The sequence below is a fragment of the Bos mutus genome, chromosome 22 (assembly GCF_027580195.1).
Source record: "Bos mutus isolate GX-2022 chromosome 22, NWIPB_WYAK_1.1, whole genome shotgun sequence".
NCBI classification, from domain to species: Eukaryota; Metazoa; Chordata; class Mammalia; order Artiodactyla; family Bovidae; genus Bos; species Bos mutus.
In genome coordinates this window covers 39,180,339-40,333,771 of record NC_091638.1, presented here as the reverse complement: position 1 = coordinate 40,333,771, position 1,153,433 = coordinate 39,180,339, and the positions used below count along the sequence as shown (strand labels likewise).

Genomic DNA, 1,153,433 nt, shown 5'->3' with positions numbered 1-1,153,433 from the left:
TTTAAGGACAGAAACTAAGATTGATTTGAGGTTGGTACAAGTCTTACACTCCACATCTTTTCACCTCAATCCTGAAAGCAGAGCTAGAAATTTAGAGTTTTAGAATTAATATAAGAAAGAAGTGAGGAGAAATAATGAGGGAAAAACTAAGCTCCAACATGCCAGGGATTCTCTTCATTTTCCATTCCCAACATCATAACACATTTCCCTAACAACAAACTACTCATTACATATGAAAATTATGACTGCAGTGTTTTTGCAAAGCAGACAATGAGGTGTAATCAAACACATTTGGCCCCCAAAACAATTTTTCCCTTCAGCCAAAATCCTTTTTTTACTTCCTTGATAAGAGAAGAAAACAAATTCATATACGTGAAGCAAATGAAAGGTCTCCATGTGTGTTTTAATTACTTAGTTTCTCCAATTCAACCTAGTTTTTAAAGAGAAGCCAAGTAGAGCCTGTCAAGAGCACGTATGATTTGCCTAGTTCAGTGGATGTTGAAAGCTAACTCTTTTCTTGTTTATACTCAATGCCTGACAACTTAAGAAAACCTAAACATAAGATTTTCCTCTCCACAATCCTTCACAGTGGCACAAGATTTTAATATTTTTCTTGTTCTCGCCAGTTTTACCTCACTCTGACATGGAGCCAAGTGCTTGGGAAAATCAGTGCTTTTGCTGCCAAGGGGGATTGGAAGGGCTGTCTGGAACAGAGATGCATGGGAAATGTAGTTTGTTTTATATTTACCTCTAAGATTTCCATAAAAAACATGTTATCTTAAATAATCCTAGAGGGCTTGGAATGTAAAACATATTTGCTCTGTCAGAAGTGCAGCATCTTCGATTGCTTCTTGATCTTAGCACAATTTCCTGGGAGAACCTACATTCATTCGTGTAGCACCTCACTGAGCTCTTTCTATTCAACCTGGGACATAATCTTCCTTGCTCCTCCACTTGTTTTCCACTGCTGCTGCCTCCATGATTATGACACAACCAGCCAGCATTTCTTTCAACTCAGGATATTAGCTTCATCCTATTTGCATCTAAAATCTGAAGACGCATTCCCGGGAGAATCCATGCAGAAAGCACTGGTGAAAGTCAATAATAAATAAGACTAGCTGTGATGGCCCAGTAAATTCAGCAGTCCTCTGGTAACCTTTCTGAAAATGAATGCAGGTTGTAAAGGGGTGGTATTTTTCCCAAATAAATTTCAAAGTATTTTAGTCAAACACTCAGTAAGATATTAAAAGATGAGCAAGATTTGGTTTTTCTTCTTCAGCAAATATCATATCCTATTAAGCTACATTAACTTGGTATAAAATAAATCTTATTTTAATACAAGTTAGATATCAAAAACAAATCCTTTTTTTAAGGAACTAGGAAATATGTTAACTAAAGTGCTAACCACACTGTGTGAAACACTCAAGTAGATGGGTGTCGTATTGTCAAAACGCGTAAGAGTTCAACACACTTACCTAAACACAAATGTTGCCTCTGAAGAAAATATTAAGCAATTATACACCTTGCAATCTAAGCCATTCTAGTGTAGTTTGAGTCATTTGTGGAGAAAACCAGTTGGAAAATTAGTCTTAAAAGCAAGTGATAAATTAGTGTTATAAAAGTAAAATCTGAAACTGAAGAAATTGGCTAGATTTTTTTAGAAGATTGAACAAACGTGATCATATTGGAAAAACTTGTATTGGTTGCTTAGTTTTTGTCCTGTCAAAATTAGAATTTCCTTTAAACACCCTTGAAGTCTCTTGTGAATATTTTTAAAAATATATTCAGTGTGGATCAATCATATGGCTTCAGGAATGCCATATTCTGGTTAATTTAACCAGAAAATCTTTTTGCTCAAACCCTTACTGTTGAAATTCTTACTAAAATTCCTTTTTCAGGAAAGTGTACTAAGTTTCACCTTCCCTTGAGAATCTGTCATATTGGATGACTGAGCACCACACACAGCTCAGAAAGTGAAGCCAAGATGTGGTTGCACAGGTACAGATATCAGGGTCTATTTGGGGTGGGGGGGTGATGGTATAAGCCACTCATGCCCCATACTCTCCCTCACCTTATTGAGATTTAAAAAGCCTGCCTGACCTATTTGCAGTCAGATTTTTTAAAAGCGGGAGTGGAGGGAGTACTGTATTAGTCAGGGTTCTCTAGAGAAACAGAACCAATAGAGAATGAACAGATGTAGTCTAAGAAATTGGCTCCCATGGTTTTGAAGGCTGGCAAGTCCAAAATCTACATGGTACTTAAGCAGGCTGGAGGCCCAGGAAAGAGCTGAAGTTGCAGCTTGAGTCTGGAGGCAGATTTCTGTCAAGGGAAGTCAGTCGATTTTAGGTAGGGCCCTCCCACAGTGCAGAGTAATCTGCTTTACTCAATGTCTACTGGTGTAATTGTTAATCTCATCTAAAAATACCTTCAGGGCAATCTCTAGATTAGGGTTGGACCAAATACAGTTGACCCTTGAACAACAGAGGTTTGGACTGCATTGGTCCAGTTACCTGCAGAAATTTTTTCAGTAAATATGCAGAGTTCTACACAATCAAAGATTTGTTGAATCTGTGAATATTATGCAGATTAGCCAAGGGTTTTGTTTTTGTTTTCTTTTAATTAGCTGGTTTAACTATCTCTTTTTAAGCCGCAAAGCATTATGTGCATGGTGAGTGTTCTAATGTTCCATAGTTTTGCTCTGGGAATTTTGTGTGACACCTGGAAAGTGGTAGAAAGATATCCTGGTGCATAGTAATATTTAGTAATAATTGAGTACTAAGATGATGCTGTGAAAGTGCTGCACTCCATATGCCAGCAAATTTGGAAAACTTAGCAGTGGCCACAGGACTGGAAAAGGTCAGCTTTCATTCCAATCCCTAAAAAAGGCAATGTCAAAGAATGCTCAAACTACCACACAATTGCACTCATCTCACATGCTAGTAAAGTAATGCTCAAAATTCTCCAAGCCAGGCTTCAACTGTATGTGAACCATGAAATTCCAGTTCAAGCTGGATTTACAAAAGGCAGAGAAACCAGAGATCGAATTGCCAACATCCGTTGGATCGTTGGATCATAGAAAAAGCAGGAGTTCCAGAGAAATATCTACTTCTGCTTTATTGACTACACCAAAGCCTTTGACTGTGTGGATCACAATAAACTGTGGAAAATTCTTAAAGAGATGGCAATACCAGACCACTTGACCTGCCTCTTGAGAAATCTGTATGCAGATCAAGAAGCAACAGTTAGAACTGGACACGGAACAACAGACTGGTTCCAAATAAGAAAAGGAGTACATCAAGGCTGTATACTGTCACTCTGCTTATTTAACTTATATGCAGAGTACATCATGAAAAATGCTGGGCTGGATGAAGCACAAGCTGGAATCAAGATTGCCAGGAGAAATATCAATAACCTCAGATATGCAGATGACACCACCCTTATGGCAGAAAGCAAAGAAGAACTAAAGAGCCTCTTGATGAAAGTGAGAGTTTTGAAAAAGTTGGCTTAAAGCTCAACATTTATAAAACTAGGATCATGGCATCTGGTCCCATCACTTCATGGCAAATAGATTGGGAAACAATGGAAACAATGACAGACTTTATTTTGGGGGGCTCCAAAATCACTGCAGATAGTGACACTACTTTGCTGACAAAGATCCATCTACTCAAAGCTATGGTTTTTCCAGTAGTCATGTATGGATGTGAGAGTTGGACTATAAAGAAAGCTGAGTGCCGAAGAATTGATGCTTTTGAACTGTGGTGTTGGAGAAGACTTGAGAGTCCCTTGGACTGCAAGGAGATCCAACCAATCAGTCCTAAAGGGAATCAGTCCTGAATATTCATTGGAAGGACTGATGCTGAAGCTGAAACTCCAATACTTTGGCCACCTGATGCAAAGAACCAACTCCTTGGAAAAGCCCCTGATGCTGGGAAAGATTGAAGGCGGGAGGAGAAGAGGATGACAGAGGATGAGATGGTTGGATGGCATCACTGTCTCGATGGACATGAGTTTGAGCAAGCTTCGGGAGTTGATAATAAGCAGGGAAGCCTGGCGTGCTGCAGTCCATGGTGTCGCAAAGAGTCAGACACGATTGACTGAACTCAAGTGAATTCAGTACACTAGGCACCTTCTGTGCATTACCTCATTTTATCTAACAACTCTCTGAAGTAGATAGTACTATATTTTCGTTTCACAGATGAGAAAATTAAGAACTAGGGAGGGAAAGATACCAGCCCATGCTCACCCAACAAGGAAGGGGCAGAACAGTGAGTCATAGTCAGGTCCACAGAATAGCAAAGCCCATGTTCTTATATACTGTACTCAATTGCATCTCTGTTTTCCTTCATTAATTCTCAAGTAGGTATCGAATGTGAACTATAAATAAACTGTGTGCTATTTGGACTACAAATAAATAGGAAATGACAAGCTGAGAAGTATTGCTGCTCTGTTCCCTTCCCGTCTCTCTTCTGCTTTCCCACTTAAGAAACCCAGCCAGGCCATCTACTGCATGCCGATTGTGTTGTCACTCCCTCGTATATTTCCTTGAATGGTTGCTGGAAAGTAAAATGAAATCATCATTCGGGCGCAGAAAGGCAATTTAAGTATAAACAGCCCAAATAGGCAATATTGATCACGGGAGCTAAATGTAACACGTATAACATGAAACACTGTACATGGGAGGGTCAAAAAGATGAAAAGCAATCACCCAAAGTCTAACTTGCACACAAATGCAAACCATTCTACTCCTTAAGTGTTCATGGAAGAGTGCATCAAGGAAATAATGCATTTATGCTCTCAAGAAGCTTAAACTTTTGTTGGAGAAACAAAACGCTCCTGGATGATACTGTTAAGGGAAAAAAAAATCAGTCATAGTTCAGTGCCAATAATAAGTGTTTCAGAGGTCCTTGGGTAAGAAAGAAACTGTGGTTAATAATTGGCCTCAGTCTTCTAGTTTCTCCAAGAAAACCCTAAGTAAAGCTGGACTCCCACCAAGAGGTGATGGAAATCAGTTTGCTTTCAAAAGTGGAATATCTCTGCCAGAAACTTCAGGTCAAAAAAGCACTGAGAACATCCTGTTGTGACTCTCCAAATGGTTGTCTTCTCAAGATTTGCCTCCACAAGTGGCACCCAAGGAAATAAAAGCAACCATGAGTGTCATCAACGTCAAATAATAATATGGCCAGGTTGGTGGTGGCGCTGGCTCTGGTCTCCAGCACCTGTGGGATTTGGACATAGACCAGGGCATCCTGCCACAGCTTCTAGATGGCCCATGAAGGCAGGGTCTGTGTCTGGCGTGCTCCTCTGCCCCCAGTGCCCGAGGCATTGCCTGGCATGCAGGGGGCTCTCAATAAATCAACCAAATGAATGAAGCTACCCAATCCAATGGAAAACTAAAACTAGTTTGGGGACAGTATTCACTTCTGTAGATTCTTCCTATGTCTTTATGATTCTCATTTCAAGCAAAGAGCCAGACTTTGGGCTTCCTTGTCTCAGGGGAGATCTGACGGCAGCAGCAATTCCTGTCTTGTGTGGAAACCCAAAGTCACTGAAATGATTATTGTGGGTTTTCTGGAGTTGGTGGAGGGGAGAGGGAAGCATTTCTCAGAGAAGATGGGGAAGAGGACAAATGTTGGAGATCCTTTGTTTAGTTGGGGTTTAAGCCTAACCATGACAGCATTCTGGGAGCACTAAGATCTCAGAGAGTCCTACTCTGGGGTGCTTAAGCAGGCTGGAAGCCAGGTGCCCAGGTTCTACCTCTGCCCCAGCTCTGGTGCCTTAGCCTGAGAAGGCCCTGCAGCATAATAGAATGATACCCCATGCTCTCTTTAAGACCATGGGAGACCTTTGCACAGCATCCTTGGTACAGGGTGGTGGGAGGAAACATGGGGGAAAAAGTGTTCTGGTAATGACTGAGTCTGAAATTGGACCAACTATGGCAGGATGAGAAAGCTTAAGCAAAGATTTAAGAAAATCATGAAATGTAATCATTCTTCCATATGTGAGATTGTAGGTGGCAAGTCATGACTGCCATAGTCACTTGGTATACAAGTTGCAAGCATGTGTAAAGTCCCCAACTGCTGATGCACTTATCACTTGGTGAAGCCTGACGAGTTGATAAATATCACTTAGCGGGAAGCGCAGCCATGCAGAACTGTGCTGGGGCGTGGGGATGCCAACGTCAACTCTGCTGTGGGACAAGACTGACAGAGGGGCCTGGCTTCAGTCACACAGGGCTCCAGTTTGGAGCCTCAGGGCAGGATACTCCACAGGAGGCCAAGTCCAGCAGTTTCTTCAGCCCCTTCTTGCCTGACTACTCAAGTTGTACATCAACTCCCAAGGATTTAGACGTTCATTTTGGCACTGGAATTTATGCTTCAGCATTGCAGCCATTCCACTGCCTAATGATTGGCACCTAATTAACTCTAATAATGAGGCTTCCCAGGCCTCTTGGTGGTAAAGAATCCACCTGCCAATGCAGGAGACACAGATTTGATTCTTGGGTTGGGAAGATCCCCTGGAGAAGGAAATTGAACCCACTCCAATATTCTTGCCTGGAAAATTCCATGGACAGAGGAGCCTGGCAGGCTACAGTCCATGGAGTTTCAAAGAGTTGGACACGGTAGTGGCCTTGTTCTCCGCTTTTCAGTGTTGCTGTTTGACGACGTTGCCCTGCTCACTTCAGCCTCCGGCCCGCCATCTCCTTGAGACCTACCACCATGCCTTCAATTAAGTTGCAGAGCTCTGATGGAGAGATATTCGAAGTTGATGTTGAAATTGCAAAACAATCTGTGACCATCAAGACTATGTTGGAAGATTTGGGAATGGATGATGAAGGAGATGATGATCCAGTCCCCTTGCCAAATGTTAATGCAGCAATATTGAAAAAGGTCATTCAGTGGTGCACTCACCACAAGGATCATCCTCCTCCTCCTGAGGATGATGAGAACAAAGAAAAACGAACAGATGATATACCTGTTTGGGATCAAGAATTCCTGAAAGTTGACCAAGGGACACTCTTTGAACTTATATTGGCAGCAAACTATTTAGACATCAAAGGTTTGCTTGAACCTGCAAGACTGTTGCTAATATGATCAAGGGCAAAACTCCTGAGGAGGAAAGACATTCAATATCAAAAAATGATTTTACTGAAGAAGAGGAAGCCCAGGTGCAGCAAAGAGAACCAGTGGTGTGAGGAGAAGTGAAATTTCGTGTCTAATGCTGTAACACTGTAAGGATTATTCCAAATACTAGTTGCACTGCTTTGTTTATAATTGTTAATATTAGAAAAAGAGTCAACAAATGCAGCAGCAAGTCAATTGTATCAGCAGAATGTTGTCCTCATTGCATGTGTAGTTTCAGTACAGTTCCCAAACTTAAGGCCCAGTTTCTTCTAGTGTGATTGAAAGTTTCTTTTCTTTGCTCTGAATAAAATTGAACTGTGGGTTCCCTATAGAAAGTGGCATTTTGGGCTTTCCCTTTTTGTAAAGCAATTTCTGCCTAGTTTATTGTCCAGTTAATTTTAGTTCAGTGACTTTTAAAGTTGGCGTTGTAAATAAAGCAACTTGCAAAAAACCTTCTGAAAAAAAAAAAAAAAAAAACAAAGAGTTGGACACGACTTAGCAACTAAACAACAACAACAACAATTAGTGCTAGTAATAGCAACACAACTAACAACAACAATGATGAAAGTAACAAAAACAATAATACTGATAATATTGCTGAATTCATACTCTTGCCAGGGAATGTACTCATCTCTTTACATGATCAGTCAAGTGAAAAACAAACAACAAAAAAAACCCTCTTATGTTACCATTTTACAAAGGAGAGGATTAGTTTTATCTTCACCTTGAAGACCAGGAAATGGAGACTTAGAACTGCTTTAAACTCACCCAAGGTCCCAAATAAGCAGATAGTAAAGGCAGGGTTATGATCCAGGCAGTCTGATCCCAGAGCTCCTGGTTTTAGTTACTACAGAAGATGCCTTTGCTTTAAAATGCAGTAATTAACAAATAAATAAATGCTAATGTTCAGAGATGACCCCAGGTTCAGTGTAACGTACTTTGCAAACTACAAAGATTGACACAGGCCAAATACGCCATGTTCCCTGATTCCCCAGTTTCCCATGAAATGCTGGCGAGAAGGCAACCACTATCCACCTTATCTCCCTGCCTCCAGGTAAACTCCCTTTGGTCTAAAGGAATACTGTTCTCTATCCAGACACACACTGCAACAACCAAGGGGGCGTTCTTCCTCCTATGACCCAGACCTCTCTGCTTTAGACGAGTGTGGGCTTGGGGTAGCTCCCCTGGGAAGACATGTCACATCTGCAGGAAGGAGGTAGTTTAAAGTGCAAAATATAACATTTTATATTAAAATATAAAAACTGCAATATTATTTCTTTATAAAAATAAAATATTTTTTGAAAAGTACCAATCACATACTGTTTTATAACATATCCTATGTGAAAGACCCTATGGAAAAGACTCTAAAGCTGGGAAAGATTGAAGGCAAGAGGAGAAAGTGGTGGCAGAGAATAAGATGGTTAGATAATATGACTGACTTAATGGACATGAATTTGAGCAGACTCTGGGAGATAGTGGAGGACAGAGGAGCCTGGTGTGCTGCAGTCCATGGGGTCACAAAGTTAACGACTAGACAACAAAAACAAGAGCTAACACCTCTATGAGAGGAGCCCTTATCTTAGTTTGGGTTTCCAAACTAAGAATTGGTGTGAAAGTAAAGGAAATGGCAACCAATCCAGTATTCTTTCCTGGGAAATCCCATGGACAGAGGAGCCTGCCAGGACATGTCACAAACGTCACAAACTGAGTCAACTCAGTTGGATGCAACTGAGCAACTAAACAACAAGGGAAGAGGAGCTCTTATTTTCATTTGGGTTCCCAAACTGAGAATTTCTGTGAAAGTGTTGAAAGTGTTCCATGATTAGTAGGTGTGGAGAGAGAAATGAGAAAGCAGAGTAGGGAAGGGAAGAAGAGGGAAGAAGATTGCCGTATAAGCAAAGTCTCCACTCAAGGAGGTGGTTCATCCCTCAGAGGAGCTCTGGAGATCATGTATGTCAGTGATTCTCAAAGTGTGGTCCCCAGACCATCAGCATTGCCCAGAAATTTGTTAGAGGTGCAAATTCTCAGGTCTGCACCCCAGGCCTGCTAAATGAGAAACCCTGAGGTAGGACCAGCATGTTGGACTTTACCAAGCCCTCCTGGGATTTTGATGTAGGACACCTCAGAGTTGTCCTGATCAGGCAAGGAGCCAAGAGTGTTTAGACCCCATAGTGTCCATAATTAGTTCTGTGCTGGGTGGCCAGAGTGGAGGGAATGTTTAGTGGGAGAGAAAACCCACAAGCAGGGGGTGGCAAGAGATTTCAGAGAGACTCGGGGTGGGGGAGGTCCCTTCTTTTCAAATTGGTCAGTGAGGCAGTGTGACTTGCCCAAGGCCACACAGTTGATCAGTGCCAAAGTCAAGATTCACGTCTACATCTGACATGAGAACCAGTCTTTTAATCAAAACACCACACTGCTTTCAGAGGGCATGAATGAAAAAATTGATGGGCAGATACCACTGCATCAGCTCAGGGGCCCCTCCTCTTCTCTCCCCCGCCCCCACCCCCACCCCTAGCTCTTTTCCTCAAGTAAACACTCTCTACGAATGAATCCATCACTTAGGTTTAAACTGTCAAAGAAGTAAGTAAGTAAGTGTATCTACCTGCCTCAAAGAAGTAAGTAAGTAAGTGTATCTACCTGCCTATCAGCGATAAAGCTACATTCCTTATTTAGAGTCTGCCATGGTCTCTCCCCTAACAAATCGGTGAAGGCAGAAGGACTTTTTTCTTAGTTTGGGAGTGTGAACAAGACATTCTAAATACAATACCAGAAATAGAAAGGCTTGCCTTCTAGTCCTACCTGTAGTGGGACCTATTTATATACTGATGAGAGGAAACGTGTAAAATAAAGATTATATAAATTGGTTTTGCAAATAATCCAATCAACTGCTTGGAAAGAATCATGATCTATGGAAGATGTTCTAAATAATAACTTTTGTAGTGCTAATGTAGCAACAACCGAGGAAACTGGGAGAAGAGTTACTTCATAAATGTGGATTATTGATTAACAAACCACCATGTGACATGTAGTGCAATTTTTCTCAATTTGGGTTTCATAGGCATCCCAAGAGTTCATAGACTTTACATTGCAGTTCACGTGTTACACAAGTATTTTATATTTTCACCTAAATTATGATCTAAATTGCTGTGACGTTTCCTAAATGAAAGACAGTTTAATAAAATTAGATTCCAGTTTATTCATGGTGTTTCTGTAGGCAGCATCCCAAGATGTCCACTTCTATTTTCTAAACAGAGTCCATACAACACCCAAGCATGGGAACCACTGTGTAGTGGCTTAAACAATTGCTTCTCAAACTGCAGTCCCTGGATCATCAGCATTGGCATATCTAGGGGATGATTAGATATGTAGAACTCAAGGCTCCCTCCTGCATCCATGAATCAGAATCTGTACTGGGTTCCAACCCAGACAGTGCAGGGGTTAGATCCCAGCTCCAGCACTTAAAAAAATTTTATTTAACCTTTTTCGGCCTGAGGCTGTAACTGAAGATAATAATGTAAAATCCTATTTCATAGGTTTGCTATGGGGACTAAATGAAAGAATGAACACGAAAGTGTCACTCATACAGTATAACCCAATGCTCTCAATAAATACTAGCTATTGTATTTTCATCAAAACAGTAAGAAAGAATAGAAAAACACTTTATCAGAAAAGTGACTTTCTATTTCAGCCAATAAAAGACGCATCTCCAACAATGCTTATGGCTGACATTGCCTTCAGTGTTCAAAGAAGAAATGCTCAGATTTCCTACTAATTTGTTAATGGATGATAGGCTCAATATTGATTTGCTTAATGGCAACGTGAAACCTAATAGCTTATCAAATTCTTTGTGTAGTGAAAGTAGATTTCCAGAAACAACATTTAAGCTCTGCTTCATAGAATGCTCTTGTTTGATGGAGAAATGAGGAGAGTAAATTGGAAGCTCTCTTACTGGCAAGCTCACATTCACATGAGAACTCAGTCCATACAATTCGTATTTATATCTTTGCCTCAAAATCCCTACAATATTGACTCATTTTAAAACATGACGTCAAGTCAGATTCAGTGTGACTGAAATTAAGCCACACAGACAGCCTCATCATGTCGTTATGGCAACTTCTCACATAACTTGTCCTTGTAGTCATTGAACAATTGCTAATTTCCTTGCTTTGTGAGGAAGCCTGTCTTGCTTTCTCAGAAGGCTCATCCTGGTAACAAAGGAAATTGTGTATGATGGTGATAGAAATGGTCACAATAGTAACTTTTGTAAGAATAGTATTTCACTATTAGTCACACTTTGCATTTAAATTTGTTTTCTTCAGCATGCCATTTGTGTTGGCATTGGCTTCCAAAAGCTCAGCTGACTTCAGCAGTAAAGGGCTTGGTTGGAACTTTGCTTCCTTTTCTAAAACTCAGGGTGATTTAAAAAAACATGAAAAAAAAATTAAAAAAACGTGAAAATATCTCTAACTAAAAAAAGATTTTAGACCAGTCTGTGATTAGAAGCTGCGCATCTTCAAAGCTGACATAGAAGCTTTCTCTTCTTTGTATCCTTCAGTCTAACCACCATGTTTGCTGGATAAACAGTGGAGAATCAGTGAAAATCTAGGTGCATGGGCTTTCCAAGTGGTGCAGTGGCAAAGAATCTGCCTGCCAATGCAGGAAATTCTAGGTGTATTTTGACATTATTTCCATCTTTTTCAGAGTGCATAAGAATTATTTTAATATTTTACTTTTGCAGGGTTCCAGGGGAATAATTCACTAAACAAATTGGAAATGCTGACTGTAAAGGTGAAGATGTTTAAAACAAACATCTTTACTCATCAAACACTAAAAAGTCTAAGGGTTTGTTCTGGATTAAAAGGAAACCAAAGAGACAAGATAACTAAATATAATGTGGGATCTTCAGTTAAATCCTGGATTGGAAAAAAAAAGGTGGGGGTCGGGGTTATGACCCAGAAAAGATATGACTGAGACAACTGGACAAATCTGCATATGTGCAAAATACTAGATGGTCTTAAATTAAGGTTAAATGTCCCAAATATATAGTCATGGCACATTGTCCATTATGGAGGCAAATTTCCTTGTTCTCAGAATATGACTGTTAAAGGATTTGTTACAATGTCTGCAGCCAATTCTCAAATAGTTGAGAAAAATTATGTATATATACATATATACCTTACACTTACACTGCACACATTTACACAAAGATGTATTACAGAAAAACAAAGAAAGGAAATGTGGCAAGGTGTTAACAACTGATGAATCTAGGTGAATAGTATAAAGTTGCTTCTTGTACTACACTTACAGATTTTCTCTTAGAAACAAAAGGTAAGGGTGGGAAGTCCTTGATGGTGAAAAGCTTCAAATCTGTAGGGAAAGAAATGACAGGAAAAAAAAAAAAAAAAGACCTAACAGTAGAATATGATGATCTGAAAGTATAAGAAATCATACAAAAGATTTGTGGAGACCAAAAGCATCCACATAAGATGGGTCTCCATAGAGACTACATTAGATCCTAAATATATAAATAGATTTTAATCCACAGATAAAAACACCTTAAAAATAACAGAACTAAAGTGACATAATCTAAGACTTCTTATGGAAGCACCAGAAATAGTCATATAGTCATTAAAGTCAAGAGAGAGGAATAGATATCTTGGACTTGTTTTCTTAGATAAGGAGTGCATAGACAGAGGACTGGCAAAGCCTTCAACCACTCATGTCAAGTGACTGATATCAATTGCATAACCTCTTGCAAAAATGCCTAGTCCCACGCAATCACTAAACTTATGAGCTCATAAGCTTTCTAAACAGAAGAAAAAATCCAATACACCAATATCATTTCTCAAATTCATCTTAATAATGGATGTAAATCTGACAAATGCTTCTATTCATGTCTGTTCTTGTAAATTGTTTTCAGATTTTAAAAAAAATGATCAGTCTGTTTCTTTTTTCAGTTACATTTTCCAAAAATCATTAATATGCAATATAATAGACTGGTAAAAGGTATGGGCTCTGAAGCCAGGCTACCAGACGTTGAAATTTACTAGCTATCAGATCTTTTAACCTGAATCTTCACATCCTCATCTGTAAAATGGGAAAGAGAAATACTTGGAATCTCACAGACTTCCTGTGCTAATTTAAAGTGATGCTTTGGGGACTTCTCTGGTGGCCCACTGGTTAAGAATCCACCTGCTAATACAGGAGACATGGGTTCAACCTGGTCCAGGAAGGTTCTGCATGCCGTGGTGCCACAACTACTGAGCCTGCACTCTAGAGCCTGCAAGCCACAACTACCAAAGCCCACGTGGTGAGGACTATAGGCTTTAGGAAGTGTGCTAGCATCAGCTAGCATCTATAACATTTCAATATATCTACACTCACATATTTTCTAAAGCAAAAGACAGGAATATTTAAGGGTTACATAGGGACCCTGGTGGTCCAGTGGTAAAGAATCTGCCTTCCAGTGCAGGGAATTTGAGTTTGATTCCTGGTCAGGGAAGTAAAATCCCACATTCCTTGGGGCAACTAAGCCTGCGCACCACAGCTAGGGAAGCTTACAAGATGCAACAAAGAACCTGCACATTGCAATGAAGACCTAACAGGAAAAAAAATAATAATAATAATGCTACACATAGCAGAATACCTTGCCTGTAGTAAAAAAGACTAATAAGAATACTAATAGCCAAGGCTATGGTTTTTCCTGTGGTCATGTATGGATGCGAGAGCTGGACTGTGAAGAAAGCTGAGCGCCAAAGAATTGATGCTTTTGAACTGTGGTGTTGGAGAAGACTCTTGAGAGTCCCTTGGACTGCAAGGAGATCCAACCAGTCCACTCTAAAGGAGATCAGCCCTGGGTGTTCACTTGAAGGACTGATGTTGAAGCTGAAACTCCAATAGTTTGGCCACCTGATGCGATGGGCTGACTCATTGGAAAAGACTCTGATGCTGGGGGGGATTGGGGGAAGGAGGAAAAGGGGACAACAGAGGATGAGATGGCTGGATGGTATCACCGACTTGATGGACGTGAGTCTGAGTGAACTCCGGGAGTTGGTGATGGACAGGGAGGGCTGGCGTGCTGCAATTCATGGGGTCGCAAAGAGTTGGACACGACTGAGCGACTAAACTGAACTGAACTGAATTCATAATTATCTACCTGGCTGCCATATAGAGTGGGAGAAACTACATAGGCTTTGGAGTTTTAGAAACCTGAGTTTAAATCTCTAATTGCTTCTCTTTAGCTATGTGTTCTCTAGCAACTACTTAAGATCTTTCTGGTTCCATCTCCTTATCTGGAAAATAGGAATAATATCACCTTCCCTATACTGAGATAACAAACTGTATATACAGTGCCTGTCCCACTGCAGGCAGTCAGGAAATAGAAACCATGATCATTCTCATTATACCAGCCTACTGAGCAGAAAAGCTTATCCAGTAACAAGCATACCAGATTTTAATAATAATAATATATCGGATAGTCTCAGATATAGTCCATAGTGACTGCAAGTGTTTATTAAAGATTTTAGTAACTGACTTTGTAAACACTGTAATTGTTTTGTTTTGCTTGGGCCAATTTTTTGAGTGCACTCATCACAAGGGTATAGCTTGATCAACTTTTACAGAATATATACATACACATCCGTATACCCAACACCCAGGATCTTCATCCTATAGAACACATTCAGGATCTTCAGGACCTTTCCAGTCATTACTCGTCCCCAGGCGTGACCACTACTCTGACTTCTGTCTCCACAGTTCAGTTTAGCCTATTCTTGAAACACATAAATGTAATGGTACAATGTGTGTACTTTTTTTGGTAGTAAACAGTATGTACCCTTTTGAAAACACATTCAAATTCCCAGCATGTTTCTAATGAGGTATATTCCTGGGCTCTTCCCCTTTGTATTATTATTTTTTTACTTGTAATTGGAAAGCCTTTGTCTTGGTTTCATATTCACTTGCTGTTTGCTTTCAGATCAATTTTCTGGACATGCTTTGAAATTAATGGAATGCATCCAACCATCTTTCAGGAACTAAATGATAACTACTTGTGTCATTCTATTGAAAGGAACAACATGGGTGTGGGCATTCAAGTACATCCTCTAGAAAAAGAACACACAAGTGGCTGGTGGGTGCTATTATATAACCAACAGGCATATTCTGTTATACAAGGTTTAAAGAATAAATGTTTCCTTTAGGGGAAAGAAAAGCAAAAATCCAGTTGTGTAGAGTTTGGGGAAAAGAATACACAATATGAAGAAGATATAACTCCAGGAGACGGCTGAAAGGAGATGACTTACAGATGCAAAAGAAGCAAGAAATTATGGCAAAGCCTTCTAAATATAAAATAGGATGTTATGCCCAAGAAAAACATACAAGGCTACTTTTGCGAAACCAGGGTTGAGAACATATTATGAAAGATGCAAAGAATAGTGAATATGGAACCACTCTCTCTTGTCTCTGCCGTTAACACAAAGAATGAAGGAAGTAGGAGCTCGGCAAGATAAATATTAATGAGTCTCTGGGAGTATCAAGAAACGGAATTAATAAGAGGCAGGTAAAAGAATACTTATACAATTTAAATATTTATAAATCAGCAGAGCTGGATGAGATTCATTTGAACACATTCAACAAACTGGCTAAGGCAGGACATACCTCCAGGACTAGTGTTTGTCGTGGAGACTTATGTACCGGGGAAATTTAAGCAGGCTGATTTAGTGTTGAAGATAAAGCAGCCAACAGCAGATCCGGGAAAAGGCGGGCTAGTTAACGTATCCAAACTACCAGTCAAAACCTTAAATGAAACCATAAATCAGTCCATGAGCACCTTGAGGAAAATAACATAGTAAGTAATAGCCAGAGAGGTTCATAAAAAATAAAGCCTGTCAAAGCAACTTAATCCAGTTTTGGATATGCTAAGAAATTTGAGGAAGGTAATGGATGTTACGTTTAGGGAGGCCCTGCAGGTACCACCAGACCATTCATTTTGGACCCATCTTGTTGATGCCATTGCTGTTGTTCTCACACTTCTCAGCAGTGAAAGGCAGTTTTACTTGCACATTTAATATGTGGGGATAGGACCGTCATTTATTCCCTGTGACACCCCAGCATGGAATTTAGTTATTGGGTAAATGCAGTCTGCACCTAGAAGTACAAAGTAAATGCTACCTAAATGAGAATGAGAGGTAGAGATAATACTGGGACAAACTGGACTGACATCTTTTGGAAGAATTGTGTGTGGGTGGGGGGGTGGCTGCGGTGTGTGGTGTGTGTCTGCAATTATCAGCATAACTGATAATTGAGGCAAAACCAAATGTTTTTCTCTGAATTCTCATATCATTATAAAAAATATAAAAGAATGTGGAGAAAAGGCTCTGTTAAAAAATGTGCAGATCTGATCATCTCAGCAGGTCCTGCTGAAACCAAACATTGACTTCCCATTTCTCTTAGACCAAAATGCTTAGCCTGCCCAAAAGGTCTGCCTAGCTGGCCTGTACTTACCTCTCAGCCTTCCTCATTCCCCACTACTCCCCATCCTCCTCCTCCTCCTTCTGGGCTAGCCAGTTTCCCTGGCCGTCTTTCAGTTCTTCCAAGGCAACATGTTATTCTTGCCTCTGGGCCTTTGCACAGGCTATCCCTTCTTTCATTTACTTATTAATTCTTCAGCTTTCTACCCAAATCTCACTTGGTGGAGTGGGAAACCTTTTTAACCTCTCAGACCATATGGTTCCCATTGTATTTTGCTCTGATAAAATTATATATCCTTCCCAGAAGTGGTGTTTTTGGAATGTTAATCTAATACTCATTTTAAATAATTAATATAGTCCTTCCCCACTAGACTATAAGCCCCGCAAGAGGAGGGACTGACAAGGAGTTTTTTTCAAGATTGTATCCCCAAGACCTAGTACAGTATCAAGCACAGTATCTGTGATCTGATAAAAGAAAAAAAAAACTAGAAATATATACACAGAGGAGTTCCCTTCATAAAGAGTTAACTGGAAAGAACATCTCTCCATCCTGAATATTATAATATTTTCCAGTCTTCTTTTCAAGTAGAATAATGGGGAAAAGTCTTTAATGAGGGTCTTGTTGACAGAGGTGTAAAAACACGAAGCAGCAAAAACTCAAATTGTTGAATTCTACATTTGCACATTACATTTACCTCTGATGTGTTCCAAAATTTCATTTCATGGTGATAATGAATCTGTGGGAAATTAGCATTCTATCGCTCTTCACATAAGAGTGTTAGTGAAGGTTTTCCAAGCCCCGTATCGTGCAGGAAACAAAATGCTTTTCGGGTAACTAACTTTGTAACACATCCTTACTGCTTCAACAGTGTTCATCTTTACACCTTGGAGGGATGGAAACCTAGAACTAGAGAGAACCATCAAGTTGGAGACAACACTTTGTTCTAAAATCAATCACCGATGGGGAATGTTCTCTTTTTTAAAATAACGCTTGGATTTGAGATTTTTAAAAAATATGAATTTGTAAGTTCATAAGTAACCAAATGGCTTTATGTGAGGTTTCGATATAGTCAAGGTCACACAGAAATTAGTGATACAGAGGAGACTAGAATTCAGCCTTCTAGATTCAGTCTATTGTTCTTTCACTAGTTCCTTCCTTCATTCAGCAGATGAGACCTGAAGGGCTCCCATGAGTCTGGTGCTGTGCTAAGCACTGTGGAAACAGAGATGAAGGACCTTTCCTTGTAGAATTCAGTACTCTATGGGAGAAAGCAGGCAAGAAGGAATGATTTCAGTACAGCTGTGATCAATGCTGCTTGTAACTACATCGGCTGGAGCCCCAGGCTGAATGCTCTCAGTGCTTCTCTGACTTCAGCTGTGACTGTGGTGGACAGCTCCAAGCCTGCTGGTGGCTTCCTGATCAGGAGCTCGCTTAGCAGGGAGGGCTGTGACCGCCCTGAGGGGCAGCCCTCAAACAGAGGATGCTGCAAGTTGGTGGATATATGTCCCATCCTTCGGAAGGAAAAATCTGAGGGGCATTCTACGCAGTGCTTCAGAGTCCCCTGGAGACTGAGCCTCAGAGTCCACAGCAATAACCAGCTCAATAATGTGCCTTTTCTGGCTTTTTGTCCATCTGTGGCTCACTCTCTCCACTCCTCCACTCCTGCTTCCCAAGATCACCTTCCAAACAAGCTCCCTGCACCCAAGCCTTTGTTTCAGGCTCTGCTTTTAGAGGAGTGGATACCACCACATAGTAACAGTGAATGATCATGTGAACAAATTAGTGAATGCAGAGGAGACACCAGGGCCAAGGTTGCAAACTGCAGCATCTTTTGTTGGCTGTCCACAAGGTCACTGTCTACAGTGCATTGGTTTGTGTGTGTGTGTGTGTGTGTGTGTGTAAACCTCCTTGAAGATCATGTTGTTAAGTGTTGGGTGTGCATCCAGGTCAGAGGTGAATTGCTCTCCTAAAGAAATAGATACATATGTGTGGGAGGAAGAAGATTCAGGAGCAGAGAAGGCTGGGCTGGTGCACCAGTGGCCTAGATAGGAAATGGATGGAGATGGAAACAGTGAGCAGAGGAGAGGGTGTAAAAGATCTGGGTACTGAGGATTGCTTTTGGTAGGAGTGTTGTGGTGTGGTATAAAATCCCCTGACCTTTCCCCAGGCATAGACACTGGATGTCTGTGGACACTGACACTGGATTAGACTAGATACTGTGTGCCTCCCAAGCTGCTGGGACCATGCACACAGGACATGGTTGCAGAGTCACTTCTGTGACTCCACTCTGAGCTTGTGGGAATTACTGTTGCTTACAAGAATCCATACCAAACAAAGGGCACTGAATGAGAAATCAGAGGACAAAGGTGGAATAAAATGTCTGGTGAGGGCTAGCATTCCTTAGGCTTTTCTGTGAAAACTAGGATTTAGCCTCAGGGAAGTACTCCCAATCAACTGAAACTGGATCTGGTCATTCCCCTACGATGCTTTCTGTCATATTGAGATGCTATCTGCGTCGGAGACCCAGCACGCAGCATGGTACCTGGCACACAGCGGTACTCAATGTATATGTTTATGAAACACAACTAGAAGAAAAGGAGGAAGGGAAAGAATCAGTAGTTAAACAATTAATACATCATCAATCAAAAGATTTAACACTGGTGGAAACTCAGGATCGATGCACAGAACCCAGGAAATCAAATCTTCTGAGGACAAAAGCAATAACATAATTAAGGATCTCCTTGAACCCTGCAGTTGGAGATGGCTGTGGGGACTGAGGAGTCGGTGGAGGAAACACTGTTCCCGTGAAGAAGGTAGAAAAGGTGATTTTTTTTTTTTCATTCAGAAAACATCAGTGGATAAGATGATGCTCTCTTATTGGTAATGAGACATGGGCTTCTTTCCAGAGAGTGACAGAGATCCTTCCAGCAAATCTTGTCTTTGATGTGAGCTCTGCCGAGAAAATACCTTCCGCTGAGCAAGGATGGGAGAGAAATTTGAAGAAGGTGTTTTATGTTCTCCTTGTGTCTTTGATGTACACAAAGGATTTAGTCCTGGAAGATGAAGACTTTATCCATTTTCTTCTTGCTAAGGAGAGCTTTGTTCCACGTTTCCCTGTTGGGTATGATCCTGGTGAGCAGGTGACAGATAATTTTAGGATTTTCTCATTATCTAAGGAACCGTTACACAAGTCCCCACAGGCAACAGGTTGCACAGAAAAGCAAAAGTCATTGTAACACAAAAATATTTACTAATAAATATTAGTAATATTTAATAAATTAGTAATTTATTACAAATATTACTACTCTGGCTAAAATATGCCCTGTCAATTACAAATATCCATGTTACACTATAAATTCAAAGCAAATCAACTATGAAGACAATCTCAAACTCTTTTAAGGGATACAGTTTCATAAAGTCAATCAAGTGATCTGGGAGAAGCACTCCAAGTACAGGCAAAGCTTTTGGTAAACGACAAATCAGCCTACTTAAACTAGTTACCATCTGGCGGGGCGGGAGGGCGGGGGGAGAAAAATAAAGGGGATAACACAATAGCACTTCAAAAAGAAAATAATTGAATAGCAGAAAACGATATCCTTGGGGAAACTGACAAACACAAATACGTACCCCAGATGATCTCCATGATGAACTTTTTGCAAAACTTAAACATGAAGTGAAAGATTGAACTGTTATAAAATTTGTGTTGAAAATTATGCCCTCTAAACTCCTGTTTTATCCACCTTAAACATTAGTTTATACTTGTGATTATAAACTTTAAAATTACTTAACGTATTAAAGTGGGTTTTTAGAAAATATTTATTTATTGGGCTCTGCCAGGTCTTAGTTGCAGCATGTGGGATCTAGTTCCCTGGTCTGGAAACTAGATTCCAGAAACCCCTTCCTCCTGTAATCTGACTTCCTTAATCAAGTCCACCATTGTTTCTCACTTGGATTATTACTAATACAATCACCTCCTATCGCTCCTGCCTCCCGGCTTGCCCTTCTCCAGTTCTTCCTCCTAGTTGTACCCAGATGGCAGGTTCTAAAATACAAACATGAGGATGTCACTCCTCTGCTTGCAGTCCTTTTAGGCAGCCCATCTACCCACTGTGTGCATGTGTCTCAGCATATCTTGCAACGCCTTCATCCATCTCTTTCCAACATCCTCAGCCCTTGTTCCTGTGCTGCTCTGCTCTTCGTTTCAGCTTCTCATCATCTCTAATGTACTATCGTGCCACAGATCTGGCCATTGCACAAGCCTAATGCCTACTCAGCTTTTGGTTCTCACCTTAGAGATCAATTCCTCCAGGAAGCCTTCCCAGATCACTTGGGTCTGCTGTGTCTCCCTTGTGGTCAGTCCCACAGCATCCTGCACTAACTGTACCGAAGCTCTTATGAAACAATATTATTATCAGTAATAGATGAGGGCGCTGGAACTGATACTTCAAGAATCTACAGCTCAGCATCTGGCCCAGAGTACATACCTTAGTCCTTGTGTGTGTGTGTCTTAGTTGCTCAGATACAACTGAGCAACTATTTGTGACCCCATGCACTGTAGCTCACCAGGCTCCCATGTCCATGGAATTCTCCAGGCAAGAATACTGGAATGGGTTGCCATTCTCTTCTCCTGGGGATCTTTCCGACCCAGGAATCAGACTTGGGTCTTCCACATTGCAGGCAGATTCTTTACCATCTGAGCCACCAGAGAAGCCCACTTTAGTCCTTAGTATATGCTTAATTAAAGGAATGAATGAATAAGTGTAACACCAAGCAAAGCAAAACAAAATTAACAGTGTCATGAAAGCAGTAAAGCCTTGCAATTAAACTGAGACATTTCCAAGTCTGGTAGGTAAGGAATATGAAAGTTAAGACATCAAAACTCTTCCCAGAGGTCATTTCTGGGGAGTGTGACTGGGACAATGCAAAAAGGGAATTTCGCTTTTTTACTTTATATACCTAACAGTTGATATTGCTATAAGAACGCATTACCAGTGTAACAATTTTTTTTTTTAATAAATGCCCATAACCAAGTATTTACTGTTAGTTATTAAATAGCCTCTGATCTTCTTGTCGGACATGACTTAGAGACTAAACAACAACAACAAAATCTTCTTGTTTTTTTAATTTTAATTTTATTAAAGTTGATTTACAATGTTGTGTTAATTTCAGGTGTACAGCCAAGTGATTCAGTTATACATATACATGTATTCGTTCTTTTTCGGATTTTTTTTTTTCTCGTATGGGTTATCACAGAATATTGAGTAGAATTCCCTGTGCTTTACAGTAGGTCCTTGTTGGTTATTTTATATATAGTAGTGTGTGTTCATTTGTAAGTCTGCTTCTGTTTTTTAAATAAACATTCATATGTGTCATTTTTTAAAATTAGATTCCACATATAAGTGATATATATGGAAGGAAAAGGGCATTTTCCTTTCTCTAACTTACTCCACTTAGTATGATCATCTCTAGGTTCACCTGTGTTGCTGCAAATGACTTTCATGTTTATGGTTGAGTAATATTCCACTGTGTATATATGACACATCTTCTTTATCAATTCCTTATCAATTCCTCCATCGATGGACATTTAGGCTTCCATGTCTTGGCTATTGTAAAAACAGTGCTGCAATGAACATTGGGGCGCACGTATCTTTTCAGATTATGGTTTTCTCTAGATATATGCCCAGGAGTGGGATTGCTGGATCGTACAGTAGTTTGTAGTTTTTTAGAGAACCTCTATACTGTTCTCCACAGTGGCTGTACTGATTTACATTCCCACCACCAGTGTAGGAGGGCTCCCTTTTCTCCATACCCTCTCCAGCATTTATGTTTGTAGACTTTTTGATGATAGCCTCCTCTTCTTAATTTGAATAGTTCCATTTGTTAAGCTTTTCTAAAAAAAAAAAAAAAAAAAACAGAAAAACTTTGAAATGAAAGCTATCCTAAAAAAATGAAATGTTCTGAACAATTTTAGCTTACCTGTATAAGATGTTTATATAAAATCATCACAATTTCTGCTTGTCATGGAAAATTTTAGGATGTTCTGAATAATTGTGTGTAATGAGAATTTAATCTTGTTTCTTCAAGAGAGTGCAATTGACTTAGGGGGAAGAATATACATCTAGAGGGAAGGAACCTTTTTCACTGTATTATTATTCTGTACTATTATTCATTATTATTATCATTCTCTATTATTCAAAAACTTTCTAAGAAGCTCCTATTACCTTTATAATAAAATAAAAACTAATTAAAAATTTAAAAGTGAAAGCATTTTATGAAGCTTTTAAAAAATACATTAATATTCTTGGCAACTTTGCAAGGTAGATATAATCATCATTTTAAAGATGAAGAAACTGAGACTACAAGAAATTCTGTGACTTGTTTAAGGTCAAAGTGGTAATAAGGGGCAAACTGAGGACTCAACCCCAAATCTAATTTTAATGCCAAGATATAATTCTTTAAAAATGTAATATACTGTGTTTTCTTGTTTTATTAAACATGTAAATAGTAGTTTGCTAGAGGATAAGTGTATTACTTTAGGGATGGAGAGAGATTTATTTTCTTAGTTTAAGGCAGTAGTAACGCTTAGGGATTCAAAATAAATGCTTTCCTTGACCAAGGTACCAAAGAGGAATCACATTAGCTGCCAAATTGAAAACAAATTTCCTCCTAACATTCTTATTAGTATCTTAAACCTTATCATATTTCCTAAATATTCTTTCTTATCTTTACCAACAACAAAGCCTTAGACATAAAGCCTTAAATAGAGGAAGCAATCAATATTGACTTTAAATTTGTTAAAGTATAAATGTGCGTGTTTTATGTACATGTATGTGGATGTTTTCATACAAATATTTGTATAGTGTAGAAAATATATATACCAGATGTTAACTGTTGTTATACTTGGCTAATGAAATTATAAATACTTTAATTTCTCTGGAATTTCCTGTACCTGTTAATTTGTCTAAAAATGGACAATTTACTAATTTGTAATAAGAAGAAAAAAGAGTGGGGATTGTTATGCAAGATAATGAGATTTATAAAGTCATAGTAACCATGTATACTGGCTCAGGAATAGACAAACTGACCAAAGAAACACAATACAAAGTGTAGAAATACACATAGAAATTTGATATATGAGAGGTAATATGCTAGCCATGTGGGATCAGGGGAGGAGGCAAAATCATTCAATACATTGAACTGAAAAAAAAAAACAGTTATCCATAATAGAAAAATATGATTTTGGATCCCTAACTCAAATCATACTCAAAAGTCAATTACAGATAGAGTAAGGACTGAAACTCCAGAGGGAAACAGAAAAGATTGAGAGAAATTCTTAATTAGATATAAAGAGTGCTAATCATTAAAGAAAAGACTGATAAGCTCAATTCCATTAAAACTAAGAACTTATGCTAAGAATACCCTAAAGAAAGTGAAAAGACAAGTCAAAAGCAGGGAGAAAATATCTGAAAGGATACCAACACCATATTAGTCAGGGTCCTCCAACAAAAAGGAGATGTGTGTACATATGAGGAGATTTATGACAGGAATTGGCTCACATGATTATGGCAGCTCAGAAGTCTCACAATCTGCCTTCTGCAAGCTGGAGACTCAGAAAGGCTGGTGATGTAATTCAGTCTGTTCCTGAGGGCCTGAGTACCAGGAACCTAGATGTCTTAGAGCAGGAAATGATGGATGACCCAACACAAACAGAGAGCAAATTTTCTCTTTACATTTTCATTCTATCTAGTCCCTCAAAGGATTATGTGATGTTCACCCACCCAAAGAGGGTGATCTTATACTCAGTGTATGCATTCACACGCCAATCTCTTACAAAAACATCCTCACAGACACACCCAGAAATATATTATCAGCTATCTGTGAATCCTTTGGCCCAGTCAAGTTGACACATAAAATTAACTATCATCACCACCAACAGATTAGAGTAAAATACATATATATATATATCAAATACTTCCCTACAAACCAATAGGAGAAAGCAAACAAATCAGTAGAAAAGCAAGAGACATGAACAGACATCTCACAGAAAAGGAGATATTTATGGCCAATTGATACAAAAAGAGGCCATCAACCTTATTAGCAATCAGAAAATACAGATCAAGATCAAAATGCCATTTTATACCTAACAGCTTAAGAAAGGGGCTTCCCTGGTGGCTCCAATGGTAGAGAACCTGCTTACAATGCAGGAGACCCAGTTTCAATCCCTGGATGGGGAAGATCTCCTGGAGAAGGAAATTGCTTTAAAAAAAAACCAAAAAAAAAAACAAGAATACCAAGAGTAAGGGAGGATGCAAGTCAACAGGAAAGCTTACACATTCTGGTGGGAGTATACGTTATTACAGTCACTTTGGAGAATAATTTCATATTATTTGGTAAAGCTGAACATTCATTTATCTCCAATCCAGCATTTCTACTGCTGAGTGTGAATTCCTGAGAGAAAATCCTCTTTATGTGCCCATGAAGATGTGTTTGAGAAGGTCCACAAGAGAACTATTCATAACAGCAAAAAAAAAAAAAAAAAGGAAAGGAAATGACTAAATTGAGCACTGAGAAGAGAACAGATAAAAGTAAGTTTCTAACATAGCCATCTGGCACATGGTAAACAATCAATAAATGGTAGCCCTTACCATTAGCCCTGAGTATCAGTTTCATCATGTTAAATACAGCAATAATAATACCTATTTTACAGTAACATATAAAGAATTAAATGAGAAACAGATGTAAGTCCTTGGCACACAGATAGCATTTGACAAATGTTACTGCCTCCTTATGGATCTGGGTGAAGTTCGGGAGCTATGAGCTTGGTAATGGAAGAATGTGTATATGTGATGTTGCCCAGCAAGGCCTACCCTTAGCAGGCTTCCAAGGCTGGCTGTTTTTGTCTTGAAGAAACAGAGTATGCCTACTCCATGTCTGGAAAGCACCTTCTGACATGGTATTTTATACTATTGTTTCCATTGTACTGAGCTTTGAGAGGTAAGATGACTTGCCTCAGGTCATCCAGCTCAGAAGCAGATGTGGATTTGAACTCACACGATCTAATCCTCAATACCAGCACCCTCTGTGTACTAAGTCACTTCAACCGTGTCTGACTCTGTGTGACCCTATGGTCTGTAGCCCGCCAGCTGTCCATGGGATTCTCCAGGCAAGAATAATGGAGGGAATTGCCATTTCCTTCTCCAGGGGATCTTCCCAACCCAGGGATTGAACCAAAGTCTCTTACTTCTTCTCCTGCATTGGCAGGCAGGTTCTTTACCCCTAGTGCCACCTGGGGAGCCCACCAACACCCTCTACTGCTTTCCAAATGCTACCAGATCTCAACATCACCTCTAACAGAAAGGCAACATAATCTCAACTGGCAGGGATTCCAGAACCCTTCTTCCAGTTCCAGTTCCTGTCCCCACCTGAGGGGGAGTGTGTGTGTGTGTGTCTGTCTGTCTGTCTGTCCATGTTGGGAAAAGGAGAAGACCCAGTCTTGACAACCAATGAGTGATCCTGGAGCAAATGTCAGCTTGGAAGAGCAGAGGCCACAAATGGTTAATGGCATTATTCCCCAAAGGGCACCAGAAAGTCAAGTAAACTATTCTTGACCTTTCAGAAGCTATTATGAGGAAAACATAAAGAAACAATTCTGCGGGCTTAATGAAGGAACGCTGTGAAAAGTGTAATGGGCTATTTGTGAACATCTCAAAAGCATCATATAATTTGGCACAATTGGCAGTCTATTCTCCAGCAAGGCCAAGCAGTGTGTTGCTACTTTAGGCCCAAAGTGCCTTGGCAAAGCCAGGACCCCACCTCCATCCCTTCTCTAAAGCCCAGGGTGTCTATGATTTAATTTCCAAGGCTTAAACAGCAGCTGCTGAAACGAAATGTGGCACTGGCTCATTCGTTTTCCCCAAGTGCTAAAATATGTTTTTTTGCTTCAAAATATGAGCCCTATTCAGGTTTTGGGTTTTTTTTTTCCCACTACACACACAGAGTTCTTCTTTTTAAAGTTATATTTTCAAGCAATTAGTTTATTCTATTGACTCAGCTCTTCATGGCTTTGGTGGGGGCTGGTGGAAGAATGAGGTGGTAGAGTACTTCATTATTTTTAAAAATGGTTATTGGCCATGCTTGGCTCTCATATTTCATTCCCAATTTCATAAGGACATTTAGTATGCAGAGTCTCTGAGTAAGACCATCAGCTGCCACGTTAGCACAATGGCTCTTTGGAGTCGTAACAGTATACTACAGAAATGATCCGTGGATTATATAAGCCTATAAGGTCCAATACACTTACAGTTTTTAACCCTTCTCCATATTCCTCATTAGGCTTCCCCCTCCCTTTTTTCTGCTCTTAAATACAAATGCAAAATTAACACGCAAAGCCAGGAAGAGATACACCCAAAGTATGTTTAACTAGAGCTAAGAGAAGGCTAAGAAAATGATTCTACAAAAGCAATAATTTTCAGTTAACCCTGACCATCAGCCTATGTTATGTCCTGGCAGAGTTTCTGTTCACATTTCATATTGCCTCCCAAATAGAGGAATAGGTGACTTTGGATGCCAGGGTTTCTAGCTTTCTGTAGTCTGTTCCACAGTCTGGGGAACTGTTGTATGACTTCAATAGTGTTTCTAAGTTGACTATGAAAGATTTGAATCTATTTCAGATTCCCAGCTGTTCTAAAACTGAGTGATAAAGGTAGGAAGCAAAACTGGTTACTGTGTGTTCCAATAACATGCGCATTTGTAATCAACTTACTTAAAAGGTTAAAAATGGTTATTGGCTGTGTTCAGTTCCCAGATAGAAAACTTGGTCTTAAGATGCCAGAGATCAGTGGGCAGAGGGCAAACTGAAATATTCTCAGTGGCTCGAGCTGGACCAGGACTAGAGTCCAGGTTTGCTGAAGCCATAAACAAAGGCAGCAAAGTGAGTTTAATAACAGAAACATGTCCTGGACAACTGTCACTGCTCATACTTGATTTAGATAATTCTTTACCAGCGGTACAGCCTTGCCCTTCACTTCTGACACCAGAGAATAGATTGTTTTCTTAGAAATGGAATATTCAAGTGAAAGGTATTTTTAGACATCTGTAGAAGTGCATCCACTAGGAACAGAGGGTTGACCATCAGCATTTATCATCTCTCCCTGTCAAAATCCAATAAATGATAGTGAAAGAATGAACCCATAACCAAGACAAGCACAGAAAGGAGGCCATCAATGAATAAGGCACCTGGACAAATTTCTGATGGATGGGTTGAGGGTAGGAGGCTGTTGATGGACAAAGAAAGAGCAAGGGAGTCGCTACAGAGTTTGCCCAGAGGAGACTCCACAGAAGGGAGACATGACTTAGGGGAGCCCTAAAGAAACCAGTCAGGATGGGCTGAGTCAGCAGAGGCTGGGAATGAGAAAGAGTTTGACTGAAAGTATTTTTGGAAGGACTATTCCCATCGGCTCCCTCTCTCACTTTTTCCCTTCCCAATCCTGCTGCAAACAGACCAGCACTAGGTTGATGGAGCAATTGTAGCTCCCACACTGCCTTGCAAGTCCTCCTGTCCCCAAGCAAGTAAAGCTCAGTGTTGCCCTCCTGCTGCCCTTTCCAACTGCAGTATTTTGCCCCCAGGCTGAAAAACTAGAGATTCTTATCTAAAGAAGCTGAATAACTGCCTAGAGAGGAAGAGATGCTTGGGCAGACGCAGGTCCTACAGTACAAAATTACCCTTTGGCATTTGGGAACCTTGCTTAGAATCCACGCCCACACTGCTGAATTCATTCTCTCCCTGAAGTGAAATCAGCCCAGCAGGAATCCTTGCCCTTATCCTCAGAGCTTCCAGGAAGCCTGCCCATTCAAAGGCTAACAGTACAGAGACCTACCCAGGCCACAGTCAGTAGTCATCCCTGAGGTTGTCATCAGTGTCATCACCACCATCAAACACTTATTGAACACTGACATCACTCTAAGATCAAAGTGTTAGTCACTCAGTCGTGTCCGACTCTTCGCAACCCTATGGACTATAGGAGCCCACCAGGTTCCTGTGCATAGGATTCTCCAGGCAAGATTACTGCAGTGGGTTGCCATGCCCTCCTTCAGAGGAATTTCCTGACCCAGGGATCAAATCCAGGTCTCCTGCATTGCAGGCGGATTCTTTACCGCTGAGCCACTGGAGAAGCCCAATAGAACTGTGGCAGTGTTTTTTTTTAAGAACGTGTGCTCCCTTAAAAAAATTAAACACAGAATTATCAAATGATCCAGCAATTGCACTTCTCAGCATATACCCAAAGGAACTGAAAGGAGGGGTGCCGGGAGCCGGCATATTGCATATTGAGTGCATATTGCATATTGAGTGCAGCACTTTCCACAGCATCATCTTTCAGGATCTGGAATAGCTTAACTGGAATTCTATCACTGCCGGCAGCCAGTGTGAGGAGCTCCACCCATGACAAAGGTCATGAGGAAGGAGGCTCGGCATACGCAAAGGCGGGATCCAGCCTCAGGAGTCTCCTTGGAAATTCTCGAGTATCTACCCCCAAAACCAGAGTCTGCCTACTTTCTGCTTTGTGCTTTCACCTACACCTCTGACTTTACTGGGGGCTGTCCCCCACTACCTCTGTCTGAAAAAGAGTTAGCTTACAGCTCCAGTTAATAATTCCTGGGTGTGACAGTGTTTTAACCTACAAACTCCTTTGGAAGTCCTCTAGCCTGCCTGAATAGGTTTTTCCAGCCACATGTGGTTGTTCAGAGCCTCCCAACTGTGAGAGGCATGAGATGTTCTAAACTGTCTAAACACAGATTCCTTTGAGCAGTTAAAAGATTGATTAGAAATTGTATTGGTGAAGGGATTTTCACTTGTTGGGCCAATGTTTGCTGCTAAGTCTCCATATCCCTTACCTGCTGTGTCCCTGGCAGTGTATTGATTAATATAATTGGTGTAAATAGTAGCTTTAATGTTTGTAACCTGGGACCCTTTGAGTTAATTCTTTTTCTTGTTATAGCCCACCACACCTTTGCTCTGTAGGAATGCAACTTTATCTAATGCTTTTTTTGGAGGGTGGCTCCTGACCAATCACCTTTAGAGAAAAATAAGTTTTCTGAAGAAAGGGTCTTAAAATGTTAACAGGCCTCCGGGCCAGAAGATGATGCAAATCACCTCAGCTTTTGCATATGATAAGTTTGCAGGAAGAAAGCCTGGCTTGCTGCATGACTCTACCCCTTCCCCCATTATCCTCTATGCATAACTTAAGGTATAAAAACTGCTTTGGAAAATAAAGTGCGGGCCTTGTTCACCGAAACTTGGTCTCCCCATGCCGTTCTTTCTCTCACCTGGCTAAATTATTCAACCTCTTTTCTCCACTGAATTTCCTCACTGAGCTATCCTTATTCTATTACTCTTGATAAGTATTTAAATAAATAGGTCGCCTATGCCGTCTCTCCTTCGAATACCCTGGATCAGCTGGGGCTGGACCCCGGCAGAGGGGCTCGGGCAGATACTGGCACAGCCATGTTCACAGCAGCATTACTCACAATGGCTAAAGAACAGAAACAATCCAAGTACTCACTGCCTGAAGAATGGAAAAATAGAATATGGTATACACATACAGTGGAATATTACTCAGCCTGAAAAAGGAAGGACATTCTGGCATATGCTACACCAGGATGAACCTTAAAAACATTACACCAATAGCCAGTCACAAAAGGACAAATATTGTATGACTCTACTTACGTAAGGTACTAAAGTAGTCAAATTCATATAAACAAAAAGTAGAATGGTGTTTGCCAGAGGCTGAGGGGTTGGGGGAATAAGGAGTCACTGTTTAATGGGTACAGAGTTTCATCTGGAGAAGATGAAGTTCTGGAGATGGATGGTGGTAATGCTTGCACAGCACTGTGAGTGTATTTAACACTGCTGCTGCTGCTGCTAAGTTGCTTCAGTTGTGTCCAACTCTGTGAGACCCCGTAGACGGGGGCCCACCAGGCTCCCCCGTCCCTGGGATTCTCCAGGCAAGAACACTGGAGTGGGTTGCCATTTCCTTCTCCAATGCATGAAAGTGAAAAGTGAAAGGAGTCGCTCAGTCGTGTCCGACCCTCAGCGACCCCATGGACTGCAGCCTACCAGGCTCCTCCGTCCATGGGATTTTCCAGGCAAGAGTACTGGAGTGGGGTGCCATTGCCTTCTCCGTATTTAACACTACTGAATCATATACCTAAAAATGGTAAGAATGGTAAATTTTATATGTAATGTACCAGTAAGAAACCTAACAACAAACCCAACCAAAATAATACAATTATTGAAATGTAAGCTCGTCTGTTAAATATATGAGGTATTAAAGATGAAATAATATATATTCCTTTAAAATCATGTGATGAGGGGAGAGGTTGAGGAATGTAAGGGAAATAGAGGGTGAGGGGTGCGAAGCTGACACAAGACTCTCCAAATACAAAATCACTGTTAACTGTGATGGTATATATGGGTGCATGATATGTGGATACTACTTTGTGTATGCTTGAAGTTTCCATGAAAGGAAAAAAACAGTTCATCTCATTTGACACACTGTACGGTTTGCAGGATTGGAAGTTTCCTGACCACAGGCTGAATTCATGCCTTTGGTAGTTAAAGCACAGAGTTCTAACCACTGGACAACCAGGGAATTCCCTTGAAAAATCTCATCCCAGTAGATAACAGGACAGTAGCTGTCATCGTATTTATTAAACTTTCAAAAAGAGACAGGGCCATGGAAGGAAGCTTTCCTCTCAGCCCATTCCACGATGCTCTTGAGAACATACCCAACTGCTCACCAGTAAGGATTTCACCCTCAGAGTCCCTTAGAGAACTCTCAGAACCTTTACTATCAGCAGCTGCCCACCCAAGGTGATTTCTAGGGTTGGGAGAAATAAAAAGTATTTCCTTCTAGTGAACTACCATGTACAGAAAACTGTTTCATCCTGTAATACAAAAAGGAAATGGCAGAGAAGGTCCATACCAAGAATCTTACCTAAAAGGTACATCTGCTTCATGTCATGGGACTCATCAACTCAACAACCACAACAACAACAAAAAAAAACATATTTTAAACTATAAAATTAAGGAATCCAGGTCGCTGTGAATGTATTTTTCCTGAGCTTTCTCTCACACACACATGCACGCCATTTGCCTTGACCAAGCAATCACAATGAGTTGGGAACTGGTCACATAAGCAAAGAGTGAACACTCTACTCATTGCTTCATTTATTCATGTTTTAACAAGTATTTGCTGAGTACCATTGGTAACTAAGGCATAATATCAATATTGGGTGCTAGGTGATGTGCAGACCCACTCAGACCCTCAGAGCTGATGTGAAGATCAACTGAACTAAAGACGTTTGAGACTGAACAGATCCAGAAAGAAGCCTTTATTTACTTAGCTGTGCCCAGCCTTAGTTGTGGCATGCGGGATCTTTAGTTGTGGGATGCACTCTTGGTTGCAGCATGTAGGATCCAGTTCCCTGACCAGGGATAAGACCCAGATCTTGAGCGTGGTGTCTTAGCTACTAGACAGACCACCAGGCAAGTCCCCAGAAAGCAACCTGTTTTGGAGCTTCACTTACCTGATTAAAGGCAGACACTCCTGGAAATGAGGCTGTCATAAACACCCTTTGGGGCAGCTTCACTCTGAAGAAGGGAACTTAGAGCAGAATTGCCACAAATCTTCTCTTGGGGTGGCTTTTACTAACTAGAAAGAAGTGGGAGGTGAGTACTTGCACCTGCATTAACAAACATAATCACAAATTTTCTATCTCCCGTTTTGTTCTCCTAAAAGCCCATCCATCTTTCCTGAAGAAAACTCATTTGTTCTTCCCATTAAATCTTTTGTCTCCCCTCCCTTTCCCATTATTCAGTAAATATATAAGCCCCTATCTTTGGCTGTTTGTTGAGTCACATTTTTTCTGTTAATTCCCACATCTATAAATGAATAAAAATCTGTCTTTTCTAGTGCTAATCTCTGTCAGTTTAATTCACAGGCCCTCAACCACTGAATTTAAGAGGGTAGAGTAAAAGTTTTTCCTCCCTGACGGTGACAAAGACAGAAAAATTCTGGCTCTCATGGAAACTGCGTTCCATCAGGGAATATACACAGAAGGAGCAAATGCACAAATATTTATTTACATTTTGTCATTATTGCCTGATCAAATAATGGGTCAGTTAAGAGTTGGATACAGAATGAAGCCAGAAAGAAAAAAACACCAGTACAGTATACTAACGCATATATACGGAATTTAAGAAGGTGGTAACGATAACCCTGTATGTGAGACAGCAAAAGAGACACAGATGTATAGAACAGTCTTTTGGACTCTGTGGGGGAGGACGAGGGTGGGATGATTTGGGAGAATGGCATTGAAACATGTATATTATCATATATGAAACGAATCACCAGTCCAGTTTCGATGCATGATACAGGATGCTCGGGGCTGGTGCACTGGGATGATACAGAGGGATGGGATGGGGAGGGAGGTGGGAGGGGGGTTCAGGATGGGGAACACATGTACACCCATGGGGGATTCATGTCAATGTAAGGCAAAACCAATACAATATTGTAAAAATAAAATAAAAAATGAAATCAGAAAAAAAAAAAGAGTTAGATTCCCCTGGTTAGCCTCAGTACAAGAAAACAATATGTTAATACTGGAGTCTCTTCTGATCAGTTGGATATATGTACATCATCACACTAGGTGGTCTAGAAAAGCCTCTCCAAGGAATGATACTTAGGCTGAGTCCAAAAACATGAAGAAAAAACAGTATTAGGAGACGTGGGGAGGAGCATTCCAAACAAAGGGAGGAAGGGAAACATCACACAAGACATGGCAGTGTTTGTGTGTGTAGAGGACTTCAGAATTTGTGAGGGTTACCACCGAAATCATGATTCTCTGTGATGGGTGAGGGATAGAGGATGGGAGAAACTCACACTTACAGACAAGTAAAGAGAGATTTAAAGTTAAATTGAGAGTAAAATTGACAGAGGATATCCAAGATTAGGAGATCAAGTTAAGCATTAAACAGTAAATTCAACAACAAAGACCTGATGGTAGCCACAGACGTCAATTAGAAAGTAGGGGACTTCGCTGATGGTCCAGTGATTAAGACTCCACGCTTCCAATGCAGGGGTTGTAAATTCGATCCCCTTACACCCACTAAGGGGGGACTATGATCCCACATGATCCCACATGACTTGCAGCATAAACAAATAATAGAAGTAGAAGCTATCTCACCCCATAGAAACTAGGGAGGGTTGAGACGCTAGGGGGCAGGGAAGAGTCCTTATAATTACTTCATCCCAAGGCCTTATAATTTCATCCTATAGTTGTCTTGAATCCTAAGGAGGGGCCAGATGAAGCTGAATCCACAGGCAGAAATATAAAGATCAGGTGCATTTATCAAGCCATGCAATACGGTTCACAAATATTTCACCCACTGTTGTGTTTTGGTGTCACTTTATAGGAAGAATATAGAAAGGCAGATTCACACATTAACTTCAAGACTCAAGAGAAATAATACTAAAAAGTAAAGTTTCATTAAATAAAGTCCTGATTTCCCCTGGAGACAGGCCCTAGACCCCTAGACTGTAGGCAGGGCTGCTTTATGCCATATATTTACATGCAGCACTGGAGGAAAGAGTCCGCAAGAACACAACTCCATTGTTCCTAGAATTTGGTTCATAGTTCTTCAGTGAAGACCTGGGCTTACTTTTTCTAAAGGAGAATGAATTTTATGTCATCTTCCAGGAAATGCAATATTTTAAGTTAACCTTATCACAGGAGGAATTCCTGGAAAAATATAATAAAATCCAACAGTTGGTGAATTCAAGCTGGAGGTCACCCTAATTAACACAGTAAAGAGTAAATGGAATGCAAACAATCCTATTTCACACTAAACAATTCAACATGGGGAATCATTTGAACATAATGACTCAAGGGTAGATTACATTCCCCCATGCATAGGTACAGCCCCCACTGACTACCAGCGGAGACACTGATGCAGATCCAGAAACAGTTTGAGACCTAGAGGCTGGTGAAATAAATTGTGTGAATCGATTTAAAATGCGGCCAGCTGTTTTTGCTCCAAAAATGAAAAGACAAGGGTGGGATGGGGGTGGGACTCCACAGAGCCCACGTGGCAGAAGACTGAGGTATACCCAGTTTTAAAGTCAGCCGTAAATTGGTGAACTTGACCTCTTTTCCTATCTTGCTATCTTTTTATTCTGTTTAAGGAAGAATGCATACAAATAAACTATTTCGTTTTTAAGCCTCTTCATTTTAAAGCACTCTGAGGAAAACAGAGATGGACTGACCTGAATGCTGATCTCAAGAAGTTCAAAACTTGGCTAATAAGAGAAATGATCTGTATGTGTACAAGATTAAACAGGGAGACATTCAGAAAATAGTCACAGATGTGTGAATAAAGTTGCCTACGGGGATTTCACGGAAGCCATTATTATAGTGAAAAACTACTCAGCAGAGAGTAGTTAAGAGTCATACTTTTTAAATCATTCCCTATTACCTTTACTTTAGGCTGCACTGCTTGGCATGCGGGATCTTAGTTCCCCAGCCAGGGATTGAACCCTTGCCTCCTGTAGTGGAAGCACAGAATCTTATTAATAACTGGACTGGCAAGGAAGTCCCAGGATTGATACTTTTTTAAAAAAAAGTACCTATTATTAACGATGGAATAGTTTGCAGCGATTATATTAGTGTAGGAAAAAATATTTAAGGACTGGAAAACTGTTGATGAAATATTAAGTTTAAAAATAGCTAACCAAAAAAAATAAATAAAATAAAAATATAAAAGTAGCTAACCAAATATTATGTACACTGTGCTCCATTTTTTAAAGAAAAAAATATTTTTGTTGATGCAGTCCAAACACAGGTTCGAAAAGAATTTCCAGACACATAGCATTTCAGAAGGGAGTGAGTTTATTAAGAACAAAGAGTAGAGATAAGGTGGGCACTGCGAGCACAGTGGGCCAACCTCCTCACAGACCAGGGAGAGTCGACTGTTTTCGTGAGTCAATAGCCAATTTTTATAGCCTCAAGACAAAGAAAATTCCTCCCGGAAGCGTGGCATTAGGTGATTGGTTAGGGGTCTACAGCATGTTCACTGGAGTGGGCACCTTTGCCTAATTTGGAGTCAGGAAGCTTATTAGGGATGATCAGGGGCTTTTGGCAACAGTTACAAAGGGACTCAGTTAGCTTCAGAGGTGACTGGTTCTGGGCTCCACTTCTGTGGTCTTGGTACAAGGCTTCACACCTTGGCCTGGTGATAACTAAAAGAGAAAAAAAATCAGAGTTATAGGGACAGAAATACAACACAGAGAAATTTACAAGAGGGAGAAAACGTCAGTGTGTTTCAACAAGGGTCTTCCCTAGTGGAGTTGCTTGAGCCAATACAACGAGACCCGGGTTCAGTTCAGAAGAAAAGGTAAGTTCCAGTCTTAGATCAAAGAATGAAGAGGGGTGAGCTCTGGCTCTAGAGCACACGCAGTCCAGAAAGGCCTGGGTAGGGCTGCTTTATAGAGTTCTTGTTCCCAGGGACAGGCAAACTTCTTGTGGCTCGGGCGTAGAGGAGGACACAGGCAGGCACTACTGTGCTGCTTGTGGGTCCCAGTCACAGTGCCGGCCGCAGCGTCTCTGCACACAGCCCACTGCTGCCATCTTGAATTGAGCGTCCCGCGGCTTCTGCACACAGCCCTCAGCTGAGGGGTCGGCACAGCCATTAAGCGCCAGGAGCTCTGGTCTTAAGTGCTGGCCAAGGCCTCTGCATGTGGCCCCCTATGAGCTAGTGAAACTAGACTAAGCACAAAGGAAAAGAAAGAGAAAAAAATGTCAGATTTTATTACCCAGATTCTACTTTTATTCTCTGGAAATTGTTAATGGGCTTTGCCAGTGACAAATCCCATCTGGCTTTCGTTCTGCTCCTCATTCTTGAGGGGCTCTCAAGGGGAGTGGTCTCCTGTAGCTGCTTCCTGCAGTCAAATTTTTCCTAAAGACTCTGGTATCTAGATCTATAGCGTGTCTGCAGAGCACTCGGATGCTATGTTCATTGCCAGGCCCTTTATCTCCTGGTCACATCTCTCTTGTTTTCCAGAAGAGAAGCTTCAGATTAGAGAGAGGTTCCCAGAAGCAGTTAGTCAAGAGTGTCCGTTGTTGCCCAAGGTTCTCTCTCTGGAGTTTGGTGCTTGGTGGTGGGGGTTCGGGGGGCAAGGGCGGGGGTTGTCTCTTCACTCAAGTGCTATGTCTCCATGGAGTGAACCCCAGCAGCTTCAGGACAGAATGGGTGATGGGATTACAAGTGGAGCCCATTCCATTCAGGAGTGAACGGGCCTTGCCGGCTGATGGTTTGTCAGGCTTTTAGGTCTCAGGCTGGGAGCCATGTGGGGCCAGGCTGGTGGGTGCCAGAGCACCTGAGGACCGTATTCCATGAGAGCTTTCATGGTTTCTTCTACCTGGAGGATACGCCTGAGTTGTTCCATTGCAACGGCTGTTCCTTCTCTTGGGCTTGGGTAATGGGCCTGCCACACAGGAGTTCAGAATGTCATCCACCTACTGATCTCTTAGGTCTTTTGCTTAAGCTTCCCCAAAGATGGTGCAGGAATTTTTGAGCACTTCAGACAGGACTCTCCAGCAGTACTGTTGTTTTCCTGTGTGTCTGACTCCTGCCATTCAAAAGCCAGAATGTCTTGTCACTCTGGACTAATGGAATACAGAAGACGATGTCTTTTTTTTTTTTTTGTTTTTTTTTTACTTATTTTAGGCTGTGCTGGGTCTTCATGGCTGCAAGAGGGCTTTCTCAAATTGTGGGCTTCTCATTGCGATGGCTTCTCTTGTGTGGCACAGGCTGTAGGCATTTGGGCTTCAGTAGCTGTGGTACGTAGGCTCTGGAGCACAGGTTCTGTAGTTGTGGCACATGGGCTTAGTTGATCCACAGCATGTGAGATTTTACCGGACGAGCGATTGAATCCGTGTCCCCTGAATTGGCAGGTAGATTCTTAATCACTGGACCACCAAGGAAGCCCACAAAGGCATTTTAAAATGTAACACAGACTACCAGGCCCCTGTGGACAGCAGAGCAGCCTGGAGGGTGTAGATGGGATGTGTGCCCTCGGTGGCTTTCAGTACCATCCAGTATTCCCCACTGGGTTTCCTTACAGGGAGAATAACGGTATTACAGGCTGATTACCATGGTCTGATAAGGCCCTAATAGGGGCAGTGCCCAGCAAAGCCTCTTGATGGAGAAGATACTGTTTTTTATTGATTCATGTATGTACTTCTCCAGTTACACAGATCAGAAGTGGTAAGTGGGATATGTACCTAGATAAGCCCTCCTTCTCCACTGGGAACCTGCCTCAAAAGGAGGTAGGTCCTTTGTACTTTCCCTGGTGGGTTGTTGGACCCTGGTTAGTAATCAGTCCCGCTTTGTGTAGTTGATTAATTGGGCTATGGCAGAGGAGACTTGTATGGAGGGAATCCCTGGGGCCTAGGGCCCAGGTTGGGACACAGGAAGGAAGAGGGTAGGGAGGGAAGAGTAGAAGAAGGATTAATGAAGATATCAAGGTTCTCAGGGGGAGGGTCAAGCACTGGTATTATTGCAGTGGAGGAGAGCCCACATCCCTTTGGAATTTGTGTGTGTGTGTGTGTGTGTGTGTGCTGCACAGCATGTGGGATTTTAGTTCTCTAGGCAAGGATTGAACTCACAGCCCTTCCTTGCGTTGGAAGTGTGGAGTCCTAATCACTGGGTTACCAGGGATGTCTGAGAAGGCCACTGTTCTAAGGCCTTAAAAAAAGACAAACATAGGGAATTTCATCCCATTTTTTGTCTTTGGCATGGCAGGTCCAACTGAAAACCGGTGTTTATTAGAGACCCATTGATGGACCAACTTTCCCCATCTCCAAGCCCCATACTGGGGCCAAGCAGTTAAAACATAGGAAGATAAAATGTTTTGGGGTTGATGTAATACTGGAAAAACTCCAGTTCTGCAGGATACACCCCAAGGGGCTATCCTTTTGTATTGTAGACATTTGGTTTCCCATACCTTAGATCTTCTATTTTTGAATGTTTCCAACTACTGATTGAGGGCGGGGGAAGCAAATGTCTTAAGATTTGGCCCAAATAAGAATTCAGGTTTGGGAAATTTGGAACCAGCACCAAACTGTTAATGGATTCCTTGAAAGACCAATATAGGAAGCATCCAAATGTCATGAACTCTGATGTAACTGGGGTCTTTCTTGAATGTATAATGGCATGTGCTTGAGATAGGCAGAATGTCCCACAGGAGGTGAGACAGGACTGCCTCTTGGCCAGAGCAGCTTAGCCATCACCTTGGTCTGTTAGTGGGTGGCACACATGTCAGAAGTGGTGGTCTTCTCTTTCCTCCTTTTAGCCAAAAAGGAGGAGTTCATGGACTTCCCTGCGGTGAGAGCTAAAAGTACAAGGAGTTCCCATGCAACACTAACCAGATCACTGGGGCAGCTGGTATTCTGTGTTGATAATGGGAGATGTACCTGGGGAACTTTAGTTGATAAAGAAAGGATCATCCCAGACAGGGAGAAGAGGTCAGACGGTGGGTGTTTCTTGTTCTTGCCAGCAGCTCACAGTGTTCCTGGATGATGGGGTTCCTGGTCTTGCAACCAGCTCACAGGGCTCCCCAGCTCACTTCAGAGAAACCAACCTGACCAGAAGAGGTCAAGTCATAGGCAAACCTACCTTGGGAACATTCTGCATTCAAGCGTCCCTGGTGCCTTTTCTTCCAACTCAAAGTCAGTGTCCTTGTTTTGTTTTGTCAGGGGGTCCTAATTAGCTGGGATTTTCCCAGTCTTATCTCCTAGCTCACAGGTCTGGCCACTTTCCTTTACCAAACTGAAAGTGACCATGGAGAATGCTATTGTTGGCTCCTGGAGGTCTGCAAGGTGGGCAACAGCCCTGACATGGCAACTAGTGTCTTGAACAGAGGACAGCACTACTGGTGAGGCAGAAGCAAGACTGCCATGGCTCCCTCACATCCACACGTCCCATCATCCCTAGGTATCTTCTATCACTGGAAGGCCAGCCAGAGGCAGCAGGGAGACATGCCTGAGTTTCAATCTCTGATCCCCAACGATGCCACAGTATGATCTGCACTCAAGGGAATGCAGTCCAGATGACTCTGGGGGCTATGCTGTATGAGAACCACACCCGGGTATCAGGTTGCTGGGCAGAGTTGTTCTGAATTTGGCTAAAGACTGTTGCTGTTCTAACCTGTCAGAGTGTACTCAAAGACCAGAGGCAGTCATTCCCAGGCGAACCTTCAAAGCCTATACCATCCACGGACTGGAGCCCTGAGCTCCAATGAGTCCAGAGCTATGTGGATTGGTACAGATGAAAAAGCCATCTGGGTTGCCAAAAGTTGATCCTTTTGAGTCAGGTCCCAGGGTCCTCCTGCCTGGTGTCATTGGAGCCAATAAAACGAGTCCAAGTTCCATTCAGAAGCAAAGCAAAGTTTTATTCTTTGATGATCAAATGGAGAAGTGCAAGCTTGAGCTCAAGAGTACATGTTTTTTTCCAAACGGCGTTGGCAGGGCTGCTTTATAGGGTTCTTGGAGGACGGAGTTCTTGTGCTGCTGCTCATGGCTCCAGATCCAAATGCCAGGTGCGGCACGTCTGCGCCTGGTCGGCCACTGCCATCTTAAAGTGTTGTGCACAGCGTTTCTGCACCTAGCATACCGAGTTTAAGTGTCAGGCGCAGCCATTTTGCATTAGGAACTCTGGTCTGAAGTGCTGGGTGCAGGCACCCTGTGAGTTAAGTGAAACTAGATTAAGCACAAAGGAAAAGAAAGAAAAAAAGGTTAGACTTAATTTGATTTCCCAGATTCTATTTTAATTTCCTGGAAATCGTTAAAGACCTTTGCCAGTGACAAGCTGAAATGGAACTGGGAATCTGGTGGAATTGAAGGATGTCACGTTGGAGCTGGTCAATGAAGGAGAGACAGAACTGAAGGCAAAATGTCCAAAGTTGATTTCTCTCACCAAATTTCCAACCACTCCTGTTTTGTAGCCTTACTATAGCCGTAAGTAGGCAGGGACCCCACGCCACAACCGTTAGAGGGCACCATCTACGTTGAGTCCATGTATATACTCCTAGAGTTGTACAATCTATATAGCCCAGTGGAAAAATTGGCTCCTTTTAGAAGTTACGGTCCTTGCTCTTACACACAGGCAAAAAGCAAAAGAAATCCAGCCAGCCAGCCAGGGAAATTCCAGTCACTTTACTGGTTTAGATCTGTAGAGACTAGGATTCCATTAAGATGCCTCTTGGGCATCAGGCAGAGACAGGCTTACTGGGTAGAATTCTGGACTACTCTCCCCCAGCCCCACTTCCATAGCCAGCTACATAGGCTGCAGGGTTCTGGGCAAAATGAAATGTGAAATCCCTTCCCTTTCCAAAAAGCAGGGGGAAAATGCAAGTTATTTGAAAAGACTCAGAATATACCACTGTAGCATAAATATAACTTTGAGCTGAAAACATCTGAGAATCAACAGATTCAGGAAGAGGTTTTGTTTGTGCTCTCATTTTCTGTCTAAAACAGAGGCTTCCAAAAGAACTCAACTGCCAAAAACCCCCCTCCAAGGGACATGTCCTATATCGGGGCAAACAGTGACTCCTGTCGACTTTAAGGAAAAATGCACATCGTCAGAGCTGTGAGTTTAACTTTTCTGCACGGGCCTTACTGACAGCTATCACCTGGGAAACAGTCCCCCAGTCGCTCTGCTCCAAAGAGGCAGGGGAGCAACCAGCTTACCTATGATTCTGGGCTAGTGAAAACATGCAGTCAAGCATTTTTCTCTATAAAAGATTATGGCCAGTTACAAAAAACAGACTTCTCAAGTTAGTAATTTTAGTGCTTTTGTACATACGGCAAGATGCACAAATCTGGGTTCATTAAAATACTTCCTGAGATACACATCTAACTTTGTAAGGGGCTGGTCTTCCAAAACACAGAGCACCTCATCCTGTTTTTCATCCTAAATTCCTCTCAAGGGGCATTGTTGGTCAGCAACAGCAGTATATGATAATGTAATCCTGTAGAACTGGGTACGAGCAACCAGAACTCTTTGTTCTTCTTTGGTCTTCTCACCTCCTGTCACCAGGTGAGAAAGATGGCACTGGGGTAAAAAACTGTATAAGTAGGCTTTACAAAAACAAAGCTTACCTTCTATTAATTTCCCCCCCTCCACATATTTCTCCGTGCCTACCATTTACTGTCCCTTGAAATCCTAACCCTTTTCCTTGTAAAGATGGTATATACATCCCAAATTCTAGCCACTTCTTCATCATAGTTTTCTGTGCACTGTTGTATATGTATGTGAATAAAGATCTGTCTTTCCTCTTGCTAGGTTAACCTGTCTTTTGTCAGTTTAATTTGCAGGCCTCCAAGCACTGAAGCTAACAGGGAAGAGGAAAAGTTTTCCTCCCTCCCAACAATATTAAAATATAAAACTCTTTCTTCCTTCTTTGGCTTCTCTTTTGCTTTGTCATAGTGTCTTTAGCTGCTTTTTAGTGCTACTTTATATAAAGAAATTTAAAATTTAAATTATTAACATGAATTGTACCATTTACCTTTATATTGTACAGTGTAGTTTTAAGTGCAAATATAAGCGCATTTGTGCAAGAATCAGTGAAATTACACAATTAATATTTTGTAGCTCATTCATGCATATGTATTTTATTCTTATATGAACAATGGAAGAGCCGCACAAAACTAACTCAACTGCTTTATATTTTACTTCTTGATGCTCACATATCCTACTAATACCAATACTCTCTACCATGACTTACGGATGACTAAGGACGGACTGCTAAGAAAAACAACTATGGATTGCTCATCTTTCCCTTTCTTTTTCTGTAATTTTCAGTATAAGTGGTTGGCTGATACAGAGAAGTAACAAGAATAAGAAAGGATATGTTAGGGCTCCTTGGTCACTTAGGTCTCTTAGAATGCCACAGCCTTCTTTCTCTGTCAGAAGTTAATTCTGTTTGAATGAAAAATGTGGCCTTAGCCTCTACTTAGTCATAGATGTAAACCACTCACCTTGTAATGGCTTTGAGTCTCACTGAACTCCCACACGTCTCTGGTCCATCAGAATTCTGTGTTCACGTGGCATCGTCTGACATTATATGCAAATGCATCGCAAGAAACTGAGGACTGTATACTGCACCTATCTCCTCTGCTCGTGTGTGCACCCCGCTGTCCCCGTGGACTTCACCTACAAAACATAAATTCAAATGTAAAATTATTAAGAATTTTCAGGATGAGTTCAGGGCCCAAGACATCTTTTGATGTCTTTTGATCAGGGGCCCCTTTGAACAGGGGCATGCACAACTACATGTGGCTAGTAGTTACCGTGTTAGATAGTTCAGGTCTCCAATACGTAAGGAATTCTCTCAATTCAATAACTCCTATTAGGCTCAATACCTGCATTGCGAAGATCCCCTGGAGGAGGAAATGGCCACCCACTCCAATGTTCCTGAAGGGATAATCCCATGGACAGAGGCGCCTGACAGGCTACAGTTCATGGGGTTGCAAAGAGTTGGACACGAATGAATGACTGAGCATGCACACAATGTCAATTCCCATAGGAAAATGGGTAAAGGATATGAATAGGCAATTTACATAAGAGAAAGTACTGCTGCTGCTGCTGCTGCATCACTTCAGTCGTGTCTGACTCTGTGAGACCCCATAGATGGCAGCCCACCAGGCTTCCCATCCCTGGGATTCTCCAGGCAAGAACACTGGAGTGGGTTGCCATTTCCTTCTCCAATGCATGAAAGTGAAAAGTGAAAGGGAAGTCGCTCAGTCATGTCCGACTCTAGCGACCCCATGGACTGCAGCCTACCAGGCTCCTCCGTCCATGGGATTTTCCAGGCAAGAGTACTGGAGTGGGGTACCATTGCCTTCTCCAGAGAAAGTACTACTAAGATACAAAAAGATGTTCAAAATTATTACTAAATTCAGAAAAATCAAATTAAATCCATGAGCCCAGAAAAATCACAAAGTTGGACAACGCTAAGGGTTGGTGGGGATATAGGTATAAGGTGTTGTCATTAGCTGGGGGTAGGGGAGGATGGACAAGTGCATACATTATGAACAGTGACTTAGTCAAATTAAATACATGAGAGCAATTAATTCTGCTGATAGCTATTTAGCCTAAAAAAACAGACATTTCTTTTTGTGTTGATTGTCTTCTCCATTTGACTATAAGCTCCATTGAGAGCAGGGACTTTATTTAGGTTATCCAGCTCAAGTGGTAAAGAATCTGCCTGCAATACAGGAGACATAGGAGACTAGGATTCAATCCCTGGGTCAGGAAGATCCCCTGGAGGAGGAAATGGCAACCCACTCCAGTATTCTTGCCTGGGAAATCCCATGGATAGCAGAGCCTGGCAGGCTACAGACCATGGTGTCACAAAGAGTTGGACATGACTGTGTGATTGAGTGTGCACACACACTGTCAAGTCCAATGTAGAGATCAGGGCTGGCACACAGTAGATGCTCAATAAGTACTTGCAAAATGAATGAATGAATGCTGTAGTCATTACAGAAACCCAATGAAGCATGTACTTTACAAATGAAGAAAATGAAGCTCAGAGCTACCGTCATGATTCCAACATCATATGTCCAGTTGGAGGCAGAGTTGGCATTAGCACAAGGTCCAAAAGGCTGACTCCCAGGCATCATCTATTCATTATTTCAACATTTCTTACTGCGTATCTCAGGGAAAATCAGCCTACAAGTAACTGGAGAGAGCAACTGCACAATCACAATTTCAGGGTTTAAATTTGAGCCTATCTCAATATAGAAAAAGTCTACTAGGTAAGGATTCCCTCCAATGCCTTCCTGAGTTCTTGAGTGGTGCCTTTTCCAAGAGTTGCTCCTTTTTTAAAAAGAAGAAAAATGGATACAAGGAAAGGGAAAGATAGGAAGCTATATAATAGACTTAAGGTTTTAATTTTACTGCACATGTTCAACCGTTCAGAAACAAAACAGGCAGTCTCAGACAGAACCAATTCACAGCTTTATGTTACAGCTTTAATGTTAAAAAGGGTTAACATTTACCCACCAGCTTGTTTGCTTTTTGCCTTTCACTTTCTCTCTGTAGTGTTTTGATGAGTTATCTTTTGAAAATAGTTTGAGTACTTGCTTCAGTTTTCTCAGCTCTTTTTGGCCACCCTTCCCTTGGCAGGTCGCACCTTATTTGGGTCTAAGTACTCACTCTACACCTTCTCTCCACCCGCTATTTCATGAATCAAGTGTTAACTAAGTTTGCAGCAAAACAAATCCATCTGAAATTGGCATTTATACGATGTGTTCCTAAAACTGTCATTTATTATTCTGGCTATGTGTGCGCGTGTGTAAAAAACTCAGAATAATTTAAAGCAGGAAGCGCTGAAATGGCTGGGTGTGCGTTTAGAAGCTGGAATGCATGCTAGTAGGGAGAGCATACACTGAGAGCTCTAAAGGTTGAATGACTTTCGTTGGTATCAGGCATGCTAAATATTTGACCATTTTAACTAAACGCTGTTAGTCTGAATGTGTTCTATCTTCTCTATTTACTAAAGGATTATTTTCCAATTGCAAAAAGGATTACAGTTATACCAAGTCAAAATACATAACCTCTTTTCTTCATTAGTTAATTTATTTATACCCAGCCCTGCTTATGGCAAGAGGATTTGAGGTAGCTCAAACATGGTGCGATGGACTGGATTATCTGGGGAAGCATTCTTTTCCTATGCTGATTCCTACTTCCAAATGGATAGTAGTAGTAAAATTAATAACAAAATAATGATTCAGAGTCACTAATATCCTCTGAGAGCCTACCATGTGCCAGGCTCTTTGCCAAGTACTTTCCATATATTTTCTCATGCAGTCCTCACAATGAACCAGGAGTAGACACTACTTTTGACTCCATTCCATTGATAATAAAATGAGGTTTGGAGAAATAGAATGAACAACAGCATTTATTATAATGCAAGTGATGAAGATGGGAATGAATTCAAGCCTGTTCCAGGAGGTTTCCTCCCTACCAGCCCTATTCAGTACAGTCCTGGTGGAAGATGTCCTGGCTGGAGGAGAAGTTCATAATCATTCATTTGAATCCAGGGAACCCTTACTGACAGGCTAGAGGAGAAGGACAACTAAAGCTGGAGGCAGAGAGACTAACTGTGTGGTTACCTCAACTTGCTCATATCAAGTGGGGGGATGTAACAAGTTCCCACCCACAGTTTTCCCCACGGCATCTCTCTGAGATTTCGAATAGTGAGCACATCTATTATACTGACCAGTCTATCCCCTGGAACATTTGTGTTCGATGGGTATTTGTTAAATGAATGAATATACCACTGGGTTCACCAACTCATAAAAGAAACCTTCTTAGGAGGTGAATGTCTAGAGACACTACCTTCAGGAATTAAAGAATGGAGCAGGAAGACAAGTGAATTTCCCTCTAGTAGACAACTTAAGAATAAATGTTTCATATTCAGTTTCTGTGGGTCAGAAGCATCCAACTAATGCATGTATTCCAGACCCACAGAGATTGTGAAATATGAAACATTGTTTCAAACAGATAGGTTTCGCACACAGTAGATGCTCAATAAGTACTTGCAAAATGAATGAATGAATGCTGTAGTCATTACAGAAACCCAATGAAGCATGTACTTTACAAATGAAGAAAATGAAGCTCAGAGCTACCGTCATGATTCCAACATCATATGTCCAGTTGGAGGCAGAGTTGGCATTAGCACAAGGTCCAAAAGGCTGACTCCCAGGCATCATCTATTCATTATTTCAACATTTCTTACTGCGTATCTCAGGGAAAATCAGCCTACAAGTAACTGGAGAGAGCAACTGCACAATCACAATTTCAGGGTTTAAATTTGAGCCTATCTCAATATAGAAAAAGTCTACTAGGTAAGGATTCCCTCCAATGCCTTCCTGAGTTCTTGAGTGGTGCCTTTTCCAAGAGTTGCTCCTTTTTTAAAAAGAAGAAAAATGGATACAAGGAAAGGGAAAGATAGGAAGCTATATAATAGACTTAAGGTTTTAATTTTACTGCACATGTTCAACCGTTCAGAAACAAAACAGGCAGTCTCAGACAGAACCAATTCACAGCTTTATGTTACAGCTTTAATGTTAAAAAGGGTTAACATTTACCCACCAGCTTGTTTGCTTTTTGCCTTTCACTTTCTCTCTGTAGTGTTTTGATGAGTTATCTTTTGAAAATAGTTTGAGTACTTGCTTCAGTTTTCTCAGCTCTTTTTGGCCACCCTTCCCTTGGCAGGTCGCACCTTATTTGGGTCTAAGTACTCACTCTACACCTTCTCTCCACCCGCTATTTCATGAATCAAGTGTTAACTAAGTTTGCAGCAAAACAAATCCATCTGGAAATTGGCATTTATACGATGTGTTCCTAAAACTGTCATTTATTATTCCTGGCGTGTGCGCGTGTGTAAAAAAACTCAGAATAATTTAAAGCAGGAAGCGCTGAAATGGCTGGGTGTGCGTTTAGAAGCTGGAATGCATGCTAGTAGGGGAGAGCATACACTGAGAGCTCTAAAGGTTGAATGACTTTCGTTGGTATCAGGCATGCTAAATATTTGACCATTTTAACTAAACGCTGTTAGTCTGAATGTGTTCTATCTTCTCTATTTACTAAAGGATTATTTTCCAATTGCAAAAAGGATTACAGTTATACCAAGTCAAAATACATAACCTCTTTTCTTCATTAGTTAATTTATTTATACCCAGCCCTGCTTATGGCAAGAGGATTTGAGGTAGCTCAAACATGGTGCGATGGACTGGATTATCTGGGGAAGCATTCTTTTCCTATGCTGATTCCTACTTCCAAATGGATAGTAGTAGTAAAATTAATAACAAAATAATGATTCAGAGTCACTAATATCCTCTGAGAGCCTACCATGTGCCAGGCTCTTTGCCAAGTACTTTCCATATTTTTTCTCATGCAGTCCTCACAATGAACCAGGAGTAGACACTACTTTTGACTCCATTCCATTGATAATAAAATGAGGTTTGGAGAAATAGAATGAACAACAGCATTTATTATAATGCAAGTGATGAAGATGGGAATGAATTCAAGCCTGTTCCAGGAGGTTTCCTCCCTACCAGCCCTATTCAGTACAGTCCTGGTGGAAGATGTCCTGGCTGGAGGAGAAGTTCATAATCATTCATTTGAATCCAGGGAACCCTTACTGACAGGCTAGAGGAGAAGGACAACTAAAGCTGGAGGCAGAGAGACTAACTGTGTGGTTACCTCAACTTGCTCATATCAAGTGGGGGGATGTAACAAGTTCCCACCCACAGTTTTCCCCACGGCATCTCTCTGAGATTTCGAATAGTGAGCACATCTATTATACTGACCAGTCTATCCCCTGGAACATTTGTGTTCGATGGGTATTTGTTAAATGAATGAATATACCACTGGGTTCACCAACTCATAAAAGAAACCTTCTTAGGAGGTGAATGTCTAGAGACACTACCTTCAGGAATTAAAGAATGGAGCAGGAAGACAAGTGAATTTCCCTCTAGTAGACAACTTCTAAGAATAAATGTTTCATATTTCAGTTTCTGTGGGTCAGAAGCATCCAACTAATGCATGTATTCCAGACCCACAGAGATTGTGAAATATGAAACATTGTTTCAAACAGATAGGTTTCAGTATAATTTGTCATGCAGCAAAAAATAACTAACACTTTTCCTGATAACTTCGACAGTAAAGAATCTGCCTACAGTGTAGGAGACAAGGCCCAGGTTCAATCCCTGAGTCAGGAAGATCTGCTGGAGAAGGGAATGGCAATCCACTCCAGTATTCTTGCCTACAGAATCCCACGGATAGAGGAGCCTGGTGGGCTTCCCCAAGCATGGGCTTCCCTGGTGGCTCAGATGATAAAGAGCCTGCCTGCAGTGTGGGAGATCAGGGTTTGGTCCCTGGGTTGGGAAGATGCCTGGGAGAAGGAAATGGCAACCCACTCCAGTATCCTTGCCTGGAAAATTCCATGGATGGAGGAGCCTGGTGTACAGTCATGGAGTCGTAAAGAGTTGGACACGACTGAGCAACTTCACTTTCACTTTCCAATGTAACAAGGACTATAAAAAGGAATTGAAGCTATGAAAATGGTATAAGACCATTTATAACTGACCTGTTTGTTATTTCCTGGTTGATTTACCCAGAGTAATTATCTATAAACATCCTTACAACAGAAAGTGACAATGTACTTATTTTCAGAGGCAACAAAAGGGAGAGGAGGCCTCAGGACCCTCAGTCCCATTCCACAGCCAGTCCTAGGAAGAAAGGACCCTCAAGAAAATGAGCATGTCATCATAGCTTTGGAAAGGGAAGACAGCCAGGCATAGGGAGTATGTCCAAGAGTAACAATTAACTCTATGGAAAAATTCATCCTGGTTTCCAAACACTCTTTAACACTGAAGTTGGGTGATGTATCAACTGGATTAGGTTCAGCTATGTAAAACAGAAAGCTCTCAAGTAGCACAGGAAAATGAGCTTGCTTCTCAGTTACCTAGGATTCTCACATGGGACGAGGTCATCTGAGGACTGGTCTAGCAGCTCAGTGATGTCATGCAGGTCCAGTCTCCTCACATTCATCCGTGAGGAGATGCCTAGACAGCAGCCCCACTCTCCCAGTCCAACATGGCTGTTTGGTTTTTGCGTGTACATCTTACAACAGGAAGGAGGAAAGGGCAAGGAAGAGTATACTCATCCATTTCAACAGACCTCCTAGAGTCCCTCATCACTTTTCTGTTTACTTCTTATTGGCCAGAACTTACTCATGTGGACACGGATAGCTGTAAAGGAGGCAGTGAAATGTGTCCAGATAAACATCAAGATTCTGTTACTAAAAGCAAGGGGAGGCAAGCAGTAACCTTTGCTACAGGTAACAGGACTGTCAGAGCAGCAGATGGCTTGTTACTCTAAGATTTCTAGGGTTTGACCCATCTCACATTTTCAGCTCTATCTCTCACCTTTAATTCTATTAAACAAGACTAGACACCACTCTCTTTGCCCTTCCCTCTTCATACCTCTGCCTCTGCTGGTGCTGCTGCCGGAGTCCCAGCCCCGACCATCCATATTCATCCAGCTCCACTGTCACTTCTCCTGTGATTCCTTTCTCAATCCTCTCCCTCTTCTGAAAACTCACAGCACTGATTTGTACTTTCACCCACTTACTAGAGGAAACAAGTATTACCGTGTGCTTTTCAACTACTAGATACAAATATGAATTAGGTAAGGACCCAGCCATTGAAAGAATGTTTAACAGTCAGTTGATAAATGTTTGCTAAATAACAAATGACTAATCTGCTTTGAAGCCTCATACTAAGAACTGATGTATGGTTTTCATAGTCATATGCATTATGAGGGATGAAATGTGGCCCATGTACATCTAATTGAATAGGATTTCTTTAATACCTCCTATGTGTTTGGTACTGTGTTTTACACATGACTCATCCATCCTACACTCACATGTTTAACAATAATGTGGCTGACATTGTGCAAGGTGCTCGGCGTAAGAAGAAATGCCTGATCCTTTTCCCTTAGAAACTCAGGGAATAGACAAATAAACAGATTGTTACAACCTGTTGCAATAAAGAACTAGGGTGGAGACACCTATGGAGTGATAACAATATGAAACCTAGCCTACAAGGGGCAGAAAGCCCCAATAAGAAAGTGGCATTTAAATCTGAAAGATAACTAGAAAGTGGCCTAACTCAGAAGAAAAGTGTTGAGATTGAACCCTCACTGCAGGGTTGAGGGAGCATCTCCTCCAAAGGCCCGGTGGTGAACAGCAGAACATGGAGCATTTATGGTACAGTAGCATGGCCCCAAATCAGGATTCCAGGTTGGGAACAACAGGAGATGAAGCTGGAGGTGTGCTGGGTAGACAGCTGTATAAAATCAGTAATGAACTGTATTTGATGTGAATAACAGTCACCCAAAGTGTGTCTTAAACAAAAAACTATATTTTTCTATTTGTTTACTTTCTCTAGCTTTATTGAGGTATAACTGACAAATAATTCATATTTAAGGTATACAATGTGATGTTTTGACATACATATATTATATGAAATGTTTACTAAAATCAAGTTAAATAACATATTCAACACTTTATACACAGTCACCCTGGTTTTTGTTTTTTCTTTTTGGTGAGAGCAATTAAGATATACACTGCTGGTAAATTTCAAACATACAATAAATATATTATTATCGACTATAATCACTCTGTTGTACATAAGATCCCCAGAACTTACTATCCTGCATATCTGAAGTTTCATATCCTTTGGCCAACTTTAAAAGTTTCGATTTTTTTTCCCCCTAGTACAATGACTCCCAGGTTAGGCAGTTTAGGACTGACAGAGAAGCATAATGGTGCCACAAGGGACTCAGGGCCCTTCTGTCACTCAGCACAGCATCCTTAGGACATAATTGACCCTTGTGGTCACAAGATGGCCATTCCACCTTCAGCATCTCCTCAACCACCAGAAACTAGGTGAGAAGCATGAAGCAATACTACCTCAGAGCTCCCACAAGGAACCAAGCTTGCTGACACCTTGACTTTGGACTTCTAAATTCCTGAAATGTGAGAGAATAAAGTTCTGTTGGCTGGACCACTGAGTCTGCGGTAATCTGTTACAGCAGCTAATTGCTATTGCTGCTATTGCTAAGTCACTTCAGTCGTGTTCGACTCTGTGTGATCCCATAGATGGCAGCCCACCAGGCTTCCCCATCCCTGGGATTCTCCAGGCAAGAACACTGGAGTGGGTTGCCATTTCCTTCTCCAATGCATGAAGGTGAAAAGTGAAAGTGAAGTTACTCAGTCGTGTTCGACCCTCAGCGACCCCATGGACTGCAGCCTTCCAGGCTCCTCCATCCATGGGATTTTCCAGGCAAGAGTACTGGAGTGGGGTGACAGCAACTAATACAAGACTTAAAGAGATGTTAAGGAGACTAAATCAACAAGACTGAGTGGGCATGAAAAAAGATTCCCTGCTTTCTGGTTTGGCCAGCTGGGCAAATGGTGGTGCTTTTGCTGAGGTGAGAAACACAAGAGGAAGGACAGGATCGGAAGCACAAAAAAAGGTTCAGCCAGAGACAAGTTGCCCTGGAGATGCCTAAGGGACATGGGGGCGACAGGTCTGGGATGGAGATTAGATGCAGCAGCACCTGAAGCCATTAGAGCGGACCTTGCCTGCAAGCTGCCTAATACTTGTCCAGAGGGAAGAGACTTTCACATGTGAGGTGATTCAGGAACACCCGAGACAGTGTGCACTAAAATGTCCAAATGTGGAGCATAACTATTTCAGGAGGCCTGAATTAGGGAAAATTAATGTAAGGTGGAAAAAATGGCCCATGATTCTATACTAATGAGCAAGGTTGTTTCATTTTTATTATTAATTGGCACAAACACACATTAGCCTCTGACCAAACAGGCTGTACCGACTCAAGAGGTTGGTTTTCATCACACGTGTGGATACTCGTAGAATGTTAGAACCCGAGAGGATACATCCCGTTCAACCTCCTCCCCTCACAGATGGAAACGCAGAGACTCTGAAGGAGAAGCACTTGCCAAAGTCAGTAAAGAGGACCAAATGAGATCCCAGCACAGGCCTGACCTCCACCCTGAAACTCACTTTAGAAAACAAATCGTGAAAAACTTTATCTGAAGGAAAATGATGCATGGTTTGATGTATAAAAGTCAAATGAGGAGGAAAATGAGCAGATGAAAATATTGTCAGGCTCCAGAGCCAAAAAGACCTGGTTTCAAACCCAAATGTAATCAGGGCCTATCTGTAAGAATGCTTTTGGGTTTTTTTTTTAAATTACAGAGATAAGATGATTATTGGCTGGCACAATTGAGTAAGTCCAGTGGCAGGGAAGACTTTGAGTGTGGTTTAAGCAGGGCTCCAACTTTGTTTCTGCGGCTAAGTTTTTCTCTGCCCTTTGCAGTTTCACTCTCAGACTAGTTTCCCACTGCAGCTGTACCTGACTGCATCTCACCACCCAGAGCACACAGCAACTGTGCAGTGGTACACTGAGGACAGAGAGCAGGGGCGGTCCACACATTAGCTGTAGACGATTTTAAAACAGCAGTAAAACCAATGAAATTGGATCTATTATTATCATTACAGTACAGAGGCATTTTGAGACAAGGTCAGTGATGAAATGTTCCTCCCACCTAAGCCACCTGCAACCACACCCAGTGCATGGCACCCCAGTGTATCTGTGCCCCAGAATTTCCAACACAAGTCAAGAAAGCCATACTCACTTGTCTAGATTAAACCACCCGCCTACTCCTAAACCCAAGCATGGCCAATGAAAGTATGGGATGTGCTAACTGGCCTAGTATAAGTTATAGGCTGATTCCCGAGATGGAATCAGCTTTCTCAAACTCCTAAAAGTTCCCAGTTGAAACCTGGAATGGGTGAGATGGGGAAAGATGAACAAAGGCTGGTGAAGAAGCCATCAGATGTTCACTATACCTTGTGACCTTAAGAAAGGTCACGAGTCTCAAATATGTGCTACATACTATCTTAAGAGCTGCATGTGTAGGTATCAATACATTCTAACCCAGGAGATAGCTACTCTGATTATCTCCATGTATCAATCAGAAGCCTAACAGAAAGCAAACAATACACTTAAGTTAAAGCACTTTGACAAGGGCTTATTTGCAAAGAGACTATTTACAAAGGTGTAGGCTGTGTGTGATCACGATGGTGTGATCACTCACCTAGAGCCAGACATTCTGAAATGTGAAGTCAAGTGGGCCTAAGGAAGCATCACTACGAACAAAGCTAGTGGAGGTGATGGAATTCCAGTTGAGCTATTTCAAATTCTGAAAGATGATGCTGTGAAAGTGCTGCACTCAATATGCCAGCACATTTAGAAGACTCAGCAGTGGCCACAGGACTGGAAAAGGTCAGTTTTCATTCCAATCCCAAAGAAAGGCAATGCCAAAGAATGCTCAAACTACTGCACAATTGCACTCATCTCACATGCTAGCAGAGTAATTCTCAAAATTCTCCAAGCCAGGCTTCAACAGTGCGTGAACCATGAACATCCAGATGTTCAAGCTGGATTTAGAGAAGGGAGAGGAATCAGAGGTCAAATAGCCACATCCGCTGGATCATAGAAAAAGCAAGAGAGTTCCAGAAAAACATCTATTTCTGCTTTATTGACTATGCCAAAGCCTTTGACCGTGTGGATCACAACAAACTGTGGAAAATTCTGAAAGAGATGGGAATACCAGATCACCTGACCTGCCTCCTGAGAAATATGTATGCATGTCAAGAAGCAACAGTTAGAACTGGACATGGAACAATAGACTGGTTCCAAATCGGGAAAGGAGTGCATCAAGGCTGTATATTGTCACCCTGCTTATTTAAATTATATGCAGAGTACATCATGAGAAATGCTGGACTGGATGAAGCACAAGCTGGAATCAAGATTGCTGGGAGAAATATCAACAACCTCAGATATGCAGATGACACGACCCTTATGGCAGAAAGCAAAGAACTAAAGAGCCTCTTGATGAAAGTGAAAGAGGACAGTGAAAAAGTTGGCTTAAAACTCAACATTCAGAAAACTAAGATCATGGCATCCGGTCCCATCACTTCATGGCAAATAGATGGGGAAACAATGGAAACAGTGACAGAGTTTATTTTGGGGGGCTCCAAAAATCACTGCAGATGGTGACTGCAGCCATGAAATTAAAAAGCTGCTTGCTCCTTGGAAGAAAAATTATGACCAACCTAGACAGCATATTAAAAAGCAGACATTACTTTGCTGACGAAGGTCTGCCTAGTCAAAGCTGTGGTTTTTCCAGTAGTCATGTATGGATGTGAGAGCTGAACTATAAAGAAAGCTGAGCGCTGAAGAATTGATGCTTTTGAACTGAGGTGTTGGAGAAGACTCTTGAGAGTCCCTTGGACAGCAAGGAGATCCAACCAGTCCATCCTAAAGGAAATTAGTCCTGAATATTCATTGGAAGGACTGATATTGAAGCTGAAACTCCAATACTTTGGCCACCTGATGTGAAGAACTGACTCCTTGAAAAAGACCCTGATACTGGGAAAGATTGAAGGCAGGAGGAGAAGGGGACGACAGAGGATGGGATGGTTGGATGGCATCACCAACTCAATGGACATGAGTTTGAGTAAACTCCGGGAGTTGGTGATGGACAGGGAAGCCCAGCCTGCTGCAGTCCATGGGGTCGCAAAGAGTTGGACACAGCTGAGCGACTGAACTGAACTGAATTGAGGCTGTGTGTTAGACAAGAAAATGTCAACCCACTCCAGTATTCTTGCCTGGGAAATCCCTAGGACAGAGGAGCCTGGCGGGGTACAATGCATGGAGTCACAAGAGTCAGACATGATTTAGCAACTAAACAACAAAAACAGCAAGTTGAGTGTAGAAAACTATGAAGGAGCAAGCAGGGACCTAAGAATAGGAGCAAGGACCTAAGAATAGGAGCAACTCAGTTGTTACCACCCTTAGGCCTACAGGGACAAAGGGAGGGAGGAGTTACCGGAAGCTGAAAAAGAGAGTAAGATATAAAGAGATGGTCTCAGAAACTTGACAGTAGCCGTGGCATTTGGCTAAGAACACAGTTAACCCAAGGCAGGTTCACAGCAAGAGAACCTAGGAAATGAATAATCTCACCTCATTCCTCTTCCTCCCAGCTATGGTGGGGGCTCTGTGCTGCTCAATCCAAACAGGAAGCACAGGGTGCCACAGCCTGCTGATGACAGCAGACAGTTTCCTGGAGTGGAAATCAGAGTAGAAAGGGTGGAGAGTAGATTTGGAGGGACAGAGAAAAAAACATCTAACCCACTCCATTTTACAGATGAGGAAATTGAGACTGGAAAGTTTAAGTTACTTTTTGTGGTCCAGAGCATATACTTTTTTTTTCTTTTTTCTAGCTTTACTGAGGAATACCTAACAAAGAAGAGCATATTCTTTTAATCACTATACTATGTAATCTCTCTGAGCAAGTAAAAATCCAGGCAGAGTGCCATATACATAAAACATGCTTCACAGATGTTATTTTTCCACTTCATTTTAGCCTCCACTGGCAAAGAGAAACCACTGATAAAATCAGTGTCCAGATCTTCCGTACGCAGGGTGCTCCCCCCAGCAAACGAACTAAAGCTCCCTTCCAGGGAGTCAGCCCACATCTCGCAGTCCACACAGTCCCAAAGCACCAGGGAGACCACAATATAAATGTAAAAGACATGCTGCTTTTCCTCTCTGCATTTCTAAACTAACTTGAGTCACTGGCTGTACCACAAAAATAAATCAAAATGTGAGAGTCTGTGAATAGTTGCCATTCGAGGTGCAACTGATTTGTTACACAAGGCACACAGTAACCAGAGGCACACAGACCAAGCGAACAGGGTGTCTGACAATGTGTGCAGACTCCGGCAGCAGCGCCTGCACAGGCCCTCTCTAAGAAAATCAAAGCGCTTGACTGGAGTCTTCTTAATCCAATTCATGCTCTTGCTTCACTCTTGTCAGGAAGGTGGGTGGCAGACGTTATTTATCATTCCAGTGTCACCAGTGGGCTCAGAGAGTGACATGATTTACCTATCGTCAAAGGAGTTTTCAAAACAGCCTAACTCCATTTGACACATTCTTTTCAGCAAGCGAGATATGCTGTCGGTCCATACCTTGAATGTGTCAATATTATTTGCAAGTGACACCCACATCCCCATCCCATGTGATAGAGTTAGGTTAGTCACTTGAAAGAGTTGATAGGGAGGTTATTCAGAAAAGAGGAATGCTGGAAAATTTGTACTTTGGGGGCTATGCATCACATGGATGAGAGACTGATAATTCTAATGCTGATACGTGCAGGAGATGGCTGCAGGCAGGGTACCTCAAGTAAGTGTGCGTATGACCTCACTTAAGGCTCAAAAGCACCGCAAGAAGGGGTACTACTGTCTGTATCATTTTACAGAACAGGAACATGAGTCCAGAGAGATTAAGTAACTTGCCTGGAGACAGGGTTGGATTCTTGGAGATGCACCTTTAGAAGGGACCAGCACTTGGTTCAGGGCTCTACCGCAGACATCATGAAATTCCTTATAACTTCTAAACAAGGGGACCTGCGTTTTTATTTTGACCTGCACTTTATTTACCAGGCTGTGCAAATACTGTAGCAGGCTCTGCTTGGAGGCATCTATCCTATAAATACCTACAAGTTGTCCCAGGAAGAGGGGAATGACAAGATGCTCAGGTCCCTGGTCTCACAAAGCTGCCATTCCACAGAGGGAGAAAGATGACAAAGGAACAGCAAGATAATGACAGACGGTGATGACTGCTATAAAGAAAGTAAATAGGGGGGTGAGATAAAGTAAATGTGGATGGGTAGGTGCTACTTTATATAGGGTGATCACCTTTGAACAGGTAACACTTAATGAGACCTGAGACTAAGAAGGAGCTAGCCTGTCAGGACCCAGAGACAGGCTCCGAACAAGGGAGTGCAAACAAGGGTAAAGGACCAAAGGAGGAAGGAGTGGGACCTGTGTGGAGGGTCCAGGAAGAGTCCTCAGGGACTTCACTTGTGTGATGGGAGCTGAAGTGCGGACAGTGAGAGGACAGGCGCAAGTTGAAATTAAGGATTAGGCAGAAATCATATACAGGGGGCTTTTTAGGACAAGGTTAGGAACTAGGATTTGAAGCTCCTGCACTGTGAGGTTAGTAAAGCGTATATTAATCAAGGGCATGAGACAAGGTGATGCAATTTTAAGATCACGCAGGCTGTTGCGTGGAGAACAGATTGGAGGAGGGCAGGAAACACAGGAGTAAATCACAACTATAACCCACCACCACACATCATGGCTTCCAACAGAACCAGTTAGACAGCACGGGAGGATTTCAGGAAGAGCTCCAGAGAATCTACGTGAAACTGAGTCACATTTCATGTGCATCTGTGTGTACTTGCACACACACATGCACACTTATAAGGCATCTGGAGAGTCCATGTATAATTGATTCACATTTCATAAGTATAAAGATAAATTTTAGGACAAGATTAGGAACTAGGATTTGAAGCTCCTGCACTTGAGGTTAGCAAGATTAGGAACTAAGATTTGAAGCTCAGTCGTGTCCGACTCTTTGCGACCCCATGGACTGTAGCCTACCAGGCTTCTCCGTCCATGGGATTCTCCAGGCAAGAATACTGGAGTGCAGGATGGGGAACACATGTATACCTGTGGCGGATTCATACTGATGTATGGCAAAACCAATACAATATTGTAAAGTAATTAACTTCCAATTAAAATAAATAAATTTATATTTAAAAAAAAAAAAAGAATACTGGAGTGGATTACAATTTCCTTCTCCAGGGATCTTCCCGACCCAGGATCAAACCCAAGTCTCCTGCATTGAGGCAGACGCTTTAACCTCTGAGCCACCACGGAAGCCCAAATTTTAAATAAAATATTTAAAAAAATATATACACAAATATATCATATTCCAAATTTATATTTATTAATTTGTGAAGCTGGATTAACTCAAATTTGTATATATATAAACCTGAGATTTAAAATTCCTTTGCTATCTCTGCTTATTAGAAGAGTCTCCTAAGATGACACGATGAGATAATTAACACCATTACTATTTAAAAACATTATTAAGTGCTTCCTAATACTGTACAACCAGAACAAAATAAATAGGATGCTGCTGGGACCAACAGAAAATTGCATCTCTTATCCAAAGTTCGCAATTTCACATTTGGTGATCCCGAGCTTACCACTGGCTATTTTTAAAGAAAGGAAGATGCTATGTATTGTTTTGTATTCTTAAAGAATGATTTCTCTATTTAATGTTGACATAGCAAATGATAATGAATACTGACACATAAGGCAGCTCCATTCCTTAAGTTGCACATATATTCACTCATATAACCTGAAAATAGCGAAAAAATTCTATTATTAGCCCCCTTTTCACAGATGAAGAAACTGAACTATAGAGAACTTAACTCTTCATATTAATAACTGAATAGCAACGCTACATGCGTGTGCTCCGTCACGCAACTGTGTCCAACTCTTTTTGACCCCATGGACTGTAGCCTGACAGGCTCCTCTGTCCATGGTATGTTCAAGCAAGAATACTGGAAAGGGCTGCCTTTTCCTCCTCCAGGGGATCTTCCTGACCCAGGGATTAAACCTACATCTCCTGTGGCTACTACACTGGCAGGTGGATTCTTTACCACTGAGCCACCTGCGAAGCCCCAAATAACAAGGCTGCACTGCTTGTAAGCAGTCGTTTCAGAAGAAACACCCAGGTAGTCCGGGTGTAGAGTTCATGCTGTCAAGTATATGATGGAAGATATGGGTGGTAAACTACAGCCCACAAGCCAAATCTGGCCATCTGTTTTTGCAAATGAAGTCTTATTGGAACAGCCACACTCACTGGTTTACAGGTTGTTCAAGCCTGTTGTAGCAAACCTGATTTCACTACACCAGCAGAGTTGGGCTGTCATAGCAAAGATCATATGGTCCAAAAACCCTAAAATATTTACTACCTGGTCCTTTACAGGAAAAGTTTACTGAACCCTGCCCCAAACTATACTGCATGTACTACTTGTCAGGCACTGTTCTAGCACCAGGGATGACACGCACATGGAGCAAATGAGACTCCTGTTCTCATGGTGCTTATAATTATATAATGGATTTTGTAAGATTGTATGGGGGTGTGTGTGTGTGTACATGCGTGCACACGCTTGTTTGTATATGGACACATGCAGGGGAGCAACAGTCTGCTGCTATAAATTTTGACCATCCAAGTACAGATGATCCCTTACATTTTATGCCTGTTTAAAAAAAAAAATCTAATAGTAGCAGAGCCTTGGGTGTCTTAGAATTGCTTTGAAAGAGAAAACAATTGATATCGTTCTAGGGCCTTCTGTCACAGGCAAGTTACAAAGAGCATGGCTCTGACACAGCAGAGTAATTCTCATGTATAAAATACACCTGCCTATTAGAACTGTACAGCTGCCTTGTTCTTGACAAGTATGCCAATAAAAGGCTAATTAATAAAAACAAAGATTGCTAAAATTGATAAATGTTTATAATAACCAAATCTGAGCTTGCAACTGAAAAGGAAACCTGGCTAGTACTGCAGGAATTAAAATATTTCTCAATCAAAACTCTACCTGCAATATTTATTTTTTCCTTACACCCTTAGTAGATGCTATTAAGATTTTGTGATTGTCAACATTACCATGGCAACCTGTTTGAGAAGGGATGCAAAAAGATGCACTTAAGGCTTCTCTATAGCTGATACTCACCAATAGTGCTCGTCTTTGATTAAAAGGGTGAAGTACAAATTCTTGATGTAACCAGCATCCTATGCCAAAGAACTTGCTTTTTTTTTTTTTGGCAGATTATCAAATAATTAAGAAATTCATTGAATTCCTAATACGAGCTGAATCCTGGTAAAATTTCACACTTGTAATCAAAACGTGGTGAAAAATCCATCGATAGAGAATAGTTTGCTGATCATATTATCATAATTGTTGATTGATAGATGACATTAACGGTCTAAACACAGATTTTCTTCTCTCTTTAAAAATGCATTCCTAATTCTAACATGTGGCCTTACCTCATGAATTTTGAAGCCACTCATCTAGAATTTGTGATTCAAATTCAATCAGAATGTATTGAGTTCCTACCAGGTGCCTTCACAAGCATCTTTTATTGAATTCTCTCAGCTACACAACCATTCTTGGAAGTAGACATTATCATTCCTATTTTGTAGATGAGTAAATAGAAGCTCAGAGAGGCTAAGTAACTTGCCGAAGGTCACCCAGTGAGAGAAGGACACAGCCAAGAGTCAAATACTACTCTGTTTATGATACTTTCAGGCCCAAGCTAATGTCTATCATTCCTTAGCAATGTTTTCTTAATAGAATGTTGATTATATATAGGACAGAGGAAAGGGCAATATTAAAATAAGTGAGGCAATTATTTTCAAGAAGCTCAAGCTCTTTAACATCTAACACCACTATTCAAATCCTTACATATTTGATGAATATAAATAGTTCTCTTACTTATTAAACCTTGAAACAAACTGTGCTGAATATTCTCCAGTCATCCCTTCAGACACACCCTCCTTCAGTTTCTACCCTATTCCATGCTATGGGAGGCCTTTCTTGCCCTCTAGCTTTCTTGTGGGTTCAGTCAATGCACAGCACCACAGAAGATCAAAGGACAGAAAGCAAGTCAGGGTATTTATTCCCCTACCTTCCTACAAGTTGGCAGTGGCTTCATTCCTTTGATAAATGTTAAGCACCTCCCAGGCCACTTTATCCTAGAGCTGCAGTTCTCACCAGATTTCAGCAGAAACTGTCTACTTCTGTGCCTCCAGGCCTAGAGGGTGACAGTACTTTCTTACCACTGCTATCCTGGGGTGCTTCACCACATCATCCCTTGTGAGTTTCCTTTAACCCAGCCTTTTATCAATAGTCCCGTCACTGAGTGCTATTCAATCGAGGCTCTTCAGGTGAGACCTTCGATTACTCATTTAAGATCTTTTCTCTTTTCTAAAATAACCATTCATGCCATAAATTTTCCTCTCAGCACGGCTTTTGCTGTGTCTACAAATTTGATATGAATTCTTTTATTCAGTTCAATGTTTTATTTCCCCTGAGGCATTCTTTTTCAACCACAGATTATTTAAAAGTGTGGTGGTTTAGTTTAAAATTGTTGGGAGATTTTTCTGTTCTTTCTGATACTAGTTTTCTGTTCCATTTCTGGTCAAATACATTCCACATGGTTTCAGTGCTTTTAAATTTATTGAGGTTTGTTTCATGGCCCACATATAGTTTATATTAGTATATGTACCATGCTCAAAAACAATGTGTATTTTGCTTCGTTGGGTAGAGTGTTCTATCTATGTCAGTTAGATTACTGGTCAGTGGTGATGATGAGTTCTTCATCCTTGCTGATTTTCTGTCAAGTTGCTCTATCAGTTTTCAATTGTAATCATGGATTTGTCCATTTCGTGCCTTAGCACTATCGTTTTTGTTTTGCTTATTGTGCAGCTCTGTTGCTTTGGCACCTCAGTTATCACCTGGTGACGATGGGGCTCAGTCCCTTAGTCCATCTTCGTAGGTGGGAATAAGGGTAGGACAGTGTTTTTTTTCTGTACAGCAGCTGTTTTCTAAAAGTTTTTTGTCTTGCTAGGCTGCCCTTTTCCAGTCTTTTGGGTAAAGAAAGCAGGCTTTTGTTGGAGCTCATTTTGCCTGGACCCACTGGTCATTTCAAGTTGCCAGTTTCTTTGGCAGCCTGTCTGGGATGTGGGAGACAGAACACACAAACACACAAAACCCAGGGGACTCGCTGCCTTGTTATTATTCGGGTCCTGAGGTCTCTAGTCAGTCTGCCTTTCACAGTATTCTTATATATTCTTTATATTTGTAACATAATGCATTATAATAATGATTATACATATATGTAATTTATCATATATATAGTTAGTATTTATATAAATGTTAAATTACATTATTTCTAGGGTTTTCAGTTATACTAAGCAGAAGGAATAGGACAAAACATGTCTATTCCATCTTCCCTGAAGCAGAAGTCTTCAGGTCAGGTAGCTTGAAACAGAAAATTTAATACATGAAACTAGTTAGAAAAGGTTGGATGAGCTGAAAAACTAAACAGTGAATAAGGAGACCACCCAAAGATCTGCAACAGCAGAAAGTGGCTTCTACCCTAGGACTAGCGGTACACAGAGTACGGGTTGTAATCAGAGCCTAAAAGTTGGAGCTGCCCAATGGGAGACTGGACCATAGAGGGGAAGGACTGTCCAACAGAGAGTCTGAAGGAGCTGAAGACCAGTTATGGACTAGCCCCAACCCGAAGAAGAGACAGACAGTGAAAAACTACATTGGCTTCTCCCCTGACATCTCTTCCTCAGTCCCCTTCCAGTGCCTCCCAACAGCCAAAACAGCTGGAAGCCCCATGTCAGAGGAAATGTCATTTACAGGAGTTAGACATCTTGGACACTGAGTAGAGAAGGGTGAGGCAGGAAGCAAATATGGAGGCAAACAGATGCCTGGCACAAAGATGCATAGTTATTTCAGAGCTGCCTTGGATCTGAAGTCAACAATCCTTAAGAGAAGCATGTGCTAATGGCAAGAACATAGTAAATATCTCAGAAGCTACAAGAATGTATTATTGGGTGGCCTGTGTGTGTCTGGAGGAGGAGGAAAACCAGCCTAACATACCCTAAAACGTCCAGATTATTTCCTTAAAATCCATCCACTATACTCTGGCTATAATGTCGTAGCTTGAAAGATAACCACAAATATTTATTCTTGTGACTATGCTATCTTTAGACTCTGGTGTTCTGATAACTGGGGAAAAATAAGCCCAAAGGTATGGCTGTGCCCACCTCAGTAATTATTCTTTATTGGGCTAGAAGTCTCGTGGTGTGTTTTGTTTTTTCCATTCATTAGTGAAACTACCTGTGTGGTAGTTCCGTGCACCGAGATGGTCTGAGTAGAAGCTGGCTATGTTCCCCTTTCAGATGGGTACATGAACTTAAAAAGAGCACTAGAAAATGTTCTGTTTGAACAGGGAAAAGTTTAACAAATAGATGTTCCATGCCTATGAGTAGATCAATCCACAGAGAAGACCAACAGATTTTAGATGTACAACTACCACTGCATCATGGCGTCAACTTGGAGACAATCCATGTGAAATGTCTTGGAAAGGTTCCGGTAGAAAGTTTAATTCAGCACAACCTATAAAGTTAACAATGAAGAATGGTGAGTCGAAGAACTTAAGCCAAATGTTGTAAAGAATGCAGTCAAAGAACCCATTTTAATGAACAACTACTCTATCCATCTAAATTCTTATCCTTTCACTATTATTTTGAGAATATATTTCTAAACCTGGGAGACTACGTCAACATTCCTATACAATTATTTTACAGCTCAGACTTGTTATACTCCTCTCAACAGTGTGCGCGTGTGTGGAAGGGTTACGTAAAAGAATTTATGTACAGGACAAATAAGCTATCTCTGTTCTCACAAATGAGTAATTGCCTTGACTGTTTTTTCCCAATTAGTATAGCAACCTAGAGCTGACTGTACTAGTGTTAGAAGACCAGTACATAAATTATCCTTCAACTGTCATTCAAAACAAATATCAAGACAGAACTAAATATCAGGCAGGGGGGAAAAAAGCATGGTATGCATGGTTTAATAATAACATACAAGGATAGCCAGCACAGTACTTGAATAAGATGGAGGTGACAAAAGTCAATTAAAATCTTGAGACAGTTTTTGAGATTTGGAATATTAATTAGCAAAAGCAACAACAGAATACCGGCATAAACAGGCACATATTTTGAAATCTTGTTTGTAGTTCAAGAAGCCATTTTTTAAAGAGCACTTGAGAGACTGAAAAGATGCATCTAGAAAAGAAAGCAATTAAAATAATTCAGAACTGGAAGACTTTAGGTTAGCCTGGCACATGTAATACAAAAGGATATGGTCGTCAGCAGGGCATGACAGGAAAACTACTAGGACAGCTATTTCTGTGGGACCCTGTAGTGTTTATTTTTTTCTGGCAAAAGCCACTTTAAAAACACACATGTGAGAAAGTCCGTTACAAGCCTATAGTGTTGTAAACCATCATGAATTGCCTCTTTCAAGCATAAGTGAAAGAAAGGCCATTTCTGCTCTGGTTAAGCAAATCATATTTGTCCACAATAGGATTAGAGATGCCACAGACTGGGTAGTTTGGCTCTATTTCTGTGACAGGATGTCTACCCTGCAAAAATAAAAATAACTAACATCTTTCAAGAGCCTTCTGTATACCAGGAATTACAGTAAGCTTCTAAGTGTGTCAGTCCTTCCAAAATGTAAACTACAGGAAGGCAGGGAAACTTGCTTGTTTTAAACATTATTTCACTCTTACACCCAGCACACAGTAGGAACTCAATATATATTTTATCAATGAATGGCATTTTTTTCAGTAGTTAAATTTTTGTTTATCACTTCTGCAATCAGGAAAAAATAAATTGTGGTTTACTACCTCTTAATAGCAGCCATGAAATCAAAAGACATTTACTCCTTGGAAGGAAAGTTATGACCAACCTAGATAACACATTCAAAAGCAGAGACATTACCTTGCCAACAAAGGTCCATCTAGTCAAGGCTATGGTTTTTCCAGTGGTCATGTATGGATGTGAGAGTTGGACTGTGAAGAAAGCTGAGCACCGAAGAATTGATGCTTTTGAACTGTGGTGTTGGAGAAGACTCTTGAGAGTCCCTTGGACTGCAAGGAGATCCAACCAGTCCTTTCTAAAGGAAATCAGTCTTGGGTGTTCATTGGAAGGACTGATGCTGAGGTTGAAACTCCAATACTTTGGCCACCTCATGCAAAGAGCTGACTTATTGGAAAAGACCCTGACACTGGGAGGGATTGGGGGCAGGAGGAGAAGGGGCGATAGAGGATGAGATGGCTGGATGGCATCACCAACTCGATGCACATGAGTTTGGGTGAACTCCGAGAGCTGGTGATGGACAAGGAGGCCTGGCGTGCTGCGATTCATGGGATCGCAAAGAGTCAGACACGACTGAGCGACTGAACTGAACTGATCTCTTGATAGTCATGCCTTTGTGTAAGTCCCCCTCCTTGAGTGTGGGCTGGATCGACTGGCTGACTTTTAACAGGAATACAATGAAAGTAATGAAATGTCACTTCTGGATTAGCTTAGAAAATGACTCTGATTTCTGTCTTGTTCTCTACTGCTCTTTGGCTTGCTTATTCTGATGGAAGCCTGCTGCCTTGCTGTGAGTCACCCTACCAAAGGGTCCATGTGACAAGGAACTGAGGGAGGCCCCGGCCAACAGCCAGTGAGGAAATGAGGCCATTACATTAGTCCAGGGGCTCATGAGGAACTGGATTCTGTCACCAATGACATGGGAGAACTTGGAAGTAGACTCTCCAGCCTAAGTTGAGTCTAGAGATGACTGCAATGCTGGCCATGAAATCTTGTGAGACCCTGAGCCACAGTTACCCACCCAATCCATCCCTGAATACCTGACACACAGAAACTATGAGATAAAAGCACTTGTTTTGAGCTGATAAGAATGCATAATTTATTACATAGCCATAGACAGCTAAATCTATAGAACATAAATCTACAGAAAAACATCTTCTGTCACATTTTTCATCCCCCCCCAAGGCATTGTCATTATCTACTTTCTGCTCTTCATGGAATTACTTCTGTCTCTTAAAAATTGACCTGGCAATGTGGTAACAGCTGCTCCTTCCATGACCATGGAGGCTGTATTACAACTGAATGTTTTCTTATTTTAATATGGTCCCTAGCATATTTACAAAGGGAGTTTTAAACAGTTCCTGGAAAATTATAATTAAATCAAAGTTTAAAAGCTACTTTAAAATCCATTAAGTTTATTCATTAAAACACTGTACATATCACAATGATACTAAGTGTTAACATTGATCTTCAGCCTCCTTCCTATTGAAGTTAAAATGGGTTCTCCCTATCTAGTTCCATCTATGGCATAATGACATCCATCTGTTTTCTTTCTAATAGCCAGACAACAGCTGCACAAAAGAGTCCTAAGGATTTACACCAATTCACCATTCCATTCTAAATATAGTTGACACCCTCTTGTCTGGCCCCCAAATTCCAATAATATGTACACATTACAGCTTACTTATGCATTGCCAATGTATAACCCCTTAAATTCTATAAGATACATCTAATACTAAAATGAAACCATAGTAATATAACCTTTGAAACTGGAAGGGTCTTTGGGTTGTCATTATGAATAGAAATGAAATGAATAGAAATAGTTGCCATTATGAATAGAAATAAAATATAAATTATTTTATTTCATTAATGTGGGTCTCTTATAATGTAGCTTTATCACAGGCCTTTTGCTTATCTGCCCAGACTATAGATATTCTGTTTTATCCCCAGGGACTACCTGATATACAGTAGAAACTCAGAAATATATGCCTAATGATTTAATACAAGAACTCCACCATCATATCTTCATTATTTTCAGCATTGTCCTAGCTCTCAAGAATTGACAAGAAAGGGGAGGAAATAGACAAACAACAATGATGTACTGAATAAAGCAGTAATAAGAACTGCTTTGGGAAGTATTCAAAATTATATTAGGAATTTATTAAAATCACACAAATCCCTGGACCCCAGCCTCCAAGTGAATTTCTAATTTTATATGTGAGGGAGTTGCAAGCAAATTTTTCTTTTCTTTTTTTTTTTTCCTAATGTTTACTTATTTGTTTGGTTTCATTGTGGGATCTTCGATCTTTGTTGTGGCATGTGGGCTCAAGTTCTCCGACCAGGGATCAAACCTGGGCCCCCTGCATTGGGAGGGTGGAGTCTTAGCCACTGGACCACCAGGGAAGTGCTAGCAACTTTTTCTATAAAACAGCCATAGAGGAAGTATTTGAGGCTTTGCCAGCCGTATACTTCTGTTGCAGCTAATCAACACTGCTACTCTAGTGTGAAGATATCTGTAGACAACAGGTAAGTGAACAAACATGCCCAGGTTCCAATAAAACATTATATGTAGACACTGAAATCTGAATTTCAGAAATTTTTCACATCATATTGTTCTTCAATTTTTTTAACCATTAAAAACTATAATAACCATTCTTTGCTCCTGGACTATACAAAAACAGACAGCTGGCCATATTGGCCTGTAGGCCATAGTGGCAAACCCTTGGCACAGATGAAGGAGCACAAACTCTGGAATCTTTGTGACCTAAGTTAGTATTCCAGCTCTGCGCCTTTCTAGCAGGGGACTTGGGCAAGCTACTTTCCCATATGCACTTGTCTCTTCACCTGAGAGATGAGAGACTTCAGTAATATCTACTTCATCCATAGGATGACAAGAAACTTGAAGACCAAAAAAAAAAAAAAGAAAAGAAAAGAGGCTAACAGGCCTGTCTGCTAAAACAACAACTGTGCTACTTGAATTATCATAGTAAACATGTTTTCTTTTAACATGCCAATCAGAGAACTAATTTGGACATGGAATTTAATTAAATGCAGTTGGCTGCATCACTAATAAACTCTTCTCTCTTCATCATATTCTATTACACAGTAGTCACTTCTTTTTGGCATTTGTTATTGTAATGTGATGAGACCTCACCATAGCGTGTCATGGAGTGCACCAGGCAGCATCTTTTATTTTTATATGACTAGGTTTTAATGGGATTTTACAATTTAGCTCTAGGATGTCTAGCTTGCCAAATCATTCAGCAAATGCTAAGGAAATTGTCTTAACTAGCATACTGCAAGTAAATGGTTCAATTTAATACATCATAAAAATAATAAAAAGAGGAAAATAAAATGGATAGGAAAAAAATCATTTTGGAGGAAAGCCTAGTTTCCTACTGAATTAAGATGTTAAGAAACAAAGTTTATCTTTTATTTCTTCCATTTATAGAGGGAGAAGCATTATAGCTACTGTGATCACGATTCCCTGCAAACCCCTCCCCTCCCAAAAGACATGTTCTTAGTATAATCACATTTACTTTACACCAGGCCTGACAAGTAGTCAGTCATCCAGCATCTTTTCACAATCTTTCCCTGATAAAGACGAGTCTTAAAGGAATGCTTTAACTCAAGAAAATGAGTATCTAAATAACAGAACGTTATGCATTAGGACTACAAGCAAGTATGCAGTGGTGAGGGTAGTGAGACAGTACGGTTACAGGCAGAAAATAAGCCCACCTCTGTTATTTGCAGGACCCAGGGAAGGAGCATAAATGGAGAATACATGGCATGTTGAAATATTTAGAAATTATAAATCAAGCAGCATCTCACCCAAAGTACTAGGCCCAATATCTGGGACTTGCCCTCCAGCCTGGATGTTAAAAGCCTGCTGGACTGTGTAATAGCACAGATATGCTGGGCAAGACAGGATGGAACCTAGACCTTGGTTCCCACCTTGGACTTCTGAGTGGTAATTGGATTTAAACACCATTAGAACTCATGATCAAGTTCAGCAAGGTCGCAGGATACAAGATCAATGTGTAAAAATCAATGATATTTTGAGACATTAGCAATGAAAAATACAAAGCCAAAATTAAGAAAGCAATTATATTCATAGTAGCATGAAAGATAAAATACTTAGACATAAAATTAATAAATATCAAGTGTATACTCTTTAGGAAACATTTTTCAAAGAAATTAAAGAAGACCTAAATAAATGGAAAAGACATTCTATATTCAAGAATTAGTAAATACTGTTAAGATAATAATACTGTCTAACTTGAACAGATTCAATGCTATCCATATCAAAATCTCAGATGGCTTTTATTGCAAAAATTGACAACTTGGTCCTACATTTCACATGGAAATGAAAGGAACTCAGAATAGCTAAACCACCTTTGAAAAAAGAAGAGCAAACTTGGAAGACTCAATTCTCAATTTCCAAACTAACTATATAGCTGTAGTAATCAAGATACTGGTAACAGATGGAGATATATAAATCAATAAAATAGACTTAAAAATCCACAAGTGTAACCTCAATTGATTTATGTCAGTTGATTTTTCACAAGACTACCAAGACAATTCAATGGGGGATATACTTGTCTTCTCAACAAATGGTTTGGGGATAGTCACAAGGTAAAGAGGTTTAATCCCCACAGTCTAGAAAATCTGACTCAAAACGGATCACAGAACTAAATGTAAGAGGTATACTATGAAACTTTTAGAAGAAAATATAGAGGTAAATCTTTATGACTGTGTTAGGCAAAGCCCTCTGAGATATTACATCAAAAGCACAAACAACAGAAGAAAAAAACAGATAAATTAGACTTCATCAAAAATTAAGACCATTTGCACTTCAAAGGACACCATCAAGAAAATGAAAAAACATGGACTGAGAAAAAAATACTTGTAAATCATATATCTGATAAAGGACTTGTGTTCAGAATATATAAAGAGCACTTACAAATCAATAATTGAAAAGTAACCCAATTTAGAAATGGGCAAATATTTTGAAGAGACATTTCTCCCAAGAAAGTATACAAATGGCCAATAAGCATTTGGAAAAATTCCCAATATCATATTCATTCATTTCAGTTCAGTTCAGTTCAGTCGCTCAGTCGTGTCCGACTCTTTGTGACCCCATGAATCGCAGCACACCAGGCCTCCCTGTCCATCACCAACTCCCGGAGTTCACTCAGACTCATGTCCATCGAGTCAGTGATGCCATCCAGCTATCTCATCCTCTGTCATCCCCTTCTCCTCCTGCCCCCAATCACTCCCAGCATCAGTCTTCTCCAATGAGTCAACTCTTTGCATGAGGTGGCCAAAGTACTGGAGTTTCAGCTTTAGCATCATTCCTTCCAAAGAAATCCCAGGGCTGATCTCCTTCAGAATGGACTGGTTGGATCTCCTTGCAGTCCAAGGGGCTCTCAGGAGTCTTCTCCAACACCACAGTTCAAAAGCATCAATTCTTCGGTGCTCAGCTTTCTTCACAGTCCAACTCTCACATCCATACATGACCACTAGAAAAACCATAGCCTTGACTATTATTATTTATTAGGGAAATACAAATCAAAGCCACAAAGAGCTACCATTTCATACCCACTAGAATGGCTATAAACAAAGGACAGAAGAAAGATAATGTTGGAACCCTCAGACATTTCTGGTGTGAATATAAAATAATGCAACCACCATGGAAAATATTTGGCACTTCCTCAACAAGTTAAACATGGAGTTATCATGTGATGCAGAAATTCTACTCCAAGGAAGCCAAGAGAAGTAAAAATACATGGACACACAAAAATTTGTACATGAACGTTCACAGGAACATTATTCTTAATAGTCGAAAGGTGGAAACAATCCATGTGTCCATTAACTGAAGAATGGACAATGGAATATATGCCAATAAAAAGGAGTGACATAGCTGTATGTGCTGTGACATGATGAGCCTTGAAAACATTACGTTAAGTGAATGCCGTCAGAAGACACCATATATTGTATGATTCCTGAAATAGGCAAAGCTCTAAGGACAGATATTACATTAGAGACTGTCTATTGCTGAGGTGGTTGGGAGGAAATGGGGAGTGGCTGCTAATAGAAACAGGTTTTGTTTTGGTGTGATGAAAATTTTCTAAAATTGGTTGTTGTGATGGTTACACAACTGTGAATACACTAAAAACCACTGAATTGTACATTTTAAATGGATGAGTTGTATGATATGTGAATGTATCTCAAAAAGTTGTCTTAAAAAAGCCCAAAATTATACCACCCAGTTATCTGAGGAACATGGTCCATCTAAATACCTGCTTATTTATGTATTCATTCGATCATCATTTGTTTATGGTTGCCCACTATGTACAAAGTATGAGACTGGGACTTTGTGGGCAGGAAACTCTGGTCTTGCTCACCCCTGTCCCTAGTGTCTAGAACTGTGCCTAGCACAGAGACTGTGACTTTCTCCCAGCCCTCACCTCCCACACTTGCAAGATTTCAGTCTTGCATCCTCAAAGGTCATTCTCTTCCTTAGTTGCCATACATTCAACTGTTTACTCAACTTTCTTACGAGAGAAAAGAAAAAACAATCTTGGTGCCTGGATATTTGTCATTATGTGGGATCCATTTAAAATTTGGTTCTTCTCTTGCTTGTGTCTAACAGTGGATAACCATCAGAAACTTTGGGGATGTCCACTACAGCACATGCGCAAGGCAGTCAAAGAGTTACTGGACACTCAATAAACTTCTCTCTGTTTCTCAGAGAATGTGAAGGACTGGTAATGTCCTCCTCTCATTGGAAGGCTGAGCATCACCAAGTAGATTAGTTCACTTGAACCCCACACTACTCACCCAGGCCCATGAGTCAAGATCTCAATGTTCTTTACCTTAAATCCAAAGAAAATCTAACTGATCTAGGGTAGAAACCGGAAACCTTTTTTCTTAAAAGGACAGACATCACACATTTTAATCTTTTTTTCACCAAGGACATGCTTTTATTTATTGATGTATGCATCCCCTCCAAAAGCCTTTATCCAACCTTCCTATGTGATAAGTACTTTTAAGAAGTGGAAATTAAGATGAATTAGATCTCTTCCTTGCTCCCAAGAGGTTTGTGGGTTTTTTTTTAATTTTATTTTATTTAACTTTACAATATTGTATTGGTTTTGCCATATATAAAAATGAATCTGCCACAGGTATATATGTGTTCCCCATCCTGAACCCTCCTCCCTCCTCCCTCCCCATACCATCCCTCTGGGTCGTCCCAGTGCACCAGCCCCAAGCATCCAGTATCGTGCATCGAACCTGGACTGGCGACTCGTTTCATATATGATATTATACATATTTCAATGCCATTCTCCCAAATCATCCCACCCTCTCCCTCTCCCACAGAGTCCAAAAGACTGTTCTATACATCAGTGTCTCTTTTGCTGTCTCGTATACAGGGTTATTGTTACCATCTTTCTAAATTCCATATATATGTGTTAGTATACTGTATTGGTGTTTTTCTTTCTGGCTTACTTCACTCTGTATAATAGGCTCCAGTTTCATCCACCTCATTAGAACTGATTCAAATGTGTTCTTTTTAATGGCTGAGTAATACTCCATTGTGTATATGTACCACTGCTTTCTTATCCATTCATCTGCTGATGGACATCTAGGTTGCTTCCATGTCCTGGCTATTATAAACAGTGCTGCGATGAATATTGGGGTACACGTGTCTCTTTCAATTCTGGTTTCCTCAGTGTGTATGCCCAGCAGTGGGATTGCTGGATCATAAGGCAGTTCTATTTCCAGTTTTTTAAGGAATCTCCACACTGTTCTCCATAGTGGCTGTACTAGTTTGCATTCCCACCAACAGTGTAAGAGGGTTCCCTTTTCTCCACACCCTCTCCAGCATTTATTGCTTGTAGACTTTTGGATCGCAGCCATTCTGACTGGCGTGAGATGGTACCTCATAGTGGTTAGGGTTAGGGTTATGGACACCTTATCTTTGACAAAGGAGGCAAGAATATACAATGAATTAAAGACAATCTCTTTAACAAGTGGTGCTGGGAAAACTCGTCAATCACTTATAAAAGAATGAAACTAGAGCACTTTCTAACACCATACTCAAAAATAAACTCAAAATGGATTAAAGATCTAAACTTAAGACCAGAAACTATAAAACTCCTAGAGGAGAACACAGGCAAAACACTCTCCGACATACATCACAGCAGGATCCTCTATGACCCACCTCCCAGAATATTGGAAATAAAAGCACAAATAAACAAATGGGACCTAATTAAACTTAAAAGCTTCTGCACAACAAAGGAAACTATAAGCAAGGTGAAAAGACAGCCTTCAGAACGGGAGAAAATAATAGCAAATGAAGCAACAGACAAACAACTAATCTCAAAAATATACAAGCAACTCCTACAGCTCAATTCCAGAAAAATAAATGACCCAATCAAAAAATGGGCCAAAGAACTAAACAGACATTTCTCCAAAGACGACATACAGATGGCTAACAAACACATGAAAAGATACTCAACATCACTCATTATCAGAGAAATGCAAATCAAAACCACTATGAATAACCTATTTCAATCTTCATGAATCACACCAAGAAGTTACTCAACACTGTCCTTAGCACTCAGACCAAACCTGATTTCTGCTTCTGTGCTAGACAATATTAGAACCAAACTATAAATAACTTAAGTCATTTGCTTCAAATACCTGCTCCTGAAAAATAAGACTTAAGTAACTTACTAAGTCAAACATCGTGCTCATCAACATTTGCTTTAAAACTTCATCTTGTGCCCACCAACCCAAAATAAGTATCCCACAAAACTCAGCCCAATTCCAATCAGTTTCCACCTTGCAAGTCTTACCTTAAAATCATCCAGAGCTCTATAAAATAGTCTTCTCTGACCTTACCTTTCTAAGAAACTGGTAAGATTCTATGACAGTGTTCTCCCTACTACAGTAATTCTAATAAGTTATTTTGCTTAATCAACAGATATTTCTGGTGGTCTGCTGAATCTTCAGTCAACAATCCAAAATGGATAAATTAAACAGTTGTAGGAAATGAATGTTGTTATATTTAGATATGGCTTCCCTGATAGCTCAATTGGTAAAGACTCTGCCTGCAATGAAAGAGACACCAGCTCCATTCCCAGGTCAGGAAGATCCACTGCAAAAGGGATAGGCCACCCACTCCAGTGTTCTGGCTTGGAGAACACTTGTGGCTCAGGGGTAAAGAATCTGCTTGCAATGCGGGAGACCTAGGTTCAATCCCTGGGCTGGGAGGATCCCCTGGAGAAGGGAAAGGCTACCCACTCCAGTATTCTGGCTTGGAGAATTCCATGGACTATATAGGACATAGGGTCCCAAAGAATCAGATACAACTGAGAGACTTTCACTTCACTTTCATATTTAGATATATTGAAGTAACCACCTAAAAACAGAAATGGCTAAAAGAGTAGTGAGGAAGAATAGAGGAGGGGACAATTGCATTTCATGTTCAGTCTTTGATATTTGAATTTGTTTCAAAATGTGTGCATATTACTCTGATTGTTGTTGTTCAGTCACTTAGTCGTGTCCAACTCTTTACAACCCCATGGACTGCAGCACACCGGGCTTCCCTATCCTTCACCATCTCTGGAGCTTGCTCAAACTCATGTCTCTTGAGTAGATGATGTCTTCTGAACATCTCATCCTCTGTCATCCCCTTCTCCTCCTGCCTTCAATCTTTCCCAGCAACAGGGCCTTTTCCGGTGAGTTGGCTCTTCACATCAGATAGCCAAAGTTTTGGAGCGTCAGCTTCAGTATCAGTCCTTTCAATGAATATTCAGGACTGATTTCCTTTAGGATTGACTGGTTTGATCTCTCTGCAGTCCAAGGGACTCTCAAGAGTCTTCTCCAACACTACAGTTCGAAAACATCAATTCCTCAGTGCTCAGCCTTCTTTACGGTCCAACTCTCACATCCATACATGACTACTAGAAAAACCACAGCTTTGATTATATGGACCTCAGGAGGCAAAGTGATATCTCTTTTTTATAATATGCTGTCTAGGTTGGTCACAGCTTTTCTTCCAAGGAGCAAGTGTCTTTTAATTTCATGGCTGCTGTCACTGTCCACAGTGATTTTGGAGCACAAGAAAATAAAGTCTGTCACTGTTTCCATTGTTTCCCCATTCTATTCTGGACCAGATGCCATGATCTTCACTCTTTGAATGTTAAGTTTTAAGCCAGCTTTTTCACTCTCCTCTTTCACCTTCAACAAGAGGCTCTTTAGTTCCTCTTCACTTGCTGTCATAAGGGTGGTGTCATCTGCATATCTGAGGTTATTGGTATTTCTCCCAGCAATCTTGATTACACCTTGAGCTTCATACAGCCTAGCATTTTGCATGATGTACTCTGCATATAAGTTAAATAAGCAGGGTGACAATATACAGCCTTGACACACTCCTTTTCCGATTTGGAACCAGCCCGTTGTTTCCATGTCCAGCTCTAACCGTTGCTTCAGTTACTGTTGCTCCATACAGGTTTCACAGGAGGCAGGTAACGTGGTCTAGTATTCCCATCTCTTGAAGAATTTTCCAGTTTGTTGTGATCCAGAGTCAAAGGCTTTAGCGTAGTCAGTGAAGCAGAAGTAGATGTTTTTCTGGAATTCTCTTGCTTTTTCTATGATCCAATGGATCTTGGCAATTTGATCTCTCATTCCTCTGCCTTTTCTTAATCCAGCTTATACACCTGTAATTTCTCGGTTCACATACTGCTGAAGCCTAGCTTGAAGGATTCTGAGCATTACCTTGCTAGCGTTAGCATGTGAATGAGTGCAATTGTGTGGCAGTTTGAACATTCTTTGGCATCGCCCTTCTTTGAGACTGGAATGAAAACTGACCTTTTCTAGTCCTGTGGCCACTGCTGAGTTTTCCAAATTTGCTGGCATGTTGAGTGAAATATTTTCACAGCATCATCTTTTAGCATCTGAAATACCTCAGCTGGAATTCCATCACCTTCACTAGCTTTATTTGTAGTGATGCTTCCTTAAGGCTCACTTGACTTCACACCCCAGGATGTCTGGCTCTAGGTGAGTGATCACACCATCATGGTTATCTGCATCATTAATACTATACTTTACTGAATAGTTTCTCTGTGCATTCTTCTCACCTTTTCTTAATATCATCTGCTTCTGTTAGGTCCATACCGTTTCTGTCCTTTATTGTGTCCATCTTTCCATGAAAATTCCCTTGGTATCTCTAATTTTCTTTAAAAGATCTGTAGTCTTTCCCATTCTCTTGTTTTCCTCTATTCTTTGCATTGTTCACTTAGGAAGGCTTTCTTATCTCTCCTTGCTATTCTTTGAAACTCTGAATTCAGATGGGTATACCTTTCCCTTTCTCCTTTGCCTTTCACTTCTTTTCTCAGCTATTTGTAAAGCCTCCTCACACAACCATTTTGCCTCTTTGCATTTTTTTTCTTGGGGATGGTTTTGATCACTGCCTCCTATAAAATGTTACAAACCTCAACCCATAGTTCTTCAGGCACTCTGTGTTTCAGATCTAATCCTTTCAATCTATTTGTCACTTCCACTGTATAATCCTAAGGGATTTGATTTAGATCATATAAGAATGGTCTAGTGGTTTTCCCTACTTTCTTCAATTGAAGTCTGAATTTGGCAATAAGGAGTTCATGATCTGAGCCACAGTCAACTCCTGGTCTTGTTTTTCCTGACTATAGAGCTTCTCCATCTCCAGCTGCAAAGAATATAATCAATGTGATTTCAGTATTGACCATCTAGTGATGTCCATGTGTAGAGTTGTCTCTCATGTTGTTGAAAGAAGGTGTTTCCTATGACCTGTGTGTTCTCTTGGAAAAATTCTTTTAGTCTTTGTCCTGCTTCATTTTGTACTCCAAGACCAAACTTGCCTGTTACTCCAGGTATCTCTTGACTTCCTACTTTTGCATTTCAGTCCCCTATGAGAGGACATCACTTTGTCAACAAAGGTTCATCTAGTCAAGGCTGTGGTTTTTCCAGTAGTCATGTATGGAAGTGAGAGTTGGACTGTGAAGAAAGCTGAGTGCTGAAGAACTGATGGTTTTGAACTGTGGTGTTGGAGAAAACTCTTGACAGTCCCTTGGACTGCAAGGAGATCCAACCAGTCCATCCTAAAGGAGATCAGCCCTGGGTGTTCATTGGAAGGACTGATGTTGAAGCTGAAACTCCAATACTCTGGCCACCTGATGTGAAGAGCTGACTCATTTGAAAAGACCTTGATGCTGGGAAGGATTGAGGGTGAGAGGAGAAGGGGATGACAGAGGATGAGATGGTTGGATGGCTGACTCAATGGACATGGGTTTAGGTGGACTCCAGGAGTTGGTGATGGACAGGGAAGCCTGGCGTGCTGAGGTTCACAGGGTCGCAAAGAGTTGGACATGACTGAACAGCTGAACTGAACTGATGATGAAAAGAACATCTTTTTTTGGTGTTAGTTCTAGAAGGTCTTGTAGGTCTTCAAAGAACCGTTCAATTTCCACACTTCAGCATTAGGGGTTCGGGCATAGACTTGGATTACTTTGATATTGAATGGTTTGCCTCGGAAATGAACCGAGATCATTCTGTCATTTTTGATGTTGCATTCAAGTACTGCATTTGGGACTCTTGTTGACTATGAGGGCTACTCCATTTCTTCTAAGGGATTCTTGCCCACAGTAGTAGATATAATGGTCATCTGAATTAAATTCACCCATTCCAATCTATCTTAGTTAGCTGATTCCTAAAATGTCAATGTTCACTCTTGCCATCTCCTGTTTGACCACTTCCAATATACCTTGATTCATGGAGCTAACATTCCAGGTTCCTATGCAATTTTGTTCTTTACAGCATTGGACTTTACTTTCACCACCAGACACATCCACAACTGGGTGTTGTTTCCACTTTGGCTCAGCCTCTTCATTCCTTCTGGAGCTATATCTTTGCTCTTCTCCAACAGCAAATTGGGCACCTACCGACCTGGAGAGTTCATCTTTCAGTGTCATATCTCTTTACCCTCTCATACTGTTCATGGGGTTCTCAAGGCAAGAATGCTGAAGTGGTTTGCCATTCCCTTCTCCAGTGGACCACATTTTGTCAGAACTCTCCACTATGACCCATCTGTCTTGGCTGGCCCTACAGGGCATGGCTCACAGTTTCACTGAGTTAGACAAGACTGTGATCCATGTGATCAGTTTGGTTAGTTTTCTGTGATTGAGGTTTTTATTCTGCCTGCCCTCTGATGGATGAGCATCAGAAGCTTGTAGAAACTTCCTGATGGGAAGGACTGGTTGTGGGGAAAACCAGGTCTTGCTCTGGTGGGCAAGGCCATGCTCAGTAAATCTTTAATCGAATTTTCTGCTGATTGGTGGGGCTGTGTTCCCTCCCTGTAGTTTGGCCCTAGCATAAACTACGGTAGGGGTAATTATATATAAAAATATATAAAACCATTTTAAAATATTAGTAAACAGTAAATCAGTGGCTAAGAGGCAATTTCCCTAACTTTTGTATAATATCAGGAGAGTTGGCATTCTTTGTTCTGAATTTAGCCCTGAAAACATAATACTGAGATAACAAATAAACATTACAAGTTATGTCCATCCCTGTTACACAAACATAAAAGTCACAGTATGATAGGCATGTTTTACAGGCAGAGATGAGGCCAAGAAAATCGAAAAAGATCATTGAAAGAGTCCATATTACCCTTCATCTCTTGTAGTGGGACTTCCTAGGTATTATGTCTTATGGATTGACCTAAACAAGTTTGGGACTGGGTCCCCCTTTGCCTGTCTGCTCCCAACAAGAAAATATCACAAAGGAAAAAGTCCTTTTTCTTGTAGGACAGACCATTTTCCTGAGCCCCAATTATTTTTTTAATCTTAAACCTGAAAGAGGAAATTACCTTTTTAGATTGGAAACTGCAATAGCTGTTTCTGCCTAGCTCTACTTTGAGTCTACATATGAAGTACATACTCTGCTATGAGATGGTATTGGAAATGCTGATGGGAGAACTGAGAGGGAGTTATGGAAGTCATTTAAGGGATCTCAGCAGACCAAATGCAAATACATTACCGTTCAAAGAATAATTATGTGTGTGAAAAACTTCTAAAGTCCCTGGTACAAAAAGTTCCAATCTAGTACTTCACCATAGTGGGCACATCATAAATATTTGATGATTAAATGAATGAACAAAATGTTTTCAAAATTTAAGTCAAAATATAATAAAATCACACTTAAGCATTAGAGTTTTCTAATCCTTTTAAAATTTATTTTTACTGGAGGAATCAACCTGCCTGGCTTCAGGCTCTACTACAAAGCCACAGTCATCAAGACAGTATGGTACTGGCACAAAGACAGAAATATAGATCAATGAAACAAAATAAAAAGCCCAGAGATAAATCCACGCACCTATGGACACCTTATCTTTGACAAAGGAGGCAGGAATATACAATGGATTAAAGACAATCTCTTTAACAAGTGGTGCTGGGAAAACTGGTCAACCACTTGTAAAAGAATGAAACTAGAGCACTTTCTAACACCATACTCAAAATGGATTAAAGATCTAAATGTAAGACCAGAAACTATAAAACTCCTAGAGGAGAATAGGCAAAACACTCTCCGACATACATCACAGCAGGATCCTCTATGACCCACCTCCCAGAATATTGGAAATAAAAGCACAAATAAATGGGACCTAATTAAACTTAAAAGCTTCTGCACAACAAAGGAAACTATAAGCAAGGTGAAAAGACAGCCTTCAGAATGGGAGAAAATAATAGCAAATGAAGCAACAGACAAACAACTAATCTCAAAAATATACAAGCAACTCCTACAGCTCAATTCCAGAAAAATAAGTGACCCAATCAAAAAATGGGCCAAAGAACTAAATAGACATTTCTCCAAAGAAGACATACTGATGGCTAACAAACACATGAAACGATGCTCAGCATCACTCATTATCAGAGAAATGCAAATCAAAACCACTATGAGGTACCATTTCACGCCAGTCAGAATGGCTGCGATCCAAAAGTCTACAAGCAATAAATGCTGGAGAGGGTGTGGAGAAAAGGGAACCCTCTTACAGTTGGTGGGAATGCAAACTAGTACAGCCACTATGGAGAACAGTGTGGAGATTCCTTAAAAAACTGGAAATAGAACTGCCTTATGATCCAGCAATCCCACTGCTGGGCATACACACTGAGGAAACCAGAATTGAAAGAGACACGTGTACCCCAATGTTCATTGCAGCACTGTTTATAACAGTCAGGACATGGAAGCAACCTAGATGTCCATCAGCAGATGAATGGATAAGAAAGCTGTGGTACATATACACAATGGAATATTACTCAGCCATTAAAAAGAACACATTTGAATCAGTTCTAATGAGGTGGATGAAACTGGAGCCTATTATACAGAGTAAAGTAAGCCAGAAAGAAAAACACCAATACAGTATACTAATGCATATATATGGAATTTAGAAAGATGGTAACAATAACCCTGTATGCTGCTGCTAAATCACTTCAGTCATGTCTGACTCTGTGGGACCCCATAGATGGCAGCCCACCAGGCTTCCCGTCCCTAGGATTCTCCAGGCAAGAACACTGGAGTGGGTTGCCATTTCCTTCTCCAATGCATGAAAGTGAAGCGTGAGAGTGAAGTTGCTCAGTCGTGTCCGACTCTTCACGACCCCATGGACAGCAGCCTATCAGGCTCCTCCACCCCTGGGATTTTCCAGGCAAGAGTACTGGAGTGGGGTGCCATTGCCTTCTCCGATAACCCTGTATACGAGACAGCAAAAGAGACACTGATGTATAGAACAGTCTTTTGGACTCTGTGGGAGAGGGAGAGGGTGGGATGATTTGGGAGAATGACATTGAAATATGTAGATCATATATGAAACGAGTCGCCAGTCCAGGTTCGATGCATGATACTGGATGCTTGGGGCTGGTGCATTGGGACGACCCAGAGGGATGGTATGGGGAGGGAGGAGGGAGGGGTTCAGGATGGGGAACACATGTATACCTGTGGCAGATTCATTTTTATATATGGCAAAACCCATACAATATTGTAAAGTTAAATAAAATAAAATTAAAAAAAAATAAAAATAAAATTTATTTTTAAAGCTGGGAAAATATTCATTTCTGAGAAGTATCATAACACTATCTTAGAGAGATACAAACTCCGTATACAATTTTATTTAAATACACACATACACACACATATCTCACTCCATAAGAAGGAAAAATCTCTAATGCAGCAATCCAAAATATTAACTGTAATTTCCTTTAGGATTAGACAGTATTTGTTTTTATATTTTTACTTTTCCATCTTTTAATTTTTTTATACTAAGCATACATTCTTTGAATAAGAAGGGTAAACTATTTTAAAAAGAAAAATATTTCTATCGTAACTCTTCACTTAGCAATGGAACTAAGACCTTTAGAAACATACTGGATTGACAACTTTGCCTATCAACAATGTGCTCAACACCACAACTTTTTTTTTTCCTCAAATTTTTTCTCTGTGTGGTGAGGAAGTTCCTAATTCACAGAAAAGGAACTTGCAACTCTACCTCCGAGAAGAAACCAGAGAAGAAAAAAGCTCCATAGCACAGAATCCAGAAAACAATGAGGAACTTGTTTAAGGCAACATACACCTGACACAAGGGAGCTCTTCACACTCACACAGGGTTGGAAACATTGTCAAATGATCTTGTTATTTTTATTTCATCTGTTCCCTAACTCATGAAACTCGTAACAGTATATTTAATATTCAGTTTCTATAAAAAGAAACTTTCTTTAAAACATAAATGGTAGGTACCATGGAATAAACAGACGCTAACAATTACAAGAACAGCTAATGTTTCTGCAGGCCTGCTATGTTCCAGGCACCGTGCCATCTACTGTGCACACCATGCATGCATTATTTCATTTAATCCTCGGTGCCATGAAATAGGTACTACTATCTACCACATCTGGAGATAAGGAAACACACAATAAGGAACTCACCCCAGATCACAATGCTGCATGGAAGAGGAGTCTTCAAACCCGGGTCTAATTGCATCTCATATTCCTAATGATTAAGAGTCTTAGTTATTTACTATTATTTTTCTCTTCTTGTACCACAAAAAATTCTTCAGAACATGATATTAGACATTTCTTTCCAAAAACTGAGAAGAAACACAAGGTTTAAGCATTTAGCAACCTCTGTTTATCCATTTATCCATGTTTTCTTCATTTTTTTCCCCAAGAAAGTGATGCTTTGAGGGAAGGAAACATGCTAAAATTATTTTTTTTTAATCTGAAAAAGTAAGCTGTAAAATGATACGTGGTCATTTCCACATCATTTTTTGTCTTGTATTTTATAATGAAAAAAATACATGCCTTGGTATTTCCACCATTCTCAAGGCATCCGATATAGAAAACTGTGTAGGCAGAAAAATACTCCTTCTGATGAATTTACTGTTTCAACTTAACATTTAGAATGTAGTGGAAAGAATCAATAGGCATATACTCTTCTTGGGAGCCATAAACATTTATTTAAACAAACTCAATGTTCCTTTTGTGTATATTCAACACATAAACAGCTTGAAATTGACTAGAAAAGGAACTATATTCTTAAAAATCTCAGATGAAATACTAGTGAATGGGAGAAGAACTGTATGACAAGAGCAGCATATATACACTGCAGGAGCATGAGTCTTTTCTATTACCTGATATTTGTACAAATGTGGTAGGTCAGTTTTGGATAAAATGTTAGAGCAAAGAGCAGTAGTTCACAACCTCAGGGCCCTGAAGAAAAACTGAAACTCATCACCTCACATTTCAGGGAGTCTGCCTGCGCTGGCATCTGACAATCTATACTTGACAGGTGTCCCCCGGAATGGGGATGCAGGTGGCACGTGATTCACACTTCCAGAAATACTGCTATGAATAAGAGCAAATAAGAGCATGGGCTCCAGAGGCAACTGTATCAGTATGAACCATGGCTCCCCAGTCAGGCACAGAGTGTCCTTAGTTAGGCAGCTTAACCTCTCTAAACCTCAGTTTCTTCATCTGTGAAATGTGAGAACAGCAAGAATATCTTCCATAGTTGTGAGAATTTTTTAAAAGATTGTACAATATGTATCTGTCTTGAGATACACACACACACACAAAGAGAGACAGTGAAGGGAAGAAATTTCCCATACTGCACAACAAAAAGTAAATGTTCAAGAACTGTATCTTGCTGATATTAAATTACTGTTTTAAAAGACAAAGCCCCAAAGCTCTAAAACCTCTGTTGTCATGCTCTCTACATTTCTCAATCTCTTCTCAGGGATCTGAGTCACCTTCATATTTTCTCTTAGTTAAATCTTCCTTGAGTATCAATCCTAACTTGCTTTGATTGTGAGGTGCTGGCATTTTGTAAAATCACTATTAGGCATTCAAACAGTTCTTTCCATATTTCAAAATATTAGAACATCAGGACAATCTATGGCCCAATTTGGCCTTAGTTGGTACAATAATTGCAACTGGTCTCCCTGGATCCAATTATGCTATGAATAAAATAAATCCCAGAGCACAGAAAATTGATTAACTAGTTATCAAAGTAGTGTGCAGATATTTTCTACCAAGATTATTCTATATATTGTTTGATTTGTAAAGGATACACATATGCACACAAGAATAGACACTCAACTGTTTCTTTCCATTATCTTTGAATAATACAACAGATGCACTTTCCATTTCTAAATCTTTTAGAATTTTTGCCTAAAACATTTTGTTATAGTTTTTATTATTCAGCAGAGAGGGTAAAAATATGTTTTAATTTTTACTGAAATTCAGGTTTCTGGGGGAATTTGTTTTTGACCTTTTTATTGACAATATTCATGCAATTAAATGCACCAATCTTAAGGGCACTGCTCAACGGATTCTAACCAAGTTAACACATTCCTGTAACCACTAGTGAGGCTGAGATTTAGAAAACCATCACTTCAGAAAGCTCCCTCTTACTCTTCTAAATCACTACCTTCCCCACAGTTCAGTTCAGTTGCTCAGTGGTGTCCAACTCTTTGCGACCCCATGGACTGCAGCATGCCAGGCTTCCCTGTCCATCACCAACTCTCAGAGCTTGCTCAAACTCATGTCTGTCGTGTACCTTCCCCACAGGTAACCACTATTCTGACCTCCATCACCAATGATCAATTTCATTTGCTTTGGAACTTCAAATAAATGGAACCAGAGAGTGTACATTTCCTCTACAACATTAAGTCTGTGAAATTCATTCATATTTTTATTTCTAACAGTAGTTAATATTTTTATCATCAATATCTAGTGTTTCATTGTATATCCGTGTCACAAGTTATCTATGGACATTTCTGTTTGGGGCTACTATGAGTAAATGACTGAACATTCCTGTCCATGTTTATTTAGCACACATGTGTACTTAAACTGCTGGGTGGTAAGTTGGCTTATGTGCAGTCCTAGCTTACACTGTCAAAAAAAAGTTTACAATGATGATCTTAACAATTTATACTCCCACTGACAGAATATGAGAGTTCCATTCACTCAGCCAATTTTGCTATTGTCTGTCCCTTCCATTTTAGTTATGTTGGAGGATGTGTAGTGGTACTGCATTGAGGTTTTAATTTGCATTTTTCTCATAAGTGATTACATTGACCATCTTTTCTTGTCTGTATTGGATATTTCAATATTAGCTTTTTTTAAGTTCCAAGTTTTTGCTTATGTTTGTACTAAGTTGTCTACCTCTTTTTATTTTTAGTAAGTTTTGGGACCGTAAGGACAGCTTCAGATTTACAGAAAAGCTGATATGAGAAAGATGGAGAGTGACAGGATATGCAAACACTAACTAAAAGAAAGGTGTTTACCTGTAGCAGTGGTAGACAAAGTTTGATCCAAGAACTACTACTAGAGATAAAAAGGATCATTTCATAATGATTAAGAGACAATTCAAAAGGAGGATATAACAATGTCAAATTTGTTACAGCTAATGTCATAGACTCAACTACACAAAAATGAAAACAGATATAAATAAAAGGAAAAATAGACAAATCTGTAATCATCAGAGATTTTAATACATTTTTCTCAAAGAATTTAGTAGAGATATAAAATATTTGAGCAATACAATTAACAAATTTCCCTGTGTGTGTATGTGTGTGTTGTATACCATGCACCAAATAAATGCAAAATATACACATTCTTTTTCAGGTGTACATGGGACATTTATTAAACCATCCACTGAGTCATAAAGCAAGTATTAACAAAGGTCAGATTATTCCTTCTAAGACCCATAATCTCTATCCAATCATAAGGAAACTATCAAACTGAAATTCAGGGACCTTCTACAAAATACCAACAGATACTTCTCAAAACTGTGAAAGTTATAAAAACAAACAGAGGACTGAAAAACTGTATGGACCAGGGGAGACTAATGAGACACAATGACTAATCACAGTATGTTAGCCTGGTTTGGATGATGGAAGAGAAAAACAGTAGTATAGTTCTTACATTTAAGGCATGTCTCTTGTAAGCAGTATATGGTGTTATTTTTTAAATCCAATCTGACAATCTTTGCTTTTAAAAATGTCTTGCGGTTGGCCAAAACGTTCATTTGGGTTCTTCTGTAAGGTGGTACAGAAAACCCAAATGAACATTTTGGCCAACTCAATATTTGCGTTTATTTTTTTAATATTTTATTTTTAATTTTACAATATTGTATTGGTTTTGCCATGTATCAACATGAATCCACCACAGGTATACACGTGTTCCCCATCCTGAACCTACCGCCTTACTATTTGTTTTCCATTTGTCCCATCTCTTTTGTGTTCCTTTCTTTCTGCTTTCTTGCATACATTCTGATTACGCGAGTAATTTTTATCATTCCATTTTATTTTTTTAATCAGATTGTTATACATTTTTTAAAATTTAGTATTTACCCTAGATATTGCAACATATATCCAGGACTTATTAATCTACCTTAAATTAATAACTACCACTTCCTAGATAATGCAAGAATCTTACAACACTTCAATGACCAATACTCTTCTCCTACCTTTTGTGCTATTGTTGTCATGCATTTTAATTCTGCACATAGTTTAAACCCACTGGACCTTATTGTTTTATAAAGTCAACATTTATTTAGACTTTTAAATATGTATTTACTTATTTAGATGTATTTATCTTTGCTGTTGCTCTTCATTCCTTCTTGCATTTCCATCTAAGATCATTAACTTTCCGCTGAAAAACATCTTGTAGTGATTATTTTAGTGTGGGTTTTCTAGTAACAATTTCTCTCCATTTTTATTTGAATGAAAATGTCTTTATTTTACCTGCATTTTGAAGGATATTTTCACTGGGCGTAGAATTTTTCTTTGGCAGTTATTTTCTTTCAGTTGTGTATACATACATCATTCTTTATCCACTAGCTTTCATCATTTCTTCTGAAAGGTCAATTGTCACTTTACTTTTGCTCTTTTAAAGGGAATTTATCTTAGATTTTCTCTTTACATTTTGCCATGATACTTTGTATTTATTTTGTTTGAGGTTTCTAGGGCTTGGTGAATTTGCAGTTTGTTATCTTTCTTTAGTTTTGAAAGATTTTGGCCAGTTTATCTTTAAATATTTCTTCAGCTCCATTGCCCCTCTCTTTTATTTTCCATTCGTTTTTATTCTCTGCACTTCTAATTTAGTATTTTCTATTTATTTATTTTCAGCTCACTAATTCTCTATTCTGCTGTGTCTAATCTGCAGTTAAACACATCTTTTGACTTTTAATTATTTCTGCTTTAGAACTTCCATTTGGTAATACTTCCACAGATGCTAATTTTATGGTGACAGTCTCTATTCTTTATCTACTTTCTTTAACTTAATAATCTTATTTCAAATTTTTATTTTTATATTAACCACAATATCTGTATTACATATAGGCCTATTTTTCTTGTTATTTCTTTATTGTTTTTCTTGGCTGTGCCCTTGGCAATGAAAGCACAGAGTCCTAACCATTAGACCACCAGGGAATTCCATAAACACCTATTTCTACTGTCAATTTTTTTCTCTTAGTTTTTGTCATTTGGTCTTATTTCCTGGCATAGCTGGTAATTTTGGATTGAATGCTGACATTAAGCATGAGTGATTTCAGAGACTGTGGATGATGTTATGTTTCTCCAGAGAATATTTTATTCTCTTCTGCCTGACAGGCAGGAAACCTTAATCCAATCAGAAACTGAAATAATTGGAGGTGGTGTTTAAGACTTTGTGAGGCCTCATCTATCACTAATTTACCTCTGTCATCAGCTGTAATACTTCAGAGGGCTGTTTTAAAAGCCTGAGGACTTTACTGGGATATATTCTCCTTGGCAGTTTCTAAATTATAATGTTGGTCTCTCCTTAGAATCAAAAGCTAAGATGGCCAAAAGTTGTGATTATTTTTTTAGTCCCTTAGCAACTACTTTTTGGTGTTTCTTAGCCTCTCACTCCACTCATGCCCAGCTTAAGAATTAGCTAATTCCTTGAAGGGAAATTGCATAGAGAATTCTGGATCACTTCTCTGAAGTTCCCATTTCTTCAGATTTTGGCTCCTTAAGTCTTGACTATTTAATTAGCCCTGAAGTTAAGTTTGAGGTTCCCCATTCTAGTAATATTGCTGTCTCTGCTTTCCCTATTTCAGTTTCCAAGTCCTGCAAGGCAAATAAACAAAGGTTCTAAAGGTAAAAACCTCAGTAAATGCAGAACTCACTTTATGCTTTTTCCTTCTCTATGAGATGATCACCCTTCCAGTTTTAGGCACCTTTATTGTCTGATGGCTTCAAACAGCTGTTATTTTGAATTTTAGTGAGATTTTATCACTGTTCTCAGTGGGAAGGTCAAACTAATGCTAGAGGATTTGGTTTCCGTTTACCTTACAACTAGCTCAGCCACTAACAAAACTGAAGCCAACTGTTGAATAGGGTGATATCATATCCCAGTTTGTATGGGATGGTTCTGCTTCATGGCTTTTATTCTGGAACAAAGATTACTAGTGCCCCCTTTCATGTTCAAAAGTGTCCAGTATGTGCAGTAAATTATATGATCACTTTACCTTCAAAGGTGATTTATATCCTTTTTCCTGCCTCCATTAAAATAACTATTAATTACTTATAAAGAATGCCATATGACTAAACAATTAAAAAATGGGTACTTCATATGTATTGTTTGTATGTATCTTAGAATTAGCATTTCTTCAATTTACTTGTATGTCTGACACATCATTCTGAAGCCAAACAAGCAAAAAAAAATAATTTTTATTTTTAAAGATCAAGGAGATTTCCATAGACCAAATAATCAATCCCAATGTCTAAAACCATAACACCATGCATGTAAACACAAACATACATATAAATACAATGTGTTCATTTGCAAAAATCAACTTTTTCTGTATGTATAATTTTCATGGTCTTTCAGGACTAGAAGAAACCTCAAGATGACTGAACTCTGCCATACATTCCTTTTATAGAAAAAGACCCTGAGGTCCCAAAAGTTAGTATAGGATGACCTAAATGATTTATCCAGCATCACAGGTACATTCTGAACTGTCTTGTCTCCTAGTTCAAAGTAGTTCTCTCTATATACACTACTTAACCCAGTGTTTGTGTATCAGCAGAATCTTCCTGCTCCCATAACAACCAATACCTCCCGTTCCTATATACTAGTATACAAGGATAAAAGGACTTGGGAATCCTTCCATGTTGGGATATAAAGGGCAAGATTAGGACCTTTCATACTAGGATATAAAGGGCAAAAGCTCTTCCTGTGAATTTCATAAAGTAACCATTTACATTTTATTCACTTAATGTTTGCCAGATTATCTACTGAGTAGTCCCCAAGGATTTGGAGTTGCAGATGGTTCATTAGGATTCTTCGTTTATTTCAAATAGAAGAATTCACAGTGTACATGATTTATTAGGTAGCTGCAGCAGACACATCTGGTGCCCTGAGTCACATCCACTTAGACTTATGCCTGATTTTAGCCAGGTTGGAGTAGATAATTCAATGCAAGCTTAGATCTGTTTCCCTGATAGCATCTCACCTACAGCCAAGACTGAGTATCCTTACTTTCTGTCCTATGACCCTCTGGGATGTTGGTGGGAGTTTTTGTACATGCGTGGAAACAGCAGGGGCAATCTTGACCAATGAACAGGAGTTAGTGAAGACTTAGTCAATAAACACTCCTGCCTGCAAACTATTGTAGACAATTCTGAGGCTCATTCTTCTTAGGATCGTCATGTGCTTCCTAGGATGTTTCCGTGGAATTAAGCCCTGTTGCCCAAATATCACCCTTATGTTTCTCGGTTTTTCTTCTCTCCAATCTCATTCTTCCTGCTCCCTCATTCTTGTCCCCCTTCCTCAACATCACCTCTCAAAAACATTCACACACACATCTTTGTGTCAAAGCATGCTTTTGGAGGAACCCAAATTACATAATGTTCAAATTCTATAAATTCTTCCACTTATAAAATGTCCCAATTTCAAACCCCTCTCAACTTCAGACTCACATGTGAAGACTAGTCCTTAGCTCCTATGCTATGCCATGTCCTCCTAGACAGTAAAGGATAACCATAATGAATGTGTTCTATTACAGTGCCATCTAGTGGCAAGGATGAATCAAAACTCATGGCATCTAAGTGACCATCCTGTAAATTAAACTTAAACTGGTAATTTCACATTATATAAGAAACATAAATGTATTAAAGAGCAGGCAATCTTACAGTTCCATTGAAGGTCAAAAAGATAAATGTTTGTGATAGGGTATTAAAAGGTTGGGATAATTTTATGATATGTATGTAACACAAGCTAACACACTGAGAAAGATAATAAAATCTCATGCATGAAAAGGCAAAAGCTAATCGCCAACAAGGTCAGGTAGAGGTTTACCTCTGTGTTTTTATTTAGCTGAGCACAAAGCCATATTAAACATACAAAGTTGGTTCATACAGCATAGAAATCTGCCCCAACAAGTAGTGCTTAAGAGATCTCAGGACAGAAATGAGAAGTAACGCTAAATAATAATTACAACAATAACAACAACAGCTACCATTTAAGGAGCACTTACTACGTTCCACGCCCTATGCTAAACATTTAATCCATGTGGGCTCATTTAATTTTTACAACAGCCCTATAAGGTAGGTACTACTGATACCTTCATTTTTTAGATAAAGAAAAGTAGGCTCAGCAAAATTGGTGAAGTTCTCAAGGTCACACACCCAATAAAGAGCAGAAGGAGATTCAAACCTAGTTCTGCCTGGCTACAAGATTTGTTCTTTTATCCAGTTCACATTTCACGCTGCATCAGAAATGATGACCAATTTTATGCCAAGTTTATTGTGAGTGATTGTTATCAATAACAAGCCCCATTTTACAGATAGAGTGATGAAAACAGTCATGGTTAAATATGTTGCCTTAGGCCACCTGGAAATCAGTGACTTGCCTGAATTAAGATTCTTTGGTCATTAGACTCTAGTCAAAACATATATTCTTTCTCTTGACTGACTTCTGTCAGCAATTAATTTATATCCCTAAGCAAAAGATCTGATTGCCTTATCTTAGATTGTCTAACTCAAAATGCTATTATTAGATGATACTCTACAGAACTATGGGAAAAAAATCTGTCCTGGAGAATTTAATTGTGTGCCATCTTCTGACAGTGAGTTTCATAGTTCAACCAAGTTTTGGGTAAATTAGAACTCAATGGTTAGGATTTATGGTCCCAGTAATTCATCCTAACACAAGAATCAGGGATAAGATGGACTTATCATCAAAGGGCATATGGACCTTGATCATGACTGAAAATAGAATCTTCTTAGTTATATAGTCATGTCTCACTGAAGAAAGAAGAAATATGCTTTTGGATTCTACTGAACGATCATTAGTACAACCTTGGGTAAGATATTTAACCTTTTGGGGCCTTAGTTTTTCATCTTTGAAGAAGAAAAATGGAACTAGCTTCACAGAGTGATGGCGATGGTAAGCATTCAACCAAGAATAACATATGACACGTGGTAAAACTTAAATTGTTTTTCTTTTCATCCTTTCTTCATTTCATAAATACGTTTAAGTTGCTTATGAAAATAGTCTCAAAAAAAATGTTTTCTCTCTTCTTCCTTCCTCTGGTTCAAAGAAGAAAAGTTCTTCCAGCAATCCGAATAGTGTAAGGACCTAATAAATAAATACTTCTGAAATACCTGGACTTGCCAGTGGAGGAAAATTTAGCAATATCTAACAAAGGCGATGGCACCCCACTCCAGTACTCTTACCTGGAAAATCCCATGGGCGGAGGAGCCTGGTAGGCTGCAGTCCATGGGGTCACGAAGAGTCAGACATGACTGAGCGACTTCATTTTCACTTTTCACTTTCATGCTTTGGAGAAGGAAATGGCAACCCACTCCAGTGTTCTTGCCTGGAGAATCCCGGGGACGGGGGAGCCTGATGGGCTGCCATCTATGGGGTTGCACAGAGTCGAACACAACTGAAGCGACTTAGCAGCAGCAGCAGCAGCAGCAGCAGCAGCAACAACTTATAAACGCAAATACTATTTGATCTAGCAATTTTACCTGTAGGAATCTATCCTACACATAAATGGTTTATGTGCAAGGCTATTCACTGAAGCATTAATTTAAACAGCAAAATATTTGTTAAAATCTGAATGTCTATCAACAGAAGATTGCTTACACAAATTATGATACATGGTACATCAATACAAGGGTACAATATGCAACTGGAAAAAAATTACAGGATATATTTTTAAGTAAGAAAGCAAGGTATAGAACATTATGCATAATATACTACTACTGTATAAAAAGAGAAAATAAATACAAATTACTATTTGTTGGCATGTGCACAAATTCTAAAAAGACATCCCAAAAATTGTGGCTTCTAGTAAGCAAGGTGCGAGAAAACTGGATCTATGTGTGGAAAGAAAGATTTCACTGTATTTTACCTTTTTAAATCAGTGGCAAAAATTTAATAAATTAACTACATTTAAAACACGTATTGTTGGGCTTGTACCCACTTCCAAAAGCTAGTAAGATCTTAAAGTCTGCCTCCTTATCTCATATAGTTTATAATAGACAGATGGATAAACTGAGCCATAAACTACCAGATTTCCCCATAGTTTTTTAAAAACATGAATTTAGCAAGATTATACAGCATAAGGTCAATATATAAAAATTAATTGTATTTCTCTATATTAGTGACAATTAAAATTTAAAATACCATTTGTAATAGCATAACAAACATAAACACTTATGAGTTTAAGGGGAAAAAAAGTACAACCTATACACTGAAAACAATACAACATTGCTGAGAGAAATTAAAGAAGGCATAAATAAATGAAGAGGCATACCATTTTCATGGATTAGAAGATTCAGTATTACTAAAATGTCAGTTCTCTTTAAATGAATCTAGATTCAACAATCCTGATCAAAATCTTGTCAGGATTCCTCTTGTAGAAACAGACAAAGTAATTCTAATATATATTTGGAATTTCAGAGTTTAGAATACATCTGTAAAAAGACTAAATTGAAAGACTCTCATCTGATTTCAAGACTTACTATAAACCTACTATAATTAAGACAAAAATAGCAAGATAATTCAATGGGGAGAAAAAAGAGTTGTTTCAATCAACTCTGCTGGATCAAAATATACTGTATAGGAAAAAATGAAACTCAACATCTGCCTCACACTATATACAGAATTTACTTGAAATGAAAGATAGACCTAAACATAAAACTAAATGATGATACTTCTGGAAAAAAAATGTAGAATACCTTCACAAATAGCTCACCTTTTGAGGTAGGCAAATATTTCTTAGATAAGACAATGGAAAAGCATTAATCATAAAGAAAAAAATTGGTGAACTAGGCTGTAACAAAATTTAAAACACAGCTCTTCAAAAGATCGTGGAGAGAAACTGAAAAGGCCAACCTCAGATTGAGTGAAAATATTTAATAAAGATCTCGAATGAAGAATAAAGTTATCAATGAACTGCATACTTTACTAAAATGATAAATTGTATGTTATGAATACTTGAACAATAAAAAAGGCAAAATAAGAATATATACAGCACTCTTAAATCACCATAATAAAAAGATGCTCAACTTTATTAGTGACCAAGAAGACGTACATTAAAATCACAAAAAAATGCTATTCTACTCCTCACAGGATGGTTAAAATTAAAAAGATTGACAATACCAAGAGTTGGCAAGGATGCAGAACAACTGGTACTTTCAAACCTTGTTGCTGGGAATGCAAAATTGTACAATTTCATTATAAAAGAGTTTAGATGTTTCCTTAAATTTTAAATATGTATCTAAACCAAGTTTTCTCAGCCTCAACACTACTGAGATTTTGGGTCAGATGGTTCTTTGCTATGGGAGCTGTTCTGTGCATTCCAAAATGTTTTGAAGTATACCTGGCCTCTACTTGTCTGATGCTACTAGCACCTCCACATTCATGACAAAAATGTCCCCAACACAGTCAAATGTCCTCCAGAGTGCAAAATTGTCCCCAGCTGAAAACCACTTAGCTATTCTATGGCCAAGCCACTGAACAACTAGTTACTTACTGAAAAGAAAACATATTTCCAAAAAGAGACTTGGGCATAAAAATCCATATCATGTTTTTTCTTAATAACTAAAAAAATACAGAAATAATCCAAATGTCCCTTAACAGGTAAATGGATAAGCAAATTGTAATACATTCATTCATACAGTGGACTAATTCATGAATAATGTTGCTATGAACATTGGTATACAGGTATCTGTTTGAGACTATATTCTTAACTCTTTGGGGTGTATACCTGGAAGTGGAATTGCTAGATTACACACTAATTCTTTAACTTTTTGAGAAGTCTGCAATAACTTTCGAGAGTATAAAGGGATTTGAGATTTTTTAAAAAGTTGAGAACTGCTGTCCTAGAACATTCCAGCTTTGCCTGAATAATTTCTGCTTGTATATTCAACATAAAGATAGGTATCATCTGCTGTGTTATGAGGCCCTCCTATGTGTAGCTTATGGCTCTTGGTATGCTATATTTTAATCACCTGTTAGCTCCACTCTCCTCTCTCTAAACTATATACTCTTTAAGGCTGAGATTCAGGTCTTTTCTATTTGTGTGTATACCCAATGTCTGGAACGTAATAATGCACACGAAGTATTTGTGACATATTTTTTAAGGAAATTAAAGATGATTATTTGAAATGTTCTATAGAAGAGGATTGATAAAGATTTCACTCATATGTCATCTCTAATTGCCTAGTAATGGCTGCCTGCAGGTCTGTGTTGAAAAGGATCCTGGGGTCATCTACAGGCTTAGCAGGAAGGAATGCAGAGACTAATTAGCAATGTTACTGAGATGTGGAAAAATTCATACTTACACTAGATGCTAAATCCCCTCTCAGTTCTAACATTCCATGCAGGAAAAGCAATTATTTTTGCCTTCAAATCTCATCCTTATTAATTTAGTCTAAAAATCTGATACCTCTTTTATTAGTAAATTAAATGTGACAATGTTGCAAAATCCACTAGATAAGAAACACAAATATTCCTTCTTCAGTCTGCATCCCTACCCCTGGATTCTGTCAAGATCAAAAGCCCCTTATAGAATTCTTCATAGATTTTTACAAATACATCAACACAATTTTATGATAATATGAGGTTGTTAGATTTGAAATGACTCATACTGCTTTCATCTGGGGACTCATTCCTTACCCAAGTAGCATTCGGAGAAAAATATATACAGCCTACATTTTCATTTTATTTCTAGTTTCATGTCTTTGGTTTTATTTATAAAAAGCTACACACTGCTAAAAAATGAAAATCATTCCCCTGTATTATTACATTATTTCTTCAATCTCTTTTTGCAGATGGACAGCTATTTGAGTTAAAGAAATTACTGGCTAAGACAAAAAAAATAATTATGACTTAGAAAGACTAAGAAGATACATTTGAATGGGGAGTCTGAAATCGTTGTGGCCTCCATTTCAGGAAAAAAAAGGGGGGGAGAAATCTATAAATTACGTGTGGGTATATTATTATTCACATAGGTGACATGTTGATATATTATGGTATTAATTTAATGACACTGACCCAAAGATGTTACTCCCAGAAAGATGCTTTCATTTGTGCTGTTTAGATTTGTGCAAAGATGACTGGGCCTCAGAGAATGAGCAATGTACTTATCTAAAACTCACCTTGTATGGTGTAGAAACACTAAATGAGGAATTGAGAATTTCATGACAATCTAAATGATGCTACCTTCATAAAGGAACAGAAAATTTTCTCATTTCTTGAGGATAGAGAAAGAGCAGCAAGAATGCTTCTTCCATATGCATATGTGTGTAGAAGAGCTAATAAACTATGAGTGTGATAGAAAACAATTTTGCAGCCAAGGCACAAAAAAACACTACCTTGAGTTTTACAGCACTTTTTGCTTTTTAAAAACATGTTCACATCCATTATTTCATTTTATCCTCCCAAGAAACCTGTGAGGTAGGTAAGTCTAGTTTCATTATCTCCTAGATTTATCTAACACTCTTGCCACTACTACTTTATGATAGGGTTCATGCATTCAGAGAGTATTCCTTGCATTACAGGCATATTAAGTGACTCAGAAGAATCAGAGAAATGAATTAACAAGTATGCATTATAAGGGACACGGATGCTCTTTCCTAACTTGGGAGTTGACTTTCCCTTATAAATATTCTACCAGCAAAAAATAGCAATAAATACATTTGTTCTGGTGTATTGCAATGGGGATTTCCAGACAAACCACAGTTGACTTGCCAGCCCAGCACAGGGTGATAACTATATAAAAAGTGACCCCCCATGACTATGTGCAACAAAAGCACTGGCTTTATTTCTTATCCCCTTTCTCTTTTTTCTTACTTAACCTTCTTTCTGGCCTTTAAAAGATCAAAATCTAAGAGAAGGAGCATTTTAGGTAAGACAATGCAGTGAATAAAAACTGCCATTGTGTAGACAGAGCCCATGATTCTATTTAATGTAAAACTACTATACGTATTATTTAGTCCATGCCTTATTAGAAATACAACTGAACAGCACTTATAGGCAGAGTAAAGAAATTTACTTATAAAAACACTACCTCAAAGTTTGTTCTTCTATCGAAGTGAAGAAAAGCATTTCTTTAGGAGCTGGGATGGAAAGTGGTTTTGGTCAGCTGTGCTTATTAATATAGCCCGTTCACTGAAAGCATTTCATCTATGTGTGTAAAGTAGAGGGGGCCACTGCATCCAGAGGTCTCTGCTCTAGACCCCTAGACTCTGACCCCCACAACTCCCTCTCAGCAAGTTCATATCTGAGATGAACATGGCTAAGAGGCTGTCCTCTATACTGGGTCTTAGAACCAAACTCAGTTTTTCTGCTGATGGCTTGTATTTTTTGAAGGTAATGAGAATGTTATGCAATCATATTACATAGTAAGACACAAAGTTAAATTTTACAATATTCCAGGAAGCCTTCATGAACTGTTGTTTTTACCTATAGTTGAAAATATCTAGCTAAGAGGTTTTCCTGCTCCTCCATTATCTCCATCAGCTTAGGATGGTTAGACAATGCTGTTTGGACACAGTGCAGCTAGAACTTTGTTCTTGTTGGCAGCAATTCACCCCTAAACAATGAGAGGGGAATGCTATCTTCTCTCCCTTCCTCACCCCAGCTATGCTTCAGAATCTAGTGATTAAGGCCTGGGATTTGTGTTCCAGCACCTCTCCTTTCTGACTTTAGAAAATAATTTATGTGGGCATGTGTTTCCTGATTTGTAAATGAGGACTCTGAAGGGCCCTGCCTCACAGCGGGTTGTGAGCATAAAATGAGGTCATCCTTAGGGCAGAGTGCCCAGAATGGTGTAAGTGCTCAATGTTAGAAGGGTACATTTATATAGTTAAAAACATGGTTTTTCTCAATCCTGACAGCAGGCAACCTTAGGAGAGGTGAAATTTGTTGTTGTTCAGTCGCCTAGTCGTGTCCAACTCTTTACGACCCCATGAACTGTAGCATGCCAAGCCGCTCTGTCCCTCATCATCTCCCACAGTTTGCCCAAGTTCGTGTTCATTGCATTGGTGATGCCATCCAGCCATCTCATCCTCTGCCACCCTCTTCTCCTTCTGCCCTCAATATTTCCCAGTATCAGGGACTTATTTTCTGATACCTTTTCAGACAGGGCCCAAGGTGGGTATGTATTTATAGTGTTGACTTCTGAAACCATGCTAAAATAAAACACTGCTTTTTTATACCTTATGTAATCAATTCTTTCCTATCTCAATCTTCCGTTGTACCTCACGTTCCCCTATATATCATTCTACACAACTGTCCTGTTCATTATTTTGTCCTACCTCAGAGAATAGGCATGTGAAGAATGGAGATCTTTTACTTAATGTTAGTTTCTGCTGCTCTAGCTCCGCAGAAGTTCTTACACTGATTGCCTAAGATTTCCATGGTGCCCATAACCAAAATATTTTTAGTCCTGATTTTCCTGGATCTGTTTCTCCATTGTACTGACTGACTACTTAGGGTTTCTTGAAACCTTCAAGAAGCTACTTTTAGCTAATACTCCTCCTACCTCCCTCCCTATTTTTTCTTCTCCTTCTCTTCCCAACCACCAAATATTAGTATTCCCACTGGGTAGCAGCTTAAAAGGAAGAAGTAGTTCTGTTTGTGCTGATGTAGATAAATTTCTAAAGTATATCATGAACTTTTAAAAAGAGATATTTTCACTTATCATTAGCTTTCTATGTTTATTTTTATATAACCCAACCATGTATATTAGTTTTGTGGGGCTGTTATGACAAAGTACCATAAATTGGGGGGATTATCAATATACGAATTTATTTTCTCATAGTTCTGGAGGCTGGAAGTCTGAGAGCAAGGTGTCAGCAGGGTTGGTTCCCTTTGGGAGGCTCTGGGGGAGAATCTCTCGCTTGCCATTTTCCTAGCTTCCAGCCTGCTGTCAATTCTTAGCATTCTTTGGCTTATAGATTCAACACCCCAATTTCTGCCTCTGTTGTCATATGGCATTCACCTCTGTGTGTGTCTGTGTCCAAATTTTTTCTTATCTTACAAAGACACCTGTGACTGCATTAGGATCTACCCCTCTCTGATCCCATATGACTACATCTTAACTTGATTACACCTGCAGAGAACCTATTTCCGATTAAAGTCACATTCACAGGTCCTGGGGGTTAGGACTTCAATGTATCTTTCTGAAGAAAACAGTTCAACCCACAATGCTATGCTTAACTTGTTTTTTTTCTTTTCTCTCATTACATTTTTTTTAATATAAATTTATTTATTTTTATTGGAGGTTAATTACTTTACAATATTGTATTGGTTTTGCCACACATCAACATGAATCCACCACAGGTATACACGTGTTCCCCATCCCAAACCTGCTTCCCTCCTCCCTCCCCGTACCATCCCTCTGGGTCATCCCAGTGCACCAGCCCTAAGCAACCAGTATCATGCACTGAACTTGAACTGGCGATTCGTTTCATGTACGATATTATACATGTTTCAATGCCATTCTCCCAAATCATCCCACCCTCTCCCTCTCCCACAGAGTCCAAAAGACTGTTCTATACATCTGTGTCTTTTTTGCTGTCTCACATACAGGGTTATCGTTACCATCTTTCTAAATTCCATATATATGCGTTAGTATACTGTATTGGTGTTTTTCTTTCTGGCTTACTTCACTCTGTATAATAGGCTCCAGTTTCATCCACCTCATTAGAACTGATTCAAATGTATTCTTTTTAATGGCTAAGTGATACTCCATTGTGTATATGTACCACAGCTTTCTTATCCATTCATCTGCGATGGACATCTAGGTTGCTTCCATGTCCTGGCTATTATAAACAGTGCTGTGATGAACCAAGGAAACCAGAATTGAAAGAGACACATGTACCCCAATGTTCATCACAGCACTGTTTATGCTTAACTTTTAACTGGTTTAAAATGTTAACAGAGGTAATCCGAACAGTGGGTTTCTACAACTCATTTCCTTTTCTTCTGTGTCTTTTGTATTTTTCTTAATCTAACAAATATTACATATATACACACAAATATTGATACCTACATATGCATGCATATATATTGACATAAAATAATTAGCACCTTATAACTTTCTATCCTTGGGTCACCTGGGTCTCCATTCTTGGATCAACTTCCTTTCTTTCTATTCACTCAGCAGTTTCATCCATTCTCATGAATTTAGTTCTGGCCTAAAAGATGCTTACTCCTTGGAAGGAAAATTATAACCAACCTAGACAGCATATTAAAAAGCAAAGGCATTACTTTGTCAACAAAGGTCCATCTAGTCAAGGCTATGGTTTTTCCAGTGGTCATGTATGGATGTGAGAGTTGGACTATAAAGAAAGCTGAGCACCAAAGAACTGACGCTTTTGAACTGTGGTGTTGGAGAAGACTCTTGAGAGTCCCTTGGACAGCAAGGAGATCCAACCAGTCCATCTCAAAGGAGATCAGTCCTGGGTGTTCATTGGAAGGACTGATGCTGAAGCTGAAACTCCAATACTTTGACCAACTGATGCGAAGAGGTGATTCATTGGAAAAGACCCTGATTCTGGAAAAGATTGAGGGCAGGAGGAGAAGGAGACAACAGAGGATTAGATGGTTGGATGGTATCACCGACTCAATGGACACGGGTTTGCGCGGACTCCGGGAGCTGGTGATGGACAGGGAAGCCTGGCGTGCTACAGTTCATGGGTTCTCAAAGAGTCGGACACAACTGAGCAACTGAACTGGACTGATGCACTCAGTTCAGTTCAGCTCAGTTCAGTCACTCAATCGTGTCCGACTCTTTGCGACCCCATGAATCGCAGCACGCCAGGCCTCCCTGTCCATCACCAACACCTGGAGTTCACTCAGACTCACGTCCATCAAGTCAGTGATGCCATCCAGCCATCTCATCCTCTGTCATCCCCTTCTCCTCCTGCCCCCAATCCCTCCCAGCATCAGAGTCTTTTCCAATGAGTCAACTCTTCGCATGAGGTGGCCAAAGTACTGGAGTTTCAGCTTCAGCATCATTCCTTCCAAAGAAATCCCAGGGCTGATCTCCTTCAGAATGGACTGGTTGGATCTCCTTGCAGTCCAAGGGACTCTCAAAAGTCTTCTCCAACACCACAGTTCAAAAGCATCAATTCTTCAGGGCTCAGCCTTCTTCACAGTCCAACTCTCACATCCATACATGACCACAGGAAAAACTATAGCCTTGACTAGACGGACCTTTGTTGGCAAAGTAATGTCTTGGTTTTTGAACATGCTATCTAGGTTGGACATAACTTTCCTTCCAAGGAGTAAGCGTCTTTTAATTTCATGGCTGCAGTCACCATCTGCAGTGATTTTGGAGCCCAGAAAAATAAAATCTGACACTGTTTCCCCATCCATTTCCCATGAAGTGGTGGGACCGGATGCCATGATCTTCATTTTCTGAATGTTGAGCTTTAAGCCAACTTTTTCACTCTCCACTTTCACTTTCATCAAGAGGCTTTTGAGTTCCTTTTCACTTTCTGCCATAAGGGTGGTGTCATCTGCATATCTGAGGTTATTGATATTTCTCCCAGCAATCTTGATTCCAGCTTGTGTTTCTTCCAGTCCAGTGTTTCTCATGATGTACTCTGCATATAAGTTAAATAAGCAGGGTGACAACATACAGCCTTGACGAACTCCTTTTCCTATTTGGAACCAGTCTGTTGTTCCATGTCCAGTTCTAACTGCTGCTTCCTGACCCGCATACAGATTTCTTAAGAGGCAGGTCAGGTGGTCTGGTATTCCCATCTCTTTCAGAATTTCCCACAGTTTATTGTGATCCACACAGTCAAAGGCTTTGGTATAGTCAATAAAGCAGAAATAGATGTTTTTCTGGAACTCTCTTGCTTTTTCCATGATCCAGTGGATGTTGGCAATTTGATCTCTGGTTCCTCTGCCTTTTCTAAAACCAGCTTGAACATCAGGAAGTTCACAGTTCACATATTGCTGAAGCCTGGCTTGGAGAATTTTGAGCATTACTTTACTAGCATGTGAGATGAGTGCAATTGTGCAGTAGTTTGAGCATTCTTTGGCATTGCCTTTCTTTGGGATTTGAATGAAAACTGACCTTTTCCAGTCCTGTGGCCACTGTTGAGCTTTCCAAATTTGGTGGCATATTTAGTGCAGCACTTTCGCAGCATCGTCTGTCAGGATTTGAAAGAGCTCAACTGGAATTCCATCACCTCCATACTAGCTTTGTTCGTAGTGATGCTTTCTAAGGCCCACTTGACTTCACATTCCAGGATGTATGGCTCTAGGTCAGTGATCACACCATCGTGATTATCTGGGTCATGAAGATCTTTTTTGTACAGTTCTTCTGTGTATTCTTGCCACCTGTTCTTGGTATCTTCTGCTTCTGTTAGGTCCATACCATTTCTGTCCTTTTCGAGCCCATCTTTGCATGAAATGTTCCCTTGCTATCTCTAATTTAAAGACTTCCGAAATCAATGTCTCTAGCCCTTTTAAATTCAGTTCCATCGTTCAGTCATGTCCAACTCTTTGCGACCCCATGAATCACAGCACACCAGGCCTCCCTGTCCATCACCAACTCCTGGAGTTCACTCAGACTCATGTCCATCAAGTCAGTGATGCCATCCAGCCATCTCATCCTCCGTCATCCCCTTCTAAGAGTTTCAAATATGTATCATTTAATATGTCCACAACAAAATTATCACTGGCTTTTCCTTTCCTGTCCTCATTCTGCCTGAAGCAGACACCAGTGAGTCCTTCCTGAGGCCTCCTTCTCCCTCAGCTCTCACATCCAATAGAGCACCACTCTGCTGGTTCTTTCTCACTGACATCTCTCAATCCAAGTGATCCTCTCCATCCAACTGCCATTGCCTAAGTCTAGGCACTCATGATCTCTTACCTGGACTATGAAATAGCTTACTAATTGCTTCCCCTGAATCCAATTTTAACCCTTTAAATCCATCACTTTCAGGGTAGGCAGTTAGTTGTACATGTGTGTGTCAGTTGCTCAGTCTGTCTGACTGTTTACAACTCCTTGGACTGTAGCCCGTCAGGCTCCTCTGTCCATGGGATTCTCCAGGCAAGAATACTGGAGTGGGTAGCCATGCCCTTCTCCAGGGAATCTTCCAGACCCAGGGACTGAACCTGGGTTTTCTGCACACAGGCAGATTCTGTACCATTTGAGCTACCTGGGAAGCGCCAGAGTTAGATATATGAGATGCAAATTAGACTATATTGCTTTGCTGCTTAAAACCTGTGTCCTGAGTCTGCGCACAAGACTCTCCATCACTGTCCTACCTACCCCTTCAGCCTTGTCTCTTGCCTCTCCTTGCTGTGAACACTCACTGCTAACATCAGATAGCTTGCGAATTCTGCTTCACACTTTTCTGCTGTGCTAGTCCCTCTGCCAATGAAGTCCATTCTTTCTCTTTAGGATGCATTCCAGGTGTATCATGTCTTCTCAGAAGCCTGTTTGAAACCCAGGTAAAGGAGTGTTCTTAGTATATATGACCAGAGCACTCTGTGACCACAGCACCCTGTGACCCTTTAACCTTTCCCATATGTATTAAATGCCAAATTTTATGACTGTCTCTCTGACTGTAAGCAGAAGAGTAAATGCCAATTATTTTCACCAAGTGTCTACAGTGCCTAGTCCAGTGCTGGAATGAAGGAGAGGCTAAAGAAATGCTGATTTAGTGAACAAAGGAAGGCATTTTACTATTCGGGAATTTCCATAAACTTAATTAACAAAGGAATAAATTACCATTTAGTTTTATGTTAATAACATCTCAAAACACTTATTTTATACACAACAGTGTCTCTTGACCTTGGTACTAGTGACATTTGGTCTGGATAATACTTTAAGAACTGTCCTAAGCATCACAGAATGTTTAGCAGAATCACTGGCCTCTACACACTAGATACCCATAGTTTCCCAATTCCTAGTTGTAACTATCAAAAACTATTCCCTAATATACCCTGGTGGGAAAGGAGGAACAGAATTATCCCAGCTAAGAGGAACTAGTATAGATTGATATTTAGTATAGATCTTAAGTTTTATAACATCTGTGAAGGTAGGATTTCCCATAACATTTTATTTGATCCCAAGGGATATCAATTATTCTTTGTAAGAGGAAATCTGCCATTGTTTATTATATGTTTTTAAAGGCATTTAAATCAACTGTATGTAAAACTTTAAAGCACTTTTCCAATATAATTACCATGTAAAAAGATGAGATCATATCATTTATTGTTCTATAAAAATATAGGTTTGCTTTAAAAAAAAAACATATATATGTGCTAATTCTCATTTGGAAAAGAAAGATGCTATCCTCTGGCTGTGAGAGAAGGAAGGACAGAGAGAAAAAAGGTATAAGGGAGAAGGTGGGGGAGAGGCTTGTTTTAATTCAAAATTCAGGTTGTTGTTTTTTTAATGTTAACTCCCAATTTCCTTTGCTCTCTGCATGATTCTAACCCACTGTTATTGACCAGTGTGGTCAACATTAAATAAAGAACAGTGAACTCGATTACACAGCCTAGTCAGGCAAAGGTCAATCCAATATTCCAATTGACAGAGTTTCCAATATTCAGAGTATTCTACTATTCATAAACACCCTAAACATGAAAACTATACGAAAATAGTTTAGAAATTCTTTGAGGCAAGGGGAGCACCTCCTATGGCCAGGAACTATAGATTTTTTTTTTTTAATGAGCCACAGATATGAGCTCTCTTCTCTGAAAGTTTATGGTCTAGTAGGTGGATATAAAAGTTAATGAAACAGTCACAATGATGGGGGTATAATTAGAAACTGAAAAAGTGCTATGAAGGAAAATAATTGAGGAACATGACCTGAACTTAGGGAAGTGACACAAGATCTAAAGAAGGAATCGAAGGAATTAACTAAAAGCGACAGAAGACAACCAGCTGCAGGTGGAAGGGAGAGCATGAGTAGATGCCCTGGGCAGCAGGGAGCACGTCAGAATGCAGAGAGAACAGAGGAGCCTGAGGGAGCTGGCGAGCTGGGCCAGGGCAGCCAGGTAGGGCATACTGGGCCATGCCGAGGGTAGGTAAGATGCAAAGGCCATCAACTGATGCAGATGAAACAAATCATTCTGCTGTGGTGTAGAGAATGTATTGGTGAAGCAGAGCGGAGAGGATGCACGGAGACTAGCACCAGCATCTTACCAAATCACTATCTCTTGAAAGCTCAGGCAAAAGAGTTCCAGTTTTACCGCATGGATGAGCCTTGAAAACATGATGCTGGACTTTGTTGGTGGTACAGTGGATAGGAATCCGCCTGCCAATGCAGGGCACACGGGTTCAGTTCCTGGTCTGGGAGGATTCCACACGCCGCAGAGCAACTAAGCCCATGCACCAAGAGTCTGTGCTCTGCGGCAGGAAAAGCCAGCGCAAAGAGAAGCTGAGGCACTGCAGCAAAGAGAAGCCCCTGCTGGCCACGAGAGAAAGCCTGCACACAGCAACAAAGACCCAGTGCCAGAAAAAATAAACACAATGCTAAGTGAAAAAGCCAGTCACAAAAGGCCGCAAGTTGAATAACTCCATCTACACGAAGTGTCTGGAATAGGTAAATCCATAGAGACGGAAAGATCAGTGGTTGTCAGGGGCTGGGGTGGGAAGGGACTAGAGAAGAATGCTAGTGGGTACTGAGCTTCTTTATGGGAAGATAAAAAATGTTTTAGAAATAGATAGTAACAATGGCTGCACAACTTTGCTAATATAGTGCAAACCAATGAACTGAACATTTCATAAGGGTGAATTTTATGGCATGTGAATTATATCTCAAGCTGTTACCAAAAAAAAAAAGCCCTTCTTATTATGTCATGGGAGAAAACAACTTCTATCTAAATCTCTAAGCAAAAATAAGGTAAAGAACTGACTTTTAAAAGTCTTTAATTTTAAAGTCATGTTTTTAAAAATGCTTCTTGCATTCTAAAATTCAATGAGCCAAAATTTAACAATTATATTGAAAAAGGCATTTAAACAAGAACAGCTGATCAACGATTTAGAGAGAGAGCCCTGTAATTCCCGAATAATAGTTTTTGTTTTTGTTTTTTTAATCTAAAAGACCAGCCACTGGGAATTAGATCAATTGGAATTTTACTATTTTGTCAATTCAGTTAAATAGTGGATTTTAACTTTCAGCACGATTTAAATTTTCTACCCAGACAGCCACTTAGCAGATATGTGCTATCAATCCTGATTTCCAACTTCAGTTTTCTGTATGAATTTAATGGGGGAAATAATTGTGCAAGAATGTGTTTTAAAACACAAATCTCAACTACCCTGTTATTACATTTACAGCTGATTACCATGTGAATTGCTTTTATGCTATGCTAGAATATCACTAATACTGTTCTTTCAAGGAGTACAGTATGAAGTAAAGGATGTATGCAACAGCTTCTAACAACGATGACCCTGGCTAACACTTAGTTTTAAATTCACATTTACATTAAAATTATTACTAGGAAAAAGTAACGTGTGGGGCATTTGCTACATCAGGACTCTTTTTGGTATACGTAAAAATCCAACTCAAAACAACACAGTGCAAATACAATTCACTGACTTTCTTAACTGCCAAGTTCAGTGGTGATGCTTCCATCAGCACTGGCACAGCTGGATTCAGGGCTCCCACGCTGGTTTTCTGACAGACTGGTTTCATTTTCAGACCCAAAGTCTGTCCCTCCTGATGGCAGGATGGGAGCAGCAGCTCCTCCCGACGCTTTCCCACATTCTTAAGAAAAGACTCACTGTGGCTGCCAGGTTCTAACTGAACCCTGTGCTTGGTCTTGGACCAACCACCACACACAGCAGGATGGAGCATGTTGACTGATTCAGGCCTGGGACACACACAGCCCTGCAGGACAGAATCCCATTCCAACCATACAGACTGACAATAGGGGAAGAATGAATCCTCTGGGATGGGGTGGCGGGGTGGGCGGACAGCAAGTATTGCTGCTAGAAAAAAGGACAATGGAGACTGGAAAGGAAAATAACAAATGTCCCCTTAAAAGATGGGGACATTTCCAGTTAAAGATGGGCCAACCTGACAATGAGTTGGGAAGTACAGTGGACCCTTCTGAGGGTATCTTCTCATTGGTTTCCCTCTCTGAGAATTTTTCCATTTGCCTCATGGTTTGAACCAGATTCCTTCTATTTGCCCCTCCAGAGCCACTCCGCATCCTTCAAGCCCTGCTTTCTATTCCAGAAGCCTGAACTGAAAGGATGACAGAAAGAGTTTCTGGACCCTCTCCCTGACTTTTGGTTGGGGTTGGTAAGCGGGGAACACCCGCAAAAGATCTAAGGGAAGAAGGAAGGGGTCCTTTCAGTCTTGTTCTATTTTCAACCAACCATCATAGCTCCTCCCCACCCCTATCTTCATGGAGATATAACTGAAACGCGACACTGTGTAAGTTTTAGACAGACATGATGATATGACACACACATCTATATTTCAAAATAATTACAATAAGGATAGTTAACATATCCCTCACCTCACATAATTACCTTTGTTGTTCTGGTAGTGGTAGTGAGAACATTTAAGATCTACTTTCAAGTATACAATATGGTATTATTAACCACTGCCACCAGGCTGTACATTTCATCGCCTTTTATGACTGCCCTCTGTACTCAAACTTTTCTTCCTAGCTCTGGTAACCACTCCCCAGGTTGTCCTTTTAGGCCTAGACATGATCAGGACTTCTAGAATACAACATTATTCTTTACGAGTTTTCCTAAACCGTGCCCAAAGCTTTGAAAATTGTCCCATAATTAAACCCTCTTTGAATTATCACATTTGAGTGCACCATCTGTTTCCTGCTGGGACCCTGACAGATAAGTAATAAACATTGCAGCCATATTCCTTAATGCATGACCTCAATTTACATATTATTCTGAATTCTCACATTTGTTCAGTGAAATAGGCATTCTTAATCCTATTGGATCTATAATGGAACAGAGGCTCAGAGGGGTTAAGTACCTTGACCAAGATCCCAAAGCTACCAAGGGACCCAACAGACACTAGTCTAATTTCTCATTCTCTATGTCCAAGATACATCATCTCTGGCCTGGATCATGACTTCCACTCTTGCCTTCTTATAGTCTTTCTCCTCACAGTAGCCAAACACCACCCATTAGATCTGCCAAGGTTGTTACCATATGTCAATGAAATAACAAGCAATAGCAGTAAAGTGCCTTACAGATTTAATAAATTAGCTCACTCAATATATATGTATGTGTGTGGGGGTATATATGTGTGTGTGTGTGTGTGTGTGTGTGAATGAGAGATCGATCCTCCGACCACTTTCAGAATCAGACTCCTTGAAGATGGAGGATGTGGAGGAGACTTTGGAGGAACTGATTCTAGGGATCCAATCCTTCTTCACTCAGCTCACCCAGCATCTTCTCTTGGAAGTCTTTCTGATACCCCAGGAAGGGTGAGGTACCCACTCTATGCTCCCATAGTATTTATCCTACCCCAGCATTTATCCCATGGAAAAGGAGCTCGTCAAGGCTGTATATTGTCACCCTGCTTATTTAACTTATATGCAGAGTACATCATGGAAGAAACACAAGCTGGAATCAAGATTGCCGGGAGAAATATCAATAACCTCAGATATGCAGATGACACCACCCTCATGGCAGAAAGTGAAGAACTAAAGAGCCTCTTGATGAAAGTGAAAGAGGAGAGTGAAAAAGTTGGCTTAAAGCTCAACATTCAGAAAACGAAGATCATGGCATCTGGTCCCATCACTTCATGGGAAATAGATGGGGAAACAGTGGAAACAGTGGCAGACTTTATTTTTCTGGGCTCCAAAATCACTACAGATGGTGATTGCAGCCATGAAATTAAAAGACGCTTACTCCTTGGAAGGAAAGTTATGACCAACCCAGATAGCATATTCAAAAGCAGAGACATTACTTTGCCAACAAAGGTTCGTCTAGTCAAGGCTATGGTTTTTCCTGTGGTCATGTATGGATGTGAGAGTTGGACTGTGAAGAAGGCTGAGCGCTGAAGAATTGATGCTTTTGAACTGTGGTGTTGGAGAAGACTCCTGAGAGTCCCTTGGACTGCAAGGAGATCCAACCAGTCCATTCTGAAGGAGATCAGCCCTGGGATTTCTTTGGAAGGAATGATGCTAAAGCTGAAACTCCAGTACTTTGGCCACCTCATGCGAAGAGTTGACTCATTGGAAAAGACTGTGATGCTGGGAGGGATTGGGGGCAGGAGGAGAAGGGGACCAGAGGATGAGATGGCTGGATGGCATCACTGACTCGATGGACATGAGTCTGAGTGAACTCCGGGAGTTGGTGATGGACAGGGAGGCCTGGCGTGCTGCGATTCATGCGGTCGCAAAGAGTCGGACACGACTGAGCAACTGATGTGATCTCATCTAATTATTATTTGCTTTCCTTCTCTTATCCCACATTCTGCTCCATTATAATTGCCCATATGTTTCTCTCCTTCTAGAGTACAAATTTCTAGAAGGCAAGAGTCATATCTACTATTTCTGTATCCCTAATGTCTGATATATACCTTTAGCTAGGTGCTAAATAGGTATCTGTTAACTGAGTGACAATATACTTCTGAACAAAACCCATGAGAAGGAGTTCCCCAAGATGGGCTGTCAGGGACCATACTGAAGGGATTCCCTCAAGAGGAAGAAGAGAAACTGTGACTGCTGAGATGACATCTGAACTCTAAAATTACATGATTCTGGATAATAGAGCTCCACAAATTACAGGAAACATGTTTCTTTCAAGAGGTAACAGTTAATAATTTTAAAACCACCTCATGTCATTTTTGCTAACATTGATCAAATAACAAAAGATAACTGTAAATAATAAAACCTAGTTTTTCACTGTTGAAGAAAAAGACTATAATGAAAAATCTGATGGAATTTTAATTAGATCTCTAATGTAGTTAACAATATAACACCAATGTTAATTTCCTGGTTCTGATCACTACATTATAGTTATACAAGATATTAACATTAAGAGAAGCTGGGTGAGAGATAATGAAAACTTTTTTCAAATTTTCTAAAAAAATTTTTTAAATTTATTTTTGCCTGCACTAGGCCTTTGTTGCTGCACGTAGGCTTTCTCTAGTTCTGGAAAGCAGGGGCCACTCTCTAGTTGGGGTGCTCAAGCTTCTCACTGTGGCGGCTTCTCTTGCTGCACAAGCTCTAAGGCATGGATTTCAGCAGTTGGAGCTCAGCGGCCCTAGAGTACGGGCTCCGTAGTTGCGGCACGCGGGCTTCACTGCCCTGGGGCAGGTGGAATCTTCCCAGACCAGGGACTGAACTATGTCCCTTGCATTGGCAGGCAGATTTTTAACCACCACTAGACCATCAGGCAAGTCCGAAACTGTTTTTGAACTTTTCATAAAACTTTTCTCTAAGTGTAAAATAAGTTCAAAATTCAACTGTCTATGGTACATTCTTTTAAAGTCATACTCTAAGAATCTAACATAGGTGATAAAATTTCACCAAGAAGTACAAGGGGGTATAACACCTTAATAGCTTCCTGTGTTACTCAGAATGACAGAATTTTACAGTTTAAAATAAATCTTGGCAGTCCCAGTCCATTATTCTACTCTTGAGGGAACCCCCTCAGTACTCTCTCTGACAGCCTAAAGCCTTTGCTAAGATGTCTCCACAGACAGCAGTGTACCTCTATCCTAAAAATGAATTACTGGAAGAACAGCTTGAATTGTTAGAAAGATCATCCTCTTTTACCCACCAAGGTGAAATTAGCCTCATGTTGATTCTCTTGACCCCACATGGTGATGACCAGTTTCATGAAAACAGTGAGCATCATCTCACCTGTGGTTTTTCTTCTTCAAGTAAAACACCCTCAATCCCTCTCCAGATGATATAATGATGCTTTAACAGGGGTCACTGATGCTTTGATGCAGTCATTTCTAAACTTTTTTCTCAGCCACAGAAATCCTCATTAAAGAAATTCTCAGGTAGAAGTGAAAGTTGCTCAGTCATGTCCAACTCCTTGCAACCCCATGGACTGTAGCCTGCCAGGCTCCTTTGCCCATGGAATTCTCTAAGCAAGCCCCTCATGTAGAAGTCAGTATGTAAAACAGATAAAACTTCTCTGCTGGAGGTAGTAGGTGAGAAGACCAAGGGTTATCTGATCCCCTCACCCCTTCCCTTCCCTAGTGGTCCTTGAAGCACAACTGTTAGGACATTTAAAACTTCCAGAATACATAAACACTTCCTCAAACCAAAGGCATGAAAGAGCATGGGCACCTCAGAAATCAAGGCAGGTGTGTAGGGAAGATGTTTTGAGTACATGCTTTCTATTGTCTCCAAATTATACCACGTGGACAATCCCTGACTTAACTGTTGGGCCATAAGTCGTAATGATCATGACAGTAAGAACTAAGACTTTATATGTATTAACTGAAGAATCCTATGATACAGCTCTTAGGCATATCCCATGTTATAAATGAGAAAACAAAGGCATGACATAGGTAAACCAACTTATTCAGGAGAAGTGGTAGAACTGGATTTATAACCCATATCTCTCTGACTCTGAACTATGCACTTAACTGCTATATTCTCCTGCTTCACGGGAACAGAAATCTAAAAGGATTATGGGACTCTAGCCTACTCATCTAGCATCCTCACCTATACAGTAGTCACTTTACAACCTGGAATCATCTTGGAGTGGATTCACTAGGAAATCCATTGTAAACACTCTACTCCTGACATCAAGCCTCTACAATATAATCCATCTCCCTTGCTTCGGACATATTTCAGTTCTCAATTTAACAATATCACCTTGGAATCTGAGATCCTAAGGATTAAGCATTTTGGAATGGTCGGTCCATACGTAAGGAAGGGTCATCTATAGATACTCTTAGGTTAATGCCCAGCAGAGAAATGGTTTGCAAGGAACCCAAGCACCCTGTGTAGTTCTGACCTATGGCTGTTTTATGCTTTTACACAGAGCAGATACTTGGTGAGCCTCAGTATGCAGCCTTTCCTCCCCAAGTAAGGGCTGGGATGGTGTTCATTTGTTGTAAATGCCTTCCTGTGATTCCTTTCGGTGGAAACCCCCTACCTTAACACTTCAGTATTTGGCGTTTGCATCATCAGACCTCACTTTCCAAGTTCCACCCCAGAGCACACAGTTGGCTGAGCCCAGATAATTAGCATACTAACAGTTCCATGTGATCCTAGCTAGACCAATAAGACTGAATATCAAGACGTGTTGGAACCATTGAAAAAGACACGTCTTTTCCCTAGGACCTCTGAGTTAGGAGATTGCAAATCCAGCAGCCATCTTGTTACTGGGAGACTACCAGCTCAATGTTGAAACCAAAGAGAAGAAAGCAAAGTCAAGATATGAAACAGGACACCACATCCAGCTGTGCTTAGGGATGGATTCATTATACGTAGGTGAACTAATAAATTCCCTTTGTAGCATAACCCATTCCAGTTGGAAGTATGACCTTTGAATTCTCTATAAGCCTCTCCTGCTCATCCTTTATAAAATTATAACCTTCACCATACCGTGGTGCTCCCTAAACCCCTTCCTACACTTATCTTTTTTTCCTAAGTACTTATGTAATACACTACAAGCTTTACTTATTTGCCTCATTTATTTTCTGTCTCCCCAACTAAACTCCATAAAGGCAGAGCTTAGGCCTACTTGTTCATAGCTTACTTTGAATGGAATGACCCCAGAATATAGCAGGTACTCAATAAATATCAATGTTTGTGAAATGAATGAGTGAGAGAACTTGGAAATCAGATAGTTCTAAATGGTTTATATGGAAATTCTCTTTGAGCATTATAAAGTCAGGATGGAAGCTTCCGCTGTGACTGAACATGAGGCAATTTCTCTTCTAATTTCAAATATATGTTGAATAAGCATGTATTGAGCACCTATCTAGCTCATCACTGTGCTGAACACAAAGCTAAATACAGTCCCTGCCCTCCAGTAGCTTTCAGAGTGACGCTACTGTCTGGCACAACAGCCAGTTGGAGAAGCACCAGCTTTCAAGTATGAACATCCTTCCAGAGGAAGGCAAGGTAGTCTCTGGCCCTCTCCTTCTCCCTGTCCCATGTTCATAGGGTGATCTACAAACTCAAAGTGAAGACTTACATGTATCCCAGTCTGGGAGCTGTGAGACAAGCACAAAAGGCAAAGATACAGCTTAATTAAGGAGAGAAGAGGAGAAATAATAGAATCTCATCAAGAACAGGGAACTGACTGTTGCTCCTCATGAGGACTGAACTGGACCCCTCTGGGATCTAAGACACCTTAGCCGTCTGGTTATCTTGTGGTTTCCTCAGCGTCCCCTAGAGTCCTGCTGTTGGCATAACTCAGCCTTTCTTGATCAGTGTCTGTTTCTCCTGGTTTGCTTGGTCTCACATTCACGCCCTCTTTCCCCTCTTTTTCCCCCATTTTCTTTCCTCATTTCCTTCCTTTCTTCCCTTCCTCCTCCCTCTCTCTTTTTCTTCCTTCCCTCCTTCACTTATTGAGTTATAACTGACATATTTAAAATTCAGTTTGCTGAATTTTTACATATACACACATCTGTGAATTTATCATCACAATTAAAAGAGTGAACATATCTGTCATTCCCCAAATTTCCTAAATCTTTTCTTAATCCTCTTTGCCTCTACTTCCTCTCGCCACCCCCATGCAATTCTCACATGCAGTTTAGGTTGTAGTTTCTAAACTTTCTTATAAAAAGAATTATGCAGTATGTACTCATTTGTCTGGTTTCTTTTACTCAGCATACTTATTTTGAGATTCATCCATGACATTGCCCTATAGCAATATTCCATTTCTTTTTCCCTGTGGCCTGACAGTATTCCACTACAGGGACATACCACAGTTTGTTCATCCACTTACCTACTGATTGCTATTTGTATTGTTTTTAGTTATTTGACTAGCAATGAATAAGATTTCTATGAATATTTGTGTACAATCTCTGTATAAACACACATTTTCGTTGTGATTCAGTAAATACCTGGGATTGGAACAGCTGGGTCTCATAGGAAGAGCATATTTAAACTGTTAAGAAACTGCTGCTGAACTCTTTTCCAAAATGGTTGTACCATTTTACATTCCCACACAATGTATGGGAGTTCTAGTTGTTCCACACCCCCACTAACACTTGTTACGTCAATCTTTTTTTAACTTTAGCCATTCTAATCAGTGCGATGCTACTTACTTGTGGTTTTAATTTGCATTCTCTAGTGAATACTAATGTTGAGTATCTTTTCATGTGCTTAATTGCCATCTGTACATCTTCATTGCTGAAGTACACATTCAAATCTTTTGCCCACTTTATTAGGTTATTTGTTTTCTTGTTGTGCTTTGAGAATTCTTTAGGTATTCTAGATATAAATTCTTTCCCATGTATGTGATTTGTTAATATTCTCTCCCACTCTGTGGTTTACTTTCTCATTCCTTTAAAATAGAAGAAAATCATAATTTGATGAAGTCTAATTTATTAATTTTATTATGGTTCATGCTTTTGATGTTATATCTAAAACATACACTGAACTCAAGGTCACAAGGTCCTCCTGCTTTCTCATAGAAATTTTACAGTTTTTGGTTTTACATTTAAGTCTGTGGATCATTTTCAGTCCATTTTTGTATAGAGTATGAGGTATGGACTGAGGTTTATTTTGTGGCACATGGATATACAATTGCTCTGCAACACTTTGTTGGAAAAACTGTTCTTTCTCTATTGAACTGCCTTTTGAGGGGCCTTTGTCAGAAAGTCTATTAATCAGATATTCTTGGGTCAATTTCTGGAGTCTGTATTCTACTTCATTAATCTACTTATCTACCTTGGCTTCAATACCATACTGTCTTGATTATTATAGCTTTACAGTAAATCTTACAATCAGGTGTGTTAGTTTAATTCTATTTTGTTTTAATTTCTTTTGGCTCTTAAAACAATCTGCTGGAATTTCAAATGGGATTACAAAGACTATAGTTTAATTTGGGAGAATCAGCACTTCAATAATGAATCTTCCAATTCATGTAATGGGTTCTCTCTTCATTTTGTGTATCACCTGTGGTTCCTCTCAGCAATGTTCTATAGTTTTCAGTAGACAGATCTGGAACATCTTTTGTCAAATTTACCCCCTAAGTATTTCATTTTTCCAATGCTGCGTAAATAGCATTGTTTTTGTAATTTTAATTTCCAGTTGTTTGTTGCTAGAAGAGTTTCTTTTTGCTTCATTTCTATTTAAAGCAGATCTTATAAAACCAAGCCGTTTCTTAAGCCACTGGCCCAAGTTGTTGTCTGAGATGTGGAATGAACCCAGTCTAGTCAGCTACAGCTAAGAGTGCAGAGTCATATGGTACAGATCAGGTACATATCTTTGCTCACCTCAGGGATGGCTCAGGGTCACTGACCCTCAGCGGGATTGGCCCTTGATGAACCCATTCTATACCCTATGTTAAATGATCACGAACAAATCAGTAAAATGATGAGAACTAAATGTCAATTCTGTCCTTTTGATCCTTTTAAATTTTGCACAGGAAACTTGTATGGCTGTTTGGGAGGGCCAGCAAAAAAAAGAATCTTGCATTGGAAGTCAAGTATTTATTTCTATTGGCATCTCTAAATACAACCATATGGTCCTAGAGGCCAGAATGTTACAAATTCCACCTACTACAGGAAGATCTAAATTCCTAGGAGACCATATGTCTAATGATGTATCCCAGCCCCTTAATTTACACTCTCTTTTACCACAAACTCTGCTTTAACTGGTCTGCTAAGCTTAGAAGGCAGCAAAGTCCAAGGGATGCCCAGGGTAAACAGCAGGACTTAGAACTTTGTGACCATATGACTGCCCACTAAAAAAGGATATCTTGAGCCAAATACAGTTTTAAAGGAAGGCATTTTTAAGCCCAGTTTTCTTAGTGAATTATGTTTTTCAGCACATGCTTATGCCTTTTTTTTTTTAATTCTCATGCATTCATTCATTTTTTCATTCAGCAGTTGTCCATGTAAAGCTAATGTGGATCTCCATGCTACGGAGATGGTAGGGGTGGGAGGTAACACCAAGATTCATAATGAGGATTCCTGTTCCTAGGTAGGGAAACACACAGACCAGTACAACATGAATAAAGATACAAAGTGGAATATCTGGCACTGTGATTTGTAAAATATAAGGCAGTATTCCAATGTCTGTTATTTCATAGCTCAGAAGCAAAGACAGCACTGTAGAGAGTTGAGAAAGGCCTTCTAGGGAATGGAAGGAGACATGATCTGGTTTAACAGATGCAGAGAAATCCCTTACCTAGGTGAGAGGAAAATGTCTACCCATTTCTCCAAAGACCTCAGTGTATTGTGCTGGAGGAACGCTGAGAAGAGGATGTGGTAGAGGGATGTGGTCAATCACATTTTCCAAAGACGGCCACACTCCTCATCATGAGACAGAATCTAATTCTCTCCTTGAATGTGACTGGGCTTTTGTGACAGTTCAACCAGTAGCAAATGGCAGACACAATACCACTTGGAAGAGTCAGTCATAAAATTTCATGTCTGCCCTTTTCACCAGAACACTCTTCCTAGAGCCCTGAGCTACAGTGGGAGAACTCCCACAGCCCTGAAGGTGTCATGCTACGAGGAGGCCCTGTCTACTTGATCCACAGACTGCATGCAGAAACCCTGAGAAAGAAATGTCTAGCTGGCCCTCAGATACTCCAGTCCCAGCCACCTCTGACTGCAACTGCATGAAACACTCTAAGCCAAACTGCCTAGCTGGGCCTTTCCCAAAGCACTGACCCAGAGAAACCATGACAAATAAAGAAACAGCTACTGTTGTTTTAAGCCACTAACTTTCAGGGTGATTGGTTACACTCAGTAATAGATGATCAGAACAAGGAAGTAAGAAATGACGTGGCTGCTTTTATTTTTTTCTCCTTTCATGTCAGATTTGGGCTGACTGGGACTTGATGACAAGTCTGATTCCATAGTGCAAAAGAGGTAGGTAGAATACACCCAGGACTAGAAGTAGTATCTACATAATTGGTCAACAAGATGGTAGAGAAACAGGCTCTACAAAGCTTTGGGATAAGACAGAACCACCACTGAAGCAGGATGCTAAACTGAGAACCATAGGAGGGTCTCACACAGGACGCAAAGGCAGAGAATCCACTACCCAAACCCATGACAAGATTACACAAAGATAAGCAAGTGAGGCTTGAAGAAGTGTGACCTGACACTGAGTTATGAAGATCTAGTTACAGTGTTTCTCCCAGCAAGGGATACAGAATGATCTCAGAGCCTGGAGGGAGATGACACCTTTGATACCACCTGTGTGGATTAGATGGGAGTCAGATCAGGGGAGGTGCCAATCAGCTTATTTTGTTTCCAGTCAGCCCAGATTAACTGCCTATCCCACTTTACCCTACTTCTCTACTTGGAGAAGGAAATGGCAACTCACCCACTCCAGTATTCTTGCCTGGAGGATCTCCATGGACAAAGGTGTCTAGAGGGTTACAGTCCATGGGGTCACAAAGAGTTGGACATGACTGAGTGACTAAGTATCACTCTACCCATCCTCCAGCAAAAGGAAAAAAAGAGGCCAGAAGACCAAGTAAGAAAGTAAGTCTAAGAAAAAAAAGAAGGTAATATGCAAAAGAGGAAGATATTATGGATGGCATTCTGGTATAGTACAAATCCACCAAAAAATCAAATTAGGGAACCTACACTAATTTAGCAACATGCATCAAAACATATCAGGCAACATGCCTGAAAACATTTTTAAAAGACAGAATAGAATGCAAACATTTAAGTAACTGAAGAATGATCAATTTGATCAAATGTTTACAACAGCTACGTTCACACCTAAAAGGGGAACATCCAACAATCTAATTGTCCAACAGATTAGCTAAATTGCAGAATAGTATGCAGCCTGTTTTGAAAATTATGTTATACAACATGAAAAAAACACTACCAAAATATTGTTTAGTGTAAAATTTTTCCTGAATAGCACGTTCTGGGCCTGTTCCTTTAAAGATGCCCGTAAAAATTCCTCATACCACTTGGTACTCAAGAAATGTTGGTTCCCTAAACGAATTCTATAATTTTCAGTGCGGACCTATTACATGCCAGACATGGTTTTATGTTCCCCCCACATGTAAATCTCTTTCACCTCCACATAATCCTAGGAAGTAGATACTATTACCATCCCTGTTTTGAATGGGTGAAAATAGTGGCAGAAGATTAAGAAATGTGCCCAGTAAATGGTAACACTGGGGCAGCTAGGGATGCACAGTCTGGGTCCAAAATACAGTATTGTCTCTTAAGCTAGACAATGCCTAAAATAAGTGACCTTTGAAAAACTAAAATTTAGTTTTGTCCTCGTCAAGACTTTACCCTCAATCATCAAGGAAAAAAAGTAATAATGATATTCACTAGGTCTCATGATTAATGGCAACAAATCTTTCAGAACTAAGGGCAGAGGGAATGGTAACCAAGACTCCGGCATTAAGAAGGAGAAGGTGGAGGGATCCAAGTATATTCATTATTTACATTTTTTTCATTTTCTTCACTGGCCTCAGGAAATAGAGAAAGCAGAAGGAGGGAGGATAAAAAGGAAAGCAAATCTGTTACTAAGTACTTTGGAATCATTATACGGGAAAGATGTCAGTAAAAACATTTTAAATGCATTATCTTGGGGTCTTCTAGTTGCACATTCATTTTATCTCCCTACTTATCTGTATGCATTTGTTTCAGCACCGATTACACTGGCGTAGTTTGTCATAAATTAATTTAGGTCTGTTCAGGAAATTTAAAAAATCTTACCACCAAGAATTAAGATGAAATGAGAATAAAGAAACAGCTGATCACTGTCCCCTCAAGAGACTATCTCATGCTGTTTCTCAGTTGTTTCTTGACTCAGGTTAAGACCCCCAACTGGAAAACAGGATTAGTGCTACATGCACATTTGCTGCTTGAAATGGGGATGGCGCCAGCAAGTCGCTATTTCCCTCTCACACCTCCCCATTTCTCTGTCAGCATTGGGAATTGGGACTGACTTGAAGTGTGTGTGGTGGAGAGTGGGAAGTGTTAACCAAAATTCCCCTCCCTCAACTTCTGCATGGCACTCGCGCATGTATTACGCCACCCTAACGCTCTCCATACTGTCCAAGGGGAGAGCATATGGAGCCTCACAGTATATTTTATTTCATTTCTCCCTTCATTCTCACACTTAGAAAGAAACGGGTAAGGTTAGATAAAATTGCTACTTAATAAGGTGTTACTGAGTGTGTAATTGCTCCCAGAGTGTTTTTAGAGTGATAGTCCGCCGGTAGGAGCCAAGCTTGCTATAAAGAAGCCAAGCTCGCTAAACTGCCCAACGACTGCAATTCCACTCATTTGAGATTGAGGAACACACCAAAGATTAAGCAGTATCTTTTACTAAAATACTTTTCCTCCCACCTCGTTTCAAACAGGTCAGCAAATTCAGAAGTTCAAGGTTTCCGTCCTTAAGTTGCGAGGGAACAGGTTCTGGATTTAGTGCTAGAGTGACTTCAGAACCTTCTTTCCGGCAGCAGAAATTTACTAGCAAGCACATGTGATCTTCAACGGGGCTGCAGGCAGAATCAAGGCACTGTATAATTTCTTCAGAGCTTAAGAAATCTTAAAGATCATGATTGCATTCACGTGCCCTATTTCACAAAGTAGGTCACCCAGCTGGAAGCAGATGTTAGTTCTGCTGTTAACTTATTCCTCTTCCTATCTTCTCCCCAACAGAGGCATGGCAGACCCGGAACAATGTCGTGGTGGGCTGAGGGATGGGCACAGTCTGACTTGGCAGGTAGGCTTCTGCTTAAATTGACACAGTTCTCACTCGGTATTAATGTTTCTCTTGATGAAAACTGTGCCAATTTCAGAACCTCAGAAATGGTTTTAGCCCTTCCCCACCCTCCTCCACACATACCTTGTAGCTTTCAAGCCTTTCCTTCAAAGCTCTGTCTGGAGGGTGCCAGGTGGGGACTGTCCAGGGCTCCCCATTCTCCTGCTGGACGCTCTTGGAGGTAGCATAGAGCTACCTTAGAATCCCTGAGTTTTCGTTTCCTCTTTAAAGTGTCTAACTTGCGGAGCTCACATAAAGGTGTTCATTGGAGAAGCACCGCCTGGAAAACAGCGGCTGTTCCCTCACTTCCGGTCATGGGACTTTCACTTCCGCAGGAGATACGTAGCTAATCACGTCGCGTTCAGCTGCTTTCCCAGCGTCCTTTTCAAAGTGCTTTGGTCAGGAGTGAAGCAAAGGCAAGGAAACACGCTGGTGTACCTGCATGTCTAGGTTACTGAGTCTATGAGAAGCCTCAGCTTTTGTGGACTCCTGTCAATTTCTGGAGAGTGAGATAGATTGAGGAAATAGGACTACACCCCTGCCCCCCACCATCTTTCCAATCACCCTAAAATCTTGGAGGAGCTATTTTTTTCTGTTTTGGGAGTTTTCTCCAGAGCCTCCACTCTGTGGATTTTATTACTTTCATTTAACCTCCTTTGTTCTGTTGCTTTAGGTGAATTATTTTTGCTTATTTTTACCGTGTCACTCGAGGCTTTCAGTTCAGTTCAGTTCAGTGGCTCAGCCGTGTCTGACTCTTTGAGACCTCATGAACCACAGCACGCCAGGCCTCCCTGTCGTTCACCAACTCCCAGAGTTCACCCAAACTTATCTCCATCAAGTCGGTGATGCATCCAGCCATCTCATCCTCTGTCCCCTTCTCCTCCTGCCCCCAATCCCTCCCAGCACCAGAGTCTTTTCCACTGAGTCAACTCTTTGCATGAGGTGGCCAAAGTATTGGAGTTTCAGCTTTAGCATCAGTCCTTCCAATGAACACCCAGGACTGGTCTCCTTTAGGATGGACTGATTGGATCTCTTTGCAGTCCAAGGGGCTCCCAAGAGTCTTCTCCAACTCCACAGTTCAAAAGCATCAATTCTTCGGCTCTCAGCTTTCTTCAAAGTCCAACTCTCACACCCAGACATAACCACTGGAAAAACCATAGCCTTGACTAGATGGACCTTTGTTGGCAAAGTAATGTCTCTGCTTTTCAATATGCTACCTAGGTTGGTCATAACTTTCCTTCCAAGGAGTAAGCGTCTTTTAATTTCATGACTGCAGTCACCATCTGCAGTGATTTTGGAGCCCCAAAAAATAAAGTCTGACACTGTTTCCTCTGTTTCCCCATCTATTTCCCATGAAGTGATGGGACCAGATGCCATGATCTTCGTTTTCTGAATGTTGAGCTTTAAGCCAACTTTTTCACTCTGCTCTTTCACTTTCATCAAGAGGCTTTTGAGTTCCTCTTCAGTTTCTGCCATAAGGGTGGTGTCATCTGCATATCTGATGTTATTGATATTTCTCCCGGCAATCTTGATTCCAGCTTGTGCTTCTTCCAGCTCAGCATTTCTCATGATGTACTCTGCATATAAGTTAAATAAGCAGGGTGACAAGATACAGCCTTGACATATTCCTTTTCCTAACAGAAGCAGAAGATATTAAGAAGAGCTGGCAAGAATACACAGAAGAACGGTACAAAAAAGATCTTCACTACCAAGATAATCACAATGTTGTGATCACTCATCTAGAGCCAGACATCCTGGAATGTGAAGTCAAGTGGGCCTTAGAAAGCATCACTACAAACAAAGCTAGTGGAGATGATGGAATTCCAGTTGAGCTATTTCAAATCCTGAAAGATGATGCTGTGAAAGTGCTGCACTCAATATGCCAGCACATTTGGAAAACTCAGCAGTGGCCACAGGACTGGAAAAAGTCAGTTTTCATTCCAGTCCCAAAGAAAGGCAATGCCAAAGAATGCTCAAACTACCGCACAATTGCACTCGTCTCACACGCTAGTAAAGTAATGCTCAAAATTCTCCAAGCCAGGCTTCAGCAATACGTGAACCATGAACTTCCAGATGTTCAAGCTGGTTTTAGAAAAGGCAGAGGAACCAGAGATCAAATTGCCAACATCCGCTGGATCATGGAAAAAGCAAAAGAGTTCCATAAAAACATCTATTTCTGCTTTATTGACTATGCCAAAGCCTTTGACTCTAGGCTATACTACCTGGGAAAGTTCACCAAGGGCAGGACCCTCTTGTTCATTTCATCTTTGCAAATGCCATGGACAGTATCTGGAATAGGTAAGCACTCTACAGCTATTTGTAAAAATGAGTGATTATGAAGTATTCAAAGGATATGAATATTTATTTTTTTAGTCTTCACAAAATGAAGTATGAAATTTGAGAGGAGGAAGGGGAGGAGGTGGTCTAGTGATTTGCTTTGTACATTTCAATGTTTATGTTTACTAATATGCATAATTAAACACTGTGTGTCCATGGAAAGAAAAAAAGTGATAAGTCATGGTCAATTGGAAAGGCCTGATTACAAGTCTGTAAGAGTGAGAAAGTGTGGTGTTGGAGAAGACTCTTGAGAGCCTCTTGGACTGCAAAAAGATCCAACCAGTCCATCCTAAAGGAGATCAGTCCTGGGTGTTCAATGGAGGAACTGATGCTGAAGCTGAAACTCCAGTACTTTGGCCACCTCATGTGAAGAGTTGACTCATTGGAAAAGACCCTGATGCTGGGAGGGATTTGGGGGCAGGAGGAGAAGGGGACGACAGAGGATGAGATGGCTGGATGGCATCACCAACTCAATGGACATGAGTTTGGGTAAACTCCGGGAGTTGGTGATGGGCAGGGAGGCCTGGCGTGCTGCAGTCCATGGGTCACAAAGAGTTGGACATGACTGAGAGACTGAACTGAACTGAGCTGAAATGTGAGAGTATTCACAGAGGGATCATGAGTTAGCAATTTAGCTGTTGCCTTCTAGTTCTTCTTTTATAAGCAGCAGAAAATTTTGAGTAAATAGCTCAAGTGAAAATGGGAGGTGGAGGTTCACTGTAATGCTGCAGAAGTCTTATAGAGTCCAAGAAGAAACAAAGCTAAGTTATATGCAGATCAGAACATGGAGAACAGAAAAACCAAGATTTCTCTATAGGCGTTTTCTCATTTCTTCATCTCAGAGTCAGCGCCTTCACCTTTCTCTCACTTAGCTTCCTCTGTCTAGTCATCTTAGACAATATCCAGCAGTGATATCCTCAAATTCCAGATTATTTGGCTACTCTAGTGCCCATCTTCTATGACAACCTCTCTGAGAGGGTATCTGAGCAGCCCAAATCATCTGACATTTTTAGTGATGCCATAGAAGTCATAGATAGGTGGCCAGCCAATGGAGTGGCCATCTTTGAGTCAGATGTTCACCTCTAGTCCAACCTGCAGGCAAGGAGGGCAAGGAAGGAGGAATATGTATTACCTAGAAAGCTTTATGAATAGATTAGACTATGAAACATATCTAGTTTTATATTTCTAGTAGTCTATTAATTCCTCAGTTTTAGAGGTGGTGTTCTATTCTTCTTTGTATTCTTGGCTGGTACATAGTAAATATTCAGCAACTATCTGATGAGTGACTGAATGATACATGGATGAGACTGACTGTCCATTAAGTTCTTTGAGATACCATGTCACACACAAGAATATTGATAATCAAAAAAAACACAAAGAAAAAAAAACCATAACAAGGGTTGACAAGGATATAAAGAAGCAAACCTTCATACGTTACTGGTTAGAAGATAAAATGATGCAACTTCTTGACAAAACAATTTAGAACTTTCTTAAAATATTAAATATAATTTAACATATGACACAGCATAGTCATTTCCAGAAAATATCAATAACCTCAGATATGCAGATGACACCACCCTTATGGCAGAAACTGAAGAGGAACTAAAAAGCCTCTTGATGAAAGTGAAAGTGGAGAATGAAAAAGTTGGCTTAAACTCAACATTCATAAGACGAAGATTATGGTATCTGGTCCCATCACTTCATGGGAAATAGATGGGGAAACAGTGGAAACAGTGTCAGACTTTATTTTTCTGGGCTCCAAAATCACTGCAGATGGTGACTGCAGCCATGAAATTAAAAGACGCTTACTCCTTGGAAGGAAAGTTATGACCAACCAAGATAGCATATTCAAAAGCAGAGACATTACTTTGCCAACAAAGGTTTGTCTAGTCAAGGCTATGGTTTTTTCCAGTGGTCATGTATGGATGTGAGAGTTGGACTGTGAAGAATGCTGAGCACCGAAGAATTGATGCTTTTGAACTGTGGTGTTGGAGAAGACTCCTGAGAGTCCCTTGGACTGCAAGGAGATCCAACCAGTCCATTCTAAAGGAGATCAGCCCTGGGATTTCTTTGGAAGGAATGATGCTAAAGCTGAAACTCCAGTACTTTGGCCACCTCATGCGAAGAGTTGACTCATTGGAAAAGACTCTGATGCTGGGAGGGATTGGGGGCAGGAGGAGAAGGGGACACCAGAGGATGAGATGGCTGGATGGCATCACTGACTCGATGGACGTGAGTCTGAGTGAACTCCGGAGTTGGTGATGGACAGGGAGGCCTGGCGTGCTGCGATTCATGGGGTCGCAAAGAGTTGGATATGACTGAGTGACTGAACTGAACTGAACTAAACCAAGAAAATTGAAAAAATACATCCACATAATGGCTTACACACAAATATTCATAATAGCCAAGAAATAAAAAAAAACAGTGAGTGAATAAATGAAATATGACATACTCCTACGGTGGAATACTGTAAAAATGAAGTGCATATTATTAAGTGTTACAATGGAGGTGAGCCAAAAAAATATCCTGCTGAGTAAAAAAAAGACAATTATATAAAACCACGTATTATATGACTCAATTTACGTGAAATATTCAGAAAAGGCAAATCTGTAGACACAAAATAGATTAACAGTTGCCAAAAGGTGGGGACGGAAATAAGGAGTGACCGCAAATACGCATTTTTTGGAGAGTGATAAAAGTGTTCAAAAATTAGATCCTTGTGATCATCACACAGCTGTAAATTTTCTGAAAATGATTGAATCATACACTTAAAATGAGGAAATGTTAGGGTTTGTAAATTATACCTCAATAAGCTTTTTTTTTGGGGGGGGCGGTGTTAGTTCTAAAAGGTCTTGTAGGTCTTCATAGAACCGTTCAACTTCAGCTTCTTCAGCGTTACTGGTTGGGGCATAGACTTGGATTACTGTGATATTAAATGGTTTGCCTTGGAAACGAACAGAGGTCATTCTGTCATTTTTGAGATTGCATCCAAGTACTGCATTTCGGACTCCTTTGTTGACCATGATGGCTACTCAATTTCTTCTAAGGGATTCCTGCCCACAGTAGTAGATATAATGGTCATCTGAGTTAAATTCACCCATTCCAGTCCATTTTAGTTCGCTGATTCCTAGAATATTGACGTTCACTCTTGCTATCTCCTGTTTGACCACTTCCAATTTGCCTTGATTCATGGACCTGACATTTCAGGTTCCTATGCAATATTGCTCTTTACAGCTTCAGACCTTGCTTCTATCACCAGTTACATCCACAACTGGGTATTGTTTTTGCTTTGGCTCCATCCCTTCATTCTTTCTGGAGTTATTTCTCCACTGATTTCCAGTAGCATATTGGGCACCTACTGACCTGGGGAGTTCCTCTTTCAATATCCTATCATTTTGCCTTTCCATGCTGTTCATGGGGTTCTCAAGGCAAGAATACTGAAGTGGTTTGCCATGCCCTTCTCCAGTGGACCACATTCTGTCATACCTCTCCACCATGACCCGCTCATTTTGGGTGGTCCCACACGGCCTGGCTTAATTTCAATGAGTTAGACAAGGCTGTGGTCCATGTGATTAGACTGACTAGTTTTCTGTGATTATGGTTTGTGTAATTCCTCTCACAACAGCTACTGTCTTCCTTGGGTTTCTCTTACCTTGGACCTGGGGTATCTCTTCAGGACTGCTCCAGCAAAGCGCAGCCACTGCTCCTTACCTTGGAGGAGGGGTATCTCCTCACAGCTGCCCCTCCTGACTATAGGGGAATGGAATGCAAAAGTAGGAAGTCAAGAAACACCTGGGGTAACAGGCAAATTTGGCCTTGGAGTACAGAATGAAGCAGGGCAAAGGCTAATAGAGTTTTGCCAAGAGAACTCACTGGTCATAGCAAACACCCTCTTCCAACAACACAAGAGAAGACTCTACACGTGGACATCACCAGATGGTCAACACTGAAATCAGATTGATTATATTCTTTGCAGCCAAAGATGGAGAAGCTCTGTACAGTCAGCAAAAACAAGACTGGGAGCTGACTCTGGCTCAGATCATGAACTCCTTATTGCCAAATTCAGACTTCAATTGAAGAAAGTAGGGAAAACCACTAGACCATTCAGGTATGACCTAAATCAAATCCCTTATGATTATATAGTGGAAGTGAGAAATAGATTTAAGGGACTAGATCTGATAGATAGAGTGCCTGATGAACTATGGAGGTTCGTGACATTGTACAGGAGACGGGGATCAAGATCATCCCCATGGAAAAGAAATGCAAAAAAGAAAAATGGCTGTTTGGGGAGGCCTTACAATTAGCTGTGAAAAGAAGAGAAGCAAAAAGCAAAGGAGAAAAGGAAAGATAAAAACATCTGAATGCAGAGTTCCAAAGAATAGCAAGGAGTGATAAGAAAGCCTTCCTCAGCGATCAATGCAAAGAAATAGAGGAAAACAACAGAATGGGAAAGACTAGAGATCTCTTCAATAAAATTAGAGATACCAAGGAAACATTTCATTCAAAGATAGGCTCGATAAAGGACAGAAATGGTATGGACCTAGACAGAAGCAGAAGATATTAAGAAGAGGTGGCAAGAATACACAGAAGAACTGTACAAAAAAGATCTTCATGACCCAGATAATCACGATGGTGTGATCACTCACCTAGAGCTAGACATCCTGGAATGTGAAGTCAAGTGGGCCTTAGAAAGCATCACTACAAACAAAGCTAGCGGAGGTGATGGAATTCCGGTTGAGCTATTTCAAATCCTGAAAGATGATGCTGTGAAAGTGCTTCACTCAATATGCCAGCACATTTGGAAAACTCAGCAGTGGCCACAGGACTGGAAAAGGTCAGTTTTCATTCCAACCCCAAAGAAAGGCAATGCCAAAGAATGTTCAAACTACTGTACAATTGCACTCATCTCACACGCTAGTAAAGTAATGCTCAAAATTCTCCAAGCCAGACTTCAGCAATACATGAACCATGAACTTCCAGATGTTCAAGCTGGTTTTCGAAAAGGCAGAGGAACCAGAGATCAAATTGCCAACATCTGCTGGATCATGGAAAAAGCAAGAGAGTTCCAGAAAAATATCTATTTCTGCTTTATTGACTATGCCAAAGCCTTTGACTATGTGGATCACAATAAACTGGAAAATTCTGAAAGAGATGGGAATACCAGACCACCTGACCTGCCTCTTGAGAAACCTATATGCAAGTCAGGAAGCAACAGTTAGACCTGGACATGGAACAACAGACTGGTTCCAAATAGGAAAAGGAGTTCGTCAAGGCTGTATATTGTCACCCTGTTTATTTAATTTATATGCAGAGTACATCATGAGAAACACTGGGCTGGAAGAAGCACAAGCTGGAATCAAGATTGCTGGGAGAAATATCAATAACCTCAGATATGCAGATGACACCACCCTTATGGCAGAAACTGAAGAGGAACTAAAGAGCCTCTTGATGAAGGTGAAAGAGGAGAGTGAAAAAGTTGGCTTAAAGCTCAACATTCAGAAAACGAAGATCATGGCATCTGGTCCCATCACTTCATGGGAAATAGATGGGGAAACAGTGGAAACAGTGTCAGACTTTATTTTTGGGGGCTCCACAATCACTGCAGATGGTGACTGCAGCCGTGAAATTAAAAGACGCTTACTCCTTGGAAGGAAAGTTATGACCAACCTAGATAGCATATTCAAAAGCAGAGACATTACTTTGCCAACAAAGGTTCATCTAGTCAAGGCTATGGTTTTTCCAGTGGTCATGTATGGATGTGAGAATTGGACTTTGAAGAAAGCTGAGCACCGAAGAATTGATGCTTTTGAACTGTGGTGTTGGAGAAGACTCTTGAGAATCCATGGGACTGCAAGGAGATCCAACCAGTCCATTCTAAAGGCGATCAGCCCTGGGTGTTTTTGGAAGGACTGATGCTAAAGCTGAAACTCCAATACTTTGGCCACCTCATGCAAAGAGTTGACTCATTGGAAAAGACTGTGATGCTGGGAGGGATTAGGGGCAGGAGGAGAAGGGGACAACAGAGGATGAGATGGCCGGATGGCATCACCGACTTGATGGACGTGAGTTTGGGTGAATTCCAGGAGTTGGTGGTGATGGACAGTGAGGCCTGGTGTGCTGCGATTCATGGGGTCGCAAAGAGTTAGACACGACTGAACGACTGAATTGAACTGAAGCTTTTTTTTAAATCCATGGAACAAAAATAGGCCATATAGGTTCTGTAAGATAAAGCCCTTTGGCTGATTCTTAATTTTATTTTTTTCTGTTTTCTGAATTGTCTTACACCCAGTCCTTTGCTGGTTTCACATCTTCTTATGTCTAGCTTGTACAGAAATAATCCTAGCAGAATCAGAGTGGACAGACTGCTTTGAATGGACAAACCATTCATTTTGGGGCTGTAAAGAATAATGAAATTGTGTTGAGATAACATCACCAACTAAAGATAAGATAATATTTTTGATTGGAATATAATTGCTTTACAATGTTGTGTTGGTTTCTGGTGTTACAACAAAGTGAATCAGCAATGTGCATACATATATGCACTCCCTCTTGAACCTTCTTCCACCCGACCCCCACTGACTGTGGTAGCTTCTTCTTCATCTTCATGGCCCAGATGACCAGTGAAATCTTTCCCCACAATATAAATAATTTATTCATCTTGGGAGGTATTTTACACACACTGTTATTATACGGACCATTTCCTTGCTCCAGAAAGCAGAACCAGCTGGTCATTTCAAGCATCCATAGAAACTATAATGTAATTGCCTAATACAGAATGCCACGTTACTGTATATAGAATGTACATTACATTCTTCATCAATATATGTCATGATGCTTCTATAATATCTTTAACATAAATAATCTTTCCATGTAGAAGGGGTTAAGCCTGAAGATGACATAAAGATATGAAAGTGAAAGTGCTCAGTTGTGTCCAACTCTTTGCAACCCCGTGGAATATACAATCCATGTAATTCTCCAGGCCAGAACACTGAAGTAGGTAGCCATTTCCTTCTCCAGGGGATCTTCCCAAACCAGGGACTTAACCGAGGCCTCCCCCATTGCAGGTGGATTATTTACCAGCTGAGCCACCAGGGACATAAAGATGTAGAAATAATCAAAATATTAATCAGTCACCATTCATTTCCTGAGTGGTAAAGGAGGATGATGTTGAGTAAATACTGATTTTAAAGACAGCAATATCACATCTAGATATTTTATAGATACTTTTATAATTCAATTTTTATAATTACTCTTATGCATTCAATTGACCATAACTCCAATCTTGCAACTCAAACAATACTTGAATACATGATTTGAAAGTAAGGAATTACTTAACTGTTCTGTTCTTTCTACCCTTTGCCATGGAGTATTGTGCTCTAAATTTTTTTAAAAGTTTTTCCCAAATTCATGGATGAATCATAAATTATGCTAGGTATGATATAAAGAATATTGACCTTTTTTTTTGGTCACAACACACAGCTTGCTGAATCTTAGTTCCCTGATCAGAAATTGAACTTGGACCATGGCAGTGAAAACACCAATTCCTAACCACTGAACCATCAGAAAATTCCCTAAAACTGACTTTAAAAATAAAACATGTTGTGAATGCCCTGAACAAGTTGATTAGTTGGGTTTTTAAAAATTTAATGTATATGTAAATCTGCATATATAAATATACATTCAATGTGTATGTTTGTATGTTCTTTATTCAACTGCTCCAGATGATATGATATGGGTCCCTCTAAGATTTTTTTCTGTGATGATCAAATTGAGCCAATAAATGTTTGATTAATTCCTATGGTGAGCCCCATAAAGGCCAGTCACAGATAGAAAGGATAGTTAAGGAGGGAACTGCTAGTTAAGGAGATTTTTTAAGGCTTAGAGTAGAGCCTGAAGTCAAATAGAACAGAAAAGGATTAGCATCAAAAGAGAGTGAAAACCCAAAAGTACTGGTCTCAGTCTCTAGAAATGCACAACAAAAATTCCCCCAAAAAAACAAAAGAAAAAAAACAAGAGTTGAGAATTCTTAAATGCAAAGACAAATAATAAAATGTTTCTTAATTAACCAGAGCACCTTGAATATATTGATTATAACTTAGGAAAATAATGAACTTATACGTCATAAATCAAACAGAACATATTCCTTAAGGCAAGATGGATGGAAAACAATGGAATGAACTTATTAAAAAGCTCATTACAAAAACAAAATATTTCAATGGTAAACTGATTATACTTCCTCTTTATCATATGATCTTCCCAAATGAAATAGATCTTGAAACACATTTTTCAAAAGCTGAGATACTGATCTTCCTACATTAATGGAAAATGAAAAAAGAAAATATATCAATCAAGCCAAAACATTACATGACTTAATGTCTTAGGGACATAATGGAATTAGAAATAAGTCTGAAATTGAGGTGTCTGTCTTTAAGGGTTAGTATGTAAGATATTTATCTTTATCTTATTGTGTTTAACAGATACCTGAGTTTAAAATTAAAGAGTTGGAAATAATCACATTTTTGGAAAATGGAAACTGCTTTTAAATAGTATGGGAATGGAGGAATAAGTATTTGAGAGTTTGTATACTATAAAATGGCACTAATTTGGATTAATGAGTATAAACCTGGTCTAAATTAGTAAAATGTGAACAGGAAAATATTTGAAAAGAAAATAAATGCTTTTCTAGTACACGCCCTTGAAATGAAAAAAAAATGGCTAACGAAGTACTGGGCCTGATATTAGGGCTAGTTTAATTGGTATATGAGACAAGTTTGTAAATGTGCATTAATTGCTTCTTTTCACCTGTATTAATCAACAAGTTTTTCCTAAGGCCCTTATTCCATGCCCACAAAATGCTGGGCAAGACATCAGCAAAATGTAAGAGAACTTCGTAAATCTGGCTTTCTTAGGGATGATTTATTGAGTAGCCCACCCAATCAGAGGGTCAAGTATTTATAAAATAGTCACAGACCCTCCCCCCAATATTAAAAAGAAGCTATTTGGTAAGCATTGATAATCATTGGCATTTGTTGCACGTGTACTACCATTCAGTGGGACTTATAAGAACTGTTAAGGAGCAAACAGTCCTTGAAATATTTTCAGTCACTGGATGTCTTGGTGTCTTCTTCAACTACTGCTTGTATGCCTTTAGGAACAACCCTGCTCCATTCTGATTTACTGCTTACACTCTCCATTGTAATGGAAAACTGCATAGTTTCCCATTTTATTTTCATCTGAATCATTTTCATTACTTTAATCAAATCATGATTTCATTATTTACTGATAAGTTTATTTTTATTTTATTTATTTTCAAAGTAATAATTGTAATGATAACAACAGATATTCCTATATGATGCCAGGCTCTGTGTTAACCTTCTCTGATGAACATCTGATTTTTGTCTACAGGCATCCATTTCCTTTTCTTTTGAAAATAACATCTAGATTTCACTTTGCTTGATTTAGGTGAGTGGACTTGTGGTACAGGTTGGCCTTCTCAAGATATTCCATTTCCCCGAATATGGTCATTAGTCAGGGCTGAACCAGATTGATCCAAGAGAATTGCTCCCTGTTTTGATGGGACTTTCTGGAGGGAGATGATCTCCTTCTACTATGATGACTAGGTATAAGAATAATAATGAAAACTTGGAAAGTTCTCTTGAAAGTGAAGCCAACACAGAAGAAAGCAAAAGCTAGATATGGAAAAAGAGGCTGAATCATGACAACATTAAGTCCCCTGGATTCAGCTATTCCTGAAATCCACTCCTAGACTTTTCAGTTATATGAGCCATTATAACCTCCTTTGGGCTTATGCCATTTTGGGTTCTGTTTCTGACCCTTGCAATTATAAATACCTGCTTAATGAGTGAGTGAGTGCGTGAAGTCGCTCAGGCATGTCCGACTCTTTGCGACCCTGTGGACTGTAGCCTACCATTCTCCTCTGTCCATGGGATTTTCTAGGCAATAGTCCTGGAGTGGATTGCCATTTCCTTCTCCAGGGGATCTTCCCAACCTGCTTAATAGACATTCTCTATTTCATTTGTTCTCTCATTGTCAGGAGAAGATGTTGTATCAATAATTCTCTATATTTTAGGTATCAGAAATCTGAGCCTCACAGAGATTAGGAATGTTGCCCAGTGACCTAGCCATTCAGTGATATAGTTGCTGCTGCTGCTAAGTCGCTTCAGTCGTGTCCGACTCTGTGCGACCCCATAGATGGCAGCCCACCAGGCTCCCCTGTCCCTGGGATTCTCCAGGCAAGAACACTGGAGTGGGTTGCCATTTCCTTCAATGCATGAAAGTGAAAAGTGAAAGTGAATTCACTCAGTCATGTCCAACTTTTCGCTATCTCAGGGACTGTAGCCTACCAGGCTCCTCCACCCATGGGATTTTCCAGGCAAGAGTACTGGAGTGGGTTGCCATTGCCTTCTCCAGATATAGTCGTTGCTGCTGCTGCTGCTGCTGCTAAGTCGCTTCAGTCATGTCCGACTCTGTACAACCCCATAGACGGTAGACAGACTCAAATCCATGAGTCATTAGTTAGTTTTAGTTTTAGTTCAGTCTCTCAGTCATATCCAACTCTTTTCGACCCCATGAATCGCAGCACACCAGGCCTCCCTGTCCATCACCAACTCCCAGAGTTCACTCAGATTCATGTCCATCGAGCCAGTGATGCCATCCAGCCATCTCATCCTCTGTCATCCCCTTCTCCTCCTGCCCCCAATCCCTCCCAGCATCAGAGTCTTTTCCAGTGAGTCAACTCTTCTCATGAGGTGGCCAAAGTACTGGAGTTTCAGCTTTAGCATCATTCCTTCCAAAGAAATCCCAGGGCTGATCTCCTTCAGAATGGACTGGTTGGATCTCCTTGCAGTCCAAGGGATTCTCAAGTCTTCTCCAACACCACAGTTCAAAAGCATCAATTCTTCGGCGCTCAGCCTTCTTCACAGTCCAACTCTCACATCCATCAAATCCATGTCTATCTAACACCAGTGCCCATGCTCTTAACCCCTGCAGCCATCTGCCTTCATGCTTCATTTCTCTGTCTCTCCAGCATTTAACACAAGTTCTGACATATACTCAATGTTCTGTCAGTGTTTTATGAACTAGTTGGCATTAGAGGAGAGAGGAACAGACTTTCCTGCCTAATGGACAAAGGCATATAATAAAATAGCATGAAAGAAGGTAAATTGGAGAGTGGAAGATTTAAAGGACTGGGGAATGTAAAAAGACAGATTAGACTACAGCAAAAAGTTTTGGAGAATTCCTGGAAACTGGCCCAGTTAAATCCTTAAAAAACAATTGATTCTCAAAAGTGGGTTAAACGTTTACCCAAACTAGCTTATTTATCTGATTCATTTACTTTATAACCCCATACTTCATAGATAGTACAAAAAAACCCAGAATGTTTAAATTTGCCCAAATTCCTAACGAGTAAAATCAACATATTCTTCTCCATATTTAAGATAAGCTTTCCACTTTGTTACTGTATTGACATAGCTTTTTTTTTTAAACTCACACTAGTTAATGATCCTGAAAGAACCTACTTTTTGCTCATGTTCCAAAGGCTGTGATGCTTATCTGAGAGCAGATCTCACAGAGTTGAAAGGGAACTCATCCCTCAGATATGCTCTGTGGAATTGGGTAGCAAGATAAGAAACAACCTCTTAAATGGACATGTAGACAGGTCTGTCCTAATTAAATAATACCCCATGTAGCCTCTGGCTTAATCATATCACCAAACGCACCACAAATATCACTTGCCCCAACATAAAGACAGATATATGAGGACCAGCATTGTGACATGAGGGAAGAATGTGCAGTGTGAGAATGGCTGCTAAATTACATCCATGTCATGGATCTCTGCCAAGGATGGCTGACAAGCCTCAGCTGTCTGGTTCACTCATCCTTTGCAGGTCTGAGTCCATTAGGCAGATGATGGGGGAGTGAGACTAAAGCAAACTGAAGATATTAAGGGTCCCTACATCCATGAAAATGGATGATTGCATGGAGATTCCATCCCAAATGATAGCCTGGAAGGCAAAGAACTCATTGAAAAACTCCATAAATTGTCCTTATTATTTAGCACATGTGAAATATATGAAATCATACTAGTAGTTTCAACTCACTGAAGCTTGCTGTAGTCAAGCACTTTGCTAAGCATCCTGCATTCCTTATCCCACCTTCACGACTGCCCAAGGGTTTGTTGCTGCTGTTAATCATGCAGATTCCAGAGCTAGGGAGGGTGAGGCTCAGTGAAGTCAGTAACTTATCCAAGGTCACAGAATTCATAAGTGATGGGGTTGAGGTTCAGTCTTATGGCTGGCTGTCTCTAAAATGAGGATACTTATTCATCGAACTATACAGCTCCTATGAGAGACTGCACAGAACATTAAAGATATCCTCTAGAACGTAATTTGGTTTAATTGCATTCCTTTTACTTTTTTTTGTTGTTGTGGGTAAAATATACATAACCGATGCCTTATGTGTCTAGAACATGAATCATCAAACTTAACATTTGAAGGCCAAATCCATCCCTCTACCTGTTTTTGTATGGCCTATGAGATAAGTATGGCATTTGCATTTTTATATGGTTGTAGAAAAATCAAGGGAAGAATATTTCATGACACATGAAAATTATATGAAATTTTTATATAGTGTCCATAAATAAAATTTTGCTAGGAAGCAGCCACACTCACTCATTTACATCTCATCTGTGGCTTCTTTCATGCTTCACCTGCAGAACTAAATAGTTGTGACAGAGACCACCACACACGCAAAGCAGAAAATATTACTGTCTAGTATTTACAGAAAAGTTCACTGATTCCTGCTGTAAAGTAAGATCACCGCCAGCCTTGAACTGTTATGTGAGCCCCTCAAATTTAAGCTAATGGGAGTTCGATCTCTATTGCTTTGAACAAAGTGTTTCCCCAAAAATATCCTCTTGATGTGAAGGATGAGAAACGTGAAAGTTAGAAGGACAAAGTGACTGGCGTGGTCATGGAGTTGGTGACAGAACTGAACCTGTATCCTCTTAGCCCACTGCCGTAGGGCTGGCTTCATGGGTGTACACCTGTACAGTTGCCCAGGTCCTCACTCCTCTCACTGAGACAGTTCTGCACTTGGATTAATGTGCTGTTATCCTTTTAATTAATTAATTAATTTGGCTGGGTCAGGTCTCAGTTGTTGCATGTGTGATCTTAGTTGCAAAGCATGGGCTTAATTGCCATGCAGCATGTGGGATCTTATTTCCCCCACTGGGAATCAAACCCATGTTCCCTGCACTGGAAGGCGGATTCTTAACCACTAGACTGTAAGATGTCCTGTGCTGTTGTCTTAATCTTGAGGTTCTTAATACATTTCAAATGAGGAGTCTTGTATTTCATTTTATACTGGGCCCACAGATCATGTCATAATGCCACCCACACAGCCTTCCAAACCCTACAAAACTTACTGTTTCCTAATCCTATTCTACATCCACAGTACAATTTTTAATCACCTGAGCACATTCAAATTAGAGGAAGTCACAGTGTAATGCCTCTATGTTTTAATGCCAACATAACTTATATATAGTTGAAAAAGCACATTTTCCTACCTTTATAAACCAAATTATATTTCTCCAGGATTCAAGCAAAATAGCTATACTTTGATTTTTCATGTGATTTAGTCATTCTCATCACCATCATTGTTTTGTATTTATTTTTGTATTTCATTTATACTCTGAGAGTGGTATGGCCCAAGAAATGGATTCAGTGATTCTACAAGTTCATAAATTGTAAATACGATTTCAAAAATCGTGCCTGTTACAGAAGCATCTGTCTGCAGTGATACTTAAAACATTTATAAAGTGCTTAGATATCTCTGTAGCAGAGCAATGTGTGGGTCAAGAAATTTATAGCACAGGGCAAATTACAAGGTTTATTTGCCTGCTGCTGCTAAGTCACTTCAGTCATGTCCAACTCTGTGTGACCCCATAGACGGCAGCCCACCAGGCTCCCCCGTCCCTAGGATTCTCCAGGCAAGAACACTGGAGTGGGTTGCCATTTCCTTCTCCAACGCATGAAAGTGAAAAGTGAATGGGAAGTCGCTCAGGTCGTGTCCGACCCTCAGCGACCCTATGGACTGCAGCCTACCAGGCTCCTCCATCCATGGGATTTTCCAGGCAGGAGAACTGGAGTGGGGTGCCATTGCCTTCTCCATCAAACCTAAATCTCTTGTCCAAAACAATTGGGGCCACACACACACACAAAAAGTGAACCTAAGAAATATAAGAGAAAGAACAAGTTAAATTACACAGTACAATATTGTCCTCCATTTTTTCAAACATTGGCCTATTCAGGCTATGTTAGGTTTTTATGTTTCTCTTTCACTCTCTCTCTCTCTCTCCTTTCTTTCTTTCCTAATCACTTTTGCAACTTTTACCATTATTGTAAATTACCAAAGTAATGTAGGATATTTTTTAAGTAAAGGTAAGGAAAAATAAGAACATAAAACCACCCATGGTCTTACTACCCAAAATAGCCATGGCTAACATCAACTTTTCCATTGCCAATGTTTAGAAGATGTCCTTTCTAATCAACTTTCTATACACACATAAAACTTTAGAAAATGAAATCTCACTGTATATACTATTAGGAATGGGCTTGTGAGCATTTCCCAATGTCTTCATTCTTCTTCTTCACTGCCGTTTTAATGACTACACTGTATATCACTGTGATGGTTAATTTTATGTGTTAGCCTGTCTGGGCTAAGGGGATGCCCAGAGAGCTGGCAAAACATTATTTCTGGGCCGGTCTGAGAGAATGCTTCTGGAAGAGATTAGCATTTGAGTCAATAGGCTGAGTAAAGAAGATCTGTGCTCTCCAGTGTGGGTGGGCAACCATACAATCTGTCAAGGGCCCAAACAGAACAAAAAGATGGAGGAAGGGCAGATTTTCTCTTTCTCTCCTTAAGCTGACTCATCCATCTTCCCCTGCCCTCAGACATCAGAGCTCCTGTATCTGGGGCTTTCAGCCTTGGATTGGGAGTTACACCGTCCGCTCCCCTGGTTCTCAAACGTTCTCTTTCAGACTAAATTATACCACCAGCCTTCCTGATTATGCAGCTTGAGATGAAACATCATGGGGCTTCTCAGGCTCCATAATCCTGTGAGGCAAATCCGACAATAAACTGCCTCTTACATATCCATATATACCCTATCGGTTCTGTTTCCCTGGAAAATCCTAATACATTCCCAATTGATGGACACTAGGGTTGTTTCCAACTTTCAGCCATTCGAAACAGTACTGCAGTGTTTAGTATAGTACTAATAGCCATATCGATAACTACACCCGTGTTTCTTTTTTTCATTTCATGCGCTGTGCTGTGCTGTCACTTCTGTCGTCTCTGATCCTTTGTGACCCTATGCGCTGTAGCTCGCCGGGCTTCTCCGTCCATGGGATTCTCCAGGAAAGAATACTGCGGTGTGTTGCCAGGCCCTCCTCCAGATCCTCCCAACCTAGAGAGCGAATCTGCATCTCTTATGTCTCCTGTATTGGCAGGCGGATTCTTTACCACTAGCGCTACCTGGGAAGCCCCTTTGTTTCATACTAAAGGCTGAAAGAAATGATCCTTAATCTATATAATCAAACAAGTTTTATTTTGGCAACACTATTGACAAAGTATTTTGGATGAAAGTATATATTAATATAATACTAAACAGTTGCATAACATAGTGCCTACCTATAGTATTTGCTCAACAAATGGTTAAGAATGTTAAGAATGCCAAGGTGGAATTTCCTGATGATCCAGTGGTTTAGGACTCTACCCTTCCACTGCTTGGGCCAAGGGTTTGTTCCCTGGTCTGGGAACTGAGATCCTGTATGCAGTATGGTGTGTCAAAAAAAAAAAAAAGAGCTCCAAAAATGAGTAACGTTTCTGACATCAAACTCAAAGAGCCACTTTCCTCAGCTGTCATATAAACTTTGACATAGCATTTTTTTAAAGCAATTTAAATGGTTGCGTTAAACCATTCTTCAGGAAACAGGTTCCATTAATTTAGTAGTTATATGAAAAAAAGATTTCCTTTGCCCCACCTATATTTCAGTATCCCCCTCCTCCTGGTATTTCAAGATTAAGATGAATCTATTCTTAACTCAAAGTACATATAAAACTTACAAACTTATGGGGACATATTATATGCAAAACAGAATTCACTGTTGCTTTTTTTTTTAATGGATTGTGATACTTTTAGAAAGAAAAATCCAGTCACATCAATAGAAATTAATAAATGAGACTTAGGATTTTCACTTTTAATGTTAAATATATCTAAAATATTTTATTATAACTGACAGATAATTTTAATTTTTTAATTGGATTACGTACTGTTAGTAAGAGGGCTAAATGTCTTCCCTATGTGATTCAATACCCTACAAAGGACTTGTGTCTTTTAGACTTTCCAGTAACCAAGCTTTCAACCTGGCAGATCTTCATTTAGATGTCAGCAAAGATTTTCTATAATCACAGGTTTTTGATGAATGTCTAAAATAATCATCACTTTAGGCACGTTAAGGACCAGTTTGGAGAGTACTACAGCTTAGTGCTCAGCCTGTGTGTGTGCAGGTTAAGTTGCTTCAGTTGTGTTCAACTCTTGGCAACCCTATATAGCTCACCAGGCTCCTCTGTCCATGGGATTCTTGAGGCAAGAATACTAGAGTGGGTTGCCATGCCCTCCTCCAGGGGATCTTCCTGACCCACGTCCCAACGTCTCCTGCATTGGCAGGCAGGTTTTTACCACTAGAGCCACCTGGGAAGCCCAGTAGCACTCAGCTTAGGGCCTGGTATGTAGGTAACAGTTAAATTTTTATTAATGAATAGATGAGTGAGTCTATGTCACCAGGTAATGCCCTTGACCACGAACATCCAGGAAAGCTCTTATTCCTTCTCTTTATTTATCATCACCATTGGTTCTCTCATCTGTAAAATGGGAATAGTAATAGTGCTTTGCATAATTGTTGTGGGCATCCAGTAATGTAGTACGTGTGGAAGCACCTGCAGCAAGCCAGGTACTTGATAAGCCCTCAACAAATATTAGCTGTGTTACATTAACAGTAGGACAGTCATCATCATTATCATTAACAGCATCATCATCATCATCGTTCTGGAATGCAAATGCCATCTGTCCTGCTCTCTTTTCAAGCAGGCTTGAGTCTTATTTTCTCTCTGAGAAGGTTATTCGACTACAGTGGAGTTTCCAGTACCTTCCCCACCTAAGGGCATGATGTGGAAGGAGTCAGAATGTGAGAGCTGAAGGAGAAAGGGAGCCCATTATCTTGGGAAAAGCAACAAGTTCCAGAAAACCTTGGCCTAGTGTTTGGGGAAAATGAACTTAGTAATTACCACTGTTATGAAACTTTCTGTTTTATAGAGCTACAGGCTAGAAGTGTACAATAAAACAACTCTGAAATATCAAAACATCACTTTGGGTGGACTGCCAAAGGATTATAGACATGACTTTTATATTGAGAGGGATTGTCTGGCATTGAATCGGAAGAACTATATGGTTTGAGCAGCAGGATATCAGTAGCTAGTTTAGGCTTAAACTTTAAAAAAATCGAAAGTGGCAAGTCAGTACAGCGTAAGCAAAACCTAAGAGATTTGTTATGTACAGTGTAAAGTAAGAGAGAGTTCTATAAACATCCAACTCTGGAGGAAAATGCTGGAGATTTTTATTTAAGCTGTTTCTTTCAGCACATTGAAACTTTTCAAGGACTTAATTGATTTTTAGGGAGACATTTAACATTACAATCTGTAGGGAAATGTTCATCAAGTTAATTTAGGAGGGAATTTATCATAAAAGCTCATTTTTCTAATTATTGAGGGGAGAGTAAAAAAGATTGCAGGCTGGAAAGAGACATGGCACAGCCCAGTTTAAAAAAAAAAAAAATCTCTGCAGTTTCCTAACACAAAAGGAGAAAGGAAGTGCAGAATTGTCCTTCATTGAAAGCCACACCTGTGAAAATTAATGAGAACATGGCATTGTTATGTCTGTGAACTACTGATATTTGATAACACCTAGTTCAAAATGGAAATAAAAGCATGCACAAGTTTTAGCCCATATTTGGGCAGCTTCCAGAATTTAACTTGCTGCTCCCTCTCCTCAAGACAATCTACTGATCCACTTGCCATTCAAGTTCTAAATTCATATTTGCAGCAACCATGGCCATTTCTTATCCACAAGAATGAAACATATACCAAATATACAGTAGGGCGGCGAAATGGAGTTATGTCTTGGGATTCTTAGAAGCCAAGTGTTTTGTTTAGTCAGGTAAATTATGACATAGAGGAGGTTATCAGTACTAAAACGGAACACAAACAATCCATTATTTCTCCCTGGAAATTTTCAAAATGGGTTTTGGCAATGAGTTACTCTATTCTAACAAAGAGGAGAGTCCTGAGCCTTGTAAAGGATATTGTTATACCTGTAGACAGCCATCTTCAAGAAACAGACTTTTATAATATTAGCACATGTGAAATGTTATGATTGGAGTCTAGTCCACCTAGGGTGTTAAAAATAGAAGGCTTTTTATGTTACAATCTTGTATACTAAAATGTCCTACGACCAAACCTGTTTGACTGGAGATTCATCCATTGACTTCCCAGCCTTTCCAGAATGTCTGAATGACTGCTTGATTGCAGCTAATTAGCTCAGCTTCAGCCAGTACATATACACGTTTCCAGCCCAGACTCTTCTACCAGTGTTGGCGAGAAAATAAGAATTGTCTTTTTAAACTCTGACTAATCTTGCTGTCACCAATCTTACCTCCTTGGATCAATCCTACACAGTGCCTTCAGAGATACCTTTCTAAAATATAAATCTGATATTGTCAGGACTCTGTTTTAAAAATCTTTAGCGGCAAACCACTTTCTTACTGGATTAAGTCCAACATCCTTATAATAACGATTTGTAAAAAACCTATATTCTGGGCATTTTATAAACATTTCATTTAATAGCATAACAATTACAGTATTTTTCTAAACTACTAAGCAATGATTTTTTAAATTTCTCTTAAATGATGTGCCCTGTGGCTTTTCATCTAATGAGTAAATGGCTTCGGTTTTTCACGAGTGGAGCAGACACAGAGTAGAGCAGTGGTTTTCAACCAGGGATAATTCATCCCCCAGAGAACATGTAATGTTCAGACATTTTTGATCGCCTCAACTGGGAAGGGGTGGCTCGTCTCTAGTGAGTGGAGACTAAGGATGCTGCTCGACATGCTACAATGCATAGGACAGCCCCCCACCCCGACCCCAGCAAAGTATTACCCAGTGCAAAATGTGGTTAGTGTTGAGGCTGAGAAACCCTGGGCTAAAACAATAAAATATATTGCCAAGCTATGACCGTGAAATTTGTGTTTGGAGTTTCAGGCTACAAGGCTGGACCTTAGAGGCTTATGGGTGGGTCCCTCTGGGAATTTTCCTTTGCTTCATTCAGGGTTACAATGAACACTAAGGAAGGAGCTGGGACTATATTGCACCAATATATATGGCACACCTGGCGGGTGAGAATCTCCAGATAAATCAGGCAGGAAAAGAGGACAGTGTGCCTGCATGTTCAGTCCCTCAGATGCATCTGACTTTTTGTGACCCCATAGATTGTAGCCCACCAGGTTCCTCTGTCCATGGAATTTTTCTGTCCAGGCAAGAATACTGGAGTGGGTTGCCGTTTCCTTCTCCAGGGAGAGAGGTCAGAAGAGTTAGAAAAAAATTAGAATGGCAAGGGAGCATCTCGAATCGGGGGGGACTCCTCACTTAGCACAGTTAGCAGCATTCATTGCTGTAGGCTCTTATGAAGAACTTGGGGGAACTGAGAAGCCATCCCTCTGAGAGCATGCAGTGACAAATTCTGCTCTAGCTAATGGTCTGTTTCTACATTCTTTGCCATTTAAGATTCTTACATCATCCAACTTCATCTGTTGGTGTTTCCATTAATCACCATCTCTTTAGGACATGACGCACCAGTGAAACAATGATTTTTGGAAGCTAGGCTGAGTTGACAAAGAAAAGGCAGTTCTAAAATCTCCTTTTAATGTATCAAAGATTAAGCTTTAACATTGGACTACACATTTTTAACACAAGCTATAGGAACCTGGAAATTATGATATGACATAAGGAAATTTCCCGGCAGCCCAGACAGTCAATAAGGGTATTTTCGTAATAGGGGAATCGGAAACTAATGTGGAGAAAAAGGAAAGGAGGCCGGTGGTCAGGCACAAGGGTGACTTCCCTTCAGGATCAATAGCTTGGATGGTTTGAGTGAAAGGCAATAAAAATGCCAGATAGCATTAGGTGGGAGCGGAAAGTTTCAGGGATTTGCAACTCACTTCCCTCTTGTCATTCTGGAAGGAGGTCATTTTCAGCATTCTTCTGACAAATGTACATTAGTGGAAGAGAAGAAGCAAAGCATGGCAAGGTGGTGGCAGAGATGGCATGGGAGGAGTCCAGATGTGTCACGTGCACGCGGTGAGGAATACAAAAGGATAACTAGATTACCCTTCCAGGTTGAGACTCAGCAGTTCAACAAGAGTTGACTTTATAGAAGAGGCTAGGAGCAGACAGCCAGACCAGGCACTCAGATGCAGGATGTTGCTGAGGTTCAGGGGATCTGCATCAAGAAAGCCCACATCAGCATAGGAAGGGAGGAAAACACACCAAAGAAAACTAACCAAGAAAATAAGACGCAAGTTTTACCATCTCTCAACTTCAATGACAGTTACCAAGTAGCACCAAGAAAATCTTCACAAACCCAACAAAGTCCTGGAAGGACCAGCCTTGTGGATTTGCAATCCAGAAGTCAGTCCATGACAATGCATGTAATACATATACACAGGCACCAGCTTAGGAGAAAGAGGAAGAAAGGTAACGTTTTGAAAGAACCAGAACTGAAAATCTATCCAAATGTCTAAGTAAAGTTAAGCAAGTGGGCACTCAAGAATTTTAAATAAATTATGGGAAATAAAGTATATCTAAATTATAATAGTTAAAATGTTGATACTCAACATTTTAGTATAAAGCTCTACAGATAGAATTATGAGGAAACTGGAGCACAAAAAATAACCTAACTTGCCCAAGTTCACAGAACCAGTATGTGGAGGAGCTCTAACTCCAAAGACAAAGGATATTTCCACTGTGCCCTCCTTTAACATAGCATCTCAGCAGACCCTTGGCAGTCTGGCCTTATTTACCTCTACAATCTTCATAGCCCCTTTGTTTCAGTCACGGGATTATTTCCAAAACATGACATGCATTTTTCCTGCTTCATGCTTTTAAACAAGTTTTCCCTGCTGCTTTAATGGACTTCCAAGCTACCTTTTCTTTCTTCCCCCTGTTGATTTTCTCTTCCATACAACTTGACACCTTTTGGTAGGCTTGAACCCTCTTTGTTGGCTAAACGTGAAAAGTATTGAGCAACCTAGACAGCATATTAAACAGCAGAGACATCACATTGCCAACAAAGGTCCATCTAGTCAAAGCTATGGTTTTTTCAGTAGTCATGTGTGGATGTGAGAGTTGAACCATAAAGAAAGATGAGCACGCAAGAACTGATGCTTTTGAACTGTGATGTTGGAGAAGACTCTTGAGAGTCCCTTGGACACCAAGGAGATCAAACCAGTCAATAAATCATAAAGGAAATCAGTCCTGAATATTCACTGGCAGCTCCAAAACTTTGGCCACCTGATGCGAAGAACTGACTCACTGGAAAAGATCCTGATGCTGGGAAATATTGAAGGCAGGAGGAGAAGGGGACAACAGAGGATGAGATGGTTGGATGGCATCACTGACTCAATGGACACAAGTGTGAGCAAGCTCCAGGAGTTGGTGATGGACAGGGAAGCCTGGCGTGCTGCAGTCCACGGGCTCGCAAAGTGTTAGACACGACTGAGTGACTGAACTGAACTGACTGAGAAACAAGCTGACAAAACTTAGTTACCCAAGTCAGTTCCCAGAGAGGACTGCTGTCTAACCCAGTTCTGTTTCCTCTGGGCAGAGGCTGCCATGTCAGCAGACAAGACCACCCACCTTGTTTTCAGTAGCTTCTGCCATATCAGCAGAGTCTGCAGATCTGGTGAGTTCTCAAGCTCACAGAGGTGGATCAGTCATCCTGCTTAAAGCCCCACCATTCCCTTGACATTCATCCTTCTTCTGGATCACATGCCTCCTCAATTTCTCCCCAGCTTTCCTTCACCATGAAACTAGCCAGCCCACCAACAATTCCTGTTTATCTGTTTGCACATGGCCTTTCTCCTTCAGTGTCATTAATATGACATGAAAACCCCTCCAATCAGGCAATCAGAAGTGTGTCAGTCAAATCCTCTGCTTCACTTGGTTTATCTCCATCTGGCTCATCTCACTCTCATGGTCACAAGAATCTAAACACCCCACAACCTCTTCTCCTACTGACCTTCATGAGGTCTTCCTACAGCTACTCTGATCAACTCTTGTTCTCCTAAAGCCAATTATGTTAGTAGAACACTTTCCAATAGAACTTGCTATGGTGATGAAAAATTCTGAACTGTCCAGTATGGGACCCACTAGCCATATGTAGCCACTGAGCCTTTGAAATGTGGCTACTGTTATCAGAAAACTGATTTTTTTTTTTACATTTTAATTAACTAGAAATGTAAATAGCCATCTGCAGCTGGTGGCTACAAGACTGGACAAACACAAGACTGGAATATTCCTCTTTGACCAATGTAACATAAAAAATATTTCCCAGCATATATTCAAAGCACTCATGATATATTTTTATAGGCACTAACCAAATATATCTTACGTACTTAATACTTAACCTAAAATATTTTCTTTCCTCCAATACAGTAGATTTTCCTTTTCTTCAATGATAGCTATCAGCTATTCAGTTCAGTTCAGTTACTCAGTCGTGTCCAACTCTTTGTGACCCATGGACTGCAGCACGCCAGGCCTCCCTGTCCATCACCAACTCCCGGAGTTTACCCAAACTCATGTCCATCGAGTCGGTGATGCCATCCAACCACCTCATCCTCTGTTGTCCCCTTCTCCTCCCACCTTCAATCTTTCCCAGCATCAGAGTCTTTTCAAATGAGTCAGCTCTTCACATCAGGTGGCCAAAGTATTGGAGTTTCAGCTTCAACATCAGTCCTTCAAATGAACACTCAGGACTGATCTCTTTTAGGATGGACTGGTTGGATCTCCTTGCAGTCCAAGGGACTCTCAAAAGTCTTCTCCAACACCACAGTTCAAAAGCATCAATTCTTTGGCACTCAGCTTTCTTTGTAATCCAACTCTCACATCCATACGTAACTACTGGAAAAACCATAGCCTTGACTAGATGGACCTTTGTTGGCAAAGTAATGTCTCTGCTTTTTAATATGCTGTCTAGGTTGGTCATAATTTTCCTTCCAAGGAGTAAGTGTCTTTTAATTTTATGGCTATTATAAGTAAGCAAAAATTATCCCCTAAGCAAAGCTTCCCTGTCACCACTATGGAAGCAGTCATGACTCTAAGGCTCACACATCATTTTATGTGTATGTATCTATCACAGAACCCACCCCAGTGTATTAGATCAGTGTTTACATTTTGATTCTCCCCATCTCTAACAGAATGTAAGCAATGATCTAATATGCTGTCCCACCCCTCCTGTTATAGGGCTTCCCTGGTGGTTCAGTGGTAAAGAATCCGATTGCTAATGCAGGAGACAATGGATTCAATCCCTGGGTCGGGAAGATCCCCTAGAGAAGGAAATACCAACCCTCTCCAGTATTCATTCTTGCCTGGGAAATGGACAGAGGAGCCTCAAAAGAGGAGCCTGGCAGGCTACAGTCCATGGGGTCGCAAAAGAGTCAGACAAGGCTTAGCAACCAAACAACTCCTGTTAGAATGTGTTCTCTCAGAAAGAGGGGAGAGGCTCTTTTATTCCTCTTGGATTCACCAATACCTAGAGCAAGAGTGGACATAAGAAACATAAAACTGTCTGATGAGTAAATGAATGAAAAATAACTAAAGGCAAGATGGGTAGAAAGGTTACAAATATTTTTTTTGAATGAACACAGGAAGGATAAAATCCAGCTGGGGCAGAGATAATTAAAGTATCATCTGTTTTATGTCTTTTTTTCTTCCACATTTCTTTTTATGGGTGTCACTGTGATCTATTTGAGAGATGATATAGAATTCTAATTGCCAATGAGAGCTCTGTGGAGGCCAGCATTAAACAGTATTTGAGTTGTCACTTAGCAAATGTTGGTAATAGATGGGAGATAACATGCCTGGTGGAACAGTTCTCACCACAGTTGTCATCTGCTACACACACCAACCCAAGACATTTCTCTGCAGACTTCTGAGTCACAGTTAATATACTGGAGTGTTGCCATCACTCCAGCCCCCTCTAATCCTTTTTTCAACACCGCTTTGGTGGTCTTTTTAAATGCAAGTGGTATTGTGTCATGTCCGTGATTAAAATCCACTGCTGCCCAAACTCCTTCACATGAGTTGCAAAACCCTGTGTGATCTGATACCCAACTCAGCTCTCTACCACTCTAGCCTTTTTTAGCTGTCTTTGCCGAGTTCTTCTGGCCTCAGAGCATATGATATTTCAGTTCACGCTCCCTAGAATTCTCTTCACTCTCTTTTTTGCCTAGTTATTGTCAGCTCAGACATCACATTTCTTGATGCCTGGACAAGGCTTATCATAAATCACACTTACCTCTCCATATTAAAAACACTCATCACTGATGGTTTTACATTTATTTGTGAGTATTTGATACAAGTCAGTCTCTGCCCCCAAATGCTTAGATCCACGGAGACATGAGTACGTTTACTTTGCGACCATGTGACTGTCTCTCTCCTAACACTGCCTAGCACAAAGTGGACACTCAGTAAATGTCTGTTTGATAAATTAATGAATGATTGATACAAAAAAAATCTCCCTTAAGAGCATAAACCCAACAACTAAAGATCATTAAAGATCACGACTCAAGTGCCTAAAGATCACAAAGGTTAGGTTCCTGATAAAGAAAAAAAAAATACCAATCGTGGCCTGACTTTTTTCTAGTAAAAGACAGTAATGACTCTCAGGCAAAGGATAAGGTTCCAAAATCACTTAACAGATTCTATCTTATTCTAGGAAGTGACTCACCTGTGTGTGCATGCTAAGTCACTTCATTAGTGTCTGACTTTTTGTGACCCCATGAACTGTAGCCCACCAAGCTCCTCTGTCCATGGAATTTTCCAGGTAAGAATACTGGAGTAGGTTGCCATTTCCTATTCCAGGGGAGCTTCCCCACCCAGGGATTGAACCCACTTCTCTTGTGTCTCCTTCACTGGCAGACAGGTTCTTTACCACTAGTGACACCTGGGAAGCCCTCGCCTAGAGGTCACTAAAGCAACACACCACGTCACCATCTACGGTGACCAGACAGACGCTTCCAGGGATAACTAGAAGCACTGATGTTAAAATATCCACAAATTTCCATTGTGGAATTTACTTCAGGCGTCAAGGATATGGACCTTTTAACTTAAATGTTTCCTGATCGTTAAAACAAAACAAGAGAAATGGCAAATCCCACTGTTCACATCTTGCATCTGGATTTGGATATACTATGAATTTTGTAAACATACAGTAAAACACATTGCTTACATACTGACAGTCACTCGTTCACTCATTCATCAACTATTCAATGACTCATTAATATTTCTCAGCCGTGGTGGACACATAGGGACACTATGTCTGGTCTCATGGTGCCTACACTCCAGTGGATGATAACAGCTAACATTTATTGAGCGAATGCTCTCATTCCAAGCACTGTGCTAAGAGCTTTACATGCATTACCTCATCTTAATGTTTCTGCAAATCATGTAAGTTAATATAATAGGCATTTTGTTTGTTTGTTTGTTTGAAGACTGCCTAGAATCCACAGTTCTTAACAGCCACTGTTTCTCTTGAGAAATTATCCTTCCCAGAGACATTCTGTAGTTGGGACCATTAGACAAAGGCACCACCCTCCCCAGCCAAGTGTCAAAATGTAACCCAGTCTTCTAAACCAAGCAATGCTCCCTCCCTGAAATCTGAATATTGGGCAGGGAGAGAATGAGATCAAAACGGGCTGCATTCAAACCAGACTTCTCTGATCAAGACATAATCTGGGCTTCCTTCTTCTTAATGTCCTATGCATGCTGCCTTCAAATCCATGATGTCATCATAATTAACTATTTTTGCATAAGTTAGAGCAAGTTTCTGTTGCATATAACTCAAGAACATTAGTTATCACTGAAAAGATGACAAGATGGGTTGAGAAATATATCCAAGGTCATACAGCTGGAAAATGGTGGGGTTAGGACAGAAATAGAACTAGAACTCATGCAGTCTGATTCTAGAACTCATCCTTACTGGAAATGAAGATGCTGTCCATAGGTGCCATGGCTCGTAAGGTAAGTTCCAACAGTTTCTATGCTGTCCTGTCTTGATCTATGTTTTATGAATGTACCACTATCAGCTCATAGTGAAGTCCCTGCCTCACATCCTTGTTTGAGTGTTTGAAGGGAATTCTAGAGCAGAACATGGAGGTTTCCTCTATGCAATAGACTGGTGGACACTTGTGAACAGAACTAGCCAGAGTCTCCAAGACACCAACTCCTGTCACTTCAAACTGGACCCAGAGGCAGATGAGCTGGCTGCTGGCTGTCGGTAGCTTCCTCTGCATAGCACCCAAAGTGACCTTGAAACAGAATCAGCTACAGGTCTAAATGGAGCCTCCCTCTCCTTTCCCCTGTCCCCTAGCCAGAGGTTCATCAAGTTCTAGGGAGTAGAGAAACTCATCCAAAAACATGCACCTAAAATCTTTGAGCCAGAAATCTCTTTCTCTGAGTATTAAAGTGTTTGCTGCAGCTTCCAAAATGAGTGAGTCAAGCCTGTGGGAAGAAAAAAGCCTTGGAGAACCAGCAAGGAGGCACAGGGGGAGGAATACCACCAAGCCAGGGTTATAATCCTGCCCCATGACCTTAAGGACCTTGTCAACTCATGAGAGGAGGAAACACATATAAATACATTGTTGGAGTCCAGTGAAGAATCCAAGAGAATTTCTTTGGCTGTGTTGGTTGTGATTTCTCATGCATACAATAACAAGTTTCTGGCTTCCCTGGCACATATGCTTGAGCAATGTGTTGCTGTGTCTCTGACAGTTGGTGACATTTCCTTTGCAGTCAGTCAGCAAGATTCGTACAGAGGCTGTGTGTCCAACGAAGAAATCAACATCCTGAGTCCCATATTGGCTGTTAGTCATCATTTGTACCTCCATCCAAAACACATTCATTGAACACCTACTGTGTGCTCAGCCTAGGGAAAACAAAGATGGATCTGAAGCAGTTCCTGCTCCCTCAAGGAGATGACACATGTACTTAAATAACTATATTACACAGAGATATTATTAACTACAAAAACTGCAATTAACATTTAATTGTGCCAAGAACTACTCTAAAATATTTTGCATGCAATATTTCTTTTAGCCTTCACAGTAGTTATGCTATTATACCATTTTATAGATGAGAAGTATGGAGAAAATGTGTAATTTCCCCAAGATCACACTAGTATAAAAAGAACGGGGGCAAAGTACTTCTGGATTCCAGGGCAAAGATGTTAGTCACATAGAAGAGTAACAGGAAGATTTTGTAGTGAAGACAGTGTGTGAACTGGTCCTGAAACTCTATCATCTATTAAGCTGGTGTTAAGGAAACATGATCATATTTCTATTGTGATTCCTACCCTCAAGAACCATTGTTAACCTACATTCTTCATCCAAGAATTTCTTTTGAATCTGCTGGTACTGACAACAGACTTAACATGAAGGCTTTAGACTTATATTGATCTCTTTTTCAAAGCTTGAAAAAGTTCATTCTATTGTTCTGCTGTGTTTGAGATCTGAGAATTCAATAAATTGATTAAAAAATTAACATAGAGTTAAAGGATCAATTGAAAAACTGATGCCTTGATGGATTTATCTATTGGCCAAAAGGCCATTCAACAATGAGAATCTTCCCACCAGGTGAGACTCTGAACATAAACCAATCCATCACTTCCAATATAAAAATGAAAGAATGAAAACACATCGAAGTGAAAGAGACTTGTCCAAGGGTACACTCAGACTTTGTGTAAGAGCCAGGACTGGCACCCTTGCCTTCTGATTTTTAATCCAACATTCTTTTTTATTAAAAACAGTAGCTTAATTTACTGAAGTATAATTGAAAGACACAAAATCATATGTTTTAAAGTGTACAATTTGATCCATTTTGACATGTGTACAACCTCTGAAACCATCACTAGAACAGACATAAATATTTTCATTGTCTTCAAAATTTTCCTTATGCCTCTTTATCCCTCCCTATACCTCCATTCCCAGGCAACCACTGAGCTGCTCTCTATCACTGCAAGTTTTCTTTTTGGGGAATTTTATATAAATGGAACCATACACTATGTACTTTTTTTGGGCAGGCTTCTTTTACACACATGGTTACTGTGAAATCCTTCCACGCTGTGTGTGTGTCCATAGCTCATTCCTTTTCAGTGCTGCACACTATTCCATTATGTGACTATGATGCAATTGTTCAGCCATTCATCTGTTAATGTACACTTGGGTTGTTTTTGATTATGAGCTGTTGTAAATAAATCCATCGTAAACGTTCCTGTACTTAGGTTCCTGCAAGTGTTTGTACGGACATATGCATTCATTTCTCTTGGACAAATACCCAGGAGAATGGTGGTTGAATCGTATGATAGCTGCATGTTCACCTTTTTCAGAAACTACCAAACTGCTTTCCAAAGTTGTACCATTTTATGTCCCCACCAACACTGCATGTGAGTTCTACTTGCTCCCTATCCTCTCCAACATGTAGTACCAATTTTCTCTTCAGCATTATTTTTATTAGCTGATAATGATTCCCATCACAACTGACTAGTAAAGTCTTTAATGCTGCACAAGTAGAGGAATACCTTTCAGTGTCTGATTTCTGACATGATTTTCTTATCCCCTCGCTCTTTTCTTTTCTCTCCTCATTGGTTTTAGTAGGATAGCCTTTGCTCAAGTTGAGAAAAAAGAGTAGCTTTTTTTAGAGGAAAGGTCAATGTGAAAAAGAGAAAGCTCTAACTTTCTTAGAGGTGCTCCCCTTTGGTGAATATGAAAGTTTGCTCACACAGCACACAGGAAGAGCTTTCCATTACCACCAGACTGGAGCTAGGAAAAACTCACTGACCTGAGGCTAGGAGCCTAAAGGGTCCAATGAAGGGGGAAAAAAGGCAGGGAGACCAATGAGAAAGCTCTCCATATCCCATTCTGGTAGGATCTTTACAGACCAAAAGGTAACCACCTCTTTCCTTCTGGATGTTTTCTCTTGGTTATCCCTGTAAGAAATCCATAAATACCTAGCATTAGTTATTGAATCATAATAACTACTACTAAATTAGCAGAGACTTCATGTCAGGAACTGTACTAAGAATTTCACATTCAGTATCTCATTTTCTTAGAACAACTATGTGAGGTTGGTACTCCAAATCTTATTTGACATACGAGGAAAAGTGAAACAGAGATGTTAAGTGACTTGTCCATGATCATCAACCTAGTAACTGAATAGAATTTGAACCTAGTTCTGACTGATTTCAGAACCCAAGTGCCTAACCACTCAACCACCTTTTTCAATGACTGAATATGCATGTTGTGAACACAAGTGAATAGTAAATGAGTATGACCCCCCACTTCCAAGTCTAACCCTCAATGAGTTTATTCTGTAGTGTCATGGATTGATTGCAGGCATTGCATGCCAAATATTCAAGGAATTTCTGCAATCCTTAAATGTTTGCCAAGAATAGGTCCTTCATGCTTTCTAAAAAATTTTGGAGGGAAGGGAAAATCCATATTTAGAACTTCAGTTACTAGCTGCATCGATCTTTTCTGCCTACTCATTCAAGCTCATATTTCAGAGATGCTGTAGTTTTTTCCTCTCTGAGTACCCCTGCCCACAATGTTCAGTGATTCTCCATTTTTGATATACGTATCTCACCTGGGGAGCTTGTTAAAAACAAAAATGTCAGGGCTTCACATTCTGAGATTCTCATTCCATAAGACAGGTTTTGAACCCAGCATCAGTATTTTCCACAAGCATCCTACCTAAATAGAGAGGCAATTGCTACTTTGTAGCTGCCATTATCCATTTCCTAACCTAAAATCAACCCAATTTTATTTGAGAGAATTACTTCTATGCTGGGCTTGATCCCAGTGGGAGGGTAAATCCAGGCACTCATTCTCATAGAAGCCAAACCCCTTTTCCCATCGGTTGGTTTTGCTAAGGAATTTTCAGGTAAACTAAGGTTAGCCAATCGTGCGGACTCTCGCAAGACTTTGAATGTTCAGGGAAGAAAAAAAATGGAAATGTTGCAGCTCAACAAAGATGTCCTGCTCCATCCAAGAGTTTCCTTGGACCTAACTTGTCCTCCATCCTACTTGCCCAAATATCTTTTCAACAAATATTTCCTGTTCAAGTTACCGAGTCACTTTCTGATGCTTGCAACTAAAGTGATACTCTGTTAGTATCAGAACTTTCAGTTTCTGATGCTTGCAACTAATGTGATACTCTGTTAGTATCACAACTTTCACGATGCAGGTTGTGAAAGAATTCATAGGAATATTAGCAAGAGGAGAAAAGAGAGTTTTTATTCACTTTCCAAGAGAAGAAAGGGACAAGACTCATAGAGTGGCATTTGCACTGAAAGGGGGGTTTGAGTGTTGTATTGAGCTTCAAAGGGCAAAATGCAGGAAAAGGGGGTGGGTTCATCTCTATTTTGGTCCACAGTAGTACTCAGCTTTGCCGTGTCTTTATGTCATGTCATTTTTTGGAGAATAGACTTGCAGTCTTTCATAATTTTCTAGTCCATGAATGTCTGAAAGAGGCTTCATACTGACTCCTGTGCTGTTCTATTTTGAACTGTTAGATGTGTTGACATGTGGGTGTTAGTCACTCAGTCTTGTCCAACTCTTTGCAACCCCATGGACTGCAGCCCTCCAGGCCCCTCTGTCCATGAGATTTTCCAGGCAAGCATACTGGAGTAGATTGCTGTTTCTTTCTCCAGAGGACTTTTCTGATGCAGGGATTGAACCCAGGTCTCCTGCATTGAATGCAGATTCTTTCCCATTTGAGCCACCAGGGAAGCCCAGGGGTCTGCATATTCCATGATAACTCTGAAAAGGGATCCAAAGGCCAGCCTTTGAGAAACAGGCCCTTTAATTTTTAGTACTTCTCTACTTGGTCATTTTGGAAAAGGGCCTGTAATCAGTTCTAGCTATCTGTAGCCATCATTCCCACATGAGTAAACTTGTCAAATCTTTTCAAAAACAAAAGGATACCCAGTGTTCACAATATTTTAATCTTTTTCTTTTGTTGTCTCTGTATATAGTGAGGATCCTTTTTTTCCCTTTTGTCCTGTTCACTATTAAATAAGAACTCCAACATGCTGTTCTTAGGCTGACAAACTCACAATTACTCTTACTAGCTTTTCTCTGTGCACATCAGGAGCTGCTATTATCCTAAGAGTAGAGAAACCAAGTGGACATCTGACAAGCCACTAATTAGCTGGCTGGTGGTGTGTTGATGTAGGCCATGACCTCTAGGAACTGACTGCAATGTGAAGATCCATACGAAAGCATGGAAAACCAAAAGAGTCATGTTGTTAGCAGCTCTTCATGAAATGATGACATTCCAATGATAACAATAGATGCTAATTGTTCCCTCAAAGGAAGTTTCTATGGTAATGAGCACATGGTCACAGATTTTTGGCTAAAGAGTTAGTCGTTGCAGAACAAATTGTAGCCGAAAAGAATAAGGACTGTGACCCTCATTTCCCCCAGCTAAGGCTTTTGTGTTATGTACTGTTGTTAACAAACTAGTTTCGGATGCCGCAGTTATCTTGCTCTTCAGAAGAATGCGCTTCTGGTGGGTTGTGGACCTCTGGGGTTTGAACGAGGGGCAGGCAGGATGTAATATTTCTTTATTTGGTAGTGCCAGGCCTTAGTTGCAGCACTGGAGATCTTCAATCTTCACTGTGGCATATGGGATCTTTAGTTGTGGCTTGAAAACCCCATAGTTCTGGTGTGTGGGGTCTAGTTTTCCGTTCAGGGATCAAACCCCAGCCCCCTGCATTGGGAGCTCAGAATCTTAGCCACTGGACCACCAAGAAAGTCCCCTCTGGGGTTTTTGACTGGCCAACATCTTTATTTTTCCCCTTCTCTGAGAGTGACATCCAAGTATGCTTCTGGGAGACCACCATTTGCCCATCATAGTCTGTATACGTTCAGTGAGGGCAACACCACCTCATTATTTCCAAGAATGGGAATAGAACCTAGGCCTGGCTAGTCAGGGCATTCAATTTCCCTGGCCAGAGTGACTGATCCAAGATAGACAGTATGGCACAAGACAGACCAGTGACCCTCCTGGGCTAGAGCCTTTGGGAACATGGTGCTTTCAGCTGAGTTCATTAAGCTAGTTAGACCCAGGCCATTTTTGCCATCAGGAAGGGAGAGGCAATATCAGAATCAAATCAACTCAGAGAAAAGCAGAACCAGGAGACTGAGAAAGACGTTGTATGAATCATTGAATTCATCCATGACTGAGGTAGCTCTACCACCTGGAGTTTTCAACTACACCAGCCACCAAATTCCTTTTTAATTTTGCTCAAGTTATTTTTGAATTGGGTTTCTGTCGCTTGCAACTACAAAAATCTTGAGTAATTCACATGAGAAGCAATATATTGACCCCCCCGCCTCCCCGCAACTTTCTGAACTACTCTTTCTGGTCTAGGAGGAGAAGTGGTATAGGCATAAGGGAAGGACAGGAAGCTCTTATAATTGAATTCTCCTGCTACAAACACTTTCCCACACATTTCCTAAGCTCTTCAGCAAAATCTTGTTTCCTTGCCTTCCTTCTGCACAATGTTTTCAAATTCAGAACATATGCTGAAACATTCCAAATGAACTTGACTTCTGCTGTTTCTCTCTCTTAATGAAAGCATTTCATTTTGTGTGAATGACTGGCCTCCTCATCACCTGATGCCTTTCTTCCGCTTGTGTTTTCCTGTAAGAAGCAGCAACAGCTTCCTATGAGGCCAAGGTCATTCAACCCATCATGGCCACCCAATACTTCAGGCAAAGTCTCCATCAGAGTGAGTCACAGAGAGAAGACTCAGAGAACACAGGTCAGGGTCACCTCCTTGTATCCATCCTAATGTCCACACGCCACTTCTTAAGGCGTTCACACCCCAGTGAGGGACACTAGGTCTTTGATATTTAATGGCTTTTCTGATGTGATGAGATGAACTAGTGAGTAGTCCAACATGCCTCACTAGTATGAAGTTATAAAGTCAGTTTGCAGCCTATCACCATTCTTGACCCCTCACAAGTAATTTATTGCCAGACCCTGTGATTTCTGTTGAGAAACTTAAAAGTGAAGCTCAGAATGCTTAAATGAAAACACAAGGGGACTTTCCTGGTGGTCCAGTGGCTAAGACTCCTCGGTCCCAATGTAGGGGGACCTGGGTTCAATCCCTGGTCAGGGAACTAGATCCCACCTGCCGCAAAACAAAGATCAAAGATTGCACACCTTCAACTAAGACCCAGATCAGTCAAATAAACAGATACATATTAAAAATAAAAAAGAAAATAAAAAGAAAACACAGGGGATTTCCATACCTCTGGCCCATAGTTTACTTGGCCCAAAGAGCCTCTGCTTCACATACATAACAAAAATAAAACCTAAAACCTGATGGAGAATAGATTGGGGAAGAAAGAAGAAGAAAAGATTGGGGAAATGTGAAAGAAAAACATAGTAAAATCTGGCAAAAACTGGACTGGGAATACAAAGAAAAAGACAGATTAGAAATTGTGCTGGAGTTTGCTGCTTAGAAAGCTAGACATAAAGTAGAAAATAGCCATAAATTAGAGCTCACAAATTTAAAAGTATTGCTTTCATTTCTTTTACAAAAAGAATGCTGTTTAATTGTAGAAATAGAAATTCCCTATAATCACAATGCCCAAAGACAAACACAATTAAAACTTTAATGCATTTCTTTTTTTTTTAATTTGGGTATAATTACTTTTACGATGTTGTATTAGTTTCTGCTGTACAACTGTGTGAATCATCCGTATGTATACATATATCCCCTCCCTCCTGCACCCCCCTCCTTCGCCTCCCTCCATCCTCCCCCTCCAGGTCATCACGGAGCACCCAGATGAGCTCCCTGTGTATAGAGCAGCTTCCCACTAGCTGACTGTTTTATACATTGGGTAATACATTTCTTTTATAACCAGACATACACACCGATTTAGAAAGCTATGATTATGTTAGCATTATTTATTACAACCTGTTTGTTTAAGCATAATATTTTATGATACTTATTCCACATCGTTAAAAATTCTAAATGCTACTTTTAAATTTTATTTTTTCAGTTAATTATTCAACATTTCAGATATTTGAAGAGGTATAAGGAACAATACCTTGAGCACCTTATACCCACTCCCCAGCTTAAGGAGTTAATTATTACAAACTCAGTTGAAGCTCTCTGTATAAACCTCTGGAGTAACATTCCTATCTTCTCTCCACTAAGTATGAAGTTTTTCTGGGTACATAATGCTCCCTCATAGAAATGTATCATAATCTATACATAATCAATGTATCATAATTAACCATTACTTTTCTTTAAAATTTTTTAACTTTTATTTTGTATTTGGGTATAGCCGATAAACACTGCTGTGATAGATTGAGATGAACAGTGAAGGGACTCAGCCATGTGTACATATAGAGCCATCCTCCCCCAAACTCCCTTCCTATCCAGGCAGCTACATAACCTTGAGCAGAGTGTAATGTGCTGTACAGTAGGTCCTTGTTGATTATCCATTTTAAATATAACAATGTGTAATGTCCATTCCATGGATGAGCCTAGAGATTGTCATATTGAGTGAAGTAAGTCATACAGAAAAGGAGAAATCTTGTATGACATCCCTTATATGCAGACTCCAGAAAGAAATGATACAAATGAACTTACAAAACAAAAACAAACTCACAGTCTAAGAGAATGAATTTATGGTGGCCATTACTAGGGAAAGAATGAGGGGTAAGAGACAGGGAGTTTGGAATTAACCAGTTTTTTATTGCTATTTTTCACAATTATGTATGTTAGTGCAATGAACATCATTAAATATATATTTTTTACATGCACATGTGTCATTATTTCAGGGTTCTCAGGTGGCACTAGTGGTAAACAACCCGTCTGCCCATGTAGGAGACATAAGAGATGCGAGTTCAATCCCTGGGTTGGGAGGATCCCCTGGAAGAGGGCCTAGTGACCCACTCCAATATTCTTGCCTGGAGAATCCCATGGACAGAGGAGCCTGGTGGGCTACAGTCCATGGGGTCACAGACTCGAACACGACTGAAGCGACTTAGCACGCACACACGTGTGATTATTTCCTTGAGACAAATTCCTAGAAGTAAAATTGCTTTTGCCCAATAGTAAGAACATTTTGCTCCATACTGTTACTACCGCTGCTAAGTCACTTCAGTCATGTCCAACTCTGTGCGACCCCATAGACGGCAGCCCACCAGGCTCCCCCGTCCCTGGGATTCTCCAGGCAAGAACACTGGAGTGGGTTGCCATTTCCTTCTCCAATGCATGAGAGTGAAAAGTGAAAGTGAAGTCACTCAGTCATGTCTGACTCAACGATCCCATGAACTGCAGCCTACCAGGCTCCTCCGTCCATGGGATTTTCCAGGCAAGAGTACTGGAGTGGGTTGCCATTGCCTTCTCCGCCATATTGTTAAGTTGCCACCAAAAAAAGTTCAGACTAAGTACACCTCATCTCACCTGAGCATTGTGTGAAAGAGCTTATGAGACAGCTGCACATGGAAAATTGGGTAAGCATCATAAATTTTGTTTCTATACCGTCTTTTTACCTGGCCTACAAAGTGTCTGTTTCTGGGCACAGGTTCTATACCCAGCACTGGAGATACAGAAGTCAATAAAGGTCTATCAGTTTAGCAGGGAACAGCTCTGGAGTGTGAGGCAGAAGATGTGGATTCTGGAGAGGCAGCCTAGCAAAGTGATTAGAGCACTACTTTGGCAGCCAGGCTTCCCACTTGGGCAAGTTATTCAGCTTCTCTGTGCCTCAGTTTACTTATCTATGAAATACAGGGACAACAAATCAAACTTGTCCAGTATAACCCATAAATCTAAGTCTAAAGTGAAAGCGAGAGTCGCTTTGTTGTGTCTGACTCTTTACGACCCCAGGGACTATACAGTCCATGGAATTCTCCAGGCCAGAATACTGGAGTGAGTAGCCTTTCCCTTCTCCAGGGGATCTTCCCAACCCAGGGATCGAACCCAGGTCTCCCACATTGCAGGTGGCTTCTTTACCAACTGAGCCACAAGGGAAGTCCAAGAATACTGGAGTGGGTAGCCGATCCCTTCTCCAGCCGATCTTCCCAATCCAGGAATCAAACCGGAGTCTCCTGCATTGCAGGTGGATTCCTTACCAACTGAGCTATGAGAGAAGCCCCAATCTAAGTCTAGAAAGACACAATGCACAGTACCACTTGATTGAAATGCAGTGTTACTAATTCACATACAGGGGCTTCCCAGATGGTGCAGTGGTAAAGAATCTGCCTGTCAATGTAGGAGACATGGGTTCTTCCCTGGGTCAGGAAGAACCCCTGGATTAGGAAATAGCAACCCACTCCAGTATTCTTGCCTGGAAAAATCTATGGACAGAGGAGCCTGGTGGGCTACAGTCCATGGAGTCCCAAAGAATTGGACACAACAGAGTGACTGAGTACACACACATACACAACTCGCCTACGTGCACAGCATCTTAGGAAAAAGTAAGGGATTGAAAGGAAGGGCAGAGTAGAAGTCAGAAAATAAAAACAAGGAAGGGAAGATGGGCAGGAAGGAGAGCAACAAGATTTCTGCTTGTGGCACAAAAATTCACTTACTCTCCTAAGTAAGGGGGCCCAGGAAATGCCCCGTGACAGTTCTCCTGGGTCCCTGCCTGCGTGTCACCCCCAAAGCACATTAGCTAAATGCTTCATGACTGTGATCCACTCTGCCTGCCTGAGGCTTCCTCTGAGCCATGCAGAGGCAAGTTACTACAAGGGCTTTGGCTCCCATGAAGAGGAGTGTAGATTCTGCTGACAAGAAGAAAGGAAAATATGCACTCTTGTTGCACATCCAGTGTAATCTCCCACACACCATCACATAGAAAGAAAGCACATTGAAGACAATATGCTGCATATGATCCCATGTATATACATATGAAACTATTATTCATTCATTCACACAGTAATTCATTTAAAAGTCTTTACTGAGGCCTTGTTATGTGCCAGGCAGAATATGCTCATTGTTGTAGGGGAGTTTCCATTCCATTGGCTGAAACTGACATCAATATATTATATACTTGAGACCACTTGATTTTTTTTTTAAGTAACAATTAGGTATTACTGGGCTAATACACAGAGAAGGCAATGGCACCCCACTCCAGTACTCTTGCCTGGAAAATCCCATGGATGGAGGAGCCTGGTGGGCTGCAGTCCATGGGGTCTCTAGAGTCGGACACAACTGAGCGACTTCACTTTCACTTTTCACTTTCATGCATTGGAGAAGGAAATGGCAACCCACTCCAGTGTTATTGCCTGGAGAATCCCAGGGACGGGGGAGCCTGGTGGGCTGCCGTCTATGGGGTCGCACAGAGTTGGACACGACTGAAGCGACTTAGCAGCAGCAGCAGCAGGGCTAATACAAACAATTTTTTTTTTTTGCTTTTGGAATGTGAATGGTCTGCAGCAGCTATTAAGACAGAGATAGAAGAAACAAATGAAAACACAAAACAAAGCAAGAAATAAACCAGATCATGGGGGTGAGAGAGAGGTTCAAGAGGGAGGGGACCTTTGTATACCTATGGCTGATTCGTGTTGACATATGGCAGAAACCAACACAATACTGTAAAACAATTATTCTCCAACTGAAAATAAATAAAAATAACTAAATTTAAATAAATAAATAAACCAAGTCAAAGAATACTAGGAAAAAACCCACAATTGAAAGGAAAGCAGGCAGTTTAGGAAGAACAGGGGATTAAAATGAATCTGTTGTTCGAAAGAATCTTGTTTAGTGATCTATTCTAGACCAGCAGTCAGTAAACTTTTTCTTTAAAGGGCTTGATAGTAAATATTTTAAGCTTTTCAGGCTACCCAGTCCCTGCTGAACTATTAATACTGTGCTCAACTCTGTCAGGGAAGGGTTGAAGCCAGTCAGCAACAATACATTGATGGATTGGCTTGGCTATGTTCCAAAAAATCTTTATGAATGAACATAGTGATTTGAATTTCATATGATTTTCACGTGTCCTGAGATATATTACTTCTTTGAATTTTTTAACCATTTAAAACTACAAAAAATCTTTTTTAATTCCTGAGGAAGATTTGGTCTATGGGCCATAGATTGTCATCTGCTGATTTAAACATTAGCCGCCCGTTCCATGGGTACTTCAAAATATTTTGACCAGATCCCCAGCTGATGACATCTAGATCATTTCCATTTTTCCCTATTACGTGTAGTGCTGTGATGAGCATCCTTATAACGTACCTTTTGCATCCTTGAGTGTGTAAATAACTATCTTCTGTCTCTGAATCCATGCCTATGTCCCCAGCAGGAGCCCATTTGAAAAAATCATATGGGAGGGGTTCTTAAGACAGTCCTGCTGAGCTCCAAATGCTAAGGATCATAATGGCTCTTTTATTCACTAACCTAATAATTCCATTTTTAAAGGGCTGTCAAACTGCCCAACATGAGTTATTTCCTGTGAAACCTGCTGCTTGTTTTCAGAAATCCATTGTCCTCAGTGTTTGCAGAATTGTCAAGATGGCCTTCACAGTTTTCTTCAGGAGGCTGTCAGAAACTTCATGTCCACTCTCCAGTCCTCCCTGCCTCACCGAGAGACCGTTCCCCCCAGCGTCTCTCACCAGGCTCCTCACCCTGCCTTCGTTTTAAACATTCGATCAGTTTGACATGCAATTACCCTCCCACTTGCACTGTGACTCAAATACTTGGATAGGTGTTTGGTACATTTGTAGATTTTTCCCCTCAACGATCCTCAACTTCTACTTATGTATACACTGCAATCTCTATCATGTCTACACAGTTTTCAATTTTTTTCCCTTTGTTTAAATCACTTTGTGGTTTTTTTTCCATAAAGCTATATTTTAAAATTATTTTTGCAAAAGGGATACCAGCTTGTTGTAAGAAAAACAAATGCAAGCTCATTAAACTTCATAAAAGTGTTAGTCACTCAGTCGTGTCCAACTCTTTGTGACCCCATGGCCTGTAGCTCACCAGGTCCATGGAATTCTCTAGGCAAGACTACTGGAGTGGGTTGCTATTCCCTCCTCCAGGGGATCTTCCGGACACAGGGATTGTACCTGGGTCTCCTGCATTGCAGGCAGATTCTTTACCGTCAGAGCCACCAAGGAAGCGCTCACCTTCATAAAACAGAATGTGAAATTTTCCCCTTCTCTGTCCCACCAATAACTCCCAACCCCAGAGGCAGCCATTATTCTCAGACAAACTGGGGCTTTAGCTGCATAACTCCTTATCTTTGTGAACTCAGACAAGTCACTTACCTTCTCTGAATCTCAAGGTCTTCATTTGTAAAATAGGAGTGATAATTCCTATTACCACAGATGTGAATCATACTTGTGAAGTTTAACCCATAGTACAGTGCCTGACTGTAGGGAATGCTCAGGAAACAGGAGCTATGTTAATATTCTTGATAGTTACAGCCTTACATTATCATTCCTCTGCATATGTGGTCATAATTTTTCAACATTGTATCTGATTTTTAATGCAGATGGTATCATTCTGTGTGTGTGTTTAAAAAATTGTCAGTTAATTTATCTGGGGCATCTATCTTTATTTTGGCTCATCAGGTCTTAGCTGGGGCTCGCGGGATCATTCTTTGCAATGCCTGAACTCTCTAGTTGTGGCCCGCAGCCTCAGTATTTTCGGTGCTTGGGCTTAGTTGCTCTGCAGCACGTGGGATCTTAGTTTCCCAACCAGGGATCACCCCAGCGTCCCCTGTACTGCAAGTTAGATTCTTAACCACTGGGACCACAGAGAAGTTCCCTGGGACACCTATCTTAATCTTTTTAATACATTAGAGAATACCAATGCATTGATATTCCATTACTTGCTTAATCATTCCATTATTGACAGTTATTTAGGCTTTCAAATTAGGTTCTCAGTGCTGAAAGGAACATTCTTGAACACAAAGATTTGAGTTTCTATGGGAGTGTTTTCTCAGTGGAGTCTCAAAAACGGAATTGTTGTGTCCATTTTTAATTTTAATAGTTATGACCCAAGGCAGTCATCTGTTTTGCTCCCAGAATATTTCCAGCTTTCTGCCTTCCAAGGCCTCGTGGGGGCTGCACCTCCTGGTCCCTTAGCCAGCAGAAAGCCTAGGGGACTTGATCAGTAAACTGTGAGGACAAGGGACACGTGTCATCACCGTGTTATTGCCAGTTTGAAGCCTTGCAGGCGTCCTTTATCTTCTGCCGCAGTGACCAGCAATGTTCCAGATAGTGGCTGCTTCACCAGCCTGAGTCCTGTAGTGAGGACCGTGTGGAACAGAGCCTCGGCTGACTCACCAAGAACACACAGAATCACTGAGAGGTAAACATGTGTTGTTTCAAACCGCCGTCATTTCGACTGTTGCTTACTGTGTCATATTTTGATTGACACACTGCCAAATTTCTCTCTGGAAAAGTTGGTTTTTTTTCTCCAATTTACACTTGTACATAAAGTAAGTAAAATAGTCTCATTACTGTGTACCCCTTTGTGCAATTTTTCTTAATTTTACCAGTTTTTCTTTTTGATTAGTCTTATTAGATATGAACAAAAAAGGGGGGTTTAATGCCTTAGGCACTTACCAAAGCTTTATTAATTTCACCCCCTCCTTATTTGTTAGAAAATCCCATTTTTTCAAAAATACCCTAAAACTACCCTAACTTTTCCCTCCACATTGCCTAATTTCCTTTCTGTCAGCCTCATCTTCCATTTGCTAGCCTTAACAAGTACATATCCCATCCATATCTCTCCCCACTACCTTGATTTTCACATGATATTTTTCCCCCATAGAGAACTGAGGAGTCACTCTATTTTATATGTGACTGTCTTGAATGGTCCTTTTGAAAAATTCACTCTAACTCCATACCTCTTACCTTTATTCTTCATCAGTTCAGTTCAGTTCAGTTGCTCAGTCGTGTCCGACTCTTTGCGACCCCATGAATCGCAGCACGCCAGGCCTCCCTGTCCATCACCAACTCCCGGAGTTCACCCAAACTCCTGTCCATCAAGTTGGTGATGCCATCCAGCCATCTCATCCTCTGTCATTCCCTTCTCCTCCTGCCCTCAATCCCTCCCATCATCAGAGTCTTTTCCAATGAGTCAACTATTCTTCATAAGGTGGAACAAATGTTAAGTGTGTATCCAGACCCTGGCCACTCTTTAAGAACCAGCTCAAATGCCACCTACTCCTTTAAGCCTCTCCTCTATCAACTGCAGCTCAAGGCGAGGACTCCCTCTTCTAAATACCTGTGATTTTTCTATATCTCTTTCAGGTCACTCACTTTGTTGAACTGCAATTAGAAAAGTCTGCTCTGTGAACCCCACTCCAGCACTCTTGCCTGGAGAATCCCATGGACGGAGGAGCCTGGTGGGCAGCAGTCTATGAGGTCACTAAGAGTCGGACAAGACTCAGCGACTTCACTTTCACTTTTCACTTTCACTTTTCACTTTCATGCATTGGAGAAGGAAATGGCAACCCACTCCAGTGTTCTTGCCTGGAGAATCCCAGGGACAGGGGAGCCTGGTGGGCTGCCATCTATGGGGTCGCACAGAGTCGGACACAACTGAAGCGACTTGGCAGCAGCAGCAGCAGCAGCAGCTCTGTGAACTGACCCTTCCTGTGTCCCTTTTGAAGCACATTATTCACTTACATGTAACATGTTTTGCTATCACTGCATCACAAAGTTGCATCATTGAGTAGCAGCTCTCACTGGGAGAGAGGGAAAGCAAGTAATCAGAACACAAGTGTGAAGGCAAGGTCTTCCAGAGAGGTATTTGGGAAAAGCCTAAAAGCTTTAAAATATGAATGCTCTCTCAAACTCTCAGGACATTCTTGTTCTACTGATAAAATCCAGGAAGAGAAGAAACAGAGGGTGTATTTTATAACCATTGGTGTCCAAACAAAAAGTCTCCCCTGGGATGTGTCTATCTCTGGCTTGGAAGTATATAGTAACAGTGTGAACTTACTCAGGCCAATTTGTTTAAGTACAAACTGCTACTGCTGCTGCTAAGTCACTTCAGTCGTGTCCAACTCTGTGCGACCCCAGAGACGGCAGCCCACCAGGCTCCCCTGTCCCTGGGATTCTCCAGGCAAGAACACTGACTACTAGGTTTATTTAATAGAATATAAGTTCCAAGAAGGGACATAATAGTTGTTCAGTAAGTAATTTTTTAATTGGAGTATAATGGCTTTACAATAGTGTGTTCGTTTCTGCTGTACAGCAAAGTGAATCAGCTATGTGTATATACATATTTCCTCTTTCTTGTACCTCCCTACCCTGCTATCACGCTCCTCTAGGTCTTTGCAGAGCTTTGAGCTGAGCTCCCTTTGCTATAGAGCAGGTTCCCACTACATACCTGTCTTACACATGGTAGGGTATATATGACAATCCTACTCTCCCAATTTACCCTCTCCTTCCCGCACTGTGTCCATTCTCCACCTCTCTATCTCTATTCCTGCCCCGCAAACAGGCTCATCTGTACCATCTTTCTAGATTCCTTACATATGCATTAATATACAATATCTGTTTTTCTCTTTCTGACTTCTCTCTGTATGACAGACTCTAGGTCATTCCACATCACTACAAGTGACCCAATTTCCTTCCTTTTTATGGCAGAGTAATATTCCACTGTATATGTACCACATCTTCTTTATCTGTTTATCTGTCAGTGGACATTTAGGTTGCTTCAGTATGTCTTTTAATAGTTAGAGGTAGGTAAGTATAAACTGCCTCCCCCAGACCTTGCTGCAATAAAAGTATATCCAGTACCATGTTCAATCCCACAGACATTTATTAGATAAGTATTTATCAGCAAAGAGGGACAAAACAGTCACATAATCTCTATGCTTGATAACATCCCTGCTCTCTGTTCTTTAATGTGTTTCAATCATTCTTTGCATGACAAATTCTCTTGAGATAAACACAACGTTCTTGAGGAAAGATTCTTAGAATCATCAGGCAAGCAGAATCATCTCACTTAGTGGATGGAGATAGGACCATATTAGAGTCAAACCACAGGCACCATTTTGAAAGTTGGAGGATAAAAGACTCACTAGAGTTTTATGTCTTCTTCATTTAAGATTGAAAAATGTCTCTAAAACATTTTAGCCAAACTACAGATCTTGAGCACCAGTCATTTTACTAGTGAAGACCCACTTCTAACATTGTTATACTAATTAATGAGACCTTTGGTATTGGTCAAGGATAAATATAGTTAAAGCACTTGTGGTTAAATTCATCTGGAGTGCGGTCTTATGAAGAAATGCAAACTGGCCATCTCTGGAACACATTCCCAATCAGAGACTGACTGCCCCTGGCGTGTAGCTTAAACTAATCAACCACATGCTTAGATCATACTATTTCAGCTGGCATAATGTAAAATCAGTTACAGGCACCAAAACACAAGAGGTCACTCATGTCAGATTCTCAAGCCCAGAAATTAGAGTGTTTAAACTCAGCTTCTGAAACCAGGAGGAGATGAACAACAGGCTCAGTAGGCACCTCTCTGTTTGTCTCTGGTCATATTAGCTTTTGTGACTGAGAAATAAGAAGGAGAATTTGATGCACCAGGAAGACAGTTCTCCTGATAAATTGACTGTATATAATGGAAACAGCTAAGAGTGAGCCTCAGCTCTCCAGATTTCTCAGACTTTATTCCATATGTTTCTTCCCACCCCCACCACCCCATCTCATCACAAACTCTGGAAGATTTCTAACACACAGCTCTAAAACTGGGGATACAGGGCACTAGATGCTTTATTCCTTCTTCGTTTTCTGTAAGAAGGATATAAAGGAGAAAAGACCTTCTTTTGGCCTTTCACCAAACTGCTCCTTCTCACATGTGTGCATCTCCCCTCCCCAGTACAGATGTGAAGTTGATATAGAAGTAGAGGTGGAGGAAGTGGCTCTGGACAGCCCTACTCTCATCCTCCTCTCCCCTCATCACTCCTGACAATGAAGGATATACTCTTTGTGTCCATGGTATTTTGTACAACATCTTACTGTACCCCTAAAATTCCTCCACCAAGTCAAAGCTCAACATTTTAAGGTGCAAATGATTGCACATGGCCTTTTATTATTCCTTCAGTACCTACATAATGCCTTTGAAGTGTTTTTAAAATGTGTTTTAGGTCAGTGTTAATGGATAAAAAAATGTTGAGTGGTAAGGCTCTGAGCATGCGTCTAGATTTTTTACAATACTTCTTATGGAAATAATTTCCCATTATAAATCTTTGCACTGTACATTGCATTCTTCCCAAGATATAGCCTTGACATGTGATACAAACTCCCTGTCTTCTCAGGCAAGTCTTCTCTCCCCATCAGAGCATAGCAAGAGCCGGGTCCACACCTCTTTTCAGCTTTGTGTGTCCTGCTTCTAGATCAGTGTAGTGTAACACAGTAGGCCTTCAATATGAATTTCTGGGCTTCCCTGGTGGCTCAGTGGTAAAGAACCCGCCTGCCAATGCAAGAGACTCAGATTCGAACCCTGGTCCGGGAAGACCCCACGCGCTGCAGGGCAACTAAGCCCGTGCACCGCAGCCTCGTGCTCTAGAGCCCAGGAGCTGCGACTAAAGAAGCCTGTGTGCCTAAGCCCATGCTCTGCAACAAGAGAAGCCACTGCCACGAGAAGCCCCAGTCCCCGCTCTCCACAAGCAGAGAAAAGCCCACGCAGCAGTGGAGACCCAGTACAGCCCAAATAAATTAATAAAATTGATAAAATGACAAAAAATATGAATTTCTTGAGTAGGTGGATGGATACTTCTGTGATCATGAGCAGTTGGGGCTGTTTGTGTTTAGTTGGACTGTGATTCTGCGTACACACTTACCTTTGTTCTGAAATTATTTTCATGGTTCAACATGTTTAACTGTACCCTAAGTGCACATAGAAGTTTAGAGGTGTGGTTTATTTTATTTTTCTCCAATACTAATTCTACATTTTTATAGAAGTATGATAGGCATTATGCCAACCCTACATTATTTTTGCATAAAATTAATTCAGTGTAGTTGCCATTTTTTAAAAAGACTCCAAACTGTGAGGAGAATTGGTAGCTAAGTAATTTTATAACTAGAAGAAACCCTGGAGATTATTTAGTAATACTGGTTTACATCTATTGTGTACTGACTATAGTAGAAGGCTTTGTGCTAAATACCTTACAAGCAGGGTCTGATTTAATCATTTTCCTTTTTGCCTCAGACTCCAAAACAGCACTATTACTGATAATATCCTTATTGAAAATGTTCATGATAAATTTTTGCATTACTTTTGGTTTTTAAAATATGGTATTAAACCATTATTTATCTTGACTGCTGAGTGTTTGGCATCCCCTTACATTTTGCAGTCTATTCTTGGCAACAACCTTAGAAGGTGAGGACTATTATTTCTCCCTTTAGAAATGAGAACCCTGGAAATCAGACTAGTTACACTTGCCCAAGGCTTACAGGTGCCAGTAATGGTGGAACCAAGATTGGAATCCACATTATCTAGACATATCAGCTCTCAGCCACATAATTTCACAGATGGGAAAACTGAGAAGCAGAGAGGCATAAGAATGCTTGGAGTCACTTGACAGCTCTGCCGTAGAACCAAACTAGAGCCCAGACTTCCTCACCTGTCACTGAAATATAGCATCATGAGTCATTCGTTGTGGATGCATTGTACTTATTCTCTAGGCTACACCAGGCTGTAGAATTAATTCTCTCAGTAACTGTTTACTAAGCATCTCCTAGTTGCTGTACACTATTTACATGGTATAATGACGGCTGACTTCCTCGGCAAAGAAGCTAGGAAAAGGAAGTCTTGGAAGGCATTCATTTATTCATTCACTGTACTGTGTGATACACAGTGGAGTAAAATTTAAAAGGTTCATTGGCAAAGGACACAGATATACAACTGAAAATTTGGCATAAAATATGATGGCATCACCAACTCAACGGACATGACTTTGGGCAAAGTCCGGGAGATAGTGAAGGACAGGGAAGCCTCAAGTACTGCAATCCTGGGGTCACAGATTCGGACATAACTTAGCAACTCAACAACAACAAAATGATAAGCACAACCATGGAAGGGTTCAAAAGTTCAGATTCTGTCCAGAATCTGAAGTTGAATAGTTTTATTAAGTACCTTCAGAATTTAAAACACTGTGCTAAAAAGATTAAGAGAATGTAAGATTCTCTGCCTTTGAGGAATTTATAGTTGACCTGGAGAAAAAGATCATATGTACACATGTCCTGTATGTATGCTATGTTATGCTAAGTCACTTCAGTCGTGTCCGACTCTGTGTGACCCCATAGACGGCAGCCCACCAGGCTCCCCCGTCCCTGGGATTCTCCAGGCAAGAACACTGGAGTGGGTTGCCATTTCCTTCTCCAATGCATGAAAGTGAAAAGTGAAAGTCAAGTTGCTCAGTCGTGTCCAACTCTTAGCGATCCCATGGACTGCAGCCCACCAGGCTGCACACAATACATTCTTAATGAATGAAGGAAAGAATGAATGACTGCCCAAGTGTCAACTACCTAATTAGAGATCAGGTACATGTGTGCCTACATGTGCCAGCCGTTTTTTTAGCTACTGGGGATACAAGCATGAATCAAATGGGCAGAGCCTCTGTTCTCAAGAAGTTTTATAAACAGAGAAACTAGCTTTGTATAACAATAAATACCCAGGGACTACCCTGATGGTCCAGTGGTTTAGAATCCACCTTCCAATGCATGTGACGTGGGTTCAATCCCTGGTCTGGGGACTATGATCCCACGTGCCACGGGGCCCCTAAGCCCAAGCTTCACAACTAGAGAGCCCTTGCACTGCAAGCACTGGACGTGCACGCTCTAGAGCCTGTGTGCCATAACCAGGGAGAAGCCTCCGCACCACACTGAAAGATCTTGCATGCCACAACTAAGACCCACTGCAGCCATATGGGGGAAAAAAAAGCAATAAATACCTAAAACAAGACAAAGAGACAGTGTGGTCAAGGAAGTCTTCTCCAGGCATTGATGATTGAGCTGAGGCCCAAATAATAGGAAAGATCCATTCAGTGATGATGTGGAATAAGAGCAGAGGAAGCAGCAGATACACAGACTAAGTAAGAATGACCATGGCTGTGCTAGTAGGAGGATGTGAGTCGCTTGGTCAGGTGCAAATCTTTGCGACACCATGGACTGTAGCCCACCAGGCTCCTCTGTCCATGGGATTCTCCAGGCAAGAATACTGGAATGGGTTACCATTCCTTTCTCCAGCGAATCTTCCCAACCCTGGGATTGAACCCAGGTCTCCTGCATTGCAGGCGGATTCTTTACCATCAGAGCCACCAAGGAAGCCCTTGGTAAGAGCAAGGAGGAAGGCTGAAGATAAGGTAAAAAGATAGACAAGGACCAGACCACATGAGGCCTCACAGGCCACAGTGAGGACTTAAGATTTTAGTCAAATTTATCCATCTTATAACTATTCAACATCTACCCTCCAAACCAGAAAATAAGATCCCTGAGGACAGGGCTTTGTTCTTGTTGTTCTCCATGACATTCTCAACACTCAGAGTAAGAAATGGATAGAACTGGTACTCAATGCTTATTTGGGGAATAAGGAAGAATAAGCAGAAGTAATTAGAAATTGTGTCATTCTGATTGAAATTGTAAACAATTGAAACGTTTCTTTTGACTTATTTATTTTTAGCATTTTTTTCTTCCCCTCAAATGCCAACTTGAATCATCATCTGCATCTCCATGTGCAAAAATGATACAAGATAGATGGTAGTAGGGTAAGTGTTCTCACTGAAAAGTCTAAGCCTCAGCATTTGACTTAAGTAAGAAGGTGTATGGTCTGCTCTGACATGGGAGAAGGCAATGGCACCCCACTCCAGTACTCTTGCCTGGAAAACCACATGGACGGAGGAGCCTGGAAAGCTGCAGTCCATGGGGTCTGAGACACAACTGAGCGACTTCACTTTCACTTTTCACTTTCATGCATTGGAGAAGGAAATGGCAACCCACTCCAGTGTTCTTGCCTGGAGAATCCCAGGGATGGGGGAGCCTGGTGGGTTGCGTTCTATGGGGTCGCACAGAGTCGGACACGACTGACGTGACTTAGCAGCAGCAGCAGCAGCTCCAACATGAGGTTTTAAGAATCTAGTAAATATTCAACCCTACGTATAAAGGCTGGGCTGTTTGAGCCTAATGCAATATGCATGATACTCAATACTCACCTTAGAATTCCCCACCAGGCTGGATGAAAACTGTGTGGGAATCTTCTTCCTCTTACCTGTCCTGCTTCCTCCTCCTTTTTTCACAGTTTTGATCCCTAGCAAACATCTGTACACAAAGCTCTATCTTAGCATCTGCTTCTGGAGAACCCAACTGGTGACATACTCCAGATGCTTGGGCCATTTCCTAGCACATGGATCATAAACATTCAAAAACATTATTATTATTATTATTGTTATTATCATTGTTATTGGCCCTAATGAAGGCAAGAATAAAACTGCTTGCTTGTACTCAATATGATTTTCTACAACTGTATGTACTGAGATTAAATTTTTTCAGTGGCATTGCCAGGAATTTTGAACCTAATTCATCTTCGCTCTCTCTCTTTCTCAGAGTGCATGTGGATTCATTTATTTATTCTAAACCGTGACTGACTACTATGGGCCACCCTCTGAGCTATGCCAGAAATGAGAATAATACAACCAGCCTTGCAAAGCATTTTAATTGGCCTCAACTAGACTCTAAGGTGAGTGTGGGACTTACTGCCCTCAGTAAGTGATCTTGTAAATGTTGTTTATCCCTGAAACATGGACCCCAATGAAGAATGGAAAGGAAGCAGGGGCTCCACAGAATGTGATAACAGTAAATCATTCTACCTCTGTTGACACAAAGAGAAAAGTTATAGTCAGCCAAGATAGATGCATCTTTTACTACCTCCCTTGGTTTTCTCTCAAGTTTATTCATAGAGGAAGCACATAATTCCCCAAGCAGATGGAAATTCTGGTTTCAACTACGGCCAAACTGATGAAGAATAACATGGAAATAGGCAAGAATATAGAAACACAGTGGGAAGAAAAAAAAAACTTCAAAGACAACCAATTATTTCATTCGATCATTTCATAAGCATGCTAGATGCAAAGGCCAGCTATGATGCTGGGTGTTAGAGACACAGAAATGAGTAAGACAGCTCTTAGCCTTAAGAAACTCAAGGCTCTTAAGTAGATACCGAGACCTATGCAAACTTACACTATAGAGAGTAGAGCATTTCTAATGGGTGTTTGTGTAAGAGTATCACATATGCGTGAATATAAGGTAACTTTTAATTTTCTCAAATGTTTATCCACCAAAATGAAGAGAGTTGACATGTATTTGAGTCCTTATCAAGTCTCTCAATATAGGACATGTGCTCAAATATTTTAATTTGAAGGACAAATTATTAAAACAGAACTAACTTCAACAATGTTGGTTTGGGTTGATTATGGAGGTCACCTGATAATATTTTTTTTTTAACAAATTAAAAGAGAAATTTAAGACAGATTTAGAAAGTATTCCTAAGTGTATAACTTCACAAATCCAAGAGTTATATTATTTATAAACAAGTCTTTGAGAGACCATTTTAGAAAGCAATTCAGGACTTTGATTTCAGCAGGGCAGACACTAAATAAACAACACTGCTGAATGAAACGAGTAAAAAGCTGGATTAAAAATATAAAAACCATCTGTTTAAGTGCTTTGCTGGACTGGAATGGAAAGACAGATTCTCCAGAGGCCAAGAACAGAAAAGCAGGGTGCCTGGGAGACATTCTTCCGAGACTATAGACACTGATTTTTTGGCAATGAAAGCAGTTCAGAGTGAGTTCCTGAGGGGCTGGGGCTGGGGGTGTAGAGGCTGCTAATTTGGTGTACCAGGTGAAGGTGTATAAAGTAGAGACCCAAACAGGCTGTACTTTCGCTGCAAGGAGCAAGGAGAAATAAACCTGTGCACTGAAAGGAATCAGAAGAAAACAGCTCTGGGTGAACAGGGAAAAAAGTTCCCCTGAGAGTCTGTAACTACAAGCCAGCCTTCACCGGATTTGCAGTCTGAATTCTACCTGTGTGATCCAACAACACATCCAGAATAAAATTTAACACAAAATAGGACACAATAATTTAACAGCTGTGTCTTTTCATCCTTAAAACTACAATAATTTTTTAAAAAACATTCATTTTTTATTACACAGGTATACTTAATCATATTTTTTAAAAACAGAAAATACAAAAAGAAAAAAAAAAACATATGAACAGTTTTCAAGAAAAGCTATGCATTCATCTGAATGAATAAGAAATCATAGAGAGTTTTAAGGACGGCAGCCAAAGGCAGCTATGACAGAAAAATGTTGAAAAGTAGATTAATATAAAAAATGACTGAACTATTTTCCTAACTCTCTTTTTTACCTTTTTTTTGCCCTCTCATGTGAGAAAAATGAGATAAAACTTTTGGGGATATTTTGGAGCAAAGTGAAATGATGCTTCTTGTTAATCTGCTAAATTAATAAGAGTTCATACTTTTCTTTAATTATATCAATATTCAGGCTCACCAGAAATAATAATAGACTTATCTGGGCATTGGGGAAGCATTTAACACCAAGAATCTCTCAAAAGCTTGTATAAGACAAATGAAGAAGAGGAAAAGAAGTTAGATCCCTACATGTATTCAGGTCACCAGGGATAATTAGTATAAAGGGAATAATTACCTTGACATATCTGTGTTTTCCTCTGATAATTACACACTTTCAGATGTTCAAATTTGCTTTATTTGTTCAAAGAGAACCAGTGAAGGCCATAAAGCACATCGTTTAAATAATCAGGCTCTGAATTTCATCCAAATGGATTTTTTTTTTTTTGCCTCTATTACATGTTTTGCCCACCCTTCAACATTTTTTTACAGACATTCCTAATATATATAATTTCAAGTAATTCAGGCATCACCATAAATTTGTCTATTGATGGACAATCAAATGAGGCTAATGTTCACCATTGCCTAAATAATTAGTAGCTCTATTCTGAAGACATAGCTTGGAAGTCTGGATGGAACTGTTTTAAATCCAAAATCAAGAGTCTCAGCATGATTCCATTCAAACTATAAAAACAGGTCTGCGTAGTATTTCATTAAACATAAAGATAGTTCTTTAATGAATTAATATTAACCTTACCTTTCTGATGGATGTCTTCAATAGGAAAAGCTAGAGCCCACCCTCTTAACTGGGTTCTTTGTGTGTGTGCTCATTCGTGTAGAACTGTTTGCAACCCCATGAGCTGTAGACCACCAGGCTCCTCTGTTCATGAGATTCTCCAGGCAAGAATACTGGAGTGGGTTGGCATTTCCTCCTCCAGGGGATCTTGCCGACCCAGGGATTGAACCCACGGCTCCTGCATCTCCTGCATTAGCAGGTGGATTCCTTACTACGAGCACCACCTGGGAAGCCCATTATCTCTAAGGCAGTTTAAAATAGGTTGGTGGATGACTGCTTTCTAACTAAAGCCAGACATCTGACCACACTCACCAAAACTTGCCAAAAGGTGTTTTGCACTGCAGTCTAGGGAAGACCATGAAATGAATATGCCTTGAAATAGAGGCAGTTTGGAGAGAACATATTTTGGTTGCCTTATCCACATACCTTCTAGCCTTCTCTCTTTAAAAACAAAAACAAACCCACAAACTTCTCAGTCATGAGGTTTGGCTGGAATTGAACTCTCCTAAGAATCTAAAGACAGGCTGTTCAACCTGTGCTTCCTTCTCCCAGCTGGAGTGACTGGTTTTTTGGAGGAATTCTGAGAAAGAAGTGTCCTCTCTTTTCTGGAGAATCTACTAAAATAATTCTTTCTCCTCTCTGCTAAAACAGAAAAAGTGTAGGCGGTATCCCTGCTTCCAGCCTTTTGTGGACATATTTAAATGAAAAGACTTCCCTGGAGGGTCAGTGGTTAAGACTCTGTGCTTCAATGTAAAGAGTCATGGGTTCAATCCCTGGTCTGGGAACTAAGACCCCACATGCCGTGTGTCATGGCCAAGGAAATATGAAAGAAAAAGGAGGGGGGGGGGAGAAAGTGAAGATGGGAAGGACAATATGGAGAAACAAAAAGAAACTAGGCCCCTAGTGATATGAGTGAACTACTAGATCAATCCATACCTGAAGTTTGCACCACTACTTAATTTTTCAGTTAAATAAGCCGGTAAATTCCCTTTATTGTTTAAGCTAATGCAAATTGGGCTTTCTGTTATTTGCAACCAAATAATTGCAAGTAACAGATACTTGTAATCTAGTTAGTTATTAACAGAGGCTGAAACCAGATTAGAAGAACCTTAAAAACCCAGAGTTGAATAAAATTATCCAGATTCAAAGCTTAGACAGTGTAGGGCATTTTACTTGACAAGCAAATGTAGCCTGAGTTTTAGAAAAGTTTATTTTATTACAATGAAAAGATTTTAACACTAGCATGTAGAAAAGTCTATTATTGCTTATAAAATGGCACATTTTGTTAAAACATTTTAGTTCACTGTGAAAAAAAGAGCTGAGGCCAATACCTCAGTCCATTCACTATGCACGGGCTGTGAAGAAGAAAAAGAACAATTGTATAATTTCCTCTATCATCTCCATGGCAATTTGCAGTCTCCTTCATGAAATGTTTAATCCAAGAACACTATTTTGTTTTGTTTTTAAGAAGAAAGATAAGAATTCACAGAGATATTCTTTGAACAACCAAGATAAAACAAAGACTGTTTTGTTTTTTTGCTTTTTTTGTCTGCTTCATTTTTCCCTTTTCCTATTGAATACCACCAAAAAGTAGCACATTTAAAGGTTTCTTTGACATATCATATACCAGATTGTCTGGCCAATGTCCACCACCTGACCCCTTTTCTCTATCCACATGGTTACCCTACTGGATTCCTGGCAACTGTGGTTAGCCCTGCCCACTCTTGTTCAGTCACTCTGTCATCCAGCTCTTTGCAACTCCTTGGACTGCAGCACACCAGGCTTCCCTGTCCTTCCCCATCTCCTGGAGTTTGCTCAAACTCATATCCAGTGAATTGGTGACGCCATCCAACCATCTTCATCCTCTGTCATCCCCTTCTTCTCCTGCCTTCAATCTCTCCCAGCATCAGGGTCTTTCCAGCGAGTCAGCTCTTCGCATCAGGTGGCAAAAGTATTGGAGCTTCAGCTTCAGCATCAGTCCTTTCAATGAATAGTCAGGGTTGATTTCCTTTAGGATTGACTGGTTTGATCTCCTTGCAGTCCAAGGGACTCTCAAGAGTCTTCTCCAACACTACAGTTCAAAAGCATCAATTCTTCAGTGCTCAGCCTTCTTTATGGTCCAGCTCTCACATCTGTATGTGGCTACTGGAGAAACCGTAGCTTTCACTACACAAACCTCTGGGTTTAGTTTATTAGGCCTGAAATGCATGTCCATTCCAACAAGTCAAGGGCTCACCTTTAGAAATTTGACTTTGGAGCTAAGAGAATGTCAAGTTAATTTCTTCCCTGTGACTAATGCAGAAATCTATAAAATCAGTAGGACTGAGTGGTCATTCTTAACTATACAAACTGGAAAGTTAAGAAATCAAGTCTGCAGTCACACACTGTAATGAGAAGAATTCAAAGAACAAACAGTTGCTGAGCTCTTAGTAAGTAGCAGGCTCTTTGATAAGCCCTTCATGTGCATCACTGCTTACTGCTAAGAATCACCTTTGAGGAAGCTGCTATTATGTCCATTTTGCAGGTGAGCTCACTGAGTAAAGTAAACTGTTTAAGATCAGAGTTGTGTCAGAGCAAAGATTCAAACTCAGTCTGTCTTCAGAGCATTTGCTTTAAACCACCACATCCCTTCTCTCGTTCCATTTTGTGCCTGTTTCAGATGTGTCTCTCTCTTTGCATGCTATAAAAGTCACTCAGTATTTCTGTCATAAACTCTCCCATTTTCTTTAGTTTAACATGGCTTCTGTGTTATGCAGCCAAAAATGTCCTAAGGAGCACATTAGTGATAATCAGACAGCAAACATTTATAGTTCCTAAGAAGTTGATAAACAGTGAGTAAACAGATAAATAAACAAATTAATATCTTATTACCAGAAATCCCCTTTGCTACAGGCTACTGGACATTGTAATTTGTAACAACTTCAGACTCAGATTCTCTGATCAGTGCTTCTGATTTGTGCCCTGTACAGAACAGATGTCCATCCCTGGGCATTTTGGGAGTAGGTGGATAATTTCCTGGAAATTAATCAAGTTCTTCATGTTCTTAAGAGGTGGCAGAGATGATACCCTTCTCTGCAGTCTTGGTGTTTTGAAGGACAGATGCAGGACTCAGTCAGTAGTTAGAATCCAGGAGGAAAAGACAGTTAGGTTAAATTTTTGAAAAATAAAACCATATTACTTATGGCAAGGTTAACTCAAAGCTGAGAATTGAGCTTTGGAGGCAAGCAATTCTGATTCGGAACTCCCACCATCTCCACCCCTAGGAGCTTTCTGACATTAGACAACTTTCCTAATGTTTCTCCAACTTTTATGCATTTTTAAAGTATTGCTTTGGGAATTTAAAAGTACCCCAAAAAAGAACAAAGAAAGAAAGAATAATGAGCAATACTTACCTGGGAACTAATTGCCACTACATCTTGGCTTGGGGCTTCCCAGATGGTGCTCATGGCAAAGAACCTGCCTTCTAATACAGGAGATGCAGGAGATGGGGGTTTGATCCCTGAGTCGAAAAGATCCCCTGGAGTAGGAAACGGCAACCAAGTCCAGTATTCTGACCTGGAAAATTCCATGGCCACAGGAGCCTGCTGGGCTAGTCCATAGCGTAGCAGAGAGTCGGACATACTCAGCATGTACACAAACACATACACACATCTTGGCTTATTTGCCCCCATTTCCATGTTTGCTTTCTAGGTTAATTGGTTGACTCAAGAAAAATTATAAAATAATGTTCACAAAGAATGATATGTGTTCAATATAAAGAATCCAAACAATGCAGGAAAAAAGAAGAAACTTTATTTTAATTACACTAAATTTCACCATCTAGAAATCATTATTGTTTACATCAGGTGAACAAAATTACGGAAATTTTTCTATGTCTGTACACTGAAAGGTTGGCTATATAGATAAATAAATCATTTGAGAAATACTTTATTAAAATCATATAGTTTCAACAGTTTTTAAACAAAATATTTGATTTTATTTGACTTCAATAGAAAAAATAAACTAAGGGGATATTAGAGAAATTATTCTTATAATTTTTAACTTCTAATTTCCTTAGCTTAAAAGCCTCAAATTCCAGCTGATGGTTATGTAAATATCTCTACACTCCCTCACATTTACATTTCCTAAATTTCAGAAGAAATAAGACCTTCAGATTGTCCCATGGTATTTTTTTTTAATTATGGCAACTGTACCTACCATTAAACTTACCATTTAAACCACTTTAAAGTATACAATTCAGTGGCATTTAATATATCCACAATACTGTACAACCACCACGTATTTCTAGTTATAAAATATTTTTATCACCTCAAAAAGAAAATCCTACAACCATTAAACATCCACTCCCCACCCACCTCCCTCTAGGAGGAAGGATAGATCAGATCAGATCAGATCAGATCAGTCGCTCAGTCGTGTCCGACTCTTTGCGACCCCATGAATCGCAGCACGCCAGGCCTCCTTGTCCATCACCAACTTCCAGAGTTCACTCAGACTCATGTCCATCGAGTCAGTGATGACATCCAGCCATCTCATCCTCTGGCGTCCCTTTCCTCTTGCCCCTAATCCCTCCCAGCATCAGAGTCTTTTCCAATGAGTCAACTCTGCATGAGGTGGCCAAACTACTGGAGTTTCAGCTTTAGCATCATTCCTTCCAAAGAAATCCCAGGGCTGATCTCCTTCAGAATGGACTGGTTGGATCTCCTTGCAGTCCAAGGGACTCTCAAGAGTCTTCTCCAACACCACAGTTCAAAAGCATCAATTCTTTGGCGCTCAGCTTTCTTCACAGTCCAGCTCTCGCATCCATACATGACCACAGGAAAAACCATAGCCTTGACTAGACGAACCTTTGTTGGCAAAGTAATGTCTCTGCTTTTGAATATGCTATCTAGGTTGGTCATAACTTTCCTTCCAAGGAGTAAGCGTCTTTTAATTTCATGGCTGCAGTCACCATCTGCAGTGATTTTGGAGCCCCAAAAAATAAAGTCTGACACTGTTTCCACTGTTTCCCCATCTATTTCCCATGAAGTGATGGGACCAGATGCCATGATCTTCGTTTTCTGAATGTTGAGCTTTAAGCCAACTTTTTCACTCTCCTCTTTCACTTTCATCAAGAGGCTTTTTAGTTCCTCTTCAGTTTCTGCCATAAGGGTGGTGTCATCTGCATATCTGAGGTTATTGATATTTCTCCCGGCAACCTTGATTCCATCTTGTGTTTCTTCCAGTCCAGTGTTTCTCATGATGTACTCTGCATATAAGTTAAATAAACAGGGTGACAAGATACAGCCTTGATGTACTCCTTTTCCTATTTGGAACCAGTCTGGTGTTTCATGTCCAGTTCTAACTGTTGCTTCCTGACCTGCATACAAATTTCTCAAGAGGCAGGTCAGGTGGTCTGGTATTCCCATCTCTTTCAGAATTTTCCACAGTTTATTGTGATCCACACAGTCAAAGGCTTTGGCATAGTCAATAAAGCAGAAATGGATGTTTTTCTGCAACTCTCTTGCTTTTTCCATGATCCAGCAGATGTTGGAAATTTGATCTCTCGTTCCTCTGCCTTTTCTAAAACCAGCTTGAACATCAGGAAGTTCACGGTTCACATATTGCTGAAGCCTGGCTTGGAGAATTTTGAGCATTACTTTACTAGCGTGTGAGATGAGTGCAATTGTGCGGTAGTTTGAGCATTCTTTGGCATTGCCTTTCTTTGGGATTGGAATGAAAACTGACCTTTTCCAGTCCTGTGGCCACTGCTGAGTTTTCCAAATGTGCTGGCATATTGAGTGCAGCACTTTCACAGCATCATCTTTCAGGATTTGGAATAGCTCAACTGGCATTCTATCACCTCCACTAGCTTTGTTCGTAGTGATGCTTTCTAAGGCCCACTTGACTTCACATTCCAGGATGTCTGGCTCTAGGTCAGTGATCACACCATTGTGATTATCTAGGTCGTGAAGATCTTTTTTGTACAGTTCTTCTGTATATTCTTGCCATCTCTTCTTAATATCTTCTGCTTCTGTTAGGTCCATACCATTTCTGTCCTTTATCGAGCCCATCTTTGCATGAAATGTTCCCTTGGTATCTCTGATTTTCTTGAAGAGATCTCTAGTCTTTCCCATTCTGTTGTTTTCCTCTATTTCTTTGCATTGATCACTAAAGAAGGCTTTCTTATCTCTTCTTGCTATTCTCTGGAACTCTGCATTCAGATGTTTATATTTTTCCTTTTCTCCTTTACTTTTCGCTTCTCTTCTTTTCACAGCTATTTGTAAGGCCTCCCCAGACAGCCATTTTGCTTTTTTGCATTTCTTTTCCATGGGGATGGTCTTGATCCTGTCTCCTGTACAATGTCACGAACCTCATTCCATAGCTCATCAGGCACTCTATCTATGAGATCTAGGCCCTTAAATCTATTTCTCACTTCCACTGTATAATCATAAGGGATTTGATTTAGGTCATACCTGAATAGTCTAGTGGTTTTCCCTACTTTCTTCAATTTAAGTCTGAATTTGGCAATAAGGAGTTCATGGTCTGAGCCATAGTCAGCTCCTGGTCTTGTTTTTGCTGACTGTATAGAGCTTCTCCATCTTTGGCTGCGAAGAATATAATCAATCTGATTTCGGTGTTGACCATCTGGTGATGTCCATGTGTAGAGTCTTCTCTTGTGTTGTTGGAAGAGGGTGTTTGTTATGACCAGTGCATTTTCTTGGCAAAACTCTATTAGTCTTTGCCCTCCTTCATTCCATATTCCAAGGTCAAATTTGCCTGTTACTCCAGGTGTTTCTTGACTTCCTACTTTTGCATTCCAGTCCCCTATAATGAAAAAGACATCTTTTTTGGGTGTTAGTTCTAAAAGGTCTTGTAGGTCTTCATAGAACCGTTCAACTTCAGCTTCTTCAGCGTTACTGGTTGGGGCATAGACTTGGATTACTGTGATATTGAATGGTTTGCCTTGGAAACGAACAGAGATCATTCTGTCATTTTTGAGATTGCATCCAAGTACTGCATTTCAGACTCTTTTGTTGACCATGATGGCCACTCCATTTCTTCTGAGGGATTCCTGCCTGCAGTAGTAGATATAATGGTCATCTGAGTTAAATTCACCCATTCCAGTCCATTCAGTTCGCTGATTCCTAGAATGTCGACATTCACTCTTGCCATCTCTTATTTGACCACTTCCAATTTGCCTTGATTCATGGACCTGACATTTCAGGTTCCTATACAATATTGCTCTTTACAGCATCAGACTTGCTTCTATCACCAGTCACATCCACAGCTGGGTATTGTTTTTGCTTTGGCTCCATCCCTTCATTCTTTCTGGAGTTATTTTTCCACTGATCTCCAGTAGCATATTGGGCACCTACTGACCTGGGGAGTTCCTCTTTCAGTATCCTATCATTTTGCCTTTTCATACTGTTCATGGGGTTCTCAAGGCAAGAATACTGAAGTGGTTTGCCATTCCCTTCTCCAGTGGACCACATTCTGTCAGATCTCTCCACCATGACCCGCCCATCTTGGGTTTCCCCACAGGCATGGCTTAGTTTCATTGAGTTAGACAAGGCTGTGGTCCTAGCATGATTAGATTGACTAGTTTTCTGTGAGTATGGTTTCAGTGTGTCTGCCCTCTGATGCCCTCTTGCAATACCTACTGTCTTACTTGGGTTTCTCTTACCTTGGGCGTTGGGTATCTCTTCACAGCTGCTCCAGCAAAGTGCAGCCAATGCTCCTTGGACGTCCAATACCTTGGACGAGGGGTATCTCCTCACTGCGATAGGCTTTCCCCAAAATATCTCCTCAAAATAGTCATGGACAAAGGAAAGTACAGAAGCCCCTTTCCTCAATGTTACTGGTTAATAGGTAATTTAATAATTCAATCTGAAAAATACTAACTCATTTACTAATCGGTCATTGTGAGCCAGGCACTGCCTCTGCATCTCACACAGTTCTCCTTGAATCCTCACCATAACCCTACAGTTCAATAGGCACTATTATCATCCCTTTCAGGTTAGAAAACTGAGGCTCAGAATGGGCTTGCTGCTTCTCAGCAGGTGGCATAAGTAGCATTTAAATACATCCTCAGCCTGATGCCAAACCCATGCTCTTAACTCATACACTATCAGCCCATAGCTGAACTTCCAAAAAAGCAAGTTTTCAAGCACAATACAAAAGTGAGTTCAGGAGAAGACGCCTCCGAGAAACTAATTTGAGTATATCGACAAGGAAAAAGTGAAATGAAATGTCGTTAACCCTGATACACCCAACCCATGAGCTTCACCAGAAGTTAGATGGTGCAGGTCAAATTGCATTATCTCCAAATACATAATACATGACATAACAGTTTTCAATCTCATCTCTTTCCAACATGTTTCAACATAAATAAAAACAGATGTACTCATGCTATCTTTTAATCATTTAAGCCACATTCATAGACCGCTACTGTGCTGGGCAGGTGGCACTTTTAAATCTGTTGAAAGATGATTTATCCCACATATTTAACTACTGGATATGCTGTAAGTCTCAGGAAGACCAGTTGTAAGGAGGAACACTGAATGTGCTGTAATCACAGCTTTCTTTTGAGGGGCTTGGTAATTAGATACTAGGAATGAAATTAAAGAGGAATTTGAGTAAGTATTTAAAACTTCTCACTATCTCCATCAATATTATTGTAATTTGATTAATCCTTATCCCTTTTCTAATGTGAAAATTAAATGTCAGCTAAGCCTAAGAATTTCACATTTTAAAAAATCAAGTCAATATGGAACAATTCAAGCATGTTACCAGAATGAGACTACACATACAAGTTCTTATACCCTTGTTGTGGAAGGCAGAATAACAGCTCCCAAAGATGTCCACATGCTAGTCTGTGAAACCTGCAAATATACTATTTGCATGGCAGAAAGGACTTTGCAGATGCGATTAAGGGTCTTGAAATGGAAAGATTCTCCTGAATTATTCAGGTGGGCCCATAGTAATCACAGGTGTCTTCATTAAGAAGGAGACAGGCAAAGAGAAAAGTACATAAGATGAGAAAAAGAGAGTTCGAAGTGATAAAGTGTCATAATTCAAGGAAGCACACAGCCTCTAGAAACTGGAAAAGACGAGGAAAGGGATTCTGCCCTGCCAACACCCTGGTTTTAGTACACTGAGACTGATTGTGGATCTCCAGAGCTGTAAGAAAATATCTATACTGTTTTAACTCACTTAATTTGTAGTAGTTTGTTACAGCACCACTAAAAAACTTGCAGACATACCTTTCTGAATCATATGATGGTTAGCTTTTTTTCTGACTGCAGTATAGTTGCTTTACCATGTTGTGTTCATTTCTATTGTACAGTAAAGTAAATCAGCTATACAAATACATGTGTCCCCTCTTTTTTGGATTTCCTTCCCATCTAGGTCACTACAGAGCACTGATTAGAGTTTCCTGTGCTATACAGTAGGTTCTCATTCAGTTCAGTTCAGTTCAGTTGCTCAGTCGTGTCTGACTCTTTGCGACCCCATGAATTGCAGCACGCCAGGCCTCCCTGTCCATTACCAACTCCCAGAGTTCCCCCAGACTCAGGTCCATCGAGCTGGTGATGCCATCCAGCCATCTCATCCTCTGTCGTCCCCTTCTCCTCCTGCACACAATCCCTCTCAGCATCAGGGTCTTTTCCGATGAGTCAACTCTTCGCATCAGGTGGCCAAAGTACTGGAGTTTCAGCTTTAGCATCAGTCCTTCCAAAGAAATCCCAGGGCTGATCTCCTTCAGAATGGACTGGTTGGATCTCCTTGCAGTCCAAAGGACTCTCAGGAGTCTTCTCCAACACCACAGTTCAAAAGCATCAATTCTTCGGTGCTCAGCTTTCTTCACAGTCCAACTCTCACATTCATACATGACCACTGGAAAAACCATAGCCTTGACTAAATGGACCTTTGTTGGCTAAGTAATGTCTCTGCTTTTGAATATGCTATCTAGGTTGGTCATAGCTTTTCTTCCAAGGAGTAAGCGTTTTTTAATTTCACGGCTGCAGTCACCATATGCAGTGATCTTGGAGCCCAAAAAGATAAAATCTGCCACTGTTTCCACTGTTTCCCCATCTATTTCCGATGAAGTGATGGGACCAGATGCCATGGTCCATCCTTGTCTCTGCAAATGGCACAGTTTCATTCTTTTTTATATATTCCACTGTATGTATGTAGGGGTGGTTAGATGTTAAATTACCTCTGAATGTAAGATCATCATTTAAAAAAAGAAAAAAAAATGTGTCTTTTCACACTAGTCTTTTTTTTCTCCCCTATGGGGATTTTAAGTGTTAATTAACTCTTAATATGGAGACATTTTTCAGTATCATGTTCCACTTACTTTTACTTTTATAACTTTTTATTGTTATTTTTTATTATTATTATTATAATTTTTTTACTTTACAATATTGTATTGGTTTTGCCATACATCAACATGCATCTGCCATGGGTGTTCCCCATCCTGAGCCCCTCTCCCGCCTCCTTCCCCATACCATCCCTCTGGGTCATCCCAGTGTACCAGCCCCAAGCTTCCTGTATACTGCATGGAACCTGGACTGGTGATTCATTTCGCATATGATATTATACATGTTTCAATGCCATTCTCCCAAATCATCCCCCACCCCTCCCACAGAGTCCAAAAGACTGTTCCATACATCTGTGTCTCTTTTACTGTCTCACATACAGGGTTGTCGTTACCATCTTTCTAAATTCCATATATGCATTAGTATACTGTATTGGTGTTTTTCTTTCTGGCTTACTTCACTCTGTATAATAGGCTCCAGTTTCATCCACCTCATTAGAACTGATTCAAATGTATTTTTTTAATGGCTGAGTAATACTCCATTGTGTATATGTACCACAGTTTTCTTATCCATTCATCTGCTGATGGGCAGCTAGGTTGCTTCCATGTCCTAGCTATTATAAACAGTGCTTCAGTGAACATTGGGGTACACGTGTCTCTTTCAATTCTGGTTTCCTCGGTGTGTATGCCCAGCAGTGGGATTGCTGGGTTATATGGCAGTTCTATTTCCAGTTTTTTAAGGAATCTCTACAGTTCTCCATAGTGGCTGTACTAGTTTGCATTCCCACCAACAGTGTAAGAGGGTTCCCTTTTCTCCACATCCTCTCCAGCATTTATTGCTTGTAGACTTTTGGATCACAGCCATTCTGACTGGCATGAAATGGTACCTCATTGTGGTTTTGATTTGCATTTCTCTGATAATGAGTGATGTTGAGCATCTTTTCATGTGTTTGTTAGCCACCTATATGTCTTCTTTGGAGAAATGTCTGTTTAGTTCTTTGGCCCATTTTTTGATTGGGTTGTTTATTTTTCTGGAATTGAGCTGTAGGAGTTGCTTGTATATTTTTGAGATTAGTTATAATGAGAAAATAGAAAGAGAAATTAAGGAAGCAATTCCATTCACCATTGCAACGAAAAGAATAAAACACTTAGGAATATATTGACCCAAAGAAACTAAAGACCTATATATAGAAAACTATAAAACACTGGTGAAAGAAATCAAAGAGGATACTAATAGATGGAGAAATATACCATGTTCATGGATCAGAAGAATCAATATAGTGAAAATGAGTATACTACCCAAAGCAATCTATAGATTCAATGCAATCCCTATCAAGCTACCAACGGTATTTTTCACAGAGCTAGAACAAATAATTTCACAATTTGTATGGAAATACAAAAAAACCTCGAATAGCCAAAGCAATCTTGAGAAAGAAGAATGGAACTGGAGGAATCAACCTGCCTGACTTCAGGCTCTACTACAAAGCCACAGTCATCAAGACAGTATGGTACTGGCACAAAGACAGAAATATAGACCAATGGAACAAAATAGAAAGCCCAGAGATAAACCCATGCACCTATGGACACCTTATCTTTGACAAAGGAGGCAAGAATATACAATGAAGAAAAGACAATCTCTTTAACTAGTGGTACTGGGACAACTGCTCAACCACTTGTAAAAGAATGAAACTAGAACACTTTTTAACACCATACACAAAAATAAACTGAAAATGGATTAAAGATCTAAACATAAGACCAGAAACTATAAAACTTTTAGAGGAGAACATAGGCAGAACACTCTCTGACATACATCACAGCAGGATCCTCTATGACCCACCTCCCAGAATATTGGAAATAAAAGCACAAATAAACAAATGGGATCTAATTAAAATTAAAAGCTTCTACACAACAAAAGAAACTATAAGCAAGGTGAAAAGACAGCCTTCAGAATGGGAGAAAATAATAGCAAATGAAGCAACAGATAAACAACTAATCTCAGAAATATACATACTAGTCTTTTTATAATCTTGAGAAAATGAAATGTTCCTTTTGTGAAGGCAAAGGGCACGAGGTGAAGTCTTACCTTTCAAAGGGGGATACCATGAATTTAAAAGACTTCTATGAGTGTAACTCATACAAAATCTACACAAACCCCTACTATGTGGTCCAGTTTCAACACAGACTCATATTCAAAGAGACACAGATAAAAATCACAATTCAGAGCAACTAAAATCATGATGCAAACTTTCAAGATTATAAAGGAGAAAATTTATTAATAACTTCTCAAAAATCTGTAGCAGTGGCTCCAAAAATTCTCCTTTTTCTCTTCTACCCCCTAAAATTGTCCTCATCACCACTCCATCATGCGGTGACGCTCCCTATCCCCTCCAGGTCTCAGTCCTTAAACACGTATATCTATGTTTCTCAAGTAGGGACCAGGGGTGCCACTAAACACCCTACAGTGCATAGGACAGCCTCCAAAGCAAACAGCTATTTGGCATAAGACATCAAGATGTCAAGGATGTAGATGAGTCTCTCTATCTCTTGATTTTCTTTTCATTTTGGAACACCTGGACCCTGCACTACAGAGGTAGCTCCCTAACCAATGCAGCAGCCTTCCTCTTTTAGAAACAGGGGAAGGAAATCACCCACAATCTCTTATAATTTAATGTATTTTCTTTATCCCTATCCTGTAAGAATAAATTCAATAACATGTATAAAGTTCCCAGCATGGTTGCTCAAACCATGGATGGTAATGGGTGCTCAAAAATTATTAGTTCCCAATCCTTTTCCAGAAGGGAATGAAGAATCCAATTTATTCTTAATATGATGTCCCCGACATAATAGCATCTCCCTACTGTATCCTCCAACCCCAAAGTCACCTCAGATTTTTGAATATTTAAATTATAGACACTGTTCATCTGCTAAAAAGGACTAATACATTCCCCAGGAGAATTATGTTTTAGAAACAAGAACATCAGAAAAACAGCAGAGAAGAGGATTACTGAAATCCGGTGTTCGGCTGCTGAATACCAAAGGCTTCAGTTAATATGTTTCAATATTTAAAATAAACAAAAATTTTATCAAGTTGCAGTCACAATGCATAAGAAGGGAAATGATTTATACGTGTTTTCAAAAATGTCTCATTTTTATTGTGATGACCATGAAGCTCTTAAAATTTGTCTGAATATATGGAATTTCAATTTGTATAGATTTTTTTACATTGAAATCATATATACATATCATAAACTTTACCATTGTAACTATTTTCCAGTGTACAGTGTAGTGGCATTGTGTGCAATCACATCATTGGGTAAATATCAACACCATCTATCCTCAGAACTTTTTTCATTCTATAAAACTAAAACAATACATCCCCACTTCCCCTCCCCCAGTCATGGCAGTTACCATCCCATTTTCTGTCTCTATGAATTTCATTATTCTAGGTACTTCCTACAGAGAAGGCGATGGCACCCACTCCAGTACTCTTGCCTGGAAAATCCCATGGACAGACCAGCCTGGTGGGCTGCAGTCCATGGGATCACTAAGAGTTGGACACGACTGAGTGACTTCACTTTCACTTTTCACTTTCATGCATTGGAGAAGGAAATGGCAACCCACTCCAGTGTTCTTGCCTGGAGAATCCCAGGGACGGGGGAGCCTGGTGGGCTGCTGTCTATGGGGTCGCACAGAGTCGGGCACGACTGAAGCGACTTAGCAGCAGTAGCAGCAGGTACCTACTATAAATTGAATCATACAGTATTTGTCCTTTTATGACTAGTTTAATTTCACTTAATGTCTAGCACGTGACAGGATTGTATGTATATACTACATTTTGTTTATCTATTCATTCATCAGTGGACACTTGGGTTGCTTCCACCTTTGTCTATTATGAATTATACTGCTAGGAATATGGCATATTTTTTAAATGCATGTCACAATAATTGTGTTTATATTTGTACATGTTTAAGGAAAGTTATGACCAACCTAGACAGCATATTAAAAAGCAGAGACATTACTTTGTCAACAAAGGTCCATCTAGTCAAGGCTATGGTTTTTCCAGTAGTCATGTATGTGAGAGTTGGACTATAAAGAAAGCTGAGCACCAAAGCATTGGTGCTTTTGAACTGTGGTGTTGGAGAAGACTCTTGAGAGTCCCTTGGACTGCAAGGAGATCCAACCAGTCCATCCTAAAGGAAATCAGTACTGAATATTCATTGGAAGGATTGATGCTGAAGCTGAAACTCCAATACTTTTGCTTCCTGATGCAAAGAGCTGACTCATTTGAAAAGACCTTGATACTTGGAAAGAATGAAGGTAGGAGGAGAAGGGGACGACAGAGGATGAGATGGTCGGATGGCATCACTGACTCAATGGACATGAGTTTGGGTAAACTCTGGGAGTTGGTGATGGACAAGGAGGCCTGGAGTACTGCAGTTCATGGGGTTGCAAAGAGTTGGACACGACTGAGCGACTGAACTGAAACTGAAACTGAAAACATGAAATTCAAGTTCTACTTTTACTGGCTGATCAAATATTGCAACAAGTTAAGTTTTCTGAAACAAAATTAAATAAAACAGCATCAACTAGAGATAACATAATTACAGTAAAGTCAAGAATATCTGTACAGTATTTTAAGGGTTAAAAGGATGGTGCTCTTTAGTGAGTGTGAGTAACTCTGGGTGAGTAACTTGATTCTCCAATAATAGTTTTTATTTTTTATTGAGTAGTTACTAAACAGCAGATTTTTTCCAGAGTTTGTTGTGGTCCACAAAATCAAAGGCTTTGGTATAGTCAATAAAGTAAAAGTTGATATTTTTCTAGAACTCCCTTGCTTTTTCGATGATCCAACAGATGTTGGCAATTTGAACTCTGGTTCCTCTGCCTTTTCTAAATCCAGCTTGAACATCTGGAAGTTCATGGTTCATGTACTGTTGAAACCTGACTTGGAGAATTTTGAACATTACTTTACTAGCATGTGAAATGAGTACAATTGTATGGTAGTTTTGAGCATTCTTTGGCATTGCCTTTCTTTAGGACTGGAATGAAAACTGACGTTTTCCAGTCCTGTGGCCATTGCTGAGTTTTCCAAATTTGCTGGCATATTGAGTGCAGCACTTTCACAGCATCAACTTTTAGGATTTGAAATAACTCAACTGGAATTCCATCACATCCACTGCCTTTGTTTGCAGTGATGCTTCCTAAGGCCCACTTGACTTTGCATTCCAGAATGTCTGGCTCTAGGTTGGTGATCACACTGAGGTGATTATCTGGGTTGTGAAGATCTTTTCTGTATAGTTCTGTGTATTCTTTCCACCTCTTCTTAATATCTTCTGTTTCTGTTATGTCCATACCATTTCTGTCCTCTATTGTGCCCATCTTTGCATGACATGTTCCCTTGGTATCTCTAATTTTCTTGAAGAGATCTCTAGACTTTCCCATTCTATTGTTTTCCTTTATTTCTTTGCACTGGTTGCTGAGGAAAGCTTTCTTATCTCTCCTTGCTATTCTTTGGAACTCGGCATTCAAATGGGTATATCTTTCCTTTTCTCCTTTGCCTTTCATTTATCTTCTATTTACAGCTATTTGTAAGGCCTCCTCAGACAACCATTTTGCCTTTTTGCACTTCTTTTTCTTAGGGATGATCTTGATCCCTGCCTCCTGTACAATGTCATGAACCTCCATACATAGTTGGCTTAAAACTCAACATTCAGAAAACTAAGATCATGACATCTGGTCCCATCACTTCATGGCAAATAGATGGGGAAACAATGGAAACAGTGAGAGACATTATTTTCTTGGGCACAAAATCACTGCAGATGGTGACTTCAGCCCTGAAATTAAAAGATGCTTGCTCCTTAGAAGAAAAGTCCTGGGTGTTCTTTGGAAGGAATGATGCTAAAGCTGAAACTCCAGTACTTTGGCCACCTCATGTGAAGAGTTGACTCATTGGAAAAGACTCTGATGCTGGGAGGGATTGGGGGCAGGAGGAGAAGGGGACGCCAGAGGATGAGATGGCTGGATGGCATCACTGACTCGATGGACACGAGTCTGCGTGAACTCCAGGAGTTGGTGATGGACAGGGAGGCCTGGTGTGCTTTGATTCATGGGGTCGCAAAGAGTTGGACACCACTTAGCGACTGAACTGAACTGAATACCTTTGGATCTAACCTAACAAGGTTGCTGCTGCTACTGCTGCTAAGTCGCTTCAGTCATGTCCGACTCTGTGCGACCCCGTAGACGGCAGCCCACCAGGCTCCTGCGTCCATGGGATTCTCCAGGCAAGAGTACTGGAGTGGGTTGCCATTGCCTTCTCCAAACCTAACAAGGTTAGGTTTCATCAAACAATATCATGCCCTAATTCCCTCAACCCTATTCAACAGAAAGGAAATATGATCAGTGTATGTGTGCAGTGTTAGTCACTAAGTCATGTCCAACTCTTTGCAACCCCATGGACTGTAGCCTGCCAGGCTCCTCTGTGCATGTAATTCTCTAGGCAAGAATACTGGAGTGAGTAGCCATTCCCTTCTCCAGAAGATCTTCCTGACCCAGGGATCGGACCCAGGGATCAAACCCAGGTCTCCCACATTGAAGCAGATTCCTTACTGTCTGAATCAACTGTTTGGATACATGTGCAAGGTAAAACCTTTTCATAAGGATTGGATTCTGCTGAGTTAGTAAACTACTTTATAAAAAATAATTTCCACTCCCTCCAGTAAGAAATCCGTAGACACTTCCCTGGTGGTCCAGTGTCTAAGACTCCATGCTCCCAAAGCAGGGGTACTAGGTTGGATCTCTGGTCAGGTAACTAGATCCAACTTGCCACGACTAAGACCTGGCACAGCCAAATAAATTATTTAACTTTTTTTTTTTTTAAAGAAATCCCTAGATGGCCTCTGTACAGAGATGACTCTTGGTCAAGTGTATCAATTGCTTCCTATCTCTTTACCATTATGAATGAAAGAGCTGGCATGTTGAAGTTTTGCTCACCAGAAGAGCATGCACAAAGCCTGTGACAGACGGATTTAACACCCTCTGACTCCCTGAATTCTAGGCCTTTTCATGTGCCATTTCATCCACCAGGCATATCCTTCCTTGCTGTGGAACTACTATCCATCTTTCAAGGCCCAGTTCCAACACTACGTTCCTTCATGAAATCCTCTAAAGCCTAGCAATTTGTAGGGTTCTTTCTCTGTTCAGCTCCAATAGTGTTAATTCATGCATCTCTATTGATCTTTATCATATACTTCCTTGCTTGATTTGCATATGTCTGTCTAGGAAACTTGCCTTTTTCATCTCCAGAGTCCTCATAGTGCTTAACTCGGCATGTTACAGATGCTCAACAAACACTGACTGGTGGATCCTATCTATAGACCATCTGCAGCTAGGTGCTACCTGTGAAACTGAATCTGGTAATTTAATGCATTTATCCCATTCATATACCCCACAATCACCCTCCGAGTCACTGTTAGATTGATTTATTTTGAACAGATTATTTATTTTGGATTACTTTCACACTGTTTAAATCTCCTTGGTCAGAAAAATGTGAAAATGAGAAACGCGGAAAATCAGGAGCATCTTTGTTTCCCTGGATGGGAAAATCTTCTCACACTTGATTCAGTGCTATTCTTTATGACTTAAAGAATGGAAAAACAGACATCAACTGGATGACTTCAATAGTATGCTGTGAAGTTCCCTGAAGATAAATAATAATAAAACAGATGATTTCAAGTCATTATGAATAATCTCAATGGACACTGAACTGGGCCAGATGTCATTGCAAATAAACAAGTTTGGATAGGAAGACTAGTTGGAGATACTCAAACATGGACCAATACCAATTTGCAACTTCTGTGAAGAGAAAGTAGATGGCCTTTTGGATTTATCAAAGCTATTTATAAAAGTCCATGAGGCTATGAATTAACCATAAAGAATTAGAGAATTGGCAAGATATAAAAATCCATTGGCTGATGCTACCTAGAACTGAGGAGCTCACCATAAGTGTTGAAAGATGTCTCTCCACTTTACCTTGAAGGACTGAGTAATACATAATACTAAAGGAAGAAAGTCACACACAATCAAAGACGGGAATCATCAGCTTCAGTATAAACAAAGATGTCAATTGGCAAGCAATATTTGCGATGAATAATTAAATCTAGAATTGGCTGAAGGCAGATTCCAAGTAATTCCTTAATGTAAAATCAAATTCACTGAATAACCTCCAGGGAACTTCCCCATGTGTTAGATGGAAATCAGAGTCCCAGGGTTCTGGACATGGCTCTTGGAAAGACAACAAGCTGGCTACATTTCTGATGTTATCGCCATAGAGTCCTGCCCACAATCTCAGTGGGTTAGATGCCCAATATTTCTGTTTTTCTCAAGTTAAAATCGTATAAGTATGAAACGATCTTTGTACTTTAACCAGTTCAGCATATTCTATTAAAGACATTTGTACTTGAACAGCTCATACAACTCAGCCTCAACAAAAAACAGATAACTGGGTTTCCCTGGTGGTCTAGTGGTTAAGAACCCACCTGCCAATGCAGAGGGCACGCGTTTGATCCCTAGTCCAGGATTATTCCACATGCTGCGGGGCAACTAAGCCCGTGCAGCTACTGAGCCTGTGAGCCCCAGCTACTAAGCCTGCTTGCTGCAGCTACTGAAGCCTGTGCTCTCTACAGCCTGTGCTTCACACCAAGAGAAGCCGCTGCAGTGAGAAACCTGCCCACCACCACTAGAGAGTAGCCCCCACTTGCAGCCATTAGAGAAAGCCTGAACACAGCACCGAAGACCCAGCACAGTCAAAAATAAATACATAAAGACAATTAAAAGTGGGCAGAGACTGAAAGAGATTTCTCCAATGCATCTACATTTAATTTAAAAATCTATTTGTCAATTCCTATTAAAAAGAAGACAAATTTAAACTGGGATCATGTTGAATTTATAGATGGATTGGTATGAACTGACATCCTAACAATATTAAATGTTACAACCCATGAACATAGTATTTGTATATCCATTTATTTAGGTCTTTAAAATATCAGCAATATTTTCATTGTAAAAGTCTTGGATAGCATTAGTAGATTTTCAAGAAGTTTGTGTTTGGGAGCACTACTGTACATGGAATTTAAATTTTATTTTTTATTTGTAACCCTGGTGGCTCAGATGGTAAAGAATCTGCCTGCAATGCAGCAGACCCAGGTTTGATCCTTGAGTTGGGAAGATTCCCTGAAGAAGGGATTGGCTACCCACTCAAGCATTCTTGCCTGGAGAATCCCCATGGACAGAGAAGCCTGGTACAGTCTACTGGGTCGCAAAGAGTTGGATACAACTGGGTGACTAACACTTTCACTTTTTCACTTCAGCGTATAAATGCCCCATTTGGTCATGATATCTGATCCTTTTTATATTGTTGCATTCAATTTGCTGATTTTTTTATAAGAATTTTTGCATCAACGCTTCTGAGGGATATTGATCTGTAACTTTTTTTAAGTAGTGTCTTTCTCGGGTTTGGGTATTGAGGTTATGCTGACCTCATAAAATGAGTAAGGACGTATTCTCTCCTCTCTTTCCTGAGAGAGATTGTGTAATAGTGGTTTTATATCTTCCCTAAGTGTTTGATACCATTCACCAGTGAAATCGTCTGGGCTTAGGGAGTGTTTTATTTGTGGGAAGAACTTTGATAATGTATTTCATTTCTCTAAGAGAAATAAAACTATTGAGATTTTCTGTTTTGTCTTGTATTAGTTTAGGTAAATTGCATTTTTCATAAAATTGTCAGTTTCATCCAGCCTGTTGAATCTGTTGGCATAAAGTTATTTATAATATTATATTATCCTTTTATTGCCTGTGGGATCTGTAACAAAAATATCTATTTAAATCCTGATGTTGGTGATTTGTGTTTTGTTTTTCCATTGATCATTCTAGCTACGGCATCATCAATTCTGTTGATCAATTTAAAGACTCAACTTCTTGATTGGTTAATTTTCCTTATTCTTTATTTGTTTTTATTTTACTGATCCCTTATCTTTTATTTTCCCCCTTTTGTAGTGTGTGTGTTTGCATGTGTGTGTGTTAGTCAGTCATGTCCAACTCTTTGTGACCCCATTGTCTGTCCATGGAATTCTCCAGGCAAGAATAATGGAGTGGGTTGCCATTCCCTTCTCCAGGGGATCTTCCTGACCCAGGGATTGAACCCAGGTCTTCTGCATTGCAAGAAGATTCTTTACTGACTGAGATACCAAGGAAGATCCCCCTTTTTTCTTTAGTCTGGCTACTTGTAAATATATAATTTTTGGTCACTGATGAAAAGTGAAAGTCATATCCGACTCTGCAACCCCATGAACTACACAGTCCATAGAACTCTCCACACCAGAATACTGGAGTGGTAGCTTTTCCCTTCTCCAGGGGATCTTCCCAACCCAGGAATCAAACCATGGTCTCCTAAATTGCAGGCAGATTCTTTACCAACTGAGCTATGATGGAAGCCCTTTGGTCACTGATATAAACATTTAAAGTTTTATCTTTTCACCTAAATGCTGTTTTGGCTTCATCCTAAAAATACCTGTTCAGTTCAGTTCAGTCACTCAGTCATGTCCAAATCTTTGTGACCCCATGGACTGCAACATGCCAGTCTTCCCTGTCCATCACCAACTCCTGGAGCTTACTCAAATTCATGTCCATTGAGTCAGTGATGCCATCCAACCATCTCATCCTCTGTCGTCCCCTTCTCCCACCTTCAATCTTTCCCAGCATCAGGGTCTTTTCAAATGAGTCAGTTCTTTGCATAGGAGGCCGAAGTATTGGAATTTCAGCTTCATCATCAGTCCTTCAATGAATATTCAGGACTGATTTCCTTTAGGATGGACTGGTTGGATCTCCTTGCAATCCAAGGGACTTTCAAAAGTCTTCTCCAACACCAAGTTCAAAAACATCAATTCTCCCGCACTCAGCTTTCTTTATAGTCCAACTCTCACATGCATACATGACTACTGGAAAAACCAAAGCTTTGACTATACAGACCTTGATCGGCAAAGTAATGTCTCTGCTTTTTAATATGCTGTCTAGGTTGGTCATAACTTTTCTTTCAAGGAGCAAGCATCTGTTAATTTCAGGGCTGAAGTCACCATCTGCAGTGATTTTGTGCCCAAGAAAATAATGTCTCTCACTGTTTCCATTGTTTCCCCATCTATTTGCCATAAAGTGATGGGATTGGATGCCATGATCTTAGTTTTATGAATGTTGAGTTTTAAGCCAACTTTTTCATTCTCCTCTTTCACTTTCATCAACAGGCTTTTTAGTTCTTTGCTTTCTGCCATAAGTGTGGTGTCATCTGCATATCTGAGGTTATTGATATTTCTCCCAGCAATCTTGATTCCAGCTTGTGCTTCATCCAGACAGTAACAAATACCTATTACATGTTCTTTATCATAGTTCAAAATATTTTCTACCTTTCTCTGTAATTTCTTCCTTGACTCATGAATTATTTAGAAGTATGCTGTTTAATTTTTGAATATTCAATATTTTCCTATGCTATTGTTATTAATTTTAAATTAATTCCTCTGCAGTCAGAAAACATCTTTGCATGATTTATTTTCCTATACATTTATTGAGACTTGTTTTATGACCTAGCTTATGGTCTATTTTTAAGAATGTATAGACATTGAAAAGAATGCATATTCTGCATTTCCTTGTATAGTATCCTATTATTAATCAGACCAAGATGGTTGGTAGTGTTGTTATTCTACAACTTTACTAAATATTTTGGTCCAGTTTTTGTTTCAATTGTTGTGATGGAGTCTTAAAAATTAGACCTATAGCTGTAAAATTATCTTTCTCCCTTTAATTCTGTCCTTGTTCCCTCATGTATTTTGAAGCATAGAAATAAACAGCAGGATATAGTTAGGAAACCTTCATTCAAAGCTGGGTAAGGCTGGGCATGGAGCAATGTTAGAGCTATTAATTTCCATCTTTATTAAATAATGATTGCATGTGTAGCAATAACAACATTATCATGCTGTTCCCAGCTCAGCCTGTAAAACTTTATTATAATAAAAATAGTGTTATCAGGAGAATCTGCAGGTACTTCTAGAACAAAATAACATTAGATGGAGTTTAAATGAGATTCTTTATAGAAGATTATCTTAAAATGTATAAACACAAGTAGGAGTTATCATCATCATCATCATCATTATAAAATCATAGTCCTCTTCTATCCAATTCCATCCTAAAAAAGGTTATGTTCTATCAAGACTTTAGTATTCTTAAAGTTTATTAGAGCCATTTTTAAAACTCTTTAAAGAGTCATTATAGTGTTAGTCAAGAGGAGTTCTTTTCTATTAAAAAAAGGGGGAGTGGAAGATAAAAATATTCTGAAAATTGCAAAAGGTACATTATATGAATATAATATTTGATAATAAATTAAATAAATTTATACATAAGCATATGGAAAGCTGAGTATGATATATTGGTACATTTTTAAAAAACAGTTGTAGAATAATACATAATGTTGTTTTTAAAAAATTCATGTCTGTAAATGCATATTTATATTTCTATAGGCCTAGATCAAGAATTAGGCTTTCCTGGTAGGTCAGCTGGTAAAGAATCCACCTGCAATGTGGGAGACCTGGGTTCTATCCCTGGGTTGGGAAGATCCCCTGGAGAAGGGAAAGTCTTCCCACTCCAGCATTCTGGCCTGGAGAGTTCCATGGACTGTATAGTCCATGGGGTCGCAAAAAGGTGGACATGACTGACCGACTTGCACAGATCAAAAATTAAGTTATTCACTGTGGGCAGTGCTGTTAACTGTGGGCAGTTCCTTTTAACTTTGTGTAGTTTATATTATTTGTATTCTTTCTTACAGTGAACATGCATTGTTAAACAATATTTTTTATTTAAAGATTTAAACACATCTTTATCCTGTGTCTCTCACTGACCACTCCATCCAACTAAGTCCTGATTCAATGTTGCTCTGACTAGGGAGCCCTGTGTGTCTTCCCCCACTATGCTTCTGTAGAACTTGTGACCCCCTGAGCCAATTTAATTTAATTAATCTAATAAATGACAGCACAGGAGAAGGTTCCTTTAACAATTTAATTTAAATGGACCCAGGTTCTTTCCATCTTTCTGCTCTGCCATTTCCAGTGTATCAGTGACAGTGTTCATTCAAAGGTATAAGAAAGCTGCTACAGTAGCAAAAGGCAACAGTGTCAAAAAGCAGGAAGAAAGATTTCTTTCAATCATTTCTTTCTTCATTCCAGAAAATATAATTTAATTTAAACAATATTTTTTATTTGCACAAATAACAATTGATCAAAAAGGTGGAAAATATGCAAACATAAGTTAAATTTTCTAATATTAGGACAGAGCAGAATCTTGAATAAAAACAAAGAGGGATTCTTCAGTGAATTTACCTCTAAATTCCAAGGCTAGATAAGATTACTGGAGTATTTTTTTCATAAATACATGAAAATAATCTGTTCTGAAATTAATGATAATTATACATTGTAACTTGTTTGTTTTATTGAATTTTTAATCAAACTTAAAAAAAAAATTAGCAAATACAGAGCTATCTCCTGAGCACTGCAGCAGAAAAGCAACCTTCTGTGCTGTCATTTATTAGATGAATTAAATTAAATTGGCTCAGGAGATCACAAATTCTACAGAAGCATAAAGGAGGAAGACACACAGCGCTCCCTAGTCAGAGCAACATTGAATCAGGACTTAGTTGGATGGAGTGGTCAGTGAGAGACACAGGATTTGCTTGCAGACTGTAGCATCTTTAAGCAAATTCATTTTATCCCAATAAGCTATGCCAGCCCGCTCAAGTGTGGTCTATTAAAATGTAAAGTGATTAGGTAACAAAAAGTGCAATTACCACTATGTCAAAAAGCAGACAGTTTTAGTTGCCAACCTAACAGCCATTTTCCTACCCTTCTTTCTTGCCGGCAGAGCCTTCCTGTATTCCAAGGGAAGCTGAAACTCCAGATGTTTAATATCGGAGCCTCCTTGAAGTTAAGGTATATTGTGACTCAGGCCTGTCCAGTAGGACTGAAAGAGCCATATTTTCTGGGATGAGGAAAGAAATGATTGAAATAAATCTTTCTTCCTGCTTTTTGACACTGTTGCTTTTTGCTACTGTAGCAGCTTTCTTATCCCTTTGAACGAACACTGTCACTGATACACTGGAAATGGCACAGTGGAAAGATGGAAAGAACCTAGGTCCATAAATCAGCTAGAGAACTCCACCTAGAAATCACGTACTTCCGTGCTTCTATTTTGCTTTGGGAGATAGAGTAGTCTGTGGTCGGATCAGGTGTGGAGAAGAAATTGGGGGCAAATAGGAAAAGTCAGGTGTTATCCACCTCTTTGACACAGCTTAGAAAATGGCTACATTGTTGCAGCAGAGGTATCAGATATGTGAATGGGGAAAGCTCCTGAGTCACCCATTGTAGTCTAGGAAGGTACTGGAGACAAGGCAGCTAGAAATGGCAAATGAAATCCCTACGGGGCAGCCTGCTTCCCATCCCAAGACAGAGTTGCATTTACAAGGGGGAATTGCATCTGTCAGGCCAATCAGGAATGAGATAAAACCTACTTACCTGGTTGTTTAAAGCAGATGCCAAATCCATCCAATCTACTTCTGTTCAAGTCATTCTTTGTTCAGAATTTCTCACTGTTGTCTTCAAGACCTCCATGGTTTCACTAAGAATCCTCACAGCCTTCTTCTATGGTCCCAAAGAGGTACCTCTGTACCTCACTGTTACTCCAGCTGATGGCTCTAACTCCTGGGCAATAATATAATAATGAAATAGCTAGGGTTCGTGGAGCACTCATTCCATGCCAGGTGATATTTTAAGTGCTTTAATATGTGTGTCTGTGTGTGTATGTTCAGTCTCTCAGTCATGTCTGATTCTTTTTGCGACCCTATGGACCATAGCCCACCAGACTTCTCCGTCCCTGGATTTTCCAGATGGGATTACTGAAGCAGGTTGCCATTTCCTTCTCCAGGGGATCTTCCCAATGCAGGAATTGAACCTGCATCTCTTGCGTCTCCTGCATTGGCAGGCAGATTATTTACCAGCTCAAAATAATTCAATAAAGAGGATTCTATACATGTGAAGAAATAAAGGTGCTGAGTAACCTGCCCAGCTCATATTTAGAGGGTAGCAGAGCTGAGCTACAATCCCTGGCAGTTTGGCTCCAAGGCCTGCATATCCAGCCCCCATACAAAGCTGCCTCGTAGAAATAAGCCTGCTTTAGAAGGAAGAGGCGGAAATGAGGAATTAGTCCAAAGAACAGATGTGTGGAAGTGACAGTGTAGGAAGTTAGACAGGCTGCAAGTGTAAGAAGTAACACTGGAAAAAATGACTAACAACGCGAGAGACTTTCCCCGTGTCACCAAATCATTCTAAGCGCAATCCTTCGTATTTCCACTTTTTTCTGAAAAAGCAGAGAATGCACCATCGTAGTCAAAATATCTCCCTCACCAGCTTGCCAAGGTCACCAGCCTCTTCTCCCGAAACTCCTACTTTTATGCTGTCCATTCCTTCATTACTTTTTGTTTAATAATGTATTTATCATCTGATAGACTTCAGGTGTAGGTTTCTGTTTTACTTACTGTTTTGGAGACACTAGACTGTGTTACCCTTTTGTGGCATATGACAAGGACTTGGTTTTAGTTTTCTTAAACACAAAGGAGTCACAACAGTGAGAAGATGTATAAGAAATGTCCCTTTTTCCTAGTGTTTGTCTCACCTAAGCTCACAGTCAACATAAGACTAGTCCCCAAATATTATCTCTCTTCAGCAACACCCATTCATATCCACTTTTCTCAGTGAGAATCCTGAAGCACCAAAGAGACTACTAGATCAGAAGTGGTTTCAGTAGAACTTCTCTTAAGACAGTGATTGTCAACACCAAGTACTGGTAGGATCACCTGGGGAGCTTAAAAAAGAAGAACAAACAGAGTGGTTGCCAGTCCCAGGTCAATCACATCAGAATCTTTGGAGGAGGAATCAAATAAAAAGAGAGTCCAGAGATAAATAAGGATAGAATTGAACAAGCCTATACATCTCTAGTCAATTGATTTTTGACAAAGGTGCTAAGACCATTCAATGAAGAAAGAATAGTCTCTTCAAAAATTGATCCTGGTAAAACTGATTACCCACAAGCAAAATAATTAAGTTGGACTTTTGACTCATACCATATACAAAAATGAACTCAAAATGAATCAAATACCTAAAGAGCTAAAACTATAAAACCTAGAAGAAAACATAGGAGTAAATCTTCATGACTTTGGATTTGACAATGCTTTCTTAGATATGACACCAAAAACACAAGCAACAAAAATGACCAAAAATAAACTGAACTTTATCAAAAGAGTGAGAAGACAACCCAAAAAATGGGAGAAAATATTTGAAGATCATATATGTGACAGGAGTTTATTTAATGTCCAGAATATATAAAGAATACATATAAACTCGACAACAGAAGGACAAACAACCCAATTTAAAAATAGCAAAGGACTTGAAAAGATGTCTCCAAAGAAGACATACAAATGGCCAACAAGCACATAAAAAAAAGCTCAATGTCATTAGTCATTAGAGTAATACAAATTAACACCACAATGAGATCACATCCCCTAGGTTCGTCACAACCCTTAGAAAAGGAAAATAAATGTTGACAGGAATATGAGGAAATTGGAATACCTATACATTGTCATTGGGAATGTAAAATGCTGTAGCCACTATGAAAACCAGTTTGGTGCTTCCTCAGAAACTTAAACATAAAATTGCTACATGATCTAGCATTTCTAGTCCAAGATATATACCCAAAGGAATTAAACACAGATATTCAAACTAATACTTATACGAGAATGATCACAGTACCACTGTTCACGGTAGCCAAAAGGTGGAAAGAACCAAATGTCCACCAACAGATGAATGGATAAACAAAATGTGAGCTAAATGTTCAGTGGAATATTACCCAGTTACAAAAAGGCATGAAGTATTGATACATGCTACAACATAGATAATCTCAAAAACATACTAAGTGAGAGGAGCTAGACACAAAAGAAATATCCAGAGTAAGCAACTCCATAGAGACAGAGAGCAGATCAGTGGTTGACAGGAGCTGGGAATGTGGTGGAATGGGGATTAACTGTTTAACAGGTACAGAGTTTCCTTTGGGGGTGATGAAAATGTTCTAGAATTAGATAGAGGAGACTGTTGCACAAGATTCTGAACATACTAAATTTGACTAAATTGCACACTTTAAAATAGTTAATGGTTAATTTTCTGTTGTATGAATTTTACCTCAATTTTTTTTTGCAGAATTGATTAATGTCCAACAAAATCATAAAGTATAACCTTTATGGTCTTCTATTCTACCAAATAGAATTTAATTTCATCTGGCTCCTTGGAAGGAAAGTTATGACCAACCTAGATAGCATATTCAAAAGCAGAGACATTACTTTGGCAACAAAGGTCTGTCTAGTCAAGGCTATGGTTTTTCCAGTGGTCATGTATGGATGTGAGAGTTGGACTTCGGCCGAGCGCCAAAGAATGGATGCTTTTGAACTGTGGTGTTGGAGAAGACTCTTGAGAGTCCCTTGGACTGCAAGGAGATCCAACTGGTCCATTCTGAAGGAGATCAGCCCTGGGATTTCTTTGGAAGGAATGATGCTAAAGCTGAAACTCCAGTACTTTGGCCACCTCATGTGGAGAGTTGACTCATTGGAAAAGACTGTGATGCTGGGAGGGATTGGGGGCAGGAGGAGAAGGGGGCGACAGAGGATGAGGTGACTGGATGGCATCACTGACTCGATGGACATGAGTCTGAGTGAACTCCGGGAGTTGGTGATGGACAGGGAGGCCTGGCATGCTTTGATCCATGGGGTTGCAAAGAGTTGGACACGACTGAGCGACTGAACTGAACTGAACTGAAATCCCATCAGATAAAAATATACAAAATCTCTGCCTCCTATGAGTGATGAAATGTCCCTGACAGTGTAAAGTCAATCTAACACTGAACTAAATAACATTCAGGAACATCTTTCCTATTTCTAAACTGTAGATATTTTTTTGCTGACTTACATATAGAGTCCACATTATCAGTTCAGACTTCACCTTAAAGAGAGTTACTTTCACCTTTGGAGAGGGGTGCCTTTTTCTTTTTTTTTTTTTTACTCAACTGGCCTCCTTCAGGGCCTCCCCAATCAATTAGAAATGATGAACATACTGAAACTGGGAAGGCAAAGTATTAGTATCCAGATATTTTTCCTCCCTAATTGCACTCATCTCACACGCCAGTAAAGTAATGCTCAAAATTCTCCAAGCCAGGCTTCAGCAGTACATGAACCGTGAACTTCCAGATGTTCAAGCTGGTTTTAGAAAAGGCAGAGGAACCAGAGATCAAATTGCCAACATCCGCTGGATCATGGAAAAAGCAAGAGAGTTCCAGAAAAACATCTATTTCTGCTTTATTGACTATGCCAAAGCCTTTGACTTTGTGGATCATAATAAACTGGAAAATTCTGAAAGAGATGGGAATACCAAACCACCTGACCTGCCTCTTGAGACCTATATGCAGGTCAGGAAGCAACAGTTAGACCTGGACATGGAACAACAGACTGGTTCCAAATAGGAAAAGGAGTACGTTAAGGCTGTATATTGTCACCCTGCTTATTTAACTTATATGCAGAGTACATCATGAGAAAGGCTAGGCTAGAAGAAGCATAAGCTGGAATCAAGATTGCCGGGAGAAATATCAATAACCTCAGATATGCAGATGACACCACCCTTATGGCAGAAAGTGAAGAGGAACTAAAAGGCCTCTTGATGAAAGTGAAAGAGGAGAGTTGAAAAAGTTGGCTTAAAGCTCAACATTCAGAAAACGAAGATCATGGCATCTGGTCCCATCACTTCATGGCAAATAGATGGGGAAACAGGGGAAACAGTGTCAGACTATTTTTTGGGGCTCCAAAATCACTGCAGATGGTGATTGCAGCCATGAAATTAAAAGATGTTTACTCCTTGGAAGGAAAGTTATGGCCAACCTAGATAGCATATTAAAAAGCAGAGACATTACTTTGCCAACAAAGGTCCATCTTGTCAAGTCTATGGTTTTTCCAGTAGTCATGTATGGATGTGAGACTTGGACTTGGAAGAAAGCTGAGAGCCAAAGAATGGATGCTTTTGAACTGTGGTGTTGGAGAAGACTCTTGAGAGTCCCTTGGACTGCAAGGAGATCCAACCAGTCCATTCTGAAGGAGATCAGTCCTGGGTGTTCTTTGGAAGGAATGATGCTAAAGCTGAAACTCCAGTACTTTGGCCACCTCATGTGAAGAGTTGACTCATTGGAGAAGACTCTGATGCTGGGAGGGATTGGGGGCAGGAGGAGAAGGGGACACCAGAGGATGAGATGGCTGGATGGCATCACTGACTCGATGGACGTGAGTTTGAGTGAACTCTGGGAGTTGGTAATGGACAGGGAGGCCTGGCGTGCTGTGGCTCATGGGGTTGCAAAGAGTCCAACACGACTGGGCGACTGAACTGAACTGAACTGAACCGAAGGATTTCATCATCATCTTTGGCTGCAAAGAATATTATCAATCTGATTTCAGTATTGACCATGTGGTGATGTCCATGTGTAGAGTCTTCTCTTGTGTTATTGGAAGAGGGTGTTTGCTATGACCAGTGCATTCTCTTGGCGAAACTCTGTTAGCCTTTGACCTGCTTTGTTTTGTACTCCAAGGCCAAATTTGCCTGTTACTCCAGGTATCTCTTGACTTTCTACTTTTGCATTCCAGTCTCCTATAATGAAAAGGACATCTTTTTGGGGTGTTAGTTCTGGAAGGTCTTGCAGGTCTTCCTAGACCTGTTCAAATTCAGCTTCTTCAGCTTTACTGATGGAGGCACAGACTTGATTACTGTAATACTGAATGGTTTGCCTTGGAAACAAACAGAGATCATTCTATCATTTTTGAGACTGCATCCTAGTACTGCATTTCAGACTCTTTTCTTGACTATGAGGGCTACTCCATTTCTTCTAAGGGATTTTTGCCCACAGTAGTAGATATAAGGGTCATCTGAGTTAAATTCACCCATTCCAGTCCATCTTAGTTCGCCGATTCCTAGAATGTAAATGTTCACTCTTGTCATCTCCTATTTGACCACTTCCAATTTGCCTTGATTCATGGACCTAACATTCCAGGTTCCTATGCAATATTGCTCTTTACAGCATCGAACCTTTCTTCTATCACCAGTCCCTTCCACAACTGGGTTTTGTTTTTGCTTTTGCTCCATGTACACGTAAACACCAAACTTTGCAGACTTTTTCTAAATTTCAGATGCTTTATACTTCCAGAAAGGCATCCAGATAAAGAATTCCTCTTCTGGCTGCCCCAAGCCATCAGATCAGATCAGATCAGTAGCTCAGTTGTCTCCGACTCTTTGCGACCCCATGAATCGCAGCACGCCAGGCCTCCCTGTCCATCACCAACTCCCGGAGTTCACTGAGACTCACGTCCATCGTGTCAGTGATGCCATCCAGCCATCTCATCCTCTGGCATCCCCTTCTCCTCCTGCCCCCAATCCCTCCCAGCATCACAGTCTTTTCCAATGAGTCAACTCTTCGCATGAGGTGGCCAAAGTACTGGAGTTTCAGCTTTAGCATCATTCCTTCCAAAGAAATCCCAGGGCTGATCTCCTTCAGAATGGACTGGTTGGATCTCCTTGCAGTCCAAGGGACTCTTAAGAGTCTTCTCCAACACCACAGTTCAAAAGCATCCATTCTTCGGCGCTCAGCCTTCTTCACAGTCCAACTCTTACATCCATACATGACCACTGGAAAAACCATAGCCTTGACTAGACGAACCTTTGTTGGCAAAGTAATGTCTCTGCTTTTCAATATGCTATCTAGGTTGGTCATAACTTTCCTTCCAAGGAGTAAGCGTCTTTTAATTTTATGGCTGCAGTCACCATCTGCAGTGATTTTGGAGCCCCCCAAAATAAAGTCTGACACTGTTTCCACTGTTTCCCCATCTATTTGCCACGAAGTGGTGGGACCAGATGCCATGATCTTCGTTTTCTGAATGTTGAGCTTTAAGCCAACTTTTTCACTCTCCTCTTTCACTTTCATCAAGAGGCTTTTGAGTTCCTCTTCACTTTCTGCCATAAGGGTGGTGTCATTTGTATATATGAGGTTATTGATATTTCTCCCTGCAATCTTGATTCCAGCTTGTGTTTCTTCCAGTCCAGGGTTTCTCATGATATACTCTGCATGTAAGTTAAATAAACAGGGTGACAATATACAACCTTGATGTACTCCTTTTCCTATTTGGAACCAGTCTGTTGTACCATGTCCAGTTCTAACTGTTGCTTCCTGACCTGCATACAAATTTCTCATCAGGAGTGGCCAAATAACCATTTTAAAATGTTCTGTGTGATCTGCCAAACTCATATGTGGACAAAACCTTCAATATGTATCTTTCATCTTTTTGCAAAGATCTACAGAATATATAATATTGCTCTCTTTATTTGTAGGTTCCTGAAATAAGAAAATAAAATTGTGAATGGGCAGGAGGAAGCATGAAAGAGGAAAACTTCATAGACTTGCTTTTTGGAGCTGTTTCATTATTTTAACTAATAGCCAACTACTGTTAAAAGACATTTATTTTGAAAAACTTATTTATTTTGCTCCACAACATTTATTCACTCAGTGTCACTCTTATGTACATAGATTACTGGTTAATGAAGTCTGGAACAGCTTTATTCAGCACGCATTTCAGTTTTAAGCTGAAAACTCAATGAGCTCTCTAGATCAACTTCTAACTGAAATTAATCTTCACTTTTTTCTTAGGTTGAGTACATTTATAGCCCTCCCTTCCCCTCCCACTTACCAACTCATTATTTTCATCTGCTAATTTACTTTTTAATTACTTATTTCTACTATACTATACAGTTAGATTGAATGGTTCTTGACTTAGTAAACGTTGGACTATTTCAGGAAAAAAAAATGTCAGAATGGTATATTTTCTTTTTGAGTCTAAAATTAAAAATAAGATTTACTTTGCATGCACCATTAAAGGTGATAAATCTTCCAGCTTCAGTTAAGAACATAGCAGCATCAAATGTCGTAGAAATTCTTTCTTTATGCCACTTATTTCATTTTGAAATTTAAAGTAGAAGTTAAGATCTTTTTAAAAAGGTCATGGAGTTGATGAACATAGCTTCTGGAAAGATAAGGAAAGCTACAAAACCAGGGCTAGTAATCAGCTGCCAGGCGCCAGTACCCAGTGTGGGGTTTCACATAAGGTATCCCTTCTCTTCGGGCTTCCCAGGTGGCTGAGTGGTAACAAATCCGCCTGCCAACACAGGAGACAAAGGTTTGATCCCTGGGTCAGGAAGATCCCCTGGAAAAGGAAATGGCAACTCACTCCAGTATTCTTGCCTGGGAAATTCCATGGACAGAGGAACCTGGCGGGCTACAGTCCGTGGGTTTGCAAAGAGTTGGACATGACTGAAACAACTGAGCAGGCACACATCCCTTCTCTTTGGGCAGGTGTCCATTCTAATTGATCAGGTGTCTCCAGTTTAAACGCTGAAAATCCAACATCCTGGAAACCCTTTTAGGTCTGGGGAAACTGTGACAACTGTCACCCTAATGAACCATTTCAGCAAAACCCAACATTATTAATTTTAAAGCATCTCAAGTCAACATTTTGTATAAACAATTGACCCTCTTACACCCCAGAGATTTCTTTTTTAAGACCAAAGACATTTAAGACAAGAATGGAAATCACATGAGTATCATGTCAGAGAAGCCTGGTAGCAGAAAGACTAATTTGCATTGGCATTATAATGGAGAAAATATACATATTACTTGTGAAATTAAAAATAAAGATTGTTTTAAGAGACAGATTAGGAAATATGCCTAAAAGTTGTTAATCTGTGAGGAGTATAGAATAGAATTTCTTCTGAAGCTGAGATGTGTTATTGTTTTAAAATTTGAATTGTATTGATTGGAGTAGGTGTAAATTTACGTAGTACAAAAGTTCAAAGGAACAAACAGAAAATGAGCAGTGAAGCATCTTTCCTCCCACCCTTGTTTCCCAGCCATTCCACTGCCTAAACAATTGTTATTAATTTCTAATAATTGTCCAGAGATACTTTGTGCAAATATAAACAAAGAAATATAATTTTTAGAGGGTAAAATAATTACTGAAGATGAGATCAGAGCAGAGATGCTGAGTTTGGAGTTGAAGGATAGAAGTTAGCCAAACCAAAACAGGCAAGGAAGAGCAAAAGAAGAGCATGCATGAAGGGACAGAGTATGAAGTATCTTGGAGCACTTGGGGAACTGCAAGCCGTCAGGTCAGCGCAAAGGTACGAAAACAGGGGCAGCACTGAGAAGTTAATCTGGAGAGCCTGCAAAGCTAACACAATTTTTTCATGGTGAAAGTATAATTTTCATTTTAAATGAATAAGAACCAAAGAAAAGCAGCTTAAGTCTTCAAGGCGGTGGGGGTGAGGGTCTTGATAGGCAGTTCTCCAAGTCCATTTTGTACAAACCTCTGGATAATATTTTAGATAGTTTGGAGGGGAAGGATATCTACATTCAAGACCAAACTGAGTTTCTTCCGAGGCTAATGTCCAGCTCTGTTAAGCGAACCACCAGCAAAGCTTTGGGAATGGTAGACATCAGAGGGAATCATTTCAGCAAGGGCCCCTACTTACATGCAGAGTGCCTTGATAAACACTCTATATCCTTAAGAGTGTTGGAAAGTGCTGCTTTATGCAGCTCCCATGAGCCCTCCTCCCACAATCTTAGCTCAACAGATGTCTTAGCTGTGATCTTCTAGAAGGTGTTCTCTGTGACTGAAATCTCCATTTGAGAAGCTTAGGGGACACTGTCCTCACTTGCGCATCCCCTCTGCGTGTCAACAGACTTCTGGCAACTGTAAACATGTTCCCAGTTACTGAGCCAACAAATAGGGACTCCTGTTCTAGAGAGAATGGCTGGCACCATTGCATAGTAATTTCTAAGAAAAAAGAAAGAGTTGCCACAATGCAACGCAGAAATTCCTTAACCTGGCTCTTGAAAATTAAAAGCACACAACACACAAACCCATAATTCAGAAAATTAAAAATACACAACACGCAAAATCCCATAATTCAGGGCACCAACTTTGACGTATTAGGTCAGAATGGAGGATGAGTAGTAGTAAGTGTATATTTTTAAAAAAGCACCCCAGAGATTATAATGATCAGTCAGTTTGGGAGACTCCATCTATTAATTCAAAATGGGACAGTCCTCAAACATTCTTTTGTTATCCTGGACTCATTCCAAATGAGCCTGATTGCACTAGGGTGTTGAAGGGTATTTAATCGCTTAGGTTGTGAGACTAACTTCTTGGCAATTTGGTAATCTCCACAGCAGAGGAAATGGCCGGTGGAGAAAAACCCATTGGTGATGGGTCATTGAGCTGTATTGGTGTACCTTAATACAGTAGATGTGTTCCAGAAAAAAGAGTGTATGAATCAAATTTTTATAAGTGGAATTTTTTTCAAGTGTACTACTATAAGACCTAAAGATTTAAGGGGATCATGTGGGGCATTTTTCAAGTCAGTATTTTATTTTAAATGTAATACATGCTCATGGTTTAAAAAAAAAAAAAACCCACTTATAGGCGAGAGGAAAATAATATGAAAAATAATATCACCCTTTTCTCTTCTTACTCTTTCCAAATAGTCAATTTTAATACTTTCTTGTTTTCTAGCCACTTTTGCTGCATATTTCAGTATGATTTTATAGAATATTTGCCTTTTTAAAATTCACTTATATGTGATAAACTCCACTCCATGTTAGGACATAGAGAACCCCCTCATTCTTTCAACTGCTGAATGGATATACCATGTACAATTATGTTAGTATTGCTCTACCTAGGGAAATTTGGGTAATTTTCCTTCTTTCTCCTCTTTCTCTTTCTCTCTCTCTCTCTCTCTCTCTCTCACACACACACACACACACACACACACACACAGAGCAATGCTCCAATAAATATCCTTGCCCATATATGGAAGTATGTCTCTAGGATAATTACCAAGTGAAATTGCTGAGTGAAAGAGCATGTACATTTTACATTTGGTAAATGTTTTCAAAATACATTCTTCAAAAGAATACACCCACTTCCCCTGCCATCAGCAGTGTATGGGTCCCTATGCTCCCACTTCCTCCTCTCCATTTTATCAAATAGTTTCATCTAGGTCATTTCGTTGGTGAAAAATAGTATCTCATTCTTACTTTACTAGTGTTTATTTTAGTATGAGGGAAGATGAGTGTTTCTTCCTATTTTTACCGGCCACTTAGATCTCCCCCCTACCCCGGCCCCAGTCTATTGAGAATTCTTTTGCAAAGACTCATTTTTCAAAGTGATCCTTCAAGTACCACGATTTATTTCTTTTTAAGTTTCAGTCATCACAAATCAGCCTGAGTAAGTCATTTCCAATGGATAACTGCACACAGGTCACTCTTATTTTGAAAAAGCCATTATTTGATCCTATTCACATCCCATTTCTCTCCTTTGCTTTGCTACCAAGAGGCTGGTTCTTCTTTCCTCTCCATCAGTACCTTCCTCAGTCCCCAAGATCTGGTGTCTCTCCCACCACTCTATTGAACGCGCTCTCCGGAAGGTCACCAAGGGCTTCCTTATTGCTAAACCCACAAACTGCTCTATAATCGTCCTCCTTCATTTGTAGTGGTACGTGGGCACTCCTCTGCTCCTTCACCTCGCTGGACCTCAAATTCCTCAAGAAGTACTGATAATACCCTTTCTGCCTTGGGTTTATTCAGAGGTTTTAATGAAAACATATGAATGTGCTTCATAAGCTATACAAAAACTACATAAATAAAAATTGCCATTATTGTTTGCCTGAGCCCCTGTGTTTTCCTTCACAGGCTTAGATGTTAAGAGAAGTCGGTCTACTGAGGCACTCCCCTAGATCCCTCTCCTGTTCTCCTCCTCCCTCTGAGAAACGGACTTTTATTAAGCACCTACTGTGTGCCAGGCAGCATCCAGGGTGCTGTGGAAACAGTACTAACCACTTCTGGGAAATGTTCGGTTAAGTATTGACAATGTGCCAGTGCGGTTCTTAGAAGCCCATGGGGATAACAATGCTTAGTCCTTATATGAAGACTCAGAGTCAAGTATTATTTTACCTTTTTTTTTAATTTTTAAAGATTTTTATTTTTTATTTATTTTTGGCTGTGCAGGATCTTTCTTGCTGCGAGGCCTTTCTCTCGTCGTGGGGAGTATTGGCTACTCTAGTTGCAGAGCATGGGCTTCTCATTGTAGCTCGGGCTCTAGGGAGTATGAGCTCAATAGTCGCAGCTGTGTGGACTCTAAAGTTCATGCTTCAGCAGCTGTGGTGCACGGAGTTAACCGCACATTGCTATGTGGGACCTTCCCAGATCAGGGATCAAACACAAGTCCCCTGCACTGGCAGGCAGATTTACTGCACCACCAAGGAAGGCTCCTTACCTCTGTTTTAAAGTTAGGAGTCTGAGACCCAGAGAGGTTAAGCAACTTATCTGAAGCTACACAGCTAGTAAGTAGGGAAGTAAGAATTTAAACGCAAATATCTGTGGCTGCTCCATATAACGGCCATTACCCTGCATCCTTTCTTATGTGGTTATAGGTGACTGAGATCATGTAGGTGTTTAATGAGATGACGTAGATGGGAATGAGATGTTGTTGTCCTTGAGTCATTAAATCGTGTCCAACTCTGTGACCCCATGGACTGCAGCACACCAGGCTCCCCCGTCTTTCACTATCTCCTGGAGTTTGCTCAAACTCATGTCCATTGAGTTGGTGATGCTATCAAACCAGCTCATCTTCTGCTGCCGTCTTCTCCTTTTGCCTTCAATCTTTCCCAGCATAAGGGTCTTTTCAAATAAGTCAGTTCTTCCCATCAGGTGGCCAAAATATTAGAACTTCAGCTTCAGCATCAGTCCTTCCAATGAATATTCAATGTTGATTTCTTTTAGTATTGTTTGATCTCCTTGCAGTTCAAGGGACTCTCAAGAGTCTTCTTCAATACCACAATTTGAAAATATCAGTTTTTTGACACTCAGCCTTCTTGATGGTCCAGCTCTTACATCTGTACCTGACGACTGGAAAAACCATAACTTAATTATACGGACCTTTGTTGACAATGTGATGTCTCTGCTTTTTAATATGCTGTTTAGGTTGGTCACGACTGAGCTCCTTCACTTTCACTTTCCACTTTCCTGCATTGGAGAAGGAAATGGAAACCCACTCCAGTGTTCTTGCCTGGAGAATCCCAGGGACGGGGGAGCCTGGTGGGCTGCCGTCTATGGGGTCGCACAGAGTCGGACATGACTGAAGTGACTTAGCAGCAGCAGCAGCAGGTTGGTCATAGCTTTCCTTCCAAGGAGCAAGCGTCTTTTAATTTCGTGGCTGCAGTCACCATCAGCAGTGGTTTTGGAGCCCAAGAAAATAAAATGCTGTCACTACTTCCACTTTTTCCCCATCTATTAATATTTGGCATGAAATGATGGGACCGTATGCCATTATCTTAGTTTGTTGAATGTTGAGTTTTAAGCCCACTTTTTCACTCTTCTCTTTCACCCTCATCAAGAGGCTCTTTGGTTCCTCTTCACTTTCTGCCATTAGAGTGGTATCATCTGCCTATCTGAAGTTGTTGATATTTCTCCTGGTAATCTTGATTCCAGCTTGTGATTCATCCAGCCTGTCATTACACATGATGCACTCTGCATACAAGTTAAATATCAGGGTGACAATATATAGCCTTGTCGTATTCTTTTCCCAATTTTGAAACAGTCCATTGTTCCATGTCTGGTTCTAACTGTTTCTTCTTGACCTGCATACAGATTTCTCAGGAGGCAGGTAAGGTGGTCTGATATTCCCATCTCTTGAAGAATTTTCCACAGTTTGTTGTGATCCACACAGTCAAAGGCTTTGTTGTTATTCAGTTGCTCAGTCTTGTCCGACTCTTTGCGGCCCCATGGACTGCAGCACACCAGGCTTCTCTGTCTGCTTTAGCATAGTCAGTGAAGCAGATGTTTTTTTGGTATTCTCTTGCTTTCCCTATAGTCCAACGAATGTTGGCAGTTTGATCTCTGGTTCCTCTGCCTTTTCTAAACCCAGCTTGTACGTCTGGAAGTTCTCGATTCACGTACTGCTGAAGCCTAGCTTGAAGGATTTTGAGCATAACCTTACTAGTGTACAAAATAAGCACAATTGTATGGTAGTTTGAACATTCTTTGGCACGGGCCTTCTTAGGGATTGAAATGAAAACTGACCTTTTCCAGTAGGTGCTAATGAAGGTAGACTCTTACTAGCAAGAATGTCAACATGGTTAATTCAAGGAAGAGCAGATTCCAGACAAGATTGGCAGAGGTGGTGTACAGGCCTGGGGTGGTTGGAGGGGAACTTTGACATTCCAGATGAGCATAACAGCGGCACTGCATGGTGATCAGCTGGGGCCACAGCCATTATCTGTTTCCTTCTCTGCCACAGGAGTCCATGATGATTCTGTCTCGTCCACTCACTGGAGGGAACAACAAAGGGATCAGATGTCACACCACAGTCCCAAGTCCCAAGAAAGGCTTTTGAACTAGGTACCTGCAGGCAGAGAGAGTAGCCTGCTTTTTCGGGGGAGAAACTTCAGCACATTTTGTGTGGATAGTATTCTCTTGAAGCAGGCACTCAGAACTAGGGACTCTGGGTCATTCTGCAGATTCATCTGCTAGGTCAAAGAGAGACAAAATTCACTGGCCAGCCTCCACTCCAAACAATGAAAAAACTACCTAGACATTGCTATACGGTTCTACCAAGGATACACGAGCCCTGTGGCACAATAATCTGAATGCGATTATGACACTGATGGCTGTAGCCATTTCTCATTCAACCCTAAAAAGCATGAATTGTACAACATGCTACTTTTTAATGCGCTACCGAGAAAAAGGGCTTCCCAGGAGCCTTAGTGGTAAAGAATCCACCTACCATTGCAGGAGACACAGGAGTTGTGAGTTCTGTCCTTGGGTCAGGAAGATCCCCTGGAAAAGGAAATGGCAACCTAGTCCAGTATTCTTACCTGGAGAATCCCATGGACAGAGGAGTTTGGTGGGCTGCAGTCCTTGGGGTCCCAAAGAGTTGGCTACAACTAAGCATGCATGCCACAACTCAACAACCAAGAAAAAGCACTACTACTTAACTTGTTGTGTGCCACCGACTGTAAGACACAGCCACATTTCTGAAAAGGTTAAAAGTGGGGAAAAAACAATGTACATCTAAGAATTGACAAAATTGGTGATAGTAAGAACAGCTAAAATGTTAGCGGGCATTCTGGCTGGGGAGTCTGGCAGGTGCTTTGGATAACTTACATTATTGAATCTTCAGAAGCTTGTGAGGGAAGCCTTACATTCCCCCTTTCACAGGTGAGGCACCCTGTGAGGCTTGGAAACACCCACTTCAAACAGACATGGCGGAACCCAGATCTGTCCACACCCAAGTGCTCTTTCTGTCACCACCCTCTGTCAGTTTGGAAAAGGTCAGTGCATCCTTTGCAATGCCCAGCAGGCAACGTAGCATCTCTGAGACCAAGTTGGAGAATGAATGGTGGTGGGAACAGTGCCCAGAGCTGCCACCTGCCAAATGAGCCTGGGACGTGTGGCAGACGACACATGTGGCTTCCGGAATGGTTTCCCCAAGGTCATCTAACACGAGAAAAGTTCAAGATGAGTTCTGGAATGTAGTTTACTAACAGGTCATGATCAATCTCCAGCAGTGAGCTTGGGAGGGTGACAAGCAGTGACATAGTGAGGGTGACAGCGAGCACGGTGGGTAGAAGGGACTCAGCCCCTCCTAACTTCATTTAATGTAGCTGAATTCTGGAAGCATCCACAGACAAGTCTGGCTGGTCAGATAAAAAAAGAAGGAAGCACGCTCCTTCTGAACATGTTTTCTGAGACACTTCAAATGAGTACCCTAAAAATAGTTGGCTATAATCGTGTTTGTCTCTATTATTAAATCTCCTACAAACTGATACTTTTGAATCGTGGTGCTGGAGAAGACTCTTGAGAGTCCCTTGGACTGCAGAGGGATCAAACCAGTCAATCTTAAAAAATCAACCCTGAATATTCATTGGAAGGACTGATACTGAAGCTGAAGCTCCAATAGTTTGGCCACCTGATGCGAAGAACTGACTCATCGAAAAAGACCCTGATGCTGGGAGAGATTGTGGGCAGGAGGAGAAGGGGGCAACAGAGGATGAGATGGTTGGATAGCATCACTGACTCAATGGACATGAGTTTGAGCAAACTCTGGGAGATAGCGGAGGACAGGGAAGCCTGGTGTGCTGAAGTCCATGGGGTTGCAGTCAGTCATGACTTACCGACTAAACAACAACAACAACACTGAGCTCAACCTCTTCACATCCTTGCAAGGAGCACCTCATCCTCACTGCTATAGCTGAGGAAATGGACAAGAGCAAAGTCATCCAAATAGGGGTCAATGGGAACTAAAAATCAGTCCCCCGGCTGCCCAGTCCCATTCAAGCCTGTTGGTCTCTAGAGAAGAAAAAAAAAAAAGGCTGGATATTTTTACAAGGGAAATCAGTTCGTGATTAATAAGGGGCAGGAAGGCCTTCAGGCAACTCTCCCAACAGACCTAATCTTAGGGGTCCCCTGGGCAATCTCATTTAAATTGCTGGTGCTTGCACCCTCTCCTCCCCTGTGCACTAAACCAAATTATCTAAGAATAGATCTAATATTTGGATTTTTTTTCAGAAAGTGCCCTTGGTGATTCTTCTGAGCTGGATTGTTTGGAAAACCTTCCCCTGAGGGCAGTTCTTGTTTCAATAGTCGGAGGGTCATTGGAGTAGGGTTACCCTGGGTGGGCAAATTAATGGACTGCATACTAGTCCTCTAGACAAATGGAAAATGGAAAGTTGTTGATTCTTTTTTTCTTTTTTCAGTTTGATTCATTGTTGTGTTTTCGGCAGTGCTGGGTCTTTGTTGCTGTAGGTGGCTTTCTCTATTGCAGTGAGCGAGGTCTACTCTCTAGCTGCAGTGCATGGGCTTCTCAGTGCTGGGGCTTCCCTGGTTGGGGAGCACAGGTTCTAGGCACACGGATTCAGTAGTTGCAGCTCACGGGCTCTGGAGCGTGGGCTCAGTCGTTGTGGCACACAGGCTTAGTTGCCCCACACCGTGTGGGATCTTCCTGGACCAGGGATTGAACCTGTGTCCCCTGCATTGGCAGGTGGATTCTCTACCACTAGACCACCAGGGGAAAATCCAGGTTGTTGGTTTTTTACCATTATTTTCTCTTTAAAAAAAGTCTTCCAGCCAATTACCTGGACATGGGTGAGGATGAGTTGTACCCTTAGTGGCTACAGCACAAAAAGAATATTCAAGACTGTGAATCAGGGACTGTTTTACTGGCTACTGTTACTCTTCATGAAAACAGTTGGTAGTTGGTATGTTCTGTTATTCTTCCAATTTTACAGATGAGAATTCCAAAGCCCAAAGAGCCTCCTGGTGAGGAGTCAAGTATGAACGAAGCAAATGGTAGCTGAAGAGATAGGAAGGAGTCTAAGCTTGAAACTGTCATTCAAGTAAATCCAGTTTCCATTTGAAATCTTATCTCAGGCTTTTTAAAAGTTACTGGGCTTTGAGTTAAGAGGCATAAACCCTACTCTAAAGTAAATTAGCTTCCAACATGTTCTGCCATTTTAATTCACTTGAAAAAAAGTGACCAAAGCCCCAACATGACCAAATATTCTAAATTTTCTCCAGGTGTCACCTGATGAATTTTTTTTTAATTGGCCCACTGCCCTATCCTTATTAATAAGGATGGAGAAGATACTCATTGCACTTCATCTATACCCATTTGTGGTTCTAATTGCAAACTTACAAGAAAAAACTTCAACTGCTACACAAAGAACTTTAACTTCTATCCAGATAAGACTACTCCATCCTTCTGAGTGTTGTTAAAATAATTCTTTAGTTCTGTTGATTGAAATTCAGTGTGCAGAAGAATCCTTGTGCAGTTTGTCTAAAATGCACATTCCTGGATCCAAGATCCTGCAATTTTAATTCAATAGGTTAGGTTTCCAGTGAAGCCCAGAAATGTAATAATCAACTGCCCAGTTGAATCTCACAGTGAAGTGAAAAGTGAAAGTGTCACTCAGTGGCAACTCTTTGCAGTCCCATAACTATAGCTCAACAGGCTCCTCTGTCCATGGAATTCTCCAGGCAAGAAAACTGGGAGTGGGTTGCCATTCCCTTCTCCAGGGGATCTGCCTGACCCAGAGATCAAACCTGGGTCTCCATTGCGGGCAGATTCTTTACCATCTGAGCCACCAGGGAAGCCCATAATGAGGACCCATTTGTGACAGTCTGTGTTGGTAAAACTTGTTTGTAACTGCTTTCTACACTTACTGTTTTCTTTTACTCCAAGGAAGCCTCTTTTTACATTCAACTCACAACATGTCAGAGGTGGCATGAGTTTGAAGAACAGGTGAATTACCAGCAGAGTGATTTATGAAGTGAAATAACTCCCTCATTTAGGCAAATCAGCTCCCCCTTGTGGAATGTGTTCTAGAGCTGGTTCAGGCCTCACAAAGGAACCATAGGTCCTGGTTCTGAGTTGATTCACACAACTCAACCACTAATATTCTTATGGTTGTCGGACCTGGAATTCTGGGAAAGCCATTTGGTTTCCAATGTCCTGCTGGAACAGAACACTGAACTTCTTGCATCTGATTTGATGCTTAGAGTTCCTGTTTCATTGATGCCATGAATAGAAATTAACTGAATTAGCCAGTTTCCAGTTTTCATTTGCACAAATTCACTTTGAATTTAATTCTGCAAGGTCTGCTTTCCTCAGAGCCCTCTCTTTTTAGAGGTAAAATCCCTAGATAAACAAACCACCAACAAAAAGGTTTTCCCGTTGGCTAATTCCAAAGATAGATAAGCTAAAAGAATTTCATATAATAGGGTCCATCATCATTTCTCAAACCAGTATTTTTTTTGTAAAATCTCTTAATTCTATGATAATCTCTTGTAATGTGTGTTTGCTGTATTATTTAAGATTGTTCAATTCTGCAATGGAAAGTAAGAGAAGCAAATAGGGAGAAGAGATGAAACTAAACATGGAAGCAAGTATCTTAGGAGCTACATTAGACATAGATAACTGCAGTAGAGGAATATACATGCTAAACAGAGAGAGGAAGCGAGAGGAAAAATTGAGAGGCACCAGACATTCCTGCCATACACATAAGGACAAGATTTTTTTAAGGGTATTGTGTAGGAAATTACACGGATGCAGTTGCCTTCAGGTACATGAATCATACACTATTCAATCTGTGAGGTCTTAATTGCTTCCTATGAATGACACTCATCCTGGTTCCAGGGTTTCTGCCCCAAAATAGGTTTTCTGCTCATCTGACTTTCTGGAGTACAGATGTTGACCAGAGGTACTTGCAGGCATCTCAGAGCAAGTGTGTGTCTTGTCCCTGGTACCTTTCATTTTAGGGTATTTTACTCAAACCTCACTTCCGGTGCTCATAAACGCACCATTGCCAGGAAGACTGCTGTGGCAGAGACAGAGGGAGAAGGAGAGCGAGAGTAGGAGAGAAGGAACATGCAAACATGGTTTCAGCCTTTCAGCTCTTGGGTACCCTATATTATTATGTTAGTCTGTCCCATCTTGTCCCCTTTGCTGTGCAATGTGTTTTTTTTAATGTATTTATTTTTACTTGTTTATTTATTTGGCTGCACTGGGTCTTACTTGAGGCACACAGGATCTTAGATCTTCACTGCAGCAGGTGGGATCTTTCAGCCGTAGCATGCCAACTCATTAGTTGGGTGTGGTATGCAAACTCTCGGTTGGGGCATGTGGGATCTAGTTCCCTGACAAGGGATCAAACCCAGGCCCCCTGCATTGGGAGCTTGGAATCTTAGCCACTGGACTGACTACTGGGGGAGACCAAGCAATGTTTTCAATAAGCCACATGATGTGAACATCTTACTTGGTATATGAGGCTTTTAGTTAAGTACTCTCTGAGTTAGCTTGCCTGGCAGTTTCTTTGGAGATTATCATTGCATCCAGGTAATTTTCTACAAACATCTGTTATTTTTATATTGTCTGTAACTTGTTTCCAAACATGTCAGTAGAGACGTTAAGAGACATAAAGACAAAGGGGACTTCCCTGTCAGTCCATTGGTTAAGACTTCACCTTCCAATGCAGGAGGTGTGGGTTCAATCCCTGGTCGAGGAACTAAGATCCCACATGACTCAGGGCCAAAAAACCAAAATGTAAAGCAGACACAATACTGTAACAAGTTCAAAAAAGACTTGCTGCTGCTGCTGCTAAGTTGCTTCAGTCGTGCCTGGCTCTGTGCGACCCCATAGACGGCAGCCCACCAGGCTCCCCCGTCCCTGGAATTCTCCAGGCAAGAACACTGGAGTGGGTTGCCATTTCCTTCTCCAATGCATGAAAGTGAAAAGTGAAAGTGAAGTCGCTCAGTCGTGTCCGACGCTTAGCAACCCCATGGACTGCAGCCCACCAGGCTCCTCAGTCCATGGGATTTTCCAGGCAAGAGTACTGGAGTGGCAGCCATTGCCTTCTCTGAATAAAGACTTAAAAAAGACAAAAAGGTATATGTATTATCTATGTGCACTGCCCAAGGTGTGGTGAATTACCATACAAAGTACAGTAAGCCAGAATCCACACTCAGTTGGCAATGAAGGATCTTAATCAGGAAGCAACACACTGGAAAAACCCCTTCACCCAGAGCTTCAAATATCCCTAACTGAATCCACACCAGAAGTTTCATTAATTAACATAGGAGATGTTAAAAATAAGTTCTTGTGTGTGAAATGATGTGAAGTTGGCAGGAAATTTTGTACAGGCAATTCATTCTGGCGTGGATGAGGTATAATTATCTGGTGAGCCCAGAAGCCTACCACCCCCTGAGTGACACCTGAAGTTTATAACTCAGTTCAGTTTTGTGTCACCCAGACTGACTTTCTGGAGGCTTCTTTCATCCAATTCAGCTGGAAGGTTAGTCAATCCTGCCATTGCAACAAAGTCACATTTATCTCGGAATAAATCTTTCATGTGAAATGCTATTAATACCAATGAGCCTAAAATGACAAAGGACGGGGACTTTACTGAGTTCAGAAGGCTCAATGTGTGATTATTTTGTTTCTACTTGTCTCCACCACAGAATTAGATCTGAGGTTTGCCATCGTTTTTTTTTTTTTTTTTTTTTTTTGTTCAGTCATATTGTCAGGAAGAACTAGAGCTCTCACCTACTCTAATTATTGGAGGTTACCAATATCCATCAAAAGAACACGTGAATTGTGAACAACCAAATTGACTTAGGTTAATTTGAGGCATGTATTAGGGTGGCAGAGGATGAGATGGTTAGGTAGCATCACCAACTCAACGGACACAAATTTGAGCAAACTCTGAGAGAGAGTGGAGGACAGAGGAGCCTGGCTTGCCGCAGTCCGTAGGCTCACAGAGAGTCGGACATGTCTTGAACAATTGAACTCCAACAAATTAGTTATCTAGTGCTATGTAATAAATTACCTCAAAACTTAGTGGCTTAAGAAAATAACCATTTTCTATCTTTCTGTTTCCATGGGTCAGGAATTCAAGAGTGGCTTAGCTAGGCAGTCTTGGCTCTCAGAGTCTCTTACTGAGGTTGTTGTCAAGATGTCAATCAAAACTGCAGTCACCTGGCTGAGCCTGGCAGGCCTGCTTCCAAGGTGGCTCACTCACATGCCTGGAAGGATGGGACTAGGTGATGACAGGAGATCTCTCTCCATAGGAATCCTTGAGTGTCCTCAGGATATTGAGGATGACTCTCCCAGAGTGAATGAGCCAAAAGACAGCAAGGTGACAAGGACGATAACTTATACAATACAGACGTAGGAATCACACATATGGCCACTACCACATTCTATTCATTAGAAGTAAGTGATTAATTGTACAGCACAGGGAACTCTACTCAGTGCTCTGTAGCACCTAAATGGGAAGGAAATCCAATAAAGAGGGGATGTATGTATACAGATAGCTGCAGTGGAAAGCAACTATTTTCCAATTTAAAAAAGAGGTAAGTCTGTCCCACACTCAAGGGGAGGAGAATTAGTTTCTTCCTTTTATAGGGAGAAGTGCGAATTAAATTGTAGACGTATTTGAAAACCTCCACAAGGCACTTACTTGATCTTCATCTTTGCAAGTCTGATAGTGTTTGTTCTATCTATGTTCATACAATAAATATTTATCAGGCAATTACTGTGTGCCAGGTTTTGCCTTAGAAATTTGGAATACATCTCTAAACAAAACAGATGAGGTAGGAGGTGGAACAGGGTGGAGGAGACCACAAACCCATGTTTAAGGAAAGGGAGGTGACACGTATAAGAATATGTAATAGTGGTTGTTCAGTCAGTCAGTCATGTCTGACTTTTGTGACCCCAATGGAATGCAGAATGCTAGGCTTCCGTGACCTTCACCATCTCCCAGAGCTTGCTCAGACTCATGTCCCTCAAGTCGGTGATGCCATCCAACCATCTAGTCCTCTGTTGTCCTCTTCTCCTCCAGCCTTCAATCTTTCCCAGCATCAGGGTCTTTACAAATGAGTCAGCTCTTCTCATCAGGTGGTTAAATTATTGGAGTTTCAGCTTCAGCATCCATCTTTCCAATGAATATTCAGGATTGATTTCTTTTAGGATTGACTGGCTTGATCTCCTTGCAGTCCAAGGGACTCTCAAGAGTCTTTTCCAACACTACAGTTCAAAAGCATCAATTCTTTGGCACTCAGCTTCCTTATAGTCCAACTCACACATCCATTCCTGACTACTGGAAAAACCATAGCTTTGACTATATAGACCTTGGCCAGCAAAGTAATGTCTCTGCTTTAGTATGCTGTCTAGGTTGGTCATAGCTTTTCTTCCAAGGAGCAAATGTCTTTTAATTTCATGGCTGCAGTCACCATCTGCAGTGATTTTGTGCCCAAGAGAATAATGTCTCTTACTATTTCCATTGTTTCCCCATCTATTTGCCATGAAGTGATAGACCGGATGCCATGATCTTAGTTTTTTAAATGTTGAGTTTTAAGCCAGCTTTTTCACTCTCCTCTTTAACCTGCATCAAGAGGCTCTTCAGTTCCTCTTGATTTTCTGCCATAAAGGTGGTGTCATCTGCGTATCTGAGGTTATTGATGTTTCTCCCAGCAATCTTGATTCCAGCTTGTGCTTCATCCAGCCCAGCAATTCACATGACGTACTTTGCATCTAAGTTAAATAAGTAATCAGGATGACAATATATACCCTTGATATACTCCTTTCCCAGTTTTGAATCAGGTGATTGTTCCATGTCTAGTTCTAATGATTGCTTCTTTACCTGCATACAGATTTCTCAGGAGGCAGGTAAGGTGGTCTGGTATTCCCATGTCTTTAAGAATTTTCCACAGTTTATTGTGATCCACACAGTCAAAGGCTTTAGTGTAGTCAGTGAAGCAAAAGTAGATGTTTTTCTGGTATTCTCTTTAATCTGATTCTGCTTTCTCTATGATCCTGTGGATGTTGGCAGTTTGATCTCTGGTTCTTCTACCTTTTCTAAATCCAGTTTGAACATCTGGAAGTTCTCAGTTTACATACTGTTGAAGCCTAGCTTGAAGGATTTTGAGTATTACTTTGCTAGCATGTGACAGCACTCTTGCCTGGAAAATCCCATGGACGGAGGAGCCTGGTAGGCTGCAGTCCATGGGGTCGCTAGGAGTCGGACATGACTGAGCGACTTCACTTTCACTTTTCACTCTCATGCATTGGAGAAGGAAATGGCAACCCACTCCAGTGTTCTTGCCTGGAGAATCCCATGGACAGGGAGCCTGGTGGGCTGCCGTCTATAGGGTCGCACAGAGTAGGACACGACTGAAGTGACTCAGCAGCAGCAGCAGCATGTGAAATGAGTGCAATTGTGTGGTAGTTTTAACATTCTTTGGCATTGCCTTTCTTTGGGATTGGGATAAAAACTGACCTTTTCTAGTCCTGTGACCACTGCTGAGTTTTCTAAGTTTGCTGGCATATTGAGTGCAGCACTTTCACAGCATCATCTTTAAGGACTTGAAATAGCTCAGCTGGAATTTCATTACCTCCACTAGCTTTTTCATAGTGATGCTTCCTAATGCCCACTTGACTTCACACTCCAAGATGTCTGGTTTTAGGTGAGTGATCACACCATCGAGGTTATCTGAGTCATGAAAATCATTTTTGTATAGTTCTTCTGTGTATTCTTGCCACCTCTTCTTAATATCTTCTGCTTCTGTTAGGTCCATACCGTTTCTGTCCTTTATTGTGCTCATCTTTGCATGAAATGTTCCCTTGGTATCTCTAATTTTCTTGAAGAGATCTCTAGGCTTTCCCTTTCCTCTATTTCTTTGCATTGTTCACTTAGGAAGGGTTTCTTATCTCTCCTTGCTATTCTTTGGAACTTTGCATTCAGATGGGTATATCTTTCCTTTTCTCCTTTGCCTTTCACTTCTCTTCTTTTCTCAGCTATTTGTAAGGCCTCCTCAGACAACCATTTTGCCTTCTTGCATTTCTTTTTCTCGGGGATGGTTTTCATCACCGTCTCCTGTACAGTGTTATAAACCTCCATCCATAGTTCTTCAGGCACTCTATCAGATCTAATCCTTTGAATCTGTTTGTCACTTCCACTGTATATTGTAAGGGATTTTATTTAGGTCATACCTGAATGGCCTAGTGGTTTTTCCCTTTCTTAAATATAAGTCTGAATTTTGCAATAAGGAGTTCATGATCTGAGCCACAGTCAGCTCCCGGTCTTATATTTTGACCGTTTAGAGCGTCTCCATTTTCTGCTGCAAAGAATATAATCAGTCTAATTTCAGTGTTGACCATCTGGTGATGCCCATGTGTAGAGTCATCTTTTGTATTGTTGGAAGAGAGTACTCACTATGACTAGTGCGTTCTCTTGACAAAACTCTGTTAGCTTTTGCCATGCTTCATTTTGTACTCCATGGCCAAACTTGCCTGTAACTCCAGGTATCTCTTGACTTTCTATTTCTGCATTCTAGTCCCCTATGATGAAAAGAGCATGCTTTTTTGGTGTTAGTTCTAGAAGGTCTTGTAGGTCTTCGTAGAACCATTCAACTTCAGCTTCTCCAGCATTAGTGGTTGGGGCATAGACTTGGATTACTGTGAGATTGAATGGTTTGCCTTGGAAACAAACCAAAATCATCCTGTTGTTTTTGACATTGCACCCAAGTACTGCATTTTGGACTCTTTTGTTGACTATGAGGGCTACTCCATATCTTCTAAGGGATTCCTGCCCACAGTAGTAGATATAATGGTCATCTGAATTAAATTTGCCCATTCCCATCCATTTCAGTTCACTGATTCCTAAAATATCAATGTTCACTCTTGCCATCTCCTGTTTGACCACTTCCAATTTACCTTGATTCATGAACCTAACATTCTAGGTTCCTATTGAATATTGTTTTTTACAGCATTGGACTTTACTTTCTATTGTTTTCCCTTTGACTCAGCTTCTTCATTCCTTCCATAGCTATTTCTCCACTCTTCTCCAGTAGCATATTAGGCACCTACTGACCTGAGGAGTTCATTTTTCAGTGTCATATCCTTTTCATACTATTCATGGGGTTTCAAGGCAAGAATAGTAGCTTGCCATTCCCTTCTCCAGTGAATAACATTTTTTCAACTCTCCACCATGACCTATCTGTCTTGGGTGCCCCTACATGTAATGTAATAATAGAGATGGGTGAAATGGAGAATATGTAACCTATTAACAGAAGGCATTCTCTACCAAGTCATATGGGGCAATATGAGCTCAGTCTACCCAGATCTTCTGATTTTTCAAGAGACAGTGAAAAATAAAGACCGGTGTATGAAATTTCCAGAATTTTAATGTTAGTAAGTCGTTCCAACATTATCAAAACACTCTGAGGGAAAGAGTCAAGGGACCTAATTCAACCACAGTTTGCCATTATACAATGTCTAAATGTTTACTAGAAAACAAAATTTCTGGATGACATGAGCAAAAGTAGGGATATGATACTGTTGCTGTTGAATCACTAAGTCATGTACAACTGCTTTGCAACTCCACGAACTGCAGCCCACCAGGCTTCTCTGTCCATGGGATTTCCCAGGCAAGAATAGTGGAGTGTGTTGTCATTTCTCCTCCAGGGGATCTTCCTAAACCTGGCATACAGTAATTGCTTGATATATTTTTATTGTATGAACACGTATAGAACAAGTACCATTAGACTTGCAAACATGAAGATCAAGTAAGAAAGGACATGATAAGCAAGGTCTAAATGATAAAGTAACACTTTAGCTAAGGTGGGGAAAGATGAGATGTTCATATATAAATCTCAGAGGTATTCACAGAAAGCTCCGCTGTCATCTTAGTGTTACTAATGAGCTTGTACACTAATAGATGCCTATATTTTTTAATGTTATAATGTTTTTAAGGCTTGCCACAAAAATCTTTGAGAAATAGAGTAGAAAAAAATGGTATCTGGAAGAAATTGAAATCTTCTGCATTTCAATAACATGAATTTACAATCAAGTACACAATATTCTGGATAATTTTTGCCCTTTCCTTTTACGGAAATAAAGCAATTATGGTATTTTTTAGAAATAGATGGAAATAGGGACTTCCCTAGTGGTCTAGTGGGTAATTGCTTCCAGTGCTGGGGTTGAGGGTTCAGTCCCTTGTTTGGGAACTATGATCCCTCGTTTGGGAACTATGATCCCATGTGACTTGCAGCATGACCAAAAGTCAACAACAACAATAATAAAATATACCCCATGTATGTCAGCTAGAAGCAAGGACCATATTATACATTTCTCTGGTACTAGTTCTGAGCATACTATGTAGTATTTCAGTGAATAATGGATGAACAAGTGAGAACTACCCTTTAAAAATAGATGGAATTAGAAGCAGATACAGATATAGAGATACAGATATGTCCTAAACTCAGATTCTTGATTTTGGTGATTTAAATATGAGAGCTATTGGAAATTCTCTGGTGGTCTAGTAGTTAGGACTTAGCTGGGGGGTGGTTCAATCCCTAAGATCCCAGAAGCCACAAGACATGGCTGAAAAAAATAAAAATAAATAAAAATAAGAGCCATTAATACTCTTGCATGATCAGTGTCCTTGTCATTCTCTTCATCTCCAAAATTATTTATTCTGTTCTAAAATGCAGCTTACAATTAAGAAATAGAAATAATGATGTAGAATGTCTTGCTTCAACAACGTGAACTATGGAGCCAGTAAGATTTAATATACCAGGATTTCAAATTTAAATAAGAAACCATTATGACGGACAGTCTGTAAATGAAGCAGAGTGGGTGTGGATATTTGGTTTAGAAGGTGAATGACATCTGCAGATATAATCACAGGATTAAAATCACGAGGGTATCAGTTAGAATTTGAGTTTTTAGCTGCAGTTTCTTGGTTCAATTTTAACCTTTAGGCAGATTGTTATATCTCTGTAAGGTTTTTATTTTTTAATTTGTAAAATGGAGATAATAAGGTGCACAATTCATCCCACTGGAGAGATAATGAGGTCAAGCAAGTAAAGTTCTGCACATACTATCAATGCTCAAAAAGTGTTAGCTATGGCTATTGCTGGGCCATTTGTCTTCCATATGGCCGCCTCCTGGGAAGGAAATCAACCTGCCTTGAATAGCTCTTCCTTACCCTCAAAATCCACAGGATTCATTGTAGGCCTCAATTTGGGCCAACAGCTGCTTTCTTCAAAGGCAGTTTAACATCACCAGGTGGGTGTTTGTTAAGTCCCTGAAAAATTGCCTTAATGGTCCTTGTATAGGTTCAAATCCTTGGAATTCTGTCTGTGACCTCTTCTCTCAGAAAGGGTAAATCACTTAAATTCTCAGCTTGTTTGCCTGGAGAAAAGAATAAAAAGTCACTTCCCCAACTGTGATATTAATTAGTAGAAGTAAAGTGTTTTGGAAATGCAGAATATGGTTAATTTTTAAAGGGTAAAACATAAATGTTAAGTGCAAAGGAATTTTATCATACTGTGGAGGGAATGTAACTGTTTTAACACTTTTTTTTTTTTCTTTCCAGCAAAACATGGATGGTAGTGATAATGCTTTGCTTTTGGGAGTCAGGATTCATTTTGAGCAGAGCCAAAAAGAGCTTTGGAAGATGAGGCAAGTTTTTTTTTTTAATTTATTAATTTCTTTGGCTGGGTTGGGTCTTAGTTACTGCACGCATATGGGATCTTCATTGCATCATCTGAGATATTTCCCTGTGGCACATGGACTTTCTAGCTGTGGCCCTCAGGCTTAGTAGCTGTGGTGAATGGGCTTAGTTGCTCCAAGGCATGTGGGATCTTAGTTCCCTGACCAGGGATTGAACTTTTATCCCCTGCATTGCAAGGTGGATTCTTAACCACTGGACCACCAGAGAAGTCTCATGAGGCAAGTTTTTAAAAATTGGAGGGGAAAAAAAAAAGCACTAGGAATTTTACATGATTGCTTTCTCCCTGAGATCCCTTTTGTAAAAGTGATTTTTTTTTTCCAGTTTCCAAAGATTCCCAGTACTGAATACCTCTAGCTTTTAATATGGGCATAATAGCACTTAAATTTCTTCTTTGTCACAAACAGGCTCTCTGTTGAGTATTAAATTGCTCATTTTACTTGTGGAAGTGAGGGTCCCTGAGTCACCAAGTCAATGTAATAGATTTTACGATCTGGTTTAGATTGGTGAGGTGTTCCAGAATAATGACTCACTTAAAGAACTATTTAGCCTTTCAAAATGGAGGCATTATCCATTTGACCAATAAAGTGCACAAAGAAATCCCGAATGAGGGACTCATTGCCATGGCCCTCGTAAAATAACTGTTGCTTATGAGCAAGGAAACTGATCTGTTTGTATTTTTTAAGCGTGCTGATTTTATTATACCAGCCTTTAAAAATCCCCTGTGGAATAAAAGAGCAATACTGTCCCCATTGACTGGAGGAAATCGGGGCTGTTGGGCTTGGTGACTTTTCCTGAGTTTGTGATGGAAGCTAATGAAAGAGCCAAAATTAGAATCACTAAGTTCTTGCACACTCTCCGCTGTGGCTGGCTCTCCTGAACCCCCACCACTCCTGGCAAAAGCACTTCACTTTACTGTTTCCTGTTGGGTTTTGGAGGAGGTCAGCCCCTCCCTGTTCTTTCTCCTTTTGTCTGACCTTCCTAAGACAGAACATTCATCAAAATCCCCTCTCCAAATGATCTGGTTGGCACTAACCACTTTCAGATTTACCATAAAGCACAGGCTGGTGGCACCCCAGTACTTGGTGGGTTTGTTTCAGAGGGACAGTGTGCCTCCAAAAAGGGACAGACCATGATGAGAAGGGGTAGGGAAAGGGTTCTATGAGAGAAGAATGAAACTAGTTGAGGAAAGGAAAATAAAATCTAAAGAAAGCCTGGAAGAGGAAGTATTAAGGAAAAAGAAACATAGTAACTGATGTTCTCTAGGGACTGGGGACAGAGCTGGAAATCAAAAGATTTAAATTGCAGGAAAGAGGTTAAAAGAGTAGGAAATGCTCGTTTCCTGGCTCAGTGAAGAAAGCTGGATAACTTGATGACAATAATGCCCTCGTCAGGACTTAGAGAAATTGAATGCAGTGCTGCCTGGGGCTAGGGGGCGGACTAAGTGGGTCTGTTGGGTTTGGTTTAAGCCACAGGGTTGCAGGCAGTGCAAAAAGTTGAAAGATGAAAGTTGAGAGGCAAGCAGAGGCACAAGGATCTTGGTCAAATGCAGATTCTGGTTTAGCACCCCTGAATGGGGCTTAAGCTTACATTTCTTTTTCTTTTGATTTGTTGTTATTTATTTATTCGGCTGTGCCGGGTCTTATCTGTGGCACGGCAGGGTCTTCAATCTTCGTTGTAGTTTGTGGGATCCTTAGTGGCAGCATGTGAACTCTTAGTTTTGGTATGTGGGATCCAGTTCCCAAACCAGAGATCGAAGCCAGACTCCCTTTATTGGGAGTGTAAAGTCTTAACCACTGGACCACCAGGGAAGTCCCCAAGCCCACATTTCTAACAAGCTTCCAGAAGATGCTGTTGCTACTGGGTCAGTGGATCACATTTTGAATAGCAAAGCCCCAGGCTACACTGTTATATGGAAATATAATGTGAACCACATATGTAATTTATGGTATTCTAGTAGCTATCTTACAAAAATAAAACAAAAATTAATTAATATATTTTATTTAACCTAATTTATAAAAAATATATTTTAACATGAACTCAATATAAAATTATAAGTTTTTTTCCCTCTACTAAATCTTTGGAACCTGATACATATTTCACACTGACAGAACATCTCAATTTGGACCAGCCACATATGGCTGATGGCTTCTGTTTGGAGCAGTGCAGGTCCAGCCAACCTTAGCAAAAACTTAGCCAGTCCAAAAGCTGAGAAAAACTGTGCTTTCACCACCGGAACCCACTTAAGTAGGATCCAAGAATTCCCAGAGCCTTAATGAATTCCCTGCTATGGAACAGAAGTCCTCAAAATATGATTATTCAACAGGATCTCCTGAGGACAAGGTTAAAATACAGATACTTTGGCTTCACCCCACATTATTTTTTTTTAATCTTTTTATTATAAAAATGTTAACAGGGGACTCCCTGGCAGCCCAGTGGTTATCCTGCACTTCCATTGCAGGGAATATGGGTTGGATCCTTGGAAAACTAAACTCTCCCATGCCACAGGGTATGGCCAAAATGTTTTCCCTTAAATATGAGCATCTGTACCCTGAAATAGAGAAACTGGAGTATCAGATGTCTTCTGCCTTTGTAATGCCATTGATGTGTCTGTTAGAGAAACTGGGTTGCCACTCCTCCTTGACTTGGAGGGTTGCTTCCCTATGGCGTTATTTCGCTTATCCTTCTATTTCCTGCATTTCCTGCAAGCTGGCTTTCAATTGCTGAAGAATTCAGGAGATGTAGGTCCCAGAGATTCTAACTGGGGCAGAGGTTCTCACTCCTGGCTCCTCAGGGGAAACAACACAGAGCTTAAAAAATGTCACGTGCCAGGGCCCCTCACCTAGAGCTTCTAATGTAAGGTATGGGGTGCGGTCTGCACAGAAGGCTCTTAAAAAGCTTCTGATGGTTTTAGTAGAGCAAGGGTGGAGAACCACTAGATGAGACTAAGTGGCTTGAAAAAGAGTCAAGGGCTCTGTAAAGATCTGGAAACAGGCCTTCTCTCCCTTTTCACTCACCTAAACAGCCTTGCAAGGTTAGCCTCAGAGAATGCTCAATGCTAAGAATTAGAGTCACCTGGGGAAGTGAAACTACTCTGTCCAGATTCCATGACCAGAGAATCTGATATAATTGTTCTAGGATGGGCTCTGGTATCTTTCAGGTATCCCCTACTTTAATGGTGATTTAATGTATAGCAAGCATTTAATTTAAATATCTCCCAGGATTTAATGGTTTGAGATCTGAGACAGTGCTCCAATTATAATGAACATATCAATCAACTGAGGATTGTGTTAAAGTACAGATTCTGATTTTGCAAGTCTGGATGGATGTCCAGGTTCTTCATTACTATTGAACCCCCAGGTTGTGTTGATGCTGCTGGGACTGGTTTGAGGAGCAAGGGTGTAGATGGAAAATGTCTACTATAGAACCAGAAAGAACTGGCTCTGAACTCTGCTTTTGCAGCTTACTGTCTTGTGTGGCTTTTAGTACTTCACCCCTATGAGCCTTTTTCCTCATCTATGAAATAGGGTTCTATAATGATACCTACCTTTACCCATCCCATGCCAGGTGTTCAGGAAACAGGACCCTCTTATACTGGCTGATATCAGTAGCACAGGAACCTAGTTGGATGTTGAGACTTTTTCCAAGCTCTTATCCACTGATGCTAGATCAGAAATCTGGGGAACTTTGTTTGCTTTTCGGTTGATCCTTTGTTTGAAATCCACACTAGATTTAACCAAGGACTCTTACCTTTAGACCTTTGCACATAACGTTCATTCATTGTGCCTGGAATACCCTTTCCCTGGTGGCTCAGATGGTAAAGAATCCCCCTGCAATGTAGGAGACACAGGTTCAATCCATGGGTGGGGAAGATCCCCTGGAGGAGGAAATGGCAACCCTCTGCAGTGTTCTTACGGAGTGCTTAGTAGGTGCCAGACAATGTACAAAGTGCTTATACGTGATCTAATTTAGTACTCAGGCATGTCCACCTCTTAGCAACCACATGGCTTGTACCCTGCCAGGCTCCTCTGTCCATGGGATTCTCCAGGCAAGAGTACTGGAGTGGGTTGCCAATCCCTTCTCCAAGGGATCTTCCTGACCCAGAGATTGAACCTAGGTCTCCTGAATTGCACACAGAAATTCTTTACCATCTGAGCCACCAAGGAAGTTCCATGGACAGAGGAGCCTGGCAGGCTACAGTCCATGAAGTCGCAAAAGAATCTGATACAACAGAGCAACTGAGCAAAGGGCATGTATGAGGCCAGCATCCGTATTTCTCTTCTTGTTGCCAGGGTTTCTGCTTGGCAAAACAGAATTTCAGGTTATCCATGGCCTGTCTCTTCACTTCTCGTCCTCCTTACCTCGGATTGGTTTCCCTCCCACTCTGCTTTCCCCAGCATTCTGGATGAATTGTCTTTATGTCACTATAAATCACAGCCGGCACCACGTATTTCTATGACTATGCGGAAATAAAAACCCTTTTCTCACCATCTGCCTGACTTGCCTCCATGTCTGAATCTCAGTGGGTTCTTCATGCCACGACTTTCAGGGCTCAGAACACATGCCAAAAGGAAGGCATCTATCCTGAGTTTGAGGGAGAAAGCCTCCTGTTAATATCTTATGAACTACGAGTTCAGATCGTCTATTTTTAGCCCCACGGAACAATTTATACTATACTAAGTCACTTCAGTCGTGTCCGACTCTGTGTGACCCCACAGATGGCAGCCCACCAGGCTCCCCCGTCCCTGGGATTCTCCAGGCAAGAACACTGGAGTGGGTTGCCATTTCCTTCTCCAATGCATGAAAGTGAAAAGTGAAAGTGAAGTCGCTCAGTCGTGTCCGACTCTTAGCGACCCCATGGATTGCAGCCTACCAGGCTCCTCCATCCATGGGATTTTCCAGGCAAGAGTCCTGGAGTGGGGTGCCATTGCCTTCTCCGATGGAACAATTTGGAACCCTATAAATCACATGACCATGTAAACTAAAGTAAAACCACCTCTTTCTCACACTTACAAAAAAGTTTATATATTTTTTTCTGTTTTCTAAAGTTGACAGACCAAAAAAAAAAAGTTTGCTATGGCTTTCTGACTTTACAAATGTGTCTTCCAGAGGCTTTCAACATTGTTCCGAGCGTTAACAGTTCACAGTGGAAACTGATTAACAGCATTAATAGTTTTCCAGTTCAACAGCCCTCTCCTGTCTGAATGACTTTTAATATTTGTTTCTTTCCATGCGCTCCCCACTCAGGTGCCTGACTTCCTCTCAGTTTCAAGTTTTTGTTGTGTCTTTTGAGGAATCAAATAAATTAAAAGACTTTTTATTTGTTTCCCAGTAGAGATGTCCTAGGCTAAGTAAAGTGACTGAAAATGCATTTTCTTTTCAAATTAGAGGGGGAGAAAAAAATACTCTATCAGTATTTTCAAAGCAAACTATTTATTCACTGATTCAATAAGCAATTATTGGATGTTTGCTGTGTTAAGAATGTTGTGCTGACTGCTAGGGAGGGCACCTACAGAGATGAAAATAACGAAAATAAAGTCTGTCTCGAAGGACCTGAAAATGTAGGAAGGGAAAGAAATCTACACATATGAGCACCTATAATATGAGCACAAAGTGAAAGATGTTTCTCAAAGCCTTCCGAAGTCCTCTGAGATTTCCCTTGTACACTGTTAACCGTTGTGTTTTTTGTTTTGTTTTTATGGGAGCCCTCCTACACTGGGGGTGGGAATGTGAGCTGGTGCAGCCACTATGGAAGACAGTATGGAAGTTCCTCAGAAAACTAAAAGTAGAACTACCGTATGATCCAGCAATCCCACTCCTGGGCATATACTTGGACAAAACTATAATTCAAAAAGATACATGCCTCTCTATATTAATAGGAGCACTGATCACAATGGCCAACGCTTGGAAACAAGCTAAATGTCCACCGGCAGGTGAATGGGAAACCATTGTGACTTAAGCACTTGCCTAACCTATGTCTCCTTGGCAGGGTTATAAGGACTCTGAGGTCACAAGTCTTATTTCACTACCTCTCTGGTTTAAGCAGATTCTAAGGTGCTGGGTGAAAGAATGGGGTGGGGGAGGAGAGAGCATGCGCTAATGGCAGAGCGGGGACCTTAAGGGTAAGAAGTTGTTCCTGGGCTCCAGACATTCAAAGCTTCTCTGAAGAGGGAGGTAAAATTTAAGTCAGATTTTCAAGTCTGGGAAGAATAAAATTGACTAAAAACGAGGGAAAAGACACTCAGGCTTAAGAAATGATATGAGGAGAAGAATGGAGGCAGGAAAGTCAGGGCTCAATCTGAGGAATAATTCCTAAGTTTGCTGCTCCTTTTAAACCCAAGATAGAGACATTAAGAAATGTTAAGAGGGTGATTAAGAAGCAGAAACCCTCAGTAGCGGAAATGCCAGTGACTGAGCTGGTAAAAAGCCTGGTGGCGATCCCTTGTTCATTCATTAAGCCAACATGTTTAATTGTACATATCGAGCCCTAATTATATGCATGTTGTAGTCCATGTTCTGAGGGCTCAGCGGTGATCGATTCAGGTTTGTGAGTTTCCTGCCTGCACGGGACTCATGCTCCACTGGAGTAGATAAACCAACAAAACCAGACACATATATCATGCGCTAATTTACTGTGAAAGAGAGAGTGTGCAGTGACAGAAAGTGACCAGGGAATGACACTTTAGCAATGATTCACCTGGACCCCACAGCTGTTGTAAATTATGATTTTGGGTGGATGAAGTAATTCTTTTAATAACTCCAAAAAAAACCAAAGTCATTGTTTTTGGTTGCTTTTCCCAGCTCTCTGCTATTCCAATAACAGAGCAAAAAATTATCTCTTCTGAGAGCTTGAAGAAAAAAATGTCCAAACAGTCGGCCCGTTCATTCTGTGGATCAACAAAATTCCTGCAGTGAAGAGGAATCCAGAAAATGGAATCTTGTTTAACCTTGTTTAATCCAATTCTTCAGTCTTCTGTCATGTATCTTATATGGCTCTTTTGCCCACCCAAATTGCAAATGTGGGAAGAAAGACACCTTCATTACTGAGAACTCAGACATGATGGATGATGATGTAATGATTGATTTGCCATTGCTGGAAAACTGAGCTGTACATGTTAAAACCTCATTGGAGAGAAGCAAGATTAAACAAGAATGTGGCTATTAATGTGGTTCGGAGAAACATGAAATAATGTGCCTTTGGAGGCTTTTAATGCATACACAAATGTATAGTTTTATAAACATACTCATAAATAGTTATCAGTCAATCACTCATGTATGCTACAAATACTGCTGAGCACCTACTAAGTTGAAAAAAAAATGTGTATGATGTTGGAATATAGAAAGAAAAACAAGACAGTGAGAACTTGGTTTCAAAGAATGCATGGCTTATAACTGAGGTATGGCATAGACCCAGCAGTCCCCAACCTTTTTGGTACCAGGGTTCGGCTTCATGGAAGACAATTTTTCCGTGGACCAGTGGGCAGTGTGGGTGTGGGTGTGCCTGTGTGTGTAGGCACACATTTTGGGGAAGTGGTTTCTGGATGGCTCAAGTGTATTGCATTTATTGTACACTTCATTTTTATTATTATTACATCAGTTCCACCTCAGATCATCAGGCATTACATCTTGGAGGCTGGGGACCCCTGACATAGACAACAGTGTATAATATAATCCAAAATTAAAGAAATGCTGGATGGAAGACAGGTATCTATAATTTCTGCCTGTCTAGCATATATTCTCTTTATTTTAGTAATAGCAAGTTGATTTTTCTTCAGGGAGCAACAGTCCCCACATCCTCCGTCCATGTGGACTGGATCAGTTTGACTCTCACTTACCCTCAGTTCAGTTCAGTTCAGTCACTCAGTCGTGTCCGACTCTTTGCGACCCCATGAATCGCAGCACGCCAGGCCTCCCTGTCCATCACCAACTCCCGGAGTTCATGCAGACTCACATCCATCGAGTCAGTGATGCCATCCAGCCATCTCATCCTCTGTCGTCCCCTTCTCCTCTTGCCCCCAATCCCTCCCAGCATCAGAGTCTTTTCCAATGAGTCAACTCTTCGCATGAGGTGGCCAAAGTATTGGAGTTTCAGCTTTAGCATCATTCCTTCCAAAGAACACCCACGACTGATCTTCTTTAGAATGGACTGGTTGGATCTCCTTGCAGTCCAGGGGACTCTCAAGAGTCTTCTCCAACACCACAGTTCAAAAGCATCAATTCTTTGGCGCTCAGCCTTCTTCACAGTCCAACTCTCACATCCATACATGACCACAGGAAAAACCAAGCCTTGAGTAGACGGACCTTTGTTGGCCAAGTAATGTCTCTGCTTTTCAATATGCTATCTAGGTTGGTCATAACTTTCCTTCCAAGGAGTAAGCGTCTTTTAATTTCATGGCTGCAGTCACTATCTGCAGTGATTTTGGAGCCCCCCAAAAATAAAGTCTGACACTGTTTCCACTGTTTCCCCATCTATTTCCCATGAACTGGTGGGACCGGATGCCATGATCTTCGTTTTCTGAATGTTGAGCTTTAAGCCAACTTTTTCACTCTCCACTTTCACTTTCATCAAGAGGCTTTTGAGTTCCTCTTCACTTTCTGCCATAAGGGCGGTGTCATCTGCATATCTGAGATTATTGATATTTCTCCCGGCAATCTTGATTCCATCCTGTGTTTTTTCCAGTCCAGCGTTTCTCATGATGTACTCTGCATATAAGTTAAATAAGCAGGGTGACAATATACAGCCTTGACATACTCCTTTTCCTATTTGGAACCAGTCTGTTGTTCCATGTCCAGTTGCCCCTTATTATTGCTGTCTCTCTTTCTGATAGCAGTAGGCACGTGACCTGGCTTAGCCAGTCAGCATATTCCATCTTTTGGCTGAAGGGTGGCTTGGTCCAAAATTCCAGGAAGACAATGGACTCAAGTTGGTCAAATGCTAGTCACTTCCATCAAAGGGAAGGCCAAGCTTAGAATAAATCCAGCCTAGAATAAGAGAGACAAAAGTTGGAGAGTTCAGTTCAGTTCAGTCACTCAGGCATGTCCGACTAATTTGCGACCCCATGAACCGCAGCACGCCAGGCCTCCCTGTCCATCACCAACTCCCGAAGTCCACCCAAACCCATGTCTGTTGAGTCAGTGAGCGACTTTCACTTTCTTTTCTTTGCTTGCATGGGAAATGAACACAAATGTATGGTAGTTTGAACATTCTTTGGCATTGCCCTTCTTTGGGACTGGAATGAAAACTACTCTTTTCAGTCCTCTGGCCACTGCTGAGTTTTCCAAATTTGCTGACATGTTGAGTGCAGCCTTTTAGGATTTTAAATAGCTCACCTGGAATTCCATCATCTCCACTAGCTTTTTCATAGTAATGCTTCCCAAGGCTCACTTGACTTCATATTCCAGGATGTCAGACTCTAGGTGAGTGACCACACCATCGTGGTTATCATGGTCATTACCACCTTTTTTGTATAATTCTTCTGTGTATTCTAACATCTCCTCTTAATATCTTCTGCTTCTGTTAGGTCCTTACCATTTCTGTTCTTTATTTGGCCCATCTCTGCATGAAATTTTCCCTTGATATCTCTAATTTTCTTGAAGAGTCCTCTAGTCTTTCCCATTCTGTTGTTTTCATCTACTTCTTTGCATCGTTCATTTAAGGCCTTCTTATCTCTCCTTGCTGTTCTCTGAAACTCTTCATTCAGTTGGGTATATCTTTCCCTTTCTCCCTTGTTTTCCCTTCTCTTCTTTTCTCACATATTTGTAAAGCCTCCTCGGACAACACTTTGCCTTCCTGCATTTCTTTTTCTTGCAGATGGTTTTGGTCACCACCTCCTATACAAGGTTACGAACCTCTGTCCATTGTTCTTCAGGCACTTTTCTGCCAGATCTAATCCTTTGAACCTGTTCATCACCTCCACTGTATAATCATAAGGAATTTGATTTAGATCATACCTGAATGGCCTAGTGGTTTTCCCAAGTTTCTTCAAGTCTGAACTTTGCAATTAGGAGCTAATGATCTGAGTAATAGTCATCTTCAGGTCCTGTTTTTGCTAACTGTATAGAGCTTCTCCATCTTCGGCTGCAAAGAATATAATCAATCTGATTTCGGTATTGATCATTTGGAATAGCAACCCACTCCAGTACCTTTGCCCGGAAAATCCCATGGACGGAGGAGCCTGGTAGGCTACAGTCCATGGGGTCGGAAAGAGTTGGACACGACTGAGAGATTTCACTTTTTCACTATGTGTAGAGTCATCTCTTGTATTATTGGAAGAGCGATTTGCTATGACCAGTGTGTTCTCTTGACAAAACTCTGTTAACTTTTGCCCTGCTTCATTTTGTACTCCAAGGCCAAATTTGTCTGTGGCTCCAGGTATCACTTGACTTTGTACTTTTGCATTCCAGTCCCTACCAGCAACAGATGAGAGTTTCATGTGCCAGGCATCCTACCCACTACTAGGTATTGTCAATCTTTTTTTAAGTCATTTTAATAGGTGTACAGTGATACCTTCAGTTCAGTTCAGTCATTCAGTCGTGTCCAACTCTTTGTGACCCCATGGATCAAAGCACGCCAGGCCTCCCTGTCCATCACCAACTCCCGGAGTTCACTCAGACTCACGTCCATCGAGTCGGTGATGCCATCTAGCCATCTCATCCTCTGTCTCCCCTTCTCCTCCTGCCCCCCATCCCTCCCAGCATCACAGTCTTCTCCAATGAGTCAATTCTTCGCATGTGGTGGCCAAAGTATTGGAGTTTCAGCTTTAGCATCATTCCTTCCAAAGAACACCCACGACTGATCTCCTTTAGAATGGACTGGTTGGATCTCCTTGCAGTCCAAGGGACTCTCAGGAGTCTTCTCCAACACCACAGTTCAAAAGCATCAATTCTTCAGCACTCAGCCTTCTTCACAGTCCAACTCTCACATCCATACATGACCACTGGAAAAACCATAGCCTTGACTAGACGGACCTTTGTTGGCAAAGTAATGTCTCTGCTTTTCAGTATGCTATCTAGGTTGGTCATAACTTTCCTTCCAAGGAGTAAGTGTCTTTTAATTTCATGGCTGCAGTCACCATCTGCAGTGATTTTGGAGCCCAGAAAAATAAAGTCTGACACTGTTTCCTCTGCTTCCCCATCTATTTCCCATGAAGTGATGGGACTAGATGCCATGATCTTAGTTTTCCAAATGTTGAGCTTTAAGCCAACTTTTTCACTCTCCTCTTTCACTTTTATCAAGAGGCTCTTTAGTTATTATAACTTAATTTTCATTTTCATAATGGATTATAATGTTGAACAACTTTTCACATGTTTACTTGTCATCTATATATCCTCTTTGGTGAAATGTCTGTTCATTTGTTTTGCACATTTCTGCTTGTTTCCTTGTTGAGTTTTGAGAATTCTTTAAAAATTCTAGATACAAGTGTTTTGTTGGATATGTAATTTGTAAATATTTTCTCAGAATCTTTAGCTTGACTTTTCATTCTCTTAACAGTATCTTTCTTATCTTGATGACAAGTTTTTTATTTTGATAAAGTCTTGGTAACCATTTTTTCCTTTTTATGGACTTTTGGTGTTTTGGTGTCTTATTGAAGAACTCTTTGTCTAACTCAAGATGGAAAAGATTCTGACCTCTGAATTTTTTATTATGTTTTACCTATAGATTTATACCCCATTTATTATTTTATTTTTTAATTCAAGTTTAGTTGATTTACAGTGTTGTGTTAATCACTTCTGTAATCAGCAAAGTGATTCAGTTACACATGGATACACCTTCTTTTCTTTTTTAATACGCTTTTCCATTACAGTTTTTCATAGAATATTAAATATAGTTCTCTGTGCTAGGCATAGGACCTTGTTGTTTATCTATCCTATATTAAAAGCATACATCTACTAACCCCAGTCTTCCACTCCAGCCCTCCCCTGATTTCCGCCCCCACGACAACCACCATTCTGTATTTATAAACCATTTTGAGTTAATTTTTGGTTAAGGTGTGGGGTTTAGACTGAGGACTTTTTTTTTTTTTTTGCATATGGTTGTCCAATAGTTTCATTCCATTTGTTGAAAAAATTGTCTTTACTACTGACATTATATTAAATAGTCTTTGCATTTCTGTGAAAATCAATTTGCCATGCTGATGTAAGTCTATTTCTGGGATCCCTGTTCTATATATTTTACTCTTCTATGTGTATATACCTCCACTGATATCATATTGCCTTGATTAGTGTAGTTTTATAGTGCATCTTACAATCAAGCAATGTGTGAACTTCCAACTTTATTCTTCCTTTTCATAGTTAGTTGCTTATTCTATTTCATTTTTTCCCCATACATTTAGAGCCACCTTGTCTGTATTTACAAAAAGTCCTGCTTGGATTTTGATTGGAGATGCATTAAATTAGTAGTTTGGGATTAAAATATACACACTACTATATATAAAACAGCTAACCAACAAGGACCTATTGTATAGCACAGGGAGCTATACTCAGTGTCTTGAAGTAACCCATAATGGAAGAGAATGTAAAAAAAAGAATACATGTATTTTTTACATATATGTATGACTGAATCACTTTGCTGTACACTTGAAACTATCACAGTATTATAAATCAACTATAATTCAATAAAATGTTTTTAAAAATAAAAAATATTAAAGAAATGCATTAAATTTATAGATTTGTTGAAAATTTACATCTTAACTGTAATGACTGTTCCAATCGATGAACGTGATATGTCTCTCATTTATTCAGCTCTACTTTGGTGTCTTCCATTGTCGATTAGTTTTCAGCATACTATCTTGCACATTTCATTAGATTTATACCGAGATATTTCATTTTCTTAGATGTATTGTAAATAAGTTTCTGAATATCAGTTTTCAGTTATTCACTGCTTATGTGAAAACATAAAAGTTAATTTTGTAGGTTGACCTTGTCCTTTATAAATTGATTTATTAGCACCAGAAACTTTTTTTGTAGATCCCTTGGGCTTCCCAGGTGGTGCTGGTGGTAAAGAACCCACTTGCCAATGCAGGAGACATAAAAGACTCAGGTTCAATCCCTGGGTTGGGAAGATGCCCTGGAGGAGGGTGTGGAAACCCACCCCAATACTCTTGCCTGGAGAATCCTGTGGATAGAAGAGCCTGGCAGGCTCAGTCCTTAGGTTCTCAAAAAGCCAGATACGACTGAAGCAAATTAGCATGCACAGGGGACCCCTATATAGACAAACATGTCATCATCAAAATAGGGGAAGTTTTATGTCTTGCTTTCTAATACGTATGCCTTTTTTGCACTGTCTAAGGTGTCTCGGATAATGGTGAATAAGAGTGATGAGAGTGGATATCCTTGCCTTGTTGTGTGCCTTGAGGGCAAAGAATTTAGTCTCTTACAATTTACTCATACAAAATATGACTTTAGTTGTTGATTTTTTGGTAGATGCTCTTTATCAGATTAAAGAGTTTTCCTTTTTTCCTAGTTTTCTAAGAGTTTTTTTTTTTTTTTAATCATGAACGGCTGTTGAATTTTGTCAAATCCTATTTCTGCTTTAATTAATATCACCATGTAGTCTTCTTTAGTCTGTTAATAAGATGAAATATAATGACTGATTTTTCAAATATTGAATCAGTCTTGTATTCCTGGGATAAATTATACTTAAAAATGGTGTATTATTCTTATTATACATTGCTGGACTCAATTTTTGAGTAAAGTCCCATTTTTTTGTTTAAGCCAATTTGAGTTGGGTTTCTGTAACTTGAGTCCTGACTAGTATTTATAGGTTCAAACAAGTACTATGACAATTCCTAAGAAAGTACAATAATTTCTGAATGTTGTGAATAGGAAAGCTTACACAAAAGAATAAAGTTCTCTCCTATTTCACAAGCAGTGAAGATAGAAATTATACAGTAAAATTAAATCACTGTGTAAGTTTCTATAGTTGTTTTAGTAAATATTCCTAGATTTACATCACAATAGTAAATTGTTACTAAAGTTTAGAAATAGCTTTATTTTTGAGATTGTACATGTAGTATACACAAGTTATAAGAAATTTAAACAACAAAATGTAAAAAATAGTATATATAAATTACCTGCAATATTATTCATTATATTATCACATAACCATACTAATAAAATTTTATATGTACTGTCTATAATGGTATTTGTCAAACATTGCTGCAAATTAGAATCACCTAGGAAGTTTTGAAAATATTGACATCTGTGATCTACCTGTACGAATCAGGGTTGTGACCTCTGACTCAAGATTTTTGAAAACTCTTTCAGTGACTCTAATATGCAGCCAAGTTTGGCAAACACTGCTTTAAAACTTAGATCTTATGTGTAGCCAGTAACATATGCATGTGCTTGTTACTGTCTAAAAATTGAATCAGATATTCTTTAATGTTTGCAACTTATTTTTTAAAAATTAAGCATTATTTTCAGATAAGTGTATACTGATACATAGTTATAACAAATAACAGAATTCCTCAAAGTATAAAACATAGTTTTACAGTATGACCCAACAATTCCATTCATTAATATATACCCAAGGGAATGAAAATATATGTCCACACAAAAATCTGTGTACAAATACTCATGATAGCATTATTCATAATAGCTGAAAAGTAGAAATGACCCAAATAGTCATCAACCGATGAATGGATAATCAACTGATGAATGGATAAAATATGGTAGATCAAGAGAATGAAATAATATTCGGCCATAAAGAGAAATGAAGTAGTGATATATGCTACAAGGCAGATGACCCTTAAAAACTTTATGCTAAGTGAGAGAGGCCACACACAAAAGTCACCTAGTGTGTGGTTCCATTTCTGTGAAATGACCACAGCAGACAAATCCACAAGACAGAAAGCCCGTTGGGGCTTGCAAGAAGCTAGAAGATAAGGTGATGGGGGATAGGGAATAAGTGCTTAATAGGTACAGGGTTTCTTCTGAGGTTGATGAAAATCTTCTGGAATTAAATAGGAGTGATGGTCGAACAAGCTCATGAGTACACTAAAAGCCACTGAAGGTGACTTGCTCATTTTTGAATTTAAAAATTTATGATATGTGAATTATATCTCAATAAAGCTGTTGTTAAAAAGTAAAACAGAAAAATAATAATGTGAGGTCTCAGATACCCTTTACCCAGTTCCTCCCAATGGTAACATCTACTGAAACTATAATAATATAATATTAGAACCAGGATACTGATGGTGATACAGTCAAGATACAGAAAAATTCCATTTGCTATCTATATATTCTCTTGGGTGAAATGTCTCTTCATTGCTTTTGTTCATTTTCTAATTGGTTTATTTGTTTTTACTCTGGAGTTTTGAAACGTCTTTAAATATTTTAGATACTAGAGCTCTGTTGGATATATGGTGTGTAAATATTTTCTCTCACTCTGTACCTTATCTTCTCAATCTCATCTTATGAGTTTTCAGAGAGTAAAAGTTTTAAATTTTTGATGAGGTCAAATTTAATCAATGTCTTTTTTTTTTTTTTTTGGATTTGGCTGTTGGTGTTGTTTCTAACAACTCTTTCCTTAGCCCTGAACTCTGAAGGTTTTCTCATTTTTCCTCTAAAATTTTATACTTTTATATTTCACAGTTAAATCTATGATCCATTTTAATTACTTTTTATGCAAATTGTAAAGTTTAAGCATAGGTTTATTCTTTTTATAGATATATATAATTTTTTAATGGAGGTATAGTTGATTTACAATGTTGTGAATCAACTGCAGTATAGCAAAGAGATTCAGTTATACAATAACTACATTCTTTTTCAATATAATTTTCCATTATGTTTATCACAGGATGTTGAATACAGTTCCCTGAACTGTACAGTAGGATGTTGCTGTTTACCCATTCTATATAGTTAGGTTTTATCTACTAACCCCAAACTCCCACTCCACCCCTCCCTACCTCCTCCTTGGTAAACACAAGTCCATTCTCTGTGTCTGTAAGTCTGTTTCTTTGTTACTAGGTAAGTTCATTTGCATCCTACTTTAGTTATATATATATAATTAAATTAAATTTATTGACTTTAAATTTTTAATATAATATATATATATATATATATGATTAAACTGTGGATACACAACTGCTCCAGCCTTTTGTTGAAAAGACTGTCCTTCTTCCATTGAATCACTTCTGCACATTTGTTAAATATATCCTGGTCCAATCCAGTAGAACTTTCTGCAAGGCTGGAAATGTTCTACATCTGTACTCTACAATACAGTACATTCTATACGTGTCTGCTAAGTCAATTTGAGTGAAAGAATGGTTCAAGTCTAATATTTCATTGTTGATTTTCTGTGCGGATGATCTGTGCATTGGTGACAGGGGCAAATTGAAGTTTCCTACTATTATTGTACTGTGTGTTTCTCCTTTGAAATCTGTTAATATTTGCTCAACATATTTAGGTATGCTGATATTGGATGTGTATATATTTATGATGGTTATCTCTCTTAATAAGTTGACCCCTTTGTAACTATATAATGCTCCTCTTTGTCTCTAATTACCATTTTTTGGCTTAAAGTCTATGTTGTCTCAGTATAGGTACCTCTGCTTTCTTTTGATTTCCACTTGCATAAAATATCTTTTTCCATTCACTTACTTTGAGCCTATGTGTTTCCTTAAAGCTGCAGTGAGTCTTTTGTAGGCAGTACATAGACAGGTCTGCTTTTTTTTTTGTTTTTAATACATTAATCCAGTCTTTAGATTGGAGAATTCAGTTCATTTACATTTACAGCAATTACTGATAAGTAAGGGTTTCCCTCATAGCTCAGCTGGTAAAGAATCTGCCTGAAATGCAGGAAACCCAGGTTCAATTCCTGGGTCAAGATTCCCTGGAGAAGGAAATGGCAACCCACTCCAGTATTCTTGCCTAGAGAACCCCATGGACAGAGGAGCCTGGCAGGCTACAGTCCATGGGGGCCCAAGAGTCGGACACGACTTAGTGACTAAACCACCATCACGAAGGAGTTACTGCTTCCTGGGATGATCAGCAGGTAAAGAATTGGCCTGCAACACAGGAGACACAGGAGATGTAGGATTGATCCCTGGGTTGGGAGGATCCTCTGGAGTAGGGCATGGCAACCCACTCCAGTATTCTTGCCTGGGAAATCCCTTGGACAGAGAAGCCTGGTGGGCTATGTTCATGGGGTCACAACGAGAAACGACTGAAGCAACTGAGCACAGCACCCAAGGACTTACTGGTGCCATATTATTGTTTTCTGGCTGTTTCGTAGTTTTTCCTTTCTACCTCTGTTGCCGCCTTTCTTGTGATTTGATGATTTGGGGGTATTAGTATCCTAAGCGTATCAGCCCTGGGATTTCTTTGGAAGGAATGATGCTAAAGCTGAAACTCCAGTACTTTGGCCACCTCATGCCAAGAGTTGTCTCATTGGAAAAGACCCTGATGCTGGGAGGGATTGGGGGCAAGAGGAGAAGGGGACGCCAGAGGATGAGATGGCTGGATGGCATCACCGACTCGATGGACGTGAGTCTCAGTGAACTCCAGGAGATGGTGATGGACAGGGAGGCCTGGCGTGCTGCGATTCATGGGGTCGCAAAGAGTCGGACACGACTGAGCGACTGATCTGATCTGATCTGATCTGAATCCTAGTATTAGGATTCTCTTCTCTTTACTGTTTGTGAATGTATTGTAGATTTTTGCTTTGTATAGTTACTGTGAAGCTTCCATGAAACATCCCATAGCTGTAATAGTCTATTACACACTGGTAAGTACTTAATTTCAAACACATACAAAGACTCTACCCTTTTATTCCCTTGCCCTTTATTGTTTTTATTTTTTTGGTTTGGGGGTTTAGTTTGTTTATTTCATTTTTTTATGTCAAAATTTATTTCTTTCTGTACTGTGTATACATTAACAAATTATTGTAGCTATGATTATATTTAATACTCTTTTCCTTTAACCTTTATACTAAAATTAATTGGTTAACACTTCAGCAGATTAAAATATGATAGTATTCTGAGTTTGACTGTATACTTACCTTTATCAGTATGTTGTATATTTTCATATAACTAATTATCATCTTTCCATTTCAGCTTAAAGAATTTCCTGCAGCATTTCTCTTAAGGCAGATCTAGTGGTGGTGAATTCTCTTAGCTTTAGTTTGTCTAAGAAAATCTTTCTGTCTTCTTTATCTCTGAAGGACAGCTTTGCCCAGGGAAGTACTCTTGGTTGGCAGTTTTTTTGTTTTTTTCTTTCAAAACTTTGAATATATCAACTCACTCTCTTTCGATGTATAAGATTTATGTTGAGAAATCTGCTGGTAACCTTATGGGGGATCACTTTAAATTACAAGATTTTTTTCTCTTACTGCTTTAAAGATTCTCTTTTTTTTTGATATTTTATTATAATTTGTCTTGGACAAGTTCTCTTCAAATTGATTTTGTTTGGTTTGTTTGGTGACTTTTGAAGTTTGTGAGGTTAGATATCCAAATCTCTGCCCAGATTTGGAAAACTCTCAGCCATTATTTCTTTAGCTAAGTTTTCTTTCCCCCTTTCCATCTGGAACTTCAATAATTTGCAGTTTGCTTCTTTTGCTAGTATCTCATATATCATATAGGCGTTCTTCATTCTTTTTCATTTTTTCCCCTTTGCTTCCCAATGATTGGATAATGTCAAAGTTCCTGTCTTCTGCCTCAGATTCTTTATTCTGACTTGATCTATTCTGATATTGACACACTCTGTCACAGTTTGAAGTTTTATTCATTGTATTATTCAGCCCTGGAATTTCTGTTTAATTCTTTTTTTTCTTTTATGATTCCTATCTCTTTCTTAAATTTCTCACTTTGTTATTGTTTTTCTGACTTCAGTGAATTATCTTTCTGTATTTTCTTATAGCTCATTGAGTTTCTTTAAAATATCTATTTGAATTCTTTATCCAGTACATTTCTGATCTCCATGTCTATGGCTTTGGTTATAAAAAGATTATTGTGATTCTTTGAAGATTTCATGTTTCCTTGATCTTTCCAAGTTCCTTAATGTTTTTGTTGCTGTCTTTGCATTTCTAGTGGAAATGGCAACCCACTCCAGTACTCTTGCCTGTAAATCCCATGGATGGAGGAGCCTGGTAGGCTACAGTCCATGGGGTCGCAAAGAGTCGGACATGACTGAGCGACTTCACTTTTGCATTTCTAGTAGGAGACACCTTCTCCAGTCTTTATTAATTACCCATTCCAGTGCGTCTACACTCATATATATATATATATATATATATAAATTTTTTTTTTTCCTCCAATGGTATGCTGTAACTTCTCCTCTGGAAACATGAACTCCCATATAGGCTCTGTCATTCATGGGAGATTTTCCAAGTGTTTTCCAGGAGTTCCCAAATGTCACTGAGAGGGGCTGGAGCATGTTCACAGGCTACTTCAGTCACAGTCAGGACTGAGGTCGGACTATGGTTTACCCAGTACATGGCACCTTCCAGGTGCCTTGGTGTATAGTGCTGTATCCCACAACCCTTTTGTGGATGAATGCCAAATTTTTGTTGTTCGGGGGACAAAAATGAGGGATATCTATGTTGCCATTACAAATGTTTCTGTTTTGAAAAAATAAGTTCCTCATAGATAAGTGCAAATGTGTTAGACATGTAAAGAAGAAAATAAAAATCAGTGGTAATTTTACCAACCTAAGATAAACATTTAAAAGGTTGCAGTGTATTTTCTCCCAATCATTTTATATATATAAAGTGTCTTCGTAAACATCATTTAAATGGCTATGCAGTAATCTTTGGTAGGTGTTTCAACATACTGTTATATACAACTTGGATTATAAATATTTTTGCAAAGAATATCTTTGTAAATATTTTTGAGGCATTTATGGTTATCTCTGATTGTGTGTATGTGTGTTTGAGTGTGTGCACTTTGTCATTCAGTCATGTCCTTGCAACCCCATGAACTGTAGCCTGCCAGGTTCCTCTGTACATGGTATTCTTCAGGCAAGAATACTGGAACCAGTTGCCATTTCTGACTCTAGGGGATCTTCCCGACCCAAGGGTCTAACCAGAATCTCTTGTGTCTCTTGCATTGGCCAGCGTGTTCTTTACCACTGAGCCACCTGGGAAACCCTGTCTCTGATTATCTCAGAGTGTACTAAGTTTAATTTGGGGTCAAATAATACAAATGTTTTTGAGGTTTTTGATACACACTGACCATTTGTCTTTCAGAACATCTACAATTTGTCTTCTACTGATATACAAGAGTACCTTTTTCACTGCATGTTACCAAAATTTAGTATTATTAAGCAATACCTTATTTAAGAGCTCCCCTGGTGACTCAGCAGTAAAGAATCTACCTTCAATGCAGGAGATGCAGATTTGATCCCTGGGTCAGAAAGATCTGCTGGAGGAGGGCATGGCAACCCACTCCGGTATTCTTGCCTGGAGAATCCCATGAAGAGAAGAGCCTGGCAGGCTACAGTCCATGGGGTTGCAAAGAGTCATATACGACTAGATAGACTGAACACGCACACGCACACCTTTTTTAAACAAATGTTTGCTTATTTATTTGGCTGCACCAGGCCTTAGTTGCAGCACGTGGGATCTTGTTGCAGTATGAGGGATCTAGTTCCCGATCGGAATTGAACCCAGGTCCCTTGCCTTGGGAACCAGGAGTCTTACATTACTGGACCCCTAGGCAAGTCCCAGGAATACTTTATATGTAAATTTTCTTCCTTGTTTGCTTTTTTAAGAGGTTGGGTTGCCAAGACATTTTATAGGTCTGAAAAATCAGCCATTTCAGGAAAAAAATAGGGATTCTGCTTCACTAATAGAAAAATATCAAACAGAAAAAACTAAACCCACGGCTTTCACATTATTTCATATTTTTTTCTGAAATTGTGGAAAAGATTTTTACAGCTGTATGAAAAATATTTTAGTGTTTAACACATTCAATGTCAAAGCATTATTGTGAATTAGTTAGTTCGTTAAGTCGCTCAGTTGTGTCCAACTCTTTGTGACCCCGTGGACTGTAGCCCACCAGGCTCCTCCATCCATGGGATTCTCCAGGGAAGAATACTGGAGTGGGTTGCTATTTTCTTCTCCAGGGGATCTTCCCGACCCAGGGATCAAACCCAGGTCTCCTGCATTGCAGGCAGATGCTTTAACCTCTGAGCCACCAGGGAAGTCTTATTGTGAATAACAGCATAATATTCCACTAAACAGGGAAATAATTATTTAATTGACGCCCCTCCACAGTTGAACATTAATTTTTTTCTACTCTTTACCTGGAAATACTGTGATGAGGCTTCTTGTTCATGAATTGTTATCACCATCTCTGATTACTCTGGAACTATGATGTTTTTGAGTCATGTTATTATGATTTTTGGCTCTGACTCCTTTAGCATTTAGGTCTGGTAAGTAGGTTTCAGGACTTATGTCTGAGCCTAAGTTACTCCAGTGACCGAACTGCTTTAATCCCCAGCTCCTTGTTAGCCTCACATCAAAGTACCTAACCTCTCCACCCTTTACTTTTCATCTATAATTATTCCCATTGTTCCCTTAAAATAGGGATAATAATCTTTCCAATCTGAAAAGACTGTTGTCAAGAAGTTTCTTTTCTTTGTTCTTCTAATGTGATGGAAATCAAAAGGGAGTCCTGCCTCCATCACCAGGCTGGTCAAGTCCAGTACTTTGGTCCAGGCAGTTATAGGACTCAAGAGAGGGATATCAAAATATATCCAGGGGAATCAATATGGACACTGGGGAAGATCCTTTTTTGAGAACAGGAGTCACAGGAGCCAGTCAAGGAAATCAAAGTAAGGGAAAGCAGAACCATGAGACCTTAAGCCGGTGCATGGAGGCGTCACTACATGAGTGCATGGAGCCCATACACTCAGTCTAACCCAGAGTCTTGACTTTGCAAGCAGTGTCAAATCGATAACTTCCTTTCTTGGCTCCAACTGACTTGTTTTAGGCTTCCTACTCATTAAAAAAAAGAGCCTCATCAGTCATGTTTGCTGTTAGTATTGAATCTGACTTCTGAAATAGTATATTAAACTAGCCCCACTACTTGTTTATTCTGTTTAGGCAGCTGGATATAGAGTTTTATGTAATAATGGATATCATTATTATTAGAGGACTTTGAGGTTTTTCTTTGTCAGTTTTTTCAGAATAAGCAGTTATGCTGTCTAAATTTCTTTTCTCCTAAAATAAAACATCGCCTCAAAATGCAAAGTCAGAATGACTAGAATAGGTTTTCTGTACAGTTTTGCAAACATTCATTTGTGAGGTGGAAAATACGGTCACAACTGTGATTTGTCTACACACGAAAACCATTTAAGGGCTCTGTTTAGAGTTGCTGTAACAAAGCACCACAAATTGGGTTGCTTAAAACAACACAAATGTATTGTCTCAAAGTTCAGGAGGCTTGGAGTCCAAAATCAAAGTGTCGGCAGGGCCATGCTCCCTCTGAAACATGGAGGGGAAATCTTTTTTACCTCTTCCTAGTTTCTGGTATTTGCCATCAATCCTTGGTGTTCCTCAGCTTGTAGATGCATCCCTCCAGTCACACGGCCAACTTCTTCCCATGTGTTTGCACATCATTTTCCCTCTGTGCCTATCTGTTGTTGGTCAGTCATGTGCGACTCTTTGTGACCCCATGGACTGTAGCCCACCAGGCTCCTCTGTCCATGGGATTTACCAGGCAAGAATACTGCAGTGGGTAGTCATTCCCTTCTCCAGGGGATCTTCCCGACTCAGGGATCAAACCCCCACCTCCTATGTCTCCTGCATTGACAGCCAGATTCTTGACCACTGTGCCACCTGGGAAGCCTACTCCCCTCAAGGACTAGGGCCTATTTCCACCTTCCCCTGCATCTGGGCTTTTAGACTTGCTTTAACCAACAAAATGCTCCGGAAGGGACTTCCCTGGTGGTCCAGCGGCTAAGACTCCGTGCTCCCAATGCGGGGCGCCTAGGTTCAATCCCTAGTCAGGGAATTAGATTCCATACACCGCAAGTAAGACCCAGCACAGCCAAATAAGTAAATATTTTTTAAAAATGCTGTGGAAGTGATGTAATGCCACTGCTAAGTCTAGATCTCAAGATGCCTTGCAGCTTCCACCTTCTGTCCTACTGGCCCGAGAGTTCTGTGTGAATAAGTCTGAGAGAGGTTACTGGAGAAGTCATTGGCTGAGATCTGAGAGGCCTCAGCCAACAGCCAACGCCAGTTGGCAGGCATGTGACTGAGGTTATCTTGTCCTGTGCAGACCTAGTTGAGCCTCTGGATGCTGGTGCCATAGCTGCATGTGTGACCTCAGACAAAACTAGCAGGGCTGCCTAGCTGAGCTCAGCCCAAATTACTGGCCTACAGAATCAGAAACAAACAGAATGGCTATTGTTTCAAGTGACTAAATTTTGGACTGATTTTTTTTACACAAGAAAGACATGATTGCTACTGTAGGTTGGGTGTCAGAAGCTCGAGTCTTCTGTTGTTTATTATCTTAATCACCTCAGGTAAATTACTTAATTCTAAGAGGTCATGCTTCTTTATTTATTAAAAAAATATAAAATGTGGATATTTCACTGATCTTTTCCCATAGGTCTCAGGTTTCAAGTTTTTAGTTCCAATTGAATAAAAACCCAAATTAAAGTGGTAAAAAGAAACAAAGGAATTTAGCAGCTTAAGAAACTGAAAAGTCCAGCATCTGACCTGGGTTTCAGTAAGATTAACCCAAAGACACAAGTGATGACATCAGAGGTTTGTTGGCTCCTAGTATTCCCACACCCCACCCCACTTTCCTCTGTGTGTCAGCTTCACCCAAGCAGGTTCTTCTCAAGCCTCCTTGCTTCTCGAGGCTGAAGTTCATCCAGGTTGGATAAACCCAGGAGGAAATTTGACTTTCATTGGACCAGGTAGAAACACGTAGCCATATCTAAGTCAGTCAAGCCAGAAGGTTGAGATGGTCCAAACAGTCAAGCTGGGACAGGTGAGGTGAGCCAGTGAGGCGGAGAGGCAGAGGGTAGAGATGGGGGGAAGAAGGGGTTAGGCTTCCCAAGACCATCTGGGAGATTAGCACAAAGGAAGCTGGAATGCATTTCTTAGAAGAAAAGAAATGGGAGCTGAGCAGGTAAAAAAATAACATGTTCACTCCTTATTTCTAAAGCTTGTTAAGAAGATAACAGTAATAGTTTATGTTTATTAATTGCTTATTAGGAACCTGGCACTGCTCAAATTACTTTGTTCTGTTTAACTCCTTCTAATCTTCTCGATTTAAGTGTGGGTGTAGTTATTATTCCCTGTTGACACATGAGGAAACTGAGGCACTCAATGATGAAAAGTTAAGTGGTTAAGTTGCCCATATTCAAGCAGATGTAAGTATCAGAACCCAAAGAGACTGGCTTGGGAGCTGTTGCCTTTCACTATCAGTCTGTACTCAAAACAGGGGCTTTCCAAGTGCTCCGGTGGTAAAGAATCCAGCTGCCAATGTAGAAGACATAAGAGATGAGCATTCGATCCCTGGGTCAGGAGGATACCTTGGAGGAGGAAATGGGAACCCACTCCAGTATGCTTGCCTGGAAAATCCCATGGACAGAGGAGCTTGAAAGGTTATAGTCTGTGGGGTCGCAAAGAGTTGGACATAACTTAGTGACTGAAGATGCAATACTCAAAGAGATCAACAGCACTATGATAGGAAGAATTCTAAGGTGATCCTCAAGATTCTTACCCCTGGTATATAATCCTCTTCTTATATGGGTGAGACCTGTGAATGTGAAAGGATAGTCAGCCCTTAATTAGGTTACATCATATGCCAAAGTGTTGGAATTGTCATCCCCAAAATTCCTTCACAGCAAACTGGAGGGAGATTCTCTTGTTGGTTTTATTTTTATTTATTTTTTAAATTAATTTTTACTGGACTATGGTTGCTTTGCAATGTTGTATTAGTTTTACCATACAGCAAAATGCATCAGCTATACATATACATATATCCCCTGTTTTCTGGATTTCCTTTCCATTTGAGTTACCACGAGCATACAGTAGGATTCCCTGAGCTATACAGTAGGTTCTCATCAGTTATCTATTTGATACATCGTATCAATAGTGTGGCTTCCCTGGTTATCAGTGGTAAAGAATCTGCCTGCCAATACAGAAGACTCAGGTTCATTCCCTGGGTTGGAAAGATCCCCTGGAGAAGGAAATGACAACCCTCTCCCGTATTCTTAGCTGGGAAATCCCACAGACAGAGAAGTCCGGCCAGCAAGAGTTCATGAGGTTTCAAGAGTTGGACTTAGCGACTAAACAACAACAAAATCAATAATGTATACATATCACATCTGGTCTCCCAATTCATTGCCTCCCCCCAAACCCTTGGTGTCCATACATTTGTTCTCTACATCTGTGTCTCTATTTCTGCTTTATAATAAGATCGTCTATACCATTTTTCTAAATTGCACATATATGTGTTAATATACAATATTTGTTTTCCTCTTTCTGACTTACTTCACTTTGTATAACAGCTTCTAGGTCCATTCATGTCTCTACAGATGACCCAGTTTCATTCCTTTTGATGTCTCAGTAACATTCCATTGTATATATGTACCATAACGTCTTTATCTATTCCTCTCTTGGTGGACATTTAGGTTGCTTCCATGTCCTGGCTGTTGTAAATAGTGCTACAGTGAACATTGGGTTCATGTGTCTTTTGGAATTATGGTTTTCTCTGGGTATATGCCCTGTGGTGGATTGCTGGGTCATATGGTAGTTCTTTAATACTTTGGCCACCGGATGGGAAGAGATGACTCATTGGAAAAGACCCTCATGCTGGGAAAGATTGAAGCCAAAAGGAGAAAGGGGCAGCAGAGGATGAGATGGCTAGATGGCATCACCTACTCAATGGACATGAATCTGAGCAAACTGGGAAACAGTGAAGGACAGAGGAGCCTGATGTGCTGTAGTCCAGGGGGTCGCAAAGAGTTTGACACGCCTGAACAACAACAGCAACAAATACTAATTCTATTTTTAATTTTTTTAAGGAACCTCCATACGGTTCTCAGTAGTGGCTGTATCAATTTACATTTTCACCAACAGTGCAAGAGGGTTCCTTTTTCTCCACACCCTTTCCAGCATTTATTGTTTGTAGATTTTTTAAGTAGTTCTGACAGGTGTGAGATGATACCTCATTGTAGTTTTGATTTCCATTTCTAATGCAAATTGATGAGTTGAGCATCTTTTGATGTATTTTGTTGATCATCTTTTCACGTGTTTGTTGGTCATCTGACATCTTTGAAGAAATGTCTATTTAGGTCTTTGACTCATTTTTTGATTGGGTTGTTTGCTTTTTTGATATTGAGCTGCATGAGCTGTTTGTACGTTTTGGAGATTAATCCTTTATCAGTTGCTTCATTTGCAAATATTTTCTCCCATTATGAGGGTTGTCTTCTCATTTTGTTTATGGTTTCCTTTACTGTACAAAAGCTTTAAAGTTTAATTAGGCCCCATTTGATTATTTTTGTTTTTAATTTCTCTAGGAGGTGGGTCAAAAAATATTTTGCTGCGATTTATGTCAAAGGGTATCCTGCCTATGTTTTCCTGTAGGAGGTTTATATATAGTGTTTTACATTCAGGTATTTGATCCATTTTGAGTTTATTTTTGTGTTTGGTGTTAGGGAGTGTTCTAATTTCATTCTTTTACATGCAGCTGTCTAGTTTTCCCAGCACCACTTATTAAAGACGCTGTCTTTTCTTTATTGTCCTGTTGGTTTTAAATAGGTAAGATGTTACATTGTTAGGGGGCCATGTGGCTGGGACTGGAATGCAGCTTCTAGCTGAGACATACTTCTAAACAACTCAAGTCATAAAATGAAAGCAAGAAACTGAAATCTGTCAATAATGTGAATGAGTTTCGAAGAGGATCCTGAGCTCCAGAAGAGAACCCCTAACATCTTGATTTCAGCCTAGGGAGACCTGGAACAGAGGCACCCAGTTACGCTGTGGCCCAGCTTCCGATCTACAGAGCTGTGAGATAATAAACGGATACTAGATTGTTTTAAGCCACCAAATTTGGGAATACTTCATTACCCAAACCAGCACCTTCTCTCTGCAGCCTCATTTTCACATGGGGTAGATAAGCACTCCCAGGGCTGTTCACACCTTTGTTGGCGCTCACAGGCTCCTTCACACCAATCGTCCTGGAGCACTGTGTGATGCAGCCCCTATCATCACCTGGGGGAGGGGGTTGTAATCAGCAGGGGAGAGTACTGTCAGGTCCACTGCCTGTCATTTTGTGCCGCTAACACTTGATAGAGTATCTGGTGTGTATGAACTGTTCTGTAGTCGGTTGTAGAATGAATGAAAAGGCTTCTCATGTGGTATGCCTGTAACATTCTATTTTATTATGGAAACTGATGGGGCCTGGGTTGTGGGCTGGTGCTTCCAAGAGCACTTTCTGGTATACTTCAGCCTAGGGCCACCACAGTCATCAGCCCTCACCTAATTAAATGTTAATTTGATTGTGGGCCTTCTATATTGTAAGGGTAGTGGTAATTCACTCTCCAAACCCATGGGAGGTTTTCCCTACTCCGAAGTCATTTCTCCTCATCCCACATTTCAGTGTCTTCTCAAACTATCATTTCTTTGCCTTTTCACATCTATGGAGGCAGACAGACCTGAATATCTTAGCTTTGCTTCTCACTAGCTGGGGATCCCAAGAAGTCAATGGTGACCCACTCCAGTACTCTTGCCTGGAAAAGCCCATGGACGGAGGGGCCTGTTTTTTAGGCCGAAGTCCCTGGGGTGGCTAACAGTCAGACACGACTGAGCGACTTCACTTTCACTTTTCACTGTCATGCACTGGAGAAGGAAATGGCAACTCACTCCAGTGTTCTTGCCTGGAGAATCCCAGGGACGGGGGAGCCTGGTGGGCTGCCCTCTATGGGGTCGCACAGAATCGGACACTTAGCCGCAGCAGCAGCAGCAGCTGGGGATCTGTTATTTTACTCCCCTGTCAAGGTTCCTTGTCTACAATGGGGAGAATAATTCTTACTGCGGTAAGAACTGTTGTAGGGTTGTGAGGGAGTGAATCCTTACTTTGGAAGGTCCACACAGGTCATAGGCCTCCTCTTGTTGTTCATGGCTGTGTCCCCAGTGGCCCCTTCCCTTCCTCAATAATTGCTCGATGAATTTATAGAATGAACAATTTAAAAAATTTAGCACAGTACTTGGTAGATGGTAAGCATTCCACAACGGGCAGTTTTTATTATGTTATTTTGCAGAGGAAAGTCACTTGGGTATGTCTATTCAGGTGTTCTGTCCTGATTCAAATTCCAGAGATTTCCCCATTTTATCATTCAGTTTTTAACGAGCTAGTCAGGCACGCAGGGGTCCTATGCACCTCTCTGAAAGCTCCTACTGACCAATGGACATCCCTTAAATACAACACTCCCAAGAAAACTGACCCCCTCCGAGCATTTATGGGGGAGTCGGATTCGAACAAAACCAGGAAGGACCAAATGCCAAAGCAAACAAACGACTCATTCTCCATCCTGGGGGAGAGTGTTCACCCCCGTTTTGCTAAAGATAGAGCGCGGGCCCTCCCCGGGAACTTCCTGGCTTTTATTAGTTCTTAATCCCAAATGCAACTTTTCAAACGTTTTTCTTCTGGAAGTGTGGGTGTGAAAGTGTTTCCCTAATAACATCTTGCGGGAGGCTCTCGAACATCTGTACATTTGAAAACCTAGCATCCGGTTGGGCTGTTTGGGTGGGTGGGGGACCTGCGGGGTGGGATGAAGCAGCAGGGGCAAGTTAAAAACAAGTCTAGATGGCGTTTAAACAGAGGCAGAAAAATTAGGCAAAAATTACAAATGGCTAATTACTTTGGCTCAGTTACACGTTTAATCAAAAGCCCGCCTCCCCCACTTTTAGCACCGGCGTTAAGAGGGGAAAATAGGGCGCTTAGACGTCTAAGCGATAAAGATCTTTCTCTCCACGAACTAAGGGACAAAACTCATTACAGATAAGCCCTGTCCTCCCATTTCCCTCGGACGCCTCTCCACGATTGCTAAAGAGGTTGCCGCTCCCCGCGTAGCTGCCGGGAAATCGGTCCAGCCCCGGGGCGCAGCTTTCACCCAGCCAGGGGTAAGAGGCGCACTTCCTGCGTCCTCCCCGCCACCAGGCTGGAGTGCGGGAACCTTCCCTCCTCCCGTGGAGCGGCGAGTTGGGAAATCTCGGCCACTGATCAGCCGTGCCGTGGGGAAAGGGGGCGTGGGACTCGAAAGGGCTGAATCTTGCAAGCCTAGGATCGGTATTCCTCCCCTCCCCCACCCCTCCCCAGCCGGGAACAAGGCCAATGGAAGCCCGAAAAGGAAAAAAAAAAAATTAAATCGCAAAGCGGAGCCGGAGTGCAAAGGCCGCTCGGCTTTGTTTCCTGGCGGGGGAATTCGTCGGTCTGGGGGCGCGAGCAGGGCGCGCCCCGCCGTGGCGCTGCCAGGGCGAAGAAACCCACCATGAAACCCTGCCGCCCTATAAACGCAGCCGGCCGCCCCTTCCTCTCCTCAAACCCGAGCCGGGGTGCCCCCGAGTCTCGCCATCCGCGAGCAACGCAGACGGGGGGCGGGGGGGAGACCGAGCCAAGCCCGCTCAAAGAGTGGCGTCTTTAAGAGCTCGAAAGACGGGAAACAGGCAAAGACTAGCCGGCCCGCGAAAGCAGTCGCCCTCCTCCCTCTTTCCGAGACCCGACCAGAGCGGGTCCCCAGTCCCGAAACTGCCCCGGCCGGCTCAGCAGCGCGCGGGAAGAACCTAGTTGTGGGACGCCCGAGGCGGGAGCCCCGCGCTGCAGCTTTAAGAGCTCGAGGCGCGCGCACCCGCGACCGGCAGCCCGGCTGCGCGTCCCCGCGGTCGCCGCGCGCCCACTGCTCGCGCGCCGCCACCGCCGCCGCGCGTCCCCTGCTCGCTCGCTCGCCGGCTTTAAAGTCTCTGCCAGGATCCATGCTCACATGTTACTTCCTGTATGGAGGCATGGCTAGTTTCCAGCCCCGCGCTCCCCGATCCTCCCCAGCTCGCGCCAGAGCCACAACTTTCAGGAGCATGGACTGAAGGCGCCCTCGTCCCTGCGCCCCTCTGAGATCCTTTGTGTTTTCCTCGGTTTCCTCCGGCTGTTCTATTTTGGGGGCTCTTCGCTCTCCCCCCGCCTCTACCCTCCCCTTCCCCGCTTGCAAACATGCCTCCTTCCTTCCCGGGGCCCTGGAAGGAGCTGCCTGCCTGAAGCCCGGAGACGCCGCGCCGCGCTCAGCCCCGCCGCCGCCCGCCGGCTCTCGGGCTCCGCTGCCGACTCAAGTTGGGGATCTTCGGCTACTCGCCGCCGCCGCCGCCGGCGGTCTCTGCCTGCCCGGGGCTCCGGGCATCGCCGCCGCCCGCCGACTCCTCGCCCTACCCGCTCGACTCGCTCCTTTTTGAACATAAAGCAGCCCTTCTCCGCCGAGGATCGTCCCCAGCGTGGCTCCGCGTTCTCGGCCACTTTTTGAGATTTTCCGGGGGGCGCTCGGCGGCTTCCCAGATTCCAGAGGGGGACTCGGGCCGCCGAGCGCGGGGGCCCCGTAAAGCAGGCGAGCAGGCGAAGAGCCGGGGCTTAGCGGAGGCTCACACCGAGGCAAGAACTTATTCAACAAGTTTACCCCCCCTGCCTTCCTCTTTTCGATGTGCGTTTTCGGACATGCGGAGGTTACTGGAACCGTGTTGGTGGATTTTGTTCCTGAAAATCACCAGTTCCGTGCTCCATTATGTCGTGTGCTTCCCCGGTGAGTGCTGACCGCCGAGGGGACGCGGCCCTGGCCAGCGCGAGGGGGAAGCGGAGTTGCCGCCGGGGCATGGAGCTCAGGCGCCCGTCCCGGGGACCCCGGAGAGGGTTAAGTGGGGGTCGAGCACCCGGGGAGGAGAGAAGGATCCGCTCCGCTGACTCTGGCGGCGTAATTTAGGGAGGCTTTTGGTTGGGGAGGGTGGAAGCAAAGAGCTGGCCGGGGAGAGGAACGGGAGGCGCAGGGGTCTATTTCTCGCTCTGCTTTGGGGGCCTGGGGGAGCCGGAGTCGGGAGAAGACTCGTTCCGCTGCTCCGCCGCTGTGCAGGAGAGCTAGAGCTCTGAGGCTGTTGGGGACAGTGGGGCCATGGGGAGGATGCCTCTGTGGGTTTGTGTGGGATGCCTCTGTGCCTTTGTGGGGGCCCTGGGTGCGTTCCCCGCTCAGGCGAGGATTGAAGGAGCTCAGAAGGGGGGATTGGATTTGTTGCTCCGCGACTCTTTCGAGGGGCTGATGTTCGTGGAGTGGAAGCTCGAGGCTGGCCGTGGAGGATTGGGGATGTCGGGAGCAACCTCCGTTTGGGTCTCGGGGGTCAGGGACGACCTCAGCTTGGGGCTGGGGCGCGGGCTGCGCTTCGGTGCCGGCGCGAGAGAACCTTCCTGGCTCGGGGACCTGGGCGCGGTGGGAGAGCAGGGAGCAGGAGGTTTAGGGAGATCCATGACTCCCCCATCCCGGGCCCGCGGCCCCCTTTGCTTGGCTGGGCTGCTCGGGTAGGGGAGTGGAGGGGGTGGGGGGGCGGGTCGGCGGCTGTGTTGCTGTTCACTCCCGGGCGGATTTTTTTCTGTCTCGAGCCCTGCCTACCTGCGTCTTTGCCTTTTTGCAGGCTGTTAGCAGCTGGCGGACCCACACCCGCACCCTTCTGGTCAGGTTAAGACAGTAACACTGTTGACCACTGACGAAGATAATAAATCACCACACGCAGGGTGTGCGGCTCGGCGATCCTCCACTTCCAGCCCTCCATCGGCCGACCCTCCTTCTTCTTTCTGCTAGGGGAGGGCAGAGGCCAGCTACCTCCTTCTTCCCTCTTGCAGCCCCCTTTATGCCGGGCTGCAGCCCCGAGCTCTGAATCTGTCCGACCCCCTCCCCTGGTGGAGGCCACGTCCCCTCTCCTAGTCGGGGAAAGGGTGGGAAGAAGGGTACCATTCATTTTAAATCTTTTGCTCTCCTAAGGACAGGGAATCCCCCGTTTTTCTGCCTTTTCATCCACCAGCTCCTGGATATTCGGAAGTGGGGGTTATCCAGAAAAAAGGAACGTGCTCTCCCTGGTCACAGCCGCCTGTCCCCTGGTGGCCCGAGCGCAGATTTTGGTGCAACGGGTCCCCCAGCTGCGTCGTGCGCCCTGGAGCAGGGTGCTGGCGCTCTTGCTTGCTCTTAGGGATTGGCAGCGAGGGTCCCCTTTGCAGGCAAGTGGGTGCCTCGAGGGACAGAGAGGCAAAGCATGGTCTTTTCTTCGGCACCCCGCTTTTCCCTCTGCGCATCCTCCTGTCCCTGGAACCGCACAGAACTCCTGCCACAGTCCTGAATCCCAGCTCGGATGCAGAGCCAGGACATGTATCCACACTCGACCCGAGGCCTGGGTTTGTCCACCAGGCTCCTGCCTCCACCGGGGGCTGGAGGCAGTTTTGACATTTACTCCTAAACACTCCCTCTACCACTCCTCATTATTTGTGTTAACCACCTGCCCCTTCTAGACTCTTCTTTGCCGTGGACTTGCCGGCAGAGTGAGCTCAGGCACACACACATTGGGGTTTAGCTTTGTAAGGGTCACGCTTAAATGGGGGCAGTGGGAAGCAGCCAGAGAGCAGTCTAGCAGCCTTGCGAAATACAAGGAATTTCTGATTCCACTTCTGGCGTTCACTTTACACTCGGGCGTACAGTCAGTGGGCCAGCCGGGATTTTTCTTTTTCTTGATGTCTGAGGAAGCCTAAAATCCAAAATGGGACCGCCAGTGATGCCGCCTGTTTCGAGCTGGGACAGTTTTCATCTTCCACATTTCCTATGCCTACCCTCTCTGCGAGGTAAACAAAGAGCCCATTCCGTAGTCCGGGAGCCAAAGGGTCTAAAAGGGAAAGGGCAGCGGTGCCCGGGGAAGGAGGGTTGTGGTTTGGAAGAGTGCCGCCGGAGAGGGTGCAGCGGCAGGCTTTGCAACCAAAGTTAAAATGTCAGAGCCGGAGACGTCGGCTTTGGGTTTTCCGAAAGTGCCGCGACGCCGCTGGACCTCAGGGGGCGCCCCCGAGCCACTTGTCAGGCTCCCGCCACCTCCGCCCGTCGGACTCGGCTGCCTCGGTGCGGTTGGGGCCGCGGTGGGAATGGGGCTGGGGCGCTCGGCTGGCAGCTGCAAATGCGCCTGGGAGCGGAGACGCTGTCTCAGCTCCATCCTGGTGCTCCTGGGGGGCTCTAAACCGCCCAGCAGCGGTGGGGACCTGAGTTCGCTTTGGGACGCCCCCCTCAAACCTGGAAAGTATTTGTCTGGTTGGTACCAGGGATAAAGATGCTTCTGGTTTGAGTTAGGGTCCTCCTTGTGACATCTTAACCAAAATCCCTTGTTATTTTGTGTTCCCTCTCAGAATCGCGCCAACTTCTCTGATAACATTTTGTTCTCAGCTCCTGTTCAGGATACAGGGTAGCTGTAATTTGAAAAGGTTTTGGAAGCATCGTCCTGGCGTGAATTTTTCTCCAGAAGATGGGAAACAGTGGCTTTTAGTCTCTCAACGGTGTGGCAGCTGTGGGATCCACATCACCATTAGTGTTTCAAGTGATGTTTTCCACTTTGCAGAGCATAAGCGTTATCTACATGATGTAGTGCATAGTATCTTGTTTTCTGACATCTTAAAAAAAATACTCATATAGAAAATTTTACGAAAATGGAGAAACTTAAGGGGCCCTTGAGAATCCTGTCCAGCTCTAACAATTACAACTCAATTTTTGCTCTTCCATTACCCACCTCCCCAATACCCCATTATTTCAAATCTTATCCATAGTTCATTTAGGCATTTGGTATATATCTCTAATCATTGGGAATTTGTTCATCTTACAGCATATATATTGTTACTTGAAAGGGTTAACATTTTGTGTATTTTATATTCTTCAGCTTTCAAAAGAAACTTACAAAAAATTTCCTTTAAGGTGATTTCTCTTTCCACCCTCTGAGAGAAATTCTTCTCTATGATTCTGGTATGTTTTGTAGGATAATTACATCTAGGAGGCTGATATTGGAAATGTTTTAGATGGATAAGCTCTGCTGTGTACCTTGGATGTGTCAAAATCGGAGGACCTGTGATTGATGTCTCTAGAGTCTCCCTCTGAGCTGGCTCTTGGTATATTTGCATCTACATGCTTTGGTCCTGGTGGCCATCCTTCATGGCCGTATTAGAAACTTGCATATGTAATATAAGTCAGCAGTCTTACTCTTGAGGGATGGAGTGAGAAGTCACACACCTCTAACTCCTTTTCCAAAGTGTCTTGTTTGAAAATGAAGGGTCTTTGTCCAGTCTTGAAACTGGATCCCTTTGATGCCGTGATGGAATAAACTCTTTTGTTTCCTTCTAAACAGTGTTCATGTCACAGAGTTGATGAAGTTAGAATATTAGTACAAATAGACATGACAGAAAGAAGTAGGGAAGTTGCTCTTGGTGGAGGCAGAAGGGTTATTGGGAAGGCTGGCTGAAATGAGAAAAAGGACTAACCAATTGTGAAGCTCTGGGCAACTCCCCTTAATTGTGGACCCATTTTCACAGAGTAAAAGATAATGTTGTTTACATGAGGCAGTACAGGGAATGCTGATGATTTAACACAGCAAAGTAAAACAAAAACCCTTTCTGATTTCATCTATTTCTATTCTGAAAAACTCCCAAGTTTATGTGGTATAATCAGTTACATATCAGTGCACTAATTGAAATGAAGCTTCTCGCCTCTCATGAAAGAGCATTTAAGATGCCCCAGAGCAATTGCTATTAGGGATCTCCTCCTACTTCCTTACCCTTCCTCCTCATTTTCCTAGAAACTTCTTGACCAAAAGGACAATCTGGACACATCAGCCAGACCTAGGGTGAAGAAAGAAATTAAGTGTTGCTGGTGCTTTGTTGCTTTTCCTATTTTCTTTTATGGTAAAATTAAAAAAGAAAACCTGAATACATAAGCAGTGTCATTTCTAAGCAGGATAAAGTGGTAATAGGGGTGTGCTTTCTGAGTTGCAAAACTGAAAAAAATTGTGATTAACACTTTAATCCTAGGGTATATCTTTCATAGAGTCACATTTCAAAAATCAGTGTATGGTAGAAATTCACAGCATCTGAAGTTATCTCAGAAGTGCTTGATCTCCCTCCCCTCCCCCCCCCCCCCCCAATAAGCTCTTGCTATGCTTTGGTTATAGATTGAACATTATTAGGTGATGGGTGGTAATGACTTGAAACTTCGTTTTTGATTGTGTAGAGAATAAAAGGCCTATGTATCCACCAATATAAAGAAAGCCAAGAAAATGTGCCCTGCCTCCACTTTCAGTTTGCCCTCTGAGAATGATTTAGGCAAAGCTGGTAACTACTCAGGGAGGGCCTCGGGAAAGTGAGACTGTTCTTCTGAGAAGAGCCTGCCCCCAACAGGCAGTGAGAGCTGCTTGTGGAATTCTGCGGCTGTTGCAGAACCAGAAGGAGGCATTGGAACCAGAATGAGGTTGCCTGGGCACACATTAGGCCCTCAGTAAGTAATCCCAGAGGATTAAATGATCTGATACCTTTGTTTGCCTGAGAAATGGGAGTGATTCTCTTGCTTGTGTAAGATCCAGGCCCAGAACTATGGCAGTGTTCTGTGCCCTCAGAAGATCAGATGCACATGTGAAAGAAAGTTATCTGTTACAGACTGTGCTTTGACTCTTGTATTTTTTAGTTTCCATTGAGGTGAGCACACATCCTTGTACTCCACCATCTTGAACCACTCTTAATTTATGTGCAGTTGTAACCTAAAAATCACTTGAAAAATGATGTATATTTTAAATACCCTGTTTATTTCTCCCTGCTTTTTTCCCTACAATTCCTTTTTGTTTAAAATTTTCAAGACCAAGGATTTGTTTATGTCTTAAAAAAAAAAAAGAAAAAAGGTCTGAAGGTAATGTAGGTGGATTTCATTTTCTAAAGTCTGTGATGACCGAAATATGTAACAGGTAAATTTGTGGTTTTTCTCCTTTGATGAGAAGGGCAGTGAGGTTTATCAATGATGGATGTGCAAGATTGCTTGAGGTAGCTAGAGGGCTCCGTGTGCAAGTTTCCTCCTGTAAGGACACCTCTAATCTGAAAGGCCATTTCCTTGGTATCATTCATAGCAAAATGTTTGGTGTTTTAACAGAAAAAAAAAAAAAATCTATGTTAGTTGGCTTGTCGGGCCTATGCAGGCTCAAAATTTCTTAGGACTTGATACGACTACTTTAAAAAACATTGTGAAAAGTGTTTTGAGGGCTGGTTAGGGGAGTGCCAGTCAGTTCACCAGGTTCTAGATGTGCCTGATTTCTCTTTTCGAAGCCCTCTTAACGGAATTGGGTAGTGTTCCTGTTGTACTGCCCACTCCAATATTCTTGGGCTTCGCTTGTGGCTCAGCTGGTAAAGAATCCGCCTGCAATGTGGGAGACCTGGGTTCTATCCCTGGGTTGGGAAGATCCCCTGGCGAAGGGAAAGGCTACCCACTCCAGTATTCTGGCCTGGAGAATTCCATACACAGACTATGCAGTCCAAGGGATTGCAAAGAGTTAGACCCAACTGAGCGACTTTCACTTTACCTTTCATTTGCCTGCTGTACTTGGGGTGGACAATGGGAGACAACTTCCACACTGAAGGAGAATCACTGTGCTGTTCTATCTGCTCATGGAAAGGAGAAATCCCAGTTCATTTGCTTAGTTATGTCTGACTCTTTGCGAACCCATGGACTGCAGCACGCCAGGCTTCCCTGTCCATCACCCAACTCCCGAATCTTGCTCAAACTCATGTCCATCGAGTCGGTGATGCCATCCAACCATCTCATTCTCTGTCATCCCCTTCTCCTCCTGCCTTCAATTTTTCCCAGCATCAGGATCTTTTCCAATGAGTTGGCTTGTCATATCAGGTGCTTAGAGTATTGGAGCTTCAACTTCAGCATCAGTCTGTCCAATGACTATTCAGGACTGATTTCCTTTAGGATGGACTGGTTGGATCTCCTTGCAGTCCAAGGGACTCTCAAGAGTCTTCTCCAACACCACAGGTCAAAAGCATCAATTGTTTGATGCTCAGCTTTCTTTATGGTTCGATTCTCACCTTTCTTTATGGTTCGATTCTCACATCCATACATGACTCCTGGAAAAACCATAGCTTTGACTAGATGGACCCTTGTCGGCAAAGTAATGTCTCTGCTTTTTAATATGCTGTCTAGGTTGGTCATAACTTTTCTTCCAAGGAGCAAGCGTCTTTTAATTTCATGGCTGGAGTCACTATCTGCAGTGATTTTGGAGCCCCCCAAAATAAAGTCTGTCACTGTTTCCATGGTTTCCCCATCTATTGGCCATGAAGTGATGGGACCAGATGCCATGATCTTAGCTTTTTGAATGTTGTTAATACTGTTTCTTTTGTTTCTAAACCAGGTAGCTATGGAAAATTGTTTAAAATACATCAGAATATCATCTCAAGCCAGTTGGTCTCTGCTATTACTGGCTGTACTGCTTTACATGAGTCACTTAACCTCTCTGTACCTTGCTTTTTTCTTCTCTGCAAAATGGCATCGTGTGAGGACCCTGAATTCCAAGGTGTTCATGAGGCTTGGAATGAGCATGCTTGCCAAAGGACTTAGCTCTGTGCATGAACAGTAAGTGCTCAATAAAGTAACCATGTTTATTTTTTGTGTATCGAAGCCAGTTGAGTAGGAGTATAGATAAAGGAGAAAACTGAACCAAAAAAACACAACTGTATGTAAAAACAAAAACATTTTCAAAAAATTTATATAAACTTGCATGATAGGTTTTGTGCCTGGATTTGCTCTTGAGGGCAAGCTAGGCTGGCACAGGGACATTTCATGTATAATTAGTAAAATGGTTACGTTTTGAGGTTTAAAGAAATGAGACAGCCTCTGTGAAGTCTGAGATACCTCCTTACTCCCACCTCAAAGGTGGTCTGTTCTTTCCCTGCTTAAAGATGAGAAATGGTATCTGCAGGCTAAAAATGTACCATGTGAATCTTCCAGGTCCTTGTGGGGTGTTATGCATTGTAGAAAGTGTTGCTTGGTCTTGCACCCTGGAATGCCCATCCCCCCTTTTAAGGCCTCTGTGCTGTGTGGTATTTAAGGAGAATGGATCTACCTGTGACTGTCATTTCTGGATTTTAGTTGTGTGCCACTGCTGGAAAGCAAGCAGTATTTGGGTGTTGCTTTTACTTTGTACTTGAGTGACACTTGAACACATTCATGCCCTTGTCTCCATATCTTCATGGATTCAGACCTGCAGCGTATACAAGAGAGAAGCACGCACCGTGTGTGCAAAACTCCTGCCCTCCAATCAGGTTTTTTCAGACAAATCCACAGGATGGTTTTCTGACCAAACAACAGAATACAATTTAAAGTACTCAACTTAGCTATTTCGGGGTTGCAGCAAAGTGACACAGTTGGCTGCTGAAATTTAGCAACTAAGAAAGAAGCAATGAAAGCATAGTTCATGGAATATGTAACACTTCCATGTAAGAAAATAGAACAACTGGTCTTATTTTTGGGTCTGTGATACTGTTTTCTTAACGAGGAGGAGGAAACAGGTTGCCAACTGATACTGCAGTGGGTATACTTTTGAGGAATCCATATGAGTTATTAGATGAATCCGAGAGGTATTTGATTTCTGACACCATTGCAGCCACATGAATTTCACAGCGTACTTAAATCAGATAAACTCATCAGTGTAGAATAATTTGGATAGGAGACATAGCTGTTAGCCATTTACCAAAAATAAAAGCATAATCCAGATTAATGAGGAAATGTCATTGACTTTCCAAGAGTCAAGTTAGTCACGAGTCATCAAAAGGATTTATTTTCAAAGCCATAGTTATTTATAACAAATGAGTTCTGTTCTTTTTCTTTTTTTAAATATCACTTTTCCTGAAGTGTTTTGATTCAGTGTGGAGGTTAAGAGCTGGCCATGGCCTTGGCTATGTCGCTGGTTAGCTAGCATGTCACTATGCCACTGGGCAAATTCCTCAACATCCTGTTGAAGTGGGGTTGGGTGGTAGTGGGGATCTGTGAGTCCCAGTTATACACACCTCTTATTCAGGAGCTACGCTAGGACCTCAGAGGTCCAGGTTGAAATTCTATGTTAATTCTATGTTATGTTGCTATGTTGAGAAAATGGCCTCATTTTTTTAATCTCTAAAGTGGGGACATTGGTTATAACAGCCCACACTCACCAAGCACTTGCCATAATCTTGCTGGGGTATGTGAGTTTTTTATATTCCTTTAATCTCCTCTGGAAGAAACCATGAATGTCCTCACTTAAGGATGAGGAAACTGAAACCAAAAGGAGGTTGTCTCTTGTTCAGGGTCACCTTTGTTCTTAGTGAGAGTAGCTAAAATATGTCTCTCTAATTGTCTCTCAGAATTATTTTGAATCAGAATGGTTTCTGTTTATTTGGAAGATGCTTTTCCTAATTCCACAGGAAGGCAGATTAAAAGACCCAGCCTTTCGTATTTCATGCTACTGCTTTTCCCATAGAAGCCAAGTACCATAAAGGCTGGGTGAAATAAAGGTGTCTTCCTGTATTTGCTACAATTAAATAAGGAAGTAATGCAATTAGTATAGGATTTTATTTGGTTACATTGAAGAGATGACCTTTCTGCAAATTACTTTAGCTTCTGAATAAGCTGATAATAACTGTGGATAGAGTGAGTTTGTTGGTGTTTTTTCTGACTCCTCTTCAAAAGAATCTAAATTGATCTAGTTTATAATTCGAGAACTTTTGTTTGGGGCGTTAAAGATGGTTATGTCATAATAATGGGGTATTATTATCATCCTATCATTTAAATGTGGGCTGCAGGCTCGAGTTATGGCTTCAGGAAAATGTCTAAGGGAAGTTGTACTTGGCTGGAGAAAGTTTGGGTTCTGGATTTTACCTCTGGAGTTTAGAACTCGCCATGGAAGCCCGCCAAGCCAGCTGTGGAATCTGGGCAAGACCCTAGGTGTTTGGGAGGTTGTCTTTCTCACTCTTAAAGAACCATTCTTCTGGAATTTTAGGGATTGTTGATTCCATACTGGATGGTTTCAGAGGTTGTGACTTCTGAGCTACGCTCGAGTCCAATGCCCGGTCCATATTATGATGTGATTTGTCAGGGGTCCTTCTGGTTAGTTTTATTCTGACAGTTGGCTTTTTAAGGCACTAAGAATCCTTTCATTATTTCTCAGACCCTGCTGCAGAATATCCTGAGGGAATTAGCAAATGGGATAGTGAGTGGATCTTGGTTAATGAAATTCCTGTAAGCTGTTTTTTTTTTTTTTTTTAAACAGGAAACCTCATTTCTCCTGGAGTCCTTGTTTAAAAAAAAGATTGGAAGTTTGCTCATGCCGATGAAGTTATGCCTGGCTTTTAAAACTTACTGAATGTGATTGAGGATTGGGAGAGTGGTGGCAGGGTTCTTTATCTAAAATGAACCACCCAACCTAGTTCCAGAGCGTGCTCTGGAAAAGAGAAACGGAGAAGGGACAGTCATTCGGGTTATCTGGAGCTCTGCAGGGGGCATCTGGTATTTTTGGCTGTATTGTGTTGAAAAAAAGGTTGAGTTAAATATTGGAGCATTTCTCATTCATGTCATCAACAAGTCTGTCCTGAATACCTGCAGCACACCAGGCACTGGGGAGATAGCGGTGACCAAAACAGGGGGAGAGTCCTGCCTTCATGGGGGCTTCTTGTAAAAATCTAGGTAACTCCTGGAAAATCGGCAGGTACAGCAGCCAAGGGCACGTGTCTTCCTTCTAGACAATAGTAAGCTGGAATTAAATAGTGGCTGCCCCTTGAGAGAGGGGCACTCATCTGGCCCGCAGTGGTTATTTACAACACTCAGCTGATCCCTGGAGGTGTTTGCCACCAGCATGCCTGATTTCTAGATTTCTACCCGAGGGACACTCTTTTTTAAAAAAAATCTTTTTGCTGTTGCTTGTTTGGGGTTTTATATTGCCCAGATTGGCTGTATGTAAATACGTATGTGTGCGCATGTGCTAGCGCGACGGAGCCCATCATTGGCTGAAGCCGTGGCGTCATTCCTGTCTGCCTGAAGTTCAGCCGTCCCGGGTCTGTCCTTTTTTGGCTTTGCAAGTAGGCTGCTGCTTGGATGCTTCATTGTAATGTGGCAGATTTCCTGCTGATCTAAATCGCAGTTGGCTTGTTCAATTTTGAGGTTACATTTCTTTCTTTTTTTTTTTTTTTTTTTTTTACAAAAGTTTCACTTTGAAGAACTAGGGCCCTTGGTCACTTTGTTGTTACCAAACTACCCAAGACGGGGATGATAGGGGAAGGCCAGGGACCACACAGTGGAATGTGAGTAAAGTAATATTGGAGATATCCCCTTCCCAAGGAGCTTCATTTTTTCACATAAAATCCCTGACCCAGTAATTTTTTCCCATGTGACACCTATGTATGGATTTCTGATACATGACAGAAGTATCAGGAATCTTAATTTTTCCAACAGCAACATAGGAAAACCTGGACTTTGGATGGAGTAGTGTGTGTGGCTTTTGATGTGAGCAGTTGGAAGGTTGAGGAGGTGATTTCTTCACCCTAATTCCAGCTCCTTTTGTCATTATAATATGCCATCGATGTGAATTGTTCTCTTATGATTTAGAGCCTGATTAGAGTCTGCTGTTTGCCCCCTGAGGGCAGGACTCACATCCTTCCTCTACCTACTGAATCCTCAGTGTCTAGGTGGTGGTAGTCATATTTGACTACTGATAAAAAAAGTGAAAGTATTAGTCACTCAGTCATGTTCAACTCTTTGTGATCCCATGGACTGTATGGTCGTCTGACCATGGAATTTTCAAGGCAAGAATCCAGGAGTGGGTAGCACTCCAGGGCATCTTCCCAACCCAGGGACTGAACCTGGGTCTCGCATGTTGTGGGTGGATTCTTTACCATTTGAGCCATCAAGGAAACTGAGCAAAATTACAAAAATTAGAAAAATTGCAAAATTACAGGACATTGTTTAAGACAGTGATACCCTTGTATGTGCTTTCTAGAAATGTCACATTGTATCCTCTTAAGAGACACATTACTCAAAGTCAGCATCTTTATTAAGAATTCGAAATGTATATAATAATGTTGTCATGGTGTTTGAAGTCCATCTTTGAAAACAGAAGCTAAATGTGTGCTTTCTGTTACTCATCACCAAGGTATTTATTGCTGAAAATGACATATTCTAATTAAAGGTCACATGTCTTATGTGGCAGCAGGACTAGGTTTTGATGGTCACAGATCTTCTGTTTTCTTCTCTTATGGAATAATTGAGGCTAAATTCTGTGAATCTGGTGTTTGTTTGCATCAGAAATGCCCTTGGCTGTAGGGTTGACCCAGAAGTATTAGGCAGCCTCATTTCTGCATGGGCTGTCCTGGTGACAGTGACAGTAGATATGTGGAATATAGCAGAGCTTCTGAGAGCTGAGTGTAGGTCTGTTGCTTGGTAATGGCTTTGGGCAGATGGATCTAGGAGAAGGACCAGAAGTGACCACTTGGGCCTGCTTGACAGGTACTGGTTGACTACCCTGTCAGCTTAATTAATCAGATACTGACTGTGCATCACGTCATTCCAAATATGCTTAGGCAGAAGTTAAGTTTTCTAGAACACATTGCTAGTCGATGCCTGCCTTCTTTCATTCCTCTCCCAACTAGTTGTTTTCTCTTCTAAAACTAGTCATTTTCTCAGCTTACATGTGTGCAAGGGCCATATGTGGAGGGTGCGGAAAATCACTTGACAGTTTTAGGCATCAGCCCCTCATTTTCTCAATTGGTCAATTTGCGCAGAAGCTGCTGAAATTGTTTTATGTGATGGAGGGTGGCTGACTCTGGCATGAGAGTTCTTCCTGAACACTTTTTAGGATGTGCTCTTTAAAAGAAAAACACCTTAGTTACTGCAGTGAATTAACCGACTTGAGGGAGCTGCTGGTTCCTGAGGTTTCTGCCTTCACTCGAGATGCTGAGTGGAGGGAAAATTGATTTTTGGAGAATCTGGGGGAACTGTAAGCACTCTGACCAGATAAACAAAGCAGTTTGTGGAAATAACTCTCAGATGCCTGGGGGACCTTTAATAGGATTTTGAGAAAATGAGACTTGAGATGGGTGGATTCAGATGAAAGAAGCCAGTGGCAAATGCATGTTCTTAGAATTGCACAGATCTGTCAGTCAGGTTAACTGGCTCAAGTTAGTGAATCTTAGTTTTGGCCTGTACTAACTTGGCCCTGAACGTACTTGATTGGTTTTCTCATCTGTAGAATGGGGATAATGAGACTTTCCGTCTCCCAGAGTCCTTGTGAAGATGGAATGAAATTCTGTATGCAAAGCACCAGGAAAGCATTAATCACATAGGACAGTGTAAGTGGTACCTTCCTTTAGTAGCTGTTGGTTAAGATTTGTGAAAGAAGCACTTGCCTAACTATACTGTCAGTTAACCCCACGCAACCCTGAGCAAAGCTAGGAGGGCTGGAGCTCGGGGAGAATAGAGATCCCCAGTTAATGAAGTAGTGCAACAGAATTGAACTTGGCTTTCTGGATGATATCATGTTCCTTCTCTGCTAGCAGAGTAGGCAGTGGATGAATGAAGGTACACGTGGCCACTCAGGAGCATTGTCTGTTGACAGTCTCTGTTAGCTAGCATCTCTGTTAGCGTGAGGCTGTTCTCATCCGTGGGTAGGATGTACATGCCTTGTGTATCTCTGTTAGTATGAGGCTATTCACATCCCTGTGTGCGTACAGATGGAAACATTCAGGGACAGTCTGTACTGTGCCACGTGTGTTTTTCTCTTTCCTGCCCTTGTGTTATTTTATAGTTTTTTCTACACAGGGATTGCAAATTGACATGTGAGGCCCTTCATCTTTACTGTAGCCATGGCAGATATTGCTCATTGATCACAGAACTCTTTCCTGCCTTTGCAACGATTGAACTGGGAGAGGACTTTAGTGCCGTCCCTGTGCTGTACCGAGACATGTTAGCCAACCTGTGAAAGTAGTATAAGGAGAGGCAGATCTAGGGAGCATTTACATCCTTGCAAATATGTTTGCTGATATATAAGCAATTTTAAAGCTATATAGCTATTTTGCGGAGAAGGCAGTGGCACCCCACTCCAGTACTCTTGCCTGGAAAATCCCATGGGTGGAGGAGCCTGGAAGGCTGCAGTCCATGGGGTCGCTGAGGGTCGGACACGACTGAGCGACTTCCCTTTCACTTTTCACCGTCATGCGTTAGAGAAGGAAATGGCAACCGACTCCAGTGTTCTTGCCTGGAGAATCCCAGGGACGGGGGAGCCTGGTGGGCTGCCGTCTATGGGGTCGCACAGAGTCGGACACAACTGAAGTGACTTGGCAGCAATAGCAGTATAGCTATTTTGAAATTGGCCCAAAAGAGCAGGTATTGATAGCAAGTATCTTGTGCAAAGGTTTCCTGATCCATGAAATTGATTAGGGCTTGTATTTGACTCACATTCATTTATTCAGGGGGAAGGAAGTCCAGTCTCTTGGCAGTGGTTACATCATATTCTAATGGGCAAGCCTTACTAATGGAGATTTGGGGATCTAAAATTAGTTGCTTATTTTTCCTTTCATCAAAGCCCAGAGGTTTTGCATCATATTATGGCTTTTGTAGGACTGTTTATATTCCAAAGCAACACCTTTCTGAATTCTTAGCTATTTAAGTAAGTGTTAAGTATGGCGTGGTGACAGCAGTTTTTAAAACTGTGACTGAATAAATGGATCCTTTACCTCTGTTGTTTATACCTGGTAAAGTGTCCTTTGTTAACTGTGAATACATTCATTGTTTCCTTTAGGGTAGCATGTTTCTCAAAATTTGAGTGGTCCTCTGATCAGTATTGTTTCTGATAAGGAAATTGGAGAGTTAGGATAAAAGGCAAAAGGAATTCTTTTGTGAAGCTGACATCAGATAAATTTGTGGTGCTCTTAATGCACCAGGTATTAATACTTGGGTGACACCAGGTGAGCCCATATTTGTTTCCTGGGTGTGGATTTCCTCTCCAGAGATCCTTCCAATGCTGTTGTTTAGTTGCACAGTCGTGTCCAAGTCTTTTGCCACCCCCTTGGACTGTAGCCCTCCAGGCTCATCTGTCCATGGGATTATCATTTCCTTCTCCAGGAGATTTTTCAGACGCAGGGATCAAACCCGCATCTCCTGCATTGGCAGATGGATTCTTTACCACTAAACCACTTGGAAAGCCTTCTACTGTTGTACAGTTCAGTTAAGTCTTATCTGACTCTTTGTGAGTCCATGCACAGCAGCACGCCAGGCCTCCCTGTCCATCACCAACTCCCGGAGCTCACTCAAACTCATGTCCATCGAGTAGGTGATGCCATCCAACCATCTCAACTTCTGTCGTCCCCTTTTCCTCCTGCCTTCAGTCTTTCCCAGCATCAGGGTCTTTTCCAGTGAGTCAGTTCTGTGCATCAGGTAGCCAAAGTATTGGAGCTTCAGCTTCAGCATTAGTCCTTCAAATGAACATTCAGGACTGATTTCCTTTAGGATGGACTGGTTGGATCTCCTTGCAGTCCAAGGGACTCTCAAGAGTCTTCTCCAACACCCTAGTTCAGAAGCATCAGTTCTTTGGCGCTCAGCTTTCTTTATAGTCCAACTCTCACATCCATATGAGACTACTGGAAAAACCATAGCCTTGACTAGATGGACCTTTGTTGGCAGAGTAAAGTCTCTGCTTTTTAATATGCTGTCTAGGTTGGTCATAGCTTTTCTTCCAAGGAGCAAGCATCTTTTAATTTCATGGCTTCAGTCAGCATCTGCAGTGATTTGGGAGCCCAGGAAAATAAAGTCATTGTATCCATTGTTTCCTCATCTATTTGCCATGAAGTGATGGGACCGGATGCCATGATCTTAGTTTTCTGAATGTTAAGTTTTAAGCCAACTTTTTCACTCTCCTCTTTCGCTTTCATGAAGAGGCTCTTTAGTTCTTCTTCACTTTCTGCCATAAGGGTGGTGTCTTCTGCGTATCTGAGGTTATTGATATACCTCCCGGCAATCTTGATTCCAGCTTGCACTTCATCCAGCCCGGCATTTCTCATGATGTATTCTGCATATAAGTTAAATAAGCAGGGTGACAATATACAGCCTTGACGTACTCCTTTTCCTATTTGGAACCAGTCTGTTGTTCCATGTCCGGTTCTAACTATTGATTCTTGACCTGCATACAAATTTCTCAGGAGGCAGGTCAGGTGGTCTGGTATGTCCATCGCTTGAAGAATTTTCCAGTTTGTTGTGATCCACACAATCAAAAGCTTTGGTGTAGTCAATAAAGCAAAAGTAGATGTTTTTCTGAAACTCTCTTGCTTTTTCGGTGATCCAGTGGATGTTGGCAATTTGATCTCTGGTTTCTCTGCCTTTTCTAAATCCAACTTGAACATCTGGAAGTTCATGGTTCACATACTGTTGAAGCCTGACTTGGAGGATTTTGAGCATTACTTTGCTAGCATGTGAGATGAGTGCAATTGTGCGTTGTACTGTTGATCCTTAGCTAATTTAACAGTATGTACTGTTGAGCCTTCGCTAATTTACTGTGAAATGTTTGTGAAGCTGTGCCGTCCGGTATGGGGACCTCCCCTGGCCACATGTGGCCATTGAGCACTTGAAATGTGACTTGTCCGAATTGAGATGTGCTTTAAGTACAAAATACACCTTGCATTTCAAAGATACATGAAACAAGTAGGTGTGTGCTTAGTTGCTCAGTCTTTGTAGGTCAGGAGGATCCCCTGGAGAAGGGAACAACAACCCACTCCGATATTCTTGCCTGGAGAGTCCCCGTGGATGGAGGAGTCTGGCAAGCTGTAGTTTATGTGACCCCATGGACTGTAGCCTGGTAGGCTTGTCTGTCCACGGGATTCTCCAGGCAAGATACTGGAGTGGGTTGTGTTTCCCTTCTCCAGGGGATCTTCCCAACCTAGGAATTGAACCTGGGTCTCCAGCATTGCAGATGGATTTTTTACCATCTGAACCACCAGGGAATCCCTGAAACAAGTATGGATAATACTAAAATTTTACATTGTCTGTTGAATGTTTTAGATATATTTTAGATATATAGGGTTAAATGTACAACATTAAGATGAATATCACTGCCTTTTTATTGTTTCACATGACTATCATAAAATTTAAAATAATACATGTGGCTCCCATTCGTGGCTTGCACTGTGTCTTCGTCGGATGGTGCTGGTCTAGGAAGACCAGCTCCTTCAGACTTTTCCTGACCTTTCTCAAGAGCATTTCATAGCCATAGTCCCTGTGTGACAGCAGCCACATCTTCCGTTCCTGCCCCTTGAAGCCATAGGACCAAGAGAGACCTTTGCATTGATAGAGCATTTCCTTCTGAGAAGCACTGTCACTAGGCAGCCCTGGAGTCTGGGTGGTATCAGGATAGAGGGCTGGGGCTTTGTGTGCCTGACTGTGAAAGGGGGTAATAGTCCCTGCTCCGTGAGGTTGTTGAAGGAGTAATTGAGGTAAGTCACGGAATGCATTTTACACAGGCCTGGCAAACACGAGGCACTTGAAAATAATAGCCATTATCGTTTTAGCTCCTGAGTGGGCATTTAGCAGAGCTCCAGACTTCTGTGTCTCCCCTTTCTGGTTTCTAGCTGGTGATGCCTTGAGGGACCTGTGGAGGGTTACAAACAGGCCTGAGTCCTTTTAAGATGCCAGCCTCTGCTGTGGAGGAAATCTAGTACTGTATAGAGTTGAGCGTTCTGATTGCATGCTTGCTCAGCAGTTCAAAAAGCAGAGGGGACCTTAGACATCTCTGGAGATTGCAGGGGTCCGCAGAGGTCTGCAGAAACTCCCTGACAAGACTGCTAATGGGTCACAGTGCCCATTCTCTCTTGCTGGTCGGAGAAGCCATAGTATCCTTCCTAACACAGGCTCCCAGGCTCTTGCATTTACTCTCCTGGGTGTTTGGATTTACTGTGGCCCAAGTTCCCATTTTTAGCCAATCTTGTACCAGATCCAAACACTGAACTCTGCATATTACCAGGGAGTGATCCAAGCTTTAACACAGCTGTGGAATTGTTGAGGTGGATTGGGTGGTGTCTTTGCATTAGTACAGTGTAGAAACTTCCTAAATGTCTCTAGAGGATGTTTGATTCCTTCTTCCAACAGACTGTTAAAATGAGAGGCTCATATATGGATATGAGAGATGGACCATAAAGAAGGCTGAGCACCAAAAAATTGATGCTTTCGAGCTGTGGTGCTGGAGATGACTCCTGAGAGTCCCTTGGACTGCAAGGACATCAAACAAGTCAATCCTAAAGGAAAACAACCCTTAATATTCATTGGAAGGACTGATGGCCAAAGCTGAAGTTCCAGTATTTTGGCCACCTGATGCCAAGAGCTGACTCATTGGAAAAGACCCTGATGCTGGGAAAGACTGAGGGCAGGAAGAAAAGGGGATGACAAAGGATGTGATGGTTGGATGGCATAATTGACTCAATGGACATGAATTTTTTCAAACTTTGGGAGATAGTGAAGGACAGAAGCCTGGTGTGCTGCAGTCCATGGGGTCATAAAGAGTAGGACACGACTGAGCTACTGAAGAACAACAGATTTGCCAACCTACAGCTTAATTTGGATGTGGAAAATAGGGTGAATGGAAACTAACATACTTGTATCAGAAAGCTCAGGTCTGCCTACAAGGGTTTCTAGCCAGGGTCCTGCATGTCCCTGCACATCTACAGGCCAAGGATTTGGGCAGGAGATTCTGCTGCTGGGGAGCAGAGTAAGTAGGGAGCTGACTGGGAAAATCCATCTCCGTTTAATTGTTCTTTCGGGTTGTGGATGGGGCCACTTCCTTCCCAGGGGATGATGGGCACGGTGGACACGTACCCTTTGGTGCAGCTGATAAGAACCTGGGCTTCAGTTATAAGTTTGTTTACGAGGGATATCCAAGGATGTTGAAGCCTTAAAGCTAGGGTGTTGAAGGGGTGTCAATGGCTCCTCAGTCCCCACCCCTGCCCCCGGCTCTGAGCTTGCCTTGGAAACCCAGGGGAGAGATGATGAGAGCAGCTGTATGTACCCACATGGGAAGCGGAAGACAAGGAGCTCCCTATGGACCTTTTCAGTCTCTTCAGCAGAGCCAGATTTCAGGGTGACTCTTAAAGGCAAGTAGCCCTCCAGGCCTTTTTGTCCACAGGGAGCTTTAGTGTTTCCCTTGCTGAATTAAGGCAGGTCCGTCCCTTTTCAGGGATGGTGTGATCGCCGGTGTGTGCTGCTGCTGACAGCTGCCCACTTCCTTGTCCTTTCTCTGGGTCTGGGAGTTTTATTCCTGGGTAGTATTTCCTGCTTCAAGCCCTGATTTCTTTTCTCTCTTTCTTTATTTTTTGGCTGTGCTGGGTCTTTGTTGCTGTGCAGGCTTTTCTCTAGTTGGGGAGAGTGGGGGCCACTTTCTGTTGCAGTGCTTGGGCTTCTCCTTGCAGTGGCTTCTCTTGTTGCAGAGCATGGCTCTAGGGCACGTAGGCTTCATTAGTTGTGGCTCCCCGGCTCTAGAGCACAGGCTTAATAGTTGTGGTGCACGGGCCTACTTGGCTCTACAGCATGTGTGATCTTCCTGGATCAGGGGTTGAACCCATGTCTCTTGCATTGGCAGGTGGATTCTTTACCACTGATCCCCCAGGGAAGCCCCAAGCCCTGATTTCTAGCATGAACACCCTTGTGTCCAGCCAGTTTTCCAGGGAAGAGGGAGGGTATCTTGAAATTGTGCTATTACTCCTGCAGATGTGTTTACAGTGTTGTTGTTGAGTCGCTAAGTAATGTCCGACTCTTTGCAACCCCGTGGGCTGGAGCACACCAGCCTTCCCTGTCCTTCGCCATCTCCCGGAGCTTGCTCAGACTCATGTCCATTGAGTCAGTGATGCTGAGTATGGTACGGCCATTTATTGAGCAGCTGCTACCAGCATGGTGAGCATCATGCTAGGGGCTGGACTCATCTAAATTGAAATTCATCCTTGTGCTTCCCAGATGAACACATGGAAGTTTTGCTGTATTAAGAATCTTACTCAGCATCAGATACCTTTGAAAGTGGTGGAACCAGACTTCTGCCTCCAAAGCCAGTGATGTTTTTCCTAACAACCTGTTATTGATACTCAGATGGTAAAGAATCTGCCTGCAGTGTAGGAGATCCAGGTTCGATCTGTGGGTCAGGAAGATCCCTTGAGAAGGGAAGAGCAACCCACTCCAGTATTCTTGCCTGGAGAATTCCATAGACAGAGCAGCCTGGTGGGCTACAGACCATGGAGTTGCAAAGAGTCGGATATGATTGAGGGACTAACACTTTCATTTTCACTGTTATTGATACTTATTCATACATAGATGAGTACCTCCACACGTACGAACTGCACTTACTGGATTGAACTCTGTGTAGTTTGAGACTGATATCTGAGTTCTGAAAAGGGGAAAGGCCAGGTGAGTGAGGACTGAAGGTCAAGTTGGACAGATGTCTTCATTCTGTCGTTCTTGGCCACTGTACGGGATCCACTCTGTGTATATTCTGATGGAAGGTGGATGAAATGCTAGATTGGATTTTAAAGTCAATAAATGATAATGTGTGTTAATAGAAGTAAGGAAAAAAAGCCTTACTGGGTAAGTGTATTTTATTCCTATGGCTAAGAATAAAAAAGTAAAAGGATTTAAAGACTATTATTTTCTTTTGGCCGCAGAAACCTTTCAGGAGTTCTTGGTAAGGTACCTTGGGTAACAGGATATAATTATACTTTTCATCTGCGGAGGGCGTGTTTGCAAGTTAGTGTGTGATTTGTACTTAGTTTCTGGAGGTTTCTGAGTAGTTGGAAAAGTATTGTCTTTGATGGAGGTAAATTATTTGTGCTTCCTTCATTGTTGTCTTACCCCAGAGCCTGGCAAACACATGTTCTCGTCTTCTGATTGCTCCTGGGCTTCAGACTTCTGCTCAAATGTTTTTGTCCATGATGTTTGGGGCACCATCTGTAGTCAAGGGAACCATCATTTAGTTGGGGATGAAGTCTTAACTTTTGCTTCTTGGTGGTGGGTCCTTTGAAAGTCTGAATAGGTGGACTCTGTGAATAATGAACTCAGCTCACTGAGTTCTCTGCCAGTTCTGTCCTAAAGGAGCTATTGTAAATCTAGACTCATCAATTCCCTGAGAGAAAGTTGCCAAGGTTTGTTTTTTTCCTGCTTTCTTTCTTGCCACACCTGTTAATTAGTTCCAGACACTAGCTAATCAGCAGGCAGGCGTGAAAGCTCAGGGGTGAGAAGGAAGGTCAGATCAGCTTTGTCTCCTTACCACCAAAGCCCTTGTTTTAATAGAAAGGTTTTTCAGTCTCCTTTTTCCTCTGCTCCTGCCTCGGTGTTTGAGTCATTTCTGAGTGCAGGGCTACAGACAGCTGTGGGGCTTTTTCCACTGTGATGTAAGATTTGTGCTTAGCAGTTTGGGAGCATGTGGCCACAAGAATGTGAGCGGGAGAGAGCAGTGGCAAAGAATGCAAAGGGTAAATGAGAGCACCCAGAATTGTGTCTTATATCTTGGCGGTTGCTGTGTGCCTATCTTTTTAACTGGGAATGCTGAATATATAAAATATTCAGGTATATTACAATATATGTATGTATGTGTGCGTGCTCAGTCATGTCCCGACTCTTTCCGATCCCATGGACCGCAGCCCGCCAAGCTTCACTGTCTGTGGAATTCTCTAGGCAAAAATCCTGGAGCAGGTTGCCATTTCCTCCTCCAAGGGATCTTCCTGACCCAGGGATGAAACTTGCATTTCCTGCATCTCCTGCATTGTAGGCAGATACTTTCACATTGAGCCACCAGGGAAGCCCATATTATAGTATATCAGTGTTAAAAATCAGAAGGGTATCAGTAGATTTGGGCAGAGTGATAAATTTTTTTTCAGTACATTATCTCTCATTGCATTAGAATGACTCTGAGATGGATACTCCTTGTCTTGGAGGGCAGAGAGACAATAAGAGATGGGTCCATCTGGCCACGAAGGCAAAATGCAGCTAGGGAGTAGCATAATTTGAACCTAGCAAACCTTTTCCTATGTTTGACAAGAATGAGATCAGTGTCGAATTAAACCATGGACTCCTGTGTCACTGAGATGCTGGGAAATGGAGGATGACCAGGCTCACTCTTAGGTGAAATCAGTGACTTCTGGACTTTACTGTTTTGAGTCCATAGATAAAAAAACGAAGGCCTGAGCCGTTCAGTGGGGCAGTATATTCTTTAACTTCTAAAGGGGCATCCTCTTGCAGGGTATTGCAAGGAAAGTTACAGGTTCAAGTCAAATGTAAGTTAAGGTTCAAGTCAAATGTAAATGGAAACTTCACATGTATAGATTTGCTTGGTGTTACGGGGGTTCTAAAAATGTGTGCAAATTGGGAAAATAAAGCGAAAGCCGCTAAATCCATATAATAGAGCTCTGGAATACTGATTCAGTTGCTTAGTGTTCAGGAGCAATAGAGTAATGAGAACGGTACCTTCCTGGGAGTAGGGACTTGAAAGCCTGGATACTATTTTATATATATACCCAGGGAACTGGTGAGCAGAGGCGGTAATGAGCTGGTGAAGGTGGTTGACGAGTGGGCAAAGTAATGCAGTTCTGGCACTCGGACTGGGTCTACCTTGTATCTTAGCTGCTTCCTTATGGCATAAAACCATTAGTGACTGTCATCTTCAGTGTGGACACTGTTGCGATTTGAGAGGCTCTCACTGTTGGATGCATTGACTGGACTTTGAATGCCAGGCTTAGGCATTTGGGCTTGAATTTGGTGGCGCTAGTGGTAAAGCATCCACATGCTAATGCAGGAGACCCAAGAGATGTGGGTTTGTTCCTTGAGTTGGGAAGATCTCCTGGATTAGGAAATGGCCACCTGCTCCAGTATTCTTGCTGGGAAGATTCCATGGACAGAGGAGCCTGGTGGGCTATAGTCCTTGGGGCCACGAAGAGTTGGACACAACTGAGTGACTGAACACACACCCATTGTTGTCTAGAGACCGTAAGTTAGCACGTGGAACAGCTGAATGACCTTCTCACGGTGGTCCTGTGTACTGAGACGGCAATGTCATCTTGCTTTGTCATGGACTGTCTTTGTGTCCTGTAGCCCCTATTTCTTCATCTACAAGGTAGAATAATAATTGCTGTCTCACAGAGTTGATGTGAAAATTAAATGAGAATATAAGGCTCTGATCCTAGCAAGCACATAACTGTCATTAATTGTTATTTACCTATTTGTTTTTGTAGCGAAACAAGTATTTATTAGGAAGAAAGAGTACATGTGGGTAGACACACGGGCTGGCTCAGAGAGAGAGAGTCACCATATTATGATTGTGCCCTTGTTTTTGCCTGCCCAGCATCCCTTTACCATTTCTTTCCTTCCTCTTTGGGTATTGATTGCTCCTCCATGGTCTTGAGGGGACCTTCTGCACACCAGGGAAATCCTGGATTTGCCTGGTGGCTCAGACGGTAAAGTGTCTGCCTACAATGTGGGAGACCCGGCTTCGATCCCTGGGTCGGGAAGATCCTCTGGAGAAAGAAAGGGCAACCCACTCCAGTACTCTTGGCTGGAAAATCCCATGGACGGAGGAGCCTGGTAGGCTACAGTCCATGGTGTCGCAGAGTCGGATACGACTGAGCAACTTCACTTCTGCACTTCAAGGGGCTCTTTTGAGGTCCAAAAGCCAGGCTAGGCCAGTCATACCTTCTCTCCCTGGAACTGGACACTTGAGGCAAGTGTCATGAAGATCTCTCTCTCAGTTCCTCCTGCCTGAATCCCCTGAGCTACTCTGTTCTTGCCTTTCAGAAGCTGAAATATTTGATGGTTGATTGGATTCTTTGAGATGTCCACTTCAGTTCAGTTTAGTTGCTTAGACGTGTCCTACTCTTTGCAACCCCATGGACTGCAGCACACCAGGCTTCCCTGTCCGTCACCAACTCCCAGAGCTTACTCAAATTCTTGTCCATTGAGTCGGTGATGCCATCCAACCATCTCATCCTCTGTCGTCCCCTTCTCCTCCTGCCTTCAATCCCTCCCAGCATCAGGGTCTTTTCAAATGAGTCAGTTCTTCAAATCAGGTGGCAAAGTATTGGAGTTTCAGCCTTAGCGTCAGTCCTTCCAATGAATATTCAGGACTGATTTCCTTTAGGACTGACTGATTTGATCTCCTTGCAGTCCAAGGGACTATGAAGAGTCTTTTCCAACATCACAGTTCAAAAGCATCAATTCTTTGGCGCTCAGCTTTCTTATAGTCCAACTCTCACATCCATACAGGACCACTGGAAAAACCATAGCCTTGACTAAATGGACCTTTGTTGGCAAAGTAATGTCTCTGCTTTCTAATATGCTGTCTAGGTTGGTCATAGCTTTTCTTCCACGGAGCAAGCATCTTTTCATTTCATGGCTTCAGTCACCATCTGCAGTGATTTGGGGGCCCAGGAAAATAAAGTCTGTCACTGTATTCATTGTTTCCCATCTATTTGCCATGAAGTCATGGGACTGGATGCCATGATCTTAGTTTTCTGAATATTAAGTTTTAAGCCAACTTTTTTACTCTCCTCTCTCACTTTCATCAAGAGGCTCTTTAGTTCTTCTTCGCTTTCTGCCATAAGGGTGGTGTCATCTATATATCTGAGGTTATTGATATTTCTCCCAGCAATCTTGAATCCAGTTTGTGCTTCATCCAGCCCAGCATTTTTCATAATGTACTCTGCATATAAGTTAAATAGGCAGGGTGACAATATACAGCCTTGACATACTCCTTTCCCGATTTGGAACCAGTCTGTTGTTCCATGTCCAGTTCTAACTGTTGCTTCTTGACCTGCTTACAGATTTCTCAGGAGGCAGGTCAGGTGGTCTGGTATTCCCATGTCTTGAAAAATTTTCCACAGTTGTGATCCGCACAATCAAAGGCTTTGGCATAGTCAATAAAGCAGAAGTAGATGTTTTTCTGAAACTCTCTTGCTTTTTGATGATCCAGTGGATATTGGCCAGTTGATCTCTGGTTTCTCTGCCTTTTCTGAATCCAGCTTGAACATCTGGAAGTTCACGGTTCACATATTGCTGAAGCCTGGCTTGGAGAATTTTGAGCATTATTTTACTAGCGTGTGAGATTGTGCGGTAGTTTGAGCATTCTTTGGCATTGCCTTTCTTTGGGATTGGAATGAAAACTGCCCTTTTCTAGTCCTGTGGCCACTGCTGAGTTTTCCAAATTCGCTGGCATACTGAGTGCAGCACTTTCATAGCATCATCTTTTAGGATTTGAAATAGCTCAACTGGAATGCCATCACCTCCACTAGCTTTGTTCATAGTGATGCTTCCTAAGGCCCACTAGACATTCCAGGATGTCTGGCTCTAGGTGAGTGATCACACCATCGTGGTTATCTGGGTCATGAAGATCTTTTTTGTACAGTTCTTCTGTGTATTCTTGCCATCTCTTCTTAATATCTTCTGCTTCTGTTAGGTCCATACCATTTCTGTCCTTTATCGAGCCCATCTTTGCATAAAATGTTCCCTGGTATCTCTAATTTTCTTGAAGAGAGCTCTAGTCTTGCCCATTCTATTGTTTTCCTCTATTTCTTTGCATTGATCACTGAGGAAGGCTTTCTTATCTCTCCTTGCTATTCTTTGGAACTCTGCATTCAGACAGGTGTATCTTTCCTTTTCTCCTTTGCCTTTTCCATCTTTTCTTTTTTCAGCTACTTGTAAGGAGATGTCCAAGAATCTTTCAGTACATTGTGTTTCTGCTTATGTTAACCAAAGATTGATTTGGGTCATTTTCAATCAAAGGACACCAGGATCAGCTAGAAAGTACATCAAAGGGAAGGTAACAAGCTGCATTGAGAAGGACAGGAACCATCTCCCTTGCCTGCCAAAAATAGTCCTTTCATAATGGCTTCATTTCTCCCTTTGATTTTTCGAGTTCATTCATTTTGAGCTTTTTATCTCCAGGAATAGGAGGACTTTTATTTTGGTGCAGAGGACAGCCTCTCTTAAGGAGACATGCTGATAACACTTAGCCTTAACTGCGTCTCTTGATTTTATTTGTAAATGAGAATCCTAAGGATCTGTAAGGAAATGAGTAAAACTTAATTGAACAACATTTAGAGCTGGAATTTAAAAAAATAATAAAAAGAGTCCATAATGGTAAGAGGCCCTGGAGGATGAGATGAATGGGAAACGGTGCATCTGGGTGTCTGTTCTGCCCGTACCTAATCCTGTCTATCACGTTTTAACTACAGATGAGACCGGAGGTCGGCTGAGTATCTGATGGCCTCTAGAGTTTGTCTCTTTTATCATATCTTGTCCTCACTCAGTTTCCTTTGCTGGCGTTATTGGACAGCAAGTGTTCCGGCCTAAATTAAAATCAATAGGAAGCAATTTCATTTGTTTTTAACTATGGAGACAAGCGCTTCCAGCAGAGTACTGTACTTCCAAGTAAAGTTCAGTTGTGTTTTGGTTTGGTTTTTTTTGCTTCTTTCTGGCTGGAGCCCAAAAGGCATTCCTTTTTCAGCGTGGGCTTTGCTAGCGTTGCCCTGCTTTGATTTAAGGCCTTGTTACCATCATCGTCTCTTTAAAACTGGGATTGTTGGCATCTGAATTACTTTTGTGTTTTATAGAGTCTTGGCAATCAAAGCGCTGTTGGGTTTGTCCAGCTATTGCGTGGGAGCTTGTTAGAAATGTCAGTCTTCACCCGCACCCTAGGCTAATGGAACTGGAATTTGTCTTTCAGCGAGACCTGCAGGTGACTTGGGAGCACCTTGGAGTTGAAAGACTGCTTTCTGTTTGAATGAGAATGTTATTTTCATCTACTGGGTTTTCATTTCTTTTCTTTAATACAAATGTAATAAATGTTCACTGTAGAAAATAGCGGAATTCATAAAGTCATGTAGAGAAAAAAGAAAATCATCTGTAACTTCCACACATTTATTTAGTTGTTGGTCTACAGCCTTTTGGTGGGTTGTTGGTATCATTTTGTGAAAGATATTAAAACATCATAAATTCAGCATAAAGCTTAATTCTTAGGAAATGAAAGATGAAGGTCCAGGTTCTCCTTTGGTCAAGGACAGGAGATTGTTAGTGAGAAAGCTTCTATCCTCCCTAACCTGTATCATTTGTTAGGGACCTGCTGTGTGCCGAGTACTGCTACCTGCCTGTGGGACCCATATGTGGGTAGTCAGAGGGTAAGATGACAATTAAGACACTGACTGACTGGGCTTTTGAACCATATCATGCATTTTCTGGACAGTTGAGACCAAGGGAATTATTAATAAGGCTTGCTTTTTGCTTCACTTTCCTCCTTTTTATTTATTTTTTTTGTCTTGTTTTGCTGCTGTGGATTTTGAATTATTTGCCAGTTTAATTGCTTTCGTTAGGTGATAGATTCCTCTGATTGAGCAGACCTTTCCATCTGAAAATATCTAGGATTTGAAACTTAAGGTCAGGAAGGACAACTTCTCCAACAGGGGAGGGGGAAAACGGTGGTTGTCTTGGCAGCGGAAGCTTGCTAATTACGCGGCCAGTTGTAGTATCTATTTATGACGGAGGCACTGGAGACCCAATTAGCAGGTCATTCTCATGTGAGGGTTTTGGAATTGAACTCTGGTGTGTGAAGATGGTATGGCAACCAGCAAGCAACTTCTCAGTGCAGGGGAATTGGGGATGGTTTCAGATCCCGTCGCCTGGGATTGCCACAGGTCACTGATAGGAAAGAGAAGCTCAGCTGTTCCTTCTGTCCCTCTGAACCCACAGATTCTAAAATTGTGTTGTCTGCAGGGCTGCCAGTGCGAAAAAGTTACTACTCTTGAGAGAGGCCACCTTCCTGGAAAGGAACTGGCCATGTGATGAGAGGAGGCCAGTCGAGTCATGAGAATCAACAGACTGGAATTAAAGGAACGGGATCTGCTGGGGGACAGTCCTTTGGGACTGGGTTCCCATTTGTCTTGGGTACGGGGCGGGTAGTAAGGGAAGGAGACTCCCTTCTCTGGAAGGAATCTACCTGGATTCTTTGACTAGTGTTACTATGCAAATGGCAGGATATCAAGAGACAAGACTGGGTAACCTTTTTCTCTCCTTGTTTATTCCTTTATCATTTATGGGGCCAGGTATCCCCCAGGTAGGTCTGCTTGCTTCCACCCCTCCACCAACAGGAGGGGTGTAGAAGGAATGTGACTGACCTGGTGGGTGCCCTGGGCAGAACGGTTGTCTGTGATGGCCTCACTGTTAGGGCTTGAGGGTATTTTGACTTGTTTTTAGTCTTGTGAAGGGCTTCCCTGATAGCTTTGTTGGTAAAGAATCCGCCTGCAATGCAGGAGATCCTGATTCAATTCCTGGGTTGGGAAGATGGGCTGGTAAAGGGTAGGCTACCCACTCCAGTATTCTTGGGCTTCCCTGGTGGTTCAGCTGGTAAAGAATCCACCTGCAATGTGGGAGACCTGGGTTGGGACCATCTGCTGGAGAAGGGAAAAGTTACCCACTCCAGTCTTATGGCCTGGAGAATTCCATGGACTGTATAGTCCATGGGGTTGCAAAGAGTCGGACATGACTGAGCAACTTTCACTTCACTTCAGTCTTGTGAAGACATGAGACACCGTCTTGATTTTAGGTGATTTATAGTTGTTAGCTGATTTATAGGAGTTGGTGATGGACAGGGACGCCTGGCATACCACAGTCCATGGGGTTGCAAAGATTCAGACACGACTGAGTGACTGAACTGAACTGATAGCCGTTTTTTGTAGTTGTTTAGTCACTAAGTTATGTCCAACTCTGTGACCCCATGGACTGCAGCATGCCACGCTTCCCTGTCCTTCACTGTCTCCCGGAGTTTGCTCAAATTCATGTCCATTGAGTTGGTGATGCTATCTAACCATCTCATTCTTTGCCATCTTTTTCTCCTTTTGCCTTCAGTCTTTCCCAGCATCAGAGTCTTTTCCAATGAGTCAGCTTTTTGCATCAAATGGCCAAAGTATTTTTTACAGTATTTAATAAATTAAAAATATTTACAGTATTAATGGCAAATGTCACCTTCCATAGGCAAATTTTTGCCTTCCATTTTGTGAAATAGAAACAACAGAAAGCAAGTAACCATGCTCTTTATATAAGGTCTTTAGACAGAGAACTTGTTGGAATCATTTATTCTTAGTCCTTAGATTTTTAAATTTTGAAATGATTTCTAATTTCCCAAGAAGGTACAAAAATAGTACAAGGAATTTCTGTATCCCCTCTGCCCAGAATATCCAAATATTAAGTTTAACACATTTACTTTCTCTTTATTTTCTTTTGGATAATTTGAGAGGAAATGGCAGATACATATTTATTTATATATATGTGTATATACACATACATGTATATACATACATATGTGTCTATGAATGCTTAGTTCTGTTTTTTTTCCTTCAAGTAGCCCAGTGCTGGAGGCTCCTGCAACAACTAGCAGTTAACAGTTCTTGTTTAGTTGCAAAGTTGTGTCCGACTCTTTTTTAACCTCACTGACCGTAGCTAGTCAGGCTCCTCTGTCCACAGAATTCTCCAGGCAAGAATATTGGAGTGGGTTGCCATTTCCTTCTCTGGGGGATCTTGCTGACCAAGGGATCCAACCCGAGTCTCCTGCATCATCAGGCCAGTTCTTTACTGCTGAGCTGCCAGGGAAGTTATAGCTCTACAGACAGGAAAAACTTGTTACATATAGGAGTCTCTCTAGTTCCTAGGATTTCTTCTAATACAGGAGTCAGCAAACTAGACTGGGCCCAAATCAGACCTGCTCTTTGTTTTTGCCCAAGCCAGTGCATTAAGAATGTTGTTCTACGTTTTTGAACTGTTGAAAAAATTAAAAAAATAATTTGAGACATGAAAATACGGCATTCACATTAAAGGTCGGTAAATCATGTTTTATTGCAGCATAACCACACTTGTGTGCTTACAAGCAGGAGCGTACTGTCTGACCTGCGGGCTTAAACTATTTCATGTGTATAATATATAAACTATGACCCATTAAAGCAAAAGTTGGCCAGCTCCTCCCATAACACCATGTTATTAATGAAACTACCACTTGCTGAATGATATATTTCAGGTCTTGAACTTAGAGCTATGCAGGTATTAATTTAACCCTCACCACAACCCCATGAGGGAGAGGTCACCTAAGATACCTCCTTCCAGGATATTATGTCCATCTGAAAATGAGAACCTTGGAGCTTTGAAGAGAGCAAAATTTCCCCCAGTTACATAGTGAGGTGAAGGGGCTGGGGTTTTGAAAGCAGCTGCTCTGCACCTTAGCTCCTGGTGGCTCAGGCTCACTCTGGGCTTGGAGGATTCTGGTGATTACTGGGATGGGTTGGGTGTGGATGCAGGTAGCCTGGGCCACTAGACTGGTCTGTGTGGTCGGGATAGTCTTCCCCATTGCTGTGTCTTTGGCATGCTGGGCATGGGGCAACTGCTCGGTGTGAAAGGATGGATGGATGGATGGAGAGATGATGCCCAAACCCAGTCTGGAAAACGGAAGTGGAATACCGGGCTATGGTCAGGGTCAGTCATTAGATTTGCCAAGAACAGCCACTTCAAGGTGGGCTAGATGAGCGTCTCATAGCCTTAGGACATCTGAGGCAGGAAGTTGAGGAGGTAGTGCGAGATGAGGCTGGAAGGACCCAGGGTGTCAGACCTAAGGTTTCCTGCATATTCGAGTGAGTGGTGACCGAGGACAGCACAGTCCTTTGCTAATGCCTGGGTGTAGTCTCTGTTTCAAGGACTGGTACCTTCTCAGGATGCTGACATCTTATGTTCCTGATAGAAATAATGGGCCAGGAACACGGAGCATCTACTGTTGGCTGTTGACACCCCTGTCCTTTATTTTTTTCTTAAAAAAAAAAAAAAATTCCATGTAATATGTTAACATGTTCTTTCTTAGAACATTTCAGCCAAATCTTTAATCTGTTGACTACTTCTTATCTTGCCTTCCCAGCTATTTTAATAGATTTACATATAGTTATAAAAATATATGGGCTTCCCAGGTGGCGTGAGTGGTAAAGAGGCCGCCTACCAATGCAGGAGACATGAGAGACTTGGGTTAGATCCCTGGGTTGGGAAGATCCTCTGCGGGAGGGCATGGCAACCACTCCAGTATTCTTGCCTGGAGAATCCTATGGACAGAGGAGCCTGGCGGGCTGCAGTCCATAGGGTCACACAGAGTTGGACACGACTGAAATGACTTAGCATGCAGTCACACATGCAAGAATCTGCCTGTGAACCAGGAGAACCAAGTTCAGTCCCTGGGTTGGGAAGATCCCCTGGAGAAGGGAATGGCAACCCACTCCAGTTCTCTTACCTGGAGCATTCCATGGACAAAGGAGCCTGGCAGGCCTACAGTCCATGGGGTCACAAAGAGTCACACACGACTGAGCAACTAACCCTTTCACACACACTTACAAATATATAGATTATTTTTACATAAATAATATATTGTATATATCATGCTGCTGCTTTTTGGAGGGATTCAGCAATAAGTTAAAAAAAAATTTCATGGATGATACCTGATAATTTTAACACAGTCCTGTTACTTGTAGTGTGGGATTCCATTGTTAAGAATGGGCTGCAGAGGTAGTGAGGTACTTTCTTGCTGGTGGTCCCTGAAGTCACCTGACACAGAACAGTCTTTATGGATATCTCTTTGTGCACATGTGTCAGTACTGGCTTATGGTCAACACAGAGAATTGGAAGTGCTGGGTCATAGGTTCGTAGAAATGCGAGTCTTGATAAGTTTGTCCCTCCCCCTGGTCTTGGACACCCTGGGGTATGATTCTGTTTCTTTTTCTTTTTGGAGGTTGAGAGGGCAGGAAGATAGCTTGCTGTGGTATTTGCAGAGCAAGTGTGCAGGAGTCCAGGGCTGTCCCCTGTACCACGTCATTGGCCTCATGATGGGTTTTCCTCCCTCAGTTTGTTGTGTTACAGAGGTGTGTCACATTTGCCTGGGCATCCTTGCCTTCATGCTGACCTGTCTTAGTAAGAGGGGCCCAGAGGTGTCCACCTCCAGGTCAGTGGTGTGAAAACTAGTTGAAGAGGCAGTAGAAAGAGGGGGAGGGCAATGAGGGGTGTGGAGGAACTAGAAAGAAGGTGCAGGTGACAGGTTTTGAACTTGGCAGTGAACGCATGATCTGTTCCTCTCTAGAAATGCTGTGCTTACTAAAGCACTATTATACAGTTGTTGGGTGGGAGTGGTATATAGGCTTTGGAACTGGGTATCAGATTTTGTTTTCCTTGAGAATTGTTCCTCAAGGGTGAGACTCCAGAAGATAATGGATGTGAAGGGCCACGCACAGTTGCCTAACATTTACTAAGTGCTAACTGTTAATTCTATGTTCAGTCCCAGTTACTGAGCTTGGTGCTGAGGTTAGAAAGGGTGACTATGACGTGTAACTAAGTGAGCATATGCGAAGTTTTGAAAAAGTAGTGAAAGTGTTAGTCCCTCAGTCCTGTCTGACTGTTTGCGACCCCGTGGACTATAGCCTGCCAGACTCCTCTGTCCATGGGATTCTCCAGGCAAGAATACTGGAGTGGGTAGCCAGTCCCTTCTCTAGGGAATCTTCCTGACCCGGATTGAACCCGGGTCTCCTTCACTGCAGGTGGATTCTTTACTATCTGAGCCACCACTCAAAAGAGGCAGAGAAACTGCTTGGAGTCCTCTGTTTGAGGCACTGGAGAGAAAAACAAAACAAAACATGACTGAATCTTCTCTCTCTCTGCAGCTTAAACTGTGGTAAAGCCAGTGTGTTCTGAGGCATACCAGTTTTTTTTTATGTGAAACTTATACCTAACCAAAATGATTTTAAATTATTTTCTTAGTCATTGTAAGAAACACCCCTCTTGGGGGAAAGGAGATGGATCTGTCCCGTCTTGTGAACTTGATACACAGTTTGTCTTTGAAAATCACCTTCTCTTTGTCGGTACACCCCAATAAAGCTGCAGGGGGTGGTGGAGGAAAAGAAACCACCCTCTTACACCTCCCTAAAGTCTGACTGGTTCACTGTAGCCCCACAGTAGATGCTGGGCAGGCAAAACCAATATAGGCTAGTTATTCTAGACAGTTCCAAATCCTAAGAGCCAAAGTGTCGTCGTTTGACCACATCACCCAGGAACTTGTTAGAAATGTGGATTCTTAACCGTCTCAGCCTCCACTCTGGATCTGTTCTTAGTAAAACTGCCCAAGTGATTCCTTAGCACATGGAAAGTTTTGAGAAGACAGGGCCCTTGGCCCCCATCTATATGTTCCTTTTCTGTAGTGTTTCCCCACATAACCATAGGCACCTCTGTCCCCCATCAGGACAGACACCTTTGAAATCCTAAAACTCTGTGTGTCAGGAAAGGCCCAGCTGGGCTGAATTGCTTTTGGGAAGCCCTGTACTTTCTTTCCTTCACTTTCCCAGGTGGCCCAGTGGTAAAGAACTCATCTACCAATACAGGAGACGTAGGTTCAACCCTGGGTCGAGAATGTTCCCTAGAGGAGGAAATGGCAGCCCACACCAGTAATCTTGCCTGGGGAATTTCATGGACAGGGAAGCCTGACAGTCTGTGGCTACAGTCCGTGGGGTCACAAATGAGTTAGACACAACTTAGCGACCAAACAACAGCAATACTTTCCTTCAGCCCAGGAATCAGCATGTCCTTTGTCGACTATATAAAAATAATGAAATTACAAAAAAAGGACAAAAGGTGGTCCTGACTGTTAAAAAAGAGCTGTAGTGGCATACGTTGCAATGACTGCTTCAGACTTATAGGTCTACTCCTTAAAGGTAAGCTGTGTATATATACAGTTGCCCTTTTCTTGGCTAAACAAAATGAAATGGGATTTTGAGAATTGGGGATAGATGAATGAGGTCTTTATAATAATCACTTGCATTTACTCCTCAGTTCTTGTTCTTGCTCTCTTCATTTCCTTTCAGATGGAAGCATTTTTAATGAGATAAATTGGAAAAAGGGGGTCAGGGAAATGAAAAGACAGAAAAATTCTGCTGAGCTTGGTAGCTATTCTCAGTTCTTACAGTGCTTGAAAAGTAATATTTTGTTGCTACTAAATCTAATTAATAGCTAGCTGGTACTCATCAAGACCTCATTTCTTTCGACCTGGAAGGCAGTTGGAAAGATACACAGATCTGTGTTTTATCACAGCAAACGAAGTCTCTCTTTTTCCTTTAATGACTTAGAATTTTGTCGGCAATGTCGGCAGCAGATAGACAGCTGGGTTTAAAAAATAGAATGCATCTCAGGGTGTTCACTGTGTCATGTAATAAAATGGGTATTGATAGAATTACTTAAAAAAGTAAAACAGTTTTGAAATTGGACTCTAAACTGTGTACCAGGCAGCCCTGATTCTCGACTGAGTCTCCAACCTTTTCCTGAATATTTGGATCAACAAGTCTTTGGGAGCCTATTCTCTGCCCAGCGCCGACTAATCAGAATGCTGTGGACCAAAATGGATTTAAACACAAAGAGAGGGTGAAAATGCTCATCCGGGAGGCGGAGGGGGCGGGCGGGGGATTACAGTGCCCAGCCCTGCATCTCTGCCGGTGTGGGGTGCAGCTGCGGGCTGTTAGTGGCGAGAGCATCTCCTCCATTCTGAGCAGACCAAGTATGAATTGACTGGGTTAGTTGATGTGCTGCTGGCTCACGTAAAGCAGCTCAGGCCTTAATTGTAGCGATCAGACATGGGGAGTCCAGGCAGAAGGGGAGAGGCAGCGATTGCAAATGCTGCTTGTTTCAAGGGCCAGAGCTACTTCCGAGGGCTGCCTGAGCACCCCCTCTTCATTCACCACCTCCCTCATCCAAATCAATTATTTCTGTTGAAGCACACCCAGGACTGGATGATGTTTCGTGTTTCAGGTAGAGTGTTACTCAGTTTTGCAAATATTTGTTAAGTATCTACTTTGTGCCAGGTCCTTGGTGTAGCAGTTTAAGCCTCAGATCCACCATTTGGTTTGTCATGAGAGCACAGCCAACATCCATCAGCGCTTTGCATGTCCGTAATTTATTCTATGGTAATAATCTGGCAGCCCTTTTTCAAGCCCGACTCTTATCAATAAAGCATGACAGAGAAATCTGCACAGTGTGTTTGGGGAAATGGCTTACAGGAAGAAACACGATGTAACAACAAAATTGGCCTGATCCAAGCATAGCTAAGGTCTGACATGGACAGGGGATGGTTACAGTTAATTAATTTTTTTTTTGTTGTTGTTGTTAAATCATTTTTAATCTGTTGTGGGAAAATGGAAGTTTTCCTTAATCCAGATGAAAAGTGAGAAAGTCTGTCTGTTTGCAGATGTTTGTCATTTAGTTCAAACACACAGATGATAGTCTGCATATTTTGGTTTCCATCTGGACATGCTCCGTGTGCCTGAGTACAGAGCACAGTGATAATTTCCCACCTCCCTGGACAGAACTGAGCAAGGCGTGGGGTATTTCCTTTGTAGCCTGAATGTAGCTTTGCCATCTGTGTTACGGTGGACGTTGGGATCAGCACAGTCATTAACATGTGAAGAATTTTATTCATTGTTTTCTTACTTTTTGCCTATAGGGAGAACAGTCTGATTATATAGTGTTACTGCTCAAATAAATTAACTGAGTAAAACCATGGAAACTATCATGTCTTTCCTTACAATTGGGAGTGTGGCCTTAGTCTGGGTGTTCTCCATGCTGTGTCAACAATGTTGCAAGTCCAGGAAGGGGAACAGAACCTTTGGTAAATATGTATTTCTTATTGCTACTTGAGGGAACCTGTGTAAGAATTTCATTTATAACTTGGTAGTTTGGCCCTAGGCCTTGACCCTTCTACTAAATGAAGTAATATCCTATTCATAAGCTATTCAATAGAAGGCAGAGTACCATTTATATACACATACTCATTGGAAAAGACTCTGATGCTGGGAGGGGTTGGGGGCAGGAGGAGAAGGGGATGACAGAGGACGAGATGGCTGGATGGCATCACCGACTTGACGGACGTGAGTTTGAGTGAACTCCGGGAGTTGGTGATGGACAGGGAGGCCTGGCGTGCTGCGATTCATGGGGTCGCAAAGAGTCGGACACGACTGAGCGACTGAACGGAACTGAACCAGCTGTGTAGCTCTTGGTGGAACTGTGTTTAAAGATTTCCATAAAAATTAGATTTGAGTTTTAGTCTTGTATCAGTTTTACAGGTTTGGGTATCTGGTTTATATAATGAATAACAAGTCTAGTTAATATTCGCCTCAAGGTAAAGGTTAGAAAATTTATTTAGTACCATTATATTCTTTAGCACAATCTGAAAATTAAAATATTTTTAAAAAGAAAGCATCTTTTCTTTCAATTTATACACCTTCAAGGCAAAACCTATTTAGGCAGGTGGACAATTCGTTTTGAAAACAAATTTGAACATTCTTCATCCGAATTGAGTGTCAGCAGGTATGGCAAAAGGTATGATTTTTAGAACAATTTTCAGTAACTCTCGCCAAGAAATATCTCAAAACAAAGTTTTCTTCAAAAGTTGCTTAGTGTGAAATGCTTGGGTTAAGGCAAAAATTCATCTCTGGTCTCCTCTTTCTTGAATTCCCCTAAAATTAATTTCAGCTTTGTTTTATCTCTGTATGTGAAGACACTGGATACCACATTTAACTTAAAAATAAGTGGAATCTTGAAGTTCACATTACTTGTGTGATTGTGAAACAATATACACATCCATTTCTACAAGTTACGGGATTACTTTTGAAAAAAGCAAAAGACCAAACTTACCAGTGGGTTTCAAACTTTTTTTTTAAAGCATAGAATGCTTCCTTCAAATCTCATTGTTCTTGTTGAAGCACAGAATATGAAACACATAAAATGCCTTATTTATTTGGCAAATAATCGGGAGGCTGCTCATGAGACCCTTGCCATCTTAGAGTTTACAATAGGTACTGTTTTTTTTTTTAAGAATTTTTATTTCTTTCTTTTTGACTGCATGGGCTTTCCTTTCTCTAGTTGTGGTGAGCGGGGGCTGCTCTTTTGTTGTGATACGCAGGCTTAGTTCCTCCATGGCATATGAAATCTTCCCAGACCAGGGATCGAACCTGTGTCCCCTGCATTGGCGGTGGATTCTCATCTACCACCAGGCAAGTCCCAGTATTTGTTTTTGATACAGGCCAGCCCTTCCCTTTTTTTTTTTTTTTTTTTGATGAGGATACTGAGGTCTGAGGTGTCCGAGGCTCATTCAGATTAGTGAGTGAGTGGTAGAGGTGGGTTTGAACCTCACAACTCTTGGTTGCTATTCCTGATTATTTCCTCTTTGACAGATAGAAAGGATGATGAACAAAAATGATAATTGGACACACACAATTTCAGAGTCTCAGCTGTTTTTCAGAATTGAATAGTTTTCTCAAGGGTTTTATGCCATTTAACTCAACTTTTAGTAACTAAGTGATTGATGTAAATGGTATAGAACATTTAATGTCAGTTTTCACTTTTTCCCTGGTCTTTTAGTGGTAGGTTATTGCCAAGTGCCCACCTTGTCTAAAGCAGCCAAGTTCATTTGTTAAAAGGTTTGATTTAATCTTTTTACCATGTCAAATCTGGTATTAGGTCATTGTCTTGAATTTAGAAAACTTGTTTTAACAGCCTATGTGTTGTTTGCTTATAGCATGTTTATTTAAATCTATTAAAATGGACACATCTGCAAGGGCATGGAAGATCCTGTATGTCTTTGATAAATTTGTGAGCCATTTAGTTGTTTTATTTTAGCCTTATAGTGATATTTATGTCAAAATGCATAGACAGAGTGCATTGTGTTAGTAATTAGAGTCATTTTCCTAATATGAAACTTATCCCCTTAAAGCCTTTGGAACCATTATCTTGGAATATAAAACATAAAACATTATTCTAGCATGGGAAATCCACTTAACGGGCACAGTTATTGCCATCGTTTGTTTTTCTTTACCAACTAAGATAGGCCTTTGGAACCAAGGGACATTGGCTATGGGAAGGACCACTGGCAGGCAGTGAATAGAAATTTTGCACATGCTTGTTTTGAAACTAGGCTACTTCTGTTCAAGGTTGACTGGTCTCAGTGGTAACAAGCTTAAAATGAAATAATGCCTTTTTACCAACACCATCTTGATTCTTCTTGTATGGACTGCTTGAGCCAATGTAACACATAATGTAGAGCAAAACAAGGAATCGATAAAGCCATTAAGCGGCTCACTGTCTGGCCAGGAATGTTGATGAATGGGTTTTCATTTCCCCTTGGGTGTTTTTATTCACCACGGGAAGAAAAGGAGCGGGCCAACAAAGCAGAGAAATTGAGAAGAACGGCTTTCCTTGCTTGAGGCGGGCAGTGCAGCTCGCATCTCTGTCTTGTTCCCTCGGAGACTCCTTTCTCTTACCTGTGAGCCAGGACATGGGGTTGCTCATCGTGTGCTGCCCCCTTCCTGACTTTAAGGTTTATCAGTGGATGATAGACTGGAGTTGTCAGACACGGTAACTCATGAATCAGTTAAATTGGTAACTCCGCTCAGAGTCATAAGACCAGTGCCCAAGAGCTTGGGTGCGATGGCCTGTTGTGGGACCACAGGAGAAAATGACAATTTGGTTGTCGTATTCGTTTGCTTGGTTGTCGTATTCATTTGCTTGGGCTGTAGTAAAAGGGTACCGCAGTATGGATGGCTTACACGGTAGAAATGTATTGTCTCGTTGAATGAGCTCGAAGTTCAAGATCAAAGGGTGGACGGCATTGGTTCATTTTGAAGGCTGTGAGAAGAATCTGTTCTCTGCCTCTCTGCTAGCTTCTGGTGGTTTGCTGGCAGTCTGGCATTCCTTGGCTTGTAGAAGCATCGCCCTGATCTCTACCTTCGTGTTCTCATAGTGGTCTCCCTGTGTGCACATTTCCCCTTTTTTATAAGGGTGTTAGTTGTATTGGACTAGGGTCCACCTAATGACTTCATCTTTAAAAAAAATTACTTTCTTTATTTTTGGTTGTACTGGGACTTTGTGTCATGGACTTGGTTGCTCCATGGCATGTGGGGTCTTCCCGGACCAGGGATTGACCTGGTGTCCCCTGCATTGCAAGGTGAGTTTCTTAATAACTGGATCACCAGGGTAGCGCAACGACTTCATCTTTAATTACTTCTGTGATGACTCTGTTTCTAGCTGAGCCCAAATTCTGAGGTACTGGGGAATTCGGTCCTGGGGTTGGAATGTATGAATTTGGGGAACGCAGTTCAAGTGGTAACATGGCTGGTTTTATGTCCTTAAAATTTCAAGTCAGAGTGGTTTCAGTCAAGCCATCTACAGATTGAAAATGAGCAAGCATACACTGTATTTCACGTTTTTTTTCTAGGAAAGAAAGAAAACCACAGGTTTCACATAACCTGTGTTCCGTACTATAGCAAACAAATATATTCATGCGTATGAAGCTAGTACAGACTTCATAATGGGATAGAATTCAGTAAACCCTGTAGATGAGCAGGAACACTCTAGAATCTTCTCATCTTTTTTTTTTTCTGGGTATCAAAAAGCATAATAGTTCCAATCTGTAGTTGCTTGCATGAAGACTTTGATTTACTTTATTCATGCTCAGTAGAGGGGACAAATGTTGGTGTTATGCAATATGTGTACAATATTATAACATGAAAACATGCCCTGCACTTTTTGGGTGATTTCAAGGGAATTGACAAGGATAATTCTGACTCTTGTTGAAACCTTGTACACTGACTTTTGAATGTAACCTCATTACCCTAGCTGGTAATCCATGCTAATTAAGTGAAAGTTTGATCATGATGGGTGTTTTTTTGATTGAGGGGGCAAAAAATAGTCTTAAGGTCGAGTGTTTTCAAGTCTGCCATTAGCAGTGCAACTCATTTTGCAAATAGGACAGGCAGCTCACTTACCTGCATAATCCTGTTTGTATCCCGCAGTAGCCCCGTGAGAGCAGATACTGTAATGATTAAGATGAGGCTCAAGCTGTCCAGGAGTTTCCCTGGTGGCTCAGTGGTATAGAATCTGCCTGCAATGCAGGAGACTCAGGTTCGATCCCTGGGTCAGGAAGATTCCCTTGGAAAAGGAAATGGCAACCCACTGCAGTATTCTCCATGGAGAATCCCATGGACAGAGGAGCTTGGCAGGCTACTGTCTGTGGGGTCAAAGAAAGTTGGATACGACTGAGCGCCTAAGCATGCCTGCAAGCTGTCCAAGATCAAGGGCCTTGGCAACAATGGTGGGATTCCAGCCAGGGGTGCAGGATGCACCAGGCTCACTGAACCTGTGTCCCTCTGTGACTGTGTTAATGGGATGTTCTTAGGCCTCTGTTTCAGACCCCCGTCGCCTTTCGCCAGCCTGTGTGTGCCAGAGGGGCTGAAGCTGTCGCCATCTTGCTCACTCATCAGAGTGCGCAGCTCGTAGCTGCCGTAGTGATGGATCACAGTGTTCAGAGCAGGGGAAGACCGGCTTCCTCATGGTGGCTTCGGTCAGGCATGCAGCTGTGTGGTAGAATCCTGGAGCTGGGCTGGGGCTCGCAGCGGCTGCCTCACGTACACGGGCTTCTGATTTTCTCTGTGGGTCACACTAAATAGTCCATTGTTCATCAAGGAGAGGGGAAATTGATTTCAAATTACTCCTGTATTGGTTAAAACCCAAACTGCCACGAATGCTTTATAGGATCAGGGAGAAGATAGGCCCTGGGTTTTAGCTGTACTAAAACCTGCTTAATTAACCGAACATTGTGTATTACCATCTGACAGCAAGTGTGCCCACTCTTCTGCAGAAGGGCTTGAGTTAGAAGACCGAACTCCCGAGGGCCAGGAGTGGCTGAGACCTGTGCGGGCAGAGGATTTATGCTCTGTGTGCTTCCCTTCTGCTGTGCGCCTCCTTGGCCTGGTGTCAGGAAGCTGCTTCTGCAACCTGGGGAGAACTGGTGGTGAAGGTCTCGGGAACTTTGTGAGCCTCGTTATTAAACACAGTCTTATAAACCACAATATTCTGTAAAATTTACAACCAAATTGTATCTACAAAGTAAAAAATACTCAATTCATTATTTCAGTTTAAAATTTTATTTATTTTTATTTTTTATTTTTGGCTACATTGGGTTGCTGTAGGGGTTTTTGCTCTAGTTGTGGAGGGCACGGGCTCCTCTCTCCTTGTGGTGCGTGGGCTTCTCCTTGCCGTGTCTTTTGCTGTGAAGCGCAGGCTCTAGGACACTAGGGCTTCAGTCGTTGAGGCTGCTGGGCTCTAGAGCACAGGCTCAGTAGTTGTGGGGCACGGGCTTAGTTTTCCTGTGGCACGCGGGATCTGCCTGGATCAGGAATCGAACCTCTGCCTCCTGCATTGGCAGGCGAATTCTTCACCACTGAACTGCGAACGAAGCCCCCTAAGCGAATGCATTTTATTGTTGTCTGTGCTCTTGAGCTTCTGCCTGGTGTATCTGTACGGTAGAGATGCTATCTGATGATGTGCTGCTGTAGATCTCTTTCCTGTTCACATTTAGAGCTGTCCCGTGAGCAGGGTGAAATGAGCTGGGTGGGAATATTCACACGATGGTCATCAGCACATGCTACAGGGGAACACTCTATTGAAGTTTCAGCTGGAAAGGAAAGAAATCGACACAAAGCAGCCCAAGTGGATGGAAGAACTATTGATGCCGTACTGTAAGGGTATACCAGGTTCAGGCCTGGCTGGGTTCAGGTCCTCCACCCGTTTATCTGGTCTCTCTGTTCCTTTCTGGACAGTTCTTGTGATGTTGATAAATGGCCACCTTCAATCCCCCAACATCCACAGACTTTGTTGACATAGTGCTGCGTATTTCTTTCTTTTTTCCTCAACAACAACAAAACTTTGTCCATGCTGCATGTCACATGAGATCCCAGTTCCGCAGCCACTGCCCCCTGCGTTGGAAGCATGGAGTCTTAACCACTGGACCACCAGGGAGATGATCTCTCTCTCTCTCTGTTTTTTAAATTAATTAATTTTTTTATTGAAGGATAATTGCTTTATAGAATTTTGTTTTCTGTCAAACTCAACATGAATCAGCCATAGGTAGACATACATCCCCTCCCTTTTGAACCTCCCTCCCATCTCCCTCCCCATCCCACCCCTCTAGGTTGATACAGAGCCCCTGTCTGAGTTTCCTGAGCCATACAGCGAATTCCCTTGGGCTATCTATTTTACATATGGTAATGTAAGTTTCCATGTTACTACTCCCATGCATCTCACCCTCTCCTCCCTTCTCCCCATGTCCATCAGTCTATTCTCTATGTCTGTTTCTCCACTGCTGCCCTGTAAGGAAATTCTTCAGTACCATTTTTCTAGATTCTGTATATGTTAGAATACGATATTTATCTTTCTTTTTCTGACTTACTTCACTCTGTATAATAGGTTCTAGGTTCATCTACCTCATTAGAACTGACTCAAAGGCGTTCCTTTTTATGGCTGAGTAATAATCCATTGTGTATATATACTATAACTTCTTTATCCATTCGTCTGTCGATGACCATCCAGGTTGCTTCCATGTTCTAGCTATTGTAAATAGTGCTGCAGTGAACAATGGATACACATGTCTTTTTGAATCTTCTCCTCCATATTTTTACAGAGGAGAAATCTTCCTGAGCCTAGATATCATGTCTTACTCTTAATTATTGAGACTTGGGTCACATTGGGCTGGACTAATAACTGGACAGGCTCAGATAATGTCCTCACCACTGTGGCTGAGGTAAAAGGTAACTCCCCCACCTTAGCCTGTTGGAATGGGTTTCTCTTAGAAAAGACTGGTTTTTACCAAAGGAAGAGAGAAGGAGCATTGAAAGTTCTTCTTTGGACCCTGGGGTGACAGACATATCCTGAGTGAATGACCCTGATAAAATTTCAGGGGTCTGGACGTGGAATTCCTTATCCCTCCTTCCTTCGCACCATTGCCAGTGAAACAGAAATGGTTTGGACAGCTGCCTGTGAAATACAAGCTTTGAGTAACAGGCAGTCCCTGGTAGGTTTTTATTTTTGTGTAAATCCTCCATCTACTTGACATGGGCCTCCTTTAAAGACTTACAAACACTGTCCTGAGAAAATGCCACATGAATTCAGAAGTCGGATCAAGCTATGTTCTTTGGGATTCGTTAAAGCTGAAATGCCTGGGGCCAAATCCTGGCCAGATGGATCAAACGTTGCACCAAATCTGAGGCTGCACAGAGTGGAGCGCACTGACATGCTCATTGTATAGGACTTTTCTTTGCCATGAAAGGGCAGCTCCACAAACTCTTTAAATCTTACATGACTTTGTTTACAGGGGGTCTGAGAATGTAGCTGGACATTTTTGATTAGGAACCTCTCTCTCATGCTTTTCCTTAGAATTAACTTCCCCATGAGTCAGCCTGTCAGTTCAGTCGCTCAGTTGTGTCCAACTCTTTGCAGCCCCATGGACTGCAGCACACCAGGCTTCCCTGTCCATTACCAACTCCCGGAGCTTGCTCAAACTCATGTCCATCGAGTCGGTGATGCCATCCAACCATCTCATCCTCTGTCGTCCCCTTCTTCTCCTACCTTCAGTCTTTGACAGCATTAGGGTCTTTTCCAGTGAGTCAGTTCTTTGCATCAGATGGCCAAAGTATTGGAGTGTTAGTTTCAGTATCAGTCCTTCCAATGAACATTTAGGACTGATTTCCTTTAAGATGGACTGGTTGGATCTCCTTGCAGTCCAAGGGACTCTCAAGAGTCTTCTCTAACACCACAGTTCAAAGCATCAATTCTTCGGAGCTCAGCTTTCTTTATGGTCCAGCTCTCAGTCAGTCAGTCAGTTCAGTCGCTTAGTCATGTCTGACTCTTTGCGACCCCATGAACCACAGGATGTCCAGCTCTCATATCCATATATATCAGCCTAGAGGCGGACATTACTCCCCTTGATGAAGTCACATTTGAGGAGGGCCAACCTGGAAAGGAAGGGAAGAAGCTGGATTCTTGTTGATGTCTTTGAGTTGCTGAATCTACCTGAGGCCTGCCCTTCCAGTGGACTTTATTTTATGTGACATAATAAATTCTTGATTGTTAAATCAGTGCTGGTCAGGCTGAGCAGTTGACCAGGGAGAGGGCCTTAGTCCATTTCTAGACCCAGTGAACTGATGGTGGTAAAGGTAGGGCTCTAAGCACCCCCACCATCTTCCATGATGCTGGGCTGCGCTGTCACTGATGTAGGGTTAGGTGCTAAAAGAATGTCTTATACCTTTACTGCGATCCCTTGTTATTGGTTGCCTGGCTCTGTCTAGTGTTATCGAAATAATACTGCATCCTTTTGTTGAGAAGGATGAACTCTATGGGGAAGGGGGGCTTTGTCAATTACATCCACCAAAGGGGAAGGAGGTTCAGAATGAGAAGTGGGGAGCAACACTGTATGTTTGCCATGTGGTCAGATTCAGCCTGAACACGTTACTGAGGTCTTTGGCCTCTGTAGAGGGTTTGATATAGATTAATATAATGAAACTATGACCTTTTCCATTTATGAAAATTATTGTTGAGGTTTATAAGCCTTCGTTATGGAAAGAGCCTCACCCTTTACGAACCCATGGACTATAGTCCTCCGGGCTCCTCTGTCCATGGAATTCTTCAGGCAAGAATACTGGAGTGGGTTGCCATTTCCTTCTCCAGGGGATCTTCCTGACCCAGGGATCAAACCCGGGTCTCCTGAATTGCAGGCAGATTGTTTATTGTCTGAGCCACGGCTGCCTCTATACCCAAGGAATGATTGAGTTGTGTTTAACGTAATCCAGAAAGTTTCAGGCTCTTGGAATAGTGCAAACAGAAAGAGGTCCCTATCTGACCTTTACTGTGAAGGTAAATTGGCTGGAAGCATCCCTACCATCTCTTAAACAGCTCAGATGTTTCTTGTTCCTTTTTCAAATAAGAAATACATTGTATTATATTTATTTATTTTTAAAAATACTTATTTATTTATTTGGCTGAATCAGGTCTTTGTTGCAGCATGCAAAACCCGGGCTCCCTGCATTGGGGATTCGGAGTCTTAGCCACTGGATTACCAGGAAAGACCTTAACACTGCGTTTTAGAGAAAATGTTTTCTTATTTTTATCAGTTTATGTAGGTTATTCTTCACAGTCTATTTCTAATTAGTTAAAAACTAAAGATAGTCCTTCTACTTGTAATAATATAGGTAAGCCTGGTTATGCGCAGTGGATTTTCACATTTAAATGTTTTGTTTTGACCTGATGTGGAAACGCAGTGAGGTGTCAACTCCCATCTGTACTCCCTGGTTTTGAATCCCGGTTCTGCCACCTGCTGGCTGTGGGAGCTTCGCAAATTGCTTAATTTCTTTTTGCCTCAGTTTCCTGATCCGTAAAATAAAAGCAATTATAGTGCTGACCTTGTGGGGGTATGCAGATTAACAGTTTAATACACGAGCCCATTTAAAGTGCTTGGACCGGTGCCTGGGATGCTGTCGGTGCTCCATGTATTTGGTACTAGCCGTCATCACGATAATGATAATAAAATCTGCAAGACTGCTGCTACTGGCTGTATCATCAGGTTTCGTTAAGAGATTTTGAAAGACCTGAATCACTGGGTAGATGTAGTGTCGCTCTTTCTTAGATTACGAGTGATTTATCACTGGATATAAAACATTGCCCTGGGAAACAAGCATGGGAGAAGGAGTCCCCATAGGGCAGGGATGCTGGTCCACAGCCAGCAGTCCTCATAGCAGATGGATAAAGAGATTATGTAGTGTGTTTGCCTAGATGGATTTGGCTGTACTCAGGGTGATGGTAAGTACAGGAACTGATTGTTACTTAAGAGCTCAACACTGAAGCATGTAGCATTTAATAAAACAAACATTTGTCTGTTAAATGGCTGTTCCTTTCAAAGGTAGGTCATTCTCTCATTTTATTGACTTAAATGTTACTTATTCTCTTACCTTCTCATTCTTTTTCTCTGGATGGCAAAAGCAGTATGAGTTTTTGAACAAAAATCCTAGTCACCTTGTAATAGTTGAAACGTATGGGGTTGAGAGCTGACAAAACCTGGGTTCCAGGTCTGAAGACGCGTATTCTGCCATGATCTTGTGAGGACATTAGACAACCTCTCCTGGTCTCAGTCTCTTCATCTATAAAATGGGGATAACCTGTCCTCAGAACCTTGATGAGCTCCTCAACTGGAATCCTGTATGTAAAGAGACGAGCACAGTGCCTTCCTAGTCCATTTTTTTTTGAGCAAATAATTTTTAATTTTTTTCCCCCAGTACACTGAAGAATCATTCAATGCTGCCGGCATTTGATGCAATCCTGGACTACAAGTCTGCCCATTCCTTTTCAACTGGTCCTGTGATGGCAGAACCTGTCATCTCACCTTTATTGTTTACTATGACCGCTGTGTTATCTTCAGAGTAAAGGACCACACCATCTTTTCTCTAGTGTGACCTCTGCTGTCACATTACCACTGCTGGATATACCTTCTTTCTGAGCTCTGGTTAGCCTTTCTGGAACGTGACCATCACCATGTCACCCACACCAGCAGCAGGAAGTCTATTCAGTGTCCCTTGATCCCCTTCACAGAGATGATATACAGATTTTGGCTCCTGTGTTGTCAGCACAATTGATCATGGCCCCAGCCTGAAGACAGAAAAGTGTTAGTTGCTCAGCTGTGTCTGACTCTTTGTGACACCATGGATGATAGCCCTCCAGGCTCCTCTGTCCGTGAGATTTTCCAGGTAAGAATTCTGGAGTGGGTAGCCATTTCCTTCTCCAGGAGATCTTCCTGACCCAGAGATCTAACCCGGGTCTCCTACATTGCTGAAAATTCTTTACCTGCAATGACAAACACTGGTCCACTATCTCCTTTCTCACAGTCTTCGGGCTAAGAATTGTTCTTATATTTTTTTAATGGTTAGGAAAAAGTCAAAAGAATAATATCTTGTAACACAGGAAAGGTTTACGAAAATTTCAGTGTCTGGAAATAACATCTCGTTGGAACCCTGTCATGCCTGATCACTGACGTATCTTCCCTGGTTACTTCCAAGCTGCAAAGGAATGAGTAGGTACAGTTGTGATGCGCAGCCTAGAAAGTAAAAAATCTCTACGTGGCTCGAGTTTGCAGATGCCTGCCATCTGAGCCACCAGGAAAGCCCCAAGGAAATCTGGCATTTTGCACCAGAGGACTCACCACGTACTTGCTTTGACATCTTGAATGCCAGAAAGTCTCCTTATCATTTTAAAATTTTATCTTTTTTGCCACTTTATTTCACACCACTGTCTTGCTACCAAATCAGCAAACTTAGAAGCTTTTCTGGGAGTTTTATGTGCATTATGCCATTTTTTGCTGAGTTTTCTGAGAAGGGAGCCTAGATAGCAGGGAGAGAGCAGTTTTTCTTTCATACTTTTCTAGTTTGAAGCTGTTCTCCTCAAATCTGTGGGTGAATTACAGCAAGCATCCATAAACTCTGTCAAGAGCCACTGTAGAGATTTTTGACTTTCTAGGTAGCTCAACGCAACTGTAGCTACTCATTCCTTTGTAGCTTGGAAGTAACCAGGGAAGATATCTCAGTGATCAGGTATGACAGGGTTCCAATGAGATGTTATTTACAGACACTGAAGTTTGAATTCCGTAAACTTTTCCTGTGTTACAAGATATTATTCTTTTGACTTTTTCTTAACCATTAAAAAAATATAAAAACCATCCTTAGCTTGAAGACTATGAGACAAGAGACAGTGGATCAGTGTTTGTTGACTCTAGCATTAAAGTTTGGATAAATCATTTTATAATGTATGCAGTGATGAGGGCTCTAGAGCTTGTCTGGCCAGCATCTTGGAATCAAAAGCATCTTTCAGAAATATTCCTGGCGATTCTTTAGTTTGATCACTATTTTCTCTGATGGCCTCGGTCCAGAGTGAGGTGCCCGCCTGCCTCTGGTTCAGGGTTCAGTACAGTTCAGTTGCTCAGTCGTGTCCGACTCTTTGCGACCCCATGAATTGCAGCACACCAGGCCTCCCTGTCTATCACCAACTCCCGGAGTTCACTCAAACTCACGTCCATCGCGTCAGTGATGCCATCCAGCCATCTCATCCTCTGTCGTCCTCTTCTCCTCCTGCCCCCAATCCCTCCCAGCATGAGTCTTTTCCAAAGAGTCAACTCTTCTCATCAGGTGGCCAAAGTACTGGAGTTTCAGCTTTAGCATCATTCATTCCAAAGAACACTCAGGACCGATCTCCATTAGAATGGACTGGTTGGATCTCCTTGCAGTCCAAGGGACTCTCAAGAGTCTTCTCCAACACCACAGTTCAAAAGCATAAATTCTTTGGCGCTCAGCTTTCTTCTTCACAGTCCAACTCTCACATCCATACATGACCACAGGAAAAACCATAGCCATGACTAGATGGACCTTTGTTGGCAAAGTAATGTCTCTGGTTTTGAATATGCTATCTAGGTTGGTCATAACCTTCCTTCCAAGGAGTAAGCGTTTTTTAATTTCATGGCTGCAGTCACCATCTGCAGTGATCTTGGAGCCCAAAAAAATAAAGTCTGATGCTGTTTCCACTGTTTCCCCATCTATTTGCCATGAAGTGATGGGACCAAATGCCATGATCTTCAATTTCTGAATGTTGAGCTTTAAGCCAACTTTTTCACTCTCTTCTTTCACTTTCATCAAGAGGCCTTTTAGTTCCTCTTCACTTTCTGCCATAAGGGTGGTGTCATCTGCATATCTGAGGTTATTGATATTTCTCGTGGCAATCTTGATTCCAGCCTGGGCTGCTTCCAGCCCAGTGTTTCTCATGATGTATTCTGCATATAAGTTAAATAAGCACGGGGACAATATACAGCCTTGATGTACTCCTCTTCCTATTTGGAACCAATCTGTTGTTCCATGTCCAGTTCTAACTGTTGCTTCCTGACCTGCACATAGGTTTCTCAAGAGGCAGGTCAGGTGATCTGGTATTCCCATCTCTTTCAGAATTTTCCACAGTTTATTGTGATCCATAGTCAATAAAGCAGAAACAGATGTTTTTCTGTAACTCTCTTGCTTTTTTGATGATCCAGTGGATGTTGGCAATTTGATCTCTGGTTCTTCTGCCTTTTCTAAAACCAGCTTGAACATCTGGAATTTCACGGTTCAACAGAATGGGAAAGACTAGAGATCTCTTCAAGAAAATTAGAGATACCAAGGGAACATTTCATGCAAAGATGGGCTCGATAAAGGACAGAAATGGCATGGACCTAACAGAAACAGAAGATATTAAGAAGAGGTGGCAAGAATACACAGAAGAACTGTAGAAAAGAGAGCACGACCAAGATAATCATGATGGTGTGATCACTCACCTAGAGCCAGACATCCTGGAATGTGAAGTCAAGTGGGCCTTAGAAAGCATCACTATGAACAAAGCTAGTGGAGGTGATGGAATTCCAGTTGAGCTCTTGCAAATCCTGGAAGATGATGCTGTGAAAGTGCTGCACTCAATATGCCAGCAAATTTGGAAAACTCAGCAGTGGCCACAGGACTGGAAAAGGTCAGTTTTCATTCCAATCCCAAAGAAAGGCAATGCCAAAGAATGCTCAAACTACCGCACAATGCACTCATCTGGTTCAGGGTACATGTGGCCTGTTTCTGGTTAGGAAAGTTAGTGCTGTGAGTTGGGGTAGCTGCTGGGGATGAATCGCCTGATTGCCTCCCTGAAAAGTTGTTAACTTCTCCACTGCTTTTGAAAGGAACTTCAGCTTTATGCATTCTCCAACCTGTTTTGTGCCTTGTTTTTTTTTTCTCCCTCCTTTCTTCTCCACTTTAAAGGTGCGATAGTGTATTCTCATTGCAACACTTTAGAGTTTGTGGAATGGGCAGTGAGCAGTTATATCCCATAACAGCAGGATAATCAGTGGAAAGAGATAGATTGCCAGGCTGTAAATCATGTGAGAGAATTGATGATATCAGCTTTGGGGGGAATGGGATCTTACTACTTGTTCTGAATTCTCTGGTTCCTGGAATTAATTTTTTTCTTTTTCTTTTGTATTTGTAATTGTTTGATGGAACAGCCTTTGCTGTGAACCAGAGGATGACAAAGAACAGGTCAGCCGACCTGCACATGCTCTCCTTTCCTCTCTATCTGCGCTTACCCTGGTATAATTTCAGATCTAGAATGTGAAATGCTATTACTGTAGCCATGGTCAGCACTGCAGAGTGGAATAGACTTAGGCTGTCAGAGTTGAAAGAACATTTATTCCTCCATATTCAAAAGTGAAGAAAATCACACCCTTCATACTAGGACACTCAAAAAATCTAGCAGCGTTCTAGCAAATGCAGTTAACCAGCAATAGAAAGCAAAGGACTTTTTTTTTTCTTTCCCCATTTTTAAGAGAAGTAGACTGTGCCTTTTACTTTCTGACTTAATGCAGAGAGATAAAAAAATGCTAAAGGTATATATTTTTTAAGGCCTAAACCAGAGACATTTTGGAGTCTTTTCATCTAGCAAATCCAACCTCCCTCTTTAAAGCAGAGCATCAGGATTGCTTCAATATTTAGGTATTAATATTCCCTTGTGGCTCAGTCAGCTCTTTGAAAATGAATTTCTCGGCAGTGCTGTCACAATTAAGGAAGACATGCTGAGGTGAAAGGGAATTTGTGTGTTTCTTAGATTGGAAGGATATGTTGAGTCAAATGAACATTCTTTCAAGGTTAAATTATCTATTTAAAACCCTCCCAATTACAGTGCCAGGTATAATCTTTGATGAGATTCAGGCAGAACAGATGACTTAATCTGTGGGAGAGAGTCTCTTTGTAAAGAAGAAAGCTGTGAAATCATAATGAAGTGGACATTGTTTATGATCAGGGGAAAATAGTTACATAGATTGAGCATGGTGTAGTCTCAGTAAACCATGAGCCGTTATTGGGTCACTGAAGGCCTCATAATACAAAAGGATGGGTGGGTTCTTTGTCCTGTTTTTTCTTTTAAGAATCAGGAGATGATCATCATCAGAAAATCACCAACAGTATACTGTGACCTGTATGCACTCTGACCCAAGGAACCAGGATGGTATATACAGTTTTGTTTAGAAGGTGGACTCATAACCTGGCTTTCTAGAACAATTATCCAAGTCCTACTGGCTTTACCTCAAAAATAAATCTGGCCAGAGCTCTCTATCTCGCTGTGATACTGACTTGGTCTCGGCCACCATCCTGCCTAGGAGACAGCCTTCTAAGTGGTTGCCCTACTTCAGAAGCATCTTCTGTGACACATGATAAGCCCAGATTCTCACCTGTGTTCCTGCTTTCCCTTACATCATCTTGTACTCATCCCCATTCACTCCCTCCCTCCCATCTTCCAGTTTTGTGGCTAGGATGGTCCTAAAGTTCTGGCTCCATCCTGTCTGCATCCTGACAGTTGTTGCCTGGGGTTGCCTTCATGGTGTAATACTTAAGTATAGACCCTGGAGCCACACTGGTAGGTTCAGATCCTGGTTGTATTACTAACTGGATGAGTTACTGAAACCTTTGTCTCAGCTTCCTCATCTTTAAGCTGGGTGTAACGCTAATTCTACTTGAAATACTTAATAAAAATTCTCCATAAGGTTGTTGTGAGGAATACATGAGTTAAAATATGGAAAGCACTTGGACCATTGCTTTGCACTCAGTAAGACTGCATAAGAGTTAGATGATGATACCATTTTGTTGTACAGTCCGTGTCCAAATTGTCTTCTCTACCCCTAGGGTTTTTGTGTGTTTGGTCCTTCTCATGTATTTCTCAGCACAAGTGTCCTTTCTGAGTGACCTTCCCTATTCACTTTCTGAAAGTGCTCATGCCTTCCATAGCCACCTTCCACTCTACCCATTACTGTTAAAAAAACATTTTTTTTTCAACCATAGAAGAAAAGACAACCTATAGGATAGGAGAAAATATTTGCAAACAATGCAACTGACAAGGGGTTAATTTGCAAAATATACAAACAGCTTTAACTCAATATGAAAAGCAAACAGGGACTTGCCTGTGGTGCAGTGAGTAAGAATCCGCCTGCCAATGCAGGGGACATGGGTTCGCTCCTTGGTTCTGAATGATTCCATGGGCCACAGAGCAACTAAGCCAATGTGTCATGATTTCTGAGTCCACACTCTGGAGCTCCCGAGCCACAACTACTGAAGCCCACATGCTCTAGAGTCTTCTCTGCAACAGGACAAACCACTGCAATGAGAAGCTTGCATACCACAATAAAGAGTAGCCCTCCAGTCCTTGCTCCACGTAACCAGAGGACGCAGGAGCAGCAATGAAGACCCAGCATAGCCAAAAATAAATAGATAAACAATTAAATAAACAAAAAACAGAATTCTAGTTAAAAAATGGACAGAAGACCTGAATAGACATTTCTCCAAAGAAGGATTACAGGTCGTCAAGAGGCAGATGAGAAGATGCTCAACATCACTCATTACTAGAGAAATGCTTAGCAATGGTCAGAATGTCTACAAACATTTGTCTGTAAGATTTACTGTCTACAGACAATGAATGCTGGAGAGAGTGTGGACAAAAGGGAACTCTCCTACACTGTTGGTGGGAAAGTAAATTGGTGCAAGCACTATGGAAAACAATGTAAAGGGTCTTTTAAAAACTAAAAAGAGAGCTACCATGTGATCGAGCAATCCCATTCCTGGACATGTATCTGTAAACGACAAAAACTCTCATCCGAAAAGACGCATACACCCCAGTGTTCATAGCCACACGGATGACTAAGACTTGGAAGCAACCTAAATGTCCATCAACAGAAGAATGGATACAGAAGATGTGGTACATCTAAACAGTGGGATATTACTCAGCCATTAAAAGAATCAAATTTTGCCATTTGTAGCAGCTTGGATGCACCTAGAGAATATCACACTGAGTGAAATAAGTCAGACAAAGACACATACTGTATGATAGCACTTAAATGTGGAATCGTAAAATAATACAAATGAATTTACTTACAGAATGAATAGCCTCATAGACATAGAAAACAAACTTAAGGTTACCAAAGGGAAAAGGGGGTCATGGGGGACGTATGGGATTAACAGATACACACTGTGTATAAAGTAGATAAACAATGAGGATTTACTGTATAGCACTGGGAACTATATTCAATATGTTATAATAACTTCAGTTGGAAAATAATCTGAAAAAGTATATAAATAAGTTGGCTGTACACTTGAAACTAACACAATATTGTAAATTAATTATACTGTAATTTAAAAAAACAACAGGGCTTCCCTGGTGGTTCAGTGGTGAAGAGACATGGGTTCAATCTGTGATCCAGGAAGATCCCACATGCTGTGCAGCAACTAAGCCTGTGAGTTACAGCTACTGAGCCTGTGCTCCACAGAGCCCAGAAGCTGCAGCTACTGAAGCCTGAGTGCCGAGAGCCTTAGCTCTGGAACAAGAGAAGCCACCGCAGTGAGAAGCCCGCACACCATAGCTAGAGAGTAGCCCCTGTTCTCCACAGCTAGAGAGTAGCCCCACTCGCTACAACTAGAGCAAAGGCCTCCCAGCAATGAAGCCCCAGCATAGCCAAAAATAAATACAACTTTTTTTAAAAAAAGAAATTGCAACAAATAAAACTTAGCCCCCTGCAAACCAGTTTGAATTTATTGCCAACCTCGTGCTCTGTCATCTCTGAACACTTGTATGTATTTCCTAGATACAAGGATGCTCTCCTGTAGTGCCTTACTATGTCCATTACAACTGAGAAATTAACTTTGATACAACATTGTTATTTAAATATCGGGCCTCATTCAAATGTGCCCAGATTCTCCCAATTAATAAAGGAGCCATTTGAGATCATGTGCCAGCATCCTTTATTTCTGGAAGATTGCTCAGGCTTTCTTGGACTTTTGTGATCAGTATTTTGACATGAACAAACCAATGGTTTTGTAGACTGTCCATCAATTTGGGTTTATCTGAGGACTCTTCACCAGTAAATTTGGTTTATGTATCAGGGCAGAAATATCACTGAAATAATGCTGTGTTCCTTTCATTGAATCTTAATCAGGTGGCATGTGATTTCCTTATGTCCCTTTGCTGGTGATGTTGATAAAGACAACATCTTCCAGGCTTCTCTGTTGTATACTCCCCCCCGCCTTTAAAGTCTTTATTAAATTTATTACAGTATTGCTTCTGTTTTACATTTTGGTTCTTTTACTTCGAGGCATGTGGGATCTGAGTTTCCTGACCAGAGAGTGAACCCATACCTCCTGCATTGGAAGGGAAAGCCCCAACCACTAGACCACCAGGGAAGTCTCTTTCCCCCACTTGAAGGCCATTCTGTTTAAACTTTCATACTGTTTGTTTATACATCAGTTGGAAATCATGAATTTCTGTTTCACTCAATGGGTTATAATCTGTTGCTATCCTTACTCTGATGCTCACAGTCCCCCCCACATTTAGGTAGCGGGTGTTCCTTCCAGCCAGTTCCTGTGTCCTTTTGACGTGTGTTGCTATCATTATGTCAGTGCTTCCTTACTTTCTGGAACAAGAAGTTCTAGGTTTATTTTGTTTGGCCAAGGTGTTGAGGCGCCGTGGAGCTCTGATTCCTTTTAGAGGAGAATGAAATTGAGAAACCAAAAACTGGGCATTATATGGAAGTTCATTGCTCCTGAGATGTTACAGTTCCCATACCCTCTTAGAAGACACAAATAGGGATTGTGTATGTCCATGTGTGTGGGGCTTCCCACTTGGCACTGATGGCAAAGAACCTGCCTGCCAGTGCATCAGGCATAAGAGATATGGGTTTGATCCTTGGGTCAGGAAGATCCCCTGGAGAAGGGCATGGCAACCCATTCCAGTATTCTTGCCTGGAGAATCCCATGGACAGAGGAGCCTTGTGGGCTACAGTCTGTAGGGTCACAAAGAGTCAGACACGACTGAAGCAATTTATCGTGCATGTACCGCAAATTCACTACCTCCAATTCCATTTTGACACCACTTGGCTCAATTTAGTTTTCTCTTTTCTGTAACTCCCCTTCTGTGGCAGTGAGAAACTCTTGAATATAGTTAGTTATTCAATAACTTGCTGCCTATGTTGGGGCACTCTTCCATACAGACATCCTTTTTAACTCTCAGATACCAATAGCCCATCCAATCCTTCACCCTACCCCTTTTGCTCACTCCGCTCTATCCCACAGACCCAGAAGCCACCTTCACTATACTTGGGTGCCCCTTGTGAACAGATTGTGCTTTTATGGAAAGAAAATGGTAGCTCTGTCTCCTGGCAGAGAGCAACCCTATGCTGAGGTACTCAGCTTGGCACATGGAGGATGTGGGCTGCATTTCACTACTCTAGATTGACCTTCGTCTTGTACATCGAGTATCCAAGTTGATGTGGCTCTTGATGAGTCTCCTCCTGGGCTACGCTGGATTGATCCATGGTGGGCTCCTAACCCACTGCTGCTGTTCTCAGAGATTCGCTGCTGTGTTGAACCAAGGAGATTTGAATATTGGAGGATGTTGGCGATTTGAGAAAGGATTTTACTGGTAGATGACTTCTTGCCTTTGGCCCTGGAAGACAAGAAATTGGTTGGACAGACAAGAAAGAAAGTGGATGCAAAGAGAGAACATGGAGATGGAGGACTTTTGGAGGCTTCCTAGAGGAACTGAGTGCCTGATCTAGTTTGTGTCTGAGGCTAGCTGCATCCCTGTTTTGCTATTGAGCGACAGCCCCATGTTCTTACACTAAATTGACCCTTGAAGTTAAATTATCTCAATGCAAGTCTTATGTCCAAGCCCCAAGTCAAGGGACAGAGAAGCTCTCTGTGGAACTGCACAGACTGGCAAAGAACCTGGATGCAGGGGTGAACCATCCAGCCCACCATGAAGAGGTCAAATTGTTCGCCAAAGGCTAACCCATTAATAAGCGGCAGAGCTAGGAATCAAATGAGGTCTGTCCAATTAGGGTGTCGGCATTTAATCACTTTAGTATTGCTTCTGGGTATAATAGTCAGGGACTTGATTTGCATGTGGGTTTATCAGTGTGTGCAGGCAGTTTAAAAGGGGATTCCTCTCCTTGCTCTCTCCTGCTCTCTTGTTTGCAGGAAGTTTGCTTTCAAGAAGATAGCGTTAGTCAGATACAGAACTTCTTCCAAGAACCAGATGGCCTTCGTTTCTTTCTTCCTGATTAGCTATATAAAGCTAATTGTCCAACTGAGAGAGGCTTAATTTTACAGGCTTCCATGGGAGGCGTGCTTATCCTTTACAGCTTTTTACCCCCCTCTTGCCTTCCTTGCCAGAGGCTCTGCTCCAGCAGGGAAACCTGAACCCAGTGTTAACAAATTTTGGAAGTTGGATTTTTAGAAAGAATCATCACATACTGGATAGGTGTGAGAGCACTTCTCTTTAATTCTGTGGGTTAAAAGCTGGCACGTGTGCTGCTGAGGTTGTCCATTCTGTGTCTTCTTTGGTTTGTCTCATTTTAAGTGGCTTCGACCGACGGCTGGAGTTTGTGAGGTGGTTTTCAGCTAGTGTCTGCATTAACGTTCTGTAGAGAGAGGGTTGATTGTACTGCAGACCATATTAAGGAGTTGTAATATAAAAATTACATCAAATTATAAACATGCAGGGGCACATTATTATAACTAATTGCTAAGCTTACAAAGAGGCCAAGTGGTACTTGGTAACTCTTATTATTTAGCGCGGTGGAAAAACTGTTTTCCATCAGTGGAAATACTATACTGAAACATCATGCCTTTTATGCAGAGTAAAGATAGTAGTGGCTGGAATGCAGGATCAGCCATGTGCTGTATGAAAGATGGCAGGCTTAGAAAAACTATTTGTATTTCTGGCAAATTGTCTTAACATAATCCTTATGCCTTTCTAATTTAAAATATGAAAGTTAAAGTTAATACTGAAGTTACATCCATTAAGAAACTGGTAAAACAGTTAAGTCCCCTAAGCCTAGAATCTAGTGTGGGGCGTGTGTGTGTGTGTGTGTCTTGCTCACATAGGTATTGTGAATTCACATTGCATTCCCTTGTAAGGATTTGCCATTTTTAATTAAGACTAAAACATGATGGGGTATTCTAAATGAGGCTTGATTATAATTGTAGATGGCAATTGAGCTTTTGGAAGCTGGTTTCTTTAACAGTTAAATAAAAATTGTCTTTTTTAGTATTGGTTTGTAGAAGTTCAGCAGTGGTTGTTTGGGGAGAAAAAAAGCAACACTTTTACAAAACTCTTCCTTTCCATTAAGCTGAATCTCACAGTATATCCATCTTCTGTTAAGTGGGTTTGACTCTGAAAAAATTTTTCTGAGGGCTTTTCTTGACAATTGATGAAATAAAAATTTTTGGCCCATAAAACTCTACTTTCTGGGGATTTTCTGTTGTTGAATATGAAAAACTGTGACATATTTTCCAAGTGTTCTTCTCTGGATAGTTATTGATCCAGTGCAATAATAAAGTGGCAGATTTTTTTTTTTTTGAAGATAAAGAGTATCTTTCACTATTCATTGACCTTTACTGATAAAAATTAGCCTAACCTTCTATTTGGTAGATAAACTTGATATTGTTCAGTGTCCCAGAAAGGTTTATAGTTGTGATAGACATTGCTTGAGTATGTAGTGGATTTTCATTTCTTGTTCCCAGTGTAACCAGGCGTTCACAATTTTGTGCCTCCTACCTCCACCTTTTTCAAGGGGACATTTGGTAATGCCTGGAAACCTTTTCAGGTGTCAGAACTGGGAGGTAGTGATATTGTCCTTTGCTTGGTTGAGGCTAAGGAGCTGCTAAAGGTCCTGCAGTGTACAAGCCAGCCTCCCACAGGGAAGAATTATCTGGTATAAAATGTCAGTAGTGAGGCTGTAGAGAAGCCCAGCACTTGGTCTTGCCTTTGTTCCCCACTGTCAAAATGGGTATGGATTTTCCACGGACCAGCTTTCCCGGTGGCTCAGATGGTAAAGAAGCTGGCTTCAGTCATTGCCCGTGACCTGGGTTCAGTCCCTGGGTTGGCAGGATCCCCTGGAGAAGGGAATGGCAACCCACTCCAGTATTCTTGTCTGGAGAATCCCATGGCCAGAGGAGCCCGGGGGCTACCGTCCATGGGGTCGCAGAGATTTGGATACGACTAAGACTCTAACACATGCTCTGTCTTAACCTCCCATTGCGGTACCAGTGGGTAGTGCATTAAAATAAACATGAATTGTTAAGAAATAGTATTTTCTGGACGAATTCAGCAAGGAAGTTGATGGGAGTGATGAACCAGGTATGTGTGGCTTGGAGACAGCCAGAGTTTGTGTAACCAGCCTTGGGGGCAGTGGGTTGCTTTGTCTGCTCTTGGAAGTCTCCCTTTATTCAAGTACACGTCACCCTTAAATATTGACTTATACGTGGTAGATTCATCAAAAGTTGATGATGAAAACATATTAATAGACGACTTTACACAACTGTGTTCCTCCTTCACAATGAATTCTGCCTAATGAAGATTGGCTGTGTACAGCCACCACTGCTTAATTTTGTTGCATTTTGTGTACACAGCTCAGAAAATTAAGAGACCCGAGAACTAGTCTTGAGCAGAATAATAACAGGACTTTCTTGAGTGGCAGCAGTTTTGATGTGTGTGTGTGTGTGTTTCCTACCCCTGAGATACGTGACTGGAGGAATAAGAGAGGAAGATGTCATGGGACTTATAAACAGCTGATAACAACAGGCTTCATTTACATTTTGTAGCTTGCCTAGCCCCCCCTGCTCCTTCAAGCACATGTGTAGGGAATTGAAATTGCAGTTTGCCTATTATGTGTTGGCAGTAATCTTTCCAAAAAAATTTTATGTTTCAAAATTAGGCAGCCAACAGCAGTAGCCAGTGATATATGGAGCTATTGATGTGAATTGAATTTGCAGAGGGAAAATGGGATTTGGTTGCAGTATGAACTCGTAATGAGGTGGCCCCACAGATTTGTAATGGTCAGCCATTGTTTGTGCCCAGAATCAGCTAGGAATCAAATACCTTTCAAAGGAAGACTGAAATAAGACTTGAGTTCTCTCTCTTTTTTTTAACTAGCTAATGGAGTGGTTCCAAAGTGATGTCACTTAGTTTGGCTCTTGAGGGCACAGGAAGTTAAGAAATTACCCTTTTAATAAGCATGTGGACCAGTGGTCTTCACTGATCTCATTCATTGTCTGGTAAGAAAAAAATTGGAGCCTTGCCCTCATTATATGTATATTTATTTTTCTCATTTATGTATATGTGTTGTTACACTAAAACATTATACAAATTATAAAATGTGAAAGACTATAACACATGAAGTAAAAACATTTATGGGGAAAAGGTTGAATTTTTCTTCTCCCCAAGGAATCATCTTACGTACCCCTGGGTGACTGGCGCTGGAAACGACAAGCACTGGTCTCGCCTTAGGTGGATTGTCAGGTGCTGGAGAAGATTGGGCTGCCTGCCTTCCATATTGCAGGCGTCTCATTAAAATAAGTGACTTAATCTTGAAACTTTACTGTGATTGTGTGGTGTGAACTGCAGATGGAATTGGATTAATATTAAAGATTCAGAAGTGGTTCTCCTCCCCAGTTGCAAAGTGTGGAACAGAAATAGAGTAAGTCAGCTAAAGCTGACCTCATGTTTCATCTGAATTCTATGCCTTGGAAGTTTACCTCATGATTTATCTCCGTTATTTTCCTTTTTTTTCCCCTTTTGGTCCCTACCTCCCTAACTTCTTTCCTTTCTTTTTTTTGGTGCCAGGGGAAACTGGGACACAGTAATTCCAAATATATTTCTTCTCCGAGAATCAATTAGATTTTGTAGGTTCAGAGTAGAGGGTTTGGGACTTCACTGATGATCCAGTGGTTAAGACTGTACACTTCCACTGCACAGGACATGGGTTCAACCCCTGGTCAGGGAACTAAGATCCTGCATGCTGTGGGTGTGGATGAAAAAAAAAAAAAAAAAAAATAGGAGGTTTTGAGTTAAAGTAATTACAGCCAATGAATAAGTGGATGTAAGAATTAATAGATTTACCCCTTAATGAAAACTGTGTTGCTTAGATGATTTTGGTGGGCAAGCTGGTAAATTCCTCTGATTTTCTGTTTCTTTATCTGTGAAGTGGGGATCATGGCTAACCCCTGCAGTTTTCTGTAGTGTTAAGTGAGGTGTATGTGAAATAGCCAGCACGGGGCCTGGCATTAAGTAAATGCCCATTTATTTATGGTGTAATTGTCCTCAGCAGTTCCTGTTCTTTTTGGAATTCTTGGAAATATTTCTCGAATGTCTTCGCTCACTCTGACTGACACTGATTTCCCCGACCTCTGTCTGAGCTGTTAGATTCCACAATGACTACTGCTGCAGTGTAGCCGGGCACAGTTATCACATCATTTACGTAGTGTCCTTCTCCTTTCCTTCTCCCCAGGTGAATTCAGTTTCTGGAGGGTGGAAACCAAGTCTTCACTTCACCTCTTCTTGCCTCCCTCCCCAGCACTGGGCTGAGTGAGTGATCTAGGAACTAGGAACTGTTAATTGTGAGGTGAAAAGGCATGTGTAGAGTCAGAAGACCTAGCTTTTGTTTTTATCAGAAGACCTACTTTGGAATTAGAGAAGGTGAATGAGTTGCGGGGAGCTGAAAGAAGGATTTCAGAAAGGAGATTTTGCTAATTGCAATTAGTGCTGAGCAGAAGTTGGTACACTTCTGTAGTTTCCTGTTGTCAATCACTTTGGATGATAATTTTTTTTTTGCTATTATTTTTAAGTGACAGATTGCAGTACATATTTTAGGACCTGCCACCCATTTTGATATGAAAGATTATGTTGTTACAATTTTAGACAGTGCAGGTAAAGACCTCAGATCAGATCAGATCAGTCGCTCAGTCGTGTCCAACCCTTTGCGACCCTATGCATAAATAACAGGGACTTGAGAATCTTGTAAATTGCTTTCCTCTTGCCAGGGAAAGTGTTTTTCTCTGATTTATTATGCAAATTATGGCAAACCCTAGAACTGAGCAAAGTAAAAACTTTTCATGTCTTTAGACTCTTGTTTTCTGGTTTTGCTCGTTCTGTGATAGTCTTACCTTCATAGGCAAGAAGTATAAACCGTGTGGACTACAGAACAAAGATAAAGGACAGTATATTTTGGTTACTTCCGGTTGGCAACCAGCCTCTTAATGAATCAGATTAAGTGCCTCAGTCACTTCCTCTTTTACCAGTTGTCTTTAGGAAGGCACATTTGTATCCTACGTGCAATAAAACCAAATTAGTATTTTGCTACTTTTACGAAAAATGGTAATATTGTTTCCCTGTTAAAGAATTTCAGGCATCACCCCCCTGAAGCCGAAGGAGAGGCTAATTTTCCAGAGTGTATCTTAATATCAGGGAAATATCTCATATACATATCAAACTGATAAAAGGAGGTTTTCCTGATTGCTAGTAATGGGATGGATTCTGAAGGACTTAGTCAAAATTTGGCTTTGGAAGGGCACTTACAGGTTTATTCTCAGGATGAAGGGAAAATGCGATCACTGACTTGGAAATGGCTGGAACCAGGACAGGGAGCTGATGACCAATGGGTCTTGGAGAGAATCGGCCCGTCCTGTGTCTTGTTTTTAGGGAAGACGCTCTGCTCAAGATTAAGATCCATTTCTAGGAGAGATTCTGGTTTGCTTGGGTGGGCAGGACAGCCAAGGATATCCATGTAATATCCTGCATGGATATTGTAGAGGCAAATTGGGGGATCATGGCAAATAGAAGGGGAGAAAGTAGAAACAATGATGGATTTTATTTTCTTGGGCTCCAAAATCACTGCGGATGGTGCCTGCAGCTATGAAATTATTAGGAAAATTAATAGAAGATAGTTGCTGTTTGGAAGGAAAGCTATGACAAACCTAGACAAGTATATTAAAAAGCAGAGACACTACTTTGCTGGCAAAGGTCCATATAGTCCAGGCTATAGTTTATCCAGTGATTATGTATGGGTGTGAGAGTTGGATCATAAACAAGGCTGAGTGTTGAAGAATTGATGCTTTTGAATTGTGGTGCTGGAGAAGACTCTTGAAAAGTCCCTTGGACTGTAAGGAGATCCAACCAGTCCATCCTAAAGGAAATCAGTCCTGAATATTCATCGGAAGGACTGATGCTGAAGCTGAAACTCCAGTATTTTGGTCATCTGATGCAAAGAGCTGACTCACTGGGAAAGACCCTGATGTTGGGAAAGCTTGAGGGCAGGAGGAGAAGGGGGCAACAGAGGATGAGAAAGTTAGATAGCATCAGTGACTCAATGGACTCAATCTGAGCAAACTCCAGGAGATAGTGAAGGACAGGGGAGCCTGGTGTACTGAATTCCATGAGGTTGCAAAGAGTCAGACACGTTGAACGACTGAACAACAACCTGGGCAAGTGAGTGGAAAGGACCATGAGGTTAACTACAGCCTGAGATGTCTTTCTCTTAAGGTTCTCCTCACCGTGGCTCCAGTCATAGAGTGGATTGTCAAATGCTGGAACAGGAAGGGCTCCAAGCCCCTCAGGGGAATGAGTGGGTGACTTGTTCAGGGGGCGCTGCAGCTGTGAGTGATGCTCATTTTAGTTTTTGTTACCTTTGCATCTAGCGTCTGGCTAAAGAATGTAGTTCCTGAGTAATGTTATCTAACACTGGGGAAGAAAACCTCTTTGAGTTAGCACAGATTGACAAGGAAAGTGGATGGGATGCCTATAAATGCAAGCCTTCTATATGATTGGAAAGATGCAGTTAAAGAAGATGTGAAGAAAACTTCCAGTTGCTGTTTGTAGAAGCCAAGAAGCCAAGTAAAGGAGGACTACCTGTGAAAAGCTTCACCTGTTTGAGGATTATAAATATTACTTGACTGAACAAACATTCAAGGGATTAGTAGCCAGCAGGGTAGGTGTATTCCTAGATTTTACTGCCAAACACTGAATGAAGCCTCTAGTATCGGGTAGGCCAAAAAGTTAACTTGGGTTTTTCCGTAATGCGCAAGCAAACTTTTTTGCCAACCCGGTGTTTATGCAGAAAACACTGATGTTTGAGGGTACATCTGAAGGACTCTTGGCCCTATGGCTTTCTTGGATACTCAGGAGTTCTCACTTTACCCAGAAACTCAAAAGGAGAGGCCGCTGAGCTCAGGAGCCACTTCTGGGATTCTCAACTGACTCTTAACTCTTTTTCAGTTAGGACTACCCTTTCATAAGCTTTTGGGTTTTTGGAGAGTTGCAGTATAGCACGGTGGTTCCAGGTATGGTACCACTTAATGCTTGTGAACTTGGGCAAATTTCTAACCTCCTAGGGCCTCTGATAGATTTGCTTAATCAAGATTCATTCTCTCCTTCCTTCTGATGGAATCTTTGTACCATTGGGGATTGCAGTAAACCTAATAAGAACCCTTCATTTCTTATCTTTCCCTGCCAATAAAGATGGTTGATGAGTTACAAGTGGAAGTTATTGTTTGGGGTTTCCAGGAAAGTTGTTCTGAAGGGATTCATTCATTTGGCAAGTGTGTGCTTTTTGATATTTCGTAGTTTGCATTCCTAATGTGAAATACAGATGTGATAGCTTGGAGCTGCAGCATCCATTTTAAGACCATGAGGGAAAGGCCAAGGGAATTGCAGAGACTGAGATATCTTTCCCTGCAGGCCCCTACCTCCAGACTTGTTACATGAAATAACCCTTATGTCTTTTAAGTCTCTAGTGGGTCTCTGATAGTAGCATCAGAATATAGTTCCTACCTACTACACTGTTTGTGAGAATGTAAATTGGTGTAGATGCTATTTAAAACTGTATGGAGGTTCCTCCAAAACTAAAAAATAAGAGTAGCTGTATGATCCTGCAATCCTTTCTGGGCATATATCCAGCGAAAGCTGTATTTTGAAAAGGTACATGCACCCCAGTGTTCATTGCAGCACTGTTTACATAGCCGAGACATGTAAACAACCCAAATGTCCACTGACATAACAACGTGGTACATGTATACAAAGGAATACTATTCAGCCATAAAAAGAATGAAATGATGCCATTTGCAGCAATATCTATGCACCTAGAGATTACCATACTAAGTTAGAAAGAGAAAGACAGATCGCATATGATATCACTTATATGTAGCATCTAAAATATGACACAAATGAGCTTATCTATGAAATAGAAACAGAGTCACAGTTCTTTCTCCTTGACTAGGAGATGGCTGTCTTCTCTCTGTATGCATGTCTGTGTACAGATACCCCTTTTTTTAATATAGACACCAGTCATAATGGATTCAGTTCAGTTCAGTCGCTCAGTCGTGTCTGACTCTTTGCGACCCCTTGAATCGCAGCACATCAGGCCTCCCTGTCCATCACCAACTCCCGGAGTTCACTCAGACTCACGTCCATCGAGTCGGTGATGCCATTCAGCCGTCTCATCCTCTGTCATCCCCTTCTCCTCCTGCCCCCAATCCCTCCCAGCATCAGGGTCTTTTCAAATGAGTCAACTCTTCACATGAGGTGGCCAAAATACTGGAGTTTCAGCTTCAGCATCATTCCTTCCAAAGAAATCCCAGGACTGATCTCCTTCAGAACAGACTGGTTGGATCTCCTTGCAGTCCAAGGGACTCTCAAGAGTCTTCTCCAACACCACAGTTCAAAAGCATCAATTCTTCAGCACTACACATATACTGTTATAAGCTGAATCATGTCCACCCTGCAAAGGATATACTGGATATATCCTCAGTACCTAACAAAATGACCTTATTGGGAGACAGCATCTTTGTAGAGGTGATCAAATTACAATGAGTTCTTTAGACTGCCCTAATCCATTATGATCCATTATTTTTTCCTGTGGTCATAATGGATTTGGGCAGTCTAAAGAACTCATTGTAATTTGATCACCTCTGCAAAGATGCTGTCTCCCAATAAGGTCATTTTGTGGTACTGAGGATATATCCAGTATATCCTTTGCAGGGTGGACATGATTCAGCTTATAACAGTATATGTGTAGCATGTTATCAGTGAGGTTTCAGTTTCTCACCCTTTTTCTGATAACAAAAACTCTTCAGCAAAAAAAAAATCAGATGTTATTTATGAGAAATTACCCCCCAAGTTTCATTTTTTTGCTAATGACTTTTAACTTACTTATTTCTAGATCCTGGAATCAAGAAGGGCTTCCGAATTCATTGTCGGTTTTGGGCAGTTGTTTGTTTGTTCCTACAACTTTCTTGGATTTGGCTGTTCTCTTGGGTAGGTTTCAAGCTCATTACTGAGAAATACAGTTGTCTCCTGTGCATCAGTCCAGAGATTTTGGAATTCCTTAGAATATTTAATTTTTAAAAATGTATTCTTTATTTATGTGGCTACACCGTGTCTTTGCTGCTGTGTGCAGGCTTTCTCTAGTTGAAGCCAGTAGGGGCTACTTTTTAGTTGCTCTGTGTGGGCTTCTCATTTTGGTGGCTTCTTTTGCTGCTGAGCTTGGGCTTCAGGGTGCTTGGGCTTCAGTAGCTGTGGTGCATGGCTTAGTTGCCCCGTAGCATGTGGGATCCTCCCTGACTGGGAATTGAACCCACGTCCCCCTGCACTGGATTCTCAACCACTGGACCACCAGGCAAGTCCTAGAATAGAGTATTGATGTGGCTACAGTCATACACGTGGGCTGTTGGGTGCTGTCGGTGAATTCATGTGACTGAGATGTCCCAGAGTGTCACCTACTGTGTTTCAAAGTCTCGATGCCCCAGGCTATAGCATCTATAACAATACCCGTGAACAACTCAGATTACGGTGAGTTCAGTAACAGAGGACCTGTTTAAATCCTATTCTGAGCATAATTACTTAAAAATGCTGACGTTTCCACCATTGGAGAATTTCCTCAACTCTCTTTAATCTGGAAGTAAGTTAAGCTAGTGTTCTTACAGCTGCTTTCTTTTCCTTTGCAAATATTTTAAGCATTTACCTCTGGAGTGAAGCAGAGTACTTTATGCGTTACATAAATAATTCTTCTGTCCCAACAGGGTTTTTCTTTGAAGCTCACTTTTAGGTGACTTTATGTGTTTGGAGAGGATTGTCTTCAAATAAAAGGGATAACTGAAGCACAGTTGAATAGGAATCTAGAGTGGGATTCAAATATAAGGCAAAATTGATGACATCCATGATTGTTTTACAGATGAGTTACTTTTATGGTGGCCTAGTTCTTCATAAGGGCTTCCCAGGTGGCTCAATGGTAAAGAATCCACCTGACCATGCAGGAGATGCAGGTTTGATCCCTGGGTCTGGAAGATCCCCTGGAGAAGGAAATGGCAACACACTTTAGTATTATTGCCTGGGAAATCCCATCAACAAAGGAGCCTGGTGGACTACAGTCCATGGGGCTGCAAAGAGTTGAACACATCTTAGCAACTAAACAGCGACAGCAAAGTTCTCAAGAAAGCCTTTTTTAAAAACGAAAAGTGACAGCAGCCAAAAAGGATTGCTCTTATCCTCTTCCTTACCATTTGCCGTAGACGCTGCTTATTGCTTGAAAATCTATTTTTGCCTGCTGATTTGCCATTAAAAAGGGATTTTGTAACCTGAATTCCATTTTTTTTATTTAACATAAAGTGTTACATTTTCTGTATTGGCAGATTGTGGAATAGGTAGGTGACTTAAATATGGTCTTTTCTTCATTGGGTGTTACTGTTCAAAATCTACGTGTGCAAGGAACTGGGAAGGGTTTACATGTGAGCAGGAAGAAGATGACACTGGGCTTAGTTCTCGGCATCCCCCCAGTTACTAAGATTCTCAGACTAGGGAGCTCAGCCCAGGGAGGAAGACTGCCCCTTTTTAACTGATGTGCTGTGTTTTGCTGGGTGCCAATGTTCCAGTAATGTCAGGAGTAAAGACTTGGTGGAGGGGAGGAAGTCAGATTGACGAGACATTAAATTGTCAGTTTAATTTATATGATCCACCTCACCACTTACGATGTATTTTTGGAAAAAAAAAGAGTAAATGGAATCAGATCAAGCTTCTCCATCAGATGCTGAGGATAGAGCATGATGTAAAAGGACAGACCTGGCATGCCATCAGCAAAACTCAGAATGAGGGAAATTTTATACTTTAAACCACCCACCTTTGTTCAACAAATACTGGGTTGGCCAAAAAGTTCGTACTGGTTCTCCTGTAAGGTGTTACAAAAAACCTGAACAACCCTTTTATCTAATTCAATATATTGAACAGTTTAGAGAGACAGAGAACCTTTAGATTAAAAGAGCTTAAAGGGACGTAGCAACCAAATGCAATCTGTGAACTTTGGAAGTTAGATCCTGACATGATCAAATCAATGTTAAACTTTTTCTTTTTCTGTTTTTTGAGATGGGGAAGTTTGAATTAGATATTATCTGACTTATGGCATTATTATTACTTTTTTAGGGATAGACAAGATAGTAGTGTTGAAATTATATCTTTAAAAGTCCTTATCATTTAGTGATAGATACTGAATTAGTTATGGGGGAAATTATGATGCCTGAAATTTGCTTCAAGTGTATCCAGTTGGAGCAGGGAGTGGGTCGAGGCAAAAAGAAATAGGATTTTCAATATATGATAATTGTTGAATAGGAGATAGGTATGTGGGGACTGTAATATTCTTGAATGTTTGAAATTTTTGTAGCAAAAGTTGAATCGTATGAATGACCTACCTGTCTTCTATTCTTCATGATGGCTGTTGACTTGATAAGACCTACTTCTTTTTAAGTTTTCTTGGGATAATGAATATTTTAATATATAACCTTTTACCTCAAAGTAATCCAGCTATAAATATGGTCACTAACTGCAGCAGCCCAGCCTCCAAACATTGACAGGTTTTGCTTAATGACCCATTTTCCTTCATTTGAACTCAGCCCTGTGGAATAACAGGAATGTTTTATTCATCAGACTTCACTTTTTATAAATTTTCAGATGCCTTGGTAGGAATTAGCAGGTGTTTAATTATCAGTGGGGGGATTCTTTATTTGCTGAATGCAGTAGAAGGTCATTAAAAGAAGTTTGAAGTATGGAAGAATCAAACGGGAGAACTTGGTGGGGGTAGGGGCTGAATAAATGTTCTCTTGCGTCCTGGGTTTATTAAGGTCAAATGAGGTGCGGCTTAATGTTTTGCAGCTTCATTGTAAACTGAGCCAAAAGGAAAGTTTTTCTGCCCTTTGGTCCAGCATTCCTGTGTGAAGAGAACAGCTACAATGGAACACTGCCAAGTTTTTTTTCCCCTCTTGTCATACCTTAGACCTTACGTTAAGATGGTTGAGATAAGCCGGGATTTCTGTACAGATTTACTCCCTCTCTCAGTGTTGAGGCATTATTTCCATTTTCCCATTTTCTTTCATGCTAAGTGGTTTTTTGTTGTTGCTGCTCTTTTGTGTGTGTGTGAAGTACCCGCTGTGTAATCAGCTCTGGGCTAGGCACTGAAGAACAAAACAAACTGAAATTAGAGTTTTTTGCTCTTTTGTCTAAGTTGGTTGTAAACTGTCTTTTGCGCCTTCTCATCTCTCCCCATGGCCATCCCCCCATTCTCTTGTCGTGTTACTTTTCTCTTTTTCTGGCAACATTGCCCTTTGAGTTTGTAATGACTAAGTTTGTAATCCCTTATCTCAGTTTGTAATCCCTAAGGTGATGGTCAATTATTTGGATCTGGGATAAAGGCGTGTTTAAGTTGAAGCAGTTTAGAGCTGGGTGAGAGTTGCGTGGGGAGCTAACATGTATGCGCTCTGACCCTGTAGCAGGTACTGTCCACAGAAATACCTCCGTTGTGCCATCCCCAAATCCTGCAAGGTTAAGAATCACTCTCATTTTACAAGGAAGGAGAGAAAGCTCAGGCAGCCTGAGTGACTTGATCAGTCCTCATGACTGTTGAGTATCTCTGTTGGTCAGTGTGGCCTTGTCTGTGCAAAATGGTGCTTTTAACCAATTCACCGTGTACGTTTCTCAGGGCGAAGGTTTCAGTGAAACCTCAGCCATCCGTTTTCTCTACGATGTTGCTTCGTATTGATTCTGTATGGGAAGTTGAATGGCAGGGAGAGGGGTCAGGCTTCTGTGCTTTCACTTTGGACACCTGCATGAATTTCAGGTTGGCCTAAATTTGATGTTTAACTGAAATACCTTCTGGACAGAACAGGGGCACAGGAAAGACAGACAGACACTGGTGACTTGGTTACTGTAAAATAGACTGGCTAGCTCCTTGTTTGCAGCACTGCTTTGTCTCAACCAGAGAGTTGAAAGGGTCTCCATGATGAGATCTTTGTGAACATAGACGCTTACGAGCCTTAGGCATCGCAGAAAAGCAGTATCTTCTTTTCAAAGAATTAAAAAAAATTATGTGCTTTTAAATTTCTTGGCTGCACCATATAGCATGTGGGGCCTTAATTCACCAGCCAGGGATTGAATCCATGTCTCCTGCATTTGAAGCACTGAATCTTAACCACTGGATCACCAGGAAAGTCCAACAGTATCTTCTTAAGGCTTGCAACTGGTGATAAATTTTGTGGTCTCTGGTAAGAAGGAGATAAAAAAGAGTAAAGTTTTCCTGGAGATTGTTTTGAAGGCCTGGGGTGTTGTGAAGTGTAGTAAACAAATTCTAGTTGATCTAAAAGCCCTCCTTGTTAACCAGTGCTGTGAGTGTGCCATCTTCAACTTTGGGCTCCTTTTGCCTTCAAGCTTCTGTCAGGCTGGTGAGGAGCATCGTACCAGGAGTGAAGCCTGGTGTTGGAGCAGAACGTTTGAAAACAGTTAGATGGAGAACAGCAATTTCAAGTAATGGACAGTAAATCATCAAATTGGAGAAGTTACTCTAGCTGGGATGCTGTGCCCGAAGATGCCAAGCACAGGCTGATGACGGAGACGGACACTTAAGTAGTGCTTCTTGGCCACGGGGCAGCGGGAATTGGTCAGCTGGATGTGTGCTTTAAATGGATGGTGTTATTAAGGAAATAAAATGATGGAGAGAGGACTGGAGGCTTGCTTTCTGGACCTTACTCCAAATCTTTTCGATGGAGTTGTTGGCTGGAGCAGATTTTGAGAAAGTACTCATTTAGATAAAGAGATTGTCATGCTCTTTATTCTGAAAGAGTTTACTTGAGCTAAGTCACTTAATATGAACAGATTCCACTGTACTGGCAGTCCACATTCCTATATGAATTAAAAAGCCACAGAGAAATAAAACTAATCTCTCCTCAGTGTTTTAGGTATTAATCTACAAGATGTCTCTTTAGGACTATAGTATTCCATGCTTTCCTATTACAATGACTTTTTTCCCAAGTCAGAGATTCTTTGTCTTGTCATCCACCCCCAGTCACAAAAAGAAGTTGCTGTCTTTTTTTTTTTTTTTTTGGAGAGTTCTTTGGGGGGTCTTTTAAAAGACTGATTCAGCGGAAGAAATTTTCCAACTCAGTTGACATTTTTTTCAATGTGTTTGTAGTTTGGCATGGTTGAAAATATGTATCCTGTCAAGTTTCTTCAACAACAAGGGTAGAAAGAAATATTAGTGTACTTTTGCCAAAGTGCTCTAGTAATTGTCCACTACTAAAGAAATGTACCTTTAATGGGAAAAGAAGACATCCTGCCATTTGTGATGACATGGACGGACCTTGAGTGCATTTTCCTAAGTGAGATAAGTCAAGCAGAAAGACAAGGACTGTGTGATATCTACTTGTATGTGGAAACTAAAAAAGCCCAAGTTAAAAAAAAAAGAAGATCTGTCTAGAGGGAATTCCCTGGTGGTCTAGTGGTCAGGGTTCTGTGCTTTCACTGCTGTGACCCAGGTTCAATTCCTGGTGAGGTAATTGGTATCCTGAAAGCCACATGGTCAAAAAAAAGGTATCAGTAAAAACTCAAATTCTTTATCTCAGTCAGTAATCCCCTAAAGCAATTGTCCTGTGATATGGAGAAGGAAATGGCAAGCCACTCCAGTGTTCTTGCTGGGGAAATCCCAGGGACCGAGGAGCCTGGCGTGGGCTACAGTGTGAAAAAGAGTCAGACACAACTTAGCGACTGAGCATGCATACATACAAGTACCTGTATGTCAACTTACATGTAAGACACCTAAATCATAGAAATCAGGCAACTTGCGTGTGGACACAGAAGTATTAATTATATTAGGTGTTAAGAACCATGGACACATAAACTATTTATGTCAGTTCTTTCTCTGACTGAAATCTCCAACCGCTGTGTTATCCTCCTGTTTGATAGATTCTGGCTTCCTTGTATTGTCTGTTTTCTAGACATTCCCCAGTGTTTCCTTTAGACTGGCTAAGTACTTAACTGTGAAATAAGTTATGAACATTAGATCAGGGATTTTATCGAAGATTTAAAACATCAGGTACCACCAACTCTTTGCCTCTTTATAGTCTAAATTCAAATCTAATGATTCTAGTTTTCTCTATCTAGAATGCTTGTTTCACTTGTTTCTTTTGGAAAATTGGTAAGTTTTAATTGAAGCATAGCCTCCTCTGTGGATCCTTTTATGATACCCTAAGATAAACAGGTTCTTATCCCCCATTGCACATGACTTCACGGAAACATAATTGTTCTAAGAATTATTTTCCTGAAGTTTGTAAGTTTTATGGAATGTGACAGGCCCTTTTTAATTGGCATAGCACAGTGGTTCTCAAACTTCAATATGCATCAGAATTACCCGGGACTCTTTAAACACAGATTGCTCACTCCCCCCGTTCTCCCCACTCCTCCCCTGCACCCCCGAGATTCTAACTCTGTAGGTCTAGGGTGGGATGGTGTTTCTCATACCACTGTTGCTGTTTCTAGGCTGGTCTGGAATTTGAGAACTGCTCACCTACCAGCAGATACATAAAACCATGTGAGATGAACACCTGGCTGTAGATGGATATTTATTCCTCATGTTGCTAATAAGTTTTCAGTATGAAAAGGATGAGCTATTAATAGTATTGATCAGGCATGAAACTGATTCCTGCCCAGCGAGAAGGGACCTCAGGAGAGACTGGACGTTCACTGAGTTTCATCTTCATCTCCAGTCTTCCTGCCCCGTTATTTCCAACTGAATAGAAAGTGGAGACGAGTGCATGCTCAACTGTGTCCAACTCCTTGCAACCCTATGGACTGTAGTCCATCAGACTCCTGTCCATGGGATTTCCCAGGCAAAAACACTGGAATGGGTTGCCATTTTCTTCTCCAGGGGATCTTCCTGACCCAGAGGTCGAACCTGTGTCTCTTGCGTCTTCTGCATTGGCAGGCAGATTCTTTACCACTAGCTCCACCTGGAAAGCCCAAGAAAGTAGAAAGATAGACTCCTAACTTAGAAAAGAGGAGCTTCAGCTTTCTGTGTCTTCTGCTTTGTGACTGTAGGTACTTTGATGCGTCTGTCTGTTTGCATAATTTTGGTGGGGTGGATATCACTCAATAGGAATTGGATTTTAAACATTTTTTGGAAACCATTAGATTTAAAATAATTGTGCCTACATGAAATCAAGTTAATTATTTGGTGTTTTTCAATAAAATAACTTACATTTTGTATTATTAAGAAAATAAGTATAAAAACCAAACTCATAAAAACAGAAGAACATTCTGGTTACCAGGAGATGAAGGTGGGGGGATAAGACAGATGTTTAAGGATACAAGCTTACAACAAGTAATAAATAAGCCCTGGAGATCTAATGTACTCTAGTGGCTATAGACTGGAGAAGGCAATGGCACCCCACTCCAGGACTCTTGCCTGGAAAATCCCATGGACGGAGGAGCCTGGTAGGCTGCAGTCCATGGGGTAGCTGAGGGTCGGACACAACTGAGCAACTTCACTTTCACTTTTCACTTTCATGCACTGGAGAAGGAAATGGCAACCCACTCCAGTGTTCTTGCCTGGAGAATCCCAGGGACGGGGGAGCCTGGTGGGCTGCCGTCTATGGGGTCGCACAGAGTCGGACACGACTGAAGTGACTTAGCAGCAGCAGCAACAGCAGCAGTGACTATAGACAGTATTTTGCTGTAATCAACAAACTTGCCAAGATACTAGGACTTAATTATTCCTAAGATACTAAAACTTCATTATTCCAACTACTAAAGAAGAGATAATTATATAATGTGATAGAGGTGTTAATTAGCACTGCAATGATAGTCATATTACAACATATGTGTAACAAATTTATGTTTGTTCCACACCTTAAATTCACACAATGTTATATATTAAGTATGTTACAATTAAAAAAGATTATATCTTTAAGATTAATTGAAATCCAAATCTTGAAACTGTGGGGTAGGACCTATTATTGTCATTGAGGAATCAGAGCTAATGGTTCTAGTTTTACTAACTTGAAATTGAACAGTTATTAAAAAAGGGTAAATGAATAAATCGCTAGCAACTTTTGATTCTCAGATTTGTTAAATGAGTATATTATTTTCTAAAAATTATGTTTGCTATCTACAGACAGATGTTGCCAAAGTTTTCAAAGTTCCCCCTTTTAAAAATTTTTGTTTGGTTGGCTGTGCTGGGTTTTAGTTTCAATATGTGAGATCTAGTTCCCTGAGCAGAGATACAACCCAGGCCTCCTGCATTGGGAGCTCAGGGTCGTAACCGCTGGACCACCAAGGAGACCCTTTGTTTTTATAAACAGATTACTATCAGAGTCTTTTTTGTACTTACATGTGACTCTTATTCAATAAAGAAGAGGAATATTGTAGACACATGGAAAGCATACCCTTGGTTTTTCAGTGGTGTAGTTAGTGGTGGTATAGCTTTGAACAAGACATGAATCTGTCCTTTAAACAATTCATAGTCTGGTGACAAAGAAGGACAGGTAAATAATCAATTGCAATAAAATGATACAGATGCTCTGCTTGTAGTCTAGAGTAGAGGCAGTAGAAATCAGTCATAGGGAATTATCAATTCTGCCAAAGTGAGATTTGAGTCAACAGTCTAACATCTAGAAGAGGTGATAAGATACATAGATAATGCTTACAATATTGGAAAAAAAGTGATGTGTTAAAAGAGGTAGACAATTGAAGTGCTCTGTGTTTCTTGAGAAAGAAATTACTTTTGTTTTAGATTAAGGATGCCTCAGTATGATTAATGATAATTTTGCTGTACATTCAGCAGCAAATTTCAGTTGGCATCGAACTTTCAAAGTATTGCATTGGACAAAAAGTTCATTCAGATTTTTCTGTACCATTGTATGGAAAAACCCCAAATGAACCGTTTGGCCAATCCAATATACCATCTGCTAGTTCCACAGAAAATCTGGGAGGCAGTTGAGATATATTAGATATTGGCCCAGAGAGGTAGGGTGACATACCGAGGGGTCACACAGCAGGTGATTACACGAGCCTGTGTTTGAGTTTAGCATTTCTGACCTTTATTCCACAAAGAACCAGAGTTATCTCATCATGACTTCCATTGTTCTCCTCTCCCCTCCTTGCCCAGAGCTTCAGCGGATGAAGCTTTCACTCTGGATCTTGGCCTGTAAGGCTCCAAATGAGTGGCTCCTATTTTCTACTAGGACTAGCCTTGGGCAAGTTCCCGAGGCCTCCCCCCACCGAAACCCCTCCCTACACAAACCCCCCTCCGCCCCGCCCCCGGCCCCAACCCTGTGTTCTGGCTGTTTCAGGAACATACCAGGCTTGTTTCCACCACTACATTCTTTTTATTTGTTTATTTTTGGCTGTGCTGGGTCTTTCTTGCTGGTAGGGCTTTTTTCTACTTGTGACAAGCCAGGGGCATCTTTCTAATTGCATTGGGTGGGCTTCTCATTGTGGTGGCTTCTCATTGTGGAGCACGGACTCCAGGGTGAGGGGCCTTCAGTTTTTGTGTCTCGTGGGCTCAGTAGTTTTGACTCCAGGGCTCTAAGCAGTTGTGGTGCACGGGCTTAGTTGCTCTGTAGAGTGTGGAATCTTCCGGGACCAGGGATGGAACCGACATCTCCTGCGTTGTAAGGCAGATTCTTTACCACTGAGCCACTAGGGAAGCCCCACCCCAGCATTCTTACACATGATTTTCTGGTTGCTTTGAAAACCAACTCCAACTGCCTTCTTGGTTTGGTTTGTTGTTAAATAACCTCAGGGAGACTTCCTTGACCTCTGCATTTTAAAGTTCCCCCCAGCTTCTCATCAGCCTCCATCTCTGTTTTCTGTGCTACTTTTGTGGCACTTAGTTAGCACTATCAAAAGTTTCAGTTTTCTGTTCATCTGTTGAATGTCTTGTATTCCCAACTGGAATGTGAATTTCATAAAGTGGGGTGGCGGAAATTTTTTTGTTTGTTCACTGATGTTTCCCTTGTGGCTGGGATATAGGAAATACTTGGTAAGTGTTTACTGAATAAACAAGAGTCTTTCATTGCTTAAGGTATGATTGGAATAGTTTTCCAAGAGCCAGAAACGAATAGCACTGAAGCGACTTTATAATTTTCTGTTTATAGATTGGAAATCTGGAGTTTAATCAGGATAAGTTTGATGTGAAACACAGACTTTTAATTTTTGAATTGTTCATTACTAATGTATAGAACTGTGATTGATTTTTGCATATGCATCTTGTATCCTGCAACCTTGTGGAACAGTTAGCTCTGATAGGTTTTTTTTTTTGGTGGATTCCTTAGAATTTTCTGTACGCAGGATCATGACACCTGCAAATAGATAGTTTTGCTTCTTCCTTTCAGGTCCGGAAGCCTTTTTGTTTCTTTCTCTTGCCTAATTGCCCTGCCTAGCACTTCCATTGTAGAAGTGAAGCAAAGTGGCCCCCGGAATAGAAGCGGTGTGGGAGCAGACACTCTTATTACCTTGTTAGCGTTGGTGGAAAAGCATACCGTTTTTTGAATATAATGTTCTCTGTGGGTTTTCCATAGACTTCCTGTATCAGTTTGAGGAAGTTCCCTTTTATTCCTCTTTTTGCCAAGTGCTTTTATTATGGAAGGGTGTTGGATTTTGTCCTATGATTTTTCTGCAGAAAATGAAACTTTTAGACTAGAACTCTTCTTTTTAAAGTTCGGCTTGTAAGATGCTTTTGTGACCCCCACTCAGCAGAGGTTCAGGAGTTTCCGCCTTTCCCTCCCGTGAGCGCCCCCGTCTGGAACATCATTTGTCACGGGCTGCACTGTTCGCGAGTGATGCCTTTTTTGCCCTCTGGGAGCAATGCTAGTGATGAGATGTTTCCCTATATGTCTTGGAAACAAACTGCTGGACTGTGATGCCATGTCCGATGTGCACGCGCTGCCACGTTTGTTTTGCGGGTGTGATACTGTCAAAGCGCTGTTGAGAGAACGGATTCTGAGCTGTTGATATAGTTCAGACCTTGGCAGTTCTCTAATCTCCGTGAAGCTTTAGTGTTTGATTGCATTCGTTTGCCCTGCAAATAGTCAACGGTGTAAGTGATCTCAGAGAGAGAATATATCTAAAGCCTGTATTTATAATAGACAAGGTTCGACGGAGAGTGGAGACCTTGTAAAACACACAGATGGACTTCCTGAACGAGTAATAAAGACTTAACTTCTACTTGATAGAGCCTGTCAAACAGCCATATTACAGGCGTGATTGGGTTGCATGAGACTTCAATCCTTGATGGTAAAATAACATCCAGGAAAGTGAGTTGGTGAAAAAACAAGCTGTCAAGCCTGAGAAAGAAGGAAAAAGGAGGATATCCATATAACTCTCATGTTAATTTAGTAAGATCAATAGTTTGAGCCACATTAGTATTTTTGTTGGGAACATTCTACTGTCCAATATACTTTTTCTTCATTACAGTATTAAAAAAGCACTAATATTTTTTAGAACTTTTGGATATTTATTGGAAAAATATGTATATGTTGGGATCTCTGTTTAGGAGAGGGTCCTATCCCTTTTAATTAGTGAATGCTATTGGGTGGTATTTTAATTTTAGTTAGAAATTGTTATATAGTTGATGTGGTGGTACTAAAATATTGAGAGGTTATGGTGATGGCCCATAAGGTTAAAATTAAGTGAGATGCTCTGGGAAAAGCCTCATCATCATGTTGTTGGTTTTTACCAACTATCCAGTCTTGATTTATGTTTTTATTTACTCCATCTTTTTCCCCCATGGAAGATATATTTTCAGCTTGGATCCAATCTTTTTTAAATGAACTTAATAAAATTTTATATTTAATTGGAGGAAATCCATTTTATAAAACAAAAAACCGAGTTTTGAGCTGATTGCTCAGTAAGGTCATACTGTTAAATGGTGGAGTATGGGTGTGATTCCAGGCAGCTCCCTCATGGCCCAGTGATAAAGAATCCACTTGCCACTGCAGGAGGTGCAAGAGACTTGGGTTTGACTCCTGGGTCAAGAAGATTCCTGGAGAAGGAAATGGCAACCCACTGCAGTGTTCTTGCCTGAAAAAATCCCACGGACGGAGGAGCCTGGAGGGCTACATACAGTCCAGGGGGTATCAAAGAGCTGGACGTGACTGAGCGCATGCACACACATACACACACACACACAGAGCTTACCTCCACATTTAGTACTTAAAACAATTGTTTTTGTTGAAATACAGTTGATTTACAATGTTGTGTTAGTTACAGATGTACAGAAAAATTATTCAGTTATACATATATAAATATACTTTTAACATTCTCTTTTATTATAGCTTGTTGCAAGATAATGAATATGGTTCCCTGTGTCATACAGTAGGTTCTTGTTAGTTACCTATTTTATATATAATAGTGTGTGTATTTTAATCTCAAACTCCTAATTTATCTTCTTCTCCTTCCCCTTTGGTAACCATAAGTTTGTTTTCTGTATGCGTGATTCTTATTTCTCTTTTGTAAATAAGTTCATTTGTATCATTTTATCAGTTTTTTCAATTCCACATAAAAGCAAAATCATACTATTTGTCTTTCTCTGCCTAACTTATTCTACTGAATATGATAATCTCGAGGTCCATCCTTATTGCTGCAAATGGTATTACTTCATTCTTTTTTATAGCTGTATATGATATCCCTCTGTGTGTGTGTGTGTGTGCCACATCTTCTTTATCCTTTCATCCGCACACAAAACTAAGCTGAAAATGGATTAAACATTCAAATATAAAACTGGAATATAAGTATTCCAAATATAAATATAAATTTATATATAAATTATAAATATAAAAATATATAAAAATATATATAAAAATATAAATTCCAAATATAAATATAAATATTCCAAATATAAATATAAATTCAAATATAAAACGCTGTAAAACTCCTACATGTTTTGTACTTAAACATTCTTAATTCAGTGTCTAATTCTGCAATCACTTAGGTGTCATCCATGACAAATATTAGAATTTCAGTATTGTAGAGACAGTTTTTTCCGGCTTTCAGCCCACAATTGAAATAAATACCTTTGGTTGTAGTCTGGCTGAAATGTCCAGTAGCCTCTGCTTAAATTCTTTCAGTGCTGAAGAACTCACTACAGCATGTCGGTGATCTTTTTTACTGCTGTGTAAGTTCTTTCTTACTCTGAGACAATCTGAGGGTCAAGTTAGCTTTCTTAACAATTATAATAGATTGCTGTCTCTATTTAAATTTATAGGCAACTGAATACTCCAGATTTTTTGCAGAGGGGTGTAGTTCAGCTATATTGACATAGAATTTATATGCCATGTAATCACCCATCTAAACTATTTTTCTTATATTTACACAGTTGTGTCACCTCTGTTCCGTTTCTATTTTAGTTGCTCAGTCATGTCCGACTCTTTTGTGACCCCGTGGACTGTAGTCTGCCAGGCTCCTCTGTCCGTGGAATTTTCCAGGCAAATGTACAGCAAAATGATTCAGTTATACATATATAAATATATATGTATTTTAACATTCTCTTATAGTTTGTTACAAGGTAATGAATATCGTTCCCCGTGTCATATAGTAGGTCCTTGTTACTTACCTATTTTATATATGAAGTGAAGTGAAGTGGAGTCGCTCAGTCGTGTCCGACTCTTTGCGACTCCGTGGACTGTAGCCTACCAGGCTCCTCCATCCATGGGATTCTCCAGGCAAGAATACTGGAGTGGGTATAGTACTGTATAAAATACTACTGTAGCCGTTCCATTCTCCAGGGGATCTTCCTGACCCAGGGATCGAACCTGGGTCCCCCACATTGCTGGTAGATTCTTAACCATCTGCCCTACCAGGGAAGCTACCGTTACAAGGTTCAATTTAAGAACATTTTCATCACCCTCAAAAGAAACGCTTTACGTTTTCTTAATCATCCCATCCTCATTTTCCCTTAATCCCTCCTAGCTCTAGGCAGCTACTATTGTATTTTTATAAATTTGCCTATTCCAGATACTTCCTAACAATGAAATCATAAATATGTGGCCTTTTGTCCCTGACTTTTTTCACATAGTAGAATGCTTTTCAGGGTTCATCTGTCTTGTTGCATGTATCAGAACTGTATTCCATTTTATGGACAAATAATAGTCCACTCATGAATATACCCTGTTATGTTTATCCATTCATCACTTGATGGGCATTTGAGTAGTTTTCACTATTTGGCTGTTAAGAATCATGCCAGTGTTAACATTTGTTCCAAATGCTTTTTTGACTGAACGGTCTGGTGTCTTTATGTTTCTGGATGGCATTACTTATTGATCAATCTGAATACAGTATTTTATTTGGTTAAAATCTCCTATTGTTGGTTTTTAGTCAGGTTCCACGTTGCTGGGTTCTTTGACATTTTGGTTCTTTTATTGATTGTGTGATGTGTTCATTTCACCCTTGTATACTGGCTGTTCTTTAAATTTCCAGCCTCTAGCTTCATCCAAATCATAGATCAAAATACTGTTCAGTGTGGGGTGGCTTCTCAGTCACTTGACTTGTTACTGTGGAGGAGGTAACATCTTCTCCAGCCACTGGTCTGTGTGCAAATAGGGAAACAAAGAAACTTATCTAGAAGAGTATTTATTTGTTTTTTGGCGGCGTTGCACAACACGTGGGATCTTACTTTCCCGATGTGTATCGAACCTGGACCCCCTGCTTTGGAAGCATGGAGTCCTGACCACTGGGCCACCATGGAAGTTATGGAACTGGTATTCTTTTATGCTAATATGAAGTATTTAAGGCTGTAAAAATGGCCTTTTATTTTTCCCAGCACCAAGTTGTTCTGATATCACAGGGTTATCTGTGCCAATTTCTTACATTGAGTTGTTTCCTATTCCAGCTCAGATGAGAATCTGAACCCTGACTTTTGCACCATTTATTATCAAAATGACCTTGGGCAGGTTCCCTGAAGTTTACTTTGGTTTATTTTCTCATCTGGAAAGTGAGGCCAGTAGGAGCACTTATTTTACAAGGTTACTGAACGAACTGCATGAAAGGATCCTTACCAGCTGTTCAGTGTGTGCGGGGCACGTTGGTAAGGGCTGTATTTCAGGGAAGAAGATGGAGGGTAGAGAACTTTCTGTGGCTGTCCCAGTGCCAGAGCTGGAGCCACACAGATTAGGCGGGTCCTGTGGCTTGGGAGCCTCTTTCTCTTAGGGCTTCGGTTTCTGAAGGAAATGAAGCTGTTGGTGATTGTGGAGCACACACCTGTGGACCTTCTGATTTCCTGGGAGTTGCTCAGATTCCAAGGCTTCCCAGGTGACTCAGTGGAAAAGAATCAGCCTGCCAATGCAGGAGACACGGGTTTGGTCCGTGGGTTGGAGAGATTCCCCTGGAGGAGGGCATGGCATCCCTCTCCAGTATCTTGCCTAGAGAATCCCCATGGACAGAGGCGCCTGGCGGGCTGCAGTGCATGGGGTCACAAAGAGTTGGACATGCGTGCACGCAATCCCAGTTTCCAGTGCTGTCCAGCATTTGTGTGTGTGCTTATCATTGCTGCCCTTGTGCTGCAAAGATGTCAGTCACATCTGAAACTCAGCTGGTCACTGTACAGAAAAGTCCTGCACCAGAACACAGTCCAGGTTTGACTGAGGATCTTATCTGCTTGGGATGATGATAAACCAGGATAGCCACCTTATTCAAATCTGAAGTTGTTATTTATTCACACTGGAATAATCTTGTTAAGAAAACTGTGTATAATCTCTGCATTATAATTGGATTTCAGTTATCACTTGGAGCTCTGACTCAGTCTTGTGGAATTTTAAGGATGTAATTTAAAGAAGACATTCCTGGTTGCCTTTTAAAACTCGGTTTCTTGTCCTGAGATTTGTCAAACCTTTAGCCGTAGTTTTGTGGTCCTAAATTACCATTTGCAGATATTCATATAGCCTGGTCCTTTGAGGGCTTAGAAAAACCAAAAAGCCTGAGGGAAGAGAGGCATCTTTATACTGATTCTCTTTAGATACTGTCATGAAAATGATTCTGAGTTGTTGTTTTTTGGTATCCAAGATTAAAAATATTTAAATTAATATCTGTATGTTGATGATTTCTTTCTGTTTAGTGAAATGTCAGAACTGTACAGTGAGTAGTATTTCTCAGATTTACATACAGACCCCTTATCAAAGGGGGAAATACTTTGCAAGGACTCTATGAATTTATCCAGGCCCCACAAACAGAAGATACTTGTTTTACAGCATTGAAATGTCTTTTGACTGTCATTTATCAGAGTTCTTGCTTGGTTTGGTGTTCATAAATGGGGATGCCTTTTTTCTGATTATCATAGAAATAAAAATCCTTGAAGTTGTTTTGAAAATACCCCAGTGGTCTTTCGACCCCATTTTGAGAAACCCTGCCCCAGAGTGAGGGATCTGATTGTTTCTGGGAGGTTGCATGCTGTGCATCCATGAAACTCTGGTTATAAGATGTATTCTTTTCTGTGATTTTGTAAACCAGAGGTCTTCAAGTTTGCACGTAACTAAAACATAATTAAATGCATATATGTGTGTGTATAATATAAATAGGTATTTATCAATCTCAAATATCCGTCTTATCCACAGCCAACATCCATGTTTTCTTTGAGTTCAGTTCAATCGCTAAGTTGTGTCTGACTATTTTTGACCCCATGGACTGTAGCACAACAGGCTTCCCTGTCCATCACCAACTCCTGGAGCTTGCTCAAGCTCATGTCCATCGAGTCGGTGATGCCATACAACCATCTCATCCTCTGTCGTCCCCTTCTCCTCCTGCCTTCAGTCTTTCCCAGCATCAGGGTCTTTTCTTTACATACCTGATGATCCTGTTGTACTGTCCGTGCATTCTTTCCTGGCCCTTTGAGCTGCCCTGTTGCTTTGTTGCTTTCTGACACAGCTCTTTCCTTCGTACTTGCCTGGTTGAACTTGTGACTCTGAGGCTAATTGAGAGGAAAGAAATGGTGACTCAGCTCTGTGACCTTGTGTATGTACCTGTGAATGAGGTAACTGTTTTAGTTTCTTAGGGCACACAGCAAAACCTCAAACTACAGAAATCTATTCTCTTGCAGATCTGGAAATGTGAAGTCAAAAGTCAAAGTGGTGGCAAGGTCCTGCTCTCTCTGAAGGGTCTCAAGGACAGTCTGTTGTTTGCCCTTTTCAGCTGCTGGTGGTCTTCGCATCCCTTGACTTGTGGCTCCATCTCTGTCTCTGTGGTCCCTCTGCAGCCTCCTCTCCTGCCTTGGCTTCACTCTTCACAGCTCCCTTGGCTTCACTCTTACAAGATTACTTGTCAGGGCATTTAGGGCCCACCTGGATAATCTAGGATAAATGCCTCTTCTCAAAATCCTTAATCACATCATTTGCTAAGTAAAGTGATATTTACTCTTTGACCTTGTAAGGTGACATTCCCAGGTTCTGGGCGTTACTATGTGGATTTATCTTCTTGGTGGTGGGATAGTACTATTCAGTCCACTTCTGTAAACCTGAAGCATTAGATTGTTTCTAGCTGACAAAAGCCACCACTTTTGTATATAATGAGTAAAGTGAAAGTGAAGTTGCTCAGTCGTATCCGACTCTCTGCAACCCCATGGACTGTAGCCTACCGGGCTCCTCTGTCCACGGGATTTTCCAGGCAAGAGTACTGGAGTGGGTTGCCATTTCCTTCTCCAGTGGATCTTCCCGACCCAGGGATCGAATCCGGGTCTCCCACATTGCAGGCAGACTCTTTACCCTCTAAGCCACCAGGGAAGCCCTATATAATGAGTAACCTGAAAGGATATTTTATACAACACAGGCAATACAGCCAGTATTTTATAGTAACTATAAATAGAGTATAAACTTTAAAAATTGTGAATCACTATGCTGTATACCTGTGGGCTTACATAATTTTGTACATAAACTATATTGCAATTAAAAAAATAAAAACAGCAAAAAATAAAAAAAAAAGAAGGATCAGTGTACATTACTGGATGCTCAGTGGAAGAATATCACTCACTCGTGAGAGCTGCTACTTTTCTTTCCAGGGATCGGGGTGATGTGTTGGTCTCCTGTTGCATCATTTTCTGTTTTTCATTCAGTAAAAACTGGGCATGTACCAGGCTCGGGGGTAGGCATGGGGGATGCCCTTCAGAGCATTCAAGATGCTATGCCTGTCTTTAATTGGGTCTGTATTCCTCTGGAGACGCTCAGTGTGTTGCCTCCTACCACTTGCCAGCCTTCTAGACATTTCTCTCACCCTGTCTTCCCTCTCAGAGTGTCCTGCCCATGGTCCACGATTTGACAGCCTCGTTCCTCGGTTGAGCGCTTCATGTGAACATAAAAATTCATAGCAGCCTTAAAGGAGGAAATGAAGCTGAAGCGGTTGGTGGGTAAGGGACAGCCATCACTGTCTTGTCTCTCCCCAGAATGAAAGCTACCCTCTGGAGAAATCAAGAGTTGGACGCGGGGTATATAACCTGGGTGTTTCCAACACTAAAAATAGGCCTTCTCTGTAGTGTGTGAGAGAGATGTGTTCATCATCTTCATCTTCATTGTCATCTTCATCATGTTCATTATTCTCTTCCTCCTGCTGAACACAACTTGTTGAGCATGTGTTGGGGTCAGACTCTGTTCTTTTCGTATAGTATCATATTTAATCCTCATATGACCCTGCAAAGGGGCTACTGTTATCCCATTTACCTGAGGAGGCAGACAAGGCTTAGAGGAAAGAGGTCACCTGTTGATGCTGCTTGTGACGTGTGTGTCTGCGTTGTTTGCTTCACAGCCTGAGTTTTATCATTAAACAGTCCTCCTCCTCTGTTCATTTTGGATTTCAGGTTTTTAGGAAATGAATCTTAACCCAGAAATAGGGCTTCCGTCTTTGGAGTTCCTTTCCTCCTCCTTCCGTGCTTTAAGTGGGAAGGTGTTTGCAGATCAGAGAAGCTGATGGATTGCATGGTGCCCTTCACTGTTTGTGGCGGGGGGCTCTGAAGAAGATAGTGTGGAGATTGACAGGAGACTGGGGGAAAGCTCTGCCAACTTCAGCTGGAGAAGGTCCAGGCAGGTTTTCTGATTTCATGAAAATGAAGACTTATTTGCAGAGAGGAATCTGAAGCTTAGTTCTTTGGCCATCTCCTTGGAGTATCCTGTTAGCTCTGAAATACCCCTGCTTCTAGTGAAATGGATAAAATTCCTATCTCCCTTCTTCATTTCCCCACCTTTTCTCAAATATGTAGAGAACACCCACCATAAAGCTTTATTCTTGCAACTGAGATATGACGATGAACAGAGGCAGATGGAAACTTTTGCCCCTTTGAGTGCTTATGTGAATGTGTGTGTATGCTCAGTCCTGTCCAACTCTTTGTGACCCCGTGGACTGTAGCCCACCAGGCTTCTCTGTCGATGGGGTTTTCCAGGCAAGAATACTGGAGTGGGTTGCCTTGTCCTACTCCAGGGGATCTTCCTGACCCAGGGATCAAACCTGTGTCTCTTGTGTCTCCCTCATTGGCAGGCTGATTCTTTACCACTGTGCCACATGTGAGCTGCCTTTATATGCATGGGACAAATGAAAACCTCAGGAGGGCAGGAAGCCACAGCTCATGGCTATCCTGTGTAAGTCAGATGCATTGTGAGTGGTTGGTTAGCTAATGATTACGTGTATTAATCTGATGAAGAGAGATCTTGCGAATGTTTATTCCTCTTTGCTTTCTTCCGTGCCACCCTTTTTCTTAATTTTTGAAGGAAAAGCACTGAGTTTGTTTTGACTCTCATTTAGGTAAATGTTTGCAGTTCATTTAAGGCTTACCATCGTTTCTGTTTTGACCTGCTCCAGCAGATAGGCTTGTGGTTCTTGTTTAAAAAGATGGTCCTTTAGTATTTATATAGAAACTTAATCCGGTTTAGGAGTGTCGGCAGATGCCCCCTGAAATCTGACAGTGATTAAGAAAAAAATCCAATTTCTTTGTTTGGTGTGGGAGGAGTGGAGCCCAAATCTAGAGGCATACTCCTGGGCTATTAGAATTTCGTTGCTTATTCCTCTTAGAAAAATTAAAAGCAGGAAGTAAATTCTGCCTGCTGCAAAGAGCTGAGATTTAGGATGGATGGGTCTAATGTTGTTTTGCATTTATATTTAATGGCTCGGGCCCCTTCCTGTGGGCTGGTGTACATTTAGCTAATGAATGCTTTCTGAGGAGACCTGGTGGACATTAAGGAGGTCATGGCCAGCCTCCCCGTGGAAGCCCCAGAGAGGGATCCTGTGGGCTGGCCGCGGAAGCCAAGGTAGGCCTTACCTGTGGTGGTGGTGTCATGCTCCCCACCGCCTGTATTGTTAGTTTATAGAAATCAGAGGCGCAAGGCAGAAGCCCATGTGCTGACCCTGAGTTATTGAATCTGCTCCTCTGGCCATTTTTCACAGCCTTGCAGCTGCCCTGCAGCCGCAGAACCTGACCTTATGGTGGGGTGCGCGTTGCTCTTGCCTCGGGCCCGCCAGCCTCTCGATTTGTAAAGCCATCGTTAAATTGCGTTGCGACTGTGGATTCCATTTTTCTCATGGACAGTCTGTCACTTCTCTCTGCTCTGCTGCCCTCCTGCGAGGACTTTTCTCTGCTGGCCTCTGGGGATTTTCAGTGTGGTTCGTGATGCTTGTTTCCGATTTTGGGTGTAGCCCAGGGTCCTCTGAGGGTTCTGGCAGAGCCATGGAGGAGTGGGCTGTTTCCCAGAGCTGGATTTAGCTGGGCCCATGTCGGGGAGAGGTGGCCCCCCTCCATCCCTAGCACAGGTCTGCGCTGTGCTGCTGGGCACCGCAGAGAGTGAGTTCCATGTGGATTCCACGTGTGTGCCCTAGGCTGCCCTTTGTGCTGTGTGTAACCCTGCAGGACCCCTGAGGCCGTCCTGGGACAGGCCCTTCCCTCATCCCCTCTGCTTTAGCTCCTCTCTGAAGTTCTTAGACCATAGTATCAGGCACACATTTCCTGAGTTGTTTTACAGATGCTAAAACCCCCGCCAAGTGCAAGAGATAAACTATTTGATGACCTTGAGCCCCCAGACCTAATGGAGACAAAGGATTACTAACCCCCGTGACACCATCAACCAATCAGAGAATTGTGCACCGGCTGATCACAACCCTGGGCCCCTCTTCCCTCACTTTGCCTTTAAATATGCTTTCCTGAAACTATGGGAGAGTTTAGGCTTTTTGAGTATTAGCTGTCAGATTCCTTGTCCTGGTGAAAGTGAAAGTTGCTCAGTCATGTCCCACTCTTTGTGACCCCCATGGACTATGCATCCAAGGAATTCTCCAGGTCAGAATACTGGAGTGGGTAGCCTTTCCATTCTCCAGGAGATCTTCCCAACCGAGGGATCGAACCCAGGTCTCCCACATTGCAGGCAGATTCTTTACCAGCTGAGCCGCAAAGAAAGCCCAAGAATACTGGAGTGGGTAGCCTATCCCTTCTCCAGGGGATCTCCTGGTACATTAGAATAAATGTTACACTTTCCTTCTCCACTCCCCAGGGTCAGTAGGCTGGCTTTACTGTGCTCAGGCGAGCAGACCCAAGTGACTTAAATTCAGGTGTGTCCATCCTGACCTTTTGGGGAACCCTTTGAACTCCAGATTTGACTTGACAGTAATAAGGCTTTTGGTTGGAGCTTCTGATCGTTCTCTGTGTAGTGAAAGCTTAGATGTGCATGTATGTATGTATTTTGAAACTTAAGAGTAGCTCCTAATATTGTGTAACCGAGTTGTGTTACAAACAGAGGGGATGTTTTTCCTCTATGAAATTGTTGTACCTAAAAATGATAAATGATTCAGTAACAAAAATTGAGGATGGCCTTTTTGCATTCCACTTAGGAACTGACGGATCTAGGCATGGGGCATCAGCGTGTAATATCACGGAGGGAACAGAATATGAGCCTTTAAAGGTGGAACACATTAACCTCTTAAGAAGTACTCTTGCAATGCCCTGCTCCTCCTGCCAGAAACAAAACATCTTGACCTGTTCAAGTGTCCAACTACCAATTTCCAGGAATTAGGACTGAAAAGCATGGTAAATGACACTGCAGGAATACAATAGGCAAAGTCCAGGCTAGCCAAGGATCTGGGTTTTTTAAATGAAAAAATTGCAGGGGCAGATGAAGAGGAAAACCTGTAAAGATTTGAAAAGACACATTGATGACTCTGGATAGACCTTCCTTGAATCCTAATTCAAATGAATTAACTAGTAAAAACTAGGCATTAGAAATGGGACAGTATTAGGGAACTATCTTTAAATTATTAGGGGGTGATAATAGTTCTGGTGTGTATGTTTTTAAAAAGCCCTGTCTTTTAAATATTTTTGGATAAAATTATATAATGCAGATTTTTTTAGAGAATCTTTGTTGTGTGTGCTCACTCCTGCCCAACTCTTTGTGGCCCCATGAACTGTAGCCCACCAGGCTCCTCTATCCATGGAATTTTCCAGGAAAGAATACTGGATTGCCAATTCCTCCTCCAGGGGATCTTCCTGACCCAGGGATCAAACCCACAACTCCTGTGTCTCCTGCTTTGGTATCAGGTTCTTTACTGCTAGTGCCACCTGGGAAGCCCATAATTCAGGTAGGTTGCAAGTAATACTCAGGAGGGAATATAGGTAGGCATTGTGGAGCATGATTGGCTATGGGCTCATGGTCTGTGAGGCTGGGCCTTGAGTATATGGGGCTTCTATTTATCTCAGTTTTGGAAATTTTCCATAATTGGTAATAAAAAGACAGATATGATAAGATCTCTCCAAAAAAGCTTTCCCTTATATGAAAGCCATATGTGTTCATTTTAATAAATGCAGATAAAATAATCTATCTTTGAGTTAGTTTCTTTGAATATTTTCATTTATTTGTATCTGCGTACGTGTCTAGGTTTTTCTTTTTTGGGTGAAAGTGAATACTATTATCCTCCGTTATAACCTGCTCTTTTAAGTGAATTGTTTATTTTCCATATTGTCCTAGGCCATTAAATACTGTTTAAAAACTTTGAAAATTGACTGTCAAGAAGTCTTTAATGCTTGTATGATGATTTTATGGAACAATTTTTTTATTGTTAAATAAATGATGCTTATGATTTTTGTATTATAATGAGTGCTGTAATTAAAATTCTTCTAACTAAAACTGAGCACATATCTTCCTTTCCTTAAACAAATTCCTTGGAAGTGCTAAGGCAATATCCATCCATCCCCAGTGTTTCTGATAGCTTCTGCTTACATGCTTTGCATGTGAAGTGTTCTTAATTTTCTTCTGTATAAATTTCTTTTTTCTTCCAGAATAGTAAGCTTCTTGAATTCAGGCCCCATATTTTCAGTATCCTTGTATCTTATAAACTTGTCTAGGTGTCTGTGAATATTCAGACAACTACTTTTCCCCTGGATTTTCAAAAGAAACAGTATTCTTATTGGAGCCTGGCAAGGAAGCTGCCATTTCTGTTAGTTACAAGTGGCCATGTAGCACCTATAAAATGTGCTGAGTATTCAATATTTTTATCCAGCTAAAAGCAATGAGTCCCAGCCTATGCTCTCATATGTGTTCATCTGAAGGTAAAATTCCCTCTGTAAGAATGGAACTGGGCTGGAAGAAGCACAAGCTGGAATCAAGATTGCCGGGAGAAATATCAATAACCTCAGATATGCAGATGACACCACCCTTATGGCAGAAAGTGAAGAGGAACTAAAAAGCCTCTTGATGAAAGTGAAAGGGGAGAGTGAAAAAGTTGGCTTAAAGCTCAACATTCAGAAAATGAAGATCATGGCATCTGGTCCCATCACTTCATGGCAAATAGATGGGGAAACAGTGGAAACAGCGTCAGACTTTATTTTTTGGGGCTCCAAAATCACTGCAGATGGTGATTGCAGCCATGAAATTAAAAGACGCTTACTCCTTGGAAGGAAAGTTATGACCAACCTAGATAGCATATTCAAAAGCAGAGACATTACTTTGCCAACAAAGGTCCATCTAGTCAAGGCTATGGTTTTTCCAGTAGTCATGTATGGAGGTGAGCATTGGACTGTGAAGAAAGCTGAGTGCCAAAGAATTGATGCTTTTGAACTGTGGTGTTGGAGAAGACTCTTGAGAGTCCCTTGGACTGCAGGGAGATCCAACCAGTCCATTCTAAAGGAGATCAGTCCTGGATATTCTTTGGAAGGACTGATGCTAAAGCTGAAACTCCAATACTTCGGCCACCTTATGCGAAGAGTTGACTCATTGGAAAAGACTGTGATGCTGGGAGGGATTGGGGGCAGGAGGAGAAGGGGACGACAGAGGATGAGATGTCTGGATGGCATCACTGACTTGATGGACCTGAGGTTGGTTGAACTCCGGGAGTTGGTGATGGACAGGGAGGCCTGTGTGCTGCTATTCATGGGGTCGCAAAGAGTCGGACACAACTGAGTGACTGAACTGAACCGAACGGAACTGAAGAATGGAACACTGAAAATGAAACGGCAAGATGATTCTCTGGTGCTCATATTTCATGCAGGTTTGGAAAAAGGCTCACTTTTGGAGAAGGCAGTGGCACCCCACTCCAGTACTCTTGCCTGGAAAATCCCACAGACAGAGGAGCCTGGTAGGCTGCAGTCCATGGGGTTGCTAAGAGTCAGACATGACTGAGGGACTTCACTTTGACTTTTCACTTTCATGCATTGGAGGAGGAAATGGCAACTGACTCCAGTGTTCTGGCCTGGAGAATCCCATGGACAGAGGAGCCTGGGGGCTGCCGTCTATGGGGTCGCACAGAGTCGGACACGACTGAAGCGACTTAGCAGCAGCATTGTTTCAAATTGCTTTACGTTGGGTGGCTTGGTTGCAGCCAGCTGCTAGGGTTGTTTAGAGACTTGGTATAAACTTTTAGTTTGTGATGAGAGTTCTGCCCCTTGCATATCTCTGTTCTGTTTTCTCCTTTTCTCACGCTGGTCTGAATGTGGGCCTTGGTCATCCTGGGAAGGATGGATATGACATTGGTTTGTGTTTCCAAATCCCCCCAAGAGCCTGTCCATTTCTCATCTCTGCAGAAGGGAACTTTAGTAACTGTAGAGTGAGATGTTTGGTTTGGAGGTGGGAGGGTGTTGAGAGAGGTGTTTTTGTGCCTGTAAACAACAAACATTATAGGAGGCTCATTTTATTTTTTAATTTTTATTTAACAAATATTATTTAATTTTTAACAATTAAATTAATTATTTAATATTTAACAAATATTAAAAAAATTATTTTGACTCTTCTGATCTTACTTGTGGCAGTGGGATAGTGATCTTTGTTGCGGCTTGCAGGATCTTTTAGTTAAGACATTTGATCTCTTAGGTGCGGCATGTGTGATCTAGATCCCTGACCAGGGATTGAACCCAGGCCCTCTGCATTGGGATCATGGGGTCTTAGCCACTGGACCACCAAAGAAGTCCCATTTTTAAAAAAGAAAAAGACTTTTATGGTGTATATGTTGGGCTTTTTTTTTTCCTTTTCTATTCTCAGCTCTTTTGTCTAAAATTTAAAGATAGTGAATATGTTTGAGGCCCCTTTTGACCTTTTAGTACCTTAATTTCATTGTTAACTTTGCATTTGGTGCAGAAATACACAATACATTTCATCATCTGAGTACTCAAAAAATTGTCATAACTTACCTAAATACGTTTTTCTGTCATTTGAAACCTTTTTAGCTACAATTTGTTTTCATTCAGCTAACAACCGTAATTATTATAATAAAAGCAGTCTATGCACGTTTACTTTCCATGGTTACCCATGTTTCTAAACATTTTGTGGGATAGTGATTTAAATGTGTTTTTTAAAATAAAATAAATTTTGTTGTAAAGCTTAAAAAAAAAAAAAAAAAAAAAAGAAAGGCAGTACCATCCAGAGTTGAAGTCACTCATCTAAAGTCACAGTATTGATTGTGAAAGCATGACCCCCAACCAAGCCTTCTGTGAAGGGAGCCCAGCAAGCAGGGGGTCCTCAGGACCTCTCCTTAGCCTTATAAACCCCGTGTTGTGGATTCTATCAAAAGCCTCAGAGGACAGTGGTCAACTCTAGCTTAGTGGTTAAAAGCAAAGGCCGTCGTGTATGTAGAACCGAGTTAGGAAACTGGCGTGCCACATGTGGTTTCGTGATTTTGACAAGACACATGAACCTGTGCCTCAGTTTCCCCATATGTACAATGGTGGATAAGAATTGGGCCCACCTCACAGGGTGCTTGTGAGGCGTAAATGAAATAATAAATGGAATACTGCGTGTGTTTAAAGTGATTAGAGGGGTGCCTGGTGTGTAAGAATGGCTTATAAATAATCATTATCAATACGGTGGCTTTTTGAGAAGCAGTTAAGGCATCTAATCTAGCACTGGGCACTGTAGTGAGCATACTCAGGTTACACGGTAAGTCTGATTGTATTTTATGATACTTTAGTTCACCTCTTCCAGATCAGCTGGGACACCCTGAAGAAAAGAAGAGATTAGGTTCCCAATCCCCCCAGCCCAGCCACCACCCTTGCCATTCAGGCTCTGTGAAATCAAATCCATTATGTATACAGCACCTACCCTAACAGATAATCACAATCACATGTAAATTATGTTGCGCACCTTCAGAGATTCAGCAGATGTGTGAATATTTCGTTATTAATAACTAATTGGGTGCTAATTATGTGCCCTGGAGTTCTTGGAGCTGATAAAGAGGTGTCACCTACTGTGTCAGGCTCTGTTCAGCTCTGGAAAATCATTTTTGGCAGATGTGCTGAAGTTACCTTTGGGCTTTAAGTTTTGAATGTTGTCTCCCACAACTCTTGGTTTTATCTTTTTTTGGGAGTTGTGGTGTCTTCCTTTGAAATTGACGTGGCTTCCCATGAGCAGAAATTCCATGCCCCGTTTCTGAAGAGGAGGGTTGCTGATATGTGACCATAGTTTTTCATCTCTTAAGGAAAGAGAGGGACCCCATGAACTATGAGTCATCTCGGGGAAGAACGAAAAGCTACTGAAGGAAATTCAAGGACAATTCTAAAACCCAGTGGGTGTTGATGTATTTTGGGGAGATGACTATTTTTGAAGGGCCTTGATCTTAGATCTTGTAAGATCTGGCTTCAGCACTGAGGATCTCCATCTCATATATGCCCCACACCAACCTCATCCTGTCAGCAGTAAGACCTCCATCCCAGTTGGTAGTAGTTTGACTTTCATTAACTGGAAGTTAATGAAATCTTTCAGTTAGGAATCCTAGATGTGGAATATGATCCATGCTATCTTAGATTTATGGAACCATATAAAATGAAAGGATGCTGTGAATGAGATAATCTTTGAAAATACCACCTTCTCCCCGCTTTGTCTGTCTTTACTTGCAAGCTTTACATTGCTGGGCCTTTTTGCCTCCTGCTTTGTACAGACAAGATAGTCATTTGTCTTAAAGTCAGTCCAACGAGAGAAGAAGGTGTTGCTTTATGGTTGACAGAACCTGTTTGCTGCTAGGAAGTTGTTAGAACATTAAGTCTGCCTGGTTTGCTCTGTCTTTTAAAATTAGCTTCATAAGCACACACAATTGAAGAGACTCCTGAGCTTGGATATTGCCTTTCCTGTCTACCCAACTAAGAGCATTTAAAACAATCGAAGCATTTCTAGACTAAGGATAAAAAACGTAAAAGATATAAGGAAAAACTGAAAATGAAAGTACACAAATAGAAGCCCAGGCTTAGCAAATATTGACAACAATTAACACCTTATTGGTCAGATTGGCAGTAAACCCAGTGTTTGGGTTGAACCGCAGAAAATAATAACTACCTAGCTGGGTTGTGGTTGGTGGTTTTATCCACCCTCCACATCCCTGTTGTCTGTTGTATTTTTGGCTGCTTGCTCTCTGAGATCACTTTCTTGATTGGGCTTTCCCCATTCTATGAGTCCTGGTGCAGGCATAGTCTGTGTGATGCTCAAGTTTCCAGCCTCCCTTGCAGCTAGGGTGGGGACATGTAAGCTGGACTCAGCCAATGACATACAGCTGTCCTGGACTTTGGATCTGTTGCTAGTTTTGCAAAGACGAAGTCACCAGTTTTGTCAGTGACTACAACGGTGGTGGCAGTGGAGGGGCCTAATTGACTTCACTGGTTTGGTTCCTGAGCTTGGTTATCTCTCTCTCACTTTTAAAAAATTTTCTTGACACAGCATGTGGGGTCTTAGTTCTCCTACAGGGATCGAACCTGCACCCCTTGCATCAGAAGTGTGGCATTGTAACCACTGGATTGCCAGGGAAGTCCCCTGAGCTTGGTTATTGAGCCCAGGGGTTGGCTTGTGTTTGTTTGTTTGTTTTTCTATAAAAGGCCTCCTTGTAAATATTTCAGGCTCTGAAATATTTGGGATATTTGGGATATACAGTCTTTGTTAGAGCTAATCAATTCTGCTGTTACAGTATGAAAGGGGCTATAGACCATGTGTGGATTTGGCTGTAGTTTGCCAATCCCGAATCATGCCTGCCCAGTGATCCTGGAAGATGAGCTACCTAATGCTTTCCATCAATTCTTTTTCTTAGATTGGAGTAGATTTATTTTGCTTGCCCCTAGGATATGCATTTTTACTTCCAGATTCCTTAGTTCTAATTTACTGTGTGTAGGGGCTGTAAAATCTTACCTGCTTTACACAGACACAAATAGGACTGTCCTGTCTCCAAAGAGATGGCAGCTCTTTGAGAGTAAAATATGGCTCACTCCTGATTCTCTGCAGTACATAATTTAAATCTTAATTGAAAGTATTCTCTTTGCTCAAAGCTCTGGAGTTACACATCCAGAAGTACTTCCATTCAAGCTTTTTCCCCTGCAAGGGTCCTGGATACACAGAACCCAGTCTCCCTCAATGGTCCATTCTTTATAACTGTAGTATATCAAAACCAAGAAATTGACATTGTCCCATCCACAAACTTTATTCGGACTTCACCAATTCACACGTACCCAGTCGTGTCTGTGGGTGCGTGTGTATGTGTGTGTGTGTGTATAGTTCTCTGCTTTTTTTTTTTTTTTAATGGCTGCACTGAGTCTTTTTTGCGGCTCACAGGCTTTCCCTAGTTGTGGTGAGTCAGGGCTACTCTTCATTGCTGTGGGTGGGGTTTTCATCGTGGTCGCTTCCCTTGGTGTGGACCATGGGCAGCAGCGGCTTGGGCTTAAGTAGCTGTACTACTCAGGCTAAGCAGTTGTGGGGCAGGGGCTTTGTTGCTCCATGGCATGTGGCATCTTCCTGGACCAGGGATTGAACCTGTATCCCCTCTGTTGGCAAGCTAATTCTTAACTGTTGGCCCACCAGGGAAGCCCAGTTCTTTGCATTTTTATCGTATGCATAGATTCATGTAATCACCACTACAAGTAAGGTATAAGACTGTTCACCATCACAAAGACTCCTTCTGTTGCCCTTTACAACCACATGGAGCCCACCCTTGACCCCTGGCTCTCAGTTACCTCTTGTCACTTCAAGCATATTGGACGAATACAGTCGTATAGTATGTCACCTGTTGGGGTTGGCTGTTCACTCGGCAGTAATTCATCTGACCGCCAGGTTGCTGCTCCTTTTTCTCCCCCACCAGTGATATTCCGTGGTACAGATGGATGTAACTCAGTTTGTTCAGTCATTCATCTGTTGAAGGACATCTGGGTTTTTCTAGAATTGGACTATTGCAAATAAAGCTCCTACAGGCATAAGTTTACAGTTTCTTTGAGTTCAACCTAGTTGTTTGTTTGAGATAAATGCCTGAGAGTGCAATTGCTAGGTCAGGTGTTCAGTTTTATACGAAATGCACGTTCAGTTTTATACGAAACTGCCAAACTCTTAGAGGTGCATGATAACTTCAATTGGCAGTTTTCCAAATGTTCTTTCGTTTTCCTCTCTTTCAAGCCATGATCTCAATTAATTTTCCCAAACAGTGATTGCAGTTCTCCTACATCACAGATATCATACTAAGCACTGTTAACTATACTATCTTATTTAATCCTCATAAAAACTCTCCAAAGGAGGGTTGATACCATTACTTCTCTAGAGAGGGAAACTGACATTACTTCTCTAGAGAGGGAAACTGAATCAGTGTGTAATTAACTTGTTCAAGTTCATCCAGGTCATCAAGAGGCAGATCCAGCAGCTCATATTCTGTCTTGGAGTCAGTGTTGTTAACCGCCTTGCTAGACTGCCTTCCTACAGTGCGCTGAATGCATTGAGATATTCCCTTACAAAGTGTCCTCATTCTCTTCATGGCCTTTTTGGTGCTAAGTCACTTCAGTTGTTTCCGACTCTTCGTGGCCATATAGAGTGTAGCCCGCCAGGCTCCTCTGTCCATGGGATTCTCCAGGCACGAATACTGGAGTGGGTTGCCGTGCCCTCCTCCAGGGGATCTTCCTGTTCCAGGGACTGAACCTCTGTCTCTTGCACTGTCTCCTGCGTTGCCGGCGGATTCCGAGGTAAGCCTCGCATGGCTTACCACTGAGCCACTGAGGAAGCCCCATGGCCTTTTTGGGGGTCCATTATAGCCTGCCCACCTACTGACACTCCCTCTCACCTATCCACAAATCCTCTGCCACTTTGGATTGTATTTGCCCATTTGCTTTTGACATAAATGAAGCCCAAGGCATTCCACTAGTTCGCAAGTGGAGGCTTAATGTTTGGCCTAACAGATCCTGCTACATGATCATTTGAGAAGGTCTTCACAGTGGAAGCAGTGAAGAACTACTGTTGGATGGGGTAGTGAGCTACACTGAGAATGAAGACTTGACGAGATTAAAAGAATCCCAGTACACTCCTGCAGCTTGTAGGTTTGTTACCCATGTGATCGTGTTTCGTGCCCAAGCCCGCGTATCTAGCTATCAGTACCTAAGCTCAGAAGAATCCCTGGCTTACCCAAGGAACCCATCTTTTCCTTGAATGCCTTTGTGTGTTTCAGACACAGTTCTAGGTCTCCAAGGATCCAGCTAGAAGACACTTAGCCTGCCCCTCTCAGGGTGCACACATTCATCCCAAGAAGGAGCCATGGAAACTGAACAGTAAAAGAATATCCAGGCAAAGAAGGAAATGCTCTCAATTGCTTATGGGATAGGAGACATTTTCTTCTGGAATGCACATGTTAAAATACCTAAATTCCTTTATCCCGAGAAAAAAGGCATTTCATTTTGTGCCAACAGCTAAACACAGTTTTTTGGTTTTTTTTTTTTGATTGGGATGATCCCAGGTTAATGGACCAAGGGTATGCCTGCGTCTCCTCTGTGTTCTGCTGCTCAGCACAAACTACTCATCACCCGTTTGGCTGCCATCTGGAATACACTGCTTCTAAAGAGAGGGGGTAGAACATGTTCTCTTAGGTTCTATTACACAGTATTGGAAGAAGAATGGCGTGTTGTTTGACTGTTTCTCCAGAGACTATCTTCATGTGCTCCTTGTGTTTTTCAAACTCCAACTAGGAAGTAGTTGTGGTGGCCGTGGCGAATGAGGGCTTGGATAGCGCCTCTCCACGTTAATTCTGATCTTTGCTGAAGCGATAGACTGTCCTTTCCTTGAAGTTCCACAGCAAGCTAAGAAATGTGTGCAGGTTTAATATAGTGTATATAGTGATGCTAAGGACTAGTCAGATGTGAGTTTACTACCAAAGTTAAAAAAAAAAAATCTAGTGGCAACTTTGGGTTCCATTGGAACAAAAACTAGAGTTTCATTGTGCTAAAATGTAGCACCAGGTTCTTTGGTTGTATCTTGACTCCTCTCAAGTAGTTTGTCCTGTTTTATAGATAAACTGACTTAACATTTTAATTTTTCTGCTCAGGATCATATGGCTGGTGACAGGGCTTGTATGAATAACTGGTGGAGCCCTGGCTTGGAGTTTGGACCTTGCTTTGTGATGTCCTTAAGCCTGTTACTTCAGCCAGCAGTTGACGTTCTGGCTCATCAAAAGCAGATTATAAATAAAGATCACCCTTTACAAAAAATAGCCAAATCCTAATAAACATGACACTGGGTTTTACTCCTAAACTTAGTGAGTGGCATCTCTGGTTTCTCATGATGTCTCCTTGTTTTTAATTCTTTCTTTTCTTCCCAAAAGAAAAAATTAAAGCTTTTAAGCACCAAGGGTTGTAGTTGTGTTTTTCCCAGTAGAAATGCAGTGATGCAGAGTGAAAGTATGAGAGGCAGAGCTGTACGCTGCCGTTGAGAAATGATCTTCTGAGGCATCTGAGTCATAAAACCGAATCAAGACAGTTAAGAGTGGAGGCTGCATATACCATAATCCTAAAAACGTTGAATGCCAGCAAAGGATTACGGTATTGGCCACTGCCACGTCCCCGGGAACATCAGCTGGAATGTGTAACACAAGATTTTTGTCGAATGAGACTAATGTTTGAAAAGTGTGGTGGAGAGTTCTGTGCAAAACTGCTGAGAAGCAGCCAAAAAAAAAAAAGGAGCTCATGAATGATTGAGGCCTGGCCAGGAGAAGGGGAATTTGGCACCTATTTTAACAGGATGGGCTAGGTCTCCAACTGTTAGGTGCATCTGCGGTTTTCATGAGGAACACTGTGGGACCTCAGGGTGACGACTGTGCCAGCAAGAAGTTTTGTGTTTGAGCCCATGTGTTTCTAACCAGCAGTGTTCTTTTCTGCGGAATAAATGTTTCCGAGCACTGGTGTGAACATATAATCAAATTAACTAAACATCTCATCATCGAATGTGCAGTCAAGTTTTATTTTAAAATTTATTAACGCCATCATTTTCTGCGGCTTTGTGTTGACTCTTGACTTGCAAATGCGCTTCTTTGTCAGATGTGTCCCTTTGCAAGGGACTTTCACCAGTGTTTGGCTTTATAGCTTGCTGTTTTAATTTACTCTGTGCTATAAATTTAATTTTAACTACCAATAAAAGTTTTAGGAATCCTATTTACATCTGAACAATGATTCAGCAACTAGAGCATATATTGTTTGCCATGGAATTGTCTAGTAAAAAATTTATATGATTCAGCTCACTCTAATGACTTAGATGAGTTATACATTTATCTGTGTGTCTGTTTATATTTCTTTCCTAATTGCCTTATACTTTTAGGACCCTATTCATCAACCTCAGTTATACAGGTGTATGTGGACAATCTCTTCCTCTCTTTTTAGTTTTAAAGGAAAGACACAATTTCTATTTGCTTCCAGATGTGTGTGTTGGCTATAAGATAAAAATCCCAAAATACTTAACAGACCATCTGGTGTCTTGGTGTTGAGTTTGTTGATTAAGTCCTTGATTACTGATTTCTAGTCTTAACAGAGGTAATCTTAACCCCCTTTGGATTTCTACTTTAAAAAAGTTGTTTGTGTTTTGTCCTATTGTTAATCTTTTTTTAGAACTTTCATGAACAGTTTTGATGGTAGATAGTACAAGCCTTGTTTATACATTGATGCATTTCCTAGTTGATTGGTGATCGGATGTCTGAAAAGGCCCAATGAGGCTGGAGGATTAAGCTCATGGGACATAACTTTCTCGAGGAGATGGCACCTGGTCTGTATGGGAATCGATTTTCCCTGGATTCATTGGCATTGAGCTTGAAGCTAAGCAGTTTCCATTCACCCACCTGTTGGAAGTTTGGGGGTATGTATGTTGAACTTCGTGAGTCACTGCTTAATGTCGTGGCTCTTGTGTATCTTGGACAGTGTTAAAAGCTTCATAAACATTATCCCCTGGAAGTCATATAAGAATTAAATGAATAGTGCTCTGATCCTCATTTTGCAGATACAGGGTGTGTTAGTTGTTGTCAGAGCCGATCTTCAAGTCTCCGTGTGCCTGGCTTTGCAGTTGGAATTTTCTCCCCAGTGCCACTCCGTGTTCTCTTGGATGGGGCACATGCCGAGCCCCAGCTCTGTGCTGTGGGCAGTGGTTAAGGGGCCATAAAAGAACAAATGTGTCCCATCTCTGTCCTCTGTAAAACTTGCTCTGCTGGTAATGAAGCATTTTAAGGACAGTTAATAGTAATTTTTCTTTTCCTCTTTCTTTTTAGGATAGGCCTTTGGACTCCCCATAGAAAGATTTTCATCCTCAAAGTCTCAGATGGAGTTCCTTAACCTCGGCACCATTGTTGTTGCTGTTGTTATTGTTTAGTCACTAAGTCATGTCTGACTCTTTGCAACCCCAAGGACTATAGTCCGCCAGGCTTTCCTGTCCTTCACCATCTCCCGGAGTTTGCTCAAACTCATGTCCATTGAGTAAGTGATGCCATCCAACCATGTCAACCTCTGCAATTCTCTTCTCTTCCTGCCTTCAATCTTTCCCAGCATTGGGGTTTTTTCTGAAGAGTCGGCTCTCCGCATCAGCACCATTGGGGTCCAGTAATTCTGTGCTGTGTGGAGCTGTCCTGCGCCTTGTGGGATTTTCAGCAGCATCTCTGGCCTCTACTCAGTTGATGCCTCTAACACTTCCCCTGCCCCTCAGATGGACAACCAAAAGGATCTCCAGGCACTGCCAGATGTATTATGTCTAAGAAAGACACAGTCTCCAGACAGGCATAGAAGGGATATATTGTCCATGGTGTTTTGCTGTCTACTCTTTCACTTTATGTTGTGAACACTTCTCATTTCTTTTAAGTCTGCTTCTCCAGCAGGGTTTATAATGGATAGTACACCTTCTCAGCTATTGCTTGTCATTTTTAACAGCTGCAATAGTAATCCTCAGTTAACGGAACAATGTCTATCTTTCTGCTGGACATTTAATTTTTTTTTTAGGGTTTTTTTTTTCCTTGTTCCTAATAATGCTTTGATTTATTCCCCAAGTGTTCATTTATAATGTTCTAGGTACCAAGCATTCCTATTTTAGGTACCCAAGAGAGAACAAGTGAACAAAACCACCTCTGCCCTGAAGGTTCTTACAGTCCTGCTAGTATCTGTAGCTCGCCATTGTGTGTATCTTCCTTTGTTTGTTGGGGTCACTGTGCCCTGTGCTTTCTCCTATACCTGTCTGTCGTCTCCCACTCCGATTTCCTTTGCTCTTCTGGACAGCAGCTTTGTAGTGTAAGGGCTCAGCCTCAGTGAAAGGGAAGCTGTAGAATCTGCTTGCTTGTGAGATTAGAGTTAGCCTTGGCTCAGACCGCCCCCGGTTTTCTAGTGAAATCCACATGAGTCAGAATCTACGGGAAACAGCATGTGTATGCTTGGTTGACTGGGGGAGCTGTCAGGAAACATGTAAGGCTAATTAAGGAATTTAGTCTGTTATTAATACACAGAGAGTGACTGAATGGTGTCTTTCTTGACCTGCTTTTCTTGGCTGGCCTCATGGGAAGTCCCGTGCAGCACGGGAGAGGCATGAAGAGGGTGTGAGGTTGCCTGCCTTTCCTGAGTCTTTGGCCTTGGCAAATAACTTAGTCTCTTTGGGCCTCCGTTTACTCTTGTGCCTCTTAGAGTTGTTGCTCGATGTGGATCGGATGTGGGAGTCGTGTTTGAAATGGGGTCTGGGAAGTGGTGATCACTCCAGAAAATGGAGACTGGTGTTGTTCCCATTCCACCTTTGGGCAGCATTTTGCATCACCCTGTGAGTACCTGCTGTGGACATGCTGTAGAGCAGATATTTGCCATTCTTTCTTCCTTTTTTGTTTTTAATGGACCATTTTTTAAGTCTTTATTGAATTTTTTACAGTGGTTTTTTTTTTTTTTTTTTTTTTTTGCCTCAGGGCATGTGAGACCTTACCTTACCAAACAGAGATTGAACCCACACCCTCTGCATTGGAAGGTGAAGTCTTAACCACTGGATTACCAGGAAAGTCCCTTGACATGCATTCTCATAGCAGATCAACATAGACGGAATTCTGTCCGTTTTTGCTTCATATATTTTGAGGCTCAGTTGTTAGTGAATATACATTTGTAATTCTGGTCTGTTGAGCATTCTGTCCACGTGACCTAGGGCTTTTAACTTCCAGCCTCTGACAAACAGAGGCTTCCTCTCTGCTTTCTTATCAGCTTGTCTAGATGTGAGGCAGAAGGGACCCTGGTTGCCTAGTAATCCTGCAGGTGGGATGGTTAAGTCTCTGAGGCCTGGTTGGTCCTGAGTTTCACATGGCGTGTTGTTGTTGTTCAGTCACTCAGCTGTGTCTGACTCTTTGCGACGCCATGGACTGCAGCATGCCAGGCTTCCCTCTCTTTCACCATGTCCCAGAGCTTGCTTAAACTCATGTCTATTGAGTCAGTGATGCCATCCAACCATCTCATCCTCTGTTGTCCCCTTCTCCTCCTGACTTGACTCTTTCCCAGCATCAGGGTCTTTTCTAATCAATCAGTCTTCAAATCAGTTGGCCAAAGTATTGGCACTTCAGCATCAGTCCTTCCAATGAATATTCAGGACTGATTTCCTTTAGGATTGACTGATATGATCTCCTTTCGGTCCAAGGGACTTTTAAGAGTCTTCTCCAGCCCCACAGTTCAAAAGCATCAATTCAAAAGCATCGACGCATGGCATAGCACTGCCTTAAAGACTGTTCTCTTTCCCTTCACTATTTCTCCTTATTTCATCTCTGATGCTCCTCTTACCAGCATTTCACCACATTTATAAGTTACATTTTTTCACATATTTGTTGACCTGCTCATGTATCTTCCTTTATCCTGTAGATTAATACAAGATTGACACTATCCATTTTGTTCATTTCTATACTCCGTGTTCCTATAACAGTGCCTGACGCCAAGTAGTAGCTTGAAGATATGACTGAGTGAATGCTATTACTGAAACATCTCAGTCAAGGAGGAATATCCGTTCAACTCAGTTGTTTCTCTGGATGGTGTGTTCAAGTTGATACATGGTAATGCCTGGGCACACAGTTTGGTTGTTTCCCTCTTACTGGTGGATGCCATTCATTTCATCAAAGGGTTTCCATCAGCATCCCACTCCTGATGCAGAAGGTGAGGTGACAAAGTGGTCCAAGTCTTAGGGATTAGGAAATGTAGAATTGAATTGCTTGTATAACCTCCAGTTTATATATGAATAATTTAAGAGCTGATTGTTCCACAAAATTGTAAACTAGCAAGAATGCATTTTAAGGAACAAATCCTGTGGGGAATGGGTTTCCAGAGCAAAGAGGAGATACTAGTACCAATTACTTGACATTAATGCTGGCCATTCCCCTTCCTTGACATTATTTTAAAAAATTAACTTCTAGGAGTTTCTTTTCCAGGTTCAACCTCCTAATAGTTCACCCTGATTTTGTTTGATGAATCTATTAGAATTCAAATTCTATGTGATTTTGAAACACTAATTTTATGTTTTAGATGGATTGCCTGGATTGTGTTCAATATTCTTGTGTATTGAAGATATTTTCTTGTTTCTTTCCTTTCTAGCCTCACAGACTTTAATTTTTTTCATTATTTTTTTGCTTTTTGAAACACTGTTTTTACTTACTCTCCAACCTACTTTATACCAGTCACCCAGGGTAGAACAGTGAACCAAACAGATCCTGCCCTCGTGGTGCTTATATTCTATTTAATAGTACAAGCTCACAGCTAGATTATTGTTTGTATCTTGGATTTGTTTTCGGAGAATTCATTATGCCCTCTTCTTCCTTGGATATGCTCTCTCCTTTTCCTCCAGCTTTTTTAGTTTAAAATGAAATCAGTTGATTAAAAATGAAATGAATACAGGAGGCTTTCAAGCAGTTATTCACAATGGCGCATTTGGGTTTTCTCTTCTTAGAGCTGTGGTTCACATGGCTGCTCAGAGCGTTATGCGGGTCTCCTTGTCCTTAGGCCAGTAGACAGCAGTCAGCAGCAGAGGTGCCTGTGCTTTGCTTTCTGGAAAGTGGGCCGCGGAGCAGCTGGGTTTTACTTGGCTTGGCCTTTCTGCTGTTGCGCATGTGAGTGTTCACTTCCACAGTGGTTGCTGTGCTGTCCTGGGCACATACACTGAGTACCCACCCTGTGGATGTCTCTATGAAGAAGATATTCGGCAGATACAAAAACTCCAGGCTCTGTAATGGGATGGAAAGAGGACCTAACTTACAGCGGCTGTGAAAGCTGCCAGGATAGGAATGTTCTAGCCTGGACCAAGTAGGTTACCAATGCCTGCGTCTTCAGAGCTGGTCTTGCAGTTGGACCTTGTGAGTCCACATGTCTCCCACAGGAAGGTGTCCCAGGGGAGTGACTACATGAAGTCTCAGGAACAAGTACAGGGTTGTAGGAAGCATTGTGCTATCCTGATCAGGAGCTTGTACTGGCCCTACAGTCGGGTAGCTGTGGATTCAACTTCCAGTTCTGCCATTAACTATTTTCTGTGACCTTGGCAAAGCTGGAGGACACTTGGAGCTCATGTTCTATTTCTCCATCCCTCAATAGGGGTCTTAATGTCTAACTTAGCCACCCTGGTTTCTGTTGCCCCCTAACCCACCCCCATCAGTCACACTTGTGATTTCAAGTTTTATTTATCATTTATAGCCAAGATAGGTGTTTTTTGTTGTTGTTGTTGTTAATTTCTCCAGCTTGGATACAGATTCTCTGAGAGTCAGGGAATTTATTCACTTTTTTTTGGACTGCTCTATCCCAGCACCCAGCACGTAATAGATAAAATATTTGTAGAGGAAAGGAATGTTTGCTAGAGGCTTGTGGTCATTATGCTGTGCTCCTTGGCCCATGTTTTTTTGCTGCTTCCAACAAAGAATCATCTTTAAGTAAGAACTCAGCCTATGTCTGTGTTTTAGACATGGACTCTGCCCTCTGTGTCCTTGGTATTTAACTTCTGAGTCTGTCTTCAGACCAAGAATGTAACACTCATTCTCTTGGCCTGCTCTGGAGGATGTCTTTGGGAGTAGTCGCTGACACTTCTCTGCATGAGTTCTGCTGTCTTTTCTCCTGCCACCGCCTCATTTCTTGTTTCTGTTTTTCTGACATTGCCCCACGGCCTGGCAGGGGCACCCTGGGACTCCTGCAGCTTCAGAGACCTGCTGATCCCTTACTTTTAAGGGTCCTGAGCTGTGACCTGATGAACATCAAAGACAGAATGCTGGTGGGGTTGTTTTTTTTTTTTTTTTTTTTAACTCCACAGCTGTCAGTTTGATTAGATGTTCTCAGGGCTTCATATAGGCATCAAAAATGTGTGTTTTCTTTCATCAGCAAAGGCAATGATTGTGCAGGTCCAAACAGTGCCTCTCAGTTGAGTACTTTCTAGTTCAATTTTCGACAGCTCTTGACCGACTGCATTCTGTTCTGTTGGAGAGGAAGATGGTTTGATGGTGCTGAGTACGTTTCTTAAAGTGAAAAAGACTTCGCAGATAGTTTCTCCAGGCAGTGAAGCGTAGAAGAGAGGAGAGTTAGAAAATAAGGACCTGTGTCCTGATTTTGAGCAGTTGCACTCTCTAACTCCCCACCCTTCCTAAAAAAAAAAAACCCTCAAGCAGACAAACATTAAAAAAAACACAAAACTTTTAAGTGTCAAATTCTTCCTCTGGCTGAAGAGTGGATAAGATTCTATATAGTTTGGCTAATAGATTTCATTCTGCGTGTCCCTGGTGGTTAACAGGTACAGACAGCTGGAACATTGTGCTGAGAAGGATTCTGAAGTCATATCTGAACCTGGTGGGAAAGTGTCATGATTGACTTATTTCTGGTGACTTTTTACCTGAATCAAATGATGCTAGTTTTTCATACCTGGGTGTCATGTAAAATTTCTTTAAAAAATTAAAAAGGACAAAAACCAAGTTCATTTAAATGGAAGAACTGAGTTGACTTTCTAAATAAGGATAGACGTGAATTATAAGGGAGCATGTCGATATGGTGGAAGCCATGAACATAGTCTGAGAGAGAATGAAATTGTGGAAACATTAAGTAGATGAATGTTAACTTTCCTGACAGGATTGTTTTGGGGTTTTAGGACAGGTAGAGGTTTGTGATTTCTGAAAGCACGTTTGCGTTCTCAGTTGTGTCTGACTCTTTGTGACCCCTGGACTCTTATCCCGCCAAACTCCTCTGTCCATGTGATTTCCCAGGCAAGAATACTGGAGGGAGTTGCCATTTCCTACTCCAGGGCGTCTTCCCACCCAGGGATTGAAGGCACATTTCCTGCATTGTCAGGCAGAGTCTTTACCACTGAGCCACCTGAGAAGGCCTTTTCTAGAGTGCAGAGGCATTGTGTTGCGTTCAGTTCCTTTTTTGACTGAGGTTAGATCTGAACTCAAAGCCTACTTAATCACTCTCTAAGAGGCTCTCGCTTGGAAAATCCCATGGACAGAGGAGCCTGGTAGGCTAAAAATGTGAGGTTAAAAATATGCCTTTGCAGAATCAAAAACATTTATCTATGACGATACACATTTAGGAAACTATTAGTTAGAGAATAGATATTTCTTGCCTGGTAGGCTGCAGTCCATGGGTTTGCTACGAGTCAGACACGACTGAGCGACTTCACTTTCACTTTTCACTTTCATGCATTGGAGAAGGAAATGGCAACCCCCTCCAGTGTTCTTGCCTGGAGAATCCCAGGGACGGGGGAGCCTGGTGGGCTGCCGTCTGTGGGGTCGCACAGAGTCGGACACAACTGAAGCAAGAGGCCTTACATACAGAGGCCTTGCCCTGTGCCTCAGTTTCTGTTTCATGAATATGGACAAAATAGGCATGCCTACCTAGTGTTCAGTTACAACCCAGTTCAGTTAGCTCGCTAGGCTCCTCTGTCCATGGAATTCTCCAGGCAAGAATACTGGAGTGGGTTGCCATTCTCTTCTCCAGGGGCTCTTCCCAACCCAGGGATTGAACCCAGGTCTCCCACATTCCAGGCAGATTCTTTACTGTCTGAGCCATCAGGAAAGCCCACATTCGACCACATGTTGACAATAATGAGGATTATTGGACACAAGAAACTTAAAAGGATTCATTAAGCAGGTTTGAACATTCCCCCCCCCCCCCACTTTTAAAAAAGCTGGCCTTACTGATTGCTGATACTCTTCTGAAGTCTAACATTTTATTTATGTATTTATTTTTTGAAAGTTGGCCTTTTTTGTTTAAAGGAATTATTTCTGGATGGAGGAGTTGCAGATCTTGACTTTGGTGAATATGTTATTTCTCTCCTAGTTTCTATATGCTCTTTCTTGTACTTGTATATGTCTTATTTATCTGGCTGCCTGAGGCAGTTCAGAATATGTAAGTATTTATGCAGCTGAATATTTCTGAGAATTATGGCATCTTTGGTGAATAACTCTAGGCTGAGACATTTTATTATGCTATAAATATCAAACACTAAAAATTAAAAAGTAAGTTTATTTCATTTTTTTTGGTAAATCCTACCCCCTTTATTTTGCAGAAAATAAGAGACTTTGTTTGCAAATCACTTAGCTTTTATTGTCCTTTCTATAGAGTGAATAAAAGGTAGATATCCATTTGTGCATAGATATCAATATTCTTATGTAAAGAATTCAGTCTCAGACACTTAAAAACCCAGCACCTATGAAATAGTTCTGAAACATGACTGTGGAAAAGAGAATAATGGTTTAGGAACAATGGTCTGTCATAAAAAACAATCTCTTACAGTTTCTTTTCAAAACACCAATAATTTAAATTTTAATAGGTATAGGCCTAAAGCCTCATTAAGAATGAACTTCTTTCCTTGTAATCATACACACCTTGGTGCAGCTAACTTTTAATGAGATCTACTTAGCAGACCAACCGAAAAAACCAATTCTAAACTTCTAGGTCTCAATTTCTGGTTAATAGGCTTGAGTTTTCCTGAAGCTCTAATTTATTCTCATCAGGGTTATAAGTTTACAGTCATCTTAAAATATGTCCACAAATTCTTGATATTCCTTGTTTCAGGAGCTGAAGTTAATTCTCTTCTTATTGAGTATGGACTGGACTTAATGACAGTTCTAAGGAAAAGAATATAGATGATAGTACCTTTATAGATTCAGTCTCTAAAGAGACTTGGTTTCCTCAGTCACTCACTCTGGGGGAAGCCACCTGCTCGAGCAGCCCTTAGAGAGGCATGTGTGGTGAGAAGCAGGGCTTCTGTGGATAGCCATGTGAGTGTGGACGTGCATCCTCCATTCAAAGTCAGCTGCTTAAACTACAGCCTGGCTGACACCCCGACTGCAACCTCATGAGAACTCCTGTGCCAGAGCCACCCCCATCCCTGCCTCAACTAAACTGCCCTGAAATCCATGACCCACAGAAACGTGATAGTGTGTGTCACTAGAAGCCATTCTGTCCTGGGATAATTTGTCACACAGCACTAGATAACTAATACAAGTTAATGGTTGGGCCACACAGATAAGAACAATCAGTCATCACTGAATCCATAAGCAGATTCCTTTCCTTGGCATACTCTTTAAATGGAAGCCAGCAATGGTGGGGACCCTGGGAAAGTCCTTTCTAGAGCTAGAGCCGAGATCGTTTTGGGGTCAGATTGGGTACTTTGCACACACAACGATCTCTTCCAATTGCCGTTTTCGATGATCCCCTAAGAGACGATGGTCACTTGACACATCTGGCTGTCAGTCTGCAGGTAAACAAGGGAAGGAAGAGCAGGTGCTCTGGATGCAGAATAAAAACATTGGCTTCTGGTTTATCTTGAAGTCTCCAGTTGCTTCTGAAGTGATGCATTTATGGAGTTTTCGATGTCATTGGAAATAACAAGAATATTGACATTCCACTCAGACTTGAATTGCACTTGCCACCAAGAGCTCAGTGTGTCTGTGCCATTAACTTCTGAACGTCTGGTGTCATGGAACATGGAATGGACATCATCATGTGATTTTGAGCTGGTTATAGAATCTCTTTGAGCCTCCATCTTCTGCTCTGTGTAATGGGGATAACTCATTCCTATCTCACAAGGTTACTGCAAGGTCTGGAGATGATGTGTTTAAAGCAGGTCCTGGAATGAATGGCCGACAGGAGGTGGGCATATGTTTCTCAAAGTCCTCAGAATTAATTCTGGTTGTGTTGGTCTGAGAATGAATGTGAAACTGGTCATGTTGCACTTTCTGCTTTGGCAGAATGAGTCTGGGTATTTTAGTTCCTTAAATTGTCAGTGATGAGCTCAGAAAGTGAATGGATGGATTTGATTTCATATATGTATCATATTAAGTGGATTATCACCAGGCTTCCACTCTCCAAGTTCCTTTCCGTCGAGCTGATGTCACACACCCTTCTCATTTCCAAGAACGTTAACATGGCAGCTCTGAGTCATAGTTATCCACAGGAAGCGACATTCCTGGGCCTCATTTATGGGACGACTGGGAGCAGAGCTGTCAATACTGATGGACCACCTCCTGTTCGTAGAATCTTCAGTCCAAGAGGCTGCCCAGATAATTTTTCTTTCACTAATATTGTTTTAATCAAGTGATCTCGTAGAAATCTTGGATATTCAGTAAAAACAGTTCTACTTTTTTGCTGTAAATAATACTTACGAATGATAGTTTCCATTTCGAGGTTAAAAAAAGGAAACATGGAAAATAGTAGGAATTGTCTGTCTAAAGGGTTATAAGAAGTTTAACCAGCTGGACATACACTATTTTTGTGTTAGTTATGTTTGTTTGGGTACTTCTGGCGAATAACTTTCTGATAATTCTTAGCACTAATATTAGTATCGCCCCTGTTTGAATAGGGATTGTCATAGGGGGATTTATATTTAATGTCAGATTTTTTTTCTTAGTATCTGTATATTTTATTGAACTATAGTTGACTTACAATGTTTTGGGTGCACAGCAAGGCAGTTCATTATGTATACACATTATACTACTTTTGAAATTATTTTCCATTGTAGGTCATTGCAAGATATTGACTATAGTTCCCCGTGCTGTACAGTAAACCTTTGTTGCTTGTTGCATGTCTATTTTTTTTTAATTAGAAATCTAGCATCCTATTCATATTAAATAAATCCAACAAGTGCAATCAAAATGTCAAATGTTTTAGTTAGAACAAAACTGGTAAGTTTCTAAAATATATATATTATACATACTATTCCCCGGTGGTTCAGTTGGTAGAGAATCCACCTGCACTGTAGGAGACCCAGCTTCTATCCCTGGATGGGGAGAATCCCCTGGGGAAGGGTATGGCAACCCACTCCGTTATTCTTGCCTGGAGAAGCCCATGGACAGAGGAGCCTGGTGGGCTATAGTCCATAGGGTTGCAAAGAGTCAGACACGACTGAGCGACTAAGCATACAAATGCATGTATATTATTTATACATATGTGTACAAAAACTTTTCTACTATTCTTGGTAAAGGCTTGGGAATGTCAGATTTTGTTCTGTGTGTGTTTTTTTTTTTTTTTGTATTGCTGGGCAGTGAGGTTAGGGGTGGAAAGGAAATCTTGTGTTGTAGGTGGGGGTCATCTTGATTTGCGAGCTCTTTCCTTTATACTGTTTAGAACTGGAGAACCTAGAAGAGGTAAGAAATGTGGATCCAAGAAATACATTGTCTGACCTTCTGCAATACTTGCCTTTCTCTGTGTTTTCACTGTCCTCTTCCTGGAAATGTGATTTTCAATCTACTGCAGAAAGCCAGAGAAATAGGTTTGTTTTTCTCAGTGGTTCTTTTATAAAGATGTGTGTACCTTTTATGGAAGCTCAGTTGCTAGTTTGGTCTGAATTCTGACTTTAAAAGTATAAAGCAAAGACACTGAGTTAAAACACACAAAGACATATTTAAAGGTTTTATTTTTCTAAAAATCAAACGTACAGTTCTTTTACTGGGAATTTTATGTGTGAATTCGAGAAGTCCCCAGAATCACATCAAATAACATTATATTGGAAAGGATAGAAATCTGGTTCTTGACGTCTCACTTTTCTTCCGTGTTAGTGGCTAATTACACAGGGAATCAGAGGCAGGTGGCTGTGTATCTTACTTGGTAAATAAAGAACGAGGTTAACCTCTCCATAATGCTGGTGACTATTGAGTTTGGGCAGAAAATCCTATAAAAGAGAAGGAGCTGCAGAGTTTAATAAACTCCCAGGAGCTTGATAAAACCTGTGTTCCTCTTATGCTGGCTGGTCAAGATCAGGGCACCGCTGCTGAGCTGTAGAAGGCTCCTTCCTTGTTTGAAGGTGATGAGTTTTCTCCCCTCCTGCTATCTGTCTGAATTACTTCTGGACCTGATGGAGATGGGGACTCTCTTTTGATAGCAGTTCAGAGACTCTGGATATCTTATTTCTCTGAAGTTAGACCTACCAGTCTTCATATGCCAAATAATTTCCACTTCTGCAAAGAGTGTGTAGTAAACCTGCCGAGGTTGTTTTCAGTTCTCTGCTGTTAGTTGCTTTGGGTCCCTGATTTCTGGAGCAGGCAGACCACCCTCACCCCTCTCTGTGCTATCTTTTCTGATGTCTGCCAGTGGACCGAAGGGAAACCAACTTTGTAGAGTTGTTATATAGGTGAAGTGAAGTGATAAACACATTGTCCTTGATAAGTGATTTCTACCATTATTGGTTTTCTCAAAGACAAAGCAGAGTTTCTCAACCTTAGCCCGACTGCCATCTTGGGCTGGATAATTCTTTGCTGTTGCGGAGCACCTATATGTACCATAGGATGCTGAGCAGCCTCGCTGATCTCTTTCCACTAGATTCTGGTTGGAACCTCCTTCCCCCTACTTGTGATACCAAAGATGTTTCCAGACAGATTTGGTTATGATCACCTATGACAAGGTACTTTGGAAAGTCTGATGTCAGATTTTTCCCTTTGATCCAAAATGGTGTAGAAGTTGGAATGAATTGGGTGACTTTCATTTACTATTACCTCCTGTATTTAGTAAAGAAATTCTGTAATGGTAATATGTACTCATTCATTCGATTGATGATTTAAAAGGTGATTTTATTAATACTTAAGCCAAGCCGTTTGCTACTTCCTCTTGCTTGAGTTAAACTAGCATTAATTGCTTTGGGGTAGACTTTGAAAATAATAGGAGTAATGTTCTCCTGTGACTGCAAATAGTACTAGAACAACTCAAATCCAAAGAGAATCATAAAAATCTTAAGAATAAGTTCAAAAGGTAACCTCATTTCCAACAAACTGAAAAGAAGTTAGTTCTGTTTGCCATTTTAACCTCCATAAATCTCTTTAAAAAATTTGTTTCTCAGGTGTTGACATAGGGATGAAGAGAAAATTTCCAACTTCTCCTAGAAAGTCTGGCATCTTTAACATAGGCATAGTAGAAATAAAAATATATGTATTTGGTACTGATTCTGGGATAAAGATATTAGTCACATTAAAAATAATGCTTATAGTGAACTTTATGGTACCTCATGCGAAGAGTTGACTCATTGGAAAAGACTCTGATGCTGGGAGGGATTGGGGGCAGAAGGAGAAGGGGACGACAGAGGATGAGATGGCTGGATTGCATCACCGACTCGATGGACGTGAGTTTGAGTGAACTCCGGGAGTTGGTGATGGACAGGGAGGCCTGGTGTGCTGCGATTCATGGGGTCTCAAAGAGTCGGACATGACTGAGTGACTGAACTGAACTGAACTGAATATGTACCAGCTTCTGTTTCTGTATTAATTCTCTTGCTTCTCAGAATAGTCCTATGAGGTAGGTTCTGTCTTGGTGGCATCTCTCTCTGCATTTTATAGACAAGGAAACCAAAGCCAAAAAAAAAGTAACTTACCCACATTTACTTCACTATTAAGTGGCAGCTTATATCTTTAACCTCATTTCTATGAATTCTAGGACTTGATTCCCAAGACCTGGGGTTGGCAGATCACAGCCAGTAGGCAAACATCTGCCCCCCTGCTTATTTTTGTTAATAACATTTTATTAACACAGCCATACTGTTTGTTGACTTGCTGTCTGTGGCTGTTGCCTTGCTACAGTGGCGAAGTTGAGTGGGTACGACAGAGGCCTTGTGGCCACCATCTGGGTTCTTTACAGAAAAAGTGTGCCCATTCCTGCACAAGATCAAGACTGTTCTCATCCACTGATGTGGTCCATAAGGGTAGGAAAATGAAAGAAATCATACTTCTATTAACTTTTAAATAGTTAGCTAACATTCATCTTATACATTGAAGGTCCAAGGATTTGGTGTCATTCTTAGCGTTATGGTGGATGTCAAAGTGTTACAGGCTGCATCTCTTCTTCAGGGCATTCCCAGCAATTCTTTCTGGGAGAGGGGAAAGGAATACATAGAATAAATATGTGAAAAATGGGAGAGAGCTTGGCAAGACATATAGAGAGACACTTGTCAGTGAGTGTGTAATTAAGGCACGGCAGAAATGGGAATGGGTGTGGACAGAATTGCTTTACAAAATGGGCTTCAACTCCTTGCAAAATTTGAAAATCGCCCTCTTCAGGTTTCCATTCTTCTTCAGGCTTTTCTGCAAGAGCTTCAGAATAGAAACTGATCGCCTCTGGATTTTTTTTTTTTTTTTTTTGGAAAGTACATGGCGGCCTGAAGGGTGGATCTTTATAACACCATGGCTCAAGGTTGGGGGAGGGAGAGACAAGAAATGAGTTTCTTTTGTCAAATCAGAAATTATGCAAATTTTACAAAAAGTATTAGAGGAAATGTGTAAAGCTTTAATTGGTTTTATGGTTTTATCGCTTTCTTTAAAAGGTTACTTTGTGAGCATTACCCTCCGCTGAACGCTGTAGACACTTCCTGAAGTTTAATGAGATCTTTTAGTAAAAGCACAACAAATGTGACTCTTCAGTATTTTCAAGAGATGATATTATTTTGGGCTAAAAGTATGTTACGGGAGGCTTCATTTACCAGGAGGATTCACTCCACCACACAAGCACTTCTTTATCTGAAATTACTATGAGCTGCAGCAATAAGGCTTTCTGCTCACACCTAATTCGCGGAATACTTATTTAGTATATATTAAATCAACGGTGGCCTAATTTTTTTGGCTCTTTTATTACGCTGACTTTTACTTAATGTAGAAATGCTTTATAATTATAATTCTGTCCCTTGGTAAAACTAACACTGTGCATTGCATTCTTATTATTGACAACTCCTCAGTCCTTGTGAGTGAAGGATTCTAGCCACTCTCTTGAATTGGTTATTTGCAGTTTTTATTCATGGTTGAGGGGGGACTAATCAAAACTGATCTTGCATAGATCAAAATAGAAATAAAAGTGCAGAACAGTTTGTTTCAGCAGAGATTTTTTCCTTTGCCTCCCTTCCTCTGGGATTGATGGGTAGTGTTTGTAGTTTAGAGCTTGAGATGTTATGGGTCGCTCACTGAGACCCAGAGTTGAGTCAGAAGGACCAATTCCAAACAGTGGCATGCTTGGGTGCTTGTCTCGTTACTGAGAGGCTGGAAGGAACACTGAGCATCCTCATAGTAACGACAGCACAGTGACACCTGCTTCCTGCCCATGGCTGTCAGGGGTTGACTTATCCTAAAATCAAGTTCTTCTTAAAATTCTTTCAGGCCAGCAAGGTGTCATCTAAGGATGCCAAAGACTTAACTCATTCTCAGTGGTCTCAAAATGTCACCATGGCTCTCAGATATACCAAAGTTATTCTTAAGAACACCTTGCTTGGGAGGAGTGCGTTTTGTAATATTTGTTTAAATTATGTTACAAAGCTTTGCGGACTTGTAATCTGCGTTCAAAACAGCATTATCTGCCCCCATATTGATCAGCATCGCATCTTTTACTTGCTTATCTCTGCTTGCCATATGGTCAAACTCCAAAGCTAGACCTTGAGGAGACTCACTAACTCATTAACCTCGCTGACATGAAATATAAACCTTCCTGAAGGGGACTGGCTGTGGGAGACAGTATTTAAAATCTCTTTCAGGCCTACTGCGTGTTCCTGAGTCCCAGTCAGAGGCATTAGCCTTAGTGCAGATTCTCATACAACAGGCACAGATTTGTAATGGGTGAGTTTATGCTGCCATTTAAAAATGGTTGCTTTGTTTTTCTGAGACATAATTAAGTAGAACAGCAGAGAAGACCCTCTCCTTGACGTTTTTTGTTCTCATTGTGGTTGTTGAAATCTCAGCCTTCTCTGGACTCGCCCTTACCTGGGGGAGATATGAAGGAAAAACACTGGAAAACTGGAGGAATTGGGCCAGGTAAGGCAAGGTTCAGTTGACTCCAGCTGAGAACATGATGGTCTCCAGGCTGAAATGGGATCCTCGAGAGACTTAGATGTTCATGGGAAGCCATTTTTTCTCAGTGATTTGATTGTTGTTTGAGGTCTTAGAATTTTCCTTGACATGGGGTGAAAGCTTTGCAGAGAACACTATTTCTTAGAGCACCTTCATGGTTTGAAGAATGAAAGTTATCAGTTGTCTCTGTGTGTAAGTAAGTCGCTCAGTTGTGTCCAACTCCGTATGTAAAGCAAAAGTTGTCCCTGCTTCTAAAGCCAGTTCTTCCTACTTTCTCAAAGGAACTAAAATTACTATGGAGTCGTGGCTTGGTCAAGGTTCTTTCTAAAACTCTGAATTTTTTGGTAAATAATCAAGAACCTGAATGATTCCATAGGATAAAATACTAGATTTGAGACTTTTCAAAGGTGGGATCCCATTGTGATATTTCAGCCTGCTAAATGAGGGCAATACATGATAGATGTTACTATGTGGGCATGCTCAGTTATGTCAGACTCTTTGCAACCCCGTGGACTGTAGCCCTCCATGCTCCTCTGTGCATGGGATTTTCCAGGAAAGAATACTGGAGTGGGTTGCCCTTTCCTGCTGTAAGGGATCTTTCAAACCCAGGGACTGAACCATTGTCTCCTGTGTCTTCTACCTTGGCAGGTGCATTCACTGAGCCATCTGGGAAATCCTAGTTGCTATAATTCAGCATTGAGTGTAAACTTGGCTTTAGGTATCAGACTGAGTAGAAAATACAACCTTATGTGATCATCTTCTTAAATATGGAACTCTGAAATAGCGCTTGATCGGATGGGAAATGTTGACTTGAGTAGAACGATCTGGTTGCTGATTCCTATTACCCCCTCTTTCAGTGTTGCATTTTACTATTACCTTGTGTCATTGTTTCATTGCTGAGTTGCTAAGTTATGTGCAACTCTTTTCAACTCCATGGACTGTAGCACACCAGGCTCTTCATAGATGGAATTTCCCAGGCAAAAATATTGAAGTGGATTGCCGTTTCCTTCTCTAGAGGATCTTCCTGACCCTGGGATTGAACCTGAGTCTCTTGCATTGGCAGGTAGATTCTTTACTGCTGACCTACCACGAAGTGTAAATGCATACTCTATTTATCTTTTTTTAAATTAATTTTTATTAGACTATCGTTGTTTTATGACGTTGGAATAGTTTCTGATGTACAGCAGAGTGAATCAGTTATACATATACATGTACCCCCTGTTTTTTAGATTCTTTTTCCATATAGGTTCATATAGTATTAAGCACAGTTCCCTGTACTCTACAGTAGGCTCTTATTAGTTACCAATTTTATATACACTAGTGTGTATATATCAGTTCCAATCCCCCATCCTTTCCCCTCTGTAACTCTAAATTGGTTTTCTGCATCTGTGACTCTCTTTCTGTTGTGTAAATAACATGCACTATTTTTATGGAGTAGAGGTAGAAAGAGAAGAGTCCTCATTCTTCCAGAAAGTTACACTGATGTGGTGCTGGTGTCTGTCTATTTAGCGCCTCTTTGTTGCACACCTGTTTGTTGAATTGGTTGCAAATGAATTTAAAATAATTTTATTTTGACCTTTAATTTCCTTTTTGCAGTGTCTCTGTCACCTTATATGAAGTAGTTGGAGAAGTCCTGGAATGTCTTTCAAACTCTGAACGGGAATGACAGTTTAGAAGTTGCCAGCCAGTGTCGCTAGGTGGTAATTCTTCTCTGTGTGCGTGTCATGGTTACAGTCTGCTTTTTCCCCCCCTCTAAAAGAACAATTATATTCAAGAAATTTTCTGGCGCGTTTAAAAACAGCTGGGTGAAAGTCATTTTAAATCCCCAAATCCAACACATTAGTTCTTTTATGCATTTAATTAAGCAGAAGTTAAAATAAATTAGAACAGAAGACATTCAGTGCTGATTGTTGAATCAACAAAGCAGGAAACAGCCTAGCATTACCCTACCACAGATGTCTGTCACTCAGCACTGCCGCCCTATAAATTTGCATCAACTCTTAACATTTTTTGAATAATGATTTCTTTTCTAGTAAAAACTGGCACGTGATGTATAGCAAGCAAGGTTATTTATACAAACTTCATTTCTGCATTTGCGTTCTTGCCTGCGTACATACTATCTTTTTCCGCTTATAATACCTTTACATTGCTGGATCCTTTTTGGGTAGGGGAGGGGGAGACTAACCTAGAATGGTAAGATTTAGCTAAGACTTAGCAAATACATAAATAAGATATATCAGTACATTTGGATTTTTATTAGTGGAGACGACTGCTGAGATTGTTTCCTTTTTAGTATTAAAATATTCTTAAGGACAAGATGCGTTTGAGTTTGACTTTATAATGTAAGTACTGTATGATTGGTTCATTATAGGAGTAGTTGATTAAAAACACACCATCTGGAAACTTGGCCCTATATTCTCCTCACCCATAGCTATCAGTGTTAACATTTGGGTGACATTTACTTTTTTTCCTAATATGTATGTACTTTTGACTTTTTAAAATACAAGATTATGCTTTATAGGCAGCCTTATATTACCTTTTCCCTCCATTTAATAGAATTTCACAGTTGATATGGTATCTGGTATTGCCTTTCAAATAATTGAGGGACACCGTGACTGAGTGACTTCACTTTCACTTTTCACTTTCATGCATTGGAGAAGGAAATGGCAACCCACTCCAGTGTTCTTGCCTGGAGAATCCCAGGGACGGGGGAGCCTGGTGGGCTGCCGTCTCTGGGGTCGCACAGAGTCGGACATGGCTGAAGCGACTTAGCAACAGCAGCAGCAGCAGCAGCAGCAGCATGAGGGTATGTCTAGTGTTTCTGCTGAAACAAGATTTAGGCTTGATTTTTCAAAAACTTTCTTCAGCTGGGTAATGGGTACATAAAGATTTATTATACTCTTATTTTGCACAAATTTTGAGTTTTCTTTAATAAAATACTTTGTGTGTGTGTGTCAGTGATAAACATCTTCCCAGGTCTGTAGATGAACAGCGCTGTCATTCAGTCATTTGAACCACATGTGATGCTGTTAACAGCATGGACCCTAATTTGTAGCATAGTTATAATGTAACCATCATTGACTTGTTAGATCACAGTTTTAGGGTCATTCTTGGAAATGGATGCAAACTTGTTTGGTCATTCTCTTAAGAATTTATTGGTTAAAAAATTTTTTTTTTCATTAATCACCAAGGAATCTTAAGTTCTGAGAACTATAAAAATAAGCACCAGAAATCTTTATTTAGAAAAGTTAATAAAGTTTATGTTCATTGAAAGGACTGATGCTGAGGCTGAAACTCCAATACTTTGGCCACCTCGTGCGAAGAGTTGACTCATTGGGAAAAACTGTGATGCTGGGAGGGATTGGGGGCAGGAGGAGAAGGGGACGACACAGGATGAGATGGCTGGATGGCATCACCGACTCGATGCACATGAGTTTGGTTGAACTCTGGGAATTGGTGATGGACAGGGAGGCCTGGCGTGCTGCAGTTCATGGGGTTGCAAAGAGTTGGACACGACTGAGCGACTGAACTGAACTGAACTAAACCTGTGTGTACATGGGTCAACCGTTTTTTATCTGTTTCCCCAGTTAGTGATTGAGAATTCTGAGTGAGGAATATCATGTATTCCATGAACCTCAAAGTTAATTTGGGTAAGAATATATTGTAGCAACTTTCCTGGTGGCTCAAACTGTGAAGAATCTGCCCCTAATGCAGGAGACCCTGGTTTAATCCCTGGGTCGGGAAGATCCCCTAGAGAACATGGCAACCCACTCCGGTATTCTTGCCTAGGAAATCCCATGGACAGAGGAGCCTGGCAGGCTACTGTCCATGGGGTTGCAAAGAGTCAGACATGACTGAACAACTAAATATGGCTGGTGGGCTGGTGGGTGAGGAGTCACCTTGCAATGCAGAGGATGTGGGTTTGATTCCTGGTCAGGAAGCTAAGACCCCACCATACCCCAGGGCAACTGAGATCACGAGGCACAACTGTAGCATGTAGCATGCCACAGCGAAGATTCCACTTGCCACAGCTAAGACCTGACTCAGCAAAAAATAAATAAATATTATAAAAAGAATATCAATTACTACTTCATACATGAGCTTAAATATGGGACAGATTCTGTGCTATATATGGTACTTGCTTCATCCAACTGAATCTTCACAATGGTCTCAGAGGCAATTTCTAGTCTTCCCATTTTTCAGATGAGAAAATGAAGCTTAGAGTGGTAAAGCAACCTGCTCAGTGAAGGCAACCCTGCTAAATACAGATGTTTGAACACTATGCGTGTATGCATGCTAAGTCAGTTCAGTCGTGTCCGACTCTGTGGGACGCTATCGACTGTAGATTGCCAGTCTCCTCTATCCATGGGAGTCTCCAGGCAAGAATACTGGAGTGGGTTGCCATGCCCTCCTCCTGGGGATCTTTCCGATCCAGGGATCGAACCTGCATCTCTTACGTCTGCTGCAAGGGCAGGCAGAATCTTTATCACTAGCGCCACCTGGGAAGCATGTAGTCAACCGTTTAATAGTCTGAATCAAAATCTCAGTGGATCTGTGGTGAAGGTTTGGTTGATGTGTATTTACTTACTAATTATAATGTATGCAAATGGAGTGCCCTGGATGTTAGCCCTGGGATTACCTGTCTAAAAGTTTCTTTGGTATTCATGCCTCAGTTGCTAAACCTTAACCTCATTCCATTGTTATTCTCTCTTGGTTTGGAATAAATCTGACTTCTAAGGTGCAGGGTCCCAGAGTGGTAAAGCGGCTTGCTTGTGTGTTAGCAGTTTCCGAAAACTGGCAGCCCCCCTTTGATGTGGAAGACGTAGAACAGACATCAGTTATAAACAGTGTTTATGATTCCTGGGCCATGCGATGGGAGGGGAAGGGAAGTGACTGGCAGAGTTTTGAAAGGTAGCTTCTGTTTAGCGATTTCTCCGAATTAAAATTCATGAAGGCTGTTTGGGAAATTCAATACCCAGAGGTACAGACACCTCGTTTGGAAACATTGCTAGCAGTGCATAGGGCCTGAGCAGAGCCTCATGTAGAGCAAATGGGCTGCTTAGTCATCATTAGACATAGGGTGCAGGCCAACCGGTCCACTGGGGCTGTGGCTGGGAGTAGCTGAGTCCTCTTGGGCAGCTTCCAGTCATCGTTCTGCCAAAGCCATGGGTGCCATTGACCGTCCCAGAGCTGAACCAACACGATACATGTAAAATGCCTTTTTGAAAACCAGTAGCTGCGAAAACCATTGAAAATACCTGACAGGGTAGCCTGGTGAATTTTTAAAAATGGATGAAGGGGTAAATAAATGTTCATGTTTGATCCAGGGAAGAAGTCATCAATGTGTGTTTTAAAACGACTGCTCAGTAGTCTAGCTCTTTACAAATAAAGTTGTCTGAGTGAGAGTCAAGAATAGGGAGGAGCCAGGTGGGATTAGAATTGTCAGGTACAACCTAATGGGATTTCCCTGCATCCTCCTCTTTATTTTGAAAGAAATTATGTCCGTTGTAGCTTTTCCCTTTCTCTTTGGGTCTCTGAGCTTTCTAGCTCAAAGTATCATTCAATAAGAGGGACACCGCCTAAATAAAAAGTTGACTCAGAACCCGAAGTGCATCTCCCATCTGGGCTTCCAAGTTCCTCACTTTGTCATCCCATGTTTTCAGAAAAAAATTTCCTGAGCTATTTCGCAATCCTGTTATAACCACGTGCCACTTTGATAACTATTGAAAGTAACCCTTTGTTCTTCCACTTTCAGTTGGTAGGTTGACTGAAGCTTTATTATTTTTATGTATTTAAAAATTTTTATTTTCTTTATTAGACTGCACCTGTCTCAGTTGCAGCAGGCAGGAGCTTCTAGTTTTGGCACGCGAACTCTTAGTTGCGGCATGTGGGATCCAGTTCTCGGACTGGGGATTGAAACCGGGCCCCCTGAATTGGAGGCGTGGAGTCTTAAACCACTGGACCGTCAGGGAAGTCCCTGAAGCTTTATTTTTGTTTTCCAAAAGAAAATGCCTGTCCTAGAACCTAGTATACTCTTTGATACTGTATTTTCCACCCCTAAGTTACAGATGCCTCTGAATGTCCACTCTTCAATACAAATCTCTGTATTAGATTTTTTTTTTTTTCCTTTTTCTTACTCATGTACTTTTCTGGAATAGTGGCTTTCTTTTCTCCCCCTTTAATGAAGATAATCATCGCTAAGTTAAATTTAAATGACTAGGAGAAAGAGAGATATTCACGAAGACCCGATACTCACCAGGCTGAGGTGGTTGTAGAGTCTGATAGAAACACTGCAAGACTGTGCCATAGTCAAATTGGATACTTTGGAAAGCTTGCTGCCTTAGGGATGGACGTGTATGAAAAGTCCCAAATGGGTACATTAATTGATTTTGATTACATGACTCCAAAGCTCGAGCATTTCAAACTGTTTTCAAGCTAATGGCTGCCGCATTTGGTAAGGGATCCAACTGTGCGTTGAGTTCATTATAAAAGGAGCTCTTGATAACTCATCAGGACGACAGGATGCATGCTAGCTTTTTTGAGGAGTTGTTTAGTTTCAGTGGAGCTTGTATTGTTTTTCCTTAAAAGATTCTATACATTTTGCACCCCTGCCACCAGCCAGATGAGAGTGACTGTGGTTGGCACTCGAAGAACCTTTAACAGTGTGGTCGCAAAGTTTCCTTGTTAAGATTCCAGCTAACCTCTGTAATCAGAGGTTCACTGGGTTTAATCGAATTTGATGGAAAGTTTAGGAAGATCCCCAGCAGAAGTAAAAGTCCTTGACACTTTGCCCCCTTCATCTTGTCCTACTTTTCCTCAACTGCCCCACTACTGGAACATTTTCTCAATTTCGATTGTCCCCTTAAGCAATGTACTAATTAGACATTACAATTTCCCAGCCTCTCAATCCCAAAGCAAAACTGATGAACACAGCAAGCCAAAGCATTTGGGCTAGAAAAGAACAAAGACGTGCCTGCTGCAGAGATTTGAAGCTGGAGTCAATAGTGGGAACCTGAGTAGGGTGACCATATGTCCCGTTAATGCCAGCTTGTCCTTGTGTAATTGTTAACAGTCCCTCCTCTTCACACTCAAAGGCATCCTGTTTTAGCTAATTATTTGGGCATCATAGGAGAGGGTGAGGGTGAGTGAAGTAGGCTGCTGGGTGGTGGCAGGATGTGGTGTATGGATGGGTCCGCATCTTGGGGGGGTGTGTGTGGTGGTGGCTGGCACTCTATTGACCAGCAGTGCCCTGGCTGGTTGTGTACCCAGTGTTGCCCAGTTGAGTCTCAAGAGAAGTCAGAAATCTGGATTTTTAGGCAGAGCTTTTAAAGATTTTAAACTGTTGGCAATTATTTAGCTTTATAATTAATTTTAATTAATTAAAAGTATTCAGCTTTATAATAAACTGTGCAGCAGGCGAAATATGTGGGTGACCCATTGGCTGCTTTTGAAGAAAGTCCTCTATTTCCTTCAAAAACCGAAAGGAAAACAAAGCAAAACTCAGGAAACCACAGACACAGGTGATAAAGAGGGAAAAAAGAAGACATGGATGGATACCAGCCTCTAATATGGGATTCATTGGTGAGCAGACTTTTCCTTTGCCTATTTCTGATCATTAGCTTCTGGTACAAACGTGCTGGGTGGCAATGAGTAGAGATGCAGGATCAGTAGAATAATGCTGGTGCCCGCCTGGCTTTTGGTGTCTATGTATAACCTGCTGGGTGATGGAAATTTGTACACGGCACATGGCAGGTGCCTCATGGAATGTCTTTAATGGGAAATAAGAGTGGAATAGAAATCATTATTTTTTACATGTGGCCATGGCTTGTAGGTTGTGAGTTTTTGTTTCTTTCCACAACGTGTTTTGGGTGAACAGCTTTGCTTTTGTGTCCGGTTGAGTTAATCTTATATCTTTATGTTCTTCAAAAAAAAAAAAAAAAAAAAAATAGTAATGTCCCGGCTTCCCTGGAGCCATTTCTGTCTTTGTGAAATAGGCGATTTAAGGTCTATCCCGTCCTAAAAGCTTTTAGCCTGTGAAAAGCTTCTTTTCTTGCTTTTAAAACCTTTACTCTATGTTTAGAATAAATGGCATTCCTGGGTCTGTTAAATAGGCAGTTAATAATGCCATGGAAGCTGCCCATTGTACAGCCAACCATAAAACTTGCTCCGAGGGCAGGACATGTATTGGAATATTCTGTAATAATCGGATGCTGAAACATTACAATCAGCCGTGACCCTACAATCTGCATTCTTAATTGCAGTCTTCATTTACAGTGCAGTATTGATCTGCTTTTAGTAGTTTGTCCTGAAGGTTGACTGGATTTCGGTAATCTATTCGTGTCAGAGTGCCTGCTAGGACCAGCTTTAATTCAGCTCCTTAGAGGCATCCTTGTCATAGGGATAAGTCTACATTTGTTTCACCTTGATGTATTTCCTAATATATGGTTCGTTCTCTGGGGATAGTTTTTCATTCCTCTTTCATAAAATGTGGATTATAAGCACTCACGCCCCATGTAGTTTTTTTATTAGTTTGTGGCTGTGCTGCGTTTTCATTGCTGCGTGGGCTTTTCTCTACTTGTGGCGAGTGAGCCTCTCTCTCATTGCGGTGCACGGGCTTCTCATTGCGGTGGCTTGTGTTTCGGAGCACAGGCTCTAGTGCGGTGGGCTTCAGCAGCTGCGGCACAGAAGCTCAGCTTGAGGGCCCTAGAGTCTCAGACGTCAGTAGTTGTGGCCTGTGGGCTCTATAGAGTGCAAGCCCAGTGGTTTGCACTGAACCTGGTGCACAGGTTTAGTCACTGCAGTGTGTGGAATCTTCCCATACCAGGGATTGAACCCCTGTCTCCTGCACTGGCAGGTGGATCCTTATCCCCTGTACCACCATGGAAGTCTGAGGTTTTTTTTGTTTTTTTTTTTTTAATGAGGCATAAACGAGCTACTTCATATCAAATGTTTGATATGAGAACATAGTAGGCATCAAATAAATGGTAGCCGTTTTGATTTCTCTTACCCCAGATTTAAATTTCTTTCTTTTTTAAATCTTGAGTTTTGAGTTAATAATTTTGTTGACCAGCGAGGAGAGTTAAAAAATGATGTTGGTTTCATTTTCTTGATTATTGAAATATGAGCTAGTAATGAAAATAATGTGAAGTCAAGTGGGCCTTAGGAAGCATCAACACGAACAAAGCTAGTGGAGATGATGGAATTCCAGTTGAGCTATTTCCAGTCATAAAAGATGGTGCTGTTAAAGTGCTGAACTCAATATGCCAGCAAATTTTGAAAACTCAGCAGTGGCCACAGGACTGGAAAAGGTCAGTTTTCATTCCAATCCCAAAGAAGGGCAATGCCAAAGAATATTCAAACTACACAATTGCACTCTTCTCACACTCTAGCAAAGTAATGCTCAAAATTCTCCAAGCCAGGCTTCAACAGTTCGTGAACTGTGAACTTCCAGATGTTCCCGCTGGATTTAGAAAAGTCAGAGGAACCAGAGATCAAATTGCCAACATCTGCTGGATACGCCAAAGCCTTTGACTGTGTGGATCACAACAAACTTTGGAAAGTTCTTTAAGAGATGGGAATACCAGACCACTTGACCTGCCTCCTGAGAAATCTGTATGCAGGTCAAGAAGCAACAGTTAAAACTGGATATGAAACAACAGACTGGTTCTAAATTGGGAAAGGAGTACGTCAAGGCTGCATATTTGTTATCCTGTTTATTTAACTTATGTGCAGAGTACATTATGCGAAATGCCAGGCTGGATGAAGCAAAAGCTGGAATCAAGATTGCCAGGAGAAATAATAACCTTAGATATGCAGATGACACCACCCTTACGGCAGAAAGCAAAGCAGAACTAAGCCTCTTGATTAAAGTGAAAGAGGAGAATGAAAAAGTTGGCTTAAAACTCAACATTCAGAAAACTAAGATCTTGGCATCCGGTCTCATCACTTCATGGCAAATAGATGGGGAAACAGTGGAAACCGTCAGAGACTTTATTTTGGGGGGCTTTTGGGCTCCAAAATCACTGCAGATATTGACTGTGGCCATGAAATTAAAAGACGCTTGCTCCTTGGAAGAAAAGCTATGACCAAACTAGACGGCATATTAAAAAGCAGAGACATTACTTTGCCAACAAAGGTCCATCTAGTCAGAGCTATGGTTTTTCCAGTAGTCATGTATGGATGTGAGAGTTGGACTGTAAAGAAAGCTGAGCACCAAAGAATTGATGCTTTTGAACTGTGGTGTTGGAGAAAGCTCTTGAGAGTCCCTTGGACTGCAAGGAGATCCAACCAGTCCATCGTAAAGGAAATCAGTCCAGAATATTCATTGGAAGGACTGATGCTGAAGGTGAAGCTCCAGTCCTTTGGCCACCTGATGAGAAGAACCGACTCATTGGAAAATACCCTGATGGTGGGAAAGTTTGAAGGTGGGAGGAGAAGGGGACGACAGAGGATGAGATGGTTGGATGACATCACCGACTTGATGGATGTGAGTTTGAGCAAGCTCTGGGAGTTGGTGATGCACCCTGGCGTGCTGCAATCCATGGGTTCACAATGAGTTGGACACGACTGAGAGACTGAACTGAATGAAAACAAATGACATGAAATTTGAAGGATGATTGAAATACAAATATAGACTGAATTAAATTATGGTAATATTTAAATTTCCTGAATTTGATAGGTGTACTATAGTTATGTAAGAGAATGTGCCTATTCTTAAGAAATGCACTGATGTGTTTGGGATTGAAGGGATATGATGCCTGCAGATTGCTTTCAAATGGTTGAGGTAAAAAATGTGTATGTAGAGAATATGAAGCAGGTGCCGCTAAATGTTGACAATGATGGGTGTGGGTGAAGAATGGATAGGAGTTGTTTGTCCTATTCAACATAAACTTTTTTTTTTTTTTTTAGAAACAGTGAGATGGTGAAAAAAACATATAGCTGGAACTTATTCACTAGGTAGACCTACTGGTTCAATTAAGTTCTCTTAGAGCCTCCCATCAAAAAGTGGTTTCTATAGTAAATCCTTGTTTATATGTGATAGTGTATGTCTGTTAATCTCTTACTCCCAATATGTGCCCCCTTTCCCCCTTTCTCAATTGTGTCTGATTCTTTGTGACCCCGTGGACTGTAGTCCGCCAGGCTCCTCTGTCCATGGGATTTCCCAGGCAAGCACAGTGGAGTGGGTTGCCGTGCCCTTCTCCAGCGGATCATCCCGATCCAAGTATTGAACCCGGGTCTCCTACATTGCAGGTGGATTCTTTACTTTCTGAGCTACAAAGGAAGCCCTTGCTTAGTATAATAATCTCTAGATCCATCCATGTTGCAGCAGATGGCATTGTTTCTTTCTTTTCTATGGCTGAGTAGTATCCCATTGTGTTTTTATACACACACTCCCCCACATCTTTTTCCACAGCACAGGCAGCTATAGTCAATATTTTATAATAACCTTAATGGAAAAGATTCTGTAAAAGAATATATATGTATATATAACTGAATCAAATGTTGCTGTTCACCAGAAAGTAACATGATATTGTAAATCAATTATACTTCAACTACAAAAAAAAAAAAAAGTGAGTCCCTCCCTGTTAGAGAGTTTTCTGAGCTGCTCTCCTTTCCTACCCTTCAATTCTTCACTCCCGGGTACAGTTATTTGAAAAGTGGAACTTCTTAGCCCAGTGGTTAATGTTCCCGCTGTTTCATTTCCAACTCCAAATCATAGTCTTTTGTTCCTGACATTATAATCATCACCACAAGTGGCTAATTGTGATGTCACAAACAGGGGATTATGACTCAAATGAGGAAAAAACAGCAGGGGTGGATTAATTTCTAAGCAACGAAGAAGATTCTGTTTGGTGCAAATGCCCCAGGGTAATAAAATTGAAAACCAGAAAAAGGCGAGAGGAAGACAAAGCTGAACATATGTGATCTATTCGCCAAATTGCCTTTGAGTGGAAAGCTTTCTTCCCCTCTTCCCCTCCTTACTTAATTTTCCATGTGGTGTGAATAGCTCCTCTATGGCAGATAAATGGACTTGTTTTTAGGTCTAACGAAGCTCAAGGTGTCTTGCTGACTAATTACAGGGATGTCACACCTGGGCTGAAAAAGTGAGTCATTACGGAGCCATCGAGGTGTGTTTATTTTCCGTAAAGTGGAGTTGCTCTTTGCAGTCTGCATCAGAAAAGTCGGGCTATAAAGATGAGCACAATGGCTGCAGACAGCTGGGCTGAGCATTGACAGCCGGCCCAATCTGGAAGCCCGGGCGCTTATGGCCACAGCAAAATGAGAATGACACCCGTCGCTCAGGCTCAGGACAGTTTTCTGAATGGGTGACATGTAAATGAAGCGGTGATAACAGCTGTTGCTATGGATTGGCCTAGAATTAGTAGTCAATTCTCCATGGAACTGTAATTTTCAATTCCAAGTCAAGGATGTATTTTTTTCCCCTTTTAGGAAATGTGTGGTTCCCATGCTCTTTGGTTAACCAACATCCAAATTCTGCTGCAAATGACAGTTAACAGCTCCTTTATCCCTGGGGTTGTTTGGCTGTCTCAGGAGTACTTTTGAAATTTGTGGCCTTTTTAAAAACCGTGGTTTGAGTAGCCAAACTAAACTGGAAATCCCTTTGAATCCCCCCAATCAGAGGACATCACGTTCCCTTCTCCTGTCTGTTATGGTCCGTTGTGCTTTTGAAACCCTCTCTCCAGTTAGGACTTAACCCTCTTCTGAATTTTGGAAGCCGTCTTGAAAAACACCGAGGAAAGAGTTGAGGCTGTGGTTTGGCATCAAGTGAGCAAATAAACCCACATTTAAAAAACATGGTAAATTTAGTTATAAGAAAGACTTCCTATTTGAGTCTAGGCATTTAATAACAACCTTGCTGCACAAAGTAGAAATTATGTGATTATTATCTTGGGGCTGTGATTAGAATATGTTGTTATATTGGTGACGTTTACAAACGTTGTAACTTCATCCGTGGTTTAGATGAGACTGCTCCGTGGTACCGCAGACACAGCGTGACTTGGTCTTGTCGTCCACACTGTTGTGACATTCTCCGGGGACATAACAGCCATGAGAAACCAGGCCTCCACTTGCCACTGTTTTCTCCTGACTTCTGGAGTGACTGGAGATGTTTTCTGGATTTTCCAGAGCAGCTCAAACAGAAGGGTTGCTTTCTGGCTTATGAGGCCATGGCCATCTCTCCTGTTTCTCAGGTGGGTGTGCGGTCGGGGTGTTGGGGCAGTGGTGGTTTTACCTGCTGGTTCCCTATTAGCATGCAGTGGTCAGTGTGCAGGGCTGTGGCTGTGTGTCCTTTGGGAAGTGGCCAGCTGGTCTTTCAAGTGAACGTACGTTTAGTTTTTCCTTGGAGGATTTTGTTTGGAGCATTTAAGGCTCTTCAAAAATACAGTCATTTGAGTGTGGGTTTTCTGTGAGCCAGTAGTTACCCCACTCCAGTGAGTTTAGGGAAAACACAGGAAACGTGTCCAAGTCCAGAGGGGCTCTCTCTGCACGTGACAGGAGCTTCCAGACCTGGTTCCTATTGTGGGAAGTCTCACACCAAGTACTGCAGGGAAAGGAAGAGTCACAAAAATGGTGGCCTCCCATCCGGGAGTGGTCACAGCTCCGAGCGGGAGCCCAAAGTAGACCATGGGAGACCTCTCAGAACAGGTTCAAAATCAAGAGTCAGCAAATGTGGATTAATGTAGATTGCCTGTGAGACTCCAGGGATTTGAGGATTTCAGTTTTTTTGAGAAGGATTCCTGGAGTAACTGGGTTTGGGTGAGTGAAGGTGAAGTGGCTCATTTGTGTCCGACTCTTTGCGACCCCATGGACTGTAGCCTACCAGGCTCCTCCATCCATGGGATTTTCCAGGCACGAGCACTCGAGTGGGGTGCCATTTCCTTCTCCAGAGGATCTTCCTGACCCAGGGATTAAACCTGGGTCTCCCGCATCGTAGGCAGACCCTTTACCATCTGAGCTATCAGGGAAGTCCTAGGGTTAGGGTACCAAGTTTTTAAAGACTTTGTAGAATACAGTGAAGATGGTCATGATCTATGTCACCAGAGGCGTGAGTTCCTTCTCTGCAGTTGACTGAACCTGAGACACATTATTTAACTTAAATCTAGTCTTCTGGAGGTGATACTCTCCACCCCACCCTCCCATTTTGTCTCTGTTTCCCTGTTTCTACTCCCTCTCTTGTTCTCTCTCTTGAACGCAAGAGTACCTACCTGCCCCGTAAGGTGATTTTGATGATTACTTGGGCCAGTGCCTGTGATGAGTTGGGCAGAGTGCCTGCACTTATTAATTGAGAATTTGGCATTATCGGTGGATGCAGAAAGTGGGCAAGATTGGGAAGCTGGCATGTATAAACAGGAGTGCTCATGAAGAAGGCTGAGACTGAGAGCCCTATTGTGGAGGGCAGGTTAGCTTGGTTAGAAAGGAAGATCTGATGAGGAAGGTGAGGAGGGTTTGGTGTAGATGGAGAGGGTACCCTTGATGAACCCAACAGGGTACCCTATTCATCAGTTCAGGGGTGTAGATGCTCAGCTCCTGGTGCAAGGAGTTCACAGTGGGAGAGGGGGAGTTAGTTTGCGACAGATAAAGGGACAGGAGGCAAGATTGAATAGGGAGAGCCTCCAAACTCACTGCAGGCCTGACACAGTGCCAGCCCACCCCATGGGAAACTCTGGAGAAAAGCTGGCTCACTGTTTATTATATGAGTACAGCTTTGGGCAGAAATGACCAAGCCCCAGTACCTCCACCCTCTGTAGCCCCTTGTCTTGGCCCCAAAGTTGCTTGGATCTTGAAGGCATCTTGTAGCCGAGTAGCAAGTTTTTCCTTGACAGGGTTTCCAAGCGGCAGGCACCCCCTCCCAATCCTCCCCGCTAACTGTAGCTACTCTACCATCTATACTGGAGTCTCTGTTCTGTCTTAGTTCCATCTTGTTTATCTCCTTCACAGCCTTTTATCATCAACTGTAATAAAAATTGTGTACACGTCATCTTTCCTATCGGAGCGTGGCCCCGTGCCTGTCTAACTGGTTGCTGGCACACCTTACGGGCACAGAGTGAGCATTTCTGGGCAGCTGGGCATCGAATGGGTCAGGTGTCTGATTGCCACACTCTCTTCTTTGGGCTTGGAAGGATTCCTTACCTGTTGTTGAAGGCAGCCGTTGGGAACTCTGGCTCAGCTTCATGGAATGGTGCTTTGTGGTTGTCTCGTTTAATCCTCCCTGCATTCCAGCAAGGGGAGGGGCCAGCTTGTAGTTGTTTAGTAGAAGGATACATGCCTGTGTGACCACTTTATGGAGGAGGAAACTGAGTTTAGAGAACTTTGATATTCGGACTCTCCAGGGTCACTCAGCTTAGGAGTGGCAGAGATGGGACTTCAGCTCTTTGTGCCCACGAGTACTGTGATCTGCATTGCTCTGCTGTCTTGAAGCAGATGGAATTGGGAGTTAGTGGAAGGAAGTGAAGGAAGTTTTGGTCCACACCAGTTCCCTGAACCTCTCATTGTTCTCTGTGCATGCATAGCTTTTTCGGATTGACCTCTGCTGTGAATAGCTGGTGAGACTGTGGGGACTTGGGTAACCTGAGATGTCACTAGCAGGGATTTGAGGTTGGTATGGTTTCTATGAAAGCATTCGGCTATATTCATCACCATTATACATACACATGACCTTTTATCCAGCAACTCTGCCCCCAGGTGCTTTTCCTGCTTGTGATCTTCCACGAGTGCAAAATGACTAATTTCAGGGTGATTCACTGTAGCAGTCTTTGGACTTGAAGAGGTTTAGAAACAACCTGATAGCCCATTACTAGGGGCTGTTTTAGTAAATTGTTGTTTACTCTGTCAGTCATGTCTGACTTTTGCGATCCTGTGGACTAGGCCGTGAGGCTCCTCTGTCTGTGGGTTTTCCCAGGCAAGAATACTGGAGTGGGTTGCCATTTCCTTCTCCAGGAGATGTTCCTGATCCAGAGACTGAACGCATGTCTCCTATACTGGCAGACGGATTCTTTACTGCTGAGCCACTGGGGAAGCTCGTTTTATTAAATTGTGGTAAGCTAAATAATGGCATATTGTCGCTGTTACAGTCAGTTAAGTAGCTGTATATGAATGGATACATATATTTATCCAAATACCCCTATCTTTATTTCCCTGCATATCTTGTTAATTGGTGTGGGGGAGGGGGAAGCAAGGTCCATAACAGTACTTGGATTAGGTTACTTTTCCCTAGCTTCTTGGTAGTAGGTGTTGCCATCAGGGATGTATTGGAAGGAGGTGAGGGAAGAAGAGAAAGTATCCACTGTCGATTTTGACTTTGACTTTTTAAATATATGTGTGTATGATCCATTCAAAAAACTTCAATTAAGAAATCTGCCCCAACTAACCAACCCAAAATGAATTAGGTATTGACCATTAGGACTAAAAAGAAATCATAAAAAGTTGATCAGTTAGACATTGACATAAAAGGAAAGCTCCCTTTATTTCCTGTTGAAGGAAAAGCATCATGGAGATTTTCACCAAATTTGGAGGAAATACTGGGAATAATTCCACTTGAAAATCTTTTTATCTGGCTTGTCTGGAATGTGCTCTGGGAGACCTTCAGTGGCACCTCAAACTGGAATGTAGCCATTTCCCAGGGTGCTAACAGATCCAGATTTGCAGTGGAGGGTCATGTGCTGTCTGTGCTAGTTCTGTTCAAGATAACAATGGTTAATTCTGGGCTGGGTGGGGCTGTCTACCATCCAGATGTGTCTCTCAAGACCATAAATGGACTTTTGGGTGGACATTAGGGAACCAGGCCTGACCTGAGTAGAGGTGGCTTTGGGACCCTTCTTTTTTTTTTTTTTTTTAATTTTTAAATTTCTTATTGAAGTGTAGTTGATTTATACGTATATATGGGGGGAGCTCATTGGAGGGACTGATGTTGAAGCTGAAACTGCAATCCTTTGGCCACCTGATGCGGAGAGCTGATTCATTTGAAAAGACCCTGATGCTTGGAAAGATTGAGGGCAGGGGGAGAAGGGGACGACAGAGGATGAGATGGCTGGATGGCATCACCAACACAATGGACATGGGTTTGGGTGGACTCCGGAGTTGTTGATGGACAGGGAAGCCTGGCGTGCTGTGGTCATGGGGTTGCAAAGAGTCGGACACAGCTGAGTGACTGAACTGAACTGAACTGAACTGATGGGGCTTCCCTGGGAGCTCAGCTGGTAAAGAATCCTCCTGCAATGCAGGAGACCTCACTTCAATTCCTAGGTTGGGAAGATCCCCTGGAGCAGGGCATCACAACCCACTCCAGTATTCTTACCTCGAGAATCTCTATGGACAGAGGAGCCTGGCGGGCTACAGTCCATGGGGTTGAAAAGAGTTGGACACAATTAAGCGACTAAGTGCAGCACAACAAACAATATATATATATATATATATATATATATATATATATGGACTGCAGCATGCCAGGCTTCCCTACAGGCATGCTGCAGTCCATGGGGTCACAAAGAATCAGACATGACTTAGCAGCTGAACAACAACAAAACATATATATATATATATATATACACACACATACACACACACACATTCTTTTTATATTCTTTTCGATTATGGTTTATCATAGAATCTTGAATATATCCTATGTGCTATACAGTAGGAGCTTGCTGTGTTCCATTCTATATGTAAAAGCTTACATCTGTTAATCCCAATCTCCCATGTTATCCCTCTTCCAGCCCCCTCCCCATTGGCATCCACCAGTCTATACTCTGTGTGGGACCCTTTTGGAAGTTATTGGTTGATGTTACTTTCTTCTCCCAAACAAAGTGACTGCGATGAAAAGAAAATGAAATAGTGAACTTTCCTATTTATACAAAAGTATGAAAAAGAATGAGAAGTTAGGAAAGCGTGAACTATTTCTTAAGTAGGACTTCACAGCTTCATTGGTCATAGAAATCTTTTTATTAACACATTAGACAAATTCTTTAGAGGCCAATTTGCATTCACTTAGAGAAACATTTGCGGGGGTGGTGTATACTATGCAGCCATACCTGCTGCTTTTTGGGAAATCAATTTGTTTAATAGCTCTCAAACTATGACAGCTTTATGGTAGGATTATGACTTTTTTTGTTTCCGTGTCTGCTCAAGGGCTAACAGAATAAGACAGTTTAATCACATGCCATTATGTTGATAGGGGTGTGGGAAGCTCAGATGAGCCTCCAGAAGTGGAATTGGGTACCCGGCTTTTACAATCTGGTTTTTAGCAGGAGTGGTTGAAGTACAGCTCCTCGATAATTACATGGTTTGGGGATGTACCCACTGAGGCCCTTTTTCTAAGGGGATCTGACCTTACTGAGCTGTGGCTGACATCAGCTTCTCTACCCAGGGCCCATGGAGGTGGTTGTCAGGGATCGTGTGTTGCTGATGCCAGAAGCTTAGCTTCTGTGTATCTGTGGGCGTGCTTAGTCACTCAGTCGTGTCCGACTCTTTTGTGACCCCATGGACTCCAAGCCAGGCTTCAGCAATACGTGAACCATGAATTTCAGATGTTCAAGCTGGTTTTAGAAAAGGCAGAGGAACCAGAGATTAAATTGCCAACATCCACTGGATCATCAAAAAAGCAAGAGAATTCCAGAAAAACATCTATTTCTGCTTTATTGACTATGCCAAAGCCTTTGACTGTGTGGATCACAATAAACTGTGGAAAATTCTGAAAGAGATGGGAATACCAGACCACCTGACCTGCCTCTTGAGAAATCTGTATGCAGGTCAGAAAGCAACTGGACTGTAACAGGAACTGGACATGGAACAACAGACTGGTTCCAAATAGGAAAAGGAGTACGTCAAGGCTGTATATTGTCACCCTGCTTATTTAACTTATAGGCAGGGTACATCATGAGAAACGTTGGGCTGGATGAAGCACAAGCTGGAATCAACATTGCTGGGAGAAATATCAATAACCTCTCATATGCAAATGACACCACATTTATGGCAGAAAGTGAAGAACTAAAGAGCCTCTTGTTGAAAGTGAAAGAGGAGAGTGAAAAAGTTGGCTTAAAGCTCAACATTCAGAAAACGAAGATCATGGCATCCAGTCTCATGACTTCATGGGAAATAGATGGGGAAACAGTGGCTAACTTTATATTTTGGGCTCCAAAATCATGGCAGATGGTGAGTACAGCCATAAAATTGAAAGACGCTTACTTCTTGGAAGCAAAATTATGACCAAGCTAGAGTGCATATTCAAAAGCAGAGGCATTACTTTGCCAACAAAGATCCATCTCATCAAGGCTATGGTTTTTCCAGTAGTCATGTATGGATGTGAGAGTTTGACTATAAAGAAAGCTGAGTGCCTAAGAATTGATGCTTTTGAACTGTGGTGTTGGAGAAGACTCTTGAGAGTCCCTTGGACTGCAAGGATATCCAACCAGTCCATCCTAAAGGAAATCAGTCTTAAGTGTTCTTTGGAAGGACTGACGCTGAAGGTGAAGCTCCAATCCTTTGGCCACCTGATGCAAAGAGCTGACTCATTGGAAAAGACCCTGATGCTGGGAAAGATTGAGGGCAGGAGAAGAAGGGGATGACAGAAGAGGAGATGGTTGGATGGCATCACCAACTCCATAGAGATGAGTTTGGGTAAACTCTGGGAGTTGGTGATGGACAGGGGGGCCTGGCGTGCTGCAGTCCCTGGGGTTGTGAAGAGTCAGATACGACTGAGTGACTGAACTGAACTGAACTGGACTGTAGCCCGCCAGGCTTCTCTGTGGATGGGATTTTCCAGGCAAGGATACTGGAGTGGGTAGCCATTCCCTTCTCCAGGGGATCTTCCCGACCAAGGGAGCAAACCTGTGTCTCCCACGTTGCAGGTGGATTCTTTACCGTCTAGCTACCACGGATGCCTGCAGCTTCTCCGTCCAGTGGTGCCAAATCAAATCTCAGAGACAGAGTTTCAGGTGAAGTAGAAGTGGGTAGCTTTATTACTTTACCAGGCAAAGGAGGCCACAGTGGGTTAATGTCCTCAAAACTGTTGTGTCCTAACTTGCAGAAGATAGTGAGAAGTTTTATAGTAACTGTACAAAGAGGGCGTGACCAGCTCATGGCCGTTCTTCTGATGGGTTGGTGATGAGGTAAGCAGGAGTCAACATCATCAACCTCAGGTCCTACTGGTTTGGGTTCTGCATTCTTGTGGACAGCATACCATCATTAATCATTACCTTTTCCCTTTGAGAAGGGGTTTCAGTATCTGCAGAACAGCTCAAAGATATTGTTGTGAGTATCTGTTCATGGGGCAACAGGACCTTGTTCCAAGGCTGGTCTTGACTGTTTCTCCCTGGTCTTGCATCCCCTTCCTTCCCTAGTTAACAACTGCTTGACTCTGCCCACTGGAACCCAGGGAAGGTCATGGAGGCTGAAAGAAGGCTGTTTGCTGTAATCAGAGAAATGGGAGACACAGAAAGTCTTTGTTCCCAGGAGCCCCACAGGGCCCTGCGTGGTATCATTGCCAGCTGGGGATGCTGTCAGCAGAGAGAACCCTCCCCACGTCCCCAGAGTAATCCATATTTTCTGCCAGATTTGTATTATTTACTGGGGATTAGGCAAAGACCAGGATTTAGACCAATCTTGCCCTGGAAAATAGTTACCTAACCTCAGGTCACAAAAGGGCTGTGTCCTGACCAACCTAGGGAGCAGGTCCCCAAGTTGCAACCTAGACTCTGTATCCAGGAGTTTGTCATCCCAGCTGGGGATGTTTGAGGAATGAGAGCAGGGAAAGCATGAGCTCATCTGAGGCCCCGATTCCTTGGCCGCCTCCATCTTTGCAGTGACTCAGAGGCTGCCAGCCAGGAAAGTGGTCTTGACCTTGTCAGTGATTAGCCATGCAGTGGGGGAAGGCCCTTTGTGTTTCCCTGTGGCCTGGGGCTCTTTGATGGATTTGTTGTTCAGTCGCGCAGTCGTGTCTGACTCTGAGACGCTGTGGATTGCAGCATGCCAAACTTCCCTGTCTTTCACCATCTCCCAGAGCTTGCTCAAACTCATGTCCATTGAGTCAGTCATGCCATCCAACCATCTCATCCTCTGTCGTCCTGTTCTCCTCCTGCCTCAGTCTTTCCCAGCATCAGGGTCTTTTCCAATGGATCGGCTCTTTGCCTCAGGTGGCCAAAGTATTGGAGCTTCAGCCTCAGCCTCATTGGTGCCATCTGATCTGGCTACTCACTGAAAGGGATGTGGGCAGCTCCAGATCCAGTCCTCCATTCCTAGTGTTTTCCTTACCAAATGACACAACTCTTATGTTTGCAGAATTCAATTGTGAGTGGCCTTGTCAGCTGCTACTTTAAATTCTGTGTCCTTTTCCTTTTTCTGGGTCATTGCCTAGTAAATGGCGACATTGCCATACCCTAGCTTTCTTTTTCTAGGTTGTTTTGTGTGAGGCTTGTCCATAGCAGAAATCTTAGGATGGGTTGACCTTGACTTTTGCCCGCAGAATTCATGAACTGTCCTACCTTGATTCTCAGTGCATCAGGGAAAATATCCTAACGTGTTTGGTGTAACCTTTCACTTTACTGAGAGGACAGAGGTTGAGGGGGTTTGGCAGTGGACCCTGCCATGGGTTAGGGAGCCCGTGTTGGTACATTACACCTTCCTCAGCCCTGGGATTCTGAGTCCTGTTTGAGGACTTTTATTATCATAATCATCCACCACACTGGGCTTTATGTTCTAGGAATGAAAATTGTATTTACCATTAGGCTTGGGAAAATATTTTGCAATTCACATTTGCAGCTCCTGTAACAAAGATCCCCAATGCCAGCCAGAAGTGATTTGATGATTGGCATTACCTATTTGGGGGGATGATTAATGTAACTCTATCATCATCATCTATCTATCAATGATAATATAACTATCATCATCTGTAATAAAGAGTTGGAACTCTGGATACTTTCACACACGTGTGTGTACCCACACACGCACACCATGACAGTTTGTTTACTGAATCTTAGAAAAACTCTAGAAGGATTTTCAGTAAGACTGCATGCATATTTATGATAGTTTGTGGCATACATGAAGTTCACTGTGGAGGGGGCATTGGGAAAGCACCCCCAAATAAATAGATAATCAGTTTTCCTCTAGGGCAGCTGGAAGGGAGTGAGACTCAGTGTGAGGCTGATGGTGACTGCCCGGCTGGGAAGCCTGGATCTCTGTGATGTGATGCTGACACCATAGCGTCCTTGGAAATTTAGGCACCAGAGCTGAAGTGTCAAGGGCAAATGTGAACGACAGGCATTGATTTGCATTGTATCTACTTCTCTCAGGGGGCATTTCTGTGTCGCATCAGAAATTCTAGTCTTTCTATTTATTGACAGTGAATAATTTTCTCAAGCAATGAAGGCGAACAAGCTGGTAACAATAATCACAGTGATGACAGAAAAGTCTTTCTCCTTGTAGAGTGTACTTACTCCATCATTGAATTATTTGATCAGAGAGCTTGAGGGTTCAACCAGCTTTTAATTATTTTTACTGGAAGGGTTTTAGTAAAATCAGTTTGTGTTTTGAAAAAAATTCTCCAGCTATGAAGTGGGGTTAGAATTAGTGTTCCTCTTAGATGCTTGGGATTGAAAGCACATCAGCAGAAGGCTCATCAGTCAGGGAAGGGGCGCGCCTTCTGCGTGCGTGTTTCCTGCCTCCCTCGGGGCACTGTCCAAACCCTCCCTGGGCTAGGTGGTAAGGGAGAACTTTGCCAGGCTTTGTTCTGGCATTCGTCCCAATCAGGCAGTAGACTACGCTTGTCGTGACGACTTGACCAACCTCTTACTGTTTGCAGCAGATGGCTTTGAATGCATGTGTGGTTTGGGTGGTTGCTGTTACTTTTTGTCAGTGCAGAGGTTCCTTGGTTCTTCCAGGCCACTAAAGCCAAGAAGGGAGAGAGAGTGAGATGGCAGAAAGCCACGAAGGGGCAGAGTCACATTCCTTTCCTAGTGTTGATTTCAGGGAAGTCCATCAACCTATTCTCTCCAGGACAAGAGGCAATTGCTTCATTGTCCCTGTGCTTGATGGGAACACGTGGTACGCACACCAGCTGTTTCAGGACCTTGTCGTTCTTGTTTTCCATCTCCTGGACATCTGATACATGCAAAGTGGAGGAAATGTGCAAAACAGTGGAAGGTGGGTTGAGCAAACACAAACAAAACCAGGCAGAGCCTGGGACCCTAAAACCACTCTGTGTTTTCACTCTTCTGGTCCATGAAATGTTGAATTGATGCTTCCTTCTCCTAATCACCACTCATCAAGGCCAGCACTGTGCTGTTTATAGGTTACACATCTTAAGAGAAAACGATACACTCAGTTTCTGGTAGTTGACTCCAGTTCTCTTTGAAATGTCCTTCAAAGTATTTGACTGGAAACAAAGCTCTTTGAGTTAGAACAACCCTCTGTTGGCTTTTTAGCTTGTGTCAGGTTTCTGCTAGGAAATACGTTTTTTAAAGGAAATTAATAGACGATACTCAATGCTTGGCAGTTTTAGATTTCAGCACCGTCTTCGTCGAAAGCCACACTAGTATTTTGTGTTTTTTTTTTTTAACTTAAGATGAAACTGCTTAGAGAATGATTGATTTTTGTAGAGAATTGCTGTGTTTTTACATTGACAAAATCACTCTTATCTGTCAATATAGGAATGATTAAATAAAATATGACAACAAAAATGTGGAATATTAGGCACTTTCAAATGACATTAGTCTGTGTATACTGACTTGGAAAAATTACTGTATTGTTGGATGATAAAAGCAACTTGTACAATATAGAGTATAATCCTATTTGTGTTTTGAAAAGGCTTGTGAAGACCAGCCTATATATGTATATGTATTTCTGTGTGTGTATTTGTGTATGTATTGTAATCATACACAAATTTATGTGTATATATTTGTGTGTGTATTTGTAAACACTCAGCTATAAACTAAACTGTGTCCTTTCAGAAACATGAAACAACATTGAATAGAAGGGGGCAAAGGGTGGCCAACATGCTTCATTTGGACCTGTGTATTGTCCTAATGTTGCGCAGTGCAGATATATTTATTCACCATTGTTGTTCAGTCGATAAGTTGTGTCTGACTCTTTGCAACCCTGTGGACTGTAGCCTGCCAGACTCCTCTGACCTCCACTATCTCCTGGAGTATGCTCAGATTCATGTCCATTCAGTCGGTGATGCCATCCAACCATCTCATCCTCTGCCACCTTCTTCTCCTTTTGCCTTCAATTTTTCTTCCCAGCATAAGAATCTTTTCCAGTGTGTTCCTTCTTTGCATCAGGTGGCCAAAGTATTGAGCTTCAGCTTCAGCATCAGTCCTTCTAATGAATATTCAGGGTTGATTTCCTTTAGGATTGACTAGTTTGATCTCCTTGCAGTCCAAGGGATTCTCAAGAATCTTTTCCAACACCACAGTTCAAAGGCTTCCCTGAAGGCTCAGTGGTAAAGAATCCTCCTGTCAAGCAGGAGAAGTAGATTCCATCCCAGGATCGGGAAGATCCCCTGGAGAAGGAAATGGCAGCCCACTCCAGTATTCTTGTCTGTGAAATCCCATGGACAGAGGAGCCCTGTAGGCCACAATCCATAGGGTTGCAAAGAGTCGAATGCAGCTGAACAACAATACATGTATATACTCAGTTCAGTTCAGTTGCTCAGTCGTGTCTGACTCTTTGCAACCTCAGGGACTGCAGCACGTCTGGCTTCTCTGTCCATCACGAACTCCCAGAGTTTACTGAAACTCATGTCCATCGCGTTGGTGATGCCATCCAACCATCTTATCCTCTGTCATCCCCTTCTCCTCCTGCCTTCAATCTTTCCCAGCATCAGGGTCTTTTCCAATCAATGAGTCAGCTCTTTGCATCGGGTGGCCAAAGGACTGGAGTTTCAGCTTCAGCATCAGTCCTTCCAATGATATTCAGGACTGATTTCCTTTAGGATGGACTGGTTGGATCTCCTTGCAGTCCAAAGGATTCTCAAGAGTCTTCTCCAACATCACAGTTCAAAAGCATCAGTTCTTCAGCTCTCAACTGTCTTTTATAGTCCAACTGTCACATCCATACATGACTACTGGAAAAACCATAGCTTTAACTAGACAGACATTTGCTGCTGCTAAGTCACTTCAGTCATGTCCGACTCTGTGCGACCCCATAGACAGCAGCCACCTGGCTCCCCCATCCCTGGGATTCTCCAGGCAAGAACACTGGAGTGGGTTGCCATTTCCTTCTCCAATGCATGAAAGTGAAAAGTGAAAGTGAAATCACTCAGTCGTGTCTGACTCTATCGACCCCATGGACTGCAGCCTAGCAGGCTCCTCCGTCCATGGGATTTTCTAGGCCAAAGTACTGGAGTGGGGTGCCATTGCCTTCTCCAAGACAGATCTTTGTTGGCATATAAATTCTGGAAAGTATCCCAACAAGACTAATGCTGTCAGTAGTTTGTCTTTGGTTACCATTTGGGTTCCCACCAAGAACAGATAGAACACCAAGTATTTTCGGGTAATTTTAATACGTTGAAGGGCAGATGGGGCTTTGCTAAGAGCTGGTAGGTATATTGGAATACTATTAATAAAGAGGAATGATCTTTGAAGCCCGACTCATAATGAATTTACTTGGGGGAACAGAAGTGGAATATTACTTCATGTGCAGATTGAAATACTTTTTAGGTTATGAAGACTGCATAAGATAAGAAAGATAAAAGAATGAGCATTCCATTTGATATTTATAGTTATTTTTCCTTTTGTACATTCCAGTGCCAAACTGTGAATAATATATGATAAACAACAAATTTTTTTCTGCTCACATACAGTGTCCTGTCTTTTAAGGATTCAGCTGCCCTTCAGTATATATGGTGCTACTTAATGGTTTGATACAGAGTTTTGTGTTGTACATAAGTCGCAAAATAACATTTTTAAAATTTGAAAAGATAGAGAACTGGCAGTTTGTAAGACACAAGGAGTTGAAATTTAGGTGGTGCTAAAGATCATGCCTTACAGATTTGGACAAATCATTGGTCAAGTCTCCCTTGTACAACTTGCAATACATTCTTGTAATAAGGTTTCAGCTGGAGGTTTTCAACTATGAGGTGTGATTAAAGAAAATCACTTGACTGTATACAGTTGATGTGAGTATTACATGAAGTAATGTACAACATAAGTACAGTTTATGGCAGTGTTGTTGATAGCTATTAGCCTGCTATTACACTGGAAATGATCAGAAGTGAAAAATTCTTGGCAAATGTTAGCTACTTCTGTGTAAGCACATGTAAAACTTAAGAGTATGGTGTACATTTTATTCAGTATCTTCACAGTCCTTTCGTTAATCATTGTTTTTATAGCAATAGGATATGATGTGAGACTAAGAATTTTTATTAATTGGTTGCTATTCCTTGGAATCAAAATGAAGAAAAGATTAACAGTGAAAGAATATTAAAAATGCAGTTTGCTCATTTGTTACATTAGGTGATTCAGTTTTATGGAGAGGTAGGCTTTGCATTAATGTCCAGCTATTTAGCATGATTGTATAAATGATTAATATATGAGAAATTCTGAATTTAGTACCTGTCCAAAACTTGTTAGAATAGATGATTTTTATGTTTCCATTAGGTTTTGTGATGGGAAATAGTATATTTTATGTTAGAGAATATTCAAATACTCCTGCTTATTACCCATGAGATGTCCCAAAAGTTGGCAGTGTATTCCTTATCTGCTAATATATTCTGAACTCTTATGGTGAAATGCCTAGGTAATGTGTTAGAATTGAATATACATTCATTATCTGTATTGTCTGTTAGCCAGGATCCAGTAGATTAAGCAGGCATTTTCTTTCCATGAAGTGGCTGGATTAGAGTGCTAATGAACCCCAAAAGAAGGTTGATCCTTGTCCTGGAAAGGTGGGCTAAAATATCCCAAGAAAAGAGACAGATGTGTAATCTTCTGCAGAACAAAGATATTAAAAACTGTCTGTGTTGGAGTTGCTGAGGGAGAAGGGGAAGACAACAGTGAAATCTGACTCTGCTTGGGCTCCTGTATGGAGAGGAGGTAAAGGAGGCAAGCTGTTCAAAAGTAAGTGAAGTTCGAATTGTGTAGGAAATGACTCAGTTGTGCTGGAAAATTCTTTCTGCTATAAGACTAATAAACTGTGAAGACCTAAGTAAAATATGGTGGTTATATCTGATAACACTGTTGTGTAATAGAAATTTGCTAAGAGAGTGGAACTTACATGTTTTCTCTCCCTTACAAACACACACACACACACACACACAAATACATATGTGAGTTCATGGATGTGTTAATCAACTAGAAGGGGGAGTCCTTTCACAATGTATATTTGTATAAAATCACCATGATGTACACATTCAATATAATTTTACTTGTCAGTAATAGCTCAGTAAAGCTGAAATAAAAGAATTGCTAGGTAAATATAATTTTTCATGACCCTTACTCCAGCCTTTCCTGATTTGGTAGCCTGTGTTTTCCAGTCTCTTCCTCTCCAAACTAGATATTTGAAAGGAAGGAGAGTGATTTTTCTTCCTTCCTACTAAAGTTGAATTCTACCATACTGTTTAACCATATATTATACCTTTTAATTCAGTCCAGTCACATAAATACCACTTTCAATAGTTAATATAAACATTTCTTAGAATGTGTTAAAAGCTGGAGAGGAGAAAAAATGAAACAGTAAGAAGATATTTATAGTGTAAGTCAACATCAATCCATTTTATACACACACACACACACACACACATACACACTTCTGCCTACATCTTTCTGATGACTAATTATACTCGTACATTCCAACTCCACTTTTTCTGATTTCACTTTTTTTACCTCTTCTGATCCAGAATCGACCAGAGTTTTTTTTTTTTTTTTTTTTTTTTACTACCTTAGTGTTTAATATTTAGGAAAAAAACTAAAGCTGGTAAGGGATGATACAGGAATGGATTTTCTAAAATTCCCTTACATATTGAAGCTCTAGTGAGATAACATATTATTGAATGACAAAGAACAACATGTTTGATAAAACATCAAATTAGTTAGAGTGTGGATTAAAGATACAGTTTACCCTTGAACAATGCAGGAGTTAGGGGTACTGACCTCCTCGCCTCCATTGAACATGAGCATATAACTTTACAGTTGGCCCTGTGTTTACACAGTTCTCTGCATCCACAGCTCTTGATTTGTGAACCAACTGTAGCTCCTGTAGCCCTGTAGTATTTACTATTGAACAAAATTTACACATAAGTGGACCCATGCAGTTCCACCCCATGGTTGTTCAGGGGTGTGTACCTACTACGCACCTACACCTGGCCTAGAACAGTGTCAGTGGAAACAGGTATTTGGTTCTGTAATCTTTGAAAGACAGTCTGTAAGCTTCCACAGAAAGGGAAGAATATGCACATGTGTTTGTATTTCCCACTTTTGGGAATGGTAGGCAATACATGTTCCTACTTACGGGAATTTATCCGGTGATAAATAAACTAGCATATCTATACCAAGATTTATATTCATTGATAGTAAATGCAGCCATTTTGGGGAAAGCACAAACCTTGAAACAGCCTGAATATACATATTTGGGATTTTTGCTTGTGACATACTTGTATATGGTGTGTTATGTGTAGCCATCTTGAAGCAAAGAGGTGACTATGTACGTACTGGTTCACAATGATTTCTGATCTAGGTATGGAGTGAAGAAAGATCATGTGTAGGATTGTATGATAGTCTAACTTTTTTTTCTCAGTGAGGGTGTAGGAGAGAGGAACATTCTGGTTCTCTTATGTCTCTATCTTCATCTCTTTGTCTCCGCCTTCCACACACACAGGGTCTTTGGAAAGATGCGAAATAAATACTGAAGAATGGGGAGGGACTCCTGCTTTTCATTGTCTACTCGTTTGAACTATTTGGATTTCTGTTACTGTGTACTTTGGTTTTGCATAGTTTAAAGATAAAAATTCTGGGGGGAGAACTAGAAGACGGAGGAGTAGGTGGACGTGGAGTACATCTCCCTCCATGGGTACATCAGGAATACACCTGCAGACACAGAAGTGCAGGCAGAACACCAGCTGAGAGTGGACAGGAGTACCTGACCAGTGGGAAAGAATATATAGAACCACACGTAACTCAGTGGGAGCAAGGAACTAGAGGGAAAACCAGGAGTTGTTAGTAGGGCTGGACCTGCCCTTGGCGGGTGGGGGAACTGAAGCAGGGGTCCCATCCCCACATCAGGGCAGTTGTCTGAGTCAGAGGAGAAACATTTAAGGCTGAGAGTGAAATAGCTGATCTGTGGCAGCCTAAATGGAATGAGAATCAGTCCTTGCCGCAGCCATGCATACCCCAGACAGGGACCCCTGGAAGGCGCAGCTGCTGGGAGCTGGAGTTTAGGGATTGTGGAGCAATCCCAGGGCAAGGGTTGCTGTTGACTGCAGAGAGACAGATCCACGGGATGTGAGGGAGGAGATTGTCATGGGAAATGCCTGTGGAGGAAAGCCAGGAAGCCATGGAAGCAAGGTGATACTGCTGAGTCATGCGTAGGGGGTGGGGCCATCACCATAGCCCCTCTCTCTCCCCACATGCCAGCATTGGCAGCTGAACAATAGAGAGGCTGATCCATCAAATGCCTGATATACTGATCTACAGAGCAGAACCCCACCCAGGGTGCTCCTTTAAGTGACTGATGTGCTGATCTACAGAGGACGACCCCACCCGGGGTCCCCCTTTGAGGGCCTGAAGGCAATGGCACCCCACTCCAGTACTTTTGCCTGGAAAATCCCATGAGCGGAGGAGCCTGGTAGGCTGCAGTCCATGGGGTCGCGAAGAGTCGGATACAACTGAGCAACTTGACTTTCACTTTTCACTTTCATGCATTGGAGAAGGAAATGGCAACCACTCCAGTGTTCTTGCCTGGAGAATCCCAGGGACGGGGGAGCCTGGTTGGCTGCTGTCTATGGGGTCGCACAGAGTCGGACACGACTGAAGCGACTTAGCAGCAGCAGCAGCAGCAGCAGCAGCAGGGTGCCCCTTTAAGGGCCTGATGTGCCCATCTACAGAGCAGAACCCCACCCAGGGTGCTCCTTTAAGTGACTGATGCGCTCATCTACGGAGTAGGACCCCAGCCAGGGGGCTCTTGTATGTGCCTGACACTCCAAACAAGAGAAGGACCCCAGGCAAGGGTGCCCTCTAAGTACCTGAATGGGTAGAGCTACAGAGAAAGACTGGCCAAAGAGGCCTTCTGATCGCCAGCTACAAGAGGCTCGAAAAAAGACTCTGATAGGGCCATAACTCCTGCGGCGGAGGCAGTGCGTGTTCCTGTACACTTAATGCTGCCAGGGTTCCCGCAAGCCAAGCAGCTGTGCCACCTTCATGCTCCGCTCTCCCTGGGGCAGAGCTGCCACAGACAAAAAACGTCTTGTGTCTATCATGCAGGGTCGCTTTGGTTGTATCTGACTCCTTGCAACCCTGTAGACTGTGGCCTGCCAGGCTTCTCTGTCAGGGAGAGGGGTTCTCCAGGCAAGAATACCGGAGCGAGCATATTGGCCAGTACTGGTTGCCATACCCTTCTAGAGCACTATATTTTGTGCAGCCCTAGCCGCCAACTCCCCTGAGTGCCTGGTGTTGCCAGAACCCCTGTGACCCAAGCAGCTGCACCACCTCCACACCTGGCCTCACAGGAGCAAACCCTAGTCCTCCAGGGCAGCCTCAGGAGCAAACCCCAGTGGAGGACTCATATGCAGAGGTGGAAATAAAACCACAGTTGAAACCCAGGGGCAGTGTGACTAAGGAAGAAGATCCAAAACATTCCCACCATCTGTACAAGCTACAAATTAAATCCACATGATCAACTAGGCAGACTCTGTCTATGGAATAAATAAGAGGTCATTGAGAGCTCCCACAAAAGAAAACTCACTAGTTCTGATAGCTGTGGACACTGGAGGCAAGAACACACAGGAGTAGGACCAGATTAGAATCTGAGCTGCCCCCACATCAGGTCCAGAGATCAGCACAGTGTTGGAGGGAATCTTAGGGAGGTGAGACGGATTGTGACCCCAGCGAGGGAACGGACTCTGACAGCAGTGACTCAAGACAAACATTTTTTCTTCTTTATGTTTTGACTTGTTCTGTAGATTCCTTTGTATTTTTTTTCTTTTTTCCCCCTTTTCCCCCCTCTGTTGTAGTTGATTTTATTGGCACTATGAAATCTAATTAAGCTTTTGAGCTTTTTTTTCCCCCTCAGTCACATTTTTTATTGTTGTTATAAACCTCTGCCTCTAGGTTGGGCTTTTGCAGTTCTGGGAAGTGTTCCTTCTTCTTTTTTTTTTTAATTTTAGTTTTTAATTTTTTAAACCTATTATTATTTTTTCTATATATATTCCTTTGTTTGCATTTCCTTCTGTTCTTTTCCCTTTGCAGTTACTCTTTAATGTATATAAATCTTCTTCATTTACCTCTATTTAAATTTGCATAGCTCTTCTTTCTTTTCCTCTCAACATATTTGTTAGTTTTATTTTCTTTGCTTTATTTGTTTTCCAGTTTGTGCTTTAGTCAGTTTTGTTCTGGTAGATATAATTTTTGGTTTCCTTTGTTTGCCAGGTCAATCTATTGTACTTTATTTTTGTTGGACTGTTTTGATTTTACTTATGGATGTATATGGCACCCCACTCCAGCACTCTTGCCTGGAAACTCCCATGGATGGAGGAGCCTGGTGGGCTGCAGTCCATGGGGTCCCTAAAGAGTCGGACACGACTGAGTGACTTCACTTTCACTTTTCATTTTCATGCATTGGAACCCACTCCAGTGTTCTTGCCTGGAGAATCCCAGGGACGGCAGAGCCTGGTGGGCTGCCCGTCTATGGGGTCACACAGAGTCGGACACGACTGAAGCGACTGAGCAGCATGGATGTATATGTATACATGTATATTCAGTCACACTTTTTATTGTTGTTATAAACCTCTGCCTGTATGTTGGGCTTTCACAGTTCTTTGGAGTTTTCCTGTTTTTTTGTTTTTATTTTCTTTTTTCTTTCTTCTGTTTTTTTCTTTTTTTAAAATTTTAATTCTTTATACCTATTATATTTTTCTACATTTTTTTTTTTTTTTTTCTTTCTTCTTTTTTTTTTTTCTTTTTAAAATTTTAATTCTTTATACCTATTATATTTTTCTATATTTATTCCTTTCTTTGCCTTCACTTCTGTTCTTTTCCCCTTGCAGTTAATCTTTAATGCACATAAATCTTCATCTACCTCTATCTAACTTTGCATATGTATTCTTTCTTTCTTTTCTTTCTTTCCTTTCCTCTCAGCATATTTGTTAATTTTGTTTTCATTGCTTTATTCCCCACTTGGCACTTTGCTTTAGTTTTGTTTTCCACTTTGTGCTTTAGTTACTATTGTTCTTAACTGGTAAATATAATTTTCAATTTCGTTTGCTCACCGGGTCAATCTACTGTACTTTATTTTTGTTGGACTGTGTTGACTTTGCTCATGGGTATATATGTATATGTGTACATTCCATTATTTTAATTATTATTTGCATGATTTTTTAACTACCATTTTTCTGGGGTTCATGGTTGGTTTTCGTTTTTGGATATTTGTTTTAATCTCACTTAATGCCATAATAAACCACTTGTGGAATCTTCGTTCCTGACCAGAGATCAAGCCCTGAGCCTTTGGAGTGGGAGCATTGACTCCAAGACCCTTGACTACCAGAGAACTAAGCCTAGGGAGTATCAAATAGTGAGAACTCACACAAAGGAAACCACTTGAAAACAAGACGTGGCATCACCCAACCAGCAGTAGCACCCTGTGCAGGATGCCTCATCTGAACAGCAAAGAAAACAAAAATACAAACCTAATCATCAGTAGACAGGATTATCACCTCCCTCAGTCTTGCCCATCAGAGGAAAAACAAACAAACAAAAACTCAGCACAAATCTCACCCTGTAGGATACTTACACAAACCATGGGACCAACCTTAGGAGGGCAGAAACCAAAAAGTTTGAATTCAACCTTGAATCTTGCTAAAAGGAGACCTCAGACACAAGAAGTTGAAAAAAAAATAATGAAAAATAATGAAATACTACACAAATGTAGGAACAAAGTAGAAACACAGAAGTCCAAATAAATGATGAGGAAACAGGCAAACTACCTGAAAAAGAATTCAGAATAATCGTAATAAAGATGATCAAAAACCTTGAAAACAAAATGGAGAAAATGCAAGAATCAATTAATAAAGACCTAGAAGAATTAACGAATAAACATACAGAGACAAACAACATAAGTACTGAAATTAAAAATACTCTAGAAGGAATCAGTAGCAGAATATCTGAAGGAGAAGAACGAATCAGGGAGCTGGAAGATAAACTGGTGGAAATAACTTCTGATGAGCACAATAAAGTTAAAAGAATGAAGAGACCTGAGAATAGTCTTAGAGACCTCTGGGATAATATCAAACACACCAACATTCGAATCATAGGGGTTCCAGAAGAAGAAGAGAAAAGGAAAGGGTATGAGAAAATTTTTGAAGAGATTATAGTTGAAAATTTCTTCAACATGGAAAGGGAAATAGTCAATCAAGTCCAAGAGTCACAAAGAGTCCCATACGGGATAAACCCAAGGAGATACCAAGACATGTACTAATCAAACTAACAAAGACTAAAACACAAAATCTGTTAAAAGCAGAAAGGGAGAAGCAGCAAGTAACACACACGGAAACCCTATATGCTTAACAGCTGATCTGCCAGCAGAAACTCTGCAGGCCAGAAAGGAATGGCAGGATATATTTAAATTACTGAAAAGGAAAAAATCTACATCAAGATCACTGTACCTGGCAAGGATCTCATTCAGAATTGATGGAAAAATAAAAAGCTTTACAGACAAGCAAAAGTTAAGAGAATTCAGTACCATCAAATCAGCTTTACAACAAATGTTAAAGGGACTTATATAGTCAAGAAATACTAAAGAAGAAAAAAGATCTACAAAATCAACCCCAAAGAATTAAGAAAACGGCAATAGGAACATATATATCAATAATTATTTTAAATGTAAATGGATTAAATGCTCCAACCAAAAGACACAGACTGGCTGAATGGATACAAAAATAAGATCCATATATATGCTGTCTACAAGAAACCCATTTCAGACCTACAGACACATATAGACTGAGAATGAGAGGATGGAAAAATATATTTCATGCAAATGGGAAGCAAAAGACAGCTGGAGTAGCAATCCTCATATCAGACAAAATAGACCTTAAAGTAAAGAAGATTATAAGAAATAAGGAAGGACACTACATAATGATCAAGGCCTCAATCCAAGAGGAAGATATAACAATTGTAAATATCTATGCACCCAACATAGGAGCACCTCAATACATAAGACAAACACTAACAGACATAAAAGGAGAAATTGATAGTAACACAATCATAGTAGGAGACTTTAACACCCCACTCACACCAATGGACAGATCATCAAAACAGAAAATTAGTAAGGAAAGACAAGTCTTAAATGATTAGATGAGATGGATCTCATTGATATATTCAGGACAGTCCATCCAAATGCAGAAGAGTACACCTTCTTCTCAAGTGCACATGGAACATTCTCCAGGATAGACCACATCTTGGGTCACAAATCAAGCCTCAGTAAATTTAAGAAAATTGAAATTGTATCTCTTCTCTGACCACAATGCTATGAGACTAGATATCAACTACAGGAAAAAAAACTAAGCAACACAGACACATGGAGATTAAACAACACGTTTCTAAATAACCAACAGGTTACTGAAGAAATCAAAAGGGAAATCAAAAAATTTCTAGAAACAAATGACAATGAAAACACGACAGCTCAAAACCTATGGGATGCAGGAAAAGCAGTTCTAAGAGGGAAGTTTATAGCAATACAATCCTACCTTAAGAAACAAGAAAAACATCGAATCGACAACTGAACTTGACACCTAAAACAACTGGAAAAAGAAGAACGGAAAAACCCCAAAGTTAGTAGAAGGAAAGAAATGATAAAGATCTGAGCAGAAATAAATGAAAAAAGAAATGAAAGAAACAGTAGTAAAGATTAAAAAAAATAAAAGCTGGATCTTTGAGAAGATAAAATTGACAAGCCTTTAGCCAGACTCATCAAGAAAAGAAAAGAGAATCAAATCAACAAAATTAGAGATGAAAAAGGACGGGTTACAACAGATGATGCAGAAATACAAAGGATTATAAGACACTATATGGCAATAAAATGTATAACCTGGAAGAAATGAACAGATTCTTAGAAAAGTTCAGTCTTCCAAGACTGAACCACGAAGATATAGGAATTATGAACAACCCAATTACAAGCACTGAAATTGAAGCTGTGATCAAAAATCTTCAAAAAAACAAAAGCCCAGAACCAGATGGCTTCACAGGAAAATTCTATCAAACATTTAGAGAAGAGCTAATGCCTAGCCGTCTAAAACTCTTTCAAAATATTGCAGAGGAAGGAACACTTCCAAACTCATCTACGAGGCCACCATCACTCAGATACCAAAACCAGACAAAGACAACACACAAAAAAGAAAACTACAGGCCAATATCACTGATGAACATAAATGCCAAAATCCTCAACACAATTTTAGCAAAGAGAATTTGGAAACACATCAGAAAGCTCATACACCATGATCAAGTTGGGTTTATTCCAGGAATGCAAGGATTCTTCAATATATGCAAATCAGTCAGTGTGATACACCTTATTAACAAATTGCAAAATAAGAACCATATGATCATCTCCATAGACCTTTGACAAAATTCCTAGATGTCCATCAACCAATGAATGGATAAAGAAGTAGTAGTACATATACACAATGGAATAAAAATGAACGAATTTGAGTCAGTGATGAAATGGATGAACTCAGAACCATTATACAGAGTGAAGTGAGTCAGAAAGAGAAAGATAAATATCATATTCTAATGCATATATGTGGAATATAGAAAAATGGTACCAAAGATTTTATTTATAGGGTAGCAGTGGAGAAATAGACATAAAGAATAGACTTATCGACATGGGGAGAGGGGAGGAGGCGGTGAGATGTGTGGAAAGAGTAACTTGGAAACTTATATTATCATATGTAAAATAGATAGCCAATGGGAATTTGCTGTATGGCTCAGGAAACTCAAACGGGGGCTGTATCAGTCTCGAGGGGTGGGATGGGGCAGGAGATGGGAGGGAGGTTCAAAAGAGAATGGATATATATATATATACCTATGGCTGATTCATGTTGAGGTTTGACAGAAAACAAAATTCTGTAAAGCAAATATCCTTCAATACAAAAATTTTAAAAAAATGGCCTTTAAAAAAAAAATTCCTGCAATTGGCTTGAGGCTTCCTGATGTCTTAAAAGTGTTATACTTTGTGGGTTCAGTTATATCCCATGCTCTGCTGCTTAATTTAGTTTCTAGGTCTCAATTTTCTTCCCTTGAGAAGGAGTTCCTCTGACTAAAGGATTTCTTTGTTCCTTTGTCATCTCTGAAATCCTGTGCCTTGTGGGGCCCCATTTGCCCTCTGCATTTGAAACATTGCTTTCATATTTCAGATTAATAATACAGTATTATAGTAAATACACACTAAATTTAAGTACGCATTAATATATTCCTGGTTCAAAAACGGTAGAGAGAATGAGTGAATGAATATTATTTTGGCAAGAGAGTTGGATATAGGGATTTAAGGAAACATTTTGTGAACGTTCTGTTGCCCCATCAATGTGGGGTTGAGTTGGTTGGAATATAAACACCGATTTTTTTTGATGTAAAACATTTATCCATTTTGAGCGTGCTGGGCTTTGGTTGCTGTGTGCGGACTTTCTCTAGTTGGGGCTACTCTCTAGCTTTGGTGCTCGGGCTTACTGCGGTGGCTTCTCCTAGAGCACGGGCTCCAGGACACACGAGCTTCAATAGCTGTGGCTCATGGGCTCAGTAGTTGCAGCTCTCAGACTCTAGAACGCAGGCTAAGCAGTTGTGGTGCACAAGCTTAGTCGCTCTGCCGCCTGTGGGATCTTCCAGGACCAGGGATCGAACTGGTGCCCTCTGCATTGCTAGGTGGATTCTAACCACTGAACCACCAGGGAAGCTCAAACACAGAGCTTTTAAACTAACACTTTGAGGGTCTTTTGAGGACAAGCCCCATCACATGCTTCTACTCGTGTCGTAGAGCTTATAACTCCCTAGTGCTTCTCTGGTTACGGTAAGCATTTTTTTTTTTTTTTTGTTACTGTAGAGGGCTACACATTGACGTCTTAAGTGCGTAGCCATTTAAAAAATTCAGACCACGTGCTCTTTTCTTTTTTTAGCAGTAGAAGGAAATTTTGTTAACCTTGTTAACTGTGTGCTAAGTTGCTTAAGTTGTGTCTGACTCTTTGCCACCCTATGACCTGTAGGGCACCAGACTCCTGTCCATAGCATTTCCCAGGCAAGAATACTAGAGTTGGTTTCAATGCCCTCCTCCCAGTGATCTGCCAAATCCAAGGATCAAACCCGCATCTGTCTCCTACATTGGCAGGTGGGTTCTGTACGCTAGCGTCACCTGGGAAGCTGAACCTTGTGAGTAGTACTTGGCAAATGTGTAGAAACAACATCTTATTCAAGGCCAATATTAAAACTTTCCCTCAGAGATCAAGAATGGTAAAGGATTCCTATTATCATCACCACTATGACTTCCTCCTTCTCCTAACTTTGTTGTGGTGTAATTGGTATACAAAAAAAAAAAAAAAATCCCATGGTCATTTCTAATGTGATACTGTCCTTCGTTTTATAAGGCTTTCTCACTGATGGGTTGTGTCGACCAAGAGACATAGATGGTTGAAAACAAGAGAAGAGTTTTATTTCAGGGCTTAGAAATTGCAGAGATACAGATTTGGGTAACATAAAAAAAGAGTATTCTGGCGAAGAGAGTCACAAAGACTCTTTTGTCATAAAGTCGAAGAGTTATGAAGGTATTGCCACAATGTTGTTAGAGTTGTCTGGCCATGATTATGATGGACTTTGACGCAAGAAAGAGAATATTTGTCCTTCAGGCATAGGCTGTCAGGAGTTATTTTAGGGTAAAGGTTCCAGTAATTATCTGGAGTTCTAGAACATTGAGCAAATGTTCTGGATGCCTGTGTTACACAGACGTGTTCAAAGTTTGCGTTTCCATTTAGGCTGCTGTTACTGCTACTGCTAAGTCACTTCAGTTGTGTCCGACTCTGTGCGACCCCAGAGATGGCAGCCCACCAGGCTCTGCCGTCCCTGGGATTCTCCAAGCAAGAACACTGGAGTGGGTTGCCATTTCCTTCTCCAATGCATGAAAGTGAAAGTGAAGTCGCTCAGTCGTGTCCGACTCGTAGCAACCCCATGTACTCCAGCGTAGCGGGCTCCGCCCATGGGATTTTCCAGGCAAGAGTGCTGGAGTGGGGTGCCATCGCCTTCTCCGTCCATTTAGACTGAGATGTGCGTAAATCATGCTTCCTCAGTGACCTGCTGGTTCTGTGTTAGGGAACTCTCTCAGCAGTACTGATTCTCATTTTGATTTTCCTTTCACAAATGCATGGAGCCCCTACCTTGTGTGTGTAGACTAGGTAGGAAGCATGACTGGCATCCTGTGCTCTCTTCAATGGAAAAATACCTTTTCCTGGCTTTTGCTAGTGTAGAGCAAAAAAAAAAAGGGTTATCTTTTTTTTTCCCCCGGAGAGTGTTTTGAAAAGCCAGCCTGTTTAGTGTTTTCCTGCTTTACTTGTTCATGGTTGATCTTGGAGTCACACCTGGTTTTGAATACTGCCTGCTCCAGAGATACAGTCCTGTGATCCGAAAGTGCCTTCAACTCTGAGCTTTCCGTGTTTCATCTCTCTAGTGGGAATGTGGCAATCTGCCTTCATGCATTTGCTGGCAGGGTTGATGGGACCCATGGAAGGTGGGCGTGACACAGTGTCTGGCACATGGGATATGGGCAGTTACGATTGATCAGCCATTGCCACCGTCATTGTTACGGTGTGTGTGTGGGTTGGAAAAGCATTTCCAGACATGAGACAGAATGAGAGAGGAATACAGTTTATTAGAGTGGGAGATGCTGTTAGAACAGCAAGCCAGCTCAAGGGAAAGCCAACCCCTTTGGTGAACTAGTCGCTAATTTTTATAGCCTCAAGACAAGGAAGGGTGGCATTAGGTGACTGGTTAGAATGCTCCAGGGTGGGTAATAGCATGGGTATTTTACCTACTGTGGGGTCAGGGAACAGGATGGTATAGATCCAGAGGCTCACAGCAACAGTTGTTACGGGGCTCGGTCCGTTCCAGAGATTTTTGTCCCGTGATCGTGGTTCAGGGCTCCACACCTGTGACCTTGCGGTGGTGCTGCAGAGTCATCATCATCATCTTTTTCTGGAAAGGGCCAGGTAGTGAGTGTTTTAGGCTTTGTGTCCCTTACTATCTCAGCACAACTGCTGAACAGCCATGGATGATACCTCAGTGAATGGGTGTGACTGTGTCCTAGTGTATTAAAAAGCAGAGACATCACTTTGCCAACAAAGGTCCATCTGGTCAGAGCTATGGTTTTTCCAGTAGTCATGTATGGATGTGAGCTGGACTATAAAGAAAGCTGAGCACCAAAGAATTGATGCTTTTGAACTGTGGTATTGGAGGACTCTTGAGGGTCCCTTGGACTGTAGGGAGGTCAAAACAGTCAGTCCTAAAGGAAATCAGTCCTGAATATTCATTGGAAGGACTGATGCTAAAGCTGAAGCTCCAATCCTTTGGCCAACTGATACAAAGAACTGACTTATTGGCAAAGACCCTGACGCTGGGAAAGATTGAAGGTAGGAGGAGAAGGGGACGACAGGATGAGATGGTTGGATGGCATCACCGACTCGATGGACATGAGTTTGAGCAAGCTCCCGGAGTTGGTGGTGGACAGGGAGGCCTGGCGTACTGCAGTGCATGGGGTCACAAAGAGTCAGACGTGACTGAGCGACTGAACGAACTGATGTCCTAGTAAAATTTTATTCATTAAGAACATTTACGAAACATTTATAAAAACAGACTGGATTTGGCTCATATATACTGTGTAAACAGACGAAGCTGTTTGTCAGTAACACCTCACATACAAAAGCAGGCAGATTAAATTTGGCCCGTGGGATGTGGTCTGCTGATCCTTTGTAGTAGTAGTTCTTGAACCTTTTATACTCAGGAGTCCTTTACAGACTTAAAAATTAAGGAGGACCCCTAAGAGCTTTTGTTGATGTGGGCTGTTTCTGTTGATATTTACTCTATTAACATTTTAGATTGAGCTATTTAAAAGTTATTAAGTCATGAAAATAACACCAATAAAACCATTGCATGTTGACATAATTTTCATGACAAGCAACTATTTTCCAAAGCAAGAAATCTTACGGGGAAGAGTTTCACTGCTTTACATTTTTACAAATCTCTTTAATGTCTGACTCAATAGAAGACAGCTGGATTTCCGTAACTGCTTTTGCACTCAATCTGTTGTGATGTTCCAAGCCATATAGTTTCTGAGAAACTCACAGTCTATCTCCTGAGAGCATCTTGGGAACCTCAGGGGGCCATTTTGAGACCCTTTGTTTCTTAAAGGATACTTTGAGAATCATTGTTCTATTGACATTGTTAAGAGGAATTAAATTAGGTATTACCTTATAAGCGCCAGCTGCTTTTACCTGTTATTTCCAAGTTCCTTTGTCATCTTATCCTGAGCTGGAAGTGAAGGCTGCAGTGTTTCCCCCTTTCTCCTGTCACAGAAAGCATATTTAAGTCATGTGGTAAGAGTTTATGAAAGCGGGCTTGCTTTATTTTCTGAAATGATTGTCACCTTAGCTTAAATTGTCTGCTGCTGCATCACAATAGAATTTTACTACTGTAGAGAAACAAAAGCCTGCAGATAGTCTGAATTCATTGGAGTAAAGAGGAACAAAAGAGAGGAGCTTCAGAACAGGAAAAATGCCTCTGATGACAAAGAAGCCTCCAGGAATGATTTGCATAAAAGTGAAACACTTGAAAAGCTCCAAGAAATTAAGGTTAAATACAAAAGGAGATTCAACCCTAGAATGGCTGCTTTTGAAATTACTTTTCAGGATTTTCAAGAGCAAATGTTTTGTACTTCAGTGTTGAGGGCCCTTGAACTCTAGGGCAGAGACACCTGGAACTGTGGATTCTTTGGGGAAGAGAGTATGTTTTTGTGGTCTTGGAATTCTTATTTAGTTAACTTGGAAAACCTTGAGAGTGTTCATATCTGTTTTGTCCGTATTCTTCTGTGCAGCCACTACCACTCAAGGGTTTCCATTTGCTCATAAGACTTGACTTTGAACTAATTAATAAGTTGCATTGCTAAAACCATTCTGTGAGATGTTAATACAATCCCTTAAATGTGAGATTTTCCTTGTAAAGGTAGAATTACTTTGTCCAGAGTATTTTTTTTTTTTTTTTTGGTTCTTAGATGTTTGGGAATAAAACTGCAAATAAGCTGAGAATGTTCAACAGTGAAGTTGCTTGTAGCACTGACTAGACCGAAAAGATGATTAAAGTAATTCAGCACAGGGCTAAAAGCCTGTACCTAAATTGCCTTTTCTTTTTATTTAGCTTAACTTTAAGGGAAATTTATAACTAAATTGGGCTCAATGAATTCCCTGGTTGCCTAATTTTATTACACATTATAACATATTTCTGTTTAATTTACCTCTTATAGGCATTGATACTTGGGTGAGAATATGACTATGTATTCGGGAGATAGTGAACTTGACTGGCTTTGGAGGTTGAACTCTAGGGCGTCTGTTTAAAAAGGGGGGGGCAATGAAACAATCCTCTGTTGTTCCAGAGTGTTCTCATTTGGGGTTTTCTCTGCTCAGTGTGGAAGGATAAAATACCCTCATTTCCTCAGACACGCTTAGCTGTGTCACTTTCATTTTGCGTAGCCTCCCTTTCCCCATTTGTTACATCTGTTCCTTGTATTTCCCTTTGCCTCTGTGAGTGCTGCATGGTGTGCTTCTCTACTCCACAGGAAATACATGTAAAACATGCTAACAACTCTGGTAGAAACAGGTGCACGTCCCCATTGTTAAGGCTACAGCTGTAAGCTTTGCCTCCAGCCGGGTCAAAAGGCCTTGCCATATAGGGAACCCCGCAGGCAGCCACCCAGTGCCAACAGCGCAGGAGGGTAAGGCTCCTGGGCTTCTGGAAATGTGTGCAGTGGAAGATTTAGGTTGCTCTCCGCCCGTCCTGCCCCTGCCCGTCTCGTTTGCCCTTCAGTCTGTTTAGTGCTGGTTGCATGTTTCTCCCTGTGTGTGCTTGGCGCCCTCCACCATCAGACCATATGGGCTTTTTCCTCTGGTGATTAATGAGTCTGCATGCTGGGCAATCTGATCTCTGGGGACTTGTTTCCTCTTGGTCTTGTCAGAACATGCAGAATAGCAGCAGGAGACTTCTCACATTTGCACCCACTGCTAACAAGGTATCTGGCAATTCCTCAGCAGCAGCACCTTGATCATAGGGCAGAAGCTGCAGTTGGAAGAGTCTGGTCTCATTTCAAAATCTCTGGTAGGTCTGAGTTGGAAGCGGCCCTGGTGACATTTTCTTATTTATGGTGTGTCTCTAGTTACATATAATTATCACAATAGTATATCTGTTCTGTTTTTGCTGGGTTTTGCTGTGAACCAAAAGATAGGGGTTTAAAAAACCATAGCCCACATTCAGTGGCTAGTTCTTACTGCTGCAGTATATTAATGACCTGAAATAAGTGCAGAAATATCTTTAAGAATTGTTATCTATCATCATAATGATGATAGAACTCATAGCAGCCTATGTGTGCTGGGGCATCATGGTAAGATTTCACTCGTCCTGACCCTGGTCACAGTTTTACCACCACTTGATAAGAAAGGAAACTCTCAAATGTTATCTCCATTTTTGAGACTGGGAATTTGAGGCCCCAGAAGTTAAGATCTCGCTTTCAGTATCTAAGGTAGTAAGTAATAGCTAGATTTTTTTCCTTTGTCCTTTTCTTTAAACAATTAAAAGTTAGTTTTGCAATTCAATTAAAACATAGGTTGACATGCAAATCAATATATATTTATAGGCAAATTAATACATTTATATGCAAACATAAATTTATATGCAAATTGATTTATAACATGAATTAATACTAATCTTAATATTACTATTTAGACAATATATTATAAATATGCACTGTGCTTAGTTGCTCAGTTGTGTCCCACTCTTTGCAACCCTGCCAGGCTCCTCTGTCCATGAGGATTCTCCAGGAAGAATACTGGAGTGGGTTGCCATGCCCTCCAGTGGATCTTCCCAGCCCTGGGATCAAATACAGGTCTTCCGCATTGCAAATGGATTCTTTATCATCTGAGCCAAGTATATAACATATAAAATAAGTAAAACTATAAAAGTATTTCATGTATGCGTGCAGCACATTTGAAGTGTGTGGCTGGAGATATTCATATAGGTGCGTTAGTGTTTTCACCTGAGTGATCGCCTTCCAGATGAGACCATTTTCAGCTCCCCAGCCGCAGCGGTCACTCCTTTTCACCCCCAACAAAATAACTGCTGTTACTCACCAGAGAGAAGATTTGACTGTTGTAGAACTGCAGACAAATGGAATCACACAGTACGTCCTCTTTGGTGTCTGACTTCTTTTGCTCGATATAGTTAGTGCCTGTGAGTCAGTCATGTTGTGTGGGATACTTTGTTCTTTTGTTGTTGTCATTGCTCAGTCATGTCTGACTCTTTGTGACCCCATGGACCGAAGCACGCCAGGCTTCCCTGTCCACCTTCTCCTGAAGTTTGCTCAAACTCATGTCCATTGAGTTGGTGATGCAGTCCAGCCGTCTCATCTTCTGTCAACTCATCTCCTCCTGCCCTCAGTCTTGCTCTTGAGTTTTCATTTAATATGTGCATACATCACAGTTGACCTTTCCTGCTGGTAGATCTTTGGGTTCTTCTCAGGTTTTAGGAATCCACTGCAAAGAACATTCTTGTAAACGCCCATCGGTGCACATTCATAGGCAATTCCCTTGGGTTCCTACCTTTGGGAATCATATGGTGGGTGCAGAGCTTGGATTTGAACCTTGGTCCTTTATCCTCAGAGCCATGGCAATGTACCACTGCCCTTTGCTGCTGCCCCATAGATTAAAAATCTCCTGAGGTGACGGAGTTCTGGTTGTTCTGGTGAAAGCTTGGCGAACTGGTCCTTGGAGATGTGAGAAGACAGAAATCTGTTTCCTCCTCTCCCGTCTGCTGTTGCCACAATCTCACAACTTTGCACCAGACATAGGAATTTCTCCCCGCCAAGCAATTTATCCTGTTCTCTGCAGACACTAAATGGCTGTCCTATGATTTAATTCAGTCTGCTTGGAGATGGTATCAGATGCCACAGGATCAATGCTTAGTCCCACAAGCCAGGTCCTCCTTGCTCCACCACACACACACACAGACACACACAGACATACACACAGACACACACATATCAGATGACAGGTGGGCCCCCAGGTTACCCAGAACTTCTGTCCAACTTGGCTAAAAGATGGAGCTACTCACAACACCTTCCTCTGATTGAATCATTTCCTATTTGATGCTTTCGAATTGTGGTCTTGAATAAGACTCTTGAGAGTCCCTTGGCCAGCAAGGAGATCAAACCAGTCAATCCTGAAGGAAATCAACCCTGAATATTCACTGAAAGGACTGATGTTGAAACTCCAATACTTTGGCCACCTGATGGGAAGAACCAACTCATTGGAAAAGACCCTGATGCTGGGAAAGGTTGAAGACTAGAGGAAAAACGGGTGAGATGGTTTGGAGGGCATCACCGACTCAATGGACATGATGAGTTGGAGCAAACTCCAGGAGATGGTGAAGGACAGGGAAGCCTGGCGTGCTGCAGTCCGTGGGGTCTAAAAGAGTTGGCGTGACTTAGTGACTGAACAACAAGAATGGCTCACAGAACTTGGGGAAAGATTTACTTACTAGATTTCTAGTTTATTACAAAGGATGTATTAAAGCTTATAAATGAAGAGTCAGGTCAAGAGATATGTAGGGTGTGGAAAGGTCCCAAGAATATGAGCTTCTGTCCCCATCGAGTTTGGAGGCTTGTCACCTTCCTGGTACTTGGTTCCATCCTGGTTCACCAACCTGAAAGCTGTCTACCTCCTTCTCTGGGGATTTTATTGAGGCTTACTAAAAGTCGCCTCATTAACATAAGCTCAGGTGTGGTTGAAAGGGGCTGGTTATGAATAGCAAAACACTCCTTTCATCTTTATAGCTTTTATCACTTAGGAAATTCCAAGGGTTTTAGAGCTTAGTGTCAGGAACTGGGACAAAGACCAAACCTCTATTTGTTATTATAGGTCGTAACATCACAGATGTTTCTTAGCAACTTGTGTTTGCCCCACTTTTACCAGACCATTAAACTGTTTATCATTTTCAGTTTGTTTTCAACCTGATGCTTTTTTGTAAAATAAATAAGGAACACGAGAGGACGGCATCTTATCAGTATTGCTTGTTTAAAAGGTTTTGAAGTTTCAGTTATAATAATGTCCAGTTCCACAAGATTAGAACTATGTAACTGTGTTTAACTAGACTGATGCTTTTTCTATTATGACTTTATTTTATTTAATAGTAAGCCTTGGTACTAAATGTTGAGGGATTCATATTCAGAAAGGAGAAATGATGTTTCTAAGATATTCCCTGATGCTGGGAAAGATTGAGGGCCAGAGGAAAAGGGGTCGACAGAGGAAGAAATGGTTGGGTGCATCACTGACTCAATGGTCAGGAGTTTGAGCAAACTCCGGGAGATGGTGAAGAACAGGGAAGCCTGATGCGCTGCAGTCCATGGGGTCACAAGGAGTTGGACATGACTGAGCGACGGAACAACAGCAACATTTCACAGACTGGGGGACTTGACATCATCTATCGTATGCTCCCTTTTTGCCAGTTGATTGTGTGGCCTTGTGAAAGCCATTTCTACTTCCTTTTTAAAATAAGATGTATGGAATTCTTCTCCTTAAAGTATTTTTATGTATTTATTGTTGGCAGTGCTGGGTCGTTGTTCCTGCGCCAGCTTTTCTCTAGTTATGGAGGTGACAGTGAATATCTTGGTTGCAACACGTGGGCCTCTCTTTGCAGTAGCTTCTCTTACTGTGGAGCACGGGCTTAGTCGCTCCGAGGCACGTGGAATCTCTCCGATCAGGGTTCGAACCCGTGTCTCCTGCTTTGGCAGGTTAATTCTTTACCACTGAGCCACCAGGGAAGCCCCAGATGTATAGAATTCTTCACCTTGCCTTGGTGGTTCAGATCCCTTTGGTACTCTGAAGGGCGACTCGCTCTTTTGAAAACCAAATTCGAATTTCTGTTAAATTTCACATGAGCTTGTTCATGCATATTTGCTCAGGATTTCTTGATTATAAAGGATATTTCCAATTCTAATATTAGATGGAAGTTCACCTCTCTGCATTTGAAGGAGAAATCTTTTTTTGTATCAGATTTTTTGTTTGGGGGATGCCAGTGTATACTGTCATTACCAAAATGAAGATGATATTCCGTAGTCACCCAGTAACCAACGTGAACTGGATGCAATCGTTGGTCCAATGTTAAGAACATCTCTGAGGACTACTACTCCGAGGCAGCCTTGTGCTGGGGTTGTGGAAAAGTAAATAAGCCATACTTCAACCCTGTCTCTCTGAGGATTCCTGTTGCAGTAAAAGGACCTGACTTGGTGAATGACTGCTGGGAGATCAGGCAGTGCCATGGTCAAGACCACAGGTTCTGGAGGTAGACACAGGTAGACCAGACTGGCATCTGTGATCTTCACGGGCCAGTCATTTAACCCTCTCTGTGCCTCAGTTTGTTAATCTGTTAAAGAGTATAATAACTCTACCCACCCATAGGGATGGTTGAGGCTTTACACGAGTCCATGCCGGGGACCCACCGTTAGTAGCGTGACACTCTGGACCATATCGTTGTTTTGGAACCACTGTCCTGCATGTTTTAGGATGATTAGCAGCATTCTTGGCCTTTCCTCACTAGGTTCCTTCATGTGTAGCAATCAGAAATGTCTTTAGGTGTTGTCAGCTTTCCTGTGGGGTGAGTGCCTCTCCTCAATCCTTTGTAGTCTTCCCTTACAGGCCTCTTCCCAGATGGCTTAGCAGAAAGGAATCCACCTGTAATACGGGAGATGCAGGTTCGATCCCTGGGTCAGGAAGATCCCCTGGAGAAGGAAATGGCAACCCACTCCAATATTCTTGCCTGGGAGATCCTATGGACAGAGGAGACTGGAAGGCTACAGACCTTGGGGTCACAAAGGGTTGGATGTGACTTAGTGATTAAACAACAACAGCACAGAGTCTTCTGTTAAATTCAGTTTTCTAAATACTTTGGAGAAATTACTAGTGACACTTCCTTTAAAGGAAAAACTCCTTTGAATAAGTCATCATTCCTTCCCTGATGCCCTCTTGATGGGAAGCAAAAACAAAATGCTAACAAAGCCCAGTTAACAAAAGTCTGTCCTGCTGACTGAATTATTGATGTGCCCTCTGAGATGAACCGCATTCACTCAGGTGGGATTAGTACCTACCTGCCTCTTGGAGAACAGTAGGTATTGCCTGGCGCCTGCCCCTGGCTGCTGTGTGTAATGTGATGGTTTCTGCGACCTGCCCATTTGCAGCTCAGCCTCCTCGGCATCCTGAAGACAGGGTTTGTTCTTGTCCTGGCTCAAAACAGACCTCCTAAGTCACGATAGAGCCAGGCTACTTTGCTGAGAGCACTAACCTGTTGGGGGCCGTGGACTGTGACAGGCAGCCAGTGAGCTTAGCTGACACACACAGCGAGGACTTGGGGTGGCTGAGACACAAGCAGTGTTAACCACCAGACACCCCAGAGGTATCAAAGTGTCTGGGGCACCTGGGGCTTGGAGTTGGTGAGGATGCCCGTGAGTGGGTGTGAAGAATAGGTGGAAATAACACTGCTGAGAAAGTGCTTGGAAACTCAGGAGTGAAATAGCAGGTTCTGATGGGTTTTGGTTGTTGAGGGGGAGGGAGTCAGATGTTGGAAGATGCATGAGTAGATTCAGATTCTTTCTTTAATAGCCCTTTCTTTGTTCAAGGATATTATTTGGTTTCTGGGTTTGGATTTTGTGGACCAGTTTAAGGTAAAATTGGAGGACTGATGTGAAGTAACTAGTTTTTAAGATTGTTCAATAAGAATGTTTAAAGGAAAAAAAAGTTACCATGTATTGTCATCAGCATGGCACAAAGGAAAAAAATGTTTGGTCACCAAACAAGTATGAGGAACATGACCATAGAATAAAGAGGAGTTGTTTATGTTGAACAAACACAGGATTATGGAACGCTGCCAGTGGTCCTGATTTTTTCTTCCTCCACCTCGGCCAGGTAAAGATGTCATCATAGACTGCTCCATTTCTTTTACTCCCTAAAGGGGGGACCCGTTTATTAACGAACCGTAGTGTTTTTTATTTGCCAGTCTTGGTGACGACTGGTGGTTGAGCAGAGGCTGTGTGGTGCCCGATGTGTTTCAGCCAGCCTGGGTCAGGGCATTCATCTCTCATTTCCCCTGCCCTTGTCTCTCTGCCCTTGTCTTTTGCTCTTTCTGGAGCTGCCTGGCAAATTGAAGCAAAACACAAGCATCCCTCTGCATCCCAAGATGTCGCAAGTCTCCCTCTGCCTTTTATTTCTCATTGTTCGTATGTACCCTCTGGGACAGGTGTGTTGCCAAGGAGTGAGTTCCCTGATATCCTCCCCACCCAGGTCGGGAGAGGGATGGCTGATTTGAAAGCCTAATGCAGTCAGGAATCAGTGCTTTTAGCCTGTTCACATTCTGAAATGCTTTGGGCACTGAGGCTTAATGGAGAACTTTTACAGTTGAGGGCACCTATGATTAAAAAAAAATCCATTGGAAAAAATACCTGGGAGAATGCCCAGGATGCAGCTGTGTGCTGACCCCTTGAACAAACGTCCAGTAGGAACTACCTCTGTGATCCTAACCAAGGCCCTGACCTGTTTTTTTTTAATCATAATTAATAATATGTAGTGATGTGGAATCTCTAAAGCTAGAAGCAATGGAAGACCCTAATTTCTTGCTTTGGAAAATGAGCATAGAAACAACCTAAACTCAGTTTCTTTCCTTGATTTTTTTTTTTTTTTAAGTTATTTGCACGGCATGTGGGCTCTTAGTTTTCAAACCAGGGATTGAACCCTGGCTCCCTGCATTGTGGGGGATAGAGTCTTAACCACCGGACCCCAGGGAAGCCCCTCTTCTTTTATTTTTATCTTTCTGTTTTTACCAGAGTATTAAAATTTTGACTTTTTTTTCTTTAGTTAAAAAAGCAATCTCTGAATATTTCCCAGTTTAAAGAATACTAACAATAGACAAATACACTTGCCCAGCCCCTCCTAATTCAGACACTTCTGAAAAATAAATATGAGTTTGTGCATACACTGTGCTTTTACATTCGGAAAATACCTAATTTTCATATTACATAAATCATATATGTGTATTGTTAGACAATCTGTGTGTTTCCTCCACTTACTATATCTTGGAAATTGCAGAGGTCATTCTGTAAATAGTGTCCACATCTTTCTTAACTGCCGCATTTTATTCTACAGTATAGATACTCCATGATTTATAGAGCTGTTCAGAGTGGTATGCTACAAATAATGGAGCAGTAGAAGATTGACTTAGTACATGCTTCTTTGTGCACCTGTGTATTTTTATCTGTGATTAAACATACAGAAGATGAGCTGTTATTAGAGAATATTTTTAATTTTTTAATGTATATTATACATTATATTATTATATATTATACATCCAAAATGCTCTGTCTCCTCATGTTATTTCCATCAGTGATGACTGAGAAGACCATGCTCCTTTCTCCATATTCTAGCCAAATGGTGATCAAAGTTTGTTATAAAATATTGAGTCACTGGGGTGTGGTGACTTGAATATTATTGATCTGTAAGAATGAGGTGAGTGTTGTGGTTAGGTCATCACTTGAGCAGCGACCCCCCTGCCCCTTGCCCCCCACTTGAGGAGTGGCTGTGGATCTCCAGCAACACTTTCACACCCCAACAAGTAGATTGTTAATTCACCAAAACCTTGCTTTGTTGAATCTTTCCTAATGAGCTGGCTCTTAATTAAATGGAGCAGTATGTTAAGTTTAAATCACAACGGAAACCAGTCTGAGTTTCTTAAAATGTTTTGGAAGCATACTATTTAATGTGGTTACTTCTAAATTGCGTTTGAGGGCCTTGCCCTAAGAATAAAAATCATACTTTGTGATAATTTTAGAAAGTGTCACAAAGTCTGGCTAGTTTGGATTCTAAGTCTGTCAGAGGAAATAAACACCCGTGGTGAGACCATAGAAAAACAAAGTAGAAGGTAGGTTATTTCCTCAATAAGCCAGTGGATGGCTGGGCTGTTCTTGTTTCCATTTAGGGTTTTACTCTTGCCTGCAGCCTGATGGAGTCAGAGCTATCGTGTTCCCCACTTTGCAGTGAGTCCACCGAGGCAGACAAGAAGCAGCCTGCATGCTGGGGATACAGCCAGCATGTAAGGGGTAAGGGGTAAGCCAGACAAATGCATGTGATGAAAGTCTGCCTAATTCCAATTCCTGACCAGGGATCAACAAATGTGACCCACCACCTGCTTTTGTACAGCCCACCAACTAGGAATGGGCTTTATTTTTTAAATGGTTGCATTTTAAGGGATTAAATAAATGCCTACATTGTCTTGATTTTGCCTCTTGCCCCATAGAGCCTAAGATGTTTAATATTTAGCCCTTTACATGAAAATTTTGCAATTTCTTCTCTTGACTATTAGTCCTTAACTACCTAAGACTGAAAAGAAATACCTTCACTCAAGTGGGGAAGTTGGCTAGGCTAGTGGTTCTCAAATATTAGCATGGGTCAGAAGCACGTGGTGGGTATGGGGTAAGTTCTAACAGATGTCTGGGCCTATCCCTGAGGTCTGCAGTGGGACCACAGAAGTGGGATTCTAATCCTTTCCCAGGGGGTTGTTCTCTGCTGGGCCTGGACCACACTAGGAGCACTAAGCAAGGGGGATGGAGTGGAATTAGGGATATCGGCCGTGGAACTGTGAGATGGTCTCAGCCCGGTTATTGGCAGTTGCAGCCCCTCCAAATTAGGGCCCTAGGCTTGTAGACTGACTAAATGTGCATTCAGCAAAGAAGGCTTCTGTGTTGATGAGGAAGAAATTTAACCTGTGTTGGCAACAGCTGTGTGAAAGTGGAGATTCAGAACTTCAACTTTTTCATTCATTTAATCATAAATATTGTTGAAGATATATTTAAACATCTTTGTTATCTAAGGGATCATTGGTATCAATTAACTGATAATTTGCTATTTGCTAAGCTCTGTACAGAACTTTTATAATAATCCTATGAAGTTAGATGGTCGTGTCATCACTTTAAAAGAAAGGAAGGACGTCCCTGGTGATCTACTGGTTAGGACTCTCTGTTTTCACTACTGAAGACATTGGTTCGATCATTGGTCAGGGAACTATGATGTCGCAAACCATGGGGTGCGGCCAAATATAAGATGTAAGAAGGAACTTCTGTCATAGTTGTGTGGCAAGTGGCCACAAATAATTTAGACTCTTGTTTACGATACAGCTCCCTCCCCTGCATTCACCCTCCACCATGGCTACCACATGAGAATCCTGTCTATCTCTTTCAGCTTAGAAAAATGTTGTTCTGGGGGGCGAAAAGGGCCCATTTGGCAAAATGTTGTTAGTATTATCCTTTTCTTAGAAAAAGCTTCTGTGACTACCGTAACTGTCATAATTATTTTTAAAACTTTGAATTATGGAAAACTCTTTACTAAGAGAAAATACACCGTACACTCACAGTTTGCAGATGTGAATATGCTGTCACTGTTTGTATGGTCAGGCCACTCATGATGGCTGTTCTCTTGCTCTGTCCATCCGTGGCCCACCCGGCGTCTGCTTCACCTCTGTCTTACACACCTGATTGACCTTCCTGGGTACCTGCCACAGACCCAGCTGGTGATTGTTCTCATCAAAGGGGTGGTGAGCTGCCGCTTCCTTCCTGGTTTCCCTGGTAACTAATGAGCCCACCTGAAGTCAGTGTCAGTGCCCTTCTATCTGGTAATCCAGCCTCCGCCTCCACCCTCTGGGAGAGAAGACTGCCTCCATGTTCCTGCCGCTGTCTTGCACGAGGTGAGGAGTCGCTTAGACATGTAAGCTCCCACATTCATTTAACTCCTTAGGTTGCTGTTGCTGACTCTGGGCTCTCTTCTTTGATCTTGAAGCTGGGCTCGCTAGGGCAGGACTTGTAGGCCTGCAGGGTGCAGCCCAACACAGTTGTTTAAAAGATTTTTCTTTTTTAAGGAGTTAACACTAGAGAATTGTTACATCCCTAAACATCTTTTCTCTTTCCTTTCCTACCCAAAATGATGCCTGGTTTTGTGTATGCGTATTTACGGATAACTAGCCCCTCAGTCATGTCTGCCTCTTTTGCAACCCCGTGGACTGTGGCCCAAGCCAGAATACTGGAGCCTTTCTGTTCTCCAGGGGAACTTCCCAACTCAGGGGTTGAACCCATGTCTTCTTCATTGCAGGCAGATTATGTACTGTCTGAGCCACTAGGGAAGCCCATGCATACTTACATATGTAGCAAAACTAAAAGAAATGCAAGGGAAGTCATATGCTTCAGCATACAACTTTAGAGTTGGTTGTGTGTTGACGATTTATTGAGTAAATACTCTGAGAAATTAGATGAGTCATGTTTTCTGATGTTCTGGGGATTTGAGGTCAGTGTATTTACAATCTTATACCAACTTCAGGAATTCCTGTCTGGCACCACAGATCCCCAGTTTGATGATAATATTTTATTGTTTTGATTTTCTGGTGTCTTGCAAATTCCTAGAATGCATGTCTTTGGTTTTCGGATCTTTAAGTTCTTATCAGAATTTTGATAGATCCTTTGAAGCAACAAATATTTTTGACTCTCTGTGGGTACCGGGCATTTTGCCAGGCTGGGGAGGATACTGGAGAGAGTGAGAGAAATGACTAACCCTCCCCCATCGAGCCTATATTCAGGTGTTTACAATTCTCTTCTGTGTTCCTCCAATTTATTGTAGTATGAGTTTTCTAGAAATTAGTAATGAGAGTGTATGAGTCGCTCTTTCCCACCCCATGGACTGTAGCCCCTTCAGACTCCTCTGTCCGTAGAATTCCTGTAGCCCAGGAATACTGGAGTGCGTAGCCGTGCAGCAGTACTTAGAATCATTTCTGTGTGTGGCAGGCAGTGTCCCAGTTTTTGGTTCGTAGAAGGTGGTCACCTTATCTATTATGTGGTAATGAGGCATCTACGCTCTTATTAAATGCCTTGCAAAAGTTATGTGCCCATTTCCCTTTGTTATTAGACATTGTGCTAATTGCATGGGTGATTTAAATGTTAAAAAGGCATTAAAGCATTTGTTGTAATAATTAACAAAGGATTGGTAGGTTACAAATGAATGATAATGCCATATTTTTAAAATACAGCATTATATATCTCTGGAAAGTGGGATATGTTATGAAACATTAATATTCAAATGAGAGATTTGAACTGAATGCTCTCTAAAATCCTTTCCAGTAAGTTCTTTCTGGTGTTTGAAAGTAAGAGCTCCACATGAATGGTGTCACACTTCTGAAAACCTCAAGGAGAGGCCACAGCCTACCTTTTGAACCTTGGATAGTGGTCTAGAGATTGCTGATTCTCTTCTTCCTCAGAAATAGAAACTCTGTTTTTCTCAGTGAACACAAAGCTACATGGAATAAAGACCAGACTTCTGCTATGGTAGTTACATGTGATTTTAATTTTACTTTATTTGAACATAAGTGGAAATAACATGCAGTTTCCAGAAAGTTTCCTTAAAGGGAAGGAGGCAAATCCTTAATATCTTCTTCTTTGCTGTTGGCTGGCATGTGGACATGCTGGCTGGATATTGAGCAGTTTCTTAGGACCTTGAGGTTGGTATTTCAGGCAGAGTCAGGAGATAGAAGCAGTACAGGTGATGCTGTATACACAGTTCCGCAGTATTCTTGCAGAAGGGCCTCTGGCTGAGAAGTTGAAGGGACTGAAGTTCAACCCAGGCTATGCTTCTCAAGGAGCATACATGGGGAAAGGTTGGGCCTTCTCCTTTACACAAAAAGATCATGTGCTTAAAAATCGATGTACCTACAGGACTACTTTAACCTGGAGGTACCTTTTTTCTAATTTATTCAGAGGTACCACAGGAGCCTTCTTTCTGTGGAGCACCGCCTCATCTCCAGACCGCCCTGCATGCCATTAATGGTAGACGGGTAACCCTGTAGCTTGTTTAGCCTTGCTTGGAACGTTGCACGGGCAGAGGAGCCCGTTACAGTCCATAGGTTTGCAAAGAATCGGATACGACTGAGCAGCAGCAGCTTGTTCAGCCACTGTTCTTTTGACATTTTCATTACTGGTGAAAGTGAAAGTTGCTCAGTCGTGTCTGACTCTTTGCAACCCCATGGTCTATACAGTCCTTGGAATTCTCCAGGCCAGAATACTGGAGTGGGGAGCTGTTCCCTTCTCCAGCGGATCTTCCCAACCCAGAAATTGAACCGGAGTCTCCTGCACTGCAGGCAGATTCCTTACCAGCTGAGCTACCAAGGAAGCCCATTAGTGGTAGTTGGACCTCAGTCTGGTCAATAGATCACTGTCTTTTCCATTGCAAGGATTTCTTTGATTTTTTGGGGGTCTCTGTTTTGCTGATTTGTGAACAAAAGACACCACCTCTGGGCAATGTATGTTGATTGAAGTGTTTTTTTTTTTTTTTAATGGGGATATAATTGCTTTACAATGTTGTGTTGGTTTCTGCTGTGCAACCATGTGCATCAGCTAAATGTATACATGCCTCCTCTTCCTCTTGAACCTCCCTCCCACACCTCTGGGTCATCACAGAGCACCAAGCTTAACTCCCTCCATCCACAATTGTACAAATGACCCAATTCCACTCCTTTTTATGGCTGAGTACTATTCCATTGTATTTACATACCACATCTTTATCTATTCATTTGTCAGTGGGCATTTAAGTTGCTGATTGAAGTGCTTTGCAAGGTTATCAGGAGTGCACAGGATAGAGAGGCAGCTGAAATAATCAACACTGGCTGTGGGCTGGGCGCAAAGAAGTTAGGGGAGGTTAGGAACTGAGTGCTGAAGGTTGGCGCCCTCGGGGCTGGGAGTCTGGTCAGAGGCGCAGCTCCTGTTGTCTGGGACAGTGATGTACAGCCTGGCCTTTTCTCCTTCAGGAGCTCGTTCTTGATTCACAGCTGCCATGAGAGCAGGGTGTCCACGTGTCAAGGTGTGCATCCCGTGTCCTGGCTCTTTCCCTCTAGCTCCTGTACTGGGCACATGCTCATCTGGGTCAACTGTATACCTACAGTGAAGGGCATGCACTTTCCCCAAAAAGAATTGAAGTTGCTGCTGAGCTGGGGGATGGATGAGTATCAAAAAGAAATAAAAGGCTAAAAGAAGAGAAAGAAGTAAAAGAAGATAATGACAGTAGTGACCACACCACTATGTGATCTGTAAAGCAATGGAATGTATACCAATTTCTCACCAAAAATCTACTTTTTGGTATTTAATTTCCCACCCTCAGGAAGTGAGTGCTCCGTCTGTTTCTGTTGGCTCGCAGCTGTGTCGGCTGATCCTGTGTGATTGCCTGCTGTGCACAGGGTGCTGTGTCAGATACGAGGGGGATGTGATGATGTAATAGACGGAGAGGGTCCTCCCTGTGGTGATGTAGCCCCGGGCTCCCTCATATGCATCTATGTAATGGCATCACATGGGTGGAGGGAAGCTGTTACATGTAGGATGGACAGACAGCAGGGTCCTTGCATATTCAGTTTCCTGTGATAAACCATCATGGAAAAGAATATTTAAAAAGAATGCATGTATGTATGATGGAGTTACTTTGCTGTACATAAGAGATTAACACAACATTGTGACTCTCCCATACTACAATAAAATTAAAAAGCAGAATCACATGGAATGGAGGAAGTGGCTTTGCCGTCTTTGCTCCACGGCCGCCTGCCACTCCCCTTCCCTTTAGAACTCTTTGGGGAGTGCTTTGTTTGCTCTTTTCCCAGAAAAGGGGCTTCGGTCTCAACTCTTACGAATCTAATGTCATCTTGAGCCCTGCGGAGGTATGTTTCTGGCCTCTGAAGTGCTATTTCGTGGTAATTTTATGGTTTTTCTTTATGAATAATTTACCCGGAGAGTCCTAATATCTTTGGAAGCCAGTGAATTTTGGTGTTTATCAAGGAAATGTCTCAACCTGAAGAGAGAAATCAATTTCTTATTACAAAGCAAAGCAAAACATATGAGATCATCTACCCTATGGGAAAGCAGTATATTTTGTAAGCTTTATTTATTATTAAGTCAGGACCTCAAATTATTGTCCCTTCTTATAAAGACATTGTATATCCATTAATCTCATTTCTGTCCTCACTGTTTACTCTTTATTTAGGATTATGAAGCATTTTACATTCACAACATTTTAGGGCTGAAAGACCAGCTTGTGCTTAGACCATTTTGTAAAAATATTTGCCTAAACTTTTTATAAAAGTTCCCAAGAATGTTGACTCCATAACCTATTTTGGTGACTTCTTTGTCTCAAGCTCTTCTAGCCTTTGTTGCAAGAGATAAATGATACTCCTGTCCAATTTTTATAAATGTTTCTTGGAATCATGTGTTGTAAGAAGTTTTTCGGGCTTCCCTGGTGGCTCAGAGGTTAAAGTGTTTGCCTCCAGTGCGGGAGACCCGGGTTCGATCCCTGGGTTGGGAAGATCCCCTGAAGAAGGAAATGGTAAACCACTCCAATACTCTTGGCTGGAGAATCCCATGGACGGAGAAGCCTGGTAGGCTACAGTCCACCGGGTCGCAGAGAGTCGGACACAACTGAGTGACTTCACCTTCACCTTCTTCAAGAAGTTTTTATGCCTCTTAAACAGTCCAGTGTAGCTGTTTTTCTCTTCCTCCTCTTATTCATCTCTGAATGCCCAAAGGAAAGTCAAGCAGTAGTAGTAATAATAGTCATGGTTACAACTTACCAAGTGCCTCCTAAGCAATGCATAACCCCGACCATGGCCCAGTGAGATTTAGTCTGTTGTTATTTCCATTTTATAGATGAGAAACTAGGACCCCAGTTCCTTGGACCAAAGGCAAGAAGACCCAGAACTTGAGAGATCTCTGCCTCAAAACTAGTTCTGCTGCTGCTGCTAAGTCGCTTCAGTCATGTCCAACTCTGTGCGACCCCATAGACGGCAGCCCACCAGGCTCCCCTGTCCCTGGGATTCTCCAGGCAAGAACACTGGAGTGGGTTGCCATTTCCTTCTCCAATGCATGAAAGTGAAAAGTGAAAGGGAAGTCTCTCAGTCGTGTCTGACTCTTCGCGACCCCATGGACTGCAGCCTACCAGGCTCCTCCATCCATGGGATTTTCCAGGCAAGAGTACTGGAGTGGGGTGTGGTAGATCAAAATCACTCCTGTTTCTCGTGAACAGTAAATTGTTATGTACTTTACTTTTACGCTTGAAGGAGAAACATGGCTGTTATTGTAAGAAGTGGTTTGTAATTTTTTAATAGGTATTAGAATATATTAAGCTCTTGTTTGAATCAAAACACAATTCCTAAAAAAGTAAGACTCAGAGAACTGTAGCAGATTTAGAAACTTCTTCATTTTCTTACTGTTTGTGTGTTACATTCAGGGAAGAATTTGTTAATGACGTTACTTATTTTATTAAAAGATTATTTTCATATTCTTAACTGTGCCTCAGTTAAGCCCTCTGCAATGGCGGGGGTAGAAATGAATGGCAAAATGTCATGTATGTTCTTACTGTGTGCTGGGGAAGGCAGGATTCCACATGTCATATCCACTTTAATGCATTTTCAGTTTTAGTGAGTTAAAATGGTGTGATGTCTTGATACTATCCTTTAGCTTTAAAACCCTGGGCTTTTTAATATTTTTTATGAAGATTGAAAAGGAAAGCAGGGAAGATGGAAATTTTGCCAGTATCTCTGTTGCTCTGAAAGAAATCAGAGAAATTTGATGTGTCCTGAATAGCAGCTTGGGGATGAGATTTGTGCTTAGTAACTTTTCTTTGGCAACTAGAAACCTTCGGAAGACAGAGGGTGATGATGTGGCTCAGAGATTTCTAGGACAGCTTGATGAGCTTGCCTAGGTGAGCTGGATATTCTTTTTTCTTTTCTTTCTCTTAAAAGGCTGCATGGCCCAGCATGTAGGATCTTAGTTCCCCCACTGGGGATTGATCGTGCACCCCCTGCAGTGAAAGTGACCAGTCATAACCACCGGACCCCCAGGGAAGTCCTGAGAGCTGGAGCTTGCAGCAAGGTTTTGATGTCCTTTTGGCCCGGTGCTCTGTCCTCTCATCCTGGTCCATTTGTAATAGAAACATGGAATTCAATACTATTGACTGGGAGCAGTTGTTGAATTGTGATGTGTGCAGTTAATTTGAAGCCTGGGCCTTAAGTTGAATGGAGATAAATAATCAACATTGAATGCTTACCTGTTACAGCTTTATTGGTTTTATAAATTGTCCCTAGCGATCCCTCTTAAGTGGTATAGATACCAGCCATCAACCTGGCTTTACTGAAAATTCTAGAAATCCCTAAGCCTCATTTTAGGCAAAGATCTCTGTTTTAACTCTTGTAAAAGCTTTCACAAACAGCATGGATTCCATATATGTACTGTTACATTGCTTTGCCTGCTGTTCAACCATAAAATCTACCATGGAGAGAGACAAAGGGCAATTGAGTATGACTCGTACACACTTTGGGAAAATAATGTCTTTGTTCACTGGTGTTGTATATGATACTAGTGTTGTATAGGAAAGTGTAATCCACGCAAGACTCTTGAATAAAAGGAAAAGAGTCCCAGAGTTCTCAAGCATTCATCAAGGGGCCTTGACCTTGGAGTTGTGGGGGTGACTGAGGTATGGAGGCCTTTTCCTACGAAAGCTGCTGGGGAGTGGTGTCCTCAAGAGCTCATGTCCTTTATGCTTTGTGGTTGCTATAGGCTTAGGTCTCCATGATCAGCTGTGGTGCACCCTGAGGTCAGGGCTTTGGTGGCAGGCTTGGTGTAGTGGTCAAGAAAGGGAACCAGAAAGAGGTGGAATAAATCTCTACAGTGGTCTGTCTTTCTCCATTTTGTTCCCTTACCCTTTTTATCTTCTTCTCATGCCATTTTCTCTTCAGAGTGGTTGTGTGTTCATCAAGTCTTGTTTCTGAACTGAGTCTGTATGTGAGGCTTGGGGAAGGTAGAGCTAACAATTGAGTTTCTCTGATCATCACTTTTTTAGGAAAAAAACTTAATTTATTTATGATCATGCCGGATCTTAGTTGAGGCACACAGGATCTTTAGTTGTGTGATACACAACTAAAGATCCTGTGTATCTAGTTCCCTAACCAGAGATCGAACCAGACCTCCTGCACTGGGAGCATGGAGTCTTAGCCAGTGGACCACCAGGGAAGACCCTCTCTGATCATCACTTTAATGGATCTTTACTGAATGACAGAAAAGTGTTATGGGGGCAGGGAGAGCAGCAAGTTCTTTGCTTTTTTTGCTTCTCTTCTCTATTGTATTCCTTCAAAAACTCCAAGATGTCTGTTGCTTCCTCATTATTGCAGTGCGTCTCCAGTGGGGGTGATTTTGTTACTCATTTGGTGATGTCTGGAGACATTCTGGATTGTTATATCTCGGGGGGAGGGGCTTGCTAAATCTAATGCTTCAAGGCTATCAATGCTGCTTAACATCCCACAACGCCCAGGACAGTCCCCAGTGAAATATTAGCCTACCTCAAATGTCATAAGTGCCCAAATCGAGAAACCCTGCTCTACTGAAGTGTCTCTCTGGCCAGCGTATGGGCCTGAGAGACCATGTGTCTTGCCTGGCACGTTTCACTTGCTGGTTTATGTGTCTGAAGTATGTCAAAATACATCAAGCTGCCTTCCTCACCCAGTTTATCATGTTTGTTTTAATTTGGATTGCCAATCTTTTTCCTACACAAAGCCAAACTAATCATTGCCCCCAAAGAATCACAATTTCTAAATTAGTGGAATCAGAGGTCTTACTCCTTGAGAGTCATGCGAATTATGAATCATCTAGACAAAGATGCTTCAACAATCCACAGTGAACTTCTCCAGCATATTATAGGTTAGTGAGTAAGAGGAGAGATTTTGCATTTCCAATGGTAGTCCAGCTGGAAGCTGTCCTCACTCGGGTTCATCACTTACGTGCCAAGCCGTGACTTTGTTACGTTTCTGGTCTCCCTTGCACCACACCGTTTGTTCCATTGGCCTTCCCTTGGCTCTTAACTTCCTCCAGGAAGCCTTCTTTTCTTCCTCAAGTTTAGAGTCATGGCTCCTCCCATGCACCTACCCTTTTGGTAACATGACTCTTGACTCTTTGGATCATGATGGCCTGTTGTTGACTTTGAGGGCCAGCCTCTGCTATCTAATTCCCTCCTGTCAGACACATAGTAGGGCCTCTGTAAATACTTGTGAAATGACTAAACGGAGGAAAACTGCAAGCTAGCAGTTTGCTTGCTTACAAAAAGAAGTGTAGTAGAAAAAAAATAAGAACTCCGAACCAGAAAACATGTGCTTTGGTGTTGGTTCTCTGATTCTCACTTATCAGACGAGTGGATAAATAAGTGGGTTGAATGAAATGATTCTAAATGGGGAGGCTTTGTGTTTCTCGTGAGCACTCTCTTATGTACAGTGCTGTCACAATGAAAGTTGATCTGCATTATTAAAAAGCAAAAGGGTGTCTGTGTATCTGGAATCACAGCAAGCAGAGTATTGTTTAAACATCAACTCAGATCTTGTCACGCCTCTGAACGACACCCCTCTTCCAAGTGACAGCTCTTACCATGAGCATCAGGCGTCTATGCCGTCCGGTCCCCAGCCCCTCTGTGACTGCCCCTGTCCGACCTTACTGCTCCACCTCACTCTGCTCCAGCCACACTGGCCTCACTCACTGATCTTCACATGCCCCAAGCACCCTCCTACCTCAGTGTTTTGTCATTGCTTTTCCTTTTGCCTGGAATGATCTTTGCCACTGAGACCTGCGTGGCTTCTTCTGGACTACCTGTGGGTCTTCGTTTGGGTGTCCCATGTTGGGATTGAAGGCAAAAGGAGAAGGCGGCAGAGGATGACATGGTTGGATAGCGTCACTGATTCAAGGGACATGAACTTGGGTGAACTCTGGGAGATGGTAAAGGACAGGGAGGCCTGGTGTGCTGCAGTCCATGGCATCAGTCTCAGAGTCAGACACGACACAGCCACTAAACAACAGCAACCTATGTTTGGAAGGCCTTCTCTGGCCACTCCATCTCAAATTACAGCCACTCCCCAGTTGTCTTATTTCCTCTCTCTGATGTGCTTTTATCCTCCTGAGCTTCTTTTGGCATTCTATCTATTTAACTTATTTCTACCTCTTCCTCTGTCCCCTCCACCTCCAACCTCCTTAGAGTACAAGTGCCATGATTCCATTCATTTTTATTGAATGGCAGCAGGCAAATGTAAAAGTTTACGTATTACAGTGAACTCAACACATGATCACAATCTGAATATACCCATATAACTAGCCGCCAGTGACTCGGTGTTAAAGAACCTGCCTGCCAATACGGGAGACATGGGTTTGATTCCTTGGTTGAGAAGCTGCCCTGGAGAAGGAAATGGCAGCCCACTCCAGTATTCTTGTCTGGGAAATCCCATGGATAGAGGAGCCTGGCGGGCTACAGTCTACAGGGTTCTGAAAGAATTGGACACGACTTAGCCACTAAGCAAGAGCAGCAGCACAGAAAGCCCCATTCCTTCCTCTTTCTAGTCACTTCTCTCCATTTTAAGGGCTACTACCATCCTGAATCCCTGCTAGGGGCTTTTTACTGCTGTATCCATAGCACATGGTGGGCACAAAGTCAACACTAGTTGAGTTTATTAAAAACACTGGGAGAGAAACCTGTACTTCTAGATTTCTAATGCTGGTCTCTAATTGTAGATTAATCTCAGTCATTGGAAAATGCAATTAGAGGCTTTTGAAGTATCTATTTGCCAGACACTGGCTACTATAACTTAGCCTATTAGATGTGTCACTTGTTTCTGCTGTGTTGGCCTTGATTATTTAAGTATTTTACCTGGAATCTCTGTAAGTTCACTCTTCCTGCTCGTAGTTTTAATTTACTGTCTATTCTGTTTGCTAGGCACTTAATCAGACATTTCTCTGGTGATTGTCTTACAGGATTATTTAACTTCTTCTGGCCTTTCAACTACATTGTAAATTCAGCCAAGCGTAATAAATTTGTACCAAAACTTGCCCTCTGGTCTTGATTCTTTCCTAGCTGAAATTATTGCACATTTCTGTTCCTGGTTACTGGCCACTATCCGGGACTCTGGGAGTGTGGGTTTCTCTTCCAGTTGGATGCCTGCGTTAGGATTGCAGCTACTGTAGGTAGTGTCAGATTTGATTATACTGGTAACCATTTGAGATGTGATAGTGAGTTTAAGGATGCAGTGGCTTCTGAGAATTTTGGTTAGCGCTTCCTCTAAATGTATATGTGCCTGCAGACTCAAGAATCAGAACGACATTAATGAGTGAAGTTATTGGGCCTTTATCCTGGCAAATAGCAGAGAAATGTCCAGAGTTCCTCATACAAAGCAACATATCAGCTGGCTGTGGGGCTTGACTGTCCATAGGATGGAATATCACGCAGTCATTGAAGATCAGAAAGAAAAGCAATATATTTTAGGACCAATTTTGTGTTCTCTTTTTCTAAAACCATGTCCTGTGTACTTGATTCTCTTAATACTCACAGCACACACACTCCCGCCCCCAGCCCATAGGGCTGTCCTGTAAGCAAGACCCAAGTATCACTTAGAATGCTCTCAGCTAAAAGTCAGGAGAGACTCAACCCTGAGCAGTGAAATGTGTTACCATTCATACTAGATATCCAGAGGTGGTAGATTTCCAGGTAAATCAGTGGCCAGCCACTGTTCATTGTGAATGCTAATGGTTTTCATCTTTCTGCTCTGCCATCTGTTTTTTCCCCAGAGATGTTCTTTTCGAGGTGGCAAAATGGAGCTATACAAAGTCTGCCATCCAAACCCGCAGATAGTGATAGAACTGTTAGGACCATGTTACCCAGAGTTGAGATTTAAGGCAGCCTCTTTGAAGCTCACAGCTGAGTGGTGGAGGATGGATTCAGGCCAGTGAACATGGATTCTGACCTGGAGGAGGAAGAGGGGTGAGGAGGGTGGGGGACACATGGCCTTCATCCCACTTGCTGGGGTGAGAATTGGACATTTGGAGCATTTTTTTTTTGAGTGAACTCAAAAAGTGAAGAGTGAACAACTTCAGAGTGAACCTGTTAGTGTGATCGTGTGATTGGGGAATTAATAATAGTAAATTCTTTAATATCTATTTTGGTTAAAATTTAAAACTTAGATGTCTTAAAAAAGGATTTAGTTTGCTATCTGGCACACAGATACTTAGTATATTAAGTGTGTAAAGGTGCTAGCCTGCAGATAGTAGCATTGTTTTAATTTAAATGATTTGGGGGATAGAAATGGGAATTTAAAGATTTGGGCAGAGGGTTCATGGTTGGGCAAATTTGGATAAGAGTTGGTTTTGTAACATGTCCCTGTATTAAAACTATTCAGTATTCAATCTAGGCCAGATATTTAGACCTTTGCTTGTTTTCCTTCCTTCTTTGTTTTCAAGAAGTGTCTCTGTGGTAGAAATTTATATAATGCATCCTTTCATTGTTACATTGTTCAAAGGCCTGTTAATGTGTCACCCTCATATTTTATTTCCAGTATTCTGTCAGATGATCAACAGAAAATTCAAAGTAACGGTGGCTTCTCTACTTTTTTCCTATTACAGCATCATTGATTTTCACGGTTGGATTATCTGTGAGAATGTGTTTCCATGAAGTTGCTAAATATCTGTTCTCTTCCTCGTCCTAACTCCTTGATATTACTGTTGTAAATAGGATACGTTTACATTTTGGGAAGAACAAGAAAAATGAAAACTCTCATGGTCTCATTGGTCCCCAACATACATTTTGCCTGATATGATTTCCTTACTTCCATGTGGAGTTATCAAAATGGGTTGGTTAAAAAGCAAAAAGTGTGGCCATCGTTAGATAATCTGTCAAAAGTGTTCACACGCTAAACACAAAAGCATTCAGTTTTGAAATAACTGTAGATTTATAGAACAGTGTAAAAACAGTACAGGGAGGTTATGTGTATTCCTCACCAGGTTTCGTCCATTGGTTCAATCGTACATGATTATAGTTACAGTATCAAAAAGAGGAATTTGACATTGGTACAAGGTGTGTATATAGTTCTCTGTATTTTATCAGTGCAGACTGCTGTAAGTACTACTGGAATAAGAATCAGAATGATTTCATCATCACAAAGATCTTCATTCTATCCCTTTATAGTCACACAGTTGTCCTCCCCCACCATCCCCAGTCCACTAATCTGTTTTATGTCTGGAAGGCAGCTATGCTCACCACTATACACCAACGTCTGTGTTTGCACTTCGGCATGGTTTTGTCATTTTGAGAATGTTACACATCTGGAATCGTATAGAAAGGACCTTTTGAAGTTGGCTATTGTCACTCAGCATAATGTCCCTGATCACCATCCAGGTTGTTGTGTGCATTGATTTTTGAGCAGTATTCCTTCATGTGGATATACCCAAATTTGTATAGGCATTCACCTTTTACAGAAGATTTTTTTTTTTTTTGCCTAATTCCTGGTGGCTTCTGCACAAAGTTAATTATTAATAGTTATGTACAGATGTTTGTGGACATTAGTTTTCACTTTTCTGGCCTAAACACACAAGTACAAATGGTAAATATATGTATTTATATTTTAACAAAACTGAGAAACTGTTTTCCAACAATACCTGGACCATCCCATATCCCCACCTGCTGTGCGTGAGAGATCGGTGGTCCCTGCATCCCCACCAGCTCTCAGAGTTGTCACTGGTTTTCATTTTAGCTTTTCCAGTAGGTATGGAGTGATAGCTCATCATGGCTGTAATTTGCATTTCCCTTATGGCTAATGGCATTGACTATCCTTTCATGCGCTCATTTGCTATCCTCTGGTGAAATATCTCTGTGTCCCTTGCTCACTTTCTAATTGGATTTTTTTTTTTTTCTTTCTATTGAGTCTTGAGCATCTGTATACATATTCCAGATACTAGTCCCTTCCTTGTTGTATGTGGTTTGCAAATATTTTTTCTCTGTCTGTTACCTGTCCCCTCATCCTTTCCACAAGCCCCTTAGTAGAGCAGATGCTCTTAATTAATATTGAGGAAGTTTAACTTACTCATTTCTTTGAATCCTACTTTTGGTATCATATCCAAGAACTCTTCACTAAGCCCCAGGTCCAGAAGGTCATCTCTTATTCTACCCCCTAAAAAGTTTTATATTTTTATATCTAATGTTAAAATTTATGATCTGCTTTGAGTTAATATTTGTACAAAGTATGAGGTTTAGGTCCATGTGATGCTTCATTTTGTTCCACTTTCTCCTCCCTTTTCTTCCTTCCCTTCCTCCTCCTCCTCCCTTCTCTTCCTCCTCCTCAATTCTTCCACCTCCTATTTTCCTTTATCATATGCACATCTAGTTTATTTAATGTTATATTTTGAAAAAGACTGTGCCTCCTATATTGAATTACTTTTGCTCCTTTGTCAAAAATCATTGACTGCACGGTGCCGGTCTCTCTATGGGTTCTGTTCTCTTTTCTGTTCCATTGATCTATGCGTCTCTCTGTCTACTAATACCACAGTATTGATTACTATGGCTGTATAACCAGTCTTAAACTTGAGTGGACAGATTTCTCACACTGTTCTCCCCTCTGATGATTATATTCTCTTTTGAAGACTTGATTCTCTGTCCTCCACCTTTTGTTGTTGTTGCCTGGATTGATCACTGATCAGCGCACATGACTTCAGTGTGTTGGTCCCCCCCCAACCTCCTGGGAAGTCCTGACTTTAACGTGGCATATTTTATCCTGAGGGTTACTTCCAGTGGATTAGTGATGTCTGCTTACAGTCTGGGATATTTTGTTCTCTTTCTGGAATCCAGTTGTGCCGTGAAATGCGAGCACTGCCTGCCTTGTGTTTAGGATGGGCACATGGAAGAGGCAATGCTGGGTGTTTGCCTTCTTGGTATCAAATAAGGTACTGTTGAATCTTAGCTGGAGAAGAGCCAGAAGTTTATGACTGTGGCTGAGGTGGGTGGTGGAGGGCAGGCCTTGCCCACACATTTAATCTAACCTAAATATTTCCAGTGAATCATCATCCTCTATGACCTTGTCACATAAATCTGAGAGGAGCTGTAGTTCTTATCTTCAAACCGCAGCCAAGTTTCATTACTGTGGCTTATGTGTAGTGGCTTTGTCTTCTGGGCATCTGGTTATCCTTCTGTCTGCTGTTTAAAATCCCTTTCAGGTGAAAGGATCTCTTGATTTATGACTTGATTTTTTTATCCCCACCCCCACCATGGGTAGAGATGTACATGGATTAATGGTTAAAAACCATTCATTGTTAGACTGTAGCAAGAAAAGTTGGATGAATAATTTTAAGGGAATGTGCTACCTGATCTCACTTGTATTAAGGGTTTTTGTATTGAAACTATACAACCGTTAAGTAGAAAGTACCATCATATTGCTAAACATGATTGTAAGTGGACAGTTTTCTACTTGGGATGAATAAGATGTTGGTAAGACCATTTTATAATCTATTAAAGGCTAGTGGTTGAATTCTGTTGTCTTTAAATTAGGATTGTTCATATTTTTTTGCATGGCTAGAAATCTTCTCTATTAGACTGTCTTATTTTCCCTGAGATTCTGATGTATTAAGGTGTTCCACATACTAAGATTGAGGTGTAGAATTTAATTTTAATTTTCTGTGGCATGTTTCTATTTACAGTAGTTTGGAAACAGAAGAGAGGAAAGAGGCGCTTGGAGTCCTAGCTACTCAGAAAAGTGGTTTAAGGCATTGCAGTATCAAATTACGATGTTAATTTAAAAAGTTAAAACCATGACTCTTACTCAAGCAGAATTAACGCATATAAAATTCAAATAATTAATGAGATAGTAATATGGCCAAGCTGGTTGGAAGGGCATTTGGAAGCAGTTTTTGTAGCTCACAGTGAAAATGTGATTGCTAGCTTTGATTCAATAGTAGTCAGTCTCCTACAGAGTTATAAAACCATAACCTGTTTCTCTTTCTTGAAACTGGTTCCCCATCTACAGGTTAATCTGTAACTTCACTGAGCCTGGTCTTTAATTGTAGTGAATAGCAAGTCAAACAATGATACCTTCCTGTAGAAATTAAATAATTTTGAGATGACTTTGTTAAATACAACTCCAGTGACATTGAAAGGACATGCTGCATTCTCTTTACCTTATTTCCACGTTTGGGATAATGTTTTCTCATCAGCTCTTTGTGAGGTATTGTCACACCATGGAGATGGACAATGCCTGAGTTTTATTTACTTTACACTAGTGTGGATGGCTAGTCCAAAGGTGAAGCCATTTACAAGATTGTAATTGAACTATTTGTGATATTTTCATTACTTTCCCCCTTTTCTGTTGACTTATGGTACTTTCAGTCTTATCCCTATCCTCACTTCCTCCTTTCGCTCTGTTAGAAAGCATTCATGTCTTTCATATTGACTTAGCTTATTCTTACTCTTAGAAGAATGGGTGACTGGAGAAGATTGAAGTAGAGAACCCTGACCAGTTCACTTACTGTGCGGTCCTGGACTTGGGCATGACTTTGCCATGTCCTTTTCACCTGTGTTACCTTGAGCACATCAGTTAACCTCTGAACCTCCGTTTTGGTCATCTAAAATGGGTTGAACAGTGGTGCTTGCTTTTAGGGATATTGTGAGAATTGAAAGGTGAAAGGATAAAAATGGTGCTTAGCACATTAGTATGTGTTTGATTAAGATGATTGCTAAGTTAGCTGTATACAGACATATATATATATTTTGGGGGTATCTTGTTGTTTTATACACTAGATGTTCCCTAAAGGGTTTGCAAACTCACTCGCTCACACAGTAACTTACTGAAAATAAGACACAGGAGCAGGAACAATTGGCCTCCCAACTGAGGGAAGATTAGTGATTGTTGGGGATGCTGGTGGAGAGTCCTGAAACTGTATCTTGGGCCAACTATTGTCATATGGTTCTGTATGACTCGATGTTAACATTTTTAAAGAGAGAAGTAGAGCTTGGATTGTCACATGTCCTTTTCCTTTTGTAAATATTGGAACTGATCGGAACACATGAAACATTGAACATTGTGTTCTGTATGTAGTAGGCTGTCGGTTTGCCGAGTTTGCCTTTAGTTACTTTAGATTATTCCAGGAGAAAGGTAAAGTTGTTCACAGTAGACCATGTCAGAATTTAAAGTGATCACAGCATTTTCCTCGGAGAAGGCGATGGCACCCCACTCCAGTACTCTTGCCTGGAAAATCCCATGGATGGAGGAGCCTAGTAGGCTGCAGTCCATGGGGTCACGAAGAGTCAGACACGACTGAGTGACTTCCCTTTCAATTTTCACTTTCCACTTTCATGCATCGGAGAAGGAAATGACAACCCACTCCAGTGTTCTTGCCTGGAGAGTCCCAGGGACGGGGGAGCCTGGTGGGCTGCCGTCTATGGGGTCGCACGGAGTCGGACACAACTGAAGTGACTTAGCAGCAGCAGCAGCATTTTTTTTTTTTTATGAGACAGTTGCGTTTGGGTGGAGTCACATGGCCCATTAGTGGTGGTACTTGTAATTTTAATGAAAATAGGCTATATTTGTCCATATTCTTCCACTTTGGGGGTTATAAGGTTTAACACATACTCATTTTTGAAAGATTCGCCACACATTAAAAAAAAAGGCATTGATTATTGAAACAGGGGTGGGAAATAAACCAACATTGTAACATAACCAACATTGGTTATGGCTATGTTTATTTTCTTGTTTATGGTTTTTAATGTACTCTCTTGTCTGTTTAATGTACTCTGCTCATTAATGTACTTTGCCTAATGTGCTTCTACGACAAATATTTATTGCTTTTATAATCAGCAAAAGCAATAAATGCTATTAAAAAAAGAATATATCATGGGAATGCCTTGACGTGTGATAATATGATTATTGATCAGTTTCATAGCCCCAAGATTGTTGTTGCTAGAAAAGTAATGGCTCATTATTTCATTTGCTCCCAGAAAATGATGGTGCATCTTATTGTACAATTTAGGTATGCTTAGATAGGTCTTCCTAGGCCTGTGGTGATTTTGTTGATGGAATGGGTTTGTGGTTACCGTGGGGCATGGAAGTTGCTGGACCTGCTCCTGGGCAGCTGGCCTGCAGGGGAGACCGTCTGTTTTGGCAGAGCCAAGGGCTGTCCTACTGGGCTGCAGCCCACCAACTGTTGCAGCCACATGCCTCAGCTGTTGTGCTTTTTTACACACTGTTATTAGCCGTGCAGACCTTTATGGTTCAAACCAGGCCACATCTGTTGTCAGTCCCATGACCTTCAAAACCCAAAGCGGAAAGAAATGCAGAACACACTTTTTATCTGAAGGCTTTCTGCAGACATGTCAGTTAACAGGGCTTAGTTAAAAATATTTTTCTAAACTTATTTTGTAAAAGATTTTCATTTTCTTTGCCCTCCTTTAGCAGTGGCTAAATTAATGATGATTTGAGCAAATTGGTGCTCCTTAGAGTGTTGTCTGTTGATCTCCTACATTTGATCCCACAGGGAGTTGGTTAAAAAATGTATTCTGGAGCCTCACTGTAGACCAAGAGAATTGTGATCTTAGGGGTATATTCCTTCACCAAAACTTTAAACCAGAGATTTGGACTTTTGGCTTCTCTGGTGGCTCAGATGGTAAAGAATCTGCCTGTAATGCAGGAGACCCAGATTTGATCCCTTGGTTGCAAAGATCTCCTGTAGAAGGGAATGGCTACCCACTCCAGTATTCTTGCCTGGAGAATTCCATGGATAAGAGGAGGCTGGTGGGCTACAATCCATAGGGTCACAAAGAGTAAGATACAACTGAGTGACTGACAGTTTTCACTTTGGGCTTTTAGGATTGTGTGACCCCAGGCACCTCCTATTGTATCGCGGTAGGCATGAAGTTAGAAAGCCAGCACTGAGATATAGGCAACTGGGCACCTTCAGGAATACTGAGACTTCTTAGAAAGTTTGCTTTTGGAGGTAAGATTTTGGGAATGATCCTAAAGGCATGTGTTGTGGTGTGCTTAGATGCTCAGTCATGTCCGACTCTTGGTGACCCCATGGACTGTAACCCGCCAGACTCCTCTGTCCATTCTCCAGGCAGGAATACTGGAGCGGGTTGCCATGCCCTCCAGGGGATCTTCCCAACCCAGGCATTGAACCCAGGTCTCCCTCATTGCGGGCGAATTCTTTACCAACTGGGCTACCAGGCAAGTGCTGACGGTCCTTGCAGAAAGAGCAACTGCATTCCCAGGGTGAACATAGTGATTCGTTAGTTATGTTTTCCAGAAATAGTCATGTCTGAATTGAAATTGTTCTCTTCTCTGCATATGCTCTGTGTCCTCTCAACTTAGTTCTTCTGAAAAACAGAATGGTCCAAATGCCAAATTCTATAATGTGTTTTTTTTTTCCTGTATTCTTCAGTGCCAAGGCATCAGACCTCCAGGCATATTCATGAGCCCTACATTTGCAAAGCTAGAGCAGTGCAGAAACCAGGGGACCAGATCCCTCTATAAAAATACATCCTCCACAACGCCCCATTGGGTTAGCTTCTTACCCAATAGAAGAGGGGGAAAAGAAGCAGTTGAGTTCCTCTAATTTGTGGGACTGGGGTCGGTAGAGAGAAGGAAAAGGGAGGGTTTCACTGAATGAGTCCAGGTCACCTTTTGTCTTCGGGGCAGGAGTGTTAGGAGGAAGTAAGCAACATATTTCCAGCAGTTTAGGTAGAGATTCATTTTATACAGTATATTCAAAATATCATTGTGAAATGTATCCCAAACAAAATACTAATGAGATGATAATTTTTTTCTTACTAAGCATTTGAAATCCTTTTGTGTGTTTTATAGCACAGCAGAGTTCAGGGTTTCCCCCAGGTGACTCCTGTATTTGACAGTATAGTTGGAAGGGGTTCTTCTCATCCCCAGTTCTCAGTTCAGATGTGAACATATGCCTTTGTGGAACATCCTATTTTTTTGTTGTAGTGAGAATGAGTTGTTTTCTCAGCAGTTAGCTGGTGTTAGGATAATGCCTTCCTGTGTAGGCTGTAGTGTTAGAATTCTCTTTGCAAGCTCTTGTAATAATTTTCAGGAATTATCACTTTTATCATAGTATTTTTAGTTGCAACTAGAGAGTTCTATAGGAGATTCTTTCAGTGTGAAATCTCTTAAAGGACAATAGAAAATACACTGTTTCTTCTCGGGGACATAGGTTGGGGCAACCTCAGTATCTTGAGGGGTCCTTGGAAAAGAATGTGTAATATGAGAATGGACCTGGTTCAGAGGTCACTGTAGCTTCCAAACATGTTATGTGTTAATGTTTAGGTCTCTAATTTTTTTAAAAAAAGAACTAAATATGCACCATCTATTTCCCTGTTACAGACCCGCAGACTTTATAGGGAGGTCTCAGTGGAGCTTCATTTTTCCTCTTCTGTCTCTTTAAAGTGTCTAGGTTTGAATTCCTTTCTCTGTCCTGTGCAGTGTAATGTGACTTTGACAAGGTTCTTAACAATTTTGTGCCTTGGGAACTAGAAAGCTGGGAGGATTTACCCCTCAGAGTTCTGGTGAAGATTAAATGAGATCATCCAGCTGAAGAATGCGGTGCCTCCCAGTACATAGTTAAGTGCTAAAGAAATATTAGCTATCTCAGCATCTTTATTAATTATTTTTGTTAATTTTAGAGACTTAAAGAAATACAGGAGGAATTATAGGAATGATTTTTTTTTTGATGTTTACATAGAGGTTAAAAAAATACTTCTTTCTGAAACATATTAACGACCTTTTTTTTTTTTTTTTCTTTCTTTCTTCCACAGTATCTTTAGCTCCACTCCCCCATTCCACTACTGTTTTGTCCTGGATTTGGCATCGTTCTGCTCTGGGTAAAATTATTTTAATATGAACTCTCTGGTTATAACATCTTCTCTCATACTGAGTGAAGGGAAAAGTCCTTAATGCATTTCACAAACTCCTTTCTCGGAAACATTGGTTCCTGAATAAAATCTGAGAGATCATATATGATTTCTACATTGCCTAAAATATGCAGCCTTTTTGGTTCTATTGTGGGAAATATGAGAAAAATGGTTTGCCAACTGTAGGGTGGTGCAAAAGAAAAACCTGAAGTTTTCTGCCAGCTTCTAGCCCCACCCATTTTTCTCACATTTTCACTTAATACTCACTCACTGATTATGCAGAAGTGATATTTAAGAGTGAATGTGTTTAATAAACCTCTGCAAGCAATATTTAAAGGAGTGTTTATTTTTCAAAATTCACTCAGGATTTCTGTAATCTTCAGGCCTGTAGTTCTGGTACACGGATTGTACCAATTTGTTTCAAAGTGTTTTATTGCATATCTTTCTCATCTGCTGTCTAAAAATCAAAGGAACAGTTTGTTCCATTCAATTTGCCTGATAGGGGAGCCTCCAAAGATACAAAGTTGCCTTTCGGCATCATTATATTAAAAAAAAAATAAAGGAAACTGTCTTTTTATTCCCCCTCCTAACCCCACTTTGACTATATTGCAGAGTCATAAAAGGATTTACATTGAGAGTTGAAATTGTCTCCTTGAAATTGATTTTATCCAGCTTCTTATGTACAAATAGGAGAGGAGAACAGAACTGAACTTTCAATTTTGAACTTAACTCTTCTAAAGTCATAAAACTGCTTTTCCATTTGACTCTTCAAGTGGATCTTGCAGTATAATTGGTCAGAGGCAGACGTTTGAAAAGGCGCAACCAAAAATGAAAACAAGAATAAAATTGCTTATTTAGGAGCTGCCAGTTGTTCATCAGAAACAGACTTTGGGTTAAATACTTCTTTTTCCTAAAAAAGCAAACTGAGTCTATTTCATACAATTAGTTGAAGCCGTTGCTTTTAGAGCTAGTTAAAGCTGATTTACAGATAAATGCTTTAGCCATCTTGATGTGATCTGATGAAAATTTCCATGTGGTTAGAGTTTTTAATTAAATCATTTTATTTAAGATTGTAATAGCCCTTTAAAATTATTTTCCTTGAGACTTGCTTTGTGTTATTTGAAGTTAATAACTCCTCTTGAAGCAAAGCAGAATGCACAATATTTCTTCTGATGATTTCTTTCTGCAGTTGAGAACAAAGCAAACCACATTATTGCTGGAAAGGAAGTGAAGCTAATGCATAATACAAATGGAGATAACAGAAATCGCTTGAAGCCCTGGGATATTCCGAGTATCAACATTAAAGTGGTTGCCTGGGCAATACTACCTTATTGCTTGGGTAATTTTTTTCTCTTAAATTCCAGGGGCAGATCTACCTTAATTGAATCAAGCCTATGAAAGGTTTGATTCTCAGTATTTCAGGAAGTAGAAATGGTCCTATATATGGACTTAGAATAAAGAAGAGAGAAGTAATTTGGCAATTTATTGTCCTACCAGTCACAATGTATATTTGTCCCTGAAAACTTTTTTGTAACTATAGACATTCCTGGACAGTTACTAAGGACAAAATTTCTGTTCTTGTGCAAAGATGAACTCCTATAGTTTAATTTATTAATTATTCTTCACTCAGGTTCCTTACTGTTCTATTGCTCACACTTGTAGAAGAGACAGGGCTTTTTTTGTCATTGTTGTGACAGTGGAATGTGGCTTTTGATTTTATTAAGGCAGATAACAATTTATTCATTAAATTGAGGTAAAATTGGTATATAATGTGAGTTTTAGCTGTAGAACATTATCATCCTGTGTTTATATATACTTCGAAGTGATCCCCACCATTACTTGCCATCCATCACCATAAAGTTCACCCCCACACCCCTATCCCCTGTCCCTGTGCTTCCTGCTGCTGCTAAGTCGCTTCAGTCGTGTCTGACTCTGTGCGACCCCAGAGACGGCAGCCCACCAGGCTCCCCCGTCCCTGGGATTCTCTAGGCAAGAACACTGGAGTGGGCTGCCATTGCCTTCTCCCACTGTGTGCCCTACCCTTCTGCTTTTGTATCTGTGATTTTTGTTGTTTTATATTGTTAATTCATTTGTTTTGCTTTTTAGATTTTATATGAGTGAAATCATAGTGTTTATCTTTTTCTACCTTATTTCACTTAGGATAATACCCTCAAAGTCCATCCCATTTTGTTGCACATGGCAAGATTTTCTTCTTTTTTATGGCTATGTTGTATTCCATCAGCTTCCCAGGTGGTGATAGTGGTACAGAACCTGTCTGGAAATTGAGGAGATGCAAGAGATGCAGGTTGGATCTTTGGATTGGGAAGATCCCTCTGGTGTAGGAAATGGCAGCCTGCTCCAATATTCTTGCCTGGGAAATCCCATGGATAGAGGTGCCTGGTGGGCTACAGTCTATGGGACCACAAAAAGTTAGACACAACTGAGCAGCTTAGCACACAGTCTTCCACTGTGTATCTGCTACATCTTCTTATCCATTTATCTATCAATGAATACTTAGCTTGTTTCCATACTTTGGCTGTTGTAGATAACACTGCAGTGGACATAGCGGTACATGCTGCTGCTGCTGCTGCTGCTAAGTCGCTTCAGTCGTGTCCGACTCTGTACGACCCCAGAGATGGCAGCCAACCAGGCCCCCCGTCCCTGGGATTCTCCAGGCAAGAACACTGGAGTGGGTTGCCATTTCCTTCTCCAGTGCATGAAAGTGAAAAGTGAAAGTGAAGTCGGTCAGTCGTGTCCGACTTTTAGTGACCCCATGGACTGCAGCCTACCAGGCTCCTCCATCCATGGGATTTTCCAGGCAAGAGTACTAGAGTGGGGTGCCATTGCCTTCTACGATAGCGGTACATATATCCTTTCAAATTAGTGTTTTCTTCTTTGGGTAAATACCCGGAAGTAGAAGAACTGGATCATATGGTAGTTCTATTTTTAATTTTTAGAGCAATCTCTGTACTAGTTTCTATAGTGGCTGCAGTTTACAATTCCACACACAAGATTTAAGAGTTCCCTTTTCTCTACATCCTTGCTACCACTTGTAATTTGCTGTCTTTTTGACAACAGCCATCCTGACAGGTGTGGGATGATACGTCACTGTTGCTTTGATTTGCATTTCCCTGCCAGTTAGTGATGTTGAATATCTTTCCACCTTTTATCTGCCTCTTGACTACCTGTATGTCTTCTTTGGAAAAAAGTCTATTTGGCCTCTGCCTGTTTTTTACATTGGGTTCTTTTGTTGTTGTTGAGTTACATGAGTTCTTTATTTCTGATATTTATTGAATAAATCATTCACAAATATCTCCTCTCATTCAGCTGGTTGCCTCTTTGTTTCATTGATGCGTCCCTCACTGTGCATAAGCTGTTTAATTTGATGTAGTCCCATCTGTTTATTTTTGCTTTTGTTTCTCTTGACTTTGGAGTCATATCCCATCCCTTAAGAAAATAAAAATCTGTAAGACCAATGTGAAGGAGATTACCACCTCTGTTCGCTTGTAGGAATTGTATGGTTTCAGGTCTAACGTCTGCAATCCAATGTGAGTTAATTGTTGTGTATGGTGTAATGTGGTGGCCTGTTTTAATTCTTTTGCATATGGTTGTCCAGTTTTCCCAGCACCATTTTTTTTTGAAGAGACTGTTCTTTCCCCATTGTGTACTCTTGGCTCTTTTGTTGTGAGTTAATTGTCCATATCCCTGTGGGTTTTTCCTGGGCTCTCTAGGGTTCCATTGATCTGTGTGTCTGCCTTTATGCCAATATAGAGGGTTTTTTTTTTTTTTTTAAGAGAATCATTTGGGGAGGCAGAGAGAAGCCAGTTGGGCTTAAAGCCATACGCTTGTCCATGTTTAAATGATGATAAAACTGCTTAAAAAAAAATTCACCCACCTTCAATATCCATAGTAGGCAGTGTATACCTCCATAAGCATTATATAGGCAGGTAATTTTTTTCTTATAAGATACTGAGAATATAGTTATGCACTATTTAGCTCTAAAACAAAATATAGTGATAATAAGTATTCTGACCTTCTTTCTTTTCCTCCATTGTGTTTGTAAATAGATGTTTCTGATTTGTCTCTAATTAATTATCTTTTGCCAATTGGACATGTAAAAGCAAGTAATTGCTTGATTAAACTAGTGCAAATCCGAATTCAGGTGAAAAGGGGCAAAGGGGAAAATTGTAGAAAGTAATAGTAAAATAAAACTGAAAATAAACCAAGTAGGCTTTTGGTCAGACTCTTGAGAGTCCCTTGGACTGCAAGGAGATCCAACCAGTCCATTCTGAAGGAGATCAGCCCTGGGATTTCTTTGGAAGGACTGATGCTAAAGCTGAAACTCCAGTACTTTGGCTACCTCATGTGAAGAGTTGACTCATTGGAAAAGACTCTGCTGCTGGGAGGGATTGGGGACAGGAGGAGAAGGGGAGACAGAGAATGAGATGGCTGGATGGCATCACTGACTCGATGGACCTGAGTCTGGGTGAACTCCGGGAGTTGGTGATAGACAGAGAGGCCTGGTGTGCTGCAATTCATGGGGTCACAAAGAGTCGGACACAACTGAGCAACTGAACTGATCTGATCTGATCTGATGTGAATATTAGGCTACTATTTGTTTTAAATTTTCCCTCCATGAACAGCCCTTTCCCACCACCGCCCCCACCCTCGACACAGGTGCAAATGTACATTTTATGAATGATTTGTCTTGACTTACCCTGGGGGCCTAGGTGATGAGCCACTGTTTTCTGCTCTTGCCAGTATCCTGGCCAGGGCAGAGTCACCTTTTCAAAGCATACATTGAGGAAAATGTTATACAGTTAGATTATGGTAATGGTTGCACAGCTCTGTAAATATACTAAGGCCTATTATGTATCAAGAAAGCTGTTTTAAAGGAAAACACGTACGAGACATTGATTGCTCACTTGGAGTCCTTCATTGCTTTCCCAGACTGACCTAGAGCTCATGCTGCAGGGTCTTACACGTGTTCCTCCTCCTCCTCTCCACACCGGCTCACGGAGCTTCAGCCAGGCTGGCCTCCTTACGCCACTGTCTTTCCTGCCTCAGTATTCTCATCCATGCCTGCCCCCCCGCCCCCCCATCTTGACCTCTGTCCTCCCATATGGTACATCAGTGCCTTCAACTAAAGTGATATCTCCTTTATTGACTGATCTTTTTACTTTCCTTCCTTACTAGTATTTTTCCCTATTGTGTCATGCTTGTTTCACTTACTTTTTGTATTTGTTTTACCATGTACACAAATGATAATTTATGCATGGATTGATTGAACCTGCTAGTGGAAAGAAAGCTTCAAGATGGTGGGGGTAATGTTCAGTTCAGTTCAATCGCTCAGTCGTGTCCGACTCTCCGACCCCATGGACTGCAGCATGCCAGGCTTCCCTATATGGTGTGTGTCGTTGAGTTCCTTGGTGTTGTCGTATTCTGCCTTGGAAAGACCAGGGATACCTGCCTTACCATGTTTGCTAGAAATCTTCCTTTTGGCAAGAAAGGGTTAGGAACTACTGAGACAGGGTGGAGGTCGAGTGGGTATTTTGTTGCCTAGCAGTGCAGAGAACTCTTGAGACATAGACAGCTGGAGGCCACGGGGTGGCTGGCCAGCCTGGATTTATATAGTGCCTGTTACGTGGCCCCAGAGGCACCGGCTTCTGGGTTCACTAGCTAGGCAGGTCTGACCACACTGTGACTGGCTGGTGTCTAGGGGAAAGCTGTGTGGTGTCTGGAATGCCCTCTGTATGTGACCCCGGAGCCCAGGGACTGAAGTGCCTTCAGTGTGTTTTCTCCCATCTACTGTGGTCAGGAATTATCTTGGTGGGTATTTTTGTCACTGTGGAGCTTACTCTCTCCAAATTCTGGAAATGTGCATTATGGCACATTTTGCCAGGCTTGATAAGATGCACCATAGTTTTACAGTGGGCACCCAACAATACTTAAGTCAAGTTTTTTTCTTTGCTGGTTTCTTTTTGTTCTATGAAGAATGCCCATCTCACTGAATATTTTTCATTCAATATTTCATAGGGACTATATGTATATATATGCCTCAGCTATATAAAAGGCCCAAGTTCTAAAGTTTATTCTTTGTTTCTATGGGATAAAAAGTTGTCAGGCAGTCCCAGCTATAAATTTGAAACAAAAGAAAATATGAATGAAGGAAATTTATTAATTAGAGTCTCAGTTTGTTTCCCTAACTGAAATTTAACTTTGTATTTCTTTCTGCTTTAATGTAAGAGACTTTCTTTTTACAGATAAATTACCAATGTTTGTATAATTGTAATTGGATATTTTCCACATCGTGTTAGGAAAATCACTCTACTTTTTTCTGGTTGAACTATCAGAACATGATTTTATCTCAGACAATTGGCAATAGTGGTGGGAGTAGTGGCTTTGACAAATCCTTTCTTTTGAAACTGTTAGGGTTTTAGTTTTCAGAGGCCCATGGAGAAACTTTATAACTTGTGATGCTTATTTAGTTTTGAGCAGGTGGAGTAACTATTAATTCACAGATGTTGTTATGAATCCTAAAACTCAGTTTTGTGAAGAATTGCTGTAGCATAGGGTCAGTTATGCAGGCTTGAGAGGAATATCTGGTTCAAGGCTATCTGTTCATAACAAAAGTTACATGCCTTTTTTGAATAATTGTACCTAAGCCACAGGATTATTGGAAGAAGTATGGGAGTCACTATGTTGATGGTACTTTTAATAGTGCCTTTTTCATGGACAAAGACTGAGTTAGTAACTAACTTATTACTGAGTTAGGCCATGGGTGGAAAACCCAGATGCCTATAGAAACTAGATAAGAAATATACATCATCAGTGGGACTGGATGGGGTCATGATTCTTCTCTGAAGACCTACTCACTGCTTATATAGCGTATTTTTTTCTGTTTGAGAACAAAGTTCAGATTTCTCATTAATAAACACAGATATTAGAGTTCTTTCTCAGATTTTCTCATGTTGACAAGTAGTTAAACACAAATACATGTATACACATACAGTGGGTGAAACAAAACATCTGAGTCCATGGCTACATTTACCACAGTGGCCACCAGTTGAGATGGCTAAGCTGAATCTGCCAGTTCTGTTGATCACTAAGGATTCAAAGAGGTGGCACAGTTGTAAAATGAGAAGTACCGATTTCTGGCAGTTGACATTATTGCAATATTATCTATGTATGATCTTCCCAGGAATCTTGTGGAATCTAGAGACTTGATTCTTTGAGAACCAAGCAGTAGTAAAATGGGTTGGTTATTTCTGTATGATGTTTGAAGTCAGGAGGCCAGTTCTTTTTTAGGAGGGTGCCTCTGAGCAAGAGTGAACCGAGATGTTTTTCAGATTTTCATCACACGTGTAATGAGCCCCCATTTAAATCAGTTATTTAAGTGTACCTTTTCTCGGATCTACTGTGAAGTGTGTTTTTTTATTTCTGAAATTTTTATAACTGTGACATAATTGAGAGCAGATGAATCACTCTAGTTTTTGGGCTTTCTTTTAGCTTTGTCAGATTTAAAAAGAAAAAAAATTCTTCCTTTTTTTAATCAGTGTTATTTTAACGTAAAATATGGAGGAGAAGGTCATTATTTTGCCTCTACCTGTCTGAAGGCATTTTTTACAAACCTGTAAATATGTTTTCTATTTCCCGGACCTAAGATACTATATTGCTGTGTGATTTCTTCTTTCTTTGAACTGCCTTTGAGTTTTAGTAGTCTGTTTTACTTAAAAAATTCATGGCTGTTTATTAGGTATCTTTATCACTTTAGATGATGAAAAATACTTTTTTTTGTTGTAGTTGGGACAGTAGGTACATTTGAATGTGATAAAATAGGTAATCTACTGTAATAGAATCTATTGTATTTGAGGTTAGCTCAGTATCACAAACAACTGGAGGGAACATTTGTAATGCAATAGTTACAAAGGAATGCACTTTTTGATTCTACTTTTTGGGAAGCTCAATAAGTACTTTTCCTGCAATTAATTGAAATACAGGCACAAAAGGAGATGAGAGCCTGATGGAATATTTAATTACTTTAACTATAATTTGATACTTTTGCCCATTGTAGTCACGAAAAAGATAAAGGTTTATTCATTTTAGACTATTGTCTGGGACTTAATGTTCTTAAATGCACTCTAAAATTTAGAGAAAATTATATTTGATAGAGATTTCATCATCCTTGAGGGATCTTTAATTTGTTTGTTGTATGAGCAGTTATAATAGATATAAACAGGCTGCTTAACTGCTTGTCTGCCATTCTGGAAATAGACATTCTGCATTTGAAAATGTGAGTGCTTATTTTATATTGTAGTGGGCTTCTTTTTGGCAGTAACTCTGGAAGAGAACTAGGACTCTTAATATGAGAGCCATCTATCCATCGTCCTAAGTAATTCTCATCCTGGCCCTGGGGAACCAGAATGTCTTTGACGTTTTCATTTTTGGATGGAAGCTGACCAATTCTCCCAGGCTTCTAAGTCCCTTTGGCATCACCTAGAACTGGACATATAGTTAAGTGGAAATACCCTCAAGTGTCACTACACATTTTGTTTTGTATACAAGATATGTTACTGTTGTAGATGGAGTTCGGGGCTGTTCTCTTCATAAACAGACTCTGGTTTCACCTTTACATAACTTCCGTCACACCCCCATTCCCCTGTATGATGACGTTGCTGTGCTAAAGTGGACATTGTTATTTATTTTGGTAAGATGAAACAGTAATGTGGAGGAACAGTGTGGTCGTTTTGAAAGACTTGGTGGCCACTGTTTTCCTTTCTTTGTAGGCACCTCTGACTTTCTTTCATTTTCACATATATAAATGCACGTGTAAATGGAATCCTTTTGTCAAAAACAGACATTAGTTGTACTCTGTAATTTCTGTGTACACATTTGTAATTTTGAAAGAGAACATCATTTATCAATCCGTAACTATTTATTTTTATGTAGCTTCAGTGATCTTTCTCTCACAGGGAAACCAATGGAAAGACTATGTCAGGAATGTTATTTAATGTGGTGTTAAATGAGCCGGTCTCTTTGTGTGAGAAATATTCAGCCAGAAAGTTAACATGGCTTGAAACTTTTTGTCCCCTCTCAAGTCAACATTTCTGTAAAACACTGAGAGTAAAGGATGACACCAAATCCTTCTGAAGATATTGTTAAGGCAGATGGGATACACAGCTGCCTTTATATTCCCAGAATAAAAACATTTATTGTTACAAACTCTGTCTGGTGGCTCTGGGAAATTAAATCATGCACATAGGAAATCATTTTGTTGATATCTTCTGTGGTAGGTAAGCTCTTAGGATATTTTTGTAGAAAAGGATTGGGCCCTTGGGTCTGGAAACATTTTTATCTTTTTTGCTTTAGGCTGGAAATGAGGTAGGCTCCGTAGAAGTTGTGAGAGGTGATAGAGTTTATGAAGACTCCCTGATGAAAAGACCTGTCACTCAGTCAGCTTTCTGCATAACAACCAACTTAAAGATTCCCCCTACTGAGGGAGACCTGGGAATCATTGGCTAGTTAACGCTATTGGTTTTGAAATCTCTACTTTTATCCTGTCAGCACTGAGAGACACATTCTCCTGGATGATGGGAGTAGCTGGATTTTCCTTTTGTAAAATCGTATTGTCATATTATTATTATACTATCCAGACTCTTGAAAGCTCTCCGAGTTTAATACTCCTCATGTCCAGGTTTGTTGTGTGTGTGTGTGTGTTGGTTCGAGTGTCATCAGACACAACCGCTTTGAAGAGGAGTGCGTAACAGTATATAGTGTTGGGCATTCTTTCTTTCTTCTCCACCTGTTATATCACTGTGAACCCTATTGCTTGAAGTATTATAAACCACTGCAAGCTCTCCTGAGCTTCTTGCCCTCATATGACTTCACCTCCATAAACCATAGTGGGCTTGGTGCTGCAGAACTCGGAAGAATATGGAATATATGTTTGCATAATACCAACTCCTCCCTCTTGATAGTCACCTGATAACTATAGGCAGATTTACACTTCCTGTCTGTTCTGAGAAGTGAAACTGGATATTTTCATAAGCATGCACCATTTTTAATTGTGTAATTAAGTTGCTGACATAAGCAAGTAAGCAATTTCACATTAAGGTAAGGATCCGTAAAGGCATGCATTTACATAATTTAATTTTCTGCACAGAAGATATTGAAAATCAATAGCATGATTCATAACCTCACCATATCACTGCCATGCTGCCGTTGGTTGGCTGTTGGAGTTCAGAAGAGTGCAGAGAGTATTAAAATTGATTGAATTTGGTATGCTGAGTCTGTGTCTTTACTTGGGAACCACAGATTGTTTCTTTTTGTAAATCTTTGCTCCTTGCCAATGAGATGTTAGGTTGCTTAATATACTCTGTATACAGTTTTTGATTGCTGTTCAAATAATTTTTAAAAGTTGCTTTTAGGGAGCGCTTTGTCATATGATCAAAATACATTTGAAGAAGGGACTTGAAATTGTGTTTTCAATTATGCGGTACAAGTAATACATGATTATGTTCTCATGAGGGGGAAAAATCACACACTACTGACATAGATGGAATAAAATGAAAAACTAAATATAGTTACCTTTAATGAATAGTTGATGTGTTAAGAGAAATCTGGTGCTGGGGTGGTAAAGATCTTTGCCACCTGGTTCATTTCTGAGATGCTTCCTAAAAATTGCCTGTTAGATCCTCCAGCTAGTTCCTTCTAGCTTCATGTTTTAGATGTTTGCTCTTTCTGATAGGTGAGCAGTGATTAAAAAGCGAGACAGTAGGGAAGAAGACAGTGTTTTTGCTTATGGCTCATGAAAGCATACGTACACACACACACACACACACACACTCTAGACGCTAACATAGGCACCATCGGTTTTTCTGGTGTTTGTGTATTCATTCAATCACTCAGTCACTCATTACTGAGCGCATCCCATATATCAAGCTCTGTCGTGTGAGGTAGGTTTAGAGCTCCTTGTCTCAGGGACCTTGGCGCTCTTCATAGGTTATACAGCATGTCCTTGCAAAGCAGGTCTTCCTGCCCATTCTCACCTTGCTGGGTTCAATCTGTGTCATTCCTGAGTCCTTTGGGGTATGTGATGACCAAGTTAACCCACCTTCCGTGGGATGGCCCTGCCCTCTGTCACTTCTAGTCTGTTGGTCTTTATACAGCAAAGCCACGCCCCTTCCTTTTGGCCCAAGTGAAACCCCCTTTAGACAGGCAGTCCCCCTGCCCAGAGCAGAGGCCTTGCACTCCCTTGTGATGTGTTTGGATGGCTGGGAAAATCCCTGCACTTCGGGGTATGGGTTCTGTTACTTCCCACAGTCAGGGGAGCATCTTCTGATGCGTACCTCCCTGTGTCTTGAGTTGGACATGTCTTTGTAGATGTGCTTTATCACTGATAGTTTAGTGGGCTTGGAGAGCTGCCGGATGTGAGACCCTAAAACCTGTGGCTTGTATGCAGTCAGTTAAAGAGTGTCGGGATTACCGTCTCCTTCTAAGTACTTGGCTGAAGTACTTACCTGATGAAACTTTGGACTCTGTAGCGCCACACTGCAAGCAGGATGGGTAATGTAACTGCTGCTGGGCTTTGTTCTCCTTTGCTGCTCCCTAATATTCTCAAAGGTTCTGAGAAATATCGGGGCTTCCCAGGTGGCACTGGTGGTAAAGAACCTGCCTGCCAGTGCAGGAAATACAGGAGATATGGGTTGATCCCTGAATCAGGAAGATCCCCTGGAGGAGGAAATGGCAACCTACTCCAGTATTCTTAGGTTTCCCTAATATCTCAGTTGCTAAATAATCCACCTGCAATGCAGGAGACCCCGGTTCGATTCCTGGGTCATGAAGATCCACTGGAGAAGGGAAAGGCTACCCACTCTGGTATTCTTGGGCTTCTCTTGTGGCTCGGCTGGTAAAGAATGTGCCTGCAATGTGTGAGACCTGGGTTCAATCCCTGGGTTGGGAAGACCCCCTGGAGAAGGGAAAGGCTACCCACTCCAGTATTCTGGCCTGGAGAATTCCATGGACTGTACAGTCCATGGGGTCACAAAGAGTCAGACACGACTGAGCAACTTCTACTTTTCACTTTCCAGTGTTCTTGCCTGGAGAATCCTATCATGGACAGAGGAGCGTGGTGGGCTACAGTCCATAGGATCACATAGAGTCAGACATAACTGAATCGACTTAGCATGCACACATGCTTCATGTATGACTGACTGAGAAATAAAAGACTTTCTAGCAAAGAAAAAAACCTGGGGATACTAGGTATGGAGACTATGATTCTAGTGGGTCTGGTATAAAGTGTATAAATTAATATCCTTGAGGATACCTCATTTATACCTCATTCCTTCTTTACTTTTATACCTGGTTCATTTGTTGGTGAGCAGAATCTGGCTGGATCTCTGGTTCGGTTCATATTTGTCTTAAGTGCTCAGGTTGACACCACACTGGTGTGATTCTTGCAGTAGGCTATTCATTTATTTGGCCAGGTCTTTACTAAAATTAAGACAGGCTTATTTAACCTGGCAAGTTACAGGCTGTGAGTGTGAGTGGACAGTGTCACAATGAACAGGGCCTAAGGTCCAGCTCTGCAGGGAGGTTTGTGGTTCTTATCGCTGGTTGAAAAATAGAATAGCCTGGAAAACTTTTAGCAACAACAACAAAAAATACTGCTATTTTGATTCCACACCTTAGACTAAAGATGAATCTCTGGAGGCAGGGTCCAACGCATAGGGTCTTTATTTTTTGTTCTGTTTTTAAAGCAGCTTGGGTTGAGAGAACTCTAGTCCAACAATAGCATTTTCTGCATGGAAAAATTGATTATTGGGTGTTGTATCCTCTTTGAAGGTCACCAAGGTCACGTTAGTGACATTGGGGGAAAAGTAAGCATTGGTGAGTAATTGGTCATGTAACTATAAGCCTTCCAGGGGTTGATTTCAAATTGGCTTTGTCCTGATCTTCAATTTTTTCAACCGAATTGATCCATAGATTTTGTATTTTCTGGCTTGGTTCCATTTTGAGCACCTTTGCTGATCCTGTGCTCGAACCTCAACCACCCCCATGAGGCTTCAACTTTTGTCATAATACCTTCAGCAAGAGAGAGAAGACTCTCTCGGACTGGCTGGTGTCCCCATTCCCAAACATATATATCACTAAGCTAAACCTACCAACCTCACAGGATTGGTATAAAGGATGACACCAGGTACTATGAGGAAAGCACCTTTTTCAGCTCTGGGCATGTGGTGCTTTTTAAATACCTGATAACATAGTGGAAATTTGTTGCAGTGTCTCTGTTTTGGTAATCTTCATACCCTACTCCACCGGCTAGGTCACAAGTCATGGATGAGACAGCCAGTCCTGTTGCCCTGGCAGCTCCAAGGGTGGGCTTTGTTTCATTTACTCTACTGAATCACTGCCAACCATGCCCCTGGCCCCAGTGGTATGTATGGGAATGGGGGCACGGGTTTTACTCATTGTCCTCGTACAAAGAGGAAGGATCATTTGGGAGTAATTATTTAGAGGGAATTAACTCTAAGAAGTGTAGTAAACAGATACATAAAATGTCTCCTATATGCACAGAAATAAGCCGAACAATTTAGGAAACTTTTTAATGGGTATTTGGCTATGTGGGTGAACCTCAGTTTCCCTATCTGTAAAACAGAGCTAAAAATACCAACCTCATAGGGTCATTATGAAGATAACACAAGTTACTATGAACAGACCATGAAGTCAACCAAGTAGTTTGCTTTAGTGGAGGAAAAAAATAGATGAAGAAATGGGAAATTTTGTTTTTTATCCCTGGAAACTTAGAATGATCAACTTCCTGAGATTCTGAATGGCTTACCTGCAAGAGTACAGGATGGATTGGATCATATATACCTAAACCGCCATCAATCTTATAAAATGGTTAGTAACTTAGGTTTTGACTCTGTCATTCAGGACCAAACAGCGGGCATACATGACGCCTGGTTTACTTTGCTGATGTGTGTCTGGATTTTATAAGATTCTCATTTCCCTCCAAAGGGCTTGTATTTGTGGAGTAGCTCTTTTTCAAGCTTTGTTTCTTTTAAAGCCAGTCTTGGCAACTGACATGCAAGTATAAAGTGTAATACTTACATATTTCCTGATTTTCCTTCATGACCATCACATTGTGAACAAAATTAATGCCATCATGGTGAGATGATTCCTATTATCACTACTCTGGCTAATTTGTAATAGAGACTGTATTGTGCTTTCTTGGTGCCTTCAGAGTCTTAAACTGAATATATAGCTCCTCTAACCATTTTCCTTGCCTTTCAGAGGCACACTTGATTTTGTTTGGGTGCATTTAAATATTAACACAGACAGCTGGGATGTATTGTTTGAAGTGTAGCTCCAATTCATTTTGGATTCTGGGCACCTGTGATACTTGTCTTCTGACACATCAGGGCAGTCAGGTGTGGGCTCACCACAGAAGAAATTTGCATCCATGAAGTGGCTGGGAGGGGAGGGCTTTGAACACTATAGCAGGCAGATGGAAGCTCTTGATAATGGGGTAGAAAACTGGATTCATTTTGAGTTTTCAAAGAAATGCATCATTAAACAGTGCTTCTTTTCTGAGCATTGCTGGCCTTGGAGGGTTTCAGGTTTCATATCTTCAGATATAATAGGTGACTCTGGGATACAGAGTTTGTGAAGGACTGGTTCTTAATCATGGGGTGGCTCCCAGGCCTGAGACTGTGCTGTGTTTGGATGGTAGAGGCCGGAGCTCTGTGCCATGCATGCTTATGTTGGATTCCTTGATCTGCTGCATACTCAGTGTCCCTGAGCGTTCATTCCTCCATCTGTAAAAGAGATGGAATGACTCCTTGCTCAGTGAATATTAAATAAGGCTGGACGCACTTTGCACCTAGGGTATAGGCTTATACACACAGTTGGAACCAAAGCTGCGAGTTCCAGGTCTGCTAGTTGTTAAAGTTACTCAACTACTCTAAGCTGTCGTTTGCTTATCAATAGAATGGGCCTGTTACTGAAACAGTGCATCTGTTGCCTGGTGGTGTGTTGCAAATTATACAAGATAATGCATGTAAAGGGTTTAGTGCACCTCGGGTTCATGGTACGGAGAAAAGATTCACTGTAGTTTGGTCAGACGGTAAAGAATCTGCCTGCCAGCGCAGGAGAGCAGGATTCGAACCCTGGGTCAAGAAGATCTTGGAGAAGGGAATGGCAACCTGCTCCAGTATTCTTACCTGGAAATGCCCCTGAACAGAGGAGCCTGGCAGGCTACAATCTATGGGGTCGCGAAGAGTTGGACATGCCTGAGCGACCTAACACATACACAAGCTATTGTTAGTATTAATGATAATCCTTGTAATCTCCTGAGGTTCTCCTGTAGTTGTTGTTCTATAAAGTCAGGAAGTTCTATTCAGCTACCCCAGGGTCTGTGCTTCTAGGCAGTCACAGGGCTGTGTGCATTTGACACCGCTCCTGGGTGCAGCAGGGGGACGGTTTTGACTCACTGCACCTCTCCTGTCTTGCAGCGTTGACGGAGGGCTACGTGGGGACCCTGCACGAGAACAGACAGGGCAGCTCGGTGCAGGCGCAGATCCGCAGGCGCAAGGCTTCGGGCGACCCATACTGGGCCTACTCGGGTAAGTTGACTTGTTCCCATCGCGATCATATGGGCCAGTTCACGTCCCATTACACTTACTCAAAGGCACACTTTTAATCGGTTTCACGCCTGATTTCTGTTTGTTCAAACCTTTTGTAGTTCCCTGAAAGTTGAAATATTCAAGCCTGTTTTTCCTCAAGGTGATAAGTACCTTAATTTATCTCTCCCACCTGTTTCCTCAACCTGCCTTTTCCCCTCAATTTGCATTTATTTCTGAACTTTACTTGTTAATGAGTTATTGTACCAAACTTGTAATTTTCCGAAAGACGTGGCCTTTTCTTGTCTCTTCCCAGAGGCTGTGATTTCAGAGAGCAGAAAATATAAGCTTTGTCTCAAGCTGCTAAATATCTGCTAAATATTGCAAAGCATCACGTATCAAAATGACCTATTATGCTTTAATCTAAGAAACGCAACTTTATTTTCTAATCAGATCTTGCTAGTTTTATATATTTCAGCCCACTGCAATATTGCTGTAGCTCTTTTCAATTTTTATTTTCACTTTTCGCCTTGGAGTCAGTGAAGAGAGAGTATACATTATTACAACTCTGAGTACTACTTTGGAAATAATTTTCTTACATTTTAAGGGGCAAAAAAAAAAAAATCTACAAGAATATACAGGCCTTTCTGGTTTATGCGTCTAACAACTATCAAAAAAAAGACAGGTGATCTAAATCTCTCTAAAAGAGATTTTGATGCTCAAAAATATATGGGAAATGTATTTTTAGCTAATTAAGGAGGAATTTTTGAGCAAGATAGACCACTTTGGAAATCACTATAGCACTGAATAATTCAAATTTTTTTATGAAAGTGCTTGGAGGCACAGAGTATTAGTCTCAATAATAAATGTATGCATTTTCTATGTTGTGGCTCATAGAACTGAAAGGTATTATTGTCATGATTATACCCTGGTCTTAAACCCTGAATTTCCACCTGCAAATCCTGTTAAGTATATGTCAGTATAAAATTTATAGGCCTGATCTTTAATTACACCTTATCTATTGGCTTTTTGCATCCTTTTGTCTATTGATAAATCTCCTGCCCCTCTAGGGAGAATAGACTATCTATTTTGTTTTGCAAGAACAGATAGTGATTCTGAAGTCTTCCATCACACCCCATTCCTTGAGATTAGAATTATCTAATTAGAAATTTTTTTGTCACCATTTCTGATAAATGAAGGAAATTGGGAGATGAAGGCTGAAATTATATATGTATATCGGTTCCTACCAAGAAACCCAAAGAAAATTTATCATTTTGTTTTCTGTGGCTCTGATAGAAGTTAAGAGGAGGCATAAAGTGGCCTGCTGTTTACATTTCATCAATTTTGAAAATAATGCTGTTGGGAAATTGGAAATTATATGACATCAGCATGTACGGTTGCAGATGGCAGTGACTTTTCCCATTATTTAGTTAAGAGTGGGCATAATTAGTAGTGTGGTCTTTGGGGTGGAGCAGTGGTTGATCGTCTTAACTCTGGACTTGACGAGTCTCCATTTTGTATTTCTGGAATGCATTGTGTCTGGATTTGAAAACTGCTTATATCGGTGGACTTCCCTGGTGGCTGAGATGGTAAATTGTCTGTCTACAATGCGAGAGACCTGGGTTTGATCCCTGGGTTGGGAAGATACCCTGGAGAAGGAAATGGCAACCCACTCCAGTACTCTTGACTTGAAAATCCCATGGACGGAGGAACTCAGTGCAGGCTACTGTCCGTGGGGTCGCAAAGAGTCGGGCATGACTGAGTGACTTCAGTTTCTTTGTATCGGTGGAAAAGCTCATAGGTTATCTTCAGTGGGTTGGCATGCTCTTCATAAAGAATCTGGTAGTCTTGGGCCTTGTAGGGCATGGGGTCTCTGTTGCAGCTCTTCAGCTCTGTTGTTGTAGTGCAGAGGCAGCCATAGGTAGATGGACAAACTAGCTGTGTCCTCACAGAAATGTATTTATGACAACGAAATTTGAATTTATTATAATTTTCATGTGTCAGGAAATCTTATATTTTAGTCTTTTTTCCCCCAACCTTTTAAAAGTAGAGAAACCATTCTTTGCAGGCTGTACTAAAATTGGTGGCTGGTTGGATAGGGTCCACAAGCTGTAGTTTGTCAACCCTTGTTTTAGTTGTACTTTTTTCTGGAGCCAGGATAAGGCAGTTATTTGAAGAATCCCTTAGAAGGGTATAGACTGGCTTAGAAGAACCACTGAAGTAACTTGCTAGGCATAATGGGGAAAACAAAAGTAAAAGGAGAAGAAAAGCATAAGAGAGTCACCAGCTGAGGTGTATAGTCATCTTCTGGAACATTCCATGGTATCAATGGTTATTTTCAATAAAGTGGTGAAATACTGGTTTTCACATCAAGAAGTCTTAGGATGTTCTTTGGCACTTGAACTGCACTTCCCTGTAGAGGGAAATGGTTTTGAATTGAGCAATAGTGAAGTAGTCCACTTCATGAGAGAGGGGTTTAATGGTCCAGGTGTTAACCTCATGACTCTAATTCACAAATTTGTATTAGTTCTTCCTAAGATAAGGCACTGATATACTTTGGGGGTGGGGGTTGGTGTTGTGTGTGACAGAGTGATTTTTCAAGTCGTGTGTAGACTGTGATTCAATTTAATATCTACCATTAATATCTCTTAATATCTTTATGATGTTGGGAAGGCATTTAACTGCTTGGAGCCTCAGTCTTCCCATCTTTGAAAAAGGAATTATTAATAGAACTTCCCTCATAAAGCTATTAATGGGAATGAAATGAGATGTGTGTGAAAAATTTAACAAATTCTGGGCATAAAGTGCCTAATGTTACTTTTTGCTGTTTTTCACACTATTAGTACTTTTGTTACTGGTGATACTGTTGTTATTGGAATTCTCTTCTGGGTGCTATGATTGTTACTGGGAGATCCCTAGGTAATCCTTGGAGCTCAGCAAGCTAAATTCTATCAGCCATAATTCATAAGAATTGCCCATTTGAGATTTGGGAATGAGGGTTCAGCGAACAAACTATCCTCAAGTTCAGGGCTTGGCAGACTACAAACGTCCACCTGTATTTGTGTGTAAAGTTTTATTGGGACACAACCATATCCATTTTGTGGGCTATTGTTGATGGCTGCTTTCATGTTAAGACTGCAGAGATGAATAGTTACCACACAGAACTTTGACCAAGAAGCCTAGACTATTATCAGTTAGCCCTTTACAGAAAAGGTTTGCCAGCTTCTGATCACATTGGTACAGCCGGGGGTTTTGAGCAGATGTTCAGTTCAGTTCAGTTCAGTTGCTCAGTCGTGTCCAACTCTTTGCGACCCCATGAATCGCAGCACGCCAGGCCTCCTTGTCCATCACCAACTCCCAGAGTTTACTCAAACTCATGTCCATCGAGTTGGTGATGCCATCCAGCCATCTCATCCTCTGTCGTCCCCTTTCCCTCCTGCCCCCATGAGCAGATGTTAGTCTGACTCAGAAACAAAACTGTGCGGAGATTTGGAACATGTCTCTCTTTTTCTTCTGGCCTTGCATTTCCCTTGAGCTGAAATGTCCCCAGCAAATGTTCTAGTTAGCATTCACAGTGATTCCTGTGTTCCTGCTTTTGAAAAATTCTGGGAAGAATACAGATGAGGAAGTGATATGTTTTAGGAGGTGGAACAGGGAGAGGAATCGGTGTTGGTGGTCCTGGGGCCCCTGGGTTCTGGTGTCCTTCATTGTTAGGTTGCCTTTGGGTACAGGGTGGGGTTTGGTGAATGATGCTGATCTGATTATTCTGGTAGCAGCCCACCGGTCACTTGAGGAGAGTTATATAAGTAGTTGAGCTGTGGAGAACTTGTTTTAAGGATATTGTCATGATCATACTTCATTAATAGTGTGACTTACTACGTTAGGACTAGGCAAGTGATTTCAATGTCACTGCATCATCTTGGATAATATTTATATTTGAAAATGATCAACAGCCTTGCTTCATAGGCTTATTGTGTGATGCCACTATGCACACCAGCAGCTTAGGAGGACTGTTTATTGAGGAGCCTGGAGACTGGTGTTTTAGTCCCGTTGTGCCCATCTGAGGATAGACTGTCTCTCTGGTTCTTAGTTATTTCTACTCTAAAAAGGAGTGGTCATAATGTGTGAGTTTAGTGTGAAAACATCATGCATTGGAGAAATGAAACAGAACATAAATGTAAGATTATTATCATTAACTGTTAATAATAATGAAACTTCAAGATTGCTTTATATCTTTGGATATATTTTCCTTATACCAAGAACAGGAAAAAGGGGGGGGGGGACACCTTTTGGTGTATTTCATACAGAATTACATTGAGAAAAACAGTAACAATAATTTAGGTGTCTACTGGAAATATTAAAACACCTGCAATGCAGGAGACCTGGGTTCGATCCCTGAGTTGGGAAGATCCCTTGGAGAAGGGAATAGCTACCCACTCCAGTATTCTGGCCTGGAGAAATCCATGTATATGGGATCACAGAGTCCGACACGACTGAGCAACTTTCACTTTTTTTACTTCTCTTCTATTGGTTTTCTTGACTAAAACACAGCTATTTTTTCTGTGTTATTTGAGGTGATGACAGCTCATGAATTTTGGAGTTCGCCCAGAACTTCTGTAAGTATTACACAAAAAGTAACACATGCTAGGTAGGTCATTGTTGCCGGAAAGGGAAATGAGAAACAAATTTGGAGCAAGTTCAAGTAGAAATTTGAGGCATTTTTATAAAGCTTTCTGTTTCCTCTCCGCCCCCTCAAAGACTTAGGGAAAAACAGGTGGTGGGTTTCTCCTCCCACGCCGTTTTAATTTATCCTCTTCGGTGGTTTTCTTCATTTTTAATAATCTGTATCTCATGTTCTTTTTGTGTAGATAGATTCTGTGAATCAATTCGGGTGGGGGGGCATTTCTAACTTTTAGAGGACTCCAAAATTGAGATATGCCATGAGCAAAATTCCTTGAAAGAAGTGTCTGGTGTGGCACCAGGTGAAGGTCAAGCAGGATTGCTCTCAGAGGCATTCCTTCCTGGCCAGGAAATTGTGGGATGAGATTTCCAGGGGCCTTGCTGGTTGTCCTGGGGTTTGATGACTTGCTCAGCTCTAAAATGGAGATAAAAGGACATACCTTATATGGCATTGAGAGCTAGCAGTAATACATGTACTCACCGGGTATGGCTGTTAATCACATGGCCACCCCACTGCACTGTGCATATGAACATCTTGTTTTATAACATGCGTGTGTGTGTGTGTGTGTGTGTGAGAGAGAGAGAGAGAGAGAAGGGAAAAGGGAAGGGGAAGAGGCAGAGAGAGAGTTTTCCCGAGCTAAATGTAGAGTTTTTAAGGACAAAGATTATAGCTTATTATTCTTGTTTTTCCTGCTGTGTGCCAGAATATCTCCTCTTGTATGTATTTGGAACATATTTTTCAAGTAGGTGAATGCATGGATGGATAAATGAATTCATACCAGAGTCTGGAACTCACGAAGGGGATCTTGCCATGAAATCCAGATACGTTAGTGGGTGATTTACAAAAGGTTTCGCCGTTGGATCCTTTTAAGTAACGAGCTCCCCTGGTGAACGTAAGACATAATTAAATTCCTAAAGTAACATTTCCATGCCTGTTTCTAATAACATCTGTACAGGGTAAAGCAAAATACACAAATGCCTGCCCAGGTCTGCTTTTGTCATTAGAAGAGTGGAAAGCACTGTGGAACCTTCCAGTTTAATGTTAATATTGTCATGTGATGTGCCCCACTCCCGATACCTCCTACAGAGTCTCCTAAGGGAATCATTTCCCTGGAGACATTCCCTTTGCCGCAGAGACCTTCTGATCTGATGGGACCACACTGTTGAGATCGAGTCTCGTTAAGTCCCGGCTCAAGGCTATGTCTACCTGACTGCGCTCTCTTTGCTCATCAGTTTGCTCTTTATTTTTGACAATGAGTTTCTATCTTCTTTACAATTCTCTAGTAATCTATTTACAGTTTCAAAGTAGAAGTTATTGTGTGCCAGCTGTTGTGGTGTAGTGGGAGGGGCCAGAGAAATTCCTCAGAATGGCTCCTGCCAGCTTCCCTTAGAGATGGACAGGTGTTTGCCAGGACTGCAGAAGCCTGGAGGCATAAACAGCCTATAGCCTTGACTGGGGAGCTGGAAGTACCTCACTGGGTCTGGGGCGTGTGGTCAAGTGGAAGGAGTTAAGGGAATAACACAGAGTATCGGAAGTAGACCAGGAGGGGTCCAGCAGAATTCTACTAGTGACCTAGAACTCTGAGGGACACATTTAAGGCTTTTATGGTGAAAATGGTCTAAGTTGGTTTTATGTTTGAGTGAGACCTCAGGTTGTAGGATTAAGGATTGGTCAGCACGGGAAGAGAGCAGAAACTGTGAGAAATGTTGAGGTTGTATTGTCAGGAATTTGAGATATGAAAGAGCCAGTGGGAATTGATTACATTTTGTATATGAAAGAGAAAGCAAATGAATTATCTGGGATGTTCCCCAGAATGATTGAAGAGGGCACTGCATTTAATTTAAATGAGTAAGTGAGGAATGGTGGGTTGGTTGTAAAGATAAATTTGGACTTGAACCTATTAAGACATGGTATAGTATTTTGTTCATATTTTACACCCTTTAAACTTTATGTTTCTTGAGCAGAACCTTTGTCTGTAATTAATCTTTATACCTCCCTGTTTCTACCTTAATGTTTTGAAATAGAAATAGTTTATGGGACAAAGTACAAGCTATTTTTTCCTGTAGGTACTCGTTGTTGTTATTTTTCTTTTTGCACTTGATCTATGATTACAAGGATAGATAGAGTGAGAAAAAAACACGTGTGGTCACACAGTAATCAGGACTTTATGTATAAAAGAGAAAAATGTGGTGCCATATGCCTTAGGTACCTTGAACATTTTTCCGTGCAGACTTTGGCTTTTTTCTCTTCTATCGTTTGAACAAAATTATTCTAGTAACTTAGAGATGTGTTCTTTATCTTCTTCTTTTTAACTTTGTTCTAATCTGTGCCACTTGAGTTCAAACATTTCTTGGCATCTTCTCTCTGGAGGTGGTTTCACAAGCGTTTGTAAAGCTAACAGATGCTACGGTATGTTGTAAGAGGACATCAATAAACTCCTTAGGGTCCTTGTGACCCTTGGCAAAAGCGTATTAGTAGATGAAGTTTTATTCAATGCTGGGTTGGTATCAAGTGCTGTGTAACAGTGATAAAAGTTTCAATTGTTGCTATGATGAGATATTTAAAACGTGGGTAAATGGAAGGCTGAAAGTTTGGGTTTTAATTCGGCCTTGAAGGTAGCAGGTTGATGGAGCCTTTTTTTTTTTTTTTAAGGACTCTGGCATAATCTATGAAAATATTGAATGTTGGTAGTCTTTGATGTAGCGCCTGTGCTTCTAGGAATTTGTCTTTCAGAAACACTTGTATGTATCCACAGCGTGCCATTGTGAGTGTAACAGCCTAAAGAACCATCAGTGGTGACCTGGGTAATTTTAGTACATCCTTATCATGAAATGCTTAGTAAACATGTACCAATATGAACGAGGTTGAACTACAAGATGCATAAAATAATTTGGGTAATAGGTCTCGTCAGTAAATAGAACGAAAAGTTGGGAGACTGTACACAAAGGTTAATTGTGATTATCAGTGAGAAATGGTGGATACTGCCTTTTTACATTTATATGTATACAATATTATAATATCTTATAGAAATATATCTGGAATGTTTTATTTTATTATGCCAATACATTCATAATATTTCCTAAGATAATTCTTTTATAATAGATGGCTGAGTTTCATCAAATTTAGGCAGTTTTCTTTGTAACTATTAATATTTCGAGGGGAGAGGAAGAAGAAGAAAAAACTGCAAAGAAAGCCAGAAGGAAAGGAAAAGCCTTTTTTGTCTCTTTAATTGGCTATATCTACATTTTTCAAGTGAAATATTTTCACTGGCATTTCAAATTTTATAAGATGCTGATATGAGCCATGCAGAAATTAATGCACTGATATTGATGCAGTTTGAACATCAAGATTTATTGTACAGAGCAGTAAATATTGACGCAGGCAGAGGTAAGGTCAATATTTGCTTTGATATAACATAAATCTTAATATTTAGTAATCTTTACATTTAGTGGGTCTACAGAAGGCATACAGAGAATTATCTATAAGTATGTATTTTTCATACCTGTGATGGATCAAAGTCAGACATCTTTTTTCCTGGTCATAAATTTGAAAGGATGATACTCTCTCCTTTAAAACTGGTATCTTTGGGGCAGGGGCCGGATGAGTATGGGTTAGTAGAGGAACATGATTAAAGATTCAAAGGAATAGCATACCTAGCCTTACACATGCCTGATAATTGGAAAGCCAGTGATTTGCAATGTGCTGTGTGATTTACTTAAAGGCTACTCGTTTTCCTTTGTAACCTAACAAAATGTACTCATTTATTATATACAGTTTGGTTCGTAAAACCCACTTTCTGACTGTATAAAAGAGAGAAACGTTTCTGTCATTCCCTTTGGATATTGTTAAGTTCTGTTATGTGAAAATTTTTGGCAAATAAAATATTATTCATATATATCTTGCTGAGTAACATTTTATTGGGTTTCCCTTGCAATCATTAAGATGAACTACACCCTTATTCCTTATCTTTTCTCTTCTCTTGCTGAGGTGAGCCTTACAAAAGTAGGGGAAAGCTTACTGAATTTCATTAGCTTTTGAACTTTTATCAATAGTATTGCCATTACGTGGCTGAAATGTCTACTGTGTGCCTAAAGAGGGCTCTTCTATTTGTTTACATATAGACAGGAACTTAGTTTAAGCTCAAGTTTAATCTTGTATTTGAGCAAAAGTGTTAAGTGATTTATGGTTGTGTTGTGGTGAGTCCACCTTGAATATTGCTCCTGTCTGATACCCATGCAAAATGCTGTCTTTGGTCTTCAATAGTTTGTTAAGTGATCCTGAAATTAATCTCACTTCCATCTCTCAGCTGCTAATTTCCCATGACCCTATTTGAGATCAGTAGCATTAAACGTAGTACATCTTCTTGGTTTTCTTCCTTGCTATTAAAAGTTAACCTTTCCTCCATTTCAATTATATTAAACTCTGTATTTTATCATGTAATTAAGACTTTGTTTAGGTGAAAAAAAAAAAACAAATCAGTAGGTGTATCATGTGGAACCTTGCCTTCTTGAAAAATGCTTTCTGGTAACTTTAGGAATCCTTGCTTTTCATTAATAATACTACAGTGTATAATAAATAATGTTTTCCCTGAGTGTAGTATTAAATGTGATTTTTATGTCATGTGAAAAATGACTCTACTGTGGTATAAGTACTTGACTTTAGCATAATAAAGTCATTTCTTCTTAAGTTCTTTATCAAGGAGAAACTCACAATTTAGTGCTAATAGGTCTATAATAATTGTCTGTCACTTGCCAATATCACTTTTTAAAAGAAACAGGTCTTGCCCAGGGCTTTCACCTGGAAGAGTATTTTAGAATTTGATCCTGTGACTTTCATTATATCCTGGTATCCCTAATTTATGAAAGGCTGTGCTTGTTTTCTGTTTTGGTGTGTTAAGATTCCTATTAATTACGTATTTAAGATTTTATAAAAAGTTAGCCAGTTTAAGAATAAAAGTTAAAAGTCAGCAATTGTACAGCTGGGTGTTCCAATATCACAAAATAAGTCTTCACTAGGAGATGTTATCACCATTTTGGAAGGATTGAAAAGCCTCTTATATGCCATACAATCAACCTGCATCTCTGCTGAGAAAAAAATCATGAAGGGTATCAGTTCAGTTCAGTTCAGTCGCTCAGTCGTGTCTGACTCTCTGTGACCCCATGAATTGCAGCACGCCAGGCCTCCCTGTCCATCACCGACTCCTGGAGTTCACTCAACCTCATATCCATCGAGTTGGTGATGCCATCCAGCCATCTCATCCTCTGTCATCCCCTTCTCTTCCTGTCCCCAATCCCTCCCAGCATCAGAGTCTTTTCCAATGAGTCAACTCTTCTCATCAGGTGGCCAAAGTACTGGAGTTTCAGCTTTAGCATCATTCCTTCCGAAGAACACCCAGGACTGATCTACTTTAGAATGGACTGGTTGGATCTCCTTGCAGTCCAAGGGATTCTCAAGAGTCTTCTCCAACACCACAGTTCAAAAGCATCAATTCTTTGGCGCTCAGCTTTCTTCACAGTCCAACTCTCACATCCATACATGACCACAGGAAAAACTATAGCCTTGACTAGACGGACCTTTGTTGGCAAAGTAATATCTCTGGTTTTGAATATGCTATCTATGTTGGTCATAACTTTCCTTCCAAGGAGTAAGCGTCTTTTAATTTCATGGCTGCAATCACCATCTGCAGTGATTTTGGAGCCCCCAAAAATAAAGTCTGACACTATTTCCACTGTTTCCCCATGAAGGTTATAGATATTCTTAAATTGGCTTAAAAATTGAGGAGATTATTTAGTGTCGTTATTTTAAGAAGTATAACTCTTTATATGTCCTGGCACTGGTACAGCCATGTAGATGATTAAAAATCCTAAAAACACACTGGCCCAATCCCCCTGAATTTCCCCTTCATCTCTGCCTCGACCACTGCTGTTCTGGGACCTTAGGATTGAATACCTGCCCTCTACCATCCATTGTTAGTGTTCATTGCCTCTGATTTGTTAAACGTTTTACATTATCATCCCTGCATCCATGATGGAGTGAATTTCAGACAGTGAATGTGTGGACTGTGGGCTGTTTTAAGTTATGTGTTATCCTCTGGAACCCACTTAATGAATTTTGGTTACCTTGAGATATTCATTGAGTTTGGGAAGCCACTGGATCCAAATTTCCTGTTTGTGTTAATCCACTTTCTCCAAGTCTGATGGCCATTCCCTGGGAGGAAAACGAGCTGCTTCTTGAAACTGCATGAAAATCTGCTGCTCCCAAAGGTATCATTTAGTTGCTCCGTCCCCATTATTGTTGGCCTCTTTCCCTCCTGGAACCAGTGTGTCTCTGTTCCCCGTCCCCCCTAGTTCCATGTGTTAGGACAGCACTCTTCCTTTGAGCAGGGTGCCATTAGTACATTTGGTATTGATTGGTTGTTGAGAAGCTTTAGCAGGAAAATGAAATATGAGCCTGTAGTAACTAGACTCTATGATGAGTGTCTGCAAAGATGAGAGAGAAGCCATTTGTGGTGTGTTTCTGCTTCTGGGGCTCTCTGTGATAATGGGAGGTATTTTTCCCTCACTGTTGTGAAGTGCACAGTCCACACTCTCCTCTCGGGAAGTGATTTTGACACTTATTGAATGTCCTGTGGCTTTTATATTCTTACACCACCTTCTAATGAGGTATCTTTAGAACATCCTTTTTGTGTAAAGTTTGCCCTTTCTCTCACCATTCACTGGGGTGTGAAAAGGACGTTTCAACACTTATGGCCAGTTGGACCATGGACCTGCTGTGCCAGCAGGAACAAGTCAAGATTAGCTTCTTTTGTCCTGAGGATTCCTGGCTGGCAGTATTACCAGGATTTTTCTCCCCAGTTCATACTGCAGTCATTTCCAGGGGCATGTTTGTGTATAAGGATTTGCTTTTGTATCGGTTACCACGGTTTAGCATCTGGAAAAGACCTGTGGAGTCTCCTGTCTTAATAGTAAGAGCAATGTATCTCTAAACTTATGTGTCTAGAGGGCAGAGCACACTCTGCCACCTGTAAGGTATACTCCATGTTGTTTATGTTACACCAACCAACCTTAACTGGTAGACTTGGTACTTTGAATCCCTTTCCTCATGGCTGTAATGTGACTTCTGCAGTTCCGGAGGTCAAACGCAGAGGTATAAAGTCCAGAGAAAGAGAAAGTATCCCTTTCCGATGTCTCTGTTGAAGAGCAAGCAAAATCTGCCTCAGAGCACCCCTCCTTTGGACTATCAACCCTTCCACCTCATTGGTCAGAACTGAATCACGTGTTCAAGATTCATCCAGTCACTGGCAAGAGAAAAGGAGTTAGCTTGATTGGCTCAGACTAGTCAAAGTGTACATAGAAGAGGCAGGGGGCATGCATGGCAGTTGGCTGAGTAAGCCCTTGGTGCCTTGTCCTTTCAGGTCTTAAAAGCTAAGCGATCTCACGGAACTTAAAGGGAAGGAGTTACAGGGAAGACATTTCTTTCCTTTTGAGCTGAGTTCTTGATTTCAGAAGTCTGAAGTGGTTGTAAATAAAGTAATAAGTTTCCATGGATTAGGGAGTCTTTATAACATTCAGTTAATGTCTAGTTAATCCTGTTAGCACTGGTTATACATGGCCGCTGCTGCTGCTGCTGAGTCGCTTCAGTCGTGTCCGACTCTGTGCGGATTCTCCAGGCAAGAACACTGGAGTGGGTTGCCATCTCCTTTTCCATGGCTATTTCCATTTAAAATCAAATGAAAAATCACACTAGTTGAAATTCAAATTCTTGGTAGCCACAAATGGCTAATGGCTACCTTTTTACACTGCTCAAGATACAGAACTTTTCCATCTTTGCACAAAAGACTTCTGGACAGTGCTATTCAGAGGAGTTATACGTTACAGGCAACAGCAGTTAACATTTACTGAGTCTGTCTCAGGCACTGGGGGGAATTGCTTTGTCTCTGTTGACTGCTGTTCACACCAGCCCTCTGAGATAACGCCCTTTTTACAGAAAGGAAAGTCTCTGTGGGCAAGTGGCTTCCCAAGGAGCAAGTTAGAGGCCTCTCCTGAGTAGTGACCCCTGTCTGCCTGTCCCACCCTCCTAGTCACTGGTGCTCAGTTTGAAAGTGGGGCAATCTGATACTTGCATCCATTCCCCTAAGTGGAAAGCATTAGGTGCAGATGCTCATTTAAGATCTCCCTGAAAAACTTGCATATGCCTCAAGTGTTCAGGATTCTCAAATTCAGGAATGGCCCCATAGACCTCCTTTCACTTTGTCAGTCTTGGGGAGTTATAGCTCTTAAGCATGAATTTTGCCAAGGATCTGTATCTTTGCCTAAAGTAAGAACTGACAGTGATTGACTTGTGTATGTGTGTGTGTGCTCTCCGGAGTTCAATGTATTGAATTTTTCACTGAAAGGGTGTTGCTCAAAAACTGGCCACAAGGCATGCTTAAGTCCAGGTTCTAGGGTCACAACAGAGAATAAAATACACAGAATTCCATTTTTACCTGGTGGAGACTGACAGTGTTACATGCACAAAATAATATGTAATCTCATCAAGTAATACTATAAAAAATACTCTTAACTCCAGCAAAGGGAAGCGAGGCCTACATGGGGCATTCCTGAATCTGAGAAGCTTGTGTATGTCTGAAAAGCATGCATATGTCTTGGATCATATGCACATTTTTTCAGGAAGATCTTAAATCGACATCTGTACTTAATGCTTTCCACTTATGAGAATGGATGCCAGTATCAGGTTGTCCCTTAAAGTCTGTCCCCCACGATGCTGTAAGAAAGAGTTGCCCCTTTCTAGCTAGCTATGGATCCATTTTGTGAATAGAGCATGTGGCAGGCTGTGTTGTGCAGATTTCCTAAGGTATCACAGGACCAGGTGAGTGGCATGTTGTTCAGCCCTCTCTGAAGACTGGAGAGGAGAAATAGAAAGCTTGACAAGTTGACCATTCTGGAAGTCTTTGCATGAAATCATAAAGGAAGGCATCACAACTCTGGTTGTGGTGAAAAGCCCACATCTCATATTGTGTGGAGGCAATGAATGATAGCCAGGCTGCAGTAAAGAGGTGATGAGATTGCTTTCATTATTACTGTTGTATTTTTGAGGTCCCTGGTGACTGTTCCATGTGTCAATCCTTTGACCTAAGAGGCTGTTATGAAATAACACCTACTTCAGTATTGCTAACCATGAAGGACCCTCCAGAATAGCTGATCAAGCTGCTGTAGCATCATGAGAAAATTTAGTTACCTGGTGTGAACCGTGGTAAGTCACTTCAGAATTGAGCAGGGCATAGCACACTTTCTTGGGTGATCACTTTTAACAGAGGGAGTGGAAAGGAAAATAGAGCTGTGAATGATGACAGACAGCTAATCGTAAACCAGCTTTTTGTCAAATATCAGCAGCTAAGTATTTTACTTATGTACCTGTTTTAATAATGACCACAGGTTCCTCCTAGAATGGATTCCTTACCTTCTGTGTATGGCTTAAACAAAAAGTATACTGTGTGTCGGGGAGGGAGGTATAAGAGTGTGTAATGTGTCTGTACATGTCACGGTGCCCTTAACTTTCTACAGAGCACGTGGTTATTATCTACTTGCTGTGTTCCAAGCCCTCTTGTTCATGTTTAGATATAAAGACAGATTCATGTGGTCACTGCCTCCAGGCGGTCAAAGTCTCTTTTCTTCTCTGTTTTGAAAATGAAATCCATTATCAGTGATAGTCAGTGACTTAGAAGGTTGAATATACCAACATTGAATATATTTATCCTGATACTTCCATATTTCTATAGAAGTATTACTCTCTACTGAGAGCTTGAAAAGGTGTAAGGTCATTCATATACCAGAGTGACCCAGAAATACTCTTTCTTTAAATTGGAATGATAACATCTTATGTAAGTATTTACATCTCCATTTAAATTGTGTTCAGACTTGCACTATTGCAGCTCCCTCCATCTCCAATTCAGGATTCAAATCCAGATGCCTATTTATGGTGAAGGTCATGTGAGAAGCACATTTCTCGCCAAAGAAAAGTTGGAATTATCATTGTGTCTTTTTCCTACTCTGGATTCTCTCTCATATCCAAGACTCAAAGGACTTTGTCATTACTGTTGACAGGAGACTTTGTTTTTGGAATATTTTTTTACTTTAAGTTTTGTTCTCCTAGATTTTTGAATCTAACAGCTCTGATTGATGCCAACTTTTCCAGGTCTCCATCTATATATAAAAAGGGTAGATTTGGGATTCCCCATCCCTCTGATGGAAATGCAGACTAAATTATAAAAAGACAGTATGCTCCTATTACAGATGTATTATTTAACATCACTATTATATTAAAATGTTTTTCCCAATTAAAAATGCTTAGTACGAAACAGCTGTTTATTATTAAAATTTTACTTAAAATAAGATAACCACACTCCATTTTTTAAAGTAAGTAGTTTTTTGTAGTAAGAAAGGAACACCATGTTCTTTTACACTATCTTTTTTTGGCTTATTCAAATACATCATGATTTCACTGTAGTAAATTATTTTTCCTAATTTCATCATGCAGACTACGACAAAATGCATAGATTCTCAATTAAGTAATTTGTCTAAAGGTAGCTGCAACTGAGTGCTGCCCTTTGCAGAATATGTTTTACTGGATCTTAAGAGCATTTAGGACCCCTTTTTTCATAGGAATTGCTTGACATTTACATATTTTAAGTGATTTTCATGAATCAAGTGCAGCTTAATATAAAAGGTAGAAAATATACACTTTCAGGGTTCAAAGACACTTCAGTGGGTTGTAGAATGCTTAAAATACAAGTTCAGAGGAATATTTGGTATTTGATTTTGAGCTCTCATTACAGAACAAAATAGATTTATGCAGTGAGAGGACAGGAAATATAATAATGAAAAATACATTGATTGATTTCAGATTTCTGTCTGTAAAATCTTGGTCATAAATACAGTTATTAGAATCCATGTTTATGGTCTTGAATTTGATAGAGAGAGTTATTCATCTGGAAAGCCAGCAGTCCCACCATTTATCATAATGGATTGTGAATTTATATTTCTGGAACTTAGAAGTGTGATGTATGTCTCTTTTTGGTCGGGACATTTACTGCAGGAATTAATTTTAGACATTGGGAGACTTTTATGACCATTTCAACTGTTAGTTACTTAAAGATTTAAATAATTTTACTGATTTCGTGGTGTAGCCTTTTCAAGAAGAGTTTCTGTGAACAAAAAGAGTGTTATCAGTATGGAATCGTTTGAGTATGTCTGTGTTTCCCTCTGAACTGAGTTTCATTGTAAGCAGCCTTTGGCAGAGGGCCAAGTAAAGGTGATTGTTCAGAGAGTTGTCCCCAGTCTGTGCCACCTGTGTTCAGTAGGTGGCTAAAAGACTTTGTAGGGCAGGAAAGTCCTGGTGGCAAGGAAGGTCGGGAATTGCTGAGGTGAACATAGTAACTGTGCAGGTATTTTTACTGCAGGATTTGTCATGCTGCTGCTGCTAATTCGCTTCAGTGGTGTCCGACTCTGTGCGACCCCATAGTTCTTTAGTAAGAGTGGATTATTAGAGGATTTGTCATAACCTCTAATAATCCACTCTTACTAAAGAACTGGACACGTCTCCTTCATTGTGCACTCATACAGTCCATTAGGAAGGGAGGGGAAGACAGAAGAGGCAGAGGGGTCTGGGGTGGGGAGTGTGTGGGTTGGAGATTGGCTCTCATGAGCCAGATTATATTGGGAGAAAAAAGGAATAGCAGGTTCTCAGATTGGGACGGTAGAACACATTTCCATACAGTGCCACAAGGAATGAGGCAATGCAGATTTGCTCTTGATTGAGAATCACTGCTTAGTCACTCAGTTGTGTCCGACTCTTTTCTACCCCATCTACTGTAGCCCGCCAGGCTCCTCTGTCCATGGGGATTCACCAGGCAAGAATACTGGAGTGGGTTGCCATGCCCCTCTCCAAGGAATCTTTCCAACCCAAAGATCAAACCCAGGTCTCCATATTGCTGGTGGATTCTTTACTTCCCAAGCCACCAGGGAAGCCCAAAACATAATAATAATAATAGGTCATAACAGGATAGCATATGATGGAATTTTTAGATGGTAAAACTGACTATGGTGTTTGACCTGACAAGCTTTTTAAGATAATTGTGAAAAGTTCCTTACTGCAAGTGGGTGACTAAGTATTTCTTACCTTTTTTCTTGGGAGGGGGTAACAGATGTGGCGTGGATTTCATTTCCCTTTGATTTCTGCCATGTCAGCCTTGGAAAGCATGGATGAAATTGATTGTAACTCACACTGGAGATGAAGAACAATGATTAGTTGTCGAATTAATCCCTGGGTTGGAAAGATCCCTTGGAGGACAGAGTGGCAACCCATTCTGTCCAGTTTTCTTGCTTGATAATCTCGTGGACAGAGGAGCCTGGCTGAGCTGCAGTTCATGGGGTTGCAAAGACATGACTGATGATGCACACACACTTACATGTTTGTCCCTGATCTGTACAGTTTGTTGCCTGAATTAAATCACAAAAGTAGACAAGCCCATACTATTCCGTACCTGACTATGTTGTCCTGCCGCATATACAACCATGCATACATATACTTGTTGGTGGGTCTGATTGTGGGCCTAATTTTTTGGATAATTTTCTTAATTTTGCCTACACGTTTTCCCCCTGCATATAATCTCATTCCATTCAGAACATCTCTAATTTCGGTGGAAATGGCTTCATAAAGAATTTAAAATGAGCTGTGATTTGAGATCTTCTTAAAAAAAAAAAAAAAAAGGAAATTAGATTTATCCAGGTTAGAATTTTATCTAGAATTATAGCTTAATAACTCTTAATGTTTTCTAATTCATATTTGAATGCAATTAAAAGTCGGCTTTTTAATTTTGGGAGTGTAAAGGGAGCTTTTTTAACTTCTTTTTGCTTACCAGGGCATCTTTTTTCTTGGCATGGACAGGAGCGCCCTCTGTCACACCTTTTTTTTTTTTTTTAACCTTTTGCCCTTGGGTCCTGGGCCTTTAAACTCTGTTGGCAGAGTGTTCTCCCTTCCCCATTTACTTTCCCCGGGACCGTGAGGTTATCGCTCTTTCTGACTCTTGTTTCCCTCCTAAGACAGCTGCATCTCAGTATTGGCCGTGGTCTGCTTGACTTCTACTTGTGCCTCATATTTGGGGAGGTTGATGCAAGGTGGGGAGAGTCGAGTTCAGTGAAAAGAAAGTGAATTCTTTTCTCTCATTTACACTCTACAATGCCTTTTTTAAAAAGCAGAACAAAGCGAAAATAAGATACATTATGGTGAAACTTTGACACTTGACCATAATTAAGCTTTTAGTTCCCATAATGTTGAGTGGAGGCTGGAAAATCTGCCTAACCTCTTATTCTGCATTCAGCTTAAGTTTACTCTGGCACCTCAGAAGGAAGAAAAAAAGGGTTGCAGAAACTGGAGGATTTTATCTTATCCCTAAAAAAAAAGCTTTGTATGCTTTGAATGGCATATTAATTTCATATTCTGGTAGTTCTTTGAGTTTTGTTTAAACCATGCAAGCTGATCATATGTGACTTCTGTGTGTTAATGCATATTTAAAGATCCTTAAGGTGCTAGGGGTTAGTACTTGAATCTTCAGTTTCCCTCATAATGTATTTTGTTTTGCAGTTTAGTTACCATGGAGATGAGATATAAATCTAATACCAAAAATAATTATTGTACCAACACAACTCAAATTTGCCACCTTGCCTTAGTGTGTTCTTTGCCACTTCAGTGAACTGTTTTTGGAACAATGTTAAAATGATACCATATTCCTGTTTTCTCTCTTTCTTCATTTTCTTTCCTAAAGGATTGGGGTAGCTTGAACAGATAGAAAAGCTGTGATAACTATTTTAACTTTCGTTCACACACACACATGGTTTTCTTTTTTAAACATTTGATTTTTGGTAACATTCTGTTAATCTAGAATAGATAATTTATCTGGATCAATACATAAAAATTCATGTTTTAAAAAAAGAACCTGATGGACTTCCCTAGGGGTCCAGTGGTTAAGAATTCACTTGCCAAAGCAGGAGACATGGGTTCATTCCCTGGTCTGAGAAGATCCCACATGCCACGAGGCAACTAAGCCTGTACGCCACAATTACCAAGCTCTGCAACAAGAAAAGCCACCGCAGTTAGAAACCAACGCCCTGCAACTGGAGAAGTGACCCCTGCTGGCTACAAATAGAGAAAGCCTGTGCACAGCAATGAAGATCCAGCACAGTCAAAAATAAATAAATAAATTTATTTAAAAAAAATCATGTCATTCCATCATACAGATGTAGTCAGACCGTAAGTTATCTTCACATTCCTCATTGATCAGCATTTGCCTTGTATCCCGCTCTCTGACACCAGTATTAATCCTGACGTGCTGGTGCTTCTAGTTTTGTAAAAGAGGGTGTCAAAAATAGGGCTGCTGGATCAAGGAATATGGTTTTATTTTTTTCCTGTGCCCTTTGGTACTTGGCTTTTAAGATTTGATTCTTTATCACAAAGAATGGAAGAAATGAGTGGAACAGCTCCATAATACAGAGGCTGAAAATACGCGAATCGATCAACCATGAAAAATGCTTTTATTGGCAAACATCAGATGTTGGTTTGCCGAACAGGTGGTTGCTTGTCTTATCAAGTATATGTCTTGAGGGCTGGTGTAGGGTACTGTGGCAGGTATGTTTCTTTGGGGGAACTGAATCTATGCTATAAATTCTTTGAAAGGGTTTCCAGACAAATGTAGTCATGTGGAAACTATTCAGAAAAAAGTGACAGAATCTTTACAATAACAATTACTTCTGAATTTAGGAGGTGGAATTTTAGCAGATATGATTTTTGAGAAATTGAAGTGATCCAATAGTTTGCTTGTTTTATTGTATGCTGTTCATAGCTTTGAAACTACTTTTCACTTGAGCTGAAGTAAAAGAGGGAGAAAGAGGAAAGATTAACCTATTAATCTTTTGATTAGTTGACCTACCTATTGATCAATGATAGCAAAGTAATAAAGAACTCCAGTTTGATAGAAAGAAATGGTGACGATTCCAGGGTTGCTGTTGATTTGGAAGTTTGATACATGTAGCCAAAATGAGAACCTTTGGATTGAAGGTGTTTATTGGAAAAATATTAATTTATTGAATATTACTTTTGTATATAGGTGTTCCAGGTGAATGATATCTCTTAATTTCTTCCATAAGTCCTGAGGGGAGGGCATGGTTACTATGGTGACTTTTAGGTTTGAAAATCAAGGAATCAGAGTTAAGTAAGTTGGCTTTTGCGAATGGCTTTATTCTCAGATCCTAGAAAAGGGCTTATTAGCACATAGTAAAAAGTTGGTCTATGCATTAAGAAAACTTCAAAGCTTCTACTTGTCTATCCATGTCAGGCTTCGAGAGTGTCGTAAGAGATTCCAGTCCTTCCCTAAAGTGGACCACACAGAACACAGCAAAACATGATGCTGAAGGTTTTTTTCCCTCAAAACCTAGTTAATTTTCCAATGCAGAATCTGAATGACTTTGACCAAGAGGTCTCCACAGGGTGAGACATTCATGCTAGTCTGGACAGTACGCTGGGACAGGACCAGACAGCATCATTATTCATTTATATGCTTCAACTAATCCTTTTTGCAGAAGACAGTGAGGTATATATGAATACCTCACCTGGAGTCTGTTGCTGGCACTTGGAAATTTGGCTTTTTATGTAAGTAATGTGAGAGTCCATGCTGGAGCTCTTGTGTGAGTCTCACCAGAGCAGCACCAGACCGCACCTGGGGCTCACCAGTTTCCTATTCATTACACTGGGTATGTCTTGACCACTCTCTTGGGAGGTTTCAGTGTTAAAATCGTTGTTTCATAATCAGCGTCAATATAATCGACACCAGGAATGTTGCATGGGTTTGTGCAGGCAGCCAGCAGGGAGTGAAGTGTGCCTGCCTGCTCGAGTCTGCTCCCTACTCCCTGTCCACAGGTGACTATTGAGCAACTCCTCAGGTTATTGTGAAATCACAGTCCTATAAAGGTTGTTAAAACAAGATCGAAATCAATGCCTCAGTGACCCAGGGTTTGCACTGTATCTGATCTTGTCTTCTAGTGAAGACTTTATTCTTTCATAATTTAATTGTCCACCTTGTTGCAAGTTGGGCTCCTTTTTGTGCCGTCTGTAGTTCTCAGTTCCCAGCAAGTGTCCTTTCTCCTCACCCCCGATTAATCATTTTGATCAGCTTGTCATTATGTCTGATGCTTTTATTCCTTAAAGAAAATTCTTTCAACTTATTCACTTGCAAGACTGTAGGAAAGCTTGTGAAACAACATAGATATGGCTGTCTCATTTCCTGAACGTGGATGTGTCTTCTTAAAAGGAAAGACTTCCCAGTGGTAAGGAATCCACCTGCCAATGTAGAAGACGTTGGTTCGATTCCTGGATCGGGAAGATCCCCTGGACAACGAAATGGCAGCCCACGTCAATATTCTTGCCTGGGAAATCCCATTGACAGAGACATCTTGCAGGCTATAGTCAATGGAGTTTGAAGAGAGATGACTGAGTGACTCAACAACAACTTTTAAAAAATACTACAATAGTGTGGCTAGAGAAATGTTTGGGAAATCTTCTTTTGATAACTTAGCTGATATAAAAAGATAAGCTCAGTCTTATCAAAGGCTCACCAGCCTTAAAAATAGCTTCACATATCTAGCTCATTTCTATGTAAAATAAACACTATAAGATCTTGGCTGAGTTGAAGGTTCTGATTGCAGTGTATTAGTTTGGTCTGGATCCCTACTGCATCTCCAGTAGGGAGTGATGTGGAGGCCAAGAGATACTGAAAGTAATATTAGACAGTACTGTATTAGTATTAGAAAATCAGAAAGAGTATTTTCTAATACTTTTAAACTACTAGAAAATAGTATTAGATGGTACTTCTGTCCGGTCTAAACGTACCTTTACCAGTTTTTTTCCCTTTCGGTGAATGAGAGTCATGAAATTGATTTACTTCCTTAAATGGTTAGATGATTTCTGTTAACCCCAAGTTCCCATTATGATTGGAAATTTGAATTTCGTTTTCTTGAAAAGGTTGTTCCTGACACAGGTCCTTCCCCTGTTGCCAGAGGAGTAGGAGTTCTAGGTATCACTTGATGGTTATGGGAAGGACTAGTTGTGTCTGTTACTTTCTCTTGATCAGACTAGTTCCTCAGACTTGAAACTCAGCAGCTACCATTGAGAGGGAGTCAGGAAGCTACCTTCTGCCCTGGAACCTTACGAAGGGCTGCTCCACATTTTTTCTATGCAAGAAACCCTGTCCCTTTAGCTGGATGCTCCAGGTTTTGATGTTCTGTGGTTGTGATGATCTGTAGCCTTACATTTTGCCACTCTTTCTCTATACTTCACACTTCAGCACCAAGAGCATTTGCCATTCCTGAACATTCTCTGATTTTCCTCTGTAGCTGAATCTTAATTTACACAGACTTTGGAATCTGGAATGGCTTCTTTTATTGTCTCTTAAAATCTTCCCTGTCTTATGTATTTCAAAACCCACTTCTTTGCCTAAGTGTTGCCAGATTTTAAAATTTTGATCCAATTTGACCTAATGACTACATGCTTCTATAACTTTCCTTATTTATTATTTTTGCACTGAATTTTTAGCTAGTTATTGACTGGACTGCTTTGCTTTGCATACTTGTTTGTGACATTCTTGAGAGGCAAGCTTCAAGTTTCCTTCCTCTTTGAAAATTTGCTGGGCCTGGCTTGGTACCACACAGAGAGAAGTTCCTAAATAAATATTTCAAGGGCTTTATTGAATTAGGTGTCTCTGTGGAACACAGAAATAACATTTCTTCTAATCAATAAATAATAAAATATTTACTTGGCAGCTTTATTTTGTAAAGATCCATATCAGTGCTGTATAGTGGAATTCTTTTTGATGATGGAAATATTCTGTCCTGTGCTAACTAACACAGTAGCCAGTAACCAGACGTGGCCTTTGAGCACCAGAAATTTGGCTAGTGTAACCCAGAAACAGAATTTTAAACTTAATTTAATTTTAATTAACTTTAAATTTAAATAGCGGCTATTGGCTGGTGGTTACTGTCTTGTACAGCACAGGCAGAGAAATATTTTAACTTGGGTCATTTCCTCTTTCATTTCAGCCATCTTTATTAAACACCTATTAGGTAATGATACTTTTTCTAGACCATGAAGATACCAGATATGTTTATTAATTCCAGGACTCAGGAAGCCCTTGGAATACTGCAGAGAAGCTGACAAGATCCCTGTCGTCATTGATAGAGGACATAGAGTGTGAAGCCTCAAGATAGAATTGGGAACATATAGAAGAGGGTGCTGTAAATCTATGGATCATTTGTAGCTAAAATCATGAAACTGTGGGCAGTACTGGAGAGGTCAGGGTGGGCATCACAGAGGAGGGTCACTTGAAGTGAGCCTGTCTACTGGGACACAGCAAGAGTGCATTGGCAATCTGTTTCTAGATGCTTGAAACATGGTAGATGTTCCTCAAGCGACCGATTAACTGTATCCGAAGAAGACTCCCATCAAAGTCCTATTACTTCGTCCATTTCTTTGACTCTAAGTTGTAGCACTTAAACTTCCAAGGCTTCAGGTACCAGGTGTACTTAGCTTATATAGTTGAGCCTTGGACAGCCAAAGGTTTATCTGAGTATAGTTTATAGCTGGTCCTCTGTGTCAGCGGTTCCTGTGCATGCGAGGATTCAGCCAGCCATGGACCCTGTAGTTCTATAGTATTTCCTAGTGAAAAATGCTCACCTATAAGTAGACCTGGAAGGGTTCAAACCACCTGTTCTATAAGGGTCAACTGTAATTGAATCTTCACTGTCTAACACAATGCCTGCCATGTGGAAGGGGCACAGGAAACTCATTCCTTCACTGATTCACTCATTCATCTATATGGCAGACACGTGATGGTCTGCTCCAGTCCAGGTGCTGTGGCTGCACTGGAGAACATGACCCTGTAGGTCCCAGGTTCTATGAGACCCACTTTAGTGGGTCATTTGGGCAAGAAATTCCTGAATATCAATAGATAAAACTGCTCTACTGTAGCCGTGAAGGAAATTAATGGGCTTGTGATAGACAGAAGCTATAGGTGATCTATTTTACGTAGACAGTAAATGAAAATCTCCTAATCATGTGATGCTTAGGGAGAAAGAATTCCAGGCTGAAAGAGCCAGTCCAACAAAGATCAGGTAGTGGAAGAAAGTGCATGAGTTGCTCTAGCATCTTGCTGAAGACTGTGATACTCTGAGTAAAGTAAGGGAGATTGGCATCCTCTGAGTTGAGGCCCCAGAGAGAGGGAAGGAGACAGGCAGGAGCCAGATTCTACAAAATCTTCTAGGATGTATTACACAGAATGAAATCCTAAGGAATCTGAGAAATCATTAAGGGTGGGCAGTATTTATATTTATTTCAAGAAGATTTACTTACATACACACACACACTCAAAAGGATACAAGTGTGCAGAGTCTTAGTTGATCTTAAAATTTCCTGTACACTTGTGGTCACTTGTGTTGGTATTTTGAGGTAGCCCCCTCTTGGCCTTAGATGAAGATCCATTAAGAAACTGCAGAGTTCTACATTCTCATGGGAGTGCTTGAAGCTAAGCAGACTGGGGGGACATCTGATGAATCCTTGGAGAAGCAAAAATGGAGGACATAATACTGCACAAGTAGGTTTTGACTCCTGGTCTAATTTTAAGTGTTAGGAGAGGCAGTAATCGGCCAAAAGAGTGTGATTGTCCCTAATTGCCTCCCTAATTACACATGCCAGTGTTGGGAGCCGAAGATCTGGTACTTGGCCCTGTATGGCCCAGGTGATTTGTCCCTAGAGAGAGGAGACTAAACTGTCTCCCAGGGATGAGCCTTTTTTCAGTCCTCCAGGCAGTGGGGATGCTGACAGGGGGAGTTGAGTGATGTACATTATGTAGAAGGACTTCGCAGGAAGGGACACATGAGCCAGCTCAGAGTAGCCATCCGATCAAACCTTCTAGGTTTTAGGAAGACTGATTTCTGAACGTGTCTTATTTAAGCCTTTGCCGTAATCAGTAGAGTATGCCAAGAAGTTGAAGAAGCATAGATGCTGTTGCATTCTATTCATACTTCCTCTTCTCTTTTCCAGACCCCCGTTTTTTGTTTTGTTTGCGTTCCTTTTTTGCATGCGGGCGTGCATGTCACTGCTGGCCCCTGCAGGTCTTTGCTTGAGGGTTCTCCAGGGCCATAGGAACCTGCACATGACAGTTGGGGAGGGCCGGGGAAATCCATGCCCTGGAGCCAATAGCTCAGCCATGGATTGATCAGATTTGAATAATACTCCCTGTCTCCCCGTTGTTTCCCGGGTCACCTCTCAAATGAAGTACTGCTACTTGAGTCTTGTCTTCAGGGTCTGTTTCTGGGGAATCCTAGGCTAAGAGGATATTAAGAAGAGTTGACACAACAACTTCACGGCCACAAAACTTCATTACCAGATAAGGAAGTCACATATGAAACCAAGGTTGCATTTCTCTGAAAAAGACAAAGTCAGGATTATTGTATAAAGTATAATCAGGTCATGAGAATTTGCTCGAAATTAGTCATTTAATCAGTAGCTCTAGGTGATGCTTTTGAACTGTGGTGTTGGAGAAGACCCTTGAGAGTCCCTTGGACTGCAAGGAGATCCAGCCAGTCCAACCTAAAGGAGATCAGTCCTGGGTATTCATTGGAAGGACTGATGATGAAGCTGAAACTCCAATACTTTGGCCACCTGATGCGAAGAGTTGACTCATTGGAAAAGACCCTGACACTGGAAAAGATTTAGGGCAGGAGGAGAAGGGGACAACAGAGGATGAGATGGTTGGATGGCATCACCGACTCGATGGACATGGGTTTGGGTGAACTCCAGGAGTTGGTGATGGATAGGAAGGCCTGGCGTATTTCGGTTCATGGGGTTGCAAAGAATCGGACACGACTGAGTGACTGAACTGAACTGAACTGAAGTTTTGGAGCTTCTTCTTGGTCCAGCCACTGAGATGGTCATCACCAGTTGTATAAAGTCCACTTTTTGTTGCACATCACTAATCTGATCAATAAATGGTTCGTTGGTGTTGCCTAGAATGAAAAGACACTTCAAAATGATTAGTTTTTTTGATTTGCGATCGGTTCATGTGACACCAGAGGAGGCAGTGGCAACCCACTGCAATACTCTTGCCTGGAAAATCCCATGGATGGAGGAGCCTGGAAGGCTGCAGTCCATGGGGTCGCCAAGAGTCACGCCAAGACACGACTGAGCGACTTCACTTTCACTTTCCACTTTCATGCATTGGAGAAGGAAATGGGAACCCACTCCAGTGTTCTTGCCTGGAGAATCCCAGGGGTGAGGGAGCCTGATGGGCTGCCGTCTATGGGGTCGCACAGAGTCGGACACGACTGAAGCAACTTAGCAGCAGCAGCAGCAGCAGCAGCAGGTGATGACAATCAGACTTTGCTTTGTCATTTTGCAGGAAGGACCTTTTTGTAAAGTGAAGCTGGAAGATAGAATATTGAGTGGGGGACAGGCAGGCATTTAGGCTCTTTGTGAAAACTTTGGGAGTGTTCCATGGAAGCTGTCGTGTGTGTCCTGTGTGAGACAAGTAAGAGGCAAACTAGATTCTACTTCATTTGGTCTACAAATTGTGTGTCTGTCTTTAAACTTGTTTCTACTTTTTATTTAAAATTAAAAAAAATTTTTTTCCCATTGTGTTGCGTATGGAATCTTAGTTCCCCAACTGGGGCTTGTCTGTGGCCCCTGCGGCGGAAGAACAGAGTCCTAACCACTGGACTGCCACGGTATTCCTGGTTTTCCAACTTTTAAAGGGGAGTTTCATTTAAAAGGCCACTATTAATGTCTTCCTTCAGCGAAAATCACAGTGCACACATTCTAAATGGAACTGTAAAAGCGAGACACTCTGGCCACATGGAGCCCTCATTCCTGCACAGCTAGCGCTCCTTTCTAGTCTCACCTTGCTGCCCCGTCATTTGTTTCACTGGGCATTTTCCATTATCCGTCTGGTCTACGGAGATAGTTGAATTTTCATCTGTGATCTAAGAATCTGTTTTCAGTTCGTTCACTATTTGAAAAACTTCTTAAGGCACTCCTGCCGATTAGCTTTCAATATGAAGATAAAAGATCTGTGAAATTCAAACGCATCTCTGTCCATCCTCTTTGTTTTAGAGAGCGATATACTTAATGGTGTGATACTATGAGTTAATGGGGTTCTGTTAACGAAAACATTGGTTAGCTAAGAGCTCTCCCAGAATGTGCCTCCAGAAGGAATGGGGAGGGATTTTTGTTATTGTATAGCTCTTAGAGTGTCTAACTTGGGTCTCTAGTTAGTTAATTTCAGCTGACTTCAGAGTGTCTGCCAAAAAGTTGAGGGAACGTGTAGATATTAAAAGGATTTGGATAGAAAAGGTTCTGTGATGAACTCTGTAGGGAGAAGGATGATGTTGCTGTTACATACTGGGAAATTCATCACTGATTTCCTTCTGCCTACACTTAAAAAGTTCATAAACCTTTAGGAATGGAAGAGCCAGTGAAATGGAACTTGCATAGTGGTTCCTATAAAATTGGTTTACTTGTGTGTGCATTTCAGTTAAACCATTGAAGGATGACTGGGTTTATGAGCATTCAAAGTCTTGTTTTTCTTTAGGAATAAATGATAGGAAAAAAACCCCTGTAACTTCAGTTTGAGGACTGTCCTTTGAAAGATCATTGTTTCAAGTCCATTGTATTTTCTGGAGACTGATGAAGACTGTTCTCTGTGGGGCAACAGATTTGGGACACACGGCATTTCTTCTCCTGTTTTGGTCCCTTCACTGAAGAAAATTTTGTCTGTCATGATGGTAAGCTTTTTACCAGCATGATAGCAAGATTTAGTTTTAAATATACGCAGAGAGTTGATTTTCAACTGAATTGTGAGGAGTGTTGATTACTTCAATTAACTGAATGTTTTAATAACTATTCTTCCCATTTTTCTTAATAAATGTGATTTAAATCTGTCAGGGCTTCTGCTTATCAGTAGTTGACCAGTCGTGCCTCTGAGTGAGTACAATTCCCGTTGTGAGCAAAGATGCTTACATCTTTGTAGGTAATTTGTAGAAGTGCTGTGTTAAAAGAGAAACATCCACTCCAGCATGACGTTTTAGGATTTGTACAGCAAGGAGCAAGGTCCTTCGTGCGTCCATCTTTCTTTCGCTGTCATTGAAACATTTTTATAAATATTGTTACTTACTTGGCTGTGCCAGGTCTTGTCTACGGTACATGGGAGCTTTAGTTGTGGCACGTGGGGTCTAGTTCCCTGACCAAGGATCAAACCTAGGCCCCCTGCATTGGGAGCACAGAGTCTTAGTCACTGGGCCTCCGGGGAAGTCCCTAAAACTTGTTTTGCATTTGCTACGTCAGGCATTGTTTGTTTTCCAAACTATCACTAGGCTAATTTGACAAAACTGTCAGTGCTAATTCAATAATAGATGATTATAGTGCTTTATGCATCAGCTGAATCATGTGTTAAATCAGTCAATAAATTGAGTGTGAACCATCAGCTAGGCTGGTGAACCCTGCCTTCCCACTCAGGTGGGATGGAAGATAGACATGAGACAAATAATGTCACCGCACATTGATTTAGAGGAAGAGTTTGGTGTGTAGTTAAACAAGAGTGTAGGGTGAGCCAGAAACTGGGAAGTGGTAAGGAATAGAGAAAGCAATGGTGGTAATTGAGGCAGGGTGGTCTAGAGGGACAAGGATCAAAGAGAATATTTAAGAAGATGTAACCTAGTTGACCTGGGTCGTCACAGAGCTCTTGCTTGCCAGTGTGATATTTCAGCTCAAGGTTATATCCAGGATGTGCCGTTTCTTCCTAGGGTAACCATTACATGAGCGTGGTTGTTTGTATCACTTTGTAATTCACTTTTAAAAGTATATATATATATTATCCACTCTGTGCTAACCACTGTCCTGGATCCTCAAGGACTTAATGGGTGTTCACTGTAGTTCGGGTGGGAGACACAGAGGACAATTCACATGCTTTGGAACTCAGCTAGAAATTGTCCTAAGGTATTACATGGTGGACAAAGAAAATTTGTGGGTAAGAAGGTGATTCTTGTCCTGAATCACAGGGAATAACTAGAGGTCACCTGGCTGAGAAACACTGGATGAACTGTTTTGGCCTTTGACAATGAGATTGTTTTCAGTGGGATAGGACCTGTTAGCAGCATATTTGATGCAGCGGACAAAGTGTGAGAATGATGTGGAGATCAGAGCTGGCCAGGTTCACGCTGGGGAGACGCAGACACGCCCCAAGCCCTGGAATGAATTTGAGGGCAGGCAGTGGAGGTCCACGAGCTTGGATTTCCAACCAGAAGCCTTCTTGTTGGGAGCCTTTGTGCCATGTCTTGAAATTTGAAATGGAGAACTAAGAACTGAATCTGTGCAGGAGATTGACTGGGTTAGTTTGCGGGTGCTAGCAGGGTGTCCTATTGGAAAAGTCCAGCAGGCCATTGGCTATTTGAGCCTGAGGTTTGGGGTGGGATGAAGATTTGGGATTAGTTGAGATCATTGAAGGGTAATTTATAGAGCAACATTCCCTTTGAGAAATACTGATTTTTAAGGAGCCGTTAATGGGAGAGAGACCTCAGAAGAGAAGGCTAGAGATGGTGAAACATGCACAGTGAGACTGGAGTGTTGGATGAAGCACAAACTGTTTCAGAAATTTTAAGGAGGAGCCTTAATTGGTGCCACTAGAGCCTGACTCATAGGACTCTGCCTCCTTTACTGAGCACTTGACCTGCAGGGCAAAGCTACATGATAGTTGGTGTGTAGGGGGGTTGTTTATTGGTCAAGAAGTTGCTGCTGCTGCTGCTAAGTCGCTTCAGTCATGTCCGACTCTGTGCGACCCCAGAGACGGCAGCCTTCCAGGCTTCGCCATCCCTGGGATTCTCCAGGCAAGAACACTGGAGTGGTTGCCATTTCCTTCTCCAATGCATGAAAGTGAAAGTGAAGTTGCTCAGTTGTATCTGACTCCTAGCGACCCCATGGACTGCAGCCCACCAGGCTCCTCCGTCCATGGGATTTTCCAGGCAAGAAATAGCTATTCTCTAATAGTTTTCTAAATGTGTATCATCATAGATAAATGTTTTTGATTCTGCAAAGGCATATTTTTAACCTCAGAAATATGTCTGTGTGTATGTGTGTGTGTGTGTAAAAGGTATCATAGGTTATTCCTGGAAAGGGTACCGTAAATAGAGAAACTGAGGCAGACTTACAAGCTGCCATCTGTGTTTTACCGTTAGCTTTTATGAGGCACAAAACTAGGTGTAAGTTTTTTGATCTTCATAGTTAATCATTTTTAAGTTTCTTGTGCATGGTACTGGGATAGAAGCTTGATAGTATCATCTGGTGATCATGATCTATTTCTTCTGCCTACCCACCCCGCCCCCACCTTTTTTACATGTAGAAGCAAATACCATTAACAACCAAAACGACCCATTTGCTCTCATTATGAGATACAGTTCTTTTCAAGAATTTTAGTATGCATATCCTTGACCTTTTTTTGGAATTAAAAATTATCTCGAAAATTTACCGATCCATCTGTAATTTCTGTGGTGTGCTCAAGAACAGCTTAATAGTCTGAAAACGGATGAATTTAAAATTAGAGAGTTGAAGGTCGTAACCCAGCAGTGATAACTCAGCTAATGAAATATTCATTTCCAACTAGGAAGTGGCACCGTACATCAATATGTTGTCACTGTCTGTCATTGTTACGTAGAGTGCGGGTATATTTATGCATTTATAAATAGCAGAGGGGGAAAAAAAAGAGGCTAATTACATGCAAAACTGTGATGGAAATTTTCAGGGCTGTGCTTCTAACAGGCAACTGCAAACCATTTTTCCAGGCCACGTTTATGAATTAAGTATAGGTTCTGCACATTAACCTCTGCTGTATTTGGTTTGCAGAATGATGTAATTAGACAGAGGACAATTCCAGAGATACACATGCTTTTTTAGGTCATATCCACACCAGGGGTTTGTTTATACAAATGTAAAATGAAGTGCAGAATTTACCACTTACCTCAGAAATTTAAACGAGAAACCCTTTGGGTTGAATAATCTAGAAAATTGTAGAAGATATATATTTATATAATTAGCTTTACCAATTAGGAATGAATTTACTTTAGCAAAAATCAGTGTAATTATCCAGATAATTCAAGCTAATTAAAGTATTTCCCAAATCCTTTGATCTTTATTAGCTGCACATTTCTGGTAAAAGCAGATTTGGGGGGTTAAATGAGCTTTATAATTTGTGCCAGCCTTGCTCTATTTTGTTGTAGACCTGGCTTCGGTTGATAGTGCCCTCTTGAACAACAGAGGGGACAAGATACAGTGGGAAATAGAAAACATTACCCATCACTTCAGAAGCCTGCTCACCCTCATATTGATAAACCTTAGACGACAGCAGCATGTTTATATCAACATATACACAGACAGCAATAAAGAATTCATTAGAAGTCATATAAACAGGAGTGAACACATATGTAGTGTTGGGATAATATCCTGGTGAACAGAGTGTTTTACACACACACACACACGAGCGGTCACTGGAAATGAACTCAACCTCATCTCACCCCTTCCTTTTCTTTGATTTCTGTACTTCCCTTGGTCTGGCGGGAGCCTCCCCTTTCCCCCGTTGTAGCTACCCATTGCCCTTTTCCTGTAGCCCCCTCTCTAAACTGACAATGACAGCCAGTAGTTAGATTTATAAATAAATGCCACCTTAAATGGATGTCCTATATAGATTCCCAAATCATATGTGCTTCTAGCCTTTTCTTCCCCGCTGCTGTGGAATTTCAGAAAACATACTTTTCCCCGGTTATCTGAGGGAGGTGGAGTAGGTGGTGTCAGATGTTCTCATCGTCTTGGTTGCTCAGAAATTAAGAGAGGAAAATTTGCCTTGGGCAGTTGTTACTTTATTTTAGCTTCTGGAAATTGCATTTTGTTCTTTTTCTTCTGCCTCGTTCCCACCTTCGAACATGAGAAGAGAACACAGCCTGTAGCTGGAGCTCATCTTGTGCCCAGGAAGGCATAATACAACCACACTTAGTTTTGTATAGTGTTTGGCTGTGGGTTGACTTGATAGCTGAGCCTTACAAAGTGTTTTGTTATCAGTCAGTCACTAGTTACGGTCCTTTCCCTTTGGAGAGCTTTAAGAAAAACTGTAAAATGACCACTTGGGTTCGTCATAATTGTTGTAGGAATTCAAGGGTGGTTGGAGAGTCAAGGTAGGGGAGATCTGGAAAAGAGGAAAGAAACGCACCCCATAGAGGGAGTGTTAGGAACAGGCAGGAGTATGACTTTTGGAGGAAAGGGCTGCTTTTACTTGCATGGTCCTTCTCTTTTTGTATTTGTATCTAATGATTTTTATTTAAACATAAGGAATGGCATCTGCCTATCAAGTTTGGGAATTATAATATATTTTACAGTAATTATTCTCTGTCTTATTATGTCAATTTAGAATATGCTAAATCTGAGGAAAATTAGCATGTTGTCTGAAATGTCCCACTGGGAATAGAAGTTGCACACACTGTACCTGTGCTTAAGTGACAGGGAAGAAAGATGTGCGGAGTTCTTCCTGAGTTACCACCGTGGTGATGTTCCATGTCTCACATGCCGGCTTTTCTACGCAAAGTACAGTTTCAGCTTTTAACATATTTCCCTAAGGGGTAAATAGTAGGTAATCTGATGTGTTCCCTACCCCTGTCTTGCCTCTCCCTCCTTTTCTCTCCCCATAGTAACCACTAGGTTATTCTCTATTTATATTCCTTATATTTCCTCTTGATGATTAAAGTTAAGGAAACTGACTTTGGAAAGAATCTAGCAACGAGAAAAACTCTGTGCAAGGAATATTGAATTCATGCTGTTACTCCCTTTTCTGCCTTTTTTCTGAGTGGACCTGATTTGGTCTGATCAAAACATTTTCTCAGTTTGAGAAAACTTCTCTGTGTTTAGTTTCAGGGGATCGGTTACTTCAGAGGCATTTGAAATGGTGGAGATTCCTAGTGGTATCATTACTGTTTCCATCTGCAGTGATCTGTGGAGTCAAAGGTCCCTGTGAACATGAAACTGTGAGGCCTGTAACCAAGTCACTGCTGCTGCTGCTGCTCAGTCGCTTCAGTCGTGTCCGACTCTGTGCGACCCCAGAGACGGCAGCCCACGAGGCTCCCCTATCCCTGGGATTCTCCAGGCAAGAACACTGGAGTGGGTTGCCATTTCCTTCTCCCGTGCATGAAAGGGAAAAGTGGAAGTGAAGTCGATCAGTCGTGTCCGACTCCTAGCGACCCCATGGACTGCAGTCTACCAGGCTCCTCTGTCCATGGGATTTTCCAGGCAAGAGTACTGGAGTGGGATGCCATTGCCTTCTCCGAACCAAGTCACTGGGATCTGCTTTATTAGATGCTTCTGGGGGGGCACATAAATGCTTCCTCACTGACCCCATGTACTGTAAATGTCTGCCTTTGCGTGTTCTGGACCATAATGATCATTCCTTATTAGAAGCCTTTCATTTTGATGTGATGGATCCAGCGATATCACAGTGGTTCCTATGGAGTTGTTAAAGTCAATTTGTTCTTCGAAACTTCTTAAAAAGGCTGATTTATTGACTTGATGGGCTGTAAAGCTACTTCCATCTATGACAAGAATTACTGTTTTAGGCAGGCATTCATGCCCACGATGGCTGTACCTTGTTACCCAGTGGAGGCCTGTTAAAGTCTTGACTGTAGGCTGTTTATTCCCCCAAGGACACTGTCTCCACTGTTGTACTTGTTTCTTGAAGATGGTGCCTGATGTGCAGAAGAGTACCAACAAGTGTGTCTGTCTGAGAAAAATAAAGATCTGTGGTGGTTTAGTCGCTCAGTCGTGTCTGACTGTTGCGGCCCCAGGAACTGTAGCCTGCCAGGCTCCTCTGTCCAGAGGATTCTCCAGGCAAGAATATTGGAGTGGGTTGCCATTTCCTTCTCCAGAGTATCTTCCTGATCCATGAATGGAAGCCAGGTCTCCTGCATTGCAGGCAGATTCTTTACCAGCTGAGCTACAAGGGAAGCCCTAAAGATCTGTAGCAATAATCAAAGCAACTCAAGACACTAGCTCCCAGTTTCAGAGACTCCTGCTGCTTACTTCTTGTGTCTTAAGAATTGGCTTGTTGGCCAACTTCTTCCCTTTCCCAGTTTATTAGCTATTTATTCCCATGGTTCCAACTCTTATTTTTCAGCATCAGAGGGTGCAATCTTAGTATCAAGGCTGGCATTCACATTTCATGCCACTTACATTCATAATCAATATTTTTAACTGCAGAAATCAGAGTATGTAGTATTTCACAGGTCACTGCTTGTACTTGAGACAAAGTATTACAGTTTGTGATTTGTTAATACATGAACTGTATATTGTCACCCTGCTTATTTAACTTATATGCAGAGTACATCATGAGAAACACTGGGCTGGAAGAAGCACGAACTGGAATCAAGATTGCCGGGAGAAATATCAATAACCTCAGATATGCAGATGACACCACCCTTATGGCAGAAAGTGAAGAGGAACTCAAAAGCCTCTTGTTGAAAGTGAAAGAGGAGAGTGAAAAAGTTGGCTTAAAGCTCAACATTCAGAAAACGAAGATCATGGCATCTGGTCCCATCACTTCATGGGAAATAGATGGGGAAACAGTGTCAGACTTTATTTTTCTGGGCTCCAAAATCACTGCAGATGGTAATTGCAGCCATGAAATTAAAAGACGCTTACTCCTTGGAAGGAAACCAACTTAGATAGCATATTCAAAAGCAGAGACATTACTTTGCCAACAAAGGTCCATCTAGTCAAGGCTGTGGTTTTTCCAGTGGTCATGTATGGATGTGAGAGTTGGACTGTGAAGAAAGCCGAGCACCGAATAATTGATGGTTTTGAACTGTGGTGTTGGATCTTGAGAGTCCCTTGGACTGCAAGAACATCCAGCCAGTCCATTCTAAAGGAGATCAGTCCTGGGATTTTTTGGAAGGACTGATGCTGAGGCTGAAACTCCAATACTTTGGCCACCTGATGCGAAGAGTTGACTCATTAGAAAAGAACTTGATGCTGGGAGGGATTGGGGGCAGGAGGAGAAGGGGAGGACAGAGGATGAGATGGCTGGATGGCATCACTGACTCGATGGACATGAGTTTGGATAAAGTCTTGGAGTTGGTGATGGACAGGGAGGCCTGGTGTGCTGCAATTCATGGGGTCACAAAGAGTCAGACATGACTGAGTGACTGAACTGAACTGAACTATTTTAAGAAATGTATTACCTAATAAGATCTCATGTGAAATGAAAGTTGCTCAGTTGTGTCTGACTCTTTGCAACTGCATAGACTGTATAGTCCATGGAATTCTCCAGGCCAGAATACTGGAGTGGGTGACCTTTCCCTTTTCCAGAGGATCTTTCCAACCCAGACATCGAATTCAGGTCTCCTGCATTGCTGGCAGATTCTTTACCAACTGAGTCACAAGGGAAGGGATCAAGACTCCAGGTCATTTCAACGAGCTTGGTACTTCCCAGATCTCATAGGAGGTCTGACAACTATGTTAATGTAGAGGTTGTCATGAATGCACATGACATGTTGAGATTCCTGCAGCAGCTGTCATGTGAATGGTTTCTGATGGTATATTCTCAAGTCTGTACCGCTAAAAGTACTGTGGTTTTGCTTAGGTTCGTAAATTGAAAGAAATGCTTAATTCAATAACCAGTGTAATGTTGTTGAGAATAAAAACAATTGTTTTTTTCCTTCCGAGTTCTTACTACAGGTTGTTCTAGACCAAGGTCACAAACTTTTCCTGTAACGCCAATATGACAAATACCTTGGACTTTGTTGGGTAGATAGCCCCTGCTACAGCTACTCAGCTCTGCCTCATGAAAGCAGCCAGAGACAGCGGCTCAACCAGTGATCATGCCTGTGTTCCAATAAGACTTGATTTAGACAGACAGAGATCTGACCTTTGCCCATGGCCATTGTTTGCTGCTCCTTTTCTGGAGGAAATTTCTTCTTGCCAAGACTCACTTATCACCGTTGGTGACAGATTCTCACTTTGGGCCTTAATCACGGATAATGCTGTTTGTTATGCATGTGACTTTCTTATCGTTCGTGTTTGGGTGCTGTGTCCATCTTACGTTTCCTTTGCACTACATTCAATTTAATGAACATACGCCTCAAGCCCTGCCATCTCTGGTTTCTTAAAATACAAAAAACATGATTAAGAGATACTCTCTGCCCTTACAGAACCTTATACTAGTTGGGGAGATCAACACATAAATGGGTAACTTTAGTGTTGTTATTGCTACAGTAGCTATGCATAAAATGTTACTGGGTCCATGAAGAGGACAAAAATTAATACCACATTTCTTCTTCAGGTGACTTCTCAGTCCCTTGCACTCAGTCCTTTTTATAGGAAAGAGTTTTATCTTTTCATGGCCCGATGTATCGGAAAATCAATCTATATCTAAATAAATGTTTTATTTAAAAAGAGAGTTTAGAAATCATAGGTGTCTAGATTATGGTCATGGAGGATTATTCACAGATAGTGATAACAGATTACGTTGGATATGCTTTGTTTCAGAAGAGTAGGTGTTAATTTTCGGTTTCTCTTTCAAATGAGGAGAGGTAAAGATGACATGTTAAACATAGTCCTCTAATCTGGGGGAGTGAATTTTGTGCGAAGAGTGCATTTCCACAGCTGGTCTATGCTACCTTGGTTCAGATCCTGTTCATCAGGTTATTCAGAGCTTTGCTTTGAGCAGCTCTTTCCTGTTACTATCAGGGTCTCTGTGGCCATTGGGTATTCATCTGCTGGGTTTACTCCAATGGATGGTGTTCACCTGAGTGTGAAGACTTCACAGGCTACACCTGAGCTCTGTGGGGTAGACATGCGATCAATTGGTGGGCTCTGTCCTGGGCGGCGGGGGTGGAGGCTGACTGCCCTCGCCCTAGCTCACATCTAAACTGCAGGAAGCCTGAGGACTGAGTGTTTTTCCATTGATCGAATAAGTCTTTATCCACTGAGGTTTGGGGATGTACTGCTGCGTGGTGGGCTAGTAGGACTTGTATGGTCAGGCCACTCACGATGGCTGTTGTCTTGCCCTCTGTCCATCCTCTGCCTGACCAGTGCTTGCTTCACCTGTACTTAGGCATGTGACTGACCTTCCTAGGTACTTGCCCCAGGCCCCAGCTGTGGACTGTTCTTATCAAAAGGGTTGTGCTATGTGCTCCTCCACTGGTTTCCACGGTAACTAATGAGCCCACCTGAAGTCAATATCAGTTCCTTTATTACTGGTAATCCACCCTCCCCCTCCACACTCCTCAGGGAGCGAAGATGACTTAGGCCGCCATGTCTTGCCCTCTGTGTACTGCTCGAGTTGGGGTGTCACTCCAGGACCTTGCTTCAGACCTGTAAGCTCTCACATCCGTTTAACTATTGATGTCTCTGTTGTTGACTCCAAGCTCTTTCTTTGGCCTTTAAACGGCACAAGCACAAGCTTGTAGACCGCGGGGTGCAAGTTGCTGGTTTCTTCCCTGCATTGTTGCAAGCCCAGGGTCCATGTGAGAGCTATCTTGTCTTCACAGCTATCCTAAGACCCTGTTTATCATGAACTTGCAGTTGAATGAAAGGTGCTTTTGTCCAGTCAGATCAGATCAGTCGCTCAGTTGTGTCGACTCTTTGCGACCCCATGAATCGCAGCACACCAGGCCTCCCTGTCCATCACAAACTCCCGGAGTCCACCCAAACTCACGTCCATTGAGTCGGTGATGCCATCCAGCCATCTCATCCTCTGTTGTCCCCTTCTCCTCCTGCCCCCAATCCCTCCCAGCATCAGGGTCTTTTCCAATGAGTCAACTCTTCGCATCAGGTGGCCAAAGTATTGGAGTTTCAGCTTTAGCATCATTTCTTCCAAAGAAATCCCAGGGCTGATCTCCTTCAGAATGGACTGGTTGGATCTCCTTGCAGTCCAAGGGACTCTCAAGAGTCTTCTCCAACACCACAGTTCAAAACCATCAATTATTCGGTGCTCGGCTTTCTTCACAGTCCAACTCTCACATCCATACATGACCACAGGAAAAACCATAGCCTTGACCAGACGAACCTTTGTTGGCAAAGTAATGCCTCTGCTTTTGAATATGCTATCTAGGTTGGTCATAACTTTCCTTCCAAGGAGTAAGCGTCTTTTAATTTCACGGCTGCAGTCATCATCTGCAGTGATTTTGGAGCCCAGAAAAATAAAGTCTGACACTGTTTCCACTGTTTCCCCATCTATTTCCCATGAAGTGGTGGGACCAGATGCCATGATCTTCGTTTTCTGAATGTTGCGCTTTAAGCCAACTTTTCCACTCTCCACTTTCACTTTCATCAAGAGGCTCTTTAGTTCCTCTTCACTTTCTGCCATGAGGGTGGTGTCATCTGCATATCTGAGGTGATTGATATTTCTCCCGGCAATCTTGATTCCAGCTTGTGCTTCTTCCAGTGGTTTGGTTTAAAATCATACTTGATGGCAAAACTCGGGCCAGAAGCTGTTTTTCTGAAAACATCAACATTGAGTTTGTTTCAGCTTCAAGAGTTAGAATAAAAACTATGGTGGAGAACAGAATTGCTGCTGCTATGTTACTGACCTTCATGGTTAGACTCTGAATCAAATATTTCTTCTAAAGTGATGAATATATAGTTTCTACACATGTGCGTGCATGCTAAGTCACCTCAGCCATGTACAACTCTTGGTGACCCTGTGGACTGTATCCTGCCGGGCTCCTCTGTCCATGGGGTTCTCCAGGCAAGAATACTGGAGTGGGTTGTCATGCCCTCCTCAGAGGGGTCTTCCCAGTCCAGGGGTTGAATCCATGTCTGTTGTGTCTCCTGCATTGGCAGGCCAGTTCTTTACCAGTAGCACCACCTCGGAGGCCCTATATGTTTACATGTACAAGTGACTAAATGCGTCTCGGGTACTGGACCCTTATAGCTACTTACTTTGCCATTGATTTCACAGTTTCCTTCACTGAGAGAACTTCTCGGTCTCTGAATGCCTTCCATCTCTAAAGTACTTCGGCTTCTCTGATTTTTTTTTTTTTGTGTGTAGTTTTTTTCCTGGAATTCAGTTATTCATGTTGTGATTTATTTATTTTATGTGGGAAAGTATGTCCAAATAAGTCTTTGATCTCTTCTATAAATAGGTATAATAATTGATTTTGTTAAGTCTCTGTATATCAATAAGACGAAGATCAGATAAAATCTGATCTTTTGATCTGTGGTATATTACCGAAGGAATTCTTGGTTGAGATGAATTATAAATCACCACCTCTTTTTTCCTCTTACTGTGTTATCAAGTCATCGGTCTTCAGTTTAAAATAACAGTCCAGTCAAGTCCAATCAGTTGTTGTAAATTAACCTTGAAACAGGGGAAAGGAGTGTGATGTGAAGGGATTTTTGTTATTTGATTTTACTTATGTGCATGTATTTATGCAATTAATCCTAAGCTCTTAGATCTCTAGCTTTGGGGGTGGCTCTGAGGAGCCGGAAGCCAACATTTTTTAGTGGGTGGGATGAACAAAGTCAGGATTTACGTGGGATGCTTAGAATGTCTTGTTTCTTAGATTTGTAATTGAGGTTTGCTCCCACAGAGATTGAAGATGATTTCCTATTATAAAGATGAGTTCTTTGAGACATGTTCCAACCTTTGATTCAACATCATAAAGTAACTGGAGTAACTAGAACAATCCTGTTGCATAGATAATCTGCTTGAGGCAGAGATTGGGCAGGTACTGGTAACAGTTTCAGGTTCTCAGGACAGCTTAATTCATAATTAATGTATCTATATTCAATGATCATTCTACAAATTGCAGGTCTTGTGTGCTAGCTGTGATGTTAAGGCGTTTTCTTGTATTCAGGGGTATTTATTACTGAATTTATTTTAATCTTATCCCTTTTTTTTTGGATTTAGTTAATGATTTGCAGAGCTTTAAGAGAAGAAGAAAGCAGGAAAGTACTTATTTAAATGCATCTTCATGAATAATAAGCGGGATCCTGAGTTCTAGAGGCTGGAGCATCTCAGTCATTAGAGCTCATCTTCTGCTTGGGTTGCTGTGGCCTCAGAGCACAGAGCTTTGGGGGGCCAGAATGATAGGATCTGTAGCCTTACAGTTGCTGCAGTGTCACCAGAAGGGGCCCTGGTAAGGACAGGGGTGCTGAGCCCTAACCCCGTCCTCAGCTCTTGAGACTTTGTGGCTTCGCTCAGCCTTGAGCCTCCCCTTACTGACCTCCTTTGGGCACATGCCATGTTTCTCTCAGATCTTGGCCCTTGCCACCAATGAATTCAGGAATTTGCATTCAGATCTCAGATGTGTTTGAAACATTCTCTTTAACTCTTTTTTCCATGAAACACCCCAGCCCACAGCTTACCATTCATTCATTAAATCGCATATTGGAAGAAAGGCGTTGAGTTGAGAGTGGCACAAGAAAGTGGTGGAGGAAAGGTCTCTGGGTTGAGTGGGCATCACTGTTGGCGGTATCTCACGCTCTGTCTCTCTTGGTCCAGTCTCTCCGTTCCCTAGGTCCCCTCTCCATCCCACCCTCTGTGCAGTTCTAGTCTGACTGTCCCTCACAGGGTTCAGAACAAGTGTGGGCCACTTAACTAGCCCAGTGGTAGTTGAGACATGTTGTTCCAGCCTTTGCCACCAGTAGCTAAAATGATTCTATTGCATAGCTAATCTGCTTGAGACAGAGATTAGGCAGGTATTTGTGACAGTTTTGGATTCTTGGGACTACTTTATTCATATTAAATGTATTTTGTTCTGGTTGTATGTCCCAGGCGAGACTGATAAGTGTCTCACTTTAGTTGGCTGCATGGCCTCCTTACAAACAGAGAGTTTATCTTCTTTTGCATGTGTTTATTATCCAGAGGAGAGTATGTTTCAGTTTTGGCTTTCTGAGGTCAGCTTCTTGGCCTGAAAATACAAAGAAAATCTGCAGCCTCTTGAACCAGCTGTACCTGAAGGCTCGTATCTTCAGGTTCCAATTTAAGTCAGTTAATTCCCTTTATCTCCTCTTTATCCACTTATATTCATGTCCCTTTCAATCAAAAGCTACCCAAGTATTATACTAGGGAGAGGGGCACACAGAGTCACCGATTAAAAAAAAAAAAAAAAAAAAAAACACCAACAAGCTAGTGTTCCCAGCACAGGACTTTAACCTGCAAATTGACAGGGGTTCCGGTACAACTCTCTGGATGTGGTCTACTTGTCTTTGCTGTGGCAGCCACCATCACCACCACCCCACCCTTCTTTGCCAGTTTTCCTTTTAGCTGAAAGGATCAAAATTAATTCCAAGTTTGGCTAGGTTGTAAAAAAGAAACTGTGAATCCTGTGCTCTGTTTCTCCCTGCTGTACAGAAATAAATACCTTTTTGATTATTCAGTTGTAGCAAAACGGATGTTTTCCCATGGCATGTTGAAGTTGTTCCCACCAGATAATGTTTGTGGAGTGAACTGGTGGTCACGGAAGGGGTGACATCCTCCGCAGTGGGTAGTGACCCAGTTTCTGTGTATCTGCTTAGTCCTGGAGGCTCACTTTTGTGTTCCCTTTGCTCAAGGGCCTCATGGCTCTGTGAGCACAGAAGACGATTTTAGTTAAATGCTTTTACCTAAATCCTATCATTTTTATTTTTTCTACGACTTTCTACTGTTTTTTATACTCACCCCATTTTAATATTTTAAAGAATCAGTAAAATTTATGTGATTAATTATTATGAACATGTCTTTGGGGTATCTTTTTTTAAAGGACATGTGAGATTTATTGTTAATTTAAAAATTTTCCTTGTCTTTATTTTTCTGTTGCCATCTGTTGGTTTAAATTTTCTCAGACTGTTTACAGTTCCAATTTTCCCTCCATACATTCTCTGGAATTTGGCTCTTCTTTCCTGACACAATAGGTCAGGTTTTCAAAAATCTGGCCCCTGTGTAAGTTGACTTTATCCATAGTCAACACACTGCCTATGCGTTCTGAAGTCTTCCATCTCTTAGGTCTTTGAGCAGATGTTAACTGTTTAAATATTTTGTTGTTTGGGTGTAAAAAAATTGAAATGTAAGATGTCAGTGATAGCATGCTTTGCTTATACCCGAGCAGATTGCTGCCTTCAAATTAAACACGCGCACGTATTTAAAACATGGAGAGTTCCCCTTATGCATTTTAACCATAATCTACAGGTTGTATACTCTGAAAAATAAGTTAAATCCATCAGGTTATAATGGAGATTTTGTTGCACCCAGAGGATATCTAAAAAGTGGTTTATTTATTCTCTGAATTGGTTTACAACAATGGGCCTTTCCTGGTGATGAATTCAGACTTCCCCATGGGAGTGAGAAAGGAATTTGGGAGTGGTTTATGCTCTGGTTTATGTATTCGTGATGGTGTTTGGTCATCACATGAGTGGCTAAAATAAATGAGTAGTAAGTTATTGACGTATAATCAGCTGGGGATGCGATATTGCCCTTGGTAGTGGTAATGGCTTGAGCAGGATCAATGACGAGCTTCATGGTCTGCCTGACACTGTGTGCAGGGTCCCATTGAATCCTCCAGACAGCTCGCATGTGTTGTCCCTATGATGGCCCCGTTTTAGAGATGAGAGAACTGAGGGTGAGAATGGTTAGCTAGTTTTCCGAGGTCATACAGCTGAAAAATGGGGGAACTGGGGCTCTAGCCTGGGAGGTCTGAGTCCAGTCTCTGCATTGCACTTCCGTGTGGTGTAGACTTGAAGAGCACAGGCTGTGAAGCTGAGGAGGACTTGGAGCCTCTCAGTCTTAAGTCAAGTAGATGTAAACAGTAGCTGCCTTCAAAGTGAGGTTAAATGACAAAGTAGAGATGCCTGACTGGTAAGTGCTCAGTAAATACTAACTATTATCATTGTAATTAAGGCTATTGATTAGTATTGTCTATAGAGGTAGATCTATATCGTGCCTCCTCCTGCCCTAACCCCACCCCACCATGATGTAGAGGCCTCAGGGTAGTAAAAAGTTCATTATAGCTTTGAGCGTAATCATATCTTCAGGTAGATAATGCATCACTACCTCTGTCGTACATGATATATTAAAATATTGAACAGCAGTAGATTTCTCCTTAACTTTATTCAGATTTCGTCCTTGGCCTGTTCGCCACCAGACAAAATGAGGAGAAATTTGTAGCTTGGTCCCTCAAGTTGAAAGTGGGCATTAATATTAGCAAATTCCCTTTAATAATCATCACATTAAATTTGATGACCAGAGGGGACATCCTTATAGCTTATAACTGAAAATAATGTCTCTGGGAGACGCGGGAGCGTTTCCCAAATGTTCACCACTGAACAAGATTAAAGAGACCAGAGACTGGGGCGCCCAATGGCTGGTGTTATTAATCCAGTGGTCCACACGCAGGTAACTGTCTTTGGGTTTCTTGAGCATCTGTGGCCCTTTAATCTTAACTGCAGAAATAGAAAACAAGATTGTAGAAACCTGTCTTGGAGCAAAGATTATTGATACTTTTTCCTCTTACATGACTCAGAACAAAAGAGGGCTGTGATAAATAATGACTCTGATTTTTGGGGTTATTGAAGAGGAATCATTAAATCCAGCAGTTTGGAGAGCTGATAGCTGCCCATTCGAGAGCCTGAATGGGTAGAACCTGGTTCCTTGGGGCAGATGAAGCCATGTAATTGCTCAGAGAGGGTGAAGGCCTGTGTGGCCTCTGGATAAGAATTGAATGTTTGACAAGAGGGCTGAATCTTTTCTCTTTCCAGTGCAAGCAAAAGTGTTAATTGGTCTAATTGGATTCTTTGAGATCCCATGGACTCCTTTGTCGCCCGCTAGGCTCCTCTGTCCATAGGGATTCTCCAGGCAAGACGGCTGGAGTGGGTTGCCATGCCCTCCTCCAGGGGATCTTCCCAACCCAGGGATCAAACCTGCCTCTCCTGTGCTGCAGGCGGATCCTTTACCGCCTGAGCCACCAGCGCAGCCCAGGTTAAATGTGAATTCTTAAGTGTGGCCCCTCCAGAGCACTCTTACCTCCGTACGTCACTTTGTGTCATTGCTATCACCTTGTTTATTGTTTCTGTCTCTTACTAGACCCCAGGGTAAGGACTGTGTCTCTCCACTGTCTACTCCGAATCACTACAGGGCCTGCTGACACTTTGTTCTCAAAAGCGATTTGAATGCTAGCATCAGTGACTGGTTTACTTCGTGATACCACTGTTTTCTCCCAGTTGAAGGGTTAGTTTTTGGCCCCACCTTCATTAAATGTGCAAGGTATCAGGGTGAAGGGCACAGGAAAAGGCAGAAAGCACATCTGTGTTCTCTCAGGTTATTAGAGACCGGGGATCACACACGTGTTTTTGCTACTGTCTGTGACTAAGATGTCCATCATCAACTCTTGGAGCCTGATTTCCATTTTATCCCTGAATGGCAGAGATGATGTTTACCATGTTGCAGTCTTTCCCTGAGGACTAAATGATGTCATGGATTTCGTTGATGCTGAAGATTTTCCCCCTTCTTCTTCACCTTTTAATATCTCTGAAATCACGATGTAATTTCCATCTAGTAGTGTTTGAAAACTATTGTCTTTTTTTTTTTTTTTTTTTAGCATTTGAACATCAGTGGAATTGGTATGGTGTCCTCAACTTCATGAAATAAGGTAATTACTGGAGGTGTATCGCTGTTAGATCTATAAATGTTTGTTTCCTTATCTTTGTCCTCAGTAACAAAGGAGAAGAGAACATTGGTACAAACATCACTGTGAGAAAGAAACGCACCTTCCTGTGGAAGGAGAAGTGCAGGCCTGGGAACTGGAAGGCTGGTTCCTTTGCCGAATCAGCATTAGCTGTAGATGGTAGTCATTACCCATCCCTCTGCCGGGTTTTGTCAGTCAAGGATCTGGCTTCGTAAAGCGCTTCCCTCTGTAGTGCCGCTGATTGCCACTGGCTCATTGGAGCTGTTTGTTCGGAGTTGTGAAGCCAAGCCCCAGGACTGTAGGCAGATGTCAAAATTGTTCAGTGCTGACTGCCATGAGCCTGATGTGCAGAAGAGCACTTATGAGCAGCCAGCATTTCCACTCCTGGGTTTCCTGGTCTTCAGCTCTAATTTGTAATGTCACAAAGACAGAGAGAAGATGAATGGGGCCCTGGGGCTTGAAGAAGGAGAAAATGAAGGAAGATGGAAGGAAGAAAGGAAGGAGAGAAGAGAAAGAAAAGAAAAACAGGGCGTATGGAATTTTTCCAGCATAAAGTACAAGAAGTCAGGAATTTGAGACTATCTGCTGAGTCTAAGCATGTAGTAGTTTGGTTGGGACACTTGGTTACTTACTTTTTTCTTTCTTAAAATATTTCTCTGCATTTTAACATTGAGATAATTGCATGAACTATTTCTTATAGGAATAAACTTTTATGGTCTTCTTTTTCTAAAATCTTACCCTGCCCAGTCTAGTTTGGGGCTCCTAAAGGGTTTACTGGCTGTGATGTGGGAAAGAAACGTCTCAGATGATTGTGAGAAGTAATGAACACAACTGGAAATGTACATTCTAACTCAACATTCTAGACCCCCTTCTCTCCTCTAAATTCCCATCAAAATATGTGACAGTAAATGACAACTAGTTAATTTTTTTTGGTAGTTAACAAAGGTTCATTGGGCATTGAATATAGTGTCAGGCATAAAATCACTGTGCCAACAAAGGTGCATGTAAGTCAAAGCTATAGTTTTTCCAGTAGTCGTGTATGCATGTGAGAGTTGGACCAGAAAGAAGGCTGAGTGCTAAAGAATTGAAGCTTTTGAACTGTGGTGTTGGAGAAGACTCTTGAGAGTCCCTTGGACTGCAAGGAGATCAAACCAGTGCATCCTAAAGGAAATCAATCCAGAATATCCATTGGAAGGGCTGAAGCTGAAGCTCCGATACTTTGGCCACCAGATGCAAAGAGCTGACTCATTGGAAAAGATCCTGATGATGAGAAAGATTTAGGGCATGAGGAGAAGGGGCGACAGAGGATGAGATGGTTGGATGGTATCACCGACTCAATGGACGTGAGTTTGAGCAAACTCCAGGAGACAGTGAAGGACAGGGAGGCCTGGCGTGCTGTCAGCATGGGATCACAAAGAGTCTGATATGACTGAGCAACTAAACAACAGCAACCACCAGATGAAATTATCAGTGCAGTGCTGGTTGAAATAATTTGCAAATTACTGCCCTTCCTCTGAGGCTTGTGTACAAAACCTGGCCGAAGTGGAAATTAAAAATTTTCAGTCCACTTCCTTTTTAAAAAGTCTGTTCTTGGCCACCCTCCTAAGACTCTCAAAGTGTTGTTGCTTTAAACTTTTTTAATCTTTGAGTTTTAGCTTTGTATTGGAAAGGTCCCTTAAGGAAGGTTGTGTGTTTTCATTTTTAATTGTGTTCAGTTGATAGTTGGCTCAAAAGTAGCCAGTGTGCTAACTCAAGAGTGGGGTCAAAGGACTGACTAGTGACTTAAATTACCAGCTTTTATGAATGAGTGACTAGAGAATAATGCTGTCAGTAGAACAGCGTGGAAGCAGGATGGGTCTTAGAGTGCCTGTTGATAAGGCAGTGCTGTGTAGGCAGGCCAGCCTCTGCTCCTGAACAGTTCCCCAGTCCTAGGACTGGAATTTTGGAGGATTTCTTGACTTGTATATACTTTTCTTCCAAGTTTTAGGGACACTGTTATCAGTCGCTAAGTCATGTCCAACTCTGTGCAGCCCCATGGATTGTAGACTATTAGGCTCCTCTTTCCATGGCCTTTTCCAGGCAAGAATACTGGAGTGGGTTGCCATTTCCTTCTCCGGGGGATCTTCCTGACCCAGGGATTGAACCCATGTCTCCTACACTGGGAGGCTGATTCTTTACCACTGAGCCACCAGGGAAGCCCATTAGAGACATAAACAATTATAAATATAAACATGTTATTTTAGAATACTTTTAGGTTTAATGGAAACATTGAGAAAATCTCACAGAGTTCTCATATACTCCATATCCAGTTTTTGCTGATAATATTGACCTCTTTATTTTATCATCACTATTGAGCCAAAGGTGATCCATTGTTATTAAACTCTCTACTTGCTCAGATTTCCTCACTTTTTACCTAGTGTCCTTCCTGTTCTCGGGTCCCATCCAGGATATTGCATTAGCTTTGGTTGTCGTGTCTCCTGAGCTGCTGCTGGGCTGTGACAGTTTCTCACACTTTGCTTGTTTCTGATGATCTTGACAGTTTTGAAGAGTACTTGTCAAGTGCTTCATAGACTGTCCTTCAGTTTGGCTTTGGTGTTTTCCGCCTGATTGGATTGGGGTTGCAGATTTGTGGGTGGTGGGTCACAGACGTAAAGTACCATTTTCATTACTTCATATCAAAAGTGCATGCTGTTAACACTGTGACTGTTGATGTTGGTGCTGGTCACTGGCAGTGTTTGTTAGGTTTCTTCACGGTAACTGTATCCTCCACCCCACTACACACACGCGCACTATATTCTTTGGAGAGAATTCAGTCATGACTTTAAGGAGCTGGGTGTTTTGCTCTACCTTCTTGAGAGCTCCTTCTCCCCCTCCTGAAAAAATGTGTATTGATTAATAAGGAGTTAATTTGATTCTTAATTTGAGAGGTAAAATATTTCTTAATTTGGGAGATGGTATCCTATTATAGTTAAGAGTGAAGATGATGAAATGAAGCCAGACCAGCGGGATGTGAATTTCATCTCAGCTATTTCCTGCCTGTGTACTAGGGGTCCTAACAGAAGTATAGTGCCCACGAAATGAAATACTCTATGGTGCAGTGCTTAGCCTTGGACCTGGCAAATTCTTAATATGTATAGCTTACTAAAATACCATTGTGATTATATAAACAAACTAGTTTTTACATATCTGGTCTTAAATTGATTTCAGTGTGTTTTTTCATAAAGGCAATTTTGTAGAAGGTGGTAGGATTTCTAGGTGAGTTGAAGACAGGTGACAGGCTGCTGCAGTCCCATTTTCAAAATTGAGAACAATCAAATAAGAAACCGTGGTTTAAAAATATCCTGAGCCCTGGTAGAAAATAGAGTTTTCATGAGAAGGGGAGTAGGTGTAGAGACTACATAGACCCTCGGAGATGCGCCTCACTGCCTTTGCTACGTTAGACGTTGGATTTTCTTGATGAACAAGCCTCCAGAGCCTGAGAGTTCTGTGTGTGGTTGTCCCAGTTCTCTTTCCTGTGTCTCAGGATGGGTGTTTCAAGCTGGAGGAAGAAAGTAACATTTCCCCGTGGTGTTAGGATGCAGAGAGGACTGACCTGTGCTGTGGACATACTGTAACAGTTCCTTTATGGAAGGAGAAGGATCAGAAGGAAACCACAATGTGTTCAAAGTTCTATTTGAGGGGTTTGTAGGTGGGAGCCCCCAACCCTGCCCTGCAGGTGACAGTGTCCATCTGGGAAGTGACTTTCTGGTGAGGGACAGACTGTGTGACCAGCTGTTCCTATAAACAGATGCACTGGCAGCCCAGGGAGGTACTTCTGAGGTGGGAAATGGTTCCTGACTGCTTAACATAGCTTCAGGAGCATGTATATTTTCATGATACTTCCCAGCGGTCTGTGCCTGGAGGGCATAAAAATGCGTGTGCGTGTGCTCAATCTCTGTCTTGTTCGGTTCTTTGCGACCCCATGGACTGTAGTTTGCTATAGTCTGGATTTTCCAGGCAAGAATAATTTAGTGGGTTGTCATTTCTTCCTCCCGGGAATCTTCCTCTCCTGAGGATGGAGCCTGCATATTTGTGTCTCCTGCATTGGCAGGTGGGTTCTTTAGCTCTCAGCCACCTGGGAAGCCCGTAACCACCCATAGACCTTGCAGATACAGATCACTGGGAAGGAACGGGAGGAAGAGGAAGGTGTTGGTTTTAGGAATACCCCATTGACAAGTTAAAGCAGAAACTCAACCCAAGTCAGTTTCAACAGTAAAGGAAAAAGATAAACTTTGTTGTCCTTGATTTTCATTGGTTCCAGCTGCTCAGGACCATGGCGAGAGAAGCTGTCTATTTCTGTCTCTGGGCTCTGCCACCCACAGTGTCTGTCTTATCCTGAGGCAGGCTTCCCATTGTAATGGCAGTGTTGCTGCCCACAGCAGCTGGTTATCTTAGGCTAACTGAAGTGCATTTGCAACCTGGAAGGCTGGGTGTAACCTTGAAAATTAATTTTTAAACTATGAAAATGATCAGTAACACACAGAAGTCAAGAGAGTAGTGTCCCAGCCCTCATACTCATTATGCAGCTTGGGTGAAAATGGTTTTAATCCTGAGGCCGTGATTTGGATAGGGAAGGTGTGGCCAACCTGGACAAACTCCGTCACCCAGACAGGTTGAAATCGGTATCAGGAAGATGACCAGAGGGTGTGGAAGCCCACCACTGTGTTCCTCCCACAGACACTGGGTAAGGCCAGCCCCAAGATGTGTCAGGCAGGGTTTGTTTAATAGCAATACATGGTGCTGCAGAGGAGATGGCCCCTGCTTTCTCTTCCTGTTCATGTCTGCATCTGGAGAAAGTTGACCATATTTTCACTGTAGGCCTAGGTTTCTTTATCAGTAGGAATCAGTGTATAGTTTCTGATGGAAGTCTATTAATCCAAATTTAATTATTAATTAAGCCTCCTTTTCTGCCTCAGAAATGATATGGTTTGGGTGACTAATGATATGAGTCAACTGATGGAGCCCTTGATAGAAACTCGCAGTTTCTGATTCCTGACCATGTGGCTCTTTGGCGTGCCAGTTCCTAGGACATCACTTTCACAGAGGGATGCATGCACATGGTCCTGGTATGAGGGAGGCCAGGTAGACTTGGTGAGTGATGGGGGACCATGGGATCGGAAACAGCCAGGCCGAGTCTAAAGATACTCACGTTTAGGTTTGCTCAAGATGCATGCTGGATATAAAAACATGTATGTGACTAAATTCATATCACATGCCCTTGATGTATTCATCTTCCTCTTTATAGGGAAATGTTGACGATCTGGTCCCTGAGAGGGAGGCAAACTGGGGCTCACAGGCCAGATTCATCTGCCTGGTTTGCAAATAAAATGTCACTGGGACACAGCTGTACACACTTGTTTATATGGTGTCCATGCTGCTTTGGCACCGTACACAGAGACAGAGTCTAAAATATTTACTCTTGGGCCCTGACAGAAAGTTTGCCAACTCCCATTGTAGAACAGTGCTTCCATTAGGAATCTCATGGGAACCATAAATTGAGTTACACTTGTAATTTAAATTTTCTAGTGATTTCATTCAGTACAGAGTCGTGTCCAACTCTTTGTGACCCCATGGACCGCAGCACACCAGGCTTCCTTGTCTATCACTGAATCCTGGAGTTTACCCAAACTCATGTCCATTGAGTCAGTGATGCCATCCAACCATCTCATCCTCTGTCATCCCCTTCTCCTCCTGCTCTCTATCTTTCCCAGCATCAGGGCCTTTTCAAATGAGTTAGCTCTTTGCATGAGGTGGCCAAAGTATTGGAGTTTCAGCTTCAACATCAGTCCTTCCAATGAACACTCAGGACTGATCTCCTTTAGGATTGGTTGAATCTCCTTGCAGTCCAAGTGACTTCATTAGAAAAGTAAAAAGGAAAAAAAAGTGAAATTAAGTAGGATAGTATATTTTATTCAACCCAGTATTTCCAAAGTACTATCATTTCAACATATGATTGATCAAAAGATTATCAGTGAGATGTTTTACATTCTTTTTCTTGCTAAGTCTTGGAAGTCCAGTGTGTATCTAGCACTGTAATGACACCTCAATTTGGACTAAGCCGCATTTCAAGTGCCTAATTGGCCAAAGGTGGCTTGTGGCCACCGTATTGAATAATATGGTCCTAGAATGTATGTTGGAAGCCTATCTCTGAGGCTGCTGCAACTCAACAGTACCTTTTCAATTTACGTTCGTGTTTTGTTGAACAGTTGATGAGGTGTTTTTCCTGAAAAGATTTTTCTTATTGCTTCTTGAATATTGCTTTTGTACAAGAACGGTGTGGCGATGTGAACATCCATTGGGTCAGCTAGGCTCTCTTCACTGGTGATATGATGTTTGGGAGTGGCTTCTTGGTGCCGGTAAGTCATTTCTTCCTCAAGATAATTCAAAATATCTCTTTGTCCTAGATCTTCTTGATCTGTTAGAATAATCACCAAGCATTTGGGAAGTTAACAGTAGCAACACTAGGGTCTTTTTTTACTTCCTCTAGGATGTAACTGTCAGGTATGAAAAATCTGCCATGGCTGGATCCATTTACTGTATTAATCACTACCTTTCCCTTGGAGTTGATTTATGGTTCAGTGGGAAGTTCTAGAAAATGCATTGTGCAACCAAGACCACATTCATTCATGGAGAATTTAGAATACAGGTTTGAAGAATAAGAACAGTGTCCAGGGCCCTTAGGAAAAAGTGTTCGGTCACTTAATTTCCCATGAACTTTCTGTAAGAACCTTGAACCTTGTCCTGTGTGTTAGTTTTCTAGCATCTTGCACACGAGAGAAGGGGAGTAGTGTTAATTATTCCTGGCCAGCTCACTATAAAAGGTATCTTTGGATTACTCCCACGTTGCCATTGCCATTAAAAATTTTTTTTTAATTTGTTTACTTGGCTGCACTGAATCTTAGTTGTGGCATGATATTCGTTGAGGCAAGTGGGATCTTTAGTTGTGCCGTGTGAACTCTTAGTTACAACACGTGGAATCTAGTTCCCTGACCAGGGATTGAACCTGGTCCCACTGCATTGAGAGAACTGAATCTTAGCCACTGGACCTCCAGGGAAGTCCCGCCATTGTCGTTTGAGGTTTGATACAGAAAGATTTACTTCCCAGACTACATTTCTTATTAGGAGGATTCTAGCTTTGTGGTACAGTCTTGGGTTAATGATTAGAACTAGATTAAGCATTCTCTTCACTGGGCTCTGACTTCTATCACCTGAATAACTCCGTATGTTGGGGAAAGAGGGTAATCTCATGTCCTAGTCAGATGTGGTTTGCTTTAATATCTCCCAACAGGTATTACAACCGTCTTTATCCCAATGGTACCATGTGGTAGACTGTTTTCAGCAACCTCTTCTGCCAAGGGGTTAAAATAAACCTGGTCATCAGTGCCTTTTTGTTGAAGGGTAGTTTAAAAGTGCTGATGGTCAGCTTTACTTTCTTGTATGCTCATTCTTTATTTTTACTGCAGGAGTTACTTTTTTTTTTTTTTCCCCTGTCAAAAAAATCTTTATTGATACATCAAAAAGATGAAAAGATATTGTAAATGTACTTTGACTTTTTCGTTTCTTTGTGGTTTCCCTCTCCCCAGCTTTTAAAAATGGGTCTCATAGCATCAGGCATTTACCAGAGCAGCAGTTTTGAAGCCTAGAATCTCCCTCTTTCCTGCTGTATGAAGGCTACATACCTCTTGGCATTTGCCTTTTGGGGGGTTTCAGTTTTTTGTTAGCACACATTGTGAAGAGTTTGGCAGATCATTTGGGTAAAGATAGGTCTGTTGCTGTTTTTGGCACCCCGTGTACTTGGTGATGGCGGCGGAGGCACTGGATATCCACAGAGGCTGGATAGACCTGCAAATGCTCCTCAGCAATGCTAGGAGTGGCCTAAGTAATGTTAAAAGGGACTATCTCGTTAGCTCTAAAGCCTTGGTTGTCAACTGGGGCCATTTTCTCTCCAGGATGACGATTGACAATGTCTAGAGACATTTCTGGTTGTTCCGACAGGGCTGGGGCTACCAGCATCTAAGGGATTGAGGCCCGAGATCCTATACAGCCACATGGTACAGAACAGCCTCCCGCAGCAAGGAAGCATCTGGCTTGAATTGTCCCTAGTGAGGAGGTTGAGAAGCCTGGCTATAAGGATGCTTTCTAGGGTTGAGCTGTGGCCTGTGTGTTTGTTTCTCCTCTGTTTTTCTGTTTCTTAAATATGCTAAAAAGTGAAAAGCCACCAACTATATCCATAATAAATTTCATCGTAAAGAAAATCCCAAGTCTACTTTTCCTGCAAAAAGGAGAGGGAAACACACACACACACATGTGGCCCCATGGTACGAGTTACCCACAGAGGATGTTAAATCTTGCCCTCTGAGGACTGTTTTCTGGGTTGGGGTAATTAACAGAGCCCAGAAAGTCATGAAGTCTCTTCTAAAGGGTGTCACAGATTTGGTCCCCAGATGAGCCACCCCACTAGGAAGTGTAATGGTACAAGCTGCAATTACACCTCATGATGTATGTATTTTCTGCTTTCTAGAAGCAGTGTTCTCTAGTCATTCGTACTAGAGGAAAACTCAGGCTTTTTTCATTTTAATGTGTACTTGCTTGTGAATGGTAGGTGTTGGATAGCGAAAAGAGGGGGAAATGAATTTACAAATGTTACACTTTGCAAAGTGTGACATGACCTTTTGTTTTTATTAAGTCGTCAATCTTATTTTCTCTTTGCCATTTCAGAAGAGACCACAGACCATTTTGCAGATTTTGATGCATAGTGAGAAGATTTGGTGGGATGATTGCTAAAGTTCTAGAATAGACTTTTGGACCTACTTTTTTTTTTTTGACTGGATAAGTATCAAATGTGCGAAGTATGGTGTTATGTGCCTGGGTGTCTACTAGGGTTTGCATTCAATCTTTAGCCTGTGTTCATGGGACAGGGACAACTTCAGTGATACTTCAGCATTACCATTTTGTTCTTTCAGGAGGGAGGGAGGCAGGGAGAGAGAGAAAATCCAATTATAGCAAGAACACTTGATTGAATAATCTTGGAGTGGACTTTGTGGGCAATAGTGGTGTTGGGTAGAAACAAAGTTGGGTTTCTAAAGTTAGTGAATGTGTCCATCTGTCAGAACAAGTGCATGTGGGCAATCTCCTTCCAGAATAAATCAAAGCCTATTTGCAGCGGATGGGTTTAAGACTTTGTTTCGCCATCCTCCTCTTCCAAGTTCTAAATACATATGCCCTGTCTGTTCTGGGACTCCTTTAAGATGCAACGAGTGGAAAATTGAATTTAATGATTAAGTCCCTTTGATTTCTGAGTCGTGGAAATTCTTGTGATTTTTGTGCTTTTGGATTTACAGTGCATCTTAATGAGTATCTCTCTTTTTTTCTCCTTAAATGATCTTAAAAATATGATTGAATAGTTAGTGGGTTGTGCTGGTTATGTTCATGGCCTAATGAAGGGAGAGGAGGTGAGAAAATAGTTTTCCATGAGCCCTGGCTGAATCAGAGAGTGGTAATTATTCTTTAAATACTAAAATAGAGTTTTACTTATTAGAAGCATAAAACCAGCATCCACCATCTATCTGATTTTTGCTGTTGATGTAATTTTAGGAAATTGAATGAACCGAGATGGAAATTAGGTTTCATCCTCAGCGGCTTGTGTTCTCCGAGTTCTATTAGGTTTAACAGGAGTTTTGCAGGTGGAGACACAGCGGGACCACAGCTTTTATCACTTCATAAAGAGAGAATACAGGATCATCCCCTTTATCTTGCTTTTAAAAATTCTTCTTTTTCTGCACCCAAGTTATTTATCGCCTGCTTGGAGTGGACAATTCAGGATATTGTGTTTTGAAAAAGGAAAAGAGAAGCCATTCAAATTCCTGTTAAAATGAATGGCATGAGCTGTATATCACTTTCTAATTTCCGAGACTCCTTATAAATCACAGAGAGCGAGAGGGCATTCTACCATTGGTCAGTGGGAAAATGGGAAATTTAATAGTTTGTCAAAGATTAATAAGAAAGGATTACTGCTTGGAGAGACCCTGACGTAGTGAGCAAGTTCGTTTTGAAGTTCATCAGGCTCATAAGCAGATGGAGAGTTTAATTAGAGTTACTTGCCGTACTCACGTTTGCTTCTCCTCAGGCCCTGGGACAGACGTGTGTTAACTGTGCCAGGGTCATTTTCAGAACTTAGGTTTGACCTCTAGAGGTGTGGGTTTTTCTTTTTATCCTCTTTCCATGCTTCTTGTCATGATTTAGGAGCTGGTGAGTATCTCTTAATCTTGGTCACTTCTCTGTCACAGGTGTTAATCAATATACGTGCCAGAGGTTTTAACTTTATTAACGTATCTTTTAATTTATTTTTATTATTTTGTTTTATTTTAAATTAGTTTTTATTGGAGTATAGTCGCTTTATAGTGCTGTTATAGTGTTAGTTTCTGCTATATTGATAACAGACCAGATGTGCGTGTAAGTATATGTGTGTGTGTACACGTATGTTTATATGTGTATATTTGAATGTTATTGGGATGAGATTTACTCTTTCAAACTCTGAACCGCATATTGAGACTGTTCATACCATTCTTACAAGCAAAGCTCTTTCTTTCTGTCTTTCCCTATAAGTGGCTTAGAGAATGACTGTGAGAATGCAGTTTTGATCTTGTGTGGAGCCAGGAGCACTCTGACATATGGTTCAGCAAAGGTGCACAGGCTTAGGTGGTCAGCACTTGCTTCTGTTAGCACCTGTTTATCAGATTATTGAAAGGCAAGCCTGCTTTTCTCAGAATGTGCTTCCTGAGTTTATGTAATCCAGGCAGCTGAATACAATCAACTCTCAGCACGTGTTACCCGAACTCAGAGTAGATTCTTCAGTGTCAGGGCTTTTGTGTAGATGTAACCAAATATGCAGGAGACATGATAACCCTTGTCGGGAGCTTTTCAAAACTGTAGTTGCTGGAGACAAAAGCCAAAAACAATAAGAGAATCCACTGATCTTTTTTTTTTTTTTTTTTCCTGCACAGCTATTTTCAAGCAAGTAAGGTACAAAAGTGTTAGTGGTTAAGGTGTAGAGTAACTAGAATTTCAGGAGTTCTCAAGTCTTACACCCCTGGGGACCTTTGTAAGTGACACCCGTCCCCTGTTCCACAACTATGAAATCTGTTTGTTTGTTTTTTTTTCCTCCCAAGCATCCCAGAAAATTTGTATGCAGGTGGTCCCTTGGTTTGATTTGGGAATCCCTAATACAGGTTATCAACCTCATCATAACGTTCTCTGGCAGGAATTGATTTATTTGAATGTAAGTCATTTAAATTCCATAATGCAATATTGGATCTTAGAGCAGATTTAATTATGTAACACAGACTGCTGTTTTTCACGAAACACACAAGTGAGGCCGACAATCATTGGAACATACAGAACATTGAACATGGGTTTATTGGCCTAGATAACATTGAATTATCCGCCCTTTCTTGCCCTCCCACACAGAAATTGGCTAAGGTATCCCAGTGAAGGTTATCTTCAAATCCAAGTCTGTTATTCATATATGGCCATGAAAAAGGCTTTTAAACTTGATTCCTCTCCTAATAGAGCCTTTTGATCCAAGTGATTTGAGTTAGATCTTTTGTTATCTTAGTTAATGAAAACCAGACTGTTAATATAATATTAACTTAAAAAAAGTTATTTCTTCTGGAACGTCTTGGGTTTGAATTTTTTTATTCCATTAGATGTATAACCTTAGGCAGGTAACTCTACCTTGCCACATCTTGTTGCCTACCCTATAGAGATGAGGGTAATAGAATTTGTAAAGATATCATAGGAATAAATAAAAGAATGTGTAAAGCATTATCTTCTGCATAAGAAAGACTCAATTAATGTCATATCTTCTTACTATCCTGGGGGGCGGGGAGATTACAGAATGAATGTATAGCTGATCAGACTGTAGTCAGGAGCTTGCAGCCTCAAATTTCATGTAAGGTATAATTAAATTACCATAGTACAAGTAAGAAGGACTGAAGGCTATAAAGGGAAAAGAGAAAACTGATTGCATTTTTTGTCAAATTCAGTTCAGTTCAGTTGCTCAGTCGTGTCCGACTCTGCGACTCCATGAACCACAGCATGCCAGGCCTCACTGTCCATCACCAACTCCCGGAGTTTATCCAAACTCATGTCCGTCGGGTAGGTGATGCCATCCAACCATCTCATCCTCTGTCGTCCCCTTCTCCTCCTGCCCTCAGTCTTTGCCAGCATCAGGGGCTTTTCAAATGAGTCAGGTCTTTGGATCAGGTCGCCAAAGTATTGGAATTTCAACTTCAACATCAGTCCTTCTAATGAACACCCAGGACTGGTCTCCTTTAGGATGGACTGGTCAGATCTCCTTGCATCCAAGGGACTCTCAAGAGTCTTCTCCAACACCACAGTTCAAAAGCATCAATTCTTCTGTGCTCAGCCCTCTTTATAGTCCAACTCTCACATCCATACATGACCACTGGAAAAACCATAGCCTTGAAAAGCATCAATTCTTCAGCGCTCAGCTTTCTTCACAGTCCAATTCTCACATCCATACATGACTACTGGAAAAACCATAGCCTTCACTAGATGGACATTTGTTGACAAAGTAATGTCTCTGCTTTTTAATATGCTGTCTAGGTTGGTCATCAAGGTCTCTTTTTATCAAAGGAAAATGCAGTTGCTTGTGGTTTTGCAACATCTTGTGAGAGGAAGTGACTTTTACCTTTGTGATGTGGCTTTTTGAGCTAAGCCCAAAGGTCTAAGCTCCTTTGGTCTAAAGGAGTAGGATCTGGTTGTGGAAATGATAGGATGTGTTAGTGTCTACATAGAAGGTACCCAGGAAACAACGGTTGAAAAGTATGGGCTTTATGGAGAGAAGCTTGCATTGAGTTCTCGTCCTTTGATTTGTGTTATGGGTGTGATAACACTGTCCACCTTGGGTTGTATGGCGTAAGCGAGTGAATACTGTATGTAGTGTGTTTGGCAGACCGTTTGGTGCATCGTAAGCTCCCAGTACCAGTGGTTAGTCATATAATTATTCCCAACTGATGTGAAGGGAAATAGAAAGACATCAGCTGGCAAGATAGATGTGCCCCGGATAATGAAGGCATTTTAATACTGACCTCAGGAGTTCAGGTTTTGTTCACTTGACAGTTGGGGACTAGGGAAGCATTTTGATCAAATGCAGAGACCTTGATGCTCTGTCCTCTCATGATTTCAATACAATGCCTGGGAGAATATCAGAAAAAGAACAGTTTCTTTCCACAGTTATCTTCCTGTCAGGAAGTCAGACCTTCTCCAGAAGCCCCATTGAACATTCCACCTTGGGTCCCTTCTGCTTGGGATTGAATCTCCTGCCCATCTCATAGCTACAAAAGAGGTTCCTGGAATGTGGTGACGCAGCCAGTGGTATCTGCCCCTAATGGCATGTTGGAGCCCAAAAGTGTGCTCAGTAGGAGATGCAAGAGAAAAGAAGAAAATACCTCTGATAAAGAGCATATGGGCAGTGGTAGAGGGTTGTGTAGGTGGCTGGTCGATTCAGTTCCAGACCCAGAGTGTGTTCAGGGGGAAAGTAGGCTATCCAGGAAGAAGTGGTCCACAGGTGGGGAAATTTTGGATTTGAGTGCACAGCCTCAAGTATTGATCTGGAAATCATTCACTTGAAAGGTTACAAAGAAATACCAAGATTCCCAAAGAAGGAGAGATGAGAGAGGGATGGATGAAAAACAAATAATAAGCCAAAGGGAGTGATTTCTTTTTAGGGGGCTTCTCAAAGGCAGTGACACTGCTAAAGGGAATCTTCACTTAATATGTGTAAAGAAAAAAAAAAAATTCCATTAGTCCCAATCTCCTTTGAGACACATACCCTCAGTAAGAACAGTGATGTGCTAATTTTACAATCTGTGCTAGAAGACAAGTTTCTGGGTCTGGGGGCCCATTCCTAGACTCAACTCTTTGGATAGATTTCTCCTGTCATCACCTTCTAGATAGGAATTCTGTTGTTGCCACTGTGGCCTCTTTACAGACCATACTGGCAAGTGACAGAGCCACTGAAGCTAATTGGAATGAGTGGGCATTTTTTATGATGTATTATAGGGAATTCAAGGACAAAGAAATCTAGTCACCAAGAAGGACTATAAATAGAGCAGTTGAAGTTGCTTTTGTGGACTATATTACTTTAGGGTTCTATCACCGAGTGAACACCAGAGAGAGAGAGAGAATGAGGATCTGATTGGCACCTGTCAGCCAATGAATGGATTATTCCTGCGTCCCCACGGCCTCTTAGCCTATTCCCATGTACCTGTGGTGGAAAATGAGAGGCTGTCAGCGGGAGGGCAAGCTCAGGTGAATTGTGCAGATCTGATTACCGTGTGTGGGCGGAACTGATGGTTGTGCAGACTGGATGCTCCCTTCCTGTAACTGCCCTTGCAGCCGCTTGGCTGAGTGACTCTGCTCTGCCTCCAGGTAGGTGGACACTTTTCTGTCCCCTAGACTTTGGACTGGACTTCGTCCTGTGGGATATACTGGGAGCATGTGGGTAGAGGGCTTCCATGTCCTTGCATGATGTTTCTTGGTCTCTGTGCCCTGCCGCCTGCCTTAGGTGGACCATGACCCCGGTTGCTGCTGGTCCCACAATGAGAGATAGGGGGTATCCTGGCCCCGACCTTTAGCTTATGCATCATGATGTCATCCAGTGTACCTGAACCGCAGTGAGCAAGAAAGCAGCCTTCCTGATGTCCACTGCCATGCTTCTTTTCCGCTTGGGGGAGTCACACAATATTATTGGAACAGAAATGTGACCTGTTCAACAGCCAAGTTGACTAATAAAGTGTCTGTTCTTTGCTCAGAAAACTGAGGAGCGGGCGTGGTCAGCCATGTGGGAAAATGAATCCATCTCTTTCAAGGTCACGTAACCTGCTCTCTGTTTGACCGAAGCTGAATTCCAGTGAAGCCCCAGCATCAATCACGCTTGTTTTCAGTACTGCAAGATGATCTGCTTTTCCACAAAACACAACTTTAGCTTTCATATTCTGATTAACAAAGGCTGGTATGCATTATTAGACTTAATTTAAAGGTATAATCAGCTGTGTCAGTCAGATAAGGAAAAAAATAGTACCGTGGACCTTTTCCAAATTCCCGCAGGCTTCAGATATAAAAACTCCCTCCAGAGTGCTGACAACACACCTTGCCTGTTATTACAGCTTGGATTTTGTTTTGTTCCTCTTCCAGAACCAGAATATCATTAGGTTACAAATCAGATCTAATGGGTTAGATTATTGTTCATCTTGAGCGGTGTGCTTTCTCTCCATTAGTTGTGGCATAACAGAAGTAATTTAATTTATTATTAGGCCATGTTCAAAAGAAGCTTTTATTTCACAGTGTGCTCGAGGACATAGTGCCGAGAACCATGAGTCTTTCCTCAGTGTCTCGAGAGTAGAAGTGCTAGCATAGGACAGATTTTGAAATGCTTGTGGTTTTGCAGAATGAAGAGATGTTTGTACCCTGATAGAGCACATCCTTGCTGCAAAGAACAGATTTCCTGGCAGCTTCTTTTTGGTGGTTTTAGTTTTTTTGTTTGTTTGTTTTGTTTTTAGTGTCATAGCAGTGACATTAGATTTATTGTCCTCCAGGTAATTGAGCAAGGGCTCCTGCCATTCACTCATTCATTCCCTGTCAGTCCATCTGTTAGCCATTCGACAAATAACAAATATTTATTCTCCACCTTCATTCCAGGGCACGGTCAATTTTCCTTTTGTACATAATCATCTGTCATACAAGGTTGAAGATTATTCAAACTGGATATGGACATTTTACAGTACAATGAAAACTCACCAGTATTAACTCAGATTTGTTATTAGATTTTCTAAGCTTGCATATATTGCCTCGAAGAGCTGCTTTCTGCAGTAGGGGTTGTGGAGTATTCTACAAATATGTGTCTTTGCTCACCAACTTAAAGTCAGATTCAACATTAAATTTCTTAAGTTTTCAGGGAGCTCCTCAATTAGCTGCTTTCCACAGTACAGGGAAGCCTGGAGAACTGCAGTCCATGGGGTTGCAAAGAGTTGGACACGAGTGAGTGACTGAACAACAGCAACCACAGTAGAGATTCTTAAGAAGCATCGTGCACGCTGTCACTTCAGTCGTGTCTGAATCTTTGCGACCCCATGGCTTCTCTGTTCATGGGATTCTCCAGGCAAGAATACTGGAGTGGCTTGTCATTTCATCCTCCAGGGGTTCTTCCTAAACCAGGGATCGAACCCACATCTCTTACTTCTCCTTCTTGGCAGGTAGATTCTTTGCCTCTAGTGCCACCTGGCAAGTCCCTAAGGGGCAGCCTCATCACCTAAATGGCTCTGGGTCTTCAAAGAAGTTCTGTGCCCTCGGGGCTCCTCTGATAATCCACCTTCTGTAGTCCTTCCCAAATTGGTCAGAGCCTGGAGTTAAATTGGGTGATACAGGTAAAAGTGTGGAAGTGTTTGAGGTCATTGAAGCTGATAAAAATGCTGTGAGCAACTGTTTTGTTGGTTTGATGAATATTTAATGTGCACCCACTGGTTCAGATGCTGGATTCATTTAAATGTGCATACCTGTCTTATGGTCTTAAATGCCCCATGCCTTATGGAGAAATTTAAATTTTAAATCCAAAGATCAGTATTGTTACACTCACTGAATAATTGCTTAGATTACCTTAAGCAACTTTTCATCCATTATTGTTTAGCAAACACCAGGGTCTTGAGACACTAGGGCAGGTTAGTATGGTTTGGGACATAATAAACTTTCTAGAATGAGGTATTGCGTGGGGCTCAGCTTAATGGCAGAGGATGGGGAACAAGGTTTTAGAAAGAGTGAGGAATAAAAGAACTAAAATGTGTGTGTGTCTGTGTGTATATGTTTACTTCTACTGATTTATTTTTCAGCCATCTTAGTTTTGAAGAGTTCTGGATGCCTTTAAAATAACAGTAGTAGTTGTATTTGAAGTGTTAATAGTCATTTATTGAACTAATACTGTGATCCTGGCCCAGTGCTATACACTTTACGTGAACTATTTTGTTGATTTATCCCAACAGTCTTATGATGAAGGGGCAGTTAATATTCTCATATGACAAACGAAGTGTTTCTTTATGTCCCAAACATTTACATAATGTTTTAGTATGTGCCAAGCTTTCTCCTAAGTGCCTTTCAGCTATTACATTAATCCTTTCAGAAATCTTATGAGATATTATTTTTAAAGACAATGAACTTGAAGTGGAGGAAAGTTAAGGCACCTGTCCAAAGTCACAGTTAACAAATGATGGAGGAGGATTTGAACTTGGGCCTTCTGGCTGTAGAGTGGGCTCCTCAACTGTGTCCATCGTTAACTAACCCAGCATGGACATCGCCCTGGGATGTGTTCTTGGACCATCTTGCATAGGAGCTTGTATTCGGACATTGTTTAGTTGCTAAGTTGCGTTCGACTCTTTGCGACCCCATGGACTCTAGCCCACCAGGCGTCTCCATCCATGGGCTTTTCCAAGCAAGAATTCTGGTGTGGGTTGCCATTTACTTCTCCACTGGATATTCCTGTCCCAGGGATTGAACCAGTGTCTCTTGCATTGTGGGTAGATTCTGTAGCCTGGAAAGACATTTGTAGTCTGTAGCCATTGCATTATTCCAACTCTTGTATAATAGAACAGATTCAAGGACGGACATTGCTTGTTTTTTAACAGAAAGCAAATCTGAAATTCACCAAGAGAACTATGTCTAGTGGTAACTTTACTTCATTGAGATTTGATCTGCTGTGGTTCAGCCTTGCTTTAGTTGCCCCATATGTTTTTTTCACTTGGTTTTTGTTTATCCTTTAAGATCTGCTTTTAAAGTCTACTTAGACCTTAGGGAACTGTGAGTTATGTGGAAGGCTGCTTAAAATTCTGTTAAGTTCGGTTTAGCTACCTAGGGTGTGTAGTCTTTTATGTATAAGCAAAAGGGGAAAGATGTACATATGTAAAAACTTACATACCCTTGTGGAGTATCTCTCTTCTTTTCTACTTCTGTCTTTCTTTCTCTTTTTTTTTATACCATCGTTTATTTATCTAGGCTGATTGGAAGGAACTCTGGAAGATAAATTTCATTGCATGACTGCTTTGTGCCAAGTCTGTTGCCAAGTGCTTTGTGTGCCTGATCTCATTACCCCAGGCTGCAACTCTGTGAGGGAGCTACAGTTTTCATCCCAGTTTTCTCTAGATGCTCAGACTTAGGCCAGTAGGGGAGATAGGATTCAAACTTACATTTGCCCAGCTCCAAATCTAGTATATATTCCCCTCTTGCAAGGCTATTTCAGACTTGAGTTCTGTGAGCTGCCTCCTAGTTTGGTTGTTAATGGCTTTTGGTTTCTCAAATTTAGTGTTATTATTAAAAGAAATCCCATTGCTTCTTTTTACTGGTTGTAATTTCATTTCTACTGCAGGGTGGAGATAGGCATTACATTGCAGTGCAGATTACCATTTCCCAGTGCCATCTCTGATATAAGCTAACAGCAGAATATGAGCTTATATTTTGTTAAGGTTTAGAAATTCAGATGATGGGGCCTCATTGTTTCACTGAGCAAAAAGGGGTTTATCACTTCCATATTGCCAGAGCTTGTTGAGAACCATGTTGCTCTTTTGATCTTGGTCATTACCAGACAAGATGAAGGATACGGTGGCTTTTATTAGGTTTGGAGAGGCCAATTCATCCATCCAACAAATACTTATAAAGCTTCTGTTACGCGCTGGGCAGTGTTACAGGCACTGTGGATACAGACGTGAACAAAGCAGATCACTTTTTAAATTTGTTTCGAAACATGACTAGTGCTTAGAAATTCTAGAATGTACATCTAATTATTATTTAATTCCAGTTTATTTCATAAGGATAAAGACTCTGCTCACAATGTTGGAGAGCCGGGTTTGATCCCAGGGTCGGGAAGATCTCTGGAAAAGGGAATGGCAACCTACTCCAGTATTCTTGCCTGGAGATTTTCACAGATAGAGGACCCTGGCAGGCTATAGTCCATGGGATCACAGAGAGTCAGACAGGACTGAGTAACTAACACTTTCACTTTCACACTTGCTTCATAAACTCAGTGGTTACTGACCATCCTTAACCCCTGAAAATATTAATGCAAATGAAGATCATTCGGTAGCAGAACCAATGCCTTTAGTTTGCTAGTGTTCCTTGCCTGCAGTCAAATAACTTTTTAAAGTTTGTTACGAAATCTATAAAGGTGACTTCAAGATTGTCTATTGAAAGTTTTACATTTATCTGGTGAGGAAATTGAGACCCAAGGATGTGGAGTTCAGATAGCAAGGTAGCTTTACTTTAGTTCAGAGGAGAAATTTTGACTTGCTGCTGCTTTGTGTCTTGGTATTCCTGAAAAGGATTCACAGAACCAGAAAAATGGCTGACTGTTAAGCTGTAGCCCATGAAAGGTACAGTATTAGCTCTACTGGTTTTTAAGGTTTAGGAGGCCAAGTATTCCTTGGATATGTCCCCAGAAAAATACTGCTGTGTGCCAGATCTCATTACCCCAGGCAGCAACCCTATCAGGGAGCAACAGTTATCATCCCAGTTTTATAAAGATGCTAAGACTTAGGCCGATAATGGAGATAGAATTGAAACTCATATTTGCCTAGCTCCAAATCCACTACGTTTTCCCTCTTGCAAGGCTGCTTTAGACTCAGATTCTGTGTGCTCCTTGCTAGTTTGGTTGTATGTTCAATTTGTTTATATATTATTTGAAAATGGATTGAAGAGGGATATAGATGGCTGGTTTTGTAGTGACTTTGGTGAGAGATGATGAAAGTTTGGTTGAGAATGGTAATGAGATAAAGGGTAAGAAGGTTTGAAGGCTGATGTCTCAATGTGCTGATTAGAACAGTTTCACTTGAAAATGTGTATGGAAATGGATTTTGGGGGGGTGTAATTTGTTCACAACATTAAATTTAATGCTCTAAAGTTTATTGGTAGGTACATAAGGGTTTCATTAGTTGATTCTCTTGTGTGTTTGTGTACTTCATGATAAATTTACAAAGGGCTAATGATCATCTTAGAAAAACTTATTGCTAAATTTTTAGGTTTAATCTCTTAAATAATTTTATGTTGAAAAGCAAGAAAATCATAGAAAACATGAGGATGTGGGGGTCTTTGATTTAGGGGTAATTAGAATATTTTGATGTACTTTTAGTATTTATAAGAAATACTAAAAGTTTAATTGGTTGGCTTTGGGCTCATTATAAATTGAGTTTCCAGTGAGTTCTGGGAAGTGATACCAGTGGTAATAGTTTTTAAACCTCCAACTTCTCCATGAAAAAAATGCAGCAACTAGGAGAGGTAACATAGAAACCCACAAGCAATATTTGCTATAAAACTAGGATTTAAGGTATCTTCATTAGTCTCAGAGTATGTGTGGATGAGACAAAACAGTGAGAGCTGTAAGACCTGTGTAGGAATTGGCCCTGGAAGGGAGTGAATGATCCAAAATCCCCCAAGTCAGCTGCAGATCCCAAAGAAAAGTGTGATGAGCCCATAGGAATTATGTAGAAGAGCTGAGAGTTGTAACAGGCTCTCTAGTTCTAGGGCAAGTGCAAGGAGACTGGGAAACAGTAAGGTCTGCTAAACAGTAAGGTCTGGTAATCTCTCAGCTCTGTTATTTTATAAACTAACATCCTGAATGTCCCTTTTAAGGTAAGACTCAGCATCAAGGGAGAAGTGCTGGGAGTAGAGACCAGATTGAATAAAATTGGGCAATGAGGGTCAAAGAGAAAGAGGGTTTCAGTAAATGTGTGGACGTTGAAAAGACAAATCTGTAAAAGCAGAAGGTCACAGCTTTTGACTCTCTCTGTTCATTTGAACAAGAACACAGCTACAAACCCTCCCCATATTGGGGGATATTTATTTTATAGGAAAAAAATGGGAATAGGATAATAACTCCATACAAAGTTATAATTAAAAAAGAAAATAAGGAACAATACTCACAAGAGCTGTATACTTGATATTTTAAAATGGGACAAAGTATTTACATGATGGAAGTGTGAAAGGTCATTAGAGAAACAAATGGTTGAAAAGAAAGATGGGAGAGTTCATGAAAAAAGTACAGATAAAACTGATTTTTAGAAATTAAAAGTAAACTAGAAAAGTAGGCAGGAGCAGGTAAACACAACAGTTTATACTTTGAGAAAAGTAGAGGAAGACGAGATGAAGTGTTTAAACAGTTAAATGAAAATAGAGTAATGAAAAGAATTTAAGGAAATATTGTATAGAAACTATCTAAAGAAGAACCAAGTATGTATAACAGGAGACCTGTAAGATGAGATTGAAATTAAACAGAAAAAAACTAATATAAAAAACCATTAGAAAACTTTGTTGAAGAAAGAGTCCTTGAAGCTGCATATTGAAAGGGCCACTTTGTTCCTCATGAAATCATCTCAAATCATCACTGAGACATAGTATAGTAAAAGTATGGTCTTTAATGCAAGGAAAACATACCTTTGAGCATGCAAGCAAAAAGACTTCATCACTATAAGGAAGAAAATTAGGTTCTCATGAGACTTTTTGACAGCAGTGCTTTATGCCAGATAAGCAATAGAAGATCATAAATAAGATAATCATGGAAAGAAATGTGAGCCATGGAATTTATAACTAACCAAGCAGATCTTCAAGTATAAACCAGCAGACATATTATTGTGAATGTGATAGAAATGAGGGAATATTATTCCCATGAGCTCTTCCTGGAGAGTTTAGTAAAGTCTTAGCTTCTTTGTGCTCCTTGGTTCAGACAACCTTAAAGCCTGAAGAAATGCTGATGAAATAAGTACACCCAGGTAACTAAATGGACTTCCTAGGTGGTGCAGTGGTAAAGAATCTGTCTGCCAGTGCAGGAGATACAAGAGGTATAAGTTTGATCCCTGGATTGGGAAGATCCCCTGGAGGAGGGCATGGCAGTTCACTCCAGTATTCTTGCCTAGAGAATTCCATGGACAGAGGAGCCTGGTGGGCCATAGTCCGTGGGGTCTCAAAAAGTCGGACATGATTGAGAGACTAAACACGCCCACACAGGTAACTAAATGGTCAGTAAAGAATCTTTCTTTTTTAGAAGTACTTCAGATAATAAATCACACTACTGTCTTTAAGCTGGTTTTAGAAAAGGCAGAGGAACCAGAGATCAAATTGCCAACATCTGCTGGATCATGGAAAAAGCAAGAGAGTTACAGAAAAACTTCTATTTCTGCTTTATTGAGTATGCCAAAGCCTTTGACTGTGTGGATCACAATAAACTGTGGAAAATTCTGAAAGAGATGGTAATACCAGACCACCTGACCTGCCTCTTGAGAAACCTACATGCAGGTCAGGAGGCAACAGTTAGAACTGGACATAGAACAACAGACTGGTTCCAAATAGAAGAAGGAGTACGTCAAGGCTGTATACTGTCACCCTGCTTATTTAACTTCTATGCAGAGTACATCATGAGAAACGTTGGGCTGGAAGAAACACAAGCTGGAATCAAGATTGCCGGGAGAAATATCAATAACCTCAGATATGCAGATAACACCACCCTTATGGCAGAAAGTGAAGAGGAACTAAAAAGCCTCTTGAAAGTCAAAGAGGAGAGTGAAAAAGTTGGCTTAAAGCTCAACATTCAGAAAACGAAGATCATGGCATCTGATCCCATCACTTCATGGGAAATAGATGGGAAACAGCGTCAGACTTTATTTTTTGGGGCTCCAGAATCACTGCAGATGGTGATTGCAGCCATGAAATTAAAAGACGCTTACTTCTTGGAAGGAAAGTTATGACCAACCTAGAGCATATTGAAAAGCAGAGACATTACTTTGCCAACTAAGGCCTGTCTAGTCAAGGCTGTGGTTTTCCCAGTGGTCATGTATGGATGTGAGAGTTGGACTGTGAAGAAGGCCGAGAGCCGAAGAATTGATGCTTTTGAACTGTGGTGTTGGAGAAGACTCTTGAGAGTCCCTTGGACTGCAAGGAGATCCAACCAGTCCATTCTGAAGGAGATCAGCCCTGGGATTTCTTTGGAGGGAATGATGCTGAAGCTGAAACTCCATTACTTGGCCACCTCGTGTGAAGAGTTGACTCGTTGGAAAAGACCCTGATGCTGGGAGCGTTGAGGGCAGGAGGAAAAGGTGATGACAGAGGATGATGGCTGGATGGCATCACTGACTTGATGGACGTGAGTCTGAGTGAACTCCGGGAGTTGGTGATGGACAGGGAGGCCTGGCGTGCTGCAATTCATCGGGTCGCAAAGAGTCGGACATGACTGAGTGACTGAACTGAACTGTCTTTAAGGTCACTAGAATTATAGTTTCCAGTGGATTCAGAGAGAATCGTGCCAGTAGTGATATAGTTTTCCCACCCCCAATAAATTTGCAGATGTCGGCAATGATCATTGAGGGCCTCTATCATGATAAATATGGGAACACCTAAACATGATGTACTTCGATAGAGAAATACAACTCTTATCAATGGAGTAGTCTTGCTAAAAACGAAACTAATGTGATCAAGCTTCTAGGTCTGTCATTTACAGAAAATAAATAGCGGTAACAAGTTAAATGACACCATGGGGATGTAATCAGTAAAACTGGCAAAATTCAGACTTAAAACACAGTGGGTAAAGGAGATAAAAGGGGAACTTATGGGTTAAAAGAGATTCAGGATGGCCTTAGTTTATATATGGACCTTTTTTGGATCCTGGATCAATCCAACAGAGAAAAAGGTCTATTGTAATTGGAAAAATGTGAATATTGGATTTTGTTTTGAATTGGTCATTCATATTTTTAAATATTTTATTATCTTTTGGCTTTTGTTAGTAGTAGTGAAAAAGAATAAATTTTGGGGAAAAAGTCTGGGCAACCAGTTAGAGATTATAGGGTTTTGGTAGATGTATTAGAGTGAACAGAATCAGTAGAATGCGTATAAATCAAAGTTAAACCACATAAATGAAAGTAGAAAGATTTTTTAATATAGGACTGGCTCACATGATTATGGAAGCTGAAATGTCCCATGAGACCCAGCAGAGCCTCTGGTATAAGATCCATCTGAGTCTGAAGCCTTCAGAAGAGCAAAATCCCAGCTCAGCAGTCAGGAAAAGCTTGATTTCTTGTTCCTCGGCCTTTTTGTTCTATTCAGGTCCTCAACAGCTTGGATGATGCTCACCCACATTGAGGAGGGCCATCTGCTTTACTCAGTCTATGGATTTAAATGCTAATCTCATCTAGAAGTACCCTTATGAACACACCCAGAAAAAGTTTTTCACCAAATATCTGGATAATCAAGTTGACATAAAACTAAAGCATTTTTATTTCTCATCCCTGTCTCTCCTTTTGTCCTCCTGGCTGTAGGAGATCACACAGTAATTCATTGGTGTTGAATCACTGCGGTCCTCAGAAAAGAAAAAGCAGGTTTTGCTATTCCGTGCATTGAGGCTCCTGGTGCCTGGGGATCACTCCAGTAACAGCTCCAGTGTTCATCTTCAGGGGTCCATTTTTTGCACTTCCTCTGTTAAGGTAGTGGGAAGTTGAATATGAGTGAAATTTCCTGTTTTGTGCACCTTTTGGTGAACTTGATTACTTGTTACCTCTTGCACCTTTATAAGATATGTTTTGTTTTGACTCACTGTGGACATATATGGGCTTACTCCTTTTTGTATACCAAGGATTTCATATATTACTTTCCTTAGTTTTTTTAAGTTTATTTTTTATGTTTATTTCCTTATTGAAGTATAGTTGATTTACATTGTTATATTAGTTTCAGGTGCGTAACAGTGACTCCGTATTTTAGTTATACTACATTTTAAAGTTTTTATGAAAAATCGGCTCTATTCCCTGTGTTGTACAATATAGCCTTGTAGCTTGTTCATGTGTAATAGTTTGTACTTCTTAATCCCCTACTCTGTTTCGTTCCTCTCCACTTCCCTCTCGCCTCTGTCTGTTCTCTGAATTTGTGAGTCTGCTTTTTTTTTGGTTATATTCGTTCACTGGATTTATTTTTTAGATTCTATATATAAGTGATAACATGCAGTATTTGTCTTCTGTGTCTTTCTTAGTCAGAATTTTTAAATGCCATTTTTAATAGACTTTACATTTTGTAGTATTCATCTCAATGTTGATTTACTGTAGCTATTGAGGGCTACGTCTTCACCTTAAGAATCTTAAGTTGTTCAGAAACAGTAACACTAATAACAAAGTCATACTTGTTTCATTTTCATTTGTTCTCCCTAAGTTCTAAATTGCGTGCTCTTCTAAGATTGACAGAAAACCTGGTAAGTTTTACATTTTTGACATTATTTAAAAACCTGGAAGGTCATATTTCTTTCATTTGGAACACCAGAAAACTGGAGGTTAAGTGGTAAGTGACTTGTTATAAAATAAAATCTAAAGGGAGAGAGTTAGATTGAATCTAGGGAGACTCTAAAGAGGCATGCAAAGAGGGAGAGACAGAAATGTTAAAAAGTGTAAACATTAAGGAGTAGTGAGTTGTGAGCAAGTTGGTGAATGAGGGGCTTCCCAGATGGTGCCCATGGTAAATGGGTTCGATCTGTGGGTGGGGAAAGTCGGCTGGAGGAGGGCATGGCAACGCACTCCAGTATTCTTGCATGGAGCATCCCGTGGACAGAGGAGCCTGGAGGGCTACAGTCCATAGGATTGCCAAGGGTCGGACACAACGGAAGCAACTTAACACGCACCGTCATGTGAATAAGGAAAACTGTAAGTGATGACAGTACTGATGATCATAACGATAGATAACACTGTCCCAGGAAGGATGCTCAGACCTCCTGGATTTCATGGTACCTCTATCAGATCCACCACCATTATTTTCTCCATTTTACAGATGAGTAAATGGAGGCACTAGGATTCATGTAAGTTGCACTAGGTAGGCTTTGCCAAGAGGTATGGGGCCGTGACTCAGTAATGTTACTTCCTCTTACGCATCCTAGTGACTTGTCCAAATCCTTCTCCCAGGGATTAAGTGCCCCAGACAGGTTAAGCAACTTCCCTAAGCACTTAAGTTTCCATCAATGGCAGAGCCAAGAAAAGCTTCCTTGTTTTCTGACAGGGAAGCGTTATTTTGACTCTTCTCAATGAGTTTGCTTGTGGATTAGCTCCTTCAAGGCCACATTCTTGTCTTCTCAGTACAGTTTCTTTGACTTCCTTGCCAGTTTGTTACTGTTCACGTCTTCACTTGCCATCCGAGTTCCCAAGTATGAAGTAAGTAACAGTTGGGTTTCACACAATAATTGCAAAAGATAAAAGGCAATTGGAAAGTAATCTGGCCTGTTGGGAACGCCGGCTTGACGTTGAAAAAATTTCTTTCTTGTCCCTGACTCAAGGCTTAACTTTCCTGTTAATGAGGAGTAACGTGTTGATGGTGTCCCTGAACTTTATTTGTGATAACTTCACCAATGGGAGCGCTCACAGCCAGCACTGGTGATGAATGTTCACAGCGACCTTCTGTAGAAAAGGAAAGAAGGAAATCTTTTCTGTTCTCACAGGGATCTTTCCTGTTTGGAAAAACCAGAGGCACCAAAAAAATAAATGAGGCACTTGAAGGAAAGGAGCTTCATTCTTGAGAAAGTTGTGTTTGTGAAACTCCTAGTAGCCTAGAGATTTTCTTTCCAATTTAAGCACTGAGCAATTTTCCAATGTGAAGTTATTTTTCATATGGCCGATAATTGGGTATTTTTGGTGCTGTTCATTGGTGCCGCAATCTTCACTCTTCTAGCTGTACACAGCAGGAGAATTTCCTCTATAACTGTGTCCTCAGACCTTCCCCCCAAAAAGGAGACAAGGAAAAAGGGAGTATTGGTTTTAGACAGATCCTTTCCATGGCTGAGGGTGTGTCTCTTCGGGGAAAGAGAACAAGGCTGCAGAGGGCAAGCTTCTGTACAATATTCTGTGTGCTGCGTTTCCTGGTCAGGACTTCTCAAGGCATTTTATTATCCTGGGTAGAGTATTTTGTGCCTTGTACTTCGTCCCATTTTGTGCACTCTGCTCCTGAAAGTTTGGCTACGTTAGGAGATGGATGGCGTTAGCGTTAATGACGAGTTGTACAAGGGTTATTAATTAATGGAATCTTATTACTCAATGCAAAGGCAAGTAGAGCTTAATGGGCTATGCATTTCTGGTGTGAGAAGTATGTGCAATTAAAATGGAGTAAATTTGAGCTTAAGAAAAGTGATGGAAAACTTAAAAGTTGTGGTTATTTATAATATTTTTAAATTGTAGACAGCAAAACAAATACAGATACAACATAACAAATTAGAACCCTCCCCCCCACCCAGAGAAAAACCTCTGCTTATCATGAAGATAAGCTTTACATGGATTCACAATGGAAGTAGAAATTGATGAAGCAGGACATGTAGAAATATCTTTAGTTCTTAGATTTGTCTCTGCAGCCAATTTACTGATGATATGTATCCGTGGGTTTAAAAAATCTTTTTAATTTAATCTTACATTTTAAATTTAAGCTTAAGTGTGGTATAATTGACAAAACTGTAAGATACCAAGAATATGCTATGGCAATTTGATATATCTTTAATATATCAGCTTTTTAATGAGTCTAAAACATTGACACTTGTGAGATTCGGGTCAGAGGACCATGAATCGTTTCTCAGACCAGACCAAGTATTCCTGTTGAGTAATTGGAAAATATTCCTGGACTTTTTTTGTAGAGAATACTCATTTCTTAAATGAACATTTTCATTCTGTCTGGGAATGGGAAGCGAGGTTGAACTTTCGTATTTTAGCTTCCTTGTCCGGCAAGATTGTTCTTCATAGGACAGCAAGCAGCTTTCACCCGCAAACATTGTAGATCCTTCTACCACGTAGAGCCTTACCGCCAGGCTGCTCAGGTAGGACAGTTAAGTCAAAGCAAACCAAAATTTACATTGAAGATGGCTCCCCGTGCAGTAGGGAAAACCTAGCTGCAAGTTCGTTCCACTGTGAGAGTTTTCAGTGTCAGTGGGATGCTTAAGTAAAATTGTAATTTCTCCACAATCAGTTGTGTAGGAGATAAGCTAAAACTCTGTAACATGTTCATGCTCGTAAGCTATACAGTGTCCAGCTGGCTTCTGTAAGTTTCATGACGTACTTAAGACAGAGCCAGAACAGTAGAGGAGATATGCTCTTGGACGTTTGATTGATTTCATGAAGTGTGGCCCAGAGCCTTGTCCTGAGGTATGGACAGTGGCAGAATGGGAGACAGATGTAAACCTTCCAGAGTAGTGATACGGGGACATTGTCTTCCAGCCCTGGCTCCCAAAGTGTCTGCTCTGAGGATGGTGTGTGAGAACAGTCAGAACCCTGAAGATGGACCAGGAAGCTCACTTCCATTGTTTCTATGGTCTGGAGAGATTCTGGGGTGTTTCCCCTTCTAAGTATCTCAGCACTTTTAGAAATCATCAGATAAGAGAAACCCAATGAGGTAACTATTTTCTCAGATTTTCTTTTATAGCCCAGAAAGTTAAATGCTTCAAGTAGAAGGCTAGTCCAATGGAATACAGAATAAATGGGACAACTTCAGAAAAATGCAGTTAGATCCTTATGGTCATCTAAGAGGTGGGTTTTCTTCTGGTCATGATCCATAGAAATAGTAAAGACTCGAACATACAGGGAATTATGGACATTTAAGTATTTCATATATAATTATTTGGTTTTACAATATGTATTAAGAGTTAAAAATGTTTCTTATGTAGGAGAAAATATCATGTGGTAGCTAAATCTCACAAAATTTGAGTAAGCCCAAGATTTGATCTTATTTCTTCTATTCCTGATTCTATGATCTTGTTAATAAAATGAAGATAAAACTAAGAATTTTGTAAGATTCATAGAAATACTCTGTGTAAATTGCTTAGTGTGCATGGCACATAGTGCTTAAAATTTCTTGGCCACCATTGTCATTAACAAGTGTCTGTATTGTTTTCAGAGGATAAATAGGTTTCTGAAATTTTTAGAAAAATCTTAATTATTGATGAATGTAGTTTTTGGATGGTGGGGCGTGGAGAAGCGTCTTCATTTATTTCTCTTGTGAAGATTCAGTTTGTATATGCTAAAAACATTCGTCCCTTTTCTGTCAAAGGGACCTGTCTCCCCAGTGATGAGTTGCATATGGTGAATATCAATGTATTGATATTCGAGATTTGAATACATTCAAATCTTGGAGGCACCAGGATATTAACCTGCAGTGATGCTAAGTGGATCTGACATGACTGTGACACGGAGGTCACTGATGATTAATGTAGGTCACAAGGGCTCGTGGGGAAATGCATTTGTCCTTTCACCTGACCCTCCCACCCCTGCAGACGTTTTTGACAGTAGGTTTGGGATCACCCAGTGTATATCTGCACATCTTGCAGAACTTAAGAATCTGATGTCTTTACTATTTTTCCCCTTTCCACTATGGCCAAATGTTTCATGTTTATGTTAATGTCAGCCTGAACTTAAGTAAGATTTTTTTTATGGTGGTAAAAGTACCTGTTACCTGTCACTTGTTTGTTTTCCTACCCTGTATAACCTTTTCTGTAAGCAAAGATTAATGACTCCACATACCATCTATTTAGGTACCCTGGGTCTGAAGTCCCAAGATACATGCTCAAATATGAAAGTTTCTGAACATGGAAATGTTAAGAAATCGGTCAGTTCAGTTCAGTCGCTCAGCCGTGTCCGACTCTTTGCTACCCGATGGACTACAGCATGCCAGGCCTCCCTGTCCATCACCAACTCCTGGAGTTTACTCAAACTCATGTCCATTCAGTCTGTGATGTCATCATATGATTGGAAAACCTAACTTGCCCTGAAATTATTTGGTGACTGAAGTAGTAATTACTGTGCTTCAAGAAGTATTTTGAGCTACACCCCTGGGCAGATGGTAGCACTACATGGCCCTGGTCTCTTGTGAGGTGGGTTTGGTCCTGGAACTTGGCACAGCAAATAGAATTTCAGTAGATAGGAGTCCTGCTGCCTTAAGTGGAAACTTTATTAAGAGTGAGTGAGGGAAGTGCAAAGACCTGAATGAGGATGGTGTTGAGCCTGGTCTTCCTAGCTGGCATATGTACAGCAGGAGCGAGAAAGCATTTTGTTGTTTGAAATTTCTGTTTTTGGAGAACTGCTAATTTCTTCAATATAAACTCATTTACCCTGAGAGAAATGGGGTCAAAAATAAGGGTTCTATTTTTAGTCTTTTTTTTTTTTTGCTATTTTTAATTGTAATATAACTGCTTCATAATTATTATTTAGTTTCTGCTATGCAATATCATGAATCAGCCATATATATACACATTACTCCCCCCCCCCCCATTATTTTTAGTCTTCAATACGAGTTTTGATTCCTAGTTCCCACTGGAACCTTTCTGTACTTTGTTGCTTCACGGCTCCCTCTTCTCCCTCCACATCACATAGCAGGAGAGAGGAAGGCAGATGGAATCTGGGTGCTAGTCTTATGGGTCCAGGAGGAGATATCTTCTTGGTCCCATCTAAGCACTGCAATTTTGCCCATGGCTTCTTGACATACATTAAAGGACATACTGTCCTTAAATTCATGGAAATTTTCTCGGCTGTAGGAATAGTTTCTTGACATATATGTATATGTATGTGTGTATGTATATATATGCATGTGTATACATGTATGTGTGTATATATGTGTGTATGTGTATATATGTATGTGTGTGTATATATTGATACACATGTGTATAAAATATCTTCATATCTGTCTAGAAGGCTCTACCTTACCTGTCTCTTTCTCAGTATTAGATTACGCAGCTATCAAAATAATACAAATATTAATATCAAGTAGATAAAATGCAAAGATTTTGTCTTCTGAAACAATACCTTGTCACTGGTAGTTCTGTCGTTGTAGAGCTAGTTTAGGGACCCAAGGAGATACTGTCTACTTAGTAGAATTATTTCAGAAACAGAGTACATGCTGTGCTCATTTTACAGTACCTTAAAAACATCTTTACTAAGAGATAATAAGTAGTGTATCATCTCAGGTACTACTTGAAGAGAGATGTTTAGTCTTACTTTATTTGAAAGTATTAAGTGTTGTTCTTAACAGTGAACTGTGTTTTTCCTTCAGTTGTTTCCTTAAATCAACTCGGGATCCTTGGACCAAGTCAATTATGCTCAATTGGCTTATGTTCCACATGCAATAATTAGTTTTGCTTTGCTGTGAATACTGAATCAGTGCTACATTTTTGCCAAGAGGATGTGAACTTACTCTTCTATGTGCCTTTTCTCTGTGTATCGAGACAGGTTACAGGGACTTCATACTGCAGGCATTTTTATGAAATAAAATGTCATTCATATTTTAAAGGTTTAAAAGCCTAGGATTTCAAACAGTTCAGTCGCTTTTCCATATGCAGTCATCAAACCTGGATGACACGGTAGGAAACATATTTAATGTATCTACCTGTCCATCCTTGCTGATAGCCACTTGTGTTGTGTAAGTGTAGGTACCAGGCATAGTCAGTTGCATCTGGGAATACATAGATGAAGAAGATGTAAGTCCTCTTTGTTCCATGGGGAGAATTCAGACTAGAGTGAAATGCGGTAGACAGGGTTTGCACAGTGCCTGACGGATACTTCGCACCAAATAGTGACCAAGTGAATTTCAACTCACAGCAGCCAGTTGCCACGGCCCTGACATGTGTTTTATTTAGCCTCTCAAGGAGCCACGGTGTGAACCCAGAGGAGGGAGCGACCGCACACACACCGTTGGGGTGGGATGTGTTAGAAAGGCTTCAAGTAGGACAATACTGGAGTTGAGCCAGTGGGAATTGGCTTGGTGAAGGCTTATGGGAGAGAGAGTGACAAGTCTTGCCTGCAGTGACAGCAGCTTGTATGAAGGGCCCCGTGGCAAGGATTATGTGAAAAAAAGATAAACTGTGGTTATCACTTCCCTGAGGAATATCTTTATTTGGGCCAACATCTTTTGTATTTCTTTTGTTTCACTGGGTCGTGTGTGTAATGTAGTTACCTGTGTGACTGACCCTTAACTCAGAACAGGTCAAGGCTCAGAATGGACCATTTCTCCAATACTGTCAGGATTATGTTTTGTTAGTATCTGCTTGCATTGATACAGATACACAACCTTAGCACGTGCTTGTGTGTGTGTGTGTGTGTGTGTGCGCACGCACATTTGATTGAGGAAAAACAGACTTGGTATGCTATACCAGTAAAGAAGACATTTGGTATTTGTTCAGACCCATTTGCCCCAACAAAGGAGAAGATCTGTGGTATCCTACATAAGACTTGAAGCACTAAATAATATCAAGAGAGCCTTTCTGAGCCCTCCACGAAAAGTACATTAATGTCAAGGAAGTGTCGAGGAATTCCCAGAGAGCATTGTAGTTCAATAATGACCACTATTTATCACAGATGTACACTGTTTGTTCACATTGGGTAATGAATGACCTTTCTGTCTCCATGGTCCGGGCCAAACAGGCCTGCGTTGCCTCTGGTGCAGACTGGGGGCCATTCTTCACACTTCACTTAGCCTTCTGCTTCCTTGAGCCATACCACCAGGGAAAATATTCCTCAGGCTTGAAGGATCATTCCAAAAGAAAGTCTTTGTGGGTAATCACTTCAAAGGCCAGTACTGCCTGACTCTCCCTACTGCCTCGATCTCTGTCTTATAAACAGAGACACAGATTTGACTAGAGTTTGAATAAAGTCACTGGATAGTGTTGTCAAGAAGCGAGTCTTCACTCACCCCAAAAGTCTATGTCCACCATGGATGACCCTTGCAGAGTTTGTTGTTGTTTTATTTTGTATGGCACAGTTGCCTGTAAATATTTTTTTTCCGTCCGTTGAAAATTTTTATCCACCTTCAAAGGATAGGGCTGGCATCCAGAAATTTGCTTAGTAAATTTAATTAGCTGGTTTGTCATGACCCTGAACTTGGAGAAAAAGGCACTTGTGCTTGTGACTTATTTGACTCTGTTGGTTATGCATTCAACTAATGACCATTCCTTTCATTGTAGTTTGATAAGTTCATGATGGTAGGGTTCAGAGAAGACAAAAATCTTTGCATGGGATGATCATACAGTGCAGTGTGAAGATAGTATCTTTCTTATACAACAGTAGTTGTCCCCCAAAGTTAGATTTGCCTCCAAGCCCGGTCAAATTTACTCATTTAAAAATGTATTTAAAAGCTGCTTCTGAGAATGCTGTGATGTCACCTGGCATAACCCTGGAACACTGCCAATTCTGAGAACCTATGTAGCAAATCAGAAGTGTCGTATTTTTGGAAGCCTCACTGTGTGAATTTTGAGATAGCTAGGCTTTGGAATATGGCACCCCACTCCAGTACTCTTGCCTGGAAAATCCCATGGATGGAGGAGCCTGGTAGGCTGCAGTCCATGGGGTCGCTAAGAGTTGTATACGACTGAGCGACTTCACTTTCACTTTTCACTTTCATGCATTGGAGAAGGAAATGGCAACCCACTCCAGTGTTCTCGCCTGGAGAATCCCAGGGATGGGGGAGCCTGGTGGGCTGCCGTCTATGGGGTCGCACAGAGTTGGACACGACTGAAGCAACGCAGCAGCAGCAGCAGCAGCAGGCTTTGGAATTGTATGCTGTGAGCTGTCTTTACTCTCTTGTAGTGAAGGATACTATCATCTTTTAGGTTAATAAGGTTTAATTTAGTTGTGTGGCTATATTTCAAGTGTGAAACAGAAAAGAAAACATACATATTAAATATATGTGTCTGTACATTTTTTAAAAATGGAAAGTGGAGAGTCTTCTCTAGTATTGCTGATCCTTGACAGATTTGTTGACAGTTTTGCTCTCTTTTTTTGACTGCATCGTTTAAAACCGGTATGGCTCTCTTCATCAGAAGCTAAGAGATAAGCTACATCATGGTTTGTCGAGCCAAAGTGAAATTTGTGCTTTGATTTTGCTTGGTGGCTTCCTTTCTGTTTTAAGATTCAGTGAGAGCATTTAACGCAAATACTTCTAGTTCAGCCTTTGAAGCCTTACCTTTCTCAGTCTGGTATTCTCAAGTTCTTGAAGCCTGTCAGGAGAGGGGTGGACATTTAGCTGTAAAGTGTATTTTTTAAATGATATGTATACTTAAAGCTGATGTAATACCATTTGTATATCTATCATTTTAATGGAGATATCAAATTCATAATACTTCTAGCTGATGTTATAGACTTTTCCACTGAAATATATTAATAATATGTGTAAAACATTTGCTTTACAAACTTTATGAGACAATAAAATACCCATTTATGATGAGAAAGGATAAGATGATTAAGACATCTAGCAGTTAAATAAACAGTTTTAAGTCATAAAACTTGCATAAAATAATAGAGAATGTTTGCTATTAATATTAGAAGCCTATCACAAACAGAATGGGCCTTTTTTTCCACTTTTTGTTTCGGGTGACACCTGCTTTTTACTCCATATCGCTTCACTTGCTTCATGCTCAACCCAGGTGAGAGTGAAGTCAGACCATTCATTCTTCTTTCATGAGTCTCATTCATCTGTTATTCTTTTGTGTTGTTAATCCAGTTGCTACATTTATAAATGTTTCCCACTTGGAATGTCAGGAATGGGTCAGTTGGGACAATGCCAGTGACCATTTAAACACAGACAAAGCACTACCAAATTTAGGGTGTTTTTTTGACCTATCTTTTATGGGAGATGACAGTTTTGAAACTTTTTCCTCATTGAAAAAAGGATAGATTTTTAATACGAATTGTTGATTCTAACACTGTGTATGTGTACATATAGTTATACACATACAGACATCCATCAACACTGATATGATGGATATTTATGGTGGTAGGATTTTTCTAATTGCTTAGGGTATGAAACTAAAAAAAAAAAGTGTATTGAAGGAGAAAAGAGGATAAACTCACTTTTAATTGTTTATAACTGTTCCAGGTAGAGTTAAAAAAAAAACAAAACAATGTAATATTTTAAAAGATATTTCCAGATGAAGAATTTAGTTTATACATTGATTTCTTATAAAATATCTGAGAAAAAGTCAATCAAGAAATTATATCTGCCAAAATAAATGTAATCATGGTGTTCAACCTAACAAGAATTAGGAGGTTCTTTGCATGCACAATTCTATGCAAATGAATTCACATTTCCATCTCGCTGTACCGGGCATATTCTCTCCACAGCTGTGCTTTTAGTTTTGACATGGTGATAGAAGCTCCACTTTGAAAATTATTCGATTTGGAAATAGGGTTTGGAATTTGAATTTCCTGCCTAAAATAATGTCTATTTAAAAAAAAAATTTATGTGCCAGGCATTGCTGAAAACCCCACGCCTGTCCTAACTCATATAAATTTGCTAGCAACCCAGAGGCAGGTACTGTTACAATCTCCTTTTTGGTGAGAGAGTCTTCAGGCTTAGAAAGGGTAAACATTTGGTCTGGTGCTCATACAGCTGGGAAGAGACGGGTCTAAGTTCGAACCTAGGCTTTTCTGGCTTTAGAGGTCACCATGTAATTTGCTGCCTTCAGGATTCAGGCCCTTATCTCGCATCATCTCTCCTGTTTCCCCCAGTGCCCTTATAGGTTAGGTGTTACCTTCATTTTACATCTAGGAAACTGGGACGGAGAGTAATTCCACTGGGTTTAGAGAGTTGGTTCTCTATTTTCCTGTTTCTTCTTATGGGATGGATGCAGTAGAGTTGGAAGAGGTGTAGGTGAAGTGCCTTGATTGAAAGTTTTTAAGTGAATTCTGCACAAGAGACTATATATTCTATACGGCATATACCTTAATACCCATAGTTTTGCAGGGCAATTTGCTTCATCTATCAAAAGTAGGCACATCCTTTTGGTGTAGCACCCCGAGTTAAAAAATTGCAGAAGAAATCGCAAGAACATTTACTAGCTTTTTACTGATTTAATCTAGTTTTTTCAGAAATGTAGGTTTTATTCTCAGATAGTGTTGGTGATGGTTCTACACTAATGCAGAGATCCTGCAGGGGTCTGCAACCCGTGTATGCATCCTCCGGTGTGACTTTTATCCCCATCCCTTCTCTTGCATCCCTCTGTACCTCTTGCCTTTAGCGTGGCCGTGTTTTCCGTGCAACCTCATCTATAAAAAGATTGCTCTACCTAAATGTTAGGTATTATTATCCACAAAGTTATGGGTTTTCCTAATTTCTTACCTCCATTACTGATTCAGTGAGTAACTGCTTATAACTACTTATGATTAATGAAGTGAAGGTCAGTTTTAGGACTTCAGAAAGTAAACATTATAGATAGCTTATTATATCCTTTTTTTTAGTTTCTTTGTCAAAAAACGACATTTGCCTTGAAAGGAAATTATTTGTTATAGCATCTTCTTTTGACATGCTGCCTCTCTGAAGTCATTTCTTAACAAAAAAAATCTCCTGCAGTTAAAATTGTTTGGATGAGTTTTGATAAAAAATAAAAATTGGTCCTAGTGTCACCTGGAATATTTTTATTGTCAAGTTTGTTCCTGAAGATTTCTTTTTTGGTCTTAAGATTGTTTCTCTTTTAAAAATATTCTCCCTGGTAGGCGGGCAATTTCAAGAACTTTCTTTACTGTTGAGCTTAATTTATTTAGAAATCTGATTGTGATGCATGATGCTGAGTTTGGTTGCTCATCCTGACAGTTTGAACAGTGGATATATCAGGAATCCAAGGCTTACGGCTTGGGTGGTTTTATTTCAGCCAGATTGTAATTCCAAGCCTCAATTTCTAGGCTTACATATTCATATTTTGGGCTTTCTTTCCTACTAGCATACCTTTCACCTGTGTTTTCCATCATTAATTCAACTAAATACCACAGCCCACCATCATAAATATCAGGTCTACTAAACGATTATTTGCCTTTGCATTCAGAATTCTCTTGAGAAGTTTGGCAGTTTCCTTATCTCTATCGCATTGGGTGAGAAGCTGTCTGGCATTTGGTAGCCCTGTTGCTGTGATTCCACCTCAAAGTTTTCTTGGAAGAACAGGAGTGAGATTATTGCATCAGCTTCTGCTCAGCCCTCCCTGGATCTGATGTTCTATGGTGGAGTCAGTTTTCTCAGTGAGGCAAGTCATGTCATTGCCACGATCCAACTCCTTGAAGATCAGGCCTCGGTGGAGCTCCAACTCTACCTCAGTGGTTCTCACAGTGACTTACCATCAGGATAACTTTGAGCGTGTGTGAAAAGTACAGATACTGTGGCCCCACAGCAAGCTCTTTGGATGTTTTCAAGCATTGTTCTTAGACCTGTGACTGGGGTCCTTCCTGCCCGGTCTTTTCTCCTCTTTTCAAACCTTATTCTCTGTCCATGACTCTGAATCTTGTCTATCTCATCCACTAGCCACTGACCTTTCTGGTCTAGGCAGCCCTGACTTACCACCTTGTTTTTGCCATGTAGCACACTTGGAAATAAACGGCTGGAGTGAATGCAGTTTGAGCTTGTAATATTCTGAGTTGTAGGGCTGGTGACCAAGAGCGGTAGACTTAACTCCAGAACAAGGCACTAGGCTTCCATCTCTCCTGCCTGCCAGCCAACTTCGTTTAAGGTTCGTGATCCTGAGTATGCGTGTGTGTGCTCAGTCACTCAGTCGTGTCCGGCTCTTTGTGACCTCCATGGAATGTAGCCTGCCATGCTCCTCTGTCCATGGGATTTTCCAGGCAGGAATACTGGAGTGGGTTGCCATGCCCTCCTCCAGGGGATCTTCCTTATCCAGGGATTAAACCTGCATCTTTTGCATCTGTTGGGTTGGCAGGCAGATTCTTTACCACTGTGCCACCTGGGAAGCCTGTTACTAAGTATTCAGTTCAGTCGCTCAGTCGTGTCTGACTCTTTGCAACCCCATGAATCATAGCACGCCAGGCCTCCCTATCCATCACCAACTCCCGGAGTTCACCCAGACTCACGTCCATCAAGTCAGTGATGCCATCCAGCCATCTCATCCTCTGTCGTCCCCTTCTCCTTCTGCCCTCAATCCCTCCCAGCATCAGAGTCTTTTCCAATGAGTCAACTCTTTGCATGAGGTGGCCAAAGTATTGGAGTTTCAGCTTCAGCATCAGTCCTTCCAGTGAACACCCAGGACTGATCTCCTTTAGGATTGACTGGTTGGATCTCCTTGCAGTCCAAGGGACTCTCAAGAGTCTTCTCCAACACCACAGTTCCAAGTATAGCAGCTATTATTTATGACACTTATATTGTCTTCTAGACACCTTTTTAGTTTCCAATGATGAGTTCTTCAGTTTGGGGGAATCCACAAAAATAGGTGAGGAAACTGAACTCAGGTGCATTGAATGGCCATACCAAAATACCACAGATGAGGTGGCTTAAACAACCTATTTTGTTTTCTCACAGTTTGGGAGACTGGAGGTCCGCATTCAAGGTGTGGGTAGGTTTGGTTTCTCCTGAGGCCTTTCTCCTTGGCTCGCTGGCTGCTGTCTGCTCACTCTGTCCCCATACTTCTTTCATCTGTGTGCCTGCTTCTTCTTATAGAGACACCAGTCCTGTTGGCTTGGGGCTCCATTCTGATGACTGCATCCTTAATTACTTCTGTAAAGGCTCTGTCTCCAAACACTATGATACGCTGGCTTAGGGCTTCAACTTATGAATGGTGGCGGGGCGGCCTAATTCAGTCCATAACACCAGGGGAGGTTAACTGACTGGCCTGAAATTCAGATACTGTGAATGAGAGGGAACTGGACCAAGAAGTCAGAAATTTACCAGAAACCTTCTGGGAAGTGTACCAGAAGCATTGTCTTCAACTTAGTGCAAAGCAGTTACTGTGGGAAGGTTGTACTGTTGGGTGGCCTACCTCCGATCCATTGAAGAGTTGTTCTTTGTACTAAATGATTAATTCAGAGATGAATGAAGATGATGACCTTGAAGAAAGTGGAGACAGTAAACAACATAAAGAAACCTCGAAAAGAGTGACCTTTGTACTGCCCAATGATGAGGACACTGAAGATACAAATGTCTTAAATGTACAGAAAGACTCTGATGAGGTCAAATTCTTTTTTTTGAAAAAAGACAAGAAAAGGTAATAATTAGGAAATTTAAGGGATTTTTAAATTATGTTTAACAGTGACTGTCGAACTCAGACTACTAACTAATCTGCCCTGGTTTTGTGTGTGTGTATGGCAGGGGGCTTGTTTTTTTTTGATGGTACACCTAATTATCCTTTGAAAAAAATCTTGTTGCTCTCTGTGGCAGTGCATAGAGATAACCATGTAGGAAGCAGCCAATTTACAAAATTCAGTGCTGCATTTCCCAACCTGTGGCTTTCAGTATGGAGCCCATGTGTAAACTTATTTCTCTGTCCTTGCTGTCTTTATACCTGAGACAGGTTTTTTCCTAACTGGCTGTCCTATGAGCCTCTCCTGGTAACCGCTTCAATTGCTTGTATCTGTGAGGTGCTGTTGGAGAAGGCAATGGCAACCCACTCCAGTACTCTTGCCTGGAAAATCCCATGGATGGAGGAGCCTGGTAGAGGCTGCAGTCCATGGGGTCGCACAGAGTCGGACACGACTGATGCGACTTAGCAGCAGCAGCAGCAGAGGTTAGATCTGAGTGTAACTTAGATCTCATACACCTGTGCACCAAAACTGCACAGGTGTATATGTGTGTCTGTATTTGGTCTGAAAGATCCCATTTTGATTTAATTACAAAATAACATTGTCAGATTTAACCTAGTAAGTTTTAGCATGCCATTGAGTTTTCCTTGTTCTTGAATCAGTTAAACTGCTTCTGCAAGCTTGCCTAAAATGAATGGAGTGCCTCAAGTGTGGTATTCTGGCCTGCGTGGTGATTAAAACCAGGCTTTTCCTTTAAAACTCTACATAGGAGTTTATAACTGCAAATCCCTTAAGTAAAGGTGATCCTTTAAGTAAGTAATATACTTAAATATGCTGATATAGACTAAACCTTTTGAGGCAAACCAAGTTAGAAAAACTTTTTAAAAATAGCTTACCAAGTTTTATTTCAATGGCATCATAATATTTTATATCATGTGACTGGTCCAAAAATTGAGAAATTGAGTATTCTTACCATTCTCCCTAAGGTTTTTCTTTTTCATTTGCTTTCTTCTGCTAAAACTGTCATTTGGAATTAGTTTTTGTCTTGTGTTTCTGTAAATAAAATTGATATCGTGTTATTAGTGTCTTTGTTTCCAGAAATCTGAGAGATTGCATTTAAAAGGGAGCCATATAAAATCTTAAGCTTTTCATGCTTAATGCTTAATGGGCCGGTCTTTTAAAAGTGAACAATAGTGTGAAGTTAGCACATATTAATTAAAATGTCTGGAAGACTAGTGCTTTATGAATTCAATAAAGACGGAGAGAAGGATGGAGGTTTCTGATTTGTGTGTTACTACCAGAGAATTTTTAATGTAAGCAGATCTAAAACCAAGAAGGTCTGTCTCTTGTATAAGATAATAACTTTCATTTACAGGCTTTAGAAAGCTGAATTGTGATACAAAACATCATTGTAAGGAGAAATAGGATTTTTTTATTTCACAGGAAACTGTCATCTTTGTTAGTGGCAGGAGAAGCTTACCTGATGTGTTGACTATATTACATAGCTCTTGAGTTGATTATAGCTGAAAAATATTTGCTGTTCAATAGATCTCAGTTTGGCCTCTCTAAAATGAAAGTCAGCCTCTTATTTCAGATGCTTAGGGCATGAGGATGTTGTTCAGTTTCTTTAAAAACGTCCAGCTGCTCATGGAAGCTTCAGATCAGCATGGAAGATAAATGCGAAAACACACTTAAGTAAAACAGTAACTATTCTCCAGCTGCCAGATAGAGTGGAATTTCTAGGGTGGACCAGCTCCAAGAACTTTGGCCCAAAATGTAAACTGAGCTTGATAGAGTTGCGGCTTGAACTGAAAAGATAGGGATTTGCTTAATACAACTTTATAGAAGCAACATTACTTTTCTCGTTTGAAACAACACCTTGAAAATATTTTTGATGACGTTTAAGGTTAGAGGTAATGAGTGCTCAATATAGAGAAGTGGAAAAGAAAGAAATATAGAAAAATAAAAAATGCCAATGAATTTTATTAAGGCAAAAGAATTGCCTTTGCCAATTTGTGGATTTTTTTTGCAGCAGCTTTTTCCTACCAGGTACTCTTTCCACTCATCCTCCGACTCTTAACATTTTCTTCATTATAAAATCACCCTTCTCACACATTTGGTTTGTTTTGTAGTCCTAATGTGTCTTAGAGTTGTGTGTGTTTTATGTGGTGCTATTTCTTTTTTCTCCCCAGAAAAGCTGCTATTAAAACGACTGAATTTCAGAATTCATGGAGTCTTGGAATTTAGGGAACAGAGCACACATATATTTATAGCCACACTTAAAATTTATAAGCGCGTATATATTTCAATGTGTCCCTGCGTTTCCCCCTGGATATTGTGTATGTGCATTCCCTACTAGTAGTTAGGTCTTACCAGCACTTTTAACAGCTCAGCATTATTACTTTGTATGATTGTGCATACGTGATAAGATTCTGCTTTAGTCACTTAGGTTGCTTTTATAAAAGGTTAGACTTTTACATGTAATTAATTTCCTAAGGACTTTCTTCGTGAATTCTCTGTCTAAATATCCATGACCTGTTGTATTGGCATTCTTCCAGGTACTGAATCTTTAAAGTTTAAAATACTAGAGGTTGTAAACTCGTGTTACCTAAAAGGTGAACATTGAATTATGATTTGGGCAAGTTTATCATATTTTAAGGCAACAAAAAGCTAGGTTTTCATCTCTTAAACGAAGTGATTTAATAAGCATGTAATGAGGACGATTGCTTTTTATTATAAGTAATGTCAGAATGTGAATTGTGTAACTATTTTTTGCTTTGGTCATGCTGATTTGAGTGTGGGATAAAGAATCTTTTATTGAGTAAAGAATTATTAATTGCATAATGCTGTCCCAGACACTTTGTAGGTGTGAGTGAATGAGAGAGAGTTATTTATTTATTTTTTTTGAAGTTGCCATTAGAGGAGGGAGGAATGGTATTGAGATAGAGAATATGTTAGTAAACAGATATAGAAGATACAGATAATTTTCAGATAGACGTTTCTGTTTTCTTTCTTTTTATTTTTTAGGATACCTTTTATCTGTCCATTGAGCATTTCGCTGAGTAGAACAAATAGGAAAATATTTTAAAAAATCCACTCATGCATTGAGACTGTTTAGAAGGAAAAACAAAAAATCTTGAAGAGATATTTTATGTGTATGTAAGATAATGCGATTATATTAAGGAGACAAAAGGAGAAGAGGATGGCAGAGGATGAGATGGTTAGGTAGCATCACCAACTCAATGGATATGAACTTGAGCAAACTCTGAGAGAGAGTGGAGGACGAGGAGACCTGGCATGCTGCAGTCCATGGGATTGTAAAGAGTTGGACACGACCTAGCAACTGAACAATGACAACACAAGCTTTTCTTCGTTTTTCCAAGTCAGCTGCTGGGTGAATGGACATGAGTTAAAATGAAAACTTGCAGTGCATGCTCTGGGAGGAGAAATTAAGAGATAGTTGCTTCCTCCTCTACAGTAATTTTAGTTTAATGGAGTTTCTTTTTTTCAAAAGAAAAGAGAAAAATAAAATCTGTCCTGTAGATATAAAGCCATTACTGAGACTAATGAGGCGTTGAACTACAGGGTAGACTCTATTTTAAACGTTTTTATTGATTCCTTTTGACTGTCAAGTTAAAGGAGATGTGATTAAAGTTAGCCCTCTTTACCACCACCCTCTTGCCTTCAAAATGTGTTTTCATGACTGGCAGTTTGCTAAGTGAAATTAAGAGTAAGAGACTGCCATGGAATGGTGAAGTTTCTTGGGTACCAGTAACCCCATAACCAAAGGACCAGAAGTAGATGTGTGACATGGGGAAGGGAACTCACTGTGGGTGGAACGCTCACTTTTCCTGCTGCTTCAGTGTGAGATTGACTTAGGAGCCATGGTCTACTTGAAAAGCTACTCTGAGGTCCTGGAGACAGCAGCAGCCAGAGCCCAGGGGAAATTCTAGAGGCATAGTTGGGGTGGGTCAAGTATTTTTTGTAGAATCAGGGAAGGCAAGTGTGGCCTGCCAACAGAGTTAAAGCCAAAGACTGTTTAGCTGGGCGGAGGGGGAGGGGTGTCAGAGTCTGACTTTTTGTAGAAATTGGCAGCCTATTCTAAAATTCATTGGAAACACACGGAATCAGAATAGCCAAAACAAATTTGAAAAGGAAGAAGAGTTAGAGGACTCAAACTACTTGATTTCAAAACTCTGTGTAAAGATTCAGTGATTAAAGCAGTGAGGCCCACAAAAACCTTATTGAGACTGTTATGCAGTTGGTAAAAACTGGAAGCAACTCAGCTGTGCATCCATCAGCTGGCGAGCACAAACTTTGTGGTGTATTCATACGGAGAAATTCAGCTCAGCGGTAGAAAGGGCCGTGCTATGAACACACGCAACAGTGTGAATGAATCTCAGAAACATTGCGTTGTGTGAAAGAAGCCAGACGTAAAAGCCAGTCTACTTCAGGGTTCCCCTGTTATAGAATTCTAGAGCAAACTATACTGGAAATCATTTGGGTAGTGTGCAGGTGTTAGGGAGAAAATTGACCACAAAGGCATTAGAACATATTGGGTTATGGAAATGTATAACTTGATTGTGGTGCTGCTTATACAATTGCCTTTTTTTATTAAATAATCAAATTGTACACTTAAAGGGGTGAATCTTATTTTATGTAAATTATTCCTTAAGTTGATATCAAGTGAAAACGAGAGATAGGTAGACAGACTTCTAAACTTTCCTCTTTGAATTTATCCCTGAAAGGAGGGTTTGGAAAAATGTTTCTTTGAATAGCTGTAAATTATGAATTTTCTAAGCTATCCATGGTATGAACATAAACTGCAATGTTATTGTACTTTTCCTGCGTTTTGTGGCCTTTCAGTGCCTGGAATTGATAACTTTGGGAACTTTTTTTTTTTTTTAAAGATACATTCAACGTTTAGGTGGTTTTCTGCTTGAGAACCTGGGGTATCAGGTGTTAGCGTCAACTGCTAATGTATTTCACTGTAGCTCTGTTAGAGAAGATTTTAGAGTAGTAAAGGCAAAATCTTTTCTAGTCAATGAAATCCTGCTGATAAAAGAAATACTTTTGGTTTGGTAATAAAAAAGAGAGGAAAATTGCCTTGGGGATAGATCTCATGGATTTGGGGAGGGCTGAACAATTTGGGAACTGCCAAAGGTATTAAAATATCTTACATACAAGCACAATCAGCAGTTCAGCTTCTTCACCAAAACATTTCAGTTACTTTTCCATACTCTAAGTTGTCTCAAAATACTCCCCGAAGGTAAATACTATCTCATATTCATTTATAGTTCTCTCAGTTCCCATTTGTACATGGGGCTGTTCTAGGCCCTGCATGTATGTTTTGTCTATCTATTAGCTATTGCTTTGTCAGTACTAAATATAGGCTATACTTTTTATAATGGGATTGCTTCATATTTATTTTCCTTCTTTCAAATTGCTTAATGGTGCATGAGCTGTACATTTAACCTAACCATTTCCAAACATTGGTGATAATGAAGGAATTGGAGGCTTATCGAAGTTTAAATGGACACATGCTGCAAAACTGGGTTTTCTTTGCAGAATAATTCAATAAGAAACTGGTATAAAAGAGACTTTTCCTCTAAAATGGAGAAGTGTTCTAAATCATGCTGGAGGGACAGAGTCATATGAAAGATTTCTTTAAATTTCATTTCATGAAATATAACTTAGATTTCCACTTGGATTGCAAAAGCTTGAGTATCTCTTAATACATCTAACAGGTTCTTCTATCATTAGTTCCACAGACTAAAATTTGTTTTTAATGCATGCAAAGTTAGTCTTTCAAGTCTTGGTTCTCATGAACACACCCAGGCTCCTCCTGTCTTGTAGCTCAGCTTCCCCCTCTAGCTTGGAGCATTGTAGAGGCCAGTTCAAGAAGCTGTGCACATCACATTTGCTTTCCATAATGCACATAGGTCAGTACTAATGAAGGAGTTCGGAAAATGCACTCGATTTGGATCCGCAGGAAGAAAAGGAAACCAGGTTCATTGTAGCAGTGGATGTCTCTGCAGCATTTAAGTCAGTGCCCAGCACACACTGACATAAATAGGGTTGCTTTAATGAGGACCCTGAGAATATTGCCTCTCTGGCCCTGGAATAAAAGTAACACAGAACGAAGGTAGATTTGGACTGTTTTCCCTTGAGTACGTTTCTGGTACTGACAACAGTCAAGCGTGAAGATTGAGCCAAGGAATGCTGCTCACCAGTCTGGTGCTAGGAAAGATTGAGGAAAGGAGGAGAAGGGGGTGATGGAGGATGAGATAGTTGGATGGCATCAGTGGCTCAGGGGACATGAATTGGAGCAAATACTGGGAGATGATGAAGGTCAGGGAAGCCTGGCATGCTGTAGTCCATGGGGGTCACAAAGAGTCGGATAGGACTTAGCGACTGAACGACAACAACAGGCTGGTGAGCGAAGGTACAAGTGTATCTGTGTGTGTATTTGCATGTATGTGTTGCAGAGAATCTACTTCCTTGAAGCATGTGGCAATCTCTCTAGAAACAGTAAGAAATTTTACTGCTGGCAAGTGATGAATGCACACAGACTTGATGAATGTTTGGAGGGGCAAGTTGCTAACCTTAACCTTGACTTACTTGAATTAAATGTGGCGTAGGGTGTGATAGCATACTTAAAGACAGGCTTATTTATCTCTTGTCCTCTTCAATAGTGCATTGTTTTCTGTAACACATTTGTCCAGAAAATTTAGAAACCACAATCCCACAAACAAAACATTAAACCTTTCATTTTTGGTTCACCCAGGGAATTCCATTCACAAGTGTTATGGGATTGGATGGTGACTCAGGTTGTCTTATTGTATGTTTCTACCATTTATACTGAGGATTGTTACGTAGTATTTTGCCTAAAGTTCTTAACTCTTAGAGCTCTGGTACAAAAATCTATATCTCCTATTTGTTTTACATCCTATTGTTGGTTAAATGATGTGTTAGGTTTGCCAGGTCCAGTGTAGGACATACTTATTGTTGTTTAGTCACTAAGTCATATCTGAGTTTTGCGACGCTGTGGACTGTAGCCCTCCAGACTCTTCTTTCATGGGATTTCCCAGGCAAGGATACTGGAGTGGGTTGCCACTTCCTTCCTGGCCCAGGGATTGAACCTGTGTCTCTAGTGTTGGCAGGTGGATTCTTTACCACTGAGTCACCTGTAAACCCTAGGACATACTTTGTAGAAGAATAAAAAAATCATTTGTCATTTATTAAAAGTTCAAATTTAACTGGTCATGTGTATTTTATTTGCTAAACCTGGCAAACTAGTTTCATCATATGATTTAAAAACAGATTTTAAATGCTTTGATAGTTTGGGGATAACTGAATTAAATATTGCAATACTGAAATGGTAAGACTGTATAAATGTGGATAAGCCTGTATCTCATTTGTTTCTTTGTTCCTAATCGTACTATAATGCCTATCACATAGTAGGTGCTCAACATCCATTTCTTTTTTTTATAAATTATTTATTTTAATTGGAGGATGATTACAGTATTGTGATGGTTTTTGTGATACATCAACATGACTGATGAAAGGAAAAAGTCCTTCATTCGTGTTTTGTCATTCTGTTTCTTTTAGGTTTTTAACACCTTCCCTCATAGCCCGTTTTAATCACCTTGTGGGTGGAGGCTGTTTCCTATTATTTTTGTTTGAGTGATTTGAAAGGCAGCTGTGTACATAATGCACAGGGACTCCATGAAAGAAGAGTTGCCAGTCAAGGGCTTTAGTGGATGCATAACCACTGAGAGGGGATTTTTGGGGGAGAGCAGCTTGTGATTACCATGTGGAAATTTAACACGAAGAATGTTAGACTATAGATGTGAACAGAAAACCTAACAGTGAGGACGATTAAACTGCGGGGTGGCCTCACAAGGCAAACTGGAGACTGTTGCTTTAGTCGGTTGGAGGCAGCGCCTCCAACTGGGAAGCTGTCTATTGATCTTATTATCTGGGGACTTGAAATAGGGTTTCAATTTTCCCCTTGAAAAGCCATGGTGTTGTTTGTTTTTTTTTTAAATCACATGCTTCATCCTTAAACTCTCACTCAAAAACCATTACTGCAGCTAAACCTTTCTTGCTAGAAATATCTTCAAGGAACACACTTGGCATAAGGATGTGTATTACAGAAGGTTAGAAAAGAAAGTGTTTTGGTTCTCTGTGTTAAATGGCAGGGGCTCTTGGCAAGGCGAATGCCTTTGGAACCTATGAAAAACTTCGTATAATATAGTCTTTTCCATTCTTTTTACTGGTAAATTAGTGTGTGTATTAATAGGTTGTATGAAATCATACGGCAGCATGGTTCAGGGAGAGGGTTTGGGAAACCTAGCAGATGTGAGTTGAGAACTATTCTTTCATTTTGTAACCTGAAGCAAACCGCTTAACCTTTGAAAGCTTCAGTTTGCTCATCTATTAAAGTAGAGACAATGATAGAAGTTAATGAAATTGAAAGATGTCTGTATAATGCAGTACTCACTTCAGTGTTGAACATCGGAGAAATGCTGTAAAATTTTCAATTGCTTGTTTTATTTATGCACATACTGTTCAAGAGATAATTATTGTTACATTGTTTAAGACCCAAAGCTCCAAAAGCAAATGATTAATTCTTATAATAGCAATTAATATCTGAGTGATGCATTATCTTCCCATAAGAAACAGCTAGGAATACAGTCATCAATGTAGCTGTTGTGTGTTCCAGGACAGTTTCAGAAGTTAAAGTGTAATGGAAGCAGCTGCTGTATCAGCTCAAGACGCGGGCTTGTGTGAAGTAAGAAAATGCCACATGTTAAATCAAGTCCTGACTTACAGGCTCTGTGTCTTTGGACAAAGTACACGTATTTACCCTCTGTAAAGTTGAAAGTGAAAGTTGCTCAGTTGGGTCTGACTCTTTGCAACCCCATGGACTAGACAGTCCATGGAATTCTCCAGGCCAGAATACTGGAGTAGGTAGGCTTTGCCTTCTCCAGGGGATCTTTCGAACCCAGGGATCGAATTCAGGTCTCCTGCATGGCAGGCGGATTCTTGACCAGATGAACCACAAGGGAAGCCCGGCTCTAAAGCTGGGCTTGGGTAACTGGTGGTGACGCCAGGTGACTCCTGCGCATTGAGCTTCACACGGTGGCTGGGATACAATAAGCCATGCGTGAGGTGAGTACAGTGAGAGAGAGGAAATGTTCTGGGCCTGTCCTGTCCAACACAGTAGACCTAGTCACAAGTGACCTTTTAAATAGTAACGAATTAGAAGGAATTAGAAGGATAAGTAAGATCCTCAGAAAACCATAATTTGAAAAGACACATGTATCCCAATGTTCATTGCAGCACTATTTACAGTAGCCAGTACATGGAAGCAACCTAAATGTCTATCAGCAGAGGAATGGATAAAGATGTTGTGCCTATATACAATGAAATATTACTCAGCTATAAAAAAAGAAGAAAGCAGTGCCAGTTATAGCAACGTGGATGGACCTAGAGATTATCATACTGAGTGAAGTAAATCAGACATGGAAAGACAGATATCATATGATATCCCTTATATGTGGAATCTAACATAAAGAGTACACATTTACAAAACAGAAATAGAGTTATAGATGTAGAAAGCAAACTTTCAGTTACCAGGAGGTAAGCAAGGGGGAGGGATAAATTGGGAGATTGGCACTGACATATTATGCACTGCTATATATAAAATAGGTAGCTATTATTGATAGTAAGAACCTACTGTATACACAGGAAACTGTACTCAGTACTCTGAAATGACCTATATGGCGAAAGAATAAAAAAAATGAGTGTGTGTGTGTGTGTATGTGTATACCTGATTCACTTTGCTGTACAGTAGAAACTTAACTTTGTAACAACATTGTAAATCAACTATACTCCAACAAAATTTAAAAAATATAAAAGAGATCCTTAGACTTTTGGTTTGAATTGCATTCTGTCCAGATTTATGTGTTGGGGTCCTACTTAGCACCTCAAATGTACTTATTTGGCAATAGTCATTGCAGGTGTAATTAGTTAAAATGAGATTATAATGGAATAGGATGAGCCCTTAATGCAGTGTGACTAGCTTCCTTATAAAAAAAGGGGGATTTGGATGCAAATGTATACACAGGGAGAATGCATGTGAACTTGAAGGCAGAAATTAGGGTGCTGCTTCTACAAGCCGAGCAACACTGAAGATGGGCTACACACCACTGGGAACTGGGAGAGGTGCCTGGACAGGTTCTCCTCACAGACCTCATGAGGAATCAACCCTGTTTGCTCCTTGATTTCAGACTTCTAGCTTCCAGAATCATGAGGCAGTGAGTTTTAGTTTTTCAAGCCAACTGCTTTTTGTTGTTGTTGTATCATCATTGCTTTGCAATGTTGCCGATTGTTTCTGCTGGACAGCAGAGTGAATCAGCTGTATGTATGCATGCATGCCTTCTCTCCCGAGCTCCCCTCCCACCCCTCCAGGTCATCACGGGGGTGGAGGTGAGCTCCCTGTGCTGTATGGCCGCCTCCCGCTCGGTATCTGTTTCACACGTGGTAGTGGATATATGTCACTGCTCCTTCTCAGTTTTTCCCGTGCCCCACTTCCTCCTCTGTGTTCACATGTCCACAGCCTTCTGCCTCTGCATCTCTGTTCCAGCTCTGCAAACAGATTCATCTGTATCATTTTTCTAGAGTCTATATATATGCTTAATGTGCAATAAGACCACCCACTTTGTGATACTTTGCTACACTCGTCTCACTTGCCACTTCCAAGCACTGAGTAGGCACATGTGGCTTCTGTACTGGATGGTGGAGACACCGAGCATTGCTGTCCTTTCTGAAAGCGCTCTTGGATAGTACTCTTCAGGGGATTCCATGCTGTTCGTATTTTAAGCAAAAAAACAGTATGAAAGGTTGAATGAGTTATATGAAGTATGTTCCTTGTCCTAAAATTCAGGGCAAAGCACATAAGTGATGTAAAAGTTAAAAAAAAAACAACAAAAAAACTCATCTTAAATATGTGCTGGTCAGACAGCCAAGTATTCATGGGGACTTCCTGTTCTGGGGGAGATGGAGAAACCGGCCAAGGCAGCCTTGTCTTCTGTGCAGGATGAATTTCTGATTCTGCTTCCCTGGTTAAACTCTTACATAATTGCATTCTATATATAGAGCTTTCCTTTGTATCCAGCTCTACTTTCCCCCCCTTGTTTTCTTCTGCAACTGTATAAGTGTTTGCAAGATGCTTTGAATCTCTCTGTCTCCCCCCACCAACCAATGAACTGTAAATAGGGCTTTTCGTCTCCCTGTCCTCCCCGCCCTCCAATCCTCCCATGAGCTGTAAATAGACAGGACAGATGAGGGTTTGCTGCTCCAGTTTTATAAGTGCTTCACCATGTGGAAGGGTCACAGAGTCCTTCCTAGTTCCCAGCAATGGCTGAGGATATACTGTGAAATTCTCATGGCGCCTTTACTTTGGCTGGAGAGTAAGTGCCTGAGAACGTGTCTGGGGATGGGGCTGGCATGGAAAAGCCTCCTTGGAGCAGACGTGAAAACTTCCCTATGGGCGCTGCCCTTCATCCTGGAGGGGATTTGAATTGGCTGGCAGTGGTTGTGACCTCTGGTGGGGCAGAGTCACCATCCTTTCTGCAGTCTGTGCCCTCTTTTCAGGAGGTTATACCTTGGATGCTGTGGGAGAGCTCTGCAGGTCCTTGATCCAGGGAAAACAGTTTGTGTACCTGATCTTCCACCTCCTCCTTTCGACCCTGAAATGCGTCCGTTGGGGAACTTGGCCTTCAGTGAGTCAGAATTAGTGGAAGATGCTGAGAAATGTTTGCATTTTTTACCCTTTCAAGTTAAGGATGTTCTTTTGAAAGTAGGGTGATACTTCAGTGTATTTTTAATATCCCTTTTATAACAACTAATGTCTTGAAAAATTATTTTGTCTTTTCATATTAGATTTGTTATTTCAGATCACTTTTCTCATAACTTTTGTTAAGTTGAAGTCATTGCTATAATGAATATGGAACGTAAAGTAATACCCTTTCCTAAATAGCTAAGTATTCTTTTTCTTGAGTTGTTTTATACTCAATCTAATATTCTATTTATGGGAAAAAAATATGTGTGTGTGTGTTATATAAAACCATCATCATGCCATACTGTGTGCCAAGCATTCTGCTCAGCTCAAGGCATTCATTTTAACCTTTAGCAATAAATCTTCTAAAGAGGCAGCTATAATAATTATCTTAAAACCAAGATGAGGAAACTGACATTTAAGGAAGCCTCATGCAATGGCACCCCACTCCAGTACTCTTGCTTGGAAAATCCCATGGACGGAGGAGCCTGTTAGGCTGCAATCCATGGGGTTGCTAAGAGTCGGACACGACTGAGCGACTTCACTTTCACTTTTCACTTTCATGCATTGGAGAAGGAAATGGCAGCCCACTCCAGTGTTCTTGCCTGGAGAATCCCAGGGACGGGGGAGCCTGGTGGGCTGCCGTCTCTGGGGTCGCACAGAGTCGGACACGACTGAAGTGACTTAGCATAGCATAGCATAACAGACAATAGGGCTTCCCCAGTGGCTCAGTGGTAAAGAACCCTCCTGCAGTGCAGGAGATGTGGGTTCGATCCCTGGATCTGAAAGATTCCCCTGGAGGAGGGCATGGTAGCCCACTCCAGTGTTCTTGCCTGGAGAACCCATGGACAGAAGAACCTGGTGAGCTACAGTTCATAGGGTTGCAAAGAGTCGGACATGACTGAAGCGACAGCACGCATATACACAACAGATCCACTGGCTGGCGATCAGCAGAAAGCTTATCTGACATCACAGCACAACCGCCCCCCGCCCCTCCCCCAACCCGAGAGCTTGTGAACAAGCAAATCCATTAAGTATTGTTCAGTTAAAAATTATGTTTGTTCTTGGAGTCTTTGGAGTACACGGGGGCCTTTTGCAGTCGGGACAAGCCCATTTCCTTTCTCAGTGGGAAACACTCCAAGTATTCCTCTTGAAACAAAAAACGCCAAGGATTATTTTTGCAGACTTCTGTAGAGTGGTTTTTGGACAACACCCTGGAACAGGAAACCACAGTTTCTCCTAAATTTGTACAGGATGGAAATAGATAACATTCTTTAGAAAGCCACTGCCACAATTAGTGCTTTCAAATCAGCATAATGGTGGATGGTTCAGTTTATACATTGCTTACCTGAATAAAGTATTGGAACCTGCTGCATAAGAAATTCATGAATATTTTTCCAGAGCTTTATTTTATAAACTGGAAATGCAGCAAAAAGATAGGGGTAGTTGAGGGAAAGGAGTGTGGTATGATTTAAACTATTTGAAAGCTTTCCCTGGAAAATGGATTTGAAATAGAACAGGATGCTGTAGCATAACTGATGAGAACACAATTTGCTGTGACTTTCCTAATGCCCAGAAGCTGCTTATTGTTACTGAAAAGAATGAATGAACTGGATGAAATAGGAGGCCATGATGTGTGAGGGACATTTATACATTAAGCAAAAAAAAAGATGGTCTTTAGACACTGAATTTTTTTTTTTTTTTTTTAATGAAGATACAGTAGCCAAAACTCTGCATAAAACATATGGTTGGTATACTCATAGGCTTCCCTGGTGGCTCAGCAGTATAGAATCCACCTACAATGCAGGAGACATGGTTCGATCCCTGGTTTGGGAAGATCCCCTGAAGGAGGACCTGGCAATCCGCTCCAGTATTCTTGCCTAGGAAATCCCATGGACAGAGGAGCCTGGTGGCCTATATAATCCACGGGGGTCACAAAGAGTCAGACATGGCTTAGTGGCTCAACAGCACCAACAAGATATACCCATGACAACTCCGGAAGTATTGGGGTTACTTAACTATCTAACCCCAAGTCTTCATGCCTAGAGTCATCTTTCCATAGCGGTTGAAACTCCTTTTACATTTTGAGTCTGTTTCTGCAAAGTTCTGATAGCTGAATTGAGCTTTCTCACATTGCTACACTTTTATGATTAGTTTTTAATTATTGTAAGCAACACATGGTTATATACTACTGACAAAAATGGAAATGATTTGCACATACCTCCTTCCTTGATCCATTCCCTAATTCCAGGCCTCCCTTTTTGTCCTTCCTCTGAAAAGCTATCGGTTTTGTAAATAAGGCTGTTTTGCTTTTAATGTGTTATTTGAATGTCTTCATATCTCTTTGGGAAATATTTAATCTTTTTTTGTTTTAGCTGTGGAAGGTGTAATCTGTATGATTCTGTGTATGTTTGTGTAAATATTACGCTTTTAAAATCTTTCCCCCCGTTTGTGCTTGCATATGTTGTCCACATTGGTTCGTATTTGTTTGCTTCATGTTTTAAACTGCTCCATAGACATTTTCCTTACTGTGGCTGTTTCCTGGTGGTTTATTTGCTTATCCATTGCTTGATGTTTACATTGTTTCTATTTTATTGACATTAAGAAAGAAAATTGACTGAACATCTGTCTATCCTGCCCCCTTGTACACATGTGCTATTGTTTTGGGGAGGCACATTTAAAATTTTAGTAAACACTGCAAAAATGAGACCACCACCTTTCAGCAATTTGGGGGACTGTTTGCAAAGTGAAACGTGCCTTTGTATGAAATAGGATGCATTTAAAAGTGGATCTCGGTTTTGCTTCCTGTAAGATGCCTGATAAAGGAAGCTCCCGTGGGTGCCTGCTGCTAGGTTTCTTAAGAGCGGACAGCATCTGTGAGCTCAGGTCCATTGTAAGGTGGGCTTTTCACAGCGCAGACGGTTCCTGTCGCTCTTTCTGCTGCTCCCTGAGCTCAGTGCCCTGGCTGCTGCACATCTGCTCCATGCTGCCACCACTGTGTCCACAAATAACAGAAAATTCACTTGGGCTGCATTGGTCAGTATTGCAAGCAACAGAAGTCTACTCTGGCTAAACTTAAAGATGGGCTTTATTGCAGAAAGATAGGGGACCTGGTGAAAATTCTGGCAAAGGTGACAAAGTCCCTCAAAAAGTAATAACTTCTGGGATGAATCTGCTCTAGACTTACCTGCAATGTCTGTGTCTAAAAGACATTGGTTACATGATGGGCCTAGTATAGGAGAAGGTGTGTATCCTGCTTGCATGGTCCATCAAGAGAAGACCTAGCTGGGAGGACAAAACTTAAGCAGAAGGAAATCCAGCTACTTTGAGCAAAAGGCAGAGAACACAGATGCTAGGTGGCCAGAAAACACACTATCTGCTGCCATTGAATACCTTGACAAAAACATTTTATAGCTTATGTTATCAATACCTAACCATTTCAAAATTCAGTTTTCATATGTAATACTTGTTTACTTGCATAGCTGGGGAACTGCTTGTTTGAAATAAACATTTTCAAAGAATTAGACTAAGATGAAGTGCATGTAACACATTTGAATTTTTAAATGACTGAGAACTGGCATTAAGTGGCTTGCAATTGTTAGACTCTTTTTGATGGATCTGTGATTCTTTATTTAAAATGATAGAAAACAAATGTTCTGATTGGGATTCTGGTAGAGCTAGTGTGCTCAGTTTGTTCTTTTCTTTTGTCCTTTGGCATAATTTTGAAAGTAAAAAAATTAGAAAGTATGGTTAAGAAATAATAATTTTAAATTGGAACCACTTGATTGTCTCCTGTTTTATGATTGTGATTATGTAGATAGGATGACCCCCAGAAATTGTGAGGTAATAAATGTTAGTGCTTTGAAGTTACCAAGTTTTCAGGTAGCTTGTTATATAACACTTGGTAGTGAATGTGGTGCTGATGCAATTGAGGCTGTACTCGTGGTTGACGGGAACATTTCTGATGATTTTGGGACTCGATTTTAGAGAGTGTAACAAAACCATCTGTGTTAACAGCCTTCTTTCTAAGATGTTTAAAAGAAAATACTAAATATTCTGTTTTCTCTCTCTGCCGCCACCATTTCCTAAAAATAACCTTTGAAAAGGAGCATTTTCCATGTTGTCCGCTGTGCTTTCCCAAGAGTTCTGACTTTCTCTTATTCTGGTCAGTTCCAAAGCACTGTCCTGAGGATTATTTTGACCTTTCTTGAGGGTCAGTCATGGTGGATTATCTTCCAAGCGTGCTGTACAGAGAGTATAAGATGAGGCCAGAACCTTGGATAACAGTTTAAAAACTAAATTGCTCTGTGTGTGTGTGTGTGTGTTTCTTAGTTGCCCTACTCCGAGGACTGTACTAGTGTACTATATATTACATATGTGTGTGTGTTTATATATGTATACACACATGCATGCATGGCATTAACAATGTGTAGGCTTATCAAGAGCTATTCTTAGTGGATAGACATTGGCAACACATAAACCGATCTTTTCCTGTATATAAGCATTCCCAGTGGGCAGTACTTACCTGAGGTTTAAACCAGGTGCCAGGTCAGAGTATTACTCTGTGGAGAACCACATATCCTAACAATCTATGATGAGGGATGTGTAGAGAAGGGGAATAATGTCAGAGTAGTGGAGAGGGACTTGCTATATTTCTGGTTTCCAAAAAAAGCCGTAGGTATATCGGCTTTAGTGGTTAGTTGCTTGTTCATGTCCGACTCTTTGCGACCCCATGGACTGTAGCCCACCAGGCTATTCTGTCCATAGAATTCTCCAGGCAAGGAAGACTGGAGAAGGGCTTCCATTCCCTTCTCCAGGCTATCTTCCCAACCCAAATGATCAAACCCAGGTCTCCTGCATTCTAAGCAGATTATTTAGCATCTGAGCCACCAGGGAAGCCCATATCTACCTTATGTATATATTACACTTTTAAGATTATAAGATACTCCATTTGTTTTAGTCTTTTTCCCTCCTTGCTGACCGAATCAAATATTTGCATTAATTTTTCTAGTGAAGCTGGAGAGCTGCTGGTTTATAGAGGTATGGATTTCTGTTTTTAAAGATGGCTATAATTTAGCTTTTTGTATTTTCATTGCATTGGAAGGAGAGCACAGTTACTGCACGGTTCTCATGTTTGGTAACAAGGCTTTCCTTGTCTGTGTTGTGCCCAGACCCATGTTTAGGGCCCTAAAAAAACTGCTAAACTCTCTGGTCCGTACAGGCATGAGCACCTTGGGAATGACAGTAGTAAGATGAAAAGCTTTCACCAGTGGACAGCTGAACTGTTCTTATTGTTCCTCTCTGCTGGGTTTTTGTCCCCCACCCCTCCCCCACCCCCCGGGCTTTTCTGAGATTCACGGATTTTATGATCATCTCGTTACAACTTACACATCAGTCTTTTGAAGTTAACTTCTTCCTTGTTTTCATGGTATAGATGGAGATGCTCTCATCTTTCTGAAAACAACAGGATTCTTGCCCAGGCCTGGTGGTGTTCAGAGTGTATCCTGGAATGCTCTGACTCTTTGGAGTCTTAGAGAATTCGACTTCCTTTATTTTGCTTTTCTATTTACAACTTCAAAACTCAGTTTGAAATAGCTTTAAGAAGTTCATGTTAAAGTAGACCTGAGAGTTCTGTAATGTTTTACTCAAGGAACTACAGTAATTATGACAGGCGAGACCTTTTAAAAGTAAAGAACATACATAATTATAATAATTTCTTTTATTTCTCATGTTCCTGGTTTGAATAGTGCTTCAAGCCTTACAGAGGGATCTTGCTGAGGTTAAAAGCCTCAGGTTGTTTCAACAGTGTCTGGCAGGGGGTTCCTAGAGAACCTGGGGTGAAATTGACAAGTATTAAACCAAAGACGCTTACTGGGCTTCCCTGGTGGCTCAGAGGTTAAAGCATCTGCCTGCAATGTGGGAGACCTGCATTCAATCCCTGGGTGGGGAAGGTCCCCCTGGAGAAGGAAGTGGCAACCCACTCCAGTATTCTTGCCTGGAGAATCCTGTGGACGGAGGAGCCTGGTGGGCTACAGTCCACGGGGTTGCAAAGAGTCGGACACGACTGAGCCACTTCACTTCACTTCAAACCAAAGAAGCTTAGGGGGAGATACGTGCTGGATCTTCGGGTGTTGTAGAGCCTGGAGTTGGGCTTACTGTGAGTTATAGGTAGGCAAATATCTAAATATCCCTGTGGGCTCACCTGGGTTTCCACCTCTTTCTGCTCCTAGAAGAACTTACAAATTTCCTTTCCTCCTGTAACTGTTTCCTTGGTTGCTTCAATATCTGCTGGTGGAGGTTCTAGTGACCACAGTCTCTCTACTTCCACAGAACTTGAAGATCAAGAAGTTTTAAATTGTGGAAATTCCATTCCTTGACAGTCTAACGGAGAGGACTAAACACTTTCGCTGAGGGTGTAGGTTCAATCCCTGGTCAGGGAACTAAGATCCTGCAAGCTACATTGTGTACTGCCCCCACCCCAACCCCAAAATACCTAGAAGAGTTTTTAAATTGAAAAATACATACAAAATTTACCATTTAAACAATTTAAAACTGTGCAGTTCAGGGCTTAGTTCATTCATGGTGTGGTACAGCCAGCACCATTATCTAGTTCCAGAACTTTTTCATCACCACAAATGGAAACTCCATACCCATTAAGCATTCATTCTTCATTTCCTACTCCCCCCAGCTCCTGCCAGCCACTGACTTACTTGTCAAGAATTGTTGAAGGTAATTGAAAATTAAAAACACTTATCTTTTTAAGCTACAGCATAAGAACTAGCCCAAAGAACAAATCTGAAGTGAATCCCACAGTGTAACCCACAATTTCAGTTTTCTTTTTACCATCCTTCTTGTGCCACCCCAGTCTCAGTGCTAAAAATTTTGGAATGTGTCTTTCACACTGTTTTTTTTTTTTTTTTTTTTTAAATAGCCTGCACACACATGTATTCACATATCTTTGATTCATTTCCTTATTGCTTATGAATATGGGATTGTAGTATATACATCTCTCTGCAACTAGCTTTTTAGATAGATAGATATGGATAGACACACACACACACACAGACACACACACACACACACACACACACACACACATATATATATATATATATATATATATATAGGGCTTCCTGGTGGTTCAGACGGTAAAGAATCAGCCAGCAATGTGGGAGACCTGGCTTCGATCCCTGGGTTTGGAAGGTCCCCTGGAAGAAGGCATGGCAACCCACTCCAGTTTTCTTGCCTGGAGCATGCCCATGGATAGAGGAGCCTGGCAGGCCGCAGTCCATGGGGTTGCAAAGAATCAGACACAACTGAGTGACTAAGCACAGCAGCATATATATATTATGAACATCTCTCCAGTTTGCTGCAAGCAGCTTTAACTCATTCACTTTGCAGCTCTGTAATATTTCATAGTTTGGATCGTCCATAAATTACTCAACCATGCTGCTCTTCATGGCCTTTTGAAGATTCAGTAATTAATTCAAAGAAAGTCTTGTGAGAAGGGCTGGGCAATTGCAATTAGCCCTTTTTGTATATAAGGACACTAAACCTCAGAGAGAGATTAAATTATTTATCTTAAGTCACAGACATATTACTGCTCTATGACGTGATTACTCAAAGTAAGGTCTTAAGAATCTAATTCCAGTGAGTTTTCTCCATTACTGCATGCTGTTCCTTTATTTTTTGAAGATCATGCCCCTTTTCCATTGGACATTTATTTTCTGGTGAATTCCCATCCTACTCTCCTATTCTTCTGTGTGTCTAATCTTTCTTCTTTCCTCTATCTGCATAGCCTTCGTCATTTAGTATTTAGCAGTTCTGCAGTTGAAGTGCAAAGTACCTTATTACTCCAGAAATGCTATATTGTAACATCTTATTTAGAAATAAAATTAAAAGACTCTTTAAATGTTCCTTAAGGAATGTTATAGAATTGAAGGAAATAGACCCAGAGAGCTTATGTGACTTTCAGTTCATGCAGCTCTTCAGTGACCAAGGCAAGACTTGAACTCAGTCCTCCTGAAATCATATCTCATCATGGATATCAGATAAGCATCTCCCACGCCAGTTCCATGGACTGGAGCACCACATAAGAAAAGCTGAGACTTTGATCAGTTAATGATGCCTGCCATGAAACAGGGGAGCCTGGTAGGCTGCCGTCTATGGGGTCGCACAGAGTCGGACAGGACTGAAGCGACTTGGCAGCAGCAGCAGCAGCCATGAATGGGAGAGGAGGCGACCAGCTGTGGTAGACATGCCATACACTGTGCCCCAGCATGCCACACTGACAAGGGTGATTCTTAAGTATGGCTTGAGAATTGAGAACACTTATTACATGTCAAGGGTTGCAGGAGTCAGCTTGGGAGACCAATCACCAAGTCAAGTTGAGGTCTTATTCCTTACATGGATTTTGGACCAGTTGGCCAACATGCGCTTTAGTGTGTGTGTTTTCTTTTTTTAAATGAGTATTTGAATTATAAATTGCACACGGGTGTTGTTATCGTATCTTTATACTAGTCTTGACAAGAGTAAGGTAATTCCTAGTATATTAACCACTATTAATTACTATATTGCTGTTGAATGTTGAATTTGTGAAATTGGCTTTTTTATTTTCTGTTCTGCCATCATATATGGCTTTCTTTTGACTTTGGAAGAAAGGATGTACTGGTTTTAATTAAACCCGGGTGTCTAAGCATCAGTGCTATGGGTATTGGGCCTGGGTAATTCTCCCCTGTGAGGGGGTTGTCCTGTGCAGTGAAGGATACTTTACCAGCATCCTCAGCTTTTACCTACTAGAAGCCGGTATCCCTGCACCTCAGTCTTAACAACTGTGAGTATCTCCAGACACTGACAGATTCCTCCTGGAAAAAGATCCCCCTGTATGATAGCCACGGAGTTAAACTGATTCATGCTTGAAATGGGTTGTAATACATTTTTTAAAAGGTTAGTTTCTCTGTAGCCCATTTGTATTTCGGGTGTTGGAAGTGACAGGAAAGAAGGAAGGAAAATAAAGACTCATTATCTTGAAAAAGACAGTAGGACGCTTTGCTTCCCTGTGGAAAGAAACAGGAAATCTTCAAATACAGAAGCTCGTTTTGTAACAATAGGTGGCACACTACCACCAAAAGCTACTGCAGAGCGTTCGTGGGGAAGGTAGTTGAATGAGTAAACATATTTCAGTCCATTTTTATTAGTATCACCAACTCCTTTTATTTCTTTCCAAAGGATATGCAACTTTAGCAGTGCTTCTGCAGCTGAATTTATTCTTGGACATGAATACAGATTGGCCACTGAGTGGGGAAAAAAACAACCTGTAATAATATAGTCTTTATAATAAAAAGATTGTATCATCATGGTAGTAAACCAAATTAGCTTTGATATGTCAGGCGTTTTCTCAATGTGGTATAGAAAAAGACATTTTTTGGTCTTCCCTATGAGATTAGGTATTTTGTCCAATTTTTGAAACAGATAAATGAAGTTTTACTCACTTGTAGCACTTTTAGTTAAGAAGCTCACTAATATAATACATGGCTTCTGTTGAAAGCATGTCATGAGATGCCAGTTGGGGTTAACTTGAGTTGTGGCAGCCTAATGCCTCTTTTATACTAGTAAAATAGCCTTAACTTTTAATTATGATGCTGTTGTGCGTAATTGGATCCGACTGTAAATTCAATTTTAAAGATAATAACCATGGTACATACATTTTGCATGATAGACTAGCTCATTACACACTTCCTTTTAATAAACTGTCCACTAATAAATTTAAGAATAAAGACTATTCCTGGTTTAGCAAACATGACTTTTATTGTTTTGTATATGCAGGCCATGATGAGAAAATAAGAAAGTAGAGACAAAAAATTTCCTGAAGTAATACTGAAATTTTTATGGTTGTGTCTTATGACTTGCTTAAGGACTGGTTTTTAAAAAACTTGAAGTGGAAGAGGTTAATCTAATGGAGACTCAGAAAGAGCAATAGCTTTCTTTTGCATAATAATTAAGTATATTTTAACATGAACCTCATAGCTCCTGGGATCTTAGTTCTCTGGGCCCTAAGCAGTGAAAGTGTTGAACCCTAACCACTGGATGGGCAGGGAATTCACAGTATTAACGTTTTGAATATTTAAAGATGCTTGGGAATTGTTGATCATCAGAATTGATCGTTTATTATGCACCCACTATGTGCCAGGCATTAAGCCCTTCGGGGCATTGTCTCACTGTAATCCATATAATAATTTTGTAGGAATGTGGAAGTTGAGACACAGGGAAGATTATTAAATAGCTCCTGTTGCAGTGTTATCTGAATCACAGACCTGAGATTCAAACCAGGTCTGATTTAAAATTACCTTTATCTTAAATCATGGAATATCACAATAAGGAAAAATCAGAGTCATCATGAAATAAAAATTATACTTCTTCCCATAGCTCTGTCCTGTATACATCTGATGAAAGCAGAGCTTCTTGCTTGAAGCCCTGGTAAGGAGTCCATAGTTTTGGTTGCTAGGAGTTTGCTTGTCAACCAATGAAGTGGTCGCTGGTCAAGACTCTTGTTTTGTTTGTTTTTTTAAATAAGGGGAATAAGTTAAGAATGGGAAGCTGGTGAATGGCAGGCACATGGAAATAGGTGTAAGAACTAATGACCTGAACCCAACAACGGCTTACCTTATGTCCTTAGTTTTGATCAATAGAGCACATCATTTGTTAACTAGCATATAATTTTTTTAAAATGTGAACCATTTTTAAAGTCTTTATTGAATTTTTTTGAATATTATTTTGTTTCTACATTTTGGTTTTTTTTGGCTGCAAGATATTTGGGATCCTAGCATCCCAGTCAGGGATCAAACCAGCAGCCCTTGCATTGGAAGGCAAAGTCTCAATCACTGGGTCACCAGGAAAGTCCCACATTTCCTTTTAAAATTTAATAAACTCTGGAAAGACACTGAGGTTTTCTAATTTGTACATCTGTCCATAAAATCATGCATGATTGCTTTGTCATGTTACTAAAGACGGTGAGATAATAGAGGAGGAAACATTCTATGCTTGTTTCTGAATGAAAAGTTGTGCCTCAAGGTAAGGATGCGAAATTGAAATCGTTTATGTGAGTGATGTCAACTCATAATGAGTTGATAGGAGTGTTAGACTGAGAAGGAAATCCTTTTCTTAAATTTTAACATGTCCCCCAGTCATCATATTTTATTTTGCTGACAGTTCCTCTTGTCCTTTTCTGCTGCCATAGACTCTTAGATGATTCCTTCTTTGCCTTTAGCAAAGCGGGGGGAAGGCTTTTTTTCCCCTTCTAGGATATAGAGGTACAGCTGATGTTTTTAGATAAAAAATTTTGAGGTAACTGATACTTCATGTATAGTTGTCTTTCTAGTTTCTTGCATTGGTGACATTTTGCAGAATTAATGTGTAATTGTACACCCAGGACATGGACATTGATAACGATCCACCTGTGACATTTAATGATAAGATTTTCTTGTATTCATTTGCGTGTGTGTGCGTGCATGTGTGTGCACAACGTGCATTAATGTGCGTGCATATTAAAGTCCTACATGATTTTATCACCTTTGTATGTTTATGTATCCACCACCTCAGTCAACAGTTCCAAGCCCACAAGGATCCCTGGTGTTGCCCTTTAATACCCACACCTGCCTTCTTCCTAGTTTCCAATCCCTATCCATCTTTAATACAGCTCCATTTCTAAAGTTTTGAACATTTTCAAAATGTTATATGAATAGATTCATACAATAAATCACCTTTTGTTTGGTATTGGCTTTTTCTACTTCAGCTTGACTTTGTAGTGAATCACCCCAATTGCCATGTATCAATAAGTGGTTTCTTCCTATTGCCAACTGAAAAAAATATCGACTGCTATTTTATTTTTTTAATATAAATTTATTTATTTTAATTGGAGGCTAGTTACTTTACAATATTGTATTGGTTTTGCCGTACATCAACATGAATCCGCCACGGGTGTACGCACGTTCCCCATCCTGAACCCCCCTCCCACCTCCCTCCCTGTACCATCCCTCTGGGTCATCCCAGGACACCAGCCCTGAGCATTCTGTATCATGCATCGAACGTGGACTGGCGATTCGTTTCACGTCCTTTAGAAAACCAGCTTTTATTATGATAGTTTCGGTGACACAAGGTGTCAAAGACAGATTGTCTGCTATAATTGTCATTTCCACTGAGCAGCTTTTATTTAGCCCCCCAAATTGGCACAGACATCGCTCTTCAAAGCTTTTGTCAAACTGGGGGCCCACAAACAAAACCCTGAGAAGATGTTGATCAAAGATACCAGTGTAGGAGACAGTCCTTGAGGGCAGAATATGCTGTCTGCCTTTGACTTTCTCGCCATGGTGCTTTTCCTGGAGTCTTGTCCTTTGTCTTCAAACCTCTGGAGAAATGCTCCACATAAAAGAAAACGATGCAGGGCCAACAAAGAGGCTTGCCTTTGTTGTTGTTTATGCGGAAAGTATTGTTTCCTGCTATTGGCAAAGTAATTTTCATCTCTAGGTGAGCCCAGGTCAGTTGCAGTGATTTTTCACAAGCCTTAAAAGAAGGCATAGACTGGTGTTAATTAGAGGTGGAAGAGGAGAGGAGAATATGTGGCCAGAAACTCCATCACCTTGGCGTTCCTCCTGGAGACTGGGGCACTCCTCGGCAGCCCTGGCAGTCAGTGCATGCCAATGCTGGTGGGTTTTATCACACTATTTAGGTTTCTGCCATGTATCCTCATGATTGGAATGCACTAATGGTTTTGACATCCATTGTCTGCATGTACAGTCATGTTTGACTCTTGTGACCCCATGGACTGTAGCCTGCCAGGTTCCTCTGTCCATGGAATTTTCCAGGCAAGAATACTAGAGTGGGTTGCAGTTTCCTCCTGCAGGGGATCTTCCCTATCCAGGGATCGAACCCACATCTCTCACATCTCCTGCCTTGACAGGTTGGATTCTTTACCACTGAGCCACCTGGGAGACCCAGATCCATTATGTGTTGTCAGATTAGATTGAAAGAATCTTCTAGGGGAAGAGTTAAGACGTAAGCAGAGGCTGACGGGGTTTTTATACTTTGTATTATCATAAAATAAATGTCATGAAAACTTTTTTACATTGTCACCTAGAAGAATGGTCTTTCTTGAACTTTGGCTAAGGAATCCTAATTAGTATTAAAAGATCATTGGTAATAATGTGAGTGTTTCCCAGACTCTTATTTGTTTGTTGGTTTATTCATTCATTCATTGACTTTTGGCCACTGCGCTGCTTGCAGAATTGTAGTTCTCCGACCAGGAATTGAAACTGGGTCCATGGCAGCGGAAGCGCCAAGTCCTCCCCACTGTACCGCCAAGGAATTCCCTCACAGAGTTTTGAAAGAGTGGCAGGATACAGTTGCATTTTGCTCATTAAAACCTGTTGCAAAGCATTTCCCTCCTGTTGGCTTAGTTTTTATCTGCCATCAGGCCAATTTGTATTTTAGGAAATACTCCAGGTATCTTATCGGAGAGTTTTAATTCCCCCTGATTATGTGATCCATATGTGATCCTGCTAAGTCACTTCAGTGGTGTCCGACTCCGTGCGACCCCATAGACGGCAGCCCACCAGGCTCTCCCATTCCTGGGATTCTCCAGGCAAGAACACTGGAGTGGGTTGCCATTTCCTTCTCCAATGCATAAAAGTGAAAAGTGAAAGGGAAGTCGCTCAGTCGTGTCCGACTCTTCGCGACCCCATGGACTGCAGCCCACCAGGCTCCTCCGTCCATGGGATTTTCCAGGCAAGAGTACTGGAGTGGGGTGCCATTGCCTTCTCCATGTGATCCTATATGGCATTTAATCTGTTGAAATCTTATTTGCCTCAAGTGTAAAATAAAGGATTAGGTTTCACTGGGTGACCCTTGAACTCCTCTTCAGTTCTAGCAGTGAAAGTAAATCTGTGGGTATAAAGTAGAAGACCTACTGGCCTTCTCTGCATTGAAGGTGATGAGACGATATGGTTGCCTGAAGTTCTCTGTGGAAACCCAGGAAGTGCCCCCGAGCAATGGAGCCAGTCCCATTGGGTTGCTGGTGCTCAGGTTCAGACTCGGGGTGGACATGTCTGATGAAGAGTTGAGAGTGACCTGCTGCTGTGGCTCCACCTTTCTTCACCCCTCTCCTGCCTCACCTGTGCATCTGCCGTGGTGATGTCACGGAGAGCTTTGAGGTGGTGGGCATGTAGGTGTCCACTATAAAACTACTTCCAGTTTTGTATGTTTGAACATTCTCAAAATAATAGGAAGGGGGAAAAAAACATAGTGGGAATTCTATTGCTGTAACTTTGGGACCAAAGCAGAATGTGTATTTAGGCACAGGTCCTAATAGCATAGACTTAATTCCTGGCTGTGGCAGGCTCATCAGGGCTCACCTCTGGAGTGACAGGTGTCTCTAGGGCAGGGATGTGTAGTGGGTGAAGGATGTCTCCACTTTCCTTGTGTCTTCTCTGCCAATCTGCTGTGTAAGGCAGCACATCCCAGCTTCCCATTGTGGGGCTCCAGAACCCCTGTGTTACCTTGAGCAACACGACTGTGGGGTTCCAAGATAGGCCTCTGCTCCTGCTTGCTCTTTTCAAGCCTTCGGGTGAGTTCCCCCTGCCCTGGGATGGAAGGGGTCATCATAAAATTCTGAGCACATCATTTAAACATTTAAAAGAAAGGTCAGATTTGTATATATAGTGAACCTTCAATTCAACTGTTTTCCACTTTCACTAGAAGAGAGTTCAGCAATAAGAATATTACCTGGAATGAACCTCAGAGGTGCCTTACATATTTAGCAGAACTCATTCATCTATACCAACTCTGAAGAGGTTGCCCAAGGTTATGTGCACGCTGGTTAAGAAAAACAGCGGTAAGATCGAGGTATCTCCGGGTCCCGACCCTAGGTCGTGCTCTCCCCTGAGTTAATGGAACTTTAGACAAATCAGTTAATTTCTTTGCATCCCTCATTCTTCTCTGTTGTAAAGTGGGGAGAATAAAATCACTTACCATGTGGGATTTTTATGAGAACAAAACCAAACAGCCCTGCTTGTGGCACCTGTCATTGATAAGGATCAGTGAATGTTAGCTAGGGTGGTGGAATTCTTCCTGCCACATAATTACAGCCTATTATTTCATCTTACTCCTTCATTTATTCACCTAGGACTTCAATTCAGTAGCCCAGAAGACAAAAGTGTTCCAGTGTCTCATAGCACTGTTGGGACTTTGCCTTGTGATATTGATCTCTAAAGATGTCCATCTTTGTCTGTTGATCAGTCAGTGGATCATGCTCCCCCTGACACCTGACTGCCAGGAGTGGAGACCCTCAGTCTTTTAATGCCGCTTAATTGTAAGCAAATCAGTTACACTGAGCATCTCGGGGATTCAGGAGGAATTAAGGCAAATCCCAGGGGGATTAGGGAACCAGAGTCATTTGCTTGTCACTTGATTTTGCTCTAAAAAACTATCAAGTTTAACTTTGTGTAGTGAACTGAGTTTGTTTCAGCTCTTGATTTTTCACCTTGTAGCTGTAATTTTCTGGCTGCCATTGCCCTCTTAAAATCTGGTTCAGCAGTCACCCGGAGTGTTCAATAACCCAAACGTTTTAAGGTTTTCTCTTCAACATCTGTGCTCTGCAAATTGAGAGGAAACGACAGATTCGAAGTACACTCTGAAGGAGACTGCAGGATCCAGCTCCTTGTAACACGCAGTGTTGGTTTCCTATTCTTCCTAGACTACTCCCTGATGTTCCTCTCCATGCTATTTCAGTGGTTCTGCAGAAGGCGTCTTGCGAGGTTTCAGTGTCTTGGAAGGGTCGTTTGTGTCAGCTTGCCAGTGTCAAATTGTCATTCCCTCACCCCCCGCCCCCGCCACCCCAGCTCTGTCTGCTCCAATCTACGGGTTCATAGCTGTGTCTAGGTATCCAGAGACCATGGATCATTTTTGCTGATCACTGGGGATGATGATGCTTTTTGTCCAGAAGCAAGCTGGGGAACTGCACCATGTATATGACCAGTGAATCTGTGGGGTCAAAACCAGTGCAGCTTAGAATGCTGTCATTCAGTGTCCGTTCTGAACCCTGTTATGTCAACCACCACCACGACAGTGATGGTAAGAAGAAAGCAGCTACCAGTTAGACAGCTACATTGTTCTCATCTTCTCTAAAAGTCACTTGAGGAGAGTACTCTTATTTTTCTCCTTTTCTAGCTGAAAAAACTGAGTGCTAGAGGTCTCAGTCCGAAGCACATACCTAGTGAGTGGTGAAGCCAAGGTGCAAACTCGACCACCTCTGCCTGGCGTCAAGTGGGTACTGACTGTGCGCCATCCCATTACTCTCTGCAGTGGAGTAAGTGGGGCAAGGCTTCTTCCTGCTCCAGATGGCCTCTTACCTGATCATCCTGTGTTGGCCTAGGGCACCCCCCTCCCCCGTGCTGGCCGGGCAGGTGGCAACATGCTGCTTCTACTGCTGCTGCTACTCCATGAGCGAGGCAGAGCATGTTTGCCTTCTCATTGACTAAGTTCCCCTACTTTGCTATGTCTGCACCATGTGCCACTGGGGCCAGATCTCTGAGCTGAGCCCATTACCCCAAGGATCAAGTATATCTTCTCTGATGGCCATGTAGCCAGGACAGCCACAGAAGGCCTGGGGTGTTGTACTGGGATTAAAGTCGGTGGAGTTAAGTCAGTGCTGATCCAGGCTTCCTTTGCCAGACAGAGGGACTCTGGTTTGTCCATAGGTATGTGGTCCTAGTGTGATTAGATTGACTAGTTTTCTGTGAGTATGGTTGCAGTGTGTCTACCCTCTGATGCTCTCTTGCGATACCTACCATCTTACTTGGGTTTCTCTTACCTTGAACGCGGGGTATCCCTTCACTGCTGCTCAGCATAGCGCAGCCGCTGCTCCTTACCTTGGATGAGGGGTATCTCCTCACCTCCGCCCCTTCTGACCTTGAACATGGAATAGCTCCTCTAGGCCCTCCTGCCCCTGCTCAGCCACCGCTCCTTGGAGGTGGGGTTGCTCCTCCCGGCCGCGGCCCCTGGCCTTGGGCGTGAGGTAGGTCCTCTCGGCTGCCGCCCCTGACCTCGGGTGTGGGGTAGGTCCTCCCGGCCACTGCCCCTGGCCTCGGACATGGGGTAGCTCCTCTTGGCCGTTCCTGCGCCGTCGCAGCCTGGCACTCTTGGCTGCTGCCCCTGACCTTGGACATGGGGTAAGTCCTCGTGGCCGCCTCCCCTCGGGCATGGGGTCCTCCCGGCTTCTGCCCCTGACCTGGGACGTGGGGTAGCTCCTCTCGGCCGCGCTAAGTGCGCCAGTTGCAGCCACCTGCGCTAAATGCGCCGGTCGCAGCTGCCCGCACTAAATGCAGTATAATATATAATATAATATAGGTATAATCTTCAGTCCTTTATGGCTAGTATAATATGGTGACCTCTGATGGGGCTGCTTTATAAATGAACCAGGGGGATCATCTATCCCTGTTTCCATGTGCAATGGGTAATTCATGCAGCGCCATTCCCATTACATCCAGGAACAGGCTGAATTTGCTTTGTCCACTCTTGAGAAACACTGCCTCCTGTTGCTGTCACCGGCTATTAGTTTATTATTTGACTCTTCCTATTAAACATCTGTACTTCCCTTTCCCCACTCCTGATACATGTGAAGATGCATTCTTCATTTTGCCCCTGGTCATACACACTGTGATTTGCACTTGACTCTGATTGCTTTCCTTAACTCTCATGTCATAGAGGGGCAGAAGGTGGTGTTGGTTTAGGAATTGGAAGGCTTTTGACCCATCCTGTCCAGGCCGGTGAGATTGAGACAGGGGCTGAGGACTAGAAGGAAGAAGGGCAAGCACATCCCCGTCTTAGAACACCTGGCTGGAAGTTAGCACAGAGAAGTGAGCGGTGCTCCTTCCTGTAAAAATTACACTTCACAGGGTTTTCCCCTTTTCGGAACTGGATGCTCTTTTATCTTAATGTAGATGCGTGTTTATGGGAAGAGAGACCACAGCAGCACTGGGGCCTAGGTCATAGGAGGCTTGGATCTGGGTCATAGGAGGCTTGTTGGCTGGGTGGAACATCAGCCTCCCAGCCAGGCATCGTGCTTTGTCAGATTGCCCAGGATTGGGACAGCAACCCTACCAGATGGCCTCCTGGCCCTAGAAGTTCCTTCTGGAACCCATCAGGGTGTTCTTGTCACTGTGATTCTGCGGCAGCAGGCTTGATGGCGCCCCCTCAGGGGGCCTGGCATGGCTTCTCCCCGCTGCTGCCCGCAGCCCGCCTCCATGGCCAAGGAGTGGCTGCACTTGGAGACATACCAGCGGCCCCCATTGAGCTGACTTGGTTGCCTGAAGTAAGAATGGTTAAATGGGTAACTGATGGAAGGAAAGCCAGGGGAGGCATGTACCTGCTGGGTAGCTGGTTCACTGTGAGGAGATGTGTGTATGGAGCAGGCGCGGAAGTGGGTGACCTTTGCAGAACAGGAGCCTGTCCCCTTCTCTTCTGTCCCTCCCTTTTGTTTTATAATAATAATAACTTTCATTCTTCACTGCTTTTTATGAACCATACACTACAGCTCTTTTCATCCATTACTCGTTTGATCTTTTCATGATGCTGATCTTCCTAGTAAAACTAGCGAGTCGGGTCATTTTGGGGAGTGACAGAAGTGGGCCTCAGGTGGGTCTAACTCCCTGACAATTCAAGCCATTACCCTGCAGCTCTTCCCCATCTCGCTGTGATCCCTCTCCCCTCCCTTCCTCAGGGATCTCCCTAGAGCCTTCATCCTAGATCAGGCTGCTGATGGAGCTCATAGAGATATGGGAAACAGCCCTTCTCTTAGTGCATGTGTGTGAGTGCTCAGTTGTGTGTGACTGTTTGTGATCCCATGGACTATAGACCACCAGCTTCCTGTGTCCGTGGAATTTTCTAGGCAAGAATATCGGAGCAGATTGCCTTTTCCTACTCTAGGGGATCTTCTCAATCCAGGGATCTAACCCTCCTCTCTTCCATCTCCTGCATTGGCAGATGGATTCTTTACCACTGTGCCACTTGGGAAGCCCTTCTTTTAAAAAAACTCTGTTAACTTGTCATAGGACAAACACATGCTTCTGACCCTTTGAAGATGAGAGACAGCCCCAGGCTGTGTGGGGTCATAGATGAGCTCCTGCCTGAGCCTGGGGCCTAGAGGTGGGTTATAAGGTTTGAGGCCAGTGGTCTTTCTTCCACTGAGAGTCTGAGCCCTTGCGGCCTTGCTGGACTGAGCACCTTTTCCCCGGCAGCCTTGAGCATGAGATACGGGAGTGGTTGCCTTCTGTGAATGTCCTGTGGATGTGGTTTAACAAGTAGGGTTGGCTAGTACACCCCTGCTTTTAAGATCTCCTGTTCTACTTAAGCTTCCTCCTTCTGCCCTACCCCGAAATTGTCCCTTCCCCAAGGAGAAGAGAGGGTACATGTCTTGAGACCCAGGTTTGTGCCAGGCTCTGGATTGGACATGCAAATTGTTATACAAACTTATACAAACTCTGTGCAGTGAGTCCTGTTCTGTCTTACCTGATGATGAAAGAACCCCAGGATCAGGGATTGTCAGGTATCTTTTATGTAACTTCTTTGCCCACAGTCCTCCTGGGATTCCTTTCCTTTCTCAGAATTGATTCCACATGCCCTAAGGTTTAGAAGAAAAGGCCTTCTGTGGGCTTACCCCTGGTGGGCTTGCTGATTTTGCTTCTTTCCAGTCACTGCCCCCCAGCCCCCTGCCCCCTGGCTTCCCTGCTATCTTCTTGGCTGGCTGGGCTCCCCCACCCAGGGCCTTGGATTTCAGTGCCCTCTCTTGCCTTCCTCTCCCTCTCCTTTCTCCTCTGCCCACCTTCTGGGCTCTCTCACCTCTCCCTGTTACGTTTTTGCTGTGTGGGTTTGATTCTGAACGTTTTTTTGGGCAAAGTGAACACATTTGGCATGTAGAATTTCCCTGAGGCTAATTTGTAACAAAATTATTAGTAAAGCTATGGGGCTTTTTTGGTTGTTTGAGTAAGCACAAGTAGGCAAACGATTCAGGGTTAAGGTCAAATGCTGTTTCTTACAGTTTTCAAAGTTTCTAGGGCCAGGCTTTCTAGATCTCATGTTATTTTGAATTCCTTTGGGCACTGGTCTTTGTACCTGAAATAGCCTCATATTTAATTCAGCAGGCACATTTATAACAAGGTCTTATTTGATGACTTGCTTAGAATTTTTTTAGATTTTAGCAGGATTGTAGAATCGCTGGCTTTAAGGTTGCTTACCTCTAGGAACATTTTTGGTAAATTAAGCCTATTCTCTCTGTGGCTTCCCTGTTTTGCTTACCCTGAGGAGGGTGGAGTTTGGTCCAGTCCCACCACTTCATGGGAAATAGATGGGGAAACAGTGGAAACAGTGTCAGACTTTATTTCTCTGGGCTCCAAAATCACTACAGATGGCGACTGCAGCCATGAAATTAAAAGACGCTTACTCCTTGGAAGGAAAGTTATGACCAACCTAGATAGCATATTCAAGAGCAGAGACATTACTTTGTCAACAAAGGTTCGTCTAGTCAAGGCTATGGTTTTTCCTGTGGTCATGTATGGATGTGAGAGTTGGACTATAAAGAAAGCTGAGCACCAAAGAATTGATGTTTTGAACTGTGGTGCTGGAGAAGACTCTTGAGAGTCCCTTGGACAGCAAGGAGATCCAACCAGTCCATTCTGAAGGATATCAGCCCTGGGATTTCTTTGGAAGGAATGATGCTAAAGCTGAAACTCCAGTACTTTGGCCACCTCATGCAAAGAGTTGACTCATTGGAAAAGACTCTGATGCTGGGAGGATTGGGGGCAGGAGGAGAAGGGGACGACAGAGGATGAGATGGCTGGATGGCATCACTGACTCGATGGACATGACTCTGGGTAAACTCCGGGAGTTGGTGATGGACAGGGCGGCCTGGCGTGCTGTGATTCATGGGGTCACAAAGAGTCGGACACGACTGAGCGACTGATCTGATCTGATATGATCTGATGGCTTTTTCTTCTGCGGGTTTTATTTTGGTTCTGATGTACCTGTTATTGAGCTCCAGTAATTCCTGGGCTCCAAACTCACTGCAGATGGTGACTGCAGCCATGAAATTAAAAGATGCTTGCTCCTTGGAAGAAAAGCTGTGACCAACCTAGAAAGCATATACAAAAGCAGAGACATTACTTTGCCAACAAAGTCCATCTAGTCAAAGCTATGGTTTTTCAAGTAGTCATGTATGCAGGTGAGAGTTGAATCATAAAGAAAGCTGAGCACGGAAAAACTGATGTTTTTGAACTGTGGTGTTAAGAGAAGACTCTTGAGAGTCCCTTGGACTGCAAGGAGATCCAACCAGTCCATCCTAAAGGAAATCAACCCTGAATATTCATTGGAAGGACTGATGCTGAAGCTGAAGCGCCAATCCTTTGGCTACCTGATGCAAAGAACTGATCATTGGAAAGGACCCTGATGCTGGGAAAGATTGACGGCAGGAAGAGAAGGGGATGACAGAGGACAAGATGGTTGGATGGCATCACCGACTCAATGGACTTGAGTTTGAGCAAACTCCGGGAGATGGTGAAGGACCGGGAAGCCTGGTGTGCTGCAATCCATTGGCTCACAAAGAGTCAGACGCAACTGAGTGACTAAACAACAACAAGAACATGCGTGGTATAAAGTGAACTCACTTCCATTGTTCAGCAATGATACGTGTGCTGAGATGCAGGTCACAACCACACGGGTGGATGCAAAGACAGTTCCTGGCCCCTCATGAGGATTCCCTTTGCCTCTTCCTTACCTATAAACACCCCTCTCCCTGAGGGAAGCACTCTTCTCATTTTTGTGGCCATTGATGAGTTTTGCCTGCCTTGATCTTCTGCAAATGGAATCATACCACATGTACTCTATGTTTCTGGGTCTTCTTTCTTCGTGTCTGTGAGATTTGTCTATGTTGTTACTTACACTTATGTAGTCTGTTGTCTCTTTTCCTTTGTCCTATTTTATTGCATCTTTCTACCACAGTTTACCTATCTGTGCTTCTTGTTGATGGGCACCCGGACTGTTTCCAGTTTATGACTACAATTAATAGATCCGTTGTGAACTTAAGTTTGCTTTGGTGAGTGTCTGTGTATTTATTTCTCTTGATATGTAAATTAGTATCAGTCTTCTCTGATAGGTCAGTTGGTAAAGAATCTGCCTGCAGTGCAGGAGGAGATCCTGGTTCAATTCCTGGGTTGAGAAGATCCGCTAGAGAAGGGATAGGCTACCCACTCCAGTATTCTTGGGCTTCCCTTGGGGCTCAGCTGGTAAAGAATCAGCGGAAATAGCTTTATACAGGTGTGTGCATATTACAGCTTTTACAGTTTAAAACACTTAAATATGTACTTCTAAAATTTAAATACAAGTAACTTTAAATGAGGGAGTAGACTAGATGTTGTATATTGTCTTATTTAATTTAAAAAAATTTATAATTTAAGATCATCCAAGCAATTGTATATGTGAAATACAAAATTCTCAGCATTGTCCTTTATACCATTTTAGGAAAAAAGTGTCTATATATGCTATTGTATAAATACCATTGTTTTCTTGACTTTTGCTGGAAATACCTGTTAATAGTTTTAATACACAATATACTTCACTGACTGAGTTTTCCATTGTTAAGTGGGAAAAATGATTCTTACTTCTCAGTTCTGTGACAGTGCTGCGCAAACTGTAAAGTTCTTTTGAAATGTTAGGTAAAATAGAACTGTAAACATTAACAATAACCCGGTTGTGTGTGCCTTACATTGTGAAATCAATTAAGTCACTTACAATAAGATCCTTTAATGAATGACTATGAAATTCATTTTAAAACATTGCTGTTTAGAAATCAGCAGTGAAATAGAGTTACAGATGAAGTTCAAAGCAGAGATTTTAGGAAAAGAAGGGAATAGTTTGTTCAGATTGTCAGTCTCTCTGTACTTCAGTTTCCTGGCTTCTAGAATGGAGGGTCATTAAGTAGAGCATCTTGAAGGTCCCTTCAGATAGCCCTGAAGGGCAGTTTCTTCCTGCTTTCTTTTGTTGTTAAAAAGCATAAAATTGCTGACTCTCCACTGGGTACTTGATTCTAATAGGGAAAATATCATCCTCTGGGCCCAGTTGGATGATGGGATGGATCATTTGACAGAATCTGTAGTGACTTCCATGAAATGAAGAAAGTTTGACGTGCTTAAAAAATATTTACTCTGTCTCTCTTGCCAGGACTGAGCTGTCATGTTCGGATCTGTTGGGTTCCAGCTAAGTTACCTTAAAAGTGACAGGTTTGCACGGGGGAAAAGGGGAGAGACCTGTTTCTCTCTGATTTTACGTGTTAGAATTCATCTTGTGTCCCGCTAACCGATCGATTCTAGGGTAGGAGTCGTGGTCATCAGGGCAGTCAGTTCTGGGAATCACCGAGGCCTTTTAGAATCGCAGCTCCCAAGCAACACCGCCGGCTTGCGGTCCATTTTGAAGGAGATAAATGACTCTCTCTTTCTTTCCTTTCTGTGTCTCAGCACAGCTGTTTAACTTTAAAGGCCACAGGCATTCAGATTTCAGGGATCTGTATTTTATACCTGAGTGTTTTCGCCCAGCATTTCTAATGCCCAGCTCAAAGCTCTCGACAGCTGAAAATACCGCCTCACTCTGTGTAACCAGTAAGCAGACAGCGAATTCTTGGATCACAGAGCTTTCTCCATATATTTCATTTACTGTTGGAACCTCAGCAAGATAAACACTGGTCAAAAGGTCTGGCTATGGAGTAGATGGGGCCAAAGAACTATTTCCTGTGGAAGTGACGTGCACTTGTAGTAAGTACAGCCTCTGTAGTGCGGTGGGTGTTGAAATGCGGTGTTGTTGATTTGGGAGTTAGGATGAATTGCTTTTGTAGTGTTTGGCTCCGTGACTTGCTGGCCTTATGATCTTGGACAAATTACTTATTCATTGTGAGCCCTGATGTCTCCATCTAAAAAATGACATCACACTTAGTTTTGAGGCTGGTTTGGTGATTGTACCAGTGCTTGGCTGGTCTGGCCCTTCCTTAGTACTCACTTAGCATATGGCACAATCATCCATGAGGTGTACCACAGTATATGTGTGGTGGTGGTAATTCAGTTCTTAGATCTTGTCTGACTCTTTGGGACCTCTTGGACAGTAGCCTGCCAAGCTCCTTGGTCCATGGGATTTCTGAGGCAAGAATAATGGACTGGGTAGCATTCCCTTCTCCAGGGAAGGCCCCGTATATATGTGAAGGGTCACAACAGTTTTTTCTCAGTGACTGGGCCAGGGTGTATGTGAGCCTTGTGCACATCGAGACTGTGTGTTCCAGAGGAATCCAAATGTCATGGTGGAAACAGAATATCCAGCTTGGTAAAACAGCTATGTTTGGAAAGAAAGAGCTTTTCCTTGAAATTATGTTTCTTGTTTGCAGTTGCATCTTTAGAAAATCTGAGGAATGTGTTTTGAATCAGAACCATCCATCTCTGGGATGACGAAGAGTTAAAGAGTGAAGTAATTGTGTTGCCAAATGTGACTTGGGTTTTCTTCCCCTTTCAGAAGAGGCATTGGCTGGGAGTAAATGGATTCCACCATTTGGGGAAGTTCTTCACTCAAGTTGAAGACTTCTTTGCTTTTTGAGCAAATAATTCCATTTGTAGCTGAGAAAAACTCTTGATACAAGTAGCCTGGGTGACATGTCAAATACTCATCACAGCACAATTTGTGATGCAGAAAACTGGCTACAACCTCAATGACTTTCACCATGCAACTGGAAAATTCATGTGTTACATTCATACCTTGGGGGACCAGGCAGCTGCTGAAATGAGTAAATAAGACGCATAGGTCAACATGAATAAACTTTTAGCGTTACCTGTAATATTTCATTTCTTTAATGTTAAAACAGATCTAAAGCAAATACTGTGGAGGAGGAAGTGGCAACCCAGTCCAGTATTCTTGCCTGGGAAGTCCCATGAACAGAGGAGCCTGGCAAGTTATAGTCCATGGGGGTCCACAGAGTTGGACATGACTTAACAACTAAACAACAAAACATCAAAAGTAAATATACTGAAACATTGAGTCCTGTTAAATAAATAGTGGTAGCAATATGGCCCTCAGTTATATATTTTTTCTGAACATTAGAAACATTTTTCAATTTTAGGTAGCTGGTAGAAAAAGAAAAGTACTGTAGAATGGCTTATGGGTTGCATTTGGCATTTATTTTATGTTATAAAATATTATTTCCTCTAGGAAAGTAAATTGGTAATGTGTGGTATAGTGATGAATGTGGGTGTATGTTTATGGGAGCGCCGAAGGAAGGTAGGTTTTTCCACTTCATTTCTCTTACTTATCAGGAAAGACGTTTTTACCGATTAGCTCTCTAACGTGACTGAGAATGAGTGACATTTCCGAAGGCAGTGTAGATGAGCAGCTAAGTGATCAGGCCGCTGAGTCAGCTTTTCTGGGTTCTCGTCCCACCCCTCCTGACTGCGCGGTAAGAGGAGAGCGCCCCAGGCATCGTCTGCTCTGCTGCCTCTCTGTCAAACAGTGTCCAGGAGAGCAGTAGGTCATGAATGGGATTCTTTCTGTTGATTCAAATCCTAGACAGCGTTTGACACCGTAGAAATGTCAGCTGTTTCTGTTACTATGGTTTTTGGTGGGAAAAGGCACTCTGAAGCCAGTTGTAGACCCTTGCAATGAAAGCTGTGGATCAGACCGTCCCCGCCACAGGAATGCAGAACACAGCGAGTCTACGCATTTTTCTCCGTCATCTGCTCATCTTGGCAGCTCAGGCGCTCCCCGGACAGTGTCATCAAGGGCCGTCCCCCATTTTCTCTCTGTTTCAGGCCTTGAGATGTGGGCTTGGCCTGGCAGCCTATGCTGTTTTCTCTCCACCAACTTTGGGAAGCTTATCTCCTCAAGTTTGACTGGGTCTCATCACAAGTTTTTCTTCCCAGGATTTTATCTGCCTTATACAGATTGGTTTTCAGTGTTCCTGATGGGTTCTGTATTTACTATCTCCAGGCTAATTTCACATTTATAGGGACTTCCGGGATGGGGGTGCTTTTTGGGTCAGAGAGGTAAATTGTCTTCCTTTTCACTTAAATATCCACAATACTTTTTCTCCCTTTCCCTTTTTTCCCTACCCTTTTCTTTGACTATCCCAAGACTTTAAGAGGTATAGGAATCAATGGGAATAAAAAAAATCGTTGCCTTTAGAAATTCTCCTTCCTCTTTTCCTTCTGCCACATGGCTTTATCTAAAGAAGGGAGATTCACTGTGGATAAAGATCTCACAAAATCCTTGCTCTGGCTTTTGATCCCTCTTCAGATTTTCTTCCTCTCTTTTCAGTGTGTAGAAATCCTATGCCAAAGCACAAGACCTGCTTAGAATATGGAGTGTTTGTAGAGGCTGCAGCCATCTTTCTCGGCATCCTGTTTCAGCAACTGACACTTGAAGAAGTGGTTCCTATTGATACCACGCAGGGAAGCCTTTCAGAAGGCCTCTGGGATTGCCTGGGGATGGTGTCAGGAGTACATGAGTGCCATCTGTGAGGCAAAAGGCTTTGAGAGAGAGAGGATCCTCGTTTAAAAGAATCATAATGTTTTTAATGATAACTACACCATCTACTTGGTTAATCAGTAAATGTCTATCTCTGTAAATGAGGGGAACTGGGAAGTGTTCCAAAGGAAGGTTACCTAGTGTCTCGAAAGAAGTGTTTGCTCTGTATTTGTGTTTTGGTGTTTGGATAGCTAGTGATCCAGACATCTATCAGATGGAGGGTTCCCTGCTTGGAGGTGTGCCTCAGTGATACGCACACGTTTCATAGACTGGCTTCAAGCCTTTGCTAAGGGGCTTTCTATTCTTAAGAGTGCCATCATTCCTTCCTAGGGATGTAACTGGAGAACAAATCTTGCAGAGATGGTTGACTTTTTTTCCACTCCCTCCATGTGCCTAAAATCAGGGTGAAGTAGGGCCAGATGCCCCCTTGATACAAAGAACCAACCCAATGTGAGGGACATGAGTGGTGATGGGGAAACTTTACAACTGAAATTCACTTCCTACTTTTTTGAAGTCTTAGCCATGATTCACTAAAAGCAATTTCTCTCTCTCTCAAAAAAGAAAAAAGAGCATTACAAGTAATGCTAATAAATGTGAGCATTCAATACCCAATATCAATGAAAGATTCTCTTACAATTAGAAACAGTAATCAGGAAGGCTATAGTATTAATTCTATGGTATTCTTGCCAAAAATGCATAATGTCACTCCAGTCCTGGGATGCTGTCAGATAACGCAGACTGAGGGACGTGCTGTGGATCAGGATTCTTCCGCTGAGATGGTGAGAGATCAGGGAAGACGGAGAAACCGTTAGAGACGGGAGGAGACTCAGGAGGAATTGCTGAATGCAATATGGGATTCTAGAACTAGAAAAGATATGAATGAAAACCTGGAACATTTCATGTAAGGTCTGTCTTTCAGTTCATTGTGTCTTGCCAATGTTAATTTTCTGGTTTTGATCATTGGAATGTGGTTATATAAGATGACATTTGGGGAAGCTGAGTGAGGGAAATGATACTATTTTTGCAACTTTTCTATAGTTCTAAAATCTGTTCAGTGTAAATTGGTTGCTTTCAAAAGCAGTAATTATTGTCTAGAGTGAAACAAGTTAAATAGTTTGTTGTTTGCTCATCCAAATATAGTTTAAATACCATTTCATATAAATAGTTCAAAAATGTGTTTAGTTTTATGAATTATAAAACCATGGAAGTATCAGTTCCAAATATTAAATGGCATTAAAAAAATTTTTTTTACAGTGGGGTACATTAGGAAACTTTTTGTGTTTAGTACTTGGAATGTAAAAAAAATTATAGAAGTAGCAGGCTTACTGTGAAAAATTAAATAATGAAAAGTAGAAACAAGTGTTCTTAATTCCTTTTTCCACTCTGCCTTACTTACAGCTCACACCTCCCTTTGTTAAAAGTGAGGTACAAATTCAGGATTTCAAGTTCACCAGTGTCCATCTAGGTAGTATGTATGAGACAGAATGTGATCACATTGTCAAAGCCTTTCTATAACTCACCTTCCTCTTCTCCCACCTAACAGTAATTCATGGCTTTCTTCAATACCCATATTTCTACCTTACGTCATTTATTTTCTGTCAAGTATTACTTCTTTTGCATCTTTTATAATGATGTGTTTTGTTCAGTTGGTAAGTCATGTCCAACTCTTTGAGACCCCGTGGACTGTAGCATGCCAGGCTTCCCTATCCTTCACTATCTCCTGGAGTTCCTTCAAACTCATGTTCACTGGGTCAGATTATAATGTGTCTGAATACTTATTTATTGAAATTTCAGCTGTCTTCCAGTTATATTCATCAAGTGTTAACATCTCTTCCTTTCTGTGTATTGTAATTTTTTTTTAATTAAGAAAAGTAGCTTTTAATTCAGGCCTGCATTTTTGTATCAGAAAGGAAGTCTGGGTCTTTGCCTTGTGCAATCTTTGTATTCCTTTTTTAAACTTCTTTTGTATCTGAAATTTATCTAAAGTGTAAATTCCTAAACATCAAATGCCTGGGTCCAAATGTAAGAACGTTTTCCATTCAGTCTACCAAGAAGAAAAGGCATATTTTAATTATGTGATTCTTAGCTTTTACGTAATTTTAGTTCAGTGTGGACCCAGAAGCACAGAAGCATGACTTTGTATCTTTAGTGCTATTCCCTAAGTATTGAGGTTGAGAATGTTCTGCACCATTGGAGAGGTATTTGACAATGCTAACCTGGCCCTCAGAAGTTAATTTTGTGTTTTTGAACTTTGGTACAAATGCTTAGGTCCCCAGTAGGGGGTTAATATGTAAACTGCAGAGAAACCACACAGGTGCCTAATTTTTGTTGTTTTGTAGTTTATCATTAAGCCAGACATGGGGAGGAAACAGCTGACCAAACAGCTTGCAGAAATTTATCATCTTCGAGTGTTTGATAAAAATACACTAAATAATGTTCAGTAGCTGTGTGTAGGCCTTGGTAGTAAAAGCATTAATTGTTCAATTGCATGTCAGAAACACACTCGGGATGTTAATGTGTTTACATATGGAAACTTCTGATGCAATGGGACGGAAACAATGAAAATAATGGCAGTTAGGAGAGAGTGTAAAATGAATGCTAGTTGGTGAAAGAAAATACCTCTTCGTTTCCAAAATATTTAAACCTTAAGCAAGCTGTGTGTTTGTGGAATTTATTGGATTAGCAGTGACACCTTTCAACACGAGGGCCTTATTTTGAATATAGAACTCTGGCATAATTACTGAAAGTACAGTAAATGTCCCGCTCATTCTTTCGGTTTAATCTTAACATAATTAGCTCCTTGCACAATAGAGTATTTAATTTGAAATGCTGCCAAGGCTTATTAAGTGAGAGAAGTACTTCCTGAGATATCTGTTGTTAAATTTGGGTCTTTCTATAGGAGATAATTTGTACCCGAAGTGTCAGGGTATCAGAATTGTTGCCCATATTCTGGCATTTGTCACTAAAACTCACTGAAACACTTAACATTTTCAGTTTTATTGATAGGGCCTTTTATGAATATTGGCGAATTTGCGGCATCTCATGGAAAGAAATTAATTTTGGGAGACCTGACAAGCCTGAGTGATAGATTCCTTTGCCCTGGAGAGCCTTCTTCATTCCGTGACTTGGGTAGTGATGATGAGCCAGTAGAATTTCATTCTTTTTTTCTGCTTTCGGTTCTCTTTAATGGTTCATTGTAGAGTCAGTCATATTATAGGAAATACAATATGCGAACACCAGTTTTCTTTGATTTGCTTGTCTTTTTGTTGTTACTTGACATTTTCCCTGGACTTGTAAAGCACAACAGAATTATCCTACATTTTGAAGTTGGAGTGCAGGAAATTTAGTTGCCTTGTCAGTTTGTAAATGTATCAAGTGACATGCTTTCACCAGTAAAGCCTGTTATTGTATAAGATCACCAACCTGTGTATCAGAATTCCTTGGTCTTTTCAACTACTGCCATATAGTATTAGAAAAAAGTCTAATTAGGGTTATAAAAACTGCAAAGTAGCCAGTGTAGGTTCACCACGAATAAAGCCTGTGGAATTTACCTCATTTCCTATTTTGATAGGAAAGAAAGCAAACATCTGAAAATTCCTTATGAAAATCATTGGAAAATGTGATATTTACATGGTGATCAAACCATTTGAACCTTGATTAATAAGGGGATTAAAACCTTAAAGGACAGCTTTCTTTGTAGGCTTCTAGGCTGTCTTATCTCTGTGTCTTCAGAATTAGTTCCAACTCAAACACTGGAATAATTTAAAGTCTGATGTGTGTGTGAACAGGGGATGTCTGTCATTTTACTTAGGTCTTTAATTGCTTTTTATGATTTCATTGTAGTTTTCAATGCAGTAGTCTTATACTTCAGTAAAATTTATTCTGAGAAATTTGATTCTTTTTCCTGTTCTCAATTTCATTTTTGGATTGTTCATTTCCAGGGTATAGTTTCATATATTTATCTGGTATGCTTCACTCATTCATTGGCTCTAATCATTTCTGGTGTTTTTCTTTGAAATCATCTATATGTAAGATTGTATCTTCTGTGACTGGAGGTAGTTTTACTTCTTCCTAGATGATCTAGATGACTTTTATTTCTTCTCTTGTATAATGAATTTTATTTCTTCTCTTGTAAAGATGTTTGCTTTCTTTGCCTTGGCTAGAACTTCCGGTACAGCATTGAATAACAGTGGTAGGATTGGCCATCATTGGCTTCCTTAGGTATTTTAAGGTGCATTTTTTTTTTTTTTTTGCTTCCCAGATTGTTTATATAATCTTATATGGTATTTTTATAATTCTTCATGTTAGAATGAAACAAACTCAAAATAATCTATAGTTGAGGATGTAGAAGACTGAACTGGAGGTTGTTTTCACTGTAGCATTCCACCTTTTTCGGACTTGACCTGTTCTGTGTTCATGTAAAAGTTGACCTGGTGATGATTCTGGTGATAGTCTATTTTGAAATGACTAAATGAAATATAATTTTCATTATATTGTACTGTAAAAAAGAGCATCACACTCTCTGGCTTTATTAATAGAATGGTCACATCAGGCATACTAATCAGGATTTAAATATTCATTTAGTCAGCACATGTTTATTGCATACTTACCAAATCCCAGGCATGATTGATATTCCGGAGAAATAGCAGTTCGTAAGAAACTTAGAGTCTATTTGCTGGAGGCAGACTGATTAACAAATTGATAGATATAAAATGTGTTTTGTCTGTTTGTCTCCTCCTCACCCACCACCTTTTCTAGAATTTTTATTTTCAGGTGCATTCCGGAAAGGCCATATGGCATGGTGAGAAGGTATAAGATAATGTATTGTGAGGAAGAGCCAACAGCATCAGAAAATGATTGCCTGCTGTTTAGCCAAGAATCTTGGGATGTGGGTGAGGAGAGAATGAAGTTATATAATAGTGGTTACAAGTATTTGTCCTCTGGATGCAGGAACATACTGATTAGCTTTCAGACTGGTGGTCAGTGGGTGGATGTTAGAGTGAGAGAGTTTAGTCTCTTTAAATAAGGAGATATCCACTGGATCAGTGTCTCTTTGGCTGCAGCCAGTTAGATGGGTAGCCACTGACTGCTTTAGATAGAGCATGCTTTTTCTCCCCCTACAGTTCCTTCCATTCCTTATTGTCTCCTTTTGGCATGTCCCCCTCATTGGTTACCTTCTTGGCATCCTTGTCATGTTGTTTTACAGGGAGATTTTTCTAGCTGTTCAAATGGTCCATGGGCAGAATAGGGAGGAATTTAGTGGCAGTAAGAGTAAGAGCCTCTTTTCAAAAGAATATTTTAGTTACCATTTTTCTTGGAAATATAGAGTCAACTAGATTGATTATTTTAGGTATGGAGTACTTCACTCAAATACTTACATACAACACCCTTACTCCCCAGTATACATAAGTGAAGAGAGAATTTTAATCCAGATCTGTATCCTCTTGGCTTTCATTTGCTTAGATAGCTCCCAGTGGGCCTCTTAAGGACCATGGACACAGAAAGTTACTGGTTCTGATAATCCCTGGAGATCTGCATTCCTCTACAGTAGTCTTCCTCAACCTCAGCATTATTGACTGTTGCTGGTGTTGTTCAGTCGCTCAGTCATGTTGGACTCATTGTGACCCCATGGACTGCAGCACACCAGGTTTCCCTGTCCTTCATCATCTCCTGGAGCTTGCTCAAACTCATGTCCATTGAGTCGGTGATGCCTTCCAATCATCTCATCCTCTATTGTCTCCTCCTCCTCCTGCCTTCAATCTTTCCCAGCATCAGGGGCTTTTCTAATGAGTCAGCTCTTTGCATCAGGTGGCCAAAGTATTGGAGCTTCAACTTCAGCATCGGTCCTTCCAATGAATATTCAGGGTTGATTTCCTTTAGGATTGACTGGTTGGATCTCGTTGCAGTCCAAGGGACTCTCAAGGGTCTTCTCCAACATCACAATTCAAAAGCATCAATTCTTCATATTGACGTTTGGGTCCATGTAATTCACTGATTTGGCTTCTCAGGTGGCTCAGTGGTAAAGCATCTGCCTGCCAATGCAGGAGATGTGGGTTTGATCCCTGGGTCAAGAAGATCCCCTGGAGAAGGGCATGACAACCCACTCCAGTATTTTTGCCTGAAAAATTCTATGGACAGAGGAGCCTGGCAGGCTACAGTCCATAATGGACACAACAGAATGACTAAGCACACACAGACACAATTCAGTGATTGGGGTGGAGGCTGTCCTCTGTACTGTAGGATATTTAGCATCACTGGTGGCCGTCAACCCACTAGGTGCCAGTATTTCTTGCCTCCTCAAGTCATGATAATCCAAATGCTTACAGACATTGCAAGTGTTCCCAGGGGCCAGAGGTGGGTCAGTTCAGATCAGTTCAGTCGCTCAGTCGTGTCCGACTCTTTGTGACCCCATGAATCGCAGTACGCCAGGCCTCCCTGTCCATCACCAACTCCCGGAGGTCACCAAGACTCACGTCCGTCGAGTCAGTGATGCCAGAGGTGGGTGGGATGTCAAAATTGGCCCTGGTAGAGAACCACTGGGTCTATATTAGTTTAGTTACGTCTTTTCAGTCTTTAATACCCAGCTGAGGATATTTACTAGTTTTTAGTGATGAAGCATCAACTTTTGTGAAAGACTGATGGTGGGTTTGATTCCTCTGTGATTTATTTTTAAAATGGATTTTAGTAGTACCTTTCTCACAGGACTCATGAGAGTAAATACAGACAGAGCACATGGTGTAGAACTTGGAAACAGAGAACAAACACTATAATAGATGGTTTTGTTAGTGTGTTTATTTCTCATTTGTGTGTGTAAGTGATTTCTAAACATTCTTGTAACTCCTTTGAAAGAAATGTTAATTTCAGGGTTTTAATCCTTGTTTGTGTTACCCACTCCTATGAAATATATTCTTAAAACTTCTTACCCCCACCCCAGTCAATGTGCAGATAACAACAGATAACAACATATAAAAGAATACTGCTTCCCCCCTGCTGGGAGTAAGGACTTTGTGTGATGGGAAATTCCACATTTGATTGACCCCCAGATACACGGCACTGGTACCGATAATGCCCCTCCTTCTCAATGAAGTACATGCCAAATCTTTCCTTTCCTGAGAACATAAGCTGGGAGCAATTTTCCGAATGGAAAATTTGTTTGGCATTTTGAAACATAATTAAAAAGCATCTGGGTAACTCATAAATTGTGGGTCAGTCAACTGCATGTATTGTTTCTACAGTGCCAGTGACTGACTGGCTGGAAAGCTCTTTCCCCTGAACTTAATGGCTTGCTTAGATGGATTTGCTTTCTGCAAGGCTAGGTTTGTTAAAATCGCTTTATACCCTTTGGGAGGCCGAAATGTCCTGGAAACTGTCCTGTCCTGATATGACGTACTTTGAAACCACACTAATGCATTTACTGTGGTGTTACTCCTAATTGAGTTAGGTAGATGAGTCACGGATCTTGTATATAGATGTAGGTTTGACTTGATCCAATCTTGGTGACACAGCATGAAGTATAAGGGCTTTCAAGCTGTGTGCTACTTGTCTCTTTATTTTTTTTTCAGAAGAGTTTAGAAGCCCCACACATTTCCCATGGATGGCAAAGTTCATAAATTGTGGATTCGTGTGCTTCCCTGGTGGTTCAGTGATAAAGGAACCCACCTGCAATTCAGGAGACATGGCAAGAGATGCGGTTTTGATTCCCCTGGGGAATGAAATGGCAGCCTGCTGTGGTATTCTTGTCTGGGAAGTCCGATGGACAGCCCTTGGGGTTGCAAAAAAGTCATACATGACTTAGCAACTAAACAATAGTAACAAGCATCGTGTGTCTACATACCTTCCAGCTCTCACTGGTTGACATCTTGGTTTCCAGAGCGTTTCCTCTCTGGATTCACGGTGCTCTGGGTTTCCCTCTGTTGGAATCCCTGTTAGTGGTGTAATGGTCCGTTCACAGGGTGTCTTTCCCATTGTTGTTGGGAATAGTTGTGTTTGCCTGTTTCTGTGTCACACGTGTACGCACAGGAGGTGTTTGCTGATTACAGGAATGACCCAGGCTCCTCTGGCTTTCCCTCCTAAATCTGTTCCAGTGGTTGGCCTCTGGCTTCCATCGCATCTGCTGCCATCTCAGGCCTCTGCCTTTGTGGCTGGGCAGCTTCAGGAGATGTTTGATGGTCACCGTAAGGCCAGGCTTCCTCTGAGCAGATGGAACTCACTTTATAACTTTCAGCTTTCTGAACTTGTCACGAAGGCTGTTCGTATACACGGGAGGTCACCAGGTCATCCTTGGAAGTTTATTGGGACAGATGTTTTGAGGCTGGACCAACAGTTGTATCCTTTTTGAGGATTAAAAAAAAAATTTTTTTTTAATTTACTTGTATAAAGTTAATAGAACCTTTTGGGTAAAAAAAAAAAAAAAAGAAAAATAATAGGAAACTTACATGCTGAATTATATTTCCTGTTTCCTGTCTTCATACCAAGTCACCCCTCAGCTTCTCTTTGTTCTCATTAATGTGTCAGACTGTTGGCCATTTGTCTACCGACAGGGCTTCTTGTGTTCCCAGTTCTTCTTCTTTTAGTATTTCAGTAGTCACCTTGTTTCCAAAAAAAGGAATTAAGGTGGTTTACAGGGTAAGGGTCAATAAACATTTCATAGGGACAAAAACCAATATCTTTGAGGGTTGGTACATAAAATACAGCCAGAGATTATGTTAATATAAAAATACATGTTATAAAGTTTGAGATACCTGTTATAGGTACATATATATACATAGATACCTGTTACAGGTTACAGGACTTAGCCTGTTGTATTCTTAGTAATCTTCCTGCCTTCAGTTTTTGGTGATTTGCTTTTGGTGATTCATGTGGGAGAAGACAATAACAGTGCCTGACATCTTCTGGACACTTGCAGCTCTGTCTCTCCTCTTGTCTTCCCTAAATTGTTTGGGGAGTTGCATGTGTTTTTTTCTCCTGCCTTCCTCCCCTCATTCCCCTTTTCAAACTGACCTATATGATTGATATATTGCTATATATGTTACTGGAATCAAATGCTGTAAAAGACAGAATATTGATTTAGTAACAGAGTTAAAATTGGTGTTTTTCACTTGCTACGAAAGCATATGATGTGTCAGCTGCATGTAATCAGCTTTAAGGTTATAAAATGCTGGATCTGCCCTAAAATTGAGTCTAGGGGGCAGACTGCAAAAGGTAAGAAGTGAATTAATTAAACCAGGGGTCCCCAACTTCTGGAGTCTAATACCTGATGGTCTGAGGTGGAGCTGATGTAATAATAATAGAAATAAAGTGCACGGTTGAATCATCCCCACACCATGCTCCCTCACCTCTTTGTGGAAAAGTTGTCTTCCTTGAAATTGGTCCCTAATGCCCAAAAGTCTGGGGTTCTTTGCATTAAATGGTTAGAGATTGTGGTGAGACCTCTGGAGTAAGACAGTTCTGAGACAATTGGTCTGTCTTGAATAGAGTTGTAGAAGGCCTTTTCACGATGCATATAAGCTGAACCATGAGGTGGGCGTGTTGTCTCTGGCAGAGAGAGAGAGAGAGCAGTTTACACAAAGGCCTCGATCTGGCCTGGCAGTAGCTTGATATAAGTTTAAAGAACTGAGGAATGTCTGTGTAATTGGAGTAGTAATTTAAATGTTTTTGGAAAATTCGACATTGTCTCTAAAGGAATGCACTTTTTGTGTCTGGAGGCCCTCATCTCTTTTTGGTTTGAAAAAGCAGGTGTTTGTTTATACAAGGCTACACGGTGCTTCAAGATTTCCACATGCCACTTCTACTAAACTCTAAGGCAGTGATCTTCAAATTTGATTCCTGACAGATTTTAAATGCCCCTAGCAAAAGAAAACCCAAGGGAAAAACATGCTTAAAGTTTGGGAAAGAGGGAAGCTCAAGTTTAATCGGAGGACCTGCTCTTCTGCCCAGAGCCGCTTATAAGATCTGTCTTGCATTTGTAGCTGGTAAATAATCTTGACAAGGGATGCTTGCTTTCATTGCGGCTGGAGCAAAATGTCATTTATTTCCATCTGCCAATTCGAAAACCATGCTCTTTTATGAAAATGCAAGCAGATGAGGTGTACAGGTGGGGTTTTTGCTATCTTTTCAACCGATTTGTAAATTTCATAGATCACATAACACCATAAACTGTGACAGTTTTGCTTAAAACCAGCAAAAACTTACCCGAAGTTTTGCCTGTAAAATCTCTATTCTACTGTACTATTTCCAAAAACACTTGTGTGGGTTTCTTTTCAATATGGTAGAATATTTGGAACATACTCCAACTGTTCAAGAAGGAAAAATGATTACCTGTTCTCCTGCCGCCAAGGGCTAACCATCATTGGTGTGTTTTTTCCTAGTTTCTTTTTCTGTACATGCATATTTACATTAATTTATGTAAGAACTCATGCGTGTGCAGTCTTATTATCCTTTCTTGTTATCCTTTCACCCAGCTTTGAGATAAAGATCAGGTATCAGATCAAAACTGTTTAATCAAAAGCAATGCTGATAGGATGTCACCATTTGTATCTACAGTCATAGTTAGTGGAGCATCTTTATACTTCATATTAAGTGCAGATCTTAGGACCATGAGGAGATGAGGCATGCAAGGAAGAGCTAGACGACACTACAGGAGCATGTCGCATGTCTCACACCACTTAGAGAAAGAGAACTAAAATGAATTAGCTATCCTCAAAGTTAGAAACCCTGTAAAATACTTGACTCTACTTCTTTGTCGGTATACAGGTTACTTCTCCTTTTGCAGGAGAGTCGTCGATGAGGGGATGTGATGGAGAAATTGCTACTCTTTTATAGGGAAGGAGTGTAAAACTATTTAAGTTCAGTTCAGTTAGTCACTCAGTCGTGTCCGTCTGTTTGCGACACCATGGACTGCAGCACACCAGGCTTCCCTGTCCATCACCGACTCCCAGAGTTTGCTCAAACTCATGTCCATTGTGTTCGTGATGCCATCCAACCATCTCATCCTTTGTTGTCCCCTTCTCCTCCTGCCTTCAATCTATTTAAAGATATACATAAAGGTCCGTCTAGTCAAGGCTGTGGTTTTTCCAGTAGCCATTTATGGATGTGAGAGTTTGGACCATAAAGAAAACTGAGCGCCAAAGAATTGATGCTTTAGAACAGTGGTGTTGGAGAAGACTCTTGAAAGTCCCTTGGACTGCAAGGAGATCCAAGCAGTCCATCCTAAAGGAAATCAGTCCTGGGTGTTCATTGGAAGGACTGATGTTGAAGCTGAATACTTTGACCAATACTTTGACCACCTGGTGTGAAGAGCTGACTCATTGGCAAAAGATCCTGATGCTGGGAAAGATTGAAGGTGGGAGGAGAAGGGAATGACAGAGGATGAGATGGTTGGATGGCATCATCGACTCAGTGGACATGAGTTTGGGTAAACTCTGGGAGTTGGTGATGGACAGGGAGGCCTGGCGTGCTGCAGATCATGGGGTCACAGAGTTGGACACGACTGAGTGACAACTGAACTGATAAAAGTAAGCATTTCTTGACTTTCCTAGTGGTTCAGACTCTTAGGTGTTCAGTGCAGGGGGCACAGGGTTCAGTCCCTGGTTGGGGAAGTTTCACATGCTGTGCAGTGTGGCCAAAAAAAAAAAGAGTAAGCATTTCCTCTGGGAATTTTCCAGTTTTAATGTCATATTTAATGATTGTCTAATAGTTCATTTACTTACCTGCATTTTGATAATACCTTTTTTATGTTATTTTTGTTTTATTTAAATTTTTTTTTTTTTTAAATCCAACGGAAACCATTGCAAAAAAAAAACAAAAAACAAAAACAAAGCCATTACCTGGAGTAAGTAGAAGAGTGATCAGAAACACATCTGATGTGGGTTGTTCTACATCTTAGGTGCCTGCTAGAGCCCACCTGTGGGTGTTTGGATCCACAAGAATGAAAGAGGGAAAGGTAGACAACTTGAATCACATATACAGAAAGCTTGTAGATTATTTTACAATAAGACATGTGGCTGGGGGAATATTTCCTGGTTAGTCATGAGCTTTATTAACTACCCTTTCTATTTTCTGTTTCTTTTCAGATTTGTGATTTGTGTTTTATAATCTTCTTCCAAATAGAAGGGTTTTATTTTCTGCTTAATTGAGTGTAAGCAATTGATTACATGTTTGCTTCATAGACTCTGAGTGTTGTGGTATTTTTCTGCCATTAGAGAACTGATCAGGAAAAGGACTGGACTTCTCTTTTTTTTTTTTTAAGTGAAGTTTTGATTAGGAATGAAGTCCAGCCATGCTCAGTGTTCATGGATGATCAAGCAAAGCAATGAAGCATCTTTCGTGCTCTGCTAATAATAATAAGGAAAAAAAAACCACCTCTCCAACTCCACTTTTCTGATTGCCTTCCACTTAAACATTATCTGGAAATACTATTTTTAAAGTATAAATAACCATAGCATCTTATTTCTCGGTGCCACCTTTAATACCCATTTCAGCCTGCTAAGACAAATTCAGCCCTTTCTGAGGGGAGGTAAAGAAAGTGAAAACAGATCTGCAGGATGAACCTCTGCTGTGATTTCTAAACTGCTGGCAGTCTTTTCTTTGCCCTAACCAAGAGTCATTAAACCAATTTTAACAAGACCTCTAGACACAGCGAAAGACAAACGCTCAGAATAGAGAGTCCAGCAGAACTTTAGAAGATTTTCTCACTGAGAGATTTCCCAGTGCAGGGTTTACAAACGTGTCCCAGTCTTGAAGTGTATTCAGATTTCTTAAGGCCTAAAGACAAACTAAAAACACACATTCACTAGAAGGGACATTTATTTACCAGTTAATGAAATTATGAGGACTGTGTATGCGAGCTGCTGTTTAACCTTTTGTTGGATTTAGGGGTGGCTTTGAGCAATAATAGCATTACATGGTTGAACTCCTGCTGTTTTGCAAATTGTAAGCCAATTGTTACCAAGCTTTAATTATGGATGATTGCTTTTAGTAAGCCAAAGAGAGAGAAAAGGGGAAAAAGAGTGAAGAGTTAAATCATCCATGTTTATTTAGGCCAGAAAAAGAGGCCCTCAGAGTATCTTTGCATATATTTTTCACTCTTAAACAAAAATTAATATACTACTTATCTAAATATTGCTGAGGTCACATTCCTGGAAATGCAAAGATGTAAAAGGAATATTACTCAATCTAATTTTTCATAGGAACAATGTTATAGATTGAATTAAAGAGTTCTGAAGATTATCAAAATGGATTGATGTGAAATCAAATCAGGGATGTGTGTTAATAATACAGAAGCAAACAGAGATACTGAAGGTATGTGTTTTGTAACTGGGTAATTATTCGCATCTTTTTCTGTGCCCTTGAGAGTTTTGGGTTTGGGAGAACTTTTTCTGTTTTTGTTTTTAAATCATTTCAGTCTTCAAAGAAGTTGCAACAATTGTGGAAAACTGTTTTTGTATCTCTGATCCAGATTAACCAGTTTTTTTTCAAAAATCATTTTTTTCCTCTGTATGACACTGTGTGTGTGCATGTATTTATATAGCTAACAATATGCCCAATTAGTTACAAATAATTTATTATTTATATCCTAGGAATAAGAATGTTTTCTTACACACCAATAGTAAATTATCTAAATCAGGAAAATTTGGTGTTGCTACGACACTATTAGGTTCCCTAGTGGCTCTGTGGTAAAGAATCTGCCTGCCAATGCAACCCACATTTGATCCCTGGATCAGAAAGATCCCCTGAAGGAGGAAATGACAACCCACTCTAATATCTTGCCTGGGAAATCCCACGGATAGAGGAACCTGGAGGGCTACAGCCCATGGGGTCACAAAAGAGTGGGACGCGACTTAGCAACTAAACAACCACTGTGACACTGTTACATAAAGTCACTGTCCGTGTTCAGATTGTATTTTGTCCCTGTTATGTCCTTTATGACTGTTGGCTCTCCAATACAGAATCATACATTGCCCTTTTTTGTCATGTCCCTTTAGTCTGGAGCAGATGAGGTTGACATCTTGAAGAGTATAGACTAGCTATTTTTCAGAGTATCACTCAAATTAGATTTTCCCCAGTGTTTCCTTTCATTATATTTAGGTCATGCACTTAAGGCAGGAATTATCACAGGCTTTGCTGTGTTTTTTCAATGCGTCTCATCACAGCACATGGTAATGTGGATTTTCAAAATTTAAGATGAAATCTTGTGTCCACCAGATCTCTGAACTTTAAAACTACTCCTTTCCCGAGTTATTTGTCAAATGATACTTTGCAGCTGTATTAATATGCTATTTTTCATCAAATGTTTCCCGCTAGTTTTAATATCCATTGATAATTGCTGATACTACTATGAAAATGGCCAAATGGTGGTGGTTTCTAACTCTGATTCCTTTGTATTTATTTCTCTATGTTAGTTGGCATTCTACTAAAAGGAAGTACTTTCTTCCCCAGTTATTCCCCACTCACTGATGTTTATCATTAGGACTCATACATTATTTCTTTATTGAGTGGGATATAATCTATTACTGTGATTATTTTGGTGTTGAAATTGATTGTTCCAGATTTGACCAGTGCGATCGCTTTAAGCTGATTGCTGTGTCATTTGTCCATGTCCATATTGTGTCTGATTTGATTAGGAAAGTTAAATTTCACACAGTAGAGGCGTATTTCTATACGATGTGAAGACTTAACCTTTATCACGTTGTTCTGTTCTACCAGTATTTTACTTGCGAGTTCAAAAGGCTGTTATTATTTCTGGTGTGTATGTTGGAGTGGTTAGCTGATTTAGACATTAGCGTCTACTTAGAGTTAATTAATGTTGTCTTAAAGTGGAATTTTCCAGTAAGTGGATGATTCTTATGAGGATGGCAACATGCTCTGGCCCAGAAGTCAGTCATGCCCTGCTCAAGTATTTCCATAATGAACTGCAGATGTGACTGTGTGTGTATTTCCTTCTTGTTATTTTAATATTTAGCTTATTTCCCTCGTCACTTCTGCAGCAGACCCAGATTCATAATCTAGATTTAATTAAAAAACAGAGACTTCTAATACAGAGGCGTACCTGCAGACACGTTACAGAACTGCTGTCTGAGAAACCGAGCGGGAAGGATTCTCTGTGAAACACATGGCATCCTTTCAGCAAGCGAGCTGCTGAGGTGCCGGCAAAGCCTGAGATTTTGCACATAACTATTCTCATACTTTCTGAAGAAAGATATTTTCAGTTCCTCCCGCTTCAGCTTTTCTGCAGGGTGTATGGGGCCAGCTGTTGCATTCTTTTTAGTAGCAGAGTATGATTTATTTTGCCGTCTGAAGGTCAGATTTGAAACTCAATTACTATCCTTGAGGTATTTATTGGATGGGAAATAATCCATAGCTTGATATTTAAGGTTAACCAGATCGCCCAATTTAACTATAGAAACAACATAGCAAAGGATGTAGTCATTTCTGTTCTTTGATTATTCTTGTCTGCCTTTTCATGAAATACCTACCTGTCTTAGCGTGTTGGATGAGCCAAGCATTCAGCATTTTTCCACCCCAGGTGATGGGTGATGGGGGTATTTGTGGGGGTTTGTGGCCTTTTCATTGTAAGGTTTTGTCAATTTTTAAGCCCTAATTCAGTAGCTCTACAGAATGTCTTTGAGCTAAGACATCTGGAAGCTTTAGCAACAGTGAAATTACAGGCATTCCTTGAAATAGTTGTGTTACTCTGCTTCCTCCCTTTTTGTTCCAAATGTGCAGAGGGTTGAAATCCAGTCATCACGAACTCTTGCATTTGAGAAAGGGTATTTGGTATAAAAATGGGCTTTTTACAGCTGACTTGGACTCAAACCCTGTTTTAGCCATTGAGTTTCTGACAGAAGACATAGCTAACATCAGCATGAGGAAACACGAGGGTGTTTTTGCAAAATGTGTTTGCACTATCAGTACGTCAGTGTAAAATGATACCTCTTTGTTTTATAATTAGTTGTGTCCTTTTGCAGACTTTGACCAGTTTAATATCACGACATTCGTTATTGAAAATTCAATATTTTTATGGATAGAAGCTGTTGACTTCCAGTTTCTGTTTTATCTGTTGTAAAAAATACAAAGGCTGATCTCCCTGTGGCTTTTCTCATCCTTCATTCCACTGCGCATTTGATCTCAGCTGGCTCAGGTCTACCCCCTAAGCAATCTTTTCCTTCTGTTCTGAATGACAGGAGTCTACATGGGGTTTTTTATGTGCAAACAGTTTACTTTTTGTCTTACAGTAGGAAAGGCGGGTCTGCAGGCTAAAGTCTTAGTCATTTTTTGGTAAGTCAACTTGGCAATGCCCTAATGATGGAGAACAGATACATGATTTAGAGAGTGAAGATCTAGGTCAAGAAATGTTCGTATGTAGATGTCTATATTCTGGAAAGAGCATGGGGTGACTGAGAGCAGTGGAGAGAACCAGAAGTTGGTTTTAAAGTGGAAAAGGCATATTCATCTAGAATCTTAGGAAGATGGTTCTAGTACAGGCCAATATGATTTGTAAGCCTACAATTTATACATCTGGTACTTACTGAAACTTTTTTACCTTACTATGCAAAACATTCACTTTTTCAGTTTAATGAAGATTGTTGATATAAGATGTTCACCCACATAAGTGTCAATCCTTCTGCAAGCTAGCACTTTTTAAAGAACAGTTGTGTGACTTCTCTAAAATCATTTTTATTTATTTATTTTTTTGCCATAAATGACTTGAGCTGAGTTTTCAAATAATTTCATAGTAGTCGCTATGAAAATAATAATAGCTTTGTTTTACTGGGTGTGAATAATGTGCTCGGTGCTGTGCTATTTTTAAGAAATAAATTTACTGGATCTGTTCAATAGCTTTGTGAAGTAGTATTGTTATCTCCATTTTACAGGTGAGAAAATAAACCTCAGAGAGCTCAAGGAACATTTTGCAATCCGTCTAATTAGTTAAAGTAGAAGAAATTAGATGTCTGGCTCACCCTGTGTGGTTGTAACACTGACGGAGTTGAACCCTGTTGTTCGTTATCAATATCTACATGCATAAAACATTAAGCTCTGTTCAGTTTTTAATAAGATGGTCTTAAGGATTTAGGCTGGCAAGTAACTAGGAGAAGATATAATACAGAATAAGAATCAGACCTGATGTGTTCAAGGCATCCATTGTCAGTTTCTAAGGTAGCGAGGCAGCAGATGTAGTTGCATTTAGACTGTTACTTTGATGGGTGGCACATTGCTATCGCCACCTGCTGATGAAGTGCAGATGCGTCCTGCTGGGAGCTGTATGCAGCAGCGGGTGTGGGGAGGGAAGTTCTAATTGGAGTGCTCAAGAGTGTGGAAAATTTAAGAACTTACTGAGCTTTTGGAGAAGGCAGTGGCACCCCACTCCAGTACTCTTGCCTGGAAAATCCCAGGGACGGAGGAGCCTGGAAAGCTGCAGTCCATGGGGTTGCTGAGGGTCGGACACAACTGAGTGGCTTCACTTTCACTTTTCACTTTCATGCATTGGAGAAGGAAATGGCTACCCACTCCAGTGTTCTTGCCTGGAGAATCCCAGGGACGGGGGGAGCCTGGTGGGCTGCCGTCTATGGAGTTGCACAGAGTCGGACACGACTGAAGTGACCTAGCAGCAGCAGCAGCACTGAGCTTTTAGGAGGTAGCATGTTTTGGGAAAGGGTATGTGTCTACAAGCTGCTGAAAGACATTCTAGTAGACGCTTGGAAGAATCAAGAGCTACAAAAGGCCAAGGTTGTAAAAATTCAAATTCCTTTGCTAATAAGCATAATAATAGCATCATTGATTACCAGCTAGTATTCAACTGCATACGTAATAACAAATTTGATCCTCATAAGAATCCCACAAGGTAGGTATTTTGGTTACCTCTTTTCAGCAGTCTGAGTAAATAAGGTCCAGAATGGTCAAATTACACCAACTGTACCTGGAGGAACCATAACCTGGCTTCGGTGCTTGAGTTCTTAACCAAGTTTCTGGGTTCAGCTGCCTTGGTGGTTTGATGTTTTTGCTAAGATCCACTTGAAGACTGGGTGGTATTTCCTATAACAGGAAGGTTTTCCTTCATCCAATTAGTTACCCTGTTGCATTTTTGAGTCTTAAGATAGAAACATTTCCTTTTAAACCTTGAAGGAGCTGTGCCTGTGTGTTCACCATTTTATTCTTAGTATCCAGTGCTGCCAGCCCCTCAGTGGCGTGTGATAAATATTTGTTTGCCAGACTTTAAATTCTGAGCTGAGGCATCTAGTTTGCATCCTTAGGGTCCAAAATAGCATTTTATTTATATAGACAACTCTTTAGGAATGTAACTGCAAAACTTTTAGTCTCAAGTGTTCTGAACTGCTTTGATCATAGAAAAGGTGTTTGTCTGATAATTAAGGTTATCCCTTGTATAAGAATATTAGTGAAGTGAGTCACATGGCTGATAAAGATGCTTAATGGGGTTTTTCACAGAGAAAGCAAATGACACTTATGTATATGTAATGAGTGGCAGCTCTTACTGAGTGCTGGAAGAGAGGAAACTAAGCTAAAAAAGTGATCTGATTTATCTTGAAAAAGAGGAGGAATCAGAAGTGGTTGACTTTGTTGGTAGCTAAGAAAAAGATAGTGGGGTAAGAAAGGGAGAGAACTCATTAGCAGTAACAAATATGGTTTCTTTGACACCCCATATCTTATTTATTTTCCTAAGAGCTCTTAGAAAGAAGAACATCTATATTCCTTTCCATGTAATAACTGAGACTTAGCAAACATATTTCGGAGAAGGCAATGGCACCCCACTCCAGTACTCTTGCCTGGAAATCCATGGACGGAGGAGCCTGGTGGGCTGCAGTCCATGGGGTTGCTAAGAGTCAGACACGACTGAGTGACTTCACTTTCCCTTTTCATTTTCATGCCTTGGAGAAGGAAATGGCTACCCACTCCAGTGTTCTTGCCTGGAGAATCCCAGGGACGGGGGATCCTAGTGGGCTGCTGTCTATGGGGTTGCACAGAGTCGGACACGACTGAAGCAACTTACCAGCAGCAGCACCAAACATATTTATCCAGTGTCACTCAGATATTACAGGGCAAAGCTGGAATTTCAACTTGGGCTTTGTGGCTTGAAAATCGATGTTGTTAACATAATGGTCAAAAAGAGCATCATCTTCTTGGAGTTGAATCAGAAGATGGAGGACTAAGAGCCACCTTTGTCCTGGAGGTCATCTCCACTTGATAGCTCTAAGTTATTGGCTATAAATAGCTCTAAATATTTGTCCCCATATTTTACATTGTATGTGAGTATTCCTCTGGTTAGACCCAGTTCAAGTATCCCTCTATGTCAAGGAGTTTAACCTCAGCACCAATAACATTTGGCCCCCATTATTCTTGGTTTGTGGGGGCTGCTCTTACGCTGCAGAGTGTGCAGCTCATCCGTGGCTGCCACTCCCCAGAGGCCAGTAGCACAACCAGCCCCGCCCTGCTCCCCAGTGTGACAACAGAAATGTCTTCAGACCACTATCTGAAGGAGAGACCAATAAATTGTAGGCAAGTACTTAAACAGGGTCCTGTGACTTCCATGTGTATAAAGTCACTGGATAGCTTCTTCACTGTGGTTCTTTGTGAGCACTACTCTGATTTAGTTGGTCCGGGCAGGAACTAAGCAAACTGCAGTGATTTATGTGGGTTAGTTCTTGATCCTGTGTTTGGAAGAAGTGCCCCCAAAGAGTTGCCTCATGTCCTTTTCTACAAGCCATTTGTGCTTCCAGAATGTAGTACCTTTGTGGGTATCTAAATGCTTTTCTCCCTATCCTTTTAATCTTCCTTAGATCTGCCGGCCTGTCTTGCCTCTGATTAAGTTTACAGTTCAGCTAATGATTTGCTCCGAATTCCCCAGCTTGTAAAATTGCATGCCGTGCATATAAATGTGTAGGATTTTGACCTTACAAACTGAGTAGCAGTTACTGGCATATCTTAAGATAGAGGAAGCCACCTTTTTACTTTGAAAATACCACCAGAAGGACGTTTTATGTTAGGAAGTCAACTTTGGTGTTCCTAAACATCTGTTTGTGGGGCTTTCTTGGTAGCAGTTTAGGGCGAAATTTTCGTATGAATAGAGGTTGAGACCATTGAAAAAAATGAGACCTGGGATTCACTGATGAGCTGTGACTCATCGCCTGTGGCTGCAGATAAGCAAGAGTTGCTTCTCTGGGTGACTTCTGCTAGTATCCAGTATTCAGTATTCTGCTAGCAAAATCTCAGTGGGAAGGGTGTTGTATTGGAAGTGATCCTTCGCCTTTAAAGGGAGTCCTTGGCTTTTCAAAACACACTTTGGGCTTGGCTTTGATGAATTTTAAAGTGATACTCTTCATGTTTCTCAGTCTATCTTTTTAAAAAATTTAACCCTGTATCTTTTTTTTTTTTTTTTAATTTAAATTTCTTTTGGGATTGAAGATTCACATGCAATGGTACAGAATAATACAGGGAGACGTCTTCCATGTTTCAGTTGCTTCTCTGAAAGGTAACATTTTACAAAACTGTAGTGTATCACAGAATGTTGACATTATATCGTGTGTGTGTGTGTTCTGTACAGTTTTAGCATCTGTCTAGGTTTATGCATCCACCACCATAGTCAAGATGCTGAAGAGTTTCAACACCATTAAGATCTCTCGTGTTTACTTTTTATCACACCCAGCTCCCTCTTACCTCCTGCCCCAGTTGCTGGAAACCGCTGATCTGTCCTCCATTTTTAAAAAATTTATCACTTCAAAAGTTATATAATTGGAATCAGACAGTGTGTAAGCTAGGGATCAGCATTTTTCACTCAGTAGTTTGGTGGGATATACAAGTTGTGTGCATCGGTAGTTTATCTCTTTTTACTGCTGAGTCGTGTTCTTAGATTGGAGAAGGCAATGGCACCCCACTCCAGTACTCTTGCCTCCTCCTGGGCGGAGGAGCCTGGTGGGCTGCAGTCCATGGGGGTCGCTAGGAGTCAGACACGACTGAGCGACTTCACTTTCACTTTTCATTTTCATGTACTGAAGAAGGAGATGGCAGCCCACTCCAGTGTTCTTGCCTGGAGAATCCCAGAGACGGCGGAGCTTGGTGGACTGCCGTCTATGGGGTCGAACAGAGTCGGACACGACTGAAGCGACCTAGCAGCAGCAGCAGCAGCAGTGTAATCTTAGATATGGGTGTTACAGTTTAACCTGTTACTTGGTAGAGCACATCTGGGCTTGTTACAGTCTCTGTTATAAATAAAGCTGCTGTGCATATTCTTGTACATGTTTTCGTGTGAGCCTACGTTTTCATTTTTCTGGGATAATGTTCCACGCCTGCAATTGCTGGCTTGTGTGGTCATCACACGTGTAGTTTCATAAGGAACTGGTGAATGGTTTTCTAGAGGGGCTGCACCATTTTACATTCTTTACAGCACTGTAGGAGTGATCCAGTTGTTCCTGCATCCTTGCAAGTTTTGCATTGTCCCTGTGTTTTATCTTATCATTCTAATAGGTGTGTAGTGATCAGTGCGGTTTGCATTTGCATTTCCCTGATGGCAGATGATGTGGGTCATCGTTTCCTGTGCTTGACTTCCATTCTGGATAGAGTCTTCAGTGCAGTATCTTTTCATGTCGTCTTCCCAATTTCTTTTCTAATTGTTTTTTTTTTTTTTTGAATTTTGAGAGTTCTTTATGTATTCTAAATATTAGTCCATTGTTGGATTTGTGATTTGTAAATATTTTTCCCAGTCTGTGTCTTGGCTTTTTATACCCTTTGTATGGGTTTTCCTTAGTGAAAGTTTTTATTAACCTTAATTAGCTCTAGTATATCACCCTTTTCTTTTATGGATCATACTTTTGATTTCAAGTCCAGTAACTCTTTGGTTAGTCCTCGATCTCAAAGATTTTCTTGTGTTTTCTTAAAAGTTGTAGCATTTTACCTTTAGGCCCGTGATTGTTTTGAATGAAATTTTGTATACGATGAGGGGTTTAGGTCAGTGTGCCCTTTTTTTTTTTTTTTTTTTTTTTTTTTTTTGCCAATAGGTGTCTAGCTTCAGCAGATGGTACATCTGAAAACACCATACTTCCTTAATTCTAAGTCTTTGTTAAGAGAAGTCGAATATCTTTCTGTGGGCCGACTTCTGGGTCCTCTCTTCTGTCCCACTGATGTACGTATCTGTCTTTCCCCCGCGCCCCACAGTCTTCATCACTGTGACTATATAGTAAGTCTTCATATCAGGCAGAGTGATTCTTCCTTTTTTTATTCTTCTTTGTCAACACTGGTTTAGCTCTTCTAGGGCTTGTGCCTTTCCGTATAAATGTTACAATAAGCTTGTTTATGTCTACACAAACTTTGCTGGGATTTTTATAGAGATTTCATTAGCCCATAGATCAGTGTGTGGAGAATTGGCAGTTTTACTGCGTTGTGTCCTGCAGCCTGTGAACACAGTATCTCTCCATTTGGTTAGGTTCTCTTTGATTTCTTTCAGTGCCATTGGAATTGTCAGCATACAGACCCTGTACATGTTTTGTCCAGAGTGTACCTAAGTATTTTATTTACTTCGGGATAATTGTAAATGGTATTATGTGCATTTCTGTTTGCTCAGTGTTGGTATATAGAACTGTGCTGTATTTTTCTGTGCTACTTTCTTTTTTTTTTTTCCTGAATTCACTTTATTTCTAGGATGTCTTCTTTTGTACAATCTTTGGGCTTTTCTATATGGGCACTCATCTCATCTTCAGATGGAGGTAGTTTTCTTTCTTCATGTTCTTTCTGTCTTCCCTTCTTTTTTGTGCCTTATTTTAGCAGCTAGAACTTGGTACCATGATATTTTAGCAGCTAGAACTTGCATTACCTTGCATTGCCTTGGTCTCAGTCTTAGACTAAATATGTTCAGTTCTTCATCCTTAAATATAATGTTAGCTGAACTTCCTTGTTTTTTGGTAGATGTTCTGTATTACATTGGGGTAATTCCCCTCTATTTCTCAGTTCCTGAGTTTTTATCATAAATGCATATTCAATTTTGTCATGCCTTTTCTATGGCAGTGAATATGATCACACGATTTTTTTTTGTTAGTTTAAGTTGATTCCGTGGCCTATATATATATATATTTTTTTTTTTTTCCGATGTTCAGTTTGACACTTATTTTCATGACATCAGGCTTCAGAAAGGAAAGGCACGAAGCCTACATCTCCGTCAGCGTTGCACGAGATACACTGCTTCATTGTTTGCCTTTGTACCTCTTCTAATTCTGTCTTCATCTTGTTCTGACTTTATCTTTGTTTCTCTTGTCATATTGATTCAAGTTACGCTTCAGATAGTCCAGGCCAGAAAAGTTGAAGGAGGAGGGTACTGTTAGCTTGAGACATCTGAATCATCTGAGTCCGTATTTAAAGCTAGCCTTTTTGATTTGACCCTGAAAATGGGTGTGACAGGTTTCACAGCATTGTTTCTTCCAGCCATTGCACTTCTTCACTATATGATTTTTCCATGGTTTAACAAACAACAACAACAAGAAAGAAAAATAAAAAGTGGTTGTGCTGTTTCTTGGGTTCAGTTTGAACCTGAAATCTGGGAATTAATATTGGTATGTCCTGGGGCAACTTGTTTACCCCTTACTATTTTTTAAAATCTGGGAAATGGGGGCGTCTCTCACACGGTAGGTTTAACGAAGTACTGGAAGTCACTTGTGCTGCCCGGTGCTGAGGAGCCTTGTCTGCTCACTTGAGATGGTGCTGAGTTCTGGTCACAGTGTGTTTGCTGTACGTGGAATCAGTGAATAATTCTAGCAGGGAGGAAGAATGAATAGGAGAGGTGGTCACAGAATGAATGCTGAAATGTAATTGCTCCTTTTATCAGGTCAGAGGCTCCTAAGGGACATTTTTTCAGGATAAAAGCCAAAATACTTGAAACAGTTGTTTTGAGAGGGAACATGTTGAAGGCATGTGACTTGAAAGTGATTTCTAATGCCTTTGCTTCTTGAGAGGGAGCTGCCAGCTTCTGCTTTGGCAAGGTCTCAAAGTGGAGGTGTGGTGCTAGTGGTAAAGAACCTGCCTGCCAGTGCAGGAGACGGAAGAGACGCAGGTTCAATCCCTGGGTTGGGAAGAGCCCCTGGAGGAGCGCCTGGAAGCCCACTCCAGTATTCTTACCTGGAAAATCCTATGGACAGAGAAGCCTGCTGGGCTACAGCCCACAGGGTGGCAAAGAGTCGGACACAACTGAAATGACTTAGCACGCACGCACAACTTGATTCTAATGGTGCTGATGGTTCTCAGCTGCTTTGCAGGATGAAGGGGTGAGCCTTCTCAAAGAAGCACCAACAGTGGTTCCCAAACTAGGTTGCCCTGCAGACTCATCTGGGGAACACCTGTTCCATGAACAGATTTTCAGAATCTGCTTGCTGGAGATTCTTTAGGAAGTAGGTTTGGAGGAGGGCCCAGGATGCTTCATATACTACTTGAGAAAAAGATCCCCAAAAATTATGAAAGAAAATTAAAAGGAGGAGAATGAGAACCACTGGGATGACATCGTCAGTAGACATTTAGCAGCTGTCATAGCTTCGTAAGTTCCATTACCAATTTTGTGTGCAATCCTAGGAAAACCGCTTAACCTTTTTGAACCTTTCTTTTTCTAAATTAATTATTTGGCTTCACTGGTTCTTAGTTTCAGCACGTGAGATAAAATTCCCTGCCCAGGGATCGAACCCACGGCCCCTCCATTGGGAGCATGGAGTCTTAGCCACTGGACCACCAGGGGAGTTCCCTTATGTAACTAGCTTTTTGAAAGAGGGACATGAGGGATTAAAAACTTCGATTTACTTTACGTGGTTGTTGTAAAGAATTACTTAAAAAAACAAACACACAAACTGGAAAGCACTTTGCAAATAGAAACTGTTCTATACATGCATTTTGAAAGAAATGTAATTTTCTAACACAGTTTTAAACACAGTCTTGTCAAGTGCATCAGCTCAAATTACCAGTTTCCAATGACATGGTATCATGGTGGCCAGAATCCAAAGTTTAGAGACATCAAGGAAACAGCACGAGGTGCTGGTGTCTTCCTTTATGTGTTTTGTCATTAAAAAATAATGCTGATGCCAACCTCTAAAATTCACATTTTCCCTTTTGGTTTGTTTTGTATTTTTAATAGGCCACTCCCACCAATTTGAGACTTTAATTGGAAAAATAAATGACTTGTGCGAGTGCTGCTGTGATGTTCACCCTCCCTTCCCCAGTCTCTCAATTAAAGGCTTGCTCCCCCGTCACAGACACATCTGTGATCTGCTAGACGTCCATAAATGGGTGCAGTGTCTCTGCAGTGTTGGCAGAGACACTCTTGGTCCTGTCCCCTGATGCAAGGTGTGTTCTCCTGTCCTTCATTCGTCCTAGTAGGAGAGCCTGAAAGTGCTCCCCTGCAAATACGCCCCCGCAGTTTCCCCACACCACCCCTTTCTCTGATAGTAAGGTAGTGGAAGCCCATCAGTGCAGAGGAGCAGAAGTTACACCTGGGATTCACAGATTGTAAACTCATCAGCGCTAAAGAATTGATGCTTTTGAACTGTGGTGTTGGAGAAGACTCTTGAGAGTCCCTTGGACTGCAAGGAGATCCAACCAGTCCATTCTAAAGGAGATCAGTCCTGGGTGTTCTTTGGAAGGAATGATGCTAAAGCTGAAACTCCAGTACTTTGGCCACCTCATGCGAAGAGTTGACTCATTGGAAAAGACTGTGATGCTGGGAGGGATTGGGGGCAGGAGGAGAAGGGGACGCCAGAGGATGAGATGGCTGGATGGCATCACCGACTCGATGGACATGAGTCTGAGTGAACTCCGGGAGTTGGTGATGGACAGGGAGGCCTGGCGTGCTGCGATTCACGGGGTCGCAAAGAGTCGGACACGACTGAGCGACTGAACTGAAACTCATTTTCCACCCCCAGAATTGCTGGCAGAATTGTTGAGGTTACACCCGATGTCAGATGGGTTAGACAGGAGTATCCATAGGAATTCAGAGCACATTGTTTCAGACATTTGTCTCTATATTTATGTCCTGTAGTTTTAAAAAGAAATGTAGATGGCAGTATAGAATAGTTGCTCTGAGATTGGACTGGCAAGTCCCAAGAGATTTCACCTCACCAAGCGTCCTTTACATCCTCTTTAATCTGGGAAGGCTACCAGTAATTATCTCACAGAAGTGTTATGAAGATCAATGGAAAGAATAGAAATTTCTTCTTTGGAGGCTTGGCACATATTAAGTGTTCCACATTGAAGGCCTACCTGCCGATAAATGCAGTGGCCCCTTATAGAAGTACAAAGTATGAGCATGTGGATCTCAGAGGTCGGATTGGTCTGCATTGAAATATTGTTAAACCCGGGAACCAACAAATGTTTCTATGTGTATTTTTTACATTTTTACAATACTTACTCTTGAATTATATTTTGAACATGGGGGATGTGTGTTTGCGGTTGTCAGTATAGATGGAAACCACACAGAGTGATGCTGTTGTATGGATTTTTTTCACATTGTGTTTATAGGCCAGTGAGCATGAAGGTTGGATGGGTAAGTGAAGAGTGGCCTCTTATTTTTGACTTTTCTTGTCAAAAGTGTTATCACATGGCTGTCCAATCAATGGATGTCCCTATCGATAGCTGATGTTAGGAAAGTGTTATCAGTTGCTCCCTCTGGCTGTGATATATATTCAGATCAGGTAGAATTAGAAGAAAACCTTAGAAAGCAGTGCATGAGCTCCCTTGCAGAAGGTAAATCTGCAGGGTAGGTATACAGTCTATGTGCTCCCCAGTTTCTACTGGAGACCCCTCAACCTGCAGAGAAGTGGTCTCCTGTTGTACTGTCCATTGAGACTGCAATAAGTGTGAATAGCAGCCCAGAATCTCAGTCCAGGAAGCTTCGAGACTTTTCACACTGCCTTGCGAATAAACCAGTTTGCCACCTGTTCTCCCACGGTGACCACCTGCTACTACGGTCTGAACCATCCTGTTTTAGACACATTCAGGGTCCACTTTGCTAGAATACCTTCTTTTTCTTTTATGTTTTAACATGGATATCATTGCCAGATATTTGCTTCATTAAAAGAGCAAAAAGAATCTACTTAATTAAAAATTACATTTAAAAATAATATTTTATCATAGTTAACGATCACCCAGTTTTAATGCCTTTCCTTCTCATTGGAGATTTTTCTCTTGTGATGAAACATGGCAATAAAGAGCAAATTGAAGGGCTAGTTAGGTAGTTGGGATGGTCATGTACACACTACTATATTTAAAATGGACAACTAATAAGGAGCTACTGTAGAGCACAGGGAGCTGTGCTCAATGTTATGTGGCAGCCTGGATGGGAAGGGAGATGGGGGGAGAATTGGGTACATGTATATGTAGAGCTGAGTCCCTTCACTGCTCACCTGAAACCATCACAACATTGTTAATCAGCTATATCCCAATGCAAAATAAAAAGTTAAAAATGTAGAGCAAAGTAGATAACAAGGTACTGTATTCTTCTATCAGCTTGGCTTGGAAAGAGTGAACAGGTTCACACTGGTAGGTTGGTTATCACCCAGTATGAGTTGTCCTCGTCTCTCCCACCATGAGGCACACCATGTGCAGACCTGGGAGCTTGCTCTCGAGGTCTGGGGAGAGCCTCCCCGTGTCTTCTCGTGGGCTGATGAGAACTGAGAAAGACGGCACGGCAGTCAGGGTAGCTGTGGAGAATCTTTGTGCCTGCTTGGAGGGAAGCATGTGGTCAGAGAATAGACAAAGAAGAGCTTTTCATAGTGTGGCTGTTGACTCATTGACTGGGTGAGTTTTGCACTATGCTTATTTCCATTGATCTAACACCTGTGGCCCTCAATGGCTGTAAGTGAATATTGAAACACTCTGGTCAATAACATTTGGAAAACAGAAAATGTATTAAGATATCTCTGGTCAGTAATGTGTTAATAATGCATCGCTGAGAAGCATAGTGCAGAGGAGCACATGCCTGGACATGTCTAGACCCAAGGGAGCAAACTTAAATTCATGGCGCCTTAGTTTCTATCACCTGTACCTTTGGATTTACTAATCCTTTCACTGTTGCATCAAATTGGTCATTAATTGTTCTTATATTTATCCACTTAGGTTTATCCACTTTGTAAAACTTAACCACTCTTTCATGTACCACTAAGAAAGAAATCTCACTACTAATTTACCTATGACATAATTGCAGTGGATGGGTTTCCCTGGTAGCTCAGATGGTGAAGAATCCACCTTCAGCGTAGGAGACCGAAGTTCGATCCCTGGGTTGGGAAGATCCCCTGGAGTAGGAAATGGCAACCCACACCCGTATTCTTGCCTGAAAAATTCCATGTACAGAGGAGCCTGGCAGGCCACAGTCCATGGATCGCAAAGAGTTGGACACGACTGAGCAACTAAGGATACTGTCAATTCTAGAATCTGTCCTGATTTCAGGGAGATAAGGGTGTGAGTTCTAGAATGTGTAAGGAATCCTATCACAAATTTGAAAGGACCATAATAGTTAAGACATTGCTCGTATGTTACCAGTATTAACACATAGCGAGCGCTCAGTCATCATTAACTTACTGCTCTGTCCCAGTGGGGTTTTCTTCCTAATCGGTGAATCTTTTTTGAGTGTATAATACGTGTCTGGTGTGTTCTTTGTATTTAGCACATATCGGTGAACAAAGTAGACATAAATCTTACTAATGGTGCAGCTTGCAGTCTACCTTGTGGGCACAGAAGGACCCTCCACCTCCTTAGTAAGCAGCATGGTTGACCCTGAGTTAAGCTTCCCTTTTCCACCAGAAAGAGCTGTCTTTCTTGGCCATAACCTTATGGTTGAATGTGTGTGTCAGTAGCATATATACATACAACATCTGCCAAGCTCTTTACAGTCTTGTTACCTTCCAGCATCTTCTGTGTACCTCGCCATCTGGACACCGTATCTCTCACAAACCAGACCATGCCCCAGCTCTCTCCTTTTCCCCTTGCTCTTTGTCCCTCCATCTTGCCCTTGGCCATGGACATGCAAGTTCCCTAGCAGTCCCAGAAGCTACCTCTTCCCCTAAGCCTTTGCCGATCCGTCCATCTGAATGCAGTTTATCTTCCTAGACTTTCCCCCTGTACTTCTGTGCCCTTGTCTCTGTAATGGTACCCTCTGCATGTAATACAATAGCCACATAAATACAGCTTGCTTAAGGAAGCCCAGTGAAAAACAGTTACACACCAGAGGTACGTGTTTTTGTTAACGCACATCAGCAAGTCACACCGAATCACACCAATGAATATTCTCTGGTTTCACCAAATGAAGTCCATGACCTTCCGGTTGGGTCATATGGCAGTCTTGCACTGACTCGATTATTTTTCTATTTTATTAACAGGAAGCATATCATTAAAATCTGAAGGCTCTCTGCCACCCCTTTCCTTTTTATATGTATGTGTTCTGTCTTCTCACATTTCTGGACTAACATAAACTTGTCATCTGGAAAGATGGATGTCATTCAGGTACTGGCAGCAAGAGTAGCTTCTGTAAATAGTCTATTTCACATCTGGGTGTTCAGTTTCTCCTGCTGGTGCTGAGAGAATCTGATGAGCTTTGGATATTCGCCGCCCCCGCCCCCCCATCCTCCATACCCAGGACAGATCCAGCCTGGGCTGCTCTCTGCCTCCGCAGCAGCAGAACCTCATTCTCTTCTTCCTCGTCTTCAGCATCCAAGTGCAGCTGTGGGACTCTTCCTCAGCCTCAGACCTGCCAGTCCCCACCACTTGAAACTAGGCCCTGCTGTGATTTTAAGTCCCCATCCAGAAGGAGCTGAGTAGTTTTTTTTTTTTTTTTTCCTACCCCCCCGCCCCTACCACCACCCTGCAGGATTCAAGAGACTGTGAAAGTCTCATGAAAAGGAAAAATTTTGTGCCAAGAGAAAGAAGTGCAAACACCCTCTGTTTTCTGCCTCTAAAAGCAGGGCCTGTGGTTTCCGCTGTGTGTTTTTTTTTTTTTTAATGTCGTTTGACTAACCATCTCCCTACAGGCCCAAGCAAATGTGGGCAGTGCTGATGCAGCCTCCCAGGATCCTTTGAGACTTAACTGTGATACAGTATTTTGCCGTTTGCAGCATGACTATAGATTGCCTCTTTTATAGGATTTAAAACCTTCCTGTTAGATGCCCACAGGCCTCCGGCTCATATCTACCTAGTTTTGTGGTGAGCTTTCTAACTCTTACATAATCCCCAAGCATATAGCTGGGGTTTTCACGGCATTTAAATTGTTACTCAGAATTTAATGTAGTCTTTTAAAAAAGCCAACCCCTAGGTGGTTTACAAAGGTGTAAATCCAGTCTGTAAAAGCCAGGAAAGGCATATATATGAGTATAGTTGGCATTTAAATGTATATATATAGGCATTTCACATATGTGTGTATTTGCAGTTGACAAAAATCAACCTCATAATTTTACACTTGGTTTTCATCCCAGGCAAGTAGATTGTTAAATATTACCAAAGTATAAAGTGATCTTTGATTTTAATCAGAAAGACTTTCTTTTTGATGCTCAAGAGCAAAGTTGTAAATGGGTGGAAAATAGTGCATTTGGTTCCTGCTGTCTACCTTTCCCTGCACTTTGATGAAGGAAGGGCTTTTATCAGTACTAGGAAGACCTCAAAGAAGCTTCCTTTTTTTTCTTCTTCCTTAAAGGAAAAGACTCCTCCCTGCTCAAAAGGCAGCTGTACTATACATAAATGAAAATCAGATGTAATCATTTGAAGAGGATTTGGGTAATCTGACTGCAATGACCCGTATAGTATATGTTACAGTCATGTATATGTTACTCGATGAGAGCTAAGCTAGGCATGTCTACTTCATTAGGGTCAACTGAGGTTAGAGAAGTTTAGGGGCTTGCCTATGATCATAAGGCCAGTACCCTGTGAACCCAGGACTCCAAGATTAATTTCGGCTCCTTTCAATAGTCTTGCCATGTACTTTCCAGGAGACACATCAGAATCTTCTGTCCAAGCACATGTCTGGTGACTGATTAGTTCTTTTAGGATCGCTTCCCCTTCTGTCTTCTGATTCTGTTTGTTCAGTCCTCAGGATTCTTTGTCTGCTTTCCAAAGTTAATTTCCCAGATTGAACTTTCATCTTCTCAGGATGTAGGTGGTTCTTTAAGTAACATTTGCTTACCATAGTTTACTAGTTCATCCATTTCTTTGTCATACACTTAACGTTAATCCCCAGAACTCAAGTGTCTTAAGTGAATCTTGGAGAATCTTTTCCAAGCTTTGGCATTTATCTGAATGAAAGATTGATACATTCTCAAATGAAACCTACAGGATTCAGATATTTGCCCAATTGTAGTTGATTTTCAGTATTGCTCTTGTGGGATAAACAGAGGTACTATTAGGGAACTTTCAGTGGTGTCAGTAGAAGTTAAAGGAAGAACCTATGACTCTTTACTCTTTTCAGTGTCCATTTGACTTTCCAAATCCTTGTCTAGAAGAAGTGAAACATTTAATATTTGAATACTCACTTCAGATATTCTTTGGGTTTTCAGGAAGCAAATCCTCTGTGTTTTGGAGGAAATATGCTCTTCAGAAAGAACCATGTGAATATTAATTTTCTCATTAATGTGTTTAATTTTAGGGAGCCGTAAATGTACTTAGCTTTATTTCTTAAGTTTTCATTTAGCTTCAAGGTTGCATGTGTTATCATTAGAGTTGGAAAGGCTTTTTCTTTATCATGGAGAAAGTAAAGTTTTAGAGAAACTAAATCATATTTGAAGAAAACATTTTAGTTCCTGAAATTTTTATATCATGAGATTGTATTCATAGTAGTCAACCTATTTGAGTTAGGTTTTTAAAGGTCTGACTACTGTTACTTCTGGCTTAAACATTTTAAGAAAAGTGTTGAGCTTTCTTTTTGGAAAGAGCTCTGTTTTTCTCCCTTAATAGGAAACAGAGTTGACTGATCCACTAAGTGATGTGATTGCACGTTTGAGTTGGACAATCTAAAACACACAAAGTTTGAAATTATACGGCATTTTCTTGAGCACTTGTTTTGGGGGTATAGCCTTTTCTATTTCAGTGTGCTCCTGCCTTTTCAGTTTTCTTCTCTTCTTTCATATTAATGGTCTTCCATAATAAATACTCATTATAGAATATGCCTGGTTTGTATTGTTGCAAAGAAAAGCTTAAGAGTGAGTCTCAAAGATTCATTTTAAACCCAGCAATTGGAAAGACTTAATCCTAGATTAATCCTACAAGTATTTCCTCTTTCTCTGTGCTCAAGGAAGTGAAAGTGAAAGTTGCTCAGTCGTGTCTGACTCTTTGCGACCCATGGACTGTATAGTTCATGGGGTTCTCCAGGCTAGAATACTGGAGTGGGTAGCCTATCCCTTCTCCAGTGGATCTTCCCGACCCAGGAATTGAACCGGGGTCTCCTGCATTGCAGGAAGATTCTTTATCAGTGGATCTGTCTTCCTAGCAGAGCCCGATTTACCCTCCTAATTCTTCTCAGCATTGCTCTGCACACTGGCTCCATGCTGAGATGAAATCTGCATGTCATCTTTGAATGCGTGTATCATCATTACAGGTCATTTTATTAGGCAAAACTCTCCTGAAGGGAAGTACAAAAAATTACTTTATTCTACGAATTTATGTTTCCAGTTTGGATGGCTACTCTAACACCGGGTAGAACCATAAGCCAAGTGCAGATCAAAGCTCCTGTAACTAGGACACAGATGATCACTCTCCACCCTGGAAAATCCTGAGCTGCTCTGGTTTTATCTGAAATCAGACTTGTCTCTGGAACTTCTTTCTCAATTGTAGTAAAAGCTAAAGAACTTGTTTCCTTTCCAACTGTTCAGCAGGGACAGGTTCGAATCCATATTTAAAATCAGTAGCCTAGAAATGGAAATCTAGTTATGATACCTATGTTCGGGAGGGTCACAGGGTGCATTTGACCCCAATTCTGGGTATAAACTTTGGAGGGCGTGGTTAGAATAGTGAGTAATTTAGGATCAGCTGTTCAATCCTGTATAATTTAGTGACTCAGCACAGTAATAAACCCTGGAACCTTCTGCTTCTGTGTTTCTTCTCTGCAGGAATTAAGGGCAGATAGGAAGAAAGCAAACATGAATTAATTTGATTTTTATGTGCTTAAGCAGACATAATGAGAATCTGTTGGTGTGGCAGAAGTTACCACCAATCTACATAAAAATGAATAATACTGACATTAAAAGACAGAGCATTAATTATGTTGCCGTGGTTGCAGACTTAAATCATTTCAGGGGCTCGTGCTTACACACAAGGGCCCCAAGTCCCTGAATGCTGGACATTGTGTGAAAGTTGACAAGGCAGGGGCCCTGAAACATTGCCCTGCAATGTGACACCCCATGAAACGTGACATGGGGTGTTCCTTTCCTTGACTCTCCTTGGCACTTAATACCATCTTTTCTCAGAAACTCTAAAAAGGCTTTTGTGTTTTCGAAGAGTAATATTGAAATGGGTTTTCCCACCCCTTTTGAATAACCAGGTACTTTTAATAGCAAGGCTATTCTTGGCATCAGTCCTTGGCCGATTTTGTGATAATTTTTTGAGCATGTTGGAGCTCACATACTCTGTGAAAAATCAGAGATCAGTTAATCAGATATTTCAAATTTCCTGTTATGAAGTCAAGGAAATAATACAAGTTACATAAATATTTTCTGGGACCATAAGAGAACTGTTCTCTCAGGCTAAATGTACCCTTTCTAGCAAGCTAATATGAATCTCTGTCAGCTCAGGTTTTTACATTTTTAGTACTGTGCAGTTTAGATGTGAAAAGTAGTACAGTCATTAAAAAAATCTTGAATTGGTAAGATTTATTAGAAAAATTCAGTTGGTACCATGATATTTATCACTGGAAAAGATTAAAGTTAATTTCAAAATAATTTAGAAATTTAACTTGTAAAATTTGGGCCTAAGATTCAGAAGGCATCAAATACTTTATGGTGTGTTACCATCCTCAGTTTGTGAAAAGGTCCTGCATGTTATATTATTTTTTTCCCTTCATTCTGATTGCATTTTTTTCTTTTCCGAAGAACCTTACTAGTAATGGTTTTAATTCACCTGCATGTTTTGTGTTTAGAACTCAATTTTGTTATTGTGCAGTTTCAATCAATGCCAGCTTTGAAAATTTCTCTCCACTGTTTTATTTACATCTTATGTGTTCATTGTTTTTGATTGCTGTGCAGTGTTCCATGCATCCATCCAGCCCATTCTGCTTACCCATTCCCACAGGAAAAGGCCCCTTGGTTGTCTATAACTTGTGTTTTTCATTCACAGTGCTACCATGAGGATCTTTATACCTGTTGCCTTATGGACCTTTTATGTATAAAGATGTGTATGTATAGAGGTATATGGCAACACAGCTGATAAAAGACGGGGAAGCCTGGTGTGCTGCAGTCCATGGGGTCGCAAAGAGTCAGACATGACTAAGCGACCGAACTGAACTTTGTGTGTGTGTGTGTGTGTGTGTGTGTGTGTGTGTGTACACTTCCCTGATGGCTCAGCAGGTAAAGAATCTGCCTCCAAGGCAGGAGACATGGGTTTGATCCCTGGATAGGACAGATCCCCTGGAGGAGGAAAATAGCTGTATGTGTATGTGTGCATGTTTGTGCATTTGTGTGTTCATCCATCCATAATGGGCTTCTTGAGTTTTACTACTGACTTTGGTTATTACCGAATCTCACCACAATCTGCTTGGTCCCTAGCTAAAATGACCATGCTGCTGCTGCTTACTCACTTCAGCTGTGTCTGACTTTGTGTGACCCTATGGACTGCAGCACACCAGGCTTCTCTGTCCATGGGATTCTTTAGGCATGAGGACTGGAATGGGTTGCCATGCCCTCCTCCAGGGGATGGTCCTGACCCAGGGATTGAACCCGGGTCTCATTCACTGCAATGGGATTCCTTACTGTCTGAGCCACCAGGGAAGCCCCTAGAATGATCATATCACCCTATTATGCTTTCATCCTTTGTATCTGGAATTCAGTGAGTGTCCCAGTAATTTGCCTGATTTTCTAATGGTTACCAACCCAGTGGGTATAAAATGGTAACTCATTCTTTTACTTCTGCCTTTTGTTGCTCTTGAGGTTGAACATCATTTTATATCTTTAACCATTGCATTTTCCCCTCTTGGAAATTGCTTGCTTAAATCTATGTCTATTTTAAATTTTGTGTTTTCCCTTTTCTTGGAGTAGTTACTGTATTTTCTTAACTGTGTTGAAGAAGCTGAGCATGAAGTCATTCCTGCAGCACTTGGGGCTGACTTTGTGACTGCAAGATACCCCTGAGATTAATCCAAGCCTTTCTTTTTGCCTTGAACAACCTCAGGTCTTGCTCCTCCTGTGCAGCCGCTCCTTCCATAAGCCACTGCCTTCCTGCAATGCAGCCCAGCAGAAGTGAGCAAACCCTGTCAGGTCCCTGCTTTGCTGAAAAGCTCCAGCGGCTCCCCTTGGCTGTTAGGGGAAAGGTCTGCATCTTGGCTGGGTCTCAGTGTCCCCCCTTGTTTAATCATTGAGTCTGGTCATCTCCTATGCCTTGTTTGCAGCCCCAAGAGGCTGCTTCCTTACCCTTCCAGGGACTTCTCCGGCCCCACCTGCTGTGCCCTGTGCTCTCACTGTTGAGCTGCTCCGCCTTGATAAGGACTCCTCCCGATTTCTCACTGCATCTCCAGGAAAGCCCTCCTGTATCCTCATAGGAGGTGAGGTCTCTCCAAGTTCCCCCATAGCAGCCTCTGCTTCCTTCTTTGAAACTCCTTCTATACCTAAGATATCTAATCCTTTTTCTGCTTAAAGACAAAAGGGTGAGGACAGAGGCATTTGGGAATTTCATGAGATCAGTACCTGTGTCTTTGTTCTTTCCTGTTGTTCCTAAGCATCTAACTTAGCACTTGAGACACGGAAGTGCAATTAATCTTTGTTGATACGGGAATAAAAATGGATGCACATTAAATGCAAATTTCCTGACTCTGGCTTCGTGACTCATTTTCACTAGACATTTGGATAGATTTATCCATTTGAGCCTTCTTTCAAGGCTACTTTTTCCATTTACGATATAAAATACCTTTAATTGCATTTTCCTTGTTGATCGAATATGTTTACTTAAATACATTTCTCTCTGTTATTAATACTAGCTATAGGTTTAATTTTCAATAGGTTTGTGTGTGCAGAGTATTAGCTTAAGTATCGTCACATATGGTGCTGTTGTGTCGCAGTTTGTATAATTGTTCCCCTATTTTGAAGCATTAGGTTGTCTTCAATTTCATTACTCTATAATGAAATATAATATTTCTTGGTATAAATTAATGTCTTTTTTCCCCGAGTTATTTCTTTGGAATTACTGCTTTTGAACAGCTCTTATTAAAGGCTGCTAGATCATTAAGAAAGATTGAAGTTGGTTTCATTGCCAGGCACTGTGTACCTGTTTAGAGCTCCACCAAAATTGAGTTTTATAATTTCATTGTATTTTAATAGCTCTGAAGTGTGACTCTAAAGCTGTTTCAATTTACATTTCTTTCTCTCCTGGTAAATCTGTGCATTTTCCACCAGGATGATTTACACCCTCTCTTTCCTCTATTCAAATTGTTGGTATGCATCCTTTGATGTCCTCCCAAAGTAATCAAATCTCTTCTTTCTGTGAGTGGCGTAAGGTACAGGTTGTCAGGACCCCATCCTGATTACTGTGTTTTAGAGTGTTTTTGGAACCTCGCAGGTATATTTCTAAGAATATTCTCTGATACTTTTCAAAAATATGTAACAATGTACAGTCAGCTTTGGAATATGCTCCTCCTTTATGAATAATTCCCATTTAAATATAGTCATGGCCCCTTAGCACTGCTCAAACTAAACCCAAACAGTAGGCTTCTGTTCATTTGGGTGAGAAATTTTCCCCTGAAAAGATAGAAATTCATATATCAGAGAGTGTGTTTTCTTGGTTCCCTTTTAAATGTAAAAATTATTTATGGATTTGTATTCCATAGTATCTCAGCATCATTTAGAATTAGGCTTTGCTTACTGAACTCAAACTGCAAAGCTTCACTTAAGCATGACTCAATTACCCTTTAATGTATCAAAAAAAAAAAAAAAAAGGCAAAGGAAAAAATCCATCGGAATTTGTCATTATGATTGATTCTGGTGCACAGAAGACTGGCAGTCTTTTCCAGAACTTTCATGGTTGTTTTTTTGATCTTTGCCTTTTTGTTTGATATACTTGAATAATCTGCATAGTTTTGATATTTAATTCCCCTTATTCTTGTCAATTGGGAGCTAGGTTTGGGAGGTTGGCATTTCTTTATTCTCCATGCAGTCAGGGGTTTCTTCTAAAGCATTTAAATTATGCAGAGCCTAGAGTTATTCCAAGAGTGGTTTGCTAAGGGTATTTTGGGTTACCGGGAGGAAACGGACTACGTGGATTTGAAACAAGTCAGAGCTTGATGGTTAGGTTTGAAGTTATTTTTTTTTCCCACCATTTAAAAATATTTCCTTTTCTTCTAGTTTCTTTTCTCTTTACTGATTTCTCTCAGGCTGAAAATAACATGGACTTTTACATGTGAAGGAAGAGCTGCCGTTGACAGCGGGGCAGGATGTTCATTGTACAGGAGCAACGCCCAGGGGCAGATGAGGGCTGCATTTCAGAGCAAGGAGCACCTTCCCTACCTCATACAAATATACTGTGTGAAGGTATAGCCACCCTACAGATATGTGATGTCAGCAGTTGCTAAGAGTTTTCTGGGCATTTCTATCAGGGCTTCTTTTCCTTTGTCTTTCTGCAGTCTTGCTTTCATGATCCTGCAAGAAGGGATACCCAGTGGTCTGGACTTTTTTGTTTGTTTTTCTGTTTATAGCATATTCCTCAATAAGTTAACACCTTGACTCGATTCTTATTGTCCTGTTCATCTAAGTTCAAATCAGTGGTCCTCCGTTATGTTCCTAACCTCTGAGGGAAGGCTCTCAGCTTTCAGTTCTTCCCAGTGCTTTCTTGTCACCACTGGGAATGTCTGGTGTTTTTCAAAGCCATGTAAAATGAGAGCTCTGGTCTTAAAAGAAAAGTTCAGCTCTCAGAGATTAGCCCAAGTCTGCTAGAGAGTTTCCTTTTGTGTCTATGCTATAACAGAAAGAAAACTTCCTCTTTTTCGAGGCTAATTGGGTATATTTCACCGTGGGGGAGCACAAAGGCTCCAGTTTATTCCCTCTCTGAATAGAGACGGGGGTGGTGGAGCTGCCTTGCTTCTCTTCGGAGGCATTTTAGTCCCCATCTTCAGTGGATCAGGTCTCAGGCAGATGGTTCTGTCACAGACATTAGGATCAGAAATCGGATGAAGGTCAAGATAAAGATACCACTGATACCTGGCTTTTAAAGTCCTCTGACCCACTTTTCTTGTGTTGGAAGGAGTTGCTTGACATATCATTTCTTTGTGATTTTGCGTTGGAATCAGATATAAGGTTCATTGATGTTCTTGAAGATGAGTCTTTCACTCTAAGACCCAGTTCAAATCAGTGCCTGCAGGGATTTGAGATTTCTGCTCCTTGCTCATTTTATAGACCCGTGTTGGGGACGCTCAGCTCTGTTCGGCAGTTTGTTGCCATCTGGTTGTCATCATTGTCGAGGTCTCTTTTCCTGCTGTAAAGACAGCCGTGTAGGAGGGAGGTATCTGCCCATCCCCTTGTTTTCCTGTTTAAGCATCTGATAGTATTGTTCCTAAGTCAGAACCAGCTTTATCATCATGAATAAAGATGTTGTTCTGAAATGACATGAGTGTCTTTCTTCTTTGGAGTGAACTACCTGCCTGATTTTATTAGCTCAATCTTCTTCCTAGCTTAATACCAAGTAAAAGATGGATCCTCAAGAAAAGATGTGTTACCTTAGTATTTAAATGAGTTATACAAAGATAGGGCTTCCCTAGTGACTCATACGGTAAAGAATCTGCCCGAAATGTGGGAGGCTTGGGTTCGATCTCTGGGTCGGGAAGATCTTCTGGAGGAAGGGAATGGCTTCCCGCTCCAATATTGTTGCCTGGAGAATTCCATAAACAGAGGAGCCTGGAGAGCTGCAGTCCATGGGATTGCAAAGATTTGGACATGACTGAGCGACTGACGGAAGAAGGCAATGGACCCCACTCTAGTACTCTTGCCTAGAAAATCCCATGGATGGAGGAGCCTGGTAGGCTGCAGTCCATGGGGTCGGTAAGAGTCGGACACGACTGAGCGACTTCACTTTCACTTTTCACTTTCTTGCACTGGAGAAGGAAATGGCAACCCACTCCAGTGTTCTTGCCTGGAGAATCCCAGGGACGGCGGGGCCTGGTGGGCTGCCGTCTATGGGGTCGCACAGAGTCGGACACGACTGAAGCGACTTAGCAGCAGCAGCAGCAGCAGCAGAGCAACTGACACTAGAGAGATAAGGAAGTGTGTACCTTATTGCTACCTCTGCCCTGAAGAGGAGGAGGGAAAGGGTGGGGAAGAAGATGCAGGCTTTATAAGGGATTCATTTTGGTTTCATTAAACATGACTAGATTAACTCTTTTAAAATGAAAATCTGTTTCCTACAAAATAATTTTTATGTGGACAGAATTTTAAAATGCATTTTAAGATAAAGAGCTCTATAGATTAACCCTGCCTTCCCTGTCCTTGCAGCGTGTTCTGAAGGAAGGCAGTCTTTCTCAACCACTTGGTTGTTCCGTGTTTACAGATTATTTCAGAATATCTCTCATTTTTCTCTCATTGGCTGGAGCATGGCGGTGGTGGGGGAGTTGAACTGAAATCCTGATTAATGTATTTGTGTTTCTTTACCGTTATCAGCAAGAGACGGCTTCGACTTGCAGGAAGGCGTTGTTCTGTAAATAGAGCTGCAGAAGATATCTTATTTGTCATCATCTTATTATTCCTTGGACTATTTCTAGAGATTAGCACAGCAAAGTTTGTGAATCCTTCTTCAGAAGCTATAGTTTTGGACTTTGCTGAGTGAGGCTTAATAGGAACTCCCCAACCCCAGCCCCGCCAGTTCAGGGAGTGTTATTTTTCAGATAGTCTGGAAATTGAACTTAATTTTTCAACGAGAGCACTACATCTTAGGAGATGTTATTAGAGTTTCAGATCAGATCAGTCGCTCAGTCATGTCCAACTCTTTGTGACCCCATGAATCGCAGCACGCCAGGCCTCCCAGTCCATCACCAACTCCCGGAGTTCACTGAGACTCACGTCCATCGAGTCAGTGATGCCATCCAGCCATCTCATCCTCTGGCGTCCCCTTCTCCTCTTGCCCCCAATCCCTCCCAGCATCAGAGTCTTTTCCAGTGAGTCAACTCTTCACATCAGGTGGCCAAAGTACTGGAGTTTCAGCTTTAGCATCATTCCTTCCAAAGAAATCCCAGGGTTGATCTCCTTCAGAATGGACTGGTTGGATCTCCTTGCAGTCCAAGGGACTCTCAAGAGTCTTCTCCAACACCACAGTTCAAAAGCATCAATTCTTCGGTGCTCAGCCTTCTTCACAGTCCAACTCTCACATCCATACATGACCACAGGAAAAACCATAGCCTTGACTAGACGAACCTTTGTTGGCAAAGTAATGTCTCTGCTTTTGAATATTCTATCTAGGTTGGTCATAACTTTCCTTCCAAGGAGTAAGCATCTCTTAATTTCATGGTTGCAGTCACCATCTGCAGTGATTTTGGAGCCCCCCAAAATAAAGTCTGACACTGTTTCCACTATTTCCCCATCTATTTCCCATGAAGTGGTGGGACCGATGCCATGATCTTCGTTTTCTGAATGTTGAGCTTTAAGCCAACTTTTTCACTCTCCTCTTTCACTTTCATCAAGAGGCTTTTGAGTTCCTCTTCACTTTCTGCCATAAGGGTGGTGTCATCTGCATATCTGAGGTTATTGATATTAGAGTTTACCAAGCTTCATTCATATTATCATTTGATTTAAAGTCAAATACCTGAAACTGAATGTAGCACAGTGGCAAAGAATCTGCCTGCCAGTGCCAGAGATAAAAGAGATGGGGTTCGATTGCTTGGTCAGGAAGACCCTCTGGAGTGGGAAATGAAAACCCACTCCAGTATTCTTGCCTGGAAAATTCCATGGACAGGAGCCTGGTAGGCTACAGTCCATGGGATTGCAAACAGTCAGACATGACTAGGCGAGTGCACACAGACACACACACAAATCTGAATAATATAGGAAATCCCACGTAGTGACTCTGAATTTAAGGTAGCTTAGGTTGCTTTCACAGCTCCTAAGAGAACAGCACAAATAATCACAGCCCATTCTTGAATGAACGTGTCTAGGTTTGTGTGACTTAGCACATATAAGGGGAAAATTGTCAAGTAAACTATTCAACTGTTGATCCTTATGAATAGAATATATACAGAAAGTGCTGTTAAGTCAGATAGGAATATTATGGCACTTCAATCCCTCAGCCCAAGTTGAATCAGTTGCATTTGACATGGAAGAAATTTTAATTAACCCTTTAGTCAGGAAACTGAAGGAACATTCTTTTCTTGAGCCATTAAAAGCTGGCTCTGTATTTTGTTGTTGTTGTTGGCATTTGTAAATTGAGTTTTTACCATGACCTAGACTTCCTTTGGGCTCTGTATAGAGAGCCATAGTATTTCATGAAAATATAGCTTGATTCAGAACTAGGGCAGTGTTGGAAATCATTTTAGTTAGAAGATTATTATAGTTATAAATTGATTTTGAAAATCCTAATTTTAGTGCTAAGTGGCACCCTAGAGACCATCTATTTTGACCTCCCTCTCCAGTGTTTTTCATAAATAAATTCTACAGGAGAAGCTATGACAGAACTGTGTTGAGAAGAAAATCTCCTGTTCAAATCAGGCACTTTCTTTTGTGTCCTGTAACATGAAATAGTGATCATTTAGGTTCCAGATGGAGTTCTGTAGATGTTGTCTAGTTATTTCTCTTTAAGTCTGTTTTTGGAGAAAACTCCCATGTAATTGCTATTATATGTTTCTGTAGATAATATATACCTTATACATCTGTATATTATATATTTGTGTATATATACTGTACATTTTAATGACTAGCTTATGTTAGGCTCCATACATGTTAGAATCCCTATATATATTTAAATCTTCATCCTAGTCTGTAGCAGTATAGACACTTTTATCATGCCCATTTTTTTAAATGAAGAAACTGAAGTATAGAAGTATTAAGTAACTTGCCTTGGCATGTGATGGATCCATTTCCATTCCAAATCTCAAGCTTTTAAACATTAATTTTAAACCTCTAGCCAATACCCTGATGAGTTTAAACTTTCTTAAATTTAAAAATTTAAGTCTAAAAATGTTTTTAAATTCTGAAAATGTGATGTGAAAATAACAGAACCCAGAGTGATGGTGAAGGATGCCCTTTCCTGTGGAAAATCTTTCCTTGTGTTCTGAGCCGGTCGTTCTCCTTTTAAGCCTTTGACCTGCCTTTGCCCCAGTGAGACTATGGAATCAGCCGTCCGGGCTGGTGGCAGATGTGTTTGGGGTCAAGGTGGCAGCCGATGCTTTCTTGGTCCCCTGCAGCTGTGCAGACAGTCTGAATCTGCGGTGGAGGTCTGCCAAGTTAGATGCGCGAGGCGCCTCCTTATGCCTCAGGAACTTACACTTTCCACAAACCTCCTGCCCTGCAGCGGCTCACATCAGTGCATTGCTATGTCAGGCTGAATAATTCGCAGCATTTAGCACTTAAATTGGCTCATTGCAGACAATCCAATTAGAATAAAGTCTATTATCGTTCGGGTACCTTGGAATGAAATGGAGTGTTTAAGGGATGAACATGCCACGTTGCCTGGCAGTCTCTCTGTGCCCAACTCATCTTCTTCGTCTTGCAGGTTCTCTGCGTCTTGCTAGAATGACACCCTGGCTTGGTGTGAGCCATGCATGAAGTCTGGTAACACACTTTCCTCGTACAAACTTTCTCTGGATGTGTTAATATTGGGAGGATCCCGAGAGCTCCACAAACACCTCTTCAAATAGCGGTTATGTGTGTCTTGCTCACAAGGGCTGTTTAATTAAGGTTGCTTTTCAGATTGAAGTCCAGAACCCAAACAGATATTGATCCAGGAGGTGATCACACCCTGAGAAAAGACATAATGCAGCTTTCGTGATCAGTAAAATTGAGGCAGGAAAAATTTGACTAATAAGCAGTTTATAGCAGCAGTTCCAACCTTTTTGGCATCAGGGACCAGTTTTGTGGAAGACAATTTTTCCATGGATGGGGCTGGGGGTGGTTTTGGGAGTATTCAAGCACATTACACTGAATTGTGCATGTTATTTCTATTAGTATTATTTCAGCTCCACCTCAGATCATCAGGCATTGTATCCATGTGGTTGGGGACCCCTGGTTTAACTCCTGTATTTCCCCTCCTATAGCTTGGCCAATGATGAATGAGAAGCAGGGAAGGAATGAGTATAGAGGCAGTGTGCTGGAGACATGATTCAAGAAAGAAGCTTGACAGAAAGTCTTTGCATTGGGTGCAGAGAGAATGGCTGTTTCTAGGCATGGTGGTTGGTTTGTGGGCAGAAATTTTGATGTCAACAGCAAAGGGCGGTACATTGTTGGGAGACTCACTTGGAAAGAAAAGTTGTTCCTAAATGATGATGTGAGGACACAGATGTATTTCTACTCATCAGGTTACAAATGAGGAAGAAGTCAATTTTTGACTGGAGATAAATATTTTTATTAATGTATTTATTTTTAATTACCCTCGGATGCATCATGGTCCTCCTAAAAAACCTGGATTTGTCATTCAGCTCTATCATTTTTTAGTTGTGTGATGTACCAGCTAGAGAGATAGCAATGAATCTTTCCCAGCTTCATCTAATGAGGAGTGTAACATCCCTCTGTACAAAGAATAGAGAAGATAGGAAATAGTATGTAAATGCCATATGCCTTTAGTAAAATCAACAAATGTCTGTCTGTCTCAGCTGTGAACTCAGAAATCACACGGACAAGGAAGATGTCTGGAATAGAGTTCTCTGCCCCTTTAAGGTTTTGAAAAGGCTGTACTTGAATTAGTCACCATGAATGGATGGGAGGGCAGGAGCGGGAAATGCCCTGCCATCCCCTGAATATGGCAGTGATTTAAACCATCTCTCTCTACCTCTCCTTTCTTTTTGTCTAACATATACTTTATATCGCTGGCCAACTGATTCTCATTGATTTCTTTTATAGTGTGAGTCAAAAAGCTACCTCATTTCCTGGGGAAAGCCCAGTTCTCTAAATATCCTTTTATCCTTCTGTAAATGCTGTTAATGACTGCTTGAGGAGAACTCTACGGCTGTGAGAATGAGACTGGGAAATTTTGCAGTCTGCTCCCACACTATAATAGGTGAGTTGGTTTTTCACTTGGTCCCCAGTGGTGGAAATGCTCCTGAAAGATCAGGGCATTGGTGCTTGTAATTCTTGTGATCGCCTGCTTTTGAAATTAGAGACCTGAACCAGAAGGGCGCTGTCCTTGGTAACCAAGGCTTTGGAGCTGCAAAGGGAATGTTTTTAAAGGAAGTCTGGTTGACAGATAATCACTTCTCTTGCTGCATTCCAGGTGCTGTGTGGAAGGGGTTGGAAAGAAATGCAGATGTGACTGGTTGCCTGTGGTCACTTGGGAGAGTGCTGTAGGCCTTCCCAAAGGAAGGGATGTAATAGAAATAGCAGGAAACCTAGAGAATGGTTAAATGGTTAGTTTTAGTGTATGCCGCAGCAACTAGAAAGCCAATAAAGAACCAGATCATACCCAAATTTCACTTATTCATGGACCTACTTACCCACCACTCGACTGTCGTGTTAATTAAACAAGGAGGCCATGAGACTGAGGTGGCGCTGATGCCCTAGTGGCCTGTGTAGCGAACCCAAAGCCAAACCTGCACATGCCTCAGGGTTATGAAATTGACACCTAACACCAACCAATCACAAACAACTTGCTGGGCTTCAACCAATCAGTAATCTCCTTATTTTATTTCTACTTTTTCTCTATGAAAGTCTCTCCTCAGCTCCTGCCAGTAAATATCGTCCTATATGAGTTGACTCTTGATTAAATAAACTCTTAAAATTTTTTTAATGCTTCAGTTTATCTTTGAACACTACCCACTCACCTAGTATAAGAAGCACCCTTTAAAAAAAAAAAACAAACTTTTTGCCATGCAGCACGTGGGATCTCAGTTCCCTTACCAGGGATCTAACCCGCACCTCCTGCATTGGCAGAGCTGGATCTTAACTATTGGGCCACCAGGGGAATCCAGGAAAGCAACATTTTTGAATAAAAAGTTGTTACCTTTGGGACTTCCCTGGTGGTCCAGTGGCTGAAACCCGGCACTCCCAATGCAGAGGGCTCAGGTTCGATCCCTGGCCAGGGAACTAGATCCCACGGGCTGCAGCTGGAGTGAGTGAGTGAGTAGTGAGTGAGTAAGTTTGTGTGTTATTGTCCTGGGACCCAAGGAGAACCCGTCTTTGGAACAGACTCACTAGCCTGCACTTACTCTTCCCTGTCTGGAGCATGTTTCCCTCTTCACCCTGTACTCTGACCTTCACCACAGGGCACAGAACTTACTCTTTCACTCAATTCTTGTCTCTGTTCAAACTTCACCTTCCCAGGAAAGCCTGCCCATAAGCCCCTGTAGGATAGTACTCCTGTCTGCTCTGTGTCATTTTCTGTACTTCCTTTAATTGTCTTCAGAGAAATTATCCCACCAGCCATTATTACCATGTTCCACTCTTAGAACTTAACCCTTTGAACCACATTTTCTTAGTGCCTAGAGTTTAGTGGGAACTGATTACATTTATTTGTTACTTAATGCTGGCGCATCAGCTCAGTCCATTTCATAAACTTGAGCCCTTTAAAACACTTACTTTCCCCTAAACATCACAAAACTAAGCTTGTGTCTTGAAGGTGCTTAGGTTGTGACTCTGAGCTGTGTAATGAGAAATAAAGGCTTTAGAGTAGTGCTAGCAGTGGGCTCAAAGATACATGATATTTGCTGTTCCTGGGTATGTCTTTACTTCCTGAGTGAAGCTGCCAGCCTTCTCCCAAAAGGAAAAGCCTCATATCGAAACTGTCTATTTCTTATTCACGTTTCTTTGAGGAAGAATATTGAGACATAGCCTGCCATAGATTAATGATCCATTGTATATTACTGAGACGGGTGGGACAAATTGGGAGAGTAACGTTGACGTATATATACTACCATGTATAAAATAGATAGCTGGTGAGTAGCTGCTGTATAGCACAGGGAGTTCACCTCCATGCTCTGTGATGACCTTCAGTTCAGTTCAGTCGCTCAGTTGTGTCCGACTCTTTGCGACCCCATGAATCGCAGCACACCAGGCCTCCCTATCCATCACCAACTCCTGGAGTTCACTCAGACTCATGTCCATCGAGTCAGTGATGCCATCCAGCCATCTCATCCTCTGTCGTCCCCTTCTCCTCCTGCCCCCAATCACTCCCATCATCAGAGTCTTTTCCAACGACTCTACTCTTCGCATGAGGTGGCCAAAGTACTGGAGTTTCAGCTTTAGCATCATTCCTTCCAAAGAAATCCCAGGGCTGATTCCAGAGGGGTGGGATTGGGAGGTGGGAGGGAGGCTCGGGAGGAAGTGGATATATGTATCCTTACAGCTGATTCATGTTGTCCAGTAGAAACTAATAAGACTTTAAAACATCTATACTCCAATTAAAAAAAAAACTATATATTACTTGTAATAACTTTTCAGGCACAGGTATATAATACAGGGTGGGGGAGACTCCTTTTTGATAATGTCAACAGTGTGTAAGGAAAGATAGAAGTAAAATTTTTAAAAGATAAAGGTTGCTAGGTAATGTATTCAATGATTTCTATGTGTTCTTTACTTTAAAAATATGAGCAATGATATATCGCTACCATCTATTGAGTATTCACCTCAACAAATGTGTAAGAGAAGTGTTAGTATTATGTCTATTTTATGGATTAGAAAACTGAGGCCAAATTATTTACCCCCATCCCTAAGCAGGAACTCTAGCCAACTTCCAGCTCTATACTGCATGATTTTTGTTTTGCTTTGTTTTTTTCCTTCTTTATCATTGTGGTATTAGGCTACAAAAATACAGTAAGAGGAATGTATCAACTGCTAATTCTGTCAAGAAAACTTGTTATCTTTGAAAATAACTAGTAACCATCCATTTCCATCATAGCATTTTGCAACAAGATACTTATATCATAATGTTCAGAGTCCTCTGTAAGATATCCTCTGGTAGCTCTTTTGCTGTAGGAAGTTGGGCCTTTTATCGTCCTGGGATCTCCTACTTCTTTTTCCGTTTCTTCCTTTATTCAAAATTTATGTTTCCTCTTGGACTCACAGAAGGCTGCCTGCTATTGTGTGTTCTCTCTTCTGTGGACTCCACTTGGCTGGAGAGCGGGCCGTCCATCCTGCTGTTGGCCGCGGGACTGGCGATCATGCAAATTCTGACCTGGACTTCCAGGCCCCAGGCTGTATTGCTTCTGGATACAGTGAGACCGGATTTGGCAGCCCCATTCTGTCCTGCCTGTAACTGATCGGAGAGGAAGGAAGTGGTATTTGCGGAGGATGAAAAGCAGGTTATTGCTATTAATAGGAGGTTATATTAAGAACTGTCATTTTTAGCATAGTCTAAACACTGAATATTGAAGAGCCAGAGAAAGGAGCACAAACTTGCAGATATCTTGATTAAAACATTGGAGCTTAATTACAAATTTCACAACTCCCTGCGCAGCCCCTATGGGCCTGGTACTGTGCTCAGAACTGGCAGATAGTAGTAAACAAGATAGCTAAGGAGTTTATTGTCCAGCAGGGGAGGAAACTATTGAAACAGTCATGCTGGTGAAATGCAGGATGGGATGAAGCATATGGGGAGTTGATTTAACGATCTAGGCCAGGGGTCAGCAAAATTCTTCCGAAGAGGGCCTGGTTATAAACACCTGAGGCTTGGAGAGCCATATGGCCTCTGCTGCAACTTCTCATCTTTGTCACTGAGGCATAAACCTAACCATAAACAGTAGACGGATGGGCATGGTTCTGCTCTAATAAAACTTTATTTACAAAAACAGATGGCAGTCTGGATTTGGCCTGTGGCTCATAGCTTTGTGACCTTTTATTTGTAGTCTTCTATACATGCCCTTTCACCTCTGTCCTTGGCTTTCAGATGGTTCCCTCGGCCCCCTGTAGCCCAGACTCACATGGCAGAGGCTTTCGCAGGAGTGAAGCTGGGAGGGAAGTCCAGCTGACTTCCCCATAAAAATCATTGGCTCAAGCTGGACTCTGTGCCTACCCTACACCCGTTTCTATCAGAGAGGACTCCAGTTCCTGGGACTGGGTTGGCTCCAGCCTGACTCAGCCCTCAGGTTCATTAGGTTGCCGCTCTTCGATAAGACAGAGAAGGCTGCCAGTAGGGAGCCCACAGTGTTTCCAGAGTTACCGAGCTCCCGGCTGTGCACAGCTTGATCTTTGGACCAAGGGCATCGGCATCTCCTGGAAGCTTGTTGGAAGTGCAAGACTTGGCACCTCACCCAGAATCAGAACAGAAACTGCTTTAAAACAAGAGCCTCAGGTGGTTTGCAGACACTTTCACGTTGGAGAGGTACAGATGTACAGGGTCAAAAAAGGCCAGATGGTTAAACCAAGAGTGGGCGATGGAGTGGAATGAGTGGTTGTGGTTGGTGAATCTCACCTTGGCTCCTGATTAAGCACCTGAATGTGCTCTTGTAATTCCAGTTTATAATGTTATTCTGCATTTAAACTCTTAGTACTTTTTATGGTGTTCAGTGTTCAAAGTGGACCACAGTTATTTAGAAGGCCTATCTCATTCCTTCTCCCCAGGAAGTCCTAGCAGTGTTCATGGTGGTATGGGATTGAAAATAAAAACAAAGTAGAGAGAATAAAGCAAGATTTGTAGACATTGTCATTGCGTCTGTTTTGAGCCACATTATAGTGCATACAGGTGACATGCCGTGTCTAGCTTTTATCTTGAAAATACTTTGCCATCTTTCATGACAGGTCACTGCATGAATTCATATGACCATCAAGTGTCTGGATTCTATTTTTGACGACAGGAAGCTCCACAGTTAAGCAGCCGAATTGCATTTCAGGATTCTGTTTCTATTTTTTGTTCTGTTCGTTTGATCTTTTCCATCGGTAGGCATGTTAGTGTCCCAGGCATGAAGAAAAAAAAAATTGATTTTTTTTCTAGCTTTCTTCTATTCAAAATGCTGAGAGTTTCCCCAGGAAATTAAAGCCTGCCTAACTGGAAATATGGTTGGCCTCCTGGTACATCTGTCGGATCCGGACAGCAGGTCTGTGCCTGTTGTCATCTTTGTAAGACTCGCCCCACATTCTAAGGCAGAACTCAACTGACCCTTGGAATTCCATTAGCCTGTGTGCTTTGGGAGCTCAGTGTGGGGAGAGGCCTATTGAAGACTGGCTTTGCCAAGCGGGCAAGTCTCCCACTTGGGTGTTTGGAGAAGGGTTATATCCTGTACCGTTGAAACAGGATGAACTTGGCCATGAGTGTCGGCCAGAAGCCCTCTATCCCATTTATGCTGCAGTGCTGGCTGGGTTCTGAGAAGTACATGAATTCATTTGGGAACTGGCTGTGGTTTGCTGCTAACCATCTGAGTCTGCAAACTGATGCCTTTTGAGCATGACCGGGACAAAATAACCCTGGAGCTGTGTTTCGTGTGGTTTGTCTGTTAGGTTTAAAAGCTCACTATAGGATTTCCTTGCTTTATAAAGTTGAGGCCTCCTTTCAAGTTGTGTCATTTCTGTGGTTTATAAATTGGATTATCTTCCTCTTGTACCAGCGGTTGTTTACATTTAATAGAAACAGGAGATAAGATTCGTCTATAAAGATCTCATCATTATTTGGTGAAGTTGGGTGTTTTCACTTTTCAAAGTGCAGTTGCTGTACTTGTACTCAAAGAGAAGGGGTCTGGGAGGTCGTGGGAGAGGGCTCTTTCAGAAGCCCTCTGTACCTTGGGTGTTCTTTCTCCGTCAGCCACCCATCTGATTGTGATGGAGAGTTTGCCATGTAGTTGTGGAGGAAGATAAATTAGCCAGGTGATAGATTACTAGCCATCCTTCTTCTGCTGTAAGGAGTATGAGGCGAGAGGTTCAGTGACACAGTTCATTTCTCAGTGGAGGACAATGCAGAGGTGCATAGCTCACTCTAATGTCCACACCCTGTTGCCTCTTGACTCTCTTTCCCCCTTCTTTCCCCTGAGAGCATACCCCAGAAACCTTGGAGGCATGCTGACATAGCATGCCTGGTCTCCCCTTCTCTGAGGCAGCTCCACCATGAGAGCTCAGGAAGACGAGAGGTGGCAACGGGCATGTAGATGTGACCCACACGGGATGTGACCATTTTCCATCTCAAGTGAACACAGACTGAAACCCAGTCATATTTTCCAAATTAAACTTGTCGTTTTGCCTCCTTGTCCCTTTTTTTTTTAATCCCTGACTTTCTATTGGGCAGATTAAATTACATGAATTTATTGAAAGAAAAATCGTAGCAGGTGTGAAGACTGCAAGAGGAGGGAATTTATCTTTCAGGAAGGGGACCAATGTTTCCTAGACCCAGTTACTGAAGTTTATGAGCTTTTACACGATAGGATGTTGTTTGGTGGTCTCCATACACCGTAAGCCTTTTTTTTTTTTTTTTTTTTAATCACCTCTGTGATAGTAAGAGTAGGAGAAGACCAAGACACTGGTGGTTTCTTTTTTTTTTTTTTTTCATTTTAGTTTTTCCTTCTGTTTAAAAAGTTTTAGATGTGTTTTACAAATTACAAAGATGTTGGAGATAGGGAGGCTGAAAATGCCTTATCTCTTTTCAGGCTTGATATGTTTTTATAAAGGTATCAACTGAATTGTGACAGTCTTCAGATGTAATCAAGTGACATTTAAGTATAAAACAGTGTGATTGCAGTAGTACAGTCTTCTCAGTTTAAGGTGATTTTCTTGTTTCTTTCTTGCCCCGCTGAAGACATTTGGCAATGGCGACATTTGTGGTTATCAGAATAGGGAGGGATGTTGCTGCTGGCGCTTAGTGGGTAGAGGCTGGGGATGCTCTACCCGGCCAGGACAGGACCCCCTCCCCACCCCCGCCACACACACACACCAGCGAGTGCTGTTGAGAAACCTTGCGGTGTCATAACCAGAACCAAGTGCTCTGTCTCTGAGCTTTCGTTCTTTCACATGGCATTTATGACATTATCAAAAGCATGTCCGGGATGCCACACATCACAGGGAAAAAGCATTGTTTTCTAACGTAATAAGCATGAGACTTCTGAACCTCATTGTTTCGTAGAACTTGTTCTCTCTTTAGGGAAAGCAGACTGAGATTTTTCTTTTTCTTATACTGAGAGTTTTCCAAATACATTCCTGGTGTATTGTAAAGCCCTATGTTTAAGTTTTTTAAAATAACATTGGTTTACAAGAGGGACTTTGCAAGATTTCTTTGGCCATATTCTATTTATTAATTCAGTGATTTTCCAACAAACCCACATTCTGTTAATTCAGTGATTTTCCAACGAACCCATATTTAGTTGTAGCATTCCTTTCCCAGACTGGAAGTCAACATTTCATTGTAAAAAGAACACACTATTCTGGTTCCATATGCTTTTCATCGTGAATGTCCTCTGAGAAAAGCCCATTAATTGAGCCAAATTGTCCTCTGGATGTGGGTTTTTCAGTGTGGATCCCTGCCCAAAAGGTGATGAATTAAATTGCTCTGCCCATTACAGTTGTGACCTGCGATGAACAAAAGTGCATTTGAAAAATGAGGCACAGGTTGTTGTTCAGGCACTACATGAGCCCCATGTCTGCAGACTCTGTGCAGGTATCACGGCTACTCTGGCCCTTCGGCTGCAGTGTCTGAGGAGAAAGATGGGTGGGTTCTTTGCAAAGTGACATCCTTTTGACCTTGAACAGCATTGACGTCTTCATACATACAATTTGAACTGCCTGATTTTTATTTTCTTTCGGTATGTATCCTATGGGAACAGATTCATGTATCCCAGTTTCTACTCAATAAAAGGGCATTGAGTTATCAGTAATAGAATATCTTTTTTTTTTTTTTAAACTTTACAGTATTGTATTGGTTTTGCCAAATATCGAAATGAATCCGCCACAGGTATACATGTGTTCCCCATCCTGAGCCCTCCTCACTCCTCCCTCCCCATACCATCCCTCTGGGTCATCCCAGTGCACCAGCCCCAAGCATCCAGTATCGTGCATCAAACCTGGACTGGCAACTCATTCCATATATGATATTATATGTATTTCAATGCCATTCTTCCAAATCAACCACCCCTCCCTCTCCCACAGAGTCCAAAAGACTGTTCTATACATCAGTGTCTCTTTTGCTGTCTCGTATACAGGGTTATTGTTACCATCTTTCTAAATTCCATATATATGCATTAGTACACTGTATTGGTGTTTTTCTTTCTGGCTTACTTCACTCTGTATAATAGGCTCCAGTTTCATCCACCTCATTAGAACTGATTCAAATGTATTCTTTTTAATGGCTGAGTAATACTTCATTGTGTATATGTACCACAGCTTTCTTATCCATTCATCTGCTGATGGACACCTAGGTTGCTTCCATGTCCTGGCTATTATAAACAATGCTGCGATGAACATTGGGGTACACGTGTCTCTTTCAATTCTGGTTTCCTCAGTGTGTATGCCCAGCAGTGGGATTGCTGGATCATAAGGCAGTTCTATTTCCAGTTTTTTAAGGAATCTCCACACTGTTCTCCATAGTGGCTGTACTAGTTTGCATTCCCACCAACAGTGTAAGAGGGTTCCCTTTTCTCCACACCCTCTCCAGCATTTATTGCTTGTAGACTTTTGGATCGCAGCCATTCTGACTGGCGTGAAATGGTACCTCATAGTGGTTTTGATTTGCATTTCTCTGATAATGAGTGATGTTGAGCATCTTTTCATGTGTTTGTTAGCCATCTGTATGCCTTCTTTGGAGAAATGTCTATTTAGTTCTTTGGCCCATTTTTTGATTGGGTCACTTATTTTTCTGGAGTTGAGCTGTAGGAGTTGCTTGTATATTTTTGAGATTAGTTGTTTGTCTGTTGCTTCATTTGCTATTATTTTCTCCCATTCTGAAGGCTGTCTTTTCACCTTGCTTATAATTTCCTTTGTTGTGCAGAAGCTTTTAAGGTTAATTAGGTCCCATTTGTTTATTTTTGCTTTTATTTCCAATATTCTGGGAGGTGGGTCACAGAGGATCCTGCTGTGATGTATGTCAGAGAGTGTTTTGCCTATGTTCTCCTCTAGGAGTTTCATAGTTTCTGGTCTTACGTTCAGATCTTTAATACATCTTGAGTTTATTTTTGTGTATGGTATTAGAGAGTGCTCTAGTTTCATTCTTTTATAAGTGGTTGACCAGTTTTCCCAGCACCACTTGTTAAAGAGATTGTCTTTAATCCATTGTATATTCTTGCCTCCTTTGTCAAAGATAAGGTGTCCATATGTGCGTGGATTTATCTCTGGGCTTTCTGTTTTGTTCCATTGATCTATATTTCTGTCTTTGTGCCAGTACCATACTGTCTTGATGACTGTGGCTTTGTAGTAGAGCCTGAAGTCAGGTAGGTTGATTCCTCCAGTTCCATTCTTCTTTCTCAAGACAGCTTTGGCTATTCGAGGTTTCTTGTATTTCCATACAGATTGTGAAATTATTTGTTCTAGCTCTGTGAAGAATACCGTTAGTAGCTTGATAGGGATTGCATTGAATCTATAAATTGCTTTGGGTAGTATACTCATTTTCACTATATTGATTCTTCCAATCCATGAACATGGTATATTTCTCCATCTGTTAGTGTCCTCTTTGATTTCTTTCACCAGTGTTTTATAGTTGTCTATATATAGGTCTTTAGTTTCTTTAGGTAGATATATTCCTAAGTATTTTATTGTTTTCGTTGCAATGGTGAATGGAATTGTTTCCTTAATTTCTCTTTCTATTTTCTCATTATTAGTGTATAGGAATGCAAGGGATTTCTGTGTGTTGATTTTATATCCTGCAACTTTACTATATTCATTGATTAGTTCTAGTAATTTTCTGGTGGAGTCTTTTCGGTTTTCTATGTAGAGGATCATGTCATCTGCAAACAGTGAGAGTTTTACTTCTTCTTTTCCAATTTGGATTCCTTTTATTTCTTTTTCTGCTCTGATTGCTGTGGCCAAAACTATGTTGAATAGTAATGGTGAAAGTGGGCACCCTTGTCTTGTCCCTGACTTTAGAGGAAATGCTTTCAATTTTTCACCATTGAGGATAATGTTTGCTGTGGGTTTGTCATATATAGCTTTTATTATGTTGAGGTATGTTCCTTCTATTCCTGCTTTCTGGAGAGTTTTTATCATAAATGGATGTTGAATTTTGTCAAAGGCTTTCTCTGCATCTATTGAGATAATCTTATGGTTTTTATTTTTCAATTTGTTAATGTGGTGTATTACATTGATTGATTTTATGGATATTGAAGAATCCTTGCATCCCTGGGATAAAGCCCACTTGGTCATGGTGTATGATCTTTTTAATGTGTTGTTGAATTCTGATTGCTAAAATTTTGTTAAGGATTTTTGCATCTATGTTCATCAGTGATATTGGCCTGTAGTTTTCTTTTTTTGTGGGATCTTTGTCAGGTTTTGGTATTAGGGTGATGGTGGCCTCATAGAATGAGTTTGGAAGTTTACCTTCCTCTGCAATTTTCTGGAAGAGTTTGAGTAGGATAAGTGTTAGCTCTTCTCTAAATTTTTGGTAGAATTCAGCTGTGAAGCCGTCTAGACCTGGGCTTTTGTTTGCTGGAAGATTTCTGATTACAGTTTCAATGTCCATGCTTGTGATGGGTCTGTTAAGATTTTCTATTTCTTCCTGGTCGAGTTTTGGAAAGTTGTACTTTTCTAAGAATTTGTCCATTTCTTCCACGTTGTCCATTTTATTGGCATATAATTGTTGATAGTAGTCTCTTATGATCCTTTGTATTTCGGTGTTGTATGTTGTGATCTCTCCATTTTCATTTCTAATTTTATTGATTTGATTTTTCTCCCTTTGTTTCTTGATGAGTCTGGCTAATGGTTTGTCAATTTTATTTATCCTTTCACAGAACCAGCTTTTGGCTTTGTTGATTTTTGCTATGGTCTCTTTTGTTTCTTTTGCATTTATTTCTACCCTAATTTTTAAGATTTCTTAGAATATCAACTTTTAATTAAAGTTTTGCCCTTTCTTGCTCTGGGTGCATAGATATTGACACATTTGATGATAGAATAACAGACAGTGTGGTATTTTTTTTTAACGCCTACAAATTGCTTTTAATTCCCCACGATCTGGCTGACAATTGCCAGTGTGGGTATTTATAGAGAAAGATAAAGACGGAGCTACCTACACTGTATCTATAAATACAGCTGAACATACAAAAAGTGATGGTGACAGCCATCTTGGCTGTATCAGATGTGCGTGTTTTTAAAGATTTCAGTGTAGAAGATCTGTATTTATATAAATTAGTTTTCATGTTTTATATGAGTTTTTACTTTTAAGGGTGACTTTGGAAGAAAATTTGACCTGTGATGCCAGAAAATTAGCTCCAACAAATTTCATCTGGAACAATGTTGGTGATTTTTGGATGATCAGAGTTGTGGCTCTTTCTCTGTGTGTGTGTGTGTGTGTGTGTGTGTGTGTGTGTCTGTCTGTCTATCTGTCTCTCTCTATCTCCCTCTCTCTTCTCAGGAGTGTCGTGAAGAATTAATAGCCCAAGGATGATCCCCTCAGTTCACTTTGGGGTGTAGGACTGGATGTTACCAGTTACCTTTTACTTTTGACTGGCTCCTAACAACTATTTTCCTTGTCAGATGGCTAGAGACAAATTCTAAGAAAGACTGGAGGAAGAATGTTGAAGGGTTTTTGAAAATCAAAACACCTCAAAACTCTGAGTGGACCGTGGCCTGTGTGATTCTTTTTATGTGGGGCTGGACATCATCTCTGGATGTTGCAAAATTTAAGTTATAGGGGTCGTAGTGCTGTTGAACCACTGCAAATGGGACCTATAAGAGAAGGCGTGCCATCTTCATGCATTGCTGGGAAAGGTTCTGAGGCATCTGGGTACCCAGTGAATCTTGCCATCTGGCTCCCGCCATACCCCCTCCCTGCCGACTTAGCCTCCCATTACCTGGTCTCTGCTCTCCATCTCTCGAAGTTGCTGCTCCCAGCTCTTGCCAGTTGAATATCTTCTCACCCTCAGTATCTTCTCTTAAAGGCTTGTTCCTTGTTGTAGCTGTCTCTAAATTATTTTTTTTACAGTTTTGTATCAGGAATGTAAATTCTGTGAAGGAAGTTAATGTGCTTGCCCGGTCCCATCCTCTGTCCCTCCCACCTCATGGAGTGAGCACTCCTTAAAAATCTAGTGAATAGATAGATACATTTTTCCCCAAAATTATTTACGTCATAATGATGTTAGTGTTTAAAGGAGTAGACATCCAGGACTTCCCCAGTGATCCAGTGGTTGGTGCTGTGTGCTTTCATTGCTGAGGTCCTGAGTTCAATCCTGGCTGCGGAAGTAAGAGCCTGTAAGCCACCTAGTGCAGCCAAAACAAACAAACAAAAAAAAAGGAGCATCCATTTTTCTGGAGTTTTACTTGACAGTATTTGATAAATAGACTATTGTTAAGCACAATTTCGGCTTCCCGGGTGGCTCAGTGGTAAAGAATCAGCCTGCCAAGCAGGAGACCTAGGTTCGATTCCTTGATCGGGAAGATCCCTTGGAGAAGGGAATGGCTTCCCACTCCAATATGCTTGCCTGGAGAAGTCCATGGATGGGGGAGCCTGGTGGGCTACGAGTCCATGGGGTCCCAAAGAGTTGGTCACAACCTAGCGACTAAATTACAAAAGCACAAATTGCTGTTTGCTCCCGTTTACTGCTGGGAGGGGATGGCATGTCCCCAGACACTAGGCTTCTTCCCTACTTAGTTCTGCCCACTGTGTCCTCCACGCTGTTCCTCTGGGGTAAAGTTCAGCTCGGTAGATCTTTTGGAAAGCCTGCCGCGTGCCTGGCTCCAGCTGGGTTGTTGCTCCAAGTACAGGTCCTGCCTCTTCTTAGAGCTGCCTTCCCAGGCTGCGTCCTCATTTCCCTTGGCCCAGGAAGGACAGTATTTAGGTTTATGTTCCCCCTTGATTGCATTTTTTGGGAGCACCAAAGCAGCAATGGAGTCAGTGCTGTGTACTTTGTAGTAAAATCCCCCCTCACCCCGACCCAAAACCAAAACCAAAGAGCATGCCAGGAGATTACAGAGTGATGACTGTGATGGGACTTCCCTGGTGTTCTGGGGCTTAGGAATCAGAGCTTCTACTGTAGGGGGCGCAGGATCCACCCTGGTCAGGAAACAGAACTAGCATGCTGCGTGAAGCATCCAGAGAAAAATAAGAGTGATGACCATGTAAATTCTGCTCAGTGTTTCACTCCCTGTAGGTTGTTGGGTGAAACCATAACAACCTCATGGTGTTCTGTTCTTATCGCCAAAGGGAAACCTTTCAGCCTAACATTTTAAAAGTCTTGAATCATAGCTCATCTATGTTGCTGTCCTTTCTTATCAATTAGCAACATTCATTTTATCTTAAATATGGCAATTGTTCTTCATTTGTGTTTTTGATTTTTCACTTTTTGTTTTTGCTATTTGGAACACATTTTTTTGTGGAAAGCATTTCCTCTGCCAAAACCTGCTTCCTCCTTTTAAATGAATGAGATCAGAATTACTCTCCAGGTCAATTAAAGAGCTATTGCTATGTGGCTATAAGATGGGGTCTACAGATGTGGGGCTGGCTTGCTCCTTTTTAAATTTTCTTTTAAATCTGATAGTTTGCTAAAGCTTTGTTGGCCCAGGAACTGCATCTCTGGATTGGATATTGCATAAATTCTTGTTACACAGCACTGCATGGAATTATCCCAATGTGGGCATTGGTGTTGAACACAGCCGACCATAAAATTCCATTTCGTTTCTGTTGCATAAACATAGGATCACAAATAGTGTGATTATTTCTGGCAGCCTCAGGCATCTTAGCTAGGAGGAAGATGTAGGAAAATATGAATACTTAAATGTATTATGAGCTTCTCAGCATGAGCTGACCAAGTGCCTTTGGCACTAGCCTTCAAAAGGGTCAAGTAGAAAAACATCTAATCCCCATCATTTGCTGAGTTCTGACCGTGCAAGGCACTGTTTTCATGGTTCATTTGCCTTATCACAGCTGCTCCTCACCATAGTACCGTGTTTGAGTCTTATTTTATAACTGAGGGGATGGCGGCCCAGAGAGGTCAAGAGACTTGCAGAAATTGTATGGAAAGAGAAAGAGGTAGGATTTTAATCCATGTTATTTGACTCCAGAATTTACAGAGTCACGAATGCAATGCAGCAGTCTTGGTCACAAGGTCAGAACTAGTTGACTTGTCTCACCGTTTCTTTGATCTTTATTGGCTTTCTCTTGGAGATTACCAGGGGTATCGTGCTCTGTTCTTTTCCTCGTCTCAGTATCTTCTGAGAGGCAGGAGGTCTCTCAGACTGAGGGGGAAATCTCATCTTGACCAGATCAGAGTTGGAAGCAACCCCCTCACTTGCTGTCTTTCTTTATGTTTGTAGAAGCTAATGTACAGGATGGTTATGCCATCTGTCTGGAGAGCGGACTGCCAATTAGGAAACCCGTATGGCTAAGGATTTGTGGTCAGACAAGCAGAAGTGTTGGAGCAGAGCCTCTGCTGCAATTCTATGATTGCAGTTCCAGAAGCAAATAAATACCTGCAGGAAGGCCACTCAGGGATGATAAATACCTCACACAGGGGAGTTAGAAGACAGGAGATTGATGGAGCCCTAGCCTGTATGGTAGGATGAGTGCTCTTTTTAAGCTAATAAAGTAACAAAGATAAAAATTTTAAAACACCCTAGCAGATCTGAATGTTGCTAAGATCCAAGTTCATGCTTTCTGCAGAAATAACGTTGGCCTGTGAAATCAGAGACCTTGTCTTTTTTTAACCTTTTTTGCTCACAGTAACTGTACACGATACTGTGTAGATGCTCATTAACTACACTGTGAATTGATTGTAAGCTTTAGTTTCCTAATCTGTCAAATGCCCATCCAGACTAATAGTTTACAGTGCAGGATTGTCGAGGGGATAAACTGTATGTGTACACTTTGCTTATAATGTCCTGTGAATGTAAATGATAGCTCAAATATTGGCTTTTAATAATAGTTGCCACTCATTGATTATTGCTTCCCAGCACATCACTCCTTGCTTTACTTGCTAGCAGTAAACTTTTGGAAGAAGTCATCTGAGTCCATCCAGGTATGATTCCCTTTGACAGTGGTCACTGTCAACCATCTCCTGCTGCTCTTGTAGTCCTATTGTTTCTCTCCATTTTGGAGGGTGTTTTTCAGACTCTGTATCTCACCCATAGTAGTAAGATAATCTAAGAGATTTCCCTCTTGTCTCCTCAGCGATGCCCGTGTTTTCTTTCTTTGGCATTTATATCAAACATGTAATCAGTAGATCAGCTAGTTTGAAAATAGTCTCCACTGTAGAAAATCACCCCATTAGATATCTGTGCCATCAAGCCCAGGGAAAAGCAAATTTCCTCTCTGCAAGTTAACCACATGTGGGTCAGCCTGGGGTCCCATCTCTCACTCCTGCACCTGTGTTTTTGTGCTTGAATATTTTATGGACTCAAACATGCAGTTATAATTACCTCGCTTGTGAGAACATTTAGCTTATTTTACTGGGTGTTTTGAGTCTCAGTGATGGGGGAAATGTATGCAAGTTACATATCCTCGTTAGAGCTTAAAAAAAAAAAGGTATCAATCTTAAACACAGCTTTCATCACATTAAGTTCTATATATGTATATATATGTGTGCATGTATATGTATTTATATAAATTAGAATCTCTGACATTACATATTCTGCTGAATATTCTGAATGTCCCTTGAGAGGGATGCTTAAGTAATTTACAGACTGAATTATGTTCTTGCATTTGCTCTGAAACTTGAATTTTCTAATACTGGTCTGTCATTCACAAAATCACAGTCTTTTCTAGGCATCTGTATTTGGATTTTTGTTCATCTGTTATAACAGTAGCCCTAGTAGCAGTGATTTAAACAGCCTAGTGGATTTCATTCTCATGGAATAGTCTCTGTGTGTGCTAAGTCACTTCAGTCATGTCCGGCTCTTTGCAACTCTATGGCCTGTAGCCCACCAGGCTCCTCTGTCCTCGGGATTCTCCAGGCAAGAATACTGGAGTGAGTTGCCATGCCCTCCTCCAGGATGGAATAGTCTACACCCAAGCAATTGAATGTTGATACAGTGAAAATGTCAGAGACCCAGGCTGCATGTATAGTAAGTCTCATGATCTCAGGTGGTTGCCCCAGCTCCTGCCCTGCCATTGTATCTGTCCTCCAGCCAGCTGGAAAGTGTGTAGGGGAAGAAGGTCTGAATTGTACATGCTGCTTTCACTCTTGTCCTGGTGATCATACTTGCAAATACATTCCTAGCTGCATGGGATGCTGGGAAAAGTAGTCATGAGCTTGGGTGGCCATCTGCCCAGGTAAAACTTAAGAGCTCTATTACTCATTTCTTTCAATTAAGTTGACTTCTCTAAACTTCTCACTCAGCCTACTGCGTGACATGATTGCTGGCACATCATCCATGCATGTATTGCTTGAATGAATGAATAACATGGAGCCCAGAGCCCATCTCATTTTTGGAACTTCCTGTGTGGATTTCCACACAAATTTCTTCCATCTCCTTTTTGTCGCTCTTTCTGTTCCAGGGTTTTATAGAATGACTCCATCCCCCATCCCACGTATGTGTCTTTACTTGGTTTAAAGACAACTGCCAAGTGCAACTCGCCCCTCCTCCAGGCCCAGCACCCACATTTCTTTTAGCTGTTACACATTTTTGTAAGCATTTCCTGAGGTCCTTCCGCCATCCTTGTCTCTCACCTCCGAGTACATTCCAGTTTTGCTCATTTCTCATTTAAAAGTGTGATCTACAGAACGGAGCACAGCTTCTCAGCTTTGCAAGTAACAGATGGACAGAAAGTGGTCTGTTTCATGTGCTTTTGATGGACACCCTGTCTTCTCCAAATTCTTGACTGCCGCTTCTTTCCATGTGGCTCAGAGTGGCAAAGATATGTATGTGCATTCATACCCACCCACACGCGCGACCCTGCCAGAAATACGCATTACATAACCTCCATAGCACGTGGACGCAGTGAACTTGCTGGACCCTTCTCTAGAAGCGGGAAGAAGTGCCACTGAAGCAGTGCAGAGTCTGGGCATAAAAGCTGCTCGGTCAGGGCTGCTTTCCACATCACTCTTAGTGTAATAGCGCCAGCGTAGGGTTTTTGCTGCTGATTTTCTTTCCTTTTTCCTGCCCTCATTCTTAGATGCTCTCACCTTTTCCTTTTCTTAGTGTTTTGATTTCTACGTATTTGCAGAATGTCTCGATTGTAAAGAATTGCTCTTTATGTATATCTTAAGATTATATTACTATTTGCCACTCCCACCTAACCCTGAGTAAGACCTGAACTTTGGTCTAGGCATTTCATTTAGAATATTTAGTAACCTCCCAGTGGAAGGGGTAGCATTTCCATTCTCTTAAAGAAAACTGAGCCTAAACAAGGCAAATACCAGCCCGTTTTTTTTTTTTCTTCAGAGATGAGATTCAGTACCAGGAGGTCTGATTCTAGACCTCATGCTTTTGATGATCATTAAGCTTCACTGTATTCACTTGCAGCTTTGGAGCTTTGCTTTTACCAGGGCACCCCATGGCTGTCATACTAGTTCAGTGCATATTAAAGAAGTGATACATGAAAGCCAGACAACAGTCACAGCAACCCTTGCTCTTCCCTGGTGAGCGCACCTGAGCATGTACACACATGCATATACCCGCCAGTCAAAACAGAACCGAGCCTGGCTCACTGGAGATACGAGGGAAGACCAAACTGGAGAGCTACGTGTTGAAAAGGCCTGATTTCCATGGCAGCTACATTGCTACAATCACATCTGTCTGCTCTTCCTTAACATGTCTTTCTGAAATAAGAGTAATCACATTTGACCCTTTTTAACACTGTGAGCGAACTAAAATGGACTGAAATGGGTGAATTTAACTCAGATGACCATTATATCTACTACTGCGGGCAGAAATCCCTTAGAAGAAATGGAGTAGCCATCATGGTCAACAAAAGAGTCTGAAATGCAGTACTTGGATGCAATCTCAAAAATGACAGAATGATCTCTGTTCGTTTCCAAGGCAAACCATTCAATATCACAGTGATCCAAGTCTATGCCCCAACCAGTAACTCTGAAGAAGCTGAAGTTGAACGGTTCTATGAAGACCTATAAGACCTTTTAGAACTAACACCCAAAAAAGATGTCCCTTTCATTATAGGGGACTGGAATGCAAAAGGAAGAAGTCAAGAAAAACCTGGGGTACCAGGCAAATTTGGCCTTGAAATACGGAATGAAGCAGGGCAAAGGCTAATAGAGTTTTGCCAAGAGAACACACTGGTCATAGCAAACACCCTCTTCCAACAACACAAGAGAAGACTCTACACATGGACATCACCAGATGGTCAACACCAAAATCAGATTGATTATATTCTTTGCAGCCAAAGATGGAAAGCTCTATACAGTCAGCAAAAACAAGACCAGCAGCTGACTGTGGCTCAGATCATGAACTCCTTATTACCAAATTTAGACTTAAATTGAAGAAAGTAGGGAAAACCAGTAGACCATTCAAGTATGACCTAAATCAAATCCCTTATGATTATACAGTGGAAGTGAGAAATAGATCTAAGGGCCTAGATCTGATAGATAGAGTGCCTGATGAACTATGGAATGAGGTTCGTGACATTGTACAGGAGACAGGGATCAAGACCATCCCCATGGAAAAGAAATGCAAAAAAGCAAAATGGCTGTCTGGGGAGGCCTTACAAAGAGCTGCAAAAGAAGAGAAGTGAAAATCAAAGGAGAAAAGGAAAGATATAAACATATGAATACAGAGTTCCAAAGAATAGCAAGGAGAGATAAGAAAGCCTTCCTCAGCAATCAGTGCAAAGAAATAGAGGAAAACAATAGAATGGGAAAGACTAGAGATCTCTTCAAGAAAATTAGAGATACCAAGGGAACATTTCATGCAAGGATGGGCTCAATAAAGCACAGAAATGGTATGGACCTAACAGAAGCAGAAGATATTAAGAAGTGGCAAGAATACACAGAAGAACTGTACAAAAAAGATCTTCATGACCAAGATAATCACGATGGTGTGATCACTCACCTAGAGCCAGACATCCTGGAATGTGAAGTCAAGTGGGCCTTAGAAAGCATCACTACGAACAAAGCTAGTGGAGGTGATGGAATTCCAGTTGAGCTATTCCAAATCGTGAAAGATGATGCTGTGAAAGTGCTGCACTCAATATGCCAGCAAATTTGGAAAACTCAGCAGTGGCCACAGGACTGGAAAAGGGCAGTTTTCATTCCAATCCCAAAGAAAGGCAATGCCAAAGAATGCTCAAACTACCGCACAATTGCATTCATCTCACACGCTAGTAAAGTAATGCTCAAAATTCTCCAAGCCAGGCTTCAGCAATATGTGAACCGTGAACTTCCAAATGTTGAAGCTGGGTTTAGAAAAGGCAGAGGAACCAGAGATCAAATTGCCAACATCTGCTGGATCATCGAAAAAGCAAGAGAGTTCCAGAAAAACATCTATTTCTGCTTTATTGACTATGCCAAAGCCTTTAACTGTGTGGATCACAATAAACTGTGGAAAATTCTGAAAGAGATGGGAATACCAGACCACCTGATCTGCCTCTTGAGAAACCTATATGCAGGTCAGGAAGCAACAGTTAGAACTGGACATGGAACGGCAGACTGGTTCCAAATCGGGAAAGGAGTACATCAAGGCTGTATATTGTCACCCTGCTTATTTAACTTCTATGCAGAGTGCATCATGAGAAACGCTGGACTGGAAGAAACACAAGCTGGAATCAAGATTGCCGGGAGAAATACCAATCACCTCAGATATGCAGATGACACCACCCTTGTGGCAGAAAGTGAAGAGGAATTAAAAAGCCTCTTGATGAAAGTGAAAGAGGAGAGTGAAAAAGTTAGCTTAAAGCTCAGCATTCAGAAAACGAAGATCATGGCATCTGGTCCCATCACTTCATGGGGAATAGTAGGGGAAATAGTGGAAACAGTTAGAAACTTTAATTTTGGGGCTGCAAAATCACTGCAAATGGTGACTGCAGCCATGAAATTAAAAGACGCTTACTCCTTGGAAGGAAAGTTATGACCAACCTAGATAGCATATTGAAAAGCAGAGACATTACTTTGCCAACAAAGGTCTGTCTAGTCAAGACTGTGGTTTTTCCTGTGGTCATGTGTGGATGTGAGAGTTGGATTGTGAAAAAAGCTGAGTGGCGAAGAATTGTTGCTTTTGAACTGTGGTGTTGGAGAAGACTCTTGAGAGTCCTTTGAACTGCAAGGAGATCCAACTAATCCATTCTGAATGAGATCAGCCCTGGGATTTCTTCGGAAGGAATGATGCTAAAGCTGAAACTCCAGTACTTTGGCCACCTCAAGCAAAGAGTTGACTCATTGGAAAAGACCCTGATGCTGGGAGGGATTGGGGGCAGTAGGAAAAGGGGACGACAGAGGATGAGATGGCTGGATGGCATCACCGACTCTATGCACATGAGTTTGGGTGAACTTCGGGAGTTGTTGATGGACAGGGAGGCCTGGCGTGCTGCGGTTCATGAGGTCGTGAAGAGTTGGACACGACTGAGCGACTGAACTGAACTGAAGACTGTGATGGCTGTAAGTTATCTCTCAGAGCTCTAAATTTTGGAAGTGGAAGTCGTGTAGTTTATAGCCAACATGTGAAGAGAATTACCAAAAGCGATAATGGGGAGGGAATGCCTTCTGTGGTTTTTTGAACCGTCTTCTCTAAAGGCAGTGCGTTGTTGCCTCCTGTCACTTCGATGAGAAACCCAATCAAAAAAAAGTGCTCAGTATTTCAGCTGCAAATGTGTTTACTTGATAAATGCAGAACTTGGAGGACTTCTAGTCTATGAAGTTCAGCTCAGTCATGTCCTACTCTTTACAACCCCATGGACTGCTGCATGCCAGGCCTCCCTGTCCATCACCATCCCCTGAAGCCTAGTCAAACTCATGTCCATTGCATCAGTGATGCCATCCAACTATCTCATCCTCTGTTGTACCCTTCTTCTCCTGCCTTCAAGCTTTCCCAGCATCAGAGTCTTTTCCAATGAATCCATTCTTCACATCAGGTGGCCAAAGTATTTATTTCCAATAAATATTAGTCTTTGCAATGAATATACAGGACTAATTTCCTTTAGGGTGGACTGTTTGGATCTCCTTTCAGTCCAAAGGACTTTCAAAATTCTTCTCTAACACCACATTTCAAAAGCGTCAGTTCTTCGTCACTCAGCTTTCTTTACAGTCCAGTCATCCATGCATGACTACTGGATATAGCTTTGACTAGATGGGCTTTTGTTGGCAAACTAATGTCTCTGCTTTTTAATATGCTGTCTAGGTTGGTCATAGCTTTTCTTCCAAGGAGCAATCATCTTTTAATTTTATGACTGCAGTCACCATCTGCAGTGATTTTGGAGCCCCCCAAAGTAAAGACTGTCACTGTTTCCATTGTTTCCCCATATATTTGTCTGTGAAAGTGACTGTCTTTTTGAGAGTCAGCAAGTGGAGGGATTGAATATGGCTGCAGATTTGGCTTCCCTGCCAGTTGGCTTTAAGGAGGAATTGCCATCCATTTCACTTTGACTCTGGTTTTACCATTGTTGCAAACCGTCTTTCTGAATACCGAGGGTCCTCCAACAGGACACGCTGCTTTCTCCCATGTCAGACATTTTGAACTGTAGTCCTTATCAACTAAACCCAGAGTCTGACCCAAACCACCCTAGATACTGGTTGTCAGATCCAGAGTCTTTGAAACGATTTGAAGTATCCTCTCCTCACTGAGAATTTAAAACTGATTGTAGTTTTGTTCTTTAAAACAAATGCTTAGAAAAGTAAACCCAACTTACCTTTGATGAATGCAGCTGAAAAAAACCCCCTTTATGAGTCCCTGTTCACATCTTTGTAACTTGGAAACTTGGAGAAATTTTCACAGCTTTTTGCTTATTTTAGAGGCAAGAAACATGCAGTCAGAGTGATCACATTTTTAGATTCCTAACAGGTGACAGCAAAGAGAGAGCTGCTGGTGCCACATTCAAGTCCCAACGCCGGGATATTTATTAACATCTTTTGAGTAAAGTCTTAAAATTATCTATTAGTCACAATTTTTCACCCTTTCTGACAGATTACTGGTGCTGCCAAGAAGCTTTTAAGCTGTAAATGAAAAGAAAAGACAATCCTGCATTTGATCTTGATTTTTTCCTTCCTCTTCTTTGAATTATCTTTGAAAAGTCTTTTGCTGTGGGTGCTTTTATTGAAATTTAAGACTATAGTACTATCTTTTACTTCTGTGTGGACTTAAGATTCCCCACTGTTCTAAGGCTGCATTTGAAGTTCTCTATCTTACCTTGATAAAGGTTTTAAAAGTATTCTTCATTTTAATCTAAATTTCTTCTCTCTGTAGTTAGCCAAGTCTGAGTGGTTCATGCTAACAAAGATTTTTAAAATATGTTTGTTTGTTTTCTTGGATGTATTTTGCCTCTTTCTAGGTCTCCTTTTTTTTTCTAACTTCCAAAATTTTCTCCATATTTGTTTAGATAACCATGCGGTCTGGGTATATAAACTTGTGTGTGTATCCATAAAGCTTGAAAATGGGTTTTAAGAAAGTGTTTACATAGTCTTACACTGTGAATTAGAGACTTTCTGATCTGGAAAAGAACTTAGGGTATGTCTCATCTATTTCCCTGGAGTTTTATGTAAATTGAAATTTATTATGAATCAAGTTCTATTTTAGGTATTCTTAAAGAATCTATAAATGCCAGTAGAGAAGGGAAATTGATTTAGCATTCGGGATGTGATGAATATCATTGTGTTTGAAATGTGTAAGTGCTCTCCTTATATTGTTTATATTCTCCTAATAACCTTTCAGAAGTGCTGGCTAATGAAAGCTGTTGCCAGTTCTTCATTTAGGGTGCAGTCAGAGTTTAGAATGGAAAATGATAGTTTTTATTATTATGGTCTGTTTTTCTAGAAGAAACAAACAGGTTGATCTTCTGGGATGAGTAGAGATGTTAGCATGGCTTCACGTTTTCATCAATGTCTGGCTGTTGCTGGTGTCCAGATTTATGTTTTGGGCACAAAAACCTTCATATGTGGCTTTGTATCCCCATTGTGTTTCCGTGAATGGAGAGTCAATTCAGACATCAACAGTAGTTACTTGAAGTGGCCCGCTCCAGTTCACTGTAAATGCGTCATTTCAGTTATCACATGTAGAAATTACCGAGACTAGTTGCAAACCAGAAATTGGTCCTGCTGCACTGTCCATGCTCACCATGTGGGCAGTGGTTTGAATACTGTGCAGACTAGACCAAACTGGGTGTCACACTGGCAGTGTGTTTTGGATGGGTCCTTTTTGCACAAATAAGGAAGTTTTAAAAATAAAACCTTGTTTTCTGGTGCAGACACCTTGTAGTTACACTGGGATTGCAGTGCTCCATGTAATAAGGCGACATCAGATGACTCCAAACAAACCTTAGATAAGCTCCTTCCCTCCAATAAGTCTTACAAGAGGATGCTTACATAGCACAATTGAGTAAATATGTGCAGAGCTCATAAAAAGTCAAACGTGATTGAACCTAAAGAAAAAGCCAATGCTTAATGAAATTGCAATGAGAAGATATACTGCTTAATCTAGCCTCAGAGCAAAATGCCAGGCAAAATACACAGAAATTGCCTAAGACTTTATATGATTTCTTTGAGTTCTTGGCATGTAAAAGAAGTAAGGCATTTCATTTTAGAGAAAGTAATCCATACTCTGTTTCTCAAATCACGGTCTTCCAGTTTTTATTAATAGTAAACTTGTAATATTTTTTATTAATAAAATGTTTTGTATTAATAGTTTTTATTAATAAAATGTTTTGAGAGGTTTGTTTAACTTTCTTCTTGTGCTTTAAGATGAGGGTCCAAGTCTGACTTTTATTAAGAAATAATAATTGTCTGTTTTGGAATGTTAAATAGCAACCTCTAGCTTGCTGTTTGGTAAAGAGTTGGAGTTTCTGCTCCATGTGCTTCCCCCTGACCACCATGCATATGGTTGGTGTCCACATGATAGATGTGGAAATAGAACAAAGGGAAATGCTGGAGACATATTGAATTGAATGAAATCTGGACTGGGTCCACATCTTGTCTTCATCACCAACTTGTTTTTAATGTGGTTGTGTTGCTTAATTCCTTTCTACTCCCTGTAGCTTTAAAAGAACGCAAGTCATTTTATAGGAAAATACTGCTTACGTAGGTGGCACAGTGGTAAAAAAAATCCATCTGCCAGTATAGAAGATGCAAGAGATGCAGGTTTGATCACTGGGTCGGGAAGATCCCTGGAGAAGGACATGGCAACCCACTCCAGTATTCTTGCCTGGAGAATCCCATGGACAGAGGAGCCTGGCGGGCTACAGTCTATGGGGTCACCAAGAGTTGGACATGACTAAGCCCACACAGTGCACTGAGGAAAGAAGTCATTTAGGTGGTAGTTTGTTAGGGCACCAATCGAAAGGTCACACGTGAATGAATGAAGTTTGAGTGACATTGGATTTCAGAACTTCTAGTTGCAAAACTTTGAGACTACTTTGAAAGCAGTTCTGAGATTTCGTTCTCATCAGTTGGTGGCTTCTGCCCTAATTGTCACTGTACCTGATTTGGCATTTGCTCATATACATCTTGTGAGTCTTTACAGTTTTATTATATTGATAGAATTATACATTTTTCTCCAGAAGACCAAATTTTATTATTATTATTGTTTTTTTTACTGCATTCTCTGGATTCAGCAGATGCTAATTGCTGTATACGGTGGTGAAACACATGTCCAGTGGAAGCAATTTTGCACTCGATGTTGGACAGATTGGCATCCTAGTCCCAACAGAAGCCATTGGTGCTACTTGAGCAAATTAAGTGACAGCTGTGTACATTCATCATGTTTGACACTGGGAGAGAAAAGTCTTCAAAACTGTTGAGTGGGTCAAAGATGACAACCCACAATGACTCTGTAGGAACCGTTTTCGGTAATTCCCTAACACGTCATTCATATAAAGGGCTTAGCCTCATTTCTGAAAAATACAACTTTCTAATTTTAAAAATAGAAGAAAAAGAGGCTAGTGATTTAGGGGTGCCATAAAATGACACTTTGTACTGAAACGATCGCTTAAATTTAGCCAACAATCATTCACCAGTCCCGCCTCCCCCCTCCCCTCCCCCGGCCGCGCGCCTTTTTTTTTCTTTTTTAGAATAGTTTCTAAATTGTCCATCTTGGACATATATGGCTCTTAGTGTGAATCATACTTTAGTTAATACTTTGTTTTCAAATGAATGTTTGATGTGTTATCCCACAGGTAAAAACAGATTTTACTTTATTTTCTGAAATAATCATAGTACTTTGCATCATGAGAAAAATTAGAGCCAAGCTGGCACTCTTCTCTTTGCCTGGACATGAGCCATCATGTTAGATGTGATAACATAATAGGTTAGGTCCCCATCTTTACCTGCTCAGCTCTGAGTAAGAGGCCCCCAAGTTAATGGTTATTTGTCACCACACATTTGGTGGTGTTTTCCAGGTAGCAGGACTAAGAAGTGAAATGCCTGTGTTTTTCATATCCTGTTTAGTATTTGCCATGACCCTCTTCACTTCATGGTCATTTTGGTCATTTTGATTTTGCAGATGTTATTGGCAGATAAAAATCAGGTTCAACTAATACTTATTGTCTACTTTATTCTACGTATCTCATTCAACCACTCAGTCTTTGAAATACATAATGATTATTATCATTATTTCACTTTACGAGATTAAGAATTAAGGCTCAGAGAAGATTGTGAATGAGCCTGAATTTACACAGCTCTAAACTAGAAGAGTCAGACAGGTAATTTTTTGTCTCTGCCGCACCAGAAAAACTCTTCCCCACATCTTGAACCAAAGAAATGGTCATGGAAAACAGTTATCCTCCAATTAAAAATCAGTTTTTTTTTAATCGTCAGTTTTTATTTAAATGTTAAAAATAACCCCAGAAAGCATTGCTTCTTTATTTGTTTTTTAAAAAAACAATCCTTGGTATGGAAATGTGACTTTCTCCATAAAACTTAGGACAAGCTTTCTTCCCAAAGCTAAATGAGGATGGTTAATAAATGGTGAAATCTCTTTGGAATAGACATTTCAGATTTTAAAGCTGTTGTTTGCTAGTTGGGAGAAGGGCAGTCTTCATCACTGGAATGAGGAAACTGGTACACACAGATTTTTGTCATGTGGCTGAGAGTGGATCTGCTCGCCAGATGCAGAATGTTGTCTTTGACTTGCAACTAGCTATACCAATGGGTCATATGTGTATAGGTCATTGTGTTTTCGTTTCAAGTTTTCACCCCCGCCGCCCCACTGGTGTTAACATTCCAGATGTGCAGAAGAATCCCCATATAAAAAAGTCGATACCTTAAAAAATAATTATTTGTAGTATGAAGAGAATTGAATTTGGGAATGGGGTTTGGGAGGTTTTGGGCCTAATAACCATATCCTACCTGGGATTTGGGTATATCATTTTATTGTACTAAGCCTGTTTTCTGAATATGATAATAAAAATGTATAATATTGGGTTGGACAAGAAGTTCTTTTGGGTTTTTCCTAACCATCTTACAAGACCTGAATGACCATTCTGGCCAACCCAAGGTTATAGTCCTTCCCTTGTAGGGTTACAAGGCAATACTAAGGAACACAAAGCAATACATAATTGTATTTATTTATGGCCATACTGGGTCTTTGCTGTGCGGGCTTTTTTTCTAGGGCTTTTTTTCTAGTTGCAGTACATGAGCTTCTCATTGTGGTGGCTTCTCTTGCTGCAGAGTGTGGGCTCTAGGGCGTGCAGACTTGAGTAACTGCAGCACATGGGCTCGGTGGTTGTGGCTCCCGGGCTCTAGAGCACAGACAGGCTCAGTAGCTGTAGCACTTGACTCCATTTGCTCTGCAGCATGTGCGATCCTCCCAGATCAGGGATGCAAACCATGTCTCCTTCATTGGCGGATTCTTTACCACTGAGCCACCAGGGAAGCCCCAGTAAATTCTTAATAAAACATTTTCATCATGTCATTGATTTGCCACCGCCATCATCATGCCCTAAAATATTTCATTGTCTTGATGGGATACTTGGGAATTTTTCATACCAGTCACTTTGTGGGTCCTCTTAAATAAAGCCTGAATGAAATGAGAAGACATACACTCTCAGAGGATTAGGTGGCTGCTATTTAGCTCATTGGGTGGAAATGATCACCAGTCACCAAAAGTGGAAAACAGAGAAAACCAAGAAGTAAGAGTTTTGGGGGCAGTCTCAAAGGTGCGATTATGCATTATATTTCCCCTTTGTTCACATTTCATACACTGATCAATGGCTGTATGTCTGGAATACAGCAGCAGACAAAATACCGTGTTTCATTGGTAATAGCAGAGTTTCACCTGAGCATTGCTGACGTTTTGTGGCTTCTGTCCTGTGCTTCGTAGGATGTTTCACAACACCCTGGGCCTCTACCCACTTGCCGGTAGTATCACCTCCCAGTTGTAACAGTCACATCTCTCCAGACATTGTCCAGATGTCCCCTAGAGAATAGAAACACCCCTGCTGGACAGCTGCTGAGTTTCATGGTTCACACTTTTCATGTACTAGTCATCCCGTCATGGGGATGCATCTTAAATAAGTGACGACCGACCCCCTGTAAGTCGCATTGGCAGAGGTGATTCCTCGTGGTGCGTGAATGGAATCGTGTGGTGGATGAACCCCGTGCTTCAGCAGCAGCATCTTTTCCTCCCACCCCGTTCTCAGAGCTCATGGTCGCCTGGCTGCAGTAGAAGTCTGGAGACTAGATTAGGTGAATTGAAGTTCCTCTCAGTTTGAATAACTCTGTGATTTTTCACAGACTGACTCTCCCTTTTCCAGAGGGTCAGACACACAATGATCAATTGTCTGTCCAGCTCTTTGAATTCATCATGGAAAATGCCTTAGATAGTTGTCAGGCTCTATATTGCCCAAGTATAATCCTGAAAAATTGTTTTTCAGTGTATTCCTGTGAAATGTCATAGACTGGATCTGGTTTAAATTCAGTCACAAGTTGGCTCTGGTTTAAATATTTTTTACTTGAATGATGTTGCATTTATGTGTGTGATTTTTAGCTACTGAATGAAAGCTTTTGGGGACCCAGATAAGATGGTCAACTGTGATCCCCCTCCACACCCACTTCTCCCTCCACCCCCTGCTGAAATCCCCATGATGTTAAAGCTGTTCTGTAAAGTGCTCCCTGAGTTTTGTCCTACAGACAGAAGTGCGTAGACTGAGAAAAAAAATAATTACGTTTAAACACACCCAAAAGGGGTGTGTTTTCCTTTCTTCTTTAATCCACCTTCCTCATCTGCGAAACATCCTGGCAGTGGAGAGCAAAGGGCAGAGCTGACTTTGTGACCATTAAACAGACTGTCAGTACACGTTTCAAGGCGTATAGTCTTGGCTGACAAATTGTAAGCAAAGTACCAGAAACGTTCTAGTTAGGTAGGAACTCCTGTATTCACAAACGTCTGATGACTTACCTGTTCCCTTGGTAAGGGATCAGGGAAGGCCCTTGGAAGGAAAACTTTAAATTGAGGCACGTCTGGGAAATTGTGGAAACTGACCTGGACCACAAAAAGGTTCATCTACATGTTTCTCTGGGAAACTATGATGATATACAATAAGCATACATTTGCTTACTTTCTTTTTTTAACATTTATTTTTGTGTGTTTATTTATTTGGCTGTGCTGGGTCTTAGTTGCGCCATGCAGACTCTTTATCTTAATTGTAGCACTCAGGACACTCAGTCTTCCTTGGGGCATGTGAACTCTTACTTGCCGCGTGTGGGATCTAGGTCCCTGACCAGGGATCAAACCTGGGCCGCCTGCATTGGGAGCACAGAGTCTTAGCCACTGGACCACCAGGGAAATTCCATTTATTTTCTCTATTCAAGTAGTGTTGCTAAATTAATAAAGTTTGCAAGAGTTATTGTTTGTGGAGCACCTAATGTTTACCCAGACGCTGTCCTGAGAACTCTGAATGTAGAATTAACACTTACAGCACCCATAAGGCTAGTCACATCAGTAGGTCGACATGATCCCCAATTTTGTCTCAGAGATGAGGGAAATGAAACACAGAAACGTGATGTGGCTTTCCCAAGCTCTACACTTAGTAAACATCACCACTGAAATGGTCTTTCGCCTGTCTTGCCAGGTTTTTTGATGGAGTCATTCAAACTATTTGTCCTCTTGTCTCTCCCCTTGTACCCACCCATAAAGTGTTACTTAGAACATTGGCCTTGTGATTCGGTTCCTGAATATTCAGACAGCACCAAATTAAGAGTTCATTTTACTGGAAGGTTTGTGAGACACAGCGGAAGGTTAGTATTTTGTGTCTGCTATGTCCAATCCCAAAATCCACCCTCAGTATCAGCAAATGAAATCATATGAGATAACAAGTTTGAGATTGTCTGTCTGTCAGATGTATCAACAAGGCTGTGCTCTGAGTCAGTTCACAACTGGCTGGAGCTGGGAAACAAAATACAGTTTTTCATGTGATAAGTAAAAATGTGAATTCCGGCTCTGCCTCAGAGGTTTGGAGTGGGGAGTAGAAAAGGATTTCACATAGGGAGCGAGAAAGATTTAATTTAGAAATGATTTCATACAGATCTTGGTTATAATTAAAAAGAATGAAGGGAGAGTGGCAGGCCCTCAAAGCCCACACTTTTGGGGGATCTGTTTTACAGGGAGTCTACTTCTATCTCCAGATATCTCCCTGTTGCGGGGATATCTGTGCATTTTCATCCAGATGGGATATTTATCTGCAGCTAAGACAAGTACAGGTATATTCCATTGCTATGCATTTAGCTCTGCCTCGATTTTATAATTGAGAGGCCAAAAATACCTTGCTCAGTAATTAGTATCGCTTACTGCATCCGCGTGCTGTTTTGGCATTGCTGTCTTCTGCTGCAGAGACGGGAAGACATCTGTTTACTTTCAACTCTGGAAGACCTTTTCAAGCACACGAAATATGTAGGACACGAGCTTTCTGAGGTTGAGTGCCTTTCGGTACCTCATCTCTTCTAGAACATTTCTACCAAATTATTGAAAATGAGTGAAAACATTTGAACAAATTTAGACATGGTATGATAAGAAATGACAGCTTCTAATAAAGGAAAGTGTGTTCATCTAAAAATCTCTTTTTGGGGGAGGTGTGCTCTGGTTAAGTCAGGCAGGGTTTCAGAGGTTTCCAGCAGAGATATAGTCCTTTAAAGAAAAGGCCCAGGTTTCTTTTTTTAAAAAATCACCAAAGAGGGCTGACTGGGAGGATAGCGCTTTTATTAGCGGTGATAATTAGTCCAGCTTAATTATGTCAGCAATTGGGGTTTTGATCCCCTGCTAATTTGTGGGCCTGTAGAAGGAGATAAACTTTTGCAGACTAAAGGTCAGTTTTGCAGCTGGCCTGTGTAATGAGCATCTCTTCAAAGCATGTAGAATGATTGTTTAAAAACCCACAACAATTTCCAAAACTGCCTTATAGCAGAGTGGACAGTTCTTGATTTGTTTGTGAGGAATTACAGATTCAATGTACAGGATACCGTGGATGGATTGATTTGAGCGGGAGGGTTCTGACCAACAATGCCTGGGCAGTGGAGGATGAGAGATTGAGATCAAGTGCAAAGAGGTTCTTAGTGAAAGAATTTGGGTGATATTTAGAGAATCTGCAGATTTGGGATGGACCAAATGAAGGTGAGAGGAGGTACATGTATCCTTTTGGACTTGTTCAGGAGTGTGTAACAGAAAATCCAGGACATACTTCACTGGAGCAAAAATGGCATGTATTGACTACAGTAACTGGAACGTTCGGAACTGGATCTGAGTGAGTTGAGATTCATTCAGCTTGAATGGATCTTTATGCCTCTCCTGGCGTGGCTTTCCTCGTGGTGGCCCCTGGCCTCCATAGACTTAAATCATCCTAATGGCTTGCAATAGCAGTGTCACGAGAACTTGTCTCTCTGGTGTTTCATGCAAAGGTCTTATCCCTGGACTCCTGCGTCTAGAGGGATGAATGTGTCTAGTTTCTAGCATTGGATATCTGTCTGCCTACTTTTTCAGAGGACATCAGGCTTTGGTTGCCTTTTTTGAGAAACACGAGTATGGATTAAGGAGAGTTGCCCAAAAGGAAATCTGAGTGCGTCATCAGAAGGGGAGGAATTGATGCAGGCTGCGTATGAACACCAGCCATTTGTAGGGAATCAAAAAGAAACTGCAGTCTGATCATTCATTCATTCTCTCATCCCTTCAACACATACTTATTGGGCACCTATCATGGCCAGGCATCATTCTAGGGGCCCAGAGTCTAGTGATGCACATAACTCCCCCAAATCCTTTTCTTTGTAGAGCTTATTACATTTTCATGCTGTTGTTGGAAGAGGCAGGAATGGAGTATGTTCTCCAGATATGGAGTGGTGGTTGCTATAGATACAGTAAAGGGCAGAGGGATTGACTGCTTCTCAAGTGGCCAAAATAATCAAGGAAACAGGAAATGGGGTGTATTAGAGACAAGGAAAGAAAGGATGGAGAAGGGGTTGAACACTGCCGAGGAGGAGGTTGACATCGGATACCTCAAGTATTTTATACAGCACAGAGGGATTTAGCTTAAGTGTGTAAAGAGCCCCTTTGTTAATTGGGAGTGAGAGTTAATGTATTTACCTTTGAGGAGGCAGTCATGATACTGTGTTATTTTAGATACTTTGCCCGCCCTAGAAGAAGCACAGAGTTGATGATCTAATAGCTTGTTACCACAGTTAATGTCTATGATTATCTTTGTCACAGTGGGAATATAGCTGTCAGGAAAAGAGAAAGGCATTTCTTCTTCACTTTCAGTATGGGAGCTCAACTTGCTAACACTCCAAAGAAGATGCAAAGGTAGTTCCTGAAATATAAAAGCAAAATCATGCCCTGGGGCGTTAACATGTGGTGGTTTTTAATGGGAATGCCCAAAGGGTCTCACCAATGACCTGATTTCCCCCCCTAAATGGTCTTTTTTTGTTTAAGAGTCTGACACAGGGACTTAGTAGCAGCAGCAGAATGAGTGTGATAGGGGGCTTTTTATAACTGAGAAAAGAATCAGATTTAAATGAGCAGGTGGAAGAATAAAAAGAAGACAGTTTTTCTTGTTGATGGTAACAGAATGAGACTTATGTAGCTGTTTATTTTTTGAGGAAGGTACAAATATGAAGGGTCTGATACAGGCTGATAAGGATAGGAGCATCAGAAATCAAGTCTGTGGAGGAGGATTAAGTATGGGTATCTTTGAGGGGGAGAAACCATAGTTCAGGTGAGGCTTTGAGTACCTTGAACCTTGTGCCTCTTGCTTCCCAAGAGCCTGGAGTATCTTACTTTACGCTCAGCTCACCCTGCCTGGAAATCAGTATTTTCCTAATGGTACATGTGAGCTTCCCTGGTGCCTCAGCTGGTAAAGAATCTGCCTGCAATGTGCTGCAAAGACTCTGCGTGGCTTTGATCCCTGGGTTGGGAAGATCCCCTGGAGAAGGGAACAGCTACCCACTCCAGGATTCTGGCCTGGAGAATTCCAAGGACTGTATATTCCATGGGGTTGCAAAGAGTCGAAAATGAGGAATTTGCAATGGAGAGAGAGTATGGAGCTAAGTTTCCACTGGTGACAAATGGCAGGTCAGACAGAGAAGGTCAGGACATTTCTTCTTCCTAAGCCTTGGGGTTTTAGCCACTGCCCTGAATTTCTGAGATCATCTGGTAAAGTTTGCAAGGGTGATCAGGTCCCGGCCTCTTAGGATTCCCTGAATGACTTTGCATGGTCTGAAAGATAAAGTCTCAAATTGCTTCACCTGGATGACAGAGTTCTGGCTGAACCTGCTCCATTATGTGGTCCCCACCTTTGTGCGAAATCGTTCTCTCCTTCCTGACCTCCGTTTTGCTCCCACCTCCTTCTATTTCTAAATTACTGCCGTCTTGTTTCCTGCATGCCCTGCACTTTCGCTTTCAGCTCTGTTATTAGAAGGATGCCTCCAGTTGTATTTTTCCGTATTCTTCACTGTGGGAGTTTTAGGGGTATTCCAGTCTTGCAGAAGTTGTATCTTGTTATTTTTTTCCACATTGTAGATATTTGATGAAGTGAATATGGAAAGAAAAGATACAAATGGTAGATTTGAGAGGGTTTGTAATCATTGGTATCTCTTTTTAGACTAAAGCCCCAAGAAGAATTTTAGGAGCAGAAATCTTGCTTTAAATGGTTTTTTATTAATATTTTTTTTTTAAAAACGTCAACTCCAGGTTATTTTTGTATGTTTGTATCGGGAACCGATTACATTTGCTTTCTTGTGCTCCTAGTAATTGGATGAAAAAATCTTCATTCGCCTGGGAAATCTTGATGCGTACCTGAACTGGCTGATTCAATCCTTGCAGTTATTTCACCGTATTTATGCTTGCAGTAAAATTGTGAGATTGGATATTTTCAGGTCCTTAGGTTTAAATCGTTAATATTAGAAATCGAACCTGGAAAGAGAGCTCAGGTGATACATGACATGCTGTGTTCATAAACATTTTCATGTTGATAAATACCATGTCCTGAGATAAACCATGGGGGCTTTGCAATAATTCTTTGTCTTGTGGTATAGACAAGGAGTTCTGGAATAGGTGAACCCAGGAGTTTCCAATCTGTATCATTTTTCCCTTCCAATGCACTAGTTTTGTGAAACTTGCAGGTACTTAGATCCAGATAAAAACTAATTTTCTTCAGTATTAGAAGAGGTCATTGATTGTCCCAGTAATCGTTGCTAGGTGTTCATGCACACCCATGCAGAATTTAGGAATGTTTCTGTCTTTTTCAGCTATTTCTCAACTTTTCTATTAGAAAAGAATTTTCTTTCCTCCCAGTTGAACTCTTTCTCCTAGGTACTAGAATCAGAAGTGCCAAATCACTTCTAATCCAGTCTGTCCACTGTTTTCTATGAGCTCTTTTCTGTCACTATTGAGGAAGGGCAATGTTGTTTTCTAGTGACCAGGGAAGCCCTTCAAGCTGAAGCTTCTCGTGGTCTTGGTTTTGTAATAATCCTAGCTCTTCAAGATTGGCTTCATATTCCCATTTCTTTAGCCTCTGTCGACCATGTCTTTGTGCTGTTTTGGAAATCGATTCTTTCACAGGCTGTTGTAGACTTCACATCAAGGCTGTATTTTTCTTCAGGTAGCCTTTTCAGAAACACTCTTCATCTTTGTGTGGTGGTAGGAATTCTTCACCTGCGTAGATCTGGACCATTGGCAGCAGGATGTATTCTAGTCTCCCCTCTTTGATCTTCCAGAGAGGACCCCAAATATTCCTGTGTATATGAAGTGTCTGGCTGTAAGGCAGTCTTCACACAGTGTTCACAGGTGAAGGTGCAAGGATTTCCTCTTGGCAACAGTAGAGTAACTACTGGTTTTGTAGGAAATGCCGAAAGCCATTACTCTGTTGCTGGTGGGGTTGTTGATCTGTTCTATGACTGGCATTAACATATAGCTCAAGCCCAAATCAAAAATGCTGGAGTTAAAATGCTGCCATTCCTTGGACCTCTGAAGTGGACACAGGTCATGCTCAGCAGCATTAGGGAGAATGGTAACCCCAGGACCCGAGGAGACCACTACTGACCTTGTGGGCCCCCCTTGGCACTTGACCTATCAGCTATGATTTTAAAGTTTTTGTGGCAGTTTTGCTTGGAGCAATACAGGAGGACTCTTTACAGTTTTATGGCCTGGGAATGTACAGAAATCTGGAGCAGCTGTTAAAAGTGGAACTATGACCATGCAATTCCTGTGTTGACAGCCTTTCAAGTGATTTTTCCTTCAGTCCAAGGATCCATTCCAGCAGTGGCTGTTCTCTGTGACGTCACCCTGCCTGCCTCCCTTGCCCTGCATCGGGTACACAGTTTCCCCTGGGAGCCCTTCATCGCCATCTAAGTCTGCTGGAAGGTCTTTTCCCTCCTTCCAGCCTTGCCTCTTCAGTGTCACCTGGTTAGAGTCTAACTCAGCATCAAGGCTCGGCTTAAATTACTTCTCTCACTCCCCATCAAGTCAGAGCATTTTGCTTGTTCTCCCAACACCCTACATTGTTGTTCCGCTACTGATGGTCAAGGTTTGCTTGAGAGGGGCAAAAACAGAATGAAAAGAGATACTGGTGTAGGGATTCAGGCCAAAGGGATGGAAAGGCTTGTTCTTGTTGACTTTGGTCTTTGGTAATTAAAAACCTGGGCTTCACTTGAAAAGGAACATACATATGATTCCAGGTATATAACATTATGGAAAAGACACAACTGTACAAACAGTAAAAGATAGACTAGTGGTTACCAGGGGTTAGTGGTTGGGGTAGGGATGAATAGTTGGACCACAGAGAATCTTTTAAAATTTGTTTACCTGGCTGTGCTGGGTCTTAGTTGTGGTCTGCGGAATCTTCGATATTTAGTGGTGGCATGTGGACTCTTAGCTGCAACATGTGGGATCCAGTTCCATCAGCAAGGATAAAACCTGGCTTCCCTTTATTGGGAGCATGGGGTATTAGCCTGGTTGGACCTCCAAGGAAGTCCCAGGGCAGAGAGGATTTTTAGGGCAGTGAAAACATTCTGTATACTGCTGTAATGATGGATACGTGTTATTATACATTTGTCCAGTGTCAAATTTGTGCATGTTTATTTACAGATGATGCTAGTGTGGACAGAGTAGTCTGAACAGGCAAGGGTGTTGAATCAATCATAGGGTCCCTGACTCTCAGGACTGGGAAAAGCTGTGAAAACCATCTGCTCCCATCACCTCGATGTACCGTGTAAGGTGAAATGATAGATAAAAGCAGGGTTGGCTCGTAGAGCTTTTCTATTTAATGAAGTAAGCAATAGGGACCTGCGAGAGATTCATGCGAGAGACATTTCTTAACAACCCTGAAAAATGGCATTGTTTGGCAGGCAAGATTAGAGAGGGGAGCACAGACTCAAGAGAGGCAAGGGGGAGAATTTTAAGATGGAAGATTTTTCAGAGGCTGACACTCATAAGATACTTCCCTTTATCCCTTATGAAATCCCAAACTATACCCATTATTCTTTCTTGAGCTCAGATATAGCAGAGGTCCACTGGAAATATTTTGTGGTGAAATGATGGGAATTCTGCTGCATAAAGTAGAAGGATCAGGGGATGTACAGGGGAGGACATCTCAATGAGGTGTGGGGCCGAGGGCTGAACAAATCAGATGAGGAAGGAGATGCTGAAGAGAAATCAATTCCAGTAAAAAGGAATGCACGTGTCAGACTTTGATTGAACAACACCAACATATCCCAGGAAACTGCCATAATAATGGTCTGATCGAATCAACTTGTGATACACTGTTATAATCATAGAGTATCACTTCAATTTAATGACCATGTGTAATGACATCTCCCAGCAGTTAATCTAACATTAACCCCCATCCTAGGTCTTAGACATAAGCTGTAGTTTAGGCTGAAAACATGAGGGATAAGAATTACTGTTCTGGACCTATGTATATATGTCATATCATTGAACTTCATTGTTATTATTTTTTTCTAGCTCCATCTTTTTCAAATCTTTATCACTGAGAGCCAGTCTTTATTATTTGTGACTCAGTAGGCTGTTAGATGTTTTTTAACTAGAAAGTGTTAATGACCATTTTTTTTTATGAGAAGTAAATGTTGTATAAATTGAATTTTAATGTTCTCATTGTCCCAGAGGAAGATGAAAACCATTAGCTAATGATGATGGTAATGTTCACATTGTTTTTAATTTTAAAATAATATTTATAACCTGTAATACTATGCTGTCTCATTTTGGATTTAGAAAAAATTTATGAACATCTACGTATATGTATGTGAATTAGGCACCAGGAAGAAGATGGCTTAAAAGAATAACTATAGTTTAAATCTATTTATATGTATGTTTGGAACTTGAACAATATAGGTATCTGGCTAGAAGCCTGCCTGCTCAATTATGACTAAACGTCAGATTCCCCTACAGTTACCCATTATTAAAAATATCCTTGTTTTAAATTTACTTTGGCAGGGGAATGTACCTGTTAGTTATCATACTGTGTTACTCTGGGGAATTCAAGATAGGTATTATGTTTCAGTTCCACTGAAATAATAGCATTTGCAGGCACACACACATCTGTGTGTATATACAAATGTGCTTGAGAAAGTTCTCCTTTAACAATAGCTGATGTTAGTATTGTCTAAAGATGAATATGCTTTGCTTCATGTCACTGTGGAATATCCCAAAATTCTTGTTTTTTTCTTCACTCCTAAAATAGGTAACACAATATAATATGTTATGCTCATTAAAGAACAGAATTTCAGTTTCTGAGAAAGAGTTGCCAGGTTCATTATTTCTTTGGAAAGGAATAAATGCCCTCTCTTAGTTTAACCTGCAGAATAAAAGAGTATATGAATTTAATGAAATGTATTTATTAAAAATTGAATTTTCTGCCTTACAGTTATCTTGTATGTCTTTAGTTCTATCAGACAAGTGATGACCATCCGCCCAACAGTGCCATGAGGAATTATGTTTAATTTTTGTTCAATTAATTATTTACATTGCTTCTATCCTGCTGGCACCCAGCTTTCATACAAGTACACATCAACATACGCGCTCACCATGTGCTCAGACATTTGTTCCAAAGGGAAAGGAAGAAACGGAACAAGACACAAGGTTTGATACTGAGAGTGCAGCTCTATGCAGAATGAACTCAGAACCTTCCTGCTGCAACTTTTGGTTCGACTTACCATCTGTGTCTTTCAGTGTCACTATTTATTGAAGAAATATTTAATGAGGATCCAGTAGATCATAGTCTAGTTAATTTCAAGTGATCTAAAAAGGCTGGTCATTTACCAGTTTCTATTCTAAAAATGAGTTGAATATTCAACTCAGTGGATGCATCAGGCCCTAAATCGAGATGAAAGGTAGGAAAAATGAAATAACCTAAGGATGATGTAGTGCAGCAAAAAGGACTGTTACTGGTCTGTTAAAATGAAAGAATATTCTAAGAAAGACTTCCACATCCATATATTGAGGTTTTTGTCACCACTGGAAGAGGAAGAAGGCCTGCCTTTATCTTCAGAGGCATCTCAGGACATAGGGACAGTTCTCACCGGACTAATTATGTGACACCCAGGAGGGGGTTTTAGTTATTGGCTACTTAGCTGTCTTTCTTTGTCCTGGAATAGTGATCGGGTGAGTTCTAAGTCGCTTCGGTTGTGTCCGACTCTGTGACTCCATGGACCGTAGCCCACCAGGCTTTGTACATGGGATTTTCTAGGCAAGAACACTAAAGTGGGTTGCCATGTCATTCTCCAGGGGATCTTCCCAGCCCAGGAATTGAACTGTGGTCGCTTGGACTTCCTACATTGGCAGGTGGATTCTTTACCACCAGTACCACGTGGGAAGGCCCCCTAGACTAGCACCTCAGTGCATCTGCCACTCCTTCTAAACATCGATTAATGAAATTGCTTTGTGTCATTGCCATTTCGATGATTCGCTTCCTTTATTCTCTTAACTTGTTTAAGGCAAATAGGAAGTTGGGTTGAAAACCTGTTAGTATTCCACATTAATATTAACTTCAAGTCTGTCCCTCATATCACTGAATTACTACAAATAAAAACTGGTAGCGTGATGTATGTTGTTTGTCTATAAATATCACCTGAAACAGAGAGCAAATAAAGCCGTGTATGTTTAACTGAGAAGAGTTGAAAATTAATGTGAAATTAAAATATTGTCACACAGATTAGTAGAGGCATCCTCACAGTCAGTCAGTCTCTGATGCCTCTCCCTTTACTGCGAACACTGAATAATAATTATTTTATGAAGGCAGTGCATTGTAAATATTTATAAACAGAAATGTAAAACAGTGAGACCACAGTGAATAAATTATTTTGAAATATTTTAAAATCCAGTTTTTATATGCTTTTTTAGTAAAAATTATTCATGGTGATCAATATTTCTTTCTCACTTGCCATCTGCTCTGCTTCTTTGGCTGTGCAGTTCTAGGTGAATGATGCACTGTGCTGTATAATGCACTCCACCAATTTATTGACTTGGATGCTGCATTTTTACGGAGAGCATGCAAACATGTAATTGCTGAACATAAGTCTTCTGGGGTAGGTAATTGCCAATTCTTCCCCATCCCTGGGAACAATTAGGTAATCATTGCATTTGCCATGAAATGCCTGTCTCCTCTCTCAGTGCAGGTGGCAGTCAGTAGCTTCTCTATTAGGAAAGTGGAAGAAATTCACTCCTCATTTTCCTAGAATGCACAGGCATGGTCCAAAAGAATTGCATGTATCCTGTGTGTTGCAGGCAGTTTTGGTATTTTTCCTGTTGCATCTGTTTGTGAAGAGGCCCCATTTTCATGCAGTTCCATTTTCATTGATTTTCAGCAGCCAGTTTTGCACTATTGAAAATCACCCCCACCTGAAAGCCTCAGATCGGGTCTTTGGGCTAGAACAATGGCATTTAGGTGGTTTGGCCGCCTCTTTCTTAATCTGAAAGCAGATGTCTGTAGCCAGTTAATGGTGTGTGACTCTAGTTCTTTCCTTTCTTTATCTGTCTTAGAGGATTTGCCTTAATGAGGTTTATGTGTTTTGCTGGTTTGTTGGATACACTTTCCCTTCCCCCAAGCAAACCATTGTAGGCTTTACTATTATTTTTTTTTTATTTCTGCCTGCCATTGGGGTGGCTACTAATTTTTAAGGAATTTTCTTGAATCTGGTAAGATAATAGCAACACAGTGATGTTGCCTGTGTTTTCAGACAGATGAGGGTCAACAATTTTTTATGCTTCCTCTCCTGTGAAGCCATCATTGATTCTCTTAGTTTATATAACTAGCCCTCTTTTGGGTGCTTCCATAGTTATGGATTTTTTTCTTCCCCCCGTTACCTTCTTCCATGAGCCTGCCCTGCAAAAGTTGCCTTCATGACCATCTCCCTACTGCATGTCAAAGTTTTCTGAGACAGGAACTGACTCTCATTCATCTTTGCTTTGCTCTGCAGAACACAGAATACATGCTTGATAATTGTGTGTTAAATTAGAGATTGTCAGATTTTCTAGACTCAATGCCCCCAGAATCCTCATTGTACCAGTCAAGGATCACTGGGTGGGATGAATGAAAACCCACATCCACTGTCTTTGGGCAAAGGCGGGGATTTATTTGGAGGATTCAGGGGCTTCCCTCACACACAGGATTGGACAGTAGATTTGGCCAGGACTCAGGATGGAATCCTATGGATACAGGAGCCAGGAGGGCTACAATCAATGGGGTCACAAGAGTCGGACACGACTTAGCGACTAAACCACCACCACCACCACAGGTTGGAACAGAGACCATTTATGGGAAAGCCCAGCCAACTCCATTCTCTGTCTGTCTGTGGGTATCTTTTGAACTGGTGGTGTTGCTGTGTCGTGATCTCAGCCTGTATGGAGTCTGTCTCTACAGTTCTTTTTTCCTTCCTGGACCAGTGGAGCCCAGAATAATCTTGCTCTTCTTTCAACTTTTAGAGAAATACACAGTTCATAACTTTTAGACAAATACACAGAGGCGTTACTTTGCCAACAAAGGTCCATGTAGTCAAAGCTATGGTTTTTCCAGTAATCATGTGTGGATGTGAGAGCTGGACTATAAAGAAAGCTGAGACCGAAGAATTGATGCTTTTGAACTGTGGTGTTGGAGAAGACTCCTGAGAGTCCCTTCGACTGCAAGGAAATCCAACAAGCCCATCCTAGAGGAAATCAGTCCTGAATACTCATTGGAAGGATTGGTGCTGAAGCTGAAGCTCCAATACTTTGGCCACCTGATGTGAAGAACTGACTCATTTGAAAAGACCCTGATGCTGGGAAAGATTGAAGGCAGGAGGAGAAGGGGACGACAGAGGATGAGATGATGGGATGGCATCACCGACTCAAGGGACATGAGTTTGAGTAAACTCCAGGAGTTGGTGATGGACAGGGAGGCCTGGCTTGCTGCAGTCCATGGGGTTGCAAAGAGTCAGATATGACTGAGCAACTGAACTGACAGTTCATTGATTTCACATCTGTTTTCTGCCAGTCCCTACCCTGCTCCCCAGCTCTCCATGCTGCTCTTAGGTTTGTCTTCTGCGTCGCAGCTTCTGTTCACACTCTTCCACTTGTCCAGAATACTGCTCCCTCATCTTTTATATAGAAGATTTGTTTGTTTATCCATTCATGGCTGCACTGGGTCCTCGCCACTGCACACAGGCTTTCTCTCTAGTTGTGGTATGTGGGCTTCTCATTGCGGCGGCTTGTCGTATTGCGGAGCATGGGCCCTGGAGCATGTGGGCTTCAGTATTTGCAACATATGGACTCAGTAGTTGTGACTTCTGGGCTCTAGGGCACAGGCTCAGTCGTTGTGGTGCACGGGCTCTGTTAATCCCATGGCATGTAGGATCTTCTCGGGTCAGGGATCAAACGTGTGTTCCTCGCGTTGGCAGGCAGACCCTTCATCACTGAGCCACCAGGGAAGCCCCACTTCCTTGTCCTTACTTGTCCATTCAGGCTCAGCTTAAATATCACCTCCTGAAGAGGCCCTGTATTATGTAAAGTGCCCCCGCCCGCCAAGAGTTTTACTTCACATTCAGTAATTTCAGATTCTTTCTCGTAAGGTGCATTTACATATGGGTGTACTTGGTTACTTGGCCTATGCCTTTCTCCCCTGCTGGAAAGCAAGCTCTTGAAGGCCTAGGCCATCTCTGCCTTGTTTCCTTGGGTCCCAGTGTTTGATGTGCACTGGGAGCCCCATAGATGTGGCTTTAACTTGTGCTTGTCTAGCTGTCATCCATCTCTCAGAGGTGTGACACAGCCTCTTCTAGAACAACCGAAACCAAACTGTGCATCAGGCCATTGGTATCAGGGTGATAAATTCCCTGTTTGTGTAGTCAGCTGCCCTGCCACGAATACAGCACTCTGTAATGTGCATAATAGAATCATTTAGCTTTTGGGGTTGTTTTTCTGCATCATTTGATAAAGTCATAAACTTAAGTTATGAAGTCAACTCTAGAGACTAAGTCTAAGTAAAACAGATCAATGGGATCTGTCTCAGGAGCCAGAAATTTAATACACTCCACCTGACAGCCAACTAGAGTCATTGTTTTTGCTTCCCAAATGCAGGGCTAATCGTCCAGATATGACAAGGGTGGTTTGTATTTCTGCTGAGCAAGGTAAGCAGTTTCGTCTGCCTTGCTTCTGGGTCAGAGGATGAGATGGTTTGGACCTACTGCTCTTGCTGGTGAGAAATAACCTTGGTAGTAGGACTTGGGGGGTTTATGAGTCCCTGTGTTTCTGATTCAGGTTGCCAAGTATCCCAGCTTCTGAACTCTTACAATTAAGGGCAGCTAGTGGTGTGGTTTGCCCACTACAGACTGGGTTCAAATCCCAGCCCCTCCACTGATCAGCTTCATTATCTGCAGCAAATAATTTAATTTATCAGCTTCCTTTCTTCATTTATAAGACAGGGATAACAATAACACTGTCTGTGCAGGGATCTAGTTACAGATTCAGATAATTGGTACCGTCAACACGAAGTTAGCAGTTGAGTATTGTGTAAGCTTTGACATCACCACCAGCATCATTTCTCAGAGAGATCCTTAAAAGGAGGCACAGATAATACCTGGAAGGAGGCCGGGAGGTACAGGGTGATACTGAAATGGGTGTAAACATTATCTTGGGCAAGCTAAATATTTATAAATAGGAGTTCATTTATTACTCACTGCTTTGAATTTATCTTCACCTGTTGTTTCTGAATGATGCCTTTAGGGGTTGATTGTGAGGACAGACCTGTACGCCATTGTCCCTCAGCTGCAGGGATCCCTTATGGCTGAGATACATGTGGTCATCTTAAAATCCAGCAATTCCCTTGACTGTGTAGAGCAAAAGGAAACCATTTTATGTCACTTTATTACCCACATCAGAATGGGTTCTTCTTCCTTGGGGCAAGTGTGACTGATGCTTTGTTTTATCCCCTAAATGTTAATAATCACTTTTAGGCACATCTTTTCTCAAGGGTTAGACACTCTTGGTTGAAGTTTTGTTCTGCACACTATTTTAAAGATAAACATTTAATGGGAAAAGTCAGTCTTGCTTGAAAGGTATTAAAGTTTTTCTGGGTCTCCCTCATTTAGTTTCAACAATGGGCTGGAGCTGAATGGAAGCTGGTCTGTTGAGATTGGTTGTTCTCAAAGTGTGGTCCCTGGACCAGCATCACCTGGGAACTCATTTAGGAAAAACCAAAAAAAAGCACATTTCCAGATTCTTGCCCAAGGCTTCTAAGTTTGAAATTCTGAGATTCTTTTCTGTTCTGGTAATGTCCATTGAGCTAGAGTTAGAGCAGCATTATTTGGGGCATAGCTTGTGACCTGATATTTTCCACAGTCCTCAGTCTTCTCTGTTATACACCCAGATTTACTCCCTGCATTAAATGATCTCCCTTGTACCTAGAGGTATTTTTGTCTGGGGACTGGTTTGGCTTGTAGAGTTTGGTTGCCTTGTGTGCTGATTTATGTTCAACTTCAAACAGGTCTGACACCTTAAGCTTTTCAGTCCCCTGAGCTTCTCTAAGCCTGAGTACGAATTTCATGGTGAGAGGGATTTATTTCTAAGAGTCTGTTTAACGTTGTAGAAGACTGTTGACAGCTGTGTTCACTCTCAAGACAAGATCTGGATTAAATAGACTGCCTAAAGACAGTATATTAACTTTATTCTTTCAGGTAGAAGAGAATCAGTTCTTCCCAATTACCCTGGAGAGCTGGGGTTTGGATAAGGTACAGTTGGTTGGGAAACTTCAACATTGCTCCTTAAACTGCAAGGCTTAAATGAATGCTTTTAACCTCTCTGAGCACAGCTTTGCTCATCTGTGAAATGAGTATAATACAACCAATATCAAATGGTGAGAATTCAGTAGCATGCATACAGGAAATATCTTTACTTCAGGGTTCTTTTTTTATGTTCACCATCAAGCTTTTTATAGTCAAAATTGGTGAACTTACTTCTCGATTAATCAATAAGCCATATATTTCATAAATCCTACATGATTCATTTTTGTTGATGTGTTTTAAATGGTTTCTTGGTACTGGGCACTGTTCTAGAAGCTAGGATAACACAGAGAACTAACTATTGAGACAAGATCCGTGCATTTGTGAGAGCTTCCAACTTGGAGATGGAGGGAAAAGACAATAAACAAGCATAAAAATAAATGAATGTTGTGATTTTACTTATGCTCTCAAATAGCATTGTTTACACTGCTTTAGCAACAGTAGCTCATTCAAAGTATCCAGGAAAGGATAACTTGCCAGGAATCAACCATGTGGCATCTGCTTCAGAAGGAGCAGACCACAACAGTTACTGTGTGATCTTTTCAGGAATGTAAAACTAAGTTCATGAGACGGAGCAGACCGTTTCATTCTGTCATCATAAAGTGGTTTGGAGACTTTCCCAACAGTGTCACCAAGTGGACTTCATAAACATAAACTGACTTAGAGAGGGTGAGATTCATCAGTGGTGATCACTGAGGTGTAAAGTGGTGAATGAGGTGGGAAACACCCAGGGGAAGAGTCTTGTTTTGTACATTTGGAGAATGTCTCGAGTGGTCCTCCCCATAGGGTCCACTCCTGGGCAACATTGTCACGTGTATTTATTGTGGGGTTATGAGTTAATGGTCACTGCATCTGCTTAGTTGGAGATCAAAACCCCATGTCCAACGCTGCTGAATTCCAGACATCTGAGCTGCCCTTCACTGTAGGAGAAAGTGGAGCATTTCTCCAGGCGCCTCTGCAGCCAGTACTTCTCTATTCATGTGTGTCTCCTCTGTGCCTCAGCCTCTCTTCTCCACTCTTTATTGTGGTTTCTTTGTCTGTCTTTTTGTGTCATGGCTTTACACACGTGGCTCAGCCTGAGCTTGAGGCTTTCTTTGTTCTCTCTGCTCTTTTACAAAAACTTTTTGATGATTTGCTGGGTAGTTCCAACCCTCACTATTGTCATTTGTTCACCTATCCTTTCATTGCCCTAGAATTTTAGAGGAAAATGCAGTCTAGAGTGGTGTCTCACAGAATTATTTGGCCTTTAAAAGAAAAAAAAATTCAAAATGAGGTAATTGGTAGTTAGTAAGGAATCTAGACCATGCACAATATTAATTTGACACTCTTCAAAGGGACTTGTATTGATGAGTACAGAATGTATGAGTTGTTTGGATCTGGGTTCCTTCTCAAGTATCTGCAGAGAGAGAGTTTTAACGCTTGCACAGTCATTTTGGGGTCTGCTGTGTGTTCCGTATTGGATACTAATAATGTTCAGGGAAAAGACCCTGATGCTGGGAAAGACTGAAGGCAAGAGGAGAAGGGGATGACAGAGGACAAGATGGTTGGATGGCACCACGGACTCCATGGACATGAGTTTGAGCAGGCTCCGGGAGATGGTGAACGGCAGGGAAGCCTGGCGTGCTGCAGTCCATGGGGTCACAAAGAGTAGGACTCGATTGAGCGACTGAAGCATAACAACAGATGCTCAGGGTACTAATAGTTAATACTTCACATGTCATATGCTCAGTGTTTGCAAGGCATCATTTTAAGAATTTTGCTTCATTATAGCACTGTGAGTTAGGTATTGTTACCATTCCCATTTTACAAATAAGAGAACTAAAGTTCAGAGACGTTAAGTCACTTGCTCATGGGTCACTTACCTATCAAGTGGCCAAGTTGAGATTTGGTCCTCTAGCTCTAGAATTCATGATCTTTACCCTTAGGTTATGCATGGCTTCTTTTCTTATTGAAGTGTTAATGTTAGTTGCTCAGTCCTGTCTGACTCTTTGTGACCCCATGGACTGTAGCCCTCCAGGCTCCTCTGTCCATGGAATTCTCCAGGCAAGAATACTGAAGTGGGTGGCCATTTCTGTCTCCAGGGGATCTTCCTGACCCAGGTATTGAACCCGGGGCTCCTGCGTTGCAGGCAGATTCTTTACTCTGAGCCAACAGGAAGGTTCTTTTCTTATTGAACTTGTCATCTAGTTGAACCTATATCCCATATAGTTTTATTTCCAGGACTCAAAGCATACCTTTCTTCCATAACAAAAGCAAGCTGTTGTTCCAGCTCTGCATCGCCATAGGTTCCAAATTAACAGAGTTCAAAGGAATGAGATTTAACCATAGTTACCATGCGGCCCCAGCTGACATATGACTTCCGTGTCAGCAAGATCTTCCATATTGAGTGACATTTACATGTGATATTTGGTTATCGGGTTTAAGTCAGGAAGCAGCTCGCATGCTTAACTACCTGCTGCTGAATTTTCCAGTGCCATGGGATGTGTCAGAGCCAGTGGAGCATTGCGAGTTAATTACCTGTATGCACAGCGGGCGGTGCTGCAGATGGGCAGCCCCCAGTGATAGAAAGATGAGAGACATTACTTGAGATACCCGACACTGGGCTGTTAATGAGTCATCTTGATGAGATGGTGCATGTCAGGAGGGCTAGGTATGCCTTGTTTTGATGCAGTGTTGAGCCTGTGAACCAGTGTTTTAAGTAGGTGTGCTGATGTGAGGTTGGCTTCTGGTGGCACTGGTAGACTTGTATGATGGGTATTTATAATGCCACTTACAATGCCACATCAATTTCATATGAAGAAATGTGTTCCGAGCCATAGAGCTTCCGATTTAGTTCACCATCATCTATTTTGTTTCTGACTTTATTCAGTCAAGAAGGATTTACTAGGTGCCTGTTATATGCCAGATGCTTTTACTACCCTCTTGGGAATAATGAGGAGCAAAATGGGCAAGTGGCTCTAGAATTTTTATATAAGGTTCGGCCACTACAGCCTGGGCAGAAGTTGGAGCTGTTGGAGTTTGTCTTGCAGTACTATTGGTAGGGCAAGCACTCTGCTTTTATTTAGCTTGTGTGTTTGGTTTTTAAACAAACAAAACATTTGTTGTTCGTGTGTTTCGCTGTGCTGGGTCTTAGTTGCACATAGGCATGAGGAATCTTTAGTTGTGGCATACAGATTCTCTCAGTTGTGCCATGGGGGATCTAGTTCCCTGACCAGGGATCACAGTTGGGTTCCCTATACTGGGAGCACAGTTGGGTTCCCTATACTGGACCAGCAGGGAAGTCCCAACTTGTATGTTTATTTAGGTGATCTTAGGGAGGTCCACAGGCAGAGGTCTCTTGTAGCTATTTGTGAAGGCCGCCATGACACTTACAGTTGGGTTGGTGGGAGGCTGGAATTGTTATGAACAATACAGGCTTAAATTCTTTTAGGAGAATGAATGAAATTTAAGATTAGTAGTCCCAACGGAAAGCAATGTGCTTTTTCTGCAGTTTATGACCAAATAAACTGACCTAGAAATGGGGACCAAGGACGAATTCCTTGAATAAAGTCTCTTCAGCTGTAATTTTTACATGTGACCCAGAGGCTAGGCCTGAGCTGGCCTCTAGGGTGCTAGACACCAGCTCTACCACAGTGTCCTTGGCTAACCCATATCCACATTGCCGGTGGGGAAATGGGCCTGTCATGGGGACTTCTGATTGCCTGTGATTTGATTTCTCACATTGAACTGTTAAAGCCTTTTTAATAGACTAGGCAGAATGGAGTGTTAAAAATCTCTGTGAGAAAAATTTTATTACTACTCATTTTATCAGTAAGACCTTCAATTCATCTCAGCTTCTTCAGCTCCCTAATCTTTGCTCTACTTGTCAGAAGTGGTAAGAAATATTAACCCACCATAGGAATGGTCTCAAGCCTCGTTTCAAATGTTAGTAATGCATCAACACCCTAAGCTGCATTTTAGATGTCTAAAGTCATTCCCTCATTGGGAAGAGAAGGTAGATCGTTTAAACACAAAAACGGACTAATGATAATTGATAATCATGACCTTCTGATCAGACACGTGTGCCATTCTCCTGAATTTAGTGCACGTGAGTGCTGCCAAACACTGACTAAACTTAAATTTTGCTACTAGAGACAAATGCCTTCCATGTTAATTAAGGGAGCCGTGTTTATCTCTGACTAATGTTATAGAAAAATGTTCTTCAGAGTGGAGTTCATGGATCAAAGTCAGTGGATGTTTTTAAAGATGCTTATGTAAAAGGGTGCATGTATTTTGTGAATACATAGGTATTTACATGTATATAAATGGCTTTTAGATTTTCTCTAGTGAGCGTGTCAAAGAAGTATTTCAAATAGCAATAAAAATGCTATATGACTAACATGCAATATAAGATCTTGGTCTTCTTGGGGAATGTTTATGTTAATGTTTCGAGTGTGCCTTATTGGAAGTTGAATTTGAATGAGGAGAAATTGTGCCACGAAGATACCTTTTTCTTTCATGAAATACCTGTTTCTAGCATAAAGCTAAGTGGTTGATGCCATTTTGATCCTGTGAAAGTACTACATTTAGCTAATAAAATGGCATGGACCCTTAAATGTAAAGTGTGTTATTTTAGCAAAGCTTTGTGGTTGTTCGTAGAGTCATGGTGGATAGTTAATTTCACATTGTTTTCCTGCTTTTCAGTGTCACTTCTCTTGGTGAATGGCCTTCCCAGCTATGTTTCAGAGCTGTGTTTTATTCCATCAAATGATTACAGCCTCTCATTATTGGGCCAGGAAGTTTATTCTTCCTTTTAGCAATACAAATCAGGAGATGAAGTCTATTTGTGCATATAACCCTCTTCTTTTATTAAATTGGGTTTTCCTAGGTTCTTATTCCCACATAAAGACCCACTAGATTTAAATGTGAAAGTTGTGAAGGCATTAAATACATATTGTAAGAATTCTGTCCAAAATATCTGTGGTGCCTCTGGAATTGTCTGAGGGTACTTCTACTTCTAGCCTTGTATTCTTGATTAGTGGTAGCTTTCCTTTGTGAGAAGATCTGTTTGATAAAGGTTCTGAACATGATAAAACCAAGGTGCTGCCATTTCTGAGTTGCCTTTGGGCTGTTCACTGAAGCCCTCTTCCCTGTTGAATGGCAAATGAGGAAGGCCATAGTGAAGGATTATGATGTAGTAGTATTTCCTAGGATCAGTGGTGCTGTTTCAGGGGATTATACAAAGTAAATGTGTGGTAACAATTAATCCACCTTAAAGAACATGTGATAAGAGGGCAGCAGGGGATGAGATGGCTAGATAGCATCATGCACTCAATGGACATGAATTTGATGAAACTGCAGGAGATAATGGAGGACAGAAGAGCCTGGCATGCTAGCATGCAGTCCATCAAGGTGCAAAGCGTTGGACACAACTTAGCGACTGAATAAGAACAACAAAAGAATGTGTGCAGAGTAATCAGTTTCATAACATACCCTCATTTAAACCCTTAATTTCTTCTGAGACATGGTGTCTGCTCCACACATTTTATTGAAAAGTAGATGTCATGTATGATTGAGTACAAATGAGTCATAGATTCACTGGAATTTGTATTCCTACCCAATGTGACTTGTTCATGAATCAGTTTCCACATCTGTATAATGGAAATGCGACTATATTTGACACAGGATGGGATGAGGAGTAAAGTGAAATGTTGCAGGCCGATTGTCTGGTTGAGTGAATGGTTCCTGCTAACAGCAGCCACATGGTATTAATATATCTATCGTGGCAGTAGTTGTAGGCGCAAGAATGTGTTTTCTATTGAGACAGAAAGCTTTATCCCTCCACAGAGTTCCAGTATACCTGGATGCAGAGCTCAGTAAAAATGAGCCCTGAAAAAAAAAACCCAAAAAACCCTTGAATGTGATATTTGCATCAATGAATCCATAATGGGGACAGTAAATGATTATCAGTGTGTTATGAGCAAGATAATTATTCTTCTTGGGCAATTTTAATTATTTCCACAAAACAACAGTTTGGCACACAGGAGTCCAGTACTGAATTGTGTGATTCAAGTTACCTTTCTCAGCAAAAGCATCAAGGAAGATGGGAAAGGCTTCTTTCAGAGGGGCAGGACTTGGGCAGATTGGTTAGTGGAGGGTGTTCAGAAAATACAGTGAGGAGGTGAGATGAGTCTGCACTTCACAAACTACAGCGCGTAGAATGATCATCCCACAAATAGGCTGCAGACTCAGTGTCCTTCGTTTCCTCTGGCTTGCGTGTGCTTCAGGGACCCTGGTGAGCACATCTGGCCATTCAGGACTGAGACGTGTGGCACTGTCTACCTGCACGGCCAGCCTGGGGAGCTAAGCACCTGGCCCAGCATGCCTCGTGACTCTGATGGGGGACGAGAAATACCTGGATGATGTTTTTCCCCTTGAAACGCTGCAGTGGGGATATGGAACTCTCCCATGTGCCTTCTCTGTTATATGTGTAACATCGATTTATTTACATGAGTGTGCAAATTAATATGAAATCAGAGAGGTTGTTTTTGAGATATTCCAAAGTAAGCATGGGATAATTGGGAAGCTGTTCTATCTCAAGCCACAGATAGATTCCTGTTGTTTCGTTTTAGCATGGATAATCATTCATTTGTCTTTAACCATAAATTTCTTGAGCAGGTTAATGAAGCGCTGAAATGCCACTTTTTTTGGAATTGTCTGAGGTATATCTCCCAGTTGCTCATGTTTATAATGTCAATTCAGGTTACCTTGATATTGGAATAGGATATCTGGGTGACTTTTGGGATGGTGTTGAGAAACTACATCTCCCGTTAGGAAAAGGAAAGAATGATTTTAATTCCTTTGTAACCTCCTGCCTTCTGTCTGTGTTTTAGAGTTAGGAAAAGACCATTCTCAAGGAATTTTCCTTTCTCTCTTGTCTTAAAAAATAAAGAAATGCAGCAGACAGAGAGGAACATCTCTGTTTAAATAGGCCTGAAGAAAACACAGTTGCCTTATATTCAAATTTGGTTTTAATATTTGCTATTTTTTGGAAGCCAATTTAATAGCTTCATCTGCTGTGAATAGTTAATACTTGAAAGATACCCAGTGTGTTTTGCTTGGAAATTTTAGTTATTAATGTGTAACAAATTATCCATAAATATGCAAGGGAAAAACACCTTTGGGGTTAGAAAGAGTTGTTTGACATAACTAATAATGGTAGATCAGTTCACGCTCAGTCATATCCGACTCTTTAGGACCCCATGGACTGCAGCACGCGAGGCTGCCCTGCCCATCACCAATTCCTGGAGCATACTCAAACTAATGTCCGTTACGTCAGTGATGTCATCCAAACATCTCATCTTCTGTCGCCCCCTTCTCCTGCCTTCAATCTTTCCCAGCATCAGGGTCTTTTCCAAGGAGTCAGTTCTTCCCATCAGGTGGCCAAAGTATTGGAGTTTCAGCTTCAGCATCAGTCCTTCCAATGAATATTCAGGACTAATTTCCTTTAGGATGGACTGGTCAGATCTCCTTGCAGTCCAAGGGACTCTCAAGAGTCTTCTCCAACACCACAGTTCAAAAGCATCAATTCTTTGGTGCTCAGCTTTCTTTATGGTCCAACTCTCACATCCATACATGACTACTGGAAAAACCATAGCTTTGACTAGATGGTCCTTTGTTGGCAAAGTAATGTCTCTGCTTTATAATATGCTGTCTAGATTGGTCATAGCTTTTCTTCTTTTAATTTCATGGCTGCAATCACCATCTGTAGTGATTGTGGAGGCCCCCAAAATAAAGTCTCTCACTGTTTCCACTGTTTCACCATCTATTTGCCATTAAGTGATGGGACCGGATGCCATGATCTTCGTTTTCTGAATGTTGAGCTTTAAGCCAACTTTTTCACTCTCTTGTTTCACTTTCATCAAGAAGCTGTTTAGTTCTTCTTCCTTTCTGCCATAAGGGTGGTGTCATCTGCATATCTGAGGTGATTGATATTTCTCCCGGCAATCTTGATTGCAGCTTGTGTTTCTTCCAGTCCAGCGTTTCTCATGATGTACTCTGCATAGAAGTTAAATAAGCAGGGTGACAATATACAGCCTTGATGTACTCCTTTCCCTATTTGAAACCAATCTGGTTTTCCGTGTCCAGTTCTAACTGTTGCTTCTTGACCTGCTTACAGATTTTTCAGGAGGCAGGTCAGGTTGTCTGATATTCCCATCTCTTGAAGAATTTTCCATAGTTCGTTGTGATCCGCACACTCAAAGGCTTTGGCATAGTCAATAAAGCAGAAGTAGATGTTTTTCTGGAACTCTCTTGCCTTTTCAGTGATCCAATGGATGTTTGCAATTTGGTCTCTGGTTCCTCTGCTTTTTCTAAAACCAGCTTGAACACCTGGAAGTTCACGGTTCACGTACTGTTGAAGCCTGGCCTGGAGAATTTTGTGCATGACTCTGCTAGTATGTGAGATGAGTGCAATTGTGTGGTAGTTTGAACATTCTTTGGCATTGCCTTTCTTTGAGATTGGAATGAAAACTGCCCTTTTCCAGTCCTGTGACCACTGCTGGGTTTTCCAAATTTGCTGGCATATTGAGTGCAACGCTTTCACAGCATCATCTTTTAGGATTTGAAATAGCTCAACTGGAATTCCATCACTTCCATTAGCTTTGTTTGTAGTGATGCTTCTTAAGGCCCACCTGATTTTGGATTCCAGAGTGATCACACCATCTTGGTTATCTGGGTCATGAAGGTCTTTCTTTGTACAGTTCTTCTGTGTTTTCTTGCCACCTCTTCTTAATATCTTCTGCTTCTGTTAGGTCCATACCATTTCTGTCCTTTATTGAGCCCATCTTTGCATGAAATGTTCCATTGGTATCTCTAATTTTCTTGAAGAGATCTCTAGTCTTTCCCATTGTATTGTTTTCCTCTTTTCCTCTTTCCTCCTTTTCCTCAAAGGAGAAAAGGTCATATCTTTCCTTTTCTCCTTTGCCTTTTGCTTCTCTTCTTTTCTGAGCTATTTGTAAGGCCTCTTCAGACAACCATTTTGCCTTTTTGCATTTCCTTTTCTTGAGGATGGTTTTAATCTCTACCTTCTGTACAGTGTTCCAAACCTCCATTCGTAGTTCTTCAGGCACTCTATCAGGTCTAATCCCTTGAATCTGTTTGTTACTTCCGCTGTATAATTGTAAGGGGTTTGATTTAGGTCATACCTGAATGGTCTAGTGGTTTTCCCTACTTGCTTCAATTTAAGTCTGAATTTGGCAATGAGGTGTTCATGATCTGAGCCACAGTCAGCTTCTGGTCTTGTTTTTGCTGACTGTATAGAGTTTCTCCATCTGTGGCTGCAAAGAATACAATCAATCTGATTTCGGTATTGGCTGTTTGGTGATGTCCATGTGTTGAGTCTTCTCTTGTGTTGTTGGAAGAGAGTGTTTGCTATGACCAGTGCATTCTCTTGGCAAAACTCTGTTTAGCCTTTTACTTGCTTCGTTTTGTACTCCAAGGCTAAATTTGCCTGTTACTCCAGGTATCTCTTGAGTTCGTACTTTTGCATTCCAATCCCTTATAATGAAAAGGACATCTTTTTGGGGTGTTAGTTCTAGAAGGTCTTGTAGGTCCCTATAGAACTGGGCATAGACTCGGATTACTGTGATATTGAATGGTTTGCCTTGGAAACAAACAGATCATTCTGTCATTTTTGAGATTGCATCCAAGTACTGGATTTCAGACTCTTTTGTTTACTATGATGGCTGCTCCATTTCTTCTGAAGGATTCTTGCCCACAGTAGTAGATATAATGGTCATCTACCATTAACTCTAAATGAGTTAACTTTACCCATTTTAGTCCATTTTACTTCACTGATTCCTAAAATGTTGGTGTTCACTCTTGCCATCTCCTGTTTTGACCACCCAATTTGCCTTGATTCATGGACCTAACATTCCAGCTTCCTATGCAGTGTTGCTCTTTACAGCATCGGACTTCACTTCCATCACCAGTCCCATACACAACTGGGTGTTGCTTTCGCTTTGGCTCCGTCTCTTCACTCTTTCTGGAGTTATTTCTCCACTGATCTCCAGTAGCATATCGGGCACCTACCAACGTGCGGAGTTCATCTTTCAGTGTCCTGTCTTTTTGCGTTTTCATATTGTTCATGGGGTTCTCAAGGCAAGAATACTGAAGTGGTTTGCCATTCTCTTCTCCAGTGGACCACATTTTGTCAGAACTCTCCACCAAGACCAGTCCATCTCAGGTGGCCCTATGTGGCATGACTCATAGTTCCATTGAGTTAGACAAGGCTGTGGTCCATGTGATCACTTTGGTTAGTTTTCTGTGATTGTCATTTTCATTCTGTCTGCCCTCTGATGGATAAGGATAAGAGGCCTATAGAATCTTCCTCGTGGGAGAGACTAACTGAGGGGGAACTGGGCCATGCTCAGTAAATCTGTAATCCAGTTTTCTGTTGATGGGCGGGGCTGTGTTCCCTCCCTGTTGTTTGACCTGAGGCCCATCTATGGTGGAGTTAATGAAGATACTGGAGACCTCCTTCAAAAGGTCCCATGCATGCACTGCTCAGGACCCTGCAGCAGGCCACCATCAACCCACGCCTTCCCTGGAGACTCCTGGACACTCACGGGCAGGTCTGAGTCAGTCTCTTGTGGGTCACTGCTCCTTTCTCCTGGATCTTGGTGCGCACAGGTTCTTTTGCTGCCCTCCAAGAGTCTGTTTCAGTTGTGGAATTGAACCGGGGTCTCCTGCATTGCAGGTAGATTCTTTAGCAGCTGAGCTACCAGGGAAGCCCAAGGTGGATTAATAGTGGTTTCTTAATTGTAATTTTTTAAGGTGGATGTTCAGTATTTATTTTAAACTCTCTCTGAAAATTCTAGTTTCTGTATCTGGATCTTAAAGTCATGTGTATTTCTTGGCTTTGAACTTGGTAGGGCTGAAATGGCAGGTTTGGAAGAAAAACAAAGGAAAGGAATTTGATCCAAGTTAGTTCAAATATAAGAACTTCTATCTGTCACTTAGACTATATAAGAACTTTATCTCCCACTTAGGCTAAATTTCTTGAAGTATTCAAGAACTGTAAGGTAAAAAGTCCCATATTAATTAACTTTTTATTTTCTGTCCCTTCATTAGTTCAGTAAAGTGTCAAGGTGGCTTGAATGTTAGTGAATAATAGTTTCCAGGAGCACTTGATTTCCAAAAGTGTAGGTTGCTAACTGTGGACTCCTGATCATGGAAAGTCATAGCTGGGCCTATCTGAGCAAAGGATAGTTGAGGAACCGGGTCCCATTTAGTATATATCCAACCATTCAGTGAAGAAGATGTTTTCCCCATTTGATAGAGATAATGTTAGGAATTCAGTGTTTTTACGGTAATTTCCTATATGTGTTACCCATGTTTCTGGTTAAAGAACAGGATTCAAATTCTGCTCATCTTACTTCCATCAATTTTGGTGATCTGGGTACTGTATATGAACGAAAAAGAAATCTGCATTTTGAAACAAAAGGAAATTGTAGATTGATGAGTACCAGTAGTTCATGAACAAGTTACTTCATATTCAGTGTTCCTAGAAGTTTGATTGTGTTATATAATACAAGGGAGATGTCATGTAGATAGATACCCAATTAAAACTTCTACTCCAAATCATTTGCTATAATGGAAGTGATGTGAAACTGATCTGTGGTGTTGGTTGCACAATGTTGTAAATTTACTAAAATAATCGTTGAACTGTATACTTGAAATGGTTGCATTTAAGCATATATGTTATGTACCTCAATAAAGTTGTTTAAAAGCTCTATTGTAAACTAAGACTGCATTGTTGTTTATATTTGTCAGGCTATTTCTTTACCTGTGTACATATAGCAAGGCACCTAATGCGTTTCCCTGTCCTCGTAGAGTTTGTATTTCACAGGGAATGGTGAATAGACAACAGACAGTAAATAAATGAAATAAGTGTGTTACAATATGAGAAAATGAGTGCTATGGAGGAAAAGATAAAAAAAAAAAAAGGCACACAGGCATGAAGGACACAATTTGAGTGGCAGGACATTGAAAAAAATGACGCGAGTTACGATCTCGAGAAGGTGAGGGGTTACTTGTTACCTTAGATAGGACAGCAGTGAGATGCTTGACATGTTCAAGGGACAGCCAGGTGGCTTGTGTGGCTTTCATAGAGTCAATGCAGAGAGAAGTGGAAGCCGTGATCAGGAAGGTAACAGGGGGCAGGGAGCAGATGTGTGTGGTCTCGCAGACTGTTTTCCAGGTCTGGGGCTTTTCCTTCTGAATGTCAAAAGATGCTCTTGAAGGATTTTAAGCAACTGAGTGATATGATTGGACTTACGTTTTAGTAAGATCACTGGCTGCTGGGTTGATACTAGAGCAGCGAGACAAGGTGGAAGATAGCTACAGCAGTCCCTAGGAGAGGTGACAGTGACTTGGATCAGAGTGGTAGCAGGTGGAAACGAGCAGAAGTAGTCAGCTTCTGGATCTCTGTGAGGGTAGAGGCTAGCATTTGCCGCTGGCTCTGTTGAGTACTATCAAGAAGGAATGAGGAAAGACATCAAGGGTTTTGCCATGAGCATTGAAGGATGCTTGTAAAATAGCACAGACCACATTGTGCCAAGTTTAGGATAGAGGAAAGCTCTGGAAACTTTTAGGTTTATGCTTGTAATACATGAGATGGGTTCAAGACATGGGTTTTGTGATCAGTTGTCCCCAAGCGGCTGCAGCTTCTACTGAGCATCTCATGAGGGGTTGGAACAGTAGGCATCCCAGCTTTCAGGGAACTGTTAGGCTGAGGTTAACAGAGGTTCCTTTATCCACCCCTACTCTCAGATTTACACATGTTCATTGGGGTTCAGGACCTTGCACATTATCGAGAACTTCAGGCCAAGAGCAGTGCAGGTATTACGTTTTACTTGTTATTAGCTTTGATCGTGTATGAACAGCCAGTGGAGTAGTTTATTTTATTTCACTTCCTATCCTGGAATTATTTCTCTTTGGGATCTCACCCAAGAGTGGAAACAGCCCTAAAAACACATATTGCAAAGCAAATTCAGAATGGAATATTAAGTATAGTACTTTAAGTGATCCTTAGAACCACAGTAGTTTAGGGGTTTGGTTTTGTGATCCAGTAGCAATGACACCCCACTCCAGTACTCTTGCCTCGAAAATCCCATTGATGGAGGAGCCTGGTAGGCTGCAGTCCATGGGGTTGCTAAAAGTTGGACACTACTGAGCGACTTCACTTTCACTTTTCACTTTCATGCATTGGAGAAGGAAATGGCAACCCACTCCAGTGTTCTTGCCTGGAGAATCCCAGGGACAGGGGAGCCTGGTGGGCTGCCGTCTGTGGGGTCACACAGAGTTGGACATGACTGATGTGACTTAGCAGCAGCAGCAGCAGCGTCTGCCTGCAGTGTGGGAGACCTGGGTTCGATCCCTGGGTCGGGAAGATCCCCTGGAGAAGGAAACAGCAACCCACTCCAGTATTCTTGCCTGGAGAATCCCATGGAAAGAGGAGCTTGTTGGGCTACAGTCCATGGGTCGCAAAGAGTCGGACACGACTGAGCAACTTCACTTTCACTAAACATGGTTAAGAGATTGCTGCTTAAAGAACTAGTCTTTTCTTTTGAAAAGTTTTTTTCCTTATTTTTCTGATTTAGGTGTTTTTGGAGGGATTTGGAGAGAAAATTTAGTGCTAATAAATGAAAACAACCTCTTTTACCTAGATATTCTAAAGGTCTACATTCCTTCCTTAGAAGGTGGCCCCACGTTGACTATAAAGCTTGCAAAAAGAATGAAAGCTGATTACAGCACATTCCTCCTCTTTGTCCAGCATCTTCTGAAAATGATAATTTTATATTAAGTCTTTGCCTGCATTAGCAAATTTATCTGCAAGAAACGGACTTCTAAAATGCTAATTAAAGAGCTTGTTTTTCACAACCAAGAGCCTATTGTTTTGGAAATCACTAAAACATTCTCTCTGGGATATAGCGTCCCCAAATAAAAAATTCCCACTAAATCCACTATGATGGTGGCAAGAACTCCACTTAAGCTTGTTTTGTTCATGGTCAGAGTTCTAAAAGTGCTAAAGGAAAAAATGTATGTTCTGTCTCCTGCTTAATCCCAAGCTGTGGATCCTAAGTTCAGTTTCTTATTAATAGTATTTCTTAGGCATCTTGCTAAATACAATTCTTCATTCAGTTGTCTGAAAAAATAGTTTCTCCTCTCTTTTTCGTTAAGCATTTTATATGTATAGAAAGTCCCGATGTAACTGTGAAATTGTGCTCTGTCTTCTTAATAATGTACCTCAAGTGTAGTCAGAAGGAAATTTTTTTCTCATGGTATTACTGGTACTAAATCACCTATTGAAGAATTACAAGACCGACACTGCACAGCCACACCTTAAGCCAAAGTTGTTCATTTCATACACATGTTTAAGGCAGTTATTTGCTTTGATACCTTTAAAAGTATCCTTTAAAGTGAATTGATAATGTTTTAAAAAACTTTTATTACCTAAAATTGAGTAGCCCCTCTTTAATATGCAAAGGTATATGATTTTTTTTTTTAGATACTCATGTAATTTGCCCATAAGTTATTCTTTCAGTCATAATCTCGCAGTGTTCATGGCATTAGACTTCTCAGGTTTAGTAGGGTAATTCTGGGATGTTAGACCTTTCTGTGACCATGGTTGCTTACTTACTTCATTTCCCTAATCAGCCTGCTTAGCTTTGGGCCCCACCTACAGACACATGGTTTTACTGAAAAATGTTAGTATTTTGATAATAGAATTTTCTTTGCTGACTATGAAGAACCAAGGTCAAAGCTACAGGCTAGCAGGCTGTTCAAAATTTGTGGAACAGATTTTTGGACCTGGACACATAATCTGAGTTGAAATTGACCTCCAGATTTGGTAACATCAGAACTATCTAGAAGTATCCACCTATTCAAGTATTATTGTAGCAGAATATTTAAAGAGTTGTCTGTGGGGCCATCTAAGTTTGACTTCTGGCTCCCATGACTTGCTAAATGGATTGACCTAAATACCAGATAAATAAACCTTTCTAGGTGTAGTATCTTCATCCATAAAATGAAGATAGTATTGTCAGGAGCAAATAAGATAATCCATGGATTCTGATCACTTGTCAGTGGCCTATAAATGTTAGTATATAAAGAATGCATGTGAAGTGGGGGTTAAAAGCTGCTTACTAGCGGGATCATTTTGAGCAGATTAGAATACCCTCTGGTCTTCCTCATAATATTCAGTTGGCCAAAAAGTTTGTTTGGACTATTGTATAACACCCTACAGAAAACCTGAATGAAGCTTTGGCCAACGCAGTATATAATAGGATAATAAGGATAATAGTGAAGTTTATTGCTTACATTTGATTTCAGGAGATGATTCTTGAAAAGCACACTGTCTTTAGTGACAGTATCAGTTCTTAATACTGTTCCTGGCTATTTTCTGTGCTCTCAAAACAGTTTCCTTGATCCCGCGCTGGAACGTGCTGATATGAGAGCTCAGAAATACCAGTTTTATTTTTTAAACTTTTTATTTTGTATTGGAGTATAGCTGGTTGAGAATATTGTGATAGTTTCAGGTGGACAGCAAAGGGACTCAGCCATCTCTCTCCCCCATAGCCCCCTCCCATACAGGCCGCCACGTAACACTGAGCAGAGTTCCACGTGCTGTACAGAAGCTCCTTCTTGGTTATCCGTTTTAAGTATAGCAGTGTGTACCCATAGGAATAGGGTTATATTTATTTCTTAAAATTTTTTATTGCAAGATAGTTGCTTTACAATATTGTGCTGGTTTCTGCCATACATCAGCATGAATCAGCCACAGGTATTCATGTGAAGTATATGTATTATTTTTAACAAAGTTTTTATTTTTAACGAAGTTTTCTGGTCATCAAGTCCATCTCTGGGCTTTGGGTCATCATTTTGTAATCAGTGTTTCTATCATTCTTGGCCATCAGTGGGCTACCACTCCCTGCCACTGAAATCCTGAAATGAAAGTGTGTTTCACCTGAAGAAAAATTCCTTGCTGTTTTTCCTGTACGCTTTTGTTTTTCACGGTGACCACTTTCTTTGCTGTCAATATAAATAGATCCCATCTGTCCCTCCTACAATTGCATGTGTTTCTTCCTCACCACCGATCAGTTCAGTCCCTAAAAGTATAATAGTGATTCCTAAAGTTGATGAGATTTTCATCAGGAATCTTATTTTGATCACAGATTTCTGGCAGAATGAGAAACAGAGTTGGCCATTTTGTCGTCTCACTGGTTTGCTCTTTTTGTATATTCCCGCTCTGTGCCCCATTTCTGTCATGCAACCCTTAGTTATCCACTGCCTGCTCTTCCTTGGACAGGTAACAAGGGTGAGGAAATTAAAGTGTGTCCTGCCCTCAAAGCACTGTGCGCTGATATTTGCAGGAAAGGTCTTAGTTAGCACCCCTACCTCTTTAAAGCTCTGCCATGTGTCGAAAACACTGCTCAATTTTCAAGCACAACCAACACGGGCATCTGTATTTAAGAGAGAAGGCTTGACATCCTATCTCTTGATATTCTTAGAGTTAAGATAGAGAAATGAGGATTCACGGAAGATTGAAAAACTCTTCCCAGGGAATTCTGGATAATGCACCACTGTAATGATGGAGAGTTCTATCTTGGGCCCTGGCCTTTTGAGCATTTTTATCATCGACTTGACAAAGGAGATGGATTTATTAAATTTGCGACTGGCATGTTACCGGGAGGCCTACGTCTGAAATTAGATGACAAAATCAGGATCTCCCCAGCTCCTGTGAGGTAGGAATGATGGGTGAAAATTCAATAGGATGGAGGAGAGAAGCAACAGGCAGTGCAGCCAAAATGAAGAGTTATAGTTGTGCAGACTTGGGTTCAAATCATAGCCTCAAGTACTTGCACTCCAAGTAAGTGAATCTCAGTTTTCCTTTTGTAATAATGGGTATATTAGTGGTATTATTAGTATTATGATGGAATAATAGAAGATAAACTGGAATAATGGAGGATAAAATGGATTGATAGTAGAATGATGAAAACAGTTATTCCAAAATGATGACTGAAAGACCAATGCTGGACTTGATGACTAGAAAACTTCATTAAAAATGAAACCCAAACTCCTGCACTGCTATATTTACAGTGGATAATCCTAATATGCCATAGGGTTTTCCTGTGGGTTAATGACATAAAATTACAGTGAGGAACATACGACTTCTCAGTAGTATTGGCTTTTTAAATAGTTGTCTCGGTTTAAAGTTAAAATAGAAGTTCTACTTTCACATGGGTCTGACTCAACAATCACATGAAAAAGACCTGTGGAGCACTCAGAGCCTTGCTCTAGGACAACCCAGAGGGATGGGATGGGGAGGGAGGTGGGAGAGGGGTTTAGGATGGGGGGACACATGTGGACCCGTGGCTGATCCATGTCAATGTGTGGCAGAAACCACCACAATATTATAAAGTAATTATCCTCCAATTAAATGAATTCATAAAAAAAGAAAAAGACTTGAGGATCAGTTTTGCCTACAGAATTCATCAATCTTTTTCTTCTCAACCTTATTTTCTGTTACTGCCCACTGCCTAATTAGTTATTTTACAAGATAGTTTTTGTAAAACATACTGTCTTTTGTAGTAGTTAGTACTATGTCAGCTCATAGTACTCTTTGTGACTTTTTTAATTGTTCTCAGAACAGCTTCCTTGATCCCACCCTTGAAGGTGCTGCTATGGGAGCTCAGGAAAATGGATTTTATTTTTAATGAGGTTTCAGATATTTCCCCCCTAATCATCCCTTAGTATGTGAAGTTTTAACATTGTAGATAACATCCCCTTAATCACCCCCATCTGATTACACACATACGTACATACCTGTGCTTTAAAGATGAAAATTTAGTAATTTATTTTTACTAAAATTTAGTAATTTATTTTAAAAATTTAGTAATTTATTTTCCCACAAAAAACAAACTTTTACCCTACTGGGGTCCCTGTTAGAATGATACCATCATGTATTAAGACCTCAGGACTTCCAGAGTCCCTCAAGAATATACTTAGGTCAAAATCTCAGAAGTGTGTCCAAAATTAAAAAAAATAAAATAAATTTGTTGTTGTTGTTAAATAAAGCACTACATGTATCCTCAAAAGAAATATCTTTCTAGATCATATTAGCATCTTCTATTCATGTGTACGTACTTTATTTGATGTTCAGTGCTTGGGTGTTCATTTCAGCCTTCCACACACATTCATGTACTTGCATCTTTTGATTCCCATCCTGGAGCTAACCACCATTTACAGTTTAGCAAGCCTCTTTGTAATCTTTGTTTTTTGTCACTGGTTTTAATTTTATTTAATTTTTTTCTGTACATGACCTGATATACTTCTGTAGTATTTGCTCTGTAGTATTACCACTCAATGGTATCAGGTACTCCTCCATGCATGTTAAGTTTCTATGTGTACTTAAGTTTAACTTTTAAATAGGTTAGTATATTACAAAGGGCATAAAGGAATAAGTAGTGAAAAACATCCTGTCCTTATTTTCTCTTCATTTATTAGTATTATGCTTTCTGAAATATGCTTCCAGGGGTATTTTGTATACCTATATTAAGAAAATATGTGTATACATATATAGTTATATATATGATCATTTATTTTCTCATTGTTTAAAACATAAGCCCGCCTGGACCCTCTGTCCATGAAATTCTCCAGTAAGAATACTGGAGTGGATTGCCACGCCCTCCTCCAGGCATCTTCCTGACCCAGGGGTGGAAGCTGTGTCTCTTAGGTCTGCTGAATTGTCACGCAGGTTCTTTACCACTAGCGCCACCTGGAAAGCCCCTAACTAACCTTAACCGTAACTTGTGTTACCTGAAGAATTAACACCAGGCTCAAAGGAGTGCACATTTTTCCTGTCAGTGTACATGTGTGTACTAAGTTGCTTCAGTCATTTCTGACTCTGCTGCGACCTTATGAACTACAGCCTGCCAGAATCCTCTGTCCATGGGATTCTCCAGGCAAGAATACTGGAGTGGGTTGCCGTTTCCTTCTCTGGGGGATCTTCCCAACCCAGGGATTGAACTCACGTATCTCGCATCTCCTGCGTTGGCAGGGGTGTTCTTTACCACTGACACCACCTGGGAATCCATTTCCTTGAAATACTTGTTATCCAATTTTCTTTTATGAAGATTGTTTCAGTCTCTCTGTGGCATAAATAAATGTACTTATTCGAACATATCGGTGTATATTCAAACATCTTGGTGTTTACAGATTGAGTGAGTAAAAGAATGCATCTATGCAATTTTAATTTGTGTTTCTTATTATTAGTGTGGCAGAGCAGCTTTTCCTGTGTTAGGAGCCATTTGTGTTTTCCTTTTTTATTTCTACCGTTGATTCATATCTGTTGCCCATTTTTATGTCTGGTTTTGGGTTTATCAGTTTCTAGAATCTCTTGATGGAGAAGGCAATGGCAACCTACTCCAGTACTCTTGCCTGGGAAGTCCCGTGGACGGAGGAGCCTGGTGGGCTGCAGTCCATGGGGTCTCGAAGAGTTGGACACGACTGAGCGACTTCACTTTCACTTTTCACTCTCATGCATTGGAGAAGGAAATGGCAACCACTCCAGTGTTCTTGCCTGGAGAATCCCAGGGAGGGGAGCCTGGTGGGCCGCCGTCTATGGGGTCGCACAGAGTCGGACATGGCTGACATGACTTAGCAGCAGAATCCCTTGGTATAATATATAAAGACATTTTCCTTTTTTGTGGTTTGAATTGCAATGGTTTTGCAGATCATTTGTTTTTAGTTGTTTCTTATGGTGCATTCTGCTATCAGAAAATTAAATATTTCTTCAATATATTTGATTTTATTAGTCTTCCTGATGCTTAGGATTTTACATATGTAGAAATACTTTTCCTTCTTCAAACTTCCTCACAACTGCTGCTTTTACTTTTACTTATTTTAAATATTTAAAACTTGCAACCATTGGGAATTTATCTGAGAATAGGCTTTGTCTACTTTTGAACTGTTAAATATGTAGAAGTTTGCTTAGCAAGCCCCTACTCTTGGATATTTACATCATTGCCAGTTTTTTCATTTTATAAACAAAAGGCTAGATGGTAAATATTTTAGAGGGTTTTTTTTTTTTTTTTGGTCTCTCTTAAGACTTTAACTCTGGAGTTACAGTCTGGAAAAAACCATGGATAATACATATGTGAATGGCTGTGGCTGTGTTCCAATAAACCTTTGTTTACAAAAACATGCCATAGTTTGTGAACTCTTGTTTTATAGTATGGGTTATTCCCATATATCTGAATTGACTCTATGGTCTGTCACTATGTGAGGGCAAGTTTCCTGGCTTCTGAGATTCAGTTTCTTAACCTGAGAAACAGAAACATGTATACTTGAGACAAGTTTTTTAAAGGCTCAAAGAAGATAAGATATAACATGTTCCATCATGATGCCTGGCACATAGCGACTGTTCTCCAAATGGATTCTCCTTAATGATGTCATTTGATGGCTGTATACTATTAAATAGGACTTCCCTGGTGGCTCAGAGGTTAAAGCGTCTGCCTACAATGCAGGAGACCTGGGTTCCATCCCTGGGTTGGGAAGATCCCCTGGAGAAGGAAATGGCAACCCGCTCCAGTATTCTTGCCTGGAAAATCCCATGGACGGAAGAGCCTGGTAGGCTACAGTCCCTGGGGTCGCAAAGAGTCAGACATGACTGAGTGACTTTTTCTTTCTTTCTTTCTTTCTTTACTATTAAATCACTCAGTCATTTTTAGTTGGGCTGGGACTAGAGTGTCAAAAAAAAAAAAACTCAGTAATAAAGAGAAATTACATTTTAATGCAATATTTGCGATTGCTGGTTTTGCCTTTTGCCTCAGCCTCCAGTAGGACTTTGTACAGGACTTTGTTAATGATAATATGTTTATTTTTTTTTTTAATATTTTGCTCATCATAGGGTTTTTTTTGTTTTGTTTTTGCATTCACTTCAAACTTTAAAATACTTCATTGGAATATTATCTGTTTTGATAACTAAGTTTTGGTGAGGGCTTCACCTTAATGCTGGCCCTTTTGATACTTACTGAGTGCCTTCTGTGTACTGCATGAACCAAGTAGTCAAGTATTTAACATCATGGAGGTTATTTTCTCACGAACCGTATACTGGAAAGAGAAATGCACGAGGTCAAGGAAATACAGCTTGGATGAGGAGACTATTTTAAATAGCTAAGTTAGCAGAGTGTCCTGTGATTTGATGAACTGAAAGGAGTTCGTGTCGTTTCTTCACTGTCAGTTGTGCGGATTTCTCCAGGTTTTCCGTATAGATCCCCTTCTTTGGATGTTACCCACACGATAAATTGATTGAAATAGAGGAGAGTGTAAGTTGAAGTGAACTATTCACAACATGTCACGGAGGCACAGAATCCATCATGTTGTTTTGGCTTCACCTCATAAACGTGGCACTTTACGTCTAGACATTTCCCCAGATGGCACTCAATAGTTAATACATTTTGGAGCATACATTCCTCCTTTTATAGTTGTTGCAGGAAGGGTGTGAATCATCCTGTCTGTACCCTCTGAAGTGCTTCCCAGACCCACACACCCCCTCCACCCCAGCTCAGCTGTTGAGTGAACACCTCATAAAATGATTTTTAATTCCTTGTTCTTTTCCTCTCAGCCCTTATATCACGGGGTTGGTCTGTACACTCTTAGCCCTTGCAAGCACCAAACTCCTAAACTGTGTCTGGAAATGTTTCCCAGTTCCTTCTCATGATGGGGATTTCTCATAAGCTGAAGTAGCTTCTGTTCTACAACAGTGTGAGACTAGGTGCTTGCTGTAGAGAGAAATGGTGTGAAAAAGGCCTTCCACTCAAAGACAGGAAGTCCCAGCACTGTCTGAGCCAGACTGAACTAGACCCTAATTGTCTTGTTTGCCCCACCCTGAGATGAAATTGTGGCCTTTGGGAATCACGCGTGGTCACCTTGGCAGGTCTTTCCTAGGTAGTGACTTGTGTTGCGTCTTGTCTCTGAGGCCGCAGACTTCAGAGAGAGGCATCTGGTCCCATTAAGTCAGGGATTCCTGTCTCGTGACCTCTGTTACGCACTGTGAATTCATAGCCAGGGACTTCAGGACCTCTTCTTTTGTCTAAATGAGATCTTAAAAGCCTTACCCAAGTTTATCCTCTCCTCTAGGGAGAGAGGAAAGGAAGGAAGGGGAATCAGGTGATGTTATCCTTATACATTCCATCCAGCATGCGTTCCTGATTTTTATCTTTATAATTTGACATTTTCTTCCTAGTGATGAATGTGGAAAGCGCTGAGTGATTTAACTGTTGGTATTTTTAAACTAACATTCTGATTATCTCCTATATTTCTTCAGTCACAAATAGCAGAAAGCCTAATCAAGAAGTTTTGACTACAAAGACACTTAAAATTGAGAAGTCTAGAGATCAAATTTGAATCTCAGTGTTTGTTCGGTCAGGTCCTATCCCTTCTCCTCACCGCCTGCCTTTTTCCTTGTCAGCTTTGGCCTCCACCCCATTCAGTCTTGATTCCAAGTCAGTCCATTCCTCGCCTCTTCTCTGTTCCCATTCAGGGAGGAGGAAGGTTGTTCCCTCAGACTCAGAACTAAAATCTGGAGCCTGGATTTAAATGTTGTTGTTCGGTCACTGAGTCGTGTCTGACTTTTTGGGACCCGATGGACTGCAGCATGCCAGGTTTCCCTGCCCTTCATTATCTCCTGGAATTTGCTTAGAGTCATGTCCATCGAGTCAGCAATGCTGTCTAATCATCTCATCCTCTGCTGTCCCCTGCTCCTTTTTCTTTCAGTCTCTCCCAGCACCAGGGTCTTTTCCAATGAGTCAGTTCTTTTTGCATCAGGTGGCCACAGTATTGGAGCTTCAGCTTCACCATTAGTCTTTCCAATGAATATACAGAGTTTATTTCCTTTAAGATTGACATGTTTGGTCTTCTTACAGTCCAAGGGAGCGAGTCGCAAGAGTCTTCTCCACCACCACATTTAAAAATCATCAATTATTCATGCTCACCCTTCTTTATGATTCACCTCTCACATCTGTATATGACTAGGAAAAGCCATAGATTTGAATATACAGACCTTTGTCGGCAAAGGTTAGATTGAATCCTATCAATTCAGTTCAGTTCAGTCGTGTCCAGATCTTTGCAACTCCATGGACTGTAGCATGCCAGGCTTCCCTGACCATCACCAACTCCCAGAGCTTGCTCAAACTCATGTCCTTTGAGTCAGTGATACCATCCAACCATCTCATCTTCTGTCGTCCCCTTCTCCTTCTGCCTTCAATCTTTCCCAGCATCAGGGACTTTTCCAGTGAGTCAGCTCTTTGCATCAGGTGGCCAAAGTATTGGCATTTTAGCTTCAGAATCAGTCCCCATGAATATTCAGGACTGATTTTCTTCAGGATTGATTGGTATGATCTCCTTGCAGTCCAAAGGACTCTCAAGAGTCTTCTCTAAACCTCGTACCTAAAACATTTCCTCTGAGCAGGAAAATCCCCTCTACTCAGTGGTTTAGTCCTGGATTAACACTCCTTCCTGAGTCAGTCTCTTGTCAAGGACAATGGAATTAAACCAAGGGCCAGATAAGCGATCAGGTGCTAGTTTTGGAGCCCTGGAGCAGGGTCACACCATCCAGAATTTAGTTTTGGTTGTGGTTTCCAGGTGAAAGTACAGATAATCACGCTTACAGAGCTCTATTAGTATGTGCCATGTACTGGTGGATGCGCTCTGTAATTATTTGTGTAGTCCTCACCAGATCCTTGTGGTTACTTTCAGGACTGTATACAGTGAGAGTGAATGTTAGCTAAAATGTCAACAAAATTTAATATGCCTGTTTGATTCTTTCAGGTGTTACAGGAAGTATTCTTGTAATATTTAGAACTCTGTGGAGTTTTAGAGATGATCTGGAGATCAGTAACATGAATGCTTTTTAGTCCTTTTTCCATTTTTCATGTATACAGTGTTTAACTTACAACACGTAGTTAGCTACCAGGGGTGGAAAATGCAGAAGAATCCTAAGTTAAGACCCATAAACTTTTTTAATTAAAAAATAGAGCAGTTTAAATACGTGGTTTAGATTTGGGAGAAAAAACATTAATTATACTGTTAGGTTTAAAAATGAACATATATTATTTTTGGATTGTTGCTGTTGGTTAAAAGTAGACACCAAGATGCCTGGATCAAGGTAATGCTTTTAATGTAAATTCCTTGAGGGAGACATTAATAAGCATATTTGACTAGTAACAACATATAACATGTATATTAGCTTTGTTTTTAATTAGATTTAGACAGAATTCATTATTTTTAATGGCTTTTCATTAGTGAATAGAAACCATTATTTGGATGTGTTATTAGTAAAATAAATTCAAGGTGTATGCTTATTTTCTGCAAAGAATCTCTTAGGTATTTAAAGAAACCATTGTTTGGAATACAAATCATAGACATTTGAAATTCTTTGCTTTTAGACAAAAGTATGATTTATATGCTCTAAAAATAGCACTTTTATCTCTTTTTCTCAGCTCAGGTGTTAGTAGTGAGCTACATTGAAGTGAGATGGTTTACTTACACTACAGAAAAGTCGTACTGCTAACCAGGTATATTTGCTCCTCTTCATTTTTCAAGTAATATTGTTGGAGATGTGGAGGGGGTTGAGATGTGTCTCTCAGATTTTTATTTTTCTTTGAACACATTAGCTTAGTTTGGGTTCAGAATTTATGCATGTCAACCAAGTTCTTAAATATGCCTTAAAGAAGCAGTGCCCATTAAGCAGGACCTCAGACGTGAACCCAGATTTACAGTATTTGCCATTATTTTCACATGGGGAATTGTCTACCTTAAACAGGCCAGTTGGAATTAATCTCCAGTTGTGTGATTTATTTACCCTCCTGTAGAAATATGTCTTCTTGGTGCTAGTCTACTGCGTTGTAAGCATCTCAAAATGAGAAAATACAGTGACTTGTTAATGGTACACCATGGAGGTAGAGGTGGGTTCTTTTCATGTGCAAATAAGCCGTAAATTAATCTAATAATGTTTTTCCTTAGCTATAGTTTGTCCAACTTTTGGAGGTTTTTATGTAACCTTAAATAATGAAATATCCTTCTTTAGGCCACCTCTCTTTTCCTTTGGCATTGCTCTGTGCAAATTTCTTTCTTACAAAGAGGGTATGACAATAAGCACAGCGTTATCTGTAAATTAGTATCCATCTCCTTCATCCGCTAGGCCATAGAGCTACCCCCAAATATGTAACAGTAAAGTCAGTAAAATCTAGATATTAAAATGTAGCCCACTTAACAACACTTAGGTTTTATTTGCTTTCTGTGAGTTTCATAAATATGTCTTCCTCTTTCTTCCAACCTTTATTCAGAGCTCATGGGTTTTCTGACTAATTTCCATGTTTGGTTCCATTATTCAGTCTCAAATACCACATTGCAGTTTTGGTCTCGGCTCCTAAATCTTCTTTGGTCTGTGACAGTTTTTTATTGTCTTTCCTTACTTGTCATTACCTCAAGGTTTTTAAAGGACTGTTGGCCAAGTGTTTTGTAGAATGTTCCGTTCCTCAGTTTGGGTTTGTCTGATGTTTTCCTCATCATGGGGGTTATGGATTTTTAAAAAAGAATCCAAGAGTGGTTCTGTACCCTTCTTACCACATCCTAACAGGATATGCATGATAATCCGTGATACCGAAGATGGGGTTGACCTCCACCACTTGGCTGAGATGCTGTTTACCAGGCTTCTCCATTGAGAAGTTGCCTTTCCCCCCCTTTTCTGCCTTATTCTTGGGAAGCTAGTCCCTAAATGCAGCAGGTGCTAGGATTAAACTTCACTTCCTGAAGGGGTCAGCTGTCCTTCTGACTCTTGTCCTCTGCCCATGTGGGAAGCACTTGGACCTACTGAATTTCTCTCCACTTCTGATGTAAATTTCTCTCCTTCAGGTGTCTCTCCTCTCTCCCTGTGTAGCGCTTAATGCCTGCCTCCACCTACCTTAGTCCTTGCTTGGGTGCACAGTTACTTCCTTCATTATATATGGTCGGGTTCTTGAGGGATTGCTATGTGTTTTATAACACGGTAACAGTGGCGATAATCACACCAGCCACCACGTACTGAGTTTCTATTGTTTTTTTTTCTTATACTGAGTATCTTCTGTGGATTATCTCATCTGATCCTCGTAACCAGCGTTTGAAGTCAAATCACTGATGTTCCCTGTTCGTTGTACAGATGAGCTGACAGAGGCATCCGTCGCAACTCCACCCCCGCAACCACCATTTCTTAGCACTGAGCCTGGTACTGAGCATTTGTTGAGTCAGTGTTGAAGTGACTTTGGTGATGAAGTAATGAGCAAGACTAAGTTTCCTCCTTGATTGACCTTTGATTAGAGAGCTCCGCTAAAGCGTAGAAAAAACGAGCATCTTGAGAATAATCGTTTCCCAAAAGGTTTAGAAAGCAAAGTTTTATCCTTTCTTTTCTTTTATTTTTTTTTTAATTTTATTTTTAAACTTTACATAATTGTATTAGTTTTGCCAAATACCAAAATGAATCCTCCACAGGTATACATGTGTTCCCCATCCTATCCTTTCTTTTAAAAAACCGTAATTGCCGTTGGTGGACTTGTTAAGTTTGCACATAGATTCTATCCTGCATATCATGTCTTTGCTGATACAGTGTTACTGTATCACTGTTCAGATTAATGTAATGTCTTAATGAAGAAATGAGTGTTTACTTTGAAAGCTGACGAGTCCAGGAAATGAAGACTTAAGAAGAAATCAACAGATAAAAGTGTAAAATTAAAACCAAAGTAATGACAGAGAACATGTCATGAGAAGACAGACCTATGGAAGATTGCTTAATGTCATCTTCCAATTTATGTGTTTGTGGTAAAAATATGTATACTAGGAGCTCATTGTCTATACAGTTCTATGCTAGACAGTAGAATCAAGTCACACAACGTAGAGAAGGAACCTGTTCTCATAGAGTAATGAGCTGGTGGGGAAGCCAGACACTAAAGAGTAAATAATTACATTCATGATCAGATGTCCTTAGGAAAACAAGAACCCATTGCCAAGAGAATACAGAACCCTGTGCATTTCTCATGAAAGCCTCCTTGACAAGGGGATATTTACACTGAGGTCAAACCTTCAGCCAGGAGTTTCAGATGTATTCATTGAATTTATTAAAAGGAAAATACTGGGAATTCCCTGGCAGTCCAGTGACTTAAGACTCCGCACGTCTACTGCATGGGGCATAGGTTCAAGCTCTGGTCAGGGAATTAAGATCTCCCTTGTGTCCAGCCCCCCCAAAAAAGAAAATATTTTTCATTCTAGATTGAGGGAAAGTCACTGTTAAATTCCCTTGGTACTAATATGTTGGCAGTATGTCTCAATCAGATCTAATTCATACTACACTCTTAACAGGTGAACAGGGAGTTGCTGTTGGCAGCCAAGCTACCCTGCGGTTTCTACCCGTGAGCCCCATGCCTCCCCTTTTTGAGAAGATAGCCTTGCATATTAGATTGTCATGTTGGAGTTGGTGAACTGCTCTAAATAGGTCCAGCTGTTAAAATGCAGATATTCTAAGAAAGAGTCAATAAGAGGAAACAAAAATGCACCTGACTTTTTCTTCTTATTTTAGGTGGGTAATCCCAGACCTGAGAGAGGAAGGCTTCTTGCTAATTGTTTTCCCTCCTTCAAAACTAGGTTTCAGTTAACCACAGTGGTTTTGTTTTGTTTTGAGTCATGTTTTTAGCTTAAAGGCATTTACTCATAGTTTTGAAAAACAAAGCATTCAATGCTATGAGACTTGTGCATCTGGAAATGATTAATGATATAATTCTCAGTCCTTTATAAAGTGTCTGAACACCGAAGAGATTTATACAGTGTGGAACGGCAGTGGTGCTTCAGCGTGAGAATAGGTAATCGATACCTGCAAGCTTGGAAAAAGTGTTCTATTTCCTCCACTAATGACATAAGGGGTTTTTGCAAAGCAAGGGTGTCTGGAGCATGAAGCACTCCAAAGAAGAATTAATTTAAAATCTGAAGTGGAAGATCAGTTTCAATTAAAATTGCACTTGAGCAGATATTGGGTAGAAGTGTGAAAGCAAGCATGGTAGTTGGCTTAAATCTTCAGATTGTTACCAGTGAATAAATGAATCTCCCTGATATGAACCCTAATTATATTTTTATAGAGTGCTAACTTATATTTCACCCATGTCTGGCAGGTTATGAGAAATAATGTGAATGGCAAGTATCTATCAGATGTTACAGAGTATTTTTTTATTATTAGAGGTAGGATAACTACCAGGTGTCTAGGTGTTTTTACAAATGATGACTTGTGTTCTTAGTTCTTTGGAGTTACGTGTGTTAGAATTGATTTTTTACCATGCATTTCTTTTCATTGAGTGTAATTTTATTGTAGTGAGTTTCTGAAAGACATTATATACATACACACACACACACAATATTCTAACACTTCGCTTTCCATGTTTCCAACATACAGGCCCAATTGTAGCTTAGCCAGAATTAACATGGTGTTCAGCTATCAAATACATCAATGACACTTTATTCAATTTTTTAAGGAATCTCTTTGGTATGTGGAAGAAAACGTAGAGCAAATAGGATAATTGGAGCCATTCCTGTCCACTTTCCTCTCCTTTTTTTCTTCAAGTATATTGATGCAAGGTGAAACATACGCATGCACACTCCGTTCCTTCGTGACTCATCTCACACAGTCTTAGGGAATTCAACCAAGAGGTGACATGACATGAGCAAACAGCCCTTGACAATTCCTAATGTAGCTGGAATCCTACAGTAAAGGAAGTGGTGATGCTAACTTTTTGCAGAAAGTCTTCTGGCACTTAACAAGTAATTTTGAAACGTGACCTGAGGTCGCTGAATCTTTGCCCATCAGTGAACGTGTTCTTTCTGATAGTCTGTTATCTTAGTCTTTGGGATGTGGATTAGGGAAGAGGACCCAGGCATAGAGTGAGGCTGAGCTCTTTGCCAGACAGCAAGCATCTGAATCATTTTGGGGGCAGCTTTGTCAGCTACTCTTGCAGCCATGAAGCTTCCTGTGACTGGAAAGGTTTTTGTGGTCACCTCTTTGTTCATGGTACCCCTGTTTGTATCTGCTGTGAGCTGTATCAGACTTAGGGGAACAGGGGAATCCATGGTCAGTGAGTGTGTGGTGGGTGCTGGGCACAGGTGTCGACTCTTCCTTGGTAGCAGGGGGACCTAAGATATCCTCCTGTCTTCCATCATGCAAGGCTAAGTATGGAATGAGGCAGAAAGGAATGGGTTCATGGATGAGTTGATCACCTAAAGTCACTTTGGCCATTTATCCTCTTTTATTTGATATGTGAAGAAATTTAAAGCTGAAAAAAACCTGCTAGGAATACAAGTATGTGTATATATTTATTTATACACATACTGAACTGTATTGATTGAGAAGCCTAAGTTTTATCTGCTAATTATTATACAGTTACTATATACTGCCATATATAAAATAGATAATTAAGAAGGACCTATGGTATAGCACCCACTCCAGTACTCTTGCCTGGAAAATCCCATGGGCGGAGGGGCCTGGTGGCTGCAGTCCATGGGGTCGCTAGGAGTCAGACACAACTGAGTGACTTCACTTTATTTTTCACTTTCATGCATTGGAGAAGGAAATGGCAACCCACTCCAGTGTTCTTGCCTGGAGAATCCCAGGGACAGGGGAGCCTGGTGGGCTGCCGTCTATGGGGTCGCACAGAGTCAGACACGACTGAAGCAACTTAGCAGCAGCAGCATGGTATAGCACTGGGAGCTACTCAATATTCTGTAATGACCTCTGTGCAAAAAGAATCTGAAAAAGAATATATATATGTATATATATAATTGAATCAATTTGCAGTACACCTAAAACGAACACATTATAAATCAACTGTACTCCAATATAAAATAGAATATTGAAAAAATTATACCGTTTAGACCTATTCTATAGCTGGTTTTCAAACAAAAAATTTATCTTAATCTCTCTAGTAAATGATGTTTTTTCTAGTTGACTACTTCTGCTTTGTCATGTCACGAAGGTTGTAAAATTTTCTCTCCCTATGCCTGCTTGACACTCATTAGGGTTATGCATGATAGCTGCATTCTCTTTGTCTATGTCCGTGGCATATGCCCCTCCAAAATCTTTATATGAATGCTGAGTCCAGTCTTAAGGTAGCTTTGTGTCCCCATCTCCTATGACAGAGAGGGGCTGAGAAAGGGAAGTGGGTGCCTTAATACATATGTGTTCAAACTGGCTACACTGAAAAATCTCACGATTAGCCAAAGGAAAACCATATCCTATTGACTACATTGTTTGTAGTGACTCTCATCCCGTGTTGTGTTGCTTCTAATTTTTTTTCCAGTTCAGAAATTCCTAGAAACATAGCAAAAAGTTGTGTTTCATATAATGTTCACAATAGCAGAACATGTTAAATTGATGAAGGTGTTTTCTTGTGAGTAAATGCTTTGTTTATTTTAGGAAAATTATTTTTAAAACAATTTTTTTTAATGTGAATAACTCTGACAACCCTTCTGCTCAATTTTCTTAATTGAGTAACAGAAAAAAAGAAAAGGCAAATATTTGATTACAAATCAAGAAGAAAAACTGTCTCAAGTAACATTTTTTTCTTACCTTTTCTTGCCCTACCCAGCAAGTGGCTTGGGCTGATAGCTTTCCAGTGGACAAACGTCGTTAGGGTGGGGATACGTAGGACAATGTATCTTGGCAGATGACATGCTTGACTTTTGTGTGCTTATTCGTTCCATCTGTGCCCTTTGAGCCACAGGAGTTGAAATCTTGTTTTCTCTTAACAGGTGCCTACGGTCCTGAGTACTGGGTCACGTCCAGTGTCAGCTGTGGGGGCCGTCAGCAGTCACCTATCGACATTTCAGACCAGCACGCACGCGTCAGTGAGGAGTACCAGGACCTGCAACTCGATGGCTTCGACAACGAGTCTTCTAACAAAACCTGGATGAAAAACACAGGGAAAACAGGTACAGCGTCTTCTTTACCTGTCTGTAGGCCAGCGTGAAATGTTTTTGGTGTCTCTGGTCTGTACCTTAACCATGACTTGCTCCTTTAGTTCTGCACGTTCCTATGGAGAACGTATAGCTGAGTGACAGCTCTGGAATTGACCCTCAGTTTAAGAACCGCTGCTTGCTGTGTGATTTTGGGCAAACTGCCTAACCACTTTGTGCTTAAAGATTTTTTTTTTTCAATGTGATAGGGTAAAAATATAAAGATAAAAACGCATATGGATAATGAAATTGTATCAATCTCATAGAATTGTTAAAGATTTGAGTGGGTCAGTCCATGTAAAGTATATAGAATGAACTTTGAGACCTCTGTTCTAGTATGGTGACCACTAGCCATATGTTAGCTACATTTAAATTTAAATTAATTAAAGCTCAGTAAGATTAAAATTTATTCCATGTATAGTTTTGTTTTTGTTTCCTGCCTTCTTAGGGTGTCTGTCTGCAATGTTGGAAAGCAGAGGAGACACACGTTCAGATCTTTGTATTTTGAGGGTAGAGGTAGGGGATCGCCTTTATTTTTTTCAGCTTTAAGATATAGGGCTTCCCAGGTGGCGCTAGGGGTAAAGAATCCCTCTTCCAGTGCAGGAAATGCAAGAGACATGTATTAGATCACTGGGTCAGGAAGGTCCCTGGAGTCAGAAATAGCAACCCACTGCAGTATTCTTGCCTGGAAAATTCCTTGGACAGGGAAGCCTGGCAGGATATAATCCATGGGGCTGCAAAGAGTCAGACACGACTGAGCGCCTGAGCACACATTAAGATATAATTGGCATATAACATTTTGCCATTTCATTTTATTGGTAATTTTTTTGCAGTGCAGAGCTTTTTATTTTGGTGAGTCTCATTTGTTTGGTCGCTTTTGCTTTTGTTATTTTTGTCGCTTGCATCATATCCAAATTATCGTTGACATGACCAGTGTCAAGGAGCTTTCTCCCTATGTTTTCTTGTAGGAGTTTTATAGTCTCAAGTCTTATATTTACATCTTTAATCAATTTCGTTACTTTTCATGAGAGATGTAAGGTAGTGGTCCAGCTTCATTCTTGTATGTGAATGTCTCATTTTTCCAACACCATTTATTGACGAGGCTATCCTTTTCAAACCGTTGAGTATTCTTGGCTCTTTTGTTAATTATGAGCAAATATTCCTATGCGTGGGTTTATTTCTTAGAATCTAGATTTTATTTCATTGGTTGATGTGTTTTTTTTTATGCCCGTTCCATACCGTTTTGATTATCATAGCTTTGGAGTATCATTTGAAATCAAGAAGTATAATGCCTCCAGCTTTGTTCTTCTTTCTAAGGATTCCTTTTCTTAGGGTCTTAGGTGGTTTCATAGGAATTCTAGGATGGTTTTAACTTTTTCTGTGAAAAACGCTATTGGAATTTTGATAGGAATTTCAAAGAACCTATAGATCTCTTTGGGCAGTATTGTACTAGCCACGTTTCGTATGTTTGGTAGCCACGTATAGCTAGTGGCTACCATAACAGCCTGCATGGTCAGAGAACATTCTATCATTACAGAAATTTCTACTAGACATCACTGTGCCAAATGCACAGATGGAAATGCCTTTCTTATCTCCCTTGAGAATTTGACTTGTTAATATTTGTTTTGTATTATAATACAGATGAACACTGTCTTATCCCTTTGTGTATCAGACCAGCAGTTTGATCCTCCGGCTTCCTTTTACCTACCTCACCTTTCACTTAGGGTCCATGAATATGAAATACCACATTTTCAGAATTGCTAATGCAAAATGCTTCCCTCTTAATCACTACCATGCAAATAACAGTTACAGATTGCTGATGGAAGTAGCAGAGATTGCCTTGCTCTGCCCCACTGTTTGATTTGAAAATAAATGTGTGGGTGTTATATTACATTTGTGCCTAGTGTTAACTGGGATTCTGTGGTGCTAAAGGTATTTTTTCTTATTTTATTTTTCTACTCTTATAACCCAACCCATTAAAACTGACTCTCTCTCTCTCTCTTTGGAATGATCCCTTTGTAACCAAGGATGTCAGTACAGAGCACTCTTAGCAGTCCCTCCAGGAGCCTTGGCTGCCTGAAGCCCTCATGCGAAGCTAAAATGACTTCATTATCTGTCTTTTGGTCCCATTCATGTTGTGGGTCACTGAGTTGCCTTTAAAAAAAAAAACATCTAAGTGGCTGCACGTACAACTTTAGGGCTCTATTTTCTTTCTCTGAACCAGCATTTGTCAGAGATTTTTTTTGTGGCTGATTGCTTTGAGTTGGTCTGACTTGATCTTAGAATTGTTTTCCACTCAACACGGTGGTTCCTGGCTTCGAGATCTTTTTCATAATGTCCCCATAAACAGGTCTTCGAGCATTATAGCAGGCTGTCTTCTCCTGTACCTCGATTCATCCATTTGAGCATCTGCTCGGAACAAACTTGTATACCAGTGATATTATTTGTACACACCTTTTCACCTGCACCTTTCTACTCCCTGAGTTTAGATGGTGTGTTTATAGTTACAATCCAGATTTTATCTAACAGTAGCTCTGCTTTGTGTTTCAAATGTGAGTGTCCTTTGGAGATCCGTGATGGGAATATTACTCTACAGACAGTCTGAATGTGGTGGACGAGAGCTTTGCTCTGCTGGGGTAATCAGATCTGGGGGTTGAGTGCCACCTTGGTGCCACATTCCGGAAGCCTGCCAAAGGCAATTTGCTGGGCTCTCTGATACGGTTTTCTACTTGACTTGCAACGCTTGACAGCCTTCTGCAAAGATAACATGTTTCAGTGACAGCTTTCAGCTTGGTATCTCCAATGACAGGTTTTAGACAAGTGTAGGGTTCACTCAATGCAAGTTGATTCATGACCTTGGTCTTCCAGAAGCTGATTATCAATCTCTGTCACTCTCCTGGCCTCCAGAGTGATCCACAAGTTGTTGCCTGTCTGTGGGCGCATGCGCCTGACTTTAGAGCACAGCCATCTAAATATGAACGCATCTGTCTCTGAAATTCAGAAGCACGGCTTTCTGAGAAGCAGAAATAAATCTTTGTTACTTCTTAAACTGTGCTTATGACTTCAAAATTTATGACATCATACTAGACAGGCTAATAGCCCATGAATAATCAATCTATGATCTTTTTTTTTTAAGTACCAACCATTTACAAAAAATTAATTTATTTATTTTAATTGGAGGCTAATTATTTTACAATACTGTGGTGATTTTTGCAATACGTTGACATGAAATAGCCACGGGTGTACATGTGTCCCCCATCCTGAGCCCCCCTCCCACCTCCCTCCCCATCCCATCCCTCTGGGTTGTCTCAGTTCACCAGCTTTGAGTGCCCTATTTCATACATCGAACTTGAACTGATCATCTGTTTCACATATGGTAATATACATGTTTCAGTGCTCTTCTCTCAAATCATCCCACCCTTGTCTTCTCCCACGGAGTCCAAAAGTCTGTTCTTTTTATCTGTGTCTCATTTGCTCTCTTGTGTAAAAGGTTATCGTTAGCATCTTTCTAAATTCCATATATTTGCGTTAATATACTGTATTGGTGTTTTTCTTTCTGACTTACTTCACTTTGTATAATAGGCTTCAGTTTCATCCACCTCATTAGAACTGATTCAATTGTGTTCTTTTTAATAGCTGAGTAATATTCCATTGTGTATATGTATCACAACTTTCTTATCCATTTGTCTGCCGATGGACATCTAGGTTGTTTCCATGTCCTAGCTATTGTAAACAGTGCTGCGATGAACATTGAGGTATGCAGTGTTAAATGTAAACATCGAATTGTATCTTCTGTTCTCTTAAAAGAGTTTCAATGTATGTTTCTCTAGAAACTTGGGTGCCTGAAAACCTGTCTTCTTGTTCTTTTTTTTTAAATATGCATGAACCTAGGAACAGCTTTATTCTCCTGTTCTTAAAATGCCAGATGAGTTCATAAATATTCCAGCATTTTTAGAGAAATGAGGATCCATTTGCTTTGTCTGTTATGTCTGGATCATATAAACTGAGCTGAACACAGTACAAATACAGGGCAGGATGCTGTGTATCTGAATTAACTGTCAGAGTTGATAATACCAACAGTGAATCGTATTGATAGGCAAGCTGGATAATATTAGTTTAAAAAAGTACATATCATTGTACTTTAGTTTTATAAGATTTGACTATTTGGAGAAACTGAATAGAGGGGACACAAGACCTCTATATTATTTCTGAGAACTACATGTGGATCTACAGTTATCAGGAAGATTAAAAGTTTAATTAAAAAAAATTATATCATGAGCCACATTGTTGTTGTCATCATCATTCATTTTGGATCTAAATTTCTTGACTAGATGCCAAAAAACCTTATTTTTCTTGAGTCATTAATTTTTGAGCCCCAAAAGTCTTTTCTTGAAACTTGCACTTCTACAAAATAAATTCAGGAAGAGATACTTATTTTTTCTGTTGGAAATTTACAGGTCACTTATCTGTAAAATAGACTGTCTTGTGGATATTAAAATATGAATACAGAAAGTTAATATTTAAAGCGGCCTGTTACATACAGACAGTAACTTTGCCGTAAAACAGTTTGAATGTTCATATCTGTCTTAACCTGTGGAGAGGACCATATATCCAATCCAGCATAATCAATAGAGCAATGTGGTTGTCCCTAGTCCACTTCTCGAAAGTTGTCTAAAATATCTTTAGAAGACAGATATCATCTCTCTGTTTCTTTCCGAACAGCCGTAACTCTCTATTGTGCCAGTTCTCATTTGATTTCATCTAAAGTTATTTCCCTTTCTTTCATTTTTGTAGAATGAAAAGATAATGCATTCAACAAGAACGTTTCAAGAGAATCTTGCTGTTCCTAGCGTTAGCTTCGAACTAAATGATTGGAATTTAAGATGTAGATAGTGGTCCTGGTATATGTTAATAAGCCATGGTCTCCTGCGAGTTTTAACTATTTGGAGGGTGTTTATTTTTCCACCTCTTTTTCTTTTACCTTACACTAAGGACAAAGAGTAAATACATTTGCCAAAATGCGCGTTACTACTGTTTTCACACTTCATATTGGTTTGCTCTATTTTTTCTTTGCCTACATACTTTCTTATTTGTCTACATATACCTGACATAGATGGATTTAAAAAGTAGTTGTTAAATTAATAAAAGTAGATCCACAATTGGGAAAGTCTGCATAAATTGTGGAGGAACCATGTCCTAACATGTTGCTGAGCCCATATAATTCAGACAAAGATTAGGAGACTGTTGCATCTACTTTACTTCACCTAGTCCTTGGAGCTTTTATGATAAAGCAGTTCCATAAGAACCCACAGGTAAACTAAGTCTCAATGAACAGTCTCACCACAGGCTGGTAGAAAGAGAAAAATACAATCTTAAAAACAACCTCACTCATTTCCACATGCTAGTTCCGTGGCTGAGCACGTCACCCCAGCTCAGTGCGAGAGGAGCATTTGACGCTGCTTCTCTTTTTGCTCACATGGTAAGCCCCACTGCACCCCCAGCCAAGCGAGTGTCTGACCAGAACGGACACTCTACATTCATTGCAGTTGCTGCTTGACCAACTGCTGCCTCCATGGTGCCCTGAAGGATCAGTGTTTTGAGCAAGGTTGATGGAGAAACTGACGCGAGCCTTACTTAGAGCCATCATTGGCTCCTTACAGGGTTTCCAGTGGTGATTTTCATGATGCTTCATTTCTGTCCAAATTCATGGACTTCTGTGCTCAGCCCTCACTCAGGAGGGAGTTCCATAGTTTGAGCATGACTGTCCACGTGTCACACGCATAGAAAAGCCTTTAACACCTCTGAGATTGGTAAGGAATATTCTAGGAATTCTCTGTGTGCTTGTCTTCTTGACCCTCACTGTCTGTGCTTCCTCTTCTTTCACTTTGTAATCTATTTCTGTCTGTTCATGAGTGTATCTCCACATGCTTTCGTTTTTTGTGGTTTTGCTCTCTCCCATCTTTTCTCTCACATCTCCCTGAATTTCCTGTCTCCTGTAACAAAACTGGCTGTTGCCTGTTGGTCTGTCTTTACCCCCAGCTCCTAACTTTGTCCCCTTTCTCTCCCTTCTTCCTGTTATCCTTATAGCTAGTCGCAGATGAGAACCGCGGTTTGAAAAGGGGTTTTGCTTACCCTGTGTATGGAGTAGAGTGTCGAGCATTGATGGCGAAAATCTAAGTATGTCCTCATTTCAATAAAACCTTTATTCCTGGCATATTGATGTAGGACCGGTTTTTGGAACAAGTGAAAATACACAGTGATCTCCCAAGTCCGTGTTCTTAGGGTTTCCAGTTTGGCTTGAGAAGAAACCGTTACTTATTTTTATTCTATCACCCACCACCCTATCGCAGTTATCTCAATGATCCTTGACAGGTACTGAAGAGGGACTGGCATTGGATCTTTTCCCCTGGATCACATTTTCTTCTTTAAGCTATGAGTTTTTATGCCATTAATGAATTGGTTATTTTGCTCACAAAGAAGCTGCCAAGCTTTCTGATTAGAAACAGAGCATCTGCCAAGTAGACAGATGTTTGAAAGCATCTGGGTGTTCAGCAGCATTGACGTTGGGCCTGCCCAACCCTGTCTTTGTAATACCCTGTAGCACCTCTGGTTAGCTCAAGGTTGCCCAAAAAAGAAAATTTAAGTGTAATTAAAAAAAAAAGTCCGTTCTTCTTTGGGGCATGCTAAATGTGCTTTGGCTCTTCATTTTTAAAATTTTCCTATTTGAAATATCCAGATCCCTTATTATTTAGCCGTTAAAAAGAGTGAAATAATGCCATTTGTAGCAACGTGGATGGACCTAGAGATTGTCATACTGAGTGAAGTAAGAGAGAGAAGGGGAAATATCATACGACATCCTTTATATGTGGAATTTAGAAAGAAATTATACAGAGGAACTTACAAAACAGAAACAGACTCACAGACTTGGAAAACAAACTTAGGTTGCAGGGGAGAGGGATAGTTAGGGAGTTGGGGATGAACGTGTACACATTGCTGTATTTTAAATGGATAACCAGCAAGGACCTAGTGTATAACACAGAGAAATCTGCTGAGTGTTATATGGCAGCCTGGATGGGAGGGGAATTTGGGGGAGAACAGATAACGTGTGTACGTGTGGCTGAGTGCCTTTGCTGTTCATCTGAAATTATCACAACATTGTTAATCGGCTATACTCCAATACAACATAAAAAGTTTTTAAAAAATCAAATATCCAGATTCCTGGATTCTTGTCAGCCTGTTAGCGTTCAGTCTTGCCTGAACCCTGAAGTTCCAGTTGGAGCTATTTCCCTAGGTCTCTCTTTGTAAGACACACTGTAAGCTCTGTTTCCTGCCTGCCAAGCTCCACATCCTTTCTGTTATTCCCGCAGCCCGAGCGCTCGCTCAGGTAGTAGCAGCTCTCTTCTGGGTAAACTGAAGCTTAATTTACCAATCACAGAATGGGCAAACCAGCGCTTTGTTATATAACTAGACTCACGTAGACTTTGAACTTGGAGGGTACTTTTTAAAGTCCACTTTTCTGTTTTAGGGCACAGAACCTACTGGGTTGTCATCCAACATATTTTATGATTAAAGGGTCAAGTATTCTGCCTTGTCCATCTTGCTTAGTTTCAGTTCAGTTCAGTAGCTCAGTCATGTCCAACTCTGCGACCCCATGGACTGCAGCACGCCAGGCCTCCCTGTCCATCGCCAACTCCCAGAGTTTACTAAAATTCATGTCCATTGAGTCAGTGATGCCATCCAACCATCTCATCCTCTGTCGTCCCCTTCTCCTCCCGCCTTCAATCTTTCCCAGCATCAGGGTCTTTTCCAATGAGTCAGTTCTTCACATCAGGTGCTGGGGCCTGTTTTCCCCACCAACTATACACTCTGTGAGGGCGGGAGATAAAACCTTATTTAAAATCTTTCCTTTTCTTCCCTGTAGGTACAGGTAAATATTAGATAAAGTAAATGCTGGTGCCTATAGGGAAGTCAGTAGAAGGTTAGCACTTGAGCTTCTGTGTGTTGACTTCCAGACCAGGAGCCCCAAAGCATTCCCTGATGCACACTGGAGTTGTGGGTGGTTGGGGGTCTCAGCATTAATGATCTAATAATGGTAGCCTTTCCCCATCTTGTATTGAAAGCTGGTTGACAAGTGGTGGAGGCAAGATACTGAGGCGCTTATTTTCCTTCTCTCATCGATTTTTAAAAAACTTTTGGCATCTGTTGCTATTTAGTCAGATTTTAGTGGGCTTACTTACTTTAGGCCAGCATTATTTAGACACATTGAGTATAATTTATTAACCATTAATGGATGTCCTGCAAAGAATGCAGTGAGTGCCTGGTCCTCAGTCACCCCGTCAAATTTGGAAAGTAATTCCTTATCCATGGTGTGACTCCTTATGTCTCCCCTGCCCCTATGCAGAGCATTTTTGCATTATGGGGAGCCCTGGACATAGGGGGAATCTATGAAAGCTGTGGATCCTCTTCCTGGAAAAACTGTTATAAACAGTAATTATACAATGCCATCTATTTTTTAACTATAATCTTGAGGTATACAGTATTATTATCTGACATCTGTGTACACTACAAGCTGATCAGCACCCCAAGTCTCATTACCATCAGTCACCGTACAGTTGATTCCCTCCACACATTTCACGCACCCCTGGTAACTGCTCCTCTGATCTCTGTATCTGTGAGTTTATTTTCATTTTAGTTTGCTCATTTTGTGTGTGTGTGTGTGTGTATTTCCAGACATAACTGAAATAATGCACATCTGTCTTTCTCCTTCTGGCCTATTTCACTTAGAGCAATATCTTCAAGGTCCATTCATGTTGTTGCAAATGGCAAACTTTCTTTTTCGTGGCTGAGTAGTATTCCATTGTGTATACATACACCACGTCATCTTTATCTGTTCGTCTCTCTGTGAGGCCTTAGGTTGTTTCTCTATCATGGCTGTTTTAAACATAGAGGTTCACTTACCTTTTCAAATTAGTTTTCATGTGCTTTGGATAAATGCCCAAGTGGAATAGGTAGGTCAAATGACAGTTCTGTTCTTACTTATTCTTACTGTTTTCTATAGTGAAAAAATCCCCGTCAATGGTGCCCAAAGTTTCTCTTTTGTCCACACCATTGCCAATACTTACTTCTTGTCTTTCTGGCGATAGCCATTGTAACAGGTGCGAGGTGATTCACACTGTGATTTTGTTTTGCATCTTCCTATTAATTAGTCATGTTGAACATCTTTGCATGTACCTGTTGGCCATCTGTATGTCTTTTCTGGAAAAATGTCTACTTAGATCCTGTACCTAATTTTCAATTGGATTGTTAGTCTTATTGTCATTGAATTCTGTGAGTTCTCTGTATTCACCCCTTAGTGGGTATACACATTGCAAGCACCTTCTCCCCTTTAATAGGTTGCCTTTTCTTTTCTTTTAAATTGTGTTTCCTTTTTTGAAAGATGTATATTTACTTGTTTTATGGCTGCACCGAGTCTTCACTGCTGTGAGAGCACTGTTCTGTAGTTGCAGCTGGTGGGAGCTACTCTCGTTGCAGTGTGTGGGCTTGTCTTGTCGTAGAGACAGGCTCTAGGTGCAAGGGCTTCAGTAGCGGTGACTCCTGGGCTCTGGGGCACAGTTTCAATAGTTGCGGCATATAGGGTTAGTTGCTCTGCGGCATGTGGGATCTTCCCAGAATGCGGATTGAACCTGTGCCCCCTGCATTGGCAGGCGGATTCCTAACCAATGAGCCAACCAGGGAATCCCCTGCTGTTTCATTTTGATGGTGGTTTCTTTCTCTGTGCAGAAGCTTTTCACTTTGATATATTCCCATTTGTTTATTTTTGCTTTTGTTTTTCTTGTTTTTATAGTCAGATCCAGAAAAGAATGAGTAAGACCCATGTCAAAGAGTTTACCACCTATGTTTTCTTCTAGGAAGTTTGTGGTTTTGGTCTTTTAGTCAGATCTTTAATTCATTTTGAGTTAATTTTTGCATATGATATGAAATGGTAGTGTTCACTCTTTGTATGTGACTGCCCAGTTTTCCCAACACCATTTGTTGAAAAGTCTATCCTCTCTCCATCATATGTTCTTTGCTCCTTGTAAATTAATTGCCCATATATGTATGGATTTATTTCTGGGTGCTTACAATGCCATCTTCATGCAGTAATGTGGTGAATGAATAACTCTTCTGGGCATTCACCCTATGTCAACTATTGTGATCCCACAACAAACTTGTGAAGTTGCTGTTGTATTATTCCACTTTTAAGAATAGGAATGGAAGCACCCAGAATTGCAGTAACTTTGTCAAAACTGGATAGTGGCAGATCTAGGACTGAAATCCAGACCCAAGTGGCTCCAGAGTCCAACTCCATTTATGACCCCATGCTCAGAATTTTACTTCCTGTTTCAGGAGGGCATAGACCCCCAAATCTGTGAGTAGCTGTTGCTATGGACTTTGGAATCCAGGTTAAAGATTCTGAATTTGAAACCTATATCTTCTTCTACTTCCTCCATCATTCTGCTTTGACTTCATCAAAATCCATGTTAGCAGTTGAACAGCCAGAGGGCCTTATTCTATAAAGTCCACTCCTAGGTAACTTACCTGCCTCCTCATCCTCTTCCTAGCCCATCTTTCTCCAGTCTTTAGCTGTTGCTTGCTACCTTCTTTGTTGCTTGCTACCTTCTTAAATGTCGCCTTACCCAGATTCACTTTTTTGTGCCATTGTTTTAAAACTTAAATTAAAATGTATTTGTTTATTATTATCATAGTTTCATTTACCTATCATGCTATACTACTGTTTTTCAGTTGACTCCCTTCATTTTAATTAAAATGAATTGATTTTAAAACAAAACATTTTATCAACACCTTAATGCAAAAACCCGTACTATTTGACATGTGATAGACGTATGTAAAAAATTATGCCTATAAGCTGTGAAAGTAAATCAAAGGTACCAGTGTTATTACGTTCTAGCTTAAATACTTCTGGTAAAAGGGGGAAATGAATGAGTATCATTTGAAGTGTGGAGTGCATATTAGACATCAAATTAAGATTATGTTTTCCATTGATAAGCCCAAAAGGATAAAAATAATGGAAATATGTTTTTTACTCGATGTTATAGTAAATTCAAAGCAGCTACTCAACACTTAACATCTCAAGTATTTGGGCCACATCTACCTTTGCTGTTTGTTGTTTCTGCTCAAGGACACAGTTTTGTTTTGTGGGAAAAACAATACTGCTTTAGAGTGGAACTCTGAAAGTGAAAGTACAGGTGTGGTCACCCCTCTGCGCTGTGCTTCTTTTGACAATAACCCACATTGACCGTGCACTTGCTGAATTGCTGGCACTGTTCAGCGCTTTCTGTGTGTGATTTCCTTCAAACATCAAAACAGCCTCACCAGGTAGGCACTGTTAATGCCATTTGAGTAATGATGGAAACCGAGACACAGAGAAGTCAGATAACTTGCCCAAGGTCACCCAGCATTTAAGTGGCAGAACAAGATCCTCACCCAGGTCTGTCCGTCTTCTGAGCTCGAGGCTCTTACCACATTCTGTGCTCTGCAGCAACTACCTCTGGTACATTTTGTTGTGAAGCAGAGCTGTGTTATCTGTGGTCGGCAGAAACTTGTTGCATGGTAGCTGGGCAAGTTCTCTCTTCCCAGTGTTCCGTGTAAACAAAAATGTAAGCCGTAAGCTGCTTTCAGAAGGTTGGGGCAGTACGTGCTTGTAGCATGCTGTGTTCTCTAGTGAGAGATACTGTAAAATGAAAAATGAGATTAGTGTTTCAGGTTGTACGGTTGCCTAATTATGCTTTTAATTATTCATGTAAAACAAGTAAAATGACCCCTGACAGAGACATAAATGATTTAGGTAAAATCAAATATTTATAAGATGCTGCTGAGTCCCTGGATGTATTGTAACAGATGCACTCCAAATGCTTTGCCTCCGTCCTTTGGATGCAAAATGGTAAGTATAGAATCTGTAACCGGCTGAGAGTCATCAACAGTGTTTAGGACACTACTGAGCGAATTCATAGGTATTTTGGCTTTGGCACGCAGGTTCAAAATAATAGTTAGTCTTCTAAAAATATTATATCCTAGAGATCACCCACTCCAGCGTTCTTGCCTGGAGAATCCCAGGGACAGGGGAGCCTGGTGGGCTGCCATCTATGGGGTTGCATAGAGTTGGATATGACTGAAGTGACTTAGCAGCAGCAGCAACAGAGATCACCAAATGACAACCCCCTCCTGCTTGTTCTTACTTTTTTTTAGTGGTTGGGAAAATTTAAAAAAAGAAAGGAGAAAAAGATTCCATAACCTGTGAAAATTATATCCAAATTGTAGTATGGATAAGTTTTTATTGGAACAAAGCCTCACCTGAGCATTTACTTACTGTGTTTCACTGCTTCTGCGTTATGAACACTGTTAAGTAGTTGAAAAGGAGCCATAGGACCCACCAGTCCTTCAGTATGTCTTGTCTTAACCTTTTACAGAAGAAGTTCGCCAACCCTTCTTCTAAACCATGCTAGCAGAAATAAAGGTGGAACAAAGCTGTAGCATATTCAATCAGCTTAAGAAACACTTTTATTTCATCTTATCCTTTAATCTCCATTCTACTAATTGAATATTTTTCAGAAGTTGGAGGAAAACTGCCTTTTGAATGCAGTAAAAAGGGATTTACACAAACAGGTTTCCTTCACTTCCTTTTAGTGCTCCCTTAATATAGAGAAGTGCTGAAACTAATTATACTTGTTTTAGAAATGGGTCATTAGTTTAGTCTCTATCTTTTATGGAGACCTAATTTTCATGCAGAATTTCTCTCTAAGACTCGAACTGGGATCTCTTTAGGAAGAGCAGATGATGAGGATATGAAAGGTTTTCCCTGGTTTTCCCTGCCTTAAAAAAGCTTAGCTTTTGATCACAAACCATTTAATATATTGATTGGAACTTAATGTGTATTTAGCAGCCAATAAGTATTTGAATGAATGAATTCAGTTCAAACAACAAGGAGGGGGAAATATATGACTTACAAAATAAAATCTTTTTATCCACTTGGGTATTACATTCCTTTTGGAAAAATAATTTTTCTGCTAGTATAAGTCCATGTTTTTGGTTCTTGATTTTTCTTTTCCAGGTTTTAAGGAAGAGAGATGTGGTTTTGAAATTTAGGATTTGAATTGATTGACCTTTTTTCAGATGGGCTAAGCAAAAGTTTAGTAAAGTAAATCTACTAAAACGCAGTTATTTGAGTGACTTACTGAGAATTTTGACTGCACTTCCCTGTACACCGTATCAAATATGAACACATTCCCCATCCCTGGCTGTCTTCCCTTTATTGTTGCCTCAATATTGGTTTCTTGTAGTCACTAAGTCATGTCCAACTCTTTATAACGCAATAGACTGTAGGCTGCCAGGCTTCTCTGTCCATGGGACTTCCCAGGCAAGGATGCTGGAGTGGGTTGCCATTTCCTCATCCAGGGGATCTTCCTGACCCAGGGATTGAACCTGGATCTCCTGCGTCGGCAGACAGATTTTTTACCACTGAAAAGCCCGCCTTAGTATTTATAGACCCTGCAAGTATTATTACTTGATACGTTGCCTAAGTTTTCTGATTGAAGAAACATGTCTTTTGCATCCAGCCTGTGTGTATTTCCATCTCATTCCAGAGTGAATCTTGGGGTGGCACCAGGCGAAAGAAGTGAAAGTGTGAGTCACTCAGCTGTGTCTGACTCTGCGATCCCATGGTCTGTAGCCTGCCAGGCTCCTCTGTCCGTGGGATTCTCCTGGCAGGAATACTGCAGTGGTTTGCCATTTCCTTCTCTAGGGGATCTTTCCAACCCAGGGATCGAACCCAGGTCTCCTGCACTGCAGGCAGATTGCTTACCAGCTGAGCCACTAGGGAAGCCCTAGGAATCAGTGTTTTAAGAAAGAGAAATAATTTTGCTCATCAAGCAGATTTAGGAGACCTGAATCAAAGCAGCGTATTCTGTTATTGTCTGTGATGTGTGCTTGTGTTTTCTTTTCCAACTATGAAATGGATAAATTCTGAGACCATTCCCTGGGAATTTTCAGAAGTTAGAGTCAACTGACTCTTGAGAGCATTCTTCACCTAGAATGTGCTAATGTGTGCAAACTGATGTTTGGGGTTTGCGTTTTAACAGGTACATGAGGAAATAATTCACGTCGTATAACCATGAGCTTTTTTAATGTAGCAAAAGATATCTTTTCAGTTTGGTTTGGAAACTCATTGTTCACCCCCGCACCCTATTTTTCACAGTTGCCATCCTGCTGAAAGACGACTATTTTGTCAGCGGCGCTGGCCTGCCTGGCAGATTCAAAGCTGAGAAGGTGGAGTTTCACTGGGGCCACAGCAATGGCTCTGCCGGCTCTGAACACAGTGTCAACGGCAGACGGTTTCCCGTGGAGGTGAGTGCAACCTGAGGCTTCAGGGACAGCTGGGTCCTGGGCCTTGGCGGTAACGGAGTGCTTTGTCTTTATCCCCCAGACATTTTGCGTGTAAAACTTGTACCATTCTTTCCTTTGTGTCTGAAAATCCTACATATATAGCATGACAGAGGATAGCTGTTCTCCAGTTTCTCATCTTTGTTTAATGGGCACAGCATATAGAAGTCACAAACATTGTGATTTGAGTCGACTTAAACCCTTGGTGGATGATTTCAAACCCTTGGTTTTATTTGACCCGATTTCTTCTCTCTGTCCGTTTCTGAAACCCTGCTTTCTAAAAGTGAAATTCTGTCTTCGTTTTGACCTTTTACAAAAGTGAAGGGGTAGTTGATTTGTGAATGGGAGTCTCAGAACCATCTCTCAACAGGGAAGATGCTTGAAAGGTTTGTGTGCTGCTGAAGAAGATGCTGTGGCCACTGGTCATATGATTCACTGTTACCTTTTTGGGATCAATGGTGTCATTTTGCCTCTATGTCTGTTTTCTCAGAGATCCATGCAGACAAAAGGGTGGGTGCGGTAGGTCAAGACATGTACTTGAGAGAGAGGGAAGGCTCAGTTCTCCAAGCTCTTGTTTTAATCTTGGTGGGGACAACACATCTGCTCCATTGCTAGCCTCATTTTTTTATATCTTTAATCACAGTCAGGATGTAAATATTCTTTCCTTGGGACAAGCGTATTTGTTGATTATTTGGATGCCCACATGGTAAGCTTTACAGATTTGTGAAGGAAGTAGGTAGGCTTGTACCCAAGCCTGTGACTGAACTCAAAACATGAAATGACAACTCTCTTAGGGTTTTATGACTTCAGTAAGTCATGACCTACTTGGGTCATCTGATGAATACTTTCAGTCCTTCTCCATAGAGAAAAAATATAAATGTGTACACACACATATTTGCTCGTAATCTGTAGGGTTTTGTCACTCACCCTCACTCCTCAAACCCATGAATGGGCCTTTTAGGTAACTTTGAAGCTTAGGTGAAAAATCTCTACAAGAGGTGGAAATGAATAGTATTTCTTTGCTTATACATGTTTATATTCACATACTGATTTGTCTCTCATCCATGATTGCTGGAGAAACCAGAGATCACCATTCTGAGAAAGTGCTGCATATTTTTGTTGTTGTTGTTGAGCTGATGAATTCACGGTATTAAAAATTCTTTCTGCATTAGCATTCCTCTATCATGGGACTTCCTGTCCTAGTCACATTAATGTTATGCCTTATGAGTAGGGTTTCTACTTAATGGGCTCTTTTTCTCCTTTTATGTTGAATGAATCATTTCTTAGAAATCTTAGCTTGATTTGTACTTGGAGAACTTGATTCCTAGAAGCCAAGTTGCATCAGGTTTTGAGGTTCGGGGTTCCTCTTTTGTTCCTGTCGGCCAGTTCGCGTTGGCAGTGCAGCTGAAGGGAAAGTTTCTGTCCAGCCAGGTTTGCGCTAAAGCTTCTTTATCTTTGAATCAGGCTGCCATTTGTCTAGTTAATGTTGATCTGGACAAAAGACATGTACTTGAAAGTTTGGGAAACTTAATTTGGCAGCTGGCTTGGAAAAGACAAACTCTGAAAGAAAAAACTGGAAACTGCCTGCCTCATGCTGAAATCACATTTCCTAGTGCCTGTCTCCTCCTCCTGTTTGATTCTGGAAAGATGAATAGAATAGATACATATTCTTTTGAAAATTTATTGCTTTAAATGAATTTTTTTTAACTCAAAAAGGTCCATGAAATTTAGAAACTAATTAGAAATGGCAGCTACAATGCCCAGACTTACTTTTGGACCAAGCTCTTTGAATTTATTTCTTCTCAGTAATGTCAGATGGTAAGCTGCCTATATTAATTGGGTGCTTCATTGAAACCCATCTGGTTCCTAACTTGTTTTTCTTTTTAATGTGATAAATATGTTAAATTACTTAGTGGTTGTAGTTGGAGGAACTTGAATTTCAGAGATCAAAGGTAACGGGATCAAATTTAGTTGTAAAATATGCACAGAAATGTTGCTCATTTTTGCACAAGAATTAAATTGCTTGGAGCTCTTGATTAACACCAGCTCTTCCTGAGATTTTTACACTGTTTGAACATCTCAGACTTGGTTTATATCTTCCCACATAACTACACTGCTTTTCAAGATGTTAAAATGAAAGGGAGAAAATCATAATGTACCACATGGTAATTTATCAGCATTGGGGATATTATTGGTCTTTTATAGAGAGCCAGAGAAGGAAGAGACATTGTGGACGATTGGGCTGGGATTGGTCAAATACAGCATTGATTCTCCACTGGAGATATCATCCTCCCCTTCAGAGGACATTAGGCATCTTCTGGGGACACTTGGGGTTGTCGCCGTTGTGGGCAGTGGTGTGCTACCAGCATCTAGTGGGCAGAGGCCAGGGATGATGCTACGCATCCCAATTCATAGGACAGCCCACTGTCACTATTGGGAGACTCTCGGGAAGAGAAAGCTGTGTGTGTAGTGGAATCCAGCCTTCCTTTACTTGTGTGGCATCATTTTAAGTAGATTTGACTAAAGAAGCCTCATGGCAGAGTTGTTCCGTCCTCCTGCGGTTTTTAGAGAAGAAATTGCCTCTCTTGCCTCATGGGTCAGAGTCTTGCCAGTCCTGGTTCCTTTAGATTCCATTTGGGATAAAGTCATGACCTTGAGTGTTTCCTATTTCTTCAGTTGCCTTGGCCCCAGCGCTGCAGATTGGATTTTAAGTTTATGCCCCATGAGATTCTGGATCTGCTCCCTGAGGGTAAACTGCTACAAACCCAACCTTGGATGTTTTGCTGCTTCCCAGGAATTCTTTGAGGTCATCTGCAACAACTTTGTACACATTCAGAAATTAAACCTCTCCGTGTTTTCCTGGCTGAAATCCTGGACTCAGCCTTGTTGTTCCTGCAGTTAAAAACATCCAGCCTAACAGAAGAAATAAATGTCCTTGTTAAAACAAAACAAAAGCCTTTCAATAGTGGCATTCTTTACAGCTCTGTTAAAATTAGAAAAGAAAGTCGAAATCAGATGACAAGGCTAGGAGACTAGACCCACTTTGGGTCCTCAGATGCACTTACCTCCTAGTATTCAGTTTTATCTCTTGCCTAGAAGCAGATTTGTCTGGAGTGCCTTCTGTCATGTGGATGCTGGGTTACAATGATGAGGCAGAGAGCCTTTTCATCGAGATAATTATACTCGAGTCACGACACAGATATTGACCAAACACTCACATATACGGGTTTGTAATATTGGTTGTGAAACCGTCTCTGAAGGAGAAGGGCATTTTGTCGTGAGATGGAAGACATCGGTGGAGACAGGTATTTATTAAGAGGGAAGAGATTAATTGGAGCCTGCCCAAAGAACAGAGGTGTGCAAAGGCCCTGAAACAGGTGATACTTACTTACAGGTACCTTTAAGCAATTAAGAGAGATCAGTTGGGGTTTTGATAGGATAATACCCTCCCCCAATGTTCACTCACTAATTTCTGAAACCTGTGAACTTATTTGTTACTTTGTCCAGCAAACGGGACTTTGCAGATGTGATTAAGCATCCTTAAAGTCAGAAGGTTTAAAATATTCCTATGATTAGAATAGGGGTTCTGTTTGAGTTTTTCCATGGTACTCCACTTTGTTTTATCTGTTCAATCAGTTATCTGTGATGGCTGTGTCCTGAATATCCTCACTACTCCATACTCATTCCCTGTTTTAAATAAAGGTTCATGTAGCACTAATAGGAATTGAATCATGCCGTGTTTTCGCTAATAACTGAAGTTAGAGTTAATGCAAACGGAAACCTCCAGATGAAACCCTCTGAGAGCTCCATTAAGGTGGAGGTTCACTGCATGCTTATTTTCTGAGGTAATTAAAATCTTGTTTATTACAATAAGAGATCATGGGAGTTGTTGATTCAGACTTATCGGTGCTTTATGAGTTGAAGTCTTCAATAAGCTTAAATGATCCAAATTGATTGTGTGTGCCCTTTCCAGTGAAACTCACAGCTGGTTCACTTCAGTTCAGTTTAGAGCATCTTAGCAAGTGAGTAGAAGCAAAGACATTTTTCCTAATACATACCGTGCACACACTACCATATGGTGCAGGTCCGCAGGGCCTTAGCTGAAACCCTTGAGGCCAGATGTTTTAGAATTCAGTATCTTTTTTAGAAAGGCATGATGGTGCATATGTCATATATATTTACAGAAGACACATAGTGGGGTCTAGGACTATACCCCTTGAATACATTTATATTTCTGCAGCATGCAGATGAATATTCACACAAGTAGGAAATATCAATATTCTAAGTAGCTTCATGTCTCTCCACCTCTGATTTTACTACTGAATTAGTTTTGCACCAAAGTTATAAATATCAATAATAACAACTTTGATCTCAGAAGCTTTTGAGGTTTCGTAGTCACTGATAAAGGATTTATCAGACATTTTAAAAATTGGTCCACAGTGTGGCCCTGGTTTATGTTCCAAAGAGTGTAGGTTATTTCCACCCATGACACAAGCACGCACTAAATTCTTTGTCTCCCTGATGGGCTGTGTACGTCTGGGTACCCTTCTCGTCCTGCTGCCTGCTCTGCTCAGCCGTGATACCATACAACATTCTTAGTCAAAGTTAGGTTTTGTCCAGGGGGCAAGAAGGTGCTAGTGTTAGCCTGACCTCAGTGTGTGATTCAGTCCCATTTTAACGTTCTGTTTGAGGCTGCATTCTCCGTATCCACATCTGTGGATATGTTACCTGGACCTACTCTGTATTCGTTCTTGTCTGCTCAACACCTACCTTTGTGCTTAGAGTCAGCCTGATGATTTTCCTTTCATTTTGTGAAATGAATCTTGTTTTTCCAGTGCTTCTGTCCTGTTCTGGTTGGATAGTTGACTTGCCTTAAACCCCTAGGTTATGTCCAGTAGCTCACATCTGCCTTCCTTCTCCCAGGTAAGATGCTAAAAACAACCTAAAGTGATTACAAGAAAAACAGTGACATAATGTACAAGTAAAAATGAATCCTAGTTAAGATTTTGGAGACATTGGGACCCAGATTCTCGAGTTCTAACACTACACTTCAGCCGGGGCACTTAGCATCCCAGAAGCTCAGCCGTGCCATCTGTAAGATGGGTGTGGTAAGAGTGCACTCATGCTCTTGTGACACACACAGAGGCATCACACTCTGTCACCGTCTCTCCACTCATACAAGCATGGCAGTTACTGCATAACTCAGATGTGGACCAGTCCGGCTGGGGTTTGAACTGCCACGTGGAGTCCTAGCTACAAGCGTGAGAAGAGATTAAGTGGGCTGAAGGCAATTTGCCCATTACTCTTGTATGAATTTCTTTTTTTTTTCAGCTGGAAATAAAGGTTGACATATGAAATGCCTTCTTGAAGACTTACTGTATGCAATGGCATTCCAAAGATTATTAGAAGTCCTCCATTGAGGAAATGTGTTTGAAAAGTGAAAGTGAAGTCGCTCAGTCGTGTCCAACTCTTTCCGACCCCATGGACTGTAGCCTACCAGGCTCCCCTGTCCATGGAGTTTTCTAGGCAAGAGTACTGGTGTCGACTGCCATTTCCTTCTCCAGGGGATCTTCCTGACCCAGGGATCGAACACAGGTCTCCCACATTGCAGGCAGACACTTTACTGCCTGAGCCCCCAGGGAAGTGGAAGTGTGTTTACCTTTGTTTAAATTGGTATTTTTCTGAACTTACATAACTGCTGTCTCCCTCCTTTGTCAGTGTAAGTTAGGCATATCACTCTTGCGGAAATGAGGTTCATAACTTTCTCCTCTCCTCCCTCAGTCCATATTCCTTGTAAGAAGTTGAGTCCTCTTCAAATAAATGTTTTCAGAGGACAGACAGGATGATTTGGATTTCTGTCATGTTGAAAACTATAAAACCAGCAAGGCTTGTTCACAGAACAGTTGTTTAGTGTCTTTATAAACTCGATGCTATCTTGCTTTGTCATTACAGGAAACTGTCATTAAAGGGAGATTGAGAAATTTTCTACTAAAAATAATTTTTGCAGTACCACCCTTTTTCTTTGGCCTTGGCTTGTTCTTAACGTAAATTCCTGCAGTTGTTACAGGTTCTTGGAAAAGGTGCTTTGTATGCAGAGCTTCCTCAGTCGGTGGAACTCAGGACAGGACCTGGTTTCCTTGTCTTGCCCCATCCTGGAACATAGAAAGTGTTACAGAAATTGTTACCTGGTTGTCTAGTGTTGGCTCTTCGGCGATGTGTCCTGTTTTTCTTTAGTGGCTTCCATCACATGGCAAGGGAATTGGTTGGACTTCAAGTAATGACTTTATTGAAATAAGGATTCCATGAAATATTTAATTTCCATCTGGCTGATTTTTTTTTTTTTTTTTTTGGTAATACATATGTCCCATGTTAATTAGGTTTCTTTCCCTGATGGCTCTGCAGTAAAGAATCTGCCAGCCAATGCAGGAGATACAGGTTCGATCCCTTATTGGGAAGATCTCCTGGAGAAAGAAATGGCGGTATTCTTGTCTGGGAAATCCACGGACAGAAGAGCCTGGCAGGCTAGTCCGTGGTGTCGCAGAAGAGTCAGACATGACCGAGTGTGCACACATGCACACCTGTGTTAAAAAGAACATTTGAGGAGGCCCTAGGACTTCATGCTTATCTCCAAGGACAGGGGAGCCTGGCGGCTGCAGTCCATGGGGTTGCAAAGAGTCGGACACGACTGAGCGACTAAGCACACACAGTACCTAAAGTATGCTCCGTGGAGAAGCTCCGGCGTGGCTGTACAGAGCCGGAGAGTGGGTTTTGTGAGACGGAAGCAGTCTCGGTCCCCTATGTGAAGATGTCCGTGGTGTCCAACAGTCCTCACCACACACTGTCATCCTGCGATCTGAACTTGACTCAGGACTGCTTGATGCTGTGTCCCTGTCATGTGGGGTCTGGCAACTGGTTGCATTGCACTGAAAAGCTCAGACAAGCAGAGGATACTCTCTGAAAAGCAGCTTGGTTAAATTGGAAACATTCTCAATATAGAAATGTGAAGACTTCGTGATGGGGGTGGGGGAGGGTGGCTTGGACAACCAAAGAAAAAGACTTAGGGAGGCCATGATGGTGTCAGAGGTGGGGCTGCTGTTACCGACTCAGGTCCTTGGACTCGTGATTCAGTAGAAAGTGATAAGGCCACGGGTGGAATTCAAGCATCGCTTCACTGGAAAGAGTGCTGAGGGAACCCGAAGAGGTTGGGCGGGTTCCTTAAAAGGGGTGAGGGTGAGGGCAGATTGGTGGGTCAGGCTGGAGGGTTGGCTTTGGTGGCCTGCCTCGCCCTGGCTGCTGCTGCACACGGGGATCACACCTTGCTTTTGCTCTTGCATATCAGCAATGGCAGTTTGGTTTTGGCCCTTTGGTATCTTACTGTTAATAATTGTTACAACTGGGCCTGCTGCATTCATGCAGTTATTTTTATTTATTTTTTTAATTTATATTTTTGAATTTTTTTATTTCTGGCTGCACTGGATCTTCATTGCTGCATGTGGGCTATCCCTGACTGTGGTGAGCAGGGGCTCCTGCAGTGGTGCATGGGCTTCTCATTGCTGTGACTTCGCTTACTGCAGAGCTCGGGCTCTAGACCTTGTGGGCTCAGTGGTCGCTGCACACAGGGTTCCTTGCTTTCTAGCATGTGGGGTTGTCCCAGACCAGGGATCAAATCCCTGTCTCCTGCATTGACAGGTGGATTCTTAACCACTGGAAGTCCCTGGTTATTTTTAGACTCTTATAGTTTCTTTGTATTTTGTTGCTTGAGGAGACATTTGTCCAGGTGTAAGCACTGCAGCTCAGGGTCCCAGGTTCCGACCTGTCTCACTGGTAGTTATGATTGTGTAACAGCGATACTACAGACACCATTTAATAAGTGTTACTTGTGCCTAGAATGTTTCAGATGTTTAATTTTCTCATGTGCCTTATGAAGGCGGTGCTCTCATGATAACCATGTAACATGGCACAGCTGACCTTCTGGGACGCTAAATGGCTTAGCTGAGGTTTACTGTTAGTACTCCAGAATCTTGGTTCCAATAATGACCATTCATTTTATTTGATAAGTTATTTCACTGTTTTTCTTATCATCACTGTAGGTTGTTTTTAGTGTCAGCAGTAGAAATAGTTTTGTTGACATCATAACCACTGTTTATTGTATAACAGGAGAAAAAAAATCAGAGAACTTAAAATGTCCAAAGATGATTGAACCAGCAGTAAAACATACAGTAAAAAAAAAAAAAAAAAAAAAGAGGAGAAGTGAACAGAAAATGCCATCAGCTCCTTGCCTGGAGATATCTGTAGCAAGCACTACATGTTTTATCCGGCTTGACCACTTTAGTCTATTCTCTATTGTGTAGAGAGCGACACTGATAGTATAATATCAGCCATACGTTGTAATTTAAAATTTGGGGTAGCCACTTTAAAAGAGTTAAGAAGAAGTGTTTTAATTTGATTTTAATAATTCATTTTATTTCCTTTAATTTATATAATAATTATCACTGTTACAATTTTAATTATCTATTATTTTCACCAAGTTATTTAAAAATTTGGGGCTTCCTGGGCAACACTAGTGGTAAAGAATCCACCTGCCAATGCAGGAGATGCAGGTTCAATCCCTGGGTCTGGAAGATCCCTTGAAAAAGGGATAGGGCTACCCACTCCAGTATTCTTGCCCGGAGAATTCCGTTGACCAGGGAGCCTGGTGGGCTACAGTCCATGGGGCTGCAATGAGTAAAATTTTACTATTTCAACGTGTTGTTTTGCAGTTGCTCAGTAGTGTCCGATTCTTTGTGACCCCATGGACTGTAGCACAGCAGGCTTCTCCTTCACCATCTCCTGGAGCTTGCTCAAACTCATGTCCATTGAGTTGGTGATACCATCCAACCATCTCATCCTCTGTTGTCTCCTTTTCCTCCTACCTTCAGTCTTTCCCAGCATCAGGGTCTTTTCCAATAAATCAGCTCTTTTCATCAGGTGGCCAAAGTATTGGAGCTTTAGCATCAGTTCTTCAAATGAATATTCAGGGTTGATCTCCTTTAGGATTGACTGGTTTGATCTCTTCGCCTGCCAAGGGGCTCTCAAGAGTCTTCTCCAACACCACGGTTAGAAAGAATCAATTCTTTGGCGCTCAGCCTTCTTTATGGTCCAACTCTCACAGCAGAACATGACTACTGGAAAAACCATAGCTTTGACTATACAGACCTTTGTCGGCCAAATGATATCTCTGCTCTTTCATATGCAGTCTAGGTTTGTCATAGCTTTTTCTTCCAAGGAGCAAGCATCTTTTAATTTCATGGCTGTAGTCACCATCTGCAGTGATTTTGGAGCCCGAGAAAATAAAGTCTGTCACTGTTTCCATTGCTTCCCCATCTCTTTGCCATAAAGTGATGGGACCGGATGTTATGATCTTTGTTTTTGACTGTTGAGTTTTAAGCCAGCTTTTTCACTCTCCTCTTTCACTGTCATCAAGAGGCTCTTTAGTTCTTCTTTGCTTTCTACCATAAAGGTGTTGTCATCTGCATATCTGAGGTTATTGATATTTCTCCCAGCAGTCTTGATTCCAGCTTGTGCTTCATCCAGCCTGGCATTTCCTGTGATATACTCTGCATAGAAGTTAAATAAGCAGAGTGACAATATACAGTCTTGATGTACTCCTTTCCCAATTTGGAACTAGTTTGTTCCATGTCTGGCTTTAACTGGTGCTTTTTGACCTGCATACAGATTTCTCAGGAGGCAGGTACGGTTGGACTGGTATTCCCATCTCTTGAAGAATTTTCCACAGTTTGTTGTGATCCACACAGTCAAAGGCTTTGGTGTAGTCAATGGAGCAGAAGTAGATGCTTCTCTGGAATTCTCTGGCTTTTTTTATGAGCCAGTGATTGTTGGCAATGGGATATCTGGTTCCTCTGCCTTTTCTAAATCCAGTTTATACATCTGGAAGTTCTTGGTTCACGTACTGTTGCAGCCTGGCTTGGAGGATTTCAACATGTAATGAGGATTAAAAGCTGAGATATTTCACATTCTTTTTTTTTTTTTAATCGATGTGTATTTTACATTTAAGAGATCCTCTCAAGTCAGACTGGTTGCATTTCAGAGGCTCAAGATCCACGTACAGCTTGTGGCTACTGTACCTACAATGTGCAAGACTTGAGAGCACCAGACCTCAATAGCAAAATCTAGATAATAAACTGGGGTTTCCCTGGTAGCTCAGCTGGTAAAGAATCCATCCTCCTACAATGCCAGAGATACCAGTTTGATCCCTGGGTTGGGAAGATCCCCTGGAGAAGGGATAGGCTACCCACTCCAGTATTGCTGGGCTTTCCTGGGGGCTCAAATGGTAAAGAATCTGCTTACAATGCGGAAGACCTGGTTTGATCCCTGGGTTAGGAAGATACTCTGGAGAAGGAAACAGCTTCCCACTCCACTATTGTTGCCTGGAGAATCCCACGGACAGAGGAGCCTGGTGGGCTATAATCCATGGGGTCGGAGGGTCAGACAGGAATGAAGCAACTTAAAACAGCACACACAGTTAATAAACTAGACAAAAGAGTAGCAGGGATTCTTTAAGAGGAATCTTTGTGCTGAATTTCTGGTAATTTTTGCACTTCTGCTCTCCCAACAATAAAACAGACTCTGTAGTTCACTTTTGTGTTGGGATCTGAGTTGGTTGTTGAGAAGCCTTCCCCTGGATGTGATATAGGGTTTCTTTTGTTCCTTTATAGACTTTCGGGTCATTTCCCATTGTTTAATTTTACGACCTTCATTCCTGGGGCTGTGAGCACTATTCTTCTCGGAATCCATTTCCAGGCTGAGGAAGTCCAATAAAGCTTGCTGGGGAGACCTTTGTGCCCTGGGGGCAGGGATGGACCTCAGGCAGCCAGATCGGATCGGGATTTATGGACATTGGACTCAGAAACACACACCAGCACAGACACCACCATCACTTTTTTTTTTTTGATCCTGTCAAAATTTGAGCAGGAAGGTTTCAAGTCATCTTAAATCTAAAGCCTTTATCTAGTTCTTTAGTGTCAGCATCTCTCACAACGGACAGTCAGAAACATTTATAAGGAATAGAAAGAAGTCAGGATTGAAAGAAAGTCTGTTTCCCCCCTCCCCGTCAAATCCCGGGCATAGAATTTCATTGCATCCCCGTTTAATGAGATGGGAGCAGATCCCTACAGCTTCCTGCTCCAGTTGCATGGCCTGGCACCCTGTTTGTGCAGCAGAGATACCAGTCTGGGTACATTTCCTGTGATGTACTGAGGCCTAGCTGTGCAAAGTCACCAAAACCCCGTTTTAGTTAAAAATGCAAAATTTTATCTCCTGAATGTTTGAGGATGTCTTAGAAGACTGGGCTGTAAAACTCAGGTTAATACATGAAAGATACTTGGGTTAATAGTAAAATATCTTCTAAATCCCAGCCCTTTCTATTCAGATTGAGCTTCGGTTTTTTAATTTCCCTATTAAAACCTTTACTGCTTAGGTTAATAAAGTTCAACATTCATGGAATCTTCTTAATTTATGCCTTGGAGTTGGCCATTCTCTGATCAAGAAAAGCTCAGGGTGAGGGGGAAAAAAACTCATCCTGTGATTTTCTGACATTGCTCATGCTGCCTCTGACTTTAATTTTGCCTGTCTCTATCTCCTTGTCTCTTTCTTTTTTCTTTTCTTGTTTTATGTCACCTTAAATATGTTTATTTTTCTGGCCAATATGGGCTGAAATATCATAACTATACATAGGCAGTGCCCTTGGGAAAATACGTCTTTGGTCTATTTTCTAGATTGTTGTTGTTTCTTCGCTAAGTCGTGTCTGACTCTCCGAGACCCCATGGACTGCAGTGCGCCAGGCTTCCCTGTCTTTCACCATCTCCCAGAGTTTTCTCAAACTCATGTGCATTGAGTTGGTGATGCCATCCAACCACCTCATCCTCTGTCACCCTTTTCCTTCTTGTTAGTGGGTCTAAATGTATAAAGAGTGATCTGTGGTCAGATAGATGTAGGAAATCCTGCTTGATATGTTTTCCTCTTATATTAATAGCTTGAGAGTAAGCTAATTTGGTAATACTTGAAGAATATTTCAATAGAGTAGCCTGCTTAATTTTCATCTGACTTGGAATTTCCAAAGCTTAGGTGACCATGGAATTCCTCTTATTTATGCCTTCTGATAAACTAATGAGGAGGAGAATAAATACTCGGGGACATGCAGCGTCTCATAGTTTCAAGGACAGCTCCTTCTGATGTCTAGCTGCTATCTATACACATGTTTAAATAACTTCCTTTATGTTTCTGAATTATCACCAATGTTTGCTTGTTAAGTTAGCATACAGAGCCTTCTCTACATGGACCAGAAAATGCCCTGGCCTCAGGGAACCTTTATTTTAATAGGTGCTATGGCCCTGAGACAGAAGCCCGCCTCTCCTGCTTGAGCAAGCAAGGGGCAGAGTGATAGGAACAAAGTCAGCAAAATAGTCAAGGTCCTGATGATACGAGCTCTCGTGGACTGTGTGAAGCTCCGTGGCTTTGTCTCCAGGTGAGTAACCAGAGGAGCGACATTATCTGGCTTATATTTGAGAAGGATCTTTGTGGGTGCACTTGAGTGTAGGGAACAGAAGTCAGAAGATGACTGTAGTATTCTGAGAGTATCCTAGGATGTGTGTGCTGTAGATGGCACCAGTGGGAAGAGACTGAATTCCTATTATTTGACGGAAGAGTGTGTTAATCAAGGGAGGTATCATATTGATGTTATCTCAGGAGAAAAAGTTTGTATGTCTTGATTGGGGAAAAAAAAAGACAATTTGAGGAGAGAAAAACTGTTGATGAGTCACTAGTCTTAGGATTTTCTTGTATTTCATTTAGCTTTTAAATATACTTTTATATCTTTCTTGAATGTTTTATAGTATTCAAATGGTATTTGCATAATAGGTGTTATACACAAGTTTTGAGTATATACTATTCAGTTCAGTTCAGTCTCTCAGTCGTGTCCAGCTCTTTGTGATCCCATGGACTGCAGCACGCCAGGCCTCCCTATCCATCGCCAACTGCCGGAGTTTACCCAAACTCAGGTCCATTGAGTCGGTGATGCCATCCAACCATCTCATCCTCTGTCGTCCCCTTCTCCTCCTGCCTTCAATCTTTACCAGCATCAGCGTCTTTTCAAATGAGTCAGCTCTTCACATCAGGTGGCCAAAGTATTGGAGTTTCAGCTTTAGCATCAGTCCTTCCAATGAATATTCAGGACTGATCTCGTTAAGAATTGACTGATTTGATCTCCTTGCAGTCCAGGGGACTCTTAAGTGTCTCCTCCAACACCACAGTTCAAAAGCATCAATTCTTTGGCACTCAGTTTTCTTAATAGTCCAACTCTCACATCCATATATGACTACTGGAAAAACCATAACTTTGACTAGATGGACCTTTGTTGGCAAAGTAATATCCCTGCTTTTTAATATGCTGTCTAGGTTGATTATAACTTTTTTCCCTTTAATTTCATGGCTGCAGTCACCATCTGCAGGGATTTTGGAGCCCCCAAAATAAAGTTTCTCACTGTTTCCACTGTTATCCAATCTATTTGCCATGAAGTGATGGGACCAGATGCCATGATCTTCATTTTCTGAATGTTGAGCTTTAAGCCAACTTTTTCACTCTCCTCTTTCACCTTCATCAAGAGGCTTTTGAGTTCCTCTTCACTTTCTGCCATAAGGGTGGTGTCATCTGCATATCTGAGGTTATTGATATTTCTCCCGGAAATCTTGATTCCAGCTTGTGCTTCTTCCAGCCCAGCGTTTCTCATGATGTACTCTGCATATAAGTTAAATAAGGGTGACAATATACAGGCTTGACGAACTCCTTTCCCTATTTGGAACCAGTCTGGTTTTCCATATCCAGTTCTAACTGTTGCTTCCTGACATGCATACACATTTCTCAAGAGGCAGGTCAGGTGGTCTGGTATGGTCATTTCTTTCAGAATTTTCCACAGTTTGTTGTGGTCCACACAGTCAAAGGCTTTGACATAGTCAGTAAAGCAGTAGTAGATGTTTTTCTGGAACTCTCTTGCTTTTTTGATGATCCAGCAGATGTTGGCAATTTGATCTCTGGCTCTGCCTTTTCTAAATCCAGCTTGAACATCTGGAAGTTTATGGTTCACGTATTGCTGAAGCCTGGCTTGGAAAATTTTGAGCATTACTTTACTAGCATTTGAGATGAGTGCCATTTTGCGGTGGTCTGAGCATTCTTTGGCATAGCCTTTCTTTGGTATTGGAATGAAAACTGCCCTTTTCCAGTCCTGTGGCCACTGCTGAGTTTTCCAAATTTTTTGGCGTATTGAGTGTAGCACTTTCGCAACATCATCTTTTAGGATTTGAAATAGCTCCACTGGAATTCCATCACCTCCACTAGCTTAGTTCGTAGTGATGCTTGTAAGTATATTCCTAAGTATATACTATTAGGTATACACTAAGGAAGAACGTAGCATGGAGAAATGATTAAAGATGACAATGATGAAACAAACCCCGTCCTGGAAGGTTCCTTTGAATTAGTAGATGTGGCATGCTGCAGCAGAACTGGAACATTCTAAGAGTATGTTCAATATTCCCCATTCCCCTTATTATGTACAAATCTGCTCCTTCTATGTGGCAGCAGATCCTTAATCCATCAGTTTATTGTCTTTGCCACTATTTCCACCCAGGTTTCAGCTATCCCCATCTCTGACCATTGCTGTAATTTCTTCTAAGGTCTGTCTTGCCCATCCACCCCTCTCCATAACAATCCACTCCTTAATCAATATCGACAGTTTTAAATCCTTGAATTGCATTATATTTTTTCTTTAAAATCTTCCAGTGGTTTCTGATCCCATGTCGAACAAATCCCCAAATCCTGCCTCACCTTACAGACTCCCACTTCATCTGGCTCCTGCCCTCCTGACTCCTCTGCTTTCACTGGTTGCTTCTCAGTGGAGAATATTCACTCCCTGGTTGTCCCTTTCCCTTGCTCATTCCTTCCCTAATCCTACCCATTACAACTACCATTGCATGCTTACTCCCCTCCCAACTCAGCCACTTTCTTTCCTATTTACCCCGTTTCATTTTCTTCATAATGCCTATCACTTTTTGAAATTGGTTATTGATTTGTTTACTTGTTTATTCACTTACCACCTCCCCTACCCCTGTATGCGGCATGTAAGCTTCTGGAGGAGAGAGGAGTCTGTCTGTCTTGGTCACTGCTTCATCTTTGTGCCCATGGATACGATGCCATAAATGGTTGAGCAGAGTACATATTAAGAAACCAACGTCCTCATTTTGAATCTTCATCTTGTCCTCTCAGTGACTTCAGGGTGAGGAACTCTAATCCCTGAGAATAAAAAGTTATAATTCATTCCTATAAAGGACCTATAAAGAAACAAATCCTACCCTCTCCTCTCAGACTTCCTCTTGTATTAAGGATGTGAAAGACCCAAATGAATTAGTTACTCCCCAATAAACACGTTCATTCCGTTGCCTCATGCTGCTAGGCTGAGGGCTAGTCATATAGCTTGGAAAAATGATCTTTTTAAGGTCTGTTCTGCCAGAGTGGAGCTCTTATATTAACAACCATTACATCTACATATCAAGACAGATTGTTCCAATTAGTCAGTGAGGTCCAGGTTTTTGAGAGCTGTTAATATGTACATGAGCAATTACTGTAGCAGAGTTTAAAAGGCATGCCTTTGGGAATTGTAGATTGAGATTATCAGTTTCATTCATGAACTAAAGCCCTGAGAATTAAGTGTAGCATTTCTCCACCAATTTATTCGCTTGAAGGTTCTCCTATATCCACACACAAGGATGATGAGGTTGCCAGTTCCCCTCCTCTGCCTCACTCTCGCCCGCATCCCAGACCAGTGCCTTCCTCTGTGTTTGTCTAGAACTAGACACTGTGTTGAGCATTAGGAGATTTCATAGTGAACAAGATAAATAAGCCCCTTGACTTCAGGGCACCTGAGAGATCAGCAGAGAGAATCTCAACTGGTATTTACATCAAAATCAAGGCAGCATTTTTTAATTTTCCTAAACCAAGTTCAAGTGGTTTCCACTCATTCCTAATTAATGGTAAGTGAAGGAAAAAAAAATAAACAAAAATGCTTCATTAATTGTCGGTATTTTGACATTGCAGTAAAATGCTGTGTATTCCTCCTGTGGGCACCATGCCTCTCCCCTGGGCTCACATGCTCACATACTCTGTCTCCTTTGTAGAGTTTACTAGAATCCTGTGATGGAAGCCAGCACTGGATTTGGAGTTTAAAGAAAAAGAAAATGATTTGTAGATCCTGGGGGTGATGCTGCCTCTTTTAAGAAGCCCAGTCTCTTTGAATGATTGTGGATCGCCAGGTTTATCTTAAGGTTTGGTGGCTCAAATTCTTCTGAGTTTAAGTATTGCTGCCTCTTCAAATGCTAATATAAGGGAAGAGCAATATATATATGAGAGTTTTATGTCTTGAACACATGAATGAAACTGAACAGATCCTGCTTCAGAGGTAGCTCAAAAAGAATAAGATGCAAAAGAGGGCCTTCCCTGGTGGTCCAGTCGTTAAGACTCCTCGCTTCCAATGCAGGGGACGTGGGTTTGATTACTGGTCAGGGGACTAAGATCCCACATGCTGCACTGTGCTACCAAAATAAAAGATGCAAAGGAGGTCAACTCTGAGTGAACAAAGGTGGACAAGACTGGATACACTGGTTCTCGTGGGAGAAGGAAAGTCTGGATACATGAATGGGGGTGTGGATTGGAGAGAAAGTGAAAGTTGCTCAGTCATGTCCGACTCTTTGCGATCCGATGGACTTCTCCAGGCCAGAATACTGGAGTGGGTAGCCTTTCCCTTTTCCAGGGGATCTTCCCAACCCAGGGATCGAACCCAGGTCTCCGGCATTGCAGGCAGATTCTTTACCAGGTGAGCCACCAGGGAAGCCCAAGAATACTGGAGTGGGTAGCCTATCCCTTCTCCAGGGTTATCTGCCTGACCCAGGAATTGAACTAGGGTCTCCTGCATTGCAGGCGGATTCTTTACCAACTGAGCTACCAGGGAAGGATTGGAGAGAGGAGGCCTTCAATCCAGTAGTGATTAGACCTGGCTGTCAGTGAGCCAGCCACACCTGGAGAGCAGATGATCTGACTGAACAGTGGGGTATGCATAGTGTAAGAGTGAGTCTCGATATTTGTGGACGGAGTCTCACCGAGTCTCATTGGGAGCCCAGAATGGAACCAAGACCAGTAGAAGCTGACCCTACTAAAGAAACTGGTTACAGCTCAGGCACAGCACGCAAGTCAGGAGCATGTACCTACCATGGCTGCTTCTGTATCAAATAATTCAGGGGGGATTTTTCAACATCTAATTTTCTCAGTCCCTCCAGGGAACTTCTGAGTCAGATGTTGAGAAGTAAAAGCTACACTCCAAGTTCTGCCATCGAAAACGGCACCTGGGATGATAAAGATGGTTAACTTTGCAAAAAGCACTTCCTATGTATACTTAGAGTGTTCTTCACAAATTATGTCATTCAGTCATCACTTATTAAAAATATCCTTCCATGAAAACAGCAGTTAATAACAAATATCTCTATTTTTCTGTAAGAAAAGTGAGGTTAGAGAGATCCTGAGACACATCTCAGTAGAGCCTGAAGTTGTCTTGGTAGAAATCATCTACGAAGGCTAATAGTCTGAGTTTAAATGCCGTTTTCTACTGATCACAGAATGATCCCTGTTACCATTTTGATCTGTTTCCTTCCAATATTTGGCAGGAGGGTGAGAAAAGATATAACTCTGGTCAGTATGAAAGTGAATACAATCATCACCTGCTTTATTACTTCACATACTATGTACATTTTCCAAGTTTTAAAATATTTTTCACTTCTTCAAAAATTTTAATTTTCTTGTCATTGCTACTGTCTACCAATTTTTCATAATTAATACATTTTACTTTAAGATCTGGGGGAAAAAAATAAGCAGAACAATGAATCTAATTTAATGTCATTTCTGAGACCTTTTTTTCCTAAGCAGAAACAAGTACAAAGGCGGCATATTGAAAACATAAGAAATATTTTTTTCTTAATATGCAAATAGTTTTGTAGTTTTTTGATTTTCAAATAATATATGTTCATTATAAAGTAACTCAAGCAATAGACTAGTTAAGAAAGGACGTGTTTTTCTGGCAAACATGTAGCACTCTTTAGAAATGCCAACATGATGTGCATAGTTTTATAGGCTCGTTTCCCTTTTTAGATGAAAGAAGTCGCCCATTGACAGTAAGTAGCTCTCTACATCATGCTATTTAAACGTTGCATAGCTTGGGTTCTGAGGAAGAATATTGGAGTTCAGATCTCATCACTGCCATTAATTTGTAGCTTTGTGACTTTTGGGAATCTACTTAATCCACTCCTCTATCTGTAAACCGACATTTAGTATTACTATCTATCTGATGAGAATTTTTGGAGGAAGTAAAAGTACTATATTTATAAAATACTTGGTTTAGTGTCACACAGTAGGATGATAGAAAAATGTTTGCCTCTCCATGGTGTGAATGTGACATTATTTAGTTTAGCAGTGCTTTGTTGATGGAACTTTTGGCTCTTTCTGGTTTTCCCTGTTAGAACCATCACAACTATTTAAAAGCATGTATTTGAGATTAACTCAGGTTCTCTAGGGACCAGCAGTGTGACATGAATGTGAAAGACTGGAATTGTCCTAAATGCTATTTGGCTTGTTGACACTTGAGAATATAAAGCAACATGAGTCAGAGCTTTTGGCTTTTTCAAAAGAAGCTGAAAATCTGGTTGAAAAGGCCCAAATCTCTGCATTTATGTGGATACTACGCTCTTTATGTAAAATGTACTCTCTCGGTCTTCACAACTTACTGGTGGGCTAGAATCGATCAGTTGAATTTCACATGCAGGGTGTTTAATCTCAAAGATCAAGTTCCTGTGTCATAGCTCACTCTGCCTTTACCTTCATGAAATAAGAATATTCAGGATGCTGTAGGAAAAGTTGATTTGTTATTATATCATGTGGCTTTATATATAGTTTCTAAAACTGTCTATAATAATAATAATTGGTTTCTCTCACCGGAATGCAGTATATGAGTTCCTAAAATGGGGCTAATAAACTTCCTGAAATTCCATGTGAAATTTTGTACATTTATGTGTCTCTCTTTAATGGACTGCTTCCTTCAGACTCTAGTATTGTCTTCTGATTCTCTTTCTGACCCTCATCCCTGTAAGAGTGAAGAATTTGGAAAGAAAGCAAGATTTTTTATAGGACATTTGTGTTTTGCTTTCTTATGTTTGGAATGTAGAAAACTTGCATAGTTTCATTCATAACCTCATTAGCAGTCTCATGAATTTTCTAAAGTTTTGAATACTCACAGTGAAGGCAGACATGAGTGGCTCTTCTGCCACCATCCAATGGGCAAGGACCATCATTTTCTCATTAATTTCTATACTCTGAGCATCAAGCACAGAACACTGGACATCATTGGTGACCTATGTAAATGTTTTGTAAAGTTAAAGAATGGATCCATTGCTCTTTATCTTAGTTAATACATACAAGGAGTCTTCCCGCTCAGGTTCACAGAACGAGCTCACAAAACCTGTCTTTTAGTCAAAGCTGGTTCTTGGTGCACCAGCATCAGCGCGGATCGGGGCTGTGTTTTGACGTAGTGAGTGGCAGGCACAATGCTTGTCACCTTCTGTTGGCTCAACGAGGATGGAAAGTTGAGCAGGTCATAGTCAACCGGCTTTGTTCAATGTAAGCAGATTATAGAGTGAACGATGGAGGAGAAGAGGACGAGCAAAGAGCTGCAATTTGAATAGGAGGTTTTGACATGTCTAATATTCTTATGAATGGGGATGGAACCTTGGTTTTTGGTGCTAAGTAGAAAGATTGGCTATAGAACTGATAGAGTCTTGGATGGATTAGTAAGTTGATTTGCTAAGAACTAGAATGATACACCTTTTTGGTCTGAAATTCACCTAGCAACAGCTTAAGATAACAAACCTACTGTCACTAGTACTTCAGAGGCATTTTGTACATAAGCTATAAGTGGCTTTTCTGTAGAACTATTATTTCTACAGAAATAAAAGCTAGTATTTTCCTTAATAGAAATGGGTAATTGATTTCTTGGTGACATATTGCTTATCTGAAGCGTTTTATTTTTCCTGGCTGTTCTTTTTTGAAAATGTGTTCTTTAACCTTCTCATTGCATATTTATTTAAATTATATGATAAAATCAAATTAAAAGGAACTCATTACTGAGGAAGATACTTCACTAATTAATTAAATTTAAACCCCAAAGGCTGCAGTTTAATTTTACTGATACATATGTTTTGGTTAAATTACCTGTTCTAAATAGTTTAATAAAATAGGAAAAAGCAATAGTACCTATTATCTGTTCAGTGAATTAAACCTTTTTGTTATATTTACCTGAATGTAAATATATAACCCTGAATCAACCTCAGTAATATTAATAAGCAGATAGTGAGGTTTTTATCTTTATGGTCCTACTGAAAATATCAGGAAATCAGAATTTTCCTTGGCTAGAGATGGGATTGACCAAAAATAGATTTATGATGACATTTATGTCAACTGTCCGTAAGCACTAGTAATACAAATATATATTTCCTCAGTGTGTAGCTTTTTAGAAATTTCACCCAAAGACCTCCCTCTTTCTTTTCCAGTTCTCTTTACATCTTCCTGATGGATTTCAATAACCATTTTTATTTTAAAGTTATTAGTATGTGGTCCATGTGGTTCAGAATATTTTTATTGCTATACATTTATCCAAGTATTTTTTAAAAATAGGTATTACTTTTCTCTCTTCATCTTGTTTCTTCATCATCCTTGTTTACTTCTGTATATAAATATATTTTAAAAAAATCATTTCCAGCCTAGGTTACCTAATATAACTTAATTTTCAGAATTATAGAAGTATCCAAAATCTGCCCTTTTTTCTTTTTGTTTCTTTCTTTTTTCTTTTGCTAATATGGAAACCCAGAGAGGCAGAGTGTTTTGAGATCCCAGGAGCAACTTTGGCAGTGCCAAGACTTGAATATGAAAAGATTAAAACACAGGGTCCTAGTTTATGGTAAATTTAAAGAGGGTGCTAGTTTCCATAGAGTTTTAGAATATAGTAAATACTGAAAAAATAATTGTTTTATAAAATACTAAATTGTGTTATGAATCATATTCCTAATGGGAAATATTTAAATCTTCATTGAAAAGCAGATTTATCTGAGGTCATGTCATAATTGCCTTCACAGATATGAAGGGCTTCAAGGAAGTCTAGCTTTGGTCATTACTGGAAAGATGAATGAAATAAGGTTACTTAGAGAGTGTCTGTGTAGTATTACCAACACTTTCTAGACACTCACTGTTATCTTTTTCCAAGTCTTTTTGGTCTTAATTTAGTATACTTGGTTTAGCTCAACCTGGTGGTGGTAATGAATTGAGCTTTTTTTAGTATCAAGTCACTGCTACTGATTTCCCATCTCTTCACTTTTCCATAATGTGATTAATTTTGGTAATAGTTATAATAAAAGTTCACTTTATTATCTTTTGGGTGTTTAGTACTAGAAAAATGCCAGCTAACATCTAAAAAGCATTTGACTCTGTTACTGTCATTACCTGTTTTGATTTCCCATTCCATCAAACTTAGGAAAACAATGCTAAAGTCTGAATGAAGCACTAGATTTAAAAAAAGAGAAAAAGACACCTCAATGTACTTTTAAGCAGAAATGGAATGAAAAGTAGACTCAAATTAGAGTTGATCAGAGTTTCATCAGCTGCTTGTTTACTTCGCTGTAGAATCTTTTGACCATTTCATTGCTTGTTACCCTTTATATCAAGTGAGTATTTGAAGAAAGTGAAAAGTTTTGGGTTCAAGTCTTTTCTTTCTAACCCCTAACATGTTCTCTGATAGGTAAAGGTTGATCAGTTAATGAATGGATTTAAACTTCATCGATCTGATAAATGCTTTCGATTTGAATTCATGTTATTGGGTTTAGCATCATAAACAGGGCTTTATTTTGTGTAATTCATTGTGAGATTTTCTTATTTCCCTGTGTCAGATAAGGGGAAGTTATTTTCCATATTTTCAGTAATAATCTGTTTTTAAAAACAGGTAGCTACCTTTGTCATTTAGACCTCACTAGAGCAATATCCTGCTGTGCATTGTTGTTGTTCAGTTGCTAAGTCCTGTCCAAGTCATTGCGACCCATGGACTGCAGCATGCCAGGCTTCCCTATCCTTCAGTATCTCCCAGAGTTTGCTCAAACTCATGTCCATTGTGTTGGTGATGCTATCTAACTATGAGATCCTCTGTCGCCCCCTTCTTCTCCTTCCCACAGTCTTGCAGCATCACTGTCTTTTCTAGGAAGTCAGCTGTTCGCATCAGGTGGCCAAAGTATTGGAGCTTCAGCTTCAGCATCAGTCCTTCCAATGAATATTCAACTCAAGGTTGATTTTCTTTAGAATTGACTGGTCTAATCTTATAGTCCAAAGGACTCTCAAGACTCTTCTCTGGCACTACAACTCAAAACCATCTATTCTTCAGTGCTCAGCCTTGTTTGTGGTCCAGCTCTCACATCTGTACATGATGCCGGAAAAACCATAGCTTTGACTGTACAGACGTTTGTCAGCAAAGTGATATCTCTGCTTTTTAATATGGTGAGTTAGTCATAACTTTTTCCCCCCAAGGAGCAAGTGTCTTAATTTCATGGCTGCAGTCACCATGTGCAGGGATTTTGGAGCTGAAGAAAAGAAAATCTGTCACTGTTTCCATTGTTTCCCCTTCTATTTGCCATGAAGTTATGGGACTGGATGCCATGATCTTAGTTTTTTGAATGTTGAGTTTCAAGTCAGCTCTTAGACTTTTCTTTTCATACTCATCAAGAGGCTCTTTAGTTTCTCTTCTTTTTCTGCCGTTAGAGTGTTATCATCTGCATATCTGAGGCTGATATTTCTCCTGTCAGTCTTGATTCCAGCTTGTGAGTCATTAGCCCAGCATTTTTACATGATGTATTCTTGCATGTAAGTTAAAATAGCAAGGTGCCAGTACACAGCCTTGCCATACTCCTTTCCCAATTTTGAACCAGTCTTTTGTTCCATGTCTGATTCTGTTACTTCTTGACCTACATTCAGGTTTCTCAAGAGACAGGTAAGCTGGTCTGATATTCCCATCTCTTTAAGAATTTTCCACAGTTTGTTGTGATCCACATACTCAAAGACTTTAGCGTAGTCAATGAAGCAGGATCACACAGTTTGTTGTGATCCACATATTCAGTGACTTTAGCATAGTCAAGTAAATGTTTTTCTGGAATTCCCTTGTTTTCTCTGTGATCCAGCAGATGTTGGCAATGTGGTCTCTGATTCCTCTGCCTTTTCTAAACTCAGCTCTGGAAGTTCTGGGTTCACTTAGTGCTGAAGCCTAGCTTGAAGAATTTTGTATAACTTTGCTAGCATGTGAAATGAACACAATTGTACAGTAGTTTGAACATTCTTTGGCATTCCCCTTCTTTGGCATTGGAATGAAAACTGACCTTTTCCAGTCCTGTGGCCTTTGCTGAGTTTTCCAAATTTGCTGACATTAAGTATAGCACTTTCACAGCATCATCTTTTAGTATTTTAAGTGGCCTTGCTGAAATTCCATCACCTCCACTATTTTTTAATAGTCATACTTCCTCTAAGGCCCACCTGGCTTCACACTCCAGGATGTCTGGGTCTAGGTGAGTGAGCATTCCATCATGATTATCCGAGTCATTAAGATCTTTTTTTTATAGTTCTTCTGTGTAGTCTTGCCACCTCTTCTTATTCCCTTCTACTCTGCTAGGTCCTTACCATATGAGAGTTATCATTGTGAAGTATAAAAGCCATGCATGTGACCCCAGTTAGAAGGGAGATGTTTATGTAATAGGTTGGGAGGTAGACCAGAAGGCTTTCATATGTGGGCAGTGAAGTCAGGTAAACACTATAAAAGGGAGCAGGATGAAGCGTTAGAAATTTTTAATATGTGGTGTCTTAGCTGTCACTCTCTACCTCTGCTTAAGAGAAGAACTTATTATAAAAAAAATTACAGGTCTGAATGTGTATATATAGCAACAAACATATTGTTGATGCAGATGTGCTATTATTATGGGGAACCTTGCTTTATGTTTCGCTTTGGCGTTTGAAAATTCAGCTTTGCAACCTTGGCAGAAAGACTGGGACTCGGGAATGTTTGGTGTTTGTGTTTTTCTACCTATAAATATTTTTTAGGAATTCTCAATTCAGGTACAGTGGAAAATCATTTTTTATTTCTTCTTATGACTGTTTTTCCTTTGTTTTAGTAACCAAATTTTCGTCTGTATTTTTGAGTTGATATGACCTGATTTTAAGACTTCAAAAGGGATCCAAGGTTTTGTTCTGTTGACAAACATGAAATGTAACTGTTCTTAAGCAATTTTTTGCCTTTGAATTCTTTCCAATTGCCGTCAGTTATTCTACTGAGTTTTCTTTTGAGTATCTACCTATCCTTAAAGATCATCCAGTTTCAAAACAGCTCTGTTTTGAACTAATGTAAAAAGGATAAATGTTTTAACATAAATACACAATAAAAACTAATCTGATTTGAAAAAATTGTTGGATAGGCCATGTGTAGACTTCAATGATAACCTGACTAAATCTGATCAGAGTTGTAAGAGAAAACCTTAAGCAGTGTCCTCATCAATATTGGTGTTTAAAAGGCAAAATTGTTTTTATATTCTTTTTTATATTTTACTGATACATTTTTAATCACAAGTTTTCCAAAAAGTTAATAAAAATTGCAGTGCTTTATTGCCATGATGCTTATATGATTTCTTTTTCAATAAAGCATATGTTATTAAAGAGAAAAATGATTTTGTAACCCATGCATTAAGAGATGCAGTGCCATCTGTCTTAAGGCTTGGTAATCAATGATGTAAGTGAGGCTAGTTTATTTTTCATAGATTTACTGGTGTCACTGCATAAATAGCCATAATGGAATTGATCTCTTAGGGCGAAGCAGCTTTTATCACATACAAGGGTTTGATGATAACTGTATTAAACATTGGCCTTTGATTATTAGGCTTCCCTGGTGGCTCAGATGGTAAAGAATCTGTCTGCAGTGTGGGACACCTGGGCTCAATCCCTGGGTTTGGAAGATCCCCAGGAGAAGATAATGGCTACGCATTCCAGTGCTCTTGCCTGGGAAATCCCATGGACACAGGAGCCTGGTGGGCTACAGTCCATGGGTTCGCAAAGAATCAGACATGACTTGGCGACTAACACTTTGATTATTCTTAGTCTTTCTTGATACAGAGGTTCCAGAACTTCATGGTTATAGATTAATAATGCACATTTTTTACATTAACTACTAGTCTTTAATACTACTTCCTAGACACGTCCTTATGTTGCATGTCTCTCGACTTTTCTTTAACTCAGTGAAGTGCTGTGGTTACCCTACCGTGGCCATCTCCATTGTGTTCATTTCAGAGGCACAAAGAATGGGGTGGTGAGCAAGTGTATAATATTTGAACTCAGACGTATGTGCCTGGCTTTCAGGAGTGCCTTCACTCCTACTCGTATGACCTGAGCAAGTGACTTGATTTCTGCAAGCCTCCAATTTCTCATTTTAAAAATAGATATGGGAATTTCCCTGGTGGTCCAGTGGTTAGGTCTCAGCACTTTCACTCACGGGACTGAGTTCAATTATAAGCTGGGGAACTCTGATCTTGCACGCCATGCTGTGCTGTCAATTAAAAAATATATATATGTGAAATCCTACTTATAAGATTGTGGTACAAAACAAAGCAAATATGTGTTGATCATACTTGGCAGAGTGCCTAACGTACGGGCAAAGTGAAAAGTGAAAGTCACTCAGTTGTGTCCAACTCTTTTCGACCCCATGAACTATATAGTCCATGGAATACTCCAAGCTAGGATACTGGAGTGGGTAGTCATTCCCTTCTCCAGGGATCTAACCCAGGTCTCCCACATTGCAGGCAGATTCTTTACCAGCTGAGCTACCAGGGAAGCCCCAGAACCTAGGGACAAATAAATGGTAAAAATAATTAATATTGTTATTACTACTACTGCTATTATTATTATCTGCTCTTATTATTTCTACTACTGAGTCAAAACAAGACTTATTCACAGTAATCATTTAGAGGCCATATATGTGTTTTATTCTCCTGAGAAAAAGGAAAAAAAAAAACGTAATTCTATTTTATTCCATTTTCCTGCAGTGTAGTGTTTTTTTACCATAAGTGGCTATTTAATAGGGTAAATTGGAGATGACTCTGATTGTGTTCATCCAAAATTGTTTCTCTGCAAGAGAGTAAAAAAAAAAACAAAATCACCAGTGAATAAAGCAGAAAAGGCCTCCCTTCTGCACAAATCTAGGTCTGGAGAACATTGTGAGGGCAAGGGAATCTGTGTTCCGTCCAGTGCTCCCAGAGCAGTCCTGCCTGAACTGGCCTCCACAGTCTACACTTTATTCTGGCCGTGGAAGGTGACTGACTGGCAGCTTCACTCCTGTTTGCTGGCCCCAATGTGCCTCCTGCCACCCCTACCCCCTCTGCTGGAAAATGCAGTTCCTACCCAGTGAGCTTGTATCTGAGGGCATTGTCTCCTCAGACCCCAGTCAGCAGTCAGACTGAACATTGAAGATGTTCATGATCCTGGCTGAAAGCAAGTGTCTGCTTGAAAATACTCTGTCCCTTACCTGAAAAAGCCTCTATCCCATGCTAAACCTAATTTCTCCAAATATTTTCGAGTGCTGACTCCTGTTTTTAAAGCCAGGCAGCTGACAAAAATTTGCCTGTAGGCTACCTTCATCAGACTGTAACCTAGTCTGAGGCCCAGCCAAAGAAAGAAACTTCTTTCACAAGGAGAGATTTTCAAATCTGTCAAAACATGTGCCCCAGGTCCCATGTGAATTTATTTTTTTTAAAGGGATTTGCTAAATGATAACCCAGGAAATGTGTGCATGCGTTTATAGGACAAGGCCAGTGGTTAGAAGAGAGGCACGTTTTTGTGTTTCAGTAAGTAATTTTCCTTGTTATAATAAAAAATTACATCCCTTGTTGGAAGTCTGGTCGGTACCCAAATGCTCCAGGCAAGTGTTTTCAACTCGTGATTATTTATTCCCCGGATCTGTTTAGATGTGCTATGTGTGAATCAGCCCAGCCTGCATTTAAGGTTTGAAAAATGTTCTTTAGGATTCCTTGGTATCAAAGCATCCATTAATTACTGAAAGGATAAGCGGGTGGTTTACGGGAAGTCGGAATCTGCATGGCTTTTTGTTCTGACGGGGAGAAATGGAGTCTTCCAGAGAGAGGAAAACCACTTTTAAAATTATCCTTTTAATATCCTGTTGAAAGAGACGTATTTTTTAGTTATAAAGAATTTTTTCAAAATGATCTTTCTGTAGTGACATCCACGTTATACTGGAAAATATTCCTGTGTTTCTGGCAATGATACACTAATTACTGCCTTTACATTTTTATATGGCATAATTTGTCATATTCTAGGAGGGAAGTGACTCTGACTCCAAACAGGTGAAATGCATGACCAAACACGTTATACAATATGTGGTTTCATCAAATCCTGTTTTTAATTCAGTGAGAAGAAAATTGTTTAGTTCATCAGAGGAACAGGAGTGCCAAGGTAGTATGATTGCATTTCCAAATATGCACATACCTTACTATTCATTGTCAAATTTTGTCATGATAATCTAATATACTGCTTGGGAGCTTCAAAGAAAGGAAGACCTGTCACAATTTGAAAGGAAAACATTGTCATAGATGGTAGTTCTGTTAGTACTCATGGGTTGCACAGAACAGAAACCTACTAAAGTCAACTTAAATGTAAAAGGATAGTTTATTATAAATACATAGGAGTGTCTCATGGAATTCAAGGGCACAGAATGTGACTAGAAAGCAGCTGGAATTTCTGCTTTGTGTCTCCATGGTTTCTTTTGTATCTGCTGCTATGAGCAGGTTCTCTCAGTCTCTGTGATGCATTCTGGTTCTTGATACTTCCTGAGTTTGTGGATGATGGGTTGATACTCACCCATAATCCTTTGGACCTAACACCAGAGACCCAGAAATGACAACGTGTTTGGTCCGGTTGGGTCAGGAGGTCCATACCTTTTCTAAATCTCAAGGGTAGTGGTCTTGCAGTAACTGTGCCTCATCTGAACTTGGTCTAGCAAGCGTGACTGACCTGGGTCTGCGTTAGAGTCAACCAGGAGACACTGCTTATTATTTCATTCTCACAAATCCATCTCCCGTCTTCAGAAGCTTCAAACTAGCCTCCTTAGAACAGAAGAGAAAGATATCTATTATTTAAAGACGAACTCATTATCGAAAGGTTACCAGGGATGTCCTAGCTGCAATTCACATTCCTAGCACGCCCTTAAGAACTGCTAAAACATTAGGTATTATTTATGGACAAGTCAGAATAGCAGCATGTCCTCTGAAGGGATGCCTAGGTTATTTATTTATTAATTTATCTGTCTCCGTCTGCAAACTTACCATCTGGATGTTGTCCACATTGAAGAAACACATAAATTAAAATCTAAGGCAAATTGACTACAACCTGGGTGACCTTGAAACCCCTCTCATGCCAGCCAGCCATTTCCTGTTCTGATTGCACTGAAAGGAAGGAGAAAAGAGGAGAACTACATATACACAGATTTGTCTGCTCCTGTTTATTTGGTGGGATCAGATCTTCCTTCTTAAGACCTTGCCTTCACTTTAAACTTTGTATTATAGATGATGATAAAATGTGAAGTGTGAATATCATGCTAAGGTAACACTCTGGCAACAACACAGTGCCTCTTCTCTTGCCTGGCCCCCTTGTCCCCCTCACAAGGCATAGTCCAGTCTGATTTTCCATCCTGCATTTCTGGCTCTGCTTGAATGACTGCAGAAATTGCTGTTATGATTATCCTTAAGGTCTGTGACAGGGCACAAGTTGATGAGTAAATACATTGTTTACAAAGCTTCTACCGTTTGTGTGTTCTGAGCTGCTCTCTTTTAAATTGCATGAGGTTTTCAGGGAGATCATGTGTATCCAAACACAGGTTTAACTTTTTGCAGCCATGTGTGCTACATAGAGAAACGGTTCTTAAATGATGGAAGGGGACGTGCTCCCAGTCTAGTGGTTAAGACTTTGACTTCCAAAGCAGGGGATGAGGGTTCAGTCCCTGCTGGGGAAGCTAAGAATGCACATACCTCATGGCCAAAAAATCGAAACATAGGACAAAAGCAATATGGCAACAATTTCATTTGTAAGCATGGCCCACATTAAAAAATAAGAATAAGATAAAGTGATGAAAGAATTTTCCCTCTGTTTTTAAACTTACGTCACTTTCTTCATTTCTTTTATTAAAGTCCATTTAGACATATTACCCCCCCCCCAAAAAAAAGCTTAGTTTATTAAAAAATGTTTTTGTTGTTACTGGTATTTGTATGAGAACTTAATTTCACCCTCGGTGACAAAATTCTCATTGATTAATTAACTATAAGAACAGTTTAATTGAAATATTTCTTTAGGGAAATGTTAGGGGTGGGTAAGAGGACAAAATATACATAAAACTAATTAACATTTTTCAGTAGATGGTACATTTCTATAAATCAGAACTTTCAGCCTAGGGATTTATTGTGGAATTGTGGTTAAATGGGGATTAGTCAGCTTGAGCATGTTTCATAATGATGAGTAGAAGGAATTGGGTTTTTACTAGAAATGCCGTCATTGATCAATCAGTTGACTTTCAAATTAGTCTTGAGGAGGCATAGGTCTTTGAGTGGTGGTGGGGAGTCAAACATCATAAAATCCAGTTTGGGATACAAGACACCTCCCTGAACAGTTAATGCATAGCAAACGGGGTGAAATAAAGAATTTTGTCTGCATTGCAGACAAACCCAAGGAGATTATGTGAGTGTCTATAGGGGGAGTAATTGTGAAAAAATCTGAACAGGATGAGGAACTGTCATTGACTTCTTTTCAGATGAAGGCAACTTGACCTCTGGAATGGGGCAGTAGTTTAGACTGAATCCCACTGCCTTGGTGATAGTCAGCAAAGGGGCATGGAGCACTGACTAAACAGCAGTCTGTGCTGGGTGAGCAAGGCAGAACTAGCTGTCGTTTAGTTGCTCAGTCATGTCCAAAATTTTTGTGACCCCATGGACTGTAGTCTGCCATGCTCCTCTGTCCATGGGATTTCCCAGGCAAGAATACTGGAGTGGGTTCCTATTTCCTTCTCCAGGAGATCTTCCAGCCTAGTGACTGAACCTGTGTCTCCTGCATTGGCAGCCAGTTAGTTCTTTACCAGTGAACCACCAGGGAAGCCCCGGCAGAAGTGGAGTGCATGAAAGCTGCTCATTCCACGTCCAACTCTTTGTGATCCCATGGACTATACACTTCTTGGAATTCTCCAGGCCAGAATACTGGAGTGGGTAGCCTCTCCCTTCTCCAGGGGAGCTTCCCAACCCAGGGATCGAACCCAGGTCTCCTGCATTGAGGGTGGATTCTTTACCAGCTGAGCCACAAGGGAAGCCCAAGAATACTGGAGTGGGTGGCCTATCCTTTCTCCAGCGGATCTTCCCCACCCAGAAATCAAACTGGGGTCTCCTGCAGTGCACGTGGATTCTTTATCAACTGAGCTATCAGGGAAGCCCTGGAAGATGTAGTACTCATTAATAATTTTACGTACAAAACAACAGGTGACCTATGGTGGAAGAAAATGACACGAGTCATCATCTAGCCTAGAAGCTCAGAGACTCTTTGCTGAGAGGACTTACATCTTTCCTGAAACCTGAAGAATGTAGAATAATGGGTGAGGGGAACCTGGGGAAAGGGATGTTGTAGGCAAAGGGAAGAACAAGTGAAAGCTGAGCGTTTAGGGAGAGAATGACGTACAGGAGGGGAACAGTCTGGACAGCTAGTTGAGTAGACCAAGTGACGATGTGTTAAGAAAGAAGCCTAGAGATGTCGACAGAGGGATTTGACGTTAATGAATTTGGATTATACCCTAAGGAAAATGGAAATCCTCTACAGTGCTCTGAAGAAGGAGAGTGGTGTGATCAGAGTTATCTCTTAGGTAGTGACTAGGACTGTGGCGTGAACGGAGCACTGCAGAGTGAGGTCTCCTGGGGAGGCTCCTGAATGGAAGAGGCGCATGATGGTGGATCTGACTGGAGGCAGAGGCCTGGAAGGAAGTGGGTTGATTGGAGTGCTGTTTGGGAAATGAGGTTGACAAGTCTTGGTGTTGGATGTGGAGAGAAAATAGATGACGTCAGTGTTTAGGTGTGCACGTGTGAGTTCCAGACAGTGCTGTATGGAAACCGTGGGCCCTATGGAAGGGGCGGGATGTGTTCTGGTCTAGAGGTACAGGGTGTATTCGACTGGATGTGTCTAAGAAACCAGTTGGTTAGATGGATCTGCCACTCAGGATACAAGTCTGAACCAGAAGTAAAGATTCTAGAGGCATTTGCGCACATGTGGAAGTGAATGGCTTGGTGCTGATGAGCGTGACAAAGAGGCCGTTAGGTTGAATGAGAACCAGTCTTCCCAAGCCACCAGCCTTTAGGACACACCTAAGGGAAGAAGAAAATGACAGTCTACTCCAGGATTCTTGGCTGGAGAATCCCATGGACAGAGGAGCCTGGCAGGCTACAGTCCACGGGTCGCAAAGAGTCGGACACGACTGAGCGACTTCACACACACACACGCACACAAGGGAAGAGGTACCTTCAGAGGAGACAGAGATGTCTTGGCCCAAGAAGTCAGCAGAAAACCTGAGCGTACACATATAGCTAGGGACAGACACATTTGTTCTGAGAAATACAGGAGCAGTCCATGGTGTCAGGTGGGAGTGAGAACTGGGATGGAATTCAGTTACAGGAAAACTTGGTGGTGACCCTCACCCCCACCCCCGCCACCCAACAGTTGCTTTAGATTTAATCAATATGGATTTAAACAGAAATATTCGATGTATCATTTCCTGAACCAACCTGAATAGTGAATACACAATTACAGGAAAGTCTAAAGGTCCCAGGGGCTACCCTGGCAACACTGATAGACCCTTTGTGGCCAAGGAAGGAATGAAGCAACGGGGTTTTTTTGGAGAGTGTTCCAATTTCACAAAAGTATTGAAGGAAGGAGGGAAGCAACAAATCTGATTTAGTGAAGACATTTTCCTTGACAGCAGGATTTACTCCTGGGTTATAAATTTGCCATGATCGAGACTAAAATGCAGTGAAAGTTAAATTTCACCTATATCTCATTCAACGCCTAACGTGATTTAAATGACAAGATTTCAGAAGTGACATGTAGCCTTGGATCTAAATATATTTTTTATGGCTGGAAATCTTAATTTCAGATCAGTGAAAAATCATGACGCCTCTTCATGTGTAAGAGACTTAAAGAGTGGAGCATTAGGCCAGTGCAGATGGTTTTGTCAGGCAGAACTATTAATGCTAAGGGGAGTCAGATGGCAGAATTTGCACAGGCTTATCTATAAATTCACTCCTGCAAGATAATATTGAAATGGTTGAATGACCGACCTAGTTCTAAGATAGAGACACGATGAGTTCATCTTGTTTTAATCTCACATTGGATGTTCAATTTGCCCATGACATGCTGGTGCAGATATCCTATAAAAAAGTATTACGTGTGTGTGACCCCCGTTCCTGCCTCCCAGCCCAGCTGCATCTGGAAATAGTTTTTCTCTTATTATTTCCACTCCAGTTTCAATGGCCTTTTTCCTTCCAAGGGGTTTGCTTCTTTCTGCCTCAGGACCTTTGGACCTTCTCTCCTGCCTCCCCCTTTAAAAGTCTCTATTTACCTTGTCATTCTTGGTGGAAGCCTTTTCTCTCACTTCCTTCCTGAGTTCTAAGGTCCCTATTATTTATTAATTTTTATTATTATCATTTTTAACCATGCCACATTGCATGTGGAATCTTAGTTCCCTACCCAGGGATTGAACCTGCTCGCCGTACATTGGTAGCACAGAGCCTTAACCACTGGACTGCCAGGGAGATCCAGGGTCCTGTTATTTACTCTCATTGTCCCCTGACCTTTTGTGAGTGATGGCACATTAGGGAGAGAGGGAAGAAGGGAGAAAATTTGGTAACAGCCAACCCTGACTTCTCTTGACGTTTTCATGACCCTTCTTGTTAACTCATGATTTTCATAGAGAAGATGACATGAGTCGATGTTTATTGGGTGCTCATTGCATGCTGAGCATAGGGATTGTCTGAATTTTCACAGGAACTCTTCAGTGTTGGTACTCTCTTCCTGCATGCTATATGGGGAAACTGAGGCACAAAGAGGGTGCGTCTCCCAGCTAGTAAATGTACTGAGTGACATTTCAGACCTTGGCGTGGCTTCCTCAGTGAGGTCTGATGGTGGAATTTTTCTTTTTAAAGGCAGATATCCTATAAATCCTATATATCCTATATATCCTGCCTTTTTAAAGGCAGCTACTCTCAGCTGTGTGCTGAGTCACTCAGTAGGATGTCTTTTAAGCCCCTCTCCTGGTGTTTTGAGCTCTTCAAAGTTATACTTACTTAGCAGTTGATGAATTTTCTGTCCATTAGATTGCTGTGTTGTGATGGTGACTAATTGAGTCAAGTGATTGAGACAAAGAAATTCCAGCAGTCAGTGCCCCCTCCTCTGAAAGAAAGTTTAAAAATTTCCATCCCAACAGAAGAAAACTATGAATGATTTTAAAATAAATAAGATCAACACCATGGCTTTGCTGGGTTTTCCAGATGATTGTCTGCGGTGGACTTGGCCAGTCACTGGAGATGCTGGTTCGATAAATGTAATGGGAGCAATCTCACTCTATTACTTTTAAATTAACTTAGTCCGTGTGGTTGTCCTTGTCCGTGGCTCACTCTTGGGGAGCGGGATGGTACCATATTGATTCAGCTGATGGATGAGAATATTAAGCGTTCACAGGCAGCATGAGGGACCGGCATCGCGGCCTCCACTGCGTGCAGACCCCTCGCTTCTGAGTAAGTCAGTGCTGCTGGATGATAACAGAACAACCTGGGGGTAGATTTAAAGTTGAAAGCTTAACATCAGCACTTTGCTTGCACCTTGAAAATGACAATTTAGAGACTCTGCATTTGGGGGCTGTTTTCTGTTTAAGTACAAGTCAAAGCTAGAACAAAGTGACGTGAATTCCTGGTCATCAGGCAAGACTGATATTTCATGATCTTCCCAGCACCTGAAAACAAGAAAGTAGCTCCTCCAAACATAAAAGCCAATCAAGACAGTTCAGCTTTCATGCCCAGAGAAATGGCCAGGGTGGGGTGGGTGAGATGGCATAAAGATTCTTCCAAGACATTGCAGAGTAATTGTAACAATAACACATTAAAGTGTCAGGAGGGGAGCTGATTAATTGAATTTGCCTTCATTTTTCTCATCTATTTGCTTTCGGTCCTGTCTTCACTGTCCTGTATTTTAAAAAAATAATCCAAATTGTCCTGCTTTGCCCCGTCCCCAGCATTCTCTCTGAAGTCTTTTATTATTGCAAAGTGACATATGTGAAACCTTGCTACTGACATTCATAGACTTATAATCCTGCTTCTTCAATTGCTTTATTAATGCCTTGGCTTTTAGCATAGAAGCCAGCACATTGAAAACCACAGAAAATTTCTGGTGCTGACAGTGACATTTGTCATTCTCTAATGGAGGAGTGGTAGCTTCCAGGTGGAAAGCTGGGGAGTGCATTCAATGCAAAATTCCTCCTTTTAAATGCATTCCTTACTGAGAGTAGCTGTTCTCTCCCACTGGAGTATTCTTAAGCCTCACACAATTGCAGGTGTATGTCTGACAAATTGGTGGGAGCGCTGTTAATAACTTTTAACTATCGATTTTATGGGTGAAGAATGGATGCCATGTTAACACATTATTGACTGGGGTATTTGTGCAGAAACCAATGCCTATGGCTAGGGATTTGTTACGTAAGTGAATATTGAAACACTGTAGTCAGTAATGTTCAGGGGACAAAAGACATATTAATATGTGTCTGGTCAATAAGTTGTTAGTTCAGTGATGTATTTAACATATTATAAGTGCTTTCTATATGTCAGACACTTGGGATATGTCAGTAAATAGATAAAATTTCTTCTGTCCTACATTCTAGCAAAGGGTAGGCAGACAATAAACAAACAAAAAAACACGAATTATCATATGTTAGAAGGTGTTAAGTATTAAATTTGGGGAGACAATAGAGTAAGTAATGCAAGTTCATTGAGCCAGGGATTTGTTCCTGCTTGGGGGTTACAGCTTAAGAGGCCTCATTGAGAAATTGACATTTAGGCAGAGGACCTGAGGGAAGTGAATCTGATAAGTATCTCAGAACTCTCACAAGGAATTCCAGATTATGTGGGGGCGGGGGGGGGGGGGGGGGGGGGGGGAGTCCACATTGGAAAGTAATAAATCCTGGGTCACTGGAATCTGAAAATGTTTTCCCTTTTTTCCTTTTCAACTTGAGTTCTCTTTCCTCTGTCCAAGCCCTGGCATTATTTGGGGACAGTGGCCCACCCTCTGCCCCCCTGCCCCACTGACAGGAATGGGATGAAATCTGAGAATTCAGAATGTGACCTTGGTGTGTGACATTCACAGATTGTCAGGAAATCCATTCAAGAGTTAAACAGATGGGAAGGGGTGTTGGCTTCAGGCATGCTTTTGCCTCACTTTTATTGGCGTTCACTGTGATTCACTGACCTGATTCAGTTTTAATGGTTCACTTATACATGCAGCTTATTGGGAAAGAAAAAGATAAAAATGTCCCCAGAGCAGTTTTACTGAGATTTTGGTCCAAAAAAAGAAACAGTGTAAATAAACAGCAAGAAAAGCCTTGTGCTCTGGAACAAGCCGAGAGACAAATGCAGGGTAATTTGTACCATCCTCTGATTAAATGGCCATGAGCAAATCCTGGAGCCTCCAGGGCATCTCCTTTCCTCTTGGCTGGGCAGTGAAAGGGCTTCCCAGGTGGCCCTCACGGTAAAGAATCTGCCTGCCAATGCAGGAGACTCAGGAGATGCAAGATCTCTGGCTTGAGGAGATCCCCTGAAGGAGGAAATGGCAAGCCACTCCAGTATTCTTGCCTGGAAAAGTCCGTGGACGGGAGCCTAGCAGGCCACAGTCCATGGGATCGCAGAGTCAGAAATGACTGAGAGACTGAGCACACGTGGGCACAGCTCTGCCCTGAGATAACTCGGGCTCAGTTGCTACTACTCCCCAGCACCCTTAGAACCACACACATGGTGTTCCCTGATGTACCCAAGCCAGTTACTATCCTTATCTAATAATCTGAGTGCATTATCTAATCTCTCAGTAATCTCATTAAAGCAGTGCTTTATTTTTTTCCCTTTTTTTTATAGTTTTTATTTTATTTTGGTCACAGCTTTATTGAAATATAATTCACATACCATAACAATTCACAAATCTACAGTGTATAAACTCAGTGGTATTTAGTATATTCAAAGAGTTGTGCAACCAGTTAACTATTCAGGCAAAAATAGGTATGACATATGGACACATGCTCTAACATCGATGAACCAGATACTAAAAGAAAGAAGTTAATTGCAAAATACCATGTATTTTGAGATTCTGTTCACATAAATTGTTCAGAATAGGCAAATCTGCATAGACATACATTTTTTAATCCTCAGTTTACAGATGGAGTTGGTGTGGAAACGCGGACAGCCTGGCACCGTAGGTCAGGCAAGAATACTTTGTTATATCCAGTTAAATCCTTTTTATTGACATGATGCTAGACAATAGTGTTCATGGAATTGGTCTCTTGATGTTCTGCTTCTTGACTGGCTGATTTAACTTCTCAAGCCCTTCTCTTCTCTTACCTTTCATCTACCTCTCCTTGCCGGTGTGTCCTTTCTACACAGATGTCCCTCTCCTTGCTCTAAAAGTCTGATGAGTTTAGAGCTCTTTTTTTTGGGGGGGGGGGCGGGGAAGGCTGCCATGCAGTTTACAGAATCTTATTTCCCCAGCCAGGGAATGAACTCAAGCCCCTGGCAGTGAAAGCACCGAATCCTAATCACTGGGAAACCAAGGAATTCCCATATAACTCTATAATGTTGGTGACCTTTGCCCACTGTAATTTTCTTATAGTGTTTCTGGAAAATCTTAATTCCTTTTGCTGACTACAAATGTACATGGAAAAAGACCAGTACATGCTTTTTTTTTTTTTGTAGCTACTGGCAGTGCCTGGCAGAACTCACTATGTACTTGTTGAATTTACCCAAATGCTCGTTCACAAGTGTTTGTCCAGGGTTTGTTAGTGTCAGGTAGCGCTTGGGAGCAAGGGCTCTCAGTGCAATCACCACTGGGCATGGTGATTCTCTCCCATGCGGGGCCATGTCCCTGGCCTTAACTCAGTAGGTACCAGTAGCACCTCTTGCAAATTTTGACAATTAAGTGTCCCCCAGCTTTGCCATAAGGGCAGAATCACTCCCTAGTTGAGGGACCTGTGGTCTCAGTTTACACAGACCTGCTCTCATGTGCTAAAATTAAACTTTTCGTCTCCAGTCCAACTTTTCATTTATCTGGAAACTGTTCCAGGTGGAACAGTTGTGGCTGAGTGTCTTAGTCAGTTTGGGCTGTCATAAACAAATACCAGAGACTGGGTGGCGTAGACAACAGACATTTATTTTTCGCAGTTCAGAAGGCTGGGACATCCAAGGGCAAGGTAGGGTTTGTTCTGCAACCTCTTCTCTTGGTTTCTAGGCAGAAGCCCTTTCAGTCAGTGCTCATAGGGCCTCTTCTTTATGCACTCGGGGATAGAGAGAACAAGCTGACTGGTGTCATCTTACAAGGGCACTAATCTTACTATGAGAGCCCCACCATCATGTCAGCGTTTAACACTGATTACCTCCCAAAGGCTCGTCTCCAAATACCATCATATTAGGAGTTAGGGCATCAACATGTGAACCTGGGGGAGACAGACCATCAGTCCACAACCCTGAGCCTCAGTATGTTGAAAGGATAAAGAAAGAGCATAAAGTCAAATAGATATAAGTTCACTCATGTTCCAGCTTATTTAGACATGCTATTTAACCTTTCTTAGCCTATTTCCTGACCTGCTATTAATAAATGGGGATAAAATGATGTACTTCATGGGTTTGTTTTGGAGATTAAATGAAACAATCTAAAGGGTCTCATTTTTATTAGGAAAGAGATATTTGGTCTGTTCTCTTCTAAAGTCACCTCATACATACCCTGGGTGGGTGATGAAGGCCTACATTCAAAGTTTGAGACACATACTAGCATTTTTTTTGTAGTTTGTAGCATTTGGTGTAGGCTTTCTTTGCATAGCATTTTATTCAGTTCAGTTCAGTTCAGTCACGTCCGACTCTTTGCGGCCCCATGCAAAGTGTATTATAATGTATGCAGTGAATAATTATGCTTTATTTCTTGGTCACCATAATTGTTACACAAATAAATGGGGCAGAGAGAGAGTGATAGAGAAAGAGGAGTGCTTAAATGTATTACTTAAGTAAAAAAAAAATATATATATATATACACATATGGAAAAAAGACACTTCTGTAAAGTTTATTACCATATCTGTAAGAAACAGTGTTTTCATGCAATAGGGGAAAAGTCCATTTTCCTCTAATAAAGCTGTGGAAATAAGATGAGTAATAGCAAAGTGACAACATAGGGTGTTTTGCAAATACTCTGGTGTTTGTCCCACATTTTCTTTCACTTCAGGCAGATCATGGCCTTGTACACAAATTTGAACTTCAGATCCATTTTTAGTAGATATGAAGAGAGTCTGTGTACAGAACTGTTATTTGCCATCCTGAGGAATTAATTTCATAGACAATGGCTAAACAAATGTGGCTGTACATTGGTCTCAGAATACATTTGGGGCGATCCGCTATGCAGGGACTCCTACAGCTGTTGAGCCTTTAAATGTGCTTTATAACCGTCTCTGTCTGCTGCCAGCACAGCTGTAAGCACTTGGCTCCTTTGCTCTATAATAGTTAACAGCACTTGCCTTTTTTTACCCAGCATTAGAATAGGGCTAATCATTAAGTATGTTTCATAAAAAATATCTTCCCAGCCTCCAAGTGACTCTATGTGTTAAATATTTTAAAAAGTTACTGCACTCAGTGAGACACTCTTGATGTTAAATAGATTTAATAGGAAATTGTTGGTTTCTGATGGTTTTCAGTCTTAAGTATTTTTTATAGGTAGTTACTTTTCCAGCTGACAGCCAGCTCCAAGTCTTCAATATTTAAAAAGTTGCTTTTATAGCTGCTTTGGTGCATCTGTGTAGAAAACATAACATGAGCATTGCCTCTAAATTTTGAAAGACTCCTCTTAATGAACATAAGAAGAAAGCATTTTCATTTTCTAAATATGTTTATATTTCATACACCAAAGTAGATTCCAAGTTGTACAAATTGGAGACAGTTTGCCCCCAAATCTCAGTTTTCGTGTCTTGTAAGATGCCACACACAGCAGGACACTTGAAGAAATGTATTTATCTAGTGTTGAGTACCTATGGGGAATGTACTGTGGGTGATGATTAAGGCATATAATTTTGTTTCCCATGGAAGCTCTGAGACATTGCAGATAAGTTAATCTGTCTTCACAGAATTTATTCCAGCTTGCACATGCTTCTCGTGAGTAGCTATTTAAGGTAGAACACAGGGCAGTCAAGTACAGGAATTCAGAGCTTACTCAATGATCTCAGAGAAAGCTGGGCCCACCCCTTGGATTCTGTTTTGAGAGCTTCATCCTAGGCCTTTATAGTGTTCAGCTCAAAGTTAGGATGAACTCTCTACAGAGCGTTGTTGTTAAGTCGCTAAGCCATGTCTGACTCTTTGTGACCCCATGGATTGTAGCCTGCCAGGCTCTTCTGTCCATGGGGTTCTCAGGCAAGAATACTGGAGTGGGTTGCCATTTCCTTCTCCAGGGGATCTTCTTAGATCAGGGATCAGACCTGTGTCTCCTGCATTGTCAGGCAGATTCTTTACCACCCAGCCACCTGGGAAGCCCTATGTTTTTATTAGTTGTCGATGATTTTGGCAGCTTTGATGGGTTAGCTGACTTCGACTAAACCCTGGGGTTGATCAGTTGCAGGAGGCAAGTGTAAAGAGTAGACACTGGGGATGGTGATTGATAGAGCGAGCTTTGAGACCGGAGTGTCCACTTTGCTGAGTGTGTCTGCGTCAAGACACTTAACCCCTCACTATGTCAGCCTATTGCTTTGTAATATGTGAATAATGATATCTGATTCTTGAGGGTTTTGTGAGAATTAAATTAGCTGATGCATACTGAGATTTTCTATTCAGCACCCACAATATAGTGTGTTTGTTATTTACTGTTTTATATTGTGTTTTTGCCATTGAATTGCAGAGTTCATTCTTTGCAGCCATGCTTCACAGAAAGACTGACTTGCAGACTTAGGGGCCTCTTCAGTGCCAAATTTGATCGCTCCAGTACACACAACTTTGTCACTTCCCTTATAGGACTTGACGAACATCAGGATATTTTCCCACATGTGAGCAGATTAGTGTCAGAAGTTTGGGATGATACCATGTGTGAATTCTAGGGATATATAGGACGTGCAACCTGAAATTAACAAAGGTCTGAGGGTGTCTGTGGACATCGTCCCCATTGTGAAAGTTGCTCAGTCGTGTCTGACTCTTTGCGACCCCATGGACTATATAATCCATAGAATTCTCTAGGCCAGAATATTGGAGTGGGTAGCCTTTTCCTTCTCCAGGGGATCTTCCCAACCCAGGGCTCAAACCCAGGTCTCCGCATTAAGGGCGGATTCTTTACCAGCTGAGCCACAAGGGAAGTCTTCCCCTTTGTAACACAAGGAAATTCTCCAAAATCTCTTCCCTCTGATAAAACGTGTGACCCCTTTTTCTTCGTGTTCATATTTCTCCCACTTTGCTTAGAATTGGCCTTTTTGTCATTTTCCCCAACGTCTGACACTCTAGGATGTTCCCCTGGATCAATGTGGTGAGCTGAAAAGATCTCCTCATACCTGCCTCCAAAATCTTTCACTGGACTTTGTGCTCAGATGTGATGCGGTGAATATGGAGATGGTACCTCCCTTGTGTTGACAGTTATCATGTGATTGGTACGATGCTAAGTACCTGAGCTCATAGTCTCTTTCATTCTGTATCATCACCATCCCTCCTGAATAGCAGGCTTTAGTTTACCCAGGGCTTTAACCTGGGAAGTGGTGAGCTCATATTAGAACCCAGACCCTACTTCAGCTCCTGTTGGGGGCGGGGGTGGCGACAGTCACTGAAAATCCTTCTGGAGCTCCTAGGATTAGGGTTAAGCTCAAATTTAGGCAAAGTTGACCTGGAACTTCCCCGCCAGCTGTGGAGGTAGAGTCATGAACAAGGTTTCCACCACTACTGTGGCCTCTCCTAAAACTGTGTCCAGGGGCCAGCATGGAATAAACCTGGGCTTTGCAGGTGGGATCCCAGAGACCATTTGCCTTCAGAACAAGTCCACGGTGGCTCGCCGTTCATATTTTAAAGACCTGTGATTTCTGCAGTCTTGCTGAAAACCATGCTGTGTTTAGCCTTTCAGATCATTTAACAATGATTCCAGGTCTTGAGCTCCCTTTCTATATAAATGATCTGTAAACATGATGTTCCTTTGCCCCTGCCCAAAACTTCCTTCCTCCTACTCCCCCACCTCACAGAGCCAGTCTTAACTATTGCTTCTCCTCTGGATCTGGCCTTAAGTGCTTCTTCCTTACACCTTTTACCTTCAGCTTCCTATCTGGTACCTCTCTTCCCCGGTGTTCTTCTCCTCTCATGGCCTCCTTCACATTTTGCTGGAAGTGCTCATTTCCTCCTTGTCTTTCTCAGAGATCATGAGCTTCCTGGTGATGCTAAGTCTTGTGGCATCTGTTCATCCCTGTGTGCTCAGCATTTAGCACCTGCCTTGGCTTAGTCAATATCAGTTGCCTGTGTGAATGGATTCATGTCACATTTGCACCTGAGAACCACTTCAAGGAGCATGGAATTAAGGACCTGGCATTGTGACTTTTTATCTTTTGACCTACATCTTAAAAGGGTCAAATTCTCCAGTTACATACAAGCCATCACAGTGTAGTAAAAAATACATTTCTTGTTGGAAGATGCCCTTCAAGGGTACACTTTGTTTCTAAGGAATGTGTCAAGGAAGTTGTTGGACTAGATATAGATAAGAAGTTCATTAGTTTGAAATGTTCATTTTTAAAAGACAGAAGGCATAAGGAAAGGCAAAACTCATTTTCCTCTTCTATTTAATTTCATCACATAAAAATTATCTCAACAAATACAAGGAAGCCCAGTGTGTTTTTCCATTAGGCTTCTCTGTTTATTTTGTAGAATCACCGCTATGGATGTACCTCCAGTGTTTTGTCATCTAGCATGCAATATTGTTTATTTTCATATCCTATTTTCTCTCTCCAGCAGCACATCAAGACTTTTTAAATCAACATTCAATTATCACCAAATGACTTTTCTGCCTGTTTTGGAATGATTTTAATGTGGCAGTGTTTATTTTATTAAAGAGTTTTTATATCTGCCTTGGGATAATGCAATTAAAATTTTTCCTTTTACGCAATCTCTACAGAACCCTTTGCATGAGAGAATAAAGACAATAGAGAAGGAAAATGGTTTCGGTTTATTTTAAAAGGGCAGTTAAGATGTCCTTTGTTTTTAAAAGTCTTTTTTTGGCCCTCTGTTTAAAACAGCCTATCAGTGGATTATATCATGCACTCAAGATTTAAGGCATCTTGATGTAGGTATCCAAAAACAAGCTTTAGTCACGGCTCAAGTTCTTAAGTTCTGCCAGCTTTATTATTGGGATCGTGATAGCCTCCTGTGGGTTTCAAAAATAGTAAAAGACCCAACCCTTGTCCAAGGGGTAGTATAATTTCATTAGAAAGAAACTACACGAAGGAGAAAAAATAGTCTTAGAAAAGAAGTTTTGAAATCTCCATCAGAAGCTATTAGAAAACAACACAGCTTTTCAAAAATTTTAGTGGGCCAGTGCAGATGGGTAACACACAGCAAAGAACTAGAAGCAACTAGAATAATTACGATGGACATTGCCAGTTTTCTTGGATAAACACACTTGGAGGCTCATTTGCTCCCAGTAAGAATGGAGCCAGGGAATCCCCTGGTGGTCCTGTGGTTAGGACTCCACACTTCCACCGCAGGGTGCATGGGTTCCATCCCTAGTTGGGGAACTAAGATCCCGCATAGTACTGTCCAAAGAAATCAATAAATAGATAATCAGTTAATTAAAAATGATCATGGAGCCAGCACCCTCTACTTTGGCACGAGCCCCTCCCATTTTCTTCTCTTCTCTCTCTGGAACCTTCCTTTTTCCCAGAATCTGATTATGAATGCACGTCCTCAGCTCTGCTCCTTACTAGCTGTGCACCACTGAGGAAGTCATATAGCTTCTCTGTGCTCAGTTTCCCCATTTTTAAATTCAAGGCAAATAGTGATGCTTGAGATCACTGTAGGATCAAATGAACTGTCACATTCAGATCAATTAGTTCAGCATTAGCCACACGGTAAATACTTCCAAAATCTTAGCCATGGCTATTAATTAAAAATAAAAATAATCAATGACATATATTATGCAGCCATATTGTCATTGTTGTTAATATCTCTCTAATCTCATATATGTCATTGCTCAGCCCAAATGCCAGCTCGTCCATTAAGCTTTCCCTCTTTACCCACTGGAATTAATTATCCTTCTGTATTTTATACTTTTTATGTATGTTTATTGTAGTCCTTAATACTTGATGGATTTTGTTAGAAATGTCCTAGAAACTTGGGACCATTTCTTATGCATCCTTTTTAATCAAGCCTGACCATAGTAATTATTTTAAATTAAACAGCATTGTGGTAGAGTGAAGGATAAAAGATCGTGACCTGCATGAGTGTTTTAGATGGCTTTCAGTGCAAGACTAGGGAAGGGATAGTATTATGAGGTGAAGGCAGCTATTTCCTGAAACTCAGAAGAGTTGCTCTGGAGGCTAGCTACCTTCACTGAGCTGTGTGTTTGGATATTTGCTTAGATTTCAGCTGTTGCTTTTCAAATGATGCAAACTCTGTCCTAGGTCGAATATTCGTTTTGCAATTCAGGAAGAAGTTTCCCCCAGATGGAAAGCCTTGAATTATTGATGCAGTGTTTATCTCTGAGTTTACTTCCCATCACAACCAATTAAGGCTATTTGGTTTCATTAAAAATAGCATTTTCTCATTTGGGGAAACATTTTATCTGAAAGAAATTTAAATTTACCCAGTTGGAAGCTTCAAAGCTAGTGTCAAGTTAGCCATACAGCCTTTAGCCAAGAAACAAAAAAAGGAAACATGCATTTTTCTCCTCACTAGACTGTTTTTTTTCCCCCTAATTCTTTAAGACTTTAATTACATAAACCAATCTCATTTTGTCCAGTTTTTAGATTTAAATCTCTGCGAATCAGAAATATATAAATGGCACAGGTAAGTATATTGCATTCACCCTGAAAACTGCTGTTTTCTGTACCATGTCAAGTGCTTTTAATATGAGTTATGATAGTTTAATACATGGAGAATGGTATCAGTCACTCAGCACTTATCATTCTCCAGCCATTACCTTGAGTAAAATGTGTTTGGTCTTCTCTTCGTAGGTCATGATCTATATAACTCGTGATTCTGAGCTCCTCCCTCTCCCAAGTTCTAGCAGTATTCCATGAAAAGCCATATTGAAGCTTTAACTTCTATAATTCAGATTTTGCATTCATTCTTAGATACCATATTTGAAATGAGGCTGAGTTACACTTTGGCAGGGCCAAGAGAACCACAGCAGTAAGGCCCAAAACTTTAGTGACCATTTGGCCAGGTCATCTCCAGGACACTGCTCCAGCTGGGCCACCACAGGCTCAGATTTTTCATCAGGAGGCAATTGATTCCCATGACATGCTCTGCTCCCTTGCCCTCTGCTCATGCAGTGGTTGCGTGGAGCAGCATCTGACTATCATGTTGTCACTGAGGGCCCTAACTGTCAGCTATGGGATGTTCCAGTTCGCTCTCCGGGTACTCTTTTTGCACTCAACTTTCTGCAGAAGGCCAGTTGTTTTAGGTAAGAATGGAAATAGAGTAAAGCTCCAGCTGGATGATGTTGGTGATTAATATCAGGCCATCTCCCACAAAGATTATCTAGTGGTGCACACCCATCCACCCTGCTCTGTCCTTGAAGGTACACGTGGGGATGAACCCTACAGGATTCCTTCAGTTTACCTCGCTTCCGTGTCACTACCCATTTTCTCTTTCTTTAGGGAGGATAACAGTAGTATATAAAATGGAGGAATAACAGATACCTTCTTTGTATACCTCTTAAGCCCATGCTAGTCCTCACTAACTGATCCTAGAATTCTTTCCCCTGAGTCTGATAGGATTTCCTAATCTTTATCCAAGATCAGAGCCAAGCCACCACTACCACCATTGACATGCTAGACTAAAACCATTTGCTACCTTCAACTAATTCAAGTCTTTCTTCCCTATGTTCAGCTTGGGGGAACTTTCTGTCTCTTATGTGCTGATTTATTTTGAAATAAGGCTTTCAGAATTCATGTATCACCTCCAATCTGGAATAGTCACATTTTCCCATGCAAAATCATTTTATGATTTCATTCATAGGAAGAATACTTAAAAAAAAAAACCACCACCACCACCTTTGGGGAGGATTATCCTTCAGTTTACTGGTAGATATTTGCTATTTATCTGGTTGTTTCGACTCTTACTTAAAGGATGTCATATACATTGGAAAATATGCTAGTAATAACCACTTCCCTTTAGTGGTACTTACTGAGTACAAGATTGCATGCTGAGCTAATTACAAACATTATGTAATTTAATTCTCACAAATGAATGCTAAGTAGGCAGTATTACCACCCCATTATTACAGATGATATAAATGGGATTTGGACAAGGTAATTTGCCCATGCATAGAAGTACCAGAGCTACAAGTAATGCACAGAATTAGAACCCATATCTGCTGGATTTGCAAGTTTCATCTCAAAGTTAAATCAGTCTTTCTGTTTAATATATTCAGTGTGACACAACCCCGTTTACTTCTATATAGTTGCCCTTTTCTGAATTTGAAGGTAGCTTCTAGAGTGCAGGAATGATTGTCATTTCTTGGTTCACAATTTCCTGTTGTTTACACAGTATCCCCGGATGTCTTGCTCCCAGTTCCAGACTTGCATGAAGTTCAAGTTTTATGTAAGACTTTTGTACTCCATTCAGCTGTCACCTTATGTAACATGCATTTGCCCTCGTCTTTAATGCTGGTGTCAGTAATGAGTTCTTCAGAGATAGTACATGCCTCAGGATGGTAGGACCCCTTCGTCCCAGATGTAAATCATTCCAGCAGAGGCCTTTGAGTTCATAAATGCAGTAAGCTTTTTCTCTTTTCCTGCCCTTCCTGCTTCCTCCCCTGCCTTCTTAAAACAGATTTCAGGTTTAGATTTACAGAAATACAAAAAACCAGCATGGTTGTTTAGCACCAGTCTGCAGTTAAAACAGTGGGATGCATAGCTAACTTCACTCATATTTTTTTTAGTGTGCATTAGTAACCTGATTCTCCATTAATTACTATATTTCATGTTGGGAAGCTCAACTTACTTTTCATAGAAGCCTGCTGAAAGTAAGACAATTGCCTCTGCAAGCCATCTAAGAGTGTTTCATATTTAATATAGCATGTTAACAAAATCTGCTCCATGGAGAAAGGAGGGTGAATTATATACTGATAATAAAAACCCTGCTTTAAAAAGTAAATTTAAAAAGGAAAGAACGTGGAAATGGATGTTGCTCTGTCCCAGGAGGCAGGATCTACACAAGTCAGAAGAAAACTAGCCTGGTTCAGGTAGGTTGTTGTAACCTGCCTCTTTGGCAATTTGTGGCTTTTCTTCTACTTGGCTGTGACTCGAATGGGGTGAGGGTGGCCAGTAACAAAACAGTCTAGAACACATCCTTATTTCTCCCGAGATACAGACTTTGTGACCTCTCAGCATAGATGAGATAGGTAAAAAGGAAATCCTTTGTCTGTCAATGGAAAACTTCAGAAGCTATTAATCACCTCCTGTAAAGTCGAGATGCAGGAAAGCACTGTGATGTTATTGTCAGGAAGAGCAACCTTTTATATACATTTACATCTTACCACCTTTTTAATTTACTACCCAGTTTCTTTTAGTGCCAGGAAGTCCCTTGATCACATGTAGACCAAAAATGAACGAGACAATGTATTAAAACACTGTGACTGTCTTTAGAAGATGTTTGTGGTCCTTTATTCTTCATCTGGAATCATGCAGTTTACCTGCACCACATAAGTGCTGTGTCATCACAGTTTTATTTGCTCTGTAAAGGTGAGCATACTCTTTTTCCCCCTCCCACAAGGAGCAAAGTCAGAGAATATGTATAATTCAAAAATTGGTCCAGTGAAGGCACATAATTTTCATTTAATTAAGGACTCTGAATAAAGGAAGTTTGAGATAAGGTTGAACAAGTGGCCAGCTGCCTGTTTCTCTCTCTGGCCCTTTCAAAAGGGACATGATGTATAACTGAGGATTTTGTGAACTGAGTGAGGAAATATCAGAAAAGGAGAAATGACTGTGACACAAATTTGAAGATGATAACCTTGAGAAAGAGGGAGTAGGTAAAGATCCTGAAAAGTATTTTCTTAAAACCAGAATCTGGGAAAAGAAAGTGTTCTCATTGTTCTCCTTTTGTATCCTGCAACTAATGCTTGACTCAAACTATTTCCTGTCCATTTGAGATCTAGGTAATACAAGCTACGTGTATGTTCTTTTAAGGTTTTAACCCAGATTACGCAAGCCTCTCTTGCTTTTGAAAATGAGTTGTGGTGTATAGTTTTTCAGTTTCCAGATAAATTAATAGGTATGTAGCCTTTTGACATACTGAGTAGAGGAAATTTGTTCAGAAATAATTTTGAAAGTCCCAGTTTGGTAAAAATATTTTCCAGTGGATGTATTTGCATGGCAGTACACATATAATAAGCTGAGCGCCGAAGAATTAATGCTTTTGAACTGTGGTGTTGGAGAAGACTCTTGAGAGTCCCCTGGACTGCAAGGAGATCCAACCAGCCCATTCTGAAGGAGATCAGCCCTGGGATTTCTTTGGAGGGAATGATGCTGAAGCTGAAACTCCAGTACTTTGGCCACCTCATGCGAAGAGTTGACTCATTGGAAAAGACTCTGATGCCGGGAGAGATTGGGGGCAGGAGGAGAAGGGGACGACAGAGGATGAAATGGCTGGATGGCATCACCAACTCGATGGACGTGAGTCTGAGTGAGCTCTGGGAGATGGTGATGGACAGGGAGGCCTGGTGTGCTGCGGTTCACGAGGTCGCAAAGAGTCGGACACGACTGAGCGACTGAACTGAACTGAACACATATAATGGAAGTTTACTCTGAATAGTGCTTATTGTTTCCTGTAATCAAATGTGTTTTTAATTGGTCACTTTTCAAGTGATGTGTAGGATTTTCATTGTTTTGTGCCCATTAAAATCATCAGCTGGAATGGAACAGCTCGATAAATTGCAAAAGACGCTGAGAGGTAATTTTTGAACTTGCCTAAGTTTGAAATACGTAACATGTTGATGTGAAAGCTTTCAAGGGAAATGTACATGTAAAACATTTTGAGTTCTGCAAACTCAGCCTATATGATAAGTCAAAGGGAATTCCAAGCAGTCAAGAAAAATATTTCTGAGCTGTAGAGATAAATTCGGAGGAAAATTAAAATTTGTTGGTTGAAGTAAAGTGGTGTTAAAAAGTAATTTTCATGTGGCTCTCATATACACACACACTCACACACACACTCATGTGCTTGTGTGCCCAGTTGTGTCCGACTGAGCAGATACTGAGCATGTCTGGCTCTGAGACTCCATGGACTGTAACTCGCCAGGTTCCTCTTTCCATGGATTTTACAGGCAAGAATACTGGGGTGGGTTGTCATGCCCTCCTCCAGGGGATCTTCCTGACCCAGGGATCAACCTGCAGCTCCTTCCTTGACAGGTGGATTCTTTACCATTTGAGACACCTATCTATTTATCTATCTATCTATCTATATACATACATACATATATATATAGACAGAGAGAGAGAGAGCGAGAGAGAGAGCAAGCACCACACTGTGAAGCTTTAGATCCCTGATCAGGAATCAAACACATGTCACCTGCAGTAGAAGCATGGAGTCCTAACCATGCTATCACCATGGAACTCCCTTATGTCACTTTCTATAGAATCTCTCTCACTTGTTTCTCCCAAACCTTGGAAAACATCCAAAAACAGTGTTAACCTGGGGAAATATTAGACATAATTGAAGACATGACTAAATTGACAGCAAGAAGGTTGTTAAAGATGCCTGTGGATTCAAGAGTTAAGCTTGTTGAGCATTTTAGTGGACTTCAGTAGTATCCAAAAAGGATAATGACTAAATATGAAAACTGTTAAAGAAAAAAAGAGATTCCTAGAGATTATCATACTAAGTGAAGTGAGTGAGACAGAGGAAAACAAATATATCGCTTATATGTGGCATCTAAAAAAATGACATAGGTCAATCTATTCATAAAACAGGAATTGACTCACAGACATAGAAAACAAACTTACGGTTATCAAAGGGGAAGGTGGGGAGGGATAACTTAGGAGTTTGGCTCTAGGTTCATCCGCCTCATTAGAACTGACTCAAATGCATTCCTTTTTATAGCTGAGTAATATTCCATTGTGTATCTGTGCCACAACTTCTTTAACCATTCATCTTTTGATGGACATCTAGGTTGCTTCCGTGTCCTAGGTATTGTAAACAGTGCTGCAGTGAACATTGGGACACGTGTGTCTTTTTCAATTATGATTTCCTCAGGGTATATGCCCAGTAATGTGATTGCTGAGTCATATGGTAGTTTTGTTGCTAGTTTTTTAAGGAAACTGGAGCCTATTATACAAAGTGAAGTAAGTCAGAATGAGAAATACCATTTAACACATATATATGGATACACACACACACACACACACACACATATATATATATACATGCATATATATGGAATCTATAAAGATGATACTGATGAACCTATCTATAGGGCAGCAGTGGAGATAGAGACATAGAGAACAGAGTTTGGGGCACAGTGCAGAGAGAGAGAAGGTGGGATGGTTTGAGAGCGTAGCACTGAAACATATCCATTGCCATATGTAAAGTAGGTAGCCAGTGGGAATTTGCTGTATGACGCAGGGAACACAAAGCTGATGCTCTGTGACAAGCTAGAGGGGTGGGACGGGGAGGGAGGTGGAGGGAGGGGACATATGTATGCCTGTGGCCGATTCATACTGATGTATGGTGGAAACCATCACTATATTGTGAAGTAGTTATCTTCTAATTAGAAATAAAATAAAAGACTATAAAAAATTAGGAGTTTGGGATTAAAATAACTAGGTTATTACAGAATGGGGAAAGAATTTGAAAAAGAAAGATACATGTTTATGTATAACTGAATCACTTTGCTGTACACCTAATACAACATTGTAAATCAACTATATTTCAATAAATTTTTTTTAATGGAAAAATGGCAAAACAAAGAAACCAGAAAATGGATTAAACTGTTCAGCTTCTAGCCGCTCTGAGGCTTTGTGTACTAAAATAGACATATATCCTCAATAGAAAAAAAAAAAGTTCAACAGGTAAAGCACAATAGAGAGACACGTAGAAAATAATAAAAACAGACATAACAGGGGCTTGAGAGACAGCCCAGTGACCTTGGTTTTTTATGAAAATGGAGGGACATTCCTACTAAGTGGTTTTCAGCATTGCGTTAGTATTGCTTTGGTTAGGAACTACAGAATTCACTCCCATTTAGCTTAAGAAAATTATGGGGATTTAATGGCTTGCGTAACTGAAAAATCCAGAGGTGGGATTGATGTATCGCAGTGAAGACAAACGGACACCATGAAGGTGCTCCGTGGCCTAGCTCCTCCTTTTGGCCAGGCAGCCTCCTGAGGTTGCCTCCTTCAGCTCCAGCACACCCTCCTAGGTTCGCACTGAATGGGAAATCCTCTCTGAGTATTCTGGAAAGTACCCCCGCCCTGCCCCTGCCACTAATTTTTCCTGTGTCTGAGTGGATCACGTTTCCATTCCTCTAGCCTGGATGTGTTTCTTCTAAAGATAGGGAAGAGGGGTATCCAAAGAAAGTTGGAACTTGGTTACCAGAGGCAAGGGTCACACCTCCTAGCATCCTGAAGGTAGCACTTCGAGCTACCTTGGGGCAGAACTGAGGCTCACCTCCGGCTTCTGACTGTATCAGACTGCCATTCTTTCCATTGGGACCATTAATCCAAAACATATTTGAGTGTCATACACAAGCAAGATATAGAAAGTAGCAAGAATATCATTGCCAAATTGATTCCAGTTTGGATTGGAGAGGCACTAGGGCACTGATGTCCAAAGTTGTTTGCCATGGGGCTTGTCTGGCATGGCTACCCTGGACCTAGTAAATCAGAATCTCTGGCACGGGAGCCCAGAAACGTGCTATATCAATGAGCCTCCTGATGACACTGATAAGCAGCCAGTTTGAAGAACTATTGTGCTAGGAAGAAGTGCTCTAAATATGAATACATGTGTCTCTAAGGGTCATTTGTGGATTATTTCTGTCATACCTGGAAACCAAGTTGGAGTTTTCTCAAAGTTAGGAGTACAGAGTTCCTGATTTGGAATTAGCATGTTAGACTCTTCAGTTTTCAAGGGCCCCTGCATGTGTGCTCAGCCACTCAGTCATGTCTGACTGCAGCCCCATAGACTAGCCTGCCAGGCTCCTCTGTCAATGGGATTTCCCAGGCAAGAATACTAGGTTAGGTTGCCATTGCCTTGTCCAGTGCTTCTTCCCAACCCAGGGATCTAACCTGCATCTCCTGCATTGGCAGGTGGATTCTTTATCCTGGAGCCACCTGGCAAGACCCTTCAAGGACTCCTATTCTACACCTACTGGAATTTCTATTCTTGAGTTCAGGAATCTGAACTCAAGCTTCCCTGGGGAATTTGAATACATGATAAAACTATTCCCCCAAATGGGTTGTGCAACACTGACCCATTGAGGCTGAGAAAGAGAGTGTGTTATTTTTATTTTTGTCAGTTAAAAGAAAGTTTTACTAATATTTGATATATCCATGGCAGCTGGCACCCTCACGTGGTCTGTGTGCCAGGTGGTCATGTGTCTTATGTGGCAGGTATCCGATGGAAAGAATGGGAATGCCAAATACATGAGCATTCAAGTGCTTTCAGCATATTGCAATCAGTTGCATTTTATGTATGCCTGTATAAGTGAATCTATGTGTTAATATTATGTTTGTAACTGAATCCCTACTCCCAAAATAGGCAAATGGCTTAATCAGCATGCTGTCAGCCTTCTTACAGATAAAAATTAAGATCTAATCAGATCTGACATGAAAGCTATAAATTATCAAGATGGTTTGATATATGCTTTTTTGTCCCTTATCATTAGCCATCAACCTCACGTGAAATATATTTTGTTAAGTATTACTAAATGGTGTGGTTGTGTAATATTTTGAAATAGTGTTTGTTTCACCCTTAACTGCATCCATGTTTTAAATGTCTACCTCTGTGTTTTAGAATGAGAGCATCGTGTTTAGTGCAGTAATGTAAGTATATAAGTTATCAGTAAACAAAAGTATTGGGAAAGCCTGCACACGCAAAATTTCTGTCAGTGGACTGGGCACATGACCTAAAAAATAGAAACCACTGCTTTGTAAAAAAGCAACAGCTAGTTTTTAGAGCTCTGGCTCCCATATTATGGTACATTTGATCAGCCTTTCATTTCCTTATTGCTTGACTTTAAAATAAAACTGCCATTTAGTGTTAGATTTAAACCATAAGGAAAATAACTCCTCTGTCTTCACATGTTCATAAATTGCCTTCACTCCATCAGATTTATTTGCATATTTCTTTGCTCTATTGGTAGAACAGAGGGAGACGCCTGGAGTAGCCAGATCAGCTCATACAACACGTTAATTTTTAAAGTGTTCTTTAGATCAGTCTCTTAAATTCATTGGATTTTCCAGTTGCAGTACCATTTGACAAATGCTGTGTTCATTTGCGTTCCCTCTGGCTTTGAAATTTTTTTTCTAAGGGTGCATCAAACTCTTGACAGATACTTGAGTGTCATTTTTCTTGGTTTAATATAGATGGTATTCATATTTATAAATGTAATTGCTCTCCAAAGGAAATCAGTAATTTGTAGGCAATTATCCGTATTTCAAACTTCACTGCCTTGCTTTTACTACATGTGAAACTTCTGTAACTGGTGCTTAATATTCCAAAGGCACGATTTGTTTGCTGTCAGAAAGATAAGCGTGACTTGTGTTTCACACCTGTGGTGTGCTCAAAAGGATGCAGTGAGCTATATTCAGGGTTCTTCACTGGCTCTCCAGAGAATGGTGTCCATTCTGAGATTTCTTCTCATTTAAATGTAAACAGAAATCTCAACATCCCTGATACTCTCCCTCAACTGCACACTTTTAAAGGGTTTGGAGGTTCAACCTGACTGTTAGATAATTTGGCTTCCCAGGTCTGCCAAGAAAGCTGTTCATACAGTGCTGAATTAAAAATTTTTTTTATTGTGGCATAACTTACCTGCAGTCAAGTTGTCATGTAATAAGTGTGCAGCTTGATGGATTTTACATGTGTGTATACCCATGTAGGGTTTTCCTGGTGGTTCAGTGGTAAAGAACCTGCCTTCCAATGTAGGAGATGATGATTCAATGCCTGGATAGGGAAGATCCCCTGGAGGAAGAAATAGCAACCCGTGGAAATCCCGTGGACAGAGGATCCTGGCAGGCTATACCCTGGCAGGGTTGTGAAAGAGTCCGATACAACTTAGCGACTGAACAACAACCACCACCACCGCCACCAGGTAACTACCATCCACAACAAGATATTAAACTTTTCCATCCCTTTTAACATCTGCCGAGTATCTCTTCCTGGTCAGTAACCTGGTCCTCACCCATAAGGGCTCTTTCAGGAGGTTCCCTGGTGGTTCAGATGGTAAAAAATCTGCCTGCAATGCAGGAGACCTGGACTCGATCCCTGGGTCAGAAAGATTCTCTGGAGAAAGGGAATGGCTTCCTGCTCCAGTGATTTTACCTGGAAAATTCCATGGGCAGAGGAGTCTGGTGGGCTGCAGTCTATGGAGTCACAAAGAATCAGATATGACTGAGTGGCTAACAGTTTTGCTTTCTGCTGACTTTGGGCCTTTCTGTCCCCTTTTGCCTGTTCATAACCAAAGTTAATTGCTGCTGATACCCTGGTGCTTGTTGGGTTAGAATAGTATTATTGGTACACTAAACTTCTATAGTTTCTATAGTGCTGAACCAGGGAAAAGTCCTGTCTGCCTTCAGACTCTTCTCCTGGGCTTTCAGCAGTATGGATGGTGTTCATTATTAGTTAGCTAGTAATTTAAATTGTAATTTTATCTTCTCTCTCCAGTTGGTCCTCAGTGTACATGCCACCAGCTCAGAGTAGCTTGTTAAGATATTAGCATCTGCAAATTCATTTGTAACAATCAGTCAATGTCATGAGCTTGCGGATGGTAGTGGGGGCCTCCAGGCAGAGAGATGTGGGCCAGATAATTTGATGAAGAGAAAAGAATCCAGAAAGTTGGTCGTTCTTCTGGGTGCCTCTTGACTTCACCTGGTTACTCAGGAAGACTAAGGAGGAAGGGGCAAGGTTAAAAGCAGAGATCGAGACAGCTGCCTAACCACGTATCTCTTTGGGATATTTGAATTCCTTCAGGATTATGAAAATGGAAACAAAATGGGAATCCCTATTATGTTTGTCCCAGGTGGCTCACTGGTAAAGAACCCTCCTCAATGCAGGAGATACCAGTTCAATCCCTGAGTCAGGAAGATCCCCTGGAGGAGGAAATGGTAACCCACTGCCGTATTCAAGAGCCTGAGAAGTCCCGTGGACAGAGGAGCCTGGTGTGCTGCAGTCCAAGGGGTCGCAAGAGTCGGACAGTACTGAGCACCAGCAGACATGCATATGTTATGTTTGTACCTTTTAAAGCATCACAATTCACAGTCTTAACAGTCTTAACAGAACTGCATTATTTTTAAATTTGTTAACCATGTGACGACACACGATAAGGGATTCAAAGATGAGAAAGATGCAGTTTGTTACTGTTTGGTTCTTAGACGGCAGAGTCGTGTATTTTGCCAAATCAGTCTATAGATGACTTTTCAAGTCTGAATTGGACACAGAAAGTCATCCCTGCCTCTGGAGTTCTGAGGGGAGGCTGGCTGGTCTGGCATATTTCTTAAGAAATACTTGACATAGCAGGTAACACTTAATTTGAATCTTGAAAGATGATGAGTAGGAGTTTTCCAGGTAAAATTTCTTTTTTTTTTTTTAATTTTATTTTATTTTTAAGCTTTACATAATTGTATTAGTTTTGCCAGATATCAAAATGGATCCGCCACAGGTATACATGTGTTCCCGCTTTCCCGATGCTGGTCGTTCTGAATTGATACCCTCACATCACAAATTGTTATTGTGGTTAATATTGTAATTAAGGCCCAATTATGTTTCAAGTATTAGCAGAATTGAGTCCATGCTTTCATTGTATTGCAGAATTCAAAGCAGTAATTAATACAAGACTATTATTATAGCATTACACTTGTTTTAAAGATGACATCATACTTCTTTACATTTTGGATTAGAATTGCAAAATATAGTTGAGAAAAAAAAGATGAAGGTGCCATAGAAGTGAAGCTTCACCGGTTCCAATCACTGATGGTGGGCATTCTAATGTGAGAAGAGCTCCTGCTTTTTGAGCATCTAACATGGGCTAGTCACTTGGCTTTGTTTGTCACATGTGCGTTTCACAGCAGCCTTGAGAACTGGATACTCTTATGTTTAATGCCGCTTAACAGATACTGAAAACCGAGACACATGCAAAGTTCCCTGTATTGGTTTTCTAGGGCTGCTTTAACAAAGTATGGGAAGTGGGTGAGCTTAAGCGATAGAGATTTACTGTTTCTCACTTCTGGAAGCTAAAAGTTTGGTATCAAGGTGTCAGCAGGGTTGGTTCCTTCTGAGCATTTTGAAAGAGAATCTGGTCCGTGCTTCCTTGTTGGCTTCTGCAGACTTGCTGCCATCTGTAGTATTCTGTGACTTACAAATGCGTTACCCTCCTTCCCCTTCACAAGGCATTCTCCCTGTGTGTGTCTTCATGTCCAGATTTTTTCCTTTTTTATAAGGACACAGTCATACTGGTTTGGAACCCATCCTCATGACTGCATCTTCCCTTGTTTGTGGGCAAAGACCCCTTTTCCAAATAAGGTAACATTCACGGTAGGATTTAGCATTGCAGCATCATTTTTTTAAAAGACTTTTATTTACTTATTCAATGGCTGCGCTGGGTCATTGGAGCACACGGGCTTTCTCCAGTTGCGGCGAGCAGATGCTGCTCTCCAGTTGCGTTTTGCAGGCTTCTAATTGCAGTGCTGTCTCTCTTTGAGGACTGGGTGTGAGTAGTTGTGGTCCATGGGCTCAGTTGCTCTGCGGCATGTGGGATTATTAAACAGTTCCAACATGGAGTCAGAATTGGCTCTTCCTTGCAACAAGCTTCGTTCCCTGGCCAGGGATCAAACCCATGTCCCCTGCCTTAGAAGGCAGATTCTTAACCACTGGACTACCAGGGAAGTCCCCACAACATCTTTTCAGCCCATAGCTTTACATGAGTTCACCCAGGTAGAGTGCAGTAGAGACAGTAGTCCACCTCAAGTTCACATCGGCTCTGCAGCCCAAGGCTCTGACTGCCTCGTCATCATGCGTTAGCCCCAGTGTGTCACCCAAGTGCATCACGTGCTGCTCAACTCAGCAGTCAGTAGACAAACAGCATGATGTGAACATCTTGTCCAGACATGATTGATTTGGGAATAGGCAGGGGAAGAAATGTTAGTCCAGTCATCTTGAAATTGGAAGTTTTTGATCAACCTTCTGTGTATGAGGAGCTTCTGAGCCGTTGTCCACTGAGTCTAAATAGAACAGAGAAAGTCAACCTTATCAGAGAAACTTCCCTGACATTGTGGGCTGAATAATTCTCTATTGCGTCATGTGCGTGGTGAAGTGTTACTAGCATTCTAAGCCTCTACTTGGGCTTCCCAGGTCACGCAGTGGTGAAGAATCCACCTGCAATGCAGGATATTCAGGTTCAGTCCCGAGGTTGGGAAGATCTTTGGAGGAAGGAAATGGCAAATCACTCCAGTATTCTTGCCTAGGAAATCCTATGGACAGAGGAGGCTGGTGGGGCATCGTCCAAGGGATTGCAAAGAGTCAAACACAACTTAGTGACTCAGCAACAACACAAGCCTGTACCTATGACAGGTCAGTAGCACCCGAGCCACAGTGCGTCAGTCTGAAACATCTGCAGACATTGCCAAGTGTCCCCAGGAGAGCGGCATCACCCCTATTTGAGAATCAGTGGTCTACAAAGGGAGGAGTGGCATTATGGATAAATGATGCCAGCCTGGCACTTGCTGTGTCATGCCTAGACTTCGTCTTTATTTAAAGTGGTTGCTGGTGGAGAGCGTAAGGAAGATAGCTATTTTGCTGAATTTACTCAATGGTCTGTGCTGTCCATGGACATGAGAAGGAAGACGACAGGCAGGATGGAGAGTTGAAGACCCAGTGCCATTAAAAATGCTCCCTGAATAGTATGATGATTTTTCAAGCAATCAGGTCGTTTTAGAATAAATTTAAGATTAAAAAGTAAGAGTCTTTCATCTGAACACAAGGGGTTATCCACAGTTTTAGAAAAATGCAAATGATTCTGGTGGCAGACCTGAAGATAATGTTTTTTCCTTACTATTTTGGGAGATATTTGCAATTCAGATCACAGTTTTGATGGGCCTTCTGTCTTAGAGGAAGGAATAGTAAACCCTGGTCATACCTACAGGATAGTTGGTGAGTTTTTTTCTGGGTATTTATGGTAAGAAAGGCAATGGCACCCCACTCCAGTACTCTTGCCTGGAAAATCCCATGGATGGAGGAGCCTGGGAGGCTGCAGTCCATGGGGTCGCTAAGAGTCGGACACGACTGAGCGACTTCACTTTCACCTTTCACTTTCATGCATTGGAGAAGGAAATGGCAACCCACTCCAGTGTTCTTGCCTGGAGAATCCCAGGGACGGGGGAGCCTGGTGGGCTGCCGTCTATGGGGTCGCACAGAGTGAGACACGACTGAGATGACTTAGCAACATGGTAAGAAGCCATAGCTATTCTCAGCTGAACACAGGAGTGTTCTTGGGAAATTCTGACTTAAGGTTCATCTTGTCCTTCACCCTCCCATTTCCACTATTTTCTCCTGTTGAAGAAGATGGAGAGTCTTCTCGCGTGGCTCAGCGGTAAGGAGTCTGCCTGCAAGTGTAGGAGACATGGATTCTAATGTGGGAAGATCCCACACGCCACGGAGCAAGTAAGCCCATGTGCCACAGCTATTGAGCCTGTGCTCTAGAGCCCAGAAGCGGCAACTGCTGAAGCGCACGTGCCCTAGAACACGTGTTCTTCAATAAGAGAAGGTACTGCAGTGAAGCCCGCAGACTGGAACGAGAGAGTAGCCCCTGCTCACTGCAACTAGAGAAAATCCTGCACAGCAGCAAAGACCCAGCATAGCCAATAAATAAATAAAATTATTTTTTAAAAAAGAAGAAGAAGATGGAGAACTATAACTCTTCTTTTAGGAGAAATGCTTCTTTGTGGGTTGCTTTGCCAGGGTACCCAGAGAATCCTGTTTCCCAAGATGTGTTGGGGTATCTGCACCCCAGGGTGTTGCCAGGCCCCCAACTGTCGGTGTGTTTTCTCTCATACCCCAACTGTTAACACGGTTGTGTACACTGGTAACAGTTCACAAAACTGGAAAATGAGCTCAGAGCTTCACTGCCAGGAAAGCCAATTCACAAAGATAACTCGGCCAGAGCAGGACCCAAAGAGGTTCACAGCTCCAAGAGCCCCCAGTGCTGATGGCCTGGAAGCCCAGTAGAATGGCTCTACCGAAGGCGGAAATCCATCTGCTGTGTGGTTAATGTTCCAAAAAGGTAATGCCCAAGAGCTCCAGATGGGTGTTAACATGCTGTTTAAGACTCAGAAAATTCAGAGAGCTGTATGTTCTATACCATCCTGTGCTTGCAGACTGAGAACAAAAAACGGTATTTCCGTGCAGCACAAATAGACAATCATGGGGAGGAATCCGTGGGTAGGAATCATTGAGCCAGCATGTTAAAATACTTGAGGTGTAGGTGTTTGAAGAAATAACAGAGCCCGATATTCCAACCTTTAGACCAGGACATGTGCTGTATTAAGGTGGAATACAGTGGGCTTCCCAAGTGGCTCAGGGGTAAAGAATTCCCCTGGCATTGCAGGTTCGATCCATGGGCTCAGAAGATCCCATGGAGAAGGAAATGGCAACCCACTCCAGTATTCTTGCCTGGAGAATCCTTTGGAGAGGAGCCTGGTGGGCTGTAGTCCATAGGGATCACAGAAGTGTCGGATATGACTTACAGACTAAAAAACAGTGCTGTGAATAAAAACCCGCCTACCAGTGACCCCTTTAAATACAGCAATGCATTTGTGAATGTATTTCCCTGAGCATGCAAATCCCTATGGACCCAGCCTTTAGAAAAAGGATGGAAGGTTCTGCTTACCTAGCCATGTTTACCTAGTTATGTTTCTTTAATGTGGGGTGTCTGGTACAACTCCATCCCTAACCTCCACTTAGTAACTGTGGAAGCAAGCTAAGTTACCTTACAGTGAAGAGACCTTGACGACCGATGACATTTGGATGGATGTTCAGTTTATTTGGGTCTGTTCTTGAATTCTGAATCCTTCCCCTCTCCCTGATTTTGTTAGTGTCCAGAGTCCTCTGACCGCCGCTGGTTCTGGTTCTTGGCTTATGTGTGTGGCCCTGGGTAGTTTCTGTACCGAGTAGGTGAAAACTGGGCTTGTGCTGGGCTGCATGCCTGGCTGCTGATGGTTAGAATGACTCTACTAGGTGGTAAGGACCAGGGTGAATTCAGGGTGCTCACAGCATCTCACAGATAGGACAGAACTTGAATTGGAAGCAAAGCAGTTGTTGAGACAAAGTACATCCATGCTCCCTGAAGAAAGAAAATAGAGCCCTAGTGATCAGAGCTGACTCAAGTTGAGATCCTTCAATGAGGCTTTTTGCTGTTGGGTATGCTCTGCACCGTGGCCATGAGTGGTCATCCCACCAGGAAGAGTCAAGGGCTGCACAGTAGAACCGCCTTTGATGGGCTGAAGTGAATAGTCCTCCAGTGTCTGATGGGTCCCACGGGGCGCATCCCAGGTGTCTGATCTGTTGGAGAGCGGCAAGGCTGGGTTCCCGACTGCTCACCAGATGTTCCTGGAAGCAGTTTCTACACTTTTCTGTGTCTCCCCTTTCCTGTCTCTAAAATGAGGACAACAGCAGCAGCCCTCCCTGTTAGAGTCGTTATGACAGAAAAAGTTCCCTAATTTTTGTGAAGCACGTGGCCCAGTGGCTGTTTCATTAAGTGGAGCGCACAAAAGTATGGATGATGACTCTGAGATGTGGAGCGTCTCACATCCCTGTTTCATAGGACCTCCTCCCATCTACCTCCTAGCAGTCATCTTGAAATAGCTCAAAAGGGTGCCTCTAAAGGCTCCGAAACACTCTGACAAACCCCCATCATCCATTAAAAAAAAAGCCAGGGAACAAGAACTCACTGATCTTCCAGATGTCACCCTTGTAAGAATGTGGACTGAAGCCTGGTGGCAAAGAGAGGACTTGCTTTAAAGCATCGTAGAATCTCTTGTTTAAAATTAGCTGAAAAGCCATCTGGTTAGAAGAATGAATCTCTGCTAGTGGGTGTCAGGAGATGGTTACTCTTGTTTGAGGGTAGTGACCAGAGGGAAACACGTGGGGCTTCTTGGGTCCAGAAGTGCTACATGAGTGCTCACTCTGAAACTTTACCAAGGTTACTTACAAGTGCATTTACTCCGGGCACTGCTCTGTATGAATGTCAGTACTTTGTAAAACTTGATGATGCATCTTGTCCTCTCTGTGTTGTTTGATTCCTGTTTAAGTCTTTCTTTGTTGTTGCTGTTTTTTGTTTATTATCTTAAAAACTTACAAAACAAAGTTTTCTCATTGAAACAATCTTTAAGCAGTACTGAACATATGAAGCAGCGAAGGCAACAGCTACCCACTCCAGTACTCTTGCCTGGAAAATCCCACGGACGGAGGAGCCTGGTAGGCTGCAGTCCCTGGGGTCACAAAGAGTCGGACACTTACTGAGCGACTTCGCTTTCACTTTCCACTTTTCATGCATTGAAGAAGGAAATGGCAGCCCACTCCAGTGTTCTTGCCTGGAAAATCCCAGGGACGGGGGAGCCTGGTGGGCTGCCGTCTATGGGGTGCACAGAGTCAGACACGACTGAAGTGACTTAGCAGCAGTAGCAGCAGCAGAACATATGAAGTGAAAATGGAATCCATCGTGTCATCCCCATCTCTGCATTTTTAGTTCTCAGAGGTAACCATAGTTGTGATTCTTATAGATTGTTTCAGAGTTTTCTTCTTCCTCACTGTTGGTGTTTCTGTGTTTTTTCCCTTTACTTGAATAATCAGATGATTATGGACATAGTGTTCCATAACTTCAGTGTTTGACTTAATGGTATATCCATGGGCATCTTTGCATGTCAGATACAGAATAAGCATCATTCTTTTTAAGAACTGCATAATATTCTGCAGTGTGCTCCCAGTTTACTGAGTCATTTTCTCATTGATTGACAATGAATGTATCTACATTTTTTAATAGAAGTATAGTTGTTTTACAGTGTTGTGTTTCTGCTGTTCAGTGAAGGGAATCAGCTGTATGTAAACATACATCCCCTCCCTTTTGGACCTTCCTCCCGCCCCACCCCTCTAGGTCATCACTGAGCTGAGTTACCTGTGCTGTAGAGCAGCTTCCCGCTACCTGCTTCACACACGATGGTGGCTGTATGGCAGTGCTGCTCTCACAGCTCGTCTTCCCTTCCCTTCTCCCCCTGTGTCCAATGTCTGTTCTCTATTCCTGCCCTGCAGACATGTTCATCTGTACCATCTTTCGAAATTCCATCCATATGCATTAATATACAGTATTTGTTTTTCCCTCTCTTACTTTCTTTACTCTGTATGACAGATTCTCAGTCCATCCACATCTCTATGAATGACCCAATTTCATTTTCTTTATATTGAGTAATATTCTCTGTTCAGTTCAGTTCAGTCTCTCAGTCGTGTCCAACTCTTTGCGACTCCATGAATCGCAGCACGCCAGCCCTCCCTGTCCATCACCAACTCCCGGAGTTCACATCCATCGAGTTGGTGATGCCATCCAGCCGTCTCATCCTCTGTCGTCCCCTTCTCCTCCTGCCCCCAATCCCTCCCAGCATCAGAGACTTTTCCAGTGAGTCATCTCTTCACATCAGGTGGCCAAAGTACTGGAGTTTCAGCCTCAGCATCAGTTCTTCCAAAGAACACGCAGGACTGATCTCCTTTAGAATGGACTGGTTGGATCTCCTTGCAGTCCAAGGGACTCTCAAGAGTCTTCTCCAACACCACACAGTTCAAAAGCATCAATTCTTCAGTGCTCAGCCTTCTTCACAGTCCAACTCTCACATCCATACATGACCACAGGAAAAACCATGTCCTTGGCTAAACGGACCTTTGTTGGCAAAGTAATGTCTCTGCTTTTGAATATGCTATCTAGGTTGGTCATAACTTTCCTTCCAAGGAGTAAGCGTCTTTTAATTTCATGGCTGCAATCACCATCTGCAGTGATTTTGGAGCCCTAAAAAAATAAAGTCTGACACTGTTTCCAATGTTTCCCCATCTATTTCCCATGAAGTGATGGAACCAGATGCCATGATCTTCATTTTCTGAATGTTGAGCTTTAAGCCAACTTTTTCACTCTCCTCTTTCACTTTCACCAAGAGGCTTTTGAGTTCCTCTTCACTTTCTGCCATAAGGGTGGTGTCATCTGCATATCTGAGGTGATTGATATTTCTCCCGGAAATCTTGATTCCAGCTTGTGCTTCTTCCAGCCCAGAGTTTCTCATGATGTACTCTGCATAGAAGTTAAATAAGCAGGGTGACAATATACAGCCTTGACGTACTCCTTTCCCGATTTGGAACCAGTCTGTTCTTCCATGTCCAGTTCTAACTGTTACTTCCTGACCTGCATATAGGTTTCTCAGGAGGCAGGTCAGGTGGTCTGGTATTCCCATCTCTTTCAGAATTTTCCACAGTTTATTGTGATCCACACAGTCAAAGGCTTTGGCATAGTCAATAAAGCAGAAATAGATGTTTTTCTGGAACTCTCTTGCTTTTTCGATGATCTAGTGGATGTTGGCAGTTTGATCTCTGGTTCCTCTGCCTTTTCTAAAACCAGCTTGAACATCTGGAGGTTCACAGTTCATGTATTGCTGAAGCCTGGCTTGGAGAGTTTTGAGCATTACTTTACTAGCGTGTGAGATGAGTGCAATTTTGCAGTAGTTTGAGCATTCTTTGGCATTGCCTTTCTTTGGGATTGGAATGAAAACTGACCTTTTCCAGTCCTGTGGCCACTGTTGAGTTTTCCAAATGTGCTGGCATATTGAGTGCAGCACTTTCACAGCATCATCTTTCAGGATTTGAAATAGCTCTACTGGAATTCCATCACCTCCACTAGCTTTGTTCGTAGTGATGCTTTCTAAGGCCCACTTGACTTCACATTTCAGGATGTCTGGCTCTAGGTTAGTGATCACACCATCGTGATGATCTGGGTCCTGAAGATCTTTTTTGTACAGTTCTTCTGTGTATTCTTGCCACCTCTTCTTAATATCTTCTGCTTCTGTTAGATCCATACCATTTCTGTCCTTTATCGAGCCCATATTTGCATGCAATGTTCCCCTGGTATCTCTGATTTTCTTGAAGAGATCTCTAGTCTTTCCCATTCTGTTGTTTTCCTCTATTTCTTTGCACTGATCGCTGAAGAATCTCTGCTTGCAATTCCTTGGAACTCTGCATTCAGATGCTTATATCTTTCCTTTTCTCCTTTACTTTTTGCTTCTCTTCTTTTCACAGCTATTTGTAAGGCCTCCCCAGACAGCCATTTTGCTTTTTTGCATTTCTTTTCCATGGAGGTGGTCTTGATCCCTGTCTCCCGTACAGTGTCACGAACCTCCATCCATAGCTCATCAGGCACTCTATCTATCAGATCTAGTCCCTTAAATCTATTTCTCACTTCCACTGTACATATATACACCGTATCTTCTTTACCTATTCATTTGTCGACGGGCATCTAGGTTGCTTCCATGTCCTTGCTCGTATAAATAGTGCCGCGGTGAACACCGGGGTACACGTGTCTGTCTGAATTATGGTTTCCCAGGGTATACCGCCAGTAGTGGAATTGCCGGGCCATATGACAGTCCCGTTTTTAATTTTTTAAGAAACCTCCATGCTGTTCTCCGTAGCGGTTGTACCAACTTATATACCCACCAACAGTGCAAAGGGCTTCCCTTCTCACTACATCCTCTCCAGTATTTACTGTTTGTAGATTTTTTTGGTGATAGTCGTTCTTACTGGTGTGAGGTGATACCTCATTGTAGTTTTGGTTTGCGTTTCTCTAATAATGAATGGTGTTGAACATCTTTTCATGTTTTTGTTGGCCATCTTTACGTCTTCTTTGGAGAAGTGTCTTGTCTTATTTGCCACCCATTTTTTTGATTACCTTGTTTGTTTTTTTTTTTGATATTGAGCTGCATGAGCTGTTTGTATATTTTGGAGGTATATATTTTTGTCCATCTCTGTCAATTGCTTTGTTTCCAGATTTTTTATTTTTCCATTCTGAGGGTTGTCTTTTCTTCTTGTGTATGGTTTCCTTTGCTGTGCAGAAGCTTTTCAGTTTAATTGGGTCCCATTTGATTATTTTTGTTTTTATTTTCAGTACTGTAGGAGATGGGTCAAAAAAGATCTTCCTGTGTGTTATGTCGAAGAATGTTTTTCTTATGTTCCCTCTAAGAGTTTTATAGTGTCCCGTCTTACCTTTAGGTCTTTGATCCACTCTGAGTTTATTTTTGTGTATGGTGTTAGGTAGTGTTCTCATTTCTTTCTTTTACATGAAGCTGTCCAGTTTTCGCAGCACCAAGTATTTTGCTATTATAAATCAGGCTTCATGAACTCCATGAATCTCCCTAGTAACATACACAACACTGCTTGAATCCCAACTAAGACAGCCAATTTTAAGCTCCTTTTGATTTCAAAGTACCTTCTTCATTAAGATTTTGGGCTGAAGTTCTGTGGGGAAGACTCTCGTCGGTGACTGAATCTCAGATATGGAGATAATGAATCAAGCTTTCTGGATAGACTGCTGGGTGTGTTCACTGTTACGTTACGTGTTATAAATTCAAGACAAGTGAAACAAGCGTTGAGGCATGGTTACACTTAGTGTATACTCTCTCTGGATGTGTTCTGGTATTAGCTCATCAGAGTGGGGCATGAATGGAGCCAATCAATAACATGATTATTGACTAGCACTGTCTCCTGTAGACTCTTGGCTTCTTCAAGACATAGCTTTGATATTTTGTTGTTTTTGTCCCATCCTTTAAACTCTGTCTTTATTCCAAATTATGAACAGTTCCCTGCAGAGATATAGCTATCAGAATCTCAAGATGTTCTCATTAATGGAGTTATTAACCCCCTTGCAAACCAGCAAGACATTCCCTGGCTTGAACCCAAAGCCTGGAAAGCATTGCCTGGCTTTCTCTTAATATTGAGGTAACTAGTTGACTGCCTGAAAGTGATAATTTTTTTTTTCCCTTTAAAATGCAGTACCTGATAAAATGTCTGGATAGAGGAACCGGTTGTTATTTGATAGAGCAAGTTTCTTAGAATATTAATGTTAGAATCTAGTTTGCGGTATATAGGCGTTCACAGTAATATTCTTCAACTTTTCTCTTATGTTTGAAACTTCTTCATAAAAATATGTTGGGAGGGGGAAGGAGTATGGAACAGAATGGGAAATGAGAAAACCTAATCAATAGAGGACTTGGCTCTAAAATCATAGTCAGTGAATTCAGTACTACATAGCAAGCTGAACAGAGACATGTATTTTTTAAAAGGATTTTCATGTAATAATTATCATAGCCATAGTAATAATGAGAGGATTTTAATATCATCCATAGGTTTTGTGGTATTTAATCATAACATCAAACCTGTACATTTGTAGTCAGTCATCAAACCTCTTTTTAAGTCATCATCATTGAAATTAACCTAATAACATCATATCCATTGTTCATATTTAGAAACTGGGATCTAGAAAATATTAATTGATTTGCCTCCGATTTTAAGACAAGATGAGGCAGAGCTTGAACTGGAACTTAGATGTTCTAATCATATCTGTGTTTCTCTCTCATGTGGTTGCGCTGATCATAAGATTTTGAAATTCAAAATCATACTCTGGGGAATTCATGGAAAGGAGGATCATTCAGCAAGGATATTATGAACGACGATCAAAGCACTGTTGGTGGCAGAACTCTGTCCTCACCGCCACCTTCAACCGTTTCCTAAAAGCTTCTCCCTAAATCACTGCTTTCAGGCTGTACTCAGTCCATCAGCAGAGCCAGTGCTTTGCCCAGCTTTGGGCAGCCTTGCTTTCCTCCTTAATTTGCTCGTGTTTTCCTGACCAAATATACAGTCTGTGAGCATTAGTACTTTGTGTTTACTAGGTGTGCACACTGTAATTTTATGGCCAGGTAGGTGGGAAAGTATTAGTCTAAATAAATGTACTTTTCAACAGAGCAGCTGTGTTAAGTGAATTGAATAGTCTGTGTAGGTCAGAAACAGTAGCTCTATCTTTTTTTTTTTTCCCCCCTTCCTCCTTTGGAGTGTTACTGAACTTGAATAGTCGTGTTTCACTGCAGGCAGAAATAAATGAAGAGTGGATAGTGTCAGAGTGAAGTCAGGAATAGAGCAGGATCGTAGCCTGTGTGACGCTGTGCTCTCTGTTGCTAGGGGCTGATGGATTCATTCCTTTAGAGCACTTTGCTGATAACACAGATTTTCTGAGTTTGGTCCCCCAAATGAATCCATTAGCTTCACCTTCTCCCTCTGCAGTAGTGATGGGGATTTTGATTTTGTTCTTTTATTTTTCGATTTTTCCCTTTCCTTTCCCTCATTCTAAGGAACCCTTCCAACCCCCGCAACACAGAGAAACTATTATTTAGAGCCAGCAAGTATTTTAAACCATTGAAATAGAACAAACTACCTTCCTTGGCCCCAAACCAATCCAAGTCCCCTCTCTAGAGAAAACCACTTACTAGTTGGTGTTACTTTCCAGAGCCTTTTCTTTCCTTACTTTTGTATATCTGTGCAGATGCTTTTGTTATTGTTCAGTTGCTAAGTTGTGTCAGACTCTTTGTGACCCCGGGGCTGTAGCACGCCAGGGTCCCCTCCCCTTCACCATCTCCCAGAGCTTGCTCAGACTCATGTCCATTGAGTCAGTGATGCCATCCAACCATCTCATCCTCTGTTGTCCCCTTCTCCTCCTGCCTTCAATCTTTCCCAGCATCAAGGTCTTTTCTTTTGAGTCAGCTCCTCGCATCAGGTAGCCAAAGTATTGGAGCTTCAGCATCAGTCCTTCCAGTGAATATTCAGGGTTGATTGCCTTTAGGATTCACTGATGCAGATAGATACACAACAAATATTTTGTTGTGAGACTTTTTAAAAATCAAATGTGTATATACCCTGCATCTTGACTTCCTTTATTACTAATACATCTTCAAGAAGTTTAAATGTCAGTGCCTACTTGCGAATTTCTTTTCTCCACCCCATTATTTATCTTATCAGTTCTTCTATTTATAATGCATGTGAATTTTTTTTCCCGATGTATATGGGACAGATATGTACTTATCTGTCTGCCTTTGTATTTGCTACACTTCTGGCAAATCTTAAATTTTCTTAGTTGAGAGCCTCCTTAAATCATAAAAAGGAAAATCACTAGAAAAAAATGAATTAAGATTCTCATCTTTACTGATTATCAGGAAAATTAAAAAATGCAAACAGGAATGTTCACCCAATGTGTAAAAAATAAGGATCCGCCAATCCAGTGTTAGCAGTGGTGTGGGGAGATGGTATTCTTTTCCATTACTGCTAGAATATTAAAGGTGTGTACCCTTTTCCGGCGAAAATTTGAACCACTTCTAGGGATCTGTCTTATAGAAAAGATTTTGTGCTCGTAGAAGCATATTTACATATTTTTTTTATCAGTGATTCTTACCCTTTCTGGCTTATAGGACCTATGAAGATTTTGATGAAAGCCATTGTCCATGTGGCATCAGGACTGAAAATGTGGTAATAGGTATAACCATAAGAGTTTATCTGGTGAAAAGAGGTAGACAGTGTCCAGGGCACACACATACAGCCCTTGGCAGTATTCCAAGGGATGTGCAGAACCCCAGTTTATAGCTCCATAAATTCGTCCCCCCTCCACCAGTTATCTACCCAAAGCTGTTGTCTATAAGGGAGACTTAAAAATCAGAAAGAGTTTGAATAGAGCAAGGCAGTGCATTTCCTCCTGTGCAAGAAATAACCTCCTTCCATTTATTCCACAGTCATTTAATGAGTAACTACTGCGTGCTTGGTCCCGGGGCCAGTACTGCCCAGTGGGAGAGGTCCCAGCACGTCGGACCTGGGAGAGTCCATTGTAAGGGCACCTCATGTCCTGTGCTCAGGCGCTCAGTCATGTCCGACTCTTTGTGACCCTGTGGACAGTAGCCCACCAGGCTCCTCTTGTCCGTGGGACTCTCCAGGCAAGAATACTGGAGTGGGTTACCGTCCCCTCCTCCAGGGGATCTTCCCAACCCAGCAATCAAACTCGGGACTCTTAAAATCTCCTGCATTGGCAGGTGGATCCTTTACCACTAGAGCCACCCTTCACTAAAATTAAACAGAAGATCTGAGAAGAAGAGAGCTGTTTTAAGGAACAGATGTTCTAGTTGGATTGACCCAGCTAATCTAAAAAATGCCTCCTGTGCAGATTACCCTTAGAACATAAGAGGGTGAGGTTTTGATTTATAGAAGTCTAAAAAGCTTTGGAAAGCATCCATATTGTCTCACACGTCCGTTCTCAGACATGTTTTGCATAAACCTGTTTCTTAGGGAGAGCTTAATTTGGCAACATTTAGCTGCAAAGGGCAAAATGCAGTTTTCTGGGTAAAAGTGCACAGCTTCTCTTTGTGTAGAAGCTTTCTGGCAGACTTTTCGCTGGGAGAAAGAGAGGAATACAACTAACTCTATACCTGTGTTAATTTTATTTAGCTCGATTGCAGATTCACGGCATCATCATTTCCCCAGAACCTATTGGCGGGTAGAAAGTACAATATCAGAAATGAGGAAAGAACCATAGTGGGAATTTTGGGTGAGTCAGTAACAAATAAACTGTATTTCAGGTTTCTTGTATTTCAAAATGGGAGACATATTGCTGATTCCTCGTTGGTTTTGAATGATTTATAACCTTTTATTTGTGGTTGAGTGTTGCAGTCTATGTTGTCATGGAAATTCTATTGAATTTATAGGTCCATTTATCCAAAATGATTTTCCAGACTTCATTTCATGGTGAATCATGTGGCTGTTACTCCCAAGTACAAAGCAATTTCTAAAAAGTTTCACATTACAAAGAGCACAAACACTGAGGTGGTTATTTTCCTGTTTTTGAAATACAAATGAGTTCCAGATTCACCTCGGGCTCCCCACCCCCTCCACTATGTCCAGGGCGTTAAGCTCCACTGCATTTCAGAACCAGGCTCAGGTACAAAATAGCAAGCAAGGATAGGTTGTTTTAAGAGAAAAGAAGGTTATTACAGTCACTTTCACCAATAGGTGAAAGAGATCTTAAGTTACTGGTTTATGGGTTAGGGCAGGACCCTGCAATCTTTGAGCCCCATTACAGCAGACTTGTTCCTCCTCCCTGTAAGGTCAGTAGTAGAAAAGAGAAAGAAAATCAAAGAGCTTTCCTGTAGTCATTGACTAGACTTCCTGTGGCAGTGGGTGTAGACATGATTTGTGCACCTCAGCGCCATTGACATTTTAGGCTAGATAATTAGTTGCTTTGGCGAGGAGTATCCTATGCATTGTAGAGGGTTTAGAAACCTCGCTGGCCTCTACCCAGTATATGCCAGCAGTAGCATCTGACCCCAAGTGACACCAACCACAGATGTCTTCAGACATCGACAGATGTCCCTGGGGGTCCAGAAATCAGCCTGTTTGAGAATACTACCCTAGAAGCTTTGTACCAAGATCCTAACAATAGATGATAGGTTGTGCTCATGGCTTATGGGAATTCTGTCAGGATGATCTACCAAGAAGATTTTTAAAGTGTGGGCTCTGGGTTTGAATCCTGGCTTTATTTTTTCACAGAGAAGACATAATATCTCAGCCTGAATTTCCTTTTGTTAAAAATGGGGAGAATAATACCACTTTCCCTGTGGCTCAGCTGGTAAAGAATCCACCTGCAGTGTTGGAGACATGGGTTTGATCCCTGGGTTGGAAAGATCCCCTGGAGAAAGGAAAGGCTACCCACTCCAGTATTGTGGCCTGGAGAATTCTATGGACTGTTACGTATAGTCCATGGAGTCACAAAGAGTTGGACATGACTGAGCAACTTTCAGTCACTCACTCACCCTCCATATATGCCAAGGATTGAAGGGATGAATTCATGTATTGTAAAGAGTTGGATACGATACGTTTAAGCAGCCCTCTGCTGCTGCCTCTTGGCTTCATTTTGCAGCGTCTGCCTCAAGCGGAAGGGTGGAAAGAAGCAGAGCTGGGCCCATGTCACTGTTATTTGGTCCTAGGCAGGTGTGATTCTGCATACACCTCCTGTCATCTACCCTAATTTGCTCTTTGAAGCAAATCAGTTCTCTGTGGCCATACCCCCCAGTTGGGATCAGCCTCTGTTGTATGGAATGGGTACAGAACAGGGAAACAATGTCACCCTGCTCCTTTATTATAGGAGAAGACTATATTTTGTTTATCCCAGTTGGAAAATTACAGCTATTTCACTAATTTTATTTTTCTTTCTTTAATGTGGACCACTTTTTTTGAAATCTTTATTGGATTCATTACAGTATTACTTCTGTTTTATGTTTTGTTTTTTTGGCTGCAAGGTTTGTGGGATCTTAGCTTCCCAACCAGGGATCAATCCTGTACCCCCTGCATTGGAAGGTGAAGTCATAGCCACTGGAACCCCCAGGGAGGTCCCTAATTGTATTTCTTTATTGTTGAAATATTTATATATAGAGAGAAATTCACAGATGATCAGTGTGCAGCTGAATGAATTTTCACGCTCTTGGAACCAGGCCCCAGATCAAGAAAAAGCACCTTCTCACCAGCTTCTCCCCAGGACCCCTCTTACAGTTACCACCCACCAGGTGTTGGCTTGTAACTGCAAGAGTTTTTCCTGATTTTGTACTTCATTGTAGCAGGATCACAGAGTATATCCTTTCTCGTAAAAGGAAAAAAAAATCGGGTTTATTTGTCTGAGCATGGTTTGCGTTTGTGAGGTGCGTTCATACTCTCACGTCCCAGTGTCGTGTGTTCTATTAGGTAGTCCATTATTGACTGGCATCTGGGTGATGCCCAATTTGGGGTTATTGAAAACAACCCGTGCACTAATGTATTGGGGTTTTTTCCTTTCCTTTTTCCCCCCATTAAGTAATTTTTAAAAGCAAATAATTCATTAGGGGGCCTATTATATGTCAGCTATTGTAGGAAGCACTTTACTTATTTTATTTAATCCTCAATGTAGCCCAATGACTTGTTTCTGATCCTCAGTTTCCTGCTAAGCTGCTAAGACTCAGAGAAGGTGACTAACTTCATCTGGGTCACACAGCTTTAAAATGGGAGATCTACAACTTTCTGGAGTCCATGATAAGGGACCAACTGTAGCCATATGCTTAACCTACCTCATTTGTGTCCAAACTTAACGCTGAACTTTTAAGAAATAGCCCACGAATCACCATAGTAAATCCTTCGCTGATGGAAGCAAGAGCCTGAACTTTTCCCTACCAGGAAACAGCTGAAAAAGTTAAATGTCTATTTGACTCATCAGATGCAGAAATTAAAAAAAAAAAAAAAAAACTAATAAAGAGACAATGGCATAAACAAGTTACACACAAGAGACTTTTGAAAGGGATTCCTTGATACCCAATTGTATAGGAGTCATGGCGCTACAGTACACATGGGATTCTTTTCCAAAAATTTGGATTCCTGCTGTTTATAGTTGAAGATAATTCCATATTACAGGGCAGGGGAGAAAAGGGGAAATAATTAAGGATTGATGCACTCCATGGTTAATGATATTTTATAAAGCAAATGCTTCAGAATGTTTATTTAAATGCTGCCTTGCCTGTAAAGATGTTGAATGCCATCTATTCTTTGGGTCAAGTTTCTTCCAAAAATATTCTTCAAATGAAGGCTGTGTGAAGCCCACACACAGGTTTCTTTGCCTTGTGGCATGACTCATTGGGATTGTTGGCTGGTCCGTGGAAACAATTTATTTTCACCTGAATTTGCATCTCTCTCCTGGTCTAAAGAAAGTAATAAAGACACGTAGTAATAAAAACTGAGGGCTATGGAGTTTCTTCTTACTTTTCCCAAGCAGGCGAGTAGTGTTTCTTTATTACAGCTGTCCCATGAGGTGAGTATTACCTCTGTTTGACAGAAGGGAACACTGAGCCTTAGAGGCCTCAGGCGTCTTCTGTATACAAATCAGGTCTGCTTCTGTGGCCCGTGTCCGTCGGTCTTCACTTTACATCACCCAGTTGTGCTGTCTGTCAGTTTCATGGATGTTTTTCTGTGGGTCGCAAGAGTTTGAGCTGGGTTGTAATAAGGCCCGCATTCTCCAGGGGAGAACCTTATCAGAAAGAGACGAATGAAGAGGATAAAGCTCAGAGCTCAAAGAAACTCAGAAAGGAATGAAGTTACAGAACAGTTTTATAAGGGGAAGCACAGAGACATATAGATATATCCGGATACATTTTGCTTAAGACTAGTAGTGACAGTTAGGGTTGTATTAGTGAGAGTTCGCCAGAGAAATAAGACCAGTATGAGAGAGGCAGACTGAGATTTTAAGCAAGTGCTTGTGCCTCAGTTGCGGAGTTGGGCAAGTATGAAATACGCAGAGCAGGCTGGAAATTTCAGCCTTGATGAAGAGTTGTGTTGAAGAGTTGATGTTGCAGGCTGAGGACTGAAGGCTGGAAACTCAGTCAGAATTTCTCTGTTGCATTCTGGAGGCAGAATTCCTACCTCTTCCTCCAGGTTTCAAATGATTGGATGTGGCTCCCATGGAGAGTCTAGTGATATAAATAGTAATCACATTTAAAACAATACCTTCACAGCAACACGTGAAATACTGTCGGACAAAACAAGTGGGCAGCATAGCCAGGGCAAAGTCGACACATTAAATTAACCCTCACGGGGGATAAAAATATAATCATGATGCTTTAAAAAAAAGTAACTGGGAGTAAAGACTGTTGATTGATACAAAAGAAAACACCTATATTATAGTTCTGAATTCAGAGTATTACTTATATAGTATCCGTGGTGGGTATGTGGGTATTTATAATTTTTCTCCACACTTTAGGTGACTAGATTTTCTTTTGTTGGATCATTAAAATTTCAGGCTAGAGTTGCTTGGGTAGAGAACAGTTTGAAATGCCTTGCAGATTAAAGAGAAAGGAATGTTGCCGGTGTTTAGCAGAACCATTCCTGGTTCCACGTAGTCATTTCATAATGATTTTGGGTTATATTTGCACCTTCTTGAACATTTTCTCCAGCAGTTTTAAGTCCATTCATTCTCTTAATATCCTATCTCTCTTTGCTACTCATCTCAGTGTATAATTTATTCCTGGAAATAACAAGAACCTCAGTGTAATGATTGCGACTTTATCATTCGACTGGCCTTGCTTCCAGTCATCCAGAGCCCCCACTCATTTTATTCATTCCACGAATGAGTTAATGGTATTTATAAGAACAGCACTGTTCAAGACAAAGTCTTTAACTAAGTAGGTGGCCTTCCTGCCCTCATCAGTCTTCCTGTCTGATGGCAGTGGCAGAATGAAGGAATCGTTGAATGTGTGTGATCTGGCTGTTCAGTCGTTAAGGTACAGCATAATCTAAAACTAAAGTTAGAGTAAGAACTTGTTATCCTAAACTTTGTGACATCATCATTTGCAAATCATCCAACAAGTAGAACCAGCAGATCATTAACTGTGTTTGGATTTTTTCTTTGTCTTTACTACACATTTTTATCCTTGGGTGACTTTTTTGTCCACTACTGTGTTCTCAACTGGTTGACTACATGGTAGCCCCAAACACGATCAGAAAAGTACATTTCACCTCTTTAGTCCTGTTATGTGCTGCCTCCTCGGTGACTTTTAATCTTGCTGTTGCCCTTTTCATCACCATCTTTATCTCATCGTCTTTATGTCTCATTTGTTCTTTTCCTGTAGCTTCTCCTGTGTGTTCTTCTGTTCTGTTAAAGATGAACAGCAGTATCCTGGAAGTGTCTGATGAATCTGCCAGTATATTGCTTGTCCTCTGGGCTGTCTGCATGCCATTTCCTTAATTCATCATGAATTTTTCTTGGTTCATGTATGTGGGAGGGGTGCACATTGGAGAAATATGTGTTCTGAGAGGAAATTAAGATGTAGAGCTTTCTGAATCACCAAGGAAAGTTCTGTTCAGTCTCCCACTCTTGCATTGGAATCATTTCCTCTTGCTGCCATTACAGCAGGGATATGAGAGCTGATTTAAACAAACAGCTACAACATTAGAAAATAGGAAGTCCAACTTCAGCAAAATCTCCCCCTGACCCGGTCCGTTCCCTGTATTATTCTATATTCATTTAATATATCCTCACATGGCCCTGAACCATTTACTACCTTATGCTTTATTGTGGTACATTTACATATGACTCAGCTTGAATCTAATCATGAGAAACCATGAAACTGACCCCATTTCTACTTAATAACTGGCCTGCACCCTTCAAACTACCAAAAAAAGAAAAAGGCTAAGTAACTGTCCCAAATGGAAGTTGGGGGTCGGAGGGGTCATTATAAAGAGACGTGGCAACTGAATGCAAAGTTTGGTCCTCTATTAGATTCTGGGACCAAGATACAAATAGTGATCTATAATGGACTTTATTTGGGCACTTGCCAAAAGTTGAAAATGGACTGTGAATATGATTAACAGTATTATATCAAAGTAAAACTTGGCTAATTTTAATAACTTTACTGTGGATGTATAAAAGAATAGTCTTATTCTTAGAAACAGTACACTTAAGTGTGTATTGGTAAACGGGCATATTTTCTCCCACTTATTATAAAATGATTCAAGGGAAATGTTTGTGGGGAGAGAGGAAACATGCAAATAAGGTAAAATATAAATAATTGGTGGTCCAGGCAAAGGATATAGGGAACACTTAATAGATTTCTTTATTGCCCAGTTTCTCAGATCTTTTCTTCAGCTTCTGTTCACCACGTTTCTTCAGAAGGAGGATTTCTACGCAGTCAGTATCACTTTAGTTCACATGATTAGAAAGAACACACTTTGGCGAAGGCTGAAGGAATGCTCCGAACATGGCACTTGCAAAACAGATGTAGAAAATGGATGGGCTACTCAAAATGCTCAGTAGCTACCATGACCGTTCCCAAAATGTTTTTGTAAAATAAGTTTCCAGACTATGCCTGGATTTGTCTCGTCAGTGGTAACACAAAATAATTTAAAGTCCAATCCCTCAGCAAAACTCCATCTACTTACTTTCACATTTAAGATATCTTTAAAAGTTAACAAAATTCAGTAGACTACAACTTGAGAAAGATACCGATGGCAAGGGAAATTGATATTTCAGACCTATGGCTGCTGTTCTCTTTATGAGACATTTTATTATCCTGATGGGTGGAGCCATGATTCAAAGACATTTTCTAAAAATGAATCCTCACCCAGTTGTAAATGAAAATGCCCTTGAAGAGGTTTGAAAGTATTTTGTATCACACACTATTCAGGTGATGCATTAAACAATGCCGCCCCTGCTCCTGGACTGAAGAATAATAAAACCTTGTGTGAACTTACTTCATCTGAGGGTCTGGGTTTTAAAAGGAAAAGTGAAGTGTAATTTTCTGAATATACTTGTGCAGAGTTTCTTTCTTGGGTTAGTCTCATTGTCACCAGAGCAATTTTCACCCCATATTCAACTATTTTAATCTGCACCTCATTGAATGCATTTTTCTCAGAGTAAATTCATGATATCTGTAGCTGTCCAGACATAAAGGTAACACATTTGTAAGTGGGTGGTGCTAGCGTCAATGGAAATTCACAATCTAAGGAGAACAATTCTGCATAAGAAAGAATAATCTCCAAAAGAATCTTCCATCCTCCAGTCCACTTGGGTGTCTGACTTTTCCTAGAAAGTGTCCTGATTTGGGCTCCCTGATCACACCCTTCAGGGAAAAAAAGTCAGCTTGTTTGTACGTGTGGGTGAATTCGGTCAGCAGGACTCTTCACGTTTGACCTGTATTTCAGATAGTCTGTCTGACTTCACTTTTCTCACTGGGTAGTTATCCTTTAACATCAAGTCTCCATATTCCATCTGGGGTGTGGTTGTTCAGAAAACAGCATCATGTCATTTGGAAAAGTGGAAAAATAAAGGTCATAGACGAGAACCAATGATAGCAGGAGTTTTGATTTTCTGTAAGGAGGAGGAGTGATTCAAGAAGATTCAGTGGAATTATACTGCTGTTAGAAATCTGAAGATGCCTGCTGGGTGTTAATGTGATGGTGGTGGTGCTTTGTGGACCTATAAGGTCCAGGCATCGTGCACGCACTGTCCTACACTGACATGTTTAAGCCCCACATTCATCTTACCAAGGGTAAGAATGTGATTCTGTACATAAGGAATAATGCTTAGAAATTAGCTTACTTGCCTGAGATCTCACATGCAAGTAAATGAGGAAGCTGGAATTAGGGGCCCAGATCTTTTATTCGTATCTCATATGTAGTCTCTCAAGAATACTCTGTGATCTGTTTTTGTTCTCTGAATTGTATTAGATATCAAGGAATGTTCAGGCATTCAAATTGTATAATGATTTTAAGTTGATTTACCTTAAAGGATGAGAAGCCCTTGCCAAACGTCAGAGAAGGTATTCAAGGTTGGGATGAGAGTCCCTGGATTTTGCCCTCATCAATGTTTTTGACTTGACCAAGTGAGCATCAAGTTTATGAAGTGCTTTCTTCATGTGTAACTGAGTGTAGTCATTTCTGCCCAGCCTTCACAGGGATTGTTAGATGGATTAAGTGAGATCAGGAATGGGATGGATTTTGCAAACTGTAAAATCAAGAGTATTATTATCATCATTACCATTAAATTTTTGTGGATTGACTGAAATAGCCCATATTGGCTATTTCTTAAAGCTGAGAGCCCCCATCAAATTCTTACCATTAAAATGATACTTGTCTATAAAGACATGTCCATTTAAGCCTTTAAAATTTTAACATGTGGACTGAATCTCACAGCCTTGGTTTTCTACCTTACATGTTTTAACTCCATTAAAATCTGGCTTCTTAGTAGGGACCGTTCATCATGGCATGAGTATTAGGTAATAAGATGTTGGGTGTTATTTTTGTGTGCGACCTAAAGTCATCATAGTTATGTGAAAAGACATGTGTTTTATTGATATCTACTGAAGTAGGGGTAGAATGATAAAATGTCTAGGGTTTGCTGTCAAATACTTTAGCAAAGAGAAATATGGATAGATGAATACATTGGTCAAAATCTTATTATGTTGGGGAATCTGAGTACACTGTACTATTCTCTCCACTTCTGCTAGGTTTTCCTGGTATATTCTCCTAATATGTTTTTTATTGTTCTTTTTACAGATGCAGATTTTCTTTTACAATCCAGATGATTTTGACAGCTTTCAAACCGCCATTTCTGAAAACAGAATAATCGGAGCTATGGCTGTATTTTTTCAAGTAAGTTAACAATGGCTCGAGTACTTCGACCAGAGTTCTTTGAGTATTTTTTTTTAATTCACCGAATTGTTCCATGTTTAATGAATGCATCTGTTTTCTAGTTCACACCTGTCTAAATGAAAGATATTTCATATTGTCTAATGTGTGATTTAAAATGTAAATAAGTATGTTTAGAAACATAATGAAAAATTTTGCATGAATTATTCTGATTTTACTGCTACTTGACTGGTGCACAGATTGAAGAACACATTTATCATCTAAGTTACTTCACTCCTGAAGCGTTTTGAACAGGTTCCTTCAGCATATTAAGAGGCTGATGTTTAAAAAAAGGTAGTTTTCTTTGGAGCAACTTTAAAATTTGACATTACTTGCAAGTAGATTAATAAATCGCATCAGTCATTTCTCTAAAGAGACTTCATTTCTCCCCCCTCGTTCCCCTCCAGAAATCCCCATGGTAACTAAAATTTTTATTGAGACTGTTTCCAAGTTAGTATGTTTATGATCTCCCAGACTCTCTCCTTTTTGTTGTATTTGTATTAAGGAGTTTTCCTGGCTCATGTGTTGGTTCCATGTCTAGAAGTGAAACATTGCATCCTTCCGTAGATAATACTGTCCAGGCTTCTTAGTGTTGATCAGTGGGTGTCTTAACCAAGCAGCCTAGAGGAGACCTGGTGCTTTTTTTGTGTGGGAAGGTAATCTGAGTAGGAGGTGTATGGCTTGTCTTTCAGTCTTGCAATTTGCCTAAAGACCACTTACAAGCGTTCCTTTTACCAGTGAGTCATCATGGGGAAATTATGTCTTTCTGACAACTCAAAGGAACATTAGAGACATCAGAACCTCCTTCAGTATGTGTCTTTAACCTCCGCCTTTTGAGGCAAGCTTCTTTGTATTGAGATGGAGCCACTCTTGTGTGGAGTGTGTTAATTTCACTGCCCTTTTTAGTGAGTGACACAGAATGGACAATTCTCTTTACTGTTTGTCTCTCTCTCTTAATACCCCTCTCCCTGTCTTTTCTTGGATAAAGGCTCGAAGGGGATGTGATTTTTGAAAAATTGAAAAGCCTAATCTCCTATCCAAACTTCAGAAACAATAAAAGTGGCATTCTACAGCATTGGTTATGACACTAATTTTCATACTAAGGTTTCTGACCTAGTAGTGTGCCATGAAATCATTTCAGTGAGTCTTGACCAGCATTTTTAAAATAAATAGAATAATACAGAACAGAAAGTATTCAAGTGTACCACACATAGTAAGGGTAAATAATTTCTTTGAACTTGTTTTTTCATTGCTCATACACAGACATGCAAACAATTGGGTGATTATATGAAATGTGTTTCTCATTGTGGGTGATACCGAAATATTTTGAAATATTTTGTTTACACTGTGTATTATGATAATCTCCTCATTGTTCCTACTGTTTTCCCAGGCATTTCTTCCCCTGATTATTTTCATGAATCACAGTAGAGCGTAGTGTTTTTAAAGCTTATTCGGTGGAGTCAAAAATAACGTGCGTTTGAATCTCATCTTTTCCACTTAACTGCATGATGGTGATGTAGTTGTTTACACTTTTTGTTTTTATTTTATTTTTTGACCACACCGCGTGGCTTACAGCATCTTAGTTCTCTGACCAGGGATCAAACCTATGCCTTAGGCATTGAAAGCGCTGAGGCCTACACCTGGACCACTAGGGAATTTCTAAACTTTTCAACCACAGCATTGTGATCTGTGAAATGAGGATGGCAACTTCTGCATCATCGAGACTGTAGTCGTTAAATGAAGCCCCTGGTGTGGGTTTTGGCACATAGTAGACATTTGGTGAATGCCAAACAAAATATGTACCCATATCCAGCCACTTCCGTTTCTATGAGATGGAGACCCCATGGTGTGTGTGTGTCTTCTCTGCATAAACAGAAGTCTATTCTGGGCACAGCCCTGCTAGGAATTCAGGTGGGTTGTCATAACCCCTTCTGCATCTAACCTGTGATAGATTTGTGGTTGGTATTACTGAGGCTACTTGAACTTCTCAGACTGTGTGTATGTGTGAGCGTGCTCTCAGTCATGTTCAACTCTTTGCAGCCCCTTGAATGGTAGCCCATCAGACTTCTCTGTCCATGGAATTTTCCAGGCTAGAAAACTGGAGTGGGTTGCCATTTCCTCCTCCGGGATCTTCCTGACCCAGGGGTCAAACCTGTGTCTCTTGCATCTCTTGCATTGGCAGGCAGATTCTGTGTCACTGTGCCACCTGAGAATCCCTTGCACTTACGTAGTTATCCCTTACTTTTTATCACTCTCCTTTTAGCACACTGTTTTTCATATCGCTAGATCTCTACTCCTGCAGCCCTGCCTTCATACCTACCCTTTCCTCCTTTTCTGTCATGCCCACCCATGCCTCATCCAACCTGGTTCTATTAATACTTTATAGGGCACCTTTTTTAATAGGAAAATAAAATTTTAAAATGTTATTTATGAGTACTAGAAAGTCTATTTCACAACATGCTCTACCCAAAAGGCCTCTATTTTTCCAGCTCTAGAAAGTCTTCTTAAATATAAGACCAATTAGAGTATGCGCAGGAGAGGCACATTGGTGTAAAACCAGCAAAAGACCTCAATGTGAAATCTAGACTTTGGATTTTTAAAGTATTTCCAGGACAAAAGTGCTTATTCACAAAGAAATACAATGTGTATTTCATCTGGTTAGTCCTCTAAGTTTTGGCTTGCTATCCTGTAGATACAAAATAGAGGACAGATAATAAAAAATAGAATAGTTTTTTTTTTTAGATAGCAGCTGCTTGGAGCTGCTTTCTTTGTTTTCCTTGTAAGTCCACATGTACGTTTATACATCTGAGTTCACAGTATGTCATTGCAGCGGAAAGAAGATGATATTATTGCTATTTTAATTTGGCAATCTTTTTAGAACCTATATTTTGAGATCTTTGTGTTTTGAATCTTTCTAATAAGAATGCTTGATTTGGGACTTTGGTATTTCTCCCCCAGGTAAGGAAATCTTGATGTACATTTCCAAATTCTAACCTAGTACCTTCCATTTTGGTCTTAAAGAAGTATTTATCATTCTCTCAGGAATGATTCGATGACATGTATGGTATCACTTACTACGTTAAATAGATGTGATAAGTGTAGTCACCTCCTGCCCACGAGAAGTGGGTCATAGTCCCATGTGATAATGGCTTGAAAGAGGTGAGAGGAGAAGGTCTCCTACTCATAAATTGGCTGTACTCTGCTCTGGTGCCCATAAATGCACAGATTCATTGTTGAGAATCACAGGATATGAATGACCTACAAGTGCGTATCTAAGCAAGGCTAAGTTCTGTGTAGATGCTGTGGCTTTGATTCCAGCTCACTCCACACACTAGAATAATTTTCCCAACAATTACAATTTTTCATTATCTGTGTTTCTTTCTTTCCCCCTGACCCTCTGCCTGTTACTCCAAGGAGTTTGGGCTCTCTTACGGCCTTTGCTGTGGTTAGGTATGATGAGGTTCTTACATTTCCAAAACACCAAAGCACACACACACCGGGCAGACACATGGTCGACCAGGGAACATATTGGCTGAGTGCAGGTGGTCCTGCTGTAGCTCATGGGAATAATGATGGATGCTCCATCGTGCTTACAATTATTTTCTTCAGTTAAACATGGAGTATTTCACATCAGATTTCCTGATGATGATGTAACACTTGAGATCTGAGTAGTGACTGTCTCCTTTGGAGGGGGTGTGAATTTCCATGGTAATAACCCATTCTCTAAGCAGTTTCCATGACTTCACTGTCAGCATGACCCTGATTTCATGACCCCAGTAACTTTGAATAGTGCCTGACATCCTTTGGTTGCGGACAGAATTGAAGGTCAGTCTCAATGTTGAAATGCAGTGAGGCAGATTTCCTGCGAGTGCTTTGTTGAACACCAGTAAAGGAAGGATCGCTTCCAGGTACAGAGCAGAGCAAATCGTGGCAGCCCCACAAGGTTTTATGCTTTTGTGCCCACGCAGTACTAAAAGGCGCACTCATTTCATAGATACCTACTGCTGAGTGGAATGTTACAGTTTTCCAACACATGTTACTAAATGCATCTGGAGAAAGAAGACCCTTTTTCCAGTTCACACACCTTTGGGCTAGTGGCCCTCTGGAAGATAAAGGAGAAAGGAAGGCTCAAGTTTGATTTTAAAGAATTTTTTAAATAAAATAGGGTAAAATAAGAAATAGGTGAGGCATGAAGATACTTGTTAAATCACTAAGAGAATAAATAGATGGTTGTTTAGCTAATTTATTAGTACAAAAAATACGTATTTTCTGTTTGGTAAAATAGAATCTTCTCTATCAGCCTGTTTTGAAGTCCTGTAGAAATGTAAAAAGCCAAAAGTCATCAAAATGCTCCTTTAATGTATTCTCATTATTTGGGTAACACACTGATTGGGTTCTCTCTTTAAAGAACAAGGATGAAAGCCTGTGTTTATAGGACGGTTGAAATGACAGTGGACTGATCAGGCGATTTGTTGATGATACTTTGTTTCGAAAATAACTCAAAAAGGTTTAATTAATTTTGATGTGAAGTTACAAATCTTCCTTGACAAGTTGAGGTTTCGTCCTGGTAAACATTGTAAATTTAAAACGTAGCAAGTGGAAAATGCATTTAATACACCTAACTTACTGAACGTCAAACCATCCTAGCTTGGCCCAGCCTACCTGAAACGTGCTTAGAATACTTACATTAGCCAATGGTTGAACCTGTTTATCTAACACAAAGCCTGTTATTGTTAACAAAAAGTATAGCACAGCATGAAGTTTTCATTGTCTCGTGGGATTTACTGAATAGTGAAAGGGAAAAAGGAAGGGTCATCTGATACAGAAAGGTTGTATATGTATTGGTTATCTACCCTGTGATCATGTGACTGACAGGAAACTGTGGCTGACTGCCTTGCCTGTCATCAGATGACAGTTTATCTTACCATCTCAATAGCCTGGGAAAAGAGCAAAATTCGAAATTATGTGTATCACTTTCAGAGTATCATCAAATCAAAATTATAAGTTAGGGACTCTCTGTATAGAGCAGAGACTACTCAGTTCTCAGAGTGACATTATGTTTAACTCGACCTGTATTTTTTTTAAATCAAGAATCTTCTATCATCGCCCTTGAAATTGGGTTCTGGTTTGATTTTTCTTTCTTGCAATCTGTTTCTTCATTATTTCCCTTTGAACTGTTTCCTCCAATATCCCCATGAGCATCAAAATGCCTTTGAACCATGCAACCATCTTAATGACTTTCAATCTGTTGCTTATAGAAGTTTGGGATTCCCAAGCTTGTAAAATTTTGATTTTATAGGTTTGATTTTTGTGGTTTTTTTTTTTTTTTCCTTTTGAGGAAGGACATGATGATTATCTTTGAATATGTGATGGCGAAGAAATCTCATTTGTATTGCTACCCAGTTGCCATTGTTATTTAAATGCCAGAAATTTTATTTATATTTCCTGAGTCTATTGAACTTCAGAATTATAAATGCATGATTCTTTAAAAGCATCTATATTTAGAAACTTTTCTCAGGTGGTTTTCTTTTCAGCTTCTTTTTTAGACCTTGTTGGGTATAATCACTTCTGAATCTTTGCATCAGACACAAAGAAAATTTTTATCATGTCTGCATCCAGGGGCCCAATCAATAGCATGTTTCTTATACATTTAAGAAATAAGTTGATGTATTTATAGGTTGTCTTATAGTACTTCTTTTTGACAACCTGTCTTCAGCAACTCCATTAAAGCTTTTTTCATTTAATGCTAGCTCCTTCTTCTGGGAGCATTGGGCCCCTTTGCACAAGTTTTTTTTTTTTTTTTTCTTCTTATTCCAATTTCTATCCACAAACTGACTGCTGTCATTGGATTTTTGCTAAGGTCTGTTGCTCATACATTTGGGCCTTCCTCTCTCTGTCCTAGGAGAAGGCAATGGCACCCCACTCCAGTACTCTTGCCTGGAAAATCCCATGGACGGAGGAGCCTGGTGGGCTGCAGTCCCTGGGGTGGCTAACAGTCAGACACGACTGAGCGACTTCACTTTCACTTTTCACTTGCATGCATTGGAGAAGGAAATGGCAACCCACTCCAGTGTTCTTGCCTGGAGAATCCCAGGGACGGGAGAGCCTGTTGGGCTGCCGTCTATGGGGTCACACAGAGTCGGACATGACTGAAGTGACTTAGCAGCAGCAGCAGCACTCTGTCCTTCCTTCACAGTTGAAAGCAAACTTCAAAACTCCAATGTTTCCAGAGTTGCTAACCCATTCTTTATATCACTCAGTGGTGCAGACTGCTTAATTATTTTTCTCCATCTGGAGAGGCTTAGTAATTAAATGAAATGGCAGCACCTGGGATTATTTATAGACGTGGAGAAGGCAGGAGGAGTTCTTGATGACTCATCCAGGGCTGGCAAGGAAGGCTTTTTCTCCACTTCCCTGGGTCTCCCCCCACCAAAGGAGCTGTGATTTGTCCTTCCTCTAACCCACCACTTCTCTTTCCACTCCATCTCACAGTCTCGCTCTGATGTCAGTCGGTTTCTTCTGACTTTGTACTGCGAATTCATGGAGGACTGGGAGCCTCTGCTCACTCATCAAGTGCGTCTCTTGTGGGTGACTCCCATTGTGACTTGGTGGTGCAAGTACTTAGGTGAATTCAGTGCAAACATATGCAGGCTGTCCCAAGTCTTGACTGGAAAGGCGCACTCGATAGCCTGGTAGCGAAGAAGTGATTAGAAACAGGCATTAGGGAGTGTTGTTTGGTCACTAAGTTGTGTCCGACTCTTTTTGCGACCCCATGGACTGTAGCCCACCAGGCTCCTCTGTCCATGGAATTTTCTGGGCAAGAATATTGGAGTGGGTTGCCTTTTCCTTCTCCAGGGAATCTTTGCTTCTCAGGGATCAAACCTGCATCTCCTTCTTGGCAAGTGGATTCTTTACTATGAGTTACCTGTGAAGCCCATGAGGGAGGGTAAGACCTGAGATTACTGGACTACAGTCTTGGAGGTGGAGGTCCATGTCTTGTTCCTCTGCTTCCTGTCCCACCATCCACCTTTCTCTAGCCCTCACATCAGTGTCTTGACCTCACTTGTTGCTCAGGATATTTGTAGTGGATAGGACTAACTTACAGGAAGCCTTTTAGGATCCCACCACAAGACTGATGATTTGGGTTTTGGAAAAGCACGTGCCTAGGTAACTGCGTAAGCTTCAGCTGAAAAAGGTGATGGTTTTACAGAAGGGTAAGGCTTTTGAAATGGTGAAGGACACTGACCATGAGGATTCTCAGACTGCGGATCCACTGAGGAGGCAGTTCTAATCTGGGACTCCTTTGGGTCTAACATTGCTCTCAACTCTATGTCTGCTTATGCCTGTAGTTGGGAAAAGCATCAGGGCTTGAAACTTCTTAAAAGGTACAGTGCATTCAGAGGCCTTAAAGGAGTGTGTTAGTGCCAAGAATATCTGGGTGTATCTATGTCTGAAATTGTTCTTATAAAGTTTCCCACAGGAAATTCCCTGGCAGTTCAGTGGTTAGGACTCTACTTCCATAGTAGGTGGGTGGGTGGGTGTTCTATCCCTGGGTCGGGGAGCTAAGACCCCACAGGCAGTGTCATGGCCATTTGGGGGAAAAAAAAATTAAGTTTCCCACCGAAATGATTTTATCTCAGTAGATGATGGGTGGGGAGAGAGGCTTTTTTGGATTGTTGGCTCTTCTTCATTCTACCATGACTCTTTTTCTTGTGCATTTCCTTCCTAGGGTTAGTTTCTTTGTATTTCTGTTCATCTGTATGTATGTCTTTTTTCTTGCTCTTGCTGTATCTCTGCTTGTGTTGACTCATTTTACTCATTCTGCGGTATGTTAAGCACCTTCTTCCTGCCATTCTTCATTAGCATGGCGAATGCATCCTCAGAAGGTAGCTTGCCCTCAAAGTAGTTAGGTAACTGTAAGCTTTGAAAAGAGGTGGCCTTTGAATTGTTGCTTTACTAATAGCATCATTTTTTCATTGGGAGGTAGGGGAAGACAGATCAAATTAAGTAGATAAAGTATCGAGAAAAGAGTACAAGAATTATGTCTTTATATGTATAATTTCAGAATGATAAATATTTAATTATAAGAGTATGGATTTCCTATTTGTGAGTTTTAGAACTGGAGTTTCCTCCATTTTTCATTTTCCTCCTATTTTTCCACAAAGCACAACACCAGTATAAACCACCCTTTTTTATTTATGGTGACCTGAAGTCACCTTTTCGGTTAATTTTTTTTTTTTTAACCATCCTGAGAAATGGTTTTTCTTTTTTAATGAACAGCACATTTTCTATCATGGCTATAGATAATTTTTTTTTTTTTTTTTTTTTCCTTAACTACGACTGGACCTGTGGGCAAGGTGAAATGAATGCCTCTACCCCATAGAATGAAGGGAGAAGGAAGGGAGCAGAGAGAAAGAAGGAGAAAAGAAAGGAGTGAGAAGGAAAGGAAGGAAAAAAATATTAAACCCACTACCAAACACCCAGCAAAAAAAAAAATCCAAGAACTATTTTTGAGTCAGAGACTGAGTGAATTTGTGTCAGGGACTCGTGATGGATTTTTACAACTTCTTCCTTAGACTGCTTTTGGGAATAATTGAAGTAAACTAATATTATTCTTAATTTATCCCTTTCCAGTTGCTGCTGTTTGAATATCATCCTCCTCACATTTTCCACATCCTTGGTTTTATCCAGTTATAAGTTCAGTTCTTTCACTACATTACCTAGAAGTGTAATTTCGGAATGTTTTGGGCTAATTAAGAGAATTTTTTTTTTTTTATACACAGCAAGAATTAAAATACATATGTTCCAATTAAACTTTTAACAGCTAATTGATTTCACAAGACCTACCATTAAGTGAGGGCAGAGTTGTCTTTAATGCTCAGGTGCAATCGTGGAATAGATGTGTGGATGTACAACATTGCATTTATGCCCTATGAGGTGTTTTCAGTACATCTCCTGTCTGCAAATGGCCTGTAATTCAAATTTCCTCTTAGTGGACATTATGGAGGACTACAATTGGCGAAGCATTACATAATTAAGAAACTTTGAAAAAGACCATGTGAAAATCTTCTTTAATTAAATCATTGCACTTCAAGGACAGTTACCAAATTCTTTGCCTTTGTACATCACTAAATGATGGTTTAGATTCTACCGTTTACTTTAGAATTTAGATGTTTTGGCCAGTCACCGAATCTGATTGTCATAGTCTCAGATGAAATACTGGGAACTCTATAGTGATCCCATTGTAATGACAGAAGAGAGATTGGCTGTCTGAGAGCGAAGTGGTTGGCCATGATCCCATAGCTCTTTGAAATCTACTAAGCTAAGAATTCTAGTTTTGTTACTGTGAATCCAGTTGTCTGATTTTTCTTAAGCTCCGATTTCCCTGAAGTAGATGTACATACCTTAACTATTAATAATTAAATCTCTTGGGACAACTCTACACACAAAGCATCTTGCATCCCAAGGTTAGAGGTGAGTGACAACTCTCTTCTTTTCCTTCTCTTTCCTCTAGGTAAACTAGTTGAAAAGATGCTTCTAAACAGAATGCAAGCACTTCTAATAAAAGTTAGTGTTTATCACAGACTTAATGCATGTAATCTTTACTGAGACTCCCCTCAAGGTGTTATTGTATCCATTTTACTGATGCACAAGGTGAGGCATGGAACTTTTTTCAGTATAAATTACTCAACATTGTATCAGCCAATAAATGTTGGAGCCAGTATTTCAACAGCAGTAGGGTATCTCCAGGGTCTGTGCTCTTTGTGTAAAACTGAATCAGAAAATTTGGCTATTGTGTTGGAGAAGGTAGAGAAAGAAGTGTATATCATTGGTACCAGTTATTATATATGTATATGTGCTTCTGAGCCTCTCTTAATTTTTCTGGTACCCAAAAGTTATTTTTCTCCTAACTTAAAATTTTGTCCTTACTCTTTTTGCCTACAATTAAAACCTTTGATCTCATTCTAAATTCCCTTAGACTCTGTGCCTGTAATTATTTTATAGATTTGATGACAGCTTTTTTTCTTCTGCCTTTTCCCTTTTATGAAAAGGCTATAAAGGGAATTGAATGAATGGTATGGTTAGATAAGGATACTGTGAGTGAACAGGGTTAAGATTTGAACAGTCATTTATTAACTTTTTTAATGGCAGTGGTTCTTGAGGGAGGGGTGCAGGGGATTTTCCCCTCAGAGGACCTGAAGCCATGTCTGGCTACACTTCAGTGTGTCACATTGAGGTAGCGGTGCTGCTGGTATCTAGTGGATGGAAGCCAGGGATGCTGCTCAGAATTCTGCAGTGCACAAGAGAGCCCTTCACAACACAGTTTGGTCTGGCCCAAATGTCAGCGCTCACATTGAGAAACCCAGCTTTGCGTGAGGACACCAGAGGGTTTCGATCTCAGTAGATGTGGGCTATCCGGGCTGCTGAAACTCCAGTACTTTGGCCACCTCATGCAAAGAGTTGACTCATTGGAAAAAACTCTGATGCTGGGAGGGATTGGGGGCAAGAAGAGAAGGGGACGACAGAGGATAAGATGGCTGGATGGCATCACTGACTCAATGGACGTGAGTCTGAGTGAACTCCGGGAGTTGGTGATGGACAGGGAGGCCTGGCATGCTGCAATTCATGGGGTCGCAAAGAGTTGGACGTGACTGAGCAACTGAACTGAACTGAACTGATCCGGGCTGCTTGGGTTATTCTGCTAGCTGATGGCTGTAAGAATAACTAAATCATCCCATGCCTGAGAAGTCCCCTAGGACTCTGGTCAACCAGGGTTTCGTTGACTGGATTCTAAGATAAGACTTAAAGACTTAGATGCCTGTTTGCAGGGAAGGAATGAAAACACAGGTATAGAGAACGGACTTGCAGACACAGTGGGGGAAGGAAAGAGTGGGATGAACGGAGAAAATAGCATCAACATATGTACACTACCATGTGTAAAATGTATAGTGGGAAGTCACTGTATAATATAGGGAGCCCAGCCTGGTGCTCTGTGGTGACCTCAAGGGGTGGGATGTGGGGAAGGGGGGGAAGCTCACAAGGAAGGGGCTATATGTGTAATTATGACTGATTTGTGTTGTTGGTGGGCAAAACCCAACACAACACTGTAGAGCAATTTAAATCAACCCTGCCTCTAGGTATTCCAACCTCACCTCAGCCCCTAGAAATGAAAGAACCCAGGGGAAATGTGTTCCCAGGCACCGCAATGATTTGTGAAACAAGCACCGATTTAATAGTACATTCACTTAGACCTAGAAAAGTAAACAAAGGTTAAGAGCATGTGCAAATGCCTTTGAACTAGACTTCAGTGGGACTGGTTTGAAAAACAGAGATCAAGGAAGCTCCCTTGGTGTAGGCTGTAGGAGACCGTGTCTCCATGAATCACAGGATGCTCTTGTTCCCACGGTCCCTGTGCTTTCCTAGGGCAGGATTTTAAAGCTATTAATGCTGGTTTTATTTCAGAGGTCTGTTACGGCTTCTCTCTTTGGCCATCTCGGCATTGTCCCAGAGGAGTGAGGAACCGTCTTGAGCTGGATGAATCCAATTGTTACTCACCTGTGGTGCTGCTGCATTGAGTTGCCCAAATGAGAAGCTTGCAGTTCTGAGTTCCGGGTTTACATGAAACCCACTGTTTGTTTTCTTTGTCTGTAGCATTTTAATATATATGATACAAGTGTGCTTATCTGAAGCCCAGAGCTTTTGTTTCTCTCTGTGTTCCGGATGAGACTTACCTGTCTTCTGTTAAGATTTTTTGTTCATGGAATGTGCTGAATCTTCATTGCTGCTCGGGCTTTCTCTAGTTGCGGAGAGCAGGGGCCACTCTCTGGTTGAGGTGTGCTGGCTTGTCTTGTTGTGAAGCATGGGCTTTAGGTGTGAGGACTTCAGTCGTTGTAGTATGTGGGCTCAGTAGTGCTGCGTGGGTCTAGTTACCCCCGGCATGCGGGATCTTCCAGGACTGGGGATCAAACCGGTGTCCTCTGCATCGCAAGGCAGGTTCTTAATCACTGGAGCACCAGAGGAGCCCTATCTTTTTTTTTTTTAGTATTTATTTGGCTGCACTGGGTCTTACTTGCAGTATATGGGATCTTTAGTTGCAGCATGTGGGATCTAGTTCCTTGACTAGGGATTGCACCCGGGCTGCCCTGAATCAGGAAAGTGGAGTCTTAGTCACTGGACCACCAGGGAGGTTCCAGTAACTGCCTTACTTGAGCATACCTTGACCCATACTCCAAAGCACTTGTCTGGTACACCATAGGGATTCGATGTAAAGACAGACTGTTTTGCACAGCTCTTCTTAGTTGGTAGAAATCCATTCAACTATTTTTCCATGAGGTGGTAACAAATGAAGAAGAAACTTAGTTTTATTTATATGAGCAGCTGCTGCCGCCGCTGCTAAATCACTTCAGTTGTGTCCAACTCTGTGCGACCCCATAGATGGCAGCCCACTAGGCTCCCGCATCCCTGGGATTCTCCAGGCAAGAACACTGGAGTGGGTTGCCATTTCCTTCTCCAATGCATGAAAGTGAAAAGTGAAAGTGAAGTCGCTCAGTCGTGTCCATCTCATCGCGACCCCATGGACTGCAGCCTACCAGGCTCCTCCATCCATGGGATTTTCCAGGCAAGAGTACTGGAGTGGGGTGCCATTGCCTTCTCTGATTTATATGAGACTTTTCCTCATTTCTCTAGTATCCACTTCTTCCTCTGTCATCTTGGTCTTGGTAATACCATCTGGCCAACTGTGATATTTTTCAGGAATGCAGTCCTGTGGTTTGTGAGAGAAACAGAGACTATTTGGAGAACTTCCATAATACTTTAACCCTCCTATCTTTCACTTGCAACGAGTAAGCACCCAAATGTGATACAGTAAAACACACAGTATTTGGGGTGTCTATTATTTTTTTATTGAAGTAGAGTTGATTTACAATGTTAATTTCTGCTGTGCAGCAAAGGGAATCAGTTTTACATACACATACATCCACTGTTTTTCAGATTCTCTTCCCTCATAGGCCATTACAGAGCATTGAGTACAGTTCCCTCTGCTGTACAGTAGGTTCTTACTAGTTATCTATTTTATATACGGTAGTGTGTATGGGTCAATCCCAGTGTCCCCCTTATCCACAGGTAACTGTGATTTTGTCTTCTACATTTGTAACTTATTTCTGTTTTGTAGATCACTTCATTTGTATTCTTGTTTTCTTAGATTCCACATATAATGAATATCACATGATATTTGTCTGACTTTCTCACTTAGTATGACAGTCTCTAGGTCCATCCATATTGCTGCAGATGGCATTATTTCAATTTTTTTTTTTTTAATGGCTGGGTAACGTTCCCATTGTTTCTTTATTAGGACTGCCTAGCTGTCTTTTGAGAAAGATGTTAGCATTGAGTTCGCCTGCTTTGGGTTTTGTGGGAGTCCTAAACATACCTATACATTGACTTGCCTGAACACGTTTATATAGCAGATTCTATTTTTCTCAGTCCTTTGAGTTCTCTGAATATGTATTAAGTTATGTGATTTTTCTGTTCATGCAAATTCCTAGGTTGCTGCATATAAAATCATTGAGTTAATTAATTTAGATCTCACTTATTTGGCATCTGGGTTTGTCCGAAGTTGAGGTAAGCTGGAACTTACTTAAGAAAGCATTAATTAGACACATAAGTATTATAGATTGCATTGCAGTGAGAGGAGCTGCTTAATCTGTGTGTATCAGCTGAATATTATCGACCAATTTTATGTAGGATTCATTTGATACCAATCTTTTGGTTCTAACAGAGAACTCTTAGATATCATATAAATGGATTTGGTGAGGAGCACTCCTAAAATCACATCGGTGTGAGCCACATATAATGAAATAAAAACCTCTGTCTCTAGAGACCTCTTCCTGGACCCCATAAAGGGGCTTGAACCATAAAGAAGGCTGATAAAGAAGCTGAGCACCAAAGAATTGAGGCTTTCTAATTGTAGTGCTGGAGAACGCTCTTGAGAGTTCCTTGGGCTGCAAGGAGATCAAACCAGTCAATCCTAAAAAGAAATCAACCCTGAATATACACTGGAAGGACCGATGCTGAAGTAGAAGCTCCAGTGCTTTGGCCACCTTATGCAGAGAGCCAAGTCATTGGAAAAGACCTTGATGGTGGGAAAGACTGAAGGCAAAAGAAGAAGGGGGCAGCAGAGGATAAGATGGTTAGCATTACCGACTCAATGGACATATATTGGAGCAAACTCTGGGAGATACTGGAGGACAAAGTGGCCTAGTATGTTACAGTTCATGGGATGGCAAAGGGTCAGACACGGCTTAGTGACTGAACAGCAACAATTTCTAAAATGATTTAGACTCTTAGATAATTCCATTCCTGAGTCTTTTTTATCTGTATTTGTGAGGTCTTACTTGACTTTCTGCAGGGTTTTCCCAAGCAGCTTGGCGTCCTTGAGCACCATTCTGATAAGGTTTCAATGAATTATTTCTATTTTTAGGCACCTCTCCAATGGTGGCTGCCAGGCACCAGTTCTTTTTTTTTTTTTTTTTTGACTACTGATTATCAGGTTTAGTGCCAGATGTCTCAGAAATGCAAGCAGCTAACTAACACACGATTACTAGATCGTTCAGGACAGGAAACAAATGTCTAGGGCCACATCTGAACTCAGCAACCTGGCTACCCTCCTTTTTTTTTTTTTTTTCTTTAAACGGCAGTCAACCTAAAGCTTTGGTTCCTCTCTGTTTTATGTTGTACAGGTGAAAGATGTCCTCATCCCACTAAAGTACTTCGGACGGGTAAAATTCCAAGACTTCTAAAAAAGAATTACAATTTCCAATTCGCTATGAATATAAACAAACAAAAAATAAACCCAGCAGGTGGCGGTTGTGGATCGTGGTCAAGAGATTGTTCTGCCAAGCATTGTACATGCATTATCTCTTGTAATGCTCCTGCCAGTCCTCTGAGAAGGAGCTTCTGATTCCAGAACATTTCTCCGATGCTTAGATTTCCTTTGATTGTGAAATCAATGTTAGGAAAAAATTTCTGGTGAGGGTTGGCATTTTGGAATGATAGTTCTATCCTAAAATTTAGATTTGTCCCTCACTGGCCTACTCATTTGGACAAAGCTATTCCTTCTCTCGCTGCCTCAGTTTCTTTGTCCATAAAATGGAGATACTGCTATCCTGTTGATTTGTCATGAGCTTCAAATAAAATCATGTCTGGGAAAGTGCCATGGAACAGAATTTGAACCAGTCTGTAAAATTTGTAGTATTTCAGTGACTGTAATAAGTAATCATTTACATGATATTGATAACGAGTAACAACTGGAGTCCAGATGCTAAAATAAAATGAAATACTTTGTTCTTTTAAAAAAAAAATTTTTTTTAATTTTCTATTAGGGTGTGGCCAATTAACATGTTGGGGTAGTTTCAGGTGAAGAGTGGAGGGACTCAGCCATGCACATACATGTATCCATTCTCCCCTCAAGCCCCCTCCAATCCAAGCTGCCAGATAACATTTAGCAGAGTACCCTGTGCTATACCGTAGGTCCTTTCTGGTTAACCATTTAAAATATAGCAGGGTGTACAAATCTGTGCCAAACTCCCTAACTATCTCTTCCCCTCATCCTTCCCTCACTGCTCCCCAGCAACCATAGATTTGTTCATTCTCTAGTCTGTTTCCATTTTATAAAGTGAGTTCATTTGTATCATTTCTAAAAGGGAATACTCTGAATGATTGCTTCCCTGTACCCTGAAGCCTGGCCCAGAATAGATACATTAAAATAATCATCCTCTATGACCCACCTCCCAGAATATTGGAAATAAAAGCAAAAATAAACAAATGGGACCTAATTAAACTTAAAAGCTTCTGCACATCAAAGGAAACTATTAGCAAGGTGAAAAGACAGCCTTCAGAATGGGAGAAAATAATAGCAAATGAAGCAACCGACAAACAACTAATCTCAAAAATATACAAGCAACTCCTACAGCTCAACTCCAGAAAAATAAATGACCCAATCAAAAAATGGGCCAAAGATCTAAATAGACATTTCTCCAAAGAAGACATACAGATGGCTAACAAACACTTGAAAAGATGCTCAACATCACTCTTTATCAGAGAAATGCAAATCAAAACCACTATGAGGTACCATTTCACACCAGTCAGAATGGCTGCGATCCAAAAGTCTACAAATAATAAATGCTGGAGAGGGTGTGGAGAAAAGGGAACCCTCTTACACTGTTGGTGGGAATGCAAATTAGTACAGCCACTATGGAGAACAGTGTGGAGATTCCTTAAAAAACTGGAAATAGAACTGCCTTATGATCCAGCAATCCCACTGCTGGGCATACACACTGAGGAAACCAGAAGGGAAAGAGACACGTGTACCCCAATGTTCATCGCAGCACTGTTTATAATAGCCAGGACATGGAAGCAACCTAGATGTCCATCAGCAGATGAATGGATAAGAAAGCTGTGGTACATATACACAATGGAGTATTACTCAGCCATTAAAAAGAATACATTTGAATCAGTTCTAATGAGGTGGATGAAACTGAGACTATTATACAGAGTGAAGTAAGCCAGAAGGAAAAACATAAATACAGTATACTAACGCATGTATATGGAATTTAGAAAGATGGTAACGATAACCCTGTGTACGAGACAGCAAAAGAGACACTGATATATAGAACAGTCTTATGGACTCTGTGGGAGAGGGTGGGAAGATTTGGGAGAATGTCATTGAAACATGTGAAATGTCATGTATGAAACGAGATGCCAGTCCAGGTTCAGTGCACGATGCTGGATGCTTGGGGCTGGTGCGCTGGGAAGGCCCAGGGGGATGGTATGGGGAGGTTGGGAGGGAGGAGGGTTCAGGATGGGGAGCATGTGATTTTTTTTTAAAAAATAAAATTAAAAAAAAAAAAATAAGAAAAAAAAAAAATAATCATACTGCTTTGGGCACATCAACTATATGCATCTTCCCAGGCTCCTTGTGTTTGGTGGAGGGTGCTTGAGCTCTCTGATTACCTTGAGTGTGAGACAAGGTTCTGAAGTCTAAGTGTTGTCATTGGTGCTGTAATTCAGGAGGAGGTAACCAGATTCAAATTTCTTCAAGGAGCATCTACACATCTCTCTTACTCCTTTAAAGACGAGCTAAAGTAATTACTCCTAACACCTGGGATGGTGAAATAAATATTAATTTAATTGGAGCAGCCAGTCAGCTGGGGGAGAAACAAGGAACACATTGGTATGGGCCCAGATGCCTGCACATGGTGAGTGGGGGGTGCTCTTCGGAAGTCAGAGGACCCCATCAGCTCTGCCCCCACCTGACTGCTGAATTCCTAGTCGTGAATTTCACTCCAGTGTCAAAGTTGTAAACCAGGTATCCTTTATGTGGCCTTATTTGTGCTGGAAATGTATCCTGTCTTTGGAGATCCTTTATTATTGTCTGCCTGGTTAGGGACACTGCCAGCAATAATGATGTGATTGCTGGAGGCTTCTTAATGCTATGGCATGAGAATGATTGTGCTGGCAATCTGTTTCATCCGTCCCCATGGTCACTGTGCGCCATTCATTGGGTTGTGAGTGGGAGGTGCTTGTCATCTGTGTTTTGCGGCTCTCACTCTCTGTTCCTCCTTGTCCAAGGGGATATGATCAGCCCATACACATGTCCCTCTCTCCTCTCCTGTGGCTGTTCCATTGCCTTCTTTGTTTATTCCTTTTGCAAAGCTGCAGAGTCCACATGGTGTCCCATGTACTGTGGGCAGCATGGTGTCCAGAGAATTGAATAGACTATGGACCCTGTCATGTTATCAAGGATGTGACTCCATGCATACACACATGGATGTGTGCATGCACACACACACGCACACACACACTTTAAGACAAGAACCTTTCTCTGTTTGCTGTTACAGTCTCACTGCTTACCACAGACGTATCATGCTGTGTGCAGTCACTCAGTTGGTCTGAGTCTTTCTAATACCATGGACTGTGGCTGCCAGGCTCCTCTGTCCATGGGGTTCTCAGGCAAGAATGCTGGAGTGGGTTGCCATGCCCTTCTCCAGGGGATCTTCCCCACCCAGGGATCGAACCCACATCTCTTGGGTCTCCTGCATTGGCAGGCGGATTCTTTACCATCAGTGCCACCTGGGAAGCCCTCAGAGGTCCTGAATGCAAGCAGAAGTCACTACTTAAGAGAGTCTGCTTGATGAAGCAGAGAGACTCTGGATCTCGCTGGCTTGATTCAATCCTAGTTCAGCCCATCAGTACTTGTAAACTTCATCTCAGTTTTCTCATCTGGACAATGGAACAGATGAAAAGAGACCTACGTTTCAGGATTGCCGTGAGGACTGTGTTTGTGAAAACAGATGGAATGAACATGTGTGTGGTGCAGAGTAGGCTCTCAGTAAATGTGAGCTTCTGTTGTAATCTAGGCAGTAGCAGGTATCATCCTTTATGCAGTAACAAAAAGCCGTCACAGAGAGCTGCGGTCATGTGGAAGGAAGAGTAAAGAACCCACATTGTGTGAGAGAGGAAAGGCGTTGTCCCCTGCGCTGGGGTCCTGACTCCTTATCTGTGGTTTGTTCTTCCTCTTCCTCTCCAAGCTCAGGGACTGGCAAGAGCAAAGAAGCGTGTCCTCCGCATTGACTGCACAGTGGAATCACTGGAAGAGCTGTGAATCTCCTGATATTTGGGGCCCCCTCCCAGGATTTAGATGTCCTTGGTCTGGGTGGTGGTCTGAGCAGCAGTCTTTCTCCCTACCCTCGCCCCTGCCCTTGCTCGTGTGTGATTCTTAGATGCAGTGAGCTAGTGACTGGCTCTCAGGACTCCCTCGCATGCATGCTCAGTCTCTTAAGTCACGTCTGACTCTTTGCAACCCTATAGACTGTAGCCCGCCAGGCTCCTCTTTCCACGGGATTCTCTAGGCAAAAATACTGGAGTGGATTGCCATGCCCTCCTCCAGGGGATCTTCCTAACTCAGGGATCGAACCCTCATCTCCAGCAGCTTCTGCAGTGCTCGCGAATTCTTTACCGGTGAGCCAGTGGGGAAATCCCTGGGACTCCCTTGGGTCTCCTGAATTATCCTCACCCCCTCTTACCTCCCCCCAGCCCCCGCATTCCTGCTTAGGCAGCTAATGATTCACTGGGGCCTTACTCGACAGTCTCCTTAACAGAGCGTGTTCTCTGCTGATGACACCCCAATGACCCTCCCTCTCTCACATCCCAGGGTGGCACCAGTCCCGCTTGCATTGTGTTCTTAGTTTACAATGAACAATTTCAGGAAGTGTCGTTGTCTGTGGGTGACTCCACCTTATCCTATTACCCAGGATGGCAATAATCTCCTAGGTGTAGAGGAGCCTCATCGTCTCTCCTGCCTCCTAGTTTGTGCCAGAAGAAATGCAGGAGTAAGAGTTGTTAGCGACGAGGTGGATAGAAGGAGACTGCAACGGAGGCTCAGATGAGCTACAAGCTTCTCCCCACCTGGAGAGGATGAGGAGGCAGAGCAAGGCCAAGCTGATGCATTAACCCAGGCGCAAGGTCCTGGGACTGCTGTCTTGGGCTGGCTGCTCAAAGCTGGAGACCAGAAGCCCAGCCTTCCCCTCTGGCTGGGGTGTGGCTGTGTGAAATGGGAAGACAGTGTAGGAAAAACAGCTGAGCTTGCTTTTCTTCAAACAGTTGTATTTAGGGGGGCTTCCCTGACTTGGGTGGGCTTCCCTGGTAATTCAGACAGCAAGGAATCCACCTGCAATGTGGGAGATCCGGATTCAATCCCTAGGTCAGAACGATCCCACAGAGAAGGAAATGGAAACCCACTCTAGTATTCTTGCCTGGAGTATTCCATGAACAGAGGAGCCTAGCGGGCTACAGTCTTAAAAGATCTCAGAGTTGGACATGACTGAGTGACTAAGACTTTGGCTTCTTTCCCTAACTTAGACAGGGACTTATAGAGGGGAACTAGAAGCAGAGTTCCAAGGAATAGAGAGAGCTGCTCCCCAGGCCCTTCTGGACACATCCACGTTGGGACAGATCCCCACTTCTGGCGAGCCCAGAGGAAATGGAGACGAGAAAAGAGCTAGGGTGCATTTTGTCTCTTCATCCTCCAGCTTACTGTCTGTTACTGATCATATTTGGGAGGAAAGTCATATGTTTGTCTGGCCAATCCATACCCGTTATCTTCTTTGATGCTCAGACTTGTGCGGTAAGAACTTGCATCCCTGAATGACAAATGAGACTAAGAAACAGACAGTTTGTAACTTGCCCTGAGTCACACAAATATTAATAGAAAACGGTGGGATCAGACCTAGTCTTCCTGCTCTGGAGGCTTTTCCTGTCTGGCCAACCTCAGTTGGATCTGCTCCTACCATCCTGGAAACCCCACCTCCCTGCTTTTTCTTCCCAGGAGTGTGGACCTGGGGTGGGGCCAGTTCCTCAAAGTGTTTCTGCTCAGCCCTCGAGGTGGGCTCTGTGGTGATAGCACTCAGAACATCAGGCGATGAGAACTTTCAGGAAAAGACTTTATTGGGGAAACCTATATGTTGGAGTCACTGCTGCCAGCAGCTCTCTTAACATTTGGAAGATGCTAAGGCTGGAGAGCTATGTGTTTTCCACTACGTGCCCCCAAAGCACATGGTTTTAATTGGCTACCCGTGGAACTTCACTGCGAGCCCATCGACACCGGGTCTTTATGCTTGTTGCCATGCAGCTCCCTGAGTGTGGTTGCTTCAGTGGAAGATTATGGATGTTCTCTGCTTGGATATTCCAAGCACTGGCAGCACCTGCTCCAGATCTTGGGAACTGAGCCAGACCTCCTCCCAGCCCAATGTCCCCACTGAGGCCGTGTGCAGGGCTGATGCTGAGAAGTCAGCTCAGGCCCTGGGCCAAGAAAGGTGTTTGAGTTGGGAGGCTTGGGGAGGCTCTAGGAGTTCTCAGTTGCCTGGCGGACCCCTCGGTGCGGCTGAAACTTCCTGGAAGCCTAGAAGCAGTCCTGCTCACATCTGGGCTGTGGTCTGCCAAAAGGCTTTTCTTTTTCGACGTTTCTGGATGAGAAAGGCTGTGACCTGCTGCAGAGGAGCACTTCCATCCACAGGCTGCCTTAGCCTAGAGGAACGAAAATCCGCCTTTGGTGTGTTCATCTGCCAGAACAGCCCCATTGTAATCATCTTCTCTCCAGCTTTACACATGATGAAGTGCTGCACAGCGTTCTTCTGTCGAGAGAATGTGTAAAATCAGCCCAGATTCCCAGCAAAGTACCATTCTTTCAATTACATCCTTGTTATAAAAGCTTCATTTAAAAATTCTTGGGCCATAAAGCAAAGCGAGTGAGCAGTGTTTACCATCGCAAGTTGTTAAGTAGACGGTCTTGATGTCAGAGGGCACTCTGGTAGGCAGCGATCCTATCAGTTCTCGGGCATTTCAAAGCCACACCCGCTGTGTGGCCTTCAGTGAGCAAAGGAAAGATGCTCTACAAAGAGATTCCTGCAGCTTGTCCTGGATGTCACCTCACTGGCGACTTCCAAGGCTTTTCCAGCTGTAAAAGACAGTATTGGGAGACATCCCTGATGGTTGAGAGGTTAAGAATCTGCCTTCCAATGCAGGGGATGTGAGTTTGACCCCTGGTTCGGAAAGTAAGATCCCCCATACCATGGGGCAACTAAGCCCATGAGCCGCGACTAGAGAAGCCAGCATGCCCCAAGGGCCTGTGTGCTGCAACTAAGACCCAGCAAGGCCAGAAAAATGTTTTTTAAGGCAATATTGGAACATTATGCTAGTACAGTGGATCATGTACTATCCTGAGTCCTCAGTGGAAGAAGCGTGTTAACTGTCTGGGCCTTTCCAGCTGATCTCTTTCAGTGTTCACTAAATATCCCTCGTTGCCCAGCAGGGGCCAGGTGGTCCGCTGGACATCAGGCCTTAGTTAGGACACACTCATGTGGCCCTGGTCCTTGTGGACATCACAGTCTGTTAGGAAAGTAGATATTATAATTACATAAATGTGCTTATGATGCAGGATTAGACTTGTGTTGAACTCATTGAAGGAAAGAGACATTCAGTGCTTTGAGAGCGAGTCACGGGGTCCTGGCCCCATTTGGGGGTCAGGAGAGGCTTCCTGAAGATGTGATTGCCCAGAATTTCTCTAGGTCAAGAAGCTTCAGGGGAGTAGTAGTGTGTGCCATGGCCCCAAGGCAGGAGTACAGAAGGCCGGGAGACCTGGGAGGAAACCGCAAGGTCGGGAGCTGGACCCCATGAAGCCCGAAGGCCATCTCCTCTGGGGTTTTATCCAGGGGAGCCCTTGAGAAACTGGCTGGGTAGGGAGACTAACTTGTTAGCATCGTGGAGCTGATTAGGAAAGCTGGGGTTGGGGGACAAGCTGGAGAGAAACCCAAGGAGCATGCACTGGTCATCCGTTTGTCACAAAGAAAAGAGACGGCAGTGGCTGGGACCTGGAGAAAAATGATCCCTTTCTATTACGAAGATTGTAGGAATTTTATGTTCTTATGTAGGAGGAAGAAAATTAGTTTCGGGCTCTGGGAGAGTGCATTTGAAGCGAGTTGGTGACGAATGAAAAGAGAACTTCTAGGGTAGGAAAGCAGGTCAGAGGGGTTTTATGAATGCTGCTCACGATCAAGTTTGTAGTAACATCCTCATTGTTGCTTGGAGGCCGGCAATTTATCTACATTCACTTTTCACTGACTGTTGTGTTGGGTGTTTTTTTCCTGTTGTGTGTATTTCTTGTTTTATGCGCATTGTGCAAGAGTATTGAATGGGCCTTCTGTCTTCGTCGGGTTCCATTTTAATTTTGGAGAGCTGGACAAGGGTGTGATTATAATCAGTTCATGTATGCATTTCGTCATGCCCAGTCTGCAAATACAAGCTGACTGCTTCCCATTGTGAAAAATGAATTTTGCAGCCATGTTGTTAAACCCGTAAGCCTATAGATTGAACTTTATGGGAATTTCATTAGTGTGTTTCTGCAAATAGTTTTCGGATGTCTAATACATAAAAATTAGGGATGTCATTCAGAATGTCATGTTAGCTCTTCACCCTCTGTTAAACGACAGATGGATGACTGGACTGAAGCTTCATTATAATTATCAGAATAAAAGAACAAACGAAGTGAATGGTCCCAGGCTACTGTGGCCTTTTAATCCCAGACTTTATACTCTGTTACAGGTAACAGTTCCAAAACCTTCCATTTTGGTTTTGTCAGTAGCACAGAAGGATTTGTAAACACACACAGTTTACTAGCTCATTTGAAAAACACAAAGCAAAGAGCTCTCCATCTTAAAAGTGAAATGATAGAGCTGAGCTGGCTGAAGATGACTCCATTAGTAACCCACTGTCAGAAACAGCAGGAAGCCCCCTAAGGAAATCAACCCTGAATATTCACTGGGAGGACTGATGCTGAAGCTCCAATATTTTGGCTACCTGATGCAAAGAGCCAACTCATTGGGAAACATGCTGGGAAAGATTGAGAGCAGGAGGAGAAGGGGACGGCAGAGGATAAGATGGTTAGATAGCATCACTGACTCAGTGGACATGAATTTGAGCAAACTCCAGGAGATAGTGAAGGACAGAGGAGCCTGACGTGCTGCAGTCCATGGGATCACAAAGAGTTGGACATGACTCAGTGGCTGAACAGCAACAGGAAGCAGAGGGTGAACTCAGATTCTCTTTGAACCTGGTTGCCTTGTCCAACTTAGTCCTGTGGAGGAGATACTGGTTGTAAAACATAATGGTACGGAATTGAGTTACTAAAGGATGGCCTTCCTGGTTCCTTTATAAAGATCTTGCTCATGTCGTCTTCCAGCTGAGAAGTGAGAATATGATTCCTATTAAATGCTGTTCAGGATGTTCTGCCAAAGCGATATTGCTTCAAACCTGGGGCTGGTCCAGCAAATGAAAACCTAAATAAACTCCACAAGAGCACCCAGTGTTCTTTGAAGGACTCCTGGCCTGAGTGTTTCCACATAAATAAATGAACACTGGGTGAGTACTGTTGCATTTTTGACATGCTCTTGTTATTGATCTATAAGTACCAATTAGAAGGTTATGTTCTTTTAGCGGCAAAAGCGAATCCCCTCCACATTCCTTTCCCAAATTGAAGGTACCATAGCAGAGTAGGATCTGTCTTTTTTTTTTTTTTTGAAGTATAATAAATCTATAATGTTTTGCCAGCCTCTCCTATACAGCAGAGTGACTCAGTTATATGCATGTAGACATGCTTTTTTAAATATTCTTTTCTGTTGCGCTTTATCCCAGGGTATTGAATATAGTTTCCCATACTATACAGTAGAATGTTATTTTTTAATCCATTCTGAATACAATAGTTTACATCTGCTAAGCTCAGAGTCCCAGTTCTTCCCTTAAAAACAAGTTTTCTAGATGATATCACTTGTATGAAATAAACTGCACTCCGTTTTTGGTACTGTTGGTATCTAGAGTGCTCAGAAAATAGAATTTTCAAGAAACCTAACAGTCCCGTAATTAACTTCACTATATTTTGGGTATTAAATAATAACGAACATCATATTATATCTTCAATAAATAATAAATACAGACTAATATGGTCAGAAAATATCTAAAAACTAGAAATTCATTTTCCTAGAGGATCTTTTCTATGCAGTTTCTCTTCTACTATTCACTATTCTGCTGCTGCTGCTGCTGCTAAGTCGCTTCAGTCGTGTCCGACTCTATGCGACCCCACGGACTGCAGCCTACCAGGCTTCTCCGTCCCTGGGATTCTCCAGGCAAGAACACTGGAGTGGGTTGCCATTTCCTTCTCCAGTTCTAAACCTAAGTTAAACTACATTTACTCATTTTTAATACAGAGAAGTGGTGTTGATTTTCCTCTTCAGTCTTCTTTTAATTTTTCTATTACTTTGTTGGGCACAGAAAGTATATTATTTATGTTTTTATAAATATTTAAATGGATAACAGACATAGCCAAATTATTAATCTCATGAAGAACTCTCTAGAAGAGGCATTTGTGACTCTCAAAAGCACTTTTGGTTAAAAACAAGTTTTTTTTTCAGTGTACAATATAATGCTAGGAAATTAACGTCAGTCATGAAAATAAGCAGTAAATATCTCAGAACAATAATTACTGTCATCATACCTTTCCAGGTTCAAGTGATCACTATTTGGAGATTTACTAATCCTGATTAGAGGTTATGTTCATAAAGGATAATAAGCTTTTGAGAGATTACAGGGCTAATTGATTAAAAAAACTACAACAAATATTTTAATATCAATTCACCTTTCTACAGAGCATGACAATTTATCACAAATCTTTACTTATATTGCTTGGTTCTTAAGTTGGTAAATATGGCATGGTGGATCCCCTCACACCCTTTATTCTGGCCCCAGCTTTTCTTCTGGTCATTTTCTTAGCAGGTTTTTGGAAAGAAATGTAGGAGGTCAAGTGACTTGCCCAAGGTCACAGAGTTAAAACTAGCACCCAGACCCTTGGCTTTTATGCCTGTATCCTTTACTGCCTTCCCGGAAAGCTGATGTTTCTATAACTGTTGGCCTTCTCTTAGGGTCCATGGATGGATAGGCTCAAAGAATATTCTGGAAGCCATGCCAGGTGTCTTTGTATATAATCTCAGGACAGTAGCAGTCTTTGATAGCTCCTAACCTTCCATGCTTATATCTCATCCCTAACAAATGGGAGAACTGCATTGGATGCTTCAACTCAAAGGGTTGCAGCCACAGAATGTGTTCTGACTGTAGGGATAGCTGAATTAAGATATAAGATGTCTTAGAAACAAAAGTGCATATCTAAATGTCATTGGACAAACAAATCCCCAAGTGATGAATTTTTATGCAAATGTAGAATTTAGACTTATTTGAGACAGGAGGTAGTTCTAATTGCCCCCAGCCTACAAATACAGCTGTGTTTTCTGATTTACTCGTAAAATTCCCATGTAATATTCCTAACACGTGATGTCACCAGTGCTGTAAAATGTGTTCACATGTGCGTGGGAAATTTGGAAGGACAAGTGACCCAGTTTCCAGCACTGGTGACCTGTCTGATGGGAGTGTGTGAGGTTTAGTCCTGGTCTAGTCTTTTCTGTATCTTATAAAGAACTTGTGATATTTTTGTTCTTAGAACATAATGCAGTTTTAAAAATTTTTTACTTATTTCCTTATTTTAGCTGTCCTGGCTCTTCGTTGCTGCACTTGGGCTTTTTCTAGTTGCGGTGAGTGAGGCTGCTCTCGAGTTGTGATGCACAGGCTTTAGCGCGTGCGGGCTCAGTAACTGAGGCACATGGGCTTAGTTGCTCCACCTGGACCAGGACTCGAACCCTTGTCCCCCTGCATTGGCAGGCGGATTCTTAACCTCTGGGCCACCAAGGAAGTCTATAATGCAGTGTTACATAAGTGAGTACATAGAAGCCGTCTTTATGTTTCCCAGAGTCTCCTTGCCACTGAGTGAAAAGCCCTCCCTATGCTGTCATATCCATGTCTTCGTTTCTGAGCAGTCAAACCACAGTGGTTAGGTTTCCTCTACCATGACATGCATTTCTTCAGTCAGAGAGCGTGTCTGGCCATATACCAAGCAAGTTTGCCTGGACATTTCTCTGTTTTTCAATCATAAGCAAAAATTCAAGGGGCACTTGGGAATGTCTGATCTGAATACTGGATCTCTCGGTTCCCATCTCATAATTTTTTAGTTGATTTGGCTAAACACATGGGCATTTTAGCCATGGAATAAATACTAGTGAAGACCTCATGGAATGAATAATGGGAGGCATTTTCCAGTGGGGCACTGTTTCCATTGAGCAATGGACAGATGGGTTGTTTGTGCTCTTTCAAATACAGCCTGTTTTTTGTTTTTGTTGTTCTTTTGCTGGTGAAAAGTAGAACCAGAGTTCTTTTGTTTCTTTGTTTTTTAACTCTATCTCTCTGCTAAGCCATATTTAAATGTTTTCCTCTGTAAACTAATTTGCAATGATAAAGTAGCACCCCAAATGCTAAAGGAATCTATTAAAAAGCATTTGAAAGAGTCTCGTTCATTTAAGAATACATATGAAAATATCGGGCTTCCCTGGTGGCTCAGAGGTTAAAGCGTCTGCCTGCAATGCAGGAGACCTGGGTTCAATCCCTGGGTCGGGAAGATCCTCTGGAGAAGGAAATGGCAATCCACCCCAGTATTCTTGCCTGAAGAATCCCATGGAAAGAGGAGCCTGGTGGGCTACAGTCCATGGGGTTGCAAAGAGTCGGACACGACTGAGCGACTTCACTTTTTTTTTCATGAAAATATTTACCAAGAAAATATGATTGAGGATTTTCTTCAACATATTTGGAAGAGGATAAGGATGTGAATGAAAGGATTGGTCATGAAGCATAGTGATGAGGACACAGGGGCTCATTAGAGGACTCTTTCTATTTTTGTTTATGTTGAAAAATTATCATCATAAAACAGTGAAGCAGAGACTTCACTGCCATCTTAGCAATTCTACTGCATCATGGAAAACAACACATTCAGTTAGAAAGGCAAACGTTCAGGGAAGTCACATAGAACGTTAATCTGTAAGATGCCAAAACAAACCACTGAAATGTGATAAATTCTGACAGTCTATCACACTGTTTGCATACAAGGCTCAACCATGCCAAAGAATAATTGACTGTTTTTTTTTTTTCCAGTTCAACTAATCTTATGAGAATAGTTTTAATGAATTTTTATATATGTTCACGTTGTACTTTTGAACTATAAGCCTTTTAGACCCTCTTACTCCTGTCTTACCTGTGGACTTTATAATTATAAAGTATCTGAAATGTTCACCTTTTTTTAAAGATATTGTAAAAAGTCTTGTTCATATTGGTGTGTAGGTGATTGACAGTGTTGTGTTCGTTTCAGGTGTGCAACAGAGTGATTCAGCTGCACGTACATACACGTGTATCTGTGTTCACTTAGGTTTCAGACTCGCCGCCTCCATGCCCTCTGTGTGCTTCTTCAGAAGTAATAGCACTTGTCCCTTATTCTTGTCTAGACCTTGCCAGTGGATCTCTTAATCACCTGTGAATAAAATCCAGATGTTCTAGTCTGGCCCAAACTTACCCTGCAAATGGGCTTTTTTTCCTCCTACCAGCCATTTCTTACAAATGGAACCGCACAGGCACAAGAGAATAGGCTATTTTAAAACCCCTGAAATTTGTTTCTGAACAATTTCTGAAATATTTGTGTGAAATTGTACTCCCACTGAGTACATAGCAGTGCTCATGTCACCATACACACAGAAATAGTAAGTATTATTATCTTTCAAAGTACCTTCCTGTAAAATAAATCTTTTTCTTAAAATTGTCATTGAAGATGGATCTTTTTCAGATTTTCATTGAGATTTATTTTTTCAATTTAATGTGTATTTATGTCCCTACCTATTGTATTATTACTATATTCTATAGTAATAGTTTACAGCTGAATGAAGGTTCATTATTTGTTCTCACAAGTAGATTTTTTGAGAGGTCCTTGTGTGTGACCCATTTCTCATCCTCCATACCTAGTCTTGTGCTCAGTGCTGGGTGGGTACTTAAATATCTGTTTTCCTGGTGGCTCAGACAGTAATGAATCCACTTGCCAAGGCAGGAGACCAGAATTCGATCCCTGGCTTGGGAAGATCCCCTGGAGGAAAAGGCTTGGTTACCCACTCCATTATTCTTGCTTGGAGAATCCCATGGACAGAGGAGCCTGGTGGGCTACAGTCTGTGGGGTTGCAGAGAGTCAGACATGGACTGAGCGACTGACACTTTCACTGTGACTATTCACTTGTTAACATCTTTCTTTTGGAAGTGAGAAGAACAGAATGGGTTTGTTAGGAGTCGGAATTTCTTTAATACTCCTTGGTAGGAAGTATTTTTTATCACTACTCCTGAGACGTGGCCAGTGGAGGGGGTCTGAGAGGGCGGTGGCTCTAACTCAGGAAGAATTGCCCTTATGATTCTGAGCTTTGCTTCCCATACCAGAAGCCTCGTGTAGGCAAAGGGAGTGTTCTGTGCTGCAACTGGAACGTTGGTCCTTTTACATGACACTTAACCAGTAAGTAACATCTCTCGTGCTCATGCCATCACCTAAATCAAAGACTTAGAATGATTGACAAGTTTTGATAAGACTTCTTTAGCTCTGTGCTCTACATTATTTTAGTGACTTTTTAAAACCCATTTCTCGATGTTGGTACTAAAAATTAGAAGTCACATCATCTTTTTGTTGTGTCTTATGATCCCATCTTTGCTAGTATTCTGCTTCCTGTCTGTCCTCTGTGGTTTTTAGTCCTATAAAAAATTTTTAATAAGCATTTTCTCATAAATTCTGTTTCTCATCACATTTCCTTTATTTTGTAATACTAGCTTTGAACACTCAGCCTAAAGACTCTGGTCTTTCTACAGCGCTTGGACTCTTTTGTGACATGGGGAAGCCGGCCTTCTGCATGCTGGCTGTGCTGAATAGATGTCCATTAACTCAAAGCCTTAATGAGACTTTGTGGCCCTCAACTCTCGCCAGCTCCCTGCCAGCTACAGTGTTAAGCAGGGTTTTGCCCGTCTCATCCCACACATGTCTACACCAAATTCTTCTAAAGGAATAAAATGAGAGTGATACACTTCAAACACCTGAGATCCCAATCTCAATTTTTAAAAAAATCTTTCATGTTCCCATGGTCTGAGATGTTCCTAGTCAGGCTAGCCCTAGAAAGGACTATTTAATTACCCCCTAGTTTTTTCCCTGTCCTCAGTTCCCATGAAGAAATTCAAGCCTATAATGTTTTCTTCTTTTTTCATTTTGATATCATTTTGTGACAGATGGTGAATAAAAGCAGTGAGCCCAGGCCAGGTGGCAGAGGGCCTGTGTCTGCATTTTGATGACACCTGTCACTGGAGAATCCAGGAACGTAGACAGTAATACTGTCTGGGGACAAAGGCAGAGGAAGTAGGCAGCCTGGGAAGCCCACCAGCTGAGGAGCTGTATTGGGGTCCCAACAGCTTAGGTAATTTTGATGTGATTTTGTAGTCAGATCCAAATTTGTAAACAGCCTGCATAATCCAAGAGTTGCTCATCATTTGAATCATGTTTTCTCTTATGTAATTTTCTTACAATCAGGTGTAGTATCCTGTTGGAATAAAATAATCAATGAAAGAGAAGTGCAGTCAGCTTTGTGACATTGCTTCTAATGAACCAACATTGTTACTAGCTCAGGTTCTACAGTGTTGGGTATAGTTCTGATTCTCCAGCCTAGCTGCTCAGAACTATGCTTTGGCAGAGAATAAGTTGGAATTTTGCCCCTAGACATATCTGTTATCAAGTCAGCAGGTCATTTTCAAGTCAGCTGGACTATCCAACCTAAAATGTTCCTCTTGCAAAGTTCTGTCCCTAACTTCTTGCCGAGCTAATATTCTGGAAGGTAGCATGGAAACGGAAGAGCTGATGACTTTAACCTCTTGCCATTACACCCTTTGAGGAAAGGAAGAGGATGCTTAAGTTTTCTCTGTAATCAACTATGTCTTTTTATCGACCTCCAAGTACTCTGTTTTTCCCTGTTCCTCTGTTTATCTCGAATCATTTTTATGTATGTATAATTTTAGCTACTTACACTCTCCTGAATGTCACCAACAGTGCATTCTAAGACTCTCAAATTATAACAAAGCTTTTCCAACTTGATCTGGTAAAATGGATTTAGCATGGCTCTGTACTCTGACCATAGTAGAGGAAAGAGTAAGCTGTGCCTGATTTTGAATCTGAAGGAAGTGATGTGACTTATTTGTCTCACAAGAGTTACTTGTATGGTTTCCTCTGCTTCAAAGCACACATCACACTGGAGCCTACGCTTTCTTTAAAAAATATTAAAAAAAAAAATTCTTGGCTGCACTGAGTCTTTTTGGCTGTGTGCAGGCTTTTTCTAGTTGTAGCTAGTGGGGGCTACTCTCCAGTTGTGGTGCTCTGGTTTCTTATTGTGGACTACAGGCTCCGGGCTTCAGTGGTTGTACTGTGCAGGCTTCATTGTTCCTCTGAAAGAATAATCTTTCTGGACCACGGATCAAACCCATACTTGCTGCTTTGTAAGGTAGATTCTTAACTGATGGGCCACCAGAGAAGCCTAGTGTTTCTGCTACATAGAAGGGAGCCCAATGTGCTTTACCTCCTATTGAATTACAAGATGCGCCTTTATGGCAACACTACTTTGGAATATTTTTATTCCAAATAATTTTTTTTCATTATTATCAATAGCAGAAGGACATGGCTGTGGTGCTCTGTCACCCAACTCATGGACTCGCGGTGAAATGACAGTATAAGAGAGAGCATGGCTTTCCTTCCATCCTGTACTACCTTGATGCGCACTTCTGTCTTCGTTTGCTTTTTTGTCTGAACCAAATATGAGGTTGAGGCATGAAATCCTACAGTGCTGGAAGTTCCAGAATCACACTCTAATAGCCAGAATCAAAGAATTAAGTTGCAGCTCTACATGCTACTGAGAAGTCCGACCTAAAGGGCTTTTGGTCCCTTGCCTTGTTTTCCGGAAATCGACTTTCCCTGGGTGAATTATCTTGGCTTTAACCAGTTGCTGATTCGCTCATTCACTTCGTAAATTACATGAAATGGCTAGTATGCACCAGGCACTGTTAAGATTTTTTCATGACAATGTCAGTGTTTAGTGGAGAACGGAAGAGTGCTGGTTGTGTTTATGACATCAAGAACCATTTTTTAAAAAGTATTTATTTGTTTATAATGCTCATCTGTGCGGAATCTTTGTTGCTGTGCTTGGGCTTTCTCCAGTTGCAGCAAGCGGCGCCTACTCTTCATGGAGTTGCTCCAGTTTCTCCTTGTGGTGGCTCGTCTTGTTATAGGAACACAGGGTCGAGACCGTGTGGGCTCAGTAGCTGTCACACACAGGCTTAGCTGCCCAGTGGCATGTGGGATCTCTTCAGACTAGGGGTTGAACCCAGGTTCCTTCATTGGCAGGTGGATTCTTAACCACTGGACCACCAGGGAAGTCCTACAACCATTTATAACGGTGGACGTGAGCACAGTTCTCTGCTGCTTAGTTAGATTTGCTTTTGATGGGGAACAGAATTCACTTAAACACTCCACTGGGAAAAGTCCTTCCAAACAGTTCTTGTGAGAGTGAAATCTAGAACTGGCTGCCATGCTACTTGTGACCATGGGTCCAGAATTGTAGAGCATAATGTATTTCTTTTTAACCTGGAAAATCTACTGCTAGAAATTTATCCTAAGGAAATTAACATGGATATGTACTTAGCCATAAAGATGTTCATTCAGACTTTAAAAAATCATAGTAGTGAAAGTTTAAAATAACCCATGTGTCCAGTAGTGGGATGGGTTACATGTGTTATGGTCTGTCTGTACAGCCACTAAAAGTGATGTTGAAGAAGAATGAAACTTTTTTTTTTTTTTTTTTGCATATACTTTTCATACATTTGGAGAAGGAAATGGCAACCCACTCCAGTATTCTTGCCTGGAGAATCCCATGGACGGAGGAGCTTGGTGGGCTACAGTCCACGGGTTGCAAAGAGTCGAACACGACTGAATGACTTCACTTTCACTTTCATACATTTCGGAAGCATAGAGGGGGCACCTGGGAATTTAGCTTCACTGTTGATGATTTGGTGACTATTGGAAAGTGACTTAATATCTAGTATAAGCCTGAATTCTTCCTTATCCTTAAAATGGTAATACTTTATCAGTTAAGTAGTATCATTATGAAAATTAATGAGATAATTTACCTAAAGTGCTTTTAGCATGGTGCTGTGCTGTATTCATTTGATTCAGCTGTGTCAGACTCTTTGTGCCTCTGTGGATTGTAGCCCACTGGGCTCCTCAGTCCGTGAGGATTCCCCAGGCAAGAATACTGGTGAACGTTGTCAAACCCTCCTCCAGGTCATCTTCCCAACCCAGTTATCAAACTCATGTCTCCTGCGTTGCAGGCGGATTCTTTACCCAGTGAGCCTGGGAAGTTCTGTAGCACAGTACCTGCCATTTAATACACGTTAGGAAATAATTATTTAACTAGAGTTTTAAGGGAAAACACCTTAATTAAAGAAGTGTGGTCATTTGGGGCTTATGAGTACCTGCATTTTATACCAAAAGGTGTGGGAACTTTATTGTTGGTAGAACTGGGAGGATCCAACAATTTCCCACAGATATTTATGGCTGGAGTTTCACTAAGACAAAAGAACATGATTTAGTTGTCATCAGTGGAAAATTCATTGTATTTCTAGGGCATGTATATTAGCAGCAGTGGCCGAATAGCTATATTAAATGTTCTGGTGTGTGATTTGGGTTAATTACTGTCATAGTTTTATTAGGCTTTGACATGACTTTTTTTCCCCAGGAAATAAAACATGAGGAAATTTAAGATTGGTGTTAACTATCTTGCTGCAAATGAATTTCTAATATAGACAACTGAAATCAACAGCTATAAAACCACACTGTCCATGAGGAGGTGAAGATTTCCTAACTTAATGTTGAAAGCCTCTTTTTGATTTTCACTTCCCCTTGAATATGTGTTGGGCTTCCCTGGTGGCTCAGACGGTAAAGAATCTGCCTGCCTGCAGGAGACCCGGTTTCGATCCCTGGGTTGGGAAGATACCCTGGAGATGGGAATGGCAACCCACTCCAGTGTTCTTGCCTGGAAATCCCATGGACAGAGGAGCCTGGCGGGCTGTGGACCATGGGTCACAAAGAGTTGGACACGACTGAGGACTAACACTTGAATATGTGTAGTACATTCTGGAGAGAGGTATAGTGAAGTTGCCTCTGAGTGGGTAAGAAAAGAACTAGACTCAATGCCTTATAATAACCTATAATGGAAAAGAATCTGAAAAAAATATATATATATATAAAACCTGAATCATTTTACTGTACACCTCAAACTAACACAACATTGTACTATAATTAAAAAAAATTTCTTTAAAGAAAATACCTTAAAAGGGCATAGAGTAGAGCCTCTATCTAGGTGGATTCAGTATTTCTGATTTGGACAGCTGATCCTACAACCTTTGAAGACGACGTGGAACCCTTGACATGTGTTCCGGATTGCCAGGAACTATAGACTTATCTAGTAACAAATTGTCTGTTGTTCACAATGCAACTTGGATCGTGGGCTCTTCTCCGTTTTCTTTCTTGAAACATTATGTATTGCTGGCTGCACTCGGTCTTTGTTGTCGTGCCCAGGCTTTTCTCCAGTTGCGGTGAGCGGGGTTACTCTTCATTGTGGTGCTCTGGCTTTTATTGCAGAGCACAGGTGCCAGGTGCTGGGGCTTCAGTAGTTACGGTACACTGGCTTAGTTGCCCGGTAGCATGTGGGATCCTCCCGGACCTCCAATCAAACCCATGTTCCCTGCATTGGCAGGCAGATTCCTAACCACTGGACCACCAGGGAAGTCCCTTCAATTTTCTTCATGTGTTAAGTGAATCCTGTACTATGTGATTAATTAGGATATAGCAGTGAGCACGGCAGATGCAATTCTGGCTTTCATGTGAGAATTTCTGGTACAATTATGTTCTGTAGTAATAGTCACAAATGTCAGGATTATTGCTACCTTTCTTATCACTGTCAAAGATATATCACAAAAACTGATCTTTATTATCATATATTTGAAATACAATTCCCAAATTTGTTTTTCATGGTCACCCAACTGCATCTGAGTATTACATAAAATTGTAAAAATATATTTTGCCCAGGTAAAATTATATCCTCTATTCCAAAACTGAAAAGGAGGTGGTGCAGGCAGATTTTCTGCTGCTTCCATGGTTTTGCCATCAAGAACACAGTTGGGATCTAGAGAGGGGAAGGGAGGGTATCCCTGACTCATGGTGGGTATTTTTTTCTTTTTTAACGTTAGCTGTACTCGAGCATCAGGGTGAGTTAGCCTGTTGGTGGACTGTCTCGGCAGATACCACTCACCAAGCAGGGAAATACTGAGAAGCCTCACTCAGACAGGAGTCAGATCAGTGCGGATAGAACTCCCTTAGGGATACACTGGCTGATTGTTGTCTTTCTTGGGGTGTCATGGTTCTCTTCAGGTCCTGGTCCTGATTTCATTTGGTCCCCTGTGGCTCTGAGAGACCTCACAAATGTCTTTAGTAAAGCTGTGTTTTCCCTAAAAGCAGATCCCTGATCTGTTTCCTGGAACGTAACTCTTTGCAACGTAACTGTTTCGTGTTGAAAAAGATCTTTTTAATTTGATTTATTTCGTAGCACTGAATATTTTTGGGTGTACAACTTATGCCCACTCTCCTTTCTCAGGGTTCATATGGTTTTATGAGAAGAGTATAAAAATTGATAGTCATGTAAGAACTTTATTGAAAAGAAGAATGGTAGCTGTCTGTTTTCTTGATTATCTTCACTAGAAATATCAATGTCAGGCTACTCTCAGCGTTAAGAACTTGATTTCCTGTATCGAACCATGATCTCTCTCACCTGTAAATTAGAGGTGTTCAAGATGTTCCCATTAATATTGAGAGCAGGAGAAATGTGAAACAGCCAGTTGTAGAAATGGAAATTATAGGCATATGGTTGGTTATATCTCACTGTTCACAATGGACATGCCTGTGATGGATTATCTCTCAATAAAAATTTTGTCAATAGAATTAGATTATTAGGTGCATCATGGGAGCTTACTGTTCCAACCGTTTGTATGGTAAATTATTTATACCATGTAGCATATTCCTGTAAAATGATTAATCACCTCCAAATTTCAGTTGCACTTTTCTGTCCCCCATGTTTTCATAAAAAGGAAACTTCTGGGCCAGAAAAGGTATACTGATATGCCTACAGCATAAAAAATCTATATGAAATACTGTTATAATGTATACTATGATGATAAAGGCAGCTTTTTATAATTCAACCAAAATGTTTCTAACTCCCAGGCAGTAACCTAATAACTTGAAGAAATGTTTGTTTCAGCTTTAAATAACAGTATATACAATGGATTAAGACTTCTCTGGAGGGACTTGCCTGGTGGTCCAGTGGTCCTATCTGCACTCCCAATGCAGGGGGCCTGGGTTCGATCCCTGGACAAGGAGCTAGATCCCACATGCAGCAACTAAGACCCAGTGCAGCCAAATTAAAATAAATAAATGATTTAAAAAAAAAAAAAAGACTTCTCTGGAGATAATTTTCCCTGTGAATTGAGTTTTGAGTAATATATGATACATATAGTAAGTTTTCCTAGCTTACCCTGTAATGAAGAAAAAGTGCAAAATATATTTTCTGTTGTCTGAACACAGATATTTCCTCCAGCAGCTGGTAAACAAACCAGTGTCCTGGTCAAAGATAAAACACTGCAAACACTTAGGTGTTTATTTGTTCATTCATTAATTACAAATTCATTGAGCAGGTACCAAGAGTTTGTGCTGTGCTAAGTCTCTGCCATTGTGTCCAACTCTTTGCGACCCCATGGACTTCTCTGTGACCCACCAGGCTCCTCTGTCCATCAGATGCTCCAGGCAAGAATATAGGAGTGGGTTGCCATGCTCTTCTCCAGGGGATCTTCCCAACCCAGGGATCGAACACGAATCTCAAGTCTTCTGCATTGGCATTCAGATTCTTTACCACTCGTGCCACATTACTCTTTCCCAATTCTTTTACAGAGAGAGACTTTTTAATCAGCCTTTTTATAAAATTGTTGGCATCTGCTGATGAATCCATGGAAGTTTCTAGCTTCTCGGTCCAGCTCTTTAACAGTGAGCCGTTTTTCGGCTCTCAGTTACAAATCCACCCTTCTTTGCCTATTGTGATACTTGAGCTAAGCCCTGTGAACAGTTCTCCTTCAGTAATAGTGCAGCGGTGGGTTTTGTCGATAGAGGGAGCCAGGGCACACCGCCAGGTGTGAGTTCCCCTCCTGCTCCGTGTTGGAGTGGTGGGCAGCTGGGGAGCAAGAGGGCGGCTCTGTGACTCTCAGCAGCTCTCACAGCAGCTCGCGCCCACACCTTCCAGCGAGTTTCTTCACCACTAGGTGGGCTGCTCCTTAGCTCAACCCCAGCCCACTTGACTCCTCAGCAGTGTGTCTGTACTGTGCTGTGCTCTTTGGTTCTGTGTGCTTTCCCCACCGTCTAACAAACCATTCATCTGGAGCTGTCCAGCTAGCTCTCGCTTCTCTGCTAACCAGTGAGCCAGTGTCCTGGACTGTCGCCAGCACACACTAGCAGGCTACATGCTGTGGGTTCCAGACCATGTTCCTGTGACATCCACGCCCTCCCCAAGAAGGTCTCAGTGCCAGCCTTCTGAGTTCTTCATTTCCTCTTTGCCCACGCTCTATCGGTTCTAAAGTTAGTGGCTACTTTCTGCATTTGCATCCCCTACTCCCTTTAGAGTCCTTTCTCTTCCCCCAACCCTGCCTCCACCCTCCCCCTTTTTGGAAGTTAATCATCTTTTAGTTGATAGTGATTCTTTATGTTAAAATTTCCCTGTTCGGATTACCAACGTGGTCTCTGTCTCCTGAATGGACCTTGACTGAAAGGAAAGGGACAAGCAAAAAGCCTCCTGCAAAAAGAATTACTTGCTATTAAACTGCCAGCTTGTGACCAGTACTGTAGTTTCTTTGACCTTCTTTGATATTTCTGCCTAATACCTAATTTTATTTTAGTGTGGCTTACATCAGACATTCCAGAATCAGGTGCTGAATATTCCCACCAGTATCACGCCTCTGAGTACAAAACCGGTAAATACCCTTTTATGCATTTATAGTATGGAGGCATTTATCCATTCAACAGAGATTTATTTAGCAGTGCTGGCATACTTGGCACTGGAGTAGGTGCTTAAAAAAGGCATGATACTCAGGCCCTGCCTTCCAAGTTTGTCAGGAAGACAGGACCTTGGGTGTGTGAAAAGTTAACCAACAAAGCAATAGGGTTCACATTAGCATTTGTATTGCTTCATATTTCTAGACTAAGTAATGTTACAGAACAGCAGTATTCTGTTCTGTACAATCCATTCACATTGCTAAGTGCGTGAGCATTCATTTGTCTTTTCAATTGTTTCCTGTTTTCTCTACATCCACAGTACTTGCTGGAAGGAGTTTTAGGGGCTGCAAATTGGTAGGTCCTCTGTAGCCAATGAAAATAGTTTATGACCACTAGATCTTTGAAACGGTGTCTGAATATGTACACTTTGGGACTTCAGGAAACATTTCTTTTACTGTATAAATTACTGGAAGCCAGCTGTGCAGGATGAGGCAGGAGTGCTGGGTGGGATCTCATTGGTTTGGGGAGTGTAGGGCTCTGTGTGAAGTGATTCTACTTTTGAAGCCTTTATGCAGACAAGGTACATGAAGCCAGATTGGGAGTCTGGTATCCCACCAGCAATGCACACTCTGCAGAGTAATATTTAAGATGTTCCCTTCCCAGAATTGTTCTAGTGAGTCCCTTGAGTGGAATGGCGTGCTCTTCTCTGTGCAGTTCTTGCAGAGAAGTTAAATCACACAGGCAGTGCCTTTGCAGTCTGCAGCTCTGAACCATTGCTGAAGGTGGTGCTCTGAAATTGACTCAACCAGCCCTTCCCGGCACACATCTGACAGAGCACTAGTCTTGGAAGATGCTCGGCCTTGATTGAAACCTGGGAAATGTTTTCTAGTCAAGAATCTCCTCCTCCTCCTCTCAGAGACAGTTCAGTTTTCACATCAGAAGCACTCTCTGATAAGTTCTGAAATGAAAGGAACCTGTCATTTTCCTACATGATATTCCTTAAATCTTGCTCACCCCCCCCTTTTTTTTTCTCTTAAATGTCTTTTTCCCACCAAGGTTTTCTTTTCCTCATGTGGATTTGGGAACTTGGCTATTTTTGCATATCTTTCTTTAAAGAAGCTATCACCTACCTCTCTGTGTGTGTGTGTACCATATGGCTTTTTAAGAAAATATTTGCTGATTGATTGATTGATTTTGCTTGATTTCTTTGGCCTCACCGGGACTTAGTAGTGGCACGCAGGGTCTGCAGTCTTCATTGTGGCACACAGAATCTTTAGTTGTGGCGTATGGAATCTAGTTACCTCAGCAGGGGTTGAATCCAGGCCCCCTGCATTGAGAGCACAAAATCCTAGCCGGTGGCCACCAGGGAAGTCCCCTCATGCAGCTGCTGCTAAGTCACTTCAGTCGTGTCCGACTCTGTGCGACCCCATAGACGGAAGCCCACAAGGCTCCCCCATCCCTGGGATTCTCCAGGCAAGAACACTGGGATGGGTTGCCATTTCCTTCTCCAATGCATGAAAGTGAAAAGTGAAAGGGAAGTTGCTCAGTCGTGTCCGACTCTTAGCGACCCCATGGACTGCAGCCCACCAGGCTCCTCCATCCATGGGACTTTCCAGGCAAGAGTCCTGGAGTGGGGTGCCATTGCCTTCTCCGAAGTCCTCTCATAGGTTTTTAAAAAAGATTTTCCATGGTCCCTACCATCCTTAAGAATTTGAAGGATTGAGTAAATGGCCTTGGGGCTAGAAGGGAAACATGCATGTGGGAAAAAGGAATTAAGACAATGTGGGCAATGCCTTAGGATATGCCAGCAAGACCCCTTTACCACCTATTTGTAAGTGTGTGTTGGTGGTTCTGATGTAGTTGCTAAGTTGTGTCCGACTCCTGTGACCCCGTGGACTGTGACTTTTGGCCAAAACCACTTTTTCTCTCCAGGCCTTAGTTTTTGAATCTGTTACATGAGAGTGATGATTTGTTCTTCATAGCGTTGTTGAGAACAAAGTGAAATAATGACCACAGAGCACTGGGTGTACTGCGAGATACATTGTAACCTCAGTAGATACTGTTTTTATGTTGAAAAAGAACAGATAATGGCCAGTATTTGGGGGTGGCTCTCTGCAGATCCTTCCTGGATGTGAGAGAGGCAGTGAGCAGAATCATTTTGAACTAGGTTTGCAGAGGTTCTACTGGTAAAATGGAAGAGACTGTAAGTGTCACCAGGCTAAGCCAGATTCACTGCCGTGTCACTGAGATGGGTGTATCTGTGTGGGGGGGGTGCTGATGTCTGTGAAGAGGGACCCTTGAGGAAGAGGCAAGAGAAACATCAGCTCCCACTGCAGTTGCTCCTCCAGATTGGCATCGCATGTCTACCCTGGTCCCATCTGCTCTGATGGCTCTTCCAGCAGTCAGTTTAGGGTGCGTTTGTTTAGGTCTTACCTGCTTTTCACTGTAAACCATGTCACCTCAAACCCTATCCCAGTACAGAGGATCACATACATCACAATTCATAGGTGAAAAGTAACGATTCCTGTCCAAGAGCTGATTTCACTCTTGGCCTGTTTGGGGAAACAGCAGCTAATGCTCTGCAAATCATTGTCTTCTTTTCCTTGCCCAGGTCAGGGGGAGGCTGGGCTTGCTTTAATCCACTGATGTATTCAGGAACGGTATCTTCTGTCCCCAGCCAGGTCCACGTGGGAGGAAAGAGGGATTGTAGATGATTGGTGCGGGAATGTGACCTTTTGTCAGCCACCCAAAAATCATGCTGTGGTTTTACAGCCCCTGACCATGTGTCAGAATGATTCCATTTGGTCAGAAAGAACCAAAACAGCACTGCTGCTACCGCTTACCCTGGGCTGTCTTTGCCAAAACACTTCTTGCCATAATATAGGCATATATGAAGTTTTTCATTTATCATTTATATACTTGATATAAACACACCAAATTTGAAATGTATGCAAATCAGGATCACAAAATGCACATATCAAGTTTGATGAATATACAAATCTATCAAAGTTGGTATCTACATATATATCAACATTCAAATACAGTGTTTTTCCAGAATACAGACAGATTTTTTTTCTAGTTCTAAAAAGAATCATGTTGTACAAATTTCAAGCAGCATGAGATTCCATTAAGGAGAAGGGGGAAATGGTATGCCCTGGATCCCAAGCTCCAGAGAGAGTTGCTGATGTTTGCTCTATCTGCCATCTAAAGTTTTAAGAACATTTGTAAACAAGCGTCTCCCAAAGAGGATGAAATTCTACTGCAACGTGGTTTTTACCCAGTAATATGTCATAGCCATGTCTTGATGCTGGAAGACACATGTTTTCCTTATCCTTTTTAAGCTTCATAGTGTTACACTGAATGGCAATACCATAATCCATTTAACCATTTAGCTATTAATGGATTTTTTTAGTTGTTTCCAATATAGTGAACAACATCTAAGTGTTGTATTCATATCTTTCTGCCTTTTCTCCAGGTATTCAAGTTTGTTTTTTTTTTCTCTTAGAAGATTCCCTGGGTCACTGAATGTGCCCAGGATTCATTCTGAAAAGGTGTGACCAGAGTATAACACTCAAATAAGCATGCTGTGCTCCTTTGATAAGTTTCTTATCAACATGAGGCATTTTTGATTTGATTTTCCAAGTATATGGTATATATTGTACTATTGTTATACAGAAATAACCAGTGTTGGAGTGAATTACTTAAAGCAAGAATGACTGCATCTGTTTTCATGAGAGCAGTAAGAGGTTACTTCCAAGGCTGTCGTGCTATCATTGAACCTCATTCTTCCCCCTTTATATTTGTGTGGCCTAGGTATATCATATGCCGCCACTATTTAAGTTATATAAGAAAGTCAATAGGAAACTTTTGACTAGAAATGAAAGAAATGTTGACCTATAAACGTATAAGTTAATGTAAAAAGTAACTTTTTTAAGCCAAAAGAAATACGGGAGTTTACTCATTTGGGCTAGTATTAGTGATCATAGCTTTGCTAAAATGGGATTGAACTGAATGCTTCCATTGTACAGAGGCACAAAGCCTGTGGATTTTCAGGTCATCAAGAAAATACAGATTTTTCAGCCATCTTGTCTGTCTCCTCTCTTTATTGTCCTACCTCCCAATTATTCCTTACCCCAGTGGTCTAACTTGCAGCCAGACAGAATTTTTATCTCTCTCTGTCTTCCTAGGAGGTGGTATACATAATATCTAAAATTCATAGATAAACGTTCTCTTGGTTTATCATCTCAGTACTAATGCAATTGACCGAAGATCACAAAGAAGAAATTTCCTTTCCCTCAGGAGGTTATAAAGAATGTTTATCTTTGGCACAGACTCTCAACTAAGATTTTGTTCTGTAGTTTTGAATATCAACAGATTTTCAAAGGGTTGGGAATCAAAAGCAGGTGGGTAACTGCTTTGTGAAAAGTGATTTGATGATGGGGCAAAGACTGTGAAACTCACGTCTGCTCTTCACTGAACTCAAGCAAGAGAAATTATTATTTTATTATTATTCTCTTTATAATGTTAGAATTTCAACTTAGATTATGGAGTGTAATTGTGCCAGGCACAGTACTGATGGTTCCAAGGCACATTCCTGTAGTGGGAGACAATGTAAGTGAAAGAGTTGTTCAAAAAGAAGCTCACTGTGGGACTTCCCTGCGGGACCAGTGGTTAAGACTGTGCTTCCAATGGAGGGGGGAGGGATTCAATCCCTCATTAGGAAACTAACGTCCCACATGCCATATAGCATGGCCAAATATTTTTTAAAAAAACTTTAGAGTAAGAATGGTAAAATATTTTTTAAAAATAATTTGCTATCATGTTTTTGTCAATCGGTTTTACTGAAAACAACTTTTCCAAGTATTGTATATATTGTACTATTGTTATACAGAAATAACCAGTGTTGGAGTTGCTTCCTTAAAGCATGAATGATTGCATCTGATTTCATGACAGCAGTAAGAAGTTACTAATGATTGACTTAGAAGTTGAAGACATTGAGTCTCAAGGTTAAGGGACTTGGCCAAGTCAGCCAGGTAGCCTAAACTCCAAAGTTCTACCCAACTCTCATTATAATCCCTGAGCTTGACAGTAGTGCTCTCCTGACTGCCAAGGTCAAGGCACTGATTGAGAATCGTGACTTAGATACCATTTGAACTAAGGTCAAAGTCAATGTCATTTCTGTGCTCCTTGCTGTCCTGAAATGTTGTACCCCACCCTGATGTGCTTTCTTGACTGAAAACCTTTCCATAATCTGCCTGAAATTGGTGATGGTTTATATGACAGAGAAATAATTGCCCACTGAAACAACAGAGTATTGGATAAGTAAGGAATGGTACATTAATATGATTAAATTCTCTGTAGTAGGGAAGAAGAGCAAACTACTGCTCCGTGGAACTTGGGTGAATCTCACAGATACAATGATGAGTAAAAGCAGGTGAAACAAGAGACTGGTGTATAATTCTGTCACTGTACATGTGTAATACGGGGCTGCCTGCTGAGAGGGGGTCATGAAAGAGCCCTCTGGGGTATTGGAAATATCCCTGTCTGTCTTCATTTGGACTGAGATGTGTCTCTATGTCTGTGAAAATCCATACAGCTGTGCACTTAAGATTTGTGTACTTTACCATTTTCTGTTATATCTCAATTAAAAATCAACCTTAAAAAGTAAATCACAGCACACATTTCATCCAGGGCCCCAGTGTCTGTGAAGGGTGAATTAATCTATGGACCTTTGCATCTCAGAGTCGATGCCTAATGAGACCTCTTACTGGCATCCAACTTATGTGTGGATCAGTTATCTGACAACCTTGAGAAGCTTATACGCAGGCAGTAACTGTAAAATACTTCTGAAGGTCCAGAGGAACCAGTGTATGCATCACTCCAGCCATATCCTGAAGTGCATGTACTACTGCGTTCACGAGGGAACTCTCAGGCAGCTCTCCCTTCTGGTGACACCTGGCAAGGATACATACACCCTGAGACTCTGGGTTTGTGAGACCTTTGTCACCCAATTATAATTCAAGAGGACCAGCTTTAATCATAAGACTTAGATTTGAAGCAACATGATGGACCTAGAGATTGTCATACTGAGTGGGGTAAGTCAGATAGAGGAGAAATACCGTATGACATTTCTGACGTGCAGAATCTAAAAAGAAATGAAACAAATGAACTTACAAAACAGAAACAGACTCAGATTTAGAGAACAAACTTGTGATTGCCAGCAGAGGTAGGAGGGGAGCGATAGTTAAGGAGATTGGGATGGACGTGTACACAGTGCTGTATGTAAATGGATGACCAACAAGGACCTACTGCGTAGCCTGGGAACCTGCTCAGCGTTCTGCAGCACCATGGGTAGGAGGGGAGGTTGGGGGAGATCGGATACACATATATGTATGGCCGAGTCCCTTCACTGTTCACCAGAAACTATCACAGCATTGTTATTCAGTGGTACACCAGCACAAAATAAAAAATAAAAAAAATTTACTAAGGCTTAGATTGTTTTGGAGAAGGCAGTAGCTTTTACAAAGATTTTATCTGAAGTTGTAAGAAAGTTGGAGCGCCTAAAGGGGACCTCTGCGAGTTCACTGACAGACTGCTTTCCGTGGCTTATTCTCCATGCTGTTCTGCCAACAGAATTATCGCATTGTGCCTCGCGTCACAGTGTGGAACTCTGCAGATTTAATGTTCGAAAACAACCCTCACATTTCTCAGTGCACTCTTAGCCTTTGGAATTACTTTAGCAGTGATACCAAGATCTGAGTAACACACCACCTGTGAAAACTGTCTAGATTTTGGGCGATTTTCATGTGGTGTTTACAGATAGACACAGCTCATCTGCGACATCAGTAACTGGGGCAGTTTCACACCATCATTGGAAGCCTCCCTACTTGGAAGTTGAACCTTCTTTAACAACCATCCATCAGTCAGTCATTCCCCCAAAGATTTTTTAAAGGCTTCCCGATGCAGTGCCTCTTCAAATAAAACAGAAGTCAAAGTCTTGTCAACATAGTCTAATACTGTAACTGCTAATACTCGTATCTTATAATTCCCAGGCTGTGAGGGCATTACAGATAGATATTTTTCATTCTTTTTTTTCTTTTTGCTTTTGTTCATCTGATAGATGTATCCACAGTCAAATATATTCTAGTTCAATCATTGCCACTTATCAGATTCTTAGTAAATATTTGTAGAATATATGAGTTACTGAGTGAATTAATGAATGAGTAATAGTTAGATGGTTGAAGGGATGAAGTTTATTGCTTATTTATTCAGAATTTATTTAGTTCATATATGCTTGACACTTTGTGAAGTATTTTATGTGGATTATCTCATTTGACTGTCTCAATAGCTCTGTTAAGAAAATACTGTTAGAAAAAGAAAAAAGAAAATACTGTTAGTAACTCCATTTCATAGATCCAGGAAACTGATGCTTAAGGGAAGTTAAGTAATTTATTTGTGTAAAGCTGGGCTTCTTTAACTTTCTATAAAGGGCTAGATAGTAAATATTTTTGGCTTTTCGGGTCATGAAGTATTGTGCCAACTGCTCCTTGGTGTCTTATACTGCAAAAGCACCCATGGGCAGTAGGTAAACCGATGGGCAGGGTTGTGTTACAATAAAACTTTATTTACAAACATAAATGGTGGGAGTGTCTCAATGGCTGTATTTTGCTGATCAGTTGGAGTTTGCTGACCCCTGTCACATCTCATCAGTGATGGCCCCTTGATTTGAACCAAAGCAACATAACTCTGAAGACCATGTTTAATTAGGAGTAAATTGCAATCTGTTAAAAACGAAAGTGGGAAACTTTCTTTAGCTGTCCTTTACTAATTCTCTTCCTCCTATTATCATTGCTATTGAATTTTGTTTTTTTGATTTTAGCTTTCAAAACCTCCTTCAAAGAAAAGAAAACGAAAGCCCATCTCAATGAAACATCTGATTAAGTCACTTAACCTCAGGTCACACAGCCAACATACAACCAGGACTTGAATCAGAAATCCCAGAGTTCTCTCAGCTCTCTAGATACCCTGGCTAAAGTTTCCTTTAAACTCTTTCTCCCTTTTTTCTTTCCCCTCCTAAACCTCTTCAATAGCTACTACCTATTTTGTTTTTCATAAAACTGACATTTTTAGTGCCTACTCTATGCAGGCACCAAAATGAAGTTGATAATAGAAAATCAAATCAAAGAACACATTAACCAAATTTTCAGAAACAGGAACCAGATTGAAGTAGAAAGGGATTTATTTGGGGTTTGCTGGGACTGTAGCCTGAGAGACACAGATTTATGGAACACTTGACTTGTGTTCCATTGGGCTAGAAAATGAGGCTTTTAAAGGCAAAAAACATCATAAGGTTATAGTTAGTTACATGAGTTGTTAATCAAGAATTATAACTGGAGCTGGCAAGAAGTCAGGGTGCTTGTTAAGCAAGGGTTGGCTGGGGTCTGAAATGGTTCATAGTTAAAAGGAGAGACCTTGAGACCAGCAGGTTGCAGCTGCCAGGTGTTCTGAATAGGCCTGGTGGTGTCCATTGGTCTGACACAGTTCAGAGAAAGTTTAAGTTCATAGTGGTGTAGTGATGTGTCTGAGACCAGATTCTCAATGACAGCCCCGTTCCACTTTTGCATGCCTGAACTGTGGTTATTCCATTATAATCTCAATCTGTCACTGAAAGTATGAGCCCTGCCTTCAGGCAGACAGTCGGGAGAACAGTTAGAAAATAGGTGTTTAAATAGGTCATTAAAGTAAAGTAGAGTAAGTGCTATGAGACAGCAGGTGTTATAGGTGATACCTTGGTGACACGTGGAGGGGATGAGGACCTCTGACCTGCTTGAATTTCTTGGACCCTTCATCCTAGGTTGGCTCTGATGCACTGACCACCTGGGCTATACCTTGACCTTCAGGTATTGAGAGACCAGTGCTTGCAGGGAGCTAAGCAGAGTGATGGTTAACATATATAGGATGGGCCAGTTTGGATGGGCACTCTGGGAAGGTTTCTTGATAAAATCAGACTTAACCAAGGTCTGAAAAGTGAAAACTGTCCTGCATAGAGCTGAATGAGGAACATTCTCAGCCAAAGATCAGTGGGACAAAGGCCTGGAGGCAGTGAAATATTCAGGATATTTGAAGAAGAGGAGGGAGGCCAATGAGGCTGGACTGCAGTGCACCATGGGAATAAGAATTAAGACTTTACAGGAAGACCCTATAGGTGGCCTTGACCCAGATCCTGGTGAACTTCCAAGCAGGGCTGTGTTGTCATTGGATTTACTTTTTAAAAGATAATTCAGGAAATTCCCTGGCAGTCCAGTGGTTAGGACTCCATGTTTCCACTGCAGAGGGCACAGGGTCAGTCTCTGTTGGGAGAACTCAGATCGTACAAGACAAACTGAAAATAATAATAAGTAATAGATAATTCTAACTCAGTGACTCTCTGAGTCTAGTGAATCACCTAGAAAGCTTTTAAATACCCAGAAGCCCAGACCGCAGCTCAGCTCAGTCAGAACAGCTTTTGTTGTCTGATCCTGTTCTTCTCTGAAGAACTGATTAGAAGTGATAGCAGTAGGCTGCCAGGGGACAACCCTTGATATAATTGCTGTACAGAGAAGGGCTGCCTGGAGGGTGCAGTGAAGAAACCAGGGAAATCAGTCAGTGCTTGTTTAGGTTCAGGGTAGCGGTGGCCTGGATAGAGTGAGAATGGAGGAGCTGGAGGAAGGTGGACCAGCTGAAGACATGTGTAGGAGATAAGCATCATAATAGGTATGGAAAGAAAGGGAGGGGTCAAAATAATTCCCAGTTTTGGCAATTAGTCTACAGGGTTGAAAGATACCATTTTATTGCAATGGAATTTTGACATGAAGGTGAAAGGGTCATGATCGACTGAATTTATCTTCAGTTCAGTTCAGTTGCTTAGTCCTGTCCGACTCTTTGCGACTCCATGAATCGCAGCACACCAGGCCTCCCTGTCCATCACCAACTCCCAGAGTTCACTCAGACTCACGTCCATTGAGTCAGTGATGCCATCCAGCCATCTCATCCTCTGTCGTCCCTTTCTCCTCCTGCCCCCAATCCCTCCCAGCAGCAGAGTCTTTTCCAATGAGTCGACTCTTCACATGAGGTGGCCAGAGTACTGGAGTTTCAGCGTTAGCATCATTCCTTCCCAAGAAATCCCAGGGCTGATCTTCAGAATGGACTGGTTGGATCTCCTTGCAGTCCAAGGGACTCTCAAGAGTCTTCTCCAACACCACAGTTCAAAAGCATCAATTCTTGGGTGCTCAGCCTTCTTCACAGTCCAACTCTCACATCCATACATGACCACAGGAAAAACCATAGCCTTGACTAGATGAACCTTTGTTGGCAAAGTAATGTCTCTGCTTTTGAATATTCTATCTAGGTTGGTCATAACCTTCCTTCCAAGGAGTAAGCATCTTTTAATCTCATGGCTGCAGTCACCATCTGCAGTGATTTCGGAGCCCTAAAAAAGTCTGACACTGTTTCCACTGTTTCCCCATCTATTTCCCATGAAGTGATGGGACCGGATGCCATGATCTTTGTTTTCTGAATGTTGAGCTTTAAGCCAACTTTTTCATTCTCCACTTTGACTTTCATCAAGAGGCTTTTTAGTTCCTCTTCACTTTCTGCCATAAGGGTGGTGTCATCTGCATATCTGAAGTTATTGATATTTCTCCCAGCAATCTTGATTCCAGCTGGTGTTTCTTCCAGTCCAGCATTTCTCATGATGTACTCTGCATATAAGTTAAATAAGCAGGGTGACAATATATACCCTTGACGTACTCCTTTTCCTATTTGGAACCAGTTTGTTGTTCCATGTCCAGTTCTAACTGTTGCTTCCTGACCTGCATACAGGTTTCTCAAGAGGCAGGTCAGGTGGTCTGGTATTCCCATCTCTTTCAGAATTTTCCACAGTTTATTGTGATCCACACAGTCAAAGGCTTTGGCATAGCCAAGAAAGCAGAAATAGATGTTTTTCTGGAACTCTCTTGCTTTTCCCATGATCCAGTGGATGTTGGCAATTTGATCTCTGGTTCCTTTGCCTTTTCTAACACCAGTTTGAACGTCTGGAAGTTCATGGTTCACGTATTGCTGAAGCCTGGCTTGGAGAATTTTGAACATTACTTTACTAGCATGTGAGATGAGTGCAATTGTGCAGTAGTTTGAGTATTCTTTGGCATTGCCTTTCTTTGGGATTGGAATGAAAACTGCCCTTTTCCAGTCCTGTGGCCACTGCTGAGTTTTCCAAATGTGCTGGCATATTGAGTGCAGCACTTTCACAGCACCATCTTTCAGGATTTGAAATAGTTCAACTGGAATTCCATCACTTCCACTAGCTTTGTTCGTAGTGATGCTTTCTAAGGCCCACTTGACTTCACATTCCAGGATGTCTGGCTCTACATAAGTGATCACACCATCGTGATTATCTCAGTCATGAAGATCTTTTTTGTACAGTTCTTCTGCGTATTCTTGCCACCCTCTTCTTAATATCTTCTGCTTCTGTTAGGTCCATATCATTTCTGTCCTTTATTGAGCCCATCTTTGCATGAAATGTCCCCTTGGAGTCTCTAATTTTCTTGAAGAGATCTCTAGTCTTTCCCATTCTGTTGTTTTCCTCTATTTCTTTGCATTGATTGCTGAGGAAGGCCTTCTTATCTCTCCTTGTTATTCTCTGGAACTCTGCATTCAGATGCTTATATCTTTCCTTTTCTCCTTTGCTTTTCACTTCTTTTCTTTTCACAGCTATTTGTAAGCCCTCCCCAGGCAGCCATTTTGCTTTTGTGCATTTCTTTTCCATTGGGATGGTCTTCATCCCTGTCTCCTGTACAGTGTCACAAACTTCATTCCGTAGATCATCAGGCACTCTATCTATCAGATCTAGGCCCTTAAATCTATTTCTCACTTCCACTGTATAATCATAAGGGATTTGATTTAGGTCATACCTGAATGGTCTAGTGGTTTTCCCTACTTTCTTCAATTTAAGTCTGAATTTGGCAATAAGGAGTTCATGATCTGAGCCACAGTCAGCTCCTGGTCTTGTTTTGGTTGACTGTATAGAGCTTCTCCATCTTTGGCTGCAAAGAATATAATCAATCTGATTTCGGTGTTGACCATCTGGTGATGTCCATGTATAGAGTCTTCTCTTGTATTGTTGGAAGAGGGTGTTTGCTATGACCAGTGCATTTTCTTGGCAAAACCCTATTAGTCTTTGTCCTGCTTCATTCCGTATTCCAAGGCCAAATTTGCTTGTTACTCCAGGTGTTTCTTGACTTCCTACTTTTGCATTCCAGTCCCCTATAATGAAAAGGACATCTTTTTTGGGTGTTAGTTTTAAAAGGTCTTGTAGGTCTTCATAGAACCGTTCAACTTCAGCTTCTTCAGTGTTACTGGTTGGGGCATAGACTTGGATTACTGTGATATTGAATGGTTTGCCCCAGAGATCATTCTGTCGTTTTTGAGATTGCATCCAAGTGCTGCGTTTTGAACTCTTTTGTTGACCATGATGGCTACTCCATTTCTTCTGAGGGATTCCTGCCCGCAGTAGTAGATATAATGGTCATCTGAGTTAAATTCACCCATTCCAGTCCATTTCAGTTCGCTGATTCCTAGAATGTCTACATTTACTCTTGCCATCTCTTGTTAGACCACTTCCAATTTGCCTTGATTCATGGACCTGACATTCCAGGTTCCTATACAATATTGCTCTTTGCAGCATCGGACCTTGCTTCTATCGCCAGTCACATCCACAGCTGGGTATTGTTTTTGCTTTGGCTCCATCCCTTCATTCTTTCTGGAGTTATTTCTCCACTGATCTCCAGTAGCATATTGGGCACCTACTGACCTGGGGAGTTCCTCTTTCAGTATCCTATCATTTTGCCTTTTCATACTGTTCATGGGGTTCTCAAGGCAAGAATACTGAAGTGGTTTGCCATTCCCTTCTCCAGTGGACCACATTCTGTCAGATCTCTCCACCATGACCCGCCCGTCTTAGGTTGCCCTACGGGCATGGCTTAGTTTCGTTGAGTTAGACAAGGCTGTGGTCCTAGTGTAATTATATTGACTAGTTTTCTGTGAGTATGGTTTCAGTGTGTCTGCCCTCTGATGCCCTCTTGCAATACCTACCATCTTACTTGGGTTTCTCTTACCTTGGGCGTGGGGTATCTCTTCACGGCTGCTCCAGCAAAGCGCAGCCGCTGCTCCTTACCTTGGACGAGGGGTATCTCCTCACCACCACCCTTCCTGACCTTCAACGTGGGATAGCGCCTCATGCCAGGCTTCCCTGTCCATCCCCAACTCCCAGAGCTTACTCCGAACTCATGTCTATTGAGTAGGTAATACCATCCAACCATCTCATCCTCTGCCATCCCCTTCTCCTCCTACCTTCAATCTTTCCCAGCATTGGGGTATTTTCCAGGGAGTCCATTCTTCACATCAGGTTGCCAAAGTATTGGAGCCTCAGGATCAGTTCTTCCAATGAATTAGTCCAGGACTAATTTCCTTTAGGATGGACTGGTTGGATCTATTTGCAGTCCAAGGGACTCTAAGGAGTCTTCTCCAACACCACAGTTCAAAAGCATCAATTCTTTGACACTCAGCTTTCTTTATAGTCCAACTCTCACATCCATACATAACTACTGGAAAAACCATAGTTTTATCTACACAAACTATTGTCGGCAAAGTAATGTCCCTGCTTTTTAATATGCTGTCTAGGTTGGTCATAGCTTTTCTTCCAAGGAACAAGTGTCTTTTAATTTCATGGCTGCAGCTTCCTTGGTAGCTCAGCTGGTAAAGAATCTGCCTGCAATGCAGGAGACTCCGGTTCAATTCCTGGGTTGGGAAGATCCACTGGAGGAGGGATAGCTACCCACTCCAGTATTCTTGGGCCTCCCTGGTGGCTCAGATGGTGAAGAATCTGCCTGCAGTGCAAGAGACCTGGGTTCAATCCCTGGGTTGGGAAGATACCCTGGAGAAGGGAATTTAGCTTGGAATTGCCCAAACTGTTGGTCTGTCTGTAACCCAAAGTAGAGTCATATTTGTATCTTTGTGTATGTTTGTGTGTGCCTGGTCATGGTACCTCTTTGGGGGAAAGTGAGGCTATATCTACTTTTGTAAAGAATCTTGGATATATTAATCATTGTGCTAAACATTAATTTAATCCCCTTAAGCACACTCTGAGGTTATGGGGGAATAGTCTTATTTTACTCATGAGGAAACTGAGGCACAGTGAGATTATAATTACCTTTCCCACGAGCATTCGTCCCATTGAGCAACTAAGCACTTAGTTCAGTTGGTAAAGAGTCTGCTTACAATGCAGGAGACACGGCCTCAATTCCTGGGTTGGAATGATCCCCTGGAGAAGGAAATGGCGATCTGCTCCAGTGTTCTTGCCTGGAGAATCCCATAAAGAGCCTGCCAGGCTACAGTCCATGGGGTCGCAAGAGTTGGACGACTTAGCGACTAAACCACCATCCCCAGCACCATGAGCATATGGCTATTAAGTGGAAGAGTTAAGTTTCAATCCTGGGTCCACCAACCTAGTTTCTGAAACTCTGTGCTTAGTCATAGCACTGGTCTTAGAAACCCAAGTTGCTGTTTCGGGCAAGTTCATGACATTCAACTACAGGAGACCTATTTGCATGTTTTTAAGGAGTGACTTATTCTCAGGCTATTGTCAACAGCTGTTTGTATAAAATCAGCTTCATCCTGGTTAAATTTTACCTGCACTTAGCCCACTGGGGTCATTTTTTTCAACTGAGATGCTGGAGGAATTCAAAAATCCTGAAGTTCTGTTGCTTAAATAAGTAGACTACATGCTCCGTGAGGAAGTCATATTATTTTCTCAAAGGAAAGAAAGTTGGCCCAGTGAGGCAATGATTGCTGCAAACAAACTTTCTGGTTTTCCCTTGTGTTCTGCTACAAATGGCACGTTCTATCAATCAAGGCCTGCTGGGAAAGATTTTTGTCTTTTCTTGTTGCAGTTTAATTTTATCCTCTGCTGAGCTCAGGTGCATTTTAAATACAAAGCCCGAACTGTTCAGTTACTCTTCATCTGTGTCCTCCTTGAGATGGGGCTGGCTTTGTTGAGCGGTATCACTTACTTAGAGGGGACTTCTTTAATTTATGGATTTGAAGACATTTGTCCGCTTAAATCATCTTTTTGTACCCCCCCACCAAAATGTCGTTTAGCGAAGGCTTTAATGCATCTGCTGAAAACAGTTTTCATCAGTTAATTGGTGGCCAAAGTGGGATGTTTAGAACAGTTCAGGGGTTGATTGTAGAGGGCCGTGACGAGGGACAGGCGCCTTAGTGTGACAGGCCCCGAAGCCCCCCTGTGGGCGTGTGGTTTGGAATAGGAAATGCCGTGTGAAGCATTGCTTGGAGAGTGGATTGGTACTTAATCTTCAGAGACTACACTGTAGGAGCAGTCATTCAGTGCTCCAAACACAGCACAAGGTAGAAATACCCCCTCCAAGAGAAAAAGAGGAAAAAAAGCATCGGGATGTGTAATTAGTTTGCACTTGGCTTGCTTGCCATGACTCAGAAGCAGCAGCTGCTCACGCCCATGCGTTTCGCTGTGCACCTTGCCCAGGAGCAGGTTTCATCAACAAGAGGCATTCGGTTTTGTGCCGCCACTGACTGGTTTTCTATGTTTGTTTAAACAAAAGAGCTACTGAAAACTGTTCACTCACAATGCGTTATCAATGACTATTGACACTGTTTAAGAATTGCTGATTAATATTTTTTTTACCACATTTTCCTGGTTAGAACTTAGATTCTAAACCTATTGCTTCCCCTTAAACTCTCGAGCTGTGATACAACATAGCAGCTTAGGTCTAAAAGGGATAAGGGTTTACTCAGAAGGGTGGGAGCTGCCTTTTAATACTTGATGCAGAGGGAGGACAGTGGCGAAGTGTGGATTCTTTAAGGAATCCTGGGTGCTCACCCCATCTATGTCAGTTTGAGCTAGACTCTCTGCTCTGAAAGGATAAGTGCCATGCTTTGTCCAGGATCATATCCCAGTGCCCTGTTCTTGACATGTGCGTATCTACTGCTGTATCACAAATTGCTAGAAGCTTAGAGGCTAAACCAACACACACTTGCCATCTCACAGTTTCTGTGAGCCTTCTGCTTCGTGGTTTCTCAGAAGCCTGCAATCAGGGTGTCAGCCGGGCAGGTGTCTCATCTGAAAGTTCAGCTGGGGAAGGATCCATTCCACTCTCACTTGGGTTGTTGGCAGAATTCAGTTCTTCCAGGCTATTTTCCTGAGGACCTCGGTTTCCTGCCGTTGCTTGCCACACCTGCCCCTCTAGCATGGCTGTGTTTGTCACAGCTGAGTAGGGACTGGTGAGAGTCTGCTAGCAAAATGGAGATTAGAATCCCTTGTTGCCTCATCATAGAAGTGACTTCCCTTTGCTTTTGCCTCTTTCTACTGTAAAAATACAGTAAGACCCCTACAATGTTCAAAGATGCAAGCATGCCACTGTATGCCAGCTGTCATACAGTACTGTTGTAATTTTCAAGGTGTAGTACTGTAAGATTGAGGCTTCTCCAATGGTTCAGTGGTAAAGAATCTGCCTGCTAATATAGGAGATGCAGGTTCGATCCCTGGGTTGGGAAGATCCCCTGGAGAAGGAAATGGCAACCTACTCTTCTATTCTTACCTGAAGAATCTCATGGATAGAGGATCCTGAGAGGGCCTGATAGGAGACTATCCGTGGGGCCACAAAGAGTCAGACATGACTTAGTCACTAACCAACAATTACAACTGTAAGATTAAAAATATTTTCTTTTTTGTGTGTGTTTATAAAGTATTATAAACCTATTACAGTTCGGTACTATATAGCTGATGGTGGTAGTTGGGTACCTAGGCTAACTTTATTGGACTTAGGAACAATTGGATTTGAAAACACTCTCTCGAAACAGAACTAGCTTGTATATAGGGGACTTCCTGTAGGCCACTAGATCAGCCCAGCTTCAGAGAGCAGAGACTTGTAGGGTCTGAATACCTGGAGTGGGGACCATTGGGAGATTCGTTGAGAGTCAGCCTGTCACAGCATACAGCAGGCACTCAGTGCGTGTGTGTTGAGTGAATGAGCATAAGAGCTGGGTTCTTAGGATTTGAGCTAAAGAGAGCTTATCATTTCCCCTACTCCGCCCCCCGCCCTGCCATCACATATGTAACTATAAGATGGGCAAGGCTTGTTTTAATAATTTATATGTGATACCTATGTGATATTTATATAGTCTTCCCCATCCTTGATAATGCCATTTGGATCTTTGGTTACTGGACTTAAAGTTTATCCAAAATGATGACCTGACCTACTCCTAAGGAGGAATCTCTTCAAGAGGAGGATCATATGCTTTGTCTCCCTAAGTTTTTCTTGCTGCGTATGTGGTGGGGATTTAAAACAGTCTCCACATCCTGCTTCCCGGATTCTGAGCCTTTTGTAAATGGACAGCCCTGAGCAGCTTTTTGCTTCAAGGGAATGGAAAAGCAAGGGTGAGAGTTCACATTTAATGTGCTTTAGTTGAAGTCACTCGCTACATGTGGAAACCGCTCTGCTTTCTCCCCCAAGCCTCTGATATTGTTGGAGCTTTTCAGTGCATGGCAGGATTATGAACAAGAGAAAGTCAACATTATCCAGCATTGCAATACCAAATCAAGAGCAACTCGCTGGCAAGGCACTGAACCTGAAATAAGCTTCTCTTGCCCCAGGCTTCTCTCTCTCTCTCTCTTTTTTTTAATTTCAAAGGTCATGAGAACATCTGTGTGAAACAGTAGCTTAAGACTCTGGGTCATTCTCTGCTGGATTGGAATTTCTCTCTTGCTTCTTCCCAGTACAACAGCAGCCTTTACAGTGAGAAGACTGGCAAGGGGTAGGACAGGCGGGCTCCCCACTATCTTCTTGGCTCTGAAACGCAATGCATTAAAAAGATGAAGAAGGACAAAAATCACCACGTGGGCCCCTGTGGAAGTCCCATTTGCCAGGTGCCCTCATCTGCCCACTCCCTTGCTTTCTTCTGCTTTGGCTTTGAAACTGAGAGTTTAGTGAGTCTACAGCTAGAGGAAATGGCACTGTAGACCGAGCCCAGGGCAGTTTGATTCTCATGAAAATGAGAAATTGCCTATATTGACAGTATGCATGCTTGCTGCTGGCAAGATCTGCATCACTCCTGGGCCTCCCTGTCACCCTGCCGGGTTGGCTTTTCCAGTAATAGACTCCTCCAAGCCAAGTCTGACAATTAAGTGGTAAACCCTCTGGTGAGCTGGGGAGGTGGGAGCAGAGTGATAGAGAGTGGTCAGTTTAAGCAGACCAAGAGCTTTAAATTTATTTCATCTGTAGCCTTCTCTGGCCATGCATCTCAATTCTCTGGAGATGAATAACTTGTGAATTGACTAGTCTCTATGAATATTATGAATTAACAGGAAGTAAGCCCGTGTCCGTGCTCAAAGGCCACTGGAAGTGAGGAGGGTGAATTTTATTAGCATTTATGATTGTGTTGCTTTCTCACATTAATCCCTTCCCGTGGCTGAGGAGTTAGGAATTTTCTCATCTGCTGATGGAAACCAGTCCCAGGAGTGTGTCCTGTCAAGTGCTGGAAAATAGATGATGATACGGGGCCGTGACCTTTCCCTCTGACAGGAACTCTTCCTTCTCTAGTAAGACACCTCTGTGATGTTTTTGCATATCTATTAGATTATGCTTAACTGTGATTCTGGAAATTTTTGATTTGAAGTTAATCCAAGCCTCCTGCTCAGGAATTCGTACTTGGTTACTTGCCACTACTTATCAAGAGACTAAAATCATTCATTTCAGAAGTCCTGCAGCCTTTCAGAACTCTTTTTCATCAGCCATGACTCCTTCTGGGTTGTGTCTCTGTTTTCTCCTTGACTTTGTTCTGTGGCAGTGTGGGTGCTAAATGGACTTGAATACCTCTGATTCCACTTTTTGCAATCCCACTGCATCAGTGACAGTCCAGAGAGAATCAGAGAGCATATTTCTGTTATTGTGATGTCAAAAGGGAAAAAGAAATTTCTACCTTAGAAACTGAGAGTATAGGGTATACAAGAAGAAGAGTCATATTTGTGAGTATTAAAAAGGAGAGTCAAGAAAACAATGATATTTTCAACATAGATCAGTGTTAATAGATCAATATAGTTCAATATAGATCAGCATTGTTTCAACAGAGTCAGTAGTTTGATGCTCTTATCTTCTTGAATGTAGATAGATTCTGAGATTATTGACAAGCATTTAATTTATTAATGGCTTCTATGTTGGCTCAGGTGGTCAAGAACCTGCCTGCAATGTCAGAGACCCGGGTTCGATCCCTGGGTCGGTAAGATCCCCTGGAAAAAGGAACACCAACCCACTCTAGTATTCTTCCCTGGATTCTCCCATGGACAGAGGAGCTGGGTGGGCTGCAGTCCATGGGGTTGCAAAAGAGTTGGACACTACTGTTTATTAATAAAGGAATGTGGTCAGTGCTCTGTCTCTGAGGCTTAACTTGGAATGCAGTTTTGTAAAAATAGCCAAGTTATGAATGGTTTTTGTCAGGAACCTCTTGAGAGCAACTTTAACTAAACCCTGGTGAGTGGTACCCAAGGTGCTGGAGTCAGAATGGAAGAAGCTGCAGCATCCTTGCTGTGTGGCTCTTTAAGTGATACCTGTGGGTGAAGAGAAGAATCAGATATGAAATCAGATCTCCTAAGAAATGCCTGCCCTTTTCTTGATAAACACTTTAGCTTCTGAGTTCACAGTTACCTGCTAACCATCACTGTGGATGGATCATCATTGCTGCAATTCAGGATGTGCAGAGCCTCTGGTCCTGCTGTTTGTCACTTTCCCCCATAGCCGTGGTTAATGATGTAGCCATTCGCCCTCAGAAGGCATAAATCCTTTTTCCCACATGAGGGCATTGGCTGGATATGACGTTTATAGGACTAACGGAGCAGCTGGCGATGTCGAATTCAAGGCAGCTAGGTTGTCTTGGCCATCCTATTCAGCAGATGGCCAGGACTTGATAGATTGAAGATTATTAGGATCCAAGTCAAGGGCCCCATGGCACAGTGGATGGAAAAAGTAAATGGCAGCTCATCTCCGAATGCAGACACACGCAGTCTGGCAGGGCCTCTCTGCTTCCATGTCATTCTGCTTCCAGCAGGAATAAATGGATGTCTGCCTATAGAGCCTAGATTATAGAGAGACATCTCTGGAGATTATCGATAACTTGATTACTTAATTGACAGCTGGCTGAATCACAGCTATAATTTAGAAAGAAAATTTTATGAAGTTTAGGCATCATCCATGTTTATATAAATTTGCCCTTTTGCCCAAACCTACATGTCATGGTTTCCTGTATTGCTGATATCCCTATGTCTTCTGATTATATCCAAAGACAACTTAAAAGCTTTAAATTCAGAGCCCTCTGTTGCGTCAGCATGCTATCCTTTTGAAGATGACTAATGCCATGAAAGCTGCTCTGAATTGGAAGTGCCTGAAGCTACATTTTGCAATGAAAGCAGGAAAGGACTGCTCTCCGGGAAAGCGGTGTCTATTTCTCCTTGTCCATTCTAGGCTCGTTTGTGCAATTGCTGCCTTCTCCATATTACTGCATAACTTCTTTGACTCTAAAGTGGAAGGAAGCAAATTTCAAAAGCCAGAAACACGCCTCATGTGGTTTTAGCAGGAGCAGCATATTACAAAATGGAGTGGATGTCAAATAAATTTGCATCTTTTGAAAATTGAACTCAAGGAAGTATTATTGCTTCTACAGCCAAGTGCATTAAGAAGTCTCAGGGATAAGATGGCTGGTGTTTGACATTCATTTACATTTGAGTGTTTGGGTCAGGTTGTTATCTAGTCCTGTGCAGCCCATATGAAGTGTTGCATTTGGACTCAGCATTAGACCCCAAGCTTCATACATTGCATTCTCATAACTTGATGAGATTGGGAATTTCCCTGGTGATCTGGTGGCTAAGACTCTGAGCTCCTAATCAGGAGGTCTGGTTCGATCCCTGGTCAAGAAACTAGATCCTACATGTCACAAGTGAAAGATCCTGCCCGCCACAGCTAAGCCCTGGTGCAACCAAATAAATAAATAAAATTGAAAAAAAAAATTTAATTTATCATTAAAAAAGCCATGAGATTGTATCCCCATGTCACAGATGAAGGCACTGAAGCTCTAAGATTTCCATCTTCCCCCATCTCTTGGCCTCCTCTATCCTGGGCAGAGATTAAAAGTCACCTTGTACACCTTCTCTGTAGGCATATTTCAGAGGTGCCCAAATTGCTTAGCTAATGTCTCTGAATTTTTTAAAGTGACACATTGCTTGAAGCAGTGAGTGGATGGGATTATTTCAGTTAGGCTTATGCCTTCTGGAACAAACCCACTTATTAATATGCTTAGGATTCTAATCCTGGAGAAGGCAATGGCACCCCACTCCAATACTCTTGCCTGGAAAATCCCATGGACAGAGGAGCCTGTTGGGCTGCAGTCCATGGGGTCGCTAAGAGTCAGACACGACTGAGCGACTTTACTTTCAAGTTTCACTTTCATGCATTGGAGAAGGAAATGGCAACCCACTCCAGTGTTCTTGCCAGGAGAATCCCAGGGATGGGGGAGCCTGGTGGGCTGCTGTCTGTGGGGTCGCACAGAGTCGGACACGACTGAGGTGACTTAGCAGCAGCAGCAGCAGGATTCTAATCCTGATTTTTAAATCCAAGACATGAACTGGAAAGTAGGTTCCCGTATTATTAGTAAGTTACTTTGACCAGCCAGTTAATCTTCATTTTTCTCCCTTTTCTGATCCGTCTTCTAAACCTCAACCATGTAAACCAGCAATAGAGGCTGTGTAAATGGACATTGTAGAAGGCTTTTCATTTTCAGAATTGCTTAGAATCTAGGGTAAGGCTCTTGAGCCTGAATGAGACCAGTCTTGAGTAATCAAACACAGAGAGGAGTCAGAAGCAACCAGAAGTTGAAGGTGGATTAGGGTGCCGGGTAATTTTCTTTTTTCATGGGCTACAACATTGTTGGTGGATGTAAGTCACAGGGGATTAGAACACTTTCTTTGAAGTTTCACATCATCTGATAAGGCTGAATGCATTGAAGGGTTCCCCTGAATACAGAACATACCCCTATTATTGGGATCAAAAATCAGAGTATCCAGGGGACATTCCTGGTGGTCCAGTGGTTAAGACCCCATGCTTCCAGTGCAGAGGGTGCAGGGCCCATCCCTGGTTAGGGCACCAAGATCTCACATTGTGCAGGGTGTGGCCAAAAAATAGAAAAAAAAAATCGGAGTATCTGTTAAATGTTGCCACAGTGGAAGAGGGGTAACACCATTTTGTAGAAGCACACGAGTTGCTCATGTTTATGGTAAATGTTGTGTTTTGTGACGTGAGATCTCATTGAGAAACCATCCAGACAAGCCATAAATAAGCAAAGTGTATTAATTAAGAAAATGGTTGATATCATAGCCTATCTCCCATCTTCCACCTCTGTACACAGTCATGAAACTCAGGTAAATGTTGCTCTTTAGTAAATGATCCCAATTAGTTAAAACAACAATCATCTTGTTAACTTTCTGATTCCCTAGATTAGCTGGTTGGTGCTTCTGGTCAAGGCCAACTTGGCTGGTCTCTGCAGACTGCAGGTGGTCCTTCTAAGACTGGATGGTCTTAGACAGACTTACTCTCCTGTTTGCTCTTTGGCCTCGGTCTAGGATGGCTTCAGCTGAGACTGCGTGTGTCCGCTCCTCTGGTCTCTTGTCCTCTCTTGTTTCTAGCCTGGCGTACCTCACCTGGTGGTTTCCAGATTTCAAAGATTAACAAGACAGTATAAACCCTTGCACCCAAGTGCCTATATAAGCCTCTGTCTGCATCATGTCTGCTAATGTCTTTTTGGCCAAAGCAAATGTGGTCAAGCCCAGTTTCAAAGAGTAGAGAAATTGATCTGCGCTCTTGATGAGAGGAGTAGAAAACCACTTTTCCAAGGTGTGTGTGACAGGGAAGGCGGGAGTTGGTGGCCACTTGCCATTTCCCACATACGTTAGAACAACTTTGAGTAGTTGGGCTGGCATTAACATGTCCAGCAGCCCGAATCTGGACAAGGGAGAAGGGGGACCATGTTTTTGTCTCTAACTTCAATTTGATACGGGGTGTTTGTCTGGAGTGTTGCTTTATTCTATCACTCTTAAATTTGGCCATTCACTGATAGACTCTCTTACCTTGCATTCTTGAATTGTATTTCCTTTTTGATTAAGTTTTAAAATGTTTGATTAGTCTATGCTGTGGTGCAAATATGATTTTTTTTTCCATTGTGTGGTGTTCTGTGGATCTTTGCCTTACAGGAATGTTTTGTTCTATAACCAGTGTATTAAACCCCTGGTTTGAGCTTCCTCTCAGGCTATTTTGGAAGTACACTCATGACAGCTTCCGGAATTCTACCATTGTGCTCTGATACAGTGATCCCTTTTTTTTTTAATACTTGTAGTCTTTTTGATGTAGCACCAAATTCCACCTCATTTTATTAGTCTATAAACATAACCCCATACACAGTGACAACTGTGTTTGAATTTAGTCATAACTCAGGGCTCCAGACATTAATATGTAATCACTGTTAACTCAGAGCATCCATTCTGCGTTTCTGTCTCAACTTAATGCGTGGTTGGAATCATGGGCTAGTTAATTCCTTGCATTTTTCTGAATGTTACCGGATGTTTAGCAGCAGCCCTGCCTCTACCCGCTTGATGCTCATAGCCCCACCTCCTCTACCCTTACTCATAACAACCAACAGTGTCTACAGACACGATTACATGTCCCCTGGGCGAGAATGGGGAGATAGGTGAAAATGCCTCCAGTTGAACCACTGCCGAGGCAGAAGAGAGAAAGACATTGCGAAGTATGACTTCTTATTAGAGAGCAAACTAGGATTGGCAACCAGACAAGGAGAACTGTAAGGGAGGAAGAGGTGCACTCATTTTTTCGGTTACCTTAAAATTTAACCTGCAATGGCCCTGGATTCCCCTGGACTAACCAGGAAACATCAAGTTGGATCTTGCTACATGTTGAAAGGTTCATCAGTATCTTAACTTTATTATGTTAGAAGTGGCTTAAATGTAAATAACTTCCCTGAAACAAAAAGAAGTTTCAGGAGATATACTGGTCATAGATAAAGGATTTGGAGAAACTCGGTTGGAAGAAGTTCAATGTACACAAAAGCAGAGAAAATCATATCATGGCCCTTCTGATTCAAATGCCCTAAGATCCTAAATGTGGTTAATGGCCAGTCCTGATGCGTCTGTGCCCTGCTCGCTTCCCCTGCTACCCATTGCTGAATTCTTTGGAAGCAAAAATCATTTCATTTGTTGCTATTTCAATATGTGTCTCAAAGAAGGAACTTAAAAACCAAAATTATAACATGCTGGTGAAATTTTAATCTTCTGGAAAAGAGAAGATTGAGAGTTATACTGAGCAGTATCAGAAGTTAAGGGGAAAGTATGTGAGTCAGGATCAAAGAAGCTTGACATTTGAGGGGATTAAAAACTCCAGGAGGAGGAGAAGGGGTGTTCCCTGGTGCTTTAATGATTAGGATTGGCTCTCCCACTGCTGTGGCCTGCATTCAGTCCCTGGTCAGGGAGCTGAAATATCCAGCAAAGTGTGCAACGCGGCCAAAATTTTAAAAAGAAAGAAAAAAAAAATAAAGAAAGCTCCAGGGGGGAATCAAGGTTGGAGACACTATCTCTTTGAGCTCCTTTCCTCTCTCTGTTTGCCCTGCCTGAGTGACTCTTAGAAATGCCTCTTTGAGCATAAGTTAAGGCACATGGGACTGGGATCCTTAAAAAGGAGAGAAGGCTGGCAGGGAACAAATCCAGTTTCAAAAAAGAAGAGAAAAAAAAATCACAAAAAGGTATTGAAATATTCGGTCAATGATGGATTGCTCTCTGATGACTTTCAATGACTTTTTAGTCAGTTGGGGTCTACTTTTAATAAAACAAAGCAAGGGGAAAGTCTGCTTGCTTTTTAAGATCTTGCTGGGACAACAGTGTTTCTCTCCTGTTCTGATATGTTCTTAGAAGTTTCTCTCTTTTGATTTAGCCGTCCTCACTTGATTTTATGATGTCATAAATCTCCTGTGTTTGGTGAGAGGCATGGTGTATGTGAGACACAAGCAGCTTGCTTGATAGCATCCCCCCTCCCCCTTCTCTTTAGAAGATTAAACTGAGACTGTTGTGTCTGATGCCAGAACAGATTTAACCAATCATGTTTCCTTTACATATAGGTCAGTCCAAGGGACAATTCCGCACTGGATCCTATTATCCACGGGTTGAAGGGCGTCGTCCATCACGGTAAGGCAGCTGCGTACACTTGCCTTTTGCTGGGGTGGGGAGGGCTAAGGTCTCCACCTGAAGGAGTGGGTTATCTCGCAGAGGACGGAGCGTGACACCCATTCCTCATGCCCTGATGGTGAAGGGCATGAGAGCCATTATTTGATGGGTAAAGAGCACACCCATTTATTACCTGCAAATGGATCTGGGTTAACAGTAAGCCATTTGTTTCTCTTCAGGTACCACTCAGAATGCATATGTTATAAATCAGAACCTCTTAAGAGGTACCATTCATACACACTGAACCTGCCACCTGCCTCATAGCTATCCTAAATTGATTCCCTTTTCAAGTAACTTTTCATTTATGAATTTCTTGATTTGCCTCTGAGATTTTGGGGAATAAGTTTAAGTAACCCTGACAAGTCATTAAACTTTGCTGCATGTGAACAAGTACCATCAGCTACTGGAATGGAAAATGCTGGGCCGTGTTCTGTGCAGCAGACATGTCTTATCCTCAAGCATAAAACTGGGAGAGAAAGTAAGATAGATGGGTTCTGTCTTACCCAACCTTTTTTTATTGGAGGAATTTCCCTGCAACTTTATTATTGGCGATGCATCATTACCTATGACATCAGGATCGTCTAATTTCAAAAGTACCCTGTCACGGGGAGGTGTGGAGTCGAGAAGTAATGTAATGATTTGCAAAGTTTTAATAATCTAATTAGAATTCCAAAGACATTGACAGAAGTAGCATTAGTAACCATAATAAATCTCCCCTTCATCTCCACGGCTGTGATAAAACATCTTCACAGCTTTCTGGGAGGGTGTCTTTCCACATTAGCCAACTCTGCCGAGCTTAACAAACATTTTACCCCCTTTCTCTCAGGGAAACAAAACCAGTTTTCAGTGAAAGCAAGTAGGATTTGGGATTAATTCTTCTGCTCTTAGACCTGTTCAGTCGTACAGCAGGTAACAAGAGTAACCTGCTACTTACTGCTAGTAACCTAGTAAATGTAGAAAAGTAAGATGACTTGAAAACACCCCATTGAGGTTTTCACTGTAGGAAATTCCCATTGCTTCTCTATTTCTTCTCTATTTCTGAAGAAATCCACTCACACAAAATTGGGAAGTAGGTGGTATGGACAGTTCCCTTAGGGAGCAAAACACTTTTGCCAGCTCTTAGGCTGTCTGCCCCTTGGTGACGTGATGCTGATAGCAGTATAGGAGGTAGAGGATAGCAATATAGGAGGAGATTTGCGTTGTACTCTGAACACTTTCAAAAATGCACAGGATGTTGGTGTCATGGGCAACACGCTGTGTTCTCTGAGCTCTTTCTCAGAGGATGCCCTAGAAATCTCCATTGATGAAACAGCTTCTTGAAATTCCAGCCCATTGTGTAGATGATAAGTTTGGGGGGTTCAAATGTACTGAATGATGGACAGGCCTTCCTTCCCCTGGCTCTTCTTGGTGTTATAATACAATCACCCCACAAAGAATTCTAGAATCTTTAAACAGGTACCTCTTCTTCAGCCTAAGAGGAAGTGCTCCATCAGCTGTGGCACTTGAATGGGTCTGTGGCATCTGTCATTGTCTCCACAATGATCAGTGAAGAAGATTCCATCTGTTAGAGAGAAGCAGTAGGCTTCCTTTAGTCCCTAAGTCCCCAGATCTCAGCAAACGCACTGCATTGTGATCATTTGGTTCATGCGCTGCATGCTGGCATGATCGTGTTATCCTTCTTCATTCTGCACAATTACCCTCTAAGAGGCTGTTATGTGTAGGGATGTGGTACCTGTTCTGGCAGGGATGCCCACGATGTGGTTTCAACTCTACCTCCTAACTGAAAAATCAGAGGAGACCTGCGAAAAATAGCTGCAAAGGAAGTTCACTTCTTCTTCTTCTTCTTCTTTTTTTTTTTTTTTTTTTGATTTTTAGAACTCAGCATTCATGTCAGTGTAACTCAGAAGTCATTATCCCCTGGAAGGGTGGACAGATTTCTTCTTTAACACACAAGAGAATGTGTTTCTTTTGTCTCTTAAAATCTGGAAATGCCCCCTTTTTAACTTTTTATTTTGTATTGGGGTATAGCCAATTAACAATGCTGTGATCATTTCAGGTGAACAGCTAAAGGACTCAGCCATACATATGCATGTATCTATTCTTCCCTAAATCTGTTTATTAATCGTTGATATTTGACAGGAAGGCTTGAGCGTTCCTATTTGTGAGTATGTTTGGTTCAACTTTAGTCTTCTGGTCAAAGGCTGCTCTTGGTTTGGGCACGTATGGCTGGCATACCCCTAAGGCTTCCTTGAATTATTCATCATGCCCAGTTATGGAACTTGGATCAAGGTTTCTAATGTCTGGCTTTTATCCTGATTATGTTAAGTAACATATACCGCAAAGGGCACCAGACATGTGCCAAGCTGAGGTGAGGAACTGCAAAGTCACTTCTGCGAACAGAGCGACCTAGCCTGGGAGGGAGCCCCAGCCATTCTGGGAGAGGATGCCTTCCATGTTCCAGCACAGGCCTCATCAGGGCCTTGTGGTTGGGGTGAGAGTGTGGGCTTTGGAGCCGGACTGGCCTTGGTGGGGATCTCGGCTTTGCCACTCCCTAGCTGGTTCAACAGCTGCCTCTTGAGCCCCTCTGAGGAAGTTCGCTTGTTTATTCCACAGAAGTGTTGCACGCCCACTCAGTCTGGTTGCTGGACTGATGCACTGGTGAAGACAGACACAAGCCAGCCCTCAGGGACCCGGGAGGAGATGAACGCCACCCCCTCTCCCCTTAGCCTGCCCAGACTGTCTCCCCTTCTAGTCTTTGCATCTGCTGTTTCTGTTTCCTCTGCCAGATAAGTTCAGCTCAGAACCCAGATGTCTTCCTCTAATTATTTCAGGTCTTGGTTCAGATCTTGCTTCCTCAAATAATAATTCTTTTATCCTACCCAACTCCCCACCGGCTCCCCACTCCCATCATTCCTTGTCATTTCATCTTAGGTTTCTTCCTTTGGAGCTCTTAAAGGTATCTGAAATCATGTTGTGTGTTTATTCCTGTGTGAGTGTGCTCAGTCGCTCAGTTATGTCCGATTCTTAGGCCCCCAGGCAGGAATATTGGAGTGGGTTGCCATGCCCTCCTCCAGGGCGTCTTCTTCACCCAGAGGTCGAGCAATCATCTCTTGTACCTCCTGTCTTGGCAGGTGGGTTCTTTACCACTGAGCCACCAGGGAAGCCCGTTTACCCCTGTATTATCTCCTTAAGTGTAGGCTTCATGGGAGCAGAACCCATGTGTATTTAACAGCTAATAGATCCTCAGGAATGTTAGCTAAAAGTGTGAATCAAGTAAAGATGCAAATAGGTGAAAAATATCAAAATATAAAATTGGAAAAAGAAGAGGAGGAACTAAAGGCTGCTTAGGCTTTGCTTTCATTGGGAAGAGAAAGAAGTAGGATAATGTCTTGGAAACTTGATTTTGCACTCTGTTCCTGGGCCGTGGTTGACTCTCGTTTTGATAACTCCCATCACTTCTGTCTTTCTTCCAAAAGAGAAGAAACATCTGAGATTGCTTTGTAAAAAAAAAAAAAAACCTCCTCTTGAACTAGAAGTGTTTTGAGTTGAAGGTCCTATGAGGGATTTGAATGCTCTGTTAATGTGATGAGACATAAATAATCATGCCCTTCACAGAGTGTCTGGCTTGGGAACGATGATAGAGACATGTACAAAGAAGAAATCAATACGGATTTCTGTTCCAGTTCACCATTGTCTTTTATTTCCTCAGCTCTGGGAGTCTCATCTTAGAATATTAATTTCTCATTAAATGAATTTTTTTCTAATAGGAAGAATCTTACATATTCCTCCAGCTGAAATGGCAGTGAGGAATCTGGTTCCCCTAGCCAACCATTGGCCTTTGGTCACTAATGTCCCCTGTGAAGCAGATGAAAGATTGGATTTCAAGGGGAAGAGACTGCCTGGGAAGAATAAAGAGGAGAGGGAGCAGGAATGGGTGGGGAGAGCATTAGAACCCCAACACAGGTCTGACACCTCCAAAGAGAGGGAAGCTAGGAGGACTGGCTGAAAGCATCTCTAAGGAAGTTTCGGCTGGGCCCTCGGAGAACCCCAGAGACAAGGCTGCCAATAAGAGGAGTCCTCTGTGTGCAGGAGTGACCCCACCTTACCCAATGTGGTCACTGACTAGACATCCTAACACGACCGGTCTCCCTGGAGGCACAGCGGCTGACAAGCCTCCTCACAGCAGCTTGTCTCTAGAAGGAAGATCTTAGGGGTTCTCCCATGACTGGTCCAGCTATTGACGTTTTCCTTCCAAAGACGTTTTCCTGATCACCTTGCCAAAAAGTTGATGACTTGTGCCTCTCACTTTTCCCATGCACAGAGCTTTTTACAGGCACTGCTTGCTGCTTTTGTGCACACTTATTAAGCACCTAATCTAAGTACACCATGAAGCCACGCGTAGAGAGAGAGCACAGCTGAGTTTATAGACAGTCAGGAGAGACATAAGGTTAAATATGTAATTACAGACTTTACTCAGACTTGGGATTACAGAGCAGGCATCTCAGACAAAATGACCCTTGAGACCTAAAGAGTGCATAAACATTGTCCAGGTAGAGAAGGGAGCCTAAGGTTTCAAGCAGCACCAGCATAAAGGTGGCATGTTTGAGACCCTGAGCTCTGAAACCTGGCTTCTCTCATGCTGGGGAGAAATACCTGGAAATCTCTTGGCAGTGGAACGTGCACTCTCTTAAGGGTTCATTTTTCTATGTAAATTGTGATTTTTACAAACTTGAGAGGCGTGAAGAAATAGAATGAAGAGAGGTGATTTGCCATTGATTCTGATCCTGTCTATCTCTTGAGCCACAGATTGAAGCACTAAACTGTATCTAATCAGAGAATTTATTTACACTACCAGTAGCATCTGCTGGAAAGGAAAGAAATTGTGAATCATATTCACTGCACCGAGTCAGTCATTCACAATGCTTTTTGTATGTAAGAACCAGGACTTGTGAGCAGCCACGCCTGATAGAAATAATTGGTTTCAAAGAATTTAGTCTAATTCTAATTTTTTCAAAACCCATTAACAAAAATAAACTTGTATGTGAATTAGTATAAAAGCCTGACTTAGTATAAAAATATACCATTTCCCTTATAAGTATTTTGTACCCAATTGACCAGTGCTAAGAAATAGACATTGTATAATCTTTCAGTGAAAAGGGATGTATTATTTTTCTTTCCGTTTTCAGATTGTCTGCTTTCTATTCTTTTTCATAATATCTACCCAAAGAAAATCCAGCAGACTCTACATACACCTAGTCTAGAATGCTGTCGGGCATGGGAAGACAAACCATTCCCTCCTGTCAATCATCCAAGAAAGATTTGGGTTTTTTGAAGGAAATTTGATAGTAGTGATAGTTTGATTGTTTGACCTTTGACTGTCATCTTTTTTTTAATGTTTTTTGACACTCATTTTTATTTACTTACGTGTTTGGCTGTGCCGTGTCTTGGTTGAGGCATGCGGGATCTTTAGTTGTGACATGCAGGACCTTTGTTGTGGCATGTGGGATCTAGTTCCCTGACCAGGGACTGAACACTGCACTGGGAGTGCAGAGTCTTAGCGGCTGCACCAGCAGGGAAGTCCTGAGCTTTGACTGTCTGTTTCTCTTTGTGATTTCTTTTTCCACTGAATGTACTACTTTAATGAGCAGGAAGGTATTGTCCTCATTCACAGGAAACATAAGGAAGACAGTTAGAAATTGCCTCAGACATTAGGCAGAACAAGATGGCTCTTCGCTCTGTCTTCCCTTCCCGCACGCTTCTAAGAAAGTTATCAGTGAAAGCGCACATACATTATCACCCAAGAATGACTTTCTAGTGGTGTCACACAATGAGGCTCCCACAGGCTTTACTTGTTAAAACTCAGCACAGTGGAAGTTGAGTCTATGAAAGATCAAAACTTCCTTTGCAGAACGCCTTCCCTAACTGACGAGTTTATTCACTGGGCTCACTTAGAAGGTATTTTTTACTCGTCTTCTCCCCTGCTCTGGGATACTCATCATCCACTCACCAGGTCTATGGACAAAGTCCATGAATAGCTAGACTCAATCTAGGCACCTCGCAGAAAGGGAAGTGATAACATAAATGCTGCAAATCTATGTGACTGCCAGCCAAGGGTTTTTATTCAGTGGTGAGATCTGCTGTGTCTGTGTCTGTTCTGTTCTCCATATCCCACCTGCGAGGACTGAGGTGTCCATGATCGACACTAACCTGGAAGAGACTCCAGTCATCAAACAATCTGAATTCCTTCCAAAGAGGTGGGTAGGCTTTGCCTTGTCAACTGCCAATGCCACAGATAGACTGTTTAAAAGAAAAAAAAACTAGCCCTGAGCACAGCACAGTTGACACTCCAGGAGAGGTACTGTGGGGACTGCAGATGGTGCAGCCTTTCCAGAGGCTGGGTAGCCTTACCCTCTGAGCCAGCAATTCCACATGTAGGTATATACCCAGGAGAAATGGCCACAGAAGCGCTTGTACACAGGAGCTTTGTTTATAACAGCCCCCAAGTGTAAACAGCCCAGATGGCCTCTAAGAGGAGCCTAGATATACAAGGTTTGGTCTAGTCATAGTGAGGGAATAGTCTGCAGTAATGCAAAATGATGAACTTGATTCTCACAAAAATGAAAGCTCGTGTGCTGCATGGTTCTATTTATGTAGAGGTCTAACATAGACACAACTAACCTTGGTAGTAAGAGGCAGAATAGTGGGGCAAAGGCATACATACACTGAATGAGAAAGGACCCAAAGAAATCTCCCGGGCAATAACAGTATATAGATCTGGAAAATGATTAGATGTTACAAGTAGAATATAAACATTTACCATACTGTCCCCTTAGATTCGTGCATTTGACTATTTGCAAACCAAAGAATAGCACATGTGCATTATATATTAATTTCTCAAAGATATTATATTCACAAAGATCAAAAATAATCTGGTACCATGCACCAGGTAGTTAATATTAAAAATCCTGACCATATCAAGTGTTGGCAAGGATATGAGTGCCAGGAATTCTCAGGTCTCCTGGAAATGGTTTGGCAGTGTCTAGTCGAATTGATTGAGTAGTTGCACTGCTGTGTATGTCCCCTAGAAAAACTCCAATAAAAGCACACCATGAGCTGTGTATGAGATTGTGGTGTTCGTCGTTTTCCTGACTGCCAAAACCCAGAAGTGCCTCAGATGCCCATTGTTAGCAAGCTGGATAAATACAGTGAAGTATGGTCATACAACGAAACAATTCACCCCAGTGAAAAACGTATGGAATCTTGTGGCTCTCACCAACATGGGCACATCTGAAAACCGTAAGGTGGTGCAGGAGCCTGAAGAATGCGCTGGATGTTAAAAAAAAAAACAAAAAAAAAGGTGGGGGTGGGGAACCAGAAACCAACACAGCATTGTAAAGCAATTTTCTACCAATTAAAAAATAAAACTTTTTAAAAAAGAAAGGGAAGTCCTATTCTGTTGTTTAGGAGTGCACATGTCGGTGGTAAAAGTGTAAGAAAAGGAAATAGTGATTATTTGAAAGCAAAGGTTTCTTTTTGGAGTGGGGAGGGAGAATGAGGAGGACCTCACCCTGGGAGGGTGGCAGGTCTCTTCATGTTCAGAGTGGTGTCAGTCCAAGGTTCGCTTTAGGATTATTGATCAGCAGGACATTTGTATCTGTGTACCTGTCTGCATGTGTGTTAAATTTCACCATCAAAGACATTGATGAGCATTAGAAAGTCAGAGATGCAGGCAGGGCTTTATTCTGGGACATATCAAGTACCAAGTGGCCTCACAGCAAACAAACAGACAGCGTTTTTGTTTTTACAAACTTTTTATCATAAGTACCCCTGACATGTAGTTTATTCTCTCTACAAATTGATTGCAAGACCCAGGAAAGAACTGTGGCTATCTCGGGATTGTATCATTAAGCAATGACTTTGGAAGCCAATAGTTCCTTGTGGAATTTAGAAAAGAGAAATCGGAAACCAAGGGGATGAGGTGGCAGGTGACAGGTTTGAAAACAGAAACTCCTCACTGCTAATGTGCTGGTACATGCTGGCTCTGCACCAGGTCAGGGTGTAATGTGCCCTGCAGCCATCACTAAATCCTCTGGAAACCCTCTGAGATACAACTCTCACGTTCCCCGTTACATAGGAAGGCAAGGAAAACAGGCAGTACCTGGGTGACTTGAACCAAGGTCTTCGTGACTTCAGACTGCCTCTTATTATTCCCAGGCCATCTCCTGCTCTGTTCTTGGCCAGGATTACCATTTGCTTCTTTTAGTTGATTGAAGCCCATCATATAGACTTGTTGAAGGGGCAAGTGAAGAAATACTTGAGGACCATACTCTCATCATCACTCCAACACCATTTTAATTATCCTTGAAGCAAAGAGCTTAGCCTGAACTTTCTGTCCAAGACTTAAGGGCTGAATCTCCTGAAAATATCTTGCATGGACTTCGGAAAAAGACATCCTAACGCAAGGAACATTGATAGCAAAGTATACTATTAGTCGGAAATGGCTGTATTATTATAATCCAGCAGCAAGGAGATGAAGGAGAGATGAATTGATGTGATCTGAGGGGTTCTTGCCTGTTTTGTGTAAGTGAACTTTGAACCCCTTGATCATAGCGTCCATCCATCAAATGTTTATTAAGTGCTAGTTTGGGTGTTGAGGGCAAAATGATCAACTAGATGTCCTCTGCCTTGGGAAAAATTTTAATCTCATGAGGATTTTTTTTTTTTTGGTTCTTGCCATTCTTGTTGTTGAAGGTCAAAGAGATTATTATTTGACTGCAGAGTCATCTCATGTGTTCACGTGATTATAGTTGGCCTGGAAGGAATGGAATTTGAAAAGGAATTTGGCATTTCATGGTTTGAAAGGAATTTTTATTTTTTAAAAATTTGCTTATGGGATAATTTTAGAGGAGTGGAATTTTGTTATTTTTCATTTGAAATTTGACTCTTCCAGAACATTACTGAACAAGGATTCTAGACCAAGGCTATAGAGTTCAGGTTGTCTTAGATTTGAATGCTGGCTCTGAAGCTTGGGAGCTGTGTGATCCTGTTCAAATCGGTGGTTCTCTTTGTCCCTGAGATTTCACCTGGGGGCGTGGTGATTATGAAAGTATCTGCCTCGTATTAATGATAAATGCTTTAAGACAGGGAAAGTACTGAGAAGGAAGGGTGCCTGGCATGTGTCCACTGTCCTTGAAATCAGAGGTCAGGAAATACAATCTGTGGGCCAGGTTTGGCCCACTGCCTTGTTTTTGTAAGTAAAGTTTTATTGGAACACAGCCACACCCATTCATTGATTTACTTACCGTCTATGACTAGGGCTTCCCTGGTGGCTCAGATGATAAAGAGACTACCTGCAGTGCAAGAGACCCAGGTTCAATCCCTGGGTCTCGAAGATCCCCTGGAGAAGGGAGTAGAAACTCACTCCAGTATTCTTGCCTGGAGAATCCCATGGACAGAGGAGCCTGGCGGGCTACATACAGTTCATGAGGTCCCAAAGAGTCTGACACAGCTGAGAACTAACACTTTGATGACTGCTTTTACACTATAATGGCAGAGTTTTGTAACCGAGGGACTCTTTGGCCTGCAAAGCGTTAAATATTTTTACTTACTCGCTGGTTCTTTACAGAAAAAATTTGTCAACCCTGCCTTGTCTAAATGGTAGTAGCTATTCTGGGTCTACTAATGGTGTTGCTTCGCGCAGTGGTATGTGCATTACTTACCATTTGATACACTCTACAGAGATGGGCTTCCGTTTAGATTTTGCCCAAATTGCTACATCATCCAAATATATTTCAGTGGAATTAAAGAGGGTTCTGTTTTAATGTTAACCTTCAAGAAAGAAATCATTCAGATTTCCTCCCTCTTGAAGGGAAAAACCAGTGCTCTGTTATTTACGGGCCACTGATAGTTTTGAACATCTTAACACGCGACAGAATTTCCCCTTTGAAGTTTTCTGTTTCCAGCATCTAATTACATGGAACTTTCCTGAAGTGAGTTATAAATATGCAGCACCCTGCACTGGACTAATTTGCTCATGTCTGTTGTGGATCCGGGAAGGGCAGATGCTTATCTGAACCCCCTTTGATCTCAAAATCTTCTAGAAACAGGCCCACTTCAGCCATTTCCACAGTTTCCTGGATTTGGGTGTGTCAGAACCACCACCATAGATGTGGGCTACTTCCATGTCTTTTCTTAGCCAAAGCCAGGAAATGGAATGCTGTGGGCTCTTATCACTAGGAACGCTTTTAACAATCATTGAGACAGAAAAAGCCTTCAGAAGTGATTCCTTTTAGGTTAGATTTGAATTTGGAGGCTCCTTCTCATTTAGCCAGCCTTCTTTATCAGTGTGTCATCATGAGAACAGGATTGTGGGAGCCCAGGGAAATGCCCGTTTCCTGATTCTTTCACTGGGGTGTGGAGGGCAAAGAGACAGTTTTAAAATGTCTCCACTGTGTCCTGCAGAAGCACTTGGTCAAGTGCGTGGGGCTCCCTGGGTGACTTTGCACGCCTAGTCTGTGCACGCCACCTTGGTGTAGTAGAAGCAGGGTCATGTCATGGCCAAGAGCACACGCTCTGGGTTTGAGTTTCAGTTCTGCTTTTGAGTAGTTGTACAGCCTGCACAAATCACTTCATCTCTTTGTGTTTAAATTTTCTTAGCCATGTAAAGTGGTAATAGTAACACCACTTACTGGTTTTTCTCGCGGAGCCAGTGACTTGCCAGTGACTTACTGTACATACTTGTGCCTGGTACACGGTCAGCATCCAGCGTCAGCGGTTATCACTGCCCTCCCCCACCCCTAGCGACAAGTTACTGTTGTTACCTGGGTGTTTTTTTTTTTTTTTTTAATTTATTTATTTTTAATTTGTCTGCACTAGGTCCTAGCTGCAGCACTGGGATCTTCGATCTTCATTGCAGCATGCAGGATATTTAGTTGCAGGAGGTGAACTCTTGGTTGCAGCATGTGGGACCTAGTTCCCTGACCAGGGATGGAACCTGGGCCCCCGGCACTGGGAGTCTGGAGTCTTAGCCACTGGGCCAGCGGGGAAGTCCCTGTTGTTACTTGTTGATGTGGGTATGGTGGAGGCCATGAGGCGACAGGAAATGATTGTGGATTTCTGAGTTCTGCCCCATCACCACCTGGCTATTGAAATAGAATGTGTGTTGCTTGACTTAGTTGGGTCATTCAAAAATCAAATTAAGTGATGGAGAAACCGATCACAAAGTTGATTCGGGAGAGCCGGTCCCTTTGAGGTGAAGGCATAGGGAAGTGGACCAGGAACCAGAAAGAGGCTGAAAGGAAGAAAGGGGAACCTTTTATCTGTTAACTTCTTGCTGTGTGCTGAGCTCTACCTGGATGTTTTAAACATAGAGTGTCATTTAATCTCAACAGTAGCCCAGGGAGATATGAATTCTGAATCCATGGTACAGATGGGTAGACTGAGCCTCACAGAGCTGTCTCATTTGTCCTGGCTCATATCAGTGAAACAGTGATTTGAACCCATTTGTATTAGACTCAGATTCATTCTGCTGGACCAGTTTTCATTTCCATCCTCTACTGTCTTCCTAATTATTGTCAAAATCACTTACCTCTGGGTTTCTGCCTAGGTTTCTCCTCTGTGAATTAGGTCATTAACTGAGTGTCTAAAAGAATATACACGCCATGTGAGTTATGGCCACCAGAACCGTGTCAGGGGAGAGGCAGGCAGTGAAACTGTTCACTGGTAACACTGGGTCTCCGTCACTGTATAACTCTGTATAAGCTCAGTGTCCTGTGCATTATAATTGTTGATGGGACTCTGAGCTCTTTGTGTAGTTTCTCTTTGGAAATGTTAATGTCGGCACGTGCTTCACTCCAACATCAATCCTTAAATCAAAATACCACATTTGGCCATCTGCAGCTGCCAGTAAACTCAAGGGGGTTAGATGTCTTTGAACCTGCGTAAAGTGGCTGTTAACCTTGGAGGGCCACCCTAGGTCCTTGAATTCAGGAGTCTGATTATCAGGTGAGCACTCTCCTGCTCACGTCGCCCTTGCTCAGACCCTGCAGTAAGACGCCATCATGGGAGCTTCTCAGATGTTCTCAGACCACACCCATGGTGAAAGCCAAGGGGCATGTATTAAATTCTCTGCCCACTGGCGGAGACTGTTTCAGAGGCAGAAATAAGCTCCACACATCTCTGAGGTACCCTTTAGTTTGCTCCATTTACGCTTGCATAGGATCACTTGTCCCCATCCCTTCTAAACACCCTACCCTTCACAAAGGAGCAAGTGTCAGCAAACTTTCTCAGTAAAAGGATTGAGGGCAAAATTTTTTAGGTTCTGCCGGCCATCCATTGTGGGCTGCAACAACTCAACTGCCCAGTTTTAGCCTGAAAGCAGCCATAGACAATGGCGTGGCTGTGTTCCAGTAAAACTTTATTCACGAGAGCAGGTACTAGACAGGATTTGGCCTCGGGGCACAGTTTCCCCACTTGTGAATTAGAGCTCCTTCGTGACTTGGTTCAGTCAATGTTTTCAGCCCTGTGTAGTGGACCTGTTCTCTCAGGTACTGTCCTGGGCCCTGGGGATGCAGTAAGGAGCCACAATCTTGGTGTAATAGAGCTTCCAGTTAGCTTAAAAAAAAAAAAAAAAAGCTATTGTTAACTAATTACACAGATTGTATAGCTATGACCATTGTTTAATTATCAACTTGTTGCCTTTATTAATGACTTTTGAAGTAATGATTCATCTTACAATTGATGGTGACACGGATATGAAGAAATCTAGGATTTATTGGTTATTTAAAATACACCAGCTGCTGTGTTTGTTCCTTCGTTCTCTTTTCACAGTGATTGGGCATCTGCTCTGTTCTGGGCAGTGTCTTAGTTGCTGGATGTACAGGGTACCCAAAAAAGATGAGGTATTTTTCTCTTGTGGAATTATCCAACTCTTGAGAAGAGACCAACAGTAAATAAGTAAACACAGGAAGGAAAAGGTAACAGAAAGGTGAGGAGGAAGGTGATGGTCAACAAGGGAGAAGCTGGAGAGAAGTTGGCCTGCAGAGCTAGATCCTGGAGGGCCTCATGACTGTGGCGAGAAGTTTGGATTTTACTGTAAATGAAATGAGAAGCCCCGGGAGGATTCTGAGCTGGGCAGTGTCAGGATTAGATTTAGGTCTACGAGGTTAAGTGAGTTCTTCAGTCTTCAGAGAGATTTCTTCACCTGATCATGTTTGTATCCCCTGCAGGCAGGGTGCCCAGAGACATGGACTCAGGTAGTAGAAAAGGATACCCAGACTCCCTCGCACTTCTCTGTGTGATCTTAGGTCAGCCGCTTTCCCTCTCCGGACCTCATTTTCTTTATTTGTACATGGAATAGAACTAGCATCCTTTGAAACTCTTCAGAACCCCGCAGTTCTCTGTGGTTCTGGGGTGACTCCTCAGGGATCCCCTTGTTGTAACCTCAGCGTAGTACTTGTTCCTTAAAATCTTCTGTCATGAAGCCTTGCTGAAGCTACACCTTGAAAATGGTCCAGCTCCACTTGGTTGCCCCATCTTTGCCATTTTATCCTCATTTTTTTTTCCATCTTCCTTATAGATGAGAGATGACATGTCTGCTAGTCACCATCCAGTCAGATGGAGCAAGCTTCATTTCTTATATTTAGATCATGAAATGAGTTCCTTGAGTCCCTCTGCCACCATCATAATTACAATGTAATGCTCTTTAACGTCCGTGGGGGCTGCTAGATGCCAAGCTCCTGAAGTCCTGGAGTTCCGGCCCTCCGGCTCTTTCTCCCCATTTTGAGTTCCCGTTTTTTGTTTTTGTTCAGCAGGCCCTTCTGTCACCAGCTTGTCTGACCCACCGCCCCTCCCAGATCACACAGTCCACATGTGCCTAGTCCAGGCTTCACCCAGAGCTGCTGACTTCAGTTGAGTGTTTTGGCCTCGTCACAAATTTTAGCCAAATTCCAGGGTATCCTTAACCATCAGCTGATTTTCTTTTTTTTTTTTTTTTTCCCCTCCTTGAGTTGTCAGATTTGGGCTCTTGAACTTTCCTTCCAGTTTTCCTTTTCCTCTGCTTCACTTCACCACACACAAGGCAGAACCACTTTGCAGTGGCCTTTCTCTCTGCCCGGAATGTCCTCCCCAGGTAGGCACATGGCTCGTTTCCATCTTCAGGTTTTTCAGTCAGAGGCTTCCATCTCAAGGGGTCTGTGCTTAAAACCCCATTTTCAGGACAATAGTCAGAGAGAGTCACCTGATTGAGAAATGGGTCATTCAAATATAACTAAGTTGTTGGCAGCTGAATTTGGTCTCAAACCCAGCCATGAGTAGAGCAGTGAAAAAAATGTTCCAGGCAGAGTGGAGAGGCAGTGCAAGGGCCCTGGGGTGGTATGATCATGGAGTAGCCAGAGGTCCATGTGGCTCAGCCTAAGGCTCAGAAAGTAGCAGAGGATGAGACTGCAGAAGGCAGAGGAGCCCACTGACACAGTCCTCATAAAAACTGACTTCTCAAGTGTGATCAACATTATTAAATATGCAGAACCTCAGTCCCCATTCCCAAGCCTACTGGCTCAGAATCTACAGTACAACGGGCATCCCAAGTGATTTGCATACACATTGGTTTTGAGCAGCACTATCGTAAATCTTCTCCCATTTAGCATCACCTAATCCCCAGTTTTTGCCCAATGTCATTCTCTCCCTGCCTTTCCCTGTATGAAGCAGAAGGCCAGTCCTACCCCAGTGATTTTAAGCTTTTAGGGAAAAATTAATAGCTTTTCCTTATAAAAAGTTTTGGAAAACACTGAAGAAACCAGTCCTTGGGCTAAATATCAAAGTTTGGGCTTTCTGTTCTTAGTTTATTTTATATATGTCCCTAAAATTGGTTGAGTTCTTGTTTTGAGGATTTTCTTCCCTTTGCCACCATCACATTCTGTCCATACTCTACAATGCAATGCTCTGTTAATTGGGGTGTGTGCATATGTTTTCAGTATAATTCCATAGGTCTTGATTAGTGCATAGGTCTCCTCTCTGTGCTGATTGTTCATCATATTTTATAAAGGCTTTCTTTTTTCCTATATAACCAAAGCATTGAAAATATTAGGTTATTAACACACTGAAAAACGCAATCAATCAGATGATTATCATCTAATGTTTTAATGATCACATTTTTAATCCAATTATGCATGTTTGAATCTTTCAAATTTTCTTTAATTAAAGATTGCCTCCTGGCACTGCTATCAGAAATAAGAAATTGAACAGAATTGAGCCAGATATAATTTAATGTTGAAAGGAAACTGCAAGGATAACTGGGCCTCTCTGCATTTAATGGTTGACCATGACTTTAAAGCCCTCATACAAAATTTTCTAATTGATAAGAAAATTTAATCATCTCCGGATATACTCTGTTTGCATTCAAATAAGGTATTTCTTTTTCTAAATAAACCTCCCCTAACTGATTATTCATATTGTCGTTCAGAATGCTTAAAAATGAAAGACAGAGTTGGGTGAAATGTAGACTACTTAATACAGTGTGTATTTAATAAAAAAGTCATACATTATTCATTTTTGCAATTTGAATAACTTTGAATTTAGCATCCCTGTTCCTCATCTTTTTCTTTGATGAACAATTAATTATTAAAATATAATATTGTCTGCATACAGCACTGGGATCCTTGAAAGTGGAATATGAGATTCATTCCTTTTCAATTCTTTTATCTAGTAATGCACAGTACCTGCTTATTATGGTATAATGGAATGAATGGTAGGATAAGCAGAGTGTTTCAAATATTTTTCTCAACTAGTTAAGTGTCTGGGACAGCAATGTTTCAAATTCAAATTACTAATTAGGATAAAAGTTGGAGGCAGAGTGTCCTGATCTGGATGGCTTTAGAGTCAAACTGCCCTTTATAATAGGATTCATTTTAACAAGTACTTATCTGTGCTTATTCTGTGCTTTCCTAAGCCCTTAACTGTTGTTGAGTCTGGTGGCTCAGACAGTAAAACATCTGTCTACAATGCTGGAGACCCGGGTTCGATCCTTGGGTCCGGAAGATCCCCTGGAGAAGGAAGTGGCAACCCACTCCAGTACTATTGCCTGGAAAATCCCATGGACAGAGGAGCCTGGTAGGCTACACTCTATGGGGTCGCAAAGAGTCCACTGAGCGACTCCACTTTAACTAATGTTGATTCATGTAATACTCTCCTGATGAGATAAGCCTTCAGATGAGTCACTGTTATAAACCCATTTTACAGATGAGGAAATAGTTGCAGAAAGATTAAAGTAACTTGTCTTAGGTCAGGCCCTTAGGTAGACTAATTAGGTTTCAATTCCAGAGGCCTGGCTCTAGCAGTCCCTATTAAACAGAGTGAAGTAAGCCAGAAAGAAAAATACCAATACAGTATACTAACGCATATATATGGAATTTAGAAAGATGGTAACAATAACCCTGTATACGAGACAGCAAAAGAGACACTGATGTATAGAACAGTCTTATGGACTCTGTGGGAGAGGGAGAGGGTGGGAAGATTTGGGAGAATGACATTGAAACATGTATAATATCATGTATGAAACGAGTCGCCAGTCCAGGTTCGATGCACGATACTGGATGCTTGGGGCTGGTGCACTGGGATGACCCAGAGGGATGGTATGGGGAGGGAGGAGGGAGGAGGGTTCAGGATGGGGAACACATGTATACCTGTGGCAGATTCATTTCAATATTTGGCAAAACCAATACAATATTGTAAAATTTAAAAATAAAATAAAAATAAAATTTAAAAATAAATTAAAAAAAAAAAAGATTTTCTTAGTGAGGGAGTGTAGATTTTTAGATGAAAAGTGCATTCTTCTTTATTTCCAATGGCTATACTCAGAACTCTCGATCTTGGGTCCAGCCAGTTAAGTGCCTTGTGGCTTGTGAGGGCTTTCTGGGCAGTGCCAGAAATACTGGGTAGCATTTCTAAAGTTGTTTCTAACAGTTAAGCATTATGAGTGCCCCCATCTTGCCAGTGGAGCACTCCTATGGGACTGAGCAGAAAACGGAATTTTCAGAAATAGCAGTAATAATTAATGTTTGAGTTGAACTTAGAAAACTCAAGGGAAAAAGAAAACAACTTGAGAGTTAATTCTGTAATGCATGTTCATAGAAAAAATTCTCGTTAACGATGGAGGCCCCTGAAATGTAGTGTGGCCCACCCCCCTTCTTGCTGTGGCTCTAGGATGGCCTTCTACCACTACCCCCTCCGCCCTCCCATGCTTGGCGTGAAATCGGGAGTGGGCACAATGTGGCCCAAGGACCAAATCCGTGTCACTGTTTCTGTGTGGCTTCTGAGCTAAGAATGGTTCTCATATGTGAACCCTAAGTAAGCAAAATCTTATTCCTGCCTTCTCCCCAGTCCTAAAGAATTCCATTCTTCCCATTAGTAGATGTAAATTTTTTAAACTGTCCTCAGTTGTTATTAGCATTTTGAGCATCGTTAATAAAGTCGTGGAAATGTGTTTGTTATATAGCTACCTATGTAACATCTTTGGTTTTGCCTCTTGGCCTGCAATACCTAAAATATTACTCTCTGGCACTTTCTAGGAAACATTTGCTAGTCCCTGGCTTAAAACACAAACCAATCTCGGCTGCAAGCCACTGTGCTAATAAGAACATCACGTTTATTAGTCTGATTAATTGTCACTCCTGAGGGGTAAATAGCCTCAGTTTTTCCATTTTACAGATAAGGGAAGTAACTCAGAGAGGTTAAGAGCCTTTCCTGAGGTCACACAGCTATTGAATATCAGTTGATTCTGAAGCTCATGCTAGAGCTTTGGCAAAGAAAATTGTAACCTACAGTTCTCAGACTGATGGAGACTATATCAGACATGCTATGCCTCTAAGGCACTAGTAATTCTGTTTAAAAAAAAAAAAGAAAACACATGCAGAAACATTCAAGGAAGTACATGGCTAAGTATAGGCTTAGTAGTGTAGAGGAATAATAATAATAGTAATAATACAAGTAGTAAGAATTAGAGTGAGAATCGTATGTCGTTCATGAGATGTTTAGTCTGTTCCCAGCTCTTTCTGAACTCCATTTGCATACAGATTTGTTTAATCTTCACAACAGCCTGGGAAGGTTTAGTAACTAAGATCACACAGTTCACAGGTGGGAGAGTTGGGATCTGAACCCAGTAGAATAAGAATCTGCTCGTTTCACCAGTTTCTGTTGGAATGGAGAAATGAAGGTGCTGATGAAGTTTTTGGCATTTGGTGATATTTCCTGCTCACAGACTTAACTGTTTCTGATTCTCAGTGGTATCTTTGAAGAAAGAATCCAGTCCCAGCCTCTGTGTTCTCCTTAAGTTTTTGACCTTGGGTTCGTTATTCCTCTTTGGTCTCCTATTTTCCCAACTGTAAAATTAAAGAATTGGACTAAATGGGTGGTTTTCAAAGTGTCCCTGGGGTTTCCAGCTCAGCTTCCACCTTGGTGGCTGCACTCTGGCTGTGTGACTTGCCTGGCTCCTGTGTAAGATGGAGTTTGAAGAAAGGGTTCTTCGGCTCCCGAAGCCAGTGACCCAGGGAGGTCTGGTAATAATAAGTACTGAAGCCCCTCCCTTTTTTTCCCCATCACTAGGTCTACCGGCCCCACCACTCATCTTACTGCACCTTTTTTTTAAATCAGTTTTTAGGTGCTTTGCAATGTTGTGTTAGTTTTTTTTGTACAGCAAAGTGAATCGTCTATGCGTATGCCTATATCCCCTTTTTTTTGGATTTCCTCCCCATTTCGGTCACCACAGAGCACTGAGTTCCCTGAGCTATAGGGTAGGTTCTCTTCTAATGAATTAAACTGGAACCTGTGTCTGAAGCCCTTCGGTTGATTTAGGACAGAGAAACAGTGCTGTATTTGTAGGGGTGGTCCTGCCTACAGTTCCCATCAGTCCTTGCCGAATTTAAGAGCCCGTACAGGAATGGTACATGAAAGTCCCGATTCTCTTGAAACCGTGTTCCCTTTTGAAATTCACCCACCTCTGATTGGCGGGGCAGGTTTTTCTGACTTATCTGTCTGTATTCTTTAAAGCCACAGCCTCTTCCCAGAGTGGGTGCTTTTGATGGGGGCTTTGCTGCCCCGGGCTTACAGGGATTGTCCTGTCACTACCTGGCTGCATCCAGAGTGCTTAACTGCAACCCTAATGTTAGGTCAGGCCCCTCGGGGAAAACTCGGAAGATTTTCCTGTCCTTCAGTCCAGAGCCCTTGATCCTCAGGCAGGTTGGTGTGCTGCGGTGTGATGCCAGGTTTACCTACAACACCGGAGGAATGAAGGTGGCGGTTTTTGATGCCAGACCCTGTGCACCCTGTACTGCATGGGGCTTTGTGTTGACTATTTGCACAGCCCAGGAAGTCCAGAAGCAGCAAGCAGAGGCCAAAAGGGTTCTTCTTCCCAGCCAAGCCAGTCCCTGCCAAGCACGCTAACAGAATTTCCCCTATCATTAGGTGGCTGGTAACCAGGTTAAATTAAAGCCTAGACTTGCCAGCGGGTAGAGGGGTGACTCTGTTATTTCCGGCCTTTTATCCCACAGAAATTGCTTTTGTCGTTTTGATTATAGCACCCTATGATGCATTTATTAGTTAACATTTAATTTTCCCCTTTAAAAAATGAGCTAAAAACCTTTGCAGAATCAGCCAAAGTATCTGAGCCTCATGAATAACTGCTGGCGCTTTACTCTTCACTAGTGACCCGGGGCTTATTGATTTAACCTCTCCGTGCCTTAAGTTCAACATCTGGAAAATTGGAATATTAGAAGTACATACTCTAAAGGTTTATAAAGGGAAAGGGTGTGGTGATGGCCTAAGACAAATGAGAGCCTGAATTCCAAACTCTGCTACATGGTTGTATATGACAGCACTGGAGATGGTAATAGTAATCCCATGATGTCATGCTTCATGGGACTGTCTTTAAGTAGTAAATAAATCAGTCTTTGCAAAACTCTTAGAACAGGGCCTGGCACATACAGTAAGTGCTGTTTAAATGTCTGTGGTGTGGTGTGCCAAGTCGCTTCAGTCGTGTCCAACTCTGTGCAGCCCTATGGACCCACCAGGCTCCTTTGTCCATGTGATTCTTCAGGCAAGAATACTCAAGTGGGTTGCCGTGCTCTCCTCCAGAGAATCTTCCCAATTCAGGAATTGAACCTTCCATCTCTTATGTCTCCTGTATTGAAAGGCAGGTTCTTTACCACTAGCGCCACCTCGGAAGCCAGTTTAAATGTCTGCAACATGTAAATACTCAGAAGAGTGCTTGGTATATAGTAAAAGTGAAATAAATACTAGGTTTTGTTCAATAAATCTCTACCAAAAGGAAATTTTCATTTTCATTATTCTAATATAGTTGATCTCTGTTGGTTTTTTGCCTTAACCCTCAGTTATATAGATCTCTTGAGTCTAAGGATAACACATTTGCCCAAATACCTGTACTGGTTGTTCTAAAGGAAAAGGCGGGAGGAGGTGTGAGGCTGGAAAGAATATTCCTGTAAGTCACGGGTGTGTCCATGCAGTTACCTAGAGCCTTGCAGTTCCCAGTGTCCAGGGGTGCTTGTGGAGGAGGCCATCAAGGAGCTAAGGCAACCTATTAGCAGGATGGGCTTCCCAGGTGGCTCAGTGGTAAAGATCCGCCTGCCAGTGCAGGAGACATAGGTGATGAGGGTTTGATCCCTGGGGCGGGAAGGTCACCTGGAGAAGAAATGGCAACCCAGTCCAGTATTCTTGCCTGGAAAATCCCATGGACAGAGGGTCCTGGCAGGCCACAGTCCATAGGGTCACGAAAGAGTCAGACATGACTTAGTGACTAGACAACAGTAACCTTATTACAGCCCTAAAAGAAATTCCAGACTAGGCATTTGAATAGCCAGGTGGAGATCACAACCTTCTCTGGCTTATGAGAGAAGCTAGATGATCTACTGTGTCTAATGGGGAGAGTTATAATATAGTCCCCTAATCTCTTGTACTGTTCCTTCCTGCCTCAGGACCTTTGCACATGCTGTTCACACAGCTTAAAATGCTCTTCTTTTCCTGTTCAGTATTCACCTAGTTAACTTTAGCTTCTTTAGCGGAATCAGAATTGTGCAAGCTCTGGTGTCAAGGTGCCTGGGCTCATATCCCAGCTCTGCAACACAGGAACTGAGCTCTTCTCTCGCTTGTTTTCCTCATTGAGTTATTGTACAATATCAGTGTTGGGTCTCAACTTAAATGGCATTTCCACTACCTAAGAGAACACCCCTCCACTTTTGTAAAAAGAAGAAGCCTATTTTCTGGGCCATCATTTTATAAATTCAGGGCCATGCCTTGGTTTGATTTCACTTTGATGTGAGTAAGCCTTGGATGAAGCCATAATGAAACTGTTACCAACTTTGGAATTGCAGTTTATAGTTGCCGTCATTTCGTTTTCCTTCTTCATCTCGTGGGTGTCCCAGAGTTTGTTCACCTGATTATTAGTTCATAAGTATTAGATGGAAAAGGGGTCTATGATGCAACAAGGGTGGGTATAACTGAATCCCTTTGCTGTGCCCCTGAAACTAATACAACATTGTAAGTCAACTATATTTCAATAAATAATTTTTAAAAATTAAAACAGACATTAAAAATGGACTTAGCACAACTCTGCTATATTTAAAATGGGTAACCAACAAGGACCTACTGTACAGCACAGGGAACTCTGCTCAGTGTTATGTGGCAACCTGGATGGGAGAGGTGTTTGGGGGAGAAAGGATACATGTATATGTATGGCTGAGCCCCTTTGCTGTCCACCTGAAACTGTCACAACACTGTTAATCAGCTGCACCCCCAATATAAAATAAAAAGTTAAATAGAAAGACTTAGTTAAAAAATATATAAAACATCTCATTAATAGTTTTAACTGTGATTAAATATTGAAATAATATTTAAAATACAGTGGATTAATTAAAATTTATGAAGGCTTAAAAAATGTTGGAAAGGAATGAGGTAAACAAAACCACGTCTGTTTCTTTTCTGCAGGACTCAGGGACTCGACTGTGCTAATGTTTTGCCTGTTTCCTGGGGACAGAGAGAGGGGTTGCAGTGTTGCCTGGTGCTGTTCACCATGAAACCTGTTTTTCATGAAATACAGCGCTGTGCGAAGTCTCAGAACACACCCTGGGAAATGCTGCTTTGTTTTCCATGGCTCTCCCACCACCAAATGCTCATGCTTCTCAGGATGTAAACAAACACAAGACTTGTGACGTGGCGCCCGACGCCGAGGGTTTTGACTGTGTGTCTGCCGCGTAGCAGGACTTAACCACTGTGTTTTCTTTTCCCTCTTCTCCCAAACAGAGAAGGAGACCTTTCTGGATCCTTTCATCCTCCGGGACCTCCTGCCTGCATCCCTGGGCAGCTATTACAGGTACACAGGTTCTCTGACGACCCCACCGTGCAGCGAAATTGTGGAGTGGATAGTGTTCCGGAGGCCCGTCCCCATCTCTTACCATCAGGTAGCTACTTAGCCCCCAGAGGGCTTCCATACTTAACTTGTTTTGTGTTGACTTAACCTGATGACATTGCTAGAGTATAACCAGGATAACAATTTTGTTTTTTGGTATCCTTTGCTTCTCACTGATTCTTTACATATTTTTGCACCCGGGAATTGTAAAATATAAGACATGGCTTGCTCAGCCACAAATGAACTTAGTTGAAGAGAATAGCAGGCATGAAAGCAGATATCTTGTAAGTATTCAGTCTTGAGCAGATAAATGCCACCCTCTGTGATGATGAGACCTTATGTCAGGAACTGTTGAGCTCTTTATATGCGTTAACTCATTTAGTCTTCATGAGCAGTCTTATGAGGTAGGTGCTGTTCATACCTTCATTTTATAGAAGAGACACAACAGAAGTGAAGTGATCTGTTAAGGTCACCCAGCCAGCTGCGAGGCCAGGATGTCTGACCCCAAGGTCATGCTCTGAGCTACTAAACCTCCTCAAAGTTCAGAAAAGAGAAATTGGTATACATGAAGAAATGAAAGAAAAAAATGCCACCAGTGGAGTTCTTTCTATATGATAGGCATTTTACATGTAATCAATTTAGTTGCAAAACAACATTGAGAGTTCGGTATATTGCACACAGGTGGTACAGGTAAGGACAACATCATGGTGTGGAGAAGTTGAATAACATGACCAAGGATTCATGGTCAATGAAGATTGAAGCCAGAAAACCAAGCCTGAGTTTGTCTAATTGCAAACCCATGTTGCTGACCCCTACATTGAACTGTGTCTCTCTGAGTGTGACCTGGCAGATGTCATAGTATGCTGGGCTTAGGCTGAGCTCTTAACTGTGGGTAGGAATTTGGTGAAATGCAGATGAGATTAGGGGAAAATATCAGAGAAAGAGGATCCAGCAGGGGGTGAGAGGTCTTGACATCCCCTCACCCCATGAGGATTAACAGATGGAATGGGGAAAGAAGGCAAATATGATTTTTGATGAAAAATGCAATGTGTATTGCAGTAAAAGAAGAGTAGACTTCTCCATAATTTCATAAAATGGGACCAAGAACAATTGGTAGGATTTGTAAGACCATGTGTGGATTTGAGCTGTTGACTCAGGACCGTTTGAAAAATGGAACATTCTTATCAGAGACATCCATACAGATGCATCCTTAACGTTGGTCAGCTAGGGATGAAGCTAATGTCAAGGAAGGGGGAAGTTTTCAAATTACATGATAAATTAATATAACAGAAGAAGACACAGGCAACAAGATTAAGAACCTGACTGGCATGGGAAATAGTCCAAAGATTTTTATAACAGGGCAGAGAGTACAGTACAGGGAATGGGAGAAATAGAATTGGATGGTATCCTGGTCAGGGCTGTTTGGGGTATCAGAGACAGAAACGCACTTAAAATAGCTTCAGTAGAGGGAATATTTGAAGGAAACCAGAGTAGGGACATCCTGAGATGAAGACATCGTGACCAGGACTGTTACTAGCAAGTGAGGCACGAGTTGTACTCTGTCTTTTAGGGGCCAGCTCTTACATCTTAAGAGTTTCTGCCACAGCTTTGTGATTCTGTCCTTTTGCAAAACTCTGGTGCTGTCTCTCTGTCCCAGTTTGAGTGTGGTTTTCTTTGGAGGGGATTGGAGCCCAGTATGGTTTGTTGTTCATTTGTTAAGTTGTGTCCAACTCTTTGCAACCCCATGAACAGCAACACCCCAGGCTTCCCTGTCCTTCACAGTCTTCTGGAGTTTGCTCAAACTCATGGCCATTGAGTTGATGATGCCATCCAACCATCTTATCCTGTGTTGCCCCCTCCTCCTCCTCCCCTCAATCTTTGTCAGCATCAGCGTCTTTTCTGAATTGACTGTTCACATCACCTGCCGAAGTACTGGAGCTTCAGCTTCAGCATCAGCCCTTTCAATGAACATTCAGGGTTGATTTCCTTTAGGAGTGACTGGTTTGTTTTCCTGCTGTCCAGGCAACTCTGAGGAGTCTTCTCTAGCACCACCCAGCTGCCAGCTGTTAGTGGTCTGGGTCTTGGGTCAAGTATTCAGAAAGATAGATCTGAGTAGAAGTTATCCAACAGCAAGTTGGATGGCCTTGGTCTTGTGTCCATTTCTTCATAAATCAGCAGAGGTGCTGGTTGTGTCCTGAGACATCAGTGTTTGGTGCCATTCTGGGCAGGGAGGGAGGTGGGAAGGGAGCAGATTATCTAGAAGGACCTATGTGACGGAGAGAGATCCCACTAGAAAACGTAGGAGCTGTGGGACCAGGGGAAACAGGTTAATTTGGCCTTACTACAGTTGGCAGGCATTTTACTTTCAGATTTTTCTTTTTTTCCTTTTAATTCCATTGTGATGAAAAAAGAAGGACTAGCAATTTGGTTGCTGAACAGGATCTGCTGGCTTTAAGGAGATAATGAAATATAAAACAAATTTTCTTCCTCATGGTGAGGCCAGCATTGTTTTATTAAAATGTAAGAAAACTGCAGTCCAAATATTTATATCCTTAAGGTTCGGGGTGGGGGACAGAGCTTTGAAAAGGGACCCTTTTTGTCGATTAAGATAAATGCTTTTGTCTTCAAAGATATAAAGGCTTGAGATAATGAGGTTAGAAAATTCAAGTTTGGCTTTTTTTGTTTTGTTTTTTTTTTTTGGAGGGTGAAGGGGAGGCATGAGAGGTAATTGTTTGGCTGAGGTGAAATAGACCTTTAACACATAACTGGGTTTTACTGCAGTTTGGTGAATCTTAAACAAAATACAGAGTTTTAGGCTTGGATGTCTTGTCAAGTATTTGTCAATGAGAAGCATTTTGACATTTGGGAACTGGGTATCTTAAAAAGTGCTTTGTTAACATCTTTTTATGCTTCTCCTCTGCTACTCATACTCTCAAAGAGAAATCACGGAAGAGTTTTGTTTTGTTTTGTTTTTCCCTGTGATTTTCAGTCTGTGACCTCTCTGTAGGTACTATTGTTTCAAGAGAATGGTGAAGAAATAAACTAGTCATACTGGCTCCCCAGTTTCTTGCCTCTGAGCCGTCTTTAGATAATGCTTCACTTGCATCAAGCACAGCTTCATATATCCCTTCCTGTTTCCCAAGGGAGGAAGCGACTCATTTTCATGTGGCCACACTGATTCCTTGCTGGTGAGCTGAGTGGAGGTCACCGCTGTGTCAGTCCTCAGACAGGGAAGTGTTAGCCATCCCAAGTATTGTCGTTTCAGCCCTTCCCACCTTGCGCCTGCCAACATTCTTTCTGTAGTTAGCACAGAATGTTCATTTCCGAAAGGCAAATGGCCAATTCAGAGAAGACAAGTAGACAGAATTCCATGTCTGCTTCTGTCAGGGGGAAAAAAAAAAAGCTTTCCTAGTCATTCATCCTTCCTTTTCTCCAAAGGCTCTTCTCTTCTACAGGGTGGGGACCTGTCAGCAGTGAAAAGGAGAGCAGGTTCACCCTAAAATAGAGTGCTGAGCACTCACTGTTGACTTACATGATGTGGATGTCTTTCTGAGTAAATATGAGCCTCTTTTGTGGGTTTCCTTGGGCATTCAAACCAACCCTGCAGCTAGTGAGCTCTGACACTGGCTTCTGTGATAATCTAGATTTGAATGTGGTGTAGGTAATGGAATCACGTTGGTTGGCTTGGTTGATCAGCAGTCAGCATGGCTTGTGTGGCTCCCCTCAGGTCGACTGTAAATATCAGGCAAAAATCCAACCATGATTTTGTCACCCAAACAAAACGGCAGCACCCTCAGTCCTGGCACAGGAGGCCAAAGGAACAGGGGCCAGCACATTGAGATGGGTCCCTGCCTTGTGTTCATGATCAGTCAGGGAACGTGATAATTTTTAGTCTACTATCTAGGATGTGTTTTATTCTATAGCAGTGGCTGTCAGATGGTGATACTTTGGCCATCAGAGACTATCCCAACCTTCACTTTCCAAGACTGTTGGCTTCTATAGTTTGAAATATGACACTACATATAATCTCTCCTAGCATCAGTTTTGTTGAAGTGCTTCTTGGAGGTTCTATCAAAAAGACTAGTTTATTTGTTTTATTTGCATGACTTCTAAAAAATTGAAGTTAGATGATTTTTTATTGGAGTTCATAGTTGATTTACAATAGTGTGCTAGTTTCAGATGTACAGCAAAGTGCCTCAATTATATATATATATTTCAGATTATTTTCCGTTATAGGTTATTACAAGAGGTCCAGTATTGTTCTCTATGTTACACAGTAAATCCTGTTATGTGCGTGATTTATGTACAGTAGTTTATTAATCCTATACTCTAAGTTATCCTTCTACACCACTTTTCTCTTTGGTAACCATAAGTTTGCCATCTATGTCTATAAGTCTGTTTCTGCTTTGTATATATATATTCATTTGTATTTTTTTATATTCCACATATAAGTCATATCATATAATGTTTGTCTTTTTCTCTTTGACTTACTTCATTTAGTATGATATTCTAGGTCCATCTATGTAATTGCAGATGGCAGTATTTCATTCTTTTATACAGCTGAGTAATATTCCATTGTGTGTGCGTGAAGGGGGGCACAACTGGTCATCTATTAATGGGCATTTGGGCTGCTTCCATGACTTGGCTGTTGTAAATAGTGTTACTATGAACATTGGGGTGCATGTGTCTTTTCAAATTAGTTTTTGTCTTTTCCAGATACATTCCCAAGAGTGGGAATGCTAGATCATATAGTCGCTCTATTTTTAGTATTTTGAGGAACCTCCATGCTCTTTTCCATAGTGGCTGTACCAGTTTACACTCCCACCAATAGTGTAAGAAGGTTCCCTTTTCTCCACACCCTCTTCAGCATTTATTATTTGTAGACATTTTGATAATAGCTATCCTTAACCAGTGTGAGGTGATACTTCATTGTAGTTTAACTTTGCATGTCTATAATAAGTAACAATATTGAGCATCTTTCATGCCTTCATTGGAGGAATGTCTGTTTAGGACTTCTACTCATTTTTTGATTGGGTCGTTTGTTTTTTGGATGTTGAGTTGTATGTTTTGGAAATTAACCCTTTGTCAGGCACATCGTTTCCAAATATTTTCTCCCATTTCATAGGTTGTGTTTTTGCTTTATTGATGGTTTCCTTCGCTATGCAAAAGCTTTTAAGTTTAATTAGGTTCCATTTGTTTACTTTTGTTTTTATTTCTTTTGCTTTGGGAAAGTGACCTAAGAAAACATTGCTACAATTAATGTCCAAAAATGTTTTGCCTATTTTCTCTTCCAGGAATTTTATGGTGTTATGTCTTATATTTAAGTCTTTAAGCCATTTTGAGTTGATTTTTGTGTATTGTGTGAGGGTGTGTCCTAACTTCACTGATTTACATGCAGTTGTCCAGCTTTCCCAACTAGTTCCTGAAGAGATTTTCTTTTCCCCTTTATTTATTTCTGCTTCCTTTGTTGTAGATTAACTGACCATTGGCATATGGGTTTATTTCTGGGCTCTCTCATCTGTTCTGTTGATCCATACATCTGTTTTTATGCCAATAGCATGCTGTTTTGATTATTGTAGCTTTGTAATATTGTCTTAAGTCTGGGAGGGTAATGCTTCCAGCTTTGATTTCTTCTCCCTACTCCTCCAGGATTATTTTAACAATACAGGGTCTTGTGTAGTTCCATATAAATTTTAGGAATATTTCTTCTAGTTCTGTGAAAAATGTCACGGGTTATTTGATGGGGATCATGTTACATCTATAGATTGCTCTGGGTAATCTGGCCATTTAAACATTACTTCTTCCAGTCCACAAGCATGGGATATCTTTCCATTTCTTTGGGTCACCTTCAGTTTTCCTTATCTGTGTCTTACAGTTCTCAGCATATAGGTCTTTCACCTAACGATTAGGTTTATTCCTAGATACTTTGTTTTCTGATGCAATTTTAAAATGGATTTTTTGTTTGTTTAACTTTCTGGCATTTCATTGTTAGTGTAAACAAATTGTGAATATTAATCTTGTATCCTTGTACTTTGCTGAATTCATGTATTAGTTTTAATAGTGTTTATGTGGGGTCCTTAAGTGACATGACTTTTTAAAATTTCAACCAATATTGTTCCTGTCATAAAGAGTAGAGCAACTCTTTTGAATTAAGACCGTGTTCCATATGGAGCCAAACTGTTCCATTTTTGGCTATATTCTTCATCCAAGTTAATCAATTGCTCTCCTAACTCTGTGCCTCAACTTTCATCTGTAAAATGGAAATAATAGTAATACCTACTTTATGGAGCCATTATAGACATTCATTGATGGAGTGCGTGTGGGATATGCTCAAGACTAGTGCCTGGCACCACAGGAAGTACTCGGAGATATTAGGTGGGTTTCTTTGTTGCTTTTTTTTTTTAATTGCTGAAGCCACTCAGACAGCACTGTCCAGCAGCAACAAACAAGCCACATGTATCATTTTAAATTTTCTGATAGCCACACTAAAATAGTTAAAGATAAACAGGTGAAGTTAATTTTAATAATATGTTTTATTTAACCTCATGTATCCAAAATACTATCGTTTCAATGTGTAGGACTAGCCACATTACCAGTGGAATGGCCATGTGTGACTGCTGATGGTTGGGCCTCTCATTTTATCTCAAGGCCGTAACAACTGATAAATCACGTAATTCAAAGAGTTTCTATTCCAACACTACACAACGTGCAGTGATTTGAACAAAGACTTTCTTTTAATAGTGAGTGAAGATGCTATTATTAGCCCATAACAGGTAGGTTTCATTGTTAATTATGGTTAAATCCTCTTCTTTCTGTAGAAGGCCTTTCTATAATCACCTTCGCCCAAAACTATCCATAGCTGCAGGGAGAGAGCACAGCCTGCAGACATGGAGCATTCTCAGATTTTATTTTTATAGCCATGGTTCAATAAGTAAAACTTTGAATGCTCCAGGCTACTGGGAATTTCATATTCCCTCATTATTATCTTGTTTACTTATGCGGCGACCAAACCATACATACCTCTTAAATGTATGACAAAACCCCATGACCTTAGGTGCGACATTATGGATCCTAATGTTTACCCTGGAGTTTATTATTATTCTTATAATGGACTCTAGCTTGGTTTAATTGCCATTCTATATACAGTCTATAAAATGGTGCACATCAGCTTTTCCATGGTTGGTAATTACATTACTTTTGATTTTCTCTCATTTGCCCCCTTCAACCATGATAGTCCTCTCCCACATCTAATGGATCAGATCTTACAAACAGTATGAATAGTTTTCAAATTTCCTTTGACTCAAACTGACAGATTAAAAACTAATTATTCTCTGTAATGTTTTTACAGTGAAAACTTAAGTTGAATTGATTTATATACACTTCCAGCCAGCACATTTGCAATTCAAGGTTAAAATTGTTCTTGAAACAGCACCAGTTAAAATGCAATTACAACTCCCCAAGCAGGGATAAAAGAAGGAAATGTTTTACATGCTCACTTCAAAAGTTAAAAAGTCAATTTAATATTACAGAAATAAAAACTTTCATTTATTTTCCCTAAATGATAAAGAGTTCGTTAATTATATTCAAGGTAAATCCAAGTGTGTTTATTACATGCCTCTGGAAAAGAATAAGGGAAAGAGAATACAGGCTTTGTGAGGTGGATCTGTTTTCCGTTTGCAGCTCCCGTCTTGTTCGCAGTTCCTGATTCTTCCCGTGTTGGGTTGCAGGCGGTGTCTTTGCAGAGTGCAGAAGAATGTGAATAGGTGTATACTGCCAGTAGTGGAATGGCAGTAGTGGGTGCCCTGCATGGTAGGGTCTTTGGAGGGCAGCTAAAAGGAATGGTTTAGGGACGTCTGTACTAACATCAAATTCTGTTTGTCCACTACAGTATTGCTCTTCCGGTGAATGATACTGAAGCCGTTACGCGTGTGGCACAAAGTGACTGAAAAGTGTGAAAAGCAGAGTCACATAGACCCAGGCTTCTAATCCTCACTGCACCTCTCAGTTTCTGTGTGATTCTGAGCAACTGACTTAATGTCTCTAAGCCCAAGTTCCTACTCAGTCAAAACAATATAATACAAAACAATAAAAAACGATGGTAATACCGCCAACAGTACTGGATTTATATGAGGATTAAGTGGGAGAAAGCAGATAACATTCTTAGCACAGGGTGCCTAATCAACGCTCAGTAAATATTAGTTTCTAGTGTTAGTGATATCATAATAATATTATGAATAATGTCACTCTAATGTTGTTATTTTGAGCCAAGACTAAGTTAGCAAAACAGTGTTTATGAAGGGCTTGACAAAGGTACCTGGCACGTAATGAGTTTAATAAGATGCAAATATTCATGATACATATACATAGACACATTATATATGTACACAGTGTATATATAATGACATTAAAAATGTAACTACATATGTTTTGTTTACTATATATATGTATCATATACATTGTTAATATATATGTCTATATATACTGTAAGAAAAGAAAAGGAAAAAGAAGCTGCCGAGAACTTCTTACGGCTGTTGTAAGCTTAGCACGCAATCATAGTTACTACATTCTTCACAAAATAATAATAGTAACGACAGGGGGCACAGTGGTAAAGAACCCAGCTGCCAGTGCAGGAGACGCAGAGGACATGGGTTTGATCCCTGGGTTGGGAAGATCCCCTGAAGGAGGAAATGGCAGCCCACTCGAGAATTCTTGCCTGGAGAATCCTGTGGACAGAGGACCCTGGTGAGCTACAGCCCGTGGGGTCGCAGAAGAGCCAGACACGACTTACGCACTGATGCATACGCTAATGACAGTCATATTTACTGAATACCTTTTCTGTGTCAGGAATTATTCCAGGCAGGAAAATGTTTACTAATAATACCTGTCGAAAGGTGGTGGACCAAGGTACATTTGAGAAGGAGCTCGTGTACATTTTAGAAGGATCACTGTGTTAGCTAGATCTAGAAGAATGTAGTTAACTAGATCTAGAAGAACTGAACAGATTACACGCCAAATGCGTGGACCAATCAGAGGCCGGAGAGACGCAGCTTTGTAGTTTGTTCTATGTCTTGTGCTTTACATGGGGCTGCCTTGTTGCCCATCTCTTCGAAGCACCTTCCTATCATCGCCTGGCCTATGAATGGCGTCCCATGGAATCCAACAAAGTCAGGGTCCTGGTGGTGGCCAGGTTTACCTTTAGCAACTGTGGGTTTCAAGGCAAGGGTAAGGACTGAGGGACAACATGCAGCAGCTGTGTGAAGAGCTGCAGAAGTTGTCTGGTCCAGATGACCGCTGACCTCCTGCCCAAGTGAAAAATATAGGTTCCCCTTGCCAATCTGGAGACCATGAACGCTTCCACTCAATGGCCAAGCATGCCCGTCACCAGCAGGAGAGGCCACTGACAATTTTTATCCAACTGAGAGGAGAGAATGAGTTTTCATAAATGCTGCCAATACTGAAGGACATTTATTTGATGAGCCTGCTAAGCTTGTCCTCCTTTTTTCCTCTTTTATGGGACTGTCAAGAGAAGCTATGATCCAGGTGACAATATAATATCGCCCAGGTCATCAGTTCACTCTCAGAACCATCACGTCGTTCCTTTGAAATCTTCGGGCAAGTTGAGTTAATGACAAGGATGTGGCCGAGCTTTTAAGCCATTGCATGTCATTAAACTGTAAGAACACTTTGAGCAAAATCACTTCTGTGTTGAATTCAGGACCTGCCTCTTTTTACAGTTATATGACTAATTCTTTCCTGAGGCATCAGAAATAAACTTTTCAGGAGTACTAAATGAGAGCTGTGAAAGAAGCAAGTATTCAAGAGAATACACAGACCTTGGAGTCACATTGTTGAGGGTCTCCCAGGCCATCCTTTCCTGGCATCCCAGAGATGAAAGTATTTGATTACAGATGGCTGTCCCTTCTAAAAAATTTCTGGTCTAACTTGCTATGTATGACAGCCCACTCTTCTTTTAAAAAAAATAAAATCACCCTGAAGTTAAGGAATTCCTTCCTCTATTCAAGTCACATCTCTTAAGGCTTTAATGCAAACCAATTTTGTCTTATTTGGCCTTCTCCGGACGTGGATAAGAGCTGGTCATCATCTTTCACATACAAGGCCTTTAATCAAATTACTCCTTACTCGCCTTTTCTTCAGGCGAAACAATTCCTCTTCCTTTAACCTTTCCACACGGGATTGTGCTCCTTCCCTTTCATCATATTGGTTGGTCTTTCCCTTGACTGCCTCCAGAAGGTCTTTGTTAATTCCTTTCATGTAATTTTTAGGAGTTATTTTCTCTGAGAAAATCCTGAAAGCTCCTCTCACTTTGAGACGCTTTCAGTTGTGATTTTGGTAGTGTCTACCAAGTGTGTGCACCTTGCTAGGTTGAGTTGATTTTTCCCTTTCAGCACCTCCAATTCTTTTCATCTGAATAGGTCACCTTGGGACAGAGTAAACAGTCCAGTTTTTGTAATTCTTCTTTTATGGCCTTTCTCCCTTCATGATACATAAACAGGGGCCATCAGAAGGAAGAATGGAAGGAAGACAAATTCTAAACAGCAACCGCATGAGTTGTTAGAAGTTCTATGAATTGTAGAGAACTAGAATAAAAGGGGAACAACAGGCTACTTTTGCGTGGAATACCACCCTGCTTCTATTCCCTTGGGGAAAAAGCAGAAAAGGTTTCATGGTTTATTATCACTTTTCATGTGCAGGAGAATTGGGAGAGGAGGTGGAATGATGAGTGAATCCGTATACTTAAATTATTTTTCTTGACGGTGTAAATTCAGTGCCTTTTCAGGCAAAGAGAGGAGTTTCAGACTGTAAGCCAGTCATTTTCTGTCATTCTGTGAGGCTGTTAGAGAAACACAGGTTCGTTCCAGGCTTCAAGACGCCCATCCAGAAATCCCGGTCCTCATTCTCTTATTGTCCATTGGCTTAACCACCTCCTGCTCCTGTTAAGTTTAGGGAAGCCACTCCATCTCAGCTTGGGAAGTGGTTTTCTATTTTCCCTTGTAATTCTGTCCTGCAGAAAGCATTCTGATTTGGCATTCAAGGAGCCAGTTGGGCCAGAAAGAGTTCGTTCAGTTTCTCTATTTATTTCGTTTTTAACTGCAGCTCAAGGAGTTGGTGTTTTGGTGGCTGGACATTTTACGTTATGCTCCATTTCTTTGGTTACAAGAGTATCTTCGTGGCCCATTGAGAACAAATCTCTGTCACTTAGCCCCTGTTCTATTCCTCTTATATAATAGAATGATCTTTTCTAAAAAAAAAAATTATTGGAGTATAGTTGCTTTACAATGTTGTGTTAGCTTCTGCTGTACAGCAAAGTGAATCAGCTCTACTTATACATATATCCCCTCTTTTGAAGATTTCCTTCCCATTTAGGTCACCACAGGGCACTGAGTCGAGTTCCCTGTGGAGATGTTCGTTAGTTACCTGTTTTATACACAGTAGTATATGTGTCTCCCAGTAGTTTCCCAGTTCATCCCACTGCCACCCTTTACCCCTTGCTGTACATACATGTGTTCTCTACCTGTGTGTCTCTATTTCTGCTTTGCAAATAGGTTCATCTGTACTATTTTTATAGATTCCTTATGACCTTTTTTATGCTATGCAGAATGTTGAGGGCCACAAAGAATCCTTTTTGGTAGTATAAATAGGATCCTGGAGTCCTGACTTTTCTTTGATTTCCCCTAAAAGTTTAGACAGCAGTCTTGAGGAATATGTTTCCCAGTAATATTACTAATAATGACACCTAATCTTTACTACGGGCTTACTGGCTGCTTCATAGATTTTAATCTTTTTAACAACCTTAAGAAAGGCAGTACTAGTATCATATCCATTTTATAGATGAGGAAACCTGTGTTACTGAAAGCTTGAATAATTTGCTTATGGTTACCCATCTGGTAAATGTTGAACTTCAGTAGTTTAACCTTTACATCATGGGCTTATCAACTTTGTGACTTAGTAACTGTATCCCTAGTATATAAGAAGGTACTTAGTAAGAATTATTGATAAATTGCGAATATTTCTAAAGCTCTTCTGTTCCTGAAACTGTTTTAAGGACCATGCATGGACAATCTCATTTACTGCTGACCCAAACCCTATCTGGTCGATGTTGCAGTAATTATCAGCATTTTACCAAGGAAGATTTGAAGCTCAAGAGAAGTCAAACAACTTTCTCAAGGTCACAGAGTGATTGAGCCATCGAGCTAGAATTCCCACCCAGGAAGTCTGAGTCTCAAACTTACCAGTTTCACCATATAACTCTGTGCTGCTTCCTGTAATACGGAAGTTCTTGCCAGGGGTTGGGGCAGGGATGGCTGGGGGGTTGCTGCCGAAAGACCCGGCCTCTTGTCTGAGACACGAGCTGCAAGAGTTCTAAGCACCTTCCAATGAAGTGTTTTCCTTTTCAGTTGACAGAAAAGAATCCGCAGCCAGATAAGCCCACTGGCAGTGATGCCAGCAGGCAGCCTGTGTCTGGCTGAGTTTGTCCCATTCGACTTCGGGCACCTCCCAGCACCTTGTGTTCTCATCACCCCTCCTGGCTTTGGACCATGTAGCCTTCTAACCAAATCTCTTTTTTTTTTCTTTTTCTCTGGTTCTGTGTTCAGCTCGAGGCTTTTTATTCCATCTTCACCACGGAGCAGCAAGACCACGTCAAGTCAGTAGAGTATCTGAGAAATAACTTCCGGCCACAGCAGGGCCTGAATAACAGGGTGGTGTACAAGTCTGCCGTTCGTGACGCCTGGAACCACGACATGACGGACTTCTTAGAAAACCCACTGGGGACGGAAGCCTCTAAAGGTACATTTGGATTCAGTGCCCTTGCCCAGAGGAAGATTTCCTTATCATAAATTACTTTAAGTGAAAAGGAGTTCGGAACCAGCCAAGAACTGGAACCTGGCATTAAAAGCATGTTTCTCTGCTGAAAGAGAGTTGTCTGGGTGATAAATAGAAGCATTTGTGGGAATAACTTCAGTTAAATAGATATGTTCAGAATTGCCCTTTTGACTAGCGAAATATCAGTCCTTCTCTCTGTAATTTGACCTTGTAGCGTCAGCACTAAACTTGTTGATGTGTTAAAGCTTTTTGGTGTCTTACTTTTTAACTGTTCCCCTGCTGCAGTCAGGTGTTTGAGCTCAAACATCAGGACCTCAGACTCGCTTTCAACACCCCAGTCTTCAGCTTTCTTACTAACTTCCATACTAGGCAAGAAGTCCCCCTCCAGCTCTCCACCTCCACCAGACATCACGTAATCTTTTAGATCTATGGTTTAACAATTCAATTCCCAGATCTGAAAAACATAAGTTTCATAACTTGCTTGTGTCCTAATCTTTTTCCATTTCTCCTTTCTCATGGGAAACGGTCATGAATTTCTCTCCCAGGAAATTGGAAAGTCTGATTCTACCCTCACAGCTCAACCTTCAAGCTCTGTGATTTGTCATAAAATCACAGAGCTCAGGAAACCTTTGAAGGAATAAGGCTTGTCAAAGTCCCAGTATTTGGAAGGGAGGAAGGAAAAAGAAGGTATTTCCTTTGGGTTTGAAGAGATGGGCCTTTCCCAAGCCAGTTCTCTTGAAATAGTGGGCTTGGGTGATGTGGGAAGCGTTTATGTCATTTACTGACGTTGACAGTTAGACTGTGGTATTTTTAGCATCGTGAGTTATATGCAAGGGCTTTATTTCAGGAGTATACATACCCCTACCTCCAATAAAAGGGACCAGTTTACTGGCATATGACCTTTATAGGAACAAGAGGAGTGAGTTGATATTCCAGAAATAACTGCATTAATGTGCCCTTTGATGATAAGAATGAGCCCATTTTCCAGGCTCATGTATCTGCAAAGGAGCTAAAAGAAGAGGAAAGGGAGTTTTAACAATGTGATCATCTTCCTGTCTGTATACTTTTGTCAGAGGACGGTGTGAAGAAGCTAGTCTGGCCAGGTTCCGTCAAGACATACTTGAGAATCAACTAATTTGGGGCTGACACTTTGTCAAGGGCCTCATTTATCAACTGGGAACAGCAGGAAGGTTGAGAAGCACACAAACCTGTAAACTATCTTGAATTGGACTGGCATGAAGAATCTCATTTGGCTTTTTTTTTTTTTTTTTAATCCAAGTTAAAAATAAAGCAAACGGCCAAACTGTAAAGCTTCTCCCAAGAGAACATGCTTGGGGAAAGGAGGACTCTTAGGGCTGACTATGTTGCAAGAGGTGGGACGTTCGGAGGATGGGGAATTTATATCACAAGTGAGTATAGGATCTGATAGCTTGGAAATGCTGACGTTATGACAGTTACAAAGTTCTTTCCTGATAAATGGGCTTGAGCATCTGATATACCAGCTGTGCAGAGAGGGTGCATAGTCCTTCTTACCCAAGGAAATTAGAGAGGACACTGGTTTCCATTGTGTTAAATTGTCAGAGTGGGCAGTATCCTCCACCAAATGGGCTTTCTCTGATTTTGAGCAGAACCAAGGACCCATCCTTAGAGGGAATCAGTTCTTCGTCTTGCAAGGTTACAGTGGTCATGGTGTGCATCCATTGCTGACTCTTAAGATGTTTGAATGTTAAAATGTTTTGTGATCTTTCTAGAGACAGAGATATAGACACAGTCTTCTTTTTAATTTTTTTAGCATAGTGTTAAGAGTGTAACCTACAGAAACATGCACGCACAGTATGCATACAACTTGATGACTTTTCAGAAACTGAATATGCTTGAGTGACACACACCCAGATCCAGAAACTAACATCACATCAGCTTCCCAAAGCACATTCCTCTCCCCATTCCTAGTCACTGCCCATTCCCAAGGATAACCATGGTCATAGTCTTGCCTCCTGATCAGTTTCGTGTAAATAGAATCAGTTCACCAAGTTCTGTTGTGTGAATTGCTTCTGTGCTTTACACTGCTTTGAAGAGTCACCTACGCTATTTCATGTAGTTGTAGTTTGTTCTTGTTGCTGAATTTCAGTGTGTGACTGTCCCTGAATTTATCCATTTTAATATACATGAATTTGTAGATTTATTTTCATGTTTTGGTAATTATGAAAGTTTGTTTTTTCTAATTACTTATTTGGCTGTGCCGGGGCTTGGCTGCTAAACATGGAATCTGTTTAGTTGTGGCCTGGGAGCCCTTAACTGAAGCATGTTGGGACCTAGTTCCCTGACCAGGGATCAAACCCGGGTCTCCTGCATTGGGAGCACGGAGTCTTAGCCATCAGGGAAGTTCTTGAACATGCCTTTTAACCAGCATGTGGACACATCTCTGTTGGTTATGCACCCTGTAGTAAAATGACTACAGCTTAAAGGATACATGTATGTTTGGATCTGATTAGATACTGACCAGTTTCCCAGAATGACCGTATGTTCCACTTTACAGTTCTGCCAGTGATATAAGAAAGTTTTCTATTTTTTTAATGCTTTTTTCAAGGCCTGATTTACATATCATAAAGTTCAGGTGTAGTGAATGTGCAATTCAGTGATTTTTATCAAACTCACACTTGTGCAGCCATCACCACGTCTACTCTTAGAACATTCTCTTCACCCCGGCGAGTTCCTTCATGCCTGTTTACAGTCAGGTCTTTCTCCTAACCTCAACTCTGCTTTTGACTTTAGGATTTTAGGATTTATCCATGTAGTGGATCAGTAGCTCATTTCTTTTTACTGCTGAATAGTATCCCTGTTTGATTTTTTAAAATAACAGCTTTATTGAGATTTAATTCACATGCCATATAGTTTACTCTTTTGCAGTGTACCCTTCAGTGGTATTCTGTATTCACAAAGTTATGTGATCATCACTAGTATCTGCTTCAGGACTTTTTGTCACCCCCAAAAGAAATTCCATCCCTCTTAGCAGTCACTCCTTTTTCTCCCATGCCTGCTTCCTGCCCAGGCCCAGGAAACCAGTAATGTGCTTTTTGTCTGTATGGAGTTGCCTGTTATGGAGATTGCACTTAAATGGAATCCTCCAATACTTGACTTTTTCGTCTCTGGCTTCTTTCACTTAGCATCATATTTTCAAGATTTATCCATATTTGCACATGTGTCAGAATTTCATTTCATGAACAAACTATACCTCATTGTATGGATATACCACATTTTGCTTATCCATTTGTCAATAGATAGATCCCAGTTTTGGCTCATTATGAATATTGTTGCTTTGAACATTCGTGTTCACATTTTTGTGTGAATGAATGTTATCATTTCTCTTGGATATAAGCCTAGGAGTGGAATTGCTGTGTCATAGGGCAACTCTATGTTTTCGTTTTTTTTAAGAACTGCCAAACAGTTTTCCCAAAGCAGCGGTACCAGTCTACATTCCTGTCAGCATCGTGGGAAGGTTCTGATTTCTCCACATCTTCACCAACACTTGCTAGATATCTTTTTTGTTGTAGTCATCCTAATGGATATGAAATAGTATCTCTTTCTAGTTTTGATTTGCACTTTCCTGATGACTACTCAGTGAACTCCGGGAGTTGGTGATGGACAGGGAGGCCTGGCGTGCTCTGATTCATGGGGTCACAAAGAGTCGGACATGACTGAGTGACTGATCTGATCTGATCTGATGACTACTGATGTCCCTGTTTTTTTTAATACTTATGTGTTTACTTGGCTGTGCCGGGCCTTGTTTGTGGCACACAGGATGTCTTTAGTAGCAGATGCGGAATCTGTAGTTGTTGCGTGCAGGTTCTTGTAGTTGCAGCGTGTGAGCTCTTTAACTGCAGCATATGGGACCTAGTTCCCCAACCAAGGATCGAACCAAGGCCCCTTACATTGGGAGCGCAGAGTCAGCCACTGGACCACCAGGGAACTTCCTTCCCTATTGCTAATGTTTCTATTTGTTTTAAATGTCATAGAACCATGGTCCACATGACCAAATGCTCCTCCTTATATCCCCCCAAGAAAACTCAGGTATTTTCATGGCACCAAAGGCTGAAAGCCAGCTACCAGTGCTGGCAATTATCAGGAAGCCTGGGGGGGCTTGGATTATCAAGCTTAGTGATCTGAATAGAGAAGAGCCAATACAAAGGAAGAGTCCCTTTATTGATTTTTGGCTGTGCTAGGTCTTCATTGCTATGTGGGCTTTTCTCTAGCTGTGGCAAGTGGGGGCTGCTCTCCAGTTGCATTGTGTGGGCTTCTCATTGCAGTGGCTTCTCTAGTGGAGCAAAGTCTCCAGGGCATGTGGGCTTTTATAGTTGCAGCTCCAGGGGTTTAGAGTGTACACTCAGTAGTTGTGACACTTGGACTTAGTTGCTCTGTGGAATGTAGAATCTTCTTGAATTAGGGATTGAACCCATGTCTCCTACACTGGCAGGTGGATTCTTTACCATTGAGTCACCAGGGAAACCCAGTAAGCTTTTTTGATCTAGGACCAGGTATTGGGCCGTGTGATCTCTTGTTGCAACTACTCAGCTCTGCCTCTGTAGCATCAAGGCAGCTGTAGACAGCGCATAAATGAGTAAGTGTAGAAAATGTCTTCTAATAAAACTTTATTTGTAACAATAGGTGGCAGTCCAGATTTAGCCATGGAACAATAGTTTATATACCCCTGCTCTCGGGGATGGCTCAGACTTGGATGGAGAAATCCAATCTTAGGCGTGTTTGAAGGTATTTTCATGGTGGTCATGACTGTGAGAGTGTCCATGGCTTGGTTCTGCCTTTCCAAGGCACTGCAAGAGGTTTATTAGCTTGGTAACCACTCACTGACCAGTCCACCCTAAGATCTGCTCATCTTCCACCCCAGATGTATAAGCAGAGCCTCAGTAGACTGAGCCCCACCTCCCTCGTTTGCTGGCTGTGATCATCAACTGGTGTTCATTGAGCAGCACCGTGGAGGAGGCTGCCTGAGTTAAGGTGCCCCCATCCTGCCCTTCTGTCGGGATGATCTGACATACTGGAACAGAAAAAGCAGAATCAAGCTTTCAGACCCAAGCAGGAGATGCATGGCCGCCCATGACACCCAAAGAGGGGGAAACGTCATCCTAATCTTGTACTGATGCCTGAGACAGACTTAGAATGGATATCATCTGTAAAAAAATATAAAGCTCTAGTTTCCAGGAAATGGAAACAATATTTAGGCTCAGTGAATGTTCACGGGACATCCAAGTCACCACTCTGCCCTTTGTCAGTAAATAACTTGGATAGACTTTCAGATTTAATGGGCTGTCATTTTAGTTACTCTTAACACATCCCGAGCACATGGAAGAGCACGTCGGTGATGAAGTGCTGAATACCGTCTATTGTGAAGGCTTTTGGAACAGTGAACAGAGAAAAATAACTTTGCTTCCAACAACATGAAACATATGGTTTATTAATGTAATGAAACCTGTTCAAACCACAGTGGAATCAAAACCACTTGATCTGATAATGTGATTTGATGGCTTAATTAAAATGACATTGGATAATGTAATAACAGCAAAGGAAGAGGACAGTGAGCTGCCAGGGTCCTGCCCAGTCTCCTAAAACCACTGCCATGGTTTTTGGAGAATGATTTTTGTTTTTTGTTTTTTGTTTTTTTTTTGCTGATGGAGGAATCTCTTTGTTAGCTATATTTTTAGCGCTAAAGATTGCTTCCTTTCTTGGTTAAAAGGCAGTTTTTAAGGACATGTACCAGTGTGAGAATGCCTAAGTAACTAGCCTATTTTAAATCAGAACACATCGAGAAAGAGCATCCCGCTTTCCACCCAAATTAGCAAACAACGAAGTAAATCCATGTTGCTTTTCAAAAGACTTTGACATTGAAATCATGGTTTTCTGCTATTTTGGGAGAAAATATTAATGTTGTTCTATTTTCAGTTTAATCATTTTCACTCACCAGATTAATGAGCTTGAATCAGTTTATCTTCATAAAAGAAATTCTGATATGAGCACTTAATTCCTTTGTAGGCAGCTGCACTCCCAGAAACTCTTCCCAAAAGTTACCTTAGTACTTCTGTAAAGTTTCAGCTTAGAGAAGTATAAGGAAAATAACATTTTAAATGCAGCCCCTTAGAAGATTGTTACCTGTCTTCTTTAAAAAGTGGCTTCCCTGGTAACTCAGGTGATAAAGAATCTGCCTGCAATGCACGAGACCCCAGTTCAATTCCTGGGTCGAGAAGATCCATTGGAGAAGGGATAGGCTACCCACTCCAGCATTCTTGGGCTTCCCTGGTAGCCCAGCTGGTAAAGAATCTGCCCACAATGTGGGAGACCTGGGTTCAATCCCTGGGTTGGGAAGATTGGAGAAGGGAACAGCTACACACTCCAGTATTCTGCCGTGTAGAATTCTGTGGATGTATATAGTCCATGCGGTCACAAAGAGTTGGACATGACTGAGCGACTTTCACTTTCACTTTTCTTTAAAAAGTAACTATTACTAGCTGTTACTTTTTATTCTTGGAAGTGATTAAGAAAGAAAGAAAGAAAGTGAAGTTGCTCCAGTAGTGCCCGACTCTTTGCGACCCTGTGGATAGTAGCCTGCACCAAGCTCCTCTGTCCATGGGATTTTCAAGGCAGGAGTACTGGAGTGGGTTGCCATTTCCTTCTCCAGGGAATAAGAAAGAAGTAAAAAGAAAAAAAAAAAAAAAAATAAGCTTGGTTTTTTAAGATTCTCCAGCATCCTGGGTTCTCATACTTTTTTTTTTTCTTTTTTTTCATTGGAGGGAAATTGCTGTTCTGTTGTTCTTAGTGGCTCAGTTGTGTCTGACTCTTTGTGACCCCATGGACTGTAGCCCACCAGGCTTCTCTGTCCATAGGGATTCTCCAGGCAAGAATCCTAGAGTCGGTTGCCATGCCCATCTTGAAAGTGATTAAGAAAGAAGTTAAAAAAAAATACAGCTGGTTTTTTAAGACTCTCCAACATCCTGGCTTCTCATACTTTTTTTTCTTTTTTTTTTTTAATTGATGGATAATTACTTTACAATATTATGGCTTTTGCCATACATCAACATGAATCAGCCATAGATATACACGTGTCCCCTCCCTCTTGATCTCCCCTCCCACTGTCCTCCCCACATCACCCTTCTGGGCTGTCACAGAGCACTGGCTTTGGTTTCCTGTGTCATACATCAACCCCCCACGGGATATCTACTTTACATATGGTAATGTATATGTTTCAATGCTGTTCTCTCCAATTCTGGGTTCTCATACTGCTGAAGGTCATGCCATGTTCTATCAAACACTTTTTCATGCTCAGATATCCCATGATGATTAATTTTATGTGAATAGGTAGAGAGTTGGTATAAGTTTCCCTTGATTGGTTGGCATAAAGTTGATACTTGACATTTAATGTAGCTTTAACTACTTTGGGCTCATGTTTGTAGGCAGTGAATTTCTTTTCATGTCTCAGGCAACGTCATCTACAATGAAGAGCTTTCTCTAGGAGCTGTGCCTGCTGCACCTATGGTTTAAAAGGCTACATAGGGGTTTTCATGGACCAAATGCTATCCTGGCCTTTTCAATTCATATATGTTTTATTTAATGCTCAAAACAGCCTCTGTCAGGATTCACATTCATTTACCAAATATTTGTTGAGCATCTCATAAGGCTGAGCAAGGAAGAAGAGTCTCTTTTGGAGCTTAAGTTTTAAGGGGAAGAAAGAAACGAACAGATTAGCCAATGATAAAGCTCCGGTATTCTTCTGCAGATGAAATCGGGTGGTTTGCTAGGAGTGGCAGAGTGTAGTGAGGCCGTGGGGAAGCAGCTTCCCTGGATAGGGTGGTTGTTCTAACGCTCAGTTGTGTCTAACTCTGTGACCCCATGGACTGCAGCACTCCAGGCTTCCCGGTCCTTCACTGTCTCCCAGAATTTGCATGTCCATTGAGTCAGTGATGGCATCCAACCATCTCTTCCTCTGTCATCCTTCTCCTCTTGCCCTTCAGTCTTTCCCAGCATCATGGTCTTTTCCAACCAGTCGGCTCTTTGCATCAGGAAGCCAAAGTATTGCAGCTTCACCTTCAGCATCAGTCCTTCTAATGAATGTTCAGGGTTGATTTTCTTTAGAATTGACTGGTTTGATCTCCTTGCAGTCCAAAGGGCTCTCAAGAGTCTTCTCTAGCACCACAGTTTGAAAGCATCAATTCTTCAGCACTCAGCCTTCTCTATGGCCAACTGGTGGGCTAGTCTACAAAGTTCTGAGAGGGGAAAGTCCTTTGCAAAGGCCCTGCCTGAGGCATAGGAACCAGTGAGATTTCAAAAGACCTTCCTTGGTAAGGGAATACTTAAGACTATGTTCTTATAACCATGGGATGCCTTTGAAGGGTTCTAAGCAGGGCTGTAGAACCATCTGACCAGGGTTTTAAATCCATCATTGACTATTAGGTGAGAAATGTTTGCAGAGGACGTGGGGTGAAATTGGCAAGACAGCCGGAGGCTGATAGAAATACTCCTGGCAGGATGACATTGGTTGGATGAGGGCAGTCCAGATGAAGGTAAAAGTCATCTGTTAGGGTTGCATTTTGTTGTAGAGTGTCTAATTTTTACTAACACTTTGGATGGAGGGTTGGTGGGGGCAAGCAAAGAGACAAATGCGGTGTTACTGTTTAACAGATGAGATAGCTGAGATTCCGAGAGAACAGGTGGTCATTCAGAGCCTCCCAGCAAGGAGGTAGAACTGAGACGTGAACCCAGATCCCTTTGTGTTCAGATACGGTGTTCTTTCTATTTCACGAGGGACTGCCAGCTCCCGTATGGATCCACAAGCAGTGGCCTCTGTTTTTAAATGTCATCAGGTAGCTTGAGCAGCACAGTTTATTACTCCTTCTCTGAATGAAGGAGCTTTAAAACTAAACGTCCTTGTGGCAATCAGATACCCTTCCTAAAGATCAAGTTTATCTTCCTGAAAGGCATCGCTGGACTCTCTTTATCTGCTTGGCTTACTTTTGACAGGTTATCTTAAGTCCTCAAGGCAGGAGCTGCTGAGGCCTTGATCACAGGGTTGCTCCCAGGGAGGGTCAGTGAACCCACTTGATGGGAATGGTAGAGCCTCCTAGACTGAGGATTTTGTGCATCTTTGAATCAACAGGACCTGACACAGTTCCTAAAACATAAGCAAACAGTTACTGTTTGTTGAATGAATGAATGAATGGGGAGACGATAGAAGGCCCGGTGGGTAAGAATGTAGATTTTGAAGTCAAGCACATCTGGACTCAAATTCCAGGCCAGTCGTTTACTCCTGCATGTCTTTGCTCTAGTAAGTGTCTAAGCCTCCGTTTCCTTTCTGTAGCATGGAGCTAATAATCACATTTCCTTCCCTGACTTTTAAGTGAGACAGAGTACCTCGGACCAGATACTGTCAAGGCGTTGGTACCTTTCTTTGGTAGCACTTCTCAACATCGAAATTTTACATTCACGTGTGTGTTTTTTTCCCCTAATACCTAGCTCTCCCACTACCTTATAAGCTCCATAAGTGGTAAAGTTGTTCCTGTGTTTTGTTTTGTGTTGGTTTTCCTTTGTTAGAGAGTGGGTGCAGTGCTCACTGTTAGCTCCACAGGAAATACTGGAATGGATGGATGCAGCTAATCAATACATGCCAGGTGGCCAGGAGTAAAAGAATGCTTGCTACAAGAGTTGGCACAGTTGAGGCATTTATAACCTAGCCCAGACTAGGTGCTGTAATGGCAGGAGCATGGCCAGGTACTTGGAGTAGGGTTCCGCACCTCTCCAAGGCTTCCCCAGTGCTTTCGTGATAAAGAATCCGCCTGCAGTGCAGGAGATACAGGAGACGCCTGTTCAGATCCCTGGGTCAGGAAGATCCCCTGAAGGAGGAAATAACAAAGTATTCTTGCCTGGAGAATCCCACAGACCAAGGAACTGGCAGGCTACAGTCCATCGGGTCACGTAGAGTCGGATACAACTTAGCCAGTGAGCACTTCACACCTTTCCCAGGACCTGAAATCAGAAAAGCCTCTAGGATTTGGAAAGGCATGACAACACCATGTAAAGAAGGCTTTCCTCTCAGTCCCAAGGAACAACCATGCTACCCAACTCCTTCACCACTGCTAAAAGCAGAGAAAGGAGGCGCCGAATGAGTCAGACACTGGTGTCAGGATGCTCCCCAGCAGATCGCTTTATGGCTTGGGAGTTGCTGAGCTGATACTGGTACCAGACGCCAGCGGCCGTCTGTCATTTTCACACTTTATCGATATCCCCTAATTACTGAATCCTCTGTCTCCAAGCAGGTAGGCAGAGTTTCACCTTCAGGGCCAACATAACCACCCTCTCACAGCTTCAGCTTTTCTCTGCCCTCTAGAAAAAACCTCCCGTGACATTGGGTTTGTTTGTGTGGGCGCTGTGGTGCTTGCGAACTGCTATCTGGAAGTTAATAAAGGCCACCAGTATCCTTCCTTCCAGAGCAACATACTTCCCCTTTCTGTCGCTAACTAGCGGTTCACAGCCCAAGAAGCAGGAGGCGCTGAGATGCCTGCGTGCGTCCCGCGGAGTCCTGCGAGGAAAGTAGCTGGGAGATGGACGATTTATCTGCTCCATTCTTCCATTCATTCTTCCATGAGCAAACACAAGCTCCTTGAGGTTGGTTTTTCTTTAGGTACAAGGAATGTGGCCCAAACCCTTGGCTTTTTCAGGGCTTAAGCAGTGCTGTCACACCCCAGCACCTGAGACTGTATATAAAGGCACAGGGCGGGAGCCCACGATGAGGCCTCTGGAATCATTTTTTTCTCTCGCTTAAAAAGAAAAAAAAAACGTATCTATTTATTTGGCTGCACTAGTCTTAGTGTGAACTCTTTAGTTTTAGCATGTGGCATCTAGTCCCCTGACCAGGGATCCAGCCTGGGCTCCCTGCATTGGGAATGTGGAGTCACCAGGCCACCAGGGAAGTCCCCATCTTTTCCTCTTTTTTTCTAAGCATAGCCAGGGTCGTCACAGTTCCTGGCTTCACTCCTGGGTCCTCTCAGGACTGGTTTTGTGATTCCAGAGCACTGGCTTGGACCCACATGAGCGTCATGGCCCGTGTCACGTGTACGGCTGTGGTAGATAAGGTGCTGTCTCCCCATCGACACTGGGTGCTAACAGGTGTTGTCTGTCAAGTGCACGGAGCCCCGTGGTTTCCATGCAAAAACGGCTTCCGAGAAGAGAGGAGCGTCCTCCATGAGGAATATGCTGAGCATCTCAAACTGTTGGTTTTCGCCATTCACCTAGAAGCCCAGCTCCTTGGAGCATTGGATCTGTGTGCCCAGGGGTGGGGAGGGGGTAGCTAGGAGGCAGAAGTGGGGCTGTTGTTCCCAGATGCTGCACAGGTGAGTTCCCCTCTGGGGCCCACTAGGAGCGCTGTTTGATCACATCCTGGTTTCTCCCATGGAAGTGGCATTTCTAATCTCTTGGATCCTCTTACCCAAGGCCAGTTGGGTCTGCTTGAGGCCGGTCCTCAGACGTGGAAGACCCTGGACCAGACCAGAGAGGGCCATCCTTACCAAATGACCTGTTGGTACAGGTGCCACATCTAGGGATTGAAACAAGGTTGGAATTCAACCAGTGGAGCACATCCAGTGGCTTCCTTGAGCCAAAATGAGTAAGAAATGCAGGTGCCAGGAATCAGATTCAGAGCTGGTAAGGTGAGTGTCAGGTGAGAGCCAGAACACTCCTTTTAGATATAGTTGGTACCTGAGTGATCCCTAATTCTAAGAGGAAAAGTACTTTAAGGACCAAATTCAAGCAGAGGAGTAAAGCACTGTGACTTGCAGAGTCATAGTCATGTAGAATCAAAGATTTAAATAAAAGCCTGGCTAAACACATCAGTGAGCCACACTGGTAGTTGTGGCTCTGTTGACGTGGCCATTGGGATCACTTAAAAAGATAGCTCATGGGGTCTTAGATCTTGGGTGGTATTTAGAAAAGTCTCCCAGTCCTGAGGATAGCTTTTGTTGTTCAGTCACTAAGTTCTATCTGCCTCTTTGCAATCCCATGGACTGCAGCACACCAGGCTTTCCTCTTCTTCACCATCTCCCAGAGTTTGTGCAAACTCATGTCCATTGAGTAGGTGATGCTATCCAGCCATTTCATCCTCTGTCGCCTGCTTATCCTCTTGCCCTCGGTTTTTCCCAGCATTAGCATCGTTTCCAATGAGTCAGCTGTTTCTTCATGATAAACGAGACCGTAACATCACGTCAGCCGTGGGAACTAGGAGACTAGTCAAGAGAAGGCCCGGCTTCAGTCTCAGGGCAGTGTGCATTTGCCCACCTCAGGCCTGCAGCCTGCTTTCTGGTACCGACCCTCCGTTGCAACCCATGACTTAGAGCAAGACTGCAGGTGAAGTTAAGAGGTACCATGGAGAAACGATGCTGTGCTCAATTAAAGTGGGATAGGTCTGCTGTGCCCTTTTGGCTGGCAAGCACAGCATGTTAATGTTGGGATGGAGGGAAGGGCTCTGGGGTGCATGGAATCCAGCCTTGCACCCAGGGTCTGAGAGGCAGCTCTTCTTAGGCAGGACTGGGATGATGTCACTCTGAACTTGGCCACCTCCCTTAGCGCCAAGCTGAACAATGCTATTTCCTGCACAGGACAGAGGTACCTTCCCTGGCCTTTAGCTCTCAGAGGAAGACGGATATCGTGCAGACACAAAGACTCCAAGGAAGAGGGAGAGGTCTGGATGAGCAGAATGTGGGAAAGTCAAACCCACGTGTTTGGAGGACTCTGGCTGCTGCTGTGATTTTTGGGTTTTTTTTTTTTTTTCATATTTGTTTACTCATTACAGCTGTGCCAGGTCTTAGCTGCAGTGCATGGGATCTTCAGTCTTTCTTGTGGAATGCAGGATCTTTTTTTATTTGTGGCATGTGAAATTTTTAGAGGCATATGGAATCTCGTTCCCTGACAAGGAATCACACCTGGGCCGCCTCCATTGGTTGCGTGGAGTCTTAGCCACTGGACCATCAGGGAAGTCCCCTGATGTGTTTGGAGCCTGTGACTCCATCATATGCACCATGGAGACAGCTGATTGGATGAGAAAGTTTTCCAGTTTGCTGTCTTCCATGGTATTTTTCACACAGCTTCTGGTACTCAATTGTTGACTGAAAAATTGAATTGTATTAACACACCAAAGCTTGTTCTTGGGAATAGAGGGGATGCCACTGGGGGATGTAGAAAAGAACCCCAGGGATGTGTTAGGAAAACTGCGTTCTCCCTCCTGGGTAGGTTCTCCACCTCCTGGGTGTTTCTCCTTTACCTTTAGGCCATTCCTGGTCACCAAATGTAGGGGCAGGGGTTTCCCCACAAGTAATTCTCTGCAGCACCAGCTGAGTGTCCTACCATGTAACCCAGCTCTCACACTGCCTGGCCTCTGGCCCACAAGACCACTCCCACCCCACTTCAGATGCCAGCCACCAAGGAGCGGATTCCCAAATTACCCATAACTTCTCTCTGATTTGGTTACAAACTAGAGGTTCACGTTGTTTTCTCTTCTGCTTTGATTAATTTGCTGGAGAGGCTCACAGAACAGAGGGAGGTATGTTTGCCAGTTTTTCAAAAGGTGTGATGAGGTGACAGATGGACAGAGGTGAAGGGGGACGTGGGGTGAGGTCTGAGCAGGTCCCCAGCACAGGACCTTCTGGCACTGCTGTCGGGCGTGTTCACCCTCCCAGGGTATGGGTGTGTTTTCCTCTCTGTTTGAAGAAAACAAAACCACTAACTTGAAAAAGATAAATCCACCCTCATGTTCATTGGATTATTTACAAATACCCAAGATATGGAGACAACCTAAGTGACCATTGATTGTTGCTGTTCAGCAACAAAAAGTCTGTCCAACTCTGCGACTTAATGGATTGCAGCACACTAGGCTCTTCTTTCCTCCACCGTCTCCCAGAGTTTGCTCAAACTCATGTCCATTGAGTTGGTGATACTACCCAACCATCTCATCCTCTGTTGCCTGCTTCTCCTCCTGCCTTCAATTTTTCCCAGCATCAGGATCTTTTCCAATGAGTTGACTCTTCACATGAGGTGGCCACAGTATTGGAGCTTCAGCATCAGTCCTTTCCATGAATATTCAGGGTTGATTTCCTATAGGATAGATGGTTTGATCTCCTTGCTATCCAAGGGACTCACAAGAGTCTTCTCTAGCACCCCAATTCAAGATGAATGGATAAAGAAAAGGTGTGTGCATATATATATATATATATATATATATATATATAATAGAATAGTATTCTACTGTATCAAGACAGGAAAAGGTCAGTTTTCATTCCAATCCCAAAGAAAGGCAATGCCAAAGAATGCTCAAACTACTGCACAATTGCACTCATCTCACATACTAGCAGAGTCATGCACAAAATTCCCCAAGCCAGGCTTCAGCAATACGTGAACCGTGAACTTCCAGATGTTCAAGCTGGTTTTAGAAAAGGCAGAGGAACCAGAGATCAAATTGCCAACATCCACTGGATCATCGAAAAAGCAAGAGAGTTCCAGAAGAACATCTATTTCTGCTTTATTGACTATGCCAAAGCCTTTGACTGTGTGGATCACAATAAACTGTGGAAAATTCTGAAAGAGATGGGAATACCAGACCACCTGACCTGCCTCTTGAGAAACCTGTATGCAGGTCAGGAAGCAACAGTTAGAACTGGACATGGAACAACAGACTGGTTCCAAATAGGAAAAGGAATACGTCAAGGCTGTATATTGTCACCCTGCTTATTTAACTTATATACAGAGTACATCATGAGAAACGCTGGACTGGAAGAAGCACAAGCTGGAATCAAGATTGCCAGGAGAAATATCAATAACCTCAGATATGCAGATGACACTACCCTTATGGCAGAAAGTGAGGAAGAACTAAAGGGCCTCTTGATGAAAGTGAAAGTGGAGAGTGAAAAAGTTGGCTTAAAGCTCAACATTCAGAAAACGAAGATCATGGCAACTGGTCCCATCACTTCATGGCAAATAGATGGGGAAACAGCGGCTGACTTTATTTTTTTGGGCTCCAAAATCACTGCAGATGGTGATTGCAGCCATGAAATTAAAAGAAGCTTGCTCCTTGGAAGGAAAATTATAACCAACCTAGACAGTATATTAAAAAGCAGAGACATTACTTTGCCAACAAAGGCCCATCTAATCAAGGCTATGGTTTTTCCAGTGGTCATGTATGGATGTAAGAGTTGGACTATAAAGAGGGCTGAGCACAGAAGAATTGATGCTTTTGAACTGTGGTGGTGGAGAAGACTCTTGAGAGTCCCTTGGACTGCAAGGAGATCCAACCAGTCCATCCTAAAGGAGACCAGTCCTGAGTGTTCATTGGAAGGACTGATGCTGAAGCTGAAACTCCAACACTTTGGCCACCTGATGCGAAGAGCTGACTCATTTGAAAAGACCCTGACGCTGGGAAAGATTGAGGGCAGGAGGAGAAGGGGACGACAGAGGATGAGATGGTTGGATGGCATCACTGACTCAACGAATATGGGTTTAGGTGGACTCCGGGAGTTGGTGATGGACAGGGAAGCCTGGGGTGCTGCGGTTCATGGAGTCCCAAAGAGTCGGACATGACTGAGCAACTGAACTGAACTGATTCTGCTGTAGAAAAGAATGAAATCTTGCCAGTTGCAACAGCATGGGTGAACTTTCAAGGGCTTCCCAGATGGCGCTAATGGTTAAAAAAAAACCACCTATCAATGCAGGAGACGTAAGTTAGCTGGATTCTATCCCTGGGTCTGGAAGGTCCCCTGGAGGAGGCTATGGCAATCCACTCCAGTATTCATGCCTGGAGAATCCCATGGACAGAGGAGCATAGCGGGCTTTGGTCCATAGGGTCACAAAAAGTTGGACACGACTAGAGCGACTTAGCACAGACGCGGGGTGGACTTTGAAGGTATTATGCTAAGAGAAATAAGTCAGACAGAGAAAGATAAATACCATATGATCTCATTTATATGTGAAAACAAAACCAAGGACATAGATACAGGGAACTGACGGGTGAGGTTTGGGGGTGGGGAAAAGAAGTGAACTAGTTTTTGTTTGTTTTGGCTTTTGGTTTAAATAAATTGAACAGTTTTGAAAGGAAATTTTTGAAAAGAGTAAGAGATGTTTCTAGTATCACTTGGGAAATGACAAATTTTTAGGAGCAATGTGCCAGGAACCCATGGCAAAGACCAATATATATATTTTCTATTGTAACAGGTTAGAATTTGCATGATTTAAAACAGCAGAGATTTAAAACTTGAAAACAGTTGCCCTCATGCTTGGGGAAACTTGGGGTCTCCCACATCTTGAGAAAGTGGTCCTCGAGTCAGAGCTGCCAGGGATGGACTCAGCTTTACACACTTCCTTCCTTTGAGACCTGGGTCTCCACCATCCTCCTCCTCATTCTCTGCTTGCCAAGTCATGCTAGTATTCGTCCCAATTTTCCCACCTCAGGGACTTTGCACAAGCTCTCTTTCTGTCTTCCATATGTAAGTTTCCTTCCTTCCTGCTCATATTATAAACACCTAATCGTTGTTCAGATTTCAGTTCAAGTATCACTGTGCTCGGTAAGCTTTTCCTAACCAGTCTCTCAAATCTAGGTCAGAGTTCTTTATTAAACCATTTTACAGAGTGACTATGACATTTTCCTTAAAAGCATGTAATCATACTCCTTACTGCGGGGAGTATTTAACCTCTTTGATGCCACGGACTCTTTTAGCCATCGGGTGAATCCCATCGACTTCTTCTCATACTGATGGTTTTCGATCGATTACTGAAGAAGCCAATTATCTTCAGATAATATGAAAGTAATTTTTAATTGTAATATAATAATTGATCTGTTTCTTGATGAAGACATTCAATTATAAAACCTAGCAGCAGATCTAATAACCATTATAATTTCAAAGTAATAATGAACATAAAGGAAAATTTGAAGTATTAGCAATAACTGCAATCAAATAGGAATGTATCTGATTTCTCTATTGGTGATGTCACACAGTTTCTGCTGACACTACAGCAGTTTCTAACATTTGAAATATAAGGAAATGCTAAATTGTAGTTAGAGATTAGCAAAAATCAAAGTGTATTTTTTTCCCATCCGAGTTAACACATTCCTTTGGATTCTATCCAGAAGCCCTAAGGAACCCCAAATTAAGAAGCCAGTTTTAGCTGGGGTAAAGCAGTTAATGTCTGTTTCCCCTCTGGGCTATAATCTCCAGACGATCAGAGACCGTGTCATCTTGTGTTCGCATTTATCCCTAGTTCCTTGCCGTATGGTAGGTGCTTAAAAAATATTTAACAGTTGCTACGTCTTATAGCATCCTTCCAACACAGCAGCCAGCATGTGCTTGCACGTTTCATAGATTTATTCCTGATGCTTCCCCCTAAGCTTTATCCCAACTCCACTTGGTGTGTCCAGAACCGAAGGAGTCTGACTTCACAGTGACAGAGTGAGTGAATGACCATCTTGAATCTCAGACTCTAAAACAGAGGTAACAATGGAACCAGCAGCCCCACAGAATGACCTGAGGATGTGCTGATGTAATTTGTGAGACGCACAAATTCATCCCAGAACCAGGCTCCTCAGATAGGACTCGTGACTGTTGCAGTGCTGTCACAGAATAGCAAGCAAAGGCCCTGGGGTGGGCACCCTGCTCTACCACTCCTGTTTCTAGCCTCCACATGATGGCTTGAGGGAATCACAAGCTTAGTTAGTATTTCTGATGGAGGGGAACTGTACTTGGGCTGTGCCCAGTCTTAGAAGGCCTCGAAGGAGTTGGAGGCTATGCTGGAAATTGTCAAGAGATGCACACTCTTATCTGTCATTGAGAACAAAGAAAACCAGAAAGAACAGGTGGGAAGAAAGCTTTTTGCACAGAGTATTGTTAACCAGGGGGCTTTCCACTTAGCTCAGCAGTAAAGAATCCGCCTGCCAATGCAGGAGACACAAGTTCAGTCCCTAGGTCGGGAAGATCCCCTGGAGAAGGAAATGGCAGTCCACTCCAGTATTCTTGCCTGGGAAATCCCACAGACAGAGGAGCCTGGCGGGCTATAGTCCATGGAGTCAGACACGACTTAGCGACTAAACGACATTAACCAGGGAGGAGGCACAGACCCAAGACTGGAGCGGGGGTGTATTGTGTCTGTATGGGACATTTTCCACCTTTCAAGCCCTTTGAATGACCCTCCAAGCTCTTCAGTAGCATCTTGCAGATGGGAGAACAGACGTGGGAGGTGTTTATGGATAGAGTATGTATGATAACTGCACCTATCTCCTTGGTATGAAATACGGCAGGCTGGGGCCAGTTCTGAGTCCTCCTCTCACTCAGGGTGCACAGCCCACCCCAGTGGCTTGATCACTCTGAATGCCAGTGTCTTCATTCATCTTTCAGGGAGAGGGTGGCCCTGTGGACCGTCTGCAAGGAAGGCACAGTGCCTGACCCCTGGCAGGTGCTTGGCAGCTCCTTCTAGATAAGAGTTCAGGTGTTGTCCTTCCCCCCAGTGCCAGGGCTGGGACCCTGCTTTGACCCAGTTCTGGCACTTCGCCCATGAGGTTTCCCTCTCACGAGCTCTTAGGCAGTGTTGGGGGAGGTGACACCCCCCACCCAGAGTACCACGATACCACGTTTGAAGTCCTACACGATCAGCTTTGGGGGACTTCGTGTTTACCCAGACCTTTTTGATACAGCCCTTCAGAAACAGAAATCCTTCCCCGAGGCCATTGCTTTGGAAATTTTCCCTAAAGCACTCCACATTCAAGGGTTCTTGAGCTAGGCCAGGCAAGAAAGCAGTGACTGGCATTAGGCGGTCTGAGGCCAGGCTGGTGGCTGAGAAGTTCCCGCCTGTTCACGAGGACCCGCTACCTCCCCCGCGGTCCTCTGCTGGGTCCGTGTGATGTCATCCCCACCCAGTCCGCACTTCACAGAGGCAGCAGTCTCTTGTCTGTTGACAAGCTCCCGGAGAGAGCGGATGGCCCCAATCCCTGTGTTAGAGCCATGCTGTTCATTTGACGCCTGATCAACAATTGCCCATTGCCTCAGGCGCAAAACTCGAAGGGTCTGGTGGCGGGAGGAGGCCCCCGGGGAAGATTTCAAATCCAAATCATGTAAGGCACTTAGAACTTACACTGGCTTTCACATTGAAAGTCTGCCATCAGTTTATCTCTAAGGCCCCAAATGAAGAGGATTGGGGTGGGAGGGGGAATCTCTCATGTATTTGTGGAACCGCCGAGAAAATATCCCTGACATTGATTGAGAATCAGAGGACCTTGGGTGCTCGGCTAGATGCCTCTTCATTATGTAACGAGGGCTGGGATCATAATTAAAGGTGGTTTAGAAAGAAGGCAGGGATTCTTGGAGCTGGCGCCCAGCATCAGCCAAGATGCCTGTGAAATGCAATCAGACTCCAGTGGGAAGGTAATCAGGCCCCCAGAAGGGGAGGCTGATGTCACGAGCACCTCACGGGGGATGTTTGTTCAGAGAGCCGGGTGTGGTGCCTCCTGCCTGGTTAAAAGGCTTTGATTTTGCGCAAAAGGATGTATCAGGATTGGCCGACGCCCTGTGGTAGGTTCAGTTGTGATGGTCATGGTCAAGGGCATTGGGCACCTGCTTCCTGCCGAGGGCCAGGCAGCTGTGAATGAAGGCAAAGGAGGGTGGTGGGCATTGCGGCAAACACGAGGGCACAGCCGCGTCTGAAGGTGGCTCTCTGGGAAACCACTGCTGTGTGCGGATGCAGGCCCAACTGAAAAGCCGGCCTTACATGTGAAATATACCAGTTTTTAACAGCTTACTGACCAGAGACGTATTAATATGTCTCGTTACCCAAATGTTATTGGCCAGTGTTTCGATATTCACTTATATAACAAATCACCAGCCACAGGTGTTAGTTTCTGCGAAAATCCCCTGCTCAGCAATCCCCAAGTCGGCCTGGCGGTTTGTCCGCGTGCCGCTGGGCCTCAGGCCCTCAGGTTCTGGCTGAGCCACAGTGTCCTCTGTGATCTTTACCCCAACCCTGTGAGGAGGGTACTGCCAGGTACCAGCCACCCATTTCGCAGATGAGAACACAGGGGTCTCTATGAGTCTGGCTCGAGTCCACTCTTTCTTCATTATACCAGCTCTTCTAAGCTGTCCCTTCTGTGATGTACCTCAGTGCCAGTTTTATCTATAGTTGGAATTTTGATGGAGGTGTTGTAGGAAGGAAGGGTGTGTGTCCCTGAAAAGGCCAGCAAAGTGTGGAAGCACAAGGCCAGAGCGTCAGGGAGACTGGGTGGAGCTGGCCCGAGAGGAGCCCATGAGGAGGACAGGAAGGTGGTGAGGCTGGAGACATCGGAGCGGCCACGTCACAGGGGACCTGTGGGCCAGGGCGAGACCAGGGAGTCAGTTCCATCCACGCCGGCCATTCAGCCCACATTTACAGGGAGCCCACTGGGTGCCAGGCTCAGATCTAGTACCAAGGAAGGTGTAGTGAACAGGACAGAAGCGTGCAGCCTCCTTGTGGAGCTCACGTTTTAGCAGTGAAGTGTCATTACTCACTGCAGGCAGTCCGCGAGTGGTCCTAAGCACAGGGGGATCTCAGCTCTGGGCTGGGTAGGGGGCAGAATGCAGTGCAGAGAACACAAATGCAGTCAGTGTGGATGGAGGGCATCACCAACTCAACGAACATGAGTTTGAGCACACTCCGGGAGATAGTGAAGGACATGGAAGCCTGGTGTGCTGCAGTCCATGGGGTTGCAAAGAGTCAGACACGACTTAGCCACGGGGTCACAAAACGTATTTCAAATAAAGATTTGGCCTCCCTTTAGCTTCTGTGTGTGGCGCCAACAAACCATTGATCCACAGGCCAAGATTCTCCCCACCAGCACCTCTTGTGCACCCAGGAGTTGAGAGTGGTGTTTATATGTTAAGCAGTTGAAGAAAATCAATAAATAATATTTCATGGCACATGAAAATGGTATGAAATGGAAACGCAGGGTCCATAACCAGTTTCCCTGGAGCACGTACACGCCCGTCACGTACAGATGAGCTGGGCTGCTTCTGTGCTTCAAAGGCAGAGCTGCGTAGCCGTGACAGAGACCACATGGCTGGGAAAGTCATGCCCATTTACTGTCCTGCCCTTCACAGGGCAAGTGTGCCCACCCCTGTCCTAAGTCATCCCTGTGATCTGCAAGTGCTTCTTCCCAGTCTGGCCCAGAACATCCACTGTCTCAGGGAGCAGAGCAGGGCAATTCCTGCCCCACCTGCTCTTCCCTTAGGCTTAGCTGGGGGTCCTCAGCCTGCAGGCCCCTGACCTCTGCTTCCATGTATAACCTTTGACAAGCATGCATCTTTGGAGGCCCCTTCAGTTATGGCTCAGATAGTAAAAAAATCCATCTGCAATGCAGGAAACCAGGGTTCAATGCAAGGGTCAGGGAGATCCCCTGTAGAAGGGAATGGCAACCCACTCCAGTATTCTTGCCTGGAAAATTCAACAGAGGAGCCTGGAGGGCTGTAGTCCATGGGATCACAAAGAGTTAGACACGAGTGAGCACCTAACACTTTTTTCAGTTACTGAATTCTCCCCATGGCAGGTGGTCCCGTTAGAGTGAGGCCAGACCTGCCTGTTTTTTGAACTTAAACCAATATTTTCTAGTCCTTTAAGACAGTGGAATTCTATACTGTCATCAAAACAGTAATACCAAATTCTTTTTTAAATATATTTATTTATTCATTTATTTGCCTATGCTGGTCTTAGTTACAGCATTCAAATTCTTAGTTGTAGCACGTGGGATCTAGTTCTCTGAGCAGGTATCAAACCCAGGCCCCCTGCTTTGGGAGTGTAGATGTTAGCCACTGGGTCACCAGGGAAGTCCCCCACATTCTTCCTGATAAGTCATATTGAAATATTGATAAGACTGAAATATTGATAAGACAATATTTCTGTGACTTAAAACAAGAAACTCACTCATAGAGCCACAATGCATTATATCCCATTTATGTCAAATTGTATGTATATGTTTTTGCAAAATGTACAAAGATGTTGGATCCCCAAAAAGCTAACAGTAGTTATCTCTGGATACTGAGATTATGGGTGATATTTTTAAAACTTTCTTCTTACTTTTTTGGATGACTTTGGTTGCTTTTTAAAAACATTAGCATGAATCATCTTAATCAGTAAAGAAAAAGCCAGCTATTTTAATTTCAAAGAACAAATAAGAAGAATGGTTGCATCCGCCTGTGGGTGATAGAATTATTTATGTGGTTGTGATGTAACTGGTAGAGACACATGCATTCCCATACGGCTCATCCCTAATTGGATCTTCAGAATAAAGGAGATAAGTAAGAACATGGGAGAAAGTGAGGAAAAGATCTAGAAGTCAGAAAATCTGACATGGTCATCATTGAAGGGGACACAGTCTTCCCAATACATAAATTTCCTTGGTTCGTTATTGGTATTTGGATAGATCGGAATGTAGATCTTTTCCTGGTTCGCCCCCGCCCGTCCCCCAGCCTTGACACTCTATAAAGAAACTAAGGGTATTTTTTTTAAAACTTAGGGTATTTTTTAAAATGATGTGTTGGCGCCACCTAGTGTCAGCACCCTGTCATCTCACCCCCTGTCTCCAGAGGGGCCGACCATCACATTCATTGTTTGATGTCTCTGCTCTGGTGGCATTTGCGCAGCAGGCAGCGAAATGCCTCCCGGGGTTCTGCAGGGCAGTGGGGATGCCTCATTAATTTATCCCTTCCTTCCTGTCTCAGTTGCACAAAACGAATCTGTCCGACTGAAGCAGGGTTTGGCAGTTGAAGAGCAAAAAAGGATGCCTCCCTGTCAAAACCAATCTCCACTTTTCTCCAGCAGCTGGCTCCTTAGAGCCTGTCCCTGCTTTTCTGGCAGGAAAGCCATCTTCCCCAGGGCCGCCTTGGGCTTGGGGCTCTCGTGTAGCACACTGGGGACTCTGGCTCGTGTGGGCTGCTTGGCTTGTAGTTGGGCTCCCGGGAGAAACCAACACCAAGCTCCAGTCCTCTGGGGCTGCCCCTCTCCTGCTTGCCACCACGCAGCGTTGTCCTCCCTGGCTCCCTTGCCCCCATGACCCTCCTTGTCCAGCATGGCATCGCCTTTGTTTGCTCTAGAACCCGATCCTGTACTCCTTTTCTCTCCCAGCTCGACAAGCACCCCCACTGTCTGCAGCACCTCCTCCCAGGCCCCTTCTCCTCTCTTAGCTCAGCTGAAGCTCCAGGGAGCTTTGTGAAGTGCCCCCGTCCCTGTATGGTTCTGTGGTTCGGGTCTTTCCCATGGCTTCTGAGTGCTGTAGGGTAAAGGCTGGAATTTCCCTCTGGGTGTGTGAGGCCTCCCGCCTTGTTTCCTGCACCCCGATCCAGCTGCCTGCCTTTGATTCCCCCAGGCCTTCTGCCTCCTGAGGTCCCTTGGCCCACCCTCCCCTCCTCCCTGACTCCCACACAGTGAGTGTCCACTCAGTCCTCAGTTGGATGTGTCTTCAAATGGGGCGTTCCCTGGACTGCATAGCATGAGTCAAATCTCCTGAGAAAGTGCTTGGAAAATACAGCACGGCTCTCCTCCCCTTATTCACCCCATCCCGGTGTAACCGTAACTCTGTACATGTCATTCTTTGGTGGATCGTTGTCTCCCCACTTTAGACCAACAGTTCTCAGCCAGGGATGGTTCGCCACCCTGGGGACGTTTGGCAATATCTGGGGACATTTGTGCTTGTTTTAACTTGGCAGGAGGTATACTGGCATCAAGTGGGTAGGGGCCAGGATGCTGCTAAACATCATACAGGGCACATGGCAGCCCCCAGGAGCAGAGAATTGTCTGGCCCAGGAGGCCAGTGGATTACTCAGCTATAAAAAGGAAGGTGTTTGAGTCAGTTCTAACGAGGTAGATGAGCCTAGGGCCTATTATACAGAGCGAAGTAGGTCAGAAAGAGGAAGACAAATATCATATATTAACGAATACATGTGGAATCTAGAAAGATGGTGTGACGATCCTACATGCAGGACAGCAAAGCAGATACGGATGTGAAAAACAGATTCTTGGACTCTGGGAGAAGAAGGTGGGATGGTTTGAGAGAACAGCAGTGAAACTTGTGCGTCCCTGATGGCTCAGATGGTAAAGAATCTGACTGCCATGCCGGAGACCTGAGTTTGATCTCTGGGTTGGGAAGATCCCCTGGAGGAGGGCATGGCAACCCACTCCAGTATTCTTGCCTGGAGAATCCCCATGGACAGAGGAGCCTGGCAGGCTACAGTCCATGGGGTCGCAAAGAGTCAGACACAAGTGAGCGACCAAGCACACACGGCACATTCACGTTACCGTATGTAAAATAAATAGCCAGGGCGAGTTTGATGCATGACGCAGGGCACCCAAAGCCAGCGCTCTGTGACAGCCTGGAGGAGCGGGCTGGGGAGGGAGGGGGAGAGGGGCTCAGGATGGAGGGCACACATGTATGCCGAAGGCCTGTTCATACTGACGTATGGCAAAAGCCATCCCAATATTATAAAGTAATTTTCTTCCAATTAAAATAAATAAAAAATTCAAAAATGTCTTTTGAGAAAAAGAAAAACCCTGCCTCAGAGTGGAAGCCCCATGGAGGCAGGAACCACGGCCACTGGGAAGGAGGTCGTCTGGAGAGCCAGAATGCCATTTAAAGGCTGACTCAGCACTCTCGGCCCTTAAATGGGCTTGTCTGTAGACAGGTACAGAACCACCAGCCAGAAGGAATAAGTGGGAGGATTAGCCTGACTTTTCCTTGTGCTCTACCTACTACAGAGTCCTCCTGCTCCCAAGAGAGTTATCCTGACCTTTTGTGCCTTTGCTTTAAAAATGATTTGAAGTCCCATTTTTAATTTTATTTGTTTACACTCTGGTCTATTTCCAGTAAAATTTGATCTACTATTTTTAGTTGAGACATTCCACAAGTCAAACAGCCTTGGTTTCTAACAAAAATTTTGTTGTGGAAGCAAAGGCCAGATGACTAGGCAAGATTAAAAGAAGTTAATGCATTATAACAACTGAATTTAACCTGTGATGTGGGGGGAAAGGGTTGTAGACAACCTTTTGGAGACAAGTAGGGAAATTGGAATGTGTATGATGTTTCAGATATCAAGTTAGTGTTTATTTTCTTAGGTATGAGAGTAGTCAGCATGGGCTGCTATATCACACACCATAGACTGGGTGTCTTAAAACAACAGAAGTTTATTTCTCACAGTTCTGGGGGCTGAGGGGTCTGACATCAAGGAGCTGGACTCACTCTCTGGTGAGGACTCGCTTCTTGTAGCTGTCTTCTCACTATGTTGTCATGTGGGGAAGGGGTCTTATCAGGACCTTATCAGATCTCCCTGGGGTCTTATCAGGACCTTCATCCCACTCTCGGAGGCTCCACCCTCACGATCTACTTGTCTCCCCACGCTCGTCCTCCTATGACCATCTCCTTGGACATTAGGTTTCAGCACATGAATTTAGGGGCACACAGGTACTCGGATCCTCGCCATTACAGAAGAGAATGTCCTTATTCTTGGGAGATACAGACCCAAGTATTAAGGAGTGAAGTTCAGAATGTATATAACTTGTTTTCAGGGATAAAGCAGGAAAATGTGTGTTGTCTATGTGTTGTGTGTCTGTGTGTTGTGTGTGTGTGTGTACAGAAAGAGGAGGAGAGAGGGAAAACAGGTGTGGGGAAATGTTAGCAGGGGGAGGATCTAAGTGGCGGGAGTGTGGGTACTCCCTGTCCTCACACACCAGCATTTTGCGGCTGTGGCCTTCAGGAGCTCGGGGCATTGGGCCCGTGGTGCCGCTTGGCGCTGAGCTTGGCACTGAGCTTGGCCGTCTGTGTCCAGTCTGCAGCTCCCCGCCCATCCACATGAAGGTGCAGCCGCTGAACCAGACCGCGCTGCAGGTGTCCTGGAGTCAGCCAGAGACCATCTACCACCCGCCCATCATGAACTACATGGTGTCCTACAGCTGGACCAAGAACGAGGACGAGAAGGAGAAGACATTCACCAAGGACAGCGACAAGGACTTGGTAAGACCGCCTTGTTCTGAGTCGGGGCGTCCACAGCAATGAGGGGGGCCCCCGTGCATGTCCGGGGGTGCTTCCTCTGCGACATTCCAGCCGCGTGCCGCCTTCCTGGTGAAGCGGGTACTGCCGTGGACAGCACTGCAAGGCCTGCTTGAGCTCCATCCCACCCTTACACTTGCCGGCCACACCGCCAGGAAGAGTTCATCTGCTTGTAGTTAGGCTCTTCAAAGCTGACTGCTTTTTCTTTCATTATTTAAAAAAGAGACGTCAGGAAGCCCTCGTCATCTGATAGTGTTACTGTAAATGCCCCGGACAGTGGGGCCAGGCACTCGCTGCTACTTTACTGCAGTCATTCCCCCTCTGCCCTCCTCCTCCCCACTCCTTCTCTTGTCAACCCCACCAGGCAACCCTCTGCAGTCCCCACCGCTCCCTTCTGTCACATTTCATCTGCCTCACGCCTTCTACCTGCGAGACCCCGGCGACCACGCCATATTTAACCACAGTTCTCAGGCTCTCAGACCCTGTAATACCTGACTTCACTTTTGAGCTACACGTGCCCAGTTCCGTGTTTCATCGTAGATGTGCATAAATATTTAGTCGCCAGCCCCCAACAAGGCCCTTGAGAACAGATGTTTGCAGAAGCCAAGTCTTCTTCCCCTAGAAAAGCAATCACTCCAACAAGCGCTGGTCTTTACATCTTTGCCCAGAAACTCAAAGCGACACATTTGGGTTTGAAAGCCTGGCATTTATTGTTAATCAAAAGAAGTCTTTGGGATAATGAAGCCCATCATTGTATATGTACATGAAAAATGTAATAGCACCGAGTGGGATTCTTAATGACTGTTACTGCTTTTTTTCTTCCCAATACAGAGTCCCCAGGGCCCGTTCAATCACTTACAGTATAATACTTTTCGTATTGCTTCAGATGACGATTCTTTTACTTCATTTCCATTTATATTTTCAATTTCCCCACTAGACGTTGTTATCTGGGTCACATTAGGGAATGATGAGCTTCATGAAATCGGAGAGGAATCTGTTGAAAGGCACCCTAGGTTGTGATATGTTTTAACCTTTTCTCTTGTCAGGACCAGAAGTCCGGGAGGGGGGTTTCTCTTTCTGAGCTGAGGGGGCTTGCGTTAATCAGCAGAAACTAGCTGGGCCCTTATTCGGTTTCTTATACTAAGTGGGAGATAATTAAACATGCAAAGATGAATAGATACCGGCTCAGAGTGAATTCTAATAAATCCCTGCTTAGAGGAAGCAAAGATTTTTGCTCTGCACAGAAGACGAGGTCACAGGTTTAGAGACTGAGGCATAAATGAGTTTCAGAGAAAGAGAGAGATGTAGAGAAAAACATGCTTTGACAGCAAGTTCTTTTTTTATAAGGATTTCTAGGGGTGGTTCTTTTCTTTGGGGACACACAAAATTAATTTTCTTAATTCCTCAAGAAGTTGAGAGTGCTGACTTAGTGGCAGCAAAGCTTTTCTCCAATTTAGGATTCTTGTGGCCCAGAAACATTTCCCAAGCATTTTCCTGGCTTTTGCCAGCATCCCCCCAACACACACACACCCTCACTGCCAACCTGGGGAACAGGTGTTGTTGCCTGCCTTTTCCAAAAGGTAGGCTGAAAGTGAAATACCTGGACCCCAACCTCCCGCTCTACCCAGGAATACATTTTGCCAGGCAGCAGGCAGCAGGCATGGCCACAGTAACTTGTTAATGCCTCTGCAGAGGTTTTCAATAGCTACCTTGGGGGAAACCCACTCAGTGGTTAAGCTCCCAGAGCTGCTTTCTGGACCTGGCCCAGAATTCAGTGACGAGACATTTCAACATCAGGGAGTCTCTAAAAATCAGTTGCCTTTACTATTTGTTTCTTTGGGCAAGCAAGCCCTGCCAACTTTTTAGGCATTTTCCATTTTCTGATTTTTAAAAGTCTCTTGGAGTAAAGCTTTGCGGGATGGGGATCTGGATTTGGCTCCTGACTTGGGACCAGGGATTGGGAAACTTTTCTCTTGAAAGAGTCAGAGAGTTAAGATTTTAGGATTTAAGGCATCTATGGGCAACTACTCGACTCTGCCACTGAAGGGCGAAAGCTGCCACAGCAACAGGGAAATGAATGGGTGTGGCCGTGTGCCAATAAAACTTTATTTACAAAAAACAAACAGTGGGCCAGATTGGGGCTGTGGGCTGTCACTTGCCAACCCCTGTGTTAGACCAGGGGCATGGTTTCTATTGTGCGGTGAGGACTACCAATGTGCGAGGCTTGCTTGACCTGTGTTGTACAGCCCTCACAAGAACCCTGCGAGGGAAATCTTACTCTCTCTGCTTAACAGCTGGAGGGAGCAGAGGCCAAAAGACAGTGAGCAGCTGACTCAGAATCACACAGCTGGTGAGTGGCATGACACAGGTAGATCTCTTGTCCTCGGACTTCCAGTCAAGTATTCTTCCGGCTTCGTGCCTTGTGTTATCCAAGGTCTAGGTACAACAGTGCCTTTAAACTGCAAGGAAACAGTAACACAGAGACTTCGTTGTGGCTGCTCTAAACTCAGCACGGCCCTGGAAATTCAGTGCACTTGATGATTCTAGATGGTAAATCATTATCGTTTACAAGGTAGAGCAGTTCTGATACAAGTCCCAGCCTCATGGGTACAGACAGGGCTGAAGGCACGCTCCAAGACAGAGTCCAGCATCTGTGTCGAGACTGGTATTCCTTCTCTTACTCTACATGTTTTTGTGTTGAAAACATATTCCCAGGTGAGGTTACTTCTGAATGCTTGTTCCTTTCGGAGGGAGCCTTTGGTCAGTGAGGAAGCGTCGTGTTTGTTGGGCTTTGCCATGGTACCCAGCAACCTACATGTGATGCTTAACAGTCTTTTACATTCGCCTTTCGAATGTACAGTGTGCTCTGGCCTTTAGCACTAGCTCACTCCTGTCCTTTCCTCACCCTGCAGAAAGCCACCATCAGCCACGTCTCCCCTGACAGCCTTTACCTGTTCCGGGTCCAGGCCGTGTGTCGCAACGACATGAGGAGTGACTTCAGCCAGACCATGCTCTTCCAAGGTGAGGAGCTGGCCTTCTCGTCTGCCCTGAGCCCTTCTCCTTTGGGCTTTGTCCTTTTTCCTGTTCGGGTACTTGCACATGAGACTACCAACCTGGCCTAAACACCAGTGTGGGTTTTGCAGTCACACCTGAAAAGCCTGGGAGGTTTCACAGGCCAGAGGAGGGGAAGAAGGGTGAAGTGATTATTTTTCACAATTACCATCATTTTCCATCCATGGAGATCCGAGCATGTGTCTACAACTGTGTCAGATCATAGAATCAGCTCCTAGTCACGTGGAGGAGTACTGTCTTTGGATTTTTAGCTGATTTAGGATCTAGTGGAATGTTTCAGGTCAGCTTTGGGGCATAGCAAGAGGAGAATTCACTTTGGTGAAGAATTTAAAGAAGCACTTAAAAACTTTGTCATCAAGATGTCATTAAAGATGTCATCTTTAAATGGAATATTTTTTAAACCAAAATCAATGTAAAATACCCATGAACAGCAGCAAAAAATCAAAACTTTGCATGAAGACAGGATATTCTCTGTCTTACTTGCCCCACGATCAACTCAGTCTTGGTTCCAGTAAAACTTGATTGACAAAAATTGGCAGCTGGCCTGTGGGCTGTAGTTGGCAGACCTGGTTTTGTGAAGTGCACTGAGACCAGTGTGGACGGAGCGACCAGGGCATCAGGCTTTGCTCTGCCTGTCTGATGTCCTCCCTGGGAAGGTTCTTTGCTTCCTGGATCCTCAGTTTCAAAGACACAAACCAGGCCAGTGCTGCTTAACGTTTGTGAGTTATGTATCTGGGATGAAGGCTTTGGACATTTTCCCTAGAACATGCCAGAAGTTTGCATGTCACAGCTTCCGGGGTCTCAGAAACCTGTAGACTGTAGATCCGGCTTCACTGTCTGGAATCCTGTGAAAAATGCACATTCACGGGCCCCTCCCAGACTAATCATCTCAGACTCTCAGAGGATGAGGCCCAGGAATCTGAATTTGAACCAGACGGCTCAGGTACCAGGCATGCAATGAGAGATGGAGAAGTTGCTGACTCAGGGCCGGGGCCCTGACATGAGAGCCTCAAGTTGAGTCTTGGCTGCCACGTGATCTTTCTGTGACTCTGAAAATGTTGACTGTCTCTAAGCTGCAATTTCATGGTCTGAAGGTGGTAGTTAGGAGAGTACTGCCCTCATGGGGCCCTTGTCAAGTGACAGGGTGATTCATGTTACGTAATTAGCACAGAGCCTAGAACCAATGCTCAGTATCCCCTTAGTGTGAGGCTTAGTATAAAAGATAATATGTGATGAACCCAGAGTAGGAACCCCTTCAGCTGAGATTCCCTCCAAGGATCCCTTCTAGCTTTGCAGGTTTGCATCTAGTATTGAAAGAGCCTTTGCTGACATTCACATCAGCTCATCCTTCCGTTTAAACTACTTGAAATTAGCATGGCTGTATTTTTTTCACGAGTAAATCGCACTCACTCTGTGTCCACCTGAATGTACGGGCCCATCTGCTTGTGTTGAGGAGAGTCCACAGGCCAAGGCCAGGTCTGTGTGGGCCAGCCCACAGGAGACAGCAGGGGAAGCCAGAGCGCGCGCGCTTGCTGAGGTCGGGGCCCGGCAACTTTGGGCACATAAATCATGATTAGGCCGCCCATGCTCTCTAACTAGGAACCTGGAATCTGCAAAACCGCCTTTCCTGATTAATAGGCCCCTGAGCTCACTGGCTTCTGCACAGACTTTGAAAAATGAAATGTTTGTAATATAATGCAGTTCCCAAAAGCCTCATCAGCTATAAATTCCGAGCACGGAATAGTTAAAATGTCTGACCACAGTGACTCCTTAAAGATGGCAGTGCCTCCTTGCCTGAAGACTTCCCTTGCTCAGGGGTGGACGTGCATTCACTCATTTTCTGTACCAGTGTTTGTCCCTGCATGTTGACCAAGGGACATACAGTGGCCTTAGGATCTTCCCTGCACCTTCCAGTGGGCAGTGGAAAAATGAACTCTGCAGGGCAGCTAGCACACCTTTTCTGATGAGCCAGCTAGGAGCTTGTGAGCAGTAGAGGCCAAAGTTCAAAACAGATCAACTTTTAAGAGTTGACTGTTAAAAGGGAAACAAAGAAACATAGGGAATTTCATGGGCACTTTATTAAGAATAATTAGGTTTCCCCTTGATAAAGTTTGCCTCTAATTTGGCAGCATGAGAAAGCCATGTGGAATATTTTCATTGTTACAGTAAATAATGGGTTTCCCCGGTGGCTCAGTGGTAAAGAATCCGCCTGCAGTGCAGGAGATGCAGGACACACAGGTTTCATCCCTGGGTTGGGAAGATCCCCTGAAAGAGGAAATGGCAACCCACTCCAGTGTTCTTGCCTGGAACATCCCATGGACACAGAAGCCTGGCAGTCTGTGGTCCAAGGGGTCACAAAGAGTCGGACACAACTGAAGCGACAAAGCACAGCACATAGTAAATAACACAATATTTATGTCCTGTATAACATAATAAATAAGTTATGCTTACCTTTACTGTAGTAAGTATGATCATAATAATGGTGATCATTGTCTGTGGAGTGGTTCCCAGTTACAGAGTGTTTGGCCCTAAGTCATCTCATCTGACCTCATGGCAGCTTGTAATGCAGACATTATTTTCTAGAGGGGGGAATGATGTTCTGAGCAGTTGAGTAACTTGTCCCCCCCTCCCCCCCAAAAAATCATTTGATTACTAAGCAGAGTCCAGTTTCTTATTCCAAAGCCCAGTCATTTATACACAACGACAGACCACCCCAAAGCATAAATATTATCCTGTATCCTGGGTCTTCAACAAACAGCTCGAAAGATTGATTGCCAAGTGTTCAAAAGTTTTTTTGCAGGTCTCAGCAGTCATGGAAAATAAGGGCTTGTAAGCCTTCTCTTTGAGCCACAGACCCATCAGGCAGCCTGGCCAAGCCATCAGATCCTCTCTCAGAATGGTTTAAAATAAATAATTAAAATACATAGGAAAGGAAACCAATTACACTTAGATACAGTTGTCAAAATATTTTAAACATGCAAATCGGCAACGTAGTCATTGCTGCACTTCTTTTATGAAAGTATTAAATGACAAGTGGTGGGTCTGTTAGTGATGGTGATTTCTGAGTAGCAGTGAACATAAATGATACTTCAAAATAGCTCCAGCAACTGTAAGGCAGCAGGGAAATATCCCACTTCAGTCATAGACAGAGACACAGGATGGTCCTGCTAAATAGAGCTGAGACTCCAAGCTTCCGTTCCTCTTGCAAGAAGAAGCTACATCTCCCTGACAGCTCAGTGGAGACATGTGTCACCTTTTCCCCCCATCCCTGAATTCCACCAGGCCGATGGACTGGTGATCTGAAAGGCCCAGTAGAAGCTTCCTAGTCATCACGACTAGCACTGACCCCAATGGGAATTGTTCAAGATCAATGAAAACAGGCACAGTGATGGAGTGGCCACTGAGTTTGTTGGCCTTAAATTAAGGCCTTTGTAAAGGGCAGGAAAAGCAGATCTCTTAGGAAGCTTTCTTCCTGTGTTAACAAAGGAAGGTGTGTATACCTGTCTGAGGCAGCACAGTATTGATCCCGAAGCAGCTCACTGATGGTGGGAGGTTATATTTAGTGCCAGGCAAGGACTGTTTGCTTCCTGGGCTGCCTCATCTGACCTGGTTGTATTGACGTGTAGATCAGTCTATTTCCCACAGTTGTCTCTTCACACGTTTCACTTTCCAGCTGAGCAAAGTGAATATATCGTTAAGTTGCAGGGTGCAAATGTAGATGCCCTGTGGCCCAGCAGGGAACCACATACAAATGAGGCGGGACCACATGGAAAACTGGAGAGGTGCCCTTTGAAAGGGGGTGATGGACCCTTAGCCCCTGCCAAATATGGTCCTGTAGGAAGGTGAACTCAGTTTTGCCAAAAATTGCAATTTTTCTTCAGGATGAGGAGGAAATTGGGATTTTCAGGTTAAAGCTGCTGTTTAAAATGTTGACAGTGAATTCGTTTTTTGTTTGTTTTTTTTTTCAGTTTGCAGGGCAAATAAAAAATAGTTCGAGTACTTGCCCCACTTCTAATTTAGGTAAAAACTCCAGCAGATACAAATGTTATTTATTTGGGAATTTAGTGGGTTTTTTGTACCTTTCTCAATGCCATGTATGTATGGGAAGCAAATGTTTATTTTATATAGGACTATTGTTTTTGAGATCAGCACAAAAAGTGAGTCTGACAAATAGATTACAGTTGTTACATTTTCTTAGGAAGAGATAAAAAGTACTAGTTTAAGGTAAACTGTAATAAGTTTAAGATGCATATTATAGTCCCTGAAAGGATAATATAAGACATTATCACCAAAAAAAAAGACAATAGAGAGTAACAATGGAATACTATGAAGTTCAAAAACACAGAATGTTGACAAAGGTCAGAGCGGTCGTGAGAGCACCTCTGTGGAGGCATGTACAAACCTCTGGGATGCTGGAGAATGTCTGTATTTTAATATAAGGGTGAGTTATACAGCAGTAAAAAATTAATTTGCCTCTACACTGAAGATTTGTGCATTTTGCTGTATGTAAGTTTTATTTCAACTAAGAAAATGATTACAATTTTGTAAAGTTTTAAACTAAGAGCTTAAGACAAGAGTCAGAAACTATGACCCACAGATATGGCCAGATACGGCCATCTGCATGTTTTTTGATGACTCACAAACTGAGAAGGGTTTCACATTTTTTGATAGTTAGGGGGTAAAAAAATGAAGAGTATTTATAACATGTAAAAATTATGTTTTTCAGATTTGTGTAGGTAAGTACAGTTTTGTTGGAACAACAACAAGAAAGTTCTGCTGTTTACAGTATAATTTCTTTGCTTCTCAGCTAATACCACTCGAATATTCCAAGGGACCAGAATTGTCAAAACAGGAGTGGTAAGTAGAGAATGTAATTGCTTTGTCATGGCTGGTTGGTAATATGCATGCATTTAGAACTGTCACCGCAAGATGGCAGTATGATGTTGTCAAACTGCTCAATGAGAATTAGTTAAAAAACTGAATAAATTACACACTCCATATAATTCAGTACAGTGCATTATTTTAAAAAGCTGTGCAACAGAGTTAAGCCAGCAGTGTTATACTGTATTGCTTTTGTCAAGATAAAAATTTTTAATGGTTTATAATTTGTGAGATCATAGGATGTAATAATGCAAAGGAGTAGGGACAGGCTAAGATTGAAAGGTTGTTATTTGACCAAAGTTATATGAATTTGCACATGTCTGGAGCCTCAGTATCTACGTTTTCTCCTTTCTAGTACAACTAATACTTGTAATAATAATTGCAGTGTTGGTACTAACAAATCCTACAATATATTAAGTTTTTCCTGGGTTTCAGGCACAGAGTATTAGTTTATTTACCCCTCACGGCATCCCACAAGTTTGGTATTACTATGACTCCCATTTTATGGATGAAGAAGTGGAGGTTCAGTGAGTTAATGTGCCCAGCATCTCCCAGAGAGCAAGTGAGGTATCATGCTCAAGCCAGGCTGTCTGACTGCTCTGTCTCCAGTGCCTTCTCGGGGGTGGCACCTGGCATTTCATTCACCATCTTAATAACTCATCATTTGCTAACTTGATCATCATTTAAACTATAGACTTTTCAAACTGAAATTTGATGAGACAGTAGTGAAATCTAAGTGGTTCTGGCTGTATTACTTTTAACTACATAAATGATGGGATGGAATTCTGGATTCTTCATATGAGGTTTCAAGAACTAAAAATAAACGAATAAGTCAGAGCAGCACTTATTTTTGTAAGATACCATGTGCCAATACAGTCCCCCCATGAAGCCTGATTGAGTAGGATGGGAAGAATGAGCTGAGACTTGTTCCTAGTCAGCCGCACCTCTGCTGCTTAACCTCTCTGTGCCCCGTTTTCCTCACCTATAAAGTGGGGTGATGTCCACGTGTGTCCCTGGGAGAGCCTGGGATGCCCAGGCACATAGTTGGAGCTTTTTAAATGGAACTCTTACTGTCATCTATACAAGCATGTATTTTGCTATGATTAAATCTGGAGAGTCTGAAATCAGATATGGCAGGTGTACAGCACCCGACCCAGGGATGTGGGTGTAAACCGGCTCCCAAGGCCTGCAGTGTAGAGCACGGCCCGACTTCTGATCTGGCCACTGCAGACATGTAGCGGCCACTGTCCTCTGTCCATCCACTTCCTCACTTTAAGATGTGTGGCCGGATCCTGGAGCTTCTGTAGACCTCAGGGCTGCGAGTTGCCCACAGTGCCGCAGTGAATGCAAGAGCTCCTGCCTCCTCCAGTGTCACCCAGCAACGCGTGACTGTCCAGTGTTGCCCGGGTATTGCTTATTTGATGTTTGCCTTTCAGACAGGGTTTCCCAGGTGGGCAGAGAACCCAGCAGCATGAATGCTGCTTACTTTTTTGCCACTTAGCCTCCTCCTCCTGAGCAATATCAGTGAAAAGTTGAAGTTGGGTTCAAGACATAGGTTACAAATTTTAAGTAATTATAAAAACATGAAGAGCGGTGATGGTCAGCCACAGATGGCCTGTTGTCAGCTTTGGCACCAGCCTTTGGGAGACTCTGAGAATAAAGGTGAAGATGAGTGGAAGCCTTTGGGGGGTCGCATCCAGGGCCTGGTTCCCTATCCCAGTGACTGACACTCTGCTTTCTCTTCCTCCCTCTCTTCCCCCCACCTCCCTGGGCAACCCCTTCAAGCCCACAGCATCGCCGGCCTCTTCAGCTGACATGGCCCCCATCAGCTCAGGCTCTTCCACCTGGACATCCTCCGGCATCCCCTTCTCCTTTGTCTCCATGGCGACTGGGATGGGCCCATCGTCCAGCGGCAGCCAGGCGACCGTGGCCTCCGTGGTCACCAGCACGCTCCTGGCCGGCCTGGGCTTCAGCGGTGGCGGCATCTCCTCCTTCCCCAGCACTGTGTGGCCCACGCGCCTGCCTACGGCCGCCTCGGCCAGCAAGCAGGCCGGCAGACCCGTCCTGGCCACGACCGAGGCCTTGGCCAGCCCGGGCGCCGACGGCGATTCAGCGCCCAGCAAGGACGGCGAGGGCGCGGAGGAGAGCGAAAAGGACGAGAAGAGCGAGAGCGAGGACGGCGAGCGGGAGCACGAGGAGGAAGGCGAGAAGGACTCCGAGAAGAAGGAGCGGAGTGGGGTGACCCACGCCCCGCGGGCGCGCAACCACACCCAGCCCACCGCTGCGCCCTCGGCCCCCGGCACCGCTGCCCAGGAGGGCGCGCATCAGACTACATCCGGGCGCGAGCGGGCCCGCACTGCCATCCCCACCGCCCGGCCCCAGGACGCCCTGGACCCCCTCTCGGTCACCCCCACCCAAGTGCCCCCCACAGTCACAGAGGAGCAGGATGAAGACAGTGATCCTGCGAGGCCCGAGATGCCATCCAGGAAGCCCGTGCCCCCAGGGGACCGGTTTCCCGAGGACAGCAGGTTCATCACTGTTAACCCAGGTAAGCGCCGCCCCTCCCCTGAGCCCTCAAGCTGATGTGAACAGTCTTACCCTTGAAGAAATATTTGAGAGCAGAGAGGGAAGATCCAGAGAGTGCTTAGTATTCCTGGAATTGTGTGCGTGTGTGTGTCTCTTAATATTTTCTTCTGATAAAAATCACCTCTTCTATTAAAGTGGCTCGACTAAGTCTTGTCTTCATACTTGCTTCCTGGTAAAGTCGACTTGCTTAAGTAACTCCAGGCACTTCGGCCATACCGTGAAGTACATGATGGAAAAAGACATCCATCTTGAGAAATGTATTCTTTCCGATTTCTTTGCTTAGGCTCTTACGCAGCCCCTGTGTTTCTGGGCTGCCTGATCGGTGCCAGTCGCTTGCCGGGGTGCTGACTGAGGTGAGCATGATGCCTGCGGCTTGAAGCTCACAGGGGAAAAGAGGAGCCCGAACCAGGGAAGTTAGGAAATAGAGAGGTTGGAAAGCAAGCAAGCAGATCCATGGGCAAGCCAGAAACCTAGCTAACAGTTGGTGGAGACTGTGAACGATCACAGGGAAGGAAAGAAATAGGGTGGTGTCAAAGAAAAGAATCAGGAAGAGTGCAAGGAGCTATTTTAACCACCAACGGCCACTCGGGGGAAGTGACTTTATATTAAAACTACAGGGGTGAGAACCTCCAGCGTGGGGAGAACTGGGATTCACTCATCCCAGCTTGTGAAATAGTGCCCCATTTGCTCGGAATTGTGCGTTTTATGGATGATGACTCCAGGGCACAGCTGGTCTGCCCTCGGCGGGGAGGACATGATCCCCATCTTCCTGGCCAGGGGTGATTTTGTGGCTCTGTCCTATGCTCACATCTTATTGAAACATCCTGGTAGTTTTTACAAGGGAGTCCTGAACATGAGGGGTTGTTATTGTTGTGGGGGTTTTCTTAATAAGAAAGTCTCTCTTTTGCCAGACTACAAGATGTTTAGTAACAATTTTTTTCTTTCTTTCTTTTTTTTTTTTTTTGCGTCTAAGCTGTTGTGGAGTTATAAGAGTGCAAAAAAAAAAAAAAAGCAACTGGTAAATATTTATTTGCTTTTGCACTTGTAAACATTAAAATTCATCTAAAGCTGAGACCTCGTATGTTAAGATACAACTTAGAATAAATTTTCATGTTTTGAATTACGTTCCTCCTCAAAGATGGTATGGACTCATGTTTTGAAGTGTGGGTCTGCTGCGGGTGCTGCTCACTTTGTCCCGGTTTTAGGGGAAGGTGCAGAGTGGCCCTCTAAGAATCAAGTAAAGGAAATATCAAGCCACTTGGGAAGCTGTTTGCAGCTCTTCCTGCAGGAGCAGTGACATTCCCTACAGGAATTGATGTGGAAAAGTTGGATTTCTTGCATTTGGAGATATTAAAAGAGATACTTGTGAGGTACCCACTTAATACCAGGTACTGGACTAGGCGTTGGGAATAGACTCTAGATCTAGTCAGGCTTGTGTTCTCCTGAGGTTTATGTTCTAATGGAAAAGCTTGAGAGTGTTCCAGTAAATGAATACATTGCCATCAAGTGCTGGAGTTGGGGTCAGGGACAGTTTTCATCCAGTGGTCAAGGGAAGGGCATTTGAGTGGAGACCCCGGTAGTGAGAAGCTAGCTAGGCAGTGACTCATGGAAGAACATTCTGGGCTATAGGAGCAGCAGGTCCAGAGATCCTAAAGTGGGGGCTAATTTGGATCAGTCAGGGAGCCATCAGAGGGCCAGCGTGTCTGGACCCCCGAGATCAGGGATGCAGGATGAGTTAGAGCAGAGCTCAATTCAGAAAGGGGCTTGTCAGCCATGCTGAGGCTTGGGTTCTAAGCAGTGTGAAAAACCAGTGGTGGATTTCCCCAGCAGAGTTACTCATCTGATGAACTTTTCCAGAAAGTCATTTCAGCCTCTCTGTGGACGTTTAGGGAGGCAGGAATGGACACAGGAAGTTGAGTTAGGAGGTGAGGACTGAGGCAGCTTGGACCAGTGTGGTTTCTCCACAGACAAGTAGTGGACCTGGAATTGATTTTCAGGCTTGAACAGTTACGCTTGCAGGCTAGGGGCTCTGGCAAAGTAGCCTTCCGAGCTGGCTCCTCTTAAACATTTCTTTGTCCACACTCCTGAAAAGCTCTCCAAGAGAAGAGCTTGAAGCTTTGGCAGTTTGAGACACTGGTGCGGGTGGGGGCCTGGGATTCAGTCCAGGTGAGCGGAAATGAGTCCTTGCAGTGGCAGTCAAGTTGCTGGTTCCAGGGAGAGGGGAGCAGAAACAATTGGTAAAACCTGTGGAGTTTTCTGCCTTCAGATGCAGAACCTGTGAGTCTCCAGCTTCAACCCTGCACGCATCTGAGTGTCCACGATCTTGGCAGAGTAGCTTGTGGAGTCAGATCCTCCTAGGAGGCTCTGCCCTTTATTCTCACAGGGTCTTCAGGCCAGTCTTTTGCTCAGCATCCTCACCTGTAAGGTGGGCATAACTAGAGCCCTTAGTGCAGATAAACGGAGCCACCCTTCTTGTCAGTGACACGGGAAGAGGAGCTTCACGCAGCCTGAGATCCACAGGACAGCAAGAGCGACTATGAGGCAGCCCCTTGCAGGTCTCCAGCAGTCATCCTGAAACTTTGAAGAGCAGGCGGAGACTGTGGTCCCCAACGAGCTGGCACTAGAAACAATCTCCAGAAACTCCAGTCTGCCCCCAACACTGGTAAAGCAGAGCTTCTACCTTTCCACCTTCATCTCAATGGGAGCGTCCACTTCTTCCCAAAGTCAGAGGGATCTTCCTTTAGAATTTCAGGTAGTTCCAATTTGAGAGTGGTGGTGGGGCTTGGTTAAGCCAGAGATGAGCAAACTTTTTCTGCAGACAGCCAGAGAGGAAACATTTCCAGCTTTGTGGACTGTAAGTCTTTGTTGCAACTATACCTCTTTGCAAGGTGGCATGTAAGCAGCCTGAAAGACCCCACAAGTGGGCGGACGTGATTTGAGTTCTGGTAAAACTCAGTTTTCAAAAACAGGCAGTGGGCATGATTTGATCAGCAGGCTATCATTTGTTGACCCCTGTGGCTTTACACAGAAATGTGTGTGTGTGTTGCTCAGTCATGTCTGACTCTCTGCGACCCCATGAACTGCAGCACACCAGGCCTCCCTGTCCCTCACTGTCTCCCGGAATTAGCCCATTGCCCATTTGTCGGTCACGTCCATTGAATCGGTGATGCTGTCCAGCCACCTCATCCTCCACCACCCTCTTCCCCTTGTGCCTTCCGATACTTTGGCCACCTGATGGCCAGCTGACTCATTGGAAAAGACCTTGATGCTAGGCAAGATTGAAGGCAAATGCATGTGTGCCCATTGGTTAATAAAAGATATGAGTAACTTGAGGGTAAAACCCCATGTTGTGCATGACCCCCAAGGTCTCACTTTGCCTCGATCCATCTTGCCCATTTCTCCATCTGCCTCCTCCAGCTTGGTGTTTATTTTTTTAAACGAAATCCCCATCATTTTAATGTTAGTGGCGACTTCTTTTAAAGACTCTGGATGTACATTTGTGTAAATCTGTTCCACATTTATTTTTTCTTCGTGTTAAAAACAATTCTTCCAGTCGATATTTAGTCTCTTCAAAAAAAGCATTAACGTTAAACAAATTGTGTTATTTTTTTACCAGCATCTCCAAAAGGCTTATTTAAATCCCCTTGATGTTTGATAACATCTTTTCAAAAAATCCTATGAATAGTATCTTCAGTATTAACTTGCAGGGAAGAACAGAGAACGATTCTCTAGAAGAAAGGGGCCAGTTCAGACACATACAGGAATCAGGCAGGTAACAGCCAGGGTCCCTCCCTCAGCAGCCACGGCCCAGATGTGGTGAAGACACCCCCAGAGGCCAGTTGATGCAATACAGTGTTCTTGGAGTACGCAGCATGCCCCAGCAGTAGCATCTCAGGGTGGGCACAGTCTACAAACTCATCATTTAATGCTGGGGTTTTCCCTTTTTTTTCCTCATACCTGGGAAACTCCTTTTTCAGACTGCATCTTGCTCGGAGCCCCATTATGTAAACACTCATTCACTGAAAGCTGGCTGAGTGCCTCCTCCAGTTCAGGGGTCGGGAGAGTACAGTCTCCATACCAGATCTTGCCTTTGACTGACTTTGATCCTAACCCTGAGCTAGGAATGGGCTTCCCTGGTGGTCCAGTGGTAAAGAATCTGCCTGTAATGCAGGAGACTGAGGTTCGATCTGTGGATCGGGAAGATTCCCTGGAGGAGGGCATGGCAACCCACTCCAGTATTCTTGCTTGGAGAATTCCGTGGGCAGAGGGACCTGGCAGGCTACAGTCCATGGGATCACAGAGAATCAAAAGGACATGACTGAAGCAGCTGAGCACACACATAAATCTGCAGTAGACTCAGTGAGCCAGAGACTTGGGGCTGCTTTCCTGCTCTGACTCAGAGTCGAGGGTGCTAAGATCCAGTCACCTCTCTCCCTTGGGCAAATCTTGAGTACCTCTTGGGAACACTTACACTCTAAGGAAACCCAGCTTGAAAATCTTTAGAAACAATTGCATCGCTGCTTAATATTTGTTCCATGCTGGTGATGTGTGCGCTAAAAGCCAAAATGTGATGTCACTTATTCTACACAACCCCAGGGGGCCTCTGCTGTCTTTGTGGCCCTTAAACCAGTGGGAAAACTGAGGCGTGCGTGCTAAGTCACTTCAGTTGTATCCAACTCCTTGCAACCCTATGGACTGTAGCCCACTAGGCTTCTCTGTCCATTCTCCAGGCAAGAAGACTGGAGCGGATTGCCATTCCCTCCCCTAGGGGATCTTCCCAACCCAGAGATTGAACTGGTGTCTGTTAAATCTCCTGCATTGGCAGGCAGGTTCTCTCCCACTAGCATCACCTGGGAGCCTGAGGAAACCAAGGCTCAAAGGTTAAGGAATTTGCCTGAGCAAGGCATGGCGAGACGGGGGGTCAGACACAGGCCCTGAACCCACCTGGTGCTGCTGGCTTCCTGCCCTTGGGGCTTATTCGCCAAGTGGGCAAATAATTCAAATGAATTATTAATTATTAAGTGAATATTTGAATGTGTCCTTGTAAAAAGAAACCATTTTTTCACTTTTGGCACAGACTCTCAAGGTCACCTAGAGATGAGCGTGTTCCCTTTCCTCACAGGGATATTTGGCAATATCTGGAAACGTTTTCGGTTATCATGACTGAAGCAGGACCTGCTCCTAACATGTAATGGGAAGAGACCAAGGATACTGCTGAACATCCCAAGACACAGACCAGTCCCACAACAAAGAATGTCTTAGTCCAAAATGTCCATAATGCCATGGTGGAGAAACTCAGATTTATAGGTTAACATAAAGTTCCTTTTCAAAGATGTTTACTTGGGAGGAAAAAATAGGAGGTAATTTAAGGTCAGAAATAAGTAGCAATACAGGCTCATGAATACAGAGCAGACGTCATGACTGAAATTCAGCTGGGATTTATGGGGGGAGATGCTTCATGCTTTGTTTGGTTGGCTTTTTGGCTCTGCTGGGTCTTAGCTGCAATGCGTGGGATATGCAACCTTCCTTGTGGCGTGCAGAATGTTCAGTTGTGGCTTGCGAACTCTTGCTCGTGGCATGTGGGATCTAGTTCCCTGACCAGGGGGTCGAACCTGGGCCCCCTGCACAGGTGCACAGAGTCCTAGCCACTGGCCCACCAGGGAAGTCCCTGCATGCTTTATTTAAAGTAATCAGACCAGGATCTTGTACGGACTGTCGTCGCAGTTTCCAGCCTTCCTGGTTTTGTTGCTCAGGCTCCTTTTGTGGGGAGAACTCTTCTACGTCATATGGCTTGCCCCGGCTCCTGACTGATTTTCCCACAAGTGTTGAGAAGAACTAGCTTGGGTGCCCTGAAGGCACCAGTGTGGTTTAGTTTCCTCCTAGAAAGTGTCTGGGTCCTTGGAAGTTTCTGTCTCTCACTCAGTGATCCCGAGACTAGGACAGATTGTATACCTCTTGATGTAGGAAACCAGACCTCACCGAGAACAAGCAGATTTTCAGAGAGGCTGGAGCAAAGGATCCGGGTGTAAGGGGCTGTGTGTCTGGCATGAGTTCTGGTTAATGGCAGAGACACATGATGTTGCAGTGAAGCATCTATGGTGGTGATTTCCAGTAGGTTGGGACCCAGGACCTGCTGTGTTTATGGAACTTGAATTAAATTGGGATTTACCAAGTGCCTTCAGTGTTCCAACGCCTTATTGAAATACAGGTGACGCTTGCATTGTTTTGAGTCTGAGCTCTGTGAGAAATGGTAAGGGGGCTTATTGATGGCAACTCCTAGTCATGATGTAAATGGAGAGACATGATGGATGCTGTAAATCGAGCTCAGACATGGTCATGGGAACATGAAACCCATGTCCCGTTGCAGGAGAGTATATGTAGTTGTGACTCAAAGTCATGTCTCTTCAACAGCAGTTTAGCTAATGCCAGGGCTTCAGAAAATAAAGACGAGTTTTGTGGCCCTATAAAAAAGCAGCTTTCTTTTTACTTTACAACTGTTAGGGGTGCTAGCGCAAAACTCGAAAAACAAAATAGAAAACAACAAGTGTTGTTGAAGATGTGGCAAAACGAAGACTTTTGTGCCCTGTTGAGGGGAATGTAAAATGGTGTAGCCACTTAGGAAACAGTATGGAAGTTCTTAATAAAATTAAACATAGAATGGCCGGATGATCCAGGAATCCTATTCCTGGGTATTTACCCAAAAGGATTGAGAGTTGGGTCTTGAAGAGAGATTTGAACTGTCATGTTCCTAGCAGTGTTATTTATAGTGGCCAAGTTTCCAAGGAATGGAAACAAGCCACATGTCCGATGACTGATGAATAGATAAACAAAATGTGGTATATTCAGAGTGGAATGTCATTCAGCTTTAAAAAGGAAGGAAACCCTGTCACAGGGCTACAACATAGATGAACCTTGAGCCAGTCACAAAACACACACACGTGCGCACACACACACGCACACACACGAGGCCACTTACATGAGTTACCTAGAGTAGTAAGGTCATACAGAAAGTTGAATGGTGAATGGTGGTTGCCAGGGGCTGGGGCTGATGGGAATTGTCATTTCATTGGTACAGAGTTGCAATTTTATAGATGAAAAATAGATTCTTTGAAATCACTTGAGCAACACTGTGATATGGTTAACCCTACTGAGCTGTACTCCTGGAGATGGTAAAGATGGTAACTTTTATGTGTGTTTTAACACTATTTTTTTTTTTTAAGTAGCACCGTAATTCATAGCTGCAGCTGGTTTTGAAGGAGTGGCATTATCCAAACAAACACAGTCTAGTTTTTTGTGACTTAAACCCAGCTATAGATTTTGAGTGTGCAGGTTGTCCTGCTCTCAATCTCCCTTGAAATGTGACCAAATCCACCTTTCCCCAGCTCCTGAGAGTGGCCCGTCGGGATCCAAGCCCCTTTTAGTATTGACATAGAGGTTCTTGTCCCGAAGCAGAAGTTGAGCCCTTCCTGCAGGGTAGGAGGCGTCTCCTACGGGTCCATCTGATATTTCCCTGCCTGTAGCATTTATAGTACATTGTACTCCGTTTTTATTTGCTTCTACTGGGATGAGAGCCAAGCCAGTAAAAGGCAAACAGCATTAATTCAGTGATGACATATGCCACTGAAAACTGTTTTTCTTTTCTTTTTTTTTTTTTGAGAAAGCAGAATGGAAGCAGTTTATTCAGATTCTTGTGGATGCTGAAATAAAAGAGGAAGATGATCTGTGGGGAGGTCATTCACCCTCCCCCGCCCTCCACACACAAATGCTCAACAAAGATTATATATTAGCATTTTGCTCTACGTTTCCACTGGAAGATGTTTCTGAAACTAAATCATTCTCTGAGTCCCAGGCCTGCCTGGCCTGACATCTTCTGACCCTCCTAGCAGCCCCTTATCTGCACATCACATCCATGGGAGGAGAAGGGGGCATAAGTCGATACCCGCTTCCCATTTTTATCCTTTTACACAGAACAGCAAGACGCAGCCCTGGAAAGAGTATGAAAGGGTTCTAGGTTCACAAAGGGGAATGGCCCATGCTGTAAAGATGGAGCAACAATCTGACTCACTTCTCATTGGTTGAAAACTAAAATCACTTTCAGGATAAAAGCTGAATTGGGAAAGCTGCCTGGTACAGCCTCTCTCTTGAGTCAAGTTGATGTTTTCAGAATCCTGGTCAGGAGTTTTGTTAAACCATGCTTTTTGCTTTTGATGATAAGGCTTTTACAAAAGCATTATCATGTGATAAGGTGTGCATGCGTGTGCATTCCTGCTGCTTCCTTGCGTCAGAGTGCCATATTGCAGATTGGAATTCGACTGGCCAGAGGGAGCTGGCCACTGGACCCAGGGATAAAGAAAGCAGGTCTTATGTTGTGTTAGGGAGTGGTGAGGACTGTGGCAAACGAGTGAGCCATAGCTTGTCTTAGAGAGTATGCGCCTTGCTTCCAGCTGATGTTTGCCATCTGGGAATTCAGATCTGTGATATGGGAGATTTTGGATAGTTTTTTTGTTTGTTTTTTTTTTTAATTTTTGATTTTGATTTTTTGCTGAACTCTATTGTTTATGAAATCTTGGCACCTACCTCTCAATTTAATTAATAATTCCCAGGGGAAGGGGTGCCAACCCACACATCTTTGGGCTGCCAGTTCACACTGCCCATGGCAGGCAGGAATGGCTGGGCTGGTCCTGCTAGTAAGACCAAAGCAACTGGACAGATCAGAGATGGGGGCAAGAAGGTGCCATGTTAACCCAGCAATCCTGCACTTGTCCTGGTGTCAGGGTTCAGGCATCACAAAGAGAGGCAGACTCTCCTGGAGCTGGGCAGCCGGGCTCTGCTAGACCGTTCAGGAGGTAGCTGGGTTACAAGTGAGGCTCTAAATACAAGTGAGCTGCTCCTAACTGTTCACCCACTCAGTCATGTCTGACTCTTTGCAACTTCATAGACTACAGCATGCCAGACCTCCCTCTCCTTCATTGTCTCCCAGAGTTTGCTCAAATTCATGTCCATTGAGTTGGTGATGCCATCCAACCATCTCATCTTGTATCGTTCCCTTCTCCTCCTGCCTTCGATCTTTCCCAGCATCAGGGTACTTTCTACTCCTAACAGTTGGGAGCATCTAATTTTATCAAAGTCAGCAGTGTCGCCTGGTTGAAAGGAAGAGAAGAACCACTGTTCTCTGGACGCAGGTACTGGGCTGAATGCTTGGCTGCTCAGGGCCGTCTTTCTGAGGATGCAACCTTTGCAGTCACACAGCCCTGTGCTCAGAAGGCCCTGTGTTTACATTTATGTTCTGCTGTCACCTCTTGAAACTCTTCAGTAATTTTGAAAAAGAGGCCCCATGATTTCCTTTTGCATCTAGCATAGTCTGCTTTGCATAGGTTATTTTATTTAATTCCCCTAAGTCCCTCCAGAGGTGAGTGTTGTCCTCTTGTTTCCCCTTGATAGAGGAGCGACCAGAGGCTCAGAGACAGTCACTTACCCAAAGTCACAGAGTGAAAAAGGCATGAGGCAGGATTTGTAGTCAGAATTTGCAATCCTGGAGGGCAGGACCTTGGTTTCTCTGAAAAGTCAGTAGTATGGTCTAGTGTTTGGGGCCTTGGCGTGGGGAAGATTGTTGGGAGACCGAGGGTAGGGGAGGAAGTGTAGACCCAGCTCAGGTGGCAGGTTATGTGTTCCGAGTTAGTTTCTAGTAGTTGACTGTGTGATGGCACTTTCTCCTTTGAGGGCCTGCTGGGCCATACCTTGAGTCAGGCAACAGGACAAGTGTTTCTTCCTAAAGCATGGCAAGAAGCTCTAGTCTTAGGACAGACTTTGAAGTTCTGGCTCTTCTCTGGTGGTCACCTCATAGGCTGCCCCCACTGCCAATGCCCCCAAAAACCCACCCGAGGTTCTTGTGATTGCCACGCGTGCCCTCGTATATTACAGGGGATTCAGATTCTGCAGACACCTGACGAGTGCTCTGCATCTGCCTGGTGCTATGCTAGGGTGCTGAAGAGGGAGAGGGTGGTGGTGGTGATGATGGTCGTCACAGTTGATAATGTTAAGTAGGTGCTTATGGGTGCCAGGCAGCACGCTAAGGGTTTTATCAAATTAACTCATGTAATTGTCACACCCCCCTCCCACCCCATTGTAGTGGGAAGTATCATTATTTCCACTTACAGATGGCAAAACTGATGCCCAAAGAGCTTAAGTAACTCCCCAAGTGTTGCATGACTAGGAAGAGACAGAGCTTTATTACTGTTCTATACGGAGACCATCGGCCTGCTCTGCGGGACCTTACAGTAAGAAATAAGAGAGCGCTTGAACTTACATGTGCCGTAAGAAAAGTGCATGATGACAATCACCATAGCGAAGATTAGAGGATTTATTTAGTTTTTGCTCAATGCCAGGCACACCTCTAAGCACTCTGCTGTGTCTTGAGTTTTCCCGCCACATCAGGGAAATAGGTTCTTGTCTCCCCATTTTATAGATGAAGAACTCCAGGCCCCAAGTGATGCCAGTTATCAATTAGAGGTCATGTAGAAAGTGGCAGAGCCAGGGTTCAAACCTGTAATCTCTACTGCACCTTCCAGAGAGCACAGACCGAGGGTTTCGGGAGGCTTCACAGAGGAGGTGATCCCTGCACCTGAGCCAGGACTGAGGGATCAGGAGGAGCTTCCAGGATAGGATGGAGCAGTGCTCCCGGAAAATGAGCTCAGCAGGGTCAGAGGTTGAAAGGTGGGATCATGGCCCAGCTGGTCACTGGATGGGTGGATGTGGCTGGATCCCATTGCAGCAGAGGTGAGTAGCAGGAGACGATGGGGTGGGGGAGGCCACTCATGGAGGACCATGCTGTCACCAGGGGCAGGGCGGGATTCCTCAGGAGGAGATGCGCATGACTGAGTGGCCATGGAGTGACATTCCAGGCTCCTGGTACCATGAAGACAAAGCGGGACTCTGAGTTTTAACATGCAGTCAGCTTTGTTGTGCCCAAGTGGAAATCCAGCCGCACTCCTATTTTTGCCTGGCTTTTACGTAAACGACCTAGGCAGATCGCGCTGCCTGCCATTAGTCCAGGCGGAGACCAAACTGCTGTCAAAATAATCCTTAGATTTTTCTCTTTCACTGCCAGCTGTTGCTGGTCTGAGTTCTCTTCCACAAATGCCACCATTCAAGGGGCTGTCTTGAAAGGGACTTCAGATAAGTTTACTCCTTCAACCTCTCAAAAAAAAAAAAGTGCTCACACAGGCGTGATGAAATGTTAGAAACAGCTCAGTTGTGAAATCTGAGGGAGTTTGGGGCGAGGGTCATTCTCAGTGGTTTGAGGATGAGCAGGATGTGACTTTGCCTTCTGCCTCCTCCCCGCCCCTGCCTAACCATGCAGTGGCCCAGACAGGAAGCCTCTTCTGTGAGAAGGAAAGGAAAGAAATAAGACACTGGGTATGCCCGGGCTTCCTGGGGTGGAAAGTGAGTTCCATGGTTGTAAGGCGTTTATGTCAGCCCTCCTGCCATATTTTCCATTAAGGGCACCATCCTGGCTTTGAGATTCCGCACCACCAGCCACATAATACCTGGCTGGGCTGCCCCCTGCTGGAGCCCTGCAAAATTCTCATTTGCAACTCGGATTCTTTCTGCAGCCTGTGACCAGAGCTTTGCAAAGAAAGCATGGTATAGAAGGAGAGATTGTACATCTGACACTTGTCTGCCTCAGCTTACAATCTTGCAGGACATGTCCTGTGGCCTAAAACCGGTTCCCTTAATCCAGCCTACAAACCCTGGCTGATGGGGCCTCCAACTCCATTTTGGACCCCCACTTCATCCTCATACCCCCTCTACTTCAGTGCTCTCTCTCCAGAACACATCCATGCTTGCCTTTGACCTGGCTAACTCGCCTTCATCCTTAAGCTGCCATCTGAACATCAGGAAGCCCCCCCAGAATCCCTGGGCTGAGACCACTGTTCCCCGGGACCCCTTGTGCTGCCATGGCATCACTTTCATTTATTCCAATTGCTTGTTCATGCATCTGCTCCTCTCCCTTTAAATTCCCACCCCACAGACACAGAGTTGTTCCCGTCTGACGTCTTCCTGCCTCCGCATCCCGTCTCAGCATGCCTGGCACGCAGTCGGGACTTGTCAGATAGATGCTAACGGAAGCCTCTGGGACATGGTATCACGAGAAATGGGCTAGCATGGTTAGGGAGGCTCTTTATAAACCTCCGTGTGCCCTGCTGAGGTTTTTCATCAGTGTGCGTGCCTTTGTCTTGTCACCTGTGAGCTGGGCATGCATCTGGTTCCGCCTGTGCATGAAACAGAGGAGGGGATCAGGGTCAACTGCATTTGAGGAAACCCAGTAAAAAGGCTGTAACCCATTTCTTCCTCACTCCAGGTCTTGCCTCTTTAATAATCTGCTCCCAGGGCCAATTATCTCTTTCCTGCTCAGCCCACCTCCTCTCTCCTGGAAACCCAGCCTGATTAGCCCTTCACGTAGTCCATCCAGCTCGGGTGCTCGGGGCTGGCTGAACGCTGGCCTCATTTCTGCAGAGCAGGAGGAATCCTCGCTGAGCCCTACAGCCAGCGGTGGAGGTGTCTGTGGGCTTCTCCCTGCCATCAGGGAACCTTTGCTTTCTCACCACGTGCTTCTCCTGACCGTCTCTGTGCTCCTGGGCTCTTCCCAACCCCACGCCGCCCTCAGCTTCCTGTGGACCACCTGGAGATTTCCAGGCATCGACCCCACTGTTCATAGACTAGGTTCTCACCTGAGTCTGCTGGGAACTTGTGAAGATCCTTGGGACCTGAGAGAGAGGAGGAGGAGCTGCTGGGGTAAGAGGTGCTAGCCGACCCGAGAGAATCCTCGACTGTTCCGCAAGCTTCCCCTCTTAACCCCCAGGCTGGCTACTGTTGAGTGGCCGATGTGTGCTGGGAGCAGAGAGAGATGTGGCTGCCTCTCTGAGAGCCTTTAGAAGGATGGGGTGAGGGGGCAGGCGGGAAATGGGATCAAAGGAAAAGCTTTTGAACCAGATTTGAGGGAAAATGGGTTCTCTGGGGATCTGGGTGGTGGGAGCTGATGGGCGGAGGAATCTGGGTACTTCTGCAGGGCTGTGCTTGAGTCCTGCTCCTTCCCCTTGGCCGGGAGACTGGGGGATCCACTCGTGGACAGTTGTCCCACCAGGACTGTTAGGGAGGGTGGTTTCCCACAGCAGGACTAGAGGAGGGGGTAATGGATACTGCTGCTGCTGCTGCTAAGTCGCTTCAGTCGTGTCTGACTCTGTACGAAGAAATATACACCCGATCAGTCACAGACAGTTGTCTTAGTAAAACCCATCTTTCCCTCCCTCCCTCCTGCCCTGGCAAACCTGCCAGGCTCCCCTGTCCATTTTCCAGAAGCGGGCTCCGTGCTCCTTTCAGACCCGAGCACATTTCTTCAGTATATCCAGAGGCCACTCAGGGTCAGTAGTGTTCTCAGAACGAGGCTGGGTCTCTGGCATCAGCTCAAGTCTTTTCAAAAACATCTTGATCTCTTATCTTCAAACCCATCCCACTGGTGACTACGGGGTGCAGCCTGCAGAACAGGCCCCGCTTGGCTTGGGACTCCCCAGGAAACGGCGAGGACAGTGGTTTGCCCCTCATCACCGGGCAGCCCCATTCTCCAGAAACCACCCAAAAGTGGGGCAGAGTTCTCTGACACACTCAGGCTCCCCTGGCTCCTGCGCTCGGCTCGCCTCTGCCCTCTAACTGGCACGGTTTCTCTTTGCAGCAGAGAAGAACACCTCTGGGATGATAAGCCGGCCTTCCCCAGGGAGGATGGAGTGGATCATCCCTCTGATTGTGGTGTCAGCCTTGACCTTCGTGTGCCTCATCCTTCTCATTGCTGTGCTCGTTTACTGGAGGTGAGTCGCCAGGCAGCCCTGGCGTGCGGCTCGGGTTCCGTTGTCAGCACGTGCCCAGTAAAGGGGGCTTACGCAAGGGGAGGGCACGCCCACGGCCTCTTCACTTAGAAAGGTAAGGTGGCTGCGGTACTTCTTGTGTTACCATCTGGGAGACCCGCTTTATCTGCAAGCAACTGGAGATACAGAGCCACTGTTGAGATTAAAGCACCCATGATGAGCTCCTAGAATTCAGTGCCAGAGAGGCTTTTGCTCAAAAATCAGGGAGATAGCGAGTTCAAGTACCAGCTCTGCTACTTGGTGGCTACAATTCCCATTTCTCACTTTGAGCTTTAGTTTCTGAACCTGCAAAATGAGTTAATAAGTTTCCGAGCTTTCCCAGTTTCTCTGAGACCATACTCCACTTTGTCAGAACCACATAATAGCTCCTCTTGACCTTAAAATTTTCTTCATAGCCTTTTACTGAAAATTCAATGATAGAACATTTATCATATTCTGTGGCATTTAATACACATAAGATAAAGATGGCTGATGGTAAGTCATCCTTATATTAGCATCATCCTTGAACTGGTTCTCACTGCTTCCCGAGGGAAGCCTATTTGAAGCTTCTATTTAAAAGTTGTCTTTTTCAGCTCCACACTGTCAGCCAGTTTAACTGAGTGAGACAGGCTGGCCCACTTGGTTGCCCTGGCAGGCTTCACCTCTCAAACTGATGTAGGAAGCTTCTGCCCTTTAACAAGCTTCATCAGTAATGAACAGGCGTCATGTTTCCCTCCCTTCTTTCCATTCATTTGATGAATTTTGAGCCCCTGTTGTGTGCCACTCTCCTCTTATGGAGCTCACATTTTAGGAGAGGAGACAGGGAATAAATAAAGCAAACAAGATGATATTAAGTGTACAATGAAAAAAGTCAGTCTGGAAGGTGGAGGGGAATGCTGAGGCTTTAGGGTGAATAGTCACAGTGGTCAGAGTGGTGGTGGTGGTGGTTGTTGCTTGGTTGCTAGGTCATCTCTGACTCGTTGCGAGCCCATGACTGTAACCCTCCAGGCTCCTCTGTCCATGGGATTTCCCAGGCAAGAATACTGGAGTGGGTTGCACTTTTCCTTCTCCAGGGGATCTTCCCAACCCAGGGATCAAAGCTTCATCTCCTCTTGGCAGGCGGGTTCTTTACCACTGAGCCACCTGGGAAGCCCTCAGAGTGGTTAAAGAAGGCCTACCTGGTAAGGGGTATTTGTCCAAAGGAGTCAAAAGGGCTCCATCTGGGGCAGGTTCCAAGCAGAGGAAATTGCATGTGTAAAGGCCCTGAGGCAGGAATGTTCCTGCTGTGTTCCAGGAAGAGCCAAGAGCTGTGGCTGGAGCAGGTGAGTATGGGGGACAGAGTGTAGGAAAGGGTATCAGGAAGAAACAGGATAAAGGGGAGTTGGCTCATGTACAGCTTTGTGAACACTCCAGACCACTGGAACACATTGCCTTTTACCATGACAGAAGGAGTGTTTGGTAGAGAAGTGTTGTGATCAAGATTCCTTGGCTGTGTTGCAAAGAACACTGAAAAGGAGCCGGGGCAGAGGCAGAGAGACCAGCTAGGAGACTGTGGACTTGTCCAAGAAGGAGTGATGCTGGCTCGGATGAGGGCAGCCATGCAGGTTGTGTCCTGATGGACTGTAGATACATCCTGAAGGTGGGATCAACACAGTCTGTGAACAGATGGTGTCCCTGGGTCTGTTCTCAATCAGAAAGGTCAAGGGAATAAGGAAGGGTTCATCTGAGAGCTTCAGCTGGTGTCTAAGGGTAACCATGGTGCTGTTCGCGCTATAGACCAGCTAGGTGATAGCTGACGTTGTGTTTCAGGGTGAGCCTCGGAACACTAGACTCATGTCCCTGTCACCCTTTCTTCGGGACATATTGGTTTTCAAACAGATATTGTCTGGAGCCCACTGATTGGTACATCGGAGGCTGCCTAACATGGGTTAAACTGAGCAACTGGAGGTAACGAAAGGTCTGCACGCCCTCCTCTTTTCTCTGCTTGGTGCTGTGTGGTTTTAGTTGCAGACTCTCCGCAGGAAGGAGCGGAGAGGACCCACTGCTGCCCCAGGCTTGGTAACCCTACCAGCTCCAGTGTGAAAAAGTTCCTGTTCCCAGTAGTTCTAGCACAAACCTCAGTGTTATTTCTGCTTGGCCCACCTTGGTTCTCTGCCTCCCTGATAAGGGTCATGCTGGCCACTGAGGACCATGGCTATTTGGTCAAGCAGATGTGGATACCAGGCTGACCAGACAGACATGTTGATAGCAAGCTGCTTACAGGAAGGGGCTGTGCAGTGTCATCAAGAGAGCTTTTAAGGTCCTTCCATTCAAGATGTATTTCCCCATGAGAAATTCATACTGTGTATACTTTTGAAAAACTCAGTGAGTCTGAATTGCATTCGTATTGAATAATATATTATTATTTCACGTTTAAAGTATGTTTATAATGTTTTGTACATGTTATTTACATGTTAGTTAGTTACTATTAGTTGCTCAGTCGCATCCAACTCTTTGTGACCCCATGGACTATAGCCTGCCAGTTTCCCCTCTCCGTGGGATTCTCCAGGAAAGAATACTGAAGACAGTTATCGTTCCCTTCTTCAGGGGATCTTCCTGACCCAGGGATCAAACCCAGGTCTCCTGCACTGCAGGCAGATTCTTTATCATCTGAGCCACTAGAGAAGCTGATAAACATATTATCTGTGTATATTCAAAGCTTGGTTTAAAGTAACGAGAGGTTTGCACCTCCTTCAGTAGGTACTGCCTATGAGTCGACGTGTTTCTTGTTGTTTTGGAGGGCGTTTTTTTGTTTTTTGTTGTTTTTTTAACAATGTTATTTATTTACTTTTGGCTGTGCTGGGTCTTTGCTGCTGTGTGGGCATTTCTTTTGTTGCAGCTGCTGGGGGTCACTCTCCAGTTGCAGTTCAGAGGCTTCTCTTACGGAGCACAAGCTCTAGAGCACGCAGGCTTCAGTGGTTGCAGCACATGGACTGAGTCGTGGTTCCCAGGCTCTAGAGCACTGGCTCAGTAGTTGGGGTGCACGGGCTTAGTTGCTCCGCAGCACGTGGGATCTTCCCAGATCAGGGATCAGACCCGTTGTCCTGCACTGACAGGCAGATTCTTTACCACTGAACCACCAGGGAAGCCCTGCCTGTGAGTTTTTACCAAACTCCTAACATGCCAGTACACAGGAATGAGTGCCAAGGAGAAACTTCTTTCAGAACAAACAAAGTGAAATTGAATTAGCATCAGGACAGATGAGTTGACCAAACATGAGAACACCTAGAGGGAACAAGGATCTTTTTTTTTTTCTTTTTTCAAATTTTTTTTCTTTATTATTAACGTGAAAGAGAGATGTGTTGGGAGAGTACACAGAGAAAATGCATACGTGCTGAAGGGAACGGGTGTTCCCCTCTAGCGATGTGGTTTTGAAGCTAAAACAATAGTGCTCCTCTCCTGCCTTTGAGGCACCGTGAGAGCAGATGGTTGGCAAGCAGCCTTGACATAAGTAGAGCACGCAAGCAGATCAGAACCTCCTGGAGTGTTTCCTCAGGTGACAGGCCTGACGCTGAGGTTTCAAACCAACTCTCCATGGTGGCGGTTTCCATAACCGAGGACTGAGTGTTCGCAGCTATTGCTGTGGTTTCTGCGTGTTCACTGAGGCTGAACTGCATGGCCCAGAAGTATAACCCTTCACTCCCATTGGCCAGACATGGTCACACAGCCCCAAGGACACGGGAGAAGTGGGAGCGTACGCTGGTATTCATGGAGCACCACCAGAAGTGTCCTCAAATGTTGGCATTATTGGGTTGAGTATTATTGGGTTTCTTGAAAAGGACACCTTTGGAGGCCAAATACTAGTTTTGTTACATTTGGCTAAAACTGAAAAATAGAGGATGGGAAGCCCAGGTGGCTCAGTGGTAAAGAGCCCACGTGCAGCGCAGGAGACACGGGAGATGTCAGTTCCATCCCTGGGTCGGGAAGATCCCCTGGAGAAGGAGATAGCTTCCCACTCTAGTATTCTTGCCTGAGAAATCCCATGGACAGAGGAGCCTGTTGGGCATGGAGTCTCAAAGAGTCAGACCACAACTTAGTGACTAAACCAGCAAAAAGTACAGGTGGAGACCTCATATATTTTTGTCCACTGGAAGGTGTACAGAGGTCCATTGGGGACTATCTGAGCAGTATTTTTACAGGTATCAACATGGGTTTGTGGGAGAAATTTGTTTTGAAACATGGTTGGCTGAGATGTTACTAGTAGCTCTCTCTCAAATTCTCCTTGCCAGGGTCCGCCTTGAAGAGATGTAGTCAAATCCCTAACAACGCAAAAGTTGCTGCAAAGCTAGAAATAAGCATGCAGGGCATTTGGGGACAAGGAATAGGGTGGTGGGGTGGCTAATAAGGATAAACTCGAGGAAAATCGTGCCTCCTTTTACAAGCGGTGCCCTGTGTGTGCCTTTTAAATAGTGCAGCCCATATCAGCGTGCGACGCTGCAGAGCTGTAGTCGTTGCTGTTGAGATGAGGGAGGAGAAATCAATTCCGTACTTTTTAAAGTGTGCCATTTTGGCGCTGTTCCTCCAGACAGTAACAAAATGCACCTCTTGAATGACTACAAAGTACATTCCGAGAGCTCTAGCCCTCGTCTCACCAAGACAAGCTGTTTATATGGCACTAATGTGCTGGCGTTCCTGAAAAGACTGGGAGCAGCCAGCTGCTGCCACTCAGAAACAAGAGGAAATTTTGGAGAAGGTTTCTTTGCGATTTGCATCCCTTAAGGCTGATGCTGGGGAAAGAGCTGTACACAGGACTTTATGCTAGGGCACACACGTTGTTTGTTTATTACCTTATTCCATGGAATAGCTTAATACCGTGTAAGTAAGACATTAGCGTCCACTTAGAAGGACCACGAGGGAAGTCCCTACAGTTGACCTTTGAACAACGCAGGATTAGGAAGATATTTTTTTTTTCCTGTAACCTTGAGGAAAATTGCTTTGAAGGTAGCTCTTCTCTCTCTGATGAGCAAAGAAAGTCTGACCCCTGAAACGGCTTCATACATCTTAAGGTCTAAACAGCCAAGTGTCTTACTGAATATTCAGCAAATCACACATGTGCTATGTGGATTGCGTTGCCACCTAATTAAACATTCAAATCCTAGGAATTATTACATCCATTTTGCAGATCAGAAAACTGAGGCTTGGTAAAATCACAAGTGAGAGCATTCATCTCCTGGATTTGAACCCAGCCAATGTGACTTCAGGTGGCACAGTGGTAAAGAATCCGCCTGCCAACGCAGAAGATGCAAGAGATACAGGTTCAATCCCTAGTCGGGAAGATCCCCTGCAGTAGGAAATGGCAACCCACTTCCGTCTTCTTGCCTGGAGAATCCCACAGACAGAGGAGCCTGGAGGGCTACGGTCCATGGGGCCTTCATTGCCCACTATGTGAATCGTTACATTATTTTGCCTAGATGAGGAGTAGCTTGTCTGGAGGCATTCTCTTCCTTCCACAGTCTGTTTTTATAGCTCATTTGCTTGTTGAAAAGATCTGAGAAGATCTTATGATTTGGGTCTGCCAAAGTCGCAAAGGAGAAAACTTGAGGACGGGCTCTATTTTCAGGTGTTTAAGAAGCAGAATAGATTGTGATGCTGAGTAATACCACCTTCCTGTCCCATTCTTAGTCCCAGCTAATCAGTGCTATCTTACCTTGATGACAAATTGAGCGTCTCATTGACCATAATTGTAGCTTGGGAGAGAACTTTCCAGAAGTGTAAAACAGCTTTTCTTCTCAGATTCAGAGAGAACTGAGCTAAGTACAGAGACTCTGAAACAGCAAACCAGAAAGTCTTAAGTGAGAATTGTGAAAAGTAACCCCCGTTGGTTGAAGTTTAGTAGTAGAAGGATTTCACTTTCTGGTCTGAGAAATCCACATCCCTCTTGAGCACACAACTGAGCCGTCTGTAAATTCCACGGCACATCAGTCCACATAAGTTTAGCTTCATAGGCAGGTGGAGAAAGGTCTCTCTTTTTACTCTCATCTTTAGACTCCCAGCAGTTTTGCCCTCTGTCAGTGCCTCCTCATTTAGAATGCTGTTCGTGAAAGCAAGTGTGTTTTGTTGACACTGCAATTTTTCTCTCTCCTAGATGTTCAGGGGGAGACAGTGTAATAAATAAGAAGGGACATAAACCGCAAATGTGTGCAGGGTTTGAGTTGGCATGACAGAGGCTCTGGCAAACAGACAGATGCACATGAGATCAAGTGTGGGCATATGCCGACATCCTTCTTGCTGGAGGAACGGTTGACCACGTGTGCCTAGCAGAGCTCGGGTCCCTCCTGGATTCCACAGTAGCAGCAGTGACGCTCAGAGCACTGTGAGCCGTGTGCAGGTTCTCCGCCCATCTGCTCTAGCAGCGGGTGCTTCCAAGCCTGCTCTCCAATCACTGGATTTGGCTTAGACATTTGTCTCCCACCCCCATCCCAGGAAGGTCACAGAGGAGCTGGGGCAATAGCAATGATTCCTCCCGTGTATGACTATGAACAAGCTAGCGAGGAGGAAGCATGATAATAATGTCACGATAATAATAATATTATTATTATTAAATAATAATAAGCACAATAATAATAAGTCACAGCAGCCAATAGTGGTGAATTAGCACAAAGCAAAGTGGCCTGACTTAATCCTCACAGCAGCCACGGGTGTTGGCCATGGTGTTGGGGACTGTTCCTTCCTTCCCATTGAAGGAAACAGTGTCCACAAAGGGAATGGACTTGCCTAGAATCACAAGCTAGTACCTTTGAGAAGTGCAATTGACCTTGTTTTATTTTTTTGGCTGTGCCATGCAGCATGTGAATTCTTAGTTCCCTGACCAGGGATTGAACCCATGCTCCCTGAGGGGGAAGTGTGGCTGGAGTCTTAACCACTGGACCACGAGGGAAGTCCCTACAGTTGACCTCTGAACAACGCAGGTTTGAACTGCAAGGATCGACTTTGAGTTTTTTCTAGTAGTCAACACTGCAGGACTATGCAGTCTGGTGTTTGGTTGAATCCAGGGAATCACAGATGTCGAGGAACTGTGGATACAGAGGGCCAAGTGCATTGCATGCAGATTTTTGACTGTGCAAAATGTTGGCACCCTTATCTCCATGTTCAAGGGTCAGCTGTACTCAAACCTAGGCCTTTGTTTTGTTTTGTTCACCTAAAAGACCCTTTATAGGTGGCTTACGTATTCCTTCCTCCCTTCATTTATTCGAAAACATTTCTTAAACATCTAGTTTGTGTCAGGCACTGGAGATATGGTGAGAAGATAGAAGTCCTGTCTCAAGGAGTGTGTAAGGGGTCTTCCCTCGTGGCTCTGTGCTAAGGAATCCGCCTGCCAATGCAGGAGACACAGGTTTGATCCTTAGTCAAAGAAGATCCCACATGCCTTGGAGCAACTAAGCCCATGCACCACAGTTATTGAGCCTGTGCTCAATAAATAAAGTTATTGAGCCCAGGAACCCCAACTACTGAGTGGGTTGGGATGGGAACCCCAACCCCGTGTCTTGCAGCTACTGAGGCCCACATGCCCTAGGGCCCTTGCTCTGAAGCAAGAGAAGCCACTGCAATAAGAAACCTGCACACCACAGCTAGAATACAGCTCCAGCTTGCTGCAACTAAAGAAAAAGCCCACGTAGCAACAGAGACACCCAGCACAGCCAAAAATAAATAAATAGTTACATTAAAAAAAAAAAAAGTGCGTAGGTTAACAGAATAGATGAGCAGGTAGAAAACAGTTGTCCCAAGTAGAGGTTACAAACTGGTGCCCTGTTTTACTGTTTTTGTGTAGCTGACCTCTTGTTTTTAGAAACGAGAATTACTTTGAAAATGGGAAGAGTTTGCCTAAAACTCCCACTGTCTAGATTCTCATGAGAAACACTGAGGTGTGAGATCACTGTTCTCATACTCTCTCATGGCACTGGTGGGCTGCACAGACCTGACCGTGGCCCCCTGCTCACCAGTCTGCCCATCTCTGCCCTGACCTCGTACGTGCATTCCCAAGGCCAGTGGTGATGAAAGGAAACTGTGCTCCCGGAGGTACTTGCCCATCGTCAGAGCTGGGCAGAAGGGAGTCAGGGAAGGCTTCTTGGAGGAGATGGTTGGCTCTGATTTTCATAGAACTGAGAAGGATAGATGTTCAGAGTGGAGGAAAATCTGTGTGAGCTGATAGAGCAGCATGTGTTCTTGTTGTATTTGGTACTCCTTGGGGAAAAACACACTTCCTCGTTGTAAAAATAAAGTCCACTTTGATGGGCAGCCTCAGATTCTTTTTAAGGGAATCTGGGGCATGTACAAAGGCACTGGGTCAGTCTGAGCTGCTCTTCTGCATCTCACGTGAGGGAGGGAATGAGGATCAAAGGATAGGTTTATGCGCAACTTTTCTCAAGTCTGGAAAAAGCCAAGCTTCCAAGTCATAATTTTTGATGGCTTTGTGTGATCACCTTTATCATTTTCGAAACAAACTGCCCTCAGGGCCACCTGTATTCCAAGCATCATTTTTTTCTTTTATAATCTGGTAACTGCTCATGTCACTTATCTCTGTCCAAAACATGGACCTGTAGCCATAGTTCAAGAAGGTTTTAATGTAATCATTAGGAATAATTGTTGCAATGCAGCTCTTCAAAGCCTGACAGTGTGTGGAGCCAATCGGGAGAAGAAAGTGCATTTCCTGATGCTAAAACGTGGCTTGGCTCTGACGATTTTTTTCTAATGACTCAGTGGTGTCTTGCTCTGAGATGCTAAAAGGCATGGGGATAGGGAGCCTTTAGAGACCCCAGCTGTTCCTGAAGATAGTCACCTATTTTTTTTTTTTTCTTTCTTTTCTCTGGACAGCTGTGTGCAGGGGAATCTGGGTCACGTGGCAGATCCCAGGCAACTTTTTGCTCAATAACTGTTTCCCAAGTGGCTACTCAGGGCCCTTTCAGAATTCAGGAGACCCATCCGTTGTCATAGTAACCAGCCCCCCTGCTGTCGAGTTGGCCCTGAGATGCCAGCTGAAGCTCTTGGAGCCAGGGAACACATAGTCACTTAGACAAAAGCAGGGAGAGACTCGCTAAAGATTGCCGTTTATGCACTGTGATACTTAAGAGACAGGACTGATTCTGTGAAGAAGTGCATGGATCCATTTTTCAACCACGTTGGCTTTGCAGGAAAGGGAAACTGCTAGACATACTCAGTGTCTGCTACATCACCGGTGCCTTTCTTTGGATTTCTCAGAATGAAGAGTCCTCCCTCCCAGGGTTGATGAGGTCTGTCTTGTCGGGTTTCTCAGGTAGCCCCCTCGATTATTTGGGATATTAGTTTTGTAGCATTTGCTTCTCAGCGGAGTGTTGTCAGTTTACAGGGTGGGAGTTTGAAGCGCCTGCGATTGTGTGTGAGGAGAAACTGCGGAGATAGCCGGCTCGGCTCCAAAATTCCTGAAAGAGTGAGTCTGGCAGAATTCAGAGTAGGGCTAAGGGTTGAGAAGAAGTCTAAATATTTTAGGAAGCTGCAAATTTCAAGTTCTTATGAAAATTTGCAAAAACACTCCCAACACACTCGTGATTGCCTGGGATTAATGTTGGTAGCCGCGCTGCGTGTGTGAGAGAGAGGGTTTGAGGACAGTTGTTGCAATTCCACAGTGTGCTCAATAGAGGGAGACAAGAAATTCTGGATTATAGCACCTTCCCCCCTCCACTGCTTTTTAATCATTTTCCCAAGTTTTGACTTAGCCCTTATTTGGTTTCAGCACCAAGCACTTTTACCCACCATCGAGGCTATTAATTATCAACATAAAGGAAATCTTGTATTGATGGAGAAGAAAAAACCAACAGTTACGCATTAGAGAAAGTCCATTCTGAGAAGCAGGAAGCCACCAAGACAATCAGAAGTTCACAAGTGTTCTTTGAAATCACGTCCTGAATGCAGAGTTCTGCATGAGATTAAGAAGAACTTCCAAAAAAGGAGAATGTTTCCGTATCGGTGTTAGTCTCTAGTGTTCTATGGAGTTGAGAAAGAATACAAAATCCTTTCAATGCGAACTCCTATAGCCCAGGTGGTTTGGGGATTACATATAATTAAAGCAACACTTCTCAGGGTGATCACAGTATATCTTTTCAAATGCTAGAGCCAAGCCTCCAACGCTCTGCTTATTTAAGTATTAAGAGGAAATGAAACGTCAGACCTAGTGTATCGCAGTCACTTGCCCACTGCTACCCCACCCCACCCCACCCCAGCCGCCCGTATCTGAGCTGCCCTCGTGTGAATCCACCCCCTGTATTGTGAATCAAAGTGTCTTTCCAGAGAGCAGAGACATGCATGGAGAAAAGACCAAGCCCCAGACCAGTCGCACAGCACCAGTTTCAGAGAAATTTGTGGCAGAACTGAGGTTCAAACGGTACCCAACCTGTTCCTGCCAAATTGTGTTTATCCCAGCGGTGGTTTAAGCCATCCTATTTGCCAGGGGAGCTTGTCAAAGGTGGGAGGCTCATCAGAAGCTGTTACTGGGTCGGTGGTATCCTTATGTTCTGATCACACTGTGGGTGATAACAGATTTCTAGTATCTTAAAGACAGCTTTTTAAGAGCAGAATTTCCCTTTTTGCATTTCTTACCTCAGTTTTGAAAAACCTTAAGAAGCCCAGTAATCTTTGTGGGTAAACCCTTCTCTTTGGAGCATGCCCCCAGCGAGGTCCAGTGGTGGGGTTGGTCTGTGCGAAATGGGAGGGAGGGGTGGCCGATTGAAAGTACTGTCTTCTACACCTGTTCTCTTCTGTTTTTTGTCCATTTAGAGGGTGTAACAAAATAAAGTCCAAGGGCTTTCCCAGACGTTTCCGTGAAGTGCCTTCTTCTGGGGAGAGAGGAGAGAAGGGGAGCAGGTGAGGGGCAGTCAAGCTGAAGGTGGGGAGGGGGTCTCTTTGGCCGGGACTGGCTTGCCGGATTTTTGTTCTGTTGCCATGCGGAGTCAAGCCCTCCGGACAACACAGCGCTGAAACTCACCTGTTGTACCCCAGCTCCCAAAAGGATGGCTTGCAAACATCAGTGTGGCTGGCGGGTAGCTGGTAGCAATGCCAGTATGTCCCCTGTGTGCTTGCTGTGCTTGATTTTGCCATTGGAGGGGGATGTTTTTAATTTCTAGGATGGGGATATTTTATGTTTATGTGTTTGTATGTCTGCTGCATCCCTTTTCTTTCTGAAATTTCAGATGTTTGCATGTTTGAGAGCTTTAAAAACACTTTATGCATGCATTTAGCCTTGTGAGTGAAAGGTATCTTGTAGAAACCTAAATTTGTCAATGAGTTAAAGAAGAAGGGCCGGAAGAAAAGAGAGAAATAAATGGGATTACAGCATTTTTTTTCCATAAGAAGGCTAAAATTCAAATAAATACAAGAGTTTTTGATGGCTTGAATACTTGAAAAAATTATTGTCCTGGAGAGATTTATAATAAACCTTTAGAAGTCAGGATTATATAATCTTAATCACCACACCTAAGCCCTTAATAACTTTCTGTAAGGCTTATCTAGGCAAACTCTACTTAAGATGGTAATTAATGCTTTAATATTAAATGGCCTCTTAGAGTAATTCACTAATCAATGTTCCGTTGTGAGTAGCCCCTTGTTCCCTTTCAACAAACCAGTTTATTGAATTGATATTCAACTTTTTTCATGAACTTATTTATCTCCATTGGTTGTGGGTAAAAGAGATGATGAGATGAAATTGCAGCTGATGCACCCACTATAATCGGGGATAGCTGTGAGACCTAAGAAGGTATAGTATAAGAATTGTGGAAGATTAATGAGAAATTCTGTGATATATCTTCTTTTAAGCTGAACGGTGCAATTTTGGGCTTTTAGAGAAAGGCAGTAACTGCTAACTGGTAATGCAATAATTCTTTCTATCATCTCTTTTTCCTTATTGAAGTCTTTAATTTTGAATCCCATTTTCAACACTTCAAGAGTAAAAATTGAAATAGAAACCCCTCTGTATAAGTTTTAGATTCAAAGATCTAGTCTTAAGAGAAAGACCTTGGACCTCACTTAAATGACCAACTTTCATGCCCAGTTCATTATAAATATAATGTAGTTTTGACTCTTGACACTTGAAAAAGCTGTCATTACCTTGTGGATGGCACAAAGGTAAATGCCCATCTGGTTTCTAAGTCCTTTCCAGACACAGTCCCACAGCCAGGTGTGGACTGTTCCTAGCTCTGATTTTTGTATGTGGCCCCGAATGAGGGAGTGGGCTCGTTAGCGAGGCTGTGTTTTGTTATAAAGCGTTCAGTCCCTCTGGTATCTTCTCTACCTCTGAGTGCCAGAAGCTTGGGGGAAGAATAGTTTTATGTAGGTCTACAAGTTTCCCGAGGACTATCTTGGGAAACTGCAAGTATTTATAGAATTCACCTACTTGTGAATCATAGTTTTGACTTTACTGTTTTTTTTAATAGTGTAGCAGCTAAGACAGACCTTGGCTCAGGGACTCGTAGCTTCTAACTGCAGCTCTGCTTCTTTGTGACTCTATGACCTTGAGTTACTTACCTAAGCTCTCTGAGCCTCAATGGACTCCTCCAGAAAATGGGTCTGTGATGGTTCCTTGTAGTGGAGTTGTTGTGAGGAGTAAATGTAATATGTATAAAATGCTGACTGTGTAAGATCTATTATACCATTAGAAGACGAGATCAAGGCTCTGAGTTCTTTGTTAGGGCCACGCTGCTCAGGCGACCCAGTGGGGACGGCCCCCTCTTGTGTTCTGAGTCCTGAGCGATGACCCTTCTCACACCCCTACGTGCTGTGCTGAGCACTCCCTGGTGAAGACCTGGGCCCCGTACTGACCTGATCCGCATGTCTCTGCTCTTCCTCCTTCTGGCCGCCCCACCGTACTCTCTCTCTCCCAGGCTGCTGCAAGAATCTGCCCTTTCATTGGCCCCTCTGGCTCCCACCTTGTCTCCTTTGATAACCTCACTGGCCTTAACACTCCCCCTCCTCCTTTGTGGTGAGAGGGCCCCAGGCAGTCCCAGAGTGGACACGATCACCAATGCAGGACCAAGGCTGTAAGAAGTCATTGCTGATGATACCCTCCAGAAAGGAGAAGAAAAAGCAGTAAAAATCAGATCCAAGTATTTACTTTTTCAAACAAGTTGTAGGTTTAAATTTGGAATAGGTAATAATTGACATGGTTCAGAAAGCAAAACGTATAAAATTATATTTACCCTGAGATTGCTGTCTCTTCACCCAAACACTCACCTGCTTCCTGCCCCATTGTAGACAGGTAAACATTCAGTACAGTTCAGTTTTGTTGCTCAGTCGTGTCCGAATCTTTGTGACCCCATGGGCTGCAGCACTCCAGGCTTCCCTGACCATCACCAACTCCCGAAGCTTGCTTGAACTCATGTCCATCGAGTCAGTGATGCCATCCAACCATCTCATCCTCTGTCGTCCCCTTCTCCTCCTGCCTTCAACCTTTCCCAGCATCAGGGTCTTTTCCAATGAGTCAGTTCTTCACATCAGGTGGCCAAGGTAGTGGTGGAAAAGCCATAGCTTTGACTACATGGACCTTTGTCAGTAAAGTAATGTCTCTGCTTTTTAATATGCTGTCTAGATTGGTCATAGCTTTTCTTCCAAGGAACAAGTGTCTTTTAATTTCATGGTTGTAGTCACCATCTGCAGACATTTTCAAACCCAGGAAAATAGTCTCTCACTGTTTCCATTGTTTCCCCATCTATTTGCCATGAAGTGATGGGACTGGATGCCATGACCTTAGTTTTCAGCGTTTTCATCTCCTTTTTCACTTTCATCAAGAGGCTCTTTAGATCCTCTTCACTTTCTGCTATAAGGGTGGTATCATCTGCATATCTGAGGTTATTGATATTTCTCCCAGCAATCTTGATTCCAGCTTCTGCTTCATTCAGCCCAGCATTTCGCATGATGTACTCTGTGCATAAGTTAAACAAGCAGGGTGACAATATATAGCTTTCACATATTTCTTTCCCAGTTTAGAATGAGTCCATTGTTGCATGTGTGGTTCTAACTGTTGCTTCTTGACCTGCGTACAGATTTCTCGGGAGGCAGGTGAGGTAGTCTAGTATTCCCATCTCTTGAAGAATTTCCCACAGTTTGCTGTGATCCACATAGTCAAAGGCTTTGGCGTAGTCAATAAAGCAGTAGATGTTTATTTGGAACTCTCTTGCTTTTTCTGTGATCCAACAGATGTTGGCAATTTGATCTCTGGTTCCTCTGCCTTTTCTAAATCCAGATTGAACATCTGGAAGTTCATGGTTCACATATTGATGAAGCCTGGCTTGGGGAATTTTGAGCGTTACTTTGCTAGCGTGTGAGATGAGTGCAGTTGTGCAGTAGTTTGAACATTAGTTTGTGCAGTAGTTTGGCACTGCCTTTCTTTGGGATTGGAGTGAAAACTGACCTTTTCCAGTCCTGTGGCCACTGCTGAGTTTTCCAAATTTGCTGGCATATTGAGTGCAGCACTTTAACAGCACCATCTCTTAGGGTTTGAAATAGTTCAACTGGAATTCCATCACCTCCACTAGCTTTGTTCGTTACGGTGCTTCCTAAGGCCCACTTGACTTCGCATTCCAGGATGCCTGGCTCTAAGTGAGTGATCACACCATCATGGTTATATGGGTCATTAAAATCTTTTTTGTACAGTTCTTCTGTGTATTCTTGCCACCTCTTGTTAATATCTTCTGCTTCTGTTAGGTCCATACCATTTCTGTCCTTTATCGAGCCCATCTTTGCATGACATGTTCCCTTGGTATCTCTGATTTTCTTGAAGAGATCTCTAGTCTTTCCCATTCTATTGTTTTCCTCTATTCTTTGCATTGATCACTGAAGAAGGCTTTCTTATCTCTCCTTGCTATTCTTTGGAACACTGCTTTCAGATGGGTATATCTTTCATTTTCTCCTTTGCCTTTAGCTTCTCTTCTTTTCTCAGCTATTTGTAAGGCCATCTCAGACAATTACTTTGCCTTTTTGCATTCCTTTTTTCCTGGGGATGGTCTTGATCACTGCCTCCTGTATAATGTCACGAAGCTCCGTCCATAGTTCTTCAGGTACTGTCTATCAGATCTAATCCCTTGAATCTATTTGTCACTTCTACTGTATAATCATAAGGGATTTGATTTAGATCATACTTGAATGGTCTAGTGGTTGCCTACTTTCTTCAATTTAAGTCTGAATTTGGCAATAAGGAGTTCATGATCTGAGCCACAGTCAGGTCCCAGCCTTGTTTTTGCTGACTGTATAGAGCTTCTCCATCTTTGGCTACAAAGAATATAATCAGTCTGATTTGGGTATTGACCATCTGGTGATAACCATGTGTAGAGTCTTCTCTTGTGTTATTGGAAGAGTGTGTTTGCTATGACCAGTGCATTCTCTTGGCAAAACTCTGTTAGCTTTTGCCCTGCTTCATTTTGTACTCCAAGGCCAAACTTGACCATTAATCCAGGTATCTCTTGACATCTTACTTTTGCATTCCAGTCCCCTATGATGAAAGGACCTTTTTGGGGCGTTAGTTCTGTAAGGTCTTGTAGGTCATCATAGAACTGTTCAGCTTCTTTGGCATTATTGATTGGGGCATAGACTTGGATTACTGTGATATTGAATGGTTTGCCTTGGAAATAAATCATTCTGTCATTTTTGAGATTGCATCCAAGTACTGCATTTTGGACTCTTCTGTTGACTTTGAGGGCTACTCTGTTTCTTCTAAGGGATTCCTACCCTCAGTAGTTGGATATAATGGTCATATGAATTAAACTCCCCCATTCCAGTCCATTTTAGTTCTTTGATTCCTATAATGTCGATGTTCACTCTTGCCCTCTTCTGTTTGACCACTTCCAATTTACCTTGATTCATGGACCTAATATTCCAGGTTCCTATGCAGTATTGCTCTTTACAGCATTGGACTTTACTTCCATCACCTGTCGCATCCATAACTGGGTGTTGGTTTTGTTTTGGCTCCGTCTCTCCATTCTTTCTGGAGTTATTTCTCCACTCTTCTCCAGTATCATGTTGGACACCAACTGACCTGGTGAGTTCATCTTTCAGTGTCCTATCTTTTTGCCTTTTCATACTGTTCATGGTTATCATTCGTACTAGTTAATTGTCTGCTCACAGAGATGGTTATGTGTGTGTGTCTGTGTGTTTCTGTGTGTGTGGCTATATATGAATTTATTCAGTATATTCCTTTATCTCGTTTTACAGAGCAGTATACTACATATGCTATCAGAAACCTTTGTTTCACATAACATGATTTTTTTCCCTATGCATATGTAGTTCTCATTCTTTTTTACAGAAGCACAATTTTTTTTTTTTTTTGGGTATAGTTGTGTTGTGATTTATTGCACCGTTCCCCTGTGGCTGTCATTTTGGCTGCTTCCAAGTCTTATTATGACTGACAGTAATGTGGTGAATAACTTAATATGTTCTTTTGGAAGTTGATAGGCCTATTTCTAGTATAAATTCAAGAAATGGGCTGTATTCTGAGCTGCATGCATTCGTAACTCTGATAGTGCCTGTTTGCCCTCCCCAGGGGACACCAAGGTGAGCTTCTACCAGCAATGCGTGATCCTGCCTGTTTACCTACAGCTTCTCCAGCACAGTGTGTTGTCAGATTTTGGTATTTTTGCTAACTTCACAGGTGAAAAGGAAAAACGTGTCTTAGTGTATTTTATAAGTGAGGTTACATATCTTTCCTATGGCTCTGCCACTTGTATTTCTTTTACTATAAGTTGTTGATCTTTTGCTCATTCTTTCTTTGCATTGTTTGTCTTTTTCTAATCAAGAGAGAGCTCTTGTCAGCAGTACAGGTTGCAAATATATTTTCCTAGTCTGTACATTGCCTTTTGGAGAAGGCAATGGCACCCCACTCCAGTACTCTTGCCTGGAAAATCCCATGGACAGAGGAGCCTGGTGGGCTGCAGTCCACGGGGTTGCACAGAGTCAGACACGACTGAGCGACTTCACTTTCACTTTTCCCTTTCTTGCCTGGAGAATCCCAGGGATGGGGGAGCCTGGTGGGCTGCCGTCTATGGGGGTCGCACAGAGTCGGACATGACTGAAGCAACTTAGCAGCACATTGCCTTTTAACTGTGTTTATGCTGCTTCTTTGATGTTGATATAATCAGATTTATCCATAAAGTCTTTTTTTGGTTTCTGAGTTTTCAATTCTCATTAGAAAGTCTTTCCCCCAACCGAGGTTACTTTTTTTTTTTAAGGTACTTTTATGGCTTCAAATGTTAATGTGAAATTCTTAAATCACTTGGAATGAAACCTGACTGATAGTGTGATGTCTGAATCGTTTTTTTCCCCCAGATGGTCCCAAATATTTTAAAAGTACTACAATCTGGGGCTGTTTAGTGGAGAGGCACATAACACCTCAGTCGATCCTTAAAATAGCTCTTACAGCAAAAACCTGACGGACTTAGTTCAGTCACTATGTTCATGAAATAAGTACTTGGCCAAGGTTTTTACCGGGCCGCTTTATGATACAGATACTCAGTCATACGTGCAGTAAATGAAATATGAATCTGCATTTACTAGCTCCTGCCTGAAATAAGTTGGACTGTCCTGTCCCCATTAACCCTTCCAGTCAGTAGGATGTTGTGTCAGCTCTTGCAACAGTGGTCAAGATAAGGTGAAGAGTTCCTGAAGCCTCAGTTCAGAAATTGAGAACATCCAGACCGGGGCACTAACTGAACAGGAGTGGACTTGAGGCCCTCTTTATAAGTTAACAGCCAGGAGTGTGGCAAGGACTGTCTGGCGCTCACTGTCTTAAAACCAGCTGGAATATACACATTGCCCTGTTCAGAGTCTGGTCTTGTCAAAATATGGTTCATGAAATTACCTTTTCCTCTCATATCACCCAGAAAGCATTACTAGTACTTGAGGGTGTCTGCAGGGGTCTCCGGGCAAACTTAATGTCTAGCCTGGAAGTTTGCTCCTGCTTCTCTGCATATTATTTGTTAATTTTCTCCCACTTTCCTAAGATGTTAATTGCAGGCAGTTTGTGTCCTCCAATAAAATTCTCACTGTAGAAATCAGAGTCTTGTCCCTTCCAGCTGTAACCAGGGTTGGATGGGACATCTCTCCTATCCACGTGAGATCCAAACTATCTCCAAACATTTTCTCCGTATTTGATATGTTTGCTCTGTCACCCCGCCCACCCATCATTTCCAAAACAATTTTGTTCGCTTTTCTCTTCCTTTCTCCCATCATCTCCTCACAGCAGACAAGCCCCACTGATCCAGGGTATGACAGTCATCTGTCCTAGGATGCCTGGGAGCACCCTCATGTGAATTAAGCCATTAGATTATGCCCACAAGGATATTAGTATTTGTCAGATCTCAACGTCCCTTTGAAGGTTTAAAGAATATGCAAATAAGAAGCACAGGTCTGAATTCCTTTTTACTAGAAGATGCCTTCCTGAAGAGATACTCTGAGTATAAACCGAGTTTTCCAGAGTGCTTTCAGATGCAATAAAGGGAACTTAACGTGAGTGAGTGGTTGCACAGGAAAGCGTCTCAGCTGAGAACTGACACGGAACTGCTTTCCAAGCGGGACCCCTGCATTATTTCTAGCAGACCCTCCTCTTGGAGGAAAAAGCCCATCGACTCCCACAGCCCTTCCCTTCTATTGTTGTCTTTGTCAGTTCGATTTCTTGAGTTGTTTTGCCATAATAAATCAATCCTTGTCTTTTTAACATAGCCCTCAATCATCTTCCTCGAAGGCACATGCCTCTGTTCCCACTTTCTATTTATAAGTGGCTCTTATTCATACACGGTTTACTACAGCACTTCCATTTACAAAAGTACATATTAACATGATTTCTGTGCTTGACAGCACAAGAATGAATGAGAGTATTAGCAAGCATGCACCGTGACGTTAGGTGAGGGCAGTATACGTATCGGTTAAGATTACTTAATTAATATTCAACAGCAGCTCAGCCACACACCTGTTCTAGCCTCCAATTAGCATTTTGAGCTGCACACCATGGACAAACTCCTTGTCACTCCGGTGTGATTACAGAGCATTGAACTGAATTTGAAGACAGTAACTTGGTTCCTAATCCCTGTGTATCAGTATTTGGTAGTTTCATAATCCCGGGCTTCCCTGATAGCTCAGTTGGTAAAGAATCCGCCTGCAATGCAGGAGACCCTGGTTCAATTCCTGGGTCAGGAAGATGCCCTGGAGAAGGGATAGGCTACCCACTCCAGTTTTCTGGCCTTGAGAATTCCATGGACTGTATAGTCCATGGGGTCGCAAAGAGTCAGACACAACTGAGTGGCTTCCACTTTCACTTCCATAATCCCCGGTTTTCATGGAGTCTGCATGTTGTCCTGTGGCCCTACTGGCACCCATGCCCCATCAGTTACAGTGATGCTGAGGGAAGTGTTACCATAAGCCGAGGGCCCTGGATGAGAGCAGGGTCTCATCTCAGGCTCGCCAGAGATGTCCAGTTTGACCCAGGGGTCTAGAGGCTTCAGAAAGTCTCCTATAAGCAGATACAGATGCCTGCCATCAGCAGCAGTGGGCAGTGGAGTTCCAGACAGCTACGAGATAGAGTCTTCCTGGACTGGAGGTCAGCACTTAGCTTTTGAAAAGTATCTTGCGTCTAAGTTATTCTCAGCTTCCTGTTAGAGGGGCAGAAAGAGATCTGAGTAAGGAAATTGTGAAGACGTGTCAGAGGCTTATCTGAGCAGGTACCGGGAAAACAGGAGGAGCAGAAAGGAAAGCCTTTCTGCAGAAGACTGGTCCTTCTGGGTGATTCTTGCAAAGAAATGAGAGGCCAGGAGGGAGAACCTGGAGGGTTCCTGCTTATCTCTGTGGTTGGCTACATTTTGTTTGAATAGGAAGCCTCTGTAACTTGAGTCTGTTTATTAACAGTGGGCACCACCAGAGCAGCTGGGGGTGTGTGTGGGGTGGGGGTGGGGTTTCATTTGTCAAGAGGGCCAATTAAACACCCCAGTCTGTCCTGTGCTGGCAGCATGCACGTTCCCATGGGGAGCTCTGGGGACTGGCGTTGATGACTTTCTCATCTCAGTCCGTATCTGCTGCATCTTGACTGGAAGATGTCCTTGGTACATAGGCTGTGCTGTCTCAAGAGTAGGATTTTTGATTTCTGAAAAAGTCTCTCTGCAAAGTATCTGCCTGACTTGAAAGAATGGAAAATTGTTTTTAGAAATTTCAGTCTGACACCCATTGTTCGTGACTGTAAGCTGAAAACACCTGTGGGTTTTTAAAAGCCCGGCTGATCCATACATACATACCCAGTCCTGCCATGAGGCCTTCAGACCCTGGATGGGTTCTGGGCCCCAGGCAGTGGGGTGTGCTCTTGAAACCAAGGAGCTTCTAGCCAGGATCCATGTGCATCTGATCACATGGAGAGGAATGTAGGGCACCATCCTGTTCACTTCTAGTCAAAGCTTGCTGATACATCTTAAAACACAGGAGCCCATGTTGGTTTTCTCAGAAGGGATGAATGAATGGAGAGTAACACAGAAAGCCTGTTTCCACTTAGCTACTTAGAGCTTCCTGTAAGATGCACATAGCGGACCACCTTTGGTCAAGGAATGGAGGCAGCTGGCTCGTATTCAGGGACTGTGTTGTATGAGATGTGCATAGCTTTCCGTGCCAGACTTCAAGGTGAGAGATGCTTACTCTCTGAGAGGCTCAGGGAAAGTGGGACCCACAGACTCACCTCTCCCATTTCGTTTTCATTCTGATCCAGCTCCCACTTGAGTTGAACTGAGGAAAAGTCTCTCCTGCCAACTTGGAATGCCTCTTCGTTGCATCCATCTGGGAGCACTCAGTGAACGTGTGGTGGGACTCTATTGCGGTACCTGCTTCCTAGGAGTGGGTTTTAGAAAGCCCTCTCACTCGATTGGTTTTCATTGTTCAAGTGGCAAGACGCTTGGAATTGAGGCCATCAGAACATCATGGACTACTTGACAGTCAAGTTCATATCTATAACTGGAATTCCTTCATGGAAACTAAAATTTATTTTGCTGGCAGACAAGCAGAGCCATAAAGCCCCAAAGGTGGCTTAAAAGGTAGCTGTCGGAGGAACAACTTTCATTTGAGAAATCTAACTTTTTTCTGTGCTCTGAAACTTGTTTTCCATACAGTGGCAACACGCTTGGTCTCCTTTAGAGAATTCCATCCTATGTCTGGGAACTTCGGTTCTCACAGGAACCAAGCAGAAGACTCCATGGTTTTGTTCAAGCTCTGTGCAATACAGTTTTTCTTTCTGTGTTTGAGATGAGTTATGTTAACATCGTTGAATTCTTAATCCTATTTCATTTTCTCATACAGGACCCTTTAAATTCTAGGCATTTCTAGACCCTTTAAAAAACTGGGCATTTTTAAGGCGCCTGCCACCCTGGATTGTTTTATTTCTTCAGGGCTTTCTTAGGGCCTAGAGACTCTCGGGAACCGTTTTTTCTCTCGCGGTGGTCCTTCACCAGAGACAATCACACCCGAATTTGGGGAAAATTTTTGCAGAAGACACATATCCATGTACCCACCCTGGGCCTGCCCAGCTAGAATCACCAGGAATGGGGCTCATCCAACAAGGGATTTTAAAAGCTGCCCAAGGCAAAGAGCTACATGCTGCCAAGTAATAACCACTACTTGATTGAAACTTCAGTGGGGAGTGTTCTTGTGTGTGTGAGAAAGAGATAGAGAGAGGGGCTGACTGACTTCAGGACCCTCCAAAACTAAGGTGAACTTTAAAAATTCCTGAATTGAATGTAAAATAGATAGCCAACAGGAATTTGCTATATGGCTCAGGAAAGTCAAACAGGGGCTCTGTATCAATCTAGAGGTGTGGAATGGGGCAGGAGATGGGAGGGAGGTTCAAAAGGGAAGAGATGTATGTATACCTATGGCTGATTCATGTTGAGGTTTGATAGAAAACAACAAAATTCTATAAAGCAATTATCCTTCAATAAAAAAATAAATTACAAAAGAAAAAAAATAGTAGTAAAAAGTAAGTTTAAACCAAGTAATTTTATTTGCCTTTTTTGTTTTTGCTCTTACTAATTTGAGTTGTGAAGTGAGCCTTTTCTCCTCTTCTTTTGCTTAGCTGGTTCACATCTGAAAATGACTTAGCTAGTTCAGCATGGGAGTAAATACTATATTTGTAATTGTAAAGAAATAAAGAGATTATTAGGGAAAAAACAGATTCCTAAATTGGGAAGCACAGAGTGTCAGGAAAATACTTGCTGAAAGGTAGATAAGGGGAAGTAAAAGATAACTAATTTAGATCATTACTGAGGCAGTCAGGGTTAGTGGGGGAAAAAAAAAGATCTGTTTTCAGATTCGTAAAGCAGACATGATGGGAGGGGCAGAGAAAAAGGAAAGAAAGAAAAGGGGGAAGAGGTGAATAAAAAATTTATGGTGAGTATCCAGGAGACTGTAATTTGTAGTTAAACTTAATTTTTTTTTTTTTTTCCATTCCAAACACAATTGACTATTTCCCTGTTCGAGGTACTGGCATAAACAAATGCTCAGTGTGAAGAAATAATGTTATAGGATGGCTCTTGATCCAAACAATCTGTTTCCTTCAAGGAGAGATGTTAGAGTCAGTAACTTGAAGGAGAATTGAACCTAAATAGAACTTTGAAATTGCATGCTTGGCGACACTGAGGCATTTTCAGAAATTTTGTCTCCGTTTTCCTGAGCTCAGAATTAGAGACAATACTGCCTCTTGGAACACATCACAGTTTAGATATTTAGAGGTATTAAAACTCACACTTTCTTTTCATCTTCTCCAAAATCTCTTGCCTTTACTTTTTTAATTCCTGGATACTACTGAAGGTTTAAAGAAAAAAAGAAGCAAAAAAACCCAAAAAACATCTCATGAGACTTCTCTGAGATGAGCAAGTCAAATAAAATGTCGTGTGGTAATGACTCTGAACCGGCCACTTTTCTTAGGTATTAAACCCACAGTGTAGAATTTGTACCCAGAGAAGATTCATCTCCATGTGGTCAATGGTAGTGGAAAGGAGGCCACAACCCAGCAAAATTATCAGTCTCTTGACCAAAGTAGACTCCCCCATCAACAGTTATTCAAGAAATAAGAAGTTAAACATCTAACAGTGTAGTGTGCCCATAAAGTGGAGAAGTAAGCAGACTGAGGATGTCAGTTCATGTTTGTTATCAAGGAGATATGTATAATATGATCTCCTTTTGTTAAAAGGAAACTGTCTGCCTGTCGGTATGTGGATGAGATTACAACAGTAGCCCCTGATGGCTCTCCTTGCTCCTTTCTTGCTGCTCTGTATTCCATTCATCATGTAGCAGCCAGAGCACGCGCTTTGAAGGGGATGAGTCCCAGTCTGTGGATTAAAGCCCTCTGTTGGCTTTTCATTGCTCACAGATGCTAACAAAGTTTATGGCCTTGGATCTGGCATGCCCCGCCTCTTGCCCACCTCTCTGGGTCTCCTCCTTTCCCTGCTCATAGGTCTGCCTTCCTTTCAGTTCCCGCGGTGGATAAGCTCACTCTGTGCTAAGGCTCTTTAAGCAGCTCCTGGATCTGCCTGGAGTGGTCTCCCCTGCACTTCCCATGACCCTTCCTCCTTAATCACGGCTCAGCTCTGAGGCCACCTCCTCAGGGAGGACCCCTCCCTCACCTCCCCCGTCAGTTATCACCACCTCATTCTGTTGTATTTTGTTCACAGCTCTTGACGCTTTGAAACTGTTTGTTTACTTGTTTGTGGTTGATTTCCCCGAAAGAACATAAGCACCACGAGGGCGAGACCTTGTCTGTCTTTTGTTTATTGTTCTGCTCCCAGTCTGTCATTGTCAGTGATCACAGAACAGTCCCTAGATGAGGAAAAGTGTGCAATGACACACCCCAACATAGCAGTAGTGACGATCACTAAGAGAAGGATGAGGGTAACTTGGATTTTTCTCCTTTTTTTCATTTATATCAGTAGTTCCTAATTTTTAATTACTCAAATGCTTAGCCAAGCTTAAGGAGGTGTTTTTAAAGCTCCCAGAAAGAGAATGTGTTCTCTGCATGCGCCATGCTAAGCAGTGGGTGCCGAATAAATGCTCACTGGGTCCACTGAAACCTTTTCTCCGAGGGAAGGCGTTTGCCACCGAGTTCTGTAGTTGGGTGCCCACCCGAGTCCGTGTGACCTGCCTCAGGGTGCGGATGTAGCGACCTCGGTCCCCGAGTTTCTGACCTTCATCCCCAGGGTGTGCTCCTCGCTGGCAATCCCAGAGTCCTTTGCTGCAGGGAAAATCCATTATGAACAGCCACACTCGGAGCATGTGATATGCTTCAGTCCATGCTGCTTTTTCCAAAGAGGATACGGAGCCTCTGGCCTCACGTGTTACTGAGGGTCTGGGTGAACCGTCTGCCTATTTTCTTCCAGGAAAAGAACCTGCCGTGTCAGTTTGTGCTTTCCAAGTCGTTTGATATTAACAGTTACTTGGCCAATGCTGATTGTTTTGACTAATACTTTATATTTTAGAAACCTTATCAGGTAGCGTAATTATGGTCTTAGAATAGTTAATTCTTTGTTGTGTGGTATCTTTTTTGCACTTTTTTTCCCCCCTTTTGTGCATAGTTCAAATCTGAGCTGGTAACCTGGGCCATTCATTTCACTATCACACAGTACTTTTTTGGGCTACTAAATACTTCAGTGGTCCAGTATCTTAAGAAAAAGAGATACTCCTCAGCTATGACAGTGGGTGGCTACAGGTGTAGCTGGTTGGCAAAGTCTCCATCCTCCGTGTTTTAACTCTAAGGTTACATTCTGGAAATCTGTGTAAATTGGGGACAGGGACATGGGAGGTGGCAGGGATGAAGAAATAGAAAATTTGATGACCTTGGAAACAGAAAGAAACTATTACGTCAAATCACAAAAATCATAGGTTTTTTTTTTCACGTGAATCCGCTTCCTTTCACACGCAGTAGAAGATCCTGTCACCACCGTAGCCCTAAAATACTTGTACGTTTCATGTCCTTGTAGCTTAAGTCAGACTGACTGTTCCTTCCAAATTTAGGGGTAGGCAGCTAGACGGTGAGTGGTAAAAACGTGTTCTGTTATTTATACTACAAATGCCAGGCAGTTCATAGGAAAAAACCATTGTTCGGTGCTCTGCGAGAGCAGTCCCGTGAGATGTGTGCCAGGAAAGGAAGTGATTTATGTTCCGGAGCCCCTCATGGCAGGGAGCAGCCCTCCAGACTGCTCCATGGCTGTGCCTGGGCGTGCAGTTGGTTAGAACTACTTCCTGTCTGAACACAGGCGCCGCTGAAAGGAAAACATTTCCCACTGGGACGTGTGATCCTTCTTGATTGTGTGTAGTTATAACAGCTCCGTGCAAACCTACAGTCCCAATAATCTGCAGAACTCAGAGGCTTCCTCACTCCCACCAAGATCTCCTGTACTCTCTGAGATTCCCTGGTGTTTGCTCTTCCCCCAAAACCCCTCTGCTTTGGCTTTGTAGAAACATGAGACACCCAACAGAATCATCGCAAGAGTACTTGCGATCAGGGGAGCCAAGACAACTTCTAAGAAAAGTTGACTTACTCCATTGGTAGGGATACCCATAGCCTACCCCCGAAAAAGTGAAGCTCTAATTAATTGGGTGTACACAGGGCTCTTGGGAGACGCCAGAGGAGTGGCCTGGGTCCCCGGGACCCCAAGCACCAGAAGGCTGCCGCCTGCTTGTCTCAAAGACCCAGCAGTGGGGCCAGCTATTGTGAAGCCCCTCTGCCAGATGAACAGGGACCCGTCTCTGGTCACAATAGCCATTCACGCTGAGCAGCCTCATTAAATATTCAGCCGGTGCTTCCGGCAGCTCATTAGGGCCGCAATGAGCAGTGACGTGGCTGCGGGAACACCGAGGGCCGGCCGGCGGCAGCAGGCAGAAGCTGAGCGAGCCGCCGATGGCTTTTCTGCTCCCTGGCTGTCCAGTGATGACCAGTGTCTGCTCCCTGCTTTGTCTCAAGTCCAGGTAAAAACCAAACAGAACCCCTGACATACAGACGACACTCGACAGCATTGGGTGCTGGTCTCGGACGTTATCTGGCTAGGGTGCTTGCCCCTGGAAGCCCTCTGACCCCCTTCAAGAGCTGTCTGGGGCTCGGGGTGGGGGCCTCTGCTGAGCGCTAACAATGAGGTGCTGTTGTGTGCTTGGGCCATTCGATGACTGCATTTGGGAGGGTTCGAGGTACGGTTTGAACTTGGTGCTGAGAGTTTAGAATAGCGAATAATTCTTCCTCTGGAGCAGGTTGAATTGGGGAAGATTGTGAGCTAATCCTTGCAGTTCATACAGCAAGTTTCCTCAGTTCATGCCAACTTTTCATGTGTCTGAGTGGCTTGTGACTAAGTTGTGTCCCTTTTATCTCTCAGGATGGGTATAGTGTAATAAAAAGTGGATATTCTTCAGCGGCGGGGGGTCCTTCCAATCGGCTGGACATTGTCCCCCTGTATCTTGTTCCTTTCCCGTGGGTGTGTACTCGGTGCTGGCTGAAATAGAAAGCGGGGAGAGTCTGAAAGAAGAATTGAAAGATGGTGAACTCAGACAAAGTGTATTTCTCTTCTCACTGTTTGTTTGTCTCTTTCCTGCACAGAAAATGTTTTCAGACAGCTCATTTCTATGTGGAAGATAGCAGTTCACCTCGGGTGGTCCCCAATGAAAGTATTCCAATCATTCCTATTCCGGGTAAGTAAGACACGACTCCTGTTTCCAGTGGGCTAATTGTTTTTCTTTTTTGTTCTCAGTGTTATGTGACAGCCATGACAAAATATTATTTTTATAGTCTTTTCAAGCTCACCCAGTCTAAGAGAGCCTTAACTAAGGGTAATTTAATGAAATCTTTGCTCCTTTACATCTCTTCCATGTAATGAAATCATCTTTCAGAGAACAGATGACTATGAGTTCACATAATGTAGAATCTCATGAAGAAAGGGAAGAAAGAGTAGAAAAAAAGGGGAAAACATACTTATGTACTTGCAGTCTCTTGGACTCAATTTTGTTATGACAGGCAATGTGTGCTTGCTTTAAAAAAAATTGAAATACTGTTACATATATATTTTAAAGTTTTATCCTAAGATTCCTTACTCTGAAAATAATTACATGATGGTTGAAAGTTTTCGTACTTAGGCTCTTTGTATGGGGGTCTAGAGAGATGTTTTTGGTCTGGTATCTGTTTCATTTGTCCTTGATACAAGTAGGAAATGCTCAGGTGCTGTTGGGGTAGGGATTGGTGAAAAGTGTTAGTCACTTGGTCATGTTTGACTCTTATGACCTCATGGCCGATAGCCTGCCAGGCTCCTCTGTCCTTGGAATTCTCCAGGCAAGAATACTGGAGTGGGTAGCCATTCCCTTCTCCAGGGATGTTCCTGACCCAGGGATCAAACCCAGGTCTCTTGCATTGCAGGCAGGATGCTAGTAAATCTTGGCTGATGCCACAGATGTGAGAAGTTCATCAGTGGCTTAGCTCTGGTAGATGGTGTGAGTGATTTGAAGGTTGCCCCCATCATTTTGGGGGTTTCTCTGGTGGCTCAGATGGTAAAGAATCTGCCTGCAATGCGGGAGACTCAAGTTTGATCCCTGGGTCGGGAAGATCCTTGGAAAAGGGAATGGCTACCCAACTCCAGTATTCTTGCCTGGAGAATTCCATGGACAGAGGAACCTGGTGGGCTACAGTCCATGGGGTCACAAAGAGTGGGACACAACTGAGCCGCTAACACTCACTTCTTCACTTTTCCATCGTTTTTATTTGGTGTCCCCTTCCTGTTGTGCCAGAATCAAACGTTCTTCCTCTGAGTTGCATTCTGTACTTGGAAACACGTATTTTCAAATATCTTATACATTCATCCTTTTGTATTTTATAATGGAGTAGTATAGCCTATTAACAATGTTGTCACGGTTTCAGGTATACGATAAAGCAATTCAGCCATACATAATACATGTCTCCATTCTCCCCTAAACCCCCCTCCCATCCATGCTGCCAGGTAACACTGAGCAGAGTTCCCTGTGCTGTACAGTAGGTCCTTTTTGGTGATCCATTTTATTTAAATATTTATTTTACTCATTAGTATGCACTGGGTTTTAGTTGTCGGATCTTTAGTTGGCATACGGGATCTAGTTCCCTGACCAGGAATTGAACCCAGGCACCCTGCACTGGGGGCGTAAAGTCTTAACCACTGGACCACCAGGGAAGTCCCAGTTATCCATTCACGTATAGCAGTGTGTACACGGATCCTCTTGACATCATTCTTTTGTAAGCAGAGGTGCCATCTCCCACGCCCCTGCAGACCCTGGATCCCAGCTGTCTGCCTCATTCTCTAGAATGGTTTTCTTTATCATCTAGTACCCCATACATTTTACTTGGTTTGTGGTCTCCCCCAACTACAATGAGAGCTTCCTAAAGGCAAATGGATGTCTTCTTAGTGCAAGAATAAATACCTGGCACATGGTTGGGATTCTCGAACTCTCTGGGTGAATGATGAATATGAGCAAAGCTTCCTTACAGTTCTTTCAAGACCTTTGCTGTGAGGCTCGGAGATGCAGTACTTTTCTGAGTCCCCAGAAGGAACGCTGCTGTTGTTTGCACGTCTTCTCTAGATACGATTATGGCTGGGGACTGCTTTGGCCCTGTATGTTTCTATATGTTAAGACATTAGATATTGCTGGAATTGGCCATGTTCTCGCCATTCTGTGAGCTTCTCTTACTAAAGCTTGTCACACAGCAAAGAGAGGGTAGCAGAAAAGTCTCTGGGTAAGTGCCCCACTGGATCATTCTGTGGCTGCTAAACAATTCCCATACAGATGGGTAGGTTTTGTGTTAGTTTGTTCTTCTCCACTAACCCTCACCCTTTATTACATTCTTTGCCTTTGAGAGGAGGCAGACAGGACCAGCCCCCCATCCCCATGGAATAAGTTTTGTTGACTCTACCGCATTTGTGCAGCAGTGCGTGTATAATCATTTTCCTCTTGCATCACCTAGAATATGTGTTGACCTCTGGAAAATGCCCGGGGCCTCTCCCCTCTGAATTGATTCAGCCAACAAACACAGCTGTTGGGTAGCTGTGCAATTGAAATCCATTTTAAAAGGTTAAGTGGTGAGAGATACTTCTTGCACGGTCTTTGCATTTTTAGTTTCTTTCCCCCTGGATGGGGAATCAGAACACCAAGGATCTCACCCTGCCTCCACCATGAAACCTAGGTCAATGACTTGACCTCTCTGAGCCTAGTTTCCAGAATCTGCAGTGAGCAGGATATTAAAGATCGCATGAGGTGGTATGTGTCAGGGAAGTTTGGAAAGATTCATGGAAGCCGAAGTTGTCAGCTGTGGATATCTCCTTCCCAAATCGTGATGTCATTCCTCCCAGCATCTGTGGACAGCAAGCATTTGCACAGTCCCCAGGTTAAGACTGTCCCAAACACGGATCCACATCCACTGCGTGCAGCTAGCTTCACTGCGTTCTTCCACTTGGATTTTAGGACTTTTAGTTCCCTGGGATCCTCAGAAAATGCCATCAGTCGTGGCCGCTTTGCCACACCTCTAAGTAGGTGTCTTAGACCAGAAATGCTCTTTGAGTGTTCTCTGCTTCATTTCTCAGCAGCAAGTAAAAAACTCACAGTCCAACAGCATATCTATTCAAATGTGAGATTCTCACTCACTGATGGTAGAAATACGTGGAAGGAACAATTCCACGGCATAAGATTCGCCACTAACTGAGAAGTGCATGGAATTGAGTTGAATCTCCCTTGGTCTAGTAGATGCATCCTTTTTCTGAAATAAGATATTTAATATAGGTCCCTGTGCTATATAGTAAATCTTTGTTGCTTACCTAGTTTATTAATGTTTCGGCCATGCCACAGGGCATGTGGGGTCTTAGTTCCCCAACCAGGGATCGGACCCTTGCCCTGTGCATTGCAAGTCAAGTGTCCTAACCATTGGACTGCTAGGGAAATCCTAGTAGACACATCCCCTTGATGAGTTGTGATGCATTTGTGAGAGTGAATGACCTGAAACGCTGTAGTGTTAGAGGACTTCCCTGGTGAAACCAGACGTGGGACTGCTCTTCCAGCGTTTCCTCAGGTTTTTATAGAAAGCAGCAGCCTTCCGTGGGGATGCGCCTAGACAGAAAACTTATTTCACCCTTCACTGAGAAGAAGTTACCTTATATGACCTTTCTTTAAAAAGCTTTCAACCAGATCATAATCCCTTATTTTTTGTAAAACTACGCAGTCCTATTTAGTAAATTTGTAACATAGTTTGTAATTTCATTGTAACAATTCATGGTTGTATTTATTCTTAAGGTTTCTTCCAGTTATTATAGGACAGTTGTCTTACATAAGAAAAAGCAATGTAAGGAAAACACAAATTTCTAAAGTATCACCAGTTTTTAAAAATTCTATTAAGTTTCAGCACAATTTTTCTTTAATTGAGACCTCCTTAGTATCCTTTTAAATGATTTACCTTAGGAATTATCTAATTTTATAATTTTTTTTATGTGGACCAGTTTTACAGTCTTTATTGAATTTGTTACAGCACTGCTTCTGTTTTATGTCTTGGTTTTTTGGCCTTGAGGCATATGGGATCTTAAGTCCTCAAACAGGGATCAAACCTGTACCTCCTGCATTGGACAGCGAAATTGGACTGCCAGGGAAGTTCCTCTAATTGTTTTTATGTCTAAAAGTAGTAGGATATTTATTGAATATTTATGGAACACTTACCCTGCCCACTGGATCTCACTCATTCTTTGTCCATACTTGAAACCTAACAGGAAGATTTCTAGGCTCTAGATGTATTAACTTAAGTTATTTCATCATTTGAATCCTTCACTTTCTATCACTGATTTTTCAAAAAAGATGTTTCCAGACAACTACTAGTAAACTGAACCATTACACAGTTTTGAAGTGTGGGCAACAGAATGAGACTGAAAATTCAGCTACCAAACTGTTGTAGAGTCCCTAAGTCATCATTATAAAAGGTGTAACATACTCTGATCCTAGAACTTACTTTGCACTTAACCTTCCTCAGAAGATATCATCATCATCTAATATTTATTGAGCATTTATTGATCAAAATTATGTGGTTTATGTTTTTTTTTCAACATCAATTTTAGGGAAAGTGGTGCAATCCATACCCCCATTTCACAGATGAAGAAACCAAGGCTCAGAGACATCCTTTAATTTGCTGGAGGTTGCATGAATAAATGGTGGGCTAGCATTGGAATTATCTGTGTGACTTCAAAGCACAGATGCTTAGAAATGGCTCTGCCACCTCTTGGCATGTTCCTGACAGTTCTGATATCTGAGGACTTCAGTCTCATTAGGATTTTGCTTCCCTAAATCAAGGCATCTTCAAATACATGTGACTGTTCTCTTAAAATTTTTTCTGGATTTTCTTCTTTCAGTACCGCTGACCACTTGCTTTTCCACTAAATTCTCCTTCATCCTCCATGAAAGCATTTCATCATTATTCTGTTGAAATTTCCTCCATATAAAAAAAAAAAAAAACCCACAAAACTCTCCTCTTTGTTTCCAAGTCATCTTTATTCTTTTCTTTCCTAAGAAAAAGACTCTCCCCACCACCACCAATATCGCCATTCCCTGTGCCAAGTAGGAATTTGTGATTTATTTTTTTTTTACGCTCCAGGTCTTAGTTGCCACACATGGGGTCCTCGCTCTTTGTTGGGGCATACTGACTCTTCTGATTGTGGCATGCACGCTCTTAGTTTTTGGCATGTGGAGTCTAGTTCCCTGACCAGGGATTGAACCTGGGCCCTCTGCATTGGGAGCTCAGAGTCTTAACCACTGGGCTGCTAGGGAAGTCCCGAGGCTGTGTGGTTTAAATGACTCGGAGAACAGCTCAAAAACATGTTGAATATTGTTCTATATCACCAACTTTTGGATGATTCTGCTGTGGTTCAAATTCACGGATAAACAGCTCTGATCTTGAAACCCCAAAGCGTAAGTAGAACCAGCAAGTTACATTGGCTCTTTAAAAAATACTATGAAATAGACGAAAGGTTAAGGAAAGCTTTGCTAACCTTTTGATCCTCATCTCTTGGAGATAGATGCTTATAGGAACCTTTGAGGAAACTTGAGTTATCAGATTTACTAGCTCGAACTGAAATTTAGAAATTTAGACTCTTCATAGTGTCCTGGTTTAATTGGCAAAGATAGTGCTGTAAGAAGGAAGACTTTTTTTTTCACCTAAATCCTGTACAGTGTGGAAATTGTAAACCCAGTGCGGCAGCGAAGGTTGGTTAGCCAAGCATATGAGAGAGAACTCCTTATGCAAACATTTTACCAGACAGTTCCAATCACTAGAGAAGTGACATCAATTATTTTATTAAGATTTTTTTTTTTTTTTGCCATCTGAAAAATTTTATTGAAAATTCTCAAAGTAGATTTTATGAAGCTATTGCACATTTAGAACTACCTATACATATGCTATGTCAATGATTTTTTTTTTCTAAAAAAACTGCTGCAGAATTTACCGAAGGGTTTTTCTGGATTGCAAATACACAGAGAGAATCGTTGAAGGATAGAAAAATCTGATTTAAGAACATTTCTGTGATTCAGGTTGTATATGTTGGGGCTACTATAGACCTCTGTAGGCTAATGCTAATGATTTAAACAATAAATAAGCTGCATAAAAGAATTGTACAGTGGATCTCAAGCTTTACCCTGCCTCAGAATCTCTGGGAGGGCTGATAAAGAGTGCAGGACCCCAGCCCCAGAGCAGACCACAAGCATCAGCAACACCTGGAAACTTCCTAGGAATGCAAGTTCTCAGGCTCCACTATAGGAAAATTTTTTTAAAAATTCATTCATTTCTTTGGCTGTGCTGGGTCTTACTTGCGGTATGTGGGACCTTGAGTTACAAAATGCAGGATCTTTAGTTGTGGCATGCAGACTCTAGTTCCCTAACCAGGGATTGAACCCAGGTCCCCTGCATTGGGAGCAAAGAGTCTTAGCCACTGGACCACCAGGATAGTCCCTATCAGGAAATGTTTTACATTGTGAAATTTGCTATGTGTATAATGCTTGAGAAATTACGCAGTCTTCTTCCAGATAAATTAAATTGTGACTTCTTCAGGAGAATGAAAGGGGCTTTGACTCTTCATTCATCCCACTAATCACTTTTCAAAATCAAATGTTCCATGCTCACTGGTCTCCCATTGTTACTCTGGGAAGATAAAGCACAATTGAATGTAATGACCTAGCTATCAGCCCCGTTCTAGCAGTCTGTCTTCTAAGATATTGAAGTAGTCACAAACTTCTGTCCTTTAAGATCATCATCATCATTATTATTTTGGCCAAGCTGTGCAGCTTGCAAGATTTCAGTTCCCCAACTAGGGATTGAACCCACACCATGGCAGTTGGATCCATATTATTATTAAATTGATATTATTATTATTAATATCTGCAAGTATTTTTAAAAATCTACTGTTTCCATCTTTGGGGCAATCTTTTGAAACACCAAGCTTACGTTATATTTTCACTGCAGTTATTAATGAATTACATTTTCACTCAAACTATTAATGAAACATATATAATATGTCATCTGCAAATTATATTGAGTGTATTATGCTACTTATTCTTTTAAACTTTCATCATATGTAGCTTTTTAAAATCAGAACTCAGCTCATTGAATTAGCCTGTTTATAGAGCATGTTGAAAGGGCTTTTCCAAATGTGCCTATTGTCAAACACAAATGTCGTTATAAATGTTTTTCTCTGGAAATTAGAAAAACTAACTAACAAGAACATTACAAAACAAAATGTTGCTGCTAACCAACATTTAGAAATCCAGAAATGATTCGTGCCTTTCCCTCAGTTAAAACACATCTTAATAATTTGAAGGTCACTGGCTTCAGCAGGGTGCCAGCACATAAAGGGGTTTTAAACATGCAGTTTAAAACCCTTGGGATTAAACCAACCTTGTTGGCATATTTTATTTATACAGAGATTATCTCCAAAGGAGATTCATTGGTCTTTTGACTATAATGAAGCCCTTTCTTTATTGACTTCATTGTGTCATAAATGAAAAGAGATTTCTTTTTTATGGCAGGAAATAAAATGTCCTCATCTCCACAGCGCTCCTTGCATCCTAAGAGTCTGATTTAGACAAAAATCTATTGTGTCCTAAATCAGGAGCTAAAAATCTCAATAATTGTATTTGCTATTTGCTTTATCTTCTTAAGTTGACACAGGTATTAACAAGCACAGAGAGAGGCCTGAACTTGGCTTCTGAGATGAGAGGCTGATCCCTCCTCAGAAAGGAAGGAGACTGAGTTCTCAGCATTAAGGTCTGTCCACTACAGGGGTGGTTCGCAGTCCCTGAAAACAGCCCAGTCATGGGGCTTGGGGTCAGGAGGATGCCTGAGTATGATTGAACTGGACCCAAGTACTAGGCCCTCCTTGCCCTCATATCGATTTGGTTGGGATTTGGAATAGGGTTGAAGGAAATGCTAAGTATTAAATGAAGTTCGCACAGGTTGGCCTCAGTAAGTGACTGAAGGCCTTCTGGAATCTTCATGGTAAATTTATATGTATACCCACAACCTGCCAGAGTAAACAAGCAGCGATAATTTTCTGAAACAGACCTTAGGCCAGTCAACCCCACAGCTAAGCATCTTGGAAGGCAGGAAGGTAAATACCATGGTATTTTATTTACCTGGCATCTTCAAGGTGACCCAGAGTTTACCTTTGAAGCCAAAGTGATTCATTTCAGCCCATTTTTGTTGGAGAACTTCTTTAACACGTATTGTATGCTTTTCTGCCCTCTCGCTGTATATGTTCAGTTTAAGACCTAGAGGGGTCACGTTAAGGCCCAGGAAGCCAGCTTTGGGGTCAGCCTGGCCCAGCCATTTGATGGCAGTGAACCCTGGCCAGGTTCTTTGTTTCTCCCAGCCCCCAGATCATAGGATCTCGCATGCATAGCGATTCTCATCTCATAGTAAATCACAGCTTTACTATGATTTACTATGGCACCTACTAAATGCCAAGCTCTCTGGTAAGTACTTATGTTTTCCAGTTTGTTCTGCATAGCACTCTGAATTAGCTGGTTCTGATTTCCAACTAGATGAGGAACGGCAGTCGTAGAGATGTAAGGTCCGGTATCACCAGGCCGACTGATTCTGGCTTTTTCCACCACTATCTCTGGGTACCTGATGTACAGGAAGCATTCTGGCCGCGGTGGCAGGTGAGAATAAGGGCTACACAGTTATACGGAGTTGCAGGCTAAAGACCCTACCACCCTGCAGCGTGCTAGGCAAGGCCCTCTGCAGCGCCCCCCTGTGGTGGGCTTTCAGGGACCGCCTCAGGTGCTGATTTTTTTTCTTTGCAATTTCAAAGGAAAAATTGCTGAGTTTTTCCTTTTGGTTTATCTGTTGTTCCTTAATACTAAGAGTCTGCAAATTTAGCATGGGTGAGTTCTCTCTAATGGAATGGGTCTGAGCATGCAAGCACAACAGAGATATAACCACAGATTTTAGAAGCAACTTTTCTTTTTTTTTCTTTCTGTTTTTATTGAAGTATAGTTGATTCACAATGTTGTGTTAGTTTCTGGTGTACAGCAAAGTGATTCAGTTATATAGACATACCCATGAATATGTTGGAGAAGGAAATGGCAACCCACTCCAGTGTTCTTGCCTGGAGAATCCCAGGGACGGGGGAGCCTGGTGGGAGGCCATCTATGGGGTCACACAGAGTCAGACACGACTAAAGCGACTTAGCAGCATGTATATGTATTCATTTTCATGTTCTTTTCCATTATAGTTTATTGCAAGATATTAAATATAATTCCCTGTGCTATATAGTAGGACCTTATTGTTTATCCCTTCTGTATATTGTAGTGTATATATGTCAATCCCAAACTCCTAATTTATCCCTCCTCCATTCTCTTCCCCCTTTGGTAACTGGATGTTTGTTTTCTATGGCTTGTGACTCTGTGTCCATTTTATAAATATATTTGTTTGTATCACATTTTAGATTCTACGTGTAAATAATATCATATGGTACTTGTCTTTTTCTTTCTGACTTACTTCACTCAGTATGACAATCTCTAGGTCCATCTCTGTTGCTGAAGATGACAAAATTTTATCCTTTGTTATGGCTAAGCTGTATTCCCATTGTGTGTGTGTGTACTGTGTCTTCTTCATTCATCTGTCAGTGGACATTTAGTTTTTAAAAGCAACTTTTCTTTATGTTCACATGCATTTTTCTCCATTTTTTGCAGTTTTGCATTTGAGGTCAGCATTAACCAGCTCTTTTCTACCTCTTGGAATCTCTCACCTTCATACTTTGTTTTCAGTAGAGGTTCAGCCTCTTACAATGCTCTGCTTTGGATGCGTACAAACCAGAAACTAATTTCAGGCTTCATCAGAGGTGGTACATAAGGATGTTTTGTTGTGGACTGACCAAAATAAAGGACCTCTTATGTGCTGGATTTAATTCCAACCACAAAAGGCTAAAATCTTGGAACAAAGTATAAATAATATTATTTAAGACCAACAAGGCCACTTTTCCTGATCCTCAACTGACTGTATCAAATATTTTGTAACAGGGTAGTGTAGTGGTGATAGTAGTTATCCCATTTTTGCCTTATTTAAACCTTTGGTATCTGAAAGCTCTATACTTAAAAATACTGGCACAAAGTATACTGTGTATAACATTTTATCAGATTAACAGACACGCTGTGCCTAATTGCTTGCTTTTCCTTGCAACTGTGCTCTGAGAATGAAGGCGGTGTGTTCCATCACATGGGAGCCCGGGCTTTGGGCTTAATACACCAGGATTCGAATGTCAGCTCTGCCGCTTAGTAATGGTGTCGCTTTGGACAAGTTGCCTCAGGTTCCTTACGTGTAAATTGAAGATGACGGCACCCTCTGTGCCTAGTCCTTGTGAAGATAAGTGTATGCAAAAGGCTGAGCGTAATCCCTGGCAATCAGTGAGGGCTTCCTTCACATTTCCTTCAACTCTATCATGAGACATTTCACTGAATCATGGTAATCCAACGTCTAACCTGTAGTCAGTGAAACCGTCTTTGTTTTTGTTTAAATCATCTATTTATTTGTCTGTGCCAGGTCTTAATTACAGCACATAGGCTCTTCATTTATGGCATGTGAAGTCTTAGCTGTGGCATATGGGATCTAGTTCCCTGACTAGCCCAGGGATGGAACCTGGACCCCCTGCATTGGGAGACGCCGAGTCTTAGCCACTGGACCACCAAGAAGTCCCAAGGCATCTTTACTTTGATTCTAACTCTTTTCCTCTTCTTTGTTTCTCCCTAGTCACCAAGTTATCAAACCCATCCGTTTTAAGACACTGGCAGTCTTCACCTTGCGGTTCTTGCTCTCACTTTCTTATGTTCAGTAGGACACACGTTGCCCTTGAGCAGACACCATCTCACTAATATCTGGCTGAGTCCTAGGTGCTCAGTAAACACCTCTTCAGTGGTGTCCCCTTCACTGTGACCTAGACGACAGCCGCTCTCTCCCACCAGAAGCACTCTTCGCCTTGACTCTGCAGCCAGCTGCCACCACCATGCTCCAGGCTTCAATTCATCTTTCCAAGCCTGTGTTTTCAACTCTTAAGATGAGTATTGAAAACAGTGCCTATCTCTTAGGGCTGTTGGGAGGAATGAGTACATGTAAACACATGTAAAGGGCACAGAAGGTGCCTGGTCCGTAGTTAGTGCTCTGGTCATTGTGGCATTTGTTAATGAAACTCGGCTGTATAGGTGGAAATAACATCTCACAGATGGGTATCTTCTTGTACACAGGCTTTCTACAGATATAAACTGAGCAGATCAGGTCTACAATGCTGTCCTAATTGCTTGGCCTTCTGGCTAGTTAGAGTAATTTTATAATTATCTGGCTCATGTTGAGAGAAATTTAATAGAAAACCAATGTAAGAGGAAAACTATTAGGACTTCTAATTAGCTTCAGCCTTATATTTATCTTCATATCGAAGGAAAAAAGATTTACGACCCTTCAGTTTTATTTATCTTGATTGAAAGACAAAAATGTGTTATCCGGGTGGTCACTATACCATGCGTGTGTGTGTGTGTGTGTGTATATCTTTCTGTTTGGTTGTTTGGTGGTTTTTTGACATTACTGATGGTGCTTGGAAACCTAGAGAATTGTGATTAGACTTCTTTGGATAAAGAACCAAATTTGAGAGACTAGTGAGTCGTATATTTCCATATGCAGTTCTTGAACTGAGCTCTGCTGGGTTTTGCTGCTTCTAACCATGGGAGGAACTGACCAACTGAGTTATAGGCATGTATAGTGTTAGCTTAGATCGTATAGTTGAGCATTTTGTAGGAAAAAATAATAAATTGTTAACCTTAAAGTGATTTTTTTTTTTAGTGACTCGAACAGGACTCTGCCGTTTAAAACACCGTGGTATGTACCTTGGAGTAAAATAACTCTGAAGCTGAACTGCAGTCTTATTTGGAGCTAGAGTCCATGTACTTAATCATGGCATGCGTTCCTGCTAAGTCGCTTCAGTTGTATCTGACTCTTTGTGACCCCATGGACTGTAGCCTGCCAGGCTTATCTGTCCATGGGATTCTCCAGGCAGGAATACTGGAGTGGGTTGCCATGCCCTCCTCCTGGGGATCTTTCCAACCCAGATTTGGAACCCACATCTCTTGATATCTTTTGCATTGGCAGGAGGGTTCTTTACCACTAATGCTACCTGGGAGTCCATATACTTAATCATGGCACCTGAAGTTTATCGGGGATTTCCAGTTCTAAACTATCATTACAGAATAAATGTTGCCCTCAACCTATGACACTGTTTTTTTTAACCTTATTTTGTACTGGGGTATAGGTAAAGAATTCACCTGCAGTGCAGGAGACACAGGTTCCATCCCTGGGTGGGAAGATCTCCTGGAGGAGGAAATGGCAACCCACTCCAGTATTCTTGCCTGGAAAATCCCATGGATGGAGGAGCCTGCTGGGTTACAGTCCATGGGGTCTCAAAGAGTCAGACATGACTGAAGTGACTGAACGCAAGTGCACATAGCCGAGTAACAGTTTTGTGATAGTTTCAGGTAGGTGCAAGGGGACGCAGGCTTACAACCTATTAAACTATTAACCATGTCACTCCACTCTTGGAAACAGTGTCTTTCATGAAATGTCTTTCATTTCAAAATAAATAGGAGAAAAGTGTTGCTGCAGTCTGTAGGCTAGAGTGTTTGTGGGGCCAGGTTGTGTCTCATCTTATTTATGTCGCCTCTTGTTCAAAGATGAGTTTATTCTTGGGTTAACCTCTTAGACACACTCTAGTTTTGTACACATTAGTCCTTTTCTCAACTTAAGATCTTTTCATTGCCACTTGATCTTTATTATAGAATTTGCTTACTTCTAAACATTTTAAGCGAAGTGATCAGATAATTTGGGAAATTTTTCTTGAACTGTGCATTCTGCTAAATATTCCGGGGAAACATTTTGGCTCAGCTCACTTTGTTAATGCCGGTTACATCATTATGGGCGCTATAGATTTCTTGGGCGTGCAAAATGATTGCATATTCATGAACATCTTCAATCCTGAAATATTTGTAAATAACTTGGCATTTTTTTTTTCATAAGGAGGCCTGTTAAAATTATTAGGTCTTTAGTGGTTCACACAGAAAGAATTGGTACGTACAAGGCACCCCCTATTGGATAAGTCACATTTCTCCGCTAAGCAGGTTGGGTTATGAACGTTTATAAGTCACCTTCCCTAAACAAACTGTATGAGAGACGCTTCTTTTCCTCTTAGGAATGATTCAAGTTTGAAAATGTCAATAGATGCAAAAAGCCACCCTTAGAGCTTTGCTCTCTCGAAAGAAAGTCGAGAAGGAATGACATAGTCAATGTTAGCTGTCACCAGATGAAGAGAAATCAGATTGTCAAGCCTGGATCTCTAACATTCTTGCCAAAGTAGGACCTCATTTACACATACAGATCTTCATACCCTTTGCTAAGAAAAGCATCTGTGGCAGTTTAGATGTTTGTGCGTTTGCCAAAGATCTTTCACTCTGAATAAAGTAAATGTCATGTCTGTTGTTTATCTCAAATTCAGCAGAGTATTTTTAAAAGGAAATATTTGCGGGGGAGGGGCGAGGGAAGGAGAGAAGGGGGAGGTCGGGCAGCTCCAGTGGGTGGGGTGTGGCCGTCCTCAAGGTGCAGGGTGGAGCTGGGTAAATCAGCGTAAAACACTCACGAGGCTCACGAACTGAAAACGTCCTTTTGAAGTGACAGCATCACAAATAAATTGGAATGTGGCGTCTTCCCGAATTTGTACCTAGTTCTGTCAACACCAAAAGAAAATCCAGTTAATTCCATCAAACTGGTTGTTTGGCATTGTGTAGACACAGCTGTCTCGCACGGAAATTGTGAACACGTAAACGTGGATGGCAGTGTACCCAAAGCCAGCTGGTTCGGTGGCACCTGTCTGTGACTGTCTGTGATTGTGTATAAAGATTGCATAGACTTCAAAGATCAGAAACAGAACTGAGTTGTTCCAACTTCAAGCTGGACCCCACTGAATAGCAAATTCTTGAAAAACCTAGGTCGTGATAACATGTCTTAACCAACAAGTACACTTGGTAAATTCAGTTTTAGTTAAAAGTCTGATGTGGTGATTTAAGTATGTACATTTCCTTGAATATGAAAACTAAAGGTAATTCTTTATAGACCATTTTTAAAACCATACTTAGCTTTTCAGTTCAGTTCAGTTGCTCAGTCGTGTCCAACTCTTTGCGACCCCATGAACTGCAGCACGCCAGGCCTCCCTGTCCATCACCAATTCCCGGAGTTCACTCAAACTCAGGTCCATCGAGTCAGTGATGCCATCCAGCCATCTCATCCTCTGTCGTCCCCTTCTCCTCCTGCCCCCAATCCCTCCCAGCATCAGAGTATTTTCCAATAGGCATTCAAAAATCATAATGAGACCCTAATGTCAAGGAAATCCAGAGAAGGCATTTTTCTGGAAGACGTTTATTTCAGGTGATACAGTTATATCACTCTTTGCAGAAATCAAATACCTGTCTTTAGGAATTCCCTTATCGGTGTCATTTGTTTCTAAAAGGAATCTATGTGACTCTGAATATTATTTTATTCCTACAGATGACATGGAAGCCATTCCTGTCAAACAGTTTGTTAAACACATCGGTGAGCTCTATTCTAATAACCAGCATGGGTTCTCCGAGGATTTTGAGGTATGCTTCAAAACCGGACGTTCCTTTCCAGAAAGCTAACTCTTCTTTTACAGAGATTTGTTTGTAAACTTGAAATGAATGTATCTCGAGCATCACAAAAGCAGTCACTGAGGAAAGTGGGGACTGGCTGTCTTTTCCTTACACTGAGAGTTCTCACGGGCCTTCCTTTCCCAGTACAAGTGAGGTGAAAGAGAGTTGCCTGCACACTTCCTGAACATGCATTTCTGTGAGAGAACAGACTCAGTGGAAGGAAAGAGGCAGACTCGGATTGTGTCTTTTGCATTCTCACTGGGACAGCAGTCGTCATGCAGAGGACAGGCTCCTAATTCCACGTCCGTTCTGGGAGGCACATGGTGTAGGGGAGACCACAGGTTGTCAGTCTGAGGAGTCAGATGCCGGCTCCACCAGTCATGATCATTCTGGAGCCAGTCATTTCACCTCTGATCCCCAGTTTCCTCATTTTTTATGATTTTATTTATTTATTTGGCTGTGCTGGGGCTTTGTAGCTTCACAGGCTTTCTCTAGCTATGGAGAGCAGGGGTCACTTTCTCGTTGCGATACACCAGCTTCTCACTGTGACACCTTCTCTTGTTGCAGCGCACAGGCTCTAGGGTGTGCAGGCTTCAGTAGTTGCGGCTCCCAGGCTCTAAAGCACAGGCTCAGTAGTTGTGGCACACAGGCTTTAGCTATTCCACCGCACGTGGGATCCTCCCAGACCAGGGATCGAACCCGTGTCTTCTGCACTGGCAGGTGGATTCTTCACCACCGAGCCACCAGGGAAGCCACCTCCCCCACCCCACCATCCTTCCTTTTTGAAAATGGCAGCAACATCACTTCCTACCCCAACCATGTTGGCAGAAACGAATGATGAACATCCTGGAGAGAGCTAGGTTAATAGCTGCTGCTGCTGAGTCGCTCAGTCGTGTCCGACTCTGCGCAACCCCATGGACTGCAGCCCACCAGGCTCCTCCGTCCATGGGATTTTCCAGGCAAGAGTACTGGAGTGGGCTGCCATTGCCTTTTCCGTTAACAGTTAAGCCCGTGCAAAAGTGGATTGTTCTTGTTTTCGCGATTATTAAGCCCTGGAGAGGAGACATGGGTGAGCAGAGCCTCCTGGTTTTGAGAGCTGGTGTGTAGGGAACAAGGAAGGTAGAGAGCAGCGCGCACCGCCCTGCCAGCTCCGGGTCCCGCGCCAGCTCGGCAGTGACAGGGTGTCAATGAGGAGCTATTAAACAGACTGCCCTTTTCTTCACTGAGGCGCTTCACTGAGGCACATCTCTGGCAGCACGAGCGGTGCTGAGGGGGCCAAGTTTTCGTGGCAGCTCAGCTGTCTTCTAGCTTTGTGGGTAAGTCAGTTCCTTTCTGTCTCATTTCTCCTTTAAAATGGAAATGACGCCGAGGGTGCTAACCTGCCCACCTCTTTTCACAAAATTGGTCTGGGGGCCCACTTGGAATAATGAAAGGGAAGCCCTTGGAGATCACCTAGGAGCCATACGGCTGGGAGGCTCAATTATTTTCTCACAGAGGAGGAGAGAGAAAAAAGAAGACCAGAAGCCCTGTTTCTATGCAAATTTGGGAGTCCCTGAAGGCCATCCTAAAGGCAATTACATTGACAACTTGTTTTAAATGAAGTCCCTCTCCTAGCTTTTTGGTTCTTTGTTTTATTTCTGGAGCAGAAGCAGAGCAAAGATGGTAGAGAGAAGGACCCCTCTGACGTATTCTGCAGAGTCATACGTTTCTTGGAAAAAGCAAAAAAAACATGTCAAGTGCTTAATGCGGCTATTAGATGCTGACCCAAAAAAAGGTGCCTGTCCAAGTACAGAGCACATGGTGTGAAGTCAGACATTTTGCATTCATGAGGACAGCACATGTGTGGGGTGTTTGAGTGATTTAGTTCAATTGACTGTTGGCTGGATGACTGAGCAAGAATATTGAGGCATTTAACAATGTTGATGGTATTCCGGACAAACATTCATCCTCTCGAGACGAGAATTTGATCAGGATGATCAAATGCAGCTCCAGTTTCTCAATTATTTATGATTTGAGACCCCAGTGCTATTCATCACAGCTGGTTTTGACACCATTTAATTATTCAAAATAATCAGCTACACCTCTGTAAACTGGCTCTGACTCAAAATGGGCTTCACTGCATCAAAATCACGCCTCTTAACAAGTCCTGGGCATCTGTACCCTGTTTCTAGCCTAAAAAAAAATTACTGAGGCTGTAGCTTTTGTCACCTATATTGAAGTCTGTAGCTTGTCACCTGGTATGTTTGGGACTGGAACAGGGAGGGCGGGGAGATGGGTGGCTTTGTTTTATCATTGTTATTTCACAGTCTGTGCTAGTTTGAAAGGTTTCAAGTCAGGGCTCTTCACCCTAGCAAGAACATCCTTTCTTCCAAAAAGAATAGTAAGACACTCATGCAGAGAAGGAAATGAGACGGTAGAAAAGCCTACTTCTGTACTGTTGGCCTTCAAATTTAGGAGAAATTTGAAGTATTTTAAAACAGTAGTGCTCCTTTTACATAGCTCTGCTAAAAAGGAAAATAGTAATAGGATCTTTAACAAACTCTCAAGGCTGGTTTTTTTTGGCTGTACCACGCAGCTTGATCTCGGTTCCCTGACCAGGGACTGAACCCAAGTGCTCAGCAGTCCTAAACAGTGGACCGCGAGGAGATTCCCTTATCAAGGCTATTTTATAGACAAGAGATAGTCATAGACTGTAAAAAAAAAAAAAAAAATAAGGTCAGGACAAGAGATTTTGTGTAATTCAACAAGAATAAAACAAAACCCTCATCGTGTTAAGAGAGTAGAAACCTCAGCTCCAGATTTCCGGGTCCTTTTACATGGAGTAATTACAGCCGATATCTGCTTGGCACCATTGCTCAGATTATTTCACTCATTCCTCAGAAATAACCCTTGTGAGCTGTGAGCTGTTTTGTCCCCATTTTGCAGATGAGGAAGACTGAGGCATTGGTTAGTTCAGTAATGAAGTGGCAGCAGTAGGACCACTTTCTGATCAGGAAGACCAAAGCTTTCTGATTCAAGCCCACATGTTTAGCCCTAAGGCCATCCAGACTCTGCATTTAAGTAAGTAGTATCCTATAGTAAGGAGAATTAACCAAGATGATCAGTGATTGTCTAAAACTGATCATGCAGCTGACGGACCAGTAAATTCCTTGGCAAAAAAAGTAGAAGAGGGAGGTTAGAATAAAGGAGCTACCGCACCCCCCACCCCATCCCACAACTAAGAATACTGGGAGCCCAATACATGATCTTCATGGTCTAGAGCCTTCCCAAAGGGCTGAGAATCTCACTTACAAAAATCTTACATAACTTGTGAATAGAGGCCTGAAATTAGTCCAAGAACGAATCTTAAGATTATAGAGAAAACCACTTAACAGTTAATATTTGCCCATGTTGTTATTCAGTTGCTCAGTCTTGTCTGACTCTGTGCCCCCATGGACTGCAGCATGCCAGGCTTCCCTGTCCTTCAGTATCTCCCAGAGATTGCTCAGACTCATGTCTGTTGAGCCCATGATGTCATCCAACCATCTCATTCTCTGTCGTCCCCTTCTCCTCTTGCCCTCAATCTTTCCAGCATCAGGGTCTTTTCCAGTTTGCCCATGAAAAGGCGTTGAAGCCAGTCATTCTACAGTTACTAAGTACCTGCTATTCTCTGGATGTTTTATAAGGCACAGAGATGGACTGGACAGAGAACTTGCCCTCAGAGAGTTCATTCTGGTTGGGGGAGACCAGAGTGAACACAGCTAATGCAGAAAGAGGTCAGAGCAAAAGAAGTGCCAATCCAGGAATGAAGTTCTGCCAGGAAAGCAGAGGAGAAAGGCTGCTAGGAATTTTGATTGGGTTTTTCCGCGAAAGTTCTATTATTTGCCCCATCTTGTTTTCAGATTGTGGAGGGAAATGGGAAAAAAAAAAAATGGTGAATACCTGTCATGTGTTCAGAACTTTGCTGCTTAAGGAGAATGAGAAATGATCCGCTGGTAATTTTGAGTCTTTGTCTAGAGGTGATACTGAATGCAAGCTTTTTGTCCTTGTCAGATAAATTCTGAAGGCTGTTAAAAAGCTGGGGACATTATAGCTTTAGCAGATTTTGCAGTCCCTGGAAATAGCATCAATCCTGGTGTCAGGATAGTGCTCAGTGACTATTCCCTTGACTACCTTAGCTGACTTCAGCCTCACTCTTCCCCCGCCTCCCAGGTCATAATCAAGGAGTCTTCCAGAGGCTCGGTGCTAGCAAATAATCTTTCAAAATCAGGGGAGCTGCAAGGCCCTGTGGGTCAGCAGAATTAATAGGCAGAGGTCAGGAGCATCACAGGCTTAAAAGTGGAGTGCAGAGATGAGGCCAGAGGTCCAATACCCTCTTGACAAGATCCTTTGGGGGATCGAGTCTGTTAAAGTTAGCTCCAGCTCAGCTGAATTTGGGCCGGTTGCTCATCTTAAATCAAGAGAACAAAGCTTTGTCCACCTTGAGCCCAGGCACCAAGGGGCCAGTGGCCACAATTACCTTATGTAAGATGCAGAGTTCCGTTGTTGCTGATGACACATACGAGGGAGTTCCTGACGGAGGTGGAAAACTGCAGAAAGAAGGCTGCCTGCAAGTTGGCAGTTTCCTGAGCCTCAGTGACAGAATGCCGGGGTGGGTCTTATATGACCCAAAGGAAAACTTTGTAAAACCTTATCGTGAAAGAAATCATAGGTGATGAAGCTGAGGTTTTTACGTTGAGGCTCTTATGAAGAGTGAGGAAAAAAGTGTGTTAGCCAAGTTGTACAGGAAAAAATAATTCTGTTTTATAGACCAGCTGTAGGATGACAGACACTGGGATAGTTTCTTCAGAGATAGGTTGATTTTCTGGAGGGTAAGGCAGACACTTGGGATAAAGACATACGGATTTAGAGGGGGATGAAGAGGAGCACAGACTATCCTGGGTAAGGAAAATTGCTGTGAAGCAGAGAGCAGGAGGTTGTACAGGCTGTTCAAAGGGCACAGAGTTAAAACTGTCCGGTGTTGGGAAGGAAGAGGTACATAGGTGGGGGCCCTGAAAGCCTGACTCGGGGGTTTGGAATCTCTCTAAGAGGTGTCTGAGCAAGAGAAGAACATAGGTAAGCAGCCTTTGAAGAAAACCAGTGTGGCCATAGTGGTCGCCTGAGCAGAGGGGAGGAGAGGCTGGCAGAGGGTGTGACTGGTACCTGATGAGGGCCAGCTCCCTGTCCGACACTCAGCGAGCACTGTGCTGTGGTCCTGACTTATTCTCGTGCAGGACAGGCCCCTGAACGTAGATGGGGGCGGCCTGAGCTCAGACACTAAGGCTGTTACACACGCTTGGCCTAACCCTTGGTCACCAGGTCCAAAGTATTTCCTTCTCAGCTTGCTTCATTGTGAAGCTGAGTAACCTGAAAGATTTCTAGATCTGTTTCGGCTTTTTTTTCTTTTTTTCCAATTAAGCTTCTGAATGGGAGGACAGGAGGTCAGCATGTGCCTTTGGACAGCCTCCTCCATCCACAGCTCCAGGCACGAGGTGAAGCAGCCCGTATCATCTCTGAAGAACTCTCTATCTGTCAACTTGTATTTTTCTTTTTTTCTCTTTTGGTTCACTTTTTTTAAGTTAGGCTTTGTTGTAGATCCCTTGTTTTCAGTTGGCTCTTCTTGGTGGTGGTGTGTCCTGGTCATTCGCATAGTATTCATTTTGAGAATTCCGGCTCTGTTATAGAGACAGGAAAGTGCAAACAAGCTTAAATCTTAAACTTTTTATTTGGGTACTGACTAAGTAACTGTACTATACACATTCTGTTGGCCAGTGTCACTTCAAAGGGTCTTAACACCTATTAAAATCACATTAACTTTGAAATGCCAGTTCAGCTGGAGAAAAAGCACTCCAGGATCAGATGATATTATCAGCATCTAAATGAACCAGGCGGTACTGCAAGGAATTACAGATGACATTATTATCCACAAGACAAAATCAGAAGGCCGTAGGCCAACCCCTTGGGTTCTCGTAAAATCAGATTTAGCATTATTTATGACCATTCCTTGTTTTCTGTCATTCACATAATTGGAAAAGTGAAATAGAGGCGACAGATCAGACTAAGGGTTTTAGATAGCCCAGAGTTTGATTGGCCATATTGAATGGCCGCTTGAAACAGTACAGACAGCTGCTCCCACACAGGCTCAGCCAATTGCATTAGACTGTAATAGAGGCCCCACCTCAGTCCAGTGAGTGTGGTCAGAGTCACACAATGGGGAAAAAAAATATCAATAAGGCAAATCTCCAACTAAAGTACTCAAAGCTGAAATCTCAGCACAGGATGTCTGAACAGCTCAGCCCAGAAGAGGTACATGCCAAAGGTTTGACCTTCAGAACCCAGGAACCAAAGCATGTCAGCTTATTTCACAGATTTGTGTACAGGCTGAATTAATGTCTTCCAGAATACAAATCCATTTTCAAAGGTTTTCTGCCCCTGAAACTATTCAGAAGAGTACACCTTGGGCTTTCAAGGCAATCCTGAATGGCAGATATTCTGAGTACGGCTAGCATTGCTCCTGTTCCTAGAGATGTTAAAACAGCAGACTCATTAAATTACGCTCACATTTTATGTCTATTTTAGAGAGAACAGCCAAAGGCAGCCTTCAGGCCTTTTAAACCAGCATTCACCAAACTGTAGGTTATAAACCATTTTAGATAGAACAGCAGGTATCAGAGTTTATCACATTTAGTAAAAGTAAAAAAAGATAATGCACTCTCATGAAATGCACACTTTCTCCAGAGAGATGTGTTGAACTAATGGATATGGCTTTTCTTTCTTTCTCTCTCTCTTCTTTCTTGCCTTCCTTCCTTCTCTCTCTCCCTTTTTTTTTTTAATACATAATTTTGTGTGTTTATTTTTGGCTGTGCTAGGTCTTCATTGCTGCAGTTGTGAGGAGCCAGGGCTCCTCTTCGTTGCAGTGCTCTGGCTTCTCTTGGTGTGGTTCCTGGGCTCTAGAACCCGGTAGGTGTGTGCACAGGCTTAGTTGCTCCGTGGCACGTGGGATCCTCCCAGACCAGGGATCAAAGTCATGTCTCCTGCATTGGCAGGCAGATTCTTTACCATGGAGCTACCTAGGAAGCCCCTTCTTTTTCTTCCTTTTGTTCTTTCTCATTCTTCCTTCCCCCGGGAACGCCTCCCAATTCTGAAAAAGTGCCTGTACATCCTCCAGGAATCAGGTGTCTGTGAGTATGGTTCCGAATATTTAGTGACCTGTTGTTTTTTGCCTTAGCTCTTTGATCATGGTGAGCCCCTCCTAAGTACTTGGTGAATATAAAAGACAACTGGTTCCTTATAGATTTCATTGTTCTTCATTGTACATGATGAGCATGCTGTGGACATCATCTGTACTTGCCACGCAGCAAGTAAACTCGGTTACATCTGTCACATGTGAAAGGCTTTTCCTGATCCCCTCATGTCACTTTGCCCTGCTCTTTGTCGCAGCTGTGCACTGCAAATGACTTCCTTTATTAGTTAGCACCAGTGGTTTCTTGGGATTTGAAGCATATGGTGTAGAAAAATTTGGCTTTTTTAGCAATCTTTTATTAGGCTAATGAATGATGTTTCTATCCATGGCAAAGGTAATAGAAGAGGAGAGTTGCTTCTCCCATGGCTGTTTTTCTAAAGAAGGAGCATGTAAGTAAAATCAGAGTTAAAAATTAGTGCATCAGAGCCATATATGGGGTAAGTCAGATATGACAGTTTTTAGGTTCTATTAGTGTCATTTCAGGGCTTCCCAGGTATCACTGGTGATAAAGAACCTGCTTGCCAGTGCCGGAGACATAAGAGACGTGGATTCGATCCATGGGTCAGAAAGATTCCCTGGAGGAGAGCATGGCAACCCTTTCCAGTATTCTTGGCATGGAGAATCCCACAGACAGAGGAGCCTGGTGGGCTACAATCCATGGGGTCACAAAGAGTCAGATACGACTGAGGCAACTTCGCGCACACACACTGTCATTTCAGGGCTGAGGACAGTCACTTGGTAGTCTGTCATAAAACAAGGCTGTGAGGACCATAATATAAGCATATTGCACATCATGCTGGAGATTATTCTTCTAGAATATTCCTGTTCATCTTTTTAAGACCCAGGTGAATTCTCTCCCATCTAAACCTTCTGTGTTCCTATCCATTTCTTCAGGCCTCTCTTCTACTAATCACATTTGACTATCATCATGTTTTTATATGTTTTTCTCACCCATTTGACTGCAACATATTCAAAAAGAGACACTATTTCTGTAATCCTCATGCCTAGGTCAGATCTGGAATAAAATGGATGGTGGATGAATTAGTAAAGAATGAAACCCTTTTATTTTGTTTTCATCCTTCATACATCTGTTATGAATACGTTAGTATTCATTTCTGAAGTTGAGTTTGGGGAGGTGATGGTGGCCAGTGACTGGGGAGTGAGTAAAGGCTCTGGGCTTTTGGATGTCTATAGTTGCTTTCTTTTGGCTGTTGTTCAGCGTCCAAAAGCATGTCTAAAAATCTTGGTAACCTCCCTATATATTTCCTTCTCTAGGAAGTCCAGCGCTGCACGGCTGATATGAACATCACTGCAGAACATTCCAATCATCCAGATAACAAGCACAAAAACAGATACATCAATATTTTAGCATGTGAGTAATAAACTTTAAACTATCTTCAACTGCAAGGAAATGAAATCTTCCTTCTGGGTATGAGCTGAAATGCAAGCAGTTGGAATCAGGATGCCAAGAGGGCATTACACGTGCAAGTTGGCCCATCTTCTTCAACAATGTGTAAGAAGAAGAAGTGGGGACATCCTCTGCCCCCTTAGTGTTTCATGAAGCTGCGAGATCTCTGTTGTCATAATCAGGCGATCGAAGGAAATGTTCTGAGCTTTACTGTTTTTACATGAAGTGATTTCATATCCAGTGTTGGGAACCAAAATTTAATGTCACGTGGCTAGCCTAACATTGTTTTTAACCCATGAGAGCCAAGCTTTTTAATGCAAATGGAAATACTGAGAGCTGAATCGAGGAAGCTGAATTTCAGAGCAGTCTTTCCAAAGATTAGGTAATTGGTTTATTTCATTCCTTGTGGCCTACATGTTTAGTCCTGTCCAAAACATTTCCAGGGCCATGAGTACCCTGGAAGTTTAGGAGCAAATAAATAAGAGTTCTTCTTACAGAGCCTCAAGGCTGCTAGGAGGACAGGCCACTTCTGTGGCTGGAAGGCCACTTTTCACAGACACCGAGACTTGACTCACTGGCTGAAAATACACACTTCGATATTGAGAGCAGGAGCACAGATGTTTATGGTTAATGTACATAGTTTCATGTAATAGTATGTTTAAAGTTACACACCACTGTAGACAGATTTTTAATAATACTTTCAGTTTAGTTGCTCAGTCCTGTCCAACTCTTTGCAACCCCATGAATCACAGCACGCCAGGCCTCCCTGTCCATCACCAACTCCCAGAGTTCACTGAAACCCATATCCATCGAGTCGGTGATGCCATCCAACCATCTCATCCTCTGTCGTCCCCTTCTCCCCCTGCCCCCAAAACTCTTCACATGAGGTGGCCAAAGTACTGGAGTTTCAGCTTTAGCATCAGTCCTTCCAGTGAACACCCAGGACTGATCTCCTTTAGGATGGACTGGTTGGATCTCCTTGCAGTCCAAGGGACTCTCAAGAGTCTTCTCCAACACCACAGTTTGAAAAGCATCAATCCTTCGGCGCTCAGCTTTCTTCACAGTTCCAACTCTCACATCCATACATGACCACTGGAAAAACCATAGCCTTGACTAGACGAATCTTTGTTGGCAAAGTAATGTCTCTGCTTTTCAATATTCTATCTAGGTTGGGCATAACTTTCCTTCCAAGGAGTAAGCGTCTTTTAATTTCATGGCTGCAATCACCATCTGCAGTGATTTTGGAGCCCCCAAAAATAAAATCTGACACTATTTCCACTGTTTCCCCATCTATTTCCCATGAAGTGATGGGACCGGATGCCATGATCATAGTTTTCTGAATGTTGATCTTTAAGCCAACTTTTTCACTCTCCTCTTTCACTTTCATCAAGAGGCTTTTTAGTTCCTCTTTACCTTCTGCCATAAGGGTGGTGTCATCTGCAGTGAGATATAATTTATATAACATACACAATTCACCCATTTTCAAGATAATTTGATTTTAAATTTAATTTCAGTGGTTTTTAGTTTAGTCAAAGAGTTGTACAACCATCACCACTGTCTAATTTTAGAATATTTTAATCACCTCAACATGAAACCCCTTATCCATGAGCAGTCACTTCTAATTCCTCCTGCTCCCAAGTCCCTAAAAGCCACGTAGCTACTTTCTTTCTCTGTGTGTTTGCCTATTCTGAATATTTCATCTAAATGGAATCATTCTGTACGTGCCCTTTGTGTCTGGACGCTTCTACTCCACATGATGTTGTTAAAAGGTACACAGGGCGTTGCTTTTATGCCTGAATAATACTTCACGGTATAGATATACCATGTTTATTCATTTCTCAGTGGATATTTGAGTTGTTTCTACTTTCTGTCATTAATAATGCTGCTATGAGCATTTGTGTATAAGGTTCTATATAGACATCTATTTTCAGTTCCCTGGGGTATATACTTAGGAATAGAATACCTAGCTCATATGGTAACTTTATGTTTAATATTTTGAGGAGCTGCCCAACTGTTTACCGAAGTGGCTGCGCCATTTTACATTCTCAGCAGCAATATATGCAGGTTCTAGTGTTTCTACATCCTTGCCAACATGCGTTACTTTGTTTTTTTTCTGATAATAGCCATGGTGATGAGCTTGAAGTGGTATCTCACTGTAGTTGCGGTTTTGATTGGCATTTCCCAGTGATTAGTGATGTTGAACATTTTTTCATGTGTCTGTTGGCCACCTTTCTGCCTTTTTTAGAGAAATGTCTATTTAGATCCTTTGCTCGTTTTTATATTTGTTTACTCGTCTTTCTATTGTTGAATTCTTTATACATTATAGATACAAATATATATATAATTTGCAAATATTTTCTTACATTCACCATGTCATCTTTTCACTTCCTCGATAATGTCCTTTGAGGTACCAACTTTTAAAACTTTGGTGAAACCCAGTTTTTTTTTTTTTCTTTTTTCGTTTCCTGTGCTCTTGTCATATGTAATGAACCAGTGCCTAATCCAAGATCGTAAATATATACCTTTTTTTTTTTTTTTTTGTCAGCTTCTTCTGGTCTTAGCTCTTACATTTAGGCCTTTGACCCGTTTGCGTTAATTTTTGTATACAGTGTGAGGTAGGGGTCCAGCTTCATTCTTCTTTGTGTTAATATCCAGTTGTCTCAGCACCATTTTTTAAAAAGTTTCTTCTTTCTCTCCATAATGAATTGTCTTAAGCACTCCACAGAAAATCAGCTGACCATAAGGGTGAGGGTTTATTCCATACTTTGATTTCTTTTCTGCTGATCTGTATGTCTGTCTTTATGGCAGTGTCACACTGTCTTGGTCACTGACTGACCATGGCTTTGTAATAAGTTTTGAAATTGGAAACTGTGACTCCTTCAACTTTGGCCTTCTTTGTCAAGATTCTTTTGGCTATTTTGGATCCTTTGTTTTTCATATGAATTTCAGGACCTCCCTATTACTACAAAAAGTGCAGCTGGAATTTTAATACAGATTATGTTCATTCTGTAGACTGATACGGGGAACACTGCCATATTAATAGAATTAGGTCTGCCAATTTATGAAGATAGGACATCTCTCCATTTATGTAGGACATCTTTTATTTCTTTCAGCAATGTCTTATAATCTGTATGCTACAAGTATTAAGCTTTTGTTAAATATATTTCTAAGTATATTATTCTTTTACTTGGAATTGTTTCCTTGGTGTTTTCAGACTGTGGATAGAAGTGTGATTGATTTTTGTATGCTGACCTTGTATCTTACCAACTGGACTGAACTTATTTATTAGTTCTAACAGTTGTTTAACACTTATTTCTTGTCTTTTTGGTCATAGCCATTCTAACAGGTGTGAGATGCTCATTTCCCTGAAGATTGGTGGTGGTTGAGCTCCTTTTCATGTGCCCATTGGCCAGCTATAGATCTGCTTTGGGAACATGCCTCTGTTCCCAAACAGGTCCTCTGCCCATGTTTTAATTGATTGCTGGTTTTGCTAGCTGTTGATTTGTATGCGTTCCTTTTATATTTTGCTTATCATCCCCTTATCAGATATATGATTTACAAGTACTTTCTCCCATTCAGTAAAGCTGCCTTTTTCTTCTGTTGATGCTTTCTTTTGCCATACAGAAGCTTTTTAGTTTGATGTGGTCCCACATGTTTATTTTTGCTTTTGTTGCTTTTGGTGTCAGACTGAAAAAAAATCACTGCCAAGACCTACGTCATGGAGCTTTTTTCTCTGTTTTCTCCCAGGAGTTTCATGATTTCAGACCTTAAATTCAGTTTCAATCCATTTTGACTTAATTTTTATGTATGCTGTGATATAGTAATCTAGTTTCATTCTTTGCATATGACTGCCCATTTTTCCCAGCCCCACTTATTGAAGAGACTTTCCCCATCGTGTGTTCTTGGCTTGTTTGTCACAAATAAATTGACTGTATATGTGTGGGTTTATTTCTGGACTCTCTCGTCTGTTTCATTGATATATGTGTCTGTCTTTATGCTAGTACTTTTCAAATTATTATAGCTTTATAATATAATTTGAAACCAGGGGTATGATGCCTCCAGCCTTGTCCTTCTTTCTCAAGATTGCTTTGGCTGTTTGAGTTCTTTTATGGTTCCATACACATTTTAGGATTGTTTGTTCTATCTCTGTGGAAAGTAGCATTGGAATTTTGATAGGGATTGCACTGAATCTGTAGATTGATTTCCAGTCCATCCATGAGCATAGCATATCTTTCCATTTATTCATGTCTTCAGTTTCTTTTTCAGTGTTTTACAGTCTTCAACATACAGGTCTTTCACCTCCTTAGATAAGTTTATTCCTAGGTATTTTCTTCTTTTTGAGACAATAATAAAAGGGACTGTTTTCTCAATTTGTCTTTCTGATAATTCATTCTTAGTGTATAGAAATTCAGTAGATTTCTGTATGTTGATTGTGTATGTTGCAACTTGACTAAATTCATTTATTAGTTCTAACAGTTTTTTTCATGGAGTCTGTCACGGTTTTCTAATTATAATGCCATGTCATCTGCAAATGGTGACAGTTTTACTTCTTCCTTTCAGTTTGGATGTTTTTCATTTCTTTTTCTGGCCTAAATGCTCTGGCTAGGACTTCCAGTACCATGACAAATAAAAATGGCAAGAATGGACATCCTTGTCTTGTTCCCAATCTTAGAGGGAAAACTTTCAGCTTTTCATCTTTGAGTATGATGTTAGCTGTGGACTTGTCTTATATGACCTTAGGGTTTCTATGTACAACCTCATGTCATCTGTGAGTGTAGTTTTACTTCTAGAAAAAGTTTTAAAAGAACTAAAAGTCATTTCTTAAATAAGAGTATTTGTTTCAGTTATCTGAGAGAAGGAGAAAAAGAGAACAAGGAAGAAGAGTCGAACTTTTCTTTTCTCACCAGTCTTTGCATGGATTGACTCGGGCAGCGTTGGTTGACCAGCTCAATCAAGGCTCACCTCCCTGAGATTGTGAAGAACTGTCCATGTACAGACCTCATTTCTGACCACAGCAGTCAGGCAGAGATATATGCACATATATGCCTCACATATGTCCACATCACTCTCTCCACCATGGCAGCGTCTACTTCTAGTGACCTCACTGCCTTAGCTAAAAGTATGCGGCAAAGAGGAAGTCAGAGCAACTCTGTGTGATGTGCTCAAGGGTCATCCTGTTTTGCCAGAAAACCACTATTTCTGGTTAGATGTGTTTGTACTTTCAGAAGTTTACTTGAGGTATAATGTTCACAAATTCAAATCAGGTGTTTTATTTTCACAAGTTCAGAGAGTTAGGTTTTGGTACTATCTCGGCTCCTTGGTCAGGTTCTGGGCACATCAGCCATCACTTTGGTCTTCCCCTATATTAACGCTTTTATATAGCAGAGAATAGCGTGGAAGTGTCATGGAACAAGTAGAATTAGTCCATGAAGGTGCTGGATGCACAATATAGGAAGAGCCTTTTCTCATGGAACCATGACAGCTTTCAAAGCAGACATGTCTGCCACCTCCAGTATTTATCTTTTTTAGCCAGTCTTTGACCTTTTTGATTGACTATGAAGAATGCAACTTGAGTATGTGTTCTTATTTGTCAGTCTGTGAGATAACAATATAATGCTACAAAGAGTTTGAATCCAGATGCCTTAAGAGAATATTTTCACGTGGGGCCCCTGTTTAGATTCAACAGGCAGCCCCTGTTTAGATTCACTGCAGTCTGTGCATTTCTCAGCACAAAAGCAGTTCAGAGTTCAAGAATGTGGAGGGCTTTCCAGAAGTGCATGAAGTAGTCTGAGGTCAGTAATGTCCATGCTAATCCACTCATTGGACTTCTTTTCGAACTAGCCTTTTATGATCATGATTATAAATAGAAATGTAAATCAGCTTTTGCCCATTCTCTTTCTAGCTAGAGGGGGGAAAAAAAAGTATGACCTCAGCTTTCTTCTGTTTGTTACCTTATAAATGCAAGCTCCTTCTGTTGGACAACCAGAGGCACATATCAGCGCTCACCTTTTGTTCATAGGCAAAGGTTAAGTGGGTCTTGAATCTGATCACGGACTTCAGATGCCTGCGTTGAGATTACTCTGAGAAGCAAGCTCCAGTTCCCTCAGTTACTCAGGGTCTGCTGGGGTGGTGGGGAGTCCAGCTGAGTGGCATCTCCTAAAAGTTGATGTTTTGGACTTGATATAATAATCACCTTTTTATATCTGTATCAGTGGAGAGGGGATGGAACATAGGTAATCAAAGATCTTGGAAACTTGTTTTAAAATGTAGGATAAGGGAATTTCAGAGGGTTGCATCTTGAATCATTTTACATGAACTAATAAGGACCACTATTTGCATTTCTTGCATATCAGCACTCACAGATCAGAGCATGCGGTGGGAGTGTCCCCGTGATATGCAGAGGGGTCCCAATGCTGTAGCTTTGATGTTTTAGTTGTTCTTCTGCCAAAAGCTTTCCCAGGGCCCTCTGGGAGATGCCACGTTGCCTCTTTGCTTTGTTGTGTGCTTCAGAATGCTGCTAGTTTTTGACTCATACATTTTGTTTTTGCTTTTTTTTCTTTCTTACCCTCTATAGATGATCACAGTAGGGTGAAGTTAAGACCTTTACCAGGAAAAGACTCTAAGCACAGCGACTACATTAATGCAAACTATGTCGATGTAAGTCAGAAATGTTTTCCTAAACCTGTTTCTGATAAATGAAGCGTGCTGCTGAGACGGTTGAATGTGTTTTCGTACTGCACAGAGCTTTCATGACAAACACAGCCTATTCAGTATGGAAGGCGCTTGAATTATTAACCGGGCTGTGGTACTGCCTTCATCTCACTGTGCTGTGTCATCTTTGAAGGGTTACAACAAAGCGAAAGCCTACATCGCCACCCAGGGACCGTTAAAGTCCACGTTTGAAGATTTCTGGAGGATGATTTGGGAACAAAACACTGGAATCATTGTCATGATTACGAACCTTGTGGAAAAAGGAAGAGTAAGAACTTTTACTCATGTACCTTCACTCAAAAAATTACTTGTGGAGTGTCTGCTGTAGGGCAGAAACTTGATAAGGCCAGAAGATTAGAGAAATGAGAAGAGTCCACCATGCCAGGAAAGTGGGCACTTTCCAGAGGGGGTTAAACATGATGATCAAGGTGAACAGGGTATCTTTAGGTGTTAATCTGCCTTTCTCAAATAGATTAACAATACATTTATAAAAGTCTTTTTAAAAAAGATGAATAAGGTATTAATTAGAAGGATGCTGCAAAATGCATGGACATATTCTGTAGTACAGATAACTTTTTAAAGAGCTAATGTTTGAGGTGAGATTTAAGCAATGAAAGAGAAGGCAGAAGAGTCACACAGATGTGAAAAGAGAAGGGAGGACATTCTAAGTACAGTGGGAAGAAAGACAAAAGTAGGGATGGTGGAAGAAACGCAGCATATAGTTGAGGAAATACTAGTAGTTCAAATCCAGGGGAGTAAAGACCGCTTAAACACCTCGACCGTCTCTAAGAGAATCTTTTTTAAAGACGATGAGTCATAGTTTAACGTTATCGGATTTTGAACTTACATTAGATATGAATTAATTAATGGAATGGAATAGAATAAGGTCCCAGGCTCTAGTCCCTTACTCAGAATCACTACTGCCTCCCTTCGTGGAGTCAAAATTGGTGACCAGTTTTTAACACAAAGGCTCTCACAGTTACAAGAGACTTTCCCTTTTTCCCCGCTTCGTGTATTTAGCCACATATGGTATGGCATATCGGATCTTAGTTCCCCAGTGAGGGATCCGACCTGCACCCCCTGCATTGCAAGTGCAGAGTGCTAACCACTGGACCACCAGGGAAGTCCCGCAAGGGACTTTTCCTTTACCTGTGAATGCAGGCCAACCTCCCAAATGATACTTAATCTTCCTTGGTAACCTACCCACATTTCGTATGGGTCAAATATACAGGACTTTTCCTAGACCCTCTTTAAAGTACATCGTGAGATGCAGAATGGTCACAAATACTAGGCCCAGTCCTCAAATGATCTAGCCCACACGTGTCCCAAGATTAACCTCTGCAGGGGTCGCAGCTGCCTGCGAGGACTGCAGCCCATTCATTCCTGACTTAGTCAGCCACATGGTGAGAGTACCTGTGTTTCAACAGTGCTATTTGAAACCGCAGTGGCATTGTGGTATTACCAACAGTGGCATTGTGGTATCGATTGTAGTTATAATTTACAACTGTTTTTATTTATCTTTTTTGCAGCGAAAATGTGATCAGTATTGGCCCACCGAGAACAGTGAGGAGTATGGAAACATTATTGTCACCCTGAAGAGCACAAAAGTACATGCCTGCTACACTGTTCGTCGTTTCTCAGTCAGAAATACAAAAGTGAAAAAGGTATTGAAGGGGTTGGGTGGGCTGCCAGGGCGTCTCTTTTTAAACTAGTATGAAAATCACTGTGCGACCAAGGCCAACTCTCATAACCAACTTGGTTTTTTTTTTAAAAAAGTATTTTTGAAACGTTTTTTCACAACTCTCTTGATTGACATCAATGTATGGTGTGAAAGATATTGGCAAAGCACATAATAGAATTTAACTGGCCTGACTGAGTTCTTTAATCTCTTCATGAAGGAGGCTTCATTTGGAGTGGGGGAGGGACAAAAGGTCCTCTGAGGTTTTGGTAACCAGCAAATATGGCAGCATCTGTTTGGTAATTTAGCTTTTTAAATCTAATTGTCTGACAGCTTTAAAGCAGTGTTTCCCAAAGTGTGTCCCAAGGACACATTTGCAAAACTCAAATTCTGTGATTCAGTGTGGAAAATGAATGCTACATGAGCCTGAATTCCCCCTTAAAAATTTACAAGGAAAACAAGTACCCAGAGTGCCAGAGTAAGGAAACCGATGTAACTCTGTCGTGTTTCCTAATGTGATTTAACACTAAAGAACTCTTGCCATCCTGAGAATCACCCTTGTGGAAATGCCACTTTTAAGTTTTCTCAGTTCCTCTTGTTGAAAATCCACTGTCCCATTGAGACTCATAGATCACTCTAGCAGTCCTAGGAACTCAGGACAGATGCTCATTAGGACAGCGTGGAGTGTTACTTACTCTGCGGAGGCTTAGGTAGGCAGCTGTTGGTAGCAATGGTTCATTTCTTTTTCTAGGCTTGGACATCTTTGGGAATGCGATAAAACTGTCTGCCTCTTGCCCCAGAAGAATTCACATTTACTCAGGTTTTTGTATACCATTTCAGTGGCTCTGAAGCCCATTCATGGTCCAGGGTTAACAGTCCTTTCCATGTGTATTTTTCTTCCCAAGAATGGCAGAAGTATTATACATAAAGATCAGTAGCACTGTCTTTATCTATGTTCTCTACACCAGAGCTGTTAGTTGGTTCAAGCTAACCAATAACCAGTTTATAGTCATGAAGTATAATGTCCATTAGGCATGGAAACATCTCAGGTATTTAAATGTGGCCCACTTACTCTTCTTTTAGAAATGCCTTAAGTCAGAGGAGGATGTCAAATAGGAATGTCTGGTGTTTTGCACACTGACAGTAGGAACTGAAAATGGGGAAGAAAAAGGAAAAGGAGAGGTAACTGGGGAATTGATAATCAAGGACATCCAAGCCCTGTAGCACAGGGCCAAGCACCCTACAGTGTTCAATGTCGATGGATTCATGACCCTGAATCATCAAAAACATTTTAAAATTTTACAAGTATTGGTAATAATAATAATAATAATAAAAACACATCACAGAAACTGATCTGTTTGAAGAAGATTGTCAACCAAAGTGGTTGAAATGTAAAAAGTTCAGCCACTTAAAGGAAAACAACTCTCAAAAATTCATTTTGAAAGGGACAGATAAATTGACTGTTGCCTTGGACTCTGGACGTTGAGAAGGATCTTCCCCACACTTCCTGGAGGTTGCAAGCATGTGCCTGCATCAGCCTGGACAGTGGAGAAGGAATGGGAGTCCTGGCACAGAGTCAGAGGAGCTGGGGCAGGAAGTCAGGAAATGAAAGTTGTTGTTTAGTTGCTAAGTTGTGTCAGACTCTGCGACCCCATGGACTGCAGCCCGCCAGGCTCCTCTATCCATGGGATTTCCCAGGCAAGAATACTGGAGCGGGTTGCCATTCCCTTCTCCAGGGGATCTTCCTGACCCAGAGATAGAACCTCTCGTCTCCTGGACTGGCAGGTGGATTCTTTACTGCTGAGCCATTAGGGAAGCACCTAGGAAATAGAAATCTTGTAGGCAAATTACTGAGCTCTTTGGATAGCAGATCCAGAAAAATGAAATATGAAACATTCATTCTTGGTGCAGAGTGAAACCATATTCTCTTCTATGAGGTATCTGAGCCTTCTCATCCAGCTGGGTCATGTCCTCATTTGTGGCCTGAGAGGACCTCAGAGAGGATATCAGCAGTTAGGGCGAAATGAGAACAGAGGTTGGGATTCGTGCCATCCTTACATCATCTTCATCTAGAATGCCCACTGTTGGCTTAAAGACATGCTTTCTTGCCTTTCTCTTAGGGGCAGAAGGGAAATCCCAAGGGGCGGCAGAATGAACGTGTGGTGATCCAGTACCACTACACGCAGTGGCCCGACATGGGGGTCCCGGAGTACGCCCTCCCAGTGCTGACCTTCGTGAGGAGGTCCTCGGCAGCCCGCACGCCGGAGATGGGGCCTGTGCTGGTGCACTGCAGGTGAGGACCGCCCGACTGGGGAGGCAGAGGCTGCGGGCCTGCCGCTGCTCTGACACCAAACTAGAGTCTTCCGCCCCAGACTGGGACCACTGAGACTTGTGAGGGTTACAGGAGGTCACTATAGTCCTCTAACAGTAAGAAAGCAGCTGCTGCTTGTGAGGGTAAAACAGAATGAACTCTTAGAGGATGAGTCTCCAGTTTTTATAACACCATCTCATTATTGATAAAATCCAGCGTTATTTTATAAGGCAATTGTTGGTAGCTCCTAATATATAAAAAACTTAAACACAAGTTTAGAACTTCCCACACTAGAAACTTTGAGGGGTTTTTTTTTTGGTTTTTAATTTTTATTGAAGTATAGTTGCTTTAGAGTGTGTGTTCGTTTTTGCTGTACAGCAAAGTGAATCAGCTATATGTATACATATATCCCCTGTTTTTTGGATTTCCTTTCCATTTAGGTCACCACAGAGCATTGAGGAGCTTTTGAGTTTTTGAATATGGCTTTTCTGTAGGGTTTCTCCAAAGAATAGTATTTATTTTCTGGGTGAAAGGCTTTGAGCTTATAGGTACTATAAGCTCAAATAAAATACCTTTGTAAAGCACATAAAAAGCCTGTTTTACCTTCTAAAGTACCTTAAACAACCTTAGTAAATAGTAACATTAATGCTCAGTTGTGTCCAACTCTACGACCGCATACCCTCCAGGCTCCTCTGCCGGTGGGGTTTCTCAAGCAAGAATACTAGAGTGGGTTGCCATTTCCTTCTCCAGGGGAATCTCCCCGACCCTGGGATCGAACCATGTCTCTTGTGTCTCCTGCATTTGGCAGGCAGATTCTTTACACTGAGCCACCTGGAAATCAACCTCAGCTGATTGTTTAAAAATGCTTTTAGTGTATTTTTTTATTTATTGAAGGATAATTGCTTTGCAGAAATTTGTTTTCTGTCAAACCTCAACATGAGTCAGCCATAGGTATACATATATCCCCTCCCTTTTGAACCTCCCTCCCATCTGCCGCCCCGTCCCGCCCCTCTAGGTTGATACAGAGCCCCTGTTTGAGTTTCCTGAGCCATCCTGGATTGCTTGGCTTGGGCGTTCAGACAGATGTTGCTGCCTCTGTGATGTGTGTTACATGGCTGCACAGCTTCCTTGGCACTTCTTTGGGGCGGCTCCCCTAATAAGCACCCACAGAGCAGCGGGAGTTGGAGCCTGTCTTCTGTTTAGAGTGCCACGGGAACTCTCCATCTTTGCTAATCCATTTACAATCACTAAAACAGAAGAGAGAGTCTACCAGAGAGCTCGTGTCTCAGCAGAGTTGTGTCAGACGGGGAACCTGCTAGGGGCATGGGAGCAGAGATTCTGCCCAAAAGAAGTTTGTTGTTCAGTACGGCAGAACTCGGGTCTCCCTATTTTTCTGAAATAACAGTTAGGATGTGGGATTAAAGAGGCCGGCTTTTCCAGGTGGGCTCTTCCTAGCCCACCTCTGGATTATGGAAGGAAAGTATCCTTTTCAACAGGAACTTTCCAGTACTGAGCCCACTGGGGAGTCTGGTGGGCAGAAAGTGGGTGTGTTGAAAGGACGATGGGCTCCCCCAGGATTGCTGGGGGAGCGGGAAAGCCAGGTGATGCCTCCGCGGGAGTGCTTCTGGTGTGGGCACGCGGCTGCCAGGAGGGATGCCTTGGGCTCCCTGGCATCATGGACTTAGATCCTTTTGCTTGAGCTACAAGGAGGGCCAAGAAAGCTCGTGTGTAGCTTATATATATTTTATTTAAGTATACATAGTCTCTATTTTCAGGCAAGGTATGAAGGTAGCCTTCCCTCCTCATCAAGACTCAAGAGGGAGGAAGGATCCTCTTGTCCTTTGTGGACGCTCTCCATTCATCGTAACCTGCACCGGGTCCCCCGAACAGCAGGGTTATTTCTCAGGGCCTTAGAGAGGCGGAGGATGGTTTCCGCGGTCCATGCCGGGGTCGAGCAGCAGGTGTGCTAGGTGAGGTCTGCCTTTCTTCCAGCGCCGGTGTGGGCCGGACAGGCACCTACATCGTCATTGACAGCATGCTGCAGCAGATAAAAGACAAAAGCACAGTCAACGTCCTGGGGTTCCTGAAGCATATCAGGACTCAGCGCAACTACCTCGTCCAGACTGAGGTGAGGAGAGACTGCGCGGCCCCGTGGGGTCTCCGTGCGCTGGAACGGAAGGGTGAAGGAGCGGCAGCAGACACGGGTGGGAGAGATCTACAGGGGTTTGGATTGGAAGGTGTCCTGACGAGGATATCTGGTTGTTCCCCACTTCTGTGTGGATGTGCAATGAAGCTGGGACACTGTACCCAGCGCTGTGTATTCGTTGCTCTGGGAGTTAAACATTGTCTGGCCTGAGGGGATGGTTCTAAAGCCCTCCGGTGAACACGTGTTTCCCCGTTGCATGTTCGGAGCGTGGTGTGGAGTACAGAACCGACATCAACGCAGTCCCTGCCCTCAGGCCAGTTCTGGCGGATTAGGAAGGGAGTACTGAGGGAATTCACGGAGAGCTCCCTGCCAGAGGAGGAGCTCCTTGAAGGCAGATTTCCTGCAGGAAACAGGTGGTGTCCCGTCACAGCTCACCTCGGTGACCGTCATGTCCTCTGCCTTGTAGGAGCAGTATATTTTCATCCACGATGCCTTGTTGGAAGCCATTCTTGGAAAGGAGACTGAAGTGTCTTCCAGTCAGCTGCACAGTTACGTTAATAGCATCCTCATACCAGGAGTAGGAGGCAAGACACGACTGGAAAAACAGTTCAAGGTACTGCTTTCAATACATTTCTTTGGGCAAAAAGCAAGGAGGTAAAGAAATGCCTGGAGTTTAGGGGTCATGTGTTTTTCGCATGAATGTTTAGACTGAGATGGATTACTTTGTGTACTCCTGAGATGTAATACATGGGAAAATCAAGCTGCGACTTGTCTGTAGGTGTCTGAGTAGACAGTGCCCTGCTATATTTTCTTCTGTACAGTTTACAACTTTATTTGAACATAAACACATGCCCCTGGCCACAGTGACATAATATGTTGTTGTTCCAATCAAAAATTTTCTGACCTAATTTATCTTACCCTTATGAAGAACGGCTGTTTGTTGACATTATCTTAAAAGCTGAGCTCTTGGAAAGACTATCCCAGTAGATGATTTAGAAACTAAAAAAGACTTACTAAACAAAACTAGAGAAAAGGTTAATTTTTCCTAAATGGGGTTTTTTTCTCTTTGATAGGGGTACAAGGTGTGAAGACAGTTAGGGTTATATGGAATTGAGTGAAATTAGGTGAAAAGAGAGACTATAAGAACTATTAAAGTAATTAAGGTCAGAGCAGTTTAGCCATCTCAAAAGTACTGAATGCCTCCTATTTAGCAGTCTCTCATTAGACTTTAAAAATCTGTCTTTTTTGCACATTGTTCTATTTCTTATTTTGTGTCAAGATAAAAAGAATGAGATGAATCACTGCAGTTTTCATTTTCACGGTAAAACTTTCCATAGACACTGAAACCTTCCTTTGAATCTCAGCTGAAGAAATGAGACTGTCAAGCAAATGATAACAAGTGATATGAAATGAAAAATAGATTAATTTCACCAGGTTCAGTCATAACAACTTTATATTTCTAGGTCTCCTTTTATAATGTCCTACCCACTCTAAAAATCATTCAGTTAATTAATAGTGAGGACATAGTGTCTTATTTTGAATGTTGAAAATGAATTCTTTAAAAATTAATATTTATTTTGTTAAAAAAATGATTTTTTATTAGGGCATAGCCAGTTAACAATGTGATAGTTTAAGGTGGACAGCAGAGTGACTTAGCCATATGTAGACATGTATCCATTCTCCCCGAAACTCCCCTCCCGTCCAGGCTGCCACATAACACTGAGCAGAGTTCTGTGCTCTACAGCACCTCCTTGTTGGTTATCCATTTTAAATATAGTAGTGTTGAGTACCAGTATTTTTAAAATTCTGCCGTTTGTTCCTGAAACATGTGTTTATACCTTGTTTTAAAAAATTCATCAAAGGAGACTGGGTTGTTTGTTCTTTTACAGGTGTAGAACTTACCTAGAAAGAAAACACAAGAAACAGAAACTCAGGCTGCCTCCAGGGCCCTGGACAGTGTAGCTGTAAAGCAGGTAGAGCAGGAGACCGTTCCCAGACACTCTAGTAGAGAGTGTATGGGAAAATCCACAGTAATTCAATAAATCCAAAGAATTCATTCAGTAAGTCCACAGTATTCAATACATACTGCTTACACAGAGCCTGCCGTCAAGAAACCTAAGGCCTAAAAGTAAGTAAAACAAGACGCAGTCCATCGAGACAGTTGTGAAAAGTGCCACCAGTGAGACACAAAGTGTTCTTAGGGTGCAGAAGCGTTCAAAAGCCATCAGTTATCTCATCATTGGCATTTTTGCCAGATCATCAAGCAGCTGCTATCAGTTATAGCTTTGTTTTTGTTCTGTTGTCTTTCCAAGCTTTATTGAGATAGAATTCTGAGTTTAGGGGACACAAGGTATGATTTGATGTTTATGTACATACTGAAAAATGTTTGCCACAGGAAGTTAACACATGCACAAATATAGTCCTTTGAATGAGGACGAAAATGTTGCCTTTCTTTCAGCTGGTCACACAGTGCAATGCAAAATATGTGGAATGCTTCAGTGCTCAGAAAGAGTGCAACAAAGAAAAGAACCGAAACTCTTCAGTCGTGCCATGTAAGATCTTAACATCAGTTCAACTTGACTGTGTTTTTCTTTTCTTGAGATTTTGTGTGTTAGGTAAAGAGGCAACCACCACCACGGGGAAAAGTTATACTTAGGACAAATAGGACAGATGGGAGGGGCAGCTGTCCGCACCAGGAAGTTGCTATGTCTATGGCACAGGAAATCTAGCTTCAAGTTCACCTCGAGATTGAAGAGTTAGGCTATTTCTACCATGTCTTAGCGTAAAACCCTAAAAACAAAGGTAAAGTCATTGTCACTGTGGCGTGAATGCTCTCTGAAAATAGAGAGTCCTGGTTTAATCTGTCCAACTGGAACTACAATTATTAAAGTATCCTGTCAACTGAGACCAAGACACTTGATAGGTGGTGACCATCATGTAAGTAACTTGGGACTCAGCAGAGGATATTGTGTGTATGCTGTAGAAACAGACATAGGGAATCGGTGGAGAGATTCTCTTGATTGAAAAAGGCCAAGATTTTCTAAGTGCTTCCTGAACAGAAAGATAGAGAGGTAAGGGCATCCGGAAGAGCAGAGTGCAGTATGTTGGTCTAATTGTAGGAACATCAGACCGGGGTCAACAGTGACCTCAACTCCTCTTTTGTCTCTAGCTTCTTCGTGACCTGCTGAGAAAGTGTCTCCCACAGTTGTATGTTATTTCCATAAAGCCTGCGTCCCTCTGGGCACATGCAGATGGACGTGTAAAGTGCCCTTTTGCATTCAGTCTTAGCTGATAATGCTTTAGCTTGGTTAACAACATAGGTAAATCTTAAAAAGAAACAGGAGCCAAGGGACTCTATGGCTCATCAGGTAACTCTGAGAAGGTGCTGTTGATGGTGTGTGGGTAACCAAGGCAAATGTGTTTGGTTTTTTTTGTCATAGCTGAACGTGCTCGAGTGGGTCTTGCACCGTTGCCTGGAATGAAAGGAACGGACTACATTAATGCTTCTTATATCATGGTGAGAGTCAACAGTTAGTTATAAGTGAAGCCGATTACACTGAATGGTGCTAAAGAGCAGACACCACCTATGCAGCTTTGATTATTCAAATACTTTGTTAATGTGTAATATCAAAATTTGAGGGATTTCTGCATCTGGAAACCTTTAACAAAGAATACCTAATCCATGAGGACACAAAAATGCTTAAGAAACAAGCTTGTTAAGGAAGTGATCTTCTTATTGATTTCACCCATCTAGTCTTGGAATACATGTTGAAATTACTGTTAAGTAAAAACAGCAGGGGGAATGAGAAGTGAATAGGACATGGAGAGAAAACTGTCTCCACGTGTTAGCAGAAGTACATCTAAAAATTAGCCAAGTGCACTGAGAGCCTCTTTGGATTGTTTCAGTGAGGTTAGCACCATGCTGGTCTTATTTCATGAATGTGTTTAACTACCGTGGAGTTAGAATAAGATGCTCATAATCACTGGTTTTTCATCTTCCTAACTAAAGGGCTATTACAGGAGCAATGAGTTTATTATAACCCAGCACCCTCTGCCACACACCACCAAGGACTTCTGGAGGATGATTTGGGATCACAACGCGCAGATCATCGTCATGCTGCCGGACAACCAGAGCTTGGTGAGTGAGGAGCGCCTATTCTGCATTCCTGGGCCCGTGAGGCCACGCGCATTCATGACCTTGCGATAGGGCTGTAGTGTCTGCACGCGCTGGGGAGGGAATGCAGACTGCTCATTTCATAGGTCTGCTCCAATCCTTGATTTCTGATTCCTGGTGGTAGAACCCCTCAACTCTACTGTACACAGTAGGTGACAGAAGGTTTTGGAAAAAAGTTCTGTCTCCAACCTCACTAGTGTATGAACTGACCCTGATCTCTTAGTTGCTGCATGTCACTGTTGAAAAACAAATGAGTAGTAACAGTAGTCAACGTGTATTGATTATATGAGCTTGTTTTCACATGTATTAGCTCATTAAATCATTTCTACAACTTGCTGACATAGGTACTCTCTTCACCTCCTTTAGGAGCTCAGAAAACTGAGGGAACTAGTTTGCCAAGGGGCATATACAAATAATTACAGCCATGATTTGAGTCACTTGCCTTATTTTGTTATTGTATATGTCCAACCCCACATCATAGAAATGTTTCCCAGCCAAAAAAAAAAAAATCAGTATCAAAAGTACTAATAATGTATCATCATTTACCCCCCCATTCCATAGGCAAGCCAGATCTGTTACAGGGAAGGGAGGAGAAAAGGAGGGACTTTTTTGTTGGAAATTAACAGTGCTTTTTAAAGACCTCGACTAAGCTACTAATTCTTTCTCCTCCCTTTAGTCCTTCCCTATTGAGGTCTCCAGACTTCCCGGTGGATCAGAGGTAAAGAATCCACCTGCCAGTGCAGGAGACCTGGGTTGGGAAGCTCCCCTGGAGAAGGAAATGGCAACCCACTCCAGTGTTCTTGCCTGGGAAATCCCATGCACAGAAGAGCCTGGCGGGCTACAGTCCAGGGGGTCACACAGAGTCAGACACGACTTAGCAACTAAACAACAATTGAGGTCTCTAAGACCCTAGAGGAGAAGGGTGGGCACGTTTATGAAAACAAGTTTGAGTGTTACCGCTGCACTCCCATTGCCTGAAGTTTTCAATCAGTTGGGTCTTCAGAAGTTACTATGAGGACATGGAAGCACACAGTAAAAACAAAAACAAAAACGATCTGCTTCCTTGAGTGTCAAGAGTAGTGAGTTTTTTAATCAGCAAAGAACAGCATGTGACTGAACCCCTAGTCTTGATGACATGCGTTTGACTGTGTGCCCAGTCAGTAGGAACTTCACTTTGTCGCTTTCTGCTCCAGCTTCAGAATACCAAGACTGCTTCTGTGTGATAGAATGGCAACAGAGTTGAGAATCTTAAGCTAAAAACTGGAGTGTAAATTTTCAAATTAGCTGGCAATAGGGGTCTATTCTGTTTGGCATATGGAAATTGGAGGCATTTAGGGTTGTTAAAACGTGCATTTGTTGGATGAGTCAGTGTTTTGTTATCCTCACTGAACAGAGGACAGCCACTGAAAGCGGTTCTGCCCACAAGCTCATTTGCATGGGCAGGCGAGTGGGAGCCTGGATCCAGTGAGTCTGCTGTGCCGACAGCGAGGCTTCAGGCCCAGGCCTGTCGCTTCCGGGTCTCTCTCCGGCCCACAGAGGTGATGCTGGAATCCTGCATGTCCGTGCTCATAGCTCAGAGGTGGAAAGTCAGATGTAGTGTTTTCTAAGGGCTTTCCTCCTGGCTGAGTCGATAAAGAATCTGCCTGCAATGCAAAAGACCTGGGTTCGATCCCTGGGTCGGGAAGATCCAAATGGCAACCCACTCCAGTATTCTTGCCTGGAGAATGCCATGGACAGAGGAGCCTGGTGGGCTACAGCCCATGGGTCTCAAGGAGCCGGACACGATAATGTCTCTGCATTTTTTGTTTGCTTTGTCATTTATCACTACTGTAACTTTACAAGACCATGATTCTGTGGATGGCCCAGAAGTCACTGTGGCCAAGGCATCTGTGCCTTATCCATAAGCAAAATACCCATGAGACCAGAGGTCCTACTGAAGTCAGTAGCATTGTTTCTTTGTAATAGTCTGTCAAGTTGAGCCTTTATTCCCTAGTTTACTGTTTTGTGTTCAAAACTATTTTTCTGCCTTTCTTCCACCATTTTGTTAGTTGCTCGGTTGTGGGGTTTGTGACCCCGTGGACTGCAGCCCACCAGGCTACTCTGTCCATGGGGTTCTCCAGGCAAGAAGACCCAAATGGGTTGCCATTACTAACTCCTTTTGGCAGTTGTTAGGCCAATTAGAGAATTTCTAATTCATATTATCATCATAATAGTTATTTGGGGTATATAGTTTTATTATTCCCACTTTTCCGATACGGAAATTAAGGCTTAGTCAGATTATTCAGGGTCATATCCAGTCCTATGCTTAATCTGTGTATTTGGTCAAATTTAGAGGCCTTGTTCATCATTATGTCATTGTTGTTTTAGTTGCTTAGTGGTGTCTGACTTTGTAACCCTATGGACTGTAGCCCACCAGGCTCCTCTGTGCATGGGATTTCCCAGGCAAGAACACTGGAGTGGGTTGCCATTCCCTTCTCCGGGGGATCTTCCTGACTCAGGGATCAAACCCACGTCTCCTGCATTGCAAGTGTCTTCTTTACTGCTGATCCACCAGAATATCCGTTAAAAGGGTCCTAATTCCATATCCTAGGGCACAGTGTATTAAAATCCAAGACAGTTACAGACTTCTTTTGTATAGACTAAACCCGATTGCTAATCTGTTTCCCCTTATGCTGAGCTTTAAAAATAAAAATGTACTTGGCAATAAGCTATATTGAAACTTGAAAGGGTGATAAGTCTTATTGGACTGTTGGCTCATTTCTAATGCAACAATGTAAGATTAAACAAAACCTTGCTTTGAACATTATTCAGAATTATTTCTGACTTCACTAGTATAGTGTCTAGGCTTTTTCAGGAAAATGCCCATAGAAATCTATATATTACAAGCAAACTGTAATTTGCCATTTGAACTGATGAGAAAAAGGAGACGAGGCTCACCATGATGATTGTATTTCTCAGTCTCCAACCTAGGCAACGGTTATCTTTGTTCATAGTTTTCAGGGAAAGAATTCAAGTATCAAGCCTGAATATTGTATTAGTTTCAGATGTAAAGCTAAGTGATTCAGTTATTTTTTCTGATTCTTTTCCATTACAGGTTATTATAAGATATTTGAATATTGCTCCCTGAGCTGTAAATTGTTATTGCTTATCTATTTTATGTACTGTAGTTTCTGTTACTGAATATTTATCTTTAATCTTAAAATAGACAAACATTGAAAGCTTGCCTGATTCAAGACTGAAAGACTTGAAGTCTTAACATTGACAGCTTAACTGCCCTTTTACAAAGCACCTTATACTTACAGCTAGCATGCTTATTTATGGACCTGTCTGAGCCTTGGTGTTTTCATCTACAAAGACGGAAGATAAAAACCTCCTTCCCTCACGAGTGTATTAAGAAAAGTACATAAGATAATGTTTACAAAAAGTCTTTTGGAAAATGCTAGTCAACTGTAGAACTCTTAATAACATAATCCATAGAACAACAATTAGCATATCTTAATTGCATTAAGCCACTGTGAAATAATAAAATTGATAGGAGATCATATCTCCTTTTTTATTCTCACACTTACCATTACACAGCATTTCTCAGCTAGGGGTTAGACATCGCCTACAGAAGGAGCCTTTTTGGTTGTTAGAGTAACATAGATGAGAGGTGCCAAAAAATAGTGATTGTGTTTTACAATAAAATATAATAACCACTGACCTCAGCATGATGCAATATGAGTATATCAATAATTCTATGAACCAAACTTAAAAGATGATCTGGGAATTATGGGAAATTGCAAACATAAGAAATTGGTAAGAAAATTGAAGAACAAATGGTTGACAGCCCTGCAGAAGAATTTTTTTTTTTTCCTTTGGTGCTTGTAGGCTGAAGATGAGTTTGTGTACTGGCCCAGTCGAGAAGAATCCATGAACTGTGAGGCCTTTACCGTCACCCTTATCAGCAAAGACAGACTGTGCCTCTCTAATGAAGAGCAAATTATCATCCATGACTTCATCCTTGAAGCTACACAGGTAACCCTAACCTCAGGCCCTGGGTAACAGCTGTATCTGGGTCGTGGGTGATTCTAAGTCACAATGAAGTAATCTGCCACCCTGAGGACAGGCCCGCGCGGGCGTCTTATGACCTAATTTTAAATGTGCACACTTCCTTTTTTGCTTCCTTCAAGTATTTGCTTTTTCCAGGTGGAAGGATGAAATGTAGCCGTTCCTCTGATTAAGCATGCATACAAATAGGCTTGTTGACCTGATTGTAAGAACAATATACTAGAGCTCTGTAGTTACTTTGCCATCAGAAATGTAAGCCTTACAATATAATATGTTGCACAGGTGATAATATTAAGACTATACATTAAAAAAAATACACAACATTTTGATGAGTAATTAACTATCCTCCTATGGAGTGGTTAAGAGGGGAGTTATCTTATTTAGTAAATTAAATACTGATGTCCTTTCCCCTTCCTTGTTTTTATTTTTATAGATAAGATAGAATAGGATATAAAGTCTCTTATAGTTTGTTGTCCCTTAAAATGTTTGCCTGAACAGGATTCTGTTTCACTATGATAACCTCATTTGTTGCTTCTCTGGTGGCCTAGCAGTAAAGAATCTGCCTGCAGTTCAGGAGACACAGGTTCAATCACTGGGACAGGAAGCTCCCCTGGAGAAGGAAATGGCAACCCACTCCAGTATTCTTGCCTGGAGAATCCCATGGACAGAGGAGCCTGGACAGAGGTTCATGGCGTCAGATAGGATTCGGACACAAGTGTAGCGACTACACTACCACACCACCAAGCTCGTTTGCTACCTGTCAGGCGGACGTCCCCAGTACTTTCCTCCTCAGAGCGGTTTGGGTCTCCTGGCAATCATGACATTTTTCAGTTGTCTATACTATGTACTTCCCCAGGAGCAAGTTCTAGTTGTTAAGACTATAGACAGGATGAAGTGAAGAATGACCTGTGACTCATGTCATGCTGCTTGCAGGATGACTATGTCCTCGAAGTTCGACATTTCCAGTGTCCCAAATGGCCCAACCCAGATGCCCCCATCAGCAGTACTTTTGAGCTTATCAACGTCATCAAGGAAGAGGCCTTGACAAGGGATGGCCCCACCATCGTCCATGATGAGTATGTACCGTTTTTTTCATCTTCCTGTTGCACTGTGATAGGAGGAGGGAGGAAAGAGAGACTTCACAAGCCCTCTCTCTGCGTGCGACAATTCCAGGATATTTCTAATGTGCATATGTTGTGGTTTCTACCGGGAACGTGCGGTTTCTAGCGTGTACCTGTGTAAAATGTGCATTTTAGTTTGTCAAAGGCTTCAGGTTCTCTTGGAGTATAGGTTCATCTTTCTAGATAGTACTGTATATTAGCCTACCACAATATATCTGCATGCTTTCCTAGGTTTTCTGTTTCAGTAATACAAACCAGACAATAATTTACATGTTTACATTTATATTAATTTACATGTCGTAGTTTATACTATCTTTAAATCCTTACACTGATTTTCAACAAACACTAGGTAGAAAACCTTTTAAGATATGTTTAGTTGATTAGTAATCAAAAAGTTAACTCTTAATAATACTTATAGTTTACCATGTGTTTTGAAGGTTACCGTCTCTGGAGGTTTAAAGGTAAAGCATGATTTGCTTCTAGCTCAAAGCTGCTAAGTGTCTGAATGGAGTTCAGACCCAGCGTACTCTCACTTTAATGAGGGGACAGGGTCCTAGATACACCTAATGGTGTATGAATATCTGGAGTCAGACTTCATAGATGGGACTTGACCTGCCAGATGGTGGCAGATGGTTTCAAATCTCACAAGCCTCTGCCCCAAGTTCCAAGGTAGGTAGCTTCCTTAGCCAGCAAGTTGTTAGGCATTTACTATTAAATTACCACCCCCTCTGCTAGTGTAGATATTGATACATTTCACAGTAAAGCTTATAAAATAAGCCTTTGCCTTGAACTGTTGCTGTCATAGGAAATGAACAGAGACTGCTGGCTGAGGTCAGTACTTCACCAGTTTGAAGCAAGCCACATGATTGGCTCCTTCCAAGGAGTCTGATGGTCTTTTTAAAATAGTGACTATTTCAAAATGTTAGCCTGCCTCTTAATTAGATTAAGAAGAATTAAGAGGCTACAGTCTATGGTGTCCCAAGAGTTGGACAAAAGTTAGCAACTAAACCACAGCAGTAGTGTTTAAATGACACAGCCTCAAAATAACTAGGTACTTGCTCCTAGTCTATAGGATATGCAGTGATAGCAGAAAGTGAGAACTGCTTCCAGAGTACCCCCCCCCCCGCCCCCCCGCCCCCCGCAACTAATCTGGGTTAGCTTTTCAGGTATCTTCTGGATTTTACCAGCTTTTAGCAATTCAGACCAAATGCTAATGCTGCTGCCCAGTTTTGTGATGGATTTTGTGGTACTAATAGTATTCCAAGGATCTGCCCTTAAGTCAGGAATGCAGCTGATCTTATATTAGAGAACGGAGAAAGGGGGGGGGGAAGTACAATTTTAACAGAACTGTTTGACTCATTCATCTACATACAGCTTTGGGGTGGATTGTCTTAGGCAGTGATTTTCATTTGACACTACATGCTGCATATGTTAGCTCTGGACTTAATCAGATATAGCTTGTTCTTAGGTCTAAATAAGAAAAGAGCAAGTTAATCCTACACTCGTGCATCTTCACATGTTACATAGGCGAGCTGGATGAAAAGCCCCCAAAGATCAAGTGTTCATTCATTTATCCACCATTTTTAAGAGAGAAGTGAGTCCATTAAAATTATTTTTCTACATTACTTGAGCAAATTTGAAGCTTTTAAGTAGTTGCTCTAGTACAGCACTCTGAATGCCAGTTAACTTTCAGTTTCCATCTTACCTTTTGCACCTCTAAATATCCCTTCCTGCTAGCCTACAGACACCTCAAGTCTAGTATCTGTAGGTCCGAACTCAGCCTCCCATCCTGCTCCCATCCACTTAGTTGTACAAACCAGAAAAACATCAAAGTCCTTCTTGTGCCCCCTCACCTCCACGTATCGTTGGCCCCCAGGGCTTGCAGATGCTCCACACGCTTTCAGTACATTTTCCAAATCCTTCTGCATGCTGGTTGAAGTCTACTGCCCTCTGGCTACCATCCCAGTCCTCCTGTTCTCTCATTCCACCCACACCTCAAAAGGCACTCTCTTTGAAATTGTCTCTGATTCATCCCAGAGGTGATCATTCACAGACAGCACATCTTTACCAGTGCCATTCCTGTTTATCATATCCGCTTGTCACTGCTTATATCCATGACTGTCAGCCCCACGCTGCAGAGACCAGCAGTGTGAACTCATTTGTCCCCTTCTCCGTAGAGTGAAGCCCCATGCCTGACAAACAGTGGGTAGTAGATAATACTGGTATGAGTTGGTACCGTGTTTCAAGTTAGGATGACTTACCCGTTATTCAGGGTATGTGCTTATATATGAACTTTCCCCGGAGAGCCTTGTTTTTGTTTTGTTTCTGTTATTTTACCTGCTTACATTCATCTGTGGACTATAAAGCCAATTTACAAAGTTTTTTAAGCTCTGTCAAAAAATAGATGGGTGCTTCCACTGACAGAGAGTTAAACTTCTAGCACACAAACTCTGTGCTGTCTGCCTGGTCCTTACAGCTGTGTGCCAGGCAAATGGAGTTTCTAGATAAAACGATCTCTAAGGGTAAAACTTCCTCAACGAAAAGTACACTCATTCAGTTTGAGCACAGGCATAGGTTAAAGGCAAACTGCTTTGTTCTCAGCTTGCTATGTTCGTCTGCTCAAGACAGTCCTATCCAGAGGCTGATCTGTATCATTACTGTCAAATGGTAAACACAGAGCCTATTTTCCTAAGAAGAGCATGGAACACAGTCATGGTTCTAATACCGTTTTATGAGACAGTAGTAGATTAGACTTTCACTTACAGAACGAAAAGGCTAGTTTCTTGTATGAATGCTGCCACCCTGTTGGATGCTAGAGTGGGCTGATTTCATTCAGCAGTTCTCAGAGTGGGATCTGAGGGTCCCCGATTGGGAAGGGCAGCAGGGTGGTCTCCTAAGACCCTTCCAGGTATTCCAAGTGGACACAACAGTTTTCAGAATAATACAAGGATACTGGTTGCCTTGTTCACTCTTACTCTGTCCTGAGTGTACAGTGGAGTTTTTCAGAGCCACCTGACCCAGATGACATCCCCACTCTGACAGTGAAGGGAGTGTGTGCTTGCATGGTTGTGTGTTTCAGTGTTTTCTCAGCTCTAATGTCTGATAAAGACTGATAGCTAACGGCCAAATAAGCAAAAGCTCTTTTAGGGGGTTTTCAATAATTGTTAATTGTGACCTGAGATGTATAGCAAATGCTGAAATACATGGACTGCTTTCTGTACCAGCTGCTGTAAAGACACCCCCTCAATTAGAACTAATTGAATCCTTCTTTTAATCCTCAAAACCACCCCATGAGGGGAGTAATTTTAGGATCTGCTCTTCCTGTGTGAGGAAATGAGGGCTGCAAAGGGAGGTCCTAGGGCCTGTGTGCACATGTATCTGGTTAGCAAGGCAGAGCCAGCACCAGCTACTAAGGTGTAAGGTCCCGGGTAAAGGGAAAACATAGGACCCCTTGCTCAAAAATTATTACCAGTAAAGCATTTCCAGTTAAAGAAACAATCCTATTTACCATCACATCAAAAAGAATAAAATACCTAGGAATAAACCTACCCAAGGAGGCAAAAGGTCTGCACTCTGAAAACTGTTAAGAGACTGATGAAAGAACTTGAAGACTACACCAACCGATGGAGAGAGAGAATATTGATTCTTCCAATCCAAGAACATGTTAAAATATATTACCCAGGTTAATCTACAGATTTGGTGAATCCCTATCAAATTACTAATGGCATTTTCATAGAACTAGAACAAGAGATTTTTTAATTTGTATGGAAACACAGAAGGTGCCAGATAACCAAAGCAAGCCTGAGAAAGAAAAAAGAACCGGAGGAATCAGGCTTCCTGACTTCAGACTATACTACAAGCTACAGAAATACAGACCAGTGGAACAGGTTACAAAGTGCAGAAATAAACCCCTGCACTTACAGTCAATTAACGTACAAAGGAGGCAGGAATATACAATGGAGAAAAAGCAGTCTTTTCATTAAGTGTTGCTGGGAAAACTGGACACCTACATTTAAATGAAATCTGAATGTTCTCTAACACCATGCACATAGACATCACCAGATGGTCAGTACCAAAATCAGATTACTTATATTATTTGCAGCTGAAGATGGAGAAGCAGTATACAGTCAGCAAAAACAAGATGGGGAGCTGACTGAGGCTCAGATCATGAACTTCTGATTGCAAAATACAGACTCAAATTGAAGAACGTAGGGAAAACCACTAGGCCGTTCAGGTCTGACCTAAATCAAATCTCTTATGATTATACAGTGAAAAAGTGAAAGTTGCTCAGTCATGTCGAACTCTGCGACTCCATGGACTCTACAGTCCATGGAATTCTCCAGGTCAGAATACTGGACTGGGATCGGTTCAGTTCAGTTGCTCAGTCGTGTCCAACTCTTCACGACCCCATGAATCGCAGCACGCCAGGCCTCCCTGTCCCTCACCAACTCCCGGAGTTCACTCAGACTCATGTCCATCAAGTCAGTGATGCCATCCACCCATCTCATTCTCTGGCGTCCCCTTCTCCTCCTGCCCCCAATCTCTCCCAGCGTCAGAGTCCTGTCCAATGAGTCAACTCTTCTCATGAGGTGGCCAAAGTACTGGAGTTTCAGCTTCAGCATCATTCCCTCCAAAGAAATCCCAGGGCTGATCTCCTTCAGAATGGACTGGTTGGATCTCCTTGCAGTCCAAGGGACTCTCAAGAGTCTTCTCCAACACCACAGTTCAAAAGCATCAATTCTTCGGTGCTCAGCCTTCTTCACAGTCCAACTCTCACATCCATACATGACTACTGGAAAAACCATAGCCTTGACTAGACAGACCTTTGTTGGCAAAGTAATGTCTCTGCTTTTGAATATGCTATCTAGGTTGGACATAACTTTCCTTCCAAGGAATAAGCATCTTTTAATTTCATGGCTGCAGTCACCATCTGCAGTGATTTTGGAGCCCAAAAAAGTAAAGTCTGACACTGTTTCCCCATCTATTTCCCATTCCCAACCAGGGATCAAACTCAGGTCTCCTACATTGCACGTGGATTCTTTACAGGTGAACTACCAAGGAAACCCAATGATTATACAGCAGAAATGACAAATAGATTCAAGGGATTAGATCTGATAGTGTGCCTGAAGAACCATGGACAGAGGTTCATAACATTGTACAGGAGGTGGTCATCAAAACCATCCCCAAGAAAAAGAAATGCATAAAGGCAAAATGGTTGTCTGAGGAGGCCTTACCAATAGCTGAGAAAAGAGAAGCTAAAGGCCAAGGAGAAAAGCAAAGATATACCCATCTGAATGCAGAGTTCCAAAGAACAGCAAGGAGAGATAAGAAAGCCTTGCTCAGCGATCAGTGCAAAGAAATAGAGGAAAACAATAGAATGGGAAAGACTAGACATCACTTCAAGAAAACTAGAGATACCAAGGGAACATTTCATGCAAAGATGAATGGCACAATGGTATGGACCTAACAGAAGCAGAAGAGATTAAGAAGAGGTGGAAAGAATACACAGAAGAACCATACAAAAAAGATCTTCATGACCTAGATAACCAAGATGGTGTGGTTATCTCACTCACCTAGAGCCAGACATCCTGGAGTCTGAAGTCAGGTGGGCCTTAGGAAGCATCACTACTAACAAAGCCAGGCTGGATGAAGCACAAGCTGGAATTAAGATTGCCAGGAGAACTATCAATAACCTCAGATATGCAGATGACACCACCCTTATATGGCAGAAATTGAAGAACTAAAGAGCCTCTTGATGAAAGTGAAAGAGGAGAGTGAAAAAGAGCTAGCTTAAAATTCAACATTCAAAAACCTAAGGTCATGGCATCTGGTCCCATCACTTCATGGCAAATAGATGGGGAAACAATGCAAACAGTGACAGACTTCATTTGAAGCAGCGGGGGGGGGGGCGGGGGGGGGGCTCTAAAATCACTGCAGATGGTGACTGCAGCCATGAAATTAAAAGATGCTTGCTCCTTGGAAGAAAAGCTGTGACAAACCCACACAGCACATTAAAAAGCAGAAACATTACTTTGCTGACAATGGTCTAGTCAAAACTGTGGTTTTTCCAGTAGTCATGTATGAATGTGAGAGCTGGACCAAAAAGAAGGCTGAGCACCAAAGTATTGATGCCTTTGACCTCTGGTGTTGGAGAAGACTCTTGAGAGTCCCTTGGAGTGCAAGGAGATCCAACCAGTCCATCCTAAAGGTAATCAACCCTGAATATTCTTTGGAAGGACTGATGCTGAAGCTCCCCTACTTTGGCCACCTGATGTGAAGAGCCAGCTCATTGGAAAGGACTCTGATGCTGAGAAAGATTGAGGGCAGGAGAAGAAGGAGACGACAGAGGACGAGATGGCTGGATGGACATGAGTCTGAACAAGCTCTGAGAGATGGTGATGGACAGGGAAGCCTGGCTGCTCCAGTCCATGGGGTCACAAAGAGTTGGACATGACTGAGCAGCTGAACAATAACAACCAACAAACACCATACACAAAAATAACTCTAAATGAATTAAAAACCTAAAGGCAAGACCAGACTCTCTAAAGTTCTTAGAAGAAAACATAGAACAACACTCTTTGACATAAGTCACAGCAGTATCTGTTTTGATCCATCTCCTGTATAATGGAAATAAGAAACACATGAGACCTAATTAAACTCAAAAGCTTTTGCACAAATAAAGGAAACCACAGACAACAAAAAGACAGCCCCCAGAATGGGAGAAAATACTTGCCAACTCTGTAACCAACTAGGGATTAGTCTCCAAAATATACAAACAGCTCATGCAGCTCAATATCCTAAAACAACCAACCCCAACAAAAAGTGGGCAGAAGACCTAAATAGACATTTCCCAAAGGAGACATACAGATGATCACCAGGCACGTGAAAAGATGCTCAGCGCGGCTCATTATTAGAGAAATGCAAATCAAAGTTACAGTTACGTAAATCTCACACCAGTCAGAATAACTTGCCTTTATTTTCTCATCTACTTCCAAAAGTCTTACTATTCCAAGATTAATGTACATTCAAGCTTTAACTCTATTTTCCTTCCTGCCATAATGATTTTGAAAGGAAGCTTCACTTCCTTCATAGTGACAGGGTTTTTACCCCTGCATTGCCATCTTGGTTATGGTTTTTAAAACATTGTAAAAGCAAAACAATAATTGTTATTATACAAAGTAGTTGCTTTCAACAATAATTATATGAAGTAGTAAACAGTGTAATTAAATGGCAAAAGGCCACAGGTATTATACACACTGATGATACAAGGAACCCCAATGTCTCTTCAAATGAATATAGACAGAGCCACTTGAAAACATTCCTGTACGTTGGGAATTTGCTTTCATTTCTTTGAGGCATTGACAGAGGAAGATGAGATTACATTGTAACAGCTAAGAGTTAGAGCACAGTTGCCCTCAAGGGGGCCCTTTAAGAAAGTGGCAAACTACCAAACCAGGGAATTTATATACTATTCTTGTATTAGCTAAGTTATAAATTACCTGTGTCACTTTTCCACCAAGTCTCTGTAATGTGAAGTGCAAATGCATGAGACTTGACAAACATCCTTTAATCCTCCTGAATTCCCAAACTTCTGAAAAAGAATGGCCTTTTTCAGTCTTTCAAGACTGATACTTCAAAGTATCTGTGCATTTGATTGATTTGACCTAGTTTCTAGTCGTGTTTAAAGTCTTATTTTGTAGGAATTTCCTTTTATTTACGTACTTATTTAAGAGTGGCTAAGTATTAAGGAAAGACAACCCAGGCAAAGGGCAGAGTAATCCCACATGGAGTGCGCACTGCGTGATAAAACACACAATTCCTGACTTTCCTAACTAATGGCTATGGTTAGCTTGAAAGGGAGAAGGAAAAGAGATCCTAACAGTTTCACTAGAACAAATTAAGCAGAGATTAAAAGGTTAAATGTTGAAAAAGATTAATACAAATGATTGGGGTGGGGGAGGTGGGAAATCCCAGCTATGCTACAATGAGAAGGTAAAACTCAGTTCATTTTAGAATCTGAAGAAAGACAACATGATGACCAAGAAGAAAAAATACAGTGAATCAGAGTTAAAACAGCAGTTGTAACTGTTTTAAAAATAATACACACAGAGATCTAAAGATTTAATGAAATGAATCAAAAACACTTATTATGAAATTAGAACAAATTAGAGGCTAATAAATGGAAAGGATAAGAGACGGGCTAGTAGTAGAATGGACAAAACTGCAATTAGACTCAGATGTGGAAGTCAAATACAGAAGGTCTAACATCGGTCTAAGGGATGATCTATGGAGAGAGAGATGAAAGAGGAAGAAAAAAAGCTGGAAAAAAATCATGGCTGAAGATTCTCTAACAACTGAATAAAGGGATGAGACATTAAAATGAATTATCAGGACACAATGAATAGTAACATTCAGAGGAAAGATCTGAAAACCATAATTACCAAGGCTGATCCAGTAGTGGCCTATAACAGTATGTACCCCCATCAACAGAGGAATGGATAAAGCAGAAGTGTACACAGTGGAATGCTACGCTCGCACTAAAAAGAATGAAATAATGTCATTGCAGCCACGTGGATGGACCTAGAGACTATCATACTAAGTGAAGTCAGTCAGAGGAAGACAAATACCTTGGGTATCACTTATTTGTGGAATTTAAAATACGGCACAGATGCACCTACCTGCAAACAGAAACAGACTCACTCATACAGAGGTCAGACCTGTGCTTGCGAAGCGGGAGGAGGGGAGTGGGAGGGGTAGATGGGGCGTTTGGGGTCTGTAGGTGCAACCTATTATACAGAGGACAGATAAACAACATGGTCTTATTGTATATTCCACAGGGAACTTTCCGGCATAAACTCTCATGGAAAAGAGTAAAAAAATAAAAAGAATGTATACATGTGTTTAACTGAGTCACTTTGCTATACAGCAGAGATTGGCACAACATTATAAGTCAACTGTATTTCTAAAGTTCTATTTTTTTTTTTATTTAAACATTTCTAAATTAAATATGTAAATGTTAAAGTCTGTACCCAAGAGAAGGACATTCCAAGTACAGGGGCGAGAAAGACAAAAGCAGGGATGGTGGAAGAAACACAGTATGTAGTCGAGGAACTACTAGGAGTTCAAATTGGGGGAGTAAAGACTGCTTAAACACCCCGACCATCACTGAGAATCTCAAGATGATGATTCACATGTAAACTTTACTGGATTTTGAACCTACAGTAGTTGTTACTTTAAGCTGGAGTAAGGATCCAGGCTACGGTCCATTACTCAGAATCAGTACTGCCCCACTTTGACTGTGGAGTCAAATTGCTGACCAATTTTTAACACAGAGGCTCTGATAGTTACAAGAGTCTCTTCAGACACAGATGGTTTATTTATAATTACCATAAATGGAACTTGAATACATTCTAAAAAAAAAACCGGTAAATTATAACAAGGCAACATTCATTGATTATAATGCATTATTTAGAAACCAGCAAAGAAATGAGACCCCAAATTCTTACACCCAGACCCTGAAGTCCTTACATCTGGCGTTAGAGATAACTCATAGGTTAAAGAGGTAGTGAAAATAGAAATTACAGATTCCTAAAACTAAATGATGCTGAAGTCACTACATTTCAAAACCTAACAGTATACACACTCAGAAGGGGGAAAAAATGTGTGTGTGTGCATATATATATCTCCATATATTGGAGAAAATATTAAAAAAACAAAAAACTAAGCTTTCAACTGGAAAAGCCAGAAAAAGAACTAAATAAATCCACAAAATGTACTAAGAAAGCAAATAGTAATGAAATAGAGGCAAGGATGAAAGTGAAAGTGAAGTTGCTCAGTTGTGTCCGACTCTTTGCGGCCCCATGGACTGTAGCCCACCAGGCTCCTCCATCCATGGAATTTTCCAGGCAAGAGTACTGGAGTGGATTGCCATTTCCTTCTCCAGGGGATCTTCCTGACCCAAGGATCGAACCTGGGTCTCCCGCAATGCAGGCAGACGCTTTACCATCTGAGCCACCCGGGAAGCAGATCAACTTTATTGCTTAAATTTTATTAACAAGAGATAACTCTGGAAAATGGTGGGAAAAGCAGAGAAGGCACAATTTACCATTGGGGAAGAAAATAAATCTACCACTTAACCTGTAGTCCTCAAATGTTTTAAAAATTGTTAATTGTGATAAGATGATGTTTATTTTTAAAGTCCTTATCTTTTGGAATTTTATACTGATTTATTAATGAATTTAAAAATCTGGGGTTTGCTTCAAAACACATGTGGCGGAAATAGACATGAAATAAGACCAGGTGCAAGCTGATGATTGTTTTAGTTTAGTGACAGAGCCATAAGTGTTACTTACCTATTCTTTGTATTTTACTAACAGGTTAAAAATTATATAAATGTTTTAAAGGAAATGAAATAAACATTTTAAACTATTTATAATGCTATACCAATAAATTGTTAAGCCTACCTAATCATAATAAACGATACTTAGGGAACATATGGTACTTTATTTTGAGCCCCCGACATGTATCAGCCCCAGCAAAAAACTCTCATCTCCCAAGCTATGACCTCAGTTACTTACCTGGATGTGCATTTATTCAACCTCAAAATGGGGATGTTAATAGTACCTAGATTTTTCTGAGAATTAAAATCATTGGCACATGTAAAGTACTTACAAGCCTGGTACGTAGTTTTCAACCTGTCGAGGCCCACTACATTTTGACCAGGCTACGCTTGAATAGTAGCACACAGAGAAAACATGTAATGTAACCTTGATTAAGAAAACAGACAAAGCTAACACCAGAATGGAATGGAACAGTATAAGCCATTGTTAACTTACTTGAATATGGATACAAACATCTGAAGAAATTGCTGTCAAATAAAACCCAGTGTGTTATATTGAAAGAATTACATACATCATTTAAAAAGATTTCTCCCAGAAATACAGAGCTAGTTAAATGGTACCAAAAAAACTGCTCTCAGTGAATTCAGGACTTTAGGAACTTTTTTAAACTTAGAGATGTTTGAAAACATACAATAAAATGACACCCATTCATGATCCCCATCCCCAAAAGAAAACACTCTGAGCAAACTTAAAGTCAAAAGCATTCTCTTTAACTTGTTAAATGTTACTTCTCAGACGCCTATAGAAATACTTTTATTTAATATTAAGAGAGTAGACGCTTTACCATAACACAATATGGTACCTCTTTCCAGTGTCAGAGTGGAAGACTACTGATATCCTATCCACTGCAGTAAAAGCAAAAGATGTAAGAGGAATAAAAGAAAGACATTATTGGCAGATGACGGTGTAGCCAACTGACCTAGAGAATCCACAGATTATTAGAACTTAAAGTTCTACATGGCTGAATACAAGTTCACCATGTGAAAAATCAACAACTTCCCTATATATATCCACTGAAACCAAACACTGATGTCCTAAAGAGAGGCCATTCTTTGGAATAACAGAACCTACCTAGGAATCACCCTAAAATGACACTGGGAAAGACTACATAGAAAACTGGACTTTCCTGGTGGCTCAGTGGTGAAGAACCTGCCTGCCAATGTAGGCAGTGCCGGAGACGGGGGTTGGATCACTGGGTCAGGAAGATCCCCTGGAGAAGGAAATGGCAGTTTTCTTGTCTGGAGGATCCCATGGATGGAAGAGCCTGCTGCTGCTGCTGCTAAGTCGCTTCAGTCGTGTCCGACTCTGTGCGACCCCACAGACGGCAGCCCACCAGGCTCCCCCGTCCCTGGGATTCTCCAGGCAAGAACACTGGAGTGGGTTGCCATTTCCTTCTCCAGTGCATGAAAGTGAAAACTGAAAGGGAAGTCGTTCAGTCGTGTCCAGCTCTTGGCGACCCCATGAACTACAGCCTACCAGGCTCCTCCATCCATGGGATTTTCCAGGCGAGAGTACTGGAGTGGGGTGCCATTGTGGGCTATAATCCATGGGGTCCCAAAAGAGTCAGACACGACTTAGCAACTAAACAACAGCAACAACATGCAGAAAACTATAAAATCTACTTGAAAACTATAAAAGACCTGAGTAAATGGAAGGAAAGATACGTTCATGAACAGAAAAGCTCAAAAAGAGGTTTACTGCCTCAGATCTACTTAAGATATTCAATGCAGCCTAACCAAAATCCCAACAACTTTTTATATTCCTTGACAGTCCAATCTCAGTTAATATAAGGTAGAATGGGATGAGGTAGGAGGGTAGAGGTGTATGGAAATGAGTGTACAAGTGAAAAATGCAAATACATATGTCTGAAGCCCTAAAAGTGAAACAGTAACTGTACAGCTAGCAGCCAAGACTATTGTGTAAACCTGCTTCATCAAGTATCAAGACTACTAAAAACCTAAGGGAATGTAAACAACTGTGGGGAAATACAGTATCAAAAAACAGAGAAGCAGATTAAAGGCCAAACTAGAGAGTTCAGAATGAGGCCTGTGTATATGAGAATTTGGCAAATTATTAAAGAGGCAGCTTAAATCTGTGAGGAAAGAGGAGACTGTTAACTGTAACATGCTGGCACAGTAGTTATCTACTGGAAAAACCACTAAAGTCAGACCCCTACCTTACACCAAAAAAAGAATAACGTTCCAATGAATTAAACAAATGTAATGGGGTAGAAAATTGCAGGAGAATATTTCTTAAATACTGGAGTCAAGAAAGCATTTTGAAATGGCCTGATGAAAATACCTGCTACCCTTTCTAAGCCTTTTTTCTGCCTGTGTGTGAAGCAAAGAGAAACATATTTTTCCAAGAATTTTATAGAAGGTGGTCATACTTGGAAAGTTCCACTTCCATGCCAGAAATAATTACTAAATACGAAACTCACTGTGAAAATTTTCTGACTGCCTTTTGGGCCATAGATTTCCATTTTTATTCAGATTCTGGAAGTTCAGTTTAGCCATTTGGAATTAAAAAAAAAAAATTTTTTTTCCAGAGCTTTTTACCTCTTTCTCCTTAACTCATAGCCTCCAGTTAAAATCCTCATATTATTTTTCCTATCATATCACCCAACTCTTCCCTCACATCAAGTCTTCTTATTGCCCTCGCAAGTCTAATTTTGAACTTTTCAAATTAGACATCAAGTTAAACATCTGATAAACCAGTCTCAACAGAGGCCACATTTATGAACAAGTGTCACCTTTATGCTAACCTTAAAATCTCTTCCCTTGTCAGCATTTCATTCATTTTTGTGTTCTAGAATAGGTATCAGTACAGGCTCCCTAGCTTCTATAGAAATGCGTGATGGTGACCTCATTCCAGTATATTCAGTCTTCTAGTGATTCTGCAATAGCTTTTTCTTTTGTTGCCTCCAAGGTATGGCGCGGTTTCAGCAGGAATGTTGTGCGCTCTCACCACCTTGTCCCAGCAACTGGAGAATGAAAATGCCGTGGATGTGTTCCAGGTTGCAAAAATGATCAATCTGATGAGGCCTGGAGTATTTACAGACATTGTAAGTACTGTGCTTATTTGCAGAACCTGTACAACATCAGTTGAAACTCAGCCTCACCCTGTACAACAGTAGCTGTCAGTGGGGGTGAAGGTGGAGTAATTTTGCCCCCTAGGGGATGTTGGGCAATGTCAGAGACCCTTTTTTAATGATCACCAGTGGGGGTGGAGTTAAGTGAGTGGAGCCCAGGGACACTGCTAAATACAGCACACCTGAGATGGCCCTCTGCAATAAAGGATTCTCCGGCCCACGTGTCAGAAGTGCTGAGCTTGACAAACTCTGCTTTCTAGAGTATATAGTGTTTTCTGAAGATAAAGTACAGATTTCTTATTATCTTAGTGGACCATCAACACTGAGAACTCATTCCAAGGTAAGAGATGTAGAGAACACAAAGCAGGTATCGGTTTTGATCATAACGGATTCCACAGATGATTTTGTAAGTTTCTTCAAGCACATAGACATATATTCCCGTGTCTCTAGTGTATTTTTCATAGTTACATTTTTAATCAGTATTTTTACCTGCAGTGAAATGAGATGAAGCTGTTCTTCAGCTATAAAACCATCTTCCTCTCGTTCTCCAGGAACAGTACCAGTTTGTCTACAAAGCGATGCTCAGCTTGGTCAGCACTAAAGAGAATGGAAACGGCCCCATGACAGTGGACAGAAACGGCGCTGCTCTCACCGCGGACGAGTCGGACCCTGCCGAGAGCATGGAGTCGCTGGTGTGACTAGAATCGTGAAAGAGTGCTTCATTTGTAAACCTTCTGAAGACTGAGAACTTTCTTGAGGCCTTTTTTTTGCCAGACTCTAGGTCTAGGTTATATGATAACCCAGTTACTTTTTTACACTGATAAAAGTTTTGATATTTATTTTTTGCCATTTTATGTCTTAATGGTATCCTACTGAGCATTTGCACTCCTGTTCATTTCCCACAGTGAGACGCGGTTTTACCTAGTTTGCACTATCTGATCAGTGTTACTGCCTATAATCTGATACTACAGCAAACCCTGACGTGACATTCCACACCACCATACATGCTACTTTTTAATTCAATATAGTGAAGGTCTTTGTTAGGACAGTGACTCTTGATTTTTTTTTTTTAATTATTATTATTCTTGCTAAAGCAGCTGCATCCTCCCAGCAGGCAATGCTGTCCTTTTCCTCAGTCCTCTCCTATTTTTTAAGGCACTGCTCAGTACTTCTGTATGCCTTCTGTGTTTTAATGGAGTGGATGAGCAGTTTTCTTTGAAAGAACAGTGGGTGGGGGGAGCTACTCTGAAGGTCTGTCCATGTCCTGGCCTTGAGAGAGTCCCGTTTGTGATGTGTGAAGGTGTCCATTAAGAAACAAGAAGGTTTAAGAGTCATCTGATGTGAACATCACTTCCTAGTTTCAAAGTTATATTCCTAGCTTTAAAAAATGCCCAACTGTGTCAAAATAAAGGATATCTCTGTATTACAGTTTTCACAGTAGCTATGTGGATAGTGTGTGTTATTTCCGTTTTGACTCTCTGAAATAGTTACATCCCTGCCCCCCAAATCAGGGCCATCTTTTACAAAAGAGAGATGGCAATATTTTACATAACTCCAGTTATGAAACCCTTTAGTGAGTCTTCATTAATGCCTCATGGTTTATAATTTCATACCTCTTGGCAGGTGGAATAATGCAAATCTTGGCAGGTGTGTAATTTTGAAAGTAGTCCTAGAAAATATTACTATTACTCATATAGCAATCTAATAAAAACTACCTATAGAGTTAACATTCTTACATTCTTTTCTTTCCTTTTTTTTTTTTTGTCAAATATTTCATGATAAAACTCGTTAATTACATGCATTCTTCTACTTAAACTGAAAATATTGTATTAATTAGCAAAAAGTCTTGGGACCATCTAGGTTCCTCCACATGGAGAAATCTGACTTGGAGAGAGACAATTAGAATCTTGAGTGAAAGGTAACAGTGACATTTTCAGAGAGTTCTTAACAGCAGGAGACAGCTTTGTATGCTTTTATGTATTTTAGCCTCAAAAACAGGTTCACTTCAGTAAGAGACTGCTCCTAGGGACACAGAGCCCAAGGAGGTAATTTCCCAGAGCCACATTCACCCTGCCATCCATCGTGGGAAAATCAGGAGCATTCACAAGAAATTTCAGTTCAGCAAGTTAGAAAGATAAGCTACTTACTGAGATCCGTTTCTTCTGGTGCATATTGCTTTTGAGAGGTGACTTCTGTCAGAAGTTAAGCCATCACCAGGACTCAGCCTGTGAAGAGGAAAAGGGTTTTGGTGGTTTTTACTTTTTATGTCAATAAACATCTACCAACAGGTCACACTGGCTATGACCATGCTGTCTGGCTAGGCATTAAAACATCCGTGATAAGCAGCACTGAGACTCTGTTTATCCTGAGTTGATTTTCCATGAAGTTTGTCAGAGCGGAGCTCAAAGGGCCAAAGCTGCTGAGGCCTCCTGGCCCGGGATTTCTAACACGCGGGCCAGGTCAGCCAAGTTTTCGTAAACAATGTAACTTGCCAGGGTTCATCTCATCTTCTCATCGCGCAGATTCAGCCACACAGGGTAGTCCACTCCTCACGGACTGTGAGGGCTTGCTTGAGAAAATGTGGACAGGAGAGCCCAGCTGTGTGTGGTGGAGGACACAGGCTCGCTCACCGGCCCTCCGCTCCCATCGGAGGTGACGTGCGGAGCCTCTGCCTGACACCTGAGGGAAAATCCTGACCTCACCAACTCTACCGCCATGGGCTGGCTGAGAGAGACCAGGAAGGGGAAGGTTTCAGCATGGTTTCACCTCCTCGTGGCAAGAGCTAGGTCACTGGAGTCCATTACGGAGCTCACTTCAGCTGCACAGAGTGTTGACATGAGCTGACTCTCCTCAGTAGATGACACAGTGGACCTGACTTTCAGAAGTAACATTCAGGTTGGGGTTTGCGGTCCCTCTAATTTGTTCAGGACACATGGCAAGTATTCCCTTCTGTGCTATTGTTCACTCAGTCGTGTCCGACTCTTTACAACCCCATAGACTGCAGCCCGCCAGGCTTCCCTGTCCTTCACTATCTGTACTATTACAGAGGGCCCAATTCATGGACATTGATACCCTCCAATTCTGTGACCATCTCTTCCATGGGTTTCAGAATCATGATAGAGAGAGAGGTTGGAGATAAAACAGAAACATCACAAGGATGGCTTAGAATTCCTCTGTGAGCATTTGAGTGTCTGTAGTGGGCCTGAACCAAAGTCTACAAACCCTAACCCACTGAACCACAAGCAACTGCTGTCTGCCCATCTTGCCAAAATGGTCCAAACACTTCACGGAGAATAATTATAGTCAGCAGTTCCTCACTTTGACTATAGAGTGCATCCTATAATTCTTCATACGGCATTGGCAAATATACGCTTGTATCTTTCCAGAGGCAAAGAGTTTCAAAGATGGTGTTTTCTTTGAGACAGAAGCGCATTGGTTAACTAAATAATCATTTAGCCCATGCACTCAGGAGGAAAGGAAATAGCTATTGCAAATTACTGTGTGCTGTGTTATAAAAATAAGCTTTCAGAGTGTATGAGTTCTAGGTAAGCAGAAGGCACACATTGAAAATGAACTGCAAAGATCAGAGAAAACACACCTTATTGCCACTAAGAACCTACCTGCCTCTAAAAGTTACAATACTGTCTTTTATATTCAAAAAAAAAAAGTTTCCTTCTGAAATTCAAGATGATTAAGATGAGGTGAGTTGTTTTTCCTAATTTTTATGCCTTGGAGCTTTCAGAGTCAATTTCAAGTTGAAAAGTTCAGCAAGGTCAGAGATGTTTCTGGCATTTAGGGTCTGGTGGCTGGAGGTTTTAGCCCGGAGTGACATATTGAAATCAACAGATAACCTTAATTATTTTATAATGACACAGCACAACTGCCTTGTTACGAATTTTCTTAAACGCATATATACTGTATTTAAAACTTAAAATATAGATACCAATTTACCAAAGACACATACTAATTGTAAGCAAAAAAATTTAAGAAAGAAACCCAAACATCATAATTTAGGAAATAATAATCAAAAACGTAGTTTGTCGTAAGAATCTAGCAAGTTATATTGGGAAATGCACTTCCAACTCCTAAGTCATAGAGTTTATGTTCAAATGGTGCCAGTGAATTTTTATATGAAGGGAAAATGCCTGCTTTTTGTTTTTTAAACAGCTGTAATCTCACTTGCCCCTCTGCGCTTGCCCATAGCTGCCATCTAACACAATATTGGCTTCACTTATCTCTAGAAAGAAGGCATGCGACGAACCGGAAGGAGTTGTAAGAATGGTATTTGGCCTCTACTTTGTCTTAGCTGTTAAACTGTTTTTAGTATTTTTGTTAAATATTTGCAAAGGGAAGCATTTTCTACAGAGGATAATTAATTTCAAGAAAAATAATCTTGAGTTTTAAGAAATAAAACATCTCCAGAAAAGGAGACAAACGATTTTATAAAATGTCGCAACTCTCCAACATTTGGGGTAGTGACTCCTTTTTTGTTAGGACATTTGAAACTAGCAAGTAGCCATTGTTTCTTAAAAAAAGGAAAAAAAAATTCAGCCTTTGTGTGGATTCACGTTTCTTTCACTTCATTTTGAAATAGCGAAAATCATTAAAACTGTAAATATTTTGTTGCTTGGATAAGCATCTTCTGGGAACTTTGTATCTATGGTATATAATCATAGAATTTTATATTTTCATATAAAGCTAATTTTTTTCTAGTTTCAATTCTGTCATAGTTTTTTTTTTTTTTTTCCTTTGTGGTGGATATGTGAATTCAACTTTCTGTGTATTGAAGTAGCAGGAACCATCTTTGCATTCCAAAAGAATCCAACACGTGTTATTTCTTTGAGGCAGTGATTGTGACAGTTGGGTTTCCTTTTATAATGTCATTGACCATTTGTGCAATAGGAATTAGACATAATTAGTCACACTGAATACATTTGTTGCATTGACCCATTTGGATAAAGTGCTGTTTTTGTTTTTTTTTAATTTGTTCGGGGGGAGGGGTTTTGTAACCTGAAATTTTTCCCTTTTTTCTTCTGTTTAAAAGTATATCAAATCATTCTATTATAGTGTTATTTAATATGTAAATTGTATTGCTATACATAAAATAAAGTATGGTTTTTGATGTATTCATTAGTGCTGAGCATTTCTAAGAAAATACCTACATCCAATAATATCAGATTACTCTTTTCTTTTAATAGCTCACATTTATACACACAGACCCTTGGTCTTAGTTTTCATGGTAGTAAATCATTATTAGGAGTCATCTTCACACAGGCAGAAAACCACAGAAATGTCTTTTCTGAGTAAAGACATTTACTCAGTAAACATGCGTAGCCCTAACCCTTTAAAGAGTAAACAGTAATATTTCACTGGCATGTCAAATGAAACTTTGCTCACTTTATGAACCTCCTGCTAAATTATAAGTAGAATTATTGTCTTATCCAGTGTATCAAATAGATTTGGAGCAACTCCTCCCTCTAAGTATTTACTTTGTAGAATGAGAGACATTTGTTGGCAAGACTTTGGGAGGATCTATGAAATGCATACATAAGATCCTGGAACTCCTTCTACTGAGCAGACATTTTGCCATCTCCAAACACAAGTCCCCGGCTGGGCAGCTTGGGTCCACCATTCTCTGAACTTTGAGCAGCACTACATCAGGAATTCAACTCATCACTGTGGCTCCAATTTTTCTTTCCAGCAAGATAAAGAACTGATCGTTCACTCTCCAAAAGTAACTGGGAATTTAACAAACAGCGTATTAATCCTTCTTGTGGTACCTACAACGCTCAGTACAAAAGAATGAAACTCTGCTAATGTAACCCTTTGTCTGCGTGCTCAGTCTCCCCGTCACATCTGACTCTGTGACCCTATGGACCGCAGCCTGCCAGTCCATGGGATTCTCCAGGCAAGAATACCAGAATGGGTCGCCATTTCCTTCTCCAGGGGATCTTCCCGGCCAAGCGATCGAACCCCCATCTCCTGCATCTCCAGCACTGGCAGGTGGATTCTTTACCACTAACGCCACCTGGGAGGCCTGATCTTCCTCCAACACCCACAGGGGTTCAATCCTCTCTATCAGAGAGTACATGAGTGGTCACAAACTGTTGACCTGTAGATCGTATTCGCACTACAGATATATTGAAGCCATCATCTTTATCACAGTTATTAGTTTCCAACATCTAAAAAGTAAAGACTTTTTACAGTAAGATTTAGATTTCAAGTTCTTTGAAAACGTGCATTGTTACAGCCCCAGGCTCTTGTTCTCACTTGGGGGTCATGAGCCGCAGAGGAGGAGCTGTTGCCCCTTTAGGTGATGAGTGCTCTCTCCAGTTCACCAGAGTCTACGCCTGTCCCATCACATCTACCTGCCCATCACCAGTCTACCTTGCCTGGATCCTCCGAGCAGCTGCACATGATTTTTCAAATTATTATCTGTTGTTGGTATATTTCACTGTAATTGTTTTAAAAGTACAACTTTACCTCTTACTGTTCACATGTATATATACATATATATATATACATATATACACACACACACATATACATATATATGTCATTGCCTTTCTTTTGGAAGAAAGAAGGCAATGCCAAAGAATGCTCAAACTACCACACAATTTCACTCATCTGACACACTAGTAATTAATGCTCAAAATTCTCCAAGCCAGGCTTCAGCAATACATGAACCGTGAACTTCCAGATGTTCAAGCTGGTTTTCGAAAAGGCAGAAGAACCAGAGATCAAATTGCCAACATCCACTGGATCATGGAAAAAGCAAGAGAGTTCCAGAAAAACACCTATTTCTGCTTTATTGACTATGCCAAAACCTTTGACTATGTGGATCACAATAAACTGGAAAATTCTGAAAGAGATGGGAATACCAGACCACCTGACCTGCCTCTTGAGAAACCTATATGCAAGTCAGGAAGCAACAGTTAGAACTGGACATGGAACAACAGACTGGTTCCAAATAGGAAAAGGAGTATGTCAAGGCTGTATATTGTCAACCTGCTTATTTAACTTATATGCAGAGTACATCATGAGAAACACTGGGCTGGAGGAAGCACAAGCTGGAATCAAGATTGCCGGGAGAAATATCAATAACTTCAGATATGCACCACCCTTAGCACCACCCTTATGGCAAAAAGTGAAGAACTAAAGAGCCTCTTGATGAAAGTGAAAGAGGAGAGTGAAAAAGTTGGCTTAAAGCTCAATATTCAGAAAACTAAGATCATGGCATCTGATCCCATCACTTCATGGCAAATAGATGGGGAAACTGTGGAAACAATGGCTGACTTTTATTTTTCTGGGCTCCAACATCACTGTGGATGGTGACTGCAGCCATGGAAAAAGACGCTTGCTCCTTGGAAGGAAAGTTATGACCAACCGAGATAGCATATTCAAAAGCAGAGACATTACTTTGTCAACAAAGGTCTGTCTAGTCAAGGCTATGGTTTTTCCTGTGGTCATGTATGGATGTGAGAGATGGACTGTGAAGAAAGCTGAGCGCCGAAGAATTGATGCTTTTGAACTGTGGTGTTGGAGAAGACTCTTGCGAGTCCCTTGGTCTGCAAGGAGATCCAACCAGTCCATCCTAAAGGAGATCAGTCCTGGGTGTTCATTGGAAGGACTGATGCTAAAGCTGAAACTCCAGTACTTTGGCTACCTCATGCAAAGAGTTGACTCATTGGAAAAGACCCTGATGCTGGGAGGGATTGGGGGCAGGGGGAGAAGGGGACGACAGAGGATGAGATGGCCGGATGGCATCACCAACTCGATGGACGTGAGTCTGAGTGAACTCCGGGAGATGGTGATGGACGGGGAGGCCTGGTGTGCTGCGATTCATGGGGTCACAAAGAGTCGGACACGACTGAGCGACTGAACTGAACTGAACTGAGATAATCCAAAATCACTTCAGTACAGGGCAAACCTTCAAGAGACCAACCTCAAGGGGTGAACATGAATGAAAATTGTCTTTTCCCTCCCTCCCTCTGTGTCACTCTAAAAAAAAAAAAAAATACACAGGAAATTTTGACCTACATCATGTATTATTGCTGCTGCTGCTGCTGCTGCTGCTAAGTTGCTTCAGTCGTGTCCAACTCTGTGCGACCCCATAGACGGCAGCCCACCAGGCTCTGCCATCCCTGGGATTCTCCAGGCAAGAACACTGGAGTGGGTTGCCATTTCCTTCTTCAATGCATCAAAGTGAAACGTGAAAGTGAAGTCTCACAGTCGTGTTCAACTCTTAGCAACCCCAGGGACTCCAGCCTACCAGGCTCCTCCTTCCATGGGATTTTCCAGCCAAGAACACTGGAGTGGGTTGCCATTTCCTTCTTCAATGCATGAAAGTGAAACGTGAAAGTGAAGTCGCTCAGTCGTGTCCAACTCTTAGCAACTCCATGGACTCCAGCCTACCAGGCTCCTCCTTCCATGGGATTTTCCAGGCAAGAACACTGGAGTGGGGTGCCATTGCCTTCTCCACATGAATTATTACGGAACTGCAAATCAAAACCACCACCAGGTGTCACGTTACACTGGTCAGAGTGGCAATCCTCAAGAAAATCACGGACAGTAAAAGTGGGAGACAGCATGGGAAAAACAGAACCATCCTACCCTGATTTGGGGAACATAAATTGGTAACAGCCAGGATAAAGGACAGTACGGAGGCTCATTAAATACTTTTAATTGGGCTACCACAGGACCTGGAATTCTCACTCCTCAGCCTCCACTTGATGAGAAACCATAATATGAATCGACACAGCCTCCCCGTGGTCACTGTAGCACTATTTACACTGGAGGAGACACAGAAGAAACAAATGTTCACCAACAGACTAACTGATAGATACAGAAGATGTGATACATGTATATAATATATACACCATGGAATACGCCTCAGCCATAGAGAAGAACGAAAGAATGGATACACGGCTACACTGAGTGTTGATCACACTGAGTGAAGGAAGCCGGAGAGAAAAGGCAGGTAGCCTATGCTATCACTTCCGGGTAGAATCTAAAAATCGGTATCAACAACTCATTTACAATCCAGAAACAGTCTCTTAGTCCTAGAAAACAAACCTCTGGTTACCAAAGGGAAAGGCGGGGCGGAGGGAGGCATACGTTAGGAGGTAAAGAAGAATATATGCACAGCAACATACATACAGAACAAGATCAACGAGCCTACTGTCTGCTCGAGAAGGCTCTTCAGTGTCCCTTGGACAGAAAGGAGATTAAACTAGTCAACCTTAAAGAATATCAACCCTGAATGTTCACTGGAAGGACTGATGCTAAAGCGCCAACGCTTTGGTCACGTGATGCTGAGACCTGATTTATTGGAAAAGACCCTGATGCTGGGAAAGATTGAGGACAGGAGGAGAAGAGGGTGGCGGAGGATGAGATGGTTGGATGGCATCAGCGAATCAATGGACATAAATGCAAGCGAATTCCTGGAGAAAGCGAAGGACAGCCAAGTCTGGCATGCTGCAGTCCACAGTGCTCCAAAGAGTCGGACATGAATTACCGACTGAACATCATCATCACCAACAACTGCGGAGCACAGTGAACTCTACTCAACGCTCTGTGATCACCTACATGGGACATGAAACCCGAGAATACATAGATGTGTATGTATAACTGCATCAGGGGATTTAAAAGACACCCGAATAAATCCACTGGACTCCATTATAAAATAAAAATTAACATGCAAAAAAAATTTTTTAATGCCAGCAGTATACCCCTCAGGCCTGAGTGACCTGGCCTCTTGCTCATCCCTGGAGTATGAGAGCAGCCTCGAGTCCCAGGTGGGACTGGGTTGGACTCAGGGAGCTGGGGAGGAGGTGCCAGGAAAGCAGCCCCCCTTGGACCTGGAATAACTGCTCCCCTGTGGTTGGGGCCCCAATCTCCAGATCCAGGCGGGCCCTCCTAGAGCTCACCCAGGCCTAGGGCACCCAGAAAAAGGCGGGCCTGCTGGGCAGGAAGAGCTTTGACATGGCACCTGCTGTCCAAGTCTCCTGGTGGTGCGGTTCCTTCCTTCCTCGGGGTCGTCCCGCCTAATTACAACAGCCTCAACAGTGCAGGTCAGGGAAACTCTGGGATTTCTCAGGGTACAGGCAGGGGATGAAGTCATGAGACATCACAATCTAATCACAACCGTCCCAAGGGGACTTTCTCTAGGGTTGCCCCAGGAACCCAGTGAGGCAAGAAGAGGTGCTGCTGCCTTGAGGAAATTTCCTGTAACTACAAGTTGAATACCAGTGCCTGCAGGCAATTCTGACAATGCCTGCGGGGCTGGAAAGGACACCTGTCCTTAGGCAGGGTCCTGGGTTTGCCAAAAACAACAACAACAACAAAAAAAACCCAGCTCAAAACAGGGCCAGCCTTAAGGCCCAAGCTCCAGGGATCAACTGTAAAGCACACTGTCTTTTTCCCTCTCTTTCTCTTCCTCTAAAAAAGGGGGAAAAAGAATTCAAAATAGGAAAAGATGCTCTACATCACTAATTATTCAGTTCAGTTCAGTTCACTCGCTCAGTCGTGTCCGACTCTTTGCGACCCCATGAATCGAAGCACGCCAGGCCTCCCTGTCCATCACCAACTCCCAGAGTTCACCCAAACTCATGTCCATCGAGTAGGTGATGCCATCCAGCCATCTCATCCTCTGTCGTCCAGTTTTCCTCCTGCCCCCAATCCCTCCCAGCATCAGGGTCTTTTCCAATGAGTCAACTCTTTGCATGAGGTGGCCAAAGTATTGGAGTTTCATCTTTAGAATCAGTCCTTCCAATGAACACCCAGGACTGGTCTCCTTTAGAATGGAGTGGTTGGATCTCCTTGCAGACCAAGGGACTCTCAAGAGTCTTCTCCAACATCACAGTTCAAAAGCATCAATTCTTTGGCGCTCAGCCTTCTTCACAGTCCAACTCTCACATCCATACATGAAGACTGGAAAAACCATAGCCTTGACTAGACAGACCTTTGTTGGCAAAGTAATGTCTCTGCTTTTGAATATGCTATATCGGTTGGTCATAACTTTCCTTCCAAGGAGTAAGCGTCTTTTAATTTCATGGCTGCAATCACCATCTGCAGTGATTTTGGAGCCTAGAAAAATAAAGTCTGACACTGTTTCCACTGTTTCCCCATCTATTTCCCATGAAGTGATGGGACCAGATGCTATGATCTTCGTTTTCTGAATGTTGAGCTTTAAGCCAACTTTTCACTCTCCTCTTTTACTTTCATCAAGAGGCTTTTTAGTTCCTCTTCACTTTCTGCCATAAGGGTGGTGTCATCTGCATATCTGAGGTTATTGATATTTCTCCTGGCACTCTTGATTCCAGCTTGTGCTTCCTCCAGCCCAGCGTTTCTCATGATGTACTCTGCATATAAGTTAAATAAGCAAGGTGACAATATACGGCCTTGACGTACTCCTTTTCCTATTTGGAACCAGTCTGTTGTTCCATGTCCAGTTCTAACTGTTGCTTCCTGACTTGCATATAGGTTTCTCAAGAGGCAGGTCAGGTGGTCTGGTATTCCCATCTCTTTCAGAATTGTCCACAGTTTATTGTGATCCACACAGTCAAAGGCTTTGGCATAGTCAATAAAGCAGAAATAGAAGTTTTTCTGGAACTCTCTTGCTTTTTCAATGATCCAGTGGATGTTGGCAATTTGATCTCTGGTTCCTCTGCCTTTTCTAAAACCAGCTTGAACGTCTGGAAGTTCACGGTTCATGTATTGCTGAAGCCTGGCTTGGAGAATTTTGAGCATTACTTTACTAGCATGTGAGATGAGTGCAATTGTGTGGTAGTCTGAGCATTCTTTGGCATTGCCTTTCTTTGGGATTGGAATGAAAACTGACCTTTTCCAGTCCTGTGGCCACTGCTGAGTTTTCCAAATTTGCTGGCATATTGAGTGCAGCAATTTCATGGCATCATCTTTCAGGATTTGAAATAGCGCAACTGGAATTCCATCACCTCCAGTAGCTTTGTTCATAGTGATGCTTTCTAAGGCCCACTTGACTTCGCATTCCAGGATGTCTGGCTCTAGGTGAGTGATTATACCATTGTGATGATCTGGGTCCTGAAGATCTTTTTTGTACAGTTCTTCTGTGTATTCTTGCCACCTCTTCTTAATATCTGTGCTTCTGTTAGGTCCATACCATTTCTGTCCTTTATCAAGCCTATCTTTGCATGAAATATTCCCTTTGTATCTCTAATTTTCTTGAAGAGATCTCTAGCCTTTCCTGTTCTGTTGTTCTCCTTTATTTCCTTGCATTGATTGCTGAGGAAGGCTTTTTTATCTCTCCTTGCTATTCTTTGGAACTCTGCAGGCAAATGGGAATATCTTTCCTTTTCTCTTTTGCTTTTTGCTTCCCTTCTCTTCACAGCTATTTGTAAGGCCTCCCCAGACAGCCATTTTGCTTTTTTGCATTTCTTTTCCATGAGGATAGTCTTGATCCCTGTCTCCTGTACAATGTCACAAACCTCCGTCCATAGTTCATCAAGCACTCTATCAGATCTAGTCCCTTAAATCTATGTCTCACTTCCACTGTATAATTGTAAAGGATTTGATTATGTCATACCTGAATGGTCTAGTGGTTTTCCCTACTTTCTTCAATTTAAGTCTGAATTTGGCAATAAGGAGTTCATGATCTGAGCCACAGTCAGCTCCCGGTCTTGTTTTTGCTGACTGTATAGAGCTTCTCCATCTTTGGCTGCAAAGAATATAATCAATCTGATTTCAGTGTTGACCATCTGGTGATGTCCATGTGTAGAGTCTTCTCTTGTGTTGTTGGAAGAGGGTGTTTGCTATGATGGCAAATCAAAACTACCATGAGGTATCACCTCCCACCGCTCAGAATGGTCATCTCAGAACGCCAACAGGCAGTAAAAGCGGGAGAAGGCATGCAGAAGATAGAACCCGCCTACTCTGGTTTTAGGAATATAAATTGCTAACACCCAGGATAAAAGACACTATGGAGATTCCTTAAATACTTTATATTAGGCTAACACAGGACCTGGCATTTTCTCTCCTGGGCCTCCAGTCAATGATAAAACGTAATATCAATGGACACTTGCTCCCCAGATTCATTGTAGCACTATTTACGCTGGACAAGACACGTAAGAACCAAAACGTCCACCAACAGACTGATGGATACAGAAGATGCTGTACATTTATACACACACACACACACACACACATATACACACATCATGGCATATGCTCAGCCATAGAAAAGAATGAAAGAATGCCTTCTGCAGCAACATGCATACGCTGGGTGATTCTAAGTGAAGGAAGCCACAGAGAAAAGGCTGGATAATCTATGATATCACTTCATGAGAGAATCTAAAAAATCAATACCAAATAACTCATGTACAGGCCAGAAACAGCCTCACAGTCATAGAAAACAAACCTCTGGTAACCAAAGGAGAAAGGGGGGAGGAAGGAAGCATACCTTAGGAGGTAAAGATGACCACATGCACAGTAATATACATAGAGACCACAATCAACAGGACCTACTGTGGAGCACAGGGAACCCTACTCAACACTCCGTGATCACCGACATGGAAAAGAAAACTGAAGACAAATACACAGATGCATATGGAAAATGGAATCAGGGGCTTTCCAGGACACGAAATCCTCTGGATTAAAGAATAAAAAGTAGCATGCAAAATTATAAAAATGCCAGCAGTATTCCCCTCAGGCCTGGGTGACCTGGGATGCTGTCACGCCCCTGGAGCCTGAGCAGCCTTGGGTCCCAAGGTGGGACTGGGTTTGCCTGAGGGAGCTGGGGAGGGTGTGCCTGCAAAGGAGCTTGCCCCCTTGGACCTGGAGTGATTGATCCCCTGTGGATGGGACCTCAGTCTCCAGATCCAGGCTGACCCTCCTAGAGCTCACTTTTGCCAAAAACCGATGGACCCAGTGGGCAGGAAGAGCTTTGCGATGTCACTTGGTCTGCAAGTCTTCTGGTGGTGGTGTTCCCACCAATCGCCTCCATTCACGAAGCCTCCCTACCTAAGTACCATAGCACCCTCAACAGCACAGTCTGGGGAGGGCTTGGGGTTTCTCTGAATGCTGCAGAGGAAGGGAAAGAAGTCATGAGACAGGAGCCCTGGTACATTCCACTCTCAACTACAACCCTGCATCCTGACTTTCTCTAGGACTCCCATTGCCAGAGGAACCCGAGTGGGGCAGGAAGAAGTGCTGCCGCCTTGTGGATATTTTCAGTCATTACAACCTGAATACTGGCGCCAGCAGCAATTCAAATTCACAAGGCCTGCGGGGCTGGAAAGGACACCTTCCCTGGGGTTGCAAAACGAAAAAGCAACTCAAAATAAGGCCAGCCTTAAGACAGCAATCACAGGGATCAACATTAACACACTGTGATTTTTGTCTCCATCCTTACTGCCCCACCCCACCCCCAACAAAAAAAAAAAGAAAAAAAAAAATACAGGGAAGGATGCTCTACATCGCTAATTATTAGAGAACAGCAAATCAAAATCATCATGAGGCATCACCTCTCCCTGGGCAGAATGGCCACCCTCAAGGGACTGCAGACAGTGAAAGTGGGAGAGGGCTTGAAGACGATGGAAGGCTCCTACCCTGTTTGGGGGAATGTAAATCGGTAACAGCCAGGATAAAGGACACTACAGAGGCTCATTAAATACTTTAAACTGGGCCACCACAGGACCTAGCATTCTCACTCTTCAGTCTCCACTTGCATAGCGAACATAATGTGAACCCACACATGCTCCCCAAGTTTCCAGGAAACCTATTAAAACTGGACAACATGGGTGACCAATCACAACCAAAATGTCCACCGACAGACTGAAGGGTACAGAAAGTGTGGCGCACACACACACACACACACACCTGGAGTATGAGTCCGCCATAGAATGAAAGAATGCCTTTTGCAGCAACATGGATACACCAGGCGATGATCGTACTAAGTGAAGGAAGCCAGAGAGAAAAGGCCGGGGAGCCTGACATCACTGCCAGGTAGAATCTAAATACTGATAACAAACAACTCATTTACACCCTGAAACAGCCTCAGAGTCGTAGAAAAGAAAACTCTGTTAGGAAATGGGAAAGGTGGGGTGGACGGAGGCATATCTTAGGGGGTGAAGATGATCATATGCACAATAACATACATATGGAACAAGAAAGGAAAGGATGCTCTAGATCATTAATTATTAGAGAACGGCGAATCAAAACTACCATGAGTTATCACTTGCCACTGCTCAGAAAGGGCATCCCCAAAATGCCTGCAGGCAGCCAAAGTGGAAGAAGGCATAGAAAATAGAACCCTCCTCAGTTCAGTTCAGTCGCTCAGTCGTGTCCAACTCTTTGCAACCCCATGGACTGCAGCACGCCAGGCTTCCCTGTCCATCACCAACTCCCAGAGCTTACTCCAACTCATGTCCATTGAGTCGGTGACGCCATCCAACCATCTCATCCTCAGTCGTCCCCTTCTCCTCCTGCCTTCAATCTTTCCCAGCATCAGGGTCTTTTCCAAGGAGAACCCTCCTACCCTGCTTCTAAGAGTGTAAATTGGTAACAGCCAGGGAAAAGGACACTATGGAGACTCCTTAGAGTACTTTATAATGGGCTACCTCAGGACCTGGCATTCTCACTCGTGGGCCTCCACTTGATGAGAAACCATAATGTGAATCAGCACACGATCCACATGGTTCACTGGAGCACTATTTATCCTGCATGAGACGGGGAAGAATCAAACTGTCCAACAGACTGAAGGATACGGAAGACGCGGCACATACATATAATACATATCACATGGAATATGCCATCGAACAGAAAGAAAGAATGTCTTTTGCAGCAACGTGAATACACTGGGTGATGATCATACTAAAATGAAGGAAGACAAAAAAAAAAAAAAGGCCAGGTAGCCTATGACATCACTAACGAGTAGGATCTAAAAGTCAATACCAAACAACTCATTTATACCAGAAACAGCCTCACAATCTTAGAAAACAAACCTCTGGTTACCAAAGGGGGACGGTGGGGCAGAGGGAGGCATACCTCATGGGGTGAAGATGAACCTATACACAGTAACATATACACAGAACACAATCAACAGACCTACTGTGGAGCACAGAGAACTCTACTCAACACTGTGATCACCTACACGGAGAAGAAACGGAAGGGGAATACATACATGCACTGTATACCTGAACCAGGGGCTTGAGTTCACTATACAGCAAAAAACTAACACGCAAATGTTTAAAAAATGCCATCGGTGTTCCTCTCAGGCCTTGGTGACCTGGACGTTTCCACATCCCTGGGGCCTGAGCGGCCTTGAGTCCCAAGGACCCCAAGACTGGGTTGGCCTGAGGGAGCTGGGGAGGGTGTGCCTGCAAAGAAGCTCCTCTTGGACCTGGAGTGATTGGTCCCCTGTGGATGGGACCCCAACCTTCAGATGCAGGTGGGCCTTCCAGGAGCACACTCATGCGTAGCGCACTGAAATAAAGATGTGTCCGCTGGGAAGGAAGAGCTTTGAAATGTCACCTGGTCTCCAAGTCTCCTCAGCCCTGGCACTTTCCACACTAACCTACAATTCAGCAAGGGGACTTTCTCTAGGGCTCCAGTTGCAAGAGGAATTCTGGGCGGGGGGCGGGGGGTGGGACGGCGGGGCGGGGGGCGGGGGGGATGAAGAAGTGCTGCCGCCTTGTGGACATTTCCTGTAACTACAACTCGAACATAGGTGCCTGTGGGAAATAAAAACTCGCATGGCCTGTGGGGCTGGAAAGGTCACTGCTCTCAGGCAATGTCCTGGATTTGCTTAACAGAGGAAAAAAAAAATGATTCAAATCAGGGCAACCTTAAGAAATCAATCTCTAGGGGTCAACTTTAACACAGACTGATCTTTGCCTCTGTCCCCTCTGCCCTCTTTCTCTCTCTTTAAAAGAAGAAAAATACCAAATCAACGAAGGAAAGGACGCTCTACATTCCTCATTATTAGAGAATGGCAAACCAAAATTATCGCGAAGTACCATCTCTCACTGGTCAGAACAGTCACCATCAAAACGACCAGGACAACCAGGGGGAGGGGGCTTGAAGAAGAGGGAAGCCTCCTACCCCGCTTGGGGGGATGTAAACTGGTAACAGCCCAGACAAAGGACACGACGGAGGGTCCTTAAAATACTTTAAATTGGCTACCACGGGACCTGGCACTCTCACTCCTCGGCCTCCACGTGGATAGTGAACATAAACGTGATAAGAGTCCACACACGCTCCACAAGGTTCAAGTCGAAGTGTTCACACTAGATGAGCCGGGTAAGCACCCAAAGTGTCCACTGACAGACTGATGGATCCAGAGGATACAGCACATATATATGTAACGTGTGATATGCCTCAGCCTTAGAAAAGAATGAAATAATGCCTTTTTCAGCAACGGGGATACACCGGGTGATGATCATACTAAGTGAAGGAAGATAAAGAGAAGAGGCTGGGTGGCCTATAATATCACTTCTGGGTAGAATCTAAAAATCGGTACCAACAACTCATTTATGGACCAGAAATAGCCTCAGTCGTAGAAAACAAACCTCTGGTTACCTAAAAGGCACGGTGGGGTGGAGGGAGGCATAGCGGGGTGAAGATGACCATGTGCACAGTAACACACATAGAGAACATAATCAATAAGCCCTACTCAACCCTCTGTGATAACCTCTATGAGAAAGGAAACCGAAGAAGAATGCACACATGCCTAAGTGCGACTGAACCTCGGGTTTTACAGGACACTGTAAATCCACTGGATTCCATTAAACAATAAAATTAACATGCAAAAATTAAAAAAAATATCAACAGCATTTCCCTCAGGCCTGGGTAAGCTGGAATGCTATCACATCCCTGGAGCCTAGGCAGCCTCGTCCCAAGGATCCCAGGGCTGGGTTGAACTGAAGGAGCTGGGAAGGATGTGCTGAGAAAAGTTAACTCCCCCTGCCTTGGACCTGACTGGTCCCTGTGGATAGGACACCAGTCTGCAGATCCAGGCGAGCCCTCTTAGAGCTTACCTGCGCTTAGGGCACCCAAAAACCGCTGGCCCTGCTGGGCACGAAGAGCTCTGCAATGTTACCTGGTCTCCAAGTCTCCCGGTAGTGGGGTTCCCACCAGCAGCCTCCTTCCATGGAGTCTAAGTACCCCACCTAAGTACCGTAGCAACTCAGGAGCAGAGTTCAGGGAGACCTGGGTATTTCTCTGGGAGGCAAGGAAGGGGAATGGGGAAGAGTCATGAGACACCAGCCTTGGGACATTACACTCTAATGATAACCTTGCAAGGGGAACTTTCTCCAGGGTTGCCGCAGGAACCCTGGTGGGGCATCAAGAGGTGCTGCCACCTTGTGGGTATTTCCCATAACTACAACTTCAATACCAGTGCCTGTGGGCTATTCACATTTACAAGGCCTGTGGGGCTGGACAGGACGCCTGCCCTCAGGAAGGGTCCTGGGTTTACTAACAAAAATGCAACTCAAAACAGGGCGAGCATTAAGAGACCAATCTCAAGAGGTCAACTTTAACACTACAGTCTTTTGCCTCCATTCCCCCTGACAGCTCTTTCTCTCTCTTTAAAAAGTGAAGGAAAAAAAAAAAAAAATCAACACAGGAAAGGACGCTGTACATTGCTAATTATTAGAGAATGGCAAATTAAAACTACCATGAGGTATCACTTCCCACTGCTCAGAATGGTCATCACAGAACGCCAACAGGCAGTATAAGTGGGAGAGAGTGTGGAGAAAATGGAACTCTACCACCCTGTTTTTAGGAACATAAATTGTTAACAGCCATGATAAAGGACACTATAAGGGAAAGTCGCTCAGTCGTGTCCAACTCTGTGTGACCGCATGGACTATACAGTCCATGGAATTCTCCAGGCCAGAATACTGGAGTGGGTAACCTTTCCCTTCTCCAGGAGATCTTCCCAACCCAGGGATCGAAGCCAGGTCTCCCGCATTGCAGGCGGATTCTTTACCAGCTGAGCCACAAGGGAAGCCCAAAGGACACTATGGAGGTTCCTTAAAATACTTTACACTGGGCTACCACAGGACCCGGCATTCTCACTCCTGGGCCTCAACTCGATGAGAGAACATAATACGAATCAACACATGCTCCACAAGTTTCAAGTAGGAAGTATTTACACTGAACGAGATCAGTGGGTAACCAAAATGTCCACCGACAGACTGATGGATTCAGAAGATGTGGCACGTGAATATGTACACCATGGAATACGCCCCAGCCATGGAAAAGAATGAAATGGTGCCTTTTGCAGTAACATGGATACACTGGGTGATGATCATACTATGTGAAGGGAGCCAGAGAGAAAAGGCCGGAAGCCTATGACATCACTTCTGGGTATAATCTAAGAATCAACACCAAACAACTCATTTACGTATGAGAAACAGCCTCAGAATTGTAGAAAACAAACCTCTGGTTACCAAAGGGGAACGCTGGGGGCAAGGAAGGCATACTTTACGGGGTGAAGATGACTGTATGCACAGTAGCGTACATTAGCACATAATAAGATCTCCTGTAGAGCACAGGGAACTCACACTTTGTAATCACCTACATGAAAAGGAAACCAAAGAATATATATGTGCATATTTAAAGCTTCCCTGGTGGCTCAGACGGTAAAGCGTCTTGTCTACAATGCAGACCAGAGTTCGATCCCTGGGTTGGGAAGATCTCCTGGAGAAGGAAATGGCGACCCACTCCAGGACTACTGCCTGGAAAATCCCATGGACAGAGGAGCCTGGTAGGCTACAGTCCATGGGGTTGCAAAGAGTTGGACACAACTGAGCGAGTTCACTTCACTTCACTTCATAACTGAATCAGGGGTTTTAAAAGACACTGTGAATCCACTGGATTCCCCTATACAATAAAAATTAATGCAAAATGTTAAAAGTGTCAACAGTTATTTCCCTCATTCTGGGTGACCTGGGATCCAGTCACATCCCTGGAGCCTGAGCAGCTTCGGGTCCCAAGGTGGGAGTGGGTTGTCCTGAGGGAGCTGGGCAGGATGTGCCAACCTTGGAGCTGGAGTGACTGGTCCCCTGTGGATGGGACCCCAATCTCCAGATCCAGGTAGGCCCTCCAGGAGCTCACCTATGCCTAGGAGCACCTGAACAATGGTGGACCTGCTGGGCATGAAGAGCTATGAAACGGGACCTGGTCTCCAAACCTCCCAGTGGCGGGGTTCCCACCAGCAGCCTCCTTCCATCCAGTCACCCCATCTAAGCGCACAGCGCCCTCAGGAGCACAGTGTGGATAGACCTTGGGATTTCTCTAGGGATTGCAGGGGAAGGGGAAGAAGTCATGAGACATGAGGCCTGTGACATTCCATCTAATCTACAGTCCTGCGGGGGGAGTTTCTCCCTAGGGCTGTGGCTGCCTGAGGAACTCAAGGGGGGCCTTGTGAACAGTTCCCATAACAACAACTTAAATACCAGGCTGTTGTTCAGTCACCTAAGTCATGTCTGACTCTCTGCAACCCCATGGACTGCAGCATGCCAGGCCTCCCTGTCCTTCACTATCTCCCAGAGTTTGCTCACACTCACGTCCACTGAGTTGATGATGCCATCCAGCCATCTCATCCTCTGGGCAGTTCAAATTCATAAGGCCTGGGGGGCTGGAAAGGACACCTGCCCTCAGGCAATGTTCCAGGTTTGCAACAAATAAGCAAGTGAAAACAGGGCTAGCCCTGAGAGACTGTCTCAAGGAGTCAACTCTAACACACCCTGATTTTTGTCTCTGTACTTCCTGGATCCTGGTTCCAAAGCTAAATCTTCTTCGGAGATCAAGAATCCAACATTGTTTCCGTAAGCTATCATCTGTGTGTGTGTGTGGGTGTGTGTGTGTGTGTGTGTGTAGGTGTGTATGTGTATACATATCTATATATAAACATATATTTACATGCACATACACCTATAGCTTGAGATGTGACTCAGTCATGAAAAAAATGACAGAATGCCTCTCCCAGTAACAAAGTTGGCCCCAGAGATTATCATACTAACTGATGTAAGTCAGAGAATGGCAAATATCTTATGACATCAGTCATATGTGATTTCTAAGTTTAAAAAAATGATACAAATGAACTAGTGCACAAAACAGAGGGATTCACACATATGGAAAACAAACTTCTGGTTCCAAAGGGGAAATGGTTTTGGAGGCACGGTGCGGGTGGGTATGGGGATAAATTAAGAGCTTGGGATCAAGATCCTCTCACTAGTCAATATGGGCTGATAATCACCAAGGACCTCCTTCTGCAGCAGCAGGAGATCTACTCAATATTCTTCAATAACCAATAAGCATAAGGTTATCAGAAAGACGGGGCTCTATATGTGTATAACTGAACGACTCCACTGTACACCTGAAAGAAACACATTGTAAATCAACTATACTTCAGTATTTTCTTAAGTTAAAAGTAATAAAAAGAAAATAAAAATAATGCCAAGAAAGACCATGAACCAACCTTTTTTCTGTGTGTGTGTTTTTTTTTTTCAGTGCCATGGGGTGTGTGAGATGGCAGGTCCCTGACCAGGGATGGAACGGATAACCCTGTAATGGCAACACCGAGTCTGAAGCACTGGACCACCGGGGAAGTCCCAAAAGAGAGGATTTCTCTCAGTCAAGTCAGTTTTCTCCATATTTTTTTTCATGAAAACATACCTCTTTTGAAAGACAGGATTTTCCTGAACATCTTTGGATAAGGCTCACTCTACTTAAAATTGTCCCTAAGAATGATTTCAAAATTTAAATACAAATACTTATTGTTCAGTCGCTAGGTCATGTCTGAGTCTTTGCAACCCCATGGACTGCAACATGCCAGGCTTTCCTGTCCTACACTATCTCCCTCTTTTAAACAATTAAGCCAGAAATAAGTGAATTTCTTTTCAGCCATCTAGGGATTAAAAAGTGTTATACTTTTGTGCTTCCAAGCAATACCTCAAACTCCAACAGACTTGTTAATTCTACTCTCTTGGAAATCTTTATAATGTGCATTTTAAAACTTTTTAAAATTAAGTTTAGATTATTTACTTTATCAGTCACTTTTGAGAATTAAATTTTGTAAGTTTCAGAATGAAAGTGGATACTCGGTTCTTTTGAGTCTAAAAAGCATGAGAAAATTAGTTCACAAAGCCTAATAAAAAGCTCAGGATACTATTTAAAGATTTATTGTCAAAATTGTACTTTTATTTGCATGTTTAATAAATATATATCTTTTTTCCCCCCACATACTGGTTTATCCATCTTTTCAGGTTATTATTTCAGAGATGAGAGAAAATACTACCTTTGAAAAGATGTGAACTTTTCAAATTCAAAGAATAAATTCAAAGAATAAATCAGAACTAAAATACACCTGAGCCTTACATGTGGTAATTAAAATATACCACAGCCTTGCTGTGAAGGAAACTTTAGTCCATGAGATCGAACTATGTTCTAAATTACCCAAGTTCTGTTTATTTTTTTACCACATGGAACAAGACTACATGTGACACAGTGTAATAAAACAGATCTGCTTTCCCACGACACCCACTCAAAAATAAAATCTTGCATGCCGCAGCGTCTCTCAACTCTGAAAGCACGTTCATATGCATTTTTTCTTGGGCCCTCACAAGTATCCCTTGAAGCTGAGAGAGATGGTAATGCTTTCTCTGTCTGGTCAATGAAGAAACTGAGTTTTTAAGGAAATCTGGAGCTAGAAGCCATGTTTTCTGATTCAGCGACGTGGCTGTTTTACCACACTGCTTCTGTGGCAAATATCAGGGCCCGGTTCCTCAATATTTCTGTTGTAAAGGTCAAACTCTTTAGTTTTATTCACAACATAAACTGGGTTAACATTTGTATAAGGTCTGCGATAGGAAAATGAGCTACTTTTATACCTCTTCTTCTATATGTTCATGTTTAAGGTTGACCTACTGTTAGTCAAGGTAGAAATTTTATAAGGATATACTTATGTATAGCAAAGTTGGCACAGACATAAACTAATATAAATTACATTTTTTTTCTTCACAGAACTTTGTGTAAAGTCTCATAAGTACTATCAACAGACTACGTTTAAACCATCATTGAAAATAAAATGATGGGCTTAAAAAAATTGAAAAACATTCCCAGATGTCAGAAAAAAACTTGTCTTACACAAACAGATTAAACAATTTACATGCAAAACTAGATTACAATAAAATCTACAAGAATATCTTGATTTCAGCAATGCTGAAATACGTTAACAATTTAACATATCTTCTGTGGTATGTCTACTGAGAATTCTCTCTCTACCAAGAACTTGTATACTGATATGTGAAACAAAAAAAATTATATAAATAATTATTTACTCTTATTTCTCTAAATCCTTAATTATTTGACATCAATGCAAAGTATTACTATGAAACATCTCCAGGGTTTTATTGTGAACATCAAATATTAACATGAGAGTGTAATTTCAGAAAGGATAACTTTCTAATAGATTTTATATCATAACAGTATTGCACACATAAAATCACACCATGAATTTAGTAAGTCACTTAGGAGAGTGTAGTTGTGCAAAGCATGTTTAACATGTCATTTTTAATTCTAGCATATAATACAAATTAAAAAAAAAACCCACTGGGGTCCGTGGCTACAGTGATGGGCAACTACATCGAATGTACATCACCGAGGCACTTGAGTCAGAACTTTGCTTCTGCACCCCTTTCCAAACTTGAGGCCTCTCTTCTATCACTCAGTATCAAAGTGGCTGCCTAGATCTTCTTTATTCATTTATTTGACAATACTGTTATGCAGTGTAGGGCTAGTGGCTGTTCTATGTATTGAGGAATCAGCAGTCAGTAAGACAAACTTCCTGCTCTCATCAAATTTATATTCTAGTGGGCAAGACAGACAATAAACAAATCAGTCAATATAGCAGCTATATACGTGTATGTCTATATATTGACACACATATGTCCGCAAATAAACATCAGGGAGAGGTGAGTGCTATAAAATAACAGGATAGAAGATGATGGTGAAGGGAGTGTTTTTAACAAGGTGGGCAAGAAGGGACTCACTCAGGGAGTGACATGTGAAGACCATGAAAACCTTTGTGGAAGATGTTCCTGGCAGTGAGAACTCTGAGTGCAAAGGTTCCTGAGGTAGGACTGGGTTGGCTGGCATCAGGAAGATCACAGTAAATGAGGGGCGATCTGGTCAAAGATCAGAACACAGGTAACCAGGCCTGACCGAGCAGGGCCGTGGGAAGGAGCATGGATCATCCTTGAAGGGCAATGAAAGATCACCTCAGGGTTTGAGGATGAGAATTACAAGTTCTGAAATTACAAGTTTTGAAAAAGAAAAAAAAAATCCCACTGTGACTGGAGAGGAGATTGCAGAAAGGAAAAAAAAAAAATAGAAAAAAAATTAACAAGGAGGTTTTCATGCACTAGTCTTTAGTACTTGCATATTTGGACCCAATGCAGGTGGCATGTGCTACCCAACAAATTACTTGCAAAACCTAATTTAAGGTTATTCTCTGAAAGTGAAATTACGAAGAATCAAACTGCAAAGGATGGGGCAGATATTTGTAGCTATTACTCAAAAGAATGATAGTGAAGATGAAATTGAAGACTTTTAGAAAGATCCCCAAACCTAATTTTAAGAGAACTAAAGAGCAACGTCAAGAAAGTATGATTAGATGACAACCATAACTAAAAGATCCAACATTTTATTTTAAAAATGAGCTTACAAAGTGAGAGTGGTACATGATGAACCATCAGACACTGGTATGTGGGTCCACGTATGTGTGTGTGTTTTGTTTTTTATTCGAATTAGTTGCTGACGCTGAAATATTGGAAAATTTCACACTAAAATTCAAATTTCTGTCTTCACTTAAAAAAAAAATTAGAAGCTTCACTAATTTATATTCAAGCAAGGAAACATGAGTAGCAACTGCATCAATCATTATAAAATTCTAACAGAAACTTCTGTATAATAAATGGATAAAGTTTGGGGGGTAACATAGGACTGTTTTTATGTTGCTTAAAAAGAGGAAAAGAAACAAAGCATTTATCATGCTGCCAAGTTATATTCAACAAGCATTCATCAAGAAACTATTATAAACCAGCACCTGTTATTAGGAGTTTGCAGTCTGGGGAAATAACTCCAACAGCACTGGGGACTCTCTACAGTGGGATCACATCTCTTATTACAAAGTCTGCTTCACAGTTGGTATTCTACCAACTCAGATGCTCATGTTCATGCTCAGGCGCTTCAGTCGTGTCTGACTCTTTGTGACACTCTGGACTGTAGCCCTCCAGGCTCCTCTGTCCATGGGATTCTCTAGGCAAAGTGCTAATTACAGGACCTGAGATGTTCAAGGCTACTTTGAACCTCTGTATCTTCGTGTCTGGGGGCTTACCAGGTGGTGCTAGCGGTGAAGTACCCTCCTGCCAATGCAGGAGGCATAAGAGACACTCAGAGGGCTGTTCCTGTTTTGCTCTATAGGAGTCACGGTTCACCCGTGAGTTGGTTGTTTTTTCTCCCTTGACCTTTGTGCTGCCAAGGGATTGTCTCAATAGAGCTGTGCTGTTTCAGGGGGCAAAGTAAGCAATCCTGAGTTTACGCTTTCCTTATGTTTTACGAAAACCAGATTTTTTCAAAGCCAGTATTTCATAACTCTCTTAATTAAGCAGCTGACAATTCCCCTTTCACTGTTTATTCCTGAATACTAGCATACAGCACAGTCAAAACCCCTTTCCCTTACAGGGTGAGTATCACTGTAAGATTGTCTTGTCACTGCTAACTCTGTTGCAGACAGCCTTAGGGCCCATTGGGGCTGCCAGCGAAAGGGAAGATTTGTTTTTCACCAGTTTGATAGAAATTCCATACCAAATTCAGCAATATACCTGTCCTATGTTTGTTTAGAAGTCCTTTCTATGAATCTTCTTGAAGATTAAGCACTTTTCCATAGCATCAGCTTAACTGTCTATTAAAGACTTAAAAGACAAGATTAACAATCTCATCATGTGTTAGCAAAGTTCAATCAAGTTGCTGTGATACAACCAGAATTATGGCTGACAGATTATACCAGGACATATAGTAACATTTACCCATAGAGTATAATCTTAGAAGGTTTATCATTCCTTTGAAAACACTTCCCATGTAACTCAACATACCGATAAAAATTAATTATATACTCCTCCTTGAGGTGCCTTAAAGGACCCCTAATGAACCTCAAAGTTAGCTGGAAGTCAAAAGAAATTTAATTAAAATTTGACATATGGGAAGTTTGTCGAAAGTTTCAAAATACTTGGTCAAATAAGATCATTGGTCACTGTAAGACAATATAGTCTAAAGTTTATGTACACTATGGCACAAGATCTGGTACTCAATTAATACTTAATAAATGGATGACTAAAGGATAAATAAATGTGAGATTGGTTAATACTGCTATCACCTATGTCTTTACTAGCAATCTTGTAAAATTTGATGTTGCTGTTCTGTCACTAAGTCAGGTCTGACTCTTTGCAACCCCATGGACAGCAGCACGCCAGGCTTCCCTGTCCTTCACTATCTCCCAAAGTTTGCTCAAACTCATATCCTTTGAGTCAGTGATGCCATCCAACCATCTCATCCTCTGTTGCCCCCTTCTCCTCTTGCCCTCAATCTTTCCCAGCATCAGAGTCAGCTCTTTGCATCACGTGGCCCGAGTATTGGAGCTTCAGCTTCAGCATCAGTCCTTTCAATGAATTTTCAGCACTGATTTCCTTTAGGATTGACTGGTTTGATCTCCGAGCTGTCCAAGGGACTCTTATAAAATAATGGAGCCCAAATTTCTCCAAGTTCCTCCTCCCAATGTGGATCTTTGCTTAGTGGTTGAAGATTTTGGAGGAAATCTAAAATGCTCATAAGGTTCAAAGGAACCTCCTCTGAAAATACATATTATCTCTTCTTGCTAGATTAACCTCCTACAAGTTATAGCATTTTAATGCAGTGCTGGCTGCATGGAAACTTCCCAGAAGTTAAAGTTTCTGAAGCAGTTCTTATGCTGGCAATAAAGGAGAAATCCTTAATTGGTACAACATAGACAACTATTTTCTGACAAGGAGGCACATTTCAAACCTGTATGTCAGGAGGACATTACTGAACTGGAATGCTAAAGCTGATGGTGATCTCCTTAGGAAATTGTTCTCAGCCTTAGGAATGACTGCCCTTTTGAAGTAAAAAGACCAACATCTGACATCATTTGCAATCCCAACATCCCATGCTATGAGTCACAACAAGATTGATTCCTAGTCCAATGTTTGCCTTTTTTTCTATTATAAATTTTACAAATGCAGAAAACCTGAAAGAAGAAAATAAAATCACTCACCATTCAAAGAAAGTCAGCGTCAAAATCTGGAGTATTTCTCTCCTATCATTTTTCTATGTGTATTTTAGCATAATTATGTTTGTGTATTACATGGAAAGATTTTACATTCTGATTTTTTTCCAATTTAACATGATAATATAGCATTTCTTCATATTTTCTGAAAATTATCCATATATTAGCAAAATCAATTTATCTAATTTTAATCTAATCTCAGCCTGATCTACGTAAAACTCCTTTTTTACTCAGAACGTATATCCTACATTCCTACTATATACTGAAAACTTTCCCCTTTCTTTTTAGTAGCTTTAACTACACATTTAGCTTAGAATCCTCAACTCTAAAACATCTTAATTTTTAGTGAAAACCAAGAAGCAAATGATTATGAATTGTCTGTCATACCAGCATTTTCTGATTGGAAACTTATGCTTTAGTTTTCCTCTCCTAAGAAGGCAAAGGTTAGTACACTCAGATTTGCCCAGTAACCAATGTTCTAATATTTTATCCTATTTGAAATGACCCAGATAGTCAATGAATTCTTGCCATTTAACTTAATTCAGTTTCAATGTACCAAAATCTGGAGAGGCTATTTTTGACAGACTTAATGCTTGTCTGTATCTAGTTACTGATATTTTCTTGCTGACAAGTTTGCAACAGATATAAGTTCTTACTTGATCTCTAACAAACCTAGGTACAACAGTACTGTTATATTTAGCAAAACAACAAACTCAAGCTAGCTTCAATATGAGATATCAATTCAGTACTCAGCATTTCCCACATCACAAGGATTTCAAATTCATTTTGGCCTATGTTCTAAATATTATCAAGTATTTAATTTGCAAGTGCTTACTTTTGAGTCAGTTAATAGAGCTCATTTGCAAATTAACTCAGAAGTATTACAACCAAAAATGATCCATTTCTTGAATGCACCTCAAGGGACTGCATTCAGGAAACAAATTTGAGTTTCCATAGCATGCACACTAACAAACAAGACAATACAAACACACAAAGAACAAAATCTAATTCCTGCAGGACAAAAACAAAAGGCCAAAGATCAACAACTTCCTCAAATTTTTTCAAAGATTCCTCTTAGTAATAATGAACGAAGTGCAAATGGAAAGACAGGAAATCATGACCACATGTGTCATGGCAATTCATCTGACAAACACAAAACCAGAAATAACAGTTGGAATAAGTCAGATTTACTGAGTTAACTCCATGCTTTCTTCTAGAAATATTTTTATTTTCTCGGTATCAGAATTCTGAAAAAAGTATTTCATCAAGCCACCTTTCTCAAACTGCATATGCAAAAAGAGCCAGTTTGGGAATTTCAGAAGTTTCATCTTAACCCAAGTCCATCTCCCCTCCTCCAGAGTCTAAAGAGTGGCCACAAGGTGTAAAGAAATCTTTTTTCTTATACCCTAAGGGAACTATAAGATGAAACAGAGTTCTGATTATCACAGCAGGTGTTATCAAACAACAACAACAACAAAAAATGCAAGGCAAAATGGTCTCCATGATACCTCAGTTGGTTAAGAATCCGCCTGCAATGCAGGAGACCTGGGTTCGATTCCAAAAAGGGACAGGCTACCCACTCCAGTATCCTTGGGCTTCCCTATTGGCTCAGCTGGTAAAGAATCCCACCTGCAATTTGAAGACCTGGGTCCAATCCCTGGGTTGGGAAGATCCCCTGGAGAAGGGAAAGGCTACCCACTCCAGTATTCTGGCCTAGAGAATTCCATGGACTGTACAGTCCATGGGCTCACAAAGAGTCGGACACGACTGAGCAACTTTCACCAAAACAGTCTCTCAGGATCACAGTTCCCTAGAACTAGAAAGGGAGATACCCACACACTGTAAAGGGAAAATGCCAATCGGTGTTCCACCACAGACAAAACCCAATGCAGTAGGGAAGGATACCTGGTGTCGTCAATGTCAGCTCCATTATTCAGACAGCTCAGCTGGCCAGTGCAAATACTGATTCACACACACACGACAAACAAATAACAAACATGGTCCCAACACAAAAGGACAAACTGGAGGGCTTACTCCAAAGCGACACACACACAAACACCAACACACGACCTACAGTCACAGAGACAGAAAATCACAGAAGGTGTAGTCTAAAACTCACTTCCACTCCTAGACAGAGGCCTCCAAGCAGAGAGGCCCAGCTCTCAAAAGAGAATGAACCTAAAGTGGCTCACTTCCTGCAAGGGAAGCAGCCCAAATGGGGATGACAGCATTCCTAGCCCCCACAAGCTTGACTGACACCAAATACGGACCACAGCTCTGGCCCTTTCTCTGCTCCAAATAGCCTTGTGCCTTGGGGTGGCCCGCACCTGTCAGGGAGAGTCCTTCCTGGTCCCCTGGAGCAAAATGAACTCTGGCAGCTGCTGGGAACTTGGGAAGGGGCAGCCCCTGGCTGGAATCAACCTGCCATGGACACAGATCTCCTGGCTGGCTCGCCTGCTCGGTTACATTACCATTGTGGATTAAATACTAACATGTAAAAAAGCCTATTTTCAAAGACAAAGCAAAGCAAAAATGATCCCAAATGAACACTCTGGGATATCTGTGCCAGGTTTTGGAGTGGACTTTTACGGAACACCTTGTTTATGAAAATAAGCTTTGCTTGTATTAAAATTTTTCAAGACGTTAAATATGTAACAGTGTTCCCAGTGGCAGATGGCTTGAACTGATATTGGTAAATAACTGTACATAAAATAAAACTACACTGAATTAAACGTTAGCAAAAATGGCAAAATAAAATACAGGCAATACACTACTGCACAGGTGTATGCCATATTACCAGCTGAAAAAAAATCTCGCAATTACAGGCCTCCACTATTTATTTCATTTGTGTGCAATTACATTTTATACATGTTTGTTTAGTAATATCGATCCAAGACATCATTTTGAGAAATATAATTAACTGGCCGGTAGAACAGAATGTGTGTGTGTTTTACTGTTTTTGTATTTCTGTATTTCAAACAAGTTGGTCTTTGTTAGTTGTGTTCAACTGCCATCTAGAGTTAAAATGAATCCATTTCCTTTCCCCTCTAGTACTCTTCAAAATGTTAGGCATATGAGCCAACATGTTTAACCCCTTCTTCATAACAAATATTCTTCAAACAACAAAACTGTAAAAGGATGACTATCCAGCTTTTCAAAGCACTAGTAAATTTCTACTGGCTGCAAATATTTTAAGTAAAAAGTGAGGCTCACATTTAATCTAATTAAAACATTATTTCTGAATGTATAGACAAATCAACGAGCAACTAATACACATTTAGACTTGGGGAAATACAATAGAAACTTAAAACTGACTTTCTATTTCTATATACACAGCCTATTTGTATTTTTTTCAGAGTCTGAAAAAAGCACTCATATATAAAGATATTACAGAATTATTCCATTTTTATATCTGAAAAATTTGATTATGAAAACCAGCCAAATTCCAAGTGTATATTTAACCAATTAACATTTTTAATATTCTTATGTTAAAAGTGGCATCCAGGGACTTCCCTGGTGGTCCAGTGGTTAAGACTTCTCGCTTCCAAGGCAGGGGTGTAGATTTGATCCCTGGTCAGGGAACTAAGATCCCACAGGCTGCATGACACAGCCAAAAAAAATTAAAAATGGCATTTGTATTCAAATTGAGGAGAAGGTTTGCAAGAATAAATTGTCAGTAAATTGCTCAGCTTTCAGCTTAAGAAAAACATGATTGAAAAGCAATACCATCTAACCTGGCACCTAAGCAAGAAAGAAGAACAAACAAAACCCAAAGTTGGTAGAACGAAAGAAATCATGAAGATCAGAGTAGAAATCAATGAAAGAGAAATGAAGGAAAAAATAGAAAAGACCAATAAAACTAAAAGCTGGTTCTTTGAAAAGATAAGAATTGATAAACCTTTAGCTGAACTCAGCAGGAAAAAAAGGGAGAGGGCTCAAATCAATAAAATTAGAAATGAAAAAGAAGTTGCAACTGATGCCACAGAAATACAAAGGATCATAAGAGACCACTTCAAGCAACCACATGCTAATAAAATGGACAGCCTGGAAGAAATGAACAGGTTCTTAGAAAGGTACAATCTTCCAAGACTGAACTAGGAAGAAATAGAAGCTGTGAACAGACCAATCACAAGTACTCAAATTGAAACTAGCTTAAAAACTTCCAACCAACAGAAGTCTAGGACCAGAGGGCTTCCCAGAAGAATCCTACTGAACACTTAAGGAAGAGTTAACACCTATCCTTCTGAAAGTCTTCTGAAACTCTGCAGAGGAAGGAACACTCCCAAGCTCATTCTGAGGCCACCATCACCCTGGTACCAAAACCAGACAAAGATACCACACACAAAACAAGAAAATTACAGGCCAATACCACTGATGAACATAGATGCAAAATCCTCAACAGAACACTAGCAAACCAAATCCAACAATATATTAAAAGGATCATATACCATGATCAAGTGGGATTTATCCCAAGGATGTAAGGATTCTTCAATATATGCAAATCAATGTGATATGGGTGTTTTCTTTTTTTTAATCTGTACCAAACACATTAAACCACAACAACAACTTTGACAATATTTTTACAAATTATTAGGTCCTGAAACTAAGAAGTCCCCATGCAGTAAAAACGCCAGTTTTCTTCTTTCAAAAGGAAAGTACATTAAGTTTTCAAGTAGATACATATACCAAACAATAATGATGAAAAAGCAGATGGAGCAAATAGCCTTGAATGGTCTGGATTAACACAATGGCACTGTATTACAAAAAGGTGGACTACCTCAACAAGTAGTCAAGCATGCATTTAAGCAAGTTTTCAATTGCTTAATCAAGAGTGGACTAATGATACAGCCGTTACAGAATTTATAAGAGCAAAATGGAGGGGGGTGGAGATGGAGAAAATAACAGGCAGAAAGGCTCTGAAAGAGAAAATTCTTACTTCAAGAAAAACCCGAGTTAAACAGTTATAGTGAAACTTGTGAATGAATCAAAAGCCACTAGGAAATCAAGGAGACAGGACTGAAGTGAGGTGATAAAAAGGCCTTTATAAGTTATACACAGCTATGAGCGCACTGCTTTAAGGCAGAAGGATCACATGAGCTTTGAATTACTAAAACTTGGGAAGTAACAAGTATGTATTTCTATGTACACAATGTACAAATAATTTGCTATGAATTATCATGTGTGCTGTCAACTTTAAAATTCGAATACTTCCTCAAGTGCATTTTTGAACTAGTGAGGTTTTTTAATTTGACACCCCCCCAACCCACTCCAGTGTTCTTGACTAAAGAATCCCATGGACAGAGGAGCCTGGCGGGCTACAGTCCGTGGGGTCAAAAGAGTCAGACACCACTGAGCAACTAGCACTGACATACAGAATAAACCCAAATGAAATCTAAAAAGATTGTACAAACCATAACAGGATTTACTGTTAGTAACTTGGAGTCTTTGAAATTGTCAAGGATTCCGCAATTCTTTGAATTATTTCTTACTCTACAGCATGTCCTTCCTTTTTCATCATCAAGCCTTCCTCTTCTCTCCTCATTTTTATTTTCCACTCACCAGTCTCATCTGCAAAAACACTCCTTCTCTTTATTACTGTCAATCCTCTATTTTCATATTCTCTGGTACCAGAAACGAAACCTTTACAATTGGGGGGAAAGAGGGGAAAACACTCTTCTCAACGTTTCCTTTCTATTGGCCCTCATTCCAGGTGTGTTCTCAAGCACACACTCCTGTGCCCACTGAGACCTTCACATGGAACACTTCACAGCCCACTCACCCCGTACACCCAATCTCAAAAACAGACCTCCAAACTCCGTCCACTTGCAAAGTCTCCAAACCCCACCCACTTTTCAAACTCCACCTCAGTCTCCCAAAATGCCATCTAGACTATCTCAAGTCAAACTCATCTCTCCTGCCCTTTCTAGCTCTCTCAATATCTGAATGATATATTTAAATTACACAGTCTCAAGACAATATACATAACTACTTAGAATACCAACATCAAACAAGCTGGTGTCCATTTACTAGCAGTGGGCTCTTAAGTCATTTAAGTCGGTCAAAACTAAGTCTTGGTTTTCTCGGCTATGAACACGGGGATAATAAGAGTTTGGCACTGCTGCTCATGGGGTAGTTACGAGGATTAGAAGAGTAATTCATGCAAAGAGCTTACAACAGAACATGCAGTCAATAGGTATTAGACATTTTTATGCTGTTAATCATCATCCTGTAGCTTCGCATATGCCTTAACAGCCCAGCCAGAATCTAGGCTCTTACAGATGCTTAATAAATACATCTTTATAACTAAATCACATGTGTTAGTCACTCGGCTGTGTGTGACTCTTTCCGACCCTATGGACTGTAAACCTGTCAGGCTCCTCTCTCCATGGAATTCCCCATGGACATGAAAGGCTAAGGGGATAATTATGGTATGCTAATGCAAAGAACTAGTCTAGGGTTAGGAAGCAATAACCACCACAGATTTAAAGAAGGCCCCATTACGGACCAAGTGATACTTAGTAGGTTACCATAATTTTTATGGTATGCCATGAATACCTCCAGAGAAGGCAATGGCACCCCACTCCAGTACTCTTGCCTGGAAAATCCCATGGACGGAGGAGCCTGGTAGGCTGCAGTCCATGGGGTCACTAAGAGCTGGACACGACTGAGCGACTTCACTTTCACTTTTCACTATCATGCATTGGAGAAGGAAATGGCAACCCACTCCAGTGTTCTTGCCTGGAGAATCCCAGGGATGGGGGAGCCTGGTGGGCTGCCATATATGGGGTTGCACAGAGTTGGACACAACTGAAGCGACTTAGCAGCAGCAGCAGCAGCAGCAGCATGAATACCTCACTCCAGAAAGTATCTAAACTTACATAGTGAATACAGAAGCTGTATGTTAATAGCTAGCCTGTGAAATGCCAGAGATTCTTCTCCCCAGCCAGGCATCTCACAGGATCAATCATGGATTACATCAGGAGGAGGGGACCTATCATAGCAGATCTTTAGGCAGAGAGTAAATACTGGAAAATAAATTATCTCTAAGTGTCTGTGAGGTAGCCCTACTTATATTCTCTTAAAAATTGCATGAAAATTTCCAAAGCATTCCATAGTTCACTGCCAAGGCAGGAAATAACTGAAAGAAACTGGGTTCAAAGGTCAAAGACCTGGATTTGACCCAGTTGTGTCACTATGCAAGTTTACATGAAGAAGAGAGGTGTGAAGTTTAAGCAACATACCAATGCTTTAATGTGCTGTCTCCCAGCTCTCTATCATGCAATGCATTACCAATTTAAGAAAAATCCTTGTTAACTTTAATAAAAGATAAACAAGAATGCCTTGTCACCATGCAATAACTTCATTCTATTTCTACAACACAAGACCATTTAGAAGTCTATTTTTTAATCTTTATTAAGTACAGCTAAAGGTGTATACTGTCATCCTGCTTATTTAACTTATATGCAGAGTGCATCATGCGAAATGCTGGACTGGAGGAAGCACAGGCTGGAATACAGATTGCTGGGAGAAATATCAATAACCTTAGATATGCAGATGACACCACCCTTATGGCAAAAAGTAAAGAAGAACTATAGAGCCTCTTGATGAAAGTGAAAGAGGAGCATGAAAAAGCTGGCTTAAAACTCAACATTCAAAAAACTAAGATCATGGTATCCAGTCCCATTACTTCAAGGCAAATAGATGGGAAAACAATGGAAGCAGTGACAGACTATTTTCCTGGGCTCCAAAATCACTGCAGATGGCAACTGCAGCCATGAAATTAAAAGAAGCTTCCTCCTTGGAAGAAAAGCTATCCGCAATCTAGACAGCATATTAAAAAGCAGAGGCATTACTTTACTGACAAAGGTCCGTCTACTCAAAGCTATGGCTTTTCCAGCAGTCGTGTATGAGTGTTAGAGTTGGACCATAAAGAAGGTGAGTGTGAAAGAATTGATACTTATGAACTGTGGTGTTGGAGAAGACTCTTGAGAGTCCCTTGGACTGCAAGGAGATCCAACCAGTCAATCCTAAAGGAAATCAATCCTGAATATTCGTTGGAAGGACTGATGCCGAAGCTCCAATACTTTGGCCACCTGATGTGAAGAGCTGACTCATTAGAAAAGATCCTGACGCTGGGAAAGATTGAAGGCAGGAGGAGAAGGGGACGATGGAGGATGAGATGGTTGGATGGCATCACCAACTTGATGGACATGAATTTGAGCAAGCTCCATGAGTTGGTGATTGACAGGAAAGCCTAGCATGCTGCAGTCCATGGAGTCCCAAAGAGTCAAACATGACTGAGTGACTGAACTGAACTGAAGTAAAGCTAAAGTCCTAGCAACTGAAGACACAGCTCTCTTACATTATGATGAAATTTCAACAGGGGGAGTTATTTAACCCATTCATTCAAAAATATTTACTGAGCACCTATAGTCAGGCAGTTTCAACAGCTCAGCAAATAAAAAGAGACAAAAGGAAGTTCAAATTCTAGTTGGAGGTGCCTCCTAAACAAATGAACAAGTGATGAGAAAATACGTGGAACGATACTGTGTTCTAGAGAGAAGTAAAGCAGGAGAAAGAGCATGAAGGGTGAAGGGTCAGACTTGTGATCCTCTACTGGAGCTTCAGGGACTACTTCACTGATGAAGCAGCACTGAAAGATAAGAACTGAGTCTATGTCAGTATCTGGGGAAATTTCCAGGCGAAGAAAATACAGAAGTGCAGTAGACCTCAAGCAGGAGATAAATTTAATGTAGATATTCTGGAAGAAAAAACAAAATTTAAACACCTAGAATGGACTCCTAGCTCTTTGCCCTTTACCAACTCAGTAACCTTCAGAAAGAAAACATTACCCCTCCTGAACCTCAATATTTTACTCTGTAATTAAGGATACTACCATATAACTTACAAAGTTCTTTCAATGGGAATGTTTAAGAATGTACTCTACAACACCGAAGGATTATTCTCAAATGTTTTTGTCCAGAGGGCTGTGGGAAATCTAATGGAGGCGCTGATGGCTTCCAGCTACCACTTAAATCAATGATCAAGTTTGTTTCCTTGTCTGTCAAATGAGAAGAACGGCATCTATCTCACCAGGCCTTGTGGGGATTCAGTGAATGAGATCATCCACAGAAATACAGGGACTGATATACATATTTCTCAACAAGTGAAAAATCAGCATTATTATCCCTATGGGGGCTGCCCTACAAGCAGGAAGAGCTCTGCGGCCCGGCTCAGCATCAGACGCCCAGGGTGAAGCTCTCTAAAGCTGTTCCTTGGGCATTTGTGGACCCGACTGTGCTTACGTGGTTAGTCACTTCAGTCGAGTCTGACTCTTTGCGACCCCACAGACTGTAGCCCACCAGGTTCCTCTGTCCATGGGATTCTCCAGGCAAGAATGCTGGAGTGGGCCACCATCTCCATCTCCAGGGGATCTTCCCAAACCACGGATCAAACCGCCTCTCCTAGTCTCCTGCTTTGGCAGGCGAGTTCTTACCACTAGCGCCACCTGGGAAGCCCTGATTGTAAAGTCTGTTTTAAACAGTTTGCAGGACTCTTAAGTGTTTTTTCCCCCTCCACATTCTACTGTGATGTTCTGGCTTCTAAGAAACCATTTTCACTCTCTAAAGTATTTTCAATACATGCAGGTACGCTTAAAAGAGGCTTGAAATTAAGCTACCACCGAAGTGATTTTCCACCTAGTTTGTGACGACTTCCCAGTCCTTCTTCGGAGCCGCCTTACTTCACTAGTGTTTGGTGCTAGACGCGCTCCTTTTATAAGCACGTGATGACATCACTTTGCTTCGCGCTTGCGCAGCTTGGTGGCGTGGCCACGCCCACGCCTGCGCGGAGACCTAACGTCCGCACAGTCTGTGGCGCGCCTTCCCGGAAGAAGTCAGTACGGGGCTCTGTGAGTGAGGTCCAACAGTAGGACGGCCGGTGGGTGAGTGCCCCGAGTGTCCGAAGGACAGCTGTGCGCTGGTGGCGAGGATGCCGTTAAAGGGGAAGAGGTAGGGTGATGAGCAAAGTTCCCGAGTCCTTCCAGAGTAAGCGAGAGTTGCAGTGGTTGGTGAACTGATGACTCCGAAAAGCTGCAGATCTTCGTCTCAGAAGGCAGACTTTTTCTAAGTGCTGATGCTGGTCGACACAGAAAAGAAGTTACCATGGACTCACTTCCAGCGATTTCCTTGACACTGAATTCGAAACCGGGAGAAAGGCCTGCCGTGATTTCGTCGGAAGTGTCTGTAATTCGACCCCTTCCGGGCTAGCCTGCGCGCGATTGCTGTCCGTGGTGCTGAAAATAGAGCGGTATCTTCAGGAAGAAACCCGTTGAGGGCAGGGCAGTATTTCCATTTTCTTCGGCTTTGCTCAGAGTTTCTTTGTGTGTGCTGAAGGAAGGGCTCATTTTTTTTTTAACAGCTCTGGACACGGAGGCGACGAGCAGACAACCAGCATTAGTTTCATAAAATTTAGGAAAGCCAGCGCTTCATTCTAAGACTGAATTTTCATTTTTTTTTTTTTTAATTATATTATTTCGGCTTAGTTGCATTCTTCCTTTGTGCAGTCAGGAAACTTCAATCCTTGCACCCAACCAGATGATTTGCCTTCAGACTCACAGCCATCCAAGTAGTTCACTAGACCTCTGTCTGTATTGGCCCAGGCACTTTTACCAAGGTGAGCTTGCTTATGGTGTATAGTGTTTTATGAAAATGGGTTTTCCCAAACTCCCCTAATGAAGAGTCCAGAGCAGCCAGGGTAAGGTGAAACCACTTTAATGTGCTTTTCTCCACAGTTAGGCATGAAAAATACTTACCCATTTGGAAGAGAGATAGTAGAACTGGGCAGTCTTCCAAAAAAGGAAAGACCATGAGTTTCCAGTTGGTTTTCATACTTGTTTGTCTCTCTGTGTGTCTGAGGGATGGTGTTTCTCTGAATTATACACAGTGGATTTTTTTTTTTTTTCCTTTTTTGTTGACTCAATAAAATGTTTACTAGTCTTGGTACCAGCTGCTTGTTTGTTTTGATTTCTGATTAAGGTTAAAGTGTGTGCGTGGTTGCAGGGAGGTGGGGGGGAAACAGGGGAAGTATGCTGTGTTGACCTGTGTCGGTGTTCTGGGATGCACCTGGGAAACTATGCATTGTGAGTAAACATATGTAAAATGAGAGAAGGCATTTAAAAACATCATTACAGCCCAAGCCGTATTTTTCCCTTCTGAGACAGAACCAACAGATTGAGGTGCTGAATGATCAAATATTGCAAAGCTAAGGCCACAGGGTAGAAATAACTTTAAATGTCCTTACTATTTAGCAGAAAGCTTATCAAGGCAGCTTTGATTAAAGATGACGTCTCTGTTCACTCAAGAAATTCGCCTTTCTAAAAGACATGAAAAAATGTAAGTTGCTGTTGTTGTTTTTAAAAGGCTAATCTCAATGTATACACTGTACTGGCTTTATTAGTGACACTGTGTGCACAGGAAAACTTAAAAATCTTATGTGTATCATTTTTTGTGACACTTGAGAGATTTTGGTTTTAAGGAATGGCATTACCCCTCAAGAATAACACAGATTAAAAGGTCTAATTGTGTTTTATGTCTTTTAACTTCTTGTTACTAATATCTAGAGAAATTCACTCTCCCTCTCAGCCGCTCTATGCTCTACACTGCTATTCAATGAACTTCTCTAAGCCTTTTACCAAGGCCAGCTTTCATGAGAATGTGACTGGAATAGTCACAGGCCCTGTACTAGATTTAGTCTAGGAGCAAAATTTTCATTTGCACTGGGCTCTGCAAATTATACGGCCAGTCCTACACTTTTATTTAGTATTAACCCTTCTCTAACCTCTGTTTGTGGGCTCTCATGTTTTGCTTTTCTCTAATTAATTACTAGCCTCTCTGCCATGGCCTTCTAAGGTATTTTTCTTATGAAAATGACTTTTCAAAGACCTAGGTTTTTGTTTCTACTCTCAAGAACAACCCTGTGCAACATACTGTTTGCTGAGAATCTCAACTCTGAGAAATAGTTAGACTGTTACTGCACCACTGGAGTATTTTTTCCCATTTGATCACTTAATAAGACTAAACACTTATAAAAGGAGTATTTAACCACAGAGAAACTTTTGAAGTCCATTATATATAACAAAGTAGTTTGATAATTTATTTACAACTTTCTACATCTTCAATTAGTTTTCCCATGTTGTGAGTATGCATGTGTACACACAGCCTCTCACTCATATATGGAACCATCATCTTTCTCTTGGAAAAAGAGGAAAAAAATATTTTTATTGCTTCTTCAAACATATGGAAGTTTAGCACAATTCTAAATGTGTAACATAAGATTCAGGGGTACTGAAGTGTTAAGCAGAAGGTTTTGTATAGCAAGTCATACCAATGTATGTGTGGGGAGGTATATATAAGTATGTGTACAAAGGGATATGGATTACAGTTTGCATTTTCACTAAATATTTTCCAACACTTTAAAATACTTTCAAGACTAGAGAGGTTAAAAAAACACAAGTGTGTACTTACAGTGTAAATATGAAAATAAAAATAATTTCACTAAGACTGAAGACTTGCTGAACTACCTAAGTTTTTTACTGTCTTATTAACTGACATATAGTAACTGGCTTTCAAAGTAGGTTGAACTGGGAGTGAGGTGCAATTAAGAAATGATTTATATTGGCCAAGCAATAAAAAGTTTTTTTAAAATCTTTACATAATCTTCATTTTTTTGTAGAGTATCACAAAGATTAATGTTACTTCAACAAATGGAGAATAAACCTGAAGATCAAAACAAGGGAAGGGCCTCTCAGACACAAGCAGCTAAGGCTGCTTTACAAAGGAATGTTAGTCTTTTAAAGGTAAGATTCTCTGAATTAAACCTATTTTCCCCACTTTTGCAAAAAGGTTTTAATTCAATTTCATTACTTTGATTTATGTAATTCCTTTGAGTTGATACACTACTATTTAAATTCATGTTAACTGGACAAGAAGCAGGGAGTCTCACTTATTAAAATGAAAGCCTTGACGTTTGCTTAGGCTAATGAAAAATCAATCACTATACAAAGAACTTTTAAGTCACCTTTGTGCAAGAATAAATACAAGTCATAGCTTCTGGGGACTTCCCTGGCAGTCCAGTGGTTAAGAATCTGTCTTCTGATGCAGGGGACATGAGTTGGATCCCTGGTCAGGGAATTAAGATTCCTCATGCCCATAGCGAAACTAAGACCTAACGCAACAAAAAAAAAAAAAAAAAAAAGACATAGCTTCTATCTTCCATCTTCTTTTATTTGTAGGGAGATTCTGAAACATGATAAAGTACCTATAATATGCTCGAAACAATTTGATTTTGCCCTCCTGGGGCCACAGTCAATATACAGATTTCGTATCTAAGGTAACAGATTTCCCAGGATCTTCTTTGATGGTGATGGAGGAGGTGGTCAAAGTATGTGACTGCGCAGGGCCTCACCATTTGGCCAGTGTGCCCATTTGGAGTAAAATCATATGTGTAACATTTTTGGCTGCTTGCTGTACTTTGCTTCCAGAATTGTATGGCTTCATCCATAATTAAAACCCTAAAGTTTGCTTCCATTCGAGCTTCCAAGAGATCCTATGACTAAAACATTTGGTAGTAAGGCTATATTATTTAAGTTATAAAGCAGTGTTTTCAGTTTTTTATTGTTAAATATTTTCATCGATAGGCATGATGTAGTTCTCTTCTGTCCTCACTAGAGGATAAAGGAAGAGGAAAATTCAGTTATCTTCTCAGCTTCTGGCAGTTTGATCCACAGTAATTTAAGTCACAGCCATAGTGCTACCAAAGCATTCTATATTGCCATATGTCTTACTTGCCCAATGGTATTTGCAATATTTATTTTTAAATGGAAATATATAGGGTAATCTAGAAGTTGCTCTGAAAAGTCAGAAAATCCAAATTGGAAGTCTTCACCGCTTGCTTGCTACTTGTTACGGCAAATGCAGGTAATATCGGCGAGTGCAGGTAATATTGTCTTCTTTTTAATGCCCAAGTATTTGACGAATGCCCAGCTCTTTACTCTTGAGCTAGTTCTGAGCAGAAAGTGAGGGTAACAAAATAGCTACAAGTTAGGTCCTTTGCATCAAGTAGCTTACAGGCTCTGTTCATGACCTAAAATATACATAAAATAGAGACCTTGTATGATCAAACGTTAATTACATGCTGTGGAATACTCAGCACTTTGCTGTGTGCTCAGTCGCTCTGTTTTGTCCTACTCTTTGCGACCCCATGGACTGTAGCCCACCAGGCTCCTCTGTCCATGGAGATTTTCCAGGCAAGAATACTGGAGTGGGTTGCCACGCCCTCCTCCAGGGTACTCAGCACTTCAGGAGTGTTAAAATACTTAGCACTTTAGAAGTGTTAAAAACTCTTGGAGAGCTAGAATATTCTATGAGGTCTCAGAGAAGACGCTAAGCTAACAGGGAAGACATTCCATTGAGTTCTCAAGGAAGAGCCAAGACCAGAAGAAGAATGAATGGCCTATTAATGTTCACGGGATCCTAAGCTAACTGGCTTGGAAAGCCCCAGGAAACAGGCTGAGTATATATTGTGAGACGAAATGAAGTTGAGACTTGGTAGGTAGAGATAATATAGTGTTGTGAGCAAAACAACAACAACAAAAAAAAACAGCAAGACTCAAACATATGAAAGAGTTTTTAAGAAAGATGCATTTGCTATTTAGCAAAGTAATTTCAAAAATGGAGAGATTTAAGGAGGTAGCTAAGAAATCACTGTCATATCTAGAAGGAAGGTAATGAACCTAGTTTCATAGTCTTGAGAAACCAGTTTGGTATGGTGTTTTTTCCCTTAATTATCAAAAAAATATACTCTCATTATAAAAAAAAAAACTTGAAAGAGCAAAGATGGAAAACCTTCTATATCATCTGCCTGTCTAGAAATCAGTATATTTTTCTATATTTCCTTTCAGCTTTTTATAAACATTTTTTAACTGTCTTACATCCCAGGTAAAGTTAGAGATACAATTCCCCCTGTTTTTTAACATGTGTGTTTAGTTGCTTTGAATAATTGGATATGCAACCTTATTTTTGTCCTTCTTTCCCTCATATATAATTTTTATATACGAGGGATATAATTTTAGTGGCTCTCCCACAGAAGTTATTGTTAAGATAAATAGGACATGATTACAGAATTGAGCTGGGAAAGACTGTAAAAAGCATATAGCTTTAGATTCTTATCTTAAGTCTTTTTTGTTTTGTTTTTTAGCATAAAAACTTTTCCCACAGATGTAAATTAAAGGTCTTCCCCGATGCTTAGTGGTAAACAACCCCCTTGCCAATGCAGGAGATGCGAGTTCAACCCCTGGGTTGGGAAGATCCCCTGAAGGAGGAAATGGCAACCTACTCCAGTATTCTTGCCTGGGAAATACTATGGACAGAGGAGCCTGGCAGGCAACAGTCCAAAGGGTCACAAAGATTCAGACGTGACTGAGCACACATAGTAGATAAAAGCGGTCCTGCTTTGGCCCAAAGTCCTACAATCCCTTCCTTGACTGTACTGCCGTGGCTCTAAAGAACTGGGAAAACCACTGATCTGGGCTAATCCCTTAATTTATAGAGATGAGAAAAACCATCATGTATCACTCCTAACATCCCTTTGCAAGAACAGATTAAATAGGATTTCCTGGGCAGTTCAGTGCTTAAGACTCTGTGCTCCCAATGCAGGGGGCACAGATTTGATCCGCAGTCAAGGAATACGATCCCCCCGAACACACACACACACACATACACAGAGATTAAGTTATAGCAGGATAGGTACTTAAGTACCGAGTGCAATGGAAAATGGTGCCCTTAAAACCTGGTAGCACTCCTATAATATAGTAAACAAAATAAGGATGACTGTATACTGCCCATTATCTGACCTTATTCCCATGTTCTGAACAGTATCATTAACACTAAAAGGGCATGAGCTTTAAGAAAGAAAGATATAACACTAGCATCTTTCAATGACATGTCTTTATACTTAAGAGAAGCCAAAGTTGTTTCAAAACTAGTATGAGTTGAGTAAAATTAATGGGTAAACCATAAACATTTAAAAATCAATAGCAATCCTATGTATACAGGTGGAAAATAGAGATCACATTCACACTACCAATAAAATTATAAAATACATACTTGAGAATGCTCTGAACAAAGGATCTGCATGACTGCTATGAAGATAATTATTACACTTCAGTGGCAGTTTTAAGGGAAAACTTAAATGAAGACATAAGACTTAATCCTGACTGGGGAAACTATGGTTTTCTTCTAAGTCATCTGTCACAAAATTATTTTTAGATTTAGTAAAATCCCAAGAAAAATTTTCTTTAGTTGCATTTGCATAAATAAATTAGCACAAATATCAAAGACTGCTTTTAAAAGGGGAATGAGAGTAATCCCATCAAAGATTCCAACTTAGTAAAAAATGTACATGAATCTAAGTAGTGAAGAAAATTCACAGTGAGGGTTTAGTCAGTAAATATCATAGAAGACAGTGGATTTTGAACACTGGCTCAGTGATTTTTCTTCTGTTACCGTTAATACAATTAACTCTTATCTGCCTTTTAAAATCAAACATCAATGGACTTAGAAGCCAGAAAATATTTTATTTCTACAAATATTTCCATGATATAAACCGCCCTCTCTCCCACCTTTCCCTCCACAAAATTTAGTTTAAACCCCAAAAGATGCTTTTTTGGTAACAGACATCCTTTTGTGAGACGGACTAACAGGACAGAGTGAGGAAGAATGAGAGTGTCCTCCAGCAGATTAGACATGCGGCCGGTTCTTTCCTTCAGGGACATTCTGGAAGCCTCCACGGGGCAGCTGGCAGTCAGAACTGCCACCCAGGATGGCCAGTACTTGCCGGCCCACGTGTTTCCTCTTCTCTCACATTTTCACTTTCCCCGATGCATATGTTTAACACATGTTCCTGTGTTCTTTGTACCAATGACCCTTGCACTTCATGCCTTTAATATCTTATTTTTTGTATCCCAGAAATTGCCCCTCCAGCAGCTTAAAAGATTAAACCTAGCCCAGCCACAGCTCGATGAGGAGGGATGGATGTAGGCAGGGAGGAGGAAAGACAGATCTTGGTACATGATGCTTTATGCTCCTTCCTTTTCCTATTCAGGAGCCAACTTGTTTATACAGGCTCCCGAGTCATGCCATAGAGTAACAGTTATACCATCATCCACTGGAAGCTTGTTTTTTAATTGCTATGAAAAATCTCACAACTATGCAAAAGAAGGAATAGAAGAATGTTTCCACGTACTTATCACCCACATTGAATCATTGTCAGAACACAGCCAGCTGGTTTTGTCTATACTCTTCCCCTCTACCCCCTCACATCACTTTGAAGCCAACCTCAGACCCAGAATTGTTTCACCTGTAAATATTTCAGTACATCTCTTTATTTCAGTGTCTGTCACTAAAATATAAGGACTGTTTTAGTCAAAATCAAAATGTCAGTGTCAACCTAAGAAATTAACAATAAACCCTCAAATAGCTAATCGGGTTCCAAATAAAAGTCAACTTGTAATTGATAGGTTTCCTGAATTTCTCACAGTACTCCCTGCTCTTTTATCCTCCCTTTTAATACATTTGTTAAAGGAACTGGGTCATTTGTCCTGTTGAGTTTCTGGGTATCGCTACTTCCATCACTGAGGTACTCATTTAACATGTTCCTCTGCTCCCCCTCATTCCTTTTAATATAATTGACAGATCTAAGTTGTATTGTGCAACAGTAAAGCCACATATGTAATTTTAAATTTCCAAGGAACTAATTTTAATAATGTCAACCTAAATAGATTAAATAAAATGTTAAGATTTCAAACATATTTCAAATGTAATTGCTATTAAGAGTTAGTAAATATTTTATATTCTGTTTTCTTACTAGACCCTCAAAATTCAGTGTGTATTGTACATCACAACACATCTTAATTCAGACTTGTATATTTCGAGTGCTCAGCAGCTACTTGAGGCTAAGAAATATTCCATTAACAGTGCAGATTAGAGAGGCCTGAGTAGATTCAGATTCTGTGTTTTGGGGAAGAACACTTTCATAATGCCAGCTGTCTCTCTTTTTTTGGAATGTTAGGCATTGATGATCACTGCCTAAATATACTCATTAGGGGTTATGAAAATTAGTATTCAAATTCTTGTATTCCTTCTCATTCAACTGCTGATTAGTTATATTAAGAGACACTTGTCCTCATCAATTATTTGATTACACTGACATATATTTCATAGAGGAAAACGCATGATGAATGCTTGATTCTATTTAGTTTTCAGAATAATAGGTTTGTTCTCTACTTTCCTGCAAAAGTGATCAATTAGGTGTTGTTGGTCTTGGTTGTTTTTTATATTGTTTTGTGTTTTGTTGCTGTTGTTTTTTGAGGTGTCCTGGATTGGAAATGTTTCAATACATTTCAATATTTATTCCTATTCTCAACTTGTCCCATTTTTAACAAGCGGGAACCTCTTCAGACCAGCTCCTGAACGCCTCTGCTGCGATTTCAGCAGCCTGACAGTCTCCTTTCTGTTCTGATGAGACATTGCAGGCTCATCATGTGCGTTTTGCTGAGACCCGGGGCAGCCCCTGTTCCAAGGAGCCCTGGATCCTTTTGGTAGGAAATATGTTCAGAGCCCTCTGTCTGGGCAATGGTGGTATTTATTGTGACTTTTTTTTTTTTTAAGATAAGAGCTATCAGAAATTCCAGGATTCCAGTTTGCAAGGCTTTTAACTTAAAATCATAGATTTTATACCTCCGACTTCTTTTTCTCAAATCCAAAATCTGTTCCCAAAGAAGTTTCCAACACCAGCACAACCACTTCTGTACCTTACATCCTGTGATCCAGACAGCACTGTCACCATCCATGTGATTATAAAGAACGGTTTTCAGGAAGATGCTTTTACTAAGATTCTTTTTGTCCTTAGGGTGTATCCCACTAGGGGTGCTCACTCAAAATATTGTGTTCTAAGGTCACGTAATATATTTATTGTCTGTGTGGTTATGCCACCAACTAGATAGCAGTTAGATCTGTTTATTTTCAGTTTGTAGGGACTGCTTTTTCAGTGGTTTTCTAACTGCATACAATTTTAAATGGCCTAGTGACAAGGCTGTACAGCAGGGCAACACGGTAGTCAGGTAAAGCTGGCCAGCAAGCCCCTGTTCTCCTCTTTCTTCCTCTTCTTCCCCTACCCCCTTGGGTACTTTTTTCTTTTTCGTTTTTTCTTTTAAAGTTTCTGATTTATACTCAGGATTCTTTGACCCTTCAGCCTGTATTCACTTACTGAATATTTCAGTACCTAGTACATACCCTGCACTTGTTAGAGTCTCAGATGCTTAAAGGTTATATGAGACATAGTCCTTTCCTTCGGGCAGCATATAGTGAAAAAGAAGGTTCTTATGTCGAAGGATTAAGATACAACTTGCTACAGAAGGCTGCCGTCAAATTGCTGAGATTCTGAGTCAGGCTAAGGAATGCCTGCTTGATCCTCTGTTTTGTGGGTACCAATTTATTTTTTTTTTTCAATTTAGGGGAGGACATATTTAAAGTAGTTTTTAGCAGAACTAATCAATTCCAAGTTACGTATGTATGAAAGTACAATATGGTCTAGGCATGAGTACAAGTAAGCATTAAGTATTTGTGGAATGAATAAGTGGAATTAGAAGGCTACGGCATTAAGAATCACATGAAAAGGCCAGAGGAGACATCCTGAAAGAACAATATAGGGAGTGCTGAAGTTTTAAATGGCAGGAATAAGAAGATCTGGCATTCCACGATACAGCGTAGGTGTCTGAGTGGACAGAATTCCCACTAGTACACGTTTAATACATTCAGTGGGAAAAGATGAGTTTAGTTTTATCAGGTTGAGAATTAAGGGCCAGGAAAGAAACTAGCCATACGTCTACAATAATAATTGATACTAGATCAGAGACAATCTTGGAGGGAGAAAAAGTGAAAAGATGGGGCCAGATGTCTCAAATCTTAAGAAAGCCCACACTGAGGATTAATGAGAGAAAAAAAAGAGCCAGCCAAGGAGAAGAGGAGGAGCAGGAGTCCGAGAGGTGAGCAAAACATCAAAGGAAGTGAAATATGACTTGAGCTAAGGAAGTTCTCTCGAGGGGTGATAATCCCTGTCCAAATGCTGCGGAGATGACAGCTGGGTTCGGCGGACTTGGGCCTGCTTTTCCAGGCCATGCGTCCCTCTCCACCTGTCTGCTCTTTCCATTGCAAATCTGCTCTTCTCTACAAGATACTCGGTTTTCTTATTTTCTGATCTTTAAGAAAAATGTTTTAATCTTGCTTATAGGTGCTAGTAGCACTTAGATCTCCCAGTTCAGGCAACTTTGTAACTGTTCTTAGAATAATGGTAACATTGGGGTTGTGAGTTTTGTTTGATTCCTAGATGTATAAAGTGGTTTTTCAAGAACCTTACTGAATCTCGGTGTAAACAGAAGAGTTGGTATCCCCTGTCTGTTGTATCATTGACATCAAAAGCCCTCTAAGCCTGCGTGTTGGTCGTGAACTGCTGGTATGGGATAGACATGCGAATAGATGGGCTTTTTTATCCCTAAATCGTTTTCTTTCCCCTTCAAATCACCTTCCTCCAGACAGCAGGTGCACTAATGGTTGTGCGACTTTGGGGAGTCCCTTTAGGGAATTTCCTGTTTTTCCCTTTTCCATTTCACACCCATTCCTTGCTCCCGCCGCTGCCATCTGCTATCTCTTTTCTCCTGTTCAGCGTTGGCTTCTTCACACCCCACTCCCACGCCCTTTTCCATCGCTCTCCTTCTGTCCAACAGCCCTGTACTCAGATCGCTCCTGTGCTTCTCCATGGAGCAGAGAACTTTCTCTTTTCTATCAACTTATTAAGCTGAGAGACAGCATTTACACAGCCTTCCCAGCAGTGGCCCTATGAACTGGGCAAACCTAAGCAAGCACGTGACAGCAGAGGTGCTGATTTGGGGAGAATTCACCACACAGGGCTTGAGTATCTCCGTAACGATTTGCAAAGTCGTATGTTTCTGGGCATGAACTTTATGTATAGATCTAGATAAAATCGTTCCTGAAGTACGAATCAAGCTTAAATACTCTTGTGTTTCTACATCCATAAGAGAAAACATAAATATCTGCATGTTGAAAGTACTTAGTAACACACAGTGCTTGAATGCCATGAGCTGAAGGATATACTACCTCACAATAAAATTTGCCTTTGAGATTAGCTTAGAAACCTGGTACTAAAAGTCTAAACAGCGTCGTGAAAGGTTCTTGTTGCAGAGTACTCAGGTACCTCATGGACCTTTTAAATAGAGGAGATATTTGCCTGTGTATGAAATTCAAATACGGAGTCCTGCATAAATGAAAGGTGTCTCATTAATATCCCATGTGATGATCCAGACAGACCACAACTCTCTACTTTGAAGGTTAGCCTAGCGTGGGTCTGAGGATCTGATTGTTTTTAGTATCGGAATATTTGACTATTTTATCCATCTGGCTGTTTTTAAAGGATTTTAAAGCTAAGTCAGTCCTCTGAGCAGTTTTAGAGGAAGTTCTTTTTCCAAGAATTATTGGCATTTACTAACTACTTAAAATGAAAAAGGCAGAACTTAGATGTACCACCCCCATCCCCTGCCTTTTATTTTAAAATAAGAAACGCTTCCTTCTCTATTTGCAACTGGTTAATTAAGCAGTGATCAGTTCTCTGTCAGCATCATCTCCATGAGTTTAAACTGTGTATGCACAGAAGAGATGAAGCAAGAGATTAGAAATATATAGATACTGCTATTAGAGGTGCTCTGTGTGTGTGTGTGTGAATGTTTTGAAAAATGCTTCTGTCTGTTTCAGGACATAGAAGCGGCAGAAAAGTCTCTCCAGACCCGGATGTATCCAGCTCTACCACCTGAGGTGGCTGCTCTCGAGGTGAGAATCTTAAGGAACAAATGTCCAACAAGACAGCCTGTTCTGTCAGAAGTGCATTTTAAGTGGCTCTGTGTACTTCCCAGCTTTCTGCGTTCAAGAAAATACACCAAATGTATCTGATCTCTCTGTGTCCACAGTGCCATACCTTGTATGTTGTAGTAATCTGTAAGTATTTTGGTTTTAAAAAATTTTTTATGTCAAGTGAAAATTTTATCAAGGCTTTGTGTCTTTTCACCAAGTCACTTAGGAACTACTTTCTTGTTAAATCCTAACAGAAAATATGCACTAAATCTTAAGATGACAGCCTCACCAAAATGCTTTTCCTGTTGGCTGATGTTACAAGTAACAGCTCAGTCTCTTCACCGAAAAATGCAACCAGCACTATTTAAATGCATATTATCATGCAGTACAGCGTGGCTTTTGTCTGTTTGATTTTGCTCTGTTCAAGAACAGATTGAGAAGATGGCTGGCAAAAATAAACCATAGTTGGTATATGCATGTATGTGTGCTGAAAGGGAATTTGCTACATATAAAATAGTTTGACTGTATTTTTAATGACCTTTATCTAAGTGCAGTTTTGCTTGCTGCCTAACCAAGGAGGTGAACAGACTCAAAAACGAAAGGCTGAGAATTTGCCCCACACTCTTCTGTGTCATCTAGGGTAATAAGAAAAGGCAGTGATCAAGGACAGAAAAAACTCCCGTTCAAAGTTGTGCCCTGGGCATGTCTTTTTCTTTGTTGAATTTTCCAATACCTTACCCTGGCCTGCACAGGGCCCACACAATAGGGGTTAATCCAGCCGTGAATGGCGGAGAAACACCCAACCACAGGCCTTGGCTGGTATTTTTCTTAGCTAGTCTCGCACAGCAGGATGGCCCCTGTTTTAAGTATGTCAGGCTACTTCTCAGACCACATGCATAGATGCAGAGATAAATGGAGTCCCTTACCATTTTCAGCTTTCAGAACTCCCGTTATCTTTTTTTTTTTTAATGACAGTGTTTTGTTTTTTTGGTCATGCAGCACATGGGATCTTAGTTCTCTGACCACAGGTCGAACCCAAGCCCCCTGTTGTGGAAGCGCCGCACCCTAACCACCGGACCGCTAGGAAGTTCCTCCCACCCCACACCTTTTCACTGCTCAGAGTGTGTCCCCAACGCTATCTAACTCTGACTGAATTTCCCAAGATGAGACCAATAGTGACGATCTCATATAAAATGCCCTCCTATGACACAGAGTTTTTGGCAGCTTACTTAGGACAGTCAACCAAGAAACCACCCAGCTCATGGACAGCGATCCAGTGATGCATTTGGAGCTTCTGGAGCTTAAGGACTGCTCCAGCCAAGGCAGAAACACAGCACCTCAATTTCCAAGTTATTTGAATTAAAAATAGCTAGGTGATGTTGGTATTATTTTGTCATTATCCAAAAAGTGTGGGAAGAAACTACAGTTTGCCACATGAAGTGCTCTTCTAAAAGATAGAGTGGATACATATTTTTAATGTTTCTCCCTCATACAATTAAGGGGTTAATTCACCCGAATCCTGTTATCATCCTCTTTATATTTCAGTTCCTGATCTCATCCCAGGTCACTTCTTTTTCTGTTAATTCTAAAGCAGTTGTTCACAGTGAATCATTTCATTGTGATAATTATAGTATGAGGAGTCATTTGGTATGGGATTAGAAACATTAAACAAGAACTTTTAATGATTTTGTGGCCATAAATGATACTACTGGGAATAATCACATGATTGGCCACAAGAGGGCGTGTAAAATCACAATAAAATTGTAAAACCTGTAATTCTGCCAGGCTCTGGTTTTACTGAGAAATTTGAAAATTAACACTAGTAAGTAGCCAGATTTTTTTTTCTAAAATTAACATAAAATATTCTGCAGAGGAAGTGCATTCTACGTATGTGTGTGAGTGTCTGTGAGTGTGTGTGTACACGCACACACACACACTTAAGGGAATAAACATTTAGACTATTATGAAGAGCCAAGTTCAATCGCTTGATACGCTTTTTCACTTTTGGATGTTTCCCACCCCCCAGACTCTTTACTGGGCATCAGTAGAAGAATATATTCCCAAATGGGAGCAGTTTCTTTTAGGAAGAGCACCGTATCCTGCCTGTAGTGAAAATGGAAATGAAGCAGAAGATACCATTCCAAAGAGGGCGCAGCAATAGCTTCTCCACATAGTATTGCAGAAACCTGTCGAGTAAAGCTGTACATTAAAGAGCATTCAGGTTGCTGCGGGGACTTCAGGACTCAGAGAGATAGCCTCATCGCCTCCTCTGCGACAATGAAGGGTTGAGGATCTACCGGCGGCTTTCAGGTTCTCACCGGAAGATCTACTGCTATTTCAGTGCCATAAATTTGTTTTCTACCAAACCCATGGAAGTGTGTTAAAAGCTGATACTGGAAAATGGACTGTTGATTAAATAAGTTGCTGAGTGTTGTGTGCTGTTTTTTTTTTTTAATCTAATCATATACCATGATTCTCATCTAAACAGTGAATACCAGATTAGACATTTTCTAGACTCTTTACTTTTCAGTTATTTTATTAAGAAGATAAGGCACAGGATCCAAGAGGTTTGCTTACATTGTAGTTTTTTAACAGGTGAAAAGACTACGACAACTGCTTTAGTGTGGTAACACTGAGTAGGAAATAGAGTCACAGGGTTTTGTCCCTCATAGATAACTGATCCTGTAAAAATTCTGGAAGAAAGAAGTGAACTGCTAAGCATTCAATAAGCAGCTAGTTTCAGGAGGCTCAGACTGGGTTCTGAAAAAAGAACTAGGAGAGCTGTGAATGGTCACTGGATTTTGAGTTGATTTTAAAGATCACCAACCTGTGAATACAAGTAACTCCTCTCTTATCTTTTCATCTTTAAATCTGCCCTTCCCTCTCCCTTCTATTTTTGTTATTTCTCAAACAACTGTCAGTCAGAAAGCTTTGGGTCACAACCCTGAATAGCTCTGAGACTGTTCAATCCACCACTGCTGGAGAGCTCAAAAAAAAAAAAATTCTAATTTTTCTAATTATAAAAGCAGCTCCTGCTTAGTAAAGGGAGTCCACATCACTTTGAATTCCAAAACAGTTTGTGGTTTTAGAAGATAACAATAGGACAGGCTGGAAAAAAAAAATCCATTGTGCTGATAAGTTCCTTCACACTGCCATCTTGGAAATACCCTGTTGAGTCGGTGTTGGTGTGGGTAACAATAATGTTGTTTTCATAATATGTGCTGGCAGATGAGCACACTTCTCTACAGTGTTAACAGTTGTAATTAAGGAATAAACAGCACAGAGTGTCAGTCCGATGACAATTTCATCTATAGTGTCACAATACAAAATGTCACAAAATATTAGAACTGTTACATAACTATAAAAAGGATCGGCTTAAAAGCTGAAAGCCCTTTAAAAAGCAAGACAGAAAGGAAGAAAAAAGAAAACTGGCATAGAGACCAGAACAATTTTATACCTTCTCAAGAATGTTCTGTCACGAAAATAAATTGATATATATTTTTTTTCCCTGTTACATTACAGTTTGGTTTCTAGCCATCCAGTTGATTTAGCAGGAGAATGCAGGGCTTTTTAGCAGCTTCAAATTGGTAAACAGATTTAGATGTAGTAGGGAGAACATGAGGAAGTTTTTTTTTTTCTTAACATCCAATCTTTCCCAGCATATGCACATAAGAAGGTGAATGAAGCAATGTGAAACTTATTTCTCTTTAGTCAAGTGAAAAAAAAAAGGCTAAACATTTGTTGAGATGGTAAAATATTGTGTCAAGCAAGTAGGCACATTCCAAAATTAAACAGTGGTTGATACGTGATCGTCCTCAAATATTTGAGCATTACACTTCCTTTGAGTTCTGGAAATTAAATCACCAGTAGGTTAGATTAAAATACAAAATGAATAGCAACGTAACCATCTCAGAGAAGGTTCAGGCTTTTTCTCCCCCAAATTGATTAACTTGCTAAATCGTGTTTTTAAAAAGCCTAAGTTTAATGTTCCCTGGGTTATGATTTAGGGCAGAGAGGAAGGGATTTCTGGGCTTTGACTGTTCCATTTCCCCCATTTCTAGTTACTACCTCAGCAACTCCCAGAGAGGACTTTATTCCTGGCCCCATAGAGCTTTTCCCCAGTCCCCTCCTTGTAGGCTGGAACAGATTGCACCACATGGTGTATGTTAAAAAAAAAAATTCCCAAAGGGACCTGGATACCCCCATTAAAGGGCGTTATATTCCTCATGTCAAATTAGCTTTAGATAGGAATTTCTAAATATTTTTTTTTCTGTAAGGAGGGGAGAAATACCAAATCTACTACAGATTTTGTACATAATTAGTAGGAAAAAGACAAGGAAAAAGAAATGTCATCCATTGAGTCTTTTTCCTCTCTATTCAGTGCCCTTATATATTTTGTATATCCACTAGTCTTTATGAAAACTATGAGTTTCTTTTTTTCTTCAGAATAATGGGGTTTTCTAAATAAAGCTTGTTCCAAGAATTTTTCATAGCCTTTCTTGGGTTACTGCAAATGCATAAATATTCAAACCTCATTTTCTGCTGAAACACTTCTAGTGTATGATATTATTAAGCTAGAAAATGCTAATGATCAGAAGGAGCTGCAGTTTTTCTCCAAAATATTAATTTTACTAAAGTACTCAGGAAAAAGCCTAATACTCTGGAAACCAGACATCTGCTCTTTCCCATGCGTAGGGAGCAGTGTGAATGAAAGTGATGTCATAAGGACAGTTTTTCTCTGCCTTCTGTACAAGGTGTTTTAACTTGCTAGGTTAAGATTTAGATAAGAATTAAAATAAACTTTAACAGTCTTTACCATTTTGTGTTCTCTGCTTCATTCTCCTTTTTCTATTAAGAAAAAAGGTGTGTGGGTATATTTATTTTTTGATTCAAAATTAAATTTATTTGGAGGTTATTTTGTCACTTTTGAGGCAACTGGAGACAGATTAAGGGTAGAGTGAGGAACATTTATGTGAAAAACCAGGGCACACAATCATTAATTTTAGACAGGAGGAAGATATTAGCATGAAACCCACACTACAGTGGGTTATATTGTGTAAAATTTAGTGCACAAGGCCATGAATGTGTCTTATCCACAAAATACATTCTTTTCCTTCCTAAGTCTATTGTCTTTTTACTCTAAGCCAATTCACATCCTTTTATTTTTATTTTTTTTAAAAGAAATCCTCTTGTTTAGAAAAAAAGTTCTAAATCTCCCTGAAGAGTTTCCCCCCGCTTTTCAAGAATTGCCCAAACATAATACCTATATGACTTAAAACATCCTTCATTTAAGTAGTCTATTTTGACTCTTCCACTTTAATTAGGATAGTAAGTTTGTTTTTAAGAGTTGCTGACCAAAATCTCTTCAGAGAAGGTAGTAACTAGATGGTGAATTCAAACAGTAAAAGAAAGTCTGTGGAAAATATGGAGAAGGTGAAGAGGAGAGAAATTTGAGAAAAAGCTTCAGACTGAAACAAGAAAGTGTGTCTGTGCCTCTCTGTTTGCTGGTGTTTTTGTTTCTAATTTAGAAGTCAATTTGTCTACATAGGAAATTTAATTCCCTACTGCTAATAAGAGAACAGTTAGAGTTTCCTGGGACCAACATGGGGACATGTCAAACTTCAGCAATTATGGAGAGGACTGATTTGTGAATTTGACACCTGGCATTGTGATCCCCCTTTCTAACTGGAGCTGAGATTATATCCTTACTAAAATCCAAGACAAGGAAAACCAGTCCAACAAAAAAGAGGCTAAAAAATGCTTCCGGACATCATCTTACCTCTCAGAATCAAGTTTCCTTGCTTACAAGAGAAAGGACTGGGTTTCCAACACTAATAATGTTTTAAAGTTCTTGCTATTTTAAAAACTCTAATTTGTGTCTCAGGCAGAGTCTGAGACTGTTAAAGTAGTAGCCTGACCACAGTGCAAATCAATAAAAAGCTTCAGAAAGGAAACAATAAAGGGTTCTTATTTTAGAGAGCAGGAATGAAGTTGTTCTCATCTTGACAACTATGATCCAACTGGATCATTTAACCTCCACCTTTACAGTCAAAGGTTGTTTTTTTTTTTTTTTTCATTACTCTTTAATGAGTCTAAGTTATCAATATTGAAAAATTTCTGATGTTTTACATAATACCACTTTGGAGACAATACTATTAAATTAGAAGGAAGCAAACTTCCACTTACTTTGTCTAGTCTACCTCTGGCTTCTTTCATCTCCCAATAATTATTTTTCATACCTTGTCTCTTCATACATTTACAAGGTCTATAATACTTACAAACATATTTTTGTACTAGAATGTTTTACTCCAGGAAAACAAATACTGAGTTATTCAAAATAAGCCAAATCTAGAGCCTTTTAAAATGATATCCAGTAAACACAATGGTGGATAACACTTGAGCATCATTCATCCATTCCCTAGATCTTACTGCCTGCCTACTGTGTAGTAGGCACAGTTCTAAGCACCAAGAACAGAGCAATAAACAATACAGCCAAAACACAACAAACCTGGCATGGAATTTACATTCTGGAGTGGGCAATGGGCGGAAGGAGTTGAAGATAGTGAAACAAAAAAGAATACTTTATCTTTAGATGAGGATAATGTCTAATAATGTATGAACTTCTAAAATGCCTTCTCTATGGGAAAAAAAGAAAGCAAATGTCATAGTTTCACAGAAAATATGACTGGAATAGAGACTCCCCACACCCCCATCCACAGATCTTGAGTTAGGGTTGTCCAGTGAAGCAACATTTCCACTGCTACTAATTTGGAAGCAATGTAATCTTAATGGATAGGGAGGTGGTTGTTGAAACATACAATCTACCAGGACGTAATCATGAATAGAAAACCTGAACACACCAATAATAAGGAAATTGATCAGTAATCAAAAACCTCCCAACACAGAAAAAAGCCCAGGACCAGATGGCTCCACTGGTGAATTCCACCATGTATTTAAATAAGAATTAAGGTCAATCCCTCTCAAACTCTTAAAAAAAAAAAAAAAAAAATATATATATATATATATATATTAGTGGGGAAACATTCCAAAACTCCTTTTACAAGGCCAGCATTACCCTGATATCAAAGACAGATAAGGACACTACAAGAAAAAACAAAACTTAGACCAATATCCCTGATGAACACAGAGACAAAAATTTTCAATGAAATATTAGCAAACTGAATTTACCAACACATTAAAGGGATCATACACCCTAACCAAATGGGATTTATCCCTGTGACACAGGGATAGTTCAACAAAAACATCAAAAGTGTGATCTTGTATTCAGGCTCAGTCACTCAGTCGTTCCCAAATCTTTGCAACCCTGTGGACTGTAGCCCATCAGACTCCTGTGTCCCTGGAATTTCCCAGGCAAGAATGCTGGAGTAGGTTGCCATTTCCTACTCCAGGGGATCCTCCTGAATCAGGAATTGAACCTACGTCTCTTGTGTTTCCTGCACTGCCAAGCAGATTCTTTACCATTACACCACCTGGGAAGCCCCCAATAAATGTAATACATCACATTATCAGACTGAAAGATATATATATATATATCTCATCATGACAACAGATGCAGCAAAAGTATTTTACAAAATCCTTTCATGATTAAAAATCCTCAACAAACTGGGTAGAAACCGTAACATAATAAAGGCCGTATATGATAAACTGACAGCTAACGTCATACTCAATGGTGAAAGACTGAAAGCTTTTCATCTAAGATCAGGAACAAGAAAAGAACGTCCACTCTCACTACTCTATTTAAACATAGTACTGAAATTCCTAGCTAGACCAATGCAGCAAGGCAAAAGAAAAAAGGCATCCAAATCAGAAAGGAATAGGTAAAACTGTCCTTATTTGTACATGATATGGTCTATATGTATGTGTGTGTGTGTATATACATACAAACACAATTTCTAAAGACTCAACCAAAAAAGTGTTAGAACTAGTTTATGAATTCAGTAATCAGTAAATGCAGGATATAAAAATAGAATTTTTTTTATATTTTATATTTAATTATATATATTTAATTAATATATTTTATATTTCTATAAAATAGAAATTTTTAACACAGAAATTAATTGCATTTCTATACATGAACAGCATATCTGAAAAATTAAATAAAGATTATCCAATTTGCAACAGCATCAAAAATAATAAAGTACTCAGAAATAAATTTAACCAAGGAAGTAAAAGATTGAACAATGAAAACTATAAGATTTTGGTGAAAGAAACTTAAGAAAACACAAATAAATGGAGAGCTATTCTATGTTCATGCATCAGAAAAATTATTTAAAATGTCCATACCACCCAAAGGCATCTATAAATTTGATGCAATCCCTATCAAAATTCAAATGGCATTTTTCACAGAAATAGAGAAAACAACCCTAAAGTTTTTATGGATCCACAATTCAGTTCAGTTCAGTTGCTCAGTTGTGTCCAACTCTTTGCGACCCCATGGACTGCAGCACGCCAGGCCTCCCTATCCATCACCAACTCCCGGAGTTTACTCAAACTCATGTCTATTCAGTCGGTGATGCCATCCAACCATCTCATCCTCCGTTATCCCCTTCTCCTCCCGCCTTCAATCTTTCCCAGCATCGGGGGCTTTTCAAATGAGTCAGTTCTTTGTATCAGGTGGCCAAAGTATTGGACTTTCAGCTTCAGTATCAGTCCTTCCAATGAACACCCAGGACTGATTTCCTTTACAATGGACCGGTTGGATCTCCTTGCTGACCAAGGGACTCTCCAAGAGTCTTCTCCAACACCAGATCAAAAGCATCAATTCTTTGGCACTCAGCTTTCTTTATAGTCCGACTCTCACATCCATACATAACTACTGGAAAAACCATAGCCTTGACTAGGTGGACCTTTGCTGGCAAAGTAATGTCTCTGCTTTTTAATATCCTGTCCAGGTTGGTCATAACTTTTTTACCAAGGAGCAAGCATCTTTTAATTTCATGCCTGCAGTCACCATCTGCAGTGATTTTGGAGCCCCAGAATATAAAGTCTCTCACTGTTTCCATTGTTTCCCCATCTATTTGCCATGAAGTAATGGGACTAGATGCCATGATCTCAGTTTTCTGAATGCTGAGTTTTAAGCCAACTTTTTCACTCTCCTCTTTTACTTTCATCAAAAGGCTCTTAAGTTCTTCTCTTTCTGCCATAAGGTATCATCTGCATATCTGAAGTTACTGATATTTCTCCCAGCAATCTTGATTTCAGCTTGTGCTTCATCCAGCCCAGCATTTCTCATGATGCACTCTGCATATAAGTTAAATAAGCAGGGTGACAATATACAGCCTTGATGATCTCCTTTCCCAATTTGGAACCAGTCTGTTGTTCCATGTCCAGTCTAACTGTTGCTTCTTGACCTGCATACAGATTTCTCAGTAGGCAGGTCAGGTGGTCTGGTATGCCCATCTCTTCTAGAATTTTCCACAGTTTATTGTGATCCACACAGTCAAAGGCTTTGGCATAGTCAATAAAACAGAAGTAGACATTTTTCTGGAACTCTCTTGCTTTTTCAATGATGCAGTGGATGTTGGCAATTTGATCTTTGGTTCCTCTGCCTTTTCTAAATCCAGCTTGAACATCTGGAAGTTCATGGTTCACGTATTGTTGAAGCCTGGCTTGGAGAATTTTGAGCATTACTTTGCTAGCGTGTGAGATGAGTACAATTGTGCAGTATTTTGAGCATTCTTTGGCATTGCCTTTCTTTGGGACTGAAATGTAAACTGACCTTTTCCAGTCCTGTGGCCACTGCTGAGTTTTCCAAATTTGCTGGCATATTGAGTGCGGCACTTTCACAGCATCATCTTTCAGGATTTGAAATAGCTCAACTGGAATTCCATCACCTCCACTAACCCACTTGACTTCACATTCCAGGATGTCTGGCTTTAGGTCAGTGATCAGACTGTTGTGATTACCTGGGTCGTGAAGATCTTTTTTGGATAGTTCTTCTGTATCTTCTTGCCACTTCTTCTTAATATCTTCTGCTTCTGTTAGGTCCATACCATTTCTGTCCTTTATCGAGCCCATCTTTGCATGAAATGTTCCCTTGGTATCTCTAATATTCTTGAAGAGATCTCTAGTCTTTCCCATTCTGTTGTTTTCCTCTATTTGTTTGCACTGATCACTGAGGAAGGCTTTCTTATCTCTCCTTGCTATTCTCTGGAACTCTGCATTCAAATGGGTATATCTTTCCTTTTCTCTTTTGCTTTTCACTTCTCTTCTTTTCACAGCTATTTGTAAGGCCTCCTCAGACAACCATTTTGCCTTTTGCATTTCTTTTTCTTGGGGATGGTCTTGATCCCTGCCTCCTGTACAATGTCATCATGAATTTCTGTCCATAGCTCTTCAGGCACTCTGTCTATCAGATCTGATCTGAATTTGGCAATAAGGAGTTCATGATCTGAGCCACAGTCAGCTCCTGGTCTTGTTTTTGTTGACTGCATAGAGCTTCTCCATCTTTAGCTGCAAAGAATATAATCAATCTGATTTGACCATCTGATATTGACCATCTGGTGATGTCCATGTTTAGACTCTTCTCTTGTGTTGTTGGAAGAGGCTGTTTGCTATGACCAGTGCATTCTCTTGGCAAAACTCTATTAGCCTTTTCCCTACTTCATTCTGTACTCCAAGGCCAAATTTGCCTGTTACTCCAGGTATTTCCTGACTTCCTACTTTTGTGTTCAAGTCCCCTACAATGGAAAGGACATCTTTTTTGGGCGTTAGTTCTAGAAGGTCTTGTAGGTCTTCATAGAACCATTCAACTTCAGCTTCTTCAGCATTACTGGTCGGGGCATAGGCTTGGATTACTTGATATTGAATGGTTTGCCTTGGAAACGAACAGAGATTATTGTGTCATTTTTGATATTACATCCAAGTACTGCATTTCGGAGTTCTATAGTAATTAAGACAGTATAGTAAAAAAATGAAAATAATAACAGATACATGGACCAAAGAAACAGAATCAAGAGTTCAGAAGAAACCCTCATATAAACAGTCAACTAATATTTCATAGAGGAGCCACAGACACTCATAGGAAAGGATAGTCTTTTCAACATATGGTAAGAAAACCACATAACCACATGACGAAAAATGAAATTGGACTTTAACACCACTCACAAAAATTAACTAAAAATGGGTTAAAGACCTAAACATAAGACCTAATAAAACAAAACTCCTTGACATTGGTCTCTGCAACAATTTTTTGGATACAACACCAAAAGCAGAAGCAGTAAAAGCAAAACAAACAAGCATGACTACATCAAACTAAAAAAACTTCTTCACAGAAAAACAAATAATGAGCATGATGATGAGGCAAACTATGGGAGAAAATATTTTCAGACCATATAATGAATAAGTGGTTAATATCCAAAATATATAAAGAAATCACACAACTCAATAACAACAACACCAATAATAAGCAATGCTGTTAAAAAAAAGGAGGAACTTAAGACATTTTCCCAAAGAAAGTATCTAAATGGACAAGAAGTACATGAAAAAGTACTCAACATCACTAGTCATCAGAGAATCTAAACCAAAAATGAGGTATCTGTTAGAAGGGCTACTATCAAGAAAAAACAAACATACACACAAAAAAACAAATGTTAGGGAGAATATGGAGAAAAAGGAACCCTTGTAGACCATTGGCAGGAATGTAAGTTGGTTCAGCCCCTATGAAAAATAGTTTGGAGGTTCCGCAAATTACAATCACCATAGCATCCAGAAATCCCACTTCGGGTACATAGCCAAAGGAAGTGAAAATAGAATATCAAAAAGACATCTCCATTATTCACTGCAGCATTATTAACAATACTTAAGATAGGAAACAAGCAAAGTGCCCATCAAGAGATGAACGGATGAAGAAAACATGGTAAAAGAAACATGAATATGTATAACTGATTCACTTTTCTGTATACCTGAAACTGGTGAAACATTGTAAATCAACTATATACCAATAAAAAAAAAAATAGTTACCAACAGGGACCTACTGTGTAGCACAAATAACTCTATGCAATACTTTGTAACAACCTAAACTGGAAAAGAATCTGAAAAAGAATAAATACCTGTATATGTGTAACTGATTCATTTTGCTATACATCTGAAACTAACAGAACACTGTTAACCAACTATATTCCAATATACAATAAAAATTAAAAAAAAAGAAAATGTGGTATACACTGGAATATTATTTGGTCATAAGAAGGAAGGAAATCCTGTCATTTTTGACAACATGAATGGACCTTGAGGGTGTTATTCCAAGGGAGATAAGTCAGATAGACAAAGACAAATATTGTATGATATCATTCCTATTCAGGATCTTGAAAAAGCCAAACTCATAGAAACAGACAGCAGAATATGGTGGCTGGGGCTTGGGGGAATTGGAAAGAAGTGGAAGATGAATGAGTTCTGGAGATCTAATGCAGAGCACATTGATTACAGTCTGTAATATAGTACTCAATACTTCAAAACTAGTGAGAGTCTAGATCTCAAATGTTCTCATCACACACAAAAAGAAGCAATAGTTATGTGACAGGAACTAAAGTTGTTAGCTAAAGCTACAGAGGCACTCACAGGACAATAAATAAAGGTATCAATTCAACATGTACATCTTAAATGTATACAATGTTACAGGTCAGTTATATCTTAACTTTGAAATGTGGCTTATCCATAAAATAGAATATTATTTGGGAAGGAAATTCTGACGCACTCTACCACGTGGAGGAACCCTGAAGATGTTAACTGAAACAAGCCAGACAGAAAAGGACACGTATCGTATGATGCCACTTGCATAAGATACCTAAAGTACCAAACTCACAGAGACAGTAGAGCTCCCAGCAGTGGTTTTGTGTCTGTGAAACTCCTTATAAACAACATTCTAGCCCCAAGCCTGCCACTAACTGCCACTCCGTTTCCTCAGTGGTTTGAATTAGAGCTGTATGGTGCAACAGAGCTTTCTGCGATGGTTGAAATGTCCTGTGTCTGTGCAGTCCAACGTGACAGCCATAACCACACGTGGCTATGAGTATTTAAAATGGAGCTAATGCCCCTGAGAAGCTAAATTTTTATTTAAGGTTAAACTTGTAGAAAAAAAATCTTTAAATATGTCTGTAATAACTTTTAACTGTTTTATGAAATCTAAATAGAAATCAAGTATTTCCAATGAAAATTTCATACCCAAGTGCAGATGTGCTATCAGTGTAAAATATACACTGGGTTTCAAAGACAGTATGAACAGAGCAATGTTTGTATCTTGTTAATTTTTGTATTGATGACGTATTGAGATTCTTTCAATACAATGGGTTAAATGTAGTACTAAAATTAATTTCACTTATTTCTTTTAATTTTTTCTAAAGTAACTGCTAGAAAATTCAAAGTTCCATATGGGTCTTACAATATATTTTACTGAAGAGTATTAAACTAGACAATTTCTCAGAGCCACAGCAATTCCCTGAATCAGGAGCTTTATAAACATTTCCTAAAATCCACTCTAATATTTAAGAACAAAGACAATAATTACTGAATTTGGGGGAAACTTAAATAGTTAATAGGACTTCCCTGGTGGCTTAGATGGTAAAGTGTCTGCCTACAATATGGGAGACCTGGGTTCAACCCTGGGTTGGGAAGATCTCCTGGAGAAGGAAATGGCAACCCACTCCAGTACTCTTGCCTGGAAAATCCCATGGATGGAGAAGCCTGGTAGGTTACAGTCCATGGAGTCTCAAAGAGTTAGACATGACTGAGAGACTTTATTTACTTACTTTTAAATAGTTAATGGACATTTCATACTTTTAACACTTCACAAGGTAAGTGAAAGTTTTTTAACAGCTGCTGCTGCTGCTGCTAAGTCACTTCAGTCGTGTCCAACTCTGTGTGACTCCATAGACGGCAGCCCACCAGGGTCCCCCATCCCTGGGATTCTCCAGGCAAGAACACTGGAGTGGGTTGCCATTTCCTTCTCCAATGCATGAAAGTGAAAAGTGAAAGTGAAGTCGCTCAGTTGTATCCAACTCGTAGCGACCTCATGGACTGCAGCCCACCAGGCTCCTCCATCCATGGGATTTTCCAGGCAGGAGTACTGGAGCGGGGTGCCATTGCCTTCTCCGTTTTTTTTTTTTTCTAATTTTATTTTATTTTTAAACTTTACATAATTGTATTAGTTTTGCCAAATATCAAAATGAATCCACCACAGGTATACATGTGTTCCCCATCCCGAACCCTCCTCCCTCCTCCCTCCCCATACCATCCCTCTGGGCCGTCCCAGTGCACCAGCCCCAAGCATCCAGCATCGTGCATCGAACCTGGACTGGCAACTCGTTTCCTACATGATATTTTACATGTTTCAATGCCACTCTCCCAAATCTTCCCACCCTCTCCCTCTCCCACAGAGTCCATAAGACTGTTCTATACATCAGTGTCTCTTTTGCTGTCTCGTACACCGGGTTATTGTTACCATCTTTCTAAATTCCATATATATGCGTTAGTATACTGTATTTATGTTTTTCCTTCTGGCTTACTTCACTCTGTATAATAGGCTCCAGTTTCATCCACCTGATTAGAACTGATTCAAATGTATTCTTGTTAATGGCTGAGTAATACTCCATTGTGTATATGTACCACAGCTTTCTTATCCATTCATCTGCTGATGGACATCTAGGTTGCTTCCATGTCTTGGCTATTATAAACAGTGCTGCGATGAACATTGGGGTACACGTGTCTCTTTCCCTTCTGGTTTCCTCAGTGTGTATGCCTTCTCCGTTTTTAACAGCAGAGGAGAATATTGTTTTATCCTCACAGTTGTATTTAGACACATTCATTTTTAGAATCTTGAGTCCAAATACAATGCCTAAGAGATACAGATGTTCAGTAACTATGTTGCATCAATATTAAATCGAGGACTTGAATTTTCACCAGACTCTTAATTAAGGTGCATTTGATGAGATTATTATTAAAGATCAAATGGCATGAAGCCTCAACCCAGATAAAATAATTTTGCATTGGTTTTCCTACGGTACAAGGTAAAAAGAAGTTGGCTACTGAAATCAAAGCTCTGTTTTTCCTCAGAACAACTTAGTAATCATTGGAAGCAATATTAATACTTGGTGATAACAGCATTTTTTATAGGAAAAGTACATTACTGACAACTACTATTAATCCTCAACTTGCAGATGGTGAAATGGAAGGACTGCCACTTAATGCCACATTAAGTGAGAGTCTAAGTCACGTCAGGGGTTCTCTCATTATATCTGGGTACTCAGCACTGTAAGTGTCTCTTTCCCATTCCCATTCCCACACCTACAGGTTCTCCAGAGGAACCATAGAGAAGCAATTACCAGTTAAAATTAAGTGGAAAGGAAATACTGTTTTCACAAAGCACATATTTCAACTTCATAAACTAATAAATAGTCTGAGTCCAAAATGGAATTAACATCATTGTCACTCACTAGCGAAAGGCTCGGAGAAGGCAATGGCACCCCACTCCAGTACTCTTGCCTGGAAAATCCCACGGACGGAAGAGCCTGGTGGGCTGCAGTCCATGGGGTCGCTAAGAGTCAGACACGACTGAGTGACTTCACTTTCACTTTTCACTTTCATGCATTGAGAAGGAAATGGCAACCCACTCCAGTGTTCTTGCCTGGAGAATCCCAGGGATGGGGGACCCTGGTGGGCTGCCGTCTATGGGGTCGCACAGAGTCGGACACGACTGAAGTGATTTAGCAGCAGCAGCAGCAGCAGCAGTGAAAGGCTCTGAGCAAAGACTTTTGCATTAACCTTTATTTGAAATCATCTTTTTTTTTTTTAAAAAAGCAGATACACCAGGTTCTTGAAGTGTCTTACTCCGCTGGTATGGCAATGCCAATGTCAGGAGGTATGGTGCTGTTTTTGTATCAACTCTGTAACTGCCTGCTCATCTAATGGAACATATTTTCTTCATTCACTCCCCTACAATGCTCATCTCATTCAGACTCTTCTCTAACTAGAACAAAGCCTCCTTTATCTCATCCCCCCTTTCAAAATGGAATTCAGAGTGAAATTCAATTCAAAAAATAATTATTACTGAGACCCAGAATGGCCTAAGATTACGGAGGAAGATCAACAACATGGCTGCCCCAGAGCCTCTTGTCTTTAGTGGAGTCACCTGGAGAGAGACAGATAAAGTGGAGACTGATAAGAAGGCCAAGGTGGGACTTCCAATGCAGTCTGAGGAATGGCAGGCGTGGTGGGGGTGATAGGCGTGGAGCTATGGAAGCTGGGAGAGAGAAGAAACCAGGGCTACATTCTAAGCAGCTCTGAGTAGAAGAGCAGAAATTGGCCAAGGCACTTCCAGCCTTCAGAGAGCAGAGAAGCAAAGGCCACAGCTCTCTCACTGTACCCAACCTTTGTAAACGTGGGGATCTCCACTTCATCACGTGATTTCTTCCCCAGCTCTCTCCACTGAGACTTCTCAAGTAAAGTCACCATTGTCCTCTGTCTCACCAAGTCCAACGTGTGTCCTAAGCATGCATCTTCCTCAATCTTTTAACAGCATACAATACATTCCCTCTCTCATTCCTGAACTCCTTCTCCTGGTTTCCAGAGCCCTGGCAATCCTGTCTACTGACAATCCTGTCTACTGTCTTCTCCTTCTGAGTCTCTGCCTCCAGATACTGGAGTAGCTCTCAGCTCTTTCTCTGACCCTGTTCTTCTTTCTATTCCTCCAGTGATAACATCCAGTCTGCTGTATTAAGCATGCTCCCTTAAGGCTAGTGCTAGTGTTAGTCATTTAGTCGTGTCTGACTCTTTGCGATACCATGGACTGTAGCCCACCAGGCTCCTCTGTTGGAATTCTCCAGGCAAGAAAACTGGAGTGGGTAGCCATTTCCTTCTCCAGAGCATCTTCCCAATCCAGGAGTCAAACCAGGTCTCATACATTACAGGCAGATTCTTTACCATCTGAGCCACAGGAAAGCCCATTAAGGCGACTACTCTCAAATATATACTCCCAGTTTGGATTTTTTTTTTTTTAGTTTAATACCAATTCAACACCTAGAGCTATTAAGTTGTTGCAAAAGTAATTGCAGCTTTTGCACTGTTGAAATTTGCTTTTGATATTGGAATACATTCTTAAATAAATGTGGTTATGTTACACACCATTTAATGCACATTTCTTGCTTTATAGGGTTTTTTTGGCTGATGACTTATTACTTGTTGTTTTATATTTATTTTTGACTATGGAAATGATGTTAGACAAAAAGCAAATTCTAGCAATTTTCTTGAGTTCGAAGTGGGTTGCAAAGCAGTGGAGAAAATGCATTTGGCCCAGGAACTGCTAATGAACATACTTTGCAGTAGTGGTTGAAGAAGTTTTGCAAAGATGAGACCCTTGAAGATGAGGAGCACAGTGGAAGTTGACAATAACCACCTGAGAGCCACCATCGAAGCTGATCCTCTTACAACTACATGAAAGTTGCCAAAGAATTCAACACCAACCATTCTACGGTCATTCAGCATTTGAAGCAAATTGGAAAGGTGAAAAAGCTCCATAAGTGGGTGCCTCATGAGCTGACTGAAAATCAAAAAATATCATTGCTTTGAAGTGTCATCTTCTCTTATTCTGTGCAACAACAATGAACCATTTATCTACCAAATTGCGTCATGTGATGAAAAGCGGATTTTATACAACAACCGGCAATGACCGGCTCAGTGGTTGGACGAAGAAGAAGCTCCAAAGCAGTTCCCAAAGCCAAACTTGCACCAAAACAACTCACGGTCACTGTTTGGTGGTTTCCTGCCTGTCTGATCCACTACAGCTTTCTGAATCCTGGCAAAACCATTACATCTGAAAAGTATGCTCAGCAAACCGATGAGATACATTGAAAACGGCAACACCTGTGCCCGATGCTGGGCAACAGAAAGGGCCCAATTTTTTCCCACGACAACGCCTGACCACACGTCACCACACCACCAACACTTCAAAAGTTGAACGAACTGGGCTACAAAGTTTTGCTTCATTGGCCATATTCACGTGACCTCTCGCCAACTGACTACCACTTCTTTAAGCATCTGAACAATTTTTTGCAGGGAAAAACACTTCTACAACCAACAGGGTGCAGAAAATGCTTTCCAAGAGTTCATCAAAGCCCCAGGCACAGATTTTTACACTACAGTAATAAAGTTATTTCTTGTTGGCAAATATGTGTTAACTGTAATGGTTCCTATTTTGATTAATGAAGATGTGTTTGAGCCTAGTTATAATGATTTAAAATTCATGCTCCAAAACTGCAATTACATTTGTACCAACCTAATAGTAGGCATGTCAAATGTAACATTTCCTAGAGCTCTAGATTTGTCCCCTCAAGCCTGCTCCCCTCGCAAGTCTTCTCTACATTCTAAGTGTCATCAGTATCCTCGAGTAGCTCACATCACTCTTGGAGTTACCCTCATCTCTTCTTTTTCCCCCTCGAACCATACATACACATGTATCATCCACCATCATCCATCAGCCACTCATGCCAGCTCCACCTACAAAATATATCCTGTATGTCACTCTTCCTCACGACCTCCAATGCCACGATCCCAGACACGCTTGCCTGGGTGTCTGCAATACTTGCTGCAATACACACTTGACTGTTCTCCATGCTGCCACACTTGTCCCTCTTCCCGTCACCAGAGTCACCTAAATAACACTGTCCCAGCCGCAAACCTCATACCCTGGAAATACAAGCACCTTTATCGTGGACCTCAATGTCCTTCATGATTTGGATCCCGCCTTCCTCTGTGACATCATTTCCTGCAGTCTGCCCCTCGGCCTCTGGGCTCCAGCCTCACCATCATCCCTCCGAACCCTCACTTTCACCTCAGCCTGTCTACACTTGCTGATGCATCTCCTGGGACAGCTCTTCTTTCCCTCACTACATTCAGGTCTTTGCTCAGACCTCCCCTCTTAGTAAAGGCCTTCATGGCCACCTTCTCCCTGCCTTGTGCCCACAACCTTCACCACTTTGTTCACGTCATCTTCACAGGACATGACATTGTGCCACATACCCTTAATATGTTGTCTCTTTCTCCCACTGAAATGCAAATGCAAACTCAAGGGGGCAGAGGCTCTTGTATTGTCACCACTCTGTTGTAGTGCCTGGCACCTAGCAGGCACTTGAGGAATATTATTTTAAATAAATTTAAAGATAAAGAAGTTAATACCTTCCTTCTACTTCAAGTTATACTTGAGCAGAGTATAACTCTGGAGGAAAAAATCAGCAATGGCACCTCACTCCAGTACTCTTGCCTGGAAAATCCCATGGACGGAGGAGCCTGGTAGGCTGCAGTCCATGGGGTCGCTAGGAGTTGGACACGACTGAGCGACTTCACTTTCATTTTTCACTTTCATGCACTGGAGAAGGAAATGGCAACCCACTCCAGTGTTCTTGCCTGGAGAATCCCAGGGACGGGGGAGCCTGGTGGGCTGCTGTCTATGGGATCGCACAGAGTCGGACACGACTGAAGCAACTTAGCAGCAGCAGAGAAGCTACAGCAGAGAACCAGGGCGCAAACAAGCAGCAGCCAGCCTGGAGAGCCAGAGGCAAAAGAGGTGCAGAGAGAAAAATACAACTGCTACCCAAGGTAGCAAATGATTCCGAGTCTTGAGAATAACCCTGGACACATGAGCTACACCAAGATACCATTTCTCACTCATCAGATGGGAGCAAGTAACACAGTATGGTATCAGCAAGTGGTAAAAAACATGGGAAAAACATCTTCTCGGAAGCTGCTGGTATGAATGGAAAGAGGGGCAGTACGGCCAATTTGCAGGGCAGCCTTGCAGTATCTATAAAATCCCCGAATTCACACAGCCTCTCATCCGATATTTCCATTTATAGTCTAGAGAAACGTTCACACAGCTGGACAATGAGGCATACACAGGAATGCTGCCTGGACCTTGGTTTGTAGTATTTAAAAGGTTAGGAACAAGTTGGACATCCTCGGTAGAGAAATGGAGACAAGCATGCTATCTACTCATATAATGGGATATTATACAGTCGTTAAAAGGCACAAGCTTGATCTACATGTAACAACATGGATACCACACTGAGACACACTTCTAAGTGGAAAAGGGAATATGCAGCCATTATTCACTATATCATTTCTATTAAAAATGTGTACATACAACGGATGAACATACTTGCAGAGCAGCAACAGAGACCCAGACATAGAGAACAGGCTTATGGACACAGCTGTGGGGGAGGAAGGAGAGGGCGGGATGTAGAGAGAGTAACATGGAAACACACGTTACCATATGTAAAATAGACAGCCAATGCGAATTTGCTGTATGGCTCAGAGAATTCAAACCGGAGCTCAGGAATAACCTAGAGGGGTGGGATGGGGAGGGACGTGGGAGGGATGTTCAAGTGCAAGGGGACAGTTAAACCTACGGCTGATTCATGCTGATGTTTGGTAGAAACCAGCATAATACTGTAAAGCTAGTATCCCTCAGTTAAAACTAAGCAAATAAAAAAGTCTTGCTGATAAGAATCAAAAGTTAAAATATTTGTCATGTTTGTAAAGACATTACATTATATGAGACACGCTTGTAATATAATAGTAAATGATAAAAACAGAATTTCAAATCCTACATACCATATTGTTTAACATTTTAAAATGAAACACTGAATAATGGATTTAAAGAGGCACACTAAAAAAATGTATACACACAAGATTACTACACGTCTCACAAGGATATAGTGTTTTTTGTATGTTGGAGGACACAAAATCAAGTAAATTGTCCCAGGGGAGCTCATCTTTATATGTAACACCATAATATTTCACAGGTGATTTACAGAGCGAACTGTTGTTGTTGTGTAGTTGCTAAGACATGTCTGACTCTTTTGCAGCTCCATGGACTGTAGCCCCCCAGGCTTCTCTATCCATGGAGGGGGCTGCTATTTCCTTCTGTAGGGAATCTTCCTGACCCAGGGACTGATCCTGCATCTCTTATGTCTCCTGCACTGGCAGGCAGATTCTTTACCACTGAGCCACTAGGAAAGCCCACATATACATTATTTTAAGAACACATATGGGCTTCCCTGGTGGCCCAGACAGTACAGAATCTTCATGCAATGTGGGAGGCCTGGGTTTGATCCCTGGGTTGGGAAGATCCACTGGAGAAGGGCATGGCAACCCACTCCAGTATTCTTGCCTGGAGAATCCCCATGGACAGAGGAGCCTGGTGGCCTACAGTCCATGGGGTCACAAAGTATCAGACATGACTGAGCAACCAAGCACAGAAGAATACATAGGTATATATTCCTGGAGCAGTAAGACTGAGGCAAGTAGTGGCAGTAACTGAGACCAGGGAGGCTGCCTAGGGCAAGCAGTCAACAGGCTAGTGTACCAGGCTAAGTCCTGTGGACTTTATTCAATGATTCTACACCATTCATCCATTTCTCCAGTGTAATTTGTAGCTTTGAGAACCAAGAGAAATCTCTCAATAATTAGGACTGACCCTATACATTTAAAAAATGTATTTGAAATCATTACATTCTCTTGCAGCCTTGCACAACCATCACGCCTATTATGTATGTACAAAAGTTGCCCTGCTAAAAGCATTATATTCTTTTAGACATCAAAAAAAAAAAAAAAAAAAAAAACCAGAGGCTGAATATGGCACCTATTAAATTACCCTGCCCTATCTCTTTGAAATTCCAGGAAAAAACTTGAAGTTGAAAGAAAAATGAGGATGCTTAATTATAAAGATGTTTTCAGCCTGCACAATTAACTGCTTTATGGTGACAGCATTCAGTCTATTAGCCAGCATATCATTCACCCAAACTTGTGTTGAGCTCAATGGTATTAGGTATTCAGACTACACTGATGAGCAAGGACAATCCCCACTCTCATGGAATTTACCGACTAGGAAGGGAAAGGTATTAGATATATTACTGCAACAAAGAATGAAAAACTGCAATAGCAGCTGACTGTGGCTCAGATCATGAACTCCTTATTGCAAAATTCAGACTGAAAATTCAGACTGAAATTCAAACCACTAGGTGGTTTGGGTATGACCTAAATCAAATCCATCATGATTATACAGTGGAAGGGACAAATAGATTCAAGGGAGTAGATCTGATAGAATGCCTGAAGAACTATGGATGGAGGTTCATAACACTGCACAGGAGGTGGTGATCAAAACCATCACAAGAAAAAGAGATGCAAGAAGGGAAAATGGTTGTCTGAAGAGGCCTTCCAAATATCTAAGAAAAGAGGAGGACCAAAGGCAAAGGAGAAAAGGAAAGATATAAACATCTGAATGCAGAGTTCCAAAGAATAGCAAGGAGAGATAAGAAAGCCTTCCTCAGCAATCAATCCAAAGAAATAGAGGAAAACAACAGAATGGGAAACACTAGAGATCGCTTCAAGAAAATTAGATACCAAGGGAACATTTCATGCAAAGATGGGCTCGATAAAGGACAGAAATGGTATGGACCTAACAGAAGCAGAAGATATTAAGAAGAGGTGGCAAGAATATACAGAAGAACTATACAAAAAAGGTCTTCATGACCTGGATAACCATGATGGTGTGATCACTCACCTAGAGTCAGACATCCTGGAGTGTGAAGTCAACTGGGCTTAGGAAGCATTACTACGAACAAAGCTAGTGGAGGTGATGGAATTCCAGTTGAGCTATTTCCAATCCTAAAAGATGATACTGGAAAGTGCTGCATTCAGTATACCAACAAATTTGGAAAATTCAGTAGTGGCCACAGGATTGGAAAAGGTCAGTTTTCATTTCAGTCCCAAAGAAGGGCAATGCCAAAGAATGTTCAAACTATCATGCAATTGCATTCATTTTGCATGCTAGCAAGGTAAAGCTCAAAATCCTCCAAACTAGGCTTCAACAATAACGTGAACTGAGAACTTCCTGATGTACAAGCTGGACTGAGAAAAGGCAGAGGAACCAGAGATCAAATTGCCAACATGTGTTAGATCATAGAAAAAGCAAGGGAATTCCAGGAAAACATCTACTTCTGCTTTATTGACTACGCCAAAGCCTTTGACTGTGTGGATCACAACAAACTGTGGAAAATTCTGAAAGAGATGGGATACCAGACCACCTTACCTGCCTCCTAAAAAACTTGTATACAAGTCAAAAAGCAACAATTAGAACCAGACATGGAACAACAGACTATCTTCAAATTGGGAAAAGAGTAAATCAAGGCTGCATATCGTCACCCTGCTTATTTAACTTATATGCAGAGTACATCATGGGAAATGCCAGACTGGATGAAGCACAAGCTGGAATCAAGATTACTGGGAGAAATATCAATAACCTCAGATATGCAGATTTTACCACCCTTCTGGCAAAAAAAAAAAAAAAAACCCACGAGGAACTAAAGAGCCTCTTGATGAACGTGAAAGAGGAGAGTGAAAAAGCTGTGTTAAAACTCAACATTCAAAAATGAAGATCATGGCATCCAGTCCCCTCACTTCATGGCAAATAAATGGGGAAAAACTGGAAACAGTAACAGACTTTATTTTCTTGTGCTCCAAAGTTACTACAGACCATGACAGCAGCCATGAAATTAAAATTCACTTGCTCCTTGGAAGAAAAGCTATGACAAATCTAGACAGTGTATTAAAAAAGCAGAAACGTCACTTTCCAACAAAGGTCTGCATGGTTACAGCTATGGTTTTTCCAGTAGTCACGTATGGATGTGAGAGTTGGACCATAAAGCAGGCTGAGCGCCAAAGAATCGATGCTTTAGAACTGTGGTTGCAGAAGACTCTTGAGAGTCCCTTGGACTGCAAAGCAATCAAACCAGTTAATCCTAAAGGAAATCAACCCTGAATACTCATTTTAGGACAGGTGCTGAAGCTCTAAGACTTTGGCCACCCGATGCAAAGAGCCAACTCATTGGAAAAGACCCTGATGCTGGGAAAGACTGAAGGCAGGAGAAGAAGGGGACAACAGAGGATGAAATGGTTGGATGGCATCACCGATTCAAAGCACATGAGTTTGAGCAAACTCTGGGAGATGATGGACAGGGAAGCCTGGTGTGCTGCAGTTCATGGGATCCCAAAGAGTCGGACAAAAGTGAGCGACTGAACAACAAAATAAATAAGTTCTACAAAAGAATGGCCCGAGGTGTTTTATCACATAATGGGAGAATATGACTTAAGAAGGTCACAGAAAGTTTTTCTGGAGAAGTAGAGACTGAGATTTAAAGGAAGAAAAGAAAAAAACCTATGTTCTGCAGCAGTGGATAAGGCAGTTAACTCCTCTTGATAAATGGAACAGCATACGTATACATCCTGTGGCCCCAAACGCAGAATGCCAAGATTTCAAAGGGCCTTTGAGGACACAATAGCTGAAAAAAAGTGGTTTTGTTTGTTTTCTGCTGTTTCCTAATTTCTTTACCTGGAGAAAAATGATGAGAATATAAAATTGATATATCATGTAACTAAATACTGGACCTTGCCATCTTGCTCTGAATCATTCTTTTAAAAAAAAAAAGAAGTGCCAGACAAGGCTTTAAATCCACTGCTTGAGAATGAGACTACAAATCTGAGCTGCTGCATCTTCTCTGGTCCGAGTTACTTAATCAAGCTCCGCAAATAGTCAAATCAACAACCTCTTAGAATGAGTAGCCTGTATATTCACAATATAAGAAAAATTCTTATACCTCATGGCAGGGGCAGGTAGGTGGAGAGCCAAAGCATTTAGCTCCATATAGATGACATTGATGGCTGAAATTTTAACTTTGGGCTGCCTCTTGGCATGTACAGAAACTGGCTGTCTACAAGAAGAAAAGTTTGTTCTTGAGTTCCCAAGAAGCATCAGTCAATGCCCTCAGGAATAACTTTCCAGAATGTTTTTGACTACAACCCATATTAAGAAAGCTATCTCTCATTGTGACTTACCACAGATATATAGACACATAAAGTTTTATATTTCAAATAAACCAAATATAAAAAGATTTTTTTTAAAAGAGTTCACTGGGGCCTATGGTCAACTAATCTATGACAAAGGAGGCAGGAATATACAGTGGAGTAAAGACAGTCTCTTCAATAAGTGATGCTGGATGGAGATGCAGATAGAGAACAGACTTATGGACACAGCAGGCGTGGAGGGGTAGGAAGGAGCGCGTGGGATGAATGGGGAGAGTAGCATGCAAATATATACACTAACATATGTCAAATAGATGGCCAGTGGGAATTTGTTGTATGACTCAGGGAACTCAAACCAGGGCTCTGTGACAACCTAGAGGGGTGGGATGAGGTGGGAGGGAACTGACATACGTATACTTATGGCTGATCCCTGTTGATGCATGGCAGAAACCAACACAATACTGCAATTATTCTTCCATTAAAAATAAATTTTAAAAAGATAAGTGGTGCTGGGAAAACTGGACAGCCACATGTAAAAGAATGAAATTAGAATACTCTCTAATACCACACACAAAAATAAACTTGAAATGGATTAAAGACCTAAAAGCAAGGCCGGATACTTTTTTATAAAACTTTTAGAGGAAAATACAGGAAGAACACTCTCTGACATAAATCACAGCAAGATCTTTCTGGACCCACCTCCTACAGTAATAAAAATAAAAACAAAAACAAACAGAAGAGAACCTACAGAATGGAAGAACATATCTGCAAACCAAGCAACTGACAAGGGATTAACATCCAAAATAAACAAAGAGCAACTCAGTATCAATAAAACAAACAACCTAATCAAAAGTGGGTGGAAGATCTAAATAGATATTTCTCCAAAGATGACATATAGATAACCAAAAAGTACATGAAATGATGTTCAATGAAATGATGTTCAATATCTAATCAACACTAATTATAAGAGAATGCAAATCAAAACTATAAGGAGATTATCACCTCATACTGATCATAATGGCCATAATAATTAAAAAAAAAAAATCTACAAGCAGGAGTTCCCTGGTGGCACAGTGGATAAGAATCTGCCTGCCAATGTAGGGGACATGGGTTCGATCTCTGATCGGGGAAGATTTCACATGCCTTGGAGCTGCTGAGCCCATGTGCCATAATTACTGAAGCCTGAGCACTCTAGGGCCCTTGAATCACAACTAGTGAGCCCCTGGGCCACAGCTACTGGAGCCTGTGCACCCTAGAGTCCAAGCTCCAAAACAAGAGAAGCCGCCTCTATGCGAAGCCTGTGTACCGCAACTAGAGACAGCCCCCGCTCACAACTAGGGAGCCTGCATGAAGCAATGAAGACCCAGAGCAGCCAAAAATAAACACATAATAAATAAATGCGGTAGTGTGTACATGTCCAAAATATATATATATATTTTTTAAAATATACAAACAATAAGTGTTGGAGAGGGTGTGGTGAAAAGGGAACCCTCCTATTCTACTGGTGGGAATGTAAATTGGTGCAGCCATTATGGAGGACAGTACAGAGGTGACTTTAAAAGCTAAAAACAGAGCTACCATATGATCCAGCAATCCCACTCTTGGGCATATATTTGGAGAAAACCATAACTTGAAAAGACGCATGCACCCCAGTGTTCACTGCAGCACTATTTACAACAGCCAAGACATGGAAGCGACCTAAACGTCCACTGACAGGAATGGATAAAGAAGATGTGGTACCTACGTACAATGGAATGTTACAAACATTCAAACAGAACAAAATAGTGCCTTTTGCAGCAACATGGATGGACCTAGACACTGCCGTCCTGAGTGAAGTACATCAGAGAAAGACAAATATCGCGATCGCTTATATGTGGAATCTAGGGGAAATGGTACAAGTGAGCCGACAAAACAGAAATCGTCTCACAGATGCAGAAAACTAGCTGTTACCTGGGAGAAGGTGGGGTGGGTAGTTTGGGAGGTAGGGATTGACATATACACACATATAACTAATAAGGACCTACTGAGGGCTTCCCAGGTGGCGCAAGTGGTAAAGAATCCACCTGCCAATACAGGAGATGCAAGAGGCGTGGGTTCAATCCCTGGGTCAGGAAGATTCCCTTGAGCAGGAAATAGCACCCCCCCGCAGTATGCCTGTCTGGATAGTTTCATGGGCAGAGGAGCGTGGCAGGCTACTATCTACTGGGCCACAAAGATTCAGACATGATTGAGCACACACAAGGACCTACGGTACAGCACAGGGAACTCAATACTCATAATAACCTATATGGGAAAAGAATCCAAAAAAGAGTACATATATGTAAATGTATAACTGATTCACTCTATACCTGAAACTAACACAAACTGTAAATGAGGGACTTCCCTGGTGGTCCAGTGGTTAAGATTCTGTGCTTCCACTGCAGGGAGCAGGGGTTCGATCCCTGGTTGGGGAACTAAGATTCCTGCATGCTATATGATGTGGTCAAAAATAAAGTTAAAAAAATAAAGCTTTGTATGGATGATATCTCAAATGTATTAAATAACATTATTTTAATAAATATTATAAATTATACTCCAATAAATTGTTTTTAAAAAAGAGTTCACTGGGGAAATTAGAATATTTGAATATTTTAGAGACTGGCTATTACATGATATTAACTGTTAATTTTATTAGGTTTGGTAACAATTACATTATGGTTTTGTAAGAAAAAGCACACACTTAAAAATATATATACATCCTGAAATATATGAGAGTAAAATGAAGTAATGTCTGGGATTCACTTTAAAATATAATCGGCCAAAAAAGAGATAAAACTGGTATGGCACAAATCTTGACAACTGTTGGATCTGGGTGATGAACATATGTGGGTTTATTATATTATTCTCTCTACTTTTGTATATGCTTGAACTTTTTCATAGTAAAAAAATTAAGTTCAAAGGAAATGAATCTACTCTTACCCTAGCTATGTATAACACTCTTTCATATTTCTGGGTTTTTTTAAACTAAATAATAGAAGGGGAAAAGAATGGTGGTGGTGACCCCCTAAGTTAATTTAATGATGCTCTAAAGGTTTGTGGTACATGGTTTGAGATTTATAGCTACCTGGTCTTTGCTCTGCCCATATGGAATCATTCTATCACAAAAGAGACATCTTGGTCACTTGAATGCAAATCAAAAACAAAAAGCCTAATTCTATTCAATGTTTCCAACTTCTAAAAATGTAATGCTTCCTGACATTTCCATAGTTGTCTATTTAAGTTCAGTGTAAATAGCTGCTGCCACTTCGGGAGCGCCTGATAATGTCTATCACAGTACAAGGATGCATGTCTCTCTGGTGACATCTAAATGTTGATCTTGTAAATTCTACAGCAACACATAATGTAGTACAAGGATATGCCAAGTAGCATCAAAAACATTTTTTTTTCAAAAGCTGGGTTTAATGTAAATGTCAAATCAACTCAGAGGAAAACAAATTACAAAATGTATTCAGATGATTTCAGCTAATTAATTATCTCCATTGATAATATTTTGAACTTTGGACGCATAGGTTATCAAATGCATCCTTCCTGTTGTTAGTTATAATTGCTAACTTACACAACACGGTGATTGTATACGTTGCTAAAATGTAAGACAAATTATTATTTTTTTATTTTTTCTATGTGGGCATTTTATATTTTTATGTGGGAATTTCCAACATTAAATTTATATACACCCAGTGTTTTTACTGTACTGAGATATGGATTGAAAACAATGCTCGTGATCCCAAAGATAAATACATCACACTCGCCTTCCTTTTGCTCACCTGGGGGAGATCACCCATCAGTTCCAAAATGCCACTGTCACTTGGTGAATGTGACTGGATAGCTAACATTTATAACACTGCTTCCTCCACCTGCTTAACTGCAACTGTATTTTATTCAAATGTCACCTTTTTCCAAGCCTCAAGCACTTTAGGGAAGCTGGGTTACATAAACCCTTTTATCTAAACCAGTTATGGTAATCCCCTTCTCCCTGCCATTGATTGGTTTAGTAATGAATATGTGATAAAATTCTGGCCAATGAAATAGGAGAGTAAGCCAGGTAGGGGGGTTTCTGGGAGGGTTTCTCCTGCTCCTCTAAGAGGTAGAAGATTATTCACGTGGACACTGTCAGAGCTGCACATGAGGCTGGGTCCCCTGCAGCATCTTTCTACCAGCCTCAAAGAGAACTTCACATAGAGGAGAACCAATCTAAGACAATCACACATAAAAAGAACTGAGGCTCCTACTTCTGAGTTTCTTACACTGTGAAATGGTCAATTTCCTTACCCTTTAAGCCTCTTGCATGTTACTTGCAGCTAAGAGTTCTTAAATGATACATGAGCTTTTTTAGCATTTTAAACTAAACTTCCTATCTATCACTTATTAAGTAAACTGTGAGCTTAAACTGAGTGGATCTGTGTGACTCCAGAACAGCTGGTCATTTCAGCTCAAAAACACCAAAAGTAAGTTGGGATGGGATCAAAGAAAAACACTAATGTACAAGTCTCTGAGAAATTTAGGAGTACTCTAGCCAACAGGGTGAGGCTGAGTAGAGAGAAGAAAAGATCAACAACAAAAAAATTGGTGCCTAGGTTAACTCTATTAGAACAAGGAGGCAAAAACTCAAACATCTGAATTTCATATATCATGGATCTCAAAATGTCTGGAGGCATGACTATAAGGTGTCAGCTGCAAGTGAGAAAGATCTCAGCTAATTATGAGACTACATGGTAGTGTGTGGTGTATCAAAGCAGGTGGCTTCTGAAGTTAAGTATCAGCAGAGGGAGAGATGCTGATCTAGTCTAAGGGTTGGAGAGAGAGGGAGAAGGAAAATGACTGAATTTTGACAGGAGATCTTTTTGTGGGAAAGGGGATGCTGCTGCTGCTGCTGCTAAGTCGCTTCAGTCGTGTCCGACTCTGTGCGACCCCATAGGCAGCAGCCCACCAGGGTCCCCCATCCCTGGGATTCTCCAGGCAAGAACACTGGAGTGGGTTGCCATTTCCTTCTCCATTGCGTGAAAGTGAAAGGGAAGTCGCTCAGTCGCGTCTGACTTGTAGCGACCCCATGGACTGCAGCCTACCAGGCTCCTCGGTCCATGGGATTTTCTAGGCAAGAGTACTGGAGTGGGGTGCCATTGTCTTCTCCGAAGGGGATGCTGGGCCACCCTTATTTTGCAACTGATGAGAAACGATTAGCTAGGCAAGGAATGGGCAGAAGGGCTGTATCACTCTGTCTTCACCAACGACCCTTCATAATTTTTAGAAAGGCATGCCAGGTACAGGAAAAAGTAGGTAGCACTTGGTTTTCATTAAGTGCAGGAGGATAATGTGAAGGTAACTGTTTTGACTCGAAAAACATCTTGAGCTTCTTGAAAGAAAGGAATGATGTCATTTCTAAATGGGAATTATGTATTTTATGTAAAGGAGTTATATGCTTGGCATATGCTATTTAAAGCAAAATGATCACAGCATATGTTTTGTTTTTTGTTACTTAAGTGACATTCAATGTTAGAACATCACCCAACGCATAGTAGGCATGCAGATTCTGGTTGAAGAAGTATTTCTTGAGTATTTACTAGAAAAAGTTGAAAAGGTGGAACATTTATTTGGCCAAACACAGGGGGGAAAGCTTTCTTAACATATAAAACTTCTATATAAATTTAAAATATTTTCTTTCTTTTTTTTTTTTTTGCAAAATACACCTTTTAGAATAAATTATTTCTATTATTACTTCAGGGGCTTTTTTAAGCTGACAATTTTTTAAACTAGCAAATATATTTTTAAACAGTTTCTAAAACTAAAGAAAGCTTGATAATTAGGTGTAAATAGAGATGTGAGTGGCAATTCTATTTAAACTCTTTAAAATCCATTCTACACTTGTTAGTATTAATGCAACATTTGATTTTTAGTCAAATTTGAATGGAGATAATATATAGCCATATCTGCCCGTGACAGAAGCTATCATGGATTTCAAATATGTTTATTATTTAAAATCCCATAAAATAAGTCTAATGGTTCAACAGGGATTTTCATTAATAGGGACAAGACTTTATAAACCACATTTGCAAAGTGTACAAAGCACATTTAAATCTAATCTGACCCACACATGTACAATTTCTTAGAAGCTTATCAAATCCAAGCCTTTGAAAATGCATACACTGTAACAGATTTTTCAAAAACATGATGGAAAATATATACCACCCAGCTAAACACTCTCTTGATTTAGAATCGAGGCCTATATGTTTCTATTTCCATAGTGACTATTGCTGTGGAATCGACATGTTTTAATTTAGATTTGAGATTATAAACATCGTTTGGAGACAGAATTTATTTTCTCTCCTACAACTTCTGAAAATTGATCAGTCTAAGTGCTACAGAACAGAAGCAAATTCTGAAGTAAGATTCAGAAATTATTTGGCTTGAGGGGCATTTTTTATTAACAGAAGATGAGTTTTTATGAAAATTTATGGCTTTTTAACCCACAATTTTTTCATGAATGTTCATACTTTGTAAAAAATACTCTAAAGAAGGGATTTCCAACAGGCCTCTCTCAGAAGCATTTAAACTGTGTTAAGATGTAATTGTTTTGTTTTTTAAGTCAAGGTCATAAGGATTCTTCAAATATTTTTGCCTAAATTTCTTAAAAGGTTAAAATAAGACTTTTTTTTTTCCTTCATTCATCATCTGAGAAGGGTAGTTAGAATGTGACTCACATTTAGCAATGTAAATTAGCAATCCAAATGACTAATGAAAAGAGGAGAATGAATTATATTCTTTTTAAAATCCTTATTTATTTTGTGGGCAGGACAATTGATGCATGGCAACTTTCACCCTTTCTGGTTAGCTCCTTGCTTCTGTCATGCCTATGTCTCCTCAATTCCTTTTTTGGCCATACCCCGCAGTGTGTGGGAACTTAGTTCCCTAGCCAGGGATCCAACCTGCACCCTCTGCAGTGGAAGCACAGAGCCTTAACCACTGGACCTCCAGGGAAGTCCCTACTCTTTTTATTAATGTTTTCCATGAGCTTTCTTTCTCTTTTGGAACCCCTACTCTCCCTCTGCTCAAGAAGCTTATAAATGAGAACGGGCAGGGTCGAGGAAAGCGGTGAAAGAAGCAGAGGTTGCCAAGTGCTAGGGTGGCGAGCAGCTCAAGATGCTGGTGGAGAAGAAAGAGCAAACCCAAGGACGAATGTGAACCCTGGGAGAAAACGAGGTGAGCAGGAACACGTCCCAAGAGCTCTACGAAAGGAAAATGTCTTATATCCTGAAAGGAAGGTCTACTTCTTCAAATAAAAACAAACTCAGACAACTTCCCTTCACAAGGTTCATATGACCCCCACAGCCCAGCTGCTACAGAAGCAGCTGCCAGCCCACACCTTGGGGCCTGCAGGGACTAGAAAGCCATACTAATTAAGGTCGCTCTTGAACTGCAGCTTTTAGTTTTGGAGAAATAAGGTTGAAAAATGCTTCATAAATCCACCCTCTTCAACAATTTCTGATTTTTTTTTTTTTTTTGTTCTCTCTGAAGAATAAAGCTAAACCAAAAGTTTATACACCCCCATTCATTGATAGAACTGCTCCATCCTCAGAAGCCAGCTTCTCAGCCCAGAGATGGTCTTCAATGAAAAGAAACTGTGAGTCTGCAATGGGGAAACCAGGAGAGATGTCAAGGAGAGGAGATTTCATTCATGATTAGCCAGACTCACCAATGATAACTGAAAGCTAACGCTTTGCAGTACTACTGCAATATGATTTCTCTCAAAGACTGCTGAAGGTGTGTGTGTGTGTGTGTGTGTGTGTGTGTGTTGCTTGTCATGTTCGACTCTTTCAACCCTATGGACTGTAACCCACCAGACCTCCTCTGTCCATGGGATTCTCCACCCAAGAATACTGGAATGGGTTGCTATGCTCTCCTCTAGGGGAATTTTCCCAACCCAGGGATCAGAATCACGTCTCTCACATCTCCTGCTTTGGCAGGTGGGGTTTTTTTTTACCACTAGCGCCACCTGGGAAGCCTGAAGTTTATTCAAATATGTCTGGCACACTCTTTGAAGGGACCACATTTACTATCCAGGGACAGATTAATTCATTCTTCAATGAGATATTCAGTGAATGTTTGCTGGAACCCTGAGGGCCATGAAGAACAATAGGCCAAGATAGTCATTCATTCCAAATTTACTAAACACCTCTTATGTGTTATGTGCTATTCTGGGATCCAAGGAATATAGCAATGAAGAAAATACATAAAAATCCCTGCCCTAATAAAGAAGGAAAGGGAAGAGGGAAAAAGTGGGAGTGAGTGTGAGTCTATGGGCATAGAAAGGAGGAATTCAAACTGACTGGCATGGAAGGCCTTCCTCGAGACCTGAAGGGAGAGATATTCCATGGGGGTAAAAAGTTCCAGAGGAAGGCATGGAAAGTGCAAGGTCCTGAGGCAGGGGTTTGCCCAGCATGTGTGAGCAATATCACGCAGGCCATGGAGCGAGGGAGGGGGAACAAGCGGACGAGCTCAGATGCCAATTTAAGGGGATGGGTGTGGGACCTTGAAAGTCAGAATTAGGCTTTTACTCTTGGGCGGTAAATGGTAGAGCATTCAAGGGCTACAAGCAGAGTGACCGATATTTTGCAGCAAACAGTTACTGGGCATCTATTGTGAGCCAGGCGCTGTGCTAGTCCAGACGTGTGGGTGCTGGGGATGTGCTATCAACATGGAAGACATGGTCCCTGCTCTCATGGAGCTTAGACTGGAGAAGGACAGAAACACAAGCAAGAAAACCAGCTGACAAAAATGGTGGCTTGTGACCATTCTGAAAACAAAATCCAGGCCCTGCATCCTTGCATAATGCTAGATGGGGTTAGAGAATGGGTCTAGGTGTTGAGGAAGACATCTTCAAGGAGGTGATACTGGAGGTGAGTCTTCAATGAGACAGAGGAGCTAAATATAATGATGGGGAACAGAGTACATCAGGCAGTCCATGCTAAGTCACTTCAGTCGTGTCTGACTCTTTGCGACCCCATGGACTGTAGCCCGCCAGGCTCCTCTGTCCATGGGATTCTCCATGAAAGAATACTGGAGGGGGTTGCCATGCCCTACTCCAGGAGATCTTTCCAACATCAGGCAGAGGGAACTGCATATTCTAGGGCCTGAGATATCAACAGGTGTGGCTTATTGCAAGGACAGAAAGACACCAGGACAGCTAGTCCGCAAAGCATGGAGGACAGCAGACAGAGGATGAGATTGTAGCCTCAGGCTGGAGGCAGACCGGAAAGTGCTTGAGCCCCAGGGAAGAGATCTGAAGAAGATACTGGTGATCCAAGGAAGAAAAATATCACACATTATACAAGAGCTACGGACAGAAAACTGTGAAGGTTTTCAATGAGGCACTTGGAGGAAGGAAGTTATGTTGAACTGAGCTTTGAGGATGCACAGAATTGAGGCACGCCAGGAGGGGAGAGGACCCTGTGAAGGCGGAACGGGCACAGAGGGAGTGAATCCTGTCATCAGCACTTACCCCGTAACAGCTGGGCCCCACTGCAGTCCTTGGGAACTCCCTTTTCCCCTAAATGAAAGGGCATGTGCCCGTAAGGTTTGAGAGAAATAAAAACTACTATTCACAAAATTCCTGTGCATAGTAAATGCCAAACAAATACTCGTTCTCATCTGTGTTAGTCATTCAGCCGTGTCCAACTCTTTGCAACCCCATGAACTATAGCCTGCCAGGTTCCTCTGTCCATGGGATTGTCCAGGCAAGAATATTGGAGTGGGTAGCCACGCCCTTCTCCAGGGGATCTTCCCGACCCAGGAATTGAACCTGAGTCTCAGATTCTTTACCATCTGAGCCGCCAGGGAAGCCCGTGAGTTCTCATGACAGAATATAAATGTTGCTGATTTAAGTTCTTGTCCCCCAATTTGAGAGACAGGAGGGAACCAGCAACAGTTATCTTCTGAACTTTGTATATCCTTTTCAACACTCGATTTTTTTTTTTTTTAAAGGAGGAAGTACCTAGCTTCATTCAGACCTAGATTTGATGAGCGTGGAACTTGGCATGGGACATACATGACTGACAACCCCACACTATGGTCCTCCCAGTGTACTCAGGGAAAATAGGAAAAAGTAAGCCATGCCTTAATACAAGCCCACCTAGAATTAATGAGGTGGAGTGAGGGGAGCTAGGGCTCTTTTCAAGGATGAGCCTCACAAAGACCAGACCCACCCCCAACATTACTATATTACATATGTCCTTCCTTTCCAATAAAGACCTTTGCGATGCAGGCTATGCTCAAAGGATGAGCAGGAGCCAGCCACAAGAACAGTGAGGGAGAAGAGGCCACTCTACAGCTGAGAACAAGAAACGCAGGTGCAAACTATCAGATGTGGGGAAAACTCCAAACAAACAAAATCAGCCACCATTTAAAAAAAAAACAAAAAAAAAAAACCTCATGGGGAAATGAAAATCTCTTCTCTCTTGCAGGCACTCTGGCATCTATTTTCCCAGAGGACAGAATGCCTAACACTGACTTCCGAAGCTATTGATTTCCCATGATCTAAGCAGGAGTGATGTGAGGAGTACTTTAAGCATACAGCTTCCACTTGTGAGTTCCGCGGAGCACCCCTCGAGGGACGCAACGGCAAACATCAGTGCATTCTTTTTCCAACACAATATTCCTCTGCAGTAGATCGTCAGTGGTCTTATGTCAATTTTAAAGATTTGAGAGAAAGCCATCGAGACCCCGCATCTTCTTCAAATTAATCTTCGGCCTACAGTTTAAATCCCACGTTTACTCTGGCTCACTCAAGACATCCAACTCTGCTCTGCTCTCCTCCCCAGAGAAACCCTGCACATGTTATCACAGACGTGTAGTATGTGAGAAATTTATGTGAGAGAAAATTCAGGCCAAGAGGACACTTTATCTAAAAGTCATGCATTTTCATGAATTAGCCACAAGTCAGAGCATTTTGACTTTCCACATTTCTTTTCCTCTGTGAGCTCTGGACATGACAGAAGTTGGCTAGCACCTTCTAGTTATTACTATACAACCCAGCTGGTGTTAACCTGTATGCGGGTTTCTGGGTGCACACTTCACAATATTCAAGACCGAAGAGCTAACTTGAAACCTATTAAGACAAATCGGATCAAGGAAGCTGTTCTGTTTCCTGGCGTCTCTTGGGGAATGTCAGCATGTAACCCACTGGCCTTCCTTTTACGGCTACGAGGAAGTTCAGTGTCTGTCACCATCAGTAACCCTAGTAGCTCAGGGACGCTTTCTCTCAGTAACCTAGTAACTCGTCTATTTCCCCTCCCATATGTCACCTTGACTTAATACTTTTATTGACTACCTTATTAAAAAGTGGTTTTGAGTGAAATTAGATTGATTTACTTTTGGAAAGGGACAAATGATAAATGACGGTTCTTGACTCTTAGGTCCACCGGGGTTTAGGGTCCATGTCCTGCAACAGACAAGGCACAGACTTCTAGATTCAGACCCCAGGAAGGGAAACCAGACTTCTTCCACGGCACCACTTGACCTCAGTCAGAATCTTCCTAAAGTCTATGTTGAGATGTCCTCTTTTTCAGTCAACCACACTTACATTGTTCCTACATCATGGGAGTACTGCAAAAAATAACCAGATTATATCCTAAGAGCTCACTCTTCTTTATTGTTTTGGTGGGGAAGAGGGGTATTTTACTGTTTCTCCCAAAGTTCTATTGAGATAAACTGACACAATGTTATATCAATTATAAGATGCATGACATGCTGATCTGATACACATATATTGTGAAATGATTACCGCTACAGTGTTAGCTAACACCTCCATCACGTCACATAATTACCATTCATATTCTGTGGTGAGAACACTGAAGATTTGTTCTCTTTGCAACTTTCAAGTATAAAATGCAGTATTGTTAACTATACTTACAGTGCTGTCTATCAGATCCCCAAAATGTATGAAACTTCTAACTGGAAGTTTGTACCCTTTGATCAGCATTTCCCCGTTTCCCTCCCTGAGAGATCTTCCTAAATCTCATCATGGTGGTGGTGTATTTTTAACTTTTCCCTGAGTTCCTTGGCTCAGCCTCAGCCCCACCTCTGAAGACATTTTTATTCTGTATATAAATACGATGTGTGGATAGGGTTATAGAGTTTTCTTCCTCCAAACTTCTTTCACGTCGCAAAGTAGGACATATCTACTTGAAAGATTCTCACAACCAGAAGAAGGGATTTAGGCAGACTATAAAAATGAGGCGCAAGGAAAACCAATCTTGAACTTCAGACGTTCTGTTTCTAAGGATTACAAGGAGAAGGTGGGTCATGGCTGAGATTACTGTAGTAGTCAGTATTTTTGGTGATAAACTACAGAAGAGAACTCTGGCTAATTTATGTGGGAAATTAATTCATTGGAAGGTTATGAGGGAGCTAGCAGAACAGAGAGGGAAGTTGTAATAGAAGGTTTGGAAGGGCAGGAATTAGGGCAACTCATGTAACAGGCTGACCCTCAGGTCTCCTTGGAATGAATGAGGTCCAGTTATCTGCAGTCTTGTCCCTCTGCTCAAGAGTTGAATTCCAAATAATGTATCTGCATAATTCAACTTAAGCTCCACACCTGTACCCTGGCTGGTGGACATGTCCCAGGGGGGACTGCTTCACAATACCAAGGATCTGTGCTCAGTGGAGAACAGCAGCTCCCTCAAAGCAAAACCAGAAGGCTGATAACCAGGAGGGAAAGCAGACAATGCTCAGGCGAAAACAAACAATGCAACCATGCTTATGCTTGTGAAGCATCATTAGCGGCAGTCACCGGCATGAGGACACCCTACAAACCTCATCACTCCGTGAGCTGTGTAATAATTCGCTCTGTCACTCCCCTCTCCTGACACTTCGGCCAGGTCTCTGACTTCTGTGACTTCAGGAAGTGAGAGAAAAAGACTGGTATCCTGGAAAGCTCTCACCCAAAAGTCTGTTAAGAGTCTCAAGTTCCTAAGACAAGCAACCACCTCCTTGTGGAAAAATATGGCCTACCCAATATAACTGTTAAACAGTCACATTTAAGTCAAGGATGTGTTGCTTCGGTGATTCCATCTGGAGACTTGGCTGAGAAACGCGCGCTTTAAAAACATGGCAGCAGTATCTCTTTCTATAAATTTTTTTTTTAACTTTGATCAATTACTGTGTCATTCAGTGGGAAAATGATATGTGGGTCAATGGCCTATAGCACTCACTGCCCAGGGGTGCTTTTTCTTTTGTGTATCATACCATGGAAAACCCTTTTACCAAGTCCCAAGCAGATTTGAGCTATACCAACCAATGGATAATTAGGAGATGTGGGGGAGGAGAGGCTTTGAGATTAAGTCCAAGTGGATTGACTCCAGGGGCCAACTTGAGGTGTGCTGATGCTTCTCTTAGCTGGTGCCTGGATACAACAGGGCCTTGAATTGTATCATGACTGGTACCGATGACTTATTTCAAGTAGCTTTCTCCCACATATATGTTCTATCAAGTCACCCTCTTTGATTTCCTTCCTGGTGTTTACTAGCATCTGAATCTGTCTCCTGTTTCTTGGCTTGTTCATCACCTGTGTCCCACCATTAGGATGTTAAGATCCACAAGGTCAAAGTCTGTGATGTTCACAGCTGTATCCTCACCACAATGGCTGGCACATAGTGAGCCTTCAGTAAATGTTTTAGGACTGAATTGTTATGAGAGTGCCAGTGGCTGCCCAGAAGCCTGAGCAGGTAACCTCCCTGCTCGTGGGGAGGAGTGGAAGTTCTTACCCACTCATTTTCGTGTACCTACTATGTGCCAAGCGCTGGGCACATGGCAATGAGCAAGGCAGACAACCTTGCCCTTGCAGTGCTTACTTTGCTAAAGAACTTGCAGGGCCTTCCGAGGTGTTTCAGTGGTAAAGAATCCCACATGTCAAGGAGCACCTAAGCCCGTGAGCCACGACTAGCGAGCCCACGTGCTGCAGCTACTGAAGCCCACGTGCCCTAGTGCCTGTGCTGCGCAACGAGAAGCCACCGCAATGAAAAGCCTGGGCAATGCAACTAGAGAGCAACCCCTGCAGCAACGAAGACCCAGCCCAGCCCCAAATAAATCAAATTACAAAAACCCAAAACATTGCATCATGGACCTCAAAATTTGAAGGGTAACAACTGTAGTATTAGCAATTAGTAGAGTAAAAAAGCTATAATTTATTGCATGTCAACTATGTGCCAGCCACTTTACACATATTATCTCACTTAAGTCCTTCTAACAGCCTTGCTATTGGCAAAGAATTTAAAGATGAGGCAACTGGGTCTCAATGTTAGAAGCTTAGTCATGCAGCTTAGTCTAGGGTACTCCACAAAGTTGATGATATTTGATCTGTATTCCCTGCTTTACTCAGAAATAGGCAGGCTTCAGCAGCCAGGCAGATGCTGTTGGGGCGCTAGGGTACCAATCTTTGTCCTAAGACACCTCAAACTCCAGCAGAACACTCCATTGGACCACGTGGGAAATCAGAATGCTGACAGTCCCTCCCTCTTAAATCACATCATTGATATGTGGTTTGTCTTTTGTCATCCGAACATTATTGACCAGGGATATATCAATTTGTTTTAGAGAGTGATACAATTAACATCACTAGAGCTGTGATGTTTGTTAGAGCTTAAAATTCATCAAAGGTTCATTATACAACTTACTGCTATCATTAGCACATTTTGCTCCGTTAGGTTTTTTTCCATCTCGTGTATATTATAAACTCAAGTTTATTACTGAAAAATTTTCAAAAATGGCGCATGGTGAAATTTTGAGTGAAGAATTTTTTGGTGAATTTCATGCAGATACTTCCTCTGATTGTTTGAGCAACACATATACTAGTGTCTCTGAAGAGGACAGTTCTTCAGAATATAGTTCTAAATCAGGCGACCTCAATATTAGACCAAGAAAAAGACAAAAACCTTAGTGATTGACTGTTATGGGAAGTGAAAATGAAACTCATGGTACATAAGACTTTACAGGTGTGTTGGGTATAATTATTGAATGTAATAATCCACAAAGTGTTAAATAACAATTAATTTTTGGTTTGTCAAAATAAAAATTGCCAATCACAAGCAGCAGTTTCAGCAAAAATCATCTGGTCAGTAATGAGTTAAGGTGCCTCACATTCCGGTGATAATCATCACAGTTATTTACCTAAACACCTGCAACGGATCCGGTGTTTGATTAGCCCCACTGCATCGAATCCTTATGGCCCATGTTACTGCACGCATTTTGCAGAGAAGACATCTCAGCTTCAGAGAAGACAACACTGTAGCGCAGAGTCTTACAGTTGCTCAGAGGCACAACTAAGTTTCAAAGTCACGCTCTTCATATTAAACCCAGCCACACCCAACCGCATCTAGACGCTTCAACTCACCGTCCTTCTTTCACCTGTAGGCTTTCACGTGGGCTGCATGAGACGGCTCTCCTTCCATCTCTCCGTTGGTAACACCTCCTGCTTGTTGAAGACTCAATGCAGGCACGACTTTCTCTAGCCAAGCATCTCACGCTTCCCTTTTTTCTGCCCAGTGTCCATCAGGAGTCGCAGAAGTGAGAGCTGGGAGACTCCACATTAGAGCAAATAGCCATGAAGTCCATGCGTGCCTCCGGCTTCAATCATACCAGAGTCCAACAGGGTCTTTCTGGGCCTCCTTTCGATTCCTCTCCCTCTCCACCTATAATACTTTCAGTACTGGAAGGTCTGAATATTGTAACAAACATGCATACACCATAACATTGTAACAAACACGTGTACATCGGTCCCCAGACTTAGGCTGAGTCCACTCGCGAACCTCAGGAGCACGGCTTCCACCTTGACCCACGCCAGGGCACAACTTACAAGTCTCTGATTGGGTCATGTGACCGGTCCTGAGCCAGTCACCATGGCCAGGAAGACGCCGTACTCTGATTGTTCAGACCTGGGTCACATGCCCACCATGGAGGGAGGGACCCACCTTAACCATATGGATGGAGAGTGGAGGGGAGATGGTGTCTCAGAAGGAAATGTTGATGTTGTTACCAGAGGGGAGAATGATGATCAGCAGGCAAAAGAAACAGATGTCCACTACACACCCCACGCCAGACAGGACTGAATGCGAATTTCATCTTCATGACCAGGTGTTGTATGGGGATTTTTGTTGTATGTGATTTTCACCTCTACTCTATTATAAGGGCTTCCCTGGTGGCTCAGAGGTTAAAGCATCTGCCTGCAATGCGGGAGACCTGGGTTCGATCCCTGGGTAGGGAAGATCCCCTGGAGAAGGAAATGGCAATCCACTCCAGTATTCTTGCCTGGAGAATCCTATGGACAAAGGAGCCTGGTGGGCTACAATCCACGGGGTCACAAAGAGTCGGACACGACTGAGCAACTTAACTTTCACACTTTTCTGAGGCAGAGACTATGTTCTTCTCTTCCTTGTAATTCCAGCCCCCAGCATAGTGTCTGACACATTGGAGGTGTTCTTATCATATTTGTTGGATGAATAAGTGTATTAATTTATGAAGCCCTAAGGGTGTTATTGGGGCTTCCCAGGTGGCACAGTGGTAAAGAATCTGCCTGCCAATGCAGGAGTCACAGGTTTGATCGCTAGGTTGGGAAGATCCCCTGGAATAGGAAATGGCAACCCACTCGAGTATTCTTCCTTGGAAAATTCAATGGACAGAGGAGCCTAGTGGGCCACAGTCCTTTCATCTTTTAAGGGCAGCATCATTGTGAGGTGGAACGAACACAGATGCTAAATCAGTGTTTCTTAAGTGTAGTCAGGAACCAACTGCCTCAGGTTACAATGCAGATTCCTGGGGTACAGAGCAGAACTGTTAACCCAGCATCTCAGTAAATGGAATTCAGGTGCCTTTTTCTTTTTTAAAAAATTCTTTTATTGCAACGTAATTGCTTTACAATGTTGTGTTAGTTTCTGCTATATAAGAAGTGAATCAGCCTTATGCATACATACATACCCTCCCTCTGGGACCTCCCTCCCACCCACGCCCCCATCCCACCCATCTGGGTCATCACAGAGCATGAACTCAGCTTCTGTGCTTTACTGCAGGTTCCCACTAGCTATCTATTTTACATTAACACATGGAAGTGTACATATATCGATCCTAATCTCCCAGTTCGTCCTACCCTCCCTTCCCACTCTGTGTCCACGTGTCTACTCTCTGCATCTGCATCTTTATTCCTGCCTTGGAAGTAGGTTCATCTGTACCATTTTTCTAGATTTCATGTGTATGTATTAATACACGGTACTCATTGCTCTCTTTCTGACTGACTTCACTCTGTACGACAGACTCTAGGTTCATCCACATCTCCACAGATGACCCTGTTTCATTCCTGTGAGTGGCCGAGTAGTATTCCATTCTGTATGTTGCCACATTTTCTGTATCCATTCCTCTGTTATTGGACTTTTAGGTTTCCACATCCTGGCTATCATAAACGGTGCTGAAATGAGCACTGGGGTACCTGTGTCCTCTTGGATTATGGTTTTTTTCAGGGTATGTGCCCAGTAGTGGGATTACTGGATCATATGGTAGTTCTATGTTTAGTTTTTTTTTTTGGTTCCATCTGGTCTTGGTTGCAGCACATGGGATCTTCATTGCATCACACGGGCTCTTTCATAGTGGCATGCATGCCTAGTTGCCCTGCAGCATGTGGGATCATAGTTCTCTGACCAGGGATCGAACCTGTGCCCCGCTATCCCAAGGCACGTTCTTAACCACAGGACCACCAAGGAAGCCCCCTGTGTTTAGTTTTTAAAGGAACCTCAATACTGTTCTCCACAGTGACGACATCAATTTATATTCCCATCAGATGCATTTTAAACAAAAATGTTATGCGGTTCTTGTACATCGTCCTTTTAAAACCATGACCCATATTTAGACAGAATCATCTGAGTATGAGTCGCCAGTCCATCACCTTCCAGTCATGTGAACTAACAGGAATCATACCTTCTCAGCAACTAGGTTTGCCCCTCTTTAAAATGAGGCTGAGAAAACTTACCTAATGAATATGTAATGAAGAGTCAACAAGATAACACAGGTAAAATTTCTTTAGAAAGCTCTGCATTCATGTTTTGCTACCTGAGTTTTTCTAATAATTACCGCTAACTTCTGGAATTCTTCCTGTGTACATGCCAGGTACTATTCTAAGTTCTAATTATATGTGTTAACTCATTTAAGCCTCACAACAGCCCTGTGAGAAAAAAACATTTTTTTTTTTTCTTTTTAAGGTACAATTGACACAGAACGTTTTATTAGTTTCAGGCACGATAGAAACTATTTCTATTTTGCAAATGAAGAAACAGAGCCCTGAGAAGTATCTGAGCTAGGATTTGAACTCAGCTGTTTTGATGCCAGACCCCAGGCTCCTAACCAATCACTGGATTTTCTCCTTAGAAATAATAAGTTATCTTTCCCAAGGCAATTCATCACCTTGCACTTTGTGGGGGCGGGGCAAAATGAGGACCGTGAAACTCCTTGAGGAAGGAAAGAACTCCAAAAATGACCCAGGACTGAAGACCACCGAAGGAGAGAAACCACAAAGGTTATGTGTCAGGTCACATGGCCTTCACGGGATGCCCTGATAAAAAACACATTATATCAGATTCTGATTGATCTACAATAGAAACGTCTCACTTTCTCCTCTATTTCCTGAAATCCACCTTTCTAGATTGTATAACACCTCTGTGCTTTGAAAACCAGAGCCAGTCTTTCATCCTAGATGACTGTTTTTATTTTGAATTGGTATACTTTTTCTTCCCCATTCTTTACTTCTAGGCACCAATATATTTTTTTCATGAAGCATGAGCAAAGCCTGAAGTGCAAGCCAAGACCTCAGAAATGTGATAGCTGTTACCAAGGATTTGAGAGTAAGAATACAAAACCTAGAATCAAGATTTCAAGGCTGCACTCTAGTATCTGAGGTGGCACCGGTCCCACATCAAATATGGAATAAATAAGGCATTAAGCAACCACACAATTTGTTCTGGGTTCCTTAGCTGGAAGTTGGGCTTCCCTGGTGGCTCAGACACTAAAGAATCTGCCTGCAATGCGGGAGACCTGGGTTCAATTTCCGAGTAGGGAAGATCCCCTGGAGAAGGAAATGGCTGCCCACTGAAGTATTCTTGCCTGGAGAATTCCATGGACAAAGGAGCCTGGTGGGCTACAGTCCATGGGGTTTCAAAGAGTTGGACACTTAACACACTCCTTAGTTGGAAGTGGAAAACCCTATCACACACAGTGTTAGGCTCTCTTTACCTGGCTTTACTGAACACTGAGTGTAAAAGAACTCCAAACACTTCCACTGTTGGGAATGTCTGGACATTTATGTTTAATTGGGATGTAATATGCATCTGAAATAGACAGATATGTTGACCTACTTTGTTAAAAAGTGAAAACATTAAAGTGACGCAGTGTCTTAATGCCAGATGAGCTAAGAGAAATAATTTAAATACTTGATCACCTGGTCCACAAAGCCGTGGGTGATGAGTGTCTTTCTCTCTACTTCTGTGCCCTGTGCAGAATTAGGAAGGCAGTCACCTGGGGGGTGACAGTTTTGAATGGTCACTAGGACGGAGGGTAGAAGATCTGAATGTGAGTTAGGGACATCTGGTATCCTGGTGGGTGGGAGCGGGGTGGGGGTGGTCTTAGCTCTAGAAGAGAGAGAGGTATAGTTTGAGGAATGCTGGGAGCTCATAACCAGATTACCAGAACTTGTAGGGAGTCCTCAAAGGCTAGCCTGATACATTTTTTACTTATGAAAGAAACATCCAGAGGGTTGGTGGTGGGCACCAAGAGCTTCAGATCAGCACCACCAAAGGTGTGTGGCTCGTGGTAGAGTTTGCTTTGTGCTGGCAAGCCCACCTTTCTGCCTACTTCCTCGCTCTTGGCTGGTTGAGTTCTGCCTCTGTCTGTCCAGTGTCCACCAAGGGGCCTGGCGGCGGCTCCCTTTTCTTGGGCTATGTACTTTCAACCAGTTTTGAGCAGCCCCATTTCAGATTGGCCTTTTTATGTTTGATATAAAGAATAGTTGTTGGCCAATTTCATCTTTTCATCGCTGTTCTCTAGGCCTGAATCCAAGCAGTTTGTCAGATGCTCATTAACTCCCCCTTTGGCTCTTTCTAGTGTGTCTCCTAAGCTCATTGTGCCAAGAACTAACGCTTTCTTTTACACGATTCTCTTTCTCTGCTCCATCAGGGAGACAAATTACTTTCCAAAAGGGATCGCCAGGGATGGTTTAATGAGAATTTCTTTGGGGCTAGGCATGGAACGCAATGTAGTTAACATTCGGTGGACTTAATTGGACTTTTCTTTTCTGCCTCTTTTTAAAAAAATCTGAAGCTATCCTGTTAATCTCTCATTTGTAATCAATTGTGTTGACTAAACAAAAGTCTAGGTCGTCTTTTCTTCCTGTCCCAGACAATCCTTTGTTGCCTCTAAATGCCTCATTCTTGAGTGATCCTGGTCGCGTAGATGGGCCCGATTGTTGACAGTTCATTATTGCGCTTTTGTCCATTAATCTTTCTTGCTGTGTTTTGCATGTGCATGCCTTAATGAGCTCCGTTGGCAATTAACATGTTTCTAGGAGCAAACTGGTTGCTCAGACGTTTGAGAGGGAAGTGCAGGGAAAAGGGCAACGCAGCTGCCTTGAGGTTGTTTATTTCCCAGCGTTTTCTCAAGACTCCAGTCCTCTCTCTGGCAGCACCCCGCCCCCCCACCCCTCACTGTTATTCACTCCCCAGCTCATTCACCACCAGCACACCTGGATGCCTTGTTGCTGTGATTCTCGGGCCTGGCTCAGGCGACTCCCTATCCTCTTGTGAGCCAAACAGCAAAATGGGGACCTTACAGACACACTTCTGCAGCCGAGGCAAGAGTGAGCACAAGTGCCCCCCAAAATGCGTCTGGATGCTGGCAACTTCTCTGTGTCGCTCTTTGCAGAGAGGAACCTCTTACTCGCCTAAGGCAATAGGACTGTACAATCTGTTATGTACAAGGCTGTGGCTTTGGAAGAAGGAGGGTTTTTTTTTTTTTTTTTTTTTTTTTTGAGTCTTGCTGGCAAGATTGCTGAAGTGTGAGCAGTCATGGACAGAACAAACATCTTGTAGGGGAAAAGATAATTGGAGTCTTTTTTGTGTCTGTGACAGGATTCCCCTCCCCCGCAATTTGATTTTTTTTAAAATATTTTTTAAGGGTGGCCTCTTCAATTTAATCAAGGTTAGAATATTAATATGTGCCTGATGACTACCTTGTTTAAGTCATTTGTTAATAATGCAAACTACAAGTCATGCAAACAGATTAATATTAAGAGGCAAAAAAAAAAAAAAAACCCAGAAAATAGAACCTTTCACCCATCAATTCCGATGCATGGGGAATAACCTAGAAGGATTTCAGTGAGGACAGTTACTTACAACAGCTTAGCGTTGGCGTCAGAACCTGCACTGGCTGCGAAAGGTATTTAGTCATACAGATAGAAGGTTCCTTTTCTCCTCACACTACTTTCCAGGTGAAGAAATCCTTTTCTGAATCCCCCCCAGCTGAAGGAAGCAGACATCTTAAACTGAGGAGGAGGGACTTCAAGCCAAGCAGCGTTAAGCCCTATAGATATGGAAGAACTCTGTTTATCTACAATTACCACCAGATGTGAAATAACACCTTCTCAGGGCAGAGCGATTGACAGGCGCTGGTGTGAAGGTTAAGTAACAATCAGGTTATGAGGGAACAACCTCAAGGAGGTTGGAGTAGTCAAGTAACTGCGCAGGTTCCACTCAGAGCTCTGATTCCTTACCTCTCCCCGACGGCAGAGAGAGATGAGCAGTCCAAGAGAGAAATGCCTCCTGTTCCACGCATTAGTATTATCTCATTTGCAGTCCTTTGCAAACATGGGATCTTCAACCCTCTTCAGAACCGTCACCTGGAAATAAATGTCTCCAGTTTATGAGACGGGCAACCCTTTTAGTCTTTCTCCTGTGAAAACATTACAGAAGAATTTCCTCAGAGAACCATTCTCTCACTTGATGGTTAGAAAGTTATTTCCCTGGATGGGAGTGCCCCATCTATTTTTTATTTATCTTTTCTTCTTAAGGAGAAAGAGGAGAACCGAATCACCTTTCCCGAATGCAGGCCAACTTTTTAAACTCAATTCTCTAAGAGGAGGCTTCTGCGCTAAATTTTGTGGTGTCTGCCCCTTGCCCAAAGTTCTGGAACTATTTAGGAAGAAGGTGGACTTGTCCTGGCCAGTGTCTGGTCTCCAAGAAGCCCCTCTGCCAAGGATCCTTTCAGAGATGCAAGAAGCAAAGGATTTTTGATTGAGACAGTCGGAGGGCACCCAGGAGCTCTCAGAAATGGGGAAGGGGTGTGTATCTGTGAGGCGGGGCTAATAAAACCTAGGGAGATAAAACTGGGATAGGATCGGACTCCTCAAACCAGCCCGCAAGCCCCCTGGGGATAGATGTCTGGGAAGAGCAAGGCGCTATTTCCGTATCTTTAGCCGCCAAGTCCTCCTCGCCCAATGTGGGGTTTCCTGGGGTTTGTGGCATCCACCGAGATTTCGGAGTTAAATCTGCATATCCCTCTGGGTCCCAATCTCCCCTCAGCGAAATGCAGCCAGAACGAGCTAACATTTAAATTCCTCCTCGCTTCCTCGCCCCCCTCCCCTGGCTGCGTCTTCCCAGACTTGGGAGGGGGAGAGGAATACAAAAAAAAAACGAGGACGCTCTCCTTTCAGGAAATGGAATTCTAATGTACACGTTCCTATTTCTGAATCGGAGGTACTAAAAATACCCCCGCGACAGCCTGAGGAAGCTGTCGCTGTCCTCTGTGCAAACAAAATCGACAATTCTCCTTCCCCCCGCAATGGGTCTGCGAATCGGGCGGGGGGTGGGGTGAGGACCCAACCTTTGGCTGTGACCTGGACAGAACTTCCACCCAGCAGCCGAACGTCTTCTCCCGAGTCCCAGCTGGGACACTCCTCCCCCACCAACGAGGACTGAAGGCAGTTGGGATTTTCTAAAAGTCTAGACTCCGATTCCTGACCCTACCTAGTCCTGGGACCCTAGGCAGGTCATTTAGTTTTGATCTCTGCCTCAGTTTCTCCATCCTTCCACAGGGTGAGAATAATCACCCCCCAGCTTGCGGGTTGTGAACGTTCGAAAGAATATGGTTTGAGTGGCGTGGAGCAAGCGCTCCGGCAATGTGAGCTTCTTTGGTTGTGGGAGTCCCTGGCGCAAGCAGCGCTAAGCGCCTACTGTATACCGGGCTCTGGGATAATACCCACTCAAGTCACTTTCAGACTTACTTGGGAGTTTCCTTTTGCATTAACCATCTTTCCCTCCAAATACCCTCCACCTGCAGTGGGAATCCGCGTGGGATCAGCGCCCAGACGCCGCCGCCCTAGCCCTTGCAGTGGCGAGGCTGCGTGGAAGCCCACTCCCCGGCCCCGCGCCACATTTCCTTCTGGCGCTGGGGAACATTGTTCCAGAAAACGTGGGCTGAATCGCGGTGCGAATATTAGGGGCGGGAGGAGAAGGCCCGGCGCGCCGAGCCAGTAATCCGAGCTCTTGATTATCCAGATTCGGATCAAACGGGGCGGCGGCGGCCGGCCCCCTCCTGGGAATGATTAGATGATTAATGTAATGCTGTTTGAAGGGTCTCTGTTTTCTCTCTTAATTTGGGTCATTACTTAGAAAGCAAGCGTGAGATCATTTCATCAGCGTGCTCGGCGGCGGAGATAGCTATTCAGGAAATGGGCTAACTGAGCGGTAATCAGGACGCTGGGGGCGGCGGCGGCTGCGAGCCGCAGGAGCCCGGATGCGCCCTCCCGCGGCAGGGCGCACCGCACCCGGAGGCCGGCCTCAGACCACAGCGCGGGCCGCGGAGCCCTAAAGCTCGGAATGGGCTGGGACACTTGGCCCCCAGTTCTCGCCGCCAGGAATGACTGAGTGGAAGAGTGGCTCCCCTTACATCACCCAGACAAGAGGGAATGCCCAGAAGCGCCCCGGCGCGGCAGTGCCCATGCCATCTACCCCACTGTGGTGGGGCTCTTTGCTCTAGGACACGCACCCCAAACCTGCTCTCCAACACCTAGCCACTTTGAATCCCTTCTTTTTAAAAAACTCACCCAAATATGGCAACACCCAGAATCCCTTGGTCAGAACAGTTAGCAAATAAAAACTTGGTACAACGTGAGGGCCGTTGTAGGCCTTTACATCCTTGGTTCCTGGGGGGATCTGAACACGTTAGCGTGGCAGGAGGACCGATCTGGCCTCACCCTGGTTCCAGTGCCCTCAGAAAACGTCGCATGTGCGCGGCCGAGAAATGCTTAAAACGCCTATTTCTTTTTCATTCTTTAGGGTTGCTGAGCTGATTTGCGGCGAGGGGAGAGGGGGGAAAAGAAAAGACGCACTAAGGATTCTGTTTATTGAGTTATATATGTATATATTCCGTGTTCGTGTGTACAGGAGAATTTACATGGCTGTATAAAGATGGCTGGGGGCGCCGCGCTCTTCCGGGACGTTCACGTGACAGGCTGGGGTTAAAACCCGCTGCCGCCGGAGGAGAAGCCAGAAGCCGAGGCCTGGAATTAAATACGTTTCGGCGCGCTGGGTTTAAATAAGTTTCCCGAATATACAAAGGTGGGGAGCCAGGCGTTTGCTGCCAGTCATCGAGGAAACGTTTAGCTTTCCAAAAATATGCTGGTTTCGATAAATAGATTTTAGCCTTTCTGCTATAGCTTTTTTTCTCTCTCTCTCTCTCTTTCCTTTCTCTTAATTTTAGAAATAAGTTTATACGTGTGATCTGTTTGGGGGTTGGATAGGACTGGAAGGGAGGGTGAGGCAGGAGCTCTCAGCTCTGCACTGTCCGAGTCAGGTCCTTTGTGGAGGGGGCGGCGGGGCCCACGCTGTCGTGGAGTTTGCGCACGTGTTTCTTTAAGTCAAAGTTTCTGCAAAACCCTTTGCCGCAAGTGGCGCACGTGAAAGGCTTCTTGTCGTTGTGGGTGTGCATGTGGAAGGTCAGGTTGTAGACTTGGTGGAAGGCCTTGTTGCAAATGGTACATTTGTACTGCTTCTCGCCGCTGTGGGTCAGCTTGTGATTCTTGTAGTTCCCTACAGGAGACCAAAAACAAAAAGGGGGGGGGGGTAAAGTGGGACGGGGAGGGGCCGGGTGTCCCGGGGTTGGCTCAGGTGCCCGCGTAAAGAAGGCGACGCTTGGCTAGGCAGGCGCGACCTCTCCGAGTGAAGAAGTTGTCAAACTTCGTACGCGTCAAGCCCCGGGCTCTCACTACAGGATGCAGGGCCGAGTCCCGCGTAGCCGCCCCGCGTCCCAGCCCCGCCGGGGCCTGAGGCCCGCGCAGCATCCCTCCCGCTGAGCTCCGCCGGCCTGGAAACTTTTGTGCTGCCCAGAGAGATGCATGGGGCCCTTCTCCGGGCCGCCGCCTCGCTCGAAGAAATTCGCATGAACCCGGACTTCGTCCCCTATTATTATTATTTTCTTATTATTAAAGTTACTCCCTATGGTCCCCTAACCACTTGGAGATCCGAACGTGCCTGGGAAAATCCAAGCGGAATGCTGGAGACAGTAGCGGTTTTCCCCAGTCTAAACTGTTCCCAGGAGGTGGATTACGCCTCGAATTTTTTTTTTTCCATTTTCAAAAGAATCCCGGCTACAAAGGGACGCTTCCGCCATAGGGCGATACCTTGTCTTTTCCCAACTTCCTTTCCCTCTACCCCTTTCCTTCTTCCCATCTCCCAAATTCACAGTCTCCCCGTGCAACCAGCTTGAGTCCAGCGAGCTCTACTAATCCAACCCGGAGAGCTTCCACCGAAACCCGGTACAACCCGATTCCAAAGAAATGCTGCGCCTGAGCCCGCGGCCCTCGCGCGCGCGCTCTCCAGATCCTTCTTTGCCTTCCCGCTAGCGATGACCTGCCGAGACCCAAGGGGAGGTGAGGAGAGGGCCTCGCCCTACACGTTACCTTTTTGGTGAAAGCCTTTGCCGCAAAATTCACAGACGAAGGGCTTGTAGCCCGCGTGGATGCGAATGTGTGTGTTGAGCGTGGAGCTGCGGTTGAAGGCTTTGCCGCACTGGTTGCATTTATGCGGCTTTTCCTGCGGAGAGGGGCGTGCGCATCATGAGGCTGAGGCCCCGGCCAGGAGAAGCCACCTTGGGGGGCACCTGGAAGGGGCACACCGAAGGGACAGGGGCCTCTGGTGGGGGTTATAACGGGAACCCTTGGTCATTCTCTCCCCAACCCCATCACTTAGTTCCGGGTGTTGGGTACGGGTCGGGCCAGACCCGGGGCCCACGTACCTGGGTGTGGATAATTTTGTGTCTGCAGAGCGTGCTGGCCTGGCGGAAGCCTTTGCCACAGACTTTGCACACGAACGGTCTGGCTCCAGTGTGGACTGGCATGTGGCGGGTGAGGTTATAGTGAGCGTTAAACACCTATGGAAGCACACAAGCGGGCCTTGTGGCTGTCTGTCCGAGTCCGCCTGGCAAGGTTGGGGGGGCGGGCACGCAGAGACCACCTCCCCCAACCAAAACCCCCTTCAGAAACCACAGCCCTTTTCATTTTGTAAAGAGCTTCCCAATCCACTGTTCGTGCCAGTCCTGTGAGGCTGCTGACAAAGGCATCCCCATTTTACAGAAAAGGAAACTGAGGCCCAACTGTGCTCTCAATTCGAGTAGACAGCTACTAGGGAGCTCCCAAATTTGAGAAAGGGGCCGTCCAGGCTGCCCCTCAAGGAAGCAGCTGCTCACCCCTCCCAGATTCCGAGGACCCCGAGCCTCACCTTTCCGCACACCTCACAGGTGAAGTTTTTAGGCTTGCCGTCCGCTGAGCCACCGGGCAGCTTGCTGTGGCCCTTGACGCCGCCGCGCTCAGCAGTCAGGGCCGAGTTCTCCTTCAGCACCTGCTCCAGCGGCGCAGGCAAGCGCTCCTTATGGGCGTAGGGGGCTGGATGGGCAAACTTGTCCGCGGTCAGGCCGGCCAACTTGGCGTTCTCCAGCAAAAAGAGCTTGGGGTGCGCAGCCAGGGCAGCGGGGGCCTGTGTGTTGAGGAGACCGGACGGGAAGAGGTGGCCGCCGAGGAGCTCAGACGGCGGGTAAGTGGCGGAGTCCAGGTAGTTGAAGTAGTAGAGCGAACCGCTGGCCGGAAGCCCCACAGCCTGGTTGATGACCTGCGGCTTGATGACCCTGCCCGCGGGCAGCGCCGACGGTACCAGGCCCAGCTCGGCCTTGCAGCACACGCCACAGTTGGTTTTGCACAAGCCGCTGGCGCCGCACACCGGGGCCCCCCCACCGCCGCCTCCACCTCCTCCTCCGCCGCCGCCGCTGCCGCCCGCCCGGAGGCTGCTTTTCCAGAGCTCAGAGTAACTGAGCAGCGTCTTGGACGGCATCTCGTAGCCTAGGGGCTGGAGGGGGATCATACAGGGCAGCGGCGAGCAGAGGTTGAGCAATTTCTTGCCCTGGCCGCTATCCGCCTCCAGTGCCCCCGGCCGGGGCTCAAAGGGCGCGCGGGGCTCCGACGTCTTAGCCATGATGCGCTCGATGGAAAAGGCCAGAGTCTTGGAAGTGGCCGGCGACGCTCCTGCGCGCGGGCAGGCCGGGGGCACCATGGTCTCCAGGGAAGCCGAGCTTGCCATGGCGCGCCGAGCCGAGTCGTACCGGACTGGGCCAGGGCGCAGCCTCTCTCCTCTAAGTCTGCATTCCGGAAAAGGCAGGGAGGGAAACCGCAATTTAATAAGCACCTTGTCGGGTCCAGGTCACCCATTTGCATTCAAATGAACAGGGGCAGAACAAAGTGCACCCAAGGGTACCAAATTACCGCCCATTAACCCGCCGCGCAAAGGAACCCACCAGCCCCTGCCCCGGGACTTTGAAAGGGGGGAAAAGGGGGAGGGTTTACAGAGGAAGAAGAGAGAGGGAGAAAAAGAAAGAAAGAAAAGAGCCTCAAATTAACCCCCCTGAGCCGCTCCCTGGACCCTGGCCTCCGCCACGCGTGCTGGGAGCTAGATAGTGAAGGGGCAAAGTTAAAGAGGACCGGGAGAGCCACCTCGCATTTACCTCTTTCCCCCACCGCCAAGGAGATGCGGTCCGAGCCATGCAGCCTGTCTCCTCTGTCACATTTTGATGGCAAACATCTTCCCCTCCGCGTGAGATCACTGTCTTTTACATTCAGCTGACATCACATGAAGTCACTTGAAGTGGAATGACATGGGCGGCGGCGCGGCTCCTGTAGCGGCCCCTGTGTTCCACCGCGCCTGCCGGCCGCCGCCGCCACCGCCCCTCAAACTTTAAAAGGAGGCAACTGGCGCCCGCGCTCCCCTCGGGAAAGTGCGAGCGGTTCGCGAATCGGGAAGGAGGGAAGAGACGGGAGGGGGAGGGGGAGGAATCGTGATGGTTTTGCCGGTGGAAAAAAAAAAAGGGTGGGGGGGAGCCCAAACCCAGGCAGAGTTCCGTGCGTGATTCACAACTTTGGGGGCCTATAGGTTTGGGGGACGCGGAGAGGGCAGGGGGTCCCGGGCGCGCCGCCTCAAAGGGCCCCTGGGTGTCCGTCTAGTCACCGAAGTATCCCTTAGCCCTCTGCAGCCGCGCTGGGCATCGTGCTAATAAACTGCCATTTACCCACGGAGCCGGCGCCAGCCCCGAACACGCGCAAATGATAATTACCTCATTAGGATGTGGCGCAGGGACGCGGGCGCTGCGTTTGGAGGGGGGAACTTGTTAATGGGGAAATATTAATTTATGCAAAAACAACCAGCTCGCCTTGGCTGGCGTCGGAGGTCGGGAGAGAGCTCCTGCAGCCAAAGGACGACCCCGTAGCGTCCGTAGGAGCAAGGCCGCGCGCCCAGATCCTGGGGGCTTCGGCGCCTGGAGGGTGCGCGTCCCCCTCTCCGACTCGCTCTCCGCCTGCGGCTGAGGGAGGCTGCACCCTGAGCGGGAGGGCTGTTTGAGAGCTTGATTGATCGGGATCGCTGATTTGTGATCGGGTTTCTGAGGCAAAGCCCGACTCCGCTGCGGGTTCAGGGCTGCGAGCAAGGAGGATTCCGAGGGCAGGTCTCCCCGCTGACGGGTACTTACTGTTTGTATAATTGAGACGGTCCAATCTCCACCTGTTTAAGGAGCAGATTGAAACAGCAGAACCTCCCCTGGATCCTATTAAAACGTTTTTCCTCCTAAGGCCATTCAGTCGAACCAATTTTCCGAAGTGATTCATAGAGCTGAATTCTGCCAAGGCAGCTCTTTCACTTTTAGCCACTAAAGCACCGCGTGGAACCGGGTTTTGTGTTTTTCTAAAATAAAGAGAAGGATTATCAGAGGGGAGAGGGAGGAGGACTGAAGGGGGGCGGGCAGAGACTTAGTGTGGCCAGAGGTACACGCAGAGGGAAGAAAAGGCCCTTTTCTAGACAGGCCCCAAGTAAGTTCGGAGGAATTCAGCGTTTTGTGCCTCGCCACAAAAGCAGCGCACTCCGCGCTCGGTTTGGAGGGGCTGAATTCATCTGTTTGCAGACCATTCCACCTGCGTATCACAACAAACTGCTCAAAGACGCTCCAGCACTTTCAACAGGCCGGGTGCTCTTGGCGACAACAAAAGTGATCGAGGTTGAGGGTTCTTATGGGGAGGGGCACAGCGGCTAGCAAGAGAGCGAGGGAGAGAATTAGGTTTAGGAAAGGAGAAGGGGGATTCTGGGGTAAAAAAAAAACAAAAAACTTTTGGAGGGTTTTGTTTGCTGGACAATTATATCTTGCTTGTCGGCTTTTGCAAAACCAGGAGCTTTGTAGCAGCAACTACAGTTTCAGAGGATTATGGTTGGTATAATATGAGCAAACAGGGCTGAGGGTTCGATAGTGAATTTTCTCTCCAAAGGTGTAAGATCTTGTGGAGCTCCAGAGAGTGCTGGTGGGAAGAAAACCCTCTCCCTTCTCACTTGAGTGCCCCATCCCAGGCCTCTCTCATGCAAAATATCCCAGGAAAACCAGCAGGGGGGAAAAAGACAGGAAAGGTCTAGTTTTAAATTCAGGCAAACCACTCCTTTCTCCCCTTTGGAATTTCTCTTTTCTACCCACTCCCCCTCTGACGTGTAACTGCAGACATGATGTGGATGTGGCAGGTAAAAAAAAGGAAAAGTGTACTTGGAACGCTAGGAGAGAGAGCAGAGAGAGAGGTATCCGGGGGAAAGTGGCCTGGATGGCCACGGCCGTGGTTTAATTCTTCCACCCTGCCAAACCTGGAAACTACCCCTAAATTCAGCAGTCTTAAATACGTTATACAGCATCCCCCCCTCCCCCCCAATTTCCAAATTTCAAAGCTAGAAAGAGGCTAACTCCTCTGGAAGAGTACATTTCCATATAGCCTATTTAATTTAGATGTTCAGAGAGGCAGAATTCCAGACTCAGTATGCCCCCATCCCTATGTTAATGTAAAAACAAGACAGATAAACTACCCCCTACCCCACCCCACCACCAAACAGGAAACAAATCAACAACTCACCCTGACATTGAAACAGTATCAATAACACCCGAAGGTCTCACAACCTGCATTTCTATCCCGACTTTCCTGTGGATCCCGTTCAGCCATCAGCACTTGCACCCCAACCCCCTTTCCAATTTGGGTAATTGTTGATCTCCGCAGCAGCTCGAAAGATCTGCTGGTCTGAAAGCTCCATCAGGCTGAAAGGCTTCCAAAGACTTCCCATGAACCTGCCTTGCCATCCCTAGTGCTTTTCGGAGCTGCAGAAGCCATCTCTCTCTCCCCAGCATCACAAAGGAGTGCTACCTCCACAGAAAGAAAACATTTGGGTAAAAACAAGTTGCCCCTAATGTGCCTCTCTTTCCAAATGTTGGGTGAATACACTGGCTTTTATGAAAGTATTTAATTAGCTTCCACAAACTTCTCCTTCCCTGCCTGCAGATTATATTGAAGTGGAGGGTTGGAAACTATTTTACACCTTGCCACTCACATGTTAATTAATCTCTATCTAACCCTAATTGCAGTTTATTCAAGCACCGCTCAACAGCTCACCCACACAATAAACACTGATCCTACTTTTATACATATTACTTCACGTTAACACATTGAGTAATTAACTCCAGTACCAACTAATAGTGCAAACAAATATTTTCTGTAAACGAGATGATTTCAGGCAGAATAATAGAGGACTGGGGAAACGTGGCACTCGGTGGAGGCAATGTTGAGATTTCGATTTGCTGCTCCCAGCCCTCTAAATTCATTCTCAACCGCAGCATCTTTTTTCCCCCTGAGGCTGAAATGCTTTTTAGAAAGGAGGGGGGTGGGAACAGTATGGAAATGTGACAATTTTTCAGAGTTCTTGGAGGGGTTCTTCAAGAATAAGGACAACTTTTTTCCACCCACACATTTTTAGTGAAGGAAAAAAAATCTGGAGTAACTGGACAGTAAGGGCAATTGGAGGCTAGCTGGAGAGCAACTATCTCAGGGATGTGGATCCGTTCACGACAAAAGTTTTCCAAAACCTCCTACTCTAAGCAAGTCCTGTCGTTTTAAGCAATGGTTGTAGGAGAGGAGTGAGCAGTGACTATTCAGATAGATAAGAAATCCCAGGCTCTCTCCCAATCCAGACTAGCATACACGTGGCTCTGAGAGGCCAGTGCCTTGGTCTCAGCCCCAAACAAGGCACCTGACCTGGAGGCCCGCGGCCGCGGTGCAAGCAAGGCCCACTAGGCCTCACTCAGCGCGCCGCTCTGCCCCAGGGGCCAGATGACAAGAGGTTGCATGCCCGCAGTCCCGGAGCACCCAGGCCAGGGGCTGCCGGCCTTGCTGGACGGCGCGGGCTGCAGCTCTTCGAGCTCGGCCTGTCAGCCCTGGACCCACCGTGGGGTCCTCTCGGGCCCTGTGGCCTCAGCTTCAGGCCCTTCTCCTCCTGGGCGCCTCCGCCGAAAGCCAGACGCTTTCGTCTCGGCCCATCTGGCCCACGTTTGGGCCTCCACAGCTCGGCCGCGGTGGGGAAACACTGCCAGGGTTGCGCCTGACGCCTCTCGCGGCCGGTGCTCTTCCCACGCTGCAGAGCGGGGTGCCACGGCCCGGTGCTCCGCAGCGCCGCTGGGCCTGACCCGGACAGCGACCTCGAGGATCGGCGGCTGTGGGACGCCGCGCCCGGGGCCAAGCTGCTCGCACACCACTGACTGCGGATCCAGGCTCAACCAGGGACCGGAGCGCAATGTTTTAATTGAAATTGCAGGTTTAAGCACAGCTGGCGGCTGTCTATTGATTTTGCAGAGGCTTCTCTTGTGGGAAGCATATTAAATATGACTGGCACGGCTAGAGTCTTCCTCCCTCTACCCCCTCCCTCCGGCCTTTTTATGGTCACTAAGCCGAACACTGTAAGGATGACTTTTGTTTTCAAAAATGTCTTAATGCCAGAAATCGCCCTCACTTTAGAATAAATTACTTAGCAGACGCCTTCCTGGGGTGTAGACAACCTCAGAGGAAAACCCACCTCGGGAGCAAAAGCTCACACGTTTGCATTACTTCTGAGATGGCAGAGGGAAAAGGCAAGCATTTCTGCTCCACAGAAGTGTTGCAATTCCAGCCCTGGTGGCTTGTGTCTCCTGGTGCTAGATGGCAAGAGGTGCTGTGTTTTTTGTTGTTGTTGTTGTTGTTTTTTAAGTATTACGATTATAATTATTTCCTCACCCTATTATTAGGTTGCAATACATAATATAGCGTCCTGTGTCCTCTCTCCAGGGAGCTGAGTAGCTTGGGGGCCACTGCAGGCTGGAGGCTGCTGAGTTTGGGGAAATGCCCACTGGGCAGACTTGATATTCTTTCTCACCGCTGCTCTGAAACTCGTTTGGAAACAAATAAACAAACAAAAACCAAATCAACCAAATACACAAACCCAAACCAAACAACCTTCATGGTTTAAGGAGTCTCTCTCTTTTCCTTCTTCTTTCTAAAGGGATATTTAGGATCGGATTTACCCGGTGCTGCGTTTAATCGCTGAAAATAGATTAACTTCTGCAGAGAAATTCTTCTGCGATCTTCTTTTTTTTTTTTTTTTTCAATCCCCTAGGAAGCATTTTATTGAAAACATTCGAACCGGCTTGCCAGCGGCGGGCTTGTCCAAGGCCCAGGGGCCTCCGCCTTTAGTGCCCACAGTGAGCTGGATTAGTGCGTCGGGAAGACAAAAGAGGCCCTGATCCCCCGGCCAGGCAAGGCCCGGAGCGCCCGGTCGCCGGTAACGCGTACCGCGCGAGCACAGTCTTGGGCCCGGGCCTCCAGGGACAGATGGGCCAGAGCCGTCTGCATCTGCCCGCGTCCTGAGAGATGCTGCGGCGCCCACAGCCAGGGTGGCGAAGCGCCCGGCCCACTGCACCCGGCTGTTTCACAGCGCCCCTCGCATCCGGGGACTGGTTTGGAAATCTCAGTGCACCCACAGACTGGTTTTTACCCTCGAAGAGGAGAGATGCCTATACATCAAGGGCAGCCGGCTTTGCTGCCAAGGAGGGAGGAGGATGGTGCTGTGAACCTATCACGGTTTCCAGGACTCTCTCAACCCCCACCTCAATCGCTGCAGAGGACTTCCACCTCGTCTTCGGAAATCCGGGGCAGTGTGCGCACTCTTTGGCCAGAGGGAATCTCCCCAGAGAGCAGATCTGCAGCCCCTACACGCAGGTTTGGTGTGCTGTCCCCTCTGCTTTCGATGCACATATAACCACACTGATGCATATATATGCATGTGTAAGTATATTGTGTGTATATGTATATATGTTCACTGCTCTCCACAACCCTTCACTTAAAATGCCTTTTGATTAGGACTCTGAATCCAATACCTGCATGTCGCAGTTTGCCAGCGGACCTGTCACGTCCTGGGCCGTAGTGGGGGCAGGTAGTCATCTTGTAAATGCTTTTTTTCCTTGCCACGAGATTTTCAGGTGCAACTCAAAGGAAACAATAGTTTACAAAGAAGTTATATTTTACATATATTTTACACATTATGTACATACATATAAGTGTGCGTTTTATATATATATGAAATAAAAAGGCATTTTGTAGGAGTAACAGACCCTGTAGCTCGGATGCTGTCGGATTTCTAACTCCCTGGGAAGACGGCTTAGGATCCTCCGCGTTATTTAACTTGGCAGCTAGTTAAACTCCGCGGTGGAGCCTGCCCAAAGGTATTAGCGTTAAGTGCTAAGAGCTGGAGTTAAGCCGGCAGTGAAAAGGAGGGACTGGAGGGGCCAAAGGGGAAAGAGGAACTGATTCCAGGTTCACCCAAACTTCTGGAAGTCTGCCGGGCAGAGTAGGGCTGAGTTGGATGGCCTGTTGGACAGGAATCCCGAACTCTGTGATCGTGATCGCTTTACAAGCGAATCTCCTGGTACTGTTTTGTTTGCTTGGTTGGTTTGGCTTGGCTTTGCTAGGTGTGCATAAGAACGGAAAAGTTCTTTCCTGCCCAGTTTTCTTGAGTTCTCACTAGTTCACGCGAATCCCATCTTCTCCTCACCTAGGTAAAGACTTCATCTGCGTGCTCACCTCTGGAGTTTGCAGTTGGGCTTAGGTAACAAAATAGGAACTGTGAAAGTGCTAAGTAGTGCTCCAGCAAGAATGAACACATCTATTTCTGCTTCCATCCCTGTCTCCCTGTCACATACAGACCCTCCTGCTTTGGGGGTTCCGCTAGGGTGGCCATCAGTAGGTGATTACTTACTACTGAGGGCCTTTTACATGCCAGGCACAGTAGTAGCTAAATATCCACTCTAGTCAGTTCTGTTTTGTCCTATAAAGTCAGTATCTACAGCCAATGTGCCCATTATACAGATAACATGTCCAAGGTCACATAACTGGCAAGAGACTGGCAGGTCCATACTCCTAAGGACCATGCCAAGAAAAACACAAAAAACACCATCTAGACAATTAGCCTGAGTTGGCTGATGGAGTGTAAACTGGGAAAATTTGGAGTAGAGTGTAAACACTTGGAAAATTGGTTGGCAGTAACAATTAAATTTGAATATGTGCATTCCTTATAACCCAGCAATTTCACTCCTAAGTATATACACAGCAGAAGCGTGTACTTAAGTTCACCAAAAGACAGGCACTAGAATGTTCATAGCAGCACTGTTTGTATAGTCCTATGTTGGAAATTTCCTGAATAACCATCAAGTGTGGCAGATCAGATCAGATCAGTCGCTCAGTCGTGTCCGACTCTTTGCGACCCCATGAATCGCAGCATGCCAGGCCTCCCTGTCCATCAAAAACTCCTGGAATTCACTGAGACTCACGTCCATTGAGTCAGTGATGCCATCCAGCCATCTCATCCTCTGTCGTCCCCTTCTCCTCTTGCCCCCAATCCCTCCCAGCGTCAGAGTCTTTTCCAATGAGTCAACTCTTCGCATGAGGTGACCAAAGTACTGGAGTTTCAGCTTTAGCATCATTCCTTCCAAAGAAATCCCAGGGCTGATCTCCTTCAGAATGGACTGGTTGGATGTCCTTGCAGTCCAAGGGACTCTCAAGAGTCTTCTCCAACACCACAGTCCAAAAGCATCAATTCTTCGGCGCTCAGCCTTCTTCACAGTCCAAATCTCACATCCATACATGACCACAGGAAAAACCATAGCCTTGACTAGATGAACCTTTGTTGACAAAGTAATATCTCTGCTTTTGAATATGCTATCTAGGTTGGTCATAACTTTCCTTCCAAGGAGTAAGCGTCTTTTAATTTCATGGTTGCAATCACCATCTTCAGTGATTTTGGAGCCCAGAAAAATAAAGTCTGACACTGTTTCCACTGTTTCCCCATCTATTTGCCATGAAGTGATGGGACCGGATGCCATGATTTCATTTTCTGAATGTTGAGCTTTAAGCCAACTTTTTCACTCTCCACTTTCACTTTCATCAAGAGGCTTTTGAGTTCCTCTTCACTTTCTGCCATAAGGGTGGTGTCATCTGCATATCTGAGGTTATTGATATTTCTCCCGGTAATCTTGATTCCAGCTTGTGTTTCTTCCAGTCCAGCGTTTCTCATGATGTACTCTGCATATAAGTTAAATAAACAGGGTGACAATATACAGCCTTGACGTACTCCTTTTCCTATTTGGAACCAGTCTGTTGTTCCATGTCCAGTTCTAACTGTTGCTTCCTGACCTGCATACAAATTTCTCAAGAGGCAGATCAGGTGGTCTGGTATTCCCATCTCTTTCAGAATTTTCCACAGTTTATTGTGATCCACACAGTCAAAGGCTTTGGCTTAGTCAATAAAGCAGAAATAGATGTTTTTCTGGAACTCTCTTGCGTTTTGCATGATCCAGCGGATGTTGGCAATTTGATCTCTGGTTCCTCTGCCTTTTCTAAAACCAGCTTGAACATCAGGAAGTTCACGGTTCACATATTGCTGAAACCTGGCCTGGAGAATTTTGAGCATTACTTTACTAGCGTGTGAGATGAGTGCAATTGTGCAGTAGTTTGAGCATTCTTTGGCATTGCCTTTCTTTGGGATTGGAATGAAAACTGACCTTTTCCAGTCCTGTGGCCACTGCTGAGTTTTCCAAATTTGCTGGCATATTGAGTGCAGCACTTTCATAGCATCATCTTTCAGGATTTGGAATAGCTCAGCTGGAATTCCATCACCTCTACTAGCTTTGTTCGTAGTGATGCTTTCTAAGGCCCACTTGACTTCACATTCCAGGATGTCTGGCTCTAGGTGAGTGATCACACCATCGTGATTATCTGGGTTGTGAAGATCTTTTTTGTACAGTTCTTCTGTGTATTCTTGCCATCTCTTCTTAATATCTTCTGCTTCTGTTAGGTCCATACCATTTCTGTCCTTTATCGAGCCCATGTTTGCATGAAATGTTCCTTTGGTATCTCTGATTTTCTTGAAGAGATCTGTAGTCTTTCCCATTCTGTTGTTTTCCTCTATTTCTTTGAATTGATCGCTGAAGAAGGGTTTCTTATCTCTTCTTGCTATTCTTTGGAACTCTGCATTCTGATGTTTATATCTTTCCTTTTCTCCTTTGCTTTTTGCTTCTCTTCTTTTCACAGCTATTTGTAAGGCCTCCCCAAACAGCCATTTTGCTTTTTTGCATTTCTTTTCCATGGGAATGGTCTTGATCCCTGTCTCCTGTACAATGTCATGAACCTCATTCCATAGTTCATCAGGCACTCTATCTATCAGATCTAGGTCCTTAAATCTATTTCTCACTTCCACTGTATAATCATAAGGGATTTGATTTAGGTCATACCTGAATGGTGTAGTGGTTCTCCCCACTTTCTTCAATTTAAGTCTGAATTTGGCAATAAGGAGTTCATGGTCTGAGCCACAGTCAGCTCCTGGTCTTGTTTTTGCTGACTGGATAGAGCTTCTCCATCTTTGGCTGCAAAGAATATAATCAGTCTGATTTCGGTGTTGACCACCTGGGGATGTCCATGTGTAGAGTCTTCTCTTGTGTTGTTGGAAGAGGGTGTTTGTTTTGACCAGTGCATTTTCTTGGCAAAACTCTATTAGTCTTTGCCCTGCTTCATTCTGTATTCCAAGGCCAAATTTGCCTGTTACTCCAGGTGTTTCTTGACTTCCTACTTTTGCATTCCAGTCCTCTATAATGAAAAGGACATCTTTTTTGTGTGTTAGTTTTAAAAGGTCTTGTAGGTCTTCATAGAACTGTTCTACTTCAGCTTCTTCAGCGTTACTGGTTGGGGCATAGACTTGGATTACTGTGATATTGAATGGCTTGCCTTGGAAATGAATAGAGATCATTCTGTCGTTTTTGAGATTGCATCCAAGTACTGCATTTTGGACTCTTTTATGGACCATCTGATGGCCAGTCTATTTCTTCTGAGGGATTCCTGCCTGCAGTAGTAGATATAATGGTCATCTGAGTTAAATTCACCCATTCCAGTCCATTTCAGTTCGCTGATTTCTAGAATGTCGACATTTACTCTTGCCATCTCGTTTGACCACTTCCAATTTGCCTTGATTCATGGACCTGACATTCCAGGTTCCTATGTAATATTGCTCTTTACAGCATCGGACCTTGCTTCTATCACCAGTCACATCCACAGGTGGGTATTCTTTTTGCTTTGGCTCCATCCCTTCGTCATTTCTGGAGTTATTTCTCCACTGATCTCCAGTAGCATATTGGGCACCTACTGACCTGGGGAGTTCCTCTTTCAGGATCCTATCATTTTGCCTTTTCATACTGTTCATGGGGTTCTCAAGGCAAGAATACTGAAGTGGTTTGCCATTCCCTTCTCCAGTGGACCACATTATGTCAGACCTCTCCACCATGACCCGCCTGTCTTGGGTTGCCCCAGGGGCATGACTTAGTTTCATTGAGTTAGACAAGGCTGTGGTCCTAGTGTGATTAGATTGACTAGTTTTCTGTGAGTATGGTTTCAGTGTGTTTGCCCTCTGATGCCCTCTTGCAACATCTACCGTCAAGTGTGGCACCCATAAATAAATCAGGATAAAATAATATACATCAATAAGAATCAACTAACCACTACTACACTAAACATGTCCATGAGTTTCATGAACATAATATTGAGCCAGATCCAGAAAACTCCACACTGCATGATTTCACTTAAGGTTCCAAGGAGGCAAAACTTGGGGTCATAATGGGGGCTTCTGGGGTGCTGGTAAGGGTTTGTTTTCTGATCTGGATTTTGGTTTGTGAATATTTTTTGAACTGTGCACACTTATTATGTGAATGTTTTGTGTATGTTTGTTATACTTCTATATATCAGTTAAATACACTTATCTGTTCACATTTTAAGATATCTATTATAATATCTCTTAAAGTCAAAGTGTTATTCACTCAGTCACGTCTGACTCTTCACAACCCCATGGACTATCGCCCGCCAGGCTCCTCTGTTCATGAAATTCTCCAAGCAAAAACACTGGACTGGGTTGCTATTCCCTTCTCCAGGGGATCTTCCTGACTCAGGGATTGAACCCAGATCTCCCACACTGCAGGCAGGTTCTTTACCATCTGAGCCACCAGGGAAGCCTAATATCTCTGTATTTGTTAAATAAGTGAATTATCAGCGTGAATATGTCTAACTTACTCCCCGTCCCCAGTTTCCCCCAAAGATACTGCTCCTTATCTGCCTCTTGCCTTGCATTTCTTCCTTTGGACCAGACAACCACATCAATTAATTGGGCTCTCATAAAGACTTAAAAATAAGCAGCTTCCAGACTTCTAAGACAATTGTCTTTGGAGCCTGGGCATTGGATCCAACTTCCCAGGGAACCTGCAATGGGCTCAAGAATGCTTAATCAGGGGAGCTCATTTGAAGCATTCTGCTCACCCAAGATCTTAGCGTAGGGGTGGCAGCTTTGAACTTTGACCTGTACCCTTCACTGCAGGTGAAGCAGGTAAAGAACCTTTTGCCAGGAACTGCCTCAAACCTTCCAGAAACACAATCTGGCAGGTTGCGCTGGGAGATGGAGTCCTGGCTGAAGGTGGCAGGGTGGGATATGGCATGCTTGTAGGGACTAGCATTAATAGAAAACCTTGGCAAGTCCTTAGAGCTCAACTCACTGGTTCCTGGCCCAGAGGAGTCCAGGGGGAAAAAAGTCTTGGCTGCCTGGCAAAGTGACCCAGTTAGCAGAAGGAGCAGCTCTGCTTTAGGAGAAGGTGGGGAAGTTTATTTCAGCAGGAAAAAGCTTTGGGGCACAGAAATCAAGTACTTGACAATTCCTTTCTGCAAAGCCAAAGTAAATTCTACCAGGGGCAATGGTTGCAAATCTGATCTCAGCACTTTAAGAAATAAATCTTAAAGAACCTACAACTAAAGCATTAAAGAGAAGGTAAGGAGGTAAGCTATAATTAAGACAGACTAAAAAGATAAAAATTCTCTGGCAAGTAGATGAGATAAGACCCAACATAAAGTAATTCATTCATTAGTTAGCCTCATCTATCTGAGACTTTCTGTACTGGGTACTTACAAGCTACATGCCAGAGATATAGTGCTTACCAAGATAGACACAATCCATACCCTCATGCCTCTTCAGTTTAGTTTAGTTGCTCAGTCATATCTGACTCTTGGACTGCAGCATGCCAGGCCTCACCAACTCCTGGAGCTTGCTCAAACTCATGTCCATCAAGTCAGTGATGCCATCCAACCATTGTCCCCTTCTCCTCCTGCCTTCAATCTTTCCCAGCATCAGGGTCTTTTCTAGTGAGTCAGTTCTTCGCATCAGGTGGCCAAAGTATTGGAGTTTCAGCATCAGTACTTCCAGTGAATATTCAGGACTGATTTTCTTTAGGATGGACTGGTTTGATCTCCTTGCAGTCCAAGGGACTCTCAAGAGTCTTCTCCAGCACCACAGTTCAAAAGCATCAATTCTTCAGCACTCAGCTTTCTTTACAGTCCAACTCTCACATCCATACATGACTACTGGAAAAACCATAGCCTTGACTAGATGGACCTTGTTGGCAAAGTAATGTCTCTGCTTTTTAATATCCTGTCCAGGTTGGTCATAACTTTTCTTCTAAGGGGCAAGCATCTTTTAATTTCATGGCTGAAGTCACCATCTTCAGTGATTTTGGATCCCCCCTCCCAAAAAAAAGTCTCTCACTATTTCCATTGTTTCCCCATCTATTTGCCATGGACTGTGAAAAAGGCTGAGTGCTGAAGAATTGATGCTTTTGAACTGTGGTGTTGGAGAAGACTCTTGAGAGTCCCTTGGACTGCAAGGAGATCAAACCAGTCCATTCTGAAGGAGATCAGCCCTGGGATTTCTTTGGAAGGAATGATGTTAAAGCTGAAACTCCAGTACTTTGGTCACCTCATGCGAAGAGTTGACTCATTGGAAAAGACTCTGATGCTGGGAGGGATTGGGGGCAAGAGGAGAAGGGGACGACAGAGGATGAGATGGCTGGATGGCATCACTGACTCGATGGACGTGAGTCTGGGTGAACTCCGGGAGTTGGTGATGGACAGGGAGGCCTGGCTTGCTGCAATTCATGGGGTCGCAAAGAGTCGGACATGACTGAGCAACTGATCTGATCTGATCTGATCTGATGGGACACGATGCCATGATCTAGGTTTTCTGAATGCTGAGTTTTAAGCCAACTTTTTCACTCTCTTCTTTCACTTTCATCAATATGCTCTTTAGTTCTTCTTCGCTTTCTGCCATAAGGGTGGTGTCATCTGCATATCTGAGGTTATTAATATTTCTCCTAGCAATTCTGATCCCAGCTTGTGCTTAATCCAACCCGGCATTTTGCATGATGTACTCTGCATATAAGTTAAATAAACAGGGTGACAATATACAGCTTTGATGTACTCCTTTCCCAATTTCGGAGAAGGCAATGGCACCCCACTCCAGTACTCTTGCCTGGAAAATCCTATGGACGGAGGAGCCTGGTAGGCTGCAGTCCATGGGGTCGCTGAGGGTCAGACACGACTGAGCAACTTCACTTTCACTTTTCACTTTCATGCATTGGAGAAGGAAATGGCAACCCACTCCAGTGTTCTTGCCTGGAGAATCCCAGGGATGGGGGAGCCTTGTGGGCTGCTGTCTATGGGGTCGCACAGAGTCGGACATGACTGAAGTGACTTAGCAGCAGTTTCCCAATTTGGAACCAGTCCGTTGTTCCATTTCCTGTTCTAACTGTTGCTTCTTGACCTGTAAACAGATTTCTCAGGAGGCAGGTCAGGTGGTCTGGTATTCCCATCTCTTTAAGACTTTTCCAGTTTGTTGTGATCCACACAGTCAAAGGCTTTGGCATAGTCAATAAAGCAGAAGTAGATGTTTTTCTGGAACTCTCTCGCTTTTTCAATGATCCAACGGATGTTGGTAATTTGATCTTTGGTTCCTCTGCCTTTTCTAAATCCAGCTTGAACATCTGGAAGTTCACGGTTCACGGACTGTTGAAGCCTGGCTTGGAGAATTGTGAGCATTACTTTGCTAGCGTGTGAGATGAGTGCAATTGTGTGGTAGTTTGAACATTTTTTGGCATTGCCTTTCTTTGGGATTGGAATGAAAACTGACCTTTTCTAGTCCTGTGGCCACTGCTGAGTTTTCCAAATTTGCTGGCATACTAAATGCAGCACTTTCACAGCATCATCTTTTAGGATTTGAAATAGCTCAACTGGAATTCCATCACCTCCACTAGCTTTGTTCATAATGATGCTTCCTAAGGCCCACTTGACTTCACATTCCAGGATGTCTGGCTCTTGCTGAGTGATCACACCATCATGCCTCTTACATTTGTTCATTCAACCAATACACTTACATCAGTACCTTCTATAAACCAGGCTATGGGCTCAGAAATGGAGAAAAGACAATGGGCATGGCTAGGGTGGTGCAAGATTCTCAAAGAGAGCAGAATTTGAGGGAAAAAGTAAAAAATCCACCCAAAGAACCAAAATATAACCAAAGAACTCCCTGATGGGGAAGTTAAAAAATTTTAAAGCTTCTCACTCCAACAGAGGCCACAGGCTGAAGTCATAAATACCAGTTCTCTAGAGGCATTTCCATGATGTGTAGGTAGACCCCTCTCTGACAATTTATCATCTGGTGCTTTTTTCTAGAGACAGAATTTTCTGGTTTGAATGGAGCATGGCATTTCTTAGGATATTAGGACATAGCATGAAACTCCTTTCTGGGCTTGGGAGGGCTGAGTGTCTTTGAACCAGAGAATGGTTCTAGAATCAGATCAGGTCAGAAGCCTGGCTTGTCTATGAGCCGTCGGTCTACAGGCAGGTTACTAAACATCTCTTCAAGTCTGAGTTGCCCACCTTGGGCAGGAGATGAACACCTATTTGGACACAGGGTGGTGAGGACTAAATGAGAAAATGCAGAGAGAGAGCTCAGCACCCGTGACTGGCCAAAGGAAAGCCTTCAGGGAGCATTTGCTGTAATTATTATTCTAAGTGTTGTTATTTGTGGACATGGTCCTTCAGTCTGATGGGTGGTGAGATGGGAGAAGACGGCCACAAACATTTACTTTGCTCTGTACTTGTTTTACTTCTTTTGGTCAATAAAATGAGGTGGTTTTTTCCTCCCCTAATTTAAAAAGTAAGCAGTGGAAAAAATATTGGAAAAAGCAGAGAATTACAAAGAAGCATATTAAAATTATATTAAAATTGTACCTAATCCTATAATTCAGAAATCACAGACAATGCTTTGGTATGTATTGTTTCTTTGCCTTTGAATGGTTGCCATCATAGGATATATACTGTTTGATAATCTGCTTTTCTATTTAATATAGTATGAATGTTTCCCTGGTCTTAAATATGCAACTAAGACATGATTTTAATGTCTCCATGGTACTCCACTGCCTGGCTTTAACAGGAGTGAGACAGTCCTTTGTCGTTGGATATGTAGGTTGTTCACAAATTTTTTTTTTCCCTAATAGTTCCATCAGGAACATTCTCACACATTAATTTTGTGCATAGCTAATTCCTGTAGGATAAATTCCCAGAAGGAGAAATACTGTGGCAAAAGATATGCACATTTTTAAAGCTTTATATACCAAGTGACAGATTGCCCTTCCAAGAGGGGGTACAATGCCTCCTTCCCAGCACCTTCACTAACATTGGGCACTGTCGTCTAAAACACCCTGACCAATCCGATAGCCCCCACATGGTACTGCATTGCTATTTCTGCCTATCTATTCCCGCCCAGGGCAGACTCAGGTGCCAAATTATGGAGAACTTGGAATGTAGCAATGCTGGTACAGCCTGGGGTGACAGAGAGAGGAAGAAATATGGGAAAGGATGTCCCAGAGAGAGAACCATCCAGAGAAAACAGGGAGGGACAGCATCACATATTTTGGGGCATCCAAATGGTTGTAGTTTGCTTTAGGATTTGAGCATTTCCTGAGAAGCCTCCTCACGCCCAGCAGAAAGTGAGCTGCTCCCTTTCTACTGCTTCTAGACCATCTGGCCCTTCCCCAGGCTGGCTTGCCCCTAGGTCCTGCAGGTGGGTGCCAATCTGTAGCTGAAGGTCCAGCCCTGAGAGTGGTGGAGTCCTGGGCTAAGGAGGCTAATGTGGTCTGTCTCCCTCCCGAAGGCAGCTAGACCAGTTCAAAATCTCTCACTATGCCCAGAAAAAAAAACCAGAATCTCCAGGCCAAGGAAATGACGTGAAATGAGAAGCAAGGTCCTGCACACACGACACAAGTAAGAGAGGATCTAAGGCGATTCTCGTGCTGAACTTGAGCCTCTCTGCAGGCAGAGAACTGCAGGATTTTCATCACCTCTCTACCTTTCCTGGTGATTAAAAAATAACCAAATCTTAACAGAAGCTTTCAACACACACAAAACAAATACAGAAAAATATAATGAATCCATATACAGAGTCCCAGTAAGACCAATACATAGCAATCATGACTCATCTACATCCCCATCCACTCACCCCCTCACATCGTTCTAAAACAAGTCCAAGACGTACTATTTCGTCATCCATAAATAATTTCAGTACCATCACCTAAGATATTAACGATAATTTCTCAACATCATCAAATACCCAGCATTTCAATTTCCGATTTTAAAACTTTAGAATTCTCAGTAATCTTTGCCTTAAATTATGATTCAAATAAGGTCCATACATTACAGTTGGTTGTTATGCCTTATAAGTCTCTTTTATAGATTTCTCTCCACCTCTTTTTTCCCCTTGCAATTTCTTTAACGAAAACTCAGATTTTGTTGTTGTTGTTTTTGTTCTATAGAGTTTTCTTTCACAGTCTATATTTTGCTGACAACAGCTACAGTTTTGGCAATTTTAAAAACTCACGTCTTAAGATGCCCTCACTGCCACTCCGTGAACATTCCTTTGAGAGCACATCTTTGCTAAGTCCTGTGGTCTGTGTCCTCCTGGAGGGCAGGGGCATCTCTTCAGTTTTGTCACTGCAGACCCTTGCGCTCACCGCTCAGACAGCAAGCACATCTGGCTGGTTGGATGAATGGAATACCTCAAAGAATGACGTTCTTTTCATTACATTTCTGTCGGGTATATCCCTGAACTCAGCTTGCAGCCCTGCATTTTATATTACATGGATTTTTCCCCCATGTGTGCTTAGTGTCTAAGGACAGGATAGACCTCATGGTGCTTTTAAAAACACAGACCTTTTCTCTACTGCCACCTGTAAGGATGCCCCACACAGATCAAGATTCTGAGTTATGACTAGTTCATCCTTTTTGGTTCTGGAGTGTATACTGGTGCTTTCATGCTCCTCATATTTTAAAGTGTTAGTTGCTCAGTCGTCTCCGACTCTTTGTAACCCCAAAGACTGTAGCCCTCCAGGCTCCTCTGTCCATGGGATTCCCCAGGCAGGAATACTGGAGTGGATTGCCATGTCCTTCTCCAGGGGATCTTCCTGACCCAGGGATCAAACCTGCGTCTCCTGCACTGCAGATTCTTTTACCATCTGAGCCACCAGGGAATCTGGCTGTTAACTGAAAAGAAGGAAGCCCTCTCAGACTTTTCATTGGATATTGAGAAGATATTTAATTCCAGAATAAAGATTTCCTTTAGAGCTGCTGTTCTCTCCCACCCACACCTCCATAGGTCCCCTGGGGGTGGAAGTGGAGGTGGTACAAAGTTCTGTACAGGGGAAACTTAACATTCTATAAATAAGGGCTTGCTTAAGGAATGAAAGAAGAGCCGTAGCAAGGATGTCTCTATCCCTCTTGTTAAATTAAATTGGAGCACATGCTTATTTAACATAATCAAGTGTAGGAAGAATTCTCCTTCGATTTCTTCGCAGATTAAATTTTCACTTAGGACACATAAAGCAGTAAGTAAATTAATATTGATCACCTAGGATCTTATTGGTGGATCAAGGTTTTGTGTTTCTAGACTGAATGACTTTAATTGCTAACACTTATTGCATTCAAGTAATGTAATACGTATGCAATGAAAATCAAGTCTCCCACCCAAATCTCTGGCCTCTTCCCCCAGAGGCAACTACTTACTTTGGTTTCTTACTCTGTGCCAGGTCCTGTGAGCTTAATAATTATTACCAGTTACTGTTATTATTGCATAAATAGTGTGAACTTGTAAAGCAAGTAGACCGGCTATCTTCATCTTCAGATGAAGTAAATGAGACTCAGGGGGTATCGGTAATTAGCCTAAGGCTGTATGTTTTTGGTTTTGTGTGTGTTATTTTTGGCTGGACTGTGAAGATGTGTTCACACTGTGCGGATCTGTGACCAGGAATTGAACCCATGCCCCTGCAGTGGAAGCTCTAATCTTTTTCACCACTGGACCCCCAGGGAAGTTCCACAAGGCCACATGTTTAGGTGAGAGGCAGAGGCGACTCTCAGAGCTAGCCAGCATGGGATCCTACACCCATGGTTCTTAGCCATTGACCAGCTTGTAGAAACACAAAATTATGACCTACTGATATCCTCGAACAGTAAATTGTAGACTATCATTTGTCAAACTGTTTCTGCCAGTTTGATGGTTTGAATTTCTTTCAAAAAATTAAAACTCTATAGCTTACATGGTTTGTATAAAAAAGGAAAAGACACAGCCCCCATTTTATAGGCAAGGAAATTAGGAAGAAATACAATGGATAAAGCAAGGAGTGGGATGGGGAGGCAAAAGATGAAGAGCTTTGGCGTAAATTTTCAACTTTTCTCTGTGTGTGCGTGTGGATGTGCATGTGTGTGTATGAGTGTGTTTATGTGTGTACAATATGTAAACAGTAGGCCCCTTTGACAGTCTGGTAAGACTATGGACTTCTCAGCATAATGCTTTTAAAGGCATAAAGTAGATATAATTGCAAAGCAGGCCAACCACATTGATACACAGTTATCAAAGTCTTTAAGAAATCAATGTGTGGCATAGTGATATATGTGCTTCCTTTTCAATGCGTTAAATAAGATCTGGTGGCAGGTGTAATAACTAAGTTAATTTAGAAGTACTGATGAGTGTAAATGATATTTTGAGATACTGCAACAACTGTAATGTGATATGAAAATATCTGTGATTTCTCTTGGTGACAAAGTCACAGATGCTACTATGGTTTGCTGTCTCTCTCTCTTTTTATTCTTTCTTCTTCAAGTTCACAGACCTCTTGAATTCTAGCCCAACACTCCAGGTTCAGACTCTCTCGCCTGCAAGAGGACATGAGCAAAGGTTAGAGAGCAAAACTGAACCTTCCATCCTGCACCTGCTACTTCCACTGTACTGCAAGCCCACATTTTTCTTGTCCAGATGATGCTCTGTTGGGACACTGTAAACAGTAGGTTTATTTAAATGACACTCCTTTAAACTATTTTTAATTTGAAAGAGTAGTGAACGCACATGGTTAAAAGAACCTAACATAAAGCAGTATGCACTGAAAAATACATCCCCTCTCCCAGAGGTGAACACTGCTACCAGATTCTTCTGAATCCCTCCTGTACAACTCAGGGCCCTTGGTCACCAGCAACAGAAACTGACAACAGACAAGGAGCTGATGAACTAGCTCAGAGAAGCCACTGAAGGCTGGGGAAACAGGCTCAGTCAGCAGCCAAGGGACAAGTGAAGTGAGGCGCAGGCACGAGAGCCCTGGGAACAGTTCTGCTTGGGCTGCTGTTGGGCAAATGCCTAGTTGCTGGAAACACCCCTGGTCTAACCAGCAGCCACACTGAAGGGTGTCTGACGCTGCTGTGCCTTGGGGTCCTTCTTTTAATGAACACACTGTAACAACAGGTCATGCTTAGGGTATTGTTCTGGTTATTTCTCTTTTATAGATGAGAAAACTGAGGCCTAGGAAAGATTAGGTAATCTGTCTGAGGTCACAGGGTAGGTATTCCCACCAGTTGGCTGAAATCTGAACCAAGGTGAGCCTGACTCCAGAACCTGAGCTTGTGCTCTTGATGTCCACCTGTTACTCCTTCGTGCTGTAACTATCACCCAAGGGGCCACAGATCCTGCAGCCCCTGCTTTCACCTGTACTTAACATTACATAGAGTGGTTTGAACCCCTATCCTTTGTAATAACAGGATCTGGGCCCCTCGCCATTTCAAGGATCAGCTTTTCCTCACATCCTGGGAGCAAAGGGGTGCTTGTTTCTTATTCATTCCTGAGCCAGTTCCTAGTTCTGCCTATGCCCTCAGTTCACTGTCTGGGAGGCCTTCCCCCTGGGATAGATAGCTCTTTTTCCTTGCATTTTCCCAAAGCAATATTAATACTATGTGTATAGCAGTGTTGTTATGGAGGTGGTGTGGTGGCAGAGGTCGATGCAATGTGAGCTTATGTTTGTTTTCGCAGTGGAGGGATGAACTCCAATTTCAGACATGTTAAAAATGAAAAGAAAAAGGTTTGTCTTTGAATCAATGAAACATAAGAATTGATTTCACTTAGAGTCAGAGAAGAAATGGATCAGAGATGGTTTTACTTCATTTCAATGTTAAGAAGAAACCATTTCCTTGATTGGGAGATCATTAGTCTAAGTTAATCTCTCCAAAATTATTTTATCAGAGATATCCTGAGTTCCAGAGAGAAAGACATCTCCCCTGCCTGCCAAAAATCACTTCATAGGGGTTCAACTTATAGTATCACAAGATCAGAGACTGTCGTTTAATTAAAGCGTCCTCTGAAGAGTTCAAACTTTCCAAATACATTACGATGTCAGTATTCTCCATATGCTCTGGAATTTTTAGTCTATAATCTTGATGTTTGGGTTTTTTTTTGAAGGGTGGTTTTTATTTAAAATGAAAGTAATTGCACAAAAGAACACGGTGGAGGAATTTATTGTGCTCCAAGTTCCATTCTGGGCAGTGACTGGGGAGACTCAGTGAGATGCCTAGTTCAGGACCATTCATATAGTGACATCAGAGTTTGAGACCCGGTCATACTGTCCACCTAATCTGTACTTTTGTTTGCATGAAATACCGGCAGTATTTGTCTTTTAATATTCCCTTTGGTTTTAAGTGCATTCCAAAATTGCCAACACTTTCTCTGAAATCCGTACTATCTTCAGTCATGTTTCCTGCTTGGAGATTTAAGCAAAGCCTTGTTTGTTCTTTGCAATTGTATTCTCTACCCAGGAAACAAGCCAACTTGTTTCTGATGGACAGAGGGAAATATGCCAGCTTAACCATGTTTACAATTCCTTTTTGCCATCGCATCATCAATTCTTAGGAAATAAGGAAAATTTGTATTTGGTACTCTTGGCTTTTTGTTGCCTTTGCAGTCCTTTTATTTGTAGTTGAGTGTATTAACTGTGATCATTTTATCCCTGTTTGCTCGGGACTGTGATTAAACTGTTGTGGAGGGTTCTTCTTTGACCTTTTCAGTGTACTGTCATCAGAAGAGAGGACTCTGCTGGCTGGCAGCACTGTCACCAAGTCCTTTTCTGCTTAGTTACCACAAAGGCAGATTTACAACTTTAGATGAAATGCATAGTTTCATAAGAAGGGAAACAGATGATAATTTTAGTATTTAGATGAAGAAAAAAAAAACAACCTTGAATAAAAGATGAATATTGATTTTAAAAAATTTGTTTACCCAGAATTGCAGAATTGTGCATAATGTGATTTCAGTTCAGATTTGTTAATCATGTGCTGATGGAAACTGGCCACAAAGAACACTTATTTTGGATTTTAAAATTTAAATAAAATGAACTTCTTACAATTTATGCTGAAACAATAATGATACAACTCTGGCTGGTTGATTTCCTGAAATTTTTACAGAACCCCAAATTTATGACAGCATGACTGTTCTTGCATGCACCAGAAGTTTGGGTCATGTTAGTGACGAGGTGGATGGTTTTCCTAAGGCTGCTGAGATTCTTCACCTTTTTTTATTTTGTAATTCTTCCTTTATAGACAGAGGATACTGTAATAAATTCAGTCTGTACTTTCTTAGTTATGATCATACTCCAGTATGCCTCTCTGATGTTCTCCCATTCAATTCAACCAACATTTACTGACTGCCTACTATATGCCAGGCACCTGAATGGCACACACAAATAGACGTAGAGTCCCTGACCTCAAGCAGTTGGCAGTCTGTCGAGGAGACAAGACACAATAAAAAAAAATCAGTATAGTATAGTGCCGTTAGACTGGGATTGAATTTGGGGTGTTTCAGAAATTCTTCAGTCAGATTTCAGACAGTCTCTTGGGTCACTTCCACAGATGGCTCATTTCCACCATTATGTTTTGATTCATCCTAGATTTCCTCCTGGAATTTTAGTTTGTCTTATTTCGCTCTTGTTTCTTCTTTGATTAGACAATCTCCTTAAACACAGCACAACCATTAAAAGTAATACAGAAAATCTGTACATGCAGACATGGAAATGATCCTTCACTGATACATGAAAAATATGATTTGCCTCAGTAGGCTCAGGCTGAATCCCATTTGTGAAAATATATTTCTAAATATATATATAAATATATAAAAATATAAATATATCCAACTGGATATTGATATATGTATTATATATATAAATATATATCCAATATACTTATATATAATTTGAACATATTTGGAAGAATATAGGCCCATCTGTTAGCAATGGCTACTTTGGGGAAATGGGTTGGGGAAGGAAGAGGCTTCAACTTCGTGTTTCATAGAATTCTGCTCTATTTGATTTTTTTTAACTTAAAAATTTTTTTCTTTAAATATTGTGAAAAAGTAAAAATCCTAGTTAGCTCTTTGTTATGCAGACCATTAAACCCAAACTAAATGAAACCTGAAACCTTATGCACCCTTCCCATCTTTATCTCTTCTAACCCCCTGCATAAATCTTTCCATGAAGCCAGGTTCCTTTAACACACCAAGCATATTCATTAATGTCTCAAGTCAACATGTATTTGTTGAGCACTTCCTATGTTCACCAGGAATCCATCAGAGGAAGGAGAAAAAAGAACAGCTTCAGCCAAGTGGCACGTTCCCCTCACCTCCCTCTGCTTTGGACCATGTCTCTTCCTGTCGTTTCTTTGGGCTCTTCAAGGCCCCCTCCTCCAGGAAGCCTTCCTTTCCTTTCCCCTCCTTTGAATCTTAGAGTATTCAGTGTAAGTCTTTTAAAGAATCATACTGGCTGGACTAAAGGTTCTAAGAGAACAGTAATCATACATGGAGTGACTACAGTAAGGATAGAGCAGGGAAGTTGGCAGGGATCACATCCTCTGGCAGTGGAGAAGAGCTACATGAAACATGTAATGATGCAAATAGCCCCTCCAAGAATAGTGTGATGAACAGTATGAAAGAGGAGGAGAGCGCGTCAGGAGGATATATACCAGGAACGTGGATGCTGGACTGAGGGTGGGGTTTGGAAGGGCTTCCCTGGGGAAGTCAAATTTACTTAGCTGGGATGTGAAGGAAGAGATGAAGTGCTTAGGGGAGGGGGCCAGGTGGGAAGCACCATGGTGCACGGGAAGTAAAAGATGGCAGATATAGCTGTAACCTGGGGGGTGGGGGGTAGAGTTAACAGAGGACGCTGGTGGGAGAGGTGAGGATCCAATCTGATATGACCTTGTATGTCCCTGAACAAATTTGGGCTTCATTCTATGGGCAAAGGGAGCCCTGAATTCTTTTAATTGGAGGATGGACAAGATCACACTTACCTTTTAGAAAGGACCCACTGGCTAATGAGAGGGAATGGATTAGAGAGCCTGGGTGTTTCTAGCACCGGCCGGATAGTAGGACTCAACTCTCTGCGGACTGATCGCTAATAGAGTGAATGCTTTTCCATCAGGTTAACACTTCCCTCTATATCTCTATGTCTCACCATCCATCTGGCACTTTTTCCTATGGCCTCTTCCCTACCAGTGTTCATATAATTCTAGGATTTTCCTCTTTTAAGAAAAGGGAATAAAAATTAAACATGCAATTCATGAGAGGCTACCCAAACTACTATTATATGTGTTAAAAGGCCATCAATTCTATTTGTGTAATCACTGAACTACAATCATAAACCACTGCACCACTTACCAGAATGATGAAAATTAAAAGTAGTGACAATACTTAGTACTGTCAAGGTCAATACCTATGGTTGTCAGGGACTTTGAGTCTCTGCTGGTCAGACTATAACTCTGTTCTTGCTCTGTGGAAAACTGGCAGTATTTCCTAAAAATGAACAACATATCTTTATCTTCTAACCCAGCAACTGTACCACAAGTTATGCACAAAGAAATTCATGGCAGTATGATTTATAAGAGCCCCAAACCAAAAATATATATATATATGTTAACATAGATAAATGCACTGTGGTATAGTCATACATTGGAGTTTATAGAGACCAGAAAGAAATGAAGCACAGCTGCACCAACAATGTAATACAGAGCAAAAAGATTATGCACTGTGAGTCTAACTGCATGAGAGCTTTAACTGATGCAATTAGAAACCAGGATAGTGGTAACCTTTGGACAGTGGTTACCCCTAAGGAGGGGGACAGACTGGGAAGGGGCGTGAACCTGGGTCTATCTGGGGGTGTTCCTTATGTGCCAGTTCTTGATCTGCTGGTGATTCAAAAAATGTGCTCCCTTTCACAAATCACCGAGCTGTATGCTTAGGATGTGCATACTCCTTTGCAGGTATATCATACTTTAATTTAGAAAAAGGAGAAGCAAGCTTCACATTACATCCCAAAGGAATAAAAAAGAAAGCTCAAGGTTCCCAAATGGTCTCCTTCCCAGTTTTGAGCTCAGGATAATCTGAATGTGAACTTGGTCAGTTTTTGGTCTCTGAGCCCTTCGGATGTCATTTTCTTTCCTCCAGGCCTCCCTCTGGGGTCTCCCCACGGAGGGATGGTGTCCAACAGGACCCTCAGTGCTGTGCTGTGGTGAACGCTTCTTTTGGAGGAAACTTAATAAAAACCAACCAACCTTGCTTTAAGGTCTTTTCTACCTTGCTTCTCTTTCTGCCTTTCGGGTTGGTCACCTCACTCCTCCAGGCTCCTGAGCATTTTCTTCCTCTCCCCAGCTCCTGTGCACTGGGTGATGTGCTCTCTTGTGCACTCTTTAGTTGTTTCTAATCGCTGCGAGAAAGAGACTTTAGTTTTGCAACTCAAAATGTCACCGATACAAATATATCTTACAGCATTCTAACTCTTCCACCCTGACTTTGTGCTGTTGGGCAATCAGAGATGTTTTACACCTGCATCCTCAGTTCAGTTCAGTCGTTCAGTTGCTCAGTCTTGTCCAACTCTGCGGCCCTATGGACTGCCGCATGCCAGGCTTCCCTGTCCATCACCAATTCCTGGAGCTTGCTCAAACTCATGTCCATTGAGCTGGTGGCAATCAGAGATGTTTTACACCTGTCTCCTCATCATTTGTCTGAACAATTGTGTGCTCGTATCTTTAGGTGAGTGTTTCTACGTGGAATTGTGTCACCATAGGGTAAGTTACCTTATCCTTTCTTATCTCAGTATTTTCATCTAGAATGAGCATAATTACAGTCCTCTCTCCCTAAGGTGGTTGTGGTTAAGACATGTAGAATGTATAAAATGAGTACATTTGATAATAAAATACTTGCCCAATAACAGCAACTATGGGTATAAAATAGTTGCTCAATAAATGGGAGTTATTCTCAGTACCAAGGGCAGGAAGTACTGGTGATTTGTTCCTGCAGACCTTAAGGATTAAATAGAGTGAGATGTGCTATATTTAGAGGGTTGATCTGTCGAGACCAACTGCTGAGCATTTTGCCTGGTCCTAATGAAGAAGTAGTTGCTTCTCTAAGACCTTTGTCAGCCCTAAGGAAAAGGTCAGACTGATTTAGTGGCAGACACAAACAAAACAGGCAGGGCTACCAAAATGTTTGGTTGTCTTTTAAACTTAGGTGATTAC

At 41.7% G+C, this 1,153,433-nt stretch overlaps 3 protein-coding genes and 1 pseudogene across 8 annotated transcripts; 3 read left to right on the top strand and 1 right to left on the bottom strand.

Annotated features, from left to right (window-relative positions):
• Positions 1–6,618: 6,618 nt before the first annotated feature.
• Positions 6,619–7,460, top strand: LOC138984780 (S-phase kinase-associated protein 1 pseudogene; annotated as a pseudogene).
• Positions 7,461–255,197: 247,737 nt separating this feature from the next.
• PTPRG (protein tyrosine phosphatase receptor type G) lies at positions 255,198–1,030,614 on the top strand. 5 transcript variants are annotated; one of them, XM_070359910.1, is made up of 32 exons: positions 255,198–256,006; positions 441,486–441,551; positions 442,771–442,920; positions 457,097–457,207; positions 698,202–698,381; positions 712,657–712,805; positions 790,926–791,021; positions 854,029–854,095; positions 876,437–876,594; positions 889,157–889,349; positions 915,248–915,432; positions 918,381–918,489; positions 923,348–923,397; positions 925,207–925,969; positions 939,737–939,869; positions 950,691–950,777; positions 966,499–966,590; positions 981,016–981,107; positions 989,674–989,770; positions 996,381–996,463; positions 996,651–996,785; positions 998,047–998,181; positions 1,000,316–1,000,488; positions 1,002,499–1,002,634; positions 1,003,119–1,003,265; positions 1,005,111–1,005,204; positions 1,006,093–1,006,169; positions 1,006,662–1,006,790; positions 1,010,697–1,010,843; positions 1,011,810–1,011,952; positions 1,025,326–1,025,461; positions 1,026,040–1,030,614. In XM_070359910.1, the coding sequence occupies exons 1-32, from the start codon at positions 255,922–255,924 to the stop codon at positions 1,026,184–1,026,186; spliced, it is 4,545 nt and encodes a 1,514-aa protein (XP_070216011.1). In that variant the 5' UTR covers positions 255,198–255,921; the 3' UTR covers positions 1,026,187–1,030,614. The 5 variants fall into 5 exon arrangements, with proteins under 5 accessions (XP_070216011.1, XP_070216012.1, XP_070216013.1 ...); XM_070359911.1 differs by lacking the exon at positions 442,771–442,920; XM_070359912.1 differs by lacking the exons at positions 441,486–441,551; positions 442,771–442,920.
• Positions 1,030,615–1,062,690: 32,076 nt separating this feature from the next.
• On the top strand, positions 1,062,691–1,079,537 carry CEP15 (centrosomal protein 15). Of its 2 annotated transcripts, none has more exons than XM_005892896.3 (5): positions 1,062,691–1,063,511; positions 1,064,149–1,064,230; positions 1,065,570–1,065,693; positions 1,074,719–1,074,793; positions 1,076,841–1,079,537. In XM_005892896.3, the coding sequence occupies exons 2-5, from the start codon at positions 1,064,178–1,064,180 to the stop codon at positions 1,076,973–1,076,975; spliced, it is 387 nt and encodes a 128-aa protein (XP_005892958.2). In that variant the 5' UTR covers positions 1,062,691–1,063,511; positions 1,064,149–1,064,177; the 3' UTR covers positions 1,076,976–1,079,537. The 2 variants fall into 2 exon arrangements, with proteins under 2 accessions (XP_005892958.2, XP_070215728.1); XM_070359627.1 differs by having other exon boundaries at positions 1,064,146–1,064,230.
• A 44,988-nt stretch (positions 1,079,538–1,124,525) lies between these two features.
• FEZF2 (FEZ family zinc finger 2) lies at positions 1,124,526–1,127,361 on the bottom strand. Its single transcript, XM_070360383.1, has 4 exons — positions 1,126,510–1,127,361; positions 1,126,028–1,126,162; positions 1,125,693–1,125,825; positions 1,124,526–1,124,823 (listed from the first exon to the last, which is right to left on the bottom strand). Exons 1-4 carry the CDS (start codon positions 1,127,359–1,127,361, stop codon positions 1,124,564–1,124,566), a joined length of 1,380 nt encoding a protein of 459 aa, XP_070216484.1. The 3' UTR covers positions 1,124,526–1,124,563.
• Positions 1,127,362–1,153,433: the final 26,072 nt, after the last annotated feature.

What these genes read in the sequence shown, in the direction of transcription:
- PTPRG (XM_070359910.1), top strand. Translation starts at nt 255,922, where the DNA reads ATGCGGAGGTTACTGGAACCGTGTTGGTGGATTTTGTTCCTGAAAATC. An exon ending in CCCATACTGGGCCTACTCGG is followed by an intron (nt 457,208 to 698,201) that starts GTAAGTTGACTT and finishes TTCTCTTAACAG; the next exon opens with GTGCCTACGGTCCTGAGTAC. An exon ending in TTAATGCAAACTATGTCGAT is followed by an intron (nt 996,464 to 996,650) that starts GTAAGTCAGAAA and finishes TCATCTTTGAAG; the next exon opens with GGTTACAACAAAGCGAAAGC.
- CEP15 (XM_005892896.3), top strand. Translation starts at nt 1,064,178, where the DNA reads ATGACGTCTCTGTTCACTCAAGAAATTCGCCTTTCTAAAAGACATGAA. An exon ending in GGAATGTTAGTCTTTTAAAG is followed by an intron (nt 1,065,694 to 1,074,718) that starts GTAAGATTCTCT and finishes TGTCTGTTTCAG; the next exon opens with GACATAGAAGCGGCAGAAAA. An exon ending in CTGAGGTGGCTGCTCTCGAG is followed by an intron (nt 1,074,794 to 1,076,840) that starts GTGAGAATCTTA and finishes CCCACCCCCCAG; the next exon opens with ACTCTTTACTGGGCATCAGT.
- FEZF2 (XM_070360383.1), bottom strand. Translation starts at nt 1,127,361, where the DNA reads ATGGCAAGCTCGGCTTCCCTGGAGACCATGGTGCCCCCGGCCTGCCCG. An exon ending in ACAAAATTATCCACACCCAG is followed by an intron (nt 1,125,826 to 1,126,027) that starts GTACGTGGGCCC and finishes CCCTCTCCGCAG; the next exon opens with GAAAAGCCGCATAAATGCAA. An exon ending in CAAAGGCTTTCACCAAAAAG is followed by an intron (nt 1,124,824 to 1,125,692) that starts GTAACGTGTAGG and finishes GGTCTCCTGTAG; the next exon opens with GGAACTACAAGAATCACAAG.